The sequence below is a fragment of the Lissotriton helveticus genome, chromosome 10, assembly GCF_964261635.1.
Source record: "Lissotriton helveticus chromosome 10, aLisHel1.1, whole genome shotgun sequence".
Taxonomy (NCBI): domain Eukaryota; kingdom Metazoa; phylum Chordata; class Amphibia; order Caudata; family Salamandridae; genus Lissotriton; species Lissotriton helveticus.
In genome coordinates, this window is record NC_136071.1 from 334,765,095 (window position 1) to 335,918,527 (window position 1,153,433).

General features: G+C 45.8%; 2 protein-coding genes across 5 annotated transcripts; both read right to left on the reverse strand.

Annotated features, from left to right (window-relative positions):
• Positions 1–256,387: 256,387 nt before the first annotated feature.
• On the reverse strand, positions 256,388–784,902 carry LOC144783784 (uncharacterized). Of its 3 annotated transcripts, XM_078662481.1 has the most exons (13): positions 784,321–784,901; positions 713,168–713,294; positions 711,712–711,813; positions 668,844–668,960; positions 634,720–634,940; positions 581,524–585,753; positions 578,145–581,415; positions 498,787–499,004; positions 414,819–414,848; positions 332,736–336,096; positions 322,177–322,400; positions 317,749–317,944; positions 256,388–259,043 (listed from the first exon to the last, which is right to left on the reverse strand). In XM_078662481.1, the coding sequence occupies exons 1-13, from the start codon at positions 784,342–784,344 to the stop codon at positions 257,482–257,484; spliced, it is 13,683 nt and encodes a 4,560-aa protein (XP_078518607.1). In that variant the 5' UTR covers positions 784,345–784,901; the 3' UTR covers positions 256,388–257,481. The 3 variants fall into 3 exon arrangements, with proteins under 3 accessions (XP_078518607.1, XP_078518606.1, XP_078518608.1); XM_078662480.1 differs by having other exon boundaries at positions 578,145–585,753; positions 784,321–784,902; XM_078662482.1 differs by lacking the exon at positions 668,844–668,960 and having other exon boundaries at positions 578,145–585,753; positions 784,321–784,902.
• Positions 784,903–1,011,677: 226,775 nt separating this feature from the next.
• LOC144783786 (uncharacterized) lies at positions 1,011,678–1,077,545 on the reverse strand. 2 transcript variants are annotated; one of them, XM_078662483.1, is made up of 4 exons: positions 1,077,290–1,077,545; positions 1,069,908–1,070,978; positions 1,028,487–1,028,573; positions 1,011,678–1,013,735 (listed from the first exon to the last, which is right to left on the reverse strand). In XM_078662483.1, exons 2-4 carry the CDS (start codon positions 1,070,869–1,070,871, stop codon positions 1,012,507–1,012,509), a joined length of 2,280 nt encoding a protein of 759 aa, XP_078518609.1. In that variant the 5' UTR covers positions 1,070,872–1,070,978; positions 1,077,290–1,077,545; the 3' UTR covers positions 1,011,678–1,012,506. The 2 variants fall into 2 exon arrangements, with proteins under 2 accessions (XP_078518609.1, XP_078518610.1); XM_078662484.1 differs by lacking the exon at positions 1,077,290–1,077,545 and adding an exon at positions 1,076,099–1,076,663.
• Positions 1,077,546–1,153,433: the final 75,888 nt, after the last annotated feature.

Here is a 1,153,433-nt window from a genome sequence, read left to right on the forward strand (position 1 = left end):
TGACGCAGGTAGGCTGAAAGCTAAAGCAACAACTAAGTGTCGTGTGCAGAAGTTGCAAAAAAGGAAAAATGGCATTTAAACCAGTAATGAGCCCATGCTAACTTAACACAGAGAAAAGATATCCAGGATCTACATCAGTTTGGGGTTCACGAACCTGGCAGGTACAAGGCACTGAGGCTTTGCACCGTGCATGTCTCATCCCAAATCATATGTTGTTTGTGAATGAAACAATTTCCCAGACCAAATGCTTTGGATTGGCTACTTCTAAAAAATTAAACACCCCTACTATCCCGGAGTTACAGGAATATGATGCTTGGAGTAATTTTACTCGTTGTCCATTAAAGATTTACAGGCCCTACTCCGTAATTCTTCCTTTAACATTTCCAGTATAAATCCAAAAGGTTGACTGCTTTGGCAACGTGCCTTATCCACGGTTTAATAACGCTGCCTTTTGCTTTATATAAGTTTTCAAATTGTATGAAATATATACCAATAGGTCGTTATTAACCTTTAGGTAGTGGTTTTCTTCATGAGGTCTGGTCGCTTCCATACACATACAGATTTTCAAAGATGATCAAGAAGTTTATCTGAATGGAGAGGAATGCACTGAGACGCCACATCATTCACTAATGTGTAGGCACATACAGTTACACAGTTCATGCAACAAACACCGACCAAATATGGCTTGCGTGTTGCAAGGCACGCCAGTTCCTGCTATCATCCCCACGTTCAAGTTGTTGGAAAATGGTAGTTATTTGATGCTCAATAATGAAGATTGTTCTGGGTTAATTAAAAGTATTCCTTTTATCGTAACAGTAAGTGAACGGGTTATTTGCTGCAGAAATGTTCTATTTCCTCCCACACATGAACATAGGGAGTTTTCAATCTGGCCACAAATACCAACCTTGGGAGCACATTTCAACGGCATGGCAAGAATAAGAGCTCTTTTGTCTCAGAGAGAGGTGGCCTTGACTTCGGCCCGTGAAACTTTCGTGCTTCACATAGCGAACACCCGTACAGAGGTGCAGACCCTTTTAAATACAGATTCGCCTTTCCATTTCAGCAAGATGGTTCGGACTATCTCTAACGCGTCCTCTACAAAGGGCCTGGCGCACTTTTTTAAAGTTGTTACCAGTGGTCTCGTGACTTCATTTGAGAAAATCTTTGGAATCATCCCTGCTTTCTTTCATTCTATTTTTTCCACTGTGCTTGGTGGATTCCCATTTTTACTTGCATTACCAGCAGACGCTCTTGTGCTTTTTTACATTTTTAAATATGGATGTCCCTCCTGTGCAAGCTCCCGCCCTGCAGCTGCTCACGCTGTTCCGCAATCGCATGCTTGAATATTATGGCACAATGCCGTTGGCGATATTAAGCACGGCATATGGATTATCTTTTCGATTCTCCTACTTCACCTGTGTCCAGCCTGTATTTCACTGCCTGACCTGTGATTTCGATTGGGCCATTGATTTGTGTCTCTGCGGACCGGTTTCTCCTGACGTCGACTTTAATCAGCTGATGAGTCCTATCATTACTCACGAGTTGGTTTGTCCTGGCGAAAGGATTATGGCTGTGGCATTGATCCATGGACTAATTGGTCCCTGGAATTTACTGGCGGCAACACAGTCTTTCTTGGAACAGAGCTTTCTTGAAAACCCACCGAGCTGTCCTCTGATGGTGATAGAGGATCCGGTGCTGGGAGAGCACGTATGTTCTTTTCCGCTTTTAAATTGGATGGCTGAACTCTTTTCGGATGAAGACGGTGACTTCCTATTAGAGGCTGTTGCAGCTTATTTTGCATACACAGTTATGTCATAGACCTTTTTCATGTTTGATATGCTGAGTACTAGCATTTCATTGACAATTCATTGACTTATTTGTCAAGTTTTTATTATTTAGCTTGCCTATTGGCTTAAGCCTCGATAAAGTAGTTGGCTGTTTTATTTTTCTTTAGCATTCAATTTTCCTAGTTTTTAATGTTTTACCTTGCGGACCGTCCACATATAAAGTTGCAATCTGCTCTCATGAGATGGCACTTCTATTATCTTATTCAGTTCGTTTCCGGATCATGGGGAGGTGTCATGTAGATCCTATATATCTTTACACCGTGTTAAGTTAGCATGCACTCATTACCGGTTTAAACGCCATTTTTCCTTTTTTGCAACTTCTGCACACGACACTTAGTTGTTGCTTTAGCTTTCAACCTAATAGTTCATCGTGATTTACATGAGAATAATATGTTATTGCTCTACTATCTGCTTTACTTGTTAAACTATATCTGTACAGCGAGTGCTGAAGTTTCAAGAACAACACGATACAGAATTGTTATGAGGTCTGATCTCCACGACTTCATACTCATAACATAAGTGCAGCTTCTGCCAATTCTGGGCATGAGGCGGGTTTTATATTGCTTTGCCGAACACACATACACAACACTTGATGCGGTTCACATGAAGAGAGAGCTGGTGTATGCTGATGTGATTCCTTCAAATCTAAGACACTAAAGTATGGGCACGCCCTAAACCAACACAAAGAGACCTTCTTAGCAAATAATATAATATGTGTATTAGGGAGGGTGAGATATAAGCAGCCGCGGGCCGTGGAGGGAGTTACGGTGGGGCAGGGAGGCGGGGAGGGGGAGGGGCAGGGTGGAGCCCTCTCCACCCTCCCCCTCCCCGCCTCCCTGCCCCACCGTAACTCCCTCCACGGCCCGCGGCTGCTTATAAGTGTTGCTAACTCTTATTCATTTACAGCATGTTAACATACTGTCACCATTCGCTTTTTATGTACTAGTAACTATGCTGGTAATTTTGCTACTGATAATATGTGTACTTGTATTATCTAAGATACTACGCCTGAGAAGGCGGCATTAGTAAATAAACATTTCAAATACACATGTGTTCTTCTTAACTCCATGTTCTGGTTTCTAAGAAATATATAACGACCGACTGTTCATGAGTTCCACGTATCCTGAGGTACTATAAGTTCATATTCTGGATTGTCTAAACATTGAGAGTTTGTTATATCCAATGTGAAACTGTACCTAGCTTGCTAAGGGGTTTTTGATTACTAAGGTGAGTTTTGGGGCACCCTAATTCGCCGAGGTTCCAATCCTCTGTCCACAGTTCTGTGTGAGAACAGAAACCCTGCGACAGGGGCACCCCTGAGCCTTGCTGGAGCTTCATCACACTTGCGATACAACTCCAGCAATGCGCCACCTTTACGGCACAGATACGTCACGCATCTGTGCTGTTTTTGCCCCATGATGCGCCGCATTGTAAATGCAGCACACCATAGGTGACGGAACAGCGGCACAGAATGACTAACACATCCCTGGTGAAGCGCCAGTCATCATAAATCTATCCCTATGCTTCTTATCTTGTTAGAGATGAACCGCCATATGTATCATCAAAGTTTTTTGCATTTCCTAAATAGCGAACTTTAAGGAATAAATAGCGATTCTTTACCATTCCTAGTTTGTGATGAGCTATTTGCTAATTACAAATTACCCATTCATTTCCATGCAGCAGGAGGCCCATAGGAATGAAGGTGCAATTTGCGATTAGCAATTACCTCATCGCAAATTACGAATTTTTCCGAGGGTGCAGGAGTGTCTCAAGAACACCCTGCTGCACCCCTGAAAAAGAAATTTGGGGGCATATGGCGCACATAAATTTTGAAAACATTTCTTTACCTCAAAAACGATTTTCAACTCATAATTTGAAAACACTGCACATGGGGAAATGACTTAAAATGTCCTTAAGACACATAAAAGCGTTTTTTGATTGCCTTTGCAGCATGTTTCAGTCACCTTTAACATGCCTATGTAACGCAAACATTCAAAATCTAAATTTGCCATGCACAGGTGGGAGCATATTTACAAGCAATTTGCTCCACAGACAAACTTCTTACATTGAAATGGGAAAAATAACATCAGAGACTCTCAATTACCTTATAAAGAAGCAGACACCATTATGTCCTTCTCATCAATATTAAAACCATTGCTTTTTCTCAAAAACGATTTACAAGTCATAATTTGAAAACACTCCACAGCTCCTATGCACATAAAAACCCTGTCAGTACTAATACTTCACATTTTCTCCAATTACAATTTCTCAAAGAAACAAAATCTATTTGTAAAACACTTGAGACAAAGCAACATTTGAAAAACACAACTTTCTTCATAATTTTCTCCTTAAAGCACACTATTTTCTATCTAAATTAAAGAAATCTTTTCTCACCTTAGCAAATACTTTGAGTTTCAAAACAGTCTCAGAAACACACCAATTTGTCTTCAGCAGAGCAAAAGGTATGCACTCCAGAGTCTGCAGCTATCAAAAGCACAGAAATGCTGTAATTCCTCACACATATCTCTCATGTCACCCAATCAAAACTCTTCCCTCACTTTTTTTCAAAGCAAAACCCTTCCCCCCTCTGCCCCCTCTCTGCTTTTTCTGCATAGCAACCACCTCTTGCAAGACCTCTGGTGTTTCCAAGTTCACACAACAAAGTTGCAATTGAACTCTGAACTCTCAGTGCACCTGCATATCCAGTGCAATCTTTCATTTAATGATTTTTTCTTCGCCACTCAAAATACATCTTTCAACGAACTCATCCATGCACCCTAACTTTCTGTTTTCAGCAATCAAAATCCACCAATCACTCTTACTGCTTCATTAACACAGAAACTCCTCAGTTTTTTTCATTTTACACTCTCATTTTTTCAACTGCCATTTCATTGCCACACTTCATCTGACTGCAGGAGAACCTTCTCTCGCCATGTTTTCTGTCTGGATTGTTGGACATAGTTACATCTATTGGGCTCAGAGGTACGCTGAAAACAGGAATTTACCTAACCTCAATTTACAAGATGTGGAAATTAAGTGGTTTGGCCACAGAGGATTAAAATGTCACCAATTGATACCATTGGTGAAAACCTTTATGCATTTGCCAAAACCTGACCTATTAATTGTGCACTGTGGAGGTAATGATTTGGGCACTTTGACTGGGGTAGGTCTGGAAATGCTTTTAAAGGACACCTTTGAGCAATTGATGGCACTTTTTCCTCAGACTGCCTTGGTATATTCAAATATATGCCAAAGACAAAAATGGAGGTGGTCGAACCAATTTTGTCCACAAATTGAGAAATCGAGGAAGCATGTAAACAAATCTGTTTCAGCTTACATGAGAGACCATGGAATGGGCTCCCTGTACAACAATAACTTGCGTTACTACATGCAAGATATCTACAGAGGAGATGGAGTTCACTTCTCAGATGAGGGCAACAGAATTTTCACTCTGAATTTAAGACTGTGCATTGGTACCTACTTATAAGTACCTAAATGTACCATAAACCCAAAAGCTCTTCTCAGAGCTACCCTACATCTGATCACTCACAATTATTATTTTACTCTAACTTTTTTCACTAATTTTCAAGAAAGTACGCTCCCCAGAACGCTTCCCGGTTCGCGAACCGGGCGCACTCCACGCAAAAAAACTAAAAAAACGGTATATTTTTTTTTTGCCCTGCGAGACCCTTTTAAAGCCTCCACATCAAACCTAGGGGGTCAGGGACGATCTACTATGCCCCCTTATGGTCATTTGCCCCTTCGCTTTGGCCTCCTCTTGTCTCTCGATCCTACCGAGAGACAAGATGGCGGCCGCTACGGACTGTTTGGAATGTTTACAGACGCCGAAGAACCAATCAGCTTCGCAAACCTCCGTAACGCGAAAAGTACGCGAAGCGGAGCGCTGTTACAGATATATATCTTTTTTTGAACCTTAATTTCTCAAAATCCACTGGAGCACATATATTGAGACCTAGCAAAGGCACATCGGGCTACCAGTCCCTACAATGTTGCCAAGTTTCGTGCAAATCCATTCAGCCGTTCGATTATTATTATTTATTTTTTTTTGCCCCGCTGGGCCCTTTTAAAACCTCCACATCAAACCTAGGGGGTCAGCGAGAATCTACTATGCCCCCTTATGGTCATTTGCCCCTTCGCTTTGGCCTCCTCTTGTCTCTCGATCCTACCGAGAGACAAGATGGTGGCCGCTACGGACTGTTTGGAATGTTTACAGACGCCGGAGAACCAATCAGCTTCGCTTCACAAAGCTCCGTTGCACGAAAAGTACGCGAACCGGAGTGCTGCCCGGTCCGCTGTTACAGATATATATCTTTTTTTAAACGTTAATTTCTCAAAATCCACTGGAGCACATATATTGAGACCTACAAAAGGCACATCGGGCTACCAGTCCCTACAATTTTGCCAAGTTTCGTGCAAATCCATTCAGCCGTTCGGGCTAAAAGTGAGGCCAACCGCCCTATGGAAAACTCAATGTTAAAAACACGTTTTGGGACCCCCCTTTTTTCTCGAACCCCCCTGGACGAACCCCCCCCCCAATTTTCAGGGGCTGCTCAGAAACAAAATGTGCCATTTTCCTGAAAATTTCAGCCAATTCCGTCCACAAACGCCAAAGTTATTAGACATAGAATTTTCAAAAATCCCATAGAGAAAAAATCCTAACTATATATACCTACTGGCGACCGCCAGTAGGTAATATATATATACATACATGTGTGTGCCCTAGACTGAGTAAATTATTGTGCTATCTGCTTTTGTAGACATTTGTGACATTTACCAACATTGCCAGGATGACTTTAGATCACGGCACCTAAACGGAAGTATTGTTTTGTTGTTGGCACAACATAAAACATCTGTTATTTCAACCTTTCACACTAATATTTGTTAACGGACTTTGTATTTGCAAGGCCATCAAAGGGGATTATGGCTTTGTAGTCCCACTGGAAAGAGTCAATTATCCGGGGGCCGACACTGTGGCCGTAAGCACACTAAGTTTGTGTAATTAGAGCCCCGAGGACTTATTATTAGCCCAATATCTCTTCAATTTGTGTGTTTTGTTGTAGGAGGTGCCTGCAGTTTGGGAATACAATTGAAGTCTTTTTTGTATTCCGTAATTACAATTGTAGGGGACTGTTTTTGTTTTAATAATGTGGCGATGTGGTGTCTGCTGTTAAGCATGAACATTATTTATAGCACGTTTCATGTTTTACTTAATGCAGTTTTTGTTTTCCGATTCAGTTTCGGTTGGGCTGAGAGCATTGGCACCATTACTGTACAAACATCAAAGCACCTTGGCTTGGCATTAGGATATGCCCATCCTCAAGGCAGAGAATGTAGATATACTCTTTCGGTGCTGTCTTTTAAAGTTGTTTATTCTCTATCGTTGGTGGAACAAGCTGGCTGTGCACTATGCTGTTAACCGCTTCCGTGCGGCGCCGATTCCGTCCCTGTGCTGGACATTCCATAACAGGGTGCGGTCGTGACGGAACCGTTCCGTCATCAGCACAGCTCAGCCGTGACTGATGACGGAACGGTTCCGTCACAAGCATCGAAGGGGTTAATTACATTTATTTATCTACTGCACTTTGCATTTTATATATTTTCGCCATAATAGGCTTGTCTCAATAGGCATGTTTTTATAATTGTGCAGTCATTCTCTATGTTCACATATGCCTCAATGAAGGGGGAGGGCTATATAATCTTTGAATTTCATGGCGCCAAGTAGATGGACAAAGCCTGCTGCTCAGGTGAAACGTGTCTCTTTTTCAATGCGGGTTTGTGGGAGACCTGAAGCTCAATAAATAAGCCTTATTCTCACCTGTAGGAAGGTGGATATCTGACTATATGGTTACCCCAACTTTTTGCCTAGTGTTTAGCTGGTTTTTGACTTAGTTGGCCTGGGATCCTGCTATTCAGGGCCCCAGGCTATCTGCTTTCCCTATAAAATGGACTCCATGTACCTTAGGTACATAACTGATTGGGTATTGGGTCATGTCTGTGAGCCCCTGTATAGTGTACCATAGGTACTCAGGGCATAGGTGCATCCAAGACCTACCAGGGGCTGCAGCATGTATTATGCCACCCCTGGCTGGCCATCCAAACTGACACCACAGGCTGATCACTCAGCTTGGGTAAGATGGTGTAATCACCCCTTACTTAGATATAGTATATCTATATCTACCTTATATATAGACACATATTCACCTATAAGTCACTCCTATGGTAGGCCTCGACAATCCTGGAGGCAGAGTGCTTGGTTTTATGTGAGAGGGTGCTCTAGCATGAGCTGAGCCCTTCTGCAGCTTTCGGAACCATCTCCTTATAGCAGTTCTATGATATGGCCATACCATATGCTCTTAAGTGCATTATAATCCTTGCGGTTAATGCTGACTTTGGTTTGGCTTTATCAAAACATGTAGTGTAAGGTGTCAAACACTTTGGAATACTACCTCCGCCGCCAGTTCTGGCGGCGGGGGTAGCATTCCACCCTTCTAGAGGGAGAAGACGTAGTTACTGCTTTACCCGGTTAAAGTCAAACAGAGCCTCAGCATCACAAAATGGATGCTGCTGCCACAGACACAAGTCTGACCTCCTGCAGCTGGACGAAACTCCAGCAAGGGAGGCTTGAACAATAGGTTTCCTGTCGAGGGAGGTGCTAGCACCTCCCCAGACAGCCTGTAGTGTAGTGGGGCAGGATGGGTTGAATGGAAAGATGCTTTTCCAGACACTGCCTGGGGCACACAAGGTGCTCCCTGCATAGCCCGGTTCAAACCAGTTGCTGGGGAACTCCATCCCCGCTCTGGCGTGAAACTGGACAAAGAGAAAGGGGTGTAACCACCCCCTTCTCAGGGTCCACCCATAGGAGAGACTTAGCAGGTAATCCAGCCCCTTAGATCAGTATAAAGATAGGAGCTGTGTCTAGAGACATTAGATTATCCTGGACTGAAACTCTGAAATGAAACTCTTGGGCCTTTGACGTTCTATACCGACTAGAAGACTGAAGGCATCTCACTTGTGGTCAAGGAGTGACCACCCTGTGCAAACAGGCACCACAAGTAACTTGCTGGTTTGCTTTGTCGATGCTCCTGCCGGAACCCAAAGACTCATTGACTCAGGAACTGGACTTCCAGACTTCTTCGACTCCGATCCACATTCACAGCAAAGCTGAGACCTGTGGCAGACACGAGAGACGTGGGACCGGACACCCTGGACTACCTGCACTTTACTAACAGTGCAACTCCCGAGGCACCCTAGCAGTTGTGCATTGGCGTTTGAGAAGCCCCACATCCAAGCGCCATTTACACCAAAGTTCAGCCCTCCATGCTCCATGAGTGCCGCGTGGGGCCTGCTCTTGCATTTCAACTTGACACATCTTCCCGGTTGCTAGCCCATTGGCTAGTTAGCCCTCCAAAGACTTCCTTTTAAAACTACACCATTTTCCTGATTGCTCCGGGCTTGCTACAGCTTCCCTGCAAAGGAGAAGCTCCCCAGATTTTGCTGGTCTGAACTGAAGCCCATCTTCCTTTCCTATGTGGATTGCATTTGCCAAGGCTTGTTGGGTCCAATCCAGATACTGATACCACAGTCAACTAGATCCTTCATGGGACAGCTCAAATCTAGCTCCTGGTTATCATCGACGCCTCCTGGTCCTCGTGGCTGCAGAGACAAGCTTCACCTTCTTCGCCTGAAACATTCAACATCGCCTGGTTCCTTCCTGGTAACTGGCTAGTGACCCAGACTCTGTCCCCTCTGCTTTCAGGTTCTTCACATCTTTGATTCACCCTTGGATCCACCCGGACACTTTTCTCCTGGTCGCCTGCTGCACTTCTTTGCAGCTCTCCATAGGAAACAGCGACGAAACCCGACACGAAAAGACACCTATGCACCCGGCTTCCCTAGGTGAGGTAACACGAGTACTCCAGTGCTCCCGTAGGTCTTGACTCTCAAAGTGCCCTAGTTTAAAAGGGTTTTAACGTAGTCCACCCGGAAGTGTCCTTAATCAACTACTTTGTAACTTTTACGTTCCCATTATAACTCTATGGCAACTCGCGACTGTGTTCCCACACTGCACGCATCTCCCGTGGGTCTCCTACTTCCTAACCTTTGGTTCTGTAGTGTAGGCTTAGCAATTCCCTAGGCCCTAGGCCTATTCATTATTCCTGAAGTGGTCCTTATACCACTTACTTAGTAAATGGTTCGTGAGGCCCCTAGGGCAGAATTGTATTTGTGCAATTTATAGTATGCTTAATGAGTAACTTGTGACGTATTTCGATCTCTGACCTCATAAAGAGTTCAGAGGGGTTGTGTTAGAAATAAATACATATATATTTGATATATACATTGTGTGGTGTCCTTTCATTTGGTACTCAAGGGATTATAATTGGTAAAACAGCTGGCTTCACATGCTCTCTGAAGTTTTAGCCTAAGACTGCTGGTCCATGCTACCACTAGAATAGCTTGTCTATAAGGTTGACTTTAAAACCACCATCAATAAGGGTCGTTTAGACTGGTGCAAGGTGCCCACTAGAATAGTGGACATCATATGCCAGGCTAACTTCTCACATTGGTGTGCAGCGGATGGGATAAGAGCTTGCTGTTGTTTTACCATATAATCTTAAGATATCATTTGAAAGATCACATTAAGGTACCTGAAGGTACATATAAATCAAGTTCTTATAATACTTAAGTTCTACTGAACTTAGTTGTTGCAGAGCAAAGGGCTTAGCACACCCTAACTCCAACTCCTAGAGAGGTTCTAATAGATAACACTTAGTGTAGGTAGGTGCACACACCACACCTCACTATAAAATGTCCTTAAGAGGAGAGCCTAGTGTGTCTCTCCCCACAGAAGTTGACCCTCCCAGGGCACCTTCTAACTATGACACATTTACTTTTAATGAATTTAGAAGTTTATGTTCACTCAGGAGAATGAGATAAGGACAGAGTCCAACCCTTAGGCACCTAATAGATCTGTTAGTGGAGTATGATGCAGAAAAGGCAGCAACCCCAGATCAGACAGGTAGTGGAGGGGGGGGTATTTCTCAACAGAAGATTCCCATGATGAAAATCTAGGGGGTGCTGATGATGAAGAAGATGATGATCAGGTCCAAATTGGGGAACTGAACCAGGTCAACCTAAGGCTACATGGGGCTGGAGGAAAGAGAATCCAATCCCGACCCCCAAATAGGCTTAATACTGAGCCCAGAAGGAGGAGATCACTTTCCAGTGCTTCCAACCATTCTGAGGACTCAATAGGGTCAGATGCCTCAGCTCTAAAAAGAATGAGTTCCCCTGAGAGAAGAGAACATAAGGCGAGGAAGAGAGAAACCAAGCTCAGAATCAAGAGGCAAGAAATTGCCGTTGAAAAAGAGACCCTGGCTCTTGAGAGAGAGAGAAAATTGTGTGGACTACAGGTGGCAGAAATATTCCTAGAGATAGGGAAAGGTCATATGACCATAGAAACCTAAGTAAGATTGTCCCTCCCTACCAAAGTGGGGATGACATCCACAAGTGGATAACTGCTTTGGAGAGGGCCTGTAAAGTACAACAGGTACCCCAGAGTCAGTGGGCAGCTATTTATGGCTCTCCTTTTCAGATAAAGGCAGAGATAAGCTCCTCACAGTTAGTGATAAGGATGCTGATAACTACACTGTCCTATACTTCTTTTGAGCGGGTGGGAGGAGCAGGTGATCCGGAATCAGTACCAAGAAGAGTGGGAAACTAACTTTATGCACTGGTCTAGATTTATTGATGATTTATTTTTAGTGTGGAAAGGCACTGAAAGTGAAGTAAAGAGTTTCATCAATAAACTTCAGAAGAACGATCTAAATCTTAGTTTTACCAGTGACATTAGTAGAACAGAAGTACATTTTCTGGATCGAACTGTATATACCAACAATGGAAGAGTAGAAACAAAGCTATTCAGAAAACCCACCTCAGGAAACACTTTATTACATGCCAAGAGCTTTCACCCGAATAATCTCAAAAGAAGTATCCCATATGGGGAATGTCTTAGGGCAAAACGAAATTGTAGTGAGGAAGTAGAAATGCAGAAAGAATTCACTACTCTAAAATGGATATTCACCAACAGAGGATATCCAAAGCAATGGATTGATACAGCAGTTAGAAGAGTCTCGCAAAAGAGACTAAACCAACCGAGGGAGTAACAAGTCAGTGTAGATTCATAACAACATTCAGTAAACAGCAGGATAAAATAAGAGGCATTCTGAACAAACACTGGCATATAATTAAGAAGGATTCTGTCCTTGGAAAAGTAGTCCCCCGTAGACCACAGATAACATTCAGAAATGCAAGTTCATTCAAACAGGCTTTAGTGAGGAATACCCTGAAAAAAGCACAGCCTAAAAATACTTGGTTGAGTAGACGTCAGGGGTTTGTTAAATGCAACAAATGTAAGGCCTGTAAGCATGGGATCAATATGGAGAAATACAAACCAGGACTTACAAGAAATTTGAAAAAGATCAATGGTAAATATTCTTGCAAAACGAGTTTTGTCGTTTACGTGCTGCAGTGCCCTTGTGGCCTGTGGTATGTGGGCAGCACAATTCTAGAAGTACGCAAAAGAGTGTTGCAACATCTCAGGGCCATAAAGAATGGGGATCGAGCATATCCATTTGCCCGACACTTTGAGAAATGCCATAAAAAAGACCCCAGAGAATTGACCTATTATGTCATTGATGCAGTGGAGAATGACCCTGGGGTGGGGGGGGATAGAGAGAAGAAGCTAAGGAGATTGGAGTCTCGGTACATCATAGAATTAAATTCGAAACAGCCAGAGGGTTTGAATAATGAAGAAGACTTGTATACACACTTATTAGATGAGCAGAAACATTTAATTGATGAAAAGAAAAAAGAATGAACGAGTGGACCAAATGTAGAGAAAGTTTTTAAAAAGTGTATAGTCATTTTAAGACAGAAGAGAAATAATTGAGAGGAATCCATAGACGGTGTCAGTGTGAGTGAGTCAAGCCCACTAGGGCGTGATTGTGATGGAGTACATTGGGATTATAATGTATAAATTTACGTATAAGATTTGAAAAGCCCACTTGGGCTATATTCCGAGGTAGTGAAGTTAAAATTTAAAACGTGGCAAATAAGCTGTGATTTTACCGTTAAATTAATTTTGTATAATTGTTAAGCTATAATTTTACTACTTTTACAATCACCAGGTTGTGTAATGAAATATGAATGCATGTTTTATATTAATGACGATGACACGAGTACGCTGCAGTTTGGAACTACCAGTCTGTTTTCACTATTTATGGTTGTAGTTCACTACATGTCACTTGGTGTTTTGAAAGTTTAAAAAAATTGTGGCGTTCTTTGGCACTGGGATCAGTGACCAAGACTGCACACGCAGTTGAAACGCGTCTGGTGACAGCCGTCGAATAAAATCTAACCGCAACTGCACATGGCTTCGTCATTTCTTTGAAAAGAAATATTGGAATATTTTGGACCCAAGCCCTACGAGGTCCGTACAGGCGAAGCAACTCTCGCTTTGGAGTTGACGATTAATACGTAAGGCGAACGAAGGAAATATATATATATATATAGAGAGAGAGAGCATGCCAAACGCTGTGCACCCCTTTCAAAATGCCACGGTTCACTCAAATAAACAGCAGCAGTGCTGGACAGATCATATCAGGTAAGGAAAGGAGGGGCCGATGTTAATTGGTTTCTTTTGTGGTCTGGTGTGAATATGTACAGCAATGTTTTTTTCACATATTAAAATAAAATAAATAATACTTTAATAAATCGTTGGCTTTTGAACAAGCACTAGAAACAGCATTTAAATGAAGAATCTAATCTTTTAAGTTCAAAATCAAGTTTATTAAAGAAGAACATGGTAATAATACAAATCCGGAACAATACTAATAAGGGAGCAATGAAGGAGAAATAATAAGGAGGGAGCAGGGGGGAGGGGAAATAAAAACTTACAATGATGAAGTAATAAAAAGAAGAGCAATTCAATTCAACATAATCAATACAATAACAAAATATAGAAGTGAATCATAATTAGGAATGTACAAAAATGAAGGGTATAGTAAATAAATAATGTAACAGAATGCAAATACGGCAATGCAGTAACATAGAATGGTTAAATAGAAAGAAATGTGAAGGGCATCAAGGAGGTTTAGGGACCTCCTGCAGCGCAGGTCGAGGGCGAAAAGAACGTAGTGCACATCTATCTAAAAACAATGTAATAGGAAGCCATAAGTCAGCACGCTTAGTTGCCAACTGTGGAGGAAAGACAAAAGCAGTATCGAGTCTGTGGTTATGACATACATTATACCACCAAGCTTTAAAAGTAATACTGGATGTAGACTTCCAATTGATCGTGATCTGTTGAAAAGCAACCGCTAATAATAAATCAACAATTCGAACATTAAGGTCAGTACAATCCCAACAAGGGGATAGGCTACCTAGAAAAACATGAGCATTCGAAAACGGAATATTAGTGGAAAAAATGACATTGATTTGAGCCCAAACTTGCAACCAGAAGGCATGAACATTCTTGCAAAGGAACAACATGTGAAACAGGGTAGCTTGTGGGGAAGCACATGACCAACAAGTATCGGGTGTGTTAGGGAAACGTTTGTGAAGGGTGGAAGGAGTGTGTAATAAACGGTTATAAATGAAGAATAGGGATTGCACCAAGGAAGCAGCCCTGGAGGATTTACGAATCTTTAACCAGATCCTATCCCAAAGGGGAGTCGGCCAGGAGAGTGAAAGATCAGTCTCCCACTGCTCCTCAACTTTGCTTTTAAGTCTGGGAGTAGTGTGTACATGAAGCTGTTTATAAAGAACAGAAGCCTTTGGAAGGGTGAGTAAAATGGAATGAAGGTGTGCGATAGGGTCTGGAGTAGGCGTGTGAGGAGGGGAGGCAGGAAGTGTAACATACACGTCCAGGACTGACGCCTTAAGGAGAAGATACTGGGGAAGACAGGAGAGGGGTAAGTGAAAGGTGAGACGGAGAGTGGAAAAGGGTATAAAAGTGGATTGTGAAAACAATTGGGAAACCCAAAGCAGTCCTTTGGATCTCCAAGACTTCCATAGGATGGGTTTACCTCGGATCAGAAGGTATTTATTATTCCATATAGTTGAGGAGAGGAAGTCAGCAATACAAGTAGGAGCCGGAGGGTGGGAAGATAGGAGGAGTTTGAGGGTGAACTTATGAATAGGGGTAAGGAGCGAGGCAGGCTTGCGGGAAAAGGAGATGCATTCAGCAAAAGAGAAAGGTGAAAGAAAGAGGCGCTCTACCTTTGTCCATAAAGGGCATGGAGAATCAGGGTCTTGCAACCAGAAGGAAGATTGACGTAGTAAAAAGGCCGTATGATAAGCAGAGAAATTGGGAAAGTTGACCCCACCTTCGGAGGTGGGACGACTAAGTCTAGCTAAAGACATTCTAGGTTTGCCATTATGCCAAAGAAAGGAAGATAAAACTGAATTTATTTTTTTGATGAGTTTGGCTGGAATGGGAACGGGAATATTGGATAAGGTATAAAGAATAATAGGGGAGATCATCATCTTGATGGTATCAAGGCGACCCCACCATGACAAGTAAAGGGGATGCCATCTAGCTGTGAGATCAGATATTTTCTGGATGCACTTGGTTAAACAAAGGGAGACAGTGTCACGAATGGAGGGGGTAATATGTAGACCTAGGTATTTAATATTGGAAGGACTCCAGGTGAAGTTTGAGGCAGTGAAATCATGTTTAAAAGTAAACTTTGTTAAAGGTAAAATTTCGCATTTATCATTATTAAGTTTATAACCAGAGACTGAGGAATAATGTTGTACTTCCGTTAAAAAAGCAGGGATGGAAACAGTAGGATTGGAAATAAATAACAAAATGTCGTCCGCGTAAGCAGCCAGTTTTATGGAGAGCTCAGTAGTACTGAAACCAGTAATGTTAGGGTTTTGACGAAGTTTGGATAAAAAAGGTTCGAGGGCCAGGTTGAAGAGGAAGGGGGAAAGGGGACATCCTTGACGGACACCTCTACCAAGATTAAAATAAGGAGAGATTTGGCCATTAGCGAAAACAGCAGCCCGGGGATGAGAGTATAACAATGAGACTAGGGAGATAAATTTAGGACCGAATCCAAACCAATTAAGGGTGTGAAAAAGGTACGGCCATTCGACCCTGTCGAATGCCTTTTCAGCATCTAATGCTATGGCTGCAAGGGGAGATTGGAGACGAGAAGATTTCGTTAAGATGTTGAATAGGAGCCGTGTATTATCTGTAATGTAACGGCCTTTAACAAAACCGGATTGTTCATCTCCAAGCAGGTCCGGAAGCAAATGATCTAATCTCATTGCCAATAATTTAGCGAAAATTTTGTAATCTATATTAACTAGTGAAATAGGTCTGTAATTTTTACAATATTGGACGTCTTTTCCGGGTTTGGGAATTAGACAAATATGGGCGTCTGAAAAAGTACCAGAAGAAGCGCCCATGTCAGTAAAGGAGGATATAAGGGAGTGAAGTTTTGGAATAAGAAGCTTCGAAAAGTGAAGATAAAACTCAACAGTGAACCCGTCAGGGCCAGGGGCTTTGTTCAGTTTCAAACGATGAAGAGCAGCAAATAATTCTGTTTGTGAGGCATCAGATTCTAAGGAGGAGAGGTCAAGAGGGAAGGAAGGGGGGGCTTGAATAGTGGAGAAGAAGTGAGTAAGAGACTGAGGAGAAGAGGGTGTATCTGAAGAATGTCAGCATCTTTATGTTGTAAATGGGCATTATCATCATAAATTGATTCAATATTAACCTTATTTTGTTTGATCTTTAAGTAATTAGCAAGAATCTTCCCGGCCTTGTTCCTACCTCCATAAAATCTGGCACTAGATTTAAGCAAGTACAGAGAAGCATCTGCAGTGGACTGTTCATTAAATTTAATTTTGGCAGCAACCAGAGATGTCAGACTATCTGAGGAATGAGAAGTGAAGTAGGCGTGTTCCAATCTTTTAATGTCATGAAGAAGGGTTTTGGTAAATTGGCGTGCAGATTTACGTTTTTTAGCAACATAAGTAATAATAAAATCACGAGCAGCTGCTTTAAAGGTATCCCAGAGGGTATGTTTAGAAATGGGTGGGGTATCATTGAAGAGGAAAAACTCATCAAAAAAGGCAGAAAAAGAAGCAGAGAAGTTGGGATCCAAAAGAAGGGCATTGTTGAAACGCCATCGTTTAGGACCGCCAGTTTTGGGTAAAACTTCGAGACTGACCAATACAGGGGCATGGTCAGAAAGTAGAATCGAGCCAATTTCTGCTGCTTGGAGGGTTTGAGTGAGTGCGTGGGAAACAAAAATGTAATCAAGCCGTGATTGTGACCGATGGTGAGGGGAATAAAAAGTGAATTCTTGTAAAGTTGGGTTACATAAACGCCAGGAATCCACAAGCTTATGTTGTGAGATGGCTTGGGTGAACAATTTGTGCGATTTCGTAGGAATATAATTGGCATCAAACTTCCTGTCCAAAAAAGGATCATAAGGGTGGTTGCAATCACCCGCAAGGATGAAGTTATCGTCCATGAATTGGGTGATGCGGGGGGAAAGATCCGCCCAAAAAAGGGGTTCACCGGCCGTGGGACCATAAACATTAAGGAGAGAGATTGGAACACCTCTAAGTGATAGTCTGACATGAATCCATCTGCCATTGGTATCCGATTTTTGGGAGATAACCGTTAGAGGAAGTGACCTACGACATAAAATGGCAACACCATTACGTTTCCCATCACCCTGTGAGAAAAAGACGTCACCCACCCAACCTCTCTTGAGTTTGTCAGATTCTAGGTCCGAAAGGTGAGTTTCTTGAAGAAACGCGATGTCAACATTCAATTTAGCTAAGTGAGATAAAATGCGCTGACGCTTAATTGGGGAGTTAATACCCTTAACATTCCATGAAACCAAATTCAGAGACATAGCATAAATATGAAAGCCATAGATTTTTTGATCAACGATTCAAAGAAGTAATGAGAAATAGAAGAAAAGAAGGTAGAAGAAAATGAAAGAACGAAGAAAAAGAGACGAAAAAAGAAGACAGGAAACTGTGGAAGATGGGAAAAATATACATGTAAATAAAGATGAGAAAGAGAAGAGAGATCAAAGAGTGACGGGTAATGAGTAAGAAGCAGAAGAGGAGTACAGAAGAATGGAGACAGGAGTAAGAAGTAAAGAGGAAAAAAAGGAAGGGAAGATGTAATATAACCTGAGGAGAAAAAAATCATCATCGTAAAGCAAAACCTGAAGTCATTGTTAAAGGAAGGGGAAATAAGGAGGAATAAAAAACAAGGAAGATACAAAAAACATGAAATTGACATACCTACGAAGGGGAGGTACGAGAAGAGGTTGGGGGGGGGAGGAGCCAGGTGGGAGAGGCAACACAACCGAGGGCTTCCGAGCAAGGAACCAGGGAGACGACATCGTACGATGGGGAGTTCCTGCGGAAACAAAGACGGGGTAAAACTGAGACAATAATACAAACAGCAATAGCAAAAAATGAAGAGAGGGGAATGAAACTAAACAAACGCATTACTATATTAAAAAGGAACAAGATAAACAAGCAATCAGAAAGTTCCAAAAAGGGAAAGACATTAACTGAACGTAGGAGGAGAACAAGAACTGTGCCAGCATAACCAGGTAGTCAGCCATAAACATGAGGCAAATAACAACATAACATTAAGAGAGCTGTAATGTGAAAACAAGGGTGTGATGCGAAAAGTCAACCAGGAGAGGAAGACGAAGGACCAGAGGTATCCATGGTAGAGGTACGGTGTGCATTAATGAAGCTCTGCAATCTCACGGGATCCTCATAAGTGGTGGTCTTATTATTGTAGGTGACCTTAAACAGACATGGATGATACAGGCCATATCGGGCACCCATGACACGAAGGGACTCTCTCATGCCGAGGAAGGCTTTTCTACGATTAGCAGTTGCTTTAGCATAGTCCTGGGCGAAGAACAATGGAGAGTCAAGCCAAGACAGTTTGGGAATAGCCTTGACAGCTGCTAGAACTTTCAGGAGGTCCGTGTTTTCCAGGAAATAAAGAATGACCCCTCTCGGCTTTTGTGACATGGAGAGGGATGTAGGCAGACGGCCTAGACGATGCGCCCGTTGAATGTTGAGAGAGGTATCCTGTGGCATATGTAGCAGTTTGGGAAGGAAAGACTTGAAAAAGGCAAGCGGGTCAGACCCTTCAAGATTTTCCGCCAGGCCGTAAATGCGAAGATTATTACGTCTGCCTCTATTTTCCAATTCCTCCACCTGCTTCTGAAGGGCCCCTACTTGTGAAGACAAGTGCGCAACTTTAGTTTGAGATTCTTGAAAAGATGCGACAGAGTGCTCCACCGTAGAGACTCTCGTTTCAATTTGAGACCAATTTTCTGTCAGAACTTGGAGTTTGGTGTTAGTTTCCTCCATGAAGGGGCGTAAAGTCCCAATTTCCTCAAGGAAAGGACGGAAAGAGCGGATTTCCTCCAATAAGAGTTCCATGGATACAGGTGACGATGATTTAGGTGGAGACGGAGGATGCTTTTTTAGCCGTTTGGCAGTGACTTTTCCTGAAGAAGTAGGAGAGGGCGCTTCCATGAGTGTCTCCGAGTCTGAGGGTGGAAGGGAGTCTTCCAGTTGGGACAAAGCCGAAAAAACTTTAGAGTTCTTAACAAAAGCCACCTTTGCAGGTGCCTTCGGTGAAAAGCGAGACATTAGTTGTTGTTTGCCCATGTAGAGGAGCCCAAACGAAGAATGGCAAACACTTGGTGGTAGCGCGCAAAAACACTAGACACAACTTTATAAAAGCACTAGACAACCACCCCAATTATGAGGAATGAAACCTGAGGAAATTAAAGAGGGAACATTGATAGATACATGCGATGTAAGTAGTAATGAGGGGAATCATTGAAGAAAATACTGCAAACAGGGATCATGCACCATTGGAGGATGAAAACACATAGTTAATTGCATCCCAGTGAAAAAGTAAAACCTTCATTGAAAAACATGAAGCATTAAATTGTACATGAAGAACATCAGGAAGGAAGAAAATGTCCAACTCGCAAAATAAATATTTAGAAGTGTAGCATCATGGCAGTGCTGAGAGTATAAGCAGGCATGTAAGGAATATCTGCAGCAGAGATTCAAGTCTCAGGTAGATAAACTGCACTGTTGAAATAAGTCTCGAGCAAAGACATTAGGTAGCGAGGATAGTAAGTAATCTACCACCCCTGCTTGCAAAGAGCGGCAATTAAGGCAGAAAAATCGTTGTAGCGGGCAACCAGGCATTAATGTCTCATGTAGAAATCAAGCCTTGAGGCGGAATTGGAGCAGAGAAAACATACCGCTGTGCAAGGATAAAAAATCCAGAGCGCACAAAATGGCGGCTGCGCTGTGTGGAGAGGTATAGAAAGCTGCCGGTATGAAATGTCACTGAAGCAAAATAACAGGCTGGTACCTCATAAGGGCTGGAGAGTCATTCCAAGAATACTACCGCAGGCGCTCTGATGCTGGGCAGGCGGACCACTCTCGTCTCCGTCAGGGGACTGCTCCGTGACGGGACTCGCAGAATGGCGTCTGTGAACGCCGGAGCACACTTGCGGGAATAAACGGCAATTATTTGCTTCTCCGACGTCGGAAATGAAACCTCAGTAGCACCGCCGCATCCCGAAGGTAGTCCGACGGCAATGCAGGTACGCAGCACAGGAACTACGTGTTGGAAGGAGGAGGTCTCCCGGTGCCTCGTCGGAGCCTCACGGAGTCGCCGCCATCTTCCACGGCGCCAAGCCACGCCCCCCTGAAGAATCTAATCTGATTGCAAAACACAAACAACCCACCCCGTGTGTCATTGCTGTGAGAGCATGAAATACATCTCCAGCTACAAGATACAAGAATCATCAGATCAAATTTTCTGTTGAAAACAAATCCTAATGCCTTTCTTCCACAGCTTGAGAACCAGCATGCACTTCAACGTGGTGGAAAAAATCTTCAGAAACATAACTTTACACTTAAGGTGACTAAAATTTGCAGATCCTAGTGAGTCGGGCAAATCAATTTATGAAGTTGAAAAAAAGAATCATGGATGGTTTAGACTCAAAGGCTATCTGATGAACCACAACTAAAAAAGGTGGCCAAGGAGATGTCAGACGTAAGGAAGCACTGCTCCTTTTTGCTTCTTGGCATGTCAAAAACAGGAGTGAGTTCATAGATTTCGACCCTTACCACAGGCCTAAAAGGGGAGGGTGGGGCCGGTCCGGCTTTAGAGCTGGGGGCGCCTGGTGCTACAATCCTTTTTGGTAACCCCCTCACCTCCTTCTCCATGAATAGCACTCATCATAGTTCCCTCACATTCAGTCCTGTGATCTGCATGGTACACTTTTTTTGCAGCAGGCACATGAACCCTCCATGCTACTTTATGATGGGTCAACACTGACACTGGACAAAATTCCGATTGATAGTAGGAACGTTAATCACCAGAGTTATCTTAAGATTTGTATTATTGTCTCAAAACTGCTGGACGCGCAAGGTAGTTCACATGCATTTAAACCAATACTTATTTTTAAACACAGCGCCCCCTACCAAAGTCAGAGCCAAGTGTCGCACTGCCCTGAAGCAGGCTCTCCGGTAGAGGTCTGTGGAGACAGGAATCACCCCCTTACCTGTGAGTTGAGACTTTTACCCCGACTGCTTTGATAAACCCTGCCTTGTCCCTGGGGCCTGTGAGCAAATACCCTGCATGAGGCACCCATCCTTGTTTCACTTTGGAACCTTTGCCCATGGCCAAGGTCGTTGGGAATATTTTTACCTAACACAAATCTGGTCTCCCACTCAAACCCCAAAAGCCCTGTACCCATGGAGTAACACAGGCCCGCAGCCCCAGCGGTGCGGGGGGCCCCAAGCTCCAGGGGGCACCCTGGGCACACTACTCTGGCCGGAGAGCTCCTGATTAAGTCCAGAGGGGCCCCCTCCACATACCTTGCAGGGGGTCTCCTCAAGATTCGTTACAAGAGTGCCCTGTACACGGTCTGCACCCTACACTACCTAGTGGGACGTTGAATACTCGAAGGCTGGAATAGTTGCTAAACAAGTATTCAGAAGTGAACACTATTTTGCAGGCAGCTGTCATCAAAGCCCCCCAATGTTGCTGGGGATTTGGATGACAGCATCCCAGCCTTTCGATGTAAGTAGGATACTTATAGCAGTGCTTGAGGTCTCCCAATCCCAAAAAGAATGGGACTGTAGAAAGTAAACATCAAGCTGCACTTCCAAATAGAAAACATGAACAAGTATTGATAAAGAAATTTCTTTTTTGTGCTTGGATCTAGGTTTTTTCATCTTGCAACAGGTAGAGTGACTTGGTGGATGTTTGGTGTATTTTATTAAACTAGGAAATGTACACATAATGATCAATTGCTATGTATCTGTTAATCACAAATAAACCTTGCTTCACAAGTGACATTCAAAGCACTGATCGGAGGATTTTTACTACTCCAATGGGTAAATCTGATCCATTTCTCCTTAAATCGCTTCTCCTGCCTTATCCCTCCTCTCTTTGTATTCATTAAATTCTCTGGCTAGAGAGTGACCTCTGACTCTGATTAGTAAGAGAAATGAGAGGAGCGGGAGACAGAAGAGTACATGAAAGGTAAAATAATGGCAGAAGGGAGGGCGAGAGGAGGTAGAGAGATAGGTGAGGTAGGGAGAGACATTGGGGAAAGGGAGAAAGGAGGTGTAGCCAGAAAGAAAGATGTAGAGAGGTAGAACGAGGAAAGAAAGAGGTAAAAAAAAGAGAAGCAGAGAGATAGGTAAGGAATTGAATTCAGACTGAGAGGTCAGATGAAATAGGAATAAGGAAATGTAGAAAGAAGGAGAGGGGTAACTTACACTGATGGCTGAGAAGGAGACAGAGGTATGGTAGATGGAGAGGTGAGTTATAAAGAGGTAGAGGTAGACTGCTAAAGAAGTGAGTTGGAGAGAGAAGTTTTGATAGAGTGGTGAGATAACAAAAAAGGTAAAATTAGGAAAAGAATTAAAAGAGTGTTCAGGTAAAGAGAGAAAGCTAGAGAGATAGGTGTGAAGGGTAAAAAGACAGATAAGATGGAAGAGGAAGTAGAGAAGTAGAGAACCAGGGGGTGGTGTAGAGAAATAAAGATCGGGTTGATATGGAGGTATAGAGAGAAGCGGAGATAGACAAAGAGTTGTGAGATAGGGAAAGAAGTTGAATTTGAGTAGGGAAGACGAGGCAGAGAGAGGTGAGAGTTAGCGAATGAGGATGTACTAACTGAGAAAAAGAGATAGTGAAAAAGAAAAAGTCATACAGAAAGTAGTCAGGTAGTAAGAGAGGAGATGTAGAACAATGACAGTGAGAAAGGGACACCTTCCTGCAAAAAAAAAACAATCATGTGAGGTGTTTTCCTCTTCCTATGTGTGCTGCAGAATGCAAAGACAAAAAAAAATAGTAGAAATGTAAGTATTTCTTCTCGTTGTGCCTCCTTATGCCTCCTCTGGGGAGGCGTAGGACGCTGACGCATTCCCAGTTTTATGAAATATTGTAAATCTGGGAACACGGCAGAATCCATGGGTGTTGCATGGGAAAACCGACAGCAACAGCCATGGAACTCCTCAAAGTGCTCCATGAAAAGGGTCCGTATTTACAAGCCACGACAAGCCACACAGGGTGGCTTTAAGTGTCCTTGTAAATATGGAGAACCACAATGTGCTGCTGGTGCATCAAAAAAAAAGTAACATACCGCCGGCGCAAGGGGCTTGTAAATATGCCCCAATGAGTTTTCATGCACACCAATATTTTCATAGTTGGCTTGGAATTCAACCAACTTTCTAGATTTGCGGGTGATCTCCTGAAATGGGTATCAATACATAAAGATTCTTCCATGAGACCCATTTTTTAATTCCTGAGGGTAAACCCTATTTGAATATACCATTTTTCCAGCCGTCATGTATTGGTCCATATCCAGCTGCGATCTCGTCTTTCTGGAGCAAAGATAATAACGTCATGCAGTGCGATATCTTGTTTTGCAATAATGAGTCCTTTGGAATATATTGTGAGTTCGTTCCTAAGTACGTTCACATCTTGAGGCGTATTCAAGTTTAAGGCTCTCAAGAGTTCACATACTCTTTCGCTACTGCATGCTTGAATGATTCTACAACCCAAGTCTATACGCAAGAATGTGGTCCCATTTTCTTTACATTTCAAGCACCTTTCATTTGAGGCTAGGCTCATTCTGAATTGCCTGCTCCTGTTATAGTAGCCTTTGTGTAGGATTTTCACTTGGATCAATCAAAAAGGTTCCTAAGGTAGGGAAAATAAGCAGGTCTTTAATTGGCTTCTGAAGATGTACTCATTCTCTACTTGCTTCAGAGAAACAGGGAGCTGATTCCAAGCTTTCACTCCTAGAATAAAGAAAGATCCCCCAGCTATAGTACTCAATATAAAGTTAGGACACATAAGAGTTTAGTATTGGTGGATGTTAACCTTCTTTGCATGCCATAGTGTGCAATTTATTAGAGAGGTATTTCAGGACAGTCTGATGAAAGGCTCTAAATACAAAGACTCAGCACTCATGAGTACCCATGGAAAGATGATGAAAGAAACCCCACTATGGGTGGGCAATACACTGAAAGATGTCCCTAAGCTGAGAGCAATGGTGGTGTGACATTGGACTCTCTAAGCTGGCCAACATAATAAGAAACGTGAATAAATGACACTTAACCAGAAGCAATAAAAGTGTTTTTGTCCTCTTCACGGGAATTTACATATTTACATTTGACAAACACCCTGGCTTCTTGTTCTGTAGACTACCCCCACCTATTAGAGATGACATCCTTGGAATATAGTGTAATCTAGGACTGGCTAACTAAAGTGGCAAACTTGACTTTCAATAGAGCCCTAATAAATAATTTACCAACTGCATGTAATGTAGTATTCTCATGTTATGGTTTTTTCTCCTATGTTATCTTCTATGTTATCCTGTCTCTAGCTGCTCAGCCTGTGTGAGTGTTCTGAGAGGAATGTTGGCGTGTGGGTTATGTGTGGAATGCTTGGGCGATTGGATGAGTGATGACAGTTGGTGAGAGGGGCTGAGAAGCTAGCAGACTGCTCCTGGTGGGGCTGTTAATGATGACTTACAGGCTGCCCTACAGCATACATCTAGTTGTTGATATGGACTGATGAAGATTTATACTACTTGTTTACTTACCTGAATAAATCTACATAAACTTCATCTTACAAGCGTGGACGTGAATACTACATTAATTTTGGCTATGAGTTGAAGACGTCCCCACGCTCTTCAGTTGGTACAAGTGGACTACAAAGACATCAAGATGCCTTCTACAACAATTTGGGAAGAAGCTACAACAGGGAAGAGATGACAGGTGAAAGCAACAAGAACAAGATGGTACAAAAAAGGGTCACAAGAGGCAACACAGTAAGCAACACAAGAGGATACATCGTAACACAAGATGCCACAAAAGGAAAAGAAACTGGTACAGCACACTCCACAGCCCCGCCAGTTTCCAGTACATCGGACAGCCCCACCCAAGCATGCTGTACTCTGTGTTTGTGGCCACATCTACATAAACTGCATCTTCAGGGAGGGTAAGCGTCTTGATTTTGACATTCTGCATGTGTGACTCATAATGTATGGAAGCTGTGCACATTGTGCAATGCTTGTCAACCAGCATTGCAATCCGGATGTGTGTGCCAGAAGAGAGAAATGAGCACAATGTGTTTTGGATTGCGGTTCTTAATTTGATATGATTGGAAGTAATCTGAACATAGTGTCAGTGTGGGAACAAGCACTGAGTCTCACGAGTGTCCCGGGTGTGGACACAGTGTACGTTTATCCTTCAAATGTTGCCGGTCTAGAGACTGTTTAGTGAAGGAGCACTAGATTCCAGGTTCAAGGAGTACACGCTGCACTATCTTTGGTATGGTGCCTGTCCATCTATTTATGGTTTACTTATGACTCGGTCATCGCACCGGCAGGAGAGGACACATCACGGAGGCTATCAAAGAATACCCCGCCAGCGCCAGCATAGTCTGAAATGATTTACCACTATTACAGCAAGAATCAGTGTATCCGTTCAAACAAGCTTACCTGAGCAGATAGCGTCCTCGTGTGCATCCTGTCCCATGCCTTTCCTGCTACACAACGATCACGTGTACTCCAGATCCATTGGACCGGCTCTTTATACATGCGTGCCTGCTTACTTCACCCTCATCTGGGCTCCCGGCTGGGATCCCTGTGAGTTTTTCCTTCACCTATACTGCACGGTGCCACCACTCCTGATACTTAGCAGCGCAAGCCCCCTTCAGGTGTCCCCACATTTACAAGTCCTGAGGAGACCCGACATCCACCATGGGTCGAAACGCAGTCGACAGTTAAAAGAGACAGACCGTGAACAATAGTTGCCTAATTTTCCAACTGTTGTAGATTGATTTGATATACTCTACTTGGTCGCCTCTTTCTGATGAAACCAAACAAAAAAATTGAAACCTCCCTTTTTTCCATATGTTATTTATTTGTCACTATAGTAGTGTAGGTTCTATGATATATTCACTTGGGACACACCGTCACTTGTTACACAATGTATGTAAATATTCTGTATATTATGTAAAAATTATTTGTTTATGTCTATATAAACTATGCAAATGCACTACCAAACTGGCTAAGTGTGTAGAGAGCTTCTTTCTTTGACGTCCAACTTACCACCCACATTGCTATTGTGCATAATACTTATCATAAGTGCTATATATTTATCCACAGGAGCCGTTGTTGTGTTCTTAAATCTTTTTGCAACTGTGACATTTTGCCACATGTTTTTATGGTTTCCACTACAACTTCCACTACAAGCCTGCAAGGAACTCTATATATGCCAGCTGAGAGTGTCAACTCCAGTGTCTTTCTCAGAGAAGACTCATTTTCATTTTTCAAGCGCTTTGTTGTGGTCCTGTGTTTACGGGCCATGCCGTTTTTCACTATTGCCACATGTGTTTTGTTTGCCAAATGTATCACTGTGTATTGTGGGGTGCACAAGTGGGAGTGTGCCCATTGCTCGGGTGAGGTGTTGCTCACCGGTGTGATTTGCATCACAGTCTCAAATGACATTTAAATTGTTATTGTTTTTACTTGTCTTTTGTTAGGCTTCACTTTAGTTTAGTGGACCATGAATTTGTGTAAGTGATGGTCTTTGTTTTCAACATTACAGAGAGGGGTTAGTTCCCTTTTTGACTTGTTGCAAGGATACACTTTCCTTGCGTGCATAAGACACCTTCTGCCGCACGTTTTTACAGGAGAGGGTTTAGTTCCCTTTTTTACTTGTTGAAAGGATACATTTTCCTTGCATGCGTAAGACACCTTGTGTCGCACGTTTTTTGTTGTTGCAGGGTTTTGTTCTTGTGTGCCTCCTCACATGGATAGCTTATACGTTATAGGTTGTCCCTTGATAATGTGGGGGTAGGACATGTCTTGTCTCCTTACATGGAGAGAATATATTTTAATGTACATTTATTTTCCGTATTTGAGGAGGCGGATGGGTATTCTTATCCATCTTTCCTTCTTGTCTTTAGTTTCTTTCCCTCTCGTGATGCGTTTTTTTCGTCATCCCTGGGTCTGGGCTTTTGACTATGTTTTAAATAGTTAATTTCCACTTTATGATGCGGACTGTGTTTCCTTCATCGTTGGGTTGTGAACTATTTACTATTGCTGTATTTTTATGTTCATAGTTTAATGCATTGGTTTCGTTATTCTTTTTCTGTGCTTTTGACTCTGTTTTAAATAGTTAATTTCCACTTTATGGTGCGGGCGGTATTTTCTTCATCATTGGAATGTGGACTATTTACTATTGCTGTATTTTTATGTTTATAGTTTAAAACATTGGTTTTGTTATTCTTTTGTTCTATAGGGAAGAGGTAATGTAGTATTCTTATGTTATGGTTTTTCTCCTATGTTTTCTTCCATGTTATCCTGTCTCTAGCTGCTCAGTCTGTGTGAGTGTTCTGAGTGGAATTTTGGTGTGTGGGCTATGTGTGGAATGCATGTGTGACTGGATGAGTGACGACAGTTGGTGAGAGGCGCTGAGAAGCCAGCAGGCGGCTCCTGGTGGGGCTGTTAATGATGACTTACAGGCTGCCCTACAGCATACATCTAGTTGTTGATATGGACTGATGAAGATTTATAGTACCTGTTTACTTACCTGAATAAATCTAAATGAACTTCATCTTACAAGCGTGGTCGTGATTACTACAATGCATAACCCCAGAAATTTGTAGGGAAAAAATTAGAGCCCCTGGAAGATATTGAATAGGAGGTTGCACTGATGTCCCAAGAGAGGTGGCAACTTCTGACTTTTTCTATCTGAAGTTCATGTATTAACTCATACATTCCTAGATATATATATGAACTTTAGATGCCTTATGCATAAAAGCAGTCACTCTGCTTTATGCTGAGCCAATACATCGGATCTGATATGGCCCTCTAATTGATAATGATCCATCTCAAAATTATCAATACTTCATAGAAGGATAATTTCAGATTGCAGTATTAGAGGCAGATCTATGGCTTATTCAATTCAATTCAAATAACTTTATTCAGTTATTATACACAAATAACCATAAAAGTACAATAAAATCACATCATATTTTAAAAAGTGAATAGAGAAAACTGTCCAAGTACATACACACCCATACAAATTCATACAATAGGCTCATTACAATGTAAAAAGTTATTGATTTCCGTGAAATAATTTTTTTTTAAGAAAGTCCGAGACAGATGCAACAATAAATATATTTTCAAGCTTCTGGATTGCTAAAAAGGCAGGTCGGCATTGTCTAAAATCCATATACTTTAATATGGGCATTCAATAAAAGATCCTTTATAGATCGTTTTACAGTAGGATCAGACTGTATAAGATGGGCGTAGCTTGAAATAATAGATGCCAGAAATGGGGAGAAGGGGAGGGTCGTTGCCTCACATAATCTGGGGATTTGAAGTTAGAAAAGATGTACTGGAGTGAAATAGTAGAACTATTCAGCATAATGGGCATTAGGGTCCCAGTGATGCAGCAGTATATCGTTCTGAGCAATTCTAATGATATTGATTTATCAAGAAACAAGTTTACATGTTCCTCCCTATGGCTCATGACTTCCATACAAAACATTGCCTGAGAGTGAGGAAATATAATTTTCGCAGGAAGAGGACGCAGTGTGAGGGGATGGACCAATGCAAATCCGATGGTATATGAAAACAGAGGATGCTCTCTGAAATGAAAAACATGTGGGGATTGCTGAGAATTTATTGTGGACTCCTTGATTTGGATTTGAGCACCACTGTCAAGATGAGGAAAGAGCTGTTTAGCGGGATGTGGAGAAAGAAAAAAGGAATGGCTGGAAGGGGCTCGTACAAAAATATATGTATGAGTTATGGTCAGTATTGGCAAAGGGGTTGTAGTGCTCCAATGTGTTTTTGAGATTATTGCCTTTTGCCCTCAAGTAAAAAAAAGGAAATATACTATTTACAAAAAAAAAAGAATTCACAAATGTTTTACTAAATATGGTTTATTACAAATCGAGATGTAACCCCGTTTCATGGCCAACTCAGTATTGCAGGTTTCCCCAGAACACCAGACATTTGGTTTCTTTTACACAGTGCACCTTTTATCAAGTAAAGTTTAGGGTAAAGTGTTCGGGGACACGAGTTGCCAACGAGGGAAAAATGCAGAACTTGGTGCACAAACATCAATTTTCATGCTTTTTCCCAACCTGTAGACTCATAATGTGCCTGAAGCACTGCAAACCCTGAATTATCCTCCAATGCTTTATTGAAGATTTGGGTGCTTTATCACCCATTGGGGGTCAGTATCATGATCAGCTGCACTGGCTCAGCACAGAGCCAAGTCTCTGTTTTTTGTGTGTGGCCAATAAAACTCATATAGTTTGTGAAGTGTAATCATGTGGAATTACCTAAGAATTCCACGAGATTACCCAGAACTCTGCAAGAAGAGTCATTCTGGATTCAGTGCTATTTCTTAGCACACAAATACCCCCTTGCTTCCACAATGGACACAAGGATGCATTTAGCGCAAACAAATAGCGCTATATGCAACATAACATGAATAGCAAGCAGCTGCTCAGGCTCGCTAAATGTGCTCTTCGGGTAGGATTTTTCCCAATTTACTCAAGGCATTTAGGGCTATTTCTTAGCTTCAAATGCACCCTCGTAGCCAAAATGGATGCAGAATGCATGTTTGCACTAAGAAATTGTGCTAAATGCAGCAGTACACAAATTGTGAGCGGCCTCATTGCGCTCTCTAAATGTACTGATGCAGTAGGATTTTCCCCCTAAATTACACGAGCAGGATCCCATGTGTAATTCAGAATTGTCGAAATTACTCTGAGTAAATGCATGAACTTCAGACAGAACAAGTTGGAAACTGTGAACATAGTTTGCTCTCTCTCTGTTTCTGCTTTGATTTGTCTAACATTCATGCATTAAATGTTTAACACCCAAATACAGCAATAAGCAAGAAAGTGGAACAGTCACCTTCCCAAAGGAACATCCACTGCAGTTTAATATGTGTTGCTGTATTTTTAGTAACTTTTGATCCGTTTGAGCTAGGAACATTGGTTTTGCTAATATCTGCAAATTATGCAGCATATGATAAATTATGTTACAAAATGTGTAAATCCGTTAATATGTGTAAAATGATGTGGACGTAAAATTGCATAATATCAGTGGCCCTGATCATATGTAATGAGCACTGCAGACTTTAAATGAGTACCATTAGAATTTCAAAGTCGATAACAGTATAGTAACATCATGGCAACATGCCCCCCTACCCCGCAATACTAGCATGCATCCCGCAAATAACACACTAGACACCAGTGTTATTTAGTTTGGGAAAAGCTGCTGCAGGTTTATTTACATACATGTTATGTAGTCATAGTGGGTTAGCTTACGGGCGATCCAAGGGCAGGCCGCATTCTCGCCACCTGCCCGCCTGATTAGCCAGGCAGCACCGTGGCGAACCACCTACGTGCTACCCCTTGTGGTAATGATTATACTCTGCCCCTCGCGAAGCGGAGCGTAGCTAGGCAAGCCCCCGGTTGCACAGGCCCACAACCGCCCGACGGACTACTGGGGTGCCGACACGGGTTCCAGGAACCTCCCCGGAGGCCCCTGGTCTTAGGCTCTGGCACCCCTATGTGCCCGCTGAGGTACCGTGTTGCACCTCTCTGCTTCCGGATCGCCCTGTAACTCCGCCTGCAAATTAACACATTAAAAGGTTCATCTGTCCCCCCCTAACCGGACACGCAGGGTGAGCGGTCGGGAGGGAAAATGTGTGTCCTCAACACCGAGGTCACCGCGACGCGTCCGGTGCAGCAAAGAGGCAGACAAAATGGCGAGGGGGACATAAATACCTGTTGTGAGTTAAATGAATTCAGTTCAGGATACTCCAGCATAGTAGTAGAATTTATTGTAGGAGAAATGAGCCACCGCACCACTCTCAAGCTCAGAGTGGTACAAACTGTCAAAACCAAGAATTAGAATGCAATAAGAACCATGACAACAGAGTTCTGTTAAAGGAGAGGTAGAACAAGCACAGGTAGATACAACCGCGGTCACCGCGACGCGTCCGGTGCAGCAAAGAGGCAGACAAAACGGCGAGGGGGACTTAAATACCCCTCGCCCTGCCTGCTGCACCGGACGTGACATCACAACCTGCCCCCTCCCAGCTGCTTGCTTGGGACTCCTCCTGCCCGAGGAGGAGTGGCGACCAAGAGGGGGGGGAAGTGGTGGGGGGGAAGCCCTCTGTTACTAGAGGGCTGCCCTCCTGAGTGGCCACCGGGTGGCCTCGGGCAGCCGCATTTCCCTTTTCTTCACATTATTATTATTGTTGACCCATATATTTTACTATCTACATTACTATGTTTTGTAATTGTGTGGACTTTGAGGGCAGTTCCCCCAAAATAACTATGTGATTGTGTTATATTGTCTGCATCACTGTGAGAGAGAAAATTGCTTTTTTGGTTGCGCCTTGTCCCAACAATCTCAATCCAATTCTGGATTTATCCTCAAATGCTCATTTCACGTATGAAAGGCATACCCTGTTCAGAAACGGTCTAGCCCAGTAGTTCTTAACTTTTTAACTTCTGTGGACCTCACTTAATCATTGAGAGAATCTGGGGAGCCCAGGAAACTTTACATTGAATTTGGGAACACCCACTGAATCGTTATTTGAATTGGGGTACCCCTACTGCAATCATTTTTTAGAATCAAGGGACCCCCACTGAGTCATTACTGGAAGGTGGGGACCCCATCTTAAGCAATTTTGATTGTTTAGTCTCAAATCAATACACAAAAATAGAGAAGTAAGCATTCATCAAACAAATACACACATGATCAAATGATTTATTTAATCCACAAACAAATATAAAAATCTAAATTTTTATGTTAATGGGAAGGCTGGGGATTTTCTAAATTCAACTTTTCCCCCATCTTCCACACTATTCGGTTTGATGCATTTTCACTGCTGCCACAATCATTCTCAAGACACCAACTTCATTTTTAGCATCCAGTTTCAAATTCCTTCACATTTATGGACTGTTTTAAAATGTTAGATTCTCAACGTTGCTTCTTTATAGACTCCTGATTCATTTGTTAATGTTATTTTGTTTTTCTGAGCAGATGCGGAACGCCGGGGGTCCCTGGACCACAAGTTAAGAACCATTGGTCTAGCCAATAGTGGAAGCCAGCTTACTTTGAGAAGTGATACAAAGCCCCAGAATTACTAACGTTTTGGGACTGTTTATTAACGCAATGTTGCTGCTTTTCACAGTTTTATTCGGCAAATCTAGGTAAATCTGCCCGTGACCTGGTCTCAGCGGTGCCCAGAGCCTCGTATGTGCAGCTCGAGTCTCCACTCTGGCCTGCTGCCAGGAAAGTGTCGCATTCTTGCAACTACTTCACCAGCCAAGAAGACAGGTCAGTCTATTTGTCACCTTTTGGTTAAGGATAAGGATCTCTGGCAGACACGTCAGGGATGCGGAGATGTCTAACGGACAAGATGCCCTGCCCTAAAGTAAGTGCCCAACAAAAGGCACTTGTGTAAGCCGGTGGCAGGTGGAACGCTATCACTCACAGACATGAATGACGTCGCCTCCGTACATAAATAACGCGCTCTGCGATAGGTGTTTGGAAGGCAGGAGTTATTGCCATTCATACGCCCATATCTGACGAACTTCCGATTTGTTGTGTCCATTCTGTCACGAACTTCCTGCCACAAAAAAAAATGCATTTCTCTTGGGCACGGAATGTCTCTCCGCGTTTTTTCTTAAACAGAAGTGTTCAGAATCGTGAGATTTCTCAGCCTTTAATTAAAAATGACATCGTTTGCCATGGAGGGCATCCCAGGCCGCGTGTGAAACATTAAATTCCCTCAGACGTGAGGGAGGCTTTGGGTAAAATCACAGTTCTTATTTCTTGCTGCACTTAGGGGATGCAGCTATTTATATCTGAGCCAAAGCTGTTGGCTAAATTAAATTTAATGTATTTATCTTACCTACCACACGGTTTGGAGAGTGGCGTAGTCTGGCCTGACAGGCGCACCTGTCAGCAGGGTTAGCCGGCACAGCTACTGACGGTGTTTGCTCACGCCTCAAGGGTGGCCCCTGCATGCAAACATTGGCACTGCGAGGGCTGTATTCACTTGCCTGAATGAAATGGTATTACACAGCGCTATTTCTAGACCGTCTCACAGAATCCAGAGAGATAGCTCTGCTGTCTAACCACGAGGAGTGAGACACATATTTCTGATGCTATCTTCTAGCTCAAATGTCCCGGAAATCATGATGACGGTTTCTAGGGTAAAGTGAGAACAACTTACTGCTCTGCCAGGAAACACCGTGCAAGTAGATGTTCATTTTGAGGTAGATTTACTAAAAAAAACAGTGCAACGCAATACACCAAACAAAACCGTGCACCTCGTTGCGCTAGGGAGAGCGCAGCACAGAGCCTGTCCATTTTGATACAGCACTGATGCTCCCTTCCCCTCTGCTGGTGCAAAAACAGGCTGCCTAGCCCTTTGCACAATAGTGTAAAAGTGTGTGCTTGATGTGTAACATCAGGTTTGTACTGGAAAAATTACGCCTTAACAAACTTTTAAGCTTTTTACACCTTAGATGTGTGATGAATAGTGCAGCACACATGCAATGTGTAATATAAAAGGAAATGTGGCCAAGAAAAAGCGAGTGGAAACAGTGAACCAGTCTGTATTTCTATATGTTTAAAAAAAAATCATAAACCTTTGCTCTTTTCACCCACCTTTCAATTCTCGAGCACTTCTCTCTTGCGCGTTCTTAGGAGTGCCCTCCTTATGTACCAAAAGTGTCCAAGTATCAAATGAACCTTTACCTTATTGTTTAAAATTGGTGGAATAAAAATATATTATTCCTCAATAATTTTGTCTGGATTGTTGCATAATCCGTTGATTGATTGTATTTATTACTGTAAGCAATCGGTGTCAAGCTCAAAATAAGGAATTAACGATTATAGGCTTGCTTTGTTCAATATCAAATGTAGGTCTAGGACCATTGTTTTCTATAACGAATCATCCCCAGGGCCAGTACCTTTTTGGGTCACCCGATTCTTTATACTGGCAAAATGCAATGTGGATACGCCAAATTTTTACAATGAAAACTGAACCTTTTTATGCAAAGTACTTAGCTGTGGATTTGAACCCTAGCTCTGCCGGCACCTAGAGAAACCTAACAAACCTATACATTTTTGAAAACAAGACAAACAGGGGAGCGCAGGATGGGGTGACTTGTGTGGCATTCACCAGGTTTTGGTACCCGGAATCCCTTGCAAACCTCAAACCTTGTAAAAAAAAACACATTTTCCTTACATTTCTGTGATGGAAGGTTCTGTAATCTGCGTGGATCCACAAAATTTCACCCACCCAACATTCCCAAAAATCTTTCAATAAAAATGACACCTTGCTTGTGTGGGTAGCCCTAGTGCCCGCAAAAGGAAACAGCGCAAAACGCAATGTGAACACACCACATTAGCTCTGCTGGCACCTAGGGAAACCTAGAAAACGTAAACTTTTTTGAAAACTAGACACCCAGGGGAATCCAGGTTGGAGTGACCTGTGTTGGTCTCACCAGGTTCTGTTACCCAGAATCCCTTGCAAAACCTCAAACTTTATAAAAAAAACACATTTTCCTCACATTTCTGTAATGGAAAGTTCTGGAATCTGTGTGGATCCACAAAATTCCATGCACCCCGCATTCTCCAAAGCCTTCCGATAAAAATAGTCCTCACTACTGTGCCTAGAATTTATGCCCACAACAGGAAACGGCACAAAACGCAAATTGGACACACCACATTTTACAGTGAAAACTGACACTTTTTTGCTATGTGCCTAACTGCAGATTTTGAACCCTAGCAATGCCAGCACCTAGGGAAATCTACCAAACTATACATTTATTTTAACTAGACACCCAGGGGAATCCAGGATGGGGTAACTTGTGTGGCTATCACCAGGTTCTGTAAACCAGAATCCCTTGTAAACCTCAAACTTTGTAAAAAAAAAAAAACACATTTTCCTCACATTTCTGAGATGGAAAGTTCTGGAATTTTCGTGGATCCACAAGATTCCACCCACCCCGCATTTGACAAATTCTTCCGATAAAAATGACACCTCACTTGTGTGAGTAGGCCTACTGCCCGCGACAGGAAATGGCCCAAAACGCAATGTGGACACAGCACATTTTTACAGTGAAAACTGGCCCTTTCTTGGCAAAGTGCTTAGCTGTGGATTTGAACCCTAGCTCTGCCGGCACCTAGAGAAACCTAACAAACCTATACATTTTTGAAAACAAGACACACAGGGAATTGCAGAATGGGGTGACTTGTGTGGCATTCACCAGGTTTTGGTACCCGGAATCCCTTGCAAACCTCAAACTTTGTCAAAAAAAACCACATTTTCCTTACATTTCTGTGATGGAAGGTTCTGTAATCTGCGTGGATCCACAAAATTTCACCCACCCAACATTCCCAAAAATCTTTCAATAAAAATGACACCTCGCTTGTGTGGGTAGCCCTAGTGCCCGCAAAAGGAAACGGCGCACAACGCAATGTGAACACACCACATTTTTACGGTGAAAACTGATCCTTTCTTCGCAAAGTGCCTAGCAGTAGATTTTGAACCTTAGCTCTGCTGGCACCTAGGGAAACCTACAAAACGTAAACTTTTTTGAAAACTAGACACCCAGGGGAATCCAGGTTGGAGTGACTTGTGTTGGTCTCACCAGGTTCTGTTACCCAGAATCCCTTGCAAACCTCAAATTTATTAAAAAAACACATTTTCCTCACATTTCTGTAATGGAAAGTTCTGGAATCTGTGTGGATCCACAAAATTCCATGCACTCCGCATTCTCCAAAGTCTTCCGATAAAAATAGTCCTCACTACTGTGGCTAGAATTTATGCCCGCAACAGGAAACGGCACAAAACGCAAATTGGACGCACCACATTTTACAGTGAAAACGGACACTTTTTTGCTATGTGCCTAACTGTAGATTTTGAACCCTAGCAATGCCAGCACCTAGGGAAATCTACCAAACTATACATTTTTTTTAACTAGACACCCAGGGGAATCCAGGATGGGGTAACTTGTGTGGCTATCACCAGGTTCTGTAAACCAGAATTCCTTGTAAACCTCAAACTTTGTAAAAAAAAAAACACATTTTCCTCACATTTCTGAGATGGAAAGTTCTGGAATTTTCGTGGATCCACAAGATTCCACCCACCCCGCATTTGACAAATTTTTCCGATAAAAATGACACCTCACTTGTGTGAGTAGGCCTACTGCCCGCGACAGGAAATGGCCCAAAACACAATGTGGACCTAGCACATTTTTACAGTGAAAACTGGCCCTTTCTTGGCAAAATGCCTAGCTGCAGATTTTGAACCCTAACTCTGCAAACCTATACATTCTTGAAAAAAAGACACCCATGGAAATCCATGATGGGGTTATGTGTGTGGCTCTCACCAGGTTCGGTTACCCAGAATTCCTTGCAAATCTCAAATTTTGTCAAAAAAACAAATTTTCCTAAAATTTCTGTGATGAAAAGTTTTGGAATAGGAATTGAACCACAAAATTCCACCCACCCCACATTCCCCAAAGTCCTAGGATAAAAACAAGTACCTCACTATGTGGGCAGGCCTAGTGGCTGCAACAGGAAATGGCCCAAAACACAACGTGGACACACCACATTTTTACATTGAAAACTGACCCTTTTTTGCAAAGTGCCTAACTGTAGATTTTGAACCCTAGCTCTGCCGGCACCTAGAAAAACCAAGCACACCTATACGTTTTTGAAAACTAGACACCCCGGGAAATCCAGGGTGGGGTGGCTTGTGTGGCTCTCACCAGGTCTGTTACCCAGAGTTCCTTATAAAACTCAAACTTTATAAGAAAAAAACAAATTTTCCTCACATTTCTGTGATGGAAAGTTCTGAAATCTGCGTAGACCCACGAAATTCCACACACCCGCATTCCCCAAAGTCTTCCAAGAAAAATAGTACCTCATTGGTGTGGGTAGACTTAGTGCCCATGACAGGAAACAGCGCAAAAAGCAAACTGCCTAGCTGAAGATTTTGAACCCTAGCAATGCCGGCACCTAGGGAAATCTAGCAAACCTACATATTTCTGAAAACTAGACACCCAAGGCAATCCAGAATGGGGTTATCACCAGGTTTTGTTACCCAGAGTCCCTTGCAAACCTCAAACTCTGTCAAAAAACACATTTCCTCACATTTCTGTGATGAAAAGTTCTGGAATCTGTGTAGATCCACAAAAATTCCACCCACATTCCCTGAAGTCTTCTGATAAAAATGTTACCTCACTCGTTTGGGCAAGCCTAGAGCCCGTGACAGGAAATGGGCCAAAACGCAACGTGGACACACCACATTTTTACAGTGAAAACTGCCCTATTTTTTGCAAAGTGCCTAGCTGTAGATTTTGAACCCTAGCTCTCCCGGCACCTAGGGAAACCTAGCAAACCTATACATTTTTAAAAACTAGACACCGAGGGGAATCCAGGATGTTGTTATATGTGTGGCTCTCATCAGGTTCTGTTACCCAGAATCCCTTGTAAATCTCAAAATGTGTAAACAAATAACACATTTCCTCATATTTCTGTGATGAAAAGTTCTGGAATCTGTTTGGATCCGCAAAATTACACCCACATTCCCCAAAGTCTTCCAATAAAAATGGTACCTCACTTGTTTGGGCAGGCCTAGTGCCCGTGACAGGAAATGGCCCAAAACGCAACGTGGACACACCACATTTTTACTGTAAAAACGGGCCCTTTTTTGCAAAGTGCCTAGCTGTAGATTTTGAACCCTAACTCAGCCGGGATCCAGGGAAACCTAGTAAACTATACATTTTTTAAAACTATACACCCAGGGGAACCCAGGATGGGGTTATATGTGTGTGGCTCTCACCAGGTTCTGTTACCCAGAATCCCTTTCAAACCTCAAACCTTATAAAAAAAAACAGATTTTTCTCATGTTTCTGTGATGGAAAGTTCTGGAATCTGCATGGATCCACAAAATTCCACCAACCCCACATTCCCCTAAGTCTTCTGATAAAAATGGTACCTGACTTGTCTGGGAAGCCTCGTGCCCACAAAAAAATGGCCCAAAATGCAACGTGGACACACCACAATTTTAAAGTGAAAACTGACAATTTCTTGTCAAAGTACCGAGCTGTAGATTTCAAACCCTGTCTCTGCTGGCACCATAGGAAACCTAGCAAACCTATACATTTTTGAAAGCTAGCTACCCAGGGGAATCCAGTATGGGGGGACTTGTGTCAGTCTCTCCAGGTTCTGTTACCCAGAATCCCTTGTAAACCTCGAACTATGTAAAAGAAACATATTTTCCTCACATTTCTGTGATGGAAAGATCTGGAATCTGTGAATCCACAAAATTCCACCCACCCTGCATTACCCAAAGTCTTCCGATAAAAATTATACCTCACTTGTATTGGAAGGCCTAATGTCCATGACAGAAAACGGTCCAAAACGCAACGTGGACACACCACATTTTTACAGTGAAAACTGACCCTTTTTTTGCAAAGTGCCTAGCTGTACATTTTGAACCCTAGGTTTGCTGGCACCTAGGGAAACCTAGCAATCCTATACATTTTTGGAAACTAGACACCGAGGGGAATCCAGGATGGGGTTATATGTGTGGCTCTCACCAGGTTCTGTAACCCAGAATCCCTTGCAAAACCCAAAATGTGTAAACAAATAATACATTTTCCTCATATTTCTGTGATGGAAACTTCCACCTACCCCACATTCCCCAAAGTCTTTCAATAAAAATGATACCTCACTTGTGTGGGTAGGTCTAGTGCCCTCACGATAGGAAACAGCCCAAAACGCTATGTGGACACACCGCATTTTGACAGTGAAAACTGACTCCTTTTTGCAAAGTGCCTAGCTGTAGATTTTGAACCCTAGCTCTACCAGCACCTATAGAAACCTAGCAAATGTATAGCTTTGTGAAAACTAGACACCCAGGGGCATCCAGGATCGGGCGACTTGTGTAGCTCTCACCAGGTCCTGTTACCTAGAATCCATTGTAAACCTCAAACTTTGAAAAAAAAACATTTTCCTCACATTTCTGTGATTGAAAGCTCTAGAATCTGCATGGATCATCAAAATTCCATGCAGCCCGCATTCCCCAAAGTCTTTTGATAAAAATTATACCTCACTTGTGTGGGTAGGCCTAGTTCCTGCGACAAGAAATGGCCCAAAACGCAACATGGACACACCACATTTTTACACTGAAAACTGACCTTTTTTTGCAAAGTGCCTAGCTGTAGGTTTTGAACCCTAACTTTGCTGGCACATAGGAAAACCTAGTAAACCTATACATTTTTGAAAGCTAGCTACCCAGGGACATTCCAGGATGGGGTGACTTGTGTCAGTCTCACCAGGGTCTGTTACCCAGAATCCCTTGCAAACCTCAAACTTTGCAAAAGTAAAAAACTAATTTTCCTCACATTTCTGTGAAGGAAAGCTCTGGAATCTCTGTGGGTCCACAAAATAACACCCACGTTGCATTACCCAACGTCTTCATATAAAAATGGTACCTCACTTGTGTGGGTAGGCCTAGAGCCCGCAACAGAAAACGACCTTAAATGCAATGTGGACACACAACATTTTTAAAGTGAAAACTGACCCTTTCTTGGCAAAGTGCCTAGCTGTAGATTTTGGACCCTAGCTCTGTCGGCACCTAGGGAAACCTAGCAAACGTATACATTTTTTTAAAACTAAACACCCAGGAACATGCCACGATAGGGTGACTTGTGTGTGTCTCACATTTCTGTGATGGACAGTTCCGGAATCTGAGTGGGTCCACATAATTCCACCCATCCCACATTACCCAAAGTCTACCGATAAAAATGGTACCTCACATGTGTGGGTAGGTCTAGTTTCTGCAACAGGAAACAGCCCAAAATGCAACGTGGCCACACCACATTTGTCCAGTGAAAACTGATACCTCACTGGTGTGGGTGGGTCAAACCCACGACAGGCAAGGGCCCAAAACGTATTGTGGAGACATCAAAATTACCTATCACAAAAGGACTTGGGGCCAGATGTAGGTAACTTCAATTTACCGACTCATAAATACCGAATTTTACCGATTCGGTATTTATGAATCGGTAAATATGAAGGAGGGAGATGTAGGTATTTTTTTATTTGGAATTACCGAATCGGTAACATTCGGTATTTACATTGAAGCCCATAGGAATCAATGGGCAATACCGATTCGGTAAATACCGAATCGGTAAATACCGAATCCTGCAAGGGTGCAGGGGGTTTCACTTCGACACCCTCTAGCACCCCAAATACAGGCATGTGTGACATGTGGCACACATACATGCCCTAAGGGCATGTCTGTGTGTCACATGGCACAGGTGTGAGTGCACAGATGTGCATGCACACCTGAATTCGGTGTTTTACCACACAATAGGATTGGGTGGTAAAATACCGACTCTTAAGGGCCTGTGGCACTCTTAGGAGTGTCACCTACATGTGGATTTACCGAATCGGTAAAATTACCGATTCGGTATTTTACAGAATCAGTAAATTTACCGATTCGGTAAATTTACTGATTCTGTAAAATGATGGCCCCTACATGTCAAACACCAAATACCGGTCGGTAACGGCCGAAATCGGCCCTTACTGACCGGTATTTGCTCTCCTACATCTGGCCCTTGGTTTTGCAAGGGGGCATCTGGATTTTTGGCCCCGGGCTCCGCGGCCCTCTAGGGAAACCTACGAAACCCACACATTTCTGAAACTAGACACGCTGGGGAGTCCTGTGAAGTATGGCTTGCATAAATCCCCCACCGTTTCCCTACACAGAATCCCCTGCAAACCTCAAATTTTGGTGAAACAAAACACTTTTTCAACACATTTTTGTGTGGGATCACTGTGCCAGCACAAATGTCCTACCACCCAACGTTCCCCTTGGTCTCACTAGTAAAATGATACCTCACGTGTGTGGCTGCCCAATGCAGAATCATCTAAAAATATATTTGTTTTATAATGTAGCACTTAGCATTTGTGGGGCTATACCCTCGATCTCTATGTTTTTGGCCCTTCCCAATCACAGGCCTTTGGCCCACCCACACAAGTGAAGTATCATTTTACTTGGGAGAACAAGGGGAACGCTGGGTGGTAAGATATTTGTGCCGGCATGGTGATCCCACACAAAAATGTGTGGAAAAAGTGATTTCTTTCAGCTAAATGTGAGGTTTGCAGGGGATTCTGGGTAGGAAAACGTTGGGGGATCCATGCAAGCCATACCTCACGGGACTCCTCTGGGTGTCTAGTTTTCAGAAATGTGTGGGTTTGGTAGGTTTCCCTAGATGGCAGCTGAGCCCAGGCCCAAAAACCATAGGTGCCCCCCCCTGCAAAACCAGGTCATTTTATGATAGGTAATTTTGAAGTCTCCACAATATGTTTAGGGCCCTTGCCTGTTGAGGGTACTCGACCCACCCACACAAGTGAGGTATCGTTTTTATTGGGACACCTGGGGGAATACTGGGTGGTAGGAAATTTGTGTGAGCCCGGTGATCCTACAACTTTCCCACACAAAACTTTGATAAAAATTAGATTTTTTTCTGCAAAAGTTAAGGTTTGCAGGGAATTAATATGTTTTGGGCCCTTGCCTGTCGCGGGTACATGGACACCTGCATGAGTGACACCCGCATGAGTGGGGTACCATTTTTATTAGGAGACTTGGGGGAATTCAGGGTGGAAAAAGTAAATTGAAAGGGGGAGGTGGGCCATAAAGCCCCCTTCCATGAGCCTTCTATGTCCCTGAGGCCACATACCCCGGGCCGGCTCACTAGCTGTATCCTGGGGAGCCCACCCCAGGACACACTGGTTTCCCTTCCCACTTCAGAGTGGGCAGGGAAATATGTGTTTGCTCCCCTCAGGCAAGAGCATTTCTTAATCTCCCGCCACTCTGGAGAAAACACAAAGTCTACTCCCAGCTTTGAAAATGCTCCCATCACCTAGGAACAGACTTGTGATCTGCTTCCCTGCCCTCACTTATGAGAGCAGGGAAACAGATCAAGAGAGTGCTCTCATCCAGACGGAGCAGTATAAGTAGCTTCTCCCTATGGGTAAGAGAAATGCGGTTCCTGCAACATGTGGGGACCCAGTTTGGCATGCGGGGGCCTGGGGCTCCCCCCACAACCCCCAGCATTGAGCATGGTGGGTGCCCTGGGTGGGAACCAAGGCACTCACCTTTAAATAATGTATTTGACCCCAGAGAATGGGTCCCTGGGGAGGCAGCGTGGTTTCTCCATTAGGGCAAGGAAGTGTCTCCCCTGCCCGCTGCTTGCCATGCTAAATCTGAAGTATAAAATGGCAATGAAATTATTTCATTGCCATTTTGTTTTACTATGGAGTGCTGCAACTGCCAGCCTACCCCGAAGCCAGGAGAAATGGAGGCATGCCCTCTGCTACCGGCTGGCAGAGTAGGACTGGAGCAGAGGTTTGATCACCCGCTCCAAAGTTTACATGTCACTTTGGCCAGCTGTCTTGAGCTGGCTAAAGTGACATGCCTACTTTGAAGCTCTCCAACCTGCTGTCTTATTCAGCTGGGTGGAGAGCAAGCACAGGCCTACAGGGAATGAAGGAGCATCCAGGCAGCCCGTTCCATCCAATCCAGGCTCTTCATAGCAGCATGAGAACAGCTCCTTAGTTGGTTAGGAGGAGGGGTACCTCGAGGCCTATGATGGCTGGGTGAGGGGTGCTGCATTGCCCCCTTCCCTTAATTAATGAAATCAGGCTGCCATTTATGTTTCCAATCCCAGAAACTGACATTTTATATTTTTTGGGCCCCAGAGGTGGGTCTATGTGACCTAGGAGGGGCCGTTATATTTACACTGCCACCTTTCTTAAGTTTACTACTGCAGGTCGGGGGGCTAATTGCCGGAGTCCTGTAATGGCTGCTAGCAACATTTATCTGATGTTGCTGTCAGGCAATCAGAGCACTTGCTCCTGAGGGAGTCTGACTCCCACGGGAAAAAAAACTCCCTGGGCCAATCAGGGTGCTCCATTTTTTAATTGCCGCTCCTGCGTGAGACCCAAGAGCCTCTCTCGGACCCAACCATCTAGATATCTAAATATTCTTTACCCTTAATTTCTCATAAAATACTGAACATATTTATGCCAAATCACATAAAGCACAACCAGTGGACTAAGGTACATCTTCCTGCATAGTTAGTGTAATTCTATTCAGCAGTTTTTTCTGTAGCTCTGTCTATGTTGTGTTTTAGGACCCCTCTTTCTTCTGGGTGCTTTCTTGACAGATCATCCCAAAACTTTCCATGCACAAACTAGTCAATAAATAGCATCTTTTGGGCAGGTTTTGTGAAGATTCATCAAATATACCTGTGTCTGTCGTCTTTGAATAGTTATATTTGGTCAGTTTTCCATATGAAGAGCATTTTTGTGTCAGCTTATTATTGTTTGTTAGCTTATAAGTTTAGTGCTGTTTGATAAATCGTCACAAAACTTTCCAAAAATGTTTTGTACACCTTCCTCGAAAGTATCGGTGTGATCAGTCAAGTTGGGGCAGAGAAACAAAATGTACCCATGCATTTTCTATAGACTTTTTTACGAAGTACCAGGGCAAAAACTGCTGATGGAATTACACCAAATTTGGCAGGAAGCTAGATCTTGGTCCAGAAAGCATGCTTTTCATGATTTATAGGAAATTCGTTCAGTGTTTTTTTTTAAATTAGGGTTTTAATTCTCGAGCACTTCTCTCTTGCACGTTCTTAGGAGTGTCCTCCTTATGTACCAAAAGTGTACAAGTATCAAATGAACCTTTAACTTATTGTTTAAAATTGGTGGAATAAAAATATATTATTCCTCAATAATTTTGTCTGGATTGTTGCATAATCCGTTGATTGATTGTATTTATTACTGTAAGCAATCGGTGTTCAAGCTCAAAATAAGGAATTAACGATTATAGGCTTGCTTTGTTCAATATCAAATGTAGGTCTAGGACCATTGTTTTCTATAACAAATCATCCCCAGGGCCAGTACCTTTTTGGGTCACCCGATTCTTTATACTGGCAAAATGCAATGTGGATACGCCAAATTTTTACAATGAAAACTGAACCTTTTTATGCAAAGTACTTAGCTGTGGATTTTAACCCTAGCTCTGCCGGCACCTAGAGAAACCTAACAAACCTATACATTTTTGAAAACAAGACACACAGGGAAACGCAGTATGGGGTGACTTGTGTGGCATTCACCAGGTTTTGGTACCCGGAATCCCTTGCAAACCTCAAACTTTGTAAAAAAAAACACATTTTCCTTACATTTCTGTGATGGAAGGTTCTGTAATCTGCGAGGATCCACAAAATTTCACCCACCCAACATTCCCAAAAATCTTTCAATAAAAATGACACCTCGCTTGTGTGGGTAGCCCTAGTGCCCGCAAAAGGAAACAGCGCAAAACACAATGTAAACACACCACATTTTTACAGTGAAAACTGACCCTTTCTTCGCAAAGTGCCTAGCTGTAGATTTTGAACCTTAGCTCTGCTGGCACCTAGGGAAACCTAGAAAACGTAAACTTTTTTGAAAACTAGACACCCAGGGGGATCCAGGTTGGAGTGACTTGTGTTGGTCTCACCAGGTTCTGTTACCCAGAATCCCTTGCAAAACCTCAAACTTTATATTAAAAAAACACATTTTCCTCAAATTTCTGTAATGGAAAGTTCTGGAATCTGTGTGGATCCACAAAATTCCATGCACCCCGCATTCTCCAAAGTCTTCCGATAAAAATAGTCCCCACTACTGTGGCTAGAATTTATGCCCACAACAGGAAACGGCACAAAACGCAAATTGGACGCACCACATTTTACAGTGAAAACTGACACTTTTTTGCTATGTGCCTAACTGTAGATTTTGAACCCTAGCAATGCCAGCACCTAGGGAAATCTACCAAACTATACATTTCTTTTAACTAGACACCCAGGGGAATCCAGGATGGGGTAACTTGTGTGGCTATCACCAGGTTCTGTAAACCAGAATCCCTTGTAAACCTCAAACTTTGTAAAAAAAAAAAAAAAACATTTTCCTCACATTTCTGAGATGGAAAGTTCTGGAATTTTCGTGGATCCACAAGATTCCACCCACCCCGCATTTGACAAATTCTTCTGATAAAAATGACACCTCACTTGTGTGAGTAGGCCTACTGCCCGCGACAGGAAATGGCCCAAAACGCAATGTGGACACAGCACATTTTTACAGTGAAAACTGGCCCTTTCTTGGCAAAGTGCCTAGCTGTAGATTTTGAACCCTAACTCTGCAAACCTATACATTTTTGAAAAAAAGACACCCAGGGAAATCCATGATGGGGTTATGTGTGTGGCTCTTACCAGGTTCGGTTACCCAGAATTCCTTGCAAACCTCAAATTTTGTCAAAAAAACAAATTTTCCTAAAATTTCTGTGATGAAAAGTTTTGGAATAGCAATTGAACCACAAAATTCCACCCACCCCGCATTCCCCAAAGTCCTAGGATAAAAACAAGTACCTCACTATGTGGGCAGGCCTAGTGGCTGCAACAGGAAATGTCCCAAAACACAACGTGGACACACCACATTTTTACAGTGAAAACTGACCCTTTTTTTCAAAGTGCCTAGCTGTAGATTTTGAACCCTAGCTCTGCCGGCACCTACAAAAACCAAGCACACCTATACGTTTTTGAAAACTAGACACCCAGGGAAATCCAGGGTGGGGTGGCTTGTGTGGCTCTCACCAGCTCTGTTACCCAGAGTTCCTTGTAAAACTCAAACTTTATAAGAAAAAAACAAATTTTCCTCACATTTCTGTGATGGAAAGTTCTGAAATCTGCGTAGACCCACAAAATTCCACACACCCCGCATTCCCCAAAGTCTTCCAAGAAAAATAGTACCTCACTGGTGTGGGTAGACTTAGTGCCCATGACAGGAAACAGCGCAAAAAGCAAAGTGCCTAGCTGTAGATTTTGAACCCAAGCAATGCCGGCACCTAGGGAAATCTAGCAAACCTACATATTTCTGAAAACTAGACACCCAAGGCAATCCAGAATGGGGTTATCACAAGGTTTTGTTACCCAGAGTCCCTTGCAAACCTCAAACTCTGTCAAAAAACACATTTCCTCACATTTCTGTGATGAAAAGTTCTGGAATCTGTGTAGATCCACAAAAATGCCACCCACATTCCCTGAAGTCTTCTGATAAAAATTTTACCTCACTCGTTTGGGCAAGCATAGAGCCTGTGACAGGAAATGGGCCAAAACGCAACGTGGACACACCACATGTTTACAGTGAAAACTGACCTATTTTTTGCAAAGTGCCTAGCTGTAGATTTTGAACCCTAGCTCTGCCGGCACCTAGGGAAACCTAGCAAACCTATACATTTTTAAAAACTAGACACCAAGGGGAATCCAGGATGTTGTTATATGTGTGGCTCTCATCAGGTTCTGTTACCCAGAATCCCTTGTAAATCTCAAAATGTGTAAACAAATAACACATTTTCCTCATATTTCTGTGATGAAAAGTTCTGGAATCTGTTTGGATCCACAAAATTACACCCACATTCCCCAAAGTCTTCCAATAAAAATGGTACCTCACTTGTTTGGGCAGGCCTAGTGCCCGTGACAGGAAATGGCCCAAAACGCAACGTGGACACACCACATTTTTACTGTAAAAACAGGCCCTTTTTTGCAAAGTGCCTAGCTGTAGATTTTGAACATTAACTCAGCCGGCATCTAGGGAAACCTAGTAACTATACATTTTTTTAAACTATACACACAGGGGAACCCAGGATGGGGTTTTATGTGTGGCTCTCACCAGGTTCTGTTACCCAGAATCCCTTTCAAACCTCAAACCTTATAAAAAAAACTCATTTTTCTCATGTTTCTGTGATGGAAAGTTCTGGAATCTGCATGGATCCACAAAATTCCACCAACCCCACATTCCCCTAAGTCTTCTGATAAAAATGGTACCTGACTTGTCTGGGCAAGCCTTGTGCCCACAAAAAAATGGCCCAAAATGCAACGTGGACACACCACAATTTTAAAGTGAAAACTGACAATTTCTTGTCAAAGTGCCGAGCTGTAGATTTCAAACCCTGTCTCTGCTGGCACCATAGGAAACCTAGCAAACCTATACATTTTTGAAAGCTAGCTACCCAGGGGAATCCAGTATGGGGGGACTTGTGTCAGTCTCTCCAGGTTCTGTTACCCAGAATCCCTTGTAAACCTCGAACTATGTAAAAGAAACATATTTCCCTCACATTTCTGTGATGGAAAGATCTGGAATCTGTGAATCCACAAAATTCCACCCACCCTGCATTCCCCAAAGTCTTCCAATAAAAATTATACCTCACTTGTATGGAAAGGCCTAGTGTCCATGACAGAAAACGACGGTCCAAAACGCAACGTGGACACACCACATTTTTACAGTGAAAACTGACCCTTTTTTTGCAAAGTGTCTAGCTGTACATTTTTAACCCTAGGTTTGCTGGCACCTAGGGAAACCTAGCAATCCTATACATTTTTGGAAACTAGACACCGATGGGAATCCAGGATGGGGTTATATGTGTGGCTCTCACCAGGTTCTGTAACCCAGAATCCCTTATAAATCCCAAAATGTGTAAACAAATAATACATTTTCCTCATATTTCTGTGATGGAAACTTCCACCTACCCCACATTCCCCAAAGTCTTTCAATAAAAATGATACCTCACTTGTGTGGGTAGGTCTAGTGCCCTCACAATAGGAAACAGCCCAAAACGCTATGTGGACACACCGCATTTTGACAGTGAAAACTGACTCCTTTTTGCAAAGTGCCTAGCTGTAGATTTTGAACCCTAGCTCTACCAGCACCTATAGAAACCTAGCAAATGTATAGCGTTGTGAAAACTAGACACCCAGGGGCATCCAGGATCGGGCAACTTGTGTGGCTGTCACCAGGTCCTGTTACCTAGAATCCATTGTAAACCTCAAACTTTGAAAAAAAAACATTTTCCTCACATTTCTGTGATTGAAAGCTCTAGAATCTGCATGGATCATCAAAATTCCATGCAGCCCGCATTCCCCAAAGTCTTTTGATAAAAATTATACCTCACTTGTGTAGGTAGGCCTAGTTCCTGCGACAAGAAATGGCCCAAAACGCAACATGGACACACCACATTTTTACACTGAAAACAGACCCTTTTTTGCAAAGTGCTTGGCTGTAGGTTTTGAACCCTAACTTTGCTGGCACATAGGAAAACCTAGTAAACCTATACATTTTTGAAAGCTAGCTACCCAGGGACATTCCAGGATGGGGTGACTTGTGTCAGTCTCACCAGGGTCTGTTACCCAGAATCCCTTGCAAACCTCAAACTTTGCAAAAGTAAAAAACTAATTTTCCTCACATTTCTGTGAAGGAAAGCTCTGGAATCTCCGTGGGTCCACAAAATTACGGTAAACAACCTTTACAACGCAACTTTTACAACGCATTACCATTACAACGAAACTTTTACAACGCAAAAACTATTACAACGCATGTATTTACAACGCATGTTTTTACAACGCAGGTACCTTCACAACGCATACCATTACAACGTAAGTATTGGTAAGTATTTAATTATATTTAAAATGTTATATGTTTGGGTTTTTTAAGAGGTATTTTTAGGGTTCAGGGTCAGTTTTCAGTTTTTGGGTAAAGGGGTATTTTTAGGGTTCAGGGTCAGTTTTCAGTTTTTGGGTAAAAGGGTATTTTTAGGGTTCAGGGTCAGTTTTCAGTTTTTGGGTAAAGGGGTATTTTTATGGTTCAGGGTCAGTTTTCAGTTTTTGGGTAAAGGGGTATTTTTAGGGTTCAGGGTCAGTTTTCAGTTTTTGGGTAAAAGGGTATTTTTAGGGTTCAGGGTCAGTTTTCAGTTTTTGGGTAAAGGGGTATTTTTAGGGTTCAGGGTCAGTTTTCAGTTTTTGGGTAAAAGGGTATTTTTAGGGTTCAGGGCCAGTTTTCAGTTTTTGGGTAAAGGGGTATTTTTAGGGTCCAGGGTCAGTTTTCAGTTTTTGGGTAAAGGGGTATTTTTAGGGTTCAGGGTCAGTTTTTAGTTTTTGGGTAAAGGGGTATTTTTAGGGTTCAGGGTCAGTTTTCAGTTTTTGGGTAAAAGGGTATTTTTAGGGTTCAGGGTCAGTTTTCAGTGTTTGGGTAAAGGGGTATTTTTAGGGTTCAGGGTCAGTTTTCAGTTTTTGGGGAAAGGGGTATTTTTAGGGTTTAGGGTCAGTTTTGGGTTTTTGGGTAAAGGGGTATTTTTAGGATTTAGGGTCAGTTTTGGGTTTTTGGGTAAAAGGGTATTTTTAGGGTTCAGGGTCAGTTTTGGGTTTTTGGGGTACAGGGGTACAGGGTAAAAATAATATAAAATTAAATTTAAATTTAAATTAAATTATTTAAATAAAATTTATTTAAATGGGTTTTTGGGGTACAAGGGTATTTTTACGGTTAAGGGTCAGTTTTGGGTTTTTGGGGTACAGGGGTACAGGGTAAAAATAAAATAAAATTAAATTTAAATTAAATTATTTAAATTACATTTAAATTAAATTAATTAAATTAAATTAAATTAAATTAACTTAAAGCAAATTAAATTAAATTAAATTAAATTAAATTAAATTATATTAATTTCAAATAATTAAAAGAAAAATTAATATATACTTACCAATACTTACGTTGTAATGGTATGCGTTGTAAAGGTACCTGCGTTGTAAAAACATGCGTTGTAAATACATGCGTTGTAATAGTTTTTGCGTTGTAAAAAATTAGTTGTAATGGTATGCGTTGTAAAAGTATGCGTTGTAACGTCATACATCCCAAAATTACACCCACATTGCATTACCCAACGTCTTCATATAAAAATGGTACCTCACTTTTGTGGGTAGGCCTAGTGCCCGCGACAGAAAACGACCTTAAATGCAACGTGGACACACAACATTTTTAAAGTGAAAACTGACCCTTTCTTGGCAAAGTGCCTAGCTGTAGATTTTGGACCCTAGCTCTGTCGGCACCTAGGGAAACCAAGCAAACGTATACATTTTTTTAAAACTAAACACCCAGGAACATGCCACGATAGGGTGACTTGTGTGTGTCTCACATTTCTGTGATGGACAGTTCCGGAATCTGAGTGGGTCCACATAATTCCACCCATCCCACATTACCCAAAGTCTACCGATAAAAATGGTACCTCACATGTGTGGGTAGGTCTAGTCTCTGCAACAGGAAACAGCCCAAAATGCAACGTGGCCACACCACATTTGTCCAGTGAAAACTGATACCTCACTGGTGTGGGTGGGTCAAACCCGCGACAGGCAAGGGCCCAAAACGTATTGTGGGGACATCAAAATTACCTATCACAAAAGGACTTGGGGCCAGATGTAGGTAACTTCAATTTACCGACTCATAAATACCGAATTTTACCGATTCAGTATTTATGAATCGGTAAATATGAAGGAGGGAGATGTAGGTATTTTTTATTTGGAATTACCGAATCGGTAACATTCGGTATTTACCGATTCAGTAAATACCGAATCGGTATTGCCCATTGATTCCTATGGGCCTTGAAGCCCATAGGAATCAATGGGCAATACAAGGGTGCAGGGGGTGTCACTTTGACACCCTCTAGCACCCCAAATACAGGCATGTGTGACATGTGGCACACATACATGCCCTAAGGGCATGTCTGTGTGTCACATGGCACAGGTGTGCATGCACAGATGTGCATGCACACCTGAATTCGGTATTTTACCACACAATAGGATTGGGTCGTAAAATACCGACTCTTAAGGGCCTGTGGCACTCCTAGGAGTGTCACCTACATGTGGATTTACCGAATCGGTAAAATTACCGTTTCGGTATTTTACAGAATCGGTAAATTTACCGATTCGGTAAATTTACCGATTCTGTAAAATGATGGCCCCTACATGACAAACACCAAATACCGGTCGGTAACGGCCGAAATCAGCCGTTATTGACCGGTATTTGCTCTCCTAAATCTGGCCCTTGGTTTTGCAAGGGGGCACCTGGGTTTTTGGCCCCGGGCTCCGCGGCCATCTAGGGAAACCTACCAAACCCACACATTTCTGAAACTAGACACGCTGGGGAGTCCTGTGAGGTATGGCTTGCATAAATCCCCCACCGTTTCCCTACACAGAATCCCCTGCAAACCTCAAATTTTGGTGAAAAAAAACACTTTTTCAACACATTTTTGTGTGGGATCACTGTGCCGGCACAAATGTCCTACCACCCAACGTTCCCCTTGGTCTCACAAGTAAAATGATACCTCACTTGTGTGGCTTCCCAATGCAGAATCATCTAAAAAGATATTTGTTTTATAATGTAGCACTTAGCATTTGTGGGGCTATACCCTCGATCTCTATGTTTTTGGCCCTTCCCAATCACAGGCCTTTGGCCCACCCACACAAGTGAAGTATAATTTTACTTGGGAGAACAAGGGGAACGCTGGGTGGTAAGATATTTGTGCATGGTGATCCCACACAAAAATGTGTGGAAAAAGTGATTTCTTTCAGCTAAATGTGAGGTTTGCAGGGGATTCTGGGTAGGAAAACATTGGGGGAATCCATGCAAGCCATACCTCACGGGACTCCCCAGGGTGTCTAGTTTTCAGAAAATGTGTGGGTTTGGTAGGTTTCCCTAGATGGCAGCTGAGCCCAGGGCCAAAAACCTTAGGTGCCCCCCCCTGCAAAACCAGGTCATTTTATGATAGGTAATTTTGAAGTCTCCACAATATGTTTAGGGCCCTTGCCTGTTGAGGGTACTCGACCCACCCACACAAGTGAGGTATCGTTTTTATTGGGACACCTGGGGGAATGCTGGGTGGTAGGAAATTTGTGTGAGCCCGGTGATCCTACAACTTTCCCACACAAAACTTTGATAAAAATTAGATTTTTTTCAGCAAAAGTTAAGGTTTGCAGGGAATTAATATGTTTTGGGCCCTTGCCTGTCGCGATTACATGGACACCCGCATGAGTGGGGTACCAGTTTTATTAGGAGACTTTGGGGAATGCAGGGTGGAAAAAGTAAAAATGAAAGGGGGAGGTGGGCCATAAAGCCCCCTTCCATGAGCCTTCTATGTCCCTGAGGCCACATACCCCGGGCCGGCTCACTAGCTGTATCCTGGGGAGCCCACCCCAGGACACACTGGTTTCCATTCCCACTTCAGAGTGGGCAGGGAAATATGTGTTTGCTCCCCTCAGGCAAGAGCATTTCTTAATCTCCCGCCACTCTGGAGCAAACACAAAGTCTACTCCCAGCTTTGAAAATGCTCCCATCACCTAGGAACAGACTTGTGATCTGCTTCCCTGCCCTCACTTATGAGAGCAGGGAAACAGATCAAGAGAGTGCTCTCATCCAGACTAAGCAGTATAAGTAGCTTCTCCCTATGGGTAAGAGAAATGCGGTTCCTGCAACATGTGGGGACCCAGTTTGGCATGCGGGGGCTTGGGGCTCCCCCCACAACCCCCAGCATTGAGCATGGTGGGTGCCCTGGGTGGGAACCAAGGCACTCACCTTTAAATATTGTATTTGACCCCAGAGAATGGGTCCCTGGGGAGGCAGCGTGGTTTCTCCATTAGGGCAAGGAAGTGTCTCCCCCGCCCGCTGCTTGCCATGCTAATCAAAGGCGTGATCAAAGGAAAACAGCTGCTCCAACCAAGTGGGAATAATGCTAGCTCACGCAGTAACCAAGATAGGTGCATGCAGGAGCCGTCTGGGACACTGAGACCCTGGGGCTCCCACATAACCCCCACAAACTGTTTGATGGGTGTCTCCAGACCCTTTATAAATAGCTTTTTGTCCCAGGTGATGGGGTCCTTGGGGCCCTTAGTGGATCAGGGAGGTGGCCCGCATTTCCCTTCCCCTTAAAAAAAAATGAAGGCCTCGGGGTGGGGGTCAACGGTGCCTGACGTGGCTCAGGGAGGGGGGCTGCAAAAATGGGGCACTGACACGCTTTGACTCTTGCAGTATCCATCAACTGCGATAAAGACTGCAAGGGTCAAAACACTTAATTCAATTGTTGGTGCCCAACATAAAAGGATATTAATTTTCACCTCCCTGAGTGCAGCATATTAATTTTGTTAGGAATTCCTTGGGGGAGCTCGGTATGCTCCTCATGCTTACACCATCTGCCATATATACCATGTCACAGACTGCATTAGAGCAACAATATGTTTGAAATGGAATTACATCATTAATGACAAGACTATGCGTGGTGGGGTTGCTTTAAGACACCAGTTATAGTTACTTGCAATAACTAAAACCGGTGAATTTCAGTCGTTTTTGAGTTTCAAACCTTACTTTGTCAGTGAGATTTCAACCTGACCAGAATGTTACTTTAATCTCAGGTTTTTTTCAGTGAATTTATAGGGTTTTTATGTTTTTTCCAATATATAAAGCCAACCCTGAGTAACCCTAAACCGCACATGGCCTTCAGCCAACCCCTCGGAGGCAAGCAACCCCCTTGGTCTTTGGCTGTGTATGGCCAGGGGTTGGGCACAAGGCTGGGCCTGTAGTCAGGCCTTGCGCCCCACCTGCCGTGTGCCCAACTCCCCATAAGTGCCCTACCTCCCGCAGCACACAGCCTTCTGGCATGCATGGCGTGTGAATGGTCTCACACTTTGTCTAAGAGTCACAACACCAAAATATTAAAAGAGGGCCTTTTGGTGATATGAAGGGGTGAGCATATCAATATATATAAAACTTATCTATCATCTTTGTCCAAAAATCTTTTTTAATCAAATGTATATTTTGGTAGTTCACACAATGCTATGTATAATAATAGTGATTATTATATTATTTAATTAAGTTTTAATAACAAAATTAAATAAACCTGTGAATCTTTATTTTAACATAGGTTTTTTTGATTGAATTTTATGAGCTAAAAATGATTAAAAAAAAGGCTCAAAGACTAGAGATATGTAAAATAAAATCAATGTCTCTGAGTCTTTATTTTTACATTTTTGCAGTCCACAAAATGCAATCATAAAAAAACCAAAGGAGAGAGTTGCACTCCAGCTGAAAGGCTTAGAACTCCAACTAAGAGTGTTTTTGAAAAAGATGGTTAGATCTCCAAGGGTCATGAATTTCATGACCCAGGAGACTTTCTGTTGGTTTTAATGCTGCTGGGGGGCATCTGCACTCCCTGCTGCCCTCTACACCATCACAAGTCCTCATGGGGTTGTCCTTCAAGGAGCAGTGTATAATAAATAAGTAGCTCCTGAGGCTCATTTATTATTCACTTTATCAATCAATCAATCAATCTATCAATAAATATAAACTTTATTTGAATACAAATACATATCCATAAAAGTGCAGACAGACAACAACATATGCAGTGAAAATTCCAACCACAAAAGGACGGTTAAAACATCAGATTAAAATTGAAATTAAAATTGGTCCTCCAGTGATACAATACACAAGATGATAAAGAAGAGCAAAATTCATTAGGATACATATAACTTGCAGATTAAAAGAAACAAAACAAAATGATATAATTCAGCAGGGGCACATAGAGTTACGGGTGCGCACCGCCGCCTTCGGAAAGGAGTCAACCCGAAAGTTAGCTCATCGTCTTTCAAAGCAATGACCTTCCCAGATGCTGCCTTATAATAAATCTCAGGTAAGGCTTTAAAATACGGAATCAAAACCTTTTAGTGAGTGTTGAGTAATAACAACAGAAAAATAAAAAGTGCAGCATTGATTGTTTGTGTTGGTTGTTGCATGGACATGGCAAGTGATCAAGGTTAGGGATGTACCCCGCGGAGAATGAGAGCATACATTTCTTGGTGTCAGTCCTCAGCCGGAAAAGTAGACCCCTTTCCCAACGACCAATTGGTTTTAATAAAATTAGTGCATAAATCCAGGGCAGCCATGAAGTCTACAAAACCACGCACCAAAATGCGCAGAGCTTTTGGGGTGCGGCCCATCAGCACTGCATTGTCGGCATATAACAGGGCAGGAAGTTTGTTACCGTTGATGTATGGAACATCATGGGTCAGTGTTACCAGAGACTTATTCAGGTAATTGATATACAGGATAAATCGGAGAGGGGCCAGGACATAGCCCTGCCTGACCCCTCTACCAACTTCAATAACTTTATAAACCTCACCATCCCTGCTAATACGCACCCGGGCGTGTAGGTCTTTATGCAAATAGGCTAAAAGGTATACGAGGGACTCATCCAGGTCATAGTTTAAAAGGGTAGTCCACAGCCGAGACCTGTTAACAAAGTCAAAGGCCGATGTGAGATCCATGAATGCGAGGTATATAGGTGTTTTCTTAGCTACGTTGTTTTTACCAATAATCAAGTTGAGGTTAAGGCATTGTTCAACAGTGCCGATATTGCTCCTGAACCCCAACTGACAAGGATGTAGGATCTGACACTCCTCGGCCCATGACCTGATCTTATTATACAGGACCCTCCCCAGAATTTTCAACGTATAATTGATCAAGGAGATCAGCCTGTAACAACTCGGGTTTGAACGGTCCCCCTTTTTAAAAATCGGCACGATAATACTGTATGGGGTGTGGGGGAATTAATTAAGTTATTAAAAATGTTCAGCAATAGAGGCGCCCAAAAATCCGGGTGACTTTTAATGAGGTCGATAGGCAGACCATCAGGGCCGGGGGCTTTACATCCCAGACTCTGATCGATAGCCTCCTCTACCTCTGATAGATCAATCGGGACCCTAGTAGTCATTGTGTACTCGTTAGTAGCAATGAGTGAGACTGGAGCAGAATAAATCTTGCAACCCAAGACTTGCTAGAAATATTGCAGCTAATTGTGGACATAGGATTTCCCAGGGACCTCATGCCTTTAATGGCTAACCAAAATTCCTTGCCATTTTTTAGCGAGGTAGCCTGGGCAAGATTGTCCCAGTGCTCTCTTGTGATTTCCTCCTTTCTAGTTCCTATAGATAATTCATAGCATAGTCTAAGTGATTTAATGAGGGAGCTGTCTCTGGGTTTATTAACAAGCGCCCTTCGCAGGGCTCTATTAGCTGCGGAACAATCAGCATTAAACCAACCTGGGTCCGGATGAATTTTCTTATTGGGCCTAGACAACAAAATGTTGACGCCTGCACAGAGCTGCGTGAAGGCGTCAACTACCTCAGGGTTATATTCCTTAAACAACAAACAAGTGTTGATTAAGTCAGAGTGAGTTCTTACCATCCTGCCAAATATGGCTTTGTTGTCTATACCACGCCAGACCAATCTGAGGTTGTCATTAGAGGGGGACAGATCCCTAGCACCACACTCTTTAGCGTAGGTCTGTCTAGATACAAGACTCAGGGTTAGGTTAACAGGGTTGTGATCTCCCTGTAGTGTGGAAACCACCTCAGCTTTTAGCACACAATTTTCTAAAGGGGTAGTGATAAAAATATAATCAATGGTAGAGGACGAGGCCCAGTCTCTATAGGTAGGTTCTATATGGCCGGCTATTGTCGGCACTCCAACGAGCTCCATCACATCTGAAAAGTTATCAGTACTTAAGAGGTCTAGTAATTGGGCCCCCCTGTGACATAATGGTGCCATATTCGTAGGATGGATGGCAGAGTGAATGCCCCTCGGAAGCTTGACATTAAAGTCGCCCCCTGAGCAGATACCCCCAGGTTTAACGCCATGGTTAGCTTTTCTGCAAGTTAGAAATGAAATTAAACAAATCAATAAAATTCGTATTAGGGACATTCTTAAAATCATTGTTATAAAAATTAATTAGATAGAACGAAGTCCCCCGTTTATAGGTTATGGCCTGAAATGTATTGTTATTGGTGGCGAGGGCCCTAGCACGACCCCCTGTCCTAATTTTAATCCAGATTGAGAGGCCTCCTGCTGGTCGTCTAGAGTCTGGGGTGGGAGCTACGATAATAAAACATTCAAACCCCTCCAGAAATAGATCCGGTGTGGCTAAGGTCTCCTGGAACATTACAATGTCTTGTTTATGAAGTAACTCCAACCAGTCTGGCAGATTCATTTTAGACGCAAGACCTGCGACATTCCAACTCAGTATTTCAAGAGTAGGTTCTACATTGAGTACGGCTGGGATGTCAGATTCGCAAGACGGAGATGCGATTAAAAGAGGGGCTTACTCTGCTGATACTGGTTTTAGAAGGGGGGAGACAGTCAATCCTGACTATCCAGACCTGATAGGGGCAGAAATCTGTTGTGTAGAGAGAGGGGGCGGGCAGTGAGAGGCGTATCAAAGAATGATGCCTCCGGGGAAGGTTTATAAAAAATACCCCAATGGCAAGGCCCAGATACTGGTGGGTAAATTAGACTGGGCCTCCTGTGATGATAATATGGACTTAGCCACTGACGGTCTGCGGAAATTAATAACTATGTAGTCCCCCTTAATGCGTTTTAGGGACTGCCCGACCCAGCCAACTCTCTGTACCATGATGATATTGTCAATAAGTGATGCCCTAAACCCTTTATGTTTAGATAGCCAGTCTAAGCTCTTGTGGCGTAATAGCTCCCATGATTCGGTCTGATTTGGCCTTAAGGGCACGCTGCCGGTTATAAATTTAACACCTGTCTGCTGCTTCCCATAGGGTCTGACAAGCGTGTAATATCAGTGCCACCCTCCCGTAATATACTGCCAGCAGCATGAGTATTAGTTCGAGCCACTGTAGGGATACTAGCAGTGGGAGTAATGCGCATCGCATTCTTAGCAAGCGGGTGATTTACACAACCCTTTTCAGGGATACTATTTTCTCCACCATTGCCCTCAGATACAAAACACATCTTCATTTTGTTACACATGTCACAGGAAATAATCGCTGGGTTCGAATTAAGTGCACCAGTCAAAGTATTTGTGCGGATTGACACATTGTTAGAAGGTATGGATGACATTCCAGAAGTAGTAGGCACAATAGAACTAACTTGAGCGGGGGAGATCGTGTTAGGAAACTCAAGCTGAGTCATGGATAAGTGTTCCCTCAAAGTGGCGAAGAAACTGTCAAGTGCACATTTGACACGTTCAGTGATGGTGTACACAATATGACCAATAACAGCTTCGCTACAGCCTTGACTCTCAAAAGGAAACAAACCAGTTTCGGTCTGGGTTCAGATAGAACGACAAGGGTCAATAACTTGGGTGTGCACCTGGGCAACAACTGTCGTGGGATTTGGAGAGGGACGTATCCAAGAGCTCAGGGCCAAGCAAGATGGGCAAGGGTGAATAGGCTGTTTCCTCTTGGCACTTGTGAGTTTAGCAGGCTTCCTTTTGCATTTCGCCCCGGTAGTTGCCTCAGAGCTCATCAGGATATCCAGTGTAATGCCATCTGGTGAGGGAGCATGGGATATAATACCGCAACTCGAAACCGCACAGTTGGTGATAGAACTGTCTGGTGCACTGGTATTCAAGTTGGCACCCTACACAATGGGGGGTGGAAGAAGAGGGGGTACCCCCAAGCTGAGAACGAGGTGCCTCTCGGTCAGTTCTATCTCGTTACTGACAATACTAACCGCTCTTTCCAACATGCTGTCAATACTTGTTGTGGCGGGCCTTAGTGCCGACTGGCCCACTCGCTTCCCAATGATCACGTTAGGCAGGTATAGGTGAGAAATAAGTCAGGATTAGATAGGCTCACCTTAGTGAATTAATTCAGCAGAACTCCGATGGAAGGGGAGGTGGCCCAGCCCAGTCTCCTCTGGTCTCTAATGGGCACAGACGGGCCCGCCCTTGGCCCGGTCTTCGCCCGGGTGCGCCCGTGCATGTCCCGTGGTGCAGTAACTTCTGCCACTTCTTATGTGCCTCCTGGCGCTGGTACCCCTGTCAGCAGCCTGTGCGCTGCACAGAATGCTGGGAAGTGTGGTCCCTTGTACCGCCGATGGTCAGTGCCATCGGTGGCACGTGGCAGTGTGTCAGCAGCGTCCCCGGTAGCTGTCAGAGCCTGTGGCAGTTTGAGGCAGGACAGCAAGTTTCACTGAAAGGCTCCTGCATCACGGTAACTTGTGGTGTGGTGTTTTGGGAGAGTATGATAGAGTGGTCAGTCCATATGATCCTGTCACTGTTGGTGACGATTGGATCAAGTGAATATCCTGGGGTCTGTAATGAGCTGGGTGAGTCCGATGTTCTTCAGGTTTTTGATTATTTATTAATCAACTTAATAAAGTTTGTGCAAGTACACAGCCTTGCCTGACTCCAGTTTGAATTGGTAAGCCTGGCATGCATTCGGCCAATAACCCGCACCTTAACCTGGCTTTATTATTTCAGTGAAGTTGCTATAAAGCAGTGTGGAGATTTTCTGGTAGTCCTTGATTCCTGATGAAGGATCAAAGAAGGGTTATGCAATCTTATTCGAATGTGTTTTTTAAATCTATGGAGACCATAATCAGAGAGGACCTTTTAATCAGGAAAGCCTCATTGCTGGCTGACAGTGGCTACTCCTTTCCTAAACCCCTCCTGATGTTTGGAAAACCTCTGGTTGTTTTTCAGCCCAATCCTGAATATGGTTAAGGAGAAGTGTTTCTTAGACTTTTCCTGCACCATCTAACAAATACATTGAAAGATAATGTCAAGGGTCTACACACAAACCTTTTTGTGGATGGGGACTTGCTTCTTGTTCTCCAAGAGAAGGTATTGTTGTATGGCGTTTTAGGCTCCGAGTGAATTTTCCAGATTCATGCCCTTATATAGGTACAATTCACATTGCCCTAAAATAGGCATAGATATCAAGCCCTTATTTAGACATTGCCCATGCAGACCAAATACAGGCATGGCTACTTCCACCCGTACCAACTCATGTACTTTGCAAAGAACAACTATTCACTAGGGGTTCTTTCCTGACGTTATTATGCCCAACTTTATGTCAAACTATGGCATTCCTAGACACCTTCAAGGTATAAATATACCTTCAGTTACTCTAGCAAGACACGGTGGTTTGGAGCAGTTCAACTATCTACTTGCCCGACACAGCTCGCTACAGCAAGTGCTGAAGTAAGCCGACCCTCCAGCTGACGCACTGATCGAGAGGCTTCCTTTCTCTTGCCAAGAAGCCATCTCCAGTGTTTCCAAGCTCCCCTTGCGGGGTGTTGGGAAATCGAGTCCCAAGACTGAGATACCAGACCTCCTTCATTCTAAACTAAGGTATGGGGCTGATTAGAACCTAGAGAGAGATCTTGGATAGATTCTTGGCAAAGAAAACAAAACCCATGCTACACAATACTCACTTCTTCCCGCATACTAGACTTAGGTTAGGTACATTGGGGTCGGCATATTTTAGAAGCACCAGATGAGTATTTTTAGTCAATGTTATTTATGTATGTATTTTTATATGGCTTAGAAACCATACAATGCTCTTACAATATTATTGTATAATATTGTTCTTGCAGTACGCATTATACTTTGCAGTCTGCTTAAGGATTGTAGCGGTTCACTTTTCTTGCATGAGAAAGAAGACTGTTCAATAAACCCTTTTTATTGAAAACGCCCATCTCTTTATTTCTCTGCAACTCTGTAGAAATGAAGCATGCACGATTGATAGAGTGAAATACTTATCTATTGTTTCAGCGACTCTAGAGATATATTTCTTATTCTTGGGAACCAAAGTTGTCATGTTTATGCGATTGTCAGAAACAAATCCCTTCTTGTAAATTCGAGAACGTTTCTAGTGACCTCTGAGCTAGCTGCCACTCACTATTAAGTTTAACATATTCGATAGAGACCTAGTCAACCTCAGTCCTATGTCTAATCTATAGGATATATTATTCCAATGCGCAGAGCCTATTGGGAATATAGTAACCACACTACAGTATCTACTCCATGTTTCCTGACTGCATTGAAGACTGCTTTCAAGATGTGTTTCCTTAATGATGTATTAGCATGAAAAACACCTGAGACCTTGTTCATTAGGGAGTCTTTGGCTGTGTATTGCTTCTATCACTTTCTCCAGCATAAATTATAGAACCAAGGTGTTCCTCATGTTTAGGCTTGTGTACTCATATAGGTTGAGTCCCACTTCAGGTTCTAGGTCAAAGTTACTGACTTTTTTATGTAGAGAATTAAAATGCTTATTCTATTCTACCGGGCTGACTCCTGTATCTAAATTTGGGGTATGTCCCTCACGACTCCATCTAACCAGCTCCCAAAATATCGTTGGGTTCTTATGTTTAAAGAAATGTTTAGTGCATCCAAGCCTTTACTGGAAATCGCTTCTGTTTGTACTCAATGAGCCTTTTATAATCTTTTAAAATCCCGTTTGTTTCTTTGACATTCATCATCAAACCACTCTAGATTGATCTTCCGTTTGTTTGTAGATTTTATGATTGTGGAATCTTTCAATGAATCGAACAAGTTATGTTTTTATATGTCATCAGAGTATAAATTCCTCCCAATTTAGGTGCATCATCTTGATTAAGATTTTCCTGGCATTTGCACAGATCTCATTTGCTTCATAGTTCTATAACTCATAAGTTTTAGGTTTCCATCCTACATTTTTCTGCATGGGTTTAAGTGTAAGTTTAGTAAGTGTCAAATGTTATTCTTATTTAGGGACAAAGAATTTGAAATCCTACAAGAAATGTTTAGGGATTAATGTGTCATGGTCGCTTATGATTCTCCTTTAAACAATCATATCAGTTTGAAGGTGGCAAGACTCTGCTTATCAGTATGTAATAAATTAGTCTAGCACAGTTGCTTGCCCTAATTGTTTTCTTTGCTGGCACATCTGATGGGGACGACCACCGAGGATGCGAAGAGCACATGCTGACATCAGTGTTGTAAAGCGATGAACTAGTCTATTGCTTATAAAGTCCTTTGACACAAGCTTTGATATGCCCCATATGGTCTCATCATTACTTCACTTAGGCTTTTGCATCATTGGCTGTGGTTTGATTTTAAAATCGTCACAGACCAATATTCATTTTATTTATGTTCTCCTTTTTGATTCCCTTCTATGCTGTACTTATGTTTGTCTTAGCTTAAATATAGAAGATAGGTTATTATTTAATAGTGCACATCTGCTGCCTGTTGCTCCCAATGTCATCTGGAGGAATATTAATAGTCACAGTGTTACCTTTTAGAATATGCTGTAAATTGTTGTTAAGAGCATCAGTTACTTTAACATTAGTTGCAAGGGATGTAGAGACCCACGTGGTTAATCTATTTTAGGATCTGGCATTTTTTTACTTAGTCGTTGGAATATTACATGGTGTTTAGCCATCCAATATGATTTCTTCTCTTATCCATGTCTCTTGAAAGTGACATATGTAATAAGATTTCATGAAAGACACTCAGTTATGACCTTTTTTATATTTGAGCCCAGCAATGTTCTAACTAAATATAGAGCATCCAGTCTAGCTGAAATTATTTCCCTGTGGTTGGTCTTTTATTGTCTTAGTAAGAGCTGTTGGTAACCAGTCCCAGTCCTCATTGTTTTGCTTTTCTAAAGTACAACATTCCTTCTCTCAGTTCGATGATGAAGTTTTATCTTCAGATTAGGTAAATCATTGCCTGCTGAGTAATTTGTAATTGGACCACATATAAATCCGTAGGCAATTTGGGTGTTCTATGATGTGTGAGTTTTTCCCTCTCAAAACATCTTCTAAGGTCCTTGGGTAAGGTTCTTCCCTGCTTGGGATGATTTTGATGTCCCAGTTTGCCAGTGTCTTATTGGGGGTCAGTAATGCTTCTGATGATGATGATGATGATGAATAAGATTTATAAAGTGCACAGCTGCTCTGAGGAGTGTTTTGGTGCTCTTTCTCCAGAGAATATCTAAGACTAAGGGAAGAGCCAAGATTTCGACTAATTCCTTATGGTCTGCTCTGAGCTAGCAGGGTTCAGTTGGAACAAGAAGTCTCGATTGACTCTCTTTAATGTCTCAGGATATTATCCAGGATCTTTGCTGTCAGCAAGTCATTAGAATATACATGCTCCAGATGTGGAAGACAATTAAATAATTTTAATATGTCCCCCTTACTGGTGACATCATAGTAGCCCTTGGAGGAATACATTGGTGTGAAGAGAATACGTTCACTCTAGCTGTGCCAAGTATGTCAAAAATACCCAAGACATCTGCAGCCGTGTGTGGTTTCTCAATATCACTGTCATTGTATCTTTCCCAAATGACATCCTGATATACAGATCCTTGCTCTGGTCAACTTTACATTTTTTTAAATAGTCAGTAATCTATACAACTAGTTTTGATTTGGTACCAGTGAAGCCCCTTTTTTGTATGTTTTGCTCCTGGGATTTCATCATCACTTCCTGTTACCATTTTGGATTACCCATATTCATTAAAACTCATTTTTATTTGGTATGCATGACATGGTAAGCTTCTGCTGCTACTTTTAGAGATGATGACAATGATGAGACTGCACTATGCATCTACTTGAACAATATTACTGATTCTGGGTATTCGCCTGGGTATGGTTTAGCTGTGTTCTCACAGTCTGTTCTATCTCCCATGGCCCACATGATACTTCCAGTATTCAGAATTTCTCCTCCCTCTTTAGGTTGTTCTGAATTCCTACATAGGACAATGTCAAGTGCATGCGGTTTAGATGATTTATGTGGTCTTCCCTGTGGACTTTAATCCTTCATGGCTCTCGGGTTATTCGAGATTCCCTGTATTTCAGTGTGCATCAAGCAGGTCTTGTCACAAAGCAGCCCAAAATGGGTGTTCTTATGATCCATTTCCAAGAGCTGTTCCTGAGGTACACAGGTTGTATGTGGAAGACTTTATATGGGGTATGAAGTTTCTATAACATCTTGCTTACTTTTTTTTGCTGGCTGATAGTGATATCTTGCAATTTACCCTGCCCCCATTCTATCTTGTCTCTTATTCCATGTCTGCCTTTCCATTCCAATGAGGAATCCTCTGCACTTCGAAAAAAAAGGATTATTGTGTTTCAAATGTATTAGACCAGTGGTCCTTAACCTTTTGACTTCTATTGAACCCCACTGAATCACTAGTGAAAGGTGGGGACTGCTGTCTAAACAATTTCTAAGATGTGAACCGCATAAATAGACAACTACAGAAACAAGTACACGCCAAACAAACACACAAATTACGAATTCACAAACAAAATGCTTAATTATAATTTCATTGGGAGGGTTAGAGCTTTTCAGAATTTGGTTTTATTTCTAAAATACAAAGTATTATGCTATGCTCCACCATATCGCTTTTCATTTTTTGCCATTATGCATCCTCTCTTTTTTGTCTGAGTAAGCTAGTCCTTCAATTGAGGCCACCAATTATCCATACTACTGTCTGAAGTACTTGTGCTGTTTCCACCAGTCGAGCTAAGTATATCAACTTAATTTTTAGTCTCCAGTTTCAAATTCCTTCACATTTACAGAACTTTTTAATATTTTCAAATTAGCTTTGTTATGTTTAGATACTTATCAATCCAGTTATGGCTTTATCACTGATGGCGCCTGGTGCGGCAATATTTGTTGACACTCCCACAGTGACCTTTTTTTCCATGGAATTCCTAACACCCAGCAACAGTGGCCTTCATCTCTTCATAGGCAATCTCTCATATTTATGTTTTTTTTGCAACACTACTCCTAATATAGGGTGTCAGGGCGCATTACATCACACACAGTCACAAACACACGCACAAATTATATAAAGATAAAGGTTCATACAAGTGTGTAAATCAGTGTATAGGAAATGAGGGCTACAGGATGTAGGAGTCGCATATCACCATACTGAGAGGCATTGAATGTGACGGAGTAACCCATCCACCTAACTCTAAATTATACTCGCAACGTTCAAGTTATCCCTCGATTAACGAAAAATTGAGCACATCACAGGATGATATAGTAACGTTTATGAGGACCAGTCGCTTCACTAGAGAATGCTAGAATAGGAGTGCAGTCTAGTTTCCTCAGTGAGCCAAGATAGCATCCTCAGTGCCCTGAAATAGGCACATAACATGAAGGAAATGTTTGGTCAGAACTTCAGAGACAGACTGAATACAGGAAGTAGGTAGAAGGGGATGGACCATTTGTGAAACAGTTAGGCGGGCAGGAGTCATTTCCATGCAGTTAAACTGGAGAATATTTACATCTGAAAATATTCAGGATTAAGAGAGCCAACTGAAAGGCAGAGGAGGCAGTTTCACACTGATAGTGCAGAGATCATTTTTTGCAGCATTAGTAATAGTTCCTGAGGTAGTGATGGCCTTCGAAAGTTTGCCTCAAAGAGCATCCATACCAAGGGGAAACCACCTTTTCCACGCAACCGTTACAACCCATGCAAAATCGCATGCCATTGCAATGCAAAAGGGGTGCAGTACTGGGACAAAGGTGTTGGATTTAACTCCAACACCTTCCCTACTGTTGCACACACTGGAGTTGGAATAGAAAATTAATCTATTCCAACTTCCAGCGCTCCCCCAACAGAAAGTCGGGGTTAAAGTTTTGCGCTGCAAAGGCATGCGATGTAATGGCATGCGTAGTAACGTCACATATTCATACTGAGATCTTGTGAAGAATGACAAGGTCACTAACAGATTAGAAATCACTCTATTGAGTTCTTCTTTAAGTTTGTTTAACTCTAGTGGGAGCTGTGGGGAGAACAGTTTGGTTTAAGCAGCACATTTCTGACATGTTTATGGCCAGTTATGCCTGAAGTTGCTATGAAAATTGCATAGAAAAGAGAGGCCTATTCACCATAAGACAATAAGGGGTTTGAAAGCGAGTTCCTTGAAATTCTGGCTGAACAGCTTTGCCTATGATCTGAAGACTGAATTGTTGTCGATGTGTAATTTAGTAAGTTTAGGGAAATGAAGACCATTTTAGGGAAAGTTTGATGAAATGAATAATGAAAACCTAATCGTGCTAAGAAGAGGAAGGAGGTTATCTCAAAATAATTATGGTAAGGGAATGTCCCTCAATGGGGAAAAAGTAGATCAGAAGGGAGAAGTTGTAGTCTGGGAAGGCAAATGTATTGACCTGAGAAAATGTCATAGATTCAGGTGTTGTATATTAGTCTGTAGAATTAATATGGGCTTTAAAATCTCCCTAAAGTGTAATTTATGGCCAATGAATCAGAATAAGCCATAAAAATAATCCAGGGAGTGTCTGCGTGGAAAATAACATAGGATTGCAGAGTCAGGAGGCAGGGAAGGAAAGGACACAAAAGGAAACATTTTAAGCAATGATATTGTTGTAAATAGATGTCTGGAGCCGGGTATAATTTAGGTTGTTTTATTCAAGATAGATTTCAGGTCAAGTCTTCAAGATGTTAATATAAAAGACCCACCAGGAGTGACCTGCTTGTCACTCAGCCTGCCTGGTTCCAACTGCCAGTTGTCACCAGGCTAAGCCCCCAACACTCCATGATGTAACCAACATTCTGGTGGTGACATCATGTGAGACACAGTGAAATCCCATGAGCAGAAAAGAGACAGGCTAAATACAACAGATATATTAGTGATTGGTGGGGTGTATAAATTCAACAGAAAGTATGCTGTATTTTCACGGTTTACTAAATTAAAAATATCAGGATGAAGGCACAGCTACAACGCATCTTTGAATAGGGCAGACAGACACTGCCATTATGCAAAAGAGACATTTCTAGCAGATACTGAAAAATTGCTGAGACATGAAGTCAGTACATGCAAAAATGGATGCACTCTGATGTGATGAGACAGTGGCTGCATTTGCTTTCCACTGCCACCCATGAGTCTGTCGAGACCAGAGGGGAGAGGGAAAAAATTGCTACTGGCCAGTGTATCATTTGTGGAAGAAGCATTAGCAAGAAGGGGAGGGCGAGGGAAGATCAATAGTACTTTTGTGTTAGTTCTGGCTGTTTCAGAAGTTGAACACCTTTCCTCACCACTTACGTAGCTTGTCTGCGAGGAAAGCTGAGTGTGTGGAAGGTATTTGAGCAGACCAAGGGTATGTTTGCTTCCTCAGCGTTCCAGCATGGAAATGATTGCTCTTGTTGTCTTTGATGCCACTCATAACTCCTCGGTGGAAAGTAGGCCTGTAGCTCATACTTCACTCTGAACAAATCATTCAGTGAACTGATAAGAACCCAGGTGAATGATTCAAAGCCATGTTTTGTAGAAACCACTGATGGAGGTCTTGATACCACACATTAATACAATAGACACAAATCAGCCACACGTTGGCCTTAAAACTGGGCCAACACTTCTGATGATGTCCCCAGGAGCCACGTGCATTGTTGAATGACATCTATTTTCTGCTTGTTAGGCCTCTCCTTGTGCATCCAAACATCAGACTTTGATGAAATTGTTGATTAGCCCATGTTTAAAAGCTTTGAAAAATTATATTTAATGAATGCATTAGTACAATACCCTGGGCAATATCACAGTTTGACCCTGCGTCGCGGAAGTAGAAACATAATCACAGTTATGGAATTGAAATTAGCTTCAAAAGAATTTATGTTTTTACAGAAGTGAAAGATTGTATTCATTAATGACACACCGAGACAGCACTCTAATATGTTCCGTTGATTAGCGCGGAAATTACATGTTTTTTTGCCAAAATGTAAAAATCTTGAACAATGTCTCACACCTGTGCAAGCATTTTGTTCTCAGCTTTGTGAAACTGAAATCAATATGCACCTGAAGAGAAAACAAAACATTTTAAACAAGACGTACTTAAGAAAAAAATTCAGTTCAGTAGTAAGAAACACACAAAGCCTCTTAATTCATCTAGTTTGGAAGGGGTGGCAAATTTCCAAACCATAGCTTAATTTTTCTCTGCTTTGTGCAGCATCGAAGATCCCTCAATGAGTGTCTCACAAGTATGGATGCTCCACATTCACTTTCCAAGTAAACACAAAGGAGCAGATTTGCAAGGAACTGAGGCATCTGCATAGATACGTCAGTTTCTTTGAGCCAGCGTCAAATGTCCTTGCGCCACCATGGATGTGCTGTATTTACAATGCAGTGCTCCATGGCACAAGGATTAACAGATGCGTCAGAAAATCTTTTTTTTTTTTTTTTTTTTTTTAAGTTTGAGTTTATTGAGATAAAAAAAAAACAGGAACAGAAAAGAAGAAAACAGATGAATGATACAGTCTTACAAAATATATGATAAAAAACATAATCGGCAAAAAACTGTGTAAAGTATAAGTGACACAGAAGAAAATCAGTCAAAATATGCAAGTATAAAGCTATATCGTAAGCATAAACATGGCAAATGATGGAAGAATATCAACTGTAACACAAAGGATAAAAAATATCAAATAATGAAATTAGTGATGAAAAAGGCAATGGGAGGGAATGCAAGGTGGTTTGCGGACTTCATCAGAATGAGATGTGGATGAGGAGGGCGGGGAAGTGATCAGTGTTAACTAATTCGTTAAAGGTAACCACAGGAGATCCCTTTTGATTGTTAAGGAAATAGGAGTGACATAATTGGTGTCTAGTCGATGATGAAAACAAACTGCGTTCCACTAAGAGCGAAAGGTCACACACTTCGCATCTTTCCAATTAGAGGTGATAAGGTGAAATGCAATAGCAATTAAGAGATCAAGGAGCTTATTTTGTGGTGAAGATTAGGGCCATAAAGGGGAGAGAGTACCCAGAAATGCAAGGGAGCTGGAAAAGGGAGTTTGGACATGGAAAATTAATTGAATTTGGGACCAAACACGTTTCCAAAATTGGGAAATGGGGGGACATTCAAAAAGCATGTGCTTTAAATCAGCAGAAGGGTGTGTGCAAGACCAACAAGTGGAAGGGGTATCTGATGAGAATGTAGACAGAGTTTATGGAGTAAATAAAAGTCGATTATGAATGAAAAAGAGGGTTTGGGTGGTATTGGCTGCTCTAGAGGTTTTATGAATCTTAAACCATATTTTATCCCACAGAGGAATAGACCAGTCTTCAGATAGATCTTTTTCCCAGATTAATTCAGTTATAGTTTTAGGCATATTCATGAGAAATTGAAGGGATTTATAAAGAAAAGAAGCAGAGGGAGATTGATCTAATGTGAAGGACATGGAGTGAGATTCAATGGGAAGAGCAGTGGTTGTGGGTAATGAATGAATATAGTGAACTAGAACAGGACAAAGCGAGTCATATTGTGTACGCGAAGACATGAGAAGGGAGAACTGAGATCGAAGAGTCGAGAAGGGAAGAGGTTGATTATGAGAAAGAAGTTGAGAAATCCCCCGTATTCCTCTGGAATGCCAGGACTTCCAAAAAATAGTATGATTACGAATTTGAATATGTTTATTGTGCCAAATAGGTTGGAGATCGATGGAATCAGAAGAAGGATAAGAGGAAGGTAAAAAAGGTAGAAGTAGATTACGAGAATGTGAAATAACAGGGTGTCGAAGAGAAGTTAATTTGGAAGAAAAAGAAAGGATTTCTTGAAAGTCAAAAGGAGAGAAAAATTGAAGATTCTATTTTTAGCCAAAGAGGGGGGCAGAAAGAGAGATCAGTGGAAATCCAACCTGTTTCAGTGAGAAAGCACGATGATAAGTTTTAAAATCAGGGAAACGAAGAGCGCCATGCGATTTATCCTGTTTCAAAGTTACTAGAGCTAGTGGAGAACGTTTGCCTTTCCACAGAAATTTTTGCAGGGCAGCGTCAATTCTCTTAAAGTAATAACTAGGAATATGGACAGGAATCATAGAGATAGTATATAAAATAATTGGAGATAACATCATTTTAATAGAATCAAGGCGGCCCCACCAGGAAAGGAAGAGAAGATTCCAGCGAGAAATAGCTGAGTCCAACTTTTTAAGTATAGAGTCAAAGTTTATTTGCAGAGTGTCGGACAAAAGAGGGGCAAACCAAATTCCTAGGTATTTAATCTTAGAGGGTTGCCAGGAAAAACCAGATTGTTCAAAAAGATGTCTTTGGCATAAATTATTTAAGGGAAGAATTTCACATTTATCGACATTAAATCGGTAACCAGAGACTTGAGAAAAAGAGGAGACCTATTGAAGGAAGAAAGGAAGAGAAGTCTGAGGTTCAGAACAATATAGAAGAATATCGTCAGCATAAACGGAAAGCTTAACTTGTTGAGAGTCAAAATGAAACCTATAAATGTTATTATCAAGTCGAAATTTAGTGAAAAAAGGCTCCAGAGCCAAAACAAATAATAAAGGAGACAGGGGGCAACCCTGCCTAGCACCTCTATGTAAAGGGAAGTAATCAGAAACCATACCATTAGCAAAAATAGAAGCTCGGGGGCCAGAATAAAGTAAAACAATAAGAGTAATAAATTTAGGTAGGAAACCAGCCCATTGCAAAGCATGAAACATAAAGTCCCAGCTAACCCTATCAAAAGCTTTTTCCGCATCTAAAGAGATGGCAGCTAAGGGATAGTTAAGCGAAGAGGCTTCACTTAGGACATTAAAGAAGACGCGAGAATTGTCAGAAGAAAGTCTACCTTTGACAAAACCTGATTGTTCTAGACCAATCAAATCAGGTAGCAATGGATCTATTCTGAGAGCCAAAATCTTAGCGAAAATGTTATAATCAGTATTAACCAAAGAAATAGGGCCATAGTTCTTGCAAAGAGTATGATCCTTACCCTCTTTAGGAATTAGACAAATCATAGCCTCCTGAAACGAGCCTCGAGAGGAACCCGTTTCTAGGAAAGATTGAAACAAAAGAAGTAATTTTGGTAAGAGAAGTGAAGCAAAATGACTAAAGAATTCAATGGTAAATCCATCGGGGCCAGCCGTAAAATTGAGACAGCATGAGAAATCTCCTTGAGTGAGATGTCCAAATCCAAGAAAGTAAAGTCAACGTGGGTAGAAGGAGGAGAAGGAATAGATTGAAAATAGGAGAGGAGAGCAGCCGAATTCGGGGTAGATTCAGGGGTGTAAAGATTTTGATAAAAGTTGACGAATTCATGCAGAATATCCTTGTCTTTAAAAAGAGCAGCACCAGAAGGACTTTGAACAGAATCAATTTTAGTTCTTTCTTTTCGTGCCTTCAAATAATTGGCAAGTAATTTCCCCATTTTATTTTGCCCCCCATAATAACGGGAATTGCATTTCAATAAAAAGTTTGAAGCCGCATCTGTGGTAATTTTATTAAATGTAATTTTAGCATCGATAAGGTCTTTGAGAGAAACTTCTGTGTTAGAATAATAATATGTGTATTCAAGGAGTTTAATTTGATTGAGAAGTTGGGTCGATTTGGCTTTCAACAATTTTTTCCTTTGTGAGACAAAATTAATGATAAAACCTCGAGCAGCTGCTTTAAAAGAATCCCATACCATGACAAAAGAAGAATCTGGGGTGTGATTAATCAGAAAAAATTCAGTAGCAAATTCGATGAATTTAGTGCAAACATTGGAATCAAGGAGTAGGGAGTTATTAAATCTCCATCGGCCAGGATGAGGAGAGAAGGGAATGAGGTCAATATCCACATGAACCGGGGCATGGTCTGAAATTAGAATGGACCCAATGTCAGAGGAAGTGGCATGTTGGGCTAGTGATGTACTAAGGAAAAGGTAATCAAAACGAGATTGGGAGTGGTGGGAAGGGAAGCACTGAGAGTAACCTGGGTGAGATGACTGAGTCGCTTCAATATTCTGATGCTGTACTAGCCCCAAATAAGTTCCAACTATTAGCGCACATCCCAGCAGAGAAGGGAACAGAGGGGCCCTGGATACAAGATTAAACTAATGAAATTAATTAAACTAATGATACGTTAAATCTGGAAAAAGATGGGTCCACTTTAAGTGATTTTTAAGAAGGGGGAAAGGAAAAGAATCAGTATGAACCCTCAAAAGAAAAAGAAAGGGATCCAAATGCTCAGAGGTCAACTTTAGCTCTCTTACAGGCTCTAACTGAAGAGATGAGGAATAGATTTCAGATCTCAGAAAAAAAACAAGCTGAAATTAAGGTTTTTTTGTGAAAAAATGAAAGACAAGTTGGATTCATTAACAAACAGGGCCACAGCACTAGAGACATTGGTGGCCAAGTTAGCAGCAAAAGTAGACGAAAATGTAAAAGATGTAACTAAAATGAAAGAACAAGAAGCTAGCCTCTAGGACAAGATGGAGTCCATTGAGAACGCTCAACGAAGAAATAATCTTCGATTACTTAAAGTTCCTGAGGAAGTCGAGGGGGGCAGCATAAAAGAATTTGTAGTAAAACTAATTAAGCAAACAACCAATATTGAATGTTCAGAACAAGTCCTCTCTGCCGACACTCAAAGGGTGCATAGAGACCCTTTCAGATTGAGCCCGAATAAGAGCAGACCCAGGAAAATTTTGATTCACTTTTTAACATATAGCCTAAAGGATGAAATACTTAATAAGACTTTAAAAGTGAATAGATTAAGTGCAGAAGGGTTCACTTTTCAAATCCGGTCTGATGTCTTCTCCATTACTGCATCCAAACAGTAGGAGCTGGGAAAATTATTAGAACCTTTCTGACAGTCGGGTGCTACGGCACAACTCAAATTTCCAGCCACACTAAAAGTAATGTTTAAAAATAAAATGCATACAATCAGACGGGTAGAGGAGGCAAAAACGTTTTTGCACCAAATTCAACAATGAACAGTGAATGAATGAAGTTATGGCTCTCTTTAAAATAACTTCAGTTGGTGGTTAGAGCTTCATTCCCCAAAATTTTTGTTTGATAAACCTAGTGTTAGCAGCAGTTTTTGGAGTGAAAAAAAAGGAATAACCGCGCGACCGAAGAGAGAGTAGCCTCAAAGGCCAGGGTAGGACCATGAGAGAAATAGTGGGGGTTCTCCAGGGGGCACAAGGGTGGTAGATGGGTGGAACAGGGGGGTCACTGGATAGGGAGCATAGGGAAAAAAACACCAAAAAAATCCAATTCGCCATATAAAATTTCAAAAAAGTTTCCCTTCTATTTTTATGAGATATTACACAGACACCAGCTACATTTTTGAAGGTGTTGACATGGAACCTAAATGGGTTGAGGGTAAAACAGAGGATGGAAAGGATATTTCAGTATTTAAAAGATGCTCCAGAACAAATTTTAATTCTCCAAGAAACGCATCTAGTAGAGACAGAGATGAGGAGCTTATACAACAGTAAAAGTTGGATTAAGGAGGTCTTTTGCACCACACAGCAAACAACAACGAAGGTTATAGTAATAATCATAAAGAAACATCCTGTCGTATCGGTGGAGGGGGTTAAAATGGACAAAATGGGGAGATCGGCGATAGCAACCATAAGGCTTTATTCACATAAATTTACGGTAGCAGTTCCCGGTCCCAATCTAGACTACCCGGCCCCATTAGAAAATCTACGTGCTGAGCTATTGCCATTTCGAGACCCCTTATTACTGGTAGGAGACTTTAACCTAGTTTTGGATCCTGTGTTGGACAGGTCTCTAAAAAGTAAAACTCCACAGAATTGTAAAATGAGATCCCTATTGAAAAATACGATGAAGCAATTAGGCTGGACGGATATATGGGGAGAAAGAGAGGGAGCAAGAAGAGGCTATATGTTTCATAACAAGAAACACAGCCACAGGTCCAGGTTAGACATTTTTAAATTAGTGGGACGCTGAGGTCATGGGTAATAGCAACGAAACATCTTGGGGGACACTTATCGGACCATGGGGCTGTAACGCTAATGCTGAAACTTCCCAATAGTCCAACTAATATAAGATGGACATTAGATCCAGCCATCTTGACAGAGGAAGAAACAATAGAAAGATTAGTAGAGGAAACTGAGGCCTATTTTTTAACTAATATCGACAGCGCTTACATAGAAATAGTATGGGACTCTTATAAAGCTTTCCTAAGAGGATGTATAATCTCCATTCAAATTGCCAAATAGAGGAAATACATAAGAGAGATAAAAGAAATAGAGGACACAATTCAGAAGTTAGAACATCATCCCATGGTGCAAAAAGATGACACAGAGGAGAACATCACTGACAGATTACTATCTCTTAGAATGGATCTGGCAGCGATATTAGATGCAAGGTGCAAAAGAGGTGAGAGATGAGCAAGATGGCGCATTTTGAATATGAGAAGGTTCTGGCAAGCTCCTTGCCTGGAAAACTAAACAAGAATTAGCAAGAAGTAACATAAAGGAAGTAGCATGTAATTTTGCGGGTAAAATGTGCCTGACTCCTGTAGACATTGAAGAAGCTTTTCGAAAACATTTGGAAGCCGTCTATAGAGAAGAATTTAACCCACAGGAAAGCACAATAGAATCTTTGCTTCAACGTTATCCTTCAAAGAAAGTTAGTGATGAGGCCTCTAGTAACTTTAATAAATCTATAGCTCAGTATGAGATTAAGAAAGCAATAGAATCTGGCAAGAAAGGCAAAGCACCAGAACCAGACGGCCTACCGGCCAAGCTATATAAATCGTTAGCTGAAGTTTTGACCCCTGTAATGGATAAACTGTTTTCCCATATTCTAGAGAAAGGTGGGACTATGCCTCCCTCTTGGGGTGAGGCCACGGTGACCTTGGTTTTAAAACCATCCAAGCCTGCAAATCAGTGTGATTCATACAGACCAATCTCTCTGCTTAACCTTGACTATAAAATCTTTATTAAGGTCTTAGCAGAGAGGTTGAATGGTATTATGAGAGGTTTGTTACATCAGGACCAAAAGGGCTTTGTGAGAGGGAGAGGTATTCAAGATTTAATTTATAATCTGATTGGCGCTATTGATCTTGCAACTTTACAGAAACTACCATTAGCCATTATCACACTGGACGCTACGAAAGTGTTTTATCGGGTCAATTGGGCATACTAATTTAAGGTACTAGAGAAATGCAATCTGGGGGATAATGTTTCTAGAATTATCTCAGTGATCTATAAAGCTCCAACAGTCAGAATATTAATAAATGGTAACCTCTCCCCCTGTTGCCAATGCTTTTTAATTTACATATAGAGTATTTTTCAGAAAGTATTAGGACACATGAGGATATACTTCCCTTTAGATTTGGTAGTTGGGAAAAAAAAGTTTCACTGAATGCTGATGATATCATGATATATACGTCAGATCTTGAAAAAACTATTCCAATTGTATATAGCTTAGCTCAACAATTTGGTAATATCTCAGGATATGAGATTAATCAGTCAAAAACTGAGTGCCTGATTTGGAATGCCATAGTTTGCTCCCTTCAACTGAAAAGAGAAATGAGATATTTGGGAATAAAAATCACTCAGGATATCAATGATATACCCAACACAAATTTGCGTAAAATCGATAAGGAAATTTCTGATTCCCTAAAAAGCTGGGCTTATTTACCCTTAACACTAATAGGAAGGGTTAATTTGGTAAAAAGTATGCTCTTACCTAAATTGATTTTTTTATTCCAAAATATACCACTAGCTTTTAAAGAAGAAAGCTTGAAGAAAATTCAGTCAAAAATGAATTCATTTATATGGGCTTCCAAGGGTACTAGAATTTCTTGGAAGAAACTTCGAAGAAGAAAGAATAAGGAAGGCTTATGTGCACCTGATATATTCATTTATGCATGGGTCTTCCTAATGAAGGCAGGAAAATGCTCATGAATGAACCTAACTTCTCAGATATAGGAAAAATATTTACGGAAATGTTGCAAGACCCAAAAGGAGCCAAACATGCTTATTTGTACAAGTTTGAAGATCCACGCTTCTTCAAGAAAGTCCGATTGAAAGTTTTAAAGGACCTAGCAATCACCTGGAGTAAAATCAGAAAGTTGTAAAAAATCATCTATTATAGTGCTATGGCGCCCATATGGGACACACCCGTTCACCTGAGTGGACTAAAGATTAATTAGTAACACCTTTAAAATCTGCTGGTGTAAATTGTTGGGCCCAATTCATTCCAGAGGGATGTTTGATATCTTGGGAAGACCTGAAGCTTATGACGGACAATCAGTTATCTAAATTTAAGTATTTACAAATAAAAAGCTGGTCTAAAAGGGTTGGTAATCCGATTGGTTTCACAAATGATCTAGAGACTGCTTTGAGAACCAGACAACAAAACAAGAAAGAAGTGGCAGATCTTTACTGGCTCCTGATTGATTTGGCAGACGAGGACTTTACACTTCCAGCTCGGCTGTGGGGCGAGTACTTGCCGGACGTTAAAACAGAAACATTATGGCAAGTATCCTTTAACTTACTATATGTCACAGTCCAAGCTGCCAGTTTAAGGAGAAATCATCTCTTCTCTCTTCACAGAGTTTATTGGTCTCCTTTAAAATGATCCAAGTTTGCAAAGGGGGCTATTCCATGCTGTCCAAAGTGCCGGAAGGAAAAGCTAACGACGAGCATATCTTTGTAAGCTGCCCCATAATACAGCAATATTGGGATCTTGTATTAAAAGGTATGGAAAGAATATTTGGGTTCGATATACAGGTGAGCATTTCTCTATCCTTTTTTGGTCTCTTCCCCAATTATGAACTGTTACCCTTGGATACTAATAAGTTGTGTTTTTATCTTATTCTACTAGCTCGTAGAGAAATCTGTAAATGTTGAATTAAATGTACTCCCCCGACCTTTTTAGATTGGGTAAATGCGATTAAATGTGTAATGAAATTGGATATAGCTACAAGAAATGATAATAGCAAGAAGAGGGCCTTTTGTGCACCATGTAGAGGTTGGCTGGACAATCTTTAAATAAAATTGGGTGTATACAAGTCCAATGATTATGCCTCTACATGGAATTACTTCACCACTCGGGTCAGTTACTGGGCCTCATAGATAGAAGAACGGAACAGACCAATTTCGAGAGGTTCTGTGTAAAGTGCAAACCAGTAAGATCAGAGTTTTCTTGCTGGTGCCAATAAGAAGGGGGACACCAGAGGAAATTAATATAGCTCTGGAAAGATCTAATGGCGTATGAGGACAAAAAATTAAAAAAAACAGACAGAGGAGAAAGGAACCCTAGTCGACTTCCATAAAATCCTGACACAAAACTCCACATCAAGCAAACACGACAACAAGGCTAGTAAGGTCAGCCAGGTTTCACCAGGCTTGGACACAGTTCAAGGTGTGTTGAGTCAACTCTTGATTAAAATCAAAGAACGTTTTTCAACCTCAGAAACTAACCAGAGGTGAATTCAGGACACATTCACTAGTCTCGAAGAAAACCTACTACCATTAATACACCGTACGGAGGTACTGGAAAGTAAATGTCAGGAGCTAGGGTCAGACTTTGAAGGATAAAAATCAGGAAGTGGTTAGACTAAAACAGAGGGAGAAAGACCTATCAGCCAGGCTAGAAAGACGGGAAAACAACTCCAGGAGAAACAACATCATGATCCTGGATGTTAAGGGGGTGGAAGGGGATAACGTAAAGGCATTTGTAATAGACCTTCTGACCAAAGCTTTTCCACATGTCACATCTGCTATAATTCCGGAATCTGAAATCCAAAGGGTACGAGACCCATTCAAATTAAACCCTGGGGGGAAGAAACCCAGAATAAATTCTGGTGAATATACAGCCTTACATACTAAAGGTATTTGGGGGCCGCCCTTAAGAAAAAAAACATCCAGGTCCAAGATCTAACCTTTAAAATTAGGTCAGATATCTCTCGTGTGATGGAAGATAGATAGTGGGAGCTGGGCAAGTGAATAGAATCTCTAAAGGAAATGGGCGCCCAAGTACAGCTAAGGTTTCCAGCAATTCTTAAGGTGATGTGGGCCAATAAAATGCATAACTTTCAGTCTCCAGAAGAAGTGGATAGTTTCTTGACCCTCAACAGGGCTGGTAAATAGTTAAGGCACCCACCCTAGAAGACTGTTGGTGATGATAGCCAAGTTTATCTGTAAATTCCGGTTCTGTGGATAGCAGCTCAAATTGGCAATCACCAATAGGTAGTAAGGGAGGGTTCCCTGGGGAGGGAGGGGGCACTAGGGGGAGCACGTGTGGTGGGGAGCATAGGGGGAAACATTAAAAAAAAACTGTTCTCACTCAGTAAAATGGCGGTTAAAAGATGCTGTTCGATCTCGATAGAAGATGAAGGGGGATGAGGGGAGATCACCAGGAGGGGAGTCGCTGGAGGTTATGAGTTGGAACGTGAATGGCATAAGGGTTAAAAGGAGGCAGCCTGTGTTCCTTCAATACTTGAAAGAAAGCCCTTCCGAGGTTCTTTTGCTCCAAGAGACGCATCTTCTACGGTCTGAATGTTTAGCAGTATTTACCAGGCAAAGGTGGGTGGATAAGGTTATAGCTACTGACTAGCAATATTACTCTAAAGGCATTACTATACTAATTAAAGTAACTTCAGGAATAGAGCTACGAAGATAGCAGGCAGATGTAAGTGGGCGCTGGATGGTAGAGGAAGTTAAAATCTGTTGCTCTCTATATACCCTGTGTGTGTATGATTGGTTCAGATGCTCCGTCCATCACCACCCCCTTTTGTACTGCTTTATTCGCCATAAGTTGGCAGGGTATGCTCAGACGTGAGTCCCTTGCTCACTTTGCCACTGGATTCAAGCAAACCTGGCTGAAGACGGCTGAAATGCCAGAAACCGGTCCTAGGAAGTTTGTTTCCGGTCCAGGGAAGGCATGGCTTGGCAGTTCGGGCTGGACTGTTCCCATGAGGCACAGGGTCAGACTGATTTGAATATGGCCATGTCTGAACTGGGGTGGCAGAGTGGGCTAAACAACGGTGATGGATTAAACCCAGATCTGTTGACTGGGTGTGAGTGTTTGATTGGTTCAGATGCTCGTTCCATCACCACCCCCTTTTGTACTGCTCTAAATACCCTGGCTAGCTATTATGGTCCAAATGAAGATGACATCTCACCCATGAATAATCTTTTCTCTAGTTTGCTAGACTTTGAAGCCCCTCTTATAAATGGGGGAGACTTTAACGTTCTTTTAAACAATAATCTGGATAGATCTTCCCCCACACTCAAATCACTTTGCCACGAGTTAAAGCCTACCTCCTTTTTATGCTGGATAATTTAAATCTAAATGATGTGTGGCGTAAGATCAATGGCGATTCTAGAAATTGTTCCTCCTATAGCAAAAAGAATGGACATTTCTAGAATTGATTATATCTTTACGGAAGTGTCAGAAGTAGAAAAAGTTATTTAAAAAAGTTGATTATCTGCATATTCACTTATCTGATCATGCTGCAATTTGGTTAAAAATCAAGCTTCCCTCAAACCTTATCTCTAGAAGAGGGATCCTGAATAGAAGATTACTCTTGCAACCAGATATCATGAGCAAGATAGAAAGGAACACAGCTGACTTTTTTAATTGGAACTCAGCGTCCGCCACAGTACACGTGGTATGGGTTGCCTTTAAGGCCTGGCTAAGGTGGTCCTTATATGGTGTCACTGCGGCCTGGTTTAGGGCAGAGAAACAGCAGCTTGCTTCACTTGAAGGTCAGTTAGTGATAGCAGAAGCAAATCTGAAGTCTGGGCATCTCCAGGGGGCTGAAAAAGCAAGCTTAATTGGGAAAGTTGAGGACTTGCAACTTAAATTGAGACTCATGACGGAGGGGAATGTGTTGCAGAAATTGAAGTTTAGTAAGATGAGAGATTTTTATGAAGGGGAGAACTGTGAAAAATTGTTAGCAATGAAGAGTAGAATTGATAGATCACACAACTACATTAGGAAGATCAAACCAGAAAGTGGGGATCTGGCTGTGGAGGATAGGGAAGGTATTGAGTCGGCCTTCACTAAATTCTTTCAGAAACTGTATCTGGAGGACTTGGTGGTAGATGAGGTTGCATTGGATCACTGGCTCTCTAAAAAACAGCTTTCAAAGCAGAGTACTGAAAGCCTATTATACCTTAATCAGGATATATCAGGGAATTAAATCCTGACTGCTCTCTATAAAACCAAGAAAGGGAAAGCAACAGGACTGGACTTGATCCCAAATTAAATCTATGTATTACTGGCAGAAGAAATAATCCCGATCTGGTTAGAGTTATTTAATGAAATATTGAGGGGTATCTCTCCACTTCCGGAGTCTTGGAATGAGGCTGTTATCACCTTAATTTTAAAACCTGGGAAACACCCCACACAATGTCAGTCTTATTGCCCAATATCTTTATTGAGCTGTGACTATAAAATCTTCACTGGGATATTAACAGCAAGATTAGGTAAAATTGTTGGGCCCATAATTCATGAGGATCAGAATGGCTTCCTCCCAGGGAGGCAGATGAAAGAACTAGTACATACTGTAATTGGGTCAATAGACCTTGCTACGATACAGTGTGTTCCATTATCAATACAGTGAAGCACCAGACAAGGGTGCCCCCTATCTCCTATCCTCTTTGACTTATATATTGAGCCTTTGGCCCAAAGTCTAAGGAACAATAAAGATATAACTCCCTTCACAGAAAGAGGTTTCTCCAGGAAGCTGGCTCTTTATGCCGACTAATTGATTTTGTTCACCTCTGATGCCAATCAAGCCCTTCCAGAATTATTCACTGAAGTGCAGGCATTTGGGAAGATGTCTGGTAACCAGATTAATAGCAGCAAGATGGAAGTCACGGCTTGAAACCTAGATGTTCATGCTGTCAGGTTGTCGAAAGAAATAGTATACTTGGAGTTCGATAAGAGACTTCTCGTTAAACTACACGGAAGAATCTCCGCATTCATATGGGCAGGCAAGGGGATTAGACCTTCATGGAAAAAGCTACGATGGAAGCTTACACATGGTTAAAGAATTGCATGATGCTTCTACTCAGACCAGATGGCGGCTTCAGGGGGTCATATGTATAAGGCTATGTTGGTGGGCAATGCGGAAGAGGGTTTCATGTATAGATTTGGTGCCCCCAAATTCTTTTAAAAAGTCCGCCTGAAGGTCTTGTTTGCTTCAGCCAAAATATGGTCTGATTGCCGTTCAGGCATTGACATCCCTTATTACAGTGAATGGGCTCCCACGTGGGAATCTCCGAGAAGGCCGGAGTGCCTCTTAGATGCCCTCACAAAACCACTGAAAATAGCTATCTGCCTTGGGATACTTGACCAATGACACATTATCTAGGTTTAAGTTTTATCAAATCTCAACATGGTGCAGGAACCAGCAGTGGCAATCCCATCTAACAATTCAATGGAGAAAGACCTACACGTCTTAAAACCGAGAATGAAGGAGGTAGCGCTTTGGTATGGATATCTGCTTTCTGCATCGGACGAGAGCGTGAGCCTCCTCTACCTGGTTTGGGAAGATTGCTTGCCTGATAAGGAGATAAAAAATGTATGGCAAGTATCTTTAGACATGTTTTATTCTTTGATTAAGTCTACTGCACTAAGGAGAAACCAGTTCTTCACCCTACACAGGATCTACTAGTCTCCACTTAAGTTGTCCAAAATAAGAGGTAGTGGAGATGCCAAATGTATAAGATGCGGTGCCCAGGAAGCAGACGATATCCACATATTTACCACCTGCCCGCTGCTAAAAGAGTTTTGGGATAGTGTGGGTAAGACCATGTGGGAAGCTTTGGGCAAGGAAGTAAACATAAGTCCTTCTTTAATCTTGTTTGGCATGAAGATGGTGGCCGCTGCTGTGGCCGGTGAAGGGCTGTAAGATGCGTCCTGCATGACTCACCATTAATCCCTCCTGCTAAAGTTTCTCCTACACCCCTACACCTAGAAGACAGCAGCAGCTTACCGAGGGCACCGACGTTGTCTTTTGCCGGTGGATCTCGAGGCTTTTCGAGCGGGTGTTCTCCGAGTACGGAGCTGCCGGTGCAGGTCGGCGGCTTGGAGTGGTGGCCGGAGCTGTGGAGGAGGCGGCCCTTGGAGCAGGGAGTGTCCGACCGTTAGCCAGCAGACGCATCGCAGCTGTGGTCCTGGCGGTTGTTGGTTTGAGCCCGACGGAGGAGAACTGTAAGGTGGCGGCTGGGACGCTATTGCTAGAGTTGTAAAAAGCAAACCTCTGCTGCTGAGGCTTGCGTGATATACGGAAAACGGTGAGCTACGCTGGGGAAAGCAAACAATTGGTGCTGCACTTGTTTGCCATATAAAGTACTTTAGTGCTTTGTTACAAAGGGGATTTTCGGCATTTTTGGCATAAGTTATAAGTGTGTAAACGCTTGACTGCTTTGAGTCTGTGAAGAGAGACCTGCTCTCATATCCGTGCTGAGATCGGAAACATAAATGGCGAAAGTCAGAGGCGGCACGAGGAATCGGGGTACATCAGTCATATCAGCCCCTGTGAGCACGCCAAAAGAGGGGGGTGTAGGGAACATTGTAGACAACTCAGTGCAACCCTGTATCATAGATGGAACAGTGGAGACTGTATTTATCCGAACTGACGGAGGAAATCGAAATTGTCAATAGTGAGGAAGGGGCGGCCAATATAACAGGGCCAGATACAGATCCAAATACCTATCCGGGGGTTGAGAGCGGCAACGGGTCGGAATATGCAGGTTCAGATGGAAAGTTTTATTCAATGTCAGATCTGACCATTCCATCAGATAAGGAAAATGAAGGAAACGATGAAGATAGCCTAAGTAACCTTGATGAGTGGGGGGCAACGCCGGATGAGGAAGAACATGATGGCTATGTACATGATACAATGTGTGAGACAGTCAGGAAAATGCCACAAGCGGCAGGTAACTTAGATCAGAACCAAGGTACTCCATGTGACCAGTTCACTCTGGATGAGGAGGAGATTAACGACGATGCAGTCACTCTGGGGCTGATATACAAAAGCGTAATGGCTCACCGGAATGAGACCAGAGCTGAAGGTTTGAGGACACAAGGAGCCGTGAAAAAGCTTCAAAATACCGTAAGGCGCCTAGTGAAAACTTGTACTGAGGTATCTACCAGGGTGACGGAGGTGGAACAGCGAGTTTCCTCAATTGAAGATAGCCTGGAAAAACATCAATCGGCCGTTGAGACACTGCAAAAGTCAAAGACAGATACAGACTGGAAACTAAAAGATCTTTAGAATCGCGCTAGACGCAATAATTTACGTGTCCTGGGCATTCCGGAAGGCAAAGAGGGGTCGGACCCCCGCAGCTTCATTATTCAGGTGTTCAGGGAGGCCTGTCCGGAATTGAAATCCTGGAACTGGGAAATTGAAATTATTTGTGCACACAGGTTTCCTTTTGTGAATCGTCGGCGGGACAATGGCCAGAAAGCATATCCAAGGGCCATCTTGATCTGCCTGAACAATTTCCTTTTGAGAGAGGCTCTGTATGATTTTGCACGTCCAGAGAAAAGGAGGAACTGGGGTGGCTGTGAGTTTTTTGTTCGCCCAGACTTTTGCCCAACAACGGTGAATGAGAGATGGCAAATGCGGAAATTAATTGCACCATTCCAGGCAAAAGGCGCGCAATGTTTTCTACTCAATCCAGCCAAACTGAAGACTATATTCAAAAATCAAACTCGCTACTTTACTTCTGGTTCTGAGGCTCAACTATACTTAAACCAAATGGACAAACAGGCAAAAACTTAATTTCAATTACAGAACCCTTAGAGATGGGCTATAATGGTTATGCTGCACCTGTGAGAGGGTATTGGGTTTCAGTTGTAATCTAAATGGATGCTAGGGGGCGTAGGAGGGTTAACTATGTTTTTGGTTTTTAGATTCTAGGCTATACCACATTATAGGTCTGCTCCCCCCATTAACATTTTTTTTTTATTTTTTTTATTTTAGGGTACATTTAATTCTGGAGTCAGCATTGGAAATTCACTATAGGAATATTGAGTAGGCAATCCGTGTACTGGGGTCAAGGGCCTGAATTCCTACAAATACGATGTAATGTTTGACTTAGTCATAGATGGAGGTCTGATCCCTCTGACTATTTGTGTATGAGAGAAATACTATATGCATGATGTAATGCTGATTTGCTGACTCTCGAAGTAGAACTAGCGGGGGACATCCTGAAGAGGAAATAATTAGCCTGAAGCAAGGCTGATGATTGTGAGTGTTGAATGATTAAATTGGTGGGGGGAGAAGGGGAGTAATGATACGCAGTGAAGGCACTTCTCCATCGCAGAGGACATGGTCCTTAAGCCTCGTGAAGGGTGGTGGCGAGGGTGGGAGGGTGGGGTTGGGAGGGGAGGGGTAAGGGGGGGGAGGGGGGAAGAGGGGTGGAAAAGGAAAATAACACATGAGTTAGGGTTGGGAAGACATTTGTATTTTGTTGCTGTTGGGGAGCAATTTGCGAAAATTAGCTGGATCAAAGATGTAAAATTTGAAGTGGCTAAATGGCAGGTAGGGGTTTAAGGGTGGGCACACTGAATGTTAGGGGGCTGAACTCAGTCGAGAAAAGACAAAGAGTTACACAGGAGATACGGGCTTTGCAATGTGATATCATATGTTTACAAGAGACCCATGTGGTTTGGTCTAAGAGACATCTGTTAACAGAATTTGGGTTCAACTTAATAGTATGCACTAAATATTCAGGGGCGGCCAGAGGAGTGGCAATTCTTGGTAAGAATCACATAGCTACAACAGGGAGGATACAATCTGATAGGCTGGGACGCTGGGCGATAGCAGAATGTATTGTGGGCAACACCAAAGTTACTTTGTGTGTGGTATATGGGGCAAATCTAGATGAAGCTGAAACTCTTAACTTTCTAAATGTTGAAGTAGCAGCTTGGCCCACACCTTTGATCATGTGTGGTGATTTCAACATAAACCTAGCACCCAACGTGTTAAATAATGCAAAAGCGAGATATACTGGCAGGAAGCCGAGAGTATTTAAAGCCCTACAGGCACTCTTGGGAGCTCATGGATTGGTGGACGCTTGGTCGAGTTTAAGGGGTGGGTCTCCTGGGTACACTTTTTTTTCTTTTCCACATCACACATTGGTTCGATTAGACTATTTTTTTGTTTCTATAGGGATGCTAAATCAGGCTGCAATCCAAGTATATCCTAGAGTGACATCAGATCATGGGCCGGTTGTACTGACTTTATCGAGCATTATTTCCAGTGAACGTCCTCGACAGTTCTCTTTCGATCGTAAATTACTGTCTGAACAATTTTTTATTGAACATATGAATGAGTGGATTGTATCTTTTTTTAATATTAATCGGGGGAGCAGTAATGAGGGTTGTGTGTGGGATTGTTTTAAGGCCGCTTTTCGTGGGGAGGTACTGAGTGTGGGTCTGTATAACCAAAAAAAAACAAGCTGCGGAAATAAAGGCACTCTATCAGGAGTTGATCATGGCCGAAGAGGCGCTCATAGTGGGGATACAGACAGGGAATAATATAGATGACGAGATTAACGAAGTAGCGCGTTTGAAGGCAAAGGTAAATCTGAGGTGGTCCCAGGAAGCAGCCAAAAAATTTCTTGCTAAAAAACAAATACATTACGAATTTGGCGAGGCAAGTGGCAGATGTCTCGCCCAAAGAGTAAGAGCAAAAACGGCAGCCCAGCGTATCGACGAGGTACTAGACCAGAAGGGTGACTCTGTCAAGGATGAGCAGGGTATCCTGGAGGTATTCAGGCAGTTTTATGAGAAACTATATCAGAGTGAGGAGTATAACGGGGATAATGCTGCATCGATGATTAGTCAATACTGTCTGCAGGATCTTTCGGAAGATGACAGGGAAATGCTGGACGCACCCATTACTTTGGAAGAATTAGAATTAGCGATAAACGGGCTGGCTTTGGGAAAAGCCGCCGGCCCAGATAAATTACCCTTGGAAATATACAAAACATTTTTTATGCTGGTAAAAAAAGATCTTCTGGCAACAATGCTAGCAGCACAGAAAGGTTCAGCTCCCAAAACATGGCAAGAAGCAACAATATTGGTATTTTACAAAAAGGGCAAGCCACAGAATTCACCGGGATCATATCGCCCCATATCGCTTTTAAATGTAGATGGTAAAATATATTCGAAGATCTTAGCAAATAGACTTTCCATGGTTATTTCGGGTCTTGTATCAAAAACACAGCATGGGTTTATCCCTCAACGTAGTACTACTAATCATGTTGGACGAGTGATAACTTTACTTGATTATGCTAAAGCAACTAGGGAACCTTTTTGTTTAATTTTATTGGACGCCGAGAAGGCCTTCGACCGTGTGGCATGGTCTTTTCTGTGGGATAATTTGAGGGGTTGAGGTTTTGGGCCAGAGTTTATTAAATCAGTACAGGTCCTGTATCAGCATCCGATAGCTCGGATTAGTACTATGGGATTGGAATCGGCGGCAGTACAAATCTGCAGGGGGACTAGGCAGGGGTGTCCCTGCTCGCCCTTATTATTTGCTTTATACATTGAGCCTTTTTTAAGAATGCTGGACTCTAACATTTATATAGTTCCGTTAAAGGTTCATATATACCAGGTTAAGGTGTTGGCATATGCTGATGACGTGGCAGTGATCACGTCCAAACCCACCATGGCAATGCAGGCTATTGAGCAATTGGTGGTAGAATTTGGTAAATCATCAGGATACAAGCTGAATTCAGCTAAAACCCAGTTACTCAGTGTAAATATACCAAGCTATACTGATTCAAGAGTATGTCAAGAGGTGGTATATTTGGGAGTTACGCTACGAGCTTGTATAACTTCTTTAGTTAAAACCAATTGGGACCAGCTACTGGTCGGTGTTCGGAAAAAATTAGATCAGGCAGAATGTTTATATCTCTCATTAGTGGGACGATGTAATCTATTAAAAATGCTGATTCTCCCTCAAATTTTGTATTTTTTCCGATGCATACCCATAGAAGTTCCCAAGACAAGTTTAGAACAACTACATGCAATATGTATACGCTTTTTGTGGTCTGGGGGAAAAGCACGAAGGGCTAGGCGCTTTATGATTTTGCCAAGAAAGCTGGGGGGTTGGTCGGTACCAGACTTTACATTATATTACTATGCTTGTATGCTGCAAGGTATGGGAATTTTACTAACCGGCAGAGGACCAGTAAGACCTGCAGACTGCCCTTCGATTTATCAAATGCTGCTGGGGGTAAAAGCTAAAAATTGTCTATCTAAGCACCTGGAACAAAGTTATTACAAACGTACCCGTTTCAAGACAATGGTGGCTGCATATAAGGTCTGGCGTATAGTTAGGGGGCTATTGGGCCTCGGAAAAATAACGTGGTACACTCCATTGTCATCGTCGTTTTTTTTACCTGTAGATGTGTGGGATAGAGTAGTATATAATTGGAGGGAGAAAGGTATTAGAGTGGTGGGCGACTTGTATGATGCTAGTTATTTCAAATCTTTTGAACAACTACGAGAACAATATCTTCTCCCTAGGGAGCATTTCATGAAATATCTACAGATTCGTAACCGTCTAATGTGTATTGGGAGTAACTTTAAATCGAATCCTTTGATCGAAGACATCATGAAAGGGGCAAGGATTGGAGTTCTATATAATCATATGTTAGACACTAAAGAAAATGATATAGAGCAACAGTATAGTAAATGGTGCGTTAAACTAGGCAGACGGGACATTCAAATAGAAATTTCAATTGGTATGGCTATAGACTTATTCCTGTCCGCAAAGCTGGTGGCGCAACATTTTAAATCAATCTATAATCTATATTATACCCCAGATAAGGTGTCTAAATGGTTGGGTGATGTAACAGGGAAATGCTTTCGCTGTGGGCTTGTCTCGGCAGATGATGTTCATATTTTTTGTACATGCACCGTATTGGCTCCCCTGCTGTCTCAGATAGAAAAATGCATTTCGGCAATTGTGGGCAATCAGGTACATTTATCAGCAACACAGATATTATTGGATGTTGAAATGGGCACATTGAGTACTAATATTCCAAAGAAGCATGGTAAACTAATATTCTTAGTGACTGCAGTGTATAGGCTGTGTATTGCATCTGCATGGCTGCAACAGGAACCGCCTGCTTTTGAAGCTTGGCGGTCTCGGTTCTTTTTGGTACATAATATGGAGCACAGCTTGTATGCTATAAAGGGCTCCCGCAGAAGGAAGATTGGGGAACAGATTTGGGGATCAGTCACAAATTATTTGGAGTTGTAAGGGGTGATTTGAGCGGGATTGTTTTTAATATTTGATGGATATAATTGGGCCTGCCCTTATGAAATTAAATGAAATGTACACCTAACAGCTGGTCCTTTTTTTCTTCTTGTGCTTCTCTATTATTTCTTTCTTATATTATTCTTGTAATAGTATATGTTAAAATGACATGATTTGAATTGTCATCTGTTTGACAAAATGTCTCCTTTTCCTTCTTCTTTTTTTGTCTTCTTGTTGTTGTACAAACCGACTCATGTGTTTTTGCATAAATAAATAAAAATAAAGAAAAAATAATAATCTTGTTTGGCATTATGCAGCCTTCTGATGGCCTGGAAGGTCCTTCGGGGCTGCAGAGAAAACTTGCATTTTACTTGACTCTTTTGGCAAGAAGTGAAATGTGTAAGAAATGGTGCAAGGCGGCCCCTCCTACATGGAGTGAATGGTAGAATTATGTGAGATTCTTTAGAGATCTGGATCAAAAGGTTAATCGAAAAAGAACAGAGCTTGGGTTATTTTGGAGCTTATTGGATAATGAATAGCAGTAGGAACAGTGAGTGCAATGATTACACCTCTTTGTCAGCTCATGATGTATAATATGGGTTGGAACTCATACAAACATCAGCTGAGATTAGACTCCCAAGATATAAGCTATTGGGATGGTAGAGACTGGGAGGATGCTTATTTATCTGAGGTATATGAGGACAAAATAAATTCTACCAAAAAAACAGAAAAGAACACAAGGGAGTATACATTATACTCTGCTCCACACAGTACTTGGTGACATATAGAACATTTGTTCATTACACCAAACCTAACACTTACACTAACTGATGTTTCACATTTCCCAAGAATGCTGTCTGAACATTCCCCTCTGCTACTCACGATGCAGATATCAGACAACCTACCACCATGTGCACCCTGGTCTTTCCCCACAAATGCCTCACTGGACAAGGTCTTCCGTACTGAAGTCAGAGATGCATTCACCTAATATTCCCAGCACAACCTGTGCACAGTACAGCACTTTTTGACACTCTGGGATGCTTTTAAAGCATACATTGAGGGAGTGTGCATAGCAAAGCACTCTGGTGTTCTACGTACGCTCAATCCGCAGAGACTTTTTTTTTTTGTCCTCATATATGCCACCAGATATTATGACTCTAGATAGGATCTCTCAGAGCCGCTAGCACAAATCATTACTATGCGCCCTGGGATTTTATGCATAGCGGTTTAAAATCACCCAGAGGTAGGCTGTCTACTAGTCCAACTCCCGTTCTCGATGTGGGTGAACCTTGCCCCTTGGGAGGACCAGACCACAAACCCCTAGCATAATCATTGGACTTTTCATCATTTATCTGTCCGACCATTTTACCAACGGAGCCCATATCTTAGCAGCGCCCTCTCCACTGCACAACAAATCTGATTTACTTATAGCCAAGATGTTCCTAAGACAGTCAGCAAACCTGGGGGGGAGGGCAATGATTTCCATTCTCTGCACACCTCCCTCCTTGCGATAACAATAGCATAAAATATGAACTGAAAAATACTGTCCCTGATATCATATCCATGTGGCAGACCAAAAAGAATCAATCTTGGGCTGCAGATTACTGATCTCAACAGTACATCCTCTTAAAAACTGCAAACCTGCTACCAGTAGTTTTTAATTTCTGGGCAGTCCACAAAAATATGTAAGTCATCTGCTGCTAAAAGCTTACATCTTGGACAGTAATAGGATTCTCCGGAGATTTTTGTCAACTTTGAAGGAGTCCAATAAACCCTGTGTGCTGTGTAAAGATGGTTCCTTCTAAGATTGGCAGGCTTTATTGTCTTTTGAGATATTATAAACGAATCTGTCCAAACCTCCAACTTCCCTACTGGACTATCTGCAAGGAGGTCACCCCAGAGTTTAGAAATTTCTGCCTCCTGCTGATCCTTTGCCCCCACTAGTAAAATGTACCAGGCAGAGACCTCCCCCTTCCAGCCTTCCTGTCTACTGGCTAATTCCAGAAAGCCATTTCCCTCTTCCTCCAGCTCCCAATGTTGGCTTCCCCACCAAGATGATAATTGATAATATTTAAACCTTGTAAGGGTCCCTCCTGTTATATTAAATAGGGATGTCCAATCGAGGAGTCCTAGATTGTTGCTCAGGTCTCCCCATCTTACAAAACCTGCATCCCTCAGAGGGAGCGACAGACGATCTAATAGGCATACAGGTGTTCCCGGGGAGTCCCAGATTGGGGCCAGAGGATTATAATGGGGAATTCCCCATGTTTTACAGACTACTTGCCACAACTTAAGTGCTGTTAATAAGATTTTTAAACGAACTTTCTTGTAAAACTTCTGGGCGCCAAATTTGAACAAGAAAAATTCAAGGCCCTGGGGTAGGTCAGATAACATCGCCTGAAACAAACCGCCGTGCGAGGATGAGTCCAACTTGTTGGCCAGGAGTCTAAAGTTCTTTAACTGAAACGCGTAACAATACAAGAGCAAGTCAGGGAGGGCCAAGCCGCCTATTTTTAAACCCCTTCTCAACTTCCTCCAAGCAATTCTTGATGATTTAGTGGCCCAAATAAAGGAACCTATCTTGCCCTGGAGGCTGGAGATATCTTTATTGTGAAAAATCAATGGGATACTGTTAAACAAAAAGGTTACCTTAGGCAGTTCCACCATTTTAATCAGGTTAACTCTGCCATATATACTAAGAGGTAGACTGGACCATCTGAGTAAGAGTTTGCTTATTTCTTTAACCACTGTTTGCCAGCTTATTTTAGGGACATCAATTAGCTTTTGCGTAAGGTGAATACCCAAGTACCTGATCTTGCTTTTGGCTCCTGGTATAGGGATAGGACTTTTCCAGCTCATTATGTCCGTTTTGCTCTTATTAATACTATATCCTGAAACTGCACCGAATTCCTCCGCTAATTGAAATAACTTTGGAATGGCCACTAGTGGATTGATGGTATATAGCAATAAATCATCTGCGTATAATGCGGTCTTAAGCTCCAGACCTCCCATTTTAAAAGGAATGATTGTTGGATCCAATCTCAGCAAAGAAACAAAGGGCTTGATATAGAGATCGAAAAGGAGAGGAGACAGGGGGCAACCCTGTCTCGTCCCCCTTGAAATCATAAACCAATCAGTCAGGCTACCATTAATCAAGACTTTCGCCCGTGGGTTCCCATACAATGTTTTAACACCTTGAATAAAGGGGAGTGGAAAGCCAAACCTAGTCAAAGTGTCCCAAAGAAACAGCCAATTAACCTGATCAAAGGCCTTCGCGGCATCAATTGCCACGATGGCCAACGGCAATTCCCTTTCTTCTGCGAAATCAATTGCTCCAATTGCCTGGAATGTCAACTCGTTTAACTGCCGCCCTGGCACAAAGCCCCTCTGGTCAGGGTGAATGATGGATTTGATAACTTTCGCTAATCTCCCAGCCAAAATTCCAGAAAATATTTTTAGGTCGGAATTCAGAAGGGAAATGGGTCTATAGGACTCTATTTTCATAGGATCCTTATTGGGTTTAGCTATTAAGGTGATATTAGCCTCTGACCATGAGGGTGGAATACCTCCCCCTTGCTGATATATGTTGTTGAAAAGAGACAGCAAGTGGGGAAGAATCTCCTCTAGGTTATCCTTGTATACCTCTGTTGGTAGACCGTCGGGGCCTGGAGCCTTGCTTCTACTCATCTTTTTTAACTGCGCCCTAATCTCCCCTTCGGTGATCCCACTCGATAGAGTGCTTTTATCTGCCTCGCTCAATTGGGGCAGGGTCCTCTTGCTTCACCACTTCTCCAAGTCCTCTGCTCCCTGACTTATATTCTCCTGGTATAGCTCTTCCATAAATCCCCTAGCTTCGGCCCAGATCTCTTCTTCGTCAGTTAACAATTTTCCCGAACTCCTTTGGGACAGGGTGTTGATGTTATTCCTGGTCCTATCGGATCTAGCTTTCCACGCCAAGAGTGCGCCACATTTCTACCCATACTCAAAGTTCTTAAGTTTGCTGGCTTCCCACCTATCATGAATCAGCTTATCTGCCTTAGCTTTGATATTTGATTGTGGCTCCATGAGCTCCTTTTCAAGTACTGAGATCTTATCTCGGTCTCCCAAAGCTGCGAACTGTAATTCCTGCTCTTTCCTCTTAATAGAGTCCAGGTCTTTAGTTTCTCTTTCTTTTAGATCTTTTCTTTTTTGTCTCATCTGGTACCCCAAAAAGCCTCTTATAAACGCCTTAAACGACTCCCAAACAATTTGTTCTTTGGTCGATCCCACATTAAATAAAAAGAACTCCAATATACTGTTCTTAATTTTGACTCCAATGCCTTCCTCCAGAAGAATAGTTCTATCAAGAGTCCATCTGCGTTCATATACATGGGTCGCAAAGTTAATAATTAATTCTACAACCGAGTGATCTGAGAGGCCCACTGGAGTATGGGAAACTGAGGTCAAAACCGACGTGAGTATATGGTCTACCAGAAACAAATCTATTCTTGAGAATTGCCTATACTTTTTACTATAGAAAGAGTACTCTCTTAAATCCCCATTCTTAGCTCTCCAGGCATCCAGCAAGTTGAAGTCTCTTATTATATTCTTGAGAGCTAAAAGAGACATCTTAGGTGGGACATACTTTGCTCTGCAAGTACGGTCCAGTTGACAGTCAAAAACAAGATTGAAATCACCCCCCCAGAATAACAGGTGCTATACCCAAGATTAAGATCTTCTCTCGATTTCGAAGAAAGATTTCATTATCTTCATTCGGGCCATAGTATACTGCAAATGTATAGGGTGAGCTAGCAATCAAAAGGACCGCCACCAACCACCTCCCTGACTGATCAGTGTCCCAGCTTTGTATCCTTATTCCCTTGTTTGCCCTAACGATTAATGCTACCCCCCTAGAGATTCCCCTCTGCCTAGAGCATAGCACATCCTGTACCCAACGTTGTTTCCCCAAAAACTTCCTGCACGCTTCTGCCTCAAGGTGAGTCTCCTGCAGCAGTTAAACACTGGCCTCCGAGTTCCTTAAAAATTTGCATACCCTTTGCTGTTTCTTCCGAATCCCTATACCATTAAGGTTCCAGGAGATGATTTTTCTACTAGAATACAGATTTGCAGCCATAGCCAAGTGTTATCCAACCAACGGCCCCCCTGAGTGACTGTAACATCTGAGTCAACATACATTGCATTTCTACAACCAAAGAGGACTTTTTATTCTTTCCCCCCCCCGACCCACCCGCACCCTCCCCTGAGGAACCCTCCCTTCAGCTCAGGCGTTGTCTAGCCCCTATGGAGCTCCTATCTACTATATCTACTATATGTGATTGAGTGTTTTTTTTTTTTTAATATTATATGTTTTTTTTCCCTTTTTTTATTAACTATTTTTCCCCACCTCTCCCTACATCAAAAGAACCCCTTATTTTTTAACTAAATATTGTGCCACCCAACAATAGGCACAAAAAAAACCTTCCAAATATCATTAGAGATTATTACTTACATGCAATATTCATGTAAACAATGAGCAATGGGCAGTGACTACATATAACCAAACCAAACTACTTCCTCATACTCATTAATAACTCATCCACCTCATCTGGCTGGTTACATGTGTGCATTTTGTTGTTCCACATGATTTTTAAGATGGCAGGGAACTTCATCTGCACTCGCGCCCCCAATGATCTAAGTTCGGGCATTCTTGGACCCAGCTCCCATTGTCTTTGGGCTGTTCGTCCTCCTACTTAGGACCTGATTTGATATGGATTAGCCCGATAATGAAGTGAGGCACTCGCCAGGGACCTGCTGAGTATCAACTCCTTGACACTATATGTCTGGAAGTATACCAGAATCTTCCTAGGTGCCTTACGGTCTGGGTGAAGTCTGAAAGGATCTCTGTGGACTCTCTGTATCTCTGCCTCTAAATCTATGTCTAACCGGTCTTTCAACACGCCCTCCCTAAGGAGCCTACAAACAAAGGCTTTAATGTCCTCCACTTCCTCCCCTTCGGGTATTTTCAGTATGCGAAGGTTGTTCCGCCGTGAGTGGGTCTCCAGACGTTCCATATCCATCATTAAAGCCCGATTTTGCTTTTTTAGGGTGCAAAGGTCAGTGGAGCTTTCTGCAGTAGTGACCGAAAGGGTGGAGACCTTATTTTCCAGTATGGTAGTCCGAGTCTCTATACCTTCCAGTTTGGTTTCCAAAAGATCAAACCTATCGTGCAGTTTCTTTTGATTGGCCTCAGAGATTTCAAACTTCTCGAGTAAATCCCCCCGCAATGATTGGAATAAGAGCCCTATTTTGTCAAGTTCAGGGGCAGGGGCAGGAGGTATATCCATTTCGGGTCCGGCCAGAGACTGAGAAGCTAAGGTAATTGTAATATCAGACTGGTTAAGTCCTGAAGTCAATTCTAAAACTGGGTGCTTTCCTAATTAGGGGTGAGATGGCCTTGCGCCCTCTATTGTCGAAATGTTAGTAGAGTTTTTAGGTCCCAAGCCCCTTAGGAGGACTTGGGGTACTGCTGTAGGAGCTTGATGAACTAGGGCTCTCTCCACCATGCTAGTACTGTCACTTTTCCGTATATCTGTGTCCGGGTAAGCCGGATCAACTAGATCATCTAGTGCCTCATTATCTTGCGTTGCCGCAATAGAGGAGTACCTATTCTCCAAGACCAGGGTGGTTCACTAGAGGTCTGGGTTAACTGTGAATCAGGTTCCGCTCCTGCCCCCTCCTTCAAGGAATTCATATTCTCCATAACTTTAAAATAGCTTTTGAGAGAGGATGTACTTTTTTGCGTCTGAACCTGCTGGGGGGGTTTATTGCTGCCCCCTTTCTTGGCGCACCACTTCCTCTTGCTCCTATGTGGTGTAAGTGGTGTGGGTCTCACTTTCTCGCCCGATTCCACTAGGTCCCAAATCCCCTGCTCCCTCAGATCTTGTTTAGACCTCAGTTGGTACATGTTTCTCACCACCTCTCCCCTGCTTTTAAACTCCTTATTCTCAGTGAATTCCCTCTCTCTGGGCCCTAAAGACACAGTTGCGAGGTTTGTGTTTGCAGGAGTTGAGATAATAAGGCCTCCCCCTGCTCCTGCTGGGCTGGCTTGACACTGGCTTATAATGCTGCTGCTCCTGTTAACAGGTCTGCCTCCATGCAAACACTCCCTTTGGCTGAGGCTAAATATTTTGTGGCCGAAAAATGCCCCAAGCACACAGGGCCTCAAAAGTGGTGTAGAAGCGCTCGCCTTGAATGCTGCCACACTTCCCATTTCCAATCGGCGTAGCCTGAAGCTCTGACCCCAGTTCCCAAACCTATCTCAATTAGTCTGTTTCCTCGATCTGGGGAAACCGCCACCAGCGCCTCTGCCTCTGCTCCCACCTCAGATGCAGCGTCTCTCCAAGCGAGGGCCAGCTCCTCCCCTGCCTCCAGGTGCAAACTCGATTCCACCATTCCACCTCCAGGTCCTAGTGCCGCCGCCGCAGCCGCCACTGTCTGCACACTCGCAGTACCGATAATACGGGGAAAAAAACAAAAGAAAAACTTATTTTCGCCGCATTATATGTTTTTGCAATACCATGCATTCCGCTCTCACCGTAAGACTGCATGGCTGAGGAAATCATCCTAAATCGCCACTCTCGGTGCCTCCATGCGGTGAGCTCCGCGACAGCCGTTAGCCTGCCGCCGCCATGTTCCTCCCTTCCAAGATACCACGCCCCATATGTACCTCTTGTGGACAATGTCTACCTTCTATCCGCAGAGACTTGACACAAGTGGAACAAGCACTAAAAACATTTAATTCCAAGATGCTTGCAGGAGACCACTCCACTCACTTACGGGGAGAAGGACTGCGTTAATGTAGGAGTTTCAAGACCTGACCAACCGCGAGGTCAAGTACTTAAATAAATACGCCAGTGCAAGAATATACAGGGGAGGGGAGAGGCACGGCCGCACATTAGCTAATACCCTGTGTCCCCCATAACAAGTGACAATGATCTCCTCCATACATCTAGATGATGGTACCACAATTACAGTACTGAAAGATATAACGCACACTTTCATGCAATATTACACTAATTTATACTCCTCTAAATCCAATACAGCTGCAGATAACATTGCAGATTATTCGCAGAAATCGGTATGGTTTGAATGAATTTGGGATAGCAACAGTTCTTGGCCACACCAATCACTTGTGAGGAGATTGCACAACCAATTGGTGACCTTAACGCACACACGCCTCGGGTCTAGACAGCTTCACTGGTGCATTTTATAAGTCATATAAAGATGAATTACCCAGTACCCACTTGATGTATATACAGAGGCTCTGTCATGTGGTTTCCTCCCCCAGACAATGTGAGAAGCGGTTATAACCCTCCTATTGAAACCTTGGTAAACCACCAGAATACTGTTCATCCTACCCCCGTTGTCTTTATTAGACCACAACAATAACATTTTGGCCAGGGTACTATTGGCAACCCGATTGTCTCTCCTGATTAACACAATATTTTCCCAGTTACAGACAGGTTTTGGTCCCTACCGCTCTACGTCGGTAAATTTGCGTTCTATGTTTGCAGTCCTTAATCCAATTAACCCTGACCTCCAGGCAGCCGCAGTCCTATTAGATGCTGAAAAAGCATTTGATTCCTTAGAATGGCCATTCCTATTTGCCAAATTGAGCAAACTTGTTTGCCCTAAGGGCTTTTGTGACCTTATTCACCTATTATACGCAGCTTCCATAGCACGTCTAAGAGTAAACAGTACTAATATGGATCAGTTCCCGCTGTCCTGAGGTACACAGTAGGGATGTCGCCCACCCCGCCTATTATTCATAGTAGCAATGGATCCCCTTGTTTGACATTTACAAGAGCGACACCCGGCAAAAGGATTAAAATTTCAACGCGGCCCATTGTTAGCATTACTATACTCTGATGACATTATGCTGTTTCTCAGAAACCCTGAGTCAAACCTTTCTGCAATCTTGATAGAGGTGGGTCACTTTGGAGCATTATCTGGTTCCACGATCAAATGGTCGAACTCTGAAATAATCCTATTGACAGATGCCACATTTCAGACTCCTCTGGAATTCTCCCTCCAATGATGCTTGGATCCCCCTAGGTACCTTGGTATCTACCTCCACCGGCAAAGTTCTGAAGTAATAAGACTAAACTATGGCCCACAATAGGTAGGCTTAACACACTAATTGAAAAATGGATAAAACTCCCTCTGTCCATGGCTGGAAAAATCGTAAAATTAAAGATGGTGGTACTTCCCTGGTTCTTATATTTGTTCCTAAATATCCCCATTACGCTCACTAACGCTTTCTTTGATAGCCTCTGAGGCACATTTATTCGACTGATATGGGCGGGAAAACACCCCAGGATCGGCTGGTTTACTCTAAAATTACCCTATGAAAGTGGAGGATTCGGAGTCCCAAATCTCTATCTTTACTATCTAGTAGCACAAGTGCATTTCTCGTAACACTGGTACCATCCTGACTCACGGCTCCAATTCCTTAAGCCTGAGAACTCGTAGAGTCATCCCTATCTGCTACAAACACTCTTACCACGTGGACTACCCAGAAATGCCCCGGGTATTCTAGCAATTGCAACAACATGCTGGGCATGGATAAAACGTCAACAATATCTTGGTTTCAAATACCTTTATTCACCACACATTCCTATAACAAACAACCCATGGACATCTGTTACAACAGAAACGCTCACCAAACAAATGCTCCATATATGCCGCATACAAAGAATTGTAAATATGCTCAATGAGGCTGGATTATGCTCGGTCTCATCTCTTCATGAGGGATACAATGTCAAGCAGATGAATACATTAATTCTACATTGACTGCATAGTCCGCATTGAGCTGCGATCCCCACTGCCCCCTTGAACCGCCTGATTTCCCCCTACTATTGCAGGTAATCACAACCCCTGACAGTACTCCTTTGGTATCCAGATTTTACCATGCAGCAACAACCATAAAGCCCATTACTGATGGGGGTTGAGGGCAGCCTGGGAAAGAGACTTGAGTTTCCCTTTGCCTCCCTCACAAAATTTGGTTTTACTGTTGCAAGCAAACCAAACTAGTTTCAAACAACCACCAGCACAAATTATTACATTTTAAGTATTTGCATTGTTCATATTTTACTCCACATCTTCTATCCAAACTCAATCTGCCAAACCCCATAACTGCCCTAGATAAACATCAGAGTATGCAGACTTTGTGCATTTAGTCTGGAATTTTCCACCTATACTGTCATATTGGGAGGAGGTATTCCACATCTTATCTCAGATGGTAGAAACCGATATAGAGCCTTCTCCACTTATAGCCCTTCTAGGCTATGTCCTCCCATTGCCAAAGGGAATCTGGCAATACACTGCCATCAGGTTATTACTAGGTAAGTGCCAGATATGTTTGCATTGGGAAGCACCATCCCACCCCACTGTTAAACGCTGGATGCAGTACCTGGTTAACTGTAATACTACCAGTGATATCTGCCTCGCTCCAACCCTCTGCATCCAGACCTAAAAACATCTGGCAGCCCCTGAGAACGTACTTACAGATGTTTCCAATTGAAAGCAGAAGCCATTCCCCCAGTTTAGATGCCTTTGACATTACGGGATGAACATCCAAATTCACTAAAGGTTAGTGTTACAATTTTCATGAAATAAGAAGAAGAAGCAGTGAAGGTAGGAACGTCTTCTTTATTCCAATCATCCAGCCTCCACAAGTCACTTAGGGGTGAACATTCTAAGGTGAACTCTAGGTGGAACATACCAAGTAGGGAGGAAGGGCAGGGGAGGGTGGAAGGTACCAAGGAGGAAACTAAGGAAAAATAGAGGAAATGACAACACATACATACTCCATCATATGTAAATGTGACAGCACAGACACTGGTTACCCTCTTTTTTGCCTATACAAATGGCAATCCTGGTCTCATACTATCGCTTAACACATTACAATATGACAATATTGTGTACTGCATTGTATATTTAGAAGATACGAAGATGCCAGTGATGAAGTGTGTAACCCTGGGCAGAGCAGGCATAGTACCTCTACGCGAAGTTTCTCCCCGCCCTCCCCCCTCCCAAATAATTATAAAGTAATTAAAAAGGCACTTGCCTGCCATGGCTGCCTCCAACTCACCATGGCCGCTCTCCTTCCTCCTCCTCGCCGTCTTTCTTCTTAGATAACCCCTACGTTGTACGTCTTGCAAGTGTGCATGCCCACTCGCAAGGCGTACAATGTAGGAGTTATCAGTGAAGAAGTACGGGGAGGAGGAGGAAGGAGAGCGGTTATGGCAAGGAGGTGGCAGCCACGGCAGGTAAGTGCCTTTTTAATTATTTTATAATTACTTTGGAGGGTGGAGGGGCCGGCTAACTACGCTCTGCCAAGCGTCATAGTTTTGCCTACATTCCACGTTCGCAGCGGAACGCGAAGGAGGCAAAACTACATAAACTATGCTGGCTGAGCGTAGTTACCTGCCCGAGCTTAGAACTGTGTAGCAAGTTACAGTCGTACAGATTAGTCAAAAGCTATGTGACTTAAGTGCAGCTCTGTTCCTTCTTACTGTGAGTCCGTCTCTATCTTATTGACTCTTATATGTAGCATGTCATATTCTATGAAACCAATAAAAGACATTTAAAAAATAAAACTCGATGAATGATGCCCACTCCTGCTGCACCACCTAAGAGTGGCTAAAAACTTACCATCTATTCATCATTGTATAACAGCGGGTGTGCCTGTTGTGCCATCTGAAGGATATTGTAGTTTGCAGCAGTTACAATTCACTAGGCTGATTATAATAGGTTGATGAGAAGCCCCCAGGGAAAGAGGCTACAATGATGCTCTATGAATGCATTTGAAAAGGCCTTTTGCTGCTACAATCTTAGATACCTAGAGGAACATTTATAAAAAATATTCATGCAGCGCAGTGCAGCAAGCCACCTTGCTCCGCTGCATGATAGGCAAATGACAGTAATGTACCGTATTTAACACTATAAAGCACATTTCTGTATTTTTCCTGCACTGCCACACAATGTGCTGCCTAGTGCTAACCATGGTGGAAGGGTGCCTGCATTGTAAGCAGGATTGTTTTTGAACAGGAAGGGACACCTTACCTCATCACTGTCTGTCTTCTACCCCTCCCAGGTCAGTTTTCTGGACACACCAGAGAATTTTAGCATGTTGGCAGTTAATTCTCGAGGAGTAATGTAATAAAGTAACCATTTAAAGCACACCGGCTTCTTGCATTCCATGCTGAATAGATATCCGTGATAAGGGTTTGGTCCTTGCTCAGCTGCCAGAGTTGAACATTACCAAGGTGAAGAAAAATTAAGGGGAGACAGCCTTGCTTGCCCCAAACTCATGTATGACGCATCTTCCACAAAACATAGTTCAGGCAACTAGTTCACACACTCATTGTCTCCCTCACTGCTGCAGGCTCACTCATTTGAGGGTCATACAGGACTTTCATAGAATCAAAACATTCAAGGAGACGTCCCACATTCATGCCCGCTGATGAGGCCCACTCAAGGGAAGTGTAGTGACTACACAGAGGCGGTAAGTAGATTCTTGTAGTTTATTTGTGAAAAGCTACACGGTTGAGGAACATCAGTTCTGCTCCTCCATCAAAACATCAACTACAGCTCTATTCAAATCCAAACACTCCAACATTCTAATTTCACTAGGTAAACAATACATTCTACTTATAGAACCCCCAACACTGACAAGCATAGAAACCAACAAGCTGTCAATACTACATATCTTTCCTTTTTTTAAGATTCCACTAATGCCCTCCATTAACTAGAACAGCATTCTCCTTGATCTTCAACACTCTGGCCTGCTCACCGAAGTTGCTCTTACCCTTCCTAACATGTACATGAGACTTAACTCTAACCATGTCTCCAATAGGTAAATGAACAGACTTGACACCTATTTTCCTATCAAACCACTCATTTTGCTTCTCCTAAGATAGATACATGTTTCCCCTCACCATGGACATCAACTGCTTAACATCAGACTTAAGCCTTTTTGACATCCAACGAGGTGTGAAACTGGTGTTTACCCTTCTCCCTCTCAGAAGTTCAAAAGGTGTTACTTTCGTAGATGAATGAGGGATAGTTCTGTAAAACCAAATCATGCTATCCAATGCCAAGAAAGCATCATGGTTACCACTCTTAGAATACCTGATGCACTCACCCACCACCTGGTTCATCCTCTGAATCAGACCATTGGTTTGAGGGTGGTATAAGGAAATCCTCAAATGCACAACTCCACAGGATTCCAGAAAACATGCATTTTCCTGCTCCCAAATTGAGTACCATTATCTGATACAAGAGCCTCGGGAAAACCTTCCCTCATGAGAACTTCCATTAGGAACTTTACAACAAGTCGGTATTGGGTTCTCTTACGATCTTGACCTCAGGCCATTTGGAGGCATGGTCCATGGGCACCAGAACGCACTTTGACCCTCCCGGCAGAGTGTTGTACAGTCCCATAACAACAATACCTAGCTTAACCCACAGCCCTGTAGGACATTCAACAGGTTAGAGGGGAGGTGTCATTACTTTAAGACTCTTGTCAGTCACACCACACACACAACAATTTCATACTACTTCATCAATCTGACTGTCCATCTCTGGCCACCAAAACGTTTTGTCAAAGTCACCCCCAAGTGGTCATCATGAGCCTTCTTAATAATAATTTGTCTGAAACTGTGAGGGCGAATAAGCTTATCTGAACGTAACAACAAACCACCGTAAACGAAAATTTCACTTTCAACTTTACAGTACGGTTGAAGCAGGGGAGATAAAACCCTTTCTCTGTGCCACCCAATCTTGACTAGGTCATACATCTGCTGTAGAACGTGATCACCATTAGAAGCGGCCAACTATTCCAATTCTGAGTACATTGTTAGTTCTGGTATCTCCAACGTTGCATCCAAACAATTCTCACTAAACTGAATTACATCATGTTCATCTATTCCAAGAGGAAAACGAGAAAGAAAATAAACTCTCCCATTCTTACCTCCAGAAATGTGAGTAACATCAAAATGGTACTGGAAAAGTGTGGTTACCATCCTTAGGATCCTAGGGGTGAAACACTTGCTCACCCCATCACCCAAACTGCTGACAAGTGGCTTGTGGTCAGTCTATAATAAAAAACGTCTTCTCTATGGCTCACACACAAGCTAAAAGCTCCCTTTCAATAACAGAATATTGTAGTTTTGCATCCCTCAGTACTGCAGTCCTGCAGTCCCTCAGTACTCTAGAAGCAAACATCACAGTATTCTCCACGCCACCAACCTTTTGTGTCAATGTTGCTCCTAGCCCCACTTGGATAGCATCCATGACAGTAATGTAGCAAGGATATCCAAGATCAAAAGGTGTCAAAACCTTGCTATTACTCAACATTGATTTGACAAAGCCAAGCGTCTCCTCACAGCCATTTCCCCACATAAATGTGACTCATTTCTTTAATAAATTACTGATGGGACATACCTTGGAGGCAAAGTCAGAAATACACGTGAAGTAGTTCTCACACACTCCCAAAAGAGATTTTACTCCGGTCTTGTCCGTAGGTGGTGAAGCATTAACTATGGCCTCCACTAAACCTGGTCAATGGCTGATGCCCTCTTCTGAAGTAAAATGACCCAAGTATTCAACCTCATGAAAGAAATATTTACACTTATCAGACTTAAGAACAACACCCTTCTTGCTGAAAATCTCTAGACTCTTCAGTAACACACTATCATGTGATGTGCTATCTTTTGTAAAAATGAGCACATCATCCTGAAAAACAAGGACAACATCTACATCTTTGAGCAAGTTGGACATTACCCTGTGGAACACCAAAGATTCTGAGGCCAATCCAAACTGTATGCGCCGGTATTTGAATGTACCCAAAGGAGAGGTAAAAGCACTAAGGTGGTGAGACTTAGGATGGAGCTCACCCTGGTGGTAGGCCTGGTTAAATCCAGGTTGCTAAGGTACTTAGCTCCCTTTCTGCAAGCAAACAGATCATTTATCTTAGGCGACGGATGGGAGTCCACCCAAATTTCCTTGTTAAGGGATTTGAGGTCAACACAAATGCATAGTTACCCACACCTCTTGCGAGCAACTATGAGGGGAGAAAGCCAGAGGGAGGATTCAGTGGGCTCAATGATACCCTTTGCACATAGGCTCTCAAGTTCTCTGTTTAAGTCCTCTCTTACACTAAAAGGTACACATCTGAGTTTGTGTTTGATGGGGTGGCACCCCCTTTCATGATAATCTTATGCTTGACCCTCAGACTCTTACTCAACTTATCACAAAAAAACGTAGGAAATATATCTCTCCATTATTGACCAATATCATCACAGTAAACAACGAGTACCTGTTCCCTGGCTCCTGGTATAAAAACCATCCCAAAAGTCCTTAATGAAACCAACCGAGGCTACTGAGCCCCTTCACAGCCACATAAATCTTTCCTTTAATCTTCCTGTTCTTGAACATCGCCTCGTCTTCCAGGTGATGTAACCTAACAGCTCAATCCTGAGACCTTCATGGGACACAGGAGAACGGTCAGGAGGCAACAGTTGTCTCTCACCTCATGTTTCTTCAAAGAGCTTTTGTGTAATCATACTAATTCTGGCACCCGAATCAACCAAAGGTTTGAGGGTTTTACCCCTACAACCACTTCCACAATGTGGTCAACACAATTTGAGGGATCGCTTTCCAGTGGTTTGTCACCAGCACTATAAGTCTCCAGCTCTATTCAAATCCAAACATTCCAACATTCTAAGTTCACTAGGCCACAACCCCATTTGGTCATTTTACCTGACACCAACAACAATGAACACGTCATATGTTTTCAACATTAGAATTCAAAATTGTACAGAGACCATGTAAGCACCTCTAAAGCATGGCAATTAAACTCCTCATTCTGGTTTTATGTTTTCAAAATAACAATTTTCATCTACCTTTAAAACTCAGCTAGGTCACTGTTGAGGTACGAAGATAATTTGAGTTGTCTAGATGCTTATAACTGTACTGCTGTTATTTACAGGGTTAATTATAATTCTAAATTTTAATCACACTGGAATTAACAAATATTGTCTACAATCTACATTCAAACATCCTATGTATTGCAAATAGCTCAGCTACTATGTGAAATAAGGACTTTACCTTTGCCTTAAATGTTCAAGGCCTTACACGTTAAAAGCTAAACACATCCAACCTGCATGTTTGAATGCTGGTTAGTGCAATTCAACAGCAAGATGCCTTGGGCCACATATACCTAGCTTTCTTCATGTCGCAGAATCAGGCCTTTTGTACAAAAGCACATTTTGCAATTCGGTAACCTATTGCAGAATCGCAAAATGGGCTAGCGATTTGGTATTAGGAAGGGGAGTGTTAAGGGCGTCCCTTCATAATAGCGACTTGCTGTGGTACGTAAGAATGTTTTGCAACTGAAAGGCAGTCAGTCACAAAACATTCACATTTTACCACCAAACTGAAGTTGATGATAACTCATTTGTAAATGGGATAGGGTCCCGAAAGGGACCAGTTTTGTGAATGCATGTGAAAATATTTTTTAAGAGCAGGCAGTGGTCCCAAGGACCACTGCCTGTTTTAAAAAAATTAAAAGTTTTCGTTTCATTTTTGTTTTTGAAACACATCCGGTTTTTCTTTCGGGAACACAGTCTACATTTGTTTTAAATGTTGCTTTATTTAAATGCAAACAGACATGGTGGTCTGCTGTCCCCAGCAGGCCACCATCCCTGTGTTTTTAGCAAATTCGGATGTGTTGCAAATTGCGACCTTCCTTATGAATATTGATGAGGTAGGTCAATTGCGACCCCATTACGACTCTCTAAATGTGTCAAAGACACTTTAGTGCATAGGTGTTTGTGATTACCTAACAGCATTTCGCATAAATTTGCTACAAGGTAATTGCAAAATGAAAATTACGTACATGTGACCCCAGGATGCCTAATGCAGAAATTGAAACTGAAGGACTTTAGCATCCACAATGGAAAGTGGTAGTTCTACAGTTAACAGTGGAAAGCAGACACAAGAGAACAAAATGCTTCACACCTGTGAGCCAATTCTTCAAGTCATCAGTTGGCAAGCATGTTAATGTGGGACAGGTGCTTCATGAAAGCAAGTGCATAGAGTAATGGGAACTGTAGTTCCTAACTGCCACAGATAACAAGATGACTGACTGTATGTAAGATTACCATTGTTTTCGATCAGTCCATGCTTCCAATGCTGGTAAACTGAGTAACATTAATTTGAAAAATAATAACAGTAACACCTGTTATTTAGAATACAAATATACATACTATTCGAATTTAACATACAGGGTCTGATTCTGATGCGGTTAGGAAAGCCTCCTAATGGCATTTGCTCTTTCCAAATCGGGAAAGTGTCTTTCCGACCGACTCGAAAAGGACAGAGTATGATGCGAGTTAGGTGTTAGGAATATACCAATCCCAAGCCGACGGCATTTGGAATGACTAAGTAGTACGGAGCAGAATTGTACATCTCTACCGCCTGTGTTTCCGAACAACCGAGTACGACGCAGGATTTGGACAGCCTTTCTGAAACGTGCTGTCCGACTCAAATGAGCAGTCTGAATCAGACTTTGGGGGCACTTATGGGCTCCGCTGCACCCAGAGCCTTCCCAATCAGGCATATGGGGGTACCCATCGGTTCCCCTTTACCAGCCATGAAAAGGGTGGCAGGCACCAGAGGGTGCCTGATTTTCCCCATCCACCCCTTTCTTCACTGGCAGCCTCTGCAGTCGGTCGGAACAAAGACTCCCATTGAAGTCAATGGGAGTCCAACCAAATCGTTTCTGGAAGCATCTGGATGCATCGTACTCTGTCGGTTGGACTCTCTCGATCCGATTTGGTTGGAAACCATTCCGAACCCATTCAGTCAGGAAGCTTTCCAAACCGCATCAGAATAAGGCCCACAGAAGTTGTGGCAACTTCCACATTTCCTTTGTTCTGTTACGATAAAAGCTGTGGCATTTTACATGTGCAAATCATGCCTAGTGTTTGAAAAAGTCCACTTTTAAATCTCTGACCAGGACTAAATTTTTGTGGCATATACTAATTGGTTCACTTGTAGAATATCGATGGCAACAACATTGACGTTCAAAATATTGAAAAAAATATATAGACTACAAAAATATCGACTTCCATACCTACACAGGTAAATACAAAAATATTGAATCAAAAATATCAATGTAAAAAATATAGATGTAAGAACTATAGATGTAAAAAATATTGATTTAAATATATATATATAAAATAAAATAGTATATATTAAATAACTAAATTAAATATTAATATTTATTTTAACAAAGTAAATTACATGTAATATCCATTTTAACAAAATATAAGAAATACACTTAATTAAAAAAAGATGAACACACAAACATAATAGTTTATACATATATATTTACTTTAAAATAATTAATAAACTATTATCTTTAATTTATTTTAAAACTTTAAAATTATATAAAAATAAAATCTATAAATATATATATATATAATTTAAAATATAAAACAGCATTCTATAATAAATTATTACATTAAACTAATGCAAATATTTAAACCTAAATGTCCCTATACAATTAGTGCAACAGTAGGGAAAGTGTTGGATAGCAAAATAATTAAATTTACTATTCCAACTCCAGTGAGTGCAACAGTAGGGAGAGTGTTGGAAAGCGGAGGGGTAAAAATTAATATTCCCACTCCAGTGAGAGCAACAGTAGGGAAAGTGAAGGATGGCGGAGGGGAAAAAATTACTATTCCCACTCCAAAGAATGCAACAGTAGGGAAAGTGTTGGATAGCGGAGGAGTAACAATTACTATTCCCACTCCAAAGAATGCAACAGTAGGGAAAGTGTTGGATAGCGGAGGGGTAAAAATTACTAGTCCCACTCCAAAGAGTGCAACAGGAGAGAAAGTGCTGGATAGTAGAGGAGTAACAATTACTATTCCCAAAATTAACATAACTAACAAACAATTAAAAAAAATTATCAATGAAAAAAAATCTAATAAACCTTAATTGACTAAATGCACTTCCACTATGATATCCACAACACACACCTAAATTAAACCCAAAAAAGAAAAAAACACAATTAAATCTTATTTATAAATGTAAAACTATTACTGTTAACAACTAATAATAAAGTAATTAAAATGTATTTAATACCCACTCGTTACCCCATTAAAAGTCATAACAACATACAAAAAATTAAACAATTACCCAAAATACATAGCACATAATTACATTAACAACTATATATTAACTAATTAAATACAAATTACTTCCCACCCTTTCCTCCCATAAACACCAAAACAGACACCTAAAATTAATTACACAATTACCATGATTAATTACCAATTAATTAATTAAAATTAATTAACATCCGATTATTAATTATTCAATTAAAAATAAATTACTTCCCACCCTTAACACCTATAAATACCACAATACACACCTAAAGTTAATTACACAATTACCATAATTAATTACCAATTAATGTATTTACATTAATTAACAACCAATTATTAATGAATTAATAATAAATTGATTTACACATTTAATACTATAACATCCCAATTAAACAGATATTAATACATAAAAATAATCAATGAAATAATATAATTAAATTACTTCCCACCCTATTTTCCTATAAACTCACAACCCGCTATGGAGCTAAAAACACAAAATTCAAATAAAGAAAAAATTTATAACTATAAAAATATATTAAAAACATACAACACATACATATAAAATATATACTAAAATACACAACATTAATAATCTAACGATATTACTTACAGTAAGTTGATATTCTTGACCACGAAATTCTTGCTGTCGATATTTCTGACCCACAATATTTGCAACTCGATATTTGTGCAACTAAATGATTCGATATTCTGTCTCTGCACAGTACTAATTAATCAAAATATATTTCTTTGGTAAACTACGATCTTTAGCACAAATGTAACAGGAATGGTTCTTTCAAATGTCAATGTCTGTTTTTCTGTAAACAGGTTTTAAAATCTTTCTTGCCAGTGTCACTGTTGCTATGAATTCCTGCAGGGAATTCTTTTGGGAATTTTTGTTTTCCAGACAGCAGGATGAGGCAGGAACTTCATGCAAAATGTGTGATCTCCCAGAGACAAATGTGTCCTCAGACTCACATTCTCACTTACCTTTAGGAAAACACACCGCTGCAAGCAACGTTGCTGCACTCTGTTGCAACAAATATATATAGAAAAAATGTGTCATATCTTCCAAGATCCCTACGATATGGTGCTGTTTTTCTTCCTCCCCGTGCTGGTGGACATTTAGCTGCTATGTGCCAACAACATAGTGAAAATGTGTGTGCCTCTTGTCAAGCATAGGTTTTGTACAGGATACCTTTGCAGTAGAATAACCTTGTATTTGTAAAGCGCAAACTAATCACTCCTGAGGGTCTCAAGGCACTGGGGGCTGTCGGGAAGATTAAGCAAGCTATTGCCCAGAGTCACGTGGTGCTGGGCTGAGCTGCCACCGGCACCAGGGATCAAACCGTAAGCCCTGTGCTTCGGAGTCAGCAACCCTGGCAGCTGCGCCATACCTTTCCTCTAGAATGATAATGTTTGGACATTCTTTAATATTTTTTCCACATCCCCTGTGTGCTGTAGAGGGCAGCATGCATGCACGGTTGCACATTTTTTAAGAAAATAACATTTTCCAACACCTTACACCTACTTCGGGGAAGGGTACGCTTTTGTGGCAAAGTCCTGTCTATCATTTCTAGTAGACAGGGCTTTGTGTCAAAACCCTTGGGTGGTTGTATGGGAACGCCCATGTTCCACACATGGTACACCCCTTGATGCAAAGTAGCACACAGTAGTGCACAGCACTACTTTCCTTTACTTCCGAAAAAACTTTCGAGTTCAAATCAGGGTTTGTATTCGAAAGTAAATGCCAACTGAACACTTGTTACAAAGTGTTAGTAAACTCAACCATAGTGTCATCTGTTCCGCTGCCTGGGAGAAAACCAGTGTACACAGACTACTGGCTGAGGTCCTGAAGGAAATAATTGAGTATTCTGTATTCCACTGAAATCCATAGCCTCGTACCACAAGAAAACTTCCTGAAAGTCTGAGGACAATTTGAGAATCCAGGAACAAGTTGGTCAGCTTTTAGTCAAGATGAGACTTAGATATTTTTGACTTTGGGAGCGCTGGGATAAGATGCCAAGTCTACTTGAATAAGGTAGGTACTTGGCAGCCATCTTTCAGATGTGTCTAACTTGAGCGATGAGCGTGAAGTTTGAAGCTACAGCAGGATCCCAACAAATAAGGTATCCAACTTTGCATGGTCCGCTTGAGAGACAACATCCAACCTTGTCCCCTTGAAAGATTTTTAGCTCAAACCTTTTTTCTAAGTCTGACCAAACTTACAAGACTAAAGCTCCATCGCTCTGGGGGGGGCGAGGCCTGCAGCCGATGGAGACGGACGCGAGCTGAGGAGCTCCGACCGCCGTCTCCCCACAGACACTTATCCTGACCCCCAGCCGCGACCGCGGGTACCGACACTAACTCCCCAAGAGAGTGAAACGGGGCTGTTGGCTCTGTCGGAGCCCTGCGGGACCGCAAAAGCCAAATTGAGCCGCGGATCAGCGCTCCTGCTCCCCGCGCGCCTGTATGCAAGATGGCGACCGCCCGGAGATAGGTGTTGTTGCCCCTGCGTGGCGGAGGTCGAGGGCGCCTGCCCGCGGCGAGGTTTACTTGGCGGACCTCTGCTGAATGTGCGCTATCCTGGAGGTGCGGTCTACTGGTGGGGGGCCCTCCCTATTGATGCGAAGAACAGAGGCGGATACGAGCTGCGGAGCTCTGGTCGCGGGATCCCTGCCGACGTTGCCTCTGAGTTTTGCCGTGTCGGACTGCGGCCCTGAGACTCTGGTCCGGAAGCGTTGCTGGTGAGAGAGCTCTGGGCGCTGTGGAGGCAGGGTGGCGAGCTGCTTGGTGTATTCCGCCGCCGGATGGCCGAGCACAAGGTGGCGGCTGCACTGAGAAGGCTGAGGCGGCCCCCTACGACCTGGTGCTGGTGACTACTCACGGGGAGCGAAATCACCTCTGCTGCCTCCAGGCGAGCGGAGCACCACTTTGGAGGTGAGAGGTACTGGGGCAACTAAGGCGGGACGTGCTCCTTGTGGGCTGAGTGGAGATTGAGGCCCTGTGAGATCTGTGGAGCATCCCCCTGAAGATTAAGGAGTGTGGGTGCCTATATTGGACATGCTCACCCCCGCTGGGACCGGGCGGGCTATGCGGCATCGAAGAGGTGGAGGGGACTGGTGCACATATTGCAGGACGACTGGTTTGCTGGCCCCTCCGTGAGGAACGACGTGTTTTCGGGGCTGGGCTGGCCTCTTAACAGGGTTGATGCTGTGCAAGGGCTGACTGGGGAGATCTCCATTCACCCGGTTGATGGAAGCGGGGGGTATGAGGCCTGAAGGCGAGGTTGGGACCCCCGGGAGGTACCAGTGGACTGCACCAGGGAGTGAAACACAGACTTGGCATCAACCGCTGATCTGATCAAGGGACCTGGGATGGCTACTGGGCCACTACGTGATTGGCATGGGTGCGTACCCAGGGGGACCGCCGGGAGATTGGCTGGGGAGACACACCTGGTTCTTCCCCCCCTCTTTTTCCCCCCTACCCTGCACTGGGAGTGCGGGTTAGCTGTGGAGTCGAGGCAGTGTGGTGCAGTAAGCGATTGGACAGCGGAGGGAGCGTCACCTTTTCTGGGAGATTGACTGACAGTGGGGATATCTTGCGAGGAGCTGTGAGGCTTGGTGGCAGTGGAGGATCCATGGGATGAGGAGTGTGAGTATAATGACGCCAATTGTTTGGGTGTTATGACGGGGGCTCCCACAGCAGCGCCTAGAGATACATTCATCAAGGGGTGACGTCCTGGCCTGGGTTGGATCACGCACTGTATGGTCACCTGTTGGTGCCTCCTCCCGAGAGGACTGGCCGGTTGGAGTGGGGAACCTTACTACTCCAGGTTTTGGAGAACTTGTGCAGCCGGGCTGTGAGGCATGCTGGGCAGTGGGAGCAATACTAGAGACCACACAGCCTGTTCGACATGAGTAAACAACGTGGCTGCCAAGGGGGAGCCCCCCCCCTGTAGCAGGAGGGCGGAATGGTGGAACAGCAGAAGCAGGGCGGAGTTGATCAACCTCTGGAAGGCCTGATGCAGCAGCAGGTGGATCAGATCCTCTGCGCCATCACAGACACGAATTCAGCGCTACAACAGGACATTGCGCAGGTATCGCTGGGACTGGGTCTCCTGCGGGCAGATCATGGGAAGTTGGCTGACCGTGTGCAGCAAACTGAGGCTACCCTGGAGGTCTCGGCACCAGCACAGAAGGCTATTGATGTTCAGATGGGGGAGGTTAACCGCAGACTCCAAATACTGGAACAAAGGGCTGAGGATGTCGAACGGCGTAACAGATGAAATAACATAAGGGTAGTAGGCCTTCCGGAAGGAGTGGAGGGGGACAACATGATGGATTATCTGGAGCAATGGCTGCATACGGAGGTGGCCCCAGAGGGTCTGATGCCATTTTATACTCTGGAGAGGGCGCATAGGGTGCCGGCCCGTCTGTTGACTCCTGGGAGACTGCCCTGGCCGGTGGTGGCACGTCTCCTTCATTATAAGGATAGGGACCTTCTGCTCCAGAGGGCGTGCACTGCTGGCCCCTACAAAGTTGACAATAGTAAGGTGTCCCTGTTCCCAGATTATACCTTTGAGGTGCAACGCCATCGAGCTTCATTTCAGGCGGTTAAGAAGGCCCTCCGAGGCGAAGGCATCCAGTACTCATTAATGTTCCCAGCACGCCTGCGGGTGGTGTTGGATGGCAAAACATTCTTCCATAATGGCCCGGATGAAGCATGGAGTTGGTTGGAGACCTACAGGGCGGGAACAGATGGAGCGGAAGGTGCTGGAGGACTGCAAACGGAGGCGCCCCGACCGCGGCGCAACAGGGGAAAACGCCATGGGACACAGAAACCTTCCACGTCGCAGACGGTGAAGGAGAGATCGGCAGCCCTGCAGGCCGTGTCTGAAATCTCGCAGGCAAGTGGTGCTTCCCAGATAGCGGCAACGGACTCGGAAAAAGGCTCAGCGGGACCGGACTCAGAGGCGACAGACACAGGGAATACCGTCATGCCACATGTCACACCAGGAACAGCAGACAAACTGGTGGATGCCTAAATTTATGTCAAGCGTTAAAAGTAAATATGTGGGGTGGTTGCTGTTGGTGTGGGGGCTTGGGGGGGCGCCGGGGAGGGGCTTGGCGGTTGGAAGGGCTTGGGTGAGGATATGTTGGTGCCGGACGGATAATGGCAAGACTGGATGTGAAGATGCGGTGGGGACACGGACTAGGTCTCCTAGACGTTAGAGCTTCCCCCCTAGTTTCACTATTAAAGTGACTAGGGAGACTGTTAGTGGGTGATTTGAATGGGTGCTAGCTGTTTAGAGCCTGTTCTGGGGAGGGGAGGGGGTGTGTTGTCGGGGGTTGTTGTTCATTTTGGGGTTGTCCGAACCACTGTTGTGCCAATGCAGGGAGTGCCATTGTGGGATAAGTTTAGCCAGCGACATGGGGACGTTCCCTGAATTAAAATGTGTTACGTGGAATGTACGGAGGATGCACACGATGCTAAGGCGCCATAAGGTCCAAGCTTATTTGGTGCGTAGAGGGGTACAGATAGCTCTTCTCCAAGAAACTCATTTAGACCGTGGTGAAGGTCAGGCTTTGCAGCGCCGTTGCAGATCTTTTATACCACATATTCTGCTTTTGCTAGGGGTGCGCTTGTCTGGGTGAGGGTGGGGGTCCGCTTCCAGCCGACACAGCAGACAGTGGACCCTGAGGGGCCGTTTGTGGCTGTCCAGGGGAGGTTGGATGGGAGAGATGTGAAGATATGTAGTGTGTACGCCCCTAATGTGGACCAGAAGGCCTATTTCGCCCGGTTATCGGGAAAGCTGGCGTCAATTCTGATGGGATCGGTGATTTTAGGGGGGATTTTAATACGGTCACAAATTTTGAAATGGATAGGTCGCATTCACCACTGCCCCGAGCGCCTGTCCATAAGCTCTCTAGTCTTCGACGAGACTGGCAAGCAGAATGGGGCCTAATTGATACTTGGCGAGTGCAACATCTGTGCGAACGGGACTATTCATGTTATTCCGCTTTACATGACTTGCACGTCCGGTTGGATGCGGTGTTGTGTTTTCTGCATGTCCACGCGCCGGTCCGCCATAGTGAATACCTGGCGAAAACAATATTGGATCATAATCCGTTCTAGGTGGTGTTAAGGTGGTCCAGGGAAAGGCCCGCAATACCTACTTGGGGACTACGCCCTGAGGCATTGGAAGACCAAGTATTCCAGGCAGAGGTGCAGGAGGGCATAGAGCAATATTTTCTTAGAAATGAGGGGACTGCTTCGACTCGGGCCCTGGAGTGGGATGCTTTTAAGGTGGTGGTATGGGGCCTGTGCATAGCTAAGTCGGCAGGAGTACAGAAGACTCTGCTGGCGGATGTAGAGAAGGAGGAGCTGCAACTGCGTCAGGTGGAGAGAGTCCACTCGGAGAACCCAGGAGCTCAAGCCGAAGTGCTGGGCGCGAGAGAAGGGGTGGCAGCACAGGTAGAGAGACTGCGCTGCCTTGATAACAAAGAATATTTGGTGCGGGCGCATGCAGAAAGGGACAAGGCGGGCTCCCTGTTGGCTTGGTTGGCCACTCCGGCTCTGAGGGGGTCGCCGGTGCTTGCTCTGTCCTCCCCAGCGGGTATACCGGAGTACACCCAGTGAGGGATCAATCAGTTGTTTTTGGAATACTATACGGACCTCTATGAGAGTAAATTGCAAGATCCAGGGGAGGGATTGGAGGAGTTCTTGCCTAAGGTGCAGCTGCCGCATCTTGAGGACGATGAGAGAGATGAGTTGGGGCAGGATATCACAGTGGGGGAGATACACCGTGCAATAAAACATATGGCATGTAAGAAGACCCCAGGGGCAGACGGCCTACCGGTGGAGTTTTACTCTACTTATGTTGATGTTCTGGCCCCCAAATTGCTGTTGGTTTATCGAGAAGCCTGGACTCTGCTTGTGAGGCCATCATTATCCCCTTGTTGAAGCCGGGTAAAAACCCATTGGCTAGATTGTCCTACCGTCCATTGTCCATGTTGTCGGTTGACTATAAAATATTGAGTGGGATTCTGACGGCTTGATTCCTCCCTTACATGACACAATTGGTCCATTCGGACCAGGTGGGTTTTATCCCAAAACGCAATACTGCGATGAATGTGCGACGGCTGATGCGGATATTAGGGGAAGATCATAGGGAGGCCCGACCGCGGCGGTGCTCTCAATAGATATTGAGAAGGCATTTGACAGCCTGGAGTGGCCGTACTTGTACAGGGTCCTCCGCGAGTTTGGGCTTGGAGACGTCTTTGTGGGATGGACGGAATTCCTTTAAAATTCGGCAACAGCTCGGGTGAAGATGGACATGACAATTTCCTCTGCCTCCAGGGTGGGTCGGGGCACGCGACAGGGGTGCTCGCTCTCCCCGTTGCTGTTTGCATTGGCCATTGAACCGCTGGCTTCTCATGCGCGACTGGGGAGGTATTATCCGGGATTATTTCTTCGAGGGGTCGAGCAGTTTATTTCCGTTTATGCGGATGATCTGTTGCTCTTTCTCGCCAACACGGCCGTGGCTTTGGAGGGGACGCGAGCATTGCTTGAGGTGTTGGGACAGCATTCGGGGCTGAAGGTGAACTGGGAAAAGACCTATTTATTCCCGGTGGCACCGGTGGTGCAGAATCCCCTACATGTGGCGGGCATCCACTGGGAACCTCGTTGTTTATCTTATTTAGGCACCAACGTTTATCACACCCCGGAGGTTTTATTGGAGGGTAATTTAGGCCGGGCAATACGCGGTCTCAGGGGTAATTTCGGGTTTTGGAGTACACTGCCATTGTTGGTAGCGGGCCGGGTGGGTGGCACTCCTGAAAATGGCGGCGCTCCCGCGTTTATTGTATTATTTTCGGACGTTGACGTTCTGGGTGCCGGGCTCTGTTTTTCGGCAGCTCCACTCTATGGCAGTGAGGTTTATCTGGGGAGCGGGAAGACGGCGACTTGCTATGGCTACAATGATACGTCCGAGAGCTGGCGGTGGTATGGCCGTGCCAGATTTTGAATGGTATTATCTTGCGGCACAGTTGCAGTGGCTCACCCCGGCTGTGGCTCAGGAATTCCGTGGCCCGGATGGCCCAGAGGGGCGATGGATCCTGAGGTACGTTTTATCTTTTATACTTCTCAGGCAGAAGATGTGGCTTGAACCGCTCACTATGGAGGAGAAGACGCTATGGTTGTGCTGGAATCGGAGCCAGAGGAGGGCTGGATTCAGCCGGCCGTACGCCCCGGAGATACCGCTGGGAATGTGTACGGCCTTACCACATGGCGGGGACTGGACGGCGTTGGCCGCCTGGGAGAAGCTAGGGCTTCAGGAGCTGGGAGAGCTCTATGAAAATTAAACCCTGTTGACGTTTCAAACCCTCCAACAGAAATATGACCTACCACAGGGGGACTACTTGCTGCATACAGCGCTTGTTTCCGTTATACAGCGTTATTGTGGGATGGACCTGTAGGAACAGCGCACATCCATGGTGTGCCAATATGTGGTGATGGCGGTGGGAACCGTTAAGGCCATTACATGCCTTAACAGGCGCATGTAAACTGAAACTCAAGAGCCACTGCGTATGTTGCAAGGGAAATAGGAGCGAGACCTAGGTAGAGAAATTCCAGAGACAACGTGGGACCAGCTAGTTAGGAGGTCTTGGAAATGTACGAGAAATGTTAGATTCCAACTGGTACAGTTCTACATCCTGCACAGGGCGTATTTGACACCGGCCAAGCTCAACCAATACTTTGGGGCGGTAGCTGCTCAGTGCCCGAGGTGTAATTTGGAGGGAGCCGACATTCAGCACATGTTGTGGGGATGTACAAGCCTAGGAGAGTATTGGAAGGGGGTATTGGATCTATTGTGCCAGGTAACGGACCGGACATTAGAACTAGATGTGGGAGTTTGTTTATTACATTGGTTCTCGCATACCACCAGAACGAAAGTGACAAGTCAGTTTATAGACCCGGGCCTCGTATTGGCTAAAAGAGAAATCACAATGCACTGGAAGTCGGCAAGGGGGCCAGGGTTGGGAAAGTGGCGGGCGGAGATGCTAAAATGGGTGCAGAGTGAAAGTGCGATTAGGCTACAACAGGCCCTGAGAATGAAGAATGAAAAAGCGCTGGAGGCGGCGAGGCCGTGGGAGGCTTTGGTGGGACTGTTGCGGACCCCAGCATCGGAATGAGGGGGGGGTCAGAACTCGAAGACGAGCAAGACCCACAAGCAGCGTGATTCAAGGTGAAGGAACTAGGATTTGATTGGTGGACTGTGGAAGACCGGTGGTCCCTACCTCATCGGAAGGGCGTTGTAGACGGGGGGGCCACACCCCCACACCGGGAGGAACAGCGTCCCTTGGTCACCGGACATCCTCTCTTCGCCCACAGGATCCGCTAACCCCCAAAGACCCGGAAACAGAGCAACAGGAAACCGGAAGCGGAACTCCTGCCGACGTCCCAGAACCCGACCCATCAGAAACCGGAAGCACGTCCAGTGTGGTCCGCCGGGAACACAGAAAAGACGGCAGGAACGGGGAAACAGCGTTCAGCCCAGCGGACTCGTGGCAGGAGACAGCGAACGGCGCGGAACCCCCGACGGAGAGCAGAAGGAAGGAGGAGAGCGGAGAGGAGACGAAGATCGGAGAAGAGGACGAGGAAGAAGACCTGTGGACGGAGGATTGGTGGCGACCTCCGGAGGTGGCTGGAGAGCGGCCGTAACTCGGATGAGAGTTACGGCGGGGCACGTGAGTACACTCTATCCTTCTCCGTGTCCCCTAGTGTAAATATTGTAATTGCCTGTAACATACTGTATATAGAGCCTCACGAGCACCCTGCACTCGCCTTAGTCATTAAGAGACGTATCACGAGCACTGTAAGTAACTGCCTCGCACTTATCCCGGACACCTCCCATCACACTACCCTCCTGCTTGCTGATTGGTCTTGTCCCTACCTACCCTTCCCACCTTCCCCACTTTCGTGACCTGGCCCTTCACTTCCCGGTGACGGTGGAAGTACTCAGTAGTCCTTACTGGACGGGACTAACCCCTGTACTCTCTCTCTTACATATCTCCGAGGAGACCCATCAACCGGCCGAACCCTGACGACAACAGCCCCCGCAGAGGACCACAACCCGGAGATCCACACAACATCCACACCCTCCCGGCTGGGAGGTTCTCGGAGGCACTTCTTCCCTGCAAACTCTTTTGATCCAGACTTTGTGTGCACTGTCAACGAATAAATCCTTGAACATAGCTCACTACATTCGGCCTCCCCGCCTGTTATTCCGGTCCGCCCAGCCCAAGGTCTCACAGGTGGTGTCAGAAGTGGGATCCGCCGGAAGCATGGAGGCCGCCGTCAAACACCTAGCAGAGAGCCAAGAGCAGCTTGGTAAAATGATGGAACGCTTCCTGAAAACCGCGGAAGACGATCGGGGTCAACTCCATGACGTCCTTAAGGGACAGGGGACCGCTCAGGATCAAGCCCTTGAAAAACTGACCACAGTCATGGGGCAACAAAGGCCCACAACCTCCCTACCATCAGTCGTCCTCCAAAAATATGTCCCGGGTGAAGACCCAGATTATTTTTTTACAAATTTCGAGCGCCTGGCTCAGGCAGCAGCGTGGCCTGCGGATCGCTGGGGCCACTATCTGGGGCCTCTATTGACTGGTGAACTGCAGGCAGCGTATCAACAGGCCAATGTCCAGGGCCTGACTCCCTACCAAGACATAAAGACTTGTATTCTAGAGAGACTGGGAATCGATGACGAAACGTATAGGGTTCGTCTGCGACAGGCCAAAGAGGGTCCCCAAGAGACGCCACGGGCTCTCTCATTCCCGATACAGGACCTGGCAAACAGATGGTTGAAACCTGCCACAGCCACTTAAGAGGACATCCTCTCAAAAATTTATCTGGAGCAATACCTGGCGTCTCTCCATCCGGCCACCCAAAAATGGGTGAGACAACACGCCCGCCTGACCCTGGACAGTGCGGTGGAGATAGCTAGTGCCTATAGTAGAGCCCAAGAGTCACAACGGGTCAAAGAGGAACCTCATCCCCGGATTCCACACGGCAGCCACGCACGTCCCCAAAGACTTCCTCCCGTGGCCAGAAGACCAGATCCTGCTCCCCTGATGCCCTACCCCGTCATGCCTCGACCTAACCCACCGGGTCCTCAGTGCTATCACTGCGGAGGGTATGGCCACATAGCTCGTGTGTGTCCCCAAAAAGAGGAGCCCATGGACATAGGGATGGCCCGGAATTATGTATGTCTTACCGGTGAAGTCAGCCCTCCGCCGTTCTGCTGCCCAGTGAGAATAGAGGGACACCGGCTGATGGCATTGGCCGACACGGGATGTAGGCATAGCGTCCTCCGACCCCAGGAAATACCCCATCCTGTCGGACCACTAACTGGAACGGTCGCTATCAAGTGTGTCCATGGAGACACCCGGAGTTATCCGACGGCCCAAGTACGGGTACAACAACAGTCCGATGAAGGTAGGATGTTAACAGTCGGTTTGGTTCCTAATCTCCCTGAACAAATCATATTAGGTAGCGACTACAGTGGTCTTCCCCACCTCCTGAAAGACACCACGGACTCCCTAAAGAGGTGGTGGGCGGAGGCCCCGTTTCCCCAGGGTTCTCCATCAGCAGACCCTCCTTCAAAACCTGGAAAGACCAAGAAGCAAAAGAAAAGAGAGAAAAGGACTTTTACTGGGGCTTATCCAGCTCAGGTTGATGTTCACCCCTGGGAAACTGACCGCGAGTTCCGAGCCACCCAGCAAGAGGACCCCGTGCTGCAAGAAGCCTGGAATCGTGCTCTGGACAATGAGGATCCCCTGCATGTAGGTCCTTACTTCTTTCGAAAGAATGGTCTCCTCTACAGAAAAGGGGGGCCACAGCTCCCCGCCCAGTTAGTCATCCCAGGATTGTTTCGAGACAAAGTCCTATATCTGGCCCACAGTCACCTGCTGGGAGGGCACTTCAGTGATGAAAAAACGGGGCAAACAATCCTTGCAAAATTCTACTGGCCGGGCGTACATGGTCAAATAAAGCAGTACTGTAGGGAGTGCCCGGTCTGCCAGAAAAATAGCCGGTATCGGCCCCCCCGAGTCCCGCTCCAGCCCCTTCCTCTTATTGATGTGCCTTTCTCCCGAATAGGGATGGACCTGATAGGACCCCTGTTGCCCTCTAGGACGGGGTGTAGATACGCCCTGGTGTTGGTGGATTATGCTACCAGGTTCCCGGAGGCCGTCCCATTGAAACAGCTCACTACCCAAAACATCGCCAAGGCCCTTATCTCCATCTTCAGTAGAGTAGGGTTCCCTCGGGAGATCTTAACAGATCAGGGTACGCCTTTTGTGTCCTCCCTCATGCGTCAGGTCTGTGCCCAGTTGGGTATTAAACAGATAAGAACCTCGGCGTATCACCCCCAGACAGACGGGTTGGTGGAACGCTATAACGCCACCCTAAAGACCACCCTCAAAAAGCTGCTAGGCCTTGAGAGTAAAAGGTGGGAGGAGATGCTTCCTCTTGCCCTCTTCGCGATCCGGTGCAAGGTGCAAAGCAGCACCGGGTATTCCCCATATGAATTGTTATATGGCCGAGCCCCTAGGACTCTGTTAGACATGGCCCGCGAGGCATGGGAAGCCGAGCCTGATCGAACACGTCCCCTCCCTGAATATGTCGACAATCTCCGAACCCACTTAACCCAAATCAGAGAAATAGTGAGACAGAACATGGTAGCCGCTCAGGTCTCCCAGAAACAACAGTATAACAAAGGAACCAAGGCCCGTTCATTTAACCCTGGAGACCTGGTGTTATTGCTTCTACCCTCCTCCGACCATAAACTGTTGGGACAATGGCAGGGCCCCTTCCCTATCTTAAGACAGGTGACTCCCGTCACCTACGAACTCGATATCGATACCACCCGAGGGGTCACCCAAATATACCATGTCAATCTGTTGAAGCAGTGGGTAGGGCCCGTCCCTGTTCTAACAACCACTCCCTCTCTCCCCTTTGAGGGCTGTATTGATCCAGACCTGCCGGAAAGGAACAAACAGGACCTTAGACACGTCTTATCCTCTGTGCAAGCAGTATTTTCCTCCATGCCCGGGCTCTCCACCATTGTGGAGCACGCCATTCACACCGAAGCAGGGAAAACAGTGCGACAGAGACCCTACCGGATCCCTGAAGCGCGAAGGGCGGTCATACAAGAAGAGACGACCCAGATGTTGAGGATGGGCATAATCGAACCGTCCAGCAGCAGTTGGAATTCCCCAATCGTTCTAGTACCCAAACCCGATGGTTCTACTCGTTTCTGCATCGACTTCAGGGAGGTGAATAAGATCTCTGCCTTTGATTCCTATCCCCTTCCTCGCGTAGACGAGATGGTAGAGCGCATAGGTAAAGCCAAATATATCAGTACCCTTGACTTGTGCAAAGGGTACTGGCAGATCCCTTTAAAACTCGAAGACAGACCGAAAACGGCGTTTTCAACCACTGAGGGTTTATTCCAGTTCAGAGTGATGCCCTTCGGGCTCCATGGAGCCCCGGCGACTTTCCAAAGGGCCATGAACCTGGTCTTACGACCCCATACCAGCTATGCCGGGGCATACCTAGATGACATTGTCATTTATAGTGACAGCTGGGAACAACACCTACACCATTTGCAGACCGAAGTACACTCCCTTGGTAAACACGGTTTTACCATCAACCCTGCCAAAACCACCTTGGCGGCCCAAAGTGTGAAATATCTGGGTTATCTATTGGGAGAAGGGGTCATTCGCCCTCAAAACAATAAGATTCAGGCTATTCACTCCATACCCTTCCCTCATAACAAGAGAGAACTTCGAGCCTTTCTCGGGTTACTGGGGTATTATAGGAGGTTTATACCCAACTTTTCCCAAATAGCCGCACCCTTGACCGACCTGTTGAGAAAAGCCGCCCGAACCGAAGAGAAGTTACAGCAACCCACTCCCCAGCTGCTGCAAGCCTTCGACCTTCTCAAGCAGACCCTGTTGTCAGAACCCGTGTTAATCAGTCCTGACTACTCCCGACCTTTCATCCTGCAGACAGACGCCTCCGATCAGGGTTTGGGGGCCGTCCTGTCCCAGCAAGATGCGAAAGGGGTCGAAAAACCAATACTGTATCTCAGCCGAAAGCTCTTCCCACAAGAGCAGAACTATGCGGTTGTAGAAAAAGAGGCGCTAGCGATTAAATGGGCTGTGGATAGTCTCCGGTATTATCTGGAGGGCAGGGAGTTCCTCTTGTATACGGATCACGCCCCGCTGGAGTGGATGGCCCGTAACCGGGGCCACAACGACCGGGTACTTCGGTGGTTCCTTTCTCTGCAGCCATTTCGATTCAGGACACTACACCGGAAGGGACTAGACCAGGGCAATGCGGATTACCTCTCCCGTTTTCCAGTTACGGCCAACCCTACTAGTAAGACAGCTAGGGAAAGGGGATGTGGAAGACCGGTGGTCCCTACCTCGTCGGAAGGGCGTTGTAGACGGGGGGGCCACACCCCCACACCGGGAGGAACAGCGTCCCTTGGTCACCGGACATCCTCTCTTCGCCCACAGGATCCGCTAACCCCCAAAGACCCGGAAACAGAACAACAGGAAACCGGAAGCGGAACTCCTGCCGACGTCCCAGAACCCGACCCATCAGGAACCGGAAGCACGTCCAGTGTGGTCCGCCGGGAACACAGAAAAGACGGCAGGAACGGGGAAACAGCGTTCAGCCCAGCGGACTCGTGGCAGGAGACAGCGAACGGCACGGAACCCCCGACGGAGAGCAGAAGGAAGGAGGAGAGCGGAGAGGAGACGGAGATCGGAGAAGAGGACGAGGAAGAAGACCTGTGGACGGAGGATTGGTGGCGACCTCCGGAGGTGGCTGGAGAGCGGCCGTAACTCGGATGAGAGTTACGGCGGGGCACGTGAGTACACTCTATCCTTCTCCGTGTCCCCTAGTGTAAATATTGTAATTGCCTGTAACATACTGTATATAGAGCCTCACGAGCACCCTGCACTCGCCTTAGTCATTAAGAGACGTATCACGAGCACTGTAAGTAACTGCCTCGCACTTATCCCGGACACCTCCCATTACACTACCCTCCTGCTTGCTGATTGGTCTTGTCCCTACCTACCCTTCCCACCTTCCCCACTTTCGTGACCTGGCCCTTCACTTTCCGGTGACGGTGGAAGTACTCAGTAGTCCTTACTGGACGGGACTAACCCCTGTACTCTCTCTCTTACATATCTCCGAGGAGACCCATCAACCGGCCGAACCCTGACGACAACAGCCCCCGCAGAGGACCACAACCCGGAGATCCACACAACATCCACACCCTCCCGGCTGGGAGCTTCTCGGAGGCACTTCTTCCCTGCAAACTCTTTTGATCCAGACTTTGTGTGCACTGTCAACGAATAAATCCTTGAACATAGCTCACTACATTCGGCCTCCCCGCCTGTTATTCCGGTCCGCCCAGCCCAAGGTCTCACATGGACTAAATGGAGATTTTTGAGTAATAATGTTTTTGACCTGTACTATAACACAACCGTTTCACGATCATTAATACATGGGATACTAATGTCCAATAATAGCTGAAAGATTATGCTATGGAGGCACACCGGTGGTAGGGGGGAGGGATACGGGAGGGGGGATGTACCAATACTTGATTGATGGTAACTTCAGTAGTAATATTCAATGGATAATGTATGTGGTACATGGGAAGATCCGTTTTTGGTATGATATTGTTTGGAAAATCAATCAAAATATGTTTTTTTTTAAAACTAAAGCTCCATCGCTCTGATCCACTGACAGGTTCCTTTGAACAACACTGACTAGCATGATTAACATTGACTATTAAGTTATCCATTGTTTTCTAAAAATGTATTTTACTTTAATTAAAGAAATAACCCCTATGTCAACTTTAATGTATGACCAAATGTTCGAAGACACCATTGGTGAACCGAGGATTCTGCTTTGAAACTTTCTTTTTATTTTAGACCCTAGATTGTTTACCATTTCTGGAGCTTAGCCCCTACTCACACCAAGAGTAAGGTCTATCCCCCTCCACCACAAGAACGTTTTCTACATTTCCAGTAAACATTTATTTTACAAGGACTGTGGTAGTTGTAGACATTATTTTCCTGCAGAATGAAAGCAGACATTAATTTCTATATTTGATTATTTTAGTGAGGATATAGAATTATGCAGAAGACTCTCTGCAAACTCAAGGCAAATTATCGCATCCATGTATGTACCTTTCTTCATTAATGAGTCTGGGACCCTAAAAATAAATGTAAATGATAGGCTGTATGTTATCCTTAAGCAATGTTGAACTGATCAATTCACAAGCAACCTGGCACTAAGGAGTAAAACAATACATCTATGTAAAGAAAACTGCAGTCTATTTTTCAATTAACAATTGATGTAACAATATAAAATTGTGAGTACATGCGTATGTTTAAATTGATTATGCAGTCTTTCAACTGCAATTAATATGTGTGTACATCTACAGAGTGTAATTGTATACTTATCTTTCTACGTGGGCTGTACAAGAATACTTATGTATTGGCTGTAAAACTTTGCCTATTAGTAGGCCTCTTAAAGTGGTGATGTCATTGATGATGTTAATAGTGATATCATATGTGCAGCCACTCTTAATGCCAATGTAGGCGTCATTTGTGATGTCATCTATGACATCATGTGTAAAGTTATAAATTGTGCCTTTGAGGTATTATGGTTGCATATCTTAGCATAACTGGTGAATTACGTACTTTCATATTCTGAAAGAAAACCGTAACATTCCTTTAGCTGGCATATATTTTTAGGGCATTGTGTACTTTTATTCATGACAGACATGTTATGGAATTTCCATAGCCATGGACAGTTTCCAATTGGCATGGGTGCAGACAAACTAATTCTGCAGCGACAAAAACATGATACAACGCAAGAATTACCTATCAAAACAATAACATCTCATCACAATACACCTACCCAACAAAACAGCACAATAATAAAACAGAAACTAAATACCACAGCACAGCATAACAACAAGCCACCAATATCAGTGTTCCATGTGGTTTTATTGTATTGTTGTGTTAGTGTGTATTGTTGTGTGGCATTGTTTTGGTATCTTAAGACTAGGACCCATTCCCAAGTATTTGTAGGCTTGGCCTTTAGGCCTGCACAGAAAATAATGGACAGAGTGTGGCCTTCTCCAATTTCCTGCTTGTAATATCCCAACCAAGTATCAGCAGGCACATCCTAAATCCTGAAAGTGCTGGGCATAGGGTATGGAATTGAGTACACATTGTGTACAGTTTCTTACCTCCAGTAGTTGATGGTCACAAGACATTCTACGGGCAGTGGGTTCTTCTCTGGAAGTCGCGATCATCTATGCCATGCATCTAGTACCATGCTACAATACCTAGTGGACACAGCACTTTGTGTACATGTGTTACGCTGCACTGGGTCTGATCTTCTGTAATGTATTGTCTATTGTGTTCAGAGCCCTTCCCTCAATGGTCACTGTACGTGGTATTTGACTCTGTCATGTGGGTAATCCCCCTGTCTTAATACAGACTGGGAATGATTCTCAAGCACTGTTTTGTGGTTCTACCTCATCAATATATCCCTATGAGAATTTTATTTTCCACCTCTTTGGGGGATTGTGGCACCCACCATGTGGGAAGAATATCTTCAAGCAGCCCCCTCCCCTCACCATTTGTTTTCTGTAGTTCAGCTCAGATTAGAGCAAACTTGAAATTAACTGTTTGTTGGAAAGACTTTTGAAGATTATTTAAACGCTCCCCAAAGTTATTAGCTAAGCACATTTTGATTTTCCTATGGACAATCGATCTATTTTTTACAGTTGTTTTTCCTCTATAGTATAGTTGCCTATAGTAACTATTTAACAATCAATTAGTAAATTATTCCATGGGAAGTTATTCATTGGTAATGATTCTAATACTGTGATGAATCAGCATAACAATTTCTAGAATAGTATTTGGCCAACTTAAGCTTTTTGTATAATTTGTGCAGATTCAATAAAGTTTGCTTAAGTTACAGACACTTCTATTAAAATCTCATAGCAACCTTTGCCGGTCTTACCATGTATCATGCTATTAAAATGTTTTAGTTTCCTGAGAGGTAAAGGGGAGGTACGATCAATCAAACAATTCAATTTACAGTGTAGTCCATTTGGCCACACATTAAGGACCAGGAATCAGCAATTAAGAAATTGGATTTGATGATCTGTGTACAGGTTTTGATCCTCCTGTCTATGCATGAACAAATCTATCGTCGCCTAACCAGTCTTAAACTATAGTCCGGAAAACTGGGGTAAATGTGTTAAATCAGGGATAGCAGGAAGGTGTCAGTGTAGTGAAGACTTCAGTAGGAGTTCGCCAAATTCTAAGCAATGCATAACATAAAGCCACACAAAGAATGAAAGCAGAGCGGTCTGTAACCTTCAAAGCCTAAGACAATCTGCCCCTAAAGACTAGCAGTGTGACTACTAATTAAACCCACAGAGCATTTGAGAATTCCATGTCATCGACTCCAGTAGTCTCCCACCTTCTCAGAGTAGAAATTATCAACTTCACTCAAGTTTCCCATCCTACGATTTGAACATCAGGACGACCCTGCTCCTGATATGACATGAATAGGAAGGAGTCTTCTCTTACAGCCAGATTCATCATCGGCATGTTTTGCGAGTCTGTAATAGCGAATAATAAGGAATCGCTATTACAGACTCGCAAAACGGGATTCATGTAGGAATCGCAATATTTATTGCGATTCCTACAGCTTCCTTATTTGCGATTAGCTAATTGCTAATCGCAAAAAAGGAATAACTCCCCATTCATTCCTATGGGCCTAAAGGCCCATAGGAATGAATGGGAAGACATATCAATGTGCGATTTCGCAATTAGCGATTTTTGCATTTGGGATGATGAATCCCAAATGCAAAAATTGCGCTCGCAAAGGGCCAGATTCTCAGAATCTGGCCCTTTGCGAGCCGGATTTCCTTTCATGAATCTGGCTGATGGTTCCTTAGTACTTCTCATTCTTGCCAAAGGTTCTCCTCCCGGACCTCACTATCTCTAACAAATAATATGCCTTTCACTGACTATGACATCATGTGAACGCACCTGCAATCAAAGAACATTGCAGCGTAAGCAAAACTTTTACATTGAAGGTTAAAATTTGGGACCAAATGCTTAAGGCCTTTGGTTAATCTAACTTAGTAAAACAGTCAGTGTACACTTTAAATACATGTTTATAGGTGCATCCATGATTATAGAATAAATGGAAAACCTTATTAAATGAATATATGAGTACATAAGATTGAAATTCCAGTAAAAGCAGTATAACTCAAAATGCACAAGTGTAAATGTGAAGGAGAACTACAATTCGTGACATTATAATGAAAATATTAGAGCACACACCCATTTGAATGACTACTTTTTACAGTGAATACCACCAGCAGTATATTTGGTGCTTCAACTTACATTAATAGGGTTAACGCACACATTAAATATATTGTGCTAACGTATGTAAGGATTGTTCTTCCATAACATATAGGGTGAAGCATAAATTGTGTGTTTTCACCATCAAACAGATCTGCGTGAAACTTGGCAAGAGGAAGGGCATTGTCTATACTAAGAAGACTTTGTACTTGTTGTACATCTGTAACACAGTTTTTGTAATTATTGAAACAAGGAGAAAAAAAAAGATACTTTGAAAAGTTGGTCCTTAAACTTGTTTGCAGACTAATATGTGAATAAAACTCAAATCCAGACGACCGAGACACTAATTATCTTGTCATCACAATTTCAGAAGCCGATTTGTAAATGTACTTAGTTTTCTTGGACTATTTACAAAGATCAAACCTGGCACCAGAGGGCAAGGGATCACTACACTTATCAATGGCACAATTGTCCATCATATATGGATAAATGGGAATGCAAGGACATCTGTAGTGAGGACTGAGAATAGCAAATGCACACAATGATGAAACAACACTTCAATGGTTAATGCCGGGGAGGTAGGCGATAACGAATAAGATGGTGGGAAGAATGTGGCCAGGTGGATTTTGAGACCTTTCCTGAATTTCACTTTACAATCGGATAAGCTGAGAGGAGCTGCTCAGCGTAATTTTCTTCAAAGCTGCGTTATTAGGCTCAAATGTTGTTTAATTAAAGGCATTAACAAAATTAACAAAGTAGGACGCCTAATAGAGATGTTCCATACGAATAGTTAGAGTGTGGAACAATGATCATTTGACATTTTAACCTGAGCCATCCCTCAACTCCTTAAAGCGAAATTATTTTGATAGTCCTTTCCCACTGTCTTTTCACACTCACTGTGTGCATGTCAAATATTTTGCTCCAGTATGGTTTCAAGGTTTCAAGGTTTTTTATTAACTGTACAATTAATTAAAATCTTTACAGTAAAAATAGAAAGTACAGATCAGTAATTCTAAAACTTCTTTGCTTGTTTAAAAAAAGGTGTAGGCCCGTACTAGTTAAAAAGAAATGAAAAACAAAATACAGAAAAGGGGTACAGCTCCCCGAGTCTTAGTGCCATTTAATTGGCCTTTCCCAGCCTTGTATGCGTGGGAATGAGTCTTTGCTTTCTTACATAAGGGGGTGTAAGAGTGGCACTGTCAGTAATAATACGTCACAAGTTCACATCAACTCTAATCCCTGCCTGTATGGTACATGAGGTCAAATGCTCCAGGGCAGTTTGAGGGAAAATAAGGTAAAGTGCAGTGCAGAAGTGCTTTTAATTTTTGTAAAGAAAACAATGCATTGCGGGAGACGTTTTTATTAGCAATCTAGGGGATCCTGGCTAGCTAATCAGAATACTCTCTTTGAGAGCTTAAACAACCATTATAGGCCCCCTCAGTGAACATTCCATAGCTGCCAGCCCATCGATCCCATGAGCGAAAATACCACTGTTACAGCCAGTGCAATGCCTCGGGCCCAGAGGTGTGAAGGCGCCCAACTACAGCAGCCCCTTGAGCCCTGAGAGGGCACCTAAATAATCATGCTAGAGGACGAAGGTCAACTTGCATTAAAGAAGAATTTACATTTTGGGCCTCATTTATTAGATTTTGCAATAGTGCAGTGCAGCAGGCCTTCCTGCTGCACTGCCCTATGGCAAAAGAAAAGGGGATTAGATACTGCGCATTCCTGTCCTTTTCCACTACGCCGACGCCCAATGGGCTGCCATGCGCCAACGCAGGCACCTTTGCACCATGGATTTTAGATTTCTCATAAATTTGGGGGTGTCAAAAAGCCATGGATGTTGCTGGGGACACCTCCAGCAACATCCATCGCATGCCAGAAAACTGCATTATAGAGAACAATATTTATCAAGCAGCAATAAGCCAAACAAAGTGTAAAAATGAAAACTAAAATGATAATAACTAACGTCATTATCATGTTAGCTTTCCTTCCTGATCGGGTGCAGGGCGGGGGGGCCAGGCTGCCCGGGGCAGGGAGAGGAGAATAAAACACACTCTAAAGTGTGCATGATGGCTTGACCGGCCCTAGAGGGCCTAGAGGGCCAGTCAAACTGCCATGCATACTTTGCATCTTCCACACCAGGCCGCATTACACAGCCTGGTGAGGCACATGCAAAGCCTCCAAGTCCCTTTTTGAGCACAGAATCACTGCGCTCAGACCAATCACAATCCTGCTTAAGGCAGTGTTGTGATGGGACAGGGGATTCTGAGAGGCTGTGAGCTTCCTGTTGCAACACGAGAAGACAAAGCAGAGGCGGCAGCAGCCGGGTAAGTCAGTTTATTTTTATTTTTTGTATTCCCCCTACCGCTCTCCCCCCAAAAAACCAGTGCTTAGTAGCAGCCGCTATTGGATGCACAAATGGTGGTGAACAAATAACAAATATTCGCTGAAACCAAATTTCCACACACTATCGTTTGTGCACTATATAGTTTTATCAGTAAAACTGAGGGGCATATTATCAAGGGATTTATCTCCGCTTTTTTGCTTTAAAAGCCAAGAAAGCGGAGATAAAATGATCTCCCTATTACCTAGCTGTCGCTAACACCAGTTAGCGACAGCTAGTAGGAGATAGCGACCATCTTGGGCCCCGCTTTGCATGTCAGAGAAATTTATCACTAATGACATGCAAAGTGGGCGTGCCAAGATGTTAGCGACTGGAAACAGTCGCTAACATCGCTATCTCCTATTACCAACTTTTGGAGATATTCGCGCTAAGCGCGAATATCTCCAAAAGCTAACACCTGCCCTGAGCAGTTCTTAGCCATGTTATCCAATGGGAGGTGGATAACATGGCTAAGAGCATTCGCTCGGTAATGCATGAATATCGCTGACTTTACAGCGATATTCATGCATTTCGGCCGATTTTTATCGTTTCTGAGATAAACCTTGCTAATAGCAAGGTTTATCTGCGATAAAAATCGTCGAAGATCGGCGATACATTTTTATCGCTAACCAAGCAATAGCGATAATTATCGCTATTGCTTGGTAATATGCCCCTGTGTGTCTGTACATATTAAGTGGTCCTTACAATGAAAAACGAGCTGCCTGTTAATGAGAATGGGTCTACCCCACCATGCTTTAGTAATATATTGGTAGCAGTGGTCTCCAAAATGCAACACCAGGTACATACTACACCATTACCATTCTCCTGCTAAATAGTCATGACACATTTGAAAAAGTTGTTCTGTGTGCAATGGTTGTATTTTTCAAAATCTCTATGAGTTCACTGCCGACTCAGGCCACAGGAGTTCTTACAGCGTTGGGAGCTTGCTCTTCGCTATGTCTGATTTCCTCCGCAGTAGGAGTCAGACTCTGAATAGAAGACCGACTGAGGACCTGCAGGGGCACTTCAAAGACCTCATTGCATGAGTACTGAATGGCCGAGCAGTGTGCATGCTCATTTTTGTAAATGCATAGTGTACCATTTGGCCCTTTCTACCTGACACCAGCAGAGGCCAAATCAAAAGTTATGCCCATGATGCTGGGTGGCTTCTGAAGACAAGACAGTCACAGTAATCCCTGCGTTCAGCCTCACAGGTGGAGGACAAACTATGGAAATTTGTAAAAGAACATAGTTTTACTGATGACGGAGTGCTGAAACTGGGAAAATGAATGATTTGAGCATTGCTTGTTTCATTTATGTTTAACAAAAATGCACAGGTAAATTTAAAACAGGTTCTTGGTGTGGCTAATGCACAATTCTTTCTTATTAAAACCAGAAGTAGGAATAGTTATCCTTCTGAAACCTGTGGAAACCATCCAGAATCTCAGAAAACAAGTTGTTGCTCCTCAGAGTGATATACTCAGAGTGGAGAACTTGAATAACTGCTATACAATGTACTGTAGTAGAAATGGGCGAGCGAACAAATTAACAGGGAGAGAGCCAGGATCTTTCTTGGCTCTTAAACCTCAGACACAAACAGAACGATGGAAACCCTTAGCATAAAAATCACTTAATAGAAAATACATAAAAATATCATAAAGTGTCTTCAAAATTCAAAAGAGTATATTTCTTTGACAAGCATTTCACCTTAGTGCATCCGAACATCTCACTGTACTGAGGGGAGTTTCCTAAAAGTGGCAGTTTTTAAACATGGCCTTAGAAAATTCATGCCCAAACCCCTACTCTGACAACTATACCATTAATAAACTAAGAGGCAAGTAGGGTGCCATGTGCAACCTTTATGTGTTCTATATTCTTATTTTACATAGAGAAACATTATAGTTCATTAAGTCAAACACAAGAGAGATTTCTGTATAGCACACTTCCTCATGTATTTAAAGGGTTTCTCATATGAAGTAATGATGAAAAAATAGGAGGCACAAAATAACAAAACAGTTGCCTAGAATGACACAATTTGATTAAATGGGCAAGCCAGGGTTGATCTCATGTTTCCTGGTTTCCCACTGTGTAATTCAGCCACTAGATTGGTATCCATTTCTCTCTACTGTTTGACATCAAAGTTTAATGGTTTGTCTTTAATTCTTGGTGCATGCGGTTAGAGCGCTGGGGAGCAGCAGAAGCCACTAGAGAACTCGGGCCATTTTGGGCTCGAGGTCTCAAGAGGAACTCGAACTGAACCAGAGTCTAGCATCTGGCTCAAGCCTTATGTGGCTTACCCATCCCTATTCTTTATTCTGGGTATTCTGTGCCTGACACAATCTTAGATGCTGCTGCCAGAGTGATACAAGTTTTGTATGTGAGGATACCTTAGCTTGCATGGCTGATGACCCTCTTGTACCGGTGCTGCATGTGAGGAGGATGTACACCGCTCTCAAATGCGCCACATTGTGTATGTGTGTTTACACACAGTCTTGAACTGCTGCTGCAGATACTGACCATGTTCTATGCATGCGAGGGAAGCTTGATTCTTTCTGACCATACAGGTATGTATTCTACAGGTATGAGGTAAGCGTGTGTTCCTGCCCAACACTGTTCCTGGTTTGTGTGCAGAAATCTTGCATTGCTTGTGAGTCAACTTTACACTCATACATCCCAGTGCTGTTTCTAGCACTTGTACCAAATCGGAAATCCTGCTTGTTCGTTGTAACTAAGGGAGGCATTAAAGGATGCTGCACATTGCCACTCTTGTTGCATGTCTTCGAAGGACGTTTGAAGTGGCCTGCAATACCACACTTGTTCCATCTCTTTGAATGAAGCTTGCGCTGACCCTGCAGTACCACATTTGTTTCATGTCGTTGAAGGAAGCTTGCACCTGCTAGCCCTGTGGAACCATATGTGTTTGTTATTTCATGCTTTTGAAAGAAGCTTAAACTGGACCTGCAAAGCCATATTTGTTCCATGTCTTTCAATTAAGTTTCATTACCTCTGCAGTACAACATGTGTTCCATATTTTTGAAGGAAGCTTGCACTGGCTGGCCTAGAAGTTGCACACTTGTTCAGTGTCTTTGAAGGAAACTTGCACTAGCAGACACTGCAGTACCTCAATTGTTCCATGTCTTTGAAGGAAACTTGCACTGGTTCTGCAGTACCACTCTTGTTTAGTGTCTTTCAGGGAAAATTGTGATGCTCTTGACCAGTGCTATATGTCTTATGCATGTGAGCCAAGGACCGTGCTCCTGCTCACTGTGCTCTATCTATTTTAGTGCAGTTGTGATCTGACCAAAACGATATTTTAGCTGTCTCATCAGCCTCATATTTCTGCAAAGATAATCAGGGCCGGCGCTAGGCATGGGCAGCTGCCCAGGGCCTCGCACTCAGCCCACCAGCATGGGGCCACTCACTGGTGATGTGTCCTGTCGGTTCACCTGCGATCCATTTCAAAGAAAAGTGTCACCTTTCTTTGAAATGGAGGGGCCCCCCTCTCCGGGCCTCTCAGGGATGGTATCTGGATACATAAGGGAGGGAGACGCTCCCTTCAATTGAAAGGAGACCCATTCACAGACACTGTGGGAGGCCCATTGTCCATCATTTTGGCATCCCCATAGTTTAAACTTTTAGCCCACAAGCAATTCTCACACCTATCGGACTGAAGGTGTGAGAAATGCTTGTGGGCTCAAAGTTAAAACTGTGGGGGTGACAAAATGCTAGACAATAGGCCTCCCACAGTGTCTGTGAATGGTCTCCTTGCAAGGGGCCACTTATCCACATTAGAGGGGCCTCGCACATTCCCTTTTAGCCCAGGGCCTCGCAAATCCTAGAATCGGCCCTGAAGATAATACATAATCTTGCTTGGTGAAAATAGGCTTTTGGATTAGCCCACTGCTGATATTCATGCTACAGAGTGTAATGCACATATTAGCTCAGTTCTTCAGAACTGCATTCATACCATTGAGCAGTGAATCAGTCATCTTCAGCCAGTTAGGCTCTGGCGAGTAGACAACAGTTGGTGTTTACCATGGCAGGAAATCTGAGTAACCATATTTTGCATACTTACCCTGTGTTACTCTGCATCCAGAGGAGTCCAACCTATATTTCCTTTAACTTCATCCTCCAACAGCTCATGCAAATACAGATGAGGGCTAATTGAGCTATTAGTGGGCCAACAGCTGCGCTGCCATTGCCACTGGACCACATATTTCTTATGCAGAGCACCAGTCGTTACTGCTGCAAGCTTCAAAACTATCCCACCATCTTGAAACGGTATTCTGCATACTCTGCATAAATTATTTTTCTGTTCCAAGATGGCAGACCAGTGTGAAGCTTTACTTTTTTATTTTTGAATTAGCCACATGCCCTCCACATTTAGTTAGTGTCCCACAACAACGTTTCAATATGAGTCAATAGAATGGCACAATTTAAGGATAAACTAATTATAAAGGAAACAAAAAACACATAGTCCCAACGTTTTGATGAATGCAATTATATTATCAGCAGAGGCAGAAAAATGCTTCAAAGGTTAAAATGCTGCATCAACCATACCTGTAGGGTGTGTACTAGGTGCAAGGTGAACACATTGTGCTCATGAAAAAATATTTAAACAGCACAAGTGAAACACATAAGAATAAAAGTAAAACAGCGCTTTGGAAATAAATTGGAGGTGTTATTATGTTCAATTTGTTTAAATACACAAATAATAATACAAGTTCATGTCATAAATAGTGATCCAAAAGGTTGCTGTTACAAGATGATGGCAAATCGACCTTCATGACTCGAGGTCAGCGTCAGGACAAGGGTAACACAAGGGATGATTGCTGCATAAAGGGAAACGTTGTAAAAGAAGTTATAACCCTGGTGAAGAATAAAGCTGGGCCAATGCAAAATAGCAAGAGGGACTTGTATGCAGCTACCTGAAACAAGTCAGTGTATCTAAGGAGAGACAAGGTAGCTGCTGTTAGCCACAGCTCATGTTACTCAGATATGCAGACCCTAACAGTAATTACATTAAATAACTATGGGGCACGAATATATTTACGTTTAGGAATCCCACCAGTGTGTGTATAGGCATGGGGCTGGGACCACACTAATGGTCACCAGAGGGGAAAGAAAGGATCTACTAGGGTAGGTCTAGTTAGCTTCAGTGTCGGACATGACAAACAATTGTACGTGGCAAATGCCGTGCTGAGGAGGGAAATGGTAAGACCACTCATCAGTACTTAGATTGAAAAGCGAGTAGTAATCATGGATGAGTAATGGTTAGATACGACAACTCACCATTAATGTGAGTCAAGGTTCTAAAGGGAGGTAAAGACCAGTGATTGGAAGGAGGCTGGAGTGTGGTTTGCGATACAGCCTCAGGTGTGCCGCCGGAATAGTTAAGGAATGAATCTAAATGTATTAACATAATCAAATTTAGTGCGCTCGTGCATAGTCTCTGGAAGGCACTGACCTGTAATTGGACACGAAGGCGTGCACTTGAGGGCAGTAAGGCATAATATTAGCCTCTGACAGTCAAAGGCATTGTTGGACTTGGCCCTTTTTGCAGGGTCATCCCTGAACATTTTGCCTTCCTCCTGTATTTTGTCTGACCTGTTTTGTTGGTTTTATGACTCTGGGCACTTTACCACTGCTGATCAGTGCTAAAGTGCATATGCTCTCCCGATTGTACATTAATGTATGAATTAGTGATTCCATGATTGGCTGATTTGGTTTACTGGTCAGAACCTAGTACAGTGCACTGAGTGTGCCCAGGGCTTGTAAACCAAATGTTGCTAGTGGGCTTGCAGCACTGGTTGTGCCACCCACAGAAGCAGCCTGTAAATGTGTGTCTCAGGCCTGCCATTGCAGAGCCTGTGTGCAGTCTGTTACTGCCATGCTGACTGGGCAAGTACACCCCCTTGCCAGTCCCTAACCCTTCCCTTTTCTTCATATCAGACACCCCTATGGTAGGCCCATTGGCAGGGTGCATTGTAAGTATAAGGTAGGACATGCCCTGGTGTGTGTGACATGTCCTAATAGTGAATTACAGCCATTTTCATTTTTCACCATTGCAAGGCTACTTTGTCTCCAAAGGCCAGAATGGGCAGTTAGATTATCACATCTTATAATCCTAACTGACTCAGGGAACATGGTGGAAATTCGAGTATAGTATGCCTGAACTCAGAATGATAAAATACATATTTTAGTGAAGTTTTTTTTTTACATTATGTGTTTGAAAATACCACTTTTAGAAAGTAGGTATTTTCTTGCCTAGCTATCCAAACCTGCCTCTGCTAGGTTGTGTATTCCTTGTCTGGAGTTTGAGTGACAAGGCTGGGGGATTCCAGGAGACAGGGTGAGTCCGCCCAGTGGTGAATAGAGAGATCTGCATCTAGATGGGAGGGATGAGTTGCACCTGAGACCTGAATAGGACAGTGCCTGCCCCTCACAGTGCTGGCTCCACCCTCTGTGGTGCGTCTGATGTTTCTGCCCTGCACCGCGAAAGGAGAGAAGGAATCATGTCAACAGAGTGCTCCAGAGCAGTGCTTTCCCTCTACAATGCTGGCTCCATCTCCTGTGGGGCGTCTGATGTTTCTGCCCTGCACTGTGAAAGGAAAGAAGGAGTCATGTAAACAGAGTGCTCCAGAACTGGTTTGGACTAGGCAAAGGCCCCTCTGCCCTCAGAGGACAAAGGATTTAGGGGTATAAATATTGGGACCCTGATCCCAGGAAATTAGATCACTTTTGGACAAACAAGAAGAAACATTTACTGAGGAGAGGAACCCGAAGAAACTGAGGAGAGACTATCCCTAAGCTGAAGTGCTGCTTGGGGATTGGCCTGCAGTGGTTGCCTGACTGCCAAAGAAAGGAGAAAGGAACTTTGTGTACTTTATTTCAAATTGTAAGGATCTCCAAGGGCTTGAGAGAAGAGCTTGCCTCCTGCTGAAGTCTCAGGGACTACAGACTTCAACCCCCAGCTCCCCAAGAGTTCTTTGGGAGTGCCTGCTGCTGTTTTGGGCCTTCTGAGGGACTGCGTGTCACAAGGAGCTGGAAGCGTGACTCAAGAGGAAGAAGCGTGTCGCCATCGCAGCCGCTGCCGTCTCATCTCTGAACAAGGGTGTCGCCGCTGTAGCTGATGCATTGCACCGCATTGAGAGAAGCGTCTCGCACCAAAGAAGAAACGTGTCGCCGTCGCTGCCGTCGCATTTCTGAACAAGGATGTCGCCGCTGTAGCTGACGCATTACACCGCATAGAGAAAAGCGTCTCGCACTGAAGAAGAAGCGTGTCACCGTCGCAGTCACTGCCGTCGCATTTCTGAACAAGGATGTAGCCGCTGACGCATTGCACCGCATCAAGAAAAGCGCCTCGCACCCACGGAGAAACGTGCCACTGTTGGAGCCGCTGTCGTCGCATCTCTGAACAAGGGTATCGCAGCTGCAGCGGACGCATCGAGTCGAGGCTTCTCGCAACATCGGAGAAGCGTGCCACATCTGGAAGATCTCCACATCTTTATTTCTTTGCACCAGAACTTTGCCGCATTTCCACCGCTGCAACACTTTTGTTGTGGAAGCTCAACGCATCGTAAGGTACATCGACGCAAAGTGTCGCATTTTAAGAATTGAACAGAACTAAGCTGAAACTACCATTTTTAAGTACAGTATTGTGGATTTTTGTCGTTTGTGGTCTTGTGTTAAGTCTATATAAAGAATACTTATTTTTTATATAAACCTTGTGTGGTGTCCATCTGTAGTGTTGTCACTGGATTACTGTATGTGGTCACAAATGCTTTACACACTGCCTCTGAGATAAGCCTGTCTGCTCGTGCCAAACTACCAAGGGGGTGAGCAGAGGTTATTTTAGGATTGTACCCCCTTACCCAGACTAGAGGCAAGGGTCCCTATTTGTCACAAGTACCTACCTGTGCCAACTAGAGACCCCCAAATCTAGCAGGCATCCACTGTGAGACGGCGTGGCAGGGGGAAAAACCTCAATAGGCTGGCCATATTAGTACATGAGTAAATCTAAATAAAAAATTGAAACATTGGTTATGAGCGCAAAATGCAGGAAACGTGTAAACTGTGTAGATGCAGTGGGGGCACTCACCTAGTGTTTCCTGGTGGCGATGTGTGGTCAGCTCATGGCTGGTCCTTAGCGAATCAGGTAGGGCAAGCCAGAAAACAAAACAAGACCATTTAAGGGCAACAAGCGGTTTGAATACTAGACCGAATTCAGGAAACGGGCCGGTATTGAGAGAGGTATCCCAGGGGCACTGGAGTGAGAATGAGTATGGGAAGAAACCTGTGTCAATTAAAGGTAGGCAGGGGACAATGAAGGGGCAATCCCTAGAGGGCTTCCAATTTCAAAGTAGTAAGACATGTGTCCAATTACTGGTTAGTGCCTTCCAAAGACTACACACTCCTGTAACATTCAGCGTGTGTGCACTAAATTGTATTATCTTTAAAATGTTAGATTCATTCCTTAACATAACGTCAACGTGCTCAACTCTATCGTACACCATGTACCAGACTTCTTTCAATCACTGTCTTTACCTATCTTTGGAGCCTTGACTCACATTGATGGTGAGTTGACCTATTTAACTATTGCCCATCCACAATTAGTACTCGCTCCCCAATCTAAATACTGACGAGTGGTCGTACCCTTTCCCTCTACAGCATGGCATTTTGCACATACAATTGATTATGATGTCCGAAGTTGAAGGTAACTAGACCTACCATAGTGGAGCCTTTCTTCCCCGTCTGGTTACCAGTAGTGCGGTCCCAGCCCCTCTATACATGCACCAATGTGATTCCTCAATGTGAGTGTATTCATGTCCCCTAATTAATTAATGTAGTTACTGTTAGGGTCCCTATAGCTGAGTAACATGAGCTGTGGATAACAGCAGCTACATTTTCTCACCTTAGGTACACTGGACTTGTTTCAGGTAGCTGCATGCACGTCCTTCTTGCTATTTTGCATTGGTCCAGCTTTATTCTTCGCTAGGGTTATAACCTCTTTTCCAACTTTTCCCTTTAGGCAGCAATCATCCCTTGTGTTACTCTTGTCCTGATGCTGACCTCGAGTCAAGAAGGCCAATTTGCCACCAACTTGTAACAGCAACATTTTGGATCGCTATTTATGACATGATCTTGTATTATTATTATTATTGTATTTAAATGAATTGTGCATTGGTCCAGCTTTATTCTGTAACGGGGTCACAACCTCTTTTCCAACTTTTCCCTTTAGGCAGCAATCATCCCTTGTGCTACCATTTGCCTGATGAAGATCTCAAGCCATGAAGGCTGAAACGCCCTCGACTTGTAACAGCAACATTTTGGATTGCAAATTAGGACGTGATCTTGTATTATTACTATTGTGTTCAAATGATTCATGCATAATAATTCCTCCAATTTATTTCCACGCGCTGTTTTACTTCTATTCTCATGTGTTTACCTTGCACTTAGTTCACACTCTGCAAGCATGGCTAATACTGCATTTTAACCAGTAAAGCATTTTCTATGCCTCTGTTGATAATATAATTGCATTTATCAGAAAATTGGGACTATATGTTTTTTGTTTCCTGTATAATTAATGTAGTCTTAAATTGTGCCCTTCTATTGACTCTCATTGAGAAATTGTTGCATGAGACTATATTCACCCAGGTCTCAACAGGAGCTACAGGTTCCTTCTGTGGTTTGTAATACACCACATCACCACATTTAGTTGCCATTCTTTTTTTATTTTTTTATTTTAGCAATGCTTGTACTACAAAGAAAACAACCACCTTGCGTATTAGAAGGCAAGTGGGACTTTTTTTTATGCCAAGACTATTCAACGCAAAACTCATCAAAGATCAGGCTCACATAGTGCCAGTCCATGTGTGCCTAATGGGAGATTAGATATTCTCAGTGGACATTCAGGCTTCCGTGTAGCTTACCCCAACAGCTTTGACTTGTACTAATGTTCGGATGCACCAGATACTCAACCTGTGTCTCCTATGCCACCATCTAACCAAACTCTACTTCTTCCTAGTAAGCGGTGTAACTGTGTGTGAGCAGTGCACTTGTGTGAGTGCAGGATTGTCACCATGTTTTGTGATTGCATTGTGAGGGGTGGGATTGTGCAAATGCAAGATTAACATTGTTGTTTGTGAGTGCAGGGTATGTGGTCTACAGGTTGCTGTGCATGTGCAAGTGCAGAGTTAGGCCTAAGCCTGTGTGAGTGCAGCATGAGGGATATGCCTTTGTGATTCCATCTGACGCAATATTAGTTCACTATTTCCCCCCTAAGTGTATGTATTTTTTGCTTCACTGCTTCTCTCTACCGCTTTACTTTTATAATCAGGCACATCCTTTATGAGGGAATCAATCAGAAGCATAGCTCTGGCTCTCATTGATTATGTGCGTTCAGTTTTTACTGGGCATTTGTGCTTACCTTATCCCTTAGGGAAGAAAGGGGAGAGGCTGTCCAGTGTGACCGAGGGAGGGGTTTCTGATCAAAGAGGGTCCTAGTTGAGCTGCTGAGGTCATTCAGAGGAGCTATGTGTTCATAGCCCGCAGTGAGCTGAACTCATCACTTGAAGGAGAGGGAGTTGCAATTTGCCTTATTGTCTTTACATGGAGGGTTGTATGGCATTACAACGCGGGCTTTTACCACGCGTGCCATTACAACGCTGTTTTTACAACGCAAGTCTTTACAACAACTTGCGCTGTAAGCGCTGGATAGTGGAATAGTTTAATTTTCTATTCCAACTCCAGCCCACGTTACAGTAGGGAAGGTGTTGGAATAGAAAATTAAACTATTCCCTATCCAACAGCGCCCTCCAGTGCAAGTCATTGTAACAACTTGCCTTGTAATAGCAGCGTTGTAATGGTAGCGCGTGGTAATACCCGCGTCGTAAAGGCTGTTCCCCACATGGAGGGCAGTAACAGCTTGGGTTGATAACAGGGAGGTTGATACTTAACAGCTATTGTTGCTCACATGTGCAGACAATACCACTTAAGAATGTGACAAATGTTATTGAGTCATTTTTCTCCCATAGGAGGCTGGTTTGAATAGTAAATGTCCTGCAGGAACTGTACGTTTTGTCTACCATAGCCACAATATATTTTCTGCTTAAACAAGTCTTTACAACAACTTGCGCTGTAAGCGCTGGATAGTGGAATAGTTTAATTTTCTATTCCAACTCCAGCCCACGTTACAGTAGGGAAGGTGTTGGAATAGAAAATTAAACTATTCCCTATCCAACAGCGCCCTCCAGCGCAAGTCATTGTAACAACTTGCCTTGTAATAGCAGCGTTGTAATGGTAGCGCGTGGTAATACCCGCGTTGTAAAGGCTGTTCCCCACATGGAGGGCAGTAACAGCTTGGGTTGATAACAGGGAGGTTGATACTTAACAGCTATTGTTGCTCACATGTGCAGACAATACCACTTAAGAATGTGACAAATGTTATTGAGTCATTTTTCTCCCATAGGAGGCTGGTTTGAATAGTAAATGTCCTGCAGGAACTGTACGTTTTGTCTACCATAGCCACAATATATTTTCTGCTTAAACAAGTCTCTTGCTGGCATCTCTCGTGACTTTGGTGTGTGAGGGAGGCCCTCGGGTTCAGGTTTCTTGCAAGCTAACAGCCAGGATCATTTGGCATTTGCTATTTTGTATAATCTTCACAGAAACAAAAAGTACTACATGAGTTATAAATTTCATCCGTTCATAGCCAAAACCCTATTTGTGTTTTTTGAGACACTTGTAAAGTGGCTAAGTCAGTCTCATTCCTCCAGAGACTTATGATCCTAAACATTTCTCCAACACTGGTGTATACATTACAGCTACCCTTAGCATACATGCAGTAACTGTTTGACTGGTAAATGGAATTATTTACAATATGCTGTAAAAGTCTGGAAATCTTTCCAGCAAACTCCATCTGGCACTTCTTTACATCTTTAAAAAACATACTTCAAGACTCTCTACATCAACTAAAGGCCCTCAGGGCTTTAACCCCTTCCATACTGCCGTCGGCCATTGGCCGACGACAGCACTACCTGCCCAGTGCTGCCGTCGGCCAATGGCCAACGCGACCCCGCCCGTTTTGCGGAAGTGCCGCATTTCCGCAAAATCCCGGGCGCAGTATACAGGTTAAATGGCTTCCATCAATTAGCAACAGATGAGAACAAAGTGCAGAGGCAAGCTGTGGGATGTATCCCAACTCAAGCACCAACACTAGCCTCTCTGCAACAGCACCATATCATAATTACAGAATTGCAGCATTTTTACTATTATTTACCATAAAGTCATTGTTGTTACTCACTCATCTTTTGCATCTAACAATCATTGATAAAGCCAATAGTCTTGGCTTGTTTTAAGTGCATGCCAGTTGCGCAATAATATATCTGGATGCAATAACAGAAATAGGCAGCAAAATACCAGTCAGGCGGCATAGACTGTCATCCTACATGTTTAAGCCATGCCCTTTATTACATAGGTTTCGCCCCTTTGAGAGACCCCTCAGTGTTTTCAACCCACTTAACCCCTTCCATGCTGATGACGGCCGGGAGCCGTCATGGCACACAGTGCTCATGTGCTGATGACGGCTCCCGGCCGTCATGACCGCACCTGCGATCGGAATGTGCCGCACAGGCGCAGAATCGCGGCCGCGCCCAAGGGGTTAAAGACGCCCTCTCCGAATCTGCACCCACGCTTTCCAACCTTGAAACCAGGTTAGATCCATTGAGGCCTCCAAATGCCCCTAATAACTGTGTATCCAACCCCAGAGTGTAAGCCTCACCCAAAAATCAAATAAAAACACACAGCATTTCACCTCCGCAGTCCCACCCAGCAAAGAAAAAGACCCCTCCTCAAAAAAAAGTATGGGCAAGGAGCAATAAGTGTCATCACTGAAGAGTCTGTTACCACAAATATCATCTTTGGAAAAGTTTGTGCACACAGAGGTAGGAGGCATCTCTATAAGACTGGATAACCTGGAAATGGAATGCGCAAAATCTTGGAATAACTTAAGAGCCAGCACCCTACTCGCCCACCGTGTTTACCCCCAAACATGGATTTACAAACTGCAAGTTCTGAGAATACTGCTGACAATGGCAGTGGAGGTTCTAAAAGAGTGACCTTGCAAGATCAGCCAGGAGGGTCAAGCAGGATTCAAAACCAAATGCCTACTTCTAGTACGGGTGCCCATGGACACAATTCTCATCTAAAAACAACCCGCATAACAAAACAGCAACTAGATCAAGAAAGGAAACACACCATACATTTTAGTTCTAAATTAGGCGTTCCATCTCTGACCTCACACAAAAACTAATAAGATCAAGAACTTCAAAATAAAGTGGTGAATTGGTTGCCCAGAGATGTTTCGCGGCCAGCACTTTACACAATCACATCTACCTTCCTATTAACACTATTGCTAAGGGTGCAGAGGTACCGACATCCTGGCAGGGAACAGTAATTATACCAGTGTTTAAGAAAGGTTACCAATCTCAGCCCGGCAACTACAGGCCGATAAGCCTTATCGATACCATCCAAAAGATAGTAGGGCATGTGATTGTGAACAGGCTCCTTGACTGGGCTGAGGATAATACCGCGTTGTCACCGTTTCAAGCGGGATTCCGTAGGTCCACAAGTACAGTGGATCAGGTATTCCGTTTTAACTTGCTGCAATGGAGGACTGTGGTGCTGGGCGGGGGCAGCCTATATGCGGCTTTTGTCGACTTACGGGCTGCCTTCGATCAAGTACCACGGTCGAAGCTGTGGTCTGTTCTCAAGAACCTGGGTGTACCAGATGATCTATTGACACTGATAATGCGGCTCCATGAAGCAACCTTTGCTAAAATCCAGTGGGGGGGGGCAGGGCATGGTGACAGCGGATTTCCCGGTCGAGCGGGGCGTCCGGCAAGGTTGTTCAATGGCTCCCACTCTCTTCACACTGTATATTAACGGTGTTGTATCCCGTATGTTATCTGCGAAGGTGGACGCTCCCTCATTAGCTGGCATAAAAATGCCTATTTTAATGTTCGCAGACGACACGCTTATCCTATCAAAGACCCCAAGTGGTTTACAGCGTGCACTGTCTATCTTTGACCTATTCTGTGGGGAGCACGGCCTAGAGGTCAATGTGACCAAAACAAAACCTATGATTTTTAATCCCCACCGTAGTTTTAAATCTAAAATGATCATGAATGGTCGTCCTCTAGAGGTGGTGAACACTTTCACGTATCTGGGTATTCACATTTCAAATAAGAACAGATGGTGCCAACACATAGATATCGCTACATTGAGGCACAGGCAACTATCAGGTGCTATTAGCTCCGAGCATAGAAAATCCCTGACGAAACCTGTAAAGCCTGCCCTTCAGGTATATGAAGCAAAGGCTCTTGGCTCCGCACTTTACGGTGCTGAGCTATGGGATTTCGAGAAGGTGGCTGCACTACAAACTTCGGAAAATAAGTTCTTCCGGGCAATAACTGGTGTCCCTAAAAGTACTCCCTTGCTGCCCCTTAGGTACGATCTGGGCAGAAAAGCGGTTACAGATTTGGCCAGGCTTCGACCGATTCTGTACTGGAGAAGGCTTTGGACTACCCCTGAGCTTTCCCATTATGCTGAGGGGTTTTTAGACATCATCAAAGCGGATATGTTCCATAAAATCGGGTGGCTCAAATCGCTGAAAGCAACTCTGATTGAGCTTGGAATGAGTTCACTTTGGGTAGACCCAGTTGGAGCAACATTTCCTTCTAAAAGTGCTCTAAAAGAAATTTATTGGGAAAAGGTAGCCCCCCGGGGTTGGAGTAGCTCTAGTCCAGGATCTATGGCCGAAGGATTCCTAGAGGCTAAGTTGTATCCTTCTTTGGAACCCTACTGGGATATCATAACTAGACCTGGCGATAGAAAACTTTTTTTCCAACTGAGAGCAGGTGCACTCCCCCTTAGATTTTTGACAGCTAAATGGGAAGGTGGGTTGAGCGATAGTTGCCCTGCTTGTGGTTCCACCAAAGAAACAACTGGCCATTTCTTATTTTCTTGTACAGCCTATTCGGACCCAAGACGCGTATGGTTAAGACCGATGTGCAAAAATTTGGGGACTACCAGTAGTACAGTTGCCTTGCGCATTATATGCACTAGCACTGCGACATGGATATCAATAGCCACTGCCAAGTATCTTGGATGGGCATGGTCGATTAGACAGAGATTGCTAGTCATTTGACTATTCTCTGTCTGGATAATCTGTCTGCGTGTTATATCTATGTTTTTATCACAAAACTGTTTTTATCCAGGTGTTTTTTAACTTTTGTATTATTTTTAAATAATTGCTAATTTTGCACTGTATGAAAACTTTCAAAATTGGAACTGTACATCGAGTCATAAACCGTAAATATTATGCTTTAGTTCTCAATATAACTGATTGTAAATTTAATTGTACTTTTAAATTTTAGAATGTTCTTGCTTTTATGAGTGAAACCTCGAATAAAGCATACTTGGACTTGACTTGACTTGAAAACAATCACATACTGTTGGTCAGAAGAGTTAGTTGGATTGGGCACACGAAGAAGTCATGTTCTGGAGATTGTATAATAATCAACTTTAGACACGCGAACCTGGTAGAGGAAATGTTACTAAACCCCGAAATTCCAAGCAATAGGGGTAACATTCAAGCCATTCCACTGTGATTTTTCTATACCCACCAAGATTTGCTCTACCAAAAAATGTTTACTTTCCATTAAACACGTTGGTTTCCACATGCTAAGATTACATTGAGCAATCACTTTTCTGGCTTATCCCATCTGGAAGATACTGACGAACCCCTTTATTTAAACACCCGGCGTAGAGCAAAATCAAAAAGAAGCCCTCATCGGCCTTGATGAATCCCATGATATTGCTACAGTAGGAATTGTCCGTGATAATTCCACAGCTCTGAATAAGAACCAATCCAAACCCATGGGGTTTGTCGCATGGAATATTGCGGGCTTGGCCGACAAATTAACAACTGAGGATTGGGAAACATTTGTTATGAGTTCAGAGATTGTTTGCCTCCAGGAGACCTGGTCCTCTAAGGACATGACATTAGATGGCTTTACAACTATGTGCACAGTGGCCACTGCATCTAGTAGGGGAATAGACAAGAGGAGTCAGATGACCCCGATCTCTACAGTGTCACCACTAAGCCTTATCAAAAGCTACTTGGATTCACCAGTCTATCAACTTATTTTGCTTGGTGTTAATGGAAAGCTGGACATTTTGATTATAAACTTTTACAATAACGTATTTGATAAGTCTAAATGACAGGTTGCAAATGATTTGGGGCATGTACTGGAGAACTTTAGAAAGAGACAAGGGGCTCTTTATAATATGGGCAGTGGACAAGATATATGTCTTTGACGACCCACATGATGACTGTGCTGATCCTTTTACCCACTGTTTGCATGGCACTCAGCTTTAATAATCTGGCATTGAAATATGACCTCATCCATTTGGCCCTAAATAATACTGATGATGCCACTAAGCAACATACATTTATCGTTCCTAGGGATCAGAGTACTATCAATCATATTTTGGCCTCCAGAAATCGAAGAGTGGATCCCTATAACATAGTGATAGCCACTAACGGTGTTAGTGACCATAATCCTTTAATGATGTATTTTACTCTGCCCTTATCCACAAACATCACTAAGGAAGTCATTGGACAAAAATCTGTATGGATCAATTGAGCGGGTATTGATCGTGACCAATTCATGGCAGAGCTATTTAGGGCCAATTTACAACACTTATTTTCTTGTTTAGAGAATAATGCTGAATCCTCCATGGTTATAAATGCCCATATTCAAATTTCGAGCTCCATAAAACAACAATTGAGCAAGAAGGTGAGGGCCAACTCTAACAGACCTAAGGGGCGGCTCAACAGTCTCTGTTCAGAAGCACGTAGAAAACTAATCCAATATTTAAATGCCTTCACTAGGTGCCAGGCTGTCATTCTCAATAGTAGAAAGCAATACAAGAAAGCTATTGAAATAAGAAAGAAAAATTTGCAAGACAAAGCCTGGATTAGCCCTCTATGAGTGTCCGATAATAAAGACAATGCTCTATTCTGGAAGACAGTAAAGGCCCCTTTCCTAAGCGACAATACCTGCTCAAATATAGAAATCTTTATATGGAAGGATGTTTGGGTGGATAATTTCTCTTGAATTGTTGCCTCCTATAACACAGTCCAACCAGATATTAAGTTTGAGCACTAGGAAGTCCCAAGAGCCCTAGCTAAGTTAATCCCGGGGAAAGCTCCTGGGCCAGACAGATTCCCCATTGATGTACATGGGCATCAGTCAGATTTATTGGTACCCCTTCACACCCAGGTTTGTATTGCAGGGGAAAGTGATGTATCCCACCTTCTTGGTCCTGGTCTATAATAATACCTATATATAAAGGCTCAGGCAGGACCAATATGTTTTAGACCTATCTGATTGTTGGATTCTTCAGCCAAATCGCTGGGTAGAGTTTTATTGGAGAGATTAGAGGATTGGGCTGAGGCAAATTACATTCTTTCTGGGGCCCAATATGGTTTCCGAAGGGGCCTGGGAACTGTGGAAAAATGCCTCAAATTACATCTTATAAATACAAAATACACTAAAGCTAGGTCAGACGCCCTCTACATGTACTTCATGGACTTGAGTAGTGCGTTAGACTTGGTGAACCACAATAATCTTTGGAGATGTAGGTCTGATTTAGGGGCCCGAATTATATAATCGCACTGCTAGCTCATATGCATGTAACGCTCACAGCAAAGATATGATATGGCAAAAAAGGGGGAAATAACCAAACCCTTTAGGGTGTAAGACAAGAGTGTGTTTTGGCACCATTTCAATTTTCAATCTATACTAATGCCATAGATCAACAACTTCAAACATTGTCACTGAATCCCCGAAAGCAGCTGCCAAATCCCTACCCATCCTGCTATATTCAGACTAAGCCATCCTCTTGGATGTATGATGTTACAACGCATACACAAGGCATACCATTACAACGAAACTTTAACAACGCAGGATCCATTACAACGCATGCCATTACAACGCATGCCATTACAACGTAGCTGCTATTACAACGCATGCCATTACAACATAAGTATAGGTAAGTATTTTTTTTAATTAATGGGAATGTAATTCTAACTCCAGGGGGGCGTAATAGTAGGGTAAGTGTTGGATGGTGTAGGGGTTCAAATTTAATTAAATACTTACCCATACTTACGATGTAATGGCATGCGTTGTAATAGCAGCTGCGTTGTAGTGGCATGCGTTGTAATGGCATGCGTTGTAATGGATCCTACAATGTAAAAGTTTTGTTGTAATGGTAGTGCGTTGTTTTAGTTGCGTTGTAATGGTTGTTTCCCATCCTCTTAGCCCTAACCCTAGCAATTCTGCAAATTCTTCTAGTGATTTTATGCATAACATGATCTTAAGATAAACCAGGGCAAGACCTTTACAGTATCATGCAGCGCTAAACAAATTAGACCTTACTCCTTTCATCTTAACTGCAGTAAAATAGAAAGCACAAAGTACTTTAGTTATCTGGGTCTTACATTCACAGAAAATGGGGAGTGGTAAGAACAGAGAATCCTGTGTGGCAGAAATGGCTAGAAATAACGAGGCTATTGTTAGATTCGCCACCAAGCTGGGATCTAATTGTATCCCAGAAATGATAATTATACAATGCCAAGAAAGTCTCTGCTGCATCATACGGGGCTGGCATATGGGGCATGGGGTCCAACAAAATCTTGCATAAACACAAAGGCAAAAATGTTACAAGACTCATAGCGGTCTCCAAAACCTACTTCAAGTACCATTGTGCATCTTGAATTAGGTCAACAACCCATAGCGATGATTTTAGAACAAAAAACTATTTTACTTTTGCATTCTATATGGGTAAAAAATAAATCAAAATTAACCCAGGACATTGTCAGGGACTGCCTGTTGCTGGACCATATGAATAAGATCAGGTGGTTGTCCTCAATTAGTAATACATTGCAAGCCATCAGAGATAGTGACATGAATTTTTGGGAATCTCCAGAAGAGATAGAATTGATTATAAAAAAAAACTCTGAAGCAACTGGTAGAGGGACATAGTAGGTAAGCTCTTACTATTGGGGAGGAGACACGACCCACACTCACACTTTACCTATCCTATGCTATACACCAATGGGGTTATTTTCTAAAAAGTCACGCAATGCAGCGCAGCCCCCGCGTGGCTGCGCTGCCTTGTGCAACAGGGAGGGAGCAGGAGAGCACCACATCTTCAAAGATACGGCTCTCTCCTCCCCTTTCCCTTGTGTCGGCGGCGATTACAGCTGCTGTGTGCATGCACACACCTTAGCGCTGCAGCGCTAGGTTGTGTGCTTGAGTGTAGCATAGATTTTGTATTGGGAAAAAGAGAACTAGCACTGGGCAGAGGTGCTGCTTATATCTATGTGCTGCAGTTGTGTCACAAATATATATTCAATTAATCAGAAAACACGCATGTTTATTATCAAAAAGGTCTTTTGTTTATATTATTATTATATTTTACTTTTATCAAAAAGATTTTTTCACATGATTAACAATTGATAATCATGACAATATCTAAAAACTTTGTGTATACAAAAGCACAATCAAGTATCAATGTATAAAAACTGGTCTCCTTCTATTCACTAATGAATTTGTCCTATATGAGAATATGACCACTAGAAAGAACAGGTTTTGATCACCTGCTTATTAAATACAAAACAGAAGTGATACATTTTCCACATTAATGCAAAAGAAGAGAAGAAAAGCAGTATCAGTACAAATTATAAAAGAAAAAGGGGCTAGAACACTGGTTTCTGGCAACAGTTATCACCAACGCGTTTCGGTGTTGGACCTTCCTCAGGGTGATTGTACCAGTGGCATACCGCACAGCTGCTCGGAATAAGGTGATATACTGATCTCGTGTACTAATCAAAACTAGTTGTCCGTCCACAAAATTCTCACTAATGATGTCTAAAAGTGAAATGTAACGATATTCCTGAGAGTAAATACAGCTGCTGACTCTTTTCTTGCTAATGCGCGTGTTATTGCTGCAAAGCAGATCCTTTTATCTTTCGCATCTATGGATGCATGATTTAAGGGCATAACAATCCATTTATTTATTAAAGTGACAATGCTTCCGAAGCACTGAAGGCGCTGTCTAGTAAATATCTGATGGCGACACTAAAAACACGTCTTTCCATGTTGCGACCTGTGATTTAGAAAAATAAAAGAAACTTCAGGGAGGCCTCTCGCCGATGTGCGTGAAGCTTATTTAGCATAGATTTTGTACAGGAAAAGGAAACATTTCTCCTTCCTTGCACCTAGTTGAAAAGGGCGCAGTTTACTCACGCTAAACCCAATCTACTGTTTTTAGTAAATTGGGTTTAGCATGAGAAACCTTGAGTGGTTGCATGGGAATGCCCATGCACCCCCTCTTGGTACCCCCATGGCACAAAGTAACGCGAAGCAGCGCAATTCGCTGCTTCACTTTACTTTTACGTAATTTCTAGCGCTCAACTAGTTGAGCGCTGGAAAGTAAATTACAAAAAAAATGATTTTGCGTAATTTTGTGGCACTTTTGTGATGCAAACACAGCGCAAAAGCTTAGTAAATCGTAAATCTCCCCCCAAGGGTTTCGGAGATACCATATCTGAGTACATAACCCATATCATAGATTTCTCCTCATCAGATTTTGCATCTACATTTTTCAACACCTGGTCACTTTTTCCACAGGTACAAAGTGGGGACAAAAATATACCATATGCCCCTGCGATAAAGAGAGAGCTCAATCCACTCTCCATCTAACTATTTTTTGTAAGTTTTATCCTGCAAGTAGAAAAAAGTTCTTAAGGCCCCTTTTTCTAAGTGAACCTCTGTTTACATACAAAAATGCGCACCAATACCTGGAGGATACGACTAGAAAACATGTCAACAAAATACAATGAACGGACTATGATTGTTACAAGTTTTCAAGTTTTATATGACAAATGTATTTGATGCTAAATACTTTTAAAGAAATGTGCGTTTTGTTTGCTTATAAAGTGAAAACGAGTTTTGGCAGCTTGGAGGAAGAAGATTTCCTGTGTTTTAAAGGTTCTCTCTGGCCCTGAGCTGCGCTGTATTGCAATATTTAATAAGTAATGAGTCAACCCAATAATCCAGATAGGACTAGGAAAAGAAATAATATGTAAAAGAAAGGTTTTATAAAGGCGTCTTTCTTAGCTTTCTTAGCATATATAATTAAAACAAGAAAAGCACTCAGATTTACTTAATAAATTGGAAGCTGTACTGCATATGTTGTGACATATAGGAATTACTTGCCCCGTTTTAAATTTAGTGTGTCCTTATAAAATGTATGCATTTGTTTTGTAATGTGATGTATATGTATTTTATAAACTTTAAACCGAATATGAATGACTAATACCTTCTGATGTATTGTGATATCAAATGTTCTTTTTAAGTGCCTTTTTTATTGTTATGTTCACATTGTTGCTGAATACAGATCATTGACTTGACTAGATATGGTGAAATAACTATATCACCCCATTAGAAACGTTAAATGTAACTCCTTGTAAAATATATTTTTTATGTATTGTGGACTTAACCTCGTCCATGCTGATGACGAGCTCAGCTCGTCATGCAGCATGGTGGTGCTGTGCTGATGATGAGCTGAGCTCGTCATGACCTCCGCGGAACGCCCACGCGTGCTGGGCGTTCCATTGAGCGGGCGGGGCCATGACGAGCTCAGCTCGTCATCAGCACAGCGCCACCGTGCTGCATGACGAGCCGAGCTTGTCATCAGCACCGTGGCGCCGCGTGCGGCCCCCCTCCGCCCCCGCGCCGCAGGGGAATGAGCCCCGCGGCGATGGGGTTAAAGAAATGTGTAGAAGCTGCTAATAATTGGCAGCAGCTGCCATTGCCGGACCTTTAACACTGCAGACTTGGGGCCATATTACAGAACGTGCTGCTGGGGGCGCAAAAGGACTGTGAGATGGCTTTGCGCACCCTTGAAGCACGTTGGTATTACAGAAGGTGCTGCAGACACTTGTGTGGCCTTTTCTGTAACACTGAAAGCCCTGGTGCACATATTGCACCAGTGCTTACTCAGGAGGACATTCTCCCATTTGCATGGGGGTGTAGCCCCATGCAAATGAGGGAAACCCTTTTCCTCTGCACCCGCGCCATATTATAGACCCAGGCTCAGATGCAATGAAGCTGTCATGAGGTGCACTGACAGTGCTCTGCCTAAAAGGTGGCACATTATCAGTGTGCCCCCTGATGGTAGCCCTCTGGAGGGGCGAAGGGGGTCCTATGGACCCCCAGGCATCTCCATGTAGGTGGGTGCAGTCACTCACTGCACCAGAGACGGACTGGAAACCGAAACCGTCCCTGGCAAACTGCTCGGCCTGCCCCCCTGGGGGGCAGGGCGGGTGCGGTCAAGCTGTTTGCTAGTGCAGGTTTCAGACGATTTTGTTACGGGGGCTGATTTTGCCGGCCCCGGAAACAGAAACGTCCACCCAGGGGCCCAAAACTGGCCCCCACCCTGGCAGCCAACTGGGTAAATGCCCGGTGCCTGCTATGGACTGGCCCTGCACTGCACCCGCCTGCAAGTGAATCTCTAATCCCCCTTAAAAGTGCAGACGGATTGCCACTTGCACAGAGAAACCCAGAACAGCTTTTAAACAGCTGCTCCTTATTTCTCTTGAATGCAGTGCCCTGGGGGGCAGCATGAGTTTGTGGCTGCCTTGAGGGCAGTGCATTCTACATGATAGGGCACATTTTTCCTGCTTAAAGGTGCATCATTGCGTAACCAGGAAAAGGGCACCCTATCTATAATAGGCCCTAGTTAAGCTTAGAGCCTCAGTCTGCGCTCTGTCCTCCACCACCACTGCAGCGTGCACTTTCAGCTCACTAGCAAGTGATTGTATCTTCTTTTTTAAGTTCAAGAAAATTTTATTTGAGAATAATAAGAGAGAAAACCAGGTGTCAAAGCAAAATACAACATGGTAAATGTTGTCAGAGATCCATGCTTCCTGAAGCACAAAGGTATCTGTTTTATGCCACATTCTGGAAATTGTAGTAAAGCAGCACCAGTCCGGAAGCACTTACCTGCAGAGTCCGCGGATGGCCATAAGCCATTAAGAAGAAGAAACTAGGGCTTCACTGAAGTTGCAAAGTCTGTTGACTCGCAATTTTTTGATTTTTTTTAAAACACAGAGAACACAAGCTTTGCTAACTACATAGCTTGTGAAGTTTAAAAGATCAGGACATGTTTAGCCACCATTCGCGCTTACAGGAAATCATCCCTGATGTCACGATGGACAGCAAGGTGCAGGGGGTGGGGTGCTACCATTTGCTGCCGCCCTATCAGATTCCCAACCCATGGCATACACTTTAAGCCATTCCTTTCCCTCTGCCAGCTATAGCGACCCATCCCTCTTCCAAGGTCCCTGACTTGTGGACTCCTGTTACACTTTATCTGGACTCCTGTGATTGTATCTTCTGATTAGTGGCTTTGTGGCAGCTGCATAACAAAGGGGTCCGTCCCTCCAGGGTTACATCTAAGGCTGGTTATGGCTGGTAGTGCCCCAGAATGAAGATTTGTATCACACCCATGGTGAGGGCAAAAAAGAAGTGCCCGATAGGGACCCATCTCAGCACATATATTTTAGAACTGCATGTGCTTAGTAATGACAGGACCTGGCCCACTCAAAGCCCTGTAAACCTGACTCCCTAGCTAATGAGAAATGTGGACCTCCAAAGGCACATGATGCCACCAAGTGTCACATGATCAGGATGTAACTCAGGAACATGCAGCGCAGGTAGGCCCCCAAACCTTCAGGGATCCCCCAACCTTTCTGGGGGACCCCATTCTGCTCAAGGCCAATAAATATCTGCGAGATATGGGATACTCATGAGCCACTTTTCACATTCTGCAGGAGGGCTCCATAATTTTCCTTTACGCCACTCACTGCACCCAATAACAACCCTCTTCACGCAGTGAGCCATTTGAAGAACTGATATCACATGATAAACACAAGGGAGCATATTTGCAAGCCCCGATCGCCACCGTAGTGTCACTTTTTTTGATGCTCCAGTGGCGTAGCACCATTTTCAAGATTTACAAGGTGGTGCTAAGCCTCTTAGCGTGGCTTTATACCACCTTGTAAATATGCCTCTTTTCACTGCAGCCCTCTGCGGTAAAGGGGCGTTCAATGGGTGTTGTTGTGGGCGTTCTACCGCAACACCCATTGCTGTTTGATGCTTCCCCAAATTTACAAGGAGCTGTAATTTTGTTGAAGCAGCAAAAACGAATGCCATGCAAGAGTAGACATTAGAATTGTGCATGCGAAGAAATGCTTTTCTTTCTCCTCCTTCTTGCTTTTTCTATGTGTGCTGCATTCTGTAACACAAATGGAGAAAAAAAAACATTAATGGTTGTTTACGTGCAGGAAGGTGCCTCTTCCTGCACAAAAAAAACAATCATTAAATTATGATGATTTGCTACTTCTAAGTGTGCTGCAGAATGCAGCACCCATAGAAGTAACAAATTGCCATTATGGATCGTTTATGTGCAGGAAGGGCCACCTTCTTGCACATAAACACTCATTCCCTGCATAGCTATGGGGCAAGGGTGGCTGCTTTGGCACTAGGCAGCTAATTTTAGTGGCAACGCTAGGGAAAACACAGGGCTGTGCTGTATTGAAGTAAATACCCTGGGGCAGATTTACGTTAACTGGCGCATCCCCAGGGATGCGCCAGTTAATGTGCGCCACAGTGCGCCACAGCTCCGCCACCCATGGTGCGCCGCATTTACAATGCGGCGCACCATGGTGCAAGGCAGGGAAGATGCGTGACGCATCTTTCGGCGTACGGGCGGCGCATTGCTGGAGTCATGTCGCAAGTGCAACATGACTCCTGCAATGCACAGGGGCCACCTCTACATTGCATGGTGCATCACCCTTACGCCTGCTTCAAGCAGGCGTAAGGAATTGACGTAGAAAGTGACTCAGTGAAATCTTGTAGATTTCACTGAGTCACTTTCCAGGGGTGTTCCTGCGACAGAACGCCCCCCCCTGCACCAGAACGCCTACATGAAACCTGACGCAGGTTTCATGTGGCGCAGGGCCTTACACGGTGACGCATCTCCATAGATGCGTCACGTTGTAAATGCCTCGTAGGGAAGCGCCACGTTTACACCGCCTTGCACAACAGCGGCGTAAACGTGGCGCAAGGGCCTCATAAATCTGCCCCCCTGCATTTTGAAAATGTGGAAGCAATGCCCTGCCTAATTTGGCGTTGCGCCATACCCCGCCATTTTCTAGTAAATATGCCCAAAGTTGAGCTGAGAAACCCTTCACAAGGTACTTTCACAGCTCACTGGTTCAGAATCTGAACACTGTCTGATACACAAGGCAGCGTCAGAAGCCTTTGTGTTTTTAGGACGGCAGGACTGCATGCTCATTTGCGTCCAGGCACATAGCCATACCCGTTGCCCTGGGCCCTGCCCTCCGAGGCTATCCATGGCGGTTTAGCTAGTGACATGCCCACTACCCTGCCCCCAATCTCCAGGTCCCACCGCTCCAACTTTCTTCCTCCTTTTTACCGTAAAGGTTGGCAGGTCTAAACCTTCCTTGGAACCTATGAATGAAGCTATATCCTGCTGTCCTACCTCCAGAGGGGCTCTCAACAACGTAAATTGTCAAATGTATGTTTTTTAATGTAGGTGTATGCGTGCTGTTCAAAGTCCATAATACAAATACATAATTAATTGTGTATATCCATTATATATATATATATATATATATATATATATATATATATATATATATCTCGATACATAGATATATATTGGGCCTGACATCCGTTCCCAACAAAAATTCTAAATACAAGCAGATATTTCTGTTTACTAAAGCGCAAAAAGCACAACTGAATGGACAATATGAATAAGCCAATTATCGGTATAAAATACAGAAAGACTGCCTGGCCAATTGACATTTTCAACCATCTCTGATAAGCTATTCATGGGTCTATATTTTTAGAATAAATTAAATGGACGTTTATTGCCATCTAGTGGGCAAAAACGGTAATCAATCCAGTTGGCACTTTTCTCTCCTAAGGGAAAAAAATGTTCGTCTCAAATGCGGGGCTCGGTAGTTGTTGAACACATTTTTAAGCTACTTGTCTTTTACTAATCGGCATGTTTACAGAACTATTACCCTTACATTATATCATTCGAATACCTGTAGGCCTTACTACGTGAGCTGAAAAATACCTGGCATTAAACATGTTTATGAGAAGCTCGTGCATCACACACGTTTTACCTGACCAGTATAGTATTTGGGTGCCTCTTTGAGTTTTTAGGTCGAGCCTAGTGGCTGCGCACATGCGCTACTCGCTCTGCGAGGCATGCAGTAGTAGAGTATGCTGTGTAAGCCTTGCCCACTCTCCGCCCATACTTTTCATTGGCTGGTGTCATTGCCCTTGGTAAATGCTGCCTTCCGATTCATTATGAGGCTTGTTTGTCCCTCCTTGTTACCGCCCTGTCTCCGTTTGGTACTGCCCATGAGGAACCGATCTTTTACTGTATCCTAACTCGGGAGCTTTTACTCTGGAGCTTTCATTACAAGTTTCGAGAACTATTTACTTCAGGGACACTGCACGCACAGGGTGCCAGCTTCGGTAATGGCGGGCGCTTCCTCACCTAATTTGCATTTCATTTTCAGTTTTTTTTTTAAATTCCAATCTTTAATACGGAGTGCGGCACCCACTTCAGGGACACCCCGCACAGTTTATTATTGTTGTATTTTTAAATGTAATACCAAGGGTGGCGCCTGCTGCAGGGCACACCGTGCTCAGTTTATTATTATTATTTTTTTTATTTAATACCATGTGCGGCGCCCGCTTAAGGTAGACCGCGCTCAGTTTATTTTATTATTTTCCTTGTTTTTCTTCTAATGGTGTATCTGGTCTGACTCCAGTCCAACTGTCTGCTGTGTCCAGGCTGTGATCCCTTCCAAGACAAGTTCCAAACCCCTCTGGTCCCGATCTTCAGTTTCAGCTGACCCCTGTGTTGCTTTGCTCAGCAGGGAGTTCACAGCGGCACCTTCAGCTTTTTATCAATCTCCTCTTTTTTTCTGAGTTCCTATTTTAAACTTGTTTAGCAGTATTCGGGCTAAATTTGCGCAATATCAGGCATATGGTTGGTTCTAGCTTGACCGGAGGAGGGGAGGCAGTTCCTGTGGAGAAACTCTTCCCCTTTCCCTGTCTATGGTCGGGAGGACAATGCCCCCTGCCCGAGGGCGAATGGCCAGCAAAGGCCAGATAAAGGATTACTAGCATGGTGACTAGCCCCGTCCACCCTCCACCTATTGGTTTCACCTTGCGTCCCCTGTCACTACTGCTGAGGCGAGCGTAGGAGAGGTACGTCACCCCTCGGTTCACCCCAGCTATGACAATGCAAGAAGACTATCAGCAAACTCACAGACCACTTCCTTAGGCTTGGACATACCACCAATGACCTCAGATGGACAGTCATTGAACCGATCCCTGTCCACCCTACAGACAAGAAGCAACTACTGTCCAAAGAACAACGCTGGATCTACAGATTGTCAACCCACACGGAGGGACTGAGTGATAATATTCCGTGGAACAGCCTCAGCAGATGAGGCCCCCCTTCTGTCAACACATGACACATCATTTCCACTCTCCCAGTGCCATCTCACCAACAGCGCCCTCGCAGGGCCTGGGATGACCCTGCCCTGTTACATGTCCCAACACCAAACGTCCTCAGTGCGACGTACTGGCTCTAACACCTAGGTTGTAACCAACTCACTCACAGTTCCTTCTCAAAATGCGCATAACCATCACTCTGTGGGAAGACACCAGATCCTGCCCACTGATGCCCCCTGAACCTTACTCCACCCGGAAGGGCACTTAATCTCCACGGCTCGCCTGGACCCACTACACTGTGCCAGGGTATACACCCACACAAGACCATTATGACCCCGCGATGTCCCTTCCCTGAAGAGCACGTGAACCCCCCATGTGTAATCCCCCTGCACATTTTCATTAGCCCCCCACACAGTGGGTTCATCACCTCCACTCATGGCAGAGCCAATATGCAGCAACATCACTGCACATTAGCGTACGTTACCACCTTAGCCCCGCCTAGTTGCCGCATTATACACAAATAGAGAGGGCGCCCCTCCATTATAGTGCACAGATGGAGCGCGACTCCCCTATATGGATTAGCACTCTTCTAGATGACCGCACATTTGCACGCGCATGTAAGCGATCTAGACATTCAACTGCGCCATGAAAATAAATAGAGAGAGCGCTACATACACCTGCATGTGAGTCTTTCTTCTATTTCCTCTACTACAGGCATCTCCTCGAGACAACAGGAAGCTGAACATACACCTGCATGCAAGTCTTTCTTCTATTTCCTCTACTACAGGCATCTCCTCGAGACAACAGGAAGCTGAACACACCCCATTACACGACCCCAGGCCAGAACACCTGACACAGCTAACAAGCAACACCTGGCGCTTTCTACTGGTATTTAAGCGCTCTCAACACTGAAGCTCACTTCTCACCGAGCCTCTGCCCGGACAACAGGTTCATTGCGGGCCCAGCGACATCGCGCAGTAAGTACCTGTACTCGACTTTGTAAACGGTACAGCCACCATTCATGCTGCCCCAGGCCGTGTCTGTGTGTGCATCCTTTTACCGTTACCTTGTTGGGTCCAGACTACCCCCCTCCCCCAACAGCCTTTTTCCTTTTCTTCCCCCAATTTAGAGTGCACATGGTCCTGGCCCCCAGCTGAGCTCCATGCTGAGTTGTTCGCTAAAATCAGGTGTAAGCAACTCCATTTTAATGTTTTTTATTCCTTCACCACTGTTTACGCCAACTCCGGTTACGGTACTTAGTCCTAATTTCACATATAATTACGCATATTGTGAGACCGGCGACACTTTCACTGCCCACCACTGACGCCAACACTATCGCCTTGTCCGTGGTAACCAATAGGCACCCAACGCGGCCTCACTGAATGCTTTTAGCCCGCTACAAGGAGCCTTGACTTAAATGTTATGTCTGTCCTTTTTTACCCCCCACAGGTACAACTCGAGAGGAAACACCTCTTGCACATATAAGCACCGTAGCGTGTGCTTTACACACAGGGCACTGACAAACTCATACAAACCCCTGTAACACCCTACACATATAAGGTCCTGACGAAAGTCAGTAGAAGATAAGGCCTGGCTGAAACTAGTTGACCGCACAGGACGTCGGAGGCCATAAGCCTACCGTGCACGTCCGAAAGCCTTTGTTTTTATTGACTGCCTGGGGCCCAACATTAAAACAGTCTTTGGGACACCCAGGACAGTATTTTAAACCTCACTCAGAGCACACTCACAGCACCCTCACGAACCAAAAAACCCGCTCCGCAGTAATTCTGGCGTCGAAGCACACCTGAGGTACACTCGGTACCTCGGGTGGGGCCCGATGATGAAGCATGCCACCAACTAAGTTGGTGGGTAAGGGTCTTCATAAAACCTAATGGTTTTCCTCCACCCGCAGACATGCAAACAATTTAAACCAGAGCTAGTTCTCATTAATTGCCAACATATAAACTGGGGAAACAGACTAGCCTCTCTAGTTCTCCTCTCTCTTTTTGATTACAACACAAACAGACTTTTGTCAGAAAACCAAAAGTTTTTACACAGTTTTGGCATTTTACTGGGACATCGCCTATTTTTGCTATTTTTTGTGCTTTCAACCTCCTTCCAGTTAATAGTAAAAATGGGTATGAAAGCAATGATGGATCCTGGAAAGCTATACATTTCTAAAAAATAGACAACATTTTGAATTCAGCAAAGGGTCATTTGTGTAGATCCTTTAAGCTATTTGTAAAGAAACTAACAGTTGAAAATACGATAAAATGAAAATGGGTTAAAAAAACAGCCATTTGTGCCAACGTTTTCACCTGGTATTAATATTATTATTATTATTATTATTTAGCATTTGTAAAGCGCATAGCTACCGAGGGCATCCCAGCACTAGCGGCTAAACAAAGAAATGAATAATTAGTATAAAGATGAGTATTAGATTATAGAAAAGAGGGTTGGAAAAGCCAGGTCTTGAGAAGTTTTCGGAAGGGGAGATGTCAGGATTCTGAATGGAGGTCTAAGGGCATTGTGTTCCAGAGCCTGGCAACATAGTAGGAAAAGGACCTTCATCCGCTTCTTGCACGTTTGATTTTAGGGATGAATGAGAGGTTGAGGTAGGCCGAGCGAAAGCATTTCCTAGGGCAGTATTATTATTATTATTATTATTATTATTTAAGGTTTTATAGAGCGCTAAGATCCAGGCACTCAAGAGGACGACGAGAGGGAGGGGATCAGGGAAATAGGTAAGTTTTCAGAAGTTTTCTGAACCGCAGGTAATCTGGTTCCCTCCTGAGAGTAGGGGGGAGGGCATTCCATAGGTGGGCTGCGTTCACTGAAAAACGTCGTCCGCCAGTGCGTGCCTTCTTCACTCTGAAGGTAGTGATATGGTGTTCGTGATCAGAGCGAAGGGATCTTACAGGTTTATAAGGTCTGATGAATTTCCTGAGGATAGGGGGACCTTTGTCCTGCAGGAGTTTGTGGGATAGGCAGAGGGCCTTGAATTTGACTCGCTCTCTCACTGGGAGCCAGTGGAGAAGTTTCAGGGCTGGCTTGGCCGATGATCTTGCCGGAGTGTTGGTAAGGATCCGTGCCGAGGCATTCTGGATGAGAGAGAGTAGAGAGTGATGAGATTGCTGTTAATAGCTGGGCCCTTTCCCCACATAGTCTTATGGGGTATACACAGCGGCTTAAACTTTACTCTTTCCAGTACAGGGATCCAGTGTAAGGTCTTCAGAGCTGGTTTAGGCAAATTGGCTTTTTGGAACTCCCAGCAACAATCTGGCAGCACAATTCTGTGCAATTTGGAGCTTCCTTATTATTGCTTTGGTAGAGGGAGTTTTCATAATCAAGGCGTGATAGGATTTGGGTCTGCATCAGGAATCTCCTTGCATTCATAAGGATGAGAGGGAGAATCTTTCGGAGGAGTCTGATGGTGCCAAAACAGGCCCCTGTTACTCTTACTGCTTGTTCTTCAAATTTAATGGTTTTTATTGTGTACCGGGAATATAGCATTTGGGAAAATATATACAGTGAAAAATCGGTATGATAGACACCTATGTATTTCTGAAATGGCAACAAAATATAGAGTTTAGAAACAGTCGTTACTCGCACAGCTCTGAAGTTGTGGTTAGCCATACCAGCATGTGAATCATAGGACATTTTTCACAGTGACTTCTTTTTTTACACATTGTCTTTCATTTGAAAGGCAGAAATGTGTTGTAAGTCAATAGGTAATAACAGTTGATCTACATTTCTGTGTTCCCCTAAGTCTACCGAGAAAAATGGTATCTGACTTGTGTGGGTAGGCCTAGTGCCCGCAACAGGGAACGGACCAAAATGCAATGTGCACACATCACATTTTCACAGTGAAAACTGACCCTTTTTTTGCAAAGTGCCTAGCTGTAGATTTTGAACCCTAGGTCTGCCGGCACCTAGGGAAACCGAGCAAACCTATACATTTTTTAAAACTAGACTCCCAGGGAAATCCAGGATGGGGTGACTTGTCTAGTTGTCACCAGAGTCTGTTACCCAGAATCCCTTGCAAACCATACACTTTGTAAATAAAACACATTTTCCTCATATTTCTGTGGCGGAAAGTCCTTGACTCTGTGTGGATCCACAAAATTCCACCCACCCCGGATTCCCCAAAGTCTTTGGAGAAAAATGGTACCTCACTTGTGTGGGTAGGCCTAGTGCCCGTGGCAGGAAACGGCCCAAAACACAACGTGAACACACCACATTTTCACAGTGAAAACTGACCCTTTGTTTTACAAAGTGCCTAGCTGTAGATTTTGAACCCTAGCTCTGCCGGCACCTAGGGAAATCTAGCAAACCTTTATATTTTTGAAGACTAGAAACCCATGGGAATGCAGGATGGGGTGACTTGTCTGGCTCTCACCAGGTTCTGTTACCCAGAATCCCTTGCACACCTCAAACTTAATTAAAAAAAAAACATTTTCCTCACATTTTGGTGGTGGAAAGTTCTGGAATCTGCGTGTATCCGCAAGATTCCACCCACCCTGCATTCCCCAAAGTCTTCAGATAAAAATGGTACCTCAATTGTGTGGGTGGATCAAGTACCTGTGACAGGCAAGGGCCCAAAACGTATTGAGGTAATATCAAAATTACCTATCACAAAACAACCTGGTTTTGCAAGGGGGGGTCACCTGGGTTTTTGGGCCCAGCTCGGCGGGCATTTTGGGAAACCCATCAAACCCATATATTTTTTAAAACTAGACACCCAGGGGAGTCCAGCAAGGTATGGCTTGCATGGCCCCCCCACGACGATTTCCAACCCAGAACCCCCTGCAAACTTCAAATTTACCTGAAAAAAATAAAATGTTTCTCAATTTTCTGTATGGATAAGTTCTGGAATCTGCATGGATCCACAAATTTCCTACCACCCAGCATTCCCCCAGGTCTCCCAATAAAAATGGTACCTCACTCGCGTGAGTGGGCCAAGTTCCCGCGACAGGCAAGGGCCCAAAACATATTGAGGAGACATCAAAATTACCTATTATTAAAAAAACCTGGTTTTGCAAGGGGGGTCACATGAGTTTTTGGCCCTGGGCTCGGCGGCATCTTGGGAAACTACCAAACCCACACATTTCTGAAAATTAGACACCCGGGAGAGTCCAGTGAGGTACGGCTTGCGTGGATCCCCCAATGTTTTCCTACCCAGAATCCCCTGCAAACCGCAAAATTAGCTGGAAAAACCACACTTTCTACAAATTCTTGTGTGGAATCACCGTGCCGGCAGAAATACCCTACCACACAGCATTCCCCTCAATCTCCCGAGTAAAATGATACCTCACTTGTGTGGGTGTCCAATGCAGAATTGGCTAAAAACGTATTTTAAAAAAAATCTAGCGCTTAGAACTCGTGGTGCTATACCTTTAATTAATGTTTTGGGCTCTTTCCAGTCACAAGCCTTTGGCCCACCCACACAAGTGAGGTATAATTTTACTTGGGAGAACAGGAGGAACGCTGGGTGGTAGGACATTTGTGCCAGCATGGTGATCCCACGCACAAAATGTATGGAAAAAGTGTTATTTTTGGCTAAATTTGATGTTTGCAGTGGATTTTGGGTAGGGAAACGTTGGGGGATCCGCGCAAACTATACCTCATTGGACTCCCCAGGGTGTCTAGTTTTCAGAAATGTGGTTTGGTAGGTTTCCCTACATGGCCGCGAGCCTGGTGCCAAAAAAGCAGGTGCCCCCGCAAAACCAAGAAGTTTGAAGTCTCCACAGTACGATTTGGCCCATTTTCTGTTGCAGCCACTATGCCTACCCACACAAGTGAGGTACCTTTTTTATCAGGAGACCTGGGGGAATGCTGGGTGGGAGGAAATTTGTGTCAGCCCAGTGATCCTACAACTTTCCCACACAGAAATTTGAGAACATTTTAATTTCTTCAGCAAAATTTGAGGTGTGCAGGGGATTCTGGGTAGGTAAACGTTGGGGTATCCACGCAAGCCATATATCATTTGGTTCCGCAGGGTGTCTAGTTTTCAGAAATGTGTGGATTTGGTATGTTTCCCTAGATGGCTGGCAAGCCCGGGACCGAAAACTCATGGGACAACCCTTGCAAAAGCAGATAGTTTTGTGATAGGTAATTTTGAAGTCTCCACCGTACGATTTGGGCCATTTCCTGTTGCAGTCACTATGCCTACCCACACAAGTTAGGTAAAAATTTTATCGGGAGACCTGGGCGAACTCTGGGTGGGAGGAAATTTGTGTCAGCCCAGTGATCCTACAACTTTCCCACACAGAAATTTGAGAACAATTTGATTTTTTCAGCAACATTTGAGGTTTGCAGGGGATTCTGGGTAGGGAAATGTAGGCGGATCCACGCAAGCCATACCTAATTGGACTCCCCAGGGTATCTAGTTTTCAGAAATGTGTGGGTTTGGTAAGTTTACCAAGATGGCCGCCAAGCCCTTGGCCAAACTCAGGTACTTTCAAAATAGGTCATTTTGATGACTCCACAATAAGTTTTTGGCCCTTAACTGCCACGGTTACTAGGCCCACCCACACAAGTGAAGTACCATTTCTATTGGAAGACTTGATAAAATGCTGGGTGGTAGGAAATTTGCTGTTTCTTTTGGTTGTGTGAAAAATTCGGTACACTAATACAAGGAATATGTGACAGTCACATTTTGAGGTTTGCAGGACATTGTGGATAAGATAACTTGTTGGGATCCACAGGAGAGACATCACCATGTACTCCCATGGGTGTTAAGTTTACAACAATATCTACAGTTGGTAGTTTTTTTTTAGATGGATTGTACACCTTGGCAGAGAGACAAAAAATATTACTGCACAACCATCTATTCCTCAAGCACACACACATACTGGTTGGATTTGGCACGAGGGTGAGTGATGGTTCAGTATATAAAATGTTCTTAACAAGAGATTTCCCAAAAATTAAATGCACTGTCAATAACTGAAAGGATGAGAAACTGAACCATTGACTGACAGCTCGTGAGTTGTAAAGTAATTACGAGGCACCAACCTCTTTACAGGCCATTCATACACCTTTCATATGTGTGACACATACAAAACCATTCACACCACCAACCGCGGGCCCATCACATTACAACACTCACATCAGCAGACAGCGCAAGTCAAGGGCCCATCACTTTCACATGCCTGACACAGCAACCACACCAGCTGACAGATTGCATGGACTGGCGTTTGGCTACCAGTGTGTGTAGTGACCAGAAACAAGTCAGTACTCACACACCGCCAGCCAAGAGCCAGTCCATACACACCACCAGCCAAGCACCAGTTCACACACACTTGCAGCCAAATGCCAGTCCATTCACACCACCAGGCAACCGCTAGTTCATGCACACTGCCAGCCAATCGCCAGTCCACGCACACTGCCAGCCAAGCGCCAGTCAACACACACTGCCAGCCAAACGCCAGTCCACGCACACCACCAGGCAAGTGCCAGCCTACAAACACTGCCATCACATTTAGTTTTCTTATGCAAAAAAAGAAAACAAACAAATTGTAAATAGATGCAAATCTACTAACACAAAATCTGAAACTAAATACATTGCACAAATGCCAACCTTGAAACTGAACAAAAAATATAAAACAATACAGACCAGGCAGTTCACTTTACCACACATAGATGCTCCCAAACATTTTTATGCTTGTGGTACATTTTAAAACAAGCAGGCACATACAGCGCAGGCTTAGAAGGACACTCGGGGCAGTACATATGAGTCTCCTTCTGTGTACGTCTTCGCCAACAGACTCTACATCTCCTACTGGGAAAGTCTTTTGAGTGCGCGGGAGGAATGTGAGCGGGAAAGTGGCGATCTTTTAACCTAGCCATATCCTCCACCACTACAACTCTAGGAACACTTGCCTGTTCAACTACAACAAGGCTGCATATTAAAGAATCCTGAAACTTAGTAAAAGTCAACTTTGACTCAGGACAACAATCCTTAAATACAACAAAAGCATTAAAGGTTGCCAAGTGGAAAAGATGGATAGCTAACTTCTTATACCAAATCTAAGCCTTACGAAGAGAAGTGTAAAGTTCCAACCGCTGATCTACTCTATCAACACCACCCATGTGCCTATTATAGCCTAAAATGTAGACAGGTTTGTGCGCCTCAGCAACCTGACCCCAAACAGTCACAGCTGAAGTGCTTTTATCATGGATGGTAGTCAGCATGTACACATTTCTCCTGTCTGAAAACGTCACATCTAGAAGTTCCTCGCTACGCAACGCACTGCACTGTCCCCGCACAAGTTTTGACAAATATGTTATTTTGGGAAACCTTTATGGTTAGAGCAGATTGTGGCACAAGCAACAGTGTCCACTTTGGCTAATTCCCTGAACAACTGCACACGAGTGTAGAAGTTATCCACATATAAATGGTGACCTTTGTTAAAAAGTCCTCTACCAAGTTCCCAAACAATTTTCTCAGTCACTCCAAAAGTGGACGGACAACCAGGGGTGTCAATCCTGGACTCCCTACCGGAATACACCCTGAAATTTGAGACATATCCAGTCCTACAGTCACATAGCATATATATCTTAATTCCATAGCGTGCCCTCTTACTAGGAATGTGTTGCCTAAAAACCAAGCAGCCCTTGAACAAGACCAAAGACTCAGCCACTGCTATTTCTTTCCCTGGAGCATAGATCTCAGAAAATCGTTCTACAAAGTGATCAATGACAAGCTGAATCTTAAAAAGATGGTCACAATCAGGGTGATCTTGTGGCAACGCTAAACCATTATCGACAAAATGCAGCATCCAAATCAGAAGCAAATACCTATCATGACTCATGACTGCTGAAAATATAGCAGTTGTCATCAAGTGACTAGTAGACCAATATAAAGACATTGATGGTATCCTTATCAAGCCCATCAAAAATGTTAAACCCAAAAACTTCTTCAACTTATCCAGATTTGTGGGAATCCACTGGGTAGTTCTAGAGTGGGGCCTAAGGCTGGCACTGTTGTCTCTCAAATACTGTTCAGCATACAAATTAGTCTGCTCAACAATGTTTGCCAAAAATACATTGTCCATAAACAACTGAAAAAAAAGTATCTGCAAAATATTTTCAGTATCCATTCTACACCCTGGAACACCAGTAACGTTTGGAAATAGTGGCTGCACCATGCCTGGGACAACCAAGAGGTCAGCACTTCCAGCAGGAAGCCTTGCAGCCCCAGGCTGCAGCCAACATGCCTCTTGCTGCACTATCCGCACGTCAATGTCCTCCTCTAAAACAGGCACTTCATCTGCACTAAGAGTAGCTTCATCTGTACTGAGAGTAGCTTCATCGTCCGATGATTCCCCGTGGACAGAAAATTCACTGCCTGAATCTTCCACTCCCTCCTCTATCTCAGATGCAAAGTCAGTCTCTGAACCATGGTCAGAGGAAGACTCAAAAAGCATACCAACAACCTGCTGAGAAGTAATTCTGTGGCTAGCCATAATCCTTACTAAGAAAGGAGACTTCACAAACAAGTCAACATCAACCAACACGGTGCAAAATAAGTAAGTAAACAAAGTGTGGCTTTATCACAAAGATCTATATAATCAAAAACTATACAATTTACTTGCAAGAGACAACTACACTCACCAGCACCTACTCTGCAGAGACATAGCAGAAGCCAACAATATCCCACTAGAAAGAAAAAAAGAAAGAAATTACTCACAAGACAACAAAATACACATCAAGCACACATGCAAAAGGTTTTTCACACTCAATAAAACAGAAGCTAAACATTCAGCTATTATTACACCATTTACAAAAAGACATTCATGCAGAGAAATTAAACCCATTTAGAGTAAATAGTACAAAACATTTTCTTACCAAACACATGCAACTACACAAACTACAGAACCACCAGTGATGAAACTACAACCTGGAACAACAGTCAAAAGCCTCGAACTAGAATAAAAAGTAAAACATTACAATCGCAATTCACAAAAAAAAAACAATTAACATTATAACACGATATGTCACTACTCATACCGGCCAATCTGCCACCAAAGGGGACAGAAAAACAGCCAAATGTAAATAATAACTGATGCCCCATCCCATTGGGGCAACTCTTACCCAAGGGGCCATGCCGAAACATAAACATATACACATACCTGGTGCTAGTGGGTTTTCTACCCCCCCCCCCCCGGGCAGATGGGTCTTCAAATAGGGCTGACCTTCCCTCACTGGGGGTGGGGGGCCAGTAACTGGCCACAAGTATTAAAAAAATTAGGGGGCAATTCTTCCCTACGGGATCGCTTCCATGCACTATAAAAACAAATCCCTGGCTTTAGTGGGGTTTTCTGCCCCCAGGACAAAAAGGCCAAACAAACAGGCTGATCTGTCCCCGGGGAGGGGGCAGAAATAAATACACATAAAATATGCCCATAGGAAGTGACCCTTGCCCAAAGGGTCGCTTCTATTTATAAAAAACAAAATAAATCACTGGATCCAGTGATTGTGGCTGTTTCTGGGCAGATTGGCCTAAAAAATGGGCCAAACTGCCCCCAGGGGGAGCAGAAAATAGCCACAAGTGCCCCAAAAAATGGGGGGTGATCCTTGCCTAAGGGATCACCCCCATGCCCAATATACACAAATCCCTGGCTCTGATGAGGTTTTCTACCCCCCTGGGGACAGAAAGGTCAATAATCAGGCCGATCTGATCCCGGGGGGGGGGGGGTTTGGGAGGGCAAAAAATACATAGACAATTTTTACCCCCCTTGGGGTCACTTCCATTTAAAAAAAACAATCACTGGATTCAGTGATTGTGGCTGGTTTCCTCCCGACCGGGGGCAGATTGGCTGCTTCCATTTCTGCAAACAAAATCGCTGGTGCCTAGTGGGGGCATTTCTGCAGCACAATCACGACGCCATGCGCGATCGTGCAGCAGCAATGCCCTGCAAAGAGACATCAGGGGAGAGGAAAATCTCTTTCCTCTCCCCCAATGCCCCGATGCAACAAAATTACCCCACAGGAGCAAGGAAACTTACTGGTTTCCTACTTGAGGTCTGGACGCAAATGGCTTCCAGCACGTCCAGCTGCTCCTTATTACATAAGTGCACACTGTGCACGCTGACATCACAACATGGGGGGGTCAGGTGGCAGCAGAAACTCTTCTGCGGCCATCCCTGCTTGGGGGTGTAGATGGGCTGCCCATGGGGGGAGCGCCAGAGCTTCCCCCATGGGTGGGTGCCATGACGGAGCAGTTCCGCCATAGGCACACGCCCACCGTGGCTCCTGATGGAACTGCTCCGTCATGAGCATAGAAGAGGTTAATCAACTCCATTCTGCCGTTCAAACCACTTCCCTCATAATCTCTCTGTTCGACACTTAGGACCGGATTTATTAAAATTTTACTCAATACAGTGTAACTAAAAAGTTGCTTCACTGCGTTGGATGAAAGAGAGCTGAACTGTACCATAATTACAAAGAAATTGCTAAATTATGCTCACTCCTACAGCTGATCAGAGGTCAAAGTGGGCGGGATCACCCATACTTTTTTGATTTATGAAAAACGGTTCCTCTACTTTTTGTTCAGAAAGAACTTGCCTGTGGGGGGTAAATTCCAATAGTTTAAATGCTCCCGCTGAGGTGTCATTCAGTGAGTCTCCGTGCTGTGAAACTGAAGCCAGGCAGACAGTTAAACAAGCCTTCCTACCAGGGTGCCTGCTTGCCTGAAAGAAATGCAAATGTGCACAATGAGTTAATTCTGCAAATGTAAAGGGTAACATGCAAATGTAAAAGGTGCTTGGGAGCTGGTGCTGGCTTTAATAGATCGAATCACTCAAAGCTTTGTGATGGCAAAGATTTATTCTTTTAGGTGGTGGTGCAGAGTTAACAACTGAGCTGTGAAGGGCGCACTTTTAATTGGGATTGTATTTATATAGCACTTACTATTAATACCCCTGATGAGGTATTGATGGGACAGTTATGTAAAGAAATTGCATTATGCACAGTCTGCGTACTACTAAAATCTAAAATTTTAAAGCACCATTTTATCTTAAACCTTAATCTAAAACCTTTTTGCTAATTCTGTTGCAGTCTATCTTATACTGCTGTTAATGCAAGTTTAAATTAATGACTTACATATTCACAGTGCTTTCTGTCACAGGTTGTGACCTTGTAGCACTAAAAGTACACAAGTCACTATTCTCCACTACACCAACCAAGATTTAATTCTGTGACCTTCGGGTTACACACAGTCCTTTGCAGTGCATTAGAAAATAGAAGTTTCATAATGCACTACAGTGCATTTCCCAATGAGTAACATCTTTTAAAAGTTATTTTTCATTTAGGCTGCACATTATTTTACATGTCGTTACCTGATGGTGAATGACCAAAATACCATACTGAATATTTTGGTTTATAGCCAAACATTTGACCCCGCCCACACCCTCACTGACCCTGCCCCCATTGCATGCAGCATCAACGTTCCCATAATGTTTTTAATGCTGTTGGCCAGTGGATTATTCTAATGGCAAATGTATGTCTGCCACTGGCAATGATGCCACTAACACAGTCTAGGGCTTAGAATAGATCTTAGAAAATTATTGCTGAACCCGTGATACCTAGGCTGCGAGCAGGCAGGCTTAACTTCAAAGACAGGTATGTAAAGCATTTAAAAAGACCAATTCAGTAAATAGGACACAAAACACAGTAAAAATCTAATACCAATTTATACAAATAGGAGATATTTTTATCATTAAAATGACACAAAAACGAAAAATATCTAATGTAGGGAACTGGAGATAAGATTGTTTTTAAATATAGCACTATATAGCACATACAACCCTATAGCGCCTATTGAGACATCTGGTTGCGCTGTACCAGGTCAAAGTCAAAGTTTCATGTTGACAGCGATGGAGCCCTGTGCGGCTACCCCTAGCAGTAGGTCTCGGCCAAAGTTTTTACCTTCTGACCTAGAAACTTTTCTGGAGCTTTGCTTCCTGAGGTCATTCAAAGCTTACAGACAGTCTAGATTTAGTGAAGGTGCACAGGCTTGCCTTGTGATGAGCTGCCAGTCAAACTTATGAAAGTCAGACCTCCAGGGCTTTCCAGCAGGATGAACCAGAGATCCAGGTTGGCACGTGGATGAAGGTGGGTGTCTTGACTCTTGCCGCTGGTCCTGGTCACCTCTCCAACGTTCGGACTTAGAAACTTTTACGGAGTTTTTGCTTCAGAGGCTCCTCAATTCTCTTCACCAGGCCAGCTTCGGTGAGGGTTCGTCGGCTTGGGTTTCAGCTTACTCCAGGTCAAACTCAGGAACTGGGACCTGCAGAGCTTTTCAGCGGGACGAATCTGGATGGCTGGCCGGCTCGCAGTTGAGGGTCGCCAGCTTGGCTGGCAGGTTGAGTTGCTCTAGAGTTCTCCAAACTTCTGGATCTTCTTCCTGAAATTTCCTAAAGGGTCCCAATGTGCCCAAAACCCACTCCAATGGTATGGAAGCTCCAAGATGGTCCTTGAAATTTTGGGACTTCTGTTCCCACAATTCAGTTGGGCAAAACCCTATCAAATCGAATAGCAGTACTCCAGGTTGAGTATTCTTGGTGCTGATGTTTAAGGTAAGCTCTGTTAACCTGTCCCTTGCCTGAAGTCCAATCTTTAGTCCCTCTGAAGCAAATTAGGCCCACATGGCTGTAGTTCAGATTGTGCAGCAGGTGCAGTCTTCAGAGTGCAGGGCCCGGTTGGTGCAAATCAAACTTCTCAGCATGGACCCTTCTTATTTCTTTGCTTTCAAGCAGCAGATCTGGGAGGCTCTGCCCCTCTCAGATACTTATTTGAAGTTCTCTGGGTCAATCAAGAGGGCACTCCTTTCCAAAGAGGTGCAAACAACACCCCAGGGTATGAGCATATCCTCCAAAGTGTGGCATTATTTTCTCCCAGAGAGCACTATTGCTCCAAAATTCATCATGGCTGATTTTCCTGAAGAGAGACAAAAGCTGGCTTAGCCCTCCTTCAGGATGGTACATTTCCATACTGTCCCTCCCCCTTACATCTGTTCATTCCTTCCTTAATCCCACCACCTGGCTGGTATCAAATGCTGGAGCTGTAACTGGACCTGGTTTACATTGTCTGTCCCCTTCCCTCTTTGAAGAGGATGTTTTATGACACCTCCCACTGACAGTCCTATGTAGCAGAACTCTGCCCTCCCAGAATGGCAGTCTAAATCCAGGGGGTCCTTATCACCTCATCAAAGCAGCCAGGCTAATCCACTTAACTCTGATCAATCAAGACAGTTTACTGAAAGGCTGAATTTTGGCTTACATACAAGAAAGTCTTATAACTTTTGTCTGTTCATTTTAGGAGAAATTCAATAATAGTATATTGTTGGATTCATCAATACCATTCCAGGAAGTCCTGGAGTGGTACTGTTATCCTTCTCCAAGCAGGAATTATTAGGTAATAATGTCTTGCCATGTTAACCTATGTGGCTGGGGATCTGCAATGGGGAAAAGGGACTGGGCAATTTCTCCAACACCAGTGCTCATAAAACAGCTTTTATAAGGACCCTACCCATATCTACAGGACCCCCCCACACCTGGAACACCTAGGGAAAATAATATTGCAGATCATCACTTCACAGTGCTCCTAGCACAAACGTCGATTTTGGGAAGAACTTTACTATAATATGGGGGAGTGAAATGTGAAATTTCATTATCCCCAGGGCATATAAAAACCGTTTTATAAGGACTCTCCTTATAACTTTCTGAGCCTCCACCACTGGGACACCTAGGGGAGACCCTGGGGGTGCCTAATATGCCCAGACATTGTCGTTTATTAATTTTTAAGTGCCACCAGCACCAAGGTTGACTTTGGGCACAATTTACATTTTAAAATCAGTCCTGCAACACAAGGCTGCTTTTAAACTAACCTCAGGCTTCAGCAGTGCACACATGCAAGTGCAAAAAGGCTGATGGCCTCTAAACTGCCATGCCCTATTATATACTGTGGACATAAAGGTAGTTTCAATCCCCCTGCCCTTTTATGTACTAAGGCCTAATAGGGGTGGTAATACCAATCATAGGGATACTCTAAGCCATTGTGTGCTCTAGTGTATGTAGGTGTTTTACTGTATTCTAAATGTGTCTTCAGAATAGCACTGGCCCTGGGCCTGGTTAGGCAGAGCCCAGTGTCAGTCAAAGGCATTTACCACCACTACCAGTCAGCAAAAAAGTTGGGGATGCCCAGGGCACAGGATGTCTTTGTAACAAATGCACTATGACTTCTGGCACTGATGCACTTGTGGCTGCCTAGCACCAGTGCAGGCCCTCTTGCATCATATCACAAGGCTGCCTATGTTGTGGTCTGGATAGTTTTGTGCCAGAAGGAGTTCCTTCTCACACAAAAACTATAATTTGAGGCTATTTCTGTTTGAATGTCTGGTACAGATAACAGCACACACGCAAAGACAAGAAGCAAAGAGAGTTGGCGTGCCATTATTACATAAACCAATGTTCATAAGTCTGTGGAAATATCGGTTTGCGTCAAGATACATGGGTGGAAGAAAGGAAACACCCTTGCTCCACTCATGTGACACCTACCTAATACTACGCTCTGTATTACTTTTGCTTTTTTGCAAAATCACACACCGTCTTACAAATCTGGTTTAGTGTGCCTTTGTAAATAACAAAATTGATTTTGCATAGAGGCTGCTTAAAAAAAGTGATGTAACACAAACACAAAATCTTAGTAAATCTAGGCTTTATGCACTTTTTCTCCCTGCCTCATTTGGGACATCTTCAAAACTGTAAATCTCACACATCATTTCCTTCTTCTTCACTACTGCCTTGTCGCTTGTGTTCTTTATCATTACTTCCTTGTGTCACAATCTTGAGCATGCTCTCTCTGTCTCTCCTCACATACATACTCTCTCCCTCCCAAATGTAAACACAGAATTTTCTTTTTCTTTGATGTTGCCAATATTTCAACAACTGAGTATAACTCCTTCATACACTTTCACATCAAATAATAATTGCAATTGACACTTAAGTGACCATCACTCTGTGCACTACACAAAGGGGAATGATCATGTTGTCTGAGGCCCTTAATGACCCACTGAAAAACTTGAATTGCGTTCAGCCTAAACTCCAGAGCTCTCAGTTGTGTCCCCTCATCAGCGTCCATCCATATGTTGCACTTACTCAAACACTTAGAGGTAACTCAGTTCATTGTATATCCTATGCAAGAGTCCGATGGGATGTATGACATTACAGCTCATGCCTTTACCATGCTTGCCTTTACCACTCAGTCTTTACCATGCATGCCTTTACCACACATTCTCATTCAATATAATGAAAAACTACAATTTCCATGCATGCTATTTCTCCCATGATGAGGGGGTCTCCAGGGTGAAAACCTTTGCTGGGGGATGCCCGGGTGCAAGCAGTGCCCGCTGCTACTTTCCTGAGGACCTGTCTGCCTAATATGGATGTGGAGGCTGTTTGACGCAAAATCAAGATGGTGGCAAATCGCCGGCCATAAACTGACAGCATGGGTGTCTTCCAAGGCCTCAATTCCCTACTGGCTGCCCGGACAGGAAGTGCTGTCAGAGTGAGACAGACCGGCAGAACGACCAGAAGAAGAGGCGGCCATGGACACTGGCACATCACGGGACCTGGCCTGTCACGGAGGTGAGTTTTAGAGGCGGCAGCCCAGGGTGTTCAGGCCCTGTGGGGGGTCGCCAGTGTAATCCACTCAGAGCCGGTGTGTGTTCCGGTCTAGGCCTCACACCATGGTGTGGGTATAGAGGCAGCGGCAGCCCGTGCTATGCTAATTCTTTTGATTGAGCTATGCGCCCATTGCGGGGTGACCCTGGCCTGACACTGGGGTAAGATGGACACATTGGGGACTTCCCTTCTCACCTATGCAGAGAGCTATGGCATGGCTGGACTCAGGCCGCATCTGAGACAGGAGAGGTGGCAGCAAGCACTGGGAGACCAGCCTTTCCCTCGAGGCAGGTAGAAGGAGCCACCAAGGTGACTGCATGGCCAGACGTTGACAACTAGCACCAGACACCAGGCACAGAGGATGGGTCACATCAAAAGGGCGAAGTAGGAGCAGCCAAAGGTCCTCCCCGGATTAGTTTCCAAAGAAGGTCAGACATAGGTGAATACAGTAGAACATTGGTTCAGAATAATCGCATTACCTTAGTTTCACAGATAATGAAAGGGTGAACTGTTCCTCTCTGCTTTACATGCCTAGGGTAACACAGGAAGGAGGAGAAGGGGTAGGAAAGTTACTCAGTTACTGCAATAGTAAACAACAGTTTTGGAGCAGCAGTTTAGCTCCCGGAATGGTCAGTCATCGGGCAGCCACTGCTGCCCAGACCCATTTCTCTCTCATGAGGGGCACACGCGGTTGACTCAGTTGCACCATCATGGTGCCTGGCTCTGTTAGCATTCACGGCTACCTCCATCCTCCTGAGTCACCTGATACATCTCCAAGTGAGACCATATATCTCTGGGGCACGCTCATGCCAGCATCAATTTCCAGTAATTATGTAGGTGGTCCTGGCAGTAGGCTGCCTCCTTAAGCCAATCAGCCACCCTCGGCATAAGACGGAATTCCCAGTGCATCACCATCCGGCGCTTGGCCAGCAACGCAGTCAGTCTACGTTCCTCCAGAGGTGCTTCCTTCACATATCCCGAAAGCATGATGTAGGGGATCACTCTTTTATGGTTCCCATGATCGTGCTACGGTCTCAAATACCCCAACCCAGATTCGCTGCAATCCTGTGCAAGGTGTAAGAAGCCAGTCATTGTGAAGTTGTCATGGAATCATCCTGTAGTTATTAACACTCATCCTGGAGTTTTCAGGTGGTATTCCTTGAGTAGTAAAAGATCATCGCGCATATTCAATTGAAGTAATCAGGACACGATCCCAGAGTAGTTTTAGTGATGACTGGTCATCTCATTTAAATATTTTGCCCTATAGGCATACTTCAGGATGGCTTGGGATGACTTCCCAAGATAATTGCAGGAATAACCCTGCTGAAGTCCTCAGATGACACCAGAATGACTCCAGGATGATCTTCCTTTTTGACTTGGGCAGGGGTCACTCAGCACACGCAGCTCAGATCAGTTATCCAACTGTCTGCAATCTCTCTGGTGTGCGATTTAACCTATGAAAATAGTTAAAATGCACCAAACGCAGTCTATAGTTAGAAGAAAGTGCTTGGTCAGGGCTCAGCAATACTGCCATTGGTCATCAGTGAGGGGAGTTGTTAGGTATGTGTCCAGCAGGGACACACCCTGGCCCAGCCCCCTGCAGTCCTGCATATAGTCTCGTAATCAGTCTGTGAGGTGAGGTGGGTGTGAGAGCTGTCTCAAGGGTGTAAAATGCAGGAGTGGCCTCTGGAAATGTGTCATGGATCACCCTAATAACTGCTCTAAGTTGATAATATGCAAAAATGTCTAGTGGTGACCTGTCAGCACTCTGATGCACCATTTGAGGTTTTACAAATCTTCCCTCCAGCTAAACAGATCCCAGTGATGTTGGTTGCATGTTGCCTAATCGAGTGCAGGTGCCAGTATCTAGGGTGATAGGCAACATAGGGTGACCTATGAGGGGCACCAATGGGGCAGACAGATATTCTAGGTGAGATCGTCATCCAAGCTCCCACCATTCCCACACCGTACATGCTACTGTATAGATTTGCACTCTCGGGTGCCACTGGTAGTGGGCATGGGGCAGCTAGGTCATGTTCAGGAGCAGTATGAGCCTGAAATTGAGTGGGGAAGAGCCAGTAATGCGCAAAGTGTGCCTGAGTATTGTTGTAGTATAAGTCCACATCCGGTGTGCCCAGACCTCCCTGTTCAAATGGGAGCATCAATATTTCCCAAGTGATTCGAGGCTGTCTCCCAGCCAACGCCAGGGATGCTGAACGCAATCTGATATGCTTGCTAAAGTAGAGCAATAGAGGCAGCAGCAAGTTTATAAACAAGTACAGGAATTTAGGAAGAATCACCATTTTTGCAATGGCCAGCCGCCCCGTTAATGATAGGGGACGTCTGCCAGCTCTCCAAATAATCATCTTTCTCCCATATTTACTTCTCCGTGGTACCTCTATGTTCCTACTGAGCCAAATTCTGAAGTATTTTAGTGGGCCATCGGCCTACTTAATCGGGCACTTGGGGGGAAATTTTAAGGTTGCGTTTGTCAAAGTGAACAAGACAGACTTTACCCAGTTTATAGTAAATCCTGATAATCTCCCAAATTTCATGAATCCCTAATCGGTGGATATAAGATGATTTAAGGGAAAGCAGGACCTTGCTGTGCATGATGCTGGCACAGATTAGCAAAATGGAGGCTCCATGGCTATCTCAAATAAAATCAGGGACAGGGGGAATAGCTGTCGTGTCCACCTCATCATTGGAAAGGGAGTCGTGATCATCCTGTTCATGCATATGCAGGCTACGGGATGATTATATAACAATCAAATTAATTTAAAAAACCAGCACTCACTCCCAGGCATGCCAGTAGAGCGAATAAATAAGGCCATTCTAAAGAGCCAAATGCCTTAGTGACATCTTAGAAAACTGCTTCAGAACCCATTGATGGCCCAATGGTGTGGAAAAAGGCAAAAATATTGTACAGATAGTGTGATGTGGACCTGCCTGGAAGAAATCCAGATTGATTCACATGGACCACGGTTGTTAGTAGTGGGAGTAGTCTTGAGGCAATTAATTTAGCCAATATTTTGTTCATGTTTATCAGCGATAGCGGGCGATATGAGTTGCAATGACAGGGATCCTTTCCAGGTTTAAGATTGTCATGATTAATGCCTCCCTCAGGGATGAGGGTAGTACCCAGAGATGGAGTGCCAGCAGGTGAGCATACTCCTTGTAGAATACGGCAGTGAGGCAGTCCAGGCCTGGTGCCTTATCAGCTGGCATGGTGTTGATGATGCATACCACCTCCTCTACCATAAAGGGTTTGTCTAGATATCTCCTGTGGCCATCTTCAGCCACAGAAATTGTATGGAATCGAAGTAGGTCTCGAGATCGTGGATTGTGTTTTCTTGCCGAGAGTGATAAAGTGCGGGGAAAAAAGTGATCATCTCCTCCTGCACCTCCTCAGTGCTGACATGTATGTGGTTCTGTTCATCGTGTAGTTCTACTAGGTAATCGATAGCCCAGGGTTTTTGAAGCATCTGGGCCAGTGTTTTGCCGAATCTGTCACCCTCCCCATATCTCTGAGCTCAGGTTTTCTTACTCAGGTAATTGGTTTCCCACTGCGCTGCATCTTCAAACTCCACCAATTTGTCACATATGTCTGCTAGGACAGTTGCACAGCCCTCTGAAATTGAGTAGAGTACCAAGTCTCATTTTTCTTTTTCCAGCTTTGCCACTTCCCAGCACAGCGCACAGAGCACTCCCGCGTGCTTTGCAAAACAGTTGCTGCGCACCAACATCTCAAGCGCCTCCCAGAGTGTAGTGTGTGCCATCTCAGGTCTATTATTATGCTGGAAGTATTCCACTATTAAAGTCCTAATTTCTTCCCTGAACACTTGGTTGCACAATGTCCCAGGCGGGAGTCTCCAGAAACAAGGCACATGAGTGGCTGTCTGGTATTATTAACTCCAGTAGGACAGGGACATGGTTGGATAATGTCCAAGGCAGATGGTTAACTTGTGTGGTTCACACATCAACATTGCGTGATATCAACCAGTAATCTATGCGGGACCACATGGTGTGCGCCGCTGCTCCGTGTACCTTCAGAGACATCTGGGTGTTGGGAGCGCTAGATGTCAAGCAACTCACAGTCATCTACAATCATGTGCAGCTGGGCCACTGCATGCTGGTGTTGGCTCCTTGTATCGCTTGATGTATCTGCATTCAAGTCTAAGACTGCATTAAAGTCTCCCCCCATATGACTGCACCAGAGCCCAGAGAACTAGCCAATTACCACATCTCAGCTAAAAACTGGGGATTATCCTCATTAGTTCTGTTTACTGCAATAAAGTTAACCAGACAGCCATGTAGAATTCCAGAAAACAGCACATAGCGTCCCCAAGGGTCTTGCACTACTTGCCTAGTTTGCCACTGTACCTCTTTAAGGGTGAGCATAGCCACGCCACTCATGTAGTTAGAATAGTATGCTGCATGTTTTCCCCAACCCATCCCACCCGTAGACGTACCTGTGTACCCTCTGCAAGGTGGAGCTCCTGTAGGAAGCAAACATCTATTTTAGATGCTGGAGGTGAGCCATGACGTGCCGCGCCTTAAGCAGGTCATTGAGACCATATACATTTCAGGTTAGGACCTTAACTGAGTGCATGTGTGAAGTAGAGCTTACCAGGGGACCACGCCCCATATTTATTATTTGCAGTCTGCGCATGATGCCAAGGGCTTGCCACTTATCCATTTATGTAGGTCTATGTGCTTACTAGCTAAAGGGAAGTGGTCAGGGAAACCTAACGGCAAGCAGTCTTCTTCACACTACAGTAACCCAAAAACATTCCCCCCACTACCCACTTTAGCCACCCCAAAAGGGCCAAATTTAGTAACCCACCCTTTCAACAGCCCCCAACAGTGTGATAGTGTACATCTCCAGGGACTCATCTTTTATGTAACTCATGTAATCCTAAGTCCTTATGTATCGCAACTGGCTCTTCTGTAAAGCAAAATGCCTTGAGCTCAGGATAGCACCGCTTATTAAGTCAGTCCGAACAATGAACAAAATCCCTTAATTATTGTCCTTATTGATGCGCTGAGTCCCGGTATATATTTCTAAATATGTTTAATGTTCCTTTCAAAAAGTTTATGCAGATAGCCAGCCAACGCGTTTTGTTCTAAAACAGAACTTCCTCGGGGCAAAAGGTTTGTATCGAGCGCAGTCACATCCAAACGATTTCTTCATATATATCAAACCTCCATGTTAAGGGTAATATGCCACTGTCGTAATATATCCATCTTGTGGTAATAATATATTCCAAAAATAAAGACTTCCTATTTTTATATTTATTTATTGCAGCACGAGATATTTCACTCTTGGTTCCTCATATTGTATTTTTGAAAAGAACCAAAAGACCATATGTTTTCCTTATTTATTTCCAGGCACAAATAAGTGTTCAAGTCCAACACAAAATAATATGTAAGGTATTAACCCCATCTGTAGGCGACGTACGCCGACAGATAGGGTTAATACCTTGGATTCTGAAGTTCTGGGTTTAGAACGAAACGCGTTGGCTGGCTATCTGCATAAACTTTTTGAAAGGAACATTAAACATATTTTGAAATATATACCGGGACTTAGCGCATCAATAAGGACAATAATTAAGGGATTTTGTTCATTGTTCGGACTGAATTAATAAGCGGTGCTAGCCTGAGCTCAAGGCATTTTGTTACTCACCCTATGTGAAGGGTGGTGCCCCTGGACAGAGGGCACTTTGGGATCAGCACGCAGAAAAATCAAAAGACTTTGGTTTGTGAAAACATAGGGTTTGGTGCCTTTTTGTTGCTTTTTAGGTCCACTGTCCAAAGTGTAAGTGTTCTTCTGTAAAGCACTCTGACACCTTCGGGTAATGTTCGCGCTATAGAAAATCGCATTAAATAAATAAATAAATCCCATGAGGGAAAACTAGGTGCCCGGCGTACTCCCAGCTACAGCTAGCTGGGTGGCCATAGGGAGCACTGGCACAAGGGCGGAAATGCAATACTAATAACAGAAAAGTGTACAGGAGGACAGTCATCAATAGGCACGCCCGCACATCCTCTTCTGTCGAGGGTGCTGAATTGTCCACCATTTCACTCCTCACCTCTCTTATCAGCAACAGCTCAAGAGGAGTATGGTTCTCACTGTACCTCGCTCAGTCAGTCTCTTCTCAGCATATGAGCAGCTCCGTATCCGTGGGCATTGTCTCATTCAGGGTAAAAGTAAACGCTCTCGTTTGTACAGGACCAAGTTGAAGAAGTGAAGTGTGGTTCCTTTTAATTGCACCAATAAGTGTCAATGCAGCCTTTCAGGGTGTCTGTCAGCAAATCCTTGGCATCCCCAGGGGGAACTGCCACCTATTGGGCAGTGTCTGGCAGCAGTCAGCATGTGTCGGGGAAAAAATTGTCTTGGTAATCTCCCATCACGATCTGCATAGTCATACAGCTAATCATTTTCATTCAGGTGTCCAGGATCTTCCCTGCGAGCCGCTAGAGACGCTCCCCCTGTCTTCACTGGAAAGGTCTTAGCAAATTATGCTGCAAGTTTAAAATCAGTAAAGTAGTGTGTTTTTCCTTGGAGCAGTATGCGTAACTTTGCAGAGTTTATCAGGGAATATTTTGCCTCTGTGCACGGGGATACCTTTGTACTTGTTGCCGACTGTTTGCTGAGGGTCGAGGACTTTGTTGGACCCCTTCTACCTGCCTACCTGCCTACCTGCCTACTACTTGCGGAACCCACTTCGCTGGTCCCGCTGCGCCCCGGAGTCACAGGGGAGACTGATTGTGCTGCGTGGGTAGGTCCAGGGCTGCGAGCGTGCGGGGCAGGACTTCGAATACCAGAAGCCTCTGCACACCGCGCCTCTCGTCACCTGGCCGCTCTCCCTGGCCACCACGCCCCGCCTGTAATCTTAAAAGGCTCGTGAGGATTGACCGTTGTGGGATACCTTTGTACTTGTTGCCGACTGTTTGCTGAGGGTCGAGGACTTTGTTGGACCCCTTCTACCTGCCTACTACTTGCGGAACCCGCTTCGCGGGTCCCGCTGCGCCCCGGAGTCACAGGGGAGACTGATTGTGCTGCATGGGTAGGTCCAGGGCTGCGAGTGTGCGGGGCAGGACTTCGAATACCAGAAGCCTCTGCACACCGCGCCTCTCGTCACCTGGCCCCTCTCCCTGGCCACCACGCCCCGCCTGCAATCCTACGGACTACCTATTTAAGGGAAGGTCAGCACCCGCTAAGCGGGAGCGTCCCGGGAGAAGCCCGGGACAAGGGCGGGACCGTCTGTGGCCGTCCGGGGCCGAAGGAGGCCGGGCTGGGCCTACCCCCTTTTGTTTGTTCATTCGATTCCTGGTCACATTTCCTGCTATAATCCCCGGCTGTATATAACTTTGTACTATCATAATGTCGTCCCCGGCAAAGGAGAGCACTCCATTGAAGCCGGGAGGTGTCAAAAGCAGGACTCTTGAGAATTATTTCTCGCGGGCGGGGGGTGAGGGGGACAAAGAGTGTAATCTGTCTCGGTTAAGGGCAGAAAGGAGACACTCAATAGGTAATTTGAAAAATACCCCCCTTGGAGAGCAATCCACCACGCCTAGGGAGGAGTTGTCCCTAATAGACGATGTCCCACTCCTGCTGAGGGATTGTATGAACACCTCACCAGTTGAAACCATGAGTATAGCTCCAGTTCCCAGTCCAAGCCCCACTAGGGTGACCATTGATTTAGTCTCCCAACTCTCCCTAGCCCCTAAGGCTAGGAAAGCTCAATCCATACCAGCCATCGCGCAAGGAGTACTTGGGCCTCCTCCTAACAAACGTAGGAGGAAATCGAAGGGAGCCCAGGGAAGGAGCAAACCAAAAATCTCTTATCTGGATTTTGGGAAGTCTTCTACTAAACCTCCCGTACTAGCGGCGAAATTACCGGCTGATTTACACCCTAAACCTATTGCCCAGGATGATCTAGCTCCCGCCTCGACAAAAAATATGGGTACTAATATCGTTAATGTCCCCCTTTCTGTTGTTCCGCTTGGGAACTTGGAATTCTTGCTAAGGTCTCTATTATTACCAATTAGCGAGAGTATAAAAAAGATCGAGATCAGACTAACCATTCTCGAGACCACACTAGGAAGTCTGAAAATCCCGGCTGATCATCAGGGAAGGCATCCAGAACCCGCTCCCATTACTTTAGCCCTCCAACAGCCTGTAAAGAGTGCTGCAAACATAGTCCCTCCACAAGCCGCAAATGCGGCGGTTTCGCAACATCCCTTAAGGAACAAGCCTGCACCAACTAAGCCCCTTAATTTTAACATTCCCATTCCCCCTTCAGGCCCGGTTTATCCGGCACAGCCGGTAGACAGTACCACACTGATCCCCCTAATGAAGCTTCCCTCGAGACCACGTAGGCCCAACCTACCCCCTGAGACTAATGATTTTACTGTAGTCATGGCAGGTGTTCCCCCACTCGAAGTAGGTGAAACCGAGGATTTTTGTGCCCTGAAAAGTAGGGTCATTAAGTGGCTAAACATAAATAGACCCCTCCCGATACACCTTAATAATGAAATCATAATGGTAAGAAGGGTGCCATGGGTGGGGAGAACACATAAATCCATCATAGGGGACTGTATATTGGTGAGTTTTAGGGACAAAGAAACAGTGACCTATATATGCCAAGGGAAAAATAGATCTAGGGAATCCACCATTCAAACCCTTTGGGTGTCTTTCTTCTTCCCCATCACTCCAGTCCCACTGCAGCCACCACAAATGCAAAACAACTGGGAGAGGGTTGGCAGGAGGGGGAGACACCAGGACTTTAACCCTAGACCTTTATTTGGCCGACCAGAACCACCCTTTCACACCTATAATCGGTTTAATTGCCTGAACGATCTAGAGGGGGTAGATTGACAAATGGATAATGCCCCCCAGGGTTATAGGGAAAAGGGCGTTCTGGCAGAGGTGTTGGTAGAGCGAAGCTCTCATGTTCAGCAAACTCTAATGTCTGGTGTTGGGAAACCCGGGTGTGCTGATCCTAAGGCTATAGCCATAGAATGTATAGGAGGGGGTCATGGGCTGGTCATGCAAGGGTCAACACAGGAGATACCATCAAATCCACAGGAGGGTTTAGAAGGGAAGGGGGAGGGAGTGAGACTGATTTCCTGGAATGTAGCGGGGATAGCGGGTAAATTTAATAACAAGGAATGGGTCGATTTCGTCAGGAAATTTCATGTTATATGTGTTCAGGAGACATGGGCTTTGGTGAACAATTACCATCTACAGGGGTACAAGTGTTTTTTTGTTCCCGCCCGAAAATCTAGATCAGGGAGAGCAAGGGGCGGGTTGTCCATTTACGTAGATTTAGATCTCCCAGGCACCTGGTCTTCCCCGGATTGGAATTCACATGGGATCCAGGTAGTTCGGTTCCTTGGAAAGGGGCTAAGATTTTCTGTTTTTAACATTTATAACACTGAGACAGCAAATGACCACATCCCGCTACTAGCTGATTTAGACCAGAGGCTGGGACAAGAAACAACATCCCAAAATAAGGGGCAGACTTATGGGCTGCTTTTAATGGGAGACTTTAACTGCCATCTTTGTCCGGCATTGGTCAAGGCAAATTCAGATTGGTCACAATGCCCAATGGAGAAGGGGCCGCATTTCTCTCATACACGTACGGGGTCGGCTCTTGGTCTACTTCGGCTCAAGTATGACTTAGAACACACCATTAATATGATAGACCCACAGTCGGATGGCACACTTCCACCAACTTTTAAGGGTAGGGGTTGCTCATCTATTATAGATTACATTTTGGCTTCGAGATCCCTGTTAAATAAAATAATCGGTGCAGGGATAGAATGGAGCAGCTTCAGCGACCACAACCCTCTCGTTTTGGTGCTCTCGTATAAGGTGGGTGCTGGAACCAGAGCCCATCGCACAATTGAGGAGAGGGCCACAGACCAAGGCAGGAGACTGAAATGGTCCAAAATAGACGGGGTAACGTTTTTTTAAAACCTTGGGTGACAAGGGCCTATTGGCCATTAACGATTGCCTAGACTTAGAAGTCCAGGGATCAAGGTTACTGGAAGCATTTGACCAGATCGCTAACCTGATCGATGGCCTACTTAAGTCCAGTGCGCCCACACGCAACCTGGCTAATCCCCGGTGGTTTGACAAAGACTGCTCTAAGGCACTAAGGGAGTTGAAATGCTGCCTTAAGCTAAAACCAAGGGACCCTCAAAAAATTAGGTTGTGCAGAGAAAAATATAAAAAAGAGACCAAAAGGAGGAAACTTGCCCTGCAAGCAGAAGCATGGGCAGATTTAAGAGAGGCAGGGGAAAAAAAGGATCTTGCGGGCTTTTGGAGAATCATTAATAGACCGACTTTTCAAGAAAATGATTCCCCGGATATAGGGGCTAACATCCTTCCGGAGCAGTGGGTCACACACTTTAGGGGTTTATATAACCATGAGCCCGGTACCCCTGTAGAGCCACCGGTAACCCTAAGTCAGGTTTCCCCAGTAGTATTCACCCTTAAGGAGATTACTGCAGGGATGGAGGGTCTGACCAAAAATAAAGCTCCGGGTCCGGACGGGATTCCCCCTGACCTGTTTCTTAGCAATATAGATTTATGGGCCCCTCTGATGACCAGGGTCATAAATACTGCTATCTCTTGTGACCTGCCGCCATCTTGGTCAAAAGCGATTATTGTGCCAATTTTTAAAAAGGGCAACAGGGACGACCCCAAGTGTTATCGGCCGATTTCCCTGATTGACGTATCGGCCAAACTTTTGGGTAGGGCAATCCTTAACAGACTGTCCGAGTGGACCGATGAGAATAACATCTTCTCGGACACTCAATACGGGTTTAGGACAGGGAGGTCCACTAGTGACCAATGCCTGAACCTTTATATGCTGACTGCCAAATATACTCTGGCCAGTGATGAACCTATTTATATGGGATTCATGGATTTGGCAGCAGCATTTGACCACGTCAATAGGGGAAAGCTATGGGACTTGATGTCAAGCATGGGGATTGAGAGTGGTTTAATCACCATATTAAGGGACTTGCACAGCGACACCACGGCCAAGGTTCGATTTAACAGGGAGGGAGGATTGTCTGACTCTTTTGCATGTAAGAGCGGAGTCAGACAAGGTTGCATCCTTGCCCCTTTTTTGTTTTCCCTTTACATTAACAACTTGGAGCAGTTTCTTTTGGGTTTAAAGGCAGATTCCCCTAGGGTCGGGCCGAGGCATATCCCTGTCCTGCTTTACGCGGACGACGCGGTCTTGCTCGCGCGCACACCGCGAAGCCTACAAATCCTGATAGATGGGTTTGTTAAGTTCATGAGCACCCTGGACCTATCTGTTAACCTGGGCAAATCTTATGTGCTCCTGGCCGGCAAAAAACCTTCCTCTAAATTTACTTATACAATAGGCACCCATATTTTAGAGGAGGTTAAAACGTTCACCTATCTCGGAGTAACCTTCGATGGCGCTTTGCAGTTTAACTCCTTGGTGGCGGAATGTTGCAGCAAAATGATTGCCTCTAGTGGGGCAATAGCAGGATACGGCAGGAGGTTAGGTAGATGGAGCCTGGAACAGGTGGTGAACTTCCTCCGTATCATGCTCCGTATCGTGCTCCAAAGTAATCTATGGGGCAGAAGTATGGGGTTTTGTGAACACTACTAGAATCCAACAGGAAGAAAACAAATATCTGAAATCTATCCTGAGGGTGCCACCCAGCACCGCTGGAATCATAGCCCATAGGGAGCTAGGGAGGCCATACTTGGATGACCTGTTAAAACTTAGGCCAATTGTGGCCTGGTTAAAAATATGGGTTAATCCAGATGCGCATCTAAGCAGAGAAATTTTATTGGACTGCTTAGATAGGACTAACTGTATGCGCATCCCTTGGCTTAAATATGTGAAAAATACCTTTGAGGATTTAGGTTTTGGAAACCTCTTCACGAACCCTACAACAATTTCAGCCCAGCACAAGAAACAAGTAGGGGAAATTTTCCTTGAGCGGAAAATCCAATGCAGAGCTGAGGCTGAAAGAGTTAAAAAGTCTGTGAGGGCTCATGATCTGGTGAAGAGTGTGGAGGGTATGGAGCCTTATCTGTACCTCATGCATAATGCACAGGATAGATTTCTTATGTGCCGTTTTAGATTGAATTTACTTCCTTTTATGTTGGCTTCACCAGCAGGTTTCTCCACGTCAATTGAGCAGAAGGGACCCTGCGGCTGCGACAACAGGTCTCCGCAGGACTCCCTCCATTTTGTTTTGCTTTGTCCCTATTTCTCTATGCCCAGGAGCAGTTTTCTTGTAAATATTTTAAAAAATGCCCAACAGGAACATGCTAGGGATGCATTAGTCTTCTTGCAAAAAGCCTCCGACCCCCTAACCTTGTGTTGTATTATGAATTTTATCAAGGTTGCGGTCCGATTAAGGATGACTAGGGGTCAGGAATGAAAGACTTTGGATTTTCTATTCTAAGTTTATGGATCTGTACATCGGTATTTTTACTTGTATTAACTTTGTATAAGGATCTTGATTAATGTTTAATAATTTTTTATCAATGTATATATATATGGGCTTTTATGGTGTTTTTTAATCACCGAATAAAGATTCTAATGAATGAATGAATGCCTCTGTGCACGGGAGTGTATGCTTCACTGGCAAGAATTCTTTCCTAGTGGCCTGCTCTGTCAGTGTAAAATCTGGGTATATTGATAATTCATTTCCTTTGTAATGTAACAGTCATCTTTCGCTTGACTGGTGCAGCACCACGTCCCTATCCCTATAATTCAGCAGACTTGCTATTATAGGTCGGGGAGGAGTGCTGGGGGGGCCTAGGCCACATAGACTGAAGAGCACGTTGCACAGAAAACATAGCAGACAGCACATCTCTAAGGAAGGTCCAGAGCATCTCCTCTACCTAAATCTCGATCCCGCCCATTGCAGTAGACTCAGGCAAGCCTAGTATCCATAGATTGTTCTTCTGGAGTACACTTCTAAATCTTAACTTTTATTACAGATTACCTCAAGTATTTTTTCATACGGAGTTTTTCTCTGTCACCTGAATTCTCATCTTCTACTGACGAGGTACATGCTCAGGCTGTAATAGTTATTCGTCAGGTTTGTCAACATTTTTTTTTAGGCGGTCAAACCAGTCTGCTGAGAGGTCCATTTTCGTGTCAAATGTGGTGACGTTTTGCTTGAGGTCCAAAACATAACTCCCATATCAGGTTCCAGGCCTTGGGCAGCACCTCCTTCCTGACTCTGTAAGGGATCTGCAACAGGGAGATCCATAGTGCGTGTCTGATGTCTGTTTTCAAGTGTGAGCTTTGCTTGTTTAGCATCAGTTTTGCCCAGGGCACAAGTCCTAAAAAAAGAAGTGGGGGACGCTGTCATCGCAAGTGACATCACAGCAGGAAGTGACGTCACAAAAGGTGGCTTGCACCATCGGGCTCATTGCCTCCCTCTCTCACCCCTTAGATGCAAATGCATCTGAGGAGTCAGCGCGTGAGAAGTGTGCTGTGAGTTCCAATCTCGTCCCAGAGAGGCCAAAGAGTGAAGTCCAGCTGTTTGGCAGGGGGGACAGCGTCCACCCGGTAAAATAAGTGGGGGGACGCCGTCCACCCGTGTGGTACCCCGACTCGAGCCCTGGTTTTGCCCCTCTTCTGTGAGTCGATTTACTCAAGACGCCACCACCTAAGTTGTATGGGAGCTGAGCTATTCAGACTCTCTTTGTTTCCGGGGTCCTGCCACTCCCATTCAGCCAGTTTGCAGGGGATACGAGCAGACCGCCAGCACCGGCTTAGTCTCAATCCAGCAATGTCTCCTTCTCCAGCCCAGGGGCCATTCAGCCAGGGAGGAGCACCATACCTGGAATTCAGCCCCACCTCACCCTAACTCCCATGGGTGCACGTGCAGGCACAGGGATCCACACAGCAAGGACACTAAATTCACAAAGCTAGTCACAAACACGGGGCGTGGCTTTAGAGCGGATGGGGAAGGCTGCATGAGCATTGAGCTCAGCGTCCATTGCCCCACACTTATCCTGTTTTGAGTGCCTCCTGGGTCCCCCAGGTCGTCCTGGGGACATGTGAAGCCAAGCGAGCGGAGGGGGCACTGTGGAATGCTGTTCTGGGAGCGGAGCGTGCTGCGATCCCCGCGAACCGGAGCGACGATGTTGGCAACCGAGAAAATCAAGATGGCGCCGATAGCAATTCTCGTCTTCGGCCGGGCCTAGTGTTGGACAGCCCGCTTGGTGACGGAGCGCAAGCCCCCTTGGTGCCTGGAGTGTCTGCTGTGGCAGTGCCGCCGGGGGGATGGAGCCCGTAGCGGAGAAGCTGAGGCGGCCCATCCCGCGGAGCGTGATCTGATTGAGCTGCCCCACGCCGGTAATTAGCACTGCAGTGGGCCGCGACCCACCGAACGAGCATCCGGCTGTGTCGCCTGGCCCTGACCGGGGAGTCAGCAGAGGTGAGAACTGCGCACTAGCGGAGGCCCTTCCGCGCTGGCTGCGCGCGAGACCCCATACCACCGCAGGAAGCAATCGGAGCCCTCCGACACGATCTTGGAGCCAGGGCACTGGAGGTGAGCTGCGGGAACTGACTTTCACGGGTGCCTCCTTTGTCCGAGGCCCTGGGGACGTGCTGCCAGCACCCAGGGGGGGTACCCCACGAATTGCTTTGTGACAACGCCTAGGGGCCTAGAAGATCGTAGGGGAGCTCTCCGCCAGCGGCCCCTACACCCCCCCCACGCAACATCTGGGCGGGGCTGCGGGATTGAGGGAGACCGCGGACATTGCCACATGCAGCGGGAGGCGAATTGGAAGAGCATTCTGGTGGGCTGTCTCCCGGCCCCGGCAGACAGGTGGCCAGTCACTGCAGTGTGGTTGGGAGCGATCCTGAGGGGCACGACGGCCCTGTTTCCCCGCCCCTCCAGCCACTTACGCTGAATGTGGATATTGTGAAGGTGGCGAAAACACGGCGGCATCAACCGGAGGAAGTCCCCCTCCATTGGGGTTGTGCTCTGGGGATCGCACAGTGTTGCTCTTGGCCCCCCTCCTCCGGCCCAGGCCCAGGGTGCTTAACAGTTGGCCTAGAGACACTTGGAAGAGCGCGACGACGAAGAGGTGCAGAGAGTGTTAAAGCTTGTACATAGGCCATCCCCTCGCTTCCCCCCCGCCTCACCCACATGCTTGGGGATCAAGGGTGCATATTGGAACGGCTTTAACCTGCAATCTTGGAAGAGGGGCCTCTCTCTGGGGCACGGGAGTGCCGTGTGAACTGGATTACCTACATGGGGAGGCTGTGAACCTACACATAACCCTACCTTAAATGCTCGTTTGAACTTGGGCCTCTCCTGAGCGGTGCCACCCTGGGGAGCGGAACGCATTAAGATTACTGGGAGGAGTGAAGAGCGTATCACTGCGGGCTTGGAGGGGGGTGAAGGAGATACTGCGGAGAACGATTGCCCGGATTTAACGGCAGCAATTATGGGTAAGCCTAGAGGTAAGAAGGAAGAAGACCCCCAGCCTTCAGGGGCGGAGTCTCCGCCCCGGGAGAATGTTGGCGAACTGGACGCCTCTGGGGAACCCGGGATACAGCTCCAGTTGGACAGGATACTGGCGGCCATAACTGACACTCGGGTGGCTCTCCAGCAGGTTATCGCGCAGGTCACAACGGGACTGGGTTTGCTACGCGCAGACCACTCGAAACTGGCGGACCGAGTAAAGCAAACTGAGATTATGATTCAAAAGTTGGATCCAGCACAGACTGCGCTCTCCACCTCTATGGTGGGGGTCCTGGACCAACTTGCGGGACTCGAGCGGAGAGCTGAAGACGTGGAGGGCAGGAACAGGCGTAACAACATCTGCGTAGTGGGTCTGCCGGAGAAAATCGAGGGATCGGATATGATGAGCTATCTGGAACATTGACTACAAACCGTTGCGGCCCCGGAGGGGCTATCAACTTTCTACACCCTGGAGCGGGCGCACCGTGTGCCGGCGAAACCACCCGTGCAGAGTCGCCCTCCGCGGCCGGTGGTGGCGCGCTTGCTACACTTTCGTGATCGCGACCTGCTTCTCCGGAAAGCCCGTAGTGACGGCCCATACCAGGTGGATAACAGCAGTGTTACCTTATTCCCGGACTATTCATTCGACACGCAACGACGCCGCATGTCCTTTCAAGCAGTGAAGAAGGAATTGCGGGCGGAAGGAATTCAATATTCTTTATTCTTCCCCGCCAGGTTGCGCATTGTAGTGGATGGAAAAGCACACTTTCATAACTCACCTGAAGATGTTTGGGATTGGCTGGAAGCGTATAGAGCAGGAAAGGATGGTCGAGAACTAGGGGCGCAGGAGCTGGCAATGGACTCTCAACCTCGGAGATCGCAGAGATTGCGGCGTCGAAGGAGGGGCTTACGGAAGCCATCGCTATCGCAGACAGTTATAGAGCTCAAAGGGGTCCTAGAGGCGGTGTCGGCGATATCTGTTGAGTTACATAAAACCACACCAGAAGCGTCAGACATTGGCAGTGATAGAGGTCGTTCAGAAGCAGAGACTTATGTGTCAGATGATCAACGGCTGCCAGTGGTCACTCCTGGGACGGCGGATTAACTGCTGGATGAGTAACCGTTGTCGTGTCGGTTGGGCTGGGCCTTTTGCATGGGTTGGGGGCTGTGTTGCTGGGCCTGGGGGGGGGGGAGCGGTGGAGGTGTACTGCGTATGATGGGGACCTGTGATGGGATGTTATTCTTGGTTGCGTTTCCTAACTTTGAGAATTGCCGTGACAGGAGTGCTGATAGGGTGGGGGGTCGGGTGTGCGGACACATGGCCTAACTCCGGACTGTGGATGATTGATGTGGGTTTCTGGAGGGACCTGGGAGGCAGGGTAGCAGAAGGGGCATTGGGGTGAGCACTGAATGTATCCTAAGCTTTTCAACAAGTCGCCCGTTAGGCTCTATCACACCCCCACCGGATGGAAATCTTCACTGTGCCTTAATTTGTATGGGGCATATCTTTGGGGCAGTTTGGATGGAATTCACTATGTTAGTGCCTGTTCTTGGGGGGTTGGGCCCCATGTTGGGTGGGAGGAGGGAGTTGGGGGTTGGAGTTGGAATTTTTAAGGGGACTTGTCTGCCATTGAGAATATTTTACGGACTATTGCTACTAAGTGTTGAGTGTGCATCTGAAGTGTTGCTCACCCAGCAGCCAGGGAGGAAGGGCTGCCATGGGTGGCTAGGTCATCTTTGTTACTGGTCCGCCACCTGATGTCAAGTGCATAACCTGGAATGTTCGGGGATTACACTCCATGCAGCGTAGACATAGGATATACTCTTATTTGATACGCAGAGGCGCGCAGATAGCATTATTACAGGAGACACACCTAACCCGATCAGAGGGGCTCGCCTGCAGCGCAGGTGGCGCGGACAACTATTCTATACCACGTACTCCGCGTTTGCGCAAGGGGTCTTAATTTGGGTTAGGGCAGGGGTCCCTTTTCAGATGCTAGACCAACTAGTGGATCCGGAGGGTCGCTATGTTGCGGTCCGTGGCCGCCTTTTTGGGCGTGAGGTGACCCTATGCAGTGTTTCCGCTCCAAATGTAGATCAGGCGTTGTTTTTAGGAACTCTATTCTCTGCTCTTGCAAGCTATTTCACAACTCCGATGTTGCTGGGGGGCGATTTTAATTCAGTGATTGATGTTTCCCTAGATAGGTCTCATCCTCCTCTACCCACGGCCCGATTAATAAAGTGGCGAGAACACGAGCCCAGTGGCAGGACAATTGGGGACTCCTGGACATTTGGAGAGAACACCCGGGCGATAGAGATTATTCATATTATTCCTCGTTACATGACCTACACGTCCGACTAGACGCCATCTTATGTAGTTCTAGCCTGGCGCCACTAGTGGCTAGCAGCGAATATTTAGCACGGACCATATCGGATCACAATCCGTTACTAGTGACTTTCTGTTGGAGGGCGGAGCGCCCTACGATCCCGAATTGGAAGCTGCGACCCGAGATGCTGGAGGACCAGGTTTTTAGGACGGAGTTAAGAGTTGGGGTGGAACACTATTTTGCGGAGAATGCAGGTACTGCTACGACGACGGCCCTTGAATGGAACGCTTTCAAGGTAGTAGTCCGTGGGTTGTGCATCGCCAAGTGGGTGGGAGTTAGGAAACTACTGCTGCGGGAGGTGGACGAGAATGAACGGGCACTGCGGGAGGCTGAAAGGTCTCATTCGGAAGGCTCTGGGTCACGTGAGATGGTCCTGGCCCGGAAGGAAATCGTGGCTGCGGGGGTGGAGCGTCTACGGTGCTTTGATCGCAAGGCCTACTTGGCTCGTGCCCATGCGGAGCGGGACAAGGTGGGTATGCTACTGGCCTGGCTGGCGGACCCCGCCCCGAGATGCATGCCCATTTTGGCGATAACTTCAGCGACGGGGCAATTGGAATTTGAGCAACCTCGCATAAATGACAGTTTTTGGTCCTTCTATGCGGAGCTCTACACGAGTCAGTTACAGACTAGTGAAGAAAATATACGTGCCTTTTTGGAGGATTTGGACCTACCCACTCTTGAGGAGGATGAGGCTGTGGCGCTGGGCCAGGACATCACACTGGCTGAGGTTCGCTGCGCCATCAGGCAGTTGGCGCGTAAGAAAACGCCAGGTAGCTACGGATTACCTATTGAGTTTTATTTAACTTATATTGACCTCTTGGCCCCCAGATTGTTATTGATGTTCCAAGAGGCTGGGAAAACAGGGATGTTACCGGCTTCGACCAGGGAGGCCATTATAGTTCCAGTCCTCAAACCGGATAAGCTACCAACTGATCCGGCTGCCTATAGGCCTCTGTCCATGCTCACCACTGACTATAAAATATTGAGCCGCATGCTGGCTACCAGGCTCCTCCCCTTCATGACTCGACTGATACATTTAGATCAGGCTGGATTTATTCCTATGCGCAACACTGCCAGTAGCGTGCGCCGCTTGTTGGGACTCTTAGATGGACGTAGTGGACGGGAGGGACAGGAACTGGTCCTATCAGTGGACATTGCTAAGGCACTTCATAGCCTGGAATGGCCCTATCTTTTTTCAGTTATGGCACGATTTGGACTTGGTGCTGGATATGTTCGATGGACTGAAATACTATATTCATCGGCGACGGCCAGAGTCCGAGTAGGCAGGGCTGTCTCTTCCTCCTACCCGGTAGGAAGGGGCACCAGGCAGGGCTGCCCCCGCTGTTATTTGCCCTAGCGATTGAACCACTGGCGGCGTGCGCCCGGAGGGGAGAAGCATACAACGGCTTACAACTCCGTGGTCAAGCACATTACATCTCGCTTTACGTGGATGATCTTCTCATGTTCTTGGCAGACGCAGGAGATGTATTGACCGGGGCACGCAACCTGCTAGCCCGGTTTGGGAGCCTCTCAGGATTACGAGTTAACTGGACAAAAACTTGCATTTTCCCGGTGTCAGGCACGAGCGCTCCGCCACAGTTGCCGCCTGACTTGAAGTGGGATCCGAGATGCCTTCCTTACCTGGGCACACACATATATCACGGCCAGGAAGATCTTCTGGAGGGGAATATCGAGAGGGCAATGAGGGGCCTGAGGAGTAGCATGAAATTCTGGGAGACACTGCCGCTGTCAGTGGCAGGCCGAGTTGCGCTCTTAAAGATGGTGGCTCTGCCTCGCCTATTGTACCTCTTCCGGACCCTGCCCATAAGGGTACCTGCTGCGTTTTTTCGACGATTGCGATCTGCAATGGGCAGCTTCATTTGGGGTACTGGTCGACATAGGGTAGCCCTAGCTACGCTGATGAGACCGAGAATTGAAGGTGATCTAGCTGCTCTTGACCTCGAATTATACTATCTGGCTGCGCAATTCCAGGCTCTGACGCAGGCGGTGGCGCTGGAGTTCCGCGGGCTGGAGAGGAGAGCGGTCCCGGAAGTACAGAGACACGTTCTCTCCTTTATAATTCTACAGCAACCGCTGGGGATTATGGACCTATCATTAACCGAGTGCACCCTGAGGTACTGTTGGAAACGTTATCACACTAGAATTGGGGTACAACGCCACTACGCTCCCGAAATACCACTGGGCATGTGCACGGCCTTGCCTCATGGTGGCGACTGGTCTGGGCTTATGGAGTGGGAGGAACTGGGATTGCAGATGGTGGGGGATCTGTATGCGGACGGTGATCTTCTGCCCTATGAAACGTTATAGGAAACCTTTGGTCTTCCACGCGGCCACTACTTGTTGCATGCAGCATTGATAACGGCCATACAAAAACACTGGAGTGCTGGCCTCTCGGAACCGCCCCTGAATGAGGCATGCCAATATGTTGTGATGGCAGTGGGTACATATAAGGCTGTTACCTGCCTTTACAAACGAATGCTAGGAGTAGATGCTACCCCGCTGCAAAAACTGCGGGAGCGCTGAATGGCGGACCTCGGCAAAGATATCCCTGATGCAACCTGGTTACAAATACTCAAGAGAGCATGGAAGGGCACTAGAAACGCTAGATTTCAACTCATCCAATATTTTATATTGCATAGGGCATACCTCACACCAGCTAAAATTAATCAATACTTTCGGGTGGACACAGCGCACTTCCCCCATTGCCAATTGCAGGGAGCGCATCTATGCCACATGTTGTGGGACTGCCCTCGTGTGGGAACGTATTGGGAGGAGGTAATCTCATCCCTTGGTAGAGTAACTGCGCGACTGGTGGACATGGTTAAGGGCGCGTTCCCACACACTAGCAAAAATAAAATACCTAGCAAATTTATGGACTTGGGCCTCATCCTAGCTAAAAGGGAAATTACATCACACTGGAAGGCAGCGAACGGCCCTAGTTATGCTAGATGGAAGGCAGAGTTCCTTAAATGGGTGGACAGCGAGAGCTTTGTTCGACTGCAACAAGCACATAAGTCTCATAACGATAGAGCGCTGGAGGCGGCGCGGGCATGGGAGGCACTGGTGTTGGAACTTATATTGCTCGATACAGATATGGAATCGGAATCAGATGTATCAATAGAGGAGGAACAGGTGCAGGGGCAGGAATAGACGGATTCCTATGACTTCAAGGGGCTTAGAGGGAGGATGGTTTCTCGACTTCAGGGCAAGCACAGTGGTTCTTGATGTGTTGAGCGAGAGACTAGTATACAGACTATACACCAGATCAGTACACTACTCACACACTAACTGGCTCATGGTTTGCAGCAGGGGTGGGGGTGGGATTTTTTGTGGACATGGGGGGGGGCCACACATGGATCATTGTTACATGCCTTGAACTAGGGCTTGGGACTGGTGAAACATTGATTGAGAGAACTGAACGTGTTGATCTATATACATGTACTGTACTGTTCTATCTCAAGATGTGTTCTTGGACATTGAAAGCTTGTGATGGCCAACCTCGATGCCTTGTTTGTGTGTTAAAACAATAAAAAGATTTAAAAAAATAAATAGCTAGTCACAAACACACATAGGGGCAGATTTACAAGCCCCTTGCGCCACTTTTGCGTCATTATTAACTTGGGAAAAATGACGCAAAAGTGACGCAAGGGGCTTGTAAATCTGCCCCATAGTGCTTCAGACATTGCGCTCTGCCTCCCCCTGCCTTCACTAGCAGCAACAGAAATCCATCTTCAGGGCCACAGCAAAGCAGGTCTCATGCAGGCGGTAATTATAATGGTAGGCTCTATAATAAAGTGGGAACAGTACCTCTGCTGAATATTCAGGGGCAGGCCAGTTACTGCTTCAGTGCCATGGTATCTGTTGTCAGTGTGCCTCCTCAGTAATGTGACCTGGCATGCACGTGCAGTCCCTTCACTTCAGACTGTCACTCAATCCCAGACCTCACTTAAAACAACTGCAGCTGCAACATGAGGCAGTACATTCCCTGCGGTGCCCCAGTCAGCCAACCCGCCATAAACATACAGTTCACGCCTCATACGCAGCGCGTCACTAGGTCATCTTCAAGTCGTGGGAAACAACAAGGTGCTGGTGCCAGCTTCCGAGGTGACAGATAGGCCCTCCCAGCAGCTCTCTCCACTGCACGGTCACCAGGCCTTGGAGCAGCCCTCGGTGCAGTGGCATATCAGAGCCGCGCCACCCCTGTCAGGCCCACGCCACATGGAAATCGGTAGATGCAGGGCTTTAAGTGGTATGAAAAAACTGGGGGGTTCTCTCAAAGGGGCGTGGCCAATGTAATTAAGGACGTAACTTAAAAACACGTAAGCAAAAAAATCTGTGCTTAGCATAGTGTGCTGCCCTACTTGTATTTTGCTGTTTCTGTCATTCCATCCAGCAACCGCGGCCGGCAACGGGCAGTGACGTCGGGAGGGGGAGGGGTAGGGGTAGGGGCAGGGTGGGGAGTAGTAATGTATGGATTACGGACCTTAACAGGTAAGTAAACATATAAATAAATAAAACTAATTTTGTTGCACGCAATGCATCATGCGATGCATTGCGCGCAAGGAAATTAGTTTTATTTCTTTATATGTTTACTTACCTGTTAAGGTCCGTAATCCATTCATTACTACCCCCCAACCTGCCCCTCCCCCTCCCCACGTCACCGCCCAGCAGGGACTCCCAATGCCGGCCGCGGCTGCCATCCAGATATATGATACAACAAGTAACATCATATCTAAACAAGCCAGGATTACTGGTTTTGTCAATGGTTGTTAGTTGCATAAGATAAACGGGCAGCAACTATGGTTGGCTAGTATATAATATTGAAATAGCCTCCACTTAAAGCCCTGGTGATACCATGACAATGTTGCTGCTCCCAAGTTTCAACAAGAGAAGAGCAATCCAGAGAGAAAAGGACTCTCTTTAAAGGATTTCTCTTCCCCTACAACGCTCACCTGGCATGACATCATGCTGTAACTTCTCCACTAGTGAGAAGTGAACAGTGTGAGCACGCACACATGGATGTGCCTGCTGTCACTGCAGTCCAGAAAAAAACAGACCGCCTGTGCCAGGGCACAGAACAGAGCCCGATAGAGACCCTTTTTTAGGCCCCCTTTAACAAACCGCCAGTGTTCAGAACCAGTGAGATCCGGCTCACTTAAAACCCTGGGTAGCCGGATTCCTCCCAGCCGTCCGCCGCCAGGAATGGTCATCGGAGGATGTTGGGGCAACCGCTCAGCTGCTTGCAGTCACGGCAGCCACCAGACAGCCCCATTCAGGTCTTACATTAGCAGGGGAGCCGGGATCATCGTGGCTACTGGAAGCAGCATCACAGCGGTGATATCACCTGTCCTCACTCCCCGTATCAACGTCAGACTTGCTGCCGTATTTTCATGAGGCACCAAACAGCTCCGGAGTGGCTCTGATTCAGGGCTAAATTCAGTATATCTGTGCCACAGTGTTCCGCAAGCACAGTCTATGTCACAGATGCCCGTATATGTATTCTTAGGATAAGTGTTGGATAAGTGCTCCGGCCGGTAGAGCCACCCTAATTTGTGGCCAATTTGCAGCCGGGCTCTCTAGTGCCCCATCCTCCAATAATTGGGGGTCATGGAGTACCAGATGTCAGAGGCTAGGACCGGAGTTTAGAGAACCATACAGCAGTGATTCTAATGGCCATAAAGGACAACAAAACAGTGCTAGAGGACAAGAATGACAGGATTACCCAGGAGGTGGACCTGCTCAGGGCAGATCATAGCAAGCTTGTAGGCAGAGTCAGGGCCACAAAGGATGTCTTAACGCAGCTAAAATGAGGACAGACTGCCTTACAGCAGTGGAGAAAGGAAAGTTGCCCTGGACGCAGAGCTAGACAACCTGGATGTGTGCTCCCGTCGCATCAACATCTGGCTAGTGGGGGGTCCCCAAAAGGGCACTCTCCAACAGCTTATCAGGAACCGTCAAAGTTTGATGGTTTTAGGAGGACGGCCCTCTAAACTGTTTACCTTAGAGTTTGCTAACTGCGTGCTGGGCATAGTGCCCTCCCGGGGCCCTGCCAAGGGCTATGGTAGCTTGACTATTGAATTTCCATGACAGAGATAATATCCTACAGGTGGCATGAACCCATGGCCTATGGCAGCTAGGTTGAGGAACTGTGAATATGTACTTACACTACATTACAAGAATGCGAAAGCAGAGGAAAACCTGGGCTGGGTTGGGTGAACCTACAGATCCTCTTGTGGTGGCACATTCAGGTCTCTCAGCGGCGTTTAGGGGCAGGGGCATTCTTAGGCAAAAGTCAGTTGTCCTGCTTATTGCACAGACTTGGACGACATCTGATGACTGCCAGGCAGCAGTGAACGGTAGAGGGAATGGGATACCTCTAACAATTGCATCATGGTACTTATCTCCAGGACTCCAGACAGATGGTCTGTGGGAGTGGAAGATAGGACTCTGACTACACAACACACCCTCTCTATAATTGGGGGAAACTAAACCTGATGGTGTGGGGGGAATCTGGAGAGGGTATCACAATCTTGACTTACACCCAAAATTGATACACGGTTGGCAATATACCTGGATTTGATGGGACTTGCTAAACTTTGGAGGGTTGAAGACCGGGGGCAATTGCAATACTCCCACACATTCAATGCCATAAGGTCACTTTAATGCCTTGACTATCAGCTGGTTCCACAACACCAAGTGGACTGGTTGAGGGACACTCAATATCTGCCTATATATTTTGGCACACTCCCCAATGATTACGACATGGCAAACAGTCTTGGGTTGCTCAAGGGTGGGTTATTGTTTTGACCCTTGGAAACTCACTAATTGGGCCAACAAGAAATCTGTGGCAGAGGCTACTACACACTATTTCAAAGTGAATACTGGTTCACTCGAATCTGGGGTGGCCCTATGGGAAGCCTATAAAACTGTGATCCATGGCCACCTGAGAAACAGGGACTGGGAATGCAATGAACTGGAGACAAAACTGGTACAATGGGAGGCGGAGTTAATTGCATCGCCAAATCCAGACTTGGCATGAAGAATTAAATAAACATAGGATAAATATAAAACCCTGGCCCAGCAAGTAGCCAGAGCTGGATTTAGGGTGATACAGGGGAGGATATACAAGCTCCGTAATATGGACGGGAAACTACTGGCCTAGCTGGTGAGATGCGAAGAAGGGCAGAGGTGGATACATATGATACAGGGGAGGAACAGTATCACGGTTGAGACCCTGGACGTAATAGCTCATCAGTTGCAGAATATTTGAGGGAACCTTACCGATCACACTTATCTGGAGAGGAGGACGGTCTCGAAGAATTTATTTGGAATTTTCCCACCCAACATGGGGGAGGTGCGCAGAAATCCCTAGAGGCTGAGATTTGGGAAGCTGATAATTCAGAGGCTTTGATACAGCTTATAGCAGGAAATATTTTGGTCCTAACGGACTAACTCCTGAATTTTTTAAATGTCTCAGCTTGCATATAGTAGCCCCCTAAGGGTAATGTTCCAGAGAGCAAGGAAAGAGTAAGTGCTGTCATGGTCTCTTCTGCAAGCCTCAATTGTGCTCATACACAAAGAGGGCAAGATGCCGGACGAATGCACCTCCTACTGCCATATCTCATTACAGAACATCGAGTCAAAGTTCTGGCATGGGTCTTGGAAAACAACATGTTGCAAGAGGTTGATTCATTGGAGACTGTAGATCAGTCAGGATCCATGCCACACATGGCAACAAATGCAAAAAAAAACAATTTATGGACAGAATGCAGAACAATGTCATACATTCACCTCGGTACAGAGATCTGGGTCTAAATCCTTTGTTTTTTTTTGCTTACCATGCCATTCCAGTTTGGACCCAGCCATATGCAAATCAGTCTTGACCCTTCGCCCAATGGGAACAGTCCAGCCCAAACTGCCAGGCAGGTCCTCCCTGGACTTGAAACAAGCATCCTAGTACCGGTTTCATGCTTTCAGCCCTCATCAGCCAGGATAGCTTGACGACTCCAGTGGCAAGGAGAGCATGGAACCCACGTCTGGGCATACACATCCGGGCATACCAGTCTCACTCGGGGTGACAAATGCAAAAAGAACAATTGATGGACAGAATGCAGAACAATGTCATACATTCACCACAGTACAGAGATATGGGCCTAAATCCATCGTTTTTTTTTGCTAACATGCCATTCCAGTTTGGACCCAGCCATATACAAATCGGTCTTGACCCTGCACCCAATGTGAGCAGTCCAGCCCGAACTGCCAGGCCAGGTCCTCCCTGGACTGGAAACAAGCATCTAAGTGCGCCGGGTATGCCCAGACGTAGGTTCCGGGCTCACTGTCGGAATATCTTGTTCCTCGCCGGAAGAACCCCGCCTCCCCCCTTTTAGATCAGAGGCCACTGAAGTCATCTGCGGAGTACCACAAGGATCATCTCTCAGTCCCACCCTCTTCAACGTATACATGAGTCCCGGGGGCGCTAGAGGGCGCACAAGCGGAATGGCTGCTTAGTCTCGCAGCTCCCGCTCCTTGGGACACTATCCTTCTAATATCCTCTACCAAAGGGATCCAAAACGGCCTGAATTCCGGACGAGTTGCAGCACGACATCTATCCCTGCACTCGGTCCAAATCTGGTGACGCTGGGGGACTCAGGGCCGGAGCGGCGCCGCTTTGAACATTCGCCGACGGCTGCTGCGGTGCGGTGGAGTGCGCGAGTCCGGCCACGCTGGGCTACTACAGGCCGGGGATTGCCACGAGGAGCTGGGCCTCTCCCCGAGAAGACTGGTGGACCTCTGGACGGATCTTCACCGGCGGACCCGCGATCGGGGTGAGTGGCGGTCGGCTCGGCGGTGCGGGGACCCCCCCGCCCCCCCTCCCCCCGTTCGCCTCTCCCGCTGGTGGAGCTGCCACTGCCCTCTGTATAACGGGCCGCCGGGACTCGGACACCTCACTGCCTGCCCGATCCCTGGAGAGTGCCGGACCCGCTCGGTGGGAAACGGCACGGAACAGTGCACTACCCGGCGAGGGGGCTGACCCTTGGACCTGGGCTCTCGAGCTAGCTGCCACTCCTGCATTGAGCCTCGGCCGGCCCTGACCACCTGCATAGTGCCAAGCATCGGGACGCTGTCCCCTCACTGCCAAGAGACTGCACCTTCCACATAGGGGAGGCTGGGACCCACCTCGATCCTCATTCACCCGCCTGGCATCCCTCCTTTATACCGCCAACTGCACATTGTGAGGTGGCCTCGTTGTGGCTAACCCGGATAGAGCATCACACCTGCGTGGCACACCCCCGCTGAGGTCCAGCTGCCCTGCCTCCCACACACCCCTGGACCTGTCGTGCCGCCACCCTACACAGCGACATTGGCGTGCTGGGCCCTACCACCATTGCCATTAAGACTTTGCTACCCCCCTCCCAGCCGCCAGGCCGAGCGGGGCCTGTACGATCTCACCAGGCCCCCGGGCTTCCACCGCCTGGACCCTTGTTGCACTTTTGGGGCTTTGCCCTGCCTCACCCTCGCTGTGGCCCTACATCCTGGAGATAGTATCCTAGCCAGACAACCTGCAGTGCTCCTGCTCCTCACCCTCTTGGAGTGTCGCGCCCCGACGCCATCATGGTGCGGCCGGAGAACCGCCAGACCAAGCTCAGCTTTGATACTGCGAGGAAAGGCGCAAAATCGACGCAGCTGGACCCGGACCCTGGCACGTCGTCCCCGAGGGCCACCGTCCCCTCAGCTAAAGACACTGACCTGTCCAGCCTGCTGCAAGAGATGCGACAGGGCTTCGCCACTGTTGTAGAAAAGGTCGACGGGGTCACCGCGCGGCTGGACGCACTGGTACACAAGGTAGACCGTCACGAGGAACGCCTTACAGCTGCGGAGCAACGTATCTCTGATACCTCGGATGTTGCCGCATCACACACCGCTCAACTGTCCAGGATGGACAACCTCCTCCGGATCATAGCGGCCAAAAATGAGGATTTGGAAGCCCGTAGCCGCCGAAACAACATACGGGTTACCAATGTTCCAGAATCCACAGATACGGGCAGAATGGAGCTGTACGTAGAGAAACTGCTCAAGGGGGCCATCGGAGAGGACGCTTTCTCGCCCCAGTTTATCGTTGAGAGGGCGCACCGCTCTCTGGCGCCTATGCCCAAACCTGGCCTTCCTCCGCGCCCCATCATTGCTCGGCTGCTAAACTACCGCGACCGGGACGCTGCCCTCCGGGCAGCCCGATCTCAAAGCTCGCTGCAGTATAATGGAGTCACCTTCTCCATCTACCCAGACTTTACGCCTATGGTGCAGGAGGAGCGGCGCAAGTTTCTCCCGGTGAAGAAAAAACTTCGTGAGGCTCAGATCGACTATGCGCTTTTATACCCTGCAAAGCTGCGAATCACCCACCAGGGCAAGCAACGGTTCTTCACCAACCCACAGAAGGTGGAAGACTTTCTCAAATCGCTCCGGAGAGCACGTAGAGAAGACCGGGATGCGGAGGAGGAACGTGATAATGCAGACCTACCCCCGGCGCCCCACGAAGACTGACTATTGATCTTTGCTACGTTGCACACCCTGCCTACGTCGGCTTTTTCTCATCCCGAACATTGATGCACGGACACAAGCGACCGTATGGACAGGGACGCTGCATGGACTCTTCATCCCTATGGTAACGTACCCAAGGACCACATTCCTGGCCCTAGTCTCCACCGAGGGCGGCACAGTTACGGAGCTGGGGCCTAGGAGGTGGCTGTACGTACTCTATGTCTTACCCCCACTGGGTGATCCCCTTTGACTTGCTGGAGTTCCAGCTGTTCACGTTGCTTGAGTTAGGGAAGGGGTGAGGGGGGCGGGGTGATGGGTGGGAGTACTTGGCTACTGGCATGATTGGGATGCTGGGGTGGGTGGTGGGGAGGGGTGTTCTTTTCTTTTTTTTCTCTTTGAGGCACTCATTTCTTAGACTATGTGCTTGGATTTTACCTCGGTGTGGGCAACGATGCTGTGGTGCGGAGGTGGTGTATCCGTGCTGCTTATACCGGCGCTGTTATAGTTCTTGCTGTGCTATCCATGGCCACTCCAGCAGATAACACGCAATTAACTTGTTTATCCTGGAATATAAGAGGGTTGAACAATGCCAGAAAGTGCCGTGATGTCATAGCCTACCTTGATAGAAGTCACGTACAAGTCGCTATGTTACAGGAAACGCATCTGGCGCCAGAGGGCGGGACATCGTTCGCGAGTAGGGGGGCCGGAGAACGTGTCTTCTCCTCCTACTCCACCTATTCGAGGGGAGTCGCTATCCTCATTGCCCGCAGGATACCCTTTCAAAAGTATGGAGACTTACTCGACAGGGAGGGCAGATATGCACTATTGTGGGGCAGGATAGGCCGGGACACCTTCACATTTGTAACCATGTACGCGCCTAATGTTGACACACCAGCTTTTTTCACTACTCTCTGGGGCAAAATCCTCTCCATTGCATCACGACACGTAGTTTGGGGAGGAGACTTCAATCTAGCGATGCAACCACAGTTGGATAGAGCGGATGGGGTCTGCACCTACAAGCCCAGAGCACGGGAGGCATTAGAGGGTATCGTTGAGGAGGGTGGACTGTTGGACGCCTGGCGGCACTTGCACCCCCTGGGGCGGGAGGGCACACACTTTACATCATATACCGGGACTTGGGCACGGCTAGACTATTTCCTCATCACAAGAGATGTCGCTGTTGACTTGGTGGGGGTTCGTCATCTGCCGAGGACATACTCTGATCACAGCCCTGTCTTGCTCCACTTTCGTACACCAGGCTGGGACAGCCCTCGACCGCAATGGAGACTTCGCCCTGATATCCTCCTTGATAACCTGTTTCGTACTGAACTAGGGGAAGAGATCGCAGATTTCTTCACTAGGAATAAGGGATCAGTAGACTCAGTTGAGCACATATGGGAGGCATTCAAGGTCACGATCAGAGGGTATTGCATTTCCAAAGGCCATGGCGTACTACGCACCATCCTCGCATCACTTAGCACATTGGAGAAAGAGCTGCGTGATCTAGAACTGCGAATGGTTTCCGGCCCCAGCCCCGACTTACAGGCCGATTTTAGGGAGACAATGTCACGATACGAGGAGGAGGCTGCGCGGGAAGCAAAGTTTAGGGGAAAACACTGGCAGGCCCGTAAATATTGCGAGGGGGACAGGCCCGGAAAGGCGCTAGCTGCGATTACACAACCACCGCGAGCTCGTAACACCATACTAGAACTCACCGACACCTCTGGCACTGCTATTAGGGACTCGGATGCGATCCTCGATACCTTCGTGGCACACTATCACTCACTCTACACCTCCACTGTAGGGCCCGACGTATCCTATGCTGACTACCTCAGCGACGTTGCGCTGTGTTGGCTTAGCGACGGCGATAGAGAGTTCCTTGCGGCTCCGTTCAAGCAAGACGAAATACGCGAGGCCATTATGTCCCTCAAGAATGGCAAAGCCCCTGGCCTCGATGGCATACCAGCCGAATTCTACAAGGCTTATATTGACGTCATGGCCCCGGTACTCAGCGAGGTCTTCTCGGAATCCTTAGGTGATGGAGTACTCCCTTGTTCCATGCGCGAGGTGGTGATTACCTCCCTCCTTAAACCCAATAAGGACCCCAACTCCTGTAATTCCTATCGTCCGCTCTCCCTCCTAAATTGCGACGTCAAAGTACTTGCTAAGGTCTTGGCCACCCGGCTGTCGCTGTTAATGACCAGACTCGTGCTGCCCGACCAATCGGGATTTGTGGCGGGCAGGTCTACCTCCCATAACCTCCGCACGCTCTTTTCCCTGCTCCGCACGGTACACCCTGACACACCCGTGGCGGCCATTTTCCTGGACGCAACCATGGCGTTCGATTCTGTCGAATGGCCGTACCTGTTCTCTGTGCTAGCTCATATGGGATTTCCTAAATTATTTATATCCTGGGTCCACCTGCTGTATACTCGCCCTATGGCAAGAGTACTGATCAACGGTCATCTATCACAGCCCATCGCACTAACCAGGGGTACGAGGCAGGGGTGCCCTCTCTCTCCCCTATTGTTCGCCATCGCTGTTGAACCTCTCGCCTGTAGGCTGCGTCAGCTACATCGCGGCGGCGCAGTGCAATGCCTGCAGCGCCAGATTGATGTGTCACTCTATGCAGATGACATCACGCTATATGTCAAGGATCCCGAAACATATCTCAATCCGTTGCTTAGGGAGTTTGTTCTGTATGGAGGGATGTCCGGAGTCCATATCAACTGGTCCAAGTCGCAACTTCTCCCCCTGACTGATGCGGTGACTGACTTCCCCCTTGATTACCCACTAGAGTGGTGTCGGTCTGATATCCGCTATCTTGGGGTCTGCGTTTCAAGAGACAGGGACGAGACGCTGCGATCCAACTACGGTGTAGCGATAACCAAACTGATTGCTTCAGTGGACCGCTGGATCACCCTGCCGCTTTCCATGGCCGGGAGAGCGTCGCTCATAAAAATGGTGATACTCCCCCGCTTCCTTTATCTCTTTGTCAATATACCGTACTTCCCTGGCGCTAATTTCTTCCGAACCCTGCGGTCGGAGCTGCGACGGCTCTTTTGGGGAGGCAAGAATCCCCGACTCAAGTGGTCTACCATTACCCTCCCCTATGAGAAGGGAGGTTTCGATGTCCCTGATTTTGAGGCCTACTATCAGTGTGCGCAGGCGCATTTCGCTTACCACTGGATGACCCCTACTCCTTTTATGCCGCATGTAGCAGTGGAGGACTGGATCGTACATCCCCTCCCGCTTAATGGTTTGCTTCACTGTCCTGAATCTGCCATTACTACACCGAATACGTCGGTTTCCTGCACATTAGATGCATGGCGCCGCATCACCAAGAACTTGGTATGTGAATTTCTCTACTCGCCCAAGCTACCGCTCACGCATCACCCTGATCTTACCCTTTTGGGGGAACTGGGCTTTCGCAACCTCTGTGCAAAGCTGCGAGTCTCTTGCTGGGGAGACCTCTTCTCCAATGGCACCTTCAAGTCGGCAGACCTGTTCTTTGCTGCACAAGACCGCACTCCCCTTGACCTCTTCTACTATGTGCGGCTACGGGCGGGGATGAGAGACATCCTACCAGACTTTCCCAGCGAGCCCGACACCGTACCTCCGCTACACTTTTTATTAAGCTCACAAGATGGGGCCCACCTGGTCTCCGGCCTTTATCGCCAAATCAGGGGAGCTGTCCCGGTGTCAGAGTCCAATGCGCGGCTGCGCTGGTCTGCCGAACTCGGTCTCGACATATCAGATGAGCAGTGGGATCGCTGCTGCGCGCTCACCTCTCGCATTTCTGCCAGCAGCAGATTAAAGATCATTCATTATAAATACTTGCAGCGAGTATACTACACGCCGGTGAGGAAGCGGCGCTTCGGCCTGGCGGATGATGACCGCTGTGAACGCTGCAATGTCGCTGGTGCCGACTTTCTCCACTTGGCGTGGGCGTGCCCTCAGGTGGCGGACTTCTGGCACCAAGTGCTGGATGCTCTTGCGGAGATGGTTGAAGAACCAATGCCTTCCGACCCACTGGTGGCCCTACTCGGGGACACTGTCCGTTTTCCTAGATCCTGCCGGAAATTTGTTGATACTGCGCTCCTGCTGGCCAAGAGACGCGTGGCGTGCCGATGGGGACGGGGCAGGGTGCCCAAATTTAAGGATTGGCTGGGCGACCTAACATACTGCCAAGATCAGCATACGACATTTGCTGAACTGCTGCCCATCTCGAGTCGCCCCGGCGACATTTGGGACCCACTGATGCGATATCTCCTTACACGCTCAGATGATGCAAACCAGGCGGGCGATCAACCCATAATAGATTAGCACACTGTTCCATTCCTGGACCTGGCTGGGGACCCTGCTTCTACGCGCATGCCTCCTCCTTGCACTATCCAAGTAGGGCCCCCCCCTAGACTCGACCACTGCACACTTGTCAGCCTCCCCCCCCCCCCTGACTCCATGCTCCGCCGGCACCGTGGCTCTGCTCCCTTGGCTTACCACCACTCCCCCTTACTTTCACACAGACTCCTCTATGCCCTGCTGGCAATATGTCGAGACACCCACTGCTGGTTGACTCTCGGGGGCCCCACTCCCGACCTAACCTCTGGCTACTAGAGGCCCTCTTGCTGGATTGATTGTGACCTGCACACACTCTTAAACACACCTCCGCTCACATAGCATGCCACACCTATACACTGCTACTTAACTGACCATGATGCATGACTTGCCTCATAGTTACTACACTGTTGGGTAATGTTGTTAAGTTGTTTTATTACACACCAAAAAACGGAGAGGGAAGAACGTTCTTTTTTCTCCAATAGAAAACACTGTTCTGCTGCTGTTCATCCTCTTTTACTGTGCCACATCGGAGAAGCACCCCCACTTCCTCCTCTTACGTAATGCCGCCGGGCCTCCGGGATGCCGGCAACAAGGCTGTGTACATTTCCGTTTTTTTTATTGCTGCCGGCCTCCGGGTTGTGGGCATGACAAGCTGTGTGACATGTCTCCAAATACACAATAAAGCAGAGTTGAACTCCCCAAAAAACCCCAAAAAACGTATACATGAGTCCCCTCGCATCCATCGCGCGCCAACACAACCTCAACATCATCTCCTACGCAGACGACACCCAGTTGATCCTCTCCCTCACCAAAGACCCAAACACCGCCAAAACCAACTTACACGAAGGGATGAAAGAAGTAGCTGAATGGATGAAGATCAGCCGATTAAAACTGAACTCGGACAAAACAGAAGTCCTCATCTTAGGTTCATCCCCCTCTGCTTGGGACGATTCTTGGTGGCCACCGGCCCTGGGAACCGCACCCATACCTACGGACCACGCACGTAACCTGGGCTTCATCCTAGACTCCTCCCTATCGATGACCAGACAAGTCAACGCCGTCTCATCATCATGCTTCAACATCCAACGCATGCTCAAAAAATCTTCCGTTGGATCCCCACCGAAACAAGAAAAACGGTCACCCACGCACTGGTCACAAGCCGACTGGATTATGGAAACACCCTCTACGCCGGAACCACAGCCAAACTACAGAAAAAACTCCAACGCATCCAAAACGCCTCAGCCAGACTCATACTAGACATCCCCCGCCAAGCTCACATTTCCGGTCACCTGAAAGACCTCCACTGGCTCCCCATCGACAAAAGAATAACGTTCCGTCTCCTCACCCACGCACACAAAGCCCTCTACGACCTAGGACCCGAATGCCTCAACACGCGCCTGTCCTTTTACACCCCCACCCGCCAACTACGATCGTCCAATCAAGCCCTCGCCGCAATCCCGCGCATCCATAGATCCACCATGGGGGGGAAGATCCTTCTCCTACTTAGCAGCCAGAACCTGGAATTATCTCCCCACCCACCTCCGCCTTACACAGAACCACCTCTCCTTCAGAAAGCAACTAAAAACTTGGATATTCGATAAGTAAAGTACCCCCCTCCCTCAAGCGCCTTGAGACCCCCTGTGTGGGTAGTGCGCTATACAAATGTCTGAACTTGAACTTGAACTGTGCCACTGGAATGAAGCTATCCTGGCTGATGAGGGGTGAAACCCCGAAACCGGTCCTAGGATGCTTCTTTCCGGTCCAGTGAGAACCTGGCTTGGTAGTTCGGGCTGGAATGTTCCCATGAGGCACAGGGTCAAGACTGATTTGCATATGGCCAGGTCTAAACTGGGGTGACATGGTGAGCAAAAGAATGATGGATTTAACCCAGATCTCTTGACTGGGGGTGAATGTTTTGATTTGCTCTGCATTATGTCCATCAATTGTGTGTCTTTTGCTTTCAAACATGGCAACACGACATACTCTTTTATGCCTGTTCAGTTGTTTGGCCAGTGGCAACGGTATCTATGAACTGGCAATTCTTCTGCCCTTCTGCCCCGAGAAGGCGTTCAACTCCCTGGAGTGGCCTTACCTGATGGCCATCCTTACATAAATGGGCTTAGACCCATTCTTCATTAAATGGGTGAAATTGATGTATAAATATCCCATGGAACGGGTGAGAGTGAACGGCACAATGTCAAGGAAAATACCTTGGGGAAGGGAGCCAGGAGTCATTACCCGCTATCCCCCTTGCTGTTCATGATGTTAATTGAGATACTTGCTGCGTGCATACAAAAATACGCTTGAAATTATGGTCTAAAATGGGATCCCTACTGGGAGGACATAGTCTCCCTATATGCGAATGACATCCTCCTTTATATGGTGGACACTGACAGACCCATCCCACGGATTCTGGAGATTCTGCTTGTTTTCACAGGAGTTTACATAAACTGGAGCAAATCAGTGGCCTACCTCCTAATGGATTGAAGGCCCAGGAAACCACTGTCTTTACCTATCTGAGAATCTATTTTACCACTAAACATGAGCTTCTTCTTGGTACAAATCTGTGCAAGATACTGAGGGAATACAAACTTGACGTGGGACTCTAGCAGAACCTGTCTCTGTTGCTGTACAAGATGATCTACCTAACTTTCTAAATGACATACAAAACACCCCCATAATGTTACTGTTGGACAAGGCCCTTTGTGGCTAAAGTTCCTTAAACTTCTTGATTTCCTCCTAGACCTTTTTCTGACATTATGTTGCTGCCTTAGATGCTTCGGGGCACTTTACCACTGCTGATCAGTCTCAAAGTGCAAGTGCTCCCTGTATAAAGTGTTATGGTAATTGGTTGTCCATAATTGGTATGTTTACCTTACTTGTAAAGTCCCTAGTAAAGTGCACTATGAGTGCCAGGGATGGTAATGCAAATGCTACTAGTGGGCCTGCAGCACTAATTGTGCCACCCACACAAGTAGCCCTAAAGAGAGAACTCCGACCTGCCACTGCAGTACCTGCGCGCAGTTTGCTAACTGCCCTGTTGTCCTGATAAGTGCACCCATTTACCAGGCCTTACCCTTCCCTTTTCAGGACGAAGGTACCCCCCTAGGCAGGGCGCAGTGTCTGTGAAAGGTAGGGCATGTACTGAAGTGTGTACCATGTCCTAACAGTGAAATACTCTCCGTTTTGTTTTTCACTGTTGCAAGGCCATCTTGCCCATAGGACAGAATGGGGAAGGCTGTGTAATATGTTTCCAGCCTATCTTCAAATAGGCTTAAGATGGAGAGATGAAGTTTAGTGTGCCTGAACTCACAATTTAATAACGCATCTTTTTGTGAAGGTGTTTTTTTAATTGTGTGTTTAGAAACCACGCTTTTAGAAGTGGCTGTTTTTTTTGTTCTAACAATTCTGTGTGTCTCTGCCTGGTTGTGGATTGACTGTCTGGATTTGAATGTGATAGGATTTGAGAATGTCTTGACCCAGGGGAGGAGTGGTTGAGACAGCAACAGGCTGACCCGTATCTGGAGTGTAGGGGGAGGAGTAGCCCCCTGGATGTGACGAAACCTGGGCTGCTGCCATAAAAGAATGGCTCCACCTCCTGCTGAGTCATTGAGGAACCAGACCCCCACTATGAAAGGAAGAAGGTGTCATTGGCAGGAAGACACCCAGAACTGGTTTGGACAGAGGTCAGTACCCCCTGAACACAAAGACTTCAAAGATATTTTGGGGTATAACTATGAGAGCTGATACCCCTGATCGTTGGACTGATCAAGACTGAAGAGGATTGAAACTACTTCGTGGTCAAGAGGAACCTCTCCCAAGAAAGAACAGCTGAAGAGACTAAAGAGAAGGACTGACCCTTGCTGTGTGTTCTCGGGCTGGCCTGCAGTTTGCTGATTTAACTAAGGAGAGGCTAAGAGACTTTGCTGTGTGCTGTGACTTCCTGCTTGAAATGACTCTGATGTGTGCTGTGTCCCGAAGTAACTTGTCCCCAAGGAGAGCTGGCTCCCTGTTGTGGAAACTCAGGAACATCAAAGTTTCCAAGTGTGTGTCAGCAACGCTGTGTGAGTGTGCTTTTTGCAGCCTGAAACCTTCGTAAGCATTGCCCCAGAACTGTGTGGCCCAAAACCCAACCGAGTCTCAATGACGCTTTGTGCGTGTGCAGCCAGAGACTGCATGGGGTCAGTGGTGGCGATTGGAAAGTGCCCCATGATTGCAGTGCCCCCACAGCGTGAATCATTGTCAAAGCTGCTATGTAGCTGTTTGTGGCCCGAGCTGTCACCGTAACGGAGGTTGCAGATCAAGATCACCGCCACCGGCCCAAGCCGCAACATGCTGAAGGATTTTGTAAAGCTAAGGAAGTCGTGAGGTAATCGTGATCGTCATGCGCAAGAGGAATCTCCAAAGATCGTCAGCAATGGAGAAGGCAGTGCCGTAACCTGTTCGGCTACAGCGTTGCCTTGCATCGGAGCTGTGTCGTCATTGGGAGCGCCCAGCAGGATGTCCGACGAGCGGGGAGAAAGAGAGAAGCAGCGCATCCCTCAGGTAAGGCTTGGACTCTGGTCAGGAGCCGCAAGCGTGTGTGGCCTGGGGAGGGGTACAGGAGGAGTACAGGAGTGCTCCTGTCTCTCTCCCACTGAGTCCTCGAGCGGCCCGGACCTGCCCGGCAGCACCAGGGCCATCCGCGGAAGTTCAGGACTGTTGTCTGTGGTTTGGGCCTAGTGGTGCCCATGCTAATCGCGTCAATTGGCCTGGTATTATCCCAGCATTACGAACTGCCTTAATACTTGCATTAGGGATTGTATTATTCCTGCATTACGATCTGCCTGATTATGTGCATAGAGGATTGAATTATTCTCGCATTAGGACCTGCCTTATTACTTGCATTAAGGAGTGCATTATACTTGCATTACAAACTGCCTGATTAGGTGCATTGAGGATTGAATTATTCTTGCATTACGAACTGCCTTATTACTTGCATTAAGGAGTGAGTTATACTTGAATTACGAACTGCCTGATTATGTGCATTGAATACTGAATTATTCTCGCATTACGAACTGCCTCACTACTTGCATTAAGGAGTGCGTTATACTTGCATTACGAACTGCCTGATTACGTGCAATGAGGATTGCATTATTCTTGCATTTACGAACTGCCTGATTACTTGCATTGAGGATTGCATTATTCTTGCATTACGAACTGCATTGGTCTGACAATATGAACTGCATAGCGTGGCATTAGGACTGCATTTGAACATCGTGAACTGCTCATTAATACCGCAAGCCCCTACAAGTGTTTGTTGGCCTAATAACTGGCAAAGTGAAATATTACGAATATGCATATGTTGGACTTTTATCGTTTGGTCTTACCTCATTGGTCTTCTTGATAAAGATACCGCTATTTTCATACATCTGTGTGGTGTCCATTTGTGGTGTTATCACTGTGTCACTGGGAGTGTGGTTGCAAATACTTTACACATTGCCTTGAAGATAAGCCTGGCTGCTCATGCCAAGCTACATGCGGGTGAGCAGGGGTTATCAAAGAGGGTGTCCCTATTTGGACTAAGGTAACTGCCTCGCCAACAAGAGACCCCCAGTTCTAACAGTTACCTGACAGTTTTTTCAGCCAAGTAGACAAAGGTACCAGACTGCTGCTCTGGAATGGAGAGGCTCCCCGGACCACCCTGGTAACATTGACATAAAAGCCCTGTGATGGCCGTGCCACCCTGCCCAACTTTAAGCTTTATTATTGGGTGTCCCAGCTAATTGTCATGAACGAGTGTGTCTTTACAGACCAACAGAAACCATCCCTGTTGACAGATTGATAGGCACTGGACAAGAAGGGGTCCCTATTCAAACTATATAGCGAGGGGAGGATGACTGGGCTCCGACCCCCGATGACCAAGGAGGTCGACATCTGAAAAAAGGCAGAACGGGGAACCGGCTGAAGGGGAAGATTACCATGGCAACACCCATATGGGAGGCAGAAGTATTGAAAGAGCTCAGGGTAATCGAGGGACACAGTACGGTTGACATGCTAGAAATTAGTGTGATGGGGATGTCTGCCGAGAGGGAAGAATGATACCTTATTCTGAAATGCAGGCCGAATATGAACTGTCGGGGAACCTGTACCTCAAATGCCTCCAGATGCAGCATATTCTGCTGAGATATAGGGATTACCTTGAACTCCAGGCCCTCATGGCCTGTGTAGACTGTAAGATGACAAATGGCGTGAGAACTGTCCCCAACTGTAGGAACTGTTGATCAGGGATGGCTTTTATTTGGTTCAGCTCAAAATAGTCCATGGAGCCTACTACATGAGGATAAAGCTACACAGAATAGGATGCTGCGACTCAGATTGATGGATATGCAGATGCTGTCGAGGAGTACAGGTGTGTCCTTCTATACGGACATATAGGAAAAGGGTTACTTGTTAGGTCCAGTGGGGATACTCCTTCCTTTGTTTATATAGATTAGGGTCAAGGGGACCAGGAGTACCCCCTTCCACGTTGTGGAAAATTCCTCACTCTCTTTTTTGTTATTTTACAATCATCTCTTCTGGACATAAAATAAATGTGTTTAGAGTAATTTTCAAGCTCAAAATCAGGCAAAATCAAAGTTCTGATTAGGAGGAAAATTCTATAAAAATTGTAATTTCGGTCACTGGGAGGCATGGGGAAGAGATTATTCATCATGAGCCACGTTGCAATTGACATTTTTAATCATTTTTTGAACAGCTCAGAAAATTCTATTTCTGATGAAAAACTATGACCTGTGTAACTTTCCCCGAATGGTCAGAAATGGTGATTATTTTAATGTTTATTCTTTCGACTATAATGACTGTCAGATGTAAATCATCACTTATGGACCTAAAATAAGTTTGTTTAGAGTCATTTTCAAGCTCGAAATTGGGCAAAGTGAAACTTCGAAGTAGGAGGAAAAGTATATAAAAATGGCAATTTTGCTCACTGGGAGATGGTGATTTTTTTAATGTTTCAACTTAGGATCGTAAATGTCTGTCAGATGTGAATCCTCACTTTTAGAACTAAAATATATGTGTATAGAGTCATTTTCATGTTCGAAATCAGGCAAAATACAAGCTTCTGAGTAGGAGGAGAAGTCTATAAAAATGGCAATTTTGGTCATTGGGAGGCCCTCAAAAGTGATTATTCAATATGAGGCATGATAATTGACATCTTGAATAATTTGTTTGTACAGTCCAAAAAATCCATTTTCTGAATAAAAACTATGACCCTGGACCTGTGGAACTTTCCCCCAAATAGTCAGAAATTGTGATGTTTTAAATATTTAATCTTTCTACTGTAAATGACTGTCTGATGTGAATCATCACTTTGATAACTAAAATAAGTGTGTTTAGAGACATTTTCATGCTCTAAATCGGGCAAAATACAAGCTATTGAGTAGGAGGAAAAGTATATAAAACCTGCAACGTTGGTCACTGAGAAGCCTTAAAAAGGCGTTATTTGAGTGGGCTGCATCAGTTCAATTGGCGGTGGGGGGGGGGATGAAGTATTTGGGGGTCTTCCTGTCTGCCGAGCAGGCAGTGTCTTGGGCAGGCAATCTGATCCCAGTGTGGAACCGTACCCGGGAGGATCTTAAGGTGTGGTCCTGTATGCCCCTGTCCATATATGGTAGGTCGGCAATCTTTAAGATTGTGGCGCTTCCCTGCCTTTTATATCAGCTGCAGAACCATCCGTACCAGATCCCACCCAGATGGTTCCGGCAAGTAAACGCAGCGCTGGGACAGTTTCTGTGGGAGGAGGGCAGGGTAAGGGTGGCTCTGCGCACTTGTTTCTTGTCTACATACTCTGGGGGTCTCGCTTCATCGGATGGCCTCTCCTATTATCAAGCCTCACATCTGCTGGTCCCTAATGAGTGGTGGTATGGGGACAGGGGGAACCCGGCATATGCCGTTGAGCGGCAGCTTATGGGACGCCATTCCCTACACATACTATTATACTCTGCACCGCTTCGGAGGTCCTTGCCCCCAGCCACGCGGGTAGTACTCCTCATCTGGAGACAGGCTTTACGCAGGATGGGGTGGTGGAATACCTTGACCCGTGATACCCCCCTTTGGGGCAACGGACACCTGCCTCAGTTGGCAGCGCTACAGGGCTCCTGGGGGTGGGATGCAATAGGCATCTCGGTCCTAGGTGATGTGATGACAGATCGGACACTCAAATCATTTCAGGACCTGCAGGAAGAATACGAGATGCTGCGAACCCAATTTTACCGTTATTTACAATTTAGGCACACTCTCGCTCCCAGCCTGGAGGCACTCCACCGACTTTAGCCCCATAGAAGCAAAGGTATTCATGGGGGTTGTTCCGTACCGCAAGATCTCCCGCATATACCAAACGTTGGTCATCCACTGTTGCCACAGCCTGCAGAGGCTTAAGAATGCATAGGAGGCGGATGTGGGTGAATTGGAGGAGAAGGACTGGGCTGAGGCTCTAGTGAGCCCGCGAGGGGCGGCAATAGCAACGCGTTTGCAGTTGGTGCAATTCAAATATTTACAAAGTGTACTTCACTAGAGAGCGCCTGTGGAGGGCAGGAATGATTGCATCACCTGAGTGCCTCCGCTGCCAAAGGGAGGAGGGTACGCTCCTACATACAGTCTGGAGCTGCCTCTCACTACATAGATTCTGAAGGGGGATCTACTCTTACCTATCGGAGGTATGGGGATGGGAGTTCCCCTACACACCACGTCTGGCCCTGCTGCATGTTATGGAGGGAGTGGGGGATAATATTTACAAATGGCATCTCCTGCTATTAGGTCTCACACTCGCGAAAAGGGATATCGCCAAGGCCTGGAAGGCACCCAGGGCTCCATCAGTGGCCGTATGGAAAACTGGGCTGGATTTCTGTATGGGGCTCGAACATTCTGTTTTCCTGGCCAGGGGGTGCCCACGCAAACATTACAATATATGGACGAGGTGGGCGGACTACCGGGGTCTAGAACTGGACCCATCACGGAAGGCGGAGGCACGCTTGCCACACTGATTCATGTGCAGTTTTCATGTGTAAACAGTGGCGGGGCAGGACGACCCGGAGGGACTGTGATTCCCGGGTGTGCAGTTGCTAAGTGGACAGACTTATGTGACAAGGGTACAATCTGGGGGGTGGGGGGGAGTTGGGGGGGTTGTTATGCTGTGTTTTTTGTCTATTATCCATAAAAGTCTAAGTCAAAATGTCTGTGTATTTGATGTGTGCAGTAGCCTTTGGAGTGCAGAGCCATGCAAAGTTTGTGAAACTAGACAAATAAAATTTGTTTAAAAAAAAAAAGTGGTTATTCAACATGAGGTACAATACAATTGACATTTTGAATTTCTTTTTGTATAGTCCACAATATCTATTTTCTGATGAAAAACCATGATCCCAGACCTGAAGTACCTTTTACAAATGGTCAGTAATGGTGATTTTTTTTTTAATGTTTAATCTTTTGACTGTAAATGACTGTCGGTTGTGAACCATCACTTTTGGAACTAATATAAGTGTGTTTAGAGTAATTTTGATGCTCAAAATAGGGCAATATATAAGCTATAGAGTAGAAGGAATAGTCTATAAAAATAGGCAATTTTGATCACTGGGAGGCCTTGTAGGCACAATACAATTAGTTAGTTGGTCCTTTCCAAATAATGATTGAGTCAACCTGCATCACTGGGGTAAGATCCATCTCGATTTTCACTCCCGCTAAGATCAGAGTTTGAAACAATGATCCTTTCTAAATATGTGATATTGCCCCAATACAAGACTCGATATCAGGGTAGCGCAACTTTCTAGCTCAATACGACCTGCGGGCATTTGACAAATTCAATTAAAGAGGATAGATAGCGGTAGTCTATACAAAAGATATACCGCAGAAGTGTACTTAACAGCCGGCTGGCAGTAGAGCGCACTAATAACCATATTACTCTCTGACCGAGTCTATTCTTAACATCTGACATGGCAATGCATATTAAGAATTATATTGAGAGCTGTGCAGACCACGATTTAGGTCTTTACCTGTGAAATGTCTATGTGAGTCTTGTTTTTGTTTTGTCTTGTTATCAGAGCGGTGCTCCACACACCTGAGCTGCTGCCAGGTGGGGTGATTTTTCCTCCTACCAGTTAGGTAAGCGAGTGTGAACTGGGATAATGGGAATTTCACCATATTCACTTAAGATTGCACTTGATTGGCATTTATGATTTGGACAAATTAATATTGTTCATTTCTGTATAACGCTGATGTGTTGTTTGTGCTTGGTACAATTTTATTTTAACAGGTTGGAGAAGAATAAGGAATATCCCTAAATCATTCAGGTATTCTTTTTCCTTTATTGCAGTAGCTGTATATATCTAGGTCCTGATGAAAGCAGTGACGTATTTATAGTCACCGATGCTGAAACACGTTGACCCTACATGCAGGTGGATATTTTGTTAAATCTGCCAGTTAATTTACATTTACCTATTTTTAATATTGGGAGAGTTGAGAGAAACTATTAAAATTAATTCCCCTCTACTCAATCTCTACCTAATTTTAATACACTTCACGTTTATTCACATTTATGCACTGCAAAACAGTTACCCATATTTACTATAACAATAACAAATTTTATTCCACCCATCACATAATCCATGTTTCATCTAAATTGAGTTTAATAGTCACAACAACATTAATTGACTTATATATACAAAAAAACTTTCTCCTGGGTAAGGAGAGCCCAGATGATGACTAGGGCGGAACCGTTTGGGAACTGATGGGCACTTTTTCCCAATTGTGAGATTGTGTTGTTTTGCTGCACTTATTGCACTTTTGTCCAACCTACCTCTATTGTACCTTCCATTACACACATCAGTATTCCACCTCGACCCTCAGACATTCTTTTTGTTGTTTATGCATAGTATTGGGGCATATGTCTGACAGGGTCGTTAATCTAGCCTCTGGACCCTCTTTCTAAGTGTTTGTTTTTTGTTGGCACCATACAATTGACATTTGGAATCTTTATTTTACAGTCCAAAAAGAAAAAATTTCTGATAAAAAATAGATGACTACAAAACTGAGGAAACTTTTCCAAATAGTCCATAATGGTGATTTGTTTTTTTCTTATTTCATCTTTTGACTGTAAATGACTGTCGGATGTGAATCATCATTTTTGGAACTAAAATAGCTCTGTTTAGTTTCCCTTTCATGCTGAAAATCAGGCAAAATACAAGCTAATAAGTAGGAAGAAAAGTCTATAAAAATGGCAAATTTGGTCACTGAAGGTCTTATGCATTGGTTATTCAACATGAATCGCGATACAATTGACATTTTGAATCATTCTTTATACAGTCTAAAAAAATCTATTTTCTGATAAACCTTCTCCGAATGGTCAGTAAATGTGATTCTTTTTAATGTTTAATCTTTTGTTGTAAATGACTAACTGACTTCACCCAACACTTTTGGAACTAATATAAGTGTGTTCAGAGTCATTTTAATGCTCGAAATCAGGCAAAGTACAACCTTTTGAATAGGAGGAAAAGTCTTCACAAATGGCGAATTTGGTCACTGGGAGTTGTTATAAATTGGTTAGTCAACATTAGGCACAATAAAATGGACCTCTTCAATCATTTTTTGTGCAGTCCATAAAACCAATTGTTTGATGAAAAACAATAACCGGACCTGAGGAACCTTCTCCAAATGGTCATTAAAGGTGATTTCTTTAATGTTTAATCTTTTGAATGTAAATGACTGTTGGATGTGAACCACCACGTTTGGACTAAAATAAGTCTTCTTAGAATCCTTTTCATGCACAAAATCAGGAAATATACAAGCTAATGAGTAGGAATAAAAAAAAGGGCAACTTTCGTCACTTGGAGGCCTTGGAAAGTGGTTAGTCAACATGAAGCACAATAGAACTGACATTTTGAATAATTTTTTGTAGTCTAACAAATCAGTTTGCTGATGCGAAACAGTGAACCCGGACCTGAGATACCTTCTCCAAATTGGCAATAATTGGGAATTTCTGAATGTGTAATCTTTTAACTGTAAATGACTATCGGATGTGAACCGTCACTTTTGGAACTAAAATAAGAGTGTGCAGAGTAATTTTCATGAGCAAAATCTGACAATATATAAGCTAAAGAGTAGGAGGAAAAGTCTATAAAAATGGCAATTTTTCTCACTGAGAGGCCAAGTAGTTATTCAACATGAGGCACGATACAAGTGACATTTTGAATTTGAACAGTCCAAATAATCCATTTTCTGATGAAAAACGATGACCTGAGGAACATTCTGCAAATAGTCAGGAATAGTGAATTTTTTAATGTTTCAGCTTTTGACTATAGATTACTCGGATGTGAAGCATCACTTTTAGAACTAAAATATGTGTGTTTAGAGTCATTCATGCTCAAAATCAGGTAAAACACAAGCTTTTGAGTAGGAGGAAAAGTCTATAAAAGTGGCAATTTTGGTCACTGGGAGACATTAAAAAGTGCATATTCAAGTTGGCGCACAATACAATTGACATTTTGAAAAGGTATTTCAACAAAACACACGCCTCGGCACGCTGCGGAAGAGAAATGAGAGGTCATGCATTTCAAACAGGACAAATGTATTTTGGAATCGTTTATGGAGGTTCTAAGATTCATCAGCATGTCATGATGCCCCTGACGAAGGGAATTCATTCCCGAAATGCATTGGGTTTGTCAAAACACAATAAATCACGACATGGAACCCACCTTATGCTTCTGAGCGTTCTTGAACGTTAACGTTTAACATGGATTGAATAAAATGAATTGAAAGCAAGAAAGAAGGATGAAAATTAATGGTGAAAAAATGGAAAAAGTAGATTTAAACATATGAATTTGATTCATTGGATTCAGGCAGCGAAGTGGCTGTGCAGCTTGTTGGAACCTATGAAGGTTCCTTCATTGTTTAGTAATGTTGCAGCGCAATGGGACGAAGCGCGAAGCAAGTTTTGCACGCCTATGTTTGAAAGGAGTAATGGTTTACACTGGATTAACTTTTGGATTACTGGGAGTGCATCTCATCCCCACCAGCTCATTGTATGAAGTTTTTTAATGTGCAATCTTTTAACTGCAAATGACTGTCGGATGTGAACCATCACATTTAGAACTAAAACAAGTGTTTTTAGAGTCATTCTCATGCTTGAAATTGGCCGAAATATAAGCTTCTGAGTAGGAGGAAAAGTCTATAAAAATAGCAAATGTGGTCACTGGGAAGTATTTAAATTGGTTATTAAACATGAGGCGCAATACAATTGACATTTTGAATAATTTTTTGTACAGTCTAAAAAAATCAATTTTCTGATTAACCTTGTCCAAAAGGTCAGAAAAGGTTTTTTGGATGCTTAATCTTTTTACTGTAATTCACTGTTGGATGTGAACCATCACTTGTGGAACTAAAATAAGTGTGTTTAGAGTCAGTTTCATGCACGAAATCTGGCAAAATACAAGCTACTGAGTAGGAGGAAAAGTCTATAAAAATTGCAATTTTGATCAGTGGGAGGCCTTGAAAAGTGGTTATTTCACACGAGGCACGATATAATTGACATTCTAAATTTATTTTGTACAGTCCAAAAAAAATATTTTTACTGAAAAACGATGACCCCAAATAGGAAGTAATGATGCTTTTGTAAAAATATTTTATCTTTAGACTGCAAATGACTGTCAGATGTGAATTATAATTTTTGGAACTAAAATAAGTGTGTTTAGAATCAGGTTCATGCTCAAAATCGGGCAAAATATAAGCCAAAGAGTAGGAGGAAAAGTCTATAATAAAGGCAATTTTGCTCACTGGGAGGCCTTGAAAAGTGGTTATTCAATATGAAGCACAATACAATTTACTTTTTTTTTGTACAGTCCACAATATCTATTTTCTGATGAAAAATAATGACCCTAGACCGGAGGTACCTTTTACAAATGGGCAGTAATGGTGATTTTGTTTAATGTTTAATTTTCTGACTGTAAATGACTGTTGGATGTGAACCATCACTTTTGGAACTAAAATAAGTGTGTTTAGAGTCATTCTCATGCTCGATATCGGGCAAAATACAAACTTCTGACTAGGAAGAGAAGTCTATAAAAAGAGCAATTTTGATCACTTGGAGGCCTTAAAAAGTAGTTATTCAACATGAGGCACAATACAATTACCAATTGGATTTTTTTTTATTTTTTTTTTACAGTCCAAATAAAATAAGAGTCATTTTCATGCTCAAAATCATCCAAAATTCAAGCTTGAGAGTAGAAGGAAAAGACTATAAAATGGCAAATTTGGTCACTGGGAGGTCTTATACATTGGTTATACAACATGAGACGCGATACGATTGACATTTTGAATAATTTTTTGTACAGTCTAAACAAATCGATTTACTGATTAACCTTCTCCAAATGGTCAGAAAAGGTGTTTTTTGGGATGGCTAATCTTAAAATGACTGTCGGATGTGAACCATCACCTTTGGAACTAAAATAAGTGTGTTTAGAGTCATTCTCATGCTCGATATCGGGCAAAATACAAACTTCTGACTAGGAAGAGAAGTCTATAAAAAGAGCAATTTTGATCACTTGGAGGCCTTAAAAAGTAGTTATTCAACATGAGGCACAATACAATTACCAATTGGATTTTTTTTTATTTTTTTTTTACAGTCCAAATAATCAATTTTTTAATGAAAAATGATGACCTGAGGAACAATCTGTAAATAGTCAGTAATAGTGATTTTTTTTCTGTTTTGACTATAAATGACTGTCGGATGAGAATCATCACTTTTGGAACTAAAATAAGTGTGTTTAGAGTCATTTTCATGATCAAAATCAGGTAAAATACAAGCTTTTGAGTATGAGGAAGGCAGGCTGGGGTAACAAAATGGGGGGACCTAATAACAGCAGATGAATTGGTCCCTTGGGAAGTTCTGAGCATTAGGACAGGAAACAGCCTATCTAGGTTTAAGTATCTGCAGCTCACCTCATAGGTTTGTACAGCAAAGGAGCAAGTAAGAGGGATTGGGAATTTGAGGGTTTGCTTCAGGATTGTGGCCAGAAGGAGAAATAAGTTGCAACCTGGTACAGATATCTGGTGGAATCAGAGGAAGAGAAAATGAAGCCTCTATCGTATGTGTGGTCAGACGCATTGCAGGAGGCGAGCTTACATTTATTGTGGGTTGATTCCATTAAACTACTCTATGACATTATAACACCTGCAAATCGTAAACGTCATCACTTTTTTGTAATCCATAGGCTATACTGGACACCACAACGACTATCTAAATTTGTGCTATAACCAGAGCCAAGGTGTAAAAGATGTAATTATCAAAAGGCGAATGACATCCAGATCTTCTTTACATGTCCAGAGATAAAAGAACATTGGATGTCCGTGGCAAACATCATTAGAGATATTTTAAGAGTAAACATTACCTTAACAGAATCATTGGTTTTCCCGGGGATCGACTATATGTCTAAACAGGAGTTAAGTAATAAACAACGAGGGCTATGATTTTACTTGATACTCCTGGCCAGGCGTGAGACCTGTAAGCTTTGGCTCGACCCCCGACCCCCAAATTCGGTTACGTGGTTAAACATAGTTAAATGGACATGTAGTATAGATACCAAGAGTGACACGCGAAGGTCTACAGAAGTTTGAGAGGACTTTTTAAAATGGTCAGGCCGATAAGTATTAGAGAGGCCAATGTTGTAGGTAAAATCTTGTCCAATGATTACATCAAACCATGGATAGAGGCGGTTTTGAAGGCTCTGAGCCTCACTCCCCCTATTGTAGACCGTAAGGGGCCGGGTACTATTTGAACCATTGACGGTCTTGAGGGTCTTAAAACCGGTTCAAAATGCAGTAACCATGGTGTAATGAGGACAACAAAACAAAAATGGCAAATGTGGTCATTTGGAAGGTCTTTAAATTGGTTATTCAAAATGAGGCACAATACAATTGACATTTTGAATAATTTTTTTAACACTCCCAAAAAATCAATTTTCTGATGAACAAGATGACTCTGGAGCTGAGGGCCTTTTCCAAATAGTCGCTAATGGTGATTTTTTTAATATTTCTTTTGACTGTAAATGCTTTTTGGATGTGAATCATTTTTTGAACTAAAATAAGTATGTTTAGTTTAATTTTCATGCTTGAAATCGGGCAAAATACAAGCTTCTGAGAAGGAGGAAATGGCTATAAAAATGGCAAATTTTGTCACTGGGAGGCCTTGAAACGTGTTTGTTCAACACAAGACATGATACAATTCACCCTTTGAATCATTTTTTGTACAGTCCAAAAAAACATTTTCTGATGACAAACGAAGAGCCCGGACCTGCGGTACCTTCTCCAAATGGTCAGTTAGGGTGATTTTTTGAACGTTTAATCTTTTGACTGTAAATGACTGTCAGATGTAAACCATTACGTTTGGACTAAAATAAGTGTCATTAGAGTCATTTTCATGCTCACAATTGGGCAAAATACAAGCTAATGAGTAGGAGGAAAAGTCTATACAAATGGTAATTTGCTCACAGGGAGGCCTTGAAAGTGGTTATTCAACATGAGGCACAATACAATATAAATTTTGAATAATTTTTTGAACAGTCCCACATATGCATTTTCTGATGAAAAACGATGACCTTAGGAACCTTCTCTAAATAGTCAGTAATAGTGATTTTTTTCAATGTTTCTTCTTTTGACTGTTAATGGCTGTTGGATGTGAATCATCACTTTTGGAAATAAAGTGTATTTAAGGTCATTTTCATGCTCAAAATCAGGTAAAATACCAACTTTTGAGTAGGAGGAAAAGTCTATAAAAGTGGCAATTTTATTCACTGGGAGACCTTAAAAAATGTTCATTCAACACGATGCATGATACAATTGACATTTTGAATCATTTTTTGTACAGTGTATAAAATGAATTTTCTGATGAAAAACGATGATCTGATGAACCTTCTCCAAATGGTTTGAAAAGGTGATTTTTTTGAATGTTTAATCTTTTAACTGTAAATGATTGTTGGATGTGAACCACCACTTTTAGACTAAAATAATTTTGCTTAGAGTCATTTTCATGCATGAAATCGGGAAATATACATGCTAATGAGTAGGAGGAAAAGTCTATAAAAATTGAAATTTTGGTCACTGGCAGGCCTTAAGAAGCAGGTGTTCAACATGAGGCACAATACAATTGACATTTTTAATCATTTTTTGTACAGTGTAAAAAAAATCACTTTTTTGATGAAAAGCGATGACCCAGGACCTGATTAACATTCTCCAAATGGTCAGTACGGTGATTTTTTGAATGTTTAAACTTTTGACTGTAAATGATTGTCGGATGTGAACCATCACTTTTGGAACTAAAATAAGTGTTTTTAGAGTCATTCAAGTGCTCAAAATTGGGCAAAATACAAGCTACTCAGTAGAAGGAAAAGTCTATAAAAATGGCAATTTTAGTCAATGGGAGTTCTTAAAAAGTGGTTATTGAACATGAGGCAAGATATAATTGACGTTTTGAATTTATTTTGTACAGTCCCCAAAATCCATTTTCTGCTGAAAAACAATGAACCCAGACCCGAGATACCTTTTACAAATATTGGAACTAACATATGTGTGTTTAGATTCATTTTCATGCTCGAAATCTGGCAAAATACAAGCTACTGAGTTGGAGGAAAAGCCTAAAAAAAATAACAATTTTGGTCACTGGGAGGCCTTGAAAAGTGGATATACAAAATGAGGCACAATGCCATTAACATTTTGAATCTTTTTTTTTTTTTTTTACAGTAAAAAAAATCAATTTTCTGATGAAAAACGAGTCAGTGATAGTGATTTTTTGAATGTGTCTTCTTTTGACTGTAAATGACTGTTGGATGTGAATCATCACTTTTGTAACTAAAATAAATGTGTTTAGAGTCAGTTTCATGCTCGAAATCTGGCAAAATGCAAGCTACTGAGTTGGAGGAAAAGTCTATAAAAATGGCAATTTTGGTCAGTGGGAGGCCTTGAAAAGTGGTTATTCAACATGAGGCATGATACAATTGATGTTTTGAATTTGTTTTGTACAGTTCCCAATATACATTTTCTGATGAAAAACAATGACCCCAGACACCTTTTACAAATGGTCAGTAATGGCCATTTTTTAAAAATATTTAATTTTATGACTGCTGGATGTGAACCATCACTTTTGGAACTAAAATAAGTGTGCTTAGGGTCATTTTGATGCTCAAAATCAGGCAAAATTAAAGCTTGAGAGTAGAAGGAAAAGTCTATAAAAATGGCAAATTTAGTCACTGGGAGGTCTTATACATTGGTTAAACAACACGAGGTGCGATACAATTAACCTTTTGAATCATTTTTTTCTACAGTCTAAACAAATCAATTTTCTGATAAACCTTCTTCAAATGGTCAGAAAAGGTGTTTTTTGGGATGGCTAATCGTTTGACTGTAAATGACCATCACTTTTGGTACTAAAATAAGTGTGTCTAGAGTCACTCATGCTCGAAATCGGGCAAAACACAAACTTCAGAGTATGAAGAAAAGTCTATAAAAATAGCACTTTTGATCACTTGGAGGCCTTAAAAAGTAGTTAATCAACCTGAGGCACAATACAATTGACATTTTGAATTTTTTTTACAGGTCAAATATTCAATTGTCTGATGAAAAACGATGACCTGAGGAACATTCTGCAAATAGTAATAGTGATTTTTTTAATGTTTCATCTTTTGACTATAAATGACTGTCGGATGTGAATCATCACTTTTGGAACTAAAATAAGTGTGTTTAGAGTCATTTTCATGCTCAAATTCAGGTAAAATACAAGCTTTTGAGTAGGAGGAAAAGTCTATAAAAGTGACAATTTTATTCACTGGGAGACCTTAAAAAGTGTGTATTCAACATGAGGCATGATAAAATTGACATTTTAAATAATTTTTTGTACAGTGTAAAAAATGAATTTTCTGATGAAAAACGATGACCCCGGACCGGTTTACCTTTTCCAAATGGTCAGTTATGGTGATTTTCTGAATGTTTAATCTTTTGACCGTAAATGACTGTCAGATGTGAACCATTACTTTTGGACAAAAATAAGTGTCTTTAGAGTCATTTTCATGCTCGAAATTGGGCAAAATACAAGCTAACGAGTAGGAGAAAAAGTCTATACAAATGGTAATTTGCTCACAGGGAGGCCTTGAACATGGTTATTCAACATGAGGCACAATACAATATACATTTTCAATCATTTTTTGAATAGTCACACATATGCATTTTCTGATGAAGACGATGACCTAATGAACCTTCTCTAAATAGTCCATAATAGTGATTTTTTAGAATGTTTCTTCTTTTGACTGTAAATGACTATTGGTTGTGAATCATCACTTTTGAAATAAAAAAGTGTGTTTAGGGTCATTTTTATTCTCAAAATCAGGCAAAATACAAGCTTCTGAGTTGGAGGAAAAGTCTATGAGGTACCTTCTCCAAACGATCATTAATCGTGATTTTTTTCATGTTTATTCTTTTGACTGTAAATGGCTTTCGGCTGTTAACCATCACTGTTAAATGTACAATAAGTGTGTTTAAAGTCATTTTCATGCTCACAATCAGGCAAAATACAAGCTAATGAGTAGGAGGAAAAGATTATAAAAATGCCAATTTTGGACACTGGGAGGCCTTACAAGTGGTTATTCAACATGAGGCACAATACAATTGGCATTTTAAATAATTTTTTTACAGTCCAAACCCCGGAGCTGAACAACATTCTCCAAATAGTAATTAATGGAGATTGTTTTTAATATTTTATCTTTTGACTGTAAATGACTGTCAGATGTGAATCGTCATCACTCAACTAAAATAAGTGTGTTTACTCGAAATCGGTCAAAATTCAAGCTAATGAGTAGGGAAGAAAAGTCTATAAAAATGGCAATTTTGGTCAAAGGGGGGCATCGAAAAGTGGTATTCAACATAAGGCATAATACAATTGACATTTTGAATCTTTTTATTCAGTCCAGAAAATCCATTTTCTGATGAAGAACGATAACCTAAGGAACCTTCTCAAAAAGTCAGCAATGGTGATTTTTTGAATGATTAATCCTTTGACTGTAATGACTGTTGGACGTGAATCATCGCTTTTGGAACTAAAATAAGAGTGTTTAGAGTCATTTTCATGTTCGAAATCGGGCAAAATACAAGCTTCTGAGTTGCAGGAAAAGTCAATAAAAATGGCAATTTTGGTCACTGGGGAGCCCTAAATAGTGGTTATTTAACACGAGGCACAATACAATTGACATTTTGATATTTTCGGATAAAAAATGATGATCTAAGGAACCAGCTCTAAATAGTAATAGTAATTTTTTGAATGTTTAATCTTTTGCCTGTAAACGACTGTCGGATGTGAACCATAATTTTTGGACTAAAATAAGTGTGAGTAGGAGGAAAAATGGCAATTTTGATCACTGGGAGGCCTTAAAAAGAATTGTGTATTGGTTCAAATGGGACACACATGAGAAAAGTGAAAACAAAATTAAGGTTCCACAGAGGCATCACAAATGGGGTTGGTGAGAACAGACGAGGCAACACAAAACAAACAAGCACTGGCGTTGCCAGTAGGTCTCGTAGAATGCAGTGCATCCTTCTTGCTCTAGTAGGGCGATTAGCCTCGCCCCGATTAGCCTCGCCCCTGCCATCGCCTCTCTGGCTGTCTTATCGCTTCAGCTCCTATGGACAGCTGGCACGCGGCCTCTAGATGCAGGCGTTCGAGAAGGAAGGAGAAAACACCATTTCGTCTTTATAAAACGAATAGTGGTGCAGCAACGTTTTGTATGGTTAGTTTCCAAAGGAAAACATTTTAAAAAAACACATGGCCAAATACATGTGATAAAAATGTGCAGATGTAACAGTCTCTACGGGTGTGACTTAAATAAAGTTTCACAAAGCATGAAAATTGTAGAAGCACAATGCTGTCGGTATTGTGATATAAAGAAAATACTTGGGTAAAAGTGGCTGTTGGTAATTAGAGAGTGGCCGGAGGGAAGCCGGATGGGGGCAGGAGAGCTGAGATAGCGTGTTAGGGGAGGAGAAGCCGCAGAGCGCACGCTGGGCGAAGCCCTTTGATGTGCTGTGCGGCCGTGAATCCCAGCGTGTTAGGGGAGGAGAAGCCGCAGAGCGCACGCTGGGCGAAGCCCTTTGATGTGCTGTGCGGCCGTGAATGCGCGTGCTTGTTTGCTCACGTGATTCACGTGAACTTCAAGAAAACCGCACGAACGAAACCCTTGGTTTCACGATTGTTTTGAGCACTTGAATTCTTGCTCCCTCAATGCGCTTGCGCGCATTTAAAGGTCACGAGACCTAAATAAGGTAGTTCAAAGATCATGCCAGCTGCTGAACAAACAAAAAGAGGCTCAGATGATTCAGCCACTTCCAAAGGCACAGAGTCTCCTAGCACAGGACCCACAACACCACTTTGCCCTATGCACCCATCACGACAGTTCGCTCAGGATGGGGTTGGGAGAGGGGTCTGCCCCCTGTCCGAATGCTGTCCAACAATTATTACTGCAGGTCTTTTGCAGTCTCCTCTGACACCTGGATGTAATCTGAAAGTTTCCCTTGGTACTGGCCCCACTAAGACTTCAGATCCCACTGAAGAGTCTCCGTGTGCCACCCGGCGTGGTGCAACAGCAGGATGCAGGAGGCCAGAAGGTCAAGAAGCCTCAGAGCCATTCTCACTGAGACCCAGGTCAAAGGTTAAAACATCAGGATCTAGTCTCAATGAGTCTAAGAAATTCAGGCTGCGGGAAGGCTTGGAAGAGCACCATGCCCCGGATAGCTCTGATAATGGGGAGCTACTGTGAAAGAGTTAGGTGTCACTTTGGCACGTTAATGGAAAGACCCAACAATGTCAACAGACAGGCCATCACCTGGAGGGGGTTTATAATTGTTTGAGATGGTAGCCTTTAGCAGCCAGTTGTTAAGATATGGGAAGACTAGTAGTCCCAACCTCTGCAACTGTGCAGAGGGCACCACCATCAGTTTTGTGAGATCCTGGGGTGCACTGTTAAGATTGAAGGGGAACTCGGAGTACTGAGAATACTTGTGGGCTACCTGAAACTGCTGGTAGCATCTGTGGGACTGCAGGGCAGGAGTGTACAATTAGGAGTATGTTCGCTTCAATGTGACCACACGAGGGTGAGCAGCATTTTGAACTTATCCTCATGGAGGAAGACTGCCAGACAGCTAAGACAGAAGATAGAAAACTCAATTCCGTCAACGAAAAGTAATAGGAATAGCAACCAGTCCCGATTTCTGATGTCGGCACCCTTGCTATGACTCCCTTGGACAAAAACGTCTTAACCTCTCCTTGAAGTATGGACAAGTGGTCCTACAGGAGGTGTTATGGTGTAGGGGTTATGTTGGGTGGGGGGTGAGCAGAGTTGGTCAGAAAAGGTAGAGAGTAACCTTTTAGGACAATTTTGAACATCCACTAGTCAGATGTGATGCTCAGGCACTCAGGGAGGTAAAGGGTAACTCGACCTCCTACTGGGTGGCGTTTGACTTGGAGATGAAAATTAAGGGGCTTTGCAGCGGCTGTGGAGGGGGCGACAGGAGTCTGGGAAGTCAGTTGGCCCTGGTGGCCTGGACGCTGACAGCTGGATCCCTGGCGTCCGACTTGAAAGGCTTGAGGCATGCTGCTGTTGAGGCAAGGTTTGACGCTGCTTTCTTTGGAACCCTCTTCTGATAACACGAAAGGGGCAACATTTCTTAGGAAACTGTTGTACCAGCGTTGCTAAACCAAGAGAGCACCCTGTCACTTTATTTTCTGTAAAGCACTACAGGGCTGAATCCGTCCGGTCTCTATAGAAGTTGTGTCACATAGAAAAGCATATCCATGAGGGACTGTTGGACGGAACACAAAAAAACGATGGAGCCGATCCAAGCGTGGCAAAGAATCACCACTCTGGTCCCGCCTACCCTATTCAAGCAGTCTGTAGTGTCCAGGTCCAATCGGATGGGGGTACTTTGCCACGTCCTGGCCATTCTGGATAAGGCATTAACAATTGGGCCTAATATCATTTGGGACGGTTGGCAACATGTTTGCCACCATGCTCCACAACTCATAAGAATATCTCCCCAGGAGGCAGGTGGTGTTTACCAATCTAAGCGCAAGGCTGCCTGAGGAGAACATTTGTTTAATGAATGCCTCCATGTGTTTCAACTATATCAGGTAGGGAGGTCGGAAATGCACTGGGGTTCAATCTACATGTGTAGGTTTGCACCACAAGTCTCTCTGAAATAGGGTGCTGAAGGGGGAAGGCCGGGTCCCCCCAGAGCAGGCCGGACATGCATTGCAATCAACCTATTGACTTAGGGATAAGATCCTGGCTTTGCCCAGGTGCCAAGCAGTGTGTCTGTTAAAGCTTCAATAACAGTATTAGAGTCTCATGAGAAGTCTGTCTTGGTTGAAGGAACTCTGTCAGGATGGTTTTTATTTTGCTGGTTGGTAGTATAAGGTCTACTACCTCTGCAGCTCTCCTTATAGCTGCAGCAAAATGGAAGACTTCTCTGTGGCCAGTGTGGGTGTATGGAGGCCAGTATGAGGGAATGTATCGGGGATGTATCAGGCATCCTGCAGGTCAATTAATATGTTTTCATCATCTTAAATATTTTTGTCATCATTGTCAGGGTCAGGCATCTTGCATTGTTGTGGCATTCTCACAATGGGGATGTGGTCGGGGGGGTTTGAGATCGGTTGAAGTTGTGGTGCTTGACCTTCAGACCCGAAAGGACTATCGGCTCCTCTGCCAGCATCGGTGTTGCCACTTGGGGTTTCAGCATTGGTTGTGGCACTGTTAACAGATTCAGACTTGGTGTCAGATGGAGTCAGGAGGGACTCTGTGAAAGGGTCAAGTGACAGTCTAGGTCGGGGACGAATCTGCCAGAAAGAAACAGACTGAAGCCCACGTCAGATCCTAGTAGCTTGAAGGCAATCCAGAAGGATATGGTCAGGTAGCAAATATTCTGTCCAAGACATCCTTGAATTTGCGGTGTAGTTGCAGTGTCGCTAATGGCATGGAGAAGTCTAGGTGCATCAGTACACCAGGAAAATAGCACCGCCTGACAGGGTCCATGAACCCACCCCACTCTGCATGCTGGAGTAACAAAGTGATGGGGTTGTTCGTGAGCAGATACATCGACATCACTTTGATTAATTTCAAGAAGGCTTTTGGCATTAAGTGGATGGCCTGCAATTCCAGGAGTCTGATGGGGAACCGAGCATCGCTGGAGATCAGATGCCTATGATCTCCACATCTCCAATATGGTCACACCAAGCCCGAAGTGATGCATCCATTTTTTTTTTGTAATCTGTTTATTGATTTTCAACCACAAACAACCCGCCCAGTAGTTAAGTACATTCAGGCAGGCACTACTGACTCATTATAAATAGTGGTAAAACCACTTGACATGCAATGGTACAATCAAAATAGGAGGCCAGGAGAAGTAATAAACAGTCGTCCAATAACACTGAGCTAGCCCCAACATCCTCGCATTTCTAAGAATGTAGCCAACTGCAGCATAAGTATACATGTGCTGTACAGCTATATAGTATTAATTCAAGTACTCTTCCCCCCTGTGACCCTCCCTCACCCGCCCACCCTCACCGATGTGCACCTACTACAGCGTAACTTATCTCAACAAACACTTGGAGCAACATGACCTGTCAGGGTACTATACATACATCTGTTATAGAAGATCATGATTAAAATAGGAACGGGAGCATGTTCATACATTTCGTCTCTTGTAATGTTGCAGTCATCTACTAAGTTCCACCCCCCGAATGTTCGCTCAGTTCTGATCCAGAGTCTGCATCTATAGCCTTCAATTCTGTAACAAGGGCTTCCCACGCCCGGGCTGCATCTAGTGCTTTCTCATTGTGGGACCTCTGGGCCTGTTGCAGGCGAATCACACTCTCACTCCCTGCCCATGTAAGCAGTGCAGCCTTCCATCTAACAAAACTAGGCCCCACACAGCTTTCCAATGGGTTGTGATTTCCCTTTTGGCCAGCACTAGCCCCAGATCCAGTAATTTACTCGTTATTTTGGACTTACTGGTATGGGGAAACCAATGTAATAGGCAGGTACCCTTATCTAGAGTAATCTGCCGTTCCATGATATTGCATAGTAACTCCACTACATCTTCCCAATATGTGCCCAATTGCGGACAATCCCATAGTATGTGCAGTAGGTCCGCATCCGCAAGCCTGAAGTGGGGGTACTGTGCTGTGTCTACATGAAAATATTTGTTGATCCTCGCCGGGGTGAGGTAGGCCCTATGCAGTATGAAGAAATTAACCAATTGAAATCTGGCATTTCTGGTACTCTTACATGCCCACTTAACGATCTGCGACCAAGCTGGATCCGGTATATCTCTAACAATATCCGTCGTCCATTGGTCATACAGTTTCTGCAGAGGCTGCAATCCCTCTCCAAGCATACGTCTATATAAACAGGTGACAGCCTTGTAGCTGCCTGCTGCCATCGCCACATACTGACACACCAAGCTCACCGGTGGTTCCGAAAGCCCCTCGCCCCAATACTTTTGCATTGCAGCTGTCAGGGCCAAATGGAGCAAGTAGTGCCCGCGCGGGAGCCCGAACCTCTCCTGCAACTCGCCATAGGGTAATAACGTGCCATCGTCGTACAGGTCGTGCACCACCAGTAGCCCGAGGGACTCCCACTCAGCGAGGGCCAGCCACTCCCCGCCGTGCGGAAGGGGCGGTGCACATACCCAAGGGTATCTCCGGGGCATAGGGGCTTCGCACCTTGACTCTGCTAAAATAGCGTTTCCAGCAAAGCTGCAGCGTACGCTCCTCAATAGACGGGGAATTCACACGCAATTTCTGCTGGAGTATAATAAACGATAGCACATGCCAAGGCACCTCCGGTTCATAGCCGCTTTCAGGGCCTCTGAATTCCAACGCTACCGCTTGAGTAAGCCCTTTAAACTGTGCGGCTAGATAATATAATTCAAAGTCAGGGACCGCAAGACCCCCCCTCTTCTCTCGGGCGCATTAGTGTAGCAAGTGCTACTCTTCGTCTTCCGTTCCCCCAAATGAAGCCACCCACCATTGACCTAAGCTGTCAGAAGGAGGCGGGTATCCACACCAGTAACGTTCGGAAATAGTAAAGTAGCCGGGGAAGTGCTACCATCTTCAATAGGGCCACACGACCTGCCACTGATAAAGGCAATGTTCCCCAGAACTGCATGCTATTCTTGAGGCTTCGCATTGCCTGGCCAATATTACCCTCCAGTAGGTTTTCCTGGGTATGATAAATATGGGTCCCCAAGTAAGGGAGGCAATGGGGCTCCCACACGGTGTCTTGCGCTGTTGCAGGCGGGTTGCATGCCGGGTCGACCGGGAAAACACAAGTCTTCGCCCAGTTGACTCTGAGTCCGGAAATGTCCCCGAACTTGTGGAGCAGTGCTCGAGCCCCTCCCAGGCATCTTCCGCGTCTTTTAGAAACAACAGGAGATCATCCGCATAGAGCGAAATAAAATGTGTTTGACTTCGGAGTTGTAAACCTTGGAACGCCCTCTCCAGTCTAGCGCTGATAGCCAATGGCTCTATGGCCAGGGCAAACAATAACGGGAATAGTGGACACCCCTGTCGCATGCCTCGCCCCACTGGGTAGGGGGAAGAGACAATTGTCCCCATTTTCACTCTAGCGCACGCTGAGGAGTATAATATTTCGGTCCAGCGGACGTAACCTTCCAGAAGCCCAAAGGCTTTCATAAGAAAGAATAAGTAGGGCCAATCCAAACTATCGAATGCTTTCGCAATATCCACGGACAGGATTGCTGCCATTGGGTCCCCATCGTGGTCCCCTCCCAGAATGCGTATCAATCGGCGCACACTGCCTGCGGTATTACGAGTAGGGATGAAGCCAGCCTGATCCGGATGAACCAAACGTACCATGTGCGGGAGAAGTCAGGTAGCCAACACACGACTCAAAATCTTGTAGTCAGAGGTGAGCATAGATAGGGGGCGATATGCAGCAGGGTCAGTAGAGGCTTTCCCTGGTTTCAATAGGGGAATGATGATAGCTTCCCTAGCCGAGGTCGGTGATATCCCTAGTTCTCTAGCCTCCTTAAAGACCAATAATAATCTAGGGGCAAGAAACTCCACATATGTCGCATAAAACTCTATGGGCAGGCCATCAATTCCCGGAGTTTTGTGGTGTGCCATATGCTTGATAGCGCTATTAATTTCAGACAGTGTGATGTCTCGGCCAAGGGAGTCAGCCTGTTCTGCATCTAGTGCGGGAAGCTCCAACTCATCCAAAAAGGCTTGGATGTCTGCCTCACCGGTCCGTAGCTTGCTATCATACAGATCCACATAATTGGTACGAAAATGGGTATTAATCTGACACTGAGTATATTCAGTTTGTCCTGCTGGGGAGTTCAACGCCAGAATGGGTGCGCCTCGAGGGAGGGGGTCAGCCAACCACGCCAATAAGGTACCCACCTTATCTCTCTCGGCATGCACCCTAGCCTGGTCTGCCCTATGGTCAAAGCACCGCAAGCGTTCCATGACTACCGCCACAGTCTCCTTTTAGCCCAGCACTAGGTCCCGCGCCTCAGGGTTAGTTGAATGCATTCGCTCTGCCTCTCTAAGTGTCTGTTCTGCAGTGTTGAGTTCTTGCAATAGCAACTACCATTTGGTAATACACAAGTCCCGGATCATAACTTTAAAGGCATCCCATTCCAGGGCAGTTGTCGTAGCTGTGCTCTCATTATCGGCAAAGTACCGCTCTATTCCCGTTTCCAGCTCAGCGCAGAAGAGTGGGTCTTCTAGCATCTCCGGACGCAGTTGCCAGGTCGGCACGGCCGGGCGCTCCAGGGCCCAGCAAAAACTCACCATTAGCGGGTTATGATTGGAGATGGTACGCGCCAGGTATTCGCTACGAACCACCATTGTAGCCAGGCCGATGCTACATAAAACGGCATTAAGCCGCACATGCAACTCGTGCAAGGCCGAAAAGTAGGAATAATCGCGTCAGTCTGGGTGTTGAGTCCGCCATACATCTATAAATACCCAGCTATCCTGCCACAGTGATCTGACCTTTGAAAGCTTATGAATGGGGGCGTCAGGCAGCGGGGGGTGGGATCCATCCATGTCACGTCACGTCTGCTATGGAGTTAAAATCTCCCCCCATCATTACCAGGTTCGTGAAATAGACTGCCAGTGTTTCAGACATGCGAGTGAAGAAAGTCGCCTGCTCCGTGTTAGGGGCATAAATACTGGAGAGGGTCACATCCCGCCCGTGAAGACGACCCGCGACCACCACATATCGGCTCTCAGGATCAACCAGTTGTTCAGTCATCTGGAAAGGAACCCCGGCCCTAATCCAAATCAGCACCCCCCTCGCAAAAGCCGAGTAGGTAGTATAATAAAGCTGCCCTCGCCATCTACGCTGCAGCGCTATCCCTTCAGCTTTAGTCAGATGCGTCTCCTGCAGGAAGACTATCTGCGCGACCCTGCGTACTAAGTAAGAATGGACCTTATGTCGATGTTGCATTGCGTATAAACCCCACACATTCCAGGTAATACATTTAACATCAGGTAACAGCCCCATAAACGTTTTGAAAAAACACAATAACTCGCTACCCTTGCCAAGGCACGCCGGTGGGTACAATCCCAAAAGTAAAACCCCCCACCCCCGATAATCCCCCCCCCCCCCAGCATCACCCTCCCTCCCCAGAACAGGCACTAACATAGTGAATCCCATCCATACTGCCCCCAACAAACGCCTTCAAACGAAGTCAGAGGCGTACTAACTGTGAACCACCCGGTGGGGGTGGGTTAGAGCCTAGCAAAGCAACAATAGGCAGCCAATGTCCCCAGCACTAACCCCGCAATAACATCCAATTCCCCAGTGAGAGAGGCGGCAGCGCCCCCCATTCGGTAGAATAAAGACTTTCTAACAGCCAGGCTGCCCCTCCAGCTCCCGGGGCCCCAAGCAGCCCAGGTACCCGCTGTTCACCGCCCAGAATCTCAAGAGGTACAAATCAATAGCATCCTTGGTAAAGATCTCGGAGCCTTCCTCGCTGTCATGGTGCATTCACCATGTCTGCCGTGCCCAGTGTCACCTTGGGAAGAGTCTGGCTACTCTAATCTGACAGCTCGGCCTCAGTCTCATCTGCCTCCTTTTCAGAGCCCGTGCATGCCACCGGCGAGGAACCCTCTGCCCCAGCAATGATCGCAACCGCCTGCGGCGCCGCCAGTCGCTCCGCCTCTGTTTGAGATAGAGAAGGGCACCCAGGCACCGAACGCCGTCTTCGGTTACGGCGGGATCTTCGGAGCCGCTGCTCCCGTGCCGGCGTCCGTGACGGCAGACCAGCCTCCCCCGTCTACTTCTGTATTCCTCCAGCCATGTCCAGGCTATCTCAGGGCTATTACAAAAGTGTGCTTTGCCATCTAGGGCAATGCGCGATCGGGCAGGGAACATCAGAGAATATTGCAATCCTTCATCAAGGAGCGCCCGCTTAACCGCCAAGAAGGAAGCCCTGGCCCGCTGTACCTCAAGCGTGTAGTCCGGGAACAGTGTGACATTGCTATTGTCCACAGTATAGGGGCCCGAGGTCCTGGCCCTGTGAAGGAGTAGAACTCGGTCTCTGTAATGGAGGAGGCACGCAACCACCGGCCGAGGTGGGCGTCCACGGTCCGGCGGGCGCGCCGGCAGCCTATGGGCCCTTTCCAATGTATAGAACTGTGAGAGGCCCTCTGGAGAAACCACCTCCCCGAACCAGTTCTCCAAGTTGGCCACCATATCAGTCCCCTCAATCCGTTCCGGCAGGCCCACCACTCGGACGTTGTTTCTTCTATTGCGGCCTTCCGCGTCGTCAGCCCTCTTCTCCAGGGTCTGCAGCCGGTTCACAACATCCGCCATCTTAGCATCCAATTTACGGTGCACAGGCCCCACGTCATCCAACTTAAGCTCTGCCTGCCGCACCCTGTCGGACTATTTAGCGTGGTCAGCTTTCAGGAGTCCCAAACCTGTTGCCACCTGTGTAATATCCTGTTGGAGGGCCGTTCTAGTGTCTGTCATGGCCCTTAAAATCTGGTCCACCTGGTGCTGTGGTAGTAATCCGGGAGGGGTAGGCTGCGGGTCTTGCGGCCCTCGCTTCGCATCTGTCTCCACACTGTCCGAGGAGGACCCCCCCTGCTTCCCCCAGGGTTTCCCCATGGCCAGCGTCCGCAAGCGCAGCCCGATTCAGGAGGTGGGTTCCCGCGCCCACCGTCGAGAAAGGCGAAGGGCAAGTAGGTCCGGCTGTAGCCCACCAGGACAGCCGCAAGCCGTGTCACCTGTATTCAGCCCAGTTCAATCGCTCGCAGCGCACCTATGTCCAGGTCCAGGCGCTGTGGAGCAAGGGCGCCCAGCTAGACAAGCAAAGGCCTCCGCGGGGTAGGAGAAAGAGTGCGCCTCCCAGCGCGGGTGCCGTGTAAATGATGTGCCCAGGGTCGCCGTAAGAAGGGGGCCCCCAGGCGTCCTCGCCAGCCAAGCCACACCAGTCGCTACAGTCCGGCAGCCCAACAGCCGCGTCCAGAGGGCCCCCACCGCAGGTCCCACAGCGCTATCAGGGAGGGGGGGCAAGTGGGCAAGAGAAGGGCGCGATCCCCAGCCGCTCCCCCCGCCCCTCAGCTCACCACAGGGATTCAGCGCAGGCACTCGGGCACAGGTCCTTTTACAGGGCAGTGGGTGGTCGCGTGCAGAGTCTCCGCGATGATGTCCAATGCCCCACTACCTGCTCCTCACTCGATCGGTGCGTCCCCACGGTGTCCCCCACTCAGGACCTCAGGGGCACTCCAGTAGCCCGTCAGCCAGGCCGCGCCGCCACCCGCAGCGTCCAATGTACCGCTGCCGGGGGTGGGGGGGGAAGAGAAAGACCGGAGATAAAGGAAGGGGAGGGGGGGAACAGAGCACACAGTTCTCCGCGCTGCCGTCACGCGGCCCCTCCACTGCGACCGGTTATCAGCAACCTGATTGCAATCCCCTGCAGCAGGCGGAGGTAGCGCACCAGGGGCCGCACTCCTCCGCTCCGGTCGGTCGTCTGCAGGATGCAGGCCGGTACCGCCTCCAGGCGTCTCTTGGCCGTACAGTCCAGGCCAACAAGGGGACTCCTCCACACCGCCCTCAAGCGTCAGCAGGTCCGAGCCTCACCTCTGGGGCGCCAGACAGGGCTAGTCAGCAAACTCCAGAGCTTCTCCGCTACAATAATGCCTCAGGCGCTGCCATCTTGAGCCGCGCCAGTGCTACGGTCCGGGACCCACCGCAGGACCCCCACACGCCCAGGAGGCACCCAGCGTCGTTCTTCCACAGGGGCAGATGCCTACGCCCCACTACACCGCCAAGGATCAGTTGGGGGGGGTTCCAACATCCCGCAATGCAGGATAATCAGCGGGGTCAGAGCGGAGCTGCAGGCTCATGCTTCCTCCGCCATCGGCTCCCAAGCCACGCCCTAAAAACGTGATGCATCCATCACCACTGTTAGGTCTGGGTGAGGTAAGGAGAGGGTCTGCCGCTGACCCAATCGAAATCAAATAGCCACCACTGTAGGTCAATTATTGCAGACTCCTCCATAATGTGACCATGGTCCGAGAGATTTCCCATATGCTGTGCCCACAGTGTCTTCAGATCAGACTGCAGAGCCCTCTAATGCCATCAAGCATGCTTGACAAGCAAGATGCAGGTGGCTGTCAGTATGAATAGCCTCAGAGACATTCTCACTGAGATCCAGGAGAGAGGTTGAAGCAATCCTAGGCTGAATGCCCTGGAATCCTCACTCTGGAAGAGGCACAAAAATGCACAGATCAGATGAAAAGAAGCATCTACAAAAGATTCAGGAGGGATTTTGGTACGTTGATAGGAAACCCCAAAAATGTAAAGCGACTTGCCATAGTCTGGAGGTGGGTGACAATTGACTGGGGAGAGTCAGCCTTCAGCATCAAGTCGTCAAGGCAAGACTGGCATCTCACCTCCGAAGATGCGTTGCAACCACTGCTATTGCTTCCATGAACAACCAAAAGTCACTGGTCAGGCCAAATGGGAGCACTGAAAACCAAACATTCTCCTTGATCACTGTTAACTGCGGGCAGCACCAGTGGGCCTGCAGGATGCGGAATAGGAAATAAGCTTCCTGCGTGTCAAACACTACCATCAAGTCTCCTGGGTCAATAGCAGACAAGACCTGGACTACAGTGAGCATCTTGAATTTGTTCTTCCACAGATAGGCATTGAGAGGAGGAAAATCTAAAATGGGAAGAAGACCACTGTCCTTGTTCGGTACAAATAAGTAGTAAGGATAACACCCAGTTCCTACTTCTGAGGCTGGATCCCTTCTCTATGGCTCCTCTGGCCAAAAGAACCTGCAAACCCTGTTGCAAGAGGGAAAGACGGCCCTCTGCTAGTCGTTGTGAAGGTCGTGGAAGGTGCGACAGGGTGAGAAGGGCATGAGCCAACTAGATAACTTGCAGGACTCACTTATCTAAAGTGATAGTGTGCCACCCTGAAATAAAATATCAAATCCTATCTCTGACAGGGTAGGAATGCGCCATGAAGGGTACACCAAAGCGACTTTGCAGCTGCCACAACTTGGGGAGTGTGGGGTTTGGCTGCTCGCTGGCCTAGTTGTCCACGCTGTCTGAGGATACCAGGGCCTTTGCCATGAAAAGAATGTAGAGTCTGCTGGATTGGTTGCGGAGGCTGGCAGTACTGAAAAGCCCTACCATAGCTACAGAGACTGTGAAATTGCTGCAAAACTGATGCGTTGGAATAGATAGGCCCAAGGACCGAGCTGTGGCCTTGCTGTCTTTCAAGTGCAGAGTCTGCCTTCCTGCCACAAAAGCAAGCGCCATAGAAAGGCAGGTCCATTAGGGCAGATTGGACATACACAGGGAAGTCTGTAGATCTCATCCAGTAATGTCTTCTGTCACGCTGGTGCCAATTGCCCTACCAAGGCAATCAGGATTGTCCAACCCACTGCAAATCATGCATTTTGTCACATTGCAGACATTCTGAATGGTTTGTGTAAGTGTGGGTCACAAGTCATCGGGTACAGCAGGTAGTACCTGCTATGGAATCCTAAAGGGCATGAGAAAAATAGCCTAATAGGCAGTTGGCATTAACAGACTAATGTCAGAGGAGAGGAGGAGAAATACGCTTGCCAAAGGTTTTGAGGCACCTGGACTCTCTTCCTGGTGGGATAGTGGGGAAGGCATTTTGGTTGACTCTGCTCGAGAATGCTTGCTCCACCAAGCTTTCGGGTCAGATGCTGCATTAGGAAAGCTGGGTTGTCTTGTTATGCGACTATCTACCAGTGGTCCTGAAGAACAAGTTAGTTACCTTCGGTAACGCTTTTTCTGGTGGATACAGTATCTGCCTATGGATTCCTCACCTTGTGAATATCCCCTGCGTCAGCAACATTCGGAAATTCTTTTGTAGCTTCATGCCGAAATAGACGACATCACAGAAGCACGACATCGCGCGCAGCTCCGCCTGACGTCACTGACTCCATAATAGGCCTACGTCGGCGTGATGACATCAGTTCCGCCCTTTTTCCGTGCCTTCGAGGCACACGGACGGACCGACAACAGTAGATATATATATACACAGTGTACATAGTACAAAATAGTCAAGGTAACACACACAGTGTGAAGACAATGTATGAAAAACACAATATTTCTGCAAATAATACATATACGTTAAAACATTGCCATAATCTTAGGTATAGAAGAGTGGACAACAGGGAGGCGGGTGGGCATGTGAGGAATCCACAGGCAGATACTGTATCCACCAGAAAAAGCGTTACCGAAGGTAAGTAACTTGTTCTTCTGATGGATACATCTGCCAGTGGATTCCTCACCTTGTGAATAGATTCCCACAGCAGTCCCCACTCCCGGAGGAGGGTGTCCACTCTCCTATACCAGAAAATCTTGGAGGACAGAACGCGCAAAGTGGCCGTCCCTCCTCACTTTGGTATCCAAGCAGTAATGCTTCGCGAAAGTGTGGAGGGAAGCCCAAGTTCCCGCTCTACAAATGTCCTCTACAGGTACACCCCTAGACAAGGCAAATGTAGCAGACCTTGCTCTAGTAGAGTGAGCTCTTAAACCTTCAGGAGGTTCCTTACCCGCCAGAGAGTAGCATATCTGGATACACAAGACAATCCATCTTGATAATGTGCGCTTGTGCACCGCCTTGCCTCTTCTGGCACCAACAAAACCCACAAAGAGCTGGCCATCCACTCTGAATTCTCTGGTTCTGTCTAGGTAGAAGCTCACTGCCCTCTTAGGGTCCAAGCGGTGTAGTCTCTCCTCCTCCTTGGAAGGGTGTGGGGGAGGATATTAAGTAGGAAGGGTAACAGACTGCCCTAGATGGAAAGGAGTTACCACCTTAGGTAGAAAAGCAGCCCTGGTCCTGATACCATTCGTTCAGCATGAATGGTCAAGAATGGGGGCCTTGAACTAAGAGCTTGAAGCTCACTTCCCCTCCTTGCAGAGGTAATTGCAACCGTAAAAAACGTTTTAAAAGATAACAGTCTCAAGGGACACTTGTGTAAAGGTTCAAAAGGAGAACCCATCAAGAAAGTAAGTACAAGGTTCAAGTCCCATTGAGGCACAATAAAGGGAGTAGGAGGAAATGTATTTGTAAGGCCTTTTAGAAACATCAAAACAACAGGAGATTTAAATAAAGAAAGCTGATCCGGCAAACAGAGAAATGCCGACAATGCCGAAAGATAACCTTTGACTGTAGCTACAGCAAACTCTTGCTGAGCCACAGAAAGCGCAAACTGTAGTATGTCAGATAAACGAGCCCTCAAAGGATCGATGGACTTCTCTCCACACCAAGAAACAAATTTAGACCATCTATAAGAGTAGATAGAATTGGTGGAGTCACACCTGGCCGATAAAATGACACCCACCACATCATATGGGAGAGAAAAGGAATTTAGGTTGCCCCGTTCAATCTCCAGGCATGAAGGTGTAAGGTCTGGAGGTGGGGGTGTAGAACCTGCCCCTCCATCTGAGAGAGGAGGTCTGCCCTGAGAGGGAGACGGAGCGGAGGGCACGAGGAGAGGTGGAGAAGATCTGTGCACCACACCCTTCTTGGCCAATCCGGGGCGATCAATATGACTTGGGCCCGGTCTTGGCGTATCTTCCTCAGAACCCGAGGAATCAAGGGTATGGGAGGAAACGAGTAAAGGAGTTTTGAGTCCCAACTCAACTGAAACACGTCCCCCATAGCTACCTGCATCGGATACTGGAGACTGCAGAATGACGGGCAGTGAGCGCTCTCGTGAGTGGCGAACAGGTCCACCTGAGGAGTCCCCCACGTCCGAAAGACGTGACAAACTACCTCTGGATGAAGCCTCCACTCGTGGTCGGCTGAGAACTGCCGGCTGAGACTGTCTGCACATGCGTTCAGAACTCCGGCCAGATGATTTGCCATCAGACAAATCTGATGGTCCTGAACCCAGGACCAGAGACGCAGAGCCTCTCTGCAGAGACACTGCGACCCCACTCCTCCCTGCTTGTTGACATACCACATCGCGGTAGTATTGTCCGTCAGGACTTGAACTGACTGACCGTGAAGGGAAGGGAGGAAGGCCTTGAGCGCCAGACGTATCGCCCGCAATTCTAGAAGGTTGATGTGAAGCAACTTTTCCTCCGGAGACCAAAGACCTTTGATCTCCAGATCCCCCAGATGAGCACCCCACCCTAAAGTGGATGCATCCGTTATCACTGTGGCAACTGACAGAGGCAGATGGAAGGGCTTTCTAGGGACAGATTGCCCTCCACGCCCCACCAAGACAGATCCGCTGCAGTATCTCTGGAGATCCTGATCGACTCCCTGAGATCTCCGTTGAGCTAATATCACTGCCTGCGGAGGCACCACTGGAGTGCCCTCATGTGCCAGCGTGCATGGTTGACCAACAGAATGCAGGAAGCCATCAGACCGAGCAGATGAAGGACCTTCAGGACTGGAACGACCACTCCATTGTAACATAAAGGAACCATTTCCTGTATGTCGAGAATCCTTTGAGGAGGAGGGAATGCTCGACATACAGTTGTGTCCAGTACAGCACCTATAAACAGGTTGCGCTGGGAGGGAACCAGGTGAGATTTGGGTACATTTATCGAAAAACCCAACCTGTACAACAACTGAGTTGTGACTTGCAGATGATGGAGCACTTTCTCTGGAGATTCCGCTTTGATCAGCCAATCGTCCAGATAAGGGAATAGTGGAATCCCTGACCTCTGAGATGTGCAGCCACCACAGCCATCACCTTGGTGAAGATTTGAGGCGCAGTAGTAAGACCAAACGGAAGGACCGTAAACTGGTAATGTTGCGAACCCATCGTGAAACGGAGATACTTCCTGTGCGACTTCAGAATAGGGCTGTGAAAATACGCATCCTGCAAGTCGATCGACACCATCCAGTCTTCTTCCAGCAGCGCTTGAAGAACCTGCGCAAGGGTGAGCATATTGAACTTCTCCTGCTTCAGAAAAAGGTTCAAGATCCTGAGATCCAGGATTGGACAAAGTCTGCCATCCTTCTTGGGGATCAGGAAATACCGGGAGTAGCATCCCTGACCCCTTTCCTGCTCCGGAACCACCTCTATCGCACCTTTTCTTAACAACGCCAGGACTTCCTCCTGCAGGAGTAGCAGGTGGTCCTCTGAGCAAAACCCTTGGCAAGGAGGGTAATTCGGAGGGAATTCCTGAAAGGGAAGTGCATACCCATTCTCCACGAGATTGAGAACCCAAAGGTCCGATGTGACCGATTCCCAATGCCGTAGAAATAGGTAAGCCGACCCCCTACAGGACCAGCATGACCCGGAATGGCGGATCTAGGGCTGCTTTGCTGATGATGGAGGGGGTTGGGAAGAGGAGGAGAAGGAGACTTTACGTCCTCGAGGACGAGCTTTTTGTCTACACCTGTATGATTTATACAGCGGATTTTGTTGTTGCTGCTGCTGTTGGGGCTGTTTATAGGGACGAAAGGAGGACCTTCCAAAACCCCTATATCTCTTGTTCACAGTTCCTCTGGACTGTAGTCCCAAAGACCTGGCTGTAGCCCTGCTGTCTTTAAAACTCTTCAAAGCTGCATCAGCCTTCTTTCCAAAAAGACCCGAGCCATCAAAGGGCAGATCTAATAAAGCAGCTTGGACGTCCGCAGAGAATTCGGAAGACTTCAACCAGGCTGCTCTTCTAGTGGCAATTGAAGTCCCCATAACTCTCGCCACCGAGTCAGCGGTGTCTAGTCCACTTTGTATGACTTGACGTGCAGCAGCTTGAGTGTCAGCCAGCACCTCATTAACATTTTTCCTGTCCTCCTCTGGAATCTTAGGGGCTGTTTTACAGAATCCATCAAGGCATGTATATACCTCCCCAAGAGACATGTGGCATTCGTTGACTTAAGAGCCATACTCGCTGATGAAAACACATTCTTCGCAGTTTGGTCCTGCTTTTTCGACTCTTTGTCCCCAGGCACCGGAGGGAAAGCCCCCACAGATTTCTTTGAACAGGCTGCCTGTATTACCAAGCTCTCCGGTAAAGGGTGCGAAGATAAAAAGTCTGGGTCACCAGGCGCCACCCTGTATCTCCTTGCAACAGCCTTAGCAACAGCAGAAGCTGTAAGAGGCCTATTCCATACCTCCAAAATAGGATCCGTCAAAGCCTCATTGAAAGGAAGCATAGGCTCCACCACAGAATACGGGGAGTGAAGGACTTCTGTCAACAAATTGGGCTTAAACTCAGCAGTAGGCAGACTTAAATTCAAACATTCTGCTGCTTTCTTGATGACCACGTGGTATGGTGCAACATCCTTTGAAGGGGCATCTGAGACAGAGGATAGCTCCCAGTCTGGAGATAGTTCCAATCCGCAAGCCTCCCTCAGGTCATCAAAGTAATCCTCCTCGTGCAGCTCACTTTCTTCGACCTCAGCCTCTCTGTACCTCTGTTCTTCGAGAAGACACTGAGCATCACGTCTAGACCTCTCCTTCAAGAGCGGCGTCGGCGTTTCCGAATTCAACTCCGACAGAGCCGGCGTCGAGATCTGATCCAGAGGCACAGGCCAATGCTCTCGGACTGGCGCCGGTGACGAAGGCATCGGCATCGAAGACCTGGGCGGCGCGAGAAATGCCAAGGCGGAGTCGGTGCCGGCATAAATGGCATTAACGGAGCTGGAGCATAAGTCTGGGGGACTCCCAGGTTATATGACAATGGACCCATGGGACCTGCCGGCGCTCCAGAGGGGTACATAGCTCCCGGATAGACACCATACATCGCGTTTAAAAACTGTGTAGGGTCTAGACCTTGGCCCGGAAAAGGTGGGTATGGACCCACAGGTTGCCCTCGAGGAGGCACCGGATTAGTCTCCTCTTCTTCGGGTTGGTGAGCCGGCGTCGTCAAACCCTCAGGCAAGGGAGCCTCTTCCTCCTGTCGAACAGGAGATCGAGACGGCGTCGGAGAGGGATTCGACACCAGAGCCGGTGCTTCCTCTTCTTGTGCTTCTTTTTTGTTGATCTAGAAGCATGCCCCGACGATGACTTCGAAGGCGACCCTGTGCGAGACCTCAATCGCCTAGACCGTGACCTCGAAGACTTCTTCTCTCTTTTACCTTTCATCTTGGCAACCAGAAGCTTCGCCTCTCTTTCACTAAGGGCCTTTGGGTTCATCTCCTTACAGGAAGAACACCCTTGAACATCATTGTCCGAACTCGGGCACCAAATGCAATCCTCATGTGGGTCCGTGATAGACATCATCTTCCCGCATTCTCCACACGGCTTGAATCCGGTCTTCTTCGTGGACATATCGACAGGAGACAAAGAAGCAAGAAGACACTGATAGGAACAAACAGTAACAAAGTTACTAAACAGCTACAGAGGATCCCTCGAAAACCGTTAGAGTCGACGACGCGGAAAAAAGGGAACTGATGTCATCACGCCGACGTAGGCCTATTATGGAGTCGGTGACGTCAGGCGGAGCCGCGCGATGCCGTGCTTCTGTGACGTCGTCCACGTCGGCGTGAAGCTACAAAAGAATTTCCGAATATTGCTGACGCAGGGGATATTCACAAGGTGAGGAATCCACTGGCAGATGTATCCATCAGAACAAAAGTTTCGGCCATGTACCAAGATGTGGGTCTTTGAAGGCCTCAATGAAAAGGCAGCTAGGGCTTAGTAGAATTTTGTCTGGGGTGGAGGACTCTGCTGAGAACATTGGTTTTCACCTCCATAGTGGGCAACTGGAGGTTAAACGCCTTAGTAGTCCTTCAGATCACCACTACAAAGGAGGCACGGTCTTCAGTAGTCAGCCCAAGTGAAGAGAACAGACCAGTGTCTGGAGAAGTAAACAGTACACTGGCATCTATCTTGTAGTTTGTCATATTGGTGTCCCTCACAGTTTGGTCGAGCAAATTCATCCCCTTCGACATAAGGAATATGCTACTTACCAGTATGCATCTGTTCTTGGCATGTAGGGCTGCTGACATTCATATCTGTGCATAGATCGCCGCCTAGTGTTGGGTCCGGATGATTGCACATTGTTGTCCTGGAAGAGTCTTCGAAGTATCACGAGATAGGTGGCTCCTCCCTCGGACTACAATGCGCATGGGCATCCTCTCCATCCTCAGATCGTTTTTCGCCATTGTGGCAGAGATGGAGTATATTACAGTAAGAGATGTCCATGCAAAGAGTGAATGCTACAGCTGCGACAGGCACCGGGGAGGTGGGTGGGCGATATGAATGTCAGCAGCCCTACATGCCAAGAACAGATGCATACTGGTAAGTAACATATTCCGTTCGAGGCATGTGGGCTGCTGAATTCATATCTGTGCATAGAATGTATAGCAGTATCTCCCCTAGCGGTGGCTACCTGTGTCAGCTGTAGCAGTGTGGAAAAGAGTTTTGAGAACAGCCTGACCTACAGCAGCTTGCTGTTTGGAATGTACATCTACACAATAGTGTTTTGTAAATGTATGTGTGGTTGACCATGTGGCTGCTCTACAAATTTCATGTAAAGGAATATTTCCCAGGAAAGCCATGGATGCCCCTAGCTTGCGTGTGGAATGTGCCCTAGGGGGAACTGTTAAGGTGCGTTTTGCCTTTAAATAACATATTTGTATGCACTTAACGATCCATCTGGCTATACCTGATTTTGAAATAGGGTTGCCTTTGTGTTGTGGCGAGAAAGCAACAAACAACTGTTTTGTTTTTCGAAATGCCTTAGTTCTGTCTATGTAATATAGCAGAGCTCTCTTGACATCTAGAGTATGTAAGGCCCTTTCGGCTACTGTTTGTGGGTTCTGAAAGAACACTGGCAGTTCTATGGTTTGATTTATATGGAAATGGGATACCACTTTTGGCATGAATTTAGGGTTTGTTCTGAGAACTACTCTATTTGCATGTACTTGTATGAATGGCTCTTGAATAGTTAGGGCTTGCAGCTCGCTAACTCTTCGAAGTGAAGTAATGGCAATTAGGAAAGCCACCTTCCAAGTAAGAAATTGCAGTTCGCATGAGTATGATTGTAGTGGCTCAAAAGGTTGTCCCATGAGTCAGGTTAGAACAATGTTCAGATTCCAGACTGGTGAAGGTGGGTGTCTTGGTGGAATTACGCATTTAAGTCTTCCATAAACGCTTTAATTGCTGGCACCGTAAAGAGCGAAAGGTGTTGCCTGTTTTGAAGATATGCTGCTAACGCAGCTAAATGTATCCTGATGGATGAGTAGGCTAAATTGCAACATTGCAGGGGCAAGAGATAGCAAATGATGTTTTGAGTAGAAGCATCAAGTGGGTTTATATTGTTGTTATTGCAGTAAATGACGAAACGTTTCCACTTAGCTGCATAACACGCTCTGGTAGTGGGTTTTCTTGCCTCTCTGATAATATTCATGCAGTCTGGGGGCAAGTTTAGGTAACCAAACTCTAGGATTTCAGGAGCCAGATCGCTAGGTTGAGCTGTTGCAGGTCTGGGTGTTGGATTTCTCCATGGCTCTGAGTTAGAAGATTGGGTGAGAGTCGCAATCTTTGATGAGGCACCACTGACAGTTCTAGGAACGTTGTGTACCATGGTTGCCTCGCCCATGTGGGAGCAACCAGGATCAGTGTCAGCGAATGTTGGCGCATTTTGCGTGCCACTAGCGGTATTAATGGAGCTGGGGGAAAAGCGTATGCAAATTTGCCTGACCAGTTCATCCATATCGCATTGCCCTACGACTGCGGATGTGGGAACCTGGCGGCAAAGTACTGGCATTTTGCGTTTTCGCTTGTGGCAAACAGATCTATTTCCGGGTGTCCCCATTTCCGGAAGAATGGTTGGAGCACTTTGGGGTGAAGTTCCCATTCGTGCATCTGTTGGCTGTGCCTGCTGAGCAGGTCGGCTACTTGATTGTCCTTGCCGGGGAGGTGCTCTGCCTTGAGAAACATGTTCCTCTGAATGGCCCAATTCCACATTGCTTGAGCTAGATGCGACAGCTGTGGTGAGTGTGTTCCTCCCTGTTTCTGAATGTAATACATAGCTGTCATGTTGTCCGTCCGGATCAACACAGCTTTGTTGCATAAGTGCGTCTTGAACGCTTTTAGGGCTAGAAAGATCGCCATCAACTCCAGGAGGTTGATGTGCATTTTTTTTGTTGTACAGTACAGAGTCCCTGTACTGTGTAGTTTAGAACATGGGCTCCCCATCCTAGCAGGGATGCGTCCGCGGTTAACAATATTTGTGGGACAGGCTCTTGGAACAGTCGTCCTTTGCAAAGGCTTTGTGGATTCCACCAATGCAGAGTTGTGTGCCCGACTGGTCACCAACACTAGGTCCTGTAATCGCCCTTGAGCCTGGTTCCACTGTTTTGCAAGGCACTCTTGCAGCGGACGCATGTGTAGTCTGGCATGATGGACTATGAATATGCACGAGGCCATCATGCCTATTAGTTGCATAAACACTCGTGCTGGTAATGAGTGTTGAGGTTTGAACTTTTTGATCAGTGTTTGCATTCCGTTGATCCGTGCTGCGTTGGGATATGCTTTTGCTGTTAGTGTATCTATAGTGGCTCCCAGGTACTGTTGGACTTGGGAGGGTTGAAGGTGCGACTTTGGGTAGTTTAGCAAGAAGCCTAAACTGTGCAGGAGATGAATGGTTTTTGACGTGTGGCTGGCACATTGATGGGCCGATGGCGCTTGTATTAGCCAATCGTCCAGATATGGATACACATGAATGTGTCGTCTCCTTAGATGCGCCGCCACTGTAGCTATGCATTTGGTGAACACCCGTGGAGCTGTTGTGACACCAAATGGTAGGACTTTGAACTGGTAGTGCTGTCCTTGAATGGTAAACCTCAGATACTTTCTGTGAGCAGGGTGTATTGGTACATGAAAGTATGCGTCCTGGAGATCTATAGTTGCTAGGAAGTCTCCCTGGCGAAGCAATTGTGTGACTTTTTGGAGAGTGAGCATATGAAAGTGCTCTGACAAAATGTACAGGTTGAGGGGCCTGAGGTCCAATATTGGTCTCAGAGAACCGTCCTTCTTTGGAATAAGGAAGTATAGGGAGTATACTCCTGTTCCTTGATGTTGGAGTGGGACTGGTTCATTGGCCCCCTTTTGCAGCATACTGATGACCTCTTGCTGTAGTAGTGTTATATGTTCCTGTGACATTGGACGGTGCACTGGTGGTATGTTGGGTGGTGTGGAGGTGAGTTCGAGGCAATAGCCATGTCGGATAATTTGCCTGACCCACTTGTCTGTAGTGATATTTAACCAGACTGGCAGAAATTGTTGCAATCTTCCCCCGACCGGTGTTATATGGTTTGGGGGTAGTACCAAGAAGCCACTGTTTGGTGTTAGTGGAGGATCTATTTGCATTGCCTCCACGACCTCTTCCCATGGTGTTATTTCCTCTGTATCCACCCCTGTTTGAGTTCTTGTTGTATGTAGATTGCGTGTTACTTTTGTAGGTGGAGGATTGCTGTGATGCATGACTTCGCGCTCCCCCTCTATAATTGGAGCGACGAAGGGAGCCTCTGTGTTGTTGGGACTGGAGGGCTCCCATGGACTTTGCCGTTTCTGCGTCCTTTTTCATTTTGTCTAGAATTGAGTCAACTGCTGGACCAAACAAAAAATCTGGGTTTATGGGCTGATTAAGAATAGTGGTTTGGACTTCATTCTTAAAGCCTGATATGCGAAGCCATGCGTGTTGTCAAAGCAGTACGCTTGTGTTGATGGATCTGGCAGCTGTGTCTGCCGCGCCCAGAGCACATTTAATTGAGGCATTTGTGATGAGCTTTCCCTCCTGTATAAGTTCATCTGCTTGATTTTTGTAAGGCTCAGGTAAGTGTTGGAGAAGCTCTTCTAAGCTATCATAGTGGGCCCTGTCATATCTGGCCAGCAAGGCCTGTGTATTGGCTATTCTCCATGAGTTTGCTGTCTGTGCTGCTACTCTCTTGCCTGATGCCTCTAAAATTTTTGACTCCTTGTCAGGAGGAGCAGCCTCTCCAGTAGTCTGTGAATTTGCACGTTTTCATGCGTTGGATACCACTAAGGAGTCTAGAGGTAGTTGTCCCTTGATGTATGTAGGGTCTATAGGTGCAGCCCTTTATTTCTTTTCAATTCTAGGGTTTATGACACGTGCCCTAGCAGTGTCCTTAAAAATGTCATTTGCGTGTTTTAAGACGCCCTTCAACATGGGGAGTGTTTTCACATTTCTATCCGATGTTGTTAAGGTATCAAAGAGAAAGTCTTCTTCAATAGCGTCAGAATGCATATCGACATTATGGTAGCTTGCTGCTCTATCTATTAGAGAGTTAAAAGCCACTGTATCCTCTGTGGGCGATGGCTTTGTTGGGTATACTGTAGGCTCTGTAATAGGCAGAGTCCCATCAGTGTCTGGTTCACCTCCCCCACCCCATGGCTGTAAATTGGGGTCTCCATATGGGTTTTGTGGATAACCAATTCTACATCTGCATCCTGATCTTCATCTGGGTTGTAGTCAGAGCGTGCAGGTGAGGTTGGTGCATATGGAGTAGTCGGCATAGCTGGAGAGATGGGTTCAAAAAGTATTGGAGAGGTAGCACAGTCTCTTCTTTTTAAGTGGAATTTTAGAAAAGTCTTCAGTAGGCAGAGGTCTTTTCTTTTTATGGTAAACAGTCACTTTCCCAGTTTGTGGGTCAATATATATTTTTGACTGGTCCTCTGTGGAAGGGTCTGGGTGGATAAGCTCTTCTTCCACAGTTTTTTTGCCTTGGTGCCGTAGGTTTTGTTTTGAGCTTTTAATGGGTTCGACCACTTTTGGTGGTTGGGTCGGTTTCAAAGGTTTTTCGACAGGTTTTGTCGGCTGTACGTCCTTTATAGGCTTTACCACGTTTTTCGGACCGACTGTTTTTGTAGGTTCGGAAGTGGCTTTAGATGCCGTAGGTGTCTTCGGAGCCTGCGGCTTTGGCTCGATGCCTCTTTTTGGATCGATGGGCTTCGGCTCAACCGATTTGCTTTGGTCCACCTTAGGTTTCACTTTCGGTTCGACGTTTGTCTTGGGCGTAGGCCTTTTGCTGTCGTCGACCTGTTTTTTCCCCTTGTCGATAGTCGAGCTAGATTTGCTCTCTTCGAGGTGCTTTGTTTTGGAGGTCGAGTCGACGTGCTTTTGTTTAGGGGTCGATTCGACGTGCTTTGGCCTCGATGTTGACTCGACGGCTCTTGGCTTCGAGGTCGACTCGATGGCTTTTGGCTTCGATGTCGACTCGACGGCTTTATTTTTCGAGCTAGATTCGACGTTTTTGGGCTACGAAGGTTGTTTTGGAACTGTGGCCTTCGGCTCGGCGCCCTTTGGTTTAATCACCTTCGGGTCGATATAGTTCGGTCCGAAGACGGTATTGTCGACGAGTTTCGGTTTCGATGGAACCGTTGTCGTATATCTTGTCTCAGATGACTCTTTTGATATGTTCTTAGCCGGGCGGTATGGCGGGGCTGTAGAACTAGTATGTTGATCTTGGCAAAGGCCTGCTGGCGATGCCTCGACCTGAGTCTCGGATATCGGTGTAGTGTCTATATGGGGTGGTGTACTCACGGTTCGCCCCTCGTCGTCATCGGAGTCGTCTTCGACAGCTACGATGTCTTGATCGTATTCCTCGAGATCGACGATTTGATCTTCCACGTCGGGCTAATATTCGGAGTCGTGCTCAGAGTATTGTTCTTCGTCGATCTCCGAGTCTTCGGCGTTTACTAGGTCTTCCTCATCGTCCAAGATATTCTCGGGCTCTGGTGCCGACCTCTGCATTTCTTGCCTCGCCGCTCGTCGATTCCGGATCGTCTTTTTTGACCGGAACTGAGCACAGGCTAGGCAACTATCTTCATTGTGATCTGGAGATAGACATTTGTTGCACACTGGATGCTTATCTGTGTGCGGGTACTTTGAGTTGCACTGCGGGCAGTATTTGAATGGACTGTGTTCCATCGACGGTCGGTCCACGTGGCGTCGAGAAGGCCTAACGGCCCGATTCGACGACCGGAGTGCAACAGATGGTGAAGAAGTGCATCGGTACCGAGCACTTTACAATACCGATGGATCCGAAGGCCTTTTGGCCATAGAACATTTTTTGTTGATTCCGAACTTGGAGTGCTGGAAAGTACATCCGAACCCAATTTCGGAAAAAAACAATCTGAGGATGAGAGGATGCCAATGCGCACTGTAGTCGGAGGGAGGAGCCACCTATCTCGTGATACTTCGAAGACTCTTCCAGGACAACAATGTGCAATCATCCGGACCCAACACTAGGCGGCGATCTATGCACAGATATGAATTCAGCAGCCCACATGCCTCGAACCAGTTGTTCTCACAGCCGGTACTTACACAAATGTGGATGATCTGGGCCCTTCCTTGAGGGCAAGTGTCAGAGTCCTATGGGTTGCCGGAAGGCTGCGGCCCATAGGGCTCAGGGTGCAGCATTGGTCGAAGTGGAGTCAGCTTAGAGCAGGGCAGCAGTATTGGGTGTGCTTCGTCAACTGGTGTCAGAGCTCCAGGGTCTGGCATGACTTATGGCGTGAAGACGGAATTCAGCACCACAGCCGGTGTGAGGCTGGTAACGGGCCCAGATCTTCCATTTGGCGCTGAGAGAGGACCAGCCAAGAGATTTCAAGTTGGAGGCGCTCGCAGTTACTTGGATCCTGGATGCGCCAGAGGGAGCAGTTGGCATGCCAAAGGAATGCAGCACAGCTTTGCGGAACTGGTAGATTTACTGTAGTGTTGCTGAGGGATCAGGAAACTCGCGCTGCCATGGGGCGAGAGTCCTAATCGGCTCCGAAGGAAATATAGTTTGGGAGGGAGACCAAAAGTCATGTTTTCGTCCTTTTACCTTCTCAGGAGTTCAAGAGTGACAGCAAGGGGCAAAGTCCTTCTTGGACTTCTTTTTTTACTAGCCCAAGTACTATGACTGTGATGAACATCTGCCAAGGGAACGACTTTGTGAGCGACACCAGAACCTTGCCTTCAACCTTGAGTGTTCATGACAGTTTTCTGGTTGTTGGCAGCATGCAGCTTTGCCTACTGGTCCCAGTTGGCCTTTGGATTCCTCAAGGCGCAGAAGTAGCTACAAATCTTGAAGTCATTGTCCACCCCTAAGCACCAAACACAATTGTGAAGGGGATCTTACACTGACATTTTGCTTTGACAGTTCCTACAAGGTTTGAACTCAGTGGTCTTAAGGGGGTAAGATTTTTCCTTACACACTGGCGTTTTAAGTTCAACTCAATCAATCAATCAATACATTTGTAAAGCGCTCTACTCACCCGTGAGGGTCTCAAGGCGCTGAGGGGGGGGGGGAGGTGCCTACTACTGCTCGAATAGCCAGGTCTTAAGTGTTTCCTGAAGGTGAGATGGTCTTGGGTCAGTCGTAGGTGTGCAGGGAGGGAGTTCCATGTCCTAGCTGCTAGGTAGGAGAACGATCTTCCTCCGGTGGTGGTTCTGCGAATCCGTGGGACGCTGGCGAGGGCGAGGCTGGTAGAGCGGAGCTCTCGGGTGGGAGTGTAGAACGAGAGGCGGCTGTTGAGGTATTCGGGGACCATGTTGTTGAACGCTTTGTGTGCGTGTGTGAGCAGCCTGAACTTGATCCTCTTGTTGACGGGGAGCCAGTGCAGGTTTCTCAGGTGGGCGGATATGTGGCTGTGGCGAGGGATGTTGAGGATGAGTGGTGCGGAGGCGTTCTGTATGCGTTGAAGTCGTTTCTGAAGTTTGGCTGTGGTTCCTGCGTACAGGGTGTTTCCGTAGTCCAGTCGGATGGTGACGAGGGCCTGGGTGACCATCTTTCTGGTTTTGGTGGGGATCCACCGGAAGATTTTTCGGAGCATGCGCAGGGTGTTGAAACATGAGGAGGAGACTGCGTTGACTTGCTTGGTCATCGTGAGGGAGGAGTCCAGGATGAATCCCAGGTTTCGTGCGTGGTCTGTGGGTGTCGGTGCTGTGCCCAGCGTGGTGGGCCACCAGGAGTCATCCAAAGCAGATGGCAACTTTGAGAAAGGAATCTTGTGAAAAAGACGATGGGTAGCTCCATCCATCACTTCCAGAGCAAAATGGCGTGGGCTCGAAGCTGCACGACACCACCTACCTATGAGCAGAGGTACTACTTAAGATTTCCTGATCGAGTTTGATGCCTAAGAAATATTCTAAAGGTGAGGAATCTGTGGTTAGTTATATCAGAAAAAATTACGCACTGCCTGAGCCTTGCTCAGAGGAAGGCTACAGTAATCATGCTGCAGTATGAGCTAAATATTTAATTTGAAAGTGAAGCAGGAACTATAGATGTGGTGCCCTAACACCCATGCTATCAAGCCGCCTCTCTGTGACATTGACCTATTGGACTTGTGATAATGCTTATTAGGAGTTCTCCTTTCCCCTGGCAAAAGGTGGCTGATCAGAAGTCTAACCCAAGACAAGCGCCAAGACACCCCAGGGTATATGCTGCGCTTTATAAATACTAATAAATAAATAAATAAATAATAAATAAATAAATAAATAAACCCTTAAGTGCAGCATCAGAGGTTCCTTTAATCCCTGCTTAAGTCTTTGACTTGTGTGGAAGGGGCTAGCTTCAAATGTGCTTCTATTTGCCATATGTTGATGTCTGCTTTTTTCTCCAGGATTGCCAGGACTAGCCACATCCCTCTTTTTCAGTGTCTTCACTGAGTAATTTAGGCACCTATCACTTTTTCTTTGGGTTATGCACCTGATGCAAACAGTATAGGCATTTTATATGAGGGCCTTCCATGTATAGCATCCATTTCCCACATAGTTTAAAGACTTTAAACAAAGATTTCCTCTTAGATGCCTCAGTCATACTCAGTCTTAGGTGGTAAAATAGGTTTACTGAGCACAAATGAAGAAAGAGGCAGCAATGGCCTCACCAAGTGTTGATAGCAAGACAAAAATGGTGAAGTTCAAGTTGAAATGGAGTATTCCCTAACACTAGGCATGCAGTAGAAAATCCGACAGTTACAAGCCTGAGGTAGATAGAGCTTTGATCTTGACATCCGATTAGTCAGATGTCAAGTCCTATAATAACGTTGATTGGTTGCATATAGTCTATGGCTATTTTCAATGTTAGTGAGTGCATACATACACACTCTTTTGTGCTACCATTGACTGAGGGTTCCCAGCTTAACAGGAACAATATATCCATGTGAGCCTACAAAAGATCCAATACTTGAGAAGCTCTAGAGCAGTGTAAGACTTTTTTTTAGGTGTTCCATCAGATTCTGAAGTATATCCTTTGCATTCGCAACTGTGTTTTGGAAGGTGTTAGGTTCCAAGACCTCCCTTTACATGGTGTTAGCTCAGTTCTCCAAGTGCTGCACTTTGCCATCTAAAAACCTTATGTATTCCCAACCACCGATTACCAAGTTAATAAGAGTCAATCACTCCTACCATGTGCGAGGAGGAAGAGATCCTGCATACACCGTTTTGTGTATTGCTTGCTATTTCATATATTCCCTGCAGCACTGCCCCAATATCGTGAGGCCAACAGGACCTCTGTAGTACCAATTGTTCCTTCTGCCACTCCCAATGGTCACTAATCTGCTTGAATTCCTCAACAACTCCTCAGCACGCCTGGAGCCTTAGACACATGGTCAGCCTAGTAACCCTTTCACCCAACAGCACTGACTGGGTATGCCTACTTAGGTCAATGCATGCTGCTTATCTGTTGCTCCCAGAGTAGGTCCACATTAGTATGATCTTGCAGTTGGCCCTCTCCCTCAAAAGGTCCCACATTACTGCGGTCTGCATTTTAAAACTGCCTCAGCATCTGTGTAGTTTCACTGTTCTCCTTTCCAGCTGCAGACACATAGGTTCATATACACAAAAGCAATGGCAATTGGCCCCTCAATCACTTCCTTCACTCAGGGATGCATTCTGTAGTGTCATCACTTTCTCAGGCAGTCAAGAGAAAGCAGTCAGCAGGTTCAACTTCTGGAGCTCATTTTATGTTGTAAAGTGCTGCACGGTACCAGTCATGAGTGCGACTCACCAGGATTACAAGTACTTTTCCCTTTAAAACTATCTGAACATTTTCAGAAAAGAAAATATCAGAAAATGGTAATTTTGTGAAGAATATTTTACAAATTACTGCTCTCAAGTTTAATTTAGTGCACGCCTAAAATACCACTGTCAAACTCGTCACTGCCCCCCAAATTCCTGCTCCACCCATATTCATGCTACTTTTCCATATGTATCCCCTCTTCAACTAAAGAGTCAGATTCTTAAAGTCTTCTACAAAATTCATTTTTTTGAATCAAAGTGCAAACACAAGTTCATGAATCAACAACCTTAAAAACGGTGTCAACTTTTAAAACATTTCTTTATTTAAAAGGTTTGCATGGCCACTGGCATTCAGCAAGTGGCTATGCATGTTATAATCTTTAAATACACGAAATACATATTATTTGAGATAAAACTCAACTTCAGACATGTCATACTAGATATTCGTCAAACTCATGGTTTAGAACTTAAACTGAGTCTGTTCCCTTTCCATAAACTTGGCAAACACGAGAAGAGCCGAGAACATTATGATGGGGAAACAGAAACAAAGACATAATACCCCCCCGTTCTGTCTTCAGGATACCTGAGGCACTTTTAAAGGGTGACCCCAATTGCAAAGACTGATGGAATACTGTAGACTACTGGACAGAGACTAGGCAATTTCACAGCTTGACATGTCCAACTTTAAGTCTTCTATCACCAAAAGTCCAGGTTCTTCAGAATTTGATGTCTGGAGATAAGTGCCCTGTGTATGATGCATTCCATTATACACATTTGTCCGGCCACCACAAGGGCCAATGCCAAGTCTGCTCCACCCAGGGCTGGAAGGAATCACTTGCAGAACGTAATGTCCTCTGGGACAGCCCACTAGTCAGTGGGAAAGGCCATAATATTTGGTACCTAGATAAATGGCAAAACGATGCAAATGGACGTTTTCTCCACTTTTTACCCACAGTCGCCAGTTTCTCAGCAGGGTCACTAGTTTTTGCTCTATAACTAAAGATAATCACAGGTCAATGGCATTTAGTAAGTGGGGTAGCAGTACAACCGTAACGATACACACAGTACCAGCTGATGGCAGTTCAGGATTACAGAGAATTTCTTTCCGAAACCATCACAATAAACAAGTCTTCTACCCAGGATTAGGGCTGTCCAGATAATTGTGCTATTGCCATCCTCACTCTGCATTCTACCACTGTCAGGTTTTGCCATACAACAGTTGAAGACTAGATCAATTTAACCATCTCAACAAACGCTCCCTAGTAACTGCATTTCAAAGGTTGTGCTTGCACACCCTTTTCCCCCTGTTCCTACATCCAGCCCCAGTGACCACCAGTAGTCTTTCTGTGCTCTAAACATTGTGTCCTCAGAGCATTCCTAAGAGCCTCTGTTCTTTACTCTTTGACTTCGCCAGTCTTATTCTGCACTCTGCTGCTCTTTCGAGTTCCTTTTACCACTGGACTCAGGTGCTTTTCTCTGGCCACCTTGGCACTCTTGGATTTTTGACTGTCCGGATGGGAACGCCTACTTCTGGTGGAAGCAGTAGGCCGTACAGGTGTAGTGGGGTTAGAAGTAGGCTGCATGGGTGATGTGGGGGAAGGTGTGTCTGAGGCAGGCGTGATGGGGGCTGGTGAGTCGGGGGAATCCGACGAGAGATCGGGTGTGTTAGAAGCAGACGTGGTGGAGGCAGGCTTAGTGCGGGCAGACTTAGTGCGGGCGGGAGTAGTGCGGGCGGGTGTAGTGCGGGCGGGCGTAGTGCGGGCGGGCGTATTGCGGGCGGGCGTAGTGCGGGCGGGCGTATTGCGGTCAGGCGTAGAGCGGGCGGGCGTAGAGCGGGCGGGTGTAGTGCGGGTGGGCGTAGTGTGGGAGGGCGTAGTGCGGGCGGGCGTAGTGGGAGCGGACGTAGTGGGGGCGGACGTAGTGGGGGCGGACGTAGTGGGGGCGGACGTAGTGGGGGCGGACGTAGTGGGGGCGGACGTAGTGGGGGCGGACGTAGTGGGGGCGGATGTAGTGGGGGGAGGCCTAGTAGGGGTGGGCATAGTGGGGGCAGGCATAGTGGGGGCAGGCGCAGTGGGGGCGGGCGCAGTGGGGGCGGGCGCAGTGGGGGCGGGCACGGTGGGGGCGGGCACGGTGGAGGCGGGCGTGGTGGGGTCAGGCACAGTGGGGGCAGGCACAGTGGGGGCAGGCGCAGTGGGGGCAGGTTCAGTGGGGGTGGGTGCAGCAGGGGCAGGCGTAGGGGCAGGCGTAGTAGGGGCAGGCGTAGTAGGGGCGGGTGGTGTGGGGGCAGGCGGAGCAGGGAAAGCAGTGGATCGGGAAGTGGTGGTTGGGGAAGCAGTGACAGTAGCTCCAGAAGCACTGGCAGAGACCACTTCATTATTGGGAGCTATGCAAACTTTGGAAGCCTCTTCACTATGGGTCAGCTTGTGTTTAGCGAGCTGAGCCCTTTGAATGAAGCTCAGCTCACACACTGTGCATTGGAACGGCTTCTCGCCCGTGTGAGTCCGCTGATGATTCAAAAAGTGCCCTTTCTTGGAAAATGTCTTGCCACATTCGGTGCACTTGAATGGCCTATCAGCTGTGTGTGTTTTTTTGTGAGCCAACCAGTCAGCCACCTGTGCAAAGCTCTTCCCACACTCAGCACATGTGTATGGGACCTCTTCTGTGTGGCCTTTCTCATGCTGGATAAAGGCTGACTCACGTCGGAAGCCCTTACCGCAAGTGCCACACGTAAATCGAGTCTCTCCCTTCTTTGCCCTCTTTGGTGTGGAAGAGCCAGGAGCCACTTTGCCAGCCACTGATGTTACTGTTGGATTCTTGGGAGGCCTCCCCCTCTTCACCACTTTCTCTGTGGGTCTGGGAAAATTTGCGCCCACTCCTGTTGATGGCCCAGGTGCAGATTCGAGCAATTGAGAAGTTTCATACAGAGAAGTCTCCATCTCTTCTTTCACCTTGGACACTAGAGGAATGAAAAGCAAAAGTCACCAGAAAGCAATAAGCAAAAGTAAAATTTGCACAGTGAATTTACTTCTATAATTTTCTAGACTTCCAAGCTGCTTTTTGAATTAATTAGGTGTTTCAGTGTAACGGTAACAGAAGTTGCCTGTATTAAAACAATTAGACCTTTCACTGCCCTACTACAATTGCAGTGAGTCAGGTATCACACCACAGGTCAAGAAAGAAAAAGTTACAAGCCTGTAGCTCTGCTTCTGCATTGCAGAAATCTTCAGTCATGTCATAAATGCATGAGTAATTCCCTGCTGCGCATGCAGACCCCAGAACACATTTCTATGTAATTTAATTAATGGAAACAGCATCAAAGAATGTCATTTTTCACGAATCTTCTTTGTTAGAATGTTGAAGGCAGGCCAAATAAGGCCTCATTTTTCATGAATGTTAGAGGATTTCTCCCACTTTTTTCAAGGAAATGAATAGCAGCATCTTTCAATAGGTAATATAGCAAAATGAAGTTATGAGCAAAAAACATATGTACAGATGCAAACTGAAGGCACACATTTAACTGAGATAAAAAAGGGATCCTATTGCTTTTAGGACCTGGGAGGCATCTCTCTCCTGCTTGACTGGCAGTTGCATATAGGGCTGTGATAGATAATCAAGTGGCATGGGAGGCAGGTGGGTTGAAGATCCCCTCAACGACAGACTGTGATAGCAGCCTCTAGCAGAGAGTTCTGCTGAATCTACAGCCACACTTATCACCTGGTTTGATTCCAGGGAACCTTCATTTGATATTTCCACTAAGGCCTTTTGCCAATGTTTTTGTTAATCTTCCATTAGCGACTTCATGCCATCCCAAATCTATTTGTGGTACATTCTGAGGAGTGTTTTGTACTTGCATTTTTAAGGGGGTTTGAACATTTCCCCAATTTTCATCTGAGTCAATTATTTTGCACTCTGTCACTCTCAGGGGAGTATCAGACTTTGGTGCTGAAGTGTGTCTTGGCCAGACCACAATTACTATTGTAGAGTCTGTCTTTGGGTTTGATCTTAGGATGGCAGGGTCCTGCTGGGGAGGTTTGCATGTTATCTGTAACTCAGTGTTACTGCTTTTACGGTTGCAAGATTCATGCGTTTTTTTTCTCCGCTATTTCCAATAGTCTTTGTACTCATGGTAAAAGAGCTTTTGGTGCTAGCCTACACCGGAGTGTTTCTAGTACCACTGATATTGCAGGTTGTGGTGCTTCCCTGAGGATGTTCAATTTCAATGCCCCTCTTGCCAAGACATCTTGTAAAGTGATGATGTCATCAATAGGTGATACCTGGGCTAGTTACTGAGCAGGAGAGTTAAAGTATAAGAAGTCATGCTGGTATCAGCGTATAGTCATTAGGATCGTGTATAAGAGCTTGTATGTAAGGATGAAGGAGAGCTATTAGTTGATGTTTGTCTACTGCTTTGTGATTTATACGGCAATGGAGGTTTCCATATTCTTATTGGTGACATGGGTCGTCATCAATGTTTTTATTGGTGGTGAGAAGTTTAATGGTGATAAAGGAGTCTGTACCGGATGGTCAAATGGTATAATCAGATTTAAAATCTGATATGGTAATGTAACTGGATCTGGTGATGATGCTTGACGAAAGCATGCAGGCGGAGATGATGGCGATTCCTCTCTGCGCCTTTTCCTGGACTGATCCTCTAAAGGTGATGATCTTGAGCCTGTAAGGATGTGAAATATATAGTTTATACTGTAAACAGCGACAGACAATGCCCTCGACACTTGTGAAAGTGAGGTAGACAGCATTTTGGTTTTTTTAGAGGTCAATGGTGAATTGTTACATGGTGAACAGGTTCTCTTCGATGGAGATAAAGCCTACAGTGTACAATATGTATTTGATGACGATAAAGGTGCATCAGTGATTGGTGTGATGTCGACCACGGTGGAGGATGCCATTGAGGTTTCGATGCCAAAAGACTTGAGTGTCAATGATGTGAGGTCGTTAATCCTTCTTTTGACATTGTGCCGGTCGGCACCAATGGCCTTAGCGGTGATCTCAACATTGTCCTCTGATAGAGATGAGAAACTGTAATGTTTTTCCTCCTTCAATCCAACTAGGTTATAGTCTTTTGGAGACAATGGGAGAGACATGGACACTTGTGTCTCAGTAGTATCTTTTTTCTTACCTTTATGGCCCTTGCTCTCATTTCCACTAACGAGCCTCTGAAGAGGATTCCTTCCCATTCTCTTGATGTTCTTTTAGACACTTAATTTTTTTTTTTTTACATATGTTGCAATCACAAGTGGAGAAGCGTGGCTCAGTGGTTAGAGGCGGCAGACCCGGAAGCTGAGATCAGCCGTGGACCAGGGTTCGATTCCCCGCCTCGGCGGGTCTCGGGCTCAAAAATTCCACGGACTCGACAATTCTCGCTCCGGTGCCTACTCGACTCACGGGGTCACACTCTGCGACTCTGGGCAATAGCTTGCTTAATCTCCACTACGGCCCCTCGCGGCGGGATGCCTGGCTTTCACCTTGTGAATACCCTGCCGGGGTATCTCACAGGGGAATACCAGGACGGGTTCCCTAAGCAAGCGCCTTGAGACCCCTGGGTGATTCGTGCGCTATATAAATCGAAATACATTTACATTTACAAGCGGAACGAGAGGGAAGCAGAAATACAATGCACACTTTATGTCCACCTGCAACAGTTTTCTTTCTCCCACATGAGGGGCCCTTGGAGAAGGATGGCATTTTATCTGCAATTCCAGTCAGCAACTGGAGAAGGAATTATTCACTCAACAAGTGTTGTTAAGAAATGTTGAGAGAAGTAGATAGGATTATTTTTCAGTACTGAGAAATTCTTTAAATTGAAGTGAAAAACCTCAGCAGTGTTCTCCGGGGATAATCCTCTCACGAGACAGAAATAAGTAGGTGAGGCAGGCAACTGTCAGTATAATACATGCTGGGAAGAGGTACCCCCGGTTCTTATAGGGAAAGGGTCCAATCTTATCTCTGTCACATCTAGGCTGACTGGTAATCTAAGCGCCAGGATACCCTTGAGGTGACAGATGCGCTATACAAGTGTGCCTAAGTAACATTACATTAAGCCTCCCAGCATTTTTAGGTTGAGCCTAGCAGCGCACATGTGCTGCGAGGCATGCTGTATCGAGTGTATGGCCACTCAGCATGCCCAACGCTTCTGATTGGCTCCTTCATGTGCTTTTCAAAAATCCTTCCTTTTTATTAGGTCTCGCCTAAGCCATCGCGTTAGCGATGCTTTGGCGAGATATAAAGTAAGGGGCTTTCAAAAGTGCTCCCAAGGTCCGTAGGCGGATCGGGTACAGTGCATGTGCGCCGGGCAGCGCGCACCATTTGTCCGCCTGCAGCCTTTGGGGCACTTTCGCTGCCGCTTTGATGTTCTCAGTGAGCCGCGCGGCCACTGAACAACAAAGCGGCCGCAAAAGTGATCACCATTTGCGCATGCACCACTCGCGTGCTCCCCTCCCCATCACTTTCCCTGCTGACATTTCCCCCATCCCTTCTCGCCCAGTCCTTATTTCACCTGCTTCTTCCCGGGTGACACCGAATTGTTAACTTTTACAGCATTTCCTAATTGCTTCACAACTTTTAATTAAGTGCAGATTGTAAATGAACTAAATTGACTATGTTTCTTAATATGCCAAGTCCGCAGAGGAATCCGGCGCACCTTGCAGAGCGTGTGAGGCTGTCTCACTTATGTGGGGCTACTTATGGAGTACGTTTTTTTGTACCCTAGTCATAGTACATTTATTTTACTCCGGTATCTGTCTCAGGCACACTGATTATGTTATACTTTGTGATGCAAACGTAGAAAGCAATTCAATTTCAATATCCTTATAGAAAGAATACAGCACACTACAAGTGTTTTGCACGAAATAAAGGGGTTAACGCAGCTTCCAGCGTACAGTATCCCTTTTATAAAAATATTCAGTCCAACTTTTTGGGGGGCTGGCTTGCCAATTGACCGCACCAGCTCGGTGACGTTGAACGCCCCGGAATTTGTGACTCCAAAAGATGTGCCCGTTCGGCGAACTCCCTGTACTCTGCATATTTTTGGGAACACAGTCATGCGGTAATTGTCTCCTGGATATGCCTTCTCGGCCCATATCATACTTGCCTTACCTTTTTTTCTTCCTTTTAGGTTGTGGGTTGCAATCAACTTTTATTTTTTATTTTTCGATCTTCTGCTGAATGTTTCCCCCGCCCACCAGTCTTCCACTTACAGAATCAGTCGCGTCGACCGCTGGAGGTTTTCAACATTTTTTTTTAAAATAAAGAAAAATAAACCTTCCGAGGACTTGTGATGATGAAAACTGTGTTTTGATTTGGTATGCGGTGATATAAAATAACTTTAGTTTATTAGTTATGGCTTGATACTCCTCGTCAACACTTCATTCACCACATTTGCAGCAACTGTGCTCTACTAATGAACCCCCTGATTAGCTCTTCCCATACCTCCCGTTTGAAGCTCGTTGCTAGCAAGCACGTGACATCAGGATGATTTACAAGGTCGTCAGTGAGAACATCAAAATGAACATATCCCGATTTCATTTACTTTGGCAGCAAATTGGCTCCTCTTCTGTTGTACTTGCAGGCAGCGATAGCAAAACCAAAACAGGTGTTTGAAAAACATGCGAGGTCCATTTTTAAAGAAAAAATCACACACAGTTCAGAGTCCATTCTGAATTAAAAGTGAAATCGAGAGTCGTTTGGTAATGTTTCCTTGCACCGGTTGGTAATCTTTTCTTGCACGCTTATCACGAACAGATGGATTTGAGACACCTCTGACTACTGTCACACATGAAAGGCCGCACAAAAACCCCTTTTTGTTCAAATTGACCTTTCTGCCTTGTAATGAGGTTTTCCATTTCAGTTACTCTTGACAGGAGCCATGTGAACAGCCCCTTCTATCCCCTTAAGGTTCTCATGGATTTTGACGTCTGCTTTTTATATGCACCACTTTCATTTTGATGCTGTTCCCTTCCAGCAACCTACTCGCCATCGAATCTTTGACTACTTACAATTTTAATTTAAGGGGTTTTGTTCTGATTGTTTTCTTGACAAAACGCTTTAATGGCTCCATAGTTTCCCAGATGCATTAGTACTCGCAGCTCCAGTAGAGGGGTTCTCTTTGCTGGGGCTCGGTGTCCTAACGTTTTAATGAGATAAACTAAACTACTAGTCCCAGAATGCAATTAAAAAACGGGACTGTAGCAATTAACTACGAGTGGATTTAAACTTGGCAGAGCTGCTAATTCTTCATTTTACCTTAGTGAAAACTGCAGTAACTGTATATTAGTCGCTTACTATGATCTGTTTTTGGCTACGTAGAACAAAAAAAATCTAACCAAATTGAGCTTGATGTTAAGCTAAACGTCTTATATGATTGTCTTTAAATTATGCAGGGAATACTCAGAAATACTTATGTTTTTACAGTATAAGACTTTTGTTGACATGTTTTTTTCCTTTTCCCAAGTTAATGGTTTTATGGTATAATGCTTTGTTTTGTATTTTCTTTCAATGTACTCTACACACACACACACACACACACACACACCCTGGGGTTCACACATTACTACCACCTACTACATATCTTTTTGCCAATTTGTTTTTGCTACACATCTCATTCCATGTATTCCATGCTCTCTGTCCGTATCTCTTGTTTTGTCCATCTGCCTCACCTGCCACTCATAGCGTTTCTCTCTTTACCCACTTTATGTTTTTTGCTCTCTTCTCCCCCTTTCACAGACTACTCCCTTTCTCCCTTTTGCATCTCTCTTGCATTCTCCATTCCTTTTGCTCAATTTCTTCCTTCATTTCTTAACCAGCTCCCATTTTGGGTCATGCCAGTATCCCTCTCCCAATTCACTTCTCGCATACCTTCCTCACATTTTTCTTCCCTACACTATTCCTTAGTCTCTTTTTCTTATTTCTACAAATCTCAATTTTTTCTGCTAAATTCTTCTTTTACTTTCCCAATGGATTTACGAATAACCGGAACAAGCATTGGCATAGCCAATAGGTCTCGCTTTTGAGAGAGTTTATGCTATTGGCATTGTAAATGACAATGCCTTTTATTTATTTTTTTTAAAACCAACACATTAATAAAAGGCATTGTAATCTACAATGCCAATAGCGCAAACTCTAGTAAATGCGAGACCTATTGCATTGCAAATGTTTGTTGGTTTATAGCGTATATTTGTCCCTCCTTTTGCTGGTTTGGTCACGTCCTGGATGCTGCCCCTGCTACATGCATTAATTCACGATGGGCTAAATAGGTTAGTGCTGCACACTACTTGTTTTGTTAATTTCCTGCTAGCGGCACACACTCCCTGCAGCCTTGCCGTGAAGTGCATCCATGCCTCAGACTAGCTGTTTATTATCAAAAAGTGGTGCTTATGCGTTGAAGGTAGTAGGGAGTTTTATATCGCAGCTTATATTCCTTCCTGTTCACAAAGCTCCCCTATCCTTAAGCTTGACCAGTGTGTCCAGTACGTCACAGCTGCTGGGACATGGGAAGCAGCCTCTAACGTCTCTACACACAGGACTCGAATGAAATCATCAGCCAGCTATTGGTCCCTTCTTTTTCTGCCTCCTACACGTTCCTTCTTGGTTTGGGTCCTGGGCCTGTATGATGTCGGCCTCTGTTGCTGGCCTTCCCAGGTCCTAGCTTGTCCAGTTCCTCTAGTCTTCAGGCTGGAACTGGATTGCATCGCCTGCCATAGCTAGCTGTTCTCAGTCCTGGCTCCAACTGCTGCTCCCTTTGGTATGGTACCTTTTTGTGCAGTGCTGCTAGCTGCTTCTCTTGTCCCGTTGGTAATTCCTCATTCTAATTCCTCTACGCAGTACTGCAGCTGCGTCTTTTCCCAGTGGAGATTCCTCATTCTTGGTCCTCTAGACAGTCCTGCTAGCTGCTTCTCTGGTCCCAGTGGTATTTCCTCATTCTTGGTCCTCTAGAGCATGCTTCTAGCTGCTACTCTGGTCCCGTCAGTAATTCCTCATTCTAAGTTTTCTTGGCAAAGCTGCAGCTGTCTCTGATCATAGTGGTAATTCTTCATTCTAGCTGCTTCTCTGGTACCGTTGGTAATTACTCATTCTAAGGCTTCTAGACAGTGCTGCTACTCTGATCCAGTCTGTTATTACTCATTCTAAGTCCTCTACACATTACTGCTAGCTGCTTCTCTGGTCTCATCAGTAATTCCTCATTCTAAGCTCTCAAGACAGTGTTGCAGCTGCTTCTCTGGTCCAGTCAGTAACTCCCTCAATCGAAATTCTCAAGGCAGTGCTGAAGCTGTATATCTGGTCACAGTGATAATTTCTCATTCTAAGTCCTCCAGATATAGCTGCGTCTCTGCTCCCAGTGGTTAGTGCGCATTCTAAGTCCTCCAGACATAGCTGTGTCCATTCTCCCAGTGGTAATTTCTCATTCTTAGTCTTCTAAACAGTGCTGATAGCTGCTTCTCTAGTCCTGTCAGTAACTCCCCATTCTTGGTCCTCTATGCAGTGCTGCAGCTGTGTCTCAGGTCACAGTGGTATGTCCTCATTCTTAGTTCTCTAGACAGTGCTTCAGCTACATCTGTTCATACATCCACTACAAACCAAAACACATAGGTAAAATAGCTCTAACTAAAAATGTGAGACCTATTGCATTGCAAATGATTGTTACATTTGTGTTCTCCATTCAAAATGTCATTGCACTTTATTTCCTTATGAAAGACGCTGCAATCAAGTTCAATGAATACATTTGGGAGAAATATTCTGAACATTCATGAAAAATGAGGCCTTGTTAGGCTGGCCTTAAACCTAAACAAAGAAGATTCATGGAAAAAGGCACTCTTTGTTTCCAGTGCACTGACGCCAATTTCTTTTTGTGACTTTCTATGCCAGCTGTACATATCCACGAAGCACTGATGTGGAAAGCTAAGGGCCTGAAAAGGGAACAGGGTGGGTCAGTGAGGAATCTGTGGCTAGATAGAGGCTACCAGATAAGACATTATCAAAGGTAAGTAACTTGTTCATCTGAAAGAATTCTATCCGCATGTTCATTACATCAGAATAGATACCCAAGCAAAACCTCCCAGGACGCGAGTCTGTGAAACAATTTCACACTATAAAGTCCTGCAGGACACAGTGGACAAAGTGCCTATCCCTATGGACCCAACTGAACTGGCAGTAGTCCTTCCTAAATGTGCGCAGAGATGCCCCAGCTGCTGCCAGGCATATGTCCAGGGCCAGAACTCCACGTGCTAAAGCAGTGGTTGCAGCCTTGGCTCGACTCTGAAGTACCAGTTTGTGGGAGAAAAAAAGAGATGTAGGGAGGCTGAGAGAACAGTGCCTGCAGCTCACTGACCATCAAAGGGAGAGGTAGTTGCCACCAGAAAGGCAGTCTTTATGGTGAGGAGCATAAGAGGACAAGACTGAAGCGGCTCAAAAGGAGTGCACATCAAGAAAGTAAGAACCAAGTGAAGTACCCATTGAGTCATAACAAAGGGAGCTGGGGAAACGTGTTGTAGAGCTTTAAGGAACCTATTTAAAACAGGGGACTTGAACAGAGATGGCTGATCTGGTAGCCGCAGATCTATTCTTACAGGTAAGGAACTAGTTTTGTTTGGCAGCATTGACGTCTTCTAGATTCACATACTGTGCATAGTTGTGTAGCTGTATTTAGCGATAGTGGAGGAGGAAGTGAAGTGTAGATAATCTCCACTGGATAATAAGAAACCAAAATGGTGTTGTGTACCACTTGTTCTTTTGAGAGAATATGTGTCCTCCCGTGCTGTGTACATAGTAGGTATCCAAATAGCTCTACTGTAGAAGAGTATACCCATAAATACACTCTTCAGCATATTTGCATTTGAGAGTGCGGTAACTATTTATAGACGTGACACTGAAGAATTTGTTTTTTACAGTGGTCCGTTAGCAGTTAACTGTCTGAATCTTGAAACAAAGTTATATTTGTAGGCCCATTCTTCTTTATATTTAATATGGTTTTTACCAACCACTATCTCTTATTAGATTGAAATTGTTTTTCTTTGGGGTGTAATGGGAAGGCTTCAATGCCTTGTGTAGATATAACTTAAGGGTTGTTCGGGGTGTCTGGTTGCTTTATGTGTGTGAGTATCCCTTGTTTGGTACTTGATTTGGGTAGCGACATGAAACGCTAAGCGTATGCTGCTGCTGACGTGTTGAAGTCAGCCGTTACCCCTCCCTGTTTACGGTATTGCCGAACAAGGACGGTATCATAAGTATGTGCTCTGTCCATGTTCTTATGAGCAATTAAGGGGAGCGGAAAGAAGGCTTGACCTTGTTATATGCAGAGCGCGTTTCTTTAGTAAGGCAGTGTAGGCAGCTTATGAGGCACTTTAGTTTGTACCTATAAACAGATCTATAACTATACCATATATTATATATATATTATATATATATATATATATATATACAGAAACACACACACACACACACACACACACCTATATACAGGCCTACATACGCCTGTATATTTTCCCAACCCAACATTATTACCAAAGCTGTTGACATGAACATGTAACGCATATACATATGTATGTGTGCTGTGGGTATGCTAAAAACGTGTATGCATGCTTTGGTGTCACCTCCGTTGTATTCCTTCTGTGGGTTTGGAGGTATTTAGGAGGTAGGAGGATAGCCCTGCGTTGTGGTTGAAGGGTGTGCTCCTTCTGTATCCATGGGACAACACTGGGCCCCTGGCCTTTGAATCTGGGTTTCGCCCCTTTATGTGTAGTGTGCGCAGAGGGCCCCTGTCCAACTGTTTGCGAATGGGCTCCCATCTTTTTGTGTGCTAATGCATACCCTTATTGGTATTCAGAACCCTTGTGATAATATGTAAGGGAGAGATACAGAAACAAATGAATGCACTGTGTGCAGATTTTGTGCACCCTTTATAACTCAGTAAGGCAGCTTTCAAAAATGGCCTTTGTAAAGTTTTTAATCTGCCTTTATGCAAGTTTATAGCTGTTGTAAGTGAAAGACAACCTGGTCAAGGGCTGTGCTATTTCTGTATTGTCAGGAATACATCTTGTTGAGTAGGTGGACCTATCTGGTGGACCAGATGTGAGGTATGGACCTGATCTTTGTGCCTGTTAAACTGCTTTGTTATAGAGTATGTCTATGCATGTTTTAAAGTGATGAATATTTTCCTTTTATTGTGCATAGGTGTTTTATGTGGTGGTAGGGTGTTAACCCCCCACTTTATGTGGCGAATTTAATGGTCGCGTTCTACCGCAGTAGCCGGCCATATGGAATACCCTTGGAACTTGCCGTCAACTCCTATAGAAGAGTTGCCGGTTCCCTTACAGGTCGCGGTCAACCTAAATTGCCGGCCTTATGTGATGGATTTGGAAGTCGTGGTCAACTCCCCTTGAAGAGTTGCCACCTCCCTTATGGCGTGGAGATCAGTCTCCATGGTAGGAGGAGACTCTCGCCTTTTGGGGTCACCAAGCCCAATAAATGTGTGCAATGAAACTAACTCGCCTCTGTTGCTGTGGTAAACACCTTCTTGTGTTATACATATGTGTTGTTTGATGTACAGGATGCCGTGCAGCGTTTTCAGATATGCACTTGTTATTTATGGGATAGTAAGTTCTTTCGAGTGAAAACCTATTCTCTTATTAGAAGTTGAACGGTGAATGAAAGAAGCGTGTATAGTGCTTTTATGTAAAGACACCCTCTTGGGGCGATCTGCTGAATTATGCCTGCTGCAAAACAGGATTGTGAAGCACCGTAGTGGTGAATGGCCGTTTGTGCTCCGTAGAAAAATACCCTGTATTCCCTTTAACACCGGCGTAATGCGGTGTGTGCTAATGTTTAAGGGAGCGTATATGTATATATATGAACAGTGTATATATATGTTTTCATATGTACTTGAGGGCGTGTCTCTCTACTAGTTATATGTATACATATATGTAAATATTTGCATACAATGAAATATGTTGCTATATATGGTATGTACACATATACCTATATACCTATATATATATATATATACACACACACACATATATATAACTATACCTTGATGGGTTCATTTATTGTGCGCTGTTATTTGGGGACGTATCCAAATATTTGAGCTGGAAACAAGACATACTTTCCTTATTTTTTGGTGCAGAATAAATATAAACCCTAATGTTGTCTTTACCCAGTCCTTTATGGGGGTAGTTTTGAAGGGAAATGAGCATGGCCTTATGTACTTCTATATGTAGGCCTAGGCCATGTGATTTTGGGTATGAACCAAACTGGCATTTGTCCTTGATCTAGTGTACCTGGTTCTGTTGGTATAAGCAGGTTATCATATAATATTAACTTACCATCGCCACCTTAGAGTTTGCAGAGGCTCAGTAGGTAATGCTGCAATCTTGCGATTATTTGTACCTTGAAGTGCGATTTTCCTCTGTTACAGTGCATTTTACAATGCTCTCCAGCAAGTTTATTACATTTGTTGAAGTTGCCACTGTAACGGGTAAATATTGACATAGTATCTGCAATACTGTGTTTTTTGGGGCCATACGTTCTTTAACCGTGTGTGCCATGTGTTATATGGCATCAGCTGTTATTAAATATTTTGCCATCTATTGGAAAATACGTTGCTTGATTAAATATTTTACTTGTTTTGTAACTTTGTTCATTACATTTGTTAAATGGTTGTAAGGCTGTTGCTTTACTTTTAAGCTGCGGTAAATATAGCACTTGCACACGTGTTAGTGCGTGTTTGAGGCACCAGCATAAACTAGTTGTGATCTGTTCTATGAACATTAAATGCCTTTCAGTGAAATTGTATGTTTGGACTGCTATGGAGAAAGCCAACTGTTGCATTTCCCCCTTTGTGAGTGCGTGCTTTATTATCTATGAGAGCTCTGGTAACCGCCCACGAACAACCTGTGTTGTTGCTGGGACCTCATACCTGCGTTTGTGCCAGTTTTCAGAGAGCCTTTGAGGAATGGCTTCCTTGAGATGAGCACAAGTTTTATGGGGTCCTTTTGTTTCACCTGAAGAATTCATTGTGTTTAGAAGTGGAGTGGGAGGCAGGTTTTTTTTAGACCATTCCGTCCGTTTGCCTGGAAACCCTCTGCAGACATGAGCTGCATCTGGTGCCGTGTTAGAAATGTTGTGCCCAAATATTTACTGTTTGCGATGAATCCAGGGCTTGTTCTGCCGTGAGTTCTTATATTTGATGGCTTGATGCCCGTTTTTAGGTTTTGCCTATGTCGGGTGATGACCCGCCTCTGTCTATCATTGGCTAGCTCCATAAATGGAGGCTAGCCATTGGGAGACAGAGGCTGTCAATCGCGCTCTCTCTTGAAAACGCGATTCGGGGGCGTTTCTGGTGCTTTTTTTAAGCCCCGCCCCTTTGTCCCGGGCCGCGCTGTGATTGGCTGCCGGCCCGGGACACCCCCGTGACGTCATTCCCGGGCCGCGCTGTGATTGGCTGGCCGGCCCGGGACCTGACTTGTTACATTGGTTTTTACCTCATTTTCCCTTGTGAGTTGGCAGGTATGCCTCCGTGTACTCACCTTTCTACTTAGGCTATCCACGGGTGCTATGTAACGCGGAGCATTAAGAGCTCCATTGAAGAACATTTTTTTAAATGAAAAAACTCCAGTGATCTCTGGAGCTTCTCCTCAGCCCCATGTCTACTAGCATAAAGTACAGGCTGTCAGAACGGCAGCCACTCTTAGACTGAACTGCCCAATGAAAGTACTGTTTCACCTGCGACCAATGACTGCAGAGAAACCGTGGGCCAATCAGAGCCTGCAATGCTGCCCCGACGGAAAGCGAAGGTTAAAAACGAAAGACTAACGTTGAGGTCCCCGTACATCAAAGGGCGGTAAGTGGGCGTGCTCAAGGGCAATCGGAATCGGCGTTGATCGATTATTTATTTTATTATTTTATTTATGCGTTTTTATATAGCGCGGACTTTACCCGAAGCTTGTCCAACGTGCAGTCATAGTTCATATGTTCGGAGCCGTACACGTTTCGCACGTACAGGTTTATGAGCTCCGTAGTTAGCCACCTGCATTCTTCAATACTGAAGCGTCTGCAATAGTCTTCTTCAGACACACCCGCGTTCCTGGTGGAGCTCTGGGCATATGTAAAGCTAGGACGAGTGGGGTACAGCACTCAGCAACAGAACGTTCCATTGTCGTAACCACGCTGTAAAGGACGTAGATTTGTTTCTGTGGCGCGGTCTAGTTGTCGAATTGGTTGGTCTTAACTACATTCCATTGGATGCTACGGGAGGTTCGTGCATAGGGTGTGACCAACAACACACTAGGGCGTACCGTACCTTCGGAAGGGAGAAACAGTGTTTTTTTGTTCTGGACCGGTTTCGCTTTTAAAGTATAGTCACCTTGTAAAGTTCTCTCAGGAAGCGGACAGTTAGTATAATATAATCGTAATAAGAACATAAAGAAACAGGCGTCGCGTCCTTCCTGCTGTCTTTGGCTTCCTGCTGCGTGGGAGAGGTGTGGCGCCGCGGCCAGGGCGACTGACGCTGGAATCTGGGGACCACGGTTCGATCCCCGGCTCCGGCGGCAGGTTAGCCCAGCACCATGTGACGCTGGGCAATAGCTCGCTTAATCTTCCCGACGGCCCCCCAGCGCCTAGAGACCCTTACGGGTGATTGTGCGCTTTACAAATGTGGACTTTACTTTTTTTGCAATTGTCGTTGAATTTGGGGTCTAAGATCCTATGGAGAGAGGGGCAGACGGCTACAATTTACCCATCCAAAAGGATCGACAGGTGGTGCGCCTAAAAAGCAGGAATCGGATAAAGAAGAGTGAAACAAGAGAGCAATGTCAAGCGGTTGGAAATGATAACGTGCGTTCATCTTTTATATGTTGGTGACTCGTTGACTAGACCCTAAACCTACACAGACATCCCGTCACTCGGGGATACATTAGCTTTTTTTATTCCGTAGATCTTCATTTTTTATGTGGAGGGGTTTGGAGAACATAACCGAAATGCACAGTTTATTCATTTCTAAATCCTAGACTTTTCTGGCAAAATATAAAAGTGGGTGTTGCATCGGGTCATTAAACATACTTTGTTGAAGCAGTTACACAAAGTGTGGTTTAACATCAGTACCTCACAAGAAATGTATTCCAGGGTTTTTCAGGGTGCCACTTCAATAAACTCCTTTACCAAAGCAAGAGTTTTTTCACAGTAAGCATCTTTGAAACTGCCAAGCGAGCGATGATCTGCCCTGTCATGCTGTTTAGAGGTATTTTTCAAGAAGGTTGGATTTTAGGAGGCGCATAAAATGGCTGGAGGAGTTAGATAGCCTCATGTACAGGTAAAGAGTACCTCAAATGAGACGTGAGGAGAGGATCCTTTCTTGGTGTCTTGGATTGGGAGGCGATAATATTATTTCCCAATCAGGCGGGAACCCATGGAAAAGCACTGTATTTTAAAGTTATTTATATAGACGTGGTGCCTTATAAGTTATATATGCAATTTTATAACTGCCCCCCCCCCCCTTTTAGTCGGGACCCACTTTGCAGAACACAGAACATAATTGATGTGGGCATATTTGCATTATAGTGGGATTAAACTTGTAGCTGCATGTAGAACACCTTTAAGAGGTGCTAGGTTCTTTATAGTAGTGTGTAAAGGGCCTTGCCGAAATCTAAATGTGATACTATGAGTTCTTGCACTGTTATTTTACATCTTCAGGTTATAAAAATGTTTGCATCTACAAAGTAGTTAATGCTGGTAAAATTCCACCTTTTGCCAGATTTGTAATATAAGCGTAATTTTTTTTGTCTGCTGCCAATCTTTGAGACTTGCTAATTATTGGATTGTGTGTGCACAGTTCTCATTCATGTATTAGGTTAGGGTTCTTGAGAAAAGTAGACTCAGCTTTAAAATCATTGCGTTTTAAATGTCTAGCCATTCTTGATTTTGGTTAGAGAAAAAGACCACACTGAGTGGTCATAATTTCATGTTCAACTAGGTTCAATCCACATTAAAAGAATACGTAGTTCTGTTAGTAGAGGTCCAAGGGGCTCAACAAATATATTAAATAGTAATGTAGCTAATATTAAACCTTAGGGGATTTCACATGTTACATGAGCCGGTTTAGAGAGAGCCTCATCAATTTTTACACGTTGGAACCAGTTTGAATGGTAGAATTCCAGCCGACTTAATACAGCATCACTGGTTTCTAGCCCTTCTATGACTATGTCTAGGGTGATTTTGTGATCCATCATATTAGTGGTACAAAAGGGGGTGGTGATGGACGGAGCATCTGAACCAATCAAACACTCACACCCAGTCAACAGATCTGGGTTTAATCCATCACTGTTCTTTAACCCACTCTGCCACCCCAGTTCAGACATGGCCATATGCAAATCAGTCTGACCCTGTGCCTCATGGGAACAGTCCAGCCCGAACTGCCAAGACATGCCTTCCCTGGACCGGATTCAAGCTTCCTAGGACCGGTTTCTGGCATTACAGCAGTCTTCAGCCAGGCTTGCTTGAATCCAGTGGCAAAGTGAGCATGGGACTCATGTCAAAGTCAAAAAGGTTTATTTCATAATTATTTAAAATTATTACAAATTTCACATGATAAAATAACAGTACAAAAATTAATTAAAAAAATTCTGGTCTTGTTGCTACTCAGCGTCTAGGAAATGGTATAAAATACGATATTTAAAAACTTTCGTCCGGGGCAGCTCCAGCCGTCTCAGGGTCTCAGTCAGTTTTTACTGTTTATAATTTCCATGAGAGACCCTGGAATTAGGGTGGCCCTAGTGGCCCACCTCCTCAGTATTCCCCCTGCTCGACTTGACCTAAGCATTTTCTCACCTCTGCCAGGAATTTGACTCCCCGGCATGCCAGAATTATGGAGGAACCTCCCATCCAACTTGTATTTGAATTTGAATTTAAAAACATTTATACAGCGCTCGCATACCCAGCGGTTTCATGGCGCTAGTGGTGATCAGTGGACAACAGCAACTGAAGAGTTAGGTCAGGTAAGCTTGTGTAAACAAAAAGGTTTTAAGATCTTTTCGGAATAGAGGGTAAGAGGGTGAAGTGCGTAAAGTAACAGGGAGAGAATTCCAAAAGGTTGGAGCCAGGACAGCGAATCTCGCTCCGCCAGCCCTCTGCTTTTTAAAGCGGGGGATGGTGAGGAGGGCCAAGTGGGCTGAGCGAAGTTCTCTGCCTGGACAATATGGCTTGATGAGGGAGCAGATGAACTCGGGAGCGGTGCCCGATCTGGCCTGATACACAAGGCAGCCGAGTTTGAACAAGGCACGCTCTCTAACAGGAAGCCAGTGCAGTGTTTTGAGTAGTGGAGTGACCCGATGGTATCTGGGTAGGCCATGGATCAGGCGAGCCGCCTGGTTCTGCACCAGTTGTAGACGGTGAGTCAAGTATGCAGGAGCTCCGTTATAGCCTATGTTTCCATAGTCTATACGGGATAGTACCATGGCTAGCATAATGATTTTAAGGGCTGAGGGAGTGAAAAAGCGGGAGACCTTTCTGATTACCCTAAGGGAGAAAAAACATGAAGAAACCACCGAACTGACTTGTGGGTGAACAGTAAGTTGGGGGTTAAGAAAAATTCCCAGGGTTTTTACTTTGGCCACAGGGAGTGGGGGGGTTCCGAGGGAGGGGGGCCAAAAGGAAGGGGACCACGGACTGCAGCCACCCCCGGTCAAGACCAATTCGGTCTTATCCGGATTGAGTTTGAGGTGGCTGCAGCTCATCCAATCTTGAATGAGGGTCATGATAGTTTGGACGTTCAAAGCAGATGAGGGTGAGTGAGACAGATTGAAGATTAACTGGAGGTCATCCGCGTAATTAAACACGGTGACCTCCAGTTGCTGCAACATAAAAATGAGGGGAGAAATATAAAGGTTGAACAAAAGAGGGGAAAGTGATGAGCCCTGGGGGACCCCGCATTCTACTTTTCGAAAGGCCGCCGTAAAATCGGCCAACCGGACGGCCTGAGTCCTCCCAGCAAGGAAAGACTTCAGCCAGGAGAAGGCTAAGCCTTCTATACCCGCCGCCCAGACACGGTTGAGGAGGATGGTATGGTCCACCGTGTCAAAGGCGGCGGATAGATCTAAGAGGATCAGGGCTTGCGGAAGGTTGATGTCGATACCTTCACGCAGCTTGTCCATGACTGAAATGACCACCTTTTCTGTAGAATGCAGGGGACGGAAACCAGCTTGGCAGGGAGAGAGGCAGTGATTTGCCTCAATGTGGGTGCTTAATGTAGTGGCAACGTGAGTTTCAAGCACTTTTGCAAGGTAGGGGAGGAGTGAGATGGGGCGATAGTTAGAGGAAAGGGAGGGATCGGCGTCCATTTTATTTAGGATTGGGATGACCGTCGCCGCTTTGTGTGGACTGGGAACATAACCAAGAGTAAGTGAGGCATTAAGAAGGGTGAGAGGGGGGATAGGGCAAGCTAAGTAAGCTGCCTTAAGAATACTAGCAGGGGCAAAATCCAGGGGAGAGCCTGATTTGATCCGATGTAGCAGAGGGGGGAGAGTATCGATTGTTAAGGGTGGGATACTAGTCAGCTTAGCGGTGGTGGGCAAAAGGGAAGGGTCAACAAAGGTAGAGGGGGGCGGGGGGATGTTGAGTTTGATTTTGACAACTTTGTCAATAAAGAACTCGTTGAGCGAGTCACAGAGGGATTGGGACGGGGGAATGGTGGCCGTGGCTCTGGAGGATGAGGCAAGCTCATGAACGGTGGAGAAGATTTCCTTCGACTGTGACTCCGCGACCATTATCCTGTTGGTGTAATATTCAGTTTTTGCTTCCAGGATGCTTTTTTTATAGGTCTGCAAGATGGCCAAGTAGATTGTTTTTTGGGCAGGGTCGTAGGTTCTTCTCCAGGTTCGTTCAGCCCTTCTAGCAGCTAGTTTTTTTTCTTTGAGATCAGAAGTGAACCAACGGTTAGCTGCGTGGGTCCGCTTAACTGAGAGCCGCTTGAGGGGGGCAAATTCATCGCCTGCCGCCGTGAGCCAGTTGTTAATAGCGGCCAGCTGCGAGACGACTGGTAGGTCGGATAAGACAGGACAGGTCTTGGTCAGGGATGAACAAAAGGAGGGCATGTCGATCTTTCCCCATTTCCGAACCCAGGTGTTTTATGGTAGGGGAGGTTTAAGTAGAGGTGCGAGGGTGAGGGAAAGCGTAATGGTAAAATGATCCGACCATGAGCAGGGGGATATGGTAGGAGGTGTGGAGGGAATGTTCAATGTCCAAATTTGATCGAGCGCATGACCATGTGAGTGGGTGGAACTATGGATGAGCGAGACAAAATTCAAGCTTTCCATAAGACATGTGAATTCCTTAGATTGTGGGGTTTCGGCGGGGTCATTAGGCCAGTAGTTGAGGTCACCTAAAACTAATACAGAGGAATTGTTACTGCATGTCTGCAGGATCGGATGTTTAGCTCGTTTAAAATGGGTTTCAAATATCGTCGCCTCTGAGCCATGAGTGCTGGACATACACAGAGAAAATGGGCTAGGGTTTCGGTTTTATAACCACAGAGATGACATTGCTCCGTCTGTTGAGAGCGTTTCCAGGACGGTAATAAATCTTTCGAGACATGCAGACCCATCCGGTAATCTGTAAATGCTCTTTTTAAATACCCGCTAAAGTGAGATGAGAGATATGCTTGAGGTTTTAGTGCTGTAAAGGAGTTAATGATGGTCCAACCATGCCGACGTTTTGCAAGTGTGTTTTTATCCTCCAGAAAGGATTTCCTTTTTGCTGCCACGTTGGCTGATCTGCTTAAGCATGCTTTGTCCGTCCCAGTTTTCCATGCTGATTCCAGCTCCAGCTCTTTCAGACAGGTTTTCAAACTCTTTCACCAGGTGCTCGGGGTTTCGCTGTCCGCCTGTTTTTTGATTTCTTCCCAGCTCAGCCAGTCCATTGTATCTGGGTCTGCAGAGCGAAGTTTGTGACAGAGCTTCACAAAGCCGCTCATGCTCCGGAATTTCTGATTTTGCAGTCCAAATTCAAGCCTGACTTGTGATGCTGAGGCGGATTTTGGGAGGTTGAAGACAGCTTTGTAGGTTTTGATCTGTAGGTCATTTAATAGATCGGCCTCCTTGCCACACCAAGTAACTAGACCGTAGGATAGGGTGGGCATGATTTGGGCTGCCATAACTTTTAATAGGTGCTTGTAATTAGGGCAGTCCATTTTTTTTAAGCGAAGATTAAAGATTGGGCTTTGGCTTGTACTGCTGCTTTGTGCTCCTTGTGTTTTGCTCCTTGTGATATTATTGTTCCAAGGTACTTGTATGACCCTTGTTCTTCCACCGTTACCCCATCCATTTATACTTGAGCTTTTGTGGATCTACTAGACAGACCACTTTTGTTTTTTTGGGTTTCGCCTGCCGAAGGCTGCGCTCTGCGCAGCTTTTCGGCGCAGGCGAAATCCTTTGTTTACAATAAGGACTTCGGGAACGTCCCCCGGCTCCCATTGGCTAGCTCCATAAATGGAGGCTAGCCATTGGGTGCCGGATCTGTCCGTCAAGGCCGGACCAGATTCGGAGGCGTTCCCGAGAATTTTTCTCTTTTGGCCACGTCATGCGGCGGTGCTTTTTTTTTTTTGGCTCGTCAAGGTTGTTTGGGCCATTTGGCGGCCGACCGCCGGCCGAGAAAGTCCAGGTGAGTGGTTCCTTTCCTGTCCCCCCTCCCGCTGTCCGTTCCTTTCCCGCCCCCCCCTCCCTCCCGTCCGTATGCCCGTTCCATTTTGTAAATGCTTGTTTCATCCTTCTTAAAGCCCTGCTCACTGATTAGATGCAACTTGTCTTGAATACGAGAAACAACAACCTCAACAGACTTCAGTAATCATTTCGCATCGCGCCCCAGAGACGCTTTCGACAGTTTATAACAAAGGCATTTTACGCTAGGAGAAGAGGAACCTGGGTAGTGTAGTTCACAGAGATTAACCCGCCATAAGTTATTAAAGAATAGACCAATACGCGCCGCCCGGGCATTTTGACTCCGTTTCTTAATATTATGTTCCTTGCATCCCAGGGGCTGTCTAACCAGCTCTATCTACACCAGCAGCTATGAAGAACGGACTTTGTGTCGGCTTTGGCATTTCACGTGGCGGATTTCACTCCACCGCAGCTTCTGTCTCCATGTCCATGGCAATAACTGACAGTCGAGTGACCTCGCAATAAGCGCTACTCTGATTGGACGAGACTCTTGCAAAGTCGGCGTCTGATTAGAGGGAGTGTATCGAGTACCGAACAGGCATAGGTGGTGGAACTAATAAAGCAACCAGCAGGGTAAGTACTTTCTCTTCCTTTTTGGGGGAGAACTCTAAAAACGTACTCCTCAGTTAGATTACAGTGGACAGCCGGTGTCTACATTGTTTGTATTTGAATACCCAGAGAGAAGCCACAGCGCATATGTTTTCGTGCAGGCCAGGCCGCACAGCAGAGCGCCAGATGTCCAGCCACAAGCTTCAAAACAAACGTTCGACCAGGTCAGGCAGGCAGGCAGGCGCCTGGACTGTTCTCCAGCTAAGGCAGCTTCCAGCCCCCCTTACGAAGATACACTTGCTAGAGTATGAGTTCCTGAAGCTGGCTCGTTATAATGTACATAAACGTATCGAGAGCCATTTTCCTTATTACTATTAACTTTCGCTGTTTGATTATCTAAAAATACTTGAGACAGCCCATTTTGCAATTCATTTTGGAAGTCAAAGGCGGTCTGGTCTGTACAGTAACCAGTTAAATGCATTGTGTACTTTTAGGGGCTTACCCGCTTTAACTCCAAGTGTATAATGCATTGGCTGCAGTAAGAATCTTGCGCGGTCTCGGGTTGAACCATACTTTTTTCAGTGAGTGACTCCACCAATGATACAATACATTTGGATAGCAACGTGGATTTTATGCCACTCCTAGCTATGTGATTGATTACTGTAATAAATAACCCTATCAAGGATTTTGTGGTTAAGATTCATCCTCCACGCAAATTCAATATATTGTATTGTATCGCAACATTTATATAGCGCTTACTGCCCCTATGTGGGACGCTGAAGCACTTGCCTACATGGGTAGCACTGTGTAGGGGGTGTGTGTGGAAGTGTGTTTTCTTTGCCTTGATTCTATGAGTGAAGTGTTTCCGTGTCATGGATGATGACCATTGAGGAGCGGTTATGTCATAGGACAGAGCACTTAGCAGAATGATGAATGAAGAGGTGTGAGTTATGGTTTTCAGTTATGCTTTTAGTAGCTTACCAGTTCCATTCATAGTATTTCTTATTATACTTAGCTGGTTGCTTCACTAGGCTGTCCATTCTGGGATATTTTCTCTCCTGTTCTGGCCAGCCAATCAAGCACTGGACCTTCACTCCTGCAGTAGCTAGAGGGCCCAAGGGAAAAAAAAACACCCTCTAGGCCATGGGTACTCACAAACTTGCTCTCGGGGTGCCAAATTTACAGTGTGGTTTGCGGCCGAGGGCCGCACCGGTGGGGGCGGGGTCAGAGGGGGAGGGGGCGGGGCAAAAGCAAAAACAAATTTTGACCATGAGGTTAAACACAGGTCCCTGCAGCAGACACCTTCGTCCACTGAGCCACCAGACCCAGCATACACACATCTTACTCTCTCTCTCCCTCCTTCTCGCTCTCCCTCTGTCTCCCTCCCTCTCTCCGTCTCCTTCCCTCTCTCTCCCTCCATCTCCCTCCCTCTGCATCTCCTTCCCTCTGCGTCTCCCTCCCTCTGCGTCTCCCTCCCTCTGCGTCTCCCTCCCTCTGCGTCTCCCTCCCTCTGCGTCTCCCTCCCTCTGCGTCTCCCTCCCACTGCGTCTCCCTCCCACTGCGTCTCCCTCCCACTGCGTCTCCCTGCGTCTCCCTCCCTCTGCGTCTCCCTCCCTCTGCGTCTCCCTCCCACTGCGTCTCCCTCCCACTGCGTCTCCCTCCCACTGCGTCTCCCTCCCACTGCGTCTCCCTCCCACTGCGTCTCCCTCCCACTGCGTCTCCCTCCCACTGCGTCTCCCTCCCACTGCGTCTCCCTCCCACTGTGTCTCCCTCCCACTGTGTCTCCCTCCCACTGTGTCTCCCCCCCACTGTGTCTCCCCCCCACTGTGTCTCCCCGCCTCTGTCTCCCCGCCTCTGGGTCTCCCTGCCTCTGGGTCTCCCTGCCTCTGGGTCTCCCTGCCTCTGGGTCTCCCTGCCTCTGGGTCTCCCTGCCTCTGGGTCTCCCTGCCTCTGGGTCTCCCTGCCTCTGGGTCTCCCTGCCTCTGGGTCTCCCTCCCTCCCTCTGTGTCTCCCTCCCTCCCTCTGTGTCTCCCTCCCTCTGTGTCTCCCTCCCTCTGTGTCTCCCTCCCTCTGTGTCTCCCTCCCTCTGTGTCTCCCTCCCTCTGTGTCTCCCTCCCTCTGTGTCTCCCTCCCACTGTGTCTCCCTCCCACTCTGTCTCCCCCCCACTCTGTCTCCCCCCCACTCTGTCTCCCCCCCACTCTGTCTCCCTGCCTCTGGGTCTCCCTGCCTCTGGGTCTCCCTGCCTCTGGGTCTCCCTGCCTCTGGGTCTCCCTGCCTCTGGGTCTCCCTGCCTCTGGGTCTCCCTGCCTCTGGGTCTCCGTCCCTCCCTCTGTGTCTCCCTCCCTGTCTCCCACTTTCCCTCTGTGTCTCACTCCCTGTCTCCCTCCTTGTCTCCCACTCTCCCTCTGTGTCTCCCTCCCTCTCAGCCACTCTCTGTTTCCCTCCCTCTGTGTCTCCCTCCCTCTGTGTCTCCGTCCCTCTGTGTCTCCGTCCCTCTGTGTCTCCGTCCCTCCCTCTGTGTCTCCCTCCCTGTCTCCCACTTTCCATCTGTGTCTCACTCCCTGTTTCCCTCCTTGTCTCCCACTCTCCCTCTGTGTCTCCCTCCCTGTCAGCCACTCTCTGTTTCCCTCCCTCCCTCTGTGTCTCCCTCCCTCCCACTGCAGAGATTAAGCTAATGGCAATGAAAATGACAATGCCATTTATTTATCTGTTTTCAAAACCAACACATAAATACACATTTTGTCATTTACAATGCCAATAGCTCTAACTTTTCCAAAGGCGAAACCATTGCATTGTAAATGCTTGTTTTCGTTGATATGGGAAACCATTTTTGGTAGTTAACCCTCCTGTGTAGGCCTGAATATTCTTCAAAATATCTGTTAACTCCCGTCTCAAGTAAAGAAAAATCCCCTGTTTTTCTTTGTTTAGTTTACCCCTTGTAAATCTATCGCGAATATTTGAGCCCTAGCCATATTAGGAACGGAAAGGATTTGGGAATAATTTGTTCCTAACATTAGTGTGCACTGTGTTTTTTGGTAGAGGCACTGCTGTGCATTTCAAACGTAGAACAAGAACTATGAAAGTAGGTTTGGAGTAACTGAACAAAACACACAAGTGGAGTATAAACAATACATGGATACATTGCCTAGAGCAGTGGTTCCCAAACTTTTGACTCCTGAGGACCCCCATTGAGTCACCACTGGAAGCCGGGGACCCCCAAGCAATTTGTATGAGTTACATTTCAAATATTAAAACAGTAATTCGAAAAAAATACACACGTGTGCACACAAAACAAATACTCAAAGTACTTAGGCGCAGATTTACAATAAGTGACGCATCCATGCATTTCAGCAGGGATGTGCCACTTATTGTGCACCATGCCTCCGCCACCATTGATGCGCCGCATTTACAATGCTGCGCCTCATGGGGCAAAAAAGCACAGATGCATGACGCATCTGTGCCGTAAAGGTGACGCATTGCTGGAGTTGCGCCGCAAACGCGACACAGAACCAGCAATGCTCTGCTGCGTCAATCCTTACGCCTGCTTCAAGCAGGCGCAGGGTTTTGACGCAGCATGGGCCCCAAAGTGACTGAGTGAAATCTTGTATATTTCACTCAGCCACTTTTAGGAGGCGTTCCTGCGCCGGAACGCCTCCTTCTGGCGCAGGGCTTTACAACCTGGCACATCTCCCAGATGCACCATGTTGTAAATACCCTGCCACATGGCGCGTCCTTTGCGCCGCCGCTGCATCACGAAAGTGATGCACAGCAGCTTGAAAGAGGCTTGTAAATCTGATGCTAAGGATTTTGGGGCCAGATGTACGAACATTTCATTTAGCGCCTCACAATTGGCGACACATTGCGAGTCGCTAAAATGAAATGTACAACAGTGTGTTTAACACTGTTTCGGATTCCCAATGGGGTCGCAAATTGCGAGGTTCATTAATATTATTGAGCCTCTCGCAATTTGCGAGCCTATTGGGAATGCCAGCCCTCCTAGGTATGGTGGCCTGCTGGGCTCTGCAGGCCACCATGTCTGGGACTGCTTTTAAATAAAGCAGTTAAAAAAATGCAGCCCATTTACCGTACATTTAAAAAAAGAAAAGAAAATGAAACGTTTTCGTTTCATTTTCTAAGGGCAGGTGGAGGTCCCTGGGACCACTGCCTGCCCTTAAAAAATAATTTTGCATGCATTTGCAAAGGGGAAGGGGTCCCCTGGGGACCCCTTCCCATTTGCGAATGCATTACCATCTACTTGAAGTAGGTGGTAATTGTGAGTGTTTTGCGACCGCAAAACATTTGTACATGGTTTTAAGACTCGCTATTTGGATGGGAATGCCCCTTCCAAATAGCAAGTTGCAAAACCTATTTAGCGAGTCGCAAACAAATTGCGACTTCGCGAAATAGGCAATGTACATGACCCAATACGTTTTTGCATGTGAAAGCGGGTTCACGAACCCGTTCGCGCATATAAAAACGGATCGTACATCTGGCCCTTAGTATTTTATATTGAAGTAATAGCCCCTCTGTCACATGTATTTAATTTGTTTTATAGCATCTCTCATACCATTGTAGGATGTCAGAGCACCTCACATCACACACCTATAGAGACATTGAATCATACATGTAAATCAGTGTGTATATAAAATGTTTAAAGAGTGCTTGGTCTGGAAAAGCACAAACTCAGGATTCAGAACATAACACAGTGGCTAGCACTGACTTTAACATTAAAAATGTATTTCCACCCAAATAAATCTTTTTAGCAGCATCAGGATAATGAATAACTGGGAAAAAACAAAAGTTACTAACTGGTACCATGCAGTTTGCAAGCAGCTCTTTGATGACAGTTTATAGGTCCCTCTGCTACATTATGATTGTCACTTATGAAGTAGTGCACAGTAACAAAAGAATATCTGTGACAAAAGCAGTAACCACGAACCTATGCACATAAAATGCTGCTTTTTAAAATGCATGTTACACGTTCTGTGCAGGAGGCACATTAACCCTCTGTGCTACATTAGTTAAGACAAAGCTGCCACTAAACAAAACTCTCCTCACACTCCAGCAGGTACATTAATCACTGGCTTTATATTGACACTTTTATTGTTGCTGGAAAGCTGCTAATTATACAAGAAACTTTTCTGTGCTTTTAAAACTGTTGCCTTGCGGACCCCCTGGGAATGTGTCACGGACCCCTGGGGGTCCGCGGACCACAGTTTGGGAAACACTGGCCTAGAGGCACAGCATGGTAGATGTGTTGTGCGTTTTTAACGTAGTGCCCAACTATGTAAATACGTTTTAAATAACTTAAAGAAACGCACACGTAGTGTACCAACAACACATTGGCACATTTCCTTAGGCGCTGCATGGTAGATGTGTTGGATTCTTCCAACCGTGTAATAAAAAAGCGGCAGTGCTGCTTTATTTCAAGTTTTCTTGATGGTACCTTGGGCAATTTATCCATGCTTTGCTCATATATTATATATAAAGGAGCACATTCTTACCTTGTTTTCTGATGAAACATCAGTTCCTCGTAGAAACCCCCCACCCAAATTCCTGGAGACTGTATTCTCTGGGGAAAAAAGTACTCGCTGTGGTGCATGAGGAATCAAGTGAGCAGGACCAAAATATGCTTTATTACTCAAAGATTTCCTCCCTCATGCAACCTTCTTGGGTACCACCTCTCTCTGGAGTTTCTGGTGGGTTTTCCTTTTTGACTGCATCTGCTGCTGTGTTTTCTCAGACTTCTTCAGTGCACCTCCGATCTCCATGGCGGAAAAAATTATCCGAGCTTGCACTCACAAGGGGGTTTGTAGCCTGGCCACGGAGGATCAGGTTTCACAACCATCCAAGAGAAAAAAGACAAGCATTGGCATAGCCAATAGGTCTCGCCTTTGGGACCGTATAAGTGTTTATCCATGCAACATTTGATGTTGTTGCACCAAGGATATTATGCTGGATAACTAAACACTTCTAAAGATCCAAAGGCGAGACCTATTGGCTATGCCAGTGCTGGTTTTGTTAAGGGGTGGTCTTGGTGACTCAATGGTGGGCCTTAAGATAAGGGCAGGTGTGTACCCTGGTGCTAGTTTTGCTTGCCATAGTTTTGTCACATGGCTGATTTTGAGTTTTGCAACGTGTTTTGGTGAGCCTAGCAAATCAAAAAGCCTTTGCCTCAGGGTACAAATGGTAGAAAAGAGAATGACATATTTCAACCAATAGCTCGCCTACCCTACAGAACATTGACAGGTATTCCATGTCCCAAATAATAAACTTCAAAGCCTCTTAAACAGTACCTTAGAACTTCCTCAAAGAGGAGCCTAGATTCACTACCACACGTACACCACGGGCCCAAATGATGTGCAACCCGTCTTTCTGATAGCCCGTCACACAGCCAAGGGCAGATACACCAGAGGCGCAGCTGTTCAATTGCTGAAGTTTTGGCAGAAGCATCAGCACAGACACAGGGTGCAGCACGAGAAGCTGCGCACATCCCTGATCAGACCACGATATGGCTGTAAGTAAACCAGATAGTAGGCTGGCGCCCCCCAAATAAATCCAGTATTATATCTCTGCATGATCAAGAAGAGTCTGTGGTTTTATTTTGTGTACGGGGGTGTTGTTTTATCTGTTTCGCTGCACAGCTCAATGTATGAAAGACGAGCTACTTAACTTCGGTAACTATGTTTCTGGTAGAGACGATTCTAGCTGCAGATTCCTTCACGTAGAATTATCACCAGGCGTGAGACTGGATCCGGAAAACTTTTTGCCACAGCATCCCTGCGTGCCGGGGGGACGGCACCACGCGACTCTGCCCTGACATCGTCTGACGTCAGCGAGGACACATAAGTCCCACCCCTGCGCGCCTACGTCCTTTTCTCCGGAGAACTTTTCCGCGCCAAAACGCGGAGCCATCACTAACAAAAACTGTGAGAATATTGGAACAGTGTGCGAATAAACCCGGCTTAACAGAAGGGAAAGAAACAATGGTGAGGAACAGAACCATCCAGAATAGAGCCAGGTACTAAGGCACCAAATCTGGAATGAAAGAACAGGGCACCGCTACTGGAAAGCAATCCTGCAAATAAATACAACAGCCTCCCCGGGGCAGAAGCATGTGAAAATACACATCAGCCCAAGAAGGCTGCAGCCGCTGCCCGGAAAATAAAGGGACACCAAGGTTAGAATGTAGAACAATGGCCAGTCAACCTCAGACAACCCCAGTAGGGAGAAAAACTCCCGAACTCCTAAGTTGAGATCGACCAAGGCACCCTGACCCTAAAGACTGCCAAAGTCAGAATTCATCCACAAACGAAGAAGAAGAAGAGGAAGAAGAAGCACGAGCGAACCCCACACTGGAGACGAGAGCATAGGTGCGCAGAAGTGTCTATAAGGTCCAAAATGGAAAAACAAGGCAAGCATCCCCCGAAGGAGGGGGTAAGAAAGACACCCGCAGAGCCAACCACCAGGAGGCAGGTGAGTGCAGAAGACCCAGAGGGCCCTCGCAGAACAGGGAGGAAGGGCGGGCCGTGAAGGAATCTGTGGCTAGAATCTTCTCTACCAGATACATCGTTACTGAAGGTAAGTAACTCGTACATCTGATAGAGAGTACTAGCCGCAGATTCCTTCACGTAGAATAGATACCCTAGCCATACCCAAGGGGAAGGAGGGTCTGCGAGAGGACCTCCCCAGCCCAGGCAAATCCAGACCCCGGCAGGGGAAAAAAATCGCCAGGACAGGGAAATAACCCAGTCCTCCACAACAGAGGTTGAGCCACAGGGACAGGGCAACCCCCCCCCCCACCAGACTAGAACCGCAGCGCCGTGGAGAACACCGCTCCAAAGGGAGTGTGCCACCACAACAAGCGGCGGCCCCACCGTCACTAAGCAGGAGAAGGAAGGGCCATACGAAAAGAGACCACCAGCCAATGTACTATGGACCTCCACCGGAAGCCTCAGGTACGGGCAAGACAAGAGAAGACTAACAGCCATTGTGCCAGGGACCTCCAGCGGAAACCCCCGGTTAAGGCAAAACGAGGGGAGAGGAGGTCAGCAGCCGTGAACCAGGTACCTCCACCGGAAGCCCCAGGTAAAGGCATCACAAAAAAAGACCATTAGCCAATGTACCAGGGACCTCCAAGGGAAGCCCTAGGTACAGACAACGCAAAAGGAGGCCAAGAGAGAAGAGCAACCCAGAGACTCCAAGGAGAAGAGCCGAAACGAAGGCAAGCGCCCTCCACCGGGAACACACCCGGTGAAGAGGGTGGCCGAACGGATCGCAACTGGATGTCAACAGGCCATACCGGACAGCGCCTCAGTAGTAAGGCGGGTGAAAGAGAAAAATATAGTCTCAAAAGCTCCCGAAAGACAGAAGCAGGGGCGCCAGGCCTCATTCCAAGGTCCTTGGCCGTGGACCAGAAGAACCTGCGGACACCGCCAGGTGCCAACCAGCCTGGCAACAAGAGGAGAACAAATAGGGCGAACAAAGTCGTCAACACAGGAAATAACCCTTCTGGACACCAGACAGAGGACCAGGCCAACAGCAAACCAGAGGCAGAACACTGCCAGACAGAGGATCAGGCCAACAACAAACCAGAGGCAGAACACCGCCCCACGCCGCAGCCGTCCATGAAACGCACCAACGGCATACAGCAACACCAAGGGCAAGGAACACGCAAGGGGAAGTCCAGTATGACAGGCTATCCAATAGCTACAAAATACCCCACGTGGGGTAGGACACGGCTCAAGAAGTATGGGAACCACACCTAGGGAAGAAATCCTGCATCAGAAAACAAATTAGAAACCCTGCGACAAAAACCACCGAAGGCTTAGTAAGCAGCCAAAAAGAACACTCTTGCCAACGGGGGCTGAACCCCAACTAAAGAGGCAGGCCAACTCGGGGCCCGGAGTGCACAGTATCTCTCATGGAAAGTGTAACGTTCACCCCACGGCAGATTCCTGGAGCAGTGGGATAACACCTCCCACGAAGACCCGGAGGACGAACAAACCACCTGCTGAAGAGGAGGAAGAGGAAGAGGATGAAGTCAGGCAAGAAGACGCTGGATGGCTGAGTCTACAAGAGTATTAAACAGCAGGACCCTGTCAAAAGGGAGGTCGACCAGACGCTCCCTAATATGTTTAGGAAAAACAGCATCGTGTAGCCAAGCAAGATGACGGAGGGCCACAGAAGTGGCCATATCACTGCCAATAGCATCGACAATATCCAAGGCCGCACAAAGAATAAACGCGGTCAACTCTTTATCATTCAACACATGGGCCCGCAGAGCAGCACGGGCACCCTCATGAGAGACACGAGAAAGAAGGGACTTCACCGAACTCCAAAGGTTACAGGTAGCCCTGGTCAACACAAACATACGTTAAGCGCTCTGAAGGCAGCACCGGAAGAAGCAAAGATATTACTTCCCCATGAATCTAACCATCGGGCCTCCTGAGACGGAGGGAACACCACCACAGGCAAACACGGAAAGGTAGCATGCAGTAGAGCGCCTGGAGTAGAAGGGAGGAAAGAAAGACAGACCAGGTCATGCGGAGCAGGACGATGGTGGTGCAATAGCGCCTGAGGCACTGGATTGCCCGTGGCAGGCCCCCATAAGAGAATCATGGAGTGACGCCTCAAAAGAAAGGAACAACTCCCGTCCACCAAAGCCCTGGTGAAGAATCTCCAAGAGATTGTATGTAGGAAATGGAGTGACAGGTTCACCCATCCTCAGAATGCCAGCAGCCGTGGAAATAGCCCTAACAAAGACAACACTGGCCTCAGTAGGGCGCCACGGAGGTGAAAGCAATTCCTCCGTGGGTGACGGTTGCAGACTGAGCCGCCCTTCCACAAGGATCCACCGAGGAATGAGGGACCAGAGGGGTCTCAGGGGGAAGGAGAAAATGCCGGTGGAGAAGCCAGCCACGAGCCAGGGAAAGAAGGGTTTGAGGATTGTGGTCACGGGGACAGCCAAGAGCCTGCCCTAGAAGATACCGGCAAAAAGGCAACTACACGGTGCCCTGTCTCCGGGGAGTAACACATCGACAGATGATAGACCTCCAGAGACAAAGGGACTTTAGGAGACGAATCCAGAGCCCGACGCCGGCGCGGCTCCGTGGAGGCCGCCATCGGCGTCAGGCGGCGCCGGAGTGGCCACTTGTGGCGCCAGCTCGGCCCCAGACGGGGCCGCCGTCCGCGACGAGGATCAAGGGGGACTCGGGAAAGCACCCCTAGACCCCGCCTCTACCCGTGACTCCACTAGAAGGCCCCTGGCACTGAAGTGGCACCAGCTCGGCCTCTGGTGAGGTAGCAGCCTGCTCAGATGGCTGAGGGGGACCCGGGGACAAGCCCGGGGTCCTGGCGATCACCTGCAATGCCACAGGGAACCCCGTAGGGACTTACAGCGAGACAGGGACGCTAGGCGCCGAAGAGGGGAGCCCCTAATGCCCACACCCAGACGGCGCCACTCTCCTACGACCTGGAGCCGAAACCTTCGACGACTCCGCAGAAGTCCCTGCGCGATGCAAGGGATCAGCGGACGTCTCAGGAGGTGGAGAAAGGGCCAAAGAAGCCTGCAGAGCCACAGCATAGGCTGTTATTTGGGCCCTAGTCGTCTCCATGCCAGGAAACGGAGGGTAGAGAGGCTGTAGGCGGGCAACACGTCTCGGGGGTTAGACAGCACCCGCCGAGGAAGGGGGATAAGGCCTCGGAAACAAACTGAAGGACCTATGAGCCAGTGGGCCGTGCCCAAGGGGCCTCGGCGAAAGACTGTCGCAGACGAAACCGGCGGTTCCTTGCATCCTAGGTGGGCAACGGACACAGAGGACACCGAACTGGATGAGCACGCCGGCAGCAACCTCATCCGGTGCTCCTGCTGCGACTTATGCCGGCAGGCGTCGCAGCTCTTGGAGTCGTGGTGCCCACCCAGACACCACACGCAAATTGGGTGAGGGTCCGTCGCCGACATTGGAAGTGCACAAGAGGGACAAGGCCAGAAGCCCGAAGGCATTCGCACAATGTTCCAAACGTGAAAAAAGGGATAGAAGGCCTGAAAACAGGCCAGAGCTCAACCGGATCCGCGAAAAGAGAAAAAACTGACGTAGGCATGCCGGGGTGGGACTTATGTGACCTCACGGACGTCACAGACGCAGAGGACGTCAGGGCGAGTCATGTGGTGCCGTCCCCCCAGCGCACAGGAATGCTGTGGCAAAAGGTTTTCCGGATCCAGTCTCACGCCTAGGGATAATTCTACCTGAAGGAATCTGCGGCTAGTAGTCTCTATCAAATAGTGGTTTTAAAGGAGCTGTGCCACCTCCTGTGCGCCCTCAAGGTGCGTCTCGTGAAGCCCCGCGGCGAAAAAAGGGGTTCAACCGTGGGGGCTGTTGGTCTGCAGAAGGTCACACGCAGGAAGTCACCTGACCTGAGCATTCAGTGTGTGATCTCCCTGGACGCCCGCGGCAAGACACACGTGCGATCCCCACCACAGATCTGTTCTGCGGGGCTCCCTCTTAGGTTCAGGTGAACCCTGCAGCTAAACCTTCTGGAAGAGACGCTGAACATATATGAACATATATGTTCTTAGAACATATATGAAAATGTTGGTCAAGGCTGCAGCACCCTGGTACAGCCCCGCACTAACGCTTTAAGACCGTGCAGACAACACACCGTCCTATCTGCACCTTGCAATAAGAAAAGCTGGGGATGTTCTTGTTTTGAGTGATTTTTTCGCTGTGGCTGATGGTTTTAAATGTTCCACTGTGTCTCTGATACAGGAAGCACATGTGTGCGGAGTGCAAGGATGGGGGCCACTTACTACAGTGATTCACGGCCCCGTCTGCCAGCAACACTTCCACGCGGTCAGGTCTGTCGGTACCACGGATTGCTATTTTTCATTTTTATAGTCGTCGAAACGCTTTGAAGCAGTTTCCGACAACGGCAGCGCTTCGTAAGGCAGACAGAACACGAGAACTACATTAAATTATAATAGAGAGTAAAATTAAGTGGCGCACTTAATTGCCAATGGGCTCTCCTCGCAGTATCTTTTGGATTCGGGGAGATGGCAGAGAATAGAATTTTTAAAAAGCTCTTGTATTTTGTGGTAATTTAACACTTTTCTTCTATGCATGATGCTGAGGACGCCAGGGTTCGGTCACCGTTTCTCAAAGTTAAAAAAATATGTGATTTTAACCGAGGCAACAGTCTGTCGGGTGTTCCTCATTTTGGGGAGAAAGCACTTTATTTCAGATTTCGTGCGGTTTGCTAAACCTCATGCTGAGGTGCGTGTTGTGAAGCACCCGTGTGAACCCTTGTGCAGGGTGATAAACTCGCGGTGTATGGGTACGCATCGTAAATAATGTGTCACAATTCTCCAACAATGTGCAAACATGTGTCAGCTCACAGCAATAAGACCAGAAACACCATCCCAGCGTGGGATGGGCAGATAGCTGATCAGTGACTGGGAACTGGGAGATCCGAGGAGGATCCCAGCTTCCCCGCTGGATCCGTGTGTGATCGTCGATGGACCTAGTTTAGCAGATTTGTGCACATCCGAAATAGGCGCTCACCTATTTAAAATCTGCATATTTACATTTTTAAACATTGTAAGCTCATTTTGCGCCTTTGGAAATCGCTATAGTGTATAATCCAAATTGGGAACTTAATTAAGGACCAGTTTTATCGGGTTGGCCATTCCCCAAAGAAACAGAAAGTGTTTAGAAACCTGTATTCGAAGAGAATGATGTCACGCCTATGCAGTGTGTGCACTGATTCACGAGTGTGAGATTTCGTCCAATTGTAGCTTTTTTATTAAACCAGGGGGAATTCAATTTTTTACCATGTAGTGAAAGTTTCATAATACTTATAGTGACCCTGCGTGTGCACGAAACCTTTACGAAGTGCTTGTTCTTCAGCTGTGTTATGCATTATTATATTTCAAACAGCTTTGAAAGGATTGGATTGGCTGAATCAAATCAACCCAATCTGCACAGAACTGTGGCCGAGTTCACAGCAGAATAATGACTGCTGCTGGACTAATGCTGCATGCTTAAAAGAAATCGCCCGCCTTTTTAAACAACGAGCCACATTTAACATAATTATCCATGCCTTTATCTAGGGAAGTCTGTGCAGTGTGTGAAGGTAGACATGTCGTGTGTGTGGGGGAGGGGAGACAGGAGGGGCCCTGCGCCTGTTTCCCTTTGCGGAAGCGAGCAAGGGCACCATCTGTTTGCAAGTTAATTACAAACAGATGGTTTCAAAGCTTGCTCCCGCAAGGGAATCACCAAACGTGCATGCGTTGCCATTGAAAGCAACGCAATGTGTGCACGTTTTGGGCGAAAAACCAAATCTATTTCAAGAGGTCTCCTCCTATGCAGCGCATGCGCGCTACGTAGGCAAGAACTAAAAAAGCAAATTACTTTCCGGCTCCAACCACTAGATGGCGGAATATGCACATTATGTGAATCTAAAAGTATTCTATGCTGCAAAACGGTAATTTCTACAGATGTGACTTGCAACATCTGTTCTAGTGAAAGACACGTAGACTGTGCCACTTCTAATTATGGTGTGCCGAAGCGCTTGGGGCTAAGCTGGCATCATGTACTGTCTGAATATGGTTCTTGAGCAAGCCTTGCGTTGCAAGAGCAGCTTATTTTCATCAACTGCAGAAACATTTTATTAATTATTTTGTGTCAACCTTCAACAGGCCTCTAAAGTAGATATTTGGTATCACAAAGCAGGCAGCTTAATTATGTTAGGAAAGTAATTATAAAACCGGCTTCCACATTAGTATTATCTGAATTCAATGATTCTTATTACGTCAACATAAAACAAGCATTTACAATGCAATGGTCTCGTCTTTGGTAAAGTTAGAGCTATTGGCATTGCTCATGACATTATTTTTGTTTTTAAAACATATAAATAAATGCCAATATCTTAATCTCTCGCAAATGCGAGACCTATTGCATTTGCACCCACCCACACACACACACACACACACACACAGAGCCACACACACACAGGAGCAGTCACACACACACACTGGAGCAGTCACACACACACACACACACACACTGGAGCAGTCACACACACATACACACACTGGAGCAGTCACACACACACTCTGGAGCAGTCACATACACACACACACACACACACACACACACACACACACACACTGGAGCAGTCACACACACACACACACACACACACTCTGAAGCAGTCACACACACACACTGGAGCAGTCACACACACACACACACTGGAGCAGTCACATACACATGTCGTAAATAACAAGGACCCCCTGTTTAAGCAACGGAATTTGTTTTACAGGGAAAATAGACAGTGTAAGAAAAAACACGAAATGTAATATAACCAGGGAGAGAAAAACATATGCAAAGCACAACAACCAATTAAAAAGTACAAAATTGTATTTATTTATACGTGTACATACTCATAATAAAAACATTTTAATTCAGACACATAACCACCAATAATTTAAATGGACAATCAATGAATTACAAATGAAAAATATTTATAACACAATTAAATAAAAATTATGAATTTTCGAGGAGCATTAAACAGTCAGCGTCTCACTCCCACTTGGGAGTGAGACGCTGACTGTTTAATGCTCCTCGATAAAGGATCTTAGATCCGAAATGCATTGGAGTTAACCCAGCGTTGTTCAGTCACGCCTAAACTTCATCATGATGTTCCATATGAAATCAATATGAATTACCATGAGAAACTGAAAAAATAAAGAATTGAAAACGTTATCACAACTTCTTGAATTTAACTTTTGGGGATTCGACGCACCATTTCGTGTGCCCTCGGACCACACAAGTGTGCCCACAGCAGGGATATACTTACGCCTCAGTAGTATACTCAACACTTTATACTAGACACACACCTGCGTGCAGTACATGGAGATGGTGGGTGAGTAACCGGGCATTCCCATGGAGTGAATGTCTCTTCTAAAACAGCCCGTGAAGAGGCCCCTTCCACAGCACGGGCCCCTCAGGTGTGAACGCAGTACAGAGCGCCAGGCGTTGCCCTGGCGCTGTCAGTGTGCCAAGCGCCCCGCGTGCCCTCCCTGCGGGGGCAGCACCTGTTAGGAGCGTCGCTGGACAGGGGCGCCAGGGTCCGCCTAGCGCCTGAGTTACCGGCTACCTACCTTGTGGAGCGGTGTGATCCTGGATAGATCACTTTATTGAACTGCGCCAGGTGTCCCTTATCGGCCAACAGTGTGACTTTTTAGAAAGAGTCAGCCACACAGTATTAGGGGTTACATAAGAAAAGTGGGCCGTGACATTCCTTTTTGTCTCCATAGTCCCGATAAGTCTGCTCTCTGTTACAGTCACATCTATGTTCTCTTCCTAGAATATTAAACACCTGCGAAGGCTTCCCTTATGCTGTCCTCAACCCACGCATTCCACTTTATAGGGCACTGGCAATGAGAGCCCAGGACACTGGCACAGAGTGGAGTGTTGGCACTGCGCGCACTTGCCCTGGAGGTGGTTGGGCTATTTTGAGTAACACTCACAAAGATGGCGCCTGATGGGCCATCCAACTGTATGTGTAAAGCAGGCAGCGGTCCAGCTGCGAGTCTCGGCTGGTATCCTCGTTTGCGTTACAACATAGTTTTACAGTATATATGATTAATATCCTATACTAGTTTTCCCAGTATATCGGGGGACTGCAGGTGCCCTCCATGACGGTGTCACTGCACCAGTGACTGTCAGTGCCACTGAACTCACTGGCATCACCCACAATCACGATATGCGTCACTGCCCCATCTATACCAGTGCGTGCAGTGTCATCTTAAAGATTTTGGGTGCCTCGGGCAATACATATTTTTGGGGTTCCGGTATAGAAAATATTTTAATTTTATTACCCTTTTTCTGTTATTTGAAGCCTACGTGATTTCAGACAATACTAAATAATATGTTACACTTTAAATGGGTCGCAAAAAATAGCTGAAATCTATCCTGCCTGAGACCCCAAAAAGCCTTGAGATGGCACTGGGTCGCGAGACAGAGGTAGACGTAGGCAGAGAGAGGGGGGGGGTTCAGATAGAGAAATAGAACAGACGGTCAAATAGAGAGACGGTTCACTCTCCTAGTGTCCCCTTTGGAGGTTAGGGGCCCGGGGTAATTGTCCACTTTGCCCATGCCTTAGATTAGAACGTCTCCGAGTGCGTGCCCGGCCACTACCCGTCACCAGCAGTACAATAATAATAATACTAATAACAACAATATTAATGATGATAATAATAATAATATCAATAATAATAACAACGATATTAATGATAATGATTATAATATTAATAATAATAATAATAATAGCAATATTAATGATAATAATAATAAGCCCCGCCTGTAAACCCAATACCACCAGTGTCTGGACTCTCGATAGCACCAAAAATCCTCAGTACCAATGTTTGCCCTGGCACTACTCCAGTACCTGTGCTGCCCTACCAATACCCCAGCACCAGTGCCAGTCCCGTCAGTCCACCGTCCACCCCCCCCAACCACCCCCACCGGTACCAATGTCTGCCCTTCTGGTAACCCAGTGGCAGTGCTTATCCTGCCGGTACTTACATCCCCCATCATACCAGTATCTGCCGACCCAGTACCTCAGTACCAGTGTCTGCCCTACTAGGACCCCCAGTGCATGCCTGTCAGTACCCTCAGTACCAGTAAGGAGCGGCCCGTGCAGGTAAGGTTGGGGGTGTATTCGACAGACGAGGTAAAATTATTTATTTAATTAACTTTCCCTCGCCTTCATCTGTCGAATCCCCCTCTCCCACCCGGTCGCACCGCCCCACCGTTCTTACCTGAACGGGCCGCTCCTCGTACCAGTGTCAGCCCAGCTAGTATCCACAGTACCAGTGTTTGCCCCGCCAGTACATTCAGTACCAGTGTATTCTCCGCAAATACCCTCAGTACCAGTGTTTGCCACACCATTACCTGTCTGCTCTGTCAATCCCCGTAGTACCAGTGTTTGCCTCACCATTACCTGTCTGCTCTGTCAATACCCTCAGTACCAGTGTCAATACCCCCAGTACCAATGTTTGCCCCACCAGTACCCTCAGTAACAGTATCTATCCCGCCAGTACCCTCAAGACCAGCGTCTGCCCCTCCAGTACTTCTAATCCGGAATCAACGCCAGTGTGGCGCGGCCGCGGGTCCAGGCACATTGTCGAAACACTCTGAGCTGCACTGAGTTGCGCTGATATCGCTTCCCAACAATCTTCTCTATTTTGGCTTTTCTCTGGACTTACCTCCGCGGTTCGTCGCAGAAGGGTCGGCTGCGCCAGCACGGACAGCGCCGGGAGGGGAGTGGGGTAATAAGATGTATTTTACAATTAGCCAGTTATCAGGGGAGGACCAGGGCGCCGTATCTTTACGCAGAAGTGGATGTTCCCCTTAGGATGGGAGGCTTTCCTGCGCGCCGGGAGCGTGTTTAATGGTGTGTGCACGGCGGGGGCTTCTCCCTAATAGAGAGTTCACCAGTGCGCTCCCACTTGCCCGTGATTGGCTCTTTCCAACCTGTGCTTCTCGGCTCTGCCACTTCAGTGTGGGATGCTGCGCTCAGCCCCACGGATCTGTGGAAGGAAGGCGAGGATCCGCGGAGAGCTGACTACGGAGGGCTCCGAAGGACCCAGTGACCCAGAGGAAGGGGTGTGCGGGCCCCGAGGGAGCTCGGCCGGCCAGTCCAGTGCGCACCCGGGGACTGTAAACTGAGGCTTCTCTGGCATCTGTGCCAGGTCCGCGGAGGTACACGAGTGGGTCTGGCATCTGTGCCAGGTCCGCGGAGGTACGCGAGTGCCTGGGAACCTCGGGTAGCTGTGGGTGGTCCCGGGAGAGTGGGGTGTTAGATCCCTAGGGGGAGCTGTGTCTGTTTTAGGGTCTTTTGAGAGCTTTGGGTACAGGCGCTTCAGAGAGTTGAAAGTGTCAGGGCGCTAGGGAGAGCTCCGAGAGCCAATGTCCTATCGGGTAACTGTGGGTGCCAGGGTCATCGGAGAAATGTGAGTGTCAGATTTCTAGAGCGGAGCAGCGGTTGCTAGGGCGCTGGGACACTGCGAGCGGCAGGGGCCACAGAAGATTGTCAGTGCCAGGGCCCCAAGAGAGCTGTGCGTGCCAGGGCTCTCAGAGAACTCTTAATATCGCGACCCTCAGAGAACAGCCAGTGCCAGGGCCCTCGGAGAGCTATGAGTGCCAGGGCCCCAAGAGAGCTGTGAGTGTCAGGGTCCTCAACGAGTTGTGAGTGTCAGGGCCCTCAGAGAGCTGTGAGTGCCAGGGCCCTCAGAGAGTTGTTAGTGCTAGGTTCCTCTAGCGCTTTGAGGGCAGGAGCCTCAGACAGCTGAGAGTACAAGAGTGTTAAAGACTTGAAGCTTACACTCTCTGTGGAGAGGCGTGGATGCCCGGGCCCCTGGAAGGAGGATAGTTCCAGGCTGTAAGTGTTGGGGTTGACCGATCCGGGTGCATGGTTCCTCGATTACTGCTGAGGGTATGGCTCGCTCTGAAGGCAAAGCCCTTAGACTGTTGTTGGTGCCAAGGATGCTCGTGCAATAGTGAGAGCCCGCAACCTCGAACAGCGTCATTAAGTAAACAGGCAAAAAAACAAACAGGGGACAGAAGCACGAAAAACGGCACACAGGAGGAAGGGAAAACCAGACGTGCGGGCGGAGGGAAGGGGTTGCCAAACAGGGAGTCAGGGGCAAGAAACAACGGCACAAACAGGGGGGGGGGGTGTCAGAAAAACAGCACAAACGGGGGCAGGGGCACGAAGAAAGGCGCAAACAGGGGAGCAGAGGCTTACCTCATGTCCTGGTAGACGCTGCTCGACCAGCAAAATGGCACCCGCCAGCTTCCGAATTTTTCGGATTCGGGGGCGTGGTTTGGCTGTTTTGAGTGACAGACAACGTCACTGTCTAAAGAACAACAAAACTTACGCCCCCAAATCCGAAAAAGACGGGGCTAAATCGGAGTGACGCATCTCTCCTCCAATGGCTGGCCTCCGTTTAGGAAGCCAGCCAATGGAGGAGAGACAGGGCAGGGAGGCGGGTTCTAAAGCGCTACTACAAAACATTAATTCTCTGACCCCAGACTGCGCAAGTGCAGCCTTTAGGTCCGAGACCTAAAAAGACTGTGCTGGCCCTCATGGGATTCAAACCTATTACCCGCTCTCTACAGAAATATCTCTACCTTGCACTTTCTAACAACTAGGGTTCTTGGATAATTTGACATAAAACTACAAGCTACTTCAAAGCTGTCTCAGCTCTTGTGTATGATTCTACCTGGTGACTATTGTAGTCATCAGGACATTTCTATGTTACTGTGTCTTAAATGAAACATAAGCCATGTTTTTCTCTTGCTAAACTACCTTTTCTCCCCCGGTGTCTTTGGCAAATGAATTATTTCAGCATGGTGAGTAACAGTTATGGTGTGTGTTGTGTGCACTGCAAGCCACATATAACTGATGAATTTCTGTGGTTTTATGCGTTCGAGTCAGAACTTTAGCTCAGTTTTTATTTTTGTTTTTCTCCCTGAATGTTGTTTAAAAGGAAAAAAATGTAAATTATACACTTTAGTCACAACCCCTGCTGTGCAAGGCATGTGGCCAGACCACGTGCTCACTGGGCACAAGCGGTATACCTTAGCAGAGCACACCTTCTGGGTGTGCTCTGCTAGGGCCTTTGGTTCTCCATCTGTTTTTTTTTGTCTCTGCCTCACACCTTTTTTTGTTTTACCTTGTGTGAGGGTCGCAAATCAAATCAGATTTTAATTTTTTGCATAAACGGAATTTGAATCAATTACATAAAATAACGCCTTGAGCAGTTGCACTTTGATTCACAAAGCATGTGGAGCTTTTTTCATTTGTGATACTTCGGTTTTCGCTGCCTCCTCCACCTTTATCCTTGAGTTGGACATCTCTCATGGTGCCTTCACCCCCCCAATCGCTATGGAATAAAACGAGTCATCATTTTCATGATAGCAACAACAACAAAAATCTAAATAGCCCTTCACCAGCCACATGTGTCAAAAACTTGTGATCGTAAGGAGTCATGAATCGCTGTACTGCCACTTTAAACAGAACAGATAAACAAGTTACTTTCCATCAGTAATTCTCATTCTGGTCAGCATTCCAACTACAGATTCTTCACCTTTTGACTGTAACCTGGCACAAGACTGGATCTAGAAATGCTCATAACATTTGCTCCTGTGCGCTGGCACCATTGGACTCCGCTGAGTAATCACAATACCTCTGTAAGTGACAGACCTTGGAGAAGGGTAGTGGGGAACCGCGATTAGATAAATTACCACCATAAACAGCATAACCAAAAGTAACTTGTCCCGCTAAAGGACACTCGTACCCACAGATTACTCAACTTTGAAATAAATAGCAAAGCAATACCTCTAAATGGTGGAATGCCAATGTGTGGACTCACATCAACACGTCCTTTAGGACCGAGGAGGCGAAATGGCCTTCTCTGTAAACTGCACTGTTGAGGAAGTAGAGCTGGGTGAATATATGTACAGACACCCATGAGATAGACTAGCAGATGCCAACTACTGGAACATCCCTTGCTAATATCACTGTGGCAGTCTTCGCTCTGGTGGAATGGGCCTGTAGGCCCTAGACTGGGAGGCGCTCCTTACCGTCTAAGGCATAGCAGGTTTTTTTCTGCAACCTCTCTCCCAACGAAAAGGTGGTTGTCAACTCAATACTCCTTCATGTATTCCATCTAAGACAGGAGATCTTTTTCGATCCAGTCATTGAAGTCTCTCCTCCTACTCAGAGGAATTCAGCTGAACGACACAGCATGAGGAAGTATTTGCAATGAGAATCCCTTTGAAAGTTTGCAGTCACAGAGAAAAGCATGGGTTGAAACTGTAAAATATATAAAGGCAAAAAAGGTTGACAAATAATCTTTAATGGTGCCCACTACAATCAATCATGAGGTACTTGAATAGCACTGCTTATCACCCGTGAGGGTATCCAGGCACTGGACTCAGAGTTTCAATCTAAGAGCCAGGTCTTGTGTCCCTTCCTGGAGTCTGTCAGCGATGGTGAAGATCGGAGGTGTAAGAGGAGGACGTTCCAGCACTTGGCGAGGTGAGAGAAGGAACAACCTCCAGTGCAGCAGTGGTGGATGCGCAGTGTCAGGGCGAGGGGAGCGGAGGTTTCTAGATGGTTGGTGGAAGTTCAGGCGGTGGTTCATGTGTGCAAGTCCTTTATCGTGGAGGGCTTTGTAGGCATGGGTCAGTAGATTGAATTGGCATCTTTCCTGGATGGGGAGCCAGTGGAGGTCTCTCAGATGTTGGGTGATGTGGGTCCTTATGGGCAGGTTAAGGATCAGTCTGGCTGCTGCGTTATGGATTGTCTGGAGTATTCTTAGGAGTTCGCTGGTGGCGCCCGCATGGAGTGCATTGTCGTATTCCAGACAGCTGATGAGGAGGGCCTGCCTCACTGTTTTCCTGATGCTGATGGGGAGCCTTTTGACGATTTTGCAGAGCATGTCGAAAGAGTGGAAGCAGGCTGAGGAGGCAGCCTAGACCTGTTTCATGGAGAGTTTGCTGTCCAGGATGATGCGGAGGTCGCTGGCGTGGTTTTTGGAGTAGGGGTGGGTCAGAGTTTATATGGCCACCAGGAGTCATTCCAGAGGGAGGTGTGGCTGCTGAAAATCAGTACTTCGGTTTTGACCGTGTTGAGCTTCAGGCAGTTGTCCTGTTGGAAGGCAGATTCTGCTCTGTCGAGTAGGGTGGGATGCAGTCAATTGTGCCGATCAGAACTGGCTTGGCGCTCTGGTTGGTTCTGAAACCTGAATGAGAGGGGTCAGGGAGATAGGGCAGTACTTCTGGAGATCACTGGGGTCTACGCAGGGATTCTTGAGGAGGGGTATGACCTATGAGTGTTTTCAGGCTTCGGAAAAGGTAGCTGTGGCCATGGAGGCATTGGCGGAATTGTTGGAGCATAATAATACGCTGGATCCCTCGCAAAATGGGTTCCGGCGACGTCATAGTACAGAATCAGCATTGTTGACAGTGACGGAGGATATCCGTAGCTGCCTAGATGTCGGGAACTCGGCGGCCTTGATTCTGTTAGATTTAAATGCCGCCTTCGACGCGGTCTCCCATGACATTCTTCTAGGTCGGCTACACGATATTGGAGTCATGGGGCTGGCTCTGGCGTGGTTCCAGTCCTTCTTGGAAGGCAGAACTTTTCAAGTGGTGGTACCACCTTTCCACTCTCAGAAGTATGTCATTAGACATGGGGTTCCCCAGGGCTCAATATTGAGCCCTGCGCTCTTTAACATCTATGTGCAACCCCTAGCGATGTTAGCATAAAGCAGAGGGATGTCATTGGTTTCCTATGCCGATGACACCCAGCTAGTTATCGCCTTCTCTAAAGAGTGTCAAGCCAATCTCTTGAAATTTGGAGAGGACCTTCTAGCTATTTCTGACTGGATGACGGCAAACTGCCTACAGCTGAATGCTGCCAAGTCGGAAATTGTGGTGATGGGCAGAGACGTCTCCAAAGAATCCAAAATGTGGCAGCTCGTGCTCTGTTTGCATTGCCCAAATCTTGCTCTGTTACAAACCTCCTGCCTCAACTCCACTGGCTGCCGAAAGCTAAACGAGTTCACTTTAAGACGCTGTGCGTAGCCCATAAAACCTTGACACATAAAGGTCCACAGATCCTAGCAGATCTTCTGGTCCGATATGTGCCAAATCGCCCTTTGCGCTCTGCCAACTCTGGCTCAGTCTGTATTCCTCGCTTCCAAAGAGCCAGAACGGGTGGCCGCTTGTTTAAGTTCCAGGCAGCACAACTGTGGAATTCCCTTCCTACGTCTATCAGAAGCCTTCAGAACCATCTAGCATTTCGAAAGGCCATAAAGACCTGGCTTTTCACTGCGTAGGCTGCTCTCTTGGGTTGGAGTGGTCCAGTGTCATTTGTTGGGGTAGCGCTGGTACGCCTCGTCACTGAGGCAGCTATGCTCTTTATAAAATTCTAAAATAAATAAATAATTAAAATAAATAAGTGATCTGCAAGAGCATTGCAGAGTTCCTTTGAGGAGGGGATAGAACTTTTGGTGGCTGAGGGGCAGATGAACTCTGACTATGGTGAAGAGTTCTTTAGTTTTGTTGCCTCTAAATGGTTTGTCAGGGTCTCCTTTTTCATGACTAAGTTGGTAGTGGTAGCTGCGGAGGGCTTGCTCAGTGTCGTTTCTGCTGGTGTGCCATCTCCTTTTTTAAGTGGTTGCATCTGCGTTTCAGCACACTTGAGTTCTGTGGTGTATCAGCTGGCTCATTTGGTGGATCTGTGCTTTTTTGTTGGTTTGTGACTGTCGGCGGCGCTGGTGGTTCAGGCGCTGAAGTTCTCTACCACCCAATTCATGTTGGTGGAGAAGTCAGGCTGGGTGAAGTGGAGGGTGTCAGGCATTGGTGCTTTGGGACTTTTGTCCAGCTGCAGAAGGGTGCGCGCTGTGGTGGTTGAGGGTGGTCCAGAGATAGTGAAGTGGACAATGGAATGACGCGGGACCAGGTGAGTTCCGTGGTGTGGCATTACTAGACTCTGTTGCTGGACGTGAAGATAGGGTCCAGCGTGTCCTGCTCTGTGAGTGGGGTCTGATACCAGCTGTATGAGGCAGATGTTGTCCAATTGTTCCAGGAGGTCGGTGGAGTTGGTGTCTGTGGAGTCGTCCAGGTGGAACTTGAGGTCTCCCAGGAAGATGTAGTGTTCAGATTCGATGGCGAGCGTGGTAATGAATTCTGTGATTGCCTCGCGAATGCCGTTTCAGGGTCCGGGGAATCTGATTGCGAGGGTGCATTTGATGATGGTTTTGTCATCTGTGTGGTGTTGGAAGTTCAGGTGTTCCATGATCGCCGTGATTTCATCTTCGGTGGTGGGGCAGATGATAGATTCCTTGTGCACAATAGCAATGCCACCTCTGTGTCAGTTAGTGTTTTTCAGGTCTTTTATCTTGTAGCGGGTGTTGAGGTGGCGATGTCCAGGGCTGATGTGGGGGTGCGCATGTCTCTGTGACGAAAGTCATGTAGGAGGCAAGGGCGGAGCTGGTGTCCCCAACTTCAGTGATGTGTTAGCAGAGCAATTTGGTGATGATCAGGCAGCATCTGAGTGGTTCCCCAGAAGTGACAGCCGGTGCGGTGCTGGCTTTTGCAAGGGCAGTGGGTCCAGGGAAGGAGGTGAACCTGCATCAGAGACAGGATGAGCAGTCCAGCTGTGGAGAGCGTAGATGCAAGGCAGCACTTCTTGTTGCGTAAGGGGTCCAGGATACAGAGATCTGCAGCGGAGTACCTGTGGGAGTCCGCAGGGCCAGGGTTCATGGCGCTGGTCACGGTCCAGGCGCGGAAGTGCGCATTCAGGCTTGCAGCCTCCATGAAGTAGGTCTGGGAAAGGGTAATGGGGAGGTGGATAGCGAGAAAAAGGCACAGGAAACGGCAGGCAGGAAGGAGCTGTGATCACTGGTCCTGGTGGACTTGGGCACAGGGACCTGGGGGCATGATAACTGGGCAGCAAGGCTGGCTGGTGAGGTGGGAGCAGCAGGAGGCGACTGCCAGCAAGGGAGCTGGTCGGGACCTGCTCATTGTAGCCACACTGCAGCCTCCATTAAGTAGGTCCTAGGAGGGGTACTGGGGAAGCGGGCAGCAGTAAAAACGGTACAACAAATGACAAGCAGGAACGAGCGGCGAGCGGCACTGGTCCTGGTGGACTAGGGGCACAGAAACCTGGGGGCCTTCGGTCTAGGTCCACTCTCTCCCCGCAGCTCCGCTGTGCCATCTCTTGCCTCCAGACCCTGACCACCTCCTTTGGAGGTTCGTGTCTGCTGCCCGCTCCTGCTGCCCACTCCAACTGGGACCAGGCTGCCTGCAACCACCGCAACCTTTCTCAGCCGTTTTTTTCTTAATTTTTTTCTCTGTTGTGCCACTGTTATTGTGCCCATCTGTGTCTTGCTCTAATTCCACCACTGTTTTGACGTTCTCGTGCCTGCCTGTTCTTTTCGCCGCTGCTGCCCCTGCGGCCCCTCCCCCCGGAATTCCCCTGCTCCTGCCTCCCAGCTGCTCCCGCTTCCCAGCTGCTCCCGCCTCCCAGCCTCTCCTCCCTCCCACCTCCCATACTTAATGGTGACGGCTGCACGTTCGTGCCGCTGGCGTGCCACAGGCAAGCCCGTCTGCACCCGTCCGCGTCCGGCGCAAGGAACCCTGGACCTCCCACTACCCATCGCTACAACACCACCACCCCCTCGCACTCAACCGTGGAAGACTTAGAGAATGCCAACAGGCCTTCCGAACACGACCCACCGCCAGTTCTACTGCCTCCACTGCCGCCAGACCCTTAACGCCACCCCGGCCTCCAATAACTTCACCCTCACCCGAGACACCCACACAAGGGCACTCAATACAAACGACACAGCCAGAGAACTCCACACATGGATCTCCAACTGCGCAGACGAGCTTGCCCCACTACGCAACCCCGACCGACAGCGCCCCAGGAAAGCCGCCTGGTTCACCACCGCTCTCCAAGAAGTCAGACGCACCTGCAGCCACCTGGAGAAGAACTGGAGAAACACCAAGACAATCAAAAACTATACCACCTACAAGGACACCATGATGGACTACCACAACCAGATCAGAGCCACCAAGAGGAACTTCATCCACAAAAAGGTCCTGGCCAACTCCACCAACGCCAAGGAACTTTTCAGTGTCATTCAAGAATTCACCAACCCACGCAGCGAAGCCACAGATATCACCCCATCCAAAGATCTCTGCGACAAGCTTGGAACCTATTTTCACCTCAAGAGCAAAAACCTCTAGGAGAACTTCATCGACCACAGACGGCGCCACAGACTGCCCCCTGCCCCCCTAGAAACACCAGCCAGTCCACCATCTCCAACGGGACACCGATCACAGCCGAAGACACCGCCTCGACCATGACAAGCATCCGCTCGGGGGCCCACACCGACCCTGCCCTCCTCACACCTACCAGAGAGCCGTGGCCTCCATCGCACCCGAACTACAACACACCATCAACACCACCTTCAAAACAGGCACCTTCTCAGACGACTGGAAGCGCGCAATAGTCGGACCCCTGCTCAAGAAGCCCACAGCTGACCCCACTGACCTCAAGAACTATCGGCCCTGCTCGCTCCTCCCCTTCGCAGCCAATGTTGCAGAGACAGTAGTCAACAGGAAACGGACACGATTCATTGAAGCGAACGCCATCCTCGACCCGTCCCAATCCAGATTCCGAAGCAACCACAGCACAGGGATCGCCTTACTCGCTGCCACAGATGACTTTCACTCCCTCCTGGACCAAGGCCATGCCGCAGCCCTCATCGTACTCGACCTACCAGCGGCCTTCGACACCGTCTCCCACTGCACATTAGTCACCAGACTACACGATGCAGGCATACGAGGAACAGCCCTGGACAGGATCCGATCATTCCTCCCCGGAAGAAGCCAAAGGATCAGACACCCACCCTTTCTCTCCGACCCCACGAAAATCACCAGCGAAGTCCAACAGGGTTCCTCACTGAGCCTCACCCTTTTCAGCTTCTACATGGCCCTCCTCACAGCCATCGTCCGACAACACGGCCTCAACATCGTATCCTATGCCGATGACGCCCAGTTCATCCTCTCCCTCACCAAAGACCCCACCACTGCCAAACTCAACTTCCAGAAAGGAATGCAAGACGTCACAGTCTGGATGACGAACAGCTGCTTGAAGTTCAACACCGAGAAGATAGAAGTCCTCGTTCTCAATTCCACCCCTTCTGCATGGGACAGCACCTGGTGGCCGACCGCCCTCGGAAGCCATCCTACCCCCTCAGACCACGCCAAGGACCTGGGCATCGTACTTGACTCATCACTCACCATGAACCAACAGATCAACGCAGTCACCTCCAGCTGCTTCAACACCCTCCGCAAGACCTTCAAATGGATCCCCCCCTGAGTCAAGGAAGACTGTCACCCACGCACTCCTCATCAGCAGCAGACTGGACTATGGAAACGCACTCTACGCCGGCATCAACAAGTTCCTACTCCACAAACTCCAGACAATACAGAACACTGCCGCCAGACTCATCCTCGGCATCCCCGACACAAACACATCAGCCAACACCTACGAAGTCTCCACTGGCTCCCCGTGGAGAAAAGATTCACTTTCAAAATCCTCACTCATGCCTACAAAACAACGGACCCAAATACCTCAACGACAGAATCAACTTCCACGTACCCAAGAGAAACCTCCGATATTCCAACCTCGCACTGGCCGAAACCCCACACATCCACAGAGCCAGAGCAGGCGGAAGATCCTTCTCTCACATTGCAGCCAAGACCTGGAACGAACTACCATCAGACATCAGATGCACCCCCTCCCTGAACACCCTCAGGAAGACCCCAAAGACCTGGCTCTTTGGCTAAACAGAACTCAGTGCCTTGAGACCCTCACAGGTGAGTAGCGCACTTACAATTCCCTGATTCATTGATTGGGGGCTAAGTATGCTGGATGAAATATAGCACAAGCAACAAAACAGAAGATGATTAGGCTTGTAGCGGATCAAGTTGACAGTGGCAGCACCGGGCCACAAACTTCGCGGAACAACCTGAATATACAGATTTGGTAGAAAGGCATCTAGTTGAAAGAATAACACCAACTTCCTCAGACAGCAAATTGAAACAGCTCAGTTGCTGCTGCTCAATCTCCACACATGCAGATGTAGGTTGAAGAGTTTCGGGTGCATAACTACTGATTCTGTAAAAACAGAGGGACCCCACAATCCAAAGAGACAGGGTACCAGAGTTGGACTATCCAGTCAATTAAAAAGCTCCCTTTGGGTATGTCTCACTCAACCTCACAACCAAATCATAAAATCACTAATCAATTCGGTCATGATGTGTGTGCCTCATTGGATGCAATATTTTAAACTAAATCTAAGAGGCACTGAATGATATAATTAGTATGATGAATCACGGATACCCCATACCTCATATCATGACCAAATAGATTAGTGATTTTAAGACAAAAGTGTTTGTCTATTGTATTCTCTCGATTTTGTCTGTATATGTGTATATTTCTTTATTTAGAGACATACGATTGCCCACTGTATTCTTCTGAAACCTTTTTCTAATTACTGTTTCACTTACTGTCTATGCACTTAGAGGATTAGTTGTTTTTTTAACTACATGTGAATGAAATACCCAACTATCATAGTTTGTTTTTTAAATGGTTTTTATATTTGGTGTACAAAATGTTTTAATCTAGTATAGACATTGTCTTTTATAAATAAAGGAAAGAATTGTAACGTCACGTGGTCTTTCCCAGATGTCTCTAGGGAAACGTATGGGATGATGTGTGCAATTATAATCAAAGTATGATTTGGTTGAGATGTCGAGTGAGACGTACCTCTGACCCCTACTTAATGGCGGCCGCTGAGTATTGGGCAAAGCAAGACCCCTGACCTTCTGGTCAGGATATTGCTGTTCCAGAGCACAGGTCCACCGTCAGTGCCTCTGCCTGCTGTTTGAGGCACGTGTCTCCTTTGAGCCTCTGTACCTGCCCCACACTCTGTGCCTACCCACTTCCTCTGCGTTTCTCCTTTTAATCCATTTTTGTTTTTCTCATTTTCTTTTTACCCTTTTTCAGCCCTTCCTAGCCTCTTTTTTTTCCCCGTTCTGTGCGGTTTTCTTTGCCTGCCGCAGCTGCCCCTGTGGCCCCTCCCTCGCATGGTTCTGCTTCCACCTCCCAACTGTCCCGCTCTTCCCCTGACCCCTACTGAATGGTGGCAGCTGCGTGGCTGGCGCGCCAAAGGCAAACCCGTCTGCACCCGTCCGCGACCCGACCAGCGCCAGGAACCCTGGTCCTCCGACCCACCAGCACTTCAGTTCCTCGGCTCTCAAAGTCGGCAAGAACAACTGCCAGCTCTCTTCACCTATCAACACCCACAGACCCTTCACCTACCGACACTGCCGCCACTCCTTCTCCTTCACTGAGACCCAGGAACCACCTCCACCCTCTAGCAACAGCTTCATCTCACCCCAAACCCTGCATTGCATCCTCCTCAACGTCCGCTCCCTCCACATACACGCTGCGAAAATCTGGGACCTCCTCGACTGCACCACCCCTGAAGTAGTCTTACTTACTGAAACGTGGATGAACACCGCCTCGGGACCTGATATTGTGATCGTAATCCCGAAGGCTACAAGATCACCCTGAAGGACTGCTCCAACCGCCCCGGAGGAGGCATCTCCATCGCTCACAAGTCCAACCTCTGACTGAGCGCCTACACCGATGGGCCTACAGACCTGATGGAACAACTTCACTTCAAGATACAGACCAACCCGACCACCACCCTATGAGGCACCCTAATCTCCCATCCCTGCGCACCTTTCTCCGACTCCATCACCGACATCACCCCGCAAGCCATCACCTCCACCGACTACACCTTGCTGGGAGACCTCAACTTCCAACCCGACAACCTCCAAGACCTCAACTCCACCTCCCTCCTGAACCTCCTCCTCAACATCGGACAATAACAGATCATACCAGAACCTGCGCACTCAGCGGGACACACCCTCAACTCTATCTTCACAGCAGGAAACTATCACCTTCAGCCACACTTCCGAACTCCCGTGGACGGACCATCGCTGCGTCCACATCACCTTCAAAACAAACATCACCTGCAAACGTCCACACCAGCTCCAGCGCAGGAATTGGAACTAGATCTCCTACGGCCAGCTCGCCGCCTCTCTCAGCAGCTCTGCTCCCGCCACATCAGACTATGACCCAACCACCGCCATCCGTACCCTACACAACTGGATCACCAACTGTGCCAACACCATAGCCCCCCTCAAGAAAACTTCCAACCCTCATGCCAAGAAAGCCAGCTGGTTCACTAAAGAGCTTCCAAGAATCTAGATGAACCTGCAGACGCCTCAAAAAGTTATGGAGGAACTCCAAAACCACATATCTCGACAACCTCAAAGCAGCCAGTGCCGCCCACCACAAGCTCATCAGACACTCAAGGAAGAAAGCACTCCAGGACAGAATCTCCACGCACGCACACAACAGCAAGGAACTCTTCGACATCATCAAAGAGTTCGCTCAATCCAACAGTGAGATAACAGCATCCCACCTCCCAGGTCCCCTGCGACAGACTCAGCGCCTTCTTTCATCACAAAATCAAGACCATCTATACTATAACTTCAACAACGACAAGCTACTCATGGAACCTACACCCACCATTCTCTACACCACGCAGCAGACTTTTGACAGCTGGACTGCCCTCTCCAACGAAGACACCCTGAAAACTATGAACTTAACCCACTCCAGGGCCCCCACGAACCCCTGCTCCCACCACATCTACCACAGACATAATCGCCCCAGAGCTTCGACGTATCATCAACCACTCCTTTGAGACAGGCTCCTTCCCAGACGAATGGAAACACACTGAGATCAACCCTCTCATGAAAAACCCTCGGTGGACTCCACCGACCTCAAGAACTTCAGACTGATCTCCCTACTCCCATACGCAGCGAAAGTCATTGAAAAAGCTGTCAAGCATCAACTCGCCTCCTTCGTAGAAGAAAACAACATCCTTGGCTCCTCCCAATCAGGCTTCAGGAGGAACCAAAGCACTAAAACCACCCTCCTCGTTGCGGCATTTGACACCTGCTCCCTCCGAGACAGAGGAGAGACTGTGGCCCTCATCCTCCTGGACCTCTCCACAGCCATCGACACAGTCTCACACTGCACCCTAGCCCGCAGACTCCACGACGCAGGAATCCGGAACAAAGCCGCTTATTCCTCACCAGCAGAAGCAACGATTCAGACTCCCTCCCTTCCTTCCTATCGGAGCTCCCTCCACCCTCGAGAACTGTCCCTCCCTCACTGACCATGCAGGTAACCTCGGAATCAACCTGGACTCCGAACTCGAAATGGACCGCCAAATCAACGCAGTCACCTCTTGTTTCCACACCCTCCATCTCCTATAAAATACCTTCAACTGGATTCCCCTCAAACACAGGAAACCGTCACCCACGCCCTCATCAGCAGCAGACTGGACTTCTGCAACACACTCTATGGCAGGATCAACAAGAACCTCACCCGCAAACTGCAGAACGCCTTTGCCAGACTAGTCCTCAACCTACTGTGTCACAGCCACATCACCAAACACCTGCGGACACTACACTGCTCCCCATCGAGAAGAGAATCACCTTCAAACATCTCACCCACTACCACAAAGCCCTCCACCACACCGGACCCACCAACATGAACCACCGCCTCTCGTTCCACGTACCCCAAAGATCCCTCCGCTCAGCCCGGCTCTCCCTTGCGACAGTACAGCGCATCAAGAAGGCCAGAACAGGAGATTGAGGTTGCTCCTTCTCCTTCCTCGCGGCTAAGACATGGAACACTGTCCCTCTCCACCTCCAACAGACACCAGCACTCCCAAAGTTCCTGAAAGACCTCAAGACTTGGTTCTTCAACAAATCACTGTGAACATCCAGGAGCTGCACCCCCTCCCCCATCCCTCCTAAGCGCCTTGAGACCCTTTCAGGTGAGTAGCTATGCTCTACAAACCACTGATTGATTGATTAATACCCAAAGGGAGCTTTTTATATGACTCGATAGTCGAAGTGCAGGACTCTAATGAGATAGGCAGTCCTTCCAAGCGGTAGAAAGATCAGGCAGCAAATGCTCAGGCTCAACATATTGGTGTAGCACACTCTACTGGCCAAACAGAGCTATCACGATCTGAACCTGGTCTTTCCTGATATTCCAAACTTGTGGCAGAGGAGGTATCGATAGGATTTTTTCCTGATTAATATATCTACTCCTCTCGTTCCGGGTGAGAAACCGGCATGTGCCAGGATGACATGGGCTCCCCTCCCCAGGAAGGTGCAGTGTGTCCCTCGGAGGTTGGGTTTCTTGCAATAGCACAATATCGGGTTTGAGTCTCTTGAGAGAACTGTTAACCAGCCCTCTCTTAACCTTGTTGCCATTGACGTTCCATGTCAAGGCTGTATATGAATCCTCATCTGTGTCGTGTGCAGTTTATGGTGACCCTGCCTGCCTTGGTGTCCCTACCTGGGTATCCCTGTCCTCCATTCCTGACGTTGAGTTGCAAATTCCCTGCTGTTAGCTAATTGAAACCTTTGTTCAACCCTTGAACCAGTAGTAGCTCCGTCCCCTGTCCTATTCCCCCACCCCACTTTCTCATTCTCCCTAAGCGTGTCCCCTGAACTGTCAGCATGACAACTTGGCATTAGTGTTGTGTGAGTAGTCTGTCGATCTCCCCCCCCTTTTCCCCTTCCCCTAAATGTCAATATGACTGGGAAAGGATATGAACGTTGCTGAAAAAAAAGAAATTCTGCTCAGTCTCCACTGAGTCTGAGAGAGCCGGGGGAGGCCCTTGCAACCGTTCTGTGGCGCCTTTGGCCCAGGCCCACGTTTCATTCCTCTGTTCTGTCTTGTTCTTGCTGTCGTCGTGAATCCTTTCCTGTCTCTGGTGTCTCTCAGCCCGGTTCCTTGATACGATTGAAGTCTTTGGGAAGTGGGTGATCACTATCAGAGTCCACCAATGATTCTTTGTCAGAGTGGTCTGTATGGGTACGGCCACCTTGGTTGGAGTCTCGGTTATCAGCTGGAGCACACTTCTATTCTCCCTCTGAGGCCATTCTCAGTCGCCTATAAGGGGTGCCCGATAGCGTGATCTCTGCCTGTTTTTCCCCCTTCCCCAGTGCAGAAGCCTTCTCTTGCTTATTCGTTGTGGTCTAAGCTCCCATCTTGAGGTGGTGTCTTTGCGCAGTGACCCACTAAGACTCTCCTCATGTTGCAATCTAGGGCATTCTTCAACCAGGCCCAGGCGTCTTCTGGGGTTTGAAAAAACTAAGCCGAACCCTGGAAAATCACTAAGTTTAGCCAGGAAGAGGAGCATATATTCGGACACTTCTGAGCGTTTCTCCGCCATCTCGGTTTCTATGGCATCTCTGGAGGTGTGGATGGCTTGTAAGACAGCAGCATTATCTGGTAGCCCGGAGGGCTTTCCCTCCTGTGCCCCTGGCTGCATGAGCACTTTTGTATATTTGTCCATTTTTCCTTGTTTCTGGGCTTTGGATTCTTTGTCTTTCGCCATTGTTGGTCTTGGCTACGGTGGTTTGTCGTCTATACCACGGAGGGCCGTAGTTTTGCTTAGCTAGGGTTCGCCAGTCGTCTAGGCTCAGTTTCTTGCCCTCCATTGGTTTCCGCTGTGTTTATCTTGTTGTGTTCCTCGTCCCTGGTATTAGGCTGGCAGGCCTATGAAATCTTTAGACCCCTGTGGCTTCTGACCGTGACATGTGTTCTATCCTGAGTGCAATAAGTCTTGTTCAGTCTTTCACTTCTATATGCGATCTAGATTCTATTGGAGAACTAGTGATCTATTCGCCAGCCGGGGGTCCCACCTGTCGGTGTCTTGATTTCCTCCTTTGTGCCTGAGGTCTAGAGCCCTTGGCCACCACCAGGTTAGCATCTCTCATTGGCTTCCGGACCGGTCAGGGAATTGGCAGCGGGATGTGGGCCTGCCAGGGTTGCTCTCGTCTACCTACCAGCCTAGATTCATGAACCCAGCAGTCCCCCAGCCTTAAGCTCTCTTCTCTTTCAAGTCTCTGTCATGCCCTCAATGTCTGGGTACATCCCACCTTCAGTACTTTGTGTGTCGACCTGGCTCTGAGCTCTCTTCACATATTATTTGCAGGTTCAGCATGGACCACTGCTGTAACATGAGGGAGCCCCCTCCTGCTCTGTGGGTAATTACAGAGTACTACACCCAGTGTCTCGCCTGCTGCAAGTGCTCGTATCCCAGTGATCTTCCTGCCTCAAGGCCAGTGTGGTAGTGCACCACGTCCGAACGGCTCGCAAGGATACCGGCGACGGAGCAATCATCTGTCTGTTCCCCCGGCCCCTCTGCAGTCCCTCTTTATTTGATCCAACACTTCATCCACTGGATTGGAAGTTAGTGCTTCACTTGAGGGCCCTAGAGTTCTGTGGTAGTCTTAGATAGAGCAGGATTCTTAAATATTGCCTTACACTCCAGAATCCTGAGTCCGTCTTAGATATAATTCGCTTCTTTTATTAACTCAACAGAACTTCTCAAGCTCCTTCTCCATTTGGACACCTCAAGAGCCTACTGTCCAGTACAAACCCCCATGATACATCCATCATCAATCATGGGAACTTAGGAGGAACCTTAAAGTCATCAATAATGAGTCCCTCTCTCCTTACCTGAACAAACTTATGCCCGCAGAACTGCAGGGTGCTAATTCTGCTGCCCTCGAACTTGCAAGCACACTTTCAGGGGCTCTGGATATCCTGGCCCCTTTAAAAAACATTACTCTGCGAGAAAGAACCCCTCAGCCCCCTGGTTCTCGGACAGACTTAGGCTGCTGAGACAAGGGCGTCGTAAACAGGAGAGGCGTTGGAGGACCAAGTTGGATCCCTCAGAGAGGGAATTACATAAACTCCACCTAAAAGATTATAAATTAGCTGTTATGGAGGAAAAGAGGGATTATTTTTCTAAGATTACCGTTTCCCTCAGCTCTCCCAGAGATCTTTTTAAAATCATAGACTCCTTATCTTCCCCTCAGGGAGACGATCCAATAGTAGAATCTCAAGAGCTGTGTGATAACATCTCGGTCTTCTTCCACTCTAAGATCGTGGATATCTATAGTTCTCTTGAATCATCAAATCAGGGTATGATTCCTTCTGACACTCTGGCTTTTTCCAGAGTTTGGAGCACATCTGGTGGACCCCCGCCCAGTTTCCTGTCCTTCCCCCTACTCACCCCTGAGCTGACAACTCAGCTCTTAGAAAACATCAAATCAGGTTCCCCCCTGAATCACTGCCCGCTTAAAGTTCTTAAATCTTGCCGGGATGTTGTGACCCTCCCCCTCATGAATGTCATGAATCGTGCGATTTCGGAGGGAGTATTTCCATCCTCTTGGAAGATGGCGGTTGTTAAACCCCTTCTTAAGAAGCCCACTCTAGACCCAGGGGTCTTGAAAAACTTCCGCCCTATCTCCCTCCTCCCTGCCCCGGCTAAGATGTTGGAATTCCATCTTAATCAACATCTTAGCTCCTTTCTTGGGGCCTCGGCCCTTCTTGATATCTCCCAACATGGCTTCAGGAGATCTCACAGTACTAAGACAGCCCTAACGGCAGTTGTTAACAACATCCGCTCTCAGGTCGATAAGGGCCATACCACCCTTCTGGTCCTTTTAGACCTGACGGCAGCTTTCGACACCCTATCTCCCTCTATTTTGATCTCTCCCCTTAGGGAGATAGGGGTTGGAGGCCCTGCCCTGCGCCTCTCGTCTTCCTTTCTTACTGAAAGAGAACAGAGAGTGAAGCTGGGTCAGTCTCTTTCCACCCCGAAGCCTGTGCATTGTGGGGTCCCTCAGGGCTCCTCGTTGAGCCCCACATTATTTAACATCTATGTGACCCCACTTGCCAGGATAGTTAGATCTTTCGGGCTGGAAGTACTTTCATACGCTGATGACACCCAAATAATGGTCTCTCTTTTGCAGCCTGTAAAGGACTCTGCTCTGAATTTCAGGAACTGAATGGCGGCGGTGTCTCAGTGGATGATTCAGAACTTCCTGAAACTGAACAGGGAGAAGACGGAGGTGTTGATCTTCGGGACCAGTAGGGATATCTGGTCTAACGACTGGTGGCCTGCCTCTCTCGGGGACTGCCCTCCCCCCGTCAGTTTGCTAAGAACCTAGGGGTTTTGATGGACTCCGCACTGTCCTTCGACCGTCAGGTCAGCAGGACCGTTTCCACCTGTTGTGGTATCATCAGGGTTCTCAGAAAAATTGCTCACTACCTGTCCCCTGACGCCCGGAAACTGGCCACTGTGGCTTTAGTCTCTTCGAGACTTGACTACTGTAATGCCCTCTATGTGGGCATTAATAAGAGTCTTATTCATCGCCTTCTGATGGTCCAGAACTCGGCCGCAACGATGGTTCTCAACCTCCCTAGACTTGCCTCGGCATCGGCAGCTCGTAAAAGCCTACATTGGATTCCAATTCAGTCTAGGATCTCTTTTGAGATTCTTTGTCTTGCTCATGGGCCTTTTATGGCACAGGTGCTGAGGGTCTTAGGTCACTTATACATCCGTACGCACCTTGCCGATCTCTTCGGTCCTCTAGCAAAAATCTTCTTGAGGTACCTAAGTTCAAAAAGGCTAAATGGGGAGGTAGAGCTTTTTCCATGGTTGCACCTAGATTATGGAACTCCCCCCCCCCCCCCCGAGCTCCTGAGGCAGCCCTCTCTTGCATTGTTTCGCAGAGCACTGAAAACCTGTTCTTTCTCTGAAGCGTATCTGTAAGATCTTCCCCGGTTACTACTCTTTACCTGACCAGGTTATGAGCCTTGACGCCCTTGGGCTAAGTTGCGCTTTAGAAGACTCCATTCATTCATTCATTCATCAGCCTGTAATGGTCTTGTAGGATATTGGGCCTAGTCACATTTTGGATAGTCATAATGTATATGTTTCTAGACTGTTTGCTCACCCAAAGGTTCTGCTGGCTCTTGCATACTTTCTTTTCCTCAGTGTCCTTCTTATGGACACTGGGTACAATATTGAGTCTTGTCTCCTTGCCTCTTCCAGCTTGTATTTTCAGTATGACAGTTTCAAGTGGCAAAAACTTACAATTCACCTGAGAAGTTCTGCAAGTTGTATTTTTTCTTGGAAGCTGCTTGGAATCTCCACTCTCCTCTCCCTCTCAGTTAGCACCTTTTATGTCAATAAACTAGCTTTCTAGACTCCAAATTCTGCAGCTATCCTCCAGCACTTACTATTTGTCAACTAAATCACACAACCTAGTGCCACTCTTGTCTCATTAGATAACGTAAGACTCCCCACTCTCTTATTTGCTGGTCCGAAATCTCAGGAAAGAAGATTAAGATTATTTATTGACATGTTCTGTTAAAAGAAAAACTGAATGTGACCCTCATTCCTGCCCTCCTGTTCAGTGGGTTCATTTTTCTCCAAAATATATTCACGAAGTCTCTGGATGAATAGAAAATGAAGGCATGGTTCTGTGTTCCTCAAGGGCGACAACTATTCTCAAACCAAATGGGCAAAACGTTATTCTTTTCTAGGAATATTTCTCACCCAACCACTACACCACTGAACAATACATAGCATGTGCATCTACAACAAAATCATAGAAAAAAATATTCGTTGCTGCCTTTCCCACACCTTTCTATGTCTCTAAGTTCATTTACCAAACTTCCCTATCAGCTCTTTATTGTACACTTTCAGTCCACACATTTTTCCAAATTATTTGTGACAATCTTGGAGTTCCGTTTTGTTGCATTCTTCTTTAACACATTTACTAATTGTCTATTTTGTTTAAAAAAACACAGAAAGAAGAACGCAATACCCTTAAAATGTCTCTTTTCTTCCCCCCTGCTCATCTTTAAAAAAGTGGACTGTCAACTTGTGCTGATTGTAAGGATGGAATACCCCACTATCTTCACAAAAATATCACGTCTCATGTTTAGGTTTGAAGATCCCAGTAATACTTTTAGCTAAAACCTAATTACTATTTCTGGAAATGGTCTCTTCATCAAGTAAAGTTCATGCTAATGGTTGTAGGACATCTTTACAACTGACTTTGAAAACAAGTAAGATGTCTGTCGGTTTCTCAGACTGGTGTTTCTCCCATTCAGTTGCCATCAAACAAACGTGCCAGCATTAATCTGGGTCCAGCGGTCTCTCCAGCGACCAAGCCATGTTATTTTCAGTACCATAATTGACGCTCCTAGCTATTTCATTGCTTGTGGGATATACTTCTACAGACCACCCTGCTTGCCCGTACCGTTCTGTGCATAACATTTACCATCAAATATTGATTCACATGACTTACAAATAAAAAGGAGTGCGCGTCTCTCTTCTGAACCTCATTCAGAATTTTATAATCCCTGTGTTTCTATCTAAACACCTAACATATTGAGATTACTATACAACATTTCTTGCGTCTGCTAGCTCATTGTCATTTCACTTCTCATTTTGTTTCCGTAACATTCTTGGGGGAAATTATTTTCAAAGCTACTCAACAGATACTCTGATCAAACTCATAGCAAGGCTTCTTGTGCTATGCAGCATACTGCTGCTTAAAAAGTCTCTTGCACTGCGTTTGTTACCTTTATGAGTTCCGTTCTGAATCATATCCACATTTTTCGCTTCCTACAATTAATAAAGGTTTAAACTCTAAACTTTCGACAAGTTTACTTTTAATGCTCTCTGAAAATTGTGTGCATACTGCTCTTTCTACCCTTTCCCCATGTACTCTTCTCATGATGGAAAACAGAACCAGAATGTGGCTGGTATATACCTGAAGTAGCCTGGCTGAGCTTCTTTAACTTTTTCAGCAGCCTCTCTTCCTCCTTTTGCTGCCGCAGCCTCTTTTTCGTGGGAACTTCCGATTCCTCCAGGTCCTCCAGAAACTTCTCCAGCTTCTCCCCCTTCCTGCTTTCCCTTCTTTGCCTAAGCTCCTCCAGTAGCAGGGGTGTAAGACAAGGAGGAAACAGCTGCCAGGGGATTTAAAAAATGTGTTGTTATGGGTAATTTACAAAGGACAATTGAGACCACACAAGTCACAGAATTATCCCAAGTACAATTAATTCAATACAAAAAACTACAAGGTGACGTATTGATTACAATTTCAAATAGATTCAAATGGAGGTCTGTTCTTTTTCAGTCTCCAGTGTACTTTTTCGTCACATAGTATAGGTTTAATTGAGACTCTTCCAGAATGTGTAAGGCTCTCAGCAGTCTAGGACACTACAGTTCTAGAATGTCTCTGAACAAGCAGGTCAAAAGCATCCCTCCAGTTTCCTTAATTCCCATTCCTTCCTTTAATTTTTTTTCCATTGCCAGTGTCCTCCAGGCAGTCTTCCAGTAACTGCACAGCACCCCACAGTGACAGTATACATTGCTTTGCCCATGGGAGTAGGTCGGAGATATTTTTCATTTTTATTCCATGCAAGGAGTAGATTTCCTCAAAAGGGGATCCAAGCAGGACAACCTCAGGAGAGTGGACCAAGTGGACACCAGTCACCTCCTCCATTATTTTAAGAACAGACTGCCTTAAGGACTAGATCTTTGGGCAAGATCAAGGCATATGGGTGAGTGAGCCCAGGCCTCCAAACTACCCCCAGCAGTGAGCACCTTTTGGGTGCCCCATGGTGTTCACTTTAGTATTTTCAACAGAGTTTGGCTACCACTGTAGTGGCCCTACTGGTTATGTTCACACAGGTCATCTTCTAGATGGATAGGAAGTTCTCACTCCCATGCACATGAGAAAGAGTCTCTTGCCTGGCTGCAATGTATTTAGTAGCTTGTATAGCCCAGAGATCACTCTCCTCTCACTATTGTGGTAGAGAAGGTACTTTTCAAATGTCGTGAGGTCCCTCATTGCCACTTTTTTTTTTTTTTACATAAGACTGGAGGACCCAAAGTTTCACCTGAAAGATACCGAAATGTGTTGACTATCAGAGTGCATTGGTGTGGAGTGCAGTGACAGATGGCGTAGAGTGCAGGGTGCAGTGAAGTAGAGGGTGCAGTGAAGTAGAGGGTGCAGGGAAGTAGAGGACAATGGCGTATAGTTTTGCAGAGTATATTGTAGTGATGTAGGTGTAGTGGTGCAGAGGAGACTGGCGTAGAGTGCATTTATTTCGAGTAAAGTGGTGAAGAGGCAAGCGGCACAAACCGTAGCGGAGTTGAGTGGAGTGGTGCAGATTGCAGTGGCATAGAGCAAATTGTTTCAGAGTGGAGTGGTGAACGGTAGAGTACAGTGGCATAGATTGCACAGTAGATTAGAGTGGCATAGAGTGTAGTATTGCGGCGTGGCATGGAGTGGACTGGTGTGGAGTGCTGCGGCAAAGAGAGCAGTCGTGCTTAGTAAAGTAGAGCGCCTGTTTTCAACATCGTAAGGGTCTGTTAAATTTGGTTTTTATTTGCTTTTATATTTTTAATAATGGCTTTCTGTATGCTTTAGTTTCCAAACTTATTTTACAAACTTCCATAGAAATACATGCTGTGGTTTGCTTTCTTACTATTAGACCGCTTTAGTATGCTTATGTCCTAGAAGCGGGTGTCACATGGCTAGGTAAGGCCCAGGAAGAAACACTGCCATTTTACATGTACGAGTTTCTAAAGTTGCCTTCTTTTTCCCCACAATGACTTTTGACCCACATTTGCTTGCGTGACAATGCAGAATTAGTTTCTCAGAAACCAAACTGCTTACAATTCCAATTTATGAGTATACTATCACAACACCTTGAACATTTAGTAAAAGGCCTGAACACACATTGTGCAAATGTTGTTTATTATTCGGCCATAAGGCGGCGTAGCTATTACAGTGACAATAAACAATGTCAGCTTGGATGAAATCTTCACATGGAAGCATGGATGCGGTTGTTATAAATACACACGTATTTCCGTACTCAAATGAGAGGAGCACTCTGCTTTCATTGTGAGGTCATCGCTTTTGTCAGAGTCTCAGCCCTATTTAGGCTCTGCGGGGAGTGATGTCCAATTTGCGACCAAGACGGGGACCTACATACCTTGCTTCAGGTAATGGGGATTTAGATCATCCTGTGGGAGATTCTTGGCAGAACACCCGCCCTAGGCAACTAGGTTAGGAAGCGCACAGTAGGAGCACACTATACCCAGCACTTCTATGCTAGCACAATGGTGGAATTATTCATTCTTTCCACTGTCCCTATATTGCTAATCACTTATCTACTTCTATTAGTCATTGCAGCTCATTTCTTTTATACAAGAATCATGATGGTTCAATAAATATTGAAAACGCCTCTTTGTGCATTTCTCATATAACTCTGAGTGAGCACTAGTGACTGAGCGAAAGGGAAAAGGTTCTAGATCTGTTACGAAGATTCCTAGGGGAGTCAGGTTTGTCATGTTCTGAGGTTGCCCACACCATTTGTTAACTTGCCAGATTTTGGGGTACTTACGGTGGCACTGTGGCAGATCTATAGGCCAACACATTTTGAGGGGGGTGCATGGAATCAGTCTGGCACTATCCCAACGTTTATATTGTCCAACAAACGAACTGCTCCTACTTAAAAGTGGAAACCGTATGACACAATGACTGATCCATCTCACAAGTCTAGCACGCATAACCAGTAACTGCTGGTCAAAGAATCATTTAGTCTCCCAACAGGTGCTGACTTCAATTGTAAACTCATTCAACCACTTTTCACCTCAAATCGGGAGACCCTGTGCAGACCTGCCAAAGTTCCCAGGTACTTGAGTGATGAGCTGTCCCAGTCTGGGTTTTTCCTTTGAATTCTGGGATTTGTAGTCTAGTTTATGCCACTATAAAACAGGACTACACGTCCCAGATTCCAAATAAAAAATCTGGACTGGAGCAGCTCATTAAGCATGAGCCTGGGAAACTTGGAAGCTATGCCTGTGGCTGTTGACTAAGAATTTGCCTGCGAGCACACCAGCGACTGATCTGGGATCCAGAGAGTGGTTAAGAAGCCAGTCTAAATAGTGTTCATGGACTATTTTTGACAATGTCCCTAGTTGTGATACTATTTACTTCCACCTGATTACAGGGACTGGGACTATTTTTTCACATCGAGCACTATCCAGGACAATGAGACATTGGTGTGGTGTTCAGCCTCATTCATAATACCAATCCATCTCATCAGCCTAGAGTCTGGTTTCATCTGGTGCACTTTGATGAAACAACAATGAGTCTGCTTCAAGCAAAGCTTCACCATCAGCCATTTGTTGCCCTTATTGTTCAAATAGACTTTAGTGCAGGCCTTTCTCATTTATTACAGAGGAGAGACTGGTGGCTTGTTCATTGGTACTACTTTGTGATCCCTTGTGGTGCAGAAATATCTTTCTTACTCTACTTCATGATCCCTCGTGGTGCAGAAATATCTTTCTTACTCTACCCCTGCTGTCCAGATAATCATGCTTTACTTTTAACAACATAATATACTGTATCATCACACAACGGCATCAAGAAACACCAAAGAATGAGGATGTTTTAATCCTGAAACACTGGAGCAGGCGTCTTGCTTATGTATCTCACTTCCCAACTCCAAACAGCGTTCTATCCCAAGAGCACACAGTGCTCATAAAGAGATGGTGTTTGGGGTTCCACAGGTCACTTATTAGGTCACGTAACTACTGTCTACTACTCCGTCCAACAAAAGGACAAAATGTGATACCCGGGACAAGTTCAGCAGTCTGCCCTGCTCTCTGAGCATTCCAATAGCTTTTAAAACTTGGCAGTAGTTGCATCCTTAGCTGCTGGTCCAGCAACTAAAACAGCTGCATTACCACCCTCCTTTCTACCGCTGTGAGCTTCTTTATAAAGTACCAACGCATTTTCTCTTTCTATCGTGGCTAGACTGGTATTGACAGCATCCCCTGCACAGCCACACCCGTTAAGCTTTACAACCACAAACTCTGCTGTAACTTCAGAGGGATAGCACCATCTACCTCAAACTGAACCCCTACCCTCTTCCACCACTAACCATTCTTCTGCACTAAACTGCTTGCTGCAGCATCAGCAACTGGTGGTTAGAGAACTGCGATGCCAGCAGACCCTTTTCATGCTCTCTTTTTCCACATATATGGGTCCCGGAAAGCCCTATGATTTACTATGGTTTAACTTCAGAAGTGGTTGCTTCTACAGCAGCGCAACAAACAGTAATAGAATATTTCGCATCTCAAAACTCTCACACTCTGCTACCCTGAAAGGTGTATAACCTACCTTTAACAACCGTTGATTCCAGAGGGGCTGGGCTGGCAGTGAGAGCAGCTTCTGGACCACACCCGTTTCCCTCCACTTCATGCCTTTCTTGGTTGATGGAGCCAGATCCAGTGTAGTGACCAGGTCAGAGTAGTTGCTAAGCTGGGCCCGTATGGTCCAGCCATCCAACTGTGTCACGCTGTCCATGATCAGCTTTCCTTTTCGCTTCATTGTGCTCTCTTTTCCTAAATGAGTGAAAATATCATCAAAAATATCCATAGCACATTGAACGGGTGTTAATGTGTTTAACAAAAAATGGTAAGGAAACAGAAAAGCAATCGATACCACAGGTTCTACAAGCTCGCCCAAATTTACTTGATATAATTTCAAAGATCAAATTAATTAAAAATATATCTTTTGTTTCTCTATCCAGGCGATTAGACCTTCAGTTAATTGAATCCGTCATACCTCCAAAATGGCCTCTAATTGGACTTGCCACTAGCGGTGACATTTTAACGGCGAATGACTAGGTTCCCAAGTTTATACCACTGAATATAGTGTATACACTTTCAGTTTGAGGCCAAAATATTAAACAATGGTATTCTAATGCTCACACAACTACTCCCAGTAGAGAGATGAAAAGCATGCAAGTTATGATCCTACTTTGACAAACGTATTTCAACAAAAATACCATCCCAACTGGAACGAAGTTAGCAGTCTGCTAGCAATCCTGGAGAGTCAAAGACTTTAATGATCGAGTCTAACCACCTTTCTCACCCATTTGAACGAGTCTGTCGTCCAGCGGCAGGGAAAAATAAATTATAAGAAGCTGGTACTGGACTACATTAAGAAAGCCACCACTGGTGAGGGATTAAAAAAAATACAAGATTTAACTTGGTACCTACCCATACGGATGACTTATATAAAATCATAAAGTTACCTGTATATAATTATAGCTAAGGGGTAATTGCCAAAGCTCCTGATTTGGCAGTACTGGAGAGAGACACGATTGTTTCAGCTATATGTATTTTAATGTTGCCCCACTTAAACACTCAATTCAAAGCAAATTAAAGGAAAATGCTTGCTATCTGTTCCTATATAGTAATAAATAGGCACATTGCAAATTAGTTCGATCATTTTTCAATGTGCACTTGGAAAAAAAACGAACGATCTACATTTCTTAAGAAACTACACAGTACACTAAGTTTTCCGGGTTGGTCAAATCGTGTTGTTTTTTTTTTTTTTTACATATTTACCTCAATCAATGAGAACCAGTTTGGCAAACGACATGCTTCCACTAATCTGAATTTTACTGAGATGTGTGGCCCACTGGTCTGCGGCCTCCGTTATCTAAAAGCACCATTAAAGCACAAAGTATTTTGGTCCTAAAGTGCAGTATGACCACAGGAGGCGCACGAAGCAGGCGCCCAAAACGACAACGTTATGCTGGGCTCAATACAGCAGATATGTACAATTCGTAGGCCTAAACTAGCCGCCGACGGTGAGAGACTCTGCTCAAAACCGGCACACCCTGGCGTGTCCACTTACTTTTTAAAATGCACACCACTGGGTTAACTATATTTGGCACTTTATATTGTGTGCTGCTGTTACCCAAATCGAGCTGTACCAATTGTATCCAGGCTCTTATCTCATTCCGCTATTAACGTCAGTTAGTATTTCATGAGGTAATTCTCTCAGGCACCGTACCAAAGGCTCGTGGTTAGGTCTGCGAGATGCTCACTTCCCACTGCATCTGGAAGTTAACAATATATCCAATTTACATATGAACCAAATTTAAAAACGAATTTTCAAATTCTAGAATCCGAGTGCAGGAAGGGCCATTCAAGTTCCATTCCACTCCCGTGGCCTGGGAGATGACATTGACAGTTTGTCACCAACCTTGTCAATCCAGTCAGCATTGTTGCCACCCTTACTTAGGCGGGGCCTGTGTCTGTCAGACGTCACACAGGAAGTCCCGCCTCACAAACGCTATGGTGGCATTCCGCAAAGCGAATAAGGACACATCTGAAGTGGGTTTCCTCCTTGCAGAGGGCAAAGCCGCCGCCAGGTGAGGAGCGTCTTTGTCAGAGGAAGACGGGAGGAAGATTAGAGGCATTCGTTTCTAGGAAAACATAACTGATATTTAAACGTTATAATCAGACTGCTATTCATACAGAAACCCATTCATCTAGTGATCTAATAACAATAAATGGAGGAGGTGTGGAAAACGAAAGCCAGGCTTACTTTGGTCTGCTGATAGCAGGTGACCTAAGTAACTCCATACGAAAACAAACACCCGAGCTTTAGATTTCCCAACAATCCCGCCGGCATTTTTTTTAAAACATACATTATCTGAGAAACGGGGCGGGAAGGGGGGTAGAGGAAAGGGAGAGCAGTGTGGATTATCAGTGGTATTTAAAACAAAATATTATGAAAAATAGCCAACATTTTTAAGGAATTTCGAGAGCGTGCGCGTGTTTAGTCTGTGCGCATGAAAAATCGTTGCTGGAATCCGTGAGGCACCACATCATACTCGACTGAAAACACCTGCTCCCGCCTCCCAATTATTTATTACAGAATATATTTATTAAGGTGGTGTAACGCCCCCACCCCACTCCCTTCCAAAGCTACGCCCCCGCGTAACGTTGAGTGGAGGGGCTGGCTGGGGATTTGCTGTTTGCAGTCGAGTGGAGGAGGTTGCTCCGAGCTTCGGAGCCTAGGCCGACCTAATCTACCCCCGCACCCCTATCGCATCTTTACCCACAGGCGCAGTAGTAAAGTATCGCGGTTCGGCGAGGCGGCACTCCAGGAGTCCGCCGCTCAGCACAAGGCCGTGCTTGGCCCCTCATTTTCAGCGCCCCCCCCCCCCCCCGTGCGCATGGGGTGGGAGGAGGTAGAGAGTGAAAAGAAGCACAGAAAGGGGTTCAAGGACTGCGAGTGGCAGCTGGTAGCGCACTGGGACGAATCCCATTGCCTTTGGTTGAGTTCCTGCGCACACGGAAGCGGCCAGTTTGTGTGAGGCTTGCGGCCGGGGGAGCTCCCCCGCACCCGCAACTCTGTGCAGAGCAGCCTGTTGCGCATTCGATCCCCGCGACGGCCCGTTTGATTAGTCTATTCAAGGCAAACATTTCTGCCAGCGCTTGCCATCCAAATCATCCAGCCTCGAGGCGCAGTTTATTCTGCCTCTGGAAGTAGGAGCAAAGACAAAGTGCCAGCGCGTGCAAATCAAGCAAGATCACCGTGCTCTTTCCTCCCCCAGGCACTTGGCGGTCTACAGGGGGACGTGACGGCGATAGGCCAAGGTTAAACTTCTAAGTGTACACAACTGACCAATCTGATTGGATTGACTAGTGCACCAAAGCAAGCAACTTAGCTAGTAACTGGCCAAGTCACCTCCGAAGTCATTAGTAATCTGTTCCGAGCCCTCGTCAGCCTTTACAAGCCTGCGACCATATTGCCATTATCAATTCAACAGCTCAGCCTCTCGCACTCAATAGTGTGAGCTCACACCGCCGGTAAAACCTAAGACCCATTGCGCATATCATTGCACATCATTTTCGCTTTCCTGGACTCCTCTCTTGATATTTTGTGCACTCTCTTCAAGCCACGCTTGGTGCGAGCCTGCAATTTGACTCCGTAATCTGATTATCCAGATTCGAACACCTGCAATGGAGGACTGTGGAGGAAAAAACTGCCACCAGGAGGGGCTGAATATCGTTCTTATGTGTAGGGTGTCTATTGTAAGTAACCACAACACCAGTAAGTTGAAGTTCTTTATTGAGTAAGTAAATAATCAAACGACATCCATAGCCCTGCCAGTCTGATACTGATCAGGAGTGCGCCTTGGAATGTTGACAACCAGAGGGTCAGCCCAACAGGGGCAGAAAAGGAGGGGGAAATGGAATGTACCAACATTGACATTTATGTAAATTACAACACATCTCCTACCTTATACCCAACAGCACACCAAAGGAAAACCCCATATGATGTAGATTACAGCCTCTCAGAAAACTAGAAAATCCCGGGTGGACAGGTCTGGAGAACATGCCCTTTACCTAGCCTCCCACCTACATGTCCTGCCCAGTTTCCTAGGTATTCCTAGTAAATCTTGCCACATCAATCCTGATATTTCTTTATTCTTCCTGCAATCTGTCCTTTGTCACCCTTCTCCTCCTCCTTCCCCTTCAGCCATAAAGGACTCACATTAATCCCTGGTTCTCTACTTTCTTTGGATTTAAATGGAGATAACCCCGTCACACTGAGTGGCATGACTAGGTACGACCAAATCATTTAATCTAGGGCTTTTCTCACATTAGCCTTACTGTTGCTATACAACTGTATACTCTCTTTGTTAACACAATTTACTCTCTCGATCTTTCCATTCACACTAGGACAGTACAATGCCATTCCTTGATGAGTTATTGCAAGACTATGTGAGGACTCACTCATTTTTGACTGAACAATTTGAACCCCGTCGTCCATCCCCCATGTTTGAGGAACTACTTCCTTCCTGGAAATTTCTTGCAAGGACACTGTTACTGAGCTAGTAGTCACATTTTCCACAATCTTTATTACCACACTCATGGAGTGATAGTCGACAGGGAATTGGTGCATCTGCCTTCCCCTCCTTTTTCCTCCCGGGGTCCCACAATGTCCATTTCCAATTTCTCCCCTGGAGTATTTGTTACTTCAATTGCCGATATGAGATCTTCCCTACTCCTTTTAGTCTCATCACTCCTCTCACAACTACTATACTGTCTGATGTATCTTCCTACCATGGTTTCCACTGTTGGCCACCAATAGTGTATTCTGACTTTGTTTTCCGTTTTACTGCAACTTGAATGACCCTCATGAGTCACCGTTACCATACTTCCTCTCAAGTTCACCAGTGACACTATTTTCCTCCCTCTGTACAAATTCCTTCCTTGGAAGATTGGTTTGTGTCTGACCTCCCAAAATTCCTTCTCTTGTTCTCCTAGTCCTTCTCTTTTCTCAGGCCCACCCTTGGCCACTAATGCTTCCAGTTTAAGTGTGACTTCATCTTCCTCCTTAGCACGGAAGTGTCTATCTGCCCAATGGCACACCCAAACCTTCCTCTCCTCAGCAGAAATCCGTGTTCCAGCTACAATGAGGGACCTTGAAACAACGGAAATGATCATTTCTTCCTCTTCTACACCTTGACTAAGGGTGACTCCTATTCCTTTAGTGCTTTTATTCATAGTTTTTACCGTGTCCCTTCCTGTGTCTAACCGGCCAAGAAAAGGTGCATTCATTATCTCGCATTTCATCTCCTTAAAGCATAGTCTTATTTTGTTGGTGCACCCTTCCACTTTTATTGCTATGGGTGCAGTCCATTTCAAGTTATCTGCAGGCTCAGTCACCTCTTTCCTTAACTGCTTTTCTAGTTCTTCTTTAGGAGGTTCCCTCGCTAAAACTTGATTCTCATTGTTAATTTCTTTTTCCTTCTTCCACCTCTACACCACTCACACTTCTTCCTACTAGCATAACTGGCTCTTCAGCTCTAGGATCTAATAATGATCATTCCTTCTAGCGGTATTCTTTCACCGTTGTAACCAACCGGGCATGCATCTGGTTTTTCCAGCTTTATACCTCTTTTCTCATATTTTTCCTTGTATGTGTTATAATTGATAAAAGTAAATTGCGAACAAGTTGGTAATGCTACCATTCTGACAGAGTCTTCATCTTTTTTGTCTATGCATAACACATAACCTTCTTCACTTGCGCCACTGTTGCTTACTAAATTCACAGATTTTTTTTAAATATCTTTGCATGCTCTTTCGAAAAGCCCTTTCCTGTTACATTTCCTGCAAGTAGCAGTTCTTGCCAAGCATCTGGTACTGTTCGCTAAATGTCTTGTACTGCAGCATCTAAAACATTTCAATCTGTCTTCCTCCTTGTACCTCTCTTTGTTTTGTTCCTTATAAGATTCTTTTCCCTTTATGTTCTTACAGCATACACTTCTCTGTTGTCCTTCCCACTGTCACAAATTTCATTTACCTTGCTCCCCTCGAGTATATTCATTTCTTTCACGCATTCTGCTGTGTGTTCTACGCTCTTGGCTATATCTATGGCATTTCTCAAATCTGGATTACCTACCAACAACTTCTTCTGGATTTTCTTATTGTTGGTGCACCTCACCAACTGATCTCTTATAAGTGATTTTGTTAAATCATTAAATTCACATGTGTTCGCTAATCCTCTCAGGCATGCCATGTAGTTCCCTACCTTCTCATTTTTCCCTTGTACCCTTCCATAAAACTTGTGTCTTTCTAACACCACATTTATCTTGTCAGCATACTGCAATTCTAGTTTCTTTAAGCTTTGATCGTAGATATCCATGTCATCTCCTTCACCTACGCCTCCTTCCAAATCTGGTAGGCTGTCAAAAACCTTCCTTCCCTCAGTTCCTAGATTTATCAGGAGTATATTCTGCCTTCTAATGGCTGAAAACTCACTTGCACCTATTGCAACCACGTAAGATTCAAAACCCTTCCTCCAATCTTTCCATGGCAGCACTGGCTCCCCTTCCTCTGTTAGGAAAGGTGGCGGTTGGTTCATGCTTGCTGCCGCCATTTCTAAGAGGACTACGGAGATGGACATCTCACTTCCTAATGTACTACACCACTAGTGCACCGCCTGATAGTTTTATATAGCGCAGTGCCCTGTAACAGCTTCTACCTCGGAGGTTGCCTATACCCTAGATTTGCTAAGTACACTCTACACTTGTTTACTCACTGTTTTATTAACTTCTTATGAACATTCATGAATTAGGAGAAATGTTGCACTAGCAGGATGCAGGAAGCAATCAGGCCCAGGAGCCGGAGGGTCATCCTGACCGAAACCCAGGATAGAGGCTGAAAGATCAGAATCATATCGTGAATATCCCAGACTCGCTGCTAGGGAGGATAAACCCGAAACCACGTCGAATCCAGAACTGCACCGATGAAGGGGAGCTTCTGAGAGGGACGCAGGTGCGACTTCGGCACGTTGATGGAGAACCCCAGCAAATGAAGGAGGTCGGCTGTAGTCTGGAGGTGGGAAACGACTGCCTGAGGCGAGCCCACCTTCAACAGCCAGTCGTCGAGATAGGGGAAGACTGAAACCCCTGATCTGCGCAGATGAGCTGCGACCACCGCCATCACTCATGAACAGCCGAGGGGCGCTGGTAAGGCCGAAGGGGAGCACAGCAAACTGAAAATGCTCTTGGCCTACCGTGAACCTCAGGGAATGCCGGTGGGCCGGCAGGACGGAGATATGAAAATATGCGTCCTGCCAGTCCAACGCCACCACCTAGTCTCCAGGGTCGAGGGCAGCCAAGACCTGAGCAAGAGTCAACATCTTGAACTTCTCCTTCCTTAGGAAGCGATTGATGTTCCTGAATTCCAAGATGGGGCGCAGGCCCCCTTTCTCCTTTTTAGGGACCAGAAAGTAGTGGGAATAACAACCACGTCCTACTTCTGGCCCAGGAACGTGTTTGATGGCTCCCTTGGCCAAGAGGACCATGACTTCCTGTTGGAGAAGCGCAAAGTGATCCCCCGACATGTGGTGGAACGGAGGTGGCAGGGCTGGGGGGGCAGACTCGGAGGGGAGGGAGTAGCCCCTTCAGACGATTTGCAGCACTCATCTGTCTGAGGTGACAGAAAGCCAGTGGGGAAGGTGATGTTGAATCCTGCCGCCCACCGACATGGGGTGCACCCCAAAGATCGGACTAGGAAGGCTTTGAGGTGGATGCTGCGGGAGCGGAGATAAGACTGACCCGCACGCTGACCCCCTGTGCTGCCACGGCAGCCACCACGTCTGCAGCCGCACTGAGGTTGATTCTGCGCAGGCTTCTGGCCGAATTAACGTGTTGGGGCCACGAAAGGAACGAAAAGCAGACGTGGCGGGATGTGTGGTTGAGAGACCGAAGGCCTTGGCCGTAGCCAGAGAGTCCTTAAAACGCTCCAGCGCACTGTCTGCCTTATCGCCAAACAGGCGAATTCCATCAAAGGGCATGTCCATGAGGGAACTCTGAACATCCCCTGAAAACCCTGTGGACCGAAGCCAGGCGTGGCGACGGAGGGCCACTGTTGTGGAGATCGCCCTACCCAGAGAGTCTGTGGTGTCCAGCCCACACCGGATGGCGAACTTTGCAGCGTCTTTCCCCTCAGCAACAGCTTGGGAAAGGACTGCCTGAACCTCCTCCGGACACTGGGGCAGTGTATGCGCCACTGTGTCCCACACAGCGTAAGAGTAGCGGCTCAAGAGGCATGTGGTATTCACCGACCGCAGCCCCAACCTGGCAGAGGAAAACAATTTCTTGCCAAACTGCTCCAGCTTCTATGATTCCTTATACGACGGGGTGGTAGGGAAAGTGCTTTGGGAAGTAGAGGCCCGAATGACCAGGCTCGCCGAAATTGGGTGGTTCGTTAAAAAGGCAGTGTCACCCCGTGCTGGGCAATGATGCCTGGCCACGTTCTTATCCACAGGAACCTCTGTGGCTGGTCTAGATCAGGTGCCCATCAAAACATCAGTTTACGCCTCATTGAATTGAAGCAGGGGCTCCGTAGAGCTTGCCACCGGAAGAAGAACTTCAGTGAGAAGGTTGGTCTTGAGAGTGACACTAGACAGATCAAGGTCAAGGGCCTCAGCTGCTCTACGGAGCACCACAGTATATGTGTCGTCGTCCTCCGGGACAGCAGGAGACAGAAAACTAGGCTCAGAGGAGAGGTCAAGGCCACCTGCTTCCTCCGACTCTTCCGCCCACTCCTGTTGAGACTCGCACTGCTGTGCAAGAAGGTCCTCAGACCTCTCCCAGTCGTCCCCCCTCCTCCACCGCCCACGGGACAGGGGAATACAAATGGTCCAAAGGCGCCGATCCGGCTTCATGTCCCAATTAGGGTCCCAACCCGGAGCAAAATTGTACGAAAACCCGGGCAAAGGCGGAGGTGGGACGAACGGGACCCATTGCGGTGCCGGGAACGGAGCGGCGGGAGGCGCCGGAGCCGCTGGCGGAGGACCCTGTGGCGCCAAGGCCGGAACCGTCGGCTGCGCCGATAGCGGAGCCGGCGGCAAGGAAGGACCCTCAGCTGGGACCGCGGGCCCTAGAGGCGCGCTCGCGGGAGCCCGAGGCCTGAAAAGGCGGTCCATGGCAGCAAGAAATTCTTGCATCAGGGCCGGAGTCGCAGACGGACCTGGATAAATGTGGGTAGGCCGCGGGACTCACAGGCTCCAACGGAGCCTCGGGGGAAGTACCCCTGGACCCCTCGTCCGCATCCGGAGACCAACGGGGGGACGTTTCTTCGACTTTTACTTATGACGTCTCTTATCTGATTCAGAGTGTGAAGACTTCGACCCCGAGGAGCGATGGTGATGGCTCCGCAGTCGGTCCCTCAAGGGAACCCTGGACCTCGAACGGCGTGGAGACGACTGCCGGGCCTCCAGCAGCTTTCGGGACTGCTCCCGTAAAGCCTTCGGAGTCATGGCCAGACAGTCGGAACATGACCGGGGGTCATAGTCATGCTCCATACAGTAGAGAGACACCATGGGGGTCGACCACCAACATCGAACGGCGACAGGTCCCACTGGATTTAAACCCAGGCATCCCTACATGGCACCAGGAGTCAAAGACTCAAAGAAGTAGAGACAAAAGTCTAAAAAAAGTTAGTCAAAAAGTGACTAGGGTACGTGCTCTAATCGGATCTGCGCTTGCTGGCGCAGAAAAAGAATGAACGACGTCAGCGCGCATGGGTGGCGCCTAAATTGTCTCCGTGACGTCATTTGGCGCATATGATACCAGAGACGGCCACGTAGCCACACAACGCCACCTTCCGACGCGCAGGGGTACTGCTGACAAAAAACTTTACGTATCCAGTCCAACGTGTCTCTTTCTGTTCATCATAGCATTTAAGGTTGTCCTCCCACCCCATCAGGAGGGCTTTGTCAAAGATACTTTCATTAGCATGGCTTTTATTGCATAATTGTTTATTCCTCATGCTTGGTCGAAACAGAGGCCACAGTTCATTTCATTGTATTAGATACCAAGATACTTGCTGCATTACTATCTTTCCTGTTCTAAATCCAGGGTTGTTTCTAGAGTAGATGAGGTCTTGATATAGTAAAACACTTGTTTGGCCCTGCAAAATTGGAGGCAAACGAATGTTAAGCATACAAAGTTAAGTGTTACTGTGAGATTCTAGTCTACGCCACAAACTTGCGCTGAATAACACCCCCTCCTTTTGATGACCACCAAGGATATTTTGTGTACAGTTAAACTCCATTTCCTAGATAGCAGGTGTATGCAAACCATGTGAATCTCATCGGTATCAAATATTTCAATACTTTACTCGCAGCTGTAGTTTTCTAGAGTGGTATCTGCCCTTTAATCACAGACTTGCATGCCCCTGTAGTTTGGCACAAACATAAATTTTGGCAGGAGTGTTCAAGCATGAGAATCCAATGAGAACCCTATTTTGGAGACCCATGTTGCAGTTAAGTAACCTCCTTCATGAGAGTTTTACATAATATGCACAATCGAAGGAACAATAAATAAAAAAGTTATCAGTGTGAGAGGAACCTACCAAAGACAACTGGATTCTGCAGCCTGCGGGTATACTGCCAAAAGCGCTGCTGTTGTTCCTTTGGACTGTCATATGTGGATGTTGTTCCTATTCCACTTTGTGTCTGCAAAATTTTGCCTTCATGTTGTTGTTCCTCCTGCTGCCTCTCTAGTTCATTTTGTGACTGAGCATGCTCTCCTTGTTCTGCTTGCTTGCGGTGGAACTCTTGCTCCTCCTGCCGGCACCAACGCTCCAGTTCCTCCTGCTCTTTCCTGCGACGTTCAAGTTCCTCCTCCACTTGCTGACGCAATAGCTCCTCATCCTCCTGTAGGCGCTGGATTTCCATCTCCTCTTTCTGGCGCAACAATTCCTGCTGTTCCTGTTCTTTAAGGAGGCGCTCTAACTCCTGTTGTTCTTGTTGGTGTTGTTCTTGCTCTTTCTGCATGAGTTCAAATGCCTGCTCTACTTGCATGCCCAAAACAATGTCATGGCCTTGGTGTTGATGTGAATCTTGAGTTTCTTGCTTGGTTTTCGGACATGGAAACTCTTGCCCTTTTTTCTGTTGTTCAAGTTCCTGTTCTTGCTGCGGGTCTTTCCGCTCTTCCTGTTGACACGGAGGCTGTTGCTCTTTCAAGACTGGAAGCTCCCGTTCCTCCAGCTGACTGATTATCTCCCCATCTTTCTGAGAGATTTTAAGTTGCTGCTCTTCCTGCTGAGGGGGAAAAGCCTCCTCTCTCTGAAGGATTGGGGGTCCCTGCTCTTCCTGCTGATGAAGAAACTCCTGTTCTTTCAGCAGATGTACATTTTGTTCTTCCTGCAGGAGCTGAAGTTCCTGCTCTTTATATTGACGTAGAAGCTCTTTCTCCTTTTGAAGGAGCTGAAATTTCTGTTCTTCCTGCTGACGCTGAAGTTCCTGCTCTTCTTGCTGACGAAGAAACTCCTCTTCTTTCTGTAGAAGTTGAAGCTCCTCCTCTTCCTGCTGATGTAATCGCTCCTGCTCTCGCTGCTGACGTATATGCTCTTCCTCTTCCAGAAGGAGTTGAAGTTCCTGCTCTTCCTGCTGACGTAGAAGTTCCTGCTGTTTCTTTAGGAGCTGAAGGTCTTGCTCTTCCTGCTGGCGAAGGCGCTCCTGCTCTTTCTGTAGGAGCTTAAGTTCCTGCTCTTCTTGCTGATGTAGAAGCTCTTGTTCTTTCACAAGGTAGTGATGTCCTGGTTTTTCCTGAGGCCCAAGAGGCTTCTGTTTGGTCTGCACAAGATGATGTTCCTTCTCTTCCAGCTTGCGCAATAGTCCCAGCTCTTTTTGGTGGAGATGAACGTTTTTTTCTTCCTGTTCATATTCATGCTCTTTCTGAATAGCTGGATGTTTATTTTTGTCCTGTTCCCGCTCTTCTTGCGAACACAGAAGTTCCTGCTCTTTGTGAATGAGTTGGAGTTTTTTCTCCTGTTCATCACAATGCAGTTCCTGCTCTTTGTACAGAAGCTGAAATTCCTGCTCTTCCCGCTTACACCAACGTTCCAGCTCTTCCTGCTGCTGCTCTTCTAGTTTGTGCTGCTCTTCTGCTTCTTTCCGACACTGAAGTTCCTGCTTTTCCTGGGCTTCCTGCTCACGCTCTACACGTTTTAGTTCTTCTTGGTTTGAGTGTTCATGCTCAGCCTGCTTATTTCTAGGGTCTGTTTGTTCTTTGAGAATGTAGTGAAATCCCTCATTGCTTATCTGTTCAACTGGCTTTTGTGGAAGTCTCTGCTTAATAAACGTGCAGGGAATGGTCTCCTCGCCAAGATGATCTTTAACAGCTTGTCTCTCACATTCTTTGGAAGTATGTTCCTTTTCCAGCTGACTGTGCCCAATCAGGTGACATTTCTCTTGTAAAAGTAGTTGATTTTCCTCGTGACTAACAGGCAGAGTACTCTTCTCTTTTTGATTTTGTTCTTGAATGTCTAAGTCATCCTCCTTGACGTGGTATTCCGATGCTTTTAAAGTAGGCACATGTTCCATCGCTTTCTTTGGATGTTCTTGGTCTTTCGCCACTCCCTGCTCTTCTTGAGCTAAAAGATGGGTCTCTGTACTCTGGTATTTCTTATCTTTTCGAAGACATTCATGCTCGATATTCTTGAGTCTGTGTTGGTCTCCTTCCACTTCATGTTGAGAAATATGGACTGCATTATCTTTCTCATTATGCTGAGTTCCTCGCTCTTTGAGCTGAAGTGAATGACCTTCTTCTCCTTTGTGTTGGTGTTCTTGTCCTTCAAGTACTTGACACTGTTGCTCCTCGACTTGCTTTGCCTTCCAAGTACGCACATGCCCCAAGCCTTGTTTCAAATGCCCATCCTTCCTCTCAAGGTGCAAAATGTCTTCCTGCAATCTCTGTTTCCTTTCAGTGTCTACAACTTCCTGATCTTCCAGCAAATGTTCAACTGTCTGGTATGGCTTTGCAAATCCAGATATCTGATCTTTTCTCGTAAATTCATGTGTCTGTTCTTGTTCCATTGCTTCAGGTGCCTTCTCTTTTTCTAGATCTTCAGGTGCATACCCTTGCTGTGCAACACAAGGGTCTAGGCGTTGTTGAATAGCTTCAGGTAGCTGATATTTCTCTATAACAGGTGCTTGGTCTTCCTGTAAAACATCAAGTACCTGATCTTGCTGCATGGCTTCTAGTGCGTGGTCACGCTGCAAAGGTACAAATGCCTGATTGTGTTGCATAATGTTAGGTTCTTGCTGCAAAAGTTTATGTTCCAGGTTGTGTAGCTTAGCCTGAGGCACCTGGCCTAATTGCTTAATTTCAGTTAGCTGATGTTGCTGCATAGCAGCAGTTGCCTGGTCTTGATGCGTAACTTCAGTTGCCTGGTCTTTCTCTATAATGGGTGCTTGGTCCTGCTGTGCCACACCAGGCACAAGGTCTTGGTGCATAAAGTCAGATACTTGATCTTTCTGCAAAATGTCCAGGGCGCAGTTATCCTGAATATCAGTCATTTTTTCATGTATCTGAACCTCCTTTTTATGCTTAGATACAAGAGCTTCATCTTCATTTGCCTGAACCTTCCGCTTGTTTCCAAATGCCTGCTTCATACGTTTTCTAAGACGTAGTCTTTGCGCTTGATACTCATTCAGTGCTATCTTTCTCAGATGCTTCTGGTATCTAAGCTTATGTAAGAATTTCTGTCCTGCAAGTCGGTGTTGAGGCTCTTGGTTTTTCTGCTTGCTCTGATGCTTCAGTGGTTGTTTCTCTTTTTGAACTTGCTGCAACTCTTCTTCAACTGGCTCCTCTCTTAAACTTTCTTGCTTTCCAAACTCCTTCAGGAAAGTATCCAGATGTTCAGCGTCTGTTTGCCTCCTCTTCCTAGATTCCTCGCGAGGCAGTGGCGTAAGGCATCGGGTGAAAAGCTGTACAGATACAAATGCATTTGGTTAGATAACTATGTACAAGTGCCTTATCTCTAATAATTAATGGCAGCCCTTACACTGCCTTATTACAGGACTCATAGGATGCCCTAGCCTTTGAACATTGTCTGTATTGCAAAAACAGAATTTTAGGAAGGGGAACACAGTACATGCACTGCCACACGCCCCTTTCTTCCCCGCACCACAACCAGCTCTTGCCAGTAATGCTCTATTCTTTCTTTTTATGCTAAAGGAGTACAGACTGAGGGTTCGTTTGTAGGGTCTTAGGTAAGTTAAGGACTTGCAGAATAAGCGTCACGATAAAGAGGAACTTGTACTTACCGGTATACAAAAGAGCGAGCCACCGTCCATACTCCTGTTAGCCGATAAAAACATTGTTCCATAGAAGAATAGGGCCTATTCTTAACCATATTTTTTTAATAGCATTTTTCATGATTGTTGACAGGAATAAGTGCATCCCCTTGTTGTGTGCCGATTTAGATTCTTTATGCATTTCCCGATTCATGCCCTTATATAGGTACATTGTACATTTCACATTTGCCCTTATATAGGCATAGATATCCAGTCCTTATTTAGGCATAGTCCATGCTACCCAAATACAGGCATGGCTACTTCCATCCGTTCATCTACGTCACAACGAGTTCTTGGAAAACCAGGCTCTTCAGCCAATAGGAACTTCCCCTTGTTTGGATATTGATTTCTCCAAGAACTCATTTATTATGCATGAACATCTATTCCTTAGGGGTTCATTCATGACGTTCATATGCCCGACTTTACGTCAATACTGGCATTCCTAAACACCTTCAAGGTATAAATATACCTTCACTTGCTATGGCAAAGCACGGTGTGGTTCGGTGCAGTTCGACTACCTACTTGCACGACGCAGCTCGCCACAACAAGTACCGAAGGAAGCCAACTCTCCAGCTGACGCACTGACTAGACGCTGTCGTCCTCCTGCCGAGAATCCAGCTCCAGTGTTTCTGACTCCCCTTGTGGGGTGTTGGGAAATCGAGTCCCGGGAAAGAGATACCAATCTCTCGCATTCTAAGGTATGGCGCTGATTAGAACCTAGAGAAACCTTTGGCAATTCTTGGCAAAACTAAACTTCGCTAAAACAGCACCTACGTCTTCCCTCGTAGTAGACCTAGGTTAGGTACACTAGGGTAGGCGTATTTTAAACGCACCAGTTGAGTATTCTAGCCTGTATTATTTATGTATGTATTTTTATATATGTCATTGCAACAGACCATGCTATTACAGTATTATTTTATATTACTGTTTAAGCTGTACACATAATACTTTGCATTCTGTCTAACAATTGTAGCAGTTCATATCTCTTGCATGAGAAATGGCCCGCCTGTCTATTTCTCTGCAACTCTGTAGAAACGAAGCATGCACAAATGACTGAGTGAAATAGTTATCTATTGTTTCCACGACTCTGAAGATATTGTTTTTAATTCTAGGGGAAACAAAGTTGTCATGTTTATGCGGTTGTCAGTGACTAATCCCTTCTTGTTTATTCGAGAAAGTTTCCAGTGATCTCCGAGTTAGCTGGCACACACACAATTAAGTTTAATATACTTGAAGAACAAGTTACTTACCTTCGGTAACGATATATCTGTAAGAAACAGTAGTTAGTATTAGATTCCTTACCTTAGAATATCCCCAGGCGTCAGACTGGATCCGGAAATTTTTGCGTAGCAGTACCCTAGCGCGTCGGTAGGCGTCGTCTGCGGCTCCGCGTCCGTAGTCGTGGGCGCCGTGATGACGTCGCCGGAGTACTTAGACGCCCCCTCTGCGTGCTGACGTCAGTTCTTAGACACAGCTTTTCCGCGCCAGAAACGCAGAGCCATGTTAAAAACCAACACTGGTGCCATTGAAACTAGGGCCCTGAAAGGGATGACCTTAACGCTAAATATCGGTTTGCAGAAAGGGGAGGATGGGTGGGGCGGTAAGGAATCTAATACTAACTACTGTTTCTTACAGATATATCGTTACCGAAGGTAAGTAACTTGTTCATCTTAAAAAAACAGGTTAGTATTATATTCCTTACCTTAGAATAGATACCCCAGCAATACCAACCCCGGTGGTGGGTCTGCGAACCAATAATCACACCAGAAAGGCCAAAGAAGCCATCCCTCCGGACTTGGCTTTCCAGGCAGTAGTGTCTTGCAAACGTGTGCAGCGATGCCCACGTGGCTGCCTGACCGATGTCCTGTAAGGGGACTCCCCGGCCCAGGGCCGTGCTAGCGGCCGTGGCCTGAGTGGAATGGGCCCTCAGCCCAACAGGAGGCTCCTTCCTCGCCAAGGAGTAGCATGCCTTGATACACAAGACGACCCACCGAGAGATGGTCCTCTTGTGCACCGCCCGTCCCTTCTTAGCGCCCACGTAACCAACAAAGAGTTGGTCATCCACCCGGAACTGGCGTGTGCGATCTAGATCGAACGAAATCGCACATTTTGGGTCCAGACGGTGGAGCCCCTCTTCCTCTTTAGAGGGATGCGGTGGCTGAAAGAAGGTGGGCAAGGTGATAGACTGCCCGATATGGAAGGCAGTGACAACCTTGGGCAGGAAAGATGGCTTAGTCCGCAACACAACCTTGTCCGGATGGACAGAAAGGAAAGGGGGTGTACATGAAAGAGCCTGGAGCTCACTCACTCTCCTGGCAGAGGTGATGGCAACTAGGAAAGCAGTCTTCAGGGTAAGAAGGCGAAGAGGACAGTTGTGAAGTGGCTCAAAGGGAGCGCACATCAGAAATGTAAGAACAAGGTTCAAGTCCCACTGGGGCATCACAAACGGAACAGGAGGGAACATGTGTGTGATGCCCTTCAGAAAGCGAGTTACAAAAGGGGACTTGAACAAAGAAGGTTGATCAGGCAGCCTTAGAAAGGCTGAAAGGGCAAAAAGGTAGCCCTTGATAGTGCCCAGAGCAGAGCCCTGCTGGGCAAGAGAAAGAAGGAAGAGAAGGACCTCAGAAAGAGGGGCAGTAAGAGGATCCACAGCCTTTGGTGTGCACCATGCCACAAATTTGTTCCACCTGCAGGCGTATAACGACTTTGTGGAGGGACACCTGGCTGCCAGAATGATTTCACAGACTTCAGGAGGCAAGTCAAATGGCCTCAACTGTCGCCGCTTAATCTCCAAGCATGGAGGTGGAGACTGGACAGGTTCGGGTTGAGGACCGTCCCCTGCTGCTGCGACAGAAGGTCCTCCTGAAGAGGCAGATGAACCGGGAGATCGACTGACATACTGAGTAGCTCTGGATACCAGTACCTTCGTGCCCAGTCCGGAGCCACAAGGATGACTTGGGCCCGGTCGCGTTTGATCTTCTTCAGCACTCTGGGCAGAAGTGGTATAGGCGGAAAGGCGTACAACAGACCGCAACTCCACTCGTGACGAAAAGCGTCTCCGAGCGAGTGCCGCCTTGGAAATTCTAACGCGCAGAACTGATGGCATTGCGCGTTCTCTTCGGTGGCGAATAGATTTAACCAAGGCTCTCCCCACTGGTGAAAGAGGCCTTGCGCCAGGTCCGAGTTCAGACGCCATTCGTGATTCATCATGCACCGACGGCTGAGCTCGTCCGCCCTGGCGTTCAGAGAACCTGCCAGGTGTTGAACCACCAGGGTCACGCCCTGATGTTCCAGCCACTGCCAGAGGCGCAGAGCCTCCTGACAAAGGGTCCACGACCCCACCCCGCCCTGTTTGTTGCAGTACCACATGACGGTGGTGTTGTCCGTGAACACCTGCACTACACTCCCCCGGACAGAGGGGAGGAATGCCTTCAGTGCTAGACGAATCGCCCGCAGCTCCAAAAGGTTGATATGGAGCAGGGACTCCACCAGAGACCTCTGATCTCCGCCTCTCCCATGTGGCCTCCCCAACCCTGGAGGGACGCGTCCGTCACAACTACGTGCTCCGGTTGGGGTAGGGAGAGGGATCTGCCGCTGACCCAATCGCGGTCCGTGAGCCACCACCGCAGCTGTCTCGCAGTGCCCTCCGAGATCAGGACATGGTCGGAGAGGTTGCCCTGATGCTGGGCCCACTGAAACTTCAGGTCCCACTGAAACTAGAGGTCCCACTGCAGAGCCCGCATCCACCACCGGGCGTGATGCACCAGAAGGAGGCCATCAGCCCCAGAAGCCGCAGCGTCAACCTGATCGAGACCCGGGACAAAGGCTGAAAGAGTGGAAGGCTGTTGGGGAGGATAAACCTGAAACTGCGCCGAGTCGAGAACCCTCCGATGAAGAGGAGCTTCTGAGAGGGGCACAGGTGTGACTTCGGCACATTGATGGAAAACCCCAGCTGATGCAGGAGGTCTGCCGTCGTCTGGAAGTGGCTGACGACTGTTTGGGGCGAGCCCGCCTTCAACAACCAGTCGTCGAGGTAGGGGAAGACTGAAACCCCTAACCTGCGCAGATGAGCTGCGACCACCTCCATCACCTTCGTGTACACCCGTGGGGCGCTGGTAAGGCCAAAGGGGAGCACGGTAAACTGAAAGTGCTCGTGGCCTACCGTGAACCGCAGGTAACGCCGGTGGGCTGGCAGGACGGGGATGTGGAAATAAGCGTCCTGCAAGTCCAACGCTACCATCCAGTCTTCTGGGTCCAGGGCAGCTAAGACCTGAGCCAGTGTCAGCATTTTGAACTTCTCCTTCCGGAGGAAGCCGTTGACGTTACGTAGGTCCAAGATAGGGCGTAGGCCCCCTTTGCCCTTCTTGGGTACCAGAAAGTAGTGGGAGTAGCAACCACACCCTACTTCTGGCCCAGGAACGCGCTCGATGGCCCCCTTGGCCAAGAGGGCCGTATCTTCCTCCTGCAGAAGTCGCAAATGATCCCCCGATACGCGGTGGTATTGCGGTGGCATGGCTGGAGGGGTCGCCTCGAAGGGTAGGGAGTAGCCCCTTCGGACGATTTGCAGCACCCACCTGTCCGAAGTGACAGTGCGCCAGTGGAAGAGGTGATGGCGAACCCTGCCCCCCACTGGCGTCACATGGGCCTGAAAGCACGGCTTAGGAGGGTTTTGAGGCAGATGCTGCGGACTGACCTCGCCGTTGTCCCCGACCGCCTCCACGGCGGTTTCCACGGCCGCCACCGCGTTGGATGTTAGTCTGCGGTGCGTGGCAGGCGGCACGTGTGGGGGCGCCCCTTCCTTGGCCACGAAAGGAGCGAAAGGCACCCGTTTGCTGGCACGGGGCCGATAGGCCCAAGGACCTGGCCATAGCCCTGGAGTCCTTAAAGCGCTCAAGCGCATGGTCTGCCTTGTCGCCAAAGAGGCGACGGCCATCGAACGGCATGCATGTGCATGAGTGTATTCTGGACATCGGCCGAAAAGTTGCGGACCTCAACCAGGCGTGGCGACGAATCGCAACCGTCGTTGCCATCGCTCTGCCCAGTGAGTCGGTGGTATCCAGTCCACACCGGATAGAATAACGTGCCGCATCTCGGCCTTCCACAAGGGCTTGGCAGAGTTTAGCCCGTACCTCCAAAGGGCATTCTGGCAGCACGTCCGCGACCGTATCCCACAGAGAGTGGGTGTAATGGCCCAAGAGGCACGCGGTGTTGGAAGACCGCAGTCCCAGACTCAGGGAGGAGAATACCTTCTTGCCGTATTGCTCGTACCTCTTGGATTCCCTGTCAGGCGGAGCTGACGGAAATGCGGTCTGGGAATTTGAAGCCTGAATTACCAGGCTCTCGGGGGTGGGGTGGGTGGACAGAAAACAAGGGTCGCCCGGGGCCGGGCGGTGGCGTCTGGCCACGTTCCTATCTACAGGCGAACCTGTAGCGGGCCTGGACCAAGTGCCCAAAAGAACGTCGGTTAAGGCCTCATTAAACGGCAGCAGAGGCTCAGCCGAGCTTGACTGCGGTTTAAGGACCTCAGTGAGGAGGTTAGTCCTCACGGCCGCGGCGGGGAGTTCAAGCCCCAAGGCCTTGGCCGCCCGCGTCAGCACCACACTGTAGGTTGCCCCCTCCTCCTCAGCCACGGTAGGAGGTGAGACAAAACCAGTGACTGGTGAGGTATCCAGACCACTGGCATCCCCAAGTCCACCTGTCCAGTCCTCCTGGGACTGACACTCCCGTGTCAGAGGGTTCTCAGACCCCTCCCAATACTCCTTGTCACCCGTCTCCTGAAATTCAGGGGGGTCATATGATGGGGCCGGTTCGTTGAAGTAGAATTCTCCAAACGGCGTCGAAGGCGGCGCCGGAACCGGATCGAGGGAGGCATCGGTGACGACGCCACCCGAAGACGGCGCCGGAGGTGACACCTGAGGACCGGCGCCGGTGAGGTCGTGAGGTCAACCGGCGACGACCCGGATCCAACGGGGGCCAGCGGCGCCGTGCCCGAAGGCGCCGGCAGCGCCGGGGCCGAAGCACCCGACGGCGTCGGGGCCAAAGCCCCCGACCCGCTAGGGCCCCCAGATGGGTCCGCTGGGCCCGAAGGCGCGTCGTGCGAGCATCGGGGGGAGTCGGAAGAGCGATGACGTCTCTTCGACTTCTTGTGCTTACATGACGACTTCGACCCAGAGGAGTGATGTCGACTCCCGGAGCTATTATGGCTCCGATCCCGCGACCGGTCCCTCGACCTCCATCCGGACCGGGACCTCTCGGGCGCGGGGCCGACTGCCGGAGTTTGAGTCGCTTGCGGGACCGCTCCCACCTTGCCTTCGAAGTCAGGGCCCGGCAGTCGGAACAGGTCTTGTCGTCGTGGTCGACGCCGAGACAGTGGAGACACCGACGGTGAGGGTCGGTAATCGCCATCAGCCGGTCACAATCCTCAAATGGTTTAAAACCAGGCATCCCTATCGGCACCGTTCGGAGTCGAAGACTCGAGAAAAATTATCAAAAGGGATCAAAAAAGTTTAGTCAAAAAAGACTAAGGTACCACTTTTTCCGGGTCTGCGCTGCTGGCGCGGAAAAAAGAACTGACGTCAGCACGCGGAGGCGGCGTCTAAGTACCACGACTACGACATCACGGCACCCACGACGTAGACGACGGACGCGGAGCCACAGACGACGCCTACCGACACGCAAGGGTACTGCTACGCAAAAATTTCCGGATCCAGTCTGACGCCTGGGAATATTCTATGGTAAGGAATCTAATACTAACCAGTTTCTTTCAGATAGAGACATACTGACCTCAGTCCTATGACAAATCTATAGTGTATATTATTCTAATGCGCAGAGCCTTTGAGGGATATAGGAACTACACTACATGGCGCCCAACGGTTTGGTAAGGCACTAATTTAACGCTAGATACTGAAGTAACTCAGTCGTGATTTTCTCAGAGACCCCTTTTCCCGAAATACTCCAATAGACGTCTGGAGTGGGTAAGGGATAATATCCGCCACAGCTGAGTAGGACGAAAAATCCTATGTATTAGCTTTTTTGGTTTGCTCAACGTTGAAGGATGCAGTGTTCCAAAATATTGTGCACCTCCTCTTTGTTCCCTTGAAACTTGCTCTGCAATTTTCATTAAACCAAATGTCCCTACACGGGGATAACAACACCGAAACCGGTGGAGCTGCGGATGATCCAGCCAATGCAGCTTTTAACTTTACAGGTTTTCAAGAAACTGATGAGAATGCTGTAATAATTCCTCAAAAAAAGAAAAGCCATTACTATAAAACTTATCAAACATGGCGTATCATCAAGAGGTGGTAGAGCAGTTTTCGTGATAAATGCAAATGAATATCACCAGACAGAGGTATTCTATTCATGGATAGTCTTCCCAGAAGCAATTCCAGTAAGACATATGTTTCACTTCTACAAAGATGATGATCTACCGGATGAGAATATTCCTTTCGAGGATACTGAAATTACACTCACTTACCAGGAGCATGAGCTCTGGTTTAACGGTGCCCTAAAACATTTATATCACATTACCAGGCTTGGTCCACTAGGTAGACCAGGAGCAACATGGTCAGCCTTAGCCGGCTACACACCTGACCTTGACATTAAATCAGTGTTGGACGAAGAATTACTTAATAACATAAAAAATTTAATAGAATTATACAGTTAAAGGTCTTTATTAAAAACACTCCTACTCCTAAAAAGAAGTGGGAAAATAGCACACAAACTTCTAAAGAGAAGCGTTCTTATTCCCAAGGTAGGTCTCCTCAAAAGGAGCCCTCAAAGGAGGAATAACCTCAGGAACAGAGATAATTTGAAAAAACCTGATAAATATCAAGATACAGATACATGTTCCTCTCTTACCTTTCAGACTTCGTCAAAGAAATCCGAAAGAAGATGACGGTCAGAAAACAAGGAAGAATGTGTGAAGTCCAAAGACAATCAACAAGTTCAAAAAAACAAACCTCAATTAACCAAAAAGAAGGTAGCAGGTCTAAAAATCAGACATGCCGAGGATCTTGAGGACACAACTCAAGAACGGAGAATGGGCTCAGACCATGTTGGACAGCGCAGCAGAAGTCACACTAGTTTGCCAGAACCTGAAGGGTCTTCTGGAGACAGTGGACTTGAATGAAGACATTCAAGTTGAAACTGCAGACACCAGGGTTAGTTCTCCACATAGGTTATATGAAATAACACTCTGGATGGAGGAAGACATACTGAGAAAAGTGAACACACTTTTGGGAGCAGCTTTCTAAAGGCCATGATATACTTCTGGCTAAACAAGACTGGCTACCAGAATTTGTCAGGGAGTGCCCACATGGCGAAGACATCATTATGCCAACCTTCTCTAATCATATTCCAATTCATTTGAAATATACTTATGCCAGGAAATGGGCAGTCGCCCAAGCTCCTGCATTATACAAAAATCATGTAGGATGGGATGAGGATTCTCCTCGCCATAAAATCCAATTAAAGAATCAACCAACTGCACAAAGGCAGTACCCAGTTAAGCAAGAAGCTAAAACGGTCAGGGAGATCTTAGATCAACTTGAATATCAAGGGTTGATTGAAACATGCACCTCAATGAACAATCCTTTGTTTCCTGTCTCCAAACCAGACAATACATATCGTCTAGTATTGGATTACAGACATCTAAATTCTTGTTGCAAAACATTTGCAGTGCAAAATGCACATAGTACACCATTAATGAATAACATTGTGCTTAAAAAATATAAAACCACATTAGATATATCAAATGGTTTCTTTTGTCAAAACATTGCACGAGAAAGTAGGTAATTGACCGCTTTCTCAATAATGGGGACACAGCGTTACTTCTGTCGTCTTCCTCAAGTATTGAAGAATAGTCCTGGGTTATTCTCAGCAAGGGTAACAGAGTTACTACAAACTTATGATGACGAGGCATTGCCATATGTCGATGACATCTATCTGACAGACGATGACCTGGATAGGCACTTGAACAGGGTGAACACCATTATACTGGGCTACGCCTCTGAAGGGTACAAATTCAATTTTAAGAAATCAAGGATTGCCCATCTCAACGTCCTTTTTCTAGGATATGAATTATCAAGTGAAGGCAAAGGCCTGGCAGCCAACTTTTTAGAAAAGTGTGCGCTGCTCCAACCTCCAAAAACGTGGAAGAATTTACAGTCGATTCTAGGATTCCTGAAATTCGGAAGAACTTACATTCTAAACTACGCAGAAAGGGTTAAACCTCTCTACGAATTAATCAAACCTGATTTTAAAACCATTCATTGGAAAAAAGAACACACAGAAATTTTGCGTTCACTCCAGACAGACATGTTAGCAACCAAACATTTGCAAAGACGCATAAACCTACGCAACTTAGTGTTCCGAATAATTCCGGGTCGGGATTCACCTACTTAACTTTTAATGAAGGTGAAAAAGTACCAATTGCATACAAATCACATTTGTACACACAAGCAGAAAGGAAATTCACTTCTACAGAAAAAATTCTGACAGTTGTTCAAACTGCTGTAGCAAAAGAGCCCTAGCGCAAGGAAAACGCATTATGGTCGTGACACATGTACCTGCCTTAGAAGCAGTGAAAAGCGAGCATTCCAAATGCTAAAGCTTTACCTCCGAGATGGATACAATGGGTTAATTCTCTTGCTGCAACTGTTGTGGAATACGTTTTTGATCCTCATTTGAAAACACAAGCATTCCTGCAGTACGAACAAGAATGTCCTCTGCCTACTGAAATTCTACCTCTAGAACAGTATGAATGTATAATTTATACTGCCGGACCAGCACAACCCGCTACGGGGGGTAAATAAGCTTTCAGTGCTGCATACGCGATCGTTAAAGGTCGTATGCGGAATGGCAAATTTCGACCTATGGCCACAAAAACGCAATCTCTAGGAGACTGTACAGCTCAGCGAGCTGAACTACAAGCATTCAAAATGGCACTTGAAAATACGGATCACGAATTCCCCATACTTATAGCGCGCAATTCTTTCTATTGTGTTCAATCTTACAATGAATATTTAGATAATTGGCTTCAAAACGGGTTCAAAGACGCAAAAGATGGCACAATCAAGCATAAAACGCTTTGAGAACAAGTAGTTCAGTTACAAGAAAGACTACTAAACATTCACGTGATACACACACTGAGTCATCAACGTGATGGCATTCTCGTTTAAGGGAATTCATTGGCTGATGAAGCTGTGAAGGCAGCTGTGCAAACGGCTTCCGTAGCTGCAATCACTCGTTCAAAAACAAAAATAGACAGTGAAATAATGCTGCCTGTCAATGCTACAAGCAAAGGCAGCAGTGCAGTGTCACCTAAAGGGTTTCCACTCAAATACTCATATATAACCGATACAAATGATGTTCCGTTTGCTCGAATCCCTGGAGTGGGGGATAAGGTAATTCCAAACATAGATTGGACTAATCCTAGCAGCACATGAAGGGCTCGCCTCTGCTCATGCAGGTGTTTCCGCCACAGTATCAGTATTGAAACAGAGATACTGGTGGCCAGGCATTAGGAAACAGACCCGAAACTATGTTTTGGATTGTGAAATATGTCAGAAGATGAAAGTCTCTACTGTGAAACGTCCTGCGCTGACGCCCCTGTTAATCTCAGATAAACCATTAGCTTGCGTTTACCTGGACCACTGTGGTCCCTTACAAAGGGATGGTAACTAAATATATCGTGGTCGCGGTGGATCCGTGTTCAAGGTTCTTTTGGATTTGGCCTCAGCGCTCGGCTGACGCGTGAACTGTTATAAAAGATTTGCGAGTCTTTAAATCGGCACATACGCAATTGGCACGCTACATTCTGACCAGGGTCCTGCGTTTAGCTCTCGAGCTTACAAAGAAGCCATGGCCAATTTGGGCGTTGCATTGCAGTATTCTAGTCCATTCCATCCTGAAGGAAATTCGGTTGTGTAGAGAAAAAAATGGGACATAAAGTAATCTATAACAGCTAGGGTATTAGGCTCGGGTGACGCGTGGGTCAAAAATCTAATAAGTGTCCAACGTAGTCTTAACAACTTGCCAAGAAGTTCTCTAGGGGGTATCACTCCATATGAGGTCCTTTTTGGGACAAGAATGTTGGTCCTGGACCTTGATTGTCAGACATCAGTGGTGAACAAAAGACATTTGATATCAAAGATAGTTTGGCTGTTTAACAGGACGTAAATGAACGAAGAACGAAACAAAGCAATGTGTTCCTGAAACCAACCACTGGGGAGAAACCAACCGTCCCAGCAAGTCCTGTCTGGATCCCAAACCTTGGTGATCTAGTCAGAGAAAAGATTGCGGACAAGAAGGAATTTGGGCCTTCTTACAGACAACCAGTACCTGTCCTAGCAATCCACGGATCAAGAACAGTTTTACTGCCGCCAATTGCTGGTAAAAAGGAGAACAGGTTTGTGTCCATCGACCTGATAAAACCACACTATGTGGCCGATACTAAGCAGTAGGCCAAGTGGACTCCGCCAATGTAGCAGACGCACTCCTCTAGCTACAATCCAAGAGGTTCAAACTGAGAGACTCATCACCGTTTGAAGATTCTACAGTGAGAAATGAAGGACTAAGCAACAAACCTCTTGAGACCCAAATAACAGTTTGTTATTAAACACCTGTCTACAACAAAGTATCAAGTGGTTCCAGCGATTTCAACAAATCCGAATGCAATTCCAGCCATTGACAGAACTGCCTCTAGCTATTTTATTAACTTTGATATGTTTTATGAGGATCCCAGTGAACCTGAAACAACGCCAGAAAAAAGAACTTTCAAGAACAAGCAACTGACTTTTTTTCATTACCTGGAAAAAACTTATCTGGTTTCACCATGGATTGAAGTTTGGATTGTGTTGGGAATATTTTTTCTTCTACTTTGGTTGACTCTGGTAATGACTCTGGGAATGCTGATAAATGGAAGATATGTCAAAATGGACACAGCAAGTAAGAAAGTCAACTTACTCCTGAAGCCACACAAATCATCTCATCGTGAACAAAGAGACTTGTCATCAGTGAACATCACAGCCGTTCCTATACCGGATGGTATGGCTTGGGACAAAACAGAATATTACATTTTGGCCCATCGGAGCTGTTGAAGATTCCACACTTATTCATGATTTCATTAAGTGACTTTGTTTCATCTAGTACCTTTTCTGATGACTGGGACTTCGAGACTATTAATAATATGATGTCAGATTTAGAAATATCTGCTGTATTCACAAATCATGAATATTTAGAAGGTTCATCAGATTATGAACAAATGTATTGTTATAACCATTATGGTCATCATTTCTTGCACAAATCTGCAAATCCTCGAAATGTATTAATGTATAACCAATGGGAACATTGGCCTACACCACCAAAGGGTAGCTCAAAACATTTGCTATGAAATTTCCATACTTCTCAGGGTTCAATGTATCCAAAGCTGAATTGTTTTTACTTTAAAAATTTAAACAAAACTGGAATGAAGGGTATGTTAACAAATACCAAACAGATTTATTCTGCAGCCTTTTATACCCAACTGTCTAAACTAGGTTTGGACTTTTGGAAAGACAACATTGAGACTAAAACTGTCAGGGGTACAAAAGATTGGCAGGTACAGGGGTTAGAAGCTATGTTTAGAGCCTGTATCATCCCTGAGCAAATTATGTTTTTGAATGATACTGTCCAAAAGACGTCTTGCCTTGGGTTAGACAAGAACAAAGACATCAACAATCCGTCCATACCTACACCTGAGAGTGATAACACTTCAGAGGGGGAGGTCGACATACATACTATTTTGCATCACAACAGATCCAGATTTGGAATAAATGGTTGATCTGGCCCTCAGGCACAAACAGCTGTCAAGATAGATTCCTGAACAAGACACAGGGTTTCACATTCAATAGGCCATAGACATCATGGAACAAGTCTTCGTCATGTTACAACATGGTCAGTCTCAGCTACGTTCTATCCTGCTATTAGGCTGGACGTTGCAAAACTTTCGTTCAGGCTATGTGTCTTGGCGTTTAATCAATACTATGTCACTGTTTTCAGAATTCAATCTCACTGATAAACAGATCAAACTGGCACAGAGGGGAGCAGACTATACAGTGCTGAGCATTGAAAAACTAGAAAGATTGCCATTTACGGTAGCAGAAAAAACAGCTACTGAAGGCATAATACATGGATCACTCTGCCGGTTACAATTTTCCATTTTCAGTATTGCCTAAAACTCATACCAGCAGGCACATATGAAAGGTTGGGTAAAGAATACATCAAGTCATCCTGGGATTTACCATACACACAGATGTTGGAGTGGGGGGCGTGAAGTGTTTATTAGCGGTTCAAACTGTGAAAACGCACTAAGCGGTTCTCTTCTTTGTCGGGGTATTAATTTACAAGGAGCCTGCAATGGTTTCTATAACAACTTGTACTGTCACCTGCAAGGTTCACCAGCTGCAGTGATTGATCCAATTTTTGGACAACTTTCGAATGGGAGTTACCTCATGTTGAACAATCTCAGCTGCTGTGGCATGTTGCCAGGTATACCATATCTAGGCACTGTGTCATCCAGGGACACTTGCTGTATGCAAGTATTGTTTCCAAAAACCAAGTCAGTCAGGGAATCGCCACTTTGTCCTTCACTGAGCATCTCTTCTATACAAATTGATACTCTAAGCAGAATGAAAGCCATTCTTTTGTAAAAAAAACTGTGCCACTGACCTTGGCCAAAGAGACCTATGATCTACAAGTTGCAAGAACTTCTGCCGAGATACATGCCCATTGAATACAAACTGCCCTATACATTTCTCAGAAATGTTAAGTCGTATCTTAAACATGTCGGATTCGAGCGATATTGTAAATGTATTCAAGTCTGTTTTCCGGACTGTTAGCACCTTTTCAAGCAGTCCTAGGAATAATTCCAAACTTCCTGCACTCTGGCGGACTGCCTCTCCTTTTGGGACTCGTTGCAGGGATACTAGTTTTGCTCCTACTGCTACGATATGGCAAGCCAATTCACCAGCGGCACCCAGTTCTCTATGGAGACAACTCTACTGGCGATAAAGTGTTGTGAGCGCATTGTCCAAATTTTGGGACTACCTCATCTACGAGAATTAAATACCACATGGTTTCTGTAATTCAGACCAATTTAGCAAGATTGCATCTTACCGGTTCTACGCTGCCTGCTATGCGGAGAAGAATGCGTGCTAGACACCTGTCTGACACTCCAATCAGTCATGCCAACGGATGTTGATACTTTGCTGGCCCGCTAACGGCCCATGCTTGGTGTTGTCGACAGCGGCTACCAATTCTGATGACGGCATTCATTGAGATCTCACAGATGCAAATTCCAACTGCTGAGGTACGAGAGGAAACATCAGGCGCACAGGTACCATCCGATAGGAACATTGCTAATGCGACCAATGCTGACGGTGATGCTTCACATATATGTGCGGTTAATCTTCTAAACAAGGTAATCCAACTTTCACCTAAAATGGTAGATTACTTTTTGTCAAAAGACATAGAATATTTCATGTTTTCTCCAAGCCCTAACACTGACTTTTGTAGTTGGCACACAGTGTTCTGAAAGACTTTGAATTTGACGTTCATTTTTCAAAACAAGGTACTAACTTTGGAACTTTTTCCTATGAATAATTCTTTTTCCCCCAAATTTGTATTTTTCATTTTTTGGCACAAGCAATCTGCTTATAGTAGAACTATTCATAGAGAACAAGAATTCTTTGAAAACTTCAAGAGACAATATATGACCTTGTCCACAAACAAACAGTTTTATGTAACCTGACATGAAATGGTCTCGGCCTTTTTTCTTCTGTATTTACGAGCCATTTCATAAATGTATATTTTTGTGATTCATTCAATGAATGCGTGCTTCTAATGTGCACAGCACCAATGCTTTAGTTTGAATACATCATTAACAATGTGTTTAAAACATGCCTTTAGTGCTTCATGTATAGATATATTTTAGATATGTTAAACATGTTTAGAACTTAGTAATGTCGTACATAAGAAAGTGGAGTGGGTGTTGTGTGTCGATTTAGATTCCGTATGCATTTCCCGATTCATGTCCTTATATAGGTACATTTCATAATTGCCCTTATATAGGCATGGATATCCAGTCCTTATTTAGGCACAGTCCATGCTACCCAAATACAGGCATGGCTTCTTCCATCCGTTCATCTACGTCACAACGAGTTCTTGGAAAACCAGGCTCTTCAGCCATTAGGAACTTCCCCTTGCTTGGATATTGATTTCTCCAAGAACTCATTTATTATGCATGAACATCTATTCCTTAGGGGTTCTTTCATGACGTTCATATGCCCGACTTTACGTCAATACTGGCATTCCTAAACACCTTCAAGGTATAAATATACCTTCACTTGCTATGGCAAAGCACGGTGTGGTTCGGTGAAGTTCGACTACCTACTTGCACGATGCAGCTCTTTACAGCAAGTACAGAAGGAAGCCAATTCTCCAGCTGACGCACTGACTAGACGCTGCCATCCTCCTGCCGAGAATTCAGCTCCAGTGTTTCTGACTCCCCTTGCGGGGTGTTGGGAAATCGAGTCCCGGGAAAGAGATACCAACCTCTCTCAATCTAAGGTATGGAGCCGATTAGAACCTAGAGAAACCTTTGGCAATACTCGGCAAAACTAAACTTAGCTAAAACCGCACCTACTTCTTCCCTTGTACTAGATCTAGTTTAGGTACACTGGGGTAGGCGTATTTTAGAAGCACCAGTTGAGAATTTTTGCCAGTGTTATTTATGTATGTATTTTTATATGTCATAGCAACATACCATGCTATTACAGTATTATTTTATATTACTGTTTACGCTGTACGCATTTTCTTTTGCATTCTGTCTAACGATTGAAGCAGTTCATATCTCTTGCATGAGAAATAAGACTGTTCAATAAACCCTCTATTGAAACGCCCGTCTATCTATTTCTCTGCAACTCTGTAGAAACGAAGCATGCACTATTGACTGAGTGAAATAGTTATCTATTGTTTCCACGACTCTGAAGATATTGTTTCGATTCTAGGGGAAATAAAGTTGTCATGTTTATGAAGTTGTCAAAGACTAATCCCTTCTTGTTTATTCGAGAAAGTTTCTAGTGACCTCTAAATTAGCTGGCACACACACAATTAAGTTTAATATACTCGATAGAGACGTACAGACCTCAGTCCTATGTCAAATCTATATTGTATATTATTCTAATGCGCAGAGCCTATTAGGGATATAGGAACTACACTATACCCTGGAGCAAACATCCAAAAACAGTGAACAACGAATGAACGAGTAGCAAACCAGAGGGCTGATTTACAGAGCCTTTTAGGGATATAGGAACTACACTACAAGGCGCCCAACGGTTTGGTAAGGTAATAATTTAAAGCTAGATACTGAAGTAACTCAGTCGTGATTTTCTCAGAGACCCCTTTTCCCGAAATACTCCAATAGACGTCTGGAGTGGGTAAGGGATAATATCTATATGGGGTGTTGGGAAATCGAGTCCCGGGAAAGAGATACCAACCTCTCTCATTCTAAGGTATGGCGCTGATTAGAACCTTGAGAAACCTTTGGCAATTCTTGGCAAAACTAAAAACTTAACTAAAACAGCACCTACTTCTTCCCTCATACTAGACCTAGGTTAGGTACACTAGGGTAGGGGTATTTTAAAAGCACCAGTTGAGTATTTTAGCCTGTATTATTTATATATGTCATAGCAACAGAGCATGCTATTACAGTATTATTTTATATTACTGTTTACGCTGTACACATTATACTTTGCATTCTGTCTAACGATTGTAGCAGTTCATATCTCTTGCATGAGAAATAAGACTGTTCAATAAACCCTCTTTATTGAAATGGCCCGCCTGTCTATTTCTCTGCAACCCTGTAGAAACAAAGCATGCACGAATGAAATAGTTATCTATTGTTTCCACGACTCTGAAGATATTGTTTTTAATTCTAGGGGAAACAAAGTTGTCATGTTTATGCGGCTGTCAGTGACTAATCCCTTCTTGTTTATTCGAGAAAGTTTCCAGTGATCTACGAGTTAGCTGGCACACACACAATTAAGTTTAATATACTCGATAGAGACATACTGACCTCAGTCCTAAGTCAAATCTATAGTGTATGTTATTCCAATGCGCAGAGCCTATTAGGGATATAGGAACTACACTACACCCTGGAGCAAACATCCAAAAACAGTGAACAACGAATGGACGAGGAGCAAACGAGAGGGCTGATTTACAGAGTAATATAGCCCTGGAACTATGCTCACGGCAACTTGGCCCAGACACAGTTGGCCTAGTAGATAACTTGAGGTGACATTTTAGCATTTTGAATTTTCTTTTGTAACCCAAAAAAATGGTTTAATTTGGCCCATGTTTTGAAGATCCGGTCTATTTCCTTCTGATTCATTTCCCACTTGTGCAGTATATGCCTACTTATCTGCTTTGCTCTTCTGGGGTCATATTACAAATCTATTCCGACTGCATCACGGTGCACCCTGTATCATGTATGTACAGCGCTGACAGTGAGTGTGTGACCGATTAGGATTTAAAACATAATCGTCCCAGTATAGGTGCAACCTCTGAAACTTTGCCTCTGCACCAATGGGTGTGTATCAGTAAACGATGGAGCTATGAACAGAACCAGGTCTTTCAATACTAGCTGCCTAGGCCACATTTTGAAGAGCAGGCAGGGATACTTCGATGTCCCCCTATAAAGGGGCACCCACAGACTGCCCATTAATGAAGTGCCACATCTTATCTGGTACACAATCAGTGCACGCACCTCCCTAAGAGCTTTTTTGTTCTTGCACCCTTTAATACAGTGAAACAATGGCAAAGGGTTTTTCAATTTGCATGGGGCTAGGTTTCCCCCACAAATGAGCTACACTCCCCAACGTGTAATAAGTTCTGTGGTATATGAAATGCCACTATTAGCATTCCCTCTAGTATGCCTCACTTCTAGACTTCCTGTGCTAGTTTTGACAGTATGTATTTTGTAACATCCTGTTTATGATTTTATACTATATGTTCGAGGCATATGAGCTGTAGATCACATACTTTTGCATATATCGCCAACTGGTGTTGGGCTTGGATGTTTGCACTTTGTTATTGTAGAAGTCTTTGTAGTCACGACATAGGTGACTGCTTCTTTTGTTAGTAGTGCAATGGACATCGACTCCATGTCCAGATTGTTTGCGCCATGAAGGGTGATGATGTACATGTGTAATGTATCTAATTAAGATAGTACTGCAACACGTATAGGTGTCCGGGGAGGCGGGTGGGCATATGCGGATTGACAGCTCTACATGCCAAGAACAGATGCATACTGGTAAGGAGCACTTCCCGTTCGAGGCATATGAGCTGTAGATCGCATACTTTTGCATAGACTATACAGCAGTTACCCCGTTACCGGTGGCTACCTTTATCAGTTGCAGTAGTTTGAAACAGTGTTCTTAGTACAGCCTGTCCCACACTAGCTTGTAGTTTTGCCTGCACATCTACACAGTCATTTTTTGTGAAAGTGTGCGGTGTAGACCATGTTGCGGTTTTGCAAATGTCATCCATGGGGATGTTTCCTAAGAATGCCATGGATGCCCCTATTTTGCGCGTGGAATGCGCTTTGGGGGTAATGGATAACGTATGTTTTAGTTTTTGGTAGCATATTTGAATGCATTTAACAATTCTGCCAACGGAACCGGAGGAGGAATATCCATCGTCCACAAGTCCACCCTCCCAAGGTCGCCACCCACACAGACGACACCCTCAACACAGCCGAACACCTGCACTTCCGAATCCACACCGACCCAAACACCACCCTCAGAGGAACACTCATCTACAGACACCCCGGACCTCGGGCTCAGTTCAGCGACTCCATCGCCGACCTCGCCAGCACCCACGCATTCGCCTCCTCGGGGACCGGGACTTCCACCTCGAAAAGGAGTAGTTTCTGTCCTGTAACTCCAGTTCTGTAGTAGGGGATCTCTGTGTATAGTCATAATCTAGTGAATAGTCCCGCTCATGAGCGTGGACCCCGGAGCAATCAAAAATAATCTCTTAAGCTGTCTAAAAATGCAAACCTGCAAAGACACTTAAGAGAGAATTTAAAGACATATAATGCAGCCTATATCCACAGGCTACACTGTCCAGCACTTCAACTAGACATTCCACATTCCACCAAAACCACAACCAGCCCAGCTTGCCAAGTTTTTTCACAGAGAAAACTTCCCCTTTTACCAGTAAAGCCTCAGGAATGATAGAGAGGAAGGGGAGGACAGACAAGCCCCATAGGCTGCCATTATGTTGCTCAAAAAGGGATACCGTGCCTTTAAGAAAACTTTCTAGAACTTTCTCAGTATCCCAGAATGCTCAGCAGGTCCCATTTACTTTCAGTTCTTTTTGAAGGCGTATAACGCCAGACCTGTAGCATTCAGAACATAAACATTTGTCTCCACCGAGGAGGAGGGCGGGCGCTTATGACTATAACAGAGATAGCCCTACTACAGAACTGGAGTTACAGGACAGAAACTACATCTTCTGTAGTAGGGGATCTCTGTGTATAGTCATAATCTAGTGAATAGAATGGCAAGCCCATTCCCACACAAAAATGGCAGTGGAGAGAAAGAGTACAACACCACTACTGTGCGAATAGATTTTGCAGCGAAGCCTGTCCAACCTGAGCATCTGCCCTGGCATCAGAGTCCAGAAAGTAATGCTTAGCAAAGGTATGGACCGACTTCCACGTGGCGGCCCTGCAGATTTCTGCAATAGGAACATTACGTAGCAAAGCAGTCGTAGCCGCTTTGCCCCTGGTGGAATGAGCCTTAGGTTTACCCCCTAAGGTCTTATTAGCCTTTTCATAACACAATTGTATACAGGACACAATCCACCTCGAAATGGACTGTTTAGAGGTAGCAAGACCTGTCCTGACTGACCCATAATTGATAAACAATTGGTCTGACCTACGAATATCTTTGGTTTTATCCAGATAAAATTTCAACACCCTTCTGACATCCAGGGAATATAGAGACCTTTCCGCTGGAGAGGAAGGATTCTGAAAAAACGTAGGCAAAGTTATGGTCTGGTTAACATGGAAATCAGAAATAACCTTAGGAAGAAATTTAGGGTGAGTACGCATAACAACCTTAGCAGGATGAAATAGAGTATAAGGTTCTTGGCAACACAACGCCTGAATTTCACTCACCCTGCGGGCCGATGTAATGGCCACGAGGAACGGCGCCTTCCAGGACAGGTGCTGCAGCGAAGCCTTATGAATGGGTTCAAAAGGTTCCTTCATCAATCTGGAGAGCACCACATTCAACTCCCATGAAGGCGAAGGAAGCCGGAAAGGAGGAAACACTTTCTTCAAGCCATCCAAAAAATCCTTGATCACAGGCATCTGGAAAAAGGAGGTCTGTGAAGGGCATTTCCTGTAGGCAGTAAGCGCAGCTAGATGAACCTTAATGGAATGACAATTAAGGCCAGACTGCGCCAAATGTAAAAGGTATGGAAGGATGACGTCTTCCTTACATGTCGTCGGATCATAGTTCTTGGACTTGCACCAGATGCAAAATCTCTTCCACTTGTACACGTAAGATGTCCTAGTGGAAGGTCTCTTGGCCTCCTTCAGTATGTCCATACAATCTGCAGGGAGATTCAAATGGCCATATTGCACTATCTCAGGAGCCATGCCGCCATACTCAAAGACGAGAGATTGGGGTGCACCATCTGCCCCCCGAACTTCGTGAGAAGTTCCTGCCGGCACGGCAGTCGAATGTGAGGAAGGAGGGACCGGTGAAGCAGGTCCGTGAACCACCACTGTCTGGGCCATTCCGGGGCAATCAGGATCATCTGCGCCCTGGACTGGGCTAGTTTGATGAGCACCGCCGGAATCAGGGGAATGGGTGGAAAAGCGTACAGAAAGCTGTTCGACCAGTCAATCCATAGGCCCCCCTGGTTGTTGAGGTAATACATCGTGGTCATATTGTCCGTCTGTACAAGCAGAGAGTTGGTCTGGAAAGACGGATGAAAGGCCTTCAGTGCCAAGTGAACCGCTCTGAGTTCCAGGAAATTTATGATACGTGGACTCTGTCGGGGACCACGTTCCTTGTATCTGTAACTCTCCGGAATGCGCTCCCCAGCCGTGGAGAGAAGCATCATTCATGATCGTCTGAGTGGGAATGTCCTTGTGGAAGGGAACCCCTTTGAGGAGATTCTCCGCTGAACACCACCATTTCAGAGACTGTAGAGCATGCACACACTTTAAAAGTGTAAAAAATTCTATAATAAACCCAAAAAAGGGAGAGCTCAATGCTCCAGGGTCCTGCTAGCCTTGAACTGGGCCAAGATGTTGTCGACGTTTCAACCCTATATATGCGATATTAAATAGTCGTGCGTGTCTTCAAATCACGATTTCCTGTGTGCAAGCAGTGTTGAATCCTGCCGCGAAACCGCTGCTTGCACACAGGAAATCGCGATTTGATTCCGAATAGAACACCAAGGTAACTTCCAGAGGATTTTCGCCCGGCCATCACTTACGTTGGGCCCGACGTACAATAGTCTTAGAATCCAACCGGATGGGCCATCTGCACTGAATTGCGCCTACCTAACCAGGCCTGTTCCCCGCTATTCGTTAGGCTGCCATCCCCCACAAGTCCTGATGAAGACCCGCATTACTATTTAATATCGCATATATAGGGTTGAAACGTCAACAACATCTTGGCCCAGTTCAAGGCCCGCTTGCAAAATACCTGATTTGTTTAGAGCAGCAGGGTCATTGTTTTGTTTTTCATACTGGCCTCTTATAAACTTGTACATAACTTTTTTATCACCCTGTACATATCGCACACTCATTGGGTCACCAACTTCACCATGTCACTTAAATCACAACTCACTTTAAACTTTCCCATTGTTGGCAGCCGCTTATGCTACAAAAATTACGTGCATATGGTTAAAAGTATAAATGATGCAATTTATATAAAAATATCCCGTTACCCAACAAACCTGATTCGATTGTGGTTACCGTATCCTTGTTTTTTTCATGTGTTCCTTCTCAAAATTTTCTTTTCACATTTGTCTGTAGTGTTACATAACTTGTTCTTTGTAGATTCAATTATAATGAGAAGCAATATTGTGGTCATACCTGACAGAACCTCTGTACCTTTTGCAATGTCTGTCGCTAAAGGGAAACTAAATCGACTCGGAGGCTGCTGCCAGAGGGGTTGGGGCCTGTTAAGCCTAAAGGTTGCCTAACGGATCACTGATCCTGAAAGGACTGGGGTGTTTGTTGCTGGGACATTAATAGTTTGTGCCAGGTTGGCAGGGAATTTCTCTGGGACTGTTGGCACGGTCTCAGTGACTGTGTCCAATAATGCATAAGAGTGTATACTCAGCAATCAGCTGGTGTTGATTGACTAAATAGTAACGGTAGACCAGGAGAACATCTGTTCCATGAATGCCTCAATTCTCTTCAATACTTTGGGGAGGGGCGGTGATAGTAGAGAATGAGTTGATTAATTGAACTACCAGCCTTTCTGTAGTTGGGTGCTGGATCAGGAAAGCAGGATTACAAAGAGCAGATAGGCAAAAAAAAAGGCTTAGCCCAGATACACGTGACCGTGTCAGTCAGAGCTTTACTGAATGGCTACAAGTGATTGGACAAAGCCTGCCTAGGCTGCAAAATGCCTGTGAGGACATTGGTTTTCACCTCAAAAATAGACAACTGCAAGTCCAGGACTTAAACTGATAAGGTTGTTTCTTCCAGATGGCATATTTTTCTTTTTGGGGGGGGGGGGGGGGGGGCGGTATATATCTTTCGAGTGGATGTCCCCGGAAATACTGTAAGCTGTGGGATCAATGGTAAACTATTCGCCTAAACGTAACTGATGTGTTGCTGGATGACACTGTATTGTGGTATTATATGTTTCGAACAAAGCACTTGCTCTGCAGTAACTGCTTTATGTTAATATTGTGAAAATAATAAGAAAAGGCTGAAATAAAAAAAAGCTGTTCTCTTCAAATGAAGGGCCACAGGAGAAGCCAACCCCGTGTCAGTGAAGTGTCCAATCCACAGGCCTCTTGTGCATCTAAATAGAAACTGCTCAGAAAGTGTTGGAACTAGGACGAATCCCACTTGGAATTCTTGTGCTTCTTCTTGGATTTAGACCATGATGATGACCTGTCACAGGAATGGCCCAGAGAGCAGAGACGGGTTTGTACCCTCTATTCCAACTGGACTTACATGGCTTCCCTTGACGTACAGCTTGGCTTTGAAATTTCAAATCACCTACAGGTTTACAAAGACACACAAAAAATCATCCACTAATGAGAAAAAGTTAGGAACTACTTCCGGATCTGTGTATGTAGGGTAGGAAGAAAGGGGCTCAGACTTCGATTCCATTGTAGACTGAGGCCGATGTGGAACCGCACAATGTCACATAGCGGCACGCGGGGACTGTGCTGTAAAGGCTTTATGGATCCGGTCTGGTGCCTGTGGATATTCTTAAGATGAGGATTCTGCACTTAGAAATATCAATCTTAATAGATGCACTCACAAGCCCCAAGAAACCAGACTCAATGGGTATGGTACAATATAATTTCCTATGATGGTGAAGTGAGTGTTTCTTGGACTTGGCAAAAACTGTAGTGAATACTTGTTACTGAGGTGGCACAGAAAGTAGATCAGCCAAAATTAAGGTATAAGCGGACATTGAATTTTATCTGCTCAACTGGTGACTAGTAGCATCCGGACGTATGACAATGGTCATGATAAAACTGATAAGGATATGCTCTTGGTAGCCCAAGTGATGTATGGATTGTGTCTCTGTAGTTAAGGAATTCTAGTAGATGCTATTCCAGCAAAATAAAGTAATTCAGTATGGTCTCCTGAAGAGACTTATAATGGTAAAGGAATCTTCCTTATTGGTCCTGAAACAAATGTAGCAAAATTACCAGTTTGAATGTTCTCAAACTCCTTTTTTCGCCTTTTGGGAATACTATTTTTTAAAGCCAAAATCATGACTAATTAATATTCCACATGCATTGCAACAGTGCATGAAAAAAGTAATTTTAATAACAGCATGGTACATAGAAAGGTCATCAACAGGTGATGGCTTGGATGTTTACGTATCTTTCTCTTCCCCAGGAGAGTTTATTTCTATATTATTTATATTTTGAGCTGGAGATGGCCCATCTCATTCTGCCGGCTCCCTTTGTGTTGTGCTCTTTTCTGATTGAATCTGAAAAGTATTTAATTTAAGGTGGTACCAAATTCCATTTTTGTATCAACACCATACTTTTGGCTTTGAGTTGCATTTTAACATAGTGTTATCTTTTGCCTCAACATAGAGGGGCTGGATACTCTCTGTAATTAGTCTGAGGAGATTCCTTCTCCTTAGCCTTTCCCTGATCTCTTCTGAAGTCTAGTCAAAGTGCTCTATGCTAGTGAACGAACAAATTATATATCTGTAACAATAGTCTGGCAGCTTGGAGCTCTTCTAGATTCACAACTTGGGCATCTAGTGGTTGGGTCTGGACGATTCCTGATTCTGTTTTTTAATTAGTGGATGTCAACCAGAGAAGTTGTGTTTATTGAGCTTTAGCCAGAAAAGCCCCATAATGTGGTCACCCTGCCTTTAAAAAACACTTAGCAGCAAAGTGTCCTGCCAGCCGGACCTGGCTATCAAGACAGTAATACTTTGTGAACATATGCCCACGTCACAGCCTGACCGGTCTTAAGAACAGGCCCTCCTTGCCATAATGCAGTGGTAGCAGCCCTGATGGAATGAGCTCTCAGGCCTACTAGGTACTGCTTTTTGGTCAGTGCGTACCACATCTTACAGCAGGGGATAATCCACTTCAACAAAATCCTCTCCTGTACAGTCGTCCTCTTCCGTAGAGTCTTCTTTTCTTTGTTCAGGAGAACCCCACAAGAAGCTGACCATTCATATTTGGGATAATCTATGTAAAAGCTTAGAGCCCTTTTGGGATCCAACCCATGGAGTCTCTCCCCTTCTTTCAAGGGGTAAGGGAAAGTAAAATACCCTTCTACAATAGTGGAATGCGTAAAGTGGGTCAGAGTCACAAATTATGGTAAGATGTCCATCCAAGTCCACAATAGCAATCTGGGAATAAAGCCACACAGGGTAGTTGCACTGAAAGTGCTTGTAGTTCACTTATGAACAAGCTGACCTAATCACTATGAGGAAGACAGTCTTCAAGGTTATGAGACGCAGTTAGCAGTTATGTATTGGTTCGAAGGACGCTGAATAACTGGATGTATGAAGAAATGAAATGATCCGACTAAAGTTCATCAGCTGGAATGTCTGACGCCTGAATGATGGGTGCAAAGTAAGAATGGTTGCTGCACACCTAGATTACCATGGGGCAGACATCTGCTTTTCTGCAAGAACTGCACTTCACAGGATACTTGTGAGAGCTTGCGTTCGGGGTGGATAGGCAAAAAGTATGTAGCACACTACTCGAATTATGCACGGGTGGCCATACTCATTAGGAAGGGACTAACTTAGCGTATGCGCACAGCTCTATGTGACACACAGGGGAGGTACATGATGTTAGTGGGCTCGTGGGGGTGAAGACACTCAATCCGGCTGATTTAAATATATAGCTCTAATATAGACACTCAGGATTTATTTGAAGACTTGCTGACACAATGTAGTGCTAGATCAGCTCGTAGTACTAGTGTATATTGGGTGACACCCGTCACCCCATCTCAGAGCGGCAGCATAACTGCATACTATTATGCCCGACAGTGATCTAGTTGGCATCTGGCGGAGTAGAAATGCTAACAGTGAGGGGGGGCACAAGTGTGTCCCCAGATGGTCCGTCCTGGTCGAGAATGACAACTGGCTGACCTCCTGCGAAACGATGACTTTGGTAACTGAGGCGGCGCACTTGCCCAGGATTTTCTCTGATCACTCTCTGGTGCTGGTCGAACTGGACATACCGGAGTATCCGAGCAGGGCGTTCAGCTGGCGGCTCCTGCCTGGAGCTTTACGTGACAAGGCGTTTTGGGATTCCATTAAAGAGGCAATTATAGAATATCTTGTGCTTAATAAGGGTACAGTTGAGTCCCCCTCGACTTTATGGGAAGCGTTCAAGATCATCATACGGGGGGAATGCATTGCTAAGCAGGTGGGTGCTCTGTGCCCGCTGCGAGGTGATCTCAAGCAAATTTAAGAGGAGATACAAACCTTAGAATGTGACTTCTTTACCACTAAAAATGATGAGCTACTGTGCTATATCAGAGAGAAAATTGGCGATTTCGAGGAGGCAGCCCTGCGTGAAACCCAGTGTCTTGGCAGGGAGACTAGTGCTCGAAGATATAGAGAGGAGACCGTAAGGGTAAGACAATGGCGGGCCTCTTTAGAAAGCCGTGGGCAAGCGACTATATTTCAGAACTATGCACTTCCAAGAACGAGTTGGCAGTGGGTGAGGCGGCCGGCCAGTCGGAAATGGTGTCCTTTAACTACTCCTTATACTGAGCGAACCAGGAGCCATCCCCTCCTGAACTTGAGGAATTTTTCAACTCCATACAGCTGCTGTGGTTGAAAGGCAGACACCTTTCCTACCTGGACGAGCCTTTCACGAACTTGGTGGTTAGGATTATTCGAGCTTTGCCGGGAGATAAGACCCTGGGACTAGATGGCTTATCGGCAGCATTTTACAAGGAATATGCATCATTATTAGCCCTGCACCTCATAAATGAGGAATGACTGGAAAAAGGGATGCTTCCTCCAGCACTTCGAGAAGCGCTCATTACGATCTTAAAGCCGGATGAAGATCTCGAGGTAGGATTCCTATAGGCTGCTGTCCATGATTAACCTTGACAACAAAATCCTGGTGCAGCTTATAGCACAGAGGCTTCTACCTCTGTTGTCTCTGTGCTGCGACCAGATCAATTCAGCTTGGTGCCTGGCAGGGCCACTGGGCATAACCTGCGCACAATCTTCACCACAATGCAGGAAGTGAACCCAACGCTGCGGGAGGCGGTGATTTTCTTAGACATCACCAAATTGTTCGATTCTCGAGTGGCCATACCTCTTCGCGCTTCTGGCTCGCATAGGGTTTAGGGCCAAATTCATTAAACGAATCACCCTCTTATATTCCTTCCCTACCGCAAGGATCAGGGTGAATGGGGTGATATCCCCTTTGTTCCCAGTCTACTGTGGCACGAGACAAGGAGGTCTACTCTCTCCCCTGCTTTTTACTGTGGCCATGGAGCCCCTCGCGGGCCGCCTGCGGCAGCACCATGCACACAGAGGCCTGACATTCTCCCCTAGGGTAATACGCATCTCCCTATTCCAGGTCCAGGACGGGGTACGGGATAGATTCACGCGGGCGGCGTGCCTGGCGCTGGACCTGGAGAAGGCGTTTGACACCTTGGCATGGCAGTATCTCTTCGGGGTGGGCGTGGGACCCCACTTTATCGCCTACACACCGCTACTGTATACAGATATCACTACTAGAGTGCGACTGGGCCGATCGGTTCCCCCCCCATACAGATCGAGCGCGGGACCCGCCAGGGGTGCCCCCTATCCCCTGTGATTTTTGCCATCGCTATGGAGCCGCTGGCGGCGCGGCTGCGGGAAGTGGGCCAACACTGGGGTATCCCGATAGAGGAGCGCATGCACTGCGTCTCCCTGTATGCGGATGACCTTCTCATCTACGTCAGGGACTTCACCGCATACCTTTCCTACAGTCTGGAACACGCTCTCAGATTTTGAGAGGGCTGCGGGATTACGAGTCAACTGGGAGAAATCCTCTCTCTACCCCCTGCACCCACACACTCCACTCACGGAAATTAGGTTGGGAGTGGCCTCACTGGCATGGACGGGAAACCCCCCTCGCTATCTGGGAATTAGACTTTACCACATCTTAGAGGGCAATCATTATCGGGGCCTTAAGGGCCAGGCCAGCTTCTGGAGGTCTCTACCCTTGGCTCCCATAGGAAGAGTTGCCTTGTCCAAAATGATTATGGTGCCCAGGCTCCTTTACTACTTTGCAAACATTCCGGTAGTCCCGCCGCTACCCTTTTTTCAAGAGCTGAACTCATTACTAATCCCCCTGGTAAGGGGGCGGGGCCCTAGCAGAGTTAGCCTGTCGACCTTGCAGCTGCCTCGCGATAAGGGAGGGCTGGGAGCCCCGTCCTTTGAAGCATATTTCCTGGCGGCGCAGCTACAGTGGCTGTCGCGGTGGACTGCGTAGCGTAACCTGGGAGAGGCGGAGACCCAAGAAGGACAGCTGACAGTCCCGGCGCAGACCTGACTTCTACTCCCGGGAAAGAGGCCCAATCAGACCCATCCGCAGCTGATTAGGGTGGCCAGAGCATGCATGATGCGGATACATCGCATTTCCAAGGGGACACCGGTATATTCCCCGCTGCTGCCCCTAGCGGGCCCCCAAGGGGCTCTGGGTACTACACCGCGAGTGAATTGCAGGTCTGGACAGATCTCCAGCTCACGGAGGCGGAGATCTTTTTCACCGAGGGCCAACTACCCCGTTCGCGGGACTGACCGAAGAGTGGGGGCTGCCGGCCAGCCAGTTCCTGCTGCACAGACAGCTGATGGCGGACTGTGGGCAGATGTGGGATCTCCGGGACGGGGAACCTACGACCCACCCCGTGCTGCACACGATACTCCACATGGGAGCGGGCAGGCATCATATCACGTGGATATACAAATCTATCATAGAACTCACTCAGGCATCATTATCGAGCTTGCGACTGCGCTGGGAAGAGGATATAGGACGACCCCTTCATGACAGAGAATGGCTGAAGGCCCTAGAACATCGCAAAAAAGTATCCCGCAGCCAACGGTTTAAGAATGTTCAGTTTAATATATTACACCGCGCCTACCACAGACCGGCACGGCTGAACACCTCTACCCGATGTGAGAAGTTGGCCTGATGTGCAGTGTTCACTATTCTAGTGATCACTATATATCAGTCCAAACAACCCTTATTGATGATTGGTTGTAAGTCAACCTTATAGACCAGCTATCCTAGTAGCATGGATACGAGCAGTCTAAGGCTAAGACTCTAGAGGGCGTGTTAAGCCAGCTGTTTTACCATCACATTACCCCTTGAACACCCAGTGAAAGGACACCACACAAGTGTTATGAAAATAAACAATGTATTTATTAGAATCACAACAACCCTGTACTCTTTATGAGGACAGGGTGCTAGGCACACAACAAAACTCTTACGAAAATACTTAAGTTAGCACGTTATACACAAATGCCCGAGGGGCACGAAAAACCATATATTCTAAAAGTGGAATGCGAAATTACTAGCAGGTAAGTACAGTACTACTAGGCTTTGGAATCGCTAGGACTTGACTAGGGAATCGTTAGATTACTTCTAGGAGGCCTAGGGGACTCGGGTGCAGAGTGTGCACTCTCACGCGGGATGCGGGACAAAGTCTATGGAAGCTAGTAAAGGCAAAGTTAGTGTTCACGGGCGAACCCGACCTGGTAGGAAGAAAACGACAGTGGATCCTGACCCTAGGATAGTGAGGCTATGCTGGGACACCGAAGTGCCGAAGTTACCTAGCCCAGGGGCTGCAGCTGCATAGGTCTGAAAAGGCGTCGGGAATCTCGTTGCCGGACCAGGAGCCTGGAAGAAGGAAGTTGCTGGCAGGCGACCAGTGAAGGAAAGTTCGATGGATCCAAGCCTGGATCAAGGAAGAAGGAAACCTGAAAGCAGAGGGGACCAAGTTCTTGAATCACTAGCCAGTGATTAAGTGGGCACCAGGATGGCACCGGGCGAAGTCACCTCGACTAGGTGAGTGGGCGACGCTGGCTCTGTAGATCTCACGGACCAGGAGGCGTTGTCGGCGACCAGGATGGAGAGGCGAGCTGTCCCACGATGGATGAAGCTGTCGGCGTCGAAGTTACCCAGGATTGGGCAACAAGCCTTGGCTAATTCAAGCCCACGCGGTGGACTCAAAATGGCGTCTTGAGTGGACCAGGAGGGTCTGGAGGGCTCCTCTTCTGGAAGGGAGCAAGGGCCAGTCTGGAGCAACCAGACTAGCAGCAGTGATGTCGTCGGGCGTCGTTCAGGAGGCCACAAGCCAGCGGGCTAGTAGCCGAACAACGCGGTGAGCAGCAAAAAGCAGAAGGGCCCCACGCCGATCGTGGAGATGCTGGGGGGCTACTCTTCGGTGCTGGAGCTGCTCAGGGTCGGGGCTTCTCGGACCCCAAAGCACTCACCAGGAAATTACTCGGCGGGCTTGCTGTGCAGAAGTCGTGCAGTCTTGAAGATGGCCGGTCCCTCGAGGTCTCGTCACACCCACGAATCTCAGCGTGACTGATGATGTAGGTAGAGGTCAGAGGTGCCAGGGAAGCCGGTTCTCGTCGAGCTGGGCAGTCTTGATCCGGAGGAGAGACTTGCAGCAGACCGCAGTGTTCTTAAGATGGTGCCTGCGGATGCAGGGTGACTACTCCTTAGTCACAAGGGAGAAATCTTAGGAAGAAGTCTTGAGTTCCTTTCGTGGAAAGTAGTTTCAGGATTCAAAGATGATCTGATTTGGAAGGGGGCCAGTTCCTACCTTTATCCTGTAAAAAGGGGCTGGCACGCGACTAAGTCCTGCCCTAGGGGTGGGACTAGGAGGGGGGTGGTTACACCCACTTCCTTGGCGGGCTTTTCCCCAGCACAGGGTCTGGAGTGACCCTGGAACTGGTTCCAGCCAGCCTATGCACAGTGAGCACCGGGGTGCCACGTGCAGTCACCTTCCTCTAAAGCCCTGCCTACCTACAATACACAAAACCCTGTCTGGGACGGTGCTGGCACCGCCCCTGGCAGGAAACCCTTTGTCCTTATCTCCTGCTCTGGGAGGACTCCCAGCAGCAGGAGGGCAGACTTGTGTCTCGGTGGCAGCATCCATTTTGTGGAGCTGAGGCTCTGTTGGACTTTAACCGGGGTTAGGGGTTACATACATGTCGTGTCCCTCTAGAAGGGTGGAATGCTAACCCCGTCGCCAGAATTGGCGAGGGGTTAGTATTCCAATTCGTATGACACCTTACTCGACATGTTTTGATAAAGCGATACCAGAGTTGGCATATAACCGCGAGGATTATAATGCACTTAAGAGTATATGGTATGCGATATCATGGAAACGGCTAAGGGATGGATCCCGAAAGCCGCAGACAGGCTCAGCTCATGCCAGAGCACCATCTCACACGATTCCAAGCACCCTGCCTTCAGGATTGTTAAGGCCTGCTATAGGAGTGACTGATAGGAGATCTGTGTGTCCATTTTAGGGTTAGATATAGGTATACTATATCTAAAGCAAAGGGTGATTACACCACCTTGCCCCAGCTGTCAAGCAGCCAGTTGTGTCAGTTTAGTTAGTCAGCCCAGGGGTGGCATAATACATGCTTCAGCCCCTGGGAGACTTCTGGGTACACCTCAGCCCTGGGTACAGGGACTTGGAGAGGGCCCAGTGCCAATTCAGTACCTGAGTACAATTTGGATAGAGAGAACAGCTAGGCTGTGGGTCTGATAAGCAGGCCCACAGCCAGGGAAAGTCGTAAACCAGTGCAGCAAAAAGCAAAAATCTGGGTGATCATAGGATTGCAGACCCTACTCTCCTACATGACCCCCCCCCCCAAACTTTGGGACAATAAACTAACCTTGACCAGGTGAGTCTTCTTGCTCTAAGTGGAAATACCTGGAGAGCCCATCAGCATTGCTGTGATCAGTACCAGGTCTATGCTCCACTGTAAAATCCATCCCCTGTAGGGAAATGGACCACCTAAGCAGTTTGGGGTTTTCACCCTTCATCTGATTTAGCCACAAGAGGGGCTTATGGTCTGTCTGAATGGTGAAGTGAGTGCCAAACAAGTAGGCCCTCAGCTTCTTCAGGGCCCAGACCACAGCAAAGGCCTCCCTCTCAATAGCTGACCAATTTTTCTCTCTGGGTGTCAACCTCCTACTAATGAAAGCAATAGGCTGATCATTACCATCAAAATTCAGTTGAGACAGAACAGCCCCCACACCCAACTCAGAAGCATCTGTTTGGACAATGAATGGCTTGGAGTAATCTGGACTCTTTAGGATAGGTGCTGTGCACATGGCCTGCTTTAGGTCATTGAATGCTTTCTGACAGCTTGCTGTCCACTGAACTTTCTTTGGCATCTTTTTGCTTGTCAGGTCATTAAGAGGGGTCACTATGGACCCATAATTTCTGACAAACTTCCTATAGTACCCAGTCAGGCCCAAGAAAGCTCGAACCTGAGTCTGGGTGATTGGAGGAGTCCAGTCCTTGATGGCCTGTATCTTACTCTCCAGTGGCTGAACCTGGCCTCCACCTACAAGGTGGCCCAGGTATACAACCTGTGTCTGCCCTATCTGGCACTTTGTGGCCTTGATAGTGAGGCCTGCCTTTTGCAGGGCCTCTAACACTTTCCTCAGGTGGACCAGGTGATCCTCCCAGGTGGAGCTAAAGACAGCAATATCGTCTAGATATGCTGCACAGAAGTCATCCAGCCCAGTGAGGACTTGATTCACCAACCTTTGGAAGGTGGCAGGTGCATTTTTCAGTCCAAAGGGCATTACCACAAATTGATAATGCCCTCCAGGGGTAGAAAATGCTGTCTTGGGTTTGGCCTCCTCAGCTAACCTGATTTGCCAATACCCAGCTGTCAAATCAAATGTACTTAAGAAGTTGGCAGAAGCCAATTTATCTATAAGTTCATCTGCTCTTGGTATTGGGTGGGCATCAGTCTTAGTGACTGCATTGAGGCCTCTGTAGTCTACGCAAAACCTCATCTCTTTCTTACCACCCTGGGTGTGAGGCTTTGGCACTAGAACTACTGGGCTAGCCCAAGGGCTATCTGAGGGCTCAATGACTCCCAGCTCCAACATTTTCTGCACTTCAGTTTTGATGCAGTCTCTAACATGATCAGGCTGTCTGTAGATTTTACTCTTGACAGGCAGACTGTCTCCAGTGTCAACATCATGGGTACACCAATCAGTTTGGCTGGGTGTCAGAGAGAACATATGTCTGTAGGATTGCAGAACTTGCCTGCAATCCTGTTGCTGATGTTCAGTGAGGCTGCCACAAAAGACAACACTATCAACTGATCCATCATCAGGATTCTGAGTGAGCAGGTCTGGGAGAGGGTCACTCTCTTCCTCCTGTCCCTCATCTGTGGCCATGAGCAAGCTCATGTCCTTCCTGTCAACATATGCCTTGAGCCTGTTAACATGGAGCACTCTGAGAGGGCTCCTGGGAGTTCCAAGGTCCACCAAGTAGGTAACCTCTCCCTTTTGCTCAATGATGGTGTGGGGCCCAGACCATTTGTCTTTCAGAGCTGCTGGGGCCACTGGCTCCAGCACCCACACCTTCTGTCCTGGCTGGTACACAGTCAGAACAGCCTTTTGGTCATGCCAAGCTTTTTGAAGTTCCTGGCTGGCCTCAAGGTTTTTAGATGCCTTTTCCATGTACTCAGCCATCCTGGAGCGGAGACCAAGTACATAGTCCACTATGTTGGTTGCAGGCTTTTTGAGAGGTCTCTCCCATCCTTCCTTCACCAAACACAGGGGTCCTCTTACAGGATGCCCATACAGAAGCTCAAAAGGGCTGTAGCCAACCCCCTTCTGTGGGACCTCTCTGTAAGCAAACAAGAGGCAGGGGATCAGGACATCCCATCTTCTCCTAAGAGTTTCAGGTAGTCCATGAATCATCCCTTTCAGGGTCCTGTTGAATCTCTCAACAAGCCCATTGCATTGTGGGTGGTAGGGTGTGGTGAACTTGTAGTTCACACCACACTCCTTCCACATTGCAGTCAGATATCCTGACATGAAGTTTGTACCTCTGTCAGAAACGACCTCCTTAGGGAAACCCACTCTGGAGAACACTCCAACTAGGGCTCTTGCCACTACAGGTGCTGTAGTGGTCCTAAGGGGAATAGCTTCAGGATACATGGTGGCATGATCCACCACCACCAGTATAAACTTGTGCCCTGATGCTGTCTGGGGTTCCATTGGACCAACAATGTCAATCCCCACTCTTTCAAAGGGAACCCCCACCACAGGTAGTGGTATGAGGGGGGCCTTTGTTGTGCCACCTGACTTACCACTGGCTTGGCAAGTGACACAGGAGCGACAAAACTCCTTGGTATTCTCATTCATATGGGGCCAGTGAAAGTGTGAGACAAGCCTGTCCCAAGTCTTTGTCTGACCTAAGTGACCTGCAAGGGGAATCTCATGGGCCAAGGTGAGAAGGAAACCTCTCAGAGACAAGGGGATGACCAGCCTCCTGGTTGCACCAGGCTTGGGGTCTCTTGACTCAGAGTACAGGAGTCCATCTTCCCAGTATACCCTGTGGGCACCTGTGGTATTCCCTGCAGCCTCAGCAGCAGCCTGCTGTCTGAGGTGTTCAAGGGAAGGGCAGCTCAACTGTTCCTTCCCCAGGTCTGCTCTGGAGGGTCCCCCTGAGCCCAGAAACTCAACTTGATCAAGTTCAAGCTCTTTAGGCTCAGTTTCCCTCAGTTCTCTCAGATCAGCCTCCTCAGAGACTTGATCCTCAACCTGGGGTAAGGGGGAAGGCAAAGCCTTACCCTTACTGCTCTTCTTCTTGGAAGGTGTCTGGTCCATCATTTCAGGATCCAGCACCTGTTCAGTGGGGCATTTTCTGGCCTGTGACCTAGTCACAGCAAGCACATGTGCTGGCAAGCCTAACATTTCCATGTGAGTCCTCTGCTCCACTTCTGACCATTGTGATGACTCCAAATCATTGCCCAACAAACAATCAACTGGGAGGTCTGAACTGACTACAACTTTCTTTTGTCCCTTCACTCCACCCCAGGAGAAAGCCACAATTGCCACACTATGACTAGTAGTGACATTGCTGGCATTGGTCACCAGGAAATCAGTACCTGGCATGATCTGTCCAGGGTCCACAAAGTTAGGTGTCACCATGGTGACACTGGCACAAGTGTCCCTATAGGCCTGAGCCATTTTGCCATTTATCAAAGGTGTCTGCCTGTATTTGCCCAAAGTATTGGGACTTATTTCAGGGGGCATATCCATATCCCCTGTACAGACAAGGACAGCCTGAGTGAGTGTGCCAACTAAGTTGTCAGACCCCTCAGTACCCAAGGTTAACCCAACTAATGCCTTGGGAGGTACACTACCACTACTGACTGTACTAGGGGGTGCAGTTGCCTTAGGGGCTGTAGTGGCAGGAGTTTGCCCTCCTCTTTTGGTGCACTCACTAAACCAGTGAGATTTACTTTTGCAGTACTGGCACCACCTTTTTGACTGGCCTTCTTGAGTCTTCTTCTTCTGGGAAGCCTGACCCCCCACCCTCTTTGGTTTGTTGGGGACCTGGTGAAGACTTCTGGTCATTTTGCTCATTCTTAACATTACCCTTCTGGTCTGCTTTCTTCTGACCACCCTGGTTCTGGTTCTGCTTGATCCTTGTCCTGACCCATTTGTCTGCCTTCTTTCCCAATTCTTGGGGAGAGGTCAGATCTGAATCAACAAGGTGCTGGTGCAACAACTGGTTCTGACAATTGTTTAAAATTTGTTCTCTCATCATTAGATTATACAATCCTGTGTAATCTGTAACCTTGCTACCCAGCAACCAGCCCTCCAAAGCCTTAGTGGCACAATCCACAAAGTCAGACCAGTCCCGAGACTGAGTTTTCTGGGTGTCTCTGAACAGCAACCTGTACTGCTCAGTGGTTAAACCAAACCCATCAACCAGTGTATTCTTCAGGACCTGGTAATTGTTAGCATCCTCTACTCTTGTAGTGAGGAGCTTATCTCTACCTTTACCATCAAAGGAGAGCCACAGTATAGCTGCCCACTGACTCTGGGGAATGCACTGCACAGTGCAGGCCCTCTCCAGAGCAGCCATCCATTTCTGGATATCATCCCCTTGCTTAAAGGGGGGCACTATTTTAGTCAGGTGTTTAGTATCTAAACCCTTCTCTCTATCTCTTGGGAGATTGCTGCCACCAGTGGGAGCTAACCCACTCATCTGCTGCTCTCTTGCCAGGGCAAGCTTCTCTTTGGCCAGGGCAATTTCTTCCCTTTCAATCCTCAGTTCAGCTTGTCTCATCCTAGCTTCATGCTCCCTTCTCTGAGGGGAAGTAAATCTCCTCTGTGGAGGATTCCTTCTCCCCTGAGAAGAGGCATTAGAGTGCAGAGATCTATTGGAGTCCCTAGAAAGAGATCTATCTCTCCTAACTCCAAGGTTAGGCCCACTTCGGGTTAGTACTGGGGGTCCCCCAGATCCTAGCCCAAGTAAGTCTAAGTTGGTCCTGGTTAGCCTTCTGACTACCTCAAGACCTTTGTCTACCTCATCCCCAGAGAGTTCCTCCTGATCCTCCTCCTCCTCAACTGCAGTAGCAGTGTTGGGGAGGTCTGGATCCCCAGAGGTTCCCTCTAAGGCTGGCATGTTCTCATGTAATTGAGAAAGCTTTCTGGCATCATATGTCTCTAAGAGACCTATCAGAAAGGGAATGGTGGGGTTAGACCCCTGCTTCAGTTTTCTGGAGACACAGATCTGTCTCATCTCCTGGAAACTGAGAGCTGCATATCTTGAAGTGACCTGTGGAGGGTCAACACTGACCAGGGGAGTCTCAGTAGAATCTCCCTGGGTAGACATGCTTTTCTAGTGAGGTGTAAGTGGTGCACTTACCTACACTATATGTTTGCCTACTGATCCCTTGCTAGAGTTGTAGTTTAGGGTGTGCTAGGCCCTAGGAGCTACAACAGCTGGTTCAGTAGAACTCAGAGTATTCTAAGCTAAGTTATATGTACCTTTAGTACTTATGTGATCTTTCACAAGATATTCTTAGGGCATGTGTGGTAAAACAACAGCAAGCTCAAATCCCAACCGCTGCTCACCAATGTGAGAAGTTGGCCTGATGTGCAGTGTTCACTATTCTAGTGATCACTATATATCAGTCCAAACAACCCTTATTGATGATTGGTTGTAAGTCAACCTTATAGACCAGCTATCCTAGTAGCATGGATACGAGCAGTCTAAGGCTAAGACTCTAGAGGGCGTGTTAAGCCAGCTGTTTTACCATCACATTACCCCTTGAACACCCAGTGAAAGGACACCACACAAGTGTTATGAAAATAAACAATGTATTTATTAGAATCACAACAACCCTGTACTCTTTATGAGGACAGGGTGCTAGGCACACAACAAAACTCTTACGAAAATACTTAAGTTAGCACGTTATACACAAATGCCCGAGGGGCACGAAAAACCATATATTCTAAAAGTGGAATGCGAAATTACTAGCAGGTAAGTACAGTACTACTAGGCTTTGGAATCGCTAGGACTTGACTAGGGAATCGTTAGATTACTTCTAGGAGGCCTAGGGGACTCGGGTGCAGAGTGTGCACTCTCACGCGGGATGCGGGACAAAGTCTATGGAAGCTAGTAAAGGCAAAGTTAGTGTTCACGGGCGAACCCGACCTGGTAGGAAGAAAACGACAGTGGATCCTGACCCTAGGATAGTGAGGCTATGCTGGGACATCGAAGTGCCGAAGTTACCTAGCCCAGGGGCTGCAGCTGCATAGGTCTGAAAAGGCGTCGGGAATCTCGTTGCCGGACCAGGAGCCTGGAAGAAGGAAGTTGCTGGCAGGCGACCAGTGAAGGAAAGTTCGATGGATCCAAGCCTGGATCAAGGAAGAAGGAAACCTGAAAGCAGAGGGGACCAAGTTCTTGAATCACTAGCCAGTGATTAAGTGGGCACCAGGATGGCACCAGGCGAAGTCACCTCGACTAGGTGAGTGGGCGACGCTGGCTCTGTAGATCTCACGGACCAGGAGGCGTTGTCGGCGACCAGGATGGAGAGGCGAGCTGTCCCACGATGGATGAAGCTGTCGGCGTCGAAGTTACCCAGGATTGGGCAACAAGCCTTGGCTAATTCAAGCCCACGCGGTGGACTCAAAATGGCGTCTTGAGTGGACCAGGAGGGTCTGGAGGGCTCCTCTTCTGGAAGGGAGCAAGGGCCAGTCTGGAGCAACCAGACTAGCAGCAGTGATGTCGTCGGGCGTCGTTCAGGAGGCCACAAGCCAGCGGGCTAGTAGCCGAACAACGCGGGAGCAGCAAAAAGCAGAAGGGCCCCACGCCGATCGTGGAGATGCTGGGGGGCTACTCTTCGGTGCTGGAGCTGCTCAGGGTCGGGGCTTCTCGGACCCCAAAGCACTCACCAGGAAATTACTCGGCGGGCTTGCTGTGCAGAAGTCGTGCAGTCTTGAAGATGGCCGGTCCCTCGAGGTCTCGTCACACCCACGAATCTCAGCGTGACTGATGATGTAGGTAGAGGTCAGAGGTGCCAGGGAAGCCGGTTCTCGTCGAGCTGGGCAGTCTTGATCCGGAGGAGAGACTTGCAGCAGACCGCAGTGTTCTTAAGATGGTGCCTGCGGATGCAGGGTGACTACTCCTTAGTCACAAGGGAGAAATCTTAGGAAGAAGTCTTGAGTTCCTTTCGTGGAAAGTAGTTTCAGGATTCAAAGATGATCTGATTTGGAAGGGGGCCAGTTCCTACCTTTATCCTGTAAAAAGGGGCTGGCACGCGACTAAGTCCTGCCCTAGGGGTGGGACTAGGAGGGGGGTGGTTACACCCACTTCCTTGGCGGGCTTTTCCCCAGCACAGGGTCTGGAGTGACCCTGGAACTGGTTCCAGCCAGCCTATGCACAGTGAGCACCGGGGTGCCACGTGCAGTCACCTTCCTCTAAAGCCCTGCCTACCTACAATACACAAAACCCTGTCTGGGACGGTGCTGGCACCGCCCCTGGCAGGAAACCCTTTGTCCTTATCTCCTGCTCTGGGAGGACTCCCAGCAGCAGGAGGGCAGACTTGTGTCTCGGTGGCAGCATCCATTTTGTGGAGCTGAGGCTCTGTTGGACTTTAACCGGGGTTAGGGGTTACATACATGTCGTGTCCCTCTAGAAGGGTGGAATGCTAACCCCGTCGCCAGAATTGGCGAGGGGTTAGTATTCCAATTCGTATGACACCTTACTCGACATGTTTTGATAAAGCGATACCAGAGTTGGCATATAACCGCGAGGATTATAATGCACTTAAGAGTATATGGTATGCGATATCATGGAAACGGCTAAGGGATGGATCCCGAAAGCCGCAGACAGGCTCAGCTCATGCCAGAGCACCATCTCACACGATTCCAAGCACTCTGCCTTCAGGATTGTTAAGGCCTGCTATAGGAGTGACTGATAGGAGATCTGTGTGTCCATTTTAGGGTTAGATATAGGTATACTATATCTAAAGCAAAGGGTGATTACACCACCTTGCCCCAGCTGTCAAGCAGCCAGTTGTGTCAGTTTAGTTAGTCAGCCCAGGGGTGGCATAATACATGCTTCAGCCCCTGGGAGACTTCTGGGTACACCTCAGCCCTGGGTACAGGGACTTGGAGAGGGCCCAGTGCCAATTCAGTACCTGAGTACAATTTGGATAGAGAGAACAGCTAGGCTGTGGGTCTGATTAGCAGGCCCACAGCCAGGGAAAGTCGTAAACCAGTGCAGCAAAAAGCAAAAATCTGGGTGATCATAGGATTGCAGACCCTACTCTCCTACACCCGACATCTCAATTTGCTTGCCCCAGATGTAATACACCTGATGCCCCATTTCTTCACATGTTTTGGATGTGCGCCAGACTGCAAACTTTCTGGGCGACGGTGCATGCCACTTTGCGAACAGTCACCGGCCTCACAGATCTCAACACGTGGGAGGCCTGAGCTCTGGGTATCTTCAAACGTAACAAACACAAGAAAGTAGAGACCAAATTTGCGCTACCGGCCATACTGTTAGCGAAACGCAGCATAGCAATGCACTGACGCGCACCGGAAGGACCCCCAATTGCAGCATGGTGGGGGGCAGTAAAGAAATGGGCCGCAGTGGAGGAAGACCGTATCCGCCAGGAGGAGGCACACGGCATTCGCAGGCACCCTATCTCTTTGGAATGGGCGACACTCCTTCACACCTTTAGGCAAACACAACTGGCAGAGACAGACCCTGTGCAGAGCCCATGAGCGATGCCGGACCCGCACGCCCCCTCCCCAGACCATGCGCGTTTTGCCCCGCCCAGCCAGCCCCCCCTATAAGCCACCCCCTTAGATGCGCGGCAAAATTAGGCGCGGAACACAGTGTCTGGAATCAGTCGAACGACACGGGCCACCATCACGTAGGCCCTCTTGAGCTACGACCCCTAGCCCTCCCACCCCTGCCCCTGTATTTCCCCAGTTTAGAGGCCCTTAGTTCATGTTCGAACTGGATGACCATTTCACAATACGAACTACAAGGGATATGGGACCAGAGACTGTTGCCCAACCACAAGAACAGTGGTCTTTCTATTACTGACAGTCCTTTGGACCCCCAATTGCAGCATGGTGGGGGGCAGTAAGAGAAGTGGAGAAGTGTGGCTCAATGGTGGAGAAGTGTGGCTCAATGGTTAGAGCGGCAGACTCTGATGCAGAGGTCTAGCCCGGGACCAGGGTTCAATTCCCTGCCTCGGCGGGTCTTGGGCTCAAAAATTCCACTGACCTGATAATTCTCGCCTCGGTGCCTATTCCAATCATGGAGTGCCACTCTGCAACTCTGGGCAATAGCTTGCTTAATCTCCACAACGGCCCCCACAACTCTAAGGATGCCTGGCCTCCACCCTGAGGGTGCCCAGGAGTGGACACCTCACAGGGAAAGCCACGATGGGCTCCAAAGCGGTATTCGTGCAAGCGCCTTGAGACCCTTGCGGGTGAGTAGTGCGCTATACAAGTATCAATTTACATTTAGTAAAGAAATGGGCCGCAGCGGAGGAAGACCGTATCCGCCAGGAGGAGGCACACGGCATTCGCAGGCACCCTATCTCTTTGGAATGGGCGACACTCCTTCACACCTTTAGACAAACACACCTGGCAGAGACAGACCCAGTGCAGAGCCCATATGGAGGCTGCGGCAAGGAGGCCACCTCTCCATCGCTTCCGGAGCCCTTGCCCAGAGGAATGCCTCCACGGCAGTTGGTACGGATGCTAGAACTCACTTAATGTAATTTCTAACTGATATGAATGTGTTTGTATGACATGAAAAATCCAATAAAAAGGTTTTAAAAAAATATATATATATACGCATCTCCCTATACGCGGACGATGTCACATTATATGTTAAAGACCCAGCTGAGAATTTCGATCCCCCTGATTAGAGAGTTCCTTAGATTCGGGGGCCTATCAGGAGCACTTATCAACTAGGCAAAGTCTATAATTTTTCCGCTAATGGAGGTTACGGAGAAATTCCGATCAGAGTTCCTGCTTTGTTGGGCAGAGGGCCTAGTGAAATATCTGGGAATCTGGCTTAGCCAGAACATTGAGGAATGATGGAGCACCCTCTATGGCCGACTGATGGACTGGCTGGAGAACCGCTTTAAGAGCTGGTCGGGATTGCCATTATCCCTGATGGGTCGGCTGGCTATAGCAAAAATTGTCAATTTGCCCAAATTCCTCTATTTATTTATCATTCTTCCCCTTCTACTTAGCAGCTTTAGGATGAGACTGCGATCAAACATGATCTCTCCGTCATGGGCTGGGAAACAACCCAGAGTCTCCTGTGAAATCTTAACATTACCCTTCGAGCAGGGCACACTGGGAGCACCTTCTATTACTGCTGTGCACAGGTGCAGTTCGGATTTCTCTGGATATTCACGACGCAATTCATTGGCGCAGATAGTGCCTGAACATGATCAAGCAGCGCCACATCCACTACACATGGTTTTTACAGAGCACAGCCCTGACCACGTTCCCGGGTGGACACGGTATGGGCATGACATGAGCTGCGCCACGCAACGTGGCATGATGCGATGATGTGCTGTACGGACCCTCTGTGCCACTACTCAGACATCCTGCATTGCCTTTCTTGGAAGAGGCAGGGCCCTGCACTAGACTCCAGCTGACCACAATGGGAGATGCGTTCCCACAGAACTTCATGGAACCTCATCAGGTGCCGAGAGGGGGTGGGGGGAGCAGAATACATTTGAGAGAATATGACCTACCAGATACGGACCGCACTGCCCGTGTGCTTCATCTCCTTCCCAGCTGCACAACTTTCCAGGCACTAGAGCACTTTCTGAAGTACCCTTCCCCCCCGCAGCCTGATCACAAGGTTATCCTCGGACATACAGCGCCAATATGCTTCCCGAAAGGCACATCGACCACGAATGAACAGTGGTCCTACTGCTGCACGCAGGAAAGAGCACGGTCCCCTAACTAGGAGCTTCGCCTTATCCATTTTAAATTCCTACACGGACTGACCAGGTCACCTGAATGGCTCCACAGAATAGGTCTGATAGACGATGCACGTTGTCTGCGATGCTGTTCCCCCGGCACGACCTTCCTACACAGAGCCTGGGAATGCCAGAACATTAATCAAAACTGAGGAATAATTTTTGATGCAATAGATGAGATGTGGGAATTGTGTATAGAACGCACTCCTATGACTGCTCTGCTGGGGTACATCAAGAATGTGCCTGCAGGTAGCAGAAAACTAACAGCCATGCTTCTGCTGTTAGCCAAACAATGCCTAGCGATGTGCTGGGGCCGATGCCAAGTTCCACACATAGAGGACTGACTTAAAGACGCTGCTTTCTGCCAGGGGCAGCTGTCGGCCTACAGGGACCTCATGCCTATCCAGGCTTGACCTCGAGACATCTGGGAGCTGCTACAAGCTTACTTGTGGCTGCAGACGAGGATCTCTACCACTCCCTTGCCCAGGGTATTACTGAATAGTATTGGAAATAGAGTTCAGACTGAGGCTAGAGATTGCGTTCATTAGGTACAATATGAGGCTGGCCACCCCTTTTTAAAACAAGCATTTGCAATGCAATAGGTCTCGCATTAGGAAAGTTTGAGCCATTGGTATTGCGAATTACATTTTTTTTATTTAGCTATAGTAATAGCTAAAGTAATAGCTTTGTCATTTACAATGCCAATAGTTTTAACTTTCACAAATGTGACACCTATAGCATTTGCAATGCAATATGTGTTGTGAACCTGGCTGCCTTCCTGTTAGAGACACTAAGATTGTGTAGCTCTGCCCCTGAAGGTGCTAATCACATCGAGTAAACCTATTGGAAACTAATAAAGAAGAGGTTAATTGGGGCTAGACGGGCCCACGGTGCTACCAGGGACGTACCAATATGCTGGCTTTACTGTAAAGGTCCTTGGTAGGTCTGCGCGGGCTATTGGTGTAAACACATGCGCACTCCAGTAATTCCACTGAGGCAACTAAGGTTTGTGTCAAAACCGCGAGGAATGCCAATTAAGGGGCTCACTTCCTTGTCTGCTTCCGTGACACCTGAAGCTACTGCCTGGAAAGGGATCGTTGGACTGCCATCTCATGGGAATGTTCAGAAAGCGCGGCAATATTTAATTAATCTCTTTTCAGCAAATAAAAGGGTCTTGAACTTTCAAGGAAGCTGCAAATTGGCTAAAACGTGTCTATCTATCATCTAGTAAAAAGGTGGGACCTCTCGACTTAATTACTTTGCCTCTGAAGGCCCCAGCTTGGGTCTCCCAGAGAGTTCGATTTGTCCGGAATATGAATTCCCAAGCCCAACTACAAGACAGGGTAGTATAAATTGTCTGGTGCGAGAGTGGATGTTGGAGTACAAGCTAAAAAATGTATAAATACATGAAGAAATAAATACCGCCTTCAGGTAAAGTCCGCGCTATATAAAAATGCATAAATACATGAATAAATAAATACCGCCTTCGGGTAAAGTCCGCGCTATATAAAAATGCATAAATACATAAATAAATAAATACCGCCTTCGGGTAAAGTCTGCGCTATATAAAAATGCATAATTAACTAAATAAATACATACCGCAAAACATCCTCGTTACTCTGCCGGCCTGCGACCAGGAAGTCAGGCAGGCCGGCGCGACACCCGGAAACAGGAAGTAGGAGGGCGGGAGCCTACCCCGCCTCCCACGGAAGAGCCGCGATTGGAGCAGTGTTGGGAGCAGGGAGCACCGGAGCAGGCAGGAGCCTACCCTGCGCCCCGGTGCCGAAGGAGGGAAGAAGAGTCCTGCTGCCGGGCCTTGCAGCTGAGGAGAGGAAGCCGGTGAGTGCGTTGCTGAGCGGCGGGCGGGCGGGGGGAGGGGGGGAGCATGTACGCGCGCGCGCGTGCGGGGGCAGCGTGTGTGTGTGTGTGTGTGTGTGTGTGTGTGTGTGTGTGTGTGTGTGTGTGTGTGTGTGTGTGCGTGTGTGTATGTATGTGTCTTGGAGTGCGTGTGTGTGACTGTGGGGGAGGGGGTGTGTGTGTGAGCGAGTGTCTGTCTGCGACGTGTGTGTGTGTGTGTCTGTGTCTGTCTGTGTGCATGCATGCATGCGCGGTAGGCTGGGAGGGCGGCGCAGGACGGAACGTGCGCGTTCGCGCAGCCAAATCCGCCTGCTAAAGCTCGTGACAGTTTTTTGTCCCTCATTCCCCGGCATCGGACAGCTTTAAGTCTCCAGCCCTGGACGCATCCTTCGGATGCGAATTCCAGGGCGAGACCTAAAAAGGGGTTGCATGTGCTACCTGCCATTATTATTGATAAACAAGATGCACAATGCTGAGGCTGTCAAGAACAATCTGAACCACCCACACCTGGATCCAGGAAGGAGCTTGTCACTGTGGAGAGAAATCCCAGAACTTCACTGTATCCAGGATCGCCTTAATGAACTGAAGCTTCTAATAGGGAATCGTTAATGGAAAACCCAAACAATGTCAGTAGTTCTGTTGTCCTCCAGAGGTAGTCCAAGACTGACGTGGTGAGACCGCACTCAGCAGCCAGTCATTGAGGTACAGGAATACAGCGATTCCCAACTTCTGAAGATGGGCAGCAATTACTGCCATCACTTTTGTGAACACCAGAGGGGCGCTGATAAGGTCAAAGGAGCGCACGGAAAACTGAAAATGCTCCTGCACCACCTTGAACTGCAGGTAACACCTAAGAGATAGATGAATATATGCAACCTGCAAGTCCAAAGTGAGAATCCAAAGTATGCACTGCCAACCCAGAAAGAAATGTTGGATCCTGCATCCCACGTGGTGGGTGTAAGCCACTAAGGGCAGATTGAAGCAGTTGGTTAGCTGGCGTAGCAGGGTAGGAGGCATTGGAACATTGGGGAACCTGCTTGCCTGCACGTTGTCCGCCAGATCCCTGTTCGCGACCTCGAAAAGACTGAGTTGCCTGCTTCATCTCTGGTTGTGAAGGCTGTACTTGTCTATACACCAGCACCGTACAGTTACCACAACTGTCTGAAAATTGTGTTAAAATTGCTTTTCAGGCACCAACAGCCTAAAGGAACTAGCAGTAGCTCTGTCCGAATATTCCAAGCAGTCTGCCTTCTCACAGAAGATTATATATACTGAACAATATCCCAACCAGTATTGTTTGTAGACAATTAGTGAGGATATGAATTCAACATTATCCATGGAAGAACAAGGAGACTCAATTAGATTATCACATGTGCTCAAGGCAATATTTTTATCAACATTTTGGAATTAAGGGCAAGTACAATTACAGTTTATATCAGCACTGCAAATTTACAAATAAAGAGTAACAACCCAAAGTTGTACAAGGTGCACGAGTGCAAAAGTGAGTGACACTACGGCGACACAAGTGACAGTGTGATCAGCGTGGGCAGCGCAGGGTGTTTTGTGCATAGATATATACAGTGAATAAAGACAGAGTGGTTTCTAAATGATTCAGAATGGCCATTTTTCGTTTTTCATTCTTTGCGAGAACCACTGTGTGAGGGGCGCCTAAAGTCTTGCTGAATAGTCGACGGCGTTTCGATCCGTGAGAAATAGGATCATCTTCAGGACTGTATGGGCTGGTAGCAGTGCGTGTGAAGCCACTGGATGGTGGCAGTGATGGGCGGATCTGTGGGGCTGATTGATTGAAGTAAATTCAAACGGGAAACACGGAGACGCGTGACCCGTGGATGGGCAGCATCAACCGGACAGCGCTTCACTCGCCCGTTTTTTACCTCGAGGACAGATTGACTCGCCTCACCCCACCGATCACGCTTAGATCGGTCTCTGCCCATCCACGGACCACGCGGCTCCGTGATTCCCGTTTGAATTTACTTCAATCAAAGATCGAGTCTCATCTCATGCTCCTATGCATCCGAGGTACCTTTGAGACCATTTCGAACCCTCCAGCGTTATTGAGACGGGCCAACCCACGAGGCACCCGTACTGCTCCAGCCCTCGCGGAGCATCCCCACAGATCCGCCCATCACTGCCACCATCCAGTGGCTTCACATGCACTGCTACCAGCCCATACAGTCCTGAAGATGATCCTAATTCTCACGGATCGAAACGCCATCAACTATTCAGCAAGACTTTAGGCGCCCCTCACACAGTGGTTCACACAAAGAATGAAAAACGAAAAATAGCCATTCTGAACCATTTAGAAACCACTCTGTCTTTATTCACTGTATATATCTATGCACATAACACCCTGCGCCGCCCACGCTGATCACACTGTCACTTGTGTCGCCGTAGTGTTACTCACTTTTGCACTCGTGTACCTTGTACAACTTTGGGTTGTTACTCTTTATTTGTAAATTTGCAGTGCTGATATAAACTGTAATTGTACTTGCCCTTAATTCCAAAATGTTGATAAAAATGTTGCCTTGAGCACATGTGATAATCTAATTGAGTCTCCTTGTTCCTCCATGGATAATGTTGAATTCATATCATCACTAATTGTCTACAAACAATACCGGTTGGGATATTGTTCAGTATATATAGTTATCTACCCCAATCCCAACAAGGTTGACGGGTTTCTACTCCTGTTATTTTGTACAAAATTCTCACAGAAGAGGCAGGAACCATCAAAAGGCATGGTCAGCAGCAAAGCCTGCACATCGCCAGAAAACCCAGAGGACCTCATACAGAAATGCAGATGAAGGACCACACTTGAACCAACCGCTGTGTCAAGGTAATCTGTGGTAGCCAAACCTTTGCCGATAACACATTTGGCTGAGTAATGGCCATCTTGTATACTCTTGGAAAAGAAAAGATCATATCATCCAGGACTGGCAGCAAAAACAAACTGGTCATGTCCTAAAGCACATGGGTGTAACAACCAAACAGGCAGACTGCACGGACAGATCGCAAAGAGTTAGCTTAAGAAAATATACCTTTGTCAAAGGGATCAATCCTTAATTCGAGGAGTGGAGATGAATAAATTTAGATACACATTACCGGCCAAGGTATGCACAAAATGTCTCTCTGGAGTGAGATGCTTGCTGAGAACATTTGGGCCACCAGGCGCTTGTCTAGGACATCTAGCGACCTGACTGTTTCACAGGAGCAGAGCATGGTGTAATCAGTGTATCGGTAAGAGCATCATTGAAAAGAAGCAAGGTCTCAGATATTGTAGAATTTCCATCTAATCATTTGTATTGGTCTCAGTGGAGAGCAGCTGTTGCTCTAGCACCTTAGCTGCCCTCCAAACCACCACTGCGAATGAGTCACTCTCGACCATTGGCGGCCCATGTGGAAGGTCAAGCTCAGTCTTGAGGGTGGTGTCGACCCCAATGGCATTTTATCAACTAAAAAAATAGTGGTGCCTCTACTGCTAAGAGTAATGTGGAAGATGTGGAAGAGGTACAAGATTGGAGTTCGGCTGCATGTCTACTGGTTGCGCTTTTGCGATTTCACAGCATAACATTGGTTAAACCAGGCTGATAGGTTCGGGATCTGACCTAAGTGCTGGCATCAGGTAATCTATCAGTGCCAGTATTAGGGTGGCGGGAACCAATATGGATTGTTGGGCTGGTGTGGAAGTGTGTATCGAAGCTGGTATGTGCCCAGTAGTGCTTTCAGAGGAGCAGAAGGCACCAGGGCAGTACTTGCTGACAGTAACCCTACTGGAAGTGCCTGTGGCTTCTTGGGGCCCTAAGGCATGACAGAAAGAGCCAGAGGTTCACTGAATATCTGCATTATGCCTTCTTTGAAGGTCTCAATCTGCTGCAGTGTCAAAGAGGGCTTTGAAAACTCAGCATATCAAGACCAGTGGAGTAATCGGCTCAGTGAAAGGTGACCTTGATGAACTGTAACCTGCATCTTGATGCCCTCACACCTTCTCCTTTAAGTCGGAGAGGCAGGATTCATTAAAGTTAAGCTTAATTTTGTTATGCTTGCTTTTAGACTTGGATATACTGGAAGTCATGAAACAGAAAGCGGAATGATTGTGAGAATGGTCCAGAAATTGGTAGAGTCTGGGCCAGTGACATGACGCAGGAGCATTACCTACACGAAGGCTGCACCTTCTTGTGCTTAATGACTTACGTCTTTGCCTTTAGATGCATGAGGGCGCACTTGTCACATGGCTTAGAGTTGGGTCCCGAGCCCAAGCACTAAAGTCACATCGCATGCCGATCAGTGACCGTCCTATGTTTCCTACAGTCACAGGATCGCTTGAATCCGGTCGTTTTTGATGGTGACTTCGTTCTCCAGCAACCTGTTAAAAGATTGGAAGCCATAGGAAAACCAACAAATTTGGGATCGGACCTCTGGATATGCATGAAATGATGCAGCAAGAAAGGTACTGATGTCAGTGGTCCGTCAATTTCGAGATGGTTTAGAGCAACATAGCACCATTAGCAACGTGTTGGAGCACGGCTATGAAAAACCTCTGGGTCCAGTGTGGAGCCTGAAAATATATTAAGTCCAAGAATCTGCGGTTATAAGTATCCATCAGAATGTTTTGTCTGGCAAAGGTGAACTTGCTACTCCCCTACCAGTATCTAGTGGCCTTTAAAGAATGAGAGTTTTCTCCCAAGAAGGTTTTCTGCCGGGCAGGGCTGAGTGGTGATCTTCCCAGTTAAGGAGAATCCCAGCATGAACAATGTTTTTAATAATTGCTTCTAGTTTTTTTAATACTGCATGAGAAAATTTGCCTTCAAAAGCCAGTCATCTAAGCAGGGGAAAGATGTGTATCCTCTGGCATCTTAAGTGTGTTTTAAATATATAGTTATGCATTTCATTAAAACTTTGGCACAAGCTTTATTGCAAACGGTACCACAAAACTGAGGTCTTTTTGTGATTCTTGTCCCTAGGGATAAGGAATTATTCATCATTTGAATTAATGATCAACAGGTAGTCTCCCTCTTCTAGCACTGTAATCACTTCTTGAAGTGTCATCATTTTGAATTTCTGAGTCTTTATGAACCAGGTTAGAAATATCAGATCCATGGTAGGTCAGTCTATACACTGAATAAATCATTTTGGTTATTAATTTTCAATCTTCACTACTACTTCTATTGCTTCTTAATCTACTTCTTGTTTCAGAGTTGTTCCTGTTTGTATTGCGGCCTCTTTGTTTGGATTCGTGGAGTTGTCTTCTTTTCTACTCCTACTGATTACCCAAAATGTACTAAGTTTAGTACCCATATTGGAAGTTACCCATTACCATTCTTCTAGCAACCTCCTAAGTCTATCCCTTACAGGTGGTGGAAGTTGTGGAGGTTTATGTCAGTTATGTTGTTGTATGGGAGAGACTCTTGAGCTTTGGACTATTCTTTTCACTGCAGATTGAAAGGAGTAACTCGGCTGCCCTGATAGCTGCCTTGATAGCTGCCACTAAGTTGATGTAGCTAGTGTTCCTCAGGGGTGACTGCTTTGGAATTGCTGCTGCTGTTGAAAACATAGAAACCTGCCCCTCCACTATTATGTGGTGCTCCTCTTAAAAATAATATTTAAATGGCTTCCACAGCTATTTTTCAAAACGAGAGGGAGACAGTGGAACCTTCCTAACTCATAGCACCTAACCCAAATCACTCCCAATTGTAAGTTGCCCCCAATAGTTTGTGTGGGCGAGGTGTGTGCACGCTGGCTGACACCCACTGTCACAGTGCTAGTTCATCAAAGAACTTAAGTAATCCATACATAAAAGCAAAGGTGCACAACACAATTCTTGAACTACAATTCTAATAATCACAAACGTAGATTTTCTTGGTTGTGATTTACTTTATTCCAAAAGGTGTACAGTCAAAACACGGGTTTTTGCAGCCGACGCGTTTCGTCCATTAGGGACTTCTTCAGGGATAAGGAGATGGGGTGCTCACAATTTCAATAGATTTCTGCAAAGGATGGGGAGCAAAATTGTTCCAGCTGAGCCAATCACACAAGTCTCGTGTTGTGAGCAAAGATAGTTGAGAAAATAATAATCGTCTTCAGATATTTGACACGACGTCTGGGGTCAGTCCTCTGTAACTGTTATATAGTGATAAACTCAGTGAGAGGTGGTCCAATAATCGATAGTTCCAGCGAGTGAGACTCTTAATAAAGTCTTGGGCTTCTCACACCACCAATCTTCGTACCACACCGCGTGAGAACAGCTACCTTCCTGGATTAGGGCACGGCTTCCACAGCTATTGCTGTCTCATTGCCCTGTATTATTTTCTGTAATGACTTCTCAACAGTACAATCAAATAAGTTATCTCCTGTAAAAGTTGTGTTTATGACTATAACCCTGCACTTACATTTAAACTCAAGGATTCCAAGCCAGGCATGCTTGCTCAAGATTATGCCAGTGCACAATTGTCTGCTTGCCTTGCCAGCAACATCTAGGGATGACTTTAAGCAGGAGTTAACAATATTCTTTTCTCTTGGATAACAGACAGCTCTTTTCTTAATTCCTCGCAAAGAAGCAGCATGAGTTCTGTCATTTCTTCTCAGAAACCTGCTGAAAAGAGCATTGGAGTTCACTATTTTCCATTGCAATGTTGCTGATAGACTTCTGCCCAGGTGTATGCTTCGTTGAGTTTGTAGTCAATGGTGTCTCTTTTAAACTTCCTGAGTTTAGTTTCTTGAAGCTCCTTCCCATATTTATCCAAGCGAATGTTTAAATCCTCAAGAACTTTTTCCCATGGTTCTGTTTCCATTCTGGCAGATAATTCTTGTTTGGCATTGTATATTTCCTCCTCTAGTTCACTGATTGTTTTTGAAAGTTCCTCGATCAAAAGCAGAATTAAATCCAGCGAACATTTATTCAGGATACTATACAATTTTTCCATGAATTGTTGGTTGTTATTAAGTCTGAATAACATGGGACGAATAGCTAGTCTGAGGCCACGAGGGATTCGTTTCACGCGATGGTATTGGATGAGTGTTGAAGCGTGTAGACGTTGGTTGAGTTCACGTCTTGTAAGGTATTCCAGTTGGCGTAATTGTTGTGTAATTGATCCACTTTGGGCATCGAATGCCTTGGTTTCCTTTATGAGTTTATAGATTTCAGATGCTTCTTCTGCCGTATATACTTTGGTTGATGCTCGATTGTCTGTTATGTTGGCAATACTTTCGAAAGACATTTTTTGAATGGTGGTGCTGATTACCACAGTTGCAGAAATTCAAGAACAATGTATGTTTGTGGGAATCGCACTCCATAGAGTGCGATTCCCACAAACATACATTGTTTTTGTCTGGAGGAGGACAGAAGCAGTGGTGATGGCCAGACAGTCCACTTGCACATCCGTTTTTTATGTACATTGCATCCTGCAGTAAGGCTTTATACTTTTCCTCCAACCCAGGGGTTACTGCCTTGAAGGATGCCAATTCTCTGAAGGGCACTGCATCTTCATTTATGACTCGTGGCGGCATTAGAAGGGACTGGATTCTTTTCTGCATTGACAGAAGTGTTTCTGAAGGGCACATGACTCCATCTCCTCATACCCCTCTTAGGACATCTCTTTCTGGGTTATTTGTACCCTCCTCTTGTGGAAAGTCTATCCCCACATTGTTCCAGTTATCTTCATTCTGGCTATCTTCCTCTGGGGTACCTATGACTACTTCAAAATAATTACCTTGAGGCTCTTCTTTTATCTCAGGATTAGACGGGGCTAATTCCCGCTCCTCCTCTAACTCGGTCTCTTCCGTTGTATGTTAGTTGCAGTGATGGAATAAATGCAGTTTCTGTCAACGCTGCTGACAGATATAGCGTTTGTTTCAGTCACTGTATGGAAAATGCTACTTACCAGTATGCATCTGTTCTTGGCATGTAGAGCTGTAGATTTGTATACTGTAGTATAGATCGCCATCTGGTGTTGGGCTCAGATGTTTGCACTTTGTTATTGTAGAAGTCTTTGTAGTCACAAGATAGGTGACTTCTCCTTTGGTTAGTAGTGTGCATGGGCATCGAATCCATCTCCAGATTGTTTGCGCCATAAAGGGTGATGATGGAGTTGGTTAGAAATAGAAAGATGTCCATGTGTAATGTATCTAAGTATGATATAACTGCAACAGACACAGGTATCCGGGGAGGCGGGTGGGCGTATACGAATCTACAGCTCTACATGCCAAGAACAGATGCATACTGATAAATAGCATTTTCCGTTCGAAGTATATGAGCTGTAGATTGTATACTTTAGCATAGACTATACAGCAGTTGTGCCTTAGCGGTGGCTACCTGTATCGGTTGCAGTAGTTTGAAACAGTGTTCTTAGTACAGCCTGCCCACACTAGCTTGTTGTTTTGCTTGCACATCCACACAGTAATGTTTAGTGAATGTGTGTGGTGTAGACCATGTTGCTGCTTTACAAATGTAATTCCTGGGGATATTGCCTAAGAATGCCATAGATGCCCCTATTTTGAGCGTTGTAGTGTAGTTCCTATATTCCCAATAGGCTCTGCGCATTGGAATAATATAAACAGCAGTGTAGATGTAGGACTGAGGTCGACTAGGTCTCTACTGACTATATTAGACTTAATTAGTTTTGCCAGCTAGCTCAGAGGTCCCCAGAAACTTTCTCGAATAAACAAGGAGGAGTTTAACTTCCCTGGATAGACAAGAAGGGATTAGCTTCTGACAACCATAAAACATGACAACTTTGCTCCCTCAGAATAAGAGTGTATCTCTAGAGTCGTGTGAAAACAATAGACAGCTATATTACTCAGTCAATCGTGCATACTTAGTTTGACCAGAGTGCAGAGAATAGAGAGACGGGCGTTTTCAATAAAAGGTGTTATTTATTGAGCAGTCTTCTTTCTCATGCAAGAGAAATGAATTGCCACAATTGCAATACTTAGCATAAAATAAAGTGCGTACAGTAAAAGGAGTATTATAAAATAATACTGTAAAAGCATTGATATGGTTTCTTAGCCATATGATACTTTAAAATTGATAAAATATATACATACAAATATACATTGACTAACGTACTCAACTGGTGCTTCTAAATACGCCTACCCCGGTGTACCTGACCTAAGCCTAATACGTGGGAAGGAGTAAGTAGCAGTTTAAGTTAAGTGGGTTTTGCCAAGAATCTGAATCAAGAATTCTCTTTAAGGGTTTAGTCAGCTCCGTACCTGGGTAATAGAAAGCAGGAGGTCTGGTATCTCTCTCTCAGGACTCGATATCTCAGCAACCCGCAAGGGCGGCTGAGAACACCGGAGCTGGATTTCTCGGCAGGAGAAAAGACAGTGTCTCTCTCAGTGCGTCAAAAGGGAGGGGCGCCGTCCGTGGGCTCTCGCATCAGCTGGGCTCTCGGGCAAGTAGATAGCCGCTCTGCTCCAAACCACTGTGTGTTTTCTTAAGGCAACGTTGGTATATTTATACCTGAAAGGTGCCGGGTTTGACGTAAGGTTGGACATAAGACGTCAATAAAGATGTCACTAAGAACTGGCCGTTCTTAGAGTGCTCACAGGAGTTCTAGGACAAATCAAAACAAAAGCCATGGGGAATTCCCAGGTTGCTGGAGGTTTGGTTTGTTTACAGAACTCGTTGTACTTTCTGGGAGCCTGGGGAAGTAGCCTTGCTTAATTTTGACAGCATGGGCTATGACTAAATATGGATATGATTCTTATGCCTTTATAAGGATATTATTTATTATAACCACATAAGGGCATAAATCAGGAATATCGAATTAGGGTCCTAGATAGATTTACAACACCCACTCCATGATCTAATGTCCCTCATTACTTAAAACTAAGCAATAGTAAACATATAATGGTGCATGTGTTTTCCAACCCACCCCAAAATACATAAATTTGCATTTGAAATGGTACATGGTAAATACACGAAAATGAGTATTGGTACTGTACGTTTTCCAAGCAGTGGTATCATTCAGTTAAAAAATGCATATATATATATATATCAGCTGAATGAATTGCGAAAATGTACACATGAAATGGCTCTTAATACAGAAAAGAAGGTCGAGACCATTCCATCACATAATAATACAAATTCTGTACATGTGCTAGAGGCTGAGGTAAAATATTGTCTCTAGAGTTCCTAAAGTAGAAGCTCTGTTCTCTAAGAATAGTTCTACTTTAAGCAGAGTACATGTGCCTGAAAAAGGTAAATATTTTGGAAGTGGAAAAAAATAAGTTCGCTCTCAAGGGGAAAAATAGTTCCAATTGTTTTCAGTAGCTTTTGTTTTTCAAAGCTGAAGGCCGAATTCAGAGTTCAGGGAACGCTGTGTGCTTGTTGCTTAAAAAGTTATTCTTTCTGTTCAGGGGAGAACATCATTTCAGACAGACTCGCAAAAAATTGGTCAACGACATCAGGTGAAAGTTCGACCAAGTTTGAAAACGCTGCAACAGTGCAGTCGTGAGAATGATTGCTATTATCGATGTCAGCATCAGCAATGCTCACTAAAGGTTGTACCTGGGTGATGCTGCTCTCATCTCGTACTTCACTCCCACATAATGGTAGTGGTGAAGTCTCAACGAATGCCGTCATCAGAATAGGTAGCCGCTGGGGACAACACGATGCACGAGTCGTTACCGGACCTAGCAAGGTATCTGTATCCATTGGTACTGCTGATGGTAGTGCAAGACAGATGTCCAACACACATTCTTCTCCGCATAGCATACATCGAAGCACAGGTAAGATGCAATTTTGCCAGATAGGTCTGAATGAAAGAAACCAGGTCATATTCAGATCTCTTAGCCGGGCTAATCCGAGGACTTTAGTTATGCGGTCCCGGTAGCGTACTGCTAGGATCGTTTCTTCCATCGTTGCTGGAGTCTTGTCTGCGACTTGGCTTGCCATATCGGAGCAGAATAATCAAAAATAAAATTCCTGCTACGAGTCCCAAAAGTAGAGGGAGGCCACCAAAGACAGAATGGACAAAATTGGGGAAGATGCCCAGAACTGTTTCAAAGGGTGTTAACAGTCCCGAAAAAATTGTCTTAAATACATGTGCGATGCCACTGGTATCAGATATATTTAGGATTTGGCCCAGTATTTCTACGGAATGTGTGGGGCAATTTGTTGATAAAAGGGTATGTATCTCTGCCGTTGTCCTTGCGATTTGCAGATCATACGTTTCTCTGGACGAGGTCAAAGGCACAGTCGTCTGTAAAAGAATAGACTTCATTCTGCTTAAAGTATCAATTCGAATAGAAGAGATATTCAAACGAGGCCAAATTGCCACCTCCATATCTGGATTGCTGTTTGGATACAATACTTGCATACAGCAAGTGACCATGGAACTAACGCTTACGAGATAGGCTTTCCCTGGCACCATGCCACAACAGCTATGGTCCACTATTAGAATATAGCTCCCGTTAGAAAGCCGTCTAAAGAATGGCTCTATCTGTGTTGCAGGTGTGCCTTGCTGGTGACATGAAAGGTTACTTGAAGACCCTTCGCAGGCTCCATGCAGGTTAATGCCTTGACATAGGAGTGTACCACTTAGTGATCTTTTACAATTTTTACCACTAAGAAATACATTCTTTTTCTTCTCACTGTAACATGTGTGTGTATAAGGTAAATTCCATGGTGACTTGATGTACCCTTTACCCAACCTTTCATACTGGCCCGCTGGTATATACTCTTGGCAGTATTTAAATTGGAAAGTTGTTATCGGAATTGTAATTATTCCGTGTATTATCCATTCAATGACAGGTCTTTCTGACATTGTCAATGGTAATCTCTCAAGTTTTTCAATGCTCAGAATCGTACAGTCTGCTCATTGTCCACAACAGAAAGTGATTTTTCCAAATTAATACGATCAATTTCTCGTATTTTTTCTGCTGTTTCAATTTGCATTACTTTCCAAGCTTCGTTGTACGCAGCGTATATACCGGCCGCTATGAAACGTTTTTGACGCTGTTTGCGAGGTCCCAGAATGAAATCACGCAAGTCAGCACCGTCTTTAAGTAAAGTCAAGTGTTGCTTAATTTCAGCCAGTGTGGATTTCTGTAGCCATTCGAGGCAGAGTTTCCCTACACTGTATGTTGTAACTATCCCTGGATGTTGTCTCTGGGAGTATCTTGGGTCTGGCCTGGTCATTTTGAACCCCTGTATTTTGTTCAGGAATCTATATTGACAGTTATTTGTGTCTGTGGGTCAGATCAACCATTTTTTCCAATCAGGATGTGTTCTGTTTTGGTATAAAATATGGGATACGTCTATCTCCATATCAGTAGTGCTATTACTATCAGGTATGGGTTTTAGAATAGACGGTTTGTTTAAGTCTTTAATTTTGGCTAGGCCAAGACAGGTAGTCTGTTGAATGGTGTCATTCAAGAATATTAATTGTTCTGGGATCATGCAGGCTCTAAATAATGCTTCTAAACCTTGGACCTGCCATTCTTTTGTACCCCAGATGGTTTTTGTTTGAATGTTGCTTTTCCAGAATTCAAAACCAAATGTAATCATTTTTTCATAAAATGTTTCAGAATAGATCAATTTAGTATTTGTCAGCATTGTTTTCATTCCTGTCGTATTTAACATTTTAAAATAAAACGTTTCTGCATCACTTGTGTTAAACCCTGAGAAGTATGGGAATTTCTCATAGAATGTTTTTGAGCTGCTTTTAGGTGGTGTTGCACAATGTTCCCATTGATTATAACTAAAAACATTTCTAGGCTGTGCAGATTTATGCAAATAGTGATGACCAAAGTGATTATAGCAGTACATTTCTTCATAATTTGATGAACCCTGTAAATAATCATGTTCTGTAAATTTTGCTGACATTACTAAATCTGACATCATATTATTTATATTTTCAAAGTCCCAATCATCAGAGAAAGTACTTGGTGTTACAAAGTTGCTTAATGTAACCTTAAACTGGTGTGGACATTACTAAATCTGACATCATATTATTTATATTTTCAAAGTCCCAATCATCAGAGAAAGTACTTGGTGTTACAAAGTCGCTTAATGTAACCTTAAACTGGTGTGGATATTTCAAGAGCTCAATCGGGCCAAAAATGTCAAAGTCAGTTCTGTCCCCTGCTACCCCAACGGTATTGGATTGGCTGTGATGTTCACTGATGATAGTTCTCTTTTCTCGAAGTGAGATGACTTAGTGAGGCTTTAGGACCAAGTTGATGTTCTGACTTGCTGTGTCCATTGTACTGTATTTTCCTTCAATGAATTTTCCCAAACAAAGAACCATGATGAGCCAAAGCAGGAGGAAAAGTACACCTAACACAATCCAAAATTCAATCCATGGAGAAATCAGATAGGTTTCTTTGAGTTGATGAAAGAGTTCAGTTACTTTATCTTTGAAAGTTTTTGTTGCTGGTGTTTCTTCATGTTCACTTGGATCATCAGAAAAGGTCATCTAAATTGATGAAGTAGCCAGATGCAGTTCTGTCAATTGTTGGAATTGCTTCCGGATTTTCATTTGCTTTTGGATTTTTCTTTGTTTCATTAGCATAGTCTGAGGCTACATCGTTGTAGACTGGTGTTTCTTGATGAACTGTTGCAATTTGGGTTTCAAGAGGCAAAAGTTCCATGGCATTGTTGCATAGTCCTTTTTTATTTACTGCAGGTTTATCGACTGTGATTAGTCTCTCAGTTTGAACCTCTTGTATTGTAGCAAATTTGGGTGTTCTGCTATTTCTTGGGAGTCCACTGGGCCTACTACTTATTATTGGCCACATGATTGTGGTTTTACCAGGTCGATGGAAACAACTCGGTTCTCATTGTTACCAGCAAGGGGCGGTAGTACAACTGATCTTGTTCCGCTGATAGCTAAGACAGGTACTGTTTTTCTGTAAGAAGGCCCAAATTCCTTCTTCACCGCGATCTTCTCTCTGACCAGATCCCCAATCTTTGGAATCCAGACAGGTCTTGCTGGGACAGGTGGTTTTTCTTCAGTGGCTGTTGGCTGTTGCTTTAACTTTACGTTGCTCAGGTTTCGTCTTGTTTCATTTAACTCCTGTAAAACAGCCAAACGGTCTTTGATATCAAAGCATTTTTCTTCTACCACTGAAGTCTGACTATCGAGGTCCTGAATATGCATTCTAGTACCGAACAATAGTTCGTACGGACTGAGACCTTTTAGAGAATTTCTTGGCAGATTATTAAGACTACGTTGGACACTTGTTAAATGTTGGACCCACCCATCACCCGAACCTAATACCCTCGCCGTTATAGATTGCTTTATGTCCCGGTTTTTTCTTTCCACTACTGCATTTCCCTCAGGATGGAATGGACAAGAGTACCGCAATGCAATGCCCATGCTGCTCATTGTCTCCTTATAAGCTCGAGAGCTAAAAGCAGAACCCTGGTCAGAATGTAGCATTCCAATTGCGTATGTGCCGATAAAGACTCGCAAATCTTTTATAACAGTTCTGGCGGCAGCCGAGCGCTGGTGTCTACATTTTAAGTGAATATAGTCTTGAACATAAATGGGACGCATTTCTCCTATTGGATTTCTGCGTATAGATAGCCTTATGCTTTCCAAAAGAAGGGTCCTGGCAATACTCCGGTCGGTTCACGACTGCGATCTCTGTTGCAGTTTGGACAACCCATTGCAAATTTGTAGTTTTGCAGGCTCATGCTCGGCCACCAGTATTCCGATTGTAATTCTTTCAGAGATGTCAAGATCTCCTGGTGCCTTAGACCTAATCCCATATGTGCTTCTTGAATCAAGAAGATTCTCCTGTTCGTGTTTGGAATTACTCTATCCCCCACTCCAGGGATTCGAGCAAAAGGAACGGAGTTTGCATCAATTATGTATGTATAAGTGAGTGGATAGTTCAGAGGTAATGCTGCACAGTTGCCTTGCAAAGATGTTTTTACCGCCAGCATTGTTTCCCCGTCTATGTATTTTTCTGAACGCTTTTTTGTGGCTACGGAAGCCGGTTGAGCTGCTTCCGCTGTGGCTCTGTGAGCCAATGAATTCCCTGCAACGTGAACGCCATCACGTTGATGACTCAGTGTATGTATCACGTGAGTCTTTTGTAGTTCTTTCTGCAAAAGAACTACCTGATCCCAAAGCTGTTTATGCTTTATTGTGGCACCTGTGTCATCTTTGTAATCGTTTTGAACCCAGTTCTGCAAGTCATTATTGTAAGATTTGACGCAGAAATGCGAATCGCACACTATTAGTGTGGGGAATTCGCGATCGGCATTTTCAAGCGCCATCTTTAAAGATCTTATTTCAGCTCGCTGAGTTGAACAGTTTGAGTGATTCAGTTTTGATAATTAATGGTCTGAATTTACCCAAGCACCAGCGACCTTTAACAATCGTGCACGCTGCGCTGTAGGATATTTTCTCTACATCGTAGTGTTGTGCAAATCTGTCCATGTAGATTACACATGTGTATTGTTCGAGAGGCAGAATTTCGATTGGCAGAGGATATTCTTCTTCATATTCTAGATTTTCTAGTTTTTTCATGTTCGGGTCAAAATAGTATTTCACGTCTTCTGCAGCAAGAGAATTTTCCCTTTGTATCCATTTTGGATTTAATGCCACGGTAGTCAAATTGCGTGGGCTTGTTAATGCCTCAAGGGCAGATTCTGCTGCTAAAACAGTTATTCTTCTGCCGTGGGCTTGGGCACTTTCTTTTGCTACAGCAGTTTGAACCGCTATTACAATTTTTTCAATAACACTGATTTTCATTTCATCTTGTGTGTACAAGTGTGATTTGTAAGCTATTGGTACCGTTTCTCCCTCATTAGAGGTTAGGTACGTGAATCCGTATCTTCCTGGGATAACTCGGATTACAAGGTTGCGTATGTTTTCGCGAGTTTGCAATTTTGTTTTAGCTAACATGTCTGTTTGCAATGATCTTAAAATTTCTGTATGTTTTTGAGTCCAATTGATTGGTTTGAAATCAGGTTTTATTAATTCATAGAGAGGTTTAACCCTCTCCGCATAATTTAGAATGTATGTTCTTCCGAAATTCAGGAAACCTAGTATTGATTGTAAGTTCTTCAGCGTTTTAGGTGCTTGGAGTACAGCACACTTCTCTAAGAAGTTGTCTGCTAGGCTTTTGCCTTCACTTGATAATTCATATCCTAAAAATAGGACAGTTAGATGGGCAATTCGTGACTTTTTAAAGTTGAATTTGTAACCCTCCGCTGCAAACCCAAGTATTATGGTGTTTACTCTTTTCAAGTGAGTATCCAGGTCATCATCTGTGAGATAGATGTCATCGACATACGATAATGCTTCATCATCATATATTTGTAGTAACTGTTACTCTTGCTGAGAATAATCCTGGGTTATTCTTGAATCCCTGTGGAAGTCGACAGAAGTGTTTGTGCGACCCCATTATTGAGAACGCGGTCAAATACCTGCTCTCAGGTGCAATGTTTTGACAAAAGAATCCATTAGAGATGTCTAATGTCGTTTTGTATTTTTTGCGCACAATGTTATTTATTAGTGCTGCACTGTGTGAGTTTTGTACTGCAAATGTTTTTACAACATGAGTTAAGGTGTCTGTAGTCCAAAACTAGACGATATGAATCATCTGGTTTGGAGAGAGGAAACAAAGGATTGTTCATTTGTGAGGTGCATGTTTCAATCACCCCTGGTATTCAAGTTGATCTAAGATCTCCCTGACTTGCTTTTTAGTTTCTTGTTTAACTGGGTACTGCCTTTGTGCAGTGGGTTGACATTTTAACTGGATTTTGTGAGGAGGAGAGTCCTCATCCCATCCTACATGATTTTTATAAAATGCAGGAGCTTGGGCTACTGCCCATTTTCTTGCATATGTATATTTTCTATGAATTGGAATATGATTTGAGAAGGCAGGCATAATAATTTCTTCGCCATGAGGGCACTCCCTGACAAACTCTGGTGGCCAGTCTTTCTCAGCTAAAAAGATGTCATAGCCTTTTGAAAGGTTATCCCAAAAGAGACCCCTTACTTTCCTGGTCTCGTCTCCCTCTATACGCAATGTTATTTCCTATATTTTATGAGGTTTGCTAACTCTGGTATCTGCAGATTCCACCTGAATGTATTCATTCGTGTCCACTGTCTCCAGAAGATTCATTAGGATCTTGCGAGCTATGGTCACTTCTGCTGCACTGTCTAGCACTGTCTGGGCCCACTCTCCGTTTTTCAGTTGTGTCCTCAGTATCCTCGGCATGTTTAATTATTTTAATACTGGCTACCTTCTTTCTTGGAAATTGTAACTTTTTACTTTGATGAGCAGGTTCCTTGTCTTTGGACTTGACGTGCTCTTCTTTGTGTTCTGACCGTCATCTTCTTTCCGAATTCTGTGAGGAAGTCTGAAAAGATCGAGAGGGACGTGTATCAATATCTTGATATCTATCAGGTTTTCTTAATTTATCCCTATCTCTAAGGTTGTATCTTTTCTCAGAGGGCTCCCTCTGGGGAGACTTATTTCCTCGGTCTGGAGATCTATCTCTTCGTTGAGGAGACCTTCCTCTGGACTGGAAACGTTTTTCTTTGGGAGTGGATTGTTTATTACCATCCCAACTCTTTTTTGGAGTGTTTAGATTATTTTTAATAAATGTTTTTTCAGGATTTTCAGTCAGTTGGGGTTTTACTGGTTTCCCACCCAAACTATCTCTACCTAGTTCTTCATAGGATTTTTCTATGATTCTGGCAAGTTCAAAAGGTTGTTCTGCTATATCCGTTTCTTTCAATTTCTGGCGGATTGCCACAGATGCTGCTTCTCCTTTTATGTTTTATGACCTGCCTTGTCCTAAATCCATTGGTGGCCCCGTAAAAAATTTAGGAGTCTGGTTTGGAAATGACCTCAAATTTGAAGATCATTTAAACAAACTTACCGGGGTCTGCTTCTCCACTCTGAAAACTTTACGCAGGTTCTTTCCTCTCCTCCCGAGAGAGGCAAAAGAGACTGTTATTCGTGCTCTGATACTCTCTAGGTTGGATTATGCGAATGGACTGTTCTGCGGACTACCGGCCTATTTGATCCACCGTCTTCAGGTCATACAAAATGCCGCTGCGAGACTCCTGTTTAACACTCCTAGGCGCTCCAGTGCTCGTCCCTTACTTCGTGACCTCCATTGGCTCCCAGTTGCCCACAGGATTCTGTTTAAAATTCTAGTCCTTTCCTACCGTGCTGTCCATCAAATCGGACCAGTCTACCTGAGAAATAGGTTTGTCCTCTATGTTCCTAACCGCTCCCTTCGGTCGGCCAATCTGTGCCAAATGTCCGTGCCAAAATTTAAGTACTGCAGACTAGGCGGCCAATCCATCGCAGTCAGAGCCGCGAAAGCCTGGAATGCTCTCCCCCTTCACATTAAAGCTGCGTCTACTATCAGTGCTTTTAAGAAAGGACTGAAGACCCATCTTTTTAACATTTCATTATAGGTTTCTTTCTCTTCACTTCTGTTTCTGCTACTCACCTTCTGCTCTGCCTTTACCGCGCCAGGATACTATTTTTTAGTAATAGAGCGCGCTACAAAAGCCTTTATAATAATAATAATGTTGGCTAGTAATATAGCCGAGACCTGCTTGAAGTCTTTCAGTAATTTCATACCCAGAGTTAAAGCAGGTTCTGGACCGTATTCATTTTGAATCTGTCTTAACACATCTGGTATTACCGCCATAGACGGAACACCATGTGTTTTTCTGTAAATGGAAGCAAAGACTGTGCCCCAAGTGTCACAGTCCTCCACATGTGGTGCGATCCCCATTGGAAGACAGATAGTCAGAATTCTGTGTTTCTCAGTAGGTGTAGTTTCAGGAAATACTGCCTCTATTTGAGTTATTTTTTATGCTAACCAGAATGGAATTTGTTCCCGTTTTGCGGGTGTTTTACCAAGACATGATTGTATGTTCTGTGGTGTAATTTTGTTTGTGTTCCCCTGATGAGGGATCAGCTGTGGAATGTTAATTGCTGGTTGGACCGTTGAAGTCCGCATTACATATTGGACCAATTGTCTATGTATTTTAATTACCTGTTTTAGTTGAGCTATGAGCTCTCGGTCTGACATTTTTTCAATGTCTGGATGTGGTGTGTAGCTGGCTAGAACCGGCCACGTTGCTCCTGGTCTACCTTGTGGACCGAGCCTGGTGATGTGATTTTTATGTTTTAGGGCGCCTTTAAACCAGAGCAGGTGCTCTTGGTAATTTAATGGGATTTCAACCTCCTTGAAAGGAGTGTATTCATTAGGAGGTTCCTCTATTTTATAACAGTGGAATTCGTGTGTCACAGCATTTGCTGCTGGAAAGTGTATCCATGAATATAATACCTCTGTCTGCCGATATTCATGGGCCTCTACCACGAATAGGACTGTACCGCCTCGTGATGTCAGTCCATTTTCTATAAGTTTAATAGTTATAGTTCTTCTTATATTTGCCGGAATGTATATAGCATCCGGGTCATTCTTTTGGATATTCGTTTCATCCAACAACTGTTGAGACGCTGTAGCATCTCTTTCTTCGTTTCCTTCAGGCATTTTACTGACAGAAAACTTTTTTCTTGCAGATCAAGTGTCAAGGAAACAAAGATTAGGTACACAATATTTTGGAACACTGTATCCTTCAACGTTGAATAAACCAAAAAACTATACATAGGATTCTCATCCTACTAAGTTCCGGCGGATTTTAACCTTTTACCCACTCCAGACGTCTTTTGGAGTTTTTACGGGAAAAAGGGGTTCTGTGTGAAAAAGCACGACTGAGTTACTCTAGTGTCTTGCGTTAGATTATCGCCTTACCAAACGTTGGGCGCCATGTAGTGTAGTTCCTATATTCCCAATAGGCTCTGCGCATTGGAATAATATAAACAGCAGTGTAGACGTAGGACTGAGGTCAACTAGGTCTCTACTGAGTATATTAGACTTAATTAGTTTTGCCAGCTAGCTCAGAGGTCACTAGAAACTTTCTCGAATAAACAAGGAGGAGTTTAACTTCCCTGGATAGACAAGAAGGGATTAGCTTCTGACAACCATAAAACATGACAACTTTGCTCCCTCAGAATAAGAGTGTATCTCTAGAGTCGTGTGAAAACAATAGACAGCTATTTTACTGTCAATCATGCATACTTAGTTTCACCAGAGTGCAGAGAATAGAGAGACGGGCGTTTTCAATAAAAGGTGTTATTTATTGAGCAGTCTTCTTTCTCATGCAAGAGAAATGAATTGCCACAATTGCAATACTTAGCATAAAGTAAAGTGCGTACAGTAAAAGGAGTATTATAAAATAATACTGTAAAAGCATTGATATTGTTTCTTAGCCATATGATACTTTAAAATGGATAAAATATATACATACAAATATACATTGACTAACGTACTCAACTGGTGCTTCTAAATACCCCGGTGTACCTGACCTAAGCCTAATACGTGGGAAGGAGTAAGTAAGTAGCAGTTTAAGTTAAGTTGGTTTTGCCAAGAATCTGAATCAAGAATTCTCTTTAAGGGTTTAGTCAGCTCCGTACCTGGGTAATAGAAAGCAGAAGGTCTGGTATCTCTCTCTCAGGACTCGATATCCCTAAACCCGCAAGGGCGGCTGAGAACACCGGAGCTGGATTTCTCGGCAGGAGAAAAGACAGCGTCTCTCTCAGTGTGTCAAAAGGGAGGGGCGCCGTCCGTGGGCTCTCGCATCAGCTGGGCTCTCGGGCAAGTAGATAGCCGCTCTGCTCCAAACCACTGTGTGTTTGCTTAAGGCAACGTTGGTATATTTATACCTGAAAGGTGCCGGGTTTGACGTAAGGTTGGACATAAGACGTCAATAAAGATGTCACTAAGAACTGGCTGTTCCAAGACTGCTCACAGGAATTCTAGGACAACTCAAAACAAAAGCCATGGGGAATTCCCAGGTTGCTGGAGGTTTGCTTTGTTTACAGAACTCGTTGTACTTTCTAGGAGCCTGGGGAAGTAGCTTTGCTTAATTTGGACAGCATGGGCTATGACTAAATATGGATATGATTCTTATGCCTTTATGAGGATATTATTTATTATAACCACATAAGGGCATAAATCAGGAATATCGAATTAGGGTCCTAGATAGAATTACAACAGTGTGGAATGCGCCCTAGGGGGAATTGATAATGTATGCTTTGCTTTTTGATAGCATACCTGAATGGTTTTAACAATCCACCTGGCAATTCCAGATTTTGATATAGGATTGCCTTTATGTGGTGGTGAGAAAGCTACAAAAAGTTGTTTAGTTTTTCTGAAACTTTTTGTTCTCTCAATGTAGTAAAGAATAGCTCTTAACGTCAAGCGTATGAAAAGCCCGTTCTGCTGGCCACTTACTTGACTTGCGAACGGGAGTTCACCAGCCCTGGGGCTGCTCCCCTTGCACTTGTCCTGAGCCGGCTGTCCCACGACCCCCTTGCCCGGTGCTCAACTGCTTCCACTGCCGGCCTACCCCGTCTCTGGGCCTTGAGATGTGCTGCCCTTTCTTAGGGGGGCCGCACTGCGTGTAACCTCCAGTGTCCTAGGGCCCCAGTGAGGAGTGGTGGGTCGGAGTGGAGTCTAAGGGCACGGGCAGGAGAGGGTGGTGGCTTGGTTTGGTTGGGCAGGATAAGTGAGCAGGGGGGTGCCATCCGCTATAGACACAGCCGCACAGAGTGCAGCCACGCAGTGTACGCCATTGCAGTCATCCTCGAAGAGGGAACCAGAAAACCGTCCTCCAACATCTCTGTTCCTGTACTAAAGAAGCAGCTGAGCCGAATCTGCGTTCAGTCAAAAGAGCCCAAGCCAAGACCATTCTGGTGCAATGAGATCTGGAAAAGAAAGAAGTACACCGCACCCAAGCGAAGGAAGCCCAAGCAACCAGACGCAGCTGGGGTTCAGGGTCATGCCAAGCACACACCAAAACCCCAAAAGCCTAACCCTACGGGACTATTTTAGAAAGACTCCATCAAAAACAGCGGAATTAATACAATTATTAGAGCAACACCCACAAACTTTGGAGGTAATCACTTCTACAACCTCGGACCATTCAGGGTTCGACCGCCATGCACCAGCGCAAAATTGGGTACTCAACACGATGCCAACAAAAGAGCCGTCAGAGGTCTATATTTTTGGGTCTACTTGTACTACCCACAACAGGGAAAACATCCAAACTGTTCCTTTTCAAGCAGGCAAGCCCTTCACATCCCCGGCAGATGATAATGGGCTTGCCACCCTACCGCAATCACAGCTGGAAGATATTATGTGTCCAATAGAGGCTTCCCCTTTGCTGCTACAACTTTCACAACTTCCCGTTACCGGACCGGTGTCCTTGATCCCGTCTAAGCCACCCACAGGCCTTCCTCAGCAAACAACGACGGTGCAAATCCACGGGCAAGCTGGGCCAGTGCAATCCAATGGTAGTCGCCCACTCTCAAACTCGCTAACCTCACCAATAACAAAAATACTAACAGCATCAACAGACCAGAGTCCTTTACACAAGTTATTATCGCCTCCTTGCCAAACAAGGACTCCATGTCCAAGTCAACCAGCACAGCTGGCAGCAAATGACCAAGACATGTCGGATCTGTCCCTCTTCTTTAAGACCACCCCAAATTCCCCAAGCCCGAGCCTCATTCCGAATGAAAAACCTAATATAGAAGAGGACACTACGACTAGTGTCTGGCCACAATTATTACAGACCCTTCAACAAACTGTGACCGCACTCAACTACCACTCAGTAAAACTAGAGGTGCAGGTAGATTTACTAAATACCCTGGCACTTTTTACGTCAGGGATTGACGGCAAATTAGACAAACTGAATTCGCTAATTCTAAGGGCGCAAGCATCCGCGAACTTTGTTCAACCAACGTGCTGCTGCTCCCCAATTATTGACTCCCTCTCCCTGCTCCCAGATTGCCTTTGCACCGTCATCAGGGAAGTAAAGCAGCTGAGGGGAGGAAATGTGTCAGCCAAACTGCAACCCTCCAAACATCAAGAACTGGACAAACCACTGGAGGACTTTGGAAACAAAAATGCAAAAACAAAGGAAGAAGAAGCGGACATTACAGGAACAACTAACCGCCTTTCATCAATGAACGGTCACCCACATAGCACTTTAATAAAACCGATTCTGACGGTTGAAAACGGCACTCTTCCCGTCACCAACTGGGATAACAATCCAGCATGCCAAATCTGAGGATGGACGAAACAGCTCTGCTTCTTCGCCCGCCCCATCAGTCCCGGCCCCCCCCGGGCCTATTCCTCCCTGCAGCAAGAGAGAGCGCAAACGTCAACGCAAAGCGAGAAATAAACTCAGGGCTAATTCCAACTTGGCCCATCAGAATCTCTTCCCCATTTTTTCGATAGCCGAAAATAAAAAATCCTCTATAGAACCCAGCACAGTGGAACCAACTATAAATGCAACAATAACCTCGAATGGAGCCACAGCGGACTTACCCCACTCAAGAACTGGCGAGGAGTCCTCAGAGCCCAAGAACATCAACAATTGCCCTGACAACGATAGCAGAGGGTAGCGATCCTGCAACAAGCACAAGGGTGAGTCCAGTAAGGTCAAGTAACACCGGGCAAGAGACAGCGGCAGGAAAATCTTGGCACTCAATGGCTCTCCCCCTTTTCGGGAATGAAAACAAAACTCCAAAACTGAGCTTTACTAAAACCATCTGCAATGATACAGGTACCCGGATCAGTCACACTCCACAATCAAAACGGGTTCCCCTCCGACCATCACAGCAGTTACATAAAAACAGATTAGACGCAACAATCGAAAAACCGATCCTCAGACCCACAACTGCACCAGAGCCGCGAAGCGACGACCTATCGTGTCATCGGATTTTACTAGCCCCCGAGTACAAATCCAAGGGGCGGCACGATATTCTTAACAGATCAAATCTGCTGAAATTAGTGGAAGGCATACCGGGGCTAGTAGGTCTGGACACGAACAGCATCGAATCTATTGAATTCCTTCCCCCACGAGGAAACCAACCCTCTGAGGTCACCGTTGTAACTTTCGTACAGGTAGGCTGGGTGGGAGCCTTTCTCGAACATAAGGCCACACTGCGGAACTGGGGGATTAGAGTGTACCCTTATTCAACACCAGGGTATCCAATCGCGCTGCTATCAGGAGCGACCACACCCAGCAAGCCGGCCCCCACCAAAAACACAGGGCATGGGAGGCCGTTCTCTGTTCTAAAAAATGCCTCAGGGTCGGATACAGAACTTAAATGCCCCGAAATAGCGGGGAGAAACAAAGAACCAGCCCACGTTTGGGGATGGCTGCCAGCAGTATTGGCCTCAAAAAACACAAACTGACCATCGGCGGCAGGATCACCAGTAGAAACATACAATCCACCAAAATCATTCCTCCCGTCAGGGGCACAACAGCACAGTGTGGACAACAGCAAGGGGGAGCTACTTTTCTCACTGTGCTCATGGAATATTAGCGGCCTACATCAAAAAACCTTAAACGAAGACACTATGTCTTTCCTGGGGGAACATGTGGCAATTGCCCTACAGGAAACCTGGGAACTAGAGGGCTGCCCTATAGAAGGATTTCTTGAATATTGGAAACGGGCACTTAGGGACAGCCGCTTCGGCCACCCTAAAGGCGGGCTGTCCACATACATATCCAATAACCTAAAAGGCGAATTCACTCAACTTTACCTGAAAGAAGACTGGCTACTGGGGATCAAAATTAATCTACGGCACAGACAGCGATTGCTCTTACTTATAAATGTGTACCCTAATCCTAACGCCCGCACAAAAAAGACCACCTGGCCAGACTCTGCGAAATTATGAATGATATAGCGACAGAATATCCTAACTCGGATCGCATTATCACAGGGGACTTGAACACGAACCTATTTCAGGGGAACATAGCAGACCCAGAAGGACCCAATATGACCAGCATTATTGAGGCTGTCCCCCAATCCAAACCCCCTGTGCAAGTTTCCAATATATTAGGCGAGGTCACCGCGATGAGACTTTACAACGCAGGGTACCTGGTGGTGAATGGAAGATCGGCCAGCGACTCCCCTCCAAACTGGACCTGGTCAAATGGAAGAACAAAGTCCTATCTGGACTTTACCATCTGCAATTCGGAATTCCTGTTCGATCTGGCTAGCTTCTCCGTCCTGCCAAGGTCCGAAAGCGACCACAGGCCATTGGTCATCTCCTTCAACACAAATTTGGTTCTCCACAAAAAGGCACCATTTACCTACAAAGGAATACATTCCGATAACTTAAAACGCCTGAAATGGAGTGAGACTAACTGTCAGAGCATCTTAAAAACAAGTAAGGATTTTATCATGTGTATCCCAGACCAAGCGGCTTCTCCAACAGCAATATGGTCGCAGTTATGCGCACATCTGATCAGAACTTACCCAGTGACAAGGCAGGGCCCAAATCGCACCCCACCAGTAGGAGCAACAGCCCTCCCCATTATAAAAACACTAAAAAGAACGAGAAACAACGCACTGAGGTCGCTATTAAAATTTCCAGAGAACAGCAGCTTCCTCATTACATACCGTCATGCCCAAAAGGCACTTAGGAGGGCAGTTACCCAAGAGAAAAAGGCCCAGGAATCCCAATTCTGGGTCAAACTAGTATGGGAAAGTAAGCAAAAGAACTCAAAGAAATTTTGGTCACTCGTCAACAGCACCGATCGAAACATAACATCCTTTGGATCAGCGAACATTCAGGAAGCAGACTGGACCTCATACCTAACAGAGCATTTCCAGGCACAAGATCACCCTGACCGCCCTGGATTAACATGGGTTTTTGACAAAGGCACGGACGCAGCATCGAATCTCCCACCTGATTCAATGCAGGGGCTTACCTCACCCGATGAACTGTCTGAAGAAAGAGTAGTTAAAGCACTGACGAAAGGGAGACAAGACGGAGCACCGGGCCCGAATGGCTTGCCACAAAAGCTATTCATGTCCGATGTCCCATTCTGGTCCAAGGTGCTATCAAATCTCTTCAATTACACCCTGAGCGCTCAAACAATTCCGGATTCTTGGAGAGGTGCTATTATCCATCCCATTTATAAAGCTGGAGCACGAGGCAACCCAAACAACTACAGATTAATCGCCTTGCTGGATATAGAGGCAAAGCACTTTGCAGGCCTTATTTTGGATGATCTCAGACAATGGGCAAAGGAGAACAATCTGATTCCCCTGAATCAAACAGGGTTCGTTGCCAAATCAGGTACAATGACAAACTTATTGACAATCTCCACCATCATTGACAAAGCTCTTTCAAACTCCAGGTCGACTTTTTGCTGCTTTGTTGACTTCAAAGCAGCATTCGACAGGGTGCCCAGGTCTGCTCTGTGGCAAAAACTGAGGCAGTGGGGAATTCCAGACAATATCCTGAATCCAATCATCCTGCTGCATTTCAACACATGGGTTCGAGTGAAGTTAGGGTCTGGCTCGCATCTCTCCCGGAAAATCTGGAACTTTCGTGGTGTCAAACAGGGATGCGTGCTGGCCCCCCTCCTCTTCAATCTATTCATTGCTGACCTATCAAGCTCTCTAGAGAAGGTAATCAGCCATCCACCAAAAGTAGGAGGCACGGCATTATGCAATCTCTTATATGCAGACGACCTGGCACTGTTCAGTCTTACCAGAGTGGGGCTACAAAGACTCCTTGATGCCTTAATGCAATACACGGCTAACAACCAGCTAGAAATCAACATGAAAAAAACCATGGTTGTTCCGTTTGGCAAAAAACGCTACAGCGGCGGAGGCTGGACAATAGATAAAGAAAGCATCTCAATCGGCCAATCTTATAAATACTTAGGGGTCTATTTGGACTCCAGGGGCAGTTTCACCAAACAAAACACTGTGATTGCAGCCAAGGCTACAGCGTTAATGGTATCCTTGGCTAAGCTATCGAGGAGACTCTCAGGCCCCACCGTCTTGCCTTTACTGGAAGTGCTCAGAGCAAAGATCGGGCCCACACTTTCGTATGGCATAGAGATCTTTAAGGATAAAATGAACAATACCTTAAATAAACTAACAACCAAACTCTACAAGAAATTGCTTCACCTGCCGAGTTCCTCCTCGCCAGCACAGGTCAGACTAGAGCTGGGCTTAATTAATTATGAAACCTCCAACGTTGGCTCATATATTAACCTGATCCACTTATTAAGACAGGCAGAAGCTGGTACCTTGGAATTCCTTGTCTGGAACGAAATCAGTGTGAGCAATCCGGGGGGATCATTCGGCCGCCTCCTAAATGACCACATTCAACAAATGTCTGCTGCGGATCTCTGGGCTCTTAATCCAAGCCAGACTGCTTTCAAAAACACAATTAAAAAAGGTATAAGATTGAAATCCCTGATCATGGACAAAGCTCTTCTTGCAAAACGCAGTCATGCCTAGGCAGTAGCCAACTCTTATAAACGATTATCCCCGGCCAATTACCTTTCGACAACATTTTCTTATCATCTAAAGCGTTGCTTGATCGCCCTTAGACTGGGAGACTGGCGCTTCCTTCAAAATCTCCCAGTATGGCGTCGAAAAAGGGTTGATTTAATGTGCAGAGGGTGTGGGGCAGCAAATGAAATTTTTTTGCACGTGCTTTGTACATGCCCTTTCTTTATTCTCCAACGCAGACGCCTACTCAGGCCAGAATGGAACAGGCTAGGAGTTCGGACTTGTAGGCACGCCATTATTGCTGCTCTGTCCTTAGAGAACACTGTTTTAAATATAAAATTGGCCAAATTCGTTCAGCAAGCTTATAGTCTTTTAGAAAAATTGGAAACGGCTAATGCCTTGCTCACAACTGTGTAGAATGATATGTATTTTAACCTTATCTGCATTGTCTGGGAGTGCAAATTTTTAAATTGACACGTTGCAGTAAGCACTGATAAGAAGGCCACATTTTATTTTGTTTTTCTCTTAACTTTTTAATCTGCAAAATTGTACTTAATGTGCTGGAAGAATCTTTTAAAGATATGCTTTTATATATCTAAATAAAGAAATTATTATAAAAATGTCGGGTGCATGTTTAATTACACCCCTAAGCATGGGCAAAGTGTGTATGATTTTATGGGACTGAGCAAAAGTGTCCATTAAGAAATCTTCCTCCGTGGGGTCTGTATGTAGTGGCACGCCATGGTATTGAGCAGCCCTACTAATAAGTTGGCTAAATCTTATATTGTCATCTGAGGGTGATGGCTTAGATTGGTATGCATCTGGATCAGGAATGTCTGGAAGATCTGCAGGATCGTCATAATCATCCCATGTATCCTGTAGAGGGGTAGTGTTATCATTAGGGTCATCTAAAAGATCATTACCTAGTCCCTCCCTACCCCCTAAACCATAACCAGCCTGTGGCAATAAGGGTGAGCATGGACATAATCTAGGAGATTGTATAGGAGAGTTTATAGGTGAGAAAGGTTTACCAGGAAGAATAGGAGAAGATGGTCTTATGGGTGAAGTTACAAAGTCTCTCTTCTTAGCAGGCAACTCAAGTGTATGTGAGGTATCAGATTTACTCTTCTTTGCTGGAATACTGATAATATGGCCCGTTTTAGGGTCCACCTGTAAAGTTTTTTGCTTTGGGTCGACGGGATCTGGTCGAATCAGTTCATCCTGGTCGTCTGTTATCGGTGCTGATTTTTTTCGGTTCCGAGCGTGGCTTTAATTTGGTCTCATGAGCCTTCAGAAGAGTTTTGTGCTCCGTCGGCCTGGAAGTTGGTTTTGAGTCTGAACTTTTCTTCTGAGCCGAAGATTTTTGTTGTTTTTCCTGTTCCGAGGCCCTATGGTCTTTTGGTGCCAAAGGGCTTGGTACTGAGGCCTTTTTGGAGGTTACTGGAATGGGTTGTATCCCCAATTTCGGCACCGAAGGTGGTTTAAGGATAGTGATATGCGGCTTGCTTGGTCCCGAACAGCTGGAAGGCTTTTCTTTTTTCTTCAGAGCCGGGCCCAGAGGCGGAGCTTCTGAAGTTTTCTTCATGTCTCGAATAGGGCCTGAAGGCGAAGTCTTGACTAGAGCCTTCTGCTTTTCTGGTGGAGCAGGGGCTTTTGTACTCACTCGTTGACCTGGAGTGATGTCCTCGGACCCGGAGTCATCCCCTTCGGAGACGATCTCAAGCACCCCCGAATCCTCTGCCTCTGGAACATCGGGCCTTCATCGAAGATGTCTTCTGGCACCGATGCAGCTTGTTGAGCCATGACGTGTCATCGAGCCCGGCGATCATGGATGGTCTTCTTCGATTGAAAAGAGGCACAGGATTGGCAATCCTTTTCCTCGCGTTCAGGCTATAGGCAAAGGTTGCAGACCTGGTGATGGTCACTGTGTGGAAATTTAGCTCCACACTGGGGGCATTTTTTGAATGGAGTTCTTTCCATTAGCCGTGGCCCGAATGACGTCGATAGGCCTAACGGCCCGCGTCGACAACCGGACTCGAGAAATTAGAGTTAGCACGTCAAAGGCACGCGAACAAGACAATACCATTGAATATGATAGGTTGCGTGTCGAAAAAGTAGAGAAAACACGGTGGCTAGCCGGAGCGCAGCACGTCCCATCCGAACCAGATGGCGGTAAAAAAACAATTCTAGAGATGGAGTCGATGCCATGCTCACTACTAAGCAAAGGAGGAGTGATCTATCTCGTGACTACAAAGACTTCTACAGTAACAAAGTGCAAACATCCAAGTCCAACACCAGATGGCGATCTATGCTAAAGGATACAATCTACAGCTCATATGCCTCGAACATAAAATTATGGACTGCATGGCCTACACCTTCTACTGTGGAGTACAATTTTCCCTCACACTGCCGCGTAACGCGACTACTACATCAGCAGTCCTTTATATATGGGTGTACCTTTGTTGCAGGGATTCTGTGTAAACAGAACTATGCCTGGCATCACAGTAGCAAAAAACAATTGATGGAAATGTCAAAGATTTATCCCCAGTATAGAGATATGGGCCTAAATTCATCTTTGTTTGCACACCATGCCATTACAGTTTAGACCCAGCCATATCCAAACCAGTCTTGACACTGCTCCCCCATGGGAACGGTCCAGCCCGAACTGCCAGGCCAGGTCCTCCCTGCACCGGAAACAAGCATCCTGGGCCCCGTTTCAGGGTATCACCATTCATTAGCCAGGCAAGCTGACTCCAGTGGCGTGTACGCATGCGACTGATGTGGTATGGTTACCCAGTCCCTACGTACTTCTGTTCTGTAATCCCATAGCAAACACAACAAGATGACTGACAAAGTTCTGAAACATTTCAACCACTCACCCCAGTCAAGAGATCTGGGGTTTATTCCATTGTACTTCTGCTCACTATGCCACCCCAGTTTGGACCCAGCCATAAGCAAATTAGTCTTGACCCTGCTCCCCATGGGAACAGTCCAGCCCGAACTGCCAGGACAGGCCCTCCCTGGACTGGAAACAAGCATCCTAGGACCAGTTTCAGGTATCACCCCATATAAGCCAGGCTAGCTTGACTACAGTGGCGAAACCGGTCCTAGGATGCTTGTTTCTGGTCCATGGAGGACCTGGCCTGGCAGTTCGGGCTGGACTGTTCCTATGAGGAGCAGGGTCAAGAAAGATTTGCTTATGGACTGAGGGACGTAGGGACTGAGTCACCATACCACATCAGTACCTATGAACCCCAGTTCAGACTAGCTCATAGTGCTTTACCTGGCCTCAAACTTCCCAGAGTGAAAGGTCTTGTTCCCTCAGGGTACCATAGAAACATATAGCCACCTGTCGTTTTCTCACTCATTTATTTCCATGATAAACAGAACAAAGACACGAAACTGTTTACAATATTTATTGAAACTATTGTGTTCCACTATAAGTCATCCGCTCTGCAACTAGAAAACATATGCATCCCAACTAAGTGAGAAGCATTACAAGTAACTTATACACGATAAAAAGCCCAACCATGGTGAATTATATCTCTGCCTCAGCCTACCTTCACTATGGAAATACAGTGTTATATTACAGATCTCTGGGATCAGTGGCGAACCCCATACCTGGCATGCATAAATAGCTGTTCTACATCACAGCTGGTGCAGCTCTCTCGCCACCTTTGTTCTGCAAGAATGCCTGGTCTGTTTTCAAATGGCATGTCTTGGTGTATATGGTGCGACAAGCCTTTATAAAAAACAGCAGATGTGAAGGTATGTTTTGTCTAAATTCCAAGCTACGTTTTCTAACTGATCACAGAAAGAACGGGAACAGTGTTGTTTGACCTTGTACGAGATGTTCAGAGTCTGAACCAATAATAAAAACATGGAAAGCAAAGCAGCCCAAAACGTGCAGTCAAGCTAAAATAAAGGCAACATAAGTGAGCCCTAAAGGAAACACACAACACCTTGCCTACAAATCCAATGGATTCAAACATTTCTTTTTGCGATCTACTCTAGTCAACAATCTTGAAAAAGTCAGATTGACGAAGAGTGGCAGTTGTTTTCTCCTTTCATTATAACTACCTTTGCTATTTATGACATTACCATCTGAACATCACAAAGCTGGCTTTCTTACTATAAAGACTGTAATTAATATATGTATTTCACATTTCAAATTTGAAACCATTCATGCTCAACTATGTATACTGTGAGTCAACCAGGGTGAAAACAGGGACATGGTCCACTTTACAGCATAAAAATAAAACAGCACCTTACAGTCAACTACAATGAATTTCTAATCTCATGTTCCCATATTCCATTGAATAATGTTACTTTCCAGGTGTGCTCCACAGTCAATTTCAGTTTCGGTCATCCTCAAGGAAATCAACATTCATTCAATGCTCTTTCTTTATTGAGATGACCAATATTATTTCTCTTCAGCTTCAACAATTCATCAGTACAGAGCTTCAATTTTCTTTTACAAACCCAACAGAGGAAATAAGAATCTGAAGATGGTGCCAAAATACTGGGCATTATAGGCCTATGTTCAATATCACAGTCACTCAGAAACTCAATAGGAGTAAGCAATATGAGGTCAAGCACAGAGCCCAAGCATCCAAATTAATGTGGGTTAGGCAAAGGGATAGGAGGGGGCATAAAAGTCATAAAACCGGCTCTGAAATATGGAAGCAACTTGTAAAACCCAATAATTAGGGGAGCTTCTGGTTCTCCTAAGTTCAGTCCCTTGCTCAGTGCACATTTCGAGGGCCGAGCCAGTCCCCAAATAGATTCTGACATTATGATAAACAAAGGAACCTTAACCAATCTATAAGCAACGCGGTCTCTTCAATATCTTGCCAATATAAGATAGGGAAAAGACAGAGGCTGTTAGGTATGAGGAGTCTCTGACCTCCTCTTTAGCTACAGGACTTGCTAGTCTTCCACTTCACCAATCTGATGCCCAAGGTGAACTGGCCTAGTTGTCAGCTCTTCGCCTTAATGTAATATATGTCAGAACTCATCTTCAACTTCTGAATATGTTACAATCAGTTGTACAGCAGTAACCATGGATCCTGTTTCCACCTTTCTTCTGACTTAGCGCCTGTGAATACTTAGGAGTACCCGCCAGTGTCACATTCACTAGTGGGTACCTCGTCCAAGTCCAGGTTTTAACTTCCTTAGGCTCCTGAGAGTTAACTTGGTGCATTTAGACCCTATGAATAAATAAGAACATTCACTGATAAATTTAGGCTTTAGTGTATGCCATTTAGGTCCCACACGGTGAAGCATGGTATAAGCCACAACCCAATGTTCCACTTGGTGGAAATGGAATATCTGGTCAGCAACTGGGGCATGCTGAAACAGATTTCTCTTGATTAATAGAACAACAGGGCTGGAAAAAACAAGCCTTAGGGGGAGGAAGTTGAGAGATTTGTGGCAAGGTAGAGGCGGAAGGAGAGGTGAGTGGGCTTGTAAAAACAACAGCTTCAGTCTTTCAAGACCTCACCTGCATTTTTGCTTCTGTGTTATGAAATAATCGAGATTCTGAAGAGCAAAAACCCCCAAAACAGAGGCCCACGAGGTAAACCTTTTAAGAGTTAAAAAAAACTAGTAGTGAAGCCTGCAATCACTCAAAAAGCGGTAAGGGGAATCAATGACAAGCAGGTGGACCTGCACGAGAGAAATGCAAATTGAACTACTGGAATTGTCTGAAACATGTTGTTTATAGTATGGTTGCGGACTTAATGCCAAGCCATATGCTGCTAGTTAGTACGCAGGAGATTAATGCTCCTTTGAAAACACAAAAAAACGTGTGCAAAATCTGTAACGGACATCTAGCCTCAACGCGTGGAATAAAAGGCTTGATGTCTGGTGAGCTGGTGTATCCCTAGTGAGGAGTTGCCTACAATTTTTACTTTGGTTCTGCTGTGCAAGGAAAGGTAGACTGTCCTGCAACCTGGACATCCCATGAGTCTCAGAGAGCTGGACATACCAGCACTAGAAAAAAAAAAGTTAACATTCAGACTTGCATCAAACATTAAACACAGCTCCCAATTCCTTAAACACGCTGTGGGAAACATATGCTAAGCAGGAATGAGTCAAGTGGAAATACTGGGAAAATTATTAGCCCCAGTTGTGGTCTCTAATGCTTACGTGCAAGTCCACAAGACCATCTACTCAATGAAGGGTATGCGAGGCAAGGGGCTTTGGTGGTCAATCAATAACCTAATATATGTGTGGGGATGATAGTGTGAGCTTAACATCTGGGAACTAAGTAAGGGTGTCTATTGATGCTCTGACATATATAGTGGATGTGAAGGTAAGTCTGGGACAACATGGCCACAAAAAAACAGAATGCGAAAAAGCATCTTTTGAAATTGCAGCACTGCATCCATCCCACTTTATAACAGAGAACATGAATCAGATCCTTACCCCACCCCACCCTGGTTCTGACCTGAAGTTTGTCCAGTGAGTTAACTCATCCATTCTTTCGCTTACCTGTATATGGGGCTGGCAGTCATCTTAAGTCATGGAATTTATGTCATGGGCACCACAATAAGGATATAACCAAAGGAAACAGAGGGTTAATTTACTAGGAGGCACCTGCTGGGAAGAGGCACCATGTCACTCCTGGGCTTTGTTCATGGCGACCTGGGCAGATCTAAAACCCTTGGAAATGCACATTTATAGGAGGGGGCCGTTGTGTGGCTGGCTTCTTCATAACTGTGTACAACATTATAACTGCACATAATCAAATGAAAATATGGGAATTCATTATTGTATAGCACTTTTGTGAATAATATTAGCAATTATTTAGGGTTTATGTACAGTACAAAATATTTGTATAAATACCTTGTGTGCGCCTGATTTTCCTGCTTTAGTCTGTAAGGGGGTAAGAGTTGTAACCTTTATTTCGTTTTTCCAGACTTATGAACTCTGCACAATCCCAGTGTTTAAACATTACAAATTGTTCAGGCTAAGCTATCAAATAACTCCAAAAAGAAAATACTTTAAAGCAACATTTTTCATCATCTAGATAAGGTTAGATGGTGGGTAACAGGCAAGGACAGAGCATTAGAGCAAATTACAGATACACAGGAAATAATGCATGTAGAAAGATGGCAACAAAGAAAACATAGCAACAGGAACAAACAAAGGGAAACTGGGGTAGAGAGAAACCTCCCACAAAAATGTGCACTTATATATCACAGAATATATCACAGCAGACAGTTGACAAGTTGGAGATACCCAAGAATCAAGTACATTTGTGTCCTCCTTTCATAACAGAAACACAGGATAAAGAAGGCTCACGTTTTTCAATAATTCTGAAGCAGGTCTTGTAAAACAAAGCAGACTATAAATATATCAACAACGCAGTATTTTTCTCATTTGCCTTTGTGGACTACAAAGTAGGAGGGTTTCTGCCTTTCTACAAATTATTCTATTAATTAACCTTCAATCTATCTTCTTAGGTTTGATTTTCTTGCAAGCTTTTTGAATTGTTCAATATGTATGCATTGCACAAAATATTGACAAAAGGTTCGACACTAAGAATATTTAAAACAAAAAAATTGTACTTCTTGCATAAGCTCTTGGGCTCCTGAGAATGTGGAGTAATGAGTTCTGCACCCCTCTGCCTTTAGTTTTTTTATTTTAATGAAGATATTCGAGGTTTGCCTGGTTCTCAATGGACATAGAGGAATATATCCATGGATGCCGTTCTAAATGTTGACATTTTCTAAAGGGTCAGTTGCATGTTTATCTTCAAGGCGAACAGGCTTTTTACAAGACGCCAACATGCAAGGAAAAACACAAATGTGTAAAGCTACTCACTAGCAAGACCCACAGTATGTCTTAAATGATCACTGATTTAATAAAGCTCTTAAACAAGCAGGAATACGAGTTATTGTAGGTAAAAGAGCAATGTAAGCAGAATGGAGCATTCAGGTTTTTTGATTTTTAATGGATGTAGCTCAGTCTCTGCGCATCATATTTTTCATAGACTAGCAATAATATAGCACAGCAGTCAGACAGGAAGGACACCAGGATGCGAGAAGCTTTAAGGTAGGAGGCGAAAGCACCCAGGAGTCAATTCAATATCTGCCATATTTGAATTAAATATGATATAGTAAAGAAGCCACGCCTTTAGATGGCATAATTCTGGCATCCATCTCATGAACTGCAACAGAACGTTGTCTGTCAACAGCTCAGTCCATTTCTCTTTGATCTTGTTTACTTAATAATTGTATTTTTTCTGCATTTCTATAATTTTTTCTCTTCCATCTCCCATTCTGTACTTCTGGCAGGCTTTTTGAAATGTTCAATGTTTGTGCACTGCGTGCACACTGGACTTCATTAATGAGTGAAATAAAAATATTTCACGTTGGCAGATGGAGCTCTTGTGCTCAGTAGGCTGTATTGTTTATAACGCCATTCAAAGCTATGTGCTACCGGAAAAAGTTGAATTATGTGTTTGTCCATTTATATGATGGGGTCGAAAGTTCACAATGACTGAGACTTCTCTCTTCACCAGGTCTTAGAGTTCGAAGAACTGATGTATACATTTACACTTTTTCATTGAACCAAACATGGAGTCAAGTAAAAACTAGATTGTATTCTCCACTGGAAATCCTGTCTATACAGAATTTCTGTTATGTGATTATAAACAGGACCAAAAAGCCGAGAGAAGACCATCATGTTAAGGTTGGGAATGGCATGGAGTAGTAGGACTGCAGTGATAGGGGGGGGGAGGGGAGGAGGGGGGTCCCAGAATAGAATCTTTAGGGTTTTGATAGTGTACTCTCGCCTCCACAAGATTTTATAAAGTGGGGTGAGGTAGCCTGGAACTTAGTGGACACAGGGCTCTAGATTTGCGGAAGAGGATTTTAATGTTCACATCTTCTAAATATATATTGGGGTGGTGCACTTTATGAAACTCTTGGCTTTGAAGGTTCATAGAAGGCAACAGTATAACAGGCAGGTAATCTCAAAGGCTTGCAGGCTTTATCATCAAGACATTCGAAGCCAAGAACTAGAGGCCTCTAGTAGATTGACACATTGTTTTATTTTATTTTTTACTTCCTGTCTCCAACTTTTTTGCGCTTGGTATTTTGGATGCATGATTTCAAAGTTCAGGTTCAGAACTGCAGTCATTCACTAACGGAAAAAAGGAATAGTTACTTACCTGTAACACTGTTGTCCTGGTATCTTCATTACATTCATACAACTAAATGTCTCTGCCCACATGGGAGATGCAGAAGCAACCCTTAAAGACAAGAACCTCTACATATAGAATAGAAAAAATACTTATGTACAGGTGGAATTTGCTTTCCATTTGCCTCTTTTAATACACCTTTAAAAGGCAAAAAAACATAAAAGAATATTTCTCCCATAGATATATAGACCACAGAGGAAAAACTGTACCTTCATTCTAAAGCTTATCAAAGACCTTCACAATGCCAATCAACAGCACAGTTCATTCTGATGATCGAGACATATTAGCTAACACCAACCCCATTGCTTCCATTCCTGTGGCTCCATTGGAGAGGAGGCAGGGGTGATGCCCATTATAAAGCCCTGGTGTAACAGGAAAGTAGCATTTCATTTTAGATCATGAGTACTTCATTAATGTTGTTTTTTTTTTTAATTGGGGTTTGTTTCAAAAGCGAGCTACAGAAACCATTAAAAAATGTAACAGCATGGTAAAGATACAAAACAAACCGGTAGAGCAATTTCAAAGTTAGACTGTTCAAATCTGTATTTCGGGAACATTCATCAGTGGCAGAATAGAGTTCAGCAGATGTCCCAGAGTCCAACGCACATTAGAGAAAGCCGGGGACAAAGGCACATCATGTAGGTTCAATGCCATGGTCGGGGCATATTCGGACTAGTGGCCCTCACCTCCCAAGGGGCCCATAATCTGGCAATTTTAGAGTATCAAAACACTAGCGGGCGGTCTCTTGGGGCATAGAGGAGGCCAGCGCAGCAGGATGGCCCTGTGAGTGAGGAGAAATAATTGGAAGCTGGACGAGAGCGTAATGGCTTTAATTCAGAGTATAGGGCGAGGTGTTCATGGCCGTTGGCTGCATCACGTAGCCAGTTGTTAAGCTGGAGGGCCAGGGTGATGGCCCCAGGGGATAGCAACTCTGCGCTTTGCCAAAAGCAGCAACACTGCAATAAAGTGCCTGCCCCCAGGGGAACTTCCCTTGCATAGTCCAGCAAGGCTACCAGGAGAGTGCTGCAGAGATGGTAGTCAGTAATGTCAGCAATTGTGTCATATAGGGTAGTCCAGAAATGGGCCATGCAGGCCAGATCCATGCCAGGAGTTATTCATTAATGTTTATACACACTGAACTTAGTTGCTGAGCTACACCCTTTCTGGAGGAGGTGAGTGAGACGTGAAACAAAGGAAGCAGGGGAAAAGACATATGGCAAGAACACTGCAAATGTGCGTATACTCAAAGCTTAAGTACTCTAGAGCCATTTTGTAGCTAAAAAATAAGAATGTCAAATAGATATTCAGGCTGATGTTCTGCTGTGTTACTGCATTAATTACAGTAATTAAAAACCCATGTTTTTAATTAAAATTAAACATTTAATTAAAATTAAAAATTAAAATTAAAAATTAAAAAAATCTTGGCTTTTAAGGGTCACAGAAGGGGATGGTATCCAGCAGCTATAAAGAGGTATACTAAGCTTTCAATGATAAATTCCTAAAAATCCCCCTACAAGTGAAAAACCCAAACCTAGTTTGATTAGATGCGGTCAAGCTTGTACAAATGCTTCAAAAAGCTTTTATTAAAACATGGACTCAAGAACACTTCGCGTGCATGGACAACAGCCTATGCCTTCAGTACTAAAGGCAGTAGAGAGAGGGAGCTCTGAGTTAGTGGAGGTAATGACCACCACCAGTTAAAACAACTTTTGAGGAATAACTTGTGATAAACAATAAAACGCATATGAATTTCATTTGTAGAGCATAAGTGGAGGCATGTATTGTACTTGCATGTATATAGTGCTTACTATCTCCAATGAGGCCTTGGAGCGCTTTACTTCAGGAAGCACACTGTTAGAAAGCCATCTAGTGGTCATTTGTTATGGGGTTATAGTAGGATTAGTCTTGTCCTCGGAATATAAGCATTTTCTTCAGTTTCTTTGTGGTAGACTGAATTAATAGGAGTTAAGCATGACTATTAGTGGAGCAATGGTGCGCAAGTTCATGCAGATGGTTGGTGGGATAAATAAATGAGCTATTGTTAGATTGTAGGGGTGATATTTTAATCAAAGGAGAGGATATCTTTCAAGGGATGTGTGGGAAATTTGCAGACAAACAATAGTGATTATATTTAATAATGATAATAATAATAAAGATTAAGTCAGATGTGATTCAGAGTAAGCTGAGCTTAAAGAGGGGAGGCATGCAGAGGATGAAAAGTAAGGAGGGGGTCATTTGCAGGTTTTGGAATATAGAGGAGGCTTTTTGAGACAACACGCCATATGAGGAAGCAATCCTCTAGAACTAAATATTATTTGCCTGTGAAATAGTGCTATTCTAGCAACTTTTGATAGGTACCAGAATCAAGAGAACAGTATCTGCTTGTAGACTTCCGATATACCACTGTTTCATCCAAGACATCCCATCAACTAAGTAGTTGGAAGCTAATGGTTGGAAGCATGTATATAGAAATAATGAGGGCTTTAGGCTAAACTCTAATGAAGTAGTAACCTCATGATCATAGCAATGCCAAGAGAATATATTCTTGGTAACTAATAGAAATATTGAAAAGGAGATTCTACAAATGCTGGAGCGGATTTCTTCTGATGTTCATCCTTAAAGTTTGGCTTACAGTACTGATTGCAAAAGCAAAGTGGGCTCAATTTTGGATGCAGATAGTTTAGCATGATAAGGTGATGCAGATAGCCTCCTCAGACATTTGAAGTATACTACCTGCATTCTTGTGGTTGAAGGATGGAGACCGAGACCCTAAAGTCACTAAGATGGAGTTAGGGCTACCTTTAGAAATTCTATGATGAATTTTTTAGCAAGGGGGAGCGGATTATTTCTTCCGAAGAACTGGTGGATTGTAGAGGTGAGGCTGGGACAGTAGGACCCTATTTTCAAAGTGAAGACATTTCTTGGCCAGAGATGGTCCTTTGTCTGTTCTAAATGGTTCAGTTTTGCTTTCCATATGTAATAGTTTTGTATTTTTTATTTACTAATACTTATTGTAGCTGGCCGGCTAGCATATCTGAATTAAATTTGGCAGTCACTTGATGAGCCTAGTCCTATTCTCTGCAGATCGGTCAAAAGAAGACAGTTATTTCAGTTGTGCCATAATGTGGTACGTAGTGCAGATTGTAAGTAGATCTGTGCACAAACCAAAGTCTCCACGTTTAAGATAAGTACTCTTGTATACACAATTGGGAGAGTATACTGGAGGGAAATATTCCAAAATATTGTAAACCAACACTCATATGTTGATTGGATGAAAAGTTGTAAATCAGTTGAAATAGTTTTGTATCTTGTGGGGGAAGTCATTCAGATGTAAAAAATCTATCGGTTCAGTTGGGGCTGGTCCGTCGACTTGGCAATTTGTCAGGTGACAAGACACGTATTCAAGTATAACCAAGAGTAAAAATTGTAGGCTAGTCAGTATTATTTTTACCTGTATCGATCAAGGGTGACTGCAGATTATGCTGCCTCTTTAGCATACCTAGAACATATTAAATTACAGTGGCTGGCTGACGGACACAGAATACCCAATGAGGCCTTTGGAATCCTGGGAGATACTTGCTGCATTAAAAACTATGCGCTCTGGTAGCGCCCCGGAGCAGGATGGCCTCGTAGTCGCATTTTATAAAGAGTTCAGAGACCTCCTGGATCCTCATCTGATCACTCTGTTTGTGGAGATAGGCAAAAGGAGTGAGACGCCCCCTCCATGTGGGAAGCCTTGATCGTTGCGATCTTGAAGCTGGGCGAGCCCCCTAACAAATGCTGATCATACAGGCCGCTATCTCCACTTAATGTAGATACCAAGATATTCACAAAAATGTTGGCAAACTGTCTAGCCCCTCTCGTGCCGACGCTGGTTAGACCAGAGCAGGCAGGCTTTGTGCCGGGGCGCTACTTAACATTCAACCTCTGCACTGTGTTCGGTGCAATGCAGCATATTAAACCTGAGGTTAAAGCTACTGCGATCTTTATTGATGCCGAAAAGGCCTTCGACTCTGTAGAATGGGCCTTCCTGTCAACAGTGTTGCGGCGGATTGGGGTCGGTGATGTGTTTTTACGACTCTATCCAAATCCCCTACTGCCAGGGTGTGGGTGGGGGATCTGGTAACCTCCCTGATTGTAATCACTAGGAGTACTCGTCAGGGGTGCCCCCTGTCGCCTCTATTGTATGCCCTTGGGGCAGAGCCTCTGGCATGCGCTCTCAGGGAGTATCATGGACATAGAGGAATTTGCTTTCCAGGTTACAACTTGACAGTATCTACCTATGCAGACACCCTGCTATATATCAGAGACCCTAGAACCAATCTGACATCAGTGCTGAGGGAGGCGGTGCGTTACAGCGAGATTTCTGGCCTCAAAATGAATTGATCCAGGTCTACCATTTTCCCTCTGACTCTGGACACGGAGCCGATCAAAATGGATTTCTCTCTGTGCTGGACTACAGATTCAGTGCGCTATATGGGCATCCAAATTTACACAAACTCTGAGACGGTATTCAGAGACAATTATGGTAAAGCACTCACTAGACTAGAGGAGGACGCGAACCGCTGGATCGGTTTGCCATTGTCACTACTGGGCTGCATTTCGCTGATGAAAATGGTAGTGTTACCACGATTCTTATTCCTGTTTTTAAATGTACCAATAGTAGTAGTAGTAGTACTAGTAGTAGTAGTGTTAGATTGTTACTGGTGAGGCTGGTTTGCGCTGGTGTGCAGTCCGCATCAGATGGGATATACTCACACTCCCTTATTCCATGAGAGGGCTGGGCGCTCCAGATCTAGAGCTCTACTACCCGGTGGGGCAGAGTACTCACACTTTCTTCTGGATACACCAGCGACGTGACCTTGCCCATCTGCAAATTGATAAAGTTGCTGTGGCGCCTACCCCACTTCTGGCGCGGCTGTTTCAGGCACCAGCTAGGTGCGGGCATTCTAGATTATGTTAACGTTACAGTACATGCCTGGCAGAACTTGCTGAGGAGGCAGGCGGGTACTATACTGTATTCGCCACTTACTCCGACGGAATGGTTACCGATTTGCACTGAGCGTGAGGTGGTTTGTGCCTTGACGACTCAATATCACTAAGATCGGGGACCTATTCTCGGACGGTAGGGCGCAAGGGTGGGCTGAGAAAGAACCCGAAGGACATGATAGCACCCCCCTTGCGAGGTTTCACTTTCACAGGGTGAAACATTCACTACGAGAGTTGCTTGGGGATGATATGCTGGAGCCAAGTTGCTCCCTTCTCTCTCCTGCTACGCTCGGAATCCCCTGCCAAAATAGTTTCCAGCATTTACAGTATGGCGCAGTACTATCTCAGAAATGTTTTAACTAAAGCCAGACTGGAATGGCAAAGCGAACTAGGGGTGGCTCTTAATGACACAACGTGGCAGTATTATTGTGAAGTGATGCAGCATGTCTCCTTTAATGGACGCCATCGTCTCATTCACTTTAAGTACATCAATAGGATTTACTACAGCCCAGAGCGGTAACATAGATATGGGCTTCGCAACACCGTGTAGTGCGAGAGGTGCGGCATTAACCCGGATGGGTTTATGCACGCAGCCTGGCTATGTCCGGACTTAGCCTATTATTGGAGCTCAATCTGCATGTCTCCTTGAATGGACGGCATCGTCTCATTCACTTTAAGTACATCAATAGGATTTACTACAGCCCAGAGCGGTAACATAGATATGGGCTTCGCAATACCACAGAGTGTGAGAGGTGCAGCATTAACCCGGGTGGGTTTATGCACGCAGCCTGGCTATGTCCAGACTTAGCCAATTATTGGAGCTCAATCTTCCAAACACTAAGTGACATCATAGGTCTTCTGCTCACACAAGATCCTTTACTGGCTCTTTTGGGACACTCTAGTCTAGACAGACTCGAGAAGATGCGTGCCAATTGGCTGACATGGGATTATTACTAGCAAAACGAGGCGATGCACTGGTCCCAGGGGTCGGCGCCCACCATTGAAAGCTGGTCCAGAGACAGGCTATATTGCAATATGCAATCTAAGTTGTACAGCAATTTACCTCCTCCTCAGAACCGCCCAAGAGCTTTTGGGGCCTATATCAAAACTACATAGGTGGACAGGAGCAGGACATGCCGAAGTAAAGGGAACGGATGCGAAAAAGTACGATAGGGTTATAGATACACCCTTGGGGCCTTCCCCTCCTGGACACCTGTGTTATGTACCCACTTTTCAATGTAATGTAGGTTAATATAATGTAAGCCACTGGACAGGCCAGTTATCAGATGCTTATTCCTAGGTGGGTATGCTCGGACACATAATGTACAGTATGGCTGATACATTTGTTAGCCTGTACACCTCAATAGGCTGGTAGACTGGAATTTTGTAACAGGCAAGAAGAGCAGAGGTGCGCACTTCTTGACCGGAGCGGCCATAATTTAATTATTCTGCTGGCTAACCGAGTAGCCGTAGCCCCCCTGTGTCTGCCACAAACAGCAGGAGGGGCCTGCCCTCTCCCCCGCAGCTCCGCTGTTGTACCGTTGCCGCCAGTCCTGCCGCACCACTGCTCTCAGGTCTGGGTTGCTAGGTTTATAAGATATTGATACCGGCTGCCAAAAACTGTTTGCCTGCCCCTCGCGACGCCACACAATCCTGGAAGGAACCTCGAGAGAAGCGAGGGGCACACCGCATAGCCCACAGTACCGGCTACACTCTGGGGACGACTGCAACCCCCAGAGTGCATCACCTGCCCTCACAGCTGCTCTGAGTGCCGCGAGCGAGGGGGGTCATCGCACTTATAGCGCGGCCTCTCCCACCACGGCACGGGACGCGCGCGGGACGAAGCCCGGACCAAGGGCGGACCCGTCTGAGCCCGTCAGAGACTGTAGGAGATTGGACTGAGCTACGGTATTGGAATTTTATTGAGGAAATATTGACACATTACTGCCTGTTGTTGCTTGTAATTGTCGAAATAGTGACCCCCCCCCCCCCCCTAGTGGTTAGTCCCTATACTTTCTAGACACGCTCCCCCATAGGAACCTTGGTTGAATACAATCTTAGAATACACCTATAAACCCGGGGAACACAACATAACAAGGGGGTGAGGATGAGCAAGCGAAAGTCCCTCACGGGGAAGGGGGTGGTTGGGACCCTCAGCACCTTTTTCCAAAGGGCCGAGTCGGTCCTAATGCACAAAATTAATATAACTGAACGCAGGTTATCACACGAGCCACAAGATGGCACTCTGGGCCCATTAATTCAACATGCAGAAGCACTTGATATCTCCATAGTAGGTCCCCCCCAAACCCCGCCTCACCTAAAGAGGCTATACGGCCCATATTGCCCTCGGAAGAAGACACCTCGCTGATGCCAGCAGTTCCACCCTCGACTGTGCGTGAAGTACCTAGTCAGGTCACAACTAATAAACCAAACGTTCAGACGAGAGGTCAAAAAAATGAAGCTGAGTCAGGGTAAAGGGTCAGCGCCCCCATCAAAAAATAGACGAGGCCAGTGACATAATACCTACAAAACAATGCATCAAAGGCATAACAACTGAGGGTCTGAGCATGAAAATCAAGTTCAGCCACATCAACAGTGGCCCATGAGCCCATGGCGGTTAGTCATGCAGCGTTTTGGCCAGAAGGGAGAATTCACAGAAGTCTTCCCAATTAGGAGGGGGGGTCAGACAAGGTTGTGTGCTGCCCCCCTTCCTTTTTAACTTATATATAAATGGACTTGAAGATGCACTGCTTCTCCAGGGCAAAGACTTTCCCCAAGCTGGTGGCCAGCCTATTCCCGCACTTCTTTATGCGGACGACGCCGTATTGATGGCCCGTACGCAAAACGGCCTCCAGCGAGCCCTGGATATTTTTAGCACATTCATGAGTGACCTCGGTCTAGAAACGAATATATCTAAGACGTATATTATGAGGTTTAAGCAAGGGGCGCAGAAGACCCACGAAATGTTTATAGACAGGAAAAAGTTAGCCTCTACAAAAAATGTCTCTTACCTAGGGGTCCTTTTTAATCATCACAATTCTTGGGCCCCTGCCATATCTGCAAACAAATTAGCTTTTGCTAGATGTACAGCTACAATATCAACTTTAGCTAAAAAGCTAGGCAGGAAACCACCTACTGAACTGCTCCATATATATAAAGCAAAGTGTATCACTATGACAACCTATGTGGCGGGGGTGTGGGGTTTTGTGGACACCTATCCCTTACAACTAATTGAAAATGCATTTATAAGGTACATACTTTCTGTCCCCCCTAGCACAACCACCTTTATTTGCCACGAGGAGCTAGCTTTACATCATATTGCAGACTTGATAAAACTAGTGCCGATCCTTCTCTGACATAGAATCTGGTGTAAGGATCAGACAGAGTTGAAGAGAGTGATCTTAAAAGACACCCTAAGACTGGAAGGGGCTCTTACAATTCCCTGAATTAGATTTGTACGTGATTTTATGAACAAACTGGGACATCCTGAATACTTTCTAACCCCATCATTAATGATGAAGATTTCCATAAAGGTTCTAAAGAAAGAGGGCATCCAGTTCCTAGAAGCTAAACGATTTAACTGAGAATCTGTAGCAAAAATTAACTGTGAGACAACACCAATTGCTACGTACTTCTATTGGGATGGAGCCCCATCTATCATTTGTTCCAGGAAGTTTTGATAGATTCTTTCTTACTAGGTTAAGACTAGGGATTATTCACAGATTGTTGACATTCCCCAATATGTCCTCATGTAACGTAACTGGAAAATATGTAAAGCGCTCTGATACCCGATTCGGTTCGGGTCTAGTTCGCGCTATATAAAACTCTGCAAAAAAATAAAAATATGAATGCTTGGTCCCGCATTTTAATTCTGTGCCCTTGCGATAACATTTCTGATCAAACCACCATGCATCTAGTCCGATTTTGTAAATTTTATTCAGAGCAAAGGAAAGTTTGGATTATACCCTTTTTAAGGCAACTTGGGTTCAGACAGTGTCGACAAGCCATGCTGCTACTCAAACTATTAGCGAATGAGCATATAGCATGGAGGGTAGCCCAGTTCTTAAAAGCTGCACTTTACTTGAGGAAAAGTATTTTATTGGAATTGCTCAGTATGTACAACGTTTTGCTTTCCATACATTTTAAATCGATTGTACTATTTATATTGTGTAAATAATACGTTGTGTGTTTAATTTTATGCTCTTTTGTGACTGTTTTATATAGCAGCCGAATAAAGCTTTCCTTGACTGACTGTAACAGGTTGTAATATTTGACCAATATTGAGAGTGCGCTGTGACTGCTTATGTTCCTTGATTGTTTTTGATTTATGTTTCTCATTTTTGTACAATCAATAAATAAATGAATTAAAAAAAAAAATTGAGGCTAAAGGTAGGAAAGACAGAGAGAAAAATAGAGGAGGAGGATAAGGTAAAGATATAATGAGGAGGAAGCACCGACATTAGTTGCATTTTGTTTGTGTCGTTTTCCCAGAATGAGGGAAAAGATCTGGTGTGTGAGTTTTATTTAGTTTCCGGAAGGATACTTTAAGTCTCAAAAACTTGTAAAACTCTTATGTCGGGTTAGTTATATTCTCACTGCACTTCAGGGAAGAGCTTTGGGTTGTCACGTGTGCTGAGATCTTTGATAAGATTGTTATCTTCAGAAGGCCATTCCTGGAAGTAGACTGTCTTCCCATAAATGTTATTGAATCTACTGTGCCATAGTGAAGAGAGATTAAATGTGGCATTTGGTGTGTGAGTTTTCTGTCCAGGTACTGAGAGTCTCCATAGTACTGACAACTGTTTTCAGAGTGCGTGAGTTTTATGTGATGGATTTGGTTGATTGTAGAGGATGCACAAAGCGCAAGTGGACATAGTAAGTTTTGTTCAAATGAGAGACAAACTGGTTTGGAATCTACCTTGATGTCAAACCTCCATGCCACTTGCTTTACTAGAAATGCTGTTTCGTAGTGTTTGACGTCTGGTGAATTCAGATCCCCTTTCACTTTACTTTTGTTGAGGGCAATTCTTGCCTTTCTCCCTTCACATAAAAATCTTGACAACTATTTGACTAGTGTTTTAAAAAAGAATGGGGATAGCTTTATAGGGAGTGCACTGGAGAGGAAACTAGCAAGCGGGCAATCATAATTTTTATGGTTTCTGTCTTCCCCACCAAAGGATGAATTTGGCTGACCAAAATGCTAAAGCATCTCTCATTTTGTTGAGTGTTAATGCTCCTGTTTAGAAATACTTACTCCTTTAAGTCTTTACCGAACTAAATGCCCCAAGTACTGAAGGATGGATTGTTGACATTTTAGGCCCGTGGAATTGATAATAGATTGAGGACTATGAATGTTTTGTGGAAACAATTCAGTTTTTTCCCTGCTTGGGGAATATTCAAAGACACCAGCATATGTGTTCATTGTGTCCATTATGGCAGGGATGGCTTTGTCTGCTTCTTCTGTAAATATTAGGATGTTGTCCGCATATGCTACCACAGTGTTTGCTGGAGGGGAATGCAGTTACTTGATTTTTTTTTGGTGTCTTAGCGAGGCTAACCATTTTTTTACATATATTTAAAAGAAAGGTAGAGGGAAATTGGACATTCCTGTTGTATTTCTTGGAAAAGCTTAAAAAGAGGAGGTAGTTTGCCATTAATTCTTATCCCGGCGTCAGGTTCTGAGCAGTGTGCTGAGGTCTTTCGAGAAAAATGTTCCCCTAGTTCGAATTTAGCAAGAATCGCCCACAGGAGTATCTATGACACTTTAATGAATGCCCTTTCTGCATCTAAAGCGATGGTGGCTGTCAGCGTGTCAAGACATTTGGCTAAACAGGCCTATGTTGTCACATGCAAGTCTCCCCTTGCACATATCCAATTTGGGCCGGGTGAATTAGCTGGGGGATTACTTTTTCTCTATTGGCTAAGGTGTTTATTTATTTATTTATTTATTTTTTAACATTTATTAAGCGCGAACAATTGCCCGCAGGCGTCTCGGCGCTGTACTTTTATTACTCTCCTGTGTGATCTTACAATTTTCAGAGGTCAAATAACCATGTCTTCAGTTTCTTCCTGAAGGACATGAGATTTGGGCTAGATCTTATGGTTTGCGGGAGTGTGTTCCATAGCTTTGGGGCGGCAACTAGGAAACGTCTGTCTCCCCAGTTGACCAGCCTAGTCCGTGGCACTACCAAATCGTTCTGTCTTGCTGATCGTAGTGTCCGAGTAGGAATGTATGGGGTGAGATGGTCACACAAAAATTGAGGCGTTTGCTGATGTAATGACTTGTAGACGATGCACAGTGTTTTAAATTTAATTCTGTTCCTGACAGGGAGCCAATGAAGATTTCTTAAGGTCTCAGCTATTGGTTTGAATTTAGGGATGTTGAGAAGAAGTCTAGCTGCTGCATTCTGGATTGTCTGCATTTTCTTGATAATCCTGACTTGAGCATTTGCAAGCAAGCCGTTGCAGTAATCCAGTGCTGATAGGACAAGGGCGCTGACCAGTGTTTTGCCAACATTTTTGGGGAGAAAAGGAAGAATCTTCCTAACCAGTCGTAATTTATAGAAGGCTGTGGAGGCCATTTGATTGGCATGTGCCATGAAGTTTAGATTGTCATCGAAGATGACACCCAAATTTCTCACCTTCGTGGCCGGTTTGGGCACAGCTCCAAAAGAAGATGGCCACCAAATTGAGGACCAGCTGGGACTGAGATGGCCAAAAGTGACCACCTCAGTTTTCTCGGAGTTTAATTTCAAACAGTTTGCAGACATCCATTGTCCAATGGCCAGCATGCCTGTTTTGAAATTCTCCGCCACTGTTTCCCCATCGTTTCTAACAGCCAGTATCAGTTGTGTATCATCTGCATATGAGGTATGGTTCATCCCATGCGCTTTGATGGTTTTTGCGAGGTCCGACACATATATATTGAATAGTGTCGGACTAAGGGATGAACCTTGAGGTACCCCACATGGCAGTGATAACTCTGCAGATGTAAACTGGCCCAGTGTGACGGCCTGAGATCTCTCTGCCAGAAAAGATGCCAATAGATTTTTTGCTAGGCCTTGCACGCCCATTTTTTCGACACGGTTGACTAAGATCTTATGGTCAACCGTGTCGAAAGCGGCCGACAAATCTAGGAGGACCAGTAGTGCGGTGCCACCCTGGTCTCTGATTAGTCGAATATCATCCGCCGCTTTAATGAGCGCTGTTTCTGTTCCATGAAACTTGCGGAATCCAAATTGTGTTTCGTCGAGCAGATGATATTGCTGAATGTATTCTGCAAGTTGGACATTCATGGCTTTCTCAACTATCTTGGCAAAAAAGGGTAGGTTCGCTATAGGCCTATAATTTTTCAATTCAGTTTTATCTAAGCCAGGTTTCTTCAGGAGAGGTTTTAGTAAGGTCTTTTTTAGATGGTTAGGGAAGATACCTGTACGAAACATTAGATTACATATTTGGGTGATGACTGGGATCATAGCGTCCATTAGCAGACGAAGGGTATTCAGAGGACAGGGATCCAGGCCTGATCCAGATTTGATTGTTTTGACAATATCCTGGATTTGATCCTCAGTTACCTCTGCAAAGCAAGAAAGATTATTGCTTGACGATGGTGTATTTATTTTTTCATTGGTGTAGTTAACCCCAAGGTTGAATGCTGAGAAGATATCATTCACCTTGGTGAAAAAGAAGGATGCCAATGAATCACAGAAAGCATACATTTTGCAATCTAGGTTTATTAAAGAGATGGGTGTTAGACCTGGCACCATTGGCGTGGGTCTCCCTTCCATTTTTTGCTGTTACCTCATGTGTTTTTTCTGGTAATAGATGCTTTGGGCAGTGTCACTGCTGTCCAGTGCCACAGTGCGAGTGCTCCCTACTGTAAATTGATGTATTGATTAGTGGTTCCCTGATTGGATATTTGGTTTACTTGTCAGACCCTAGTACAGTGCACTGAGTGTGCCCAGGGTGTGTAAATCCAAATGCTGCTAGTGGGCTTGCAGCAGTGGTTGTGCCACCCACAGAAGCGGTCTTGTAAAACGTGTCTAAGGTCTGCCATTGCAGAGCCTGCGTGCAGTCTGGTACTGTCATGCTGACTGGACAAGTGCACCCACTTACCAGTCCCTAAACCTTCCCTTTTCTTCATATTAATCACCCCTATGGTAGGCCCAAGGGCAGGGTGCATTGTAAGTATAAGGTAGGACAAGCCCTGATGTGTGTGGCATGTCCAAATAGGGAATTACAGCCATTTTCGTTTTCCACTATTTCAAAGCTACCTGTTCTCCATAGGCTGGAATGGGCTGCTGGATTGTTACATGTTTATAATCCCAGCAGACTCAGAGAACATGGTAGAAATTCGAGTTTAGTATGCCTGGACACAGAATAATAAAATACATCTTTTAGTAAAGTTTATTTTAATATTCTGTGTTTGCAAAAAACACTTTTAGAAAGTAGGTATTTGCTTGCCTAACCATTTGAACCCGCATCTGCTAGGTTGTGTATCCAGGACTGGGGAATTCCAGGAGACAGGCTGGGGCTGCCCGGTGCTAAATAGGTAGATCTGCATCTAGATGGGAGGGAGAAGTCGCACCTGGGACCTGAATAGGGCTGGGCCTTCCCTCTACAATGCTGGCTCCACCCCCTGTGGTGTGTCTGATGTCTCTGCCCTGCACACTGAAGAGAAGGAAACCTGTCAACAAAGTGCCCCTGGACTGTACTTGCCTTCCACAATGCTGGCTCCACCTCCTGTGGGGCATCTGATGTTCCTGCCCTGCATGGTGAGAGGAAAGGAGCAGTCTGGTAAACAGAGTGCTCAGGAACTGGTTTGGACTGGGCACAGGCCCTTCTACCCTCGGAGAACAAAGGATTTTGGGGTATAAGTATTGGGACCCAGAGTCCATGAGATTAGATCACTCCTGGAACTGACAAGACAAAACCTCTGCGGAGGAAAAGGAACCTGAAGAAACTGAGGAGAGACTATTCCCAAGCTGAAGTGCTGCTTGGGGTATTGGCCTGCAGTGGTTGCCTGACTGCCAAAGAGAGGAGAAAGGACTTTGTAGACTTTACCTTTAATTTTCAACTTGTGCAAAGATCTCCAAGGGCTTGGAAGAGAGCTTTCCCCCTGACCGCAGTCCCAGGACCAGTGGACTTCACCAGCCTTTGTGAATTGCTGCTGTTCCAGTGGCTACAGAGGCAGGGAGCTGTGACAGACTCTCACGACCAGCCTGGTGTCCTGTAGGCACCGCATTGAGCAACGTCCGCCTCGAACAACGCAAGCTCTGCGCTCACAAACTCCGTCTCGACGCAGTCAACGAGCCGTAGCCTGCACCGCGAATGGAAGGACACCGCAACGTGCAACGCCTCGCTACACCGGATCGAACTGGTCTGACCGACGCGGTTACTGCTGCTGATTTCGAGTCCTGTGACCGTACAAATCACCGTGACCGTTGGGCACCACCTCGCACGCTTTGCGACGCACCGCCCAACTCGCCCTGCTGTCCGGACTGATAGACGCCAGCTCCTGAACTCCGGCTCGTTTGCCGCACCGTAAAGCTGGAAGCACCGCAACAAGCAACGTCCGCCTCGAACAACACAAGCTCTGAGCTCACCGACTCCGTCAACTAGCCGTAGTCTGCACCACGACTGGAAGGACACAGTGACCTGCAACGCTTTCTTTTTCTACACCGTGACGAACCCCGGAACCGGCTCGCACATCCGTGCCGGCCGCCTCAAGGAAAAGGTACTGTGACTGAGTCTGTCGACATTTGAGTGGGCCCGGACCGCCGCGGTCTGCTGGATTTGTTAGACTCGGTGTTCTTTTCAGCAACGATGTAGCCAGACAAGGCTACCGACTCGCACAGGACCTTGAACCAAGCTTTTTAAACCTGAACTCTTGAAATTTGATAGTACTGTGGATTCTTTTTTTCGTTTATTGGTCTTGTGGTAACTCTATATGAAGTATAACTTATTTTTGATATAAAACCTTTGTGGTGTCCATTTGTAGTGTTGTCACTGGGTTACTGTATGTGGTCACAACTGCTTAACTTACATCGCCTCTGAAATAAGTCTTGACTGCTCGCGCCACGCTGCCTGGAGGGTGAGCAGGGGTTATTTTGAGAAAGTAATCCCCTTGCCCTGACTAGAGGAGAGGGTCCCTGCTTGTCACAAGTACCTACCTGTGCCAACCAGAGACCCCCAATTCTAAAAATGGGTCTATAGTGTTTTACATCTAATGTGCCCTTTCTTTCTTTGGGCAGGACTATAATGGATATTAGAACATTGGAATGTTGGGAGCTCCATTGAAAACAATGGAGTGCTGTGGGCTTATAATGGCTGGTATAAGCCTGGAGCTCCAACATTCCAATGTTTCTTTGTTCACAGCTTTGGCTGTGAACAAAGGCTTCAGGGAACCTGAGGGGATTCCAATCCCTTCACGCTCCCAAAAGACTTTGTTCTTTTTGTTAGAACATTCTGTCCTCTAGTGACAGAATGTTCTAATAGCCTTATAGCCCTTCGTAGATGGGCTATACCGCTATTAAAGTCCCTCTCCCTTGTTAAAGGCCCTCGCCTTCGGCTCGGGGCCTTTAACGCTGGAGAGGGCCTTTAATAGCTGGTATAGCCCTCTACGGCAGGCTATAAGGCTATATTAGAACATTGGAACGTTGGTAACTCCATTGAAAACAATGGAGTGCTCCGGGCTTATAATGGCTGGTATAAGCCTGGAGCTCCAACATTCCAATGTTTCTTTGTTCACAATTCTGGCTGTGAACAAAGGCTTCAGGGAGCCTGAGGGGATTTCAATCCCCTCATGCTCCCTGAAGGCTTTGTTTTATATGTTAGAACATTCTGCCCTCTAGTGGCAGAATCTTCTAATAGCCTTATAGCCCTTCGTAGCAGGGCTATACCGGCTTTTAAAGTCCCGCTGCCTTGTTAAAGTCCCTCGCCTTAGGCTCGGGCCTTTAACGCTGCAGCGGGCCTTTAATAGCCGATATAGCCCGCAACGGCGGGCTATAAGGCTATAGTGGATGAGTCAGACATTTTGCCTGGTTAGCAAAGTGCTTGAATACAATTTCCAGTGGTTCGGTCAGAACCAATACACAGTTTGTAGAATCTCCTCGTTAGGCGATCAGGGCTTGGCACTTTGCAGATTTTGAAACTTTGGATAGATTATTGAATCTGCTTGTGTGACTAGTTCATTGAGAATTTAACTATCCTAGTTTTTCGATTTTGGGAGGGGGATGTTACTTAGGTATGTGATGCAATCTTCTAGTTTAATTTCTTAGTCTGGGTTGTATAGATTTTGGTAGAATTTTTGAAAGGTGCTTAGAATTTCTTAGGTGTTTTGTTGGATATTACATTTATTTGTCTCTAATGTCGGGAATTGTTGACTTGTCTTTATTGGATTTTGGATAGTTTGCTTGCATTCTACTTCCTTTCTTTTTCACAGAGAGTTTCTCTGCTTTAGAAGGGGAGACCTATTTATGTTTTTTCAGGCTCAGAATTTTATTTCAGTCATATTTCAGTGAGTTTAACTAAAAGTATCAATGATTCCTTTGTATGACTTAGTCGAAGTTCTTTTCCCTTCCAGAACGTTGTTTATTGTTTACAATTTTGTTTTTCGTTGCCATGATGTTAATTATGATCCCTCTTATTGTGGCCTTTAGTGTTTCTGAGTAGACCACTGGGAGAAAGTCTTCTCATTTATTATTTAGACAGTAACGTATGCCTTTGATCGCGTATACTAGAATCAAGTTCAAGCCTACATTTCATATACAAACATACATATATAATGTTCAAACTTATGTCATGTCCAAATCTGTATCTGAGGTGGGTATATAGAAGGAAGGTTGTATCCCTGTGTGGTTACCAATCAACCAATCTAATTTGTTTAGGCCGAGGACACAAGTCAGAAATAGTACAAAGGTTGCATAAAAGGTAGCCATAAACAGTTTTCACGGGTATCTAGGGTACGTTTCCATTAGGTTTCCAACCTAACTAAAAGAGTACTGTTTATGAAGGATTTTAGATCAGCAGGGTCATTAAAGGATATAGGCTTCCCTTTATAGGTAATTTTGAATCCTGCAGTGACAATGAAAGAATGGTACTGCAAAGCACTTCAGAGTCTACCTTAGTGCAAAACATCCCTTCCTGCGTGTTGTTTCCTTAGATGTATTGCGCAACCCTAATCTTGGCTCAATTACATAAGATATGTAAATTCTTCCTCATATAGTTTAGGATTTTTTCTCAATTTCTATAACAAACCGGCCGGCCGGGGAGTGTTGGGGTAGGAGTTTCCCCAGAAGGGATTCTAGGTGCTCACTTTATTTCAAAGTCTCTAATGAACGAGATGCCTTAGATTTTGTGTTTCTAGAACCAAGAAATTCAGCACAGAAGGTAGCTTCTTGTTCTAAGCCTTCTGATGAGTGGGTGGCCAATTTCAGAGACAGAGTTGCTAGACTGAGTAATTGAGATTGGTCATCTGCCAAGACACAAATTCTGGGCTCTGCGTCAGTTTGTTTCCAAGATCCTTTAGATCTTTCCATATGACCTGCAGCTCATTTTGCATAACATCCAGGTTTGATTTCATGTTTTGTGCTAGATCTTGTAGGACTGCGAGCCTTTGTAGGATTAGCTTCATATCTGAATTTACAACTGTTTCCGGTTTTATCAGGGAGTCGGGAATTAGATGTTTAGATTTTTTTTTTTTGGTCCATTTAGATCTTTTTGGCGTCTTTGTGTGCTGACATGTTGCAATGTACATTTCTGGCTTTGCTAGTTCACTGGCTAATTAGGATAGCTGAGGGGATATGTATCTGAGGTTTGGTGAGGATAAAGGCAAGTTGCAACTTAAGATGTTGGCGAGATATTAAAAAGAACTTTAGTTCTATGAGGCCATTGTATTTGAAGTTTTCATAAAAGCACAGAAAGAAACTTGGTTTATTTCTATCTTTGTGTTGAGAGAGAATTAGAATCTCTAGGTATAATACTGCCACTTGTGTGGCACTTAAGTCTTGGCTAATGCTTTGAAATCCTAGCAGTGCAGGTGAACCCTTCATGCACCACATAGGTTACACTGCTGCTGGGTTTCCTGGACGGGGAGCTGTGAGGTTTGGCGTGGGTGTCGAGTGAACCCCACACTACCAACCAGTGTTCCCCTGGGACACAAAAATCCTACAAAATACAATTCAATAGATTCATGTGTGTGCGGTTCTAGAGGCACATAAGTCTAAGCACATCGTTAGCAGGCAACACAGGAGACCGGAACCTCATCAGGACAACGAGTATCAACGCAGCCACCTTGAAGGCAGCGGTCCAGCAGAGGGTAAAATCATTGCAAACAGACTCTGGGTGTGAATAATGTCTAAGCCTTCAATCTCAGACACATGGAGGTGAAATATGACACAGATCATGGCTGTTTAGGATAACTTAGGGTACCTGCTGTGCTCAGATAGCTCTGCACTCAATACTGGGTGAACAGCAAGAGGACCTGGAATGAGGCTGAAAAAAGTCTGCCGATTAACTTGTGTAGCATTATTTACAGCGTGCCGAAGAGATAGAAGGTTAATATTTCCTTCTTACCAATGTTCATTTTCTGAGTGATTGGGGCCATCAGCTATGCATGAGCTGTTGCTGGTGGCAGCCATAGTGCAAGCAGATCAGGCAATCTTGAGATTTGGTCTTGTAGCCACTTCTCTGTGTGAAGTTGGGAATAGAGTATTTTTTTGGGAGCCTTACATGATCTTTGATGCTGAGGCAGATTGAACCCTTGAGAAACATTGAACCTCAACAGTTGGCTGCGGTTTCAGGGAGTTTGATTCCAGTGGGAGCATAGAAGCGGGATTAGGCTGCCATGTTTCATGGGCACAGGTCATGCCACCCACCTCCCATGAGAATGGACTTTTAATGTAAAAACAAATCAGACTGAGCAATGTGGGCTGTCATTCCTGTTATGCATGTGGTTCCCACAAGGTATGAGGCAATTTGATTCCATGATACTTACTGCAAATTGTTGCTGTGGCTGGCATTACACAATCAATCCAACAAGTTGGGGTTACTGTTCCTAAAGTGACACCGATCGGGTCTGAGAAAAAGAGAGTAGAGAGAAGTGGGTGTCTAGGGACTGTGCAAATCAAGAAAAGACAGTCAACAAGAGTTTCTCTTGTTGTCCTCACACATCCCTAGAGATGTCATGCTTCATCATTGGGCGGTGCTCCTCGTTGGACCGGTGCTGCAATGCCCTACAGGTCCCCCGAAGGGTCACTTTAGCAGAGATCTTTTTATTTCGCCAATTGATTAGTGTGAGAGTGTGTCCTAAGTGGGGTTGTGAAAAGTGGCTGTGAAACTAAATATTAAAACTGGCTAGAGGATTTCCCAAACGTTTTAATATGCAGAGTCCCCTGTCAGAGTAAAACACCTGTAGGTTAGTGTTAGCTGTGGGGTAGTAGTGACCCCTAGTAACTGAAAAAGGGAAAGGTCGACATGTTTCGTGCCTAAAATTGGTCAAACTGATCCCTGGCGCTTCATCAGGACCATAAAGAGTAACAACCATTGGCATAGCCAATAGGTCTCGCATTTGGGACCATATAAGTGTTTAGCCTTGCAATAGTTGGTGTTGTTGCACCAAGGATATTCTGCTGCATAACTAAATACTTAGATTCCAAAAAGCGAGACCTATTGGCTATGCCAATGCTTGTCTGTTTTTTGTTGCTGTTTTGTTTAAGTTGCCAGATCTACAATAGCTGGACATGGTTTTTGTTAACAGTTCTTTGCGTCAAATTAACTTGTTTTCATTGCTCTGAATGTTGTTTCCATTCTGGTTGTAGAAAGCAGTCCTTCCCGGGGGTGTGGGAGCTGCCTAGCTGTACGCATGCGCCAAACTTTGCAAATGAGAAAAAGCCTGGTGCAGGTGCAATTTACAAGTGTGGAGTGAGTGAGCCCCAGGCAGCATGACTCACTCACACAGGATTTCATGCATTGCACCTGAATACTCAGCATAGTTTAAGGAAACTCGACCCACTCCCTCCCAGGCATCGAACATATATTGATTAAGAAACTCTGAGAACAGCCTGCCTGCCTGCTGCACTGACGTCTCGTGGTGTGTCTGCCTGGTGAAAGCGTGCACTGACGGCTGGTGGTGTGTGCGCCTGGTGAAAGCGTGCACTGACAGCTGGTAGTGTGTGCGCCGGATGAAAGTGTGCATTGACGGCTGGTGGTGTGTGTGCCTGGTGGTGTGTGTGCCCAGTGGAAGTGTGCACTGACTGCTGGTGGTGTGTGTGCCTGGTGAAAGCATGCACTGACGGCTGGTGGTGTGCCTGGTGGAATCGTGCACCTACGGCTGGTGGTGTGTGTGCCTGGTGGAAGCGTGCACCGGCGGCTGGTGGTGTGTGTGCCTGATGAAAGGGTGCACCAGCGGCTGGTGTTGTGTGTACCTGGTGGAAGCGTGCACCGGCGGCTGGTGGTGTGTGTGCCTGGTGGAAGCGTGCACCAGCGGCTGGTGGTGTGTGTGCCTGGTGGAAGCGTGCACCAGCGGCTGGTGGTGTGTGTGCCTGGTGGAAGCGTGCACCAGCGGCTGGTGGTGTGTGTGCCTGGTGGAAGAGTGCACCGGCGGCTGGTGGGGTGTGTGCCTGGTGGAAGCGTGCACCGACGGCTGGTGGGGTGTGCCTTGTGGAAGAGTGCACCGACGGCTGGTGTGGTGTGTACCTGGAGAAGCGTGCACCGACAGCTGGTGGTGTGTGTGCCTGGTGGAAGCGTGCACTGACGACTGATGGTGTGTGTGCCTGGTTGAAGCAGGAGCATTCACAGCCATAGAAGACACAAATGAAACTGACGAAGAGGGAGGGGGAAAAGGGAGGGGGGAGTGGAGCAGAGGAGCATCCACAGCCATAGAAGACACAAATGAAACTGACGAAGAGGGAGGGGGGAAAAGGGAGGGGGAAGTGGAGCAGAGGAGCATCCACAGCCATAGAAGACACAAATGAAGTGGACCAGGAGGGAGGGGGAAAAGGGATGGAGGTGTGCAAACAGAGGAGCCTGATTACAGCAATAAAAATACAGATGGCAGCTGTGCATGTGCACGCGCTCGTGAACGCAAGCTGGAGACCAGCAAAAGCCTCTGGTGGCACTTTTAAAAGCCACTTACTAAATGTCTCATATAGACAGTGCATGCGCTTTCTCAGGCGAGACCTAAAAAGTGTTGGTGAGTCAACCCCAATCGTACATTTTTGATTGAGCTGTCCCTCTTTCTTATTGTAGGGTGGCACCTGCTTGTGATAATGATCACTTTAGGTTATTACACAATGCCAGAGAATCATTTCAGAAGTTCTACTGGGCAACAAAATATTGTCGGCTGAAAGGAATGGGTACAGTTCAACCTCTTTTTGGTATACCATATAAAGAGCCAGCTTAATACAGTGTAGGTGTAGAAGTGGGAAACAAGAATTTACATTTGCTGTACCACTTGGTTAAAGAGTGATACTGCTAAGAATCACTGCTAAGGAAACCAAAATTGTCCTTAGCGAAAAAATACTATTGTGTTTTTTTTTAATTGTTTCTAAATTGTTTAAACTAGCTGGTAGAGCCTTATGTTAAGTCCCTAAGTACAAACTGTTTAGAATTTTAAAAGTATTTCAGTTAGTGAGGCCCTTTAGAAGTTTGCTTAAGGGTTTTGTTTAATTTCTAAAATGGTCCCAACTACTGTAAAACCATGACTGAGCCAGCAGGAGCTCAATTTGGGCTCATACAGGAGACTTAAATTGACCCTACTTAAGGCTAGCTGCAAAGCAAGGAACCAGGCCAAGGGATCCAGACCAACAAAAAGCCAACTGCAACAGTTGCTTTCAGAAAATGCTACAACCATGGCAGGAAATGAGAGCCCTGAGAAGTCAGGGGGAAGGAGAGGTTGAGGACGACGAAGATTCCCTCACCACCCCAACTGACAGCAATTCCACTGGGAGTACTACAGATAGTGTCCCAGGAGAAGCTGGGACTGAAGATGCAGATCTTCAGAAACTAGCCAAGATGATAGAATTAGAGGCTAAACTCTTGGCTATAGAGAAAGAAAGAGCGGAGATGGGCCTAAGACCCATCTCTGGTGGCAGAAAAGTTTTAAATAGGGAGAAAGATTATGTTTCCAACTCGAAGATCCCCCAAAGGGATTGTCCCCAAATACACAAAGAGTGAGGATAACCCCAGCAGGGTTTAAACAATGAAAATTGGATCTTGATAGAAACCTAATATACTGATTACATTATAGATAAGAACTTAAAAAATTGGGAACCTCTAACATCCTAAGGCGTCCCCCAACTACAACAAGGATTAATAAAGACATATTGGTAAGGCTTAAAAGATATTGTACTTTATGGATATAGCCTGGATCTACTACATAGGTGTTGACATAGAATTTTTTTTTCTCTAAACAGGGAATGAGATTGTCCCTATTTTTAACTTCAAGGAGACCACGCTATAAACTCAAGTGTGATGTAAAACATAGTAATATTTAATTGAGAGGGAGGGCAATGTGTAAATTTAAAGACTTAAGATTGAGGTCCTGTTTACATTCTTTTGTAGAACACCCAGGGAAGGAAATAAAATTTTAATTTGGAGAGAAAGAGCTACGGAGATTGAAAAGATACTGCCAGGAAGGAAATAACTTCTAGGTATGCAAATAGTTTTCAACTGAATGGGAAACTATAGATTAGAAAAGGACACAAGCATGATGTCCTTTCTTTTGAATTTTAGCTTAATTCAGACGTGACCCACCAAGTCCATCTAAAAGACGGTCATTTGGAGATGGCATCATGATTGATGAGGTACGGGTTCCATGATTAGTGATTTATGAACTGATAGGACCTTAGCTTAAATTTAAACGTGACCCACCAAGTCCATCTAAGAGACAGTCATTTGGAGATGTCAACATGAGTGATGAGGTACGGGTTACCGGATTAGTTATTTATGACCTGATATGACCCTAGCTTAAATTTAGTTCCTCAAAAGTCTGGCGGGGTTACCAAATCTTAGGGATAAGAATGTATAAATGTTAAAGAAAAGATCTAAGTCTTAGACATGAGTTGGACCTAATGGAATGTTACTGTTACATGTTTCCTTTTAGAAATCAATGTTATGAACAAAGTCCTGAAGAAGGCGCAAGATTGTGTTTGGCACTGAAACGCTGCGTCAACAGTTTGTTTGTTCTTTTTAAATTGATGAAAATTTATTAATTTCCGTAATACTGTATAATGGTGCATGTTTTTAATGAATTATTTATGAATATTATGTTTTGATGTGTTTTGAATTATGATACACAATGTACAATCAGCAAGCTCTGCTGTTTTTTTAAACAAAACATCAATTCTAATAAATTGATGACATTTTAACCCTCATGTCCTTTGAATATACTTATGTTGAATATTGCTGTTTTATATAAGCCTGCAAATTTGGTAACTCACGCATAGACCAGACCCAACATTATTGACCCATATTCTGTTTTGAGATAGAGGCCCAACTGAACCATAGCCTTTTGTGCAAAATGCTGGAAAAGGAAACTTGTTGTTTTTGATTTTAGACCCATTCCTTTTCCGGGTGAAAGGGTAACTCCCTCCTTATTGTGGATATCCCCAAATGGTTTACAGCCTTTGACATGAGATTGAGGAATCTCAGCCAGAAGTCTTGGGGCTCTCTACCCTGGGAGCTGTGCTCAGGAAAGTGTAGGGGTTGGCTCCTGACATTGAATGAGACAGATGCAGAGTCCTATGACCTCATGAAGGACACCCTGATTAAGGGATTTGGACTCACTATTGAGGAGTACACAGGGAAACTTGCAAAAACTCGATTCAGACTTGGGTAGATTTTGTTGACTTCTCAGTCAAAAACACTAGGTGGCTGGTTGAAAAGTAACAAGGTGCAAGACTATGATGAGCTTTATAATCTTATTATGAAACAGAATCTGTTAAGTAACTGTGTTCCTGAAAAGTTATATCAGTACCTGGTAGACCAAGGTCCACCTTCTCCCAAAGAACTGGGAAAGCAGGCAGACCCATGGGTCAAGACAAGCGTATCCAAGACAACTCATGGTGTGAGTGACAAAAAGAAAGGGGTTGCTAAGCCCACCACCCCAAGTGAAAGATGGTGACCAGTATTAAGATAAAAAGAAAGAGCCTCCTAAAGTCCAGCAAAACCTGTTCAGGACGGTGGGCCAGAGACAATACACAGTCTAAGGATAGGTTCCGGGGTAAGAACAGTGATCCCAAGAAGGCTTGGTGCTTTACTTGTAAAGTCAATGGGAACTGAACTGGAGACCCTAGCAATCCCCAAAAGGCTCCCCCTAGTATACCTGCAGTGGTTAAGTCTCCAGATGGGATCCCAGGTGTGCCCTGACCATGTAAGAGCTCACTGAAGCAACTTTAGTCTCGGAGGGTGGGGTGGATGCGATTCCCTTGCTGTCTGTCCCAGTAACCTGGAGAAATACAGACAGCTTCATATAAATGGGATCCGAGTTGAAGCACTGAGGGATAGAGGTGCAAGTGTCACCATGGTAGCTGAAAAACAGATATCCCCAGGACAGTATCTGAATAGTGAGCCATTCCTAGTCATCAATGCTGACAAGAAAACTAACGTTTATCCCATGGCTATTATGTCCTTAGAGAAAGGACAAGGAGTCTGGGAAACCAACTTCAAATCAGACCCAAGAACAAGTCCCCTCTCCTCAGGGAAGAGACTTGTCAGCCCCAGAGGGAACTAAGCCCCAGGAACTTGGGCCTTACGCGGCAGAGCTCCTAGGCCCAGGAACTCCCTCTAGGGAAGATCTGTGCCAGGGACAGAGGAACTGTCCCACTCGAGAGCCTGAGACAGCAAGCTGCTGATCAGGAAAAGGGAGATGTCATTGGCTCTCACCAAACCTGTTGGGAGGAGAGGCTCCAGTACACTGAGGCCAGAAACCCCCTAATCTGGTGACACTAGGAGAGTGATAGTGCCTCAGAAGTATAGAGAGGTCTAAATCATCTTAGCACATGGGATCCCCTTAGCCGGGTATCTGGGCCAGCCCAAAACTTGGCGTAGGTTTTGGGCTGGCCCAGATACCCGGAGTTAAAAATATTGGTAACATTATTAGATATGGGACTTGGAATCAGTTTCATCACAGAAGGCGGACATGGGTCTGATGGGGGCCTGATTTGGTGGCGTGAATCAGCCTAATCACCTGGTCATGTGTAACTGGGGGAAATTTAGGAAGAGTGATTTGTTCAAGGTTATCCTGACTGTATATTTTATCTTCCGTAGTGGAAATTTTAGAGCGATCTTCCCTAGAGGCAATATTGTTATTGGTGGCAAACTTTAGATACATTTGGTTGATCTTATCATGCAAGCAGAGGGCAAGCGAGTCGCAAAACAGTTGACTACTGCTTGCTTTTTTGTTACTGGGAAGTTTGGTGAGTTTGATTATCAGCTGAAATAATTCCCTGGGGAATTTTTCACAGGCTAAATCTGCTGCGTATAGTATGTAATGTTTTCCTTTGTAAGTAGGCATTTATACTTGGTCAGAGAGAGTTTATATATTTCTTTCTCATGTGCACCATAGTGTGGCATCTATTTTCTTTCAAGCCTTCTCCAGTTTTGGTTTTCCTGTTGAAGTGCATCTGTAAACCATGGTGTGAGGGTTTTTCCTACTGGCATTCGTTGATTTAAGGGGGACTAGCTTAGATGGCTAAGTTTAACAATTCTGAGTATTCCAGCGTCCCTTGTTCAGGGTCCTGGGAGAGTATAGGCTGAGAGCATAGAAGTAGCTGAGTAAGTTGCCTGCTATCAGTTTTGTTACAAGCACGGTAACTAGGAGGACTGCTGCGTGCATTGCTAGATTGGGCTAGCTGGGAAATATCGATTTAAAAAATCACTGCAGGATGGTCAGACCAAGATAACGGCACAAAGTCTTTTACTGCAATATAAGAGTTATTTGGGAAGATTCCATCTAGCGTGTGATCCGCCAGATGAGTAAACTTATGCAGTAAGTGCGGGAGGCCAACAGCATTCATGGTTTCCAGGAGAACCATGGTGTCTTTATCTATGGGGACCTCAAGATGGAAATTGAAATCCTCTAAGACGGTGAAATCATTAGCACAAACCCCGGCTTCTAACTGTGCGCCAAAGGTTTTCAAAAAGCAACTCCTAGTGCCAGGAGGGCAATAAATGAACTTTCTTGAAAGATTGTTTTTTTGTAAGCTCAACGCAGAAAGACAACGCTTCACAATCAAAGGATGATGCTATGTCAAATTTGGCTTTAAGGAAATCTTTATAAATAATGCATAAACCTCAAACCCTTTTAGGGCTCTATTCAATCTACAGAAAAAATAGTCCAAAGGGGTTGCAGTTATTAGATCCCAGCTAGTGTTCACCCAGGATTCGGTTACGAAAACCATATCAAGCTGCTGGCTGTCAATAAGATAATTCAAGAGCATGTTTGACTACGGAGCGTGTGTTTAAAAGCGCACTCCACAATTTTGATCATTAGGTTATTAGAGTGGAGAGACAACTAGACGCCTGAGAGCCTTGTATTGTATGCACTTGAAGTTGATGATGCCCTGTTGTACAAAGCTGGTTTTCTATTGCAGTAACACCCACTTTTCGCCAGACTACTGATGCACTTTGACTTGATGCGCCGTGGGTCCCAGTCAATCAGGTTCCCAGGAACTGTGTTCTTTACTAAAACTGTACCTTGTACCCCCCAATTGGCACCTCTGTGGCCACACGTCAGACCCTTTTGAAAGGCACCATGGGTACCACTGGCACTGTGGCCAGGGAAAGCCTCAACGGGCTGCAGCACTTATTGTGCCGCCATTAGAGGCCCTGTACCTTTACGCACACAAGCTGCCACTGCAGGCTGAGTGTTTTGGTGCAGAACAAAGTAATGTGTCGACATGGCACACATCCCTGTGTGCCATGCCTACAACTCACTGCCCTAGCATAGGTAAGCCACCCTTCTAGCTTAGCTGGGTGCACTATACCAGTGGTGAGGATACATGTGCATGAGCCCTGTACCCCTGCAGTGTCTAGACCAATTCTTAGACAAAGTTCAGTAATACATACTAATATGTAATAAATACATGTAATGCCATTAAAAGTATAGGGTGCGGGAGTTTGTCATTACGAACTCCACAGCACCATAATGGCTTTACTGAAAACTGGGAAGTTTGGTATCAAGCTTCTCAGCACATTAAACCCACACTGATGCCAGTGTGGGGTTTAATGAAAAATGCACTCATAGGGCATCTTAGAGATGCCCCCTGAAAAACGACCAGCCTCTGGTGGGTTCCTTGACTGGTACACACCATCCTGCCACAACGAGACATGTTTCTGGACCCCTAGGTTGGGAGCCTTCACTCCCTGAGCCCAGTAACAAAGCCTTTCCTGGGCAGAGGTGGTCACACTTCCCCTAGGTCAGGAAGAGCCATCTGTGGCAGGGGAGCTTCAAAGGCCTTGCAGCCTTTGTAATGTGACCCTCTAGCCTCTCCTGCTATCAGGAGCAGGCCCACTTCTTGCCTTCCCTCCTTTTCGGCGGGAAGACAGGCGGGAAAAATTAGCACAGCCCAGAAGGTGTGCCCACCTCTGCCAACCCAACCGCTCAGGTGGGGGAGGGGAGGTGAAGCCCACTCTTCAGTGCCCACCATCTTGAAGATGGCAGGCAGTCTCCATTCAGGATTAGGGTTTGTGCCAACTTCATCACGTCGGGTGAGCACACAAAGGGTTTAGTCACCCTAAGCTCAGTAGACCACTGGCTACCGACCTCAAGACCCCTAAACACAGTATTTAGGGGGCAGCCCTGAACCAAGAAGCAGGTTCCTGCAACCGAAGGACGACGAAAGAAGACGCCCAGCAGAGGAGATTGCAGAGAAGAATTGACTTCACCCCAATTCCTACCAGCCCGTCTGCAGTTTCCAAAGATCCTGCGACAAAAGTTGCCTTGTCCTACAGCCAGCGACCTCCAGAACCCCTGGGAGGACCGAATGCTTTTCAACAAAGACCGGATCTCCTGTGAACAGCAGCTCTGTTCAAAAGAATCTCCAAAGCAAGACTCAGAGCCTGCTGAGGACAAAGAACCTGAAGCCTGGACCCACCACTGCACCAGTCGCCTATGGCCCGAGTTCGAGTGGCCCACCAGTCCCAGCGAGGTTTGCCACCCCTCCAGAGTCTGAGTCCACAGGGGTTGACCCCTCCAGGACTTCCCCGCCGTTGCCTGCAGTCTCTGCACGGAGGCACCCCCCCCCACCACTGAGTGGCCCGGTAAGGTAAAATCTGACCTCAGAAGACACCCCTGCTTCCAGCTGCGTGGCGCCCTGGAGAAAAGAACCCGAGGTGCACCTACATCCCCGAGCCCTCCACTTAGCTGCCCAGCTTTTGCTTCCTCTCTGGTTTTTTTCTTTTCTCTATTTCAAAAGTTTTTATTGAGTTTTTTTAAATAACAGATTATACATAAATAATACTTTAGGTAAACAATAATACATAAAGTGGACTGAAATCATGCATAATGGAGAAGTCACACAGCAGTCCGGAGATTGTGGTTGATCGTGATGACTAATCCAACTTAAAATTAATAATACTCAGATATTTAATTAAGAAAAGTAAGAAGAGAGAAGTAGTGAGAACCATTAACCCCTTCGGGGCTGATGACGAGCTGAGCTCGTCATGACCGTAACGTGCCGTGCGCTGATGACGAGCTCAGCTCGTCATGTAACGCGGTATTTTGAAAAACGCAGCGCGCAGCGGGAAAACCGCTAGCGCGCATGCGGTTAAGTTTCATCTATTGTGAGCATTGCGCATTAGTCGTACATTGTCCAGGGTTGCAGTTTATGGTTGGGACAGATTGTTAGAGAAGGAGCCACCTCTGGCTACTAGTGTATCTATGTGAGGTCGTCGTGTTGGTACTTGTATGATTTGGTGTTTTACACATATGGAAGTTTGGTGGTTTGTTTAAGGTTAATTGTGTAACCTGTCCCAGATGTGTCTATCTGGAGATTTCCATGGTGAATGTTGGAGAGATATTGTCTGCAGTCCTAATATGCGTGATCCAGTTAATCCAACAATTAAACAAGGCCTTGTGTGTGTTCTTCCAGTTGTTTAGGACTATTTTTATTGCTTATTTGAGTAAAGGGTCCATTAACGCCCCTATCTGCTTGGCTTTCCAAATCTGCATTAAGGAAACCAGCGATCAGGGAAGCTAATTCTTTTTTTAGATGGCAATTAAATAAGCTAGATAAAAATGCTAACCTTTGTCCCAAAAGGTGGACAAAGCTTTGCAGTGGATGATGAGGTGAGCTAAATCTCCTACTTCATCTTACCAGTTCCAACAAGTGGGATCTAAAAGGATATGTTGTGCATGTAGGCATGCTGGGGTCCGGTATGCCTTGTGGATGAGCCATAGCTTCGTTTGTGACAGAACTGGGGAGATGTTTTGATAAGTAACTGATTTCCAGATTTGAACCCATTGTGTCGGTCATGGGGTTAGAAGAATGCTGTACCCAGAATGATGTTAGTTTATTGTTTAGGTGCAAGGATTTAGGGCGTAGGAGTTTATATATGTGGGAGACTTGATGACCCAAGCTATTAATTTTTAGAATGAAGCTAGGGAGAGATGGGATTGCTCTATGCAGTTTCGATTTCGAGATGGCCGCTCTGATTTTAAGGAAATTATAGAATTCCATTTTATCAAATTTGTATGTATTTTGGAGTTCCGAGAAGGTTATAGGGTATGTTGAGCAGTCTAGTTGTTGTGGGAATAAAATAACTTTATTTATCCAGGAGTGAAAGTATATGGGCTTACGTTGTATTTAATATTGCCATTATTCCATAGAGATGCAAGGTTTGAGAATCTTATACTTGTAGGGAGTTTCTGGTCTAGTTTTAAGAGAGATGTTTTTGTGTTTCTAAATATAGATTTTGATCTATCTAACTTGTTTGAGTTGGAATTTAATAGGGTGCGTGGGCTTCGATTGTTCAAAATGGGCTTTTCTACTTTCAAGCCGCACTGGGGTGTAGTTATTGGGAGGGAAGAGCCAGTAGGAGCCCTGCTTTGCTAAGAAGGCAGATTGATCGTCTTTAAAGTTGGCCAGGTTAACACCACGCAGTGATATCTAGCCTGAGTTTTTTTAGGGCAATTGTAGCGAATAGTTTCTTACCTGTTGGTGTAGTTTTGCAGCTTGAAGATCTTTCTGGATTCACTATGCTGTGCATATTCCGCAATCTGGTGGTTGGGTCCGGAATCGTAGTCTTTTTTCTCTCTTTTTTTTTTTTGTCGTAGCCCAGGTGGGCGTCGACGTCACACCATTTGGTGTACCTTCGGTGAGGTCGGCGTGCTTCCGGCGGAAGCTACCACCTTTGGGCGCCATCTTCGGATTCTTTTTTTCTGTCTCTTTTTTCTTCTCTGTGTTTGTAGTGAATCCATGGCAATGTTTGTTAATCGTTTTTCAACGTAATTCTTTTCACGTATCTTGTAAGCTTCAACTTGCTTTCTTTTCTATCTGTTTCCACCCTTTTCTCCAGCCTCATCTTTTTGGCGAAGGCGGGTGGGCTCGCTAGTGAATCCAGAAAGATCTTCAAGCTGCAAAACTACACCGACAGGTAAGAAACTATTAGTTTTGCAGCGGGAATCTTTCTGGATTTATTATGCTGTGCATAGATTTTGTAGCGGTTTTCGTTACTTTTGTGGCGGTTGGGTGGAAGATGAGCGCTGGTTGTTGAATATATGTTGGAGCACCTTTTGTCCTACTTGTGCTTCCTTGTTCATCTGTACATCCACGCAATAGTGCTTAGTGAACGTGTGCACTGAAGCCCATGTTGCCGCCAGGCATATGTCCTGAATTGGTGTGTTGGCCAGAAAGGCGATTGTTGCTCCTTTCTTCCTGGTCGAGTGGGCCTGAGCCCCTCCGGTTAGTTCCTGCCCTGCTTGTTTGTGGCAGAATTGTATTGTCTGTGCGATCCATCGAGCTATGGTGTTTTTAGTCACTGGTTTACCCATGTAACTGTTTGCGAAGGATACGAAGAACTGTTTTGTCTTCCTGTGTCCCTTCGTCCTTTCAATGTAGTGCATCACAGCCCTTCTTGCGTCTAGAGTGTGGAGCGACCTCTCAGCGCTTGTAGTGGGGTTTTGGAAGAAGCTAGGAATCTGAATACTCTGATTCATGTGGAACCATGACACCACCTTTGGCATGAAGTGTGGGTCTGTTCTCATCACGACCCTGTCACTGTGTATCTGGATGTAGGGTTCCTGCAGTGTGAGTGCCTGCAGTTCGCTCACCCTTCGTAGCGAGGTGATTGCTACCAGAAAAGCTGTTTTCATTGTTAGCATTTGCAGTGATGCTTTGTGGATGGGTCCGAAAGGTGCTTTCATGAGCTCCGTCAGTACCACATTCAGGTTCCAGGCTGGTGGCGGCATTCTCTTTGGTGGCGCTATTCTTTTAGCCCCTTCCAGGAATCTTTTTACGACTTGAGATGTGAAGAAGCTTCTCCCTGTTTCTCCTCTTGTGTATGCCACAATCGCTGCCAGGTGTACCCTCAGCGAGGATGAGCTTAGCTTAGCTTTTATTAGGTGCGTGAGGTACCTTAGCACCATAGATTCCCTGGTCAGTTTTCTATGGAGTTTTTTTCTTGCAACACCATTGAGTGAATCTCTTCCATTTTTCTCCATAGCACTTGCGTGTACTGGACCTTCTTGCCTCTCGCAGCACCCTCAGGGTGCTGTCAGGTAATTTTAGATGTGCAAACTCTAAGTCCTCAGGAGCCAGGCTGAGAGGTTGAGGCTCTCCGGCTCTGGGTGTAGAATTTCTCAGTTTTCCATGGAGAGTAGGTCTCTTCTTTTCGAGAACTTGTGGGGGGGCCCCTGCGCCATCTCCATTATCTGAGAATACCAGGTCTGACTGGCCCATTGTGGTGCCACCAGGATGAGCGTCATGTTGCTCGTCATGCATTTGTTGAGAACCCTGGGGATCAGTGGTATCGGGGGAAAAGCGTAGGCAAATGTTTTTGACCAGCTTATCCATAGGGCATTCCCCTGTGATAGTGCCTCCGGTTGCCTGGATGCAAAGTGTTGGCATTTTGCATTCCGGCGTGTTGCAAATAGGTCTATTGTTGGAGTGCCCCACCTCCTGAATAGTCTCTCTGTTTCTTGAATATTGAGTTCCCACTCGTGGGACGTTGAAGTCTGCCTGCTGAGCCAATCCGCTTCCACATTGTCCTTCCCTGGCAGGTGTATGGCTAGTAGGTCTATTTTGAGTGGTATTGCCCATCTCCAGATTTCCTGTGCCAAGCTTGACAGAGGGAATGATTGAGTTCCCCCCTGTTTGTTAACCACTTGGCTGCTAAGGTACATCCCCCTCTTCCCATTGACTTTCCATTGAAATCAATGGAAACTCCATGACGAGTTACCCTTGTCATTAGCACTGAAGGGGTTAATGTAAAACATTGTTGTGGTGTTGTCTGTTTGTATCAGCACCTTCTGGCTGTACAGGTGTTTCTGAAAGGCCTTGAGGGCTAGCAACACTGTTTTCAGTTCCAGGTAATTGATGTGTCTGACAGCATCTGTAGGGCTAAACAGACCCCGCACTCTGAGCTTGTTCATGTGTGCGCCCCATCCCTTCTGGGATGAGTCTGTGGTGATGGTCACTGTTGGGTCCGGTGGTGTTAGAGGTTTCCCTACTGTTATCCTTTCCTTGGTCCACCACCTTATTTCTTCCTGCACCCTGTGCGTTACAACCACTAGATCCTCCCAACTTCCTGTAGCTTGTGACCATTGCTGTTGCAGCCACTCTTGGAGTGGTCTCATTTGTAGGCGTACATTGGGGACCAGGTGTATGCATGACGCCATCATCCCCAAGATCTTGCTCACAGTCCTCACTGTCAGAGCTCGCCCCTTCTGGTAGTGACGTTTCTCCCTCAGAAGGCTGAGTGTTCTCTTTTCGCTGGGTAACACCCTGCATTGGACGGTGTCGATTTGGGCTCCCAGGAAGATTTTCACTTGCTCTGGTTCCATGGAGCATTTTCCCCAGTGTATGGAGAATCCCAGGCTTGCTAGCGTTCTTGTGACTTGTTCTGCATGATCCTTGCATGTCCTGTACGAGCTTGCCTTTAGAGCCAGTCGTCGAGGTAGGGGTACACGTGTATCCCTTCCCTTCGCAGATGTGCGGCCACTGCCGCGAGGTATTTGGTGAACACCCTTGGTGCGGACTTTAGACCGAATGCCAGGGTTGTGAATTTATTAGTGATCCTTGTTCACTCTGAATCATAGCATGCGTTTGTGCTGCCTGTTCTTGGGGATGTGTAGGGACGCATCTTTGAGGTCTATGGTGGACAGGAAATCCCCGGCCTTTATCTGCGGGATGACCTCTTGTAGGGACGTCATCTTGAATTTTTGAGTCTTCACGTATTTGTTTAGGAACCTTAGGTCCAGGTTGGGTCTTAGGCTTTCGTCCACTTTTGGCACCAGGAAGTAGTTTGAGTACACTCCCTTGTTCCGTTCTTTGAATGGAACCCGTTCGATAGCCGCTTTGAGGAGGAGTTCTTGAGCTTCCTCTTGGAGTAATCGCAGCTCTCTTCCCAAGTGCTCTCTTTTCTTTGACTTTCTGTTTGGTGGACTCTTTTCCAACTCTATGCAGTATCCGAACTGCATAATGTTGAGTATCCACTTGTCTGTTGTTATTTTTCTCCACTCCTGGAGAAAAAATCTCAATCTTCCTCCTACTAGCGTCACATGTTCCTTTGTGTCTTGTCCGTGTAGTCCTCTCCTGTTTGTTTTCCCATGCCCCTCCCCCGGAGGGTTCGAGTGGGAGGGCACCTTTTTCCGTGTGAAGTCACTTAGAGGGGGGTTGTTCACCGCCTCTCCTTCTCTGGCCCCGTCCATTTCCTCTTGATCAAAAGGACTGTCCCCTGCTCTGGTAGTTCCAGTTTTGCCTCTGCTGGCCCTGGTGACTTTGGTTGTCACTCTGTTGTCCCTGGTGGAATGCCTGGTGTGATTGCCCTTGCTGGCTTCCACCCCTGCCGTTCGGCCTCCGTGTAGGAGTGCCCCTTCTCATCCCCCTGAATTGCAGGGCCCCCATGGACCTTGCCGTCTCGTTGTCCTTCTTCAGTTGGGTGAGCTTCTCATCAACTGGGGCTCCGAACAGTGTTTCACTGTTGAAGGGTGTGTTCAGGATGTTGTTCTGAACCTCAGCCTTAAAGCCTGAGATCCTGAGCCAGGCTTGCCTTCTCTCTGTGATGCCTATAGCCATCAGTCTGCTGGATGTTTCTGCCCCATCCAAGGCTGTCTTGAGGCACGAGTTAGCGATGCTTTTCCCCTCTTCCACAAGGTGTGATGCCCTCTCACGGTATTGTTCCGGGAGGTGCTTGAGCAATTGGCCCATCTCATCCCAATGCTGGTATTGATGTCTATTCAGGAGGGCGTTGGAGTTCGCCATCCGCCAGTGCGTTGCGGCGTTCCTCTCTATTTTCCTGCCAGTTAGATCCATCCTCCTGCTTTCCTTGTCGGGTGGAGGTCCAGATGTTGTTTGGACGTTTGCCCTTTTCCTGGCCATTGCAGCGATTATTGAATCTGCTGTGACGGATCCCTTGATGTAAGCTGGGTCCTGGGAGGAGAATTTGTATTTCTTCTCCGTCCTCGGTGTTACTGATCTGCATGTAGCAGGGTCCTTGAAGGCTTCCTTCCCCTGGTCTGTGATACTTTTTAGCATGGGCAAGAACTGGCTTCTTGTCTGCGTGGGGAGCAATGTTTCCAGCAGGAAATCTGCTTTTGGCTTCTCCTCTTCCAGCTTAACTCCATAAGCTGCTGCAGCCTTCCTGACCACCTCATTGTATGCCCCAATGTCATCCGGTGGCGAAGGACTCGAGGGGTATGTCTCCACAGCCTCCTCCGGGTTTTCGGCCTCGATATCCTGCCATTCCTGGTCTTGGGCCGTTGAGGAACCTGAGCCGTAGCTTGACTGGTGCTCCCCGTAATCCACTTCTGTGCAATAGAGGTCTTCTTCCTCTTCGTGCTCCGAGGGCTCCAGAGTTTTCAGCGGCTCTTCGATGTCGAACTCCTCCTGCTCCTGCACCTCAGCGACGGCCATAGCCTGTTTCGATGGGAACCTGTAACTTTTCATCTTCTAATCGAAGTCCTTCTTTCTTTTAAGGATGTTCTCCATTTCGGCCTCGAGCCTTCTTTTCTTTCTCTGCATCTCAGCGGCCTGCTCGTCGTCGAGCGTTTCGGCTGCTCTTTTCGACAGCGTCGTCGACTTCGAAGCTTTCTTCGGCTCCTTTTCCTTCGAAGTCGAAGACCCTTTTTCGGGGACTTGCTTCGACGACCTTTGCTTTTCGCTGGTCTTCGGCCTCCGGGAGTCCTTCTCGGAGGATCCCCTGGGCTCTTTTTCGGAGGATGCAGCTTCGGTCGTCGAAGTTTTCGGCGCCGGTGCTCCTTTCGAGGCTCTAGGCTCTGACTTTCGAGAGTCTGCCTCTAGCTTTCGAGGAAATGTGGGGGTTTTCGGGGTCGAAGACTCTCCTACCTTGTCAGGTGTTTTCTTATCGGTCTCTGCGACCGTTAAGTCATCTGGACCTTCGGCGATGTTGTCCTTGTCGTCGGTGGAGAGGCCCAGTTCGTAAAGCGTCGGGCCTGGCCCTTGCCTTGCATCGTGTGGTGAGCTGTCCTCTGTCTCTCTCGAACTCGGAGTGTCTTCGGCTTGAAGACGGAGCAGGCGTTTCAGTCTCTGCTCTCGTGGTCTATTGGTAGGCAGAGGTTGCAGACCGGGTGCTGGTCCTTCTGCGCAAACTTGTGGTGGCAGTTTTTGCAGAATTTAAAGGGTGTCTTGTACATCCCTGCGCTCAGGGGGCCCCCTGTGTGCGCATTCCTCCAAGGACGTCGAAGATCTCGAGGTTCTTTCCTTTCTTTGTCGTCTCTTCTCTGATGGTCCTTTTCTCCCAATGTTCTCAGGTTTTTACCGTCGTAGAGTTGCGGTATTTCCTCCTTTTCTCCTCCAAAACTTCTGGAGCTTCACGCGACGATCCAGACCCAACGGCGGAAAAAAGAATCTGAAGATGGCGCCCAAAGGTGGTTGCTTCCGCCGGAAGCACGCCGACGTCACCGAAGGTACACCAAATGGTGGGACGTCGACGCCCACCTGGGCTACGACAAAAAAAAAAAAAAAGAGAAAAAAAGACTACGATTCCGGACCCAACCACCAGATTGCGGAATATGCTCAGCATAGTGAATCCAGAAAGATTCACGCTGCAAAACTTTCTTATCCTGCCAGATGAATTTTGAGATCAGTTTTCTAGTTTGTGCTGTAAGTCTTCTGACAATAAGAGGGGGAGCATATTGATGAGGTCATTTACTAACAGGGTGATCATTTTTATTGTTTCAATCATGCCCCACCAGGTGATAAATTTAGGGGACCATTTGTCTAATATTTGTTTAATTTGATCTAGGGTAGTGTTTTCATTGTGGTGTATTGTGTCTAGTATGTTATTCCCAAACTCAATTCCAAGGTATTTTATGTATCCGAGATGCCATGACAGTCCGGATGACCCCAAGACCTCTTTTGTGCAATGAATATTTAATGGCTTTACTTCTGATTTGTCTCTGTTTAGTTCATAACCAGAATGTTCAGAGTATGTTTCAATGGTGTGCATAAGAGCCTTAATTGAGGGTCTCGGATCTTCTGTTACAGTTAAAATATCTTCTGCATAAGCGGCTAATTTAACCGGTTTATCATTAAAGCCTATCCCGGTGATTTCAGTATTTTGTTTTATAATCTGTAGATGGGGTTCTAAAGCTAAAAGAAATCGGGAAGGGGAAAGTGGGTAGCCTTGTCTCGTGCCTTGTTGAAGGGTGAGTGGCTGGGAAAGTGAGCCATTAATCGCAATTCACGCTGAGGGTTTCTCGTATAGGGCCATGACCATTTTTAGGTCTTGGCCAGATCCAGCGCATGTGCTGATCTGGCCGAGACATTTAGTAGCTGCTTTTAAAAGTGCTACCTTGCCCGCCACCAGCTTGCTTGAACGCGCACAAGAGCGCGCACGCATGCGCGTAATAGCAAGCTGGGGGACGGCAAGGCGTCAGCACTCATGTTTTTTTTTGCATGCACTTGCTCTCTTTTTTATTTTCTTGTTAGCCAGAAGGTCCCGTCCCAAATTAGAGAAATATTGGCTTTGCCAATGCTTTTTTTTATTCTTCCCTTTTATATTTAATTTTTGCACGCGCGCACACCCACACAACTCCTGGCCGAGTCGCGCGGCCAATGCTCGTTTTAAAATTGACATTCGTGCACGGCGCGCATGTGGAGAGACGCACTAACACACCCTTTCCACACACTGCTCTCGTGCTTCCACCGCACTCGCTCTGCTGTTTCTGTGAACAGACTTGTAAATAATGTTCTTATCTTGTTCAACTACCGGTTTTTGGCTGTTCGAGAACAGCAAAACAAACAAATGGTCGGTGTGTTTGTTCCTGTCCCATCCCCCAATCATTACCTTCCTGCCTGCTCCTCCTGTACCCTCACGATTGCAATGCCGTCCAAACAACGGACGCATTGGAAGACCGGGATTCAAACCAATGTTTTTCTCTGTGTCAGTACTCCGTGAGATTCAGCTATTTCAGCCGATGCTCTGAAATTAGTCTTCAAAAATCCAGTAAGCAAGAGACGGATGAATGGGCAAGATTCAGATGAGGTAAGTGTGAGTGACTGAATATTGTGAAAGAAGCTTTTTTTTTTTTTAAGTGCATAGAGTGTGACTTATAATCAATATTTGGCACTAGTCTTGCAGAAGCATATTTACTTTTATATTAACCTTCAACCGGGAATATATGGCTTCTCAAGTGTATATATTCATTTGTTTTTAAACTGCATTACATAAATTATTGAATTTCTCCTTAAACAGCTGGAAATATGCATCTCCGGGACGACTGATATTTACGCTAAATGGGGCTGCTTAATGCAATAATCAGTCTACCCAGTTATCTGATCGGTTGGACAATGTTTCTAGACAGGCAATGCAGTGACAAGCATAGCAGCAGCTGGTGCAAATTGCTGCAGCTTGTTGCTCAGCGGAGGTTGGGCTGATGCTGAACTGGGGCTTCAGGGCTCGGCATCAGGTTAACTTTGTAACTGGAATAGCGGGGTGGAGGTGTTACTGTACATTCGTGGTGACCTGGTTCTGATGTGAGCACACTGTAAAAACTCCTTAGAAGGGTAACCTTTCAATTACTAGAGCCATGGCTGCCAAATTGAATCCTGCTATTTATATTGCGCTAGCTACTACACCTAAGTCGGGCACTGAAAAGCTTGCCTGCTGTAGGGTGCATGATTGAAGCAGTGATTTAAGTGCAAATATGGGAATGCTGCTACTCACTTTAAAGTGTACTTCTGTGCTTAGAAAGTGCTGGTACCTTAAATGTATTGCAGCATACCTCAAAGGCCTGCTTCTCTTCCATTCAGATTAAGGAAGTGGAGTAAATCCCCCGACAGTGTCTGTCTACTTAAAGTGATTTAAAAATAACCGAGATACTCCGTAGAACACTTTCTCTGCGTTTAGAGTTACAGCTACAGACGGTGCGCCAGCATTGTTTGCGTTTTCAAGGACGTGACAGGGAAGACAAGTATTGTCGTTTGACATACGTTATTTAATGAAGCCTACTTGGGAGTTGCTTATGAATTTTGGGTGGCATTTGTTAAGTCTAATGGCCAAAATTTTCTCATAGGTTTTGCAGTCTACGTTTATAAGAGATATCAGTCTATAGTTTTTTGGTTGTAAAGTGTCTTTCCTTTCTCTGGGGATTACTGTAATGTTGGCTTCCGCCATGGAGTCCGTTACACTGCTCGAGCTCGCGATATTACTAAATACGTTTAGCATGGTTAGTTGTAATAGGTCTGAGAATGTTTTGTAAAATTTGGCTGTAAAGCCGTCTGGACCCGGTGCTTTGTTTTCTTACAGTGTTTTAATGGCTTTAGCCACTTCCGATGCAGTTATCGACTTACCAAGGTCTAGTCTGTCTGTTTATGATAGTTGTGGGACTTTGACACGTTCTAGATATTGTGTGCATTTTTGCGAAAATTGTTGTGAAGTTGGTTTTGTATGAGAACTTGAAAAAATGCAAATATCTAAAAACTGCTTTACTTACCTTTTCTCTCGGAAATGTCCCAGTGTGATATCTAGGCATATCACACGGAGTAGAAAAAGTAATCCATAAAGTAATCAAAAGCGATCTAACAGTAATTTCGACTGTATTGAAAGTATGTATACACCTGTAACAAAGACATTTTCATTCAGCTTGCTTGTATTGTTCAATATGCTTTGAAAAGTACCATTTACACTTACCTGTACCAGGCTTGCTTGGTTCTAGAAAATAAATATAACTAAATAATATTTTTTATACAAACTGTTTCAAGTTCAGTCTGAGTGTGTGACATCATTTGCTGCCTGTGTGTGTACAACAATGCTTAACACTACCCTCTGATAAATCCTTACTGCTCACCCACACTACCACAAATAGAGAGTAAGGTACTATCTGCTTTAACCCCTGCCTACCTTTGGGGTTCAACTGGACTCTGTGGACACTATACCTCACTTTGGTATAGTATATACAGAGTCGGCTTCCTACACCTGTGGACTAAAGAAAGCTCCTGCTACCTTCCAAAGGTGGGTGAACCAAGTCCTTGCTGGGTTGGAGTCTTTTAGTGCAGCCTATCTTGTGGATATTGTTGTTTATAGCTCCACTTGGCAGGATCACCTGATCCACCTTGGAAGGATCATTGGGGCTCTGCAGAGTACAGGTCTCACTATCAAGGCAAGCAAGTGAAATATGGGGAAGGGCTGTATACTGGGGTCACCTGGTAGGTGGTGTCAAGTTCAGCCAACCCAAGATCCAGACAATTCTGGACTGGGAAGCTCCAAAAACCCAGACCAGTCAGGGCTTCCTTGGCTTGACGGGGTATTACAGGAGGTTTATAAAGGATTACAGGTCCACGGTGACTCCCCCCCCCTCCACCCCCCTCCCTAAAGAACTCCCCTCTAAGAAGATTCCCAAGAAAGTAAACTGGACAGTGACCTGTCAAAAGGCTTTTGACCCTCTGAAGGATGCAATGTACTCTGCCCCAGTCCTGAAAACTCTAGATTACTCCAAGTAGTTCACTGTGTAGACCGATGCCTCTCAACATGGGATAGGTGCATTCCTAGCCCAAACCAAAGATGAGGGAAATCACCAACCTGTTGCTTTCATAAGCAGGAGACTACTCCCCAGAGAGCAGCGTTGGAGTGCCATAGAGAGGAAAGCCTTTGCTGTGGTCTGGGCCTTGAAGAAGTTGAGATCATACCTGTTTGGCACTTACTACCTAGCTCAGACAGACCCCAAGCCTCTTAGATGGTTACAACAGATGAAAGGTGAAAACCCCAAACAGCTGAGGAGGACCATCTCCCTACAGGAATGGACTTTATAGTGGAACACAGATCTGGGACTGCCCATGTCAATGCAGATGGTCTTTCCAGGTTCTTCCACTTAGAAGAAGAAGACTCGCCAGTGAATTGTTAGTTCATCCTCTTCTTTTTTTTGGGGGGGGGGGGGGGGGGCGGAGAGAGTTCATGTGAGAGAAAGTGCCTCTTGACATGGTTAGCTCCTCCTTTTTGCACGGAAAATGATGTGCTTTCAATTGTAGTGCACATGGTCACTGCCAACCAGGTCCCCTGTGCCAGTGCTTCTTCCCTACAAATGTTCCACAATTGTCCTTTCAGGCCCCCTGTAAGTCCCTAGTAAATGATATATGGGTAGCTAGGGAATTGAGACTGAAGAGGGTCCTCTAGAGATCTCTCACCTAGGCCATGTAGCCTGTCGCTGCAACATGCATTCCCTGGTGGGGACAAAACGGCAAAGTCAACAAGGTACTGCCTAAGGTATAGTTAAGTCACCAATCTGGCAGGTCTTACAAGCCCTAAGGCACCATGCACTATTTCTCAGGTGTGGGCATATCTGCAGGAGCAGATATGCCTCTACAATATTTAGGTGTATTCCCTAATATTGTAAATGTCAGGCAAGCCATAGAGAGTATATGGGCTGGGAACTTGACACCTCGAGTTCCGCAGCACCATGATGACTTCTCTGAACACAGGAGTGTTTGGTACCTAAGCACTCCTCTCTATAAACCCACACTGATGCCAGTGTGGGATTTATTGAAACGTACTCAGAGGGCACCCCAGAGGTGCCCCCTGCAAACCTACCAACCCTGGTGTGGTCCCAGACTGGCTCTAGGCAGCCTGCCACCACCAGACATGTTTCTATCCCCCCCCTCCCCCGGGTCGAGATCCCCCGCTCTCTGGGACCTGGAAAAAGAGCACATCCTGGGCAGAGGTGTCAAACCTCCTCCCCCAGGATGGGCCAGTGCTAGAGAGGGAAGCTTCAAAGGCCTGCCCCCTTTGTAATGCGAACCTCAGACTGCTGCTAGCAGCAGATGGCGCCCCTGGTACAAACCTACACTTTGTGCGGGAAAACAGTCAGAACAGGTGGGGTGTGCCCTTTTTCACCAGCTCCACCCCTCAGGTGGCGAGGCGAAGTAAAGCAAATTTTGCAGTGCCTACCATCTTGAAGATGGTGGACCTTATCCAACCAGGGCTAGAGCTGTGTCCCCTTCCAAAGGAGGGTGGCATAATAGTGGGTGTAGACATCCCAGGTAAGGAAACCATTGGTCCCTATCTGCTACTCCCCTGTAACGCTCATAAATCTAGTATTTAGGTGGCTCTCCATACCCTGAAATTAGTTTGTGCCGACCTAGAAAGAATGACGAAGGAGGTGCTGGGCAGAGAAGACTGTTGACACCCACTGACTTACCCCCAGCCCTATCGGCCTGTCTGCAGCCCTTGAAGATCCTGCGCAGAAACAATGCCTGGCCTGTAGTCAGCGACCTCTACAACCCCTTGGAGGACTGCCTGCCTGAAGAAGACCAGAACTCCAGAGGACAGCGGCTCTGTCCACATGGAAGAAAGCAACACAAAGGATTCTGGGGCCCTCCGGCTCCGCGATCCCTGACCCCTCTGCACCAGATACCTCCAGCCTGTGTCCAGGTGGCCCACCAATCCAGAGTCCAAGTCAAGCATTGGCTGACCCCTCCTGGATTCCACAACCACGCCTGCAGTGTGAATCCAAAGGCTCCCTCAACCGCGACCGGCTCCTGTAAGAGAAACCCAACATCAAAGAACACCTGTGCACCTGAAGCACCTTGCATTGAGCATCCCGACAGACTGTGTCCCTACGATCTACAGCATCCCAACTTACCTCTGCTGTTGCTGGGTTTCTTCATGCAGCCTCCAGTTAGTCACCTGCAGCCGTTTTTTTTTTTTTATAGGAGTTTCTCCATTGAAGAGTAGTGGGCGCCTTTACTTAATTGCAAGCAGCGTGTCTTCAAGCACCCCCAGTATCTATTGGGTAACATTGGGCCTGATCTTCAACTTCGACCTCTGCACCCACCCGTCCCTGTGCCGCTAGTGGTGCATTGTTAGTGCTTACCTGAACCATGCCCTCTGCTGATCCTGCAACCCGAAGATTAGATTTGTAAGTTGCTCATTTACCTGTAAAACTGCATTATTGTTTTCCTTCATAAGTTAACATTGCAAAGACTGAAAATTGCACTGTGCCCACTTTTGAAACTGAAACGAATTTCTATTTAAAAACTTACTTCTCTTTTTGCGAAGATCTTGGTCTAAAAATAAATCTTGAGCAAAGTTAATTTTTCTAAAATTGTGTGGATCTCCATATTGAGTCGGGTGTCGTTTATTGGTCAGTGTGTGCACAACAAATGTCTTACACTCCTCTGTGTTAAGCCTAAGGCTGCTCGTCCACACTACCACAAATAGAGCACTTTGGGTTTGCATCGAGCCCTGTACACTTCTGGGAAAATCTCTGGACTCTGTGCACAGTATAACCACCTAATGGTATACCACATACAGAGCCAGCTTCCTACAGACAACAACACAAAAGTGTTTTGTAAATGTACGTGGATTATTCCATGCAGCTGCTTTACATATATCTGCTAATGGGAGGTTTCCTAGAAAAGCCATGTACGCTCCTTTTTTTGTGTGTGGAGTGAACTTGTGGAGTTACAAGTAGCAATCGCTTAGCGTTGTGGAAGAAAGTTTGAATACATATACCATCCATCTTACGATTCTAGCTTTAGAGATAAGGGAACCCTTTTGTGGGTTTGAAAAAGCAACAAAAAGTTGTGTACGGCGAAAGGTTTTTGTTCTCTCAATGTGGTTCATTAATGCTCTTTTAATATTGAGGCTTTGTAGAGCTCCTTCTGATACTGAATCTAGTTTAGGATAGAATACCGGTAGCTCAACTGTTTGATTTGCATGGAATGCTCAAACTACTTAAGGGAGGAACTTAAGGTTTTTTCTTAAGTACCTATTTATCTGGATAGATCTGGAAGAAAGGTTCTTTTAGAGTGAGCACTTGAAGTCCGCATATTCGCCTTAGAGTTGTGCTAGCTTCTAAGAATGCTACTCTCCATGTAAGGAACTGTAAATCAAATGAATGTGGTTCAAAAGGTGGACCCAGGAGTCTGGTGAAAACAAAACAGAGGTTCTAGACTGGTGGGCTAGAGGGTGTTATAACTCTTTTTAGTCCTTCTATGAATGCTTTGATTATTAGAATTTTGAACAGCGATATATATGTTGTCTACTTGGCATGTGAGCGCCAAGTGCTGCTAAGTGCAGCCTAATAGAGGTGTGAGGCCTGTTTGTTGTAAATGGAATAGATAACATACAAGGTCTTGCACTGTACGAGAAAGAAGTTGGATTTGTTTGGCTAAGGGGTAATGTACAAACCCCTTCCAGTTGGCTGTGTAGCAGGCTTGTGTGGTTGAACTGCAAACCTGTTTTAGAATTTAGAAATTGGAATGGTCATGCATTCTTGTAGTAGATTGAGGTCTCCTCATTCTAAAACTTCAGGAGCCAGACCACTAGATTCAGCTGCTTTGGATTTGGATGTATGACCTTTACCTGTTCCTGAGTTAGAAGATGTGGCCAAACGCACAAGTTACTACTTGTGTAACGATATATCTGTAAGAGACATTAGTTAGTATTAGATTCCTTACCTTAGAAAATCCCCAGGCGTCAGACTGGATCCGGAAATTTTTGCGTAGCAGTACCCTTGCGCGTCGGTAGGCGTCGTCTGCGGCTCCGCGTCCGTCGTCGGCGTCGTGGGCACCGTGATGACGTCGTCGGAGTACTTAGACGCCGCCTCCGCGTGCTGACGTCAGTTCTTAGACACAGCTTTTCCGCGCCAGAAACGCAGAGCCATGTTAAAAACCAACACTGGTGCCATTGAAACTAGGGCCCTGAAAGGGGACAACCCTAACCCTAGATATCGGTTCGCAGAACGGGGAGGATGGGTGGGTCGGTAAGGAAACTTATACTAACTAATGTCTCTTACAGATATATCGTTACACAAGTAGTAACTTGTGCATCTGAAAGAGACACGTTAGTATTAGATTCCTTACCTTAGAATAGATACCCCAGCAATTGAATATGCTACTTACCAGTATGCATCTGTTCTTGGCATGTAGGGCTGCTGACATTCATATCTATAGCATAGATCGCCGCCTAGTGTTGGGTCCGGATGATTACACATTGTTGTCCTGGAAGAGTCTTCGAAGTATCACGAGATAGGTGGCTCCTCCCCTGGACTACAGTGCGCATGGGCATCGACTCCATCCTCAGATTGTTTTTAGCCATTGTGGCAAAGATGGAGTGTAACAGTGTAAGCGCTGGCCATGCTAAGAGTAAATGTAAGAAAGTCTGCAGCCGCTACAGGCGCCGGGGAGGAGGGTGGGCGATATGAATGTCAGCAGCCCTACATGCCAAGAACAGATGCATACTGGTAAGTAGCATATTCAGTTCGAGGCATGTGGGCTGCTGAATTCATATCTATAGCATAGAATACATAGCAGTCCCTCCATTAACGGCGGCCGCCTGTGCCAGCTGCAGAAGTCTGAAAAAGTGTTTTAAGAACAGCCTGTCCTACAGCTGCCTGCTGTTTTGAGTGCACATCTACACAGTAATGTTTAGTAAAGGTATGTGGTGTAGACCATGTGGCTGCTCTACAAATATCTTCCAAAGGAATATTACCCAGGAACGCCATGGGGGCCCCCAACTTGCGGGTGGAGTGGGCTCTGGGGGGGACCGGTAAAGTGCGCTTAGCCTTGTGGTAGCAAATCTGAATACACTTAACGATCCACCTGGCTATCCCTGCTTTGGAAATGGGGTTGCCTTTGTGCTGGGCTGAAAAGGCAACAAAAAGCTGTTGTGTCTTTCTAAAGTCTTTGGTTCTATCAATGTAGTACATCAACGCTCGTTTGACATCAAGAGTGTGGAGCATCCTTTCGGCTACTGTCTCAGGGTTTTGAAAGAATGCGGGCACTTCAATGGTCTGATTGACATGAAACTGCGAAACCACTTTAGGTAGAAATGTAGGGTTAGTGCGCAGCACCACCCTGTTGGAGTGAATTTGAATGAATGGCTCTTGTACAGTGAGCGCCTGTAGCTCACTACCACGTCGTAGAGACGTAATGGCAAAGAGAAAAGCCACTTTCCATGTCAAGAACTGAATCTCACATGAATGTAGAGGCTCAAAAGGTGGGCCCATCAACCTGGTGAGGACCACATTGAGGTTCCATACAGGAGCCGGCGGGGTCCTGGGAGGGATGACGCGCTTTAGCCCTTCTAGGAAGGCTTTAATGGCAGGCACCCTGAAAACAGAGAGATGCTGCCTGTTTTGGAGATAAGCCGCTATGGCGGATAAGTGTATCCGAATGGAAGGCGCTAGGGGGCGCACAGCGGGATGGCTGCCTGAACCGCAGCTCCGCCGGGCGACCGCAGGCAATGTGAGAGTTTGCCGCTTTAACCCCCTCGAACCCACTCTCCGAGCATATATACATGTGGGCGAACATGGGCTGCACCGTCCGGTGAGGTGATATTCACACACTTTGCGGCGGAAAATGATTTTAGCCGAGGGGCATGTGGCGACCGGACGCTTGCCTGACAAAATGGCCGGCGGCACCGAGCGACCATCGGTCTAATGCAGGGATAGCAGCATGAGACCAGCGTACTACAGCAGCGGGCTACCACACAGGGTAAGCTGTAGCCTTGTCCACAAGAATCGCCGGGCCAAGCTGCCTCTACCGACCTTGCACGGCAGGTTATCACAACAGGAGCGCCGGGCAAGTGCCTGACAAGATGGCCGCGCGGTGGGACAGGGTACGGAGATTGCTGCCTTCGCGCCTTGAGACTCGGACTGCACGGGTCGGATCTCTCAGGCTGGCGGATAAATGAAGACCGATGCTGCCGGGGACTAGCACTTGCTCCTAACTTTCGGAGGGCACACTGCCAATTCCTGCGACTTTACATTGACGCAGATCGGCCAGGTCGGCACCGGAAGCGTACGCAGCATAGACGGCGGGGAGCTCGAAGAGACGGCTGAGCCTCAGTATCCTGCGCTATATGGTGGGGTGAAGGGCCCAATACAGGTACTACCCATCCTTCTTGCACCGGGTACTACCGGGTACTACCCAACCTTATTGCACCGCATTGTTGAAGTGGGGTCCTGACCTAAAACCCCATTACCCACAAGACCTGAGGGGTAATTATCACGACTCTGATCCTCAATAGCGGTGGCAGTGGTGCTTGTAGCAGTGGAGCACCCAGGGAGGTGAATCACGGCGACTGCGGTGAGAACCACAAGGGCGTCTGGGCCCGTTTGCAGGAAAGCGACGTCCCCATCCACAAACATGGGGAAACCGGATAAGCAGCAGCCTAAGATCTCCTTCGACAACAGGAAAGCGGCAAAATACACGGAGGAAGTGTTAGAAAATGGTGGCGCGGCTGAACTTACGCCTAACAGCAACATGGAGAAGATCCTATTGGCGATACAATCTAATCTGCAGGATATCAACGGTAAGCTGGACAACCTGACTTGCAGGATGGATGGCATGGCCGCAAGGCAGGAAAAACATGGCGAGAGGTTGGATGAAGCCGAGACTAGGATTTCAGCCGTTGAGGACGAAGCGCGTGCCTCCACCTCCAAATGCGCTGGCATGGAAAGAATCCTGGAAGTGATAAGAGCGAAGGAGGAGGATTTGGAAGCGCGCTCGAGGCGCAATAACGTGCGTATCACGGGCCTGCCGGAGACGACGAACACGGGGAGGATGGAGAACTACATCGAAGGCCTGTGCAAGGATCTTTTTGGGGCGGAGGCCTTGTCACCGATCTTCATAGTGGAGCGGGCACATCGATCGCTGGCCCCCAAACCGCCACCTGGTGCCGCACCTAGACCGATCGTGGCGAGGATCCTAAACTATCGTGACAGAGACACCATCCTCCGGCTCGCACGAGAGAAGGGTAAAATACAACATCAAGGCAACTCCCTGGAGTTCTACCCGGACCACACGGTAGCAGTTCAACAGGCCCGAAAGGAGTATGCGTCAGTGAAGGCTAAGCTGCGCGATTTGAACATTGCGTACTCCATGTTATACCCAGCACGGCTCCGAGTGGTGTGGAAGGAGAAGGCGCTGGTGCTAACTACGCCCAAAGCGGCCCAGGATTTTGTTAAAAAGGCTCAGCGGGAAGCGCGTGCGGAATCGCAAAATGAGCAACAGAGAGACTCAGACTGAAGCCGCTGGTAATGTCCCTCATCTGAAGGCGGTGAGTTATAGTATGCTGTTGACGAATGTGTGTTGCCACATGTTCACTTACGCCTGAACTGTGCAAAGACGAATGCCGGATCCGCAGGGCGGATCAGTTAGATGGTGATGCACTACAGATGTATTTAAGGGGCTGACACTCATTGCGGTATAAGGTTTTGCTAAAATTCCTCATGGTTCTCCTCTGACTGTTTCCTGTAAGTGCACATTAAGTACAGACACGCCTGGCGGCGCATATACGCTGGAAATCCAGCGGTGTGGTGGTGATTTTCGGACACATGGGATTGTGAGTGCAGGAGAGTAATCGGAGTGGGAGCGAGATGCACCATGTGAAGCACAGACTAGGGGTGTGATGCCCGACAATTGCACACCCACTCCTGCAAGACTTAAATGTGCAGCCTAAAGACAATGATGAGACTGCCGCAGGGCGCACACTGAACATTGAACATGAGGAGAATAGTGCGGAAGCCGCCGTCGGCAGCAGTTGTAGAATTGATATGTTGCCCTATATCACTGCAGATGCTCGGGAAATACTAGGCACTGCTTGGAGAGGGGAGGGCGGCGGAGGATCACATAACTCACGCATATACACAGTTTACATAGTGTCGCCTGCACCCATATTCTGGGTGACGTAGTGTGCACCTGGTGGTCCTCCCTGAGGGTAATACCCAACACGAGTTCTGAATATGGGCACTGAGTTGAAAGTTTTCTGTTTATGGGGCGGGTGCTCAGAGGGGATATGGCTTCGGCAGGTTGGGGATGCTGGAGTGGGTGGGTTAAGGGAGGGGGGGTTATTTGTACGTTTACATAGACCGACAGCACTGTCTCTGGATATGTTATTTGTTTCTCCACCGGAACTGCCTACCACAGATATAGAGGTTTATTATGCGAAGGATAGAAGCGTATTGATTGCACCATGGAATTATATGAAAATGTTATGTTTTGCATTGTCTGCTGTTAATGGGTTCTAGAAATACGGACAGGAGTAGCTTGAACGTTCTTACCTGGAACATCCGGTGATTTTCAAGACCTCAGAAAATCAGACAGATCTTTGCCAGTCTTACTAGATGGAAGGTGGATGTGGCGTTTCTGCAGGAATCACACCTTGCACCCAACACTCACGCACACCTGGGAGCGAGGTGGGCTGGGTCCGTATACAGGGCTTCATATTCGTCCTACTCTCGTGGGGTGATAGTATTGATAAGGAAAGGTGTGGAATTCGAAGCACAACAGGTCACACAGGATCCATATGGCAGATACGTGGTAATAACAGGCACTCTCAGGGGCCAGCGTGTGACGCTACTTAACGTATATGGACCAAACACCGAGGCACCAGACTTATTTAGGGAAGTCTGGGATCACTTGCAGAAACATGCTAACACGCACATACTGTGTGGGGGGGACTGGAATATGACACTGCAGGACGGGTTAGACCGTTCTTCTAATTCATTGGAGCCGCATAAGCAATCGAGACAAATGGTAGACCACATGATGAAGGATTTAATGTTAGCAGATCTCTGGAGGCTGCAACACACTGACACGCCAGGCGCCACTCACATCACAGCATATCACAATAGCTGGTCCAGATTGGATTACTGGTTAGGTTCGAGGGACTGGGCCTTGTGGGTTCGTCAAATACAGGTGTTGCCCCGTACATTATCAGACCACAATCCGGTCATGCTGCAAGTGGACATTCCACGATACACCCCTCCCCCCTTCCAGTGGCGATTCAATTCCCGCGCTCTTTCAGACACGGTATATGTAGACACCATTAAGACAGCAATAAAAGACTATTTTGATATTAACACACAGACAACGGACGACCCGTGCCTACTTTGGGAAGCGTTCAAAGCCACGATTAGGGGTGAATGCATTGGCACCACCATAAGGGTGCTAAAAGACATCAGGAATCAGATCCACCGTTGCGAACAGCAGATGAGAGATCTGGAAGTGCAGTATGAGACGACTAAGGATGTTTCATTGCTGCCTAGATTACGCGAGCTGCATACTGAGCACGCGGAATTCCTGGAGTCTGAAATAAAGTACCTGGATCGCCCACATGTGGCTAGAACCTTTGGAGAAGGGGGAAGGCCGGGGGCGCTGCTGGCTCGGAAAATTTGTGAGGGAAGGGGGCAATCAGCGATCCTTAGAATTAAAACCAAGGAGGGTATATTGCAAACACACTCAGCGGACATACTGAAATGTTTTGTAGACTCGTTCGGCTCACTATATAAATCACAACCCACAGCACCAGAGGAGGAAACGCACGACTACTTACACGACGTAGCGATTGGGTGGCTGTCGGACGGGCACCGGGAGTTCCTGGCCGGGCCCATAACGGTGGAAGAGGTCACTGAAGTAATATGCTCCTTGCCAAATGGAAAGGCACCGGGCCCCGACGGGTACACCGCTGAATTCTATAAACAATTCGCGGACAGGTTAGCTCCTCATTTAGTGGACATGTATGGTGCCTCCCTGGAGAGATCGCTACTTCCCCCATCACTGCGAGAAGCAATGATTATCGCCCTGTTAAAGCCGTCCAAGGATCCAGAGGAGTGTGACTCCTATAGACCTCTCTCCCTGATCAATGTGGATTCGAAAATTCTCGCCAAACTCATAGCAGGACGACTATCCCCCTTGATGACCTGACTGGTCCTTCCGGATCAATCTGGGTTTGTACCCACCAGATCGACTGCACATAATACTAGGTCCTTATTTGCACTCTCACACTACCTGCAACCCTCGGTTAAAGCGGTGGCTGTCATGCTGGACGCCGCCAAGGCATTCGATTCAATTGAATGGCGTTACATGATTACGGTCCTGCATAGAATGGGGTTTCCCAAGCGGTTTGTGCAATGGGTCTCTCTGCTTTACACACAACCGCGCGCCAGGGTCAGAATAAATGGTTATGTCTCAGAGCAGTTTGATATTGAGCGTGGTACAAGGCAGGGCTGTCCACTGTCGCCACTACTGTTTGCGCTGGCACTGGAGCCACTGGCGTGCATAGTGCGACAGAACTACAAGGAATCGGCGCTGAGATTTGTGGCCAGACCTCTCCACATTTCACTATACGCGGACGACATGTTACTATACGTCCGAGACCCGGAAACCCACTTGAACCCGCTGCTTAGGGAATACATCCGGTTTGGCGGGCATTCGGGGCTAGCGATCAACTGGGCTAAATCCTCTATAATACCCCTCACTGACACCACATTGTCCTTTGCAGTAGACTTTCCGTTGGAATGGCAGCAAGAACCGATTAGATACCTAGGAGTTATGTATCACAGGGATCCGGATGAGGTTCTACGAGCGAACTATGGGGTGGTGCTCTCTAAACTGGAAGACAAAATTCAACGCTGGATTCATTTACCGCTATCGCTAGCTGATAGAATAGCTATAGTCAAAATGAACGTGCTACCCAAGTTGCTCTATATGTTTAACAACATACCGATCACGCCACCACAGGCAGTATTCCGCCGTGTGAATTCCTTGGTGCGGACTCTGATATGGGCGGGCAAACAAGCTCGTATTGATTTGCAAACACTTACATTACCATTCGCGCAGGGTGGGTTCGGGGTGCCGGACTTCCTCCTCTATTACCTCTGTGCACAGGCACAGTATGCAGCGTATTGGTACCATGCGGTCCCGTATCTCACACACACAGCTATAGAGGAGGATGATGCATATCCGATTCCTCTCTCTGCAATAGTCACGCATACGAGACCGCCGCTACATGCAAACGATATCAATACTGTAGACACGACGGTTAAAGCATGGCACAAGCTTGGACAATTGGCTCATAAGGCCCCGCTCTATGCACCAGCCATGCCGTTGCAACATCATCAGGCTTTGTCTGTAACTGGGGAAAAGGTTGGGATGTCTTTGCTGAGTAGAGCTGGGATTGACAGACTGGGTGATGTGTTTAAAGAGGGCACGTTCATAGGTCTAGACCAAATGCACTATATTCAAAATCAGACTCCTATGTTTCGTTTCACATACTACAGATTGACCAGAGCATTGAGGGAGCACTACCCGACGTTCCCACAGGAACCAGATTGCCTTGCACCATTACAACTGATAATTACCTCTACTGACCTTTCACATTTGGTGTCCAGATTATATACGGCAGCGCAATCAGAGGTAGCGGGGAATACTCAGAAGGCTAAAGGGCGGTGGGATGCGTTGATGGACACACCATTGACAGATGAGGAATGGAGTAGCACCTGCGCTTTAACACAGATACTGACGCCTAACGGCAATTTAAGGATTATTCATTTTAAATTTCTTCATCAAATATATTATACACCGTTGAAATTGCTCAGGTTTGGGTTGAACGAGGAAGACAAATGCAAAAGGTGTGGCAGGGAGGGGGCGGGCTTTGCACATCTGGCCTGGGACTGCGCAGGGGTGGCGAAATACTGGGGGGAGGTTACTGACACACTAGCGGTGATACTGGGGGAGGTGGTGCAGTGCACGCCCAAGATCTGTCTGCTGGGTATTGTGCCACAATTCAGGGCATTAAAGCGCAAGTTCTGTGCAATGGCTTTGCTGCTGGCAAAGAGACAAGTGGCGCAATGTTGGAACAGCCGCAAAGTGCCGACGAGGAAAACGTGGCTCTATGATATGACCATATGCCGTGACAAACTGCAAACATATGAGGAGCAATTGCCGGCTAAGTCCAGGCCGAAGGACATTTGGTGTTTTCTAACAGACTACCTCACCTCACTGCAGGACAGTGAGGAGGACTAGCTCTCTGTTAACTTCAATCTAACAGGGATGGTGTATGAGGCGCAAGCCCGTGTCTGATGGTGGCAGACTCTTGGTGGACATGAGAACTATTATCACAATTGTTGTTTAGGATGTGTACGATGGAGCTGTGAGGTCTTAGTTGGGGTATGTTGCATTTCTGTTTTCCTTTCTATGAAAATGTTAAACGGTGAGACTCAAGTAATGTGTCGGCTTGTGGACCTACGGAGGATGTGTGGGGAGGCTCGACTTTGTAATACTGTGCTATTCTTCATGACACAAGCGAATTATGACAGAGGTTAATACCAACGTAGCGAGCCGGCCCCAGGGTTGTAGGCTCATGCTGTGTAAAAAATCTTTTTTGCTAATAAAGGTCTTACAAAAAAAAAAAAAAAAAAGTGTATCCGAATGGAAGCATATGCTAGATTGCATTTGTAAAGATGTAACAAATAACAGATGATGTTAGGAATGGATGCATCTAGCGGTTTGATGTGATGTTCTGTACAGTAAATGACAAAACGCTTCTATTTTGCTGCATAGCAGGCCCTAGTGGTGGGCTTTCTTGCCTCCCGGATGATGTCCATGCATTCAGGAGGCAAATCAAGGTAGCCAAACTCTAAGACCTCAGGAGCCAGATCGCCGGATTGAGCTGTTGCGGATCTGGATGCTGAATGTCGCCATGGTTATGCGTCAAGAGCCTGGGTGTGAGGTGCAGCCTTTGATGCGGTACCACGGAGAATTCTAGAAACGTGGTGTACCATGGTTGGTGTGCCCACGTTGGAGCAACCAGGATGAGTGTCATCGAGTGTTGCTGTAACTTTCGTGCCACCAGCGGTATGAGAGGTGCTGGGGGAAAAGCGTACGCAAATCTGCCTGACCAGTTCCATCCATATCGCATTGCCCTGCGACTGTGGGTGCGGGAACCTGGCGGCAAAGCTTTGGCATTTTGCGTTTTCCCTTGTGGCAAACAGGTCTATCTCTGGATGACCCCACTGCTGGAAGTACGGGCGGAGTACTGGTGGATGTAACTCCCACTCGTGCATCTGGTGGCTGTACCTGCTGAGCAGATCCGCCATCCGATTGTCCTTGCCCGGGAGGTGTTCCGCCATGAGGAAGATGTTCCTCTGAATGGCCCACTTCCACATGCTCTGAGCCAGATGAGACAACTGTGGAGAGTGTGTACCTCCCTGCTTTTGGATGTAGTACATGGCCGTCATGTTGTCCGTCCGGATCAAGACGACCTTGTTGCACAGATGTACTTTGAAGGACTTCAATGCCATGAAGATTGCCATCAGTTCTAGGTAGTTGATGTGCATCTTCTGTTGCTGCGTCGTCCATAGTCCCTGCACCGTGTAGTGGAGTACATGAGCTCCCCATCCCTGGAGAGATGCGTCCGTCGTCACGATAATCTGTGGCACAGGCTCCTGGAACGGTCGGCCCTTGCAAAGGTTGTGTGGATTCCACCAATGCAGAGAGTTGTATGCCCGACCGGTCACCAACACTAGGTCGTTTAACTGTCCTTGAGCCTGAGTCCACTGATGTGCCAAGCATTCTTGGAGCGGACGCATATGCAACCTCGCGTGCGGGACTATGAAGATGCAGGAGGCCATCATGCCTATCAACTGCATGAACACTCTCGCTGGAAGAGAGTGTTGCGGTCTGAACTTTTGGATTAGCGACTGGATGTTGTCGACCCTCACTGAATTTGGCCGAGCCGTGGCCACCAGAGTATCTATGGTCGCGCCCAGATACTGCCGCACATGGGCTGGCTGAAGGTGCGATTTCGGATAGTTCAGTGAGAAGCCCAGACCGTGAAGAAGGTGAATGGTGTGGGACATGTCGGCGGCGCACTGCTGGGCTGACTTTGCCTGAACCAGCCAGTCGTCCAGATAAGGGTAGTCATGGACGTTCTGTCTCCTGAGGTGCGCAGCCACTGTCGCCAGACATTTCGTGAACACTCTGGGGGCTGTGGTCACTCCGAAAGGAAGGACCATAAACTGATAATGCCGATTCTGAATGGTGAATCTGAGGTATTTCCTGTGTGATGGATGGAGTGGAATGTGAAAGTAAGCATCCTTGAGATCCAAGGTTGCGAGGAAGTCTCCCTGATTGAGCAACGGAAGAACCTGCTGCAGTGTTAGCATGTGGAAGTGTTCTGAGAGAATGTACCGGTTTAGGGGCCTGAGGTCCAGAATAGGTCTGAGAGACCTGTCCTTCTTTGGGATTAAGAAGTACAGGGAATACACCCCTGTGCCTTCTTCCTCCACTGGCACGAGCTCTATTGCGCCTTTTTGCAGCATGACAAGAACCTCCTGCTGCAATAAGTGCAAATGCTCTGTGGACATAGGACGGTGTTTTGGTGGTATGTTGGGTGGAGTGGACGTTAGCTCCAAACAATAGCCGAACTGGATAAGTTTCCTGACCCACCTGTCTGTGGTGATGGATTTCCAGACTGGCAGGAACTGCTGGAGTCTCCCCCCGACAGGTGTTGGATGGTCGGGGGGTAGTGACAGGGAGTTACTGTTTGTTGGTGGCGGAGGAACGGGAGTTGTTGTTGCCCCTGCCTCTGCCCTTGGCGCTGTTGCCCCGGTATCCTCCTCTATTTTGCTTGGTGTAAGAGGCTTGCGCCCCACCTTTATTGAATTGTGTTTGTTGGGACATCTGGCCTCTGGAAACACCTCTATTGCCTGAGCGACGAAAAGTGTTCCCCCGAAACTGTTGGGACTGGAGAGCCCCCATGGACTTGGCAGTCTCGGTATACTTCTTTATTTTTTCCAGGGTGGTATCCACCTCTGGACCAAATAATCTGTCAGGGTTTACCGGCTGGTTAAGGATGGTAGTTTGTATTTCCGGCTTAAAACCGGAGATTCTAAGCCATGCTTGACGTCTCAGCATCACACTGGTATTAATAGCCCTGGCTGCAGTGTCCGCAACATCAAGTGCACACTTAATGGAAGCGTTAGAGATGAGCTTCCCTTCCTGGATAAGCATCTCCCCTGCCTCTTTATATTGGTCTGGTAGATGTTGCAACAGGGTCTCTAGTGTGTCGTAGTGTGCCCTGTCGTATCTAGCCAAGAGTGCCTGCGTGTTAGAGATACGCCAGATATTGGCCGCCTGAGCTGCTACTCTCTTTCCTGATGCCTCCAGCACCTTGGATTCTTTGTCCGGGGGAGGAGCTTCACCAGTTGTTTGCGAATTCGCCCTTTTGCGGGCATTTGAAACGACTAGAGAGTCCAATGGCAACTGGTCCTTGATGTAGGTAGGATCGCCAGGTGCCGGTCTGTATTTTTTCTCAATTCTAGGGTTGACTACCCTTGACCGTGTGGGTTCCTTAAAAATGTCCGCAGCATGCTTAAGGACCCCCTTCAGCATTGGAAGAGTCTTTACAGTCTTTTCAGCAGTTGAGAAAGTGTCAAAGAGGAAGTCCACCTCAACCGGGTCAGCAAGCAGTTCAACATCGTGGTTTTTAGCCGCCCTCTCAATCAAGGCATTAAATGCCGCAGAATCCTCAGTGGGAGAGGTCTTGACGTTGTACACCTGAGGGTCATGGGCGGTGTGCTGATCCCCTTGGTCACCTGCCACAACCCATGAGTCCTGTTGTTCATCAGGCTCTGTGTTGGCAGGAAAATTGTATTCCTCGTCCTCTTCCCCGGCATCCTCTCCATCTGAAAAAGTGGGTGAGGGTGTTGCGATTCTCGGAGTCTGAGGAACCATCGGTTCGACCAAGACTGGTGATTCTGAAGCAGGCCTTTTGCGCTTCAGAGGAATTGTATATGACTCCAAAGGCTTCGATGCTGTGATGTTTCTTTTATAAAGCGTAAGCTTTCCGGTGTCTGCATCGATGAATTGCTCCGACTGCTCTTCCAGGAAGGGCGGACGATGCTTCAAGCTCCCAGCCGGGTGAGTCGGCTTCGACACCACAGAGTCCATGGGCACCTATCGTGGTGCGAAGGCCTTCGGCGCCACCTTCGGCGGCAACGTGAAGAGGATCGGCGTCGAAGTCTTTGGCGCCGGAACAGATTGCTTCGGGGTGGAAAGCGTCTTCGGTTCCGCCGGTTCCGCCCTGTCCCTAATTCTTTTGAGGGAGTCCGAGACCTGCTTGGTAAAGGAAGCGGATGGTTTCGTCGACCCGACAGCCGACCTCGGTCCACCAACATGGGAAGACTCTAGCGTCGATGACCTTGGCTTTTCCGTCTGAGGCGTAGGAGCATCCTTCTTCGGGGCGCTACGATCTCCGTCCGTGGCAGCAGACGTCGACGCCTTCGGATCGGCGGTCTGGACTTCTGGCTTTGGGGCCCTAGCCTTTGGCTCGACGCCCTTGCTTGACTTCGGCTCGACGCCCTTTTTGGACTTCGGCCCGAGGTCCTTGCTTGACTCCCCCTCGACGCCCTTTTTGGACTTCTGCTCGACGTCCATGACCATTCTCGGCACGACGCCTTTGCCCGACCTGACCGGGTCGATGGCTGTCTTCGGCTTCGAGTGCCCCGACACCTCGGAAGACGACGGTGTCGAAGGGGGAGCAGACGTCTTCGGTTTCGATGGCGCCTCAACCACTTTTGTTTTTGTCGACACCGATGGTTTCACTTTCGGTTTCGTTTTCGACAATGGCGGCTCCGCCGAAGTGTCCGTAGCCGGGCCGGAAGGCGAGGCCGTGGATGCTGGTATAAGGTCTTGGGTAAGGCCGCGTGGCGATCCCTCGACCTGAGCCTTTGTAATTGTTCGAACGGGGCATAGCTCTTCCTCTGAGCTATCTTCCATGGCCCCATAGGCCTCATTGTCGTCTCCTACCTCGTCGACTACTTCTTCTACGTCTTGTCCTTCGACATCCGCTTCGTAGTCGTATTCTATGTCCACCGTTGGAGGTGAAATCTGCATCTGAACCTCTTGTTCGTCTGCTTCTTCGTCGATGTCCACCGGTGCCGGGGCCGATCGCCGGGCCTCGAGGCGCGCCACGCGCCGAAGCTGAATCGTCTTCTTTGAACGAAACCTGGAACAAGCCATACAGTTGGCTTCGTCGTGGTCCGGCGACAGGCACTTGTTGCACACTGGGTGGACGTCAATGTGGGGATACTTAGATCCACATACGGGACAGTTTTTGAACGGACTCCGTTCCATGCCGTCGAAAGTCTTGCTGCGTCGACTGGGCCTCGATCACCGAAGAGTCACACGACTCCCTGGATATCCGACTCGAACTGAGTTGGAACTGAACCGGGCACCGAACGCAAACAATACCGACGTTTGAAAAAGGCCTTCGGGCCTCGAAAAAGTTTAAGTTGATTCCGAACTGGAGATAACGAAATGACATCCGAACCCAATGGCGGAAAAAAACAATCTGAGGATGGAGTCGATGCCCATGCGCACTGTAGTCCAGGGGAGGAGCCACCTATCTCGTGATACTTCGAAGACTCTTCCAGGACAACAATGTGCAATCATCCGGACCCAACACTAGGCGGCGATCTATGCTATAGATATGAATTCAGCAGCCCACATGCCTCGAACACCAACCCCGGTGGTGGGTCTACGAACCAATAATCACACCAGAAAGTCCTGGAGGACGGAACGGCCAAAGAAGCCATCCCTCCGGACTTGGCTGTCCAGGCAGTAGTGTCTTGCAAACGTGTGCAGCGATGCCCACGTAGCTGCCTGACAGATGTCTTGTAAGGGCACTCCCCTGCCCAGGGCAGTGGTAGTCGCCGTGGCTCGGGTAGAATGAGCCCGCAATCCAGCAGGAGGCTCCTTTCTAGCCAAGGAGTAGCATGCCTGGATACACAAGATGATCCACCGGGAAAGGGTCCTCTTGTGCATCGCTTTCCCCTTCTTAGCGCCCACGTAACCAACAAAGAGTTGGTCATCCACCCGGAACTGGCGTGTGCGGTCCAAGTAAAATGAGAGCGCACGTTTTGGGTCCAGACGGTGGAGCCGCTCTTCCTCTTTAGAGGGATGCGGTGGCGGAAAGAAGGTAGGCAAGGTGATAGACTGCCCGATGTGGAAGGCCGTGACAACCTTGGGCAGGAAAGAAGGTTTGGTATGCAGCACCACTTTGTCCGGATGGACAGAAAGGAATGGTGGAGTACAAGAAAGAGCCTGGAGCTCACTCACTCTCCTGACAGAGGTGATGGCAACCAGGAAAGCAGTCTTCAAAGTCAGAAGGCGAAGAGGACAGTTGTGAAGTGGCTCAAAGGGAGCGCACATCAGAAACGTAAGAACCAGGTTCAAGTCCCACTGAGGCATCACAAACGGAACAGGAGGAAACGTGTGTGTGATGCCCTTAAGAAATCTATTTACAATAGGGGACTTGAACAAAGAAGGTTGATCAGGTAGCCTGAGAAAGGCTGAAAGGGCAGAAAGGTAGCCCTTGATAGTGCCCAGAGCAGACCCCTGCTGGGCAAGAGAAAGAAGGAAGAGAAGAACCTCAGAAAGAGGGGCAGCAAGAGGATCCACAGCCTTTGCTGTGCACCATGCCACAAATCTGTTCCACCTGCAGGCGTATACCGACTTTGTGGAGGGACGCCTGGCTGCCAGAATGACGTTACAGACTTCAGGAGGCAAGTCAAATTGCCTCAACTGTCGCCGCTCAATCTCCAAGCATGGAGGTGGAGACTGGACAGGTTCGGATGGAGGACCGTCCCCTGCTGCTGCGACAGAAGGTCCTCCTGAAGAGGCAGACGAACCGGGGGATCAACTGACATACTGAGTAGCTCTGGATACCAGTACCTTCGTGCCCAGTCCGGAGCCACAAGGATGACTTGGGCCCGGTCGCGCTTGACCTTCTTCAGCACTCTGGGCAGAAGTGGTATAGGCGGAAAGGCGTACATCAGACCGCAACTCCACTCGCGACGAAAAGCGTCTCCGAGCGAGTGCCGCCTTGGAAATTCCAACGCGCAGAACAGATGACATTGCGCGTTCTCTTCGGTGGCGAATAGATCTAACCAAGGCTCTCCCCATCGCTGAAAGAGGCCTTGCGCCACGTCCGAGTTCAGACGCCATTCGTGATCCATCATGCACAGACGGCTGAGCTCGTCCGCTCTGGCGTTCAGAGAACCTGCCAGGTGTTGAGCCACCAGGGTCACGCCCTGGCGTTCCAGCCATTGCCAAAGGCGCAGAGCCTCTCCCATGTGGCCTCCCCAGCCCTGGAGGGACGCGTCCGTCACAACTACGTGCTCCGGTTGGGGAAGGGAGAGGGATCTGCCGCTGACCCAATCGCGGTCCGCGAGCCACCACTGCAGCTGTCTCGCAGTGCCCTCCGAGATCAGGATGTGGTCGGATAGGTTGCCCTGATGCTGGGCCCACTGAAACTTCAGGTCCCACTGCAGAGCCCGCATCCGCCACCGGGCGTGATGCACCAGAAGGATGCAGGAGGCCATCAGCCCCAGAAGCCGCAGCGTCAACCTGACCGAGACCCGGGACAAAGGCTGGAAGAGTGGAATCAGAGCCTGAATGTCCCGAACCCACTGTTCGGGAGGATAAACTCGAAACTGCGCCGAGTCCAGAACCGCTCCGATGAAAAGGAGCTTCTGAGAGGGGCACAGGTGTGACTTTGGCACATTGATGGAGAACCCCAGCTGGTGCAGGAGATCTGCCGTAGTCTGGAGGTGGCTGACGACTGTCTGGGGCGAGCCCGCCTTCAACAACCAGTCGTCGAGGTAGGGGAAGACTGAAACCCCTAACCTGCGCAGATGAGCTGCGACCATCGCCATCACCTTTGTGAAAACCCGTGGGGCGCTGGTAAGGCCGAAGGGGAGCACGGTAAACTGAAAGTGTTCGTGGCCAACCGTGAACCGCAGGTAGCGCCGGTGGGCCGGCAGGACGGGGATGTGGAAATAAGCATCCTGCAAGTCCAACGCTACCATCCAGTCTCCTGGGTCCAGGGCAGCTAGGACCTGAGCCAGTGTCAGCATCTTGAACTTCTCCTTTCGGAGGAAGCCGTTGACGTTCCGTAGATCCAAGATAGGGCGGAGGCCCCCCCTTGCCCTTCTTGGGCACCAGAAAGTAGTGGGAGTAGCAACCACACCCTACTTCTGTCCCAGGAACGCGCTCGATGGCCCCCTTGGCCAAGAGGGCCGTAACTTCCTCCTGCAGAAGTCGCAAGTGATCCCCCGATACACGGTGGTTCTGCGGTGGCATGGCTGGAGGAGTCGCCTCGAAGGGGAGGGAGTAGCCCCTTCGGACGATCTGCAGCACCCACCTGTCCGAAGTGACAGTGCGCCAGTGGAGGTGGTGATGGCGAACCCTGCCCCCTACTGGCGTCACATGGGCCTGAAAGCACGGACTAGGAGGGTTTTGAGGCGGATGCTGCGGGGGAAGGTGTGGACTGACCTCGCTGTTGACCCCTACCGCCCGGGCGGCGGTTCCCACGGCCGCCACCGCAATGGCATTGCCCTGTGGAGCGTGGCTAGCGGCACGTGTGGGTGCACCCCTTCCGTGGCCACGAAAGGAGTGAAAAGCAGCCGATTGCTGGCGCGGGGCCGAGAGGCCCAAGGACTTGGCCGTAGCCCTGGAGTCCTTAAAGCGCTCGGGCGCATGGTCTGCTTTGTCGCCAAAGAGGCGACGGCCATCGAACGGCATGTCCATGAGTGTGTTCTGGACATCTGCCGAAAAGTTGGCGGACCTCAGCCAGACGTGGCGTCTGACCGCCACCGTCGTTGCCATCGCTCTACCTAGCGAGTCGGTGGTATCCAGCCCACACCAGATGGAATACTTGGCTGCATCCCGGCCCTCCACAAGGGCTTGGCCGAGTTTGGCCCGTACCTCCAACGGACACTCTGGCAGCACTTCCGCGACCGTATCCCACAGAGAGTGGGAGTAACGGCCCAAGAGGCACGAGGTGTTAGAAGACCGCAGGCCCAGACTAAGGGATGAGAAGATCTTTCCATACTGCTCATACCTCTTGGATTCCCTGTCCGGCGGAGCCGACGGGAACGCGGTCTGGGAATTAGAGGCCTGGATGACCAGGCTCTCGGGGGTGGGGTGGGTGGACAGAAAACATGGGTCGCCCGGGGCTGGGCGGTGGCGTCTGGCCACGTTCCTATCTACGGGCGAACCCGTAGCGGGCTTGGACCAAGTGCCCAGAAGAACGTCGATCAAGGCCTCATTAAAGGGCAGCAGAGGCTCGGCCGAGCTTGACTGCGGTTTAAGGACCTCAGTGAGGAGGTTAGTCCTCACGGCCGCGACGGGGAGCTCAAGGCCAGAGGCCTTGGCAGCCCTCATCAGCACCACACTACATGTTGCCCCCTCCTCCGAAGCCACGGTAGGAGGGGAGACAAAACCAGTGTCCGGAGAGGTGTCCAGACCACAGGCATCCCCAAGGTCTCCTGCCCAGTCCTCATGAGACTGACACTCCCTGGTCAGAGGGTCCTCAGACGACTCCCAGTCCTCTTCATCACCCATCTCCTGAAACTCAGGGTTCTCAACTAATGGGGCCTGTTCATAAAAGTGAAACTCACCAAACGACGTCTGAAGCGGCGCCCATCGGGGCCGTCCCGACGTCTGAACAGGAACGAAGGTGGAACCGGGGACGGCACCGCCCGAGGACGGTGCCGGAGGAGACACCTGAGGGTCCGACGCCGGGGAGGTCCGGTAAGGTCCACCGGCGACGAACAAGATCCCGAAGGGGGGCCAGCGGCGTCCCGCGGCGCCGGGCCCGAAGGCGCCGCCGGGGCCGCTGAACCCTGCGGCGCCGGCGGCGTCGGGAGAGTGGGGCCTAGCGGCGCCGGGCCCGAAGGCGTCGGCGCCGAAGCACCAGACAGGGTCGGTGCCAAAGCCCCGACCTGCTAGAGGCCCCAGACGGGTCCGCTGTGCCCGAAGGCGCCCCGGAGCCCGTCGGAGGAGAGAGTTTCCTCATGGCCATGAGGAAGCGCTCTATCTCCTCCTGCGACGCGTTCAGCCCAGGGACCGGAGGGTGTGGAGCTGGACGCGGCGCCCGCGACTCCGTCGGAGCCGCGTGGGTGGTGTCACCCAAACCCCCGGCCGCATCGTGCGAGCGTCGGGGGGAGTCCGAAGAGCGATGACGCCGCTTGGACTTCTTGTGCCTCTTACCTGACGACGACTTCGACCCGGAGGAGTGCGGCCTACTTTCGGAACTGTGGTGGGTCCGAGCCCGCGACCTGTCCCTCGACCTCCCATGGGATCGGGACCTCTCGCGGCGCGGGACCGACTGCCGGAGTTCGAGTCGCCTGCGGGACCGCTCCCGCCTGGCTTTCGAAGAGAGGGCCCGGCAGTCGGAGCAGGCCTTGTCGTCGTGGTCGACGCCGAGACAAGATAAACGCACGCGGTGAGGATCCGTGACCGACATCAGGCGGTCGCAATCATCGCAGAGCTTAAAGCCGGGCATCCCTACGGCACCGTTCGGAGTCGAAAGACTTCGAGAAACAATCAAAAGCGATCAAAAAAGTTAGTCAAAAAATGACTAGGGTTACTGCTTTTTCCAGATCTGCGCTTGCTGGCGCGGAAAAAAAGAAGAACTGACGTCAGCACGCGGAGGCGGCGTCTAAGTACTCCGACGACGTCATCACGGCACCCACGACGCCGACGACGGACGCGGAGCCGCAGACGACGCCTACCGACGCGCAAGGGTACTGCTATGCAAACATTTCCGGATCCAGTCTGACGCCTGGGGATATTCTAAGGTAAGGAATCTAATACTAACGTGTCTCTTTCAGATTGGCAGTTTCTTGTGTAGCACAACCAATTGTTGTAGAAGAGTTCTGAACCATGCTCGTTGCGCCCATGTTGGGGCTATTAGGATTTGAGTGAGGGATGTTTGTGTAAGCTTCTGACCATGTAAGGAATGAGTGGAAGAAGGGGGAAAAGCATAAACAAATATCCCTCACCAGCTGATCCATAGGATATTGCCTTTGGAATGTGGGTGAGAAAACCTGGAGGCGAAACGTGGGCATTTCGCATTCTGTTGCACAGAGGTCAATCTCCGGGGTTCCCCACTGTTGGAAATAGGAGTGGAGCAGTGCGGTACTTCTCTCTCACTCGTGTTTAATAATGCATTCTGTGGAGCATATCTACAAAGTCATTAGCCACCCTTGGTAGGTATTCTGCTAGGAGTTGGATTTTGTGATGTATGGCCCAGTGCCATTTCTGCTCCGCAATGTGTGAGCTGTGTGGAGTGTGTCCCTATCAGTTGTTGAATGTAGTACACTGTGATCATGTTGTCGGTATGGACCAAAACTACTTTGTTTGGAAGATTTTGCTGAAAAGCTTTGAGAGCTAACTGAATCACACGAAGCTCTAGGTGACTGATGTGTAAAGGTTTCTGAGTTGGAGACAATAGGCCATACACTTTGAGGTACAGCGTGTGTGCTTCCCCAACCCTATAGGGACGCATCTGTTGTAATGGTCATTTGCAAGACTTTGAAGGGCAGACTCTGCAAAAGATTGTTGCTTTTCCACATGCAGAGAGTGGTGGGTCGCTGGCCCCAACAACACTAGATTTTGTAGATAGCCAGCCGCTTGAGATCATTGTGATTGAAGACAGCGTTGAAGGGGGCCCATATGCAGCTTTCCATGAGGCACAATTGAGATATATGATGCCATCATTCGTAGAAAACTCATAACAGTTTTGACTGTAACTTGATGATATGGCTGAAAAAGAGGCAATGCTAATTTACATTTTTGAACCCTTGCTAGGCTGGGATAGGCTTTGGCTGCAATAGAACCTAGGGTTGTGCCTAAGAACGGCTACACTTGAAAGTGTTGTGTCAAGTGGCTGGGTTAAACACGGTAAGAAACACTGCCATTTTATATGCATGTGTTCCTAAAGTTGCCTTCCTTTCAACACAATAACTTTTGACACATATTTTCTTGCGCGATAGTGCAAGATAAGTTTCTCTTAAACCACATTGCTTACATTTCCACTTTGTAAGGACACTATCATGACACCTTGAACATTTAGTACAATGCTTAAACATACATTGTGCAAATGTTGTTTGTCAGTAAGTTGAGGCAGCTATCACAAGAGGGTAAACACTGTCAGCTTTGCTGAGGCCTCGGCATGAAATCATGGATGCTGTTATTATATATACACACACGCTGTGTTAAAATCAGAGGAGCACTCTGCTGTGACTGCGAGGTGGCTGTATGTTGGAGTCTCAGTCCGGCAGATTCCAGTTTTCCCTCTGCGAGAAGGGATGTCCAACTTATGATCAAGACGGAGACCTGAATACAGTAATGGGGAGTTAGTTCATCCAGTAAAGTATTTTGGTAGATCACCCACCCTAGACAACTAGGTTAGGGAGCGCATAGTAGGAGAACAATATACACCGTGGTGGAAATGTTTATCCCTTTCACGGTTCTCATATTATGAATACTTTCATCTGGTTATCTATATTAATCATTGTAGCTCACTTATTCTACACAAGGATCTCCATGGTTCAATAAATATTGAAACGCCTCTTTGTGTATCTTTCTGGGTATGCACATGTGACTGCGTGAAAATGTTTTAGATGTTACCACGATTCCTTGTGGAGTCAGAATTGTCATGTTCTGAGGTTTCCCAATCCATTTGTTACCTTCTCAGGTTTAAGGGTACTGATTGTGGCACTGTGAGCTAGCAGAACTATAGCCCAACATATCCCAACATATCCCAAGAGGTAGCATAGAATCAGTCTTGCACCATCCCAATGTTAATGTTGTCCAACAAACGCACAGTTCCTACTGAGAAAGTGGAAGGCGTATGACCGTTGAAGGTGAGATTTTATTTTATTGAGTGTGAAGCCTAATTTGTGTAGAATGTTGATTACCTTGGGAGTGTGCAGCACGCATAGTTGTTTGATTGGACTCTTGATCAACAAGTTGTTAAGATATGGGAACACGTGTATTCCCCCGTTCTGAGATGAGCTACTACTACTGCGAAGCATTTTGTGAATACTCTCGGTGCAGTAGTTACTCCGAATAGAAACACCCTGAACTGGTAATGTTGACCATATACTTGAAATCGGAGGTAGCCGCGATGTGCTGGATGCATTGGAAAGTGGAAGTAGGCATCTTTGAGGTCTATGACTGTCATGAAGTTTTCTCGCTGTAGCAATGGTATTAAGTCTTGGAGTGTTACCAAATGAAAATGAAAATGCTCTGACAAGATATAATTGTTGAATGGCCTGAAGTCTACTATAGGCCTTAAGGTTCCATCCTTCTTTGGATTGAGGAATTTCAGCGAGTATACAACTTGTATGCTTGATGTTTTGGGACCAGATCTATTGTCCCTTTTTGAAGCAGAACTTGGATCTCCTTTTGTAGGAGTGGTAGGTTTTTTATTGACATTTTGTGTACATGGTGGTATCGTGGGATGGGGTAGATGCGAGTTCTAAACAGTACCCAACTTTTATGATGGAAAGGACCCATTGATCTGTAGTAATTTGCACCCAGTCTTTGTGGTGGTGCTACAGCCGTCCCCCTACTGGTGTTAAGTGTGGAGGGGGGAGACATGGATGATCGCTGCTTAGTGGGAGTGGTCCCTTTAGAGGCGGATTCACAACCCCATCCTCTATTGCTCTTGTACTGTGGCATATAGTATGTCCCTCTGGTGTATTAGGACTGATAGGAAAATTGCTGCTTCTGCACATTGATTGTGTCTGTGGAGGTGTTCTCTACGAAAGAAACCCCTATGTCGGTAGGTTAGTAGTGCAACTATGGCCTTGGAATATCAGTGTCTTTCATTATTTATTGCAGATTCTCATCTACTTGTGCTCCGAATAAATGTTCACCATCGTATGGTAAGTTGAGTAGATGTTGCTGGACATGAGGCTTAAAACCAGAGAGTCTAAGGCATGCATGGTGCCTGATGACGACACTGGTATTGATCTCCCTTGCACCTGTATCTGCGGACTCAAATGTACATTGGATGGTGGCATTAGAAATAAGTTTTCCTTCCACCACTAACTCTGTCCTTCTTTGAGGGAATTGGCATGGGAGACTTCCACTAAAAAGTAATTTTCATCCTCTAGTGTGTGCAAATCTACTTTATGATAGTGTGCTGCTCTAATCAGGACCTCATGGTAGGTTGTTGTGTCATCTGGAAGTAAGGGTTTAGAGGGGAATAGGTCGGGATCAGCGTCATTGACAGGGTATATGTTGTAATGATCCCAGAGGTCATCAACATTGTCTGGATCTCCCTGTGGGTTAGGAAAGTATGATGCCTCATAGGGTTGAATGTTATCCCCTGTGCCAAGGTCTCCTATAGTTGATGGTGTGGGGGATGCATATGGTTGTTCGTAAGGCGCGTGTTCAGGTGATTGTGGATTAATTGGTGATGCAGTAGGTGCCGGTAGCACAGGAATTATAGGTGGTGGAAAAGGCAGAGGTAGTGGTGTAGGAGCAGGCGGAGGAAGGGAAGACTGAGGAAACAGTATGGGCCTAGTGCCTTTGTCTTTACGCTTTTCCCATGGGCAATGGTTTCTTGTGCTGGAGAGTAGCCTTCGGCGCCGAGGGTGCTTTCGGTTCCGAAGGTGTTATTTTCAGGGCTAATGGTGCCTTGTGGTGTTTATCCGGCATATAAACTTGTGTTTTTGATGATGACACCGAGGCTAGCTTTAACTTTTGCGTGATCACTGCCTGTGGCTTTTCGATGCCTTTTGGTGCTTGCAGAGGGACGTGTGTCTAATTCTTTGTCAATTTTCAGATATCTCTATGGCCCAAGGGTAGTGGGCTTCCATGAGCCATTGTTGATGGTTTAGTGGGGGTACTTACATGCCCTTTGGTTCTTGACGGGTCATGGTTGGAGTTGGAGCCTTCCCGCTGCTGGCAAGTAGCATGGGCATGTCCATAGGCAAATCTTGTGTTTCTGCGTCCTTGAAGTCCTCTTCAGGTTGGAGCTCGAGTGACTGCTCACCGAAGATAATGGGCACATTTTATTCTCTGTGCACTAGCATGATGGAATGGGCCCAACGGCTTTCACTTTGTTGCTGAAGAACAAGTTACTTACCTTCGGTAACGCTTTTTCTGGTAGATACTATATCTGCCTGTGGATTCCTCACCTTGTGAATATCCCCTTGCGTCAGCAACATTCGGAAATTCTTTTTGTAGCTTCGCGCCGACGTGGATCCGGACGTCACAGAGGCACGGCATCGCACGCGACCCCGCTGACGTCACCGACGCCTATAATAGGCCCACGCCGGCGTGATGACATCATTTCCGCCCTTTTTTCCGTGCCTTCGAGGCACACGGACGGACCGATGACAGTAGACATATACACAGTATACGCAGTATAGAAATCAAGGTAACACACAGTGTGAAGCAAATGCAATAAAACATTTGAAATAAACAAATCCTTGACCATAAAATAATACATTATATAAACCTCTGGCATAGAAGAGTGGACAACGGGGAGGCGGGTGGGTCAGTGAGGAATCCACAGGCAGATATAGTATCTACCAGAAAAAGCGTTACCGAAGGTAAGTAACTTGTTCTTCTGATAGATACATCTGCCGTGTGGATTCCTCACCTTGTGAATAGAGTCCCACAGCAGTCCCCACTCCCGGAGGAGGGTGTCCACTCTTCTAGACCAGGAAATCCTGAAGGACAGAGCGCGCAAAATGACCGTCCCTCCTCACTTCGGAATCCAAGCAGTAATGCTTCGCGAAAGTGTGGAGGGAAGACCAAGTTGACGCTCTACAAATATCCTCTACAGGCACACCTCTAGCCAATGCAGAGGTCGAAGACTTAGCTCTAGTAGAATGAGCCCTTATACCCTCTGGTGGGTCCTTACCCGCCAAAGAGTAGCAGATCTTAATGCAGAGGACGATCCATCTCGACAAAGTCCTCTTATGGACCGCTCTTCCTTTCTTGCAGCCAGCAAAGCCAATGAAGAGCTGGTCGTCCACTCGACAGTCTTTAGTCCTGTCCAAGTAAAAAGACACCGCCCTCTTGGGGTCAAGACGGTGTAATCTCTCCTCCTCCTTGGAAGGGTGAGGGGGAGGATAAAAAGTAGGAAGGGTAATGGATTGACCAAGGTGGAAAGGAGTCACCACCTTTGGCAGAAAAGCAGCCCTGGTCCTAAGAACCATTCGTTCAGCATGAATGGTCAGGAATGGGGGCTTGGAACTAAGAGCTTGAAGCTCACTTACCCTCCTTGCCGAGGTTATTGCAACGAGGAAAACCGTTTTGAAAGTCAGAAGCCTCTTGTGACATTTGTGAAGAGGCTCAAAAGGAGCACCCGTAAAAATGTCAAAACTAGATTCAAATCCCACTGAGGCACAATAAAAGGGGTAGTAGGGAACTTATTAGTGAGGCCCTTCAAAAACCTTAAAACAATAGGAGTCTTAAAAAGAGAAGGCTGGTCAGGCAAACAGATAAAAGCCGACAGCGCAGAAAGATAACCCTTCACCGTGGCAACAGCAAGCCCCTGCTGAGCCAGAGAAAGGGCAAACTGGAGCACATCAGATAAATGGGCTCTCAAAGGGTCAATAGACTTTTCCCCACACCACGTGACAAATTTCGACCATCTATAAGAATAGATGGACTTAGTGGAGTCTCGCCTGGCTGACAAGATGACATCCACAACGTCAGGCGGGAGGGAAAAAGAAATCAGGTTGCCCCGTTCAATCTCCAGGCATGAAGGTGTAAGGTCTGGAGGTGGGGGTGTAGAACCTGCCCCTCCATCTGAGAGAGGAGGTCTGCCCTGTGAGGGAGACGGAGCGGCGGGTGAGAGGAGAGGTGGAGAAGGTCTGAATACCACACCCTTCTTGGCCAATCCGGGGCGATCAATATGACTTGGGGCCGGTCTTGGCGAATTTTCCTCAGAACCTGAGGAATCAATGGTATGGGAGGAAACGCGTAAAGGAGTTGCGAGTTCCAACTCAACTGAAACGCGTCCCCCAAGGCTCCTTGCATCGGATACTGTAAACTGCAGAATGACAGGCAGTGAGCATTCTCGTAAGTGGCGAACAGATCCACCCGAGGAGTCCCCCACATCTGAAAGATGTCGCGAACTACCTCTGGATGGAGCCTCCACTCGTGATCGGCAGAGAACTGCCGACTGAGACTGTCTGCACGAACGTTCTGAACCCCGGCCAGATGATTTGCCATCAGACAAATCTGATGGTCCTGAACCCAGGACCAGAGACGCAGAGCCTCGCTGCAGAGACACTGCGACCCTACTCCTCCCTGCTTGTTGATGTACCACATCGCGGTCGTGTTGTCCGTCAGGACCTGAACAGACTGACCGTGAAGGGAAGGGAGGAAGGCCTTGAGCGCCAGACGTATCGCCCGCAATTCTAGAAGGTTGATGTGAAGCAACCTTTCCTCTGGAGACCAAAGACCTTTGACCTCCAGGTCCCCCAGAAGAGCACCCCACCCGAGAGTGGACGCATCCGATATCACTGTGGCAACCGATGGAGGAATCTGAAAAGGCTTCCCTTGAGACAGATTGCCTTCCACGCTCCACCAAGACAGATTCCCTGCAGTTTCTCTGGAGATCTTCACTGACTCCCTGAGATCCCCGTTGTGCTGATACCACTGCCTGCGGAGACACCACTGGAGCGCCCTCATATGCCAGCGTGCATGGTTGACCAACAGAATGCTTGAAGCCATCAGACCGAGCAGGCGAAGAACCTTCAGGACTGGAACGACCGCTCCATTGTAGAACAAAGGAATCATTTCCTGTATGTCACGAATCCTTTGAGGAGGAGGGAATGCACGTCACACAGTAGTGTCCAGTACCGCACCTATGAACAGGTTGCGCTGTGAGGGCACCAGGTGAGACTTGGGTACATTTATCGAAAAACCCAACCTGTGCAACAACCGAGTTGTCTCTTGCAGATGATGGAGCACCTTCTCCGGCGACTCCGCTTTGATCAGCCAGTCGTCTAGATACGGAAACACATGTACCCCCGTTCTCCTGAGATGAGCTGCCACCACTGCCATCACCTTGGTGAAGACTCGAGGCGCAGTAGTAAGACCAAACGGAAGGACCACAAACTGGTAGTGTTGTGACCCAACCGTAAAACGGAGATACTTTCTGTGCGACTTCAAGATGGGAATATGAAAATACGCATCCTGCAAGTCGATCGACACCATCCAGTCTTCTTCTAACAGCGCTTGAAGAACCTGCGCAAGAGTGAGCATCTTGAACTTTTCCTGTTTCAGGTAAAGGTTCAAGATCCTGAGGTCCAGGATTGGCCGAAGCCTGCCATCTTTCGCGGGGATCAGGAAATACCGGGAGTAGCACCCCTGACCCCTTTCCTGCTCTGGAACCACCTCTATCGCACCTTTTCGGAACAGAGCCAGGACTTCTTCCTGCAGGAGAAGCAGGTGGTCCTCCGAACAAGAACCCTGGCAAGGAGGGTAATTGGGAGGGAATTCCTGGAAAGGAAGTGCATACCCATTCTCTACAAGATTGAGAACCCAAAGATCCGATGTTATTAATTCCCAATCTTGTAGAAAATGTGTAAGCCGACCCCCCACTGGGCCCACATGATCCGGAATGGCGGATCTAGGGCTGCTTTGCTGCGTTGGCAGGGGGTTGGGAAGGAGAGGAGGAGGAGGAGGAGGAGGAAGCTTGACGACCTCTAGGGCGGGATCTTTGTCTGCCCCTGTACGACTTGTACAGTGTATTCTGCTGCTGCTGAGGCTGCTGCTGGGATGGTTTGTAAGAACGAAAGGAAGACCTTCCAAACCCCCTGAAGCGTCTTCCAGTAGTACCCCTGGACTGAAGACCCAAAGATTTTGCAGTGGCCCTACTGTCCTTAAAACGTTCCAAGGCAGTATCAGCCTTCTTGCCAAACAACCCTGATGCATCAAAAGGCAAGTCCATCAAAACAGACTGGACGTCTGCAGAAAACTCTGATGATTTAAGCCAGGCAGCCCTCCTAGTGGCCACAGAGGAGCCCATGACCCTTGCCACTGAATCAGCAGTGTCCAGACCACTCTGAATGACCTGTCTCGCAGCTGCTTGAGTGTCCGATATCACTTCCTGAAAATCCTTCCTGTCATCTTCAGGAATCTTCGGAATCAACTGCTTGACAGAATCCATCAAAGCATGGATATACCTTCCCATCAGACACGTAGCGTTGGTTGACTTTAATGCCATACTGGCTGATGAGAAAACCTTCTTGGCACTTTGGTCCTGCTTTCTGGACTCTTTATCTCCAGGAACCTGTGGAAAAGCACCAGCAGATTTCTTTGAGCAGGCAGCCTGCACCACCAAACTCTCAGGTAGAGGATGTTTTGATAAAAATGCAGGGTCCTCAGGTGCAACTCTATATCTCCTCGCCACTGTTCTAGAAACTGCAGGAGCAGATAAAGGTTTCTTCCAAACCTCATAGATGGGCTCAGACAAGGCCTCGTTGAAGGGTAACAGAGGTTCAATAATAGATGAGGGTGAATGAAGCACCTCAGTCAAAATATTAGGCTTATAATCAGCAGTGGGTAGAGTAATATTCAATAAGCTCGCTGCTTTTATAATGACAGTGTGATAAGGCACCACATCCTTTGATGGAACATTTGACACCGAAGCCAATTCCCATTCAGGCGATAGTTCAAGCCCACTGGCCTCTCACAAGTCTTCAAAAGGATCCTCAGAATCCTGGAACTCTCCTTCTTCAGTATCTGAATACCTATATCTTTCTTCTTCCAGAAGTCTCTGGGCCTTTCTCCGAGATCTTTCCTTCATAACCGAAGCCAATGGATTCGGAATCGACTCAGACGGGGTCGGAGCCGGCGTCGAACCCGAAGTCGGACGAGGTCTTTAAATACGAGGTCAGGCAGAATCCTGCCTCGGAGTCGTAGGCATCGGCGTCGATGGGATCGGCGTCGACGGAACCGGCGTCGTGCGCTTCGGCGTCGACGACACCGGTGGTGTCGGAAAATGCCAATGCGGAGGTACAGCCGGCATAAAAGGCATGAAGGGTGCAGGGGCGTAAGCCTGGGGAACACCTAAGTTAAAGGCCATAGGACCCGTGGGACCAACAGGTGCACTAGACGGGAACATTGCCCTGGAATAGACACCAAACATGGCGTTCAGGAACTGAGAAGGATCCTGACCTGGAGTCGGAAATTCAGGATATGGACCTCTTGGTTGTTCCTGAGGAGGCGGAGTCGATACGACGTCGACCTCTTCATCGAGTCCAGGAACCGGGGTCGACGAACCCGCAGGCACCGGAACCTCGACTTCACCAGCCCCCTGCTCCTCACTTTCATCCTCCTGACCAGAAGGATTGGATGGAATCGGAGAATGGACCTGTTTCTGAGATTCGGGTGAATCCGGATGTGAAGCTTCATCATGTTCCGACTCCGAAATTTCCACTTCCTTACTCAGAAGCTTGACCTGGGACTTCGGTCTTGAACTAGAGTCCTTCCCAGAGTGATGACGTGACTCATGGCTCCTCTTCTTGTGTTTCTTTCTCGAAGACTTCGAAGCGTGAGCTGAAGACGACTCCGAGTGTGACCTCGAACGAGACCTCGACCGACGACATCGAGACTTCGAAGATTTCTTAACCTTCTTATTTTTAAGTTTTGCCACGAGGAGTTTCGTCTCTCTCTCTCTTAAAGCCTTCGGAGTCATCTTCTTGCAGCAAGGACAGTCCTCGACATCATGGTCGGAGCTTAAACACCAGACACAGCATTCGTGAGGATCGGTGATAGACATAGTCTTGCCACATTCGCCGCAAGCTTTAAATCCAGTCTTCTTCGACGACATTTCGAAGAGTATAAAGATAGACACAATAGTATGAAAATAGTAACAAAGTTACTGTAAGCTACAGTACGATCCCTGAAAACCGTTAGCGTCGACGACGCGGAAAAAAGGGAACTGATATCACGCCGGCGTGGGCCTATTATAGGCGTCGGTGACGTCAGCGGGGTCGCGTGCGATGCCGTGCCTCTGTGACGTCCGGATCCACGTCGGCGCGAAGCTACAAAAAGAATTTCCGAATGTTGCTGACGCAAGGGGATATTCACAAGGTGAGGAATCCACACGGCAGATGTATCTATCAGAAGAGTCCTTTTAGAAGGGAAGGCCAGGCATGCTTCACACAATGCCTCGTCCTGTTCTGGTGACAAGCAGAGATTAGACCGAGTGGTGATCCTACCTGGAGTACTTGACATAGCACTTTGAGCAGAATCTAAAGAATATTTTCCATCACTCTGCGTCGTCGAGTGAAAGAAGATGGCAGCGGCATTAGAAGGCAAGGTTGAACCGGGCGGGCAGATCGAAGTATGTGAAGGAAACCAATGGTTGGATGTCATATCTTACCGTGAAGGGTTATAAATCGGGGCTCTGGTAAGGCCTCCTGACAGGAATCAAAGCTTTGTTCCCCATAGCCCCGAGGTCGACGTTCAAACCCAGTTGCAGAGAAAAATAATCCAACAAAGGAGCAGATGAACCGGCACAATAGAGACTATAGGAGGAGTCACAATACCTCATGACTCAAAAGACTTCAAGAAAAACAAGTTGCAAACTTCTGAGCCCAACACTAAATGGCAGGAGTATGCTTAGCACATGTATCTACAGCCAACAAATGCTACGAATATATGATTAGAAACAGTGGCCACTTGTGGAAAAACAGCTATGTTGATACATGCTAATTTAATTTTGTGTTTTGACAACGTTTTTTAGTGACACTTTTTTCTTGCTTGTTATTGTGTGAGTGGACATGACCTAATATCCAATTAAAAGACAGCGCTTATGAAGTGTGGACTAGGTTTTCCTGAAACCCCTGGGCTATCACTGCATGGTGAAAGAATCTGAAGCACTTTTTGTATTTTCCCGAAGTAGTGAGGTGTTGTAATTTTAAAATTAATGAGTTTGACTGGAACTGTTAGCAATATATTTGAATTGTAACAGTGTCAAAGTACAAAGGTTTTCAGAAAAAGGTTCTCTCAGTCATGATATATATTTTTTCAGATCTCTCCCCCTGCAGTACTCCTTAAAAATAAAACCTTCCCCTTGTTTGGCCAAACTGATCTTCCAAGTCTATACACATTCGAAAGCAGTGCTGCAGAAGGTGGTATTCTGGGAGAATGCGGCCTCCAAAGAATCAGACCCTGACACACAAGCACATAAATCTGGAGGTTTGCGCTCTGCAAGAAAGGACCTAAACCTTCTACATGCCCCATGCAAAATCCTCATCGCCTCTTATGCTCAAACAGGGCAGGATCATTAAACGCATCGAATGTTTCATACACAAAGCGTAAGGTTATTGGGTACCCATCTATCCTATTTTGAATGCCACACATGTCTTGAAGTTGAAGAGTGAGACAATTGAGTGATGTAGCAGTTCTACCATTTGGTTTTCTTCCTAAATCAACACGAATGATCACACACTGAGTTTCTCGGATTATAAACAGAGAAAATTGGTGAGTGGAATGTGAAAGTTTGAAAGGAAAACCATTTGTGATTGAAACCATCCGTATCTATTGGACAAATATATATCTGTTGTGATATTTATTCAGGTTTTAATAACTGCCTTCTTGTCAGTAATGCTTTGCAGATCACAACAGTCTTTTTATATAGAAAATATAAGCGAAGAATTTCCTTCAAAATTGGGGATTATGCCTGCATACATGCACCAAAAAGGGTTTACCACTTGAGCTGTAGGTATAGGCCTCTCTTCTAATGGTAGCTTAAAGGGGAATATACAAGTTAGGCTGTGGACCGATGAGTTGACGTACATTTTAATATGTAGTTCATTGAAGTTTTCCAAAAGATTTCCATTTTCTGTGTTTATCTAATTAGAGGGGTTAATATGTATTTGGAAATTACCTGGTAACTACCCTAGGCATACTCTATCTACAATACCCTGAAAAAAAATAGATGGCTAAAATAGATTATGTTTTATATATTCTGCATTCTATTTTTGTTAAACTTCAGAAATGTAAAAGGTAGAAAAAATTCTTTCTAACAGTACAAGGGTGTCATGGTCCACAGCATCACAACATATGGTACTCAGACTCCTTCAAAGTTAACCTGTTCCTCATGCCAAGAAGCTCAGCGGTTTCATTAAAGACTTATTTGCAGAGGGGCATGTGGGGAGGAGAGTTGGTGTATCATGCCACCATAGTAGCAGCACTCATCTGTGGTATAGAAGTGAGTTAAGCTACAAAAAGCAATTGCAGACACACATCTATAAACATGTAATAAGATGTAAGAAAAATGCTACTTACCAGTATGCATCTGTTCTTGGCATGTAGAGCTGCAGAGTTACACAATGTGCATAGATCGCCACCTAGTGTTGGGCCCGGATGTTTGGAGTTTATTTTTGTCCTGAAAAGTTCATCGGAAGTCACGAGATAGGTGACTCCTACTTTGGACCACATTGCGCATGGGGATCGGCTCCATCCTCAGATTGGTTTTCGCCATTAGGGAAATGACGTAGCTTTGCAAGAAAAGGAAGGATGTCCATGTAAGCTGTTATCTAATTAAGATAATACTGGAACAGACAAGGGTAGCCAGGAAGGCGGGTGGGCGTGTGTAACTCTGCAGCTGTACATGCCAAGAACAGAAGCATACTGATAAGTAGCATTTTCCGTTCGAGGCATATGAGCTGCAGATTACACACTGTGCATAGACTGTATAGCAGTACCCACTCTTAGCGGCAACCACCCCTATCTGTTGCAGTAGTTTGAAATAATGTTTTGAGAACAGCCTGGCCCACATTAGCTTGTTGTTTAGTTTGCACATTTACACAATAGTGTTTTGTGAATGTGTGCGGTGTAGACCATGTAGCTGCTTTGCAGATGCCATCTAGGGGAATGTTCGCAAAAAATGCCATTGAAGCCCCCATTTTCCTTGTAGAGGGGGCTTTAGGAGGAACAGATAAGGTACGTTTAGCTTTGTGGTAGCAAATCTGTATGCATTTGACAATCCATCTAGCTAACCCAGATTTTGATATGGGGGAGCCTTTGTGTGGTGGTGAGAAAGACAAAAAGTTTTTGGGTCTTACGAAAGGGTTGTGTTCTTTCGATGTAGTAGAACAATGCTCCTTTGACATCTAGGGTATGAAGAGCTCTTTCTGCTACTGTCTGTGGCTGCGAGAAGAAAACGGGCAGTTCCACTGACTGAGGCGGAAGGGAGAAATGACCTTGGGCAGGAATTTTGGATTAGTACGGAGAACGACCGTATTATGATGCATTTGCAAGAAAGGTTCTTGAATGGTTAGTGTTTGTAGTTCACTAACTCTCCGTAGAGAAGTAATAGCTACTAGGAAGGCAACCTTCCATGTTGAAAATTGTAGTTCACATTTATGTAAAAGTTCAAAGGGAGGTCCCATTAGTCGTGTGAGAACAATGTTCAAATTACACACCGGTGAAGGTGGTACTCTGGGAGGAATTATTCTCTTAAGACCTTCCATAAGGCATTAAGAGCAGGCACTCTGAACAGAGATAGATGCGGTCTGTTTTGAAGATATGCTGCTATGGCAGCAAGATGCAGTCTAATAGACGTGTAGGCTAAGTTACATCTTTGGAGGTGTAGTAGGTATCCTATGATGTGTTGAATAGACATGTCTAGGGGATTAATATTGTTGTTGTGACAGTATATTACAAAGCGTTTCCACTTAACTGCATAGCATGCTCTAGTGGTTGGACGTCTAGCTTCTTTTATGACATTCTGGAGGAAGGTTAAGATATCCGAATTCTAGGATTTCAGGAGCCAGATCGCAAGGTTGAGCTTAGCTGGGTCCGGGTGCCTGATCTCTCCACGGTTCTGTGTTAAAAGGCGTGGAGACAGGTATAGTTTTTGGTGTGGTACTACAGACAGTTGTAGCAGTGTGGTGTACCACGGCTGTCTGGCCCACGTTGGAGCAACTAGGATGAGGGTCAGAGAATGCTGCTGTAGTTTGCGTACTACTAGTGGCATGAGTGATCGAGGTGTTAAAGCGTGCGCAAATTTGTTTGACCAGTTCATCCATATCGCATTGCCTTTGGACAGTGTGTGCGGATATCTGGCGGCGAAGCTTGGGCATTTGGCGTTTTCGTGAGTGGAAAAGAGGTCTATCTGAGGTTGTCCCCACATCTGAAAGAATGGTTGAAGAACTTGCGGATGAAGTTCCCACTCGTGGGTCTGTTGTGTCTGACGACTTAACAGATCTGCTATGGTATTTTGTACTCCTGGAACATACTGGGCTAAGAGGAATATGTTTTGAGGTATAGCCCACCGCCATATGTTTTGGGCTAGTTGAGAGAGTTGCAGGGAGTGTGTTCCGCCCTGTTTCTGTAGGTAATACATGGCTGTCAAGTTGTCCGTGCAGACTAACACAGCTTTGTTTGATACTTGCTTTTGGAAAGCTTTCAGTGCTAGGAATACAGCTAGTAACTCCAGGTGATTGATATGGAGTAACGTTTGTTGTGGTGTCCACCTGCCTTGCATGGTGTGTTGCAGTAGGTGGGCTTCCCAGCCGGAGAGCGATGCGTCCGCTGTCAAGACTATTTGAGGAACTGGCTCTAGGAACGGTCGCCCTTTGGAAAGGCTTTTGGAGTTCCACCACTGTAGAGAGAGATGAGTCCGACCGTCTACCAACACTAGGTCTGTTAATTGACCTTGAGCCTGGTTCCATTGATGTGATAAGCACTCTTGGAGAGGGCGCATTTGAAGTCTTGCATGGGGCACTATGAAAATGCAAGAGGCCATCATCCCTATGAGCTGCATGAACACTCCTGCTGGAAGGGAGTGTTGTGGCTGAAATTTTGTGAGAAGAGCTTGCATGCTGGCTATCCTTATTGGAGTGGGATAAGCTAGCGCTGTTGAGATGTTTATTGTGGCACCGAGGTACTGTTGTACTTTGGATGGTTGCAGGTGAGACTTGGTGTGAGTTATTGTGAACCCCAAGTTGTGGAGCAGTTGGATCGTGGCAGGAGTGTGTTCCACACACTTGTTGTATGAGCTGGCTTTTATGAGCCAGTCGTCTAGGTACGGGAAGACGTGGGTGTGTTGTCTTCGTAAATGTGCTGCCACTACTGCTAGGCACTTGGTGAATACTCTTGGTGCTGTTTTCACTCCGAATGGGAGTACCTTGAATTGATAGCGCTGCCCGTCTATTACAAATCTGAGATACTTCCTGTGAGCTTTGTGAATGGGAATTTGGAAGTATGCGTCCTTGAGATCTAGAGTAGCAAGGAAGTCATTTTGTAACAGGAGAGGAAGGACTTGTTGGAGTGTGACCATGTGAAAATGGTCTGACTGTATGTATATGTTTAGCTGTCTGAGGTCTAGAATAGGTCTTAGAGAGCCGTCCTTTTTTGCAATAACAAGTATAGGGAGTAGACCCTCTTGTTTTGTTGGTGCAGAGGAACTGGTTCTATTGCACTTTTTTCTAGCAAAGATATTACTTCTTGCATTAGCAGTGATAGATGCTCATGTGACATTGGACGCTGTTCGGGTGGTATGTTTGGGAGGTAGATGTTAGTTCTAGACAGTAATCTGATTGAATAATTTGTCGCACCCACCTGTCTGATGTGATGTTGGTCCAGGCAGGAAGGAATTGTTGTAGTCTTCCCCCCACAGGAGTGGAATGGTGTGGGGGGAGTGGAGGAAAGTCATTGGGTAGGGGTGGAGGCAGAACGGGAGTTGTTGGTTTTGCTTCTGCCCTTGTTGTTGTTACCCCTTTTACCCCCTCTTTGGTAGCCCTTAGCGAATGTGAATTGGCTAGGGGTCTTATAGGAAGTGGAGGGACTATCGGAGGCGTAGCCTCTTGTATTGCCTCTATGATGAGCGACAAAAAGAACGCCTGGGAGCTTGCAATTTCTCTAAAGATACATCGACATTAGGGCCAAATAGGTGTTTCTCATCAAATGGCTGATTGAGGAAGGAATTTTGCACTTCAGGTTTGAAACCTGAAATACGTAGCAAGGCATGCCTTTGCAGAAGGACACTAGTATTAATTGCCCTTGAGGTAGGATCTGCGGCATCTAGGACGCAACGAATGGAAGTATTGGTGATATTTTTACCTTCTTGTATGAGTTCATTGGCCCTGTTTTTATATTTATCTGGTAGATGCTGCATTATGTATTCTAATTTGTCATAATGTGCCCTGTCATATCTTGCCAACAGCGCTCGAGTATTGGCAATGCGCCATATGTTAGCTGCCTGTGACGCTGTGTGCTTACCGGAGGCGTCAAGGAGTTTAGAATTCCTTGTCTGGTGGTGAGGCCTCACCTGATGTTTGTGAATTAGCACGTTTACGTGCATTAGATACTACTAAGGAATCTAGTGGTGTTTGACCTCTGATGTAAACTGGATCTGTAGGGGCAGCTTTGTATTTCTTCTCAATGCGAGGATTGAGGACACCAGCCCTGACAGGATCTTTAAATACCTCTGTTGAATGCTTAATGACACCTTTAAGCATTGGCAAAATGGCAGTGGACCTTCGTGTCAAAAGTGTCCAATAAGCAGTCTTCCTTCACAGTATCTGTGTGCAAGTCAACCCCATGGTACAGGGCAGCTCTATGGACTAATAGGTTAAACCCTATAGTGTCCTCTGGTGGGGAAGGCCTAGAAGGATATACATCGTCTTGAGGGACGTAAAGCACATCAGGAGTGTTATAATCATCCCATGGATTAGGTGACTGAGGGGGACTATTGGTCCCAACTGGGTTATGTGCAGCCCCACCTGCGTCATCAGAGTCTGTATCTACATAATTCATTTGGATTAGTGGATGGTGTAGGCAAATGATGTGGTGGAGGAGTTGTAGGAGGAGGAATAGTATGGGGAGGTGGTGGAGAAGGGACCCTTAATGGAGAGGTTGCAATGTCTCTCCTTCTTTGGAGGAGGAGGAGAGTAGGGGCCTCTAGTGGTCTCTTCTTAGAGCTAAGAGCTAGTTGGCCAGTCTTAGGATCCTTTACAAGAGTCTTTTGAGTAGGATCTGGTGTAAAAAGCTCTTCTGTATAAGGCAGATCCTTCAGCATCCAGGTTTTCGGTTCCGGAGGTTTTTTCGGCACCGACTTGGTAGCTGGTCTAGGGTCTTTTGGCTTACAACTATGACCTTTCGAAATGTCTTTAACCGGAACGTGTTTTTTCGGTTCCGGGTGTTTTTTCGGCTTCGAAGCATGCGAGTCGGGACCCTTAGGCAGTTTTTTTACTTGGCTCCGAGTGCGGTTTTGGCGTTGATGAGCCGGTGCCAGTCTTCGGCACCGAGTGCTTGGGTGTTGGAGCAGCGGTCGGCGTGGCTGAGGAAGATGGCTTCTTCTTCGGTGTCGGTATGGGATCAACACCAGAAATAGGCTGACTCGAGCCCAAGCTGCCTGAAGGCTTAATAAGCTTCTTTGCCGGGCCCGAAGGCAGGGCGTGGGAAGCAGTCTCTCGGTGTGCACCCGTGTCCGAAGGTGAGGGTGTGACCGAAGCCTTTTTGGAGGGTGTCGAGGAAGGGTTGGGGTCGACGGTCTTACTTACGACCCGTTGAGCTGGAGTGATGTCCTCGATGTCTGAGTCTTCGGCATCAGAGGAGCTGGCACTTTCTTCGGCCCACTGGTGTTCTGGCACATTGTCGCACTCTTGAAAAAGGTCGTCGGGGATCGAAGCTGACGAGCGAGCCATGGTTCTTGAAGCTAGTCGGTCCCGAATCATCATCTTGGAGCAGGAGGCGGCACAAGCAGAACAGTCTTTGGCCTCGTGCTCCGGTGAGAGGCAAAGGTTGCACACCTCATGTAGATCGATGTGGGGAAACTTCAACCCACATTGAGGACACCTCTTGAATGGCGTCCTTTCCATGAGCCAGAAAGTAAGGCCCAGATAGACCCGAAGGCCTTCGTCGATGACCGGAATTGAAAACTTCGAAGTGCGCGATCGAAACAATACCGTTGAACTGGGTGAGGATTGTGCGCCAAAGGAATTTCGGTTCCAAACAGGAGCGTAGGAAACATATCCGAGCCCGATGGCGGAAAAAAACAATCTGAGGATGACGCAGATGCCCATGCGCAATGTGGTCCAAAGGAGGAGTCACCTATCTCGTGACTTCCAAAGAACTTTTTGTATAATCTGCAGCTCATATGCCTCGAACAGTAGTTTTTAGGGGTGATGTTGTCCTGTAAAACTGGTTTAATTTAGATTGAAAGTTACACTAGAACTGAACTTGGCTAGCAGTGGGAAAATACAAAATGTTGCGAGTGTTGGGAATTTTACACTAATGAGTTATCAGCAACGGCTACAAAGTAATAACTGTTTAAGTGACATTAAACTTAAAAAAAAAAAAAATATCTGGTCTGATCTACAGACATAATAAATAAACTTCTGTCTGAAAAAAATTGGTGTCATACCTTCAGTATTCTTTGGTTCCACAGTGGCTGAGCAGGAAGAGAAAGCAGCTTCTGCACCACCCCAGACTCACGCCACTTCATGTCTCTCTTGGTTGGGGGAGCAAGATCCAACGGGGTAACCAGATCTGAATAGTTACTCAGCTGGGCCCGGATAGTCCAGCCTTCCAGCTGTGTCACACTGTCCACAATCAGCTTCCTGTTCTCCGGGACGTCCTTGGCTGTGGAGGCATGAGAATGAGCATGAGAAATATTCATAACATAAAAACTTATACATAAGTGCTTCCGGTTCAACGAAGAACACTGCACATAAATGTAGAAGGCAGAACATATTTATTGTGTTCTCTTCTTAAAGTCACCGATATAGAAATGGTCTAGAGCACTGGTTCTTAATCTTTGTTCCTGGGGGTACATGAAGGCTACACAGGGGGTTCCGAAAGTTTGGAAAATTAAATCACATTAACAGATTAATAAAGTGCACAGAAAGAAGCAAAATAAGTGGCCTCAACTGAATTCACAGAAACTCTAATCTTCCCATTAAATTAAAATGTGATTCCTTTTGTAATTGTTTATGAATTAAATAACATTTTTCTTAAATTTGTATATCTGTTTGATGAATGCTGGTATATGTATCTTTTGTGTATTGTTTTATAGTTTAAATCGTTGAAAATGCTTAGACTGGGGTCCTCAGCTTCCTGTGATGACTCACTGGGGGTCCCCAGATTCCAATAGTAATTCAGCGGGGGCCCTGGATTCTGGCAGTGATTAGAGGGAACCACAGATGTCAAAGTTTTTAACCTGTGGTCCAGAGACCTCTTGGGGTTCGCAAAGCCTTCTCAGGTGGTCTGTGACTGCTTAGAAAGTTGCATAATACTTAAAGTGTATATAAATAAATAAACAATATGTACACTTGAACCTTTTAAAACAGAATTTGAAATTTGAGACTAAAAATCAAGTTAGTAGCCTCAGATTGATTTGTGAGAGCAGTGCAGGTGCATAACACAGAATATCGTATAGACGAAGAGCGGCTTCAATTGAATTTAGAAAAGCTCAGACCCTTCTATTGAAATTAATATTTTGTTTTAATATTTGTTTGTTCATTAAAGAAAATATTTAATCATTTGTGTACTTGTTTGATGAATGTTTGTGTCTGTATCAAAAAGTTTGTCAGCAATTTATGCCATAACAATTAAAACATTGACATTTACGGCATGATATGAAAATGGTCACAATTCATATTGTCTTAAAATGATTTAATCACAGTTCATAAAATACTACCCACTGCGCATCAACCATGGTCTACAGGTTATGTAGTAATAAAACGGGCAAGTGCAAACAAATGTCCCACAACACACTTTTAAAATCTATTTCAATTGGATAGAGTCGGTCAATAGAGCTTCCAAAATGTACCAGCTAACAAACACGTACCTAGGTGCAAATACCCAAGGCTGTATCTACTAGTTACCTACTCAGAGAAATATACCTTTTAGAAAACCTGGTCAATATCTTACAATCAACAGCTATAGGATACAAAACAGAAATAAAACATGAGCACAAGCCTGCTGCGCAGAATTGACCTATTATGTTAAAAGAATGATCTTTTCAAATAATTACAATTTTGATGACTGCCTGGTCAAAATTAACCCTGGAAATATGGGCTAATGGGAAGAAGATACATATATGATAATTTAATAAAGTTGGGGAGAGGATGTAGCCTAATGGTTAGGGAGGTGGACTTCAAATCTGGGGAACCAGGTTTGCTTCTCGGCAACGACACTCAGCATCCTGTGATTCTGGGCAAATCGCATAATCTCCCCGTGCCTAACAAAAATGAATGTGTCTTCATGTAACGAAACTGGTGCTCATGTAAAGCGATTGGATACCTGATTTCAGAAATGTGCATTAATAACCCTCAACGCCCTATCTAGTCAGTAAGATGCTCCAAATCATCCATGATGCCACTAGTTACTTTGATGCTGGAGTTAAGCCATGCTCCATTTTATGTGGGGCAGATTTATCAAACGCCAAACAGAACCTCCAGGGCCAAACTGAGAGTGGCAAAACCTTTTTGTTTGCTGTCAGTTTATAATTTATACCCGGTACCGTCTCCTCCGTCAGTTGAAAATCTTGTGACCTTCCAAGCAGCATGTATATATAGGAAGCAACTGGTTGGTAGATTTCCAGATGATCAGTTCTTTAGCATAATAGAAGTGCTGCTCTGCAGCATTTCAGACTGAATTTTAGAAATAGTGGACATAGGTAGTAGACTCGGATTTTCAGTGAAATATCACACAGCAGCATAAAATGCATATTAGTTTCTTGACCCCTTAGTGTGCAGTGACACATTTCGGATACAACTCCAGGGGCTTTCTACCATGATTTAGTGAAGGTCAGCACCTGAAGAGTTCCTAATCTGAACATGAGATATAAAGCCCTTTTCTAAGGAGGGAACAGTAAGTTCAAGAATGGCTTCCACCGAGGTTCAGGTTTTACTTCCAGGTAATTAGTCAGGAGGATACTTTTCCTGGCTTCTTGCTTAAGCCACATGCATGGAAAAAAAATATATATATATATATATGTACACAGGCTGTGACGTTCCATATATAGCCTAAGAAGAAGGGTGCCATGCCTGAAACACGTCGGCGATTTTTCATCGGAATGCAGTCTGAATTGATGTTTGTAGAAAAAAAAAAAGACTTTCAGTCCAACTGCTGTCCGAGCGCGTTCTTGTGAAGGGGCACTTTGGAATGGAATATATATATATATATTTGGCAATGACGGACGAGAAAGGGAGATGAGAGAGGGAGATTCCTCTCTTTGGCAACATCGCAGACGCAGCACAAATACCAGCATTGTGGGACAATAGTGTGCACTAAGCAGCTTTTAAGGATGGATGCATCGTTTATGAACTTTATTGCTACATGGAAAGAAAATCACGCTATTAAGTACAAACTGAATTTCCAATGCATGTTCTAAATGACTTTATGATGCATTCTGGGGCCTGTGGTACACTTCTGCAGGCACGTGACCACTAGGCTTTGAAATAACGCTCACCTGTGATCAAGGCGTATGTGACGCCGAAACGCGTAAGGTGGAGTTTGAGCCTGTATTGTACATGATGGCGACGAATAAAGTCAGCTGCCTCAGAAGTCGATGTTGGGCTCATTCTTACCGTGGCAAACCCGCATTAATCCAGGATCTCCATTCCTGGCTATGAGCCCGCCCTGCAGGACCGGGGGCCCCCAGCAAAGTGGAGGTGTGTTTCTGAAATGTTTATTGAGGGGGCATGGACCGCTCTCTGTTGATTGCCAGCTAAAAGGAACTACCGCAGCAATTTGGCAATGACGGTCGAGAAAGGGAGATGAGAGAGGGAGATTCCTCTCTTTGGCAACATCGCAGACGCAGCACAAATACCAGCATTGTGGGAAAATAGTGTGCACTAAGCCGCTTTTAAGGATGGAGGCATCGTTTATGAACTTTATTGCTACATGGAAAGAAAATCACGCTATGAAGCACAAACTGAATTTCCAATGCATGTTCTAAATGACTTTATGATGCATTCTGGGGCCTGTAGTACACTTCTGCAGGCACGTGACCACTAGGCTTTGAAACAACGCTCACCCTTGATCAAGGCGTATGTGACGCCGAAACGCGTAAGGTGGAGTTTGAGCATGTATTGTACATGATGGCGACGAATAAAGTTGGCTGCCTCAGAAGTCGATGTTGGGCTCATTCTTACCGTGGCAAACCCGCATTAATTCAGGATCTCCATTCCTGGCTATGAGCCCGCCCTGCAGGACCGGGAGCCCCCAGCAAAGTGGAGGTGTGTTTCTGAAATGTTTATTGAGGGGGCATGGACCTCTCTCTGTTGATTGCCAGCTAAAAGGAATCTACCGCAGCAATTTGGCAATGACAGACGAGAAAGGGAGATGAGAGGGAGATTCCTCTCTTTGACAACATCGCAGACGCAGCACAAATACCAGCATTGTGGGACAATAGTGTGCAATAAGCAGCTTTTAAGGATAGATGCATCATTGATGAACTTTATTACTACATGGAAAGAAAATCAAGCTATTAAGCACAAACTGAATTTCGAATGCATGTTCTAAATGACTTTATGATGCATTCTGGGGCCTGTGGCACACTTCTGCAGGCACGTGACCACTAGGCTTTGAAATAATGCTCACCTGTGATCAAGGCCTATGTGACGCCGAAACGCGTAAGGTGGAGTTTGAGCTGGTATTGTACATGATGGCGACGAATAAAGTCAGCTGCCTCAGAAGTCGATGTGTGTGTGTGTGTGTGTGTGTGTATATATATATATTTCACCTTAACAGTAAAGCCAACCTTATCCGAAATGAGGAGGCCACCCTTTGCTTTGCCTTTTGGCTGACATATGGGAGGCGTTTTAAAGTAGATGTAACTCTCCAGATCCAATTTTTCCAAACCCTACATTTCCTGGAGGCAACAGATATCATGTTTTTTTCATAAAGGACACCCAGTCCTTATCTTCCATCTTTTTGCTCAACCCTCTACCTTTTAACTTATTATTTGTAAAGATTTATCCTCAAAGTGGAGGGTGAACCAATTTTCCTAGAAATGTCGACTTGCCAAGCCAATATTATATTGGTGTTAGCGCACTGGGGTTGCTGTGACATAGTTAAACCAATAGTATTGGCTATAGTTACTGGCTGACTATTCACGGTTTGTGGTTCAACAGCAGTACACACATTTTCTACAAGTTGCAACCTCAGTTTTTTTTAGATCTTTTGATGGAAGGAACGCTGAAAGACCACAGGCTCTTAGACTCCAGGCCAATCGTCGACATTACGGTTACTTATTGATTCCTCAACAAACATAGGACGATAGGCAATTACAAACATTTTTGGGAACCAATGGTGGAGCAAAACATATGCTAATTAAATCACTGGAGGTGATCTGGCGCAAACCTGAAAAAGAATTAACCATTTTGAGAATATTTCCCCTGTTTAAGACATCATGTTTTCTCTAGAATTGTAAAGTGGGATAAAAGCTAATGTCTCCTCCTCTCTGTAGTCCTCCAAAGGATAAGCTTGAGATCTGATCTCCCCGGGGTGACCTATAGACTTGATTGTATCTGGTTTAAAGATCTGGTGTAGTGAATTAGTATAGATCATATCATTATGAGTCTTTGCTTCCCTGGGCAGCTTTTTTTGCTGATGAGTCGGTTTAGGTGCATGATTTAAGTGCATAATATTGGCTGGATCTTTAGAGATAGCCAATGAGATATTTTGAAGGCCTTGAGGCTATGTACAATTAACATTATTTTTCAAAGCTACAATACATGTGCCACCTAATTCATGAAAAAAACGGGGCAGCATTACTATCTAATATCTTAGGTGAGTACGCTAATTGGGGATCCACCCTCAAAGAAATGCACCCTGGGCTCTAGCTCCTGGAGTTTCTCTTTATTTCAACAGCTGTAACTTGCCTAAACTGTGATCAGGATGATGAATCAATATTTCTCTTGAATCTTCCTCTGGGACCATATTGGAAGTGGCCTCTACCGGCTGGCTTGCCAGAGATGCTGATTTTTCAAATTTTCCTCCTGTGCCTTTGAAAGTTAAGAGACCCTCACTACTATTTGTCGCTGTAACTAAAATGCAGGGGTCTATTTCTACTTCACTTTTATCAGCCTCTAATCTGTTTAATGTTGGCAGTCTCTGGCCTGTAGGGAATGTATTGATATGAGTGTGGATTTTACACTATTTATCAGTCAAAAAACCTGAATTAGACAAACAAGGAGGAAAAGGATTGTTAGAAACAGTTCCCAATGGACCTGCGATTTCTCCATTGAGTCTGTCGACTACTTCTTTACCCAGGCGGTTTACCTGAGGCAATTCTAAATTGTCTTAGGATGGACTTCTGGCCAGCTCTTGAGAATCAATGCCTGCAACGACTCTGTAGGCACTTCCATAGCTGCTTTCTTCCATATCTTTTAACGGCTGGTAAATGTGGATCTCAATGTCAAATAAAACTTCTTAACCCACCTTGATTTTGCCTTATTTCCCTTTGGGAAGTTTGTAATATTACTTCCCAGTTGGATAATGTCTGGAATATTTGAGTTGCCTTCTACCTGTTAGGGTGAGGCCAGCTCCATTATTGTTATCTTAGGATCTTCTATTGTTGCCTTGGATAATTTATGTTTGCAATCCTTCAGCATTAAATTAATAACATGTGGCATCTCAGGCGATTTATTCAGAATTGGATAACAAACATAATTCACTTTCAATTGTTACTTGAGAAAATGTATCCTTAACGTCTCCTTCTATTGCTGCCATTCTGTGATCTATCAGCACAATTAAAGTTAGTGAATCTCTCACTGCTTCGCTGTTGTCTTGCAGTTCAAATCATTGAAAATGCTTAGGCCGGTGTTCGCTGCTTCCAGGAAGGATTAAGTAGGGGTCCAAAAAACACTGGTCTAGAATGATAAGCAAAAGAGCTGTGGTTCTTTCATGCCACAGATGAAATTTACACACTGCTTTTAGCTATTAACTAGAAAAAAAGACTGCAACAAACAGGTACGTTTTTAAAGGTTTACTTTTCATTTATATATTGAAACATCAAAAGAGTTAGTGATCATTATTTTTTTTTAAATGACTACATGAAAAAAAATATTAAAAATAATTGCACTACAATTGTTTTTGCATTTTAATGACCTTTATAATGTCTAATAATCCAACTGTGAAAAATATATAAGCTTCTAGCATCAAAGTTGAATTTGAGCAGCACTTTACCACAATGTGGGGAGTGAAATGTCACTTTACCCAGGCATAAAAAAACTAATTTTATACGGGTGTACTTTATACATATATGACCCCCCCTCCCACCCCTGGGATACCTAGGGGAGACCCTGAGGGTCCCTAATATGCCGAAACATTGCAGGTTATCCATTTTTAAGTGCCCCTACCGCCAAAGTCGAGTTTGGGCACAATTTACTTTTTAAAAGCAGTCCTGGCACCCAGGGCTGTTTTCAAACTGACCTCAGGCTTCAGCAGTGCACACATGAAAGTGCAGAAAAAGATGCTATGCTGGCCTCTAAAATACTAGAAAGCACACAGCACACAAATAAAAATAAGTACAAAAAACAGCAGACGTTCGATTCTACCTTTCAAATATCAGGACGAACGCCCCTCAGTAATGCTTTTCAAAAGATACTTTCAAATGTGATCTCCACATGGAAATTGCCTTTCTCAGACAGGGGACAACAGATTTAAGGGTCAGAGGCCAAGTTCTGTATTTAGAACTGAGCAGTAGTACTGAACGTGAAACGTCCACGCAGGAAGCCACTGACAGTGTGTGATTTCTACATTACACTATGAAAGCTTGTCATGTTGAAGAGTAGTTTAACAACTTAATTCCTTTGTATTAATTACATTTCCTGATTCTAACATTGTAGGGTAAAACACTACAGGTAATGTACATTTTGCTCTAATGATGCCTGAGGCTATAATGTGCCTTGGGAAATTAGGGTCAAAATTAATTCTCAATTCATGTTAATAATATTTAGGATATTGCCATTAGTAATTTAACCACATTTAGGAAATGGAAGAATTTACTTAGTTGTTTCAATAAAGTTATGGCCTTGATTAAGCCTTCCTGGAACAAGATTGGACACCACAGATCTGTTTTAGGTAACATTAGCTAAAGGAAACATTACATATTCTGTTAGGAGCACATGGGGATATCACTGTTTTCTTGAGACATAATACAAGTATAGAAGATACGCAGGTGGGGTTTATCCTATTGAATAACATAATCAAGGGATAGCAGTGTCTGTAGGCCATGTGCAGAAAATAGCTCTGCCATGCATACAGAAATACTGGTTTTCACTCAAAATTGTGCTAGGGCCAGATCTAAAGGCTATGAAATAAAGTTTACATTAATGTGGTATTATGTTACACCGCTTGTGCCCAGCTGCCAAGAAGGAGGGTAAATATTGTCGACAGGGGGTCACCTGTTTCGGTAACCTACTGTCGAATAGGGGAGGAAATTAGGGCGACTAGCTCCTGGGCAAATTAAGTTTAACTAAAATTAAGTAACACATTGGCATTTTTTATTTATGTGCTCACTCTCTATTTTTTTTCTCACTCTCTCTTGAGCTTGTCTAAACTGTCTAGGAACGGCCATGAGACATCTAGTTGGCTATTCAGTAATACTGTTTTTAAAATTGTTAAGATCAGTAAAATGAATAAAAAACATTGCCATGTTATTGCCCATTCTGTCTGATGAAATTATGAAAGTATGAGTAGTCTAGATTGATGTTCCCTTATTTGACCTTTAAGGGGAAACATATGTGGGTAGTTTTTGTTCTAAAATTCTCAGGTGGTAACACCATTATTATTTATGTTACTCTCATGCTATATACAGTTTTGCAAAGGCATTACTAGTGTCTTATTAGTTAGTCTGTGTAATTGAGCTGAAAGCCCTTATTAGAGCTGGTGAATGTGGTTTATTTTCTTTGAAAAAGATGTCACATAGTCCAGATCGTGAAAAGTAGAATGCACAAGGGTTCACAATGTTAGGAAAGATGCCCGTGTGATCCTCAGCAAACATTTTGAAGGAAAATATTGCTTTATAGGAGTTTGCCACAACAGGTTCTGCTGGAGAAATGCATGTACCCACTATGTTCAGATTTTGTTAGTTATTTATGTAATAGGGATCCCTGTTAAATTAGCAGTTTTTAGATGTTCTCACTGCGTCTTTAACATGAGGGCATGGTCCTAAGTGTAAGATGTAGGTGTTTTTACGTAAGACAAATAATTTTAGAAGTGTCTTCCGTCCTGTACAAGTAGTGGAAGGTTCATAAGCAGAAGTGTAGTGAACTATACGTTTTACTCTTGTCAGTTCACCAAAAAGTTCCTTTTATACTCGCTAATAGGTCAATGCTGTTTTTTTAACTCTCTGATAGATGAAGTGGTTCTTGGGAGCCTTGCTAATGTTTTCAGTACTTGGTTAGTGGTATTTGACTAGGTTATGGCGCCTCAAAGGAATGTACACCTTACTTATTGCCAGAACAATTGTTAGTGTGAGATACGGTGCTACAAGGAAAAGAGAACCACTGTCACTCTTCTAGTTTGGCTAAAGCCACAAGAACATTTGATACTCCTTAGCACACGTATGATAGAATTCTGACAGTTCACATGTGTTTCCACCATACATCAATCATACATTCATCAAGAATTTCAGTTCCTTGTGTTCAGGTTTGTCGATGATGCAGTTTTATTTCTGGAGACGTCACAGCAGACACGTGTTTCGTCGTTGAGGGAATGTAACCCACGACTTTCTCAAGGCTATTCTCCAAATTGTCGTTGTTTATTCGTTGAGCTGATAATTCCAACCCTCAGTGGGGTTCTGCAGTGCACGATAGAGATTGCAGCGGGACCGAGTTTTGATCATGAAATAAGCTGTGAACAGCTGTTTGAAACATCGACCGACACTCCGGTCACAACGAATATGCTAACCAGAAATAAAGTCCCCAAGCAGAACCCCACTGAGGGTTGGAATTATCACCTCAACGAATAAACAATGACAATTTGGAGAATAGCCTTGAGAAAGTCGTGGGTTACATTCCCTCAACGACGAAACACGTGTCGGCTGTGACGTCTCCAGAAATAAAACTGCATCATCGACAAACCTGAACACAAGGAACTGAAATTCTTGATGAATGTATGATTGATGTATGGTGGAAACACATGTGAACTGTCAGAATTCTATCATACGTGTGCTAAGGAGTATCAAATGCCTTGCTAATGTATGGGGCGCCCCAAGACTATAGAAGTTTTCTGGAATAGAGTATTCTCTCTGTTGATAGATTATTTGTATGCCTTGTCTAAAGATTTTTTGTTCTGTCCACCAATAGATATCTGCTGCCCTACAACCATTGCCAGAGGGGCCCAGACATCAGATTCAGCCTGGGGAGTCAGCGCCGATCCGGCTTGGAGTCGAGGTAAAGGGAACCAGCACAGGCATTGCTGGCAACTAGGACCACAGTGAAGGTAGAAGGGCGGAAGCACTGGGGCCTGTAACAAAACGGTGAAGTGTGTACCTCTCCTACTGTCATGGACAAAAGATAGGGTCACAAATCAGGATAGAGAATTCTTTGCGTGGATCCAGTTTTTGATGCCCAGCTGAGAGAGTCACAGACCGACAAGGACAGCAAGGAGGTTTTTGCTTGAGGTGACCCCCTTTGAAACAAGGGTTGCTTCAGATATCCCTGCATCAGCCCTCTAAGTCCTGGTCCCAAGTGAATGCAAGTCTGCACCTCGGTTTGTTGATCAAGAGGTACCTGGGCATACTGGGTACAATCTGTGGCCCCGACAAAAGAGCAGTGCGCCGGCGGAGCAACACAGGAGTTAGGCATGGACTTGAGTTCAGGGTATAGGTGCTGTGCCTTTGGTGCCTGTTAGATTAAAGTGAAGAATACTGGTGCACTGCCTGAGACACTGGACAGGATCACTGAGGGCATTTGCCCCGGAGGGGGGGTGCCCTATCCTGAAAGAAAAAAATAAACTTTGGGCACTGATTTTCTGTTTGAGTTGCAAGCTGGGCAGCTCCACCGTTGAAAAATAACTTTTGATGAATGATAGGAGCCTGCCTGTGAGGCTCAGACGGACACAGGGAGAAGACTCCCCTCTGGCTGGTTGTACAGCGGCTTTTATTCTTCAAGTACTTTTTAGCAATGTACCTCTGTGGTCATCCCATTTTTGAGGAGGAGCAGCCCTATGCGGCTCCTCGTCCTAATTCTCATGGCCCCGTTTTGTCATCCTGGTCCCCCAACATAAAGATTGTTTTTGTGATCATTGATACCCTGATCGCCAGTTAGCGAAATAATTGAGTTTTCTGAGAAATAGAAAGGATGCCCATGTATGCTGTATCTAAATAAGATACTACTGGATCAGATGGTAGCCGGGGAGGCGGGTGGGCGTGTGTGAATCTGCAGCTCTACATGCCAAGAACAGATGCATACTGGTAAGTAGCATTTTCCGTTCGAGGCATATGAGCTGCAGATCACACACTGTGCATAGATTGTATAGCAGTACTCCACCTTAGCGGCGCCCACCAGTATCTGTTGCAGTTGTTTGAAATAATGTTTTGAGTACAGCCTGGCCCACACTAGCTTGTTGCTTTGCTTGCACAATAGTGTTTTGTGAATGTGTGCCGTGTAGACTATGTAGCTGCTTTGCAGATGTCATCTAAGGGAATGTTCCCTAAGAAAGCCATTGAAGCCCCTATTTTTCTGGTAGAGTGGGCTTTAGGGGGAATAGATAATGTACGTTTTGCTTTCTGATAGCAAATTTGTATGCATTTGACAATCCACCTTGCAATTCCAGATTTTGATATGGTGTTGCCTTTATGTGGTTGTGAGAAGGACACAAAAAGTGGTTGTGTTTTGCAAAAAGGTTTTATTCTGTCAATATAATAAATGAGTGCTCTTTTTACGTCTAGCGTATGAAGAGCTCTTTCTGCGACTGTGGTTGCGAGAAAAATATTGACAACTCTACAGACGGTTTGAGAGGAAAGGGAGAAATAACTTTAGGAAGGAATTTTGGATTTGTTCTGAGAACCACTTTGTTATAGTATTGAATAGTAAGTGCCTGTAGCTCACTGACTCTTCTAAGGGAAGTAATGGCCACTAGGAAAGCGACTTTCCATGCGACAAATTGCAATTCGTATTTGTGCAGAGACTCGAATGGAGGACCTATTAGTCTTGTGGGAACAATATTTAAGTTTCACACAGGTGAGGGTGGTACTCTGGGTGGAATTCTTCTTATGAGTCCTTCATAAAAGGCTTTGATGGCAGGTACTCTGAATAGTGACAAATATGGTTTGTTTTGCAAGTAGACTGCTATAGCAGCAAGGTGTAACCTAATAGATGTGTATGCTAGACCTTTGGAGATGTAGCAGGTAACCTTTGATGGGTTGGATTGACACATCTAAGGGATTGATGTAGTAATTGTTGCAGTATATGACAAATCTTTTCCACTTGGCTGCATAGCAAGCTCTAGTGATGGGGCGTCTAGCTTCTCTGATAACATTCATATAGTCAGGGGAAGGTTAAGGTAGCCAAACTCTAAGACCTCAGGAGCTAGATCGCTAGGTTGAGCTGTGCTGGGTCCAGGTGGCTGATCTCTCCATGGTTCTGGGTTAAGGGGCATGGGGAGAGGTGTAGTTTTTTGGTGGGGGACTGCGGACAGTTTCAGTAATGTGGTGGACCAAGGTTGTCTGGCCCATGTTGGAGCAACTAGGATGAGTTAGTGAGTGTTGCTGCAGTTTGTGGACCACCAGTGGATTGCGTGGGAGAGGCGGAAAAGCGTACGCAAATTTTCCTGACCAACTCATCAATATCGCATTGCCTTTGGACAACGGGTGTGGAGAAGTGTGGCTCAATGAGTGGAGAAGTGTGGCTCAATGGTTAGAGCGGCAGACCCTGATGCAGAGGTCTAGCCCGGGACCAGGGTTCAATTCCCCGCCTCGGCGGGTCTTGAGCTCAAAAATTCTACGGACCTGATAATTCTCGCCTCGGTGCCTATTCCAATCATGGAGTCCCACTCTGCAACTCTGGGCAATAGCTTGCTTAATCTCCACAACGGCCCCCCACAACGCTAAGGATGCCTGGCCTCCACCTTGGGGGTGCCCAGGAGTGGACACCTCACAGGGAAAGCCAGGATGGGTTCCACAGCGGTATTCGTACAAGCGCCTTGAGACCCTTGCGTGTGAGTACTGCGCTATACAAGTCTCAATTTACATTTACATTTACATATCTGGCGGCGAAGTTTGGGCATTTGGAGTTTTCGTGTCTTTCGAGATCTATCTCTGGCTGCCCCCACAACTAGAAAAATGGTTGAACTCGCGGATGAAGTTCCCATTCGTGAATCTGTTGCGTCTAACGACTTAACAGACCTGCTATGTTGTTCTGGACTCCTGGAACGTGTTGGGTTAGGACAAAAAAAGTTCTGAGGAATAGCCCATCTTCATATGCTTTGTGCTAGTTGAGAGAGCTGTACGGAGTGTGTCCTGCCTTGTTTATGTATGTAGTACATTGCTGCCATATTGTCGGTGAGGACTAGGATAGCTTTGCCTGATATTTGTTTCTAGAATGCTTTTAACGCTAGGAAAATGGCTAGTAACTCCAAGTGTTTTATGTGGAAAAACTTTTGTTGCGGTGTCCACATGCCCTGTATAGTGTGATGTAATAGATTAGCTCCCCAGCTGGAGAGCGATGCGTCCGCTTTTAGCATATATGGGGAACTGGCTCGATGAACGGCTGCCCTTTTGAAAGCTTTTTGGTGTTCCACCACTGCAGAGAGCGATGGGTGCGGCCATCCACCAACACCAGATCTGTTAGCTGACCTTGAGCTTGGTTCCACTGTTGTGCTAAACATTCCTGTAGGGGACGCATCTGAAGTGTTGCGTGAGGTACTATAAATATGCAAGAGGCAATCATCCCTATCAACTGCATGAACACTTGAGCTGGAAGAGTGTGTTGGGGCTGGAATTTTGTTATGAGGGTTTACATGCTTGCTATCCTGGGTGGACTGGGATATGCTAATGCTTTTGAGGTGTTTATTGTGGCACCGAGGTACTGTTGTATGTGGGACGGTAGTAGGTGAGACTTTGCATGGTTTATGGTAAACCCTAAGATGTAGTTGAATGGTGGCTGAAGTGTGTTGTACACACTCGTTGTATGACTTGGCTTTTATGAGCCAGTCGTCTAAGTATGGGAAGACGTGAATTTGTTGTCTTCTTAGATGAGCTGCAACTACAGCTAGAAATTTGGTGTAGACCCTGGGTGCTGTGGTGACTCCGAATGGGAGTAACTTGAACTGGTAATGCTGACCGTCCACTACAAACCTGAGATATTTTCTGTGAGAGATGTGAATGGGAATATGGAAGTAGGCATCCTTGAGGTCTAGAGTGGCAAGGAAGTCTCCTTGTGAGAGCAGAGGAAGGACCTGTTGAAGTGTGATCATGTGAACATGGTCTGATTGTATGTACAGGTTTAGGGGTCTCAGATCCAAGAAGGGTCTGAGAGAACCATCTTTCTTCGGAATGAGGAAGTAGAGGGAGTAAACCCCTGTGTTTTGGTGATGCAGGGGTACTGGTTCTATTGCATGTTTTTGTAGGAGGGAAATAACCTCTTGCCGTAACAGCGTTAAGTGTTCTAGAGACATTGGGCGCTGTCTGGGTGGTATGTTTGGAGGGTAGCGGTGAGTTCTAGACAATAACCTGATTGAATGATTTGTTTTACCCACTTGTCTATGGTAATGTTGTTACAGACAGGTAGGAATGGCGTTAATCTTCCCCCGACTGGAGTGGAATGGTTCAGGGGGAGTGGAGGGAAGTCATTGGGTAGGGTTGGAGGTGGAACGAGTATTGTTGGTTTTGCCTCGACCCTTGTTATTATTACCTCTGTAGCCTCCTCTTTGATAACCTCTGGTAAATGAGGTTTGGGTTGGAGTTTTGTAAGATGTGGAGGGGTTGTCAGAGGAATAACCTCTGGAGGTGCCTTTGTAAGAGGAGCGATGAAAAGAGCGTCTGGGAGCTTGCAATTGCAAAGCTCCTATTGATTTAGCTGTGTCTGTATCTTTTTTCATCTTTTCTACCAATGAATCTACAGCAGGGCCAAAAAGGTGTTGCTCATCAAATGGTTGATTAAGTATTGAAGTTTGCACTTCTGGTTTAAACCCTGAAATGCGTAGCCATGCATGTCTACGTAAAAGGACACTTGGCTCGGGAGGCAGTATCTGCCACGTCTAAAGCGCAATGAATGGAGGTATTTGTTATGAGTCTACCCTCTTGTATAAGGTCATTGGCCTTGGTCTTGTATTTGTGAAGAAGATGTTGCAATAGGGTCTCTAGTTCATCGTAGTGTGCCCTGTCATATCTACCCAGCAAAGCCTGTGTGTTGGCGATTCGCCATATATTGGCCGCTTGTGATGCTGTGCGTTTACCAGAGGTGTCTAAGAGTTTTGATTCCTTGTCTGGAGGCGGAGCATCCCCTGATGTTTGTGAATTGGCCCTTTCTCTGGCGTTGGAGACTACTAAGGAATCCAATGGTATCTGTCCCTTGATGTAAACAGGGTCTGTAGGGGCAGATTTGTATTTTTTTTCTATCCTGGGGTTAATAACCCTAGCCCTAACAGGATCTTTGAACACCTCAGGTGCGTGTTTAGTTATGCCTTTTAACATAGGGAGAACGGAAGTGGATCTTTGTGAAGTATCAAATGTGTACATTAAGAAATCCTCCTCCACAGGGCATGTATGTAAATCTACCCCGTGGTGTTGTGCAGCTCTATGAACGAGTTGGTTGAAACCCATGGTGTCCTCTTGAGGGGAAGGCCTAGAGGGATATATGTCCTCTTGTGGTACATTAGGGACATCTGGTGTGTTATAATCATTCCATGGGTCTGGGGTGTAAGATGGACTGGAATCCCCTACTGGTTCATTGCCTGCACCGACCCCTCTTCATCAGAGGGGTCATCATCATCCAGTGGCGGAGAAGATGGGGGTGGAGATGGAGCAGGTGAGTGGTGTGGAGGGGGAGGTGGAGGAGGAGGTGGAGAAGGTATTCTGAGAGGAGATGTTGCAATGTCTCTGTTCTTTGGTGGAGATGGAGCTGGTAGAGGCATGTCCATTGTTCTCTTTTTGGAACTAAGAGTAAGTTGACCTGTCTTTGGGTCTTTTAGAATAGTTTTTTGCTTTGGATCTGGTTGAAAAAGCTCTTCTGATTGAGGTTGGTCTTTAGGCACCGATTTATTTGGTTCCGAAGGCTTGCGTGGAACCGGTTCAGGAGTGGCTTTATGCTCTTTTGGCCTGGAAGCATGAGTTGTTTTATCGGGTACAGGAGTTTGTGGAAGCGATTGCTTTTTTGGTTCCGAGGATTTTTTCGGCTCCGAAGTCTGAGAGGTAGCTGTCTTGGTAAGTGGCTTTTTGCTCGGTTCCGATGACTTTTTGCTCGGTTCCGATGACTTTTTGCTCGGTTCCGATGACTTTTTGCTCTGTTCCGATGTTTACAAAGCAAAGGGATCGGTGCCGGCAGCTTTTGGTGTCGCGTGTGTCGAGGTGGAGACAGTGGTCGGCACGGAAGAGGATGACATTTTCTTTTTCGGTGCCTGGATTAGTGTTTCGGCACCTGTGGCAGGCTGACTTGGTCCTGAGTGGCCTGTAGGCTTATTTATGGACTTTTTAGCCGGTTACGAAGGAGGGGCATGAGAAGTCTTTTGTCAGTGTGCACCTGGGCCCGAAGGTGTTACCGAAGCCTTTTTCGGGGTTGGGGGGAGTGGGTCGGGGTAGAGGTCACTACTTACGACCCGCTGCCCTGAAGTGATGTCCTTGACGTCAGAGTCCTGGGCTTGGGATGCGCTGGGAAGGCCTTCTTCGAATTGCTCCTGTTCTGGTACATCGACGCCCTCTTAGAAGATGTCGTTTGGAATGGACGTCGACGATCGAGCCATGGTTCTTCAAGCTCGAAGATCCTGAATAGTTTTCTTGGAGCAGAAGGAGGCGCAAGCTGGACAGTCTATGGCCTTGTGCTCCGGCGAAAGGCAGAGGTTATACACCTCATGAAGATCTGTGTGTGGAAACTTGACCACCAGTCCGAGGGGATAGTCATACTCGGTCCGCAGGCCCCGTCACATTCCTCCCCCCCTGGCATCTCCCGTTCGGAGAGAGGGAACACACGGGAAAGGAAGTCCGCATTACCATTGTCTTTCCCCTTTCGATGGTGCACCGTAAAAGAGTACGGTTGTAAAGACAGAAACCACCGCAATACTCTGGGGTTATGGCTGCTGTTCTGATGTATCCACTTCAGGGGGGCAAGGTCTGTATGAAGGATGAATGGTTTACCCTCTAAGTAGTATCTTAGTTTCTCTATCGCCCACTTTATAGCCAGAGCCTCTCTCTCAATGGTGGAATATTTACACTCCCAGGGGAAAAGCTTCCTACTTACATACAACACCGCGTGTTCAACCCCTTCCTTGCTGACTTGGGACAACACAGCACCTATACCCACATTGGAGGCGTCAGTGGCTAACACGAAGGGTTTAGTGTGATCGGGGGATAGTAGTACTGGGGCTGTAGTCATGGTGGTTTTCAAGACTTGGAAAGCCCTCAGGGATTCTTGAGATGGATGACTATATTCCCGGGACTTCGTGTCCTTTCTGAGAAGATCGGTCAATGGGGCAGCCACCTCGGCAAAGCAGGGTATGAACCGGCGGTAGTACCCTACCAGACCGAGGAAGGCTCGGAGATCTCTTTTATTAGCCGGAAATGGAACTGTAGCTATCGCTCGTACTTTCTGGCTTTGAGGGGCTATGATGCCATCCCCCAGAACATAGCCCAGGTAGTTCACACTGTGGAAAGCCGCTCTAGATTTTTTTGCATTGATGTGGAGTCCCGCTCTACGTAGCGCGGTGAGGATGGTTTGCAGATGTAGCAGGTGTTCCTCCCAATCCTGGCTATAAATGACTATATCGTCCAGGTAGGCTGAGCTGAACGAAATGTACGGTTGCAAGACCCGATTCATGAGGCGTTGAAAGGTCGCCGGGGCTCCATGGAGTCCAAAAGGAAGAACCGTGAATTCGTAGGCCCCCTCATCCGTCACGAAGGCGGTTTTCTTCCTATCCTCCTCACGAAGAGGCACCTGCCAATACCCCTTCGTGAGGTCGATGGTCGTGATATATCTGGTGTCGCCTATTTTCTCGATTAAATCGTCCACCCTAGGGATAGGATAGGTATCAAAGTGAGACACCGCGTTCAAGGCCCTGAAGTCCATACAGAAGCGTTTGGACCCGTCTGGTTTAGGTATCATCACTATCGGGGACGACCAATGGCTCTGGGAGGGCCGGATTACGCCTAATTTAAGCATGTCGTGGACTTCCCTTCGGACGGCTTCTTTTCGGGCGGCTAGTATCCTGTAAGGCCTTTGTTTTACCACTTCTCCCGGAAGGGTTTCGATGCGGTGTTCTGCCAGGTTAGTCCTCCCGGGTAGGTCGGAGAAGACGTCGGCGAAGGGTTTCAGGGCGTCTGCTAACTCGGTCTTCTCCTGGGAGGTCAACCCCTGGTTGACCACCAGTTGGTCCAAAGTTGAGGCGTTGGGGATACTAGTCTGACCTACAAAATGACCCGCTCTGGGTATGGGCCCTAACCATTCTTTCAGTAGGTTAATATGGTAGGTTTGGGTTTTAGTGGGCGAGAGGCGTAACCTGTATGTAGTTTGCCCGATGGCTTCAATAATCCGGAACGGGCCTTGCCACTCATTTTTGTTTTTGTTGCTGATTGAGGGTAACAGTACGAGAGCCCACTTTCCGACGTCAATTGTTCTTAACTTCTTTCCTTTATCGTACGTCTTCTTATACCTCTCGTGTTGATGATCCATGTTGGAGTAGGCCAGGTCGCTTAGCTTTCCCAGTTTGGTTCTCAGTTGCGTGGTGTATTCCAACATGCTTTTCTGTTCTTGGGATTCTTCGTTTTCCCACATTTCCCTCGTGATTTCCAGGAGGGACCGTGGCATTCTTCCATATAAGAGCTCTAAGGATGAAAATCCCAGGCTACTTCGTTTCTGTGCCCGTATAACATACAGGGCGATAGGCAGAAGCCGGTCCCAAGTAGGTCCTTCGGCTGTCAGCATTTTTTTCAGTGTTAACTTGAGAGTCTGGTTATACCGCTCAACTAGGCCATCGGTTTGGGGGTGGTACACCGATGTCTTCAGATGCTTGATGTCTAGTGAGGCACACACTTCTTTCATCAGTTTCGAGGTAAAAGGGGTCCCCTGATCCGTCAGCACTTCTATGGGGAACCCCACGCGAGAGAATAGCTCCACAAACTTCTCAGCGATGGCGGATGTTGTGGTGGTGCGCAAAGGAAAGGCTTCCACAAACCGGGTCGCGTAGTCGACTATTACGAGGGCATACAGATGTCCGCGCCCCGACTTTGGCAAGGGGCCGATTATATCCATGCCGACCCGTTCGAACGGGACTCCAGTGATGGGCATCCTCTGTAGTGGCGCAGCGGCTGGTCGGTGGGTGTTTCTTCTTTGGCAGACTTCACATTTGGCACAGAAATCCTGTACGTCCCGATAGATTCCAGGCCAAAAGAAATGCCTAATGATGGTTTCCGTGGTTTTCTCCTTGCCTGCATGGCCGGCCGTCAAATGGGCGTGAGCGAAAAAGAGTACCTATTCCCGAAAGGACCTGGGCACCAACAGTTGTAGCTCTCCCTCTTGCCGGGGCTGGCGGTATAGTAATTCGTTCTTAATCAAGAAGCGGGGATAAGACTGGGGGTTGAGTCCATCAGGGGCGTGTGCATTTTCCCAGGCGTGGAATAGGGTCCTATCTTCCCCCTGAGCAAAGCGAAAACTCCTGTCTATGACCCAGGGTTCGGGGGACAGGTATGTGGGTAGGCTCTCCTTCGGTATCGGTCGGGAAAGGGTCTCCCTAAAGAGGGAAAGGAATTTGGGGTTGTCTGTCCCCAAAATCATGTCCTCTGGCAGGGAATCTACCACCCCTACCCGGACCATACAGGGTTCTCTATCCGGTAGTGTTATGGTGATGGAGGCCACAGGGTAGGGCTTCACATCCCCGTGCACACACCTAATATACACAGGACTCTGGGGGTTCATCTGTTCGTGTTTGACAAAGCGAGTCTGGATTACGGACTGTCTGCACCCCGAGTCTAACAAGGCCCTTACCCTGTAACCATTCATCCTCATACTCACATAGAATGTGCTGCCCATTTCCGCGGAGTACATCACAGTTCTCGGGAGATACCCAACCTCCATGGGCTCCTCTGGAGTCCTTCTTTTGGAGCACATTCTCGCTATGTGGCCCCACTCCCCGCACTCGAAGCACTGAGGTCCTTTATTCAGGGGAGACGTCATTCCCGTAGGCCTAAACAGTCTGGTGACCTCAGCCCCGGCTTTGGGTCTTTTGTCCACCTTTGGGGGATGTAAGGGTTTGAGGGCCTTCTCATGTTCCCAAGGGGTTGGCTTAGGTTGAGCTTGTGCATATTGTGACGCCATTTCTATGGCTTGTTCGACTGTACTCCCCACGTGTTGCCGCAGCCAGCGTTGGGTGGCAAAGGGCAACGCCTCCATAAACTGCTCTAAGTACACTTTGTTCAGAATGTCCTCTTTGCTGCACAGGTCCGGACGCAGCCACTTGTCAGCCGCCATTTTTAATCGGAAGAAAAGAGTCTTCGGGTTCTCGCCTTGGATCCCTCTTTCCTTTCTAAAGCGTACGCGATAGGCCTCTTGATCAAGCCCTAAATGATCCACGATGACCATTTTAATGGTCGCATAGGGTGTAGTGCCTAGAAGGTTAGCGTCCTGATAAGCCGATTGGGCTTCTGCTGTGAGGAGAGGAGCCAAAAAGAACGGCCATTTCTCTTCGGGCCAACTCATGGCGCGGGCGGCCCTTTCAAAGTTTAAAAGGAAGGCATCCGGGTCTTCTCCGTGCACAATTTCTGGAGGGCCATACCGGTGGGATGGGGGCTGTGCAGGCGTACCTCACCGGGGATGGTCTGGGTGGAAGGCGGCACATTTCTAATACACTCCATTTGGGCCGTTATGGTTGTTGTGAATAGTTCTCGGTCTGCCTGTGCTAAGGTAAGCTGACTTTCCACAGCCCATTCCAGTTTTTCTTGGCCTTTAATTATGTGCTCTATAAGGGCCTCCATCTTTTTCGTACAGACGAATGGTGGAGGGGATCCCACTTCTGACACCAGTTGTCCCGAGGGGGTCGGTGCTGTGGACTTTCAGCTACTGAGCTGGGAGTGACTGAAGGGGTCGGGGTAAAGAGAAACACTGGCGCCTTGAGTAAAGGGTTCAGGGAAGGCTTTATTGGTATGTAAGTTTTTTTCATTAAGGGGGTTGCTCTAGCAAGCACTGCAGGGTTCAAAGAAAAGGTAGCTTTCTCCAGCTTGGCTGTTCCCGGTATGTGGTCAGGGCGGTCGTGTTCAGGGAGGGGCCGTCTCTCCGCTCCGTGGTCCACTCCGGCACCAAAAAGAAAGGAAACTTGAGTCAGATACTTGGGTGGCACTGGGAACACTCGTGCGGGAGGGGAGTGAGGGAAAACAACCGTGAGATGGTGCACACTTCTCAATCAAGGGATGTGGTAGGAGTGCGCGTGATCAGGTAGGGTATTATACTGGGCTGTACACTTTATACACGGGGCTGATTCCTCCGCCCGACCCAACCCGCTACCCGGCCCTGTACCTCTTGAAGCCACGCTCCTCCCGTGGGAACGTGGCGGGGCGATGCGCTGGACCGTTGGCCTCCTGGCGTGTCGCTCTCTGTCTCTCTCGATCCCGGATACCGCCGTCCGTCCTCCACGATGTCCGCTACCTCCAGGGAATCTCCGTCCGTCCTGTCTTTATTACTTCCTCCTTTTGACGTGGTGACGCTGTCGAGGGGCGGGGTCTCTTCTTCCTGGTCCGTTTTCTTAAAGGGGCCGAACGTGGTCTTGTCATCCGGCCAGCCTGACTCGGGTTCCTCATTCCATGGACAAGGCTGTAGCTGTGGGGAAAAGGGGCAAGGTGAGAGGGGGGTGGCGGACCACCAGTCCGAGGGGATAGTCATACTCGGTCCGCAGGCCCCGTCACAACCTCCGAATTAGTGAGAGTGTTATATTCCTCGATGTAGGCCAGTGTTTCGGGTGTGGGCAGTGCATCATAAGAAGCCTCCAATTCACGCAGTTTATCCTCAGTGCGACGTAATTGTCCCCTCAGATCCCCAGGATACCCGCCGACATACCTATGCATACTCCCCTTATAGTGGTACAAAAGGGGGTGGTGATGGACGGAGCATCTGAACCAATCAAACACACACACCCAGTCAAAAGATCTGGGTTTAATCCATCACCATTCTTTAGCCCACTCTGCCACCCCAGTTCAGACATGGCTATATGCAAATCAGTCTGACCCTGTGCCTCATGGGAACAGTCCAGCCCGAACTGCCAAGCCATGCCTTCCCTGGACTGGAAACAAGCTTCCGAGGACCGGTTTCTGGCATTACAGCCGTCTTCAGCCAGGTTTGCTTGAATCCAGTGGCAAAATGAGCAAGGGACTCACGTCTGAGCATACCCTGCCACACTTATGGCAGCCAAAAGCGGTACAAAAGGGGGTGGTGATGGACGGAGTGACTTTAAATGCCTTCCATAGAGTGGCTGCACTATCCACCGTACCCACATTCAAGTCAAAGTATTGTGCTATAGCTCTCCTAATCGTGTCCTCATACACCGGATCTAGGAGGGAGTCCGCAGGAAACCGCCAAGTGAACGGGCGGCGCATTTTGTGTGGCACTAAGAGCTGCATTATAACTGGATTGTGATCCGAAAGGGTCCGTGGCAGTACGCTAACCTCCAGCACCCAGCTATTAGCTACACTATCTAGCAACCAGTAGTCCAAACGTGACCAGGTATTATGAGCAGGAGTGATATGCGTGCCCTCCCGGACCCCAGCATGTCTCAGGCGCCAAGTGTCTACCAGCCCCGTCTCTTCCATGAAATCACGCACACTTTGGGCAACTTTGATCATTATTATTTTGCTAGTCGAGGCTGACTTGTCCAGCTGTGGTGTTCAAGTCCCCCCCAAGCAATAATGCCGTTTCCGGCCATGCGCGCAACACCTGGAATAAAGACAAGAACGATGCTGGCTCGTCAACCACTGGACCATAAATATTGGCTATAGTCCCCATCACCCTTCCTCCCTAGCTTGCCACGCACTACCGCCCAGCGGCCCTCTCCATCTACACAAGTGTCAAGTGGCTCAGGGGGTCCCCCTCTTGACAAGAATTAAGACTCCTCGGTCATAATTCGAATATGAGGAGGCCAGTCGGAATGCAGCCCAGCAACGTGCTATGGAACCCTCAGTGTGCTTAGTCAGATGGGTTTCCTGTAATAAAGCGATGTGCAAGCCGTGTCTGTCTAAATGTGCGAGCACCTGTCTGGTTTTCTTGGGTGTGTTCAGGCCACGCACATTCCATGTAACGCAAGTGTATCGCTCACCCGCCATTAGGTAAACCGGTGGGTAGTCTCGAGCCAGCATCGTTCCGTAGTGGCAAGCAAGATATCACCTGCACCCTGTGTATCAAAGTGTGATTAATGTTCCAGATCTTATCCCTGAAGCAGAAAGTAGGCTCAGGCCCCCAACCCCCCTCCCACTTTGGCAACCCCAATCCGCCAAAGACACAAATCACCTGCCCCCCCTGTCCCAACATCAACAATAACAACCATGATACTGTTTGGGTCATTCCCATTGAGGTCTGTGGCGACGACCAACACTCCCAGCACTAGGCGGAAGTGGGCCACCGCGCAGATTGTTGCGTGCCCCTACCCCTAAGGCCAACTTAAAAAAGCATAGTAAGTGACATCTCTGGAGCAGCCAGACTACTAGACAACCTATGTAAACGTGAATCTCCCGGGAACCTCTCACATATCCCAATGTAATTGTAGGGTCATCAACAGGATCTAACCAGACCTAGTCCAAGTATGTAACGGCAAATCATCGACCCAGGCAATCGCCCACCCCCTGCACCACTTTCAGAGTCCCCGGCAGCATCTAAAACATGACACTATACAGCCAACAACAGGACATATATATGCAGCTATAGTAGTATTATACTCAGTCCTCAACGTCCGACGTGGAGCCAGAAGATTTGCGTCATTTCTGCAAAAGATTTGGCGTATGCCATCGCCTGCTTCGGTGTTGTAAAGATTTTCCCTCCCTCGAACTCGCCGATGCGCAGCCTAGCCGGGTACAGCATGGCATATGGGATTTGTTCCTGTAGGAGCAACTTCTTCACATTCTGAAATTCTTTCCGCGCAGCCTGTACTTGCGCAGTGAAATCCGGGTAGAAGGATAATTGAGAATTTTGATACACCACTTACCCTTTTATCTCTTAATACGTAGGACAGTGTCTCTGTCTCTGTAGTTGAGCAGACGAACAATGATGGGTCGCGGCAGGGTACCCGGGGGTGGACTAGCCGCCAGCAACCTGTGAGCTCTCTCAACCGCAAACATGGGGGATAGCTCATCCGCTCCACATACCTCACGGAGCATGGTCTCAATGTAATCCTCCAGCCGCACCACGTTCGTCGACTCCGGCAGGCCTAGAACGCGAATGTTATTGCGTCTCGACCTCGCCTCAATGTCTTCATTCTTTGCTTGAATGACCGCCAACAGCTTGGTGATGTCAGACGTTTTTCTGCCACCTGTTGGAGGCCATCCTCTGCATCAGTGATCCTCTGCTCTGCTTCCCCAATGCGTGCAGCTTGCTTATCCAGCTTGGCGGAGAATTGATCCATTCGACCATTTAGGGCCTCAATCTTGCCGTTGATTGCCTGGAGGCTAGTCTGAATAGCTGCCTGCGCTTTTTCCAAGGTAGAGGGGCCTTGTGAGGCAGCGTCTGTCAGGGTCAGATGTCTCAGTCTAGGGCTGTTTGCCACTCCTACGGAGCTCAAATGTGAGTTTCGGCTGTGTTTTATCTGGTTTGCCCATGGTGCAGGTCCGTTACAGCTCCTGCGTCCCTTGCAATCAAGGGCACGCCTCTCACGGACTTCTATTGCGACCACGCCAACCATACACACTTTTCACCGCACCATCTCTTCGTCCCCAGTCGCAGGGAGGCCCCCCTGCGCGGTATTCAGACTTGGCAGTGGCGTCTCCATTAGTGTTCTAGCCAGCTAAGAAGTGTCACCGCAAAGGTTGCCAGCTGCACCGCCACAGCGCCGCACCGACACCTCCACAGCTATTGCTGGTCACCACAGAGTCGCGAGGGAAATAGCAAAACTCAGGTCTTCCAAAGGCACAGGCGGTACCACCAGACCGAGGGCCGTCTCAAGGGGGGCCGCACCCTGCAAGCTTTGCAACAGTTCTCACACCAATAGTCCCCTAGGGGGTAGGCCCCTCCACAGTGTCCACCCACGCACCGTTGTCCAAGAGTGAGGTATGTTCCGATGGGTCCAGGGCATCTCCACCGCCGCAGCCTCTCAGCACAGTTCAATGGCCCAGGCAAAAGGGACTCCAGCCTACTCGCGGCCTAGCGCGCACTCCGGAGCAGGCCGCTTGTGTACTTATGGCACCCAATTCACGGCAGCCCCGTCCCGCAGTGCGAGACTCTAGGACCGCCCACAGTCCGTGGCTCCGTCCACCACCGCGTGAACACCAATAGGGGGTGTGCGCCACCAGGGCAAGGTGGCTCTACAGCAACTATCTCCCCAATAAGTCCAGAAGCCCAGGTGGGAAGTCTCCGGACTACTCGTTGCCTAAGGTGGGCACCGGAGTCAGCCGCTAGCGTATATCTGCAGCCCAGTGCCTACCTGCTCCCAGCGGCGTCGCAAAACTCGAGGTCCGCTTCCTGCCGGACTCTGTGTCGCGTGGGTGCGCTCCCCTTACCGGGCACAATTCTTCCCGCCGTCACCTCACTGGGGCAGCAGGGGCAGCCGTCGTCTCCGGTGTCAGGGGGCCGCGCTCAAATTGACCGCCGCCACTCTCTCAGCGCAGTGACCCCATACAGCTCCGGTCGGCAGCCCAATCAGCAATGGCAGGTGTCTGCAGTCCGCTCCCCGTCTAGAATTTAGTTAGTTGACCCAGGTGGGGCAGGATATTGCAGGATATTCCGCGGTGGCCAGCAGAACAGCACTACAATGCTGCCATCCTGCCGCGCGCCAAGTCACGCCCCCCACCAACCATCCTTATTCAATTCACCTGTTGTGATGTTTTTCTAAAAGGTTTTCAACACATGCTTCCACTGAAGCCCTTTGTGATGCTACAGTATGACTTAAAACGGGTTCACATGTTTCTAATGTTTACATAGTTTGCACCAATGCACAATTGTCCATTAAGCCTACTCACCCTTAAAACTGTCTTTCTGGTTTTGGTAAGATTTGCATGGTCCAGCCTCCCTGTAACAAATTTTTTCTGAACAAACTGGTGTTAACATCTTTAGCTGGGTTCCTACCAAAGGTGGTGATGCCTTTTCAAACAAAGAACATGTACGGATACCCCCACTAAGTAAAATTAAATGGGCAGTAGCTCTAAGAGTAAAAATTATCGCCCACAGAACAGTTCACTTCATAGTTATTTATTTATCATCATTATTTTTTTTAAAGTAGAAAAGAACAAGTTACTTACCTTCGGTAATGCTTTTTCTGGTGGATACAGTATCTGCCTGTGGATTCCTCACCTTGTGAATATCCCACTGCGTCAGCAACGTTCGGAAAATTCTTTGCAGTTCGCCTGCGTGGACGACGTCACAGGAACGCACGACACCACGCGTGGCTCCGCTGACGTCACCGACTCCATAATAGGCCTACGCCGGCGTGATGACATCAGTTCTGCCCTTTTTTCTGTGCCTTCGAGGCACCCGGACGGACCAATGACAGTAGAAATATACATAGTATACACAGTACAAACTATTCAAGGTAACACACATAGTGTGAATAAAATATAGTAAACATGTTCAAGAACACATTCCTTTAACGGATAACATGAATATATTAAAAAACATTACCAAAAATTCAGGTATAGAAGAGTGGACAACGAGGAGGCGGGTGGGCATGTGAGGAATCCACAGGCAGATACTGTATCCACCAGAAAAAGCGTTACCGAAGGTAAGTAACTTGTTCTTCTGATGGATACATCTGCCAGTGGATTTCTCACCTTGTGAATTGATTCCCACAGCAGTCCCCACTCCCGGAGGAGGGTGTCCACTCCTCTATACCAGAAAGTCCTAAAGGACAGAATGCGCAAAATGGCCGTCCCTCCTCACCTCGGTATCCAAGGAGTAATGCTTCGCAAAAGTGTGGAGGGAGGCCCAAGTTGCTGCTCTACAAATGTCCTCAACAGGTACACCCCTAGACAAAGCAGATGTTGAAGACTTTGCTCTAGCAGAGTGGGCTCTTATACCCTCTGGAGGTTCCTTACCAGCCAGGGCGTAGCAGATCTTGATGCATAGTATTATCCATCTCGAAAGCGTGCCAGCTCTTCCTTTTCTGCAGCCAGCAAATCCAACAAACAGCTGGTCATCCACTCAATAGTCCTTCGTCCTATCCAGATAAAAGCTCACCACCCTCTTAGAGTCCAGACGGTGAAGCCGCTCCTCCTCCTTGGAAGGGTGAGGGGGAGGATAGAAGGTAGGAAGGGTAATAGACTGTCCTAGATGGAAGGGAGTTACCACCTTAGGCAGGAAAGCAGCCCTGGTCCTAAGAACCATTCGTTCAGCATGAATGGTCAAGAATGGGGGCTTTGAACTAAGAGCTTGAAGCTCACTTACCCTCCTTGCCGAGGTAATTGCAACTAGGAAAACCGTCTTAAAAGACAACAACCTCAAGGGACAATTATGTAAAGGTTCGAAAGGGGAACCCATTAGAAAAGTAAGCACCAGATTCAAGTCCCATTGAGGCACAATAAAAGGAGTAGGAGGAAATGTATTTGTAAGGCCCTTCAGAAACCTTAAAACAATAGGAGATTTAAATAAGGACGGCTGATCCGGCAGACAGAGAAAAGCAGACAAAGCCGAAAGATAACCTGTAACAGTAGCCACAGCAAACCCTAGCTGCGCTAAAGTAAGAGCAAATAGAAGTATATCTGACAAACGAGCTCTCAAAGGGTCAATAAACTTCTCCCGACGCCAAGACACAAATTTAGACCATCTGTATGAATAGATTGACTTGGTAGAGTCATGCCTGGCCGATAGAATGACATCCACCACATCATGTGGGAGAGAAAAGGAATTCAGGTTGTCCCGTTCAATCTCCAGGCATGAAGGTGTAAGGTCTGGAGGTGGAGGTGTAGAACCTGCCCCTCCCTCAGAGAGGAGATCTGCCCTGAGAGGGAGACTGAGCGGCAGACACGAGGAGAGGTGGAGAAGATCTGTGTACCACACCCTTCTTGGCCAATCCGGGGTGATCAATATGACTTGGGCCCGGTCTTGGCGAATCTTCCTCAGAACCCGAGGAATCAAGGGTACGGGAGGAAACGCGTAAAGGAGATGGGAGTCCCAACTCAACTGAAACGCGTCCCCCAAGGCTCCCTGCATCGGAAACTAGAGACTGCAGAATGACGGGCAGTGAGTATTCGCGTGAGTGGCGAACAGGTCCACCCGAGGAGTTCCCCACGTCCGAAAGACGTGACGAACTACCTCTGGATGAAGCCTCCACTCGTGGTCGGCTGAGAACTGCCGACTGAGACTGTCTGCACGCACGTTCAGAACTCCGGCCAGATGATTTACCATCAGACAAATCTGATGATCCTGAACCCAGGTCCAGAGACGCAGAGACACTGCGACCCTACTCCTCCCTGCTTGTTGACATACCACATCGCGGTGGTGTTGTCCGTCAGGACCTGAACCGACCGACCGCGAAGGGAAGGGAGGAAGGCCTTGAGCACCAGACGTATCGCCGCAATGAACAGGTTGCACTGGGAGGGCACCAGGTGAGATTTGGGTACATTTATCGAAAGAAGCCCAATCTGAACAACAACTGAGTTGTGACTTGCAGATGATGGAGCACTTTCTCTGGAGATTACGCCTTGATCAGCCGTTCGTCCAGATAAGGGAATACTGGCATCCCTGATCTTCTGAGATGTGCTGCCACCACAGCCATCACCTTGGTGAAGACTCGAGGCGCAGTAGTAAGACCAAACGGAAGGTCCGCAAACTGGTAATGCTGCAATCCCACCGTAAAACGGAGATACTTCCTGTGCGACTTCAGGATTGGGATGTGAAAATATGCATCCTGCAAGTCGATCCACACCATCCAGTCTTCTTCCAGCAGCGCCTGAAGAACCTGAGCAAGGGTGAGCATCTTGAACTTCTCCTGTTTCAGGTAAAGGTTCAAGATCCTGAGGTCCAAGATTGGACGAAGTCTGCCATCCTTCTTGGGAATCAGGAAATACCGGGAGTAGCATCCCTGACCCCTTTCCTGCTCCGGAACCACCTCTATCGCACCCTATCGTAACAGTGCCAGGACCTCCTCCTGCAGGAGAAGTAGGTGGTCCTCTGAGCAAAAACCTTGGAAAGGAGGGTAATCCGGAGGAAACTCCCAAAAGGGAAGAGCATACCCATTCTCTACGAGATTGAGAACCCAAAGATCTGATGTAACCAATTCCCAATCCCGTAGAAAATGGGTAAGCCGACCCCCCCACAGGACCCACATGATCCTGAATGGCGGATCTAGGGCTGCTTTGCTGCTGATGGAGGGGGTTGGGAAGCGGAGGAGGTAGAGGAGGAGGAGGCTTGACGTCCTCGAGCACGAGCTCTTTGCCCCTGTAGGATTTATATAGTGGATTTTACTGCTGCTGCTGCTGTTGAACTTGACGGTAGGGTCGAAAGGACGAACGCCCAAAACCTCTTTACCTCTTAGTCGCAGAGCCTCTGGACTGCGGCCCCAAAGATCTGGCAGTAGCCCTACTGTCCTTAAATCTTTCTAAAGCTGCATTAGCTTTTTTGCCAAATAATCCAGTACCATCCAATGGCAACCCAACAAGGCTGCCTGAACGTCCGCAGAAAAGTCAGATGACTTCAGCCAAGCAGCCCTTCTAGAGGCAACAGAAGTTCCCATAATGTGTGCAACTGAATCAGCAGTGTCAAGTCCACTTTGAATCACTTGACTTGCAGCTGCCTGTGTATCAGCCAACACCTCATCAAAATCCTTCCTGCTGTGCTCAGGAATCTTTGGAGCCAACTGCTGTACAGAGTCCATCAGAGCATGTAAAAATCTCCCCAAGAGACATGTGGCATTGGTCGATTTTAGAGCCATCCTCGCAGAAGAGAAAATCTTCTTCGCAGTCTGATCCTGTTTCTTGGACTCCTTATCCCCAGGCACTTGAGGGAAAGCACCAACAGACTTCTTCGAACAGGCTGCCTGTATTACCAGACTTTCAGGCAAAGGATGCGAGGATAGAAACTCAGGATCACCAGGAGCTACCCTATACCTCCTTGCAACACCCTTAGCCACTGCAGGAGCTGTAAGAGGCCTGTTCCATACCTCCAATATAGGCTCAGTCAAAGCCTCATTAAAAGGAAGCAATGGTTCTACAACCGAAGATGGGGAATGAAGAACCTCAGTCAATATATTAGCCTTGAATTCAGCTGTAGGCAAAGACAAATTTAAAAGAGCTGCAGCCTTTTTAATGACCACATGGTATGGCGCAATGTCCTTTGAAGGGGCATCAGAAACAAAGGACAGCTCCCATTCAGGGGAAAGCTCTAAGCCACTAGCTTCCCTTAAATCATCAAAGTAGTCCTCCTGAAGCTCACCCTCTTCCATCTCAGCCTCAGCCTCTCTATATCTCTGCTCCTCTATAAGACGCTGAGCTTCCCGCCTCGATCTTTCCTTCACGAGCCGCACCGTCGGAATCCCTGACCGACTCTGGAGCCGGCGTCGAGATCGGATCCGGAAGCCCAAACTGCTGCTCACGAGAACGAGTCGGAGCCGGCATCGATGAAATCGGCGTCGACGACTTCGGCGGCGCCGAGAAATGCCAAGACGAAGCCTGCGCCAGCATAAATGGCATAAAAGGAGCTGGAGCATAGGAGTGGGGAACTCCTAAACTATATGCCAAAGGACCCATGGGACCCGAAGGTGCACCAGAGGGGTACAAAGCTCTCGAGTAGACTCCATACATCGCGTTTAAAAACGAAGTAGGGTCTTGACCTGGAGCTGGGAAGGGTGGGTAAGAACCTATAGGATGCCCTTTCGGAGGTTCCGGATTCTCCTCCTCTTCCACAGGTGGATTGACCGGAGTCACCGAGCCCTCTTGTAAAGGAGCCTCTTCTTCCCCTCGAGCCGGGGACAGCGCCATAGAGGGAACCAACTCCGGATCCGGAGAATGCACCGGCGACTCCAAGCGCGAAGCCTTACCTTCTGGAACACCAATCGAAGGAGACACCTCATCTTTTCTATGCCTCCTCTTAGGCGACTTCGGCCTCGACTCCGAGTCCTTACCGGAGTGATGACGAGATCCATGCCTTCGCTTCTTATGCTTTTTCTTTGCTGACCTCGAAGCATGACCAGAAGACTGCTTCCAAGGCGACGCCGTGCGGGACCTCGACCTCGCCCTACTTGAACGCGATCTCGAAGTCTTCTTCTCTTTTCTACCTTTCAACTTTGCCACCAGAAGTTTCACTTCCCTCCCTCGAAGAGCCTTCGGGTTCATCTTCTTACATGAAGAACAGCCTTTGACATCGTGGTCCGATATCAGGCACCAGATACAATCTTCATGAGGGTCCGTAATCGACATCATCTTGCCGCACTCCCCACAAGGCCTGAACCCGGTCTTCTTAGACGACATCCTCAGCGAGAAACAAAGAAGCCAAACAGAGAAAAACAGTAACAAAGTTATCAACCGCTACAGAGGTTCTCCGAAACCGTTAGCATCGACAGCCCGGAAAAAAGGGAACTGATGTCATCACGCCGACGTAGGCCTATTATGGAGTCGGTGACGTCAGCGGAGCCGCGCGCGATGTCGTGCGTTCCTGTGACGTCGTCCACGCCGGCGAGCTGCAAAGAATTTTCCGAACGTTGCTGACGCAGGGGGGTATTCACAAGGTGAGGAATCCACTGGCAGATGTATCCATCAGAAAGTTTTTTTGCATACATATTTCAGATATATAAAAATGAACACATAATGGAAAACAACAATCATGTGTAGACTACATCAATGATCATGAGACTATATATTGACGGCAGGATTGATGGGGTCACTCTACTTGCGGTTCGGCGTTAGCGTCATTTGAAACTTCGGCTATTCATTTATTTATTTGCGGGTTTATATCGCGCTTGAATCGACTCCCGGAGGAGTATCTCTGCACCCTAGGAACACCACAAGCACAGTCAGGGGGGGACCAGAAAGAATTAATATTGAAACAGAAAAGTTTTAAGCTGCTTCCTAAACATCAGATGTTCTGAACATTGTCTAAGAGCTAATGGGAGCCTATTCCATAATGAAGGCCCAGCAACAGATAGGGCTTTACCTCCATGTCTGGCCCTCTTTGCACGGGGTACACACAGTAAAGACTGGTTGCTGGATCTGAGGGAGCGTACAGGGGAGTAAGGTATGAATTTGTTTTTTTAAGTATGCAGGGCCTAATCCGTTTAGACTCTTGTGGACTAGGCAGCATGTTTTAAACTTAATTCTTTGCTGTACCGACAGCCAATGTAGTTTGTCCAAAAGAGGTTTGGACTCAGATCTTGGAGGGGCGTTCAAGACCAACCGGGCCGCAGTATTCTGTACCACTTGGAGTTTGGCCAGTACTCCCTCATTTGCAGATAACAGTAGGCCATTACAGTAATCGATACGGCTAAGGACAAGAGCCTGTACCAATGTTTTCCTGATGCAGTCCTGGAATAGGGGGAACACTTTGCGTAGAATGCCAATGACGTGGAAACCTGCACCCACAATGTAATTGCTGTGCTGCTTCAGCGAGAGCTCATAATCTAGTCGAACTCCTAAGTTCTTCACAACATGTTTGGGGTCAGGGACTGGTCCGAGACCTTGCGGCCACCAGTCCAGAGTCCATAAGATTTTAGCCTCCCCAAACAGCATGACTTCGGTCATGCTTACATTACACTGTAGGCAGTTAGATGACATCCACTGAGCCACAGCTTTCATGCCCTGAGAGAAGGAGGCTTGAACCTCGGTGGTGAGAGATTTGAAGGGAAAGAGGAGCTGTGTGTCATCCGCATAAGATACTGGGATAAAGCCAAAGGCTCGCATAATTCTAGCCAGGGGTGCCACATAGATGTTAAAAAGAGTTGGACTCAAACAGGAGCCCTGTGGCACCCCCTTAGAAATCTCTACCTCCTCCGATCGATATTCACCCATGGTGACACATTGGGTGCGGTTGGATAAAAAGCTCCTTAGCCAGGCCAGAGCCTTATCCTCAAGACCGATGTTTGCCAGCCGACCTGTCAAGATGTTATGTGACACAGTGTCGAACGCTGCCGACAGATCTAATAATATCAGGACAACGGAGTATTCCCTGTCCTGATACATATGCAGATCGTCCATAACTGACAATAGGGTTGACTCTGTACTGTGCTTCGGCCTAAAGCCGGATTGAGAGTAATCCAGACCTCCTGCTTGTTCGATGTAATTGGATAGATGACAGTTTACATGCTTTTCTATAAGTTTACCCAAGAACGGTAGCGGCGAAATTGGTCTAAGATTAGACATGTCTGTCCACGGAATTGCAGAGTTTTTTCTAATAGGTCTAACCAGAGCCCTTTTCCACTCCCTAGGGACCTCACCTTGAATCAAGGAGAGATTTACAAGTCTCTGAATCCCATGACCTAGTTCTTTGCCAAGCATAGGCATTATTCTTGCTGGAATGGTATCAGTTGGACACCCACTCTTGATCTGACTGAATAGAGGTGCTACCTCTTCTAAAGAAATAGGGAGAAATATACCTAGGGTATGAGTGGTGGAGAGAGGTTCTTCCTCGGTATGTGGTCTTAATTTATCTCCTCTAAAGGACAGGTTGGAGCTGATGATTTTTTCGTAAATCCCATCTATTTTCTTGGTAAAGAATTGTGAGATTTCATCACATAATTGTTGTGATGCTAACTCCGAGATCTCAAAAGCCACTGGTTTAACAAATGATTGAAGGATTTGGCATAGGACCTTCGGCGCAGTTCCAGCAGTTGTAAGTTGGGACGCAATATGATTCTTGCTAGCCGTACGAATCGCTTTATGGTATCTAGTGAGGGCTTCCCAATAATGGTACTTCTCATCAACCAAATGGGAGGACCTCCATTTCTTTTCAAGTTTTCTGGCGACTTGCTTTAAGGACCTTAAATGATCTGAAAACCAGACTTCCTGCTTATGTGCAGGACGAGGTTTGAACACCTTCAAGGGGGCAATAGCTTCTACTGCTATTACGACTGCCCCTTCAAATTTGGTCAAAGCCGCGTCTATGCCCTCTGTGGGAGTGAAGGGAGGTTCCACAAACTTCTCACAGAAAGCTTCTTGGGTCATTTTGTGCCATTGTTTCCGTTTGCTGGGGAGGGCTGATGGACATGGAGGTGTGCTGATGTTATGAGTATAAAATTCCACTATAAAGTGATCAGTCCAATTTACCTGTATTGGAGGTAGGCAATTAATCAAGGGGGAATTAGACAATATTAGGTCTGTGTGTCCTGCTAGATGTGTTGGACCACTATTGGCTTGTATTAGGCCCAATAAGGACAGATCCGTCAATAAGGACTGTACCTCTTTACACTCTTTTAATTCACTATGTACGTTGAAGTCCCCCAAAAGTAGGAAATAGCTGTCTTTATTCACATAGGGGGCCCAATGCTTCCACTAGTGAGATGGAGAAATTGGCACGAGGCCCAGGGGGCCGATATACCAATTCTCCTTTCCAACTACCTTTGGGTGCAACGCTAATTTTAAAAATTAGTAATTCAAGTTCTGGAGTGCAGAATTAATCTAAGATGGAGATATCTAATTCCTGTTTATAAACAATCGCTATCCCACCCCCTGTCTTAGTGGGGCGATCTAGTCTGACTATTTTGTACCCAGTCGGGATTCCTAAGGTTATAGCAGGGACAGAGTGGGGTTTCAGCCATGTTTCTGTTAGGAAACATAGCTCAGGTTCAGCAGATGAGATGAGTTCCCATACCTCGGTAGAATGTTTTGATAGCGATCTAATGTTACAAAGCAGGTTCTTGCTCCCCAGTGATACATTAGCGCCCTCCCCTATTGTTGGTGTTTAATGACAACCAACAAGATCAGTGTCATCGAAATGAATCCGAAACTGAGTTTGGCAATAGTAACAGGAGAAAGGGCCCTCCAGGCTAATATCCACCACCCCTTTACATCCCAGCTGGTGGGTATTTTGTAATCCTAGAAGTGCCTGTGAGCTATAAGTCACCCGGGTGATGGGACGTTGTCCTAGGTCCGCAGATGTAAGTGCCATGGCCCCTGGCCCCGTCCGATCGCGGACGGGCTCCTCTTTGGCTCGTCTTAGGCGCGTCCTTAGGCGCTCCCCTGCGCGCGACCGCTGCGCGCTCAGAGCGACGAGAGGGCTAAATAGCCCTTTGACCTGTAGAGCTAGAGCGCTAACCGCTCGAGTTGTGGGAAGTGTCTGGCTCTTCCTGTCCCGCCCTCCGCTCAACGGTATTGGCTACCGAGTCGGACCGGGGCGGGCAGGCTGAAATATAGAGCACAGACTTCTCGGAGTTCTAATGAGCCCCTAAATGCCCCTAAAGTGACCGGGAAACAGCGTGAGCAAAACAATACAGTGAGTGCTTTAAAATTCTTAATCAATTTTAAAATGACATCAGTTCTTAAAATATCCTGTTGCAAGAATCAAACAGTGCAGTGCAGAGTCTTACGCTCTGAAAGTGCTTTCTGGCGCTAAGCGGGTCTGGGGAGACTCTGCCACCGTCCTCCCTTACCGCAATCAGCCGTCCGCTCCTCGCTGCCTAAATAGCCCTTTGACCTGCAGAGTAGAGCGCTAACAGCTCGAGTTGTGGGAAGTGTCTGGCTCTTCCTGTCCCGCCCTCTGCTCAACGGTATTGGCTACCGAGTCGGACCGGGGCGGGCAGGCTGAAATATCGAGCACAGACTTCTCGGAGTTCTAATGAGACCCTAAATGCCCCTAAAGTGACCGGGAAACAGTGTGAGCAAAACAATTCAGTGAGTGCTTTTAAAATTCGTAATCAATTTTAAAATGACATTGGTTCTTAAAATATCCTGTTGCAAGAATTAAACAGTGCAGTGCAGAGTCTTACGCTCTGAAAGTGCTTTCTGGTGCCAAGCGGGTCTGGGGAGACTCTGCCACCGTCCTCATTGTCGGCCTGAGGACTGTTGGAATGACCCGTTGACATATTCCCTCATAGTTTTTTGGGCTCCCTGACATACTGTGGAAGTAGTACGTTTTCAACTTCAGTGTATGCTCGAGTGTTAAAGTAAACCGTTTTGGATCCTTCAATATTATATTTTCTTTATGCCTGGACACACATTCCTTGGTCTCCGGTACCTGCAAATTTATCTTCAGTTTTAGGCCCTGTGGATTTTCATTTTATCGTACAATACTCAGCCCTCGGTGCCGGTTTATTGTAGATATATTTTGCACTTCTTATTTTCACCTTATATTGGTTCTCGAGACAGTTCGTTTAGCCCTGCCTTCACACTATACATTGTGTATTTGTATGGCTGGTGGCTATCTCCTGCCCACTAAGAAATTCAAAATTATGAAGGCTGCGCCCTGATGAAGGAAGCTTGAAGCAGTGGCATTTACATCAGGGGCGTCAGCGCTTCTCACCTTTGTTGTCATATGTGATGTGTGTATTTATGTATTTTACTGTTTATTGTATTTTATTGGGTTATGTTTGTTAGTTCTATATTGATACTTGAATGTTGTTTGTTGATGGCGTATATGTTTGTCAGGTGGTTCTCTGTATAGTGTGGCTTGATTATTTTTTTTCCCCCTTTGGGCTTGTTTTCTGTCTTATGATCATTGATGTAGTGTGCACAGATTGTTGGTTTCCAATATGTGTTCATTTTTATATATCTGAAATATTATAATGATGATAAATAAATAACTATGATGTGAACTGTTCTGTGTGTGGGTGATAATTTTTCCTCTTGGAGCTACTGCCTATTTCATTGTACTTGGTGGGGGTACCCGTACATGTTGTTTGTCTTTTCTCTGGCTTGAATGTTCCCCCAGAACGAGTTTCTCAGGGTCCCTCTTATGTTTATATGGGGTGATGCCTTTTCCTGCTGGACAAGCTATCACGCTTTCAAGTGTCTTTGGCCAGCCTCATCCCTTGAAGAGGAAGAGTGACTACCTTGTTGAACGCCTAGAGGGCATTACGTTTTTACATCTATTGTACCACATAACATGGGTGGACAGTCAGCTCTTTGTGGGGTTCTCAAGTGAAGAAGGGCAAACATCTGGAGAAACAGACCATTTCTTGATGGATAGTCTACTGCACTAAGATCTGCTATGCATTAGCTAAGTAGCAGCCCTCAGAAGGTCTAAAGGCCCACTCCACCAGTGTCATGTCTACTACTACTGCTTTGGCATGAGGAGTGCCTGTCCTGGATGTTTGATACATTCAGGAAGGACTTGTGTCTTGAAAGTCTGGTTTGTCAAGATGAGTATTTTGTCCTCTAAGACTTTTCAATTTGAGACGTTCCACAGACCTTCCACTTCAGGAGGTATGGCTTTGGTATATATCCACCATGTCAGGGATCTACAGTTAGAAGCATCTGTCGGAAGAACAAGTTACTTTTCTTTGGTAAGGCTCTTTCAGGTGTATACTCTATCTAACCGCATATTCACCTCCCTAGTCTGTGGTATGGGATCATCTATCTAAAAAGCTCCCAGTCTAGGAATCTGCACATTGGTTTCTTTATTCTGATAAAGGGTTCATAGAAGAAACTGATATCAGAACCCATGGGTGGCACTTAAATGGGGCTCAGTTCATCACTTCTGGAGCGGAATGGCTTAGTCGTGGAGTTGCACAGCGCCACCGATCGGCACTCAGGAGCACTGATTTTGAGTAGTCCGGATTCATTCTGGAACATGAGGGAAATTCACATGGTAACAAATCTGCCGTTTGATAGGGTATCCACCAGAAAAAGCATTACCACTGGTAAGTAACTTGTTCTTCATTGCCACAAATCCTTGCAGTAACTGATATTTCAGGTTTACACAGTTCTGTTTAATACATTGGCCTGACATGAAAATCCCAGGTTTCAAACCAAATATGTGTCACTTCTTCATTAGAGAGCGCTGATAGTAGTCTTGGATTTCTGTCGAAATGTTCCTTTAGGGTGAAGTTGAAATTCAGAGAGACTATATAAGAATTCTCAATCATCGCATATTCTCCTTCCGTATAACTAATGTTAGCAAGTTTGTCCTCCTTTCCAGGAGTCTACTCAGGAAGAACAGCAATATACTTATTCTGGCTGTGGATATCCTCAGGCTAAACCAAACTTGTTACATTGCGTTGAAAATTGTGTTCTGGTGAAAGTTAACATTGGGATCTTTTCCCTTCCTTGGATGCCCATTTACTTTAGAAGACTTGTGTCTAATCTGCAGATTGTGTGGAATAAAAAGCCTGTTTGAGGCATATGAGCTGCAAATCACACACTGTGCATAGATTGCCATCTGGTGTTGGGCCCGGATGTTTGCACTTTGTTGTTGTCCTGGAAAAGTCTTTGGAAGTCACGAGATAGGTGACTTCTTTGGACCATAGTGCGCATGGGCATCAGCTCCATCTTCAGATAGTTTTTTTCCGCCATCGGGCTCTGATGTGTTTATTGCGCTCCAGTTCGGTGCCGTTACCGATCCAACTTCCGACGTAATCCTTCACCCTATTCTCCGGTATTGTTTCGATCGTGATCCCTAGTCGACGCGCATCTCTACAAGCCGAAGACTTCGATTCTGATCGTCGACAAAGGCCTTAGGGCCTACCCAAGGCCAAGATATCTGGCTCATGGAAAGGACTCCATTTTAAAAAGTGTCCTCAATGTGGATCCATTGCCCCTCACCTTGCCCCTTTTCCCCACAGCTACAGCCTTTTCATGGAATGAGGAACCCGAGTCAGGCTGGCCGGATGACAACACCACGTTCGGCCCCTTTAAGAAAACGGACCAGGAAGAAGAGACCCCGCCCCTCGACAGCGTCACCACGTCAAAAGGAGGAAGTAAGAAAGACAGGACGGACGGAGATTCCCTGGAGGTAGCGGACATCATGGAGGACAGATGGCGGTATCCGGAATCGAGAGAGACAGAGAGCGACACGCCAGGAGGCCAACGGTCCAGCGCATCGCCCCGCCACGTTCCCACGGGAGGAGCGTGGCTTCAATAGGTACGGGGCCGGGTAGCGGGTTGGGTCGGGCGGAGGAGTCAGCCCCGTGTATAAAGTGTACAGCCCAGTAGAATACCCTACCTGATCACGCGCACTCCTACCACATCCCTTGATTGAGAAGTGTGCACCATCTCACGGTTGTTTTCCCTCACTCCCCTCCCGCACGAGTGTTCCCAGTGCCACCCAAGGATCTGACTCAAGTTTCCTTTCTTTTTGGTGCCGGAGCGGACCACGGAGCGGAGAGACGTCCCCTCCCTGAACACGACCGCCCTGACCACATACCGGGAACAGCCAAGCTGGAGAAAGCTACCTTTTCTTTGGACCCTGCAGTGCTTGCTAGAGCAACCCACTTAATGAAAAAAACTTACATACCAATAAAGCCTTCCCTGAACCCTTTACTCAAGGCGCCAGTGTTTCTCTTTACCCCGACCCCTTCAGTCACTCCCAGCTCAGTAGCTGAAAGTCCACAGCACCCGACCCCCTCGGGACAGAGGTGAAATATCTTTCTAAGAGATCTGTGGCGAGGGCGTATGGGAAAGGTGGTAGGCCCGGTAGGGTACTGGCTAACCGGCTTCTTGAACATGCGGATGCCCCCCCCCCCGATTGAGTTAATAGTAGATGACATGGGCGGAGAGCACTTTGCCCCCGAAGATATTCTCGGTCAATTCCGCAGTTTCTATGAGACGCTCTACGCCTCCCGTGCTGACTTGTCCGAATCCGCCTTGAGTGACTACTTGTCTGATACAGCGTGCGCTTGGTTGTCCGATGTACACAGAAAATTCCTTAGCCTACCCATTGACGAGACAGATGTTAAGGAGGCTATCCTCTTCTTACCTAACAAAAAAGCTCCCGGGCCTGATGGGCTGACAGCAGAATTTTACAAGCAATATGTGGATGTGCTCACGCCCTACATTTTAGTAATGTATGCGGAAGCGCATGAGGTTGGCCATCTCCCACCATCTTTGAGACAAGCACTAATTATTACCCTGATGAAGAAGGACAAGGATCCCTCTCGGTGTGAATCCTATCGCCCCTTATCTTTGATTAACATTGACGTCAACATCCTCGCATAGATATTGTCCAACAAACTACATCCTCTGATGCCATTATTGGTGTTACCAGACCAGTCTGGTTTCATCCCGGACCGATCTACCTCCTGGAACCTCAGAACGATATTCGCCATGTTTCACGTATTGAACCCCGATTTGCCTGCCGTGGTCGTGCTTTTGGGCGCGGCCAAGGCGTTTGATTTGATCGAATGGAAATATATGATCTCCATCTTGTATAGGATGGGTTTCCCCCTGTTTTTGTCCACTGGATACAAATCCTTTATACAGACGCTTCAGCACGTGTGAGGGTGGGTGGCCTCACCTCGGAACCGCTCGCCATACAGAGAGGTACTAGACAGGGATGCCCCCGGTCTCCCTTTCTTTTTGCCATTGTCTTAGAGCCCCTCGCCTGTAGAATACGCCAAACACACAGGGCGGCGGCTCTGAATTTTATTAATCGGCCGGTGGGCATATCCGCTTACACGGATGACATGGTGCTATATGTTCGAGAACCACACCTATATCTGTCACAGGTCATCCGTGAATACATCCGATTTGGGCTGTTCTCTGGACTAACCATTAATTGGGGGAAGTCTGTCATAGTCCCCCTCACACCTGCCACCAGAGCGCCTCAAGTAGAATACCCCTTGCTGTGGACAGAGGACTCAGTAAAGTATCTGGGCATCTGGATCCATCGCAATCCTGCGACTGTCATACGGGAAAATGATGGAAAGGCCTACACTGAATTGGTACAGCAGGTTGATCGGTGGGTGGGGTTACCCCTGTCTTTAGCGGACCGTATAGCTGTCGTCAAAATGGTGGTGCTGCCTAACTTCTTGTACTTGGTTTTGCAACATCCCCATCCATTTAAACAAGCAATTTTTTAAAACTGTGCAGACACAACTGCTTCGCCTCGTGTGGGGTGCGGAACCGCGGAGAATTAGCTGGGCTACACTTACATTGCCGTTTGACAAAGGGGGGTTCTGTGCCCCAGATTTCTTTGTGTATTACCTGTGCAGACTGGCCCAGTAGGCTTTTTTCTGGTTTCGATCGCATGATTTTATTCCCCATGTGGCGATCGAGGAGGGAGACGCGGGTGAGATCCCTCTGAATGGCATCATTACACATGTTCGCAGGCCAGCACCCAGAACGGAGATAAACACTATCGACGCCACGATTTCGGCATGGCAGAGTATAGGCAGAAGGACAGACAGACTTCCTTTGTATGCTCCAAATATGGCTATTGAGGGGCACAGTGCTATTTCAGTTGTGCATGAGCGTGGGGCGATCCGCGCACTCAAAGAGGCAGGCATCTCTGTTATGGGAGATCTGTATAGGGGAGGGACATAGATTACCGGGGAGGATTTGAGCTACATCTCTAACCCTACTCCACTGTTTACTTACACTTGCTATCGATTGCGTAGAGCTCTCAGGGATCACTATCCAACATTCCCAGAGGAGCTGGTAGCCTCCAAGTCGCTGCAGTTGGTTATAACAGCGGCCACAAAGAAACATCTGCTCACTAAATTGTACAGGGTGGTGCAGGAAGAGTCGGTATTCTCGGAAGACAGGAGCTTGGAAAGGTGGAATAGGGTTTTGGATCCACAGATTGCGATGGAAATGTGGGAACAGATCTGTAGTGTAACAGGGAAACTGTCGGCTAATAGTAACTTACGCATTATACATCTTAAATTTCTCCATCAAACGTATCACACCCCCACACGACTCCACAAAATGGACTTAGAGACGCGAGCTGCTGCAGGCGATGTGGACAGGAAGGGGCAGATTTCGTACATTTAGCATGGTATTGCTGTGGGGTACATGCATATTGGGTAGAGTTGCTGGAGGTACTACACACTATGGCTGGGCAACGGTTGGACTGCACCCCACTATTGTGTTTGTTGGGATACGTACCTGAGGTAAAGGGTGCAACCGGGCGCTTTGTAAGGGTTGCTTTACTGCTGGCTAAAAGACGAGTGCTTTTCACGTGGGATGGAAAGCGATGACAGACATGGTGTACTGTCACGAACAATTGACCCTGTACGAAGATGAACTACCAATGAGATCCCGTCCTTATGAAGATTGCAGGCAGAGTGGTTTTAAAGAAACTTCAAACATGGAAAGTGACAATAATATCCTAAGTCCTGTCCAATATGGCTTTAGAGAGGGGATGGGCACGGTGGAGCAGGTCCTCAACTTTGTGATAATTCAGGGGAAATATACCCAAGCCAAGAAAGAATCTCTATATGCCATCTTTGTTGATCTCACAGCCGCGTTTGACTGTGTGGACCATGCTAAGTTATGGCAAACCCTGGAAGAAATAGGAGTAGAACCAGCCATAATACAATTTCTACGCCAGCTGTATTTTGGGGCTACAGCTAGGGTGAGACACAGGAAAATGGGAGAATGCACAGGGCCCTTCCGCATTGAGAAGGGGGTGAGACAGGGCTGCGTGCTGGCCCCTTTCCTATTCTCCATCTATACGAACGCTTTGGAGGGGGAATTGAAGGCCAGCACAATTGATTCTCCCAGATATGGTAAGAAGCAGGTTGTCTCACTCCTTTATGCGGATGACGCAGTGCTCATGGCCCGCACGTTGATAGGTGCCAGGAGGGCATTAGCAATATATTATCAAGTCATGGGAAAAAACGGGGGCTAAAAATTAATGCCAAAAAGTTGTTCATGTTGAAATGCGGGAAAGATCGCGCCAAATGTAAGGCAATCCAGACGGATGGCCTATCAATTGAGTGTACCAAAACCCTCTCCTACCTGGAGGTGTTACTCGATGGTTCAGGTTCATGGGTGGCACCTATAAAATCTAGGACTTAGTTATTTAAACGATCTATAGCGGCCCTAATGAATATTGCAAAACAATTAGGCAAAAGACCACCCGAAATCCTGCTGAAAATATACACGGCTAAATGTAGGAGCAGAGTCCTATATGGGGCTGGAATTTGGGGGATCCAGAACGCATCCTCCTTCAAATAGCCGAAAATGGGTTTTTAAGATATTTGTTATCGCTTCCCCAGGGCGCGTCTGTATTTAACTGTCATGCGGAATTAGGGATGGAATATATTTCCGACCTAATAAAATTACAGCCAATTCTACTCTGGCATAGGGTATGGACTGTGGAAGCCCTGGGTCTTAACAGGGACATTATAAAGGACACGATGGCCTTGGACAAAGCTAAAAGCATCCCGTGGTTAGCATATGTCAAGAATACACTCATCGACCTGCAAAGACCCGAATTGTATAGTAACCCTGAATCAAATAGCGGAATTTCAAGGAGGGGCTTAAAAAGAATATGTATGATCCACTTTGATATGTTGAGAGTAACAGATGAACTTACGAAAAGCACAGTAATTCAACATCAAATGGCACTGATCAGCCAGACGATTCAACCCTATTTATCAATCTGTGCTGTGGGTTTTGACCGTTTTATATTGACTAGGTTCAGATTTGAATTATTTTTCCGCCTAGTAACTTTTCCAAAAAGAAATGACTGGTCAAGAACTCTGGTACCATGCCCATGTGACAACCAGTCTATACAATCCACTTTCCATTTGATTTTATTCTGTAAATATTATGATAACGAACGTAGAAGGTGGATTAAACAATATCTGAGACAGGGTTACTGGCAACAATGTAGACCAGCGTATTTAAGCTTATTACAACTAGGAAACGATAAATGTATCATGGTCATGACGGGTTTTTTAAAAAGCATCCTGAGGAAGCGAAAATTAATGTTAACTGATTAATTAACTAATTCTGAATTTGTAATGCTTTATTCTGACAAATGTACCAATTTAATGTCTTCTTAATGGTTTTTTAAGGGTTGATGGTTATTTATTATTATGAAATGATGATGTGTATATATATATATATATATATATATATATATATATATATATATATATATATATATATATATATATATATATATATATATATGTAGCTTTTATGATTTTATACTTTGCAAAAAATCGAATAAAACTTTACTGAAACTGAAACTGACATTTGGGCCCCTCTGAAGGAATACTTGCTGGCCCGCAGCGAGCAGGCTGCAGATGTTGAGAATGCTCCCACTGGCTGACTTGGAAAATGTTATATGATGGGACTATTGATAATTGCATTCATGCTTACCACAAGATGGTGTCTGCGTGTTCAGCCTTCCGCGCCCATTGATGGGAAGGGACTGTTGATAATACTGTGTGTTATGGTCTGCAGGGGAGAGGCTCGGGCGGGGGGGTGGGGGGATGGGTGTTTTTACTGTTTATTTTTACTGGCTGGAACTCTGGTTTGCTGAAAATGATCTGGTGCTGTGTCATTGATATGTCCTTTTGAAACTAATAAAAAAAAGGATGGTTGGTCCGGCAAACGTAAAAAGGCCAAAAGGCCAAAGAGGTAACCTTAACTGTGCCAAGAGCAAGACCATGCTGGGCTAAAAAGAAAGCAAATTACACATTCAACAATTTCTCCTGCAGTGGGTTCAACTGAAGGGCACCGCACCAATCCACAAATCCACAAATCTGACAGAGCATCCAGAATACACAGATTTTGCTGAAGGACACCTGCCTGTCAAGACGATATCAACTACCCTGGGAGGAAATGGGTCAAACGTCACCACTATCTCCACGCAATGAGGTGTAAGTAGGTGTGGATGCAAGATACTGCCTTGCTGTTGCAACACGAGATTCTCCTGAAGAGGCAGCCTGGTTGGAGGATTGATGCCCAACCCAGAATCTCTGGGTACCACAAACTGCTAGTCCAATCTGGAGCCACCAGAATGATTTAAGCCCGGTCTATCCTGAACTCTGGACAAGAACGGGAGCAGCGGAAAGGCATAGAAGAGTCCTGTACTCTAGTAGAAATGAGTCTATAAGAGAGACTTCTTGGCAGCTCCAGCGTGCAAAAGTGCGGACTTTGCACATTCTGAGTGATGAAGAAGAGAATGAGCCAGTGTTCTCCCATTTGTTGGAAAATTACCTGTGACACCTTTGGGGGTTACTGCCATTTGTGATCCCCCAAGTGCCACTAGCTGGCTTCTTCCAACCTGGTGTTTAAATATCCTGCCAGGTGGTACACCACAAGAAACCTCCCCTGATGAGCCAGCCAGCTCCAGAAGCGGAGAGCCTCTTGGCATTGGACCCAGGACTCTACCCCCACCCACAGCCACCCCACTATACTTCATGCAGTACCAGAGGGACTAGGTGTTGTCAGTGAGAAACTGTACCAGCCGTCCCTTTTAAGAGCGAAGGAAGGCTTTCAATGTCAAGTGAATCTCCCAAAACTCCAAACAACTTTTGTAAAGGCAGGTCTCTGCCACAGACCAGAGTCATCTGATCTCACCTCTCCCAGATGACCACCCCCATTGAGTAGGAAAATGTTACTTACCAGTATGCATCTATTCTTGGCATGTAGAGCTGCAGATTCTTACACTGTGCATTAGATCGCCACCTGGTGTTGGGCTCGGATGATTGCATGTTGTTGTCGTCTTGGAAGAAGTCTTTGTAGTCACGAGATAGGTGACTCCTCCCTTGGACGATAGTGCGCATGGGCATCGGCTCCATCCTTAGATTGTTTTTCGCCATGTTGGGAAATGATGGAGTTTTTAAAAAGAAGAAAGGATGTCCATGCGTGTATATCTAATTTAGATAGAACTGGAACAGATACAGGCCCTGGGGAGGCGGGATGGCGTGTAAGAATCTGCAGCTCTACATGCCAAGAACAGATGCATACTGCTAAGTAGCATTTTCCGTTCAAGGCATATGAGCTGCAGATCTTACACTGTGCATCGATTGTACACCAGTTTATCCCCTAGCGGTGGTCACCTGTATCTGTTGCTGTAGTTTGAAAGAGGGTTTTGAGGACAGCTTGGCCTACTGCAGCTTGCTGCTTAGCTTACACATCAACACAATAGTGTTTAGTGAAGGTGTGTGTTGTAGACCATGTTGCTGCCTTGCAGATGTCTTCTAGGGGAATGTTCCCTAAGAAAGTCATGGAGGCTCCTAGTTTGTGTGTGGAGTGCGCTCTAGGAGGAACTGTTAATGTGCGTTTTGGCTTGTGGTAGCATATTTGTATACATTTAACAATCCACCTTGCAATTCCTGATTTAGAACTGGGGTTGCCTTTATGTGGTGGAGAGAAAGCTACAAACAGTTGCTTTGTTTTACGAAATGATTTGGTCCTATCAATGTAATATAGAAGAGCTCTTTTTACATCTAGTGTGTGTAGAGCTCTTTCTGCTAAAGAGTTTGGGTTTTGAAAAAACACTGGTAACTCTACTGATTGATTTAGATGAAAAGGAGCAATTACTTTAGGAAGGAATTTTGGATTAGTCTGTAGAACCGCCTTGTTACGGTGTAATTGTAAAAATGGTTCTTGTATAGTGAAAGCTTGAATCTCACTAACTCTTCTAAGAGAGGTAATAGCAATAAGGAAAGCTAGTGTCCATGTGAGAAATTTCAGTTCACACTTATGTAAAGGTTTAAAAGGGGGCTCCATGAGCCTTGTAAGCACAATGTTTAGGTTCCACATGCCACATTCCATGCGTGTGGAATGCGCTCTGGGGGGGGATGGTTAGTGTGCGTTTAGCCTTTAGATAACAGATTAGGATGCACTTAACAATCCATCTGGCTATACCTGATTTAGAGATTGGGTTGCCCTTGTGTTGTGGAGAGAAGGCAACGAACAGTTGTTTAGTTTTCCTGAAATCTTTAGTCCTGTCGATGTAATACAGCAGAGCTAGTTTAACATCAAGTGTGTGTAGTGCTCTGTCAGCTACTGAATCAGGATTTGGGAAGAATACAGGTAGTTCAATAGTCTGGTTAATGTGGAACTGCGACACTACCTTGGGCATAAATTTAGGGTTGGTGCGCAGCACAACCCTATTAGCATGAATTTGGATGAAAGGTTCCTGAATAGTAAGGGCTTGCAGCTCGCTAACGCGTCGTAATTGCCACCAGAAAAGCCACCTTCCACGTGAGAAATTGTATCTCACAAGAGTGAAGAGGTTCAAATGGTGGGCCCATGAGCCTGGTGAGGACTATGTTGAGGTTCCAGACAGGCGAAGGCGGGTGTCTTGGAGGAATGACCCGTTTCAGTCCCTCCATGAAAGCTTTAATGGCTGGCACTGTGAAAAGGGACAGATGCTGTCTATTTTGAAGATAAGCCGCCATTGCAGCTAAATGTATCCTGATGGAACTATACGCTAGGTTACACTTGTATAGGTGCAGCAAATAACCTATGATGTTCTGTGTTGAAGCATCAAGTGGATTTATGTTATGATTGGAGCAATAGATAACAAAACGCTTCCATTTTGCCGCGTAGCAGGCCCTGGTGGTAGGTCGCCTAGCCTCCTTTATGATGTCCATGCAGTCAGGAGGCAGGTTCAGGTAGCGAAACTCTATGACCTCAGGAGCCATATTGCAAGGCTCAACTGCTGCGGATCTGGGTGCTGAATGTCGCCATGGCCATGCGTGAGGAGACTGGGAGTGAGACGAAAGCGTTGGTGTGGAACCACGGAAAGTTCTAGGAACATGGTGTACCACGCCTGCCGTGCCCACGTTGGAGCAACCAGGATGAGCGTCATGGAGTGTTGTCTCAGTTTGCGTGCCACCAGCGGTATCAGTGGTGCTGGAGGAAAGGCGTACGCAAATCTGTTCGACCAGTTCATCCATATCGCATTGCCCTGAGACTGCGGGTGTGGGAACCTGGCGGCGAAGGTGCGGCATTTTGCGTTTTCGGGAGTGGCGAATAGGTCGATCTCTGGATGACCCCACTGCTGGAAATATGGGTGGAGCACTGAGGGATGAATCTCCCACTCTTGCATCTGATGGCTGTGTCTGCTGAGCAGGTCCGCTATCTGGTTGTCCCTGCCTGGGAGGTGTTCCGCCATGAGAAACATGTTCCTCTGAATGGCCCACTTCCACATGCACTGTGCCAGGTGCGATAATTGTGGAGAGTGTGTCCCCCCCCCCTGTTTCTGGATGTAATACATCGCAGTCATGTTGTCCGTCCGGATCAGCACGACTTTGTTGCAGAGATGCAATTTGAACGCCTTCATTGCCATGAAGATCGCCATCAGTTCCAGTAGGTTGATGTGCATCTTCTGCTGTTGCGGTGACCACAGTCCCTGCACTGTATAATGGAGGACATGCGCTCCCCAGCCCTGGAGAGATGCGTCCGTTGTCAGCACTATCTGTGGTACAGGCTCTTGGAACGGTCGGCCCCTGCAAAGGTTTTGTGTGTTCCACCAATGCAGAGAGTTGTATGCACGACCGGTCACCAACACTAGGTCTTTCAAGTGCCCCTGGGCCTGGTTCCACTGGCGTGCCAAGCATTCCTGAAGCGGACGCATGTGTAGCCTCGCGTGCGGGACCACAAAGATGCAGGAGGCCATCATGCCTATCAGTTGCATGAACACCTGCGCTGGGAGTGAGCGTTGTGGCTTGAATTTTTGAATCAGCACGTGCATGCTGTTGACCCTCGCTGAGTTTGGCTGCGCTGTGGCAGCGAGCGTGTTTATTTCCGCGCCTAGGTACTGCTGTACCTGTGCGGGCTGAAGGTGGGACTTTTGGTAATTGAGCGAAAATCCTAGACTGTGCAAAAGGTGGATTGTGCGTGACATGTGGTTGGCACACTGCTGGGCCGACTTTGCTTGCACCAGCCAGTCGTCTAGATACGGGTAGACATGGATGTGTTGTCTCCGAAGATGCACGGCCACAGTCGCTAAGCACTTCGTGAACACCCTGGGGGCTGTAGTGACCCCGAAAGGCAAGACCTTGAACTGGTAATGCTGGTTGTTGATGGTGAACCTGAGGTATTTCCTGTGACTGGGGTGAATGGGAATGTGGAAGTATGCATCCTTTAGATCCAGGGTTGCTAGGAAATCTCCTTGACTGAGCAACGGGAGAACCTGCTGTAATGTTAGCATGTGAAAGTGTTCTGACAGGATGTATACGTTTAGAGACCTCAGGTCGAGAATGGGCCTGAGAGACCCGTCCTTTTTGGGGACTAAGAAGTACAGTGAATACACCCCTTGTCCATGTTGTTCCAAAGGCACGAGTTCTATGGCCCCTTTTTGCAGCATGGACAAGACTTCCTGCTGCAATAAGTGCATGTGCTCGGCGGACATAGGACGGTGCCTTGGAGGAATGTTGGGTGGAGTGGAGGTTAGTTCTAGACAGTAACCGTGTTGTATAAGTTGTCTCACCCACCTGTCCGTGGTAATGCTTTCCCAGACCGGCAGGAACTGTTGGAGTCTCCCCCCGACGGGTGTTATATGGTCGGGGGGCAGTGACAAGGCGTCACTGCTTGTTAGCGGCAGAGGATCTGGCGTTATTATTTCCACGTCCTCTGCCCTTGGTGCTGTTTCCACGATATCCACCCCTATTGTTCTTGTTAGAGGAGGTTTGTGTGCCACTTTTGGTTTACTGTGCTTGTTGTGACGCCTGACCTCTAGAAGCTCCCCTGTTACCGGAGCGACGAAAGGAACTGCCCCTGAACTGCTGAGACTGCAGAGCTCCCATGGATTTCGCAGTTTCAGTGTCCTTCTTAATCTTCTCAAGAGTGGTGTCTACCTCTGGACCGAACAGGAAGTCAGGGTTAACTGGCTGATTGAGTAGGGTAGTCTGGATTTCAGCCTTAAAACCAGAGATACGGAGCCAGGCATGCCTCCGGAGCATAACGCTAGTGTTTATGGCTCTTGCTGCTGTGTCGGTTGCATCTAACGCGCACTTAATGGACTAGTTGGAGATTAACTTCCCCTCCTGTATAAGCATTTCTGCCCCCTCCTTATAAGTATCAGGCAGGTGTTGCATGAGCTGCTCTAACGTGTCATAGTGTGCCCTGTCATATCTTGCTAACAGGGCTTGTGTATTGGAGATCCTCCAAAGAGGCTTCTAAGATCTTTGATTCTTTGTCCGGAGGAGGAGCATCACCAGTTGTCTGAGAGTTCGCTCGTTTGCGAGCATTAGCCACCACTAAGGAGTCCAGCGGGAGTTGGCCCTTGATGTAGGTAGGGTCCACGGGCGCAGGCCGGTACTTCTTTTCAATTTGGGGGTTCACCACCCTTGCTTTAGTGGGCTCTTTAAAAATGTCACTGGCATGTTTGAGCACACCTTTGAGCTTAGGCAGAGTTTTCATGGACCTCTCTGATGTGGAGAATGTATCAAAAAGAAAGTCCTCCTCCACGGGGTCAGCGTGCATATCCACGTCATGGTTAAGCGCCGCCCTCTCAAGTAGCGCGTTGAAAGCAGCAGTATCTTCAGTAGGTCAAGTCTTTACAGCAAATGAAAGAGTATCAGGAGTGGCATGAGGGTCAGGGTCCACAGATTCAGCCCAAGTCTGGGACTCATCCGGATCACCATCCATGGTATAATTGAACTGGTCCTCATTGTCTCCCCCTCCATATCCTCAGTGGCATATGTTGGAGAGTAGGTATAGCCCTGATCATAGGAATGTGTGGGCTCAAAAAGAACAGGAGAGGTAGAAGAGTCCCTCTTTTTCTTTAGAGGTATTCTATAATGTTCCATAGGCGCGCCTCAGGCCTGACTTTACGCTGGTAAACAGTGAGTCGACCTGATTCGGCGTCGATGTAGAGTTTTGATTGGTTGTCGTGGGACGGTGGCTGGAATACAACGTCTTCCGACCGAGGCTGAGTGGTCGCGGCACCGGACGTCGACTTGGCAGAGTCGGTAGTCAGAATATGTTGAGCAGTTTTAGGCCGCGCCGTCGGGGGTAGTCCGAACTTAATCGGCACCGAGAGCATCGGCGACGGACTGGCGGCTTTCGACAGAGGCGGTTTCTTCGATTCGACCGACTTCGACGGTTCCGCGCGTTTGAGGCTGTGCGTCGATTCGAGTCGTTGTTGCTTTGCAGGAAAGCCTTCGTGCTGCGACGCGGCTGGTTGTTTCGATCCAACTTTATGCTTCGGGTCGAAGGCCTTGACCAACATCGGCTCCTTCAACTTCGGATCGACGGACCGCTGGGCCTCGAGTCCCTTGGAAGAGCCGCCATCTTTGGAGCCGGAAGTCGACGTCGACGGGAGCGTGACGCACTTCACAGCAGACACAGGCGTAGTCGATCCGACCTTCGGCTCGACGCCCCCTTTCGACCCCGAGGTGTCGAGCGCACACTTTGACTTGGAAGGTTCCGAAGTCTTCGAGCCGATGGGTGTTTTAACCAGATTCGGTTTCGATTTCGCTTCCTTTGGTTTCTCTTTCGATATCTCCACCGAGTGGGGCCTATCGACCGATGGCTCTTTGGAAATGTTCTTAGTCGGGCCCGGAAGCGGGACTAGAGAACGGTGTTGAAGATCTTGGCTAAGGCCTTCCAGCGATACCTCGACCTGAGCCGTGGAAGAGTCTTTATGGCCCCCCGCAACTGCGGTTGGGCTTAGGTCTCCACCTGAGTCGTCGTCGACGGCTCCGGTAGGTTGTACGTCGTCCCCTACCTCGACGATGTCTTCATCATGGACGTCGAGTTCTTCCTCGTCCTCGTTGTTGGTGGAGTCGGGCTCCGAAGCGGGATCCGAGTGCTCCGGATCCTCTGCATGAAGAGTGTCTTCGTCGTCGCCACCGAAGATGTTTTCTGGGTCCGGTGCCGATTCCCGCGCCGACTGCCGTGCAGCGCGCCGAAGACGGAGAGTTTTCTTGGATCGAAATTTTGAACAGGCCATGCAGCTGGCCTCGTTGTGGTCCAGTGAGAGACATTTGTTGCACCGGGTGTACGTCGATGTGGGGATATTTCGAGTTGCAGACGGGGCAGCGCTTGAACGGGCTCCGTTCCATCGTCGATCGTCGATGGGCCTGTGGCGCTGAAAGTCAAAAGTCTTCCGACGTCGAGTTCAAAGAACTGGAAGGTAAAAGGCACCGAACAAGACAATACCGACGCCCCTAAGGCATTTTGGCCTCGAAAAAAGCAACTTTGATAAGTTTCCGAACGTGAGTCAAGAAGTACATCCGAACCCAATGGCGGGAAAAAACAATCTGAGCATGGAGGGGATGCCCATGCGCACTGTAGTCCAGAGGAGGAGCCACCTATCTCGTGATACTTCGAAGACTCTTCCAGGACAACAATGTGCAATCATCCGGACCCAACACTAGGCGGCGAACTATGCATAGATATAAATTCAGCAGCCCACATGCCTCGAACATGGCAAGTCTCTTCCATTTTGCAGCATAGCAAGCTCTAGTAGTAGGTCTGCTGGCTTCTTTAATGATATTCATACAGTCTGGTGGCAGGTTAAGGTAACCAAACTTTAAGACTTCAGGAGCCAGATCGCCAGATTCAGTTGACTTGGATCTGGATGCCTGATGTCTCCATGGTTCAGCATTAGCATTGATGGTGTCAGAGACAGTCTTTGGTGTGGAACTAGAGAGAGTTCTAACAGTGTGGTGAACCACGGTTGGCGTGCCTATGTGGGAGCTACCAGGATCAGTTTGAGAGACTGTTGTCTGAGCTTGCGTACCACTAGTGGTATTAGTGGGGTTGGCGGAAAAGAGTACGCAAATATGCCTGACAGTTCATCCATATCGCATTGCCCTTGGACAACGGGTGTGGAAACCCGGCGGCGAAGGTTGGGCATTTTGTGTTTTCGTGTGTTGCAAACAGGTCTATGTCTGGATGACCCCACTTGTGAAAGAATGGTTGAAGAACTTGCAGATGTAGTTCCCATTCGTGAATCTGTTGTGTTTGTTGACTTAACAGATCGGCTATCTGATTGTGAACTCCTGGAAGGTGTTCTGCAAGCAGATCTATCTTTTGTGGAATGGCCCATCTCCAAATATTTTGTGCGAGCTGAGACAGTTGCAGGGAGTGTGTGCCTCCTTGTTTCTGTATGTAGTACATGGCTGTCATGTTATCCGTCCAGATTAAGACAGCTTTGTTTTGTGTGTGTTCTTGGAAGGACTTTAGTGCCTGGAAAATCGCCAGCAACTCTAGGTGATTGATCTGAAGCACCTTTTGTTGAGCAGTCCATCTTCCCTGAGTTGTGTGGTGGAGCAGATATGCCCCCCATCCTGTCAGGGATGCGTCTGTTTGTGGACCAGGCTCGAGGAACGGCCGCCCTCTGGACACGTTTTTGGTGTTCCACCACTGCAGAGAGCGATGTGTGCTGCTGTCCACCAACACCAGGTCTGTCAGTTGTCCTTGTGCCTGATTCCACTGATGTGCTAGACATTCCTCCAATAGACGCATTTGCAGTCATGCATATGGTACAATAAAATGCAAGATGCCATCATGCCTATTAGTTGCATGAACACTCTGGCTGGGAGAGAGTGTTGGTTTTGAAACCTTGTGATTACGGCTTGAATGCTCTGTATCCTGGCTGGACTGGGATACGCTAGAGCTGTATTGGTGTTTATGGCAGCCCCTAGGTATTGATGTACATGAGAGGGCTGTAGATGTGACTGGGTGTGGTTTATTGAAAACCCCAAGATGTGAAGTGTCTGAATTGTGCGAGATGTGTATTTAACACACTGGTTGAATGACTTGGCCTTTATGAGCCAATCGTCTAAGTATGGGAAGACATGGATCTGTTGTCTTCTGAGATGTGCTGCTACTACTGCTAATCACTTTGTGAACACTCTTGATGCTGTTGTTACCCCTAATGGAAGGACTTTGAATTGATAGTGTTGTCATTTTAGCATAAACCTGAGATACTTCCTGTGATAAGGATGTATGGGAATGTGAAAGTAGGCGTCTTTGAGGTCTAGTGGAGTGAGGAAATCGCCTTGCTGCAATAATGGGAGCACTTGTTGTAAAGTGATCATGTGAAAATGATCTGAGTGTTTATACAGATTTAGAGGCCTCAAATTTAGAATTGGTCTTAGTGTCTCATCCTTTTTGGGTATTAGTAAGTAGAGTGAGTAGACACCTGTTCCTTGTATTTGCAATGGAACTAGGTCTTTGCATCTATTTGTAGCAATGAGAGAACCTCTTGTTGGAGCAGCGTTAGATGTTCTGTGGACATTGGACGCTGTCTGGGTGGTATATTTGGAGGGGTGGCTGTAAGCTCTAGGCAGTAACCATACTGGATAATCTGTCTTACCCACTTGTCTGTTGTGATGGAGTTCCAGACAGTTAGGAACTGTGTTAATCTCCCCCCTACTGGAGTGGTATGCGGTTGGGGGAGCTGAAGGAAGTCACTTTAGTGGTGGAAGACGATCGATTGTGGGTTACCTCGACCTCTTCCCTTATTGTTATTACCTCTGTAGCCTCCTCTAGAGTATCCTTTATTAGAGGATGCTCGTGTATTAGTTTTAAAGGAAGCAGAATTGTCTGCTCCAGCTTGTTTGGAGCCTCATCTGTAAAAGGAGCGACGAAAGGAGCCTCTTGCTTGGGTAGACTGCAAAGCTCCCATAGACTTGGCTGTATCAGTGTCTTATTTCATTTTTTCAAGAGCTGTGTCTACTTCTGGACCAAACAACTGTTGTTGGTTGAATGGTTGATTTAAGATAGTAGTCTGTACCTCTTGCTTAAATCCTGAAATGCGTAGCCAAGGGTGACATCTAAGAAGGACACTGGTGTTTATTGCCCTGGATGCAGTGTCTGCTACATCTAGTGCGCATTTAATGGAGGCATTAGATATAAGCTTACCCTCTTGTATGAGGTCATCTGCTTGTGCCTTATATTGATCAGGTAGATGTTGTAAGAGCTTCTCTAGCTGATCATAGTGAGCCCTGTCCTATCTTGCTAGGAGGGCCAGTGTGTTAGCAATGCGCCATGCATTACTAGCTTGGGCAGCTATTCTTTTTCCTGAAGCATCTATGATTTTGGATTCTTTATCAGGAGGTGGTGCTTCTCCTGATGTTTGTGAGTTTGCTCTTTTCCTAGCGTTTGAAACTACTAGGAAGTCTAAGGGTAGCTGTCCCTTAATGTAAGCAGGATCCCAGGGGCTGCTCTGTACTTTTTTCTATCCTTGGGTTTATGATTCTAGCCCATACAGGATCTTTAAACACTTCTGGGGCATGTTTAATAACTCCTTTAATCATTGGCAGTATTTGCACAGATTTTTGGGAATGTTCAAAAGTGTCTAGTAAAAAACCCTTTTCTGCCTCATCTGAATGCATGGTGACATTGTGATAGATGGCAGCTCTATTAATTAAGTGTCCAACCCCAATATTGTCTTCTGAAGGAGAAGGTTTAGGTGGATATATATGTGGGTCAGGAATATCTGGTATATCCTGTGGGTTTGGATACTCCCAGTCTGGTGAACATGTTGGGTAGGGAAAAGGGTAATCTGAGTCTTTCCCTCCCCCCTTGCTATACTTATCATCATCAGCATCCTGAGGAGGTGTATGTTGTGGAGAATGAAGAGGAGAATTTTGAGGTGAAATGTTTAAAGGGAGAGAGGGAGATACAGGAGAAGGGTGCATAGGAGATGTGGCAGAGTCCTTCTTCTTGACAGGCACTGGAGGTGTAGGTGCTGTATCTGGATTCCTCTTCCTGTGTGGTGTGGTGTGGTGTGGTGGAAACATGTCCTGTTTCTGGGTCTATGTATATCCTCTTTTGCAGATGATCAGGTCTGAAAAGCTCTTCTCCAGAAATTGCTTTCGGCACCGATTTTTTCGGCTCCGGGCCTGGTTTCTGTTTGTCTTTAGCCTTAGGAGTTGTTGTATAGTCCTGTGGCGTACTTTTCGGCACCAAAGGTATCGTTTTCGGAGTCGAGGCCTGGTTCGAGGGCTTGGAGGCATCGGAAACAGGTTTTGTGGGTTTCAGCACCGACGATTTTGGGGTGGAAGCAGGTTTCATTGGTTTCGGTGCGGTATTGTCTTTGGGAGTCGACGGTTTCTGGGTCTTTTTCGGAACCGGGACTTCTTTCGGTTTCGGTGCCGAGGGAGCTGGTCGTACTCACGCGTTGACCTGATGGTATGGAGTCAACGGAGTCGTTTGCCTCAGATACGATCTGGAGATCACCTGAATCTTCCTCGGGGACACATGGACCTTCGTCGAAGATATCCACCGGGTCGGGAGCTGATCTCTGCATGTCGCGTCAACAGGGCCTCTGATCTCGAATGGTCTTCTTGGATCGAAAGGACGCACAAGCTGTGCAGCTTGACTCGTCGTGTTCAGGTGATAAACACAGGTTACACACCTCGTGATGGTCACTGTGCTCCACACTTTTTGAATGGTGTCCGTTCCATGAGGTGTAGGCCTCACTGCGTGGGTAGGCCCGACGCCCGCGTCGACAACCAGAATTGAAGTGATGAAGTCGAGTCTATGTATATTGAAGTTAAGGTTTGTTTTTAGAAAGTTTTGTGCGTCTAAGTCTTCGAAAAGTCGATTTTCGAACCGGAGCGGAAAAATTGCATCCGAACCCAGTGGCGGAAAAAACCGATCTAAGGATGGAGCCGATGCCCATGCGCACTATCGTCCAAGGGAGGAGTCACCTATCTCGTGACTACAAAGACTTCTTCCAAGACGACAACAACATGCAATCATCCGAGCCCAACACCAGGTGGCGATCTAATGCACAGTGTAAGATCTGCAGCTCATATGCCTCGAACTCAATGTTTCAGCCACCACCGTCAACTCTAGGTGGGGCAGGGAGAATTATCTGCCACTGGTCCATTTGGAATCACATAGCCACAGCTGCAGGCCTTTTGCAGTGTCCTTTGACACCTTCCGGGAATCTGACAAGTTCCCTTGGTGCTGGGTCCATGGAGACTTCAAGCCCCATTGCAAAGACGGCATGTGACACCTAATATGTTTCGGCAAACAGGATGCAAGAGGCTAGTAGGCCCAAAAACCTCAAAGCCGTCAGAACATCAGGATCATAGCCCAAATGTCCAGGACTTGTTGGTCCGGAGAAAAGGCTCGCAATACACAGTATTCAGGGTGGCTATAATGAAGGGGAGCCACAGCAAAGGAGTTAGGTGTGACTTCGGCAGGTTAATTGAGAACCCTCAAGATTGTAAGGAAGTTCGCTGTCATCTGCGAATAAGTCAAGCCCATGTTCAATAGCCATTCATCAAGGTAGGGCAAGACTAGTACCATGACCTTAAGAGTTGGGCAGAGACCACTTCCTTCACCTTTGTGAACACTCAAGAAGTACTATGTGTAGGAGAGTAGGGTCTGCTTCCTATGGTTAACCCCACTTTTTGCAGTGATTCTCTGGGTTTTTCGACTTTAGTGTGATTGTGGACCTTCTAATCAGGCCCACAGCTCAGCTGTTCTCTCTCTAAATTGATACCATGTACTTTAGGTACATACCAGATTGGTTACCGGGTCACCCTTGTGAGCCCCTGTATAGTGTACCAGGGCATAGGTGCACCCTAGGCCTACCAGGGGCTGCAGCATGTATTGTGCCACCCCTGGTTTGCCTTCCAAACTGACACCACAGGTCTGTTCATACAGCCTGGGTAAAGTGGTGTAATCACCCCTTACTTAGATATAGTATACCTATATACATATACAGACACATATATACCTATAAGCCACTCCTAAGGCAGACCTGGACAATCCTGGAGGTAGAGTGCTTGGTTTTATGTGAGAGGGTGTCCTAGCCTGAGCTGAGCCCCTCTGCAGCTTTTGGAACCATCTCCTTATAGCTGTTCTATGATATAGCCATAAAAAAGAATGGTATCCTGAGCACTCTTCTTAGGTGTGAATTAATACTATTACTTTTGGTCTCCCACGTCGTCGCACACAGTCATGAGCGTGCCTTGTAAACAGTAACAATTGTTGAGTTTAGGCTCGCTAAACTCCAGACGGGTTCCCAATTCACAATGAAAACGTAGTTTTCTATGGTAAGTTCATTAGCATTTTATTTCGAACATTCAAGTTTGCCATGATTCATTTGTAGATTTATACAATTTCCTTCGTTTTATAGTAACATAATCCAGTTCTTATGCTACTGCATCAATGTAAGTAATGCGCTTTTTTTACAACACCCAATGCATTTCGGGTCGAAAATACATGACCCTTCGTCAGGGGTCTGTTGAATGAAAACAAAACAGGACCAGATTAGTCACTCTCCATGCTGTCTAGATGTAAAATACATTTAACACATACCAAGCTAAATGCACAGTGAAACATTCGTCTTACAAAAAATCGTAAACTGTGTTCTCTGATAATCAAGGTCAATTGTGCTCACATCGCACTCCTCTATAATTAACAGCAAATTATAGGTCTGAACTACCTGTTGATTACGAGAGCGTTAGCATTAAACATATCAAATATCAAAAACACGCCATGTTAACACACTGAAGTAACACTCACGTTAAGCTTAGCGCGGTTGCGCTTCCCGGTGAATTCAAAACTGTTTCCTAACTGCGAAACAAGAGAGCTTCTCATAGGTTTGCTTGAATTACACGTGATCGCGGCATCAACCAATGGCGTTGAAATGCCGTGGTCATGTGATATGAGTACCATGGCTTCACAATCTGAAGGCGCCGTGAAAGGCGGCTAAAACTACATTTCCCATGGTTAGTTCACTCGATTATCGTTAGAACATACAATGATAATAACTGAAACAATGATTAAAATGCAAACGCTTAAATAAATATCAAAACAAAAGAATAAACAACAGCATCAAATATTGAAACGAACATATAATATTATACATTACCACCTTCTTTGGGGGAACAAAACTGTGCTGAAACACTAGCTGTGATTTGAATTATGCTATAATACCCATGCATGCTCAATACGATCATTTAAACCCCAAGGCAGGGTGGAATTGAGTCTCTTTATCCAATAAAATTCCGCTCTCAGTCTCTGTTTTATCGGATCCATGTCTGGGCTCTGTGTGATCGACTCGATGACCATGAATTTTAGTTGCGAAATCTGATGATTCATCTCATTCCAATGGCTTGCAACTGATGACTTGAGATTGCATTGTCTAATGTTGCTTTTGTGTTCCGTGATTCGGATTTTGACTTTACGCTCAGTTTGGCCGATATATATTTTGCCACATGGGCATTTGATCATGTATATGCAATTAGATGTATCACACGTACTGGAATGTTGCAATGCAATTGAAAAACCCTTAGTTGGATGAGTAAGTGTTTTACCGCAGATGACATTATTGCAGTGGATGCAATTAAAACATTTCATCATACCTTTCCATTTGGTTTTGTCTTTAATCGGTGCATTTAACAATTCTTTTAAATTCTTTGATCTTTGATATGCAAAGGTTATGTGATCATCATATAATCCTTGTAATTCGGGTTCCAACTGTATCAAATGCCAATGTTTGATGATACATTTTTTGATTCTGGCCGAGTCTGATGAATACTTAAGTACACACACGGTTTTTTGTTGTTGAGATTTTTGCTTTCTCTGTGTTAAGAGATCTATTCTCTGGATTTTGTCTACTTTCATCAAAGCGTGCTGTAGTACATCTTGTGGATAACCTCTTAGTTTGTACTTTGTTGTCTGTTGTTCAAAGGATTTAACTAGTTCTTGTTCTGTGGATATAATTCTCTTCAGTCGTATATACTGGGACATTGGCAAATGTTTTTTCAATGGCTCTGGATGAAAACTTTGGAATGCCAAGCATGCATTTCTATCCGTGGGTTTATGAAAGACTTTGGTGCTAATGTCTTGATTGTTAATGGTAATACTCACATCCAAAAAAGCTATCGTTGCTTTGGAGACAGTGTAAGTGAACTTGATTCTCTCGTTCTGATTGTTCAAGCACTTTATGTTATTGATCAATGTATCTTCTGTACCGTGCCAGATTAAAAAGATGTCATCGATAAATCTCTTGAACATGATTATGCCTGCTTTCCACTCTGGATTGTCCAAGATGTAGTCTTTCTCGAATTTCTGCATGAAAATGTTCGCATATGAGGGAGCCCCCCCAAAACCCATCGATGTACCGTTGGATTGATTGTAGAAGCGACCATTCCACTCAAAATAACTATCGTATAGTGCAAACTGCATCAACTCTAATATCAATAGTCTTTGGTATTCTTCCAGATCACTGTGTAATAAACACCATTCCAATGCTTCAATGCCTTCCCTGTGGGGAATCGAAGTGTACAGCGACACTACATCGATAGTACATAGATAATACGACTCTCCTTGTAATAATTTGACTTCATTCAGCATGTTCAAAAAAGTTGTGGTGTCCTTGATGTATGTCTCACTGCTTTGAACTAACGGTTGCAAAAAAGTATCTACAAATTTACCTACTGGTTCCGAGATCGATCCGCAGGCTGAGACTATGGGTCTAAACGGCGGTTTGATGGGGTCTTTGTGGATCTTGGGCAACATATACAGTTGCGGTCTTCTTGGATGTGTGATATGAAAATAGGCATGAGTTTTCTGAGTTATCCATTTCATGGTTAAAGCATGATCCACAATTTGATATAATACCTTCTGGTATTCTTGTGTGGGATCTGAACTGAGAGGGAGGTATATGTCTTGATTAAGGACATGCTCATTGACACTTAAGTTGTAGAATTCAGTGTCCATGACTATGAGGGCGCCGCCCTTGTCTGCTCTCTGAAAAGTTAAACTTTTGTCATGATTCAAATTTTTCAAAGTATTCCATTCTTTTGGTTTCAAGTTGTTGTGTTTCGGTTTGCCAAACGGTATTTTTTGAATGTCAACCATTACCGATCTTTCGAAGGCTTCTATTGATTTATGGGTCATAGGAGCATAAAAAGAACTTGGTGGTCTGAATTCATGGTCCCATGTGGGACTCTGTGACTGTAGACTACTCTCTTTAAAGAAGTATCTCAATTTCAAGTTTCTAAAAAACTTAAAGAGGGCTAATTCGGTTTCTCCAACGTTAGATCTATATGTTGGAACAAAGGTGGTGCCCTTGTTCAGCGTCTTCAGCTGTATTTGTGACAACGGTTTTGAAGATATGTTGATGACTAAGTTGTCTTCTGAACTTGACTCCGTGTCCGTTTGGCCACTTCTTCTTCTGTTTCCTTTTCTCTTTGCTCTTCTGGTCGCAATACTGTTGGTGGAGCGTTCGCTGCTGGACTGACGTCTAAAAAAGACGGCTGTTGAACAGGCACTTGACTGGTAGAAGGAATCACCGATTTCTCCTTGCTTATAATGATTGGTGGCCTGTTTTGGGCAACATCTGAATCTGATACCACACTTTCTTGCGAAGATGTGGCGGCCGATTGTTTCTGTTTCGGTTGGGTTTGCCATTTTCTTTGTTGGTATATTTCCGCCCACGAGTATACTTCATCTAACTTGTAGTCTAAAGTATCGCGGCGATACTTCCTTAACTTTCTCTCGTTCACTTCTTTGGCATAACGGTCTAGTCTCTGGTTAATTTCCTCTAATGTTTTATCCAAATCAGGAATTTTATTCAATTGTTCTTTAAGATTCTTAATTTCTTCTTCTAATTCCAACAAGACTTTTGAAAGTTCCTCTACTATCAATAGCATCAAGTCCAGAGAACATTTATTCAATATTTGATACCACCTCTCTAGAAACTTTTTACTGTTGGCGCAAAGCATTGGTTTCAGCGCTATTCTGAGGCCCCTGGGGATTCTAAGGTTTTTATGGTAGTGTATCAGCGTGGTTGCGTGCAACCTCTGGTTGACTTCTCTCTTGCTTATATATTCGAATTGTCGAAGGATTTGAGCTGTGGTTGATTTATGCGGAGTGATGCATCTGGTCTCCTGAATGAGATCATAAATGTCTTTGGCTGCTTCTGTGGAATACGCTAAGGTTTCAGCTCTATTGGTTGTGGATTGTGCTATATCATCCATCTTTAATTAGGTTGGTGGTGCTTCTAAGGATCGGGTATGACTGCGAAGTGATACTAAAAAAGAATGGTATCCTGAGCACTCTTCTTAGGTGTGAATTAATACTATTACTTTTGGTCTCCCACGTCGTCGCACACAGTCATGAGCGTGCCTTGTAAACAGTAACAATTGTTGAGTTTAGGCTCGCTAAACTCCAGACGGGTTCCCAATTCACAATGAAAACATAGTTTTCTATGGTAAGTTCATTAGCATTTTATTTCGAACATTCAAGTTTGCCATGATTCATTTGTAGATTTATACAATTTCCTTCGTTTTATAGTAACATAGTCCAGTTCTTATGCTACTGCATCAATGTAAGTAATGCGCTTTTTTTACAACACCCAATGCATTTCGGGTATAGCACAATCCACAACCAATAGAGCTGAAACCTTAGCGTATTCCACAGAAGCAGCCAAAGACATTTATGATCTCATTCAGGAGACCAGATGCATCACTCCGCATAAATCAACCACAGCTCAAATCCTTCGACAATTCGAATATATAAGCAAGAGAGAAGTCAACCAGAGGTTGCCATTTTATTTCGAACATTCAAGTTTGCCATGATTCATTTGTAGATTTATACAATTTCCTTCGTTTTATAGTAACATAGTCCAGTTCTTATGCTACTGCATCAATGTAAGTAATGCGCTTTTTTTACAACACCCAATGCATTTCGGGTATAGCACAATCCACAACCAATAGAGCTGAAACCTTAGCGTATTCCACAGAAGCAGCCAAAGACATTTATGATCTCATTCAGGAGACCAGATGCATCACTCCGCATAAATCAACCACAGCTCAAATCCTTCGACAATTCGAATATATAAGCAAGAGAGAAGTCAACCAGAGGTTGCACGCAACCACGCTGATACACTACCATAAAAACCTTAGAATCCCCAGGGGCCTCAGAATAGCGCTGAAACCAATGCTTTGCGCCAACAGTAAAAAGTTTCTAGAGAGGTGGTATCAAATATTGAATAAATGTTCTCTGGACTTGATGCTATTGATAGTAGAGGAACTTTCAAAAGTCTTGTTGGAATTAGAAGAAGAAATTAAGAATCTTAAAGAACAATTGAATAAAATTCCTGATTTGGATAAAACATTAGAGGAAATTAACCAGAGACTAGACCGTTATGCCAAAGAAGTGAACGAGAGAAAGTTAAGGAAGTATCGCCGCGATACTTTAGACTACAAGTTAGATGAAGTATACTCGTGGGCGGAAATATACCAACAAAGAAAATGGCAAACCCAACCGAAACAGAAACAATCGGCCGCCACATCTTCGCAAGAAAGTGTGGTATCAGATTCAGATGTTGCCCAAAACAGGCCACCAATCATTATAAGCAAGGAGAAATCGGTGATTCCTTCTACCAGTCAAGTGCCTGTTCAACAGCCGTCTTTTTTAGACGTCAGTCCAGCAGCGAACGCTCCACCAACAGTATTGCGACCAGAAGAGCAAAGAGAAAAGGAAACAGAAGAAGAAGTGGCCAAACGGACACGGAGTCAAGTTCAGAAGACAACTTAGTCATCAACATATCTTCAAAACCGTTGTCACAAATACAGCTGAAGACGCTGAACAAGGGCACCACCTTTGTTCCAACATATAGATCTAACGTTGGAGAAACCGAATTAGCCCTCTTTAAGTTTTTTAGAAACTTGAAATTGAGATACTTCTTTAAAGAGAGTAGTCTACAGTCACAGAGTCCCACATGGGACCATGAATTCAGACCACCAAGTTCTTTTTATGCTCCTATGACCCATAAATCAATAGAAGCCTTCGAAAGATCGGTAATGGTTGACATTCAAAAAATACCGTTTGGCAAACCGAAACACAACAACTTGAAACCAAAAGAATGGAATACTTTGAAAAATTTGAATCATGACAAAAGTTTAACTTTTCAGAGAGCAGACAAGGGCGGCGCCCTCATAGTCATGGACACTGAATTCTACAACTTAAGTGTCAATGAGCATGTCCTTAATCAAGACATATACCTCCCTCTCAGTTCAGATCCCACACAAGAATACCAGAAGGTATTATATCAAATTGTGGATCATGCTTTAACCATGAAATGGATAACTCAGAAAACTCATGCCTATTTTCATATCACACATCCAAGAAGACCGCAACTGTATATGTTGCCCAAGATCCACAAAGACCCCATCAAACCGCCGTTTAGACCCATAGTCTCAGCCTGCGGATCGATCTCGGAACCAGTAGGTAAATTTGTAGATACTTTTTTGCAACCGTTAGATCAAAGCAGTGAGACATACATCAAGGACACCACAACTTTTTTGAACATGCTGAATGAAGTCAAATTATTACAAGGAGAGTCGTATTATCTATGTACTATCGATGTAGTGTCGCTGTACACTTCGATTCCCCACAGGGAAGGCATTGAAGCATTGGAATGGTGTTTATTACACAGTGATCTGGAAGAATACCAAAGACTATTGATATTAGAGTTGATGCAGTTTGCACTATACCATAGTTATTTTGAGTGGAATGGTCGCTTCTACAATCAATCCAACGGTACATCGATGGGTTTTGGGGGGGCTCCCTCATATGCGAACATTTTCATGCAGAAATTCGAGAAAGACTACATCTTGGACAATCCAGAGTGGAAAGCAGGCATAATCATGTTCAAGAGATTTATCGATGACATCTTTTTAATCTGGCACGGTACAGAAGATACATTGATCAATAACATAAAGTGCTTGAACAATCAGAACGAGAGAATCAAGTTCACTTACACTGTCTCCAAAGCAACGATAGCTTTTTTGGATGTGAGTATTACCATTAACAATCAAGACATTAGCACCAAAGTCTTTCATAAACCCACGGATAGAAATGCATGCTTGGCATTCCAAAGTTTTCATCCAGAGCCATTGAAAAAACATTTGCCAATGTCCCAGTATATACGACTGAAGAGAATTATATCCACAGAACAAGAACTAGTTAAATCCTTTGAACAACAGACAACAAAGTACAAACTAAGAGGTTATCCACAAGATGTACTACAGCACGCTTTGATGAAAGTAGACAAAATCCAGAGAATAGATCTCTTAACACAGAGAAAGCAAAAATCTCAACAACAAAAAACCGTGTGTGTACTTAAGTATTCATCAGACTCGGCCAGAATCAAAAAATGTATCATCAAACATTGGCATTTGATACAGTTGGAACCCGAATTACAAGGATTATATGATGATCACATAACCTTTGCATATCAAAGATCAAAGAATTTAAAAGAATTGTTAAATGCACCGATTAAAGACAAAACCAAATGGAAAGGTATGATGAAATGTTTTAATTGCATCCACTGCAATAATGTCATCTGCGGTAAAACACTTACTCATCCAACTAAGGGTTTTTCAATTGCATTGCAACATTCCAGTACGTGTGATACATCTAATTGCATATACATGATCAAATGCCCATGTGGCAAAATATATATCGGCCAAACTGAGCGTAAAGTCAAAATCCGAATCACGGAACACAAAAGCAACATTAGACAATGCAATCTCAAGTCATCAGTTGCAAGCCATTGGAATGAGATGAATCATCAGATTTCGCAACTAAAATTCATGGTCATCGAGTCGATCACACAGAGCCCAGACATGGATCCGATAAAACAGAGACTGAGAGCGGAATTTTATTGGATAAAGAGACTCAATTCCACCCTGCCTTGGGGTTTAAATGATCGTATTGAGCATGCATGGGTATTATAGCATAATTCAAATCACAGCTAGTGTTTCAGCACAGTTTTGTTCCCCCAAAGAAGGTGGTAATGTATAATATTATATGTTCGTTTCAATATTTGATGCTGTTGTTTATTCTTTTGTTTTGATATTTATTTAAGCGTTTGCATTTTAATCATTGTTTCAGTTATTATCATTGTATGTTCTAACGATAATCGAGTGAACTAACCATGGGAAATGTAGTTTTAGCCGCCTTTCACGGCGCCTTCAGATTGTGAAGCCATGGTACTCATATCACATGACCACGGCATTTCAACGCCATTGGTTGATGCCGCGATCACGTGTAATTCAAGCAAACCTATGAGAAGCTCTCTTGTTTCGCAGTTAGGAAACAGTTTTGAATTCACCGGGAAGCGCAACCGCGCTAAGCTTAACGTGAGTGTTACTTCAGTGTGTTAACATGGCGTGTTTTTGATATTTGATATGTTTAATGCTAACGCTCTCGTAATCAACAGGTAGTTCAGACCTATAATTTGCTGTTAATTATAGAGGAGTGCGATGTGAGCACAATTGACCTTGATTATCAGAGAACACAGTTTACGATTTTTTGTAAGACGAATGTTTCACTGTGCATTTAGCTTGGTATGTGTTAAATGTATTTTACATCTAGACAGCATGGAGAGTGACTAATCTGGTCCTGTTTTGTTTTCATTCAACAGACCCCTGACGAAGGGTCATGTATTTTCGACCCGAAATGCATTGGGTGTTGTAAAAAAAGCGCATTACTTACATTGATGCAGTAGCATAAGAACTGGATTATGTTACTATAAAACGAAGGAAATTGTATAAATCTACAAATGAATCATGGCAAACTTGAATGTTCGAAATAAAATGCTAATGAACTTACCATAGAAAACTACGTTTTCATTGTGAATTGGGAACCCGTCTGGAGTTTAGCGAGCCTAAACTCAACAATTGTTACTATGATATAGCCATACCATATATTCCTAGGTGCATTATAATCCACGCGATTAATGCTAACTTTGGTTTGGCTTTATCAAAACATGTTGTGTAAGGTGACGAACACTTTGGAATACTTGCACCACCCCCCCCCCCCCGCCCCGCCAGTCTTGGTGGCAGCGGGGGTAGCATTCCACCCTTCTAGAGGGAGAAGACATGTAGTTACTGGTTTACCTGGTTACAGTTAAACAGAGCCTCAGCATCACAAAATGGATGCTGCTGCCACAGACAGAGTCTGCCCTCCTACTGCTGGACGAAACTCCGTCACTGGAGGCCTGGACAATATGTTTCCTGCCCAGGGAGGTACTGGCACCTCCCAAGACAGGCTCTTAGTGTATTGGGGCAGGGAGGGCTGCATTCAGTGAATGCTTTCCAGACACTGCCTGGGGAACAAAAGGTGCTCCATGCATTTCCCAGTTCAAACCGGTTGCTGGGGCACTCCGCCCCAGCTCTGGCGCGAAACTGGACAAAGGAGAAGGGGTGTAACCACCCCCACCCCAGGTCCACCCATAGGAGGGACCTTAGAGTTAGACCAACCCCTAAACTTACTATAAGTATAGAACCCCAGTCCCTAGGACTTTAGATTACCCTGGACAAAACTCTGCAACATATATCTTGGACCTTTGACATTCCATATCGACAGAAAGACGGATGAAATCTCCCTTGTGGTTCAGGAGTGACCACCCTGTTCAAACAGGCACCAAAAGCATCTTTGCCGGTCTGCATTTTCGAGGCTCCCGCCGGACCCTGAAGAATCTGCGACACAGGACACGGACTTCCAGACATCTCTGACCCAGACCTTCGCTCACAGCAAAGCTGAGACCTGTGGCGGACACGAGAGACGTGGGACCGGAACTCCTGGACATCCTGCATTTTGCTACCTGCATCGACTTCCCGAGGTATCCCGAAGTATCCCAAAGTTGTGCATTGGGGTGCTTGAAGCCCCAGGCCGAGCACCTTTTGCACCGAAGCTCAGAGGCCCACACTCCACGAGTGTCCAGTGGGCCCGCTTTGTGCATTTCTGCTCATTGCGTCTTTGCCGTTCCTAGTCCATTGGCTAGTGAGCCCCCAAGAAGACCAACCTTTGATTTAACTTGCTTTCCTGGTTGCTCCAGGTGTGCTCCAACTTCCCTGCAAAGGAGAAGTTCCACAGGCCTTGCTGGTCTGCACCGAAGCCAATCTCGACATCCTGCGTGGGTTACGTTTGCCAAGGTTTGTTGGGTCCCATCCGGATACCGACACCGCAGTCAACTAGATCCTTCGTGGGACAGCTCGAATCCAGCTCCTGGTCATCATCGACGTCTCCTGGACCTCATGGCTGAAGAGACAAACTTCACCTTCTCACCTGAAATCACCAGACATCTGGTGGCATCTTTCTATCGTCGCCCTGGTCACTGGCTAGTGGCGCAGACTCTGTCTCCTCTGCTTTCAGGTTCTTCACATCTCCCATCCACCCTTGGTTCCACCCGGACACTTTTCCTCTGGTCGCCTGCAGCACTTCTTCGCAGCTCTCCATTGGAATCGACGACGAAACCCTTCACGAAAAGACACCTATGTACCCGGGTTCCCTGGGCGAGGTAACACAAATACTCCGGTGCTCCCGTGGGTACTGACTCTCCAAGTGTCCTAGTCTAAAAGGTTTCCATCGTAGTTCACCTCCTTGTACCCTTAAACTTTAAAATTGTACCTTGTTTGTTTTCTATAGAAAGTCAATGGTAATCTGCGGCTGTGTTTAGACACTGCACGCGTCTCCTGTGGGCCTCCTACATCCTAACCTTTGGTTGTTCTGAGTAGCCCCAGCGATTCCACAGGCCCCAGGCCTACTTTCTATTTCTCACGTGGTTCTTATACCACTATTTTAGTATATGGTTTGTGAGGCCCCTAGGGCAAAACGTATACTGTGCAACTTATCGTATGCTAAGTAAGTTCCTTGCATTGTACTTTTACCTCTGACCTCATAAAGAGTGCAGATGGGTTGTGCTTAGAATAAATACATATATATTTGATATATACCTTGTGTGGTGTGCTTTCACTTGGTACTCGAGATTATAAATGGTAAAACAGTTAGCTTAACTCGTCTCCAAGTCTTAGCCTGAAGGCTGCTCTCCACAGCTACCACTAGGATAGCTTTCTATAAGGTTGACTTTATAACCTACCATCAATAAGGGTTGATTAGACTGGTGCAAGGTGCCCGCTAGAAGAGTGGACATCATATACCAGGCTAACTTCTCACACTAGTGAGATGAAAAGGGAGCACAGATAATAAATGTTAAAGGCTCACTGCGAAACATAGGTTGCATCGGTGAGTCTGAAGGAAGGGGATGTGAAAATAAGCGCCCTGCAGGTCCAACAGCACTATCCTTTCTCCAGGAATCATGGCAGAGATTATATGGACATGGGTGAGCATTTGGAATTTGTCCGTGGACAAAAAAAGCAATGACCTACAACAGAATAGAGGGCTCTGTGCATCTTTAGCACTAGAGGTAGCGTGAATAACACTCAGTCCCTACTTCCAAGGTTGGTACCCTCTATATAGCTCCTTTGGCCAAAAGAGCCTGCACTTCCTGGCACTTCCTTGCATAAAAATTATATTTGGTCCTACAGGAAGTGCTCTGAAGTAGGTGGCAGGTACAGTTTGTCAAAAAGGAATTGCACGGCAGAGCTGCGTTGGACAATCTGCAGGGCCTATTTGTCAGACGTGAGATGTTGCCACCCCTAGCAAGTGGCTGATCCAGCCTCCTACTAAGTAGATGTGCACATGTAAGGGAGCAATTAAGGGGTTTGGAAGCTATGGCTGGAGGAGCAAAAGAATGGGATGAAAGCTGGTCCTGGTAGCCGGATCACTGTCTGCTGGGCCTATGGCCCAGACCTTAAAAGGGGTGGGAAGCTTTTTGTGCCAGCAGAGAAGTCTGGTGCTGCAAAAGGGCAAAATTGTTCATGGTATTTCCTGACTGATGCTGATAGGCCCAGGGAGGGTGCCATTGCCCAGCTCTCCTTAGAACACTGCAGGGCAAAATCTGCGTTCTCAGCAAACGGGCTGGAGACGTGGAAAGGCATGTCATTTAAAGATGGCTGGATGTCTCCCGAGAAGCCAGTGGACTTCAGCCGGGCATGGCGGTGAAGCACCAAGCTGGTTCCTATAGCCCTATTTAGACAGTTGCGGTGTCCAGGCTGAATGACAAATTCAGCCGCATCCCAACCATTCTGAATAGTTCGGACTAGAGAAGCCCTAAAGTCTTTGGGGACAATGGGCAAGATCTCACCAACCATGTATCAGTGCGTGGGTGTAGCAGCCAAATAATCAGCTTACACGGACAGACTTCATGACCAGGCTGGGCGAGGGTAATGTGCTTCTTGTGTTTCTTCTTTGACTTCCTCAAAGACTTAAAAAATGAGGAAGATGTGCCTTAGGCACAACTTGTGGAGCTGGAGCGGGTCTTCGCCTTAGATTTCCACCTGGCGCAGGACTAGCACAGAGCCTTTCGGTGCTTCGCCCCGTAGAGCTGTGCCTCGCACTCGATGGCCATAGGGATCATCTGGGCACAATCGCCGCAGGACTTGGAGTCGTGTAAAAAATCTAAACACCGGACATACACAGAAGATCTCTTCGCAACAGTTTCTACAAGGTTTGAACCCTGTAATTTTAGAGGGTGACGTCCCTTAAACACTGGAAACTTTTCAAAGAAAAATCACTTTACAGTGAACCAGGAGGGAGCTGATCTCCAGATCCACATCTGAAGGCGCAGAAAGGACGGACGTCAGCGGGCATGGTTGGCACTTACATGTGGCTTCATTCGTCACTTCCCAAAGGAAAAGACATCGATGCAGTCACATAGCACCACCTACAGGCTTGCATGAGCACTGCTTTTGAGTTTTAAGGATCAAGTATGACGCCTGGAGGAAATTCACATGGTGAGGAATCTGCTTCTTAAAAGTATCCATCAGGAAAATTGATTAGTCCGGTAAGGTTGCCAGTAAACATCTTTGGGGAAACCCAGATCTGCTACAGAGTGGCTTTTTACAAATATAATGTAGTAATTGGGTCCACGCTTGTAGGAAGTTCTCAAGTAGATTTATTGAGCAGTTAGATTATGACAAGTACAAGCTCAATAGGAGACCCCACCAGGAGCATCCATCTAGGTGCTCAGCCCATCCAACTGTCACCACTAAGGCAGAACACCAACATTCTGATAGCTGCATAGATGAACATTTCATTGGTGGTAGAAAGGCATTACATTGAGAATGGCAGGATACCACATATCCCCTTTTCTTATACAGAAAACAAAAGCTAGAAAAAGAAAATCAGAACCAGGGAAATAAAAGCAAGCAAAATTAGCAAAAGAAGGAAAGAAACAGCGAAAAGAGAACACCCGTCACAAGCAAAGCAACAAGAGAAATAAAGAAACTCACATCAGCAAGAGAAGTCAAGAAATAGAAATTGAACAATGGAACCAAAGAGAAATCCAGAAATAGGAATAGAAGAATGGAACCAAACATGTAAACCATCCTTCCTTCTTACACAACAGCAGAAAAGAAAAGAATAGAAGAAAATACGAAAAACAACTCCAACGCACCCCTACTGGCCAGAACAGGAATGAATGGAGATTGAAAATAAATTATAGATTTCAACAGAAAAACAGATAGGAAGAAGAAAACAGAAAAGAAGATGAGGAACAATTAGGGAGAAACCTCATCAAAACACCATTAACCTAAAACAAAATACAAATCAGTAATGCAAAGGTAACAGTGCGAGAAAATTTAAACAAGATACAATGAAAACAGAACATATTTAGCTATAAATGCATGAAAGCACTTAAATAAAATTAAAACATAAGCTAAATATGATAATAAGACCCAATCTCTTAATCCTCATCTATGTTCATCTATGCAGCTATCAGAATGTTGGTGTTCTGCCTTAGTGGTGACAGTTGGATGGGCTGAGCACCTAGATGGATGCTCCTGGTGGGGTCTCCTATTGAGCTTGTACTTGTCATAATCTAACTGCTCAATAGGAGACCCCACCAGGAGCATCCATCTAGGTGCTCAGCCCATCCAACTGTCACCACTAAGGCAGAACACCAACATTCTGATAGCTGCATAGATGAACATTCCATTGGTGGTAGAAAGGCATTACATTGAGAATGGCAGGATACTACAGTTTTAATACTCTGTTCACTGCAAAGCGCATCGCTGGATTGGCGCTCACCTTCTGTACCGGCACCAGCACTTTGAATCTCGCCTCGTCGTGGGACATCGCACTAACTCTGCCTGCTTCCTGTGGGGGAACCCCTGTTTGGACCTCGGGGCCAGTAACGCTGCAGGGCTGCGAGCGTGCAGGGAATACCTGACCCAGGTGTCCCTGCGAGACCGAGCCCAGCTTCCGGTCCGCTCTCCCTGCAGCTCCACCCCCCGCCCATCAGAGGGTTGCCAAAACCACCTGGCCCAGCCCTTGCCATTGGGATACTCTGTTCACTGCAAAGCGCATCGCTGGATTGGCGCTCACCTTCTGTACCGGCACCAGCACTTTGAATCTCGCCGCACCCGCTCCACGGGTGCCGCTTCGTCGTGGGACATCGCACTAACTCTGCCTGCTTCCTGTGGGGGAACCCCTGTTTGGACCTCGGGGCCAGTAACGCTGCAGGGCTGCGAGCGTGCAGGGACTACCTGACCCAGGTGTCCCTGCGAGACCGAGCCCAGCTTCCGGTCCGCTCTCCCTGCAGCTCCACCCCCCGCCCATCAGAGGGTTGCCAAAACCACCTGGCCCAGCCCTTGCCATTGGGATACTCTGTTCACTGCAAAGCGCATCGCTGGATTGGCGCTCACCTTCTGTACCGGCACCAGCACTTTGAATCTCGCCGCACCCGCTCCGCGGGTGCCGCTTCGTCGTGGGACATCGCACTAACTCTGCCTGCTTCCTGTGGGGGAACCCCTGTTTGGACCTCGGGGCCAGTAACGCTGCAGGGCTGCGAGCGTGCAGGGACTACCTGACCCAGGTGTCCCTGCGAGACCGAGCCCAGCTTCCGGTCCGCTCTCCCTGCAGCTCCACCCCCCGCCCATCAGAGGGTTGCCAAAACCACCTGGCCCAGCCCTTGCCATTGGGATACTCTGTTCACTGCAAAGCGCATCGCTGGATTGGCGCTCACCTTCTGTACCGGCACCAGCACTTTGAATCTCGCCGCACCCGCTCCGCGGGTGCCGCTTCGTCGTGGGACATCGCACTAACTCTGCCTGCTTCCTGTGGGGGAACCCCTGTTTGGACCTCGGGGCCAGTAACGCTGCAGGGCTGCGAGCGTGCAGGGACTACCTGACCCAGGTGTCCCTGCGAGACCGAGCCCAGCTTCCGGTCCGCTCTCCCTGCAGCTCCACCCCCCGCCCATCAGAGGGTTGCCAAAACCACCTGGCCCAGCCCTTGCCATTGGGATACTCTGTTCACTGCAAAGCGCATCGCTGGATTGGCGCTCACCTTCTGTACCGGCACCAGCACTTTGAATCTCGCCGCACCCGCTCCGCGGGTGCCGCTTCGTCGTGGGACATCGCACTAACTCTGCCTGCTTCCTGTGGGGGAACCCCTGTTTGGACCTCGGGGCCAGTAACGCTGCAGGGCTGCGAGCGTGCAGGGACTACCTGACCCAGGTGTCCCTGCGAGACCGAGCCCAGCTTCCGGTCCGCTCTCCCTGCAGCTCCACCCCCCGCCCATCAGAGGGTTGCCAAAACCACCTGGTCCAGCCCTTGCCATTGGGATACTCTGTTCACTGCAAAGCGCATCGCTGGATTGGCGCTCACCTTCTGTACCGGCACCAGCACTTTGAATCTTGCCGCACCCGCTCCGCGGGTGCCGCTTCGTCGTGGGACATCGCACTAACTCTGCCTGCTTCCTGTGGGGGAACCCCTGTTTGGACCTCGGGGCCAGTAACGCTGCAGGGCTGCGAGCGTGCAGGGACTACCTGACCCAGGTGTCCCTGCGAGAACGAGCCCAGCTTCCGGTCCGCTCTCCCTGCAGCTCCACCCCCCGCCCTTTCCCACCACTATAAACAGTATTTGTTCTCCCGCAGCGCGGGACGCAGCTCGGGGCGAAGACCGGGCTAAGAGCGGGCCGTTTGAGGCCGTTCGAGGACATAGAGGACTGGCCTGGCCCACCCCCCTTGGTTTGTGTTTGCTAGCTTGCTCATTGCAATTATTAGGCACATTGTTGGTATTGTGATTCATACTTACTATGAATACACGGGGTTGCCGCAGTAAAACTGCCATGGGGCTGAGTAAGCCTAGCGGGACACTGGATGATTTTATTGTAAAGACTAACTTGGCAATTGATGTTGAGATTACAAAAATGCAAAAGAGGGTGTCATTAGAGCTTGACGCGGCACGTAGGCTCTCACAGACTTTTGCCCATTCCAAAAAATCTTCTTTGGGGACAATTGCGTCTGCTGTTTCGCCACAACATGTTTCCTGCCCACCTCCACTGTTAATTCAGGCCGATGTTCACCATGCTCCCCTTTTTCTTCAACCAGAGCCTACACCCATTCTAATTGCTGTGCCCCCTAAAACTCCCGAGGGAATTGTGCCCATTGGGCCTGGGACTGTCATTACTTTGCCCAAAAAATCCGACCCTCCTCCCCCCGTAGCGAAAAATAAAAACAAAGAAGGACCAACGTTAAAAATAAAGAAAAGCTATGCGAGCTCTGCCTACGCCCGCAAGAAAGCTAAAATCGCAAGGTTGCAGTTTTCTAATAATAGACGAACACTACCTACCACGGGGGAGATTATAGAAGCCACAAATTTGGATAGCCACCTAATGGGGGGGGTAATGAATACAGCAATCTTAATGTACTCCCGGACCCGACTTTAGGGCCTTCTCCCACATATGATGAGAAACTTACAGAGGGAGGGCAAAGTAAGTCAGGGAGGGACAGAGACAAGAGGAGTGATGACGAAGATTTTCTCAAAACAGTTTGGGTCACATTAAAACAGTTACTGTCACCGCTTGAACTCAGACTGTCACGCATCGAGAATAATCTTTTAGAGATGGATAAGACCTTAGTCTCCCTGGCCACTCTTAGCCTGAAGCAACTGGAAGCAAGTTTTCCTCGTATTGCTGAAGGTACTCACCAGGATGGTGATGATGGTATCCACCCGGCCCCAGTGACTGATGTTAGCCCCCCTGCCCCTGCAACAGTGCCCCCTGTTCTTCCTCCACCCTTACGTAAGCCCACTCCAATACCCAAACCCCGGTCTAAGCTTAATGCTTTAGATCTCTCCGCATCAAAACTCTTAATACCAGTGACAAAAGGCCCTGAGGACGTGACTTTACCAAAACCAGTCCCTAAGGCTGCCAATAAGCCCAATAACATTAATATGCCTCCTATTGCATCTATAGCCAATCAGCACCATGGTCGCCAGAACTTTCGTGGGGGTTATATTGATCTCCCTCCTGACGCCGGACCCTATGTTGTTGTATTGGCTGGTGTACCAGCACTTGACCCACATTCCATGGAGACCCAGTGGTCCCTAAGGAATAAGGTGACTCACTGGCTTAATGTCAATAGGCAGCTTCCTAACGCTCTTAGGAGTAGGGTATTAATGGTTAGGAGAGTGCCATGGGTGGGTTCTACATATAAATCCATTCCTGGCGACTGTATAGTGGTTTCATTTGCAGACCCCCACACAGCCCAATATATTAGTTCATGGGGCCCAGGTGATACTGACCAATCCATTGTCATCAGACCACTTACTTTTTTCTACCCCCCAAAACAGATTGTCGAGCCACCTGGGGCTTGGTCAATAGTTCGCAATCGAAGACGGAAAGGACACGGGGATGGTTGGCAACCTATTAACAACTGGTGGGAAGGAGCGCCCACTAGGAATAGGTTTGAGTGCCTGGATCAGGTGGATTGACTGGGAATGAGTGTTGCTCCAATTTTTACCAATGCCCATAACCCCCAAATGGAAACTGATTCTAGTGAAAAGTTAATGCTTAGATCCCAAGTTCCAAGTCACATTGGGCTAGACTCAAGCCCCCCTAAACAACAAGATCTTACTCCCCAGGTTACATGACCGGTAGAGCCTGCACACTCGCAAGAGCCTGCACATTCGCAAGATCTGAAAGGCATAAAGGGGACTGGAGGGCTTCATCCCCAGGGATGTAGAAACCCAATGCACTCTCTTCTTTCCTGGAACGTAGCAGGCCTTGGTAGTAAGATCACCCACAAACCTTGGCTGGAGATTGTTCAGAAGTATGGCATCCTCTGTCTTCAGGAAACTTGGCTTACAGAGGAAGCCCACATGCTGGACTATCGAACCTTTCACTCACCTGCTGTGCCTTCAGCCAAGGGTCGTAATAGAGGGGGCCTGTGTACATATATCTCGAATGTAGGGGATGTAAAAGTTTGTGATTTTCACTCCAGTCAGTATTTCCAAATTATATCATTTAAATGGGGCACTTCGCAAAGGGTGGTTCTTGTGAACTTTTATAATAACTTGCCAATTAGCGAAGTGGAATCAAATATGAACATTATGATCCATCATATCCACAAACTGAGAGAACAAGGTACAGGGGATCACATAATGTTGTGGGTGGGTGACTTCAACTGTACCATCTGCCCGTTTTGTGAGTTAGGTTTGTGCGGCCTCTCAGATCTCAGGGAGGATGGTCCCTTGCACTTCTCACACACCAACATGGGATCTCTCCTTAATAATGTCATATTTACCTTTGACCTCACTTTTATTAACCAGGCATGCTCCCCCCGGTTCCCTTTGCCCCAACGTACAATGGAAGAGGTTGTAAAACCACAATTGATTTTGCGTTGATATCACCAACTCATCCTGACTTCATAACCTACTGGGAAATTGGGGATGACCCTATGAGCGATCATTATCCCATCACCTTCGGGGTAAAACTGCTGGGGGATAAACCACACGAACCGAGCAGGGTTTCATACCCATATGATGTTACCCTAACCAAGACTAACGGGTACGCAATTAAATGGGAGAAAATGAATCCAACATCCTTCTTCCAAAACCTCCTATCCTCTTGTCCCACGGACATTCTTGCCTGCCTAGAGGAAGATACTGATCCAAAGAGCATTATGGCTGCATTTTCTAACATTCAGCGTCACATAAAAAAATGCACTTACTGGGAACTATAAGGATAATGGGAGGCATACCCGTGGGTGGTTTGACTCTAGATGTACATCCACACTGAAAAATTTAAAGAAAGCTCTATCCGCTGACCCAAAAAATAGGGTCCAAATCCGCCAGGCGAGACAAGAATACAAGCTGGCTATTAAACAGCAGAGGGCGAAACTGAAGAAGGAGGCCTGGGAAGCCTTGGGGGAAGCCGCTAGGAATAAGGATAGCAATGCCTTTTGGAAAGTTATAAGATCCGTCTATAATTTAAGTGATGGAGATAACTCTGTGGAAGTAGCTATTACGGGTGAGCTCTGGGCAGAACATTACGGTAACCTCTATTCTAATAATATTCAGGGGAATGCCTCGAGCCCATGTAGGGCGATTTCACCTGTAGATAATATAACACAGGGTAACCAGCTAACTGTCTCTCCAGCATCTCCTTACCCGATTGAATTGGTATTTACTACCTCAGAAGTTGAAGAGGCCCTCAGGGAAAGTGCCTCAGGTAAAGCCCCCGGCCCTGATCACACCCCAGTGGATGTTTATAAATCTGAGCCGCATTTTTGGGTCCCTTTGCTTACAAACGTATTGAATATGGGAAATAAATGCGGGTTCGTCACCACCTGGTCGGATGCGATTGTGGTTCCCATATTCAAAAAAGGGAATAGGGACGACCCAGCTTGCTACCGTCCAATATCGTTATTGGACGGACTCATGAAAGTCGCAGGTAGGATACTTCTCAAGAAAATACAACACTGGGAAGAAGAGAAAAAGGTCATCTCGGAGTTCCAATACGGGTTCCGGAAGGGACTAGGGACACTTGAGCAATGTTTAAACTTGTCCCTATTAGTCTCTAAGTACACGCAGGCTAAGAAAGGGGGCCTATTTGTAACCTTTGTCGACCTCAGCTCCGCATTTGACTGCGTGGATCATGCGCTGCTTTGGTCGACATTGGAGGACATTGGGGTGGACTCAACAATTCTCACATTTATAAAGGAATTATACAGAGATGCAGGGGCCAGAGTAAGGTTCGGGACTAAGGGGGAATGTTCTCAAAAATTTGCCATAAATAGAGGAGTGAGGCAAGGCTGCATACTCGCGCCATTGCTTTTTACCTTTTATATAAATTCTATTGCGGAGAGTTTATTAACCCTGTCAAGCGATTATCCGGCTGTCAATGGTAGGCCCGTACCCATTCTTTTATATGCCGACGACGCGGCAATCATGTCAAGGACAAAAGTAGGCTTGCAGAGAGCAGTAACCGAATTCTCATCCTATATGGGTAAAAGAAACTTGAAGGTAAACATTTCGAAAACTTTTTCAATGTCCTGCTCTCAAAAGACCAATAGACCCCCATGCTCAATGTTTCTGGACAAGCAAAAGATTGCTTTAACAGACACATTTTGCTATCTGGGAATTGTGTTTGATAGGCGGGGAAGGTGGAAACATGCAGTATCAGCAAGGAAACTTGCTTTCACTCGCGCCATAGGTGCTTTACGAACCTTCGCAGGCAAAATTGGGGGTAAACCCATTGAAGAAATGATACAGATCTACCGGGCAAAGTGCATATCCACGGCCATGTATGGCGCTGGTTTATGGGGTTTTGAGAATGTGTCCTCTTTACAAACCTGTGAGAACATTTTCATTTGTTATCTGTTGGGCGTATCAAAAACCACGTCGACTTTCATGACCCACATTGAGACTGGTGTCAAATATCTTAGCGACAGCATAAAAATATCACCATGTCTGCTTTGGCATAAGATTTGGACCAATGAGGAGTGTTTATTGAATAGAAACCTCATTAAAGACTGTATGGTTCTGGATGGTGTAGCAAAAATCAAATGGCTGCGACATGTACAAACGCTGTTCCTTAACATTGGACACCCTGAATTTTATGATGACCCAGAGAGTTTACAAAGCATGACTAGGCTGGCCCTTAAAAAATCATTAATTACACATCTGGAAAGTGCAAGATGGGACAGGGAGAAACTTAAAGGTACAATCCTAAGCTATCAGCAAATTACCCTTACTGAGGGCTTACAATCGTATCTTGGGATTGAAATAGCACCCTACCCTCGCATGCTCCTGACTAGGCTGCGCCTAGGGATTTTCTTCCGCATGGTCACTCTACCGAAACAGAACGATTGGACCTCGCTGAAACTAATATGTCCATGTGATGACCATTCAATACAAAGCAATATTCACATCATGTTCTTTTGTAAACTGTATATTAGCCCCAGGAAACTATTTCTTTTACCACTACTTAAGTGCTGGGGGATTAGAACTTGTAAACTTGCATATCTGAAATTATTGCTTTTAGAAGATGCGGATATTATCTTTACTGTTTCTTGCTTTTTGAAGTCAGTGATGAAATTTAGAAATTCAATGTGTTAAGTAGTACATGTCAGTATTGACCAGCAGAATATGAGACTCTTTGTTTAATGATCGCTCGCAGATCTTAAATTTTAGAGAAATGTTTTAACTATTTTTTAAATTTGTTCAAATTGTTTTTAAATTTTCGTGCATAAATTGTACTTGTATGCATTTATGATTTTCTTGATAAAATCGAATAAAGCTTATACTTACTTACTTACTTACAGTTTTAACCACCAGGTAGGCTAAATAGGGCTTAGAAAGCAGGTGAATATCATTCCCAAAAACGATCTTGGACTGCCAAATGAGTTAATTTTTTGTTGTGACTCTCTAGCAATTATTCTTCTGCTTGTTAAATGGTAAGCAACTTTGGGCTTTCTAGTTTGTATTCCCTTTTCTTAAATGTATGCGAGTGCCCACGGGGCAGGACAGGTACCTTATACCACGAAATTAAACATATAGGACTGTTCATGAACTTAAACTGGATTACACCTTAATATTCACCTGTGACATCTGGCTGTTCCTCTGGTGTGCGTTTTTCCGACTGCTGTGACTGCTTCTCTTGAGGTGAACAGTCTTTCTGCTGCTCCTGCATCACTGGTTGCTCATCCGGCTTCTGCAACTGATCTTCGCGTGATTTCTGCTCGGCCTGCTGCACGGACGGCCGGTCATCTGATTTCTGCAATGGATGTTGTTGTCCTTTAAGTTCGGTTTCTCTCTCAAACTGCTGTTTCTGTAATTGCTCTCCCTTCTCTTTCTGAAATGATTCCATCCCTAACTGTTCACCCTCCTGCAGTTCGGTGGTATGCTTCTCCGACTTCTCAACCTGGTTCTGCAGTTCTCCCTCTTTGTCTGCATGGGTCTCCAACTGCTTTGTCAGTCTTTGCACCTGACCCTCATTTTCCAAGATATTTTCCTGTTGTGCCAAGCTCTCGGGCTGCTCATCCTCTTTTGAATGTGGTTGTGACTCGTTCCATGTTTCCAGCTGTTTTTCCTTCTCTGTGTGTTTTTGGTGCTGCAGCTTATGTTCCCGTATTTGTGGCTGCTCATTCTGCTTTAGAGGTTGCTCATTCTGTGCCTGGTTGATCTCATCTGTCTGTTGCCCTGGCGGCATGGCTTGCTGCACTTCCATGCCGGACTGCCTTTCATGCAGGTGAACAACTGTTGGCTGCAGTCTGCTGTTCTGTCCTTTTTGTGGAGCTAGCTCCACTGTCTGTTGCAGCAGTGGAACTGCTGGCTGTAGTTCAAACTGAGATTCCGGTGGCTGCGATCGATTTTCTTGGTATCCACCTTTTGTTTGTGTCTCTTGGAATTGCAGTTGTCTGATTTCTTTCTTCTTCTGTGACGGTTCTTGTTGTTGTGGCAAACAATCTACTGCTTTGGGTTGCTTTTGACTTTGCTCTTTCAACAGCAGGACCTTACTTTCCTGTGCACTGATATGCTGGTGTTCAGTCTGATGTTCAGGCCGCTCCAAGTGCTCTTTTTGTGGCATCTGCTCTGCTGTCTGCTCTAAATGCCGCTCGTGGCATGCATCAGTGTCCATATGCTGTACCCTCTCCGCTTGCCCATGCTCTTCCATTTGCTGTGACTGCGATTCTTGCTGCATTTGTTCTGTACACAGTTGAGGCAACTCAGGTTGTTGCTCTTGCTTTTCTGGCTGCGTTTTTTGCTTCGCCTGCACAATCAATTGCTGCGGCTGCTCAGAATGTGATAACTTAACCTCCAGCGGCCGTGACTGCTTAGATTGCTGTACCTGCTCAGTTTGCTGCTGTACCTCCAGCAGCACTGGGTGCTCATTTTGCTGCCTCCTCTGAACTTCCAGCTGTTGCAAATTCTCACTTTGAAGCTCTTGTACATCGAACTGCTGGACCTGCTCAGACTGCTGCACCTGTACCTCATGTTGCTGTACTTGTGTGTCTTGCGGATGTTCTTGAGTTTGCTTCTCCAGTACCTCTTCCAGCAGTGCTGCCCTCTCCTCTAGCTCCTTGGACAGCTCTTCTAGTTGATATGCTTGCTCTTCTAGCTGTTTGGCTTGTTCCTTCAGCAGCTGTGCCTGCCCTTTCAGTTGCAGTGCCTGCTCTTTCATCTGTCGTGCCTGCTCCTCTTGTCGACATCTATATTCTTGTTTACGTTTCTGTAACTGCTCTGGGCTTTCATTTAGGTTCGACCCTTCCTGCTGATGTTGGGGCTCCTGGTCATCCTTTCGGAGAGGAAGGCCCGGTTGCTGTAGAAGCTCCACATCTTCCATTTGTAGCTGCAGAATTTCTTGATCTTCCTTTGCCTGTTCACATTCTCGTAGGTGTAGAGGTGTTTGATCTTCGACTGCCTGCTCCAAAGGATCCTGGTCTTCCATTAGCTCTTGTAGAAGCTCTTGATCTTCCACTGGTTGCTCAACTTCCTTGCTATGTACATGCACATGATCTTTTTGCAGCTGTCCACGTGTCTGCTCTTTTTGCTCCTGTACAGTCCCCTGCTCCTTCTGGTGTACATGCAAATGGCCTTTCAGTTGTTGCACCTGCCACTTAGGCTGTAGAGGAACCTGGTCTGTCTGATGCTGGTCTAGTGTCAGGTCTGCCTTGTGTTGAGCAGTGAAATGGTCTTTCTTCTCCTGTGAAGAAACTAGGCCTGTTTTCTGCTGTAGCAGTACCTGGTCTCCTGGTTTCTGAAGAGGTACCCGGTTTGCCTTCTGCTGTACAGGCACATGTTCTTCTTGGTTGTGTAGAGTCACTGAGCTATTCTGCTCTTCTACATGCATCTGTTCTTCCTGTTGTATATGCACATGAGACTGGTCATTCTGTTCCGCAAGCACCAAGACTTCCTGTCGCTGTAGAGTAACTTGGCCTTTCTGTTGCATAGGCACCTGGTCTTGAGGCTCCTGGCCATGCAGTTCCTGGTTCTGCAGCTCCTGTGTGGTCACCTGGTCTTTCAGCTGATGCTCCTGCAGCCCCTGTGTGGGGGCCTGTTCTTTCAGCTGCTGGTCCTGCAGATCCTGAGCAGGCACCTGGTCTTTCACCTGCTCGGCAGGCACCTGGTCTTTCACCTGCTCGGCAGGCACCTGGTCTTTCACCTGCACGGCAGGCACCTGGTCTTTCACCTGCTCGGCAGGCACCTGGTCTTTCACCTGCTCGGCAGGCACCTGGTCTTTCACCTGCTCGGCAGGCACCTGGTCTTTCACCTGCTCGGCAGGCACCTGGTCTTTCACCTGCTCGGCAGGCACCTGGTCTTTCACCTGCTCGGCAGGCACCTGGTCTTTCACCTGCTCGGCAGGCACCTGGTCTTTCACCTGCTCGGCAGGCACCTGGCCTTTCAGCCACTCGGCAGGCACCTGGCCTTTCAGCCGCTCGGCAGGCACCTGGCCTTTCAGCCGCTCGGCAGGCACCTGGTCTTTCAGCTGCCCGGCAGGCACCTGGTCTTTCAGCTGCCCGGCAGGCACCTGGTCTTTCAGCTGCCCGGCAGGCACCTGGTCTTTCAGCTGCCCGGCAGGCACCTGGTCTTTCAGCTGCCCGGCAGGCACCTGGTCTTTCAGCTGCCCGGCAGGCACCTGGTCTTTCAGCTGCCCGGCAGGCACCTGGTCTTTCAGCTGCCCGGCAGGCACCTGGCTTTTCAACTGCTGATCCTGCAGCTCCTGAGCAGTCAACTGGTCTTTTTGTTGCTGGTCCTGCAGCTTCTGGGTGGGCACCTGTTCTTTCAGCTTCTGGGTGGGCACCTGGTCTTTTTGTTGTTGGTCATGCAGCTCATCGCCAGGCACCTGGTCTTTCAGTTCATCGCCAGGCACCTGGTCTTTCAGCTCATGGGCAGGCACCTGGTCTTTCAGCTCATGGGCAGGCACCTGCTCTTTCAGCTCATGGCCAGGCACCTGCTCTTTCAGCTCCTGGGCAGGCACCTGGTCTTTCAGCTCCTGGGCAGGCACCTGGTCTTTCAGCTCCTGGGCAGGCACCTGGTCTTTCAGCTCCTGGGCAGGCACCTGGTCTTTCAGCTCCTGGGCAGGCACCTGGTCTTTCAGCTCCTGGGCAGGCACCTGGTCTTTCAGCTCCTGGGCAGGCACCTGGTCTTTCAGCTCCTGGGCAGGTACCTGGTCTTTCAGCTGCTCAGCAGGCACCTGGTCTTTCAGCTGCTCAGCAGGCACCTGGTCTTTCAGCTGCTCAGCAGGCACCTGGTCTTTCAGCTGCTCAGCAGGCACCTGGTCTTTCAGCTGCTCAGCAGGCACCTGGTCTTTCAGCTCCTCAGCAGGCACCTGGTCTTTCAGCTTCTGATCCTGCAGCTCCTCAGCAGGCACCTGGTCTTTCAGCTTCTGATCCTGCAGCTCCTCAGCAGGCACCTGGTCTTTCAGCTGCTCAGCAGGCACCTGGTCTTTCAGCTGCTCAGCAGGCACCTGGTCTTTCATCTGCTCAGCAGGCACCTGGTCTTTCAGCTGCTCAGCAGGCACCTGGTCTTTCAGCTGCTCAGCCTGCAGCTCCTCAGCAGGCACCTGGTCTTTCAGCTGCTCAGCAGGCACCTGGTCTTTCAGCTGCTCAGCAGGCACCTGGTCTTTCAGCTGCTCAGCAGGCACCTGGTCTTTCAGCTGCTCAGCGGGCACCTGGTCTTTCAGCTCCTCAGCGGGCACCTGGTCTTTCAGCTCCTCAGCGGGCACCTGGTCTTTCAGCTCCTCAGCGGGCACCTGGTCTTTCAGCTGCTTAGCAGGCACCTGGTCTTTCAGCTGCTTAGCAGGCACCTGGTCTTTCAGCTGCTTAGCAGGCACCTGGTCTTTCAGCTGCTTAGCAGGCACCTGGTCTTTCAGCTGCTTAGCAGGCACCTGGTCTTTCAGCTCCTCAGCAGGCACCTGGACTTTCAGCTCCTCAGCAGGCACCTGGACTTTCAGCTCCTCAGCAGGTACCTGGTCTTTCGGCTGCTCATTGGGCACCTGGTCTTTCAGCTGCTTAGCAGGCACCTGGTCTTTCAGCTGCTTAGCAGGCACCTGGTCTTTCAGCTGCTTAGCAGGCACCTGGTCTTTCAGCTGCTCATCGGGCACCTGGTCTTTCAGCTGCTCATCGGGCACCTGGTCTTTCAGCTGCTCATCGGGCACCTGGTCTTTCAGCTGCTTAGCAGGCACCTGGTCTTTCAGCTGCTTAGCAGGCACCTGGTCTTTCAGCTGCTTAGCAGGCACCTGGTCTTTCAGCTGCTTAGCAGGCACCTGGTCTTTCAGCTGCTTAGCAGGCACCTGGTCTTTCAGCTGCTTAGCAGGCACCTGGTCTTTCAGCTGCTTAGCAGGCATCTGGACTTTCAGCTGCTTAGCAGGCACCTGGACTTTCAGCTCCTCAGCAGGCACCTGGTCTTTCAGCTCCTCAGCAGGCACCTGGTCTTTCAGCTGCTCATCGGGCACCTGGTCTTTCAGCTGCTTAGCAGGCACCTGGTCTTTCAGCTGCTTAGCAGGCACCTGGTCTTTCAGCTGCTTAGCAGGCACCTGGTCTTTCAGCTGCTTAGCAGGCACCTGGTCTTTCAGCTGCTTAGCAGGCACCTGGTCTTTCAGCTGCTTAGCAGGCACCTGGTCTTTCAGCTGCTTAGCAGGCACCTGGTCTTTCAGCTGCTTAGCAGGCACCTGGTCTTTCAGCTGCTTAGCAGGCACCTGGTCTTTCAGCTGCTTAGCAGGCACCTGGTCTTGCAGCTGCTTAGCAGGCACCTGGTCTTTCAGCTCCTCAGCAGGCACCTGGTCCTTCAGCTCCTCAGCAGGCACCTGGTCTTTCAGCTCCTCAGCAGGCACCTGGTCTTTTAGTTTCTGATCCTGCAGCTCCTGAGCAGACACCTGGTCTTTCAGCTCCTGGTCCTGCAGCTCCCGTACAGGCAGCTGATCCTTCAGTTCTTGTTCCTGCTGTTCCTGTGAAGGCACCTTGTCTTTTAGTTCCTGCAGCTCCTGTGTGGGCATATGGCAGTTCAGCTCCTCTGCAGGAACGGGTCCTTGGAGTTCCAGGTTTTGTAACTTTGGGGTGGGCACATGGTAGTTTAGCTCCTGGACGGGCAGATGGCCTTGCAGCTCCTGGGCGGGCAGATGGCCTTGCAGCTCCTGGGCGGGCAGATGGCCTTGCAGCTCCTGGGCGGGCAGATGGCCTTGCAGCTCCTGGGCGGGCAGATGGCCTTGCAGCTCCTGGGCGGGCAGATGGCCTTGCAGCTCCTGGGCGGGCAGATGGCCTTGCAGCTCCTGGGCGGGCAGATGGCCTTGCAGCTCCTGGGCGGGCAGATGGCCTTGCAGCTCCTGGGCGGGCAGATGACCTTGCAGCTCCTGGGCGGGCAGATGACCTTGCAGCTCCTGGGCGGGTACTTGGTCTTGCAGCACCTGAGCGGGTACTTGGTCTTGCAGCTTCTGGGTGGGCGCCTGCTCTTGCAGCTCCTTGTCTTTCAGCACCTTATGTTTCAGCTCTTGCTCCTCCAGCTTTTTTGCAGGCACCTGGATTTGCAGCTCCTGGCCTTCCAGGTCCTGAGTAGGTATCTGGTCTTTCAGGTCCTGTTCGGGCATCCGCTCTTGCAGCTCCTGCACGGGCACCTGGCTTTGTGGCTCTCGGTCTGGTAAGTGCTGTGCAGACTCTTGCTTTTTCAACTGCTCTGCTGCCACCTTGTCTATCAGCTGCTGTGCAGGCTCCTGGTCTTTCTGCTGCTGTACATGTACAATGTGTTTCTGCTGTAGCAACGCCTGATCTTGCTGCTGAAGGACAGGTTCCTGTTCTTTATGAGGCTGGAAAGGCAGCTTGTCTTTCTGTTGTTCAGTTGATACCTCTTCTTTCTGCTCTGGTACAGACCCCTGGGTTTTGAGTTGTCTGGGCTCTAGGTGTTTTAGTTCATGTGCAGGCAACTGTTCTATCTTCTCCTGTACATTCATAGGTTCTTGGTGCGGTTGTAGTTCTGCACTGTCCTGCTTTTGTAAACATACCTCATCTTTCTGCTGTGCTATATGATCCTGGGCCTTGCGCTGCTGTATGTCAAACTGGTCCTTCCTCTGTACTTGCATCTGGTCTTTCTGCTTCTCTATCGGCACCTGGGCTTTGTGCTGCTGTTCTTCAATCTGTTCATGCACCTGTGTTTCGTGCTGCAGTGGCTCCACCTTATCTTTAATGATGAGCATCGGCTCCTTCTGGGTCGGGGCCTGCACCTGGTTAGTCTGCTGCAGGGCGTGTCCCTGGTCAGCCTCCTGCAGGACATTCACCTGGTCTTTCTGATGCATATCTTTCACTTGACCTTTCTTCTGCAGTGCCTGCACCTGAACACACACATGGTCCTGCTGCTCCACGTGCACAGGATCCTTTTGCTGTTCATGCATTTTATCTTGAAGCAGCTGTACCTGCACCTGGCTGGTCCTTTGCAAAGGATAGTCCTTCTGCTGGGGTAATTGCACTGGGTGTTCCTGTTGTTGGTTCTGTTGCACAAGGCATTTCTGCAGCTTCTCCTGAGGACACTGCTTGTCTGGCAGTTCATGTAGTTCTCTTTGCTGCTCATTCTGGTTAAGATTATGTTCCTTCAGTTTTTGTTGATATTCTGCCTCTTTCAGTTGATGCGCCTGTTCAAGTGGAGGTTGGTCAATATTGTGTAACTGAACCCCCTGCTCCTCTTGCTGTATTAAACATCCCTGAGCTTGTTCCTGATGCTCCTTCTCTGTTTGCTCATGTTGTGAAGCTTTGTGTTGATTTAGGCAATCATGCTTCTCATCCTGCAATTGGGGGGTTTGTGGTCCTTGCAGATTCTGCACTTCATGATGTTGCTTTTTTTTTTCTCTCAGCAGTTCATGTCCCAGGTTTCTGGAAAGCTGTGTCACACTTGCCTCTTGTCTCGGAGATGAATCATGTGCCACGGGTGGATGATCCTGATCAGGGTGCTCTTCCCGATCAGTTCTAGGAAACGGCGGCTCCGCCAGATAGTGCCCCCCTTCTTTTGGATATTTGTGCTCTGATCTTAACTGTTCATCTCTATGCTGACGTTCTTGGTTCTGTTGCAGCTGCTCTCTCAGCTGCACTAGCTCATCCCTCTGTTCCTTCTCGTCTCTGACCACATCAAGGCCTTCAAGACACGTCCGATTTCCAGTTTTTCTGCCAGGTCCAGTCTTCCTTCTAACATTCTCAGCCGATGGTGGGATGAGACAACTGGTGAAGAGCTGCAAGAACACAAAAAAACATTGATTAGCCAATTAATCAATTGGAGCTTCCAAAACATCTTCCTCTTTTCTGATCATAGAACTTCTACTGGAAGTCCTCCTTCCTCTTAGACCACATTTTAGCCAATCATACTCAATTGCTCCTTGTGAAATCAATGCAAACAGGTAGTCCAACAGAGCTTGAGTCAACCCCACTCATTCTCCTATCAGGCACCAACAGGCTCTTCTCCAATTCACGCTTTCACAGAACTTCACACCCCAGACTTTGGTGATGAGAAGTCCGGATAAACAAGTGCTTAAAAGAACCAGAAAATCAATTATAAGAAGCACCTTGCAAGTACTGCTAGGTTTGATCCCCAGTCCTCCAAAATGTAAGGGACGTTTAGCAGCATCAAATATAATTCCCTAGCGCTGCCTCCCAAACGCAGCATCTGGTCTTAAATTCACATCTATCATACAGTCATTGAAACATGAATAAGAGCAGCCTGAGTAATGGCTTTACTAATATCACAATGTCCATGGTTATAATAGGCCAATGAAGCAGGTGTGGCCCTCATCATAAAGACATGCTTATACTCTAGTGGAGGAACAAATCTGCATTAATATCTTTTATAATGCACAACATGACCCATTGTGTAATCTGAACTTTAGCTGTGTAGTTAACATTTTAGTCAGACAAATGCTTTGGGGGGGGAAAAGGTTACACATTACATTATCTCTTTGCAACCAAATATAATGCTCTTTAGAAAACAGTGACCACTTGCACACCAGCCAGAGGTATTGAAATGCCCCCGGGTGCCCTGGGATCAAAAGGCTTACAAGTCAGAACTGATAAAGTCAATTCAAATTCAACTGAGGTCTTTAAACTACAGGAGACCATTCGAAAATCAAAGCTCAGCAGTTGAGATGATTGAAAGGACATTATCCTGGGATGTGAAAAGGACTCACCTTTTGTGAAAGAGTCCCAAACAAACTGTGAGCCATCTGTTCTTGGACCTTTTTTCTTGTGGAGGGATCAAGGGCAGTTTGTTCAATTTACATTTGTTTTTAGCATAGCCTCATATGTTTGTAGACTAGCTATTCTTGAAATGGGTGTTTCAGAGATGGATGAAGCTAGTATAAGGCTTGTTCTGGCTACGAAGAAGAAAATATGTCCCCCAAAGCAGAAGGCAACTCAAAGTAGGCAGGCACAGTATGACCAAGCACCAATACCGCATGGTATTTAAGACAGGAACCAGGATCAGTTGGTACCCTTGTTATTCAATAGAGTGGATCAAAACACATAGTAATCTGTCACTCCAGTCCAACAAGAGTCCATTTATTAAGGATCACTTCCCTCTGGGCCACAGAGAATCATACAAATAGTGGTCTCCAAAGCAAAGGTGCACATTTCGGTCTCTTGTCAACATAATCAGCAAATGAGGAGACACCTCTTGATATAGTTCCCATTTGAAAAGGCGCATGGGTCAACATGTTATGGATGCCGTTTTGGCACCAGAAAGTATCTCCGACTTACTTGCTAGCCACAAGAATTCGTTATTAAGATTACTCCCAATGCTGCAGTGCCCGGAGGCAAAATGTGCGAGTGTCACCTTGCTTTTTGAGCATAATACATCAGTGGTCTCTTCGTAAAGAAAAAAGCCTTCCTGCCCTGTACTGTTGGATCAAAGTCATTCAGGGTTAAATTGATGGATTTAAACTGCAGGACATTTATGTGCATGATTGATCTGTTGTTGAGTACAAGTTTATAATAAGTATGGTGCGTGGCCCAACTATCTAAATACAGAAAAATGTGTCATTACAAACACTTTTATAGAGGTTGAGAAGAGACTTCCACCAGGAAATTTAACCCAGAGACCTAACATTCCAGGTTCAAGAATATCTCATCGGAAGTCTGGACAAACGCTGATAAGACTTCTTTCTTCTAATCCCAAAGGTTACACCACATGCAATACATACAGGGGATCTTCAGTTTGGCCAAAGGAACCACCAGCATACAGCACACCATAAGACCAAGATATCCTGAAAATACCAAGACAGTGGAAGGATAGTTAAAATGTCAAAAGGTACATTTAAAGTAACTTTCCGGAGGAAGGACAATTTAACTAAGCGATGTGTCGATAACTTCTTCTATGGAATAGAACTGAATGTGCCGGAGGAAGTAAAAGTTGAAATAACCTCTTTAACAGGCCCGGGGTGATGAGCAGATTCTTTACATGGTTTAGGATGGCGACTGCATAGTTCTTTAGGAGGGAAGCAGGCATGTCCAGCCAGTCAATCAAATTAATGCACACAAAACATTGTGGAAGAGGTGTCGCGCAGCGGCCAGGGTGCCTGACTCCGGACCACCGGGTTCACAGTTCCATCTCCGGTGCTGACGGCAGGTTAGCCCAGCACCATGTGACTCTGGGCAATAGCTCGCTTAATCTTCCCGACGGCCCCCAGCGCTGGGGACACCTCTCCGGAGGTAGCTGTGCGCTTTACAAATGCTGGTATTTAAACATTCTGCTGACACAGACCAGAGACCACTACAGTCATGACCTTGGTAAAATAAAAATCTGTGAGTCAAGCTCAATGCGAATGGGAGAGTTAAGTACTTGTAGCGAGTAACACCAGCAAGAAGCCTTTGCTACTTCAACTGATGCTCAGAGCTCTAGATGCAAAAGTTCTTAATGCCATCTGGACAGAGCAGTACATCTCCCTCACTCCCCCGCCACCCTCACTACTCACACCCAATTAGAAAGGCACCAGCATAATCATATCAATGTACTCTCGGAGTAGAAATAAAATGAAGAGGTGTAAGGTCAATGATTGCGAACAGGTCGCTAGTCTACATGCCTACTGCAAATATTTGACTTCAGGCTAAATCTTTGCATAAATGAGTACATTCTAGCGAATGAGCTCACATAGCCGAAGAAGAGCTGGTGCTCAATCTTATTCAAGACAAAGCTAGATATATAAACAACTCCAGAACTGCAAAACGTATACTTGCGAATTAAAACAAACCTTTCACCGATAGCACTGCACATACCTCAAATAATAAACTCATAAAAAGCTTACATTTTAATGACTTTTTAACACGCATGGCCTATAGAAACGACATTCATCATCACAAACGTTGTGGGACTGATAAGAAATTAATTTTTAACCAAAGTAAAAACAAACTGCTTTATTTTATAAGTTTCACCAGTACATAATCAAAGCTAGAGTGACAATTGGTGCACAGAGACAATTTTCATTAGACCGCCTAGAGAGACCCACAAGCTTCAGATTTACTCGTTTATATCCTTAAAGTAGGGACCACAATCTCCCTGATAGAGATTAGACAGAGCACTGGCTTAGCAAACGACTATTGCACGCAAGATTTCTTAACTAAACTAAGCCATTGTTTCAGTCACTCAAGTTTAAAAAAAGTAATCTTTTGCAATAAATGCGGTTCCTAAACATTTCAGAGCAATTGCTCTTCCTTTTTGACAGTCAACTGACAGAAGATGCTCCCAAATGTCATACCAATTTCAGATTTCCTATAACTGAATAAACATTTACAAAGTGAGGTCACCAACCAGATTCAATCTATCGTTGAAAGGCAGTGCTCTTTTATATTTTTACTGGGCACATTTGAGCTCAGTTGGGGACACAATTTGTGCTATGACCCCAATTAATGGACTGTGCAAAGAAGCAGATACTGGCAGTGTCAGATGTTGAACCTACAATTATTTTTTCTCATCACTGACCAAACCATTCTTCAAGACCACATAATACAGGTGAACTTTAGAAGCTCTTTAGATGTTCATTCCACAAATTGAGCTTTAAAAAACGAATATGCTCCCTTTCCCTCCATATGAAGTACCCCACTATTCATACGTTACTTCTGAATTATCCCAGTGTTCATCTATGCCAGAGGTCTTCAAACTGTGGGGTGTGCCTTGCCGGTTAGATCGGGGGAGGGGTAGTGTTTAGGGCACAATGTCCTCCATCTTTTTTTACCTTCAGGTAACTACAGATAAAATAACGCACACCTTAAATGAAATGTAATTTCAAGTTAATACTTATAAAGCCTTTATTGATTAATGCAATCACTGCAGATCTCTGTGCAAGAGGCCAAGGAGTCACAGAATTCAATCTTGGTGGGCACAGTCGGTGAAGGAAGCTGGCTCTATATAAACTATACCAAAATGAGGTATGGTGAGCACAGAGTCAATGGAACCCCACAGGCAGGCAGAGGTAAAAGTAGATAGCACCTTACTCTCTATTTGTGGTAGTGTGGGAGAGCAGTAAGGCTGTATCAGAGGGTAGCGTTAAGCTTTTTTTGTACACACTCAATCAGCAAATGATGTCACACACTCAAAGACTGAACTCAGACCAATTTTGTTTGTATAAAAATATTATTGTTATTTTATTTTCAGAACCAAGCCAAGCCTGGCACAGGTAAGTGAAATAAATGCTTTGTAAGTTTTTGGGATGACATATTACAGTATCCTATCGCGTAGAAGCAGTGGGTGTCCCTCTACAAAGATATCACCATATATAATCGCTCTATGTTCTTGAGAGAAGCCCACTACAAAATTATTTATGAATGGTATCTCCACCCCCAGAAATTACACTCTACGGCCTAGGTTGCGAGCCCTCCACCTCTTCCTGACATAATGGATAGGGCCCCTACTGGGGTCCACGGATCATAGTCTCCCCTGGGCCTGCTCACGCTGGACGTGGGGGTGCGCATCCAACACCAAGTGTGCACCCACGACACCTTGGAAATGTTCGTTTTTTCTTTAACTTTAGTATGTTAGTGTTTTATGTTAGTCCTAATTTGTTAGCTCCCAAAATAGGATAGAGAAGCAACATGCGACATGTAATGTGTTATAAGGGGACTGATGGGGCTTTCTGCTCATGGTTAAATTCTTCAGGCATGCGGGGAACTTGTGAACAAGCTGTACACTCTCTTTAGCTATCCAATGATCTTTGCATGTGCCTGTTTGATTATATGACCTCAGCTGAGGTAAATAATTTGCATCTTTGTGTAAACTCAATCTAAAGATTTTGACCCCAAAAAATTGCTTTGTAAAATATTTTGCAGTGTTTATAAGTGAATTCAAGTTCAAATACAGGCAAGTCAAGGTTTTGAAATTACTGTACAGATACTTTTTCATTACTGTTTCGATTACTTTTTAGGTTACTTTTTCTACTCAGTGTGATACGCCTAGATATCACACCGGGACATTTCCTAGAGAAAAGGTAAGTAAAATCAGTTTTGCATAATTTTCAGGTTTCCAAACCAACCAACTCCACACTTAGAACATTTTTCAGAGAAAAAAAGTGAATAGGTTCATATGGAAAGAAATGAAGTTAACAGCTACCAGGTAAGTACTTGGTCTTTGGGGTTGAGTTTCTGGGGTTAGAACAATGGTTCCCCCAGTGTCAAGGATGCACTTGTTACATCCTCAGCGGCACTAGGGCGTCCGGGTGCAGTGCTGAGGCCCAATGTTATCCAATGGGGGCTAGGGGACCTCAGGTTGGTGGCTGCTTACGAGCAGGCCACTGGGGGTTGTGGGAACAAAGCTCCAGGTGTTAGGCTCAGGGCAAAGGGGGATACTGTTTAGCACAAAGTGCAACCGCAGCGGTTCAGGGGAGGCTGGGTGTAGGGTGCTGTTTTGGCATCGGGTGCCCTCTTTTCAATGGGGATTTTTTGGTTTTGGTTTCTAGCTGCAGGCCCGGTTCCAGGAGGGACCAACAGCTAGGCAGGTAAGTTGGAGGGCTCGGGACGTAGGTTTAACTCGGTTCTTTTCTCCAGGGCGGCTGGATGCAGGGCTGTCTTTTGAGGTCGTATTTCACCTTACCAGACCACTCGCGTTTGGGGGGGGGCTCCCTGCAGAGGCTGCAGGCGACACTGGGGGACTTTGCAGGGATTGGTGGGCCACTCGAACTCAGGGTGTAGGTGACGGGTGCAGAGGCGGTTTCAGGTGTCGGGTTTCTTTGTCCTGAGCAGGCTCAGAGTCTCTTTGGAGTTTCGTTTTGAACAGAGCTGCTGTTCACAAGAGATCCGGTCTTTGTTGAAGACAGTCAGTCCTCCTATGGTTCTGGAGGACACTGGCTGCAGGACAAGACTACTTTTGGTGCAGGATCTCTGGAAACTGCAGACAGATGGTAGGGCTGGGGCCAAGTCAGTTCTTCTCTGCAGTCTCCTCTGCTGGGCTTCTTCTTTTATCCTCCTTCTTCGTAGGTTTGCAGGAATTTGTCTTCTTGGTACAGGGCTGCCCCCTAAATACTGTATTTAAGGGGTGTTTTAGGGGTCTCAAGGTCAGTAGCCATTGGGCTACTGTCTTTAGGGTGACTACACCCTTGGCGTGCTCACCCCACGTGGGGGAGTGAGCACAATCCCTAATCCTGATTGGAGAGTGCTGCCATCGGCAAGCTGGCGGGCACTGAAGAGTGGGCTTCACCTCGCCTCCCCCACCTGCGGAGTGGAGTTGGCAGAGGTGGGCACACCTTCTGGGCTGGTTACATTTTTCCCGCCTGTCTTCCCGCCGAAAAAGAGGGGAGACAGGAAGGGGGCCTGCTCCTGATAGCAGGAGAGGCTGGGGGTCGCATAACAAAGGCTGCAAGGCCTTTGAAGCTCCTCTGCCACAGATGGCTCTTCCTGGTCTGGGGAGGTGTGACCACCTCTGCCCAGGAAAGGCTTTGCTTAGGGAGCGAAGGCTCCCACCCCAGGGGTCCAGAAACATGTCTCGTGGTGGCAGGCTGATGTGTACCAGTCAGGGAACCCACCAGAGGCTGGTCATTTTTCAAGGGGCATCTCTAAGAAGTCCTCTGAGAGCATTTTCCATTAAATCCCACACTGCCATCAGTGTGGGTTTAATATGCTGAGAAGTTTGATACTAAACTTAACAGTTTTCAGCAAAGCCATTATGGTGCTGTGAAGTTCGTAATGAAAAATTTCCAGCACCATATACTCTTTTTTTTTTTTTTTTTTTTTGTTTCCTCATATACCATTATGGAATTCTTGAAGGGAACTTAGGCAGCTCAAACAGAAAGAGGTCAAACCTGTCCGGCCCTGATGTAAAATGACCAAATTCGGAAGAAACAAGCCCGGTCCCTCAAGTTGCCACTGCTTCCCCAATCCACTCCTGTTCACGCCGTAACTGGCACCCATCGTGACCTAGGAGATAAAGGAACCAGCAGGGCCCAGGATAAATCATAGGAAACCAGGTTTACCGTTTACCTGTCTTGCCATGCCACCAGGGGCTTCCAGATCTTATCAATGCTTGTGGGATCGCATGCCATATCTGATTTGCTGGTGAGAATAACGTGTTTAAGGCAATTCGAGAAGGAAGGAGGTATTGGATCCTTCCAAGCTCTGCATATTTCGCGCCTAGCAAGAAGTATAACATAGAAAATTAACCTTGTATTGAGATCATTTATGTTATAGACGGCTCCCAAGCCAAAAAGAATAGTACTAGTAGTTATACCTATCGATATTTGGAGGACTTCTTCCAGGAAACCCTGAACCAGATTCCAATAGTTCCTTATTTCTGGGCAAGCAGCCAGCATATGCACATCATCCGCGGCCAAAAATCTGCATCTCTGGCAATAATATTCTAGATTGGATAATTTCATAAGTTTTTTTGGTGATATGTATGCCCTATACATGGTATATAAATGGTTCCGTTTTAGAGTGGCCGGCTTAACCACAGCCTGCAAGATGGTGAATGAATCAGTCCATAAACCCATAGAGATTTCATTATCTAGTGTTGGTGTATTATTCCACAGTTTTTGTATCTCAGGTTCGGAGATGTTCTCAGCTTCTAGCATAGCTTTATACCAGTACGAAATTTGATTTTTCCACCTTTCTCTTCTGAATATTAAGTCAAATTTAGGGTTGGGTTTATTAAGATTCCAGGGTTTAGTTAACCACCATCTGGACAGCTGATGATATTTAAACCTCGTGAGGGTTCCCCCAGTCAGACTATATAATGCATCCCAGCTGAGAAGCTGTGAATCTTCCTGGAGATCCCCCCAACACTCCAGCCCAGCTGCCCTAAGAGGACGAGATAACTGGTCTTGGAGGCAGGCCGGAGTTCCAGGTGATTCCCAAATCGGAGCCTGCTCTGCAAAGTAAGGAATATCAAGTTTCTGCCTCACAAAGACCCAATTTCTTATAGCTGTCCCCAGAATCTTAAGTCTTCATTTTTTTTTAAATTTAGGATCCCCATACTTAAAAAGGAAATGTGATTGGCCCTGTGGTACCTCCTCCAATAGTGCTAAAAATAACAAACCTAAAGACGTTGCCTCTATCTTTCCTGCCAGAAATCTAAAGTTTTTAAAATGAAACGCATGACAGTACACAAGTAAATCGGAGAAAGACAGACCTCCTGTTTTTAAAGTCCTCCTGAGCTTTTTCCAGGATACCCTTGGCGCTTTTGAATTCCAAATAAAGGAACCTATTTTCCCTTGCAGTTTTTTAATCGATAAAGCATGAAAAGATAAGGGGATAGAGTTAAATAAGAAAGTGAGTTTAGGAAGGATAATCATCTTAATCAGATTGACCCTCCCAAAGATGTTTAAAGGGAGGGATGACCATCTTTGCAGAAGGGCACAAACATCCTTGGATACTTTATCCAGGTTAATTTTTGCGATATCCTCAATTTTATGGACCAACAGGACCCCTAAGTACCTCATTTTTAACTTGGCTCCCGCTGTGCTCACCTCTTGGTTCCACTCCATAATCTCGGTTTTATCTTTGTTTATGGAGTAACCGGAAACCTCACCAAATTCTTCAGCTAAAGATACCATTCTAGGCAGGTAAACCCCCGGGTCTGAGGTGTACATAAGAAGATCATCCGCGTATAATGCGAATTTCAATTCTAAATTAAAAATCTTAAAGGGTTTAAATGACAAATCAGATCTAAGTAAACAAACAAAAGGCTCCATATACAAATCAAACAACAAAGGAGACAATGGACAGCCCTGCCTAGTCCCACGAGCAATTGGTACCCACTTAGTTAAGAGGCCATTAATTAATACTTTTGCGCTAGGGGAGCAATATAGAGACCTCATAGTGGTTATGAAGTTACTTGGAAAACCAAAAGCAGACAAAACCCTCCATAGATATAGCCAGTCCACCTGATCAAACGCCTTGGCGGCATCTACTGCCGCCAAGGTTAAAGGGAGCTTCTTGCTGACGGCAACGTCTATTGCTGCGATTACCTGAAATGTCAGCTCATTTAGCTGTCTATCTGGAATGAAGCCCCGTTGATCTTGATGGATAATTGTTTTAGCTATTTTGGCCAATCTCGCTGCCAGCACCCCAGCAAATACCTTATAATCGGTATTTAACAGCGAGATTGGCCTGTAAGATTAAATTCTTGAGAGGTCCTTATTTGGTTTTGGGATTAAGGTTACAGTAGCCTCTGCCCAGGAATCTGGGGCACTCTCCCCTGCTATAAAGATTTTATTACATAAAATTGTGAGGACAGGGACTATTTGATCTATTGTTATCCTATAGATCTCTACAGGAAGTCCGTCAGGACCAGCTGCCTTCCCTTTCACCATTCTCATCAGCTGGGTTGTAACCTCCCCTTCTTTTATTTCTGAAGAAAGGTAGATCTTGTTCTCCTCGGACAGACAGGGAAGCCGTATTTTGCTCAGCCAGTTTTCTAACAGCTGGGGAGATTGATTTACTTTGGCGGTATATAACGTTTGGAAAAAAGATTCAGCCTCCTCCCTAATTTGCCCATCATCGCATGAGATTATACCAGAAGTTCCCAGGTGTAAACTACTGATCTGATTCTTATTCCTATCCATTCGAGTCTTCCATGCGAGGAGCCGACCACATTTCTCCCCATAGGAGAAATTTTGGAGCTTGCTGGCGTCCCATCTGCTCTTAAGAACCTTGCCCAAGCCAGCCTGATAGTCCGCCCGCAGCCCATCTAGTTCTTTTTGTAGGCGGGATTTAGTACTGGATTGATTAACTGAGGCGGCCTGAAGTTCTGACTCCTTTAGTTTAATTTTACTAAGCTCTTCTTCCTTCTTTTTATTCATCTTGTTCTTCCCGATTGACAAAGTGGTCAACATACCTCGTAAGAAGGCTTTATATGTGTCCCAGACCACTTGCTGGGTGGCTGAGCCGCTGTTGTTTTTAAAAAAGTCTTCAGTCAGAGTTATCAGTTCCATTCTCGTTTCATCCTCTTGTAACAAAGCTCTATCCAGAGTCCATCTCCTTTGCTGTTATTTCACTTTAAAATTAATTACTAATTCCACTGTCGAATGGTCCGACAGAATAGCTGGGGTATATGCGGTTGAATCCACGGAGGCAAGTAACGACTGATCGATAAGGAAGAAATCAATTCTAGTATGGTGGCCATGTCTACGACTATAAAAAGAGAAGTCCCTCTTTATGCTGTTTCTAACTCTCCAGACATCTATCAGGTTATAATCCTTAACTATATTCCTAAGCTCCCTCCGGATTTTTTGCTGGGGGCGTAAATTTAACCCTGGAAGTACGATCTAGCCTATCATCAAAAATCAAATTAAAATCGCCCCCTAGAATAACAGGCCCTGAATAGTCTAAAAGAGTTGCTCTAAGTTTCAGGAGTGCCCCCGGCAGATCTTGATTGGGGCCATAGTAAACAGCACATACAAAGGGAATACTCTGACACTGTAGCGATGCCACCAACCACCTTCCCGACTGATCAGTTTCGTATTTAACAACCCTGATACCTGTATTGGCTCTAATCAAAATTGCCACCCCTCTCGTATTTCCATTCTGGTTAGAACATAGGATGTCCTGAACCCACCTACACTTTCCCAACCCAACCTCACACTCCCGTCTCTCTAAGTGAGTCTCTTTTAACAAGCAAACCTGAGCCCCTGTGTTAAATAAATATTCCTTAACCCTTGAAAGTTTCCTTCTATCTCTTAGGCCGTTCACGTTCAGCTGATGAACTTAATTTTATTATTCATGTTGGCCATACTGACTGCATCCCCAAAACCTGCTCCCTTCCATATCCAATGTGTTCTTCAAAAAGTATATGAGAATTTTTTTTCCACCTTTTTCCCCCATCACCCTAAGTGCCACCCCCCCAGCACCATATACTCTTAATTGCATTACTGCACTTGCAATGTCTAAGAATTGTTCTAAACGCTGTAGGGGTACAGGGTTCATGCACCTGTACCCTCGCCACTGGTATAGTGGACCCATCTAGAGGGGTGGGTGACCTATGACAGGGCAGGGGGTTGTAGGCATGGCACACAGGGATGTGTGCCATGTCGACTCTTCATATTGTTCTGCACCAAAACATGCAGCCTGCAAAGGCAGGGATTGAGTGTAATGGTACAGGGCCTCTAAGGGTGGCACAATAAGTGCTGCAGCCCTTAGAGGTCTTCCCTGGTCACAGTGCCCTGGGTACCTGTGGTACCATTTACAAGGGACTGACATGTGGCCAGTAAGGTGCCAATTGGAGGTACAAGGTACAATTTTTGGGAATGAACACAGGCCCTGGGAACCGGATTGGCAGGGACTCAGGGCACATCAAGTCAAAGAGCATCAGTAGTCTGGCAAAAAGTGTGGGGAGGGTGGCTTACTGCAACAGAAACCCAGCTTCCTCAGTGGGGAAAAGGTGCTTGTGTATGTATAGTGCTAAGAGCTCCCAGCCTGTAACAGAAAGCACTGTGAATGTAAATATGGTGCAGAATGGTGGAGTCGGAGTCACTGGAATTATGAGGCGGGGGAGCACCAAATTATGTAGCAAGGTTGGGGAAATTATGCAAAAGGCAAATTATCCGCCCAAATACAGCACATTTTTGTCATCACATTACTTCATAATTTTGTGCTTTTTACGCAAGTAATACTGTTAGGCCAAAAAGTTGACCTCATTAGTACCAGTTTAACAACCAAATCCAGAAATAAGCAAGCAAGCAGCTAACCTTTGTCAAGGGGCTTCCACTGTGTAGGAATACGTGTCGCCACGTTTTAGTAACTTTTTGATCTATTTGAGTTAGAAATTTTATGTTTCTAAAATCTGCAGTTTATGCACCAGATGATGGATTATGTGGCAGATCCATCATTATACTGAAAAAAAACACAGAACCACATAATTCCAGTGGCTCTGGGTTTAGTATTTAAGATAAAACAAGTGCTTTCAAAGCATATGTTTAGTAATTAGTAACCAGGACTGTACACAGTGCAAGCATTTTTATAAGTACGCATTAAAAGGACACTTTCTAGACCGCAATACCCTTATGTCACTTGTCCTCAAGAAACTTCAAGCGACTCCATCAACTAAAGTTTATAGTGGGTCCCAAGCAGCCCTTACATTTTGTGATTAATCATTTCTACAAATGGGTGGGGCAGTTACAGTGGTACATTTATGGATGTATTGTGTAATGTACTGGTTTATTTCGAATAGCAATAAAAATGTATACAAAAAAATAGCACACATTTACATTTCTTTCAGGTAGCAGGCACCTTCCCATTTCACCTCTCTCTGCCACCCTCAACTTGACAACAAGAGAACTCCACCCCGCCCCTTTCACTTTCACCCAGAGGCACTGCAAGGTCCACATTAACTATTTATGGATGTTTGGTTCTTTTTTGTTTAACAAAAAGTATGGAAACTGGTCTTGTGAAATTAAGAAAACATTAGCAAATCAGTCCCCATAGATAGGGCAATAGAGCCCCTGCAACCTCTAAGTAGACCCGATCATGTATAGGGCGCACTTTTGACGATTGCGCCAGGTGCACCTTAAACCAAGTATGGAGGGCGTAAACAAGACAGTGCGCCCTATTACATAGAATAGGCTGCCTCCAGGGCAGCCGTGAACTCGTCCTGCCTCTAGGGCAGCACATTCAGGAGAAAAATTGAGTGGCTTTGAAGCAGCCACTCTATGTTTCACTGTGCAGGCGGCAACCAGCCTGCACTTTTAAAGGGGATTAGAGATCATCTTGCAGGCGGGTGCAGCGAGTGACTGCACCCACCAGCAACGGGATGTCTTGGGGGGGCCCCATAGGACCCCCTTTTCCCCTTCCAGAGGGCTGCTATCAGGGGGCACACTAACTGTGCGGCCCAACAGCTTCCTTCCCTCTGCACCCGCATCTATAATACGGTCTGGGCACAGAGGCAGAGGGATTCCGTCATTTGCATGGAGCCACCCCCCAAGCAAATGAGGGCATGCCCCCTTGAGACACCAATGGCGTTGTATGTGCACCAGTGCTTCCAGTATTACAAAAGGGGCGTCTGTGGCCCCTTCTGTAAAAACCAAAGCGCTCCAGGAACATGCAAAGCAGGTGCAAATGCCCATTGCGCCCCCGGGGCACATTGTGTAATACGGACCCTGGTGTCATTTCAGGTAAGCTGAAGGGTAGCCAGCAGGGTTGTATTCAGAAGCAGAGCCCGAGATCATCCGGACCCCTGGGTCTTCAGAGCAATGGCCCAGGAGAAAGAGGAAAAGAGCAAGATCCATGAATAACATCTAAGACATAGGAAACTATCAAGGGGCTATTTTTTTACATCTACAAATGGATGGACACAGACAGCTCTTTCTTTGACAGAAGACCTGAGGAAGGTGGCAACCTATGATGGCTATCTTTTATGAAAGGGCCAGCACTACCATTAATGCAGCAAGTACAGTGGAACTGGGACCAAAAGTGTGAGGGGTCCACTGCACCCCAATTATGACAGTCTTACTAGCAAAAAGGGAAGTGGAGGTCCATTTTCCTTGCTACTATTAGGTCCAAGGTGCGCCATTTTTCACAGGAAACAGGGCTCCAGCACCAGGGAAGGAGGGGCGAGATGTGGGGCTATGTTCTCTTTTTTTTTAAAATCACAAAAACGGACCGACAGCCTACTTTGAGTCTCAAAAAACCTAGTATAATGGGGTAACCCAGTGCCCTTCAGAACCTGGGTGTGAAGTATAGTAAAGTGGTTCTGTCGGGAACTGAATTGCTTTCTTATTTACTGAACACACCCCTATCTATATATGTATACAGAAGGGCTTAGGCAAATATTTATGTTGTTCACAATTAATGAAAAGAGGGTACAAAAAACAAAGGAACACACAAAGGGCGTTAGCAAATCAAGGATTATATTAAAAAAAAGAAAGAAACCACTTTTTGTTGTTGACAAAAGGAATAACTTGTTCTTTCTTTTTTTCATTTTCTGGTGTGTAAATGACAATCATCAGGGCTCAGTAATGTCAAATACACTTTATTCGATTTATAAAAATCATAAAAGGCATAAAAACATTTATGTACACGGATAAAATATTTGATACATTTTCAACATGTGCAAGACAATGGGTCAGAAAAGTGGGATCTCATAATAACATGGTTAAAATGTATTATGTCACAGACCGTGGGGCATTATGCAATTTGATCCTAGATGCCGCCACTAAAAAATTAGCCACATAAAATGTGATGCGGACGCTGTTCAAAGACTGGAGGAAGACTAATGCCGGCCTCACTTGCGTAAAGCCAGCCTCCTTCAAAATAGGCCGCAGATATTTTTTTCTAATGTCCGCGAAGAGCCCGCAAAACATAACAAAATGCATTGTGTCTTGGGTTGAAAATTGGTCACAAGTGCAAGGGGTGGCAAAATCTGGTTTGACCCAAGTTGGATAATTGCCCAAATAAAAGTGAATCAAATTAAATCTAAATTTTACCAATAAAAACCTATGAAGTGGCTTTGTGACAGTCTTAAGGTATTGCTCGAGTGAGGTGGAACCTAATAGCATATAATGGGATCGCACAGTGGGTTTCAACAACTCCCTTTCCTCCCTGACTAGTCTGGCCCTTTCCATAAAGTGTTTTTTGACCAGCTTCACGTCCACCTTCCTAATGCAGAATGGTGATAGGAAGAGGTCCGAGCGTCCTGAATGTTCAAAGGACTTTCTCAAATACTCCAACCAGGGCACCTTATGGGAGTGGTCTAAAGACATTATATCTGCTAAAATCGCGTGGTTAAGGGTTAGTTCCTTGTTAAGCCAGATCTTAAGCCAGAATATTAATGGCGCCAGGTTAAGCCTGTCGGTGACATAGTCCAAGCCCATCTCCGCATGAGTCGAGAAAGTCGGAGTCGACTGGGGCACAGACAGCAAGGAACACAAAAACCTGTTTTCTACCCTCTGGATTGTCTCTAGATGTACATAGCCGAATAGGGCTGACCCATACATCGCAATTGAGATACATTTAGCATTATAGACCTTTAGCAGGGCCTCCATTGGCCTGGTCCCCAACCTTTTTGTGAACCCCATAAGTGCCGCAGTTGATCTAGCCACAGATAGGGTCTTTGCCCTTACCTGGGGGCCCCAAGAGCCCCTCTCGTCAAAGAGCACCCCTAGGTACGGAAACACTGCCACCCTGGTAACCACTTCGCCCTTGCATTTAAAAAAAATTGTTTGCCCATGTTCCTATGGAATCCGACCACCATGGTGTGAGATTTATTAGCATTCACCTTTAGGTCTAGCCCATCCATAAATGCCCAGAAGGCATCAAGTAAAAGCTGCAGACCATTACCAGTGCGGGCTATGAGGACAGCGTCATCCGCGTATAGGAGGGCAGGAATCTTTGCATCTCCTATACGCGGGACGTCCCCATCCACCTCCTCCAGATATCGACCCAGGCCTTTGATGTAGATGGTAAAAAGGAGGGGGGCCAGAATACAGCCCTGGCGCACTCCACGCATTGATTTAAAGCGGGTAGTGCACCTTCCCTCGTTAGTGACCCAGATTTGGGAAAACAGCTATTGATGGAGGGATGCCATAAATTTAACTAATGCCCCATCTATGCCAAGTTCCAGGAGGATTGCCCACAATTTAACCCTATTCACTAGATCGAAGGCCGAGGAGAGGTCCATAAAGGCCAGAAATATTGACCCCTCCTTGGCTACCGTGTACTTGGCGATCAACATGTGCAAATTGGAACACTGCTCCAGGGTACCTCTTTTCTCCCTAAACCCATACTGGATGTTTGATAGCCCCCCACATCCCTCAAAGCCATCCCTCAGCTTAACCAGGAGGACTCTGCCTAAGATTTTAATTGCAGAATCTAGGAGGGATATGGGTCTATAACACCCTCGGTCATCGCGCTGACCTTTTTTAAAGATCGGCACTATTATTGAGGTGGCCCATGAAGTAGGCAACAAATTGCCATTGGCGCCATTAAATATGTTAGACAAGATTCTGGCCCAAAGCTTCGGGGAATGTTTATAAAAATCTGCTGGGACCCCGTCCGGCCCTGGGGCTTTATTTTTAGTTGACTCTAAAATTGCTAGCTCCACCTCTGCTTCATTGAAGATTACTGGTCCAGCCTCAGGGAGTGTCCGTGTACAGCCAGGGGCTTCAGTGTCCGAATCACCGTAAACTGCTCTAAAGTGGCTCAACCATTTGTCATCGGGGATGACACAATCCGTGACACAATTGTCCAAATCCGAGAAAAAGGGCTCATTAATGATTGTCCAAAATTTGCTGCTGTTTCGGAGGACGTCAACTGAGAGTAAATTGTCCCAAGCCGCTGCCTTTATGTCGCCCTTCCGTTGTTTAATAGCTTGCTTGTACTCTCTCCTAACAGTGTAATGACTACCTTGTCTCTCTGGTTGTGTTTTAGAGCTGACATAAGTACTCTGTACTTGAGCACTTAGAGTCGAACCATCGACGGTGATTATTTACTCCCTGCCCTAGTTTGGCCGTCAAATCTGTAGAGATTTGTGTGCATATGGATTCAAATGCCCCCATTATTTCGTAGTTTGCTGCACTAGGGTCCCCACAGGTTGCCATGTGACCCTCAATTTTTGGGAGGAGGTCTGCATAAAAGGTTTCAGGGACCACGTTTGTCCACTTTATCCCTCTCCCCTGATCCGCGGGGCGTAGCGCTGACCTTATCTTAACGGGGCAAGACATAGGTCCCATGGAATCCCCCCCCATTTCACTTCGAGTAAGACAGGATTATGGTCACTAAACGGGGAAACAACTGTTGCATAGAAAACAACCCAGTGTAGGATACCTGAGGTCACAAATATATAGTCTATGACAGAGCCAGGGTCTGAACCCTTGTAGGTAAATAATCTCATCTTCCCCTCCGGGGACATTGGTTCAAATAAATTAAAATTAGCTAACAGCTCTTCCAGTGCCTCTCCGGCCTTGGTGTGCTCGAAATGGGGGGCCCCTAGACCAGGAGGGCCCATAGGGTCACCTTTGCTACACATATTATTGCAGGGTGAATATTAAAATCGCCCAGTAAGACAAACTCATCATTAGTGTTTTTATCTTGACCGACTGAAAGTAAAAAGGATTCCAGGGTGGCGATATGGTCGTTACCATTTTCCCTGTTCCAGAAATTACAAAAATTAATAAAGAAAGTTTTCCTGCTAGGGGAAACCTCCCTTTCCACGATTAAAAGATTTAAAGAGCTGCTATTAATCATTTTTAGAGCCCCCTTAAGTTTTAAAGAAAAAAGGAGAATAAGACCTCCCTTGGCTCTACCAGTGATGCTAGGGACCGCCGGGACGGCAAAGCTTGTAAAACCATCCAGCCAGAAGCCAGGCGAGGTGTCCCATGTTTCCTGAAGTGCTATGATATCGTGGCTGACGACGAAGCTAACCCAGGCGTCATCTCCTCTTTTTGCTCTGACACCAGCCACATTCCAACTAAGGATTTTACAAGCTATACCCTCATCGGAAATGGGAGCCCCGTCCATGTGAGCAGGCCTCATATCCGCCAGTCAATCGATTTCTTCTAGGCCCGACAAAGGGGCAAAACGATTACTCAGGGCCGGCCCGCAACCCACAACGGGACTAAATACTGGATGGGGAATGGGTACCAGGGCTACAGTATCTGTCCTTGGGGTATAAATGCGATCATGCGCGACTGAGCATGCCCCTCCCGGTGCTGGGATCAACCCCCGCCTCCGTGTTGGTAGTCGTTGAACACCATGAGACTTTACTGAGGGGGGGATAAAAATAACCCAGGGGGACTGGTCTCAGTTGGTCTCTTTCTGATATGTATGAGCCGTCCCAAAACAGTCTATCTGCCAGGTTGGCCCTGTCAAAATTGATTATGACAATCCCCCTGGACGGGCTTCGGGCGCCTCCATATCCAGCCCACCCTCCTCGCAAGGATGATCCTATCAGAGATAATGGCCCCGCTGCAAGCGTCATCACACCAGGAACGAGCCCTTGCCATGATGTCTGGAACGGATTCAAGCTCTCCCTCTGTAAGTTGGGGGACCCCAATAAGAATGGCAACAAGTGGGGCAGCTTCAGGGGGTAGGTCCAGGTTAACCTGACTAGGCCTTGCCCTCTTGTTAATGGGTGCATTAGGTTGTTTAATTAGGCAGGCGGGAGTGTTAAGGTGTGATGGAATTACCTCTGGACCTTTATGGAGGGTGAAGGGATCCCTCGACCTATCATTAGCTTGCACCACCTCACTGTAAAGTGGTCCCGGTTCCTTTGTTTTGACCCCCTCATTACCACTTTTACCATGCCCATCGGGCCCCGCATTATGTGCTTTTAAATGAGAGGTATGATCGTGCACAAGTCTGTCAAGAAGTGAACACTTCTTTATAAGTCCTTCCAGGCAAGTGTTCAAAGTGTCAACGATATCCTTTGCAATACCTATGAGGAGGGGCTCTATCAGGGCAACGAAGAGGGCCTCCATCTGGTCTCCCAAAAAGTCTGGTGCTCCAAGTGGCACAGCAGGGGCATGTTTGGGTTTTCCCCGTTTCCGCTTTGGGGATGAGTCACACTGTTGAGCGCTAGGAGAAACAGGAAGCGTGGTGGTGGTACAGTCTGAAAGTGGAAGAGCGCCAGTAATGGCTGGTGGGTTGGGATTAGCAATGATCACCTCGGGTTCAAGGGGGATGTGAGAAGCTTTAACAGAGTCCTGGGTATCCTGGGTATTGGGGGTAGTGAGTTGGGCAGAGGGTGTCAGGCCCAGCTCCTGTTCAGCATTCGCAATCTCCTTTGTAAGTGCCCCGACAGCAGAAGAGAGATATGTCAAGATAGAGTTCGAATGTTTTGGTACCTTCGCTTTGCTTCCCCCCTCCTCTACATCATTGACTTTCTTGCGCTTACCCATCTTGCGATGTCAGAGGGCTGGCCCTGCCCTGCTTCCTCCTGCCCCGGACGGCCATAGACGGCCCGCCCTTTGCCCGGGCTTCGCCCGGCGTCCCGCGATGCGGAAGTCGCGCTGGTTAAATGCGCCTCTCGGCGCTCTGGTTGCGTCTTTGGGGCGCACCGCCTCTTGGCCTGCCGGGCAATGTAGTCCCGGAGCAGCGACGCGAGAAGAATGCACCCGGTGACTCCTGGCGGTGGCGGCGAAGAGACGCTCTTTCCCCAGCTGCCTATCTGCTCAGGCAGTGTCCAGCGCCCCACAGTCTCGCAGGTATGGCCCCCCGCTCTTGCCAGAAGTCACGCTGGTTAAATGCGCCTCCCGGCGCTCTGGTTGCGTCTGTGGGGCACGCCGCCGCTTGGCCTGCCGGGCAATGTAGTCCCGGAGCGGCGATGCGGGAAGAATGCACCCGGTGACTCCTGGCGGTGGCGGCGAAGAGAAGCTCTTTCCCCAGCTGCCTATCGGCTCAGGCAGCGTCCAGCGTCCCACAGTCTCGCAGGTAATCATCAGGGCTCAAAAAGTCAAGTAGAATGTTCTATAATGTCTTCCGTGATTATAACAAATGTGAAAGGTCGGGAAATCACCCCACAATAAGGGTCAAGCAAATCAAGTCCCGGCTTGTAATCTCCTGAACTTTGGCTCACTGCAATCTGGGTCACAGAAAAAATCCAACTCACAAAAAGACCTTGAAAATGTGTAGCTAAACGTCTATTGTTTCCTGTTCAAGACCTATAATCTAGGCACTTCCAACCAACCAGCATTTTTTTTAACTGGTGCTTCCTCATCATACTTTCTTTTCAATTGCAAAAAAGCCTTTTCTTCGAGTCATTTCCCCAGGGGCTTTTTTAGGTCTCGCTGAGCCAGCGCATGCGTTGCTCTGCGAGACATTTAGTAAGGGGCTTTTGAAAGTACTACCCCACAGGCTTTTGGTGGCCTCAAGCTTGCGTGCACGCACGCAGACACCATGCGATCGCAATCACTTTCGCGGCCGCACAGCCATGTCACTTTCATGGCCGTGCGGTATATGGTTGTTAATTGAGCCCGAGACCAATATTGCAATTAGGTGAATAATAAATAATGCTGCTTGTTGCTGCAGGAGGACGGTCGCTGTAAGACAAAGCAGCTACAGTGTAATATCACTCCCCAGCATTGCCTTCCGGCATTCAGCATCACACTTTTAAGAAGTGGCTCAGCTCATTTCAACTTCGAAGCGTGGCCCTTCCCGTATCATCACCATCAACCCAGCCAGTCAAAATGAGAAGAAATGGCACCGTTAGGACATCGCCTGACACCACATTTTGAACCAGAGTAAGCAAGTGGTCTTGTCAGCTCTTTGGGGTCAGGCGCTGAAGCCGGTTTTGTGGTCTAGCAAATCATGCTCTGTGACAGCGACTGCAGCCCGAGCGCAGACTTCGTAAAAACATGCCAGAGCCGGGTGCATTTCAAACACGCACTCTTTGCTCTCTTCCTCTTGCAAACTGACACAAGGTGCCTGTCGTTCATGGGATTTTATTACAACCTCTTTTGAATGTAGTTGCTACATGTGCCAAAGAGGGTTAGGCAAAACAGCATGGGACCGACACTTGAAGGTAAGTAGGCGTTACACATGTGAACTGTGCCATGCAAAAATGTTTACCCACGCTTGCGTGTTATTGCTCAAGTATTCACATACACTCCTCTGCTATTAAGGCAGAAAATGTTCATGTCGCAATGCATGTGTGCTATGGTGTTCACGATATTGACACTTACACCTTTTTTCCTTATTTTTCATGCTTGTGCTGTACATGACTTATCCTTTGCTCATCCGTACGGTTAGGGAAATTATGCAATTCTTTTAATAATACATTAAAGTATTTTTTATTTTCATGAACTCCATTTTTATTATGCGTATCACGCCTCCCTAAGCATGACCTATTAAATTGAGCAGTTTGGAGGAATGTCCTACACTGCCCCAGGCATGCCATGCCTTTTTTTATGTAAAGTAATCTCATAAATAACAGCAAGTTAATTTCTGCAGGTTTGTGAATATCAAAAACACTGACACCTTCTGGATGTTAAACTAAATGGCATTGCAGTTCGCGGGTCAAACATCTATCGCTTCCTTGTGCACTTCATGTTATTTAGTCTGCACCACTCCTTGTCCATTTTGGCACAGATCTTAATGCGAAAACAGACACACATATTTGGAACATTTTTTGCCCTGGTGACCAGGTGGCCTCAGCGTTTGGTGTTTGTACATCCTGGATGTAAATAATATCTGGAGGGAAAAATGTGCTTCTAAGCAGCTTCTGACAGTGGATAAACTGCATTATGCGTGTACGCACAACTTCAGACGTTGTTTGATTTTGCACGGCAAGAAATCGCATCAATCCAGCTCCACCCAGGAGCTCTTCTTTAGAACATTTTCGCTCCACCTTAGGAGAAAACGATTTTATGCACACTTGAATAAAACGCAGCTGGTAATATGCTGAAGTGAAGATTAGATTAGACTTGCAACAGAAATGACCTTTTAATGCCTGCCTGATACAGATGTGCAGACTGTAATACGCTATTTATTACCATAGTAACAGAATGTAAGAAACACTGGCAAAGCCAAGAGGTCTGGTTTCCTTTCCAATCTGGAATAAAACTTTAAAAAAACTGTCTTGCAATGAAATACTAAAGTAAACAAGCATTTGCAATGCAATTGGTCTCGCCTTTGTGAGAGTTTGAGCTATTATCATTGTAAATGACAATGCCTTTCATTTATGTGTTTTGAAAACCTGTAAGCGGTCCGTAAACACGCAGTTTGTACTAATAGCTGGCAGCAAAAGAGGCACAGTTAGTAACAGCCTTGCTTCTCCTAAGCAACGACTATAAGTACAAAGTGTGCATTTATGCACCGCTTGCAGGTTTTCAAAACACATAAATAAAAGGCATTGCCATTTACAATGCCAATATCTCAACCTCACACAAAGGCGAGACCTATTGCATTGCAAATGCTTTTTTCTTCTACCAATCAGTCTTTGGTTGTGATGGCGGCTTCCTTTGAAGACAAATCTTTGATTGCAACACGGACCAAAAGCAAAAAAATATTTTCTCCACCAGCAATAAACTGTTAGCCCATAGGCCTTTCACTCATGCTAGCATCGACTGATGTGCCTCCAAACTATATTCAGGAGTTGTATAAATGTATTCTTAACTTGGGTAGAGGTTGCCAATGTCCTCTCGCCACACGTTTACACTGCAATATCATATGCACCAGTAATTTGGGTGGTTGATAAGCATGGCTGGAGCTTTTAAACCTGAAGCCTTTTAGATACTTCTACTCAGCATATTTCCTTGTAGTACAAAGCATTGGTATGCCAATAGGTGGGTCAAGTGCTCACTGCTGTAGGGCTGACCCTACACCTCAAAGTACTAAAACAAGACTAAATGTAGTCTGTCGAAGGAGACAGGGTATGCACTTTGGGCTTGCAGCACCCGTTTGAGTGGAAAGTACATTGGTTTGTGTATAGTTGGGCCTTGTATGTAGTGGCACAGTGATAGAAAGTAATGGACCAGAATGTGACCAAAAAGAATTACAAGTGGCTGAGATTATTTGAAGCAATCTGCTCATAACTTTTTTGTTTTTTCTCGGTGGGTGCATAAGTGGTCTCAGCTGTAGCCCCTAACGTAATAGCAGTTTTGTAGTTGTCTCTGTTCTTACTGTGTTTGCAATTGTGTTCATTGTGTTGGCCCCTTCATGGTGGCAACCTGTCGTCACTGCTGGGTCCCTGCAGTTGCTATTGCTGCCTCATTCTGTAATTGCTTCTTTTTTCCTGCTGTGTAGCATGTGGTTGCTGTTGTGACTGTGATGGCATTTATTGTCACTATTATTGTTGCAGCTTTGGTAGCAGTTTTAGTTGATGGTGTGATCTTTTTGGTGGATACTGCTGGGGTTGTTGCTCTGTTCCTTAATATGGTGGAATGTGTGGTCTCTGTTGCCATTGATGCAGTGGTCACTATTGTGTTGCCTGCTGAACTTGCAGCTGATAATGCTTTGCTGGCGGTGGTTGTTGCTACTGTGGTCCCTACTTTTGTTGTCCAGGCAATAGTTGCTAATTGATCACTACTGCTGACCCTCATTTTCTAGAAACTGTTGTTGCCCCTGCCATGGTGGCATCCAGAGTTGCCTCTCTGTTAACAGCTATTGCTGCTACTCTGGTTCCTGCTGTGGTGTTAGATGAGGTTGCTGCTGAAGTCCTGGTGTTAATGTGGGCTAACATCATGAAGAGGGCCAGTCGCAGCTTTTGTGTTAGGGAAGCGCCATAGTGTGAACATGTATTCAGTGTTTTATCAATACATACAATATTTTACATGCTGTTATGGTATGTCCTACAATGAACCTGTGACTTTATAAACTACACATTCTGTTTCAGTAACAACAAAAGTTTCTGATAGAAATGTTCCTGCTTGTTTCACAAAGAGCCATATTTAAAGATTGCCTATAATCAACTTAGTCAGCAAACCTCAGGCCAATGGGCCCGATTACAAGGGTGTTGCTTTGATTTACTTTAGCCATTTTATTCCTGGACAAGATTAGGTCACACTTCCTAGCTGAAAAATCTCCTCAGATTGGGCCCTGTGCCTCTACCAGGTACAGTGGGAAAAATGGACAGCCTATATGTGGCTGTCAAACTGTATACACCATCGAAATGCCTAGTGACAGCCGTCAATCGCTTTATGTCCAGTATTTGGGAACAAGTTACATTTTCCTACGGCTTCATTGACCTTTGAACCCACAAATATATGACATGGTCTGGGTGCATGCGACCTGTCCCCATCTTTGCTCCAGGGAGCGGTTTGCTTCACTTCAGGGCAGTTGTCAGCTGTAAGTATGCTGCATGGCTAAACACTTAAGGTTCCAAAGGCGAGACCTATTGGCTATGCCAATGCTTGTTTTGTTTCCATTGCACTCAATTGGGTCAATTCTATGGATCCTCAAGTTGTGGCCTCTAAGTAATGTTATCTAAGCGTGTTTTGACAAATGAGTTACTTTTGTGAATACTGCTTCTGGTGGATACTGTTGCTACAAGTAGATTCTTTACCTCTCGAATCTACCCAGGAGCCAGATTGGAACCACAAAAAAAATCTTACAATAGCTCCTGTGCACTGCCCACCTGTGAGCAGTGACGTCGGTTTTTGCTTTCAGGTACTAAAATACAGACACATGGTACAATTCAGTTGATACGTCATCTTGGAGGACATGGCCACCATTGTTGCACCATACATTCGTATAATTACTTTTCACTTTCTGGTCTCAGTCTCTCACTATTTGAATTGTCTCACGATAATCAGTGAAATTCACATCATTCAGCTCATATTTTCTGAAACCTTTGCGGGTTCCTGCTGCTTTTATATATCGCCCTTACTGCCATCAAGTACCAATTTCTGTTCCGACTCCTGTGTCTAAAACTGGGAGTCTGATCCCTCCCATCCTCTGTTTAGGTCTCTTCTGGTAACTGGTAGCCATATATTACAGCATATCATTCCATATTTAGATGGACGTGGTCACCCCAATAACCCCAGTGTAGTGTAGTTCCTATATTCCCAATAGGCTCTGCGCATTGGAATAATATATCCTATAGATTAGACGTAGGACTGAGGTCTACTAAGTCTCTATCGCATATACTAGACTTAATTGTGAGTGCCAGCTAGCTCAGAGGTCACTAGAAACTTTCTCGAATTCACAAGAAGGGATTAGTTTCTGACAACCGCATAAACATGATAACTTTGTTTCCCCAAGACAAAACTGATCATCAGAGTCGTGGAAACAAAAGATATATATTTCACTAAGTCAATCGGGCATGCTTCGTTTCACCAGAGTTGCAGAGAAATAGATAGACTGGCGTTTTCAATAAAAAGGATTATTGAACAGTCTTCTTTCTCAAGCATAAGAAATTTACTGCTACAATCGTAAAACTAGTTGTAAAATATTATGCATACAGTATAAAAAGTAGAATTAAATAATACTGTAAGAGCATTGTATGGTTCCTAAACCATAGATAAATACATACATAAATAAATAACAGAGGATAAAAGTACTCAACTGGTGCTTCTAAAATACGCCTACCCCGGTGTACCTAACTTAAGCTTAGTACGAGGGAAGAAGTAAGTGAGGTGTAGCATAAATGTAGTATTCTTTTGCCAAGAATATGTCCAAGATTTCTCTTCGGGTCTAATCAGCTCCGTACCTTAGTTTAGAATGGAAAAGGTCAGTCTCGGGACTCGATTTCCCAACAACCCGCAAAGGTAGCTTGGAAACACTGGAGCTGGATTTCTCGGCAGGCGAAAAGACGGCATCTCTCTGAGTGCGTCTGTTGGAGGGTCGGCTTCCTTCGGCACTTGCTGTAGCAGGATGCATCAGGCAAGTAGATAGTCGAACTGCTCCAAACCACCGAGTGTTTGCTATGGCAAGTGTGGGCATATTTATACCTTGAAGTTGCTGAGTTTGACGTAAAGGTGGCCATAATAACGTCATCAAAGAGTCTCAGTTCTTTGAAAACTCCATGAGTTCTTGGACAAGTTCTCGAGCAAGGGAAAGTCCCTAGTCGCTGAAGCCGAGTTTTCCAAGATATCGTTGTAGATTTTCTGAACTAGTGGAAGGAGCCCTGCCGTATTTGGACTGCATGAGCTATGCCTAAATATGGTTATGATTTCTATGCCTATATAAGGATATGGTGATTTATACCTATATAAGGGCATGAATCGGGAAAATTACAATAGTGTCCTAAAATGGTTCACAACACCAGAAACATAGTTTTGGAATCGTGGTTGCTTGCGACAGTTATTTCTCGAGACAGGCAGCTTCCAACCTTTCTCCGGAATTCACTGGTCATCGGGCAATCCCTCTCTCCAAATGTTTAAAATCAGCTCTTTTTCAACAGACCCGGAGGCAAAGTGAGTCCGAAGGCCCTGAGCTGTGTGCATGTAGAACAGCCAGTGTTCTGGATGCCAAGTTCGCATCTTCACATTCAGCATGGCCTTTATCACCCAGGTCTCTTGCCGATCTTGCTCTCACTGTCCAGTCAAATGTACTTTTAATCCGAGTTTTCAATAGCTGTGATATTGCTTTTATTTGGGATGTGGTCCATCGGCACCCTGTTTTCTAAAGGTGAGCAGTCTAGTATAACCACCAGCCATTCTTTAAAGCTCGCTTTCTTAAGTGCATGTCTGAGCTTTGTATATTCGAAAATTTGAGTCTTAGGTAGACGCTATTCTTCCTCTTGTGACATGTAGGTCTTTATGAATGAACGCCTTCATACATCTTTTATCTTTGATGTTTTTTATCTTGTTGCACTTGTGAAATGCTAACAGTTTTCCCACGTCCCTCAATGTGGCTGTCCCACAAGGGGTTTTATTGGATTTTGTCACTGCTCTCCATACCAATATCACCATACACGTTCGTTCTAGCCAGCCCAGTGGTGATGTTTTCCCCATACATCATAGCAGTGTACCTCTGTACCCCATCATGTATCCATCTAACCGATAAGTGGGCTCATACTGGGTTTTAAAGACCCGGTCACTGAGCACTGCCAGGTGGGAGGACCAGAAGTATATTTAGACATACAGGAGTGCAATCTTAGCATCGTAAATTCCTCAGTAAAATTAGGTCCGGTAGATAGTTGGGGTCTCAGCGTCCCATATCATCAATCTAAGGATCTAGTATGTGCTAAAAAAATAGGTCTGTGGTACACGAAACAGAATGCTTTGAAATATTTATATCTAAACAATATAATCTAGATACCTGGGCAGGAACATCATATTATATATACTTCATCCCTACCAAACACATATTTTGTGAGACCTTGCCAGTACTCCACGTCTGTACTGAATCGATCTGGGGTTACTTTTAGGTTGAGTCTGTATTGTTTGTAGAAATCCCTGCTGATGTACATGCCAAAATATTGACAGAGGGAGCGAACATATATGTTTACATTTTGGCAACCACTTTGTGAGATGAAATATTGTGAATTTCTCCAGGTTCATGCAGTAACCACTGTCCTCATCCAACACAGAGGAAAGTTCCAAGAGTCTCCCGATTGATTTTCAGGGTCTGTGAGATAAAGTAATATTGTCAGAATATAGGGAAATCGCCAAATCCCAATAAATCACCCATCGCAGTCTCCTGAGTAGAGGCTCTTTTCGGACCCAGCGTGCTAATGGTTCCACAACAATAATGGGGATACGTTGGCAACCTTGTCGGGTGCCCCTGGTCAGTGGAAATGGCTCGGACACCAGAACCTGTGCAATCAGTCCGGAGTACGATAATTTTACCCAGGATATAAACGCCACTCCAATCCCATTTAGAATGGTGAATAGGACAGACTTTTTATTCCACCAGGCATTTACCCAGTGGGCTGGGGACCTTGGAGGCAGATTCTGAAAGCTGTGGTCAACTCCTGGTACCGGTCACTTTCCTGGCTCACCAAGAATAATTACTGCAGGCACAAGGGGGCTTCAAGAGCGAGAAAAAGAGAGGGAGGGAGGGAGGGAGAAGGTAGAGAGTAAACTATCAGAGAGGGAGGAGAGAAAATGGATGGATTGAAACAGAGATAGAATAAGATGAAAGGAGCAGGGCTGGATTGAGCATTTTGTACAGGGTTTGCTTTTGGTACCCCAGTCCGGGCCAATTTCAGTGTCTAGTGATATGGTTACTGCTTGCTCAATTTCAGTTGGTTTATATTCCAGAGTGTTAAAAAGCCTCCATAAATTATGCCGGTTTACTATTAATTTTGTTTGAGTTTGTTATAGTTCCCTCAAGTATTCTGTGAAAGTTTCTGCATTCAGTCTCCTGACACTGGCTTCCCTGTTGTCTTGCGCACTTGGTTGATCCATTTGCTCGCCTCATCTTGTAGGAAGCTGGCTCTATATATACTATACCAGAGTACGGTATAGGGTGCACAGAGTCCAGTGGATCCCCAAAGGCTTACAGAGGTTAAAGTTGATAACACCTTGCTCTCTATTTGTGGTAGTGTGGGCAAGCTGTAAGGATTTATCAGAAGGTAGTGTTAAGCATTTACTGTACACACTCAGGCAAGAAATGATTTCACACACTCAAAGACTGAACTCTGACCAACTGTTTTGTATAAAAATATTTCTTTGTTGTATTTTATTTTTAGAATCAAGCCAAACGTGGTGCAGGTAAGTAAAAATAGTACTTTTCTGATGATGCAGTTGAATGTAGATACAGGGAGGTCAAATGTTCAGAAACTGTTGAAATTACTTTTCAATTACTTGGCAATTACTTTTTAGATTACATTTTCTACTCAGTGTGATATGACTAGATATCACACTGGGACATTTCCTAAATAAAAGATACGTCAGTTTTTGTAAACACAGTTTCTTAAGTTTAATGCAATCCTATGGGAGGGAATGAAGATCTTGGTTTAAAGGTGAGTCCTTGGTTGTGGGAGTTGGGTTTCTGGGGTTAGACGCTGGGTTCCCCCATGGTCAAGGATGCACTCATAAGACACCCTCAGCAGCACTAGGGTGACCTGGTGCAGAGTGCTTAGGCCCAATGTTATCCAATGGGGGATAGAGGGCCTCCGGTTGGTGGCTGCTCACTGGAATGCCACTTGGATGTGGGAGCAAAGCTCCTGGGGTTTAGCTGAGGGCAAAGGGGGATCCAAGACAGCACACAAGGTGCACAGACGGTGGAACAGGGGAGGCCGGGTGCAGGATCGACGCTGAAAGCCCTGGTGGTTTCAATGGGGAAGTTCCGGTCAGAACAAACACTGCAGGCTCGGGCACGAAGATCTTCGGGAGGCGGCCACCGGTTGGAGAGGTAAGTTGGGACATCGTGCGATGCCGGGCCGTGTCTGTTGGGCCATGCAAGGCCGTGGGGTGTTGGTTACAGGGGTGTCTTTGATCGTCGAGTTTTCCTTACCCGTTCCGGACGTGGTCAGGGGGGTCCTCCAGATAGGGGCTGCAAGCATCGTTGGGAGACTTGAGGTAGGTTAGGGATCACCAGATCCCAGGTCAATATCGCCGGGGAGACCTTCACGTGGTGTTGGGCCCCTTGAACTCCGGCCATGGGCGTCGGGTAAAGAGTGGGGCAGACTCGTGGATTTGGCCAGAGCCAGAATCTGTTAGTGACCAAACCCGGTGCTCACTGGAGACAAAGTCTTGTTGTGGAAGGCAGGCAGGTCCTCCCGGTTCTGGGGGGCTGTTGGCTGCAGAACACACAGGGATTCCGCTGGAGCAGGTCGAGACAGGCCGTTAGAGACAGGGCCAAGTAAGTTGGTGTCCTCCTCTTCTTCCTTCAGCACGGCTCTCCGGTCTTTCTTCTTCTTTTCTGAGGAGGCAAGGTTTACCACTAAATAATACATTTAGGGGGAGTTTCAAGTAGGTACAGGTTGGGACTAATGGTGCGCTTCCTTGGGGTGGGAACACACTCTATTATGCCACCCTCCGGTGGGAGGGAGGCATAAGCCTCACTCTTGTTGGCTGGGTCACCCCATCTTCAAGATGGCAGGGATTGAGAGTTGTGGTTTGCCTTGCCTCCCCCACCTGAGGGGTGGGGTTGGTAAGGTAGGTGCATCTCTCCTCCGCTGATTCTCCAGCCCAAAGTGGGGGTCAGAACCGGTGGGTCCATCTCCTCGCCTCCCTCCCCCACTCCCCAGGGCCTCTAAGGGTGGCAGAATATGTGCTACAGCCCTTAGCGGCCTTCCCTGGTAGGGCCCTTGGTACCTTTGGTGTGCAAGAGTACAGTTTTAGGGAAATAACATAGGCCCTTGTTACCTGGTTGGCAGGAGCCAAGGGCACACAGTCAAAAGAGCATCAACATTAGACAAAAAGGGAGGGAGCAACCATGCCAAAAGGGGCACTTTCCTACACATCTCTACTATTGAGCCATGGAAGCAGTTTGCCTGCCTTATTTAGAAATGTATACATGTGTCTGGTAGAAAGGTACATTTATTTTCATTACCGGATTTACTACCATAGTCTTAAATTCCTTTCGTTCGGCTTCTATTTTTTTTTCTTTCTTTTTTTTTTTTTTGCCGACAGGAAGGTCGCTGTCATCCTATCACACTCTGGTGGCACCAATTCTGTTTCTAGGTCTTTCATTTTTTGGGGTCGGACTTTTTTTTAAGACCTAACATTTTTTAAAGGTGGCTTATATTATAGGCTTACTGTAGTAAATAAGTCCAGTGGCCAAGTAGATATAGTTGGTAAGATTCTTTAATACAGGATAAGCGGTAGAGTAAGAGCAGACTCTCCACTGCAGCAGCAACTAGTCAACTGCCACAGTGACTAGAAAGATAACTTATAATGTACTACACTTACCATATGGCAACTGTAGAAGAATGATGCAAAGGTTCCGGAACAAGTTTGTCAGAGAAGAAGGCTGTATATGGAGGTTGTCCTGACAGCCTATTGTGACACGCTGAATTGATTGCAATGATGAACAGAGTTTCAGAGCAAAAGGAAGTACAGTGAAGCTATAAAGCATCTCCAAAGGAGCACACATTAGGAAAGTCAAGGCCAAGCTCAAGTGCAACTGTGGAATGATAAAGTGAGCAGGGTTAAAGGTATGTTGGTGATAATCCTTTTAGGATAAGCATCACAACAGATGATATGAATAACAATGGCTGATTAGGCAAACTAATAAAAGGCTAAAAGCGTCAATAAGTAATCTTGAATCACACCCAACGTAAATCAATGCCAGGCCAAAGAATAAAACAAACAGAAAATCAGACAACTTTGCCTGCAAAAGGTCAACATAGTTCTCCAGACACAAGGAGACAAGTCAATTCCAGTGACCAGAGTATACAGTCTTGGTTGAAGGGCAGTAAGCATCCAAAATCGCATCCATCATTTCTGTAGGAAGGTCAAAAGTTCTCATTTGGTCCTGCCCAAAAAAAAAAAAAAGAAAAAGCTACGAAATACAAAAATACAAGCTCCAGAGGAAATCATGAAGTGCTTAGAGTATGCCAAAGTCCCACTGAAGGTTATCACAACCAAACTACCTCCCCTGAATGTTTGTCACAGAATTTTCGAAGTGGTGACAAGGCCCACAAAGGGCTACCCAACTTGTCCAAGAATTTTGAGCCTCCTCTGGGTGTAGATGCAACCTGTGGACAGCAACCCGACTGATAAGTTTGGCTGCCTTGATCGATTCTTCTGGAATAACTTCTTATCAGTGAAAACCTGCTGAGCTCTAACCAGTGACCCAGCCTCACATTTTCAGACAAAATGTCAAGCCCATGCCAACCTGCTTGTTGCAGTATTACACTGTGGTCAGTTAGTGTATGAGCACCTGGATCCACTTGTCCCTGACAGCAGAAAAGCCTTGAAGACCAATTGAATGGCTTGCAGCTCTGGCGGGTTTAGGTGGCAGTACTATTCAGACAATGAACAAGGTTCTTGATTCTCCAATCTGAGTGTCCTCTCCAGCTGAGGGGATGCATCAGTCACCACCCCAGCCTTTAGAGGACGAAGGCAGAATGACCTGGTGCACATCAGACTGGTGTCAATCATGCACCACTGCAAGTACTGAGGTGCCACCACTGAAATGTCGAGCTTACCCAATATGCACACCTATTGCTGGGCCTGTTGTAAGGAGAAGTTCCATTGAAGCGCCCGCATGAGCGAGTGATCAAAAGGTACCAGCAGGATGCAGAAAGCTACCAGGCCATAAAAACCTCAGAAAAGCTGTAGGATGCTGCACCAACAATGCCTGCAGTTCACTCATGCAACAAACCAATGTGATCGCAACAGGGAAAACTATTTTCAAGGTCAGGAGTAAAAATAAGTGGCTATGCAAAAGCTCAAAGGGCGTGCACATGAGCAAAGTTAAGACCACTTTGCTGGTGATTTACTATGCTTTGTTATCGGACCCATTTTCTGAGGTTTCAGGGTTTAAAACCAATTAATTAATATTAAGGGGCATAAAAAACTACAATGTACAAAGCAATGGGTGAAGAATGCAGTTTTAAGTGGGCAACATCCCTTCTCAAGTACTGTGGGGTATTCCTACCTGCCAAATCAACAAACCTTTAACCTTGCAATGGCCCCACTGCTCTTTCCAGCTCACACACTGGCACACACCCACGATAAATATCTAAACTTAGTTTGACAAAACAAACTCAGGGTCGCAAAGACACATTATTTTGCCCCATGGCAAAGGCGGGCCTGGGTTTCCCAGAGGCAAGGGCTTACATACAAGCAGCTCAACTTCACAAACACTGGGACCAAGTCGAACAACATTACTCCAGGTTCTCCTTAACCCACGTATTATGGCTCCCTGGGAAAGTATATATTCAGACTCAGGCCCTCCTCTGATCCACCTCAATTTTGTTTCTTGATATCACCTATCATTTTAAATCCAGATTTTCCTCCGGGCTCAACAGAACTGAGCTTTTGCACTTGGAATTCACACAACCCACCGCACCTCAGGGAGCCCCTGAGCGATCACTTTAAATTCCATCATTATTCTTTTGCCTCCAAAAACTGCTAGACTCTGCTTCAGGGGTGACAGTCAAGATAGAGGAAGTAGAGACCTTATTCAGCTAGAAGCATTGTTTGTCAGTGGTGTGAAATATAGGGGCATCACATGGTTCTACAGATCGATGTAAGCCCTCACAATGGGAACATTGGTCTAGAAATCCCAGAGGAAACGGGATAAGCTTTGGAGGCGTACCATGAAATCTTCCATATGCACAAAGCACAGGGAGAATGGATACAAGCTCCTGACATGATGGTACCTTTCCCCAGTACTGGCCAAGACTGTGCTGAATGAACAGTGCACCCCTGCCAGACTCCATGACGCAACCAAGATCGTAGGTAAGCCCATAGGGGAGCAACAAGAGGCGCTCGTAGAGAGAAATGCATTAGAAAAGAGAAAACAGATACACATTCAGGAGCACTATTAGAGAGGTTCACAGAAACCTCAACACTAAAAAAAAAAATCTATTGATTGCCAGCACCACCCTAAACAACAAGGAAAGGGTAAGCAGCACAATACTCCCCTGTAGGAACTCCCCGGCATCACAGAACACGGGTAAAATGGCCACCACCACCAACCAAATCAAATTCTAGCAAAAATCATAAGGGGAGATGTATACCAAGAGCCAGAAAACTGAGGAGACACAATTTGCCCAACAAAAAGTATTCCCTCACTAAGAACCCTTTTCAAGATGTTGCCCAAAACTGCAGTCTCAGAGCAGATAGTAAATGAATTATCTAGTCATGCCACAAATGAACCTAAGAAGGTGTCTAAAAAGATAGGGGGCACAAATCTCTAGTTGAGAAATGTCAGGTCAGGTTACTTACACTGAGGAGATGGATATTGCATATTGAGGGACATGGAAGAAGTCAGGAAGGAAGGTCTATAAGAATAGGGGCAGGGGATGGGGTTTCTACAACCTCGGTAGCAGACAATCAGGCCCATTCACCTGCCCAGACAGACACTCAGGCCCATACACCCACCCAGGCAGACCCCAGAATGGCTACCCCCCACAGCCACGGTCGAAAGTATGTTGCCATCACTGACTATAGAAATTTAACACCAATTTACCACCTTAGAAACAAACCAGAAAGAGATACAAGGGGCTTGTGAAACACTAAAGTAAAAAAGTAGACTTTCTAACATTGAGGATTTAGAACCCAAAAGAGACTGTGACTGAGCTCAAGGACACAGTTACACTTAATAATGAAGAGATTCTGAAATTGAAACATAAAGAGAGTATCAGGAGAAGCTAGAGCACTGGAGAACAATTCACAAAAGAATAACTTAATAATTTTTAATGTGCTGGACGAAGCAGAAGGAGATGATCGAAAAACCTTTGCAATAGACTTTGCAAAGGTAAGGGTCGCCTTTGAAGATACCTCTGTAGATATAGCAGGGGACATCCAAAGAGGTTACCAGGATCCATTCAAAAGGAATACTAATACGTAAAAACAATGGAAGATTTTAGTTAACGATAACACATACTCTGTTGAAGAGCAGATACTAGCTAAAGCACTACAATGGCAAACCCAGAGAGCAAATGGGATGATTTCTGACATTAGATCCAAAATCTCCCATACATCTCTGAATAGGCAGTGGAAGTTTGGGAAAAAGAATAGGTGAATTTAGAGATCTAGGTGCTATAGCCCAACTGAGATTCCCTGCTACACTCAGAGTAATGCATAATAACAAAATGTACAAAATGAGAAAGTTCAAGGAAGCAGACTAGCTGATTGAGAGCATCAAGAAGGGTGAACATAGAAAACTCCCCTTCACAAAACTCCTCTTGTTTCATGATAGAGATGAAAAGGATTGGACAGAGAAGCCCTCATAGGCTGCCATTCAGTGTCTGCAAATGGATACCGTGCCTTTAAGAGTCTCCAGAGATCCCCGGTATCCCATGATGCACAGCCAGAGGCAGTTACTTTCAGTTCTTTTTGAAGGCATAAAGAAACAGAGTCTGCTGAGTCTTGGGTACGTCTGTGAGTGCCACCGGGGATGCAGGCGGGTTGCTTATGACTATCATGAAAATACCCCTACAAGGGAACTGGAGTTACAGGTAAGAAACTACTCCTTCTCTTGTAGGGGATTTCCATGTATAGACAATCATGTGAATAGACTAGCAAGCCCATCCCAAAACCACTCTCCAGCGGTGGGAAAAAACAGAGAACAACCGCACTATTGTGAAAATAGATTTAGAAGTGAAGCCTGCCCAACCTGAGCATCTGCCCTAGCATCAGTGTCTTGACAGTAGTGCTTAGTAAATGTATGGACTGACTTCCAAGTGGCAGCCTAACAGATTTCCAAAATAGGTACATTACGAATTAAAGCCGCAGTAGCTGCTTTGCCTCTGGTAGAGTGAGCCCTAGGCTTACTAACCAGAGTTTTGTTGGCTTTCTGATAACACAGCTGAATACAGGAAACAATCCACCTTGAAATGGATTGTTTGGAGGTAGCTAGACCAGTCCGGACCGAACCATAGTTTACAAATAACTGGTCTGATCTACGGATATCCTTAGTCTTGTCCAAATAGAACTTCAAGGCCCTCCTAACGTCAAGGGAATGAAGTGACCTCTCAGCAGGAGTAGAGGGATTCTCAACAAATGTAGGCAATGTAAAAGTTTGGTTCACATGAAACTCTGAAACACCTTTAGGGAGGAATTTAGTCTGAGTCCTCATAACTACCTTAGAGGAATGAAAGACTGTATAAGACTCTTTACAACATAAGGCCTGAAGTTCCAACCCTGCAGGCAGAAGTTATGGCCATAAGGAAAGCCGTCTTCCAAGACAGATGCTGAAGAGAAGCCTTATGAATGAGTTCAAATGGTTTCCTCATCAGTTGTGAAAGGATCACATTGAGCTCCCAAGGAGGAGAAGGACGCCTAATGGGAGGAAACACTTTCTTCAATCCTTCAAGAAAATCTCTGATGACTGGGATTTAAAAAAAGGACGTTTGTGAAGGACATTTCCTATAAGCAGTAAAAGCTGCCAGGTGAACTTTGATCAAATGAAACTGAAGGCCAGATTGAGCCAAGTGTAGCAAGTAAGGAAGGATGACATCTTCCTTGCAGGAGGTAGGATCCACATTCTTAGATGCACACCAGATGCAAAATCTCTTCCATTTATATGCATAGGACGTGTGTGTAGATGGTCATTTGGCCTCCTTTAATATCTCCATACAGTCCCGAGCAAGATTTAAATGTCAGTACTGTACTAACCCAGGAGCTATGCCGCCAAATTCAACGACGACAGATTGGGGTGCACCATCTGTCCGCTGACCTTTGTCAAAAGGTCCGGCCGGCATGAAGACGGAGATGTGGCATGAGAGACCGGTGGAGTAGGTCTGTGTACCACCACTGACTGGGCCACTCCGGAGCAATGAGGATCATCTTGGCCTGTGACCGCGAGAGCTTGATCAGTACTGTCGGGATCAGGTGAGTTGGCGGAAAAGCGTAGAGAAAGCCGCCTGACCAGTTGATCCATAGTGCATTCCCCAGAGTCCTTAGTTGGTAAAACCTGGAGATGAAGTCGCTGCATTTGCTGTTTTCCACGGTAGCGAACAGATCGACCTCTGGAGTACGCCATCTTTCGAAGATGTCTCGCACAACTTCGTCGTTTAAGACCCATTTGTGATTTTCTTGAATGAGTCTGCTGAGCGCGTCTGCCTGAGCATTCTGAACACCTGGGAGGTGAGTTGCTGGGGTGGTCAGGTTCCTGGCCAACAGCCAGTTCCAGATGTCCTGGGCTTTCCGAGATAACGCTCGAGATCTCAAGCCCCCCTGCTTGTTGAGGTAGAACATTGTGGTCGTATTGTCCGTCTATACAAGCAGGGAACTGGCGTGAAGCGACTGCTGGAAGGCTTTCAGCCCCAAATGGACTGCTCGAAGTTCCAGGAAGTTGATGTGTTACTTGGTCTCTTTCCGGGATCACGTGCCCTGTATCTGAAGGTGGTCGGAATGTGCACCCCGGCCATGGAGAGAAGCATCCGTCACTATGGTTTGCGTCAGTATCTCCTTGTGGAAGGGAATCCCCCGGAAGATATTGCGTGGAGACCACCACCATCGGACGGACTGGAGAGCCTGCTGTGACCGCTGAATCCGGTCTTCCCAATCCCACAGTTTCTGGCCCCACTGATCCTCCAGTCATTCTTGCAGGGGTCTCAGATGGAGGCATGCGTTCGGAGTGAGAAAGATACAGGAGGCCATGGAGCCCAGGAGAGAAGACACCTTCCTCACCGTCGGGGAGGGCATGGTCATGAGAGCCTAAGCCTTCCGAAGGATCGATAAGCGTCTCTCCTCCGAAGGACACACGTTTGCTGTGCGTGTATCGATCGTGGCTGCCAGGTACTGTAGACATTGGACGGGAGTCAAGACAGACTTTTTGAGGTAGATGTGGAGGCCCAAAAGAAGTAGGAGATTGGAAGTCCGATTGCAATGCAGTTGCGCTTCCTGAGACGTAGCTGCCTTGATCATCCAGTCGTCTAGATACAGGTAGACCAACACCTTCTTCTTCCTTAGATGTGCAGCAACATCGGCCATGATTTGAAAAATGTACGGGGCGCTGACTTCAGGCCGAAAGGCAGCATGGAGTATTGATAATGGTTGTTGCCCACGGTGAATCGCAGGAGCATGCGATGCTTCCTCGCTATGGGCACGTGAAAATATGCGTCTTCAGATCTATTGCGCATAGCCAGTCTCCCTGATGAAGTTGAGGGTAGATGTGATGCAAGGACAACATCCAAAACTTTTCTCTGGGAATCCATTTGTTGGTCTCTCGCAAGTCGAAGATGGGTCTGAACTCGTTCTGGTCTTTCTTGCGGACTAGAAAGAACCGAGAATACAGCCCTGTTTCTCTCTGTGCCAGAGGAACCGGTTATTTCGCCCTTTTCTGTAAGAGGGTGTTGGCCTCCCTCTGCAACTCTCGTAGCATGTAGCATGTAGCATGTGCGAGTTGGAGGAATCGACGGAGGGCTTGTAAAACGTAGGAAGTATCCACTGCGAACAATATTCAGCACCCAATTGTCCAGAGTTATTTTCTGCCACTCTGTCCGAACATTTTGAATGCTTCCCCCCACCGGAGTGGGTAACGGAAGAGGGGAAACCCTGCAGGGCTTGGAACCAGCAGGGGCTTTGGTCCCTTGTACAGACCGTTGGTTGGATCGTCCTCGCGACTGACGTTTCTGAAACGGCTGAAAAGACAGCTGAAACTGCTGTTGTTGGTTGGACTGACGGCCCTAAGATCGTTGTAACTTCTGGGAGGAATAACGCCGCTGGAAAGGGCAGCAGGTTTTACGCTGTTCTTTAGGATTCTCTAAACCTACAGCCTTCAAAGTCTCCATTTCAGTCTTCATGCGGGCCATCTCGTCATCCGCATGGGAGCCAAAGAGAGTCGTGCCAGAGAAAGGTAGATTAGAAATGCGCTGTTGCGCCTCCGGCTTCAGTGAAGTAAGAAGAAGCCAAGCATGTCTCTGTAGAGCAATTCCATGGCAATACCCGTGGGCTGACAGGAGTGAAGTACCGGCTGCAGAGCTGATGACTTGATTCGAAACCATCAGGCCCTCCTTCACCATCTCCTGAAATTCTTCCCGCTTGTCCCTGGGTAGGAGATCCACAAATTGTTGAAGCGACTCCCACAGGGATCTGTCATAACGGCCCAGCAAGGCAGTAGACCTGTCCGCCTTCATGGATGTAGCCGCGGTGTTGCAAGCTTTTCTCCCTACTGAATCCAGCTTACGGCTTATCCAGTGGTACCATAGAAGTCTGAGCCGTAGCATGCGGTTTCCTTCCCACCACCTCTATGACAGTGTCTGGGGTGGGGTCCAGTCAGAGGAGGCAGGATCCAACTCAGGTGGGCGATATTTCTTCTGTAACCTGGAAGGCACAGATTTTATAGAAGGTTGCGTCAAGAACAGCTCCATAGCCGATTCCTCCAAACCAGGAACCAACGGAAGCAATGGACGAGTTGTTTGTCTCTGCTGGAGAGTTTCAAATATCACTGATGTTGACGGCACAGGAGTAGACCGGGGAATGTACAGCTTTGAATGCCCCTCTGACCAGAACCTCGAGAAAGGTGGAGATATCATCAACGGGAGTAACCCACTGAGGAGGAGAGTCTGTTAGAGTAGGCAAGTACCTCCCCGTACTCATGGAAGACGTATCCTTGGTATGCCGGGAGCGAGATCTCTCATAGCGATGGCAATGAGATTGTGTGGAAAACCGGTGGTGTCTATGGGAACGATGTCTCGGCCGAGACCGCGACCATGGTCTTTGAGGTTCTGTATGACGCATGAGCCGAGGAGCTGTGGGCCCAGGCTGAGGAGGAGGCGGTGGAGAACTTGGCAGTGGTGACGGTGTCACTGGCAGGGCCACTGGTTAACGAGGAGCAGAAGGCGTCCTGGATGGTGAATAGGTACGCGAGTTCTCTGAACCTGAAGAAGAGACCAACCTCGTCCGTTTTCGAGCTGGCTGCGAAGAAGGGTCCCCGGACCCATTGTCAGACCTCCCACTCAACATCGATCTAATGCTCGCCGGCGAGCGTTGACGTCGTCTGGAACGCGAACTCCCTGTTGACGTCGACAGGCTCACTACGGAGCGAGTGCCAGAATGGTACACAGACGTCGAACGTCGGTGTTGACCCCTCAATGTTCACCTTCTCTTCGTGTTCGACCTTCTCCTCGACGTCGACCTTCTCGTAGACATCAACGTCGATCAGCCGTGACGCATCAGCGACGATGCTGTCTCGACAGCGATCTTCGTTGAGTCGACGTTAAACGCGGGGACACCCGCGACGGCGATCTCGTTCGAGACCTCGCTGTTCTTCTCCTCGACGTTGAACGTTGAGGTCACTTCGACCCAGAGCCGAGTCGACAGAGAGCATATAGTAGTCATACCTGCTCTCGTCGTCGTCTTCAATGTCGATCGGAAACGGCGTAGTTTTTCTGCCGTATTTTGACTGGGGAGCCCCCCAGAGGTCGAAGCATGGGTTTTGGTAGAGGACTTACCACCTCCTTGCCCAGAGGCTGTAGATGCTGCGTTCTGTCTTCTCTGCTCCAACCCTTGAAGCCGAATCTTCTCCCTGTCATGCAGGGTGCGCCTAGAAAAGATCTTGCAAATAGAGCAGGTGTCAGGTACATGAGAGACAGGCAAACACAGAATACAGACTCTGTGTGCATCAGACTTGGCCTTCTTCTTACCACAGTCAGGAAACTTGTCAAACAGAGAAAGTATTTTGACAAGAAAACTGTAGGTAGAAATTCTGCCAAAAAAGCACAGCAGAAGGTAGGTAAAGGCCAAAGACGTCCAGTGAAACTGCAAACATCCACATACTGAATTAAATTTTGAATGGAATATAAAAAAAGGTAGAGCTCAATGCTCCAGGGTCCTGCTAGAAGATATATCTAATGAAGTGCTCCAGGTCCACGCACATGGGCGGGACTATTCACATGATTAGGACTATACATGGAAATCACCTACAAGAGAAACTGGGATAACAGCAACACCCTCCCCAACAAACACACCGATCCATGGTGGGGGAAACAAGACAACGGAACAGAGGCACACGAAGAATAAAGTGGAGAGGTTGGGCTACATGACATGAAACTTCACACACAATGGGAACCACAAACCGCGGGGTAAAGCAATTCAATCGCAAATATAATCCCCCAAATAGCCGGAAGGCTTCTTCACTCATTTCCCTCCTGCCTTGGAGAATGATCATGAATCCACTGCCCTGTGGATCCACGCTTTCTACATACTACAAGAGATACATCTGACTAAAAATGACTGCCTGGACCCACTAATGGGTTGACCAAGTGGTCTGCACTGAGTGGAACTGTTGTACCAAGGGAGTGGCCATCTTGACAAAAAACAAAAACACACCTGGAGGCAACCATAAAAGAAAATGTCTCAGACAAGACAGGGAGGGGGCTAATCAGCAATTTACAGTGACCATAGACTTTAAACGAATCAAAACCTCTGTCGCTAACACGCCAGAGGTACTACAAGTAGCAAAACTTCAACTAAACAGCTTAAGCTACCCTTCAGGCAACCCAGTAGCAGGATGGGAAAAATTTACGGCCGATTTTGCAAATCAATATTCAACTATTGTACGGCACTGTCCATCCGCTGGCTCTGGCGTTCTAAGGAAGATCTCAAGTACCCAGAAATCAGCCCTAAAAACCCACAAAAAGGAGATTAACAAATCGCTAAGACTGTTGAGAAAAAGCCCGGGGGACGGGGCTCTTCTTGCAAAACTTCATAAGCATCGGGCGGACCTCAAAAAATTGAAATGGGCAGTCAAAAGATCCAACGAAGATGACTTTTGGGCGAAACTTCACCACGATTCCAAGGGAAACAACAGCGCCCAGTTTTGGTCCTCAATAAACAAAATCATAAATCCAAAGAACAGCGGAATAACGTCCCATATAACCAAATCTTCCTGGGAATCTTTCTTAGACTCACACTTCAACCAACAGGTCGCCATAGCAAGTAAGACCCAGGTAGCCCCAGAAGGCCAACCGCCACAAAAAATAACAACATGGGCAGAAGCCGAATTTGGAACTACCGTGGTTTTACTCAAGAAACTAATATCGAAGGGAAGGAAAGACGGCGCAGCAGGGCCAAATGGCATTCCTCCGGCCCTTTTCAAACTTGAGTCAGAATACTGGGCAGAAACGCTGACCCCCCTCTACATGTCTGTGAGCCGATCTGGGTGCCTTCCTGCGTGGAGGGGCTCAATCATTTCACCAATTTATAAGGCAGGGGACAGAACACTGCCAAAAAACTACCGGCTGATAGCACTCCTGGATATCGAGGCCAAATATTTCGCGGGGCTCTTACTGACCCAACTGTGCAAAAGGGCAAAAAAATCGCAACATAATTCCACCCAGTCAAATGGGATTTTGTAGAGAAACGGGAACAACATCAAATCTGCTGGCAATTTCGCTACTTATCGACAAAGCAAGGGTGACCAAACAGGCTCTTCACCTTTGCTTTGTGGATTTCAAGGCGGCATTCGACAATGTCAACCGGGGCTATCTTTGGAGAAAACTGGCCTCTTGGGGGATCCCCTCGCCTCTATTAAACCTTCTGATTGAATTGCACACAAACACGTGGGTTCAGGTAAAGCTCGGTAACAGCACATACCTCTCCAGGCGCATTCCGACCACAAACGGCCTAAAGCAAGGGTGCGTTTTGGCGCCGACCCTTTTCAACCTATTTACAGCCGATCTACCACCTGCCCTAGAAGCTTGTAACGTGCACGCTCCACGCCTGGGGGGCAAATCGCTGCCCAGCATATCCTATGCAGACGATATGGTCCTGGTCAGCCACACGAAAGTAGGCCTTCAAAATCTTATCAACGCGCTGCAAGGATACACCGAAGCAAACATCGATAAGACCAAAGTTTTGTCCATAACTGGGAATAAAAAGCTGCACACTTGGTTCCTTGGAACAAAAGTTGTCGCAAACTGCTCAGAATATAAATATCTTGGAATCTTGGTCGATAAAGGAGGCCGCTTCTCCAACCAACTAAAGGCAATCAAGAGGAAAGGGATGCTGATAGCTACTACGCTTAAACAGCTAAAGTTAAACCTGAACGGTCCCACTCTTCTCCCACTGCTCCACGTGGCGCAAGTCAAAATAGAGTCATCCATCACATACGGCAGTGAGGCTCTAAGAGGCATAGACGCGAGACTGCTTGACACAACCATTGCAAAGGCCTACCAACTTCTCTTTAACCTGCCAACCTACACCTCACAAGCCCAGATCCGGTTAGAATTTGGACTGACCTGCCAAATGCTTGCAAGAAGAGGGTCATACATAAAGTGCTAGCAGAAAATAAAGAACTCGCCAGAAAACACACTGAACCATCAGTTATGGCAAGACTTAAGCAGCTCCTCCAAACTGCCGGTGAAAACATTTTTAGAGGAATCCCTGACTGTCACAGGCCTGAAAGAATTATGGGAAACTCCATTACCGCATGCGCAATTCAAGCATGTTGTAAACAAGTGCATAAAAAGACTATCGCATGTGGAAGACAAAGCTACCTTTTCTCACAGGCGTCACGCCTGGATGACTTTGTCCACATACAAATCGCTGGGGTTACAAGCATACGTTGGTCTGGGGTACGGCGGAAATCTAAAGAAGCCTTTTTAAAACATAGGCTAGGGATCCTACCAGCTATTCCACATTTACAACGATAGTTGAGAAGGGACTGTGGGACAAAATGCAGGCTGTGCGGTGCAGAGAATGAAGATTTTGAACATCTATTATGCACCTGCTCGAAGCTGAAAGAGGAAAGAGTAGCCCTGTTAAAAACTGCCTTCAATGAACAAAAAATCCACACATGCAGACAAGCCGTTCTCGCTTGTTTCGACCCAGGCCTTCCGCCATTAAATGGGAAGTTGGTCAAATTCCTGAAACTTTTGGAACTGAAACTAAAAAACCATGAAGTCGGCCCAGACCAGATTAATTGAACAATGGCCAAGACACCATACTATGATCACGCTCCCCTATCAAACTGTTTTAGCACTATTACCTTTTTTAACTAAAGTTTTCTTGTTTTTAAAACTTTTCTTATAATCTTTTCCCCGATGATATGAGCCATCAATGTATCTTTTGTAATGGTTTTATTTACCTTAGACAATAAAATTTACTTACTTACTTAGAGTGATACGATAAAAGTTATGCTCTAGATGGGAACTATGGCCCAAAAGTCAATGATATTGAACTTTTATAGACGGTCTTTTTAAACCCACTAGACCTTACTTCCCCAGTTATGTCAGGAGACTTCAACATCATACTAGGCAACACACTTGATTAATCCTGTAATAGAAAAGGGGATGGAAAAAAGTGGGGGAACAAACTTCAGAACAAAAAATATGGGCAGTCCTGTAGATTCGACTATTTCTTAACCAACCATTCCATAAGTAAGGAAATTCATGACATTAAACATCAACCAGCACTTCTAGAATACAACCCCTTATGCAAGACTGAACCAAGGAGATGAACTCTACAACACACTGAATTGTTAGACCAAGAGGGTGTGCATGCCCTGCGTTCAGATACAGAGGATTTATTTGGGGTGACCAACACGGTCTAAACCTGGTATGAGACTCTTAAGGCCTTCAAAAGAAAAAAAAGACATCAATTATAGCTTAGTATAAAAGTAGAATATAAACAAAGTAATCTGGGCGATTAGAGTCCAAAATGATAAATGTAGAGGAACAACTGCTAATGCAATGTTTAACGGTTAGTGAGAAATCATCACTAGAAACCAATTACAAGAGGAAAGAAATGAGCTTACCATGTGAATGGAAGTTAGGGTAAAGAAAGGATGGAAGGTCGGCAAGCTTGCTCCATTCGAATGTGGGGAGAATTGTGTGGAAAAGTAAATTTTGCCATGTTCTGTGTCCCTACGCGTCATCCAACATATGTTATCTGTGCATGATTAATATGCCTATGTATTCCCCATGTTCGATTAAAGACGCAATTACAGTTGTGTCCACCTCTAGTATGTCAGTTTCCAGTTCTCGTGAATACTACGAATATCAGGCCTATGTAAAGTTACGTTGCCACGTTTCTCAGTGTGCACGTTATTCCATTGTAAAGTCCCCGTTTCTAGGCCTCAAAAGGGCCCGGACACCAGATTCAGCTCCTGTCTCCTGAGCCTCGCTGAGGAGCGATACAGCCCCCACCTGTATCCTCGACCCTTCACTTACTTCCTGCCTCGCAGTGCCCGGCTCAGCCTGGCTCTGCCTCTGAGTCTGCCAAGAGTATGTTATGATTCCAGTTATCAGTTCAGTCCTCCTTCTCTGCATTCCTAAAGCTACTGAATCGCATCAATAGTTTCCGTCATTGTCTAGCCTTTACGTCTCCACGTTAGAGAAATACTGTATTAATGGTCATTTAATATTCTTCATCACGCACTACATGTAGAATAATGCATGCTCCAGTCTTAGAGTCTGTTAGCCTTTACCCCGATAACTTTTGGATTCTATCAACATGTTCTCTAAACATCAGATACTAGATACTGCTTAGGTACATGTCGCCCTGACTCTCCAGACTCTCCAGACTTCAGTCTCTGCTCCTAGCACAGAGTTCATAGCCCCCAGCTTCTCCTAGTAACACGTCATTGCCAGTTTGCGCGCACCATTAGGTCAGAGGTCCCGGCTCCTTAGGTAGCCCCCTCCATGTTTCCGCCCCATTCATGACATATTCTGTTACGTTTGCATCACATGTCTATGTATACGCCTCTGTTACACCCACTTTCACCCTTATCTTTCGCGACTGCTATTGACCACACCCACTGCTCCGCCTATCCTATGTACTGTAATGCAACTGTTTTAGTATATATGTTCGTGTATTGTTATTAAAAGTCAGCGCGCTCATCCCAGATCCTGCCCGGCAGCTGTCGGGGCCCCCCTGTCGAGCTCTGCCATCCTATTCCTGTGCAGGTTGTCCTGTTCCTGTCCTTTATGCTGTATTAAACCTGCAAAACTCCTACTACCTCGAATCTTGACTCTTATTTATTGAGCTATCTGTTATTCATTTATGCATTCAAAAAGAGAGGTATTATTTATTTATTTACCACAATTGAAGAAAGCTACTTGCATGGAAAACAAAAATGGACCAATTCAGACATATACAACAGGATGTGGGAGCACACCGCTGACCTCTCAGGCAAGGTTCGCCCCTGGCATTCTGGGAAATGCAGTCTCTTGTAGCTCGCTCTGATATTTTCTAGTATTTCGCCAAGGTTGGTGCAGATAGTGCTGATCTCTAGACACGGGTTTCTGGTTTATTAACCATCATCAGTAGAGAATACACTCTTGGATTTTGGGGTTTGCTGAGTTGGCTGCCAAATATTACATCAGGTCCGGTACCTCTCCCCGGCACACAGGTGCTTCATCCACGAGCTTGTCAGCTCAATGACTCACGGTAGTACTTTAAATAGACAACAGGATGTGGGAGCACACCGCTGACCTCTCAGGCAAGGTTCGTTCCTGGCATTCTTGGAAATGCAGTCTCTTGTAGGTCGCTCAGATATTTTCAAGTATGACTCACGTGAGTACTTTGAATAGACAACAGGATGTGGGAGCACACCGCTGAAGTCTCAGGCAAGGTTCGCCCCTGGCATTCTGGGAAATGCAGTCTCTTGTAGCTCGCTCCAATATTTTCGAGTATTTCGCCAAGGTTGGCGCAGATAGTGCTGATTTCTAGACACGTTTTTCTGGTTTATTACCCATCATCAGCAGAGAAAACAGCCTTGTATTTTGGGGTTTGCTGAGTAGGCTGCCAAATATTATATCAGGTCCGGTACCTCTCAGAGGCGCTCAGGTGTTTCATCCATGAGCTCGTCAGCTCAATGACTAATGGGAGTACTTTAAATAGACAACAGGATGTGGGAGCAAACCACTGACCTCTCAGGCAATGCGTGTGAGAGGTACCTGACCTGAGAAAGATGTTGGCAGCCTACTCAGCAAACCCCAAATTTGAAAGACTATAATCTCTACTGATAACAGTTAAAGAACCAGAAACGCGTGTTTACAGATCAGCACTATCTGCGCCAACTGTGGCGAAACACTCAAACACTCTTGAAGCAAGCAAGTAACTGAAACTGCATTAACCATAATGCCTGGGGCGAACCTTGCTGGGAGGTGAAGCGGTCTGCTCCCACCCCTGTTCCAATTCAGACATATAATAAGAGAAATAATAGATAATGAGAACCGTGTGCTGGTAACAAGCAGGATGGATATTAAAAAAGTTCTTCCTCAACTTTTTCGGAGAGGTGTACACAGAGTTTGGAAATGGCGAAATAAATGTCCAACTACTGGTTGGGTACAGACCTACCAGAAAACCTTCCTAATGCTCAAAATGTAGCTTTAAACCAAGACATTAAACAAAACGAAGTCATGCTGGCAAGTCCAGTAAGATAGAGGGATAACCGCAGGCCAGATAAGACTCCCAAATAAAATCTACGAAATACTGGGAGGAAAAATAACACCCATAATGACCAGACTAATCAGCGAAATCTTCAAGAATGGAGCTGCACAGACAACATCCTGGGAAGAAACAACAGTTACCCTGATTTTGAAACCGGAGAAAACCCTGTCTCCAGTGAGACGTACAAACCTATATTCCTTTTGAACAGTGATTACATCTTTACTAAAGTTTAGCAAACAGGCAAAACAAAGTAGTTGGTTCTCTGATACATGAAGATCAGAAAGGCTTTCTGTGAGGAAGATACCTACATGAGTTTGCTCAAAGGGTTAATCAGCACTATAGATCTTGCCACTGCCATTAAGATCCTACAGACAGTATTGACGCCAGATGCAAACAAAGCCTTTGATAGTCACCTGGAAGTACCTGAACACAGTATTGAGATCCAGTACACTAGGAGAAAAGGTTTACAGAACAACTCAACTAATTTACAAAGATCCATCTGCAAGAATTCCACTAAATGAGTTAATATCAGCATTCAAGAGATCAAGGGGCACAATTAAAGTATGCTCATTATCACCATTACTGTTCAACCTATACATTGAAATTCTGGCATGTACATTTACATAAATGTCTGGGATAACATGGTTTCTCTCTGTGCAAATGACCTTATGATCTATACAATAAGCGCTGATGATGGTAAACCCAGACAAGGCGACACTGCACATCTATTCTTGAATTTGAGGGCAGAGCCAGCTTTCACGCCAAAAAGTGTTATCTCCATCAAGAAATTCTGGGCATTCCTTCAAAAAACCAATGGAACACATACAGAGTGCCTGCAAAAGAGACCACAGGCTCCCAACTGTTGGGAAATTGAGTCAGTGGAATCTAGACAATGACATAACATTTGCATAACTGCATTCTGCCCATCCAGAACAAGTCATGCAAAGGAAACTTAAAGGCCCTACAGCAATGTCGATAGACCTTCCAATGCCTTCTCCCAAAGGTTATGGCAATATTGAGTTAAAAGGCAATAAGTATCCATGAAACACAGTGCCCAACTGCCTTAAGAGAAGACTTTCAGGACCACTGTATGAATCTGCTTCAACTCCCTGTTTGTAGAAGGGACGGATTTTGGATTAGATTTACAAGTGGAAGCTTGCATCACTAGGTTTTCAGGTATAGGGTTATGTATCAGAAACGTTTTTGTCACGAGCTGGCAATCTGCAGTATCTGGTAATGGGACAGTTAAACAGGGACAAACAAGATGTGGAGTGGGGTAGATTGGAGTGGAATGTAGTGGGGTGGATTAGGGTGGAGTGGTGTGGGGTAGACTGGGTGGATTAGTAGCTTAGATTGGAATGGAGTGGGTAGATAGGAGTGGGGCAATTGAAGTGGGGTAGATTGGAATGGGATTAGAGGGGCAAAACAAGCTCAGAATTGGAGGGCTCAGTCTGAAGGATCTCTGTAAGCAAACCGGTGTCATATTTTGTTCTATACGTCTGTTAGAGCCCCTACTCCCAGATATTTTGCATTCGCTTAGGCCATATACATATTCATGTATTTGCTATATCTGATGCACTTATTATCATTATTGTGAAATAGTGCAGACATATGCATTACATTTATAGTGTGTTTTGATAGCAAGCTTCTAATTGTTATCTTTATGTATTCATTTGAATAGTTGGTGCTTAGGAGAAAGCGTCATAACTTTATCCTTTGATCTAAGTGTGCAAGGGACTCCTCATGTTATTGCTACTATTTTACATCACAAGGTGTATCTTTCTCAAAATCAGAAGGTAAGGGAATTGTGTGGGTCACAACAAGTCTGTACCTTCCATTCAGAATTGTCAAGATGGTTCAAACCCGCAGTTGGCAAAGAGCCAAGAATGATATACTGTGCTGCTTTTGTCTTCTCTGACATCTCCTGCATAACTCACTGCTAGGATAAAATAAGCAACCTCTTACACGGTTCTAGTAACTCCCTCCAGACAACTTATTAAACTTTGCTCTATAGTCCCTTATCAACCTGTTGCTAATAGCTCAAATCCTACTCACTAGCCTAGTAATTGCCTTCTCTATATACCCTCTAATAGACTTTCAGTAGCCTAGCATCTATGGCCCAGTATCTCACTTGGATATCCTATTTTATAGCCATATGTCCATCCCCCACTAGATATTTGTGTTCCAGTCCACTAATCCTATTCTTTCTTCCAGGCCGGTATCCCTTCTCAGTAGCATATCTCTGTGATCCAGTGCCCTGCTTTCTCTTACCAAACCTTCTAAATTGACATTGCTCTTTTTCAGCCACATAGGCCTAACCCTTATGTTACTGCCATTTTTGGTCATACTACCACTAAATTAAAAAAAACACAGACATCAGAATGCACATACTCTGCAGTTGCTCTTCATTTGTTAATTAATCTGAACCACTTATGACACCACATTCTGTACCTGTTGCAGTCGCTGATTCCACAAAGGCTGTGCTGGCAGAGATAGTAGCTGGTCCACAACCCCAGTCTCTCTGTACCTCATGATCTTCTTAGTCTGAGGGGCCAGATCTAGGGAGGTGATCAGGTCAGAATAGTCTGTCACCTGGGTGAGGATTTGTCTGTCATCCAGATGCCCGGCACTGTCCACAAGATTCTGATTTCTGCTGTATCGTGCCATTTTTGCTGTAGAGATAAGAGAGAATTGCTTAGAAAACGGCCCGTCCAACCCGGAGGCAAAGAAGCAGAATTCAAACTCAATCTCAGAACCATTATTCTTTGCAGGTCCCAATAATGATAGGAGAAGAACACTCATAGAAGGTTTACCTCTCTACAATTATCAATATTCTTCTAAATGTCTCAATGAGGAACATTAACTCTGAAACAAGACTGAGCTACTCAAACTCTGGTCACAAACCGCTTCTAATTATTTTTGGAGGCTTATGTGTTGTAGTGTAGTTCCTATATTCCCAATAGGCTCTGCGCATTGGAATAATATATCCTATAGATGTGACGTAGGACATAGGTCGACTAGGTCTCTATCGAATATAATAAACTTAATTGTGAGTGCCAGCTAACTCGGAGGTCACTAGAAACTTTCTCGAATAAACAAGAAGGGATTAGTTTCTGACAACCGCATAAACATGAGAACTTTGTTTCCCCAAGATAAAACTGATCTTCAGAGTCGTGGAAACAATAGATAGATATCTCACTCAGTCAATCGTGCATGCTTCGTTTCATCAGAGGTGCAGAGAAAAAGGGAGACTGGCTTTTTCAATAAAAGCATTTATTGAACAGTCTTCTTTCTCATGCAAAAAAAATGAACTGCTACAATCGTATAATGCGTACAGAAAGAAGAGTATTATAAAATAATACTGTAAAAGCATGGTATGGTTTCGAAGCCATAAAATACATACATAAATAACAAAGACTAAAAGTACTCAACTGGTGCTTCTAAAATACGCCTACCCCAAATGTACCTAACCTAAGTCTAGTACGAGGGAAGAAGTAAGTATGTGTTTAGTTTCTTTGCCAAGAATCTATCCAAGATTTCTCTTAGGGTCTAATCAGCTCCGTACCTTGGTTTAGAATGAAAGAGGACAGGTATCTCCGTCTCGGGACTCGATTTCCCAACACCCCGCGAGGGGAGCTTGGAAACACTGGAGCTGGATTCTCAGCGAGAGAAAGGCAGCCTCTCTGTCAGTGCGTCAGCTGGAGGGTCGGCTTCCTTCAGCACTTGCTGTAGCGAGCTGCGTCGGGCAAGTAGATAGTCGAACTGCTCTAAACCACCGTGTGTTTGCTAGGGCAAGTTTGGGCATATTTATACCTTGAAGGTGCCTGGTTTCACGTAAAGTCGGACAAAGAGAACGTCACCAAGGAATCCCAAGGGAATGGTAGTTTTTTTTAAATGCCATGATTTCTAGGACAAATCAATATTCAAGAAAGGGGATGTCCCTGACTGCTGAGGCCGAGTTTTCCAAGAAATCGGTGTGGCTTTTTGGAACTAGTGGAAGTAGCCATGCCGTATTTGGACTGGATGGGTTATGTCTAAATATGGTTATGATTTCTATGCCTATATAAGGGTAATGTGAATTATACCTATATAAGGGCATGATTCGGGAAAATTACACTAGGGTCCTAAAACGCTATACAATACCCACACCACTTTATTATGTTCGATATTACTAAAAACTAAGCAAAAACATATCTAAAGCATGTGGTTACAATCCCACCCAAAATACAATCGAAATGGTTGCACACAAAAATGAGCATTTGTGCTGTACGCATTTAAAAAAAGCAATATTTGCATTCAAAGCATGTAGTGTGACATAGGAAAAATGCTTATCAGAATGAATAATGAAATTACATTTATGAAATAGCTCTTAAATACAGAAGAAAGGTCGAGACCATTCCATGATAGAATATATAAACTGTTTTGATTTTGATCAAGGTTATATATTGTCTGTTGGAAGTGTTCAAAGAATTCTTGTTCTCTAAGAATAGTTCCACTTTAAGCAGATTACTTTGTGCCCCCAAAAAAGTTTAATTTTGGAAAAAGTCAAATCGTAGAAAAAAAGAGTTCTTAAAGGTGGAAGTTTTGTTTTGAAAAAATGAAGGTCGAATACAGAGTCCCATAGAACACTGTGTGCTAACTTCAAAAGTAATTCTCGTTGTTTGGAGAAAACGTTAAATCCTCTAAGCTGGTAAAGAAATTGTCTACCATAGTAGGTGAAAGTTGGACCACCTCGTTTAGCAGATCAATTGTACATAGATGAGAAGCATCGCTGTCAGCGTCAGTCGCATTAGCAATGTTCACAGCAGATGGTACCTGTGTGCCTGTCGATCCACGTATCTCACCGTCAGCAGACTGCGTCTGTGAGATCTCAATGAATACCGTCATTAGGATTGGTAGCCGCTGGGGGCAACACAATGCATGGGCCGTTACCGAACCAAGCAGGGTATCAACATCCATTGGCAGTGCTGATAGAAGCATTAGACAGACGTCCAACACACATTCTTCTCCACATAGCAGGCACGTAGAACAGGTAAGCTGCAATCTTGCCAGACTGGTCTGAATGATAGGAACCATGTGGTATTCAGGTCCCTTAGACGAGCCAGGCCCACGATCTGTATCATGTGCTCATGCCACTTCACTGCCAGGAGAGTGTTCTCAATGGTAATATGGTGTCGTTGTTGACCAGACTTGCCATATCGGAGCAGGAGAAATAAGAATAATATTCCTGCTACGAGTCCCAGTGCCGCCGAACACAGAGTGCACGAAGTTTGGAAAAATGCTGAGGACTGCTTCAAAAGGTGCTAACAGTCTCGAAAAAATTGTCTTAAATACATGTACAATACCACTGGTATCAGACATTTTTTAAGATGCTGCCTAACATTTCCACGAAATGTATGGGGCAGTTTGTTAAAAATAGGGTATGTATCTCTGCAGAGGACCTTGCAACTTGCAGATCATACGACTCTTTGGACGAGGTCAGTGGCACAGTTTTTTGTAAAAGAATTTCTATCATTCTGCTTACAGTATCAATTCGAATAGAAGAAATGTTCAGTGAAGGCCATAGCGACGACTCCCAGTCTGTCTTAGCTTTAGGAAACAATACTTGCATACAACAAGTGACCCTGGCTGACACACTTACGAGATAGGCAATTCCTGGCATCATTCCACAACAGCTGTGATCATTCAACATTATGTAGCTCCCATTGGAAAGCTGCATAAAAATTGGATCTATCACTGCTGCCGGAGAACCTTGCAGGTGGCAGGATAAGTTGGTCGAAGAACCATCACAGGCTCCGTGTAAATTAATACCCTGACATAAAAGTGTACCGCTTAGTGCGCGGTTACATTGTGTACCACTAAGAAATACTTCTTTTCCCCCCACTCCAACATTTGTGTGTGTATGGTACTTCCCAGGTTGTCTTTATGTATTCTTTACCCAACCTTTCATACAGGCCTGCTGGTATGTGTTTCAAGCAATACTGAAACTGGAAAATCGTCACTGGCAACGTAATAGTGCCATGTATTATCCATTCTATGGCTGGTTTCTCAGAACAGTCAATGGTAATCGTTCCAGTTTTTCTATGCTCAGCACCGTATAGTCTGCTCCCCTTTGAGCCTAAGAGATTTGTTTATCTGTAAGGTTAAATCCAGTAAACAATGACATGGTGTTGATTAAACGCCAGGGCACACAGCCTGAACGAAGATTTTGTAACGTCCAGCCTAGCAGCATTATAGAACGCAATTGAGACTGTCCGTGTTGTAACATTAGCAAGTACTGTTCCATTATGTCTATGGGAGAGGATACAATGCTGTCCAAAGAATACATTCTGGATGACAGAGTCGTTAACCCATTGTCCACTACAGAGTGCTTTCTCTAAATTAATACGATCAATTTCTCGTATTCGTTCTGCAGTTTCCATTCGCGTGACTTTCCATGCTTCATTATAAGCAGCATAAATACCGGCGTATATGAAACGTTTATGAGGACCTAGTAAAAAGTCTCTCAAATCAAGTGTTGTTTAACCTCTGTAAGTGTGGATTTTTGTAGCCATCAGAGGCATAGTTTTCCTACGCTTTATGTTGTTACTATCCCTGGATGTTGTCTCTGGGCATATCTTGGATCCGGCCTAGTTACTGTGAACCCTTGTGTCTTGTTCAGGAATCTATCTTGACAGTTATTCGTGTCTGTCGGCCAGATTAACTAATTTTTCCAATCAGGATCAGTTCTGTTTTTAAGTAAAATCGTTTTTACGTAGACCCCTCCCTCTGAAGAGTTTTTGCTATCAGCTGTAGGTACAGGTATGGATGGTTTGTTTAAATCTTTTATCTTGGCTAGGCCAAGACAGGATGTTTGTTGAACAGTGTCATTCAAAAACATTATTTGCTCAGGAATAATCCAGGCTTGGAATAACGCTTCTACTCCCTGCACTTGCCAGTCTTTTGAGCCCCAGACATTGTTTGTTTCTATGTTGTCACTCCAAAAGTCAAAGCCTAATGAGGACCGCTGGGCATAAAAGGCTGCTGAATAAATTTGCTTTGTATTTGTTAACATACTTTTCATTCCTGTCTTATTAACGTTTTTAAGGTAAAATGTTTCCGAATTTGTGGTGTTAAAACCTGAGAAGTATGGAAATGTATATTAGAATGTTTTTGAGCTACCTTTTGGTGGCGTTGGACAATGTTCCCATTGATTGAACTTATAAATATTCCTAGGGTTTGCAGATTTGTGCAAGTAATGATTACCAAAATGATTATAACAATACATTTGTGCATAATCCGATGAACCTTCTAAGTATTCATGTTTTGTGAATTTAGCAGACATCTCTAAATCAGACATCATAGTATTAACAGTCTCAAAGCCCCAATCATCAGAAAATGTGCTGGGTGAAACAAAGTCACTCAAGGAAACCTTGAATTGAAGTGGAATCTTCAGCAGCTCGGCAGGACCATGAATGTCATAATCAGTTATGTCCCATGCTATACCAACAGGTATAGGAACAGCTGTGATGTTCACTGATGTCAAGTCTCTTTGTTCACGATTAGATGATTTGTGTGGCTTCAGGAGCAAGATAATGTTCTTACTTGCTATGTCCTTTTTACTATGTTTTCCATCTATCAGCATCCCCAAAGTTAATACCATGATTAGCCAAAGTAGGAGAAAAAGTACACCAAGCACAATCCAAAGTTCAACCCATGGTGAAACTAGATATGTTTTTTTCAAGTTGATGAAGAAGTTCTGTTATTTGTTTTTTAAATGTTTAATTTGCTGACGTCGTTTCAGGCTCACTGGGATCCTCAGAACACGTATCAAAGTTGATGAAATAGCCAGAAGCAGTTCTGTCAATTGTTGGAATTGCATCAGGATTATTTGAAATCGTTGGGTCTCACTGATCTTTTCTCATATTAGTTTAGTCAGCTGCTACATCATTGTAGACGGGAGTGTCTTGACGAACTGTAATTTGGGTCTCAAGAGGCACAAGTTCCATAGCTTTATTGCTTAGTCCTTCTTTTCTCACTGCAGATTCTTCAAAGGTGATGAGTCTCTCAGTTTGAACCTCTTGGATAGTAGCAAGATTTGGTCTTCTCCTACATCTTTGGAGTCCATTGGGCCTACTACTTATTATCGGACACATGATGTGGTTTTACCAGGTCGAATGATACAAACGGGTTCTCCTTTCTTTCAGCAAGGGGCGGCAGTAACACTGTTCTTGATCCGTGGATTTCTAGCACAGGTACTGGTTTTCTGTAAGAAGGCCCAAATTCCTTCTTAACCGCGATCTTTTCTCTGACTAGATCCCCAATCTTTGGAATCCAGACAGGCCTTGCTGGGACAGGTGGTTTTTCTTCAGTGGTCGTCGGCTTCTGTAATGTGTTGCTTAGACTTCTTCTTGTTTCATTTAAGTCCTGCAAAAAAGCCAAACGGTCTTCGATATGAAAGGGTTTTTGTTCTACCGCTGAAGTATGACGATCGAGGTCTTCGACAATCACTCTAGTACCAAAAAGAATTTCATATGGAGTGATTCCATCCAGGGAATTTCTTGGCAGATTGTTAAGACTACGTTGGACACTTATGAGATGTTTGACCCACCTGTCACCCGAGCCTAATACCCTAGCTGTTATAGATTGCTTTAGGTCACGGTTTTTTCTTTCCACTACATAATTTCCCTCAGGATGGAATGGATTGAGTACCGCAATGCAACGCCCAGATTGGCCATGGCCTCTTTGTAAGCTCGAGAGCGAAACGCAGGACCCTGGTCAGAATGTAGCGTGCCGATTGCGCATGTGCCGATAAAGCCCCGCAAATCTTTTATAACAGTTTGGGCGTCAGCCGAGCGCTGAGGCCACATCCAAATGAATCTTGAGCATGAATCCACTGCAACCATGATATATTTATAGTTGCCAACCCTTTGTAAGTGACCAAAGTGGTCCTGGTAAACGCATGCTAATGGTTTACCTGAAATTAGAAGGAGCGTCTGCACCGGGCGTTTCACGGTTGAATCTTTAATTTTTTGGCAGATTTCACCTTCCAAAACATAGTTTCGGGTCGGTCTCCTCATGCGCGGCCACCAGTATCTTTGTTTTAATAATTACACTGTGGCGGAAACACCTGCATGTGCAGAGGCAAGTCCTTCATGTACTGCTCAGATTAGTCCTAATCTATGTTCCATGTTTGGAATTACTCTATCCCCCACTCCAGGGATTGGAGCAAAAGGAAAATTATTTACATCAGTTATATATGAGTACTTGGGTGGAAAGCCTTTTGGTAATGTTCTACCGTTGTCTTTATTGGAAGCGGTGACAGCCTGCATTATTTCGCTGTCTATTTTTGTTTTTGAATGAGTGATTGCAGCTACGGAAGCCGTTTGCACAGCTGCCTTCGCGGCTTCATCAGCCAATGAATTCCCTTCAACGTGAACGCCATCACGTTGAGGACTCAGTGTATGGATCACGTGAGTCTTTTGTATTTCTTTCTGTAATTGAACTACTTGTTCCCAAAGGAACTCATGCTTGATTGTGCCATCTTTTGCATCTTTGAAACCGTTTTGAACCCAGTTCTGCAAGAATTCATTGTATGATTGGACACAGTAATACGAATCGCACACTATGAGTGTGAGGAATTCGCGATCAGTATTTTCAAGCACCATCTTCAAAGCCTGTAGTTCAGCTCGCTGAGCTGTAGAGTCTCCGAGAGATTCAGTTTCTGTGACCATTGGTCTGAATTTACCATTGTGCCAGCGACCTTTGACAATCGCGCACGCAGCACTATAAGCTTGTTTACCCCCAATTGCGGGCTGTGCTGATCCGTCTGTATAAATTAAACATTCGTACTGTTCTAGAGGCATAATCTGAGTCGGCAGAGGACATTCTTGTTCGTATTGTAAAAAAATGTGAGTTTTCAAATAGGGGTCAAAAACGTATTCGTCTGTTGCAGCAAGAGAGTTAATCCAATGTATCCATCTCGGATGTAAAGCCTTTGCATTCGAAATGCTTGCTTTTGTCACTGCCTCTAAGGCAGGTAACGACCTTTATGCGTTTTCCCTTTGCAAGAGCTCTCTCTTTTGCTACTGCAGTTTGAAGCACTGTCAGAATTTTTTCTGTTGAAGTGAATTTCATTTCAGCTTGTGCATACAAGTGTGATTTGTAAGCAATTGGTACTTTTTCACCTTCATTAAAGGTTAAGTACGTGAATCCGCATCTTCCTGGGATTATTCTGATTACAAGGTTGCATATGTTTACGCGTGTCTGTAAATGTGATGTTGCTAACATATCTGTTTGCACTAAACGCAAAATTTTTGTGTGTTTTTGAGTCCAATTAGTTTGTTTGAAATCCGGTTTGATTAATTCGTAGAGAGGTTTAACCCTTTCTGCGTAGTTTAGAATGCAAGTTCTTCCGAAATTCAGAAAACCTAGAATTGACTACGTTTTTCAGCGTTTTTGGAGGCTGGAGCAGCGCACACTTTTCTAAAAAGTTTGCTGCCTGGCTTTTGCCTTCACTTGAAAGTTCGTGTCCTAAGAATAGGACGTTGAGGTGGGCAATTCTTGATTTTTTAAAGTTGAATTTGTACCCATATTATGGTGTTCACTCTGTTCAAGTACCTATCCAAGTCATCGTCTGTTAGATAGATTTCATCGACATAAGATAATGCCTCCTCATCATACGTTTGTAGTAACTCTGTTACTCTGGCTGAAAATAACCCTGGACTATTCTTGAATCTTTGGGGGAGACAACAGAAGTAACGCTGTGTCCCCATAATTGAGAAAGCGGTCAAGTACCTGCTTACAGGTGCGATACTTCAACAGAAGAAACCATTTGAAATATCTAATGTTATTTTATATTTTTTCCGCACAATGTTATTCATCAGTGCTGCGCTGTGTGCATTTTGTACTGCAAAGGTTCTACAACAAGAGTTTAAATGTCTGTAGTCCAAAACGTGATGATATGTATTGTCTGGTTTGGGGACAGGAAACAAAGGATTGTTCATAGACGAGGTGCATGTTTCAATCACCCCTTGGTATTCAAGTTGATCTAAGATCTCCTTGACCTGTTTTTTAGCTTCTTGCTTAACTGGATACTGCCTCTGTGCAGTTGGTTGAGTTTTTAACTGGATTTTGTGGTGAGGGGAATCCTCATCCCATCCCACATGATTTTTATATAATGCTGGAACCTGGGCTACTGCCCATTTTCTGGCATAGGTGTATTTTAAATGAATTGGAATATGATTCGAGAAGGCTGGCATAATGATGTATTCGCCATGTGGGCACTCCCTGACAAATTTTGGTGGCCAGTCTTTTTCAGCTAGAAGAATGTGATAACCCTTAGAGAGCTTCTCCCAAAAGAGTACTCTTATTTTCCTAGTTATGTCTCCCTCCATCCGGAGCGTTACTTAATATAACTTATGGGGTACACTAACCCTGGTCTCAGCAGTTTCAACTTGAATGTACTCATTCAAGTCCACTGTCGCCAGATGATCCTTCAGGATCTTGCGAGCTATGGTAACTTCTGCTGCGCTGTCTAGCATTGTCTGGGCCCACTCCCCGTTCTTGAGTTGTGTCCTCAAGATCCTCTGCATGTCTGATTTTTAGACCTGCTACCTTCTTCGTTCTCGCGTTTTCTTATTTTTTGGAACGTGCTGATCGCCTTTGGACTTCACGCGTTCTTCCTTGTCTTCTGACCGACCTCTTCCTTCCGATTTCTGTGAGAAAGTCTGAAAGGTACGAGAGGAACGTGTATCAGAATCTTGATATCTATCAGGTTTTTTCAAATTATCCCTATTCCTGAGGTTATACCTCTTTTCAGAGGGCTCCTTTTGAGGAGACCCACCTCTGGATTGAGAACGCTTCTCTTTAGGAAGTGTCTGTTTAGTGTTTTCCCATTTCTTAATAGGAGTAGTGACAGTGTTATTAATAAAGACTTTTTCAGGACTTTGTTAGTTGCGGCTTAACTGGTTTCCCACCCAAACTGTCTCTACCTAGTTCTTGGTAGGATTTTTCAATTATTCTGGCCAGTTCATATGGTTGCTCAATTACATCAAGTCATTTTTGGCGGATCGCCACGGATGCTGCTTCACCTTTAATATTTGCTAATATTATAGCTGAGACCTGTTTGAAATCTTTAAGTAATTTTATACCCAGATTTAAAGCAGGCTCTGCCCCGTATTCATTTTGAATCTGTTTTAGGACGTCTGGTATTATCGCCATAGACGAAACACCATGAGTTTTTGTGTAAATTGCAACAAAGACTGTACCCCAAGTGTCGCAGTCCTCCAGGTGTGGTGCATCCCCCATTGGTAAACAGATTGTTAAATTTTGTGTTTCTCATGAGGTGTACTATCAGGAAATACTGCCTCGATTTGAGTAATTTTTTTAGCTATCCAGAATGGAATTTGTTCCAGTTTTGCGGGTAATTTACCAATGACTGATTGTATAGTCTGTGATGTAATTTTATTTGTGTTCGCCTGGTAAGGGGTTTGTTGTGGAATCCTTATAGGAGGTTGGACTGTCAGAGTCCGCATGACATATTGAACCAATTGTCTATGTATTTTAATTAATTGTTTTAATTGAACTAATAGTTCTGGGCCTGACATTTCTCCAATGTCAGGATGTGGTGTATAGCTGGCTAGTACCGGCTATGTTGCTCCTGGTCTACCTAGTCGACCGAGCCTGGTAATGTAATTTTGATGTTGTAGGGCGCCTTTAAACCAGAGGTGATGCTCTTGGTAAGTTAATGGAATTTCAACGTCCTCGAAAGGAACGTATTCCGTTGGATTATCCTCTACTTTGTAGAAGTGAAACACATGCGATACTGCATTTGATTCAGGGAATACTATCCATGAATAGATTACCTCTGTCTGCAGATATTTGTTTGCCTCTATGAAAAAAATTACCCTACCACTTCTTGATGATAGGCCATTTTGTATAAGATTTATAGCAATGGTTTTCCTTAAGTTTTCCGGGATGATTATAGCATCCGCATCGGTTTCTTTGAAACCTGTAATGTTTAAACCCGGTTGAGCTGCAGCTGCAGCTCTACCGGTTGCGTTATTGCTACCGGTCTCGGTGTCGCTATCCGATATTTTTTGTTGACTGAAAGTTTGCAGAGCAAGTTTCAAGGACACAAAGATAAGGTGCACAATATTTTGGAACACTGTATCCTTCAATATTGAATCAAACCAAAAACTAATACATAGGATTTTTCGTCCTCCTCAGTTATGGCGGATATTTTATCCTTTTACCCACTCCAGACCTCTATTGGAGTATTTTACGGGGAAAAGGGACTCTGTGAAAAGCACGACTGAGTTACTTTAGTATCTAGCGTTAAATTAGTGCCTTACCAAACATTGGGCGCCATGTAGTGTAGTTCCTATATTCCCAATAGGCTCTGCGCATTGTAATAATATATCCTATAGATGTGACGTAGAACTTAGGTCGACTAGGTTTCTATCGAATATATTAAACTTAATTGTGAGTGCCAGCTAGCTTAGAGGTCACTAGAAACTTTCTCGAATAAACAAGAAGGGATTAGTTTCTGACAACCGCATAAACATGACAACTTTTTTTCCCCCAAGATAAAACGGATCTTCAGAAACAATAGATAGATATTTCACTCAGTCAATCGTGCATGCTTCATTTCATCAGAAGTGCAGAGAAATAGAGAGACGTGCGTTTTCAATAAAAGTATTTATTGAACAGTCTTCTTTCTCATGCAAAAGAAATGAACTGCTACAATCGTAATACTGGCTGTAAAGTATAATGCGTACAGCAAGAAGAGTATTATAAAATAATACTGCAAAAGCATTGTATGGTTTCTAAGCCATAAAATACATACATAAATAACAAAGACTAAAAGTACTCAACTGGTGCTTCTAAAATACGCCTACCCCAAATGGACCTGACCTAAGTCTAGTACGAGGGAAGAAGTACGTATGTGTTTAGTTTCTTTGCCAAGAATCTATCCAAGATTTCTCTTAGGGTCTAATCAGCTCCGTACCTTGGTTTAGAATGAAGGAGCTCTGGTATCTCTGTCTCGGGACTTGATTTCCCTACACCCCGCGAGGGGAGCTTGGAAACACTGGTGCTGGATTCTCAGCGAGAGAAAGGCAGCCTCTCTGTCAGTGCGTCAGCTGGAGGGTTGGCTTCCTTCGGCACTTGCTGTAGCGAGCTGCGTCCGGCAAGTAGATTGTCGAACTGCTCCAAACCACTGTGTGTTTGCTAGGGCAAGTGTGGACATATTTATACCTTGAAGGTGCCTGGTTTGACGTAAAGTCAGACATAATAACGTCACCAAAGAATCCCAAGGTAATGGTAGTTCTTTGAAAACGTCATGATTTCTAGAACAAACAAATATTCAAGAAAGGGGATGTCCCGGACTGCTGAGGCCGAGTTTTCCAAGAAATCGTTGCGGATTTTTGAAACTAGTGGAAGTAGCCATGCCGTATTGGACTGGATGGGTTATGTCTAAATATGGTTATGATTTCTATGCCTATATAAGGGTAATGTAAATTATACCTATATAAGGGCATGAATCGGGAAAATTACACTATGGTCCTAAAACGCTATACAACAGTGTTGTAGTAACATTGTTGGAAATTAATTACTATACAGCCCTCCGACACAGTAACTGCTCTGGGTGGTGTGCCACAAAGATCCTAAACAAAAAATTAGACACCTTGCAGTTTGATCATCCAAGAGCAAAGTTGAAATGAAAAATAAAAATAAATGATGCAATGAAGGAAAAGCATAAATAATGAAGCAATGCCAGCGATCTAGCAGGCTTACCTTTACCAGTCACTGGTGACAATGCACCTACCGATATTCCTGTAGGCTTTTTTTTTTCAAATCTAAATGACCCTTAAAATAATCTCTGACATGCAGGTTAGAAAGACGTTTTTCTACATCTGAAGTTGGGCTTGAAAAGAACACAGACAAATGTGATGGAAGTAAAAACTGATGAGCTTTTCAGTACGAAAAAAGGATTAGTTCCGACCACTACTTTGTCACAATTAAACACTGCCCCAGTGCAAAACAATTTAAATTCAGGTAACTTCTGCAACAATCGGACTTTCAGTACATCTGTTTAAGGTCTAAAAACATCTTGTTGCTTCATAAATGAGATGAACAAAATTCAGACTCAGAGGGCTGTGCCCGCACCTACATGATTGCAGAATCGTCTCTCTGAGGCTCTAAAGTCCTGTGCTAACTGGCAAAGAGGGTATCAGAATAACTAGGGGGAAGGAGGTCAGATATCACAGATAACTGAGTGAAACCTGTGAGGCCCCCAACTCAGCGGTGAACAACAGCAGAGTTGTGCCGAAGAGGAACATCACAACTCAAGTCATACAGGATTAGGTGGCAAACAGTGACAGCCAGTTTGTATACTTGGGCAGGACCGGAGGGATGGGACAGCAAAGAGCGCACTTCAAACAAAGGATTAGAGGCCGTGTGGCAAGGGTGTTGTAAGGACCTGAGTGGCTTGGGCTTTAGGGACACACAAAATATACACCATTCCTCGGTGTGGCAAAGGATGGCCTTTGAGATGTGAGATACAACTACTGCCAAAGAGAAGCAGGCTAAATTTTGTAACAGTGCTCTGTGAAAGAACATGAACAGTAAATAAACCGGGCCGCTTGGAGAGGTTGGATTAGACTGCACAAAAGAAATGTCAAGGTGAACAATCCAAAATAACAAGAAAGCAGTCTAACATTAACTGTCACTTTGGCAAATCAAACTTCTGGCACAAAATATTAGGCTAATGAATTCCCTCAGACAGCTGCCTCAAGGTTAAATAAGTAGAAACAGTGGACAGCCTGAACAATTCAAAGGCAACCTCAATCTAATATTGCTGCATTCGAGAGGAGTCATAAATTACAGTGAACAATTTGTAACATGAGAAAAGGATAAGAGACATTGGGGCTTATTATACATGCAACGCATCTTAGAATACTTTACATTTAACCCCGGATTCACAGCTGGAACCTGATAATTTGCCAAGAAAGACGAAAATCCTCCAATGAAGGAGGACCTCTGTTTTCTCCAGCAACATCTAAAAAAACAAGCATTTGCAATGCAATAGGTCCCGCATTTGCGAAAGTTTAAGCTATTGGCATTGTTAATGACAATGCCTTTTTTATCTGTTTTGAAACCAACATATAAATAAATGGCATTATCATTTACAATAGCTCAAACTCTCGCAAATGCAAGACCTATTGCATTACAAATGCTTGTTCTAAATTGGCTTTGTAATTTTAGTGTGCTTTTTTACTTCAACATGCTTTGTACTCTTTGAACTTAACACACATCTCTCTGTGGAACTGCCTGCAGATTCTGCAACTGTTACAAGGGGCTGAACAGCTTTTCTCTTAGAACTCCACTGAAACCTAACAAGGGTATGTTTATTAAGGTGGTAAAGGTGCCCTATCAAACACTAATAATCCACTTTCTGACATCCCCTTTATATGTACATAGCTGTTTATATGTCCCTGTTCAGGCCAGTAACCACACTTATCACATGGATATACATTCATTACATAATTTTGAACAGTAAGTACTCCATGTTCCAGTAATGGGAAAACATATTTGGTTGGGCACGTTGTTGAGGTTCTGTTTACGCAGCTTGAAAATATTTGAAAGCCCCACTCCATTGCAGGTGCTTTAAAATCTGTTGGTATTAGTTGTGGCAGCCTAAACACAACCTACAATTAGAACAATACTTTGACAGTCTAATGTTAATTATGTTTGCAGGGTCAATGGAACCAAGATTTCACTTGGGGGTTCCTTAGTCCGGGATATTATATTAAACTGCGTATTGCTCAGTAGTTTCCTGAGTTTTCCCCATCTCCATTTAAGAACATTCTCTATAACAATGAAATCCTACCCCAGGCCAAATACAACTAGCTACTTAGAATTTAGAGGGGGCGGTATGTTCCCTGTTCCTTGTCCTGACACTGCTATGTCCTCTCGCACGCGGACACAGGGCTCATCACTACTCTAGAGACACTGCCCACCATCAGAAGCATTGACTATGCCCCACAAGGACTCGAATCAACACTACATTACATCCCAGAACACTGCCCCAGTCTGTTCCTCAAACCACATCCCTCTCTCCTATAACACCCACCCCCGTCACCAGCTTACCTGGCCCGCACAGACGACTGTAGTGGTAGGTGTTGTAGCAGGCAGCAGGCACTGTCGACCGACCTCCCGAAATGTTGATAGCCCAATAGCACGTTGAGCTCGGCAAGGCGCTGAAGATTAGGCCAGCGGAAGAGTTTGCAGAGTAGCCACTGGGGCGATGCGGGCAAGCCGCCCACCCATAGTTCGGCCAGGCGAGGGAACAGTGGGACACAGCCCCCCACCATAGCTCCTTGGATTCCACAGCCTCCAGGAGCGCCTTGAGGGTCCGTAAGCGCTTGAGAAGTGAGTAGGTGACTGCTTTCAGTTCGGGGTCGGGAACAGTGGACCTTGGGGATCCCGTGGCGGGAGACTGGGGGGGTGCGGGGGCTCGAGGGAAAGTTGTCCTGGAAGAGGCAGCAGGTCACTGTCCTGTCCGAGTCCTCCATGCTTGTTGCTGCACCTCCATCCAGCCCCCTCGGAGATCACAGATGTTTCTCCATTGTCAGTTTAAGAGGTGTCCCCTGTCCAACCCCCAGGAGTCTCCGTGGGGCTGCATGAAGCCCTCAGGAGATCCCAGCAGTACCTGCATTCTGCCCCACGTCCGTCCTCTTAAGCAGCAGGGCCGTGTGTTCTCCATCCTCGTGGCCGTGCGAGGGCTGCTCTCTGCTGAGGGTCACCGAGCAGTGAGGGGCTACGCGGGGAAGAGGCACAAGGTAGTCAAAGGGGGGAGGAAGGGGACTCAAAGGGCAGGGAGGAAGACAAGAGGGGGTCGAAGAAGAAGCTGGGAGAGGAGGGGAGAGAGCTGCGAGGGAGGAAGAGTGGGGGCCCACAGCAGGCGGGAGAACCTGAGCGTGGGCTGAAACGCCGGAGGGAGTGAAAGTGAAAGCACGCTATGCGCGCGTGCATTGGCTGGAGGCAGCTGGTGCTTGTGTGTTTGTTGGGCGCAGGACGCGTTGAACTTGCCGAAGCAGGCGATGCTGGAGTTCAGCAGGTGAGAGCGGGCCAAGTCGGACCAGGGGCTCATGTCGATGTGTTTAGCTGCCATGGGGCTGCCCCCATGATAGCCAGAGATGGGGATGGCCGGCCCGTTTTGGATTACACTCAGGCAAGACTACCCTTGAGTTTTTTTTCTCCTCATTTCCCCTTCAGCAAGACCGGGGAGAGAGAGGCATGAATAGTTAAGGGATGCTGTGGTGCCATTACAGTCTTATTCATTCTTTGAAGTTAGTAGTGGGACTTCCATGTGGGGAATATAAAGATTTCTCTAGTGTGCACTATTATACTGAGTTTATGGAGCGCCTGGTTACACTAGCCAGTGTGTCCCCGCGCTATTCAGTGGCCTAAATGATCCCTAGTGCAGCTCACGAAAAAAATACAATTTAATATTTGGGGAACAAGTGTGTTTTGAGTTCTTTACGGAAAACTTTTTCGGACGGCTCCATCCGGCGTCTGAGAGGGAGAGTGTTCACACTCCGGGCCGCCAGGGGGCGGAAGGATCTGCCGCCCATCCTGGCCCTGCTGGTCTTCGGGATACACATTAACCCAGTGCCCTCCGATCGGAGGAGCCTAGTTGGTTTATACAATGTGAGCAGATTCCGCAGGAAGCTAGGGCCCTTACCGTGAGCGATCCGATGGCCTATACACAAGATCTTAAACTGGACTCGCTCTTTAATTGGTAACCATTGAAGCGTCCCCAAGGCCTTTTTGGAGGAAGATCTCTTTGGCAGCGTCAGTACTAGGCGTGCAGCAGCATTTTGGATACCTTGCAATCGTTGGAGGCATCTCGCGTTAGCTCCCAAATATAAGGCATTCCCATAGTCCAGCCTGGAAGTCACCAGGGCATGGACCAGGGCCCTACTTGCTGACACTGGGAGCAGATCGAGCGTCTTTCTCAAACAACGGAGAATGCCAAAGCAAGTGCCGGCTACACGTCTGGTATGATACTCGAAAAATAGTTTCGAGTCCATCCAGATACCCAAGTTCTTGACCTGATCTTTAGGTTGGGGTAAGGGGCCCAAAGTCTGGGGCCAACATGCGGATGTCCAAACAGACGGAGACTTGCCTACGATAAGCACCTCAGTCTTGTCTCCGTTTAATCTGAGACAGTTGTTTGACATCCAATTGGCCAGGTCCTGGAGGCAGGATGTAAACTGACTAGCTGCCTGCTCAGCTGGCTGTGAAAGAGCTACAACCAGCTGAGTATCGTCCGCGTAGGTCACCACAGCAACCCCATGTTTCTCCGCGATTGATGCCACTGGGGCAACATAGAGGTTGAATAAAGTGGGACTGAGGCTAGAGCCTTGGGGAACTCCCTGGTTCAGGGTAATAGCTCTGGACCTATGGGGCCCCTGCTCCACACAAAAACTGCGACCAAGGAGAAAGGACTTCAGCCATTGCCACGCTTTGCCAATGACTCCTCCCTCTCTCAGGCGCTGAAGCAAAGTGTGATGAGCCACAGTGTCAAACGCGGCACTGAGATCTAAAAAAATCAGTGCCGCAGTTTGACCCTCATCCACATGCTTCCGTAGCATCTCCGTGGAGTAGAGTAGAGCAGACTCCGTGGAATGGAGAGCACGGAAGCCAGCCTGAGTGGGATGATAGAGTTGTTGGGATTAAATGTAAGCCGTGAGTTGTTGGTTAGCCAGTTTTTCCGCTATTTTGGCAATGTAGGGAAGAAGTGAAATAGGCCGTAGGTTGCTCATTAGGGCGATGCTAATCTGTGGTTTCTTCTTAAGAGGAAGTACCACTGCCTGTTTCCATGCCGTTGGAACCCTACCAGAGTCAAACGACAGTGTCAGGAGATGCCTGACATACGGCGCTAATGTCTCCATATTGCCTCCCAAAATTTTGGCTGGGGCCGGATCCCTGGGAGAGCCTGATTTTACACTTCTGGACACCTTTTTTAGCTCGTCAATGTCAGGGGCCCAAAAAGCAAGCTTATCTATGGCTGAAAGTTCCTCATCCAGCAGAGTTTGGTCACTGGAGCAGGCTCTGGCCGTTTTGGGAAAGGTAGCATAGATATCCTGTACCTTATTATGAAAGTAGTCAGCTATCTGATTGCAAGATTGCACTAAGGTCGCTGCTCTTTCTTCCAGACAAGCCAAAGAGGATAATTCTTTATATACTGTAAAGAGTTCTTTGGCGGAACAATCAGCCTTAGTAATCCTTTCAGTAATCTGCCCGAGTTTTCCTTATCAGAGCATGATACTTTCTAAGATTCAACTTATATTCCCTCTCATGGTCTGGTGAATATTCCTGTCTCCAGGTTCTTTCATACCGTTTACAGAACAGTCTTAGCCCTTTTTAGATCCTCATTAAATCACGCCGCGGATTTGGTTCGCCGCATGGGTCCCCTATTAGACCATGGGGCTGTTGCGTCCAGAGCAGCGTGGATGCGTCGATCAAGTGTTTCACTCGCCCCATCAATTGTTAGGCCCAGACCTTCCGGTGGTCCCCCCTGCTCCAAACGGGCCTTAAAATCTGCAGGGGAAAACCTAGCCAATCGCCTCTGTAACTTAAGAGTACCATCCCCTTTCCCTTGGATAATGTAATGTAATGTAATGATTTTCAGTGACAGTTTGCACCAGGTAGCCTTTGAATGATGAAATATTTTTTCTGTGTGGGCTTGTAACACTGTGGTGGGTTACCGCTGATGCCGGTTAACAATCACGGGTATTCTGGAGGATGAGATGCAGTCTCAAGTTGGCTAGCAGGGAATGAATGGTCAGATCTACTGAGCAGATGCAGACAATGCTTCCTTCTCGTGTCTATAAAGACCCTTGACACATGGATGGAAAAATCAGCAGAGACCGTAGTGCAGGGTTCCTGTGATCCATCAACACTTTCCTGCATACTGAAAAGCAACTCCTTTAAAGGCTTCTCTTGTACAGGTCCACTTAAGAACTGTATTCCAGTTCGCGAGGCGCTATTAGCGGGTGTAGCGCGGCATGTAGTATGGCGGAGCACGCATAAGGCTCGCACCTGTTTAAATGTACATATTGAAATGGCGCGCTGCTGTAGCTCTTAAGGGCAGAGTGGCATCCCGTGGGAGCGGCAGTCTTCGACGCTGAGCCCTCTAATTAAGATAAGGGGCACATGCAGATCCTTGATGAGATACACACCGGGGGATTTACACACCGGATTAACCATACCAAGGCGATTTTGGTCCTTTCGGCACGCTGAAAAGTTTACCTGTTTAAGCCAGGCTTGGCTGCAGGATTAGGTTGCAAACACACTGTCCTGATGAAGACTCGCAGCAAAGGTTCCAGTTCCGCACTGCATAGTCGAGTCGAAACGTCGACGCTCTTCCTTTGATCAAGACCTGTACCTACTTACATCACCATAAAATTAAATTGCATTGAATGCAGACCGATAATTTACAGATTACATGTAAATCTTCTATGGACAGTCTTGCCGTAACTGATCTTTGCTATCAGTATTGTAAAGTTTTTGAATTGTCTATTCCTTAAATCTTTGATTCACTATCTCACTACCCAACACCACTATCCTATCCTTTCACCTCTCCTCCTTGCGCGCAACCTATGGTCATTACAATAACAATTGATTGACTCTATAATAAATAACGTGAAATTTATTATATAGTGTGGCGCTTGTTTTCTTGTGTGTGGTTCATTGAAATTGATGCAGAAATAGGTATTCTGTACACGCATCACTATCCTGTATATGTTATTTATTAATTAATTTGCAATGTGCTTTGCAGAGTAAATTGATATTGTTCAAATTCTGGTCACGGACCATTGCTACTAACAAGGAACATATGTAAGGATTTTGTCTGAAATAGACACACTAAAAACAGACTTTAAAACATGCCTACACAACATTCGCAAAGATGTCAGCAAATTGGGTAACCATGGATCTCGAACGCACGACGGAAGACCAAGAAATTCTATGGCAAAGAGTACAAATACTGGAAGAACAAACTGCCAACATGCAAATGAAGAATATGTTATTTACCCTGTAAGCATCTGTTCATGGCATGTAGTGCTGTAGATTCACATTCTCTGCATACACGTGTACAAACAGTTTTTCTTTTAAGAAGTCTTTCGAGTCACGAGACAAAGTGACTCCTCCTCTTGGTGATAATACGCATGGGTATCAACTCCACTGTTAGACTGTTTTCCCGCAGGCGGGTGAGAATGGAGTAAAAGTAAGTATCAGTAAAGAGATGTCCATGCGCTAATGAAATAGTGTAAAGGTACTGCAACAGCCACACGTGTCCAGGGAAGAGGGTGGGTGCATTTGAATCTACAGCACTACATGTTAAGAACAGATGCTTACAGGGTAAGTAACATATTCCGTTCAAGGCATGTATGGCTGTAGATACACATGCGCTGTATAGACTGTAAAGCAGTCCCTCTCTAAAAGCAGCGGTTAGTCTGTGGGTGTTGCAGTTGTTTGAAAAAGAGTAATTAACACTGTCTGAAGTACATTGACTTGTTGGTGTGCTAACACATCCACACAGTAATGTTTGGTGAAAGTGTGTGCCGTAGACCATGTAGCTGTATATACACATACCAGCTATGTGTATATACAGCTACATGGTATAGGCAGGTCTGGGGGGGAAGAAAAAGGACCCAGACTAGCTCACTACCTTCAGAAGTTCCACTTTTGCTTTGGATAGACCCACCAGGGTAGCACTACTGTAATCTAGTTTGGAGATCACTTGCACCTGAACTGTTGTCTTGAGATCTGCAGTCTGAATGAATGAATGCAGTGGAGAAGTGTGGCTCACTGGTTAGAGGAGGCAGACCTGGAAGCAGAGGTCAGCCCGGGACCAGGGTTCAATTCCCGGCTCGGCGGGGTCTTGAGTCCTAAAATGTCCATGGACTCGACAATTCTCGCTCCGGTGCCTACTCGATTCACGGGTTCACACTCTGCGACTCTGGGCAATAGCTTGCTTAATCTCCACAACGGCCCCTCGCGGCGGGATGCCTGGCTTTCACCTTGCGGATACCCTGCCGGGGTTATCTCACAGGGGAATACCAGGACGGGTTCCCTAAGCAAGCGCTTAGAAACCGCTCGGTGATTTGCGCTATATAAATTCCTGTACATTTACATTTACACGGTTTTAATTTCCTTAGTACCTGCAGTTGATAGTTGGCACCGCTGGTGGCGGCGCTGATGTGATTCTGCATAGAGAAGGGGTTGTCCAGGATAATTCCTAGAGTTTTGGCTGAGGTCATGATATGTGAGGTACATTTCAAGGCTACTAGATCAGCACACCATTCTTTGATGTTCGGTATGTGGTTGGGTGGAGAGATTAAATGTGCTTTATTTGCTGTTTTTTCACACAAAGAAGCAGAAAGACTGCTTGGGGCATCTGGTTTAGAAGTAATGGCCCTGTTTAGTGGGCAGAGTAGACAGCCTGCTTCATAGAGCTATAGGTATCATGGTACAGCAGAGCATACTTCATGTGCCAGTGTTTCTTTGAGCCTTGAAACAATGACCCAAGGGAGGGGGGAAAATGAAGCAGCGAAGACGGGAGTGGGGGAAATGAAGCAGAGAAGACCTTGACCGGGGCATCAGAGAGGGAGAAGGATGATAAGAGGGATGATGCGAGTCCATGTTTGTCACCAAACGTCAGAGGCGATAGCCAGGCAGTACCTATCATTAGGTAAACAAGTGCAGTGACACTTGTCCAGGTGCTCACTGCATCATAATTATGAATCTTTGGCAATTCAAAGTGGGCATGGGGGCTCATTTTACTTGCTAGCATTAGGGCAGATGGAACCCTTGGCAGAAAAAAGGGGGAAACATGCAGTAGATCATTTTCTTTCAGAAAGAGACCAGACTTGTTTCGAGATTGAAGTGGTCAGACATGGTGGCGAAGGAGTGAACGAAGAGGTGATAGCATGCTTCTCAGGACTACAGCCATCATTAGTGCAGCAGGTTAAGTGCATTGGGGCCCACAGCACTCCAATTATGGGCAGCAATGTTTTTTATCAATCCTGTTCTAGTTGGATGCTGTTGCTTTTTTAGAAGCTCACATTTAGCGTGAATTACAAGCTGCAGAAAAGCACCCCATAAATAATCTCATGATGCCCGCCATCTGTGATCATCCCTCATCCTCCCTCAATACTTGCCGTAAAAGTTACTTGCCTTCGGTAACGCTATATCTGGGAGCGACACCGTCGAGCCGCAGATTCCTTAGCTTTGAACTCTCCCCAGGCGCCGGGCTGGATCTTACACTATTTCAGCAGTACCACTGCGCGCCGTGGGGACGGCATCATACGGCTTCGCAGTGCGTAGTCTCCAGATGTGACGTCAGTGGAGCCATACAAGTCCGCTTCGGCGCCCGTACGTCAGATTCTTTGTTAAACTTTCCACGCCAGAACGTGGAACCACTAAGAAACTGGTTGTGGAAACAGTGTGCCAAAAGAACATCAAAAGTCTTTTAAAAGCATCTATAGAAAATTAAACCTCAAATGGTATGAAAATACCAGACATGGTTTGGAGAGAAAAGCCCCAATAAAAACAACTTAACCCAGGGCTACATGAACCTCTACACCCTGGTGAATAACCCCCATAAGAGGGAAGAGACCGAATCCTCTATGATTCATACTTCAATGGCCATGAATGGCATGGCAACAGTCCAATAAGACCTACAACACAACACTAAGCTGTGCGTTAATTTTTGCCAACACCTGATATATTGACAGTATCAACGTCAAAGTATGACATTACTAAGAAGTCTTTCATAGAAAGAACAAACCAGTTTATACTGCTCACTGGTGTGTCAACCAGAGAGCAAGAGAAACACACACCCATTTTTACCAACCATACAAACTCAAAAATGGACAGTATTGCAACCTCCAAGGCAAAAGCTTAGTGGCAGGCCAAGCAGCTTCTTGAACCCCAATATAGATTGAGATAGGGGTCACTGGTTTATAAACCCAGTACTGAAAGGGTAAAACCCTTACCTCAAGAATCATTCGCAGAGCGGGGAGGATGGGCAGGGCGTTAAACAATCTACGGCTAGATTGTGTCTCTACCAGATATAGGATTACCGAAGGTAAGTAACTTTTACATCTGATAGAGACATCTAGCCGCAGATTCCTTAACTTTGAAATAAATACCATTAGCTATACCCCAATGGAGGGGGGTTTGTGAGCTAATCCTATGAAAGTTCTATAAGTGAACTAACCGGTCAAATTGTACATAGGAATAGCTGATCAAGGGCTTGGTTCGCAACAGAATCCATGATCAGTGTCACAGAACATACAAGATAAAAACTACCTTACCGGTCGGAGAGAATTGGCTCTTAAAGGAATAAAGCGGGAGGCGGAACCCCTGAAAAATCCTGTCAGAGGACAGACATTAACCCTTGTCCCCCAAAGGGAAAAGAAAACTCAAAGACCAACAAGCATTTACAATGCAATAGGTCTCGCAGCATTAAAGTTTGAGTTATTGGCATTGTGTATGAAAATGCGTTGCATAAAAGTTTTAGCAAACTTTGAATTGGTGAGCAGTGAGAGTGTGTGCAAGAGTATGCTGTTGCTCACAGCGGTTATTATTCACACAGCTCTGATGATGCACCTCATGCACGGGGCTGAAGCAGTTATTAGTCACACAGCTCTGATGATGCACCTCAGACACGGGCTCACAGCTGTTATTATTCACACAGCTCTGATGATGCACCTGAGCACGGGGCTGACAGTTATTATTCACACAGCTCTGATGATGCACCTGAGCACTGGGCTGACGCAGTTATTATTTACACAGCACTGATGATGCACCTCAGCACGGGGCTGCTGGCAGTTATTATTCACACAGCTCTGATGATGCACCTCAGGCACTGGGCTCCCAGCTGTTATTATTCACACAGCTCTGATGATGCACCTCAGGCACGGGCTCACAGAAAGTAGGGTGAACTTTTTTCCTTATATTAAAAAAGTATGAAGAAGTCGTGCCTCTGAGATCCCAACAGGAGCACCATATCACCCTGGTGAATGTGATTAGGGTCCCACAGAGTCCCCCCATCTCTTATAAACTAGTCTTCGCCGGAGATGAACCCGCACACCCTGCGGCGACGCATCTGTTTTAAGTCCCTTCCTGCTAGCCTTTATTATTTCAGTCCAACCTTGCAAAGCACCACTACGTGAGTTTTCCATTCATGCACTTGAAATCAAAAGGTCCGCTTCTGCGGTAGAATAGCCAACTGGCCAGATAGGGGCTATATTTCGCCAGTCCCACCTACATTGGCCAGGCTGGTAGATGGAAGTATCGGGAACGCTATTACAACTGACCGCGGGGGGGTGAGGAGGAATGAAATTAATGTATTGCATTCGAGCTCCTTCTCCTTTTATTGTCCTTGCAAGGTACGTTAGGCTATATTGTCTATTGTGACTGTGAAACGTTGTTTTCTAAGGGTTGTTGTTATTCTATGCTATAGTAAAACACATTTTGCTTTGTAACCTGGTTTTTCTATACCCAAGGAAGTGAGCGCAGTGGGCGGTGCTGGCCCAGCCATAGTGGCAAGCGCCTAGATCCTGGTGCTGTGTGAGTGGGCGCTAAATGGGGCGCGGGTCACACTGCTACAGGTGGGGGCAGTTGCGTGGGGCTGCAGTGTGCACAGAAGGCCGGGGGCGTGGTGCAGGAAGGCGCGGTTACCTGGGTGTGGAAGGTCGTGCCGCCTTCCCTCCAGCATCCCCCCTGCTCACGGCCGCCCCGGGCCTCTTCCCGTGCTTGTGGCGGTGTTGTTGAGCTCCCTCCCGCTTGACCTGGCCGGTGGAGAGAGGCCTCGGTGGGAGAGGAGCTGCTGCGGCCGGGCGGCGGAAGGGATTTGGTGAAGAAGTTGAAGAGGGTGCTCTGACGGGACATAGCGGCGGCTGCGCTCGGGATCTGACAGGGGAGCGCGGAGCGGCACTGGCGGTATGTGTGCGACAGCGGGGGGGGGCTCGGTGCACTCGTGTGTGTGTGTGTGTGTGTGCACTTGTGCGTGTGTGTGCGCGCGCGTGTGTGTATGTGTGCGACGGGGGGTGTGTGTCTCTGTATGTGTGCGTGCATGGGCGCTCGTGTGTGTGTCTCTGTTTGTGCGCATGCGTGTGTGTTGGAGCTTCCCAGGAGACAGGAGATGGCTACAGCGAGCGCGTTCGCGAGCGCGTGGCCCGCTCCGATCGTCATGCGCGTGGCCAGGTCCTGTCTCCTGGAAAGCTGCATCGCTGACTATAGGTCTCTGGCGAGACCGCGCTTTCGCGCGGTTAACGCCACGAGACCTAAAAACACAAGTTATAAACAGCCTACATGGACTCAGATGTCAATAATGCTGTAGAACAAAATCAGTACCAAGGTATGAATGCATATAATGGAACATGGATTGGGACCTGGCAGATAAATTAGCAGAAATATATGTTACAGCTGAGCAAATGTAGAAGAGTGCGTGCTTGTGATTTAATACTAACTACTAATATCAACATTTATATAGGGTCAGATGAGCTAGGTCCCTAAACCCCACTTACCAGCGCAAGAAATGATGGAAGCGAATTACAAACAACACACAGTTTATATCCTCAAGAGTTCGGAGGACAAGAATTCAACAGAGGGTGTGTAAACAGACATTTGTAGTGTGTGTTCAACTTTAACCCCATAAAGCCAACAAATAACATCATGGAGAGTGGCTATGTCTATTTAAGGCATAATGAGAGGTTTGTAGACTGGGCTGTGGTGTCTATCTGGGTAAAGGCTTTCGAAATGTGTACTGTGGCATAATCCTTTGCCCAGGGGCAGGAGATTGTCTAATGAAAAGATGCCTCACCCCAGATGCACATGGCCGCCATCTGGGGTGAGGTCTGAAGGCCTGTGATCATGCCCGGGGGCGAGGGGGCACTGGGCGAGAGAGGAGGGCATCACGGGGGTAAACCCGGGGCCCAAAAATGAGCCTCGAACTCTGTGGTGGAGACACCGAATCCAGTTAGAAAGACTGGCACTGCCCATGCCTTCAGGCAGTTACAGCGCTTAATTTGTAAAATAGTACCGGTGCAGTCGGTGCGTCTAAATGTCCGCGCGCCAAATGCTATTGAATGGACCTCCTCCTGTTTGTTCACCTGACTACCAGACAGTTCCTTCCGCGTTCTCTCTCTTGCGGGTCCCTACTTTCTCCCGTTGCAACGGGTTTTCCGACTTGCCCTTCCTTCTTTCTGCAGTGTGTTTCCCCCCTCGTTGATTACTGCTGAGGAGAAAAAAAATGTGCCGAGCCCCAAAAATGAGTGTCGGTGACCCCACCGGCAAACACCGGATCAAATTAAGCATTGCAGCGCCGATATTTTGTACAAATCAGCCAGTAAATGGGTATTTGGCTTTCCAAAAGAGGTCTGTGAGGAGACACGGGATTTCAACATGGCGGACAGCTGGGGCCGTATTCCGCCGATAGAGAACATTGCAGCCCTCGCCGAGCCGGACTTGAAAGGACCGCCCCTCCCCTAAGAGCTCCCTTCCGGCAGACGTTAGGAGAAGGAATATGAGAGTGGAGCAGCGTGGGATCACAGACCGGCAGAGACGGGCAGCGGGCAACGAGAGGAGAAACTGACGGAATCCAAGGACTGCACGGAAGAGAACAGGACCGGACAACTTAGTGGGGGGAGGGGGTCTTGGTGCACTCGTGTGTGTGTGCGCGCGTGTATGTATGTGTGCGACGGCGGAGGGGGCTCGGTGCACGTGTGTGTGTGTGTGTGTGTGTATGTGTGCAACGGCGGGGGGGGGCTCGGTGCACTCGTGTGTGTGTGTGCGCGCGTGTATGGGTCAGACGGGGGGGCTCTGTATGTATGTGTGCGTGCGTGCATGGGCGCTCGTGTGTGTGTCTCTGTGTATGCGCATGCGTGTGTCGTGTTGGAGCTTCCCAGGAGACAGCAGCTGGCCACAGCGAGCGCGTTCACGTGGGCGTGGCCCGCTCAAATCGCCTCCTTGGAGAGGAAATGCGCGCGGCCAGGTGCGGTCTCCTGGGAAGCAGACTCAGTAACAATAGATCTCTGGCGCGACAGCGCTTCGCGCTGTTCAACGCCACAAGACCTAAAAAGGTCAACAGCATAACAAAAGTCCTATAATCTGTATTGTTCATGATAACATTAACTATAAAACGATCTGCCCTGATAAAATCCCAAAACAGGACTTTCAGAACTCATTTCCCCATGGGAACGATGACCGACAATACCTCCTTGGTATAAAAAACTTAACTCAAATTGGACAAAAGAATATTCATATTAAACCTACACACTGGTACTGGTCCAGAATTGAAAATATTTTAAATCAAAAACAAGTGATCTGTAATTCTTTATCAGCAGCGATGGTGCTATTGGGCATGCACTCACATAACATTTTAAGATCTGTCAATTATTTTAATATCTTGTGCGAGATTAGTGATAGCTAGAGCATGGATATCTTTAAAGCCACCACATTTAATGGAATGGTGGGTATTGGTCAACGAAATTCATACTATGGAATCTTCACTAGCAAACATAAGAGGAATTAGATCAAGGAAAAAAATAGATATCTATGTTTTATTATTTCTGGTTTATGATTTATGTTAAATGGAGACTCAATGATGTGTGACTATCAATGTCTTGATAAATTTTCTTGTTCTGTTTCTCTGTTCTTATATGAGAGAAAAGAATCTCCTTGTTTTTTGTCTCGGCTTGTGTTGTCAATAAAAAAAAATTCAACAAAAAAAACCTACACACTGATTGCATAACATCTTGCCACAAGAAGCACGTATAGATAGAACAATATGTTTGATCATAAATGCATCACCAGATACTTCAAATGACCCAGTAATTCACAGAATTTAACAGGCCAAAAACTACTGCCAGTAGAACGTATAAAGCTTGCCTCATACAGCCTTCAGTGCCATAGTGCAATAGACTGAATACTATCTCGAGCTCTGAATACGCTCAAACCCCAAGGCAAACGAGAAAAGAGAATCAACCGCATCTTTGACTAAACATTTTTCTTTTCCATTTTTTTTCTCTAAACTAAACGTATGAACCATGTACACAAAAGGTCATATATAGTCTGTATACCTACCAGTTAACTAGAACAGAAAATCAGGCCAACAAACTTTATATTTTTTTCCACACCAATCTGCAAGATTTAAATGGCAAACACCATAAAAGAGGCAAGATTGCCTGACACCAAGACAATGCTTCTTACCAATAGTATCAGAAATATTGGTACTAAATAAAGAATGATATCTATATAAAGATGAGCCCTTGTCGTCAACAAGCCAATACAAAGTGTGATTCAAAACAAGATTTGATTGAAAGTACTAATAACACTTATAAACCTGATTGATATAGATATCGCAGCTCCATCGTTTTCCACCTCCTCTGGGCACTCACAAACAGGTGCTCTTACGCGGGTGGTGTACCCGCTAGCATGCACACTCCCAACCTCGCATTTCTTTGAACGCAAAAGAAGAGCACTAACAGAGGCGAGTCCAAAAGTTTATTCACGGACTCACAGCAACCAGACGCGTTTCGGCTGACGCCTTTATCTGTGGTAATCAGGCGCGCTGGAAACGGCCAGCATTTATGTCTTAACTTCCTGTATCCCGACATGGGTTAACAGCAAGAAGGGACAAGCTCTCAGAGAATTATATCACCATCTTAGAACATGCATAATTAATTGTGTTTAGAACATTTCATCAATGCCCACAGTATTCGTAATTCAAATGCAATAATACATACATTGAGCCTATTTCATATGGTTTCATAAAGCTCATACATACATTCATAATGCTGCTCAATAAAATTGTGCCCACAGATGGGCTTAGAGTGCACATACTCCTTCAATGCCTATTTTCACATAAAAGTTCTCATAGGTTACTTCCATTGCATTACTAATGTATATAACATCGTTAGACCTCCCATCCCTATAGACCACTACCCAGTTAACATTAACTGGTAATTGTAACAAGTTGTGCTTAATACTTCAGCACTCCAACTAAAGACTGTATACAAAACTGTCACAAATGGAGGAACTTTGCTCACCAATCATAAAAGGGCCAAAGACGTACAACCAGAGTGGGGAGGGAAAAAGACAAAGTAATTAAAGACAGACTAAGAGTCTGTTCGACCAAGCCTAAACCTGTGTAGGGCCGCATCAGCTTGGGCCTCAAAAAGGTGATCACCATCAAATGGCAAATCAAGCAATACGGACTGGACAGCCTCTGAAAACCCAGACGTCCTAAGGCATGCATGTCGGCGTAGAGCCACAGTCGATGCCATAGCTCGGACAATGTTGTCTGTAGAGTCCATTCCAGAGCGAATGAGCAATTTGGCAGCCTGGGGTCATCCACCATCAACTGCTGTAAAACTCTTCTATTAGCCCCGAGGGACAAGGGTAAAAACTGGCCTAGAGAATCCCACAATGTGTGGAGTAAACACCAGAGGATGCAAATAGTGTTAGTGGAATGTAACGCTGCGCTGCCTCCTGGACTCCTTATCACTGGGGGAATATTCTCCTCGTGATAGTCTGGAGCACGAAACTGTGGTGGGTCAGTTACTTAACAAGACAAGCTGGATCCCCAGGGCAGGGCGATAAGTGTGGGTGATAGTACGGTCTACCAGTATCCCGCAGTGAGGTCTTGCCCATGCCCCAAGCAGAATGTCAGTTAGTGCTTAGCAAAAGGAAAGTAATGGTTCAACCCCCGACTGGGCAGGATGAAGGACCTCCATCAGAGGATCCCAAGCCTTCTCCACAGTGAGCAGAGTGAGATGAAAACATCAGCCACTCTTTTCAAAACCTCCGCTAATGAGGAACTGATTTCCCAGGCAACGCCAGGGGCGACAAAAGGGAGGAAGCAGGTGATAAATCTAACTGGCTTGCCTCACCCAACTCAGAGTCCCACCACTAGATCATGAGACTTCCCAGCAATTCGCATCGCGAGTCGAAGAGGTCATAGAAGACCGGGGTTTCGATCTCTTGCGATACCGCTTACTGTGAGACGTCGCTGGAGACTGGGACCATCGTCGTTTATCACGGCCTGAAGGTCGACGCTCCAGGGAACGACCTGTGGACCGGGAAGAAGACAGATGTCATGTGGAGCTGGAAGTCTGCGACAATCATGCCATCAGAGGCTTCATGCGCCGCTCCCGCAGCGCCTTCAACACAGGACCCACATGATTTAAACCTAGAGGGCAGAAGGCACACTGTTTCCTGATGACATTCGTCCAAAAAACAGCCAGTGGTACGGCTTCTCTGTGGATCCGCGTTGCAGTGCGGAAAAGAAGAAACTGACGTTGGCGTGCCGGAGGGGACTTATATGGCTCCACTGACATCACATCCAGAGAGGACGTTCCTGCGGAGCCGTACGACGCCATCCCCGGGCACGCAGAGGTACTGCTGAAAACTTTATGGATCCAGCCTGGGGAGAATTCAAAGTTAAGGAATCTGCAGCTAGATGTCTCTATCAAATATATAGTTTTGGAGGGAAGTCCCAACTTCAAAACATTTTGGTTGGGGGGTGGGGGCTCAGAGCAAAAGGTTTGAAGACCTCTGGGTTGGAGTAACTCAAAAAGCACATGCTAGTGTAAGTAGACACTAGCATGTGCTTTTTGAGTTACGTAAAATTCTACACTGCAGTAGTTACAAGAATAACATTGTAAGACAATAAAACATTAATAGGTGTAATTATAATAATGCATTTCTCCCAACAATTCTTGCCCTAATATGGCATTTCCAGTGCAGATCGTTGGAAATCTAATATACTATACAGGTCCTATTATCTGACTTGCATATTCTTAGGGAGTTAGGCCAGTAAGTGAGCCCAAGAAGCCGACAAAGAGGGCCTATCCAGCATTTATGTTGCTTTTTATAAGCACAGTAAAAGAATAATAAATGTTCCTCACTTTCAACCATGGGGCAGCCCATGGGGAAAAGATTTGAGGATTTATTTTTTTGTTCCAGGAGTGTGTAAAAGAAGCTAATAGCAAAAGCCCAAGCCTAAATTTAATAAACAAAGTTCTCAGCAATGGACTATTAGCATAATTCAAAAAATCTTTAAAAATCTGGACTGCATTTAAAAGACAGAAATTCATCTGTAAGGCTACCAGCAGGAACTAACTAAATTATTGTACTAGTAACAACTTCCCAGTAGCCTACTTTAACTGTTTCCCTGGCATTTGCCGGCATTGATGCAGGACAGAGCCATTATTCAGCCAATTCAAGGGATTGTTAGTGCCCGCTGATTTGTCAGTATCTCATTAAGACAATCTCTATATAGGGCCAGATCCTCAGTTGTCCACAATTTAATCCAATAAAGGACAGGTTTTCAGGAGGCTATATCTGAAATTTATCTCCGGTTTAAATGAAACCTAGACGGTAAAAGCTGAGCACTTTAAGCAGTCTCAATAGGGTTTTAATAAAAAGTTTTCACCTCTCACTAGCAGGTCGAGGTTAGAATAACTTCACAGGTCATGCCCATATAATGTTGTCCCACATGCTTGGGCCTTGAATATTTCCAATACTGGTGATACAGGATACAATGGGGCCTTACTAGCAAATTTAACAATAAAGTAGTTCTATGCTTCAAGATCATTGTAAGTTTCCCAATCTGGGCAGGCTATTTGTGGGAGTCATTCAATCTCACCCCTAGATAATCAAATTCAAGAACCAGATCTAGACTTACCCAGTCTAGGACCACACACCCCTAGACTTTTTTCGATGGGTAAAGACTATATATTTAGTTTAGCTATTATTTATTTGAAGGCCATGGTCCTTGCTAAAGATACTAAATTTCCCCAGAAGGGAGCTCAGGCCTCTTGAAATTTTGGAAAATAGAAGTGTATCATCTTCAAAAAGCATACCCAGGACTTTAGTCCCAGTCATTTGTGGGGGTGGGGGTTCATTTTCATTGTCCACAAGGTAAGTAATAAACCCATTAACTAATATTTAGGTCTCGCTGAAGCCATCCCGTTAGGGATGCTTTTTAGGTCTCGCTGAAGCCAGCCCGTTAGGGATGCTTTGGCGAGATTAAAGTAAGAACTTTCAAAAGTGTACCCAAAGTGCGGATCGGGTACAGTGCATGTGAGTACAACCAAGCGCATTGTGCACAGCTTCCATTTGCCACCAGACACTTAGTGCGCACGCTCCACCTCTGCTGCCACACGCATTCAGCTCACACCCCCTCACCCCCATATGCTAGCTCGCCAATGTCCCTCCCACCCTTCCTTTGATCTCTGCAGCGAGTTCTCACAGGCACCTCTCCCCGCTCCCTTCCTTTAATGGCCCTCCCCCATCACATTCTCTCACATTTCGGCTTCCCAAAATCAATGCTGCTTGTCTGCGGCGTCATTGCAGAATCTGCATTCTTAAAGGCAGCGCCTTCCGTGGAGTTGTGAGGAGCCCGCCTCCTTGTTTTACTCGCTTGTACCCCCCTTCACACGTAGTGTCTTGTGTTTGCTGCTGGCATTCCCACAGAAAGTTTGCACACCACACACACAACCATAACCACACACACACAACCATAACCACACACACACACAACCATAACCACACACACACACAACCATAACCACACACACACACACAACCATAACCACACACACACACAACCATAACCACACACACACACAACCATAACCACACACACACACACAACCATAACCACACACACACAACCATAACCACACACACACACACAACCATAACCACACACACACACACACAACCATAACCACACACACACACAACCATAACCACACACACACACAACCATAACCACACACACACAACCATAACCACACACACACACAACCATAACCACACACACACACAACCATAACCACACACACACACACAACTACCCACATAAACACAACCACACACACACACAACCACCCACATAAACACAAACACACACACAAAAACTCACACACACACAAAAACTCACACACACACAACCACTCACACACACACAACCACTCACACACACACAACCATAACCACACACACACACAACCATAACCACACACACACACAACCATAACCACACACACACACAACCATAACCACACACACACACAACCATAACCACACACACACACAACCATAACCACACACACACACAACCATAACCACACACACACACAACCATAACCACACACACACACAACCATAACCACACACACACACAACCATAACCACACACACACACAACCATAACCACACACACACAACCATAACCTCGCACACACAACCACTCGCACACACAACCACTCACACACACAACCACTCACACACACAACCACTCACACACACAACCACTCACACACACAACCACTCACACACACAACCACTCACACACACAACCACTCACACACACAACCACTCGCACACACAACCACTCGCACACACAACCACTCGCACACAACCACTCGCACACAACCACTCGCACACAACCACTCGCACACAACCACTCGCACACAACCACTCGCACACAACCACTCGCACACAACCACTCGCACACACCCACTCGCACACACCCACTCGCACACAACCACTCGCACACAACCACTCGCACACAACCACTCGCACACAACCACTCGCACACACAACCACAAGCACACACAACCACAAGCACACAGAACCACAAGCACACACAACCACACACACACACACACACACACACAACCACATCGTCAGTGCACACTTTCACCAGCCACAGACACCATCAGTCGTCAGTGCACGCTTCCAACCAGGCATACACCACCAGACGTCAGTGCACACTTTCACTAGGCACACACCACCAGCAGTCAGTGCACGATTTCACCAGGCACACACACACCACCAGCCGGCTGTGCACACTTCCACCAGGCAGGCACACCACCAGCCATCAGTGCACAATTTCTACAGGCACACACACCACCAGCCATCAGTGCACACATCAATTGTTAACACATCCACAATTAACTATTGTAGCAATCGCAGTATGGCGCACTTTACTTTTAAACATATTTATCTAAAGCGCAGCATGCCACCATTGCTAGAAAAATAAATACACATTTTATTGTAGCAACAGCAATTTTGTTGCAATTGCTGTTGCAATATTTAGCAATGCCAATAGCTCAAACTTAATTAAGTTAATTAATGCGAGACCTATTGCATTGAAAATGCTTGTTTTAAAATAAGTGTTGGTGCCAGGACATATCCCTGGTGGGCGCCATGCTTAATAAAAATATTTATCTCCTGTGGTCTCCCCTCCCAGGCCCCACCTGACTGACAACATTACCTGTGTACAGTAGCTGGATTAATGTCAATAAACCACTAGGTACCCCTACTTTCCCCAAGAACTTCCCAAAGTTTGGATCTGGGGACAAGGTCAAAGGCAAGATGAAGAGTCAATTTCCTTGCTTTCTAACATAGACAATGTTGTGTGTAGAGTGCACTCCAAAGTCAGCATAGTCTTTGGGTGGAATTACGTATTAGTCAGACACAGGAATAGCATGACTTGCCTGCACTGCCAGCGCTTTCGGCCTGTTCACATCCTTTGGAACTTCCGGCTACGTCTGCCCTTGACAAGTAATTTTGACCAAATTCGGGTGAGATGTCTACGTTAGCGGGGGAGCTACCTGTTCAGGGAACAACAATTACATTACGTCAAATCAATTGGCCAATTCATGTGGCATATAGCACACACTGCAACAACAATTTTCAACAATAAGAAGCAATCATGTTCATAGCACCCTTGTTGTGTAAAATGCCTCTTGAACAAAAGTATCACAGAAACCGAGGAACCTGTAGCAGAAGGGACTCCACACAGACACCGAGCATGATGTATTTTGAGCAAACTTTGTTTCTCTTTTCTATATTGCGCAATGTTAGGAATATTTGAACGGATCAGAGATGGACAAGATTGCCAATAAATTGGTAGATTCTCTGAGGGGCATATGAAAGGCTTGTTATGCAGGGGAAACAGCTGTCGTACATTCGGTGATGTGGACTTGTTTGCTTGATCACTTTCCAAAATCAAAGAGTTAACTACATTATTTTAGGAACTACTGTTAGCACAGTATACTAATGTATTGGAAGCTGCCCAGAACTCAAGATTTTATGTTGTAGTACAGGCAACTACTGAGGTTCGCTAACATGAATTATTATTTGTATACATGGGATGTTAACACAAAATAGAGATCATCAATTATATAACACTAGGATTTTTTTATGAAGTGTGAAAATTAAACACCAAGAAGCCTACTCGTGAGTTTTTTTAGGACTATGGTGTACTAACTAATGGAAAAACACGTCGTGGATTCTGCTCCAGATAATTACCTGCTGTACTATCAGATATGATTAATAACGGAGCATCTAGGATTCTCATATTAGATGCCTCACTGAAGATGGCACAGTAGATAAGCACAGTAGATAAGCTTGTTTATCCCCCCTAATAGGCTAAAATGTCACACCAAAAATAGGGTTTAATGGGTCATTGCAACTCTTTTCCAGACAGTCCATTAACATTCAGCTCAGGCCCTTCAACAGTGATCTGCCATATGAAGGGTGCACTGCTTGTCTTGCGGTCTACTCTTTTAGGGTGAATAATAAATCTTTCAATGTATCCTAATTCCCTTCTATTAAAATATAATAACCTATTAAGTTCCATATGACTGCAAACCTAATGTGACATCTGTGCTACTCAAATTAGTATTGCTTAAACTAATATTGCTGTGTGTGTGCTTTCAGATTAGCTTATCTGGTCGGTGAAACCCTCTAATCATGCCCAATAAAGGTGGCAAGCAATAACGGCTTGGGCACCACATAAAGTTGGTGTAATAGTAGCTCCACCTGAATAAAAATGTCAACAAAAACATAGTTGCTTCATTTATATAAATCAAATATTTAAGATCCTCACTAAGTTACGCTCTCTTTCTGATCATATTGCATTAATATATCCAAAATGTTGAGGCTTCAACACATAAATGGATTATGATAGAGCTTATTTTAGAGCCCCTATGCATTTTGAGCCCATGATCTTCATTGAGGAGCAAATACAGAGAACCAGTTATAAAGTAAAAACAAATGCACTGGCATATTAAACCAAATCAGTTTATACCAAATTGTACGAAAATCGTTTTATAGAATAAAAGACCACTGTAGTGTAGAATGACTGAATACCACAGAAAGAAACAAACATTATAACAAGTAATAAAAGGGACCGTTAGTCAATTACTATGTTCTAAAATGTTTAAAAGAAATTAGATGTGCAGACATGTAGTTGTTAAACTGATATTCTCATTTCGAGAGTAAAGAAATTAAACAATTAAACTGAATGCCAAGTTTTGAAGCTCAGACTGACATGTTTGTTTTTGTTGTCGGTTAAAACCAGACGAGGTCTAATCAAAGCAAAGTCTCAGTAGTTACATTAAGTGTTGCTGATGTGACTTATCAGAAATTTACAATTTCCTAGAAGTTGTGAAGGAAAGATTCAATTATTTTAAGGGCATGGAGCCTTTCATCAGCGAAGAAGCCCAAGCAACAAAACAATGCAATAACAATGTCTACATATCATAGGAGTCCTTAAAACAAACAGTCCAATCATCATTTTGTCAATCCCTGTAAAACTGTCCTCTTCTTCATGCATAAGCGTGCACTCCCAATTATTGTCCATTTATTGGTAGTCTTGTTTCTGCTCTGTTCCTTTTGGAGAGCAACATTTGAGACTTCACTGAGCCCTTCCATAGGGCAAGAGACAATTCAATCAAATCAATAACTATTCCTGTTTAACATATGCACAGCAACGATCCACTGAAAAAAATCTTATCCTATATGATTAATAATGTCAGTTATGGGTACGAAGGTGGCTTTATGATATTGAGGTGGGATAATTCCTACTTCTAAGTATTTAATAGAATTTAAACTTACCTTCATGACAGCAAGGATATTTTACATTCTATTTCAGGACCAGAGGTTTAGATTATGCAAGTGTAAAGCTTTCTGACTACAATTGATGTTACCCCAGGTTTAAAATAAGTTTTTTTAAATGTATAATTTGAGGAGCAAATATTTTCTAAGAATCTCCCAAAAAAAAGGTTTAGAATGCCACAGCTCTCTTGTTGAATGTGCTACAATAAAGAAAGTGGCAATGCCTACTTTGCTCTTGAGCCATCAAAACCACCTTGTTTTCACTGGAAATTACACTGCACACTAGATGGTTTCTTATTGGCAATCATCAGTTGCCTGGTGGTCTGAACTCCTCTGTCATTCTGCCACCCTACCTCACAGAATTTTGGATTGTTCGCGAAAGCCGGATAACGGACCGTTCTAGTATTTGACTTGGTCCTTCAGGATACTGTAAATGTGTAGTGAGCACCCTAACCAAGAGATATGCACCCACATGCATCAAGTGGTTTTGGAGTTGCAAACGGTGCGAATCGGAAAAATCGGCCGTTTGCGATTCCAAAATCACTTTTTGGGATGCATGAAATAATTTTTGAAAACTCGCTATTTTTTGCAATTCTTAAAAATGCGAATGCATTTAAGGAATCGCATTTGTGCGATTCCTTAAATGCAATGCATGAATTTAAATAAAAATGCGAATTAGGAAATAGGAAGTGCAAATTAACACGAGGTTGACCCTCGTGTTAATTAGCGAAATTTTGCAAAAAAGCTCAAAAATGCATTTTTGAAAGTGACATGTTACACACACACACATGTCCTTTAGACATGTGTGTGTGAAACTTGCACTAAAAAAAACATTTCAAGGGTGAAGGGGGGGGGGGGGGGGTCCTTTGAACCCCCCTCAGCACCCTTGCAAAGCATCAACAAATTGTCATTCGTAAAATCAAATTCGCAAAAAGCTAATGCCTTTCCATTGATTCCTATGGGCCTCTAGGCCCATAGGAATCAATGTAATGCCATTCCTTAATTGCGATTCGCAATTAAGGAATCGCAAATACCGAAATTAAGAAATCCTAAAAACCTTTAAGATTTCTTGATGCATAGGATTTTGCAATTCCTAAGTTGCAATTCCTTAATTTTCGCAATTTAGGAATTGCAAAATCCTACAATGATGCATGTGGCCGCTAGTGCTTCTACATAGTATCGGTCATAAAAGCATTGCCAATTTACCAGAGACTTCAATACTGCACATTAACTGGTTACCTTGCCATGACTTCAAAAGTTGTAGCGCCATGTTTACGTACCAAAGATGCGTCTAAAAGGGTTACAGGGTACGGATAGTCTGGCTCCTCTGAGTAGCTTACACATCATTGGATGTTTCCCTACCGGGACTACACCACAAGACATGTGATCTGCTGAAACTGCTGATCTGCAGACATTGGTGGTCCGGTACGCCAGACCGCTGGTCGCAGCTTCAGACAGAAACTTCCTAGTATATACTATATCTGCCCCAAAGGCATAAAAATACCTTTCCAGAGACTAACATGACCATCTGTGGCATGCTGGACCATAATGCTCGACTGTGGAATCAGTCCAATCCCTTCTGATGAAGAGTGAAGCTTGCCCAAAAGTCCCAGTGATATCCCATCGTCTTCAGTAATCCTTCATGCCATCAACTAGAGTGTTCGTTCCAGGGGCACAAGGTGTAAACTGACATGTGTGTCCCCCAGAAAGTTCTGACACCGGGAGAGAAATATCAGAAATCCCCCAAAATTGACAAGACCTGGAAACTACACATGCAAGCTCCAAATGGATAAGGGTCTCTTTCTGCCTTCTGACCTGCCTTGTAAGACTCTTGATCATCAAGAAAGGCAGGAACGCATACTCAAAGGTCCGACTCTTCTGCCATAAGATCCGTCATCCAGCTGAATAAGCTGGGCAGTTGGTGGTCCAAGCAAGAGATAATCAGGTCCACCTGACATTGCCCCCAATTGTGCAATATCTTCTAGATAACCGTTTCCCAAATTGTGGGGTGCGACCCACTAGTGGGTCACCAAAGATCAATAAAGAAAGATGTTTTCTATTTATTTAAAGGTACCAAGATGTAGAAATTTCACTTCGCTGAGCCAAGAGATCTCAAGATGAGATCTGAATGCTGCCACCACATCAACAACAATGTGGTCGCAGCAATCTTAGGACTCGGGGCTCTAGAAAACAGGCACTGGCATAGCCAATAGGTCTCGCCTTAGGGTCCTTATAAGTGTTCAGCCAGAGCTAGCAGCTTAATAGTCGATTTTCAACCCTAAATTGTAAAAGTTGATAAACCACCAAGTAAGATTCATTATTAATCTTGATAAAATTACAATTTTGTGGACAATAAAGGAAAGTCTATTCATTTTTCATTCATTTAAAAAAAAAAAACATTGGCAGTGTGTATTCTATATGTTGTATGTAGTGATACCTTAAATTTTAATAGCAAAGTGATTCTTTTGAGAGTTATCAGTAGTTAAATACAAAAATCGTGACTATTTTACTGACACAATGGAAAGAAAAAGAACTACGACGGGGCTTGGAATAAAGCTACACTGAGACAGGCAACACACTGACAATGGGAACGACATCCATGCACACAGAAACACCACTATTCCCATAGAGCCAAAACTGGTACAAAAAAAGTCAGCAAGATGCCAAGCACGTTCAGATCAAGTCAGAAACTACACTTATCAGGGGTCAGGAGAAACTCCTGTAGGAACATTTACACCAGGACAGTGAATACATGGAATCGGAGACTGGTGCTGAGGAAGAGAACACACCAACACAGGCAAATACACTAATGCTACGACAACGTTACAATTCCATTGCAAGGGGGAGCAAGACAGACATTTGAGCCCCTGGCAATGGCAACCGGGGAAGTGATGCCAATCTGGTGTTGCCCGGATATGCTTGGGGCAGTGAATACACTCACAAAATGACTGAAATAGGCCGGCAGTACACTTAACAAGTACGGCACTGGGAAAGGGAGCATGTTGGCATGAAAACCTGCAGAAAGAAAAACACTGACCTGGGAGACTCGAGCCATAGGTCATAAACCCTACGCCAGTACCAAGATTACATTGGCACTGGGAACCGTCTGACAAAGGGAGTGTTGTGAATTGGTACACACTGATGGGATGACAAAAAAACTGGGATCAAAAACACGGAGACAATGCCACATGAGGATGGGAAACACACTCACTATGCCAGGGACTATACGGACATTGGGACAGGTAGACATATGTACTGGGACAGCGGGTACCCTTACGCAGGTAATACATTGCCATTAGCAGAGGGCGAACATCTAAAAAAATCCTCATATGAGGCAGAGTTAAACTTACTATAGGGCAAAAAAACATTTAAGCTGAACCATATAATACACTGATTTCTGTTGTGGTGGGGGGGGGGCTGGAAAACCCAGGAGGACAGTAATTGAGGTGAATGTGGCACAACCAAATCTTGCAGTGAAGTGTGACACCACACAGCATCGCGCCTTTGTGACCAGCACGATGCTGACACAGTACTTCTGTCACAATAAACTCGGACAAGGGAGCACGGGTTGTGGTAGGGAGCACATAACTGGCATGCCGCACACAAACCCACTGAGAGAAACCCACACATTTGCGCTTAGTAGTAACCGCACTCTCGGGCCAGACCAGACCCACTGGACCCATTGCCCACCCCACGCTCCAATAAAGCGATTCCTCTGGGAAAACTTAAAATACCAGAAGCTAACATCTGTATACAGAAGATGTTTATTAACACTCTGCAGCTAAACTAAACACAGGGTCGCCAAATATCCTGCATTTGCAAAAACAGTTCTAGTATTTCGACATCTGTCCTGACACTTTGCCCCAAATTAAATGCATCTCCCGGTTGTGAGAGTGGGATTAGGGAATATGCGCAGTAAAATGAATGTGCACAACGGCACGATGAAAGGCGCACAGGCAGGGGTGTGAGAGTAAAGCGCTCGCAGCCACGATAATTGGAAACCGATTGCCCCTGCGCGCCGCTGCTCGCTCCCGCAAGGTGGATGCCGCCACATGCACGAGTGTGTGGAAAAGAGCAGCCCAATTTCTAAAAGTCATCTACTATAGCTACACATGCGCGCTGCGCTACGCTCGACCTAAAAAGGTAAAATTAAAAAAAAAGATATAAGGAGGCAAGGTAAGAATACACTGCCCCCTAGGTATGGGTGGGGGTGTGGTATGCAGTGTATCCTTAAAATCCAAAATAATTTTTGTTTTTACATTTTGCCATTTATTTGCAGCGGATTCACAAAGCAGCAAAAAAAGTTTAAAAAAATTATTCAAAAAAAGTAAAGCCGCAGGCTCTTTTTCAGTTACAAGGGACACCATACTCCGGGCCAATTTCTTTGCTTTTTTAAATGTATTAATTAGAAAGGGTGCGCTCCTTCCTTGAGCCTCGATGGGCCCTGGGGAACCCATCCCCTGGAGCTGATTTTCAAATGAGTGGCCCTTAGCCAGGGCCCAATACTCTGCAGTGTCCTGGAATGGACATCCCCAGGACACTATGGTTCCCTGACTAGGAGAGAGCAGGCAAACCCTGCCTCTAATGGGCAGGGAACAGAAGTTTGCTCCTACCTGGCGTGAGGAAAAAGAAAATGCTGCTCCCACCCTGGTGGGTGCAAAGATGTGTCGGATCCCGCCAGTACCCAGGCTGCTGGGGCCTTTGAGTTCCCTCCGCAGCCCCTTAACTAGACCTGCATTGTGGGTGCACGGGTGGGCAATGGGGCACCAAATAAAAAAATGGCAGGCTCCCTCCAGGGGATGAGATTGGGGCTCCACCACAGCCTCCAACTAAATTTTAGGTGTGGGTGTCCAAGCACTGCATTCTACAACATGCACAGCTATGGACATATTACAGGATTCAACAGGATTGAGAACGACACTTTCCTTTGTGAGGCACCTCACAGTGAAGCAGCCCACTAGGAGGTCCGGCCCATTGATGTGCAAGTCCTGCACCCCCTCGGACTGTGATCCTCTTGCGGTAATATCTCCACAGTGAGCTACCTTTTCTGAAAGGCTTGTGCCACACTCTATAATGAGATCCGGTTGCAATTTCAGGCACCCATATGTTCCATCCACCATTAGACACCCATATGTTCCATCCACCATCAGATTTCTGGCTTGGCTTCTGCGTTCAAGTTTACTTCCTCCACATACGCTAGCCCTTTCCTTAAGTGTGATGCTTTCAATCTTTCTAATGTTCTAGGGTGAAGGAGTTCTGGGAATCTGGCCTGGATAGAGGAGGCCAGTAGTCCCACTATCCTGGCAAGATGCCTCTATTCTTATGCAGGTTCCCTCTGAGTTCCATTCTGAAGAGTGGCATCCTCCTTTGAGGAAGCTTCAAAGATTGTCGAACTGACTCTTTAACTAAATTGAGAAAGACTATTTTCCGGTTTGGGATAATTTCAGATTTCTCTGTTTGGATTTTAAATCCCAGTCCTTGAAGAAGAGACATTGACATTTCCAGTCTGATGACCAGTCAAACAGGGTCTTGATTCATTAGGAGAATATTGTCCAAACAGACTATCGGTCTAAGACCCCTAGATCCTAAAAGCTCGATAGCTGGTTTCATCATCTTGGTGAAACACCAAGACATGGAGGAAAGAGTGAAAGCCCTGAACTTGCACACCTGCAGCATCCATGCTTCTGTGTGACAGAAAAATGGTTTGCATCCTTGAGATCCAACCAAACCATCCCCTCATTTGGCAAAAGAATTTCCCAGAGGAGGTTCATCCCTTCCATTTTGAAATAATGGTATATCAGCCATGAACCTGAACTCTTAAATTTCTAACTGGCTAGGACCTTTGCCCTTCTTTTCCACTAGGAAGAGGCTACTTAGGATACCACTCGTGTGTAGAGTGGTGGGAACCAGTGTCCCTCTTTCCAATAAGCAAGTTACCTCCTCATCTAGAAGAAGCTCCTCTGTTTCTAAGAGAAACGATTAGGGTCTGGACGGAGGATCCATACAATTCCATTTGTAAAACCGATCATCTGCAAGACCCATGTATCCATGCAATCTCTCCATTTGTGAAGAAATTCAACTCTCTGCCCACTCACTGATATGAAAAAGCAAATTTCCTTGCCTGATGTTCCACCTAGAATGTTGGTGCTGCCTCAAAATGCTCCTCGTCCTCTGCGGTCTCTGGAATCCTCCTAAACATTTCTGGTCCTTCCGCTGGATTGGTTTCCTATTCTGGGAGGCCGAAAAGAATGGTCATCCGGTCAGGCACATCTGCCGCTACAAGTCTTACCCATTGGGAGACTCATGTTACAGGCTGCAGCAATGACAAAAATCTGTCTGCTCAGTGGCTCAAAGGCGGAAGATACTAACCTTTGCCTGAAGCTTCAATGACAGCCCCACCCCCCACACAAATTCCTTGTGCAACAGCAGGGAGACTTGGTCCTTACTTACTCCTTGGACAAAGTCCTCACGCCTTGTGTCTGCCATAAAGATCGGACACGTTAACTTTAAAATCCTTGGTGCCTCCCTCAAGTTACGCCCCTATGAAGCTTTTAAGTATATGTTAGGCCATGCAACCTAAAATGCGCCATACTAGTTTGTTCTAAGCAGACCCTCATTCAAGAGGAAGGGGAAGGGGAACAAACCGCTCAGGCTAAACGATCCATAGATCGTCCCTGGAGTCTTATTTGTTTTACACGCACGCAAAGAGATTTCCATCTGTGCTCCAACACTACACCTATCTGTACTTCCTTTACAAACGCAGAAATCAATCTAAGTCAGCTGCTCGACCTACCATGCCACCTGGTGGTCCAGGTATGGGACTGCACTCACAGTACAGCCCCCCACTTTACTTCCTCAAAGGTGCAGCTCTACATGGCTGTGATCAACTCTGTCAATGCAGTGGCCGGGAGTATATCTCCCGTGCTGTTGCATACTCTGCTAGAGCTTCCTTGTACCAGGGTGTTTATGCGGACCATAGAGAATGTGCAAAACATTTATTAAGTTAAAAAAAGTATTTACCACAGTGTACCGGATTTGCCTGCACATAATTAATTCATAACATTCACAACATACAATCCCAGAACAATGAAGCAATGCCATTAACATGAATCCATCTTTATAAAACAGTTCACAGAGAAGTACTTAACTGGCTTCTGAGCCACAAAGAAACAAGCATTGAAAATGCAATAGGTCTCGCAATAGAAGAGTTTGACATTTTTCGTTTTGCAAATGGATGAGTGGCGTTGCGTGGATGAGTGGCGTTGCGTGGATGAGTGGCGTGTGTGAGTGGCGTTGCGTATGTGAGTGGCATTGCGTGTGTGAGTGGCGTTGCGTGTGTGAGTGGCGTTGCGTGTGTGAGTGGCGTTGCGTGTGTGAGTGGCGTTGCGTGTGTGAGTGGCGTTGCGTGTGTGAGTGGCGTTGCGTGTGTGAGTGGCGTTGCGTGTGTGAGTGGCGTTGCGTGTGTGAGTGGCGTTGCGTGTGTGAGTGGCGTTGCGTGTGTGAGTGGCGTTGCGTGTGTGAGTGGCGTTGCGTGTGTGAGTGGCGTTGCGTGTGTGAGTGGCGTTGCGTGTGTGAGTGGCGTTGCGTGGATGAGTGGGGTTGGAATGCAATAGGTCTCGCATTAGAAAAGTTGTAGTTATTGGTCTTGTAAATGACATAATTTATTTATTTTTTCGTTGTTAAAATTGCTAAATTGATGGCTTTGTCATTTACAATGCCAATAGTTATAACTTTCGCGAATGTGACACCTATAGCATTTGGAATGCAACATGTTTTGTATGTACGTGACTTATATGGCAGCTCTGGTCGTTATGCTACATCTCTAGAGAGCAGGAGAGTGCAGCAGGGGAGAGAAGCACAGCAATGCAATATGTCTCGCATTAGGAAAGTTTGAGCTATTGGTATTGTAAAGGACACATTTTTTATGTATGTGCTTGTTTTTAAAATAGCGAATTAATAGCTTTGTTATTTACAATGCCAATAGTTTTATCTATCGCAAATGTGACACCTATTGTAACACAATATGTGTTGTGAGGGTGAGTGAGGGTGAGGGGTTGAGGGTGAGGGGTTGAGGGTGAGTGAGGGTGAGGGGGTGAGGGGTTGAGGGTGAGGGGTTGAGGGTGAGTGAGGAAGAGGGTGAGTGAGGGTGAGGGGTTGAGGGTGAGTGAGGGTGAGGGTGAGTGAGGGTGAGGGTGAGTGAGGGTGAGGGTGAGTGAGTGAGTGGGAGGGTGAGTGAGGGTGAGTGAGGGTGAGGGTGAGTGAGTGAGTGAGGGTGAGTGAGGGTGAGTGAGGGTGAGTGAGGGTGAGTGAGGGTGAGTGAGGGTGAGTGAGGGTGAGTGAGGGTGAGTGAGGGTGAGTGAGGGTGAGTGAGGGTGAGGGGTTGAGGGTGAGTGAGGGTGAGGGGTTGAGGGTGAGTGAGGGTGAGGGGTTGAGGGTGAGGGGTTGAGGGTGAGTGAGGGTGAGGGTGGGTGAGGGTGAGTGAGGGTGAGGGGTTGAGGGTGAGTGAGGGTGAGTGAGGGTGAGTGAGGGTGAGTGAGAGTGAGGGTGAGTGAGGGTGAGTGAGGGTGAGTGAGGGGTTGAGGGTGGGTGAGGTGAGGGTGAGGGGTTGAGTGAGGTTGAGTGAGGGTGAGTGAGGGTGAGTGAGGGTGAGTGAGTGAGGGTGAGTGAGGGTGAGTGAGGGTGAGTGAGGGTGAGTGAGGGTGAGTGAGGGTGAGTGAGGGTGAGTGAGGGTGAGTGAGGGTGAGTGAGGGTGAGTGAGGGTGAGTGAGGGTGAGTGAGGGTGAGGGTGAGTGAGGGTGAGTGAGGGTGATGAGTGAGGGTGAGTGAGGGTGATGAGTGAGGGTGAGTGAGGGTGAGAGGGTGAGTGAGGGTGAGAGGGTGAGTGAGGGTGAGAGGGTGAGTGAGGGTGAGTGAGGGTGAGTGAGGGTGAGGGGTTGAGGGTGAGTGAGGGTGGAGGGGGTTGAGGGTGAGTGAGGGTGAGGGGTTGAGGGTGAGTGAGGGTGAGTGAGGGGGTGAGGGTGAGTGAGGGTGAGGGTGAGTGAGGGTGAGGGTGAGTGGAGGGTGAGGGGGGTGAGGGGTGAGGGTGGGGAGGGTGGGTGAGGGGGAGTGAGGGTGAGGGGTGGTGAGGGTGGGGGTGAGTGAGGGGTGGTGAGGGGTTGAGGGTGAGGGGTTGAGGGTGAGGGGTTGAGGGTGAGGGGTTGAGGGTGAGGGGTTGAGGGTGAGGGGTTGAGGGTGAGTGAGGGTGAGGGTGAGTGAGGGTGAGGTTGAGGGGAGGGGTTGAGGGTTGGTGAGGGTGAGAGTGAGGGTGAGTGAGGGTGAGAGTGAGGGTGAGTGAGGGTGAGTGAGGGTGAGTGAGGGTGAGTGAGGGTGAGTGAGGGTGAGTGAGGGTGAGTGAGGGTGAGGGTGAGGGTGAGTGAGGGTGAGTGAGGGTGAGTGAGGGTGAGTGAGGGTGAGTGAGGGTGAGAGGGTGAGAGGGTGAGTGAGGGTGAGGGGTTGAGGGTGAGTGAGGGTGAGGGGTTGAGGGTGAGTGAGGGTGAGGGTGAGTGAGGGTGAGTGAGGGGTTGAGGGTGAGTGAGGGTGAGTGAGGGTGAGGGGTTGAGGGTGAGGGGTTGAGGGTGAGGGTGAGTGAGGGTGAGGGGTTGAGGGTGAGGGGTTGAGGGTGAGGGTGAGTGAGGGTGAGGGAGGGTGAGGGTGAGTGAGGGTGAGGGTGAGTGAGGGTCAGGGTGAGTGAGGGTGAGGGGTTGAGGGTGAGGGGTTGAGGGTGGGTGAGGGGTTGAGGGTGAGTGAGGGGTTGAGGGTGAGTGAGGGGTTGAGGGTGAGTGAGGGTGAGGAGTTGAGGGTAAGTGAGGGTGAGGAGTTGAGGGTGAGTGAGGGTGAGGAGTTGAGGGTGAGTGAGGGTGAGGAGTTGAGGGTGAGTGAGGGTGAGTGAGGGCGAGTGAGGGCGAGTGAGGGCGAGTGAGGGCGAGTGAGGGTGAGTGAGGGTGAGTGAGGGTGAGTGAGGGTGAGTGAGGGTGAGTGAGGGTGAGTGAGGGTGGGTGAGGGTGGGTGAGGGTGGGTGAGGGTGGGTGAGGGTGGGTGAGGGTGAGGGTGAGTGAGGGTGAGTGAGGGTGAGGGTGGGTGAGGGTGAGTGAGGGTGAGGGTGGGTGAGGGTGAGAGGGTGGGTGAGGGTGAGTGAGGGTGAGTGAGGGTGATGAGTGAGGGTGAGGGTGAGTGAGGGTGAGTGAGGGTGAGTGAGGGTGAGTGAGGGTGAGTGAGGGTGAGTGAGGGTGAGTGAGGGTGAGTGAGGGTGAGGGGTTGAGGGTGAGTGAGGGTGAGGGGTTGAGGGTGAGTGAGGGTGAGGGTTGAGGGTGAGTGAGGGTGAGGGGTTGAGGGTGAGTGAGGGTGAGGGTGAGTGAGGGTGAGGGGTTGAGGGTGAGTGAGGGTGAGGGGTTGAGGGTGAGGGGTTGAGGGTGAGTGAGGGTGAGGGGTTGAGGGTGAGTGAGGGTGGGTGAGGGTGAGTGAGGGTGAGGGTGAGTGAGGGTGAGTGAGGGTGAGTGAGGGTGAGTGAGGGTGAGTGAGGGTGAGTGAGGGTGAGTGAGGGTGAGTGAGGGTGAGGGTGAGTGAGGGTGAGTGAGGGTGAGTGAGGGTGAGTGAGGGTGAGTGAGGGTGAGGGTGAGGGTGGGTGAGGGTGAGGGTGAGGGTGAGTGAGGGTGAGTGAGGGTGAGGGTGGGTGAGGGTGAGTGAGGGTGAGGGGTTGAGGGTGAGTGAGGGTGAGGGGTTGAGGGTGAGTGAGGGTGAGGGTGAGTGAGGGTGAGGGGTTGAGGGTGAGGGGTTGAGGGTGAGGGGTTGAGGGTGAGGGGTTGAGGGTGAGGGGTTGAGGGTGAGTGAGGGTGAGGGTGAGTGAGGGTGAGGGTGAGTGAGGGTGAGGGTGAGTGAGGGTGAGGGTGAGTGAGGGTGAGGGTGAGGGTGAGTGAGGGTGAGGGTGAGGGAGTGAGGGTGAGGGTGAGTGAGGGTGAGGGGTTGAGGTGAGTGAGGGTGAGGGTGAGTGAGGGTGAGGGGTTGAGGGTGAGTGAGGGTGAGGGGTTGAGGGTGAGTGAGGGTGAGGGTGAGGGGTTGAGGGTGAGTGAGGGTGAGGGTGAGTGAGGGTGAGTGAGGGTGAGTGAGGGTGAGTGAGGGTGAGGGTGAGTGAGGGTGAGGGTGAGGGTGAGTGAGGGTGAGGGTGAGGGTGAGTGAGGGGTTGAGGGTGATGAGGGTGAGGGGTTGAGGGTGAGTGAGGGGTTGAGGGTGAGTGAGGGTGAGGGGTTGAGGGTGAGTGAGGGTGAGGGTGAGTGAGGGTGAGGGTGAGTGAGGGTGAGGGGTTGAGGGTGAGTGGGAGGGTGAGTGAGGGTGAGTGAGGGTGAGGAGTGAGGTGAGGGTGAGTGAGGGTGAGTGAGGGTGAGTGAGGGTGAGTGAGGGTGAGTGAGGGTGAGTGAGGGTGCGTGAGGGTGGGTGAGGGTGGGTGAGGGTGGGTGAGTGAGGGTGAGGGAGGGTGAGGGAGGGTGAGGGAGGGTGAGGAGGGTGAGGGAGGGTGAGGGAGGGTGAGGGAGGGTGAGGGTGAGGGAGAGGGAGGGTGAGGGAGGGTGAGGGGTTGAGGGTGAGTGAGGGTGAGGGGATGAGGGTGAGTGAGGGTGAGGGGTTGAGGGTGAGTGAGGGTGAGGGTTGAGGGTGAGTGAGGGTGAGTGAGGGTGAGGGTGGGTGAGTGAGGGTGAGTGAGGGGTTGAGGGTGAGTGAGGGGTTGAGGGTGAGTGAGGGGTAGAGGGTGAGAGAGGGTGAGGGATGAGGGTGGTGAGGGGTGAGGGGTTGAGGGTGAGTGAGGGTGAGGGGTTGAGGGTGAGTGAGGGTGAGTGTGGGTGAAGGTGAGTGAGGGTGAGGGGTTGAGGGTGAGTGAGGGTGAGTGAGGGTGAGGGTGAGGGTGAGTGAGGGTGAGTGAGGGTGAGGGTGAGTGAGGGTGAGGGTGAGTGAGGGTGAGGGTGAGTGATGGTGAGTGAGGGTGAGTGAGGGTGAGTGAGGGTGGTGGGGTGAGTGAGGGTGAGTGAGGGTGAGTGAGGGTGAGTGAGGGTGAGTGAGGGTGAGTGAGGGTGAGTGAGGGTGGGTGAGGGTGGGTGAGGGTGGGTGAGGGGGGTGAGGGTGGGTGAGTGAGGGTGAGGGGTTGAGGGTGAGTGAGGGTGAGGGGTTGAGGGTGAGTGAGGGTGAGGGGTTGAGGGTGAGTGAGGGTGAGTGAGGGTGAGTGAGGGTGAGTGAGGGTGAGGGTGAGTGAGGGTGAGTGAGGGTGAGTGAGGGTGAGTGAGGGTGAGTGAGGGTGAGTGAGGGTGAGGGAGGGTGAGGGAGGGTGAGGGAGGGTGAGGGGTTGAGGGTGAGTGAGGGTGAGGGGTTGAGGGTGGGTGAGGGGTTGAGGGTGAGTGAGGGTGAGGGGTTGAGGGTGAGTGAGGGTGAGGGTGAGTGAGGGTGAGGGTGAGGGTGAGTGAGGGTGAGTGAGGGTGAGGGTGAGGGTGAGTGAGGGTGAGTGAGGGTGAGGGTGAGTGAGGGTGAGGGTGAGGGTGAGGGTGAGTGAGGGTGAGTGAGGGTGAGTGAGGGTGAGTGAGGGTGAGTGAGGGTGAGGGTGGGTGAGGGTGAGTGAGGGGTTGAGGGTGAGTGAGGGTGAGGGTGAGTGAGGGTGAGGGGTTGAGGGTGAGGGGTTGAGGGTGAGGGTGAGTGAGGGTGAGGGTGAGTGAGGGTGAGGGTGAGTGAGGGTGAGGGTGAGTGAGGGTGAGGGTGAGGGTGAGGGTGAGTGAGGGTGAGTGAGGGTGAGTGAGGGTGAGTGAGGGTGAGTGAGGGTGAGTGAGGGTGAGTGAGGGTGAGTGAGGGTGAGTGAGGGGTTGAGGGTGAGGGGTTGAGGGTGAGGGTGAGGGGTTGAGGGTGAGTGAGGGTGAGGGGTTGAGGGTGAGTGAGGGTGAGGGGTTGAGGGTGAGGGTGAGGGTGGGTGAGGGTGGGTGAGGGTGAGTGAGGGTGAGGGTTGAGGGTGAGTGAGGGTGAGTGAGGGTGAGTGAGGGTGAGGGTGGGTGAGGGTGAGGGGTTGAGGGTGAGTGAGGGTGAGGGGTTGAGGGTGAGTGAGGGTGAGTGAGGGTGAGGGAGGTTGAGGGTGAGGGTGGTTGAGGGTGAGGGGGTGAGGGTGAGTGAGGGTGAGGGTGAGTGATGGTGAGGGTGGGTGAGGGTGAGTGAGGGTGAGGGGTTGAGGGTGAGTGAGGGTGAGGGTGAGGGTGAGTGAGGGTGAGTGAGGGTGAGGGTGAGTGAGGGTGAGGGTGAGTGAGGGTGAGGGAGGGTGAGGGCGGGTGAGGGTGAGTGAGGGGTTGAGGGTGAGTGAGGGTGAGTGAGGGTGAGGGGTTGAGGGTGAGGGGTTGAGGGTGAGGGGTTGAGGGTGAGGGGTTGAGGGTGAGGGGTTGAGGGTGAGGGGTTGAGGGTGAGGGGTTGAGGGTGAGGGTGAGAGATGAGACGGTCTTTGAGGCGCCTCTGCTGTATTTGAATTTGGTAAAACAGCCTTAATGATGTGTTGAGAGGCGCCCCCCTGCCATTGTTGCAGGCCGCCGTGTGGGGGCCTGCTAAGTGTACGGGGAGGGGGCAGCAAGCACAATTTATGGTGTCTAAAGCGACCCTTTCCTGAGAGACAGCCCTGGAGACAGAGGATGTTTATTTCAAGGAAGTCCAGCGGCCTTCGCGTCTGGGCAGCATTTAGTAAAAAAACAACAAAAAAAGTACAAATATTTAGAAGCATTTACATATGCATTTAATCCATCGTGCAAGTCTCTCATTGCACGCGGGTGGAATGTTTGTCTACTTGCTGTTTATTTTTGGCATCAACAGATGCAGGGAGGGTGATGCTCTGTGAAGGAGTGCAGCGTGGGACCCGTGGTGTACGTGGCTGTTAAGTAATGTTTCGGCTGAGATAACATTGCAAAGGCTGACGCATGGATGGTTCAAAACAGGCGCAATAACAAAACGTGAATAGTGCGCATATAGTAGTTACTGCAACAAAACCTACAAAACCGGATAAAACCTAATTAAAAAAAAGAAAAAAAGAGACAGGCTGTCATAAACAATGGAATTTACACACATGCTTGTTGGTGATGTATTCGCCTACGCCTACATCACTTATAAAACAAGACGGATTGAAGGCAGAGAAGGGGGGGGAGGAGAAATGCGACATGGCGGGCAGGGGAGGGGGCGGAGTGGGGAGAGGGTGTTAAGCAGCAGGGGCCTTTGAAGTGAAGCTAAGCTTCACTTCAAAAGGTGTGGGAGGAATGCGGCTGAGGGAACAGACGGCGATTTGGTGATGTGCACGCGCATTTTAGGTCAATGCGCAAGCGCATTGACCTAAAAGCCACGGGCACAGAACCAAATCGCCGCAGTTAGGTAAACTTTGTTTAAAGCCCTATAGTCTCGCTCTGCTCAATGCGCATGCGCATTGACAGGCGAGACCTAAAAAGAAATGCTTCTCTGGAGGACTGTTTTACACGGATTGACAGTATGCTGATTGGAATGTTTTTAGGACTCCAGGGATTTGTAGTCTTTATGTTGCTATCTGGATTTTTTTTATCGAATGGGTTGCTGAGCAAGAAAACAAAGAAAGGTAATGCAAAATCGGAGCCTCTGGTCCCGAGCCAATAGCAATAAAACACACCCCGATAGTAAATGGCAGAGGCTTTTTTTTCAAAATCTGTTTATTGTTTTTAAACAAAAAGAAAGAAACATGAAATAAACAACGTTGAGCAGCAAAAAGAAGTCTCAATAGAATTGTACATTTGACTTTGAAAGGGACGGCATCCTACAGATAAAACGTGGGGTTCAATGACTAAGTTGCAGCAGGGATTTACCAGTCGTGTCAGTATTTCTAGGCTGCAACTGTGTCCTGCTCCCAGTCTTCATGTGGTAGGGTGGGTCCCACATCGAAACCCCTATCTAAGCGCCATCCCGCCCAGACCTTCTCCCACTTACGTGGGCAACCTCTCCCTTAATATATCGGTTCCTAGTTTGTCATGCACCAGTCCATGTCCTGCTCCCACTCCATCACTGTTGGGGTCCCCGCCGTCCCCCACAGCCGTGCAATGTTCCGTTTAGCTACTATAAGGCCTAATGACAACCATATCTTGGCGTATTTTGGTGTCGGGTCCTCTCCCCAAAGTAGAAAAAAAACAAATGTTGTTACCTCCCCCATGACTCTTTGCAATTCTATCCAAAATGTTTGGATCATTGGGCTAAACCATATGATGTGGAAGAAGGTGCTTCGATCACCACAGCCCCAAAGGCAAAGATCTGTTGGAGGGCGGCTATTGGCCCTAAGTGCTGTGCATGAAAAGTAAGAACGGCGTAGTATGCTTAGGTAGATCAATCGGAACCCTTCATGTATAGCTACTTCGAGGAAAGTCCTCAGCACCTCTTCCCATTCTCCGTCATCACAATCTCCAAGGTCTCCCTCCCATTCGTTTCTGAGTGCCGCAAGAATGTTGGGTGAATTATTCACTTGCTTTTTGTAGATCAGGGAGACCGTATTTTTGGCCAGTGGTTCCGTTAGGATTCTATCTTCTAGGGGGTAAGAATCTGAAATGGGGGGCCCACTGAAGATGTGTGTTCTGAGGGCATGTTGGAGCTGGAGGTATCTGTAGGCTTCAGTGGTGGCCAATTCGTATTGGGTCTGTAGCTCCGCCCAAGTGAGCATGTTGTCCTGCCTCCACACATCCCCCAATGAGGATATCCCTATAAGGTTCAACGCTTGGAAACCCTGAAGACTGCGCACCTGGGAAAGAGCGTCACTATTCCATAGTGGGGTCATGTTAGTAAGTTTCTCCCTCCAACCTTGAAATTATGTGGCTGATTGACAAATTCGAGCTACTGTATGCGTCTGGGAAAATAGATTTTTGGCGTTGAGTGAATTATAGAGTATACCCTAATATCCTTCAGGTCCCATCGAGAACCTTTCCAGCCTAAAGGCAGGATCATTCCAGGGAGCAAATACCTAATAATTTGCTATTGCTAAGTGCGATGCCCATGAGGCACAGGGTCAGACTGATTTGCATATAGCCATGTCTGAAATGGGGTGGCTGAGTGGGCTAAAGAATGGTGATGGATTAAACCCAGATCAGTTGACTGGGGGTGAGTGTTTGATTTGCTCAAACGCTCTGTCCATCATCCCCTTTTGTATCGCTTTGTTCGCCCTAAGTGTGGCAGGGTATGCTCAGACGTGAGTCCCTTGCTCACTTGGCCACTGGATTCAAGATAGCCTGGCTGATGAGGATTATGAATCCGAAACCGGTCCCAGGATGCTTGTTTCCGGTCCATGGAAGACATGGCTTGGCAGTTCGGGCTGGACTGTTCCCATGAGGCACAGGGTCAGACTGATTTGCATATAGCCATGTCTGAAATGGGGTGGCTGAGTGGGCTAAAGAATGGTGATGGATTAAACCCAGATCAGTTGACTGGGGGTGAGTGTTTGATTTGCTCAAACGCTCAGTCCATCATCCCCTTTTGTATCGCTATGGATTTTTATAAACATGAAATGAATCTATGGGCACCAATACTGACACGATACTTTAATGCTGCTATTGAAGATAGGCTTCCACAAACATGGGGACAGTCCATTATTGTACTCCTTTACAAGAAAGGTTCTAGGTTAGAGGCACGTAACTACCGCCCAATCTCCCTTCTGGACTCGTCAATTAAAATTCTTAGTCGAGTCCTTTTAGAGAGATTGGAAGCCTGGGTCGAGGAAAAGAACATCTTATCCCCAGTGCAGTACGGGTTTAGAAAGGGGATTGGCACAATGGAGCAGTGCGTGAACCTGGAACTTATTATCAGCAAGTACACGAGAGCTAAAGAGGGAAACTTGTTCCTGTGTTTTGCTGATTTAAGTTTGGCATTCGATCTGGTTGAACACTCGCTCCTATGGCCAGTCTTGTTAGAAATGGGTGCCCCGACTGAAATTATTCACTTCCTTGCCAGATTATATGAAAGCTTGTCAAGCAAAGTTAGATTTGGACCCGCCGGAGAATGTACACCCTTATTTAGTGTTAATAGAGACATCCGTCAAGGATGTGTTCTCGCCCCACTTTTATTTTCTTTATTTATAAATCAGGTAGACCAAACCCTAAGAACAATCCAAGCAGATGCCCCTATTATAAATGGCAATCCCATCCCAATCCTATTATACGCGGATGACGCGGTTCTTCTATCCCAGACCCAAAACGGCCTGCAATGCTTAATCGATAAGTTTTATACCTTTATCGAAAGCAGAAAGTTAATTATTAATAAAGGAAAAACCTTTACTAAGTTTTGTGGCAGGAAAATAAGAAAGAGCAGGACCTTTTACCTAGACGGGGAGAAATTAGAAACCGTAAGGAAATTTTGTTATCTGGGTATCACATTTTCAGGAGATGGAAGGTGGGCTAACGAACAAGAGAATGTCTGTTTTAAAATGGTAAGGAACATTAATGGTGTTTTTAGATTCGCAGCAAAACTAGGGGGTCGAAGAATCCGAGAGATGGTGTCCATATACAATACTAGGTGCATAACATCAGCCCTGTACGGGGCAGGGTTATGGGGTTATCATAATCAGAGTGGCAACCAAATTCAATATGAGGAGAATGCCTTCCTGAAACGATTGCTTTGTGTCCCGGCCGCGGCCTCAAATGAGATAATACACAGGGAAGTGGGCTTAAATTACGTCAAGGATTTAATTGCCCTACGCCCACTGGCACTGTGGCGATCAATCTGGTCGAAAGATTTATTTTTTTATTTTTATTTTTTTAATTTCACTCAGGAAGTGATTAATGATTGTTTAAAGCTTGATCGCCGCTCAAATATACCATGGTTATGTCACATTCAAACATGGTATAAGACACTTTATGATTGTGATATTTTTGACGAACCAATAGCGGGGTCAGGACTATCAAAAAAGGAACTTAAAGTCACTTTCCTGAGTCATGTAAGAAGTTCTAGAATGATCAAATACGTAAAACAAAGCACGTTTACCTCCTACATAGAACATAGCCCTAATGAAGGTTTTCAATCATACCTCACTACTGTTACTAAAAGTTCTCACCGTTTCGTATTGTCATGTCTACGATTAGGAATTGTGCACCACCTAGTGGCATTTCCTATAACTAATAAACCTGGAACATGCTTATGCCCCTGCGACGGTATATCCAAGCAGAGTAGCTGTCATTTCATGCTGTTTAGTAAATTTTATATGTTTTATAGAAAGTTTTATCTGAAACCCATCTTTTTAAAATATGATATGCGTAGCACTAAGACAGCGATGCAATTGATGTTTAATTTAGAGAACCCAGACATATGTTTTTATGTGGCTACATACATTTTAAAATGCATCTTTGCACGTAAATCAATAACTGTATGAACTCGACATATGGCCTAGTTATATATGCACTCCGTTAATGCTAGTTTGCACATGTACTATTAGATGTTGTATTAACATGCACTTTATCTTGCCAATTTGCACATGTGCTGGAAATTGAGACCTTCATCCTGCACTATATAATAGCACATATTAAATGCACTTTATTATCATTGCCAGCTTGCACATGTACTATCAGGCGAATGCATCAGTATGCATTTTAACATGCTTGCTCGCACCTGCGCTGTAGAATGACTATTTTATATAGTACTGCTAGCATCTGAATTAGAGTTTGATGTAATTTAATGAGGATTATGCCTTAATAACTGTATATCTCAAGATATGGCCCGGATATATTTAGTTTGCACATGCATTATTGGATGTTGCATTAACATACATTTACCACTGCCAATTTGCACATACGCTGGAAAATGTGAACTTTATACTGCACTATATAACAGCACATGCCAAATGCACTTTATTATTGCTAGTTTGCACATGTCTTATTAGGCAAACGTTCTAATACGCCCTTTTATATGTTAATTTGTGTATGTGCTGTAGAAGGACTATCCTACATAGCATTGCTAGTATTTGAAATTAGAGTCTGATGTATTATTACGAATATGCTATTTTTTTTTCCCGCGTGTTGCTATATGGTTGTATTCATACATACCGAATAAAGCATTCTTTGAATTGAATTGGGTCTACACTTGTGGGCTGTACGACCTTCTTCGGTTCGACGCCCTTCGGGTCGACGACCTTTTTGGGCTCTGGAACCTTTTTAGGGATGATGTTACTTGGCCCTGGGGTCTCAGAAGGCTTAGGTTTCGGAGCCGAGCCGGATGGCGGGGCTGTCGAATGTTTTTTACGATCTTGGCTAAGGCCTCTTGGCGATGCCTCGACCGGAGCCTTCGGTAACGGGGTAATTGGTGTCGGGGGCAGTGTACTCCCGATTTGCCCTGGTGGGATCTCGTCATCGGAGTCCGAGTAGTCCTCGACGGTGACGATCTCTAGGTCCGAATCTGGTGCTTCTGGAAGTTCTTGGTCATCATCGAAGATGCTGTCCGGTTCCGGTGCCTGTCGTTGCATCTCTTGCCTAGCGGCCCGTTGAATCCGTATAGTTTTCTTTGACCGAAATTGGGCGCAGGCTGGGCAGGTTTCTTCCTTATGGTCTGGTGAAAGACACTTGTTGCATACTGAGTGTTTGTCAGTATGCGGGAATTTGGAGTGGCCAGTGTGGGCACCTTTTGAACGGGCTCCTTTCCATCGAGAGCAGGCCCACGTGGCGTCGAAAAGGCCTAACAGCCCGCGTCGACGACCGAGTCGAGATGGAAGGCTTGATCGAGTCAAGAGGTACCGAGCGAGAACAATACCGTCGAAGTCTTAGGCCTTTTGGCCTTTAGAAAAGTTTTGTTTCGATTCCGAAGTTGGAGTATAGGAGTAACATCCGAACCCAATGGCGGAAAAAAACAATCTGAGGATGGAGAAGATGCCCATGCGCACTGTAGCCCAGGGGAGGAGTCACCTATCTCGTGATACTTCGAAGACTCTTCCAGGACAAAGTGCAATCATCCGGACACAACCCTAGGTGGCGATCAATGCACAGATATGAATTCAGCAGCCCACAAGCCTCGAACAATGTTAGATTCCTTTATCACACATAAAGCTCTCTGAATTGGACCGAAGAGCAAAAAGTTTTACTAGAAAACAATTTAAGCCAGAGAGGTTCCCGCTTTGTCACTCTGACAACTTCCACCGAAATCATGAGGTTTTTCACATGTCAATTTAGGTATGCATTACCTACTGGCTAGAACAGATTACCTTTTTAGAACTAAGGACAGGTTTGTACATGACCTGCAGTGGTTTAACTAAATTTGACTGTTGCCTTGGGCCCTTCTCTTTTGACATCCACCTTCTCAGTGTAACCTCTATTTGGTGTTAGTACTCATTATGCATACACTCTTTCACCTTATGGCCGTGTGTAAATTAAGTCTCATATGGAAGACTGTCAGTGAGCTCCACAAGCAATCTGCAAAGGAGCCTTTACTGTGATATCAGGAAAGAGAAATCTTGTATTCAGAAAATGTTAGGTACAACATGACTCTGTACCAACTTAATTTAAGCCAGAGCATTTTCTCCCAGTCTTTTAGGCAAAGGCAGATAATATTCTTGCTGAGGTGCCCTTGAATAATTTACTAGCAGCAAGAGACACAAAACGTACGTTATTCAGGAGAAATCTTTTGTGATCTCATATTACCTTTCAGTCACATACCAGTATGTGTGATGCTAAGTCTTGATAAAAAGTTTTACAAGCCACCAGAAGTATTATTTCTTGTTTGCATTACATTTGTGGATATCTTTTACCAACAGATGACATGCTAATTGTATGAGATGGAAGGCAATAGCTGAATATTACACTGTAATATAGCAGTAAAAATAAATCTGTTGTGATGCTACATGGTCTAATACGGACACATTTTGCAAGAGGCATTCAATGGTTGCTTCTGAAACAATCGTTTTTAGGTAAGGACTTATCCTCTGGGTCACATTTTTTACAGCTTGTTCTAATACACATGAAATTCTTAAAATGACCTCTAAAACAAATGTTACAACTTTCTACGCTTTTTGTTTATTGACAACTATAACCACAACTATTCGTCGTATGTGGTTATACTTTGGGATTTATTAGTTAACATGAAGTATTTTAAAGCAACACATTATAGATTTATGGAAACAGTAACTTTGCACTGCAGCACGTTCTGTAATTTTGAATCAACAGCTTTAGTGGCATTGATTAGAACTTAGGATAACGCCCAGTTTCAAATCTTAGGCTGCAATATTTATTTATTTATTTATAAGACTTGTTAAGCGCACGACTACCCAGAGGTGTCTCGGCGCCTGGACAGAGTAATCACTGAATGGATGATTATTGATTGAACAACCAAGTTTTTACTTGTTTGCGAAAGGGTATTAAAGTTGTGGTGCTTTTTATTTGGTTTGGCAATGAATTCCACAGTTTGGCGGTGGCAATTGAAAAGGATCTGTCGCCCCATGTAGATTTCTTAGTTTTTGTTATCTCAAGGAGATTAGCCGAGGAGGATCGTAGTGTACGTGCTGGTCTATAGGGGCAGAGGCAGTGCTTTAGGAAAGTTGGTCCTTTTGCATGGATGGTTTTAAAAGATATGCATAGGGCCTTGAATTTGATTCTGTGTCTCACTGGCAACCAATGCAGTTTTCGAATAGTTTTTTAAATTGGCTTGAATTTGGGTGTTCCTGTGATAAGTCTGGCGGCCGCATTCTGTACCAGCTGAAGTTTATTTAGAACCTTTTCCTGCGCATTGATCAGGAGGGCGTTGCAATAGTCAACTCGGGACATTACCAGGGTGCCGACTAAGGTTTTTATTGTGTTTGTGGGAAGATACGGCAGGAGTTGTCTGATCGTTTTTATTGTAAAGAATGATGCAGAGACTATTGTATTTGCCTGATGTACAAATGATAGTTTATTGTCAAGAATCACTCCTAAATTCCTGACTTTGTTAACTGGAGTGGGTGGAGGTACGAGATCGTGTGGCCACCAAATGGGGGACCATATTGGAGTGAGTTTGCCAAAAACCATAACCTCGGTTTTGTCCGAGTTTAGCTTTAAGCAATTTTCGTTCATCCATTTGCTTAAACCAAGCATTCCCTGTTGGAAGTTGTTGGCTACTTCTATTCCATTGTTGTTAATTGCCAGGACGAGCTGTGTGTCGTCAGCATAGGATGTTACTGCTAGACTATGAGCTTTGATGATCCTCGCCAAGCCCGCTACATAGATGTTAAAAAGCGTTGGACTTAGCGAGGATCCCTGGGGGACACCACAGGGGAGAGCAAATGGGCAAGACAATAACTGCCCATGGCCACGGATTGTTCCCGGTTGATCAGAAAGGAAGAGAGAAGGGAGATGGCACTCTTAGATATTCCAGTTTCTGGGACACGGTTGATCAAGGTGGTGTGATCAACCGTGTCAAAGGCCGCGGAGAGGTCGAGCAATATAAGCACCGCAGCACCTCCTCCGTCCAAAATCATTCTGATTTCGTCGGATGCTTTAATCAAGGCATTCTCTGTGCCATGACTCTTTCTGAATCCGAACTGTGAGTCGTCGAGGCAGTTGTTAAGGTCTATGAATTCAGAGATATGGATGTTCATAATTTTTTCTACAATTTTTGCTGAAAAAGTGAGACATGCTGTTGGTCTGTAGCTAGTGACATTGGAGGGATCTAGTGCGACTTTTTTGAGGAGTGGTTTGATTACCGTTTTTTTCCATATTGAAGGAAAAACACCTGATGTGAACATAGCGTTGAAAATGTCTGAGTGTGTGGCTGATAATATCTGGAGCTAGTTTGAATATTGAAGGAGGACAAGGATCGTCTGGGGATCCAGAGTTAATGGTCATCATGAGTTTGCAAACTAGTTCCGGCGAAACCTGGTCGAAAGATTGGAAAGTGGGTTTATAATTGATGTCCATAGTGAGGCTGGTGGAATCAGGAGGTGTTTTAGAATTAGTGACAGAAGTGGTGTATTTGTTAAATTTGGAATAGATATTGCAAACTTTATCTTGAAAATAAGTAGCTAGACCGTCACACATAGATTGAGAAGCCTCTCTTGTGGTGGGTTTATCTTGTCCCATTAGATGTGTGACAACCTGGTATAGTTGTTTAACTTAGTCCTGTGCTGACTCGATTTGATTGTTGTAGTATGTACTTTTTTGACAAATGATCATTTGCTTATATTTACTTAATTTTTCTTTGTAGCTGATTTTTTCATCAGGATCATAGTTTTTTCGCCACTTACGTTCCTGCCGTCTGCAGCTTTGTTTCTCTAGCCTAAGGCTCTCATTGAACCAGGGGGCTGAATTGGATATTCTATTTGTAGATCTTTTTTTGGTAGGAACTATATCGTCCAATATATTCCGGAGAAAGTTAGTATATGAGGTGGCTGCTGTTTCTGGATTCGATGTGTTGATTTCCTGCATAGTGTGCAGTTTATTATTGAATTCCGCAAGCTCAATACTCTTCCATGATTTAAAATTGTTTGTTTTGAGGGGTGTGGTGGGAGGAGGAGTAGGAGGGGAGATGTTAAAGTATACAGCTGCATGATCAGTCCAGGTTAAAGGGAGTATTTTCTCTGTAGAAAGAGAATTGAGATTAGAGAATATTCCGTCCAGCGTATGTCCCGCACTGTGCGTGGCGGAGTGAACTGATTGTGTTAGCCCTACTGCTTCCATTTCTGTAGGGAGAATGGTCGTATCTGGGTCGTCACACGCTTCCAAGTGGAAGTTAAAATCTCCCATGATACAGAGGAGATGGTGTCAGGGTTAACAATTCAGTTGTATTCCTAACGGCAGGTGCCTACACTCTTAGTTTAATTTGTTTCCATTAAGATGAATCATCAATTAATTGCTACAGAAGATAGAGGAAACCGTGGGACACCATAGATTTCTAACAATAATGAAATTATAAAGCGAAACATTATTTAGACCACCAGATAAACAAGTATTTATCAAGCTGACTCTTAAGCTTGAGCAATCAATCTGCAAAGGCCCAGCTGAGAATACATGTAGAAATGAGTTTGTGGTGGCTGGCTAAATAGGAACAAGTAAGTGGTTAGAGGCTAATCCCCATATCTGGCCTGGGGTACTCACTCGGTTAATGAAAACACCCTTCGGACCTTTGTACAAGGTTAAACTGCAGATGCTCACCTTAAAAACTGCATTCCTGGTGGCTATAACTTCTATACGCAGGGTAAGTTGCATGCACTCAAGCTACTAGAACTTTCAGGTTAAAAAGATCAGGATCGTCATTAGGACAGACCAGCAGTTCTTGCCAAAATTAATATCACAATTTCACATGAATCAAAGTATTCAAAGTACAATTTCTTTTTTAAATATGAAAGACGCACATAGAAAGAACTTAGCACACATTAGAGGCAAGTCACGCCATAATATACTACATTGAAAAGACAAAACTAAACAGAACGACAAAACAACTATTCGTTTAATTTGCAAATAGTTTTCTGGGCAGACCAGTAACAAAAAACACAATTGCAAGATGGATAGCTCTAACAATTCAACTGTGCTACTCATATGCTGGCACAAAAAGCTTTGCAGCTAAATGCAACTCAAAGTTCAATACTGGGTTTTTCAACAGACTTCCCAATATCCCTTGGATCTACTACAATTTTACCAGACTTGTAACATATGGTTTCAGGAGAAAAGGGCTTACACAACCATCCCGTGGACATAAAGCGATTTTGTTATCTCTGAACCCAGGACTTTTCTTCTCAGGAGGAAACTGCTATGGCACCGGGCCTAACATCAATGAAATGATTCACTACTTCTACTACTTGAGGTAGAAGCGAACAGAAAAAGCAAACGCCGCCTCTCTTCTCACATGCGTGAGCATAATGTTCATACCTTGCAACTAGTATTTTTAACATGAGGTAATCTTCAAAGGCAACTGTTCCGGTCGTGCTCAATGTCAATCGAAACACAAAATGCCTCATGGATGAGGAAGTCAGACCTCACTACATGACACTTCTTAGAAATGCTGGAGAAAAATAGAGTTAGGCACCTAGAGCACATTCGACAAGAAAGAAAGGAGCAACCACTGCCTTTCTAGCAAATGCACCATTGCAGGAAATCTGTATGGCAGCAACGTGGTCACCTGTACACCCGCTCACAAGACACTACTGTATTGACATACAAATGAACCAAGAAGTCTTACAAATTCTGTTTACTAATCAATGCTCATCTTTAACCGAGCCACCACAAAACTAACAAACCGCTACTAAATGAATGCACAGCAAGTGAATTAAGAAAAGATTGCCATTGCAAAACATTGTTTCTTCCCTGTAGGTGCAGTTATGAAACATATAGAAGAATTTTCTGGATTCACAAGCGACCCACCAGGAAGATGTAAGGAAGGAAGTTACAACGTACAAAAAAAAAAAAAAAAGAATTTGAAGATGGCGACCAAAAGTGGGAACTTCCAGAGGAAGCAGTATGACGTCACAAGGGACACCAAATGGGGGTCCGTCGCCCCTACTAAATGCGAGACCTATTGCATTGAAAAAGATTGTTTGTCAAAACGCCCATGCGGCACTTTCAATTGAATGTCAGCCACTCTCCTTTCCTTAGACGAGCCAAGTCTCAAGAAAGGAACGTGGCAGCTATTAAAGTGAAAGCGTTGTATGGGGCACTTTTACAAAAAAATGCTTTTTTTTTTCCAAGTCGACAAATAAATGGGCTTTTTTGTATTGTAAAAGCACCCCATGCTGCGGTTTCACTTTAATGGCGGCTGCACCCACCTCCTTAGATGCAACTTGATTAAGGAAAGGGGCACGGCCGGCATTAAAGTAGAAGTGCGGCATGGGGCCGTTTAAAAAAAGTTAACAAATAGTAAAAAAAAAATTAAACATTTAGAAAACAACATGCAGCTGTGTTCAGCGCCGCAAATAAACCAGATGAACTGCTGCCACTTGAGTGTGGTGTGCAGTGCTATGAAATAAAAATGTAATCGCTGCGGGAGAAAACCATTGAAGTAAATAGTGCTCGGAGGCTGTAATTAAAGCCTACTGAGTAACAGCACATGTAACTGGGGGGTGTCCTCATGGGAGGTTACAAAATGAGACAAGGCGGTACTAAGGAAGGATTACTAAGCCTACTGACAAATGAAAAGCCACAGTTTCCAAAGGACAATGACACAAGCCAATTAAAAATATTGGCAGAGAGTCGGCAGAGCTTAAAGTTCATACCTGAATACAGCATGCCTGGCAGAGCAGCGCATGTGCTGCCCAGGCTTGACCTAACAAATGGAACGACCACTCTCCAAAAGTGGATAGTTCCAGACCCAATCGCTAGATGGCAGAATAATGCACAGCATGTAAATCCAGGAAAGATTGACACTGCAAAATTAAGTGTTTTTTGGAGTATAATAGTATCTGATAGAAACTGCTAGCCGCAGACACAGATTCCTTACCATAGAATGTCCCAGGCGTCAGTGGATGGATGCAGAAGATTTTTGAGCAGTACCCCTGCATGACAGTAGGTGGTGTCGTGCAACTCAGCGTCGGCCACACTTGAATTGACATGCATGGTACCTATATAGGCATCACTTTGGCACACGGACATGAGTTCTTTCCTTTCTGAGTCAGATAGCGCTGATCCGGTCTGAGCTACCCGTCAGTCATTTTTTTGACTGGTCTTTTTCAACTTTTTGAGATTTTACATCTCCTGTTTTAAAGAATGTTACCAAAGAAACCAGCCTTTTCAAAAACATGTGGGGCCTGCAATAGGCAAATGTTGGTGTAAGACCCCCACTTGGTAGGTTTGTGGTGCCTGGAGACAGGACACAACTCCAAGCAGTGTGACGACGACTACGCCTTGCACTCCAAGGCACTGAGGGACCAATCCTGCAAGCTCCATGCCACCTGTTGTAGATCTACTCCGTGACGCTAGAGGTCCTGCTCGCATGGGAGGTCCCTGTAGAGACCCTCTCGACATTCACTGTCTCATTTAACGTCATCAGGGATGTCGGGTAAGTGCTACAAACACAAGAAATTGAAGCCCAAACGCTCTTCACTTCACTGCGTCAGTTGAAGTTATCGGACGAGACGAGGGAAAGTCAACTATCCATGCACCATGAATTGGCAGGGCCTGACCCTGGGTCCAATCCTTACCTCTCCAATTTTCCCAGAGCAACCCCACCCAACTAGAATAATATTATGAGGCCATGCGCCTCACCTTTGGGCAGCTCAGCGCCTCTGGAGTGCCTTCGTGCCCCATGAGCACGAGAGGAGCCCTTACTGGATCCATGCTGATATGTTAACCCTCTGCACCATTCAGGCTACATGGATGCCTTGCTGGATCCGGAGCCACCGGCAAGACCGAGACATTCCTCAGCACCCACTACACTGCTGATGACCCCGCCATCTCCATCATCATCATCATCCCAGACTCAGGCATGGAGTCGGATGGGGGTCGTCCCACGCTGCGTCCATCGCAACCGAGAACATTCTTCCTGGAGCGAAGCCTGTGCCTCAGAAGCCTTACTCCCATTCAATGAAGCCCTTACAGACGTCCTTCTTGGGGCCTGGTCCAAACCCTGTACAGGTGCTCCTGTGAATAAGACTATTGCCTGCCACCATCGTCCCCCCTCCCCCAACTGCGGATCCCAGTTTCCTTAGCCATCACTCCACCACGGAGAGCTTGGTGGTCCAAGCCTCCTGAACCCATATCCACCCAGGTGCATTCCCTACCACTCCACTAGATAGGGAATCCAAGAGGATGGACACCTTTGACATTATAATGTTCTCTTCCACAGCCTGTCACTGCCACCACTGAACACTGCATGCCTATTGGACTGTTATTCCTATACACTGTGGCATTCGGTTGTGCAAGTTCTGCATATGGTCCCAGAGGAGGCCCGTTCCTTACTCTTTAAGGGTGCCAGTGATGTGGCTAAGTTTACCATCCAATGTGGACTTGACACAATCTACTCGCTGGGCAGGTAACTTTCGTTGTCTGTGGCCTTGCAGCGCCATGCCTAGCTGAGAACCGCCCTCAGATCATCATGGGCATCCAGTGGGAGGCAGGATACACCATCATCCGCCCCACGCAGTCACAAACATCACACCACACCACTGGGTACTGCAGATAGTCTAAGGGGGCTACTCTCTCCCCTTCATGGCAATCCCTCCACCCATGCCACCCACTAACGATCAGCTGACAGAGGTTCAGCTATCTTTGCTCCATCAAGAAGTGCAGGCTCTCTTGGCCAAGGGAGCCATAGCGGACTACCTCAGCTGCCGATGTCTAGTGTATTTCGAATGGCATCCACTTCCGAAAACAGTGCAAGGTCTTTTAGCAATTGGGAGCACCTTGGGTAGATCTGTTCAACAGCATTGTGAATGTTTTCTGTGCTGGAGTTTCCAAGGAGACTCTCGCTTGGAGGCGCTTTTCGTCTTGATTGGAGCTGTGGCCTCTTGTACAACTTTCCGTCAAAACCACTCCGGACCAGAGTTGTCAAAGAGATCAGTAACAACTGGGTACAAGTCTTCCCTGTGGCTCCGGGTACAGAGAGTCTGGTATCCTGAGCTGTTGAGCATAACCATCGGTCCTCCAGATAGGCAGCCTCTTTGGGAGGAACTTCTGTGGCAGCAACAGGGCAAGGTTCTGCATCCAAACCTGCGCACCCTCCACCTGCAGGAGTGGAAATTGAGTGGAAATTGAGCAGCGACAGTTGACAGCGTTCAACCTTCCATCCGAAGTCCGTCATGTTATTCTGGCAGCCAGGCATCACTCCAGCAAGTCGGCAAAGGCCTGCCGTTGGGAAAAATGTGTGTCATAGTGTGCTTCCCACAACATTCCCACAACATTGAAACCCTTTATGCATCTTTATCCAAGGTTCTTTTGTTTGCCCTATCTTTGGCCCAGCAGGGCTCGGCAATTGGCACTTTCTGCAATCTCCGCATTCCTGCTGTCGCCTGACCAGCTTTCTCTTTTCAAATACTCTGTTGTAGCCAGGTTCATTAAAGGTCTGCAGCACGTCACCCCCATGCCATTTATCATGCCTCCCCGGGACATCAACCTTGTTCTCACTTTCCTGATGTGTGCACGATTTGAACACTTGCATAAGTGCCATCTTCTGCTGCTGCACATTAAAACTGCCTTTTTAGAAGCCATTACATCGACCAGATAGGTCACTGATTTGCAGGCCCTCTCTATGCACCCACCCTACACCTTCCTTTACCCAAACAAACATGCATCTTTCCTTCTGAAGGTTGTCACTTTCATTCATGTAGGCCAGAGCATTACCCCGCCTACCCTCTCCAATGAACTGCATGCCCGCTCTGTACACCCACCTTATACCACCTTTTACCCAGAAATCTGGTTTCAAGAGGGTTCTTAGAAATCATGCCTCCTTCCTTCCGAAGTTTGTGTACACCCTTTCAGGTAGGCCAAAACATCACCTTGCCCACCATCCTAGCTCTGCCTCACCCTTCCAAAGAAGAGGCTCCACCATCTGGACCCCAAATAAAGCACTGTCGTTCTACCTTGACTGAACAATAGAGTCTGGTTGATTAACTCTTCGTGGGCTATTCTGGAGCCAAAAATGGGGAAGGTTGTGCAGTAGCAGACCATCTCATGATGGATCGACCTGTGCATTAAGATCTGCTACCCATTGGCCAAGAAACAGCCCCCTGAGGGTTTGCAGGCTCCCTACACCGGGGCCAAAACTGCGACCACTATGTTAGTGTATGTTAGCGTGTGGTGTTACTGTACATCTGTCAGGTGGCGAAATGGGCATCACTGCACATGTTCCCAAAACATCAGTGCCTTGACAGTTTGGTCCGTCGTAACGGGCACTTCTCGGTCCTGCAGGACTTTTTGGTCTAATTGGATTCACAGACCCACCTCCGGGGTAGGTAATGCTCGAGTATCTATTCTAAGGTAAGGGATCTGCGGCTAGAATTGTCTATCAGATGAAAAAGTGACTTACCTTTGAGACTACGCCTAATGTGGAAGGGACTACGCCTAATTTGGTAGAGACTATCTAGCCGCAGATTCCTTACCAACCCTCCCATCCTCCCAGCTCTGTGAATGGGTTAAGCTGCAACAAACAACCTTTTTGGGGCCTTAGTCTTTTCTACACAGGTGGTCAGTGCTCATTGTGGCTCCATGCTATAGGAGTGGAAAGTCACAAAAGTAACGGATGTAAATACGACAAAATGGCACCTATATAGGTACCTCATATGTGTCTTCAAGTGCAGCAGAAGTGGAGCCAAACGACATCCCCTACCAACATGCAGGGGTACTGCTCGAAAATCTTCCAGATCAAGTCTAGGATATTCTAAAGTAAGGACTCTGCAGCTAGATAGCCTCTACCAGTTCAGGCGTTACCAAAGGTAAGTAACTTGTTTGTTAGGTCATTTAACTTCCCTATGTGTCCATCTGACAGACTGAAATAACTTATTGGGATTTTTAAAACAGGGTGTCTTAGAATCAATCAACCAATATCCCTTTTCACCAAGATCACACACTTTATTGCAATCTCCTTTTAGCAGAATTAAATTCTGGCAAATTTTCTGCAATGAAGTCTAATATGTGTTGGCTTTGAAAATATATAAATTAATAGCATTGTTATTCACAAAGCCAAAAGCTTACACTTTCCTAATGCGAGTCCTATTAGCTATGGCAATGCTTATTGGTAGCAAGCAAGGACAGTGCTGTTGTGGTGCTGAGTGATGATGTGGTAGGGCTGAGGGATGTGGCGGTGTATTAGAGTGATATGGCGGTGACCCCGAGTGATATGGCGGTGACCCCGAGTGATATGGCGGTGTCCCCAGAGTGATGCGGCGGTGCCCCAGAGTGATGCGGCGGTGCCACCCGAGAGATGTGGCGGTGCCACCCGAGTGATGTGGAGGTGCCACCCGAGTGATGTGGTGGTGCCACCCGAGTGATGTGGTGGTGCCACCCGAGTGATGTGGTGGTGCCACCCGAGTGATGTGGTGGTGCCACCCGAGTGATGTGGTGGTGCCCCCGAGTGATGTGGTGGCGCCCCCGAGTGATGTGGTGGCGCCCCCGAGTGATGTGGTGGCGCCCCCGAGTGATGTGGTGGCGCCCCCGAGTGATGTGGTGGCGACCCCGAGTGATGTGGTGGCGACCCCGAGTGATGTGGTGGCGACCCCGAGTGATGTGGTGGCGCCCCCGAGTGATGTGGTGGCGCCCCCGAGTGATGTGGTGGCGCCCCCGAGTGATGTGGTGGCGCCCCCGAGTGATGTGGTGGCGCCCCCGAGTGATGTGGTGGCGCCCCCGAGTGATGTGGTGGCGCCCCCGAGTGATGTGGTGGCGCCCCCGAGTGATGTGGTGGCGCCCCCGAGTGATGTGGTGGCGCCCCCGAGTGATGTGGTGGCGCCCCCGAGTGATGTGGTGGCGCCCCCGAGTGATGTGGTGGCGCCCCCGAGTGATGTGGTGGCGCCCCCGAGTGATGTGGTGGCGCCCCCGAGTGATGTGGTGGCGCCCCCGAGTGATGTGGCGGCGCCCCCGAGTGATGTGGCGGCGCCCCCGAGTGATGTGGCGGCGCCCCCGAGTGATGTGGCGGCGCCCCCGAGTGATGTGGCGGCGCCCCCGAGTGATGTGGCGGCGCCCCCGAGTGATGTGGCGGTGCCCCCGAGTGATGTGGCGGTGCCCCCGAGTGATGTGGCGGTGTCCCCGAGTGATGTGGCGGTGTCCCCGAGTGATGTGGCGGTGTCCCCGAGTGATGTGGCGGTGTCCCCGAGTGATGTGGCGGTGTCCCCGAGTGATGTGGCGGTGTCCCCGAGTGATGTGGCGGTGTCCCCGAGTGATGTGGCGGTGTCCCCGAGTGATGTGGCGGTGTCCCCGAGTGATGTGGCGGTGTCCCCGAGTGATGTGGCGGTGTCCCCGAGTGATGTGGTACAGCAGCACAGAGACTGAAGCTAAGAACACGCAGGGTTGAGTGCTACAAAGCGCGTTCAGTTTATCAAAGCACAGAATGTTGGAGCCAGGAAAAGGCAAGGGGAAATAGGAAAACACAAGGAGAGTGTATAATGACAGAGGCAGCGAGGGCTGGGGCTTGGACAGCAATCAAGTACGGGGTCGAGAAGGCACTGAATGGGAGAACACGGAAAACACCCAGGGCCAAGGAAGGAAGATACAAGCACACGGGAGAGCAGGCGGAGACCAGAGGGCAAGGAGTAGCAAGCAAAACAAGCTCTCGGCATTGCTGTGGCGGGGGAGCGGGAGCGCATTCCTTTGAAGTCTGATGGGGGGGTGGGGGAGCGGCAGCCTTTGAAGTCTGATTGGGGGGGGGAGCGGCAGCCTTTGAAGTCTGATGCGAGGCACAGACAAATGGTGGTGTGTGACGTGGCTGGCGCTGTGCACGCGCATAGATCACATGAACTGTGTCTAATCTGCTGTTTTGGTAGACTGTTCTTTTCCCCTTACTATAATCTCGCCGGAGCAATGCGCAAGCGCATTAGCTCAGGCGAGACCTAAAAAAGGGCATTTCACTCCAGGTTGAAAGTAACCACCCATTGCATGAGGAACTAGGAGGGAGAATTATGGTGTAGAGAGAGGTGACATGCTGTTCAGGTTTGATCCGAGGGCTCAGCCCATAAGTTGGAGTGCTTTGAGTGTAGGAGTTGTGAAACATGAATGTTCCAGTCGAATAAAAGTATTGTATGAGAGGCTGCCAAGTGTGGGTGAATTTCCCCTCTGTGCCGGTAATTTTATGATAAAATTTCCATGGTTAGGATTTGCCACATGCATGTGTAGAATGTAGCTAGTTGAGGCATGTTTTTTTTTTCCAATGTAGAGCTACTAGTTGCTTGGCAGCACCCAACATGTGGCTAATTAGAGGCCATTCTGCATGAGTCATGGCTTGTAATAGCAGGGGTCAGACACCTAGGTTTACCCTAGAGTAGGATTTTGGCAGGGGAAAACCTACTGTTCCCTTAATGTGAATAAGAATATCTTTTGAAAAGTTTGTGAAGGTTGGGAAGGAACACCAGATGTGTAAGAAGTCTCCTGGTGCCGCCATACAAAGCTGGCAGAGTGTGAAGAGGCAGACGTAAGCGCACAGGTGTGCGGTACCAGCGTCTCATTAATTTGTATGCCGATTTGCGTTGTGATATGCATTTATGTATTCGAGGGATATCACGCCAAAGTTGTTCTCATTGTTTTGTAGTTATGTCTTCACTAACATCCGCGTACCTTTGTGTTTGGTAAGGATGTGGGTTGGATGGGGAAGGGGAATGTTGGACAACCTAGTATGTGCAAGACCTGAGCCAGTGAGTCCCATCAAAAAACAGAACTAAGGTCTCAAAGGCGGTGAGCAGGCATGTCACTCCCTGTGCGTTGGATGGGTAGATGGCCCAGTGGCATAGCTGAAGATACTGTATCCCAGTGGATGCAGAAAGGTGAAACTCCTGTCAACATTGGTCAAGTCTTAAAGGATTCGTCCTCAAACAGGTCCCCAAGAGTGCAGCAGTCCCTCTCTCTCCAATGGCTGAAAGAGTGTGGTCGAAATCGAGATTTCGTATCTCCAAAACTGTTTTTGTATGGATTGCGATATAGTCTCCACTGTCTCACGTGTTTGGGGAGCCACACCAAATCACAGAGGGGCCTACAGGCCACAGCCGAGTCCATATGAAACCAGTGCTTGTAACTTTCCCTCACAAAGCACTCTGAGATGTAGCATAGATGGGCTGTCCAGTAATATTCATGGAGGTTGGGCACACCAATACCCCCCATTTCATGGCAGCATCAATGCCGTGTTAGAAAATCAAGGGCCTTTACCCTCTGCAGATGAAGGTATGTCGTACTGGGGGCGCATAATCTCATCTTGAGGGATTGGGGTGGGCAGGGTTTGAAAGAGATCGAGGCTTTTAAGCAGGAGAGACATCTTTACCGCATGTAGACGACCCAGCCATGAAACTGAACTGGCTTCCAGCGGCAAAGCTCTTCCAGGATGGATTTCCAATTTTCCAATATTTCGGGTAGTTGGCCATTGTCCATGTAGTTAAAGTGAGGTTGAGACCCAGGTATTTAATAGAGGGTGAGGCCCAGTGAAAGAGCGTGAGGGACTCTAAAGCCGGTAGGTCAGCAGGAGGGATGGTTAGGTTTAGAGCTTGGGATTTAGACATATTGATTTTGAAGCCCTTCAACCTCTTCAAATGCACTCAAAGTCCATACTGGTGCCGGAAGAGATGACTCGAGATAGGCATGGGTCTGTATAAGATTGTCTGTTATGTTATGTTAAAAAAATGTATTGAGCGCGGCTAACACCATTAGGTTTCTTGGCGCTTGTGCTGAGGGAGCAGTGAGGGAAGCGTGAGAGCAGAAACTAAATGTAGGACTCGGTAAAGAGGAAGGTTTTAAGGAGGGATCTGAACCTGGAGTATGGAGAAGGCAGCCTAAGAGGAAGGGGAAGGGAATTCCAAAAAGATGGAGCTAGAAATGAAAACCTAAGGCCACCGTGTTTTTTCCTCTTAAATCTGGGAACTGATAGCAGGGCCATCTGGGATGACCGGAGATTGCGAGGAGGAGCATACGGGTGGAGAAGGGAGGAAATAAAAAGGGGACCTTGGCCTGCAAGGGATTTTGAAATAATGCAGCCTAACTTAAACTTACAGCGAGCAGATACCGGAAGCCAGTGGAGACTTTTTAGGAGGGGACGAACGTGTTGATCTCTAGGTTGGTGGTAAATCAGGCGGGCAGCCTGATTTTGGATCAACTGAAGTCTCTTAAGTTGGTAGTCAGGAATGCCTACATACAGTGCGTTTGCGTAGTCAAGCTTAGAAATGACTAACGCAAGCAAGGCCAAAGTAAGAGCTTCGGTAGTGAGTAGGCGAGAGATTTCGCGGATTTTCCTGAGTTGGAAGTGGCTGGAGGACACTACTGCGCTGATCTGCGGCGTCATAGAAAGATCGTTACTAATGACGACTCCCAGGCTTTTGGCTGAATTAACTGGGCAAGGAGGGCTGCCCAGACTTGCCGGCCAAAAGGAAGGTTGCCAAGGATTGGAAAGTCCCCCGACAAGAACCAGCTCGGTCTTGTCGGGGTTGAGCTTCAGATGGTTTGAGCTCATCCAATTGCTAATAAAGCAGAGCGTGTTTTGAAAAGTAGTGATTGATTCGTCAGAGGAATCAATGGTAAAGACCAGTTGAATGTCATCCGCGTAATTAAACGCGGTGACACTCAACCCACGAAGGGAACGGATTAAAGGAACCAGGTACAAATTAAAAAGGAGGGGGGACAAAGAGGAGCCCTGCGGGACGCCGCAGGTCAGCTCGACCTGAGTAGCGGAGAACTGGGACAGCCTGACGGCTTGTTGGCGTTTAGTCAGGAAAGACTGAACCCAGTCCAGGGCGGTACCCTGGATGCCAGCCTCTCTGACACAGTCGACCAAAATACCGTGGTCGACCGTGTCAAAGGCGGCCGACAGATCCAAGAGGACCAGGGCCTGACAGATGTTGGCGTCGGTCCCTCTGCGCAATTCCTCCATCACGGAGAGGATAACTGCCTCTGTGGAATGCGCAGGTCTAAACCCGGCCTGCTGGGGGTCCAAGATGCACGAGTCCTCAACAAAAGTGCTAAGGGTTTGGGTTACAGGCGACTCCAGGACTTTACTGAGGAAGGGGAGGAGGGATATAGGGCGATAGTTGCTCATGATGGAGGGGTCTGCCAAAGGTTTTTTCAGGATGGCAACCACCTCGGCCTGTTTAAAGGAGCAAGGAACCTCCCCAGTGGCCGAAGAGTTGTTTAGAAGGGCCAAGGGGGGTTCAGGGCAGGAAGTAAAGGCTTCCCGAAGGGCAGAGGGGGGGCAACAGTCACGAGGAGAACCAGAAGAGACTTTGTGCAAGAGTGAAAGAAAGTTAACTTTCGAAATGGGGGGAATCGGAGTTAAAATATGGGTATTGAGATGATGGCAGGGAACAATAGGCGGAGAGGGGACTGGCGGGGCTTGGACAGAGATACTGGTTTTAATCTTAACAATTTTTTCCACAAAAAATTGGTTCAGGGAATCACATAGGGATTGGGAGGGGAGGGGCGCAATAGTGACTCTCACCGGATTAGACAGTTCCTCCATAATTGAAAATATATCCTTGGATTTGTTTGAGGAGTCCAGAATTCTGTTGGAAAAAAAGAGGGATTTAGCCAAAGCTATGGCTGATTTATACTCTCTAAGCAGGGAGGAGAATATCTCTTTGGTCTCGGGGGAGTACCCCCGGCGCCAGCGCCGTTCTGCCTGACGAAGACCACGTTTTTGGGCTCTAAGATCCTCGGTAAACCACCTCTGGGCGTCATGACTACACCTCGCTCTGACTAGTTTTAAGGGTGCCACCAAGTCAGCAGCAGAGGTAAGCCAGTGAGTAAGACCCTGTGTCTGAGAATCGATAGAAACAGAAGATCCAGTGGTGGGTGTGGCAGATGAACTAAGAAGGGAGGTAAATTCGTTTAGGTCAGCCCTGTTCCAATTGCGTGCCAAGAAATTGGTTTCTCGGACCTTGGTAACAGGGGAGGGCATAGCTAAAGTGAAAGTAATTAAAAAATGATCTGACCAGAGGCAGGGGAGAATAAGGGGTGCAGAAATGTCCAGGCAGGAGGTCCAAACATGGTCTAAAGTGTGGCCCTTGACATGAGTGGGTGAGTGTATGTGTTGAGTGCAGTTTAAGCCTAGCATGAGGTCTGAGAAGGCCAGTGAGCCTGGGGTTTCATGAGCATCCGACGGCCAGTAATTGAAGTCTCCCAGGACCAAAACGTTGGCATTATTGATGGTGAGCTGGGAGATAAGATCACCAAACTGGGCCGAGAAACTGGGCATGGATTGAGGGGGGCGATAGACCAGGGCGCATATGAGGGATGACCCTGGCTGCTCCAGTCTAAGTACCAGACAATCAGTCATGGGGATACTGGTAGTGGGCACTGGGGAGAAACGAATTGGGTGCCTAATAATGGCTGCAACCCCCCCACCAGCTTTGCCAGAGGAACGATTGACTTGCAGTATATAATATCCCGGGGGGATGGCCGCCAGGATGTCGGCCATCCCCCCGGGAACAAAGATTTTGTTAGTGCGCCCCTGAAAGATATGCCCACAATATCTTCAGTTTGTCAAATGGTAACAGCCAAGGGCTCTACAGCGAGGGAAAATAGAAGGGTAATAGCCCAGCCAGGTGCCCCTCTTTAGGTAGATGGTTTGGGACAGGTCTCCGATCACAAGAATTCTACCACTGGGAGAAGTATAAAAGGCCATTATTCTAGTGATGGTATGAGGCGCAGAGGGAAGGGTCCTTGCCCGGTTTTGGAATTTACATGATCTCCGCAAAATGGCTGTGAAGGTGTTTAACAGCGCTAACAAGTGACCTTGCAGTGAGGGGAAGAAATTTACAATCGGGACCCAGGGTCTTGCCAAGGGGGAGGCCTTTAAGGGTGATTTGGATCTCCTCCACTGAAAAAAGGGCATCAAGCTACTCAGAGTGCAGTCGGTCAAAAGTGTCCCACATACTGCCTGCATGGTAGCTATCAATGGCATACTGAAGGGCATCTTCGCCATTGCAAAGATTGTGATGGAAGTCATGGACCACCTGTTTTGTCGCTTTCTGAACTTGTCCAGGTGCCATTCGCAATCAGGAGCCCAAGAATGTGTCAAGAAGGTTTCCACCATATTACTTCCTTCATAATATTTTGAGTGCAAGCAAAGAGCACTCTGCTTTGTGCGATTAGCCCATAGCTAGCCCCTTAGCAAAGCCAGGTGCAGTTTACTGAGCCAAGACAAGATGGAATGATCAAGACGTACCAGGTCCTTGATGTCAGCTGCTAGTTGGGCTCCAGTACCCGGGCAATAGATTAGTAGTAATTGCACCTCCAATGGTGGCCTTGAACTCATCCCAGAGTACATGTGCCGAGATGTCGGGGGTGTGTTGAGGTAAAAGTAGTTTGGTTTTGCTTTTGGATGTCCTCAACATCTAACGGATTGAGCAGTATTTGTACGGGAAGGCGCCATCGCTAGCAAGACCGGGTTGTTTTCCCTATTCTAGACCAAGTCAGTTCTAGTTGTGTGTGGTCGGATATTGAAATATTTGATAGGAGGGTAGTGTCCAGGTCATGCAGCAGGGAGTGAGAAAGAGGTAGCCGATACGCAAGTATGACTGGCGAACAAGTGAGAAGAAGGAGAAGAATGAGAAATCCCAGGTGTCTGGATGGTGGTATCAACCAGGTCCATATCAGCAATGTCGCGTCTGAGAGCAGCAGACATCAGTTCCCTGGAAGGAGGCTGCGCTGCAGTTGAGGTCAGGGTCCCAGACCATATTGAAGTCCCCCCACCCCCATCACCACATGCCCTTCATCCCTTGACAAGTGGTCTTTAAGCAATCCCCCGAGATAAGCATCTTGGGCCTGGGTGGGAGATTAGCCGTTTACAAGAGTGAGGGTTTATGAGCTGCGTTGAACCGCTAGCGTCAAGAAACGGCCCTCCCCATTCCGAATCACCCCCAAAACCTTAGAGCAGAAGGTAGCCTTACAAAGAATCACAACTCCAGCTGTCTTGGTGGAGGAATATGCCTAGTGGCAGTTGAGGTACATAAGACGTGCCATGCGGGGAGTGTAGTGTCGGAGGTGGGTTTCGTGCAGAAAAATAACATCAGCGTTCTGCTGGAGGAGATATCGCCATACCTGTTTTCTCGTGTTTAATGTGTTGAGCCCCCGCACATTGACAATGAGGAGTTAAACACTGGAGACAGTGGTCATGAGGGAGGAAAATGGGATGTGCAATGGGGCAAATGTGTAGATGGTGTTAAGGGAACGGTCAGGGACAATAAAAGCGGAAGGTAGCAGGGAGGGACAATAGGCAAACCCCAGTTGACCCACAGTTCTTGTGGAAAACGAGAAGCAATCAAATGAGGGGGGCAGGTCGCCTATAGTAAGAGGAAGGGGTGTATGGCATGTGTGATGGGTTATGTATGGGGGGGAATGTTTCCCAGGGGTGCCATACAACCTAGAGAAAGAAAATACATGTTAATGTGAACAAGAGGCAAAGGCCAACCAGGCCAAGACAATTGACCCAGAACTTGGTTGAGCCAATGAAAGGAGGTCAGCCATACAGGGGATTTCACTCCTCAAAGGTCTGGATCAGTGGGACGGGTCCACGGAAACTACAAGCTCAGGGCAATTCAGACCTCAGGGCCTACGACTGTCAGGGCCAGCAGTAGGTAAACGCTTATAAGGTCCCAAAGGCGAGACCTCTTGGCTATGCCAATGCTAGTTATTTTGTGTGGACCTCCTTAATGAATCGCATGCATCATTTATTGTCTGAGTATATTTTGCAGATGTTTAACACTCCTCTCTGAGAGGCTACTCTACCACACTACCCGCTAGAAGAGGACACTGGGATTGCTACAGCAAGCCCATGTCCACTCATAAGGGACAATCTGGACTCTGCATGGTATACCTCTTTTTGGTATACCATATAAAGAGCCAACTCCCTACATCTACCTAGGAGATACCACTTTTTTAAATTTGGACTGAATGTTTTAAAATTATATCGCAATAACAAATGTTTTGACTGAAATGTGTTGTTCTCAGTAGAGAACTAAATCAAATAAATAAATACTTGAAAAAATAACTAGTAGATACCTCTCCCTTTGTTCTTACACTCGGATTACACCTGTGCCCACCTTTAGCCTTTGAGTTCTTCACTAATTTACCTCCATCACTACTGGTGAAAGGCGATATACAACCTTTTCATTAATTTAAAAAAAAATTACTAGAGAACCACAGTTCCCTGAATAGGATGCAGAACATGGCACCTTGCTGCAGTCATACTAATGCTCTCTCTTCAACTGGTATTGCCAGAGGTATTTATGTGTCATATTTTCCCCCTTGTTCTACTTTTCAATCTATACGTTAAGATAATTAAATACCTATTGTATAACCTCTGCTTCTTCTCTTCAACAATACAGATTAATATGCTTGAATTCCTCTTCATGATAATTCAGAGGCAATCTTGCACCAATTTGATGGGACTACTCTGGACAGTCTCTGGTATGTCTTTATATTTCATATGATATGGATTCTCGTAGCACTTCAGAGCATGAATTGAACCGCTTTACTCCTTTTCTGATCAAGTCCATGTTAGGAAGGGTAGAATAAGGCATACTGTTGTAACAAGTGTACGTTACTTAAGGAAGACAAGAGCATTTCAGTATTTAACTGTTCAGATCAGATGAAAACATTGCCTAAGGGTACGGAGAAAGTGCAATCTTCATACCGAATGGTAAAGCATCCTTTCAACACACACTCAGCAGCATTTTTTGCTTTGTGCCTCGCCCTTTAAAAAGAAAAGCTGTGCCACAAGGAAATAAGCACATCATGTCAAGAAATAGAAAACGCCACAGTATGTAGGTGGCACTCTTGACAAACTTAAGTTTTAATCCGTCGATGTTTAGTTCAGCTCCAGGCAGTGCTGCCTGCTTACACAATCTATATGTGCCACTTGAAGCTCACTCACCTAGTTTGTGATAGTTTTCTCTGGAAGTGTACTGTCCTCCGGTCCAGGGCTCCTCACCCTTTTCAATCCTTCGCATAATATCGGGCTTGACCATTGCATAACCTGTTTATGTAGAAAGCACAAGACTGAATTACTCCCATTTAAAACATCCACGGACAAATCATCAAAATACCTAGCCACTGATATACAAGAGGTTAACACTGAAATCTACAAATAATCAATAGTTGCACCTTTGGTTCTTAATGACATCTCTTCTTGTAAATGCAAAAGTAAAGTAATGAAATGCTTCACATGTTACAAGAACTATGATATCCCAAAGGACACCAGGAGTCGGACACCCTACTGTTCATACACAAGCTGTGCTTTTGAATGTTGTAGTGGCCCTAGCATGGAACGATGCAAAGCTTTGTGTGACTGCGGTCAGTGGATGCTCAGCCCTTACTTATTAGCATGACTCCTGGAAGAGGAGCAACAAATTAAGCACAAGTAGGTAAAAAAGCCAATCTCGCCAAGGCAGCTTTAGGGAAGTAAAGATATTGGATAAGACCTAAAGAAGGAATCTCTTGCTTGCATTCATTTACTTGGGGTCAAGGGGTAGTCAGTGAAGATGGGAAAGAGCATGTGTGGTGAGGAAGATAGAGTCAATTTATAGACAACCTCGTGGAATGCCAACTGGTAGAAGATGCAGCATCCATAGGACACAAGGAGAAGCAGCATTTATGTTTGGAGTATACTACACAATCAGTGAGGAGTTGCTCTAGGACAGGCACGGCTCCCTTCAATATTCCTGTCATTAGTAGGGAAACCATGAAGATTCTGCAAATGGTTTCATTATATGCCATTTAAACCCTCCCAGGCCCAATTCATTGCACTGTTATCTACAACAAGGATTAGGCAGCTTTACATTGCACCAGTCACGGTAGCAGTCCACGTACACACTGCTCAAATGACCAAGAACAAAATCAATAAAGGAGCCAACAACCACAGTCCGACTTTAGTGAATTGACTCTAGTGTAGACAAAGAATATAGCTGCTGGTTGAGGCACAAGGTGTAAAGAAAATGTGAGAGCTAGCCTTGCTGTCTAAGTGCCAAAGTTCTAATATCAGTTTAACCCCAGTGAGACCGCTTTGGATTAGGCCTACGTGTGTGACGCGAGCCTGTGCTACAGACAGGCCTAGTTTAAGATGAACGTACAGGAGAAATGGGAAAGGGAAGCATTTCCTGGCAGGTCCGTGCTCCTGAAATATCAACAGTACCCTAGCAGAGTATGTTCAGTAAGACCGGTCAGACTAGATTTCCTTCTGGCCAACTCTTCCCACGCTCCACTAGCCAATCAGAACTACAGACTTAACAACAGAAGACTTCTCTACTATTAGAATGTTTGGAGGGTCTGAGGAAAGAAGCCATTTCAGTGCTTCCTCCAGGAACAGGGCTGTGCTAGAAAGATCTCCTTACCCAGTGAAATCATGGAATCGTAATTTTCCTTCATGACATCTGTGTATAGCTCCTTCTGCAAGTCGGACAGGCCGCTCCACTCCTCCTCCGAGAAATACACCGCCACGTCATCAAAGGCCATGGACACCTGGACGGAAGGGGGTTGAGAATGTGGAGAAGTCTGAGTTACTAAGAGACAATAGGGACAGATGAGAACAGCAGAACACAACATAGTTTAAAGCAAAAACCAACACAGAGTATTCGGGCAATTATCAGAGGGCACCCTTTCCATAATCAATCTACCTGACGAGTGCCCACTCCCACCCGTCGGTGCAGCCATTTAAAATGTCACATCTGTCAGTCTCTCCGACTAACAGCTTCTTGGCACCTTATCAACAAGCAAAACTACAAGAAAACTGTATTAATTAGAAAAGATAGCTCCATAGGAATATATGGCAAGACATATAGCTGAATGAGAGCGACAAAACATTAACAGTAGAAGGAGGAGCGGATGATCCAAAATAAAACACTCTGAGGGAAGCCGTAGAATTCGCTTACATATCAAACCTACTGCATGAATGTATTTGAAAAAGGTTAAAAACTCTGATGCTTTGCCAAAACTATTGAAAATATATGTCCCACAATGTCGCAACATGGGTGGGCACCAGGCGATACCTCAGCAAGTAGCTCGGAAAAAGCGCCTCTCATTTCCATTTATTTAGTGTGAGCAGGATGGCAAACACTGTAGGGGTCAGACCTTCTGATATTGATCAGTGATCACCAACCTTTGTGGTGCTCACACTTAATTTTCATATTTTGTTTTCTAGGGAGATGCACTAATTACGACGCCTTGGTAGGTCCAGCACAGGGCCTGCCTGGGAGAACAGCATAGAGTACAATAAACAGCATCTATTTTTAAGGTGATCTCCGTGAACATCTCATCGAAGATCTGTTTTTTCCTCTCTATGGGTCGTTTCCTCATGACCTTTGTGGTAGCCACCTCCACCATTCACAAGGGCAACAAGCATTTGCAATGCAATAGGTCTCGCATTTGGGAGAGTTTAAGCTATTGGCATTATAAATGACAATGCCTTTTATTTATCTGTTTTGATAATTAACATAAACAAGCATTTGCAATGCAATAGGTCTCGCATTAGGAAAGTTTGAGCTATTGGTATTGTAAATGACACATTTTTTATTTATGTGTTGGTTTTGAAAATAGCGAAAATAGCTTTGTCATTTACAATGCCAAAAGTTTTAACTTTCGCAAATGTGACACCTATAGCATTTGTAATGCAATATGTGTTGTATTTACGTGACTTAGATGTATTGATATTACAAATAAAAAGGGTGCAGTGTGTGTGTGAGGGTGCAGTGTGTGTGTGTGAGGGTGCAGTGTGTGTGTGTGAGGGTGCAGTGTGTGTGTGTGAGGGTGCAGTGTGTGTGTGAGGGTGCAGAGTGTGTGAGGGTGCAGAGTGTGTGAGGGTGCAGAGTGTGTGAGAGTGCAGAGTGTGTGAGAGTGCAGAGTGTGTGAGAGTGCAGAGTGTGTGAGAGTGCAGAGTGTGTGAGGGTGCAGAGTGTGTGAGGGTGCAGAGTGTGAGGGTGCAGAGTGTGTGAGGGTGCAGAGTGTGTTAGGGTGCATAGTGTGTGAGGGTGCAGAGTGTGTGAGGGTGCAGAGTGTGTGAGGGTGAGTCTCCTGGGAACATAAACTATGGGAAAATGAATATTGGGAAACATTACATACGTGCAGGAGTTTGCATGGCAATATACAAAATAAAGAAACATAGAGGTAAATACCAGCTTTAAAAAATCCATTAAGTTGCTAGAGACGCACAGCAGCTGTGATTTCATGTAAATAAAATAAAACAAGTCACTGCGAACACGCTGTGTAGCCAATAAATTATATGTCTGCCCACAAGGCTGTAGTCAGACACCCTTTCATGCACAGGACTTAAGTCTCAAACAATCTCTTGCCAGTGTTGTCAAAGTCAGGACTAGCTCCCCCTGGATGATTTCTAAAGCAGGCCTTTTGAGTGTAAATATTGGCGCTGGGGGGTTAAGTGTCGCTGGAGATCCTTCAAATCTCAGGCAGGAATCCCTGCAGGGCTGGCTCCGCTTTTCATCCTTCAAGCGAGGCTTACATTACACATAGCTCTGAGAGGCTATTAGTTAGTTGGTGCGCGCTGCCTAACTGGTCTAATCAATGGTCAACAGGGGAGAGGCAGATTCTGTATCTAAAGGAAGTGTTCATATAGTCTGTCTGCAGGGAAAAAAGTCGAGGTGCTGCAGCGACATGTTCAAGATCACACAGTGTGCCTCTCTGATAGCAGCCATAGCATTTCCAAAACTGTTTTATGTTTAAAAAAATCTTAATGGGCGTAGGATGATAACATATTCAGAAGTGGGTGCTTGAACAATATATCCAAACTTTTAGCACTGAAAACATCTATGTGTGTTTTTAGGTGTTTTAGTGGAAGAAATAATGGATGGTGCTATGAACAAAGTTTCTGGCAAAGGAGTTAGCTGATTCTTCTAAAGTAAAGGGATTACATTCAATTACTTGCTGACAGTACCAGGCGTGGTAGCATGTCTTCATCCTTTGAAAAAAGTACAGTGATCGAATGCTGCACATAGAGGGCATAGGGTAGACCTGTGTGCCAGCATTTGCGAAATGTACCGTAATTTTACTCTAGCTTTACTGGCTGCCTCTGTGAGAGTTCATCTCCTTAGGTCTTATGAGCCGCGCATGTTTGTCTGGCCATTAGGATGAAAGCTATGCCAGAATGTCTGGGCAAAACATCACACGTTCAGCTCTTGGTACTGCACGCAAAGCCTGGGCGTCGATGGACTGCACCTCTTTGTCAGGGGTGTTAAAAATGTGATAGGTATACTTGAGGCTGTGTGCATTAAACGTATCTTTTTTTGCATTTGGAGGCTAAATAACTACAATACAGTGTGACAGTTCGCAGAAGGAGGGGTAAATGTACCTGTACTGCCAGCCTTTGCCACCGCTACAGCCAGTACCCCCTGGCCCTCGAGGCCCGGGGTCGCTCTTGTTCGGCAGCCCCAGAACCTCCAGCTTGTTCTCGGTGTCGCAGACCCTGACCGGGGTGGTCTCCCCCTGCATGGCGACTCCGTGGACGCTGACCACACTGCAGCCCCCACCCCCGGGAGCTACAGCCTCCCGTGGTCTGCTCCTTGCGGTCTCCTCCTCGTCCTCTTCATTCCCAGGGCCTCTACAGTACAGCAGCTCAGAGAAGGGTCCCGGAGGTAGGATATTGCCTCCTTTCCTAAGTCCGCCCCGGCTTGGCGAACTCTACACCCGCCTCCCAGGGAGACACAGGGAAAGCAGGAGGCGGGACAAGTGATGACACCACAGCCACTACGCTTCCGGGGCCCTGCAGAACAAACGCTGGGATACCCTTCTGAAGTCAACATAGCGCCATTTTGGTTAAGGAGCAATACATGAACAATAGAACCAAACAATACTAGAACGTCAAGGTTCAACGGGAAGATCAGAAACCAAACTTGAAAAACACCTTCTGTAAGAGTAAACTATTGAAAATAGCAGAAAACGCAAACTGTAATGGAAGCTACGAATGAGACAATGTGAGCGTAGGCATTTCTTAATATTCTTATATTATTATATTAAATCAATCTCCTAGATTTGTTAAAAAATATATACGATTTAAAATTGATATAGTACAAACCTAATACATATGATGACAAACATTATTGTTATTCCTATGTTAAAAGTCCTAGGAACATCGTGCGGTCTCCATTTAAAGATGGCCGCTTTTTCGTATTCACGCAGGAACATTTACAGACAATCTTCCGAAAGAACAGTCAGGAGGCGACCGCCTGCAGTGTGCAAAGGGCCGCTCACTCCGAAAACGGTTTGCTATTCGTAGACTCGCAGACCGAAAACTGCCATCACCTAAACATTTGCTGACATCTTAAACAGGTATAATTTCTCATTCTTTAAACTGCTACTACTACAAAAACAAAGGTGATTGGCCCATGCTGCCGTTTTTGCTGGGGCCACGACGCACCCTGCAGTTAGAAATGATAGCGGACCAGAGAGGGAGCATGTCTAAAAGGAGTACTGCCTCCTGATTGGCTGAGGAGCCGACGCGGGAATCGAAACTAGTGGTGCGCGCGCACCAGAGGAGCGGGGGCAAGGGAGCGCGAAGACGCCGAGACGAGGTAAGGGATGTGTGTGTAAGCGCCGGGGGTTCTCTGTGTATGTGTGTGCGTGCGTGCGTGTGTGTATGCGGGGGGGTTCTGTATGTATGTATGTATGTGTGTGTGTATGCGTGGGGGGGCTGTATGTGTGTTGTGCATGTGTTGTGAAGAGCCTGTTGATGCGCGCGACCTGATCCCGGCAGGCTGCTGCTGCTGCTGCTGCGTGCGCGTGACAGTCTGTTGTCCTCTCCGGCTCCCTTTGAGTCCTTGAAAGCCGGAATGATAACAATAGTCTCGCTCTGCGACAGCAGGCCTTTGGCCTGCAATCGCAGGGCGAGACCTAATAAAAGGCATAGTTATTTACAATGCTAATAGCTGAAATTCTTGCAAATGCTAGACCCATTTCAATTCAAAGAAGCGGCTGCCACTGTCCCAGGCTGCTTGAAAAGTGAAAGTGTGCATGGCGTGCTGAATTTTGAAGGAAAGCATGTCATGCCTGCAGTAGGAGAAACTCATTAAGAAAAATAGCGCTTACAGACTAAATATGATGTACAGTGTAACAACCAAAGTAAAAGGGACAGTCCTCACGGGAGGTTACAAATGAAGATAAGGCGGGTACTAAGGAGGGACTATCAAGCCCATTAACAAATCAAAAGCCAGCATTTATAAAGGACAATGACACAAGCCAATGAAAAATATGGGCAGAGTGGGCGGGGCGCTGCCCAGGCTCGACCTAAAAATGCTCTGCCCCACTGACACTCATGTGGGCCTACTAAGAGTGTGCAGAGAACAGCTGAAGCTGTGAAGAGGAAATAAGAATATGGGAGGTTGAGAGATAATGCAGGTTGGGATATGCACAGGAGATTTCCCACTTGCTACTTCTCCAGCTTCTATCTTGCATTCTGGTCTTTGAAATCATAGGCAGATGATAGCAATTATAAACATGTCCATGGTATACTGTGCTAAATGTGGTTAAATGTGCAGGCAGCGGCTTGGCACCTGTTAAGTTGGCCTCGAAGGATGCAAAGCGTGTGTCCAAGAGATAAAAGCAAGTGCTAAGCTGGTGCAGTGCGCTCCAGTGATGAGGGGCCATGGGAGGCTGGACACATTGTTCGCTGCCCATGCCACTGCAATGTTCCGAGTAGCTGGCAATACACAGGGCACGTCTGTATTAAGCTTTTATAAACCATAACCATAGTTAGCGGTTCACTGTACAGGTTGTGTGGCGGGGAGGCTAGAATGCTATAGAGTTGGCTCTTACAATCCTAGGGGGAAAAATCAGCTTATGGCAGGTCGACAGGAGCAACAATCGAGTTGCTCCTTGAACGAATGGGTTTTAAGCTCAAGGGAAGGCAGGGTGCTGCCCTAGCAGAAACGGTTCCAGAGCAGAGAACAACACTGGGGCCTGCTCGATTTCTTGCAGGCTCACATACATACAGTCCAGGAATAAGAGAAAAACATTTCCTGAAACTGTGTGCAGTAACTTATTGCAGTGACCAAGTATCTCCTCCCGACCGAACTGCAATATCTACTGTAATGAGCGATATGGTAAGTGCTGGAGTGGAGTGCAGAGACTATGTCTTTATGCATGTGCGCCTGACTCTGCCTGGCACTTATTAGCAGGACCTACAGCAAATCATCATGCTAGTATTTGCTGTAGGAGCCACTTCACAATCCAGGGTTGCCGGAAAACAGACCCATCTCTAAAGATAAGATATCCTTGTAATTTAAATGTAACCTCTTTTTATCAGCTGCCCAGGTGTTTGTCTCCAGTGCTTAATTTGTAAGGGTGGTAAGCTCCAGTAGTAGATGTTCGGGCTGGACTGTTCCCATTGGGCGCAGGGTCAAGACTGGTTTGCATATGGCTGGGTCCAAACTGGAATGGAGAAGAAATAAAACGATGGATTTAGGCCCAGATCTCTGTACTGGGGTGAATGTATGACATTGTTCTGCATTCTGTCCATCAATTGTTCTTTTTGCATTTGTCACCCTGAGTGGGACGGGTATGCCCAGACGTGGGTCCCGTGCTCTCCAGGCAACTGGAGTCAAGCTATCCTGTCTGATGAGGGCTGAAAGCCCGACACCGGTCTTAGGATGCCGGTTTCCAGTCCAGGGAGGATGTGGCCTGGCAGTTCAGGCTGGACTGTTCCCATTGGGCGCAGGGTCAAGACTGATTTGCACAAGGCTGGGTCCAAACTGGAATTGCATGGTGAGCAAAAAAACGACAGATTTAGGCGCAGATCTCTGTACTGGGGTGAATGTATGACATTGTTCTGCATTCTGTCCATCAATTGTTCTTTTTGTAGATGGTTTGTAATACTGCCTTACGAACGAGGTGTTCTCTGCCACTTTATTGCACATAACTTATTCCACATGAACAGTCAGTTTTCATGCAAAAAAAAATAAAAAGGAAATAATTGGCGAGGCAATTTGCAGTTACTGTTGAAAATTGTGATGTTACATAAAAGGCAATCAGTGGTATCACGGTAAGGCAATTAATTGTAAAGGAGTTAAGGTTATCAATCCTTGATTATGAGCATTTGTCTTTGTGAAGGCAATAAATGAAGACTTGGGCTTGTCTAGAGTTTTCCTGGGACATAGACCACCTCCACAAAGCGGTGCTGAATTAGCTATTCTGACACCCAAGCACTATCCGCCTTGCACTGCTTGTGACCTCACACTGCATCAGGAAAAAAGGAATTGCTTCACTGTAGGGCTAAGAGTAACCAGATTATAAATAGGAAAGGTGGGTTATGCCAAAAAGCCTCAAAGTATAGTACAAACCATATATGTAGGGCATTACACCACCCCCTAAGTCAAACATAATTTATTTTAATTTTATTGACCGTAAAAAGGTTGCAAATTTGGAATAGGTTATGTTGGGACTTAGTCCTATGGCCAGTTGGTTATGTGTAGTATCCTGAAACTACAAAGAAGTGTCCTGCTACCTATCTCAATCTATTTACAACATTATGCATATGGCTAGCAGCTGGCGTTCCATTCACTTGCCTATTTAGCAAGCAGTGGCCAGTTTTAGCCACCAAACCATGGTTGTCTGCCAACTCAGATGGCCATACAACCATACTCCTATCAGGTATTTTTAACATGTCACTCATCACTATGGCAGCTTTGTGATGCACTGTGGACATCCTGCAAGATGAGAAAGACCTACTTTAAACTAGGTTGTTATTTAAGTGCAAAAAGAGCAAAAAAGATGCTGATTCTGTTTGTGGGAATGTAAAGGACTCACCAAATGCTGTAAATCAAAACACAGGGTATCAGATCGACCCAAACTTCTGTCAAGGTGAGCAACGGTTCCAGCAATTTGAGGGATATAGCCAACGTTTCAGAGACGTATTTCTGCATTATGTTCCACTGTGAAAGCTTAAACAATGCCCATGTTTAGCGTTTTAAGATTTCTGCTGAAATCCAAATGTTCATTTCGTTGGGATTTTATTGGTTGTAATCAATTTGAATTTTAAATCATCAATCCTACTGGAGTTGTGTATATCAATAAGTAAGACAAATTCTGCATTTTGTTAGCAGTAAGTAAGTGTTCGGCTACGTGAGACATCCGACTGTCACGCCCCAAGCTCACACATCATGCCTTTCCAGATACTCATCTTTTTTAAATATTGCACTTTATTCTTTCTATTTCAGGATCCTCAAAATGAATGATGAATCACGTTTGGTGAACAGTCTAGTTTTGCCCAGAGATGTGCGCCTTTGATTGCAGGTTTAATAAAATGTGGACAAGTATTAAACAGGCCACATAGCTATATGCACATCAGCTAACTGAGACAGTGCCAGCGTGCTTCACATGAGTTTGTCTCCTTTCTCACCGCCTCCGGGTGAAGTGACGACAGATAACACATTCAGAGGTCTTCAAACTGGGGGGCGCCTTAAGGGATCTCAGGGGGGCGCCAGCCTCTTGCCAAGAGAGCATCATGCTTTGTTTTAAATGTTAAAAACATTAGCAGTAGTAAGTCACTTTGTAATGGGCCATCACTAACAACCGTTGTCATTTACATCCTGCCTCTTTCCCAATATCAAGGGCGCTCTAAAAATCGATTCCTGACATTTTCGGAAAGTTCTTCATCGGACTCAACTGGAGATTCAGATCCAAGAGAAGGCCCATCTAAACGAAACAATTCTTTTTTAGAGAAAGGCGAGGCCAGAAACAGAGTAAGATTCAAACCTCAACCCCAATTATGGGAAATGAGAACGCGAAAGAATTTTTTACAAATCATAGAAGATTCATCAATAATAAACCTCTCTGACAAACAACTGTCCATCCATGAAAAGTCAGTCTTAGAACTTGGTGTCAAATTTGTTCCAGTTGCTCCCACAGATATAGTGAATCTCAAAATTGAGGCCCTGGAATTTGGCAGGAAGATACGGCTGAAGGCCTTCTTCCACAATAAAGAAAATACAAAAAATGCAGAGTCATCTAGCCTCTCCAACAAATCATCGTTTATCCCTCCAGCATATAGTATCCCTAAAGAGATACTAGCATTTGAACAAACCGTCCTTTCATCGATCACACAATTGGGTACTAAAAAATCCTTTTACAAAAGAAACATCACTAAAGAACAACAGATAGCAATTCAAAACTTACAAGATGATACAATAGTGATAAAACCCACCGATAAGGGGGGCGCACTGGTGGTATGGTCCAAAGACAAGTATATCGGCAAAGCTAATAGTCAAATAACAAATGTAGAATGGTATAGGGTACTGAATGAAGATCCTACTAACCTTATACAAAACAAGATCAGGATTAAATTAAAAGAGGGATTTGAACAAGGGATCCTAGTTCCCTAAAGAATTTGAGTATTTAAATAAAAAGAATCCACGTACCCCGGTAATTTACTTTTTACCGAATATCCACAAGAACCTTGCAGAGCACCCTGGACGACCGATAGTCTCGGGGTGTGACTCAATCTTAGAGCTCATCGCTAAATATGTGGATGTATTCTTAAAACCGTTCATGAGCCAGGTGACATCATATCTAAAAGACACTACTGACTTCATTAACAAAATAGAAGGTTCTCCTTTTAATGCCAGTCAACATTTGATGGTGTCCTTTGATATCACTTCCCTCTATACCCAGATCCTCCAGGAAGAAGGACTAGAAGCCATGGAATTCTCTCTTTAAACTAGACCTAAACCACAAAGAGTCCCAACATGATTCATAATTGACTTAGCCAGAATAGCACTGAAGAGAACTATTTCCGCTTCATTGACGCGTTCTACGTGAAGGTGAAGGGGACTGCCATGGGGTGTCCTTATGCCCCAGTGATAGCGATAGTGATAGTGATAGTGCCTCTTCATGGCACTGTATGAGGAGCGTTTTGTGTACTGGAATAATCCCTATCGACAGCACATAACAACATGGCACCGTTACATCGATGACATTTGGTGTCAGTGGAACTGTTCCGAGAAACAGCTTGGCCAGTTCCATGAATGGTTTAACATGAGACACCTTGATATAAAATTCAGCATCACCTATAGCAGTACACGCCAGACATTTCTGGACGTTGAGGTCTTCCCACATGAAAACAAGTTGACTATCACTCTGTATAAAAAAAATGACAGATAAGAATACCACACTCCATTACCGGAGTTTTCACCCGCAAAGTCTTAAAGTCAATTTACCTTACAGTCAACTGCTCCGAGTAAGACGTAATTGTTCTAAAAAAGATTACTTTATGGCACATGCTGAAGCTTTGTGCAACTAGTTGAGAACTAGGGGTTACCCCAAAAAAATGTTAAAACACGCAATGAAACGTGCATGGTACACGCCTAGGGAGGAATTACTAACTAAGAAAGTTAAAAAACCTCTTGATAAACTTGTATGTGTGTCAACATATGGCCCACACACCAACAAATTTAAGGCTATTATTCTAAAGAATTGGCATTTAATCTCTAATTCAGAAATGCCGATGGATAGACCGCAGTTTGCCCTTAAAAAAATAAAAAGCATTGGCCAGCAAGTCATTAGAGCAGACTTGGGGATCTCCAAAGTGAAAAGAGATTTACATTCTCTTTGGAACCTCAAACCTGTGGAAGGTCACAATAAGTGTAGTACCTGCACGTCCTGTGCAAGCACAGTAGAAGGATCAGTGTTCGAATTCAACTCCATTAAATGGACTCATAAAGAGTTCACAAACTGCAAAAGCCGACATCTAGTATATGCCATAATTTGTCCATGCCCCAAATTGTACATTGGAAAGACCAGCCAACAAATTAATCAAAGACTGTCACAACATCGCTCACGGATTAAACAAAAGGTGCTGACTGCACCAATGGTTCAACACTTTCTAGAGAGGAACCATACAGAAAAAGATTCGAAGTGGACAGTGCTTTCTGGCATCAAAATTCCCCCACGTGGAGGAGATGCAGAAATCATCTTGCTAAAAAGAGAAGCATATCTGATTTTGAAAGTTAATTGTGCGATCGATGGATTGAACGACATGTCGGAGTTACAACAAACAATGCGATGATTCCTCCGTGTAAAAACACCTGTGTTATTAATGACATTCAAAATACATATTAGCAATGCGGCCATAATGTACTCAATGTATTTTATGTACTCAATGTCCAACAAAATCACTGCCACAACTTTTTTCCTTTGGTAAATTAGTATTTTTCCCCAAGATAAATCATCTCATTTATATGGAAACACTAAAGATAGGATGCAACAGACCATGGTTTTCGTACACAGGAAGTGATGGCGCTCAGCTAGTTAACGTTGGTGTGTCGTACATAAAACAATTAGGTATGGTGCTGACAGGGAAGGGGGGACCCTAATAACCCCTCAATTTGTGTAGGAAGATCCTACCACATGTACAGGTAGCAACAGTCCCATGCGCACATACAATATAAAGAAAACAATGTAGAAGTGATTTTGAAAACAACTGGAACAAAAATCAATGTTGGTGTCCTGGTTTCTTTAATTGGTCATGCCACAAAACAGCCAGCCGACATGTGTTTCGTCAGAGAAACAGTGGTCTCCGACTCTTCAGGGCTGGGAATGATACAAAAGATAACCTGAGAACAAGGTATACACTGATAAGGTCTGGAGAACACACTTTCTCACATACGTGGATAGCGACATCACCCAACACTCGTGGAAACCATCTCGATAGCAAACCCACAATACATTGGTGTGGGGCGGAACCGTTGTTACGCTCTTGTGTACTACAGTACTAGAAACATAGGAGCATATCTGGGTACGGCATAATGCACACATAACACTGCGGGAAAGTCATGGTCAATGGAAGGAGTGCAACCCAGAACACAATCCCACAAACCAATGGCGACATACACACAAGAGAGTATTTCAAAATGTTTACTAAACGTGCCACAGTGGGGAAGGAGTGAGTGGCTCGGGCGGAACAGGCAAAGCCAGTCTCAAATAGTCCAATACCTTTGTGGTATGTTCCAAGGTCACTCACGACAAAGTCAAGTATGCAAAAAAGGGGGAAAAGAAAAGGGGGGAGTCATGGAATATTATATAGCTACAGGGGGAAAAACAATAGGAAAAGTCGAAAAGAAAATGGTACGGTCGAGGCATCCAGAACTCACCCCTGAACCGGTGGTAATTCCAACCCGGTAGGGCGCAAGTCAAAATACAACAATGAGCACTGTCAAGGGTACATCCGAGTTGCTGCATGGATAAAGAGAAATAAAAGGGTGAGAGTACTTCCAGAACGTAATGGTGGTGAGGAATTGTGCAGTAAATACAGGGAATGTGAAATACCTGCCAATTGAGGCCACAGGTGGCGTAAACTGTAGAGAGAGGAAAAAATGGAGATACTAGGTCAGGATGGAGCCAAAAAGGCCATAGGAGCAATTGTCCAATACAAAAAATATAATAAGGATAGAGCGAGGGATAGAACACAGGACGCTCACCGTGATGACGGTGATAATTCCAAACCGACATCAGCGTTGCAAATATCTAAGTGGGGTTAGTGAATCGTCAAGGAATCGATTGAGAAAGGAACAAAAACGCTGTCAGTTCACAGGGCATGAACAGTTTAAGAGGCACACCGGATAAACATGCACCTCACCTTCAATGAATATCTAAAGGCTGATGCCGCCAGTACTGGTGAAATGGGACAAATCCTCCTAACTGCACCAAGGTCGTAAGTGGTGCGACAAAAATTTCAGGAATTCATAAGTATCTAAGAAAGCACACCCGTGGCAGAAAAATCTAGATAGGTCCTACCAGAAGGTTCAAACTTACATCAACGAGTGCGCTCAAATCCGCGCTACTCCCGACCAAACATGAGTATGTGCTTCTCAATAATCTATGAGTAAAGGCAGGGGGAGGAAAAAACTGTGTGTAATAAAAGGAGAGTATCCACTGTACCGCAGTACAACTTAAATTCAACATCAAGGGAATCCCTCTAGCAAGCCACCACAGCGGACCTACCAGAATCAGATATAGTGTACACGTACTGGCGGCTCCGACTCAATCCGGGAGTGAGGGCAGGCCACCCGGAAGTCTCTATTTCAACAGAACTATATGTGAAGCATGACAAAATGAACAGCCATCTCTTTCGCAAAGGTACCTCCTGCAACTCGGTCCTACATGCAGCTAGTCATCATTCCACTCATCAGAATAGATCCATTCCATATGGGGAATATATCAGAGCCAGACGTAACTGTAGTGAAGATACTGAATTTCATAAATGCCTACTGGACATGAAAACAAGATTCCAAAGGAGGGGTTATTCTACGGTCCATCAGAAAAGAGCAGAGAACAGAGTCTCCAGTGTGAGAAGGGAGGACACCTTACAGATTAAGAAGAAACCCACTACCAGTGACCAAATGGTTCGCATGATTACAAACTTTAATGACCTTAGCCACACCTTACGTAAGAGTCTGAACAAACACTGGGGCATACTTCGGGCAGACAGCACCTTGGCCGGTTGCATTACGAATCGTCCACAGATTTCCTTAAGACGTGGAAGGACATTACGTACCAGACTCAGCCCCACTGTTAACAGAACTGGCAAGACACAGCCATGGCTTACACCTCACACCATTGGTTTTCATACATTTGGATTCTGTGGTGTTTGTAGGTGGGCTAAACATAAAGTGAGAACCTTTGATGGATGTAACAACAAGACTTACGAGATAAAATCCAACATTAATTGTACGACTAGATTTGTGGTCTAAGTGAGAGATTGCAAGTGTGGTAAACAATGTGTGTGTAGCACCCTTAGACCATTAAAAGAGCGAATTGGGGCGCATATAAGAGCCCTACACCAACAAGATGTGAGGTATCCTGTAGCCACACATGCAGCATTGTGTAGTGCACAAGGCACTCACAAAGAATTCACTTCTTTGGAATTGAATGCATAGACCCTAGCCCGCGGGGTTTCAACCGGGAACTACACCTAAGAAGGACAGAAGCTATGTGGATCATGCGCTTACACACAGTAGAACATGGTCTTAACTGTGACTCAGAGATGCAATACTTTTTAGGTGATTAGATATAGTGAACTTTAGGGCCAGGTTGTATGTCTCTAATGTCACCTATGAATATGTATTGTACCAATGTTTGCCTTTTCGCTTTGCAGTGTGGAGTAGATGCTGTGAACTTTAACCCTAACCACAACGCACACCATTTGACTATGTCACAACAATGTCTCAACAATAATTTTGTGTGTATGACTGCAGCACCAACTTGTTGACCTTATGTATGATATACTGTGCCTCTACAAAAGTTGCACTTAAAACCCCTTGTCACTGGTCTTTGCATGTGACACGTGTGAGGATTAACATGCGTTTCCTGGGCATTTTGGCCTCAACTACTTATATTTGGGTCAACCTCTTTTCCGCATTTTCTTCCCTCTGATGATGGGATAGATGATACATGTCTTTGTCACATTTCGCTCTTTGAATACAGGCTCTGGCTAGGACATACTGCTTATCCTGACTCTGGGTGGCATCCCTCGGGGTATGTCACTTTCCAACACATAGAATATACTATACTTTTTTTCTGCACACCACCCTAGTGCGACGATGTAGACATTCATACGTGTCATGTAATAAATATAACTCGAATTAACTGCCTTCCCTGGCATTCAAAGGGGACGCGAGCCATAGATTTGATATGACTTTATCCCGCAATCGTCATCATGGTAGTTGCTTGTACATTATGCTTACGGTTGAGAATCCTCAAACCAGGGATTTTCAATGCTGACCACGCGTGACTTTTGGTCTTTGAACAGCAAGTTTCCCAACATGGCTCACACTCGCTATTGCCTTTCTTTTGATATGGCTATAAACATATATTTTGATCATTATTCTTATCAAAGTTTTCACTCGCGTTATATTCGTGGGGACATCAAATTCAGTTAAACCGGCTGAGACCGGGGGCGCCTCCGAGACCGGGGGCGCCTCCGAGACCGGTACTGGCACGTCTTTTCAACTTGAGATCGCGACGCCATTTTGCAAGCGGCAAGGATCTCCCCGCCTGTTAGGATCTTGAACTCGACCCTCTCCTTCTTTCCGGATTACACTGCAGCCGTCTCTCGGAAACGTCGTAGTTTCTTTGAGGTCAAAAAACTGCTACGGGCGCAAGACTTGCCATACTCCATGATATTTCCTACAAGGCTGAGGGGAAAACATGGTTCTTCGACACGCCAGAGACGACCCTCGAGTGGCTAGAGCGATGGCGTCCAGTGAACAGAAAAGAGCGGAGATCGGGATCACACCGCCGCCGAGAGGGGGTAGGCTCCCCAGAAATACGGGCTTCGGGGAACAGGAGCCCCACCGCGACCTGCATCCTGAAGAGGAGTAGGACTAGCCGGGCCGCAGACAATACTTTGCACTGGGAAGTACGGCACTATGAACACTGACAATTGAGCTGCCTTGAGGTTCTGGACTGGGAGAGCCTAAGGGACTCCAAAAGGCTGCTGCCTCACGGGACTCTCCCCTGACACGCAAGTATTGCAGTTCTGGGAGGGACAATAAAGCACTCTGCAAAGTTGGGGTGGCGGGCAGTTGTAGGTTCGCCAGGCAGGGAGGGTGGGTGGGACGCAGGAAGGGAAGGTAACTTATGCTACAGTTTTTGTTAAGTATGCGATTGTTTCTTATTTGTTTGTTCGACTTAATCTGGTTCTGACAGCACTATGGGACGACACTTTTACACTATCGGCCGCACGCATCTCTAGATTCTTGGTTCACTTCACCACACACATTGATTGGCAGGTCGCCTGCACAGTTGAATATTGGTTATACCTTACTATAGATAATGGCTGAAACTCTTTCGCTTGAGCCGCAGGCTCATCGGACAACTCTCACCCATCTCACCTGGAATGTCAGGGGCTTAGGAGACAAACTGAAAAGAGGCCTAGTATTGCAATGCTTGAAGCGCTGTGGCCCTGCGGTGATCATTCTACAGGAAACGCACCTGGTTGGGTCAGCGGTTCGAGCTATGGATAGATGGGGTTATCGAATGGTGGCCCATGCAGACTTCTCCTCGGGCTCCAGAGGTACGGGAATTCTTATTAGGAAAAACTTCCCATTGGCGGTGCAACAAACACGAGTTGACGAACAGGGCCGCTTCGCGGCGCTGACCTGTCGGTGGGAAGGAAGGTTATTTAATTTGGTCTCTGTCTACATACCGCCTGCATTACATACTAAATCCCACTCCGCTCTTACGGCGTTTCTATTGACACTCCCGGAGGCGACACTACTAATGGGGGGCGACTTTAATGACATAGTGGATGGCCTACAGGACAGATTCCCTACTAGGCCTACAACTCAGAGTGGGCAACGTCGTCTTGGTCTCAGATGCCCTAGGGCTTACAGACAGCTGGAGCCCGAATGAGGCACGGTACACCTTCTACTCAGCAGTACATAAATCTCTCACACGTATAAATTATTTTCTGGTGTCAGCAGACGCCCTGCAGGGTATAGAGGAGGTCATTATTCGTCCCAGAGGCATATCGGATCACTCCCCAATAATGCTCACATACACCCATCATCAGGTCTGCAGTAGGCGTATGTTCCCGGTGCATGCTAGCTTCCTTCAGATTCCACCCATTCAGTCAGCCCTCGCACGTACCACTAAACAATTCTTTCAAGAAAACCAGGGCACGGTGGACTCACCCAGTACGCTCTGGGAGGCGTATAAAGTGGTCCTCCGGGGACAGGCTATGGCATCCATTCAGGGACACAAACGGGAGCGTCAGGCGGAACTGGACAGCCTCGAGGCTGGACTTACCGTGGCCATAGAAGAGCAGGAGGCCCACCCTTCTCCGGGAGCCGCCAGTGCGGTTCGCCTAAAACAAACTGAACTTTTGGCCCACCAGCGAGAGCTAGCGCTAACCAACATGCAGGCCACTAGACACAGGGTGTATGAACTGGGAGACAAGGCAGGGAAAATGCTGGCCTGGCTGGATCAGAAAGAGAGAGCACGTAAAGTCATTCCACAGCTAACCTCTCCTACAGGCTCCCCGATTTCCGACCCTGATGGTATAGTCAATCTCCTAGCTGACCACTATGAACAAATCTACGCCCCCCCAGGCAGCCTACTCAACTGCAGAGGCATATGAATATATCAAGGATCTGTCAATACCCAAGCTCTCCCCGGAGGCTGCGCTCCTCTTAGAGGCTGACATTACCACCGATGAAGTGCAGACAGCTACCTATGCCTTAGCGTCTGGCAAAGCACTGGGGCCGAATGGGCTCCCAGTTGAAATGCATAAGAGACTAATACAATCGACAGCCCCCTTCTTCCTAAGTATGATCTCCGACAGTCTAAAATTAAGAGAGCTGCCACGAGATCAGCGGCTAGCCACGATTGTTGCGATCCACAAGCCTGGCAGACCTGAGACGGACTGTGCCTCATACCGTCCGATCTCACTCATTAACGCGGAGCCTAAGATCCTCGCGAAATTGCTAGCGCTAGTTCTCACTCCTCATCTAGCGACATTAGTGCATCCCGACCAATCTGGCTTCATGCCACATCGGAGCACAGCCCTTAACCTCCGGCAGCTTCATGCAGTCTTGGCACGCGCCCCCTATCTCAAAGACCCTGCTGTTATCCTCTCCCTAAACGCCACTATGGCATTCGACACAGTCGAATGGCCCTACTTGTTCGCAGTGCTTCAACATATGGGTTTTGGTCCCAAAGTTTGTGCCTGGGTTCGTTTACTATACACTAAGCCACTAGCGCATGTTGTCGCAAATGGACACATTTCGCGAGAATTCCCACTTGGCAGAGGCACGAGACCCTCCATCAAGGGAGCCCTCCATCAAGGGGCTCCGGTGGACTGACATGTGGGAGGACCGTATATCCCTATATGCGGGCGATATTCTCTTGTATCTCACCTCCCCGAAAAAATCAATTCTCGAATTACTGAACGTGTGTGAAAAGTTCGGTAGAGTATCAGGATACAAGATTAACTGGACTAAATCCATCCTGTTTATCCTTTCCGGTCCGCCGCCTATTCTGCCATTGACCTGCCCGTTAAGGGCTACCACAACTGCATTCAAATACCTGGGTATCTACATAACGCCAGACCCTGATGAATTTTACAGTCTAAACCTCAGCCCCCTTTTGGAACGTTTCAAACGTGATCTGAAGGTATGGCAGACTCTCCCTCTCACGCTCCTAGGGAAAGCAGCATTGTATAAAATGATGGCTCTCCCCCGCTTTCTTTATGTTCTTGAGAATACTCCCTCCTTGGTCCCTGCACGGTACTTCAAAGCGATTGCGTCATCAGTATCTCACCTGCTGTGGGGTGGAGGGCCGCCCAGAATAGCGCAAGATAAATTGACTAGAAGCTGGTACGATGGGGGAATTGCACTTCCAAATGTAGAACTCTATTACTGGGCGGCACATCTTAAGCAGATTAATTTTTGGTTACATAACCCGCAAACTGAACCTACGTACCTTGCGGACAGACACTCTTTGGAAGGCAGGGGACTGCTGGGTAACCCCGTCCACCCTCAGACTTGATAGGCCCAACGCAGCACTCTGTGCAGCTCTGGTACCGGGCCAACAGGCGGCTCAGGTGCTTGCGAACCATCACCCAAATGACACCACTGTGGGACTCAAGCAGGCTGGGCTTCCTCCGAAATAGTAAGGGATTCCAGGCCTGGGATAACATTGGTATTTCAGTGGTAGAAGATTTATGGAAGAAGGGTAAGGTGGTAGACTTCGCCCATCTACAAACGCAATATGAAATGTCACAAACAGAGATATTTAGATACCTTCAAATTAAACATGCGCTACAATCGACTATACCGCTTGGTACTGTCCTCGAAGAATCCACTCCTCTCGAGGATAGGCTCTTGACCGAACACATGCAGGAAAGGGCCACTTCCCTCACATACAGAAAGCTAGTTAAAACCTCCCGGACGCTACAGCCACACTGAAACAAAACTGGTCTGAGGAGATAGGCCCACTTGATGACTCTGAATGGCAGGAGGCCCTTGCCTCTCCACGTGAGGCGGCAATCCCCTCTAGACTGAAACTGATCCAACTCAAAATATTGCACCGTACGTACTATACTAGACCACTTCTACACAAGATAGGAAGAGCTGTGCATAAATTCTGCCTACGTAATTGCGGGGAGGAGGGGACATTTTTCCACACTATCTGGGAGTGTAGGTTAATATCAATATACTGGACAGCAGTGATGCGCACGATCTCCCAAACAATAGGCATCTCCCTACTGCCGGAGCCTCGGCGATGCTTGCTAAATGTATGGGAACCAAATGACTTGAACCACCGGCAGCAGGACTGGGTGATGTTGGGCATGCTGATGGCAAAACGCAATGTCGCCAGGCTTTGGGGCTCTGCAGTGTCACCAACACTGCATAATTGGTGTAAAGATATGGATGGGGCGATGGTGGCGGAAAAGGCTGTATATATCCATCGTGGTTGCCCAGGCAAGTGTGGTAAGATATGGGGTGAGTGGAACACGTTCAGGGGTGACATCTGCGAGCCACTGAGGAACTAGACCTATAATAACTGCTTAGATGTATAGCTGGGGAAGCGATGTGCGCTAAACGTCATGTTTACTGCTTGAGATTTCAAAGTGAATGTAATTACGAAAGGCCCGCGATTGTGTCTATATAACTGAGGTAACAGTCTTATGTAGAATTGTCCTACTTGCTGTGTTGTTACAAAATAAAAACAAATTTAAAAAAATTCAGTTAAACCATTTCTTCTCTATTATTCCGATATTACTATTGACACATATTTAAGCATTATGCCTATCAAAATCTACACTCGTGGTATACTTGTGGGGGCACCAAACATGGTTAAAGCATGGTCCTTTATTTTTATTATTTGTATCGAGCCCGGTGACGTTCGCTCCACTCTCGGGATTCGGAAGTTAGGCTATGGCTTCCTTACTTCCGTCTGCACTAATTCCTAGCAGACTCAGTCTAGTCTTTTTTGAGATGTGTGCTGTTGAATTAGAGACTTCCGGGAAGGCCGCACTCACTCCTGGATTAAGTCGGAGCTGCCAGGAGGTGTACACTATAGCGGATTCTGGTAGGGTCGCTGGGATTGCTTGCCAGAGGGATTGCCTTGATGTTTAATTTAAGTTGTACTGCGGTACAGTGGATACTCTCCTTTTTTACACACTGTTTTTTCCTCCCCCTGCATTTACTCATAGATTATTGAGAAGCACATACCCGTGTTTGGTCTGGAGTAGCACGGATTTGAGTGCACTCGATGTAAGTTTGAACCTTCTGGTAGGACCTATTTAGATTTTTTTGCCTCTGGTGTGCTTTCTTTGATACTTATGAATTCCTGAAATTTTTGTCGCACCACTTACGACCTTGGATGCAGTTGGGAGGATTTGTCCCATTTCACCAGTACTGGCGGCATCAGCCTTTAGATATTCATTGAAGGTGAGGTGCATGTTTATTCGGTGTGCCTCTTAAACCTTCCTACGTACTTACAATCGTTAGTGGTGCTGACGCCCTGTGAACTGACAGCGTGTTTGGACCTTTCTCAACAGATTCCTTGACGATTCACTAACACCACTTAGATACTGGCAACGTTCTGTCAGTTTGGAATGATCACTGTCATCACGGTGAGCGTCCCGTGTTCTATCCCTCGCTCTACCCTTCTTATATTTTTTTGTATTGGACAATTGCTCCTATGGCCTTTTTGGCTCCATCCTGACCTAGTATCTTCATGTTTTCCTCTCTACACAGTTTACGCCATCGGTGGCCTCAATTGGCAGGTATTTCACATACCTTCTATTTACTGCACAATTCCTCACCACCATTACGTTCGGGAAGTACCCTCACCCTTTTATTTCTCTTTATCCATGCAGCAACTTGGATGTTCCCTTGACAGTACTCACTGTTGTATTTTGACTTATGCCCTACCGGGTTGGAATTATCACCGGATCAGGGGTGAGTTCTGGACGCCTCTGCCTTACCATTCTCTTTTCGACTATTCCCATTGTTTTCACCCTTTCTTCCCCGGTAGCTATATAATACTCAATGACTCCCCCCTTTTCTTTCCCCCCCTTTCTTGCACACTTGTCTTTCAGACGTGAGTGGCCTTGGAACATACCACTAAGGTATTGGACTATTCGAGACTTGTTTTGCCTGTTCCGCCCGAGCCACTCACTCACTCCCCACTGTGGCACGTTTAGTAGACATTTTCAAATACTCTAGTGTGTATGTCACCATTGGTTTGAGGGATTGTGTTCTGGCTTGCATTCCTTCTATTGACCATGACTTTCCCGCTGTGTTATGTGTGCATTATGTCGTACCCAAATATGCTCCTATGTTTCTAGCACTGTAGTATACGAGAGCGTAACAAGGGGTCCGCCCCACACCAATGTATTGAGGGTCTGCTATTGAGATGTTTTCCACAAGTGTTGGGTGATGTCGCTATCCACGTATGTGAGAACGTGTGTTCTCCAGACCTTATCAGTGTATACCTTGTTCTCAGGTTATCTTTTGTATCATTCCCAGCCCTGAAGAGTCAGAGACCACTGTTTTTCTGACGAAACACGTGTCGGCTGGCTGTTTTGTGATATGGCCAATTAAAGAAACCAGGACACCAACATTAATTTTTGTTCCACTTGTTTTCAAAATCACTTCCACATTGTTATCTTTATATTGTATGTGTGCACAGGTCTGTTGCTACAAACACTAAAAATAGGTACACTGAGCGATATGGAGGCAGCCTTCGACGCTTGTGCCAACATAAACCACGGATACACACTATGAAGTCTTGAAGGCACAGTAAGCTAGAATACATAATCATACATGATGTAAGTCAAATAATTATCAACAGAAAAACACTGAGAAAACTACACATGGCCCACTAAAGTAACTCCTAGCAACATCACCTCTATGTTAATCAAAATAACATCTAACAACCACAAAAAAATCTACAGACATCACTGATGTGTCAATTATCGCTATTTCAAGTATGAGTTAACCAAATGGAAGAAGGCTTGAGTGTCATCACTAATAGTAATTCACAACAAGACAGATGAAAACATTTAATCAGTTGCAATGGAAAATATGGTGCAACTGAAAAAATGGTGTTCCAGAAGCAATAGCAAAATGGAAGGTGCTATGGTGAAGACAAATTGAGAGTAGACATCATATAAAAAACGTATGTAAAGGAGAAGCATTGTTGTTCCTACTTCAAACTTGTCACTTTGGGTAAAGGATTTTAAGGGTCAGTGGTCCTGCAATACATAGTGCAAACTATGATAAAGGACAGGCAACTCCACTGCTATGTAGGCCTAAAGCAGACATCTAAAGGAAAGAAATAGCAGCAGCCTGTCCTCTTCATATTACCAGTTTTGCTCGACATAATGGACCACATTGCAATCCTTAGTAGGTTGAACATGGCAACTAAGTTTTTAGTAGACCTTCCTAGGAACTAAGACCACTACTTGGATGGGCACACTTAAGGATCATATCATTCAATGCAGTACTATGTAAAGCGTCCCACGCACAGTGCTGCCTTCGATCACTGTTAACATCAAGTTTTGATGTCTTAATAGGTTACTTGCAGCATTTGGTGATTAATGGACGAAAAGGGATGCGCTGGAGAGGTAAATTAATTATAAGAAAATTAGGCCTTGGTTGTTGCTCTTAAAAACCTTCCAAACAAAGCTCACAGTGTCCCCTCTTCTAGAATTCAAATGCTCACAAATGGTACTGTGTTTAATGTTGATTCAGAAGACTGAATGGGTAACGATGCACCTCGACACAATAGAGTCTAGCAAATTTAACAACACTGCATGGATTCACTGAGCATTAAAACGCCAATCGGCCCACACAAATGAAATCCAAGCAAGCTCTTAATAATGCCCACTTACGCAGCGAATAATCAAAAGTGATTGCAAAATTATTCGATGACCACATAACTTACACAACAAAAACTCCAGTACAGGCCCATGCCTGACTGATGATTATGAAGTTCACGAGTCCTGTGCAAGAAGTCAATCAGAAATGAGCTTAGTAAGGCAGTTTGTTACATTTAATAGAAAAGCTGGTCAAGCAAGATGCAGAGTATGTTGCTTGCACCGAGACAGTTGTAGAATAACAAGTGCAAGTAATAGTATGCACTTTTGGAAATACATCTATTGTAGCCCCCAACAACTTTTGTTATTTACGTAAATGATCACATAAGCTAAGTAATGGTATCTAAATTAGGATATCCTTCGCCATGTGGTTTAAGCACTAGTTTGACAGTGTGGGGTGAAGAGTTAAAGAAAAGACGCTACTTTCCTCCAATTTGTTAATCTAAACTCCAGAGACTCCGATCCAATGTTGTAAACATGTTTAAAATAATCCCAAACACCCGTTGTGGAGACCAAGCAACAGTCATGGGAATAAAAACAAACCATTAAGAAGAAAGTAAATTTCGCTCTCTTTTACTGCTGTATTTGGAGCAGGGAGTAGCAAGAACGGAGTTTTAGATCAAAACACAAATGCTTCCAGCTACCAATTACGACTGAAAGCTCGGAAGTCAGTGTAGGGGGGTCACCCTTTACCGTTTTGATATCTTGGTGCGTGTTAAAATGGGAAACAAGCATTGGCCGCGGGAAGCATGTAGTAATGTAAAAAAAAAAAAAAACACGCTAGTAATGCGCGCGCGTTGTTTATCTTTGTAAACTGGTGCATTCTGTAAATGTTTATGGGCCGCAACAGGGGAGGTGAGGGGCAATGGAGGCATTGGGGGGGGGGGGGGTCGAAGTCAACAGAGACTAACAATGTTGAGTGGGCGGGTGAGCGACCGAGGAGCCTGAGGCGGGTGAGGAATAATAAAATGGAAGCTGTAAGGGAGGCAGATGGCGGCTGAGCGCGTGCACGCTCTTGTGAACGCTCTTGTGAACGCAAGCGCTAGGCCAGCCAAAGCAGCTTTTGGTAGCACTTTTTAAAGCCCCTACTAAATGTCTCGCAGAGCAGCGCATGCGCTGGCTCGGGCGAGACCTAAAAAGGGGCAACATAGCTTAACTGCAATGTTTAAATATATTTAAACATTGCCAAATTAGCTAAATAATTGTCAATTGAGGGGAGGGCCAGAGTATTTTTTTTTAGGGGTTAGCAAATTTAAGAAGTTTTAAGACCACTTTTTTAAGTGCAAACAGTGAGTGAACTGGAAACATCTGCAGAAACCAGGTTTCCACTTCATTCTGTAGAGGATCTGTGCTGACGTACAACAGAGGCTTTAACATCTTCCCCGGGGCGTTGGCAGCAGCATCACAGGCTTTTGTGTTAGGTAAGGGCCTGCTCGGGTAGCGCTCGACTGTACACCCGTCTTGTGCTTGACCCCTTACCCCTCTATTTGGCCAGGTGGTAATCGGTCAAAAGCCCAGTCCACACTACAAACCCCGCCCCTTCGAGGCTCCTCCTCCAGTAAAACTAAAACTCAAAGTTGGCATTTCTTTATCTGGGAGCGGATGAGCAGGGTCTGGCGATCATATTTTACAGCACTTAGCTCCCTATCAATATTTAGCCTTTATTGAGTTACTTTGAAATGCTTCTGGCGCCCTGGCAGGCTGTCAGAAGGCTAACTTTAAGTGGCAGCTTACAGTGCAAGTGGAAGGCAATGCCTAGCATTCTACATGAGCTCTACAATTTGCTATAAAAGAACAGGGTAAGTTAATCAAAAGAATAAATGAATGGGTACTTGAAGTGTGAAATATCTCCCCACCCGGGCTGTACCCTTTGTAAAAGGGCAGAGTACTCTAAAACAGGAGGTTTATAGCTCGTCACTGCCCTCTTCAGGCCATTGGCGAAAAAACTCTTTTGTGGTTAAAACCCATTTGGAGGGCTCCATGGAGAACTTATATTGGAAAAAGATGCATCTCTGTATTATGCAAAATTACACTTAGTCCAGAAGGGATGAGAGTTCTTTGAGTTTAAAAAGGAAAGCACACCGGAAGTTTCTGATCCGTGACTGTGAATTTGTGGCATGGTGGATTGATAGGCGTAAGAGCTGCACAGATTACCCAGCCCATATCAGGATGTGTAGACACCATTATATACTGATGTCAAGATATGTGGACGTCAAGATACACCAACATTAAGGTATGCCGATGTCAAGATACGCCGTCTTCTAGACATGCAGACTTCTGCATACAACATCAGAATATGCTGGTGTCAAAGCCTGAATATATATATATATATATATATATATATATATATATATATATATATATATATATATATATATATATATATATATAACAGCAAGGAGACAATTCCAGTGAAAAATGGCTTAAGTGGAGGCAAACAAATTAAAAAAGAACAAGCATTGAAAATGCAATAGGTCTCGCTTTTGATTACGTTAAAGCCATTTGCTTTGCTAATGGTATTGTATAGCAAAGCAAATGGCTTTAACTTAATGAAAGGCGAGACCTATGGTATTTTTTATGCTGGTTTAGTACTTGAATTACAGCACGAACAACAGAGAAATGCTAATGAAGCAGGATCAATCTGTGCTTGGTCTGTGAGCCCGCGAAGAAACAGGAAGTGACTCTTGGCTTGCTCTGTCCAATTAAGAGGCAGCAAAGAAGGGACACTGATGGCAATGGGTGGGCTCCAAGCCTTTTTTTTTGTAAACAAGTGTCTCACAAGCGAGAGGGCATGCTCTAGTGCATGACTTCTGGAATGCGCAGGTGGATGTTCCAGGAGATGCGAAAAGTGCTACCACTGGGGCAAGAAGTGTGGGTAGCTGACCAGGGCTTTGCACTCAGCCCACCAGCATGGGGCCCGCACCAGTGCAACACACAGCCGGTCCTCTTGTACCCCTGCCAATCCAACTAAAAGAAAGGTATCTCCCTGCAATTGGGCCCATGGGAGGGGGGGCCCTCCCTGGGCTCCTCAGGGATGGTCGGGGAGGCCTAGGGGAGGGAGACCCTGCCTCTTTCTTGTGCCAGTTGAAAGGAGACACATAATGCTTGTTTGTCCTGCAATTAGGCCTCCTGCCTGGCTTCCCATTCAGAGGCACTGCTGGACGCCCTTTGTATAGCACTTTAGCGACCCCCCTGGTTTTAACTTTCAGTCTGCAAACTATTCTCACACCTTCAGCTCTATAGGAGCTGTTAAAGAGGGGCTTGTAGGTGGCTGAGAGGAGCAGCTGCGGCCTAAAAGAAGTCTGCACAAAGCAGCTTCCGAAGCCCTGAATGTTTCACTTATGTAAATTAGAGGGGCCTCGCATATTCCCTTTCTGCCAGGGGGCCCGAATATCCTAGAACAGGCCTTCCTACCAGGCCTGAATGCTAGATCAGGGGCAGAAACGACCACAGCGGGAAACATCTAACCACTGTAAATGTTTAACTCAGTGCAAACGTGTCTTGAGATCCTGTCTGTGGTCATAAGCTACTGCAGACTTAATCTACCACGCTACCACTGATGTTCCTGGTGACAGACACCCCAGACGTCCAAACGAACACCCGTTTACGGTAATCCAGCGTGGTGCTGCTTTTTCAACTTCTGGGACGATTCTGCAACAACTTTGTCGGTCAGGCAACAGAGTACTTTCCCTCTAGTAAGTGCTTGGGGAATCAAGCTGCAAAATATAATTCATGTTAATTGTCTCTGCAGAAGCTGATGCAGGCCTCCACGTCAGTCTTTCTCTAACATATTCGTGGAGATAGAACAGTTTTGCATATAGGTATTCTAAACAAATGAAGCAGCGAATATATTCTACAGTGACAAACACTCTGAATTCCTCCTTATTTTTCTTCCAAAATAATATTGATGTTAACCTTAAACAGACACTAATTAGAGGTGGACAAGACACTGAAAGCACGAGCCAGGAGCCTTGCTCTGCTCGTGGCCCTCTTGTATGCTCGAGCCCAAAATGGGCCGAACTTTCATGCGGCTTCTGCTTTTTGCTGCTAAGAATTAAAGGCAAACATTAAACTTTCATGTTCAACTAAAGGGCGAAAGGCATCTAGTGACTGAACTGCACAGTTTGAAACCATCTGTGGTCAATCGTGACTACCCTACTCACAAACGGATATCGTGGTCAAATATTTTATTTCACCAAGCTTTCTTTTTCTTCATTATCACATATGATGGTGTAAGTATCTACAAATACGCAATTTCAAGATGTGCACTGTGAATTAATATACAATTATTTTCTTCATACATAATAGGAATCTTGGCCACCTTTAGGTGATACTTGACAACCGACCTGTCTATTTGACCAGTAAAGGCATTGTCGTCAGGATTGGGGTACGAATGTTTCTACATTCATGTTTCTTCACTCAAGTAGAAAAACTATCAGTTTCAATAAATAACTTTCAAAGTATTATTAAAATCTGATGTAATAGGGTGACGTGCTTCCACGTGTTAAAGGAATACACATTTTTATTTTGAGGAGACAATCCTATATGTGCTTGTTTCCACGATTTACATAACAAATATTTGCACTGCTCAGCTCTTCCACGGTCTGTAAGCCAAGCCATTCCCTTGGCTTGGCTCTGCTCTCTCCATTAATGTGGTGGCTCCCCCACTCGAACTGTAATTACCAGTATTATCCAAAGAACTGTACAATATGGAGGAAAAGGCCTGCAGTCTCGGGACATTTGAACGGCCTTGAGTTATTGGAGAGAACAGGGAGAGGGTGTAGCGTAACGGCTAGAGTGGTCGACCTCGAAGCTTGGGAACGAAGCTCAACATCCTGTGATTCTAGGCAAATCGCTTAATCTCCCATGCCTCACAAAAAACAGTGTCCATTAGTAACGAAACTGGAGCTCATGTAAAGCGCTCCGATACTAGATGTCTGGGGTCCAGTTCGCACTATATAACAAGCATTTACAATGCAATAGGGCTCGCAGCATTAAAGTTTGAGTTATTGGCATTGTGTATGACAATGAGTTGCATACATTTCCCGAAAACTCTGAATTGGTGTATAAAGATGATTTGCAAACTGTCATATGTTGCTCAATAATAAGGAGAGTTGGGAATAATTATGCTATGCTATCTTTTGCTATCCTGTGCTTTTTTATTATGCTGTGCTGTGTTTTGTTATGCTATGCTGTGTGTTGTTATGCTATGTTTTGTTATGCTATGCTGGTGAGGGTGTGTGAGGGTGAGTGAGTGAGGGTGAGTGAGTGAGGGTGAGTGAGTGAGGGTGAGTGAGTGAGGGTGAGTGAGGGTGGGTGAGTGAGTGAGGGTGAGTGAGTGAGGGTGAGTGAGTGAGGGTGAGTGAGTGAGGGTGAGTGAGTGAGGGTGAGTGAGTGAGGGTGAGTGAGTGAGGGTGAGTGAGTGAGGGTGAGTGAGTGAGGGTGAGTGAGTGAGGGTGAGTGAGTGAGGGTGAGTGAGTGAGGGTGAGTGAGTGAGGGTGAGTGAGTGAGGGTGAGTGAGTGAGGGTGAGTGAGTGAGGGTGAGTGAGTGAGGGTGAGTGAGTGAGTGAGGGTGAGTGAGTGAGTGAGGGTGAGTGAGGGTGAGTGAGGGTGAGTGAGGGTGAGTGAGGGTGAGTGAGGGTGAGTGAGGGTGAGTGAGGGTGAGTGAGGGTGAGTGAGGGTGAGTGAGGGTGAGTGAGGGTGAGTGAGTGAGGGTGAGTGAGGGTGAGTGAGGGTGAGTGAGGGTGAGTGAGGGTGAGTGAGGGTGAGTGAGGGTGAGTGAGGGTGAGTGAGGGTGAGTGAGGGTGAGTGAGGGTGAGTGAGGGTGAGTGAGGGTGAGTGAGGGTGAGTGAGGGTGAGTGAGGGTGAGTGAGGGTGAGTGAGGGTGAGTGAGAGTGAGTGAGGGTGAGTGAGGGTGAGTGAGGGTGAGTGAGGGTGAGTGAGGGTGAGTGAGGGTGAGTGAGGGTGAGTGAGGGTGAGTGAGTGAGGGTGAGTGAGTGAGGGTGAGTGAGTGAGGGTGAGTGAGTGAGGGTGAGTGAGTGAGGGTGAGTGAGTGAGGGTGAGTGAGTGAGGGTGAGTGAGTGAGGGTGAGTGAGTGAGGGTGAGTGAGGGTGAGTGAGGGTGAGTGAGGGTGAGTGAGGGTGAGTGAGTGAGTGAGGGTGAGTGAGTGAGTGAGTGAGGGTGAGTGAGTGAGTGAGGGTGAGTGAGTGAGGGTGAGTGAGGGTGACTGAGGGTGACTGAGGGTGACTGAGGGTGTGGGGGTGTGGGGGTGTGGGGGTGTGGGGGTGTGGGGGTGGGGGGGTGTGGGGGTGTGAGGGGGTGGGGGGGTGGGGGTGTGGGGGGGTGGGGGGGTGGGGGGGTGCGGGGGTGAGGGGGTGTGAGGGTGTGAGGGTGAGGGGGTGTGAGGGTGAGGGGGTGTGAGGGTGAGGGGGTGTGAGGGTGAGGGGGTGTGTGAGGGGGTGTGTGAGGGTGAGGGGGGGTGAGGGTGAGGGGGGGTGAGGGTGTGAGGGTGAGGGCGTGTGAGGGTGTAAGGGTGAGTGAGGGTGTGTAAGTTTGAGAGGGTGTGAGGGTGAGGGGGTTGTTCAGACTACGTATAGATAGCTACTGAGGGCAAATACCTCAGGAGGGAGCTTGTATCCAACGGAAGGATTCGAAGGGCTACTTTATAGTGTCTCACGCCTAGCAGGTGTTTCATTATTTTGTTTTGTTTTGAGGTGCTACAAAATACAATTTCATTCCATGGAGGGACAAGCTATCACCCAGATATGGCCTGTCATCCCTCTGGGGCTACAGGGCTCCGCCCTAAAGAGGCAGGATATTTGGCATGCATTGGCCGCCTCTGGCCCCCGGACCAGGGGGCGCTTTGTGACAATGATAATGCCTGTCGCCGCCGAGGAGTGCGTGACCCGAACACGCAGCAGTAATGGACACAATGACCGTGACCCCTGCCGGCAAGGTCACCGCGGGCTGGAGGACAGCTGCTCATCACGACATGCAGTGGGGGTTCAAGCCCGCCTCCCATCCTTCTCCTGTTTAAACACTAAAATAAGAAGCATTTCCATCGGCTTCTGTGCGCTCATTCATTTATCACGCACTTCGTAAGTTAATAACTCAACGGGTGGGTTTAGAACCCAACCCTTATGTCTCGGTTACACGTCCAAATGTACAGAAGTTTTTTTATTATTCATTTTAAACTATATTGGATTGCATTAGTAGTTTAACTTTTCTTGCTCGCTCCACAATACTGCACAGTGCGAAATACATCTGCGGCAAGCCAAGCCAGACAAGTACACACAATCTTGTGCGTGCTTTTTAAAAGCCTTCCTTTCCAGAGCAGGAAGTACAGAGTAAGCAGAGCATTTTTTTTTTAAATGAAGAAATACACTGGGTCAAGTTCTGCTTAAAGAAATATGTTATGTTATAAGGATTTATTGAGCACGAACAATTACCCGTCCCGAAGGTGTCAAGGCGCGAGTCCAAGTGAGAGATCGACAAAGGAAGAATGTGAAGTGATGCTAAGATAAACTAAATTAAGAACTGCTCATGGGCAGGCAGATGAGACAGGTACCAATGGGCCTTGAGGAGGTATTCAGTAGAGAGGCCAGAAGCACAGATGCAGATATGACACTCACAGCCCAACATAACTCAGTCATTCATTTGTATTCCTGCAGCAATCCCCCTCAGACAGGCAGATGCTCGAGCTGCGTTATGCAAAGTGCCATTAGCCATGCAGCCGGGCCACCGATGACCGCTTACTGATGAACAGCATTGCTCAAGACACCTAGTGGGATCAGAGGGCAGGCTGGGTTCATTTCAGATCCTCTGTCCAGGCTAGCTGTCCATTTGTCAACCAATGGTGTCGCTTGTCAGCGTTGAACATTACCCTGCCATGCTCAGCACTCAAAGGTTTTTTCTGCTCATAAATCACCCACTGCTTGGATAAACGAGAGGCTCAACTGCAGCCCGCCACTCTACATTGCACACCCCTGGCAAACGGGTAAAGTTCACGCTATATAAAATCGCATAAATAAACGAGCCCAGCAGCCTCACCGGAAGTCAGGCAAAGTCGCCTGTGACGGGGGCGGGGCTGCATCCGGACCGGAAGAGAATGCGGAGTGAAAGCGTCTCGCGACGCCAGAAGGAGAGCGGAGTCCCTCAGAATTCACCTGGTAAGTTGAAAAGGGCTGGGGCTCGGTTCGGGGGGGGGTGGGTGTGTGGGTGTGGGTGTGGGTGTGGGTGTGGGTGTGGGTGTGGGTGTGGGTGTGGGTGTGGGTGTGGGTGTGGGTGTGGGTGTGTGTGTGTGTGTGTGTGTGTGTGTGTGTGTGTGTGTGTGTGTGTGTGTGTGTGTGTGTGTGTGTGTGTGTGTGTGTGTGTGTGTGACGGTGGGGGAGAGGGTGTGTGTGTGTGTGTGTGTGTGTGTGTGTGTGTGTGTGTGTGACGGTGGGGGAGAGGGGGGGTGCACTCGTGTGTGTGCGCGCGTGTGTGTGTATGTGAGCTGGGGGGTGTCTCTGTATGTATGTGCGTGGGCGCTTGTGTGTGTGTGTGTGTGTGTGTGTGTGTGTGTATGCGCATGCGTGTGTGCTTCTCAGGAGACAGCGCCTGGCCGCAGCGCTCGTTCGCGTGAGCGTGTCACTTTGAAATCGCCTTCAGGGCGATGCGCGCGGCCAGGATTGTCTCCTGGGAAGCACACACGCCGACAAAAGAGCTTCGGCGGAGACGCGCTTCCGCGCGTTCAGCCGAGCCCTAAAAAACTGAGGGGAAAAAAAAGACACTTACGCAGCATCAGTTTGATATTTTGAATATGGCAAAAAAGTGGTACTCCATGAGCGTTCGTAGCAAGTGATTTAGTGGATAGCACGTTTTTTTTTACAGACAAGCCAGTAGACTGCCACCGCACAGTCCATGTGCATTCCAACAGAGGAAACGCCGACATCGGCTTTTCTGTTCTACTGGCTGCTTTCTAAGGTATGCTTGCAGAGCGCAGCGAAATAGCTTAAGAACGGTTGTCGCCATGACTCACTTTATCTTGATGGAAATGCAGGCAGGCGCTTAAGAGGCACGAGCTGTCAAATTAAGAAAAAGTCTCAGTCTTTAATTTACTGGCTGCAGCTGAGTTAACCGCGGTTCCGAACACAAATAGGCTTCGTTGTGCAAAAATGCGACGGCAATAGAAATGTATTAAGAACCGCGGCCAAGCTCTCAGGCAAGTTAAAACAATAGAAGTTAATTAAGAACCGCAGCCAAGCGCTCAACTTCAAACACACGAAGACAAGCAATGGCGGCTCTAAGGAAGAATACGCCTTGACTCGAACAGAAATGCCGCTAGAGCACGGGCAGGAATCGTAACAATGCGACAGCAACGGAAAGGTATTTACAGGGTATGGGCGATTTCTCGTACTACATGGAGCTAATTTAGCATCTCATCAAGTAATAAAAAAAGACTCCGTCTTTAACTTAGTGCCTGCAGCGGAGTTAACCGTGGTTCCGAACACAAATAGGCTTCGTTGTGAGACAATGTGACGGCGGTTGTGCGAAAACGTGACGGCAGTAGAAGTTAATTAAGGAGCCGCTCAGGCAAGTTAAAACAACAAGCGCTGGCCAGGCAGTCGCTGTAAACAAGCAGCTGTGTCTCAGAGAGACAAACGGAAGGGGAAACAAATATTGCTTCCCCAGTAATTAACCCCTTTAGAGCTTGTAAATAAACCTCCCCAGTGCTGCGCTGTCCATTGGAACTAGTGCTGAATGGACGTCCAACGGTCGTGCGCAGCACTGGGGAGGTAGTGGCCGTGACGACCGTTGGCCGACGGCAGCAATTAAGGGGTTAAAGGCACTAGTGTAACGCCGCGGGTAAAATAGCCAATCCCGCTGGGAGTAGATAAAAGGAGACAGGGTGGCAACAATGAGGGAGTGACATTCCTTCAGTGCAATCATTGCACTGCCTTTGGCATAATTCGTGACGCAAAACAACGTGCACGAATCAAAACTTAAGGCGGAGCTGGGACGAGGCTTTTGGAATCGTACAGATACCAAGAAGCCTCGTAAGACAAGAGCAGTGCATGCGCTGCTTACGTCAGGCCGAGACTTAAAAAGCAAAAGGATGCACATATATTTGGATAGGCATGTGCCACGCGACAGAGACACAGGAAGGCAGATGAAAGACGTAGAAAAGCTAGCCACGGGAAAAGTAAAAGTAAACAGAGAATGACAACAAGGCAGACAGTTTGAGAAGGGATACATATAAGTAAAACAAGAGGGGAAAAGGTAAACATCAATCGCAAAAATCACATTTATAGAATTTGCATGAAATGCGAATAAGAAAAATCACAAATAAGAAAAAAACGGGAATAGCGCAAAAGGTGCAGACAGCTAGAGGTTCCTGTAGAGCCAGTCAGTGCAGGATTCCCAGGTAGGAATATACATCGCTGTGAGAACTATGATGCACTTCCACAGGCAGTCACTAGAGGTTCCTGAATAGCACTATACAGCGCTGTTAATCACATCACCTAGAAACGGCTTAAATGTTACACATGCATTAAGTGTTACACATGAAAATTATTTATGATACTGGCAACGGCTCGTTTTGAATTAGCGAAAATTCTTGACAGGACTTGCGTCTGCCTCCATGATGGAAGAAGGGTGAGGGGTAGTAACTTGCCACTTGTATATATTTTTTTTATCGAGCCACAATAAAACTAGGACAAGTCTTTTCAGGTGCCAACATTCAGTGCCCCTCACCTCCAGAACCAAGTCCCACTGCCCTGCTTCATGCATCTCTGGAGTGTCTCGCTTCTCGCCGAAAGGGTTCTAGTGCTGCTCATAACACTAATGCAGCAGACAGAGTCAGTAGCAGCTTTGGTGATTCGTTGAAACGTGTACAGCATGCTTGAGTCAAGCTTCCAGGCTTTTCCAATGGGGATCTAAATAAGACTTATCAGACGGGAGCAGGACATGTAGGAGGGTCTAAGAAGGAAGCAGACCACTTAAAATATCGACCATTTTATAAAATGTGTGCCCAGCCCTCCTTGGGGAGACATAAATCTGGCACAGGTAAAAAAAAAACAGAAAGAGCTGCAAAAAGTCCTTTGAGTGGCAGCGTGCAGAAAAAACTGCTGACTCAACTGCAGCACAGAGGGCAACATTGTACAGTCACTTGCAAGCAAGGTGCTGCTAGAGCGTCCCCCCCCGCCCCCACACACACACACAAAATATCAAGAAACCATGATCGGAAATGGCAATCGACATCTACAATCCATTCATCTCGGCTGTCGTGGCCATGACATTCTATGGCTCACGAGGCCAGGCTGGGCAGCTGCAAAAAGAATGAGACTCGAGCAGTCAAACTTGTGTTTTTCAGCTTGTCTTAAGGCACAGCACCCTCTGCAAGCATCAGCACCCTGTTTAATGAGTTCCACAGAGAGAGGCAACAGATCAGCACCAGTCTAAAACGTGGGCTTATGCGAACTCTAAAGGACCGCGCTGCGAGCTGCTGTAATCACAAAATACATTATTTCAAAAACATTGGGATGTACTGCCGGAGGAGCTGGGGCAGGTAGGCTTATCAATGGCAGCAAGTCGTTTCTTTCTGTGGTACATGTTAACTTCCAGAGGCATTTCAAGGATGAAGAAATGAACTTTGGATTGATGTGTACTTTAAAGTTTGTTCTATGGGCTGCACATCGGCACAAGAACAATCTGCCTACATGAACCAGGGTGCTCGCTGATGCGCAGAACTAACTGCGAAGCAGAGTCCACTGGGCCTAGACGAGCAGTTCGGGCCTGGGTTGCGCCTGAGACGCAGCGCCACCAAAGAGAGGCCTACGATCATACTTGCCCGAAAACTGAAGAACAAGAGGTGGGCTCCGCACTGAGAGCTGTGGCCGGCGGGTGGCCCATCCCCCCCAGCCCCACTGCACAGCTTGGGTCTGCCGCTAAGATACCTGCCACAGATTGTGGGGAAGATCATACCTGGAGCTGCGGCGGAGACAGCGCAACGTGCAGATCCAGGCGGGCAGCGACACAAGATGGACCGCAACTGAAGACGGAGTAGCTGCGGGGAGAGTGAAGCCAGGACGAAGAGCCGGGCCTCTGTGCGAGGTGCGGGACAGTCGACTTGAGGCCCAGGCACCTGGTGAGTCCAACAACACCCTGGGGCTGCCGGGAGGGGCCTCACCAGCCCCCGCTTGCGGTGGGTCGAGTTGTGAATACGCTACCTCGTAAAACAAGAATATATGCACTAGCGGCCTACCCTGAAGTGCACAAAGTGCGTAGAGTGATACACGCACCATTACTGCCCCACACTAGCCGCTCAGGATACCAGACGGGCTGAACAAAGCTTTGACTAAACCACCTGAGGGGGGACTGGACAAAAGTTTAACACTCCATGGCACAGAGACCCACGCGCTAACGCGCCTAAATTTCAGCCTAAGGACGACAAGGCGTGTTGTAGGCTAAACACAACATTTCTGCCTTCGCACTGAGCATTGCGACACAGGGCCGAGGACACTGTCAGTAAGACAAGTGTGGAAGGGCGTGGAACCACCCTCTCTTCCCAAATCAAAGGGAAGACAGACACAGAAAAGGGGAAAAACAGATACCAAGAAGCCAAACTCAACTTTGACAACAAAAGACAGACCAGGCACATGGAGGCAGAGACACAACAAGACGTTATTGGTGCACCAAGAGTGAACGCTGGCCAGTCTGATGTAGACATTCGCACCATACTGCTAGATAGGCAGTCTAGCCTTAGGACCATCAATGGGAAACTAAACGCCCTGACTGCCCGACTGGATATAGTAAACAAGCATTTGCAATGCAATAGGTCTCGCATTTATGCGAGTTTGAGCTATTGACATTGCAAATGACTTTGCCTTTTATTCATGTTTTAAAAACAAAAACAAAAATAAAAAGGCATAGTCAGTTGCTTACCACTACTTCATCACTACCCCTACAATGGCTCCAATCACTCCCCGAATGGTACCTTGTTTACTAATGAAACAATCACCCACCCTACTGCTGCCCCTATACTGCTGCTACTGCTTCCACTGCTGCTATTTCTGCTGCTGCCCGTATAGCTGCACCGACGACTGACTCTACTGTGACCGCTACAGCTTCCTCTACTGTGCCCCTACAGCTTTTCCTACTGCTGTCCCTACAGCTGCCCCTACGTCTGCCTCTACTGTGGCCACTATAGCTTTCTTTACTGTGCCCCTACAGCTTTTCCCACTACTGCCTCTACTGCTGCACCTACTGCTTCCTCTACTTCTACCCCTACACCTGCCCCACCACTGCCTCTACTGCGCCCCCCTACACCTGCCCTACTGCTTCTTCTACTACTGCCCCTACAGTTGCCTCTAGTGCTGTCCCTACAGCTTCCCCTACTACTGCCGCCTCTGTCATGGATTAAGTCATGCGAAGTCTGCGATCAAGTGGCAGTGAGCGACCCTTGTTCTTGCCAAACGTAGCACCCTGCAGTGACTTGGGGGGGAGGGGAGGGGGCACAATGACCGAATGAAGATCGAAAGGAAGACGAGAGAACGGATAAAAAAATAAAGAACCAATCTGCTAACATATGTGCGAATGGGCGAGTGACAACTGGAGTAAAAATCCATGAATGTACGAACGAAGGGAAAACGTTAGACTCAATGAAAGAAAAAACGGAAAAATAAGAGCACGAGCGAAAGAAAGAAAACTGTAGATTAAATAAATAAAGAGGAGAACAAACCAACACTCAAAAGATTACCTAAATAGCTAACACACATAAAATACATGCTGGACAAACAAAATACACAATCAATGAATGGACGACGGAAATGCAAAGGAATTAAACTATTGAACAAACAAATTACAAAGCCAACTGCTTATAAAGAAATGAACTAGCTGAAAAATAATGGATGACTGAGCAAAGTAGCATCTTCTGAACGAATATATGAAAACGAATGGCTTGTGAATATATAACATATTACAAGTATTAAGACATTCACTGGACCTGCAAGGCGAAAACAAATTAAAAAAAGCCTGAATGACTTCACACAGAAACAAATAAAGGAGTGAACGAACAAAAGAATGCGATTAAAAAAATAAACCAACACACAAAGCTGACCGGGGCGCCTCTGGGCGTTGCTAAAAAGGTCTTACAGAGCAGGTGCAGTTTGTTGGAGTTCTTCTACTTTCCAAGACATTGACTTTATTCCAAGAGGCCCATCTGTCAGTCATCGGCCTCAACCTGGAAACAGATTACACTGGAAAAAAAAACCTTGGGTGGCAGTAGGCACAAAACCAACCAACAGTAAGCCTGGTGCCACATTAGCGGCAGGGCACCCATGTCCGCCACTGTCGAGAGAGCCTGGCCTGTCTGATATCATCTAGCGCTCCTCTCGTACCCGGCGTCGTTTTGGCGCTATACAATCAAGTGACCGGGGGAATATGCGATTGTTCTTTTTCAAGCTTGCGCGAACTGACCCTGTGGCAGCCATTTCACGCACGTCTAATGCCCCGGCCAGCCCGGGCTCACAAATATAATGCCAAAGTGGCAGTTTGGCAATATCGAAAATCCGAATCAAGAGGACACCCAGGGCAGCTCTAGGGCAGTCTTAATGATAAATAGTGCCACGGCGCACCCCATTGAATGAATTGTCTCTTTGCAATTAAATAAATCGGCGATAAAGCGATTTTTTACGGTCGGGTTAAAGGAGGGGTCTGTCCTGTAGGACTTCAAACCCATTATTAGTTACACAGCCGCATTGCAGCAGCTGGCGCGTTAGCCTTTTGAGATGTATTTCTGCATTGGAGCCAATGACCCGCATCCCCACACACATCGCAGAAGCAGGCATATTGACTTTTAAGCTATCTTTAAATGTCAAGGCGCCTGTGGCCTTAAGGAGGCGGGATAACCCATGTGCCTTGTTAGGCTCCAGGCACTACAGGTAGTGAGCGTTTACCAGCCACCTGAAGGGTGCATGCTTTTAGCCGGAATGGCATACATATTCTCAGCAGTACACAAATATTTACTGTCCTGAAGAAGTAAACTTAAACATGCTACCCCCACATACACACGGATTGAAATGTAAGCCATGTGACGGTGAACTATGGCCAACCGCCCCCACACAGAACCTAACATAGACCATGCAGAACCATAGCAGAGCCGGCTGCTCGCTGATCAATATGTGTGCACATAAACAGGGTGAGGCTGACCACTAGCCTTGTGACCGCAACCAGCCAGGCGGAACAGAATGCTCAACGAGAAGGGGGCCTGATTCGAGTTGTGGGTGAGCCGGTCGAGGGTTGCGGATGCGTAGATGGCGAGGCGCGGGAGCACAGGGTGTGGCCTGGCAGATCCAAGAGAGGGGTGGGGGGGGCCTCCCCTGGGTGATACAGGTCGGGGGCTGGAAGAGATGGGCGGCTGCTGCGCAGCATTTCTAGCTATAGGACGGCCTGGCCGATGAGAGGGTCAGCAGGGGGGATTCCACGGACGCCCAGCTCGTTGCGAGGGCTGGCGGGTTAGATGTTGCACGTTACTCTACTAGATGCGCGGCAATTGTTTATTTATTTATACGTGTTTGTGTGTCGCGGACTTTGCCTGAAGGCGGCAGAGCGCTCCGCAATAGGAGCAGTAAGGATACAAGTGAACAAATTATAAAAGGACAACGCTGAGTTACACAAAGAACCAGCCTGCTTATCAGCGCCGCGCGCCTCTCTGCAGACTCCCCCTGCATTCCAGAGAGGCGCGCGACGCGATCCGGTCCTTTCTGACAAGCTGTGGAGAAAAGACCTGGCCGCGCGCACAACGTTATCCTATGGAGAAACGCTGCGCGCAGCCAGGTCTTGTCTCACTTCGGCGTACTCAGACTGCTGAGACGCCGACTATAGTTCTCGGCGAGAACGCGCTTTCAGCGCGTTACTAGCCGAGACCTAAAAAGGAGAGTTGACAAACATGACACTCGCATAGATGCGCTGAAGAATGGGGCAGGCAATGTACACGAATTCCAAGTAGACACTAAGGAACAAATGCTCCAAATGGAAAAAAATCCTCTTGAGAATACGGGCCAAGAACAAAGACCTTGAAGCCCACTCTCGTCGCAAAAAAGTGTGCATCACAGAGGTGTCGGAGACAACTGTACTGGCATTAATGGAAAACTATGTTGAAACCCTACTAAAAGAACTGTTCGGCACAGATCTTTCTGTAGTATTCCTAGTGGAGAGGGGTCACCATTCACTGGGACCCAAACCACCTATGGGAGCAACACCAAGGCATATAATAGTGCGTATATTAAACTGCAGAGACCAGACTAGATACTCTGGCTGGCGCGAAAACGAGGCACTATACAGCATCAAGGAAACGCATTAGCCTTCTACCCCGACTTTACCCGCTGGGGTCCACCCAGCTCAAAGAGAATTTCTCCCAGTAAAGTGCATACTACAGAAGGCAGAGATTCCCTATGCTCTTATCTACCCGGCGAAACTGCTCATCGCACACAAAGGGAAACAACACCTCTTCACGGATGTGAAATCGGCAATGCAATTTATTAAACACACACGATTGAAACGTATAAGCCCACCACTTCCCGCAGAGAGAGTAGGAGGCACTCCAAGCGACAATGAATAACTGGCAAGACCAGACCTTAACTACTATATTAACCTAAAACTCTAGATTAGATAAGCCACAGATACACTGCATTATCACTCCTATTGTAATCCCTGTTAATTATCAAGTGTTGTTTGCTCCCCAACCCACTATAACTGCAGAACTATGGAGGTGGAGAACCCACAGAGCACCTATCAGGCCTCCTCACTATTCCTGGTGAGATAGTTCGCCAGCGATGCCTAGCCCCAGCAGTTGAAATCGCCCCCATTTTTCTTCTTTGTGAATGAATCATTATAGAATTTGATTGGGAGGGTGTGCGGAGGGCAAGGATACACAACCTGATTGGGAGCTTGGTGTGCGGCGGGGAAAAACTGTTTTAAGAATTGGGTTGGTGGGTTACTAGGAGCCGATAAAGGTCTGCTATACCAGGCCAGAACCAAACTACTGCGTTGAGTCAACACAGCCTCTAGACAGAATCCCCACGAACTGGGCGACAGGCAAGATCAAAACCGCCATAAAACACAGACCTCAAACACAATAATTAGCACAGACGCACTGCACGACTGGACATGACGTCACTATCCTTCCTCACTTGGAATATCGAAGGGTTAAATGATTATAGGAAAGCACGCTTAGTGCAGTCCTATTTACTTAGACATAACAAAGATGTGTGCTGTAGGGTCCCAAGCAATAATTTGGTATGCCTTTAAAGTAGTGATTAGGGGAGTATGTATAGCTAAACAAGCGGGATTCCTCAAATATAACAGGCACACATTAAGCACTGACGACCGAAATTAGAGACACGGAAAACTAATACTACCATTCAGATGACCCGGATTTGCTGGTAAAAATTAGAGGGTAGATGACGGCCTATAATGAAGAGGCGGAGAGAGAAGGGAGGTTCCTAGGGAAATACACAGTGCCCCGTAGATACGGTGAATGGGACAGACCGGGGAAAACCCTAGAGACCATACTAAAAAAAAAAAAAGCAATCTTCTGCTTACATAGCGGAATTTCTAGACTCTAAATTAATTTTAGACCCAACTACCATCCCTGACAGCATCACGCAGTCCTAAGAAGAGCTATACACATCTTAACCATCGCAAGATACTGATGCACTAAAAGACTACTTGGACTCAATAGTGTTAATTTGGCTAGATGACGCACGTAGAGAAACTCTAAACATCCCGCTCAGGGCGGAATAGTAGGTGCAACCATCCAAACCATGCCTGGAGATAAAGCCCAGGGCTCAGATGGCCTCACAACCACATTCTACAAGACATATGCCTTACTATTAGCACCATATCTACTTAAAGTATATGAAGAAGCTCTAGTAATGGGCATCCTCCCCCATGCATGCGTGGAGTACTGATTATTACAATCCCAAAGCCGGGTTCGCTGGTGAATAACGGACTCATATCGACGGCTGTCGCTAATAAATGTAGACAATTAAAATGTATGCAAAAATACTAGCCTCCTGCTTACAGCCACCCCTACCAGGGCTAGTACGGGAGGACCAAATCAGGCTTTATACCAGGTAGATACAACTATACCCACATGGGGGAGAGAGGCGCACTCTAATATTATACTATCTTTGAACTTTTTTTACAAGGGTGCTACACTTAACACATGTGTTGGCTACACATGTATATCAACTAGAACCCGGAACAGATAAAACCTGCTCAAGTGTGCACTGTTCCTAATGAACTAACTGTCCACAGTTTTTATTGCAAAATGAATTCCAATTTCAAATCATACTTAAATTAAATATACCACACACTTTACTTTTGTTTGTTCTGTTGTTTACTTGATTATCAACTTGTAATCATGTAACTTGTATTCATACAGATTCTCAGTTGATCAACATACAATTACATTAAGTTTCCATCTTATATACACTCAAATACATTTCTTCATACAGTAATCTAACTTCATTATTTATCTCATAAACCACAGTTTGTTGCTGGCCCAATGCATTTCGGAACCGTGGTTCCTTCCTCAGGGGCTGTGTTCTGCAAATTAAAAAATTCCAATTACTAAACGCATATCACAACCATTAATATATACAATTCTTAAATTCTATGACTTCTTAGGATCTAACAATGCATTTATGAACCCTTCACTTGTAATAACACTGTACCTCAGATTCTCTATTAACACTGTGTCAATTCATACCACGCTAGTTTAAATTATCACATACATTTTCCTTCATTGTGAATTATCCTATGGCAAACTACCTGCCCAAAAATACATTGATGCTTCCGGTGTCTGTCTCACACACATTAAACAGTTGGTACTAGCTTTCCGACCATATGTGCAAAAGTGAACAAATGATTCACAGTATTCCATTGAAACGTATTATGCTGTGCGCCGGTCTAACAATGACTGCCTACGTAAAATCCTCATTGGTTCTCACGAACCTCTGACATGCAAGTAAGAACCCTTCCTACTTTCGTTGTTTCACAGGATGGATACACTAACGTGACTTCACCCTAAAACTTGATGACTAAAACTATCTAAAGTTTATGTTACCACGTTATTCATTTAAACATTAACTGGCTATGAAGCGGTCACTTACTCTAATGGAGGGGATACGTCTCGTGTTACAACCTCGCAGCGAATGTACTGCAGGAGCCCGTTATATTAGTTCTTAATGTTGGCGTGCTATAAAGTAAACATGAAAATATCACTTTCTTATTTAATTCAAATGCTAAAAGAAAGGTGACGTATCTCATATAGTGTGCACTTACTTGAGTGCTATCGTATAACTTCAACGAAGTGATGTTTATCAATCCGCTTCGGGAATCATACCAGAAGACGTAAAATCAGGTCGGTTTTCTACATGTGCTGAATTTGATAAATTAAATAAATAAATCTACGTGTTACTCGCCATATATACGGGTTAGTTGTTATCTTATGTATCTTGATACAAACTGGTAACACTTACGCAAAATGTCGCTTAAGGCGAATCTCAACCGTATATTCCGCTCCCCTTCGGCAGACTCTCGTATCAGCGTGTGGAGCATTCAGTTAGTTCATGTTCTTAACCGTGCCAAACACAAAGCGAACAAATACTTCTATAACTCCCTAACGTGGCAAGTATTAGATTAGACTAATTGTCTTATAGAATGATATTCACACTTACTTAGACAGTTTCGTTAGCGGCGGAACTCATCCGTCCGACGCGTAGGTCACCGACTGACTGCCGTCCTAATTGTTTTTGGCGCCAAAAATGTCAGCCCCTATTTACCAGGTTAGTTGTTATGTGATTCTGGGATGTGTAGTATTATCGTAACGGACGACATAAAACCCTATCTCTATGTATTTTACCCGATAGAAACTCACGATTGAGCATTTTTAAATCCCCAGTAAAGTAGGATTTATCGATGGTAAGGTGTAATATATACTAACATCAGTGCGTTTTTATATCGATGTTATTAACATAAGCTTGACTTTTGTTTAGCACATGTTCTCAAAGTTCTCACATCATATAGTCCTATACATATATCGTAATGCACAATATGTTCATTATCCAGTCGAACTTACACATATTCATCAACACGTTATTTTACAAAAACAGTAAATCTTGTAGGCTTTGCTAAGAACAATATACATCAGACTAATACACTGATCAATGTGCTATTATACCACATATCGTACTGTCTCTCTCACGTGTGGAGTTATATATGGATAAAAAGACAAATAGCCTTAATGAACCCTCTATATGTAACTAACATCGATATAAAAACGCACTGATGTTAGTATATATTACACCTTACCTTCGATAAATCCTACTTTACTGGGGATTTAAAAATGCTCAATCGTGAGTTTCTATCGGGTAAAATACATAGAGATAGGGTTTTATGTCGTCCGTTACGATAATACTACACATCCCAGAATCCCAGAGTCACATAACAACTAACCTGGTAAATAGGGGCTGACATTTTTGGCGCCAAAAACAATTAGGACGGCAGTCAGTCGGTGACCTACGCGTCGGACGGATGAGTTCCACCGCTAACGAAACTGTCTAAGTAAGTGTGAATATCATTCTATAAGACAATTAGTCTAATCTAATACTTGCCACGTTAGGTAGTTATAGAAGTATTTGTTCGCTTTGTGTTTAGCACGGTTAAGAACATGAACTAACTGAATGCTCCACACGCTGATACGAGAGTCTGCCGAAGGGGAGCGGAATATACGGTTGAGATTCGCCTTAAGCGACATTTTGCATAAGTGTTACCAGTTTGTATCAAGATACATAAGATAACAACTAACCCGTATATATGGCGAGTAACACGTAGATTTATTTATTTAATTTATCAAATTCAGCACATGTAGAAAACCGACCTGATTTTACGTCTTCTGGTATGATTCCCGAAGCGGATTGATAAACATCACTTCGTTGAAGTTATATGATAGCACTCAAGTAAGTGCACACTATATGAGATACGTCACCTTTCTTTTAGCATTTGAATTAAATAAGAAAGTGATATTTTCATGTTTACTTTATAGCACGCCAACATTAAGAACTAATATAACGGGCTCCTGCAGTACATTCGCTGCGAGGTTGTAACACGAGACGTATCCCCTCCATTAGAGTAAGTGACCGCTTCATAGCCAGTTAACGTTTAAATGAATAACGTGGTAACATAAACTTTAGATAGTTTTAGTCATCAAGTTTTAGGGTGAAGAGTCACGTTAGTGTATCCATCCTGTGAAACAACGAAAGTAGGAAGGGTTCTTACTTGCATGTCAGAGGTTCGTGAGAACCAATGAGGTTTTTACGTAGGCAGTCATTGTTAGACCGGCGCACAGCATGATACGATTCAATGGAATACTGTGAATCATTTGTTCACTTTTGCACATATGGTCGGAAAGCTAGTACCAACTGTTTAATGTGTGTGAGACAGACACCGGAAGCATCAATGTATTTTTGGGCAGGTAGTTTGCCATAGGATAATTCACAATGAAGGAAAATGTATGTGATAATTTAAACTAGCGTGGTATGAATTGACACAGTGTTAATAGAGAATCTGAGGTACAGTGTTATTACAAGTGAAGGGTTCATAAATGCATTGTTAGATCCTAAGAAGTCATAGAATTTAAGAATTGTATATATTAATGGTTGTGATATGCGTTTAGTAATTGGAATTTTTTAATTTGCAGAACACAGCCCCTGAGGAAGGAACCACGGTTCCGAAATGCATTGGGCCAGCAACAAACTGTGGTTTATGAGATAAATAATGAAGTTACATTTCTTCATAAAGTAATCTATTTGAGTGTATATAAGATGGAAACTTAATGTAATTGTATGTTGATCAACTGAGAATCTGTATGAATACAAGTTACATGATTATAAGTTGATAATAGATAATCAAGTAAACAACAGAACAAACAAAAGTAAAGTGTGTGGTATATTTAATTTAAGTATGATTTGAAATTGGAATTCATTTTGCAATAAAAACTGTGGACAGTTAGTTCATTAGGAACAGTGCACACTTGAGCAGGTTTTATCTGTTCCGGGTTCTAGTTGATATACATGTGTAGCCAACACATGTGTTAAGTGTAGCACCCTTGTAAAAAAAGTTCAAAGATAGTATAATATTAGAGTGCGCCTCTCTACCCCATGTGGGTATAGTTGTACTTATTAACTTTGGCACCAGAGGTAGCACCTACTAAAATTATTTGTTAAAATGGCCACGTTTGATTCTATAACTAATATCACGGACAACAGGGCAGAAACGCATGTATATACTGATGCTGAAGCAACTGATATTTATGCTTTGATAGATGAAGTCAAATTAATTGATACACATGGAGGATCTACAATGCAACAATTAAAACAATTAGAATACCTTACAAGACGACAAGTAAATCAAAGGCTACATGCCTCTACGTTGATACAATACCACAGAGCACAGCGTATACCGAGAGGCTTAAGATTAGCAATCCGTCCAATGTTGTTCAGATTCCACTTAAATGCAAAATTTATGAACAAATGGTTCGCGATTTTAAATAAATGTTCTCTAGATTTAATTTTATTGATAGTTGAAGAATTATCAAAAACTATACGGGAACTTGAAGAGGAGATCTTTAATCTAAAGAAGGATTTAGAACGCCAATTGGAGAGCGCAACATGGAGCACCACCTTAGAAGAAATGAAAATCAGACTAGATAAATATAGTAAGGAGTTACAAGAAGGAAAAATCAGAAAGTATCGTAGAGACACAGTGGACTATAAGCTTAACGAAGTCTACACATGGGCGGAGATCTATGCCAGGAAAAGATTCACTCAAAACAAGAAAACCACATCGTCATCAGAGGAGAGTGTAGCCACGGAACAGGATACATCAATGACAAGGCCACCAGCCACTAAAACTATGGGACCGCCAACTAAATCGGCATCGAACCAACCCGCAATAAATATCATGGACATGACAGCAACAACATCGTCATCTACATCGTCTTTTTTGTTACAGGCAACGGATTTACAACAAACACCAACAAGTCTCCCACAAGTCCACATAAGTCCACCAAGAGCTACAGGTCTAGAAACTATAAGACAAGGAGAGGACAAGGGAGGAAAACAATTAAGAAGCGGGAAGAATCTAGTTTAATCATCAACATTTCATCATATCCGCTAACTACACAAGAATTAAAGATCTTGAATAAAGGAAGAACATTTGTGCCAACTGCTACAACGACAAAACTAGATACAGACACCGCAATATTTAAATTCATGAGAAAACTAAGACTCAAACATACTTCACGAATATAGTTCAAGATTCTGGAAAAGAGCGATCAGAATTAAATGAGAGACTAAAACCAACAAGCAAGTTTTTACCACCAAGTTCGCATAAAACGTTGGACATGTTTGAGAATCTGGTAAAACATGACTGTGCAAGACTCAACTATAAAGAAAGACCTGCATCTAATGTGACGAAGCGTGAAATGCAATTGATATACAATGTTTCCAACAATAAAAAGTTAACCTTGAAGCCTGCTGACAAGGGTGGAGCATGGGTAGCTATGGACACGGAGTACTACGAGAAAAAAGTCAATGAACATGTATTTGACAGTAATACATATATAGCACTTGATGGAGATCCAACTCAGAAATTGCAAAGTATGCTGCAAGATATCTTAACACAAGCAGAAGAGCAAGGTATAATTGATACTAACCTAAGAATGTTGTTAACATCACATAATCCTAGGAGACCAAGGATTTACATGACCCCTAAAATACATAAGGATCCTGTTGACCCGCCGTTCAGACCAATAGTATCGGCCTGTAGCTCCATTTTTGAACCATTGGGGAAGTATCTAGACTATTTTTTACAACAATTTGTTCAAAGTTGGTGCACATATGTTAAAGACACAACAGATTTCCTTAAAAAGCTCCGCACAGTTGAATATTTGGTCAAAGAAGAGTGGCTATTATGTACTATTGATGTGACAGCTCTTTATACTTCAATAGGGCACACACAAGGAATGGATGCTGTAGAATGGGCATTATTGAAGATGGAGACAACACAAGAACACAATATTTTTTTGTTACAGCTTTTGTTTTTCTGTCTACACAATAGTTACTTCCAGTGGAAGGAAGATTACTTTGGACAGCTGACAGGGACCTCCATGGGTTTTTCGGGGGCACCTGCCTACGCGAATATTTATATGGCGAAATTTGAGAGTGATTATATTCTCACACAAAAGGAATGGACACAAGGTTTAGCACAATATTGCCGATATATCGACGATATTTTCTTGATTTGGACTCGTTCTAAGGAGACGTTAATCCAACTGATTGATCAACTCAACAACAGAGATCCTAGAATAAAATTCACTTTTTCCATTAGCCAAGATGAAATTCATTATCTGGATGTTCTGATTAAGAAAAAGCAAAACAAATTAAGCACTGAAATTTTTACTAAACCCACTGACCGCAATAGTACACTGATGCATTCAAGCTTTCATCCGAGGAAGTCTGGTGGAAAATCTCCCGTATTCACAATTCATCAGGATCAAAAGAATATGTTCTGATCCATGTGTTGCAGAACAAAAAAATTGAAGAATTCAAGGAGAAATTTGTCAACAGGGGTTACCCTGAAACCATATTACAGAGAAATATGGCCAGAATACAAATGAAGGAAAGGGATGAACTATTTGAGAAGAGACCTGTGACATTTTCAAACACCCCTACTTTTGTTTCTAAATTTTCTAATAAGTCCGTTCAAATCAAGAAAATTATAAAGAAAAGATGGGAACTGCTGGTTAATGAATCTGAGTTCAATGGCATCTTTCAAGAACTACCCACTTTTGCTTACACTAGGGCCAGAAATCTGCAGGAACTGATACAGAGTGGGTCCACTAAAGTCAAAAACGTTCAATACAAAGGTACTCAAAAATGCCATAAATGCATACATTGCAATAATATAATTACTGGTAAAATCCTTACACATCCTAGTACAGGTGCTAAGATTAAACTGCGACACACATCGGACTGCAATACCACCAATATAATTTACAGTTTGAAATGCCCATGTGGCAAAGCCTATGTAGGCAAAACAGAGAGAAAATTCAAATTAAGATTAACAGAGCACAAGAGTACTATAAGGCTAAAGAATTTAACATCAGGTGTGGCTACCCACTGGGCAGAAGAGAATCATACCATAGCCCAATTACGAGCACAAATAGTGGAGGTGGTAACAAAAGTAGATGGAGTGGACAATACTCAAAAACTTCTCCAGCGAGAAGTGTTTTGGATTGAGTTTCTAGAAACCATGCAGCCAAAAGGTCTTAATGACAAAATTGATATGAGTTGTTTTCTGTGATTTATTACAGTATAGCGATAAAGGAGGAGGAACTACATGGGAAAAGAAATAAATGTAAAACACTATAACAGCATAAGCATGTAGCAATGGTATTGCTAGTTACATATAGAGGGTTCACTAAGGCTATTTGTCTTTTTATCCATATATAACTCCACACGTGAGAAAGAGACAGTACGATATGTGGTATAATAGCACATTGATCAGTGTATTAGTCTGATGTATATTGTTCTTAGCAAAGCCTACAAGATTTACTGTTTTTGTAAAATAACGTGTTGATAAATATGTGTAAGTTCGACTGGATAATGAACATATTGTGCATTACGATATATGTATAGGACTATATGATGTGAGAACTTTGAGAACATGTGCTAAACAAAAGTCAAGCTTATGTTATTAACATCGATATAAAAACGCACTGATGTTAGTATATATTACACCTTACCTTCGATAAATCCTACTTTACTGGGGATTTAAAAATGCTCAATCGTGAGTTTCTATCGGGTAAAATACATAGAGATAGGGTTTTATGTCGTCCGTTACGATAATACTACACATCCCAGAATCCCAGAGTCACATAACAACTAACCTGGTAAATAGGGGCTAACATTTTTGGCGCCAAAAACAATTAGGACGGCAGTCAGTTGGTGACCTACGCGTCGGACGGATGAGTTCCGCCGCTAACGAAACTGTCTAAGTAAGTGTGAATATCATTCTATAAGACAATTAGTCTAATCTAATACTTGCCACGTTAGGTAGTTATAGAAGTATTTGTTCGCTTTGTGTTTAGCACGGTTAAGAACATGAACTAACTGAATGCTCCACACGCTGATACGAGAGTCTGCCGAAGGGGAGCGGAATATACGGTTGAGATTCGCCTTAAGCGACATTTTGCGTAAGTGTTACCAGTTTGTATCAAGATACATAAGATAACAACTAACCCGTATATATGGCGAGTAACACGTAGATTTATTTATTTAATTTATCAAATTCAGCACATGTAGAAAACCTACCTGATTTTACGTCTTCTGGTATGATTCCCGAAGCGGATTGATAAACATCACTTCGTTGAAGTTATACGATAGCACTCAAGCAAGGGCACACTATATGAGATACGTCACCTTTCTTTTAGCATTTGAATTAAATAAGAAAGTGATAGTTTACTTTATAGCACGCCAACATTAAGAACTAATATAACGGGCTCCTGCAGTACATTCGCTGCGAGGTTGTAACATGAGACGTATCCCCTCCATTAGAGTAAGTGACCGCTTCATAGCCAGTTAACGTTTAAATGAATAACGTGGTAACATAAACTTTAGATAGTTTTAGTCATCAAGTTTTAGGGTGAAGAGTCACGTTAGTGTATCCATCCTGTGAAACAACGAAAGTAGGAAGGGTTCTTACTTGCATGTCAGAGGTTCGTGAGAACCAATGAGGTTTTTACGTAGGCAGTCATTGTTAGACCGGCGCACAGCATAATACGATTCAATGGAATACTGTGAATCATTTGTTCACTTTTGCACATATGGTCGGAAAGCTAGAACCAACTGTTTAATGTGTGCGAGACAGACACCGGAAGCATCAATGTATTTTTGGGCAGGTAGTTTGCCATAGGATAATTCACAATGAAGGAAAATGTATGTGATAATTTAAACTAGCGTGGTATGAATTGACACAGTGTTAATAGAGAATCTGAGGTACAGTGTTATTACAAGTGAAGGGTTCATAAATGCATTGTTAGATCCTAAGAAGTCATAGAATTTAAGAATTGTATATATTAATGGTTGTGATATGCGTTTAGTAATTGGAATTTTTTAATTTGCAGAACACAGCCCCTGAGGAAGGAACCACGGTTCCGAAATGCATTGGGCCAGCAACAAACTGTGGTTTATGAGATAAATAATGAAGTTAGATTACTTTATGAAGAAATGTATTTGAGTGTATATAAGATGGAAACTTAATGTAATTGTATGATGATCAACTGAGAATCTGTATGAATACAAGTTACATGATTATAAGTTGATAATAGATAATCAAGTAAACAACAGAACAAACAAAAGTAAAGTGTGTGGTGTATTTAATTTAAGTATGATTTGAAATTGGAATTCATTTTGCAATAAAAACTGTGGACAGTTAGTTCTTTATACCAGGTAGATCCACATCGCACAACCTTCGCACCATATGCACACTCCTACACTACCTACACCCACAAGAACCCGCTGTGGCGACCCTGCTATCATCACAAAGGCATCTGACCAGGCGCGCAACGCCCATTGGAATCACAAGGCTTCAGCCCCACCAGTCGTGTGTGGCAGCCTGGGCTCAGATGGATCCCGGATACACACACACAGCCGCACCCGAGCACTTCATAGGTCTTTAAAAAACCATGTGCATGTTAAAGAGGCTTTGTTGATGTTTCACCCCTGCTAAGAGCCCCTGCTGCGCCACTCTACCTACTGCTTAAAGTATCAGCCCCCCCCCCGAAATTTTGTCTTAGCCCCCCTGAAATGTGGCTCTAGTTGCGCCTCTGCATCTGACACTCTAGAATGGCGCTATTGGTTTGCTCCGATCGCCCGTATTGGCCTCAGTACGCATTTCATACGACAATTACACCTGCTTTACACCAGCCCCACAGCACGTATTAGAGTAAATGGAGTAGTTACTAGACAAATCAAGATATTATGGGGCATGCAGCAAGGGTGCCCGCTATCTCCCTTTCTATTTGCCACAGCAAAGGAGCCATTAGCTGCAAGACTGAGGCAACATCAAGCACACAGTGGACTCAGATTTAAATCAAAAGGACTGGTGGTGTCCATGTACGCACATGACATTACACTATACTTGCACAAATCAATAGACAATCTGAACCCTATGATGCGCGAGACGATGATACTTGGACACCACTCAGGAATCCGGGTTAACTGGACCAAGTCCATAATAATGCCTCTCACAGAGGGTACAAAAACATTTGCCCCAGATTTTCTGCTGCAATGGGCAGACGGCCCAGTTAAATAGCTAGGGGTGTGGATAAGTAGATACATGAAAGAGCTTTGGGAAACGAATTACGGAAAGACTATAGCATGGCTTGAGGGGAAAATACCAATCTGGACAAAATTGCACATTTCATTAGCTGGGCGCATTGCAAATCGCTAAAATGGCAGTACTACCCAAGCTACTTTATTTATTCGCAAACCTACCCATACCCCCTCACTGAAGCCTTCTTTTGGAGGCTTAGATCGGTCTTGATCACCCTAACTTGGGTGGGCCAATAACCCAGAATAACCTGAGAGATCCTGACACTGCCACTAAGCCATGGGGGATTGGGGCACAAGATTTTAAACTTTATGCGTACTGCGCACAGGTCCACTTTCTACATTACTGGCTCTACCCTGGACCATTCCAGCCACACAGAGCCATTGAAGCAGACAATGAGACCCCACTGCCACTTCATACAGCCTTGTACCAGAAATACAGACCCCCCCCAAACAAAGCGATCGACATAGCTGAGACTAAGTTGGACATAGAATGGCCTGAGGAAAAGAGCGGCCCAAACAGATCTGTTTGCCCCTGCTATACCATTACTCATAAACCCTAACTTCTCAATGATGCAAAATACGGGTGTGGAAGCAGGGGCTTATCACGGTTGAAGACCTATACCCAGAAAATTAATTCCTGCCCCCCCCCCCCCAGCAGGCGACCGATGATGTGCCCCCTAATCTACTGGATACAATACTAGATCACCAGTTGAAAGCTACGTGTAGGGAACTGCACAACACATTCCTGGCCCCACCGCCCACACAGGCCTCACTAGAACATATATTAAATAATGGGTCACCACGTAAACTGATGCATCCATGCCACAAGAGCATCCGATGACGAAGCCACGTGCGATAGAGTTACGGAATTTTGAGATGGGAAACTCACTCACAGAGGCACAGTGGCAACATTGCTGCAGCCAAATGGAATAAAAAATTAGCTAGCATTCGCACCAAGAATCTTCAATTCTATTAAGGACACGGAGGAGAGGATTATGCTTCTCTTTATTTTATTTGCTACTCACAGCAGCCAATGAAAATCATTTTGTATGCAAATAAAACTACATTTCCCATGATGCTCGTGTATACATCACATCCTGTATAGCCCTATAAGAGCCACCGTATCCTGTTTCTGCTCCTCTTTCTTTGCTCGAATCTTGACAGTCAATAACCTTAACAATTCCAGTCCACAATAAAGAACATGAGTCTCAACAATCATCCTTCAACATGGAAGAACCATAACCAAACTGGAAAGTTTATGTCCTCTAAATCAGAAGTACTTCTGCTCCATCTTCTTTTTCAGAACCTGAAAGTAATGAGACAGGAAAACTCGTATCTTCTGCTTATACAGCATATCAAGTACATGTGGGTGGGTAATTATTACCAATATTGTAATAAAACCGGGTGGGATAATCCTCGCCTCAGTGTCCTTAATAGAATTGAAAATTCTTGGCGCAAATGCTAGCTAATTTTTTATTCTATTACAGGACTGGAGGCTTCGGATTATGCTAGTTTAACGCTTATCAAACACAACTACAGTTATATCACCCACCGGTTTACAATAAACTGTTTAATTGTAGACTGAGAAAACCAGTCAACAGAACTCAAGAGGTCTGGAACAGTAGAAATCATCATACAACATTGAGATGCCATGGCACCACGAACAGAAGGTGTCCCAACTTTTGGTTATGAATACCTACTTCTGTCAACGGACTTATCCTCCTGGCTGTAAAGCCACAGATGCAGGTTTAAAACTGTATGTAATGTGACCACCAATCAGGGTGAACCCCTTCGTAATACTTAAGGCAATCAACCCCACATAATTTGCAGTAGCTGGAAAAACAATTTGTAACAATTCTTGACAAAAGTGTAAAACTGACATTAACACGAAATGAAACTCCTTCTGGAGTAGCTACTGTACCTGTAAAATCAAGGGCTTTCTTGTCATAGAAACACCGACAGGTAGATAGGTTCAGAAACGTATGTTGGACGATAATAGCTGTCAACATACTAACAGTTGGCCGTATATCAAATAGATAAGGAACTATAGAAACATGCCACAGAGGGGAATATTGTGGTTTGGGAGGTTTCGTTACCCTAATACCTTTTAATAACTACCATAATACCGGTGCAAGACCATCGGTTTTCCCATCATCCGAGGATGCTTTGCAGAGAAAAACGGCAGTTGCGAACAGACCAATACGCCAAGTCCTATGACATTATTGCTGAAGAAAGCACTCACAATGTGGGGAGATTCAGCTCCCACAGAGAAGCACACATCGGATGCTTCCCAACAAACCCAGCCTTACCTGGTTTAATTAATAGTTAGTGTGATTGGAAGGAGCAGGTTTTGTGAAATGAACGCCTACAGCACGCCCGCTGCTTAATCGACCATCGGGCACTGTGCATGAAGGCCCTGATATATTGTGAAGACGCACTGAGTACTCCGAGCAGGTTGCAGCCAGTCTCCAGGAATACTGGAAACCAAAATGGGAATTTCCCTAGGGGAGATGCTAATATCAACCCCGCTACTTGACGTGATATATATATATATATACACGCTTTTCCGGCAATTGGAATGAACGGATGGAAACATTGATCAGTCCCTGTGACAGATCGTGGAACAGGACGTTCATCGGTTTCCTAAAGGATCCGATCTCCAGCTGAAAATAGTTGAAAATGACGAATTAGTCTCGATGTTAACAGGTCTGTAGGACAAGGACCTTGAAAAGCCAACAACCACTGAATTTCATTCGGTCGGGTTGTGAATCTCTGTAATCTTGAAGCTACCTGGGATATCAGTCTGCCACAGAATGCTATTGTTGTGGAATGTATTCTGCAGAGGACCTAAATCTGGTGGCCGAGGCACAGTGCCCGATGTCCTTCACTAGCTCCACTAGGAAGATGACCTCATACCTTCTAATTGGTTGATGGGCATCCCTGCCCAGATATTGAAAATCAGAGAAAACATCAGGATTGAACATATGATCTTCGGACCAGGAGTCTGCAGTATTAACCACTAGGCTACAGTGCTGCATCGCATGTGGAAATCGGAAGTGTCCAGGAAGACTGTTTGAAAGGAGATGCCAATGTCACCATTACTATGACAAGTTATAATCAAATCAGAAATCCACCGTCCAAGGTATATTGACGACGTCTGGCTCCTGTGGCAGGGGAGCCAGACCGAATTAATGACATTCCATGCTTGGCTTAACTCAAGACACAGAGATATACAATTTTCCTTCGAACACAGCATTAGCCGCATGACATTTCTAGATGTCGAGCTCACGTGTGCTCAAGGACAACTCAAAACATCTCTTTTTAAAAAACCAACAGACAGGAACACCATCCTACATCATAGAAGCGCACATCCAAGAAATCTCAAGGCGAATTTGCCTTATGGACAACTGCTTAGGATCAGGCGGAACTTCTCTGACATGAATGACTACGACAAACATGCTCGCAATTTCTGCTCGGACATGCAACAAAGAGGTTATCCTAAAAAGCTCCTTAAGCATTCTTTCAAACGTGCTAAATACACGCCACGGGAATGCTTACTACAAACTAGAAAACGTACATCATCTGAGAAACTTGTGTGCATCACAACGTTTTGCCCTGACACACATAAATTAAGGCAAGCCGTGCTTAAAAACTGGCACCTTTTGGAAGGCCTTGATTGTCCTTTTCCAAATCCTATCTTTGCATTTAAAAAGAATCGCAGCATAGGCCAGCAGCTGGTTAGAGCCGACGTGACCATACCGAGGCCAAAAAACGACTTGCTGTCACAATGGAAACCTAAACCTATCGAGGGCACCACAAATGTGGGAACTGTGTCGCGTGCCTCACTACAATTGAGGGTAAGGAGTTTACCCACCAAGGAGCTAAATGGTCACACACTGAATTTTCTAATTGTCGGACAAAAAATGTGGTGTACGTGCTACTGTGCCCCTGCTCGAAGATTTATGTTGGTAAGACAAACCAACAAATTAATCACTGAATCAGCCAACATCGATCCCGGATAAAAAGGAAAGTGACTACAGCTCCCATGGTTGAGCATTTTTTGGAAAGGGGCCATACTGAACATGACTTCAGATGGTCCATTTTGTACACAGTAAATTCTACAAGTCGTTGCCAAGATGTTGATCGTATTCTGCTCCAAAAAGAGGCTTATTTGATTTTAAAGTTCAATAGCGCCCAGACAGGGCTAAACAACCTCTCTGAAATAGCGTGTTTGTAAGATTCCTTCTTGAAAGAGTGACTTGCTGCAGTTTGTGACTCGCCAGGCTGGCCGGGGTGTTACGTCCCTCATAGTTTAGAAATCATCTTTTAAAATCGCACCGAGGTTCTTTTGGGCATGCCAGCACTTGGGCATTACCTAGCTGAATTTCCATTTTTTTCTTTCCATTTTTTTCATTCTTTCTATTATTGTATGACAATAAGCTACAAGTCAGGCGCAGGTACGGTTCGATATACGGACTTGTTGCAACACTCCTAAGCACTGATCCTTCAAATACCTGCTCCTTCAGACAGAATTTGCGGGACGAAGTGAGCCCGCAATGAATTAGACCACATAATGTTTTTCATTGGTGTAATATGGAGCTGTTTTAGATTTCACAAGCCCCCCACCCCCATATCTCCGATATCGAGCATAAAGCTTGAGGCGCCCTATGCTAATAAAAACCTCAACGCCCACAATGCATCTGGGTACCATTCATATAAATTGCGGCGTACCGACAGCCGGCCATCTTGATTTGAATTTTGCGGAATAACATGCAGAGAAAGAACATTGTGAGAAGGTAAGAGGCCTCCACAGTAGCGCCCTTTCCCGCTGCGAATTACCGAACTGGCAAGAAGTCTCATAAGCTTCCCTTTTTTACTCGCCAGGTTCACGCATGCTGTATAATCGCCGAGCTTACTGGGCACACGAAGTAGCAACAAGGTATGCTTTACAATGTGCCCTTTCTAGTATGTTACTTACGAGGGGCCTTCCTCAGCTTGATACATATTTTTTAATGTTTTTGCAGATTACTGGGTGTTGGTTACACTTTCCCCTACATTCAGCCGCTAGACGGCCCACTGATGGTCAGTGCCTTTTTCATTAATTATCATGACGCCGCAGACTTGAGAAATGCTCCGTTATGTTAGATTTACACATATTTTGATTGTGTTTAGCAGGTTGCCTAAAACAATACGATTAAAGCCCCTGGTGCCCCGAGAAATTGATGCATATACCTCCTCCTCCCTATATAAAGAGCCTGGTATGTATTGATTCTTTATTTTTAACGATCAATACATGTGATGAAAAATATTAGAGGCTACCATTAGTTTAAGACACTAACATTGCCTTTCTCCTTTGCATCTTACAGATACAAAGATTAAAAGCCCTGATGAGAGACCAGGGACACTTGTCCTGGGCTTGAAAGGCATCGGCAGTTTTGGTGGAATACAATTTCATTACTGATAATAACTAGGACTTATGAGTCCAGTAAAATATCCGACTACTGTCATCTATTTGACAATATTCCCCATATATCAGATTTCTTTATTCATTGAATGTTTGTTCATTCGTGGTTTTATGTAATCTATTGAGTTTTTTGTATGATGTTTGATGTCACTATAATTGTGTAAATATTGTTTCTATTTGTATGTTGAAAAGCGTTTAAGATTCCAATGTACAGTGTTTTTTTCTGTTGTTTAAATACATAAGTATCTTTTGATGAAATACAAAATAATTGGCAATAAATAATTTTGCCAGGTTTGGATTGAATAAATATTTTTCCATTCTTTGAAAGCGTTTTTTCTGAAGAAAGTGTGGTTGAGGCATCTTCTGTGTTTTCTATATAATAAGGTCTAGCCTTGACCACGTATATAGACCTATCTCCTTAGGGACACAAAATTATCAATATATTTAGTCCTCTAAAACATTTTACCAAAACTTGGTGACAAACGTCATGATGGGGGTGAGGGGAAAGTCTTTCAGGGCATATTAAAAGTCTCCACGGAAACAACATTGTGGATTAATTTTCTAAATAAGGCAAAGCCATGTGGATCACAGCACACCAGGCCTGGCCTGAAGAGACTGCTTGATATGGTTATGTGTAATTTCATCAAGCCATTTTTTAGACCAAAGCAGAAAATGACAAGTCTGCTGCGCAGAGATCCATTACATATATTTCTCTTACGTACTCGCAATAAATTGGATTTTTTTTTTTTTTTAAAGAAATCTAACATTCTGACTGGCTAGAGTGCTAAAAAGTTAATTAAGCACTCCACCCCATCTACAAATCAAGGTCTCTGGTTGAATATTCTAGAAACGACCTAATCAGGCTTTAGATGGCAAAATGCAATGAGGAGAAGACAAGATGCCAAGACTTTTCACTACATCTTAAGATTTGAAAACTTGCCAACCCATAACCATCAAGGACCCTCACTACTGCTTAACAGCAAGCACCTTAATTAAGAACAAGCAACAGACAATTCATGTGAAACCCTCTGGATGATACACTCTAGATGGTAATCCCCCGTCCTGTCTGCATCCCTCCCTCATCCTCCTCCCCTTTGCAACATGGTTTCATGGCCCTCCGTTCTCACACACAATCACACTCACAAGCACCATTCACCGGTGTAGCTAGGGGGGGGGGGGCGGGGGGCCGGTCCGCCCCAGGCGGCACTATTACGAGGGCGGCGGCCACGCAGCACTGGACCATTGCGGCGGCCTTTATAATTTATTTAAGGACATTGACTTCTGTCAGTCAGTGTCCTCAAATAAGTTATAAAGGCTGCCGCAACGGGCCAGTGCTGCGCGGCCGCCGTTTTGCAAGCGCGGATCCCATTTAGGGCTTCTGCTACAAAACTGAACAAGTGTGGCAGTGCGATGTCCCTGGCAAACTCGCTATTTAATTCCTGCTGCCAGTATGGCGCTCCCAGCAGAGTTAAGGCAGGCTGCTGGCTGGCGCTTACTCACCCCAACTGCTACAATGTAGCACAATCCATTTTTTCCGATTCCCCGGGGCACGGCTCTGTCAGCCGTACGTCATCGAGGTGGTGTGCCAATGATTATTGTCTGTCACCGGAGCTCACCCCCTTCCCTGGGACTCACAGGAGTCAAGACAGCCCCTGCCTCGGCAAATATCATCAGAGGCGGGTTGGGCGGCAAACCCGTGAATTTCCGCGGCGGCTCACGGCCTGAGTCCACCTGCTGCAGCCAGACTAAATGAACTTCCTGCTCCAGTGCCCGATTGGTGAATTCAAATCTCCCCAAAGACAAGGAGCCTTCCACGTGACATGTGTCACAGTGTTCTGTTGTTGTCAAACAAATTAATTTCGATCCAGCAGACAGTGCGTGCCCCCTCGTGGATCTGGCGCCCTACCTGTTATTTTTTCGGAAAGGCCTCTGCCCCACTGTGACCACGCGTGTGGTGCCCTTATTGGCCAGAGGCAGACAGACGGAAAACTAGCAGGCAGCTTTGATTTTCCTTGCCAATACAGTCGCTGCCTGCCTAAGTGGCACGTTTCAGTCCAAAGCACCCGGCCCACATGTGCAGCCCGGAATTCAGGAGATCATGGGGCCAGTCATATTCAAGGCAGTGTGGCAGGACAAGGGCATGACTCATTCCACCTTTGCATTTAATGTTTAGATAATAATTAGCTGCGGATGTCGGCACTCACTCTAAAATTTCCAAGTTCCAACCGTTTTTTCTTAGCATTTAAGCTTTGTAGTTCTGTTTATAATTCATTAGGAAAAAACGTGACTGCAAAGGATTAGATGAAAAACTCACGCCTGGCAGGTCCTGGAAAACTTTGGAGCTTTGATGGCAATGAGATGCTTTCAGCAGATCATGGCCTATGCAAACATCGTTTTTGTCCGTTTTCATACTTGCTCTTTAAAGGGGATATTTGAAACTACATACTAGGTCCTCTTTTACACTTGCAATAAGCATCAGATATTACCTTTAAGTGAACTTTGGATTCCTATATGAACCACACCTTTGCTGTTGGTGTGGACAGGAAGACAAAACAAAAATGAATAGTTCCTACTGTAATGTAACTGGTGTTGTTTAAAGCGATCCAATACCTTAATATCAAGTTCACATTATATAATAAGAACTGTAAAAAAAAAGTGCATCAAGCTAATTTTCGATTGCCCATGCATCAACACACTTTAAAAGTAGTTATTTAGAGTAAGAATTGAACTGCAACGCGGGTTAGGTACCAGAATGTCCAGCCTTCACTTGCCTCACTTCACGTTCCTCACCATTAAGTGTTTTCTATCCTCATGTCAGGTTGTGCTGACTGAGCTTCCGTCTGAACCTGCCTGGTCCTGTAGAAGGACACAAGTGAAGGAATTTTCTGGCCTTATTTAGCAGGCCAGCTATATTTTCAACTCCTCAACAGGATACTTTGTACATGATACCACCCATTTCACCAAGATTTATATGGGTTTAAGATTAGGATAAAATACTAGACGTAGACTAAGGAGAATGTAAATAAGCACAGGCCAACCACAATTGGTGAAATCTAATAAATACAAGTAGAATACATTTACACACAGAAGTGCCTAATTAAGTTAAGCCATTATTTGACATTGGCAGAAGTGCACAGATTTCCCATCCAATGAGCTATAATATTGAGCTGCTCCATGCTGGTTGCTCTAAGCGCCATAGACTATGCAACCGGTCTCAGATAGGAGAGCTTTAATGACGCTAGCCATCTTGGAATAATGTTTGATAAAGGAGCTGGTGCCAATTGCCACTAAATCCAGTCTAGTCGTGTTGCAGAATCAGAAGTTTCCTTAATAATAAATTAGGTGGTTAGTGACCATTTCATTTCAGACGTTTTTCAGCAAATAGGCATGTTTGAGATGTTTTTCTCTCTACATGAAAGTCATTGCTTGGTTTTACTCTTGTTAAAGTGTCGCACAGTCTGACTCTGGTTAGTGCCCTTACATTCCTGGTGCTTTGCAGCAGCAGTTTTAAGCTAGAGTTTCTCATTGCTCAAATGGGTTTATTTCTGATATGTATATGTTTGCCACGTCTTTATTGCCTGATTTTGCTCACGAGAAGGTGTCATTCCTAGTCTTTGAAATGTCACTCATAATTACACTCAAATTATGAAAATGTCACACATAGCAATCTGGAACCTTGGCAGCTATGATGTTGTTCCTCTGCGCAGCAGCACTGCACAGCACGTGACTTCCTGGCTGCTGCTGCCCCATGCGGCATCAGCGGGTGTCCTGATAGTGTGCTGGGCCAGTCGAGGTCACTGAGCCACACTGTGACGTTCTAAATGTAGCCTCTCTGCTGTGACCAGAAAAATCGTGCTGTTTTTGGGGTGTGCCCCCAACACGTCAGAGCAGGAGCCCTCAAGCGCCACTCCTGACCCCACCTTGACTTGGGCCAGAGTTCCTCAGCTCTGCCTGCATTCCCAGTGCTGCTCAAACGAGCTCGAGCCTGCCAGGTGAGGGCTTCCTTGTGACGGCGCTGCCCAGAGTGTTGGCAAACCAAGCAGAAAGTCCTGCCCTGGCCTGTGCATGTCACCTGGCAGGCCAGAGGGCGAGGCCGGCACCCAGGTCACCTTTTTGGCTAGCTGCGGTCCGGCTCCTTGGGTACTGCGGGCACTCGGCCATGCTGCAATCCCAGCGGAGTGTGGACATCAGATCCCTTCGGTCTCTCGAGCTGGACTAGGGCCGCATGCCTGGCGTTGGAGACTGACCACCGCCCGCCTGGGGCACTCGGGGATCACCGGTGCCGAAGGACACACAGGGTGTGTTGGTGATGCGCTGAGCTGCCCGTGAACATGGTGGACCCAGGTAGGGGATGTTTGTTTCAGAACTGCTGCTGCTGCGCCATGGGACTCGCATCTGAATCCGAATTCCCGGAAATTATTATTTTCATGACTCGGAAGAAGTCTCCTTGCTGTAGAACACTAAAACATATTTATTCCACACCTTGGCTTGGAGCTTTCATCACCCCCACACACATTTATTAGTGCTTTTCACCAGGACTCAGTTTACCCTCTCCACTGGTGCCTCGATTGTGTAAAGCCATTTGGACTTTGACTGAAGTGTGGCTGTCTCGAGCCACTGGAATTCCCCGCAAGTCCCCGCAGCTAGATCTCGGCCTTTCTCTGCATCTGCGCTCCTTTAGTGGCCATGTTAGGAGGATTCTCAAGTTCTCAAGCCTCCTGAAGCGTCCCTGTGCTTTGTGTCCGTCTGAGGCCTCTGCCTTTCCATACACAACTTCAGAAAAAGCTTAGTTGACCAAAGCAGGGCGGTCCCTAACAGCCAGAGGAGGTGCAATAATGTGGCTCGAAGAAAAAGAGAGTTCATACGTCATGTAGTGACTTGTCATTTCCCGTCTTGTGTATGATACTAACGCAGGCTTCTGAACATATTTACGCTCTATGAGGGATGCAAGGTGCATTCTGGGATATGAAGTCCTGTCTACTCCATATTAAATGCAATGCATTATATTCCATTCTATTTTACATTGGCTTGTAGTCTTGTGAGGTATGTGTCCAAGGAAACAGCTGTTTAATTTAGCAGATTGTCTAGGGTATGTCAGGAGTGAACATCGCATCCAGAGGGTTGTGGGACATATTGTTTAACTTCATCCAGTGCTGCCTGTCTGAGTTATTACAGCCAGGATCTACTTCTACATGAAGTACTGTGAACCGTGTCAGACATCGTGAGGCAGCACGTGCTGCACCTTTTCAAGCCGGGTCACTTGAAAGCCCTTCAACTTGCCGCACGTCTCGAGTCAGTGCATAGAGTGAAGTAATGGTATCTCTCACTCTGCTAGTTTCTCATAAAATTAAAGATGTGCTTGCCTTTTAAACTAGCAGAGCCTAGTGCGCAGTCATGATTATCTTCAGCTGCCTGCTCTGTTACAAGATGTAGTTTTGCAGTTACTCACAGCCTGTGTCTGTTCAATCACTCGTTTTCACGAGACGTGCCACTCCACATACAGCCGCACTAAAATCGTGTTAGGCCGCTCGGGGTTTCTGAGCCACACTGTGTCACTTAAGTCAATAGAGCTTAGTGTAGCTCTGACAGCATGTGGGGGTCATGGTGTGATTTGTGCCTTGGGCATATAGGAGGTTCCCCAACCGGGGTAGGGATGGGCGCAGACCTCTCAGGGTTAATGATTACAGTTGGAGTCAAGTTAGCTTTTGGAAAAATACATTTCTACTAATTTATGTTGCATTTTTTTTATTCAACCCCAGCGTGTTTCCCTTGTTTTCATTGCTTAATGTTAGTTTTGTGAAAGTGTCAATCATTGTCATTGAAACATAAATCATAATTTCACTGAAATTATGAAAGGTCACACATAGCAGTCTGAAACCTTGGCAGCTATGGTGCACTCTCTGTTATGTGTAGAGGGAGTGGGTTGCGGGCTCTGGCCTGGGACACAGGGACAAACCGGCACAGTAACAGGGGCAGTGTTTTAAATGGGCCTGCACTTCAAAATACTCTTCTCTTCAGTAATGGAACTTTTGTTTCGCAGTTTTGTAGCAGTACAGATGTGTTAAAAGTACTACAATGTTCCATGTATATTGAGCAGTTTTCGGGCAACACACAGTATCAAGTAAACTCTGGTGATTAGTTTACCTGCTGGAGAGAGATGGGAGTTTCATCTAGTTGCAGGTTTCATTTGTGTGAGGTAGCGCAGGTGGTTAATATCATAGCTGCCAAGTATTCACATTGCTAATGTGACATTTCCATTGATGTAGTGACTTATGAAAGACATTCCACAGCGAAATGTGACACTTCAAATACATTTTATACTGTCTTAAAATAATGAGTTGCATATTCATTGTGCTTTAAGTCATAGGCTGGGACATCGTAACACTTTAAATACAGAAGTTGTTAACCACCACTCCTTACCCACCACCACCAGGAATCTATTCCTTTACTGTCTGGTTACACTCATCTGTAGTAACTGAATTAAGCAATAAAATATCATAATGCAAACAAATGCATTTCCTACCGATTACTTTAACTTGGATTTATCTTTAAACATACAGTGTGCCTTTATTTTATATGCTTGAAGATAATCGAAACTTAAGACAGAATAAACATATTTTGTCCTCCCAGCTTTGTTTTTAACTTACTGCCCCTCCCAACCCTCTTCCCCCTCATCCAGCCTGGTACTGCCCCAACTGCAGAACTCAAGTTAGTCTAGTGATCAGGTGCATTGGACTAATCTGTAGTATCCTGAAGGTGCTGCCAGGGGAATTGTGGTCAAACCCAGTGTGGTGGACCGGTCTGCAGACATTGCTTAGGTCATGGACGGGGCAGATAGGGGACAAGGGTCCTGCACAAGCTGTGATGTTATGAGTGAGATGTCACAAATAGGGTAGGTAGAACTGATGTAAGTTTTGGGTTTCCTTCTGCTTTTCCTTCCTCGGCGCAGCTAGGTGGGGGCGGTCCGCCCTAGGCAGCACTATTTTGGGGACGGGGGCTGTCTAGCCCTGGGCCGTGTCATGTATGTGCATGTAACTTGATTGATCGAGATAACTATTAGCGGCAATACTACGTGTCTCTCGGACCTCTTTCAGGTGTTCACTTTCATTTTCCCCAGCAATCCCCCAGGGGGGCGGCAATCTGAAGGATAGCCCCGGGCGCCACAAGCTCTAGCTACGCCCCTGGCACCATTCAGCGGTCGCATAGGATTGTTCAGTGCAGCTAGTATATTTTGCAATGTTATTTAAATGACTTGCTCTCATTTTAATAACGATTATATTCCATGGCAACTTGAGGAACCTGCCCGTAGATGTCAGCTGGTATCAGTTGAATATGTCAATCCAATAAACAATATTAGAATACAGTCTGTTTTTCCACTTTTACTTTTCAAAATATCATTGGCCAATTTTACCTTCTTCTGAACACAACAGCAGTGGGCGGATTCCAAGTCCCCATTACTATGACATCAAGCTTATAGGAATTAGCCTCCTGCCCAACTTCATTAACTGCAAAGAATGTTAACGGCATCGCTCCGAACAACAAAATAAAAACTCATACAAAACACAGCAGAAAAAGAGGTCTGTGGTTGTTCAAATCATGTTACACATTTTATTTTATTTTTAAAGTTTTATAGAGCGCGGACAAGACCCGTGCGGGTATCAGAGTCCTTTACAGTAAATTAGTTTAGTTATATCATACAAAGATATGCAAGACCATAATACATAACATCATAGAGAAAACAAAAAGCAAATCAACAGGATGCAGAACAGGAGCGGCCTGATGAGTCATGGAAGTACAATGCTATTCACATATTTTATTATTGAAAAATATATATACTTTCGGGTGGCAACTGCTTAAATTTGCGTCGATTCCAAGGTAAAACGTTAAAATTAGATAAACGCATAGCTCTCGAGCGATGCACATTGAAGACATGCATCAACACACTATGTGATCGAAATCCGGAACCGATTTATACGGAAGATGAAGGAGAGTTCAATGCATGAGCCGTGCGGAGTACTGGGCAACTACCAACCAAGACAACAGGCGCACCTGCAAATACAAGAACATGAAACGGAAAGCAGGAAGTCACCTTGAAGTAGATAGGTCTGCTACTGTTCAATTTTTCAGAAGACGCAAGCTCCCGTTGAGGAGGCTCGTGTGTTGTCACTGCCCTCTTGTGGCCAAAGCGGAGCAGTACGTTTCTGTTCCCGTTTTAAATGTACAATGTAAAAATAGAACATGCCGACACAACATGAATAAGAAGAATTGAGTCCAGATTTCAAATTAAGGAAATCGTAACACTCATTTTCATAAGAAAGGAGACGGGGGGTGGTATTTTGCCTTAGCATTCCACTGTATCAGTGCCATTAATTGATCTCAATTTTACCTATGAACCGCGATTTGACTTCTGTGTTTGGTTGCCACAAGGGTGGTCACTATTATTGGGCCTTCTGAATGATTTTAGAGGGAAAACAAATTGGAAAATAAATCATGTCTATGGACAGTACTTTAGAGGAATTATGCACAAACGAGGACCAGTTACGTGAAATTTTGTATGAATCAGAGGATAGAGATACTGGAATCACGAACTAAAGACAACAAAAACGGTCTCCAACCTCATTATACCATTATTATGAGCTATGCAATAACCCCCCAGACTCCACAAGGGCTGCTAAATGTAGTGTCTTAGGTGACCTCCGACTCAACGTTAGTGAAGGGTGAGGATGCTTCAGTCTTTCACGATAAAGAATTAGGGAGAAACAAACAGTCAGGTAGCTCTTGACACATACATACACATATATATATATATATATTTTTTTTTTTTTAAGAATGCACTTGCCCTTCTCAGCTCGGAGCAAGGAAGACAGCAAACTGTAGCCCAAGGCTCATACACCTCTAAACCTTTTTCTCTTCCATGTGGGGTCTCGCAAGGGTCCTCAATGAGTGCCACATTAGATTTTTCCTTACCTCCTATGCTGATGAGGTCCTTTTTGGGGGGGTCAAGGGCAACACGTTTTTATGTGTACTTTGTCCTTGGGACAAGTAGGCACAACTCCCCGCAGCACAAACCCTTTGGCTGCCAGTTTGCAGTACCACATTATGGATGAAGAAGGGCACTGTCTGCAGTTAAGGTAATATTTTTGTCCATATGTTAATGCTGTTCAAATTTGTATTGATGGTTCATTAATTGGAAGTCTTTATTATTAGGGTGAGCGCTCTAAGTAAATATTGTAGGCTCTAACTGCACTAGACAGTGGTTCCAGTATAAAAATGTGTACACGTCTTCAAAGTATAGCAACATGAGGCTATGTATAATGCTCCCAGAATGCTCTGTGATTTTATGCAAATATTTGTAGAAGCTTGAAAACATGTTATAAGGCTTTCGTGAATTCTCAAGAATTTGGACAAGAAATAGTACTCCTAGAAGATATTGGTGTACTGCATTTTAGCATGAGCAAATATGCATGTGTAGATTTGCTAATGCGAAAATCTGAGTGTTTGCAAGTTTACTTTCCCTCCAACCACCTTTTCCCAACATTGGAAAAGGTTTATGTCTGGCATGGTCAGGAGCAAAATTCCAACATTTCTCAGTATGGGAAAAGATTAGAGAAAAGTTGTTGAAACCCCTTATAACATTTAAGTAAGTAGGTTTGCACATACTCAAAAGAGCATTCTAACCCTGGAACTATTGCTTACCACTACCTTCAGCCCCAGTATGTAGATCTGCGGAAACGTGGCAACATAAGTATTCAAACACAAAAGGAACCGGGGGGGGGGGGTCTAATGGCTAATACTCTAGCCAGAAGTATGCAGATCCTCAAAGAGGGAATCAAAACCTGGGTTAACTCAAATCTCACAAAAGTACAACACTGAGTCTAGAAGATCCATAAACAGAGTGATTAAAAAGGAGAGCCAAGGTTAGAGTGAATAATAGTAAGATCCAGAAAATGCTCAATGGATTCCCATCAAATTGTCACTGATCAATAATCTCATCTGGTCATCCATCTAACGGGATGGCATGTCTCCTGATCATCAAGACTTATCGCCTTCCCGATACAGATCAGCTTGATTGGATCAAACACTTAATCACTAGAGCCAGAAAACATGTTACTTGATAATGAATCACAAGAGCTCTGTGCAGTGCAAAACCAAAGTGGTGAATTAAAATAGGGTGATGAGGCAAAAAACAAGCAACATTTATTTAAAAATTGACTCAATCCCTAATTAAAAACAGAACAGTGCAAGGGGCAGCCTAGACAAATAGCTGCAAATAAAGGCCTTTATCACCCCGTTTATGGATCTTCTAGACTCAGTGTTGTAACTTTGTGGGATTTGAGTTAACCCAGGTTTTGATTCCCTCTGTGAGGATCTGCATACTTCTGGCTAGAGTATTAGCCATTAGACCCCCGGGTCCTTTTGTGTTTGATATTGTAGTGTTATGGGGATGCGAATTGGGCAGTTCTATAAATATCCCTATGACCCTCCCTCTCTTGTTGTTATATTAACATAAGTATTCAAACATTACTATGGTATGAGCCATGGCATAATCAAAAAGACTATAGTAGAGCCCTTATATAATGAGATTGCTGCCATAATTTGTCGCCTCACTACATTGCACCAAAGGGACAAGTGGATTTTGTTACAGGACAAGTAGATTTAAGAAGCAATCTGCCCCATGGACAAGTGGATATTTTATTACATTCCACACCCCTGCAACACGCACATTGTGTTGTCAGCATTCAACAATGTACACATAATGTGTGCTAAGTTCCATGATTGCATGCGGGCAATCAGTGGCTGGATGAGCAATCATTGCCTAAAGCTAAACTTAGGAATGACTGAGAAGATTCTTTTTGAGAATAATTCCCAATTTTGGGCCCCATCCAGCGGCCCACTGGAGATTGGAGGACTCCCAAACCCAGTTAAAAAAGTTAAGAACTTAGGAGGCGTGATAAATGGCAGTCTGAATTTTGGTCATCAAACCAATTCAGTGGTCTCTTCCTCATTCAACACCTTGAGTATGATCAGAATAATTCTCGCTTTCATTCCCTCAGTCGTCAAGAAAACCATAATCACAACCCTAATTTTTAAAACAAATGTACTATTGCAATGGGTTGTTCATAAACTTGCAAGAATAGTATCTCAACAAACTGCAAACCCTGTAAAATGAGGTGGCCAGGTTGCTCCTGGGAATCCCCAAATTTCAGGCACTCAAACTATCAGAGGGCTTCAGCTGCTGACAGTTAGGAAACGCATAACATTCAAGGCACTCTTTGTAGCCTACAAGGACTTGCATAATATCAGTCCTGAATTCCCGGGATAAGCGTACACATTGTCTGAACCCACTAGAAATCAATGGGGACAAAGAAAGCTGTGGTCTCTAGATTCAAGGGAAGGAAATGGGGATGAAGCAGTTTCATCACCAGAGCCACCAGGACTTAGAATCTGCTCCCACCTCATATCAGGACTGCTCCACCCTTGCCTGCCTTCAGAAAGGAGCAGAAAACATGGCTTTTAATAAGTAACCTTTAACTAGGGCTTCATTCAGTTGTGCTCAAGCCGTTTGCTATCGCCAACACACCTCAGGGTATACGAGCGCTCTATAAATTGATTAACATAACAAATGCAATGGAGACTTTGCTCTCAAAAGTGAGTTATCCTTTATTGCTCGGCCTTTTAACTGGGCATATGTCCTGCATTATTAAAGAGGCTGACAGAAATCCAAAGACTGACATATGGGTAAGAATACGTTTATTAATGTAAAAGCCACTGTCAGACAAGGCTAGGTGCAAGTATCCATATAAACACAATAAAACCAATGGATTAAAGCTAAGTTGCATGTGTGCCCATTCTATTCTGTTTCTACATTGAAGATCTACCTGCATTTTTAAATGAATGAATGAATGAGATCATTTATAAAGCGCACAGCTACTCAAAAGAGTGTCCCGGCGCTAATGGTCCCCATCTATCCTCCAAACACACCTAGCTGCAGAGAAAACCAGGTTTTAAGCAGTATCTTAAAGTGAAAGGGTCAGTTGTGGAATATCAGGTTTTGAGCAACTTCTTGAAAACGTCGAGGTCCGTCAGAGTTCTGAGGGATAGCGGAAGAAGATTCTAGGATTGGGTCCCCAAAAACCTATAAGAACTACCTCCAGACTGGGCGCTGTATATTCTAAGCACGGAGGCAAGGACCACTTCGGATGACCTCAAAGTTCTCAATGGCGCATATTTGGAAACTCTACTTCTGAGATACCCCACGCCACCGCCTTGCAGAGCTTTGAAAAATAACACCAGCGTCTTAAACCGAATCCTCTTTTTTTACTAGCAGCCAGTGTAGTGCCTTGAGGTGCGGGATATGGGAGTCCTGGGCTTAAGCATAAGTACTGTTCTAGCATCTGCATTTTGGGGCACCTGCAGGCGATTGAGAAGCCATTCTGGGAGGCCGAGGTAGAGTTAAATCCCTAGAACTCCTCCATCGCGGGCTGTCTCAAAAGCTATTTAATTTTCTGCAGAGAACATGATTTTATTCAACTCCACTCAGTCTGGCCTATAGTAGTTAGCTAGTTTACAGCTAAACGGCAAGCTTAAAGATTATTTACAGTAAAACAAAACTAACAGGCTCCCATTCTCCCAGGAACACACAGAACAGGAAGATGGCTAATGGAAAAATACTTATTGGAAACAGTTCCAGCATGTCTAAGTTTATTCAAGACAAACTTGCACAATAATTGCATTCATACAACACACAAACACTTTAAGCATGTCCAAGTGATCCATCAGATCAAATGGTTTTTTAAACAAGGATTGTCTCAAAAACTCTTATGTTGTTAAAATTGTAGTGGTTGTTTAACACTTAAAAAGTATTATGAAAATGTAGTTGTCATTACCTTTAACAATGAAGCTATATACTAAAAGGACATTTGAAGGTTTGCTTAAGTGACACACACTTAAACATGCGGAACCGATCCATTTAGATTACTTTTTTAGAAGAATGCTCCAAAAGCAAAATCTTATGCTGTTGTTGCTATAAATTCTGTTAAAAAAAATATTTGGAAGGTACACTTGGCATCAACTTTAACAATAACATGATTTAAACTAAAATCAAAATTTAGGTTTGTGCGCAAAGGGCTGTCAGACAATTTCTGAAAAAGGCAGGGCCACTGGAATTATATGGCAGGGGAGGACCAAATTATGTGGCAGCAGGGTTGAATAAACTATACAGAAAGAAAGGCAAATTGTGAGGCTTAATGCAGGATATTTTGTGATAGTATTAGTTCATTGTTTTGTCATTTTTGTAAACGGTAACGTTGTCTGGGAAAATATATCACCTCATTAGTGCCAACAAAATATAGCAATAAAAAACTGAAAGGACCAATCAGCATTTATTAAAGGGCCTTCCACTGCGTGGGAACACATATTGCCACGTTTTTTGTAACTTTTGATCCGTTTGAGCTAGAAACGTTTTTTAATAAAACCTGTAGATTTTGGAGCAGGTGATTAATTAAGTGGCAAATGTATGATTTCAGTAGGACTGAAAAAATGGATACTGGAGCCATGTCACGAGAAGCATCCTACTCCCAAACTGTCGCATATGAAAGGGGGCATACCCCAAAGTATTAGCTTTGAAATAGGTACCGCATGCCTCGAGCCACCCGTCTTTAGAATGCATAACTTAAATGTGCATAAATCAGTATAACAGGTTAAAGAAGGGGATCCATTACCTTTTAAACTATCTAAACGTTTGCAAATTTAAGAATTCGAAAGCTGGTTTACATCACAAACAATGTCTTCGATTGAAATAACATTTTAAATAATAAAAATAAGAGGCAAGGGTTTCTTTAAAATAAGGAGGTCAAACTCTCACCAAAAGGTCAAATTTAGCTGGAAAATTAAATACAATAGAGGGGGAAGAGCAAATATTTACTTTTCTGAACATGTTCAAAATCATCAAATAAACAATTCTCAAATTGTGCGTTTTACAAAAGATAACAAGTGTAAATCAGAAAGAAAAAAAACAAACAAACAAACAAACAATCTCAAAAAGCGCACTTTGTTAAAGGCTTTAAGAAACTCAAAAACGCCCAGAGTTTCGCTAGAAAATACAATAATGACAAACTGAAAAATTGGCTTCAGGTACACCCTGGTGGCGAAGAGCTAACAATCTACTTCACATTTAATGTTCGAACCATAATCCATTCTCGTTTTTGGGTAGTTTAAGACATTTCACGTTAATAATAATTCAATAAAAAAATTAACTAATAATCGCAATAACAGAAGATTGATCTTTCGCCTCAACTCGGGGTTTCCGACAGTCTGAGATCCAAGCGTACATTGCACGAAGCCACTTGTATCGAACTGTCTCCGCCTGCCATAGACGACAGTAAGAGTAGCGACTGACTGTTAATAGCTCCACACATAAAATACTCACAAAGAGCAATTAAAGAAAAGCATGCATGTGATAAGTCAGGAGGGCCACTTTGACGGCCAGAGTGCTGGCCGAGAAAACTCTCTGGAGGTCTCAACCAAAGCATCTGGCAGAGTTCAACAACTGCTGTCTGACACAGATCTTGCAAAATAAATAACAATACGCCTTTTCAGTACACATCAAACTCAAACGAAACACTCTTCCTTGGCCAAACAATAAAAGCGGACAGACATAGCATAGTAAACAAGGAACTGCACAACAGGAGCGAACGCTTCACTTTCACAAGTCAAAGGCGCCCGGGTTGGGAAACAGACTCCCCAATTCCTTACCTTCTCCGACTCGCCCCCAGCCATGGCTGCTTTGGGTTTTTGTCCCCCACACTCGGGTACCGATTCAAAACGGCCTCATCTGGGTGGCGAAAAAAAAAAATACCCCCAAAACCCCCCTCGGATGAGGGGGTATCAGCGTCCCCAAAGCAGACCTTGTCTGCTCCTCGCTGGGCCCTGTGTCTGCTCAGGGTTGAGGGAGGGGGTGTGACGTTGGGAGAGGGGGGGCAGCTCACCCGAACTTAAGGAAGGCTAGCTGGGGGAGGAATGGGCTCGGATCCTACAGGAACCACCACCATAAAAAAAAAACCAAAACAAAATCATTAGCTTCCCTGGGTCGGGCAAAGCTCTGTCCTTCCGGGTTCAAAATGTCTCGGTGCAGCGACGTGCCACATCCGGACTAGCTGCGTTATTTTTGAAATATCTCCGAGTCTCCCCTCTCCCTCGCTTGCTATGCACACGCAGAGCTGTGCAGGCCTCTGTTACAGAACCTGCCCTGCCATAACCACCAGTGCACCACTGGGAAATGTAGTCCAGCCCTCAGGAAGCGGAGGTGCCGCCCCCTTGTCTGGGGCTCCATTACTACAAGTCCCAGCGGCCCCCGTTCCACTGCTGCGCAGCCCACGGCGCATCCGAGACCCAGGCCCCCCCTCGCCTATGCACGCGGCGCACTTGCCCTCGTTTCAAATTCCGAGCGCAGTGCATCGTGGGATTTCACAACCTCCCCGTTGGTAGGGAACAGGTCAGGCGGACTAGGGTGCTGTGGTCGTAAACAACAAAACCGACGGGCGAATTACAACAATAATCGCGTAATTTCCGTTAAATGTACATCTAAAGAAATGACTCCGGCGTAATTAATATTTCGTTCAGCCCCTAATATACGGGTATAAACAAATTATGAAGAGTGACACATATCACAGTGTGTCCAAAACGTATATGTTTCCCTGATCAAACGTCGCGAGTAGATCATTGAAGCCCAGTTTTTCTTTGCTTTCTGATAATTATCCTTTTTATCATTTCATTATAAATGCAGGACTAAATATACCAGTGTTTAAAGTCCGACCCTTGATTGGATGAGCTATTCACACATGGACCTGGGAAACTTGAGAGCTGTGTATGTCATAGTTTTGCCATTATGTACTGAGTGTACAGGGCTACCAATGATCTCTCTGCTTATGAGAGAGATTTACAAGTTTTCATTGTGCTTATGTGTGATGTTTTCATGTCTCGTGGGCGACACCTTGAGTGACATTTCACATTCAATTTTGATTATTGACTGAAAAAGATCTAGCTGAATCAAATATTAATGATTAATGTATTTAATTTAATTTAACACTAGCATTTCTATTGTACCTGAAATATACCCAGCGGGAAGATGATACCTAAGAGGATGGCATAGGGATAAGCAGAGTTCTCCAGTTCTGCCAGGTTTCCCTTTTCCAAGCTTGAGCATCACATCTCTCTAGTTTTGTCTTTGTATCCTGCTACCCATACTCCTGAATTATAATAGAATTAAAGAATGATAATATAATGCAAAATAAATAAGCATTTACAATGCAATGGTTTCACCTTTGGAAAAGTTAGAGCTATTGGCATTGTAAATGACAAAATGTGTATTTATGTGTTGGTTTTGAAAACAGATAAATAAATGGCATTGTCATTTACATTGCCATTAGCTTAATCTCTCGCAAATGTGAGACCTATTGTACCCTATGGACGAGCTCAGCAGACAGCAATTACTACCACACACACACCCAGAGCCAGCCACACACACCCAGAGCCAGCCACACACACACACCCAGAGCCACACACACACAGAGCCACACACACACACACCCATGTTAATAAAACAGCAGTTGCAGGCTTTGGCACTCTAAGGAACCTAAGGAAAATAGTGTCTGTACTACCTCAACCACCAGCAAGATTAGTAATGCAAGGCACAATTCTGGGCAAAATTCTGAGCAGACTTGACTATTGTAATGCCCTTCTCCTGGAAGCCCCAGAGTACTTGATCGTGAGACCGTATACGGTCCAGACAATTGAAGCAAAATTTGCTGTGAATAAATCGAGATATGACTCCTCCACAGCAACACTGAGAGAGCTATATTGGCTACCAGTGAAAGAGAGGATTATCTTCAAATCAATGTGCATAGTCTATATGGCACTAAAGGGAACTGGCCCAGCGCTGCTGCGAAGGAAATTCAGTTACTATAGGCCACAGAGGAACAGGCCTACGGTCAGTAACGACCAATTGGGTCTCTGTATAAAAATATAGGAAAGACAGGGCGGATGAAAGGACCTTCCATATCAAGGTTGCCCAGTTGTGGAATAGTGTCCCAGCGTCCATCTCGCCTAGTCGAAATCTGAATAGTTTCAGAGAAAAAAACTTGGCTCTTTCCCAGAAATTAGCCTTAGACCTCCAAGAACCTGATCACGGCTCTAGCTTCTGGACTATATAGTGGGAGAGGGATAGGGCAAGACACTATAGGGCCAAGATACCTGTAATGTGAACCTCTGTGCTCTTTAAATTCCTGTCACTCACTCACTTACAATCAGTCTTATAGGTGAAATATGGCAAACTGACTCTTCTATGAATAATAAAGAAATGTGATTTTAAAGGCATTGACAGCATCTTTTAGTGGCATTGCAACTATTTTGTTGGGGTGCCATCAATGATACGTCAGTAAAGTTATAGGGGTTGCACATACCACACCTATTGAACAGGTGAATGGTGGGCGAGTGAGGAACCCATTGTCCAAAGTACATGACTGAAGCAAGGTGTGCTAGGGTACTGCCTTTTACACAGAGCACAAATGGGCACTAAATTTGCCTCAATCAAGCAGCTTTACTGCTAACCCTGCGTGGCGCATAAATGCTAAGACGTGGAAATCGATTGTGTGCGCATATTCATCATTTTGCATCACACAGGTAAAGTGTCTCTTTTTTTATCCTATTAAAATCTTTGTAACAATCACAGTTCAGAATCACACAAAAAAACGAGCCTCATCTGAACTTTTCTTACTGCTGATATATTTCGAAATATTTGTAAAATTCATTTTGCAAGCCTTTGCAGTTCGTTAAATAGTAGAAAACATTTAACATTGCTGGACCTTTTCTTCCATACTTCCTGTACCCCAATGAGATTGTCACCTTCTTCTCATTAAAAAGAACCCCTTACTATGCACTCCAAGAAAAGAAAACGCCAGTTGTCAAGGTAAACAAGTAGCAGTTTTGCAGAATACATTGCATCACGCTTGACACCATACACAATGCACATGCCTGGTTATTGATCATGCCCCCTCTGACCTCCTGACGCTGCAAGGATATCTTGGAAGTACTGCAGTACCTCTCGCACCCCCACTTTTGCGCCCCTTCCCTTAGACCACCCGCCCACTGCAATATACCTGGCCCAGAGTTTTGGTCCATGTCCCTTGTGTGGCCTTGCAGATTAGAATCCTTCTCGAACAGCGCGTGCAGCCAAGCTTTAGGAAAGTGAACAGCACGTGCAGCCAAACTTTTATGAAAGTGGCGGGGGTGGTGGTGGTGCAATAAGAATGATCCTATCAACGCTGCAGGTCGCGTTGTTTAAAGTGCAGTGTGACTGAAAAGTAAACTTGCAGCATTATTTATTGAGGCGCCGGGAAAGGCCGTCTGGCCAGACATTCGATCGGAGGCGCAGGTAATAATATCACTTACGGCCTCAGTCTGAATCAGCAAGCACGTGCGCTGGGCCGCGAGAGAAGACGCCACGAGACACTCTGAGGGCCAGCTGCAATTATTTAGCAGATTCCGGGAGGGAATCTACGCCTGCGAAAGGCGAGACCGGGGAAACGCAGGCTAGTTTCTGTTCTTGACTTGCTCGATACTCCAATGAGCTTCACAAAACTCGACACCCGGGCACCGTGCGCGTTTAACTGCTCGGTGTCTCCAGCACGCCACTCTGCTCACACATAATGCCACACTTGAAGGTGGCTCTTTTCGCACAGCGAGGCAACGTCTTTGCAACAAGGCCCGCGTTTGTAGATATTATCGCGCGAGGCCTTGTGGAAATCAGTCAGAGCGTCTGATGGAGAGAATGAAATTCAAGGCGAACAGCGTTGGTTGGGACTTTAAATCACAGCGACTTGTTCGCCGCTGTGCAGGAAGGAGGCTTGTGAGAGGTGTTAAACATTCCAGCGACGGGAAGCAACGGAGAGACAAGACAACGGAGGGCCCAGCAAACAGGGCGAAGGAGCGTGAGAGGGAAAAAACATAAAGAATTGATAAAGAATGAACCGCAAAGCGCCGCAGAAAACTGGAAAGTGAAACAGCAAGTGTCCACGCAATCTTGTAGGCCCTTCATGAAGCGAGAACAGTAGCTTCTACTGAGAAACGGCGAGGAGAGGGTCTGTGCTTCAAAGGGCAGGAGAGCTGGATGCGAGCTTGGGGCTCAAAAAGGGAAGACGGCGGGAACGGACAGCGGGAGGGGGGGCGGGAACGGGTACACAAGACTTAAAACAAACAGGGAGACGACATGAGACGGGGTTGACGTACAAAGTGAAAACACAATTTTATCAAAATGCTGCTTACCTGATCGCATCTTGGCAACTTAAATCTCGCAGCCCACTCCTGCAAAAGCCACTATGAAATGAACAAAACATGGCCGCAATGACGTTCTACAAGGGGCAGAGAGGGAAAAAATCGCCGGAACGCCCACGAATCGCCTCGCACAATGACGGACATATCTCTGTTCCAATGGCTAGCCTCCATTTATGGAGCTAGCCAATGGAACAGAGAGGCGGAACAAAGGCCCCATGCTGTAAACAAAAGTTTTCGTCTGCGCGAACGCTGCTGCGCAGCGGACGCCAGGCGAAACCTAAAAACGTGAATGGGATGATTTCGATGGCGCTCAGATCTTCCTGGGAGACTTCAACCTCCACTGGAATGATGTTGATGATGTGGTCAATAGCCTTAAATCTTTCCTACTTGACCTCAACCTAATCCAAATCTGTGACAGCCCTACTCATATCAAAGGAACTACCTTAGATCTTATAATTGGTAAGCCCAACTCCATCCTCCTGGATTCGATCCTCCCAGGTGACGGGACAGACCACTATTGCATCACCTTCCTCATCCTGGAATCGGTAAGAGCAAGTAGAGCCTAGCCTAAGCACCCAAAACAGTTGAAAAGATGTCTACAGAACATCAACTCGGAAGATCTGACTGCTCTCTGAGATAACACCCTCCCCTCCCCCATTGAACAAGTCGGATGTTAATGTTAATGTTATCGATATTTCTATAGCGCAAACTAATACCCGAAGGTGTCCTGGCGCTGCATATGATGTCCTAAAGAGATTACTAACCGGAGTCATAGGGGAACATTATTTGCTTGCAAAAAGCCAAGTTTTAAGAGATTTCCTGAAGTCCAGATGGTTTGTCAGACACCTTAGCTCCGAGGGAAGATCATTCCATGCCTTAGATGCTCCCAGTCCAAAACTTCTGCCCCCCCAGTTGGACCTCTTTACCAAGGGCACAGATATCAGTTTGGCCGTAGAGGAGCTCAGTGGTCTGCCTGGAACATAGGGCTGAAATTATAGTTTAAGATGAAGGGGTCCAATACCTTGAAGGACCACACAGAGAGCTTTGAAAGTGATATGTTTTTTTACAGGCAGCCAATGGAGCTTTCTAACCTCAGCCGACATAGAAGCATGCTTGGGTAGGCCGGTAAGTAATCTGGCCGCTGCAGTCTGCAGAATCTGCAGTTTCTTCATTAGGCCCTCCTGGATATTAAGATAAAGACTATTACAATAGTCCAATCTGGACATAGCTAAGGCAGTGATAACTATACGGTGGCTGTCTTTAGGCAGTAGGGGCATTATTTTTTTGCAAGATCTGAGAACAAAAGTTGTAACAGAAATCACCGAGTTCACTTGGTCCTTAAAACTAAGTTTGTTATCAATGTAGAATCCAAAATTCGTAACTTTCGTAATCGGAGTTGGCAAAGGACCCAATGTATCTGGCCACCAGGCGGGGTCCAGAAATTTGGGCCACGACCTTACGGCCCACCAATACCACTCAATGCTTAATGTACTAGACTCGGTTGCACCACTACAGCTCAAAAGAATGTCTTCTACAGGGCTCAAAAAATTCACTCGACCTCTCGCATTTGTGAGTCAGATTAATTCAGGATGAGCTATTTTTACTTCCTACTCGCCCTTTCTGGCGAGTAGGAAGACAAACTGACACTTGACCTCTGCCTCTGAAAGCAGAGGAAATATGACAAGATAGCAAGATTTAAAGGCATCTTTATTGCTCACAAAGTAAATAAGCAATAAAAATAAGTTTAAATCTTGTTAACTTGTCACATTTTACTCAGCTTTCAGAGTCAGAGGTCAAATGCATTTCAGTTAGGTCAAGGAGATTTTGTAGGTTACTAGACCTGCAGGTCTAGTGCATTTTGTATGATTTTCGAGCCCTGCACTAGACTCTCCAAACCATGGTTTAATGATAGTCTTAATTCCGAAATAAGAAAATTAAGACTTGCAGAAAGGCTGTGGCGGTCCTATCCTTCCCTTGAGCATCTCTACCACTTGAGATCCCTGAGAAACATATACAATAAAGGTATCAGATGCTCGAAGGCCTCCTTTTTCAGAACTCAGCTAGACCAAGCAAAAAAACGTCCAGAAAAACTGTTCGAACTCATCAAGTCCCAAGCTAATAGTCATCCTATCCTCTCGTCACTGGGTCAAGGGACATTGCAGAATTCTAAAGAATTAGCTGATTTCTTCCCAGATAAGACCATTAAGATTGAAACTGAATTACGCTCTGCCCATGATCACCTGTAGATCAGTCCACTGATCACCCTCCGTCCCCCAGACTTGAATATCACTAACCCTGGGCAGCCCTACCTCCCCAAAAACAATGCATCCTGGAGTCTGGTCCAAACCTTGAATGAATGCACTATACGCAAAATGCTGTGGACTTTGAAACCTTCCAATCACTACAACGACCCTCTGCCATTGAACCTTTTCCCGGAAGTTAGATCCTCCTTCCTAACATTGTGGACTACGATCGTCAATGCATCACTTCGGCAAGGTGCTATTGCGGTTTGTCTAAAATAAGGTCAAGTTACCCTGATTCTAAAGAAACCAACTGCTGATCCCTCCGACCTTCATAACTTTCGCCCAATCTCTAACAACCCCACCTTGGCAAAGCTCCTGGAGAAATGTGTGTGTCCCATCCTCGTCGCCAGTGTTGAGAAGAATTGAAGAACATAGGTGAGTGAGAAGACTACTTTATTTGACCATCCACTCTTCAGAAATAGTTCACTTCACTCAACATTCTAAGATGAGCACTAACAGAAGATTCCATTAGGGAGAGAGGGGAAGGGGTGGTGGAAGGTTCCACCTGAAAGTAAGATTACAACAGTGTGTTTGCCCAACTCTGTAACCACATCGACCATTTTCAACTCCTGGACTAATGCCAATCTGGTTTTCGCCTGGGCCATAGTACAGAGTCTGCGCTAACTCACATTGTCGATGATGTGCTAAGAATGTTGGACCATAATGAGTCGTGCCTACTGATCCTTCTTGACCTTTCGTCAGCATTTGACACTGTCAAACAAGATAAACTAACTGACCTCCTGGAATACCAGATGGGGCTGTCTGGGCCTGTACTTAACTGGTTCTCTTTGTTCCTTCAGAATAGATCCCAAAGCTTCAAGGTGAACCAAGCCCTGTCCCATCCTACAATGGTCACCCAGGGGGGGTTCCCTAAGGTTCAGCACTCTCTCCCATGCTCTTTAACTTGTTCATGGAGCCTCTCACAGATATTCTGTAATCATCCAGTATTCACTATCACATGTATGCAGACGAAACCCAACTATACCTGAAGATTGCTTCCCCGAGGACATTCATTCCCTCAACTTAGTCCTGCTGGAAACACAAAACTGGCTGACACATAACCACCTGAAACTAAATGCTCTAAAAACGGAATTCCTCCTAATCTCACCGCACAAACAATCTCTGGTCATGGAACAACGGTTGAATCAGCGTACTGCTCTTAACGGTAGACCTTTCCTTGTGGATTCGGCATCCTCGATTTATTTATTTATTATTATTTAAAATATTTATAAAGCGCGACTGTCACCTGGCAGGTATCCTGGCGCTGATAGCTACTTCTGTGGTTTATTAACGGGGGGGAGCTGGAAAAGGCCAGTTATTTTTGTTATAGGGACAGGGGAAAGAGCCAAGTTTTGATACGTTTCCTGAATGGGAGGAGATGGGTATTATATTAGACAAAAGTCTGAACATGCAGAAGCATATCAGTTCCCTCACCAAAAGAGCGAACTTCAAACTCAGCATCCTAAGAAAGCTCAAACACTTTCTCCCTGCTCATCACCTAAAGGTTGCAGTGCAAGCATTAGTGATCTCAAAGCTGGATTATGGTAGCGCAACGCTTTGCGGATTGCCCAGAGTGAAGACGGCTCCTTTTAGGGTGGCCCTCAATTCTGCTGCTAGGCTCATAACTGGCACAAAAAAATACAACCATATTTCTCCGGACTTGCTGGCCCTGAATTGGCTTCCATATGAAGCTCGGATACAGTTAAAATTGCATGCATGGCACACAAAGCCATCCAGTTCAAGACCCAGCTGTACCTCGCTCAGAAACTGGAGCTCTCATGTGGTTTGAGAGCCTCCAAAAGTGCCAGCACCCTACTGCTCAAATCAAAAAAATTAAAGAAAAAAAAGACCTATAATCGAGCCTTCTCAAGTATGACTCCGAGGATCTGGAACTCCTTTCCCCCTGAAGTAAGGGTGAACCCTTCTACTGTCCTCTTCAAAAAAGAAGTCAAAGTGCTCCTGATGAAGACATTTCTGCCTCAGTATGGCTTCTTCATTTGATTCTGAACCATAGCCGTTGTTTTGTGGCCCAGCTGTCTGGCTCACTTGAATGTCGGACATTATAAGACTGTGAATTTTTCGCTTTGTGTTTTGTTTGCTTGTACCTTTATTGCTGCATAAACTGTAAAGCACTCTGATACCCTCGGTGGTCATGTTCACACTATATAAAACTTTCTAAATAAAAGAAAAATACATGCACTACTTGTGCATAAAGTTGTTGCTTTAGAACTATCTTATAAGTAAGTGGTCGAAGGACGGGGTCTGAGAGTTGGAATGCTTAGGATATACCGTGAATTGTATTTAGCCTACTATTGTCGATTAATTTTGTGTATCGATGTCTCAGTATCCTCTCTTGCTGTCCTGCATTTATCCTGCTATCGGAGAATTGTTTTACCATTTTCACCAAGTGTGCTGCACCCGAGACGTCTTTATTTCTTGTTTAAACTAATAAAAAGATTTTAAAAAAATAAGTAAGTGGTCACAGTGCAATTTTTTCTGCTCCAGTCCTCTGCCAGTACTTGAAACCATCTGCCAGCACATCCTCCCTTCAAGCAGATGCAACTCTAGCCCGATTTAATAGTTCTTCATCCAGACCCCCTCTATATCTCAACTCTCTTGGCAGCAGCTGCAGTGCCCCCTCAACACTGACCACAGCGCTCTTGCTTGCTGCAGCACTCTCTATTCTGATGAGTCACCTTGGAAAGGTTAGCGCTCACTTCTGACTTTTGATAGGCTTGAGTTTGATTGCAAGTGATGTTGCCCCGTCTCCAGCGCTCGCAACTGCTGCAGCCAAGCTCACGTAAGGCGGCCGCTCGCAGTCTTTGCGGTTGCACTCAGGCGGGTGCAGAGTCTCTCACTTGCTGTTGAGCTCCTAAAGTGACTGGTGGCTTTCTGAACCTCTTTCTGCGAAATAAGTGTACATTTTGCTCCTGATGGGGTTGGCTATAACAATCCTGTCCTTGGTCCTGCGTTCACTTAACAGTGCTCCCACAGCATATTCACTTTTCAAATGTGTGACAGAACAAGTCGCAGCACTTCTTGGCATACTGGGTCATTGCTACTCTACCGCACAGGGCTACGGCCACCCTCTGCACGTCAGTCTTTTCTTGCGGCTCCTCCTGGTATACGTGATCGCCGGCTCAATACCATGAATAGGCTCCGGCACAATTGTCACAGTACAACACATGGCTAACTTCATTGCAACGCTCTCCTGGTATACAGGATCGCAGACTTTGTTTTGCATTTGGGCAATGACCTGATCAGTACATCAGGCGTTTCCTCACTCCTCACCGAGAGAGTCAGCATGAAAGGGCTCCCCATTGGACCTCACTCCACCCAACGTGTTCCTCTTCCTCACAGGGCACACTGGTCTTGGCAGGCAGGCAGGTGCTGGTGCTCCAGGGCAGGTGGTGTTGGATTCCCTGGGTGATGTCCCACTCTACCAACAGGGAGACTAGGAGGCCTTGGCCCCCAGTCCTGGTCACAGAATCCTTGCAGAGCACCTCGCATAGCCTGTATGGCTACTTTGCAGATTACAATTTTTGGGGTCTCAGCCTCACCTTCTTATTGTTAATTTCCAAACATTAAATGTGATTAGCGCAAAAGTCATTGAAGTTTTACGTTAGGGTGCTGCTTCTTTTGAAGTGTTCACTCCTCTACTCCCTGTTCCTTGTTCTTGAAATGCATGCTGTCACAGCAGAAGTGTCTCTGAAGCTGATAGTCCTACAACACCGGCCATGGGAGTGACTATACTTCACATCTGGATGTCTTCCACATTGATATGTGCCTCAAAAGGTTAGCCTAGTGACCCAGGAATAATTATTTTATCAGCCCCATCTCTTTCCTGAGAAGTGCCCAGGCCCCTTCCTTGTGACCTCTCACTGAGTCAAAGAGCACTCTTTTAAGTTTATAGGGGAGTCCTGGTCCTCCCCTCTCCAGTGTATGCCCAACCTAGCTTAGAAGGAATGCAGCAATAGATTAATCTGTCTAGGAGAATCTCCATTCCTCCTCTCCATGTTTCACCATGCAGGCCGAGCCTCCCAAAATGGAACCTAAGGTCCTCATTGTATTGTAGTATTCAAAGGCACACATACAGCCAGCGCATGTATACCATACACACACTGTAGAGTAGTGCATCCTCCATGTACTGTACCATTCGGAGACACACATACATCCAGCACTCACATTTAACATGCACACACTGCCTAGCACTGTATTCTTTATGTATTGTACCACTGATAGATAAAGATACATCCACCATATGCATTTCACATGAACGCACTGCACCCTACATGTATAGTACCACTCAAGGCTTATATACACCCAAGACATGTATTTGTCCTGCACGCACTGTACAGCACTATAGCCTATACTCATAAACACATGTACATCCAGCACAAACATGCACCATGCACACATTCCTCAGTACTGCACTTTCCATGTAGTTCACCCTTACCTGGTACACATACACCCAGTGCAGATACACCACACATGCACTGTGCAGCTCTACACGCCTATCTTTATTAGGCCAAGGGTTAGTTAAGCACACAGCAGCAGAACATTTTAAAAGCGAGTAAGCCTATATGCCTCCCTTCAGTGACACAAGTTAATAAGGACTGGTTCACTCCTACTACTTCTCTTCACGGTATGCTGCCACCACTGTGCTCATGCTTAGCTCCAGATGAAGGCAGTAGTCTTCCACCACGTCGTGGGTAACGCTTTGGGCGACCCTCCTGGTCCAGCAAGACCGCAATCCATGAGACAGGCTATGTCATGGTACACATGCTTGCTCCGTGTTTGCCTATGACACCAAAAATCAGCATCAGTACAGTTAGACACCCAGGACAGAGGTGCAAGTCTATTACCATTTAAAGGACATTTCCATCTCAACAAGCATTTTATTGCAAATAAATGTACAGCCATATCATTCTTCAATTTCAAACCAAGCATGTTAAGTATCACCTTCCCAAAGTTATTGAATAGACTTTTTGTGTGTGTGGGGGGGGGGGTGATGATTTCAGAGACAATTCTCAAATACTATTGAACTGTATCGAATAAACTAGAAACGTTTATCAAGCTAGAAAAGAAACAATGCAAACATGTTTACAAACACCGAGACTAGACATACATGTATCTCTTTATATCCATTTAGAAGTACAAAACGAAAGTGTGCAAATTGCTTGTTTTCCCCTCAGCATTATTGGGGGTCAATAGAATTTTGTTCACTTAATAAACAGAATTTGATAATAAGATATTACGAATCTGCCACGGAAGATCAAGTGCCGAATCACAAACTAATGCATACATGAAAACATTTTAAATAATCTAAAAAAAAAGAGATTGGGTGGGGGAATCTGAGTTGGGTATTGACTTGGTATGGATTGGTCAAAAAAGTGAAAATGTTGTGAAAAGCCCACATTATAACCATATGAAGAGTAACTGCCCTGATTAGATATTTGGAGAAGCCCACTCTTGTGTTCCCTCCATGCGCAAATGTCCCACAATTACCAAGATAGTTTGCAATTTCTTTTAATATGAAACATATACTAAAACAATCTGTGACCTACTCCTGGGGGTCCATCACCACCATCTGTAGCTTTCCAGATCATGACTTATAATGCCCATTTGCACTTTAATTCCTTTTCTTCCTCTTTTTGTTGGTGTCCCTTGCAGGCAAGTAATGTCTGGACAGCTCTAGGAATGGCTGCAAATTTTCACTAAATAAAACAATGCCTTGCTATGCAAGGCGCTGCGGCCTCCTGTACCATATCTCTATACAAACGTAGACAGTTGATTCATGCGGCCCAGAGAGAGAAAAAAGAAAAGGGAGGGACAGTAACATTTTTATTCCATTACTTTGGATTTGGAGGCTTGTGTTGATTGTATGCAATGTTTTTGATGCATGTCACTTGTAACATAATAGGGGGTGGAGGTAGTAATATTTGTTGTTTAGATTACTTAAAATTACATACAATCAAAGAGTAAAGAATAAGATACATGTCCATCTATAAAAAGAACATCATAGTTTACAGTACACAATAATAATAAATGTAGATCAAATTACAAGCTTAAAACGTTCATACTTAATAAAAATTAATTTAATCACACATTCAATTGTTTTATCCAACATCCCCATAAAGTAAAGCATAGTAGCACCAATAATTGTTCGCATCCAGTACTCTCTAAACAGTGCTCATAAATATCTTTTCCGAATGCAAACAGTTTTGGACAAATACAAAGAACATGTTCAATAGTTTCTTTCCGTAAATGATACAAATGACATAACATAGACTTGTTTATTTTTTTGTTCCATACACACATAAATCGAATCAATGCAGCTGAAACCGTACACATTTTTTACTTTTAAAGTTGTGCAATTGATAAATCCAGTTAATCCTCCCTGATAAGTTTGTAAGAATCAAGAACTTAACTATTGTTTTTGTGTGTCGTGCCTGCCATGTTGGTTGGCAAAGTCAGAGCACAGAACTGGTTGGCAAAGATGGTAGGAGTCCCATATACGCATGCGCGAACATCAGCGCCTGCGCACAAAGCCGATCTTAAGCCCGCCTCTTGGTTCCCACTACGCTTCGCGTTCTCGTTGCGGTTCCGGGGCCAGTCTGTTAGTTTCCGGGTCACTGTGGTGGCGTCTTCGGGCTCGTCGGGATTTTCGGCGACCCGTCGAGTGAAATACTCAGAAATTAAGGTATTACTCCTTACGAATACTTCTTCCTACGTTTAGATATTGATACAGGCTTGGGTCGCCTAGAGTAGACATTTGTCTGTAGGTTGCTTGGTTACATAGGCGGTAGTTCCGCCCCTTACGAGTTTTGTTGGTTTGGTCGGATATCAGTTGGATATTTCATGTGTACCGAATGTAGGGATCACATGAGTTTATTTGTTTTTCTGTTGATAGTGCTTTAGATGCGCTATAGATATATCCCTTTAATGAGTCTAGTTGAATTAGCTCTTTTATGGTGAAAGAGCATTTGTTTTCCGGGTTCTCTTTTCTATGTGTATCCTGTCACTCATATAGGTAAGATTATTATTATGACTGATTCAGGTCTATCCTCCGTCGTGAGTCATATCCCATGTTAATCAGATTTATCGTGTTTCCAGAAGGTCCAAGTACTCCGGTGATAAGAAGCTGGTACACCTCGCTCTCCTGTTGTAGGGGATCACTTTCTCCAACATTCATTACCGTGCCAAGAAAAGGAAAGGTAGATAACAAGGAATAGGAAACACATAAATAGTCCAGGCTATAGGGAGGGACTCTAATGCTGTCTTGTTTTTCTTCCTTAATGTAGTTGCATACCAAGAGAGATACACCAGCCTCCTGAGTTCCCACTGCTTTCTTGATGACTTTCCACAAGAGAATCCTGTTGTTTCCCCCCACTTACCTTGTTTTGTTTTCCCTTCTTCCCCCAAAGCATCCTCAAGTGTTTACCAGGTTACATGTTCTGGCATTTGGTGGTGTTAAGGGGAAGTTGAGGACTGGTCATCACTTCTATGGTACTTCTGCGACAACAGTTGGGACAGGCACGACATTGTGCCCTGAACATACCTCCATTTGAGCTTCAAACTGAGATAATGAAATTCCTGGCATAGTTAAGTTTTTACATGGCAAACTTTTCATATCAGCAAGAACAGTTAACGAAGGGAGTTTGTCAATAGAGTAGATATATTAGAGTTCGAAAACAGATCTTTCAATGAAGTGAGGATAATTCTGACCAAATAAAACGTTTCGCAGAATTATCTTCAGCTGACACACAATCACAAATGTAATTTAGCATGGCAATATTATTCTGAGAAAAAACAGATGGTAGTCCTAATTCCAATCTGAGCCTGGCATGCAAAGTAGATTGTCTAAGGTAGAGTGTCTTCCTCACACAAAATAATGTCTAATTTTCTTAAAAGGACGGAGTTTATTAGAATACAAATGTACACAAATGTGGATACTATTTTTCATTTAATAGTAGTAATAGTTGAACCTGCAGTACCCCCTCCATAGTTAGAAGCCAAACATTTGATTGTCATAGTTGGTTTATTACATTTATTTTTCAAATTCTCAATCTGCTGTAAGCATTGTAGAGTGTCTTTGTTTGTTGGATTGTAAACTTGTAAGCATATTAACTGACATTGAAGATCTATCTGGGTTTTTTAGACTTACACAAGATCATCAGCATAGGCCAGCTATAGTTAGGTATTCTACGCTTCCCTCATTTTGGACAATCCCCATCCTTATTATGTAATATTGTAAAAAGATCAGTAAGATATATAGAAAATCACAGAGTGGCTAACATGCATCCTTGTTTTAATCCATTTATATTTTTAATCCGTGGAGTCAAACCTCTTTTATAATTTACTTTGACCTGATCCCAGGTATCTGAATGCAGGTCTATAATTAAATTCAGAAGAGTATTATCTACCCCTCAACCTGCGAATTCATACCATGTTTTGATTTACCTTATGAAATTAATTTGAATAGTCTATAATGTAGGCAAAACATTTTTAGTTTTTAATAGCAAAGGAGTTTTTTAACAAACATTTTAAAGCTGCAATGTTATCCATTGTTAAACACCCTGATTTAAAACAAGTTTGATAAGGAGGATTTATTGAAAGGAATTCTACCCAATCTGCTAATTTCATTAATAATATTTTACAAACAATGTTGCCATCAGCGTTGAGTAATACAATCATCTGATAACTGCTGGGATCTGTTTGGAGATCCAGTTTATAAAGGCGTTGAAAAATAGAACCTTTCCACGATAAAGGAATGATACCGGAGCCCAAAATAGAATTATAGGTCGGACGTTAAGAGAATACACTGGATTAATACGTTATTCTTTAGTATACAGTTTGAGATCCCATTAGGGCCAGAGGCAAGAGGCATTTCAAATTAAGAAATAATCAGTTTAATCTAAGCATTTGACGTTTTGCCTATGGCGCTTGCTGACGTACTGTGTTTTGTCCTTACAGATTGACCACCAAAGCCATACAATTCAGTAAGGTAAATATTCAATTTGCTATAATTTATATGATAATCTCCCGAAATATACTTCTTATCTTGTCCATAACCTATTAGTGACCAGAACTTTTCATGATTTAAAAAACATTATGGAATCATGTAGACCCATCCATAGGTACTGTTTTTTTTTTAATTTAATTTCATGCAGGGCATGGCCACGCAAGATAGCCAACAGGACACGTCCTCGAGGAGCTCCTGGTGGGTCCCCTAAATATCCTGCATCATCCTTCTATCTCTCAGCTGATTTTCACAGTTCCCCTGGCGAAGACTCATTGGGGATCCTGTCCCCCACCTCCCGCTGTGGACAACCGGATTTCGCCGGTGAACGCTGATTGTGGCATGGCCAGAGACCGTACAGGGCCTACAAGAAGTGAGGGAGGTGTGAGGCCCGGTTCGAATCCTTCCGCACTAAGCCTGTACCAGAGAAGTGGTTTGATGGTGCTGCTGCCCTGGCCTGGTGGTGTGCTGAGGCTGTCCCTGGAGCCGATGGAGGCACAGGAGGCGTGGCTGCGGGCTCCTAGGACATGACGGGCCCATCCCCGATGTAGCAGGCAGAGGTACTGGATACTACGGTCAGTACTCTAACTGGTGCGGGGCGCTTGGGGGGCCGGTGTCCTCCCCCTGGCTGTGGTGGTCCCACTCCGGCGGACGACACTGCTGGAAGTAGAGGCCATGATGCTTTGGATCGGCACCAGTGGCATTGCGGTGCCACTGCTGGATTGAAGGAGGGCCACATCTACTTTGCTGATCGGCCTGACTGGGCACAAGGGGTGTGTACACGGTGGTGGTGCGGGAGACCCACGCAATGCTGGTGAGTGGGACTGCAGCAGCGGCACTTCCTTCTGCCTGCTGCCCCTATGTGTCTGTTGGTCCTGACTGTACAAGGAACTGTGCCTTATCCCCGTGGATGGCGCTGGCGAGGATAGTGCAGATGGGGCACTGGTGTGACATCACTGGGCCGGGGGGCAGAATCAATGTGACCTGTTTGGGCAGGTTATTGTGATGGACAAACCCAAGGGAGAATATTTCTCACCCCAGACACAGAACTTGGTGCAACCCAGTCTCTGGCCGCCTCTTGGGCTGGCATTCAGTGCACGTAGTGTGTTGTTATACCTGGCAGTGACTCAGTGGATCACCTCCACTGCAGCCCAAAGACAGACACTGCTGTAGCAGTTGGCTGCTAGTGTGCTGTCCTCACTGGCGTAACGAAACTCGAGGGGGCCTCCCTGCAAGGTTCATGAAGGGGCCCCCTCCGGGCGCAATCAGGTGCTCTGCAGCCAGAGTGCTGTGCTGAGGGGGGCCCTTGGAGCCTGCAGGGGCCTGTGTTACGCCCCTGGCTGTCCGCCCCCCCCCGAGGGGCCCCACTTTGGAGTTATAACTAACTGAGAGTATCATTTTGCCTGGTTTATGACAAACCTCAGGGCCCCAGCAAGGACAAACACGATGGAGCAATATACAACACCCCAACTGGGCACGCACAGACTGACACATCAGGGGGACTCTTGACGAGATCCCAGTCCGAAGTTAACGTCTGGGGAGCCATCCAGGTCGCCCTTTCTATTTTCCTTTGAACTTCTACTGAAGCTCAAACTCATGCTACCACCTTCTATGCTCCCCTTGTAGAAATCCCCTTTTGGAGTTTCCGCTTTAGCACATGCTCCGATCAGAAACGGAAAGTTTCTTAATGGAACACAATTGTGTCAATCTGTTTCTTTTGCTTTCTGGCTGTTACCATTTTGTATCTTATTTTATTATGGCTCAATTTACTGGTAGGCTTTAGTCTACAAACCGTATTGATATACCTTTTTTTTCCAGAACAAAATTTTATTAGATTTTGGCAGTTGACAGAATACAAAGTAACACCGCTCCCTAAGAGTCAGAGAGGTAGTGCGCATATAATAGCATCATTTTCAAACATATTCAATCAACATTCCCCCAGTGTCCCACCCTCCGTAGTCCCACCCGGTACCCACCCTCCACCCCGCACGGTGTCTACAGTGTCCAGCAAGAGGATCCTAGTAATCTCAATAGCTGTGTGTGTACCAGTTCACCCAGAGTCAGTATGTACGCGCTCTGCGTCAGTGGTCCGTGGCGCTGGGGGGTCCAGCAGAAGGCCCCTGTAATCCGCCCATCTCTTCCAGATCAGGAAATGCTTTTTGGGACAACCCCTGGCCTCAAATATTGAACGTTCTAGCCCCATGTTAAAATCCAAGCCCCGTTTCCACATTGATATACCTTTTAAATCTTTTCATGCTATGCATATATACTGGCTGGATTAATATGCTAAAATAAACTTTATGGTTGAATTTACTGATTCCTGGTTTTCATTGTGGAGTCATATTAGCTTCACAGAAATGGGAATAAAATTCTGATGTTAGCTCCTTACAGCAAGTCAAGTTGACTAACAAAGGTCCATATGACCAATGGGGAAATTTGTTTGATGATTTCACTAAGAGATTTGGGTTCAGATATCCACGCTCAATCAGGGGACACCCTTGTTGTGTCCACCTCATCATCATTATCAGATCTGGTAAGAGGCCTCTCGATTCTATTCTAGTGGATGGCTTGACAAAATTGGGCATCATAACATTTTTCGCTCAATCCGGGGACACCCTTTTTGTGTCCACCTCATCATCATTATCAGATCTGATAAGAGACCTCTCGATTCTATTCTAGAGGATGGCTAGACAAAATTTGGCATCATAAAATTTCTCAATCGCAGCCCCATATTAACCTTGGTGAGGGTTTTCTAAATATATTCCCAATTGGCTCTCCCAACTGCTTTTCCGAATAAAGCGAGAGAAGGAGCATTTGCACCCAATTGTGTTTTTATAGCATTGACAGCTAGTCTAGCGGTGTTCCCACTTTTTCTGTATTTGATAAACCCACCCTGAAAAAGTAAAAGGTATGCAGACCACAGGTTCAGAATGTGGGACATAAGGATTTTAGTAAAAATCTCGACATTGCTGTTAAGAAACTCTATTGACTGATAAAAGCCGCCTAAATCATGGATTTATGAGCCTGGCTCTTTATTGTTGAGGATAGACTTAATCAGACCCCCCAGGATATTGCTGCATGGATTAGCAAATTTAGCGGCACAAATGTGGAAATTTTGCGGCATTTTTTAGGCACTTTATTTTACTCATAATTATTCATTTTCAGCCTGAAATCAATGGAAACTGTTTTAGCAGAGTATTCCACTTTGAAATAGGCATGTTTAAAGTGTCTGCAACTCTACAGAAGCACAGCTCCAGTCCAAACCTCGTGGGAGTGAGCTGTAGTTCTCCCTGGGATGTTCTAGTGCCCATGATGCACCCTTGCCGGGGCACTGGATCCATGAGGCAGGACACCTCTTCCTCAGGGACCCTAAGGCGCAGGATCGTAGTGGCTGATCCAAATAAGTGCGACAGACTGCATACGGAGGTCACCTCCTGCTTACCTGGTCCAGTCTTCATAGGTTGACTTGAGCATACGTGTCTAAAAGAATAGTTTAAACATGAACTGACAAAGACAATAGTTTTAGCATTCAATGAATATATGGAGACATGGTGGTAAATGTATTAAAAGAGAAAGAGAACATACATGTAGTGGTGAATATTGACATGGTTATGAAAAAAGCACAATGTGTTGATACATATTTTTATTATTTTTAATTAAAAACATAGGAAGAGTGGTATGTCTGTGACTTGAAAAAAAGTGTGTATTAAAATATTTGTAAGCTAGTTTTAACCAGCTACCTTAGAGAGATCAATGAGGAAAATGTATTAGTTAAAAAACTGTAACAAAAAAGTATGTTGAGGTTAAAATTTAGATGGGGTTTGCAAGAATGCATTAAGGTCAGAGCTTAGTTAACAGAGGAGTAACCCTAGATGATGCTTAGTTCCCAAACACTCAGATATGTGCCATCTTTTCTGTGAGAAAAATATGTACTGCTGTCACTCATTTATAAATCATTGTTGGATTGTTGTTTTACAAATGCCTTCTCCGATGCTTTCCATGGTATACCTGTGTTGTATATTAGTGAACCTTGGTGAACACCTTATGACTATAGGAAAGCAAAACAAATTAACACTACAAAGGGGTGAGCACACGGTGCAAATCGGTGGGGGCACAAGGAGCAATTGAGGAATGTAGTGTGCATGGGCATGTCATCTTTCTTCCCAAGTACAGAACAAGTAAAGTACAGCCAGTAAAAGTGAATACCTTCCCCACGCAAATAGAAGAGGTTCTGTATGAGCATCAGAAGTGCACTCTTCCAGCACACACAAGAATTAGTACCACACAGATATCAGCAGTGCAAGCTTACCTTTGACAAACACATGCACCCACAAACACAGAGTGTTGTCAGTGTGTGTTGGTGAGTTTTCATCATTCGTGGGTGCTGTATGTGTTGGTCTCTGTGTGACCATGGAAGCCAGTACGTCTTACTCTGTCTGTACATTTATATGTCCTTCTACATGTATGTCCTCTACAGAAGTCTAACCTATGGAATTTGACATTACTTGTTAAGGCATGGCAGTACCTGTTCTTAAGGACGGCCAGTGATTTCTAAACAGCTCTATTGGGCCCTCATATGTGCATTCACGCCACTCTGCCCCTGCCATGCCTATCCGTCAAGGGGAGTCTGACATGTATCCGAGTCTGTGTGAGCTCTGTCTCCTGACCAGTATTGTTCCTGAGACGGTGACATTTCCCAAGTTCTACTGGATTATCATATGTACCCACAGCAGGTGCCTGATTCTATCCCAGCCCTACTGATCTTTCAATCAACATACTAGCCGGATGGGCTAGCAAGTGAAACACGAGGAGTTGTACTCTGCAATCCAAGATGGTGCTTTCATCTTCATCTCTCGTGAGATTTTCAGAGGATAGTGCAACTTCCATGAATGCAAAGCCTTCTGCTAGACTGCGCCAACATTTGATGCGCACTGCCAACCACCATCTGCGCAATATACTCCTTGGGTGAGCCTGGAGTACTGCACATTTCTGCTCCGCTTGTTGTGCAATGAAGATACACTTCTGCTGCTGAGGGAGCTTTATACGTCTTCAGGCAGCGATACCTGCCTGTATTCATTCCATGTCATTGTGCCCCGCAGCTCTGGAAAAAAGGCAATGCATGACTGATGGGACACTACCGGGTGCACTGAACACAACCTTGGAACGCCATTCCAAGAAGGGGATTAGTGTCGGGACGCTATTGGCTGGTGTGTCCTGTCCTGTGCTGTGCTGGCAATGGATGCAGCATATGCTGCTCCGCTGGCCATTGGACAGCCACCTAGGGTTACATTGTCAGTTTCTTTCAGTCCAGTTAGGCCCAGATTCCAGCTCTGTCAAAGGCTTGCCTAAAGAGCGGAGTGTGCAGCGCCTTCCTGAAAAGGTCCTTTCAATGCATTCTCACTCTTTACTTTTCAAGGCCCACACCTGTGACATTGTCCTGTGTGACACCTTGCCTCGTGTAACTTTTTTTAACAATACTTTAATGAGGGTGTGTGCAACTGCCAACAAGGTGCTGTGTTTCCAGTTCAGGCTGCTAATTTTACAAATGGGCTGATCTTTATGTATGTTTGGTCAACCGGCTCAAAATATTTAAAGGAAACTGCATTTTCCAGAGGGCATTAGCTCAGCAAATGAAAACTAAAGACTGCGAGCACGATGTTATAACAACACTGAGTGATATGGTGACCCTAAAAGTGCAATCTCAAGCCACAATAAAAAAAGTGTTACTCGCTAAAAAATGAGGAGTGGTTGAAGGTGTCACTTGGACATGGGCCAAAGGGCACTTATATTTTGAAGAACTACTACCTGTGTAGTGATAGAAGGAGGAGTTACACTGGCTTTTAATGTGTTTTTGAGACTCGGGAGTTGATCACATTTTCCAAATTTCACGGACAGTTTTGTAAAAATCGCTGCATTTTTACAAATATGCTGATTTCGCAATTGTTTTGCAAATCGCGAAATCCTGGATGGTCTGCTTAGTGGTCTGCCTGACCTCATCTTCGGATATCAAATCACATAGTTCCTCTCAAGCATCTACCAGAATAGCTGGAAAATGTATGTAATTCAGATACGCTCCTTGTTGGAAAGGATCAGAAGGTTCCTCTCTGTAAAGCATTGGGTAAAATTGTACATATGTTTCAAGAACATCTTGATCTTTTGTCTTCAGGTTTCCTCAATAGTTTTTCACTCCCTGTATGTAGTTCTTATTACAAAGCTGTTGAATTTTAAAGACAAGCAGCTTGTCCTCCTTATTGCCATTCTCATGGTATAATTGCTTCATCTCGGAAAGTTTATGAGCAGGCTCTTTTATCATGAGTAATTTTAATTCGCCTTTGAGTTTGAGGAGGAGATAGTAAATTCTCCTGTAAGCCAATATTTTATGTTCTGACTCTAGCTTAGAGATTTTTGTCTCCAGTACTAGTAACCTTTCCTTTATCAGTCTCACATGAAAATGGTGGTGTGTGCAATAAGTTCACCCCTCTTAACAGCTTTTGCTGTGTCCCATATTGTAACCAAAAACACATCATCTGTGAAGTTTTCTTTTAGATCATTTTTTAAGGCTTCTTTAACATTGGCTCATAGATTGGGTCACAGAATGCTATTTCATTCAATTTCCAAGAACTAGGAGCAAATGTATGTGCATGTGAAAAGTCGAGCACTAGTCACTGCGGCATAATCTAACAGTATTTGTGTTCCTATCATAGAGTCTGTTACTTTGGGGACCAAGGAGTAGAAGATAAAAAAATGATTATACTGGAGTGTAATTTATGGATAATAGAACAAAAGGTGTAATCCTTATCACAAGGCTGTAGATGTCTCCATATGTCTACCAACTTCAGGTCTTAAAGGCTGGTTGTAAGCAAAATTAGGCACAGTTTGAAAAAGTTATGCAAAAAAAGGTTTCTTACCAGCATTGGGCGCATAGACAAATTATAATATGCAATTGCCTGCAGAGGGTGCCTCACAACCCCACAAGTCTCCCCTCTTTATCTTTGAGGTTTATAGCCACTGAGAGCGGGATCCCTGTTTTGACTAGAATCGCTACTCCTCTAGTTTCTGTTGTTGCCCTACTGCGAAATTTGCTGGGATAGAAGCAAGATCACAATATATGATGTTTGACTTTTTGGAGTTCAGTCAGAGTAATGGTGTCCAAATCATATGAATAGTTGGCCGTCTGGAGGACATTCTTCAAGCAGCAAGTTGATAGAGGGAATCAAGTTTAAAACCTTTTATTTCAACCTAATGAGTCATATGATCTTGCAATATGATTACACAGCTTTGGACTTGTCATAATATATATGTAGAGTCAACATCTACATTCCACCCATAGTCCATCAAAAAAGGAGGTATCGTCATTGTTTGGGCTATAGCAATTGGCTATGGTAATGAACATGTGGGATAGCCTACCCCACATGATGGTATATCGTTCCTGGGGGCCATTTATGAAGCGTTGTGGAGCATATTGTGTACCTTTGCGAATCACTGTCACTGTGCCTCTTGAGTATGAAGAGTAAGTGGAGAAAAGTCTATATGAGGCTCATCAGGATGCAAAGGATGGGCACGTGGAGTCTGTCAAGTGCGATTCTTGCAGCAAAGGAATCTGTATATCATGCCTGTCCAAGTAAGCTAAAATGTGCCGTTGCGTACGGGGGTCTCCCAGCCATCTCAAATTCCATGTTAATTTAACACATATTGCACCATGTAGCACCCGCTCATTACTCGTCATCATTGGGGACCATGTTGGATGCAGTACATTAGTAAATCTGTGTCTGTAGTCAAATACATAAGGTAGGCATTTGTGTCAATGTCCCTATAGCCAGATGAGTTCATGAATTCTAACAAAGACCGTTTCCCACCCACCCCCTCCTACACTGGCGGCTCAATCCCACCAGGGATGCCCTCCTCGCCCAATTAACCAATGCCAAATGTAAAAGAGAATACAAATCATCTAATAAAAGCAATAGAAATAGTAGCAATGAGGTTATACATCTGATTCAAGGCTATCAGAGCGTGGTCCGGGTGAAAAGAGGGATATTGAAATTGAGAGAAAGCGTATAGAAGTGAAACAAGAGGAGGAAGACATGTGCCCCAGGAAGAAAAGTAGTAGTAGGGGGGGAATAGAGCAGCTAAGAAGTTAGAGAGAGAAAAGTACAAGCAGAATGGGTAGAACAGGAGATCACCAATGAACAGAATAGAAGGGTATCCTGGAAGGGAACATTCAGAGAGCCAGGCAGGTGAACGAAGGTGTCCAGGGAGAAATAATCATGGCTTCAGATGGAATATCCACTATTTAGATAGTCTAGGGTGCAGGAAAGAACTGATGCCTGAGAATACTAACTAATCTTAAGAAGGAGCATTTTGCATTACACCATAGCGTGTAGTCCCTTCCCTGCAGTCTCTGCCACAGTCCAAGTACGGTATGACAAATATAGGTGGACAAAGCTGTGTTCTTACAGCCAGTGCAGAGGATCCTCCCTTGGATGATCAGGCCTGTGGCGACTGTTCTCCAGACCTTGGCGACTGTCTTTATTACGGTGATGCATGCAGTATATTGTGTTGCATTAATTCTGCAGCCAGTTTTGGAACACGATCTTTGCCTCGATGTGTGAAACGGAAGCGGGCCAAGTAGAACATTGCATAAGGGATTTTCTTCTGTTGTAGTTTTTGTTTGACTAGTGTGAATCTTTTACATGCTGCTTGAACCGCAATTGTAAAGTCTAAGTAGAGGGGCACAGAATTGCCCTGAAACTTCAATGTGAGCTTCTCTCGTGCCAGTCAGAGGGCCGTATCCCTATCCCGGTAGTTCAACATTCTGGCAACTATGGCCCACCAAAGAACGATGCGCATGCTCTACAATGAGCATTTTAGAGAATGGGTCATTGGCAAATGCATAGTAAGTGCTCTATAATGTCTTCCATTCTAGCTGTGTTGGTAGACTCCGGTATACCCATGATGCGAAGATTGTTTCACCTAGACCTTGCCTTAAGGTCTTAATTCTTGGCAGATATAAGTTTGAGCACCTTCTCCATGCTGAGAAGCTGTTCACTGTGGTCGGTTACCGTGTCTTCAAGCCTAGTGATTCTATTTTCTGTCTCTGTTATTCGGCAATCCTGCCTCTCCAGCCTGTACGTAATAAAGTCCATCATGGTGCACATAGCATCCATTTTCGCCTTGATGGATGAGAGGCTTTGCTGCATGGCAACTAACAGTGTTTTCATGTCTGCTGCCACATTGGATTCTTCGGGGAGCGAAGCATCCATGTTTTTTTGATCCGTATTGTTGCCTGGTGAGCAACTAAACTGCAGGCTTAAAAAGGTATTTTCGTCGGCCTACCATCAGTTTTCCCCATATCTGAAGAGGGCTCAAAGTGTGTGATACAGTCCACCCGGGGTGATCACGCCCCTTGTGGTAGGCAGACCGTGCAGCAATGGTGAGAAATTGTGTCTTGCAAAGGAAGTTAGGGCGTTGCCAGTTGTGTAGTTGGATGCCAGTATCGCAGGTGACCTGCCACAAATGTCTGCCTCACCTCTGTCACAGCCTCAGAGGGGCACAAGCAGACTCAGTAATTCCAAGGTGGGTGGGGCTGTTGCTAACATGGGGATGTTAAAGGTGAGGTAATTTTATTCCTAGTGACAGTTCATGGAAGTGAATGATATGTTTCAACAACACCTCAATTTTGTTGGTGATGGATTATTGCCTCAGTATGATGGGCTACAGGATGTGGGGTGGGCCTCACATATCGGGAGTCTCCACGTGGTCTCAGAGTAGCAAGAGCCGATCCGGCAAGGTCTTTGAAAAAGAGCTCAGCCCCTGCCCACAGCGGTCCAGTCCCCGAGCGAGGTAGCCCGATGAGTAGCGGGTCCTTCCATCCCCCTCAGCTGGCGTCCGCACCAGTCAGAGAGAGAAACGTGCTCCAAGCAGATGGGCCGCACCAAACACCAGGTAGGCCTGACCCCAGACGTACAGCCCGGTCTATGCTCACCAGGGAGCCCCGCACAGCAGCACAATCACAGTGCAACAGGTGGGTGCAGCCTTTGGGAATGTTCACAGCAGGGGATCAGCCTCAACTCGTCACAGTTAGTAGCTTGGCCCTCCGCCTCATCATGCCCCAGTGCAGTGGGCTCTCAGTGCGGTAGGACGTGATGTCTTCAGGCCATACGTGGCTGCGGGGCCCTCCCTCAGCAAATTATTTCTTAATTTTAAAAAGGGGAAGGGAATTGGAATTCCAAGTCAGCTTCAAGTTTGGTTTTAAGTTCAGTTTGGTTTTCAGGGAAGGTTATTGGAATTTCAAGTTAGTTGCAAGTTTGGGTCAAGTTCAGTTTGGTTTTCAGGGAAGGGTATTCGAATTTCAAGTCAGTTTCAAGTTAGTTTATCAGTTGGATTTCAAGTTCAGCTTTCAGTTTGGTTTATTCACTTACCTTGTCCCCTTATTCCACCCCACCCCTCTCCGCCCCTTTGCTTTTCAGAGCCTGCTCCCCCTCTCCCTGCCCCAAGCTCCGGCCGCCAGTTGTGGTCCTCTCCGTCCGGGGTCCCAGAGTGCAATGATGCAGCTGCCTGGTTACCAACCTCTTCTACCAAGGACACGTCAAAATGTTGGCTTTTTGACATGTCATCATACATCACAACTTTGTGGGTGATATCATGTGTTTTAAGATTAATGGGGGAGCAGGCAAGGCACGGGTATTGCGGAATTTGTTACATAAATCCAACTATTTAATGACAAAAGCTCCTGCGATGAACCTGAACAAAGATCCCCTCCTACCTGACACACTTCCTCAAAGGTGGTCTCTCCTTTCCTCTCTACTGTGGAGAAGTTTAGTATGCTGTAGTATTGTCTTTGTGTTATCCGTTTAAATATTAGACTGGTCCGCGTAGAATCTATTGATGTCATTAGAATTATCCTGTAGAACTAGCCTGGTTAGACGTTATTGGGATTTACTCTATCAACAGCTCATGCTGTGGGCTCCTGTAATTCTGTATTACTTTATTAAACTAAGAAGCTTTCCTTACACGCTGTTCCTGCCTGCGTCGTGCTTTATGTACCCTACCACATTTATTGGTACCAGGAGCGGGGTACAAAGATTTCCTGCATTTCTGATTTCAAGTTACTTGGGAGCCCACCAGACCGATTCTACTTTTATATGCATTTTCCGAAACTTTCTTTACAAGCTGTTCCTGCCTGCATCGTGCTTTATGTACCCTACCACAGGAAGGCATCCCCCCTGCATTTTCCCTGCGCCTCGTGACATCACAGTGATGTTACATCATAAGCGTTCCATTCACATGATTCTGCTTCTGGTGCCCTGGAAAGGCACACGCCTTTCAAGTCAATATAAAATGCAAGTCTTCATTTAAAATAAATGTGATTTTTATCATAGGCCGCATTCCCATCACTTGCTCAAAAACGCTTCATCATTGTACCAATTAAATGATTTTTACTGGGCCACATCACCGTCTCCAGGAGGGGGGTGGATGTGGTTTAACGGCTAGAGCGGCCAACCTTGAAGCTCGGGACGAGTTTCAGTCTGGCAGGAGGCTCAAACGTCCTGTGATTTTTGGCAAATCTCCCCGTGCCTTAATAGTGAATATGTTCATCTGCCATGTGACTGGTGCTCTGATACCTTCGGGTCGATTTAGTATAAAATGACAACAACAACAAAAATCTCCCTGTCTGCCCTGCTCCTTCCTCCCCTCGAGTACTGTCCAGTAATCCCACTCCTTCTTGTGTTACGACAGCTGTTTTACATTGTGGAGATATTACGTATTTCAATTTTATGAATTGTTCGAAGAATACTTACAATGTGAACCCAAGTTCCTCTATCTGACCACATCAAAATTCGGAAAGCTTAGAAGTAGAAATTGGTGTTAGACAAGCTGTGTGTTATATTCTTAAATTATATTTAAGAATGTGTAGATATGTGTATTTATGTTTTACTACTTTAGGGATCTTGCATCTTTCAATGTTCCATCGTTGTAGTGCTCCATGACATAATTGTATTCCAATGTGGAGAGTTAAACTGCTTGCTGTGGGAGTGCTACCTTATCTCTGTGCTCTTCCAATAAACTCTTACGGTGACATGCATCAACAAACCGTTTAGCGATTCCTTATTAGCGATTTTTAAGGAATCGCAAATAAGGAATCGCAAAACGGGATGCATCAAGAAAATAGCTATTTTATAAGGAATTGGTAAAAATCGCAGAAATAATAGCGATATCGAAAATAGCGATTTCGCAAATAGCGAGGTCGCACGTTGATGCATATTGATGATGTCAGAACCAGGAACTGTGCCCTCCAAGCCTCATTCTGAAACAGGAAGTGTGCTCTGAGAGCCTCATTTTCACTCCAGGAGCATTGAGAGAGGAGGTAGCTGGTACTGGGAGCAGGAGAGGAGTGTGTCTCATTCATAAAACCTATAAGGTACACACAATGGAGCCTGCAGAAACTGTTGAGGACTCTCAAAGTGGCAGAAAAAGAAAACTTAAGTTTTCAGAAACAGAAATTGAAGCCCTGATTGAGGGAGTTGTACACAGCAATGAGAAGCTGTTTGGGAAGGCTTCTCTCAAGGTGCCTGAGCAGGAGAAAAGGAGAATATGGCTCGTGATACAAAGCAGAGTGAACGCTATTGGGGTCACTCATCGTACCACCGACGAACTTAAAAAAAGGTGGTACGATTTGCGCAGTAGGGCCAAGGCGTGCATCGCAGATCGCTTGAAGGAAGCACTACTAACTGGAGGAGGGACACCACCACACACCGGAAACACTCCCATGGAGGATTTGATTGAGAGCACAATCCCGAAAGAAGCTGTTGTCTGGGTGACGCATCTGGATACCTCCGGAGCAGCACACACGTCCCAAGGTAAGAGGAATGCATGTGTACATTGTCCCTATCACTGCAGTGTGAATGGTAGCTCTGCATAGCGCACACGCAAGTAGTGAAACATTAACATCACTTTCAATAGTATAGCAAGTGCATCATGGGAGATGTAGTTTGGTCAAGCAGTTCCAGTTACAGACACACATTTTAATTTAACCAATTCCAAAAGAGTAGTAACTGTGCCAAAGTATAAATGTTTATTCATGTTACAACAGTCACATAACTAAAAAGCATACATTAATGCTGTTGTGCACTGTTTAACCTCACAGATGCAGAACATGGTGAGGCCGGGGACAATGATGTCCAGGAAATCCAGCTCAGCAGCGCCTCTGAACCTGATAACACACCAGCTTCGAAAAGCATCCAATCACGTGTCCCACAATCACGTAGGACACCTGTCCAAAGTTTGGTACCATATCCCACAGATGATGAGGCTGATGGGGCACCTCATGTCAGCAACCCACGAAGTACTCCCGCCACATGTAGATCATCCTTCAACCGGAGAGCCAATTCAAGGTTGACAAGGAGACGACGCAGAGCACGAAGGCCACAGCAGGTGGAACAGTTGACTGATGTCTGGGGTGGCTTGGAGGGACAGATGCTTCGGTCACATCATCTGCAGGCAAAAAACACTAGATTGATCAAGGCCGAAATTGCCAAAATGTCAGTTAACCTAGCCGTGTTTGCCACTAGTCTCCAGGAAATGACAAGAGTCACGCATGAGGGTCAAATAGCACACAATGCACAGCATCAAGATCTCATGCAGCAACTGAAAATGCAAGTGGCGTCCAATAACACACTGGCCACAGCAACAGCTATGTTGTCACGTAGAATTTCAACAATGCATACCGAAATGTCCAATGCTAATAGTGATGTTGCCACAGGATTACAGCACGTCACTAACGCAGTAGAGATGGAGACTGCATCTACAAGTGGTGAAAACATCCCTGCACCAAATGTAATCAGTGAGGGTGCCTCAGGCATGATCAATACACCAATGCCAATTGTCAATGAGGCTAGACGGTCCAAACGCTGTGCCATCCCATCCAGACCCAGCCTAGGGCAAGAAGATGCTGCTGCCGAGAGGCGTCTCGGTGTTAGGGGCAAGAAACGCTAGGCTGCCATGCACAAATCCTGTTGAGCTGGTGAATGAACCATTCTCACATTGTGACCTCATCACTGACTGACAAGTATTTTAATTTATTTTGAATTAGTAAATGTTGTTGGCAACAAAAGTGTGCCCAAAGTCACTTTTAAAGTGCGCCTCTGTTTACAGGTCACATATTCTTATTATTAAAAATTACTTTGCAAACCATACTGTCTTCGTGTCATCATTACTCACCTTAAAAGTAATTTTGTGTGATCTCCATTCTGCGTCTGCGTCCTTCTGCTGCGTCAGATCCTTGTTGGGCACGTTGGTGAAGGATTGGCTGGTTTTCATCCTCAGAGTCACTGTCAGAAAGGTCAATTTCCAGGCCTCCCTTTGTCGCTATGTTGTGCAGCATACAACATGCTGCCACAATTTTGCAGCATTGCTCTGGGTTGTATTTCATAGCACCTCCTGTCTTATGTAGGCGTCTGAATCAGCTCTTTAGTAGACCAAATGTTCTCTCTATCACATTCCTCGTTGAGATATGCGCTGCATTGTATCTTCTTTGGGCGGCTGTTGCAGGATTGAGATATGGTGTCATGAGGTAATTGCGCAAGGCGTATGCGCTGTCGCCTACATGTGAGAAAAGAAAATATGTGCACTATGAGTTTCAGATATGCATTTGTGACAAGTTTGCAATGCTGTGTGGCACATATTTACCTAGCAAATGTCCCTCTCCAAAGTCTCCCCTTGCAAGTCGGGTCTACATGCCACTTTGCCTGAAGATGAATGCATCATGTGCACTGCCAGGAAATTGCGCTACAATGTCTATTATTATGGTTTGGGCATTACATACAACCTGAATGTTAAGGGAATGGTAGCATTTCCTATTTCTATACAAATATTCCTGTGTGGCTGGGGGACATATTGCAACATGGGTGCAATCTATACATCCAATTACTTGTGGGAAGCCAGCTATCTGATAAAATTCCTGCTTAGTCTTAGCTAGGTCATGGGCTGAGGTTGGAAAACTTATATGTGCATGGATCCGGGACATCATGGCATCAAGGAATGCTTTCAATATTCTTGATAATGCACTTTGTGAGACACCTCCGGCTACTGCAATTACTCCCTGAAAACTGCCTGATGCCAGTAGGTGTAGGCAACATAATATTTGTACGTGCGTTGGGATAGCTTGGGTCCTATGTGTCTGTCGTTGAAGAATGGGGTCCAATTCATTAATTAGATCAAGTATCATTTGTCCATTCAGCCTATACTTATCGTATATTTCGTCATCCTGCTGGCCAAGAAAAGTTATGTGCACTCTGAATATGCGTTCATTGATTCGCCTCCTTCTCTGTCGAGCACCTAGCAGCCGCATCCTCCTCGCCATCAGGTACAGACCAGCCATTTTGAGCTCTGGGGCCTTGTGTGGGTGTGTCTTATACATTTTCAGTTGGTTAGCAGGTGTTTCAGGTTAGATTTTTATTTTTACCACCTGGTTGTGTCCCTTCTTAATTTGCATGTGCAACAATGTGATTTTTAGAGAAAATCGCTATTAGCGATTTTTCATGCATATCAATAGCGATTCCTTATTTGCGAATCGGTAAATGCGATTCGCAGATAAGGAATCGCACTTGTTTTCCCAGAATATTTTTAACTTTTTCTCTATTTTAGCGAAAAATTAGCGAATTTCGCAAATATTTGGATGATGCATTTCTACACTGCCAATTGCGAGCGCTATTGCTCTGAAATAGCGATTCGCATCATTTGCGAATTCGCTAACGCTTGATGCATGTGCCCGTTACTTCTTTATAATATATTGGATTCATCTTGATTTGGATTACAACAATTGGCGACGATCGTATTACACTGTTTGGAAGTTAAAGAGGAGCAAAGAGGGAACCCTTGTCCTGGTGGCAAAAGAGAACCCACTTTACGCGTGAAGAAAAGCACCCATCGAGGAAGTTCATGAAAATTTGACGTGAGATATTTTGTTATATATCAAACAACCACAGAAAGTTGCAAAGTCTACAATTTCGTTGCTGCAACTGATAACGATAACAATGATGTGCGGTTGGTGTAACTGATAACGATGACAGCGATGTGCGGTCAAAACAACAATTGCTAAGATAAATGACAAAAGTACTATTTTATCGTTAAGGAGACTTAAAAAATAATAATAAGTGAAACTTATTTTATACATTGATAGTACCTCAACGGGAAGTTTGTGACATAGAAAATATCTTGGTTAATCTACGGAATTTTCTTCCTTGGGTTTTATAAGACTACATCAAATTACATATTAGAATCGGATAGGAATGTTATTTGCATACGAGACTTAAACTACGCACCAGTTGAGCATCTTCCATTTTAAAAATCCATAAGGAACTATATGTTGATTAAAGTGCAGTTGTGGTAATTGAATATATACAAGTCGGCACGTGTACCTTATCTCCAGGTGACCACAGCAACCGTCAAGGAGAATCCATTATTGACGTGTGTTGGATAACGCAGAGTGCGTGAAAGCGTAAATCGTCATTGACGTGGCAACGCACAGTGCGTGAGGACGCAATACGTCATTGGAGGACATCTTGGTATTTTTTTTTGGTGGTTACTAGGAAACGGCCATGCTGCAGTAATTTCGGCTAGAACGGCGCTGTGATCTGACACTTGAAAGGCGCACAGAACAATACTCAAGCAACGGAACAGAAGTCCAACGCAATGTGGAGCAACTGATTATACATGAACATACAAAGAACGATTATGAACGATATTTAATAGATCGACATCGAGGAATATTTATTGAATATATTCTATGTTATTGTTACATATATACATTTTATCGATTTATGAATGTATGTGAAACATCTTATATAGGAAATCATCATATATATTGAAGTATTGTAGACGTAAGTATATTGATATTCGATTAATATCAATGGAAGGCATTACTGTAGTACCTCCACCACTCTTTCTTCAACAACCAGGTGACCCTCCCATTGAATGGGATTAATGGATTGAAATTTTAGAAAACTATATAATAGCTCTAGATGGTAAGAGTTTTAGTGCTGAGCGTAAGAAAGCATTATTAATAAGTACTCTAGGAAAGGAGGGACAACACGCATTCAGGTTCCTACCAGTAGGTACGGATGGTGAGGAAAGGGTGATCAGTAATGAATACAATGAAGCAAAACCAAGACTAAAGAAACAGTATGCTAAAGAGGTGAATATAGTAATGTGCAGACACAAATTCTACACGCAACCGCAAAAGCCCGATGAAACTATAGATGAGTTTGTGACAAGGCTGGGCGAATTATCTCTAAAATGTCAATTTGGTGCTATGAGGGATGAGATGATAAGGGACCAACTGATCGTACAATGCTGCAATAAAAAAATGAAGGAGAGGTTGTGGGCTGCGAAGAACCCCACATTGAGTAATGCAATAAAAATAGCTAAGGTAGTTGAGCAATCAGAAACCTGTATGAAGGAAATGGAAAAGAAAGTCAGTACAACTAGTGGAGAAGTGTGGCTCACTGGTTAGAGGAGGCAGACCCTGATGCAGAGGTCAGACTCGGGACCAGGGTTCAATTCCTGACGCGGCAGGGTCTTGAGCTCAAAATGTCCACGGACTCGATAATTCTCGCCTCGGTGCCTACTCGAATCATGGGTTCACACTCTGCAACTCTGGGCAATAGCTTGCTTAATCTCCACTACGGCCTCACCGCGATTGGGATGCCTGGTCTTCACCTTGGGGATGCCCAGTAGGGCTTATCTCGCAGGGAAAGCCAGGACGGGTTCCCAAAGCAAGCGCTAAGAGATCTGTCGGTGATTTGGCGCTATATAAATCGAAATTAACATAACATAACAGCTAATGTAGCTAGTGTATCACAGGAGGTTATTGCTATGATAAATTATAACAAAAATAGCGAAAGCATGGGAAGAAAAGTGATTCCCAGCGGAAAGAACAATAACACTTCTGGGTTAAGTGTGATACAAAATAGAGTCCAGGAGAAAATATGTTCAAGATGTGGCAGTATGTACCACACTGCAGAATATAAAAGGTGTTATGCACTGAATAAACAATGTAAAAAAATGTGGTAAAAGGGGACATTGCTTTAAAATGTGTAAGTCTAATGGTAGACCGAAGGTAGCGGTCATTAACCTCTTCAGTGCTGCGCGAATTTCGCTGCAGTGCTGAAGGGTAATAAATCATATTGACTCATGACGGAAATGTTCCGTCATCAGCACCGGAGCACCAACGCTGATGACGGAACCGTTCCGTTATGAGCATGGAAGGGGTTAACAATCAAATGAATAGTGAAACGTGAATATGCATGGTTGAAGGAGCAAACAAAATATATGTGTTGAAGATGATAATTTATGTGTTGTGGATGATGTGGGAGCAATGGCTCCAGGGAGAAGGAACAGGCCCAAGGCAATGTTTATGATTAATTGTAAGGAAACAGAACTAATGGTTGATTCTGGGTCATTTTGGACGATAATTCCACAATCTATATTTAAACAGAATTGGCCAAATGAAAAACTATATCTAAAAGATATTAACCCTGGCGGATACCAAGGTGAGAAAATTGACATCATAGTGTACATGTTAGGAAATATACACTTTCAGGGTAGAAATGTAGAAGGTAAAGTATATGTGGCATACAGTGGACAACGAATACTAGGATGGGGACATCAGTATGACCTACATATTATTATAAATCCTAGGGCAAGTCAACAAGTAATAGTTGTAGAAGAAAGGAATACTGAGACGATTGTTAACAGCATGAACAATTTATTTGCAGAGATGATTGGTGAGCTAAAAGGATATGTTCATAAGATTATACTTAAACCCAATGCCATACCGGTGCAACACAAGGTTAGGAAAGTACCTATCATTGCAAGAGAAGAGGTTAAACGAATGCTGGGAGAAATGGTTGGTCAAGGGATTACTGAAAAGATTGAAACATCTAGCTGGATTTCTCCAGTTGTTCTCACGAGCAAACCGGATGGCAGTTTTAGGTTCTGTGTGGACTTACGCACATTGAATCAAAATATTGTGGTTGATAATTTCCCGTTACCAAACATTAATTAGTTGGTTTTATTATTGAAAGGTGGGAATTTTTTTCAAAACTTGATTTACGCAGTGCGTATCATCAGATAAAAATACACAATGACTCAAAGAAACTTACTGCTTTCATTATGTCTGAGGGAATTTTCCAATTCACAAGGATGCCGTTTGGGCTGGCATCAGCTGCTGGAGTATTTCAGAGGATGGTGGGGTCAGTGTTACAGGGAATAGAAAATGTTGTGTATTTTCAAGATGATGTGTTGGTGTTTGGTGATACGAAAGAAAGCCATGATTTTGTGTTAAAGGATGTTTTGAGCCGGATGGAGAATGCTGGACTTACGCTTAAGAAAGAAAAATGTAAGTTTGCCGTTGAAGAGGTTGAATATTTAGGGTACACCTTATCTGCTAATGGAGTCAAACCAAAACGTGATTTGTTGGAAGCTATAAAGAAAGCTCCAGCACCAACTGACAAAGATCAGCTTAGCTCATTTTTAGGATTCAGACTTCTATGCTAAATTTGTACAAAAGTTCGCAGAAAAAACAGAGTGTATTAAGATGCTTCTCAGAAAAGGCCATAAGTTTGTATGGTCTAAGGAACAACAAAATACTTTTGACCAAATTAAAAAAGAAATTTGTGAGGCTGATATCCTGACACCATTTGATACAAAGTTGAAATCTATCCTCACGGTGGATTCCAAGTGCTGTAGGGATAGGAGCAGTGTTAGCACAAGTACATGATCAAGGGGTAAAAACTGTAGCGTTTGCTTCAAGGTCATTAACTGTCTCGGAAAGAAATTACTCGGTAATAGAGAGCGAAGCATTGGCCGCAGCATGGGGAGTTGAGTATTTTAGGATGTATCTGTGGGGTTTCAATTTCATACTACAAACTGATCATAAGCCTCTTCTCAAAGTTGTAAGTCCCGGTGGTGCACATAAAACTTCAACACGTTTGGCTAGACTTGCTGCACGTCTTCAAGAATATTTGTACAAAATTGAATATCTAGCGAGTTGGAGGAATTGTCAAGCTGACGGACTATCTAGATTACCTTTACCTTGGGAAGAAGTTGACAAAGCAAATGTAGGATCTTTTCAAAGTGAAGGCGCTGTTGCCACTATTAATGATGTCATTGAATTGTGTGGTAGTGCGATAAGTAAAGACCAGTGGAAAGTGAGTATGGATAAAGATGAAACTTTGAAAGTGTTAAGAGAGTTAATTGTTAAAGGTGGGAGAAGGGAAAGTTCTCTTCCTTTTGCAGTTAGACTTTTCCTCAAGGTTTTAGGTGATTTATCCATGGTTGATTATGATGTGCATATATTAATGAAGGATGACAAAATCATTCCTCCACAAGAACATAGGTTTGATTTATTCAAACTGGCACATGATGGGCATTTGGGACAGTCTTTAACTAAAAAAACGGATAAGAGAACATTTTTGGTGGCCTGCCATTGATCAGCAAGTTTCAGAATGGGTTGAAAGGTGTATAGTGTGTGTTGAAAGTGAAAAGGGATTAAAAGTGGGAAGTCAATTAGAATTAGGGAAGATTGAAGATCCTGGCTTGCCATGGCATACTGTATGTTTAGATTTTATAGGTCCACTTGCAGGTATTGGTGGTGAACTAAGATTTGGTATAGTGATAGTTGATGTCTAAATGGCTTATAGTGAGGTTTGTTAAGGAGATAACTACAAGGAGTGCTATACAAACATTATCTGAAATTTTCAGTGAAGAAGGCTTTCCCATTAGACTGATCACTGACAACAGCACACAACTAATTTCTAATGAAATGACTACATTTCTAAAATCTTGTGGCATTCTGCATTCTAGAACATCATTATACAACCCACAAGGGAACGGTATTGTGGAAAGGGCAAATCGTATGATAAAAGGGGCAATTCAAATGGCAATAGCTAGTAGGAATGATGTTAAGAAAATGGTGAATGATTTGGTGTGGGCCTATCGCACAACTGAAAATACCGTTACAGGGAAAATTCCATTTGTCTGTATGAAAGGACGTCCTGCCAGTACAAAATTAAATCCTGCATGGTTAAAAGACTGTCCTGGTTTAGCTGACTTCTCTTGTAATAGGGAAGAGGTTAACAAAAGTATCATGCATAAGTCAAATATTTTACCAAATGATTGGGTGAAGGTTAAACCTGGCAGATTCAGTTCTGGATTTAGCAAATTTCGAGGACCTTGCAAAGTAAGAAGTGTATACAAGAGATATGTGACTCTATATAATGGTGAAAATTGGAACATGAGGAGGGTTGCACTGTATAAAAGAGGAAATTCAAAAGATACAAATGTCAGGGGTGTGATTGATGGCGGATTAAATCATCATTTATTTATGGAAGTTGTTAGAACTAATGATAACGTGTCTAACACTGTACCAACTGATTGCGGAGACAATATTTCAAATTCTGTAAGACCTCAAAGATCGAGAGGTCCTCCCAGATACTTGGATGATTATGTATGTGGGGATTCATAGTTGGTGTTTTACATTGAATCAATCATTTTGTCTTATACATCATTTCTTTATTTTTTTTATTTTCTTTCTTTAGGAATATCTTAAAATAATAAAGGGGTGGATGTGTTATATTCTTAAATTATATTTAAGAATGTGTAGATATGTGTATTTATGTTTTACTACTTTAAGGATCTTGCATCTTTCAATGTTGCATCGTTGTAGTGTTCCATGACAATAATGATCCGAGGTTCCAGTGCATGAATAATATGCCTGGCTGCTAACTTTATTTTGTGACTGCCTTGCTGCTAATTTTATCGTACTTGCTGCTATTAGGGAAACTTGGGGAAATCAGTTCTTTTAATTTCGTCGTGTTTTAGAATCACTTACATTTCAGTCACTTTTTAAACTGTTGTCTGTGTCTTATTCTCCTGTGTGCTACCTTCACTGCCTGTGCCCCGTTCCACTGTGGCTTCTCCCGTTTGAGTGGAGGGCACGTTGGCAGAGAGCTGGTCCCGTTCTCATTGGCCGGTGCTGGTCAGGTGGGGCGCCAGACTCGTGACCGGATACATTTAACAGGGATGAATATCTCCGCGTACAGCGGACGCGAACAGCGGTCGTGCGCCGAAGTTGCGCCAAAGTTAAGCCCATCTGCGCCCGTCCGCGCTGAGGACGGGCTGCAGGACGGGCTGCGCAGAGAAGATATTGCTACATTGGTGGCTAGCCAGGTAACCTTGTCCTATGCTTATAATAATATTGTAGCAATAAAGCCCACCTTACTACCCTGCCACTATAGTTTTACCCCGGAGGCTCTTCTTTGCTCACCTTTATGTTGCTGTTATACTGCTCATATAGAGCCCTTACTTCCTGATCCCTCTAAAATGCAGACCTTGGCTAAAACATTTACTACGCCTACCACCTATACGGAAGGGGGCTACCTCATCAATGCCAGATCATTGATTAAAAACAATATCGCGTTCCACAATTTCGTTATAGCCAGGGACCCTTCATGGGTTTTTGTTACTGAAACCTGGGCGTCTGAAGCCTCTGGCCCTGACCTTCTGAATGCTATCCCCGAGGGCTATGCGTTAGCCAGATTGGATAGAGTGGGTCGCAGGGGCGGAGGTTTGGCAATCTTATAAAAGGCTTCATCCATTTGCCGCATTAAAACTCTCTCTGCTCCTTCAGATCTTTTTCAGGCTGTTTATTTTTTTATATCCTCCTCACCCTCAGTATCCTTTACTGGTCTTCTCATTTATAGACCTCCTGGTCCTAGATCCAGTTTTAGTCATAATTTACTCAAAATCCTAGAACCCTACTTTGACAAACCCCACCTTACGGTTATGGGGGACCTAAATTTCCATCTAGATGACCTTGGCTCTAATGATACTCTTTCCTTGGTGGACCCCCTGGCTGCATGTGGCCTGCGCCAGCTGGTAATTAGTCCCACCCATCAGGCTGGTCATATTCTGGACGGGGTGTTTTCCAACAACCCTAGACTCTCTACGGGTCCTCCTATTCCCCTGGTCTGGTCAGACCATTTTGCAGTCCCCCTGGAACTTAAATCTTCCCTCTCTTTTCCACCGCCCCTCGGCCCCACCAACAAAGAACTTAGGCGGAATTTTGGGGAAATCAAGAATGACTCTCTTGTCCCCCTCATGGCACAAGTCACTATCTCTTCTGTGAAGGATGCCAGTGATGCCGCACTGGAACTTTCCAACTCTATCTCCAGAGCAGTAGATCTTTTAGCCCCTGCCTCTCTTCGCTATTCAGCAAGGCGGAAACCTTCAGCCCCCTGGTTTACAGAGCCTCTCAGGCTCTTAAGGCAGAGTTGCAGGAAACAGGAGAGACTATGGCGAAAAACCTGGGATCCCACAGACAGAGAAAAACATAAGTCTTTGCTTGGAGACTATAAGGCTAGGGTCATTAAAGAAAAGCGGGCCTATTTCTCTAAGCTAACTACGTCCCTTACCTCCTCTAGGGAACTTTTTAAGATCGTTGATTCTTTGTGTTCTCTACAAACTCCTGATCCCATCATAGGTTCCCAAGAGCTGTGTGACAAGCTCTCGCAGTTTTTCCACACTAAAATCGCCGATATCTATTCCACTCTTGAAGCTCAGAGAGATCTAATGAGCTCTCATCCTGTTCCGGCTCAGCCTGCTTTAGAGTGCTGGGCAAAGGATCCCTCCAAGAGTCTTACCAACTTCCCTCTCCTCACTCTCGATCATCTTGACTCACTTTTGAATAGAACTAAATCAGGATCTCCACTGGACCCTTGCCCTTTGAGGGTCCTGAAAGAGTGTAGGGAAACGCTGCTCCCCCCTCTTCTTGAGGTGATGAATCGTGCCATGACTGAGGGCCTGTTTCCAGCAGCATGGAAAAAAGCTATAGTCAAGCCTCTACTTAAAAAGCCGACTCTGGATCCGGAAACCCTCAAAAACGTTCGACCTATATCTCTGCTGCCTGCCCCAGCTAAAATGCTTGAATTCCATCTTAATCAGCATTTGACTACCTTTCTTGATGCGTCTGGGTTCCTGGATCAATCTCAGCATGGGTTCCGGAAATTTCACAGCACCGAGTCGGCCCTTATGTTAGTGGTAGACAACATCCGATCAAAGGTCGACTGAGGCCAGACTACTTTTCTGGTCCTGCTCGATCTGACGGCAGCCTTCGATACCCTATCTCCCTCAACTTTAACAGCTCGTCTGAGGGAGATAGGGGTGGAAGGACTAGCATTGAGCCTTCTGACCTCCTTCCTTAACCAGAGAGAGCAGAGGGTCAAGCTAGGAGAGTACCTCTCCCCTGCTACACCTGTGCAATGTGGGGTCCCACAGGGGTCGGCCTTGAGTCCGACCCTTTTCAACATCTATGTGGCCCCACTTGCCAGGCTAGTAAGATCGCATGGGATGGAGGTGGTGTCATACGCCGATGACACCCAGATCATGGTGTCCTTCTCCCACTCGGTGAGTACCTCCGTGATCAGCTTCAGGAACTGCATTCAAGCAGTCTCTGAGTGGATGATCTTAAACTCACTGAAGCTGAACGGAGAGAAAACCGAGGTCCTGATCTTTGGTAAGGATCAAGACACATGGTCAAGCGATTGGTGGCCTCCTTCCCTTGGAGCCTGTCCTTAGCCTTCGAAATCCGCCCGAAATCTGGGCGTGATTATCGACACCTCGCTTGCCATGACACAGCAGGTCAATAGAACTGTGTCCACCTGCTGGGGAGTAATTAAGATTCTTAGAAAAATCTCCCATTACCTCTCCCCCCAAGCTCGCAAACAGACTGTGGTTGCTTTAGTTACATCACGGTTGGATTACTGCAACGCGCTTTATGCAGACATCAATAAAGGCCTTATCCGACGTCTTCAAACCATCCAGAACGCGGCTGCTAGATTTGTCCTGGATGTCTCTAACATCCCCTCAGCCACTCTCGCCAGGAGGAGTGTGCATTGGCTCCCGATCCAGGCCAGGATCTCTTTTAAAATCCTGTGCCTGGTTTTCAGCGCTCTGTCTGGCGGCTGTGCTGAAGCTATAGGTTCCCTTCTGGTTCCTTACACCCCCAGTAGAAACTTACGCTCTGCTGGCAAGAACCTTCTATCCGTCCCTCGGACAAACAGAGTCAGATGGGGTGGAAGGGCCTTTTCCTCTGTGGCCCCTAAACTGTGGAACGCCCTCCCCTCCGAGCTAAAAACACAATCTTCCATGGCGCTTTTTAAGAAATCCTTAAAGAGGTGGCTCTTCATCGAGGCCTACCCATAGACATGCTCTCGGACCTAGGATTATGTTTTTTGATTATGTTTTGGTTAGGCGCCTTGACGCCCGATGGGCTAAGTTGCGCGATATAAGTTTATCTCATTCATTTATTCCTTCAATTGTATTCTAATGTGGAGAGCTAAACTGCTTGCTGTGGGAGTGCTACCTTATCTCTGTGCTCGTCCAATAAACTCTTACTTCTTTACAATATATTGGATTCATCTTCATTTGGATTACAACACTGTGTAAACAAGGCCTGTACTAGTACTGGTTCCTTAAAGGAAAATGTATCTCGAATCTCGTAGCTCACTTCGCTGTTACAGGGTGGGATGGGAGTCCAGCTCGAATTTGAAATATTTTAGAGTTGAGCACAGTCGAGGTTTCCAGTCCTTCGGGCCTCCAGCTTGGCTGTCTGAGGTGACGTTTTTACTGATTCAAGCAGCGCTTAGAGGGGAGACTCAGACATGAGCAGAAACAATAGCTAATATGTAATATCTTCGGGACTCAGGGGATGACCCAGGTTTAACTGAGGCCATGCCCTTGCTCAGGGAGCCTGCGGTATTTCAAAATGGAAGGTTGACGGGTGCCTTGTCAATTGCATTTTTTTTATCAACAACAGATTCTGCTCCGTTTTTAAAGACTATTCCTAGAGATAAACATTAAGGCAATTCCCAGAAAACATGTATTTGTCACGCTACTGCCACCCCCTCTTGCATGGCCCATACTTTGAAATCTAATCCTAGGCTCAGGAACGGCTGAGTCAGAGACAGTTGTTCTGGCGCCAAGAGGCATTCTCTGAGGTCAACCTTAGCCATCAGCCACAGAAAGAGGTTGTGCATATCTACAGACTGTGTCATGGACTGGGGTGTTAAGTGTCATCCATCAGTCGTCTGGCAAGACGGGGAGGGTGGTGTGGGGGAAACGGGACGGCAATGTAAATAACATTTAAAACTAACCTTCCTCCGGGTCACGCGTCACTGCCTCAGTTCCTGCTGCTCCTGGTCGGGCCTAGGCTGCCTCCCTCCCACTCCCCTAAGCCAATCATAACGCTGCAATGACATTGCTGTGATTGGTGCGGTGCAGCGGACAGCGCCCCAGCCGAGCACCTGTAGGGAGGTTATTTTCTCTATGTTGGCTGCATGCAAACTACATAGAAAAATAGAGAGTGCGCAATTGCGCATGACTGGTTTGGTCGATCCAGGGGCCGAACAGACAGTCAGCACCCAAGACAGTAGGCTAGCCACGCCTCGCCTCCTCTGCACTCGAGCAGTAACGCCCACCCACCCGCCCCCAACCAGGCACTCCAGGCACTTCTGCTTTCTCGCTGTGCGAGAAGCAGAAACATGAATTGGTAGTTTTACCATTTCATGTTTCTGCTTCTCGCACTGCGAGAAAGCAGTGGGGCAACGCCCCCACGCCCCAATGGAGGAGCCACCACTGTTGTCCCTGTATTCCTCCACCTCGTTGCACTTGATCTATGACCCTGTCTTTGAGGGAACATTCCCTACATACAGCTGAATCTGGCCTCCACTCTGAGCAGCCTTCATCTACATCAACATCAACTTTTCCTTCATTCTTTTATGTCTCATTTCAACCTCATCACTGCAGTACTTTGCATTAGCAGAATTTCATCAACAGATTTTTTCTGCCAACAAATTAAATGCTGCTGAATCAACATGATAATCTCGGATCGCAATCCAGCTACAAATTTTGACACAAACTGTCCCATATCCTTGGGGACAAGCATATCCATTCCACTGTACTGTTTTTAAAAGCCTGTAACCACCTCTCATAATAGGCATGAATTGTCTCTTTAGGTTCATGAGTCGTTCTATCGATCTTATACCAATCAATATCCTGTGGAGCTACAGTAACCTTTAACAACGTAACCACCTGAACTTCTTCATTACTATCAGTGATGGACCATGAGTCACCTGGTCCCTCTCTGGCTCACCCTCAGGCCATTCCATAGCTATTTTGCATGCAGACCACAAATCACTAGAGACCACAATTTCAAATAGCATGTTCAAGTCGACCCACAACACCTTTGATATCTTCACAAAGCAGTCAGCTGTTTGTACCACTCTACAGGCTTCTCTCTCAACTTTGGAAAGTCATTTGTGAATGCAGCAAAAATCACCTCTACTCCAAGGTACATGTACATAACCCCCACTTGGCACTTCTTGTAACGGGTAGGCTCCAACTCCTGTAACACTTTTTCCCAAAGGAGGTGGTTCTCCAGTTGTTCTCTTAGATCCCTTTCTCCCAGACCATTTGTCCACCCACTTCTCTAATGTACTCTAAACTCGAATGCCCTCAATTAATTCACGAATGTGGATTTTCAGTCTGGGGGTTCTCAAATGTTCAATATTCCAGTCACTGAAAGCAAGCCTATAGCTCTTTTGCAAAGACTTTGTTTGTCCAAGATCACATCATATTTCTGAGCTAATTCGTATAATTTCCCATGAGCTTGCCTCAACCTCCTGGTAACATCTTTGGCTACAAACACCAGTTCCTTTGGCTGATAGGTATCAATTTGATTTATGTCCAAGATAGTAATTTATCAAATTTGGTTTTCAATTTCAGCACATCAATTGAATCTATTTTTCCAGCAGACTTTATAGTTCCTTGACTCAGTTCTGTGTTCTGACTCTCACTAGCATTTCTGTCTCTAACTCCAAGATGTAAAATGTGGGATGACTCTCAGGTGTGTTCTTCATGTTAGTGGTTTCTCAGGGTGTGCTATCACGCACTCTAAGAAGTGTTTCCCGTACAGGTGAATCAAAATTTGCCTAGCTTACGTAACGGTAAGTTTCAATTCTATTAAGGACACAGAGGCGAGGATTATGCCATATCTTCCTTCGCTTTATTAACATTAAAACTCCACAGCAGCTCAGGAAAAAAAATGCTTTCAATCCAAAGCATTTGAAGAAACGTTCTAATAGTCCAGAAAAACCACAACTCCCAAGAGTCTCTTGTGTACTTCTAATCCACAGTCCTTCCACCATGTCCACCACAGAGAGATAGCCAGTCCTCTCTTCCTCTTCCTCCTCTTTCTTCGCGCAGATTACGCATCCGCCTCACTGATCCTGTTTAGATCCCTCGTTGCCTGTCAGAAAAAACGACAGCGTAAGCGAGGTGTCACAGGAGTGGGACAGCATGACAGAGTAGCATCATATACTGGCAACATAACATAACCGCATATAGGAAAACACTTTACTTACTGCCATACGGGCGGGTATGCCACTGTGCATTCCGGGTGGGATAATCCTCGCCTCCGTGTCCTTAATAGAATTGAAACTTACCGTTACGTAAGCTAGGCAAATTTCGATTCTATGTCAGGACCGAAGGCTTCAGATTATGCTAGTTCAAAGCTTACTCACCACCAACTGGGCCAGATCCACTACTGGTTTAAAATAAAACCTTTTAAATGTGGAGTCCGAAGACCAATCTGCAGCTCGCATTAGATCCTCCAAGCGAGCACCCACTGCAAACGCCTTAGAAGCCATGGCCCCTCTGGCAGAGTGTGCCCCAAAAAGCTTCGTATCGATGCCTGCTTCTTGCATGACCCAACGCACCCACCTTGCAATAGTGGGGGAGGAGACTGCATTGTGTGGCTTCCACAAGGCAATCAACAATTGACGTTCACCCGGAGGGCGGATTTCCAAAGTTATATCCTCATAAGCTTTCAAGCATTGCACAACACACAACTTAGGAGTGTCCAGAAAAGCCGGGTATGAGATAGATCGCGACGCCGACTTTGTGCGACGCCCCACAGTAAAAGTGACCCCATCCGGGGAGAAGACTCGCGCCGATATATCCAACGCGCGCACATCAGACACACGCCTACAGGAAACCAAGCACAACAGCATGGCTAACTTAGCTGAGATCTCCTTTAGAGACAAGTAGGTGTTGGGCGGCCATGAAAGGAACAAATTCAAAACCACATTGACGTCCCAAAGGACGGAATACCGAGGTTCCGGAGGCAACGAAAGACGAATACCTCGCAGAAGTCGGCAAACAAAAGGATGTTCTCCTACCGGAGAATTGTCGATCGGGTTGTGACCCGCAGAAATCGCAGAACGAATCGCATTAATCGTTCTATGAGCAAGGCCATTGGTGGCTAGTTCAGCCAAGAAATTCAAGATGGGAACAAGGCCCGCGACCAAGGGATCCAAATCCCTTCGAAGACACCAACGCATCCACTTAAGCCAAGCGGATCTGTAGCACTTCGTCGTACTATCGGCCCATGCTTTGGAGAGAAGGCCCTCAGCCGATCTCGAAAGGCCCGGGAGCGTCCAGCGTCTCCTGAGAGCCTCCACGCCATGAGGCGGAGCGAGCTCCGCAGAATGAGAGGATGCGGTTCCTGATCCGGATTCCTCAGGAGGAGAGGAAACAGGGGGAGTAGGATTGGAAAATCCCAAGAAAGTTCCAGAAGAACCGGAAACCATACTTGAGACCTCCAAAGCGGTGTAATCAGCACCAACTCCACTCCTTGACGGCGTACCTGGGCCGCCGTCCGCACCACCATGGAGAACGGGGGAAACGCAAACGGCCTCTCCCGACTCCAATCCTGCAGAAAGGCGTCCGTGGCCTCCGCTAGGGGATCCGGCCTTCAACTGAAAAACCGCGGAAGCTGGTGATCTAGGCGGGACGCAAACAGGTCCACCGAAAAGGGACCCCACAGGTCCTGTAGCCGCTGGAAGACCCCTGAATCCAGTTTCCACTGACTGGCATCTCTGAGGTACCTGGAGTGCCAGTCCGCTACCTGATTGGCCAGACCCGGTAGGTACTCCGCTGTCACCGCAATGTGACGAGACAGGCAGTAGTCCCAGAAGTCCTTCGGCAAATTCGCCAGAGCGCAAGAGCGAGGACCTCCCAGATGGTTCACATAACGAACCGCTGAAACGTTGTCCATCCTGAGTAAAACGCAGGCCTTGACCATATCTTTGGTCCAACAACGTACCGCGAAGGAGCCCGCCAGGAGCTCCAAACAGTTGATATGCAACCGTTGTTCGTCTGAAGACCAGGCGCCGCCGGTGGAGAAATCCCCGCACCGAGCGCCCCAACCCGATCTGCTGGCATCGGATTCTATGATGAGGTCCGGGACTGATCCGAAAATCGCCCGACCATTCCATGCTTCCATGTGAGAAAGCCACCATGACATTTCCTCCTTCACCTCTTCCGTGAGGGGTATCAACTGATCGTAGCTCATTCCTCTCCGGAGGTGTTGGGCTTTGAGGCGTTGAAGCGCCCTGTAGTGCAGGGGCCCCGGAAAGATCGCTTGGATGGAGGACGACAGGAGTCCTACCACCCTGGCGACGTGTCGCAAAGACGTGCTGTCCTTCGTGACCGTCTGCCGTAACATATGTCGGATTTTCGAGATCTTCCTGGACGGGAGGCTTAGAACGGCCTCCACAGAATCCACGACGAATCCTAAAAAGGTAAGCTTCTGAGTGGGAACCAGTACCGACTTGGAGCCGTTGACGACGAACCCCAGTCGCTGAAGGAGTTGCACGGCTTGTTGCAACTGCCCGGCCAAAACCACCGGACATTGCCCCATGAAGAGAATGTCGTCCAAGTAGACCAGCATCCGAACCCCCTGGCTTCTCAGGTACTCCACCACCGGATGCAACACTTTCGTGAAGCACCAGGGGGCCGATGAGAGGCAGAACGGAAGGGCCGTGAACTCGAACACCCTGTCGTTCCACAGGAACTGAAGGAAACGACGATGCGGCGGGTGGATAGGAATTACCAAATAAGCATCTTTGAGGTCTAGCCTCACCATCCAATCCCGCGGGAGGAGCACGTCTCGAAGGAGGTGGATACCCTCCATCTTGAAGTGCCGGTAGACCAACCACCCGTTGAATTCTTTGAGATTGATCACCGGTCGCTTGCCCCCATCCGTCTTGTCCACTAGGAAGACATTGCTGACAAACCCATTGGGGTGGCGCGTTGATTGACGGATGGCTCCTTTGCGAAGCAACTCCGCGACCTCTCCGTCTATCAAAAGCGCATCGGATTCTGAAAACACAATCGGCCGTGGAAAAACCTCCTGAGTGGGGTGGTCGTAGAACTCTATGTGAAAACCACGGACGGTTTGCAAGACCCAAGCGTCGGCAGTGAGCAACTCCCACTCCTCGTAAAAGGACGCCAACCTCCCTCCTATTGGAATCTGATCCAAACAAAGTACACTCACCGGTGGTATTGTTGGGTCCGGAGTTTTTTTGGAAACCTCTGCCGCCAAAACGTTGCCCTCTGGTGGGGTAGAAATTATTGAAGTTCGCAGAGGTCTGGTACTGTCCTCTGCCGGAGCCTTGCCCTCTATTATTGGTCGGTTGGCCACGGCCGGTCGCGCGGCCCCTGCCGCGACCGGCCCCTCCAGAGAAACGCTGATGAAAAACGCGCTTGATGCTGGATTGTGCTTTGTCCAGCGAGGTAAAGGTGGACACAAATTTGCCCAGCTCCCTGATGAAAGACTCGCCAAAGAGGCCTCCTTGGGCCACCGCGCCCGCCTCCGCACTCCCAATTTTGGATCCAACTTAATAAGCAAAGACCGCCTACGCTCGGTCGACTGGGCGCAGTTGGCATTTCCCAGGAACACGATAACGCGTTGTGCCCAGTTTGACAGCACCTCCGGGGAAATGACCGTGCCATTCGCCTTTGCCTCTTCCGCCATGTCGAGGATTTTCGTGGCAGGCCCGACTGCATCCAACAACTTATCCTGACATGATCGCCAGGATCAGTCAATGCCCTTGCGAGGGTCCTTCATGAATTTGGCCAGGAAGGTGGCCATCTTAGCGTCTAGCTCGGGGGTCATAGCCACCTTGCCGGCCAAAGTGGGCCTTGGGCATTCACCCCGCAAGCAACCTCTGGCTTCTTTCTCCAGCGGTTTGCGCAGGCGACCAGCAACGAACTTCGCCACAGTCTCCCCCGGTGTCCAGGCTGCGGACCGCGGGTGAACAATCTCATCCGGGTCCAACATACCGGATTCATCCCGAGGAAGCTCTACGGCCGAGCCCGAGGGGCGCCACGAGCGCACCGACTCCCCGTCATCATCCGTGTCAGGAGAATCATACACCGGGGATGAGGGGGCGGTTCCCATGTCCACTGCGGACTCAGGGCCCGACAGAGGTGCAGGGGGTGCAGCAGTCGCCTTAGCCAAAAAAGCGTCACGGAGACGCTCAAAGGCGCCTCTGTCCACCCCCTGCGTCCCTGAAGGGGGTCCCTCCCTGCAGGGCTTCTTTGGTGCCGGCGGTCTTTCGCTCGATGTCCCCGGGAGGTCACTAGGTGCCCCCAAATGTGCTGACGCCAACTTAGCACATTCTTCCACAATGCGTGTCGAGAGGCGGTCCTCCATGGGACCCACCACCTCAGTCACGCAGCGGTATATGGAACTATCCACCGCTTGGTAGAATTCATCATCCTGGAGGTAAGAGTAGGGCTCCTCCTCATAATCCCCTCCTTGGGCCATATCAACAATGTGGACACCAAAAAACCACTATACAGGGTAAAGAGGAAAAACCCCAAAGACAGGAGCAACCCTGGCACTGTATGCACCCACTTGGGTGTACTGTAAAATCAATTTTGGGCAGACAGGATGACTGCAATTACGGTTTTGGGCCAACAGGTGTGGCAGATAGGGAGGCACCAACCCCCAGCGCGCGGACTCTCCTCACCGGGACCGAGTCCAGCCACCCCTTAAGCGCGCTAAGCCACACGTTTATGAATTGGTGCAACAAAAAGCGCCCGAAGGCATTCATGCGGTCTACGCCGCAATACAGACCCCTGCGGGGCGTCAGAAAGGCAGGAATACCGACCCGGTAACCGGGCGTAAGAGGGGTAGGCGAGGGCAGGCTCCTCAGCGCGGCCCCCGTGACAGTAGAGACGCGCTGAGGAGTCGGCGAGACGCGCGGGCGCCCTCTGGTGGGCTTCACTTTCACCGCACCTAATCGGGGAAAAGAAAAGTCGCGTAGGAACGATTAGATTGTTCCCGCGACTGAGGGCTCTGAAAGAGAAGACAACATAGACAACGCGATGAGCCCCCAACAAATCGTGTCATGTACCACACATCAGACGGCACAACAATTCAAGGAAACATCGCAAAGCACTTATCTGGCTGCGGGAGCAGCGAAGAAAGAGGAGGAAGAGGAAGAGAGGACTGGCTATCTATCTGTGGTGGACATAGTGGAAGGACTGTGGATTAGAAGTACACAAGAGACTCTTGGGAGTTGTGGTTTTTCTGGACTATTAGAACGTTTCTTCAAATGCTTTGGATTGAAAGCATTTTTTTTTTCACTGTTTGAGTATTTTCCTGAGCTGCTGTGGAGTTTTAATGTTAATAAAGCGAAGGAAGATATGGCATAATCTGAAGCCTCCGGTCCTGACATAGAATCCAGACCTGCCAATCCAGGAAAAGGCCTTATAGGTTCTAACCCCGCCTGGACTACAGACTGATCTGCAGTCACCAGACAAGGGGTACTTGCATTCATCGGAGTCAATGGGACAAATCTTGGTTTAGGAATCTCAAGACCGTTCCTGTGATATTACTCCTTCTGCAGCTACAGAAATACTCTTAGCTTCACTTCCAGCTGAATTTGGATCATAGGTGTGAACAATGGAGCCCATAGTGAACGGTACTGGAAGGGTATGCGGAACCTATGAGACAGAACCAGGATTGCAATGTCCTAAACTTCGAGGCACACATTCTCCACTTCTCTTTCACAGCAGTGTGTACATTCCCTGTCAATTTAACCCTGACACCTGGGTTAGAAGTCATCGGTGCCAAAGCATTTCCAGTGTTACTGGTGGTATCTGGACTCCCCCCATTTCCAGGTTCTGACTGGCTATATGAGGGTGGACAGTCAGCCAGCAGTCCATCTAACAAGCTGTCATTAGCATCACTATCACTGTCTTCTTTCCTGTCCTCTCCGCTTTTCTTCCACTATTTTCCAATTGCATCTTCTCCAGTCACTAAGGCATCCTCGCTCCCTCGGTCATATCTACTCCCCAACTCTTCTGCTGTTCATTCCATCTCGCATCTGCATATGTACGCATTGCTTTTGTCATTTTCCATTTTTATTGATCTCTCGTCTTTACAGGTGCTGCCCTTGCCACGCACTAAGCGCTTCAATTTGTGCAGGTCTAGGCAATGGTTTCATCACAAACAACATCCCCCTCAAATGATCAAGAATTCTCAAATTAAATGTGCCATAGCATGGAAATGTCAATGCACCTTCTTTCTCAGTTATCTTGTACCAATTTATTAGTCGAATGACAGTGTGAAGCCCTACTTTCATTGCCATGTAATGAGCTGGTGTGTCCTGAGGCGGAGGCCGTGCTTTTTCGCACATCCTGGTAGGAACAGCCACCTCGCCTCGAATCATAGCTCTAATCACTCTAAAACATCAAATTTTTCCACTTCCTTTCGGAAAGTACGATTTAACTTCAAATTTAAACTTTTCCAAGTTCCACAGCTGTACAACCACCAACAACAATGCAATAAATCCAACCAATCACAGTGCGACGTTACACCAACCAACCTATCCCAGCATTGCATTTTCTAACGTAACTCTTGCTCCTCGCAGCAGCTCACCCTTCTTCACAATTTCTTTGCACACACACAAGTTTCTTGAACAACAATTGTCTGCTCCGCTAAAAGAATCGATAGAATTCAATCGCTCAAAAAACACACATTTGCAGTGAAACCTCGACCAGCTGGGAATCACCTGAATCTGTATAGCTTTCCTTCTACGCAAAAAGGTCCACAACACTATTCACACTTGTCCCATTCACACAAATTTCCCTGTCTCAATTAGACCGTTGATGACTTCTCACGACAAACCCCACAAAACTCAGCAGACAAATACCGCACAGTGTCTTCTGCACCTTACTATAAATCCTGGAATCTTAAGCCACATCAGACTCTAGAACAACTTCGACAACAACTTATTACCAAATTCACACGACTCTCACTACGCCTCTGCCAGACAACACACAACCACTTCCCACCGAAATCTAAACACCATTCTTCACACATACAACCCTATTTATGCTCACTCCTTTACCACCTTTTTCACTGCACTTCACCGGAACTTCATTTGTTCTCCAATCCGCGATCTTGGGTTCTAGACTAAGGACACTTGGGTTGGGGTCTAAGCTGCTCTAGATTTAGTTCTAAATTCCTCACTTCAAAGTGCACAACCATCCTCTATAGCTACCAACTGATGGAGCCTGGGCCCACTTACTCAGTAAGATTTACTCTACGGTCTTTTTGTGCGACTTGAGAGGTGAGGAGAAAATCTTTTCAATCCAGTATCCAAATACAGTGTAGCCAATGTGTTTACACAATAACTCAGTTCAAAACTAAGTATCAAGTTAGTAAGTTTAGTCCAGATTCAAATTCAAAAACAGATTTATATAAACTAGTCTCAGCATAAGAAAAAGGTGTCAGCCATCAGAGTCCCCAGTGGAAGAATCTCCAACATGGGTCAAGTAACATTAAGCCACAGATGTCAGAAAGAGGTCTGTACCTCAAGGCGCCCTAAGCCTGAACGCTAACTATCCCTCACTACGTTACATCATAACATCAGTTGCATCTAATGTACTGCCCACAAGTTTGCCTAGTACTTTTCCATTCTTTCAGCACACATTGGTTTCTTCACACCATCTTTTTATTCCTACAATCGTTATTCCAGCCGTCCTTGGTCTTGTCCCCTCCCATAAGAATTCACCTCTCATTATGTTATCGCTCTCCTTGTACCAGTTGCTGCTTCCCATGCCTTACTATCTGCTGAGAACAAAGACCCCTTTCTCTCTGCTACCAAAGCCTTGTTCACCTGCAGTGGGAACACAAAATACATGCCACATTCTACTGCAAAGGAAAAAACATGAATTCAAATGTTAAACTGAAACATGAGCTTGGATCCAAATGCATCTTAGGCCCACAAGTTAGACTAAGTTAAAAAGGGGACAGGTTAAATTTAAGTGCATTAATCTTTACACACAGATAAATGAAAATTCTCCACACTTACCTTTAAAGTTAACACTAACAACATGATTATTCAATTAGCGTTTCTAAGCACATGAACTTTCATTTAATAAACACAGCACTATTTCTCTTGTCTTTGGACAATGTTCACAAACATTTTCACAAAGAATTACAACCCTATCGGTTGCGTTTCTAAACACACATATAAATCACATTCGATTGCAGGGATATATTTATATATGCCATACTCCTGCTTCTATTATTGACGTTTGACACACAGAATATATGTGAGTGCAGACTACATTTGGTTACAATTTGCTTTCCTGTTTTCAGTTTCTATTTTCGGTAAATTCTGGTGGGGCTTTTTCAGTGTTTTCCAGTGATTTCAATACCTTTAAAAAACTGCTTTTCAGTGGTTACATATTTTAGCGCCATAAAAAAACAGTGTTTTACCAGTGTTTATGGGACGTTTTACTTTTATTATTGCTTGCTTTCTTCACTGATGCTTGGTATATAGACAGTGTACTTACAGTGTATATGAGGTCCAAATACATTTTTACAAGCCAAACTAATTGTAGTACACCATACAATATTTCTTCAGTGAGTCTTTGGTCATGTGCGCGCTCTCTTTCTTTCCCATGTAAACTTTTATTTGTGAAAAGGCCCTCTTGACATTGGCACTTCAGACTGGCAATGCCAAAACAGCCAGTACACAATTTGCCAACTCTGGCCTCTGATGTAGCTTTCCATGCCAATACTGGTGCACCTGAAGGTTTATATTCTCTGGGACAGGTTCTGCAACATGTGCGTTGAACTGGGTGCATATGCAATCAGAGGTATTAAAACAGTCAAAAATGAAGCTGTACTTTTCAAAGTCTGGAGAAAATTCCCCTTTATGGAAGGGATCTAGCACTTGTGCATAGTACCACAGAGAGGCTTCATTGACTTCAAACACAATGGTTGGTGAAGGGACATTTATATGCATCATTGCTAGCCATTTCTCATGCATTGTAAAATAAAATTTCCTGAATTGCTCCTCAACACTTTTTTGCTTACCAAGTGGCAAGCACTCGAACATGGAACATGTTGCAGTGCCAAAGTCACTAAAAGTGTTGCCTAGCCTACTCTCGAGGAGATGTTTCACATCTACACCAATTATGCTGAACACTTGGTAGACAAGGGTGTTTTCAGACTCTAGTTGTTTGATTATGTCCACTACAGCAGTCATGTTTTCCTGTAAAAAATCTAAGAATGCAGTAGAGTGTACTTTTTTCACACCACTATCAATATGCACCCGAAGATCCTCACATTCCTTGCCTTTGGCATCATCACTAAGTAAAAGTTATGTAAACGGTCGCCACATAGATAATATTGCATTCACGGCCTCTAGGACTGAGAACCATCGACTAAATGAAACAGTTGGGATGACTCTTTCTTTGCTGCCACACAAAACACAAAATGAGAAATATTTCCGTTTTAGTTCCTGCGTATAACGAAACTTTGCACCCGAATGGACTACAAAATCAATAACATTCTTCATTAACTCTGAAGATTGTAAAGATGCTTTCAAAATACTATCTAGCAAGTGGCAAGGTCCTCTTACAGGGAGACACTTCCGCTCAGGTATTGCTTTTGACAGATCATCACATAACATTTTCATATACGTAGCTGAATCGCTGCAAATACAAACAATATCACTCCAATCTTTGTTAAACTTGGTAAGAACTCTCTGCAGCAGCATTCCAAGTGACACTGCATTGCATGTTTCAGTACATCTAGATCTGCCATGATGGTATGTCTGTACCATCCATTTTTTGCATTACAAAATGTGATTAGCACTGCCACTGCTGGGTTTCCGTGTGACGCAAACAAATGATGGATGGAATTCTGAATAAATCATGCATTTACCCCAGTCAAGAGACCTGGGTTAAATCCATTGTTCTTTTGCTCACCATGCCACTCCACTTTAGACCCAGCCATATGCAAATCAGTCTTGACCCTGTGCCTCATGGGAACAGTCCAGACCGAACTGCAAAGCCAGCTCTTCCCTGGACCGGAACCAAACATCCTGGGACCGGTTTCTGGGTTGCCATACATCTCTGGAGTTTCATCAATGGTAACAGAGATCTTTACATCACCTTGGAGTAACTATGAAAAATGTTTATTATCTGCAAGGAACACCTCCGGTAGGTATTTGTCATACCTTTGTGTTGCTTTTGGTAATGTTTTGCATGCTAGTGCATGCTTGCGGAACAGATTTCCAATCGGTCCATCGGCTTGGTGTAAACTGGTTCCAGATTGCACTAGGGCACGTACAAATTCATGTACCACATCCTTTTCTTCTTCACATTTTCTTTTGAAGCGTGTCATTGTCTCAGCAAGAAACATCTGGCATAGGCTGTTTCAATTTCCAGTGGATCTTGGTGACAAGATGTTCAACAATTCGGCTTGCAGTCTTCCCAGATACTATTGGGATAGTCAATCTGCAAAACCTGAAAATTAACATCTTTTGCCCACGCACTTCTTCATCCATGAAATATTTGTTTTCCAGCGCATAATCTTTTGCCGTATTTATTCTGCAAGGCAAGTTGTTCTGCGCAAACTAGATTAATAAAAAAAACACTTAGAAACCGGTTGCATACTGTTGAGAAAATAATGAGAAAGACAACATTTTCAGGTCTTCATGATATTTTCAATCTTGTTTTAGTTCATTGCGAAATAAAAGATCCACATCTGAATGTGTTTTTATTTGACGATCTGCAACCAGCAAGATAAGTTAACAAATGTAAAGAATGCATGACTGCAGGCAGTGTGAAGTACCAGGAAGGACTCAAGAGACCATGAGAGATCCTGCCAAATGTACTCTGTCTTACTCAGCAGAAACCTTTAAATAAATTTAATAAGGGCCATCGCCTTCCTGCAATGACACGTTTCATCATAGGGTTACAACTAGCCCCAGGTGAGTAGCTTTTGTTAAGAGCAGGCTCCAATAGAGCTTTTTAGTTGGGTGGTCTTCAGGTGGAGTAGGGCTGGTATGGTAGGGGCTCGAAACCATGGCTTCTACCAAGGCCTGCTAAGCTATCCTAGGTGTCAGAAGAATCACTAGGTTGCCAACGCAGATCTTGCCAAAGTTTTTTGGTATGCATAGGAGTCCTTTACCATGGTCAACCCGACATGATGAGTCACAACGAAATGCACTAGCTTTGGGAAAACTGTATATATAAAGTTTATTTATTTATTCATTTATTTGAGAGTTTTAAATAGCGCCGGCTAGACCTGAGGGTATCAGAGCGCTTTACAAGACATAACATTGATAGAAGGATTAACAATTGACATAGTATTACAAGAGGGGATTAAAAAACAGTGTAATATATAATACATATCTCAAAGAGTAGCCTATTGTCCAACATTGTCCGAGGTATAGAAGCTGAATTGGGTCAGGTGACCATATTGGATGGTCCTGTTGGTGCAGCAAATTCAGGGGTGTGCATTGAGGTTTTTGTGATGTTTTTAATGTGTTTTCTGGCCTATGCTGAATTAGGCCTCAGTTAGGCCTTGACTTAATTTTTAGAAAGATGGCTGCTGCTGTTTCATAATGTCCATTGTGTATTATATTTTCAATGAACATTATACACAGCAAAATGTGTACTGTCATTTTGTAATGATTTATTGTTCTCTAAGAAAATACAGAGGCAGCCTTTTTGTAACTTTCAAGGCTCTTCCGGCCTATTTGCTGAAGGCCGTTTGACTGTGACTCTTTTCATTGTTCATGTAACCATTGTCAAGTCAAGTCAAGTCAAAATATACTTTTATTTGATTCATTAAAAAAATCATAAAAGGATGGACAACCATCATAAAACGCAGTGCTTTAGTATATACATTTTTAAAAACCCTAAAAGACTTAAGGTCAATGTCACAATAAGGGGATGCTTATTATTTTAAAAATAATGACGAATATAACAATGCATTTGGGAAAAATCTGCTAATTAGTTAGCTGCTTGGCAGGGTCGCATTTTGCCAGTTCTTTTGCTGCGATTTTCCATAGTATTATGGCTCTGCAGGACAGGGGAATTGACGACCCTCCGAGACATTTAATGACCGCTGCTCTACATGTTCTTAGTTGTTCCTTCGTTAGAGCCTGCCCGGAGGGTGGATTTTCGGGCTTCCACTAAAAAAGAGCAAGTACATAGTAAATGTAGTAGTGACTCTTCCCCTTGACCACAGAGACGACACTCCTTGGATGGCCATATTTGGTTCCATTTGAGGGGGGAAAGACCCCATGCGTATCAAAGTCAGACAATGTTTTTTCTGATGGGAGAATTGTTCCAACAGGTATTGTTGCGGCTTCAGCCTCTGGTAATCCTTTATCACAGCCCAGGCATGATGTTTCTTTGCAAAGGACGTTTTATCTGTTAATAAAGAGGTCCGTTTGATAGCGTTATTGACTACGATTTTAAATCCGGAGTATGTTGTGAGGGTGAGCCAAGCATCCTCTAACTGTAATGCCGACAGGGATTCCTTCAGGGCTGCTGTGGTTGAGTTGGCTAGGCTCTTTTGGTTTTCAATCTCGACCCAACAATAGTGGGCTAGGGTGTTGTCTTCTGCCTCCCTCATCCTCCAGTAGTATTTTACTAGGGCGCCTTGTCTGGCCATGATCTAATTTTTTAGACCATATTCTAAGCGGATTTGTGCCTGTGAGGTGTGTAGCGGAATTGAAAACAGTCTCTTAAATAATATGGATTGTGCTGTATTTAGGACTGTGGCATCTGTAGTATTCAGAATTTCTGAGCCGTATGAAATGGAAGGTAACAATTTTGCAGCAATCACTTTAAGCAGGTGGGTGGTGGAGCATCCTATAAGCTTTTTCCTTAGGGTTTTAAAAGCGAACAACAGTTGTTTGGCTTTCATGCGACCTTGGTCCAAGTGTGATTTGAAGTTGAGCTTACAATCTAGCTGGAAGCCTAGGTATTTGTAGCACATAACCCAAGTCAATAGATGCTCACCCAATTTCCAGGAAAAAGTTTGCGTTTTCAATGTTTTAATAGATTTCGAGAAACACATAACTTTTGTTTTTTTATGGTTAATCGTGAGTTGGTTCAAAATGGCATAGTCTCCTAATTCTGTAATCAGTTTCTGCAGGCCTATAGGAGTTTGTGCTAGCAGGACGATGTCATCGGCATATTGGACGCAAGGGATCGTTTTTTTTCCCAATTTTGGAGGGTCGCCTTGGATTAACCTGAGGTGCTTATCGAGGTCGGAGGTATAAATGGTAAATAGGCAGGGTGCCAGTACGCAACGCTGTTTGAGCCCATTGGATGTTGGAATTTTGCCGGTTAAACTGGACCCATCTCCTTTCTTGATTTGTACCCACGTGTGTGAGTATAGATTGATGATGGCCATCAGGAGTCGTGGCGGAACCCCCCAGTCTTGCATTTTTGCCCATAAGTTGGCTCTTGAAACTTTATCAAAAGCTGCTTTTAGGTCAATAAAGCAGGCGTACAAGGGCCTAGATTTTGCAAATGACTGATTGGCTATGAGAGTAACCGCTGAAATATTGGTGAGGGTGCCCATCCCTGCCCGAAATCCAGTTTGCGTGTAAGGTATTACGTTTGATCTGCTGACCCAAGCCTCTAGCTCAACCAAAAGGTTAGATGCGTATAGTTTCGCCTCCACATCTATCAGTGCGATTAATCTGTAATTGGAGGGATCCGAGCGGGAACCCGACTTGTGGATTGGGTTAAGGATACTTCCTCTCCAGGACTCAGGGATCAAACCGCATGTTATGGCTTTGGTAAAAAGGGGAGTCAGAAGGCGAGACCAAAATGGAGGGTCATGCCGAAACAGGGCATTTGGTAGTCCATTGGGACCTGGAGCTCCCTCAGGTTTTAAGTTTTTTATTATCTTTAGTACTTTTTCAGCAGAAAAAGACTCTAAGTCTTGAGATGGTTCGTGGGTCAGCGTATTGTTGGCTTGTCCTCCGCCGCCGGCCCCATTTGCTGTTATTGTTCCGTTATTCGGGGCAATTGGAGATCGAGTTTCGTTGTATAGGTGTTCGATGTGGGCTCTCCAAGTTGTATCCATTACATCCGAGTTATGATGTCGATTCCTGCCGTTAGTTAACAGATTGATTTGATCCCAGGAACGCTTGGAGTCCCTTAGTTTACATGCATAGAGAAGTTTTGCCCAGATATGTTCATTGTACTCTTTTTTGGCCAATCGTATGTCTCTATTGTGCTCCTTTCTTGCTTTTGCAATTGTAAGCAGGATTCCCTGATGGTGTTCTGGTCCCCGTGATCGTAATTGTCTGATGTACTTATTTAGTTGTCGTTTTTGTTTCCTCAAGCGTTTGGTGTACCAGGCTGCCCCCTTTAAATTTCCTGCTTTATGGCCATGGACGTGCTTGGAAAATTTGTTATTTATGACGTGGATGAAGGACTCCCAGGCCTTTATGCTCAGTGTTTTTTGATTAGATCTTTCCAAGAGGCTGGAGTATATACATGTGATATCCTCAATGTTTTCCTTTTTCCAGCAGAGGAGTTTTAAGTTATAACATTGGGTTAAAGAAGACATCGCCTTTGGTTTCTCTGGAAGTGCGAAACTTCCTAATAAAGTGAACGATTGTGGTTGATGATCGCTTTCTGCCCTATCTTTTATTTGAAAGTTCTCAATGTACGGGAAAAGGTCGTAGTCCGTAAATGTGTAGTCGATGGTTGAGCATGATTTTTGGGTGACCCTTGTATGTGCTGGGGGTCGATCTGTTAGGCTTTGACCATTGAGCACTTGCATTGAGAGATCATTCAGGCGAGCTGCGCATCTCTTACCGAGGGAGACCTGTCGATTGGAGGCTAATATGGCCTCTGTTGTGTCCTTATTGCTGTTGTATTGTAAATTCATTTTGAAGTCGCCCGACAGTATGATGTTAGCATCTGGGTAGGCTAGTTTTAGTGTTATGAGAGATGTGATTCGTTGTTCAATTCTTAGGCTCTTTTGCTTGGATGCCGGGTGGATGTAGATGTTGAGTATAAGGAGAATGTGGAGCAACAAGGCATTTAATTTGACACATAACATCCAAGAGCAGTCTAGGTCTATTATAGAAGCGTGCCATGGGATTTCTGTTGAAATAAAGGTGGAGAGGCCTCCTTTTGCTCTTCCATATTTAGTGGCTCTTTTAGCCGGATTCTGAAATTCTTTGTAACCAATTATTGGAGAAGGGCTTTTCTGCCAAGATTCTTGAAAAAGAAGAATATTGTACTGTGTTATGAAATTGGGATTTTCTAGTTTTGTGTGCAGGCCGTGCACGTTCCAAGAACATATATTGCAGCCTTGGTATGTGTGTGAAACTGTTGGGATTATTCATGCCTTTCCAGTGGGGGTAACTGCCATACTCAGGTGCCGGGAACCCAAGGGCTTGCTGGCTTCAGGATGGTCAAAAGTGATGGTGATTTTCCTGGCCAAGGACTCTTTCTCCTTTGTAAGGCTGCGTAGATCTGGGCCTATTGCCCCTTTTAACAGACACATTGAGTGAGGTGGTTGTTGTAATGGACTGGAATAACAGGAAGGGACTATCTTTTTTAGCTCGATGCCCCATTTGGCAAACGTGTCCTTCTGCTGCCAGATCTGTTCGATAGGCATATTATTGGCGAATGTGGCAATTGTTAATTCTTGACCCGTGGGACTTGAGTTTTGTTTGAACTCAATACGTTCGATATCATTGGAATTGATATGGCTCAAGGAGGGGAGAGCTTTAAATAATTTGAGCAGTGCAGTTCTATTGAGGAAATCATGCACTCCCCGTGAGACATATTGGGGGTTAAAAGCCAATTTATTATTGTTTGGCGTGTCGTGCGGCCACTCTTTTACAGAGCTCCTTCTGATTTCGTTGTTCGCCACCTTGGGCTCTGGAAAAATCGGGAATACATCTCGGAATTCCGGAGTGTTTCTTTGTATATGTTTTTCACCTCCCCTATTTGTTTCTGAATTACTGCCTACACCTGGGCCAATTTCCTGGGTCAAGGTAGCCTCCCCCGGTCTTGTTTCCCTTGTGGCCGTTGAGGTGCTCTTTACTGTTGATTGTGTGGCCTGAGTTTTTAGATTGTTTTTCACCTTACTTGCTGCAGGTTTGAATAAACTATATATTTTTTCTGGCGGAGGTGGCTCCCTTGAGTTGAGAATTGAAGTACTTTGGATGACTAGCGGCATAGGAGGTGAGGTCGATTGCTCTTTGGGCCTGGCTGATTGAATGCTATTTTGTGGTACTTTGTCATCTTCAGGGATTTTATTTTGAACAGATCTTAGCCGGAATTGATCTGATGCCTGGCTTGTGTGTTTGGTCTTTCTGGACTTTTTCAGTCGTTTTCTCTCACGTTTAGTTAGTGGCTTGGATACTTTTAATTGTCTTGATGGAGACTGCTTACATTGAGCTTGAAGTGATAAGTCCAAAGCACCGGAATTGTCAAGAGTGCTTGGTGAATTAGGTGAAGGTGTAGTTGTCTTGCTTAGTTCATTTGGTCCGGGGGTTGAACTAATTTTGCTATTTTTAAGCCCCACAGAGGAGTTAAGACCATCCAAGACCTTTTCCTTTGGCGCTTCTTTTTCGTTCTCTATAGATGTTGGAGACTTGGTCAAAACTTCTCTTGCTGTAACCAGTAATTCTGTCAATAAGGTTGGCACTGAGGATAGTTTATCGATAATTTGGGTGCAGTGGCATTGACACATTTGTTAAGCTGTTTCCCGGTCTCGCTGCACCCTCAAGATCATCTCGTTGAAGCTATGCAACTTTTGTTCCACCCCTGAACATGAATGGCGAGAATGTTCAGGAGGTCGACTTGGGTTTCCAATTTGTCTGCGTGAAGAGTCATTGCCTTGCTGATGGTGTCCATTGTATTTAGCACGTGAGGCCAGACTAGGGATGTGGAAGGGCGATTTTGTTCTACTGGTGATTGGCGAGCGTGGTTTTCCAAGTGGTGCGTGTGCCCTATGGGTGGCTCGCTCAGCCGGCCAAAGAAAATAGTGAGTGATACCTTGTTTTGGGAAAGTGGTAGATAGGTGGAGAATCCTGGGTAACTTGAATGGCTTGATATCTTGTTGTCTACTTTGCCCTGACTGAGGTCCTGGCCGTTGTACTTATCTATTTCCGGTGAATGGGACAATGAATCAAATTTATCTTGATTATAGGTATTTGATTTGGAGTTCCGCCGACAGGCAGTGGGGAAAGCTCCCGACACCAAAGGGCTTGAGGTGATTATATTCGACTGATGTAATGACTCCCTTTTGATATGCCATTTGGGCTGCTGTGTCTGCTGTAGCTGGGTGAAGATTGTTGTTGATGGAACTGGCAGGGCATATCCAAAATTGGCGAGTTAAAATGAATGAGAACTTCAGTTACCTGAAAGGGATTACTTTGGCAGGTTTCTGAAAGGAGGAGGGCTTTGGATGTTTGTAATTGGGGGTGTTTGGTGTCTTTATGCTTATCACCCGTGGAATCCAATCCCATGTGCCGGGGTTCTTTCTTTTCTTTCCTTTTAACCTCACTGTTGGTGATACTTCTATCACCTAGACCAATAGTGTTGTCATCTTTTTGGAAGTCTTTGTCAGTGATAGTTGGGATGTTTGTATTGGTAACTTTGGAATGGTTGGGCATGTGTCGACTCCGATTTTCCTCAGTGGTTTTTATTGCTACCTTTAGAAAGTTTGTAATCAATGCCCGTTTACTGCTGTTCGGGCAGGAGTTGTGCCTGTTTAAAGCTGAACGGGTTATCTTCTTGCTTCCAGCATGCTTGGCTTGAGGGGTAGGCTTCACTGGTTTTTTTTCTGTTGTTTCTGCTGTTTCCATGGTACTTGCCTCAACGGCTGGTGCTTCTGTTGTAGCTGCGCACTCGTGCCGTGCTTCTGTAATTAATATGTCCTCTGTGTTTAGCTGGCCCAGGACTGTGGAGGGCTTACCGGGAACGACATACATAGAGGCTCCCTCCTTGCCCTTGTCCTCGTCCTCATCCTTACCCTCCACTTTTACGATTTTTGAGGTAGCTTGTGGGAGTTTATCCTTTTTTTCCCCTCCTCTTGTTCTCCCGGACCGCAATTCCAGGTTTTATGCTGGGTTTGTAGACTTTTCAGGCTCTTAAGGATATGATTCCAGGGGCTGGTTTCTGGTGTCTTTGTGTCTGAACTGGGGCGCTCGAAGCTCCTGACGGCAGGACACTGTGGCGAATCTCTGGTCTGCGCCGGCCTAACTCCTACTTTAGTCAGCCAACACGACACACTCTCGGCCAATCTCCAAAGCTGCAGAGACTCCCCCCTTGGTGATCTGGCTTAGGGGAAGATAGGCAGCGAGAGGAGCAAAAGGAGCAGGCTGGGGCTCAAACCGTGGGTGTGGGACATCTTGAGGGGGGGGGGGGTGGAGCAAGTAAGGGACAAAAGATACGGGGAGGAGATAGGCTGAGTCGCGAAAGCTGGTCTACTGCTGCACTGGATTACAACTGGGCGCGCTCACCTCTCCTCCCGGGCTCCGTCTCCTGGGTCCCACCCAACACTCCGCACCCGCAAGCAAACAAAGAAGCTGGGGGGGGGAACAGGTGTTAAGAGGACAGGTCCTGTGCCCCAGTGCACCGATGACGGCTTCAGGCTTGTGATGCTCACGTTGCTGGGTCCAGATTGCCACGGCCGCTGCCCTAGACCCAAGCCGCAGCCACAAACCGCAAAGGGAAGCCGGCCGCTAATCGCAAGCTGCCAAGCTCCCACCAAACACGGCCGGTGCGGTCCGTTCTACAGTGTCGGTTCTCCACCACACTCGACCCCCGTGGCCACCTTCGAATGACTGGCTTGCGGGGGGGAGGTGAGGGCAGGGGACGTGATCGGAACCAAGCTGGTCCTGAGCTCAGCAGCGGCGACGTAGCAGCAGTCCGAGCTCCTCGCTCCCTGACGGCTGATCGCAAAACCTGGAACCGAGAGCCGAGTCAGAGCTGAGCGAAGGTCGCCTCTGTCTGTAACCATTGTATTCAGTCAGAAATTGTTTTATATATATATATATATATATATATATATATATATATATATATATATATATATATATATATATATATATATATAATACCTATTGACGGTCGCCAGTAGGTATTTATAGTTTGGACCAAGTTTCCATAGGAAGAGCATTTTTTGTTTTGCTTATAACTTTGGCGTCGTTTAATGAATCTCCATAAAATTTTCTAAACTAATTCTTTGTTCATATCAGCTCCTATGATGAAAGTTTGGGGGTGATTCATCAAGTGGGAGGGGGGCCAGAAAAAAGGATGTCCCAAAACGTGTTTTCTCCATGCAATTTCCATAGGAAACTTTAGACAAGGCTACAGGTCGAATGGGTGAACGGAATTACCCCAAATTTGGCAGGGAGAAGGGTCTTGGTCTAGAAAGCACGCTTTTGTTTATTTGGTGTAAATATATTCAGTAGTGTTGGAGAAATATAGAAATTTACAGATATCGATATTTGGAAATTCTGCCATCTGATTGGCTGAGGTGTTACGAGCACGAGCTTGCTGCTTATTGGCTGCGAGCATTGCGAGCTGTTGCAACTAGGAAGTGTTGGCAGCCATTTTGTGATTCTGTTGAAGCAAGTAAGGAGAAAAAAGGGTGAAAAAAGTAGGAACGAGGAGGTTAGGAGCACTGTAACCTCTGTGGGGTGTTTAGGGTGTGCTATACAGAGGGTGCAATGCAAACTACTCATACCTACCGGTCTGAAAGTGCTGGGCTACGGAAATCAAGTGAGGTATTGCCTAGAGTCTGATGCTGCTAAGGTGAGCTGCTGCGGGACTCGGGGATTAAAGCGCGAGCCCAAACTGTGTGTCTTATGCTGTGAAGTGTTGTGCCCTGGCCGCTGCACCACACCTGTGAAAGTAGTTTTAGCATGTGTTTATACCTACTAGGATGAAAGGTGAGCTGCTGCGGGACTCAGGGATTAAAGCGTGAGCCCAAATTGTGTGTCTTATGCTGTGAAGTCATGTGTCCTGGCCACTGCACCACACCTGTGGAAGTAGTGTGTAATGTGGCCAAGAAGCAGAGCAGGACCAGTTAGTATATTGTTCACCAAACTGAGGTTTATTCACGGGTTAAACAAAGGAAACTGTCTATGTTGCACAGGAAAGTCATCTTCCTGTAGAGACTTAGGAGGAGGGGTCTGTAAACGGGTCCTTCTTGCAAGGGGTTATGGGAGCTGTAGTCCGTTCTTCCTTGCTCGCGTTTTGCTGGTGGATACTTGAATGAGCTCCTCTTCTGGTTAAGGCTCCCAGTGTTGTTGAGCAGGACCGTGGGGAAAAGGAAAAGAAAACAACAAGAGTGGTCAGGAAGGGATTCTCCTTCCTTTGGGTGTCACGGGAGGAATGCAGAGGGAGTGCAGGGGAAAGCCACCACTACCTTCACCAGTGTCGCTAGCGCTCCTACGGTAACATCGGTCGAGGCTTATTCCTCCTTTACAATCCCTCCCTTAGGGTCACCCCGGTCCCTTCCCAGAGCCAGCCCAAGGCGTCCACGTACCTTGGTTAGCCACGACCCTTCTCCTGGGCCGTGGCGGGCGTCTCTGCGTTGCCAGCTAGGGTCTGGCTGCCCTTCTCTTCCGTCGTCTGCCTTCTCTTCCTGCCAGGAAACTTCCTTCGTAAAAGCCGGTTCCTTGTCTTCCAGTAATGGTGTGGTGTCTCTCCAGGGCAGCACTTCGAAGGTTTTCACGAGCGTCTCCACCTCCTCGTGGGCCGGTTCCCAAGAACAAACTCCCACTGCGGCGTCTTCCGTCTTCAACCTCCGCGAAGCATGTGACCCTGTCACCTGACTGGGGTAGGCACAAGATTTAAAGGGACCGTACTCCCTGGAGATGTTCTGAAAATACATAAGGGAAGAGGGAGAACAGTGAGGGGAAAAGTGCTCGGAGTGTGCTTCTAGCGATTCCATGTCCTCACATAGTGTCAGCATGTGTTTATACCTACTAGGACAAACTACTGACCCCTACTGGTCTGAAAGTCCTGGGGTACGGAAAATATGTGCGGTATTGTCTAGAGTCTCATGCTGCTAAGCTGAGCTGCTGCCGGACTCGGGGATGAAAGCGTGAGTCCAAACTGTGTGTCATATGCTGTGAAGTCATGTGCTCTGGTCGCTGTGCCACATCTGACCAGTAGTGTCAGCATGTAGTTATACCTATTCGGAGGAACTTTTGTTTCGAACATTGTAACTTGTGTATGGTGCTTAGGGTTTGTTATACAGGGAGTGCGAAGATAATTTTGCACGTATCAAATCAATTCGATATTTGTAAAGTGCAAACTACTCACTCCTACGGGTCTGATGGTGCTGGGGGCGTAAGCTGAGCAGCTACCAGACTCGGGATAAAGCCACTGACCCTGAAAGTGCGGGGTACGGAAATTAAGTGAGGTATTGCCTAGAGTGTCATGCTGCTAAATTGAGCTGCTGCTGGACTCAGGGATGAAACCGTGAGCCCAAACGGTGTGTCCTATGCTGTGAAGTCATGTGGTCTGGGCGCTGTGCCACACCTGTCCAAGTAGTGTTAGCAATATTTTATATGTAGTAGGAGGAAGTTTTGTTTGGAACACGGTAACTTGTATATGGTGCTTAGGTGGTGTTATGCAGGGAGTGCGAAGGTAAATCAATATGGTATTTGTAAAGGGCAAACTACTCACTTCTATGGGTCTGAAGGCCCTGGAGGCTCGTGTGGAAATTATGTGAGCTATTAAGTGAGCTATTGTCCAGAGTCACATGGTGCTGAGCTGAGCTGCTGCCTATGCAGGGGATTAAACCGTGAGCCCTGTGCTCTGAACTCATGTTTTCTGGCCGCTGCGGCACACCTCTTCCAGTAGTGTTAGCATGTGTGCATACGTACTAGGAGGAACTTTTGTTTTAAACACTGTGATGTCTGTAGGATGATTGGGGGGTGCTACAGAGGGAGTGTGAAGTTCAATTTTGGGTTTTGAATGAATCCAGTATTTGTAAAGTGCAAACTACTCACTCGTACGGGTCTGCAGGCTCTGGGGGCCGGCATGGAAATTAAGTAAGCTATTGTCCAGAGTCATATGGTGCTTTCCTGAGCTGTCGCTAGAGCCAGTGATCAAAGCGAGAGCTCTGTGCTGCAAAGTCAGATGGTGTGGCTGCTGAGCCACAACTGTGTGGAGAATACATTTTGGCGAGGGTCTGGGAGTTGCCATTACCTGGCCGTAAAATAGCGGGCTTAAGTTGTCAGTTATAGGGTGGCTCTAAAAAGAGCCCTTGTGTTCATTAGTTGGGGCTACATGTAGGTGCGGATGCACAACTTCAGGTTATTCAGAAAAACTCTGTTTCCTTGATCAGTGAAGTGTACTCCATCACTTCTGTAGATATCAGTCATATCAAAATGTATGTTTTTGTTGTAGATCAACCCCATTCTATGGTCTCTGAGGTATGCAGACACAGCTTTGTTGACATTCTTCCTAGATTTTTCAATCCGAGGACAAAATTGGTTTGACCATTTCCACTTCTGTCTTTGGCATACATTGGAATATACAAAGACAGATTGAGTCAAAAGTAATGTCAATTGTCCAAAGGTGTCCTTCATTAGCATTACCAAACCTACCTCAGTCAATGTGCCTAGGTCATTTCCACCACAATGCACAATCATGAGGTCAGGGTGTGGACAATTGAAAGAGGTTTTAACCAAAGGTAGCAATTGGTGCCCCTTCAATCCTCTCTGTGCAAACGATTTAATGTCCACATTTTGTAAACCTAGGTCTAAGTCAATACGTCTCTGTTCTGCATAACTCTTGCACCAGAAAACATACCTATGTCCTACGATACACACTAGCATTTTGAAGGTATGGCTGGAAAGTATGGAAAGTTGTCTGTAGCTCATGCAGTTCCTTCGTATAGTAGGAGATATGTTTAAAGATGACGGAAAATCTTTTTTTCCCACAGAAAACGATAATTGATTGGAAGATAAGAAGCATTGGGTACTAAAAACTAGGGTACATATTAGTTGCATGAAAAAGCATGTTTGTCATTGGTTAATAAAGAGCAGTGTAAATGTGGAGTACATACGATAGGATGAAATGTGCTCAGCTCAACCAGACATGCTACTTGCATTTGGAAGGTACATTTGGAACCTAAAACAATGGTGAACTTTTAACCCGCAGGTGCTGTTAAATGTTCGAGAATATGCTGGAAAAAAAACATTACGTTGAAAAAAATTATGAACTTTTAACCTGCAGGTGTTGTAGAATGTTCTAGAAAGTGTGGTGATGAAAAAGGTTGAACTTCTGACCTGGATGTGGTGCGGAATATGAAGAAGCTTTTCAGATGGAAAATTTAAAAATAACCAACAGAGATGTCTCTAAGTCAATACGTCTCTGTTCTGCATAACTCTTGCACCAGAAAACATAGCTATGTCCTACGATCCACACTAGCATTTTGAAGGTATGGCTGGAAAGTATGGAAAGTTGTCTGTAGCTCATGCAGTTCCTTCGTAGAGTAGGAGATATGTTTAAAGATGACGGAAAATCTTTTTTTCCCACAGAAAACGATAATTGATTGGAAGATAAGAAGCATTGGGTACTAAAAACTAGGGTGCATATTAGTTGCATGAAAAAGCATGTTTGTCATTGGTTAATAAAGAGCAGTGTAAACGTGGAGTACATACGATAGGATGAAATGTGCTCAGCTCAACCAGACATGCTACTTGCATTTGGAAGGTACATTTGGAACCTAAAACAATGGTGAACTTTTAACCCGCAGGTGCTGTTAAATGTTCGAGAATATGCTGGAAAAAAAACGTTACGTTTAAAAAAATTATGAACTTTTAACCTGCAGGTGTTGTAGAATGTTCTAGAAAGTGTGGTGATGAAAAAGGTTGAACTTCTGACCTGTATGTGGTGCGGAATATGAAGAAGCTTTTCAGATGGAAAATTTTAAAATAACCAACAGAGATGTGTTTTGGAATGTCGATGAAGGAATGAAGTGTTCTGATTTGTTGTTTACATGTATTTATATGTGGAGCGACAGAGAAATTGTGCCATTACTGGTTCCATTCTTGATGAAAGGGGAGCATTACATGTACTGTGTGACAAAGAAATAATTCCATGCGTGTGTGACATTTGAAATCTGAATACTAACTACAAAGGTGAGGTAGAAATGAACAAGGTGTGTTATGTGTTCTGTAGTAGTGATTAAGTATTTGAGGTGATATTTTTAAGTTTGAAAGTATTTTTTATTGTTAGTAAAGTGTGGTGTTTCATATTGGTTATAAAATATGCATAAAGTTTGACGACCTGTTGTTAAATAAGTACTTTATATATGTTTAGGAATTTTTCACAAATAAGAAGTGTAGTGTGTCATCTTTAAAGGACTGTATGGTTTTGAAAATGAGGTACAGCGTTAATTTGGGATTGCTAATGTATTCAGGCGAGATAAACAAAATGTCCCACGTTTGCAAATTATACTTTTTGTGGAAATAGTGAGGAGGGGGGAGGTAGGAGATGTATGTGTTGTTAAGTTAAAAGTGATAAAACCAAACCCAGAAATGTTATGTGTACAGGTTGTGGTTTCATTTTTGACACTGAGAGGTAGATTTGAATATAAGTCGAGGTAGGTTGTTGTACTGTGAAGCCGTCTACAGTGTTTAGCGATTACATGGAGAGGAGATGGAGATAGTAAAAGTGATACGTTCCTTTTATATGTACACATAGTTTGAATCATTTGCTCATAGGTTGAGATATAATATGAACATGGTTTCTGGTTTGCATTTGGGTATAGTTAATAGTTTTAGTAGTTTCTGACTAGCGAATAATAAAAAGGTAGATATACTAAAATATATGATAGTAAACATATTAATGATTGTCTGTTCTTATGAAATAGAAGTGGTTGGGGAGTGTTTCTTAGAAGAGATGTTTTATAAATGTGTGAGAGATAAAAAAGAAATGAAAATGTTTGGTATATTTTCTGTATGACTTTCTTGACATTAGTAAACTACATGTGATTATAAGTGATACTAATTGTCAGGCTGTGTCCCTGTGCTGAATATACGTAGGTGTTTAAGTGGTCCGGGTTTTACCGCTGCTCAGCTTCCCTATCCCTTTTGAGACACTCGTCAATTTTTTCATTCCATTTAATGTCCTTAATATACATACAGTAAAGGGACGGTATATCAAAAGTTTGGGAATTACAACTTTGTTTACTCTCCCTATCCCCTACTATACACTCTACAGAGTGTTTAACCCCTCCCCTGCTGGTGACGGAACCGCTCCGTCATCAGACACGGCCGCACTGTGCTGATGACGGAGCGGTTCCGTCACGGCCCGCTCAGAGCGCCTGCGCGGCAGCGATTCCGCACCTGCGCTGAGCGTTCTTAAGAGCGGGAAGGGCCGTGACGGAACCGCTCTGTCATAAGCACAGCACAACCGCGTCTTGTGACGGAGCGGTTCCGTCACGAGTACGCGAGCGCCGTGCGGCCCCCCCACCCCCTCAGCGCTGCGACGGAATTGCTGCCGCAGCGAAGGGGTTAAACAACTTTAGTAACAAACAAATGTCTAGCTAGTAAAGGTGGTGTAGTGCCATTTATAAACCGTGCTACGGGATGGTTTATGTTTTACCCAACAATTTGCATGTTTGAATATTTTTTGCTGATAAGCGTTCCGGCAGACACCTGTTAAAATTAACCCTGCATATGGGTATAGTGGCGCTACTAGGAATGGTGGGGGTTTCTGTTTGATTTTGTACGGTTAAGCAAGGGCGGGGTGGGAGTGGGTATGTTGGTGATTAAAACACAGACTTTAGTAACAAGCAGATGTGGAGCTACTATTTTTTATTTTTTTTTAACAAAATTTTATTGACTTTTCATATCAACAAACAAACAGATGATTGCTGGCTTCCGATATGCATTTCACAGATCAATAATTCAAGTATTGCGCCCCACATATCAACATCCTACCATCCCCTCTACCCCCACCCTCGCTACCCTCACCCCCCCATGTCAGTGTGCCTCGCGTGTTGGTCCCTTGATGCAACATAACTCAACATGAAATTGCAGGTATCTCCTCTCAGATCTCGGGCAGCAGCCCCCACACCCAGGTGGATACCAAACACCATGCAGGTCCATGCATGCAACCCCATCCCGTCTCCACAACCCCTGGCGTGATGTTCTAGTTCCTTGATAGCCAACAGGAATACAGTCCTAGCACGCAATGTCCCCCGTGGACGTCCCCGCCCTCCCCGCTGCCATCTCCTCCCCTTGGCTCGCTTGCGCCTCATCCTCACTATCCTCCGCGACCTCTGACATTGATTGCAATTCTGCCACTAGCGCACTGATGAATTTGAGGAAGAGGATGTGTCAGAGAAAGTTTTAAATCGATTTCTCGACCGTCCCTGGAAATTGTATAGGGCTCCACGTGACTCCGTCTGGGTGTAATAATCCTCCTTGAGGAATGGGTAGGCCTTTTCTAGTGTGAACGCTTTTGAGTCCCTCTCGTATTGTGCAGATTTGGAATTAATAGTAATGTCTCTGAACGTTTGGATGTCTTTTTCAATTTTTTCAAGCAGTGTCTTTGCATCGGTAACCGCTGGGCTTTCCTGGAGGCTCTTTGTGAGAACCTCAATTTCCTCTAGTTCCTTAGCACACAGTCTCTGAGCTGTTTCAATGGTATGGACCATTAGGTCCCAGCTACACTTGGTATTGATGCAACTAAAACCCTTTTTGTATTCGCTATCCTCCGTGAATATAACAGGGACATTTTTCACCTGAAGGCCCCATGGGATGGTGCCACCCCTGAGGTGTTTCAGGAGAAAGTGTCCATGAAGTTCCGTGCGGATCTGGTTTTTCTTGAGTCTGATGAGTTTATCCGATTCGTTCTGTTGTTGAGCGGAGGTGCTCAAGGTTATGTTACCGAAAGCGGATGAGGCTATTAAATTCTGAATGTGTGATTCTGAAAAGGACAGTGTGTCTCTCTCCGACATTCCCTCGGACGGACCAAGGGGTCCCTCCGCGTTTCTTATTATCAGTAGTTTAGGGCACAATTTACAATACCCGTGTTCTACTCTCGCGAGTAAGCACCCGCCCTTAACTGGCCCTGGCCCTGGCTGTTTCTAGTGCTTTATCATTAGCTGCGCGTTTGGCCAGTTGTAAGCGGAGAGTCCCTTCACTAGACGCCCATTGCTGAAAACACCCCTGCCATCTCAGGAAGCTGGGACCCCCCCTAGATTTCCAGTGTAGGGTGAGCTCCCTCTTGGCCAGGATCAGCCCCAGGTCGATGAATTTACTGGTAACCTTCGTGGATGGGGTGTGCGGGAACCAGAGTAGGAGGCAAACCCCCATGTCCGTTTCAACGGGACGTCCAGTGATCTCATTCAGACAGGCCACAACATCAGCCCAGTACGAACCAAGCCCCGCGCAGGCCCAAAACATGTGTCCAAAGTCAGCACCCTCTGAGTTACAATGGGGACACACCGATTGCGCCCCACCAAAAACCCGTTGGATCTTGGCCGGCGTCCAGTACGCTCTATGGAGTGTGAAGTATTGGACCAATTGGAACCGGACGTTGCGCGTGCCCTTCCAGGCCCGGCGCACAAGCTGGGGCCACGTTGTCTCCGGTATTTGTCGGCCTAGGTCCGTCTCCCAGCGTTCCCGCAGTTTATCCAGTGGGGGGGGGGGTCATCCAGTGCCAGTCTCCTATACAAACAAGTAATAGCTTTAAAGGTGCCAGCTGCCATCACAACGTACTGGCATCCCAAAGACGTAGGCGGCTCCGTCCGACCATTCTTCCAGCGTCTCTGGATCGCAGAGACCAAAGCCGCATGGAGTAAGAAATCGCCTCTCGGCAAATCAAATGCCTCTTGCAGGTCAGAAAACGACAGCAGGACACCACCCCTGTACAAGTCTCCTACCATATGGAGCCCACAGTCCTCCCAGGTGGCTAGCCCCGACCAGTCCCCGCCGTGCGGTAAAGCTGTACACATGCCTAAGGGGATCTCCGGCGCATATGGAACGTGGATACCAGCCCGCTTCTGACTACGAAGCCAACAGTGTCGGAGGGTGCGTTCCTCCAGGGTCAATTGGTCCAGGCAAAGTCCCTGCTGGAGCAATATGAAGGACAGGACATGGCGCTGCACAATCCTGTCATGTGGGCCGTCCGGACCCCTAAACTCCCGCGCCACCGCCTAGGTGAGCCACTGCAGCTGTGCCGCCAGGTAATATCATTCAAAATCCGGCACAGCAAGCCCCCCCTCCTCCAGCGAGCGAAGTAGGGTGGAGAGAGCCACGCGCCTTCTGCCAGAGCCCCATATGAGTCCTATCACCAATGACTTTAAAGTCCGAAAGAAGGAGAGCGGGATCCGCACCGGTAGTGTACAGAAAAAATAGAGCAAGCGCGGGAGGACCACCATCTTCAGTAAGGCTATTCGTCCGGCCACAGACAGGGGGAGGGTACGCCAGAATCCAATACTGCCCCTGATGCCTCTCAGCGCTCTGCCCACATTTCCCTCATACAGGGACGAATGGGTATGATAAATGTGGACCCCGAGGTAGGACATACACTCCGGCTCCCAGCGCAGCTCCCCAAGCTCTGCGGGCTGTACACACCGGGGAGTCAGGGGGAACAGGCAGGTCTTGGACCAATTAACACGTAGACCCGATAGTTCGCCAAACTCTCGGAGCAAGGCCCGCGCTCCCTGCACTGAGGCCGTCGTGTCAGCCAGGTACAACAGGAGGTCATCGGCATACAGGGAGATGTGGTGTCGGACACCACGCAACAGTACCCCTTCATAGTGCCGCCCTTGACGCGCCCGCGCCGCCAGTGGTTCAATCGCCAAGGCGAACAGAAGCGGGGACAGGGAGCAGCCCTGCCTAGTACCCCTCGTCACCGCACACGCCGCAGATATTGTACGGCCCGTGCGGACCCTGGCAGTAGCGGAGGCATATAACAGCTGCGTCCAGCGGACAAAGCCGTCCCCCAACCCGAACCGACGCAACACACCGTACAGATACGGCCATTCCACGCTATCGAACGCCTTTTCGATATCCACCGATAGGACAGCCGCAGTCGGAGGACCCTCCCCCTCAACATCCATAACCCGTAGCAAGCGCCGTATACAGGCAGATGTATTCCGCGTGGGGATGAAGCCCGCCTGGTCCGGGTGAACGAGAGAACACATATGGGCTGACAGTCGCGTAGCCAGAATCCTGCTCAGTACTTTATAGTCCACAGTGAGCATCGAAAGGGGACGGTATGCCGTTCTCGTCGTGGGTTGGCCGCCCTTCTTCAGCAACGGCACAATGATCGCCTCCCTCGCTGACTCCGGCAGCCTGCCCAGCTCCCACGCCTCACCATAGACCCGCAACAACTGTGGCGCCAGAAGGTCCAGGAATGCAGCATAGAACTCTACAGGGAGGCCATCACCCCCTGGTGTCTTCCTCCGTGCCATGTGCTTAATCGCTGCTCTAATCTCCCCCTGCGTCACAGCAGCACCCAGGGCGTTCCCTTGTTCTAGGTCCAGCTGCGGCAGCTGGGCCTCCTCCAAGAAGGCATCCAAACCCGTCGGGGGCAAGGGCAGCTTACATCGGTACAGCTCCGAGTAATAAGCTAGGAACTGGTCATTAACTTCCCGTTGGGAGAAAACCAGCGTCCCGGTAGGTGTGGCTAGGGACAGAATCGGTGCGCCTCCAGAGTGGGGGTTCGCCAGCCACGCCAGCAGTGATCCGGCTCGGTCCCTCTCGGCGTGAGCCCGGACCATGTATTCCCGGTAGTCATGGCAGCGAAGCCTTTCCACTTGTGCGGCTACACGTTGTCTTGCCGCCATCACCTCCTCCCTATCGCTCCCCGCCGTGTGGTTAGCCTTCTCCACCCGCCTAAGCGAGTCCTCCTCCCGCTCCACGTCTGCCAGCAGCGTCCTACGTACCCCGGCTGAAGAGGAGAAGCACGCGCCTCGCACCACCACCTTGAAGGCATCCCATTCGACCGCTCTGGTAGTCGCGGTGCCCGCGTTCTCCCGGAAGTAGCGTTCAAGGCACTCCTGCAGTTCCGTGCGGAATACCGGGTCCTCCAGCATCAGCGGATTCAGCCGCCACGTGGGGATCGGTTGCCGCTGCCTAGACCAGAGGACTGCGAGTAAGCAAGGGTTGTGGTCTGAGATAGTCTTCGCCAGGTATTCGCTACTGCGTACTAGCTCCTGGGCCCCAGCAGTACAGAGAAAGGCGTCGAGGCGGACGTGGAGATCATGGGGTGTGGAGTAGAACGAATAGTCCCTATCGTTGGGATGGAGCGTACGCCAGGCGTCTAGGAGGCCCCAATGTTCTTGCCAGGCCCTCCGGGCTTTGGCCACCCTGCGCACCACTGACTGAACTAGAGGAGGATGCGAGCGATCTAAATCCACATCTACCACCGAGTTAAAGTCCCCCCCCCATGAACACCGTGCCGATCAACAGAGGCGCTAATCTCTTCGATAACGCCGAAAAGAACGCGGCTTGGTCAAAATTAGGGACATAAACACTGTAAAGCGTGACGTCCCGGCCATCCAATCTCCCCAACACCGCTACAAACCTCCCCTCCGAATCAATCTCCGTCGTCATGGGCTGGAAGATTATGTGAGATAGAGGGGGTAGCGCAGCACCTCCGGCTGGACAGCTCGAGATCCACCACACCGTGATGGGCCGATCCCGGTTAAGAAGAAACCTCTCCCCCCCATCACCCAAGCAGCGCCCCCGCCCAATCAAGTGCATAGTGCCATGGGGCCCCCACAGTGCCATCAACACCCCGGGAAGACAGGGAAAGTAGCCCCACCCGACACCCCTTCGAAAGGAACTCCAGCAGCCCTGTCATAGTCATCCCCACAGGCCAAGCACCCCTCCTTACTGTTCCTTGCACAGCTGCCTGGCAGTCACTCGTCCAACAATCCCTCGGCCGTCTGAGGGGTAACCTGAGGCAAATCTCCAGACTCCTTCTCCGAGCCCCCATCCGAGCCTCCCTGCCCCGTCTCATCAGAGCCCAAGTGGGAGCCAGAGTCAATCACAGGGCCCTCTGCCGCCACTCCAGAAATAAGCGACACCGCCTGTAAAGCGGCCTGCCTCTCCAGTTCCGTCTGCGACGTCGGTGGGGATCGCTGGCTCTGTCCTCGCTTCCGATTGCACCTGCTCCGCCGTGGCCGTGGTCGACCCTCAGTAGTCACCGTCCACACACCCGAACCATCCTTGCCCGCCCGGTACCGTTCCAGCCATTGCCAGGCGTCATCCGGCGTGTCACAGAACGTCGCCACTCCGTCCACCAGCACCTTCAGGCGCGCCGGGAACAGCAGGGAGTACTGAACTCCCTCGTCGCGGAGAGCTCGCTTGACAGCCACGAAGGAAAAGCGGTCGCGCTGGACTTCTTGAGAGTAGTCAGGAAAGAGGGACACAGTTGCATTGTCCACCTTGTACGGACCATTCGATCTGGCTCGCCGCAGAATAATGTCTCGATCCCTGAAGTGCAGCAGGCGGGCTATGACAGGCCGAGGGGGACGGCCAGGGGCCAGAGGTCGGGCCGGGACCCTATGGGCTCTCTCCAAAGTATAGAAGGTCGTCAGGCCCTCAGGCACCACCACATCTCGCAGCCAGCGTTCAAGATAAGAGACCATGTCATCCCCCTCGACTTTTTCGGGCAAACCCACCACTCTAATGTTGTTGCGTCTGTTGCGCCCTTCTGCATCAGCCGCTCTCCTCTCCAGTTGTTGCACCCTACGCACCAGATCATCCAGCGTAGCGTCCGTGGTTTTCTGGGCCGGTTCGAGTTTCTCAAGCACCAGCTCCGTGGATTTGACACGGTCCGCAAGCTTGTCGTGATCTGCTTTCAGTAGGCCTAGGTTCGTAGAGACCTGCGCAATATCCTGACGCAGCGCCTCCCTCGTGTCCCCTATGGCCTTGAGGATCTGGTCCATCTGTTGTTGTTGAAGACCTGTGCTCTGGCTATCTGTCGATCGGTGGTCGTTTGCCTCAAGGGGGTCCTCAGCCTGATCCGCCGAGGCCGCACCAGCACCCTTCCGCGGCTTCCCCATGATGCACCACTAGAGCACGCAGGTGCGGCAAGCACCAGAGGTCCGCCCCGTAGCGTTACCAGGGTCGCAGGACTCACCTCCACCCAGCTGGTACGCGCGTGATATAGGGTGAGGGCTACTGGACAATTCCAGGGGATAGCGTGGGCCCACTCTCAGGATCCTCGTGTGCACGGGCCACTAGCCATGCGGGCCACATCAAGGCATGCCAGGCCCCCAACGGTCGTCCGCAGAGTCCAGAAGGCAGAGCCCCAACCAGGGGAGCCCAACGTATCTCCGCGCCCCCACCAGCGCGAGACCGGGACCAAGGTCAGAGACTTGCGCCAGGAAGTTCAGGCGCGCCGAAGCAGGCCAGCCGGGGGCCACCCGCCGTCCAGAGCCCGTGACACAGGCTCCAAAGCACTTCCACTAGAGTGCCAGCACGGTCCCCTCAAGGCGTTAGTGGGCCCCTGGAGGTTCCCTGCTCCCAGTCCTCCAAACGAATGGCTTCGGGCTCCCAGGGACCGGGCACTCACCCCTGCGTCAGGTGCCCGGCCGGCGCCGCTCCAGATTCCGACGCCACTGCTCCAGAGCGTCCGTCGTGCGACCTCAGCTCAGCGCCGTACCCCACAGTACCTGCGCTGTCACAACTGCCCCAGGCGCGGCGCACTCCTCAGCAGGGAACGTGCCTCCAGCCGAGCACAGCGCCGCCTCTGCTCCTCTCGGGGCCGGGCCTTCGTCCGCACACACCCGCCAGGTGCAGCCGCAGGTCCCTGGAAGCCTGCGCGAAAAGGTCGTGGCGTCCTCCACAGCCGGGCCAACCCTCCGGTCTCGCCGTCTCTCACACCGCCGCGATGGGTCAGCCTCCTCGGGGTCCCTCCAAAATCGAGGTCGGGGATCCGGGCCGGCTGCAGGCCCACAGCAAGATGGCCGTCCGGCAGTGCCCCGGCCTCCCGGCAGCCGCTGGAATCAAGGCGATCACGGGGCCCTCCTGGCTCACAACAGCTGCCGAGTCGCCCCCAGACCTTCAGGGACCACAGCAGGTCGGTGGCGCCGCTGGGGAGGGGGTCTGTCAGGATAATTCGCCGAGATCAGCCCGGAGCTCGGGACTCAGGCGACCATGCTCGTCGGCGCTTAAGCCACGCCCACATGTGGAGCTACTAAAGGTGATGTAGTACCACTGAGACCATTTATAAAGTGCCCTATGGCATGGTATGGTATATGTTTTGCCGGCAAATTTGCATGTTTTAATACATTTTGCTGATGAGCATTTCGGGAGACATCTGTTGAAATTAAGCCTCTGTATGGCTATAGTGGCGCTTCCAGGTTTGCTGGGGCTCCATGTTTTATTGTGTAAAGTTAAGCAAGGGCGGGTGTGGAGGTGGTGTACTGGGACTATTTATAAACCGCCTTATGGTATGGTGCATGTTTTACTTGCAAAATTGCAGGTTTTAATACCTTTTGCTGATGAGCAATCCGGCCGACAGCTGTTGAAATTAAGTCTATGTATGGCTATAGTGGCGCTAACGGGAGTGCTGGGGCTCGTTGTTTGATTTCGTAAGGTTAAGGAAGGGCAGGGGTGGGGGAGGTGGGTATGTTGCTAATTATAAGACAGACATTTGTAACGTGCACATGTGTAGCTAGGAAAGGTGATGTAGTGCCTCTGGGTCCATTTATAAAGCGCTCTATGGCATGGCATATGTTTTAATACCTTTTGTTGCTGAGCGTTCCGGCAGACACTTGTTGAAATTAAGTCCCTGTATTGCTATAGTGGCTCTACCTGGTTTGCTGGAGCTGTTTCTTTGATTTCGTAAGATTAAGCAAGGATGGGGATGAGGGTAGTGTAGTGGCGGTGGGCCCATTTATGAACTGCTTTATGGTATGGTATTTGTTTTACTCACAAATGTGCATGTTTTAATACCTTTTGGTGATGAGTGTTCCAGCAGACAGCTACGCAAATCACACAACATTTCTGGGGATAACAATTCTTCGTGCTGATAGACACTCTTGCACTGTGGTAGAAGGCTGCCAGCGTTGATGGCAAATTATGAAACTTGGTGCCATTGTAGATATGAATGGAAGCTTGGACCATTTCTTTGTTACTACTGTGCCGTCAGGGCCTTAAGTGGGGAAAAAACAACTGGGGGTGTTCTAAAAGGGGCGGGGCAAACCTCTTAAAGGGGAGTGGGTTATCCAAGTAGGGGTGTGGTCTAAATTAAGATAACTAGCATTGTGTGCTTAAGAAAATCCCCTCCGATTATCCTACCTTCGGAAAACACACTCTTTAAAGGATTTCCCTTCCTCCAAAAAATGTGGCTCACGTAGCATGATGTCTCCACTTCTCAGTAGTGAGCAAAGTGAGCATGCACACATCGATGTGCATGCTCTCACTGCAGTCCAAAAAAAAAAAAAGAAAACAGACTACCTTTGCGAGGGTCGAAAATAGAGCCCGCTAGAGACCCGTTTCGAGGCCCCCTAAAAATAACTGCCGTTGCTCAGACGCGGCCCATTTAAAGCCCTGCATCCATCCATCCTAAGCACTGCGCCATCCAACCATCTTTCAATTCATCCATACATTCCTACCTACATACATATATCTGTCCCTGCACTTATCCTACTCGCCTATGGTAAGCACTGTGCCATTCATCCAGCCATAGGCCCATATATCCATACATACATCTGTCCCAGAACCAATCCTAAGCATCTATCAGCCCACCCGTCTATCCTAAGTACTGGTCCATGCATCCATTCATCCTTCCATCCATCTAGCTATCTATTCATCCATGTGGCCATCCATCCACTCGCCCTTTATTCAACGATCCGTCCTTATTTCCGTGCACCCTCCGCCCCGATCCTAAATATTGCGTATTATACTCATCTACCCTGCCTCTTAAGGGGCCGAAAAGCCTGGCGATAAGCATTGCCAGGCAGATGTTTCTGATAAAGAACAAGAAAGCTTTGAGTTGCTCTTTGTGGACCATAGTTCACCACCCTTCTCTGGTGGTGTTTTAAACAAAGGTTTATCCAGTGGAGAAGCGTGGCTCAGTGGTTAGAGGCGGCAGACCTGGAAGCTGAGATTGGCCGTGGACCAGGGTTTGATTCCCCGCCTCGGCGGGTCTCGGGCTCAAAATTCCACGGACTCAACAATTCTCGCTCCGGTGCCTACTCGACTCACAGGGTCACACTCTGCGACTCTGGGCAATAGCTTGCTTAATCTCCACTACGGCCCCTCGCGGCGGGATGCCTGGCTTTCACCTTGTGGATACCCTGCCGGGGTATCTCACAGGGGAATACCAGGACGGGTTCCCTAAGCAAGCGCCTTGATACCTTCGGGTGATACGTGCGCTATATAAGTCGCAATACATACATACATACACATACATCCAGCAAAAGAAATGTAAAGCAGCTTTTCAGTGTAAGACGTTAATTTAGAAACATAACGTTTTGTCCATTTCTATATAGGAACACTGCTTTAAACTGGCCGTGACTGACAGATACTAAATATCTGTAGTTCTTACATTTGAGAGATTATACCAGACAGCTAATTTGGGGTGGTGAGAACCTGCACTTCTATATTTCCATATGAAGCACAGTATAGGAAAATAAAGGTAATTCCAAAGCTATTATCTTCATATTAAAGAGGGGGTGTGAGAACGAGGTAAGCCAGGCAAAGCGTGTGTTTTCATAGCACTAGAACAAGACACTGTGAAAGGTCAGAGCAGGGTCGTGCTGGAGTTGGCTACCTGTGGTCGTCTCGTGGCGCGAACAGAGTGAAATTTCGGGAGAGGCTAATTCTTTCAGAAATAGGCAGAGTGGGGATGTAGGGGCTCTAAAAAGGGGTGAAAAAAACAGAGCCTCATTTACAAGCAAATGGTCTTTTGAAGACCTGTGAAGTACTCGGGTGCAGCTCTGTGTGTGTGCCCGGGAAGCTGTCTCAGGGAGTCCGGGGCAATGGGTGTTGCGCGCCTGGTGGTCTCTCTGCTAATCACCCCACAATGATGTTGCTCCTGCGCTGCAAAAAGAGAAGGGAAATCCTGAGAGAAAATGTCTCTATTTAAAGGATTTCTCTTCTCCTACAACGCGACTCACCTAGCATGATGTCTCCAGTTCTTAATAGTGAGCAATGTGCATGCTGTCACAGTCTCACTGCAGTCCAATAAGAAAAAAAAAGCAACAAACTACCTTTGCGAGGCCCGAAAATAGAGCCCCATAGAGACCCGTTTTGAGGCCCCCAAAAATAAACTGCCGGTGCTCAGACCCCCCCCACTTAAAGCTTTGGGTGCAGTGTTATGTTTGCGAAGTTGTAGATAAAATTGTTAGGCTAATAATGGTAATTTCTGTGTGTGCCATTTGGCTGATAATATCATCCTAAGTACATAGATTACAATTTTGAAAAATACTATCTATAAAGTTGTCTGCGGTGGGTTGCAGAGAGAGTGCTGTGGGGTGGTGGGGTGCGGCGGAGAGGTGAAAAGTACCAGGCAGTGCAGTTACATATAAATTGTAAAGATGTATGTAAATAATTAAATAAATACTTGCTGTATGTTCTATGGCACTACCCATCATCGTACTGCTCTCCTGCCCTGCTCCATCACGTTGCAGCACTGCCTCTGGAAGTCGTCAGTAGCACTTATGTAATTGTATGTTATTATTTTAACATATTGAACAGAAGTCAAAAACAATTGAATCTATTTTTTCTTTTTTAGAAAATTATTTTGTTTGGGTTAAAATTTGAAAATGCCTAGAAGAACTGAAAAAAAAGGAAAGAGAAAAAATATATATATTTGAACAAAAGGAAATATTTTCGATTAGAAAAAAATGAGAGTACTGCGCAAACAGTTTCTTCTGGTAAAAACAGTAGACAATTTCTGAAACAAATATTATGAACATTTAATGAAAATAACATCACACAAAGCAAAAAGAAGAATTTTTCAAGTAAGGAGAAGCAGACTTCAATTTCAAATACCAGGAAAAGAAAACATGATAAAGAAACAGTATCTGTTACCCGGAGTCAAAAACAATTTCAAGAAATTCATCAGAGACTTTTTGGAACTAGAGTGATTCAGAATTTAATGAAAACATGTTCTAAATATAAAAAGAAAGTGCTGCAATTCAAACAGAAGCAGCGTATTGAAAGTATAGTGGATACTGCTTTCAATTTAAAACAGAAGTTATTCATTGTGATTTTGAAGAGGATCAAAGTGTTGAATAAAATAATGAAAGTGTTGAAAGAGAAAAGTAGAAGAAAAAGACTTGTGAACAGAACAATTTTTTTTTTATTATTATTTTTTTTTAACCTTTATTTTGGAAAAAGAATACAGATACAGACCTACAACCACCAAGGCCGGTCAATCATACGAAATAGCAAGAACAGATCAATACACAGCTCATCAGCCGACAACCCGAGGGTCCGGCAGCGTAGCAGTATGGTGTGATTCGGAGCATTTGGCAGATGAGGATAAATAAAAGGTTTTCATGTTTTATTATAGACAAACAACAAGAAAAAACATAAGAAAAAGAATTGAGGCAAAATTATCAATATTAGGCCTGCAATGTACGGTAGGGGGGAGACAAACGAAAGCAAGCATCAAACAATCGTAGAGGTGGGGAGCGGGGACCAAGAGTGAATAGCACTTCACAAAGAACAGAAAATCAAAACACTGGAACGTACAGTCAAGGAGATCTCGGAAGGACTGGGGGCTCAGCAAAGGGAGGGTCACAAATCTCTCCACGGTACGAATTCCACTGACCCCAAATCCTCCTCCACTTCTTGGGCCTACCTCGGGAGATGTACACAATTTTTTCTCTAAACATGCACCAATCCATGTTCTCCTCCCAGGTCGAGACCAATGGTGCCCTATGAGACCCCCAGAGTTGAGCGATATCTCTCTTGGCAATCATGTTGCCCAGCGTGACCCATTGAGTCTGAGCAATGGTACAGTCATTTGGTTCCCAAACATTCAGCAAACAGCGTCTGGCCTCGGGGAGTAACCCGACACCCGTCACTTCTCCCATCACCGCATGCACTCGATTCCAAAAAACCACGACCGCCGGGCATTCCCATATAATGTGGAGGAAGGTAGCAAGCAAACCACATCCACGCCGACATAAGCCATCCACAGAATAACCCATATGGATCAATCGTGGACCTGTGACATAGATACGATGTAGAATCTTGAGCTGCACCAGTCGGAGACGCGCCGGAATAGCGACTTCTTTCGGGGAGGATATTGCAGCCTGCCAGTCTTCATCGCCTAATTCCAGACCGTCACCAGTCCATGCCTCTCGTAGCTGTACAAGAAGGTCCGAACGGGCATTAATAAGTTTTTTATATATGAGGGATATAGTGCTGTCAGGGACATGTCCAGCCAGCACTCTATCTTCCAGGGGAGAAGACTCAGGGATCGAAGTACCAGCAGGGAAGACCGAAGCAAGTGCATGGCGGACCTGAAGATATCGGAAATATTCCCTATCACTCAGCTTATATTCCCGTTTTAGCTCATCAAAAGTTTTGACTCTGTCAACGGCCCAAAGATCACCCACTTTGCTAATACCGATAAGGTCTCATCTATCGAATCCCTTCGAGGACCACAGACCACCCAGTCTCTCAGCTGCATATAGGGGAGTCGCCCTAGTCAGTTTATCCGTCCAGCCCGTGGCCGATGTTGCACTATCCCATACACGTATCGCCACCGCAGTGGGGCCCGTCAGACTCCTCCTGGCGGCCCCGGAGTATAGCGCTCTATTATAATCACCCCCCGGTAGTTGCCACCTATCCATTTCATAGGCGGGATTAGGAACAGGACCATACATGGCATGGTTAATAGCACTCAACTGTGACGCCCATTAATAGCGCTTGACATCCGGCAAAGCTATACCACCGTCATACCAGGGCAAAGTCAATTTTGCCAACGCTATACGCGGCCGTCCACCCCAAACCAATTTCCTCTGAAGGCCCTCGATTTCACGGAAATAGCCGGCCGGAACCAGATCGAGCGTGTTCTGGATAGCGTATAGGAATCGGGGAAGAGACATCATTTTAAACAGGGCCGCTCTCCCCAAAGGAGACAGAGGCAATCCACACCATGCCACTACATCCGACCGAAGTCGGGCAAGCGGAGGCAGTAGATTCCGCCCAAATCGTACCCTGGGGTCCATAGAAATGTAAATTCCCCAAGTACTTGAAACCAACACTGGAGACAGGTATAGGGCAAAAAACGGGGCAAAGACGGTTGTCCACCTGCAAGTGGGTAAATACAGGATTTAGCCCAGTTGATAACCAAACCAGAGTTCTCCCCGAAAGAGCGCAGGACGTCGAACAGAACACCCAATGACTTACGGGGAGAAGTAAGGTATAACAGTATATAGTCGGCATAAAGCAACACCCGATCCTCGAAGGTAGGGGACCACCGTATGCCCCTGAGCGAGGACTCCCAGCGGAGCCACGCGGCAAGGGGTTCAAGAGCGAGCGCAAAGAGAAGAGGCGACAGAGGGCAGCCCTGCCGCGTGCCACGCCCGAGGACAAAAGGGTCAGAGGCCCGTCCATTAACCACCACCTGTGCCAGCGGTTGCTCATATAAAAGCCTAACCCACCCGATAAACTTAGGACCAAAACCAAACTTGGCAAGGGCAGCCCACAAATAAGGCCATTCCACCGTGTCAAAGGCCATCGAGGCGTCAAGGGAGACCAAGATGGCCGGTTCCTCAAGAGACCCCGCCCTCGCAAAGGCACCATGAAGGCGTCGAAGATTGAGTGCGGTATTACGGTGGGGGATAAACCCGGATTGATCAGGGTGCACCAAATCGCCAATCACCGTAACCATTCGGCTCGCCAAGATCTTAGCGAGAACCTTAGGCTCCACATTCAAAAGCGAGATCGGCCGATATGACGAACATTGTTCCCGAGGCTTTCCATCCTTATGAATGACCACAATGGATGCCAGTCTCTGATCCCGGGGAAGAAGCCCGAGATCTCGCAACGCCAAGAACATCCGACGAAGATATGGCGCCATTTTGTCGGGGCACAGCTTATACAGCTCGACTGGCATACCGTTCGGGCCCGAAGCCTTTCCCGAGCGAAGCGCACGGATAGCGAGTGCTACTTCATCGGTAGAGAAATCCGCCTCCATAAGCTCCCTGTCCGAGTCCGACAGACTAGGCAACGTTATATCTCGGAGCAACAGGTGCGAGTCCTCCTCGGGTCTGGCTGAGACCGACGCGTAAACCTTCCGAAAGTGCTGGGCAAAGACCTCTACTATCTCGACAGGGTCCACCACTCGCACACCATCCACTCGTTCAATCACGGGCACCACCCGGTTCAATCTATCCCTTCTGTCAAGCCAAGCAATCATTTTCCCCGCCTTGTCACCCACATCATATAAGCGCCCCGCTGCTCACGATTCATCGCCTTAGCCGCATCAGTCACCAGAGCTCTGTATTCAGACTGTTTAAGCGCCAGGGAGTGCAAGCTATCAGGCGTAGTTCCAGACTCCATCCGCTCCTCCAACTCAGAGATATCATTTTCCAGACGTACCACTTCCATAGTTCTGCGCCTCCTTTCGCTGGCAATCAAAGAGAGAGTCTGACCCCGGATCACAGTTTTATATGCCTCCCATAAAGAAACAGGGGAGGATACTGACCCTTCATTCTCAGCAAAATAGTAATCCATACATTTAACCACTGCCATACCAATGTTAGGGTTACGAAGATGCCACGGATTAATAGGAGCGATCCGACCCCCGGACTCCAGCCGCACGTCAATAGTGAGCCAGAGTGGGGAGTGGTCCGAAATCCCCCTAGCCAAATGTCTAATTTCCCTCACTGAGACCATCTGTGCCGCTGGTATAAGGATGTAGTCGAGCCTCGAGAGACTACCATAAGCCCCTGAATAAAAGGTGTATTGGAGCTGTCCAGGATGGAGTTGTCTCCAACAATCCGCTAATCCCAGTGTGTCCAAGAAATTCCCCAGCCATAACTGCGATGCGGGGAGGGTTCTACGGGGGCTACGGTCCACCTCTCCACTGACGACCGAATTAAAGTCGCCACCCACTACCAGCAAGCCATCGGGGAGTCCCAGGACTACCCCGCCCAAATCAGAAAACGTGGTGGACTGAAGACCAGGGGGAACATACACAGACAAAATGGAGATCGTCTTCCCCTCCCAGCGACCCACAACAGCGGCATAGCGGCCCCTATCATCTAGCACCTTATCATCCACTTCAAGGGGGAGGGAGCTTCTAACCAGGATACCCGCCCCCCTCGACCCAGTGGTGAATCCAGAGTGGGCCACCAAACAGTAGCCTCGTCTATTCAATGCATGGCACGTATTTCCGACAAGATGCGTCTCCTGTAGTAAAACGACATCCGGGGATTGTCGCTTCAAGTATTGCAAAACTATCCCCCGTTTTATCCTATCCCCGAGACCATTAACGTTCCAGCTCAGTACCCTCAGTCCCCTACCCCCCATCCCGGACAGGAACAAACAGTCCTCTCCGACACAAAGCAGGCACAAATGATAAAATAGCCACCAAATCGTAGCCTCGTAACAAGCAAACAAGAAAAGACCCCCCCACCACCCCCCAAGGAACCCTCAACACACAACCTCCCACCCTGCACCCCTGCGGTAGACCAAAAAGCCACCCCAACTTGCAGTGTGCCTGTCGCCCCATTAAACTAACCTACAAGAAGAGAGAGAAAAACGTCCCCTGAGGAGGAAGAGGCCAGAATCCCTCCACCCCCGGGTGTCTACAACATAGAAACATCGCAATCACAGAGCCACTGCAAAGCGTCCAACAAATTGGCTCGTCGGCACAGACTCACTACTCCTGTTCTTCCAAGCCGCCCTCGGCGCCCCCCGAGCTCTCCGTGCTGGTGTGTTGCGTCGGCAGGGTGTCCAGCCAGTCACTGGCCACCTCGGGGCGATCAAAGAAAAATGCACGTTCATTATGTTCAATCCTCAGGCGAGCCGGAAAAAGCATGGCGTATTTCAGTCCCATGTCCCTGAGACGTCTCTTCACCCCCGTAAAGCCCATACGTTGCTTCTTCACCGCCTGCGTGAAGTCCGGATAGAAACTGATCGACACGTTTTCAAACTTAGTGGGACCATTAGTACGGGAGGCCTGCAGGATAGCGTCTCTGTCTCGGAAATTAAAAATCCTAGCTATTATAGGCCGCGGAGCGGCACCAAGCTTGGGCTTCCCACCTGGAATTCTGTGAGCACGCTCCACCGCAAAAAGATTACTAAGGCCATTTGGTACCAAGTGGTTCCGAATAAGATCCTCCATCAAAAGGTCCATAGGCGAGTCTATAGAGTTCTCCGGAACACCTACGATGCGGACGTTGTTGCGTCTGGCCCGGCTCTCGAAATCATCCAGCCGACGTTGAACGAATCTCTGACCATGCGAAGATCGCGGACCTCGGTCTGAAGATCCGAGACATCCGTAATCAGGCTCGCTGTGTTGATGTCCAGGGATTTAACCCGTTCATTGGTTTTCCCCAAGTCCGTCCTTATAAGGTTGACCTCGATTGCCACCGTGTCCAGCTTAGCGGCCACAGTTTCATATTGCCGACCCATCGCAGTCTGGATACTGGCAATGGCGCCCATGACATCCTTTAGAGTCGGCTCTTCAGTCGCAGGAGCATCGTCACCAGACTCCCCTAGGGCCTTGCTCGGTCCACCCGGGGATCCCTTCGGGCGGGTAAAGCGATCTATAGTCTGTGCCTGAACAGCCCCTCCACGATTCGGGCCTCGGGTGTTGCGCCTCTCAGAGTCTGTCCTGCCCGTCATGGTGGGCGACGAGCTCCGACAGGACCTCTGGAATCTGGTCAAAATGATGCCCTCTAAGGCAAGCCTGTTGTGGCGAGAGGTCGAGGAACGACAGCCAGAGTGGAATTGACGGCTAGCCCAGGGCAGCAGTGTCAATCAGCAGCAAGGTGGCGTCAACAATGACCAAAATCGAAACCGAAAGTACCACAGGGGCATGGATGCATCCCTCCAGCCGTTGTTGTTCAATTGCCACCTGGGCACCTCGGGAACTCAAGCCCCCGGACGGTCTCTGCCATAGGCCTCAAATTATGAGGAGCAACAAGTCCGGCTTCCGGTGGCCAAATCAAGTTTTGGAAAAAGCTTTCGCTATCAGCAGGGCATCAGCAAAAAATACCCGTCGTCCAAATCAGGATTTGTTCCAGGATAGATGAGGGTGGCGGAAGGGGTCTCGGGAGCCCTCTGCTCACGCGTCCATCTTGGATCCGCGCGTAGCTCCTCCTCCCCAGAACCAACTTTTGCAAAATCTTTAGTGGACATTGGAAACATACTTCTACTAGTGAGCCTTTTTTTAATTAGGAAAGTTACTTCTAGGAAAATAGTTTACCCTTTGCAGTTGATACTGGAGGTCGTTGTTACGAAATTCAGGATGGTTGTCCCCTTCCAAAAGATGAAATGGTTGGTAAAGGTGCAGAAGAGTTAATAGCTGAAGAAGTGCAAGGGAAACGTACACAAGCTCCTGTGTATAAGTGGGGTTGTAGCAGTATTTGTAGTATTCGACTGGAATCTATTGATATAATGCAAAATTTGCTACAAGAATATACACAGAAAAGTATTAAACAGAAGATTACGTTGTTACAAGGACTAGATCCATGTAATGTGCGAAAATATACTGAGAAGCATGGGCATTCTCTGGCTTGTCTTTCAAGAAAAGTGTGTAAAAGTGTTTTTCATCACTTGAGGATGTTAGCAGTACACCATTCAGAAATGCGGAACTTAGTAAGAAAACTGTACTATGTAAAAAGTCCTGCATTATGTTTAAGTGAACTGAATACATTTCTTTTACCTGGTTCTTTATCAGATGTTCAACAAAAGTGTGATGATATTGAAATGTGATATTTTTGTACAGAAGAGCAGTTCATAGAAAGTGAAAGTTTGACAATTACAGATGTTGAAAGAGATGGGAAAATGATTAGGACTGATCAGTTTTAAGAAAAAATTGGAAAGTTTAACGTAGTTTGCTCTGAAATCCCAAACTATGTTTGTGTTTGTTGTCGACGTACTCATTATAAAAGTCAAACTAGGAATGTTGATTTGTATTTGAAAAGTGAAAAGGAGAATAATGGTAAATGGAAAGAATTTGCAACGTACTTGTTGGTGGAAGGTCGATTTGAGTTAGGTAGTGATCAACGTATATGTAAATATTGTTACAACAAATTAGAAGAGAACAAAATGCCTGCTAGAGCAGTACATAATAACTTAGAATTAGTAGCTATTCCGGAGGAACTGGCAGAATTGAATACATATGAATCGGTTCTAATTCAATCTGTTCATCATTTTCAAACTATAATTCGGATGGAGCCTAAAACAGGTAACCTGCCACCAACAGACTTGCAAAGAGGGCTAAAAGGAAGAGTGGTGTACATACCTTTGGATTTTAAGAAAAATATTGAAACTATTGCTGGAGAGGAACAGGAAAATGAGGCAGTGGTCATTCTAGTACATGGTGTACCAACAAAGAATTGGAAAATATGGCAAGAATTTGTGGATGTTAATAAAGTTGAAAAGGCTACCTTATATCTTATAGAAAACAATATTTATTACAAAACAGTAAATGTGGATGTGAAACAGGTAATACGTTTAGAAAATGAATCTAAAATTTCAAATGGTCAAATAGAGAAAGTGGACAAGTCAAGGATTGAGGAGATTTATGAACATTACACAGTATGTCCTTTGCATTCAAAAGAAGTAATAGTAAGCAGCATTGAGTTATTTCAAATGAAAAAAGCATAGGGAACTCCAATGAGTGTATGAGAGAAAAGCTTGGAAGCTTGTTGTTTTCCACAGCTGTTTCCTACTAGAGAAGGTGGACGATATGATGACCGACCTGTTCGGATTCCAGCTTCAGAATATCGGTCAACAAGATTATATTCTGAAGATCCTAGATTTCGACAGTGCATTCCATACATATTTCACCTTTTGTTTGAAAGTGATCTGTCTTCTCTGTAGTATGCAGTGAACCACATACTTAAAACTAGAGTTCATCAATCACTTCTTTCTGCGAAAGAATTTGTGGAGAAAGTTCAAGAAACAGATGACAATTTAGAAGCACAGTTAATCAATTTGATGGCATGTCAACGTGGAACAAATGAGTATTGGTATCGTCATCAGGGAGAACTGAAGTGTATGTTACGGAACTTAGGTACACCAACATGGTTTGTCACACTTAGCTGTGCAGAGTATGCATGGGAAGATTTGCTTGAGTTTCTAGGAGAAACAAATTCCAATATAAAATATTTTGAAATAAAGACTCCTTGTAAACTGTGATCATTGGATCCTGTAAATGTGTGCAGATATTTTAATCATAGGTTTCAAAATATGATGTATTTTATCTGCAATAACAAGAATCCACCTCTTGGAGAAGTTACTGATTTCTTTTAGAGAAAGGAGTACCAAGCAAGAGGTGCACCTCATATACATATGCTTGTATGGATCAAGGATGCACCTACATTTGGAACTGATTCTGATGAAACAGTATTGTCTTTCATCGAACAGTATGTGACGTGACATTCCAAGAGAAGAAGGAGATAGAAGCTTGAGACAGCAAGTTTTACGTTTCCAAACTCAATGTTGTGGAAAGTACTGCAGAAGAAAATGCAAGTCTAAAGGAAAATTTTACACCAAATGTTTGGTTTGGTTTTCCACGTCCAGTTATTTGTAAAGGAAAAGTGTATTTTGTTTTTCTTCTGTAAGGCACACAATAACTCGGAAATCTCCAAAGAATACCTACAACTTAAATAGAAGAGAAGTGTCAAAGTATATCAATGACTACAATCCAGTCATTGTAAAAATGTGGAATGTGAACATGGACATCCAGAATGTTGCAGATAACTCAATCGCTGTTGCACGTTATGTTACATCGTACATAACAAAATCAGAAAAAACAGAGAAGAAACAAATGTGGGAAGAAATTGCACAAAAGAAAAGCCTTAGCAGAAAATTGTACAGTTTTGCTTTGAAAATGCTTTCCCACTGAGAAATTGGATCCTATGAATGTTCAGATCGCTTGTGCTCTTCAAGTTCCGTATTCAAAGTCCCGAGGAATCATATGGGTACGTTTAGGTCTTGCCTGCAAACAAAATAGAGTGTTGAAATCATTTGAAGAAATTGAAGAACTAGCAGCAAATGAACCAGACAGTACAGACATTCTTAAAACTAATATGTTGGACACATACTATCCAAAAAGGAGTCGACATCTGGAACAGTTATCTCTGTATGAAGTACTTCAACATTACAGCTTCAAAAGAAATGTTAAACAGAATTTAAAAGAATGGAAAATATGCAGATTTGAATCATTTGTACACCTTTTTAAAAGACTTGGATCACTAATGTTGTTTAATGTATTTTTAAATTTTTTATAAATGTGACATAATGTATATCTTTTATGATCATGTGATCGAAATAAAGTTTTTTCGAATCGAATCGAAAATATGCAGTAGTTGGATGTCATGGTTGTTTAGTAAAACATGCAAAGGGTAATCTTATAAACCACAAGAAACTCAGTTGTGAAACTCCAGATAAGCGAGAATTTTACTATTTAGCACTTCTCCATCTCTTTAAACCATGGCGTAGCGAAAGTGAATTACTTGGAGACTTTGACTGCTACGAAGATTATTTTAAGATTCTTTTAAAGCGTGTAAAGATAGCATTCCATGTACAATTTTCCCTACATATTTAAAAATGTTGAATGATGAAGTTAAACAGGAAAAGACTATTACAGCTGAAATAGCTAATGAAAGTTCTCAAGATAGTCAAAGTAGTGGTCCATGTAGTCCAGATCCTCTTGGACAACCATTACTGGAAAATGAAGCAGTGATTGCTATGCATGACGTCGAAATTGCAATGCAACAAGCATACGAGGAGAATATTACATTGGAAAACTTAGAAGAACAAGTAAATATTGAACAGAAAGAAATATATGTACAAGTGAAAGAACAGATAGAACATGGTTTGTTGCATGAAAAAAAGAATGTGTGTGTTCATTTTTTAAACCTCTTCTGGTGTACATCAGTGGTCAAGCTGGGACAGGTAAAAGTTTTTTAATTAAAGTTTTGACCAGTTATCTTCAAACAACTACTGGTTCACATTATTTTGTGTGGTAACAGCTCCAACTGGATTAGCTGCACACAATGTTAAAGGAGTTACTCTGCATAGATTACTGATGTTACCAGTGGAGCATGATAATAAATTAAAATATCAGAAGTTGTCTGGAGAAGCTTCTTATGAAGTGTCAAGAGTGCTGAAGAAAATGAAACTTTAAATTATTGATGAGGTGAGCATGGTGTCAAACTTAATGCTTGCTTTTGTACACTTAAGAATGCAACAGGTATTTAAAACAGATTACGACGTTCTCTTTGGAGAAAAACATTTAATTGTATTTTGAGATCTACTACAACTAACCCCTGTAAAAGGAGAACCAGTGTTTAAAACCCTTCTACATGAAGACACTAAGCAATCTTTGGGAAGTATTGTTAATGTGAATCTGTGGTTACATTTTGAATATAAAGAATTCACTCAGAATATGCGACGCAAGAGATGAAGATTATGCAAATATTCTAAAAGATTTAAGACTTGGGGCCAGATGTAGGTAATCTCAATTTACCTACTCTTAAATACCGAATCATACCGATTCGGTATTTAAGAATAGGTAAATGGGATGTAGGTAATTTTTCTTTGAAAATTACCGAATCGGTAAGTGTCGGTAATTACCGAATGGGTATTTACCGATTCGGTAATTGCCATTCATTCCTATGGGCCTGGAGGCCCATAGGAATGAATGCCAATTACCGAATCGGTAAATACCGATTCGGTAAAAGGGGGAAACATTGAAGGGGGCAGGGTGTCACTTTGACACCCTGTTGCACCCCTCAATTGTGTATGGGTGCACATGTTGCAGACATACATGCCCTAAGGGCATGTATGTCTACCATAACGAATCCTAAAATGGGAAAAGTACTGATTTGAGTGCTCCCTACATAGCAAAATCGGTAATTTACTGATTCGGTATTTTAAGGAATCGGTAATTTACCGATTCCTTAAAATACAGAGTCGGTAAATTACCGAATCGGAAAAATGCCCACCTACATTTCATTTTCCAAATACCAGTCGGTAACGGCCGAAATTACCGAATTTCGGCTGTTACTGACCGGTATTTGACTACCTACATCTGGCCCTAGGTGTTCTAAGCAAACATGGTAAACAAGCTTTTCAAAGTCATCTACTAAAGAACTTGTTTACAAATGAAAACACACCAGCAGAAGTAATGTACAAGAAAATGAAAGAAATAAGTCTATAGTTTGCTTAATGCCTACAGTTGAAGAGTGTTATACATTTAATAGAGAGCTTATGAAATTGGAAAATCAAGAAATAGTTCACATTGAAGCTATTGATAAAATTGAGCATCAATGAATACCAATTCTTCTTTCAGAAAAACTACAGACTAAATTGGATTCTTTGGAAAAGTCTGTATCAAAAACTGCTGGCTTAGAAAAAAATGTGATTTATGTTTAAACTGTCGGGTAATTTTGAGGCGTAATCTGAATGTAGAAGAAGGTTTAGTGAAGGGAGCAATGGGGAAAGTAAGTTGTTGATTTTGTGAAATATCAAAATAGAAATTGAATTGAATTCTTGAAAGTTAAATTTGATCAGATTACAGAGGTAAGACAGATTGCGCATTCTGCTGCATGTTTTTTGATGTAAAACACTTGTATGTTCGTAGAAACCAGTTTCCCTTATGTTTAGCATATGCAATAACTATTCATAAATCTCAAGGTTTAAGTGGAGATAATGCTTTGGTAAATGTAGGAAGAACTGTGTTTAAAGAGGGAATGGTATATGTTGCATTATCTCGAGTTAGAACATTGTCTGGTTTGTATTTAATTGATGAGAGCAAGTTTAGTGCTTATGTTAATTGTGTAAGAGAATATAATCGTTTGAGAAGGCTTTATGCTCCAAGTTTAGGTGAATATCCTATTTATGAGAAACGTGTTGTGTGTTCAAAATGCAAACATGTTGAAGAATCAACTATGGGTGTAAAGCAGAAACAAAATCAAGAGAAAAGAAAAGATGTAAAGAAGCAGAAAATACAAACAAGTGATGATGTTGCTTCTGGTGTCAATTGCTATGGTAATGTTAATCTAAACGTTATATTTTATCTTGAAGATGTTTATGGTGAAATTATCGAAAGTCAGGAAAAAAGATTATGTTCGGCACTTTATTTCAAGAATTGAGAACTGATAGAAGTAAGATCCATTCTGCTTCTCGTATTCGCCAACTGTTGGATACATGTGCTGTATCTTTAACGTTCAGTGCTAATATACAAGATGCACAAGAATTTCTTATGGTTATGCTTGGAGTACTAGAAGATGAAGGAATTCAGATTGAGAGTTTATTTGCACTCAGTTACAAATGGGAACATAAATGTGAACAGTGTTCATTAACTTCAAGCACTATAGTTGACAGAGAACGATTTCTATATTTAACAATACCTAACTGCAAATCTGTACCATTTTCCAAATTAGTAAAAGAAGCTGATCACGAGATGATCTGTTCTTGTTGCAAATCAACAATGCTATCTACGTTATGCCTACAAAGATATGGAAAATATTTGATTATAATGCTGCAACACTGTAGATCAAATGGAAGAAAAGTGGAAACCAAAATTAAAAATGTTGTTGCTAGTCAAGTATCTATTTCTGGAAGAACTTTTACAACAGTTGTTATTGTTTTCCATGCTGGAAGTACTACCACCAGTGGACATTATACAGTTTATTTAAAGTGTAATAATGGTTGGAGTCACTGCAACGATACACACTTGGAAATGAAACTGAGATTGCCTTATGAATTACCCACTCATACTTGATATTTCAAACATTTTAGATACATCATTCGGCCTAGTGGGAAGGTGTTAAGATACTTTAAGGAATTCATACTGGTTGATTTCAAAGTGAAATTTTTGATACATTATTTGGCATATTGGGAAAATGTGAACAGAAACTACAAAGTACAGGTAAGATTTGAAATAGTATTGGATGTGTTGATTTTGTATTATATTTGTGAGAATTAGGGATTTGTTTTTTTTTTACCAATCTAATTGATAGTTTTTTTCCCTGCTGTTTATGATGAAACTACACTGACATCACTGGGAATTAGTGAAGTTAAGTAGAAGCTTATGACAGCAAAAAAAAAGGAGAAACATTGTTTTCTGAATGTTAAATTATTTAGTATTATTTAAAAACTCACTGTCATTTGTGAAATATATTACATTACATAGCAGTTTTGCAGTTTATTTTATATAGTTGAAAAGTTAGAAAAAACAGTACTAATGAGAAATAGCACAATAGAAGTTCGATATTTAAAAAACATTTGAAATTCACAGAAAAAAACATAGGTTTTACAGATGTTATAGTTAGAAATTTACATTTAAAAAACCTTAGAATTTCACCGAAAAAAACATAGGTTTCAAGGACGTTATAGTTAGAAATTAGCATTTAAAAAACCCTAGAAATTCACTGAAAAAAACATAGGTTTTGGAGACGTTATAGTTACTTGGACATTTGACTCATATAAAACCAGAGAAATTCGCCTGTTATAGTTAGTTGAGCTAACTATAACTCGCGAGCCTGCAATGCACTGGTAATGACGTCACATATTACATCACTCATGACATCACTCATGACATCTCAAATGACATAACTGATGACATCATCCACGTGATAGTCTGACACACCTCCTTACACTCTAATATAACCTTTGATACACGCACTCTAAAATACAGGCTTCCATTTTCGAAACCATAGATGCACCAATACCAGATACTAGATACCTATCCACTGATTGCCATCTATATATTGTGAGCCAGACATGCACTGATACAGTCACTCATACATGCTGTCACTCATCATTACATCAGTAAAATATCTTCTCATACACTTATACATACATTTACACAGTGCTACTGATCCATAGAGTTACTCACACATCTACTCAGTCATGCCAAAAATCAATCACACACTCATGTACTCACCTATGCAGATATATACACACCAGCTGACTTATTTATACACACACCACCTCCCTTATTTATATAGATACCAACACATACTTACTATTTTATACAATCACTAATACAAGTACACATTCATGTATGTAGACACTCTTGCAATCACTCTCTCTCATGTATAGTCAATTATACACCCCAACACTCACATACACTGTCTAAAACATATATAGTTACTCACATATATACAATACAACTGAGTTAATAACAACACCTGTACACAGTCAGCTATCCATACAGCCCTTCTGAGATGCACTTTTGAATCTATAGAACCAGTGAATCAGCCATTCAGACATGTATGCACAGTCACACCCCCCACCCACCCACAAAAACACTCAGACACCCTTACAGATACTCAAACAATCAATCAATAACCCATATAGACACTGATGTAGATACTCAACAACCCATTCACCTGCTTACACATCAACTGAGAGACTAATTTATACATTCACACAGTTTAGTCACCCATGCATTCAGTAACATACGTCCAATCAGTGACTTATACAGTCAGTCATGCATCTACTAAATAATCCAATCAGGCACTTGTACATCCACTCATTCTTTAATAGACCTTGGCATAGATATATATGAACAATATTTAAACTTTACAGAGACACACATTCACTGGATGATGTCATCATTGATGTCATTTGAGATGTCATCAGTGATGTCATGATGTCATGACCATGTCATGAGTGATGTAATATGTGACGTCATCACCAGTGCATTGCAGGCACGCGAGTTATAGTTAGCTCAACTAACTATAACAGGCGAATTTCTCTGGTTTTATATGAGCCAAATGTCCAAGTAACTATGTCGTCTCTGAAACCTATGGCTTTTTTCAGTGAATTTCTAAGGTTTTTTAAATGCTAATTTCTAACTATAACGTCCTTGAAACCTTTGGTTTTTTCAGTGAATATATATATATATATATATATATATATATATAGTGCAGCGTCTTTGGTGGAAAATTGTTGTTGTGGGTCATGATCTGACCCCTACGCAGAGCACCAGTAGCAGAGCGCGCAGGGTCCAAGGATCACTTTGTGTTGGAGGAAGCAGTCAAAATGGATTTGCTAACATTGAGGACCAAAAGATCTCACAAATTCAACAACAAACAATGGAACCTATCACTGGCCCAAAGGAACGCACTGACAAAATTGCAAGCAAATACCAACATCGTATGCAAGCCATCGGACAAAGGCGGTAACATCGTCTTCATGACTAGAGAATATTATTGCACAGAAGCACTTCGACAACTGAAGGACACAGACTGTTACACGAAGATCAACAAAGATGAATATAATGCCAGCATTACAGAATATCACCATTTGCTTGACAAATGGGTAACAGAGGGAATGTTAAATGCGAATGAATTGAAATTTTTGACATGTCAACAGCCAATAACTCCAACATTTTACCATCTGCCAAAAATTCATAAACATGCTACATTACCACCAGGAAGACCAATAATCTCCTCCAAAGGCAGTTTAACTGAGAACGTGTCGCAGTTTCTTGATTTCTTTTAGATTGACCATGTCAAATCCCTTTCATCATACTTAAGGGATACATCTGATTTCATCCGCATCATTTCTGAAACACCCTGGGAACCCGATATGCTGATGATAGTATTGGATGTGACAGGACTTTACACCTGTATAGCACACAACCATGGCATACAGGCAGTGCAGTACTTTTTAAAAACTCGCTCTCTGAAATATATGAAACATAACTGCATGTTGGTTGAATTCTTACATTTCTGCCTGTACAACAATATATTTCTGTTCCAGAAACAATACTACAGACAAAAGAGAGGGACAGCGATGGGCACCTGCTTCGCCCCCAGCTACGCGAACCTATTCGTGGGCTGGTGGGAGAAGCAGGTGGCCTGGTCTGACGACAATCAGAGATGGGTCGCGTTAATTATCGGGTGGCACCGATATATTGACGATCTGTTCATTTTCTGGAAAGGCTCAAAGACAGAGGCTGAATTATTCATTCAAACCTTAAACAAAAATGATCTCAATTCGCACCTCAGTGGCACTATCAGTAGTCTTGAGGTAGACTTTCTTGATCTCAAAGTCTTTATCAAGGATGGAAGAATTTGCACCTCGCTTTTCCGCAAGGCTACAGCCGTAAACTCCACCTTAGAAGCCAGCAGCTGCCATCCCAAACCCCTAAAGAACAGTATACCTTTTGGTGAACTGTAACGCCTCAAAAGAAATTGCACACTTACAGAGGATTTTGAGAGAGCTGCGCAAGATTCAATGGCAAGGTTTAGACTGAGAGGATATACTGACAACACACTCAAAAACGCATATGACAGAGTGCGTTTAATTCCTAGAGTAAGCCTGTTTAGGCACTCCAGCGAGAATAAAGTTGGTGAAGACATAAATCCACGCTTCATTACGACTTTTTCCAATGACTCCTCATTGATTCATAATATCATTAGTCGCCATTGGAACATTCTTAAAACAGACGCAGTAGTTGGCAAACAATTATCATCCCATCCTAAAATCACCTACAGGAGGAATAGATCCCTAAAAGACACTTTAATACATAGTCACTTTGATGCTATCCCGAGATCACCACGACTGGGAAACCTGACCGGGTTTTTCCCTTGCTAAAACTGTAAGGCCTGTCAGTCAAGTGGAAAAATCACCTCATTTGAAATCCCTGATACTGGATTAGTGAGGAAAATTAATAAATTTCTTACTTGCACAAGCCCGTACTGTGTATATCGACTTGAATGCCCCTGTAAACTATATTACATTGGGAGCTCTATTCATCCAGTCAAAAAGCAAATCTTAGAACACGCTAGAGCAATTGAACACAATGACCCAAACTATCCCGTAGCAAGACACTTTGCACTGAAACACAACAGTGACCGTAATCTCCTCAAATTCCATTGTCTGGATCAAATCCCCCCCAAAGATCGTGGAGGGAACAGAGAGGCACAAATGAGGAAACTTGAGTCCAGGTTTATCATAGACCTTCGAACCAAGTCTCCATTAGGATTAAATACAGGGGAAGAATTGGCCAGTCATCTTGGCTAATTTTGATGTAGAACTGTAATCAGAATTCCCCTTTTATGTTTTCCTTGTCGCTGATAATGAACTATTATTAATGTATCACCATTGATTAATTATGTATATTTTTTGCTTAATTCTTTTTGCTTGCTCATCCAGGGCTTAATAACGTCTGTTTGTTCAACATGGTCAATCAATGTATGTTTCATATTGATCACTACAAAATGGCCGCTATGTTGATTATATATTTTTAGTCTCTCTTTTGTGTTTATGTAACATGAGATTGACGTCAACAACATAACTTTATTTAAATATTAATGAACTGTGTGTGAGTCACAGCAGACGAAGGCGTGATGCGAAACGCGTCCTGTTTTGATTGAGCAATAAATCTTTGAATCCTGGATATCGAGTTGTGGAGTGCCGTCCATTCTTTTGCCGTAGTAAAGGAATTTGGAGCGTATATATATATATATATATATATATATATATATATATATATATATATATATATATATATATATATATATATATATATATATATATATATATATATATATATATATCCCCAAACAGCAATTTCTCCAAACCATCCACTCCTGGAATATGAAGAAGGTGGACCACAAGGAACGAGGCAGAAAGGTATTTATTACTTTCCCGCTCTGCTGCGACGCGTTTCGAGCACAGCCGTGCTCTTGCTCTCTAGGGATATTGCTAGGGTGGTAGGATTTATGTGGCGCTTTATAATACAGAGTTGGGATTTGCTGGAATGTTTAAATTGTTTTAAGGCGAAAGCATCCATTTTAGATAACACGTCTCAGTTTAGGATGTTCGTACATTTTGTAACTTGAACAGGCAATGCAGTGTAGCCTGTTAGAATCAGCTGTATCAGTATATATTTCCTTGCCTAAAGTTGCTAATTTCATCCAGCATCACACTATGGCAATCTCTGATGGAATCAGGATCGCTGGCACCGGCAGACGTCGGGTGCTGCGATGTGAAGTGCAGCGGTGCGGCTTGTGGTGCCCCCAGGTCGTGGTGCGAGCTGCGGCTCAGTGGCGGCATCAGATGGTGTCGTCGGTGAGACCAGGGTCGCGGTGCAAGATGAAGGCGGTGCTTGCCACGGTACTAGAAGGCCACGGTGCAAGCAGCGGCGGCGTCGTTGCTGAAGCACTGTTGTATGCTGACGAACTGGAGTTGATGGCGCTGGCGGCAGTAGGCCAAGGCTGCGGTGCTGGATGAGGGTGGTGCGTCGTGTGACTTACGAGCAGTGCCCTCGAACCACGGTGCAAGCATCGGCGTTGATTTCGGCGTGGAGCGGCGGCGTCAGGGAGGCCAAAAGGCTTCGCCGTGAAGCGAGGTGATGCGGAGTGCGGTGCCCACAGGTCACGGTGTGAGCAGCGGCTCGGTGGCGGCATCAACAGGCATCATCGGTGAGACCAGGGTCGCGGTGCGGCATTGCGGTGGTGCTCTCTGCGGTGCCAAAGCTTCGGCGCGAGGTGGTGCGGAGTGCGGTGCCCCCAGATCACAGTGTGAGCAGCGGTTCGGTGGCGGTGTCAACAGGCATCGTCGGTAAGACCAAGATTGAGTTGCGGTGGTGCCCCCTGCAGTGCCTTCAGGACACGGAGTCGATAGCGGCGTCGTAGACGTCAAGTTGCTTTTCCTCTGTTTGCAACACAAAACACACATCCCCAGTGCTGCGGGCAGAAGAGCTCGAAGTCTTTGTTGTTCCTGAGCCCTTGTGAACAGGGGGTAAGCCCTTGGACAGACTCACAAATTGGATTGCAGAAAGTCCAGTCCAGGCCTTTCACTGTCCAAGACAGAAGCAGCCACTGCAGGTCAGCCCAGCAAAGCAGTCGTTCCTTTTCAGTTTCTCCGGCTCTCCTTCTTGGCAGTATTCTTGTTCCAGATCAGTTCTAAAGTTCAGGGGTCTGGGACCCAGTATTTATGTCCAAAAATCCTTTGATCTTTCAGGCAGAGGGTGTCTGTGCCCAGCCAGAACCAGTTGGGCCTTTACTGGTGTGAATTCCTGGCCGGAGGTGGAGACGGCATTTGTCAGAGGCAGACCAGGCCCTTTGAGGTACAAGCAAACTCCCCCTTCCCCCATCGTAGCCCAGGTCTATTCAGCCCTTTCCTGACCTACCTAGTCCATCTGGAGTCCCTCCGGTCCCCCAGCCTTCTGTCATCCAAAACCCAGACATGCAATCCACATTCCAACAGAGGCACACAGGATGACTGAGCAATAAAATACCCAATTTCTAAAAGTGGTATTTTCAAACGCAGAATGTAAAAATCACCTTCACTAAAAGATGCATCCTTAGATTCTGAGTTCAGGCATACAAAATGTTATTTTCTTACCGAATTCCCTGGGCCATTTATGTTTATAAGATGTTATAAACAAACCTCCCTTTTTTTTTTTTTTTGCAGAGTTTTATATAGCGCGAACTAGACCCGAACCGAATCAGGTATCAGAGCGCTTTACATAGCACCAGTTACGTTACATGAGGACGGACACACATTCCTTTTAGGCACGGGGAGATTAAGTGATTTGCCCAGAATCACAGGAGGTTTTGGCGTCGTTACCGAGACTCGAACCCAGATCCCCAGGTCCGAGGTCGAGCACCCTAGTCGTTAGGCCAACTCCTCTCTATCCATTCTATCCTATGGGGAACTGGTAGCCTTGCAATAGGGAAAAACGTAAATGGCTATATTTCACTGTTAGGACATGCCACACACCCAGGGCATGTCCTACCTTCCACATACATTGCACCCTGCCCACAGGGATACCTTGGGCCTACCTGAGGGATGTCTGACATGTAAGACAAAGGGAAGGTTAGGGACCATCCAGTGTGTGCACTGGCCTAGTCGACATGGCAGTTACAAACTGCGCGCAGACTCTACAGTGGCAGGTCTGAGTTACCATCTTCAGGGCTACTCACGGGGGTGGCACAACCAGTGCTGCAGGACCCTGGGTAGCATTTGATTCACCGGCCCTGGCACACACAGTGCACTTTACTTGGGGCTAACAGGTAAATCAAATATCCAATAATGGAAACACCAATCTATAACACGATTTACACAGAGAGCATATACACTTTGCACTGATTAGCAGTGGTAAAGTGCCCAGAGTCCTAAAACCAACACACACAGGTCAGGTAAAAATAGGAGGAAAAAGCTAAAAGTTTGGGGATAACCCTGCAAAAAGGGCCATTTCCAACAGGCACTGTTGTAGAGTCTACACATCAAGACCTCCCCCCATGGTAACACAAGAAATTCTAAGGTATTTCCCTATCTGAAGCTCTCGCAGGAGGTCCGCATGCAGATGTTATAATTTTCTCCTCGCTGCCATTTTTAAGTCTGAGCTAGAGATATTCTTAGCTCTCTCATCAGCCATATATTTTTTCAAAGATAATAAATATATATACGTACTTTAGACAACATACCTTTTCTGCATGGTCACACCAGATTTTTCACCTTTTGCTGCACCCTATATTTTTCCTGGCTTTAGAACTCAGTGCACTTTACCCCTGCTAACTAAAAGTATAGCGCTTGTGCTCTCCCTTTAAACATAGTTGAATTGGCCTATTCTTAATTGATATATTTAACTTGCCTTTATGTCCCGTTTACATGATGTCCAAGACCAACACTGGGGAGTTGTAATGGGCTGCTTATTATTCTAAGTCCCCCAAATAATGATTTAGCAGATCAGATTGCATTAAGGAAATTAAGCTGCATGAGGGTATCCAGTTTCAAATGGAATTTAAATAACAAACACAAGCAAAGCCAACAGGTGAGCCCTTAGCTACCAAAAGCTTTGCCAATGTTTTTGGGAGGATGATGTTGCTCTCGTTCGTTTTGGCTTTGACAATGTTTGTTGGGATGGGTGAACCTCTGAAAGTTCGGCCTTGGGTACAGCCAGCTCAATGTCCTCTTGGAACCTTGAGCCAAAAACGACCCCAGCTTTCACAGGCGCTGATGTGGTCTGGTGGCTACAGCTGCTGACCATCTAACATGGCGAATACAGTTTAAATCCTAGATCCGCCTTCGCCTTAGCATCCGGTGAGTCACTGCAAATGTCCATGTGCCCAAAGAAATGTGTAACGTAATCTATGTCTGTTGTGAAGTACTTATTTGTCCTTGAGCAACGTTTGGGCTATGTAAAATTGCTGAAAACAAAATGTGGGTTTTGTCTGTCATCCACTCTCTAAGCATTAATCTTTGGTGTCAGAGATGCCCATCTAGTGGCTGAAATGCACAGCTTGACACTGGATAAATAAAGGGTTAATCCCAGCATCTCTGCTTGACCAAATTGTGTGGGTCAAGGCAAAAACTATATTTCACCAGGCCTTCTTTTTGTTCATTATCACATATGAGAGCACCTCCAAATATGTGAGTTCAGGATGTGTGCTGTTACAAGAAACTCGGTTGTGTTTGTGTAGTGATTTCGATGTCCAGGGGGTTGCAACCTTACCATTGTCATAGTCACTCTTGTTCTTCTGTTCGACATGTGATGAGAGTAAACTGCTGGAAAACTACAGCGACCAGCATGCCTAGAGCCATGTCGCCCGGAGGCTCAGGGCAGTACTTTCAAAAGCACTTCCTTTACGAAGGGAAGGTGCTTGCCAATCAACCTGTTTTTGTGAGGATGGCGGATGGTGTTCCCCGCCAGATTTCAGCTTGAAGATTGAAGATTGAAGCCTTGTTGTTCTGGACATTCGTTTATTTCTGAGCCGGAAATTCAAGCCAGGTATTACCGCGGAAGGAGTGCGGGCTCGCCTTCTCCGTGTTCGTCTTGCACCTGTGCTTAGTTTCGAACTGATAGCCGCGGTGTTATGTAAACGCGCTGTTTCGCGTTCACATCGCATTAGGCGGAGTGAGAAGGTTATTGCTTTTGAGCGCATCTGATGATAAGACGCGCTCTGTGTAATTTCCTTTTTAGCAATCAGTCAGGGGGAGCTACCTTGTTTACAGCATTCAGTTGGTGACCTCTGGCAGCAGTTCACGTGTGTAATTCTCACTCGTAGTTGAACACTGTTGCTCTAGTTCATTTGGTTATCGTTCCGGTGCTCACAATCACCTAAAGAACAGTTTTTGAATACTAGAGTTGAGCCTTATTAAACAACGCTATCTCAACTGGTAAAGGACACTTCCTGGGTGTGTTTATTCTTTTGGTGACATTGTGACTCTATACATTGTCAAGCACAAGTACAGACTGCGCATTTTTGGGGTATATACCGTACCAGCTACAGAACTATTTGAGTTGGATTACAGGGGCGGTGGGTGAGACTTTATAGTGGTGGGGCGCAAATTGATTAGCATACTGCACCGTAGCGAGCGAGCGCAGCGTGCGAGCCCGAACCCCAAAAGGGGGGCTTGGGGGGATCACCCCCCCAAGAAAATTTTGAAAAAAAAGAAGAAAAATTGTGCATTTTCAAGCAAATTTGAGAAAGCAGGAAGGTTATAAAGCAATTGTGAAAGTGCAGTTATTACATTAATAGATGGCCTAACATAGGTAGCTGCTTATTCAGTATAACCACAGAGCTTCATACATTCCGTCCTATTATGCTCAGGTGCTGAATTCAGACTATAAGACTTTTAGGGAAATCTCAGCTCTAAGAGTAGAAGAAGGCTGCCTCACACACACCTCTCAGTGCAGCAGAGTGGACTGAGGGGTGACTTTTTAACTGTCTGAGGCTTATACGGTCGGTAACACCCTCCTCCCTACCTCTTAACATGCTCCCGCTCTCCACTCCCTGCCATACTTCTTCCATGGTATGCTTCCTATCACCCCATCGCCGCTCTCAACCCTTCTTCCTCACATGCCCCCCTCCCTATCACGTTGTCCCATTCCATCACTACAGTAGTATCGCTGACTTCACCCTCCCCAACCTCTCTATCCCTTCACCTCCCATGCTATCTCCCACCATACTCTCGCGACCAGGGTCTCGCTGCCTCGTGCACTCCTATCGCTCTCCCCGAGTCGCGTTGAACCTGTCCAAGCGCCGCGTCAATGTCCTCATATTACTAATCTAAGGCCCTGGAGATCGAAATAAAGTAATTATAAGAATAAGAAACCACATAACCAAATCTGCAGCACAACGAATAATACATGTTTTTTGTCTCCTACACGGCTCTTAAATTGCTAGATTGTTGGCATAACAGGGTAAATATGTCTTTATTTAACGAATTTCCATCTCATGAGCATGTGCCTTCTTTGTGGAAAGTGTTTAATTTGTTCCTCAACTTCCAAGAGACAATCTCAGCATCTTGGTCGCCTTTATTTGAAAGCACTTAAATCACGACCACACTCTCTGTCTGTCTCACCCCCATTAATGACACACTCAGTGTGTCTCCAGCTGTAGCACAATTAACAAGACATTAGTGAGAACAGAGATAAACGCAGCTATTTCTCAATCACTTCAAGTACAGAGGGAGCACAGAGGTTCCAAACGAGAAGTGTCAGACTTGCTAAAGAGTTTTAAGTAACACACACATCACACAAAAAAACCCTAGATCATGAAGTTACAACCCAATGCCCTCACGAAGCTGACAATACAGCGCCGGCGATGAGGGAAGTTCTTTCAGTCGACATAATTGTTGAAAGACTGGAAGATGAAAATATTAGTAGTGTAGCTGCTTGTGTACCTTGACAGGTTATTGTTGTGTTATTATTATTTTTACTACTATCATCATCATTTTCATAGTTATTATTAGTCTTAATAATAGGGTTGTTCATGTAAGGGAATAATGATTTCCTTGCAATTGAATTATAAATGACACATAATTGGTCAATGAAAACAAATGTTGTTTGCTGAACCCGACATATCCTGCACGCTGCGAAAAACTGTGCCTCCAGCTTTAACGGGTTCAGAAGGGCAGAGTAAGAAAACCCATGTCACAGGTGCAGCTAGTCAGGTCTGTGTTTTCTACCCCGGGGAACATTGAAGCACATGATGGTCTAATGGCGCTACGTGGTGTTATTAAGAAAATCAAAGGAAGAAAGTGTTTTTTCATGATTCCTACCACATGCGAGCCTGCATCTCATAGATCAGAGACCAGAGACACAATCAGGCAGGTTGAGGTGAAGCAGCCATTTGCATGCGCTTTTGGAGCACAATTGTCGATTTCCCTGCCTTTTATTTTACAGACCTGTATCTCTGTGTTTTGTTTGTCATACTGTGCAAAGTGCATTGATTTTGCTCTTTTAATATAGTAAAACGACTGCACCCCAGTCTAACACAGTAATGCACTTACATTAATTTCACTCCAACCACATGTTCCCTATTAACGTAACCTGACATTAAGCATAAATTGGAGGATGCCAGAGCAACAGTTTAGCTTTCACGAAGTGTATGTTACTGAAACACTATGCCACGCATGGTAAAGCATTACCTCAAAGCTTTTTGTGAAGCTCTGTTTAGTCACTGATGATGAGTCTGGTAAACAAAACAAACAATAACCATGTGCACTCAAGCTTAAAGTGCTGCCTGAAATATGCCAATTCAATCAATGTCATGCTTGCGTTATCTGCACGTTCACGTCCACCAGATTCTGCCGGGATCACTTTGACTGTGGTATTGACAACAAAGAAAGTATGTAGAGAGAGCATCTACAGCTCATCTGTGGATGTAGCCTTACGGCTAAAGCTTCCGACTTTAGCGCTGGGGAATAGGGTTCGAGCCTAGGTGTGGCCTCACCGTTCTGGAATTTTGGGCAAATCACTTAATCTCCAGCGCCTACCAAAATAATGAATTCAGAATGTGTCCTTGTCACTGTGTAAGGTCCCTGGTGCTCATGTAAAGTGCTCTGATATCTTATTCTTTGGGTCGATCTCGCACTATATAATAAAGCTGCAATAAAAACAAATAGAAAGAATTTGCTCTGTATAAAATGCCCCTATACCAACCAAAGCCTCCTTGTACGAGCGATCCCCTTCTGTCTGCAAACAGGGATTCATTCTGCATGCCTGTGCACTGAAAGGTAAGGTCAGGTGGTGCAGTACAGAAGGAAATATGTCCTTACATTGACATATACCAGGATCTCAACTCTTCACACTGGTGATGGATGGTGAACTAACAAGCATGCACATTGTGATTTTTTTTCCCACCCTGGTGTGCAATATTTACCGTGACGGTTCTCAACATGTTTTCTCCAGAGCAAAATTGTTGGCAGTGTGTGTGTGTGGGAGGTACAATTTGCGCGTGGCACATAACACGTCTCACAACGGGCGTTTTGATCAGAAACGGGCCTAGGCCTCTCTGGCTGCAGCACAACAAGGCCCAGCGTGGCAGCGATGTCGTTCTAAATAATCGACTACTAATCTCTAGACTCTAGTCGTCGACTAGAGTCTAGAGAGAGATTATTACAGTCAACAACAATTACTACTTCCGAAACACGATTCCAACGACGAGATTACAAATCCACTTTTGGGTGCAATCACCAATCAATCTCCAATTTGTGCCCAAAACGAGATTACAGTACAGACCCTGCACAATTTGCACTCCACGCTGGTGTTGCACATTGTGATTTTTTTCCCCACCCTGGTGTGCAATATTTTATTTGCCGTGATGGTTCTCACCATGTTGTCTCACTCCGGAGCAAAATTGTTGGCAGTGTGTGTGTGTGGGAGGGAGGTACAATTTGCCAGCGCGTGGCACAGAACAACATAAGTAACACGTCATTCAACAACGCCGTTTTGATCAGAAACGGAAATGAGACGGCCTAGGCCTCTCTGGCTGCAGCACACAAGGCCCAGCGTGGCAGCGCCGTCATTCTAAATTGTATATTATCGACTGGAGATTAAAACAATTAGTCTACATATCAGAATTATATACTCACTAAAAAAAGAGACTACTAGTGCTGGAGAACTACTGAAGTTGAAGTAGTGGTGGTCACTCAGTACTTCACACACGACGGGTCAACGGACTCGAGAGCACACAGGCTGGCTGATGCACACACGAGGCAGCGAGAGTCACCACCACCCACCCAGAGAGTAGAGAACAGGATCGTGACGTCAGCAGCTGGCCAATCACTGCATGACTGAAGTCAGACACAGTGATTGGCAATTAGGCAGTGGTGCGGCATCCAATAATGGATTGCCCTGCCCTGCACTGCGCGCGGTGACTGGCCAATCCTGGCGCTGGGGGGGCACACTGTGTGCTCGCCCTGTCGCCCTTTCTATCGCCGGGGGCTGTCTCCTGGTTAAACCCAGCACCCCCCTGGCCACTCGCTAGCAGGAGAACAACTAATGCGCATGCTTGGGCTAGTTTCAGCCCTGAGCTTCACTTGTTCACTCGAGCCTCGGGACACCTCTGCTGCTGCAGCTGAGTGACGTGGACTGTCACTCAACTCAAGCTGCACAGCAGTCCAGCCCCCCTGCCGCAGAGCACTCCCCCGACTCCCGGATACGCCGGGTGCTGCCCAGATTCCTGACGGCCTGCACATGAGGATTAATAAAATGAAATATTTATAACTTCCTTGCACAGACGCGGGTCCATGGGCTAGTGGGGCTACGCCCCTACGCCCCAATGGACGCACCGCGGCTGCTGAATACTAGAAGGCTAAACCTTGTTATAGTTCTGCATAGAGCATTGTGTGCATGGTTGGGACAGCTGAAAGACCTTGCTGTTTATTTCATTCTACTCTCGTGTTTGTTCGTTGCTTGCCTTCAACAAGTTATATTTTCAGGCATGTTTGCTCATTATGAAGGCTTTGATGATTGATGGTGCGTGTGTGTCTCCATCTTTTGTAAAGTTTGTAAAGGCGATCTGCTTGTTAATATGCTTTAGAACTTAAAAAGTCACGTTGGAGCTCATGCTGGCATTGGCTTGTGTGGGTCCTGGGGCTTCATCACAGCTACTTTGAAACTACAATTAAGGAACATATTGATATTTGTCATTGACGCCTTCTTTCATGGTCATGTCAGATATTTTGCGAGGCTGAGTCAATCTCTGCTGGGGCCCTTGAGAGCCTGATTCAAATCTAAAATAAAATGTCTTGCAGGGAAAAACAAAATAAGCAGATCCAGCATCCGATGCTCTCATTAGCTAGTAATTAACAAGGCAGGTTGCTTTACATTTTAAATAAAAGGTGGATCACGAGCCTAAACTCGTTAAACGTATAGGGGCCTGGGCAATAATAATGTCCTCTCGTTTTGCGCTTTGGCAGCCGTGCAAATGCATACGCTCCCAGCTCTGCAGTCACTTTTAGACTATCCCTGCGCTCGAGCTTCCAAACCTCCAGTTTATTGTGCTTTCTAGTATACGCCTCAGTTAGAAGTATGTGCTGTAAAGGAGACATCTGTCTCCCCTAGTGGGAGCCTCTTTTGAATCATCGAGGGGTGCCAATGAGGAAGGGGGCGTTCTGTACGGGGGCCAAGTCTTATAAATGGAGCGTGCAGCTTTACGCTCATTAATTTGTAAAATATTAAGTGCAGGTGCTCATATTTTTGTAGGAGGCCACACCCACTCCGCTGCCTCTGCCCACTTCATCCACTGACTCCACCCACTTCCTTTATTGGCTCCACTCACACCCCTCAAAACATCGCAGCGAGATCCTCACTTCATAAGTTCCGCAAGGAGCTGAATACCTGGAACTTCATATAAGCACCTTCTGGTCATCTGTGCTCTGTTACTACACTTCAGAGGAACTTTGCTGCCAGTCATGGGGTCCCTACTTGCATACTGTGCTGAAAGTGTACTCTCTTTCTTTTGGTTAGTTGTATATGCATGATTTTTTGTAGAGACATTGGTCTGTCTGCTTCAACATGTGTTTTCTGTTAAAAAGCCCATCAATATTGTGTGCTTGCATTCATCTGTGCTTCCACTATTCAAAAGTCCAACCTATTGGTTTTATTAGTGCTTATTTTGTTTTGCTTGACACTAACAGAAGCCCAATTTCAAAGAGCAGTGAAACACTGTACAGAGATCACAAATTGTAGTTTTAGCTTCTCAAACACGAGGTATAAATAGAAATGTATGTTGAACCTGTAGGAAAGGAATCGGGCTGTAAACGATTGTGGAGAATAAAATGATTTGCTTACAATTGCAGAATGTGTTGTGCATGAGACAGGGTTAGAACAGAGCAGTGCTGGTGAGTGGCAGCAGAGGGTAAGAGGGAGATGGGAGGGGGTTTAATGGGGTGTAAAACGGCACCTGCTGCAAGTAAAAAAATATGATTTAAAGCAACTTAATCTGAAATCACTTACATCAAGAGTGACGTTGTTGTGTGCAGGACTGTTAATGCAACAGCTACGAAAACTCATTTTAAGACTGGAGACTTGTGCCCTGCGTCACCCGTGGTAAAAGCCAGCCCAGACCAGGAACCAGATCTCCATTCCAACCCTTTGCTCGGGCGAGAGGGGGGGGAAGACCAGTGAAGGTGGAATTTCCTAGCATTATCTCATTACCTTGAAAGTGCTTAAAGTGGAACCCCACAAAAGAAAAAAAAATGTATTGCTTCACAGCTACACCTTACACTTAAAATAATCTGGGCACATCGACTAAGATCCACACATGGAGGCTGAGGCCAGAAAAATGGCAGAAAACACAAAGGAAGCCTCCAGCGAGAACGGCATAAATGAAAAACAGGTTTTCGCCTCATTGGCCACCTCGAGCTCATAGGCCTTTCATAACTAGTTTGCGGTGCACACCTTCAGGGCAGGTACAAGAGGTAACCCCCCCACCCCCCGATTTCCATACAGCCTTGTAGCAAGATTTATGAGCACCTGCGAAACCGTGCGTTTAACTGTATTGTTTTCCCATGTCCCTCAATTTAAATATATGTTTAACATTATTGAAACTACAGCCCAACTCTTTTCTTTACTTGGTTACGATCTGTAGCCATTAGAAGCCTGTTAATGGGAATGTGACACCTCGTCACTTGTAATAATTTACTGCATTCACTAATGACGCACTACATTTAAGCGTCGCATTACAGAGTGGCAGTTCCCACTTTCAAACAAATCTGGCGTTTGCTGAGAACTCACAGTGCAAGGCAGCAGGAAAAATCACACCGCCTCAGTCACTCTGTGCCTCTGCCCTCTCTCACACCATTCAAAACATAACGACACTGGAGCAATAGTTTCTCACTAGTGCTGGAGAACTACTGAAGTTGAAGTAGTGGTGGTCACTCAGTACTTCACACACGACGGGTCGACGGACTCGAGAGCACACAGGCTGGCTGATGCACACACGAGGCAGCGAGAGTGACCACCACCCACCCAGAGAGTAGAGAACAGGATCGTGACGTCAGCAGCTGGCCAATCACTGCATGACTGAAGTCAGACACAGTGATTGATTGGCCATTAGGCAGTGGTGCGGCATCCAATAATGGATTGCCCTGCCCTGCGCGAGGTGACTGGCCAATCCTGGCGCTGGGGGGGGCACACTGCGTGCTCGCCCTGTCGCTCTTTCTATCGCCGGGGTCTGTCGCCTGGTTAAACTCAGCACCCCCCTGGCCACTCGCTAGCAGGAGAACATCTAATGTGCATGCTTGGGCTAGTTTCAGCCCTGAGCTTCATTTGCGCACTCGAGCCTCGGGACACCTCTGCTGCTGCAGCTGAGTGACGTGGACTGTCACTCAACTCAAGCTGCACAACAGTCCAGCCCCCCTGCCGCAGAGCACTCCCCCGACTCCCGGATACGCCGGGTGCTGCCCAGATTCGTGACGGCCTGGACATGAGGATTAATAAAATGACATATTTATAACTTCCTTGCACAGCCGCGGGTCCATGGGCTAGTGGGGCTACGCCCCTACGCCCCAATGGACGCACCGCGGCTGTTGGATTACTATTCCCTTGTTATTTTTATGTTTTCGTTTTGTGGACACAAGGGACAGGAAATACCTTGTCTGGCTGTATGACTTTCTGGTAAGGAGTGAGAAAAACGTTGGATACTTAGTGATAGAAGTTCAGAAGAAAACAGGTGTTATATCTTTTGCTTGTCATCCTCTTATGCAGTGTGGACGTCCTTCCTGGTACATAGCACTTCTTTTGACCAGACCTTGAGGGTACTACAGAAACTACAGCTAGTTTTTTATTTTATCCACTCCCCTTTTCCCCGGGGCACGAGTCCACGCAGAGGGTGTAGTGACTCCTTTGTTGGGTGTCGTGTCTATGAGGAATTGGGGGGCCTATCTTCAGGCATCGTCTCCGCTGGTCGCAAGGACAAGGTTAGTGGCTTATGTATATATTCTTGGGCTACTGACGATCCCGACAGATTGGCAAGCCCACGTATACAAGCCCGGCCTAGACGATGGATGTTAATGTCGTGTTGGCCTCTGTGGTGGAAAGCTTGGCAGCTTTACAGCAAGAGGTACACACTTCAAGAACCGAGAACCAGATACTGCATAAAGAAGTGGGCTCCCTGCGAAGAGAGGTAGCAGGTCTAACACGTAAAAGTACTGGAGGGATTCCCTATATTAAACCAGCCACACTGTCAGCTCCTGTTTCTACCAGTCAAACTCCCTCCTTAGGAGCAGAAGGGGGTGGGTTCTTTGTACCTCCTCCTGTCACAGTCCCACCTACTGATCCTGTCCACACTGTACATGTCTTACAAAACATGGGAATACCATTGGCACCCCCTGAACGATTTTTTGGGGATCCCAGGAAGTTTCACGATGACCCTGCAAAAACGGCATTTATGATGTCATATATGGGTGGTAACGCGGCGAGCTGGACCATTCCTTTGTTGGAGAGAAATGACCCTGTGTTGCACAGCTTTCCTGATTTTTGTTTAGAATTAAGGAAACTTTTTGATACGAAATCCCACATGATGACCCTTGACAGGGAACTGTTAACACTACGTCAAGGTTCCCAAGACCTGTTGACCTACATTACGTCTTTTAATAGGCTAGTAGTTGAAACGGATTGGCCGCCGGATAAAAGAATCACTCTGTTCTATCAAGGCTTGAGAAGGGAGCTTAAAGACGTCCTGGCACAAGTGGTACAGCTTCCTCGTACCTGTGAAGAACTTATAGATCTGACTGTTCAGTTGCACCACAGACTCCTTGAACGGAGAGGGGATAGAAACAGGGGAGATGGTCGATATGTTTATCCTCGTTTCAAGAGCCCTATGGATGACCGTCCCAAGGCAATAGAAGGCACCGAACCTATGCAAATAGGAGGCATCTGCGGTCCCCTTTCACAAGAGGAGAAGGAGAAAAGACGAAGGTTGAAGCAATGTCTGTATTGCGGTAAAGGAGGACATTTCGTTAAGGATTGCAGAGCCAGAAATGCGCTACCCGGACGCCCTTACGTGCCTCGTGTTCAGGCACCTATACAGACAGGAGAGCCGGCGGAAAACAAAAAAACCCAAATCAGGAAGAGGTCTTTGCCTTGGGTTATCAACCTTCAACGATCTCACCAGTGCTCGCTAATACCTTACATCCCGCTGTCGCACACATGAACCTTAAAGTCACGCTATGGGTAACTTCCCATGATGCATTGGATATAGATGCATTGCTTGATTCTGGTGCCACAGGGAATTATATTGATCAGGAATACGCCATGAAAACCGGAATCGTCTGCGAGAAGAAGGGAAAACCGGAGCTGGTGAAGGCAGTCGACGGGACCGTTCTGTCTTCCGGTCCTGTGTCCTACCATACGTGTTCCTTGTTGATGCAGACCAGCCAAAATCATCAGGAGTACATTCAGTTCGATCTTATCGACGCACCTCAGTTCCGGCTTATCTTGGGCATGCCGTGGTTGACCCTACACGATCCTAAAGTAAGTTGGGCGGCACGTACCATCACTTTGTCATCAGACTATTGCAAGGAACATTGCAATCGGGACATACCTGTTAACAATACCCCTGGTATAACCCCTTCAGTGTGTTTGGCGATGGAAAGTGATTATGAACACTATTGTTGTGCTACCATTCTTCCTGAGGAGTACAACGAATATCTTCCTGTGTTCGATCAACAAAAGGCGACCACCCTGCCTCCACATCGGGTATATGACTGCCGTATTGCACTGGTACCCGGAGCAGACATCCCGTGCAGTAGAGTCTATGCCTTGACCGAGAAGGAATCTTGCATCCGGCTTCATTAGACACTCAACATCACCAGCCTCCTCCCCTATGTTTTTCATACCCAAAAAGGATTGCGCCGAATTAAGACCTTGCATCGATTACAGAGCAATAAATCGTGTGACAATCAAGAACCGATATCCTCTCCCCTTAATACCTGGGCAGATGGACCAATTGAAAGGAGCTCGCTATTTCACCAAACTTGATCTCCGTGGAGCATATCATCTGGTCCGCGTCCAAAAAGGGGATGAGTGGAAAACGGCGTTTCGAACAAAATTTGGGTTGTTTGAATATAAAGTGCTGACCTTTGGGCTGTGTAACGCCCCTGCTGCGTTTCAGTTTTTTATGGACGAGGTGTTGCGAGGATGCCTGGAAACTTTTTGCGTCGTATACATAGACGACATTCTGGTTTACTCTTCTACCCTTTCGGAGCATGTAACCCACGGGAAGACTGTACTTGGCAAATTACAGCAGAATTTGCTTTATGCAAAACTTGAGAAATGCCTGTTCCATGCTCAGGAAGTTTCTTTCCTTGGGTATGTAATCAATGCACAAGGCTTTCAAATGGACATGAATAAAGTTGATACCATCACTAAGTGGAACACCCCACGGAATGTCAAGTCGGTGCAGAGCTTCCTCGCCTTCGCAAATTATTATAGACGATTCATTAAGGATTTCTCTAAAATAATACACCCAATCTCCAGCCTTTTGAGGAAAAATACCCCCTTTGTGTGGAGTGAAGAGGCAGCTAAATCGTTCCAGTTCCTAAAGAAGCAGTTCACCCAGGCTCCAATTCTTCGTCATCCTGATCCGCAGATGCCATTCATACTTGAAGCGGATGCATCGCAAAGTGCGGTGGGAGGCGTGTTATCCCAAAGACATCCTGTGACGGGCCAAGTACATCAGGTTGCCTTTTTCTCAAAAAAGCTTACACCATGTGGGATAAATTATACCATCTCAGACAAAGAACTCCTTGCAATAAAAAGAGCATGTGAAGAGTGGTGTCATTACCTCCTGGGTGCGGTGCATACTGTAGAAATTTACACGAATCACAGAAATCTCCTGTTTCTGAAGACCGCCAAGGCACTAACACCACGGCAATTGCATTGGGCATTGTTCTTTTCCGACTTTGACTTTATCATCAAGTATAAACCTGGGTCGCAAAATGGGAAAGCGGATGCCCTTTCCCGCATAGGAGAAATAGACGAGCAGCGAGAAACTGAGAACATCGAGCCGCCTTTCATATTGACTGAAGTGGGCGATCCGACTCCATCAGTAGCCCTACTGTCCTCACAGGACTTCTTGGAAGAAGTGAGGATTGCTTTAGCCAGTATGAACGTACAGGAATGGGTCCAAGAAGATCCGGAGCATCGTGCTGAAAAGGATGATCTTGCCTATCACGGCACTGCCTTATTTATTCCAACAGAGCCATTAAAACGGCAAGTGCTGGCGTGGACCCACGATTCTATGTTGGGTGGACATGTGGGAACGTATAAAACAATTGCCAGTGTGGAACGTTCCTTTTGGTGGCCCCAAGTACGAGATGATGTGCGACAATACATTAAGAACTGTGCAATTTGTGCCCAAGGAAAGGCTACCCATGTAAAACCTGTGGGACTCCTTAGACCTTTGCCTATTCCTCCACAACCCTGGCATACGCTTTCTATGGACTTCATCGTCGAGATGCCACCCTGTGACGAGAAGACTGTGGTCCTGGTTGTTGTTGACCATCTTACAAAAATGGGGCATTTTACACCATTGAAAGGATTGCCCACGGCTGCAGAACTGGCAGAGGTGTTTCATCAGCACATTGTAGGAGCTCATGGAATCCCTAGCGTTCTGATCACTGACAGGGGGACCCAGTTCACGTCTCGATTCTGGAGGGCTCTCTGTAAGACGTTGGATATTGATGCTCGTCTCTCCTCCAGTTACCATCCCCAGACTGATGGTAAAACCGAACGTTTGAACCAGACGCTGGAACAGTATCTCCGATGCTTCACTTTGCAGAATAATAGGGACTGGACTACCTTGTTATGGATGGTGGAATTCGCCTATAATAACGCTGTGCACACAACTTTGGGTTGCTCACCTTTTTTTTGTCTCCAAGGCTATCACCCCAACGCTCTCCCTTTTGATTGGCCTGTTCGCTCTCCTGTGCCTAGTATACATGAACATCATGCACATCTTCGAGCGGTGCTTCTATCTGCAAAGCACAATCTGGTCACTGCTCAGTCCACACAGAAACGGTTTGCCGACAAGAAGAGAACCCCGGAACCAGCCTACAGGGTGGGGGATAAGGTATGGCTCTCCACGAAACATCTCCATATTAAAGGGGTTACTAGACTGAAACCTTAATTTGTGTGTCCTTACAGTATAGTTGAGGTCATCAACCCTGTGGCAATGAAACTCTCTCTTCCTGGTTCTTGGCAAATCCATCCCGTTTTTCATGTGTCCTTGCTCCAGCCTTGTCCTTCCGGTATGAGGTTGCCCGAGAAGCCCCTTCCTGTTGAGGTTGATGGTCAGGAGGAATATGAGGTGCAGACTATCCTAGACTCCCGGTTGGTTAGAGGGAGGGTCCAGTATTTGGTGGATTGAAAAGTTATGGGCCCGAGGAACGGACATGGGAACCTGTGGACAATCTGCATTGTCCGGAGCTGGTGGCTCTATTCCATGATCTGCATCCGGGTAGGCCTGGTCGACCGCCGGGACGGCAGTCCTCGAGAGGGGGTTCTGTAGCGATTTCGATGTCCAGGGGGTTGCAACCTTACCATTGTCATAGTCACCGTTGTTCTTCTGTTCGACATGTGATGAGAGTAAACTGCTGGAAAACTACAGCGACCAGCATGCCTAGAGCCATGTCACCCGGAGGCTCAGGGCGGTACTTACAAAAGAATGCAAAAATGGGAGGGGGGGAGGGTCATAGGGGATGTTTACCGACCTGGCGCTGCTACTGCCCCTATAACACAATATTTACCAACAACGAGTAGCAATGGGTCAAATATAGAAGACTTAGTCTAACTGTGTATCTGAAAGGGCATAACCTAATAGATAGAGGTACAACAGCGAAATCAACCTAGGGTACTTTCTCAAGGAGAAAATGTTCCCATCAGATTACCGACCTGTACCACCCTGCATCATTTGGGATCCATCAAACATGAAGGTAAGTGATTGTACCCTTGGAGGATCTGGCAACACCTCAGCCTAATCTCTCGAGTACATCATGATGCAAGTGTGGTATGTATCTATATCGGTTGGTGATCTAACTAGCATTCCTCAAAAAGTGAAAATAATAAGTGACTGGTATGAAACCTTATAAAATCGGGTAAAGAAGAGGTAATGAGTATTTTAATAGATACCTATTCATTCCCAAATCTAAAAACAGTGCAAAAGTAGTGTAAACAAATAACTACTAAAGTAGATGTTGGATCGACATGTTTCTGCAGTTACTACGGGGCCAGGAGGTCTCCTACTGCTTCTTCAGGACCATGATTTATGCTACTGCTATGTGAAAACAAAATTAGTGAAACAAAAAACTTTTTGGATATCACCTGAACTTCTCCTATATCGTAGGAAAAAGTTGCCCCACCTCACCTGGCCACAGCGCAGGTAAAAAGGAGCACCGCTCTATCCGTCGGTACCCCCGACGTCCTTCCTTTTTAGCAATCAGTCAGGGGGAGCTACCTTGTTTACAGCATTCAGTTGGTGACCTCTGGCTGCAGTTCACGTGTGTAATTCTCACTCGTAGTTGAACACTGTTGCTCTAGTTCATTTGGTTATCGTTCCGGTGCTCACAATCACCTAAAGAACAGTTTTTGAATACTAGCGTTGTGCCTTATTAAACAACGCTATCTCAACTGGAAAAGGACACTTCCTGGGTGTGTTTATTCTTGTGGTGACATTGTGACTCTATACATTGTCAAGCACAAGTACAGACTGCACATTTTTGGGGTATATACCGTACCAGCTACAGAACTATTTGATTTGGATTACTATTCCCTTGTTATTTTTATGTTTTCGTTTTTTGGACACAAGGGACAGGAAATACCTTGTCTGGCTGTATGACTTTCTGGTAAGGAGTGAGAAAAACGTTGGATGCTTAGTGATAGAAGTTCAGAAGAGAACAGGTGTTATATCTTTTGGTTGTCATCCTCTTATGCAGTGTGGACGTCCTTCCTGGTACATAGCAGTTCTTTTGACCAGACCTTGAGGGTACTACAGAAACTACAGCTAGTTTTTTATTTTATCCACTCCCCTTTTCCCCGGGGCACGAGTCCACGCAGAGGGTGTAGTGACTCCTTTGTTGGGGGTCGTGTCTAGGAGGAATTGGGGGGCCTATCTTTAGGCATCGTCTCCGCTGGTCGCAAGGACAAGGTTAGTGGCTTATGTATATATTCTTGGGCTACTGACGATCCCGACAGTTTGATTTAATAGCGATCCATCTATAAAAAGAATCTAGGTCACGTGTAGGGTACACATAACACTAACTTGCCTCTTAGTTCACTAATAGTGTTTTCATTTTTGCTGGGGCAGGAATGTTTCTTAGTTCATGTGAAAATACTCACTTTTGATAAATACTTGTCAACGCAGAGACATAATCTGATATAGTAAGGTGAAACGTTTCTGCTATTTAAAGAAATACACTTTTTCCATTTGGAAGACACCTTATCATATGATGTTTGATGTGGCATTTACATGCCAAATATTTTCAAGATGGCTCAAGTTTGGGCTCTTAGAGCCATCACTGACCCATGGCTCATTTGGTTTTTCCTGGTTAATTTCTTGGCCTCTACATCACAAGAATTGGCAAAGACAAACTATTCGAAAATGGCTACTGGGCATTTGAGCACTTGTACCATGGCCATTTTGGAATGTAGGGGCACATTCACAACAGATTGGTGGAGGCTGGTGTTACGCGATAATTGGTAACGCTGCGCTCCGACACTCTGCGAAATGCAGGGATGCGCCGTATTTACAATAATACGGCACATCCCTGTGTTTTCCCTAGAGCTGGTGCTAAATGTAGCTGCTTAGCGCCAACGCAGGCACCCCAGCACCATAGTGCAAGTGTGGCTGCGTTGCAGGGAATGATTGTTCATGAGCAGGATGGTGTCCCTTCCTGACATAACCAATCACTAATGGTAATTTGCTCTTTCTATGTGTGTAGAATGCAGCACACATACAAACAGCAAAAACAAGTAGAAATTAATAATTTCTCATCATCGTGCCAGTTTAGGACCAAGTTTTCCCTGGTCTTATTTTAGCGCTGCCCCACATTTACGCCAGCCTTGTAAATAGTGGGCAGCGTAAAAAGGCAATGGGTGTTGAGGCGGAACACCCGCTGCAACAGCCATTGACCACCGCTTTCACGCTAAGTTCTGTGTGAATAGGGGCATTATTTACAAGTGGGCATTAAGCCACGTTAAATGGCTTAATGTCGCCTTGTAAATAAGGCGAAGGGGGTTAGCGCCACCAGAATATCAAAAAAAGTGATGTTCTGGTGGCTGGCAATAACCCCTTGTGAATATGCCCCATAGTTTCTTTTTCCATTTGAAGAAGCAAAAAAGGAAATCTAACCCATAAATTAAATGGGCAGAAATTTTCAAACAGAAATAAATGTTTCATGCAACACCATGACTAGTAAATAAATTCCTGTGCCATATCTATAAAGCACATTGCATTGTACATAGTCGATAATGTATTCATGTTATGTATCCTTAAAGCAAATACACACGTTTTCGTCTTATATGACTACCTCCTATTCATGTGAATGTACTGTTTTGGAACTTTCATGATTAATGCACACTGTTAAATATTTTGTGTATGTATACCAACCCTGTAAAGAGCTCTGATACCCTCGGGTCCAGTAGCGCTTTATAAAAGTCTCTAAATAAATAAATAAATAAAAATAAATAAAATAAATAAACACACCCACACAACTGTCGCAAGAAAGGAAACAATTACACAACATTTAAATGCTGTGTTATTTGTTTGTAATGTGTCAGGGAAATGATTTCAGAACATAACTTCTGTGTAAACATGTACAGTAGCCTTCCATTTAACTTGCAGACATTCGCTTTTCATTCTTGTACGTGCTTTAGTCAATTGCGCTGATGTAGTTCCTGTTTGATTTTAATAAAATGGTGCATGAACAGAACTGAAGTGCGTGGAAAACATTTCAACCCCCCCCCCCCCCCCCAACATGCGTCTCTTCCCTCAGAGACATCGAAAATGTAGCATTGAGATGAAAACTGAAAAGAACATAGGATGCGCTATTTTTAAGATGAGCTTTTGAAAACAACTCCAGACAGATTGTCTACGTGACCAAGAGAGTACACGATGAAACCACCACAGCGTCAGACGAATAATATTACAAATTAATGAATCAAAACACTTTCAAACAACTCTTCTCTTACTTAAAACCCAATTTATGCAGTTAAAAATCACCAACACGTTTCAGATGTAACTCATAACACTAAATTCAAGTATGCTTAGTAAATTTGTATGATAATGATAATGACATTTACAAAGCGCACGAATACCAAAAATGGTGTCTCGGTATAATAAAAGCATTTCAAACTCTACAACTCATAGTTTGTGTGAACCAACGGGAAGCACAGATTCACGCTCAGATTTTCATCCCCATGAGCACTACGTCTGCTAGAAACATTGAATGCACATCTATGAGCGAAACCTGGAAATCAGAAATATAATCTGAAAGAGTGGGCTTAGCCTATATTACTGAACGTGCAGCCTCGTCCAGTGTCTGTGTGATTTACTCTCCGCTGTGCATGCTATTAATGTTGTCGCAACATCGGCAATAAGTAACCAGCAAGTGTTTGGCATTTTGGCAATGCCAATCGGTCTCTCCTTCACATACAAAGCAAGATCGTGACATTGCCAGTGCTCGTTTAAAATAGTCTTCAATGCCTGTCAAGATAGATGTTGTACCTTACTGCTGCAGTTTTTCAGCTGACCATTAAGTGGCTCTGAAAGGCAGCAAACCGATGTTGTGTAAACGAGACACAGTTTGCAATGTTGCATTTGGAGCAGGACGGATTACGAATCTACGGACGGCGAAACCAAATGATCTTGTGATCAGGTCTAACTCCGAAAAGGATGAAAGCAACAAATAGGATCGGGAAACTAAGCCATGCATGCCGTTTTCAAGCAAGCGAACACTGTTTGCCTTAACCGTGCATAAGCGTCGTTAAGGCAGTCAGCGGTGTAGTTGCAGAGACGGGGGGGGGGGGGGGGCACAGGAAGGATCGGACTTGGGAGGAGAACGCGGCTTGGTAAGTAAGGACTTGGCGGTGAGGGGGGAGTTTTCAGCAGGGGGTAGTTTTAGGGCTCAGGGGGAAGGGGCATTTTTCAGGGCTGAGGCCCTTTTTAGTTTTCAGGGTGGGGGGCTGAGGTCAGAGTTGTTTTGGGGGCTGGAGTAGTTTTAAGGCCCAGGCAGTGGGTTGGTGTCGTTTTCGGGCTCGGGCCGTTATAGGACTAAGGGCCAGATGTAGGTAGGCTTTTACCGGGTGGTAACGGCCGAATTCGGCCGTTACCACCCGGTAAAAGCAATTTGACATGTAGGTCCCTGTAATTTACAGACCCGGTCAGTATGTAAAATACCGAGTCGGTATCATTACTGATTCCGGACAATTGGTATGTAGGTGGGACTCTTCTGAGTCCCACAAGCAGTACCACATCGGTATTTTACCATCAAATACTACTTGATGGTAAAATACCGTTTCTGGTGTGCATGCACATGTGTGCATGCACACCTATGCCATATGACAGGCAGACCTGCCCTTAGGGCAGGTATGCCTGCCACATGGCACCCGAGCCTCTTTTGGGGGTGCCAGAGGGTGTCAAAGTGACACCCCCTGCACCCTTGTGACAGTCGGTATTTTCCGATGTGGTAAATACCGACCGGTATATGCCCAATCAATCCTATGGGCTTCAAAGCCCATAGGAATGCATGGGCATTAACTGGTCGGTATTTACCACATCGGAAATTACCGACTGTTTCCGAATCGGTAATTGCACATCTGCAATTACCTACATCTCGGTATTTTTATTTTCCGACCTCTTAAATACCGAGTCGGTGTGACTCGGTATTTAAGAGGTCGGTAAATAAAAATTACCTACATCTGGCCCTTAGTGCGGGGGCTGGGATCGGGGTTGTTTTTTAGGCTGGGGGCTGAACATTAGGGTGGGTGGGGTCAGGTAGTTTTTAGGGCTGGTGCCGGTTTTTAGGGCTCTAGGCAGTGGGTCGGGGTAGTGTTTAGGGCTGGGGAAGGGGAGATTGCAGTGCTGGTTGCCGGGGTTTTTGGAAGGGGTGTGAACTTTACTACACATATAACTTTAGCATACATGTCTTTACAACGAAAGGCATGCATGACAAAGTAATGCGTGGTAACGGCACATTCGTAGTTGTGACAGCGTTGCATGCATAGTTTAGCCATGTATGCTTCTGCCATACGACCAATAGGATCAAGGCCACTGAGACTGACAAGAAAACCATCCATTTTTTAGCAAGAATTGGCCTGGCTGAAGATGGAGCAATTGTTCATCGGCTAAAATTAAGAGAAAAAGATAATATGGCTGTTCCAGGGTGCTGACATTACGCAGCAGCTATTCACCCGACACGACCACTCCCACATTTTACTTACCAATTTGGCTGCCAGGACAAACTTTCCGCTGCTTCCAGGTCCGGACTGGCCGTTGTGGGCACCGGGCAATCCCCCGGTCGGCCGCAAGGGTGGGGGCCGGTTTTGGGCCCTGGGGGCCGTTTTTGTTGCAGAGCCGTTTTTGCAGCATAGCTGCAAAATCGGCCCTGTAACAAAATCGGCTGAACTTCCATCTCTCACACAGAACCCCAGTTGTCTGGCTGGAAGTCAGGAGCTCACTCAATGGACCACATTCGCTTCAATATCTGTGATCCGGCAAATCTTCTCTATATCATGGCTATCAATTACATGTGCAATGGAAGCCACAGAATGGCAGCAGGGCTTTTATGTCGCTGATAGAGTCTCCTGCATTGCACTTGATAACCAAGGACCTTTTTGTAGCTCAGTGAAAATGTCTTGTATCTCTGGTGGCATAGGCTACCCCCTGTACAGGGTTCAAATCCAGCTAATAGTGGGAACCTTTTTTAAACTTAAAATTTATCAAGCACAGTTTTTTTCATTTACTAATAACACTTTTACTTTGTAGAACAGAGGAGCAATTTGAAGCACTCTTTTGAACTACTGCCCCAAAATTAAAAACCGTCTCCCTCCCGACCTCCACCACACCCCCATGTTGTTAGGTAAAATAAGTGCAAAGCCTTATCTTCATTTATCAATGTCTTCTATTTTCCTTTAAATCCGCTGTTTTGTAGAGGGCACCTGTGGACTGGAGTGGCAGAAATGTTCAGAAGTATGTGAGGAGGCTGCTATATAGATAGTAAAAAAGGCTGGTGGTGGTTATTTATTTTGGTGTAGGCATAGCTCTCAAATCGGGTGGATGGTGCCTGTACAGGTGGCTACGCATAAAGGGCGAGTAGGCGCTCACACTCATAAAATGAAGGGTAAAGTTTGGGGCAGGTGAAATAACTTGCAATCACAAGCTAGACTTGAATTTTTCAAGAGGAAGAAACGAGTAAAGTCAGGACTATGCTTCACTAGGCCTGCATCATGCCTGCTGCAGCAGGAGAAGGGATGGACGGACTGGGCTGGGCCGGGCATGCCGTGGCCCTAGGGGCGGAAGGATTAAACACCCCAGTCTCGGTCTGCAGCCTTTGAAACAAGGTCACGAATGCCCATGAACACCCACGTCCTGTATAGAGGCGGACTGCAGCTAATTTGGAACCCTGCTAATTGAGGGTGGCGACTGCATGTGTGGCCCGCTGAGGGGCAAAATCCTCAGCCTAAAACAGGTTGGCTGCCGTTATAACATGCCCGACTTGGGGTGGGGCAATAAAGTCTAAGGGAGCCCTGCCCCCCAAGAATCCCACCACATGCTCCTTATTATCCCTTTCAATACCATAACAACAGTAGGTCTGCCCCTCCAGTCCACACGTACACTCGCCAAAACAGCAGATTTAAAGGAAACTGCAAGACATTGATACATGAAGATATGGTCCTATTTTACCTAACAAAAGAGGGGTGTGAGGGTAGTTTGGAGGGAAAAGGTTTTTAATTTTGGGGGCAGTAGTTAAAAAAAACTGTGTCTAAAATTACTCTCCTGTTTTTCAAAGTAAAATTAGTATTAGTAAATGAAAAAACATACAGCTTGATAAATTGTGAGTTCAAAAAAGTTTCCAGCATTGGCCAGGATTTGAACCCTTGTCCCAAGGGAGCCTGTGCTTCCATATGAAGAAGACATTACCACTGAGATATAGGTCCACAGTGGTGAACTGCACTGCGGGAAATTCTATCAGCTACATAAGAGCATTGCCGCAAGTGCCTTTGGATTGTATTGCACATGCAATGGACAGCCATGATATAGGAAAGATATGCAGGACTACACTCATAGACTCTACAGCCTAAAAGACGACTACACCAAAGCCGCCATATAACTTCCTCTCTCTCTAGGATATGATCTAATCCTCTACTGGGAAATTTAGCGACAAGATGCTCCTTTCGGAGCGACCGTTGCGCTCTACAAATACCCTCACAAATTCACAAAATTCACAAATTCACTCATGGAAGCCTCTGTGTTCCAGTGGGTAAGTTCCTGACTTCCAGCCAAACAACCAGGGTTCTATTTTTGGGGTTGACACCAGTTGATTGATGGTGGTGAAGCAGAGGTAAGTTCTGCCTGGCTGGCAAATTGGTAAGTAAAGTGTGCAAGCATGCAGTTAGGCATGTCCGCTCAGTGGTTGGTGCATAAAATGCGGTGGTGGGGTGAGTGGGTGGGTGGGTGTGTGTGGGGTGAGAGTGAGGATGGGCGCAGTGACAGGGCAGGAATAGTGACAGGCGAGAGGAGGGGCACAGGTGTTGGGTGAGGTGGTGCACCAATGGCAAGGTGAGTGAGACTGTGGAGAAAAGGGGGCACAGGGATAGGAGGTGCCTTGGAAGATAGAATGGGTGGGTGGTGTCACAGGGAGAAGGTGGCATAGGTGTGAAGGGAGTATGGGGGAAGAGAATTGGGGGATGGCGTCACAGAGGAAAGGCGGTACCAGGGATTAAGGAGAAGGGGTCATAGATGAAGGAGTATGGAGCAAGTGTGGGTGGAATGAAGGGGGTCATAGCAGCCATGGGATGGGGCCATTGCTGGTAATAAAGCTGTGCTATCCGCTCCCCCCAACTTACACATGGTGATTACATAAGATGGGACTCACGGTAGGGAACCCAAACATTTTGTTTTATCTTCTGTAAGTCAAGGGGGGGCAGTCATATTTAGGGGAGCAGTATTAGAAGGGCTATTTGGGTGCCTTATTAAAGGGGTGATCAGGGGCATAAATCAATGTGGCTTCTGGGTTTTTTGGCTCCCTACAGATACAGTTGTTTTTAATGCTACCCTTCCTCCCCAGGGATGGGGGGTACTCGAAAAGGGTAGGGGCAACTGGATGGACTAGGGGAAAATGCTCACGAAAGTTTTTATTATCAACCAAAAGGGGGCACCTCACAGGTCAACTGTGGTTATGGTACTGAAAGGGACAACAAGGAGCATGTGGCTGGTTTCTTGGGGGCATACCTCCCTAAGATTGTATTGCCCCTCACCCACCGCAGGCTTGTTATAAGGTCTGCCAACCTGTCTCAGGCAAGGGATTTTGCCACTCGGTGGGCTGCACATGGAGACTCCACCCTCATTTAGCAGGGTTCCAAATTACCTGCAGTCCTCCTCTATACAGAACCTGAGCATTTGTGGGCTTGCTTAAAAAGCAACAGACTGAGACTGGAGTCTTTAAACCTCCATCCCTTAGGGCCCAGGCCAGCTGCTCCTTCCCTTCTCCTGCTGCAGCAGGCTTGACGCAGGCCTAATGAAGCATAGTCCTGACTTTGCTAATTCCTGCCTCTTAAAAAATACAAGTCTAGCTACTGATCGCACTTAATAAAGGGAGTTTCTTTCACCTGCCCCAAATTATACCCATCATTCCTTGAGTGTGAGCTCCTACTCTGCCTTTATGCCTAGCCACCTGCACAGGCATCATCCACCCAATTTTAGAGCTATGCGTACACCAAAATGAAAAATCACCACCATTCAGCCTATTTTACTTTCTGTATAGCACCCTCCTCACACACTTCTGCTCACTTCTGCCCCTCCAGTCCACATGTGCGCTCTCCAAAACAGCGGATTTAAAGGGAAAATAGAAGACAAAGATTAATGAAGATAAGTCATTGCCCCTATTTTATCTAACAAGAGGGACGTGTAAGGGAGATCGAGAGGGAGAAGTTTTTCAAATTTAGGGAAATAATTAAAAAAAGAGTGTTTAAAATGACTCCTCTGTTCTTCAAAGTAACAGTGGGATTGGTAGATGAAAAACACATACTGCTTGATAAATGGTGATTTTTAAAAAGTTCCTTAGCGTTGGCAGGAGTTGAACGTGTGTCCTGGTGGTGCCTGTGCTACCAGAGGCACAAAACATTATGACTGAGCTACAAGTCCTTGGTGGAGAATAGCACTGCAGGAGACTATCGGCTACATAAAGGCCTTGCTGCCATTGCCTTTTGCTTGCATTGCACATTCAAGGGACAGCCATGATACAGGGAAGATTTGTCAGACTACACACACTAAAGCCAGAGTAGTCCAATGGGTAAGTTCCTGAATTCTAGCCAGCCAACCACGGTTTTATTCCCGGTGTTGGCACCATGGTTTTAATGGCAGCGAAGCAGAGGTAAGTTCTGTCACGCAGATAAATTGGTAAGTAAAATGTGTGTGTGTGTACTGTTTGGTGTATCTGGTCAATGGTAGATTGCATAGTGATTGGTGAGTGTGGCAAGATTGAGGGGGGCACAGGTGGTAAGTGAGGTACAGCACAAATGGCAAGGTGAGGTTGGCAAGAAGAGGGGGCACAGGGGTAGGAGGAGCCATATGTGGGCACATACATCATCGAGCTGCAGCCGTTGCTATGTATTTCCTTAAAATTTACCAGACCAAGATGGTGGACACCTGGAGAGGTAAATTAAAAACAAAACGATAAAAGTTCAGTAAAATTGAATTTTTTCAAAAAGAGTGGCCTACTAGCACATTGCAGCTGCCTTCCAAATAAATAACTAGACAACTAGAAATCAGCTGTTTCCCAGACAGTACGAGAGGTATCCATAATGGTGGTCACTAAGCAATGAAAAGCCCGAAAAGACTGTTGATTATAAAGACTATTTTTAATAATCCAGCTTTGCAATAAAATACAGTGTAAAGCACTAGCGAAACACATACTAGAAGTAATTTCAGATTTGGTTCATACAGACCAGTCATGAGTCATCTCAAAACAGAACATATTACACAGCCTATACTGACTGGCACATGTACAATATTCCCTAGATGGAGTGAATGGGTAATATGCTAGGTCCGACACACATATAGAGAAGCCTTTGATACAATTGGTTGGGAATGTATTTCTCAAGTCCTGGAAAAATTGAATTTTGGCCCCTCCATAATGGGATGGATACAAATTCCTGAAGACAATCACTGGTATAAGTGCTTTTCCTGTCTCACTATTCTGTTCAGAGAGTATAACCTCATGGTACAATTGCATTGCTTTTATTATAGCCACTATATTCTGAATTCTCTGTAGGTGTTATGGAGAATAATTGCCTAGCTCCCTTTTTGGAGAGAGTGTATCTTGAACTGTACATGGTAAGCAAAATGTGTTACCCACGCCTAATCGAAATCTTCCCAATAAGTGACAGGAGGTTTGGATTCTATTAAAGGCAAGGAGGTGAAGATTATGGTGAACCTTCTTTACTGAAATTCTCTTGCAGCAATGAAAAACATACAAATCCAATATGGAAGAAAAAAATGAAAAGCAACGCAACAAAGGTCAGCTGTCTAGATCCGGTATGACCTCATGCTGAGTCCACCAATCAGGAGTTAATATGTAGTAAAAATATCTCCACCGAGTAGCAACCTTTTTCTTTGCCATCTTGATCAAGCCAGAATTTCAATAAAAGTCAATCCCTATCAATCTCTTTACTTAAAACTTGAACCATAAAGCTGGAGAGCATCCAAACTTGAAATAGAAGAAAAGAAGAAGAAACATTTCCCAACACCGCTTCTTTGCATGTGCAGTTGATCCAGGGGCCTATAGGAAATATTTCATAAGCTACGCTACCTAACTTCACAATATTCACCATTAATCATAAATCAATTACAAGGCCCATTATTTAACATGACATATTTTGACCATCTGAATCATGTGACCTAATTAACCTATTCACAAATTATATACATTTATATACAACCGCGGTAAATTAATTCATCATATTTTACAAAACTCTACAAATTAATTAAGCCACTGTGGCGATAAGACCTTGCTAATAGTAACCTAAACTCATGAAATAACAAGACCAGCTTGTTTTCCAAAGTAAAGATTTATTTATTATTTGTTTAGAATTTGCATTTGTAATCTTTATTAAAACAATTTTATTAGAATATTTGTAAAAGTAACGTTGGTTTAAGAAAATTCAGTAACATGAATTAATTAAATTCAAATGACATTTGGTATTATCATAATCCTAAATTTCTAACTACGCTTACTATAATAAAGAATAATGAATAAAAGTCTTTTTAGGTTTCTTACGTGCTCCAAGAGAAATCCGTCCGCACGACACACCCATCAAAAGTTCAGCGAGAAGCCAAGCTTTCTTCCACGGGGAAGAGTTTTTATACCTTTCTACACTAAACTAATCTAAGTAAAAGTATATTTTCTGCTAAAGTCGGAGTCCCATTGGCTGTCAAGTGACAGACCATCGTGTCACCACATTCTTTTAACATCAGTTCCGTCACTTTCTTAGAGTCCATTGTCTCTAGTTTTCGAACAACGAGGCTTCCTCCAGTTTGCAACATTATCTGAAAGAAAATCATTTGCTTCCTCGGATATGAAATTGTTGCACTCTCTTCTGCCGGTTCCTGGCCTTGGCCTTGCTTGACTGAGGAACAGTCAGCTCATCACAACAAATTGTTTCAGGCAGCAGAAATTTTTCCAGCATGGACTCTCTCTTGCTCCGAGCAGAATTTTAGCAAACACGAATGCACTAGGCCCAAAACCACTTTTTCAATAACTATTATATAAACAAACACAAGAAAATAATTAATGCGAGAAATACAGTTTGTTCTGTTGCCACCCACCATAGCTAATGCTTAACCCATTAGTCTAAATTACCTAGCTGAAGCACACAAATAAAGCAGCATTTATATCTACCATTCTTCAATTAATCCAGCATAGATTCTTTATGCACCTGTAAAGAGTAAAGTAACACTACATAGACAAGGAAAGCAAAATAAGCACATGCCATTATTTAAAATGGCTGCTATTAGTTAAGACATAACAATAGACAAGATTAATTTATTATTTTCCTGATAAATGAAAATGCAACATAACGCACCTATATGAGCACACATTGTTGATAACCCTCGTGTCTTTTGTGTATGCAACTTTAAAACTAGGTTGAATTAATACATTCACAGCACAAATCATTAGTATAATTAATTAAATTATGGAAATGTGACTTCACGAGTTGAAATGAAAACATTTCTAAATCTCGCTCCAACAACTCCCTCATCTGGTGATTTACAAATCACTGAACTACACCCAAAATTTGGCAAATTTATCTAAAATGAATTTGGTTCGATTTCACTGTGTTAGTATTTCTAAAGACTCGTTTCAGCAAAATCTTTGCAATTATCATATTGAGCTCTGTGTAACTCCTCTAGCTCTATCTCTCTTTCTTGTTCCTTTCTGATTTTATAAATTCTTTTCTTCTCCTTCATGTCTTTCTTTCTTTTGTGTAACATGCAACTAATCTTTGTCAAAACTATCACAAAAATTATAACAAACAAAGGTGTTAGAATCTTGCCAAGAACTGAACCACCCATTTCTTGAAACCAAGTTTTAATAGCTTGAAATCTTCTTGAAAGACGTTCTGTAAAGTCATCCTCTTCTAAGGGAACTATGTCTGAATGCATCTCTGTGATGTTTTTAATATACATTTCAATATTCTTGCTCTCGTCAGGGATGTATGTACAGCAATGTTGAACATGTAAAATGCCACAGACTCCTCCCTCTTTTGCTAGGAGTATATCTAGGTCAAGGCGATTCTGCATCACCATTGATCTAACCGCAATGACCTTAGTATCCACTAATTGGAAACCACCTGCTGTGTCTGTGGACAATCTGTCAACAATCGTGGACAATTTTCTGATTTTTCCTGCATTCAGGGTTATACCTACTAAAGGTATCACTGCTTCAAAAATGTCTCCCAAAATTTCTGAGAAACTTTCTCTTTTGAACCTATTTACATGATTACTAATTTCAAACGAACCTTCTGCATTTCTGTCAACATGAAATATTTTTGGAAAAACAAGACCAACATAACATGTTCCGTACCAATGATCCGGAAGATTATAATAAGCTTTGTCTCCACAGATAAAATAAATCCCAGGAAAAATTGGATCTTTGCCACCTTTAAATCCCCAACCTCCCATGATTTGGTATGTGTCCTCACAATTACTAGCACCTACAAAGTAATTATCAAAAAGAGTATTATCTCTTCTAATGCAAAGCTTACCACTAATTGGTTTATCTATGTGAATAGCAACGTTGTCAAAAGATTTGCCATTAAGCTTCTCATCCTCTTTCTGCCAAAACTTGGATTTGGTCTGTTTGACCTTTTCATTCCTTTTATAAATTGCCCTTCTCTCTTCAACTAAGTTCAGGAAAGTCTTTTCTTCTGTTCTCAATTTGCAAGTTAGATTATTTCTATAAGCATACTCATAGGTGAGTTCATTAGTAACTAAAAAGAAATCCCTCATCTGTTTAGCTTGCTTATGTTTATTTAAAGCATTTTCAATTTTCAGGTTAGCAAAAATCTCATCAGAATTTGAATAATAATATTCCAAACGACCAGTCTGATAAAATAAACTAGCTATCACACTGCAGGTTATGCCATAAGTAAGAGGAAGCATATTGTATGTCACTCCCTCAGAAACAGAAGCAGGTAACTTTACACAGATGTAACAATCTTTGACACTCATAACCTTAACATATTCTCCCAAAAGCCTCGAAAATGTATTGCTAGAAAAATCACTAACAGACCTATCTTGATGAGCCTCTGGTCTGTGATCAATAACTTTGTTAGCTTTATTTGTTGCACTATGTTTATCTTGACTAACTGAAGCTTTGCTTGTTATATTGACTTTGTACATTTCCTTATCAATCCCGAAAGGAAAGATGACAGCTAACACTAACCAGAGCAGAATTAATATGAGCATACATATCAGAGTCATCTTACAGCAATTTTTAAGAATGGAACATTTCGAAGTACTACGCTTCAGAACAACAGGCATTCTAGCTAACCTTAACTTTAGAAAAAGAAAACAAAAATGTAAATTTATGTCTGATATTTTAAAAACACCCCCCTTTTTCAATTTTTTTTTTTTTTTACCCTCTAACAACTTTTCTTCGACCTTGCGTCACAAGTTATTTTTCCAACTAAACACAATTTCTTTGACTTTGTGTCACCTAACACAATTTCTTCAGCCTTATGCCAAAAACAGTAACCTAAATTCGAACATTTTTAGTACTTCAATCGTTGTCACTATTGCCTTCAACTTCTTCCTGACTGCTGCTATTTATCTCAATTACAGGTGGAACTATAATATAAGCCCACTCAGGAGACTTATATTTTTGATTTGGTCTCAAAACTCTCTTTGTTTTTCTAGAGATAACCTCTATCTTTTTTCCTTTCTCTGCTTTCCTTTCCGGATCCTCTTGACTAGTTATCTTATTTACCTGCTCTTTTGATCTTTTTATTAACCTGACTCTCAAACCTCCGTTTTCACTTGGCCAGGTTTCACCTTTTCTTAAAATTTTCCTTTTTGGTTCAGTCACATTAGATTCTGTTTTCCAAGATCTTTTTCTCAAACTCTTCCTTTGACAATCTTCATCACTTTCTCCAGAATCACTGTCAGAAATTTCAATTCTTGACTCAGGATCTTCTCTAATCGGCAGCTTCACTCTGTTAGGAACTGTACTTTTTATTCCATCACTGGTACTTGGCAATTCGTCTTCCTCCACTTCATCAATTACCTTCAACTTCCCAGTTCCAGATTTCCTGTTCCTGCATTCAGAGCTTACTTTCTGCTTTTCGATACTCTCCTGGTCTTGCTTCTCAACTTGATCAGAATTTTCTCTCTTCTCAGCTTCTCTTTCTTTATCTTGATTAGATTCTTTTGCTGATTCTTTTTCTAGCAGATCTTCATCATTTTCAGAATCTATTTCAATAACTTCCAAATCCTTTCCATTTACTGAAGGTTTTTCCAGATGTCGACGTCTCTGTCGATCTTCAGAATCTGGATTTTCCTCAGCTTCTTCTTCAGAATCTGAATCAGCTGTTGTATCACTCTCTTCATCAGAGTTTTCAGGTGTAGGTATCGGAATAGTATGGCTTGGATGAATCCACCTTTTTATTCCCCTACACTTTATTGCATTTGTCGTAACAAGTATCACCTGCCTTGGTTTCTGCCACCTCGGGACCAGACAGTTTCTTCTTCGATGAACTTTTGTTCTGACCCAATCTCCAGGTCTCAGATCATGAGTTTGCACTTTATCTTTTGACTGTACTTCAGTTCCCACCTGATTAGACACAGAAGTCACGACGTCAGACAGATTCTTACAATATTCCAAAATTGCACTGTCATTAATGCTCAACAGTTTTCCTACTGGTATAAATGCTTGTCTCATGACTCTGCCCATGAGAATATCATGAGGACTTAGACCTGTCTTTTTATCTGGTGTACTTCTCAGAGTCATCAAAACAAGTGGAAGAGCATCTGTCCACTTTATGCCTGTTTCTAGACACATTTTTCCAATTCTATTCTTAATTGTTCCATTAATTTGCTCTACAACTCCAGATGCCTCTGGTCTGTATGCACAGTGCAACTTCTGCTCAATGTGTAAGGCTTCACAAATTAATTTCAACAACCTGTTATCAAAATGTCCTCCTCTATCACTCTCTAAAGTCACAGGAAATCCGTATCTTGGAATAATCTCACGTAGAAGCAACTTTGCTACAGTAATTGAATCACTGTGTCTTGTAGGGAACGCTTCTACCCATCTTGACAACAAACAAACAATTACCAAAACATATTGTAGTCTGTTGTGCTTTGGCATCTCAATGAAATCCATTTGTAACCTGGTGAAAGGACCACCCTCCCGACCTATTATTCCTGTTCCCACAACTGATTTCCTGTTTGGGTTCATTTGTTGACAGATTAAACACCTTTGACAAAGAGACTCTGCAATTGTTCTAAACTTAGTATTAAACCAAGTTTCTTTGAGAAGTCTAATCATTGAATCTCTCCCAACATGACCAGGGCCATGGTACATTCTGGCCATGTCAGCAATCATGCAATTTGGTAAAACTACTCTGCCATCTTTGTAAGTCCAAACTCCATCCTCATCTCGCTGTCTACATTCTGCCTTCAACCATGTGTTGTTCTCATCATCATCAGCTTCATTTTGTATATCTCTGATTTCTTGCCACGTCTCAACATTTGATGTTAGCATTAGTGAACTCAAAACAAATTCTTAGTTTTTCTCCCGATTAAGTGCATAATTATTTCTTGCACAGTATTTTGCTATTTCATCTGCGTAAGCATTCCCTTTGGTGATAAAATCCTCACCTTTTCTATGAGCTGCACACTTTACTACAGCTATTTCTTTAGGCAATTGTATGCCATCAATTAATCTTTTAATGAACTCTGCATTTTTAATTGGTGAACCTGCTGATGTCATATAGCCTCTCTGAGACCAGAGCTGTCCATAATCATGCACAACTCCGTACCCATACTGGCTATCAGTATTTATAGTGACTTTCAGATCTTTTGCCAATTCACAAGCACGAATTAAAGCAATTAATTCAGCCACCTGTGCTGAACGAATTCCTTCAAGACATGATGCTTCTTCAACATCTGCCACTGTGCAGACTGAATATGCTGCTTTCAAAATACCCCCCTCTGATCTTAGACAGGAGCCATCTACAAAGTAGACCTAATCTGATTCAGGCAATGGTACATCTTTAATGTCCTGTCTTGGCTTGGTACAGTATTCCATAACATCTAAGCATTCATGTTCCATATTACTTTCATCACTAATTTCAGTATCAGGTAATAGTGTGGAAGGATTTAAATTCACACACCTTGCAATTGATACATTGTCTGATCCTAAAATTATCTTTTCATATTTGGTCAATCTATTGCTTGTTAGATGTTGCGTTTTGCTTCTTGTAAGCAGAATTTCAACTGAATGGCGAACATAGACTTTTACAGGAAATCCCATTATGATCCCTTCACTTTGCTCAAGGCTAACACTAGTTGCTGCAACTGCTTTTAAACAACCTGGTAAGGCCTTTGCAACTGGGTAAAGAACTGCTGAGAAATAAGCAATAGGTTTTCTCAGATTTCCGTCTCTGAATTAACACGGACAAAGCACATCCCTCTCTTTCACTGCAATACAGCTCGAAGTCTTTCTCATAATCTGGCATGCCCAGAGCTGGAGCTTCACATAGACTTCTTTTTAATTTTTCAAAAACTTCCAACTCAATTTCATTAAGAACAATTGGATCTTTTATGTCTGATTTTGTTAGTCTCTGTAGTGGTTTTGCAATTACTGAAAATCCACTAATCCATTGACGACAATAACCAACCATTCCCAGAAACATTCTGACTTGTTTTTGTGTTTTTGGAGGTTGCATTCCCTGAATCATTTTTATCCTCTCAATCGTCACCTGTCTCATTCCTTTTGCAATTCGATGACCAAGGTATTTTACCTCTTGTTTACAAAACTACAATTTTGCAGGGGACACTTTATGTCCTTCATCTGCCAGTCGATTTAAAAGAATAATCGTATCTGTTACACAGTTCTCTCTAGTTTTTGCTGCAATCAATAAATCGTCAATATATTGCACTAATGTCGATTTGCCAGGTAGATTTAAATCTTCTAAAGATTTCTTCAACAACTCATTAAAAATAGAAGGACTCTCTGTATACCCTTGAGGAATTCTACACCATGCGAGGGTCTTATTCTGGAATCTGAAAGCAAAGATTTCCTGACTCTCTGGATGTAATGGAACAGTAAAGAACGCATTGCAAAGATAAATGACAGTATACCATTCTGCATCATGCGGAATTTGATAAAGAATGACTGCTGGATTTGGAACAACTGGACAGCAAGGAACAACAATCTCGTTAATTTTTCTCAAATCCTGAACTATTCTGTACGTTCCATTTGACTTTTTGATCCCCATAATCGGTGAGTTACAAGGACTGCTTTCAATTTCTTTTAAAACACCTTGTTTAATGAATTTTTCAATCACAGGAATGACACCTTCAATTGTTTCTGCTTTCATTTTATACTGGGGAATGTTTGGAAATTTAACTCCCTGCTTCACAATAATTTTGACTGGATCGACATGTTTCATTAGACCCATTTCATTTCCAGTCAAATCCCAAATTTCAGTTTTGACAGTCTCTTTTAATTCTTCTGGTAAATTTTCTTTTTCAAAAGCAGAAAATAATTTTGTTTCATTTGCTTCAACTAACAACATTGTCAATCGGTATAACCCATCTTCTTCCATGGTTTGTAATTCAATTCCATCAGGTGAACAATATATTTTGCAATTCATTTTGCACAATATATCTCTTCCCAATAAGTTTACTGGACTGCTGTTGCAAACTACAAATCTGTGCTCATCTTTAAAATTGCCAATTTCAACCTTAACAGGATCAGTTAGATCAGTTTTAATCTGTTGATTACTTACTCCGACTACTTGGATGGTATCCCCAGAGAGAGGCAGGTTTTCAATTTCCACTGATCTAACAGTAGAACGGGTAGCACCAGTGTCCACAAGAAAAGTGATTTCTACATCATTTACTTTTCCATTTACAAATGGACCAGACTGGTCAACCTCAAGAGTGGCTCCAATTACACACTCTTCCCCCTCTCTCGGGCACCGTCAGAAACAATCATCAGAATCACTTCCTTGATTTTCTGTCAACAAAAATTGTCCTGTAGTATTTTGCACATTAGATCTTTGAGTTCTTATTACCTGATCACATCCTCCGAATCCCACACTTGGATTATATTTTTGACCTCCCCCACAATAAAGAAATGGAGGCTGTGGAATTTGATTCTGTTGCTGCGTTAACTGATGCTGTAGCTGTCGCTGAAGACTCAAGTCATTCAACTGTCGCTGTAGCTGTTGCTGCAGATCAACATCGTTCTGCATCTGTGGGTTTAACGATGTATTTTTAAAATTTCTGGGTGGGTTTTTACACTCACTTTTCAAATGCCCGATTTCGCCGCAATTAAAACAAGGCAATTTCTGTTTTAATTCTTCAACTTTAGCATTATACTTTGATTTGTTAAAATTAATTTAAAATTTTCCTTGGCCTTGATTCTGATTATGATTTTGAGCAAAATTTATATTTTTATTCTCAAGGCTTGCAATTTGTTGTTCTGCCACCTTCACTTGTGCCCACATTGCTTTTTCTTTTAACTTTTTCTGTTTCACTTCTAACTCATCACTGCAGTATTTTGCCTTTCTCAAAATATCGTCAACAGAATTAGATTGCCATCCGACAATAATATTCCTGATCATTTCTCCAATTTCCCGGTCTAAGACCATAAACAAATCTGTAGATAAAATGACTCATATCCTTTTCGTCTAATTTTTCATAACCACTGTACTGTTTGAAAACCAGTAATAATCTTTCATAAAATGAATGAACTGATTCTTTTGGTTCTTGATTTGTCCTGTCTATTTTAACCCAATCAACTTCCTTTGGGGCAATTTTATTTTTCAACCAGTAAATCACTTTTTCATATAAATCCATGACCACTGGGGCTGGAGCACCTGTTTCTTTAATTCGCTTTGGCTCTTCTTTTGGCCAACTCACAGCAATTTTACATTCTGTCCAAAGATCTGATGGGACAACAATGTCAAAAAATCCATCCAAATCAATCCACAGAACTTTTGAAACTTTGATAAATCTGTCTACCTGTCGGTACCATTCCGCAGGTTTTTCTCTCAACCGAGGAAAGTCATTTGTGAAAAGTAAAATATCTTGTCTAGACCATGGGACATGAACATATCCTCCACCTGCAATTTCTCTCATTGGAAATTGTTTAGACATTTTATCAAATTTATCCAATCTTTCATCTTCCTTCTTTTTAGTCCACTTCACTCTCCATTTACTCAAGTCACCTAACTTTTTGTTGTAAACAATTAATTCTTTTATATGCGATATTCTTCCCATTGTGTTAAAATTTCCAATGTCCCTTTCTGTAAAATCTAATCTGTAATGTTTTCCCAAACTTTTTTGTTTGCTCAAATCGATTTCTAGTTCAGCTGCCAGTTCTTCTAACTGATCATATTTATTTTTTGTTTTCCATTGAATGCTCTTACAGATAAATAGGAGTTCATCATCCCGATAATATTTCAAACTGTCAGGACCAATTGTGCCAATTATTAATTCTTCCAAGTCTGCTTTTAATTTTGCAACATAAAATTTTGAATTTGAATCTCTTTTCTCAGAAGTCTCAGTATCAGATTCTGCACCCATTGGTGACTTGTTAAAAGAACCTTGATTAAAAGTTAAATCAGGCATTTTCGTTTTTGCACGATGAATTTCAGATAAATCTGAATAAAATTTCTCAGCTACTCTTTGAATTTCTGTATTTAATGGTATTATCAAACCTGACTGTTTAATTTCTTTTTGCTCAAAAACAGGCTGAACAGGACCAATCGTTACTGGAACTGTCACTGCTTCCATCCCTTTTGTAATTTGCTGAATTAATTTTTCTTTTGATTGTAAATATTCTCTACTATTTGTAATTTCCTCATCTCTGGCAACTCTCGTTAAATTTCTAGGAGCTTCTCTTTTCATTGGAGTTTCTGAAAAATTTCTGCTTTCATTATAACCTCTAGAACTTGATCTGATTTCTGGAGTTTCAAAAGATTCAGAATTATTTGGGTCCAATTTTGGTGATTCATTTAATGGAGGTGCACTTGGTGTGGTTCCTGTAGAAACCATCGGAGTAGACCATGAACAAGGTTGTCTAAGTGGAGTTTGCTTTTTATTCGTAGTGAAAATTTCTTCTAAAACTGCATCTTCTGATTCACTTTCTACAGTAACATTATTTTTCTTTTCAGTTCTCTTTTCACCTGGAGACCCTAAAACCATTTCTTTAATTAAATAGAGACCATCGCACATATCTCCCTGTTTCCACATACGCATTCTATCTTCATGCGTTTCTCTTCTGTAACTCGGTGTTTTTAGTGGTCTTTTTATTCCACTTGCTTCTTTCTGAAGTTGAAACATCTCATCTTCCCATTCAACTAAAGCTTCAAATTGTGTTGGTCTAGGCTTGGGTATAAGAGCTGACATCTTTTCTCTTAAATTCCTTAAAATGTTCACGTTAAATGAACCATCGTCCGGCCAAATTAATACGCCATCATCTTTAGTATAATGTTTCCATACATCAAACCACAGAACAGTATGATAACCATATTCACCTTCTATATACGCTGCAGGTGTTTTATATTTATGAAGTAATTTACCACCTCACGTTTCAATTTTCTTGTCAGGTGAAAATACATTTTTAAATTTCTGAAACGTTGTAAGCTTTTTCTCAACATGTTTATAATAATAACTCATTTTTAAATCAAATCCACTTAATTGGAAATGATCGTAAAAGTTTCCTGGTTAGTCCGTAACACTAACCAATCCGTGCGCGAAACACACCAACAAGCCAATCAGGTTCGAGCTACGTCACTACTTTGCTCGACCAATAAGAATGGAGCTTTCCATAAAAGCCAATCAGTGTTCAGTTTCACTAAGTCACGTGAGCCAATCAGAGAACAGCCTGTGACGTATGATATCCAATCACTGCGCGGACCGTGTGACGTACACAGCCGCTGCGGTTTTTCGCGTCTCACTCTCAACGCTCACCCCTCCTTTACAAAAACTTTTCACAGCGCCATTTTAAAGCACTTTTTCAATGAAATTTAATTAACAAAGACAAAAAGGACGACTCATTTGTCTGTTTCTCTAAAAGTGACAGAATTTTACAGACATACAAGAATTCTCTTACGTGGAATAGACAACGCTATTCTCACAGAATATACATTTGCCGATAAAGTAAAATTTTACTTTACCCTTCAAACAGGTAAATAACGAACGCGTTTCCCTCTGAATGCACTTAAAGTAGCAATTCAGAGTTTGACTCGAACGAAAATTACAGAATCAATTACGCACTTTCAAACGGAAAATACCCCTAACCTTTCACACATGAAATCTTGGTAGGACTCTAACCAACCATAGATAACATGAATCGTTAATAAAATAAGCGACGTTATTTTATCCTTCACTCAAGCTTGAATATATTCTATTACTTTATCACAGTGAGTTTTAGAACGGGCTCATTGTCCCTATACTCAAAGTTTCAATTTTATAGATAATTCTCACTATACATACACTCTATCTAACACACCTATATCCCTAACACGTGTTGTACGACCACAACACTTGTGATATACGACGATATCACAATACTGAAACAGATCAAATGTGCTGTGTGACTACCTTCTCGTCACACTTCTCTGTACCGGTACAACTAGGATTTTTCACACTCTAGGAAAAAACCTTTCAACTACATGTAACGAGAAAACGAACTCAACATATGTTAGATATCGATCCTATATAACTACCATATAGCATGTTTGTTACCATAGCAACCATCAAGTCTGCTACCAGGAAATTGATCCAGCGCCCTATAGGAAATATGTCATAAGCTATGTAAATGTAAATGTAGTTGAGCTTATATAGCGCACAGCTACCCGCAGTGGGTTTCCCGGCGCTTGCTTAGGGAACCCTTCCTGGTATTCCCCTGTGAGATAGCAGGGTATCCACAAGGTGAAAGTCAGGCATCCCGCCGCGAGGGGCCGTTGTGGAGATTAAGCAAGCTATTGCCCAGAGTCGCAGAGTGTGAACCCGTGAGTCGAGGAGGCACCGGGGCGAGAATTATCGAGTCCATGGAATTTTTAGCCCAAGACCCGCCGAGGCGGGGAATTGAACCCTGGTCCAGGACCGATCTCAGCTTCCGGGTCTGCTGCCTCTAACCCCTGAGCCACACTTCTCCACAAGCTACGCTACCTAACTTCACAATATTCACCATTAATCATAAATCAAGTTACAAGGCCCATTATTTAACATGACATATTTTGACCATGTGACCTAATTAACCTATTCACAAATTATATACATTTATATACAACCGCGGTAAATTAATTCATCATATTTTACAAAACTCTACAAATTAATTAAGCCACTGTGGCGATAAGATCTTGCTAATAGTAACCTAAACTCATGAAATAACAAGACCAGCTTGTTTTCCAAAGTAAAGATTTATATATTATTTGTTTAGAATTTGCATTTGTAATCTTTATTAAAACAATTTTATTAGAATATTTGTAAAAGTAACGTTGGTTTAAGAAAATTCAGTAACATGAATTAATTAAATTCAAATGACATTTGGTATTATCATAATCCTAAATTTCTAACTACGCTTACTATAATAAAGAATAATGAATAAAAGTCTTTTTGGGTTTCTTACGTGCTCTCCGTCCGCACGACACACCCATCAAAAGTTCAGCGAGAAGCCAAGCTTTCTTCCACGGGGAAGAGTTTTTATACCTTTCTACACTAAACTAATCTAAGTAAAAGTATATTCTCTCTAAAGTCGGAGTCCCATTGGCTGTCAAGTGACAGACCATCGTGTCACCACATTCTTTTAACATCAGTTCCGTCACTTTCTTAGAGTCCATTGTCTCTAGTTTTCGAACAACGAGGCTTCCTCCAGTTTGCAACATTAACTGAAAGAAAATCATTTGCTTCCTCGGATATGAAATTGTTGCACTCTCTTCTGCCGGTTCCTGGCCTTGGCCTTGCTTGACTGAGGAACAGTCAGCTCATCACAACAAATTGTTTCAGGCAGCAGAAATTTTTCCAGCATGGACTCTCTCTTGCTCCGAGCAGAATTTTAGCAAACACGAATGCACTAGGCCCAAAACCACTTTTTCAATAACTATTATATAAAAAAAACACAAGAAAATAATTAATGCGAGAAATATGTAAATTGATACTTGTATAGCGCACTACTCACCCGCAAGGGTCTCAAGGCGCTTGTACGAATACCGCTGTGGAACCCATCCTGGCTTTCCCTGTGAGGTGTCCACTCCTGGGCACCCCCAAGGTGGAGGCCAGGCATCCTTAGCGTTGTGGGGGCCGTTGTGGAGATTAAGCAAGCTATTGCCCAGAGTTGCAGAGTGGGACTCCATGATTGGAATAGGCACCGAGGCGAGAATTATCAGGTCCGTGGAATTTTTTAGCTCAAGACCCGCCGAGGCGGGGAATTGAACCCTGGTCCCGGGCTAGACCTCTGCATCAGGGTCTGCCGCTCTAACCATTGAGCCACACTTCTCCACTACACTTCTCCACTACAAATACAGTTTGTTCTGTTGCCACCCACCATAGCTAATGCTTAACCCATTAGTCTAAATTACCTAGCTGAAGCACACAAATAAAGCAGCATTTATATCTACCATTCTTCAATTAATCCAGCATAGATTCTTTATGCACCTGTAAAGAGTAAAGTAACACTACATAGACAAGGAAAGCAAAATAAGCACCTGCCATTATTTAAAACAGCTGCTATTAGTTAAGACATAACAATAGACAAGATTAATTTATTATTTTCCAGATAAATGAAATGCAACATAACGCACGTATATGAGCACACATTGTTAATAACCCTCGTGTCTTTTGTGTATGCAACTTTAAAACTAGGTTGAATTAATACATTCACAGCACAAATCATTAGTATAATTAATTAAATTATGGAAATGTGACTTCATGAGTTGAAATGAAAACATTTCTAAATCTCGCTCCATCACAGTAACCTGAAATCAAGCTGGAAGAAAATATACCATTAGAACATCTGGGGAGAGGTAGGAAGGATAATATTCGCCTCCATGTATTTAACAGAATCCAAACCTCCTGTCACATTAGTGGGGGACATTTACATTCTATTACACTACTGCAGACTCGATTATGACAAGTGTAAATCTGTGGAATACCATTAAAAGAAGCATGCACTATTGATATGAAATAGAAGGTTCACAAATTGGATTCTGTTGACCAACCTTCTGCTTTCAGTATGTCCATCAGATACCCCACTGAAATAAAACCTTTAGTGTCCATAGCCCCTCTACCCGAGTGGGACCCAAACATGGAAATGTTTATACCAGCTCTGCATTGGGCTCCGGACTTCTTGAAACTAAAACTACATGGCAATTAATTATTTGTATTTTGATATTTGTATTATTGGTAATATGAACTGATGATTGTAAAGATATACCGGTGTACAAACTTCGATGATGATATATTGAAAAAATACATGTGTTTATGAACATGTGCAACATTTATTGAAACAATGATGTAATTGTTCTCTTTACAATTTAAACTCAATTTTTGTGATAAATGAATGTTTGAAGAAGCAATTAATAGAGTTTATTATTTGAGATTTTTTTTACATAAAAAGTGGAATATAGTTTTCCAAGGAACAGTGCACATTGCTTGCTGGCTGTAGTCTGCATCTTTACATTATACCAGTTTCTGCCATAATCCATCTTACTCATTTAGAGGAGGGAGACACAGAAGCACAAGGTTTCTTAAAAGATATCATTAATTGAGATACTCCTGAAGCACAAAAGCTGCAGTTGGGGATTCGTAACAACAAAAGCATGAGACCCCATAATATTTTAAAATCATGAAAAGGAGGATAAAATATTGAGGAAGAATTAGTTTTTGTATTTCTTGTAAGATAAAATGTTACTCCCTGAGGAGAAAAGGATTTGCTATCAATACCAAGTGCTTTAACATCCAAAACTCCTCTAAATGATAACAAGCACAGGAGCATAGTTAATTTTGCAGATAGTTGTTTTAATGAAAGATATTGATTGTGAGGCCAAGAGAGCACAAAGTTCAATCCTACCTTTACATTCGTGAGGGTTGAGTATTTAGGTTTTGGAGAAACCTTAAATCAGATTAATTTTAGGGCTCTACACACTAAGAAACGTCTACCTACCGATTCTCCTTTCACTAGGACATGACCTGCAGAAATAACCAACCTGTAGAAGTTAATTGTCCTGTAAGCTTTACCAGGCACGAAAAGGGTAACAAGAAAATTGACAATATGTACCGGAGATCCAACTATGGATTAATCTCCTTTTCCACACAACAGCTAACCCAGGAGACCCGAGTATATTTATAACCGGATTGAGTGGCAGGAGCCCAGAAATCGTTGATAACTAACAATGCCTCTGACAAAAGGCCTGGGACATGCCAGGATGACCTGAAATATGACATGACATAAGATGAAGATGTCCACCAAGTTTCAGATCATGAGGTTAACCCAGAGGGTTCAAAAGTAATTGCAGAAAGGTGAAAATAAGTTTTGCAACATCTACAGAGTTCTAGAAGTTGAGGGAACCATACTTGAGAGGGCCAAACAGGAGATACTATCACCAACGTGGTTCAGCCTCTTGTGACATGTAGAAGGGTTCAAACAATCACAGCGACAGGAGGATAGGCATTTGTGGAAAATGTATTTATTTATTTTCTTTTACAGCGCTTGAATCGACCCCCGAAGGACGGGCCGTGAGAGTGTGTTGCAGCTACAGCAAGATCAGGCGCAGAAAAGAGTGGTCTTAAACAGCTTCCTAAATTGTAGATGATCCAAGCACTGTCTCAAGAACATAGGAAGCTCATTCCAGTATTGAGGACCAAGATGGTAGAGAGCTCTTCCTCCTAATCTTGCCTTTCTTACTCGAGGCCCCACAAGAAGGTGTTTGGCACTCGAGCGGAGAGATCTAGACAGTACATATGGCATGAATTTCTCCGAGAAATAGGAAGGACCCAAATTAAGTAATGACTTATGAATAGTGCAGCAGATTTTAAATCTGACCCGTTGGCGGATAGGGAGCCAGTGCAGCTTCATAAGAAGAGGGCGAGAAGGGGTTCTAGAGGAAGCATTGCCGACCAATCGTGCCGCCGTGTTCTGGACTACCTGCAGTCTGCTGAGTGAGACATCATTGGGGAGATCAGCAGACCGTTACAGTAGTCCAGATGACTTAGTACGAGCACCTGGACTAAAGTTTTCCGGGTATAGTCAGGAAGCAGAGGGAAGACTCGACGGAGCAGGCCTATTATATGGAAACAGGAACCTGCTGTCTGAACAGCATGCTCCTTCAGGATAAGGGCTTGAGCCAGACGAATACCCAGGTTTTTGACTGTAAACTTGGGAGCGGGATGGGGGCCTAGGTCAGTCGGCCACCAATCTGGCGTTCATAGAAGGGGGGCCTCTCCGAAGAGCATAATATCTGTTTTTCCCACATTATACTGGAGTAAATTATTCTTCATCCAGAGGGACATAGCTCCCATACCATTAGAGAAGGCATGCTGTACCGACCAAGTAAATTTATCAAATGGAAAGAGCAGCTGAGTGTCGTTGGCATATGATATGGGGATGAACCCATGCGTCCTCAGGAGATTGGCCAAGGGAGCAATATAGATGTTAAACAATGTAGGGCTCAAACACGAGCCCTGGGGGACTCCCTTGGACAATTCTGTAGGGGCCGAGCGATACAGGCCTAAGTTGACAATCTGGAAGGGAGCTGATAGAAAGCTCCTCATCCATTGTAAGTCTGATTTTCTTAGTCCGATCTCTTTTAGTCTTCTGAGCAGAATGCTGTGAGAAACTGTGTTGAACGCCCCAGATAGGTCCAACAGCACCAGAATCATAGAGTGACCCTTGTCTAGGGTCATCCTGATGTTATCTGTGACCGCTAGTAAAGCTGATTCGGTGCTGTATTTGGGCCTAAAACTGGACTGAGAGGGATCTAAACAGCCCGTCAGTTCAACATGGTTGGAGAGGTGAGTATTGATATGTTTCTCCATTAGTTTGCTCAGAAACGGAAGGAGCGAAATAGGGCGGAGGTTGGAAAGATCCATCCACGGGACTTTAGTGTTCTTGCGGATCGGTCTAACCTGAGCAACTTTCCATTCCAACGGAAAATGGCCTTCTTTTAGGGAGAGATTAATAAGGGATTGCATAGAGGGAGACAGATGTTTAGCTAGAGACTGACTAATTTAGCTGGAAGAAGGTCAGAAGGGGATCCAGATTGTATCTTGTGAATCAGTAGTTTGACCTCTGTTAATGCAAGTGTGGGAAAATGCTCTAACAGCTGAGGGTCTATCAGATTCAATTGGTCAAAAGCCATTGGGATCTGCTGCAGGCTTCCTGCTGAGGTGATTTTTTCATAGATAAGCTCTATTTTCTGTGAAAAATAGAGAGCAATATCATTGCACAGCAGTTGGGAAGGGGCCTCTAAGCTTTTGCAACCCCCGTGTTGCAGAAAAGCATTCACCGCCTCTGCTTCTGGGTCCGGCCTCTAGCTGAAGAAGTGAGGAACGTGATTCAGGCAGGAAGTGAACAGATCTATCTTTAGATATCCTTTGAGGGAGCCAAACTTTATACAGCAAAGGAGCAGTTCCAAGCAATTTATATGAAACCGAGTTTCATCTGGAGACCATTTTCCTCCTATCACAATATTTCCGCATCTTGCTCCCCAACCTGTTTTGCTGGTATCAGATTCTAACATGATATCTAGGTCCTGACCAAAAATGGATCTTCCATTCCAGCATTCCATCTGGGAGAGCCACCACTCCAACTCTTCCTGAGCCTCTGCGGAAAGGGAAACTAACGCTGAGTAAGGGAGGCCTCTGGAAAGATGACAAGACTTTAGACTTTGAAGCACTCGATAAGGAAGAGGGTGGGAAAAATGCCTGAATGGATGCTGTTACCAGGCCAACAAGCCTTGCTAACCAGCGGTGAGAATATTCGTTCAACCGTAATACTGACTGTATCTTTATTTTGATCAAGAAAAAAAGCGGATATCTTGGAGTATATAATGCATCCCAAAACGGAATCGACAGAGAAGGAATCAGGATAGATTTATTTTGATTCATCACAAAACCTAAGATTTGAAAGTGGGAGACCACCCACAGGGTTTCAGCCTGTAGTAGTCATTTAGACTTGGCCATCAATAAAATGTCATCTAAGTAGTTGACGAGCATACCCCATGAAGTCAAAGTAAAGTGACCACTGGTTTTAAAATTTTGGAAAAAGAAGAGGGTCCTGATGCAAGGCCGAAGGGCTACGTAAGGAGATAGAATTTGTGCCCCGACCAAATTAATTGAAGGAAATGAGCATATGATGAGTGAACTGGGATGAATAGATAAGCATGCTTGAGATCTATTTTTATCATCCAATTGTCTTTTTGAAGGTAATCCCCGAGACAATGTATCCCTTCCATTTTAAATGTCTGTGCAGGAAATAGCTGTTAAGAGATCTGAAATATATTACAGGGGGAGAGCTTTCTTCTGCCTTTTTTTCTAGAACGAGATGACTGATAAACCTGTGGGTTTGGACTGGTACCTATTGAATTTCCCCATTGGGTAACAAATCTTGATCTCTTGCAAGATTAGTTCGGATTCCAGACACCGAAAACTATTAGTTAAGGAGGAAGCAACTGCAATGGAGGGGAATAAAACTCTATCTGAGATCCTTGAATTGTTTATAAAAAAAACACTGATCTGATGTAATTAGTCTCCAATTGCTGAGAAAGAGAGCGAGTCTGATACCCAGCTTTCTTGGGGGGAAAGATTTTGAACAACATGACCTATCTGTATTGGCACAGGATCTACCTCTGTCTCGTTGGAATCAACCTCTGAAATTATTTCCCCATGTTTATCGCTGAAGCCAGGAGTATGCCCACCTCTGGGCATGTAGAAGGACGTTTGACAGGATAGAATTGCTGGATAAGTGAGCACTTCCTCATCTGGCTTTTTGAAAAACACATGGTGAAAACACCTGCTTTAAGTTCTGCTGTGCCTTTTCTAGAGAAGTAAAACTTTGGACACAAGAAGAAATGTCCTTTACGAAATGATCAACAAAGAGAGGGCATTCTTCCTCCGGACCCAGCTCTTTGTCTGCCATATCAGCCAGTTTAGGATCAATCCTCATCAGGATGTTTTTTTCTTCCCCACTGACAAAGCAGTATTCGTGTTACTAGGGGGCAAATAGCCTGTTGACCCCAACCTCTAAGAACTGGAAGATTAACAGGAGCTCCAGTAAGGGTTACATCTTCTGAAATTTCAATAATTTGTATTAAGGGCCTAGGACAGTCACATTTTTGTCCTGACATTCTCTAAGAGCCATGTCTATATTTTGGGATCTTTGCCTTTCTTTGAAAGGGAAGATTCCATAGCAGGGTCTCTACCTGGGGTGGATGATAATTTGTCAGGGACACTCCCTGTTAGTTTATTGCAATTCGATGTATCTATTGGTCTCCTAATCCGATGTGCCAGGAAAGAGGAAATGGGAACAGAAGGGGAACATTCACCTGACCTGGGATGAGATATCACATCAGGATTTAAATAACAATATCCCACCAAGTCAAGGAGTGTTTCAGAGGAATTAGAATTGGAATTCTTCGGTCCTTAAGGAACACTTGCGTTCTCTACATTATGGTCATCAGTATCATTTGGATTAACAGAATAGTAGTTATCAGATTCAACAGGGCAATCGGAAGACGAAAGGGAAATGGAAGTGGATAGAATTTGGTAATGAAATGCCTCAGCCGTTCTTTTCTTTGAGGAAATTATCATTTTCTGCTCAATTCAATGGGAATTGCATGGGTAAATAATTTATCAATTTATGAAATGAGGTGGCAAAGGAGTGGCTTAGCACCTCTTACATCAACTGCATTGATGCTGAAAAAGTGGGCTGGATTACATCCAATACTGTGACTGTTTCCTCTCTGACAGACTCCTGAACAGAATGCCCATCTTGGCACTCTTTATTTCACAGAGGAGTCAGAGTCAAGAGGCTCTAAACTCATCAAGGGTTTAGAAATAGGTAGTATTTTCAGATTGCTTTTATCAGAGCTTGCAATACCACAGGTAAATAGTGTGTCCTCAATCAGAGAAAAAAATAAAAAATATGTAAACATGGTTTAAAAATGCTATCTTTAAGTTTAAATGCAAGTAAAATTAACATAAATTATTAATGTAAGGGAACAATTCCTGTGTAAGCTAAATTTGTGGAGATATGGAAGAAACCTACTCCAAGGCAGACTCACTGCACATTTAACTATTCAGGTAGCGAACATTGAAACAAAGGCCAGGGCTGTCTGGAATGATTGATTAGGGGATGCACTGAAACTTAGTGAGACCACCAAGTGAAGAGGAGTGGCGTGCTGAGGAGACGCGCACCAGGGGACTGTGCGCCTGAGGCAACAGTTGATTTTGAGACGCCCACGGAGGATAAAAGGTGGGTGCCTTAGAGTTTGCGCTCAATATTGCATTTGTTTTCCCCTTGGTGTCTACTATAGACCTAATATGCATTGGTCTAATGCTATCATGGGTCTAACGCATTCCCACAAATTGCAAACAATCACAACATTCCTATCATATGCATGATGTCTGTAACCTCTGTATCTAGGACAATGTATGCCCATCTCTTGAATGGTATATTGTACTAAGAATTACTGGAGTTAGATATACTCTGTATGTGTATGTTAATCATGCACGCCAACATCGTGGATTACTCTATACTTTGTGGGTGTATTCCAATGTTTATTCCCATTTCATATCTGTCCGTGGGGTTTATATTCTGTCTCATTTATCTCAGATTTTTAACTTCTGGTATGGACACTGTGCATATTGCCTGGAAATAATGTGTGCTCCGTTAGTGTCTTCAATGTATTGGATTTCATGTCTTCCAGGGGCTCCCTCCTATGTGGTGGGAGCCAACCCTAGTCAGCCATGCCTATGCCAGTAACTGTCCTCCACGTAATCAATAGCGATTGTCACGTTTCCAAAAGTACCTAACGTTTCCCTTCGTAGACGTCACTCATTGCATGAATCCCCACTTCTATCCAATTTGTTGCCTTGGCCTCTGAAAGTATTTGTCTAAATTCTTTGGGGCCCCACAGTAGAAACTGGTGTCTTCCTTATCATCAGTCTAGCAGGCCAGTCCTACATTTGTGTCATTGGAGCAATCAGGTGGGAGTTTTTTTCCTTTGCAAAGCATATATACTGCAGCAATGTGTGTCCATAGCATCTATGCAGTAGGTCGTTCTCTCTGTTATGGGTCTCTGCTCACCAGTAAGGGAAATTCTGTAGTTGTGACACAAAGTAATATATTTCCATGTCTGGTATCCCTAGCCCACTCCTCCATCCTCCCTGTATCATATGCTAACAGCACAGTTCTTATTTTGATTCTGGGTCTCTTACAAGAGGCAATTCACGATTACTGTGTTTTGTTCCTGAAATAATCTCCTTGACATTATAATATTCACTAATACATACAGACACCACAGGCCAATGACCATTTGTATCTATACCATTCTGCCTATTAGGGAGAGTGTAAATGAAACAAATGATGGCAGGAATGCTGGACAATGCAAACATTCACCCCCAATCACAAGGATCTGAGTTAAATCCATTATTATTTTGTTCACCACACCACCCCAGTTTGGACCCAGCCGTATGCAAATCAGTCTGGACCCTGTTCCTTGTGGAAACAGTCCAGCCCGAACTGCCAAGCCAGGTCCTCCCTGGACCGGAAACAAGCATTCTGGGACCGGTTTCAGGGCATCACCCTTCATCAGCCAGGCTAGCTTGAATCCAGTAGTGTAGTGAGCATGGGACCCACGTCTGGGCATACCCTTCCCACTTAGGGCAACATAGGTAAAAGAAAGAATTTGATGGACGGAATGCTGGACAATGCAACATTCACCCCCAGTCACAAGGATCTGGGTTAAATCCATCATTCTTTTGCTCACCACACCACGCCAGTTTGGACCCAGCCATATGCAAATCAGTCTTGACCCTCTTCCTTGTGGGAACAATCCAGCCTGAACTGCCAAGCCAGGTCCTCCCTGGACCAGAAACAAGCATCCTGGGACTGGTTTCAGGGGCATCACCATTCATCAGCTGGGAAGTTCGGGCTGGACTGTTCCCATTGGGAACAGGGTCAAGACTGATTTGCATATGGCTGGGTTCAAACTGTAATGGCATGGTGAGCAAAAAAACAATGGATTTAGGCCCAGATCTCTGTACTGGCGTGAATGTATGACATTGTTCTGCATTCTGTCCAATTGTTCTTCTTGCATTTGTCACCCCGATTGGGACGGGTATGCCCAGATGTGGGTCCCATGCTCTCCATGCCACTGGAGTCAAGCTAGCCTGGCTGAGGAGGGGTGAAACTCCGAACCTGGACCTAGGAGGCTTGTTTCCAGTGCAGGGAAGACCTGGCCTGGCAGTTCGGGCTGGACTGTTCCCATTGGGCACAGGGCCAAGGCTGATTTGCATATGGCTGTGTTCAAACTGGAATGGCATGGTGAGCAAAAAAACTATGGATTTAGGTCCAGTTCTCTGTACTAGGGTGAATGTAGGACATTGTTCTGCATTCTGTCCATCAATTGTTCTTTTTGTTTTTGGGAGAGTGGCAGTTTCATCCAAAACTCTCATCGATTGACTTGTGTTTGTGATTACCACCAGTGTTTTATTTGGGCTGGTACTCGCCGGTACCGAATACTGGCACTTTTAAATTCTCACCCCTTCAGTACCGGAAGTTCTCCTCTGGCAAGGAGAGTACCGGTACTCATGGGGGCCTTGCCTTGACACACGTGGTGCTGCGCTCAGGTTCTCATTCCTCGGCAGCTCTTTTCACACGACCCACTGATTCTGCAATCCTGTGCTGAGTTTGTACAAGAGCGCCAGAACAGCAGATCTTCTTACCAGGACACAGCTATCTTGTCCAATTGCTCTGCAAGTCTTCCGACAGCGGTGTGGCAGCAGGGTGTTTGGTTTACCCTTTGGTCTTGCACAGTGGGAGTTTAGAGACCAACATAGAACTAATGGCCGAAGGTGTGGGGCACATGCTTGAGGGTATTACAGCTTTTAAGCAAGCCCAGTGTTTTAAATGACTGAAATGTTAGTTCATCAGCAATTTAAATCAATTATTTTACTTCAGTGTAAACCTTGTCCTTGCCGCCAATTTTATGATTACCCTCAAACAAACAAAATTTCTTAAAGGGAACACAATTCTTTTAGGTTGGTGCATTTAAACCCCTTGTTTTGTATGGGAAACCATGCATAACCCAAATGCGACAGCATGCTCCATGGAATGTCTTTCACTTTCAGACAGTTCTGGATTTTAGTGGGCAATGCTTTTGCATTCTGAGACTTGTAGTTCCCCTTTCTCATCATAAGTAAGGATTTTTAAAAACTCCAGAATGCAAAACATTGATCGAGAAAGCAAAAGACACAAAATTGATGGACAGAATGCAGAACAAATCAAAACATTCACCCCCAGTCAAGAAATCTGGGTTAAATCCATCATTCTTTTGCTCACCATGCCACCCCAGTTTAGACCTGGCCACGATGGATCTAGGGCCAGATCTCTGTACTGGGGTGAATGTATGACATTGTTCTGCATTCTGTCCATCAATAGTTGTTTTTGCATTTGTCACCCCCGAGTGGGACGGTTATGCTCAGACGTGAGTCCCGTGCTCTCCATACAACTGGAATCAAGCTATCCTGGCTGAAGAGGGGTGAAACCCCGAAACCGGTCCTAGGATGCTTGTTTCTAGTATAGGGAGGACCTGGCCTGGCCGTTCGGGCTGGAATGTTCTCATTGGGCTCAGGGTCAAGACTGATTTGCATATGGCTGGGTCCAAACTGGAATGGCGAGCAAAAAAACTATGGATTTAGGCCCAGATATCTGTACTGGGGTGAATGTATGACATAGTCCTGCATTCTGTCCATTAATAGTTGTTTTTGCATTTGTCACCCCGAGTGGGACGGTTATGCTCAGACGTGAGTCCCGTGCTCTCCATACAACTGGAATCAAGCTATCCTGGCTGAAGAGGGGTGAAACCCCGAAACTGGTCCTAGGATGCTTGTTTCCAGTCCAGGGAGGGCCTGGCCTGGCAGTTCGGGCTGGACTGTTCCCATTGGGCTCAGGGTCAGGACTGATTTGCATATGGCTGCCCCCAAACTGGAATGGCATGGTGAGCAAAAAAATTATGGATTTAGGCCCAGATCTCTGTACGGGGGTGAATGTATGACATTGTTCTGCATTCTGACCATCAATAGTTGTTTTTGCATTCGTCACACCCAGTGGGACGGGTATGCTCAGACATGAGTCCCGTGCTCTCCATGCCACTGGAATCAAGCTATCCTGGCTGAAGAGGGGTGAAACCCCGAAACCGGTCCTAAGATGCTTGTTTCTAGTATAGGGAGGACCTGGCCTGGCAGTTCGGGCTGGACTGTTATCATTGGGCGCAGGGTCAAGACTGATTTGCATATGGCTGGGTCCAAACTGGAATGGCACGGTGAGCAAAAAAACTATGGATTTAGGCCCAGATATCTGTACTGGGGAGAATGTATGACATAGTCCTGCATTCTGTCCATCAATAGTTCTTTTTGCCTTTGCAAAGCTTTGATGGCAAAAATCAGAGACTGTTTTTAACATACCCTTGTTAGTAAATGTTTTATAAATAGTAGTTAGGGTCATAACCATTGGACAGATGCTTCTGACGTTTTTACAATGCACTTGGATTTCTTGCATATAAAGCTTGGAAAGGTTGAAAACGTAGCCCTGCCCTACACTCCACCACCCCCCCCCCCCCCCGCCAGCCCACCGCTCCTTTTGGTGAGTACCTGCACTTAATTTTCTCCATTTACAGCACTGATTACCACATCTATGTTTAGTTGAATTCTACGGTCTACATCACATCACCACTATTCCCCAATATTTTTGCTGCGTCTTTCCATTGTAGTCATAGTTCTGTATAGTCGTTGCCAGTTTTGTGTGTCCATTTCCACAATGGAAACTGTCAAGATATATTCCAGTAATAAGTGTCCAATCCTGTAACAGCACAATACTCCTTAAGTGCCCGAAGCATCTGTGGCACTGACTCTGTTGGGCCCTCACGTAGAACTGTGATAGAGATCACGTGTAGGGCACCACCTATCACATTCTCCCATTCATTGTGCTTTTTTCTGCTTATTTTAGCCAGTGGCTACATTGCAAGGGTGAACATAAGGAGTGGTCGTGGGTATTCCTCTTGGGTGCCGCATTCCAATGTCCAATCATAGGATATAGGTTTCCTGTTTCACATTCATCTAACTGGAACAGTCGGGCTTATGGCCATATCAAGCCAGTTTTCCAGCGCCTGCACAACTCATGGACAGATCGACAACGTGAAGTGTCGCTGTCCCAGGACTAAAAAAAGGAAACCTTTTCCTTTTGAAGTCAATTCTTAATACATTGTTGAGTCTCTTACATTGAGATTGATGTTTATTGATATATTCACTGCTCTCTAATGTGTTTAGAAGTTAGGGATGATTCTTTTCCCTTGGTAACAGCCAAATTTGAGATTCAGTCAGTCTTTAATAGATAATCCGTTTTGGAAGCAACAGCGGACCCTCGATGCCGCACCTCACACCAGTTCCAACATTTTCAAGTTGCCGTGCAAACAACCCCTACGCCAGCTGTTGGATGGCGCAACTGTGCTCCAGATCAAGAGATAATTAGACTAAGTTGGGGGTGCACAGCTGTCAAGGTCCAGGAAGCCAAAGTTATATGAAAAAAGTCACTTCTTTATTGAAAAACGATTTTGTTTTTAAGACCATTCAGATCACGAGATCAGCCAACGCGTTTCGCTCCCACATTGGGAGCTTCCTCGGGGCAAAATAAATAACAGTTGGTACAATCATAATTCCCAAATCTGTTGGTCAGTACGACAATGTTGTTGCTTCAATAGTAAACAGAACAATATTAATACGGCCTGCAATCATCCATGTGCTCCTGGAAATCTACAGTATCCAATTCTGTCCAGAAGCTCATGAAGATGGCAAATAGGCAGGAGGATGATGTACTAGCTTGAATCTCGGAGCTAGGGACCGGTGATACATCAACCTCCTGCCTATCTGCTATCTTCATGAGCTTCTGGACAGAATTGTAGATTTCCAGGAGCACTTGGATGACTGCAGGCCGTATTAATATTGTTCTGTTTACTATCGAAGCAACGATATCGTCGTACTGACCAACAGATTTGGGAATTGTGATTGGACCGACTGTTATTTATTTCGCCCTGAGGAAGCTCCCAAAGTGGGAGCGGAACGCGTTGGCTGATATCTTGATCTGAATGGTCTTAAAAACAAAATAATTTTTCAATAAAGAAGTGACTTTTTTCATATAACTTTGACTTCCTGGACTTTGTGAGCTGTGCACCCCCAATTTAGTCAGATAATCCGTTTTGGTTTGTAAAGATTCACTCTGGAAATAGGTATCATGTTAGTTGTAGTTATACTCCGTCCGACAGTTTTACGTTATTGCCGTCACACCTCCTACATTCGAGGTTTGCAGGGAAGGGTTGGGTGGGAGGGGTGTGTGGGGAAAATAGGGCGAGATTCCCAGGAGTTGTGGAATGACTTTGGATATGATGTGGTTTGTGCCTTGGGTAATCTCAGTTGTCTTTTGTTTCTCTCTTTTGTCCCTCTTTTTCTGTTCTCTAGCTATTCTTAGTATCATTTTGGTTATATTTTGATTTGCTTAAACAAGAGTGCCTTTGTGCTACTTTCTTTATAAATGAAGTTAGGCTCTCTAGAATGGTCATTGTCAATACAAGTTATCTTTATGCATCTAATGCGTTTATTGGAATTGATTTATCGGGTTTGTTGATATTCAATATTCTATATACAACGCATGTGTATAGATTATCTTGCCTATAACATTATATGTGATGGCTCAAGCTAGGTCATGTAATATTGCAGAAGATCTCAACGTAGTATGCTTAAATGTCAAAGGCCTTAATCACCCGATTAAACGCCGGAAAACTGATTATTTAGCCAAAACTAAGGGGGATATCATATTATTACAAGAAACAAAGTTATATGGAGCAGATGCTGCTTTTATTAAACATAACTGGATTTCACAAGTTGCTTGTTCACCAGCGGATCATAAAAAGAAGGGAGTAATTACCTTAATAGCGAGAAAAGCTAATATTTCCCTGGAATCACTATCTTACAATAGTGACAGTAGATTACTGGTTACACATCTTAAGAAAGGAGAAGATCTAATATATGTAGTGAATATATATGGCCCCACCATAGATGATCCAGAATTTTGGGAAGGTATTTCGACCACTATAGCAAATATCCCCCAGGATGATCTCATCATAGTCGGCGGCGATTTTAATATTCCGTTAGATCCGATAATCGATCGACAATCTACATGCAAATATCATGCCACAAGATTGCACGGCATAGTTTATAACATATGCTCAAAATGTAACCTCAAAGATACCTGGCGTCGTCAACACCCGGACTCCAGAGATTATACTTTTTCTTCTGCCCCACACAATTCATATACTATAATAGATTACATTCTTATTTCAGGTTCATTCACACATTTAATTGAACATTCAGATATATTGCCCCAGTTAGTGGCTGATCATTCTTGTATCAGTATTACATTGGCTGGCAGTCACCATGAACCTTCACCCAAAAGATGGAGCTTTAATAATGATGTCTTATAAAATCCTGAGGAAAAAAAGAAAATTGAAGCAGCAATCACAGACTATCTTAAGTATAATGATACTGCAGAAACTAACGTAAACACTCTATGGGACGCTCTGAAGGCCACTATCAGTGGGATAATTATCGAAATCAAAACAAAAATCAATAAAAACCTTAATTCTAAATTACTTAGGCTAGAACATGAAATTAAAACCCTGGAGTCCACCCATGCCACTTCATTGAGACAACTTTCTGCTCCTAGCCATTGGCACAGCATTTAAATTGCAATTGCAACAAATTATTTTTCACCATTTTTTAACTTCAAAGTTTTTTTCAACGTATCCCATTCCTAGGGGAAGAAAGTTGTCCCATATTGTTGTTGTTTAGTGTCATATGTGCTGTTTGGGCTAGGCACGGCGCAAATGAGCACGCAATGTTAAATGTCTGTGGTTTAAAAATTGGAGGCATTTGTTGTAAGGTGTGCAACCCACACAACTATGAACTTCTTTGAAAGATACATCTATCCTTAACCTCCTAACGAAAAAGAAATATGAATATAATAGAATTTTGAGTGAACGGATGGGGGTATGGGTGAATAAATTTAAACTAATAATAAACGGTTCAAAGCCGGAGGGTCCTAGGGAGAGTTTGAAGACCATATAGGATTTATTCCCCAATCTTAGAACAAATAACAGTAGGAAATCCTGAGGTCTACAGCATTATTTGAAAAGTGTGGAAAAACCACTACCAACTGATTCATCCGATAAGAAAAGATAACAAAGGTGAAACAGAACTGATAACTAAGCCCAACAGACCTAACTTTGGGCATTTCCCTTTTCAGGACGAAATCCCTCACTCACCCGAAGGTGACATGCTTCATTATTTGGGATTATCCTCCCAGAGGAAAAACCTAGTTCCTCTGGGGGCTACAACCCCCTTTCTGAAAGGGAGGAGCTCAGGGATGTTTTGTAAATGGAATTGGATATACTAAATCCACAAATGAAGAGCTAGTGGTATGAATGAGGGTGCAGCGCAAAATAATACAAATGTGAGGAAGTGTAATTAAAACTAGCTCAAGAATGCCAAAAAAGACTTTATTGTGAGGCGTTCTTCGCCAGGATTAAAAAAGCAGTGCACCAGCGGTTTAAATTACAAACTGCGATGGTGAAAGAGAACCAATCGGTCGACATGTTTCAGCCAATCTGCCTAAGAGTAGGTTAGGCTTTCTTCAGGACCTGTGATGCTGCTGCAAACAAAAGTGAGAGTGAAAGAAACGTAAAAGGATACAGGGACAAAGAATTTTTGTCTTAGTGTGCCACAGGCTCAATTAGCGGCCGGCGTACTGACGGACAGAGCGGTGCCCCTTTCCTGATCGGTTGCCAGGTAGAGGTGAGGTGGCTTACCTAGTAGTTACGGGCAATGTTCTTCATGAAACAGGCCCACTAAGACAAAAATTCTTTGTCCCTGTATCCTTTTACGTTTTTGAAAGTTAAAAAAAGAAATGCAGAAATCAGACCCTACTGAGATCTCTGTGAAATGCCAAGGGTCTCCTTTCTAGACTTTTAAGAGGTAAAGGGCGTACTTTTGGAGGTTGAGGTGGGACAGATTATCTTTCAGGCAGTACAAATAAGACATACAAAAGATGTTATCAGAACATTGTTACTTTTTTATATATAAAAAATAAGACATTAATGTAAAGTAACTAAGCACAGTACCTTTAAGAAGTCCCAAGGCATTCAGCTCAGCAGGCAGCATCTAGTAAATATGTTTTGACCACCTTCTGCATTCAGCAGGGGGTAGGGCAGTGTCCATGAGAAAACCAGGGTGGCAATTACAAAAGAATGAATTAGGGATTTAGCCTGGCACAAAGTCTGCGTTTATTTAGGACACAGGTGGAGTGAAGGCTCTCTGTGATGTGGGCCCATCAGTGAGTTTACAGGCTGGGGCGCCACTGTCAGTGGTGTACAGTTCCACATGGGAAGGCAGGTGATGTTCGGTAAAGCATTAGCAATGCAAGCACTTGTGATCGGTCTGTGCTGGATGCTGGCAGACAACGGTTGTAGAGTGAACTGGCAGAGCTACACTGACCTCAGTGAACTGTTGCAGGTATGGAGGGAGAGAGGGCATCTTACAGCAGTCATGTCTGGTTGAAGAGGCTCTCCCCAGGGGGGGACAGGCCTCCACATGGGGTGCTTCTCAAAGATTCACACAAGTCCTAAGCAAAATTCTGTGAGGAACCACTCTTTGCAGAGAGCATTTCTTCTTTCAGGTAGGTACATCTCTATAGCAAACATCTGCGAGTGAAACCGCCACCTTGCCTATTCAGTTCTACCACTAAAAACACAATACAAGTCATATCAATAGCTTTATCTTTTCTAAAAAGCAGTAGCATTTGGCTAAGATACAAGACCAAGATCTTTGTCCAAGTGTTGCTCTCTCAGATCATAATTTGTGTTGCTGGAACTGGGTTATAGTTTCAGCCAGAACACAGAAGGTGCCTCATGGGAATGCAAAGTTAAAGCTAGACAGTGAATTTGTCCTTACAATCAATTCCCAGTTGTGGGGGCATGGGCACTAAAGTGGCACTGCAGGGGTGATGCGCTCCAACCTTAAGAGCTTCCTACTTACATGGGGGATCCTAAACTGGGTTTATCACCTCACAAGTACAGAAGCACTCACATGCAACATTTACTTAAGGGCTGGGGGTTGCAGCTATGACTTACACTAAAGTTGTTCCAGAGACAGCTTGGAGTTAGTTGAAAAAAGGCTATACCCTCTTAAACAGCAATCATCAACTGTAATAAGTGTTACGGACCGTGTATATGGGTGGCTAGTCGCCCATCCTAAAAGGAATACCACTTTTGATGAAGATCAAAACCCTAACAGCGCCCAAAACATTTGTGGCGCGCAACATGCCATAATCAAGTCACCGGATTCTAACCAGGATTTTCTGTACCAGAACACATATAGGCCCTGCCAAAGTATAAAATAGGCAGCAGGCGCTCATGTGTACCCTGCACCATAGACCTTCTACTCTACAGGTGTCTGGTGAAGTAAACTTCCTGGTAGGTCCCTCAGCAGTCTCAGGAGATAGCCCTAGCTTGTATTCTAGAGCGAAGTTCAGAAGGCAACAGAATCGCTCTACCTGCCCTCAAATCCAAAACGCAGAGCCCTAGTTTCTGCTGCACAGGAACCCGTTATCGAGGGTAGGTAGTGCAGCAAAGCGGGAGCTACGCTATAGAGGTGTTTGATGTGCTGGAGCAGGTACAACAGTTGTGTTACGGCAGTGTTTGCCTAGGTCACCGGATTAAAGAAGCACAGCTAGTTGTATGAATCCCTACAGTATGATTAAGTGGTGGCACTGATGGGATATTGAATGGCGGAGAGCGTTATGTTTGTGTTAGGACAGTCCTAGAGGCAGACTGAGTTTACTGTGCACTGTGTAGCCTGTTTTTTGTGCTGTTTGTTTCAAACAGCTGTCTTTCAAGGCCTGCCTCAACGCAGGTCTAGTGTTTGATTATGAAGAAGACCCTCTTTTGTGCCTTTTTACCCTATTGAGAGGGAACATGGCATCCTGTTCTTGTAGCATATCTTCGGGGCTCTTAGTTCTGGCCCCAAACACTGTGTGCAGGATGAGTGTGCACTGCGCCAGTGATTGCTTGTTCTGTACCCTCGCGAATGTGCCAATCAGAAGAAGCTGCATCCGCATTTTTCCTCAGTGATTTTTGGAGTTTAAGTCCTTTTGCTTGATGAAGCCTTGCTTGTAGTTTGCAGCTTACATAAACCGGCTAAATGTACCAGTTAAAGTGACGGTTTCATGGAGAGGCACGGTACTTTTTAATTTTTTTTTATTTTTTTTATTTTTTGTTCACCAAGCAGTAGTTACATTTACACCGATTAGTATTACAATGGAATATGTGCACAGTTCACATTACATTTTTCTGTATACGATGAATCGTCATATGACAACATTATCACATCTAGTTGGTGTCGCCAACTGGCTACTTATCATTACCAGAGATATCTCTGCCACACCCATTAACTCATATTTATGCCGACATGTTAGGGCCACATTGCATTCAACCATTTATATATGTCCGTTTGGGTTGTACTCTACTCCCCCGGTGCATTACCCTGGGTGGCTACAGCCTTCTTCCCCCCTTGTTCCTCTGAGGGGACTTCCGATTGATGCTGCAAATAGTCCACGAAAGGCTGCCAGAAGTCTTTTGGCCTAGATGCCTGTGGCAAGTCCTCCTCATATGTATTCAGTGTCTCTCTGCAATATGCTAAATCAGACAGCCAGTCTTTGAACCGGGGTGGTCGCTTGCTACCCCCACTTCATGGCTATACGTCTTTTCGCCATCAGTAGCGCCACTGCCAACAGTTTACGCCGCCTATTCTGTGTAAGCTTATAGATTCCTAACAGACAGTTTGTGGGTGTGTTAGGGATTGGTTCGGTCAACATTTGGGTTAGCGCGTCCGTCACCTCCCGCCAAAACCCTTCCAGTGCGAGGCACGCCCATGCTGCATGGAGGAAGTCAGCTCCCGGAGCGGAGCATTTTTTACATTTATCATCTGTTCTAAGTCCGTATCTGTATAGTTTCGTCGGCGTGTAATATGTCTGGTGGAGGTATCTGAAATGTATAATGCGTAGATTGCAATTCGGCGTAAGTAGGTGTAACTGTGCGCAACTATAGCCCCACTCTTCTTCGGACATATCGGACCCAGTCGTCTCCTCCCACCTTGCCCGTGCCTAGTCCTGGTCAGTTTTTTGCTCATTCTGTGATGCGTTATATATTTTAGTTACCAGCGCTACACGTGTCGGTGCAGTGAGTAGCATTTGGAGAGCTTGCAATGGCATGGGTTCCGCCGGAAACTCGTCATAGAGATCTCTCACTGCCGCCCTCAATCTGTAGTATGCAAACGTTTTTAGTGGCGTTTGATGGGCACACAAGGACGGGTTCCGGAGGGAAATGAATGTGTTGTGCGGGAACAATGCGCCTAGCGTTGTTAGTCCCATCTCACCCAGAGTCCCCCTAATGTTCTGTTCAAGCGTGACTGATAGTTTAGGATGATGCGCCAGTGGTAGCGCCGGTGCGTAAATTGGTAATTTCTGCGCTCGTGAGGCTGGTGTATGCCACGCCTTAGAGGTGCACTTGACAGGGTGTATTGTGTCAGTTGCGTAGTTCCCTACCGGGTCTGATATATATTCTATCAATTTGTACGGGTGTACGCTGTCCGTTTCCACCGCTATGTGCAGAATGTGAGAGTGCGGTTGAGTCCAGTAGTGCGCATGTTGTGCTTGTGCACAATAATAGTATAGCTGTAGGTCGGGGGCGGCGAAGCCCCCTTGGTGATAAGGTTTAGTGAGGATCTTCCAGCTCACCCTTGGCTGCTTCCCAGCCCATGTAAGTCTCTGCAGCGCTGTGCGCAGTCTTGTGAAGAATGCCTGTGTGAGCCATATCGGTATGTTCCAGAACAGGGGTAATACCACCATTTTCTGAAGTGCTATGCGATCCGCCATTGACAATGGCAGTTTAATCCATCTATCAATTTGGTCCTCCAGTTTGCTCACTGCCACCCCGTAATTTGCATTGATGACCGTCTCCGGGTCTCGGTGTACCCAGACTCCCAGGTACTTCACCGGGTCCGAGCTCCATTTCAGTGGATAATCCATTCGTGGCTCGGGTGTCGCCGGCGTCAGGGGATCACTACAGATTTATCCCAGTTAATGCCGAGACCTGAATATTGTGCGAATTTAATGTATTTCCTAATCAGCGGGTTCAGGTTTGTGTCCCGGTGTCTAACATACAGCACCATGTAATCCGCATAAAGCGAGATGCTCACGGGGCGAAGACTAAACTGGAGTGCTGTTTCTGGGTGGTTCTGCCTGATTTTACAGGCCAGCGGCTCCAGTGTGAGCGCAGATAGGATCGGTGACAGTGGGCATCCGTGCCTTGTTCCACGGCTTATCGCGAATTGCTGTGAGGTATGCCCGTTAATGCGTACTCTGTAGGTTCTACATAAAGGAGCGCTATCCATTTTAGAAAGGCTTGTGGAAAGCCCATCCTGGACAGTACAGTCAACATGAAGTCCCATTCCACTGAATCGAAGGCTTTTGCCGCGTCAAGCAGTGCGGCTACTGCCGGCAGTTCAGGGTTCAGACTATGGTACATTGTAAATATAGTTCATATGTTTTGGGTTGTAGAGCGCGTGGGTATGAATCCCGCCTTGTCTGGGAGTATCAGCTTCTTCAACAGCGGTTGTAATCTGGTAGCTAGTATTTTGGCAAGTATTTTTACGTCAATGTTTATAAGGGAGAATGGGCGGTAAGATTCACAGAGCGTGGGGTCTTTGCCTGGCTTCGGAAGCGCTATCAATAGCGCCTCTCGCAGCGTTGGCGGGAGAGCTTCTTCTTCGTATGCTTCCTCTAACATCTGAGCCAGCTGTGGTATCAGAAGGTCCTTGAATTCCTTATAAAATTCCCCGGGCAACCCATCTAGCCCCGGGGCTTTGTTATTTGGCAGTGAGGCTATCGCTTCTGTAAATTCCTCTTCCGTTATGTGATGTCCCAGATACTCCCTGTGTGAGTCCGACAGCCAGGCTAGCCCCACGTCATCTAGGTATTTGTGAATGTCTGGTGGTGTATGCGTTGTTCTAGTGGTGTATAATGCTGAATAATATGTGCGGAACTGTTCCAATATAGAGGGGGTATCATATATTCGTTCGTTTTGCTCGTCAGTAATTTGCGTTATCAAGGAAGTGCCTGACCTCGGCTTGATATTTTGCGACAGTGTCCTGCCTGGTCGCCCTCCCTCTCCGTATGCTCTAGCTCTGTGCTGTTTGGAGAGATATTTTATCTCTGTGTCAGCGTAATTATGATATGTGTTCACCTTATTTCGTATATCCGCTAAAATGGAGTCTTGTAGGGTGTCGGCATATTCCAACTCTAGTGTCTGGATGTCCCTCTCCACCATCTGCAACTGTTGCCTGATATCCCTTAGTATTCCGGCATGTTTACTTATGCAATGTCCCCTTATGGTCACCTTAAAGGCCTCCCATAATGTCCTATAGCTATCCACTGTACCCGCGTTAGTCTGGAAAAACCCCTCAATGGCCTGCCTCAATTCCTCACGAAACACCTGATCCTTCAGGGCTGATGGTCTGAGTCGCCATGTGAACTGTCTTGGGGTATGAGTGGGCACTTCCCACACCATCTTCACGGGTGAATGATCCGACAGGGTCTTAGGCAGGTGTTCCACCTCCGTGACCCACGTGCCAGCCTCTTGTGTGGTCAGCCAGTAATCTATTCTTGACCAGGTATTGTGAGTCAGTGAAGTGCACGTGCCCTCCTTCCTCCCCGGGTTTCTCATTCGCCACACGTCTACCATTGACCATTCGTGCATGCCCTCAAGGATAGATCGCGCCGCGCGTCTCCCATGTCTGTCGGTGCCATTGGTTCTATCCAGCAGCGGATCTAAACATGTATTGAAGTCTCCACCCCACATTACTACTTTCGGGTATGTGTCACGGAGCTTGGTCCAGAGATTATCATAAAACACTGGGTCGTCCGTGTTGGGGCCGTAAGACGTGACAATTGTAAGATCAGTACCACTAAAATCTCCCCTAAGTATTATGTATCTCCCCATATCATCCGTGACCATGTGACTGAGTGTAAACGGGATGTTGCGTTTAACCAAGATCAGTACACCCCTGGCGTAGTTTGAATATGATGATGCCACCCGGTATTGAGCGCATCTATACCCTATCCTGCTGTCCCTCCGGGGCGCAGTGTGTGTCTCCTGGATGCATGCAACATCTATCTTTTGTCTGTCTAAGTACGCAATTACTTTCCTAATTTTGCGTGGGTCTTGTAGGCCTCTCACGCTCCATGACATGAGAGTCAGTGTCCTAACCTGGTGTGTCCTGGCCATCTTGTGTACCCCAGTCGTACTGAGCAGATTGTGTAATAGGGTCTGGTCTTGAGACAATGTTGTCACGTGAACAGGTAGTAGTGGTGACATTTACCGCTTGGTGATTTTCCACTTTTCCCCCCCTATCCCTCCCCCACCCACTTTGTCGCAAACCCCTGGACAAAGACATCTCCCCTCTGTCTCCTTCTCCTCCTGTTAACAAACAGTTGTGGTGCTCACAAGTGGGCGGGAACTGCCTGGCCGTAACCCTCCCCTCTCCTGGATTACCTGGGTGGGGAGGCCTTTCTATCAACATGGAAGCGCACTGCGTCTGTGGACCACGCTCCCCATTCTAACTCAACTTAGCCTAGTATTACCTAACTCTAGATGTATTGTACCAAAACAAACACACAAAAACCAACATTTCACTGCCTCGTATAGTTCAATGTGTCCTGCGTTACACTTATCTGATCCTTCCGTCTTCATCTCAGAATTCTCGTGATGTGTAGAGCTCGAAGCATCAGGATTCGCAGTCCGCCCCCGCCTGTTGTGGACACGTCCACCAGATGCTAGCAATGTATACAGTCGATAGTACCCCTGGGCAGGGTCGTATTAGGCAAAAATGGCTGCCATCCTCAATTGTAACTTTCCCCACTATTCTGACCGCGTTATTCCACATCTGACATGGGTCCCTGTTCTTGCTGTCTGTCTCGTGACGATCTCCTGCGTTCTCCTTTCGGCTTCCTCAGTTGCAGGTATTTCGAGACATCTTTGGGATCATTGAATATCTTTATAGTTCCGTCATCTGTGATCTTCAGCCTGGCCGGGTACAACATGGCGTATGGGACCTGCAGATCTCGAAGTTTTTGCTTTACTTGTATGTATCTCTTACGCTCTTCTTGGACAAATTGAGTAAAGGCAGGGTATAGTGCTATGTCCATTCCCTCATGTTTCAGAGTCCCCAATTCACGCGCTTTACGCAATGCTGCGTCGTGGTCCCGATAGTTCAATACATTCGCGAAGATGGGCCGCGGTCTAGTGCCCACTGGTGGCTTCGAGGCTAAGGATCTATGAGCTCGTTCGATCAGGAAAACGTCCGAGAAAGTTTCTCTACCCAGCAGGGTTATCAATAGTTTCTCCACATACTTCTCCATTGGGCCTGTGTTGGTGGTTTCCGCAATTCCCATAATCCGTAAGTTACTTCTTCTGGACCGGGCCTCCAAATCTTCAGCTTTGGCTGTCAGTGCTGCTAGCTGTTTATCCACTCCCGGTTGTTTTGCAGAGATTTGGGTATTCGCGTCTTCCACGTCCGATATCCTGTGCTTGGCCATGTCGATCCTCTCAGTATGTCTGTCCAACCTTTCAGACATTCGGTCAACTCTGTGCGTAAGGTTGTCAATTTTACCATCGATGTTTGTCAATGCCGTTTGGATCGTATGGATCATTGTCTGTATGTTATCTGTCGCGAGTTCTCCCGCTGCCTGCGCAGATTGAGAGGTTGGCTGTTGACCGTCGCCATTTTGTTCTTGAATTTTCTTTGATTGATCGAAGTTTATCTTTGGTTGGTTTCTGTCTGGCTTGCCCATCTTGGTACCTTGCTGCCTCGCCTCTGGGTGTTTCGCTGATTCCCACCACTGCATTGCCTGTCGCGTGTCTTTGCCGTGTCAGGGTGGCCTCTGTCGCTGGGTCTTATTCGATTGCACCCTCCAAAACCACGCGACGTGCACTTTCAGGGGCCTAGCAGCTCGGCGGAGCTGGCAAGCTGATGATATTACAAGAAGTATGGGACCGATCCAACTGCCCACCCGGGTGTTATGCCGGAGCACACCCGGTCCACTCGCCCTTTGCCGCCTTGAATCTCACTAGGGCTATCTGGTGTTAAGTACAGAGGTCTGGTGGCATCAATCCTTGCGGTGTAATTTGTGCCAATCACACTTTAATGTGGTAGTGCCTTAATTCCTCTCCTATGGGGTCGTTTCTGCGCCGCTCGGGCCTGCGCCAAGGTCCACTACAAGCCCCCGGGCTCCCCGTGCAATCGCGGCTCTGCGGGCGGTACCGCAGTATTTTACGTGGTCAGATTGGGGGCTCCTCTCCTTGTAGTCCCCCCCAACTGCCTCGTCTGCTGTACCTGAAGGTCGCCGGGACGTGCCCAGATCTTGCAGCCGGCCCCGGAGTTTCCCCGACTGATCAGTCCTTTGTCTCCGCTCCGCAGCGGTGGGTGGGGCCGTCACAGTCCGGACGACGTGCTGTACGTAGCGGCTCAGTCCCACACTATAGTCAGATGCGCCGCTTATGTCGTCGTCCTGTAGGCCACGTTCAGTGACAGAGGCCACAGGTGCTCTCACAGTGTCCAGTTTCGCGCTAGCTCTCCACCGAGTGCTGTTAGTGTGTTAGGCTTCAGATTTCATTCGATTTATGGTGCGGTGTTCACTCCGTCAGTGCAGGATCAGGATGATGTTGGTGGGCCCACGGAGGAGCTCACTCAAAGTGCAGCCATTGCTCTTCACGGCTAGCTACGCCTCCGAGAGGCACGGTACTTACCTGCAGACTTGTTTGTTGTAGTAGTGTGCTGTACAGTGTTACGCTCACTCTGTACCCAAACATACAAGCTGGACTCGCATGTTCCCTATCCCCCACACTCCAGCAGAAGCCGGTTTAACTTCCAGAAACAAACTTGGTAAGAGATGAAACAGAGTTCTGCCTTACCTCAGTGGTGCCTCTCTGTCAGCTTCCCTCACTCCAGTCTCTCTCGGATTTTCAAGGCGCAGTACACAGAAGATTTTGAGACAGGCATATGGACCAATCATATATTAGAACATGAAATATATATATATATATATATATATATATATATATATATATATATATATATATCCAACGAAGAGTTTTGGCATTAAGCTGAGGTGGCCTCTGTCAGCGGCGGGCCATGGACGGGATCGCCACTCCCTACAAACCAGACACACACGTTCACGTTTTCCAAGAACGGAGTCCAGGCCAGCATTAGTGTTCAAAACCGGATTTATTCCAAAGCTTTCACTCGACGCGTTTCGGGAATAGCCTTCCCTTTCTCACGAGACTCGTGAGAAAGGGAAGGCTATTCCCGAAACGCGTCGAACACTAATGCTGGCCTGGACTCCGTTCTTGGAAAACGTGAACGTGTGTGTCTGATATATATATATATATATATATATATATATACATACAAAACCAAATGCTGACCTCAATAGAAATCAGCGAGACACATGCTCCGGGCACAAATGAAGGATTTATTTGGCAATTATGCAGTCGCTTCCTGAAGTCTGTGAAACACCATGGCAGACGCGTTTCTGGCCACATTGGCCGTCATCAGTGCCAGTCCCACACGAAAACAAAATTTCCCGGGCTCCAAAGACCACTCCATTATCAGCAGTCCCTTGGCTCCTCCTCCTCCAGGTGAGTGTAATAACAGCGTTGCACCTCCCAGTATCTTACTGGTACCATGTCCTGATGAACACAATGAACCATCCACAGGAACCAGAGAACTCTAAGCAGCAGCCTATATTGATGAAGTATAGTGGCACCAGACCAAGAGTGAATCTGAGGGGGTGACACCATGAGTTACGCACTGGGTGACACCAACCCTAGTGACGCCGCTGTAGTGAGAGGAGGTACTAGGGGGGCCTAACCCACAAAAAAAAGGTGGAGATGCTCTGTAGTATACAAAATACCCTGGGCCATTGGTACATAGAAGGAAAACATAAAAAGATGTAGGGACAGAAAAAGGCCAAGAGCAAACCCTTTGGGGTAACATGACTCAATTCAACCACACAATTGTCTGTAAGCATGCCACTAGCCCATGTCTGGTCCCTTGATAGCCACCATCTTTCTATTCTGTAAAGCCTCAACATCTGCCCTATTCTTCCTCCAGAAGATTGACGTTTTCAGTGGGAAAAGAGGTGAACCTAGTTAACCGCTTACAAGTGGAGCTACCTTTATTCCTCATAGACAGCTCCTGTTACTGGTACTAATAAAGTATCATCTGATTGCCTCGTGAATTGCTACTGAAGTGATGGCATTAGTTATGAGAACGTGCAATGTTATTACGTTATTTTCATAAAAGAGCAATCACCTGCAAAAAAAAAACATTGACAAAGCCAACGACTTTGTGATCTAGTGGCTTTGTCAATGCAGAATAGCATCTGCAAAATAAAGACTTGACACAAAGAGGGAATAAGCATGTAAGCCTCATACAAGCACATCATTCAGTAGACTTGTGATTGTGTGAGGCAGTATGCACATGCCTCACCAAGCATGGGCGTACTTACTGACGTGGATACCATTTCATTTATTCATTTATTTGCGTGGCAAGTATTAAGCAAGCTGAGTGATTGGATTGATGAAACTTGTACTTTAACCAAGTACCTGGCTGGTTTTAGAGAAAAAATTAGCACTATCGATCAAGTGTTTAGATTTTTACATATCATCCGGAAGTATATTAACATAAAGAGGGCACATTTGTACGTGGCTTTTGTTGACCTCAGGGCAGCTTTTGACCTTGTCCCTAGAGGCGCCCTGTGGTCGAGTTTGAGGGACCAAGGGGTCCCTGGGGAAATTTTGAAACAGATTGTCAAGCTGCATGAGGCCAACTATGCCAGATAAATGGGGCCCAAACGGAGAACTAACCGAACGTATTGGTATAAGGAGAGGTGTTAGGCAAGGATCCTTGCTGGCACCGACACTGTTCTCCCTGTACGTTAATGACATACCGGACACCCTCTTGGGCTGCGCGCATAACTCTACCAAGTTGGGTGGCGATCATGTGCCTGCACTGCTATTTGCAGATTATACTATTTTAATTTCACAGACTCCCAGAGGATTACAAAATTTACTTGATGCCTTTCGGTGTTACTGTGACAATAAAGGATTGGAGATTAACTCGTCCAAAACTAAGTATATGGCGGTTAACCCTCATAGAGGTTTTAGAAGAACACGGACTGTTAACAATGAAATGATCGAATATGTGCACAGTTTTAATTATTTGGGTATTACTTTAGACACCAAAATGAATTGGAAATTCCAAGTTGACAAAAGTAAAACGATACTCACTCAAGATCTAGTTCCAATAGCTAGCAGACACAAGAATAGCTACTCCAGAGCTGTTACCCCAGCATTAGAGTTATACAAACAAAGCCCAATCCGCCTCACTCTATGGGGCAGAATTATGGGGCCACGCTGCTAAATGTGCCTTTATGACACAAGAAAACAACTTTTTTAGACAAATATTAGCAATCCCACGGCGCACACCCCTACTTCCGCTTACAATGGATTTAAATGTACATCGCACTGATGATCATGCAATTTTACGACCGCTGTTATATTGGTAACGTCTGTGGTCAACAGACGAATTAGTAGACTACAGAGAAGCCCTAAAAGAAATCATGAAAATAAAAAATACGACGCGGTTGGTAAGGCTGAAACATATTGAGGATTGACTTACGAAACTTGGGTTACATCATTATTGGGCAGATCCTGAGTGTCTGACCTTGAGTTGTAAAAAGTTGTTAAAAGAAAGATATTGGGAGTTTCTTCTCAACTCCATATTACATAACCCGAAGCTGGGTGCTTTAACCCTCAAGTTTCTTAATATGAAAACAGTGAGTAGATTTGAATGCTTCATGGACGAGATTTTACCAACTGTAGCAAAATCACTGTATTTAAAATTTCGCTATGGCATATTACAAATTAAAGCAAATACTGCAAAATGGGTGCGCAATGAGGATAACGCAGGGGAAGAAGCCCTGGTAAAGTGTGAACTGTGTACCGTGGGCACAAGAGAGGATGAGGCACATGTGTTATTTCTTTGTCCTGCATATACACATTTAAGGAAGAAGTGGATAAAACCTATTTGTCGCCTCCAGTGATTTAGACACCTCAGTGAGGCTGAAAGAGTTCTCAGAAGTGAAACAACTCAATCCATTGTCTTTAGTGTAAGCAGATACCTTTTCTCTGTGGATATAGTACGAAGGAGACGGGGTCTCAGACTCTAATAATATGGGGAAATATTTTAGTTTACCCGATGTAATATAGCTGCTGGAGCTGGGTTTGGGGGATCAAGAGTTGGTGTCAGTATTGTTTACAATCTGCATATTTAGCTCCTCTCTCCTCTGTTAGGAAATGGAAGTAATACCACTTTTATTAAGTACGTTTTAAATGTATACCAAGTGTAAGATATTTGACTGTATTAATCTTAATGAATGGTATATGCCTTTTTTTTAAATCGAAAAAATGTATTTATTGTTTTAATACCGCAATTGCCTCTGACGGATTCTCACTTAGGAACAATGAATTGTGGAAAAATGGGCGTGGAATTGGAATTTTGGTCCTTGATTTTTAAAAATGTTTGTGCATCTTTTATGGTTTTATTTTAACCGAAATAAAGATATTTGATGATGATGATGATGATTTCCTTAGTGCCTTAACAAAAATTAACAGTGGAAGGTTAAGTATCCAGGTGCTAGCATTTCATGTTATCGTTTTTTTGGGTGTTACTGTTCTAATGGGAGTCTGTAGTTAAAGCAAAACACGTTGTTGTGCTTAGCAGAGTATCTTTGCCCTTTACATTGCATTATAATAAGACTACAGAAAGAAATGCAGAATTAGGTGTTTCAACAGTGCCAGACGTACAGAACGTGAGTGTGATCAGAACCAGCATTCAATATTTGTTTATATGGAGTAGTTCTTTGCTCATTTAATGTTCTGTTTTCAGAATCTTTGCAGCTATCCTTGCACTTGGTCAGCGCAAAGTAAATCTAAAGTGTTATTGCTGTAACCATTGTGAGCATATCCACCGATCCATGCACCAGAAGGTTGTACCAGCTGCTATGTGTGCAAACGCATAATTTTCAAAGTGTCATGCACTAAGGGCCGTTGTTGGTGGGAATAACAAGTTACTTACGTTCGATAACACCTTAGCTGGTAGATTCTATCTAGCCACAGATTCCCTACCTAAGAATATTCCCCAGGGATCAGACTGGCATCCGATCTCTCCTCAGCGTTCAACATGGTCAAACATGATAAACGGATTGATCTTCTTGAAAAAAGGATGAGTTTGTCAGGCACCATTTTAAATTGGTTTGCTTCATTCCTACACAATAGATCACAGAGAATCAAAGTCAACCATTCCCTCTCCAACAACACCCCGGTCTCAATTGGGGTCCCCACAGGATCTGCACTATCACCCACTTTCTTCAACCTGTACATGGAACCATTTACGGAAATTCTGAACTGCTCAAACACATTATCACACGTACGCAGATGACACTCAAATATACCTAAAAATCTTTTCACCTGATGATATCAAAACTCTTAACTCTGCCCTTGTGAAAACTCAACATTGGCTAAAACACAATCACCTTATGCTAAATACCCTCAAGATTGAATTCCTACTGATTGCCCCCCACAATCATCCTACCCCCATTCAAGACTGGCTCAATCAACTAACGGCCCTCAATTGCACTCCACATATTGTGGATTACACTAGATCTTTAGGCATAACGCTGGACAAACACCTGAGCATGAAAAACCACATCAGTGCAACAACTAGAGGAGCCAATCATCAACTAAATACTTAAAGGAACATCAAACCGTTCCTGCCTCTCGATGATATGCAGTTAGCAGTCCAGTCCCTGGTTATCTCCTGCTTGGATTATGGATTTGGGACCCTGGCTGGGCTTCCCAAAGCTAGTCTGGCCTCTTTAAGGGCTACCCTGAACTCTGCTGCCAGACTCATTACAGGTTCGAGAAAACGCAATCACATTTAGCCGGACCTAATTCAACTCTAGTGGCTCACTCTAGAAGTTAGGATTTATCTCAAGATAGCCTGCCTGACACAATGCGCTACAATACACCACTCCAGTCTACCTGGCAAAAAAGCTTGAACTATCTGTTTTTAACAGAGCCCTAAGAAGTTTGAATAATCTACTGCTGAAGCCTCAAAAATTCAACAAAAAGAGAACTTACAACCAATCCTTCTCTGGTCTTGCTCCAAGAATATGTAACTTGCTTCCTCCCGAAATCAGAACTAACCCCTCGATCATCACATTCAAAAAAGAAGTCAAAGGGTTGTTCCTGAATATCTACTTGCAATAATAGTCATGAAATCACCGAACAATCTGTACTTCCTGTTTTACTGCACTGTTTTGTAATGTCCTACAATGCTTTTTATAATGCTCTGTACCTCCTGGTTAAATTGCTTGCTTTCATGAACAGCAAAACACACAAGATGATGGACGGTATGTTGCACAATGGCAAAACATTCACCCCCAGTCACAGATCTGGGTTTAATCCATCGTTATTTTGCTCACTAAGCCACCCCAGTTCAGACATGGCCATATGCAAATCAGTCTTGACCCTGTGCCACATGGGAACAGTCCAACCCAAACTGCCACACCATGTCTTTCCTGGACCGGAATCAAGCATCCTAGGACTGGTTTCTGGCTATCAGCCGTCTTCAGCCAGGATAGTTTGACTCCAGTGGCTTAGTGAGCAAGGGACCCACTTCTGGGCATACACTTCCCACATAGGGTAAACAGCAAAACACACAAGATGATGGACGGAATGTTGCACAATGGCAAAACATTCACCCCAGTCACAGATCTGGGGTTAATCCATCGTTGTTTTGCTCACCAAGCCACCCCAGTTCAGAGATGGCCATATGCAAATCAGTCTTGACCCTGTGCCTCGTGGGAACAGTCCAGCCCGAACTGGCAAGCCATGTCTTTCCTGGACCAGAATCAAGCATCCTAGGACCGGTTTCTGGCTATCAGCCGTCTTCAGCCAGTATAGCTTGACTCCAGTGGCTTAGTGAGCAAGGGGCCCACGTCTGGGCATACCCTTCCCACATAAGGTGAACAGCAAAAAAACACAAGATGATGGACGGAATGTTGCACAATGACAAAAACGATGGATTTAGGCCCAGATCTCTGTACTGGGGTGAATGTATGACATTGTTCTGCATTCTGTCCATCAACTGTTGTTTTTGCATTTGTCACCCCAAGTGGGACGGGTATGCTCAGACGTGAGTCCCGTGCTCTCCATGCCACTGGAACCAAGCTATCCTGGCTGAAGAGGGCTGAAAGCCCGAAACCGGTCCTAGGATGCTTGTTTCCAGTCCATGGAGAACCTGGCTTGGCAGTTCGGGCTGGTCTGTTCCCATGGGGCACAGGGTCAAGACTGATTTGGATATGGCTGGGTTCAAACTGGAATGGCATGGTGAGCAAAAAAACGATGGATTTAGGCCCAGGTCTCTGTTCTGGGGTGAATGTATGACATTGTTCTGCATTCTGCCCATCAACTGTTGTTTTTGCATTTGTCACTCCGAGTGGGACGGGTATGCTCAGACGTGAGTCCTGTGCTCTCCATGCCACTGGAATCAAGCTATCCTGGCTGAAGAAGGCTGAAAGCCCGAAACCAGTCCTAGGATGCTTGTTTCCAGTCCAGGGAGGACCTGGCTTGGCAGTTCGGGCTGGACTGTTCCCATGGGGCACAGGGTCAAGACTGATTTACATATGGCTGGGTTCAAACTGGAATGGCATGGTGAGCAAAAAAACGATGGATTTAGGCCCAGATCTCTGTACTGGGGTGCATGTATGACATTGTTCTGCATTCTGTCCATCAACTGTTGTTTTTGCTTTCTTGAACAGCGCTCGGATACCCCGATGGGTCATGTTCGCGCTATATAAAACCTCTCAAATAAAAAAGAAATAATACTATTTTCACGCCAGCAGCGCAGAACTATATCAGTAGGCTGATAGACCAGTGTGCAGATATGAGGGGCCTACAGGGACGTTCTTAGGTACAAAAGTCGATTAGCAGAAGGGGGGTGATGGAAAGGTCTTGAAGGAATCTGCCGCTAGATAGAGTCTGTACAAAATAAAGAGTTATAAAAGTTAAGTAACTTATTCATGACAAAGACTTCTAGCTGCCAATTCCTTACCTTAGAATAGATACGAGAGCAATACCTCCCTGGAGGTGGGTCTGCAAACTGGCTCAGACCAAAAAGCCCTGAAGGACCGAACAGGCGAAGTGCCCGCCACAACAGACCTGGATGTCAAGGCAGTAATATTTGGTAAACATGTGCAGAGATACCTACGTAGCAGCCTGACAGATGTCCAGGACAGTGCCTCTGCAAGCTAACGCAGTGGTCATAGCTCTGGTGAAATGAGCCTGCAAGACCTCTTGGGGTTGCTTCTTGGCCACTGCTTAGCAAATGTTAATGCAGAGTACAATCCATTTGGAGATGGTCTGTTTCTGCACTGTTTTCTCCTTCTTTGTTCCGACGAACCCCACAAAGAGCTGAACATTCATCCAATGCTCTTTGGTGCAGTCGAGATAGAAAGACAGTGCCCTTGTATGGTCCAGACGGTGGAGTCTCTTTCCTTCTTGGAGTGATGTGGTGGAGCAAAGAATGTCAGCAGTGTGTTGCTTTGACCGACCCGGAAAGGTATCACCACATTCGGCAAAAAAAAGGCACGGGAGGAGAATCAATTTTTCAGGGAACAAGCTGGTGTATGGAGGTTGAACAGAGAGCCTGCAGCTTGTTATCTCTCTTGCCTGATGTGATGGACACCAAGAAGACTGTGTAATGTCGAGTCTGAGAGGGCAGCTATGCATGAGCTCACAGGGAGAACACTTAAAAAAGTTTAGACCTAAATTAAGATTCTATTAGGGCATAACAAAAAGGTTTGGGGGAAAACATATGTTGAATGTCTTTCAGAAAACAATGTCTGAACGAGTAACTTAAATAGGGATGGTTGATCCAGCAACTGCAAGAAAGCCAAGATGACTGAAAGATACCCCTTAACTTTTCCCAGAGTAAGTACTTGCCAGACCAAGCACAAAATTAACAACACTAAAGACAAGGGTGTAGAAAGTGGGTCAACGTGTTTTTCAACACACCAAGCCAAAAACTTGACCCAATGGCAGGCTTATACAGTTTTTGTTGATAGACTCCTTTCTGCCAAGATGACCTCATAGACTTTGGGAGGGAAACTGAAGACTCTCAACGATCAATTTCCATGTGTTAAGTCAGAACATGTGCAGGTTTGCGTGTAGGACACTGCCCTGTTGCTCTGACAAGAGATCCTCCCAAAGAGGCAGCCTGACCAGACGACAGATGCTCATGCTCAGGAGTTCAGGATACCATACTCTCCTTGCCTAATCCAGAGCCAATAGAATGACTTGGGGAAAGGCTGTCTAGATTTTCTTCAGAACTCCGGGCAGGAATGGTAAAGATGGAAGAGTACTGAAACACGTGCTGCTAATGAGACATTAGTGGCATCCCTGTGGGCACTCAGTCCTCCATCAATGTGAAATGAGGGTTCTCCACACAATTTTCATTTCCAAAATTTACCATGTTTATTCACATAGCGTTTCTTCAACAACATTTACTGTTTTCTTCTATGTTTTTGTGCTTTCCATTCGTTTCCTTATTTAACATGTAGCATTATTCAAATCCAATGCATTTCGGGCACATTGTAATGCCCTTCATCAGGGAACAATACTAAAAGGAAAGAGAAAAACCATAATAAGCATGTATCATGTGTTCTTCAATCTGCTATTAGCGTAGTCATAGCCTGTTCACCTGTGTTATTATAAAAACGTGGTACCATAGCGTGAAAAAACCATAATCTCCAAAAATTCATGAAATGTGCTCTAAGTGGCGTGGTATCAAAAACCATAAGAGGCGTAAAGACCTTCGTCCGTGAGCTAAATACGTCACCTTTAATCACCTTACAACCCATGCAATGCTTAGGCTGTGCAATTTTGTAATACACTCACATGCCGATTTTATCGAGCTAAAGCCTCCGATTGTCCAAAAGCTAACAAAAGACAAAAAACGATGGTCAAAGTTTAGTGACCCTATTTCATCTTGAAGTTTGCACTCGCTATCTCAAATCGTCATGCCCTGACCCAACTGACCTGTTTTAAACTCGTGATAAACTTCATCAAACTTTCGTCGGCTCCAAACATAGAGAGCGCCATTGCTACTTCCTTATGAAATACCCGGGTGAACGATGATTGGCTGAAGCTCCGATCACGTGATAGATCGAGCTAAACAAAATATTCATTCTGCAAGGTGATAGCGGTCTGAAACTAACGCGTGAGAGCTTTCTAAATTATTCTGATGGTGACCCGATCACATTAGTGTGCCGCGTATTAAAGGTGAACCAAAAATAAGACATAACCGAAAATAAACCTAAACCGAGAACAGTCAGCCGGGGGATACGAACCCTGCGCTGTCTCCACTGTGTGTAAAAAATGTATTAAACTAACGTGGTGAACTATAATGAAAGCTGTAATGACTAAGCATTTTGTGTGTAAAATACAAACGAGCAAAGGTAACACATTCAATGATGGTAATACAAATATCATGGTTAAAACAACATAAATCATGATGATCATTGTTTTGCAAGAGTCCCCTCATTGACCAGGGAACGTTTTATGAGTTCATAAGTAACATGATAGTTCTATTCGGTCATTAAGACCATTAGGCTTGTGTGAGGATAATTTCTGTATCCAAAAGTTCTCCCGCTGTAGAAGGTATGTGGTGTTGTCCCTTCCTTCTTTTTTGTCCACAGTCTCGAGTACGATGTATTTGAACTGAGATATGTTATGTTGTTGCTCAATGAAATGCGCAGCTATTGCAGATTTCATGTTTTTTGTGCATATATTAGATTTGTGTTCTGCAAGTCTTATTTGTATGCGCCTTTCAGTTTCTCCAATATATAGTTTTCCGCAAGGACATTTCAAAGCATAAATAACATTCGCTGTGTCGCACGTGGCGTTAACCTTGAGCTTTATTTCATGACCTTTCATAGGGTGATTGATCCTACTCCCCTTGATGATACTATTACAATTTCCGCAGTTCAGACATTGTTTCGTTCCTTTGAAGGTCTGAACTTTTGGTGGTTTATTTTTCAGTATTTCTCCTATGTTGCGAGCTCGGGTGTGGGCGAACAAAGGTAATCTCTCGAAGATTCCATTGAAATCCGGTTCCAAATTGAGTATAGCCCAATTCTTAGTAATTATTTTCTTGAAACGTATACTGGAGGTAGAAAATTTCGAAACTGCCACAATTCTCGTCTCCTCTTTTTTGGCCCTCGTTTTCAATAGCTCTCTTCTCTCAATTGAATCCACCCGCTTCCTTGATTCCTCAATGACATGTTCTGGGTATCCTCTGGTTGAGAATCTTAACGCCATTTCATCCATTCTGGACTCCACTATAAAATTGTTAGAGGTGATTCTTTTAACTCTTGCCATTCGGAAGAAGGGAAGATGTTTCTTCAAGCTTTGTTGGTGAAAACTCTGATAATGGAGCATATTGTTTCTTTCGGTGTTTTTCCTAAATATGTCAGTTTCAAAACCTTTGTTCGTAATTGAGACCTTTACGTCCAAAAATGTGACGTATGTTTCTGAAATGTCCCAGGTCAATTGTATGCGATCATCTGTTTTATTGAACTCCATGAGAGCATCATGTAGTCTTTCTTTCGTGCTTTTCCAAATGATAAATATATCATCTATATATCTCACAAGTAGTTTAAGATTGTCCTGCCATTCTGTTTTGGTGAAGATGTGAGTGTCTTCGTAGACATGGAAGAGTCACACTCAAGAAGAAATGACTCCCTGAGCGAATGCCTCCTTGAAAACTCCAACACAGAAGTGCTGAAATTGAACATTCGCAGCAGAAGATCTAACCAAAGGTCTCCAAAGGCGCGAAAGAGACCTTGCACTACCTTCAGATGGAAACACCATTTGTGTGCCACAAGGCATCAATGGCTGAGTTTGTCTGCCCCGGCATTCAGAGATCCTGCCAGGTGCTGCACGACCAGGAAACTGTTCTGGCATTCAAGCCATGTCCAGAGGCGCAAAGCCTCCTGGCACAGGGTCCATGGCTCCACCCCGTCCCCGCTTGATGCAGTATCACATGGCGTGGTGTTGTCCATGAAAATCTGGATCACCTTCCCTTTGATAGAAGGTAGGATAGCTTTCAATGCCAAGCAAATGGCTCTAAACTCAAGGTGATGAAGAGATGACTCCGCCAGAGACCTGAGCTCTTTCATCTCCACCTCTTCCAGATCGCCACCTGTTGTTAATAAAAATAGTCCATCCAGGTAGATTCTTCAGGTATCTTGATTCAGGTAGGATGTTACATAGGAGAGCCCCACCAGGAGTAGCCTCACTGCTGCTCAGCCCATCACCATCTGACTCTCTCACACACAAACATTCCATTCACCAACATTCTCTCACACAGACAGCCAGGCTGAGTAGCAGTATAACACCACCCCAACCCAGAAGTGACATATCTCTCACTACCATGAGCTGTGGGTGGGGAAGAAAGAGGGGTCTGTGGCTGTCCCAGTCATGGTTCGTTAGCCACCACTGCAGATCTTTGGCAGTTCCCTGTGATATCTGGACTAGGCCGGAAAGACTGCCCTGATGCTGCGCCTACTGGGCCTTCAGGCCCTACTGCTGAGCCCACATATGCCAGTGGGCATGCTTTACCAGCAACATGCAGGAGGCCATGAGGCCAAGTAGCCTCAGAGTATGTCTCATTGAAATCCAGGATAGAGGCCAAAACATTGGAATCCTAGCCTAAATATCCTTGACAAACTGCTCAGAAGGAAAGGTGCGGAACTGCACTGTGTCCAGAATGGCTCCAATGAAGGGGAGCTACAGAGCATGTCAGGTGTGACTTCGGCACATTTATAGTGAACTACAGTGAATGCAGGAGACCCACCGTAGTCTGGAGATAAAGGATGACTGCAACACACAGAGAAGGGGACACACACAGTAGGGGAGAGAGGTACATCTCCTTTTCCATCCTCCCTATATATGAACAGTTTAACTTACAAAAAGAGGCAAAGGAGGAAATATGAATGTTCTATAAAAACAGAAACATTACATATGAAAAACAGACAGTTTAGGCCATCCCCTGAGAGTATTATACTTCACCTTTTTTGTATTTTCTTCTGCTGAGAAGATCCCAATATACATGTTTATAATGTCTTTCCCATATCACTTTGTTCCATCTCAATTGTTGGTCTGTGCAGGGATGTTGTAGCAGCCCTATGATGAAGCATACTACTATCAGTGGGTGAGGGAATTTTTAACTAACCGTGCGTTTTTCTTAGGTGACGTTTCTGTTTTAACAGAACATTCACATTTCCTCCTTTTTCTCTTTTTTGAATTAAGATGACTGATGATTGCCTGAGGCAAGCCTGCCTTAAGCAGCTACTACTCAATGTAGGGTAAGACTGTGAAAGGATGACAAAGTCCAGGTAAGTTCAGGTCACCTTTATTCCACCCGACTTCAACAGCTCCCCGGCAGCAACTGCCGATTACAGGCATTCCGTGTTCCACACAGGGAACGCATGAAAAGTATGCCTCACAGAATACACGAGCAAGCACGAGGACCCATCACACCCCCCTTTTTTCACAAAAACAAGAATGATAAAACATATTTACAGCATGAAGAACAGAATCTCAAATTGCACAACAGAAAATTAAATAATAAAACAAGTACATCAATACCTAACATAGTCACGAAATTTATGAGGAACAACTTTCATCCTGGAAGAGGTCGTTCGGGGAACAACCTCACTGATGGGAACAGAAACCCCCATCCTGGAAGAGGCAGCTTGGGGAACAACCTCCTTGATTGGAACAGGAACCCAGGAATTTTCCCTTTGAGAAGGTGAGGACATGCAAGGTGTTTGAATGCTAAACTTTCCTTTCACAAACTCCACTTTCGACCTTGGCACCACAGAGATAGCACACTTGTTCCAGATCTTCCCATTCTCCAAAACAACAACACGCTCTCTAACTTCTCTCACTCTAACTGAAGCCGAAAACCGTGAAGAACCCTTGTGAACAAAAACAGGTTTCTTAATCCTTACCCAGTCCCCTTGACGTACAGGAGATGCCTTGGCACACTCCGCTGCATAATTGGACTATACGGCAGCCCTGACATCAGCCACCATGCCCAGCTTCTGCTGGTCCACTACCTTCCTCGACATCCAATCCTTGTTCAGCTTAGAACCTGCAATCCTGCCCCTTAGCAATGTAAACCGAGACATGCCAGTACTGATATGAGGGGTAATTCGAATTGCCCACAACATGCTAGAAATGACCTCCTTCCAGTGTAACCCATTGACAAAGGCAAGTTGTAATTGATCTTTGATTACACGGTTAAGTCGTTCAACTAAACCATTGCCGCGGGGGTGATACAAGGAAGTGAGAATATGCTTGATGCCATGCATTTTCAGAAACTCCTGCATCTCCACAGACACTAATTGAGTCCCATTATCCGTTACCAACTCCTCTTGAAAACCCTCTCGAAGAAAAATATCCTTGAAGACATGAATGATCGTTGCAGAATTTATGCCATCCACAAACCTAACTTCTGGCCATTTGGACATATAGTCAATCAACACAAGAGCATATTTAGGCGAACTGCCCATACCACCAAAAGGACCAGCTATGTCAAAGGCCAACTTACACCAAGGTGAATTTTTCACTGATACAGGATCAATGGGAGAGGGATAAGTTACCTGAGGTTTGTCGCTCAAAACGCACACGCCACACTCACGAACACAGTGCTCAATAGACCTATCCACACCTGGCCACCAGAAATCCTCCTGAACCCTCTGCTTCATAGCACAAATCCCTGGATGAACTTCATGGGCCAGGTCCAAAACTTTCTTGCGCATGGGCACGACTAACAACCCACCTCTACGTAGAATCCCGTCAACAAGGGATAATTCATCACAAATCCTTTTGAAGGGAATCAGTTGTGGGTGTTGAAGAGGTATGGCACCGCGGCTAGGGGGACTGACTCCGGAATCTGGGGATCACGTTTCGATCCCTGGCACCGGCGGCAGATTAGCCCAGCACCATGTGACTCTGGGCAATAGCTTGCTTAATCTTCCCGACGGCCCCCAGCGCCTAGAGACCCTTACGGTGCGCTTTACAAATGTGGATTATTATTCGGGAACTAGATTAGTGTTATTGGGGCGGCCATGAACTACAAAATCCATTACTTTTTTTATCTCAGAATCTTCAGACAAAGCCAGCTTCCAATCACCCTCAGACAAAGCAGCTCCAGTGTCTGCTACTCCGCTAACAGCACACACCATTTCCAAATTGTCATCCACAGAATCATCAACGGACTCAGTAGGAGGTAATCTGGACAAAAGCAATAGTCTCCTCCTTGTTATCAGATCTTTTCTGCATAAGAACAGCCCCAAGTCCCACATTGCTCGCATCAGTGGTAACAATGCAGCAATCATTGATATTAAATAACTTGAGTGGGTGTGCTTGCACAATTGCTTCTTTTAATAGCTTAAAATCACAAGCACAACTGTCTGACCATACATACCTCACATTCTTCCTTAACAGTTCATGTAAACGCAGTCTTATCAGAAAAATTAGCCAAATTTTTTGCATAATACTGCACCAGCCCAAGAAAAGAATGAGGCTGGTCTTTATTATGTGGTTCAGGGGCATTCTGAATGGCATCCAGAAGTTTTACTTTGGGTCCCACCCCCTTCTCAGAAATGTGGTGCCCTAGATAATCCACTCCATCTTGGAAAAACTTACATTTGTCTTTTCTTAGAGTTAGACCACTAGATTTAACAATGTCCAATACCTCCTTAACTCTGGAATTGTGTTCTAACTCAGTTTTACCATGAATCAAAATGTCATCCTGAGAAAAAACGACTTCTGCAGTGTTCTTAAACAAGTTTTCCATGAGAAGCTGGAACACTGCAGAAGTCGATGCCAGACCTAATGGCATACGTACGTAGCGGTATGCCCCTTCAGGTGTCACAAAAGATGTGAGATGTTTCAAGTCTTGGCATAATTCTACCTGATGGTAAGCAGAAGAGATATCGGGGGAAGAAAAATACTTTGCACCCTAAAGAGTAGACCGCATCTCATTGATATTGGGCAGGGGTTGCCAGTCCACCCATATGCAAGAATTTAGATTGCGCAAATCCACACACATTCTAAGGGACTGGTCGGCCTTGCGCGCCAGAACTATGGGAGATAACCATTCAGACCCCTCAATGGGCTCAATCACGCCCAGGGAACACAATCGCTCAAGTTCTCGTTTGAGTTCACCACGCATGCTGAGAGGTACCCTTCGTACTTTGTGAGCAACAGCTTTTGCACTGTGGGGAACGGGGTCGGTGGAATGAGAATCGTCACGAGTTGAAGCAGGTCTGTAACTCTTTTTATTCGGTTTAACAACACCGAGACAAGTTCAGGGATAATAAGGACAGTCTCTTGGGAAACAAATAATGCACGAGGGTCCTCTCCTTTGGGGAAGGGTCCGGCTCTTCGGTTCCGGTCTTGAGGAAGCGGGCGTTGACCACAGGGCTGGAGTTCACTCGGAAAGAAAAGGAAAGAAAAACAGCCACGTTAGGGGCTGGGCTCGACATATACAAATGTGGGAGGAGGGAAGGGTAGTGAGGGATCACCAGGTTACTAACACCAAACCTATCAGTCAGGGAGTGTAGGCGGCCGACAAGATACGACGGTAGTGACCACCCTCAGACTACCCCGTCCCACCCCGTGATTTGAACAACCCTTGAAAACGCCCCCGTACCTTGTGGAGCCACACTTCTCCCCTGGAAGTGTGGCGGGGCGGCTCGTAGTATCGTTGGCCTCCTGGCTTGTCGTCACTCGGTTTCAGGGGTCCCAGCAGCGGTTCCACGACAGCGGCTCCGTCTTCCTCCGTGGCTTCCTCCGTGGCGTCCTCCTCGGGTTCCAGCTGGCGTTCCGAAGGTTTCGCGCCGGCAATCCAGAACGGAGCTTCCTTAAACGCCCCCGCCTCCTCCGGTTGGTCAGTATCGGGTGACGTCGTCTGACCTGATTGGGCGAGTGCAGGTGGACATGCCCCTAGCGTCACAGGGTCTGGATACAGAGGTACACTCCCCTGAGGCAGAGCCGGGGAGATCCAGGAAACGTCAAAAGGATCCTGCGGACGGGGTGGAAAGGAAGAGGCATTAGCAAGGACACCCCGTCCGTCCGAGTCAGGGAGTTCGTCTAAGTCAGGAAGCTCCGCTTCGTGACATGCACCTTACTTCAAAATTATACGGTGCTGAAAACCCTGGAGTTTGCCCAAATTACCATTAAAGATCTCTGGGTACTTTCGTACCCAATCATCTTTAGGTAATGATTTAGTAGTGACGGTATGCACAGGGGTAAGCTCTGGAAGATTGGAGAAATATTGCTTGGCTTCATGTTTTGATAGAACCATATCAGGATGATCAGGGTCTAATATGATCCCCAGTTCACCCTGCTCTTCCCAACCTATTAAATTAGCACCATCTTTTACCATATACACAGTCCCTTGTGTTGATTCCTCTTTGAATTCCAACTTGCCTTCAAACTTCCCAAGAACTTCTACTCTTTTACCGCCATAAGCAAAACATTTTATGTTGGTCTGAACAATAGGAATATTGCCCAATCCCTCAAAGTCCTTGGCATTAATGAGGGTAAAAGGAGAACCAGAATCAGCAAGAAACTCTATACCTCTCCCGTTTAAATTTATGACACAAGCAGGGGACTTCCTTTTGTGCGGTTCCACAATGGAAGCAATTTCCACAACACCATCAAATTTAGTAGAAGAAGAAGATAGCATTAACAATTCATAACTTGTATCATTATCCCCATAGTCTATATTGTCACTTTCAATAGCTTTTACAGATCTTGTTTGCCCTTTATGAACTACAACAGCTTTGCACATACGCGCCAAATGACCTTTTTTTACCACATTTGAAACAAGTTTGATTAATGGCAAAACAAAACTTGAAATTTCCCAAATGAGATCTGGTTCCACATCTGTAACAGGATAGATCAGATTTTTCAACTTTTATATAGTTTTCCAATTTTGGTTAAGGTAAACAGGATGTAGAAGAAGAAACACCAGGCACATTTGTGACATCCCCCTTCGTAGGTTTGGTGGCAGATTTAGTGTTGACTAACTTAACTTCGTTGGATGACGCAGACCCACTCGTTTCTTTCATGCAATGCTGAGAGTGCTCAACAGTTCTGGCTTAAATGAGAGCAGTTTCTAGATCAGGGTCTTCAGAAGCTAATAGGTTCGACTGAATCTTTTTATTGCATGTGCGTTCAATCAGCTGATCGCGAATAAATTCATCTCTGAATTCTCTATAATTGCAAGTGAGTGCTAGAGTTCTGAGAGCAGCTACAAAATCATCAATAGAATCCCCAGGAATCCGAGCACGTTGCAGAAATTTGTGAGGTTCCAATACTATATTCCTCTTTGTATTGAATCTCTTATCCAACGTTTTAATAAGAGAGGCCTAATCATCCACTACTAAGGGTGTCACCATAATCTCCACCGCTGATGAATGTTCTAACAAGTTCCAAGGGTAAATTCTTTAATATGGTCCTACCTTCTGCGCCTAAATTGTATACGAGTAGAGATTTCTTCTTCTTTGAAGTAAAAGTGTCACCATCAATCGCCTCAAGATAGGCTTCAAATGTCTCCTTCCATTGCTGCCAGATGACAGAGGGAGTACCAGGTGATTGTAAAAAGGGAGGTGGTGCCATAACGTGATCCATTGCGTGGGTGAGTTGCTGCCACAAAGATCCCAACAAACAAGAATTTGACTTGAAGATGATATTAAAGGTTCCAGTGTCACAATACTGTTAAGAAAGAAACTACTAATGTGCTGATGTCGATTCAGGTAAAGACTATAAATTCAAAAGCAGCGTGCGTATCACTGAAGTTACACGCAAAACAAATTCAGGAATGTGCGCATCACTGAGTCAGCTTGTTGGATTTCAGTCTTTTATTCACTGTGTGTGAAGATGCAACTTTCCAAATTACAATCAGCATCAACATTTGAATACCACTTGAAATCTGGGTTCACAGTCACTGAATTTGTGGGTTATTATGGAAGTTTGACATGTTTTCTTGTTCTCTGTGGTTATTACAAAATCCACTAGAGAGCACTGTTGTCAAGATTTCACCGTGTAACAGTGTACCTTGGTGTACGATAGTCGTATAAAGACCAGATTTATTTCCTGCTCCTTCATAGCCTACCTGGAACTAATGCTCGGCACAGATGCACATTTTCTGGGGCATAAGAAACATTTATGGCTTCATTTAATGCGTGCACAGGGATGCTCGCAAACGTGATTCACACGCCGATATGCCGTGTGTTGCCACAACAAAAACTTGCCCTACCAACCTTGAACGCAAAGGCAACGGCAGGTTGCTATGGTAACGTAAGTCCACAACGAAGTGACGCGCGCCGACACACGCGCCGGTCGTCACCACGCAAACATGCACTCAAAACAGGAATACGAGGAGAAAAGAAAAAAACAACCTCACCGGACCTTGTGGGAAAAGCGTCACACAAAGCAGAGGGTGAACAGCACCAGATCCTTTTGGAGTACGCTGCAAACACACCCAGACGACACCTTCGACTGGACTTGGCAGGAGCAGCAGAAGCAACACGGATGACAGCCACGACACACGGCAGCAATAGGGGAAAGCTGGAGATCCCATCCTCGTCGCCAATGAAAGGATGACAAAATCCAGGTAAGTTCAGGTCACCTTTATTCCACCCGACTTCAACAGCTCCCCGGTAGCAACTGCCGATCACAGGCATTCCGTGGTTCACACAGGGAACGCATGAAAAGAATGCCTCACAGAATACACGAGCAAGCACGAGGACCCATCAGACTGGAACCCCCGACCTCTGCGGATGGGTTGAACCCACTGCCATCACTTTCGTAAACACACAAAGGGTACTGGTAAGGTCAAAGGGGAGCACAGCAAACTGAAAAAGTTTGTAGCCCACTGTGGACAACCGGTAGTGTCTGTGGGCTGGTAAGTCGGGGCTGTGAAAGTATGCGTTCTGCAAGTCTAGTATAGCAATACCATTCAGTCTCCAGCACTCAGGACAGACAACACCAGAGCCTCTGTGAGCATCTTGAATGACTCCTTCAGGAAGTAGATGAGGGCTCAGATCTAGTATAGAACGGGGACCTCTCTCTTACTTCAGCACCAGAATGTAGCAGGAAAAGCAACCATGACCTACTTCTGATCTCAGCACCATCTCAATAGATCTTTGGCCAAAAAAGCCTGTACTTCTTGACACTGCAGGGAGAGAGGGTGTAGTAAAATAGTAGAATCTGCTTCTTATGGTCACCCCTAGTTGTTGTTCATGTAATACTGTTTTTGACTAGTCTGACTGGGATCCTGCTAATCAGGACCCCCATCTATCTGCTCTCTCCTTAAACTGAAATGCTATGTATTTAGAGACACTCCAGATTGGATACTGGGGTACCCTGGTCAGTCCCTAGTAAACTGGTATCAATTTACCCAGGGCATAGGTACCCCAGAGGCCTGCCTTGGGCTGAAGCATGTATTATGCCACCCATAAGAGGCCATGCAAAATGGAACCTACAGGCCTGCCATTGCAGCCTGTGTAAGTTGGTGCATGCACCACTTACTTAAGATATTAGTTTACTGTATCTAAGGGTCACTGCACTAAAAACCTATAAGTCACCCCTCTGGCAGGCCTTTACAATCATGAGGGCAGGGTGCTTGGTTCTAAGTGAGAGGGTGCCACTGCATGAGCAGAACACCCCTGCAGCCTACGGAGTCCATTCTCCCGGGTTGTCAGTGAGGCAGCCATTTACGACATATAGAGTGTGTTAGACCTGGCATCTTTGGCGTGGTTTCCCCTGACTTTTTGCCTCTACCTCTTGTATTTTTGACGCTGTGCTGGATTTCGTTTTTGCTGGTTTAGATGCTTTGGGCACTTTGCCACTGCTGATCAGTGTCAAAGTGCAAGTGCTCCCTGATTACATTGTAATTGGTTATCCATGATTGGCATACTTGTATTACGAGGAAGTCCCTAGTAAAGTGCACTGAGTGTGCCAGGGCAGGTGATTCAAATTTTACTAGTGGGCCTGCAGCACTGATTGTGCCACCCACATGAGTAGACCTAAAATGGTGTCTCAGGCCTGCCACCGCAGTGCCTGTGTGCAGTTGCTAACTGCCATGCTGCCCTGACCAGTGTCCACACTGGCCAGGCCTAACCCTTCCCTTTCTGTACACATTGGACACCCCTATAGAAGGCCCAAGGTACCCCCCCCACCCCCCCCTGGGCAGGGTGCAGTGTATATGAAAGGTAGAGCATGTACCAGTGTGTGTGACATGCTCTGGTAGTGTGGCAGCCATTTTCGTTTTTCACTACTGAGAGGGCTATCTTGCCCATAGGCTATAATGGGGAATGCAGAGTATAATAATGTTTACCTGCATATCTTCCCATAGGAGCAAGATAGAAAATTAAAGTTTGGGATCCCTGAACTCAGAATTTAATAACCTATCTTTTAGGAAGGATGGTTTTTAAATCCTGCATTTGAGAACAGCACTTTTAGAATGTAGCTGTTCTCTTGCCTAACCTTTCTGTGTGCCTTGGCCTGTTTGTGAATTGACTGTCTGGTTTGTGAGTGACAGGTGCTGGGGAGCCCCCAGGAGGCTGGATGAGTCGGCCCTAGGCTGAATGACTGTATCTGCATCTTGAGTGGTGGGAGGGGATAGCACCTGGGCCTGAATAGGGCTGTGCCTGCCTTCCACAATGCTGACTCCACCTCCTGCTGGGCGGTGACAACCCTGCCCCTCTCTCTGAAAGGAGAGGAGAAGACAGAAAAGTGCTCAGGAACTGACCAGAACTGGTTCTGACCATGCCAAGGACTCTCTGCCTCCAGAGAACAAAGGAAAGACTGGTATAAACAGGGCTACCTAGACTACAGAAAATTAGATCATCCTGGAATCAAGAAGGAACCTCTGCCAAGGAGAAAGCTGGAAGACTGAAGAGGAAGGACTGTCCTGCTGTGTACTTGTGGGCTGACCTGCAGTTGCTTTGCTGCCAAGGAGAGGGGAATGACTTTGCTGTTGCTTTGTCCCCTTGCTTGAAGAGATCTCCAAGGGCTGAGGAGAGCTGTCTCCCTGTTAAGAAGTCCCAGGAACAAAAAGACTTCACCCCCAGCTTCCCCCTGAATTCTGCTGTATGAGTTGTGCCCTTCCTAGAGTGCTTGATCCAATTGTGGGGCCTCTGGAAGTTGTGCCTGCTGTTTGGGAAGCCGGACAACGAGAAACTAAGAATCTGCAAATTTTCACCCATCGCTCGCTTGCGGAGCACATCCCCAACAGTGCCAGGAAATTACCGCCGCCGCGAAGATAGAGATCGTCGCAGCATCTGTTACCGCTGCAAGAGCCGACGCATCCTTCGCTTGCGGAACGCATCGGCCCGGTGCGGGAAGATTACTGTCGCTGCGAACATTGGCGCAGAGCCGGTTGTCGCTGGGTGAGATCGCCGCCCCGCTTGCTTGCAGACCGCATCACGTCGCTGTGAACATCGTCGCAGAGCCATCGCATTGAGGGGCCGCAAGAGGAGAAGATCGACGCTGCACTGCGCCGCCGCACCAGAGATTGTCGCTATCCCGATGATTGTCGCATCGTGCCTTTGCGGGACGCTTCCTACTGAACCTGCGCACCGGAATCCATACAAGGTATCGCCTCCCTCCCCATACAGACCGGATTCGTCGCAACACGCCCGCTGCGTTCAGCTGGGCTGTCGCATCGCCTCCCCAGGGTCTCAGGAGTGCCGCATCGCTTGTTTTTCAACGCTGCAGCTTCCATTTGGAACTTTTGTCGCATCTAAAGGTAGTTTTGGCAAAACTTGACGCAACTGTGGATTATTTTGATGCAAACCCTAGAACTCTTTTAAAATCATATTCTTGAACTGTGTATGTTAGATTTTTGTCGTTTTGGTCTTGTGTAGTTTAGATAAAGATACTTTATTTTTCTAAACTGGTGTGGAGTCCATTTGTGGTGTTTTCACTGTGTTACTGTGAGTGTTGGTACAAATACTTTACACATTGCTTTTGATAAACCTGTATGCTCGTGCCAAGCTACCAAGGGGGTGAGCAGGGGTTATCTAAAGTGTGTATCCCCCTTACCCTGACTAGAAGCAAGGATCCCTATTTGGACATTGGTACCTACCTCTGCCAACTAGAGACCCCCAGATCGAACAGAGTGGCATTATGCGACCGCATGATGACCAAATCTAAAATGGTTGAAACAACCCCTATCGTGTTTGGTGTCAAACATGTTGGTATCATACCCCCACACCAGTAACAGGTGTGGGAGGTGTGATTCCACCCTTCAGAAGCGAGCTTTGTGGGGCCCCTGGTGTTCTCTGTAACAGCCTTCTAGTCCCAGACAGCACAAAATGGTTGCTGCCGACCAGAGACACATTTCTGCCCCCCTGCTGCTGAGCCAAGCTCGAGCAGGGGAAGGCATAACAATAGGCATCCTAGGCATCCTGTCACAGGGAGGTGTGACCACCTCCCAGACAGGATTTAGTGTATTAGGGCTGGGTGGGTGCACCTGCAAGCAACTGAAAGTCTGCATGAGGGGCACATTTGCTGTCCCTGTGCATAGGCCAGTTCAAACCAGTCCTGGGAACAGCTGGCTCCCGCTCTGGCATCAAACTGGACAAAGGACATGGGAGTAACCTCCCCACTGTCCAGACCCTCCCCTGGGAGGGTCCCCTGAATCTTGCCAACCCTCTTCCATGGGTACATAAGGGCCTACCTGGTGGTAGGGCCTTAGATTTGACCTGGATAAGATTCCACTGAACTTTGACCGTCCGGACACTCTGGACTTCGTTTTGACCCGACTTCGTCTCCATCTCAGTCTGAAGCATCGTCTAGGCCCATGCACCATACAGGATTCATGCAGGACCTGTGGAGCATCAATGACAACCGAAGATATCTCCTTTGGAGTCACTCCCCTGCATTCGGATGCATCGTAACACTACTGTCCGGACTGTTAACCCTGAGCTCCAAATCTGAAGGCTTCAGCAACACAGGAGGTGGGTTTCTATGTCCCTCGATGCCCGAGCTGCCCTCTCACAAAGTTTGAGGTCAGAATCCCTCGTGGGGGCTGCAATACTCAAACCCCGGTGCACCACGTACATTTGCAAGTGCATATGATGGTTGGCATTTCCCTAACAAGTGCATTGGGCTCCAAGTAGCCCCAACCTCTGGCACCACTTCCTACCAAGAACTTCGGCCCCCTTGCACCGAGTGCTCCATGGGGCGGTTTGGTGAAACTGCTTGAGGTCCTCTAGCAACTCCTGTGCCTCCGGCCTGTGGGTCCATTTGAGGGTCAACTCTGCTTTTCCTGGGCTCCCCTGGTTGCTCCAGGCTGGCCCAGACACCCCTGTGTTTGGGGAGTCTCCTGGACCTTGCTGGTCCGAACCGTACACATCCTGGACCTTCTGCGTGGGTTGCTGTTGCCAAGGCTTGTTGTTGCTCCCGCCGAACACTGACCCCTCAGCACTCGACATCCTTTGTGGGACAGCTCATATCTGGCTCCTCGTCATCCTCGTCTCCTGGTCCCCATATCTGCAGAGTCAAGGACTCCATCAACGCACCTGAAATTGGTGCGCATTTCTCTACTGAACCCCTAGTCACTCAGGAGCGACCCAGACTCTGTCCCCTCTGCTTTCAGGTACTCTTCAACAAGAATCCACCTTTGGATTCCAACAGATACTTTTCTTCCTTCCAGCAGCGGCTCTTCTTCGAAGTTCTCCATAGGGTTCGACTCCCGTTTCCAAGGCCACTTCAGACCAATGCACCCGGTTTCCCTGAGATAGGTAACTTGGGTACCTCCGTATCCACGGGCGGGGTGGCTCTCCAACCTCTTATCTTCCATGGAATTTCTTCAAAGTCCACTGGGAAGGGTCCTTAAACTCTAAAACTTCAACCATGACTTCCAAATAGAATTGTACGGAGCACACAGTTGTGTTCACACTCTGTACCCGTCCTCCATGGGGTCCCTATTTATTCACCTTGGGTGGTTCCTTGGGGTTCCAGTGATTCTACGTCCTCTCAATACTATCTTGACTCGAGTCGTGGTTCTTATACCACTTTCTTAGTACAGGGTTTGGTCCGTCCCCCCTGCGGTCTACTGTGTATTAGTGCTATTTACTGCCATTTGTGTGCTTAAGTATTGTGTGCTTTGTCATTATCTCTGTGTAGGAGATATTGTGTTGTACTAGATAGTGTTATATTAATAAATACATATTGTTATAACTACTGTGTGGTTCTCCTTTCATTTAACTAATACTATAAGGTGTTCTGGTAGAACATTCCTTCACAACTAAGCCTGAAGGCTGCTCTCCACAGCTACCTCTTGGATAGCTTTCAAAGGTTATATTTGACCTCTTAAATCACCATAAGGGTGTTAGGACTAGTGCAAGGTGCCCACTTTAATTAGTGGACGGCATATACCAGGACAATTTCTCACAGATGGTCTTCAGTTAGCTGATCCAAGGATGGTGGCAGGGAAGATGTGTTTTTTATGAATGGAAGGGCATAACCTCAGTGAACTAATTGGAGCATCATCTTGTCTGAAGTTATGAAGTTATTGTCTGCACCACCTGCCATTAGGGTAGGTGGTGCAGTATGCTACCCCTAACAGGATGCCCATGTTGGTGTGAAGGCAAACTACAGTGGTTTGGAGGCAGCAATTGCGGGGGACGGGTGGCAGATCTCAGTCTCTGGATCTCACAAGGCTTGTGAGAGCCACGTCCGTGGCCATGAAATTGCTGGGAGGCCTTATTGCTGGGCTGCATAGGACATGGTTGGTAGCCCCTACAATAGCCATGAAAGGGATGAAAAGAAGAATGCAGTTGACTCGGGGCCATGGAGTTTCCCAGTGACCAGGTGGTGACCCTACTCTCCTTAAATCACTCAAGCACTGAATTGGCCTTGTCACTGAACAGGCGAGTGCCATCGAAGGGCAGATCCATAACAGATGCCCGGACATCCCCCAAAAAAGCCAGTTGATCTCAACTAGGTGTGACAAAGAAGTGGTGTCACTGATTAAGCAATGGTTCTGCCCAGTGAGTCCGCTGTGTGCAGTCTGAAACAAATATTGAACTTCGCTGCATACCTGCCATTGGTAATACCTTAAGCTAGGATGGCTTGGGCCTCCTCCTAGACCATAGCCAGCACTTGCTCAACTAAGTCCCACACTGTGTGGCTATGCCGGCCCAAGAGATATGCAGTGTTCACTTACTGTAGTGCAACGCTGGTGGAAGAGAAATCTCTTACCAAAAGTATCCAGCCTCTTGGATTCCCTATCTGGGTAAGTGGAAGGAAATGCACAGGGGTGAACTTTGGAAGACAACACCAGCATCACCAGGCTCTCAGAGGTGGGGTGTTGGGTGAGGAACGCAGCAGGACTTGGCCCATACCCCAAGCAGGAAATCAGTGCAGGCTTCACTGGGGTTGTTTGTAGTATACCAGAAGTTAAAGCACCTCCATCAAGACATTGGTCTTAACCTCCACTGAGGGCAGTGTAAGGTCGAGGACTTCAGCCTCCCTCACCACCATAGCCAAAGGAGGCCTCTTCCTCCGAAGACACACTGGGAGGAGAGACCAGGTCAGTGTCTGGTGAGGTCCTCATACTAGATGTCTTTGGTCAAGGGCTCTTTAAGGTGTTCAGGGTGACCATAAGGATTCTCAACCCCAGCCCACTCAAACTACTCACATGGTCTGCCAGGAAAGAAAGGCACTGTCTTTTAGCCACAGGGTCTTGGTCTGGTCAGCGGCAGGTCGAAATTGGTCCACGCCAGGTCGACATTGGACAATGCTGGTCTGATTTTACATCCGAGTCGGGACTAAATATGAGTTTGGCAGGGCCAGGAATATCACCACTGGCCCAAACCCTGGTGATGGTCGTGGATTTACGACCAGAGTCTAGCTGGATCCAGGAACGGATCTAAAGGGCCCGACTAGCACCCAGGGCGAACCCCCCGCCGGGATCCTAGTCAGGGCACCATCAAAACAATCCAAACCCATGAGGCCCAAAGGCTCTCCAGAGAGGTTGTTTCACCTGAAGAATAGGTCCATAGCCTCATAACATTCCTTCGAGTGGACAAAAGGTTGACAAAAAGTTAAAAAAAACATTCAAAAAAGGTGACTGAAGTAGCTATTCCAGATCCACGCAAACAGAACTGATGTCAGCGCGCTGCAGTGACACGCACACACATCACAACTGCCGCAAGTGACGCCGAGCAGCACAGATATGAAACTCACAACAGTTGCATGCCTTTATCGAGACTGATTTCAATAAGGTCTCATAGCACTGTGATAAATGTAGTTCTTGCATCTTATATTCTGTTTTTCAATCTGAATTTTTGGGTAAAATACTGGTTCATTCGCAAAGAGGTAATCCCCTTATATTTGAACAATTAGTACAGGTCCATTTTCTCCTAATGTACCATTTTGCTTTCATTCATGGTCTTCACAGGAACCCAATCACTTTAAGCGGTGCTGACTTTGAATGCTGCCGAACAAGTCAAATGATAAAATATTTCAGTATCCGTTCCAGCGTGGGAGCAACCTCTTGGAACAGACCACAGATACTGGAAGTCTAAAGCTTCAAAAGGCATAAACATGAGTACTGATTATGGTAGCACTCGAAGAAAGCAGCACAGAACCTTTAACAAGTATGTGTTTATTACTGTCGCTATCAGCGATTAGCAAGTATAGTTACGTTTTGGAAATTCCACCAACAGCCACAAGGTTGTGCGGGCCAGGGAGGCACACCCAAAGGGCATTCCAAGATACTAGCTTCTGTCGCCTCAAACCAGGCTTTAGAAGCCTTGCTGTATGTGTGAATGTTAGGTTATTGACATTTGTATTTGTTTTGTACAACTATAGCTTGTGACTGAAGTCATTGTAGAGCACTACCACAATGATCATCGGGACTTCAATTTTACATGGATTCTCCCCAAGATATCGTCCACATTTGAACAAAACAAACCAATTTGATCTTTATTGCCTGAGCCACTCTGAGGCAGTGACGTTGTTTAAGGATTATGTTAATCTGGCTGGTTGGTTTTAAATCGTCTGTAGATTCAAGACGTCTTGGGAGCTGCAGTGTAGGTTTTTGACCACTGCTGTGATTTGGCCAAGAGAGAACTCTATTGAATGAACACTGAATTTTTTTCTATCGAGTTGGGGTAAAAGTAGGGGTGGTGACCAGCCATGGCAAGATGGCAGCCGAGTTTTAACGTTGCTCTGCTTAGCGACCCACAATCTGCCTATTATTGCGTGATCCGTGTAGTTGGGGCCAATGATGTGAGGCTGTACGAGGCATGGATCTGCATCGGAACCTCCTGACCTGCAGCTGATGCGGTAGAGTCGAGATAAGGCTACTAAAGCAAACCCCTGGAATGAGCTGCCATATTAGAAGAAGTGTGTCAGACGATGAGTTCAATCAAAGTCACTTGTACAGCGCGTGGCTACCTCAGCAGAGGTGTCCTGGCGCTCAAAGCAAGAAGGGCCAGACTTTTAAATCTTTCCTGAAACAGTGTTCGGACTTGGCCATGCGAACATGGATGGGCAGGGTGTTCCAAAGCTTGCCAGTCAGCACCGAGAAAAACCTGCTGCCTCAACAAACCTTAGCAAACTCGGAATGCGCAGGAGTCGCAGGTGGTTAGATCTTAAGGCTGTACTGATGGTACAGGCTAAACCTATTCCTAAAGTATTGTGGACTTTTGCCGATAATGGCTCTGAATGCCAATGTCAGGGCTTTGCTCCCAACCCTCTTAGCAACTGGAAGCCAATAAAGTTGTTTTAAATGAGGGGAGATGTGATGACGAAAGGGGACCTGTTGAATCAGCCTGACCGCCGCATTCTGTATCATTTGGAGTCTGAGTCAAGAAAGCTGGAAGAGCCAGATATAAGGGGTTAGCGAAATCCAAATGCAATATCACCAACGCATAGAATATGAACTTTCAGGTCTCTTCTGGAAGAAAACGCAATAGCTTTCTGACAGGTCTTAACTTCTAAAAGCAGGATGAGAACTCAGCCAAATTTGGAACGTGTAGGAGAGGTCAGAGTCAAACATGAGCCCTAAATTTCTACCTGAAGTAACAGGTGTCGGTGGAGGTTTAAATTCAGAGGGCTACCAGAGGCTAGGTGGAGTGGGAGCCACCGGACTGAAAAAGAGCACCTCAGTTTTGTCTGTGTTCAGTTAAAAAAGTTGGTGTCCTTCCTTTTTTAAATATCCTTTAAAAACTCTTTAAAATTGAGAAAAGCTGCTTCTGAATCTTCTCTAAACGAAAACACAAGTAGTGTGTCATCTGCAAACAAAACAACCTTTACTCCCCAGGTTTCAATAAGGGTGGCCACAGAGGCCAAGTATAGAATGAAAAGCAGCGGACTGAGAGCAGAACCCTCTGGCACCCCACAACCCAAAGGTTTGGGCAAAGATGAAAATGGACGAAGTAAGACCCGTTGAGATCAATCTTCTAAAAAAGATAATGTCCTTGATAGTACCGTGCCCTGAAAGGCAAAATGGCATAGTCTATTCAGCAAGGTAGAATATGCTACTTTTTTTTTTAACTCTGCCGATACATCAAGCATCACTACCATGGTGGAGACAAGCCCTCCAGAGCCTCTCGAACAGTCTCAGACACTTCCAATAGAGCCGTCTCCGTGCTATAGTCTGCACGGAAGCCAGATTGAGTGTCATGAAGCAAGTGAAGAGCTTCTACAAATGAAGACAGTTGGTGATAAGCCAGATTTTCTAATATCTTCGCGGGTGCAGGTAGCAATGAGATGGGTCTAAAATTGCTGAGCACCCAATGGTCCGCATAGGGCTTCTTTAGCACCGGTAATAAGAACGCTTGTTTCCATAAAGCAGAAAAAATTCCAGATTTCGAAGAGGCATTCCAGATCCAGTTGAGATTAGGGGGCAGCCAGTTTAAAAATTGAGGGGGAACAGGGATCATCCGGGGAACCAAAATTACATTTCAATAACTTCTCAAGAGAGTCCTTTTCCGGAATTAGGCAAAAATCCTATAGAGCAGATACTGGGCTATCGGATGATGTTAAAAGGTCCAGCTAAGCAAACTTCTGATGAAAACATGGAGTATAGTTTTTGAATTTTCTCATTAAAGAAATCAGAGTCTAGTGCATGCAGCAAGAGACGGATGAAAAGCACTTTTAGTCACTTTTGGTGTGGTAAAAGATTTTACAATATTCAAAATGTCTTTAGACAAGTGAACAGCATTTTCGTTGCACAACGAGAAATGCTCTCTCATCGTTTGTAGCGTAAATTTGCAAACTTTAAGGGGCGCCTTACACGCGTGTTTGCTACAAGGTCATAGAACCTTCTCCAGATATGCTCCAGCCTCTTACAGAGGCTTTTCTCTGCTCTAAGGCCGGCAGAGTACAAGGGGGGTATGGCTTATATCTGTTAGCTGTTCCTTTTTAACAAGGAGCAAGCAGGTCCAGTGCATTAGAGATCCATAGATTGAAAACGATCGGATCACTGTTGGGATTGCCTGTAAAGGATGGCAAAGTAGGGAGGGCACAAAGGATGCCTTTGTGACATTTTGCCAGTTCCTCCTCCTTTCAGATGCTGAACTTATCTCTGGCTGGTTTTCCACATCATACAAAATGAACAGGACAAGAAAATGATCCGTCCATATCAGGCGCAAGGGTCATCACTTTGGAAGCTGGCGATGTTAGAGAAAATTAAAGTCCAGTATAAGGCCGCTCTATGAGTAGGGGTGGCGACTAACTGGTAAGATTAAGGCTTGCCAAGGTCTGAATCAACTGAGACACCTGGGAGCAGTTCAATACATCGACATGTGTATTCAAATCTTCAACAGGGACATTGGCCTATTGTTAGGACCATTGGGAAATGGCGTCACATAGTTCTGGGAGGCAGATGATCAGGGGATTTATAGATCAACAAACCGGCGAAAGAACAAGAGGGGGTAAGCTTGATGCAACAAAAAAAAAAAAGCCTTGTAGTGTTGATGAAAGAAAAAACGATGTGCGCCTCCTGAAGTGGTCGGCATGCTGCCGCCATGCCTGTAATAAACAAGGGTTGTACAGGAATGGGGAGGGCTTGCAAAAAACAGAAGCAGGGAAGCCGAGAAGAGCATGGAATGGTGGATGGTCAAGAGTCAGACACCATATTGCATGCGTCCACCATTCCTCAAGAACAGCGTCCCGAGAGTGGTGTGGCGGCAGCAGGCGCCATTGTGAAACAAATAAAAAAGCGGGCTCGGTTTTTATTCTCATCAGTTAAAACAGGTTGTGTTCATATTCCTCATGCTTAGCAGCAGCGCAAGTGAAATAGTTTTATTAAAGTAAATTAAGTGGGCGCCATAATGCACAGCACCCGTGCATGAAACTCACTGGTATGATGCCTAGCTGTCCCAGGCTAGTAGTGTTGGCCTTAAGCCCGCCCTCAGACGGGCACTAGGAGGGCCAGGTTTGAAGATTTCTAAAAAAAAAAAAAAACAATGATCAAATGGGCGTGGTGCTCCAACATCATGCACGGCACCCGTACATATTAAGTTGAAGTTGTGATCAAGCGTGGCACCCGTGAATATTAAATTAGGCGGACGCCGTGATCTAGCGGCATGCCCATGCATATGAAACTAAATTAAATGGGCGCCACAATAATGCGCGGCTCCGGTGTATTTTAAAGTAAAGAGGGCGCCATGTTAATGATAACGTGCGGTCTGGTGCGTTCTGTAAGAAAGAAAAAAATGTTTTACTTACACATGGCCTTTTGCGTCGCATGCTGCTTGTTCAGAGGGTTTGGAAGCGGTGAAAGAAGAACGAGTTAAAAAATTAAAAAACAGTTGTGGGAGAGTTTGTACTCCCGGAAACATCTGGTAGGAGAAAGTCCTTTAAGAAAATAGTGCTCACAGTCTGTAATTCAAACATCCTGAGTAACAACACAAGTAAAAGGGCCAATCCTCATGGAAATTTACAAAAGTAGAAAAGCAGTACTAAGGAGGACTGCTAAGCCCATTGACGAATCAAAAGCAATTATTTAGAAAGGACGGCAACAGGAGCCAATTGAAAAGATCGGCGGAAAATGGGTGGCGCTTCAAGTCTATACCTGAATACAGCATGTCTCGAAGAGAGAGCGCAAGCACTGCCTTGGTGACACCTAAAAAAAGAGGTGGGGGATAAAGGTAGCATTTAAAAGGTCTCTGGTGAGTGGGTGGGTGGCTGGTAGGGGTGGGGTGCTCAATGATGACAATTTTGGTCTTCGTCCGATCCAGACTTCAAAAGCTCTGCCTCCATTCGCTAATGTGCCTCAAACTATTACTAGTACCTGCTGATTATTACGATCACTCAAACAAATGAGGGATTTGACATCATCAGTGTACATTTAGTCTCCTGTATGTGTTGATAACCAGGGAAGAAAATGATGAATAATGCGGACATCACAAGTGATGGATTCAGCTAAAATGTCTGTTGACTAGGGTTTGAAAGGGTACAAATGACATCACTGAAAAGCCATACTGGTAATGTACCCACCTTTCTAAGCTTTGCAGTACTATCTTACAGTTCACTGTGCCACAGAAGGCAAACGGGTCCATTAGGATTTCTGAATGAGATATTAAAGGAAAGAAGCAAGGCTTCTGTAGTGTCGGATATTGAAGCTTCCCATCACCTCCCTTGTCTAAGATTAGATGGTCAGTCATATTGTTTGATAAACTCAAATTCCTAGTCGCATGTGACCGTAACCATCTATGACTGTCCCACAATGAGGAGATTTGAGATGTGCCTATAATTTATACTTCTGATTTATCTAAACTAAATAGGGACATGATCTTTGAGCATGGAGGTTGGAGACTTATGTCTTGTCCGCTTGGTCTGAAAGTTGGGAGAACATTTTTTATTTGGGGCAGTTTGATGACTGTACATGGATAACTCTGACTTTTCTAGGATCTTTTATTTAAAATAAATAAGCAATACTTTTAGAATTGATTGCAGGCAACATATGCTCTCTGAGGCTTTTTAGCATCCCAGAATATTTTAAACAACTCTTTTCTGTGATTCTAACTAGGGTCACATATTAAATATTTGTTGCCCTCTAGATTGCTTGTAATAGGCTCTCATATTGTACATAGCAGGTTAGTTGCGCCCAAGGGTGTTACTGGTGCTGGGAGCCTGTTCCCACCTGCTGGGACCAATGAAGCATAGCTGGAGGGGCTTCTTAAGTGCATGCCCAGAGTATGGGGATCCAGGGTCCATCCTGCAAATGAGGAAGATCAGATGGGCAATGGAGGCAGGATATTCAGAACGCCTACTACTCTGATATTGCACATGTAGAGATGAAAAGTGACAGCATGCTCTGTCTCTGCCCAGCACACCTGTTCTGTCTGCTGGTCTTGTGTCTGGAATGTCTCCTGTCCTGACAGTCTCTTTTTCCTGATTCAGAAAAGGGGGTGGTGATGAACAGAGTGTCTGAATTAAGCAGACCACTCTTACCCAGTCCAAAGATCAGGGCTTGATCCATCACCGTTATTTGTGACACTGCCCCATCCCAGCTCAGAACCTGGCTATATGCCAATTAGTCTGTCCCTGGCCCAGTGCATCATGGGAACAGGGCAGACCAAACTACCAAGCCAATTCTTCACCAGAAAGGAGACAAGCTTCCGGGGACCGGTTTCTGGCATTCCAGCCGTCGTCGGCCCGGCTTGCTTGAATCCTGATGGAGCAGTGAGCAAGGGACTCATGTCGGAGTATACCCTGCCACACCTATAGTGGCCAAAAACGATTCAGAAAAGGGGGTGGTGATGAACAGAGTGTCTGAATTAAGCAGACCACTCTTACCCAGTCCAAAGATCAGGGCTTGATCCATCACCGTTATTTAGCTCACTGCCCCATCCCAGCTCAGAACCTGGCTATATGCAAATTAGTCTGTCCCTGGCCCAGTGCATCATGGGAACAGGGCAGACCAAACTACCAAGCCAATTCTTCACCAGAAAGGAGACAAGCTTCCGGGGACCGGTTTCTGGCATTCCAGCCGTCGTCGGCCCGGCTTGCTTGAATCCTGATGGAGCAGTGAGCAAGGGACTCATGTCTGAGTATACCCTGCCACACCTATAGTGGCCAAAAACGATTCAGAAAAGGAGGTGGTGATGAACAAAGTGTCTGAATTAAGCAGACCACTCTTACCCAGTCCAAAGATCAGGGCTTGATCTATCACCGTTATTTAGCTCACTGCCCCATCCCAGCTCAGAACCTGGCTATATGCAAATTAGTCTGTTCCTGGCCCAGTGCATCATGGGAACAGGGCAGACCAAACTACCAAGCCAATTCTTCACCAGAAAGGAGACAAGCTTCCGGGGACCGGTTTCTGGCATTCCAGCCGTCGTCGGCCCGGCTTGCTTGAATCCTGATGGAGCAGTGAGCAAGGGACTCATGTCTGAGTATACCCTGCCAAACCTATAGTGGCCAAAAACGATTCAGAAAAGGGGGTGGTGATGAACAGAGTGTCTGAATTAAGCAGACCACTCTTACCCAGTCCAAAGATCAGGGCTTGATCCATCACCGTTATTTAGCTCACTGCCCCATCCCAGCTCAGAACCTGGCTATATGCAAATTAGTCTGTCCCTGGCCCAGTGCATCATGGGAACAGGGCAGACCAAACTACCAAGCCAATTCTTCACCAGAAAGGAGACAAGCTTCCGGGGACCGGTTTCTGGCATTCCAGCCGTCGTCGGCCCGGCTTGCTTGAATCCTGATGGAGCAGTGAGCAAGGGACTCATGTCTGAGTATACCCTGCCACACCTATAGTGGCCAAAAACGATTCAGAAAAGGGGGTGGTGATGAACAGAGTGTCTGAATTAAGCAGACCACTCTTACCCAGTCCAAAGATCAGGGCTTGATCCGTCACCGTTATTTAGCTCACTGCCCCATCCCAGCTCAGAACCTGGCTATATGCAAATTAGTCTGTCCCTGGCCCAGTGCATCATGGGAACAGGGCAGACCAAACTACCAAGCCAATTCTTCACCAGAAAGGAGACAAGCTTCCGGGGACTGGTTTCTGGCATTCCAGCCGTCGTCGGCCCGGCTTGCTTGAATCCTGATGGAGCAGTGAGCAAGGGACTCATGTCTGAGTATACCCTGCCACACATATAGTGGCCAGATTTTCTGAATCATTTTGTCCACCATAAGCGTGGAAGGGTATACTCAGATGTGAGTCCCTTGCTCATTGCACCATCAGGATTCAAGCAAGCCGGGCCGACGACGCCTGAAATGGCAGAAACCGGTCCCCGGAAGCTTGTTTCCTTCCCAGTACAAGAAATGGCTTGGTAGTTTGGTTTGCCCTGTTCCCATCATGCACTGGGACAGGAACAGACTAATTTGCATATAGCCAAGTTCTGAGCTGGGATGGTGCAGTGAGCTAAAAAACGGTGATGGATCAAGCCCTGATCTTTGGACTGGGTAAGAGTGGTCTGCTTAATTCAGGCACTCTGTTCATCACCACCCCCCTTTTCTGAATCAGTCTCTTTTTCCTGGCATCTATCATCTTCCTGAAGTGTTGTTCTCCCTATGGCGCATTTACTTCCATTCACGACTGTAATCTGGCATTATCCTATCTTACTGCTGTCTTAATCTTAAATTCTGTGTTGCCAGCCTTCCTAAATACTTACAATTCAAATTATTTACAGGACAAAACCTGTTTCTCCAACAGTCTTCAATGATAGCCAGGCTTCCATCTACAAATACCACTGTCCCTTTGTCAAAGTGCTCACAGTAGTATCATATGCAGATGATACGCAGTTGGTAGTTGCACTCTACGATGACTGTGAGCGGGACGCTCATAAGTCTCGGAGCGATCTTGCTGCTGGCGCTGGGTGGATGACTGCCAACTGCCTCCAGCTCAATGTCAGCAAGTCTGAGGTCTTGCTGGTAGGGAAAGATCCTGAGCTGTGGAGTGAACACTAGTGGCCTGCTATCCTGGGTTGTGCACCCGCCCCCAAACGGGTGGTGAAAAATGTAGGTGTCTGGGTCAACTCGGCTCTCCGTTTCAAGCCCAAACTAAGAAGGTTGCAGGGGACGTGTTTTGGAATACTAAAGGGGATCAATCGCTCAAATCACTTTTGGGTTTTTTCGACCCATCCATCAGGCAGGTTATTATCCAGGCCCCCGTCCTGTAAGGACTGGATTACGCCAGCTCGCTCTACCTGGGGGCAAACAAGTCTGAGATCGTGAGACTGCAGAGGGTACAAAACGCAGCTGCCAGAACTCTCCTTGGTCTGCCTAGAACCTGCCCCACTGCTGGAGCTACCCGTCGGCTTCACTGGCTGCCAGTGGCCAGACGAGTGGAGTTTAAGTCTCTCTGCATTGCGTTTAAGATCTTACATTTTTCCTCTCCATGCATCTTGGCCAATCTGCTCTCATCATACATCCCCATTTGCCAAGTCATCACCTGGCGGTTGTTCCCCGGGTAAGGAGGGCACGAGCTGGTGGGCACTCTTTTCACCTACTGGCGGCTAAACTCTGGAACTCACTTCCTATTCACATTCGCAGCATTGATAACTACTTAGCTTTCTGCAAGGCTATTAAGACCCACCTTTTTCCTTCAATTTAGGTCTTCTGTCACCTGCCTCCCTCTACGTTTGCTATCAGCACCGGGACGCCTCTTTGCCAGGGCAGCTGTGCGCTATATAAAACCTCAAAACATAACAGTCAAAATCAGTTTGTACCGGTGCATCACTACATAGCATTCAGTGATTCAGGTTTAAAACAAGCCACTTGAATCGGTCTAGTGGGATACACATGGTCTTAACAGATTTGGGACTACCTAACCTTTTCTCTATTGTTGATCCAGTTTCAGTCGGTAACAGGGTGTACAGACGGGCCCCTCCGGAACGGGACGTGGGGACCTTCAAGAGACTCTCAACACATTCCTCCCTTTTCTCTTGCCCTTCACAGACGGACTTATCCGAGGTCGAGTACGGAAAGGGCTCCCTGGACGACGGCGATGTGCACTGGCCCTTTAATCTCCAGTCTGATGTGGAATGGGCGGGCCTAAACGAGGACGCTCGTACGTCAAATGCGGAAGACGCCGAGAGGCCGGTGTTTTTGTTCACCCGGAGCGAGGAAGCATGGAGGAAGAAGGAGAAGGAGCGGAGTGGTCAGTGGTGTACGGAGGAGACGAGGAGAAGAACGGAGGAGACGAGGAGAAGAACGGAGGACGAGGAGAGTAGCAGAGAATCAGCGCCTGAGACGGAGTTTAAGCCAGGAGGCCAACGTCCCCACAAGTCGCCCGGCCACACACCCGGGGAGGTGTGTGGCTAGCCCAGGTACGGAGCAAGATCAGGGGCTGGGTTGGACGTAAGGGCGGTCCTACCGAATAGACCCTGGTATTCCCTTGTCCCGGTTCCCTATCCCTGAGCACCGACCCCCATCACATACAGGACGTCTAGAGAGTGTGTCACGGGTTTTTGCTCCCTCACTCCTTTTCCCTGAGCACCTGTATATAAAAAGAGCACCTTCCTCACGACTCGCTGTTTTTGTTTTGTCGAGAGGCACGACGGACGTGGACGGAGCCCCGACCCGACGGAGCCCAGACAGGCATCGGAGAAGAGAGAAGATCAAGCCCCGAAGTAGAAGGAGTAACCGGAGTCGGTCATCACGCAGAACAGCCCCTGCCCGAAAGACTTGTACCGATTACCTGTTTGCCTCATTAAAACCCACTTTAACGAGAGCACGCCTCCTGCCCATTTCTCCCGCGCCCGTTACACAGTCCCAATCGTTTCATGTTGGACTGGTATGTGCAGAGAAAAGACATGAAAAATTACAGTTACCCTGCCCTGTGAAGTGAACATCATTAAAGGCTAATCCTTCACCTGTGCCTAATGTTTTATTTTTATTTTAATTAAAAAAAGGTGTATGCTTCTTCATATGGGTTCACTCCTTACCAGCAACTAAAGTATGTCCTAGGTAAGTGATTCTTACCTGAACCAGAGGTTATCTGGTGGTTAAAATTGTGTTGCATTAAAATTGTGTTGTGTGCTGCTTATTCTTTATTTGTGCCTATTGAACACAAGTGGTTAAAAACGTTGTTGTGGCAAAATGAATATTCTTTATCTGTGCCTTCTTAAAAGATTAAAAGAGAAAGGACTACAGGCTATTAAAACTCTTCTGATAGTTGTGTTTCTGTAATGCAGGTCGACATGGTTCTCTCTTCTCGATATGCCGAAAAGGGGTCAGGAGCATTTGTCATAACCCGGTACGACGCTATCTATATCAGTATCCATCCCAAGTGGTACTTCTCTATGTATAAAAGGAAAGGAAACTAGCAGAAAAGGGTAATGAAAAAGGGAGAATCCTGTTGGTCATTGTCAAAAACATATCATGAAGTAAACAAGGGTGGATTGTCCGCTTTTCTTCTGACAAGACAGGACTTAATGCTGAGATAATGTGGAACCCTGTCTGATATTGATCTTTTTTAATACAAATTTAGGTCATCTGTGGAATCTGATAGCATGAGAAGAGCCTCCCTATTAAGCGATTGAATGAAGTATAACCTGAATGGGGTATCTCCAAGCATTTCAGGGATATTAGCACTAAACTACCACCTCCACTGCTAGGTCTGTCCTTCGTCAGAGGTTTATATTTAGACTCTGTCATCCCTAAAATAAGGCCTTCCTCCTTCCCTAAGTCATGGATCTACAGTGTGCATCTGGCTGCACATCATATGTTTATTAGGTCAACTTTGAGAGGTTCATGCCCACAGCCGATGGGTCTAGATTAGGACAAGACAGGCAAGGGCATTTAAAGGTAGAGTACAAATTTGGATCAATCATAGACACCCAAATACTCCGACTTATGAGACGATCCTTTGTTGTATTGCGTTTAGTCGATTTATACACATTTAATGTCCCTCATGAGAATCAAAGGACAGATAGCACACTACACTGTGGGTATACTTGTATGGAAGAGTGGAGCTCTCAAGTACGACTTCTGTATGAAGTCTTTTGAGGAGTATGATGACCAGATATCTGCTTTTATTGTGAGCCTGCACTGAACCTTGGCCTGTATTGAAGGAAAAGGTCGAGTGATAGGACAAAAGATAAAACATTTAGGCTTGTAGAGGTTCCATACTATAGCTGGAAAAGGAGATGAATCCAGTGTAGCATACGTGGAAAGTATTTTAGTGCTGTCCCGCACGGCAAAGGCTCTTCAGATCATCTCACTGTAATTATTTAGAGAGGAAAGTGAGGGAATATTCCATGCATGGTTGTGCCTGCCATTCTTGAAATGATCGGCTCTAGTTTTTGGAAGGTATGGTCCTGAATTATAGTCACCCACTTCATACTAGGGAAGCAATAGGTTCAGACTCCTGTTTGCGTGACCATTCGTCCCTGCTTTAGGAAAAGGCACCTATTCACTGTGGTAATGAACTGTAGGTGGTCTGGACAGGGGCACAGAGTTCAAGGGGGCTCAAAGAAATAAGCTCCCCAAGCAGTAATGAGGAGATCAGAGCACCCCTGGAATAATCCCCTGTGGTGATTTGCAACCATCAGTTGGGGAGAAGTGTCCTGTTCCTTCCACAATCGTGAAGGAAATTATCTTTCTTCATGGGTCTGGGAGAAATAAAATCCTACTCCAATGAGGTATTTTTTAAACCCAGACTCTGAACATTAGTTATGGAGGAGGTGAGAGAGATAGGAGCGTGGGGTGAGAGTTCAAGCCATGGCAATATACTGGATTGTTTTATCAAGTAGTCCCTGTCACTGCCAGATGCCTACAGATGTGGCTGTGAATAAGACGGTTAAGGTTGGCATTGTGGCTGTGAATATAGAGTTCAAGGTTATCATTAGTCCCGGAAATCTAGGTAGCCTTCTGCTATTGCTGTAATGCTAATCTGGAATAATGCGAAATATTCTATTCAGAACTGTTATATGGTGTTTTTACATAGGCAATTTTACTAACTTCCAGATTACTTTATGTCATGCGTGAAACCTTCTGCGAGTCCAAGCATTTAATAAATATTTTTTAAGATAACAGCAATTGACATGCTTGGATGCTTTAGACCAGGCTTATCCAATGACTAGCTCATGAGCTACTGGTAGCTCTCCAGCTACTAAGTAGCTCTCTTATGTGCAGCTCAGCCAACTAAATTAGAAGCTATTGCCTGGCTGAAGTAACATACTTATACCAAAATTGTAAATCATTTATTCAAGATGACTCTACGTATTTTTTCCGTACTCTTAAGCTTATGTCTGAGAGAAAAATGTTGAATTGCCAAAATATATTTAAACCTTACATTTCAGTGATAAATCACGTGGAGCTGGGGAGGCTTATTACTCTTACTATAACCTAGGTGTAGGGAGCTTTACAACAACTATGGCTGTTATGTTTTACCCATCAGTAGGAATTCCAAATAGATGCATTCTTCTTTGCGTTCCTGCTGGCAACCCTGCCTTGGGCACTGGAGTGGTCACCGCTGTCAGTGTTGCATTGGGTGACCACTACTGTAATCTTGTCTGATGTGGTCACTCTACAACACTAATCATATTAGCAGCTCGGGAGGATTTCCATAGAACTTAAGTTGCTCTTATTACACCAAAGGTCGCAGACCCGTTTTAGACCATACTTACACAGATAAAAGCGAAGGTACATGCTCCTGAATGCAATATGCTGTAATAAAAAAAGCCATGACTGGCACATGACATGGAGCTACTTGGCAGCAGCGGGTGCTCTTAACTTTCCTAAACAGTAAACAAATATGTTACTGGTAAAACTATTTTACTCAAACCTGATAATTATTTAGTTATTCAAACTCTGTTCGACAAATTCCATAACTAAATCTAAGGGGTTGTAAGGAGTGTAAAGGAGTTGACAATTGGACAGATTTCAAATCTGTGATTTCGCCAATTCTTATAACTCTTTAAATAAAATAAGTCTTTAGCTTTTTCTTGTTGTGGTTGGTTGCTTTTTGTGCCTGTGGTCATTCCATACGTATTAATATGTAGCACACTAAAGATGTGAAAGTCCAAAAATTTCAAAGTGCTATACAACTGCCAATGACAACACTTCTGGCAACGGCACTGAGGTAAAAGGTTGTGCCTAAAACCTCAGCCCCACTGGGGAACTTTGTAAATTGGTTCTACTGGTCTAGAATTCTTTTGAAGATATGAGTTTTCAAGTCTGTACGGAAAAATAAATTTTCACAGATACACTTCTTGTATGGAAGGGGAAAGCTGAGGGGTGACCGCAAGCAGTGAGAGCAGGCAGGCAGAGCAGGCAGGCACAGCAGGCTTTCTTTTGACATTGATGTTGCCAGTGATAAAGAAGGAGCACCTGCTGTAGATGCCCCTGTGGGTGATGAGATCCTCGAAGGTTAAACTTCAGGCTACAGATAGCAAGTAAAGAGCTTGGTGGACAGGTGAGATGTAGTCCTTTAGGTAAGATGTAGTAGTTGTGTTGCTGCCACATTTTGGATTCGTTGCACTCTTCAGGCAACATACCTTTGCTTAGCCAAAGCAAGGCTTGGAATGAAAACGGAAATGGCAGACTAGAATTTCTAAGGGAAAACCTAAGTGATGGAAGATGTACCATTTATAAGACTCTGCAAGTGACTTGGTTCACTTGGAGTACCCAGGGAGAGACAACAGCCTGTGGCCACTTCCTGGTGTCTCACGTTCGTTGATGGTGCTGCTGGTGTGTGAAATTCCTGGGACCAAAAGCTGGTGGTTCTTCCATCTGCCACAGGTTGAGATCAGCTTTGGACTAGCTGAGTTTAAAGTTACTGGTTGTCTCAATCATTGGTCTTTTCCGTAGTTGTGTAGGTCGCTTAGGTATCCCAGCATTAAGAGTATCTGCAATTGGAATTACCGTAATATCTACCCGGTTGAAAGATTCAATGAGGTCTGGTAGAAAGCTGAGGGAAGCATTGAAGCGTGGTGAAATTTGGATCAAGAGAAGTCTGGACAAAGCAGTGGCGCTTGAAGCTGTGATAAAAGGATGCTCTTTAAAAACAGTGAAGGACAGGAGTCCGACAGCAAGGTGGCTGGGTAGTTAGCTCTGACTAAATGTTTGCGAGAAGGAGAGCTGGATGAAGGAGCCCAGCGACTAAACAGTCCATCAATGCATTCTAATCACAGTCCAGGTAGGCAACTTCCCCCTGATGTGTTGAAGTAGCATGCTTTCGGAAGAAACAAGGTACTTTGCTATAGCACTACACACAGACTGATAATGAATAATCTTTGCCATAATGTGCCATGGGTTGCGGAATTCAAAGAGGTTTCTTTGTAGGGTATTTTGCAACGGAGCTGCTGCTCACGTAGTGGGGCACTATCGTGTTCGCTGCTGTTCTTCATGTTTTTCTGTTGCGGCTGAAGTGCAGGGACTTCTGTTTTCTCCTCATTTCTTCATTAAGGTAAGGGGTCTTAAGTCAATGGTTTGGTTATGTAGATGCCTTTAATAGCTAGTTTTACTACAGCACCAGGATACGTGACTGGGTGATAGTGCGCTGTACATATCTCCATAACAATGCTGATTTTCGGCTAGCTTTATGTGTAGATCCAGAAGCAAAATGAGAGCCTTTGGGTTCCTCTGGATCAATCTAGTCGGTGGGAGGTTCGCTTTGTTGAATGAAATACAAGCTGTGCCTGCATGCAGAGGTTTAGGTGGTTAAAGCTGATGTCCAAGTTCGCATTTAACAAGGCATCTGTAAATATTTGGTTGTTCTATGGGTTAGTAAATCAGCAGAAATGCTCTCAAGGAGAAAAAGCAGCAAATTAGTAATATCACAACCATTCGTGAAAAAAAGTTGAACGCTTGTGGTATAAAAAGAGTTCTTAAATCCAACTAAAAGTCTTCCCACTGTCTTCTTGGGATTAGGAATCCATATCCCGGGGGAATGCCTCATGTAAGACTGAGGGATGACACAGAATGCCAAGAACTGGAGGGGAGGAAGGCAGAGGAGGAGAGAACCGAGGGTAGGGGCGAAGGATATAAAGAAATACTGGGTGGCACTGCGAATGCTTCTTAGGTCAGATAAGGGGTTGAGGGAGAGCATTACGTGGAGGGGAGTTAAAAGGAGACAATGGATGTAATGTGCGAAGGAAATACTGGGGGAATTGTGGATTGAAAGAGCAGGACGGTCAGTAGTAGAAGGTTTGAATGTTAGTTGGTGGTGAGAGTCAAGTGAGAGGGAAAGACAGTTATAGAAGGAGGTAGGGTGGGGTACAGGTCATGAAAAGGAAGGGTGGAGGTGAGAAAGTAGGGGCCTGTGATAAGGGCAATAAGATGTTCGAGCAGAGGTTAAGGTGAGGAGAAAAGGTAAGTGGAGGACAATTGTACATAAAAGACTGACCAGGTGGAGTTGGTGGTTTAGGTGGAAGTGAGGTACACAAAGAGGTAGAAAGGAAGAAAACAAAAAAATGTATATGGGTGGAGGCTAGGTGATGAGATGAGACGAGAATTGTGGGTATACTGGAGAGGCATTAAATGTGAAACTGTGGAAGGTTAGGGGGTAGGAAAGTTAGAAAGCACTACAAATTTACACTGGGATAGCAGGGAAGATATTGATGGGACTAGGAAGAGTGCTAAGGGGCAAACATAATGAGGAAAAGAGGGGGCGGTCAAGTTTATGTAAGGAGGAGGGAAAAGTAAGGCAGAGGTAAGCACACGATAAGATGGGGAGGATAAGAGTGAGTAGGGTGGCTTGAGAAAAGAAGGGATTAATGAGGCAGGATAGGAGGTGGGATGGTAGTTAGAGTGGATGGGAAGGTAGCAAACATAGAAGGGAGGAAGGAGGCAAGATAGTTAGTCATAAGGTGAAAAAGGAAGGTAGAGAGGTTTATTATAAAAGAATGCCACATGTGAGTGCAGCACCACAGATAGCAGCACGTGAGTGGAGGGCAGAAATGGTGACAAAGAAAGGGATGAGCTATTGATTAGTCTGGGAAGTGAGCAGTAGCTTGGGAAGGAAATGTAGGTGTGTTTGGATGAGTTGTGGAACCTTCTGGTTAGGAACCACATAGATATATATTACCACTAAGAAAAATCTTTAGGCTCCTTCACAAGGGGAGAGCATCAAGCTGCAAACAGTGTGCACAAGATAGATAAGGCACTTCTAGACATGTTACATTACACAAAACCCTAGTATTCTCAACAGTACAGACAGCACTGGCCTAATGGTCCAAAAATCACAAATGGTAGTTAAGAAATAAAGTCCTTTGGAAACTGTGAAGACGCAATCACCTGAAATGTGCAGCTCCCAAACACCCAAATAGTTAAGCATCTATGGTAGAAGAGGCAGCTTCCAATAGGAATCAGAAAAGTACATTTTCTATGCCATCCACTGACCCTAATTGGCCACGGGTATGCCCAGACGTGGGTCCCTTGCTCGCTGTGCCACTGGATTCAAACTAACCTGGCTGATGAGGGGTGATACCCTGAAACCTTCCCCAGGATGTCTGTTTTCAGGCCAGGGAGGACATGGCCTGGCAGTTCTGACTGGACTGTTCCGATGAGGAGCAGGGTAAAGACTGATTTGCATATGGCTGGGTCCAAACTGAGGTGGCACAGTGAGCAAAAGAACAATGGATTAAACCCAGATCTCTTGAGGGTGAGTGGTTGAACAGTTAAAGCATTTCGTCCAGCATCTTGCTGCGTTTGCTTTGTTCGCCCTGTGGACTTTTTGTCCCGGTCAACCCAAGTTTAACTCACGGAATGGTGCTTACATGCAAACATGTGCTATTAGCTAAAGCAGGAGTTAAACCCTACACTATTTTACTTTTAATAGGAACACGTGATGTAAAAGGCAACACCAGATGGTCCCATAGATTGCTACATCTCTCAAGGCTAATAAAGCAAACACTGACATAGTTGGTCTTAGTATAATAAAGTCCCACTGAGGTGAGAAAGGATTTTTTTCTACTCCAGTTAAGAGGATCACTTGCTCGGGGACAGGTTCACTTCTTGTAATAACAGCATGCATTGGAAAGAACTCCTCCGTGCGAACCAGCCCAGGGTGGCAGTTTTCTTTTTGAATTTTTCTTTGCATGCACTGAATGTTTGTGCACGGTATGTAGCTGCATGAGGCCATGATGGCGAGGTGGTGTATATATGTTCTAGCCGTATGGTTTCTACTTTTGGTATGCCAAAACCACTTCAAGGGCACAATTTAGTAGGATACACACTACTCTTTAAAAAAACTAAAAAATACATTTTCTGGCAGGAGTCCCTTTTTGGAGTGTTGATTTTAACATTTTTAAATACGATTTCCTTGGAGACAAACATTTTTTTTACTCCCTTTATCTTTTGCAGTTTTGGTGACCCAGGTCCCCGCTTTGTCCTGAGGAGGCCTTAAATGGTAGGCAGAAATGCATCGACCCCTACTGTCCAGGATCAACGCCAACTGTGCAGGAGACATCTATGTGACCATAGAGATGCCATTTGAGGCAACGTATTGAGTTATATACTAGACAGTCAGAATTTGATTAGACGTTGGTACCTGATGGGTGTATACACCTCTTTTAATTGTTAACGAGTATATAATTCACTGTTGCAGTAACTTGTGTTCAGCTATATGTGGTTTATGTTAATGTGATGCTTTTTTGTTGTGTAAATATTGTGTACAGATATATGATGTTGTTTTCTAAGCCAAACTTTGTGAAAAGATCTTGATTATTTAGAAAAAGCTCTACAAAAAAAAGACTATAAAGAAAGGGCTATACTGACTCATTGTACAGTAATGTCCCTCTTAGCTAAGCGAAATAATTTCTCTTAGTTTTTTTGATAATTGACTAAGTATACATGGCGAGTTAGATGACCCTACCGCCAGAGGTGACAATAGTAAGTCTTTCCTCTGCCTTAAAAAATATTCATGCTAGAGCTGGTCTCTGTTTTTCTTGTACATTTGTAGGGTGTAGTTTAAGCTCTAGAACGTTATATGGGCTCCCTCACTTGTTTGTGTTTGTTCGCCCTAAGTGGCGTTCCAAGGGTACTGGTTTACGGTCCAGAAAAGACCTGTGTTTAAGAATAATGAGAGAGACCCCTTTAACCAACCAGGGGAGTAGGATACTACTTTTGGGTAGAGGGGGAGTTTTCCCTTGGTGGACAGATTATGCCAATAAACAGTTAAACAAACAATATTTAAATTTGTCAACACATAAACTCGCACAATATTAGCCCATACATTCAAGTTCAAGAATTTATATAGCGCAACTACTCACCCAGAGGGTCTCAAGGCGCTTGGGGAGGGGTTCATTATTTATCGAATAGCCAGGTTTTAAGTTCTTTTCTGAAGGAGATGTGGTTCTGTGTAAGGCGGAGGTGAGTGGGGAGTGAGTTCCAAGTCTTGGCCGCCAAGTAGGAGAAGGATCTACCTCCCATGGTGGATCTTTGGATACGTGGGACTGCGGCGAGGCCTTGATTGGAGGATCTTAGTTGGCGGGTGGGTGTGTAGAAGGATAGTCGAGTGTTGAGGCATTCGGGCCCTAGTTTGTAGAGGGCCTTGTGTGCGTGGGTGAGGAGACGGAAAGTTATTCTCTTGTTGACGGGAAGCCAGTGGAGGTCTTTCAGGTGGCCGGTAATGTGATCTTGGCGGGGGATGTCCAGAATGAGTCTCGCTGATGCGTTTTGGATGCGTTGGAGTTTTTCTGTAATTTGGCTGTAATTCCGGCGTAGAGGGTGTTTCCGTAGTCTAGTCGACTCGTAACCAGAGCGTGGGTGACAGTCTTTCTAGTTTCGGCGGGGATCCAGTGGAAGATTTTTTTGAGCATACGAAGTACGTTGAAGCAGGAGGATGAGACGGCGTTGACTTGTTTGGACATCGAGAGTGAGGAGTCTAGGATGAAGCCAAGGTTACGTGCGTGGTCTGTGGGTATGGGTGCTGAGCCCAGGTCCGTGGGCCACCACGAGTCGTCCCAGGCAGAGGGGGATGATCCTAGGATGAGCACTTCCGTTTTGTCTGAGTTAAGTTTAAGGCGGCTGTTTTTCATCCATACGGCTACTTCTTTCATGCCTTCGTGAAGATTGGTTTTGGCGGTGTTGGGGTCTTTGGTGAGGGAAAGGATCAGCTGGGTGTCGTCAGCGTAGGAGATGATGTTAAGGTTGTGTTGACGCGCGATGGAAGCGAGTGGACTCATGTAAACGTTGAAGAGGGTGGGACTGAGTGATGAACCTTGTGGAACACCGCAGATGACTTCGTGGAATCAGATTTGAATGGGGGAAGTCGGACTCTGAGTTCTCCCAGCTAGGAACGAGATGATCCAGTCTAAGGCTTTTCCTTTTATGCCGATGTTGCTGAGGCGTTGTATGAGGGTGTTGTGACAGACAGTGTCGAAGGCGGCTGAGAGGTCGAGTAGAATGAGGGCCACTGTTTCTCCGTTGTCCAGTAGTGTTCGGATGTCGTCTGTTGCTGCGATGAGGGCGGTTTCGGTGCTGTGTTTGGCTCGGAAGCCGGACTGTGAGGGATCGAGGGAGTTGTTGGATTCGAGGAAGGCGGCGAGTTGGCTATTGACGGCTTTCTCAATGACTTTGGCCGGGAATGGGAGGAGGGAGATGGGGCGGTAGTTTTTAAGTTCAGAGGGGTCTGCTGTGGGTTTCTTCAGGAGGGCGCTGACTTCGGCATGTTTCCAGCTTTCTGGGAAGGTAGCAGAGATGAAGGAGCAGTTGATGACATCACGGAGATGGGGTGCGATGATGGAGTCTGCTTTGTTGAAGGTGTGGTGGGGACATGGGTCGGTTGGCGAGCCAGAATGGATGGAATTCATTAGGTGGATGGTGTCTTCAGTGGTGATTGAGTTCCAGGCGCTGAGGTTGTTAGAGGGCGGTTTAGGTTCTGAGGGGGGTGGAGAGGATTGTTCGTTGGAACTGTTTTCGAAGCTGTTATGTATGTCGGCGATTTTGTTGTTGAAGAAGGAGGATAACGAATCGCAGAGGTCTTGGGAGGGAGTGATGTCGTTTGAGGCTGCAGTGGGGTTGGTGAATTCTTTGACGATGTTGAATAGTTCCTTGCTGTTATGGGCGTTGTTGTCGAGTCGATTCTTGAATGCTGATGTCTTGGTGGATCGAATCAGCTGGTGGTGTTTACGGGTGGCTGCTTTGAAAGTGGTCATGTTGTCGGTGGTTGGGTTTTTTCTCCATGTTTTCTCGAGAGTACGGCATAGCTTTTTGGATTTCTTAAGGTCATCGTTGAACCAGGGGGCCTTTTTGCTGTTTTGTTTGGTGTGATGGTTTTTCAATGGTGCTAATTCGTCAGCGCTGTGGGTGATCCATTGTTTGAATTTGATGGCAGCTTGGTTTGGGTCCGATGAGAGGGCGGGTGGGTTTTGGTTGAGTGATGTGAGGAGCTGGTCAGTGGTGATTTTGTTCCATTTTCTTAGGGGGATAGGTTGTGGGGGGTTGTGGGTCGAGGTGGTTTTGTAGTTTAAGTGAACACAACTGTGGTCAGTCCAATGGAGAGCTGTGGTACGATCGAAGGAGATGTGTTTGCTGTAGGTGAAGATTGGGTCGAGCGTATGTCCGGCTACATGGGTGGGGGTGTCAACAAGTTGTTTGAGACCGAGCCAGGTTGTCAAGAAGGGTGGTGGTGTTGCCGTCGTTTTTCTTTTCCAGGTGGAAGCTGAGGTCTCCTAGTAGAATGTAGTTCTCGGATGCGAGGGCATGTGGACTGATGAAGTCAGTGATGTTTTCGTTGAATTGTTTACGGGTTCCTGGAGGCCTGTAGATGAGGGTGCCTCTGAGAGTGGTCCTAGGGTCGGTGTGGACCTGGAAATGGAGGTGTTCGGCGGTTGTAAGGTTGTCGTCGGAGCTGGTTGTGATTTTGATGGTGTTCTTATGGACGATGGCGATGCCTCCTCCTGTTTGGACGGAGCGGTCTTTTCGGATGATCTTGTAATTGTCTGGGATGGCTATGGCGATGTCGGGTGTAGATGATGCGTTCATCCATGTTTCAGTGAGCAAGGCGACATCCGGTGATGTAGTGTCGAGTAGATCCCAGAGTTCGGTGGCGTTTCTGTGGACCGAGCGGGTGTTCAGCAGGATGCACTTCAGATGGTTTGGGTCGGAGCTGTGTTTGGGGTTAGTGGAAGTGGTATGGGTCTTGATGCTGGTAAATTTGCAGGAGTGGCAGGCGAAAGGACCGTGTGTACGTCCCGGGGCAGCTTCGTAGCATTGAGGTGTGCGTCCGGGGTTAAGGGCTAGGAGGGTGGCGGTGTCATACGTTATGCGGGAGGAGTGCGGTTTGCGGGGGCCAGGGGGTCTGGCGCTGGGCGCGGTCCAGGCGCGGACGGGCGTAGACGGCTTACCTTTGGCGCACCTTTGGGGCGCGATCGCTGCACGTTAACGCTGCGCGCAGAAGCATCTGTCATATGACGAGGGTGGAGGGGGAGGGGCGAGGGAGGGTCAGCTGGGAGGCGGGAGCGTGGTGGGGGGCCGGGCAGGGAGGCACAACAACAAACAAGCAAACAAAATGGCTGCAAGCCAAACGCGAAAGAGGATCGGGGCACACAAAGTTACAAAAGCGACGGAAATGCTAGTGGCACCGGCAGAGTCAGGTGCGAGTTGAAGATACAGTTAAAATCACAGTTAAAAGCAATGCAGATCGTTTCAAAGCGCACTTATTAAATATAGCGCGAATATGCTAATATGCGGGGCGATCAGGCGCTGGGAGTATTGCTAGGAAATTACGAGCAGGCACACAGCAAGATCAGCACAATCGGAAGTACAGCGCTACAATACCACACCACGAGCGCTGGGAGCAGAGAGGAGCGACCGTCGCTGAGCGGATCAGGATGGTCACCATTGAGTCTTTCCTACTTCCAAGTATCACCAAACAATGTGTAAGATGTAATATACTTTTATTTAAAAATACAATAATGTGTTGCAATTAAAACTTCTAGACATAAAATTCATAATCACCTTTCATCCTATCTTAAAAATATGTATTGTACCTTTGTGTAGAAAAAGAACCCAAAGTTGCCCTAGGCAACAAAACATGCAGCAGTATACCTAAAATTTTTATACTGAAGGACAAACCTTAGTGCAGACACTAAGTATAGCATAAACAATACACACAGAGAGACATGAAACAGACAGTACAATTTGTCATTAAATAACACATCAGGGTTTAAAAATTCCAACCAGTCCTGGTAGCACATTCTTAGCTTTTCTACAGGATTAGTTATAGTCCCATTGATTGTGTTGATTTCGGCGTCTACGTGTTTCCATGGTTAAAAATTATTGTTCCATCTTTTTCAAGACAAAGAAAGGACCACAAACTTTGACTGTTTGTGTTCGTATCTTCCTAGGCCCTTTACTGTTAGGCTTTACATCTATCGGGCACCTTGCCGGTCTCTTAACCACTTGCATGCTAATAACAAGGTGAGCTCGTCATTGAGGCACACTGGAGCTGTGCTCATGACAAGGTCAACTCGTCATGTATAATGGGATTCATAAATATGCAGCACAGGAGGGGAAAACCCCTTAGCAGCCAAGTGGTTAAAGTCACTCGTGGTCAGTGCTTATACTGTCCCACTTGAATAGGATATTGAGTACTTTCTGTTATACACCTACCTCCGTTCTGGACCTTAAAACGCCCCACTTTCACTTGTCCAGTCGTGGAGATGGGTTAGCAATAAGTTCTTCACACTGCTCTGCGTTTAAAATTTCCTTTCTTTAGTGCTGAGCTTGAACAATGGTCCGGTCGTGGAGATGGAATAGCAATAAGTTATTCACACTGCTCTGCGTTTAAAATTTCCTCTCCTTAATGCGGAGCTTGAAAAATGGTCCCACTGACATGTGACTGGCTGGCGTAACGTCCTTCTTCTCCTCACTGCTGCAGTGAGCAGGAGGAGGACGTTACGCCAGCCAGGTATTATTGCTAATCCATCTCCACGACCGGACTATTATTCAAGCTCAGCACTAAAGAGAGGAAATTTTAAATGCAGAGATGTAAAGCATAACAGTAAAGGGCCTAGAAAGATACGATCACAAACAGTCAAAGTTTGTGGTCCTTTCAAGATTTACTAAACCCATGGCAATGAACAGACCCGTAGATCGAGGAGAACCACAACTATAATATCATGCAATAAGGACTTATATTCAGTTACAAGGCAACCAACTAGTGTCTATAAAGAGAGATGAATCTTTGTCTTGGAAAAGATAGAACAATAATTTTTAACCATCGAAACGCGTGGACGCCAAAATCAACACAATCATTGGGACTATAACTAATCCTGTAGCAAAGCTAAGAATGTGCTACTAGGACTGGTTAGAATTTTTAAACCCTGATGTGTTATTTAATGACAAATTGTACTGTCTGTTTCCTGTCTCTGTGTGTATTGTTTACGCTATACTTAGCGTCTGGACAAAGGCTTGTCCTCCTTCAGTATAACATTTTTAGGTATACTGCTGCATGTTTTGTTGCCTAGGGCAACTTTGGGTTCTTTTTCTACACAAAGGTAGAATACATGTTTTTAAGATAGGATGAAAAGTGATTAGGATGAAAAGTGATTATGAATTTTATGTCTAGAAGTTTTAATTGCAACACATTATTGTATGTTTAAATAAAGGTATATTACATCTTACACGTTGTTTGGTGATACTTAGAAGTAGGAAAGACTCAATGTAAGGGAGAGGTGTGGCGCCACAGCCAGGGTGACTGACTCCGGAATCTGGGGATCACGGTTCGATCCCCGGGGCCGGCGGCAGATTAGCCCAGCACCATGTGACTCTGGGCAATAGCTTGCTTAATCTTCCCGACGGCCCCCAGGGCCTTGAGACCCTAATGGGTGATGGTTCGCGCTTTACAAATGTGGATTATTATAATGTATGGGCTAATATTGTGCGAGGTTATGTGTTGACAAAGTTCAATAGTTTGTTTAACTGTTTATTGGCATAATCTGTCCACCAAGGGAAAACTCTCTCTCTACCCAGGAAAGAACTGGCAGCTCGGGCTGCACTGTTCGCATGAGAGCAGGGTCAAGACTGGGGTGGCATAGTGAGCAAAAGAACAAACGATTAAACCTAGATCTCTTGACTGGGGGCGAATGATTGAAAAGTTTCAGCCCTCCGTCCATCATCTTGTTGTGTTTACTAAGTTCGCCCTAAGTGGCCATGGGTATGCCCAGAAATGGGTCCCCTGCTAGCTGTGCCACTGGATTCAAGCTAGTCTGGCTGATGAGGGGTGACACCCTGAAACCGTTCCCAGGTAGTTTGTTTCCAGGTCAGGGAGGACATGGCCTGGCAGTTCGACTGGACTGTTCCGACGAGGAGCAGGGTCAAGACTGGTTTGAACATGGCTGGCTCCAAACTGGAATGGTATAGTGAGCAAAAGAACAATGGTTAAACCCCGATCTCTTGACTGGGAGCGAGTGGTTGAAATGTTTCAGCACTCCATCCATTATCTTGCTGTGTACAATATCCACTGAAAAGTGGCACAGGAATATTATGCAGAAGTACTGAGCTGCCAAAATAATGGAAAAATAGGAGGTAACTTGAAGCAAACCTTTAGTGTCCCTTTCGGTAGAATTTATCAGCCCTATGAATCAGTAACTTAAGCAAAGGTATTCGGAGGATGGGTGTTGTACTAGTAGGGTCTGGAAAAAGGCCTTTAGCTAACCTATTACTCAGGTGCAAGAATATGGAAACCAGGCTTTCTGGCTCTAGGATCTTCCTGCAGTGAAGATTGAAGTCACCCTTACCATTTTCATCATTTACCTGTATGTCTTGGCAGAAGGGGTCAAGCGGCCAGATGACCATGGGCAAGATCACTGCTCAGGGCTTGAGGAAAGAAGCAATTGCAATATATCTATCTGGCATGGTAAGAATGGTTTCATGAATGAACGGCAAATCGGAAAAACAGACCCAGGAGTTATCTGTTTAGGCCAATTAGACATCATAGAGGATACAGGATGAGCATTAGGGTGTTTTGACATGGTATGGAGGCTATTAATTCAGCCTCATAGTGCTGTATGCTGGGTGAGGGTAACTTCTTGCGAGGGTGCCACTGCAAACCAAAATCTGAAAGCGGAAGTGGAAACCCCAGAATCGGTGTCAATGAGATCATGCATAAGCTTTGAGGTAAGCAGAGCCACAGGCCAATGATAAGAGTGACAGATGTTTTACTCCTGACCAATCGGACAGGACGGAGGAGCCACAATTATTTATTGGCTTTCCCGGAAGTCGTCAGATACATTTTGGTCTATTAACTGGTTCTAGAGTCTGCAGGGTTTAAGTTGCTGGTGGGAGGAGCTTTGTCTATTTTTAGAAACAAGTAACTACATGTTTCAGAGCTTACCAGCCCTAGTTAGATTTTCTTGGTCCCCAAAAACTAGATTACTTCACTGACTACAGACTCTAAAGTCTCAAATACTTCTTATTAGACAGCATCCGCTGCATAGAAAGACTTTCTGCTACTTAAGATTGAGGACCCCATTGCTTTGTGGACATGCCGCTACTCATAGGCGTTTCTCTGTTTCACCCTGTGGTACATCTGGAAAAGTTAGGACACTTGCATTCAACACGTGCCAGGCCTGGGCGCTCCTAGAAAACCAAAGACTGACCAAAACGGTTTTGCTTCCTTGGCAGCTCTTACCCAATGGGTGTGCATAGCCAAACAGAATGTCGGTCTTCCCTGTAATAAACACTCATGCAGCCATTTTTAGGCTTGCCTTTAATTGTGTGTTCGAAGTTCCCTGGAAACCAGAAAGACGCCCCCCCCCCCTCCCAACCTGGCTAGTCTCTACTTTGATACACGATTTGCTCTATACTCTCCTTTGCCAAAGTCTACTAAGATACATTGGTAAGCTGGGGTTAAGATTTGGTTCCCTCTACCTGCTAAACCAACTTGATTGCCTTGGTTTCCTACCTGTGCCCTTACTACAAGATAAATACTTGCTTCCGAGTATTTAAGTCGTATTAATCGGGCCCTCTGAAGCTGCTCTAAATCATCAGCGAAGAGGGCATCTGGCAGGCAACAAGGCAATGGAAGTTGCCATTTCTGTGCCCTTTTCCATTCGAAAGGCTTAGCACAAGCCCAGAACTCTGGAGGAAGCCCTGATATTGTGACTGGTTCCTAATTAAAAGGAAGCAATACTGCCACTGTGGGGAAGAGGACCTACTCCCTGATCAGGAGACCCTGAAAAGGCTCACAGAACAGGAAAACAGCATGAAGGTACTTTCGAGAATTTGAGCTACCTTTAAGCCACAAGGTCTTCGCAGCTAAGCTGCTCAAAACTTAACCAAATGCATATGCTGTGCAAGGGTGTGGAGTTCCTACAGGAGACATTCTACAACTGAGTGGGGGTGCTTAATCACACTAAATGACCAATACCATTCGTGACTTTGTAGAGGCCCATATGAGTTACGATCAACCAGACAGCACGAAAGCCCCACACAATTCTGGGTAACAGATCACAATCAACCCAAAGATGGATGCTCAGTCAAGATAGCAACTTGATGTGCACTAAGCCCAAAGTTCCATCCTCGGCTACTAAAAGTCCAGACTGAATCCTCATGTCCTCAATGACTATTCTCCTCAGCGGAATATACTGAGGGCATCTATAAAAGTACATTCCAAGTTAGGCAATCTATGAAACGTATGTTGTATGATCAGGTCTGTCATTAACGTCAAACTTTGGAGTCTGCATTAAAAGTTAGCTATATTATACCAACAGATTATTACTTATCCTCTGAATCAGAAACTAATCTAACATTTCTTACTGTTCCTCAATGTTAAAACCCGACTAGTGTGCATCCTTTGTTCACGCAACATACTGTAAACTTTACTCATAGTGACCTCAATCCTAACAAGCCTTATAGGAGCAAAACGTTGAAAGCTCCAGCTGAGATGGCTCCAAGACTTCACTGGGGGATTGCAACACTCAGGGCATTTCTCAGAGTATCCCGATCCTGTCTTCCTTTAATCTCCAAGATTGTTCTAGGTTTTGGCTGCTCCACATAACTCCTGAATAAGCTTTATCCACTCCCAACCCCATTTCTTGCTGTACCTCGATTCAAAGCTGATATTTTCTTTTCACTGTGCTCAGTCTGGGGAAGGAGTATAACTCTGAGGAGTGGAAGGAGTAGTTTCTGTCCTGTAACTCCAGTTCTGTAGTAGGGGTATCTCTGTTATAGTCATAATCTAGTGAATAGTCCCGCCCATGTGCGTGACAGTATCCCAGAATGCACTGCAGGTCCCTTTTACTTTCCTTTCTTTTTGAAGGCGTAACCCGCCAGACCTGTAGCATTCCTTACATGAATATCTCTTTCCACCGGGGAGGCGGGCGGGCGCTTATGACTATAACAGAGATACCCCTACTACAGAACTGGAGTTACAGGACAGAAACTACTCCTTCTGTAGTAGGGGATCTCTGTGTATAGTCATAATCTAGTGAATAGAATGGCAAGCCCATCCCCACACCAAAGCGGTTGTGGAGAACAGAGAAATAACACCACTACTGTGCGAACACATTTCGCAGCGAAGCCTGCCTAACCTGAGCGTCTGCCCTGGCATCAGTGTCCAGGCAGTAATGCTTAGCAAAGGTATGGACCGACTTCCAAGTGGCCGCCTTGCAGATTTCTGCAATTGGAACATTACGGAGCAAAGCAGTCGTCGCAGCTTTGCCCCTGGTGGAATGAGCCTTAGGTTTACCCCCTAAGGTCTTACCAGCTTTTTGGTAACACAACTGTATACAGGACACAATCCACCTAGAAATGGACTGTTTAGAGGTAGCAAGACCTGTCCTGACTGATCCATAATTGATAAACAATTGGTCTGACCTACGAATATCCTTGGTTTTATCCAGATAAAATTTCAACACCCTCCTGACATCCAGGGAATGCAGGGACCTTTCCGCTGGAGAGGAAGGATTCTGAAAAAACGTAGGTAAAGTTATGGGCTGGTTAACATGAAAGTCAGATATAACTTTAGGAAGAAATTTAGGGTGAGTACGCATAACAACCTTAGCAGCATGAAATACAGTATAAGGTTCTTGGCAACACAATGCCTGAATTTCACTCACCCTGTGGGCCGATGTAATGGCCACAAGGAACGCCGCCTTCCAGGACAGGTGCTGCAACGAAGCCTTATAGATAGGTTCAAAAGGCTCCTTCATCAATCTGGACAGCACCACATTCAATTCCCATGAAGGCGAAGGAAGCCGGACAGGAGGGAACACTTTCTTCAAGCCTTCCAAAAAATCTTTGATCACAGGGATCTGAAAGAAGGAAGTCTGTGAAGGGCATTTCCTGTAGGCAGTCAATGCAGCCAGATGAACCTTAATGGAATGGACATTAAGGCCAGACTGCGCCAGATGTAGAAGATATGGAAGGATGACATCTTCCTTACATGTTGTCGGGTCATAGTTCTTGGACTTGCACCAGATGCAAAACCTCTTCCACTTGTAAGCATAAGAAGTCCTAGTGGAAGGTCGCTTAGCCTCCTTCAGTATGTCCATGCAATCTTCTGGGAGATTCAGATGGCCATATTGCACTATCTCAGGAGCCATGCCGCCAAACTCAAAGACGAGAGGTTGGGGTGCAACATCTGCCCCTGAACTTCGTGAGAAGGTCCGGCCTGCACAGCAGCCGCATGTGAGGAAGGAGAGACCGGTGAAGCAGGTCCGTGAACCACCACTGCCTGGGCCATTCCGGGGCAATCAGGATCATCCGCGCCCTGGACTGGGACAGTTTGATGAGCACCGCCGGAATCAGGGGAATGGGTGGAAAAGCATACAGAAAGCTGTTCGACCAGTTGATCCATAGCGCATTCCCCAGCGTCCCTGGCTGGTAGTACCTGGAGGCGAAGTCTCGGCATTTGCTGTTTTCGGGGGTGGCTAACAGATCTACGTCTGGAGTCCCCCACCTTGCGAAGAATTCTCCTAGCACTTCGTCGTTTATGACCCATTCGTGGTTTTCCTGAATCAGCCTGCTCAGTGCGTCTGCCTGAACATTCTGCACACCTGGCAGATGGGTAGCCGTTATCGTCAGTCCTCTGGCCAGAAGCCAGTGCCAGATCGCCTGCGCCTCCTGCGACAGAGTGCGCGATCTCGACCCCCCCTGCTTGTTGAGGTAATACATCGTGGTCGTATTGTCCGTCTGAACAAGCAGAGAGTTGGTCCGGAAAGACGGATGAAAGGCCTTCAGTGCCAAGTGAACAGCTCTGAGTTCCAGGAAATTGATGTGGTACGTGGACTCCGTCGGGGACCACGTCCCTTGAATCTGTAAGTCTCCGGAGTGCGCCCCCCAGCCGTGGAGCGACGCATCAGACACGATTGTCTGCGTAGGAATGTCCTTGTGGAAGGGAACCCCTCCGAGGAGATTCTCCGCTGAACACCACCACTTCAGAGACTGAAGAGCATGCAGAGACAGTCGTATCTTGTCGTCCCAAGACTCTTTCCTCTGATCCCACTGATCCTCCAAGCACTCCTTCAATGGTCTCATGTGCAGTCGTGCGTGAGGAAGAAACAAGAGGCCATCGACCCCAGCAGAGAAGACACCGTCCTCACTGTTGTAGATGGAGCGGTCATAAGAGCCTGAGCCTTCCGAAGGAGTGATAATCGTCTCTCCTCCGAAGGGCCTGAACTCGTTCTTGTCCTTCTTGCGAACCAGGAAGAACCGGGAGTACAGACCTCTTCCTCTTTGAGACAGAGGTACGTCTTCTATCGCCCTTTTCCTTAACAGGATATCGGCCTCCGCCTGGAGCTCGCGCAGCTGAAACTGCGAGCTGACCGGAGGAATTGATGGAGGCGGGCTGGTGAACCGAAGACTGTATCCATTGCAAACAATATTCAGCACCCACTTGCCCTGAGTAATTTTTCTCCACTCTCCAAGAAAAAAAAAATCGAACGCTTCCCCCCACCGGAGCGGGTAACGGATGAAGGGGAAGTAACAGCTCAGGGTCGAGACCCGGCCGCGCCCTTGTTCGCTGTAGAGGACTGCTGACCTCCTCTACCCTTCTGGAAGGGCCTCCGGAACTGTTGCTGTTGTTGTCCCGAAGCCTGTCCTCGCCCTCTGCCCTGCGCCAAAAACCGTCTCTGGAACGGGCGGTAGGCTTTCTTTTCTTTGGGCGTCTCCAAGCCCACAGCCGTCAGAGTTTCGGCCTCCGCCTTCATGCGGGCCATCTCATCATCTGCATGTTTCCCAAACAGGGTGTCCCCCGAGAAGGGCAGATTAGCCACTCGCTGCTGGGCCTCCGGCTTGAGTGATGTGAGCCTGAGCCAGGCATGGCGTCGATGGTTGATCCCATGACAATACCCATGGGCCGCCAAAAGAGAACCATCAGCAGCCGCACTGATGACCTAGTTCGAGACCAGCATCCCTTCCTTCTGAATCTCCAGTAAATCCTCCCTCCTATCACGTGGCAGGAGTTCCGCGAACTGCTGCAGGGATTCCCACAGGGCACCATCATAGCGCCCTAGCAGAGCCGTATCGCTAGCGGCCTTCATGGACGTAGAGGCCGTCCCACAGGCCTTCCTGCCATTTGAGTCGATCCATCGGCTCTCCTTATCCGGAGGCACGGTAGAAGACGGAGAGGTAGAGTGTTGTTTTCTGGCCGCCGTCACTATAACAGAGTCCGGAACGGGGTCAATCCTCAGAAAAGCCGGTCGGAATCCGGAGCCCTGTACTTTTTCAGAAGACGGGACGGAGCGGCTTTCGTCGTTGCAGGCGTATGGAACAGCTCCTCCGCTGGCTCTACCAACCCTGGCACGAGCGGTAGTAGAGGGCGAGTCAAATGCTTCTTGTGAAGTGTCTCAAAAATCACGGACATCGTAGGTGTAGGAGCCGTCACCGTGATTCCCAATTTTGCAGCACCCCTCAAGAGAACATCCTGGAACGTGCTGATGTCATCCACGGGGGACACCCTCGTCCCCGGGGAGTCTCACAAGGTCGGGGAGTAGGACCTGGTTCTGGAAGAGTCCGTGCGGGACCGTGATCCGCGCCTCCTGTGGCGCAGTCTTGACCTCGTAGCGGATCTGCGACGACTACGCGACCTCCCTCCCCGTCCGGAGCGGGATCGCGACTTCCTTAGCTCGGTCGCCCCACCGGGACGGGAGACTTTGGCTTGGATGGAACCCTCGGCCGAGGGGTCCCCGTAGGAGGAGTAGGAAATCGTGGCAATGAACCGTTCCTCGGCGGGACCGGAGGAGGCTTGTCAGCCGGCAACTGGGGTTGGGGTTTAGTCTGCGGAGGAGGCGGGAGTGGAGGCGGGGTGGGAGTCCGCGGGGGAAGTCCTCTCGGCGGAGGAGGAGGAGGAGTAACTGTCTTCGGCCTAGCAGGGGTATACACAACAGAGTACACCGAGCCCGGTGAACAGCCCTCCTTACTAGGCTGGGACTTTGGAGAGTCTTTCATAGGCACTTGACGCCTGCCAGACTGACTCCTGGCGCCAGAACTCCTTCTGTGCCTTTTCGGCGTCGAAGAACGGCGACCACACGGCGAGCGTCGGCCCCTCGACGGCGAGCTTCGCCTCCTCGACGGCGAGCGCCGATACCTCGACGGCGAGCGCCGATACCTCAACGGCGAATGCCTTCGCCTCGACGGCGAATGCCTTCGCCTCGACGGCGACCTCCTCTGCCTCGACGCCGACCGTCTACGCCTCGACAGCGACCTTCTCTACGCCTCGACGGCGACCTTCTCTACGCCTCGACGGCGACCTTCTCTACGCCTCGACTGCGACCTTCTCTACGCCTCGACGGCGACCTTCTCTACGCCTCGACGGCGACCTTCTCTACGCCTCGACGGCGACCTTCTCTACGCCTCGACGGCGACCTTCTACGCCTCGACGGCGACCTTCTACGCCTCGACGGCGACCTTCTACGCCTCGACGGCGACCTTCTCCTCGACGTCAAGGATCCCCTCGACGACTACCTTCTCTTCTTCGCCGACGGCGAAGTCGCCTCGACAGCGAGCGCCGACATCGAATACTCGAGGACGGCGCCGACGAAGACGACGACGAGATAGTCACTGGAGACTTTGACGGCAGCCTGTTCAGGTCCCTCGATGTCGAACGTCGACGTCACCTCGACCCAGAGCCCTGGGGAGACGGGGAACAGACTGCAGTCATCCCTCTCGACGTCGTGGTCGGTGCAATCGACGCCGACGGAGAATGGGAACGTTTGCTGGTCTTCCTGCCCCTGGGGAGCCCCCCAGAGGCCTCAGCATGGGCAGATGAAGCCCCTCCAGACCCACCTTGTGCCTTCCGTCTTCTGTCTTCAAGGCCCTGAAGCCTGATCTTCATCCTATCCCTCAGGGTCCTGCTAGAGAAACCCTGGCAGATGTCACACTCTTCTGGGACATGGGATGAAGGAAGGCAGATGATACACACCTCGTGTGGGTCAGACTTGGCCTTCTTCCTGGAACATTCCGGGCATTTGTCGAATAATGCAGGCATATTCGACAATTAAGAGTGCACCCAAAGACAAACAGGAAGAAACAGCAAAGTACTTGAAGAAAAGCACTCAAATAACTTTGAAAAAGTGAAATATATCACCAATAAACCCTTAAAAAGGGAGACCTCAATGCTCCAGGATCCTGCTTGCAGGAGCCGGAAAAAAGAACTGAAAGTAAAAGGGACCTGCAGTGCATTCTGGGATACTATTCACTAGATTATGACTATACCCAGAGATCCCCTACTACAGAAGTGTGCTTTGTCATAGCCGCTCGAAGGGTTACATGATCTTTTAGGTATATATTCCAACAATGTTACTCCTTCAAAAGCTCAAGAAGCATAAAAGGGTTTTTTCCTCTTTTGACAGACCGTGGCGTAGTGCCCCATGGGCCGAGACTGAGCACCATTATTTCAAATGCATTACATTTATGTTTATACTTCATTGTTCATGAGATCTCATGTGCTTCTGAACCAGAACCATAAATTCCATTTACATATGGAAACTAATGAGTGCCGCAGAGGCTGCAGTTCCACTGCGATTCAAAATGTAAACCGTGACAATCTGTTAACAATGTAAGTGCCCCCACAGTTTGGTAATCCTAGTGAACTAACTGAAGAGAGACAATGGTCCAATGCAAGGCGTCTCTGGTTTGAACATTAATCTGTTATAAACTCATGTGAACTACTCCACACCCATAGAACTAGATCCCACACCCACTACTCACCAGCTACTTAGTCCCTATTAACAGACTGAAAGCTTGACTTTGGGATCAGCCTACTTTTGCTACCAGTTTGCCCCATTTCAAGAGGTTTGGGAATTCTAGTTCCTCGTTAGGTGATCAATTACAGGGTGTGTAAAACATTCTTGGGCTGTGGAAACTGTCCACTGTTTCTCAGCCACCAGGGCTCAAACCACATGTGTCCCTTCCTACGTAAAAGTACTGCTGAGAAACAAGGACATGCACAGGCAAAGCCAATTGGTAAGACACTGGTTGCCAACCTTTTGGCAATGTCTATGATTGTTTTGAGATGGGTTTGATGAATCATTACTGTCGTGTGAGCTGCCGGGTCTGCCGCATTCATAAAAAATAAAAATAAATACATTTTTGGTTGAAAAAGCACAACATGTTATAGCAGTCCCTAGCACTGAAGAGGACCACATTGTGTGCGGATGTGCTCCCTGTGAAAGAACTGAATGCTGCAACTCGCAGTGCAGTTATCCAGTGGCTGACCTATTGTCCCCATGCTTTTTGCTGTTGTGGACAGAAGAACAAAATGTGGATGACAACAGCTAGGTGGATAAAGAGATCTAGCTGAAAGCCCCTGTAATTATATAATATGCATAGGTTTACTAAAATGAATGGGTCTTGGACAAAGCAAGACCTAAAAAGCGGAGGTAGTCCTGCAGGCATTATTCATCTGCAAGATTCTCTCTGGCATCATTGGTCTTTTCAGAAACGCTGCAACAGCAAAAGAACTGACACTTCGGTTTCTTCATCCTTTGACAGGGTCTATGGGCTCCATGTTGGCGGTTTTAATAATTTTCATTTGATAAAAGCATGCCTTGAACCAAATTGAGATTTCCTTTTCATCATAAGTTGCCCATAAGGAGTGTGCATGAATTTTGCAGAGTATACTAGCCATATCTTGTGCAAAGCTAAGAAATCCTCCAAAAACAAAACACATCTGCCACTCTGTACAGCGTTGTTGTGCTGTGTGTTTTCTGCCATCAAAAGAATGCACAACTAAGAAACCAATGACTGTCGGAGGGCGCACACAGGGAGCCAGACACCAAGAGCAGATGCATACGTAACCATACAGAAATCCAAGAGTGTAAAAGAAAGAGGATAGACCAATAGTTAAGGACAGGATGATGGACTGACGGATCTCTGCAAAAGCAGAAGACAGACAAGTAACCCAGCCTTAATAAATATTCTAAAACGTTCTTTATTGCATTAAAAATGTAAGAGGTTGGAGGCACAATGCCCACAGCACATATACCCTTTAAATTGTTCAGATGCCAAGCTCCTCTGCCGTCAGGTGTTGGGCACCTGGAGAATTCTGGGCATCAGCTTTCTATACAGGCTCTGTTCTAAAAGTAAAATTCATTTTAGGGGGGGATCTATGAATAAAGAACCAGTACAAGAGTAGTAAAACTAAAGTTGTGACACTTCATTTCAAATAAGCCATTTTAAATTCATAGAGGCCCATTTAACTTAATTAAGAAATCATTCAAATTTTCATGGGGAGAATGCAGTCTGCTCAGCACCAGATCCTGAAAATCCTTCACCAATTCTTACCAGCTCCAGGCAAACTCGCTATTCTAATGTATAGCAGACGTGTCATATCTATACCCTGCCTCCCTTTCAACTTGGAGCACTATCTCACAAGACTTTGGTCTACTGAGAGGTATACTCCCAAAAAAGGGATCAGGGACCTGGAAGCTGCTCAGCTGTGCCAAGCATCACTATGCCATGGGCCTTTTGAAGGGCTTACACTGTATCCAACCTGCCCCCAGGTCTTGCCTCGTATAATGAGCAGTGTTAACCAATCAGGCACCTTTCAGCACAACATAGCTAATGTGGTCAAGAGGACCATACCAGAGTGCAGGGATGCTCCAGCTCTGGCCATGGTACCAGCCTCAAACCTGCTGTATTTATTTAGCCTTCGCTAGAACGTGGAAGGCATTACTTCAAAAACATCTCCTGATCTCTGTGCATAAATTGTGTTCTCTTCTGTCAAATGTTTAATTTTTTTTAACTGAGTCCGCCACCATCATATTCCTCAATAGGATACTTGCGTGGACGTCCCCGTGGGCGTCCACTGCTCCGCGGAGTAAAGGATTTCAATGACCAGGCAGCGGAGGCTGTGCTGACAGGACGGCGCCGCGATGTTACTGATTTAGGTGACCAAGATGCAGAGGATGTGCTGCCACTGCGGCCCCGTGACACAGTAGGTTTGGGTGAACAAGGGGCAGAATCTCCATTGGTCTGTGCTACGGCCACAGACTCTGGGGAACTTGCTTCTACCGAGCACGCCTGGTTAAGGTCTCCACTATGGGAAGGGCTGTCAGACAGGTGGTTTCCCTGTGAAGCAGCTCGCTGATCTCTAATCTGCTTCAGTTCATCGCGGATGTCTGTCAGAACACCCAACAGCTGCTGCTGGAGCAGCCGGTCTTGCACCCGCTGCTCTCGCTGTTGTAGTCTTTCCTCCTCCCACATCGCTAGCTCCTGGTGGTAGAGCTGGTCCCACTGCTCCTCCAGTTCTAGGAGACGCTGCATGTTAGTCCTCCACATGGTTCTCCTGTCCTCCAGGAGGCAAGAGCACCCTTCCCTAGGGGGAAGCTCTGTTGCAGGAGTCCGGGTGCCCTCTTGTGAAGCTGATGAATGGAGTGAATCCTCTCTGGCGGTGTCACTGCGCTGGGGTGACCCAGACTGCTGGTCCCACTCCTCTTGACTATCTTGCCAGGCAGGGGGCACTGGCTCAGAAGGCAAGGATCCAGTATCCATCTCCGGATTGCCACTTTTCCCAGGCATCTCCTCTTCATCTTCCTCTTCCATTTTGAATTTGAAAGCCTCAATCTGGTCAGAACCTATGGTAGAAATATGTTTGTCAGAACTGCCTTCATTCCCCCAGTCTGGCTGTGAGGTCACCTGTGTAGTCACCTGACCCACGGAGCCCGCTGGCGAGGACACCATGGAACTCTGCGAATCGCAGGGACCGGAATCCCCATCATGAGCACCTACTGATAGGGAGGGGCCTGGGTCCGCTTCCACTGCTGTCAATGTCGCTGGAGAGGGCTTCTGATCAATGATTTCCTGCTTACTCACAGCCACTGCACGTTCTTTTGTTACTGTTGCCCCAGGCACAGTAATGAAGGTGAGATGAGTCGCAGTGGTTAGAATTGCTGGCGTCTGAGAGGTCGTTGTTAGGATTGCTGGGGTCATCACAGCCAACTCCTTCGATGGCTCTGGCTTTGGTGCAACTGCAGGTATGAAGAAGAAAAACAAGGCTGTTAATGAGCTCATCTTCCACCAAGGACTAGCATATCCATCAGCTTTTCTAAACATATAAGGAAAACAGGTCATCAATGGGCCTAGGACTAAGAAAAGACACTAGGTATGGATAGCGCTTTCTGAAATAAACATACACTCCAACAAAAAAAATCAGACTTTCAGTTTGATTTTAGAGTTCTCACCCATGCCCGGCACAAGTATGGAAATTTGGTAGGGGGCACTTGTGTGTCACTCACAAAGGACTGAACTAGGGGCACACTGCTAACAACGTATTTCTCTTCTGCTTAGTGTTCTGCCACATGTACTTGACACTGCATCGTGAGACTGAAGAGGCCACCAGCCCCCCCCCCCCCAAACCACCACCACCTTTCATCAGTAACTCACCTCTGACCTAAAATCTCTCACATCTTATCACTGGTTTGGTAGATGTCATTTGAGGATAGTTGACCCTATAACAACTTGTAACAAGAGGATCAAATATGCAGCTGCTCAATGGCCTAGTCCTCCTTTGGAGGACTGGAGCAAAATAAATACTTCTATGAATACACCCCAACAAAAGGCTCCAGACCTTCCCTTAGTAGAGCCTACTGCAGTGGGAGCACCCCTATGGCCAAACTGAGTAGCAGAGACCAAACGTATCTAATCTTATTGTGGGTGTATCGCTAATGTATGGCCCCACCCAATATCTGGGACCCTCTGCTTTAAAATGGGCATCCACATTATCAGTTAGTCACCCCACATCATGAGGTGGACAAACCTAATCTGGGACCTACACGGGCATTAGATGGGCATCCTTGACATCTAGTAGCTACCACTGGGATAAGTCAGTCACCCTTGTAATAATGAGCGTACAAGCTGGCCGAGTGGGCACCCCGAACATAAAATAGGAATCCAGCGGCCACACCTGCCCTGAGATGAGCTCTAGTGGCCATGCCAGATATTTACCAAAAGTTTAAATGTGGTCTTTGACAGCAAGAACAAAATGAAAAGGAGCGATTGACAAAATATAAGTTTGGCTGTTATTTCAGTGATGATTGATGCTGAGCTGACAAACTGTGGATGCTTTCTATGTTCCAGGTACTAGAGGGAAAGAATAGCAGAATTTTAAGACTGGCTTTGAAGTATTTAATAATCTATAAATATATATATATTAAACTATTTTTGTTAGATTTACCATAATTATACGAAGAACTTGATTTGGCAATTTCAGTATAGCAGTGACCGAACATACATCCTAGCATATAGTACATCTTATCTTCAGTTTCGAGACACAGCAGCAGGGCAGCTACCTCACAGTCAGCCATGCAGGTACCCCGCCCTAATGTATTTCTCCCTGCGGATATATGGGGGGCTAGGGGTGGTAGTTATAGTACGTCCCGGGCCTCCTTCCATGGGTCCCAGACCTTGCTGTACTTCTGGGGACATATTCAGACCTTATTCACTGCTTCTTCCGCTAGTAATCTATATTGTTAGCTTTTGACTTTATTATCATTGCTGCCGACTAGGGCTTGAGGCTGTCAGAGAGATGTAACCTTATGGATCTCTCTTCCATCCAATCCTGTTGAGTCTTTGAACTGAGAGGAAGCACACCTGTGAGAGACAGTAATACCGGTCTAAACTAAGCAATAGCACTGTTATTAAAATATTTCAATTGTGTGATCGGTGTAAATTATTTACATTTCAGAATCTTTTTCAAATAAATGTAAGGCCAGTATCAAAAGATCTAAGTGGAAAGCGGTAGTTAAGGAAGATGCTATTTGCAGTTTGTAATCCATTAGGAGACCATTAGAAATTAAATACCCATACTATAAAACCTGCCTTTAAAATCCAAAAACATAATTTTGGGGAATCATGCTGATAAAATGCACTGTCTGCACCCAAGATTTTTCTATACATTTCTTATGGTGTGGTGTTAAGGGGCACCTGTATATTTCATAAGTATTTACCAAATGGCCATCAGAATTCACTTATAACAGATGGCTTTTAAACCAATGTATTTACCCACACAAGTGCGGAGGCTTCTCCCCCAGCAGTGCTAAGCCCTTTTATATATTTGGGGTAGTTCATGCATAAACTTTCATACTTTTTTTCCAGCACGGCAAATTTGCATTCTTTTTTCCCTCCCATGGAGGGTCTTTCAAAACAACTCTGGGTTTGTGGATTCCTCTTAAGTTAACAGCGAAAATAGCTAAAATGTACTTAAAAAATAAAAATAAAAATGGAAAATAAAATTCTGTGCATGAAAGTGTGTGTTTGTGTGTGTTTTTTTTAACAGACAAACATTCTGAATTCAGTAAGAAGCCACTGGTGTAAATTCCTCAATGTTTTCCCAGAGAAAGTAATCGTTGAAATAAAAAACAAATGAAACTCAACAGGGAAAAAAAATAGAGGAAGGTGACAATGTTTTCATCTATTGGTTTTTTGGCCCAGATTGCTTATCTACATAGTAGTATATTGTTATATCCGTCTGACACTTCCGATTGCAGGGATGCATATCAGTTCTCTAAAGATATGTGTTATCCAAAGCCATCATCCAAACTGCATTTTACGATTTTTTATTGTGTACTAACTATGCATCAATTCAGAAGGTGAAATTTAATGAATGAAAATGGTTATGAAGGATAGCTATGCTTTTTTGAATTGTGCCTAGAATCTATGAGTTTAAAAATAATCTTTATTTGCACAACTCAGTTTGGGGTTACCTATTTGATCTAGATAGCATTTTACAAAATGTGGTTTTTCTTGCACAATGACCTCTATTTGAAAGCCTAGAGTGGATAAAATTCAATAGGTGATAACAAACGTTATAATATTCTGTAGTGACCCAATTCTCAAAACAAAAAAAATCTGGAACCCCACTCGTGGTGGAGGGCCCATCTTCCACAGTAGGAAATGCCCCAAAAATGTAATGCGGAAACATGAAAATTTTTCGCCACTGAATCATTTCATTGATGGGGGTATCTGTGGAATTTGGGTCCAGAATTGACAGGCACCGAGTGAGAAATACCAACCCCAGATATTTTTGAAAACTAGACACCCAAGGAAGTACAGGGTGGTGTGGTTTGCCTGCATCCTGCTAATTGTCTTTCGCGGAAAGATCTCCAAATGTCAAATTTTGGCTAAGAGCACAGACTTTTCTTGACCTTCTCTGAGGGTTCCCACATCCTCCTTGACCTCTAAGCCACTTTTGACACCATCTCTCATCACACCCTCATCACAAGCCTCCACCACATCAGCGCCCCAAAAAATGCCCAGGAAAGCACCCTCAAGTAAATCACCTCCATCCTCTGCGGACTAACTCAGAGTCCCTTACTGTACTTCAGCTCCGAGAGAAAGATCATCATCTGCGGCAACCCACAAGGCTTCTCCCTCAGCCCCATTTGGTCAACGCCTACATGACAGTGCTACACAGATTCAACATCATCTCCTACGCTGACGTCACCAGACTCATCCTCTCCCTCATCAAAGACCCCGCCACCAGTAGATCCTACTTCTTGAATACCATGACTAACTGCGCCGACGGGATGGGGTCTAATGGCCTAAAGCTGAACTCGGACAAGACCAAAGTGCAGATCTTCAGGAGGAACACCTCACAGTGGGCCTACCGAACTCGGACTCGCACCAATACCCTCAGACTTCACCTGCAACCTCAGCATCATCATCATCATCATCATCATCCTGGACACAAAACTGCCAATGACGCACCAGGACAACGCAGTATCTTCATCCAGCTACCACATCCTCCACATGCTACAAAAGATCTTCAGATGAATCCCCCATCAGCACCAGAAAACCAATCACACAAGCCCTCGTCACCAGCCGACTGGACTATGGAAACGCTCTCTATACAGGAACCACCACGAGCTCATCAAGAGACTACAGGCTATCCAGAACACCGCAGCCAGACTCATCCTCAACCTCCCTAAACGGACCAGCGTCACCCCCACTGCAGAAGTCAACACTGGTCCCCGTCCAGAAGAGATGCCAGTTTATACTACTCGCCCACACCTACAGAGCCCTCCACAACCTTGGACCAACCTACATCAACCACCGCCAAACTTTCCACTAACTTGCTGGACATCTGTGCTCTGACTTCCTCGGCCAAAGCCCCCTGCACCCACCAAAGCCACAGTGGAGGCCGTTCCTTCTCCTACCTCACCGTCAAGTCCTGGAAGAATCTCCCCCTATATCTCCAAACCGCACCATCACTCACAACTTCAGGAAGGGACTCAGGACCCGGCACGTCGACGAATAGCCTTCAAACCGGAGCACCTGGATACCCCCGGGGAGAAAAGCTGTGCTATACAAATACTGCCTGATTTATGACATTGCGGGGGAAGACACGAGTATATTTCAACAACAAAAAATTACCCAAGCTCTCCACTGCTCCCCACTTGTTCTTACAACCTGAATCGCTTAAGTACTCTGTTAAATCTTTCTACTATCCCATTGGCTTCTGAGTGGTAGAAAGCACACTTATGTGTAATTCCACTCTCTGATTAACAAAAAAACCTTTCTTCCTCAGAAGAAACTATTTCAATACCATGGTCGGTAAGAACGGTATCTGTTAGACATTCTCTGCTGAAAACCCCTCGCAAGAAGATTATAAAATTACGCATTATTCCATAAGTAATGCACATTTCAGGGCACTGAGAATACTGGTCAATAAGAACTATGATATATTGTTAGTGGCTACTGGACCCAAAAGATCTAAAGCAACATCATGTCTAGTAGTAGCTTTATGACTATAGGTTGAAATCTTATAAAAGCAATATCACTATAAACACTCCATGCAGCCTCTGACTGTTCTTCCCACCTGAATATAAAGACAGGACCACAAGAAAATGGTGCATTGTGAACTAAGGAGGGGAATCACAAGGGTCTTGGGATTCAACAATTCTTTAAAAACCACGGAAAAAACCCACTTTGCAAACGTCCGGGCCAAATTCTAGAATGCAGAGCATGCGTATATAAAGCCACGCATGCAACCAACATGTTTATAATTAAAGTGAGATAAGTCAAAAAGTGTATAGAAGGCAAGATGACATGACCATAAGAGGTCTTCAATTTCCACTTCAGAAAGTTGACAAAAAAAGAGGACGAATCGAAAAAAGATGGTCTTATAAAAATGTATTTGATTTTTAAAACAAGTTCTTCTTTAAAAGCAGAAAAAGGTGTTATTTTAAATCTCTTATATAAAATCTAGACAATACGGAGCCTGGGTGTAACTATTTAAAGCTTAGGATTTAATTGTAATCCCCTGCAAGAAAAATTTAGTTAATAAAATGCCATACAAGGTACATGTTAGACTAATGAAGGAAAAGTAATAAATTGAACAAATAAAGGGAAAACACAAAAAAAACAAAAAACAAATCTCAAGCAATGGAAAAGCCAGGTTGTCTCTTAGATGTATGCCTCACTACAGGCATAAAAGCCATCACAGAATGATTGTTCTTACTCTTTAAGAAAACAATGACAAGATGGCTGCCGAGAGCACACAAGCCATCTTTTCTACTTTATTTATTCTGCCAAGAACAGAGATGATTCACTAAGTGTCAGGGGTAGTGGGAATGACATTACACACCCATTGATCTTTATGACATTACAGGAAGTGACGATTTTGGAAAAGGGGGGGTGATGGACAGAGTTTCTAAATGATGCAGAATACTCTTACCAAGTCAAGAGATCATGGTTTTAATCCATCACCGTTTTTTAGCTCAATGCACCATCCCAGCTCAGAACCTGGCTATATGCAAATTAGTCTGTCCCTGGCCCAGTGCATCATTCAGAAACTCTGTCCATCACCACCCCCCTTTTCCAAAATCGGTTTTATCCACACTATGTGTGGGAGGGTATGCTCAGACGTGAGTCCCTTGCTCATTGCACCATCAGGATTCAAGCAAGCCGGGCCGAAGAAGGCTGTGATGCCAGAAACCGGTCCCCGGAAGCTTGTTTCCTTCCCAGTATAAGAATTGGCTTGGTAGTTTGGTTTGCCCTGTTCCCATCATGCACTGGGACAGGAACAGACTAATTTGCATATAGCCAGGTTCTGAGCTGGGATGGTGCAGTGAGCTAAAAAACGGTGATGGATTAAAACCATGATCTCTTGACTTGGTAAGAGTATTCTGCATCATTCAGAAACTCTGTCCATCACCACCCCCCTTTTCCAAAATCGGTTTTATCCACACTATGTGTGGGAGGGTATGCTCAGACGTGAGTCCCTTGCTCATTGCACCATCAGGATTCAAGCAAGCCGGGCCGAAGAAGGCTGTGATGCCAGAAACCGGTCCCCGGACGCTATTTCTGCAACCTACAGCAGCGCCTTGGACGGAGCTTTTCTGATCTCACCAAAACCTTCCTACCTCTCGCGTTACCCGCTCCGCGGGTCCCGCTTCGTGTGGGGTGTTCGTCAGACTGCCAAGAACTCTGACTGTGTCCCATTGAAGGCGAGTGACAGGCGGGGCTGCGAGCGAGAGCAGGCGCTGGGCTGGGACTACCGTTCCCAGGAGCGCTTGCCAGCCCCAATCTAGCACACCTGGGCCGCTCTCCCTGTCTGCTCCTCCCCTTCCCCCGCGCATAAGACTCCTGCGCCTGTGGCATAATTTGGGACGCTATTTCTGCAACCTACAGCAGCGCCTTGGACGGAGCTTTTCTGATCTCACCAAAACCTTCCTACCTCTCGCGGTACCCGCTCCGCGGGTCCCGCTTCGTGTGGGGTGTTTGTCGGACTGCCAAGAACTCTGACTGTGTCCCATTGAAGGCGAGTGACAGGCGGGGCTGCGAGCGAGAGCAGGCGCTGGGCTGGGACTACCGTTCCCAGGAGCGCTTGCCAGCCCCAATCTAGCACACCTGGGCCGCTCTCCCTGTCTGCTCCTCCCCTTCCCTTCCCGTCTAGAACTATAAACAGATTCTCCCAATACCGCTGCGCGGAAGCGCGCGGGAGGGCGCCGGGAGAAGCCCGGGACAAGGGCGGGACCGTCTGTGGCCGTCCGGGGCCGCAGGAGGCCGGGCTGGGCCAGGTTATTATCATTTGTATTTTGTATATGCTGTTGTTTTTAATTATCTACTCTCTTGTTGGCTGTCCACTGTTTCGCTGTTGCCAGCAGTGCATCAAGGTATTAATATCGGGTTAGATAGTATATTTAGCCATTTTTGGATATAAGTCATTCAGCGCCCCCAGGTGTGGGCATTTCTGTACTTGGCCCACTCGATAAATTTTTTTTAAAAACCACCAAGGAAGTAGATATGGATCTCCTCCTTGCAGAGAGAAGAGCTGAGCGACGACGCTCAATTGAGCAACTGAAGAAAATCCAACTGCCCACCTCCTTAGACTCAAACCTCACTCAGGTTACGGATGCCCGAGGGTTGAGTTCCATTGAGGATGATGTTACTGATATTAACCAAATCCCCAGTATATTTAGGTTTCCCACTATCTCCCCGCCATATGTTAGTGCAACCAGTGGAGACCAGTTAGCTTGCACTCCCATTGATCACTCTAGCTTTGTTGATACAAACATCCCCGATATCCAAACCGCGGATCTTGATCTATGTCCCACGTTGCCCAACTCGTCACTGGTTTGCATTGAACCAGGCGAGAATTTACCCCCAAGGAGTGTGTGTGACGTTGGTACCAAGCCTGATGACGCAAAGAGGGTTGTGCGTTCTCCACCCAGAAAAAGAAGGAGAAAGGGTGGGGTAAAAAGGAAAGGCCAAAATCGCCAAATATTACCATCACCCCCACCCAATGTTATCCCTGACCAACTGATTCCACCTCGAGTTACCGTTGCCAGAATTACAAAATATGGCTACTCCTGATTTAGTTACTGAAGGGTTTAATGAGGTGCCTTGTGCCATTATAGAGAAGCTCATCAAATCATATATGTTACCCCTGCTGGAGCGTGTTAGGATAATGAGTGACAAATTGGATCGCCTACTGGCGTCCACTGTGTTAACACAGCCCTCCAGCTCAGTAAAGGGCAAGGGTCCATCCACTAACCCACAAAGTACTATTCAAACGGCTGGTAATGTAAATACTACCACCAGTCAACATCCTAATTGCACAACTAATGTAGCCACTACCTCAAATAAAGTATCGGCTTTGGCTGTTAAACCCCCTAGACCAGCTAGTACGGCCAAAGCGAATCATAGGGTGGTTGTTAATAAACCTCCCCCAAAGGGAGCAGTGCAACAATCAAAGAAAGGGGAGGGCAAATCTGTTACCTCTAATAGTAAACCTCACAAACCCACACCACGGAGGTACAATGTGGACCTGCCACCGGATTCCATGAATTACGTTATAGTAATGACGGGTGTGCCACCAGTTTCGGAAGGGGACCGGGAAAATAATGAAAGCCTAAAAAATAAAGTCATCTTCTGGCTAAAAACAAATAGACCCCTTCCTGCACATCTCAACGGGGACATTGTTTCGGTCAGAAGATGTCAATGGGTGGGGGTTCGCCCCAAGGATATAGAGGGAGACATAGTGATTATTAACTTTAGGGACAATAGAGTAGTATCCCATATCTCAGATTGGTATGTAGGAAAAAACGAGGGAGGGGTTTCTACCAGGAATCTTAGTTACTTTTATCCTGAGACCCTGATTAATCCAACTGAACAACCCCCTATCAAAAACACCAAAAGTCTCCTTAAATGGTCCAACTTTACATCTAGCTTTCATGGACCCCAAATTAACCCTGAGGCACGGTACCGCTCCTACACTCAATCTAGTTACAAATGTCCTCCTCAAACACCAGGTTGGGTTCAAATTAAACCCCAACCACCTGGCCCCCCAGCCTTATCGAACTTTCCTCTTTCTAATAAGTCCCTGTACCCTTTAGCTCCTATCACCCCTGTTTTCCCACAGTTTCAACAGCCTCCAAATTTTTACCCACCATATCACTATTCACCTAGCCTAAAGCCTAAAGAGTACTGGAGCATCCCGTTGAGAAATCTCTATGACCCCCTATCAGGGCTATCGACAAATGATTGACCAGCTTTTTCGACAAGGGATGATGGATTTAAATCTGACTATATGGGTGGGGGAGTTGACCTGTTTAATTCACTAAGCATTGCTGGAAGTTTTGATGAACAACCTTGTAATTGTATGGAAGGGGGCACGGTTTACCCAGTGGAGTCAGACATACTGGATAAAGCATCTACCCTATTGCCTATAATGGATGTCACCTCAGTGGGTGTAAACCCAGAGCCAAGCTATCAGGCCGGGTCAGTGTGTTCGTCAACGGCAGGTACGATCATAGCTGCCCCTGTGCCTGAAGTACCCCCTCCCCAGTCTAACGATTCCCCACCCCTTTGAGATAAATAACCTGTGTGATCGAGTGTGCAAAAAGGGCACCGCTATGGGATGTTGGAACATCGCAGGTATTGAATCTCGTATATGCATTCCTGACTGGGTTGAGTTCATCTCTCAAGGAGATATTTGGTGTTTTCAGGAGACTTGGGCAACCCTTCCAGTGTACCTCCAAGGTTTTTTGAATTTTAATAAACCAGCGACCAAAGGTTTAAGAGGTCGGGCCATGGGTGGCCTTACAACATGGGTTCGCCAAGCGGTAGGTGTAACTGTCAAAGAAATCTCTATTGATTGTCCTGACTTATTGATAGTTAGTATTCGAACATGTAGTGGGTTGGATATAATGCTGATTAACGTATATGCTAGAGGAATCACGGGCGGCAGAGTTTCACCCACCCTTACTTGCTTGGATGATTTTTTAAGTTCTTCCATAAATACTGGTCATGTGGTGGTGATGGGTGACCTTAATACCTGCTTTGAACCATTAAGTAAAGATGATGGTTTATTAACCGAAGCAGAGGATTTGACCTGGGGGATACCACAACTTGAACTATCCCCGATCAATAAATGGTCCCAAGCAGCCACATATATCAAAGGTCTCTGTTAAAACTGGGGGTTTCGCGCACTCAATGGACGTGTTAGCTCGGACAGGATGGGTAAACACACATTTTCCAACGGTAGACATAGTAGTCGCATTGATTACATTTTAGTTGATATTAAAATGTGGCCTGTGGTTTTGGATATGATTGTTAAACCACGCCAAGAAAGTGACCACGAACCCTTGTTGGCAGAACTGAAGGATTTTAGTTTTGTAGGGCCGGTTGTACGCCAGCCTAACCCTGTCCAGGAGGCGGTAGTACTTACAAACGACATGAGGAGGGTGCGTTGGCCAAAGGTCTCTGTAGATGTGGAAGCACGCAAAAAGATTAGAGCCCTGGTCTCAAATTCACTGGTAGAAATTGATAAGTGTGATAACCAGGAATTGTTTAACTCAAATATCACAGATATTCATGCTAGCCTCTTTCTGTCCTTAAAATCACTGTTTGTTAAGTATGTTGCCAACAAAGGGAGAGGGAAGGTCAAGAAACCAGTAAATTGGTTTAATGAAGCCTGCCGAGAGACCCATGCAGATTTGTTTAAAGCCTTAAAATCAAAGAACCCTGCCCTAATTAAAGCAAGTAGGAAGGCTTTTAATGAAGCCAAACGACATGCCAAAGCTGCCTGGTATGACGAGCGTTGGACATCTCTAGCCGAGGCCTGTGGCTCCAGGAACTTACAGCAGTTCTGGCACCTTCTTAGGTGGGGTCAGTCACAGGATGATCGCCCAAGCCCCGCATCTGTCGAACCACAAAAATGGGTGTCCCACTTTGTGGAACAATTTAGATGCCGCAATACTGCGCAAATTTCTATTAGCTGGCCACTATCACACGACACACTTGTGTTTTCGGCTAATGAAGTCGAAGCAGTCTTGAAAGTCATCCCTAGGGGAAAAGCGCCTGGTCCAGACTGTATCCCAGCGGATATATTCCAACAGGATCAAGACCTTTGGGTACCATACCTGGTGCGTTTGGTAAATGCATTGGCAATGGACGCTAGAGTACCCGATTCCTGGGCTGGCGCTGAAATATTGCCTATTTTTAAGAAGGGCGATCGGTCGGTTCCATCCAACTACCGGCCGATCAGTCTAATAGACGCGGTACAGAAGATCATAACCCGTCTTGTGCTCACGAGGATACAGGCATGGATAGAGGAGCATGACATCCTCACTCCTCTACAAGCCGGGTTTAGACCCCATGTGAGCACCTTGGATCAGGCATTTCGTTTTATGCTATTACATTGGAAGACGGTCACCCTGGGCAAAGGCAACCTATACGCGGCCTTCGTGGACCTACGGTCAGCGTTCGACCTGGTCCCGAGGGCTGGCTTATGGAAATCCTTATTAGATATGGGTATGCCCCCCATCTTGGTACGTCTCATTGTGAACCTTCATGCAGACCTTTGCATTTGTACGATGGGGAAAACCGGGTGAGGTTACGGAGAACTTCCCAGTGGCGAAAGGAGTCAGGCAAGGCTGTGTCTTGGCACCCACCTTGTTTTCTCTATATATCAATGGGGTTACCAAGTACTATGACAACTTTTCCACAGACGCCCCAAGTTTGGCTGGAGCGAAAATCCCCCTGCTCATGTTCGCTGATGATACTCTCCTGATTTCACGAACAAGGCAGGGTTTGCAGAAAGCACTGTTAAGGTTCGAGGATTTCTGCAGCGAACATGAGCTGGAGGTGAACGTGTCCAAAACCAAATTTATGGTTTTAAGAGGGCACAAACAAATAAATGCCAGGGTCTCCATGGGGGATACCCCCCTGGAGCAGACAAAACATTTCACTTACCTGGGAGTTACCTTCAGTGAGACTTTGAGCTGGACACATCAGATCGAGCTCATGACCTTGAAGCACCAGCAGTTGGGTGGGGCCTTGATTAAGGAACATAAAGGGTCATTTACAAGGCCAATGTCCCCGCTCCTTAAGATCTACGGTGGCAAGATTTTATCAGCAGTTTTATATGGAGCGGAACTGTGGGGTGGTAGTAATTTGGACCCGCTAAGACAAGCCTAAAATAAATTCTTAAGAATGACAACGGGTCTGCCCCAGTCAACTCCATTAATTCCCCTTCTTTATGATCTGGGGTGCCAACCAGTAGAGGACATAGCAAGACTTCGCCCCCTAACATTCTGGCGTCGTCTCTGGACAACGCCGGAACTTCATCATTATGCAAAAGCTTGCTTGGAGGTAAGAAACAGCTCCGGTGCCACAAATATTGGCTGGTTTAGAGACCTTAAGGCTACCCTAATAGCTTTGGGGTATGGCGACCTGTGGTCCACACCGGAAACAGCCAAATTCCCCTCAAAAAAGGATCTTAAACATAGTTATTGGGAATGGGTGCTACACAACAGGTACACTAAAACGAGTTTGAGTAGCCTCACAGGTCTGTTCATTGTATTTAAGGATACGCCCAAGCTGGAAAGATATTGGGATTTAATAACAAAACCCGCGGACCGCAAATTATTCTTTCAATTTAGATGCGGTTCGCTTCCCCTTGGAGACTTTACTAAAAAGTGGGGTGTAGACAGGACGGGGTTTTGTCCCAAGTGTCAAGGTATTGGGGAAAACTTGAGTCATTTTTTATATGTGTGCCCACTATACTCTGCCCCAAGAGCCAAATGGCTTAGGCCGGTATGCAGAAATTTAGGCACAAGATCTACTGGGGAAGCAAATAGAATGTTAAAGACCAATCTGGATCCTATGATTGTCGTGGGTGTCGCCAAATTTTTGGGGTGGGCTTGGCTGATTAGAAGTAGGCTCATTAAAAGCAATCTTACGGGGTCTTAATGTTATGACTTTTGAAATGGAGACCTGTATTTTGTCTATTAATGGTTGCATTTGTGCGTCTCTGTAAATATTGTACATATATGCAAGAAGCTGATTAGTATGTTAATGATTTAATACTTGTTTTAACTGTTTTATATGTATAAATGTATTTTATGTCTTTTATGATGAACTAATCGAATAAAGACTTCTTGAACTGAACTGCTTGTTTCCTTCCCAGTATAAGAATTGGCTTGGTAGTTTGGTTTGCCCTGTTCCCATCATGCACTGGGACAGGAACAGACTAATTTGCATATAGCCAGGTTCTGAGCTGGGATGGTGCAGTGAGCTAAAAAACGGTGATGGATTAAAACCTTGATCTCTTGACTTGGTAAGAGTATTCTGCATCATTCAGAAACTCTGTCCATCACCACCCCCCTTTTCCAAAATCGATTACAGGAAGTGACACCATATTATCTTTGACACTGAATCTTCCCAAGAAGTAGTCGCACAACCTTAATCCTAAAGCCATGACAGTAACCATTGCTGAAGTTCCATACTAAATGTACGATTAATAGAATAGCACAGGTAAATGTTGATTAGGTTTCTGACATGATCTGTGAAAGTGGTGGGGCGAACTACAACTGTAACGAGTGAAGCGTGTGAACCCAACCTCTGCTAGACTACTGCTCCACTAATCAGTCTATGGCTTTACCTGTATCTCTATATCCTTAAAAATTAGGAGGACCATTTTTGAATGCTCCAGAATTGAGAAGAGCTTCTGTGTACTTGAGCTTTCACCTAAATTCTGACTACACATGTTTGGCTCACTGCAAATTAACGGTTAAATATGAGTTGGAGACAACTCTACGGCCACCATAGTCACTGGGTCTACCATTAATTCTCTCTGACAGAACACAGTCCAACATTTTCGCACTCAAAGCAGAACCTCTAAGGTTAGAGTAATACCTTAGTACAATTGGATTAGTGGAACAGAGACCAGTAACTGAATGGGAAATACGTGTCAAAGAGTAGTGCTGCTGTAACCCTTTAAGGACTGGAGTAACCTTTGATACAGCACTTTAGTTATGAGAAATTTACTTTAATAGTGAATTCATTTATAAGTGTTGCATTGCTCGGAGAAGAGATGTGGATAAGAACGTATCTGACATATTAAAGTCATGATCAATAACAAGAGGCACATTGTGTACTGGAGTACTACAGTGGAGTGGTGTGGCTCACTGGTTAGGCACATTGTGTACTGGAGTACTACAGTGGAGTGGTGTGGCTCACTGGTTAGAAGCAGCAGACCCGGAAGCAGAGAACGGCCGGGACCAGGGTTCAATTCCAAACGCGGCAGGGTCGTGTACCAGGGTCAGCGGACTCGATAATTCTCACCTCGGTGCCTACTCTAACCAGGGATCACACTCGGCAACTCTGGGCATTAAGCTTGCCTCATCTCTACAACGGACCCAAACAGACGCCGGGGATGCCTGGTTTCACCTTGGAGATACCCAGTAGGGACCATCTCACAGGGAAAGACAGGACGGGTTCCCCAGCGGTCTTTAGCGCCAGGACGCTTACGGGCAGCAGTGCGCTTTACAAGTCCCACACATTTACATTTACTGGGTGTTCCTTACATTGACTTTCACATTTTCCACCCAAAATGACATGTCTCTAATAACTCACACCCTACTACCAATTGGCTTTTGTGTGCCCACATGGTTGCACTATCCCTCTACAGTAAACAGACTATCCAAGCATCTGAAAAGCCACAGGATGACACATAGTTCTATGCATGGAGAATCAGCTGGAAGAAAGCTTTGTTTAAAACTTGAAAGCGGCCTGTGCTAACATAAGGAAGACAAAGGAAATTAATGGTTTTCACATTTTCACAGCTATCTGCTGGATTTTTAAAACAATGCTAAACAAAGTTTTCTGCATAAATTGGCAAAGATTAATTTCAAGAGGTCTAGGCTCAAAGAAATTATATAATATGTTTCATGAAATGGACATCAGAATGACCAGTGTTACTGCTTTATGCTTACTTAGGCTGTTGGTTCGGTCTGCTCGGCTGCTCTCACCCAATACAGAAGAGGCCCTCAGGGAGTAGAAGATGGATTGTCTCGGCAAACCTAAGAGAAGGGGTTAGGATGAAAAGCGATCATGGTTAAACAATTCCACATTCTTAAAAAAAAAACAAATAAAACAAGGAGTACAAAACTCATGGCGTATTCCCGGTCTGTCGTGACATCAGAAACGTTACCCCTTTCTCGACAGTGCTGTACAGGCTGACGACCTATATATTGTGAAATCATCACATCACACTTAAAAACGTGTTGAGGACACGGACCCTCTTGTTCTCTCCAATACCACAGATTCGAGCACTATAACCCATATCTTTCTTTGTACTTCACCTGAGAACTTGATTTCAGCAGCCAAAGAACATAAGGTGCAACTGGAGACAGCATTTACTTTTTTTATTTTTTTTATTTCACAAATGTTTTATTAAGAAAAGAATCAAGAAGACATTACAGTACAGAAAGTATTGTGATGCTGTTGTTCTTGGCGCCTGCAAGACTACGAGCCGGTTTGGCTAGAGTTGGAAAGGGACCTCCCAGGAGGGTTGAACCTCATATCCCGGCTTACGGCGAACAGACACCCAGCTGCACACAACCCCATCATCAAACAAACCAAAACAGCCCTGCTAAGGGTAGACAAGCAGCTGGGACAAAGCATCAGAGGCACCAAATGGGAGTCAATCTGGCACAACACTAAGATACAATACAAAGGGCGGGCGCTCTGTGACACAGTCTGGATCAACAAAGGAATCACAAACCCCATACAATTGGAAAAGGAAGACACCCCACTCACGTTCCACACCCTTAAAAACTCACTCGACCTGCCAGGGATAGAACTATACACGTTCCTTAGAATTAAAGCCGCCATAAGCAAGCCAAACCTAAACCAAAACACACCCACCATATTACAGTACATGAGCACCCTCAATAGGATAGGACACCAAACATCACACATATACAAACTCCTCCGACCCAACACGTCCAGCCTAAACGCGAAAACAATGGACTATTGGGAAACACTGTCTGATAGACGCCTCAGCGAGGGGGAAAAGAACACACTGTGGGGGTCGGCCACAAAAAACAAGATAACACCGCAGCTGGCGCAGACTAAATTCTGGCTCCTACACAGAGCGTTCTGGACCCCAGCTAGACTAGCGAGCATGGGAATCAGGGAGGATGACACATGCTGGAACTGCCACAGGGAGAAGGGGGACCTACAACACCTCATCTTCGAATGTCCCAAAGTGAAAACGTTCTGGAAAAAAGTGTGCGACCTCATAAGCACTGTAATAGGTAAGGACATAAGGCCAGGGTTCGTAGGACTAGTGACCGCATTCATGGCACCAGATCTAGGCAGCAAAGAAGACAGAGACCTGGTAGACATTCTACTCACCGCAGCAGTTAAAATCATCCTAGCCAACTGGAAAAACACAGCCAAGGCTACATTCAAAGGCTAGATCAACTGGGTCACCTTCCTCAGGGGGGCCGACAACATCACAGGGAAACTCACCCAACCACACCGCCAAAACTGAGACATCATTTTCTAACCAAGTTATAAAAACTCGGAACGCACTACCAAAAGCTGAGAAAGACAGAGACCACTCTCATGGTCTCTTCAGCAATCAAATTAAATGTAACCCTCTTTCTCCACTGCGGAAAATACAGGCTTTAGGAACCCAAAAACAATTCCATCTGTCCAAAAGCACTATATATCCAAACCAGAACCCGTTGCTGGACACATCAGAGGTTGACATTTCTCTTGCGCTTATGAATCAATTCTTTAACTAGTTCCGATTTGTGTTGAAGGGAGGAGGAATAGGACTCGGAATACGCTCACATATATAGCAAGGCTGCAAAAGATCAGCAGGTGACTTGGAAGAAATCAAACAGCTTGTTGTAGGATTTAACATGAAGAGGTTCCAGCCGATGGCAATACTAAATGACTTTTCCGATTCAAACAAGTTGCATGTCGTGTTTCAAAAAGTCTGCTTGCAAATAAACAAATCCCCCTGGTTTGGACATCACATTTTTACTATTGTGACCTTTTCAAAAAGTGAAACAGAATCAAATATGTCTTTCTGTAATGACCTTTATGGGCAAGTTACAGAACTACTTTATATGTGTTTTTAAAAACATCCTATCTTTTCGTCTACCCTGTTACAGTCGCTTAGTGTGAAGAATAACAAGATTACTACTAAAGCAAAAATGACCTAGTTTCAAACCAGCACACGTCAACATTAAGGTGTACCTACATTTGAATATTTCTACGTAACAAAAGTGGTTTAATTAAATATCATAATAAAAGACTAAAGAACATACTTTGTGACTTAGAATGCTACGAGGCATATTTTGACTGGAGAAATTGTGCTTTAACAGGAGTCTGTTCCGAGCTGCGCACACACATTCAGGAGAACACGGTCACTGCTGTACATTATTTTGTGTGAGTGTGTGTATAATTACATAACACATGTGTGTGTATAATATATATATATATATATATATATATATATATATATATATATATATATATATATACACACACACATATACTTTACACACACACACAAAATACAGCACTGACCATATCTATGTACACACATTCACTGAAAAAAACAAAGGTTATAGTTAAGCTCAGGTTTCACTCATACAAAACCATAGAAATTCAGTCGTTATAATTACCAGAGCTAACTATAACGTACGCCCCTGCAATGCACTGCCTATGACCTCAAATATTACATCACTTGTGACATGTCTGTGACATCACTGATGACCTCTCGAATGACATCACCACAGAACCACTCACACACCCACTCAAACCCCTATACAACCTCTCATATACCCACTCACAAACCCTCCAACTACTTGCATACCCATTCACAGACCCACACCAGTACGACACCCACTCACTCATCGATTACAGACACTAACACCCCCACTCATACACCCATACAGCCACTCAAACATTGAGTTAGTAACCTATTCAGCTACTTACACACCTACTCACTCACCCATATCGTCCCTCACTCAGCCGTATAGTCCCTCACTCAGCCGTATAGTCCCTCACTCAGCCGTATAGTCCCTCACTCAGCCGTATAGTCCCTCACTCAGCCGTATAGTCCCTCACTCAGCCGTATAGTCCCTCACTCAGCCGTATAGTCCCTCCCTCAGCCGTATAGTCCCTCCCTCAGCCGTATAGTCCCTCACTCACCCATACAGTTACTCACACACCCACTCACTCATACAGATACTAACACGTACTCACACACCTATACAGTCACTGACACAAGCACACACTCACCCATACAGCCACTCTCACATTTACTCACTCATCCATATAGTCACTCACTCATTAATACACTCACTCACACCCCCATCCATACACCATTTATTCACCCACCCACACCCCATCACTCAACTATGCAGCCTCTCACATACCCACTCACCCTTACACCACTGACACACCCACTCACACAATCACTCTCACCCATACAACCATTCACACCGCCACAGAGCCACTCAGACACCTAATCACACATAAGTCACTCACACAATATATGTTACACATAGTATCATTCACTACAAACTATACTCTCTCAACTTTTGTAGCATCTTAGTATATATCTTTAACACCTAACATTAACAAAAAACTCACAATCACTGGATGATGTCATCAGTGATGCTATTTGAGATGTCCTGAGTGAGGTCATTGACCATGTCATGAGTGATGTAATATGTAAGGTCATAAGCAGTGCATTGCGGGGAGTGCATTTTAATTAGCTTGGGTAAATATAAATGCTGAATTTTTATGGTGGTGTACGAGTGAAATCGGAGTTAAACTATAACATCCCTGTAACCTTTGGCTTTCTCTAAGTTTGTTTTAATTCTATTTCCTAACTAGAAAGTTCCTGTAAACTTTGGTTTTTTCAGTGAATTTCAAAGGTTTTTTTACATTATATTTCCTAACTATAATGTTCCTGTAATTTTGTTTTTTCTCAGTGAATTTTGAAGATTTTTATTAAAAAACATTTCATAACTGTAACCTGTAACATTTCACAGTAGAGGTGTGAGCACCTGTGTGGGTCTGTTAGTGGGTGTATGTGTGTGGGACTGCAAGTGTCTCAGTGGCTGTGTGAGGTGGTCTATGAGTGTGGGAGTGGGTCTGAGTGATAAGGTGTGCGAGTGCATGAGTCTGCATGGGTCTGTGAGAGTGCATGAGTCTGTGAGAGTGCATGGGTCTCAGAGTGGGCCCATCAGTCTCTGAGTGGGTATGTAAGTGTCTGAGTGGGTCTGTGCATAAGTCTGAGGGGGTATGTGAGTAGGTATGTGCCTCTGAGTGGGTCTGTGAAAGGGTCCATGAGTCTCAGTTTCTCAGTGGGTGCGCTCTTTGAGAACAGTAAGTCTCTGAGTGGGTCTGTGAGTGCGTGCAAGAGCCTGTGAGTGGATCTGTGAGTGGGTGAATGAGTGGTTCTCTGAATGAGTGCTTTACCATCAATAGGTCTGTGAGTGAAAGCACGAGACTGAGTGCATTAGTGTCTGAGTGGATCAGTGATTGGGTGTATGAGTATCTGCTTGGGTCTGAGTGGATGCATGAGTAGCTAAGTGAAAGTGTAAGTGGGTGCATGAGTCTGTGAGTGGGTCTCCAAGTGAGTGCGAGTCTCTGAGTGCATCTCAGAGTATGTGCTCAAGTGGATGTGTGAGTGCATGCGTGAGCATCTGAATAGATCTCTGAGTGGGTGTTTGAGTCGGAGTAAGTCTGGGAGTTGGTATGTGAGCTGGTGCATGAGTGTCTGGGTGGGCCTGTGAGAGAGTGTTTGAGTGGGTTTGGGAGTGCCTCCATTAATGTGGGGGTCACTGAGTGACTGCATGCGGGTCCGAGTGGGGGCCTAAGTCTTTGAGTGGATGCGTGAGTGGATGCATGAGTGTTTAAGTGGGTCTGTGATTGGGTACACGAGTCTCTGAGTGGGTCTGTGAGTGGGTGCATGAGTGTCTGAATGGGTGTGTAGGTATCAGTGGGTCCATGAGAAGGTGCATCATTGTCTGAGTGGGTCCGTGAATATTTTTTTAAAAAGATTTTGTGGAAATGTTCACAAATTTATCGCAACGTTAAACATGGGGGCCATGCTAACGGTCATGACAAATTCACAACTATCTCACAGGAAGAAAAAACAAGCATTTGCAATGCAATAGGTCTCGCATTAGGAAAGTTTGAGCTATTGGTCTTGTAAATGACATTTTATATTTAGGTGTTAGTTTTAAAAATAGCGAAATTAATAGCTTTGTCATTTACAATGCCAATACTTTTAACTTTTGCAAATGTGACACCTATAGCTTTTGTAATGCAACATGTTTTGTATTTACGTGACTTAGATGTATTGATATTCCAAATAACAATGGCTTTTAATTTTTTTAAATAATTAATACTTAAATAAAAGTTATTGTAATGTATAATGGCAATAGCTTAAACTTTTGTAAATACCATTTGTGAAGATTATGTTCAGTGTATTTTATTGTGACGAAAATCCGAGAACAGAAGTGAAATATTAACTTCTTTGTGACATTTGTAATAAAGCTTGAAACATTGAGAGAACATATTTTAACCAGTTGTTGTTGAATGGTTGCACTGATTGATGCTGTGGTGGCGCGGAGAGATGTTGTGGTGGCGACGAGTGATGCTGTGGCGTTCAGTGAAGCTGTGGTAGCGCATAGTGATGTTGTGGTGCCCCTGAGTGATGCTGTCTTGGTGCGATAGATAGATAGATAGAGGGCGAAAGATAGAGTGAGGGCGATAGATAGATAGATAAATAGAGTGAGGGCGATAGCTGGAGTGAGGGCGATAGCTGGAGTGAGGGCGATAGCTGGAGTGAGGGCGATAGCTGGAGTGAGGGCGATAGCTGGAGTGAGGGCGATAGCTGGAGTGAGGGCGATAGCTGGAGTGAGGGCGATAGCTGGAGTGAGGGCGATGGAGTGAGGGCGATAGCTGGAGTGAGGGCGATGGAGTGAGGGCGATGGAGTGAGGGCGATGGAGTGAGGGCGATGGAGTGAGGGCGATGGAGTGAGGGCGATGGAGTGAGGGCGATGGAGTGAGGGCGATGGAGTGAGGGCGATGGAGTGAGGGCGATGGAGTGAGGGCGATGGAGTGAGGGCGATGGAGTGAGGGCGATGGAGTGAGGGCGATGGAGTGAGGGCGATGGAGTGAGGGCGATGGAGTGAGGGCGATGGAGTGAGGGCGATGGAGTGAGGGCGATGGAGTGAGGGCGATGGAGTGAGGGCGATGGAGTGAGGGCGATGGAGTGAGGGCGATGGAGTGAGGGCGATGGAGTGAGGGCGATGGAGTGAGGGCGATGGAGTGAGGGCGATGGAGTGAGGGCGATGGAGTGAGGGCGATGGAGTGAGGGCGATGGAGTGAGGGCGATGGAGTGAGGGCGATGGAGTGAGGTTGGGTGTGGTTGTGTGTGTGTATAGTTGTGTGTGGTTGTATGTATGGCTATGTGAGTGGTTGTGTGTGTGGCTGTGGTTGGGTGTGGTTGAGTGTGTGGTTGAGTGTGTGGATGGGTGTGGTTGTGTGTGAGATTGTGTGCGGTGTGATTGTGTGTGTTTGTGTGGTTGTGTGTGTGTGCGGTTAGAGATGGATGTATGTGGAAGAGAGCAGCAGATCAGCACACCAGAAGAGAACAGGGAGTTGAAGGAGGTGGGGTGGAAGAGAGGAGCAGATCAGCAGAGGGAGAAAAGAAGAGAACAGGGAGTTAGAGAAGGAGGTGAGTGGAAGAGAGCAGCATAACAGCACAGCAGAAGAGAACATGGAGTTAAAGAAGGTGGCGGGTGGAAGAGAGCAGCAGATCAGCTCAGGTGAAGAGAACATGGAGTTAAAGAAGGTGGCGGGTGGAAGAGAGCAGCAGATCAGCACAGGAGAAGAGAACAGGGAGTTAAAGAAGGAGGCGGGTGGAAAAGAACAGCAGATCGGCACAGGAGAAAAGCAGAGAACAGGGAGCTAGAGAAGGAGGCGGAAGAGAGCAGCAGATCAGTACGGGAGAAGAGAAGTGAACAGGGAATTAGAGAAGGCAGTAGAGTGAGTGAGGGCGGTAGAGTGATAGAGTGAGGGGGAGGGCGATAGATAGAGTGAGGGTGGGGTTGGAGGGTGGGGTTGGGGTTGGAGGGTGGGGTTGGAGGGTGGGGTTGGAGAGTGGGGTTGGAGGGTGGAGTTGGTGTTGGAGGGTGGGTGGAGTTGGAGGGTGGGTGGAGTTGGAGGGTGGGTGGAGTTGGAGAGTGGGTGGAGTTGGAGAGTGGGTGGAGTTGGAGAGTGGGTGGAGTTGGAGAGTGGGTGGAGTTGGAGAGTGGGTGGAGTGGGAGGGTGGAGTGGGAGGGTGGAGTGGGAGGGTGGAGTGGGAGGGTGGAGTGGGAGGGTGGAGTGGGAGGGTGGAGTTGGAGGGTGGAGTTGGAGGGTGGAGTTGGAGGGTGGAGTTGGAGGGTGGAGTTGGAGGGTGGAGTTGGAGGGTGGAGTTGGAGGGTGGAGTTGGAGGGTGGAGTTGGAGGGTGGAGTTGGAGGGTGGAGTTGGAGGGTGGAGTTGGAGGGTGGAGTTGGAGGGTGGAGTTGGAGGGTGGAGTAGGAGGATTTTGTACAATTTATGGTGCATTTGCTGAGGTCAGGCAGAGGAGAACGGAAAAGAGAAAATCTGGATCTGCTCAGGAAAAGTAATAAGCTTATTTAAAAAATCTTTTTTTTAAATTGAACCGTCAGGTTTAGATTTTAAAAGAAAAAAATAGACTCTTTACCTTCGGTGTGGCAAAACCAAAAGGAATGTCACTGGCTTTTGCTTTCAGATTTATCTTAAACGTTATAGTTGGCGGAGTTGCCGAGTGTTCACAAATATTTTAAGAAATTGCCTACACTGTAAGGAACAATTATGTGCGCAGAAAAACTCCTTGTGAAAGAGCAGAACGCCGTATTAACAGTGAAGTTAAGAAAAATTTGTTCAGCTTATACTTTCTCTGCTAATCTTAAAATGGATTTGTCCTCACAGAGATGGCTGCATGTCCACCACTGTCTGCTGAAATCTCACTTCCTGTGCGTTGCAACTCTGCTGCCCGCCCAAATGCACGTCACTAGCGCTCCGCCATCTTGTCCCTGTTGCAGCAGGGATTGCTGGAAAAGTTTGTGCTACGGGAGGTAGCGGGAAGCAAAGTGGGCTAGAGAGGCGCCCGCTGAGGAGGCACAGAGGGGAGTGACACCGTAGTAGGTGGTGTCCCAGTTGGCAAGGGGTGGAGATAAGGAAGGTTAGGGCTTTGAAGCACTGTCGGGACTACTTGCGTATGCATATATTTTTGCAAAACAGGAGGCCTTTTTCGCTGCATCTCAAACTGAAAAAGCAGGACGAGAGACGCTTTAATTTGCCGATTATTCAAAAGATGATCATCAAAGAGATGACACAAATATTTAACTTTTGTCGGACATTAGAGCAGAGAGACTGGATAGTATTGGAGATCAGGAAGGTGAGGGCTTTGAACCACTGTCGGGATAAGGGGAGGGAATTGGGGTTTCTGTGTAGAACGTTTCGCGAGTTGCCATTTCAGCTCCTGCCCACACGTTTCTCATTATTGACTAGACCGGTCGAAAGCAGTCTTGCTTGGAGCTGATGTCCTGCAGGCAGTTCATTTGTCGGTTTCTGCTCGATTACATTGGTAATTTTTAGGTCGGCATTCCGGTTACTTGACGTTTTTCTTTGGTGCCTGGAGTCAGGTTGCTGGCTTGGTACATCCTCGTTGTTCGCATGCCCGTCTGCTCCTTTACATACTAGGAACACATTTAAATATACTTATACACAAACCTACGTGTGTGGATTTTAATACACAACAGTCGTGTACTGGTACAAGTAAGATGGACGGGCTGCTATGTTTTCCGTCCCTCTTCCCTGCATTTGAATTTAGGCTGGTGGTTTTATGTGGCATGCTGTTTGGTCTTGGCATATGTTGCTCTGTGGAGGGAACTATTCTATTAATCAAGGGGGTGGGGACAGTTGTTAAAATGGAAAGAAGACTTTTCTAAAATGTGCATATAGCAAAACAAATTTTCCCTGCTGTCGGTTAAGGACTGTGAGGAGGTAGAGTAGGGACGGATTCACAATAACAAATATTGCTGGCGAGTCATAGGGGGCATTATGTGATCGTGTGCCAGTAATTAAATGCTCAGGCATTACTTGCTTTTTAACTCACATCGCAGAGCATTCTGGTACTTGTAGTTTTAGTTCCCCGTTGTTAACAAAACACCGACACACCAGAACTGTGGGAGTGGCTCAGCCCTGGCGAATAACAACTTGTGACCTCAGAACGTAATATGCGCAAGTGTGTTTCCTCTTATTTTTATTTAAGTGATACACTTATTTAGTCTGAGGTAAGAGTGAGAGAATAAAGTGTGAGATAGAAAACCCCCTGCCCGGTATCTAGAGACATTCTGGCTGCTCTGAGGAGGATATTAAATGCTTGGAGTTTGACCAAGGGTCGCGCGACAGAAAAAAAACAAGCGCATGCATTTAAAATAAGTATTTAAATGCGGCGGGGAGTGGGGGCGAGCCGCGCGGATCCCTTTGAAGTGAAGCTTGCGGCCTCGCGGCCGTGAAAGTGAAAGCGGGGATGTTAATTAGGGGGGGAGGAGAAGTGAGGCAATGCAAGGCGGCTGGGGAGCACATGACAAGCTCGTGCTGACAGAGGTTAGAGTTGCATCAGGAAAGCTAAACCAGCAGGCGGATGCGCGTTCACGATCACATGCACTTGTGGAAATCCGCCGGCTGGTTTAGCTTTCCTGATGCAACACTAAAATTCTCCCCTATCCATTCCTGTGGAATGGGATAGGCTCGACCTAAAAACCTGCTTACCAACATATTGAAAACATGTGGAGTCCCTGAAAGATCATTATATTCCACCCATGGGTTCAGGGCACATCAAAACTGACCCCTGAAGCCTACTTCCCCCATTCCATTTCAGCCCGGGACTGTCCCGATAAACTAAAATGGAGGCTGCAACTCGCTCCTCAGGTTGCAGCCAGCCAATCACGACATTTCTGTTGGTGCGCGCATTCCCTATTTGTCCCCTTGGCAGATAAACAAATTTGGATTTCCTTAAATATCTCAAGAACTACTGAACGGATTTATACCAAATAACAACAAGCATTTGCAATGCAACAGGTCTCGCATTACTGAAAGTTTGAGCTATTGGCGTTGCATTATTGTTTGCAACAGCAATAGCTCAAACTTTCAGTAATGCGAGACCTATTGCATTGCAAATGCTGGTTTATAGTAAGGTCGGAGTTTAAACTCGGCAGAAAGGGAAAACAGCTTGGGAGACTGTGCCCAAAGGGATACATGAGGTAAAATCTCACTGCGTGAGGACTGGCACAAGGAAGGAAGAATTGAAGTAATGGAGATTACCGATTACTGGTATATAATCAGAGCACTCCCCACCGCCGCTACTGCTGCGCCGCTGTTGATCTCACCATCTCCTGCCCCTCTGGGAGAGGCTGGAAGATGAACTTGTGAATCCAAGGGATCTGAGGCGTTGTCTGCACATTCCTCGCTGCATTCCTTCCCCTCGGAGTGGAATCTCCCTTCCTTGGCAGGCTCGTGTGATGAAAGTTGCTGCTTCTCTTTCCAGCGTGTAACTCATGCACGCGCACTGATGTGGCGCGAGGGTACAGGGCGCGCAGACGTACCACCAGAGCGTCGCTGTAATGAAGAAACGGTCCGTTTATGCATCCTGTCCTGACTCGCACTCGTGTGCATTTTACTCAGTGCGACCCAGTGTGCCATTGGCTCTAATGCAATGAAGGAAATGCAGCCCCCACGCTGTTTGAATTGTAAAACACAACAATCACCAGAGTACAGGGTTCTAAGCCCCAGTGCCACTGCACCTGCTTCACCAACGGAAGCTACTCCCCTGGTTTACTGGAGCCAACTGTTCTAAGGTGCAATTAATTGTATTGTCTAGTGCAACAGCAGCGCTCGTTTCTGCCATTCAAATCCAAGTCACTTTTAGAAAATGTCAAACGGAATGACGTCACTAGCCATGTTCTTAAACCGTGGTTCGGCTGACTGTATGGAAAGGACCGGCACCGTTCCTTCCCTCTGTGGCATCTGCCTTACGTGGAGCGTGCCTTCATTGAAAACTCGCCACGTCCACCATTGAGAACCTAGGTGGTCTTTAGGAGTACACATACCTTTTCAAGGGTGGTATGTGTTCTTTACTACAGCCCCCATCACCATATGGTTTCACTTTCCTGTTCTCTTGTTAATAGCCACGCACTACTTACTGTTGGCAGTAGAGCGAAGGCTCGTTAACGGTCACTGAATTTGCAAGTATTTATTTTCTGTTTCCTTATTTTATCTTTCTTAGCTAAAAGTGCCTAACGAACAACAGGCTCCTTTTAGGCGCTCGTGACAATCAAAGATTGCTCCGGATGGGATTTATTTGCACTCCATTTGTGTTTGTTGTAGACCGTTAGTCCCTGTGTTTTATTTGCTGCTTAATTTCAATACTGACGTGTATCCTGATAAATCACCATGTGTGCCAAGACTTTTACGCTACGAATCATCACGGTCGTGGCGTGGAGAGGTAGATCATTCGTGATCGCAGATCAGAAAAACTCGAGGTTGTAGAATACCTTTAGTATGCTTCGATTTAATGCGACTGTGGACTTGTTTATCTTGTTTACAAGTGAAGGAGAAAGACCAAGAGATCCAGAGAGAGAGAGCGAGAGACAGGAGAAAGATGGAGACGTAGATAGAGGGAGAAGGGACAAACAGATGAGGCGGGCCGGAGGGAAAGAGATGGCGATTATAGACTATTAAAATGTAATATGAGGTGCTTGTACAGCGCACGCTCTGGGTTCAAGTATTTAAACATCCACTCATATCTGATGATAAAAGAAAATTAAGGCTCTGTGGAATTAAATACGTGCCTAGGATCACACAGTTTGGACACACAGAGAAGCTGCTATTGACCCAAGGTTATCTGGCCTCACATTTTGAAATACAGCCACTATATGGGTCTCTCACTCTCTCATTTACATCAAAGCTCACTGTTTTCATTCCTTCTTGGCTCACAGGAGAAAAACCGACAAAGAGATAGCATACCGACTCAGGGACCCCATACTCAAGTACCAAGCAAATTATGCATTTGTTTGGGGCTGTCAAACCCCAAACACAGCCCTTGAAACTATACCTATAGCTATAAAAAACGAGCTGAATCACAAGCAAGTTAGATAACTTGGACCCTCCTGAGGCGCAGCCGGGAGTAGTAGGAGACAGAATTATTTCACTGTTTTTAACTTAAACAATTGTATTTTTGCCACTTGAATTTTAACTCACTCACCCCTCCTGGGACATATCCTCTGTGTGCAGGCACCCTTCCACGCTGATAACAAATGCTGGTAAGGGTGAAATCGCCGCCTTTCCCGCCTAATAATCTCCTCCCGCCCTGATTGGGACACGCCCACTCGAGGCCACGCCTCCACCTATCCCCTCCCAACAAAAATGTGCATGTTCCGGAAGCGCAGCGGACGAGCGTAGCGGGCGCGACGATTGCGCGCCGAAGGCGCGCATAAGGCAAGCTCGTCTGTGCTCGTCCGTGCCGAGACCGGGCCTAGGGCCACCCCCCCTATATCCCAGGCTACAAAACGCAAGCATTACAGCACGGAAACTCTCTTGGGATTAAGACCCCATGGCAGGGATTGCTATCAGTCCCAGTTCCACGCAGAAAACATCCCATTTACCTGTCCCTCCTGTCAATCAACCCTCAAACCTAAGCCGGCCCCAGACCAATCACACGAGTACCGCATGTTCTTGCTCAATTGCAGATCCCTGCCCAAACACAGGGCAGAGTTTGCGCTACTGCTGGAAGAACGTTTGCCAGACATTGTTTTCCTGACGGAAACATGGCTGGCCACAGACTCGGACCCGGCGGTAATCACAGCCCTCCCTCCTGGCTTCCAAATCATTCGACAGGACCGACCTGAGGGCAGAGGAGGAGGTTTAGCTATTATCTATAAAGACCAATTCCTCTGTCGAGTAATCCCGGAAACCATCCCGGACTGCGAGAGCTTAGCCTTCAGCCTCGAACTCTCCCCTAACATCTGCTTCACAGGTACTCTAATTTACCGCCCCCAAGGCCCTCCCAAGCAATTCCACAATTTTCTCGCTTCAATTGTGGCGGAACGCGTCAGCACTCCCTCGAACTTCACCCTGCTAGGGGATCTTAACTACCACTTTGACTCCACAACCGATCACATAGCCACTATGCTGGTAGATGACCTAGCAGCGCTGCAGCTAACCCAAATCGTCAGGTCCCCCACTCACGTCAAAGGCCATTTGCTGGACCCTGTGTTCAGCAATTGTGCAGATCTTACATCTAGCCCACCAATCCCCCTTCCATGGACTGACCATTTACTAGTCCCCTTCACCTGGACCACATTCAAACCCCCAACCATCAAACCCACAGTACAAATAGCCAGAGCCTGGTCCCGCCTCCCAGTCGATAAATGGACGAACAAACTCGCTAGCAGCCTTCCTCTCCATAACAAGGATCCCTGCCTAGCCAACCAGACATTTGAAGACTGGATCACCCAATCCCTTGACAACACTCTCCCCAAAAGAAAAACCACTCTGAAACGTTCCCACAAATCTGCACCCTGGTACTCAGAGGCCCTTAGGGCAAAGAAACGCCTATGCAGGAAAGCTGAAAGGAAATGGCGTTTGGACTTCTCTCCAATGGAAAAGACCCAATACCGAACGCTACTTAAAGAGTACAAAGAAGAAATCAAAGTTACTCAGGCGGCATATTTTGCTAACAAAATCATTCTAGCCAAATCAAAACCAAGGGAGATTTTCCAAATAGTAAAAAATCTCACCAAGCTACCACCCAGTTTGCCTGAAACCACATCCTCAGAGCACTGCAACAAGGTGGCAGCCTTCTTCCATCAAAAGGTTGACAATATCTACGCCTCCTTCCCCCCCCTTGGCCGCACCCGTCACAGCCTCGACTAACACAGCCTTGGCACACCGTTCCCCACAGACTCCCTCCACACTAGATCACTTCCCCCCCCTAGATCTGGTATCTCTGGAAACTGTAGCCCGGAAAGTCAAATCTGGCTCCCCCAATGACCCAGCGCCACCTGACATTATAATGTCGGCATCTCGGGTCACCCTGCCCATCATTATGGACCTCTTGAATGCCTCCATCTCCTCCGGCACGGTCCCGCCTGGATGGAAACGGGCCATGGTTAAAGCGCTGCTGAAGAAACCCAGTTTGGACCCACTAGACTTCAGCAACTATCGGCCAATCTCCCTACTTCCCTGGCTGAGCAAGGTTTTGGAGAAATACATCAACAGCCATCTGGTCACCTTCCTAGAAACCAACCAACTACTAGATCCCACCCAGACAGGCTTCCGACCCAAGCACGGAACAGAGACCGCCCTCCTCATGGTCACCGAGGAATCCAGAAAAATCTTGGACCAAGGAGGATCAGTGGCAGTGATCCTCCTTGACCTTAGCGCGGCCTTTGACACGGTCAGCCATGACATCTTGCTGAACCGTCTAGCTAATGTTGGTGTCAAGCACAAGGCTTAGCTATGGTTTGAGTCCTTCCTGAAAGACAGGTCGTTTCAGGTATTCGACGGGGAATCAGTGTCCACCAGCAGACCTTTAAGGTGCGGGGTCCCACAAGGCTCCTCTTTAAGCCCGGCACTATTCAACATTTATATGAGGCCACTGGCTGAGGTTGTTCGTCCGTATGGAGTTAAGATAATCTTCTGTGCGGACGACACCCAGCTGGTGGTCTCACTGGCGCAGGAGGCCAACATTCCCATAAGCGGAGGACTCTATAAGTGCCTTGAGGAGGTAAAGAGCTGGATGTCTGCCTCATCACTCAAGCTAAACGGGGATAAGACGGAGCTGATGCTTCTAGGTTCCGCGAACCCAAGCTCCTTCAATTCCCTGTGGCCACCCTGTTTGGGTACCCCTCCAACACCCAAGGACAACATCAGGAGTCTTGGGGTGTGGCTCGACAAAACCCTGTCATTCGACACACAAGCTACCAAACTTTCGGCCACCTGCTTTGGCCTGCTTAAAATGCTCAAAACAATTCTTCATCTTTTACCCATGGAGGCTTAACAGGTGGCCATCCAGGGTCTGATCCAGTCCCGCCTGGACTTCAATAACGTCCTGTATCTCGCGGCACCAGACTACACACTGCGGAGACTTCAAACAGTGCAGAACTGTGCAGCCCAGACACTGCTCCAGCTCCCACGCCGACAATCCATCAGAGCTGGTCTGACCAGTCTACACTGGTTGCCAGTCCGCCAAAGAATCCACTTCAAAGCCTTGTGTATTGCCCACCAGGCCTTCTGGGACACAGGCCCCATTATCACCCGCGACCTAATCTCTCACTACCATCCAAGTAGAAACCTACGGTCAACCCAGACCTTCATTGCCACCACACCCAGAATAAAAAGAGCCAGATCAGGTGGTAGGACCTTCGCCCATAACGCCTCCAAGCTGTGGAACGCCCTTCCCCTTCATCTGAGAGCTAACTCCAATCTTACCTCATTCCGGAAACAGCTCAAGACTCTTCTTTTCAACTCCCCACAGTAATTCCTGGTACTATCCCCGCCTCTGGGAATCATCTGTTGGTCCCTTAGCGCTTGGACGCCCCCGGGCATCAATCGCGCTCTATAAATCCACTTACAATTACAATTACCCCCAAATCCAAGAATGCTGAATTCATTGTTTGAGATCATCAGGAACTCTACTGTCTGCCTCCCTAGAGGCAGTAAAGCCCACTTCCCCAAAGCGGACCTAATCTCGTCTCCTTGCTTTTTCAGACACATTGTTTTGTTTATTGTGGAAGATCTCCGTTTAGCATTCCTTTGCACCAGTTATGAGGTCAGAGGCCATATAAATACTTTAACTATATAAAGAAACAAAAGATGGGAAAATGCCCAGTGGTGAGAGGGTGCTCGGTTACTTACCTCTTCTGTGCAGTGACTCAGCTCACCGGGTAGTCTCATGCAGTACTTGTCACACAAACCTTCTCGGACGTTTGTCTGAGGTGAAAGCTTTCACAAAAGTTTTGTAGTCTCGACAACCACCGGAAAACAGCTCACCACCAGGACCGGCTCCTTTCCTCCCCCTAGGGTGGGGCAGGAGTGCACCGCTGACTGTCACAATGGGTCAGGGCAGGACTCTGCGGTGCTTCCTGCTGGCGCTTACAGATAACAGCGGCCAGCAGCTGCACGGGACCCCCTCCCTCCTCAGCATAGCACCAGCGTGGGACCAACCCTTCACGTAAACCCGCCTCCGCGGCGCCAACGTCAGTTATCTCTACGGAGCATCGTGGCCCACCCTTGATGCACGCCACTTCCAGCCCTGAAAGGTCGCACTCCGATACCTGGACATCTTAAATCTTTGGGGATTTCCAAAAGGAATAACGTAGGTTCTCGGGGGAAGTAAATATATTCAGTCAAAACAGTTGGAGGTGCGCACCTGATAACCGTCCTGCTGACATGTGGTAACAAGACGTCAGTGGTTCTTTCATGTACTTGCTTCCCTGAGAAATGGATCCAAAAAGAAAACAATCCTGCGAGTGGTGCGCGCGCGCCACAGCGAGATATGTGCTTTCAATTATCGCGCCTGTGTCTGGGCACGATAATTGAAACCACATGACGGCCGGTGCTCGTAACCGACACCAATAGGCCATGGGCGGAGCAATGCGCGGGCCTTTGGCCTATTGCGTGCAGTCTTAGTGAAAAACATGCACGCAAAGCCCAATAGTGCGCCATAAAAGAAAAGGCACACGCTTGTGCGTGTGCTATTCCTAGGTCAGCTTCTCAAACCCCATTTCTACCTACTAAATGTCTCACGCAGCGCGAGCAGTGCTGTGCACTGCAACACTAGGCGCAAGACCTAAAAAGCACAATCGGCGGACCAAAAACTAGCTTTCTGCCAAATATGTTGCAATTCCATCCAGTGGTTTGAGCTGTAAGTGTTTCTTAAGAGTCTATGGGAATTAACATGGGAAATGAACTTTTTTTTACCCTCCCCCCCAGCTTTTTCCCAGCCCCCGTTTGACGGATCATTCTGAAACTTTCCATGCTCAACGCGGTTCAGAGGGGCACTTTTTGGGGGGAAATTCTGTTAAGATTCGTAAAACAATGCCAAAGATATAGGTAAGTAAAAAAAAAACGTTGTCTTTGGAAACGTGGCCCTAACTACCTACTGGCAACCGCCAGTAGGAGATATATATATATATCAACTACGGATGTCCCCAATCAAGATGTCACTCCTAGGGGGGAACCGCACACACACACCTCCGGCAGCGGCTGTCAGCAAAACACCTCAGCTTCCAAATGCAAATGCCAAACGCGCTTTAAGCTGCAAGTCCTTGTTCACTGGCTTGCATTGACAACAGAGACAGCTTAACGTTTTGGAACACCTTTATTTGATTAACACAGTCCCGCCCCAATGGGCGTCACCAGGCAAGGCATTGTGGTAATGATAGTCCAAGTGCCAGCAATGACTGCAGTTCCATCCAAACCCAAGTGGGTGTTGCTGCCCCCATTAAAATAAGGCCTCAGTGGGATATATACTTGAAAGTCATCATCCCCAGTGGGTGAAAGTCAAAGGGGAAATCCCTGACTGCTCACCAATGTACTCTGTAGGTGAGGGCCCCTCCACTTCTGTGCATGCTCGCGGTTGCGGGCACAAAGAATCCGCTAATTAGAGCGGCGGGACATTTTTGCGGCCGGACCAGCAGCTAAAAAAAAAAAAACCACGGGTGTCCCCAATAAAGATGTCACTCCTGGGGGGGAAACTGTACACACACCTCCGGCCACGGCTGTCAGCAAAACACCTCAGCTTCCAAATGCTAAACGCGTTTTAAGCCGTAATCCCTTGTTCACTGGCTTGCAATGACAACAGAGGCAGCATAACGTTTTGGAACACCTTTATTTGATTAACACAGTCCCGCCCCAATGGGCGTCACCAGGCAAGGCATTGTGGTAATGATAGTCCATGTGCGAGTGATGACTGCAGTTCCATCCAAACCCAAGTGAGTGTTGCTGCCCCCATTAAAATAAGTCCTCAGTGGTAGATATACTTGAACGTCATCATCCTCAGTGGGTGAAAGGCAATGGGGAAATCACTGACTCACTGACTGCTCACCAATGTACTCCGAAGGTGAGGCCCCCTCCACTTCTGTGCGTGCTCGCCGTTGCGGACACAAAGAATCCGCTAATTAGAGCAGCGGGACATCTTTGCGGTCGGACTTATTACACACACACACACACACACACACACACCACACGACACGACAGATGCTAGCATCATCCCTTGCTTCCTCTTTAAGCTCAAAACGGATAAGTTGATTTTGTGCTGCTCTTTACTTTGTTCTTTTAGTATTTTTAGTATTTTATTTTCACTGACACTGAATTGCTATAACCAAGAGCTGGTGAGCACCAAGGGTTCTTAATAATACAGAGGGGGAGTTGAGGAATGTAAAAACATGCTTTGAATCGAATATGCACAATTATGCACAATTATATGAATGTTATTGTGAAATGTGAACGGATTGTTTCTTAATGGGTGCAATAATATGTGGACTACTTACTAGAATCTATGTGTTGTTTAAACTGCAATAAGAGGAATTTGTAATGCGCACATTTGTACACAAAACATTGATTTGTTGAAATAGTTTCCACTTCTACGCCAATTGTGTGGATTCAGCCACTTGGCAACAATGGGACTGTGTTTGTATTCAATGCTATTTGCATTAATTTTGAAATCACTCAGCATTATTATTTAATTTGACTGTTTATATTTAATATTGGATATTTGCAATGGACGCATTAAGTTTTGAAAATGCATGAATTGTGCAAGACTATAAAATAATAGTTTTTGAAAAACTCCCTTTCTCTGTGAGAATTGCTGGTAGTATGTCTTTTATGTTTAACACTTTGTAAAGTTATATCTATGGGTGATTGGGCACAATATGCAAAGAAGGCCATGACGACGACCCATTTAGGTTGAAACGTGTTTCCAAATAAATTTCATCTAAAAGTGGAGCGCTTTGTGCGAACTTTTCTGGCCCCACTGATCTGTGATGCATATATATATATATATATATATATATATATATATATATATATATATCATCACAACAAGGTTGCCCAAATGAGGATGTCACATACATCGGGGTTGCTGCACTCAACGCAGCAGGCAGCCGTGGATTGAGTGAGCTGCCTCTCCCTTTCAATCGCCAAACGCGTTTCGGGCTCCCATGAGCCCTTGGTCACTGGCAGAAAAGATGCAGGAAGCGGAATGCTGGAAATTGCTTTATTTAAAATATCAAGTCCCGCCCATGTGGGCGCAAGGTATGCTGGATAAGGTAGTCCGTTGTAATACCCCTGGACTCTCGTTCCTCTTACCAAGTGGTTACCGCTGCTGCACCTCTTTGAAATATATACTCCTGGTTAGGTGAAAAGTTTTGGCAACACCCCTTCCAACCGCTACAGTAGCACTGCGGCTCAGGCCCCCGATGTCCTGGTAGCACCTGTAATGACAAGTACCTAGGGTCCGCAGTACGCGTCAGGACATCCTCGCGACCGGGCATGGCCGCTTAACATCATCACAACAAGGTTGCCCAAATGAGGATGTCACATACATCGGGGTTGCTGCACTCGACGCCGCAGGCAGCCGTGGATTGAGTGAGCTGCCTCTCCCTTTCAATCGCCAAACGCGTTTCGGGCTCCCATGAGCCCTTGGTCACTGGCAGAAAAGATGCAGGAAGCGGAATGCTGGAAATTGCTTTATTTAAAATATCAAGTCCCGCCCATGTGGGCGCAAGGTATGCTGGATAAGGTAGTCCGTTGTAATACCCCTGGACTCTCGTTCCTCTTACCAAGTGGTTACCGCTGCTGCACCTCTTTGAGGATGTCCTGACGCGTACTGCGGACCCTAGGTACTTGTCATTACAGGTGCTACCATGACATCGGGGGCCTGAGCCGCAGTGCTACTGTAGCGGTTGGAAGGGGTGTTGCCAAAACTTTTCACCTAACCAGGAGTATATATTTCAAAGAGGTGCAGCAGCGGTAACCACTTGGTAAGAGGAACGAGAGTCCAGGGGTATTACAACGGACTACCTTATCCAGCATACCTTGCGCCCACATGGGCGGGACTTGATATTTTAAATAAAGCAATTTCCAGCATTCCGCTTCCTGCATCTTTTCTGCCAGTGACCAAGGGCTCATGGGAGCCCGAAACGCGTTTGGCGATTGAAAGGGAGAGGCAGCTCACTCAATCCACGGCTGCCTGCGGCGTCGAGTGCAGCAACCCCGATGTATGTGACATCCTCATTTGGGCAACCTTGTTGTGATGATATATATATATATATATATATATATATCACGCTCGGTCTTGTGCCACAGCTTCCGCACTGTCAAGCTGGTGCCTGGTTACGCGAGGGCACACTCACGTAGCAATCTCGGCTCTCTGAATTGAGACCAGCACTTACGGGAGAGGATTATCCTTTTATTCAGGCTGTTATACCCACAGACGTATTTCGGCAGTGCGCCTTTCGAATGTCTGCAGCCGCCATGTTTTTGCCTTATTTAAGTCAAGTACACTTTCATTGACATAGACAACTGACTTTCTCTTCGCTATATTTGAGCGCCATCTTTGAATATATATAACCAAACAGGATTTCAATGCATCTATGTTTGTTAGCTATAGAGATACAATCTAATTCATTCTTTTACCAAATAAATAAGGGTTACATCGATAGAATGAAAAAAAAACATTCAAGCAGCAATTCCCATTTTGTATTCCAATACATAATTCCTCTGTTTGGCAGATATTCTCGCCCTGAATGGGCCTATCAAATCATCTTATGGCTCTCAAATTCATTTACCACTTTTAACAGATCGCAATACATACTCACAATGTATATCTAATCATTCTGCCCTGAATGGACCTATCAATTCAACTTCTTTCTCATATGGCCCTCAAACACATTCACCACTCACGGCTTGAAAATTCCACTCGACCGCTCGCATAGTCGAGCTAAATTTAACAAGGTCGAGCTGTCTTTAGGTCCTACTCGCCCTTTTGTCCTCTGTCTGTGAAAACGGAGCAAATGTAACAAGATAACAAGATTTAAAGGCATTTTTATTGCTCACAAAGTTAATGAGCAATAAAGATGCTTTTAAATCTGGTTATCTTGTCACATTTGCTCCGCTTTCAGAGACGGAGGTCAAGTGTGTTGCAGTTAGGTCGAGGACAATTTTTTAAGGTACTAGTCCTGCAGGACTAGTACCATTTTTGGGATTTTTCGAGCCCTGCCACTTTTCTGTCAAATCTGTTTTTGGTGGTTCATTGGCCTGATTTCTTAGAATGTATTGCTATCATAGATGTACCCCTAACTCTTCCACACTGTTGAGCCCAGACAGTGCTTTTGTCTTCATATCTATAATATGCCTAGATTCTAGCCTACGCAATTTCAACTCCCTGTCACCACCTCGGATGTCGCGAGGTACAGGATTCACGCAGAAAAACTTTAATAGATTTCTGTTACTCTGGTGGTGAATTTCGAACTGTCTTGCGACTGGGTAGGAAGCGTCTGCGTTACTTATTGCCCTCTGATGTTCCAGGATATGTATTTTCATGGGATGAATGGTACTTCCCACATACCGTAATCCACAGGGACATACTAAGCAGTATACGGTGTATGGCGTGTTGAAATTCATGAATTTTGATATTATCATGGGTTCTGGGAGACCAGGAATTTTAAAAGTGCGAACTATGTTGCTGTGGGCGCAGGCTTTGCATTTTCCACAAGGACAAAATCCCTGAAAATGTTTTTTGTAGTGTGGGCGATTTCACTGGGGGTACTACTAGTTGATCCCTGATGGATCTTGATTTTCTGAATGTCAGTGAAGGATAAGGTGGGAGATCGTGCCCTATGACCTGATAGGATTTAAGTATCCGCCAGTTCCCTTGTATAATTCTCCTTATATTGCTAGCCGCACTTGAGAACTTGGTTATCATCCTGAAGTTGCGGTGTACGTCGCTGTCCTATACTTTTGTCTCACCTTTTATTAGGTCTGCCATGTCTTTATTCTCTGTTCTTTTCATTACTCTAGTTAATACCCCCTTCCGGTAGGCTCTCACTTTGAATCTTTTTACGCTTTCCTTGGCCACTTTCTGAAAGTCCACCTCCCTGGAGTGGTTTCTTTTAATATGTAGTAATGCCCCATAGAGAATACTATTAATCAGGTGTGGGGGATGACTGCTCTCAGCATATAATACCGAATTGCCTGCAGTCGGCTTCCTGTATAAAGCTGTATTGATCTTGTTGTCACTTACAAATACTTTTAAATCAAGGAAGTTTACCTGTGTAGAACTAATCTCACTGGTGAACCTGAGGTTCACACCATTGCTGTTCAGACATGAAATGTATTCTCTAGCCGATGCCTCAGTCCCCCACCAAATGATAAATAAATCATTAAATTATCTCCAACTAATTATCTTATCTTTTCAACCCACTCATCAAAGGCATCTGACCAGGACACCAGCTTCTCCCATCAGTCCACGACAAGTTTGCGTAACTGAGGCGAAGCAGGTGGCCATGGCAGTGCCTTGTGTTTGTATATACAGTTGGTCCTGGAAAATGAAGATATTGTTGTGCAGGCAAAAATCGCCAAATTCTATTTGCATCTCGGTGTGTTATGTGAATTTCAATGGGCGTCCCTTCAGGAAGTATTTAACTGCCTCAAGTCCAGCCTTGTGAGCTATGGTCGTATATAAGCGTGTGACATCAAGTACTATCATTAGTAAGTCTTTATTCCATACAATTCCCTCGATTTGCTTGAGGAAGTCTTTGGTGTCTCTTATGTACTATGTCAATTGGGATACGAAGGGAAACCGAAAATGATCCACATAAGTGGACATGTTCTCTGTTAAGCTTCCTATGGATGAAACTATTGGCCGACCTGGTGAATGGGTCTTGTCTTTATGCATCTTTGGTCGATGATAAAATGTGGGTACCGGTGGATGTGGAGTTGCTAAAAATTGATATTCCTCTATTAAAAGCATCCTTTTATGATGCCATTTTTGTATCAGTTCCTCACAATGTTTGATACTTTTCATATATTCCAGGTTGGTGGTAAGAGCATAGCTTTCCCGATCATTCAATTGTTTATAGGCTTCTTTGCAGTATGTCTCCCTTGTTTGCATCATTACGCCCCCCCCCCCTTTGTCGGAGGGTTTATACACAATTCTCTGATCTCTTTGTAGATCTTTCAATGTCTGTCTCTATGCATACGTGAGGTTCATTTTGGTTTTCTCTGTACTCCCTTTGATGCGAAAGGCTATGAGGTCCTTGTTTACATTTTCTACTAATAATTGCATCTATTGGCGTCAGAGGAAGAAACTTAGATGTGGGTTTAAATGGACTCGACTGTCCTATTTGTGTGATCCCCAGGTTTTCTACTCTTTCAATGTTATCCCACGTGTCTTACCCCTGTGGGAATTCCACGCATTGCAATGCTTCCAATATTGCTAGGGCTTCGAGATCATTCACTGTTAGAATGTCCATCTCTGTCCGTTTCCCCTCCTGTGGAATTTTCATTTGCCCCGGACCTTTAATTTTGAAATATTTATACAGCTTCAATTCTCTCGAAAATCTAAAAAAGTCCATTCTTGTTTGTGTGTTTTCAAACGTGCTCATCTAGCAAAAAACACACAAACACAGGCAAAAAAACAAAGGTTAAAGGGTTGTAAAAGTTAGGTGAAAATGTCACGTAAAACATACCATTTGAAACGAACAAGCGACTGCAATTCAACAGTTCTAATTATCTCTAGTAACTATAATTTATACCCTAAAGTAACTATAACTTGTGTCCCCACCATGAGAGACGACTATAGGACCTTGTAAGACTAACTTTTGACCCCAGGACTGATTTCCCCTACATTTGGCAATTGCTTCATATAGTAAACTAAGGTCAGACATGACAATTTCCTTACAGATGTGTGTAGGAGCAAAAATAAGGGGAGGGAGTAGAAAAAAAAATGTGCTTTCTCATATTAGCAACCAAGGAAATTTTGCACATGCATACAGCCCAGACATTAGAACAGGTATACACCAAATTTGCCATAAAAGTAGAGCTTTTACTCAGAAAGCATGCTGAAAAGGCTCATGGGACATTGTAGGTCATCTATGTTAATGATCACTGCCACACATTGGCAGTATTAACAGCCTGTTCCATTTTTCCCTCTTAAACTATCCTTTCAGTCCAACATTTTGGGTGAACGGACGGTGTAAGGGTCTTCAGGATTACAGAGGCCCCGCATTTTCCTTGTCCGCTGCGACAGTCTGGTTACAAAGGTGTAGTTATAGGTTCTGCTGTCAGATGCCATGGACCATAGTCCTGGGTACTTTCCGATAGCTGGTTCAGACGGGGTGGACGAGTGGGCAAGCAGATCCAGAACCTGGGGTACATAGACCACTGGCTAGGATGCTTTGCACTATCCTAGGAAGCAGAACCATGGTTCTTCTGCAAATGATTCTGGGTTCTGCTGAGGGGTGCCTATGTGCAGGGACCAGGTGCTTGTGGCACGTCTATTTATTATGTTCTGGTATGCAGATGCACGGTGTCCTGGCTTTTGAGCATTAAAAACTCTAAACTGCTTGTCAACTATTCAAAGTGAACATAGTCTAGCTTGCTGGCATCAAACAGCAGAAAGGCTCCAGTAGCGGGTCCCAACCACTAAGTCTCACTGCAGATCTTCTGTTTCAATGCCCTGTCAACTTGCCACACTCCAGTTAATTATGTAAGGGATCATAGGGTATTCTTGGACAGTATCTTTCTTTTAATGTTCATATTGATAGTCATTAAGGCATGCACTACCCTTGGAAATGTGACCTGCTACCTTTCTGCCTTACATACTGCAACTCTTGTGAGGGAAACTTTTTTTCCTGATGGGACTGCACAAAATCTGCCTATATAAATCAGCTGCATGAAACTAATGAAGAGAGGTCAAACGACAGGCAGACAGATTGGTTTTCATTTGTTGGGCATGAAAACGTAGAGCTTCCCCATAAGTCCTGCACTGACCCCCAGTAGACAAACTTATTTTGAAGGTCGGGCCTCTCTCACATAAACCACTGGAAAGACACATTACAGGCCACCGATTGCCTTTCAAGCTAGTTAATCTATGTTTCCGATCATAATATAATAAAAGGTGATCTCTGGCTTCGGAATTTGCAATACTGTGGAATTCTCTCACCCGTCCCAAACTCAGGAAGTTTTCTGAACACCTGTTAATGGTTCACTTATTTTTTGAGACTTTTCAGATCTCATTTTTACAGATTTTTTTAAAAACAGAATTTTAGATAGCGGAACAACTCAGGAGTTTTCAGAGACAGAGAAGGAGAAAGGGATAAATAAGAAGTTGTCCTTTTCTACATATGGATTTTCCTACAAACATTGAGTATTTTGATGGAAGAAGCAAAGAAATTACTGATTTTCCCATCAACACACATACTCAAGTTAAGGTTGTAAACGGCATCCGTGTTACGACAGGCACAACATCAAATATTGGGCAGGAGGAAACGCACAAGTCTGCATTCTACACACAAGAACTGCGGATCTCAACAGGCATGTTGAGGATGCCTAAAATCGCTCTTGGCACAAAAACATCCACTTGATTAGGGTCCCAGAGAGGCCGGAGGGAGAAGATCCTTGGCAGGCGGTGGACAGAGTGAAGAAATGGATAAAATCTTGGATGCCGGCCTATCACCTCGCTTCATGGTTTTCCGTTGAAGGAGCACACCAAGCCCAGACATCCGCTATGGAGACACTACAGTACACAAGCGACAACCTGAGCCTAATGATGTTGCTTGCTCCTAATCATTAGCCTGCCTCACTTGCCTATTCGTCATGTGGCTTAGTTATCTCCTATGGGCCTCTAGTGTCTGCCAGATGGTTAAGCGGCTCTCACCTGCCTGTTTGACAGCAGCTTTAGTTGAACTTTGCTATCTTCCTATGCAAAGATGGGTGTTCCTTTCAACCTGTTAAGACGTTCAGAATGTTGCTATGCACATTGGTTTCTTTTCTTTACCTTTTTTACGGGGCGACAGATGCTTCTGGGGTAGAAGTTTGGGGAGGGGTGGGCGCTGGTGGCTATGTTTGGATACTGTTATTTGACCTTTCGATTAACCTTTCTTTTTCCTCCTTAGGTTTTGGAACACTCGCTTGTTGTACTTCAATGAACAGTCCTGGGGTAACATCCCTTTACCACACTCCACTAACACACTTTTTAGGGTATCATCGGGCCTTCTGAGCCCCCGCTATAGTGGCCGACCGATATGCATCCTCCATTTTAACCCTAAGCCCACATGCATATGACCTTACAAGTTATGTTATGAAAGTCAACAGCCTGTTGGATGGAGTCAAGCGTGCAGCAGTATTCGCTTTCGCTCACCGATACCACCCTGAAGTCCTGTTACTTCAAGAACCTCACCTTTTAGGGACCTATGCCCCTTCCTAGCCCGGAAGAGCTACAGCAGAGTCTTCCACTTGGGGTACCCTTGGGGGGCGAGGGGGGTTGCCATGCTGTGCGCCACTCCTTTCTGCATGTGGTCAAAAGTGTGATAGGTGACCAAGAGCGCTATATCACTTTGGAGGGCACCTTAGAGGTCCAGGTGGTTCTGCTGGTGTGCGTCTATGTACCACCCGCCTCTCAGTCATCTGGACTTCAGGACCTCTCCCGTCTTCTCACCGCCTCCCACAAGGGCTCACCATAATAGGGGGAGATTTTAATGTAGTGCCTGATCCGGATATGGACAACTCTGGCGCCCCCACAGCTTCCCACCAGATTGGGCGGTGTCATCTCAATGACTGGGCCATGGCCTGGGGGCTTTTCGACGCTTGGAGATTCTGGCACCCCCAGCGTCAGCAATTCACGCACACCTCGGCTGCTCACCACACCCACTCCCAGATAGACCATGCCTTCTTACCTGCTCTGGATTGCTAAAGGTTGACCCAGATTCAGATTCTGTCACGTGGTATTTTGGATCACTCTCCTTTACTTCTTCACCTGGGTCACCGTTCGATGGGCCAGCGACCCATGTGGCGTATAAACACCTGGTACTTCCAGGACAAAGAGTTCACATGACCCCTTGGGTATGAGCTCCAGTCCTACTTCGCGATCAATGCGGTTTCCATGGCCATGATGGGAACACTATCAGGGATGTGGAATTCCTATAGCCCGACAACGGGGAGATAATATTTTAGGTCAAGGGCAACAAGTTTTCATGTGCATTTTGTCCTTGGGACAAGTAGGCCCAACCCCCTACAGCACCACATTATGGATCAGGGAAAGGCATTGCCAGCAGTTAAGGTAATATTTCTATCCATGTGGCAATGCTGTTCAAACATGTATTTATGGTTCATTAATGCAAAACCTTTATTATTAGGGTGAGGGCTCTAAGGAAATGCTGTAAGGTCAGACTACACTAACAGTGATTCCAGTATAAAAGTGTGTACACATCCTTTTAATGTTTAGCAATATGAGGCTATGTATAATGCTCCCAGAATGCTCTCTGATTAGATGGAAATATTTGCAGAAGCTTCAATGCAAGATTGATGATTCTGTGCTTTAAAAAAAAAAATGTTCACAAAATAAAAGCTAAACCATTTAGCTAAACTACTGTAAAAATATAGGTACCATTTCTTTGCAGCATCATTTAGAAAAATGTGTTGATGTACGCTAGTATTTCCCAAAAATATTCATAATGGAAAATCAGTGTAACCAGTTTTAATAAGATTATGGGAAACAAAAATAAACAAGCACTGGTAAAGCCAGCAGGTCTGAAATTGTTGGTCAGCCTTTTGGTTTTGTCAATGCGTGACTTGTTTTGGCATGGTTTTTGTAAAACCTTATTGGTGTGGGAGCTGCCTCATCATTATAAAAAACATTGGCAAAAGCAAAAAAGAAATTGGACTCTAAAAGCACACATTGCCACAGTAGTTCCTGGCACTGAACAAAACTACTGTGTGTCCCTATGCTCTTTGTGAAAGAACCGAATGCTGCCACTCACAGTGAAGCTAGCCGATAGACAGAATTTTAATAAACACAAAAGGTCATGGTTAACACCAGACCTAACTAGATGCCCAATTATTAAATAAAGTCTCAAACGTGTACCCATGTCCTTGCATTTAATGCAGATATACGGTTTTCGTGAATTTACAAGACTTAACAGAAGTAGGCCAAGAAATAGTACTCCAATAAAATGTTTGTGAACTGCATTTTAGCATGAGCAAATATGCAGGGGTAGATTAGTGTGTTTGCAAGTTCACTTTACCTCCAACGCCTTTTTTCCCAACCCTGGATGAAGTTTTATGTCTATCATTGTCAGGAGTAAATTTCCAACCTTTCTCAGTATGGGAAAAGATTAGAGAAGAGTTGGTGAAAACCCTTAAAACTTGCAAGTTAGTAGGTTTGCACGGACTCAAAAGAGCATTCCATCCCTGGAACTATTGCTTTCCATTACCTTTAGCCCCAGTATGCAGATCTACAGAAACGTGGCAACATAAGGGAATTGCTAGGATTAAACCCTACTTTGGAAGGATCATTGGCATAATCGGAGAGGCTATTTCAGAGTTCTTATATAATGAGACTGCTGCCAGAATTTGTCACCGCATTACATAGCACAAAAGGGACAAGTGGATTTTGTTACAGGACAAGTAGATTTATGAAGCAACCTGCCCCATGGACAAGTAGATTTTTTATTAAATTCCAGACCCCTGGACTATGGTCCGTGAGTAAAGCTACGAGAGGCCTTACTAAGAGCTATATTAGGGTCCGGGAACATGACCGTTCAGCTCTTGTTGCTCAGCTGGAAGCGTGGGCCCTCCAGCTGGAGCAGCAGCTAGAGTCCGGATCTCAGGTGGGCACCGCTTGCCAGTTGAGCCTCATCCGGGGGGATATCCGGTTGCACTCCCTTGAGGAAGCCAAGCAACTTTATAGGGCCAATAGCGAGGATGTATGGCTGGAGGTACAAAAACAGGAAACTACTCTAATGGTTGGTCTCCCATCAACAGGCCAACAGGATCATCCTTGATGCGGACAGTCAGTTTTGGCACTACCTCACAGAGATAGCTCAGACTTCGCACACTATTACCAAAAAGTTAAATGCCAAACCCATAGCTAGGGACGCAACAGTATCTCTGGCTTTTCTGGATTCACTCCCTCTTCCCTGCGTGTCCCCCTCTGAAGCCCTTTTACTGTATGAGCGCCTTACATCAGAAGAAATCGGAGAGGCACTGTCAACCTTGGCGATGGGCAAAACCCCGGTCCCCAACAGCTTTCCCATGGAATACTATAATACATTCTGGGAAACCCTTACCCTCCATCTTTTGCAGCTCTACCACGAAGCAGGTCAGGTTGGGTCCTTTCCGGCTGAGGTACACTTAGCCACTATAGTAGTGCTCCCTAAGATGCAGCCCCCTCCACCTCGCATGCGGATTACCGCCCGATATCGCTCCTTCACTGCGAAGTAAAATAATTTGCACTGACTTTGGCATATCTGCTTAGGCAGGTCCTGGCAAGACTGGTGTACCCGGACCAATGTGGCTTCATGCCATCCGGAAGCACGAGATACTGTATGCAAAGGCAGCACGTGGCCCTGGCCCTCCTTCACTGACTGACGCTGGACCTAGCTCTGCTCCTTATCGACTGCGAGAAGGCCTTTGACACAGTGAACTGGGGCTATCTCCAGTCTGTGCTGGCTCATGATGGCCTTGAGCCCAAATTTCGGTGTATGGTCAGGGTCTTTATTCCAATCCCACTGTCCGGGTCCGGGTAAATGGGGTCCTCTCTTATGTTTTCCCCACAGAACGGGGGACTAGACAGGGTTGTGCCCTGTTTCCCCTCCTCTTTACTCTGGCGATAGAGCCTCTGGCTGAACTCATCTATACAGATCCCCACTACACTGGTTGGATGTGGGGTCCAGGACATGAGGACCGCATTGCGAGGCACCTCCATAGGTCTTAAAGTTATGTCTTGGAACTTAAGGGGGATGCACACTATGTGTCAGCGACACAAAATACATGCCTACCTGGTACGGCGGGGAGTGCAAATCGCACTGCTTCAAGAAACTCACTTAAAGGCGGAGGGTATAGCATTACAGCGTTGTTGGAGGGGTCAGGTGTTCCACACTACCTACTCGGCCTTTGCCAGGGAGACATTGATTGGGGTGCGGTGAGGGGTACCATTTCAGTGTGTTAGGCAGGTGGTCGATCCAGAGGGCAGGTTTACAGTGGTCACAGGGCGACTTGATGGACGGGACATCACACTAAGAAGCATATATGCTCCCAATGTTGAACAGTCCACCTTTTTTGCACAGCTAGCACAGAAATTGGCGGGAGAGTTAACGGGACCTGTTCTTCGGGGGGGGGAGGGGACTTTAATTGTGTGACTGACATGGACCTGGACCGCTCCCATTCCCCGCTCCCTGACGCCCCTACTCGTAGGCTTGCAGAGATCAGACGAGACTGGCAGCGGCGCTGGGGGCTGACGGACACTTGGAGGGCTCATCACTCTGGGGACCGAGACTATTCTTATTTTTCAGTGATCCATGAGTTGCATGTCAGGCTGGACGCTGTGTTGCGTTTCCCTGATGTCCACATGATGATCATGAGTGAATACCTGGCTAGGACAACATCTGATCATAACCCCCTCCTGGTGGCCCTGAATTGGGTTCAACTTAGAACGGCGATCCCTATTTGGCGTCTCCGAACGGAAGTATTGGAAGACCAGGTCTTCTGAACCACCATCGGTACTGCCATAGAGGACTATTTTCAGCACAACATAGACACTTCCTCTAGTCTGCAAAATGAATGGGACGCATTCAAGGTAGTGATACGCGGGCGGTGAATTGGGGAAGCTGTGGGAGTTCGTAGAACACTATTGAGTAGGTGCAGCAGGCAGAACGACGGCTCAGGGAGAAAGAACGGGAGAGACCCGGACGGGAGGACACACAAGAAGGGCTGCTGAGGGTGAAGGAAGAGTTGGCAACGCAAGTGGAGAGGCTGGGGTGCTTTGATTACAGGGCATACATGGTGCGGGCGCATGCAGAAAGAGAAGTCTGGGGCGCTCCTAGCTTGGTTGGCAAATCCAGCGCGCAGAGGCAAACCGATTCTTGAACTACGGGAAGAAGGGGGGACGGTACACTATGGACAGGAGGCCATTAACATGCAGTTCCTGGAATACTATTCCACCCTTTATTGCAGCAAGTTGGACCCCAGAGAGCTAGAGGAAGGGGATTTCCTTGACATAGAGTTACCTCAGATTGACGCGGAAGAGGAGGAGGGCCTGGGCCGACCAGTGGAATTGGGCGAGGTCCGGTGAGCTATAAAGCATATGGCCAAGAACAAAACGCCGGGTACTGATGGGTTGCCATCGGAGTTCTATGTCACTTATATAGACGTGCTGGCTCCACAACTGGCAACCCTTTATAATCGGTCGAAACAGAATGGCTATTTACCTAGCTCGACCAGGGAGGCAGTGATCGTAGCTCTCCTTAAACCGGGCAAGCCGAAGTGGGATTGCACAGCATATCGCCCCCTGGCGATGTTAAACATGGATTATAAGATCTTGAGCGGTATCTTGGCCAGTCGCCTGATGGCGCACATGACAACTCTGGTGCACGGGGACCAGGCTGGGTTTATTCCTACCCAGAACACTGCCATGAACATTCGGAGACTGTGTCAATTGCTGCACGAGGCGGCGGCAGGGGGTGATGAGGCGTGCGTACTATCGATAGACATTGAAAAAGCCTTCGATAGCTTAGAGTGGCCGTATCTGTTTCAGGTTCTGAGGGCCTTTGGCTTAGGTGAGGGATTTGTGGCCTGGACGAAGATTCTGTACACTCGCTCGACGGCCAGGGTTTGGACGGGGGACGGGACGATTTCCGAGGCAGGAGGGAGACGAGGCAGGGCTGCCCGCTGTCTCCCCTTCGGTTTGCCCTGGCAATGGAGCCTCTGGCGGTACGCGCACAGACAGGGAGACACTACAGGGGCCTGGAGGGGATGGGTCAGATGCACTACATTGCTCTATATGCTGATGATTTGTTAATGTTCCTTGCCAATGCTACTGATGAGCTACGGGGAGCCCAGGAATTGCTAGAGAGGCTGGGGCGAGTGGCAGGACTCAAAGTCAATTGGGCCAAGACCTGTATATTTCCGGAGCGTGGGGGGCGAGGCAGTCCTCCTGAGGGGCTCGATGTACGATGGGAAGGCAGATGCTTGCTTTATTTGGGGGTCTGAATTTATCATCATGAGGCTGCTGATTTATTTGCGGGAAATGTAGGGCGGCTCTGCGAACTACCAAGAGTAATCTTGAAATCTTGGAGTCTCTACCTTTATCGGTTGCGGGACGAGTGGCATTACTAAAAATGATAACCCTGCCTCGTTTGCTTTGCTATTTCGTTACGCTGCCGCTTTGGGTGCCTGGGAGGTGCTTTGCCCAACTCAACTCAATGGTTTCGCGTTTTCTATGGGGGTCAGGGAGGCCTAGAGTGGCGTTGAGTACTATGACACGTCCCAGACAAGAAGGGGGCTTTGCAGTACCTGATTTCGAGGCTTACTACCATGCGGCCCAGTTCCAATGGTTCGCGCAGCGGATGGCGGGGAAACTGGGAGTCGAGGTGGATCGGAGATGTAAGGACTTGGCTGACTCGGATTCTGTTCCAGCTCCCGGTGCGTGAAAGAGGTGCCCCGAGATTTGTGGGTATTACGGCAATGCTGGAATAGGGCTCTACGACAAAATAAAGCGAGCCCTGCGTATGCGCCTGAGATTCTGGTGTGGTTCTTTAAGGAGTTGCCTCATGGGGGGGATTGGCAGAGACTGCAGGAATGGGAGGAGCTGGGGATCTCATCCATTGGGGATCTGTACGAGGATGGTTCCCTCTTACCATTTCAAGACCTCATGGAAAGACACGAACTGCCTGCGCAAGACTTTCTTCTGCATGCTGCAGAGACGGCTGCTGTGGGCACACACTGGAAAAAAGGGATGGAGGAACCACAGGTCTTCCTCCCTTGCCAATACGTGGTCACCTCCGCGGGTAAGGTCAAGGCGGTTATGTGTCTATCTCGGAGACTGACGCAGGACTTAGGAGCTGCGCACTAAATGGGAGGCTGACTTGGGAACGCCTATGGAGGCAAAGCCCTGGGAGATGCTGCTGGAACGACCATGGAAATGCTCTCACAACGTGTGATTCCAGCTTATACAATTCTATGCGTTTCATCGGGCGTACCTCACTCCTTACAAAATCAATGAATTTTTGGGCTCCCGCACTGCCTGCCCGCGATGCAGACTGGAAAACGCAGCGTTTATGCACATGTTCTGGGATTGTCCATTGCTTCACAGGTTCTGGGGGAGGTTCTGGCCAAGCTGACCGAGGTGACGGAAAGGGAACTGCAGCCTACTCCAGGTGTGTGCCTGTTACACTGGTTCCCCCACACTACCCGCAACAAAACCACCAGTAAATTACTGGACCTGGGGTTAGTCCTAGCCAAACGAGAAATTACTAGAGAAACTACAGTCACAGCCCCCAGTGTTGCGTACTGGCTGTGGGAACTTATAAAGTGGGCGGACTGCGAGGGGACCCTCCGGCTTCAGCTGGCTCAGAGAACTGACAATGACAGATTGTGGGACATGGCGAGAGCCTGGGTGGCGATTGTGGATCATCTTAAAAACCTGACTGATGACGATGACTGATCTCTCCAGGTATGGGGGACATCCATCACTACATGAGAACACAACCACAGGCCAGAGAGTGAAAAGACAGGTGAAGGGACGACTAACATTGGTGCATCCTCCTAGATGGGACATTGATTACTGCCAAAGAGAATCCAACGAAAGGAGAGGAATACATATAGTGCAACAAGTCCGCTGTTGGGGAGAGCGAGATGTCTGAGGGGAGGTGGGGCTCATGGGAGGGGCCCAGGAAAGGGGGGGGGTTGAGTTTGGGGGGGTTGCGTTCTTTGTTATCTGGTACGGTGAATAAGTGACAACAGTGTTTGCATAATCCTGGGGTAGCACGATTCAGCCCCTCAGGGCTTCGACACAAGTCGGATGGGAAATTACTCCTGCATTTGATGAACTACTCTCCTTGCGAAGAAGGAGATGGCGGGCTAGACGAACTACTGAGATGCGGGGCTATGACTTGATATAGACACATGCGACTGCAGGATTGTGCGCTTCTACTGTCCTCTTTAAGACCATATGAATGTTGAACTTGTGAGAAATTAGAACAAGCATTTGCAATGCAATAGGTCTCGGGTTAATTAAGTTTGAACTATTGGCATTGCTAAATATTGCAACACCAACTGTAATATTCCATGCAGCACAAGAGCAGTGATGAATGTGTGAACAGGTGGCCGTGTTTGCCCGTGCATGTGTGTGTGACACATTGTGCACGGATCCATGTGTGCGCGTTTGAATGTGTGTGTTGGCTTGAGAGCGTGTATGCCTCGTGTGTGCAAAACCTTGGGTGGCAGTAGGCACAAAACCAACTAACAGTAAGCCTGGCGCCACACCAGCGACCAGGCACCCATGTCCGCCACTGTCGAGAGAGCCTGGCCTGTCGGATATCATTTATATCTAGCGCTTCTCTCGTACCAGGTAACGATTTGGCGCTATACAATCAAGTGACCGTGGGAGTATGCGATTGTTCTTTTTCAAACTCGTGCGAACTGTCCCTGTGGCGGCCATTACACGCACGTCTAATGCCCCGCCCAGCATCCATCATCCAAAATCCAATGGGAGCAAAGTGCTCACCCATAGCTTTCCCCCAAAGTTGTCTTCCTAAAGGAGAATGCATGATTTGCTTAGTTGCCGACTAGGGGCTCCCGCGCAATTCCAGGCCACTTGGCAGTCATGGTCTGCGAGCAAATCACAGGCATACACACTATGGCAGAGAACCTGAAAAGCACCTACAGCGCTTCCTCCCTTGAAACGCGGTACCTGTCTATGGGCGGGAAAAGGAATCCGCCACGGCAGCTTGTGGAAAGATTTCCGCGCAGCGGTTTTGTTAGATCATTCCCCGCTGGGACAATTGATTTACTTTTCAAATTAAGCAGCGCTCTTTGCATTGAGGTGCTGGAGAGGTTACGAACCGCATTTGTACCTGACAGTCTCATTTTTGGTCGTCCATCGCAAAAGTCCTTGCCCTTAAGCAGTACATAATTAATATCTGTTCGGTTGCACGATCTTACGCTTTTTATAAACCAATGAGTGAGTTTCTCTAGGAATTCCTCAAGTGGGTAAGAAGGGGTACTTTTTTTTTTTTTACACGATTTTAGTGTCCATTTTCCATTTGACATGAATTTTAGCTGATTGTACTCTTGATATGGCCATACTGATGCGATACATGATGTATCAAATTGCTGTACGGGTTGGACCCTGCCAACTACTGGGTTTAAATTGGAGTTAAAAAAAACATACAAACATTCCAATGCTCTCTCGTACACTCATGTTTCTCATAGCATGCGTACGGATCAGTTTATTGCTAGTTTTGTTCTTCTCTTCACATTTGCCACCCGATACGCCGGACCACAAAAACATTAAGAAAGTGTGACCATGGTCAGATGATTGAGTGCCACAGTAAAAGATAACTGCGGGCACAGCAGGCGCCGGATTTTCCTAAACAAATAATTACACTTTGAGACAAATCTGATTCTTCAAAACTGTAGCTCACAAATATGATGTGAGACGAAAGTGGCAGTTTGGCAATATCGAAAATCCGAGTCAAGAGGGCACAAAAAACTAGAGAAGCAGGGAGGGGTCATGAAAGAGGGCGATGCAAACTGGAAACAAAAGCGCGGGAACAAGGAAGGATCGAATGAAAGATTGAAAGGAGGGGGGCATCTTATGCAAAGCGGAAAGTACAACAAGCGTCCGCGAACTTGAAAAACAAGGAAGACACTGTTACTCACGAGCCCAGCAGCCTCACCGGAAGTCAGGCAAAGTCGCCTGTGACGGGGCGGGGCTGCGTCCGGACCGGAAGAGAAGGCGGAGTGAAAGCGTCTCGCGACGCCAGAAGGAGAGCGGAGTCCCTCAGAATTCACCTGGTAAGTTGAAAAGGGCTGGGGGGGGGGGGGGGGGGGGGGGGCTCGGTTCCCTCGTTGTGTGTGTGTGTATGGATGTGTGTATGGATGTGTGCGACGGCGGGGGAGTGCACTCGTGTGTGTGTGCGCGCGTGTGTGTATGTGAGCAGGGGGGGTGGGTGTCTGTATGTATGTGCGTGGGCGCTTGTGTGTGTGTATGCGCATGCGTGTGTGCTTCCCAGGAGACAGCGCCTGGCCGCAGCGCTCGTTCGCGTGTCAGTTTGGAATCGCCTCCAAGGCGATGCGCGCGGCCAGGATTGTCTCCTGGGAAGCTCACACGCCGACATAAGGTTCTCGGCGGAGACGCGCGGCTAGCCGAGACCTAAAAATGAATAACGTCTGTAAAAAAAAAAAAAAAGAGGACTGCAGTGCGTTGTATTGGGATGATGTCCTCCTATATCTTGCCCGGACGGCGGTGAGCGGGCCCAGATGCCTCCTGTTGCTTGAGCATTACAGCACGATATAACGCAAAGTTCTTGCCTGCTTGTGGGCCATCAAAAAATTCAGAACCTACATATAGGGACGAGAGTTTGAGGTTTTTACTGACCACAAACCCCTAATGCACGTTAGGTGGAAGTGGTCTAGGAAAAGCCTCAGCAAGACTGGGGTGTTTGTTTTCCAAGCTACAAAAGTACTATTTCAGCATCAAACATTTACAAGGAGCGAAAACTTCGGATTGCCTGTCACATATGCCGTATGAGTTCTACCTAGCAACATCAGGTATTTGATTTTGCTAATAGATCACTCCAAGTGGTTATATCATGTTTTTGCTCCCCCTAGTACTGGGAATGCCATTAAAGTTTTGGGACAAGTGATGTGGTTGAAGCATACCACCTTCGGGTGGGTGAGGGAACCATCCTGTAAAAGGAATACTCCAGCACTCATTTTCCATACTGAGACCCAGGACCTATTTTGTGTATTTCTGGTTGTGATAAATGGGGGTCATCCCCTGCTGGTCTTTAAAATCTCCTCAGGGCCTTCTTGTGGGTTATACTGTCAGGCAAGGAACACACCATAGCCTTCGCACCCTCATATGCCAATATTTACATGTGTAAATTTGAGACAGAGCACATTTTGGAGAATCCCATTTGGACTGAAGGTCTTTTGATTTTTAAAAGGTTCATTGATGATATTTTATCATTTGGAAAGGTTCTCGAGAAAAATTGGAAAAGAACATCATGATGTTGAACATCGTGAATGAGCGCATACAATTCACTCACAATATCGACAAAGAAACCATTGCATTTTTGGATGTGAAAGTAATGTTACACAACAACAAAATCAGCACTAAAGTACACACGAAGAAAACAGATCGAAATTCAAGCCTTCTATTCTAAAGTTTTCATCCTGAACCACTCAAAAACCATTTACCAACCTCTCAATACATAAGACTGAAAAGAATTACAACCAATAATGCAGATTTGGAAGAATCTTTAACACAACAAATGTTAAAATATCGTCAAAGGGGTTACCCTCAAGATATCCTTGATTCATCCTTGTCAAAAGTAGCAACCCAACCCAGAGAAACATTGTTGAAAGAAAAAATAAAGTCTCAAGATCAAAAAACAGTGTGTGTGTTAAAATATTCCACTGAAGCCAACAAAATAAAACGTATTATCAACAAACATTGGCCATTGATTCAATCAGCACCTGATCTCATCGTAGTAGCGATGAAGCTGGCATTTTCCATGTGGAGTGGAATTGCACAGCTCAGGATTTTTACTGATTTACCTCACGGGCAAAGCCATAACGTAGGCATGCCAAGAGTACTTGCTTGGATTACTGGCACATCCCACATCAAACAATTTGCAATTTCATAGATGTAGCACTGCTGTTTGCCAAACGACTGATTGCAATGCACTGGCGATCCTCTAGAGCCCCTGATATTTCCACCTGGGGGAAGGGCATAATAAAGTTGGGGACTCGAAAAAATGGAATGGGTAGGCAATGCACAGAAAGGGCAGAGGGACTACATCCCTCTTTATATCAGGGACATTATTCTGTTTAAACTGACCTGCCACCTTGAACACATTTACTGTACCGGTTAGGATATACACCAAATAGACAAGGGGGAAACATCATTAGACTCTCCCAAACAACCTGTTTTCTAAATGAAGGGAATGTATACATCGAAATATACGATTTATCCATCTGGGTTTACCCCAACCACATTAATTGAGGGTCACTTCCATAATCTACAAACACAACGTGAATATCACAATATTACCAGCCATTGTACAATGTCATCACATCATCTCTGGTTTAACTGTCAGAATAAACAGATCAGACTCACTGAAGCTTAGAAATGGGTGGATGTGCTCTTTAATGTATACTTTTGTATGTACCGTATATAACTAGTAATCTAGGACAGTATACAGAAAAGTATTGTATTCGTATGGGATGCGGATTATGCATTACTTTGTATTTCTCTAATAAAATCAATAACGTTATGCTAAATAAATTCAAAAAGATGTTGCTGCAAAATTTATGTTATGTTGGTTTGCTTAACGCACTAATCACCTGTGAGGGTACCCCGGCGCTTGAGCACGTATTGGCGAGTGGTGCCTCACTGTTATTCAGAGAACCAGGTCTTCAGCCTCTTGCAGAACTGGAGAAGTGAGGAGGAGGAGGGTCTGATGTGTTGAGGGAGGTCATCCCAGGTCTTGGGTGAGGTGTAGGAGAATGAACAACCTCCTGCTCTGTTTTTTGGATGCGGTGGGATGTGTGCGAGTGTGGGTGAGGCAGAGCATAGGTGTCTGGCGGCTGGTAAAAGGATTTTCGGCTGTTGAGGTATACTGGCCCAGTGTTACAAAGCCTTTTGCATGTGTGCATGTGGAATTTGGACTGGCTTTGCCTGTGAACAGGGAGCCAGTGAAACTCCTTTAGGTGAGGCGTTATGTGGGTGCGGCATGGGAGGTCGAGCATGAGTCTTGCAGCCACGTTCTGAATGGTCTGGAGTCTGTGTAGGAATTAAGAGATTCCTGCATGGAGAGCATTGCTGTAGTCAAGCCTACTAGTGATGAGTGCCTAACCTGCATCCCTTGCTACCAAAACAACCAGTGTGCCAGCGCAACTACCTCGGCCAGATCATTTAATCCCACAACATGGCAAGAGGGTAAAGTAGTGGGCATCAGGTCCAGAAACTGAGTGGGCGGCAGCTGCTTTTCATCAGACCACATTTGTCTGCCTTGAATACATCTTAAAACTGAACACCACAACGGCCAGAGTGAGGGACAAGAAAATGACAGACCAAATAACAGGCAGCTGGAGAATATTAAGTCACGAGTCAAAACTACTAAAGACACTTTGAAATAAAATTCTAGCTTGCCCGAGACATGGTCGAATCATGACTAATTCCGATAAGCAATTTTGTATCCCTCAGAAGAGTGCATATTTTAGAGGAACCCAATAAAAGTGATAATAGTTTGGCAAGAAAGTTGCTCATAGCTAATTACAGGAGTAAAGAAACAAACGGAGCACAGATTTTTTTTGACAGAACCCCAATTTCACTCTTCTCCACCGCTCCCAATTTATAATAACTCTAAGGTGCTGAACATCACCAGGAAACACCGAGGGGATATGTACATAGAAGTGGAGGAGAGAGGCGTTAGCCTTTCTGGCTTAACGCCTCTCTCCTCCACTTCTGAAATGCAAGGCTGCACCATATTTACAAGAATGTGGTGCAGCCTTGCATTTTCCCCTGCGATGGCAGGCACCCTTGCACCAGAGTGCAAGGGTATCTGTGTGCAGGGAAATATTGTTTATGTACAGGAAGGTGTCCCTTCCTGCACATAAACAATCCTAGAAATGCCATCCTGTCACTTTTATGTGTGCTGCTTCATGCAGAAACACATAAAAGTGACAAAATGGCTTTTTTTTTTTAAAGTTTGGTTATGTACAGGAAGGGACACCTTCCTGTACATAAACAAACCATGGCATTTTCCTTTTTCCATGTGTGCAGCACAAGGCAGCACACATGGAAAAAGCAAAAGCTAGGAGAAATAATGCATTTCTCCTGGTTTCGCCAACTTAAGACCAGTTTTTACCTGGTCGTAATTTGGCCGCTGCCTCCTATGTGCGCCACCCTTGTACATAGGAGGCAGCGTCAAAATGAATGGGTGTTGCCGTGGAACGCCCACCGCAACACCCACTGTTCACCCCTTTCACTTAACGTGGCTTAACGCTGCCTTGTACATAAGGCCCCCTTTAACCATAGCATGAAAGGGGGCCTTATGTACAAGGCAGTGTTAAACCACGTTAAGCAGCTGAACGCTGCCTTGTACATAAGGTGCGCCCGATCCCCACCACAACGTCAATATAGGTGACGTTGTGGTGGCGATAGGGGCTTGTACATATGCCCTTAAGTCTGTTAAACACAATCGAAGGCTCTCAAACACTCTCAATGAAAATGAAGGAGTCTTTGAAATTTCAGCTTTTCTTCCTCTCCTCATCTTCAACTGGTTTGGTAGATCTAACAGCTACTAATATTATTAGTGCAGTATAATTTCAATTTCTTTATATGTATATTAATTCATTCAAGCAAAATCTTTCGAATGTAATAAGCTGGGCTGCACACAGGTGAGCTACTCAGTTAGCTCAAGAGCTACAGTAGCTCACGAGCTACTGGTTGGAGACCCCTGATCTAGAGCTTCACTCGGACCCCTAAAGACAGTACTTTCATACTTCTGATTTCTACTTACATCGCCACCAGTTATCTCATCTGAACATGCTAGGTATTGCCAAAGGACAAACTAGATCACACCATAGAATAAACTGTGCATCAATTGTCAAAGATTTTATGTAAATGTTCTATTTTTTTCGGTCTTGTGTATGTTTTCAATTTTGAATGATGCACCCATGTGTATGAGACCTGACATTTACACTTGACATCGGGACTAAGTCCACCCCGTCATATAATAATGCTTATAACATTAACATTTCTGAAAGGATAACCATTCTAATGGTAGTTGGCAGATTCCTTTCCACTGGTGAATATTCGAAAATATATATATATACTGATGCATTGGTTTGCATCATAGAGCGACCCGTTGTAAATGATGTATTCTAAACACATTTTATTTCAGGACTTCACAACTTGCACACTACTGAAATGCAACCCCTCCCCTCCCAAAAAAAACTCCAAACGTCAATCAAAACATCCACGTCTGCTTTGTACACTAACCTGGTTCATGGTAAACGCCATCAGTTTCCCCATCAAGGTGGGACTGTCCAATTGTTGAGGCAACCAGTTTTTCCATGGGCGTGAGGCGGGAGTTAAAGATAGACGATGAGGACCTTTTGGTGGTAACCTTTCTCTTCACATCCAGCCGTATGTCCCTCCACTTGTGCTTGAGATCATCAATTGACCGGGGTGTATATCCGAGGTCATTGACTTGCCGCTGGATCTGATTCCACAGCTGACTCCTCCGTTGGTTCCTACGTGTTGATTCGGTTCTCCAGGCTTCCACGCCATAGAGAGCACTGAAATGCTTCACTACATTTTTCACCAGAGTCTCTGTTTCCTCATTTGAAAAATTGGCTTTCCTTCTCCTGTAAGGACCTCCGCAAAAGCTGCTTGAATCTTGACCTTGAGAGGTGGCAGGGGAGAGGGAAGGAAGCGGTTTTGACAATACAAGCTGTACAGCTAAACGGGTACTCTGTGTAGCAGACTGGTCTTGCTTTTGGTTTTTTGTATCCTGTGCAGCAGACCCATTATCCTGAGCAGCAGATTCACTTTCGTGAGAAACAGGGGTGTCAGACTCCTTATCATTCACAGAAGACCCACTCTCTTGCATAGTAGTTTCAGTACCCTGTGCAACAGACTCGTCATTCTTCCTAGCAGTCTCCACATTATTCACATCAGGCTTTCCATTCTGCCCAGGGGAGGCTCCATTTTCTGTGGCAGGCTTCCCATTTTGCACAGGACAGGCACCATCTGCAGACCCTCTACCCTTTTGTGGCAACACATCAGGCTTGTTGCTCTCTTTTTTTGTAGGACTTAAGGAGGATGAACTATCACTCGGAGAGCCAGGTGAGGAAACAGAGTAAGAACTGTCAGAATCCATGGCAGGTGGAGTTTCTGCCACCTGACGAGAAGCTGATCGAGTGTTAATCCTCCTACAGTTGGGTAGGCTTTCAGCCGACATGGTTTGGGTTCCTCAAAAACATCACCCGTTTAACAGACGGCGTCGACTTGGGCAAGTATCGATGGGGGCTACTTATCACTGCATGATAACAATTCAGCTCCGCCTGCCTGGATAAAGTAACAAGACACAATTAAAGTTTTAAAAACTATTCAGACACCCCCTGTCTTTTTTCTTACAACTGCCCAAGATTCTAGACCGAGGCAGATCAAATCACACTTGTCATGTTTCACCAAGTAACCAAAAGGCCAAAGGATGACTTACAGACATAAGTGGAACTATCTTTTACAGGCTTTCGCTTTAATACTTTTTGCCATTTTTAAAGCTCATGTTGCTGATGGACCTAAAGTCATTGCCCGTCTATAAACTATTAACACTCTTCTATGATCATACTCCTTCTCCCAATCTAACCCACACGTCTGGACTAAGGGCTTCTCTCGGCTGCAAAGGGATCAATTATCACTTTATTGCACTATACTGAACATGTTTTATTGACAGTTACATTTAAGTACTTAAGGCTTTTGTTTCCCGATGCACACAATAGTCTTTGTCAATGTAATCAATCAGTGATATTTATACTGTCTTGACAAAACGAGTACCTCCTATAATACGCCTTAGTTATAATATGCTCCTTGCTTTTAGTTAAACTGACAGTAGCCCCCAATTTAAAATCCATTATTTTTAAATACTTTGCCTGTTTCTCCAGTCGACCCCCTGACCTTAGGGCCCAGCTCAGCTCAGTTCACTCTGACAAATCTCAGTCATACACAGGATACACCCTTTTGGTTTGTCAGCACATAATTGTTTGTGGTCAATACTTTGATGCAAAGGGGGTAGACTAGGCCTAAAAGGTTTTTTTAGGCATTTACCTTCTGGCTTTTTCCAATCCTGGTTTACCTCTAAACTTAAAACCTTGACCCCATACAAAATTTGGGGAGGAACCATGCCTCTCTTTGCAGCTGATATGGGTTCAAATGAGGGCCCATGAGGCACAGGGTCAAGACTGATTTGCATATGGCCATGTCTGAACTGGGGTGGCTTGGTGAGCAAAATAACGATGGATTAACCCCAGATCTGTGACTGGGGGTGAATGTTTTGCCATTGTGCAACATTCCGTCCATCATCTTGTGTGTTTTGCTGCCCCTACTGTAGTCAAGCCTCAGGTTTCTATGAAGTCTAATTGCATCTTTTAATTTCACTTCTTATCAAAAGGAAATTCCTAAGTATTCATAGGTAGTTACCTATTCCACCTTAATTTCCCCAATTACCTAGGTAAAGTGGTCTCGCGTTTTACAAAATACCAAGGTTTTAGGTCTTCCAAGATGTATTGCTAGGCTGTTCCTCTCACAATACCAAGAGGAGACTTGGTTTCCCCTGTACCCCAATTCGTAAAGATCAATAATAACCAAGTATAATAAACATGGCATATGCCACACTCCCATCTTTGGAGACTCGGTTTTCTCTATAACTTGCATATCTCCCCCAGGCATTACAGAGTATGCAATCAAAGTTGGAGTTAGTACACATCCCTGTCTTATACTGTTCTCTATTGAAATTTTAGGAGACAGATTGTCATTTTAATCTAGAACTACCTTTGCCCAGTTCCCAAATTGTAGTTCCTTGAAAACCACTAAAAGGCAACTCAGTATTCACATTCCTCTTAGTTTGTCACAGAGAGTGGAGCGATTTGCTAGATCAAAGGCAGATTGGAAACCTACAAAGCAGCAAAATGAGCCTTCCGGGTTTCTATTACCTTCTGGGCCATAGTCTACAGGCTATAGCAGTAGTCTACTGTCAAGTGACACTCATTAAAAACCTCTTTGTTCCACTGGCACCAGATCATTTTGATCTCTTCAGTCATTCAAGCACTGGAGTATTAGCTTTTCGTATATTTTTGAGCCCATATCCAATAGTCTTATTAAGCGATACTTATTTGGCTCACTGAGATCATCTTTTTTTAAAATAGGCTTAATCATCACTCATTTCCAAGTTGCAGGAAAGCGGCCTGTCACAATTACTTTAAATAGAGGACCAAATAATCTGGACCCCCAATCTATATTTTACAATTAATGCTGTTAAGTTGTCAGGCAAGCTGTCTTTGTTAGTTTAACTTATTAACTTTTTTAAGGCTTTTTCAGTAATTGATGCTAATAATTTCTGATACTGTACACACCACTCCTTTGGCTGGAAATAATTTTATTTGCACAAATCTTGGTACGGTATCTTACTAGGCCTGGGCAGTAAATTCCGTTCCACTTGCAGAATTTGTGTAATTTCGTGTTCCGCGGAGAACGGGGTATTGCCAAAAATTCCACGATCCACGGATTCGCAGAATTTTTTGCTTGTTAGCACTTTCAAAATGTGTGTTCACGAGATATTTCCCCCCCCCCCCCGAGCACGTAAACAGATTTCGCAAACAGGAAAAAAGCATTGCGTAAGGGCAGAACAAGCAATTCCGCGTGTTTGCGGAACTCTGCTCGCTGAGATTTTTTTACTGTTTTGCTGAGCTTTGCGTAGCACGACTATGTTAATTCCCACCACCCCTATATCTTACCCAGTTTTCTTCTGGAACAATGTGGCTGTGGTTGACAGGCATTAAACTATTTTTTGTTAAGATTTCAATTGTGCAGTAATTAGTGACAAGTACAGAATATTCATATTCACACATGAAATGCTACATTGTTGCATTTTTATAGTAGCCTTGGTAACAACTATCCACCTGCACTCAAATATTTCTCTTTGCTCTTACCACAGCCTTGACATATTGTTTACCCACTTTAAGGTAGGCAAATTAGAATTCAAATATGTCTGAGGATAAAGGAAACTTGTAACTCTGCAACTTGAGAAGTGTAACAGGTTTGGAGGTGCAGGTGTGGGCGAAAAATAGTACTGCTTATGCTAGGATTGAAGCTTGCACTGTTGCTGCCATGCCACTTGTTAGCTGGGATTGGTACTACTTTCACTACACAAAAGCCAAACAACTGAATTTGTGAATTATTGGAATTCGCTTATTAAGTCTCTTATTGCCACTTTCATGGGAGTCATGCTTCCATTTTTTTCTTCTACTTCTGTTACATACCCTTTATTCCTTGTACTCTTGTTATAGTGTACTTTCGTTTTCGACTCCTTTTTAGGTCTCGCCTGAGACATGCTGTATTAAGGATACGCAACTAAATAACAAAATAGGGTTTGGGCTCTTATCAGTAAGGCTGAGCCCAAACAACTTGAAACAACAACCAAATGCCAATACTGATATTAATTTTTCTTTTCCATTTTGGCGCATTTTTTACGAGGACGAACGGACAGAGTAGTGGAAGTTAGACACCGCCACGCCGATTTGACGTGCCAAAAAGGAGACCGTGTGGCGTTCCGGGCATTCAACGGATGAATATAAAAGGGAGTGCTGGATTTTGCAGCTGATTTGACCCAAAAAAGAGAATTTGAAGAGCAACAGTCAACTGGCGCCATCCATTTGGACAAGCATCAATAATGTAGAAGTCACTCCAGTAACTCTCAAAGGAACAAGGAGTAACTACAGGAAACACCACTCAATGACAAAAAATTCTTCAACGACTATAGTGGAGAATGGTTCTGATTGAAATTGAACAGAAGAGTTCAGCTGATCTAAAAAAAAAAAAAAAAAAGTTTTTTTTTGTCTCGAGGAGAACCCTAATGACTAAATATTGGGTTTGAAACGCGCCGACCTTGGTTAATCATAACAAGTGCATTTGTTATATAAAGAAAGTATCCCTTGTTGATTCTGAATATAGCATGAGTAGTAAGAATGGAATATGTTCAAGTCTTGAAACAGACGGGGAGTAATAAATTCATAGTAGTTTGGGACATGCCCAAGATAGAAGGTTGAAAAAGTTCAAGCCAGGGTATAGAACCTATCAGGGCAGGTGTGTTTTGTCATTTGCATGTCTTTGTATGTGTGCAATTTGTTTGTCATTAATTGTTATTTATTGTCAGTTATCATTTGTTGTGTGTCCAAACGTCATTTTGAAAAAATTGTCTTATATGAATTGTCTTTTGTAAAATTTGGAGGTGGTGTTTTATGATATTTTATTTGAAAAAGTGTACTGTGGTTAAAAAAAAAGACTCAAAATGATAAAAGTCTTCCGAAATGTGAAATAAAAAAAGATATTCAAACAGAGGTCTCTAGGTTGCATAAAGTTGTGGAAATGCGCTGAAATGGAAAATAGAAAGGAAAAGTAATCAGTATTGGCATGTTGATTGTGTTTCTAGTATTCAGGTTATATGGGCATAAAGCTCCGCCCATCTTTTTAATAGGCTCTTCTGCCTGTCCATTGTAAATGGTGGCTTTTCATTGGTGAATAGGCTTAGTAGCCCTTCCTTAGTACCGCATTCTCTCTTCCTGTAACCGCCCATGAGAACATACCCAGTTACATGTGTTGTTACTCCCTAGGTTTTAATTACACCCTCAAGGAACTAATTTCTTCAAAGGCTTCAGGCAAGACACACCCTTGGTCCTAAGGTGGGCAGGCAGTGTTTACTTTACTCACTAGAACATCTCACATTTATATGACACCATCTATAAATTTCCCTTCATCAGCTATAGAGTACAACCTAATGCAAACTGAATGTAATAATTAGTTTGTCACATTTCAAAGCTTCTAATTGTATATATGGTTATAGCTATTTGAAAGTACTTGTAGTACTGTCTTGCATGCAATGAATTATGGGTAGGGTGGGTTTAACATATCTTGTGCACGGTGCAGTACCATATGTGACTAAAAGTAATCTGCAGTGCTAGTGCCTAGCTCACTAGGAACCTCTAGGAGCAGTTTGTGATACTGCACCTAGACATGCAGTGCTGGGGCGTTGCTCACTAGAGACCTTTAGGTGCAGCTGGAGGTACTGCACCGAGATAAGCAGTTCTAGTGCCTTGCTCACTGGGGACCTCTAGGAGTAGCTTGTGGTACTGCACCGAGACATACAATACTGGTGTCTTGCTCACTAGGGACATCTAGGAGCAGTTTGCGGTACTGCACTGAGACATACAATGCTGGTTCCTGGCTCACTACACCAGCGTTTGCAATACACTAGGTCTCGCATTACTGAGAGTATGAGCTAATGGTGTTGCATTATTTGCAACGCCAATACCTCAAACTATCAGTAATGCCAGACCTATTGCATTGCAAAAGCTTGTTTATATTAACTTTCCACTTAACTTCTTGACTCTTCCTCTGCACATCTCATAGCTTACCTCTGTCCTCCTTACAACCCACTTACTCGCTTAATCCACAGCAGCACAATCTCCCCTGGTTATTTCGGACACGCTGCTCATATAAAGTTGTGACCTTTCTCACCCCGGGGGCCGACATATCTTCCTATACCCGGGGAGGGTGACACGCTTTGTGTACAGGGCTGGACGAGCTCTAGTCAACATGCCTGTTACACAACGCCTACTTCGCAGATACAGCTCAACCTTAAATCCGGTGCTGTGCGAATAAAATAATCAGAGTAGGAGGGTCTCGGGTAGTCGGCACTGCGCCTGCACACAACCCCTGCTCTGCACCACGGACCGCGGCCTGGGCTGGGCCTGCGCGCCTTGGCTTGGCGGGCGCCATACCCCGCCCCCAGCGCCTCCTCATCCGCCGGCCTGCGCTCGGGGGCGGGCCGAAGACAACGCGGGCGCCGGGGACTGGGCCTATGCCTGGGTGATACGGAAGCCGCCAGTTTAACACCGCCTCTCCTGGCGGGTTAGGGGGGGCTCTTCCCGCAACGAGGACAGGCCGGGTCTGAACTGAAGTGAGAGACCCCCCCACCCCCGCGAGGCTGACAGTACGCGCTCTCGTGCCTGGTCCGCACCGCCCACCACTCTACACGAGAGCCCTCAAGCAACTTAAGAGAACATCCCACGCTATCCGAAACGGATCTCCAACCATTGAGCCCCCGCCCCCACAAAACACCAATGCCCGAGTTATGCCCCCGGAAGCGATGTATTGTGGCTGCCTCCGCGAGCCTCTACTGTCCCAGGATGAGTCCCCTCACCCTCCACATGGTACCCCAACACAAGCCCTCGCTCTGTTGCCACATGCCCCCGGCCTTCGAAATCTTCCAACTAAGCGACGACCCCGCAGAAGTTATGTCCACAAACAACTAGAAGAGGGTCCCTACAAATTAACAACTACCCTGCAGCCCAGTCAATTCTCCTAAAACTGTACACAGAAAGTCCTGGTGGAGGGCTGCAAGTGCCTTGAGAGCCAGGAGAAATGTTCACATTTATCACACTCGCCATCAAATGGATTCACGACCTCCCAAACGTAAATATTTACGAATGCGTGCGCAGACTCACTGGGGCAACATGGTTTGCGTTAGTGAGGCCGGGACAGCTGACCCTTAGGTTGTACACTGTTGCTTACTTCATGTCCTGCCTCCGGTGAATCTGTCTTACCTGGAATCGGATGTGTCCTCGTCCTGGGGCCCTAATCCCACTTGCCCGGCAGCGCAGTGGGAAGCCGAAGGGGCTATCTCCCCTCCAGGGGGACAGGGATCTTAGGTTCTTGGTTGACTTTCCGGGGCACCATGCAGCTTCCCCTGCTAATGGCTGCTGCCTGCTACCACAAGCTCAGGAGGAGGCGGAGTCGCGGCTCACTTCCTCCTCCTTCCCGCCCCTTCTCAATGAACCCCTCCTATCCCTGCATCCTTCTCTGTCTCCGTCTCCCCCATTCGATCACACCCATCTATGTCCTTCCCTCCCCTTTCTGACCAGCCCTCCCTCCCCGTCACCATAGCCAGGGCAGCAGTCGGGCACATTATGCCCTCTTTAGCACCCTGCCGTGCAAGTCCTAGGGACTTGTATAACATACGTTGCTACACAGATATTGTCAAAGTCCTAGAAGATGATAGTGCAGTAACATTTACATTATATATATTGCTGATAACCATACAGACAGTGCACACAGAAGGACTAAACTATTTAGCAGATATCAAGTCAAATTTATTTTAAAAACGCAGCAAAAAAAATTATTTCGTGCACCCGATAAAGTCCTCACTAACCTAAATATGTAAATAAAAAAAAAAATGTAACGTCACACTAGAAGCTGCTACACTAAATTTTTGAACGTTCGTGTCTGGAAGAGAGCAGTAAATCTATTTATGTTCACTTGCAGGTGCCTTGCCCGCATCTGTAGCCCTTCTTAGAGGTCCAGAGCATTTGCAACCTTGTTTCACAAAATGTTTTTCTTTTTTGACAATTGTATCTCGTGGGCAGGTGCTGCAGTACTGTTAATGTTAAATGGATCAGAGAATTGCAATTTCAAGGTTTTGGACAATAAAGTTTAACGTTCTAACCAAAAATGAACCTCTCCGGAGCGAGACCGTTAATGGGGCTCCTGAGACCGACCAAGTGTGAGACCGTGTTGTGAGACATGCTCAATGAAAGAGACTGTAAGTGTGTTGTGTACTATCCTGCTGGAAACTCATGCAGCAGCCCTTTCTTAAGGGCAGTGTCAACACCCACCACACACCCATCCATCAGGTGACACTGCTAATAAAAGGGGCCCTGGGCCGGTTATGCTCCCACCATGCTAGTGTCTGTGTCATTATGTTACTTGGTATGTGGGCACAGGGCCCACTACTTTACATTGGCAACCAGGGCGGTTGCTCACATAATGCCCTGACACCAGGGCACAAGTCATAAAAAAAGAAGTGGGGGTACGCTGACGTCACAACAGGAAGTGATGTCATGAAAGGTGGCTTGCACCATCAGACTCATTACCTCCCCTCGCTCACCCCTTAGATGCGATTGCATCAGAGAAGCCAGCGCGCGAGGAGCGTTCTGAATGAGCTCTGATCTCGCCCCAGAGAGGCCAAAGCGTGAATGTGTGGTTCCATTTGCTTCAGTTATCGAGCTCCCAGTAAAATAAGTGGGGGGACGCTGTCCACACGCGTGGTACCCTAACTCGAGCCCTGCCTGACACCATGTTGCCAACCTGGTGAAGCACATCCTGCCATGGGTCACACTGAGGGCTGACTACAAAACGTGTGGTTGGGGGGCGCACAGCGGGTTGTATTGAGTTTTTGTTGCGCTTCTTTCAAGGTTGGGTGCTACATACCGGTGGCGTGTCCTTCCGGCACACGTCTATGATACATGTAATTAATGCGTCACCACGTAGCTTGGTGATATCCCTGTGTCTTGTGCACACCTTTGGTGCTCGAGCAAGCAAGCTTCCACAATACAAGTTGTTTTCACAATTTATTCGTATTTCATCATTGGTTTCATGATGTAAGGCTTATTGTTCTTATTTTACATGTTATGCATTCTCGAAACGGCTCCAATGCATTTCGGGTAGTATACCTTTCGTCAGGGAGCTTGTGTACCCGGTGTTGTGAGGCATTAGTGGTTAATGTGCTCCGTGTTCTGAAGGCTGTCTTTTTCGACGCTTCTCCTCCTCGTGAACCAGGAAGTGGTTTTCTCTTTCTCCTATCTTCATCTTCATAAATCTTTATTTCGGTAATTTTGTCACCATAAAAGATACACACAATTCAATGCATAATATTAAGAGAATAAAACGTTAAAAACATCAAAATCCATCCGGTTACATAAAAGTTTCCAAAAAATACAGAGTTTCAGATTTTATGGTACAGACAATCAGTGATCAATGACCAGCCTTAAGGCACTGTCTCCTCAGAGACCACATTGCACCTAAGTATTTAGCCACAGCAAAGACAATGTGATCAGTCAAATCTGTTTTCAATACTCTGAACACGGCCAAGCATTCCGCAAACCCCAGGCTCCTGTAAATGGGCACAATCCATTTCCTGCGGGAAGCATTATAGGCCGGACAGAAAAAGATTATGTGGAGCTCTGATTCATTGACCACTCCACAAGCCGGGCATAAACTAGTTACTGAATCACTCCACTTACTAGTTAGTGCTCGCAGTGGAAGGGTCCCATGCCTCCACTGCAAGTAGAGTTTCCTAAGTAGAGCAGGATATATTTTATCCAGGACTGGTTCAAAACTGTATTTATCCTTAATACATAAAAATGACTCCGTAAGTGTTCCCAGAGTAGCCTGACGACAGAGTGCCGCTAGTTTACTGTCACGATAGACCTTTGCCAGTGTCTTTTTAGGAATTAGTGGGCATGTGGTTGAGGGATCAGACCAGAGTGTCGGTAGGCCTAGGCCCTCCAGCTCAGTTTTAATAAACTTTAACCATTTGATTTTCCCAGCATTAGGCATGGCTAGGACCTCTTGTAGACCCAGCCTATAGCTGGTCAATTCCGGGACTGCCCACATCCTCCGCCAATAAACCAGGGGACGCAGTGCCAGTTCTTCGCTTAAAGGTCGCAGCCCTAGGTCTAACCTTAGTGGAACAAGGGGTGTACTGGACGGAAGTCGGACCACCTGCCTAATGAACTTGTTCTCCTCTCTCACCAATTCTGGGGAAGCTACGTGACCCCATAGCTCACAGCCATACATGGCAGCCCCCCTTGCCTGTGCCTTGTAAATCTGGAGTGGTGGGCCGACGGGTTTAATGGATGACCTATTATTTCCCATGAGCCTCAAAACCCCTCCCGCATACTGGGCCAATTTAAGTTGTGCTTTCTGCTGGTGTGTGGACCAGGTCATATTATCATTTATCATGACACCAAGATACTCAAAGGTGTGCACCCTTTCAAGTCTGCTCTGGCCAATAGTAGGTGTGAATCGTAACTTTTGTGGGGGATTAAAGACCATAAATTTGGTCTTTAAGGTATTGATTTCTAAACCCTGTCCCCCACAAAAATCCACAAAACCGTTTAGAACGCGCTGTATCCCCATTGGGGACTTTGAGAGCAGCAGGGTGTCGTCGGCGAACATAATCGCCGGCACCCTGCTGCCTGCCAACTTGGGAGCCTCTGAGTTGACAACCCCATTGAGGTGAGCGATTACCCCGTTGACATAGAGGCAGAACAGGGTCGGTGCGAGCACACAGCCCTGCCTTACCCCCCTGTCAACGGGGAATCGGTTTGACAGCGCCCCCTCCTTGATTGATTGATTGTGGGTTTCTAAAGCGCTAGAATCGACTCCCGACGGAGTATCTCTGCGCTGTAGACCGCTGGGGAACCCGTCCTGGCTTTCCCTGTGAGATGGTCCCTACTGGGTATCCCCAAGGTGAAACCAGGCATCCCCGGCGTATGTGGGGGGCCGTTGTGGAGATGAGGCAAGCTAATGCCCAGAGTTGCCGAGTGTGATCCCTAGTTAGAGTAGGCACCGAGGCAAGAATTATAGAGTCCGTTGACCCTGGTCCAAGACCCTGCCGCGTCGGGAATGGAACCCTGGTCCCGGGCCGTCCTCTGCTCCCGGGTCTGCCGCCTCTAACCAGTGAGCCACATCACTTACCACATCTCACCTGGGCAAAGTTGGCAGTATGGAGATGGATAATCATCTCCAGCAGGCCCGCAGGGACCCCCAGTTTGGCCAGCACCTCCCAGAGTTTTCTGCGCGGGACCAGGTCGAAGGCCGCCCTCAGGTCCACGAATACAGTGTAGAGGCTGCCACCCTCCAACTGTACCGTTTTCCAATAAATGAGGGCAAGCCGAAAGACCTGGTCTGTGGTGGAGATCTTCCTAAATCCCGCCTGGAATGGGCTCAGAATATCATACTCCGACATCCATTCCGACAAACGATCCAGGAGTAGCCTAGCAAAGAGTTTCTGAGAAACATCTATCAGGCTTATTGGCCTATAGTTGGCTGGGAGCAGAGGCGAGCCCCTCTTAAATATAGGGACTATCTCTGCCCCCAGCCAAGTTGGGGGGATCGTCATGCCGTTCAAGATTGCGTTGAACAGCACCATCAAGTACGGGGCCCAGATCTTAACTTCATGCCTATAAAGGTCGCCAGGAATCTTGTCCAGGCCCGGCGCCTTTTCAGCCGTCAGGCCCAAAATTGCCATATTAAGTTCTCCCAGGGTAAACCCATCCATCTGGGATAGGCTTTCGGGGGGTTGGACCATTACTGGTTCAGATGGATTCCCCAAATGACCCTGGTCGGGCACACTGTACAAGGATTTAAAGTGGTCCTCCCACACAGTTGCAGCAATATTTGCATTTACTGCCGCTATTGGTTCAGCTGAGCCGTGCTTGACGATCTGCCAAAATTTACGGGCATCATGCAATGCTAAGGCAGCCGTCATTTCCGAGCAATTCTCCTGGTCCCATTCTATTTTGGCATTGGAGATGATAGACTTGTAGGCCATCCGCTTTACCCTGATCTTACTAGGAGTTTCCCGGATTTTAAGAGACTCCAGGAGATCAGCCTTTGCTCTTCTGCAAGAAGCATTGAACCATGTGGCTCTTCTCCCCTTGGCCTTTTTCGTCCTGGCCACCGGGTTAAATACTTCTGCTAGGTTGGTACAGAGCTCGGAATGAATATCCCCAAGCACACTAAACTTATCAGAAGTGGGTGTCTGAGGGAAAAGATCCCCAACTTTTTCAAGGGCAGGGACTACTGCCTCATATAGCTTCTGGATATTTTGTGGGTTTTGCACTAGTAATGGCCATCTGATTCTACGTCTGTTGCTGGTAGCAACTAGACCCTCCAGAAATGCTAAGTTTTTATCTGTGCTTGCTGTTGGCATACCCTGGACAGCGAAACTCAATGACAACACATTATGGTCACTGTCAGTCCTTCTTACTATTGTAAAGTCCCTGACTTTTGGCCAGTCCTTTGTCCGCACCAGGATATAGTCTATCCGGGATTCATACCCTGGTCTATTAAAGGTGGGCTGGGGGGGGATATCTCCCTTGACCCGCCCGTTACAGGCCCTCAACGAGTGGGATAAGGTGAAAGATATTATTTGAGTGGCTAAAGGTGACCATGATTTTACAGGTGGACCCGACAAGATGGGTATCTCCCAAAGATCATCCTCTTCGTTGGTTACCCCTTCCAAATGATCCGGGAGGGGCTCATACTGAGTGTTAAAGTCCCCCCGATCACAAGTGATGGACAGAGGGTAGTGCAATCAATGAACACAGACAAATCCTCAATAGTTCCCGAAGTACCCGTAATGCCAACCGGTCTATAGTATACATTTATTAATGCTACTTTCACCCCCGATACCCACTCTAGGACAACACACTGAAAGTCCAGTGAGTTGGTTTCAAGGTTTCTCACCCTACATCCTAGGTGAGAAGCTACCCAAATTGACAGACCGCCTGACGGTCGACCCTTCCCGCAATCTCAAAGGTAGCGTACCCTGTACGGGAGTGTTGTTCTCTAGCCCACGTTTCCTGGAACAGACATATGTCGTATTCCTCAATAAATTCCACCCACTCTGAGGAATCTAATTTATTAGCCAACCCAGCCACGTTCCAGGAAAGTATTGAGAGTGTTCTAGGTCCCCCCACCTCCTCTGTAGAATTAAGAGCCAATGGACACCTGCTTATCCTACACTGACTGTAGTTGGAAGAGGACAGAACCTCTGATACCTGTGAACAGGTTGCATTAAGCACCTCAGGGAGGGCATTATCCTCGTTAATATGGCCAACTAGGCCTGGGTTGGTGATATCATCTTCTTCTTTTGTATACTCATTGGATATGCCCCCCTCGGGATGGTCAGCGGCCTGCTCCTCTATATGCTTAATCTCACCCGTGATTTGTTTGCCGTCTCCAGGAAAATGTGGGGATGGTGTTAGGGCCGAGCGTGGCGGGGAAGAGTGTGAATATGATGAAACAGAAGGAGAACAAAGTGAGGGGTAGAGCAGAAAACTGTGTAAGTCTACCGGAAAGAAAATATCATTTGCCCTATGGTGAAGTCAGTCCACATCCTCGAGACACCCAAACCTGTTGAAAGTTGGAGCCCCATTCCACCCTCCATATGCGTCTTGCCAGTAATTAGATGACCCTCCCTGCCCATGGTTTCGTACCGGCATCGTGATCCAATTCCAGTTTCCCCCCGATTGAGAGTGAAGGCGCGGGGGATAAAAGTAAGTTAATGGTCTAGTTGCTATAGACGAGTTAACTCCGTGGTCGCTCCATGAATGGATGAAGTGTGCAGTGTTGGGGTCTTCGAATGAGACGATAACACAATCACCTGAGATGGATTTGTGCGAGGTGCCTATCCAGGGGACCCGTCGCACCATAAGAATTTTGCTTCTCAGGTGATGGGGTAATGGCCTATTCACATTGAGCCAGTGGGTGACCTTATTCTTTATAGACCCAAAGTCCTCCTGCTGTTGATGTGGAATTTCTGGCACCCCCGTAAGGACTACTACATACATTCTTACATCTGGGGGAAGATCAACATAACCCCTATAGTGGTTTTTAGGAAATGTTTGTCTCGGTGGAATAGAGTAGTAAGTATCACGGTCTTTAGCCCTCAGGGCAGCCACTACTTTCGGAGCCGGAACAGATGGAACCGGCAACTTGTTTGCACTTCCCGCTACTCTGTTAGCGTTGGTACTTACAGGAACCTTATACCGGGGTTTTGGGACGGGTTTAGTCACCGGAGGTACTGGTGGAATGTCAGCGGCTACTGAGGGAGTGTGGGTCACAACAGGTAGGCTGGTTGGTTTATTGCCAGGTATAATCAAGGTAGCAAGATTTAGAATACTTTTTTCAGTCTCGAGGAGCTGGGTTTCTATTTGGGAAAGTCTAACTTCCAAGGGGGTAAGAAGTTTTTTTAACGTTTCCCACACAACCGTTAAGAAATCCACATCCTTTCCTTCAATCCTACAAACTGGTGCCCCACCATTCTCACTTTCTATTACGAAATTCTCATGTTCCCCCATCGGCTTCACTGGACTAGATTCGGATGCTAAGGGGCAACTATTCACCACTGGAAGGAATAAATGGCATGGCTGAGTTAGTAATTGAAAGGGTAACTGAGCATTTGCAACCTTAGCCTTTTTCCTAGAGTAGGCAGTGGCGATATTGCGCTTTTGTTTCTGGTTGAAACCCTTTAGGGAGTTAGGAGAGATTCTCGTACTCTTGGCCTTACAATTGGCAGTTGGTAATGTCTCCAAGGGTGGCCCCTCAACCCCTCCCACCCTGGACAATGATGAGCTAGGATTTGGGGGGGCAACCTGTGAAGACCCGTCCTTCTCCACTAGGGCTGGAGGAGATGATACTGGTGGATGGTGAATAACTGCCTGCGTTAGATTTAATACTGGTCGCGGTCCGGAGTTTTGGCAAGGACAAAGTGACCCAAGGAGGATCTCTTAGCATTGGCCATCTCCTGGGATAGCCTTCTAGCTACATCCAGTTCAATAGAAACCCTATGCTGCATCTTACTGATCTCCATATCTATGGCAGTGTTGGTTCTAGTAAGAAAGTCATCAAGTGTTCCATTTTTCAACTTCCCCTTTGCTACCCTGCTTCTGTACTCACGTGTGGACATTGCACCTTGTCCTTGGCGTGCGCTACTAAAAAGTCTATTTCCCACACAAGTGAAATTAGAGCCAGGGAGTATAGCCCGGACCGGACTCTATCGTACTCGAACGGCCTCAAACAGCCCGCTCTTTGCCCGGTCTTCGCCCCGGACTCCGTCCCGCGCGTGTCCCGCGTCGCGGTGGAGCTTGCGTCAGTAATGTACGTGAAGGTGGTGGGCGTGGCCGCCGGGGGAAGAGGCACCAGCTGCGCTCACTGAGGAATGCTGGGCCTCGCAGTCCCCCGGTCGGTTCCTTCCTCAAGATTCCCCGCAGTCCTCAACCCGCAAGTGCTTCCAGCTGGGAGCGATGACAAGTTCTGCCGATTGCAGAACGCGCTCACACCAGCAGAAGCAGTTCAGTGGGGGGACGGGGTTTTTGCAAGTGCGGCAGAGCGAGAGTGAAATCCGGTATCAGGCAACAACAACAGCACTCCGTGAGCGGATGGGTTTACCCTGGGAGAACTTAATATGGCAATTTTGGGCCTGGCGGCTGAAAAGGCGCCGGGCCTCGACAAGATTCCTGGCGACCTTTATAGGCATGAAGTTAAGATCTGGGCCCCGTACTTGATGGTGCTGTTCAACGCAATCTTGAACGGCATGACGATCCCCCCAACTATCAGGGGTGGCTCTAGGCTCATGGCGGCCCTGGGCAGGGAGCGTAGGTAGGGGGCCCGGAGGAGGGGGTCAGAGCGGGGTGGAGCACGGAGGCCAGTGAAGAGGGTGGGTCAGGGTGTTTGGAAGTGGAACAGAGCCGGAGGCCGCCAAATCCCTGCCAGGGGCCGCCATGCAAATATGTATCCATCCTCAGAGGATTATTATATTAAGGATATATATTGGCGCAGAGGCCCCTGGGGTTTGGTGGCCCTGTGCAGGTGCACAGCTTGCACATGCCTAAGGCCGCCCCTGCTCCTATGTAATTGTATGAATTATAATGTATTTTTAAAACAAAATGTTTTTTTATACATATGTGTATTTATTGTACATTCAGTGGAATGTTTTTTTTAGCAATGATTTTTTAGCTTTGTAATAAACAGTCTGTTTTTTAATTAATGTGGTATATAATTTTCCTTTGCAAGTGTTTCACTACAGATTGAGGTGTGTTCTTCAAAAGCTGAATGGGTGATTAATCTGAATGTTGGTTGTGTTTAATGGTACACAAATAACCCTAAGGGAAAAATCCTGTTTTTACATTTAGTAACCTGGTGCTCCTTTCCCTTTCGGTCGAAAGAGAGCCCCTCTCATTTGTTTGAGATACTACTTGCAACACCATGGCATCCAAAACCTTGAAAGCGCGGATAGTCCCTGGGGCCTGGAGGCCTCGCTAGGCCTGCGCCTGGGACCCGGAGTGGGATGCGGAGGTGCTGTGGAGTTGCTGGGCCTTGGCGGTAGACATTGAGACATCCGCGATCACCCTTACCTGGTGGTGAAGTCTGCCACGTCGCATGGAGACACGTTGCTAACCTGTGTGAGAAGACTGCCTGGTGCCCCTTGGAACTGTGAAGGTAGAGGCACTCCTGCGCACCAATGTAGGGAGGTCTGCATCGCACACCATGCACCACCACTACACCGTGGTGCACGGGGTATATTACCAATGGTGGGCCATGCCTCTCTGCATCAGAGGCAGGAGAATGTTGTGCTGGCCGGACGCTGTTGAGGGTGGGGCACTTGAGCTGCGCTGCACTTGTGTGGCCGGAGCGCTGCAACTCCATGCCTCACGGGGCCCGGCATCACCTGCATCGGGTGGTTTCCCAGTGGACTTGGTGCTGACTGCTGTACCCAGGCTTGTGAAATCCCACCTGGCTGAGGCTCCTGCTGGCTGTCACAGATTTGGAGAGAGTGCAGCATATTGCGCCACTGTGTCAATGTCCAGGTGAGAAGGTGGTACGGGTAGCGGAGGAGGCCCAGGGGTCTAGTCGGGCCCAGACCAAGCACCTGTTGATGACGCACCCCCAGTGGCGGTTCATCCGCTATGGATGAAGAGCGTCACTCCACTGCTTTCATGCAGTGCAAGAAGAGGAAACATAACATGATGATAACTTTCTGATGTACTCATGCTATGTTTCCTTTGCAGGCGGGAGGGTGGGTGGGGCTGCTCTACTCACGGAGCAGGGACGGAGTGGTATGCCCACTCAAGTGCGCAATGACCGTTTGGTCGGCCCTCTCAGCCCGCCCAAACAGTCAAGCGCACATCCCTGTTCGCAATGCAGGCTACATTACGGCCTGCATGGAGAACATGCCCACCCCTCCAGCCCCTGGCTGAACACCTTGTCACAGCACTCAAGAACAATCACAACTCCGTATGAATCATTGTGATTGGCTTAGGGGAGGGAGCCTGGCTGCCTGCTTCCTGTTCCTGGAAGCACACTCAGGAGAGCAAGAGCACAGAAGACACAGGACCCAGCCTCGAGGTAAGAATTAAAAAATATATATTTACAGCCCGCTCCCCCACGTCCCCACCCCCTCCAGTGTCCTTTCCCGTGTTTCCTGCCTCCCAGCTGTCCAGTACCCCCGCAACACTACATGATGGTGGACGCTGTGCGGCCATGAGCAGTGGGCGTACCATTGGTGCTCCAAAGGCAAGCCTGTCTGCGTCCGTCCACCCCAAGGACTCTTCATCTGGGACACTCCACCGCTACAACGCTGGCACCCTCCACGCCATCAACCCTGGACACCACACGACCTGCCATCTAGCAACACTGTAGAATTCTCTTGCACCCTGCGCCTGTTGAAACGCAAACGCACTTACTGCCACATCAGCACACCAGCGCCTCCTTCATGCCGCCCAGCCGACACTCCTGACCGGAGGCCAGCCAGGCGTGCCCTGACTGAGCGGAAGTGGACTCTTGAGCTCCGGAACTCCGTCCGCGTTGTTCTCGGACGTTGCTGGTCCTGGGCCCGGAGCAGGAAGGTTTGTGCATAATTCCGAGCGTCGGAACGCCCGGGAAGTCTACTGATCTGGGGGAAAACCTTAGCAGACGCCGTGTGTTGAAGCTTTTTGGCCTAACTCTTCCTGTCTTGGTGTTTTGCATGCGTATCCAAGATGGCGACCACTAACTGATGGGCTAATCCTCGCATTATCGAAGCCGAGAATCAGTCCGGGACGCAACATCAAGTGAGCCTCAAGCTGCGAGGAGTCGGGCCGGTGGCTGTGCAGCGGGGACCCCTGGGCTGAGTCCTGTGACCCGGATTTGCGCTGCAAGGGACTGGGCACCCGCTTTAAAACCAACATCAGCAATTTCCCTGCTGAGAGCTCGTCTCTTAGACGGAGGTGAGGAGTGTGATTCTGCTGGTGGGGCGCCTGACCGGAGCTGTTTCGAGAACCGGTGGCTACCTGGGCTCACTGGGGAGAGTCGAATGACGTGGGGAGATGGCGATGGCCCTCAGTGTGGGCCCCTGATCTAGGAGGGCCCGCTGGGCCGTGTTGGTGCACTGGTTGGGCTGGACTGCAGGAGCCTATGGCCCCACCCGTAATCTTGGCCCCTGGAACGAGACGCTCACAGCGGTGCTCCCCGCAACGTTTCTCATTAATGGACATCCTCAAGATGGCCGACAGAGGATTAACCATGACCGAAAGCCCCTTAGTTTGAGACGGCACTCGAGACCTCTATCCCCTGGAAGCTACCCCCCTTCGTGGACCCCCTCCCACACCTTGGTTTAGTTTTGACTGCTTCTTCTCATCTACCACCTTCCCCATTTGATCTTGACATTTTACAATTTACCGCTTTCCATACCCTGACATTGGAGACCGAGCAATTATGGCCGATGCACGGTGGAGCTGCTTAGACAGCTTTAGAGGAGATCTTCCCTGGTTCACCCCCTTGGCCATCACCTACCCAGCCGGACGTTGGGCAATGTTCTCCCCGTCTCCACGCTGTGTCCCCTCCCCTCGACGAACTCCGATAACTGCCTCTTTTTTTCTTATGCTTTACTATGCTTTTTGTAACATATGTATTTGTAACCTTGTAACCCACAGATCCTCATGTAAAGCGCTCTGATACCTCCGGGTCTAGCCAGCTCTATATAATACTTGTCAAATAAAAATAAAAATAAATATTGACCCACTCATTTGCATCCTCCTCAATGTGAGGTCCCTCCATAAACACACATCAGAAATCTGGGACCTCCTCGACGCCACCTCTTTAGACATCGCCTTCTTCACGAAAACCTGGACCAACCTCTGTTCCGGAACGGACATCGCCATCTTCATCCACGACGGCTACAAATTCACCCGTAGGGACCACCCCAAGTGGCCAGTCAGAGGCCTTGTCATTGTCTGAAAAAGCACACTCCGATTGACCATGCACTCTAATGACCTGACGGGGACCATGGAACACCTCCACTTCCAGATCCGGACCAAACCCAACACCACCCTCCGCGACACCCTCATCTACAGGCCCCCCGGGCCACGAACCCCCATTCACTGATACCATTGTAGACCTCATCGCACCCCAGGCTCTCCCCTCCACCATCTACATCCTACTCTGAGACCTCAAGTTCCACCTGGACAACCCCAGTGACCAGTACACCACCCCCCTCCTGGGGAACCTCACCAACATCAGACTCAAGCAGCTAGTCACTGCACCAACCCACATAGCCTGACACACGCTCAAGCCCATCTTCTCCACCAGCAGGAACTTCAACTACAGCCACACCACAGGACTCTCCTGTACCAACCATCATTGTTTACATCACACCTTCACCACGCCTATCATACACCATCGTTGTCATTGCCCCCGTCGCAGCCAGTTCAAGGCCACCAAAGAACTTCCAGTCAACTCCCTCTGCACCACCAAACGCCAATGCTTACAGACATTAACACTGCATCGCGCAACCTCCACAGATGGATCTCCAACTGCGCCAACACCGTGGCACCCCTCAAGAAAATACCAGGCAAGCAACACTCCAAGAAGGCCAACTGGTTCCCTCCCACCCTCCACTAGTCCAACCCCACCTGCAGAAGTCTCGTGAAGAGATGGAGCCACAACATCAATCAACTCCGCTACATAGTCACCCTTTCACCATGGCGCAAGGGTGCCTGTGTTGGTGGATGGCAGCCATTGTGCTCCAACGTAGGGGAAAAAGAAAGGGGGGCTTAATCATGAACCCCTTCTGATACTTTCACCCCACGGTGCGTCATTTTCTTGATGTACTTGCAGCGCAATTCTTGCACCATATTTGCAAAGTGATGCATCTAGGCATATGCGTGACCTTGTGAAGGCCTGTGCCATATTATACCTGCATCAGGTATGATGTTTGAAGGATGGGTGTTCCCACGCAACAAAGCCTCATAGGAGTGGAGCAGTGAAATCCATCAGATTTCACTGCAACAATTGTAAGACGCACCTGTCTGACTCATGGCAGGCATAAGGGTGACGCAGTGCCACATGGATAGGCTGGCCCCATGCATTGCTGGAGTTCCGGCATTCTTGTGACACAACTGCAGCAATGCTTGACTTTAAGGCTGAGAGATTTGTCAGGATTACAGCCGTATCTGTCATTAATTGCATCATGGAGCGCCGTTCAGTGAATACAGCGCATATATGGTGTCGCAAGAAGGGCGTAGTGAAAAGTGTTGTAATGCTGTTTTGTCGCAGCGATGCAACAATTTTCATGAATGAGGCTCAGGAATGCTCCCTATCTTATTGATGGTGCACATTCTTGCCCTGTAGTTTTGTTGCAGGGCAGCGTAGCAACATTCCTTGGAGCGCTGTCCAGCACAAAAACCACCTGAAATGAGGCCCCAAGTGTTTGCACCATTTTTAAGACCAGCTATTTTCTGGTCTTAAATAACTGCCTCTAACTGGAGTTAGAGGCAGTTTTTTTAGTTTTGCACCATACAAGGAATTCCTTGTAAATATCGCAAAGTGGGGTTAGTGGCAGTTTTTGAATGGAAACGCCTACCTTGCATCATTTTCGATAAGTTGCGCTAACAGGAGTGGCGATCTTAAAAATTCACGTTTACACCGGAAAACTGCTGCTAACTGCAATTAGCGGCAACCTGTAAATGAGGCACTAAAAAAAAGACTTGTAACGTAAAAAAATTGATGCTACGGCGGCATTAACTCCTTGTACATATGCCCCACAGTGTCCTGTGCTGCAACAGAGACTGAGGCAGTGAAGCAAAGACAGGACAGGTGTGGAGAGCATACTGTGCTCCCCCTGGTGGTGGCATACTGTGATTGCATAGGCTGTAGTGTAGTTCCTATATTCCCAATAGGCTCTGCGCATTGGAATAATATATCCTATAGAGTTGACGTAGGACTTATGTCTACCAGGTCTCTATCGAATATATTACACTTAATTGGGAGTGCCAGCTAGCTCAGAGGTCACTAGAAACTTTCTCGAATTCACAAGAAGGGATTAGTTTCTGGCAACCACATACACATGACAACGTTGTTTCCCCAAGAATAAACGTATCTTCCGAGTCATGGAAACAATAGATAGATATTTTACTCAGTCAATCGTGTATGCTTCGTTTCATCAGAGGTGCAGAGAAATAGAGAGATGGGCGTTTTCAATAAAAGGATTTATTCAACAGTGTTCTTTCTCATGCAAGTATAGTGAACTGCTACAATCGTAATACTGGTTGCAAAGTATAATGCGTACAGCAGGAAGAGTATTATAAAATAATACTGTAAAAGCATTGTATGGTTTCTTAAACCATAGATAAATACATACATAAATAACAAAGGCTAAAAGTCCTACCCCAAAGTGTGGTGTAGCATAAGTTTAGGTTTTTTGCCAAGAATCTATCCAAGATTTCTCTTAGGGTCTATTCAGCTCCGTAACCTTGGTGTTAGAATGAAGGAGGTCTGGTATCTCTGTCTCGGGACTCGATTTCCCAACACCCCGCGAGGGAAGCTTGGAAACACTGGAGCTGGATTCTCAGCAATAAAAAGGGCAGCTTCTCGATCAGTGCATCAGCTGGAGGGTCGGTTTCCTTCGGCACTTGCTGTAGCGAGCTGCGTCAGGCAAGTAGATAGTCGAGCTGCTCCAAACCACCGTGTGTTTGCTAGGGCAAGTGTAGGCATATTTATACCTTGAAGGTGCCTAGTTTGACGTAAAGTCGGGCATAATAACATCATCAAAGAACGCCAAGGGAATTGTAGTTCTTTGAAAACTCCATGATTCTTGGACAAATCAATATTCAAGCAAGGGGATGTCCCTGAGTGCTTAAGCCGAGTTTTCCAAGAAATCGTTGTGGCTTTTTGGAACGAGTGAAAGTAGCCATTCCTGTATTAGGACTGCATGGGCTTATGTCTAAATATGGGTATGATTTATATGCCTATATAAGGGCAATGTGAATTGGTAAATTTCGCTTGGATCCTAAAATGCCATACACCACCCACTCCACTTTATTATGTTCGATATTACTAAATTTCTAAGCATTTAAAACATATCTAAAGCATGATGTGTAAAACCCCATCCAAAATACATAAGATGCATTCGAAATGGTTGCACATTAAAATGAGCATTTGTGCTGTACGCATTTTAAAAGCAATGTTTTTCATTCAAAGCATACAGTATGATATTGGAAATGCTATCCGAATGAATCATGAAAGTACATTTATGAAATGGCTCTTGAATACAGAAGAAAAGTCGAGACCATTCCATGATAGAATATAACAACTTTTTGGTTGTGGTCAAGGTCAAATATTGTCTCTTGGAAGTATTCAAGGAATTCTTGTAATCTTTGAATAGTTCTACTTTAAGCAGATTACTTTGTGCCAAAAAAATGTTAAGTTTGGAAAAAGTCAAATCGCAGAAAAATAGAGTTCTAAAGTTGGAAGTTTTGTTTAGAAAAGTGAAGGTTGAATACAGAGTCCCATAGAACGCTGTGTGCTAACTTCAAAAGTCATTCTCGTTGTTTGGAGAAAACATCAAATCTTCTAAGCTGGTAAAGAATTCGTCTACCACAGTAAGTGAAAGTTGGACCACTTCGTTTAGTAAACCGATTGCACAATAATGTGAAGCATCGCCGTCAACGTTAGCCAAATTAGCAATGTTCGAAGGAGATGGAGATGGTACCTGTGTGCCTGTCGATCCATGTATCTCACCGTCAGCAGATTGCTTCTGTGAGACATCAACGAATGCCGTCATCAGGATTGGTAGCCGCTGGGAACAACACAATGCATGAGCCGTTACCGAACCAAGCAAAGTATCAACATCCGTTGGCAGTGCAGATGGGAGTGTTAGACAGATGTCCAACACACATTTTTCCCCACATAGCAGGCATCGTAGAACAGGTAAGACGCAATCATGCCAGATTGATCGGAATGATAGAAACCATGTGGTATTCAGGTCTCTTAAACGAGCCAGGCCCAGAATCTGTATCATGCGCTCACGACACTTCATTGCCAGGAGAGTGTTCTCTAAGGTAATCTGGGTGTCGCTGGTGACTGGACTTGCTATATCGGAGCAGAAGGAACAAAAATAGTATTCCTGTTACGAGTCCCAAAATGAGAGGCAGGCCGCCTAACGCAGAGTGCACGAAGTTTGGAATTATGCCGAGGACTGCTTCAAAAGGTGCTAACAGTCAAGAAAAACTGTCTTAAATACATGTACAATACCACTGGTATCAATATGTTTAAGATACGACCTAACATTTCTATGAAATGTACAAGACAGTTTGTCGATAATAGGGCATGTATCTCTGAAGAGGACCTTGCAATTTGTAGTTCATACGTCTCTTTGGACGAGGTCCGTGGCACAGTTTTTAATAAAAGAATGGCTTTCATTCTGCTTAAAGTATCAATTTGTATAGAAGAGATGTTCAGTGAAGGCCATAACGGTGACTCCCCGTCTGTCATAGTTTTAGGAAACAATACTTGCATAGAACAAGTGACCCTGGCTGACACAGTTACGAGATAGGCTGTTCCTGGCAACATGCCACAGCAGTTGTGATCATTCAACATTATATAGCTTCCGTTAGAAAGCTGCCTAAAAATTGGATCTATCACTGCAGCTGGAGAACCTTGCAGGTAGCAGGATAAGTTGGTCGAAGAACCGTCACAGGCTCTGTTGGACCCGGCCTCATGGCGTGGTCCTACCCCTCCCGCATGGCGGGCCCAGGACGACATCGGCCCTCCCCCCAGCATCGGGCAGCCCTTTTGCCCGACACTGCACGCCCCAACATTGCTGGTCCGGCCACCATCCCGGACCCCCACTACCGACCTGGCTCCAGCGTAGGCCCCTCACGACCTAAGCACGAGGCCGTGCCCGACTCCATCTTGGGCCCACCACGTCACGACCACGTGGCCTCGGCCCCGGCCCAGGCCCCAGCGCAGCCCAGACATCGAGGCACCAAGATCCACCCAGGTGGTCGAGTGGCCACTCGACAGATCCCGGAGAAAAGGGTGTTTCGATAGCCCTCCGGCCTCCCTGGGCGCTGGCTCCACCCCCCTGCTGGGTGTCTGGACACCATCATCCCGGGCCCTCTGACCCCCAGGCGCGAGGGTCCGGACATCAAAGGACTCCAGTCCTATATCTGGGCGAGCCCTGGATTAGAACGTCAGTTGTATCCTGGACTGGAAAGCCCTGCTGACGCTGTCACGGCCGACCCCAGAAGAACTCATTTCCTGGAACCTGAAGAGGGCTTGAGAGCCTGCTGGCGCTGCCGCGGCCCACCTTTGCCGAACCATCTTGAGAGCCTGCTGGCGCTGCCGCGGCCCACCTTTGCCGAACCATCTTGAGAGCCTGCTGGCGCTGCCGCGGCCCCCCCTTTGCCGAACCATCTTGAAAGCCTGCTGGCGCTGCCGCGGCCCACCTTTGCCGAACCATCTTGAGAGCCTGCTGGCGCTGCCGCGGCCCACCTTTGCCGAACCATCTTGATAGCCTGCTGGCGCTGCCGCGGCCCACCTTTGCCGAACCATCGTGAGAGCCTGCTGGCGCTGCCGCGGCTCAACCTCTCGGAACCCCCGGCTCGAGGATTGAGAGCAGTGCGCAGGGTATCCCTTCAGACACCCCAACCGAGACTGTCCCGCTTCCCTGATCCCCCGTTGTCGAGACTTTACAGACCCCTCGGTCTACTTGTACATACCGCTGGGAACCAGCGGCCTTTATTGCCTGATAAAGCTTACGAACTCGACCTCTGGTGTGGTGTCCATTTGTGGTGTGTGGTTACTCTGCTGTGCGATCCTAGGAGAGGGCCCTCACCCAGGAGGCCTCTCAGTAACGCTCGGCTACTTCTTGACAGAGAGGTGGACCTAGGGGTGGTCAGTCAGACATCTTCTGCCTCCCCCGGGGTCGCCTTTCTAACATTGGTGGCAGGCGACGGGATCCGAGCCGACGCAGATCGTACAAGAGAGTAATTCACTCACTACTGAGAAAAACACACCGCGACCATGACTACTCAGGAAACCAGACCGACAGCGGAATTCCAGAAAGAAAAGATGGAAGATTACAGCCACAAGGAATTAAAACAATTCTGCAAGGACCTAGGCATCGCTACCACGGGCCTCAACACCAAAGAGGACTTTAAATCAGCCCTGCAAGCCTGGGCGGACGCCGATAACGCGCCGCCCCAGAATGAAGATAACCCGGGCCCGCATGGACGCCCGGAGACCGACACGAACCCAGCGGGGGAAAGACCCGCAGACCTAGACACGGGCCTCTCCCACGAAGACGCCCGAGAACGAGAGAGGAACCGGCTCCACGAGTTGGAGCTCGCCAGACTCCGACAAGAAGGAGAGATACAGCTGGCAGAAAGGAAATTAGCCCTCGAGCAACTACGGCTAGAAGGAGACCTAGAGGAAAGGCGAAGACAACGAGACCTTGAAGAAAAGAAACTCGTGCTCGAGCATGAGCGCGGCCTCAAAGAACTGGAAATCAAGGCCAAAACAACAGAAACCGGCACCGCCGGGGGTAAGACCTCACCCCCGCCGGGGGACACGAAGGTGCACATACCCAAGGAGGTCGTCAAAGAATACTATAAGAACGACGACATCCAACAGTGGTTCAAAGCCTACGAGGTCGCCATGACCGCCCATCGAGTACCCCTCAAAGACTGGGGCGCCGGCTTATGGGGGAAATTCATCAACGAGGGGAGAGACGCCCTGCTAGAGCTCCCCGACGCCGAGATGACCTCGTACGAACACATGAAGACCGCCCTCCTCACTCGCTACGGACTCACCCCCGAAATGTACCGGCAGCGATTCCGAGACTGTAAAAAAATCCCCGGTACCACTTGGGTGGAGTACGTGAACTTTTACAGCAGAGCCTTCGAAGGGTGGATCAGAGGCTGCCAGGTCACCACCTATCAGCAGTTGGTCGACCTCATCCTATGGGAGCATCTTTCCAATAATTGCTTCGTCGAACTCCGGCAGCACCTCCTCAACAGCAAATTGACAGAGCCACGAAAACTCGCTGTCGAGGCGGATAGATGGGTGAGCAACCGAGTTCCCCGGAGTCCGATGGGAGACTACGGCCAGGGATCCCCGGGGAACCACCGACCCCGAGGCGGCGGAGGAGGCCAGAGCCGGGGCCGAGACACCCCCGCGGGGTCATCCCCTACCTCCCCGTCGCCATCCCTGGGTTGGAGGGGAGGCCCCCCAGCCAGGCCCAGGCCCCGCCCGAATGTTACGTGCCACAGATGCCAGCGACAGGGCCATTAGGCGAACGACCCTCTCTGCCCGATGAACCAGCGACCCGGCACCACCGGTCCCCCGAGCCGCCAGATCGCGGCCGCCGCCCTGAGTGCAGAGGGAGGCGAAGAAGAGGGCGACGACACCGAGCAGGCCGAGTGGGAGCCCGCAGCCATGATCTTAGCATGCCTGGGTGATCGAGACATGATCCCCCGAGACCCGATCCCAGGTTACACCCAGAAATACCGCCAATGGGTCACCATCAATGGACGCCGGGCCGAAGCCCTCCGGGATACTGGAGCCAGCGTGACGGCGGTCCGCTGCCACTTGGTGACCCCCGAACAAATTCTCCCCAACGTCTTGTGCCCAGTGCGGTCGGCTGACAACTCTGAAAGTTTGTGCCAGATGGCCCGCATCCCCTTCGAGTGGGGAGGGGTGTCGGGCATGCTGAAAGTGACTGTCCGAGACGATGCCCCCGTGGACTGCCTCCTCGGGAACGACCTGGAAAGTTCCCTCTGGGCCGGCGTAGAGCGGAGAGAGCATATGGGGATGCTAGGCCTTCCCGAGTGGGTTTGTGCGACCACCCGCTCCATGTCTGCCCGGGCCTCCCCCCCAACGGAGGAAGCCCCGATCGAGGAGCCGGAGTGGCCCGCACCTCCACCGGCCGCCGTCCCTGAGGACACCGACCCTGAACCCGGCCCCCCGGGGCCCAGCCATGAGGAAATCCCCGAGCTCGGCCACCTGCCGGAACTAGCTCAGTGGCGCCAAGAAGGTGGCCCCACCCGGCGAACAATTCCGACAAGAACAGAGCACCTGTCCCTCCCTCGAGGGGATTCGATGGCAAGCCGCCACTCAAGCCGCTGGAGACCCGGCGGGGTCCCACTGGGTCTATTGGGACAACGACCTTCTCTACAGTGAACAGAAGATTGCCGAGCTAGGGGCCAGCCGGGTACTGGTCGTTCCCCTCCGATTTCGAGACTTCCTCTTGAACTTAGCACATGATGTGCCCCTCGCCGGGCACCTGGGGCAGGACAAAACTTACAGCCACCTGGTGACTCATTTCTACTGGCCGAAAATGCGCAACGATGTGCACAATCACTGCAGATCCTGCCCGACCTGTCAAGCCAGCGGGAAGAGCGGGGGGAAAGTCAAAGCCCCGCTCCAGCCGTTTCCCGTGGTCACCACCCCCTTCGAGCGAGTGGGGATAGACATCGGGGGGCCCCTGGACCCCCGCACCCCTCAAGGGCACCCCTTCATCCTCGTGCTGGTGGACCATGCCACCCGATATCCGGAAGCCATCCCCCTCCGAACCATCACGGCCCCAGTAGTAGGCCGAGCCCTAATGGGGATCTTCTCCAGAGTCGGCTTCCCTCGAGAAGTCGTGAGTGATCGGGGCACAAACTTTATTTCCAAGTATATGCGATCCCTGTGGCAACAGTGCGGGGTCACCTATAAGTTCACCACCCCGTATCACCCCCAAGGAAATGGACTTGTGGAGCGGTTTAACCGAACACTGAAGGGAATGATCAAGGGCCTCGAGGAGCCACTACGACGCAAATGGGATGTTCTGCTGCCTTGCCTCCTGTTTGCGTACTGCGAAGTACCCCAGAAGTCCCTGGGGTTCAGCCCCTTCGAACTATTGTATGGGCACCCGGTCCGGGGCCCCCTCAGCCTGGTCAAAGAAGGCTGGGAGACGGCTGCCCGAGGTGCTCCACCAGATGTCTACCAGTACATCCTGACCCTCCGCAACCAGACTCGGAAGTTCCGGGAACTTGCCGAAGCCAACCCTGAAGCCAGTCAGGAGGAGATGAAACGCTGGTATGACCAGAACGCCTCGTCCATCGAATTCAAACCGGGCCAGCAGGTCTGGGTCATGTCCCCCGGTTGAACCTTGTGCCCTCCAAGACAAGTGGACGGGGCCCTTCAGGGTGGTGGAGCGCAAGAGCCCCGTCACCTATCTGGTGGACATGGAGTCCCCCAGGAACCCCCTCCGGGTTCTACACGCTAACCGGCTCAAGCCGCACTTTGCCCGCACTGAACTAAGTCTGCTGTTAGCGACCGATGAAGGAGAGGAAGACGACTCCGAACCGCTGCCAGATCTCATGAGCACCACTGAGAAGGACGGCTCCATCGAAGGGGTCATGCTCTCCTCCACCCTGACCCCGGAGCAGCACCATGACTGCCGGCAGCTGCTGGGGCAGTTTGCAGATCTGTTTTCCCTCACCCCTGGAGTCACCCGGTGGTGTGTCCACGATGTAGACACCGGAGACAGCCCGCCTGTAAGACACCGAGCTTTCCGAGTGCCCGGCCGAGTTCGGGCCTGCATCCAGTCCGAGGTGGCCAAGATGCTAGCGCTGGGGGTAGTCGAACCCTCCGACAGTCTGTGGGCCAGCCCAGTTGTCCTGGTCCCTAAAGCCGCCGCCCCCGGCACGCCCCCGGAGCTCCGGTTCTGTGTTGACTACCGGGGGCTGAATGCCGTCACCAGGACCGACGCCCATCCCATCCCCTGGGCGGATGAACTGATCGATCGCCTGGGGGCTGCGAAGTATCTCAGCACCTTCGATCTCACGGCCGGGTATTGGCAGATCGGCCTCACCCCTGGAGCGCAAGAGCGATCAGCCTTCTCGACCCCTGATGGCCACTACCATTTCAAGGTGATGCCCTTCGGCATGAAAAACGCCCCGGCCACCTTCCAGAGACTCGTGAATAGAGTGCTGGCCGGGCTAGAAGAGTTCAGCGCCGCCTACCTAGACGACATTGCGGTGTACAGCCTCCGCTGGGATGCACACCTGACCCACCTCCGGGAGGTCCTGTCGGCCCTCCGGTGGGCCGGACTAACAATAAAGGCCAGCAAGTGCCAGATCGGCCAAGGGTCCGTGACGTATCTGGGACACCAGGTGGGAAGCGGCCGGGTGGCTCCCCTCCAGCCAAAGATTGACGCCATCCGGGCCTGGGAGCCCCCAATCACCCAAACAGCCGTCCGAGCCTTCCTGGGGCTCACAGGATACTATCGGCGCTTCATCAAGGACTATGGAAGCATTGTGGGGCCCCTCACAGAACTGACCTCCAAGAAGCTACCCCAGAAGGTGTGCTGGACCCCAGAGTGCCAAGCAGCCTTCGAGACTCTAAAGACTGCCATGTGCACCGCCCCTGTGCTCCAGGCCCCCGACTACAGCCGAGAGTTTGTGGTCCAAACCGATGCCTCGGAGCACGGCATTGGGGCGGTCCTCTCCCAAGTGAACTCTGAGGGAATCGACCTTCCCGTTGCCTTCATCAGCCGGCGGCTGCTAGCCAGAGAACAGCGCTGGAGCACCATCGAGAGGGAAGCCTTCGCCGTCATGTGGGCCCTAAAGAAGCTCCGGCCCTACCTCTTCGGCACCCACTTCCAAGTCCAGACCGACCACCGGCCCCTGCGGTGGTTGATGCAGATGCGGGGCGAGAACCCGAAACTGTTGCGATGGTCCATCTCCCTGCAAGGGATGGACTTCACTGTGGAGCATCGCCCCGGCAACGACCACGCCAATGCTGACGGCCTCTCCAGATTCTTCCGCCTCGGCGAGGAGAATCCCCAAGAAGATGGGTGACTCTCCCCTGCCTTCAGCTGGGGGGGACGCGTGTTGGACCCGGCCTCATGGCGTGGTCCTACCCCTCCCGCATGGCGGGCCCAGGACGACATCGGCCCTCCCCCCAGCATCGGGCAGCCCTTTTGCCCGACACTGCACGCCCCAACATTGCTGGTCCGGCCACCATCCCGGACCCCCACTACCGACCAGGCTCCAGCGTGGGCCCCTCACGACCTAAGCACGAGGCCGCGCCCCACTTCATCTTGGGCCCACCACGTCACGACCACGTGGCCTCGGCCCCGGCCCAGGCCCCAGCGCAGCCCAGACATCGAGGCACCAAGATCCACCCAGGTGGTCGAGTGGCCACTCGACAGATCCCGGAGAAAAGGGTGTTTCGATAGCCCTCCAGCCGTCCCCGGACGCCTGGTTTCGATTGCCCTCCGGCCTCCCTGGGCGCTGGCTCCACCCCCCTGCTGGGTGTCTGGACACCATCATCCCGGGCCCTCTGACCCCCAGGCGCGAGGGTCCGGACATCAAAGGACTCCAGTCCTATATCTGGGCCAGCCCTGGATTAGAACGTCAGTTGTATCCTGGACTGGAAAGCCCTGCTGACGCTGTCACGGCCGACCCCAGACGAACTCATTTCCTGGAACCTGAAGAGAGCTTGAGAGCCTGCTGGCGCTGCCGCGGCCCACCTTTGCCGAACCATCTTGAGAGCCTGCTGGCGCTGCCGCGGCCCACCTTTGCCGAACCATCTTGAGAGCCTGCTGGCGCTGCCGCGGCCCACCTTTGCCGAACCATCTTGAGAGCCTGCTGGCGCTGCCGCGGCCCCCCCTTTGCCGAACCATCTTGAAAGCCTGCTGGCGCTGCCGAGGCCCACCTTTGCCGAACCATCTTGAGAGCCTGCTGGCGCTGCCGCGGCCCACCTTTGCCGAACCATCTTGATAGCCTGCTGGCGCTGCCGCGGCCCACCTTTGCCGAACCATCGTGAGAGCTTGCTGGCGCTGCCGCGGCTCAACCTCTCGGAACCCCCGGCTCGAGGATTGAGAGCTGTGCGCAGGGTATCCCTTCAGACACCCCAACCGAGACTGTCCCGCTTCCCTGATCCCCCCGTTGTCGAGACTTTACAGACCCCTCGGTCTACTTGTACATACCGCTGGGAACCAGCGGCCTTTATTGCCTGATAAAGCTTACGAACTCGACCTCTGGTGTGGTGTCCATTTGTGGTGTGTGGTTACTCTGCTGTGCAATCCTAGGAGAGGGCCCTCACCCAGGAGGCCTCTCAGTAACGCTCGGCTACTTCTTGACGGAGAGGTGGACCTAGGGGTGGTCAGTCACACATCTTCTGCCTCCCCCGGGGTAGCCTTTCTAACAGGCTCCATGTAAATTAATACCCTGACATAAAAGTGTATTGCTTAGTGCGCTTTTACATTGTGTACCACTAAGAAATACTTATTTTCCCCCACTCCAACATCTGTGTGTATATGGTAATTCTCAGGTTGACTTAATGTATTCTTTACCCAACCTTTCATACACGCCAGCTGGGATATGTTTCAAACAATATTGAAAATTGAAAATTGTGACAGGCAGAGTGATTATCCCGTGTATTAGCCACTCTGTTGCAGGTTTTTCTGAAACAGTTTATGGTAATCTTTCCAGTTTTTCAATGTTCAGCACCGTATAGTCTGCTCCTCTTTGTGCCAAAGTTATTTGTTTATCTGTAAGGTTAAATACAGAAAACAATGATGTGGTGTTGATTAGACACCATGGCACATATCCAGAACGAAGATTTCGCAAAGTCCAGCCTAAAAGCATTCTAGAACGTAATTGTGACTGTCCATGCTGTAGCATGAGCAAGTCCTGTTCCATTATGTCTATGGCAGAGGATACTATGCTGTCAAAGAATAAATTCTGGATGACAGAGTCGTTAACCCATTGTCAACTACAGAGAGAGCTTTCTCTAAATTAAAACGGTCAATTTCTCGTTCTCTGCTCGTGTCGCTTTCCAAGCTTCATTATAAATGATGTATATACCTGCGTATATAAAACATTTATGACGCCGTTTCGCAGGACCTTGTAAGAAGTTCCTTAAATTAACGCCATCTTTAAGTAAAGATAAGTGTTGTTTAACCTCTGTAAGTGTTGACTTTTGTAGCCACTCAAGGCACAGTTTTCCTATACTGTATGTTGTTAATATCCCTGGATGTTGTCTCTGGACATATCTTGGATCTGGCCTAGTTAATGTAAACCCTTGTGTATTGTTCTGGAATCTATCTTGACAGTTATTCGTGTCTGTGGGCCAGATTGACCATTTTTTCCAATCAGGATCAGTTCTGTTTTTAAGTAAAATAGTTTTTACGTCGGCCCCTCCTTCTGTAGTGTTCTTATTGTCAGGTGTAGGTGTAGGTATGGACGGTTGGCTCAAATCTTTTATCTTGGCTAGGCTATCTGTTGCACAGTGTCGTTCAAAAACATTATTTGTTCAGGGATAATGCAGGCTCGAAATAAAGCTTCTATTCCCTGCACCTGCCAGTCTTTTGAGCCCCAGACAGTTTTCGTTTCTATGTTGTCACTCCAAAAGTCGAAACCTAACGAGGACAGCTGGGCATAAAAGGCTGCACAATAAATTTGCTTTGTATTTGTTAACATACTTTTCATACCGGTCTTATTAACATTTAAAAATGTTCTGGATTTGTGGTATTTAAACCTGAGAAGTATGGAAATTCATCATAGAATGTTTTTGAGCTACCCTTCGGTGGCGTTGGGCAATGTTCCCATTGATTAAAAGTATAAACATTTCTAGGGTTTGCAGATTTGTGCAAATAATGATGACCATAGTGCACATCCATGGCTAGAGCACCATCTGCCCTTATAGGGTTCTCAAAAAGACATGGGGCCAGGCCCATGGAGGCGCTCCTTAAAGTTTATAACACCAAATGTATCCCGATTGCCATGTATGGTTCACCCATTTGGGGGTATGTATCTCAGGAACTGATCCAAAAGGTGGAAAACAGGTTTCTGAGATTTCTCTTGTCTGTTCCTCAGTCCACCCCCACCTTCTCGACTCACTGTGAGGTGGGTTTGGACTACATAACCGACAAGCTTACACTGGCCCCACTAATATTCTGGGTAAAGACATGGCTGAATCAAGAATAAACCCTCAACCATGCTATCTTAACTGATGTCATGTCCTTGGACTATGCTAAGCATATACCTTGGTTGGAATATGTGAGACACACCTTTGCTCAGTTGGGACGTCCAGAACTCTTCTTAGCACCATCTACTATTAGGAGGGAGGATGTCAACTGGATTAAAAAGCATTTTATGGACAGGGCCAGACTAGCCCGGGAGGCCAAGAATTGTTAAAATCTACTGTGAGATCGCATTATACACTAGTAATCTCTCCCTCACTTGAGCCATACCTCAGGATTGTAACTAAGCCTTTTCACAGATTTTTATTAACTAAAGTTAGATTTAATCTGATCCACTTTTACTTAGGCAGTTTCCAATCCTGGTGTAAACCAGAAGGGGGCCCATGTTGTAAATGTGATAATTTTTCCATACAGGATACCCTGCATTTTATCATTATGTTTTGTGGGCTATACTCAGACATAAGGCAAAGACATTTGTTACCAATTTTTGAGAGAGGCTGGCTTTGTGCAAGTCAGGCCTGCCCTAGTGTACTTACAGTCTTTGAGTAGCACCCGCATTATATTTGGAATGGCAAGTTTTCAGGTGGCAGCATGGAGAACTAAAACAAAAAAAGTGGTATCTAGTGTATTTATACTCCTTAAGTAATCTTCTTGTCCACACTGTTTACAGCCCGGGTTTTGTACTGTATCTCTTTAAATGCCGGTGCATGATGCTCGCAAATTTAAATATATGAATTATGTGTTTTTAATGTATGTACATAAATGTTTTATGCCTTTTATGGAATATTCTATGCCTTTTATGATTTTTTCTAAAATCGAATAAAGTGATTTTGACTGACTGACTGATGACCATAGTGATTATAATAGTACATTTGTGCATAAGATGAACCTTCTAAGTATTCATGCTTTGTAAATTTTGCAGACATCTCTAAGTTTGACATCATATTATTAACAGTCTCAAAGTCCCAACTATCAGAAAATGTGCTGGGTGAAACAAAGTCACTCAAGGAAACCTTGAATCGATGTGTAATCTTCAACAGCTCTGCAGGGCCAAAGATGTCATAATCGGTTCTGTCCCATGCTATATCAACAGGTATAGGAACGGCTGTGATGTTCACTGATGTCAAGTCTCTTTGTTCACGATGAGATGATTTGTGTGGCTTGAGGAGCAAGTTGATGTTCTTACTTGCTGTGTCCATTTTACTATATCTTCCATTTATCAGCGTTCCCAAAGTTAATACAAGGATTAGCCAAAATAGGAGAAAAAGTACGTCTAGCACAATCCAAAATTCAACCCATGGTGAAACCAGATAAGTTTTTTCCAGGTGATGAAAAAGTTCTGCTATTTGTTCTTTAAAAGTTTTATTTGCTGGCGTCATTTCAGGCTCACTGGGATCCTCGGAAAACCTATCAAAGTTAATGAAATAGCCAGAGACAGTTCTGTCAATGGTAGATATTGCATCAGGATTACTTGAAAACACTGGAGCTACTGGATCCCTTGTCATGTTAGTATAGTCAGATGCTATATCATTGTAGACAGGTATTTCTTGACGAACTGTTATTTGGGTCTCAAGAGGCACAAGTTTCATGGCTTTATTACTTAGTCCTTCTATTCGCACTGCAGAATCCTCAAAGGTGATGAGTCTCTCAGTTTGAACCTCTTGGATAGTAGCAAGATTTGGTCTTCTGCTACAACGTTTGAGTCCACTGGGCCTACTACTTATGATTGGCCACATGATGTGGTTTGACCAGGTTGATGGATACAAACCTGTTCTCCTTTCTTCCAGCAAGGGGAGGCAGTAACACTGTTCTTGATCTGTGGATTGCTAGCACAGGTACTGGTTTTCTGTAAGAAGACCCAAATTCCTTCTTCTCCACGATCTTTTCTCTGACTAGATCCCCAATCTTTGGAATCCAGACAGGCCTTGCTGGGACAGGTGGTTCCCCTTCAGTGGTTGTTGGCTTCTGTAATGTGTTGCTTTGACTTCTCCTTGTTTCATTTAAGTCCTGCAAAACAGCCAACCGGTCTTTGATATCATAGGGTTTTTGTTCTACCACTGAAGTGTGACGATCAAGGTCCTGGACAAGCATTCTAGTACCATAAAGGATTTCGTATGGAGTGATTCCACCCAGAGAATTTCTTGGCAGATTATTTAGACTATGTTGGACATTTATTAGATGTTTGACCCACCGTCACCCGAGCCTAATACCCTAGCTGTTATAGATTGCTTTATGTCCCGGTTTTTTCTTTCCACTACAGAATTTCCCTCAGGATGGAATGGGCTTGAATACCGCAATGCAACGCCCAGATTGGCCATGGCCTCCTTGTAAGCTTTGGAGCTAAACGCAGGACCCGGGTCAGAATGTAGCATGCCAATTGCGTATGTGCCGATAAAGACTCGCAAATCTTTTATAACAGTTCGGGCGTCAGCCGAGCGCTGAGGCCACATCCAAATGAATCTTGAGCATGAATCCACTGTGACCATGATATATTTGTAGTTACCATCCCTCTGTAAGGGACCACAGTGGTCCAGGTAAACGCATGCTAATGGTTTATCTGAAATGAAAAGGGGTGTCTGCGCCGGGCGTTTCACTGTAGAAACCTTCATTTTTTGGCAGATTTCACATTCCAAAACATAGATTCTGGTCTGTTTCCTCATGAGCGGCCACCAGTATCTTTTTTTTTTTTGTAACTTTATTTTTGAGTTTTTGCAGGTGAACAACAAAAATGGTGCATTCATAGTCATACAGTACAGTACATAGTCAGTAATGCGCACATGTATCCGGACCGACAGTAAAACAGAAATTACATGTCAATATAAACCATGGAGTCACTGGAATATGTCTTCATTCGTGGATCATTGTTCGGGTTATAATGCAGGGGTCAAATGTCAATAACAATTTCTCAATGATACAATTGTCTCAGGTTAATCTAGAATAGAGTCATGCCCCTTTGCATACACGAGAGGGGACCACAAGGATGAACAATCAGTCGAAATGATCCGCGCCCTATAGGCCAGGCAGAGTGCTCTGTAGTATATTGTCAGCCAGCAAAGGCTCAGGACTGTAACTCCCCCCTGGCTACCCATATGTTAAAAACATTAGTGCTGATGTTCAGAGGGCCTCTCATTAGGGCACCCAATTTGCGAGAAAGGTGGTATGTTCTGCATTGTGGGGGTCATCATTTTCCAACAGATAACACTTCAATGGGGCCCAAATATCGGCCGGCCTAGAGGAAACCGGTAGTAGTTCAGAACATGTAGCAATCTGTTCCTGACAGTATGTGAGATCGTGTAACCAGTTCTTAAATTTAGGGGCTCTGCCTCTTCCCCATCTGCAAGCTACCCTCCTCTTGGCTACCAAAAATGCCAGCGCAATAAACTTACGGTGTGCCGTCGGTATCGTCTCCACACACCCCAACAGAGCGAGTAGTGGAGAGGGCGCCATGTCTGCATGTATCATCTTAGACACCGCCACGAATACCTCACGCCAGTAGTCCAGCACTCCCTCACATTCCCATGCCAAATGCAGGAAGTCAGCCCCGGGGGCATTGCATCTATCGCAAGTGTCGGTGTCCCGCAGGTGAAATCTGTGCATACGGACTGGGGTATCATAAAGTCTATGTATGAATTTGTAATGTATGATTCTGAATCTGCTGCTTGATGAAACGCGTTCAGTTTGTTGCAAGCAGAATTCCCATTGTTTGTCCGTAATCACCCTGCCTAATTCCCGATCCCAGTGTGTCTTGGCCGCGAGCGGTGGTGTGTCACTCATTGTATGTACAGTTCTGTATATTGTGGACACCAGTTTCTTGGGTGTTTCGTCCTGCAGTATACGCTGTAGTGGCTCAAAGGCTGGAGGCTCACTAGGAAAGTCAGGCGTAATTGTTTCCATCCCTGGCGCAGCCGAATATAGAGGAAAGTGTCAAGAGGGGACGGGGGGCCTTCAGACCCCAGATTATCTAGTGTGCGAAAGATTCCCGCGGTATACAGGTCTCCCCATGTTGTAATCTGCAAATGTTTAGTCAGTTTATGGAAAATCGCCTCCTGTAACAACGGCATGTCTGGATGATAGGTAAGCGGTAGCAATGGTGAGTACAGCATGGGGGCATTCAGCATAGCCCTCAATCAAGCCCATACATTCACAGTGCTCATTACCGTAGATGGCGTCCGATCTCTACTCTGCAAGGGAGCATACAATGCCCCTTCTATTGGGATTGGATGGGCAAGCCAGTGTTCCGCCGCAAACTGGGGCATGTACCGAGGTTGGTATATCCAAAAGTAAGCATAGTGTGCCTGAGCCGAGTAATAAAAAAATCGGGAATGCCGAAGCCGCCCCGGTTATATGGTCTAACGAGGACATCCCACCGTAGTCGAGCCGTTTTGCCACCCCACACCAAACGAGTAAGCTCCGATCGGAGCTGTTGGAAAAAAAATCTTCCAGGATAGTACGGGACATTCAGAAATAAATAAAGCAATTGTGGCAGCACAACCATTTTTATGAGTAATACTCTGCCCGCCATAGACAGTGGAAGGGTGATCCATCTTGTCATGTTGTCAGTGATACGGGACATAGTTGTGCCATAGTTAATCCACAGTAATTCCTCTCTATCTCTTGCCACCTGGATCCCCAGGTATCTGAAGTCTTCCTCGCACCAGGCAATGGGGTAGTCCAAAGTGAATTTCACCGTGGCCGCCGTGAGGGGAAACAAGCATGACTTCCCCCAATTTATCTGGATTCCGGAGAGTTCGCCAAAGCGAATAAACAGCCTGAGGATGGGGTTCAAATTATGACTGGGATCCCGGATGTATAGGGTGATATCGTCTGCGTACATTGATATCAAAATCTGTCGCTGATTACATTGTAACGCCTTGTCATTATGATGTTGCCTCAGTCTCGCCGCTAAGGGCTCAGTAGCAATGGCAAACAGCAGGGGAGACAGGGGGCACTCCTGTCTCGTGCCCCTTGTGATGGGGAATTCTTGTGACAGCCAGCCATTAATAGTCACTTTGGCCACAGGCAACTCATATAGTAGTCTGATCCAAGATATAAATATAGTTGGGAAGCCCATTTGTTCCAATACATGGAACACATAGTCCCATTCCAGGGAATCGAAGGCTTTAGTGGCATCCAAAAAAATGGCCGCCATAGGTAAGTCTTCATGGACAATATTCATGATTGTAAAGAAAGTGCATAGATTGTGCGACGTCGCTCTGCCAGGGACAAAGCCCGATTGGTCAGGTAAAATCAGATTAGGCAAAATCAGATTAATGCGTGTAGCTATAAGCTTAGCAAGTATCTTCACGTCGCAGTTTAATAGCGACAGGGGCCTATAGGGGTCACAACTAACCACCGGCTTCCCGGGCTTAAGCAATGATGTAATAAGAGCTATGCGCATGGATGGCGGGAGATGTCCTACCTCCAGTGCATCCTCATAAACCTCACGCGGCCACCAGTATCTTTGTTTTAATAATGACACTGTGGCGGAAACATCTGCGAGTGCAGAGGCAAGCCCTTCATGTGCTGCTAAAATTAGTCTTAATCTATGTTCCATGTTTGGAATTACTCTATCCCCCACTCCAGGGATTTGAGCAAAAGGAACATTATTTACATCAGTTATTTATGAGTACTTGAGTGGAAAGCCTTTTGGTAACGTTTTACCGCTGTCTTTTTTGAAAGCTTCGACAGCCTGCATTATTTCGCTGTCTATTTTTGTTTTTGAACGAGTGATTGCAGCTACGGAAGCTGTTTGCACAGCTGCCTTTGCGGCTTCATCAGCCTATGAATTCCCTGCAAAGTGAACGCCATCACGCTGATGACTCAGAGTGTGGATCACGTGAGTCTTTTGTAGTTCTTTCTGTAATTGAACTACTTGTTCCCAAAGCAATTTATGCTTGATTGTGCCACCTTTTGCATCTTTGAAACCGTTTTGAACCCAGTTCTGCAAGTATTCATTGTAAGATTGAACGCAGTAATACGAATCGCACACTATGAGTGTGGGGATTTCGCGATCGGTATTTTCAAGTGCCATCTTGAATGCCTGTAATTCAGCTCGCTGAGCTGTACAGTTTTCGAGAGATTGCGTTATTGTGACCATAGGTCGGAATTTACCATCGCGCCAGCGACCTTTAACAATCGCACACCCAGCACTATAAGCTTGTTTACCCCAATTGCGGGCTGTGCTGATCCGTCTGTATAAATTATACATTCGTACTGTTCTAGAGGCAGAATCTCAGTGGGCAGAGGACATTCTTGTTCATATTGTAGAAATTCTTGTGTTTTCAAATAAGGGTCAAAAACATATGTTGCAGCAAGAGAATTAAGCCATTGTCTCCATCTTGGATGTAAAGCCTTTGCATTTGGAATGCTTGCTTTTGTCAATGCCTCTAAGGCAGGTACAGGAGTAACGACCATTATGCGTTTACCCTCTGCTAGAGCTCTCTCTTTTGCTACTGCAGTTTGAACCGCTGTCAGAATTTTTTCTGTTGAAGTGAATTTCATTTCAGCTTGTGTGTACAAGTGTGTACAAGTGTGATTTGTAAGCAATTGGTACTTTTTCACCTTCTATAAAAGTTAAGTACCTCAATCCGCATCTTCCTGGGTTTATTCTGATTACTAGGTTGCGTACGTTTACGCGTGTCTGTAAATGTGATGTTGCTAACATGTCTGTTTGTACTGAACGCAAAATTTCTGTGTGTTTTTGAGTCCAATTAATTGTTTTAAAATCAGGTTTGATTAATTCGTAGAGAGGTTTAACCCTTTCTGTGTAATTTAGAATGTATGTTCTTCCGAAATTCAGGAAACCTAGAATTGACTGTAAGTTTTTCAGCGTTTTTGGAGGTTGGAGCAGCGCACACTTTTCTAAAAAGTTGGGTGCCAAGCTTTTGCCTGCACTTGATAACTCATATCCTAGAAAAAGGACGTTGAGGTGGGCAATTCTTGATTTCTTAACGTTTAATTTATACCCTTCAGAAGCGATTCCAAGTATAATGGTATTCACTCTGTTCAAGGGCCTGTCCAAGTCATCATCTGTTAGATAGATGTCATCGACATAAGATAATGCCTCATCATCATACGTTTGTAGTAACTCATTTACTCTAGCTGAAAATAACCCCGGACTATTCTTGAATCCCTGGGAGAGACGACAGAAGTGACGTTGTGTCCCCATAATTGAGAAAGCGGTCAAGTTCCTCCTTTCAGGTGCAATGTTTGGACAGAAGAAACCGTTAGAAACATCTAATGTGGTTTCATAAGCTTCTTGCTTAACTGGATACAGCCTCTGTGCAGTTGGTTGAGTTTTTAACTGGATTTTATGGTGAAGGGAATCCTCATCCCATCCTACATGATTTTTGTATAATGCTGGAGCCTGGGCTACAGCCCATTTTGTGGCATAGGTATATTTTAAGTGAGTCACAATATGGTTCGAGAAGGCTGGCATAAGGATGTCTTCGCCATGTGAGCACTCCCTGACAAATTTTGGTGGCCAGTCTTTTTCAGCTAGAAGAATGTCATAACCCTTAGAGAGCTTCTCCCAAATGAGTGCTCTTATTTTCCTAGTTATGTCCCCCTCCATCCGGAGCATTAATTCATATGACTTATGGGGTACATTAACCCTGGTATCAGCTGTTTCATCTGAATGTACTCATTTAAGTCCACTGTCTCCAGATGATCCTTCAAGATCTTGCGAGCTATGGTGACTTCTGCTGAGCAGTCCAGCATTGTCTGGGCCCACTCCCCGTTCTTGAGTTGTGTCCTCAAGATCCTCGGCATGTCTGATTTTTAGACCTGCTACCTTCTTTTTGGTGAAGTGGGTTTTCTTACTTTTTGGAACGTGTTGATCATCTTTGGAATTCACGCGTTCTTCCTTGTGTTCTGACCGTCCTCTTCTTTCCGATTTCTGTGAGGAAGTCTGAAAGGTACGAGAGGATCGTGTATCAGTATCTTGATATCTATCAGGTTTTTTCAAATTATCCCTGTTCCTGAGGTTATACCTCTTTTCAGAGGGCTCCTTTTGAGGAGACCTTCCCCGGGACTGAGAATGCTTCTCTTTAGAAGTTTGTTTAGTATTCTCCCACTTCTTTTTGGGAGTAGTGAGAGTGTTTTTAATAAAGACCTTTTCAGGACTTTCTGTTAGTTGGGGCTTGACTGGGTTCCCACCCAAACTATCTCTACCTAGTTCTTCATAGGATTTTTCAATTATTCTGGCCAGTTCATATGGTTGCTCAGTTACATCAATCTCTCTTATTTTTTGGCGGATCGCCACGGTTGCTGCTTCACCTTTAATATCAGCTAATATTATAGCTGAGACCTGTTTGAAATCTTTCAGTAATTTCATACCCAGATTCAAAGCAGGCTCTGCCCTGTATTCATTTTAAATCTGTTTCAGGACATCTGGTATAACCGCCCTAGACGGAACACCATGTGTTTTTGTGTAGATTGCAGCAAAGACTGTACCCCAAGTGTCGCAGTGCTCCAGGTGTGGTGCGATCCCCACTGGTAAACAGATTGTTAAAAATCTGTGTTTCTTATGAGGGGTAGTATCGGGAAATACTGCCTCGATTTGAGTAATTGTTTGAGCTATCCAGAATGGAATTTGTTCCCTTGTTGCAGGTAATTTACCAATGACTGGTTGTATAGTCTGTGGTGTGATTTTATTTGTGTTCCCCTGGTGAGGGGTTTGTTGTGGAATCCTTATAGGAGGTTGAACTGTTAGAGTCCGCATGACATATTGAACCAATTGTCTATGGATTTTAATTAGTTGTTTTAATTGAACTAACAGTGTTGCGTCTGACATTTCTTCAATGTCAGGATGTGGTGTATAGCTGGCTAGTACCGGCCATGTTGCTCCTGGTCTACCTAGTGGACCGAGCCTGGTAATGTGATTTTGATATTGTAGGGCGCCTTTAAACCAGAGCGCATGCTCTTGGTAAGCTAATGGAATTTCAACATCCTCGAAAGGAGTGGATTCCGTTGGATGATCCTCTACTTTGTAGAAGTGAAACACATGTGATACTGGATTTGCTTCAGGGAAGAAAATCCATCAATAGAATACCTCTGTCTGCTCATTTTCGTGTGCCTCTATGACAAAAATTACTCTACCACCTCTTTGTGATAGGCCATTTGTAATAAGCTTTATAGTGATGGTTTTCCTTAAGTTTTCTGGCATGATTATCGCATCCGGATCATTTTGTTGGAAACCTGTCATGTCTAAATCCGGTTGGGCTGTAGACGCTGCAGTTCCACCGGCCCCGGGATAATCCTCGTTGGCCATTTTGTTGACTGAAAGTTTGCAGAGCAAGTTTCAAGGAAAAAAAGATAAGGTGCCCAATATTTTGGAACACTGTATCCTTCAACGTTGAATCAAACCAAAAACTAATACATAGGATTTTCGTCCTATTCAGTTATGGCAGATATTTTATCCTTTTACCCACTCCAGACTTCTATTGGAGTATTGTACGGGAAAAAGGGGTCTCTGTAAAAAGCACGACTGAGTTACTCTAGTATCTAGCGTTAAATTAGTGCCTTACCAAACGTTGGGCGCCATGGAGTGTAGTTCCTATATTCCCAATAGGTTCTGCGCATTGGAATAATATATCCTATAGGCTTGACGTAGGACTTATGTCTAATAGGTCTCTATCGAATATATTAGACTTAATTGTGAGTGCCAGCTAGCTCAGAGGTCACTAGAAACGTTCTCGAATTCACAAGAAGGGATTAGTTTCTGACAACCCCATAAACATGAAAACTTTATTTCCCCAAGAATAAACATATCTTCAGAGTCGTGCAAACAATAGATAGATATTTTACTCAATCAATCGTGCATGCTTCATTTCATCAGAGGTGCAGAGAAATAGAGAGACGGGCATTTTCAATAAAAGGATTTATTGAACAGTCTTCTTTCTCATGCAAGTAAAGTGAACTGCTACAATCGTAATACTGGTTGCAAAGTATAATGTGTACAGCAGGAAGAGAATTATAAAATAATACTGTAAAAGCATTTTATGGCTTCTTAAAACATAGATAAATACATACATAAATAACAAAGGCTAAAAGTCCTCAACTGGTGTGTAGGAGAGTGGGGTCTGCAATCCCATGGCCACCCCAGATTTTTGCTTTTTGCTTCACTGGTTTACGACTTTCCCTGGCTGTGGGCCTGCTTATCAGACCCACAGCCTAGCTGTTCTCTCTCACTAAATTACAACCATGTACCTTAGGTGCATTTACCAATTGGTACTGGGCCACCTTATCAGTCCCTGTACAGTATACCTTAGGTATCCAGGGCATAGGTGTACCCAGGGCCTACCAGGGGCTGCAGCATGTATTATTCCACCCCTGGCTGGCCACCCAAATCTGACACAACTGGCTGCACGACAGCTGGGGCAAGGTGGTGTAAACACCCTTTGCTTTAGATATAGTATTCCTATATCTAACCCTAAAATGGACACATATATTCCTATCAGTCACTCCTATGGCAGGCCTTATCAATCCTGAAGGCAGAGTGCTTGGAATTATGTGAGATGGTGCTCTGGCATGAGCTGAGCCCATTTGCAGCTTGCGGAACCAAGTCCTTATAGCTGTTCCATGATAACGCTATACCATATACTCTTAAGTGCATTATAATCCTCACGGTTAAATGCTAACTTTGGCATAGCATTATCAAAACATGTCAAGTAAGGTGTCATACGAATTGGAATACTAACCCCTCGCCAATTCTGGCGACAGGGTTAGCATTCCACCCTTCTAGAGGGACACGACATGTATGTAACTGTAAACCCCGGTTAAAGTTAACTCAAGCCTCAGCATCACAAAATGGATGCTGCCACCACAGACACAAGTCTGACCTCCTGCTGCTGGGAGTCCTTCCAGCCAGGGAGGCTCAGACAAAGGGTTTCCTGCCTTGGGAGGTGCTAGCACCACCCCAGACAGGATTTTGTGTATTAGGTAGGCCAGGGCTGAAAGGAATGAGACATGCCCGGGGCACACAAGGTGCCCTGTGCATACACCGGTTCCAACCAGTTGCTGGGGCACTCCAGCCCCAGCTCTGGCGGGAAACTGGACAAAGGATAGGGGGTGTAACCACCCCCCTTCCTGGTCCCACACAGGGGAGGGACCTAGTCGTAGTGCAGCCCCCTTTAGCTGAATAAAGGTAGGAGCTTGTCCCATTCCAGATTAGATTACTCTTGACAACTTCTACGAAGAACTCTTGACCTTCGACCTCCTGGACACCAGAAGACTGAAGAATCTCCCCTATGGTCAGGGAGTGACCATCCTGCTTCGCAGGCACCATCAAGATTCTGTGCGGATTGCTGCAAAGTCCTTCCAGCCCGGAATCCGACGATCCAGCTCGACAAGACCCGGACCTCCAGACCTCTCTGACCTCTACCCACATCCACAGCACAGCTGGGACCCGTGGGTGCGACGAGCAACGTGGAGACGGCCATCTTGAAGAAACCTGCACAGCGCTTCCAGCACGACCCCTGAGGCTTCCTCGAGTGAGTGCATTGGGGACTGAGAAGCCCCACACCGACGCAGCTCCTGCACCAAAGACCAGCCCCCCAGCATCCACGAGATCTGCGTGGGGCCCTTTTGCCTGGTTGCTGCTCGTCCTGTTGTCTGGTCACTTGCCGGCTGGCTAGTGACCTCTGAGACGACGACCTGAAGATTTCGACACTGCTAGTCTGGTCCCCCAGACTGGCCCTTGCTTCCTTGTGAAAGAGAAGCACCCCGGACCCTCCTGGTCCACACCAGACGCCATCTTTGTTCCACCGCGTGGCTTGCATTAGCCAAGGCCTGTTGTCCAGATCGACGATCCGACACCGCCAACAGCAGCAGACTACTTGGGACAGCTTGTGCCTCCAGCCTGGTCGTGAAGAGCAGCTCCTGGTCCACGCAGCTACAGAGAGAAGCGACCCGTCCTTCACCTGACTGCGGCGACAGCACCTGGTTCCAGCACCGTCACTGGCTAGTGACCAAGACTCTGTCCCCTTCCCTTTCAGGACTTCTTCCTTCCAGTTCCACCCTTGGAACCACCAGACTCCTCCATCTGGCTGCCTGCCAGCAACTTCTTGTTTCAGGCATCACCGGGATCAACACAGCAAACCCGACGCAACTTCAGCCCTATGCATCCGCAGCCTGTGGGTAAGGTAACTAAAGCTTCTAGGTGCTGAAGTCTGTGTCCACTATCCTAGTGTCCAGGTCCACTGTTGTTTTCCCTCCATCCAGCCGGGTTCGTCCGGAATCCGTAACTTTCTAAACTGTAGCATCCATAGACGTTGGTACGCATCCCGCGTGAGAGTTTCCACTCTGCACGTGAGTCCCGTGGGCCTCCTGCTCCTTACTTACCTAGTTCGTAGCATAGTCCCAGCGATCCTCCAGCCTCTGGATCTTCTTACAGTATTTTCCTTCCTCGCATTCCATTGTTTTGAGTATATGGTTTGCCGTGCCCCTCAGGCACACTTGTAGATATTGTGCGAACTCGTATTTCTTTTGTAGTATTGTCATGTGCTTAGCCCTCTGACCTCATAAAGAGTTCAGAGGTGTTGTTATTAATAAATATATCGTTTATTTTCATAACAACCTGTGTGGTGTCCTTTCATCTGGTATTCAAGGGGTTATACTGTGGTAAAACAGCTGGCTTCACATGCCAAAAGAGTTTAGCCTAAAGACTGCTTTTGTCCACGCTACTAGGATAGCTGGTTTATCAGGTTGACTTACAACCAATCACCATAAGGGTTGTTTGGACTGATACAAGGTGATCACTAGAACTAGTGAGCATCATATATCAGGCCAACTTCTCACATTGGTGTGCAGCGGTTGGGATTTGAGCTTGCTGTTGTTTTACCACGTATAATCTTGAGATATCTTTTGAAAGATCACATAAGGTACCTAGGTACATATAACAAGCTTAGAAATACTCTGAGTTCTACTGAACCAGCTGTTGTAGTAGAAAGGGCCTAGCACACCCTGACTACAACTCTTAGCAAGGGATCAGTAGGAAAACCCATAGTGTAGGTAGGTGCATCACTTACACCAGACTAGAAGCATGTCTACCCATGGAGAGTCCACAGAGACTCCCCTAGTGGTTAGTGACCCTCCACAGGTCCTTTCCAGATATGCAGCTCTCAGTTTCCAGGAGATGAGACAATTGTGTACCTCCAGGAAATTGAAACAGGGTTCTAACCCTACCACTCCTTTTCTGTTAGGTCTCTTAGAGACATATGATGCTAGAAAGGCTACTCATACAGATGGGAGCATGCCAGCCTTAGAAGGGACCCGTGGTGATCCTGACCTCCCTGAAACTGAGGAAGTAGAGGAGGAGGAGGATGAAGAGGTTCTTTCTGGGGATGAGGCAGACAATGGTCCCGAGCTAGTCAGCAGACTTACTAGGGCCAACTTAGACCTACATAGGGAAGGATCTGGGGGACCCCCAGTACGGACCCTAAGCAGGCCTAACTTTGGAGTTAGAAGAGACAGGTCTCATTCTAGGGACTCCAATAGATCTGTGCACTCTCATGCCTCTTCTCAGAGGAGAATGACTTTTCCCCAGAGGAGAATGACTTCCCCTCAGAGAAGAGAACATGAAGCAAGGATGAAACAGGCTAATCTGAGGATTCAGAGGGAAGAACTTGCCCTTGCCAAAGAGAAGCTTGCCTTTGCTAGAGAGCAACAGTTGAGTGGGGCACTCCCCACTGGTGGCAGCAATATCCCTAAGGATAAAGACAGGAGTTTTGATACTAGACACCTGAGTAAGATAGTGCCCCCCTTTAAACAAGGGGAAGACATCCACAAATGGATGACTGCTTTGGAGAGGGCCTGCACTGTCCAGTGCATCCCCCAGAGTCAGTGGGCAGCTATATTGTGGCTCTCCTTTGAAGGTAAAGGTAGAGATAAGCTCCTCACTACTAGAGCTGAGGATGCTAACAATTACCAAGTCCTGAAGAATACACTGATTGATGGGTTTGGCTTAACAGCTGAGCAGTACAGGTTGCTGTTCAGGGACACCCAGAAAATGCAGTCTCAGGATTGGGCTGACTTTGTTGATTGTGCCACTAAGGCTTTTGAAGGCTGGTTACTGGGAAGTAAAGTTACTGATTACACAGGATTGTATAATCTAATTATGAGAGAACAAATCTTAAGTAATTGTCAGAATCAGTTGTTGCATCAGCACCTTATTGACTCAGATCTGACCTCTCCCCAAGAATTGGGAAAGAAGGCAGACAGATGGATCAGGACAAGGGTCAAGCAGCAGAACCAGAACCAGGGTGGTGGCCAGAAGAACGCAGATCCCAAGGGTAATGAGAATAAGCAAAATGACCAGAAGTCTTCAACAGGGCCCCAACAACCTAAAGAGGGTGGGTCCAGAATTCCCAAAAGAAGAAGAATAATGGTCGGAAGAAACCATGGTGCCAATACTGCAAAAGTAATAGTCACTGGTTTAGTGAGTGCACCAAGAAAGGCCCAACTCCTACCACTACTGCCCCTAAGGCACCTGCACCCCCTAGTACAGTAAGTAGTGGTAGTAATCCTCCCAATGCTATAGTGGGGTTAACCCTGGGAACTGAGGCGGGCTCTGACTTAGTCAGGACACCTACTCAGGCTGTTCTTGTTTGTACTGGGGACATGGATATGACCCCTACAATAAGTCCCAGTACTCTGGGCAAGTACAGGCAAACGCCTTTGATCAATGGAAAAATGGCTCAGGCCTACAGGGACACTTGTGCCAGTGTCACTATGGTGAAACCAAACTTTGTGGACCCTGACCAGGTAATACTAGGTTCAGACTACCTGGTGACCAATGCTAGCAATGCCACTACCTCCCTTAGTATGGCACTTGTTAATTTCTCCTGGGGAGGGGTAAATGGCCTCAAAAGGGTTGTTGTTAGTTCAGACCTCCCAGTGGACTGTCTTTTGGGCAATGATTTGGAATCCTCCCTATGGTCAGATGTGGAGTACTGGACTCATGTGGAAATGTTAGGTTTGTCAGCACATGTCCTTGCTGTGACTAGGTCACAGGCCAGGAAATGCCCAGCTGAACTAGTGCTGGATCCTGGAAGAATGGACCAGACACTTCCCAAGAGAAAGAGCAGTAGGGGTAAGGTTGACCCTTCCCCCCTGCCTCAGGTAGAGGATCAGCTCTCTCAGGAGACTGACCCCAAGACCCCCAGAAGGAACTGTCCTAGAAGAGCTTGAGCCTGAACAGGTTGAGTTTCTTGGGACAGGGGGACCTTCCAGGGCAGACTTGAGGCAGGCACAGTTAGACTGTTCCTCTCTTGAACCCCTCAGACAGCAGGCTGCTGCTGAGGCTGCAGGGAATGCTGCAGGTGCCCATAAGGTATATTGGGACGATGGACTCCTATACTCTGAGGCAAGAGACCCCAAGCCTGGTGCTACCAGGAGGCTGGTCATCCCCTTGTCTCTTAGAGGTTTCCTTCTCACCTTAGCCCATGAAATTCCCCTTGCAGGTCACTTAGGCCAGAACAAGACTTGGGACAGGCTTGCCCCACACTTTCACTGGCCTCATATGTCTGAGGACACTAAAGAGTTTTGTCGCTCATGTATCACCTGCCAAGCCAGTGGCAAATCAGGTGGCACAACAAAGGCCTCCCTTATACCTCTACCTGTGGTGGGGGTTCCCTTTGAAAGAGTGGGGATTGACATTGTTGGACCAATGGACCCCCCAACAGCATCTGGGCACATATTTATACTGGTGGTAGTGGATCATGCCACCAGGTATCCAGAAGCTATTCCCCTTAGGACCACTAAAGCTCCTGTTGTGGCCAGGGCCCTGGTTGGAGTTTTCTCCAGAGTGGGGTTTCCTAAGGAGGTGGTCTCTGACAGAGGTGCAAACTTCATGTCAGGATACTTGACTGCTATGTGGAAGGAGTGTGGTGTAAATTACACATTTACCACACCCTATCACCCACAATGCAATGGGCTTGTTGAAAGATTCAACAGGACCCTCAAAGGGATGATAAAAGGGTTGCCAGAAAAGCTTAGGCGAAGATGGGACATCCTTTTACCCTGCCTTCTGTTTGCTTACAGAGAGGTCCCACAGAAGGGGGTTGGTTACAGCCCTTTTGAGCTTTTGTTTGGACATCCTGTAAGAGGACCCCTATGTCTGGTGAAGGAAGGATGGGAGTTACCTCTCAGAAAGCCTAAACTTGACATAGTGGACTATGTACTTGGTCTCCGCTCCAGGATGGCAGAGTACATGGAGAAGGCATCTAAAAACCTGGAGGCCAGCCAAGAACTTCAAAAAGCTTGGCATGACCAAAAGGCTGTCCTAACTGTTTACCATGCAGGACAGAAGGTGTGGGTGTTGGAGCCAGTGGCCCCAGCAGCTCTCCAAGACAAATGGTCTGGACCCCACATCATCATTGAGCAAAAGGGAGAAGTCACCTACTTGGTGGACATGGGAACTCCCAGGAGCCCTCACAGAGTACTTCATGTGAATAGGCTCAAAGCATTTGTTGACAGGGAGGACATGGGCTTGCTCATGGCCACAGATGAGGGACAGGAGGAAGAGAGTGACCCTCTCCCAGACCTGCTCACTCAGAACCCTGATGATGGGTCAGTAGATGGTGTAGTCTTTTCTGACAGCCTCTCTGAGCATCAACAAAAGGATTGTAAGCAAGTCCTTCAATCCTTCAGACAAATGTTTTCTCTGACCCCCAATCAGACAAACTGGTGCACACTTGAGGTGGACACTGGAGACAGTCTGCCTATAAAGAGTAAAATCTACAGGCAACCTGACCACGTCAGGGACTGCATAAAAACTGAAGTACAAAAGATGTTGGAATTGGGAGTCATTGAACCCTCAGAGAGCCCTTGGGCTAGTCCTGTAGTTCTAGTACCTAAACCTCATACCCAGGATGGTAAGAGAGAGATGAGGTTTTGTGTAGACTACAGGGGTCTCAATGCTGTCATTAAGACAGATGCCCATCCAATACCAAGAGCAGATGAACTCATTGACAGATTGGCTTCTGCCAAGTTCTTGAGTACATTTGACCTGACAGCTGGCTATTGGCAAATCAGGTTAGCTGAGGATGCCAAGGCCAAGACAGCATTTTCTACCCCAGGAGGTCATTACCAATTTGTGGTGATGCCCTTTGGTTTGAAAAATGCACCTGCCACTTTTCAAAGGTTGGTGAACCAAGTTCTCACTGGGTTGGATGACTTTTGTGCAGCATATCTAGATGATATTGCTGTCTTTAGCTCCACCTGGGAGGATCACCTGATCCACCTAAGAAAAGTTTTAGAGGCCCTGCAAAAGGCAGGCCTCACTATCAAGGCTACTAAGTGCCAGATAGGGCAGAGTCAAGTTGTATACTTGGGCCACCTTGTAGGTGGAGGCCAAGTTCAACCTCTGGAGAGCAAGATACAGGCCATAAAGGACTGGGCTCCTCCAACCACCCAGACACAGGTCAGAGCTTTCTTGGGCCTGTCTGGTTATTACAGGAAATTTGTCAGAAATTATGTAACCATTGTGACTCCACTTAATCACCTGACAAGTAAGAAAATGCCAAAGAAAGTTCAGTGGACAGTTAGCTGTCAGAAGGCATTCGATGACCTAAAGCAGGCCATGTGCACTGCACCTATTCTCAAGAGTCCAGACTACTCCAAACTTTTCATTGTCCAAACAGATGCTTCTGAGTTGGGTGTGGGAGCTGTTCTATCTCAGCTGAATATTGATGGTCATGACCAGCCCATTGCTTTTATAAGTAGAAGGCTGACCCCTAGAGAGAAACATTGGTCAGCTATTGAGAGGGAGGCCTTTGCTGTGGTTTGGGCCCTGAAGAAGTTGAGGCCATACTTGTTTGGTACTCACTTCAAGATTCAGACCGACCATAAGCCCCTCTTATGGCTAAATCAAATGAAGGGTGAAAACCCCAAACTTCTTAGGTGGTCCATTTCCCTACAGGGGATGGACTTTACAGTGGAGCACCGCCCAGGGACTGACCATGGTAATGCAGATGGTCTCTCCAGGTACTTCCACTTAGAGCAAGAAGACTCACCTGGTCAAGGTTAGTTTAATGTCCCTAAGTTTGGGGGGGGGTTATGTAGGAGAGTGGGGTCTGCAATCCCATGGCCACCCCAGATTTTTGCTTTTTGCTTCACTGGTTTACGACTTTCCCTGGCTGTGGGCCTGCTAATCAGACCCACAGCCTAGCTGTTCTCTCTCTAAATTACAACCATGTACCTTAGGTGCATTTACCAATTGGTACTGGGCCACCTTATCAGTCCCTGTACAGTATACCGTAGGTATCCAGGGCCTACCAGGGGCTGCAGCATGTATTATGCCACCCCTGGCTGGCCACCCAAATCTGACACAACTGGCTGCATGACAGCTGGGGCAAGGTGGTGTAAACACCCTTTGCTTTAGATATAGTATTCCTATATCTAACCCTAAAATGGACACATATATTCCTATCAGTCACTCCTATGGCAGGCCTTATCAATCCTGAAGGCAGAGTGCTTGGAATTATGTGAGATGGTGCTCTGGCATGAGCTGAGCCCATTTGCAGCTTGCGGAATCAAGTCCTTATAGCTGTTCCATGATAACGCTATACCATATACTCTTAAGTGCATCATAATCCTCGCGGTTAAATGCTAACTTTGGCATAGCATTATCAAAACATGTCAAGTAAGGTGTCATACGAATTGGAATACTAACCCCTCGCCAATTCTGGCGACGGGGTTAGCATTCCACCCTTCTAGAGGGACACGACATGTATGTAACTGTAAACCCCGGTTAAAGTTAACTCAAGCCTCAGCATCACAAAATGGATGCTGCCACCACAGACACAAGTCTGACCTCCTGCTGCTGGGAGTCCTTCCAGTGAGGGAGGCTCAGACAAAGGGTTTCCTGCCTTGGGAGGTGCTAGCACCACCCCAGACAGGATTTTGTGTATTAGGTAGGCCAGGGCTGAAAGGAATGAGACATGCCCGGGGCACACAAGGTGCCCTGTTCATACACCGGTTCCAACCAGTTGCTGGGGCACTCCAGCCCCAGCTCTGGCGGGAAACTGGACACAGGATAGGGGGTGTAACCACCCCCCTTCCTGGTCCCACCCAGGGGAGGGACCTAGTCGTAGTGCAGCCCCCTTTAGCTGAATAAAGGTAGGAGCTGGTCCCATTCCAGATTGGATTACTCTTGACAACTTCCATGAAGAACTCTTGACCTTCGACCTCCTGGACACCAGAAGACTGAAGAATCTCCCCTATGGTCAGGGAGTGACCATCCTGCTTCGCAGGCACCATCAAGCTTCTGTGCGGTTTGCTGCAAAGTCCTTCCAGCCCGGAATCCGACGATCCAGCTCGACAAGACCCGGACCTCCAAACCTCTCTGACCTCTACCCACATCCACAGCACAGCTGGGACCCGTGGGTGCGACGAGCAACGTGGAGACGGCCATCTTGAAGAAACCTGCACAGCGCTTCCAGCACGACCCCTGAGGCTTCCTCGAGTGAGTGCATTGGGGACTGAGAAGGCCCACACCGACGCAGCTCCTGCACCGAAGACCAGCCCCCCAGCATCCACGAGGTCTGCGTGGGGCCCTTTTGCCTGGTTGCTGCCCGTCCTGTTGTCTGGTCACTTGCCGGCTGGCTAGTGACCTCTGAGACGACGACCCGAAGATTTCGACACTGCTAGTCTGGTCCCCCAGACTGGCCCTTGCTTCCTTGTGAAAGAGAAGCACCCCGGACCCTCCTGGTCCACACCAGACGCCATCTTTGTTCCACCGCGTGGCTTGCATTAGCCAAGGCCTGTTGTCCAAATCGACGATCCGACACCGCCAACAGCAGCAGACTACGTGGGACAGCTCGTGCCTCCAGCCTGGTCGTGAAGAGCAGCTCCTGGTCCGCGCAGCTACAGAGAGAAGCGACCCGTCCTTCACCTGACTGCGGCGACAGCACCTGGTTCCCTCCTGGTTCCAGCACCGTCACTGGCTAGTGACCAAGACTCTGTCACCTTCCCTTTCAGGACTTCTTCCTTCCAGTTCCACCCTTGGAACCACCGGACTCCCCCATCTGGCTGCCTGCCAGCAACTTCTTGTTTCAGGCATCACCGGGATCAACACAGCAAACCCGACGCAACTTCAGCCCTATGCACCCGCAGCCTGTGGGTTAGGTAACTAAAGCTTCTAGGTGCTGAAGTCTGTGTCCACTATCCTAGTGTCCAGGTCCACTGTTGTTTTCCCTCCATCCAGCCGGGTTCGTCCGGAATCCGTAACTTTCTAAACTGTAGCATCCATAGACGTTGGTACGCATCCCGCGTGAGAGTTTCCACTCTGCACGTGAGTCCCGTGGGCCTCCTGCTCCTTACTTACCTAGTTCGTAGCATAGTCCCAGCGATCCTCCAGCCTCTGGATCTTCTTACAGTATTTTCCTTCCTCGCATTCCATTGTTTTGAGTATATGGTTTGCCGTGCCCCTCAGGCACACTTGTAGATATTGTGCGAACTCGTATTTCTTTTGTAGTATTGTCATGTGCTTAGCCCTCTGACCTCATAAAGAGTTCAGAGGTGTTGTTATTAATAAATATATCGTTTATTTTCATAACAACCTGTGTGGTGTCCTTTCATCTGGTATTCAAGGGGTTATACTGTGGTAAAACAACTGGCTTCACATGCCAAAAGAGTTTAGCCTAAAGACTGCTTTTGTCCACGCTACTAGGATAGCTGGTCTATCAGGTTGACTTACAACCAATCACCATAAGGGTTGTTTGGACTGATACAAGGTGATCACTAGAACTAGTGAGCATCATATATCAGGCCAACTTCTCACATGGTGCTTATAAAATACGCCTACCCCAATGTACCTAACCTAAGTCTAGTACAAGGGAAGAAGTAAGTGTGGTGTAGCATAGGTTTAGTTTCTTTGCCAAGAATCTATCCAAGATTTCTCCTCGGGTCTAATCAGCTCCGTACCTTGGTTTTAGAATGAAGGAGGTCTGGTATTTCTGTCTCTGGATTCGATTTCCCAACACCCAGCAAGGGGAGCTTGGAAACACTGGAGCTGGATTCTCAGTGAGAGAAAGGACAGCTTCTCGATCAGTGGGTGTGCAGTCATAATATCGAGTCTTTTATTTCGACTGGACAGAATATCGAGTAAAAAATATAGAATGGACATAATATCGACTAGACATAATATAGACAACAAAAATATCGACTAGAGAAAATTAATATCGAATAGAATGGACATAATATCGAATCAAAAATATAGATTGGACATAATATCGACTAGACATAATATAGCCAACAAAAATATCGAATTTAAGGTAAGTTAATAAATATTTTAATTTTTTGTGTAATATAAGTCTGTAGCGGGTTGTGGGTTTATAGGGGAATAGGGTGGGAAGTAATTTAATTATAATTAATTAAATATGTTAATTAATTTATTGATATTTATTTAGAATAAATTGTTAATTAATTATTAATTGGTAATTAATTAAAATATAATTGGTAATTAATTATAATTGATTAATTGATACATATTTTAATTTTAGTAATTTATTTTCTGTAGCGGGTTGTGGGTTTATAGGGGAATAGGGTGGGAAGTAATTTAATTATAATTAATTAAATTTTTTAAATTATTTATTGATATTTATTTATAATTAATTGTGAATTATTTATTAATTGGTAATTAATTAAAATATAATTGGTAATTAATTATAATTGATTAATTGATAAATATTTTAATTTTAGTAATTTATTTTCTGTAGCGGGTTGTGGGTTTATAGGGGAATAGGGTGGGAAGTAATTTAATTATAATTAATTAAATTTTTTAAATTATTTATTGATATTTATTTATAATTAATTGTTAATTATGTATTAATTGGTAATTAATTAAAATATAATTGTAATTAATTATAATTGATTAATTGATAAATATGTTAATTTTATTAAATTATTTTCTGTAGCGGGTTGTGGGTTTATAGGGGAATAGGGTGGGAAGTAATTAAATTATAATTAATTAAATATGTTAATTTATTTATTCTTAATTATTTGGAATACATTGTTAATTAAATAATAATTGGTAATTAATAAAAATATGATTGGTAAATAATTTTAATTGATTAATTGATAAATATGTTAATTTCATTCATTTATTTTCTGTAGCGGGTTGTGGGTTTATAGGGGAATAGAGTGGGAAATAATTTAATTCTCATTAATTAAATATGTCATTTAAATTATTGGTATTTATTTTGAATTAATTGTTAATTAATTTTTAATAGGTAATTAATTAAAATATAATTGGTAATTAAAAAATAATTTCTTAATTTTGAAATTGTAAATTAATTTATTGTTAATAGGTAATTAATTAGTATGAGTAGGCAATTTTTATAATTATATAATTTTATTTTGTATTTATAAATAAATATTTAATATTTTTATACACAAGTAAAATATTTTATTTATTTGTAATTGGTATTACTATTTATGTTATTTATATCTATTTGTGAAGTATTTACTTTCCCTATTATTGCACTCTCTGAAGTTGGAATAGTAATTTTAACCCCTACGCTATACAACACTTTCCCTACTGTTGCACCCACTGGAGTGGGTATGCAACGTTTACAATGCAACTTTTACTATGCACTACCATTACAACGAAACTTTTACAACGCAAAAACTTTTACAACGCATACATTTACAAAGCATGTTTTTACAACGCAGATACCTTTACAACGCATACCATTACAACGTAAGTATTGCTAAGTATATAATTATTTTTAAAATGTTATATGTTTGGGTTTTTGGGCAATGGGGTATTTTTAGGGTTCAGGGTCAGTTTTCAGTTTTTGGGTAAAGGGGTATTTTTAGGGTTCAGGGTCAGTTTTCAGTTTCTGGGGTAAAGGGGTATTTTTAGGGTTCAGGGTCAGTTTTCAGTTTTTGGGAAAAGGGGTATTTGTAGGGTTCAGGGTCAGTTTTCAGTGTTTGGGTAAAGGGGTATTTTTAGGGTTCAGGGTCAGTTTTCAGTTTTTGGGGTAAAGGGGTATATTTAGGGTTCAGGGTCAGTTTTCAGTTTTTGGGTAAAGGGGTATTTTAGGGTTCAGGGTCAGTTTTCAGTTTTTGGGGTAAAGGGGTATATTTAGGGTTCAGGGTCAGTTTTCAGTTTTTGGCTAAAGGGGTATTTTTAGGGTTCAGGGGTATATTTAGGGTTCAGGGTCAGTTTTCAGTTTTTGGGTAAAGGGGTATTTTTAGGGTTCAGGGTCAGTTTTCAGTTTCTGGGGTAAAGGGGTATTTTTAGGGTTCAGGGTCAGTTTTCAGTTTTTGGGTAAAGGGGTATTTTTAGGGTTCAGGGTCAGTTTTCAGTTTTTGGGGTAAAGGGGTATTTTTAGGGTTCAGGGTCACTTTTCAGTTTTTGGGTAAAGGGGTATTTTTAGGGTTCAGGGTCAGTTTTCAGTTTTTGGGTAAAGGGGTATTTTTAGGGTTCAGGGTCAGTTTAGGGTTTTTGGGGTACAGGGGTACTTTGTAAAAAATAAAGTAAAATTACATTTAAATTACATTAATTAAATACAATTAAATAAAATTAAATTATATTATAATATTTTAAATTAATTTATATTAAAAAAAATATTATATACTTACCAATACTTACGTTGTAATGGTATGCGTTGTAAAGGTATATGTGTTGTAAAATCTTGCGTTGTAAATGTATGAGTTGTCAAAGTTTTTGTGTTGTAAAAGTTTTGATGTAATGGTAGGTGTTGTAAAAGTATGCGTTGTAACGTCATACATCCCTGGAGTGGGAATAGTAATTTTAACCCCTACGCTATCCAGCGCTTTCCCTACTGTTGCACCCACTGGAGTGGGAATAGTAAATTTTACCTCTACGCTATCCAACACTTTTGCTAATGTTGAACTCACTATAGTTGTTACAATAAATTTTAACCATTTTCTATGCTACGCTAAAAATGTTATATATGTTTATTTAATAATATGTTTATATATATATATATATATATATATATATTACCTACTGGCGATAGCCAGTAGGTATATATAGTTAGGATTTTTTTCCTATGGGATTTTTGAAAATTCTATGTCGAATAACTTTGGCGTTTGAGGACAGAATTGGCTGCAATTTTCAGGAAAATGGAACATTTTGTTTCTGAGCAGCCCCTGAAAATTTGGGGGGGTTTCGTCAAGGGGGGGCCGAGAAAAAAGGGGGGTCCCAAAACGTGTTTTTCCCATGCAATTTTCCATAGGGCGGTTGGCCTCACTTTTAGCCTGAACGGCTGAATGGATTTACACCAAACTTGGCAAAATTGTAGGGACTGGTAGCCCGATGTGCCTTTGCTATGTCTCAAGATATAGGCTCCAGTGGTTTTTACGAAAATTAACTTTGAAAAATATATATTGGGCTACATTGGGCTATATATGTTGGAGCCCAAATGTAGCCCAATGTAGCCCAATGTAGCCCAAAGATGGCCACCAGAGACAAAAAAAACAAATGTAGCCCAAATATCAGCCAGATGTAGCCCAACTATAGCCCAATGACAGAATGTCCCAGAGTGTTCTAAAGAACAACTAGAGTGCTAACAGTCCTACTTATTACAAAGGTATGGCACACCTGAAGCCATCTTGATTGGAATAAAGTGGTAACTCTTAAAACATTTAATTTAAAAAGGAACAAAATGAGGGGGTTCATTTTGCCATAGAAAGTATGATTAGCGAATATATGACGAAATCCCGCATACCATCAGTCCGCAAAAAAAATCCCGCATGTACTATTAGGCCGCAAATTAAAATAACGAAAACTTTTAGAACGAATATGCCTTTAGCATACACTAAACAACTAAACTACCCTAAACCCTAAAACACTACCCCCAGCATGACCCTACACTACACAAACAGTACAACACTACCCTAAACCCTAAAACACTACCCCCAGCATGACCCTACACTACACAAACACTACAACACTACCCTAAACCCTAAAACACTACCCCCAGCATGACCCTACACTACGCAAACACTACAACACTACCCAAAACCCTAAAACACTACACCCCAGCATGACCCTACACTACGCAAACACTACAACACTACCCTAAACCCTAAAACACTACCCCCAGCATGACCCTACACTACACAAACACTACAACACAACCCTAAACCCTAAAACACAACCCCCAGCATGACCCTACACTACGCAAACACTACAACACAACCCTAAACCCTAAAACACTACCCCCAGCATGACCCTACACTACGCAAACACTACAACACTACCCTAAACCCTAAAACACTACCCCCAGCATGACCCTACACTACGCAAACACTACACTACCCAAAACCCTAAAACACTACACCCCAGCATGACCCTACACTACGCAAACACTACAACACTACCCTAAACCCTAAAACACTACCCCCAGCGTGACCCTACACTACGCAAACACAACAACACTACCCAAAACCCTAAAACACTACACCCCAGCATGACCCTACACTACTGTGGAAAAGTAAATTTTGCCATGTTGTATGTGCCTACGTGTTCCCCATCTTATGCTATATGTGCATGATCGATATGCATGTATTCCCCTCTGATCGATTAAAGACGCAATTACAAGTTGTGTCCATCTCTAGTTTGCCAGTTTCCAGTCTTTGTGAAAACAACGAATATTAAGCCTATGTAAACCTACGTTGCCACATTTTACAGTGTGCACGTTAATTCATTGAATTGTCCCCGTTTCTAGGCCTCAAAAGGGCCCAGACTCAGATTCAGCTCCTGTCTCCTGAACCCTCTCCGAGGAGCGATACAGCCCCCACCTGCATCCCTGACCCCTAGCTTACTTTCATGCCTCGCAGTGCCCGGCCCGGCCTGGCTCTGCCTCCCAGTCTGCCAAGAGTATGTTATGATTCTAGTTATCAGTCCGGCCCTCCTTCTCTGCATTCCTAAGCTACTGAATCGCATCAATAGTTTCCGTCATGGTCTAGCCTTACTGTTTCCATGTAAGAGAAATACTGTATTAATATTCATAGAATATTCCTCGCACACGCAATACATGTAGAATTATGCATGCACCAGTCTTAGAGTCTATTAGCTTTTGCCCTGATAACTTTTGGATTCTATCAACATGTACTCTAAACACCAGATACCAGATATGCCTTGGGTACATGTCGCTCTGACACTCCAGACTTTAGTCTCCTCTTCTAGCACAGAAGTCATAGCCCCCAGTTCTCTCTGGTAACACGTCATTACCCGTTTGCGCGCACCACTAGGTTAGAGGTCCCAGCTGCTCAGGTAGCCCCCTCCATGTTTCCGCCCCGTTTATGACACTTCTGTTACGTTTACATCACATGTCTATGTACACGCCCTGTACACGCCTTCTTGTTACATCATTTTGCCCTTATCTTTCGCGACTGCTACGAGTCACGCCTACTGCTACGCCTACTGTATTGAATGTAATGAAATTGTTTTGATATATATATACTATGAACTGTTACAAAAAGTTACCCAGTTTCCCTTGTCCCTTCCCTGGCAGCTGCCATCCCGTACTATTGCAGGCTGTCCTGTTCCTGTCCTTATGCCTGATTAAAGCCTGTCGACTCAAGATACCTCGAATCCTGACTCTTATTTATTGAGCTACCTGTTTTATTGATTATATGAAAAATAGTACCGGTAATTAATTATTTATTTACCACATAATGGCGCCCGAATAGGGACTTGCCCTTTCCCCACGCGCCGGCGAAGCCACGCAGGCCCCCTGATCCTCTGCAGCCGTGACGGAACCATACCGTGCACGTGCAGATATTTCTGCTTCAAGTATCCCTCAGGCCCACGGCGGAGACGGAGGTTGCGGTCCAGCATCCAGACGAGGCGGTGAGGAACGCGGCGAGTCCCGACCAGAGCCCAAGCCGAGAGTCCAAGGTCCGAGGTATCCGGAGGCCCACCTGTAACTGAAGTCCGAAGTTCGTAGTCCGTCGTCGTAGCAGTCCAGTCCAGTCCGAGGCCTTCCGTTCTTGCTGCCCGGTGAGTACCGTTGCTGGGGTAGTATCTAGACAGGGTCAATTAATTTGTCTCTGGTCCGTGGGTTTGGGTACACAGATCCAACACGAAGTGTTCACCTAGGTGGACGCGGGTCCTGACGTGTCTCTTTATGGGACCGGTAAGTTTCGTGCTGTTTTAGCAGTGCATCTAGTAATTCTAGTAAGTTCCGTTCTCGAGAAATTCATGTGTTCTGTTCTCAGTATATCAGGTAATATTCTGTCCGAACTGTTATTTTAAATGTTGTTTAATGTGTTTTCAATGTCGTGGTATGAGTGATTTGTTTTCCCAGTTATTATTGTGTTTATCGTGTATTGTATTGTGTCCAGATTCCAGCCTAAACTATGCCTCTATTCTCGAAACTACGTCAGTTAAAAACCAGAAAAGGGTTATTAGAGGAAGCAGTTCCTGTCCCGCCTAGGGACAGTCCAGGTTATTTTATGTATCATAAGCATGGCTTAAGTGCCATATTATATCTAGACTTATGGGTGGATTACACCAAGGAATTAGAAGAGAAATATAGATGGCCCGTATCAGGTATGTGGGATGCCGAGTGCATCATGCGAGTAGAAGAAGCATTATGGAAAAAGAAATCCAGACAGTCCCAGAAAGATGCCATCGAGTTATGGCGCAAAGAATCTCATAGAAGAACCGAAAAAGAAATCAGAAAAACAGAATTAAGTAGAGAATCCTCGGAAAGAGCCCAAGAAAGGGAATTAATCGAAGTAGGTGAACGAGTTAAAGCCGAACAGTCAGACAGACAGAGAAATGCCCTTATTAAGGGTATGTATCCTCTTCTTGCCGAGGGCTTGCCAAAAGCAACCCCGGAAGCACCATGTAATTTTCCGCCGCCCTTGGTTCCGATTAAGCTACGTCACAAACCGACCGCAGCTGATATTTTTCTCTCGTCCTATTTGGACGACACAGTCCCAGCATATGCAAATCCTGTTCCGCCAGCTCCCGTAAATAATGTAATTCCTGTTCCTCCAGCCAACGGGGCACCCGTTACAGCACCTGTTACGGTAACCCCGGTCCAGCCTACAGTACATGTACCCGCTACATCAGTCACTCTACCAGCACGTACAATACCCGTCGACGATTCTAGTCTAGGGGCCACGGGGGGAAGTCCTCCTGGAACCCCGCCTCAACCCAGACGTATCACACTACTCGAGCTACATGCACGAGCGTTACAGCGTTCGCCCAAACTTCAGTCAGTCGCAGATATCAAGCGAGCACTTACCGAATGCCGTTATGATCCGGTCCCAGGCGATGATGATATGGTCCTGTATTCATTACGTGTAAGACGGGTGACCGAATATTTGGACACCCTGCCCAATATGAAAGGTTATCTAGACAGAATATATTGTTTCATCCGTACAGGAGTAGATCCAGGAAGTATTGGCGATGCCATGGTTCAAAGGAAAGTCGAGATTCAACTCATGCTTTTAAAGTTTCTAATTAATTGTTTAATAAGGGAACAAGATTATCTGGATAAAGATCCGGAAGAAATGAAAGTTCTGACCAGGTGGAGTGACCATATAGCCGAGGGAAGACACAAGACACAGAATTGTATAGAGAGTATGTACAAGAAAATCCGTAAGGAAATAATAAAGATACACGAGAAACGAGAAGCAGCACAAGTAACCGAGAAAGAAGACAACTCTTCTACTGAAGAGGTAGACGACGAGAATCCCTCCAGAATAGCGTATGTAGGTAGAACTAGACTTCCCGACCGACATTCATGCCTAGATCACAAGAAAGTTTTCCCTCCTCCAGCACCAGAACAAGGTTCTCTTGAACAAGTATTTCAAGCTACCGATCATATTCTGAAATCGCGAATCGGTTATAGTGAACTTAGTACCATGCATGAACAAGAACTAGCCTGATCAGCAGTCCGATGGACTACTGATTCTACCACTTTTCCAGACGAAATAGTGGCACAAATGTTTCTGAAACTGCCCCCAGCCGAGCAGCGACTGGTGGGTATGTATATGATCCAGCACCTCATTACACTATATGAGGGACAGCATTCTGATCCAGGTCCGTTACATGATGTATTGAACGAGTTACTCCAGTATAAATGGAGAGGTCTAGGTACCGATTTAATTAGTATCATTCTAGAACAGCGCCACAAATATCGAACGTTTTTGAATCCGCATTTTGTTCATGTCTCACCTCCAGAAAGTAAATCATTTTGCATAGATAGACAGCATCCGTTACGAGAAGTACACCCAGTTAGGACAGCGGGTGGTGAACTAGAACGAGTATTTGTCTACACCCCTATCACAAAGATGGAACTCTTAGAGATGAAAAAGTTAATTCCCTGTCACGACAAAGATCCAGCAGGGTTCCATCGAGAATTAAAAGACATGCTCCGTATGGGAGAATACACTTATCCTGATATCATTAAAATGTTAAAGGTCCTGTTGCCCGCAGGGGTATATGAAAAACTCAAGGAAAAAGAATGGGAGGTGGGAGAGAAAAAGATAGATTGGACAGCTTTAGAAGCTGAAGATAAATCACGAGTACCAGGTACCGGTCTTGGGGGTAAAGTTAAAGAATTGCCCGAGTTATTGATACAGGTTTTGCCAAGGTTACTAGCCACGAAAAAGGAAGATTGGGATGCAATCTCAGCTTGTAAACAGAAACAGGATGAAGACACTAGTGATTTTTATTCTAGATTTGAAAAATGTTTTATTATTAACAGTGGTCTAAAAACAAGTAGTGAATCGTACCCTCATCTTTTTGTTACCAAACTAGTCGAGAATTCAAGTCCACAAGTTAAAAATCGAGTATTGAAAGTCGAAAGTACCTGGCAAGCTAATACTCCGTCACAAATGTTACAGATGCTCCAGTATCACCAGAATAGAATCAGGGAAGAGCAAGAACACGAAAGGAGACGTATGAAAGACACAAAAATGAAAGTATTAGTTGCACAATCTGTTCCACAAGACAGTCAGAAGAGGGGTCCGAATCAAGCCAGTCATCCTACAGCTCCCGTTAAAGGGACCTGCAATTATTGTAAACAGCCAGGTCATTTTATAAACGAGTGTGCAGTTCTGAAACACAACATTGCTACTGGTAAGACTAAAGAAAGACCACGTCCGCCTAGACAAGAACAAGTTTCACAGACTTCTCAGCCACCACAGAATGCACAACTGACAGTTCCAGCACCGCAGCCTATAGCTGCAACACAGCATGTTACACAGCAGATGTACCAGTATGCTCAGACAGAGTATCCAGATTATCAGCCGTATTCATGAAACAGCCTAGAGAGGGAGGTAGGCTTGCCTCTCATCGAGATACCTGTAGATCAAGAGGGTCCCTATGTACACAGTCAAGTATTAGGGAAAGACAGAAAGTTTTTGATTGATACAGGGGCAAGTAGGACTACTATCAGTCATGACGAGGTTCCAGGGGCTCTGCTCTCAGGCTCTAAAAATGTTTCCCTTGGATTTTCAGGAAAGCCAATTGTTAATGAAATTTCGAAACCAGTTACTCTAGAAGTTGGTCCATTGTCCCGAACTACTGATTTGTTACTCACGAAATCATGTCCAGAAAATTTGTTAGGCATCAAGACATTAAAAGAATTAGGAGCAGTTATTTGCTGTTCCCCAGAAGGGGTCCGATTGTTCCTGAGAGACTTTAAAGGTCATTATGTATTACGTGATTTTGATCCAAGATTATTGAATGTACCACAGCATTTATGGGCGCACGGTCCAACTGATGTAGGTTGTATGCATATCACACCCCATCGTGTGACTCTCAAACAAGGTATAGTTTTGCCACGAATCAGACAGTACAGATTGCCACCTGAGGCTGTAGCGGCCTTATCCAGAATTATTGATGAACTTATTGCTCAAGGAGTGGTTGTAGAAACTGACTCCAATGTATGTAATTCTCCTATCATTCCAGTCTTGAAACGTACTGATCCAAATGCACCCCCAGTATATCGATTAGTGATTGACCTTCGAGAGCTTAATAAATGTATCATTCCTCAGTATCCAGTAGTCCCAGATATTTCTTCCCTATTGACAGCCATTGATTCTGAAGCTACATTTTTCACAGTTATCGATCTCAAGAATGCATTTTTCAGTGTTCCCATTCATCCAGACAGCCAGTACCTTTTCGGTTTTTGTTTAAATGGAAGGAGCTATAAATTCACACGAGCTCCTCAAGGTTTTACAGAAAGTCCTAGTATTTACAGTCAAGCACTTAAGAGACAACTAGACAATATCCGCATGCCAACTGACACTGCCCATCTCCAGTATGTCGATGATCTACTGATCACAGCCCGTTCTGAACGTGACTGCGAGCGTGCGTCACTTACGGTTCTGTATTTCCTAGCCGAGCAGGGGCACAAGGTGTCCCCTTCTAAATTACAATTCTGTGTCCAGCAAGTGGTATACTTAGGACACTTACTGTCCAAGTGGGGTAGGCAGTTGACACCAGACCGTATCCAGTTAATAGCGAGTCTTCCACAGCCCAAGACACAGAAGGAGGTACGAGCTTTTATCGGCCTCACTTCTTACTGCAGACAATGGATTCCTCAGTATGCATTTCTAGCCAAGCCACTGATACAGTTAACGACACAGGAGGCAGCCGTATCGACTGTCCTCCCTTGGACCCAGGAACATACACTTGTATTCAATGAATTAAAGAAAGCCTTATGCCAAGCACCTGTTCTAGCGACACCGAACTACAGTAAGCCTTTTACACTTTTTGTCACAGAACGTGATGGTACTGCATTGTCTGTTCTCACACAAGATCAAGCAGGACAGTACAAGCCCTGTGCTTATTTTTCGAGCACATTAGATCCAGTAGCCCAGGCTCTGCCTGCGTGCCTCAAGTCAGTTGCAGCCACAGCTCTAGCTATCAGACAAAGTGATTCCATAGTGTTAGGACACTCCCTGACAGTACAAGTTCCACACTCCGTGGAAGTTCTTTTAAACCGAACACAGACTCAGCACTTGACAATTGCACGTTTAACAGGTTATGAACTGACACTGTTCCAGCCACACATAGAAATCAGACGCTGCAACATTCTAAATCCTGCTACACTGTTACCGTCAGTTACTTCAAATCCGGCCACACATGACTGTGTGGAAGTTGTCAACACTATGACAAAGCCAAGACAAGACCTGACAGACATTGCATTACCTAATCCCGACCTGACACTTTATGTGGATGGTTCATGTATGAGAACGAGTGCAGGAGAACTAGTAGCCGCGTATGCAGTGACTACTGACACCGAAGTTATAGAAACACATCGTATTGACACCTTGTCTCCTCAAGCAGCAGAGCTAGTAGCTCTGACCCAAGCCTGCATACGTGCCAAGAACCTGAAAGTAAACATATATACAGATTCACGATACGCATTCGGAGTCGTACATGACTTTGGAGTGCTCTGGCAGGAGAGAGGTTTCATGACTTCTCATGGAACCAAGATTCAGCATGGTCTCCTCATTCAAGCTCTGTTAGATGCAATACATTTACCGACAGCTATCGCTATCATGAAGTGCAAGGCACATACGAAAGTTACTGACATCATTTCCCAAGGTAACGATCTAGCAGATCGAACAGCCAAGCTTACAGCTCAGACTCCAGACGTTCCAGTTAACACGACACAGACACTCACTCAAGATCAGACTACTTGTATGACAATTAAGGACCCTACACAAGATGTCATAGACATACAGTTACATGCTACTCCCGAAGAAATCAAGAAATGGTCCGAACAAGGAGGGGTCCAGACAGATCAAGGATGGTTGACGAAGGGAAAAGCCACATGGTTTCTCCCCGACTCTATGGTTCAAGTTATTATTAATACCGCACATAGTCCAGCACATCTAGGAGAAAAAGCTATGTTAGACAGTATACAGAACCTTTGGTTCAACAAACATTTACGAGCTGCAGCCAAGCAGAAAGTCCGTACCTGTATGATATGTTGTCAGTTCAATCCAGGTAAAGGTGTCCCGGTGGAACAAGGTGGATTCCAACCTCCTGACCACCCTTTTGAAGTCCTCCAGATGGATTATATTCAGATGGAGCGATGTCGAGGTTTCAAGTATGTCCTCGTAGTTGTATGCGCCTTGTCCAGGTGGACAGAAGCATATCCAGTTCCAGATTACACAGCCGCGACCACTGCCAGGCAGTTGGTTCGTGAGTTCTTTCCCCGCTATGGACTCCCTAGGGTCGTGTATTCAGATAACGGCCAGCCATTCTCATCCGAGCTCATGAAACATGTTTCCCTTCTGTTAGGGTACCAGTGGAAGTTCCATTGTGTACGCCATCCTGAAGCAGCCGGTCTCGTAGAGAGACATAATCAGACTCTGAAAATACGCATTGCAAAAGTATGTAAAGAGAAAGGTGTAGACTGGCTAGTAGCTCTGCCAGTTGCTTTATTCTATATGAGGATGGTTGCACATTCCAGATCAGGTCTGTCCCCGTATGAGGTCGTATTCGGCCGCCCCCCAAACATGTGGGGTACACCTAGACCCCGCAGTATTACAGATGTTTCCAGTAATATGCTGACAGATTACCTAGCTTCCTTGATGTCTGCCCTACACTCTTGTCGTTCACAGGTTGCCGCCGCATTTCCAGACAACACCGAGGTGAAACCGCATGAAGTCGTCCCCGGTGACTTCGTATTCGTCCGAAATTTTGATCGTTCAAGTCCGCTGGAGCCCCGCTGGAAGGAGCCTCGGATGATCTTACTAACAACAAGGACCGCCGTAAAGCTCGAGGGCAGGAAGGGGTGGGTCCATCTGAGCCATATAAAGAAATTCCATGGATTACGAGAAAAGACTTTTGCTAAGGACTGCCTTATTCCGAAAGACTGCCTAAAAACAGACTCTGAACTTGACTCTGAACTCAAAGTTCCCCTGTTAGAGAAAACTCTGCAACAGGAGTATAAACAGAAGCTCCGGTCTAGTAAAATAAGTCAGCCAGTTTAATTGTCTAAGTCCCTCTCGGGTGAAACGGGTAGACAGGTTCCTGACATGTATGAGATAGACCCCCACAGTGAGAGAGTTAGTCGAAACTCTAAAATATGTATTATTGTTCTAAGTTTTCTATTATTTTTAAGTCTTATGGTTACCTGCACAAGTTATGCTTTACATTTATGTTTTCCAGTTTCACATGTACATATGTTTTCTAATGATACAGTAGAGCACACATTTAGTGATCTGCCTCCTCACGAGCTATCCTATCGTCTTGCAATGCGAAATAATACATTCATCCGAATGTTGCACTATTCACACCAGACCAGCAATGCCACTAATTGTTGGGTATGTGGTCGACTCCCCCCTTTCCAGACACCGAAGGGAGTTCTGCCACTCTTTCCCTATCCGTTTTCACATAATGGTTCGTGTGGAGCATGGTCCACGTTAATGTCATCCTCCAATGATATGTCCCTTCTGAATAGAACATGTTTTCCAGACAAGCAAGGTCTCTCCCATAGAACAGGGTTAGATCTAGAAAATGAAGTATATGATTTAGGTAATTATTCTTCGAATTTCATGGTCCTGAATGTTCAGTCAGATACTACTCCAGATTTGCCTGCTATTTCAGTACTACCAGTCAAAGGCGAATTATGTGTCAGAAAGAATGGTTCCGCACATGTAGGACATAGTGATTGTACTACTACTGTCGAGTATAGTGACAGTGGGAAATCTATTTTCAAAGCCTCACGTCATTCTTATTTTGTTTGTGGTCAGACTGCATATGTTCGTCTGCCCCTCGATTGGGATGGAACATGTTATATTGCTTTCCTACTGCCACCAGTTTTTCTAGCCCCATCCGATTATCACAGAAACACACATCTAGTGCACACCAGACATAGAAGGGAGATCGAGTCCCCGATTGTCGATCAAACTGAAACTACTCTAGAACAGTATCAAGACTTCAATAAAGGTTTCTTCTTTTTTATAGGACCTATCCAGAATAGTAAGTTAATACGTAGGTTAACCAGGACCCTTGAAGCAGTAGTGAATGAGACTACTTCTGCTCTAGGTAACTTAACTGAAGAGCAATCTGCTATGAGATTTGTCGTGCTCCAAAATCGTCTCGTTCTTGACGTCATCCTGGCCGATAGAGGAGGAGCATGTAGAGTCATCGGATCTAGTTGCTGCATTTTCATTCCTAATAACGCGCCGTCTGTTTATTCAGCTATAACCAGACTTCATTAAATTGCCCATCAGTTGCACCAGAATCCAGACACCTGGACATGGTCCGGTTGGCTCTGGAGTATTGTATCTGCCTGGGGATGGAAAGTATTGTCATTCCTGGGTATTGCAGTAATGATCATATTCAGTTGCTGCCTCTGTATACAATGTGGCCCTGCGATTTGCGGCATGTGTACTACCTCTTGTATTCCTAGTCCTAAATCCCGTTCCAAGACAATTCGAGACGAGCAAATGATACTATATGAAATGATAGATGGTATCATGAATATTGATGTTTCCTGATGAAACGTAGGGCACAAGGAGGGAATGTGGAAAAGTAAATTTTGCCATGTTGTATGTGCCTACGTGTTCCCCATCTTATGCTATATGTGCATGATCGATATGCATGTATTCCCCTCTGATCGATTAAAGACGCAATTACAAGTTGTGTCCATCTCTAGTATGCCAGTTTCCAGTCTTTGTGAAAACAACGAATATTAAGCCTATGTAAACCTACGTTGCCACATTTTACAGTGTGCACGTTAATTCATTGAATTGTCCCCGTTTCTAGGCCTCAAAAGGGCCCAGACTCAGATTCAGCTCCTGTCTCCTGAACCCTCTCCGAGGAGCGATACAGCCCCCACCTGCATCCCTGACCCCTAGCTTACTTTCATGCCTCGCAGTGCCCGGCCCGGCCTGGCTCTGCCTCCCAGTCTGCCAAGAGTATGTTATGATTCTAGTTATCAGTCCGGCCCTCCTTCTCTGCATTCCTAAGCTACTGAATCGCATCAATAGTTTCCGTCATGGTCTAGCCTTACTGTCTCCATGTAAGAGAAATACTGTATTAATATTCATAGAATATTCCTCGCACACGCAATACATGTAGAATTATGCATGCACCAGTCTTAGAGTCTATTAGCTTTTGCCCTGATAACTTTTGGATTCTATCAACATGTACTCTAAACACCAGATACCAGATATGCCTTGGGTACATGTCGCTCTGACACTCCAGACTTTAGTCTCCTCTTCTAGCACAGAAGTCATAGCCCCCAGTTCTCTCTGGTAACACGTCATTGCCCGTTTGCGCGCACCACTAGGTTAGAGGTCCCAGCTGCTCAGGTAGCCCCCTCCATGTTTCCGCCCCGTTTATGACACTTCTGTTACGTTTACATCACATGTCTATGTACACGCCCTGTACACGCCTTCTTGTTACATCATTTTGCCCTTATCTTTCGCGACTGCTACGAGTCACGCCTACTGCTACGCCTACTGTATTGAATGTAATGAAATTGTTTTGATATATATATACTATGAACTGTTACAAAAAGTTACCCAGTTTCCCTTGTCCCTTCCCTGGCAGCTGCCATCCCGTACTATTGCAGGCTGTCCTGTTCCTGTCCTTATGCCTGATTAAAGCCTGTCGACTCAAGATACCTCGAATCCTGACTCTTATTTATTGAGCTACCTGTTTTATTGATTATATGAAAAATAGTACCGGTAATTAATTATTTATTTACCACACTACGCAAACACTACAACACTACCCTAAACCCTAAAACACCACCCCCAGCATGACCTTACACTACGCAAACACTACAACACTACCCTAAACCCTAAAACACTACCCCCAGCATGACCCTACACTACGCAAACACTACAACACTACCCTAAACCCTAAAACACTACCCCCAGCATGACCCTACACTACGCAAACACTACAACACTACCCTAAACCCTAAAACACTACCCCCAGCATGACCCTACACTACGCAAACACTACAACACTACCCTAAACCCTAAAACACTACCCCCAGCATGACCCTACAATACGCAAACACTACAACACTACCCAAAACCCTAAAACACTACCCCCAGCATGACCCTACACTACGCAAACACTACAACACTACCCAAAACCCTAAAACACTACCCCCCAGCATGACCCTACACTACGCAAACACTACAACACTACCCAAAACCCTAAAACACTACCCCCAGCATGACCCTACACTACGCAAACACTACAACACTACCCAAAACCCTAAAACACTACCCCCAGCATGACCCTACACTACACAAACACTACAACACTACCCAAAACCCTAAAACACTACACCCCAGCATGACCCTACACTACGCAAACACTACAACACTACCCAAAACCCTAAAACACTACACCCCAGCATGACCCTACACTACGCAAACACTACAACACTACCCAAAACCCTAAAACACTACCCCCAGCATGACCCTACACTACACAAACACTACAACACTACCCAAAACCCTAAAACACTACCCCCAGCATGACCCTACACTACGCAAACACTACAACACTACCCTAAACCCTAAAATACTACACCCCAGCATGACCCTACACTACGCAAACACTACAACACTACCCAAAACCATAAAACACTACCCCCAGCATGACCCTACACTACGCAAACACTACAACACTATCCTAAACCCTAAAACACTACGCCCAGCATGACCCTACACTACGCAAACACTACAACACTACCCTAAACCCTAAAACACTAGCCCCAGCATGACCCTACACTACGCAAACACTACAACACAACCCTAAACCCTAAAACACTACCCCCAGCATGACCCTACACTACGCAAACACTACAACACTACCCTAAACCCTAAAACACCACCCCCAGCATGACCCTACACTACACAAACACTACAACACAACCCTAAACCCTAAAACACTACCCCCAGCATGACCCTACACTAAACAACCACCACAACTCTACACTACACTAACACAACACTACACTACACAACACTACACTACACAATCACTAACCCACGAAAAAATTAACACAAACCCACTTACCTCTCTCGTCATCGTGGTTTTCACAACGCAAATGCATTTACCATACATGCCTTTAAAACGTAATTCTTTGTAAAGGCATGCGCGATAAATGCACATGCGTTTTGAAAAAATGCAGGATAATGGTATGCGAGGTCAATGACCTTGCGGGATAATGGTATGCGGACTGAAAGTCTGCGGGATAAAAAATGCGGGAAAATGGCTGCAAACCATGATTAGCAGCAGACTTCCCTGGTGAGCACTAGCTTTACTACAGTGATCTAATGAGCAACCAGAGTGCTAACATTCAGAATTTATGGCAAATGTGTGACACATCTGAATGCCTTCTTGATAGAACCAAAGTAAACAAGCATTGAAAATGCAATAGATCTCGCCCTCGTTTAAGTTAAAGCCATTCTGTTTGTAATGAGGTGGCTTTTTAGCTTTGCTTTTATTAGTGTTTTTAAAACTTTCATGTAAATAACATGCATATGTATGCATATATGTATATGTATGCATGCATTTATATTTATATAGATATGCAGATTATATATGTTTATATATGTATATTACCTACTGGCGATAGCCAGTGGGTATATATAGTTAGGATTTTTTCTCTATGGGATTTCTGAAAATTCTATGTCTAATAACTTTGGCGTTTGTGGACGGAATTGGCTGAAATTTTCAGGAAAATGGCACATTTTGTTTCTGAGCAGCCCCTGAAAATTTGGGGGGGTTTCGTCAAGGGGGGGCCGAGAAAAAAGGGGGGTCCCAAAACACGTTTTTCCCATTCATTTTTCCATAGGGCGGTTGGACTCACTTTTAGCTCGAACGGCTGAATAGATTTACATGAAACTTGGCAAAATTGTAGATATGGTTTGCCCGACGTGCCTTTGCTATGTCTCAATATATGTGCTCCAGTGGATTTTGAGAAATTAACGTTTAAAGAAATATATATATCTGTGACAGCGCTCCGGTTAGCGCCCCGGTTCGCGTACCTGACGCGTAACGGAACTTCGCGAAGCGAAGCTGATTGGCTCTCCGGTGTCTGTCAACATTTTAAACAGTCCGGAGCGGCCGCCATCTTGTCTCTCGGTACGATCGAGAGACAAGATGTGGTGAAAAACGAAGGGGGAAATGAAGGAAAGGGGGCAAGGTAGACCACTCCTGACCCCCTAGGATTGATGAGGGGGATATTAAAGTGCCCCACGGGGCAAAAAAAATAAAAAAAAATTTTTTTCGATTTTACGCCGTAGAGGCGCATCCCGGTACGCGAACCAGGCAGCTCACCGGGCAGCTCACCGGGCAGCTAACCGGGCAGCTAACCGGCAGCGTGGCTGTCAACATTGTAAACAGTCCGGAGCGGCTGCCATCTTGTCTCTCGGTAGGTTCGAGAGACAAGATGTGGTGAAAAAAGAAGGGGGAAATGAAGGAAAGGGGGCAAGGTAAACCCCTCCTGACCCCCTAGGATTGATGAGGGGGATATTAAAGTCCCCCGCGATTTTTCGCGGTAGAGGCGCTTCCCGGTACGCGAACCGGGCAGCTAACCGGCAGCGTAACGGGAGTCCGCCATCTTGTGTTTTTGGAGCGTCCGGTTCGCGTACCGGGTAGCGTCCCGGTAAGCGTAACAAGGGGAAAACCAAGAGAAACAGTAAAAAAAAAATTAAGGGAATAGATTTCCAGCAAACTTGGCAAAATTGTAGGGACTGTTTGTTTGATGTGCCTTTGCAAGGCCTCAAGATATGTGCACGTGTGGATTTTGTCTAATTAAGGTTAAAAAATATATATATATCTGTAAGCGTGCTCTGGCACGCTTACGTTACGGGTTTTGTTTGCGCTGCAGAGCCGATACGTCACGGTTATGCGACGCGTCATGAGGCGTCTCACGTGGCTACGTGATACGTCACGTAATAAAGAATATATTTTACAGCTATAGATATTAGCTTTTAAAAAACCAATGAAATTCACTGAAAAAACCATAGGTTATAGACCATATATAGTTAGGAATTTGCATTTACAAAACCTTGAAAATTCACTGAAAAAACCATAGGTTAGAGACCATATATAGTTAGCTGGACATTTTATTGACATAAAACCAATGAAATTCCATATATAGTTAGTTGCACTAACTATATATCGCGCACCCGCAATCCACTGCTGATGATGTCACATATTACATCATTCATGACATGGTCAGTGACATCACTGATGACATCACTGATGACATCTCAAATGACATCACTGATGACATCACTGATGACATCTAAAATGACATCACTGATGACATCATGACACACCAATACCAGTTACTACATACGCACTCACTGATTCCTACGTCTACACACACATTCACTCATTCACCCATACAATCACTCATACATACAGTCACTCATTATTACAACACTATCATATGCACTCATACACCTATGCAGACACTCACACACTGCCACTCATCCATGGAGTTACTCACACACCTAGTCAGTCCTGTAAAGAATCAATCACACTTCCATTTCCTCATCTATACAGTTAAACACAGAACACCATACTTCAGTGACATCACTGATGACATCACTGATGACATCTCAAATGACATCACTGATGACATCTCAAATGACATCACTGATGACATCATGACACACCAATACCAGTTACTACATACGCACTCACTGATTCCTACGTCTACACACACATTCACTCATTCACCCATACAATCACTCATACATACAGTCACTCATTATTACAACACTATCATATGCACTCATACGCCTAGTCAGTCCTGTGAAGAATCAATCACACTTCGATTTCCTCATCTATACAGTTAAACACAGAACACCATACTTTTCACACATATACTAACACATACTTACTCTCTTATACAATCACTGATACAAGTACACATTGATATGCACAGAGTCACACACCTCCCAGCCAGCCACACACACACTCAGTCTTCCATACATCCACTCATTCTTCAATATGTAAAACATATTTAAACTTTACAAAAACACACAGACACTAGATGATGTCATCAGTGATGTCATTTGAGATGTCATCAGTGATGTCATCAGTGATGTCACTGACCATGTCATGAATGATGTAATATGTGACATCATCAGCAGTGGATTGCGGGTGCGCGATATATAGTTAGTGCAACTAACTATATATGGAATTTCATTGGTTTTATGTCAATAAAATGTCCAGCTAACTATATATGGTCTCTAACCTATGTTTTTTTCAGTGAATATATATATATATATATATATATATATATATATATATGTATTATTTTTGGTGATTTTATTTAATTATAGAAATTATTTATTAAAATTAAAATTTTAAAATAATTATTTCTAAGTTTATATTAAATATATTTATTAATATATTAGTTTTAACTTAATTTTAAGACATTTAAAAAAATCGATATTTTGACAGTCTATATTTTTGTAAGTCGATATTTTGGAGTCGATATTTTGGTACTTACCTGTTTGTAGATAGGGAGTCGATATTTTGTCACTCGATATTTGTGTATCTCGATATTTGTGACGTCGATATTATGTCAGTGATCCGATCAGTGCATCAGCTGGAGGGTCGGCTTCCTTCGGCACTTGCTGAAGTGATCTGCATCGGGCAAGTAGATAGTCGAGCTGCTCTGAACCACCGTGTGTTTGCTAGGGCAAGTGTAGGCATATTTACACCTTGAAGGTGCCTAGTTTGACGTAAAGTCGGGCATAATAATGTCATCAAAGAACCCCAAGGGAATAGTAGTTCTTTGAAAACTCCATGAATTCTTGGACAAATCAATATTCAAGCAAGGGGATGTCCCTGACTGCTTAAGCCAAGTTTTCCAAGAAATCATTGTGGCTTTTTGGAAGGGGTGGAAGTAGCCATGCCTGTATTTGGACTGCATGGGCTTATGTCTAAATAGGGGTATGCTTTCTATGCCTATATAAGGGCAATGTGAATTGTACCTATATAAGGGCATGAATCGGTAAATTTTGCTCGGATCCTAAAACGCCATACAACAAGGCCTCCTGCGCATCGCGTGCCCCCCTTGTGGTGATCTGCTTGCACCGCAGGGAAAGTAAAAGACTGTTTGCCTTCTGCTGTAATAGCACTCAAGTACTGATGTGAGGAGGGGCAGATGAACAGAACCTGGGCTACCATCACAAAGAACAGAAGGTGCAAGGTCTTTCACTCAGGATCCAGCACCCAGAGACACTGCTTTGCCAAGAGGAGGAATAGAGATGATCAGGGTGAGGCAAGCAGGTCACAGAGTGAATGAGAACATTGACAAGGAAGAGCAGTAACTGTCAGCTCAAGCACGTAAGCAAATCAGCTGGGCAAAAAGTCTCCAACTCTACCACAAAGAAGAAACCCTTGGGTCTAGGAAGTGTGCAACTGCAATAGGGAAAATCTAGCTAAAAATAGAGGTGGGGGGCCTTTTAAAAGGACAAATTCCCTCACCCACCAGAGGTGGCTTGCTTTATCATTTGTAATGTCCTCATACCGTGATGGCTAGTCATAGTACGGGTTACACCCCCCTATCTGAGAGGGTGGAGCTCAGGGATGTTTTCATATGTGAAGGAGGGTATACTAAATACCAAGGTATTGAGCTTTAGGTAGTGGGGGCAGCAGAGCAAGGGATAGTGATGATATAACTGGCTACGGGTGCCCAATAACCCTTTATTGATGCGTCCCTGGGCCAGAATTAAAAACAGGGCACTATCGGGAACTAAAAATATCCGCAGTTTGTGTCTGCATGTGGTCAACGTGTTTCAGCCTAATACACTCATTCAGATGTGTAGCAGCTTTCTTCATGACCTACTTGAAAGTGCAGTTGCTCAATGTACTAAAGTGAAAAAAGGACAAGTGGGTAAGAAGATAATACAAAGCCATCCAGTGATCCTATAGGGTCATCAGAGAGTTGTGGATTTCCTGGTGGTACCTGAAAATACAACGTGTGCATAAAGGATAAACAAAGTCAGTTGCTGAGAATGTTAGATCAACCTCAAGACAGTTGTACATGCCACGTGCAGTTAAGCTATACATTGTAAGGCGGAAGGATCTCACCTTGTCATACACGTTGATGTTGGGGCACGGGCCTCAACTCACCGTTGGTTGCTTACAAGCATGCCATCTCGCGTTCCCCGACATGAGTGGGTAAGCCTCCTTATAGTTTCACTGTGCCAGCCAACGGCCCTTAACTATAGTTTTAACTACTTGTATAAATGATTATTGATATTGAGTACATAGTGGATGGGTGTGACAAGATGAGATCCTTCCACCCCACGCCTGATAATGTATAGCTTAACTGCATGTAGCAAGTACACTTGTCTTGAGGTTGACCTAGCTTTCTCCGTTACTGACTTTGTTTATCTTTTATGTACACTTTATCTTTTCAGGTACCACCAGGGACTCCAGTGTGTCTAGTGCGTCATTGCTATCACCCATGGAACATCAAACAACCGGAGTGGAGTCTGACACTGTTGCTAAACCAACAGATAAGAAGCACCAGTGTTGATCTGGTGACGTTTTGAAGAACCAGTCAACCTGCGGCTACCTGCTCACCCTGCCTGCATCATGATCAAGGTGGAGAGTGCGCTTCTGGACCAGGACCCAGCTACCCCTGTGGTTGCACGAGCAACTAGAAGGTGGCTCTTTGGCCATCTTACAGTGGCCCAGGCATGGTACACATGCATCCTCAGCACAGACTACCCCCAGTCCTGTGGCAGCCACTCCATGGGGCCTCCACAAGCATTATAAACGAACTTTCTCCGCCCAACTGAAGGATTCCAGGAGGCCTTGCAGTAGAAGCTCCAGCAGGTTGTAGCCCAACAAGACTGTCTTCAGCAAACTAAACGTTAAGGAAATCAAAAGATCCAATAAGACCAACTCTTGGGACCCTTTCCAGTGTTACCCTTATCACTCAAAAAATGCCAACTCTGACTAAACAATTTATATAATTGCACAGTACAAGGAGAGGTAAAAACACAAATGTAAAAAAAACATCATCATGTGGTCTTATTAAAATTTTTTAAACAGTTTATTACAAATTCATAAGATCATAAATGATACACGATAATTAAAAACCATATGTTAAAAACAATTTCCTAATCTTTTTTGTTTAAGGAAAAGGTTAATCCTTATACACATAAAAAATCATACAAGATCGTATTATTCAAAAAGTACAAAAATTCACAGTAGGCATGGATGTCCAGTTAACAAAAGTTGTCTTTTTCAGCAAACTAAACAACATTATCAATGTATGCTTCATGATGGACTGGACACTTTGCAATGGACTCTGGCAAAGCTCCTCACGTACTTCGTTTTGAACTGTTGACACCAACCATGAACCACCGGGAGCATCAACAGAGCAGACCAACTCCATATTGTGGACATGACATCAGCCGACGTGCTGCCAGAAGACCCAGCATTTGTGCCCTGTCTCATGCAGGTTAAATTATGAAGGAGAGCCAAAATGTCTTATTGCAGCAAGCATCATTGGCCCATACCTCCAATGCGGTGCCACTGAGTGACTCTAGAGAACGATGGACCAAGTGGTATCTAATTTATTTGGTTTGTTTCTACAGGTTGGACTTGTCCTTTTTGGTCGGATTTTGGGAGAGATGTAGTATCCTGCTGGACATGTCATGCAGCAGCCCCTCCCTAGGGGCAGTGTCCTGCTGGGCATGTCATGCAGCAGCCCCTCCCTAGGGGCAGTGTCTACACCCACCTCACACCCATCCATCACTTGCGTCACTAGTCAGGTTACCCTACCGATAAAAGAGGCTGGGGGCACAATCTCAGCGCCAGTTATACACCCACCACACTAGTGTCTGTATAATTATTTTACTTCGTATGTGGGGCTAAGACCCACTAGCTTACATGTTGTGCCAAGTTTCTTAGTGGGCCAATTTATTTATTCATTTATGTATTTTTGTATAGCATGGACATTACCCAAAGGTGCCACAGTCTCTTACAATAACAAGCATTGGCATAGTCAATAGGTCTCGCTTTTGGAACCTTTTAAGTATTTAGTTATGCAGCACAATATCCTTGGTGCAACCACATCAACTGTTGTGAGGTTAAACACTTATAAGGTCCCAAAGGCAAGACCTATTGGCTATGCCACTGCTTGGTGTGCTTGTGTGTGTCTGTGGTTGTGTGTGTGTGTGTGGTTGTGTGTGTGTGTGGTTGTGTGTGTGTGGTTGTGGGTGTGTGTGGTTGTGTGTGGTTGTGTGTGGGTGTGGGTGCAGTTGTGGGTGCGAGTGTGGTTGTGTGTGTGGATGTGTGGTTGTGTGTGGTTGTGTGTGTGGTTGTGTGTGTGGTTCGTGGTTGTTTGTGTGTGGTTGTGTGTGTGGTTGTGTGGTTGGGTGTGGTTGGGTGTGGTTGTGTGTGTGTGTGGTTGTGGTTGTGTGTGTGGATGTGTGTGTGGCTGTGTGTGTGTGGTTGTGTGTGTGTGGTTGTGTGTGTGGTTGTGTGTGTGGTTGTGGTTGTGTGTGTGGTTGTGTGTGTGGTTGTGTGGTTGGGTGTGGTTGTGTGTGTGTGTGGTTGTGTGTGTGGTTGTGGTTGTGTGTGTGGATGTGTGTGTGGCTGTGTGTGTGTGTGTGGTTGTGTGTGTGTGGTTGTGTGTGTGGTTGTGTGTGTGTTTCTGTGTGTGTGGTTGTGGTTGTGCGTGTGGTTGTGTGTGTGGAAGTGTGTGTGGTTATGTGTGTGTGGTTGTGTGTGTGGTTGTACGTGTGGTTGTGTGTGTGGTTGTGTGGCTCTGTGTGTGTGGTTGTGTATGTGGTTGTGTGTATGTGTGTGGTTGTGGTTGTGTGTGTGTGTGGTTGTGTGTATGTGTGTGTGTGGTTGTGTGTGTGGTTGTGTGTGGTTGTGTCAGTGTTTGTGTGTGTGTGGTTGTGTGTGGTTTTGTGTGTGTGGTTGTGAGTGGTTGTGGTTGTGTGTGTGGTTGTGTGTGGTTATGTGTGTGGTTGTGTGTGTGTGGTTGTGGTTGTGTGTGGGTGCGATTGTGGGTGTGTGTTGTTTTGTGGTTGGTGTGGTTGTGTGTGTGGTTGTGTGTGTGGTTGTGTGTGTGGTTTGTGTGTGTGGTTTGTGTGTGTGGTTGTAGGTGTGGTTGTGTGTGTGGTTTGTGTGTGTGAGGTTGTGTGTGTATGGTTGTGTATGTATGGTTGCGTGTGTGGTTGTGTGTGTATGTGGTTGCGTGTGTGGTTGTGTGTGTGTTTGTGTGTGTGGTTGTATGTGTGGTTGTGTGTGTGGTTGTGTATGTGTGTGGTTGTGTGTGTTTGTGGGAGTGCTTGGGTGTGGTTGTGTGTGTGTGGTTTGTGTGTGTGGCTGTGTGTGTGGTTGTGTGTGTGGTTGGGTGTATGGTTGTGTATGTGTGGTTGTGTGTGTGTGTGTGTGGAGTGGCGGAGAAGCAGACCCAGACAAGGGAGTAGTGATAACTAAGTGAAGGCTTTATTTAAGACAACTTTTAAGCCTGGTTTGTAGTGAAATTGTCCAGTTCTAAGTTTTTAGACGACTAAGAAACAAAAGGGAAAAGAAACACGTTAAGTCTTGTTTTTCCAGCAAGGAATTATGGGAGGTGTAGTCCCCTTTTCTCTTCCTTTTTGCAACCCGGACGATGCTCCCCCTTCTGTAGCTGGTTCGGGACGGTAGGTCTCTCAAGGGTGCAAGGGACCGGAAAAACAAAGAACACACAAAAAGAAACAGTAAGGAAGGGTTTCTCCCGCCTAAGAGTGTCGCGGGTAGTTCGGGGAGAGTAAGGGGAAAGATATCACCATCATCACCAGTATCGCAAGTGTTTTCCACCCCTCCTATTGTTAGGCAGGTTCTATAACTAGTGGTTCTCTCCCTTTACGTCCCGACCCTTAGGTATGGCAACGTTATGTCCTACCAAGCCAAGGCGGCCCCGTAACTTGTCCAGCCACGTCCCTCCTGGGCCGTAGCGGGCGTCTTTGCATTGCCAGCTAGGGTCTGGCTGCCCGTCTGTTACTCCTTCTGACTGCACTCTATGGAACGATCCTTCGGTGTAGGGTGACTCCTCCTTCCCTGTACGCGCTGGTCCGGCATCGTCCCACAGTAGAATAGAAAAGGTCTGCACGAGTGTCTCTTCTTCCTCCCTGCATCCACGAGACGGTCCTAACGAACGCTTTCCAGCCCCGGCGTCCTCCGTCTTGAAGGGCTGTACGTCATGTGACTCCGTCACATGACTGGCCAACTCGAAGGATTTAAAGGCATAGTCGTTCTCGGGCTGAAAACACAGAAGGGAAGAGGGAGTGATATGAGGCAAAAAGTGTTCTGTCGTAGTGTCCACTGACTGTGTGTCCTCACACACCTCTACCCCTGTTTGTTCACATTCGGGGAACAAGGGAAGTCGGGAGAGAAAATCAGCATTTCCATTATCCGATCCTTTCCTGTGAACCACCTCAAAGGAAAAAGGTTGGAGGGAAAGGAACCATCTTAGTACTCTTGGATTGTTCCCCTTGTTGCGACTCATCCAAAGTAGCGGGGCGTGATCGGTGTAAAGGAGAAAGTGGGTGCCCTCCAGATAGTACCTAAGCTTGTCCACTGCCCACTTAACGGCCCTGCACTCATTCTCTATTATGGGATATCTTTGCTCACGTGGAAAAAGCTTCCTACTGATAAAAAAGATTGGATGTTCTATACCATCAGGGGAAGACTGAGATAACACTGCCCCTAACCCATGGTCAGATGCATCTGTATGTAACATAAATGGTTTTGAAAAGTCGGGAGAGCATAAAACAGGGGCAGTAATTATGGCGGTTTTTAGGTTTTCGAAGGCTATCCTAGCATTGTGGCTGGGTTGTTGGAGATCCTTGGTTTTAACGTTCTTCTGTAACAAGTCAGTTAGTGGCGCAGCCAGTTCTGAATACTGGGGTATAAATCTCCTATAATAACCAAGGAGCCCCAAGAACGCCCTCACTTCTATTTTTGTGGAGGGAAACGGGGTCTCTGTTATGGCTTTTACTTTATCAGATTGGGGTTCAATGATCCGTTGCCCAAAAGAAAACCTAGGTATTTTACCTTTATGAAACCCGCCCTGAATTTTTTCGCATTGATGTGGAGTCCTGCCTCTTTAAGGGCTGTAAGGACCCGGGTGCAATGCTGAAGATGGGTTTCCCAGTCAGGACTGAATATGACGATGTCATCAAGGTATGCTGAGGAGTACTCCTGATGTTGTTGCAATACTGTGTTCATAAGGCGTTGGAAGGTGGCAGGAGCCCCATGCAACCCAAAGGCTAAGACAGTGAACTCGTATAGGCCTGATGGTGTAACAAAAGCGTTTTTTTCCTGATCTTCTCTCTTAAGGGGTAGCTGCCAGTAGCCTTTTGTCAAATCGAGGGTTGTAATGAACTGAGTCTCTCCTAGTTTCTCTATTAATTCATCAACCCTGGGGATGGGATAGGCGTCACACTTTGAGATGGAGTTAACTGCACGAAAGTCGATACAAAAGCGGACTGACCCATCCGGTTTTGGGACGAGAACTATAGGAGACGACCAGTCACTCTTAGATGGTTTTATGACCCCTAAGTTTAGCATATTTTCTACTTCTGTATCTATGGCCTGTCTTCTTGCTGCTGGTATGCGGTAGGGCTTCTGTTTGACTATTTTCCCTGTCTGGGTCTCTATGGCATGCTCAGCAAGTGTTGTTCTCCCCGGACTGTTGGAAAAAAGATGTGCAAAGGGAAGTAGAGTATCATGAAGGGTCCTAGCCTGCTCCTTGGTTAATTCTGTGTTAATAACGAGTTCCTCTAGGGTGGACTCGTTCTGGGAAACTCTTACCACCTGGTGCACGTCTTGAGGGGGTGGACCAAGCCATTTTTTAAGGAGGTTTATGTGGTATAGCTGGGTATTTTTTTTGTTGACCTGTATCCTGTAGGAGGTTAGCCCAACTTTTTCTGTGATTTTGTATGGTCCCTGCCAGCCTGCCTTGTTTTTTGCTAAGGGGGAAGGTAACAGAATTAACACCCAATCTCCCACTTGGAGATAGCGCCATTTTTCCCTTTGTCGTAAAATAACTGTTGTTTTCTCTGTTGTTTCTCTAGATTGGAGTCCGCAAACTCCCTTAACTTGTATAGACGGGAACGGAAGCTCTGTGTATATTCAAGGAAAGACTTCGAGTATTCCTCTTTTTCCTGCTCTCATACCTCCTTTGTTATTTCTAGCAGACTCTGGGGTTCTCTTCCATATAGGAGTTGGAATGGGGAGCATCCTAAGCTATTATGAACCTGGCTCGGTATCACTTATAGAGCTAAAGGAAGTAGCATGTCCCCTTCTTGCTCTTCTACGGTTAACAGTTTCTTCAGTGTCAACTTTAAGGTGGCGTTGTAACGCTCACAAAGCCCGTCTGTCTGGGGATGATGAACAGACGTTTTGATGTGGGAAATATCTAAAGACTTACATACTTGCCCCATTAATTTAGAAATAAAGGGTGTCCCTGATCTGTAAGTATCTCACAGGGAAAACCTACTCGGTAGAATAGTTCAAGTAATTTCTCAGATATGTTCCGGGTTGTGGGGGTTCGTAAGGGAAAGGCTTCAGGATATCTCGTGGAGTAATCAACGATGACCAAGGCATAAATATGGCCCTTCTTGGTACGTGGAAGAGTTCCAATAAGATCCATACCCACCCTTTCGAATGGTTTACCCACAACCGGCAGTGGTTGCAATGGAACGGCTGGGGATTTATAAGGGTTCTTTTTCTGACACACCTCGCACTCTTGGCAAAACCGGGTGACCTGGGAAAAAATACCAGGCCAATAGAAATGTTGTAGTATCATCTGGCTCCCCTATGTCCAGCCAACAGATGTGAGTGTGCAAAGAAAAGAACTTGTTCGCGGAAAGTTTGGGGTACCAACAACTGGGGACTATCCCCT

Bases quoted from the DNA above. Each gene is read 5' to 3' on its own strand.
- LOC144783784 (XM_078662480.1), bottom strand. From the start codon at position 784,344: ATGGCTGGGGGCGAGTCGGAGAAG. The intron at 711,814-713,167 runs GTAAGGAGATCT...CTACATAAACAG, and splicing joins CGATTCCATGATTTCACTGG to GTTATGCAATGGTCAAGCCC. The intron at 259,044-317,748 runs GTATATACCAGC...TCATTCCTCTAG, and splicing joins GCTCAGCCAGGCTACTTCAG to TGTCCAAGGTGAAAGAAGAG.
- LOC144783786 (XM_078662483.1), bottom strand. From the start codon at position 1,070,871: ATGTCGGCTGAAAGCCTACCCAACTGTAGGAGGATTAACACTCGATCA. The intron at 1,028,574-1,069,907 runs GTTAGTGTACAA...CCCTTCTCTTAG, and splicing joins TGGCGTTTACCATGAACCAG to GTTTGCCGAGACAATCCATC. The intron at 1,013,736-1,028,486 runs GTAAGCATAAAG...TCATACCTGCAG, and splicing joins AGACCGAACCAACAGCCTAA to TTGCACCAAAGCCAGAGCCA.